Below are 1140433 nucleotides of genomic sequence, written 5' to 3' on the forward strand. Positions count from 1 at the left end.
GTCATCCGCCCCCTGGGGGCTGCCAGATGCACCCCACCAGCCAGCCCTGGGGAGGGTGGGATGGGAGGATGGGCTGCGTGGGGAGACAAGCTGGGAGCTTGGACCCTCCCACCCCACTGCTTCCCCCCGCCCCAGGGCCCCCCACCCAGCGACAAAGCCCATGGCACTTCCTCTCCCCGCCTGGCAGGCCGCCTGGCCCGGCCCCTTCTCTAAGGAAGCGCATTTCCTGCCTCCCCGGGCCTGGCTGGATGAGCCGGGAGCTCCCCGCTGCTGCCGGTCATACCCCAGCCTCCATCCGCATCCACAGGCCGGGCTGCCGCTGCCGCCGCCGTCCACAGGAGCCCAGCACCCGCTCCCGGCTCATCTCCCGGCCCGCGCCCCCCGGCCTGGCCCTGCGCCCCCGTGCCCACTTCTCCTGACCCCTCGGCCGCCACCTCAGAAGGCTGGAGCAGGGACGCCGTCGCTCCGGCCGCCTGCTCCCCTTGGGTCCCCGCGCGAGCCCACGCCAGCCCCCGCGCCCGCCCGCAGCCCTGCCCCTGGACACCGGATAAGGCCCAGCGCACAGACCCCCGGGTGGACAGCATGGACCGCGGTGCGCTCCCCCCGGTCGTTGCCCTGCTGCTGGCCGTCTGCAGCCTCAGCCCCACAAGTAGGTGTCCAGGGACCCGGGGTGGGGAGACCGGCCCCCAGAGCAGAGACCAGGCCTCCTCCCTGTGTCCTGAGCCCGTGCCCTGTGGAACTGTCCTGGGGGGTTTGGACGGCACAAGGTGGATGTCAGGGTGACCAACCATCCTGGTTTGTCAGGCCAAAGAACTTTCAGTGCTAAAAGTCTCAGGCAAACAGGGATGAGCTATTATCTTAAACCTGGCCTCTGGCCTCCCGGCTGTGTCCAGTTCCTCGCCAGGAAGCCCAGGTCCCAGAGTGCTGTGCAGCCCCGGGAGAGTCCCCTGCCCTCTCTGGGCCTGGAGTTTCCCATCTGAGGAACGTGTGGGAAGAAGGGCCCAGGGTCTTGAGTTCAGAGGGTGGCGGGCTCTGGGTTCAACTCTCACGTCATTACTTCCTCATGGTGTGATCTTCGGGGACAGCCTTCGGGCCTCTGAGCTAAGTGGGAATGATAACAGAACTTCCCTCGGGGCTGTTGCGAAGGTTCGTGGTGAGTCAGTAAGGCAATGCTTGTAGAGAGAGCCCTCGGGCAGGCTGGTTGTTTCTGTGATGTTATTGTTGTTGCTTTGTGACTAGCTTTCAATTCCGCCAACCTCACCTTCCCAGAACCTGTGAGCGGCTCCCAGATCCCTTTTAAACACAGCACTCTCCCCTTGGGCTCTACTCCCTTCTCTACTCCCCGGGAGGCCTGCAGGATGGGGCCGCAGGCCCAGACTAGGGGTTCTGTGGGGGCTCCTCAGCCTGGGGGCTTTTCCAGGCCGTCATGGTCTCTGCTGCCTTCTGAAATGACCAGATGAGGGGCCCGTGAGGAGCCAGGGACTCCCCACGGGCCCCTCATCACACTCACTGGGGCCTCGCTGTGCCCTGCCACTCATCCACCAAAAGCCACAGGACAGCCCTGTGGACACCCCTTCACCCATGGTGCAGGGGTGTTCCCATACAGCAGCAGCAGTGGGCACCCCTCCCTGCCTTACCCCACCCCGCAGCATTTTAAAGTCCCTAAGCCTTGGTCTCTAAAGTCTTATCACTGCCTCACTGAAAGACAGGAAGTGGGTCTCAGACATTAAGTGACCTTGCAGGGATTTGACCCCAGGCCTGTGGCTCCCAGAACACTTGCTCCTAACCACATGTGCTGCGGCAGCCCCTCTCCATACAGCTCAGGATAACCCTGCAAGATGGCTGCTATCACCCCATTTTACAGGAGAGGAAGTGGAGGCTGTGACCTGCCAGGTTCACACGGCTCAGACAAGCCCTACCTGAGCTCCACCACAGGCCTCCAGGCTGCCCTGCCTTTCTCCTGCATCCTCCACATTTCTAGCTTGATAACACTCTCTTCCTCTTGGTCCTCAGAGAAACCCTCATGCAGATCTTTAGGGTCTGGTTTTATAGGATCAAAGGCAGGGGTGTGCTGGCAGATCATTAACAAGAGGGGTGGGGAGTAGGGTTTGCCAATTTCCGTGGTGTAAATGTTCCCACTCTGCTGATTTCAGGCTACCAATCGCCAAACTCAGAGTCGGGACGCAGTGCAGGGTAGTCTACCTTTATCTGGCATTTCCACCACGCAGATCCAACAGGCGTAGGTAACCTCAAGAGCATAGATAATAGTAAAATGCAGTAAAATAATTAGGAAGTAATGAGTTTTAATATTTATTACCTTTTAAAAATATATAATTAAATTAATTTAATTTAAGCTTAAAAATTTAATTTTTTTTTTTTTTGTGAGGAAGATTAACTCTGTGCTAACATCTGCCAGTCCTCCTCTTTTTGCTGAGGAAGACTGGCCCTGGGCTAACATCCGTGCCCATCTTCCTCTACTTTATATGGGATGCCACCACAGCGTGGCTTGCCAAGTGGCACGTCGGTGCGCGCCCGGGATCCAAACCGGCAAACCCAAGGCCATTGCAGCGGAGCGCGCGCACTTAACCGCTTGCACCACTGGGCCGGCCCCAAAAATTTGATTTTTAATAATGGCTGTATTTAACAGCCAGTTGGAAAAACCCCTGAAAATTTATCAATCTGCTCCTGCGAGCAGGTACCAGCACCCCAGTGAGCATAGGGTTCAAGGGCATTCCAAACTATCCAGCCCAACTCATATACAGTTGGGGAAACTGAGGCCCGTGGAGGGCAGATGGGGGCCTGGGCCAGGGCATGGAACGCAGATCTCCACGCAGGGGAGGGGGTGGAGTGACCCGGCATCCTCTTTCAGGCTGGAGGAGGTAAAATGGGTCTGAAATGGCCCCAAATGTGTCCAGCCCCCTGGGAACACAGCTTGGCAGAATCTCTCAAAACTGTAACTTGTGTAACAACTTGACCTTCAGAAGTCAGCCCTGTGGAGTTATTTGCCCAACTCCTTAAAGATGTGTGGTCTGTAGGTACCTGTAACAAAAATCCAACAACTGGAAACCACCCGAATGTCCGTCAGCCTGGGCCCCATTAAATGATTTATTATGCAGTGGAATACTACGCAGCCATTACCAAGGAAAAGCTAGATCTATATCTACACTGCTGGGGACAGATGTCTGGGACACCCAGTTAGGTGCCCAAACAGCAATGATTCCACTTCAAGAATAAATAGTAATAACACACAATATACACAGAGAAAATCCCAATGTCATTGTTCTCCAGCACTGCATTTCTCTAGGGGATTTTTACTTTCTTTTTTTTGTTTGTTCGTTTTCTGTTTCTGTTTTTGGTGAGGAAGATTGGCCCTGAGCTAACGTCTGTGCCCATCTTCCTCTATTTTGTTTGTGGGACGCTGCCACAGCATGGCTTGATGAGCGGTGTGTAGGTCCGTGCCCAGGATCTGAACCCGCAAACCCCGGGCTGCCGAAGCAGAGTGGGTGAACTTAACCCCTACACCACCAGGCCAGCCAGGAGTTTTGATTTTCTAAGACACACTTTTTTGTCATGTTGGAATTTTTTTTTTTTAACAACAAACATGTAGACATTTTTAAAAAGCACTTTAACCATATAGTCACTTCAGCCCACTCCTCGAAGAAAATAGATAAGAGGAGAAAAAATTACCTCCAGGGCTCCTTTATTAATACAGGCATTGTTAGCATGCTGGTGGATTGCTTACTCATTTTTGTAGCTTTTTAAGGTAATTTTAATGCAGGTAGATCAACATGTGGGAGTCTTGTGTACCCTTCTTATGTCCTAGAAGGTTTCTATGTCATCATGTAGACTCCATAACTGTGCCATTGTGGTTCTGGAATATTCACTCCCTTAAATGTGTCATCCCATCCTTTGCCTAATGAATCCCCTATTGTTGAACATTTAGGTGGTTTCCCCTTTGGGCCTAGTTATAAATAGCACCTCTGCGCACGTTTTTGCTGTATGCACCTTTTCCTGTATTTTGGAGTATTTCATTTGGATGGAGTCCCAGAAGCGGGGTAGTGGGGTTCGTGGCCCATGTTGGGTGGCTGGGATCAAAGAGTGTTTCCTACCTGCCCATGAGCGTTCGCTGGAGGATGGGGCAGAGGCGTGACTTGGAGCCCCCATGCTGCTGGCCACCTGTTGGGGGGTCCGGGACTCTCTGGAGAGGGGCTGGTGACCCAGGACAGAGACTACAAACATCTGCCTCTTAGAGGCGGCGTGCTGGGGCAGCTTCCCATTTGCTGGCGGGAAAAGAGGCTGGAGCAGGAACTGTGTGAGCCAGGAGAGGGTGGGTCCCTGGGGACAGTGGGGACGTGACCATCAAGATTCTCTCTCACCTCAGCCAGACAGATTGTGACACTAAGACCAGAGGGATAGAGACTTGGTCTGTCTCTCATGGTCACAGACGGGACAGTGCTGGGCCCTCTGAGGACAGGCCTGGTCTATTCACTCAAGGGCCTGAGGGGAGCTCCAGGCAAGAGGGAGCGAGCCGCCTCTTCTGTGTCCCCAGAGCATCAGGCAGCTCTTTGTCTCTGTACCCAGTTTACAGACGAGGAAATCGAGGCTCAGGACAAGTGACAGGTCCAGATTTCAACCCCAGGCTGTCTGCCCCTAAACCCAGCTTCTTTTCCCTGTACTTTTCGTGGCCTGGGCGTGGGAGGCTGGAGAGCCCTGGCTATGAGGTCCCCCTGCCTAGCTCCAGCCCCCTGCTTTGGGGCATCAGCCCTGGAGGCTGAAGAGGACCCTCATCCAGGGCTGAGCTGACTTCAGTACCTGTGACAGGGGTGGCGGTGAAGAGACAAATATGACAGCTGACATTGATTCCGTGCTTACTATACACCAGACACTGCTCTGGACCTGTCATGTGTAGTATCAGACTTAACCTCCCCAAAAGCCCGATGAAGCAGACACTCCTGTCACCCCCATTCCACAGCTGAGGAGACTGGGGCACAGGCAGGTGAAGGAATTTGCCCGAGTAACACAGCCCAGAAATTAGCAGCTGGGGATTGAGCGCCGGGCCTAACCACTGTGCAGCACTGCCTCAGGGGAGAGGATGAGGAGCTCTCGGCTGTCAGATCCTCTCACCCTGGGCATTCTGTCCCTTTCCTGCACCTATAGTGGCTCTCCCACCTAAAGCACAACTGGATTGGTTCTGATGAGAAGATTATCACAACAGGGTTTTGAAGGATGAATAGAAGTTGACCAAGGGGTCAAATAAAGGAAGACCGTTGGTCTGGGAAAGGGTATGACAGAGGCAAGGAACAAGGAGTGTTTGAAGGAAAAGCTCACATCTCCCCACTGACCAGGCATAAATAATCGTGACAGCAGTGCCAGTTTCTGAGCAATCCTCAGGCAGCCAGGAGCCTGCTCGGCACCATGCATGTACCAACGTATGCATGTAACCAGCATTCTCATCAACTCAATGAGAAAGTATTATGATTATCATCATCCCCATCTTACAGATAATAACACTGAGGTGTGGAAAGGCAGCTGGGAGGTGGCAGAATCAGGATCTGAACCTTTGGCATCTCTCAGATCCCTGCACTCTTTAACTCCCTTCTAGGTTGTGGAGCACGGACTTGACCCTGCAGGCATTGGGGAGCCATGGGAAAGACTGCAGAAAGGAGTGTGGAGGCCTCGCTCGTGGCCAGGCCCTGATGGGGGCATGGGCAGTGTTTGGGCTGGAAGCTGGGAAATCTGTGAGGCTATAACTGGACACTGAGAGGAGCAAAGCGTGGCTAGGTGGCTGAAGAAGAGAAAAAGCAGAAAAGACCCTTGTCGAAAAGGATCTTCCCTGGTTTTATGAAATAATCACAGCTGGCACGTCCAGAACACTCACTGGGTACCTCACCAAGCTGACACACAGCCTGCAAAGTGGGTGCTGGGTGCTAGAGCTGGGTGGTCTGCGTTCAAATACAGCCCCTGCCACTCAATAGCTGGGTAACCTTGGGCAAATTCTCACACCTCCCTAATCTTCAGTTTCCCCCTGTGACAAATGGTTATAATAACAGTGCCCACCTCTCAGGGCCACCGTAAGGATCAAATGAATGAACTCATGGAAAGCCTCGAAACCGTACCTGGCTCCCTGGAAGCTGTTTTGCAAATGGGGAAACTGAGGCTCCGAGAAGTTAGGCTTTTGCTCAAGGTGACCAGCTCTTTAAGAGACAGAGTTGCAATTTGACCAAAGCCAGTCTGGCTCCAGAGCTGCTTTTCTGGACCGTTATCCTCTGTGGCCTCCCGAGATGCTGGGGGTGGTCCTTTGGAAAGCCCCGGGGTGGCTCTGTGCTCACGGGTCGGGGAGGAGGAGGAAGGGGACAGAGGTGGGGAGGTAGGTCTGGGTCTCTCACCCTGGCGGGTCACCCAGGCCCCCAGCGGCGCCTTCTCTGACCCGGTCCCGGGAGGCCCCGGTTTCCCTTGGTGCCAGGGGATTGTTTTCAGCTCCGTCTGGGCCCGCCTCCGGCTCCGGGAGACGGGCCGGGCGTCACACTCCCTCCTGTCTCCCCATTCTCGTCTGCGGGGTGGGGGCGGCTAGGATTCGAAAAGGCCCCAAAATAAATGGACCTCTTATCTGATCTCCCAGCCTGGCCCGTTATCTGATCATTACATAATGGCCAGGCCTGTGGCCTCTCCCGCTGACGCTGACGGCATGGAGGAGGTGGCGGGGGCGGCCCCAGCAGTCCGGGAGGAACTGGGGTTCCTGGAAGTCTGAGGAGGGGGCAGGGAAAGTCCAAAGGGAAGGAGGAAGGCGCTGCGCTAATCTGCAGGCCAGACCCCGGGTCATGTGGAGAGAGGTGGGTCCGAGGTCCAGCCTGGTCAGCCATGTGCACCTTCCTCCGCTCCATGCCTCAGTCTCCCCATCTGTATAGGAGGGGCTCGGACTAGGTAACAGCCAAGAAGCCTGTGTTCACTGATAGGGAAAGGGAGAGGGTGGGGAGCTCTGAGGGGCTTGGTAGGTCGTAAGGGGGTGAGACGGCAGGAGACAGTGCCAGCCCTGGGCCTACTGGTGAGGGAGTCGCTGGCCTGAGACACCAGTGACCCCCCCCTTAGACAGTCAATTCTTCTCCAGGGACTGAAGTCAATCAAATAATTGTGACAACAAGAACTGCCACATGCCGTCTCATGGAGTCCTCCCAACAGCCTCTCTGGGTTGTGGGTTCCATTCTTATTGTCCTGTTACAGACGAGGAGACTGAAGCCCCAAGTGGTGACATTGCCCACCAAAGCCACGTAGCTAGTGTTGGCCCTGAGATTCAAATCCAGGTCGGCCTGGCTCTAGGGACTTTGCTTTCAACAAAAATGCCCTATTTCCCGGGCACTCTGGAGCCCCTGGCCCACGGGCCAGGGCCAGGGCAAGGACTTACAAGGCCTGGGCCCCCATGGTGGCCAAATGTCCTTGTCCTGAACTTATCCTTCCCAAGACGTTGCTGGTGGATAGTGTTGCCCTGGCCAAGGGCAGCCATCTTATGTCCTGCCCTGACCTCTGGGGTCCTACGGCCGACAAGGCGGTGGAAAGGTGAGGACGGAGGCGGGGTCAGACAAAAGACAGCCCAGTCGCCCTTGATTCGGAAGAAGCCTCCCTACCCCCTCCTCTGAGCTGGCGTCGGCTGGACGTGCGGCCAGTCCCTCCGCGCCCATCTTTGATCTCCAAGAAAACAGGAAGTGAGCGCGACAAGATGGAGACACAAACTTCCAAACAGTCTCCCCTTCTCTGTCCTCCTTCCCTCCTCCGGAGCCCCCCCTGCCCCGGCACATTCCTTAGGACGAGGTGTAGGGGCCTCATTTCCTCTTCCTCCTCTGCTGGGTCAGGGTGAAATTCCATTCCCTTCCCTCAGGACCTGCGTTTCCGGGCAGCCCAGTGGCGGGCTCCGCGGCCTACTGGGCAGCCGCCCTCCGAACCTGGGCCGCCCTTTTGGCTCACCCTGTCCCTCGGGGCCAGGAGACTCAACCCTCCTTGGCCCATTCTTCCCGGCCTCCTTGAGGCACAAGAGGCGAAGTTCTGACTCCTGCCCTCAGCTCTCGCCTTCCTCTGGAGTGAACCAGCCTGGAAGCGTGGGTGCCCGCACATCTGGGCCCTGTCACACAGTTAGGGTTGCCAGAGGCAACAAATAAAGTGCAAGATGCCCAGTTAAATTTGAATTTCAGACAAACGATGAAAAAAATTTTACTATAAGTATATCCTGTGCAATATTTGGGATATACTTATACTTTAAAAAATTATTCATTTTAGGGGCCGGCCCGGTGGCACAAGAGGTTAAGTGAGCGCGTTCCGCTGCGGCAGCCCGGGGTTCGCCGGTTTGGATCTCGGGCGCGCACCGACGCACCGCTTGGCAAGCCATGCTGCGGCGGTGTGCCATATAGAGTGGAGGAGGATGGGCATGGATGTTAGCCCAGGGCCAGTCTTCCTCAGCAAAAAGAGGAGGATTGGCAGATGTTAGCTCACGGCCGATCCTCCTCACAAAAAAAAAAAAAATTATTAATTTTTTATTTATTCACATTTAACTGGATGTCCTGACTTTTATATGTCAGCCCTACACTTAGTAGCACTGTGATCTTGGGCAAGAGATTTTTCCTTTCTGAGCCTCAGTTTCTTCATCTGTGGAATGGATATAATGCTATCCACTCTATATGGTAGCTGTGAAGATGCAATAAACCCCTTAGTCAGCGCCAAGTACCCAGGAGACATTCAGAAAGTGGGAGTAGGCGGGCCAGGTGGCGTAGCGGGGTTAAGTGCGCGTGCTCCACTCCATCTGCCTGGGGATCGCAGGTTTGGATCCCGGGTGCGCACCGACGCACCGCCTGTCACGCCACGCTGTGGTGGTGTCCCATATAAAGTGGAGGAAGATGGGCACGGATGCTAGCCCAGGGCCAGTCTTCCTCAGCAAAAAGAGGAGGATTGGCATCGTATGTTAGCTCAGGGCTGATCTTCCTCACCAAAAAAAAAAAAAAAGAAAGAAAAGAAAGTGGGAGTAATTGTCACCATCTTATTCTCATCTGACCCTCTTGCTGGCAATGCTTCTCCAACAGGTCTTGCAGAAACAGTCCATTGTGACCTACAGCCTGTGGACCCCAAGGTGACATATATCACAAGCCAGGTTTCTGAGGGCTGTGTGGCTCAGGTCCCCAACGCTACCCTGGAAGTCCACATCCTCTCACTGGAGTTCTCAACGGTGAGTGACCAATGGCCCAGGGCGATGGGATGAGGGGAGGCTACCTGTGGCTGTCCCTGGAGCAGTGGGCTGAGTCCTCACCACGGCCCCTGCCAGGAGGGTGACACGGGCATCTCACAGGGCCTATAAGAGGCAGCATTTGTGGGGCCAGGATCGGGGCCATCTTCCGGTACTACCACAAGACCCAGGTGGGAAGGGCTGGGTTTGGCTGGCGACTGAGTGGAGGGGACCAGGTGAGCAGTGGACCCAGGTCACCTGTTGCTCACGTACCTCCATGATGGGGAGCTCGCTGCTCCTCAGAGGACACAGCTGTCCTCCAGGCAGCTTTGACTTTGAGCAAGTGCTTCCCTCAGTGGATCCCAAATCTCCCACCCTGGAATGTCCCCCATCGAACATCTGTGACCTGGCCAGGCAGCCCCACAGAGACTGAAGCCAGCGATGCCGCCTTGGAGACTACTCTGCCTCCAAGAACACGCCTGAGATCCGCCATCAGTTTATCTAAGTCCCTCTTAATAATAATAACACATTGATTGAGTGCTTACTGTGTGCTAGACCTACTAAGTGCCAGGAACTGATAAACATCTTACATATATTAAGCTTCTCAAGGGCCCATCTGTCAGGGTCTGTTAATGCCCCCCCTTTTCGGAGGAGGAAACTGAGGCAGGCCTAGAGAGTTGAGGTGACATGCCCAAGGCCAGAGCTGACACTAGCTCCCTGGAGACTCCAAGCTGGCCTGTCCCCTGGCTCCACAGTGGATCTCAGAGTTCAGGCCACGTCTGGCCTGCCTGGGCTGAAAGCCACACCTGGATGATGCGGCCTCAGGTCCCGACAGCAATTCAGCAGTGTCAGCTCAGAGGCAACTTACGGCCAAACTGCCTCAGAAACTGTTGAGTTGCTGCGTTTGTGCAGCGATAAGACGGTGCCCAGACCACCAATATCGCGGGGGGCCTGCCCCCCACCGCCCTGCCTGCCGTGAGGACTGTGGGCTTCGATAATCCCCAAGCCACAGATAGTGCCAAATACACGTTAGGTGGTTTTCATGGCCATTGTAATTTTTTTCAAGTTTGGTAATGATGTGGAAAATTACATTGCCCTCTGTAATTGTAAATAAATGCCCCTAAGTCCATTTTGATCGTTCGGATGTTCAGGTATCTGTGCCCGCTCTGGGTGACCCAGATCCCCCCAGCCTAATCACTCAACAGCAGGCCAGAGTCAGAGAAAGCCGTCCCTGCCATGTGCCTGGGGCTATGGGAGACAGGCATGTAGACAGACAGCCAGGATCCAGGTGACTGGCGCTTTCTCAGGGAGTGCAGGGCAGGGGTACCCCAGCTGCTGTGAGATTAAGCAGGGCTTCCTGGAGGAAGCAACAACACTAAGGACGGCCAGGAGCTCAGCAAGTGAGGAGGCGGTGGGGAAGAGCAATGGGGGGAGTGAATGCACAGCAGGGAAGTGGCCACGGTTGTGGTCAGACGTGCTTGGCTGCGACAGGAGCTTACAGTTCACCTTGAGGCAGGGCTGGGGAGGTAGAAAAGTCCTCATCGTCAGATCAAGGAGTTTGGTCTTTGTCCTGTGGGCAGTGACAGTCATTTGAGGGTTTTTAGGGGTGTGGCAGAGTGCCACTTCAACTCATGTCATCCTAGAGCTTATGACAACAGAATCTCCCTGTCACCCTCTGCCTCTTCCAGAGAACTCAGTCCTTGGAGCAGCCGCCTTTTAGTTCAAGGAGCCAGGCTGCAAGTGCCAGGACCACCAGGCATGTTTGTTTGAGGGGGTTCAGGAGATCAGGGCTCCAGTCCGGATCTGTGACTGGTTAGCACCTCATATAGTGCCTGGCAGGAGAGGGAGCTCCTTCTCCCCAATCTCCAACAGACACACATTTCTTGGGCTCGGGGATTCACCGAAGAATCATGGGGTATCAGAATCTGGCCCAGGGCCTGACATATACCAAATAACTGTTTGTTGAACGTATGAATGAATGAGTGAATGACTGCACTGCTATATGACTTTGATGTGAGGGTTAAGAACAGGGGCTCTGAAGCCAGACAGTCTTTGAATTGCTCTTTGGCTTCCCCGCTGGCAGCACGACCTTGGGCCACCTCTCCAAGCCTTGGTTTCCCACGGGAAACACGGAGATGAGAATAGTACCAGCCTCGCAGGGGTCGTGAGAATCCATGGGGTAACACAGGTGAAATGTTGAGCCCAGGCCTGCCCAGAGTGACTGCTCGATACACAGCAGCTATGCCACTGTTATTACAGCGTCTCCTCTGTGGGCTCCGTGTCTCACCTGTAAATATACTCATTTTGCCCAGTACACTACAGTTTACAGAACATCTTCACATTAGTCAACTGCTTTGATCCCCAAAGGTTATTGCTACCAGGTAGCTGAGGCAGGGGGTGTGAATCCATTTCCAGAGGAGTCAAGTGAGGTCCAGCCTGATGGAGCCCCAAGGGTGGAGCCTATGTTCCCACCAGACCCTACTGCTGTGACACTGAAGGACCTGTGGTTACCTGGGAAGGCACCTTCCTCCCTGAGCAGCCCCCAAGAATGGGGTCCATGCCTGACAGTCCCCTCAGCTGGTCCTCACCAGACGCCTGCTCTGTGCCCAGCCTGTGTTGGGCAGCGATGGTACAGAGAGAAAGCAGACCCGGCCCCTGTCCTTGAGCCACTCCTAGACCAGGGGAGGCAGAGGCGGGTGTCAGCAGCCCTGGTACTGAGTGATGGAATCTGCAATGTGGGGAAAGGAGGTACCAGGGACTGCGGGCCCCGAGAAGGTGGGCACTGAGTGTGGAGGGAAGAGGGCATTAGGGAGATGGCTCCTAGTGTCTAGCCAGACAGAGAGGGGGGCCAAGGGCACTCCAGGCAGAGGGCACTGCATGAGCAAAGACCTAGAAGCAAGAAACACGAGCTGGCAGCCGTAGTGTGGGTGGTGGCTGTCTCAGCCACCAGCCCAATCCGTCCCGACTGATGGCTGCCTTCTTCAAACCCTGGCACAAAGAAACGGCTGTCCTGTCCACCCTGCACGGCCTCTGGATCCTCAGATTTCCTGTGGGTGGGCGGCAGATGAGCTGCGGCAGCCAAGAGCCTCGGGGAAGAGAGGTTTGGGGTGTGTGTGTGTGTGTGTGTGTGTGTGTGTGTGTGTGTTCAGGAGGTCTGCAGACAGACGAGGGAGCCACTGGGCAGGGGCTTTCTCTTGCTGGGTCCCCATGGGCAGGCCGGAGCCTGGATTCCGGGAGGGGGCCCGGGGTCACATCCTGACCCGCGGAGACAGGAAACCGGCCTCGTGTCTCAGCGATTCCCGTCAGGCTGGCTGCACTGATCTGCTGTCCTCCTAACAAACCCCAGGCGGCCAGGCCAGAGCTAGGGCAGCCGCTGATTCACCCCACTTCTGGGCAAACTCGAGGAGCCGACAATGCCCCACCCACCCTCAAGCAGACAAACCCACTGGGCTCTAGCGCTGACTCACTCCTGGCCAGGGGCGCAGGCAAGGCTGCTCAGGCAGAGGGAGAACAGGAGGGGCCCGGGACTTCCCCAGACCATCCTGGGAGGCTGTGAAGGGCTGTGGAAGACAGTGCCGCCCTCAGATGTGGGCAAGGGGCACCTGCCCGAGCCCCACATTTAATGGCCCCTTTCTGATCCAATTACAGTTACATCCTTCCTCCCAGGGTGGGGAATCTGCAAGGCCAAAGGGACATGCCCATCTGGAACCTGCGTCCCTCCCCCTAGTCTGTGCTCTGGGTACCCAAGACTCCAGAATTCCCTGCCCCAACCAACGCATTGAATCTCCTCCTAGGGCTGCATGGCGCTCTTTCTTGTCCATCCTCTAGAGGGCGCACTGCATGGCTGGTGTAAGCTCCCCTAGACCTGAAGGTGGGCCAGGTGACTATTTGTGGGGGATGGGCATGGCAGAGCTTGGGCATCCAGGCTGGATTGTCCACATGTGTACATGTGAAGAGGAGGGAGGTGAGCTGGGGGCCAGAGGCTGCTGTTTGTGTTCTTGTCCCAAGCCTTGCGGATTGGGGGCAGGCTTGGTGAAGGGTATGAATTGGGGGTCAGACAGGCTGGACAGGGCAGGATTGTGTCTGCTCTCTCACTGCTGTATACATAGTGTCCAGCTCAGGGTTAGCATGGGAATAAATATTGGATGGATGGATGGGTGGATGGATGGATGTGTGGATGAGTGGACAGATAATGGAAGAAAGGGGAAATATACATGCATATAAGCATCTGCTGACTGGCCATCCCCAAGGGGTTAGTGGTGTCACATGCTGTTCGTCACTGGTTGTCTGGGGGTGTTAGTCTTGTTCTCTGCCTAGCCCCTGGAGGACAGAGTGTGCCTTCTTCCTGTCCCCCTTTGAGAGCTCAGAAGCCCCAGGCTGAGCCCCGTGCTGGCCTTTCAGACGGGCAAAGCAACTGGGAAGGCAGGGAGGACATGGACCGACCAGGGGCCCTCAGCTGGGGAAAGTAGCATGTCTCTCCTAGGGGTTCTGGAAGCCCACTCTGAGGCCACCTGGCTGGAGAACACGACTCCCAGGTGCCAAACACTGGGACCCCCAGGAGGCGGGATGGAATCCAGGGGCCACACGATACTGGAACATCACTGAGCCCAACTCCTCCCTGCACAGATGGAGAGACTGAGGCCCAGAGAAGGGATGCCACCGTGTGGTGCAGCTGAGGCATCCCAGTTCCAGCTGACTGCTGCCCAACTCTAATGCCAACCTCCCCAGCCCAACACATGGTCTTCCTCTGGATGAGCGTGCAAGGAGGGAATTGGGGATAGTGAAAGCCAATCTGCTATGTATTCAGCTGGGCACTGGACAACCTGCTTTGCAGGCAGAATCTCACTGAATCTTCACAAGTCTATGAAGTGGGCATATTGTTCAGCCCATTATTCAGATCAGGAAACTGAGGCCCTGAGAGGGGAAGTGACTGCTCGGGGTCACAGGCTAATGAATTCAGGTCAGTCTGGCTTTGATCCCGTCCCCTGCCAGCCTGCCTGTATGTACCATCCAAGTCTGCTGGGTGAACAGAGGGACGGCTGGCTCCAATCTGGCCGGCTCCAGCCCGGCTCTGGGAGGGTGGGGGCTGCAGGCAGCCCCAAGGCTCCACTCCTAGAAGAATTGCTGGAAGCGACTTTCTATAAGTGGCTACTAGTGCTCAGGGCCTCCTCACCGAAATTCCCCCTTCCCGCCATCGACCTCTGGGCCAACAATGGCATCTGTGGGACACTGGCACAAAAATAGAAACGTGGTCTCCCGCCCACCCGCTCGGGGAGGGGCCCCAGGCAGGCCCAGGCTGGCCCAGGTTGCAGAGCAGGGGTAAGGGGGCGGCTGGCCTGCCCTCCTCGGCTAGGCTCCCAGAATTCCCAGGATGCCATTCGGAAGACTGGGAGTTTGGGGGTGGGAGGGGAGGCAGGCCCCTCTCTCTGCCTTTCGGCTCTGGGATGGGAGGAAGAGTGAAGTCAGCGTGCGTGTGAGTGACCGTGTCGATGAGTCAGGGCCATGGGATGGAAATGTTTGCTGTGGAAACCCTGACTGGGTTTTTCTGGAAACCAGCTGGCCTTCAGCTAGGCCCGGGAGCTCAGAGACCCCAGAGAGCCCAGCTTTCAGCCTCCCCGAGTTTCCACACTACTCACTTGCTGTGTGGCCCTGGCCCCTGACTCCCCAGACTCCAGCCCCCACCTCTACAGGGAGGGCCTTGGTGACAACTGAGCGGTGGGTTTGCTATGAGAGCTGAGTGTCATGACAAACTTCCAGTCTCCTAATCCCTCACCCTCAGCATGCCCCAGCCCCGATCTCCACTTCTCTTTTTTAACTTCCTTTATCCAGAGCCCCACCTGGTATTGGTTCCCAGCCCTGCCCTACCCCCGTTTCACAGATGGGGAAACTGAGGCACAGAGGAACAGGGACAGTCGCAGAGCAGCAGAAATGGATGTTCACAGGGCTCTTTCCTCCCAGCTCAGGGGCTGCGCTCCCAGCTGCTGCCTCTGCCACCTGCAGCACTCTCGGCCTGTGGGTGTTGCCCACTGCAGCCTGTGGCATCTCCAGATCATGGGGCCCATCTCTTCGCCATGTAGGAGGCCTCAAAGCTCTCTCCTCTGGGTGAGGACAGACAGGTGGGGCGGGACAGTGATACACTCTGAGGCAATTCTGGAAGAGCAGCTGGTTGAGAGGGAGGACATGGTCCAGGTGAGCTGCCCAGAGATCCAGGGGCTGTGGCGCCGCTCTGGCAGGAGGCTAATGAGTACCGGGAGCCTGACTTTGCCACTCATCAGCAGTTCCCTCCCCGAGCCTCAGTTGCTGCATCTGTAAAATGGGAGATTACCTGACCCTGCTTCAGTGAGAGGCCGTGCAACGCGCTCAGCATAGGGCCGGGCATGGATTAGGGTGAACATGTGAAATTACTGCTATTCAATTGTGGTTTCTTCAATAGCTTTATCAAGATAAAATTTGCCCATTGAAAGTGTGCAGTGGAGTGGTTTTTAGTAAATATGCAGAGTTGTGCAATCATATTCGATTGTTCAGCTGATAGTACATACGCAGTCAAGGTACGGAGGCCGGATGGGTCTATTCTCAAAGATTCTGGCAGGTCTGCTTTCCAGACACCACCGAGGTGGGTCTCCCTTCCATCCGACTAATTTTAAGTGGTGATCACAATCCTGGAACAAGATGTCCGTTCTGACCTTTAGATTTGTGTTTCCTATTTTACCAAAATATGATATTAAATCCAGTATTTAATTTTTAAAGTGTTTAGAATGCATAATATTTTAAAAAATTGATGAAACAAGATATTTCAAAAACCAAAAGTTATAAACCCGTTAGAAAACATTAATCAAAAACGTGAACTTACACAAACATAAATTTGAACCATATCTTATCATTCTACTATAAATTAGCGTAAAAAGAATTATTCGAAAATAAGCTACCTAAATAGCTCGCTAAAATGAAAAAAGTTATTTGTGAAACATGGAGAATGGGATAATATTATTTGCTCTTTTTTGTTTCAAAGAGCGAGCTTACAAACAAAGAGTGATTTTGGTGTCATTACTGAGTAACGGAAATATTTCTGGGCAGATTTTTCCAGTGGCTGAAACCTTGTCTCGGCTTCTTTGACATTAGTTGGGGAAACGGCCAGAAGATAATTAGAAGTTAAATCTAAAAACTTTCCACTGATGTATTCATCTTGAAATAGCTCCCTCCTTTTTGGTAAGTTTGAAGAGATTTCGGGGGCAGCGTTTTGTCTCTTTGTAGAGACTGCCCGCTTTGGAGAGCAGCTGGAGTTTGTGTTCCAGGAAAGCATTTCCATCCGTCTTTGTCCTCGTGAGTCGGTGGCTGGGCTTCGGAGGCAATACCTGTGTCAATATCAGCAGTCACCTGTTCGCGCTCCACTGGTTCAGAAAGTCTTTGAGGAGAGCAGAAGTTGTTCTTTTAACACAAGCTTTGCTTTGTGGATTGCTGTGTTCTTTTTCTTCTTGGGAATAAGGAAGTATAGAAAACTGTGGTGGCATAGTATGGTGGTTGAGAGTAGAGATCTGCTCAGGTCCACATCCTAGCTCCATACTTACTTGCTGTGTGATCATGGGCAAATGACATCACCTCTCTGTGCCTTGTTTCCTCATCTATAAGTGAGAATAATAATGGTGCCTATCTCTCAGGGTGGTTGTGTGGATTAAATGAGTCAATATGTAAAGCACTTAAAACAGTCCTGGCACATAGTAAGCACTATATAAGTGTTGGGTATTATTATTGTCATTGTTGTGAAAGCATTCTAAATGCATACACCATGATCAATTAAAAATTTTAATGCAGTAGGTACCTCTCAAGACATAAATGATTTCAAATACATTTTTTTCCTTTCCTTTTCTTTTTGTTTTTGAAGAAGACTGGCCCTGAACTAGCATCTGTCGCCAATCTTCCTCCTTTTTTCCTTTTTTTCTCCAAAGCCCCAGTAGATAGTTGTATGTCATTGTTCTACATCCTTCTAGTTGCTCTGTGTGGGACGCCGCCTCAGTATGGCTTGATGAGCGGTGCATAGGTCTGCGCCCAGCATCTGAACTGGTGAACCCTGGGCCACCAAAGTGGAGCGCGAGAACTTAACCACTACGCCACCAGGCTGGCCCCTCAACTTCCCATTCTTATAAAATATCAAAATAGTGTATTATATCAACAAAAATATGAGTACTTTAGTCCTTTAAAATAGTAAGGTAAACAGGAATATTGCAATCTGGGGAGAGGTTGATGCCGCGATGCTGCTGCTGAGAGACAGAGAAATGTCATAGGGTACTCTGTAAGTCACAGGTGCTCGAAGGCCCGGTACATAGCAGGTGCTCAATAGAAGTAACAAACCTTGATCAACCGTTGGATGGGGCCGGCCCTGTGGCCTGGCGGTTAAGTGCGCGCGCTCCGCTACTGGCGGCCAGGGTTCGGATCCCAGGCACGCACCGACGCACCACTTGTCCGGCCATGCTGAGGCCGCGTCCCACATACAGCAACTAGAAGGATGTGCAACTATGGCATACAACTATCTACTGGGGCTTTGGGGGGAAAAGAAAAGGAGGAGGATTGGCAATAGATGTTAGCTCAGAGCCCGTCCTCCTCAGCAAGAAGAGGAGGATTAGCATGGATGTTAGCTCAGGGCTGATCTTCCTCACAAAATAAAAAAAAAAACTGTTGGATGAAGTTCAGGCTCATCGCATTTTTTAAAAAGTCTCTTTGGATTCGCTGGGACTAATCTCCTTCATTCGTTCAGCAAATATTTTCTGAGCAACAGGCACTGTGCTGGGCCCAGGCAGGGAGGGGCAGACAAGCGGAGCAGAGAGAGTGGAGGGGGAGCTGACGGTAAATGACTCATCACTGCTGATCCGAGTGGCACAGGCTGCACAAGTCTGACGGGTCTGTGTGTGTCTCTCTCCTGCCCCCACCCCAGGAGGTGTCACAGCTGAAGCTGACCATCCAGAGGTCCAAGGAGAATGACAGTCGGCCCCGAGAGGTGCTCCTGGTCCTCAGCACGAACAAGAATGTCTTCCTGGAGCTGGAGGCCCCAGGAATCCCACTCCGCCTGGCCTACGTGAGTGTGTTACCTCCAACCCCAGGCTGAGGCACCGGCCACGGGAGGCCCCTGCTGTCCATCTCTGTGGGCCAGGGTCTCCTGCCCCAGCGGCCCTGCTTCCCTTTTTCATTCTGACATTATTTACCAGGGCCCTGCCTGGTGAGTCCCATGGCGCCCTGCAGAGAGAACCCGAAGGGCAGCAGGGTCTGGGGTAGAGTCCAAACCCAGAGGAGGGAGTCAGATTGATGGGCAACCCTGGCCAACTCCAATCCTCTCGCATAGCCTCAGTTTTCCCATCTGTCCAGTGGGAGAACTAGACTCAATGACACCCCATAAAATAATCTCGTCACTGTCTTTGAAAAAGTTATGAGACATATAGTGGAAAATATTTAAATACAGAGGAAAAGGGTCAGGAGGAAAGCTAACAGTGTGTTAACAGTAGTTATGGCTGAGAAGTGGGATTAGGAGAGACATTTATTTTGTTCTTTACACTTTGCTGAATTTGCAAGATTTGCTCTAATTAACATGGCGAATATTGGAGAAAAATAATTTTTTAGAAACTCAAGTCTTAAGTGTCAGATACATCCCCCAGAGAGAGGAGGTCAGCTGGCTGGGACCCACAGCGAGGTTGCTCAGGGCTGGAGGAGGTGGGCTGGACTGTCCGCACTGCCTCCTCCACATGGAAGGCCCTGGAAGCCCCAGATGTGAGCAGCTGTTGTTTACAGCCAGAGAAAGCAGAGGGCAGAGGGGAGACAGTCAGAGCCTGTGTGGGAGAGCGAAGACAACAAGGGGGGAGAACCACACCAAAAGAAAAATGGAAACGGAAAGAGGCGGGCTGTTGTGGTTTCTCTCAGAGAAACCACAGAAACAGAGGAGGGGGAGAGGAGCTGGGGACCCCAAGACAGACCCCGGGCCAGGGCTGCCTGAGAGACAGGCCCAGAGACAGACAGATGTTGGGGTGGGAGATGAAGAATCTGGACTGGCGGCAGGGACAGCACGGAGACACACGGGGAAGGCCAGCTTGCAAGACCCCCGGAGGGAGGGAGGGAGCGGGCTAAGCCAACCAACCGGGAGGGCGGAGCTGGGCCGACCCCATGCGGTACATCCCTCAGCTCTCGGTGGGGGAAATGGAGGCCCCGTGGCGGGTCAAGCCTTGCCACGGCTCCTTCTCCCCCTCGACCCTCCCTCGCTTCCCGCTTCCCGTTCCCGGGTGCTGCGGCGGGGCCCTGGGTGACGCAGGGAACATGAAACGCACCCGGCCGGCCGGAAGGTCGCAGCAGCCGCCGGCTCCGGCCGCGGCCACGCCTTCCTCCCCGGGCTAAGAATACCCGGGGTGGGGGGGCGCCTTCGGAGCCGCGCGGCCCGGCAGCTTCCGGCGCGGGGACGCGACCAACACCGGAGGGGCCAGGCCAGGCTGGGGACGCGGGCCTCTGTGCTAGACCCAGCAAAGCCCCAGGCGATTGACAAACACCTTGCCCTTTAATCCCTGTTACATCTGCGTTTTAGAGATGATGACCCTGAGGGTCAGATGGGTAAAAGCCCCCACCCCCCACCCTGCCCCAACTCTCCTGCTCTAAACCACAGCCCCAGCTCTTCCATCATGGGGCTGGGGTCCTCACCCGGGTGCTCATCATTTTGCCCCCTTGTTAAAGATCTGCTCCATTCTAGGTAGACCATTCTATGGTATCTTGCCTACTGCCACTGTCAGGCAGTCCCCCTTAGTGTCTAGCATGAAGCCCTTATGCTGCTGCAGCTTCAGCGCCATGCCCCTGGCTTTGAAGATGGAACACAAAGGAACTCTGAGTCTGTGGCCCCAACAGCTTCCTCTGAATCCTTTGGCTTCATCAGAGCACTTCCACCAGGAAGTCTTCCCTGTCGCCTTCCCCCAGCCCACCAGTCTCTCCTGAGCATGGGCGGTGGAGGAGTGAGGTGCTAGAGCCACCCAGATTCCTGTCCCTTGTCCATCCGGGGGACCTGTCTTGCTCCTTTGTTTCTTGTTAGATACTATCCTCTGTCTTCTGTTGTTTCAGATGACTTGATGCATGGCCAGTTTCTGGATGGTGCAATCCCCCAGGGCAGGGACCATCCCTGTTTGTCTTTCATTCATTCACCCACTTCTTCATTCCTCCCTTCCTCGCGTCCCATGTGCGGGAAGCACGTGCCATGTGCCAGGCGTCAGGGTGAAGCTGACATGTCAGGATCCCTAGTGCTGGGCCCGGCGCAAATCAGACAAATATTTCTCAGTGCCTGCTCTGCAGGGGTGGGCAAGGCCACCCCTGTTGTCCCTCACAGCCCCTTATGGTGGGGGGGAAGCAGATAGTAGCCACATGACGTCATAAGTGTGGGTGGAATGAGGATGACTATGGAGGGGTGGGGGGTGATGTTTGGACAGTGGATGAACATGGATGGGTGTCCTTCAGCCCCCCCAGGTATGGAAGGGAGATGCGGCAGATCTGGCTAAGGGGGGGCCCTAGTTAGGGGGCTCTGGTCTGACTTCAGATCCACCAGCCTCAGCATTCTCAGCCCTGGCCTCCTCTGCTCAGCCAACTGGCTGCCTCCCCAAATTACTCCCTGACCTCCTTGAGACAGAGGGCATTCAGGCCCAGGAACAGCACCCTGAGCCTCCACGTGTTTCCCCAGGACGCCAAACTGGTCATCTTCCAAGAGACCCCAAGAGTTAACAGCACACAGCTGCCAGCCTTCACCACCATGAACCAGCTCCTCAACTGGGCACATACAAAGGGCCCCATTGCCTCTGCCGCCAAGCTGAGTGACCCCCAAATCATCCTCCTCCGTCTGGACCCAGGTCAGCTTGCCGGCAGCCTCTCTAGGCTCAGGACTCAGCTCTGGAGGAATCTGAATTCTTCTGGCCGGTTCCTCAGATGTGGACACTAAGGTTCCAAGAGGGGACGTGATTTGCCCCAGGTCACATGTAGCAAGTCAGCGCTCTGTTGGGACAGTAATTACTCCTTCACCAAAAGTTAGATAGAACCATGTGAAACTGCTGCTGTTTGTCAGGTTTTTGACCTACAAAAACAGCATTTTCATATTATTTATTGTCACCTACTATGCCAGGCATTTGGGGACTCTGTGGGGACAGACCCAGACCCTGCCCTCCTAGAGCAGACACTGTGGTGGGGAGGTGACAAATAAGTAAATTCTAAAACTTCAGGTCATGGTAAATGCTATAAGAAAGATAAAAGTGGGGTGACGTGCTGCTGCACCAGGCTCCACCCTGACGTGTGCCACGGGCTCATCCTGTATATTAACCCCGTGTGGCTAGGTGAGGAAACAGGGGCGGGGCACTTGCCCTGGGTCACTCGGCAGTAAGTGGTGGAGGGGAGATTTGAACCTAGGTCTTCTGATGCCCCCCACTTCTTTGCTGCTCCACCCTGCCCGCCCCACCTTTAGCGTGGGTGAGGGTGGGCCTCTGTGTTAGGTGTCCGGCTGCTCTGGGAGGGGACTGAGGTGTGCTTGTCTCCGCAGACCCGAAAGCACCGTCCTCCTGCAGTCTGGAACAGCGCGTGGACATGGGCCACACGCTCGAATGGCGGCCGCGCTCCGGGGCCTCGGTCCGGGGCTGCCGCTTGGAAGGTGTGGCTGGCCACAAGGAGGCGCACATCCTGAGGGTCCTGCCGGGCCCCGAGGACCGGTAAGGGCGCCCGCCCCGGGCCCCGCCCCATCATCCCCGCCCCCTTTTAAGCCCCGCCCCGCCCCAGCCTCAGCCCCGCCTCTGGTCAGGTAAGAGTATAGTCGCCCCCACCTGTCTCTGGGCCCCGCCCAGATTGGCCCAAGCCCCGCCCATTTCCACGCTCATCCCGCAGCCCCACATCCGACAGGTAAGAGCGCAGCCGCTGCCCATCCGACCCCACGCCTTGTCCCGGCCTGGCCAGCCCCGGTCAGGCCCCGCCCAACCCCGCGTTCCCAGGCGCGCTGACGCGGGGGTCTGTCGCCCCGCAGGCCCCAGACAGTGACCGTGCAGGTGGAGCTGAGCTGCGCTTCGGGTGATCTCGACGCCGTGCTCATCCTGCAGGGGCCCCCCCACGTGTCCTGGCTCATCGACGCCAATCACAACATACAGATCTGGGTGAGTCTGCAACCCAGACAGCCCCGCGCAGGCCTCGCCAGGGCTCCCAAAAGAGAAAACCCAAACTCCCTGCACCAGCACCCCAGCCCTGAGCCTTCACACGCGATGATCCTTCTGCCCTCACCCTCTGCCTCTGTGCACCGCCTGTTCTTCCTTCAGACCTTTCCCTAGATGGCACCTCCTCCAAGAAACCTTCCATCGTCCCCTAGGGAGGCCCCTAACCCAGCCCACAGGGTCAGTGAAGGTTCCTGGGGAGGTGAACCCCAAGCTAAGTTGAAGGACACACAGGAGCCAGTAGGTGAGGGGAGGTGGCCCAGACAGAGGAAACAGCAGGAGTAAAGGAGAGAGCAACCCTGAGGCCCGGCGGAACTCTGGCTTGCCTGCGCGCCCCAGCCAGGCTGTGCGCCCCCTGACTGTGTCTGTGGCTCCCTGCTCTGCCTCTCTCCTGCTCATTAGACCACTGGTGAATACTCCTTCAAGATCTTTCCAGAGAAGAACATCCGTGGCTTCGAGCTCCCAAATACTCCCCAAGGCCTGCTGGAGGAGGCCCGGAGGCTCAACGCCAGCGTCATAGCGTCCTTTGTGGAGCTCCCTCTGGCCAGCGTCGTCTCTCTGCAGGCCCACAGCTGCGGTGAGCACCCGGCTTCCTTCCCTTGCCCTCCTCCCTTTCTTTGCTCTCTCTTTGGATTGGTTGCCACACCTCCCGCTGTGTGAGCTGGGCAAGTTGCATCAGCCTCTCGGAGCCCCATTTTCCTGGTCTGCAACACGGGGACAGAGTAGCTAGCTATAGAAGGGCTTTGTGCCTAGTGCACAGGGAGCGCTCAGTGACTGTCCGCTGGCTGCCTCTGCTACCCTGCAGGCGGGGGGCTGCAGACCTCACCCATGCCGGTCCAGACCACCCCTCCCAAGGAGAGCTGCAACCAGGAGCTGCTCATGTCCCTGATCCAGCCCAAGTGCTCTGATGACATCATGACTCTGGTACTCAAGAAAGATCTCATCTCGGTAAGGGAACCCCTGCCCCTCCCGTCCAGCTGACATGGGCAGCTGGTCCCTCCTCTAGCCTGAGAATCTTTTTTTTTTTTTTTTAAAGATTTTATTTATTTATTTTTTTCCCCCCAAAGCCCCAGTAGATAGTTGTATGTCATAGCTGCACATCCTTCTAGTTGCTGTATGTGGGACGCGGCCTCAGCACGGCCAGAGAAGCAGTGCGTTGGTGCGCGCCCGGGATCCGAACCCGGGCCGCCAGCAGCGGACTGCGCGCACTTAACCGCTAAGCCACGGGCCGGCCCCTAGCCTGAGAATCTTGAGGTCCTAACCCAGGCAGGGAACCAATCACATCCCTCTACAAGCCTCAGTTTTCCCACTTGTAAAATGGGGTTGATAAAGGTAGTGAGAATTAAATAAGGCCTGACACGCCAAGCAGGATGTGGTGCACAGTAAGTGCTCAATAGGTGGATGCTGGGTAGTCATCATTGTTAATCCTAAATGCAGGCTGAGCTATGTGATCCCTTAACAGGATATCTACACAATGTGAGCTCCGCCTGATTGAAGAGCAAGGATATTCACTATAAAAATAACACAGGTTTTTTAAAAATGTGGAAAAATTAGAAAAGAAGAAAATCTCAATCTCCCCACCCAAAGACAGTGGCTACCAACATTTTGGTGTATCTCTTTCTAGAATGTTCTCTCTGTGTATTTCGTATGATGTAATCATATCAGATGCACTTGTCTGTCCCCTGCTATATTCACTTAACATATTTTTAGAACTTTGACATGTGTGCTTAACATTACATTTAATGAGCATATATTATTCCATCATATTGACATGCCATAATTAACTCATGCTCCCTTGTTAGACGTTTAGGTTGTTTCCAACTCTGTAATATTCTAAATATGCAGAAAATGTCATTGTGCATGAAGCTTTTCTTTAGATAGGATTATTTTCTTAGGATAGATTTCCATGATAGTGAGATTTCTGGGTCAAAATGAGTGAACATTCTGGAAATTTTGATACATGTTGACAACCCACTTTCCGAAAGATGATTTCAATTTTCCCTGCTGATTTATGAGAACACTTTGACTCTCTCTCTCTTCAGATTATTTTTGTTTAAAAAAACCTTTGCCAATGTGGGAGGTGGAATGGGGTGTTCGATTCTTGTTCGAATTTATACTTCTTTGATTAGTGGTCAGTGTGGGCATGGCTCCATGTGAGTGATAATAACCTAAGGCTCTTTATCACTGTGGCTTGGTGTTTTTCTTGATGATTTTTATAAGCTTTTTACATAAAGAAAAAAAATTTTGGCCCTTTGTCCATCATTCTTATTGAAATCATTTTTCCCAGTTTGTTATAGTTCTTTAAATTTTGGCTACAGTGGTTTTTAACTTTTTGGATGTTTTCAAACATTGGGCCATCCTAGCTGCCCATCTTCCCCTTTATGATTTCTTCTGGCCTTTCAGAGGCAGGAAATCTCTCTGCCAGAGCCTTGAAATCATCCATGTTGGGGCCGGCCCAGTGGCGTAGTGGTTAAGTTCACATGCTCTGCTTCGGTGGCCCGGGGTTCACAGGTTCGGATCCCAGGCGCAGACCTAGGCACCACTTATCAAGCCATGCTGTGGTAGGTGTCCCACATATAAAGTAGAGGAAGATGGGCACGGATGTTAGCCCAGGGCCAATCTTCCTCAGCAAAAAGAGGAGGATTGGCAACAGATGTTAGCTCAGAGCTAATCTTCCTCACCAAAAATAAAATAAAATAAAATAAAATAGAAAATCATCCATGTTCTCAAGGATTTTTCAGAATGACGTTTAACTCTGTGGGTCAGTCCCTGTGGAGGTGTTTTGGGGTGTGGAGACTAGGGACCTATATGAAGCTCCACCTGTTGCTGCCCATCTCCCCCTCCTCCCCTGCCTCCGCCTGGCCCAGCAGATGTCTGGGAGGTGGAGGAGGTGGTACAGTGACCAGCGATGGTGGGCATTACTGCTGCCCAGTCCCAAGGGTTCTGGATGAATACACTGTAATCCATCAATCTTTGGAACATGACACTGCAGCTAAAAAGAATGTGCTAGATCTATAAATATAGACACAGAAAGATGTATATGATTTATTGTTTGGCAAGAAAACTAAGCCACAGCATGAAGGACAGTATGATGCCATTTGTTAAAAAAACAAACAAACAAAATCCACACATTTTTCTCTGAGCACATATGTCTGTATAGAAGAAAACAGAAAGAAAAGTGTCTGAACAGATTCAGCCCAAACACAGAGCACGCTGCCCACTCATCGACTTATGAAATGTAGTCAGCGTGCAGAGTTTGAATTCCGGGTCCGTGTATCCCTGGGGCTTCACTCAGAGCCATTTTGATTTGGTGGGCTGATGTCTCCTAAGATGGCCTGGGCAGCTGGGCGGCGGTAGCAGTCAGGAGTGGCATTCTGGAGGAGTGGATGTGAGTTACCTGGACTCAAGTGGGACTTCCAACAGTCCACTCGACTCTAAGACTCCGAGATTCTTTGATCCTAAAAGTGTGACTGAGAAATTCTAAGATTTGATTACTCTAAGACAGGAGATGGCAAACTATGGCCCGCTGCCTGTTTTTGTAAATAAAGTTTTATCGGCACACAGCCACACTCATTCATTTACATATTGTCTATGGCTGCCTTCAGGCCATGATGGCTGAATTGGTAATTACAACAGAGACCACATGGTCCCAAAAGCCTAACATATTTACTATCTGGCCCTTTAAAGGAAGTTTGCTGATCCCAGGTCTAAGAGGCTATAGGTCGTGAGATCGGATTATGTTGGTGGGGTCTGCATGCCCCTGGGACTGTGAGCAATGATTATATGTAGCACTACAATGAACATTTTTAATTTTAATAGTTGTGCATTTATTTTATTAGAAGAAATATAATAAGTAGCAAAGCAAATTCATGATGTTACAGATCTTATTGCTTAGGACAAGGCTGAGGACAAAAGTGAGTCAAGTTTAGGAAAAATATTAAGTCTTAAATGGTGTATGATGATGAAATCTAGCAAAAATGGAGAGGGGAGCAGGGGAATGGCTGTGATTTGGGACTCTCGGGTTATGGTCAGTCCTTGGGGCTGGGCTGTGACGGACAGGCCCCAGGGAGCCCGGTGCCTCCTGACGGTGCCCCCTCAACCCTGGCCTAGACTCTGAGGTGCACCATCATGAGCCTGACCTTCTGGGACCCCAGCTGCCAGGCTGAGGACAGAGATGACCACTTTGTCTTGCACAGCACCTACTCCAACTGTGGCATGGAAGTGACGGAAAATGTGGTCAGTAATGAGGTAAGAGCTGGGGCGGGAGAGGTATCAGGCCAGCTGAGCCTCTGGATCTTCCAGGCTGAGGGGCGTTTGGGAGAGTGGGGTGTGGGGCTCAGTAGGAAGACAAGACAAGCTTAGCCATTGGTTGGCTCAGTCTCCCCATCCCTGTAAATTGGGTGTGGTGGGTGGGATTCCCTCTGGGGTCCTCTCTGGCTCTGACCAGCTCCTTGGCTCTGTTCCTGCAGGTGGTCGTCAACCTCCTGTCAAGCTCGTCACCGCAGCGGGTGAGATGGATGGTCACGGTGTCAACCCTTCTGGTCCGGGGTCCCGGGACCCCTTCCTGGCCTGGGAGGGAGGAGGCCTCAGGAAACTCAGGCCCTGATCCTGGCAAGCCATGTTTCTGCAGTGTGCCTCAGTCTCCCCTTCTGTACAACAGGAGCAGTACTGTTTAGGGTTACGTTCTCAGCCTCTTAAGTCAGAGGGTTCTAGTACACACTGGCTGTGTGGCCTTGGGTAAATCACGTAAGCTTTCTGGGCCAGAAGGTCAAGCAGTGGCATAAGAAAGGACCCCTCCCCCCGGGCATGGGGGTGCTTATGAGCAGTCACTGAGGTGACGCATGGAAAGCCCTTCACACAGGCCTGGTGCAGAGTGAGTTCTTGATAAACATTAGCTTTTTTTAAAATGGTGAGGATGAGAGTCAGTCAACTCCTCTGGACCACGACTCCTGCTCCCACCTCCGCCCCTCCCCTTCCTGGCTGGGTGCCACCCAGACTGACAAGTCTCCTCCGGCCTCCCACAGAAAAAGGTGCACTGCATCAACATGGACAGCCTCTCCTTCCAGCTGGGCCTCTACCTCAGCCAGCACTTCCTCCAGGCCTCCAACACCATCGAGCTGGGCCAGCAGGGCTTTGTGCAGGTATGGACTTGACCTCTCAGGCCTGCCAGCCCCTGGGCTTTCTCAGGGCCTTTCTTTCCACATTAGTCCAGAGAAGATGAGAATTTAACTGCCCGGAGGAAGGAGGGAGCCAGCATGGTACACGGTGGAGGGGAGAGACAGAAATGATTGACATGTCACCTCCTCCTTATTTGCTCCAGGCAGGCCATGACTTGCCTTCCATCTTCAGGGCTTAGAGGCTGGAACTCTAGAATGAATCTAGCTTATTGCACAAGAGCAGGTAGAGTGGAGGGTTAATGGTAACTGACCATGCCTTGTCCCCCTTCCCCACCCACGCAGGTGAGCGTGTCCCCACTGATCCCGGAGCTCATGTTCCAGCTGGACAAATGCCAGCTGGATTTGGGGCCCGACGCAGAGCCCGTGGAACTCATCCAGAGCCAGGCAGCCAAGGGCAGCTGTGTGAGCCTGCTGCCCCCGAGCCCTGATGGGGACATGCGCTTCAGCTTCCTCCTCCGTGGCTACATGGTGCCCACACCCAAGACTGGCACCCTCAGCTGCACCATAGCCCTGCGTGCCAGGACTTGGTCCCTGGTGAGTGGGGGCCTGGGCCAGGCCCAGCTTCAAGGGTGGTTCCTGGGTCTGAGGTTTCCAGGAAAGGACACGATAGCCAAGGAGGATGTGGGACTAGCTGGCAAGGGGCAGAGCCACAGTCAGGCATGTGGTTTCTAGCTACCAGGGGCGCTCTTTCTGCTACCCTACGGCCTTCTGATGGCTTTGCTGTATCTTGGACATTGGTAGGATATGCAGCTGCAACCATCCATCCGTCCATCCACCATCCCGCCCAGTCATCTACGCATCTTCCCGCTATCCCATCCAGTCATGCATTCATCAGTCAGTACTTCTCACCATCCCACCCCGTCATTCGTCCACAGTCCTTCCACCATCCCAGCTATCCTCCTGCCATGCCACCCAGTCATCCATCCACCCACCTACCCGTCTATCCATGCAGTGTGATCGCCAGTGTAATCTCAGTAAACAGGAGCCCTCAGGGAAGAGGGTTAAGACAGGCCGCAACATTCTGATTTTCTGCACTTACTGGTCAAAACGCTTCACCGTCCAGTGGATCTCCACTCTCAGGCACTCAGCCCTGGACACACTCACGCGGTCATCCCCAGACCCTTGCACACAGAAGGGTCTCCAGCATTAAAAACCTCTCTAGCTGTATGAACCTAGAGAAGCCTCTGGGGCCACTCCTGAGTGGGCCTCCCCCTCCAGCCACAGTGAGCCTGAGGTCTCTGGGCTGACCTGGCTCATCTCTCCAAGGCGTTCACAAGGGTAACGGATGCAGCACAGACGGCCCCCACAATCCTCATGGGAGTCAGGGGCCTCCCAGGAACTCACAGCAAACATTCCAGTAGCAGCCAAGAATTGTCCGCCCAACACCCTCCCACAGTGTGGATCTCCCAGGACTTGTCCAAAGGCTCCCAGCTAGAAAGTGGTAGGGATTCAAAGGCAAGGCCACAGGGTGGGCTGTGACAGGCCAGGGTCACGGAGCCAGGGAGTAAGCCTGGGAGCTTCCTCTTGAAGGCTGTGTCACACACCGCTCTCTCTTCCTCCCCCAGGAAGTCCACAAGACTGTGTCCATGCACCTGAACATCGTCAGCCCTGGCATGCCTGGTGAGCTCCCTCTAGGTCTCTCTGGGGTTCCAGTGGCTGAGTCAGAGCTGGCCACCATGGACGGCCCAGAGGGGTGGGGCCTAGGCACATAGCAGGGAGGACCCCAGGGAGGAGGGGTTCAGGAGAGGGGCTTCCCAGCAGCCTAGAGGAGGATCCACAGCTGTGTCTTCTAGATGGAGAGCCTGTGCTCTGGCCACCCTGTGGGACAGGATTCCAGGCCTTTGGCTCTTCTCCATCCCCATGGTTGCTGGTTGACCGTGCTCGGGGGATGGGGCCTCCAGAGTCAAGTCTGGATGGGACAGAAGGCACCTTGGGGGTGGTGCTGGCCTCATCTTCCTTAAGGCCCCCAGTGTGGAGGCCACCCCCTTCAGCCCAGCACCCTCTGGCTTCTTTGTTAGTTCCCCCTGGGTCCAGGCTCCAACCAGGCAGAAGAGTGCCTGACACAGAGAACAGAGGTGGGGTGGCACCCTTCTCTTTGCTGCCTGACCTGGGCCAGGATGGAGCCCCTACTTCCAGCCCATGACCAAGAGAGCAGGGCTAATAACCCCATTGCATGCATGGGAATTTAGAGGCCCAAGGGGAGGCCACCTGGCCTGTAGTCACACAGGAATCAGGAGTGTGGAAGGAATGAGGCTTTGGAAAACCCAAGAGCAGAGCTGAAGAGCCCTCAGAGGTGCTCTGGCCCATCCCTACCATGGCAAAAGGCTCAGAGAGGGCCAGGGACTGACCTAAGGTCACACAGCAAGGCGGGGCAGGCTCTGGACTCGCAGGCCCCACTCACTCTTTGCTCAGATTATACCATCTGTCCTCCCTAAAATGCATCTCCATCAGCCTTGGGAGGCAGAGGCATGGCCCAGAAGGCCTGAGTGGATGGTCATAGCATCATAGCTTCGTGCCAGGCATGGGTGTGATGAACCATTTGCTAGATGAGGAGACCGAGGTTCAGAGAAGTCAGGGTCAGTGACTGCGCTTGAACTGGCACCAAAACTTGTGCTCCCGGCCAGCACAACAGGGTAGGGGCCAGCACGGGGGCTGGTGGGAGGCTGCAGTGCTGACTGCAGCTGTCCTTCCCTTGGTTGCACAGGCAAAACTCTCGTCCTGCCCGCTGTGCTGGGCATCACCTTTGGCGCCTTCCTCATTGGGGCCCTGCTCACCGCCGCGCTCTGGTACATCTACTCGCACACACGTGAGTATCCCAGGCCCCCACAAGGAGTGCTCAGGACCCCTCCACCACCACCTGGGGGAGCCCGGCGAAGCCTCTGAGGGAGTGGGGAGCCCGGGCCGGGGCCCTGACCTCCGCCCCTGCCCTCCGCCCCTGCCCCCAGGTCCCCCCAGCAAGCGGGAGCCCGTGGTGGCGGTGGCTGCTCCGGCCTCCTCAGAGAGCAGTAGCACCAACCACAGCATCGGGAGCACCCAGAGCACCCCCTGCTCCACCAGCAGCATGGCGTAGCACCCAGCCCGGAGCCCTGGGGGCCACCCAGCCAGCCCTCGCCCAGCAGGAGAGACTGAGCAGCCACCAGCTGGGAACCACTGGTCATGAACTCACCCTGGGACCCCAGCCCCTCCACTCGACCAAGGATGGACCATGCCCTCTGCAGCCGCCCCTCCTGCCTCCCTCTCAGAGGCCTGCTGCCAGCCGGGGCACCAGCTTGGAACACCTTGGGGTCTCCCCACCCCACCCTACTGAACCTTCAAACCCAGTGGGCCTGGGGTGCAGCTGCCCAGGACCACAGAGAGAGAGACCACTGCCCTGTATGTCCACATTGTTGTAGAAACCCAAGTTCCTGTTATTTTAACCCGGATCCAGCACTCGGTGACCTGCGCTGGGCGGGAGGTGAGAACTCAAAACAGACTCTGCCCAGCCCACCCAGGCCGACAGCGCCTCCTCCATGGGAACAGAAGAGGGCCAGCCCGGAGCCACCAGATCTGGCCCCAGCAGCATCCACGCTTGGACTGGCACAACTTTGGCAGAGGAAACAGAAACCTAAGGGTGCCCAGCCTGGGAACCAGGGAGCCTAGCACCTTCCTACTACTGCCACATGGAGACCCCCGCCCTCCTGTGCCATCAGGAAGGCAGCCGATGGGGAGCAGCCAGGCTGCCTGTCCTGGGCCCACCTCTATATACTCACCACCAATAAATCAGACCATGAAACCAGTGCTGGGCTGGGCTGGGAGAAGGGGAGGGGCCCCTAAAATGGGGGCAGGGGGTGACAACTCTGGGTTCAAATCCTGGACCTGCCACTTATTGGCTGTGTGACCGTGGGCAGGTCCCATGGCTCCTTTAAGGCAGCCACAGTTTCCTCATCTGTAACATGGGTAAGATAATTCTCCATCACAAGGTCTCTGCGAGGAGGTCTGCAATGCAGTGCCTGGCCTGTGGTCAAGGGACACCAGTCCAGTCTTCTCATTTCACAGACAGGCCACCTGAGGCTCTGAGGGAGGGAGGGACCTGTTCCAGGCCACACAGCCCGGGCTCCTACACAATCCATTTCCTGTACCAGCTGCAGCCCCCATCCCCCTCATCTGCTAAGGGAGCTAGAAGTCACGAGTCAATCAAATGTTTTGCCATTTCTTTTTTGAAAAAAAATTAAAGGCTTTAATGCACACCAGCCACCCTCTGTCCCCAGAGAGCCCCAGGCAGGGACCCTTTCCTTTCCCAGAAGGCCACTGGGAGGAGAAAATCTATCAACCAGCACCTGGCAGGACCTGCGGCACAGCCAGGCAGCTCATACAATATGCTGGACCTGAGGCAGGAAGCAGGGGTGGTGGGAGGGAGATAGGCTGGATCGTCCGTCAGGCCTGCCACAACCGGGAGGGCAGGAGAAGCCAAAGGCACCTAGGCTCAGAGACAGGATGTCCAGTCTCAGCTTCCCACTACCAGCCCTCTACTCCACTGCCCAGAGCCCAGGCCCCTGGACCAGTCTAGACAGAATCAGGAAAACAGGAAACAAGAGGCACTTAATATAGAAGTTCATGGAGAGACGCGGGGCAGGTGTGGGAGGCCCCAGCTCCAACCGCACCGCCTCGGCTACTGGGACAAGGAGGGCTCTAGCAGCTTCAGGACACCCCCAACTAGGTGCAGGCTGCCTGTGACCAGCACGTGGATGGCAGCAGCCTCACGGAGCACGCTGGCCCCGTGGCCTGCCACAGGGTGGGCAAGGAGGCCCCGTGGGGGACTGGGCGGCTGAAAGACAGGGTCCCGGCCTTGGCTGATCCACTGCAAGGCGTGGGAGATGCAGCTGAAGACAAGGGAGCTGGTGCTGAGGGGGTGGGGCAGGCGGGGTGCCAGCAGCAGGGATGTGGGCGCACCAGGCTCCGTGCTGGGGGTGTTCCAGAGGTTCAGGCTGGCCTGCCCCTCATCCAGGAGGCTCCAGTGTTGCTGGTGTGTGAGGCAGCGGAGAAGCACCTGGTCCAGCGTCACCATGAAGTTCTGCTGGTCTGCAGGGCACCAGGACGGGCACATCAGTGCGGGGGATGGGGATGGGGGAGGGGCAGCCACACTGTGTGCACCTGCTTAATGCTGGGCCCTTTATGTGTATCATCAGTCCTCACAATGCATGCTATGAGGAAACTGAGGCTCAGAAACGTTCAGTGACTTGCCCACTGTCACACAGCACGTGAGAAGCAGAGCCAAGCAGTTTAGCTTCAAAGCTGGGGCTTCCACCCACTGAGCACATCTCCGCGTCCTAGCCTCATTGCCGTCATCTATAAAACGGACAGGGTCTACCATCACATGGGCATAAGAATATCTAGAAATGCAGATCCCTGGACTCTCCCCAGACAGTCTAATGTGGGGCCTGGGGAGCTGTAATTTTGACAACACTATTTTAATTTTTTTTGAACACGATCCACAGTAAAAAATACATTTTACAATGGCAACCCAATACTCACATATGTGTGTGTGTATATATATATACACATATTTGTCTGGAACAGAATCTTCATAAAACAGGACCTACCCTTACTTCAAGCAAGGCACCTTGATATTTTCTAGTCTATTCTATTTTGTTTAAAATAAAAAATGCTGGTTGAGACCCACTAAATTGATTTCAAGAACCATCAGTGGCTTGTAACCTGCATTTTGAAAAACGTTTTCCCCAATAATTCTTTTTTAGTACTGCCGTTGCATAGTACAAATTCAAAATGTACCAAAGGATATTAATACAATAAAACAAATATCACCCCTACCCAGACCTCCAGTTCAGAAGCCCACTGTCACCAACAGAGCAGAGCCGTCTGGCCCCTGCCCACCCCCAGGGACCACACCTGTCATTTCTCACCTTCGTTGCCTGTTGGTGACATCTCTGTCAGGTTGGGGCAGAAAACAGCATAGTGAAACTTGCAGGGCTATAAGGCCAAAAGGAAAATCCTGGTGTCAGAGCCCTGAGAGGATGCCCCTGACCCCGACTTCCCCACAGCACCCCCCAAGCCCATCTCTGGAGATGCCCCCCCAATGCCGGCTGAACTGGAGTGATGCTGCATAAACCCAGGCACAGCACTTCAGTGGCCCCCTGTCTGCCTCAATATATGCTGCCTGGCCTGTGGCCCGGGGAAGCAAAGCCACGGCCACTGTACAGATGGGGAAAGAGAAGTTTGGTGGTGGGGGCACTTGCTTAAGGTCACCCCACTACTGAGCGGCCCCAAAACCAGGCTGGGGAAAAGGCTTTGCACAAGTGAGAGGTTCTGGATAGGAAGAACAGCCCAGCCTTCTGGTCTGTGAAATGGGAGATGACCTCTAGGAGCCAGTCAGCCCTGACAGCCTAGGGCAGCCTCAGTTTCCCCAGCAGAGAAGGGCCCCTGCATGCTTTAGAGCCCAGTGACTCCTTAAACTGAACTTAAGCAGTAGGTATCCTTGGTCGCACCCCCATTTTATGGAGAGGCAAACTGAGGCTCAGGGAAACGCCATCTCTTGTCCAGGGTCACATGCTAGTGGTTGAAGGGCCACAACAACTGAGTCCAGAGCCTGCACCTTACACCACGACCTGGCCCTCCCTTTAACCCTGGGCTGGAGTCTGACCACGGAGAAGAATGAGGGCAGTGACTAGACTTCCCCACGTGCCCGATGCCTTTACATTTAATCCCCAGTACAATTCAGGGGAGGGGGGAATCAGCCCCATTTTACAGATGAGGAACCGGAGGCTCAGGGATGAAGGCACCGATGGGGTCCAGACAGCCAGAACCAGGGCTGGGCTGCCTGCCGCCCGCCCCCCAGGCGGCCCCTCACCTGCAGCAGCTTCATCAGGGCCGCAGGATCCCGGTCCCCGGTGGAGTTAAAGAGCAAGACACGCACCTCAGGCCCACTGCGAGAGGGCGAAGAGTGGGGTCAGAGAGCGGCGCCTCTCACCCCTTCTCCGCGGGCCCCGCCCCATCCTTCCTCCAGGAACTTCACTCCCGCCCTCCTGGTGCTCTCCCGCCGGGTCCCAGCGTCCCGCCCCTCCCCTCTGGCCCAGTTCCGACTGGGTCCCGATTCCCGCCCCCACCCCCGCCTCAGTCCCCGAGGCCCCGCCCCCATTGGCCCAGTCCCACCCCCTTCCGTGGGCCCCGCCCCTCCCCTGAGGCCCCGTCCCTCCCCCACTGGCCCAGTCCCGCTGCACCCTTCTCCGAGGCCCCGCCTCAGTCTCGCCCCCGTCCGAGGCCCCGCCCCCGCCCGCCGCTCACCCGTCCGGCTTCTCGCGGCCATGCAGCTCCTGGCGGAACCAGCGCACGCAGGCCTGCATGCTGCTGACGGTGTGCGCGCCGTCCAGGTACCAGGTGAGCGGCCCGCGCCGCAGCACCTGCGTCCGGCCAGGCCACTCCGTGTCCCGGAGCCCTGGGGAGGGGGACAAGGCAGCCCTCCAGCGGCCGCCGAGAGGAAGCCCTCTCGTATCCGCTCCCACCCCAGTCCTCAGCTCGTACATACGACCCTCCCGCAGCGCCCCCCTCTGAGCGCTCTGAGGATCTGATCAGCCCAGGAGACTTACTGGGCGCCAGTACTGGGAGCAGCTCTTCGGCTACCTCGTCTGGTGGAATCTTCCAGGCAGCCCTGAGAGGGGCTGCTATTTTATATTTTTCCCATGTTATAGAAGGAGAGCCCTTAGCTCAGAGAGATTAGGTCACAGAGCAAGTGAGTCCTGGGGCCGGGACGTGATCCGGGATCTACCTGGCTCCAGGACTGTCATAGGCCGGACACGGGGCCTGGCACACAGTCGGCACACTGGAACCATTTGCTGAAGGAGTTTAACAGCCATGGGCACCTACTGTGTGCTGAAAGCTTTGGGGGAAGCAAGAAGCCTGACACTATCACCATCCTCAAGAACATTATGGTCTTATGATGACGATGACAAGGACGACAGTAACGCCAGCTACCACTGGCTGGGCACTTCATCCCATACCCACCAGGCTCTGGCTCAGTCTCCTAGTGATGTCACCACCGCACAGTGGGTCCTATCATCTCATTTGGCAGGTGGAGAAACTGAGGCTCAGAGAGAATTCATGAAGCTTACTGACTTCAGAGTCCTTTCTCTTGGACACTACCTCAAATTGCCCCAGCCCTCAAACAGGAAAATGAAAGAAACATCCGAAGGGGCCTAGCTGGGCAGAAAGGCCCAACTCACCATGCTGCATGTGGGACGTGGGCTGGAATATGGGTGCCAGGGGCAGCTGCCACTGGAGGCTCGGCCGGGATGCCTTCAGTTCCCCGATGCCTGGGGGGCAAGGGAGGGGGGAAGTTGGGCTGTGCGGGACTGAGTGTGCTCAGGACCCTCAGAGGCAGACTCCACATGCCCCCTGCCCCCCTGCCTCCCCACTCACCTGCCCACTTACCCTGGTGGTCCTTTTGCTGCAGCCAGCAGCGGGCCAGCTGCAAGGCCAAGGCGGCATTGGACCGCTGGTGCTCTCCCTCCAGGCCCAGGGTCAGCGGAGGTCCCCCTTCCTCCAGGGCTTCCAGAGGTGGGCACAGGTAGAGAGGACACTGCAGAGGAGACGGGCAGCAGCTGGTCAGGGGAGCTGCTGCTGCCACCCTGGCCAGATGGCCCTCCCTGATACCATCAGCCCTTCCACATTTCTCCACCAACCAGAGCCCTCCAAGCCTTGCTCATAGAACGAGATGTGCTCCAGCTGGACGAGCAGCTGGCCCTCACTGCATAGATGAGCAAACTGAGGCCCAAAAGGATCAAGTGCCTCCCCAGCCAGCCGCCCCCACCCAGCACTTCCAATCAGACTCACTGAGATCTGCTGGGCGCGGTCCCTCAGCACCGCCAGGGGACCGTCGGGCTGAAGCACGGTGAAGGCAGGGACGCCACGCTGTGGAAGACACAGAGATGCCTCGCATCTCTGGCCCCCACATCCCTGGGTCTGGACGGCCCACTTAGCCTCCCCCTGTAGGACCTATGGGAACCTCTTGATGGCAGACTAAGGCCAGAAAGGGACTCAACTTGCTCCAGTCACACACAGAGCCAAGACAAGAACTCAGACCCCGCTGCTGCCCAAGACCTCGTCCTGAGTCAGGGTACAAGGACCCTACCCCAGCCCCACTTCCCTGAGCCTTGAGGGCCAGGCTCAGGCTGTCCATGTATCTCCCCTCCCCAGGGCTGACTGGTCACCTTGAAGATGCCACCTTTCTGCCATGCAATCTTCTCCACTGTGTCCCCTAGGAGGCTGGTGTGGTCGATGCCAAGAGAGGAGACCCCACACACCACAGGCTTCCTGGGGAAGACGAAAGGGCCATGACGCCCCCCGCCCAGGCTGCCTGGGATCCTGGCCACCATCCCTCTGCCCAAACAGCCACCCTCACCTGATGATGTTGGTGCAGTCGTAAGCCCCGCCAATGCCCACTTCCACCACTGCCAGGTCCACCTGCAGAAGTACAGAGGGCATGGCAGGGGGCACAGGGGGGCCCAGATGCCTCATGGAAGCCCCTCAGCCTGCTGAGATTCCCTCCCCAAAGCCTCAGACACAGGGTTCTGGGGTGTGGGCATGCACCTTCTCTTGGAGGAAGACGTGGAAGGCCATGAGTGTGAGGAAGCGGAAGTAGGCAGGCATAGAGGCACAGCTGCTGCCATCCTGTGGACAGGAACATGTCAGAGCCTGGGGCCACTGCAGCCTCTGCTCTGAGGAAATGGGGTCCTGGGACATGCAACGCCCTCTGGGTCTATCCACCCACTCCAGGCCCCCTACCCTGCCCACCCACCAGCCCTCCTGCATGGACACCTTGGTCTCCTCGAGCCGCTGGTAGAGGCGCCAGAAGTGCTTGGTGAAGAGCTCGGGGCTGATGGGCTGCCCATTGATGCGGATCCGCTCGCGCACCTGCACCAGGTGGGGAGAGCTGCCGGGAGACCTGGGGTCATCGGGACTCCCCTTCCTGAGCTCCCCAGGCCTTTCCCCACCCCGCAGTCAGACCCATCTTTTGGAAATACAAATCTGACCGTGTCACTGCCCTTCTGAAAACCTTCTGTGGCTTCCCCTTGCCTTCAAGAGTCCCAGCTCCTCACCTCGGCCTCCCAGGCCCCGGGAGGGCGGATGCCACTGGCCTCTGTGCCTCACCTCCCCCACATCCCTTGCTAGTTCCCTGTGCCCCAGCCCTCTGGACTATTTTCAGTTCCTCCAGCCCCCCCACCCCTTTCTATCTCCAGGCCTTTGCACCTGCCCTTCCCCACTCTCTTCACCTGGCTCACTCCACAGTCTCAACTGAGACGGTCCCTCCTACAGAAAGGAGAAAGGACCCTCCCCCCTAGGCTGGTCAGGCATGTTCTCTGGGCTCCAACAGCCTGCTGTGCTTTCCCCATCACACACCCATCAGTCACTCTGCCAATCTCTGCCTGCATAACGTGCATGTGCCAGCCCTCAAGGGCAAGGCCCCATCTGCCATGTTTAAGCTGCATCCCTGGGCTGGCCCACGAGGCCACATGGGCCCAAGTTGAAGGCTGGGTGTTTAACCAAAAAATTATTATTATTATTATTTCTTTTTGATGAGGAAGATTAGCCCTGAGCTAACATCTGTTGCCAATCCTCCTCTTTTTGCTGAGGAAGATTGGCCCTGGGCTAACATCCGTGCCCATCTTCCTCTACTTTATATGTGGGACGCCTGCCACAGCATGGCTTGACAAGCAGTGCATAGGTCTGTGCCCGGGATCCGAACCTGTGAACCCCGGGCTGCCGAAGCAGAGTGCGCAGACTTAACCACTACACCACCGGGCCGGCCCCCCAAAAATTATTTTAGAAGAGAGACTGTTGGCTTATATTTGACTCCTCAAAGGCCCTCTCATATTATGACTCTTTTCTCTCCATTTCTTTATTTTGAACAAAGAACTGTTTAGGGAAAACACATTGGCCTGAAATGACCTCAGTCAGCTGGTTTCAGATGCTTACAGAGGTCACTTGATAGAACTGGTAAAATAAAAGGAGGCAAAAATCTTAAATGCCTCAACGCCAGGGACCAAATCCTGAGCAATTAACCATCACGTTAATCCCGCTGCTTTACCCATGACAGGCTTAGAAGAACATGTATAGCTCAGGGAAGAGGGACCCATGTCTAGCCAGCCCCCCCAATCCTCTGGTGTGAGTTTAGATGCCTGAGTGCAACCAAGAGGGGGTGCTGCCTTGAGGGAAAGCAGCAGCTGAGGCTGCCAGAGCAAGAGGGCTCCTCTCTGCTGCCCACTGCAGGGGCCTCGGCATGGACGTTGTACACTACCCTTATTGTTTAAGCCATTATGAGGCAGATTTTCTGCTCCTTTTTGCAAGATGTCCTAACTGATAAGTATTTCTACGTGATTTAAAAACTGTATATGGAATTTAAGTTAATAAAAAGATATCTGACTATCCCATCTATGTATTTAGTTTATACGTTCAAGTTGCTGCCCCTCTCCCCAATTTTTTTCATTATGAAAATTAAAGACTGCTATAAACTCGGGCCAATAAGGGAAGTGCTAATTGACTGTTTGTTGAATGAATAAACACGGGGCAGAGAGACAGGCAGCTGAGTTCCTGGGGGTGACCCTGGCCCTGAGGTGCTGGCGGGTTCCACAGCACCCCCCAAGAGCCAGGAGACACCACATCCCTCTGCACCACAGTACCTAAAGAATCCCGTCTTCAGGCCATAGCTGCGGAGGATACGTTCAGTGAAGGCACAGGTGGAACCCTAGAAAGGAAAGGTCTTGTCTGGGCAGGCCCACCCACCACCCCACCACCCTGCCATCCCACCACCCCGCCACCCCACCACCCCACCACATGGACACCCTACCCCTGGGTCCTGTTGCTCACCTTCCCCTTGGTCCCAGTGACATGAATGATGTTCAACTGGTTCAAGTCCTCCACCTGGGACACACAGACAAGGTCCTTGCCTCAGCCACAGGACTCACAGACAGACAGGAGTGGGCGTGGTCACAGTCCCCGCCCACCTTACCTGTAGCCCACTCCGTTCCAAGAACAGCTCCATGGCTTCCAGCTGTGTCTGGGGGTCACCCCGCTGGCGCTTCACCTTCTCCAGGTAGCTGGCATTGGTCTGCAGGGTGTTGAGTGTGCGCACAGCATCCTGGCAACCACAGTCCCCAGGTAGCAGGTTAAGTCTCACTAGGGGTCCACAGGGACAGAGGCACCCAGCGCACCAGCATGCCAGCCCTGTTGCCCCAGCCAGGAGGTTAGGCACCAGTAAGAAAGAAGTGGCATCTTTCCAGCTCTGGCAAAAATGGCAGCCTGGGGCAGTTCAGCCCCACCCAGGGAGTGCCAGGCAAAGCAGGAGCATGACTAACGGGGCTAACCTTGCTTCCTGTTTGGGCTCCCCCACTATATTGGGCCCCTACTGGGGTGAGAACCACAGAAGGCTGGGGTCTTAGAACTGGAAGAATTAGAACCAGGAACTCCTGGAGGCTTCCATGCCCAACCCCGAGGACTGGGGTTCCACATTCTGACCCAGAGAAGAGCTGCTTGAAGCAAGCAGACAGGGAAGAGAAGGAGACCTGGAGGGAGGAGGGTGTGTTCAGGTTCATCCAGCCCAGAAGGCAGGTAGGTAGAGCCTCAGGAGAGACCACACTGGGGGTAAGGGTGGGGTGCTGTTTATTTCCTCTCAGGGCCTCAATAATTGGTTGGAGGCTCCACCCCCATCAAACCGGTGCCACCTGCCTGTCTGGGACCAGGTTCTGGTCTCTGGCAACTGGCTCCTGGCATAGAGCCAGGCGGAAATTTTCTGTTTTCCAGATTCTTGCCTCACCCACTGCCCGATTCCTGCCTGCCTCCTAATTCCAGGCACTTGGATCTCCATCTCCTGAATCCTGGAGACTCCAACCCCAGATCTCTACTCCTGGATCTCTCAAGTCTGAACTTCTGAGTCCCCTTCCCTTCCCATCCCCCCCTCCCAACTGCTGGTTGCGACTCCAGAGACACTAGAACTCCAGAACCCCGGTTTGAGCCACTGGACCTCTTGGTCCTATCACCGGGCGCCCCTTCCCACTCTCTAACGCGGGACACTTCAGCCTCAGAATTCCCAGATCCAGCAGCCTGGGCCCAACTTCCTGGTCCCTGTCCCCTCCCCCGGCCTCCAGGAAGTCCCCGCCCCGCAAGTCCCCCAGTCCCAGGCTCCTGATCCCCTCAGCTGCCGGAGCCCGGATGCTGTGTGGCTCAGGCCCGGCCCACGTGTCATCGCACGACCGCCCGCCAGCCCGCCGGATACCTGATACTCCATGCCGGGCTCCTGCGGCGCGGGCCACGCGCTCAACCCTCGCCGCGCCCCGAACCGGGTCGTTGCACTGAGCGGAGAAATCGCAGCCAGGAAGAGAGCGGAGCGCAGGTGGCTGCGTGCCCGCGACATAGTCGCCGCGCGGGCGTCGGTACTCTAAATCCGGGCGGGAAACGCCCCGCCCCGCCTCGCCCCGCCCCCGCCTTCCGCCAATCAGCGCCGCCCAAGAAGCCCACTGGCACCAATAAGATTTCGCGGGATGCCATCCTTGTGAGGGGCAGGCCCGGGCGCGTCGGAGGACTTCGCCCATGTTTTTGAGGGGCACGCTCCCGGCGGCGTCCTCGGCCTTAGAGGAACACGCACTCTTTGCATCATCATCCTCCCAAGGACCCGGCCGCACTCCTGGAAATAGCCAGTCCTAGTTAGCAGCCCTCAGCCTCTGCTCCAGGCCTGAACCAGCTCCGAGCTGGGATAGAATGACAGACATCGGACACCTTATGGAGGTCATTGAATCCCGGCCCCGAAATATCCCGACTCAGCGTAGAGACCGCAGGCTGCAGAGATGCGGCCTCTGTCCTCACGAGTTGACAGCCCAATTGCTGGGCAATAGACTCAAAACCAGGCGCCTATGCTACTAGGGCCCCTAACCGGCCCTGGGCAGCCTGGGAAGGCTTCCTGGAAGAAGCGACATCTTGGCTGAGGCCTTGGGGGTTGGGGGAGAGGTTTCTAGGCAAAGGGAAGGAACAGTGTGTGAAAAGAAAAAAGAACTAAGCACCCGAGGGCACGGCATTTCCAGGATGTGCCAGGATGCCAGATCCAGCAGGACCTTGTGGCCTGATAAAAAAAAAAATTGTATTAAATTTGGATGACAATACAATGGTTTTAAGGAGGGATGGCAAGATCAGATTTGTATTTTGGAAGATCTGCTATGTGGAGAATGGATTGGAGGGCCACCTGGGGAGGGGGCAGTAATCTGTCCTACCTATGGGTGAGAAGTACCCTCTTTCCTGGAGTTTTTTGAACTTTGTCCTGTCTAAGACCTTCTCGGCCCCAACTGCTAGCGTGGAAAAACTAGCATCGAGATTCCCTTTTTACAGGTGAGGTCCAGAAAGGGGTGTGTGTGTGTGTGTGCGCACGCGCGCACGTTGTGGGGGAGGTTGCTGCAAAGCACTTTCTAGGGAAGTTCCCACAGATAAAAGGCAATCCTTCAAACAACTGATGGGGTTTCAGTACCTCCCTCCCTCTTTCCGCAGGCATTGGGGGTAAATATTTATCAGAGATTGTTTGATTTTGAAATAAACAAATGTGTTGGGAAGAATCTGTCATTGGCTGGACTTCTGCTCTTCACATTACTGCTGGGGCACCCCCATCCTGGCCCTGTGGGAGATAGAGAAGTAATTTTCTCTGTTGGTTTCCTTCTTCTTCCTTTTTTTAAATCACTGAAACTTCCTCTATACATATACATGTATATAATTTAATAACTGCCTAAAAATGATCATACAGAAGCTTTAAGTGTTTTTCTTTTGCTTACCCCTCCCACGTTCCTCCTATGGTAATCCTTCTCGACAGCCAAGGATGTGTCCCACAGTTTTCTATGCTCCTGAAATCACAGACACGCCTAGACATCTATAGGGCCTTGTCGATGCAGATGACAATATTTTCTGCGTCGTAACTTTCTACCTCACCAATAAGCTTTTAGGGATCCCTCTACGACATTTATTTAGCAAACAGTTAAGTAGCACTTCTCTGAACTGGACACTAAATACTTTGCACATAGTTGCTCATTTAATCATCACAACCCTATGAAACAGGCACTAGTATTGTCATCCTTCACAGGTGAGGAAACTGAGGCACAAAGGAATAAAGGCACATACCCAAGTCACAAAAGTCAAGATTTGAACTCTGGTCCCTGCGTCCTTATTCCTAGCCTCTGTGCCTCCCTCCTGCCCCCCCACTGGGGGGGTGCCACTAACTCAGGGGCAGTGGCGGTACCATAACACATCCCCCGCCTGCCTGCTGAAGGGCATTCACATTACCTTCAGTGTTTTGCTGCTATGGAGAGCATGTAATTTTATGGGGTTGCTTTTATTTCTGGGGCTGAGATTGCATGGAGGGGGAGGGTTGGGTCCAGGGGTGTTTGCATTCCTTTCCCCCAGCGCTGTAAACTTCACATCCTACCAACTGTGTGGGAGGAGAACACCCCCTTCCCAGAATATCCCCTAGACTGCTGGGTGTAGAGGACCTTCTCATTCTTACTCTGCATTTCCCTGGCTGCAGTGAACTTGAGCATCTTTCCATCATTTATTTCCATAAACTGCCTCACTCATCCTTGGCGCATTTTCCTAACGTCTGTTCACCCCCTTCTTGTCAATTATAAAAGCACTTTGGGTATCATAGTTATTACTGCTCAGTTCTGTCCTCTATATGGCAAGTATTTGTTCTCCACCTATTATTGGTGACCTCAATTGATTCAGATGTAACAGGGGGCGTTGGAGCTCTGGGCCATTCCTCCAAGAACGAGATCCCAGAGAAAATGAGATCCCAAGAGGGAGATTCCCTCCTCCGATATAAGGTGGAAAACCCCACTTGCCTACATCCCTGAATCTTAACTGATTTCTTTCTTTTTGCCACGAGCCAAGCAGTCCGCGTCAATTCTCCCCTCTGGCCTATTACAAGCCTTCTCTAGAACAGACACGGAAGGCAAGGAACAACACAGAAAATTCCAGGGGTCCTATCTGGTATCATCCTAGTTGTTCAGAAAATTATAAGTGGTGACTGGGTCCTTGGCAAAGCCACCCAGTGGCCTTGGGCAGGTCACCTGTCTCCTGGACTTCTGCTTCCTCCACAGACTCCAAGGACAATTTTCATAGCCAGTGACACTGGGAAATTTGTAGGCACACATTTAAGGGGGAGGAGGGAGTAAAGTAGATTTATCTTCTTTTCCTTATTCAAACTTTCCCTTACTTTTTATTTTGTTTTTAAATTCTAATATTTTTTGGATGGATTTTACATGATATCATTCAAATAGCCAGAGGTACCAAAAGGTTTACAGTGAAAAGCTTCCCTCCCACCCCAGTCCCAGCAACCTAATCCCCCTCCCCCCAAAGCAAAGTTATGCTTCTTGTCATCTTTCCAGAGATATTTGATGCATTTATAAGCAAATACAAATATATATAGATTGCCCTTTTTACTCAGAGATAGCAGCAGACCACATACACGAGTCTGCCTTGTACTTTTTCCACGTATCTTTATATCCTGGACCTTATTCTGGGCTGCGTCATTACATAAGAGCTGCCCCACTGGCTCATTTGTTGTTTTGAAGCTGCCCGGTACTCTTTGGTGTGGAGTAACCGTTGTGTACTTGGCCAGTCTCCTACTGATGGACGTTTAGGTCTCCGATATTTTGCCATCACAAGCAATGTTGCAATGGGTAAGATCTTCCCCTCATTTGTTCCATGAATGAGCATATCTGATGGATAAATTCCAAGAAGTACAACTGCTGGGTTGAAGGTGATTTGCATTTGACACTTTCATACATATTGCCACATTGTGCTCCGGAGGGGCAGGGCCTGTTTCCACCCACGCAGGGCATGAGGCAGGCATTTCCTCACCAACACAGACAGTTAGCCAACTTGGATCCTTGCCAGTTGCACAAGTGGAAAATTGGATTCTCAGGGTAGTTATCATTTGCATTTATTTTATTTGAAGGAAGCCGAGCAGTTTTTCTTATGTTTAAAAGCCATTTGTATTTCCTTTACGATCTGCTTACCTCCTTTGTATCATTGATTTTTATTTGAAAAATCACATTTGTTCGTAGAAGGAAATAGAGAAATGTATAAAGGAGAAAATCAGAGGCACCTTCATGGCATACCTGGAGAACCACTATTGGCCTTTCGGTGCCACCATGAAGGTACTCTCACTCTCCAGAAAGAACAATAGAAACAAAGCCATTGTCCGGAGAGAAGGGAAAAAAGCAAGAGGGAAGGGAAACTGGCAGGTGGGCCAGTGTGCCCCCACTGGAGGCAGATCTGTGGGTGTGTGTGGAGGGTGAGTGGGAGACTGTGGGATTCCGCCCTCCCCAAGGGAAAAGATGTCATTCATCCATCCATTCACTCACTCATTCATTTGATGAGAAATTGTCTCTGTGACAGACTCTGGGCTGGGTGCTGGGGACACTGGATTCTGGGGGCAGTGTGGGGAACAGATGACAAAGTTGTGCTCAGGGAGCGCCCTGTCCACCGGGGAGAGGGCAGTAAAGAAGGAAACTCACAAAAGAATACACATATTTGCAAACCCTGATCAGAGCCACCCTCATTGCTGTAGAGGCAGGAGGCTGAGGCCCAGAAAGGGATGGAGGCAGCTTGGGGTCACACAGCAAGTCAGCAAAGACACCATGCTAGGCCCCAGGTGGGCTTTCTAAACTCAGATCTGCCTGAGGTACTGCCCCGCTCTCTCATCCCATCATGTCCTCAGAATTAATAAAGCCCACAAGCCCACTGCGGCCTGGCCCCTGCCCACCCTCTGCCTCATCCACCATCACAGGGCACTGTCCCTGCCAGCTGGCACAGACTTCAGGCACAGGCCTTGGCCTCTTCCACCTCTGAACCTTGGCTCACGTTTGTCTCTGCCTGAAACACCCTTCCCTATGTTTTTCTTCTTTGCTTTTTCCGGTGGGTTGCTTTCAGCTAACATTTATTAAGCCTATTCCTGTACTTGGCACTGTGATCTCTTTTCATCCTCACGAGAATTATGTGAATTAGAGATTATCCCCATTTTACAGGTGGCAAAGTGGAGGCTTGCAGGGGGTGAGCAGCTCACCCAGGGGGACACAGCCAATACGTGGCAGAGCCAAGATTCAAACCCCGATTTGCTAACTTTTAAATCTGCCCCTGCTCACCACCACCCATCTATCTGGTCACCCTGGCTCTCTGTTGTCCATGCGGTGGGTGCCCCTGGGCAACTCGCTTCTCTCTCTGATTCTGTCTGACTCTCAGTCTCTTCCTTAGTAGGGCGAGGGTTGAAATGAGCTCGTCCCAGCCCATAATTTCTGGGGCTCTCCAGGAGAATCTCGATGAGGACAAGAAGCTCCAAAGGCCTCCACACCCCAGAGATCCTAGCAGGGTCCAGCTGCCCCTTCCTCGCCCCCACCCAGGGTGCTGTGGAGACCAGGGGAGTTTCAAGCTCACTGGCAGGTTTGTGCAGAAGCCTAGCATTCAGAAGGGAGGGTACATTTCTGAAGGCACCACCAGGGTTCTGACCCTCTGACTTCATAAGGACTACTCCACCTCTGAATATCCATTTACGTCCAGTGACCCACAAGGAAACATTTTTCTGTAGTGGGAGAGAAGACTTGCCTTAGACAGAACTCCCTGTCCTCAGTGAGCAGCCTCTCCTAATCTTTGCCCTGACTCTGGCTACTAAGGTGTTAAAGGATTTAGTTCATTAGGGGGGCAACTGGGCCTTGAAAACGGGCCTCCCTCTCACCCTACAATTCCGCTTCTAAAAACGACCCCAAGGAAACAACTGAGCTGGGCTCAGAGCCCCCGGGCCCCATTATCCCCCTCCACCTTGGTGATGACGCCCTCCTTCCTGGAACCCTTTGTTCTCTGGCTTCCTGGACGCCTCCCTCCCCGGGTCCTCTCCTTCCTTGCTGGGTGGACCTTGCTGACCGGACCTTCTCTCCTCTAACATCTTCACGTTGGAGGGCCCGGGGATCACACCGCTCTGTCCCAGGGGGTCTTCTGTTGTCCCGGGTCTGGGACGACGTCTGATTTTCGGATGTTCCTCTTCTCTGAGCTACCGACATGAGCATCTGGCGGCCTCCCGACCTCTCCCCCGGCGAGATCTACAGGCATCTTAAACTGGTTAGATCCATAACACGCGTTTTCTTACATCTCTGCCCTTAACCCCGCTTCTCTCCAGGCCTTCCCAGCTTGGAAAACAGCTCCACCACCTGCTCAGTTGTTCGAGTCTAAAGCCGGGCCCCACCCTGGGCTTCCCTCTCCCTCACCTCCCAAACCCCACTCATCCACAGGCCTGTCCACACCACCACACAGCCTCTCCAGCAGCCATTGCCTTCCTTCCAGGCCACCCCCCGTCCAGGCTGCCACTGTTGGTCCACCCTATAGAATCCTTGTTCCTGTTCCTCTTGATCCCTACAACCATTCTCGATAATTTTAAAAGAAAATCAGATCTTGTCTCTCTCCTGCTTAAAACTCTCCAGTAGATTCCCACCGCACTTAGGATGAAATCCAAACTTTTCATCTTACCATCTCTTACCATCAACTCCAGCCCTACTGGCCTTCTCGCTGATCCTCCAATACACCAAGCTCATGCCCACCTTCGTGAAAGTCCACACCTAGGAGCACTTAGCATTAAAGGTATTCATTTAATCCTCATGGCAGCTTTAGGAGTACTGTGATTAACCTCATTATACAGATGGGAAACTGAGGCACAGAGTGGTTACTCAGCCAGCCAAAGGTCACACAGACTGAATGCATGACAGAGCCTTAGGGCCTTTGCACTGGTGGTTCCCTCTGCCTGGAACGTTCTTCCACAAGACGTTGCCATGACCAACTCTTAGTCATTCCAGGTCTCTGCTCAAATGTCACCTCCTCGCCACATTCTTTTCACCATCTACCCTTTTGAACCTTTGGCATTTGAACTACGTGATTGTATTAGCATTTCAAAATATACTTTTTTTTAAAGAGTGTTATGAAACGCGATATAAGAAGACCGTTAAGAGAACAAACCTGTTGATGGGACAATATGGATAATGGGATCCCATTTTTGTTAAAATAATTATAATTTAGAAAACAGCCTGGAAGTTATTCCCTAAATGGTCACTGTGATCCCTCTGGGTGCTGAGGTTAGAAGTGACTTCTATCTTCCTTTTGCTTATATGTATTTTATTTTTCCCCTGGGAATATGTGCAACTGGGAAAAAGAATGAATGCTTCCTACCACACTGGGCGGCCGGCACCTCAGAGCTCCTCTGGACCAACTCTTGTTCAGCAGCTGGGGACACTGAGGCCCAGCAAGGGGTCAGGGGTGTGGCTCCCCGGATGTTCCTGGGGTCCCCCCTCATGGTCAACAGGGCCCCTCGGAGGGCACCAGGCGTGTTGCTCGGGGCCATGTGGTGGGCCAGGCCACAGAAAGGCTGGCTTCAGTCCTGCCTCCTCCCCAGGCGCCTGAATGCTCTTTGAGCTGGCTGAGGCCTTCTCTGCTCAAACCTGAGAGCAGCTCTCTTACCGATTTTCAGAGGGAAAAAAACGTGTGGAATTTGTTTTTCAATTTATCTCACTCTGCAACCACGATTGTCTTTGGCACCTGCTCCCTGGAACGAAAGATTTACTGAGCCCCCTCTTTGCTGGGTGCTGTGCGAAGCCCATTTTACAGATGAGGAAACTGAGGACCACCTGCGAAGGTCACCAGCTAGTGGCAGAGCAAGATTCAGCTCACTCCCAGCTCTGTCTGATTCCAGTGGCTATTGATTTAGCCCCTCCGATTAAGACTGGGAATCCCTGGCTAATTTTTTTCATTTGTAACTTGAGTTTTCTTAGATAATAGTTATGTGAGTTCTTGCTAGACATCGGCACTGTGCAGAAACCTTTACGCACATCTGTCTCATTTAACCTCACTCCCACCCTGTGAGGAAAGTTCTATTCCAGGACCCATTTCTCAGGGGAGGCAACAGAGGCCCTATTAGGGGAAATGGCTTAGTCATTCACAGGGGTCTGTAGCAGGCCCTAGACTCCACCCCTAGGCCACTTCTGGACCCCGCCCCCACCTGCCCTGTGCCCTGTGAGTGACCTGGTCATTTGGTCAACTGGGCTCTGCCTTGAGCTGGCTCTTACTTCAGAGGGAGGCCCTACTCCAGGGAGGAGCCCTGCGAAATGCCAATACTCCTCAGTCCCCGGGGGCTGCCCTCGGTTCTCTCTCCGCTGGTGAGGGAACCCATGCCATGTGACCCTGGGCAAGTCACCTCGCCTCTCTAGGGTCCTGGCCTCTGAAGTGAGAGGGTCTGGATGACCTTGAAGGGGCCACTGCTCCCACCCCTGGCATCTGGGGCCGCCCCTCCACTGCTGCCAGGCAGAAAGTTCCGTCTGTCTGGAGGGTGTGGAGAGGCATGGCCTGGCCTGTGTGCAGCCCAAAGGAACGCTGGGAGAGCTGCTGCACCTCACAGCTCTTGCCTGGGCTTCAGACTGCAGTCCTGAGAGGGAGGGAGGCTCTGTCTGGTGGCGCCCATTCGACAGAGGAGGAAACCGAGGCTTGGGGAGGCTCAGCGAATTGTCTAGTGTCTGTCAGGACGGGAACCGAGACCTCCTCACGCATACTCTTGCAGCCCGGCCGGGGTGCCCAGCCCAGCTCTAGCCGGTCTCCGCCCAAGACCGGCTGGAAGGCCAGGGAGTGGCTCTGCAGCTTCCCAGCTGGCCCTTTGGCCAGTCTCCTCAGCTCCCTGAGCCCTGCCTCCTCATCTGTAGAGCGGGGTCACAATGGCGCCACCTCAGAGGGCTGGTGAGGCTGACAGAGAGTCCTGGGTCCTGAGCTCAGAGCCAGGGCTCCCACGTAAGCAGAGGTTAGGAATCTTTAATGAGCTAAGCTCTTAACTGCTCTTCACCTCAACTTCCAGATCTATAAAACGCAGATAATAATGGTCTCGGGGCTATAAAATGCAGATAACAATGGGCACAGAGCTGAGCAGGTGGAAGCACTCCGGCCATGTGGCCACCATCATCATCACCATCACCATTATTTAAATAGAGCTAACAACCCCTCCTCAGGGAGTAGTCCTGAGGGTTCAATTAGATGAAATCCAGTCTACAGATCACATTAACGTGCCCGGACCCCGCGAGGACCCTCAGGTGGCCTGTGCCACCCTCCACGCATGCTGTCTGGTCTCCTCTAGAGACCCCTCAAGAGCTGCCCGCAGCCACACTGGATGGGAGCTTCTATGGAGCCTCCAGCTGGGTGGAAGGTGGGGCTGTGAGGACCACCCCAGGCCTTTAGAACAAGACTCATGGTGACAAGGTTTTTCCCTTGGGGCCCTGCAAAGTGTGGGGTTGACATCATTGCTGATGGCCTCAGAGCCCCTGAGGGAAATTTACACCCATTGTACAAAAGAAAGAAACCAAGACTTAGAGAGGCAGGCCACCTGCCCAAGGTCACCACGTTCTCCTACCTGGAAGGAGGTAGTTTTAGCCGAGAAAGGACACCTGGACGGGCCCGGCCTCTCCATAGCTGCTTGCCACCACTTTGCAGCCACTGGCCAGGAGGGAGCCAGGGACCTGGCATCTTTCATCCCTGGGCTTTCCGCTCTCCAACCAGCTGGGGCACGAAGTGATTCACAGGTGGCACCTCTGCCAAGGCCCCTCTGCCCGCGCTCCAGCTGGGCCAGAGAGGGGAGGGGGAGTTGGGGGGGATTCCCAAACCTTGCCTTCTCCCATTCCCATGGCCCTTAGGGGGTCCCCTAGTGTGCAGGAAGGTCTTACCTGATGGGTTCCCGCTCTCATCCTGGGATCTGCCCAGGGACCTCTCTGGCAGGTTGTGGGAGTGCAGGACTAGTCAGAATCTCCCGTGAGTTAAATAACAACTGGGCGGAGGTTAAAGGTGAGCAGGCAGGAGGGCCGCTGGGGGAGGGGACTTCAGGGACTTGCAGCCCCTGGGCTGGGCTTCCTGCAGAGCGGAGCTGGCTTCATCTGGCCTCTCTCCCAGCCCCCTCATCACAGCCCACCTCTCCTTACTGTTAGGGCCCTTTGCCCTGGCCCTCCCAGGCTAGGAGCCCTGGGGGGCAGGGGCAGGACACAGAGGCGCCCTTGACCTAGGAATCAAGGAGCTTGCTGGGGGAAAGAGCTGTGTTTCACCAAATCATTTGGTCAAAAAGAGGCCAGGTCACAAACCCATTCCGTGGCCTGCAGGGTGACATGGAGGGCCCGTCCAGATGAGCTGGTAAAGGCCCTTCCGGTTTCCACAGCCTCTTCAATCATCCACTCAGTGGGCCCTTGGCTGACTCACTCGGGTATTTGAGACTCACAGGTGCCAGGCACCTAGGTGCCTGGGGTAAAGCCCCCCAAGACCCCGCCCTCTGGGAGCTTTTATCCTGAGCCATGCACCTCCTTCCACAAATGGGGATGACACCCCGTCACACAAGGGTTCCAGGCTGAAGCGGGGCAGACCCACACCTGCCCTGCTAGTCCCGGCCTCCTCTCCCGGGTGTTCTGTGGGGGGCAGCTCGGAGCCAGCCGCTCTGGGGTTTAGGCCGGCTTTGGTTGTTTTAAAATATGATTTGACTGGATGAATAAAAATATTAAGGAAATATAATAAGACACAGACAAGCATAAAGAACAGAATCACCCAAAATAGCCACGGGTATTGTTTTAGCGTGATTGCTTCCGTTTCTCTTACAAAATGAGCCGGGGCAGATAATTTGTAAGCCACTCTTTCCACCTGTTGTATTTGGAACGCATATACGTCTCCACCCTTGTTCACACTGCCCGGCATTCCAGCACAGAGCCGTGCCCTGTCCGTGCTGCCCAGATCCCCAGCAGCAGCGTGGGCATCACCCGTCAGCTTGTTAGAGGCGCCCCGCCCAGACCTGTGGGTTGAGATTGGGACGTGCACTGAAGGCGGAGAAGCGCTGCTCTAATTTATTTAAGCTGATGGAGGTTTATGCTTTTTCAGCTTTTCCACACACGGGGCTGCCCTGAACATCGCGGACACACTGGCTGGAGGTAGCAGAGAACAGGTTAGGGGTGCGGCCTTGAGGTTACAGCCTTGGTGTGGCCACTGTACACTCAGCCACATGGCCCTTAGGTACAGTGGACAAGAATCAACACATGCCCTCTCTACCGGGTCATTCCATGATGTCATGGCTGTCCTCCTAGAATATACAAGACTAGCTTGATCCCTAATCCTCCTTGATGGTAGACTGCGGCTACTTCTTGCCTTCCGTTCCCTTCCTCCTGTTCTCCAGTGATCCTAATGCTCTGTCAGGGTTTCATCAGGAGCACTCCACCCAAAGACTCTTGCCAAGGTCACAACTGACCTCAAAGTGGCTAAACCCAGTGATCAGTCCTCACTCCTGCCTTCTGGACCCATCAGCAGCACTGGTCTCAGTGGCCACGCCCTCTTCCCCAACACCCTCTCCCTCTGCTCTCTTCTTACTTCCTCTGCTGCTGCCCTCCATTCCTTTTTTTTTTTTTTTTTGTGAGGAGATCAGCCCTATGCTAACATCTGCCAACCCTCCTCTTTTTTTGCTGAGGAAGACTGGCCCTGGGCTAACATCCGTGCCCATCTTCCTCGACTTTATATGGGACGCCGCCACAGCATGGCTTGCCAAGCGGTGCGTCGGTGCGCGCCCAGGATCCGAACCGGCGAACCCAGGGCTGCCACAGCGGAGCGTGCGCACCCAACCGCTTGCGCCACCTGGCCGGCCCCTTGATTCCTTAACAAGACGTGTAAACACTGGGTGCTCCCGTGGGCCATGTCTCCGTTCTCCCCTCCTCTCACCTGATCCCAGCCTGCCTTGGGACTTTCAACACCATCACAAGCTGGCAACTCCCAAGGGTGTGTCTATAGCCCAGACTTTTTGGGCCCCGAACTAGACTCAGATATACATCTGTCAACTCAACCTGGATGTCCACCTGTCATCTCCAACTTACCATGCTGAAAAACCTATGCTGACCCACCATAGCCTTCTGTCTCAAGGATGGCAGCCCCATCCTCACTCCAGCCAAAGCCTGGGACTCAACTCCTCTTTCACTCACACTCACATCCAACCTGAAAGCAAATCCTGTTAGATTTGCCCTCAAAGTAAGCCGTAAGTGCAAGCATCCCTCGCCACCAGCTTCAGTACCAGCTTGGTCCAAGCCACCATCAATCATCATACGCCCAGATTATTACAACAGCCCTAACTCGTCTCCCTGCCTCCAGCTTCGCCTCCTTGGTTTTTTTCAAGAGTCACTGTGATATTTTAAAACATCAGACCATGTCCCCTCTGCCCAAAGCGCTGTGAAGGCTTTCTAGCCTTGGGACCTTGGCGTTTGTGTCCACCCTCCACCCCTACACATCCCCCATCTCTCTGGATTCCTGCTTCCACGTCATCCTGGTCCCCTCAACTGATGCTACTCCTCTCCCCTCATATTCCACTTTGTTGTCTTCCACAGACCTTACCCCATCAGACTAGTTTGAACCTACTAGATAGAATGCAAGTTCCATAAGGGTGAGGGTGGCCACTGCTTTGTAGCTGCATTGATTCTAGAAAAGTCTGGCCCTCGGCCCCGTGGCTTAGCGGTTAAGTGCGAGCACTCCGCTGCTGGCGGCCCGGGTTCAATCCCGGGCGCACACCGACGCACCGCTTCTCCGGCCATGCTGAGGCCGCGTCCCACATACAGCAACTAGAAGGCTGTGCAACTATGACTACAACTATCTACTGGGGCTTTGGGGAAAAAATAAATAAATAAAATTAAAAAAAAAAAAAAAGAAAAGTCTGGCCCTTGGAAGACACAGCCAATAAATACACATTGAAGGAAAGAATGAAATTGTCAGAGCTGTAGTGAGAACTTAATGAGATAATGGACTATCACTGCACAACTGCTCCTAAGAAATTTCTGTGAGTGGAATTGCTGGGTCAAAGAATACGAGCCTTTTAAATTTTCATCCTTCAGAGAAAAAAACCGCACCTTGAACAATTAGGCCAGCCCTGTGAGTTTTCCCACACCAGTTATCTGTCATTCAAAACCTATTGACTTGATAGCCATTAGGACACCTTGCTGTTTTTTGTTGTTGCTATTGTTTTTTGTGAGGAAGATCAGCCCTGAGCTAACATCCATGCCAATCCTCCTCTTTTTGCTGAGGACGACTGGCCCTGAGCTAATAACCATACCCATCTTCCTCCACTTTATGTGGCATGCGGCCGCAGCATGGCCTGACAAGCGGTACATCGGTGCACGCCTGGGATCCAAACTTGGGCCATCAGCAGCGGAGCGCCAGCACTTAACCGATACGCCACGGGGCCGGCCCCCACCTTGCTGTTGTTTTAATTTGGATTTCTTTGATTACTAGCTGTACTGACTTGAATAGTGTCCTCGCAAAACTCACGTCCACTGAAACCTCAGACTGTGACCTTATTTGAAGAGAAGGTCTTTGCAAATGTAACTGGTTAAGATGAGGTCATACTGGATCAAGGTGGATCCTAAATCCAATGACTGGTGTCCTCATGAGAGAGACAGAAGCACACAGAGGGGAGAACACCATGCGAAGACAGAGGCAGAGATTGGAATGATGCATCTACAAGGATGGCCAACCGTCACCAGAAGCCAGGAGAGAGGCCCGGAACACTCTCTCTCAGAGGCTTCAGAAGGAACTAACCCTGCCAACATCTGGATTTCAGGCTTCTAGCCTCTGGAACTGTGAGAGAATAAATTTCTGTTGTTATGTAAGCTACCCAGTTTGTGTAATCTGTTACAGCAGCCCTGAAAAACTAATACACTGGTAACGAGTTTTTTTCACTTTTACTGGCCTTTTGTGAAGCTGTGATCTGGGTCAGTATCTACGAGTTAAGGACAGTCCTGGTAAAAGGTTTTGCCAACCTTCCTTCCTGGGCCCCTTCAAGAGCCCCCCGACCCCCATGTGCCAGAATGTAGAATGTGCCTCAAAAGCCCCTGTCCTCAACTTCCAACACACGGGAAATGTATCCACCGGAACATACTGCTGGATAAACCCTCATGATCCAACCTTCACACTAACCGTCCTGTTCTCCTACCCATTCACCACCCTAATCCAAACTACTGCCTCCCCCTGACCCCCACCCCTGTAGATCCTTCAACTCTTCTGGTCACTTCCTCTCACCTCCCCCAAGCTGCCCTCTACTTAGCAGCCTGAGAGACCTTTGCAAGTTACAGATCTGATCGTTGTCATTCCACTGATTAAGGAGCCTTCTGCAGCCTCCTGGGCTCGAGTCAAGTTCAAATACGTCTGTCTGTCAGCCACAGTAGACTGTGCCCACCTGGGTCACCACTGCAGATGCAGCCCATAGGAGACCCTCTCTAGTTCCTTCACCAGGGAATTGAGACCCTTTTCTCATCTGTCTTCCCTCGTCTTGTGACAGAGCGGAGAGGAGCAAGGGAGCATCGTGGTACCTGCCCTTTGGGGAACATGATGGCAAGTGTTCTGGAAAGTACTCAAGAGAAAAACAAAAAAAAGTTCTCTGCAATTTTATATCAGGGGCATGAACTGGGATGAAGAGCCAAGATTCGACAATCAGATCTCAACCGTTAGGCCCAACCTGTTGGCCACAGGGTCATGAGCTGGGGGTCTCAACACAGAGCACACAGCCACTTACTGAAAAAAGAGTCAACTTTAATTGTAACTGACCAACTGTAATAAACTGCATTCAGGAATGTCTCCAAACAACCGAACCAAAGAAACACGACAAAATTCTCCTATTGAAGAAACCAAGAGTTTTTGCCAGCCCCAGTGCTTCTGGGGTCAGGCCAAGAGCAGCCCATTCCTGAGGCTGGTTCTGTCCACTACACAAGTTCCTCATCCCAAGAGGAGGGCTGGGGATGGGTGAGGGACCTGTCCCCTCCTCCCATCATGCTGGGAACTCGCAGAAAAAGTCACTGGTGGCACCTCTCCTTCCACCCATTCCTGTCCTAAGGTAAACGGAGACCCTCTGGGCGTCATCCCAAAGCCAGGGAACAGGGAAGGCAGCCCCAGTGTCCTCCTGGACTTTCAGCCAAAGCTTTACTCCAGTCCACTCAGCCAGTGTACTGCCCACGGTGGGGATTAAATAAAATATGCACTAGAGAAACAACTCAAATGCCCCACCATCTCCACACTGCAGGTCATGTAGCAGAAGAAAAAATAAAACAGCCCTAATGAAAAGCGATAGCGGTCGGCCCTCAGAAGACGCGCTCAAACTCTGTCTGGTTGGTAGTGGCGGGATTGCGGCTCTGGTTGGTGGACTGCTGGGTGATCTGGCTGCCCTTCCGGCGAGGCGGCGCCAGGTACTCGAACATGGACGTCAGGTGGGTGGACAGCATGCCCTTGAGGTCTGAGGGCATGGGGTCGGACCAGAAGAAGTCGTGGTTGAGGGCGTCGTCGCTGTCAATGCGCTGTGCGGGATCCAGCACCAGCAACTTGTCAATGAGGTCCAGCGCGTAGGGGTCACGCACGTAGGCCTTCAGCCTGTCCTTCACCTTCCGCTTCTGGCCCTTGACCAGGTCCAGCTTCTCAAACAGCTCGTACTTGTCCACGTTTGGCCATACCTGGGAGGGAAAGGGACGGTGGAGAGAGACACGGAATGAGGATGGAGTTAGTTCACGGGGTACGCGGCTTGTCCATTGGTCAAGCACCTGAAGAGACCAAAACTCTTCCACTCAGATGCTCCCAGACCACATCTGGAGGATGAACTTGACCCCTCCACGGTGAAAGCAGCAGTGACCACACATTTGGCACACACCAAGTGCCAGGCCCTTTTACACAAACCACCTGGAATATGTGTGCCAAGCCTGATACACGCATAATTGTTTCACAGAAGAAAAACTCAGCTCTGAGATGAGCGGTTCAGATGCCTTGCCCGAGGCCTCAGAACTAACTGGTGATGAGGCTGAGACTTGAACACAGCCCGTGTGGGTCTGAAGAGCAGCCCCTGTGCCTCCACCAGCCACGTTTCCAAAGAGGAGCTTTCCTTCTATTCCACTCCCCACTCCTCCCGTGCCAGGGAGACTTCTGGATCTCTGCATCCCAGGTAGCTTGGCCACCCACCTCAGTGGTGATGGAGCCACAGAGCTGGCTGATGAGGGCGAGCTGGTGCTGCTCCGTGTTGCCCTGCATGATAGGGCTGCGGGTCCACATCTCCGCCATGATGCACCCAGCACCCCAGAGGTCAATGGGGGGGCCGTAGTCCCGCTCCCCTGGGAAGAAGAGCGCACCAGGAGGGCCCCTTGAGCCCGAGGGCCTCCTGAGACGCAATGTCCCAGGGCCAGCGGCTCAGGAAGCCCTGGCAGTGGGGGGGTGAGGCCGGGTAAGTGCCCAGTCCCTGGCCCCCTCTGCCCGCTCGGGAGTCCTCACCGAGCAACAGCTCCGGGGGCCGGTACCAGAGCGTCACCACACGGTTGGTATAGCGGTTGGGCTGGCTGTTCTTGGCCAGGCTGAAGGCCCGGGCCAGCCCAAAGTCTGCCAGCTTCAGAACTCCATCACGGGTGATGAGCACGTTAGCCGCCTTCATGTCCCTGTGCAAGATCTGCAGGAAGCACAAGGTTGAGGGCTCAGTCAGGTTACCAGGGGTCCTTTAGCCACACCCACCCAGCAGTGAGAGCAAAGGTCAGCCCAAGCCTTGGCCTTTCTTCTCCCACTCTTGTCCCCACCTTGTTCCTGTGGATGTAGTAGAGACCGTTGAGCAACATCTGCATAACCCTCTTGATCTCAGACAGCGTGAACTTGACTAAGACGTTGCTCAGAAGCCCAGCAAGGTCATGCTCACAGAAGTCAAACACCAGGTATATACTGCCTTTGCAGCGGTTATAGGGGGAGGCTGAGGCAGGAAGAATCGGGGGAGGGGAGCAAGAAAAAGAAAGTTACGAATCCCACATGCAACTCATTTTCCCACAACCAGCTCCTACCCCCTCCAACCCATGGACACCCGGACATCCGGTTGTGCATTCCTTCACTGGTAAAGTATTTCCTGAGTGCCTCCTCTGGGCCGGGTGCTGTGGCAGGCCCTGGGGAAGCACCAGCTACGATGAAAGGACCAGAGAAAGCAGTCACAGTTGGTATGTCTGGGTTAAGAACAGGCAAGTGAGGCGTGTCCAGTTCCAACTTTGCAAACACAGCCTTAGGCTGCAAGGCTCATTTTCTCCGTCTGAAAAAGGCGATGAAATCCAAGAGACTTACCTTTGGTTCGACAGATCTCAATCAAGTTGACCACATTCTCGTGTTTTAGAAGCTGGAGGATCTTGATTTCCCGCAAGGCTGTAATGGGGAACTGCAGGGGGAGAACGACAGGAGGGGGTCACAAGTGAGTGAGCACATTACAGACCAAGGAACCAGCCATGAGATCAGTCCTCAGGAGCACAGGTTGGGAGACAGAGTAAAATCACAGGCTCTGAAATCAGCTTTCAGATGCCTTAGCTGTAAAATAGATCTAAGATCGGTACGCACCCTCAAGGAGTTGGTTTAAGACAATGAATTCAAATAGCGGTACTTAACACGAACACTTTACTACTAATCACTAAATGCTTCATAGTTTCTTCAACCTTCAAATTTTAGCTCTATGCCTGTGTTTAACTTGCTGGCTGGTAACAAAACCAACAAAAATAACTATTAGAAAAATTTCCTTGCTAAGAAGCAGGTCTCTGGGAAGCTGGACTAGAGCTAAGATGGGAGGGAGGGGACACAACCAGGTTACTCCTTTTCAATTGAGCACTAGTTATCCTTTTAAAAGTACTGCATGTAGTTTTTTTATATTAAACAAAATTGCATGCTATCAAGTGTTTAAAGGCCACCTAACTTCAGGAACCAAGCTGCACTCAGTGCAAGCATGAGCTCCCCCTCCTGGCCCCAAGCATATTTACCTAAGAATGAAATATCAAATGTTTTAAAATGTTTGAATTAAAAGATTTAATTTGGAAGTCAAATTCCCTGGGATATGGAAATTCCCGAACTGCCGCACATACAGTGAATCTCAACGTGAGAGTTCTCGAAGATGCTGGATGGAAACCCAACCCCGTGCCCAGGAGAGCTGGCAGGCCCGCCGTCCCGACCCGTACTCACCCCCTCTTTCTCGTTCTCCATCAGCACCTTCTTCAGAGCCACTTTTTGGCCGGTCTTGCGGTCCTTAGCCTTAAACACCTCCCTGCAGGCCGAGAAGGGGACCCAGGAGGGCTCATCAGGCCGCTTCCGCAGGGCCCGCCCCTCCCCCTGCAGAGGAGGAGGGCAGGAAAGAAGGGACTCCCGGGCGGGGCTGGGCCGGGCCGGGGACCCAGGGCGCTCAGCTACCCCACCACCCGGTATCTGCGGCTCCTCTCCGAGCCTCTACTTCCTTCTCTGAGTCCCTTCTCCTCACCCGGGCGTCTCTCGGAAAGATCTCGCTCCCCTCACGGGCTCCCCTCTGCAACCCCTCCCCGCCCCCCAGCACGGGCCTCAGGCTCCTCCCCGCCAGCCGGCTCTGTCAGGCTCCGGCGGGCTGCGGCGCGGCCTAGCGAGAGCAAGGCACAAGCCTGGGGCTCGGTGGCTTCCCGACCACCTCGGACCTGGCCCAGGGCCTCCCGGCGTCAGCCCTGAGGGGTGCAGGCCCAGGGCTCCCAGTCCCTCGGGGCTCAGCCTTACCCGAAGGTGCCTTGGCCGATCTTAGCGAGCTTCTCATATTTGGACACCTCATCACAAAAAGGGCACTCCACCGAGTCGTACTGCTTTGCCATGGCCGCCTCCAGCGCGCCGCCGCCGCCCCCAGCCGCCGCCGCCGCCGCCGCCGCCGCGCCCGCTCCGGGTCCCGCCGCCGTGCTCCAGGCCCCTCCGCGGCCGCGCCACTTCCGCCTCCAAGGCCACTTCCGGCCTCGCGGCGCCGACCCCGCCTCTTCCGTTCGCCGCCCGCCGCCAGGCCCCCTGGGACTTGTAGTTCCCGGGAGGCCAGGAGGAGCCGGAGCTGCAGAGGCGCCTCCGCCGCCGCCGCTGCCCCCGCCTCCGCCGCCGCCACTGCTGGCGGTGGCCCCTATCGGGGGCGCGGGGAGCCGGGGCGCCGGGGCTGGGGCTCGGGGCGGTGCGTCCCGCTGCATCGGCCCGGGCCGCTGCTGCTGCCGAAGCCGCTGCCGCTCTGGCGCCCGATCTGGGGCCAGCCGCAGTGCCCTGCTCCTCCTCCTCCTCCGACGGCGCCGCCTCCGCCGGGCTGCGCGGGTCGACGGGCGGGGGGGCGGCCCCCGAGCCGCGGCCTGGGGGCTCCCTGGCCGGGCCCGGGCCCGGGGCGGCCGGGCGAGGGGGCGAGACGGGAAGAGCCGACGAGGAGGCGGCCCGAGAGTCCGGGAGGGGGCGCGTTATAAAGGGGGAGGTGCCCCGGCTTCGCCCTCCCCTCCCCCTCCGCCCGCCCCCTCTCTCCTCCCTCCCACCCTCCGCGGCCGCACCTGCCGCCGCCGCCGCCGCCGCCACCACCGCCCGCCAGCCCGCTGTCCGCCGGCTGCCCTCGGCGCGTCACCGCCCGCGGCCCCTCCTCCGCTTTCGGAGGTGGGGCCCCGCGCTCGACACCTGGCTGCGGGGCGCCTCGCCGCGTGCCTCAGTTTACCCCCGCACGCGAGCTGCCGCGAGAGGCCCCTTCGTCCCTGGTTCGGGGTGCCCCCCCCCACCCCGCCGACAAGCGAAGGCAGGAGGCGCCAAGGGAGCGGCCTCCGGTCCTGAGAGGGAGAACGGCCCCCGCTGCCGCCTCGCCTCCCCCGGCCCCAGCCACCCGCCGTTGACATGGCAACCGACGGCCGCCAGGGGGCGCGGCGACACTGAAGGCGGCGAGGGAGTAACGCGCGGGTCTTCCAGCCCTGGACCCCCTGTTCTCTGGGAGGCAGGGATGAGACCCACAGGACCCCGGTCCCCGCCGAGTTGCGCCCGGATCAGTAATCACAAAAATAGCTAGCATTCACTTAGCACCCCTGTGTGCTCAGGAAGTGCTGGGCGTTCGGCTGAATCCTAAATCAACAGCCCCATAGTCAGGATCACTAACCCATTTTACAGATGAGGACATTGAGGCTCAGAGAAGCAAGGTCATTTGCCCAAGGTCACACAGTGACAAAACTGAGACTCGAACCTGGTCTGTCTGAATCTGTAAAGGATTCTCCCGACTCAGGTTATTTACAGTCTGGCCAGGAGTATAGCAGTGGTGTGTTTGAGGCCTGTGGTCCTTATGCCAGGCACCAAGCCCACCATTCACCCATCTCTTCTCTGACCCTGTGCCCCCTTCCCCTACACCAACCCTTCCCCAGCATCTTTCTCATATCTTCCTGGCTCCAGGATCCTCTCAATTCTTCCTCCAACTCTACTCAACAACCAGCCCCCAGCAAAGCTGTCTTTCCTACCTCCTCTGTGACCCTTCAATCTGACCCTCCTTTCCAGTCCTCTGCTGATGGATCCTGAGTCCTGGCCTCCCCAGTCTGGCCTCTCCATCTGTCCCCCTCACAGCACACTAGATCATTCTGAAGTGGAGTCTACATGTATTTCCCTCCACTGTCTTGAGGAAAAACCAAATTGTGATAATTGAAGCTCTTTCCAGCTCCCTCCCAAGCTGTGGCCACCAGAATCTCCCTCCTGTTTCCTAACTCCCTGGCCTTCCCGCCTTCAGGGCTGTGCTCTCTGATTGCACCCCAGTAGCCTCTCCAACTGCGGGAAGCCCTTGGGGTTTCCTCCCAGCTCTTACCCTATATGGCTTTGCCTTGAAGGGTCTGGTGATCCTGGTGTCCCCAGAGACCCCGTTCTGGGGGAGGGTCCTGCTAGGGAGGGCCTTGAGGGTCAGGTGAGGAGCAGGGAGCCCTCTCCTGAGGACTGTGGAGCCAGCGAGGGTTTTAGGCAGTTGAGTGTGGTGTCAGGGAGTGCCCTGGGGTCAGCTTCATGGGAACACTATTAGAAGCAGAGAGGCCATTGGCTAAGTTGGGGGTGGAGAGGGCAAGGAGGGAGAAAATCAATAATTGTAGTCATTACAATTTATTGAGGGAAAATAAATGGTCTAAGCTGTACACTTAGCACTTCATGGGCATTATCTCAATTCTTAGGCATACGAGGTGGGTACTATTACCACGTCCATTGTATACGTATAGCCGCTGAAACTCAGAGGTGACATCACCTGACCAGGGTCAAACAGCTGGCCAGTGACCGTATTGGTGTTTGAACCAGGTCAGTCTGGCACAAACCCCAAGCACTTACTCATGGCAGGACCCCGCCCATGGAGGCTGGAGGTGGAGCTGGGGCACAGCTAGGGCGGAGCACCGCTGGGCTTGGTGTCCTGGCTGCCCATGGGAGGTGTGGGAGGGGATGGTAGCACTGGGGGGTCTGCTATGGTTTTTGGTGGCTTCCACCCTGAAACTTTCAGGCTGGGGCCCCTGCCTGTTTCCCACGAGCCTCCCTAAGTCACATCCTGTGGGCAGACGCCTCAGCAGAGGGTTCCGGTGGTGTCATCACCTCCACCCTGCCATCCCTGGCCTGAACCCCAACATCCGCCAGTCACTTCCCCTTGGAGCCTCAGGCCCTCAGCCCTGCCCGATGGAGGGAGGCAGGCAGGAGTGGTCCGGAGCCCTCCGGAAAGCTGCCCAGGCCTGGGGCCCAGATCGCCCACGTGGAAGTGAGAAGAAGTTAGGTCCTGGCCAGAGACAATTTCTCTCTGACTTTGACATCTGATTGGCTGGTTCGGGGGAAATAGTTCCTGCCCCATGGATTGGCTAAGCTGGCAAGGCCAGGCACCTGGCCAGTACTCAGTAAATGTTTGCTGACTGACTGGCCAGGCTCTGAGAGAGCGCCTGGTCCTGCTGGCATTTAACACGTAGGGAAACTGAGGCACGGAGTACGAACGGGAGCCACTAGCCAGCTGTTTGACCCTGGCCTGAACCCTTGATTTTCCTCCCCTGAGCAGAGACAGGATGGGGCATATGGAGGGAAGGAGAAGACAGGCTCATGGGTGGGCTACTCTTGGCTGCTCACACATCTGGGGGACAAGGGGTCACTGGATAGAGATTCAGGACTGAGCATGGCTGTGTGATGCCCTGAGCCCTGTAACACCATGATGTTCTGCCCACATCAGCCAGGTACTGACTCTGTGCCTGGCAGTGTTGATATGTGTCATCCTCCTGGAACTTTCCAGCACTCCTGTTAGGAGGTTGCTATTATTGGGCCCAAGTTACAGAAGAGGAAACTAAGGCTCAGAGTGGTAAAGAGGCCTGCCCAAGGCCACACAGCCAGGAAGCTCTGCAGCTGGGATTCAAAGCCAGGTCTCTTTGCTCTCAAAGCCCAGGGTCATTTACCATCATCCTACACCGCCCCCAGGACAGACAACTGGGTCGAGCTGGGGAAAGGCATTGACTGAGACCAAGAGCATAGCAGGCACGGGGCCAGTGTGGATGCATAAGGCTAGTTTCTCTCTCAGGGAGCATGAGGTCTGCTTGGAACATGCCATGAAAACAAAGTGTCTGTAACGTGGATGACACTCTCAGTACAAATGTTTTATTTCATCGCTACAGGATCATGTGAAGATGTTGTATTTGTTCCATTTTACTGATGGGAAAAACAAGGCTCAGAGAAGTGATGTCACTTCCCCAAGGTCATGCAGGTGGGGTCTGGACTCAGGTCTGCCTGGGCCAATGCCTTTGACTATGAACTTGAAGGTCTCCAATCCTAATGGTTCCTGGCCAAACCAGGCAACTGAGGCATAGACTGGGGGAGAGGGGCAAGGACGGAGGGGACAGAAATCAGAGCAGGGTTCCTGGGGACACTATGGCTCATTCTAGACCTGCAGAGACTCCATGGAAGCAAAAGATGGAGGCAGTGGAGGGAAGAGTAGCATCCAGGTGTGGGTCCAGCGCAAGCAAAGACCTGGGGGCAGGAAGGCACTTGTGTGTTCAGGGCTGCAGAGTGTGGACTGGGCTGGGCTGGCCTCCAGCGCAGGCTGAGGAGGGCCCGTGGGACGGCCACCCGCCAGCAGGTCCCCAGCCGCACTCCCAACGGCCACTCAAGGCAGCACAAAGGGGGCTCTCAGCTCAGCGGAGCCGCCACACTGAGCCCCATTCATCCTCCCAGGGACGCGGCAACTGCCCTGGCGCCCGGGCCAACGGCAGGGCCAGCCTAGCACTGACAAGGCACCTCCACCACGGCAACACAGCCGCGCCGGGGCCGGGGCCAGGACTCCCGGCTCTCACGCCATGCGCCTGCTCCGGGGTGTTCCTGGCCAGTGCCAGTCTGCCCCTGGCCTGAACCACCCCCATCCCTCAGCAACAGCCGCCGTTCCCTAGTCCAGGGTTTGCTGAGGCCACAGTGCACTGGCCTGGGCCAACATTTGCTCCTTTCATCCTCCCAGGAAGTGGGGGCAACTGTGACCCCATTTCACAGATGAGAAAACTGAGACCCAGAGAGGTAAAGTCTCTTGTGAAGGATCACACAGCAAGTTGTGAGTGGCCCTGGCTGGGAAGCTAGCCCAAGTTCCTGGACTGCCTCCTGGGAAGAAGCTGGGGGACCTACCCCTTGCCTTCCACTAAGAAGACCCCCAGCTACCACCAGGCCACAGGCCCCTCTCCCTCTTCTGACAACAACCCAGAGATAGGAGTTAGAATACCTGGGTCTCTGTTCCTCTTCAGCCTCAGTTTCATCTGTGAAATGGGACACACCAGGATTCACCTCACAGGTCTGTTGTAAGGATTCAATGGACGATCTGTAGAGGCTTCTAGCTCCATCCTTGGCTCATGGTCAGGGCTCAGCAGAAGGACCTGGAGTCATTCCCCCTTTTCCTCCCAAGTCCTTGGTCCAGAAACCCCATCCTTTTCATTTGAACTTTGAATACTGGTCCCATCCAGACCGGTCTGTAAGCAGGACCCTGCTGCCTCAGTCTCATGGGCTGTGTCCCTCTCAGGGCCTCGGGTTCCGTCTCATCCCTTCAAGAAGGTTCAGCCAGACCCCTCCCCCACCAAAATCCATCATCCAGCTGCGAGGGGCTTTTGGGAGCTGTGGGCGTGGAAGGTAGGCCCTCAGGCCCCACAGCTGGACAAGCAGGTTCCAATTCCAGGTAACTTGGACTTTTCGGGGCCTCGATTTCCACATCTGTAGAATGGGAATAAAAGTAACGACATTACCTCTTAGGGCAGAAGGACTGAGCCCTGTGGCTGGAACATACTAAGTGATCAGAAGATGTTAATCGTCATTATTCTTGTAGGGGATGCAGGAAGGGCCCCATCTGACCTTGGACTCACTCTGTCACAGCCTCGGTTGCCAGGATGACAAGGTCCGATCCTGCTGGAGCCTCTGCGGGTTGACTGCGTCCCTTGCACTTGAGCCCTTTCTAGAGGTTAGGTGACTGAGGCTTCAGAGCGGAAGTAACTTGTCCACAGCGCTCAGAGCTGGGATTTGAAGCCCCTGGTCTTGCGGCTCCCCCAAGCCGAGCAGCTGCTGACAGCCTCCGCAGGTGTCTGGGACAACCTGTCTTGGGAGGTTTCATTTCCTCATCTCTGTCCTGCCCACGTGAGTGTGCCTACACACACACACACACACACACACACACACACACACACACACACGAGAAGGTTGTAGGGTGGAAAAGTCCCAGGCCCTGAGTTAAGGGACCTGGAAGGGCAAGTTGGAACCCAGTCTGTGCCACCAATCTGCTGTGTGAGCTGGGACAATCCTTCTGTCCGTCTGTGCCTCGATTTCCCTATCTCTGTAAAATGGGTGTGGTAGACCAAATTACCACTGTGTCCTTGCCAGCTTGAAGAGCAGTGACCATGCCTTGGTGGGCACCGATTCCATGCCAGGCTTTCCACCAAGCCCTGGACCCCGTGAGGGGGGCATTGCACATACCATCTGTTCACAGGAGGAAACTGAGGCACAGGGAGGTGAGTTCCCTAGTCCAGGATCACACAGTGACAAAGTGGCTGTCCAAGACTTGAACTTGGGTCTGGGTGGTCCCAGAGCCCACAGGCCTAACCACAGCACTCTCCCATCCACCACCACCAGTGCGTCCCCCCAGCACTGAGGCTTAGAATAAACTGCCCTGCGCGCAGGCCTGACTCCCCGCACCCTCCCAGCCCCCTGGCCAGACCCCCTGACAGCTGTTGGCAGGTCCCCAGCGGCCCCCGGCCCAGTGGGCTCCGTTCCCGGAGCCTGTGGTTTGTTCCCCAGACCTTCCAGGTCCCACGGGCTTGTGGTCTGCCCCCTGCGCCCCGCTGCTGAGGCCAAGGAGGCGGCCCACAGGGGCCAGGACTGGGGGAGGCCGCGGCCCCCGCCCCTGCGGACAGAATGAGGAGGGTGGGGCTGTGGGAGTTTCACTGGTTTAAAAATACACAGAGGAAGCGAGTGAGAGGACGCGAGAAAGGGGAAGGGGAGGTGAGGGAGGCATCTCAACGCTGATGTCCAGAGCCTCGAGCGACTATTCGCCAGCAGGCCAGGGGCTTTGCACGACCTGCCAAGATGACGGAGGGGCCCAAGAAGGCCAGCAAAAAGTTCAGTAAGTGCGGGGTGCTGTTGGCACTGTCCTTCGTCCCTCTGTCTGTCCATCTCAGCCTCTCTCTGCATCCGCCTCTTCGTCCCTTCGTCTCCTTTCTGTTTCTCTTTCTGTCCATCTCTGTCTCTCTCCAGAGGTCTCTGCTCCTGGGTTTCCATGTCACCATCTCTCCATGTCACCATCTCTCCATGTCTCTGGCCCAGTCTCTCTCTCTCTCCAGCTGGTTCAGCTCTCCATCTCTGTGCTTCTCTTGACTCTGTCTCTGCACATCTCTTTTTCTCTGTCTCTCCCCACCCCGCCTCTCAGTCTCTCCATTCGTCTGTGTGTCCCTCTGCATGTCCATCTCTGGCTCTCCCTGACCTCACGGCTGGGCAAGGGAAGACCTTCACACATTTCACCCCCTGTCTCTGCGCCTGGTTCACACGGGGTTTCAGGTTGGGCGTTACTGGGGCCAGGGCCGAAGGGTGCCATGGATGCTGTCCCACATTCCCACCAGCAGTGGGGCTGTGACGCTGGGACCGAGCATCCGGGTGGGGAAAGAGCCCAGAGCATCTAGCCGAGGGGCCACACCCACCCGCCACTGTTTGCCCTGGTTGGTCTCCTCCTGGTCCCCGCAAACTTCTGCTTCCCCTGACTCCTTGGATCCGCCAGCACAGGGTGGGGGAGGGGAGGTGTGTGTACAGGGCAAGGATTTTGACTGCATTCCGCAGATGGAAATACTGAGACCCAGAGCCTTGCCTGAGATCATATGGGGCTATAGAGCAGGGCTCAATCCCATGTCCCTGGACTCTGGGCCTCAGTTTCCCTCCCTACCCAACTATTGTTTCTTCTAGACCCCTGGTACCCAGGAGACAAAATAAGTGGTGCTGAGAAAGGAGGCAGTTTGTGGTCCTCCTCCTGGCCACTGGCACAGCTCCTGCCCCATGGTATAGCTTTCTAAGAGCAGAGCATCTGCATTTTCTGACAGTGTTGTCAGGAGGCAGAGGCTAAGACCAGGTGAGGGTGGGCAGGGCCGAGAGGAAAGCCCAGAGCACTGACCCAGCAGTCCAGAGCCCTGGGCCCTCGACCGGGCTCAGCCCTGCTGTGTGACTCTGGGCAAGTCTCTTCCCCTCTCTGGGCCTCAGTTTCCTCTCTTGTCAAACGCGAGCATCCTACCTATATTCCAGTGTGGTTGTGAGGACCTGAGGAGGCAGAGGGTGCCCAGAGAGTGGAAAATGCCAGGCTTTTTCCTTTTTGCTCATCTGGAGGCAGCAGGGAAGTCAGATGGTGGTGGCTGCGAGGAGGGGCTGTCCTACAGCTGGGGGCGGGGAGGAGGGAACTCACAGGCACCCCTGCGGAAGCGAGGAGATGGTATCACCCGAGCACTGCCACCAGAGCCAGGACCTGGGCTCAGCTGACAGGAAGGACAGAACCACAGGAAGTGGGACCCTCAGGCTCCCGACAACCCCCTTCTCATTTCCACTCCACCCCCGGTGCACAGAGGCTTGCTCAAACACCACCTCCCAGCCCCAACACACACATGCACACATGCACACATGCACACACACATACCTGCTTCACCCACCGGCCGTGTGACCTCGGGCAGTTCATTTCACCACTCTGAACCTCAGTTTCCCCATCTGAAAAATGGGCGATTAAACTTGTGTCATTGAGTTGTGCTGAGAATTCAGTGAGGTAGTGCATGGAGCACGTCTGACAAATGCAGAGGTATTTATTGTGATCACCACCATCATCATCATCTTCATTACTTCTTATGGAGGATATTCTCTGTGCCAGGCACAATGTTAAGCATGTAACTTACATGCTTTTCTTCAATCCTCCCACTGCTCATAGGAGGTGGGTACTATAATCTCTATTTTACTGACGTGGAGAATGGGGCTCAGAGAGGTCAAGTGACTTGCCTAAGGTCACACAGCTAGGATGTGAAAGAGCAGGAATTCAAGCCCAGGGCTACCACAACAATTAGAGAGAGTGTCAGTGAAGCCCTCACCCTCCTTGAACCCTCAATGAGTGGAACTGCACACACTTTTTACTGTTATTACTAGTGTTGCTGCTGGAATCGTCATTAACTCCTTTCCCTCCTCTTCCCCCTTGCCAGAGTTCTTCAAGTTCAAGGGCCTTGGGAGTCTCTCCAACCTCTCTCGGTCCTTCACTCTGAGACGGTCCTCGGCCCCCACCAGTATCCAGTCCCATCTGAAGCCTGACACCTTTGAGGCCACACAGGATGACATGGTGACAGTACCCAAGAGCCCCCCGGCCTATGCCCGCTCCAGTGACATGTACAGCCACATGGGCACCATGCCTCGCCCCAGCATCAAGAAGGCGGCATCAAGACAGGCCTCCGAGAAGGCCCAGGAGGTGGACCCTGAGCCCCATCTGGTGCCCCAAGATCTGCCTGACCCCCCCGGCTTGGAGGCAGCAAAGGAAGTGGTGGTGGGGACCGATGCCCCCTTGGAGGACACCCCAGCAGTGGGACCCAACCCCCCAGCAGTGGAGGGGGACCCCATAGGAGAGCCTGACAACCCCAGGACAGACATAGAAGAGGAGAGAGCCCCTGAGGATGTGCCCCCAGAAAGGTAGGTGCCCCCCACTGGCAGGTGAGGACGGGACCTGTGGGGATGGTGTCTCCAGCCTCCTGCCAATAGAACCTGGAGAGGACCCCCAGCACACACATCTGGGTAAAAAACACACACCTACACACCAACCAAGTGCTTAATATAAACCAGGCAGTATGCTTAGCTCGTCACTGGTAACCAATTCTCAAAAAAAAAAAAAAAAACTGGAGAGGAAATGCTGTTATTATTTCCACATGACAGATGAGGAAACTGCGACTCAGGGAGGGAAAGTCCTCTGCCCCAGTCAGGTTGCACATCTAGCAAACGACAAAGTTAGGATCTGAACCGAGACCCACCTGACTCTAAAGCCCGAGGCAGCCTCCAGCAATGGCCCCCAGCTGCTGGCTGGGCCCCAACCCCAATCACGGATCCGTGCCCTGGGCCCCCACCCCTGACTCACCACCTTTAGTTCTGCGGAACACCACCACTCCACCTGCTCTGGAAAACCAGCTGTCACTTAACAGGGTTATCGGGTGAGTGGAGTTCATGCAAAAATACAAATAGCGATGATATGACTGTAGCGCCCTTTTAGTAAGAGCCTATCTTACTGGGTGTCAAAACAAATGGTACTCACTGAAAACTCTGTAACAGAATCTATTTTTAGCCTCATCTTACAGATGGGGAAACTAAGACCCAGACCAGGTGGCAGAGCTGGGATTTGAGCAGGAGTCTGCCTGCCTCCAGTGGCTGCACCCTCCCCCACAACACTGTACCCCCATCTTCTAAGCCGTACAGCCGCGTACTTCATGCCCCTGGGAGACCCCTCAACCCCAACCAAAGGAGTCCCCGGATTTTCATCCTCAGAGCCTTTGTCTAAACCACACCAGTCAGATGTACCTATTGAAATTAAGAGAAAAAACCCAGGTGAGCAAAAGTAACTGTAGGGCTGGTTCTGGGACCTCTCTTGAGTGGCTCTGCCCTGAGACCCCAAGCACGGCTTCTGTGTGCTGGGGTGACTGAGTCTAGACCTCCGTTCCATGGGGAGCAGGAGCTTGTAAAGCTGCAGAGTGAATCTAGTGAACCCAGACTCTGCCTCTTACTGACTGCGTGACCTTGGACAAGTCTCTTCCCTTCTCTGAGCCTCAGTTTCCTCTTCTGATAAATGGGCATGACGATAGCACCTACCTTGTAGGGTTGTGGTGAGAATTCAAGAATAACATACTTATAAAATCTTAGCACAGTGCCTGGCACACCACAGACGCTCAGTAAAAGGGAATGTTTACGTTTCTGATTAATAAAACCAATGCTTTTCCACCATCTCTGGCTGCTCCGGCTGCCTTCTTCTGCCAGCCTCTCCTAAGTTCAGCCTCATTTGGGCATGGAGGAGCAAGGACTGTATGAAGGAGAGAGGGCCTGAGAGGTCCCGGGGCGTTCCGAGGCACCCCAAGGTCTGAGATATGCACTGGGAGTTTGCGGGGGCGGGGCGGAGCGGGGGTGGAGGGGCGTGGCCGGGGGCGCGGCCTCCGCAGGCGGCGCGGCGGACTGGCGGGGAAGCTGGCGTTGGAGCGGGGCGGGGCGAGGCGGAGGGGTGGGTCCGGGGGCGTGGCCTTCCCGCCCCGGATAGTGACGGATCGGCCGGGGGCGGAGCGAGACCGGAGGCGGAGGGGCGTGCCCGAGGCGGCCGCGTCCTTCCCGCGGGAGGGGCGGGCGGTGGAGCGGCCCCCGGCTCGGGGCGGAGGGGCGTGTCCGGGGCGTGGTCTACAGGTCAGGCTCCGCCCCCGGGGTCCTGCCCGGAGCTCCGCAGCTCCGTGGCCTGAGAAAGGCGGGACCCGTCGGGCTGAAAGGGTCCTCAGGCTGCAGGCGGTGACCGCGGGGGACCATGACTGCAGTGGGCCGCAGGTGCCCCGCGCTGGGACCCAGAGGGTGAGTGACCGAGCTGGGCCCGAGGAGGGCCGGCGGGGACGGGAGTCGTTTGAGGGGGACATCCGTGCTCCGGGGCAACTGAAAAATGGGGCTGCTAGTTTAGCATCGGGGACTTTTAAGTTTTCTTTCGGTGTAACTGTCGCTACCCTGTCCCAGCGCAGGCTGGGCACTTCTCACAGCAGCCCCAGGAGAGAAGCTCTATTATCATCCCCATTTTATGGAAGAGGAAAGAGAGATTTCCTTGCGCGGTGGGCACAGTAGCTGATGGTCAGAACCAGGGTTTTACTCCACCTTCCTGGCCCATGCCCTTAAAGGGCCAGGGCCCTTTCCAGCAGGGCCAAGGCCTCTGAGAAGGACGGTCTTGAGAAACCTTGAGAATGCCAAGCCTAGGACCCAGCCTTCCTCACCTGTAGGCAAGGACCTTGGTGGTCCTGGCAGTGCCTCTGGCATCAGGCGTGGCCTAGAGCTGATGGAAGAAATAGAGGGATTCTCCCCCTCATCCCCTAATAGTCTGGAGTGTCCAGGGGTCCTGAGGGGGTGGGGTTAGCAGATCAGATTGAGCCCCCTCCTGATGCCCTGAATCGGAGTGTCCCACCAGCCCTCTGGGCCAAGTAGGAAGCCAGGAATTGTTGAACAGACAGGAGAGCTGCTCTGCCTGTGTAATCTCAGGCTTGCCCTGCCTACTCTGGTCCTCAATCTCCCCAGCCGCCCAGATGGGCCTGGAATGGTCTCTGATGATCTGTCCAACTTGAGGAGGAGGGCATCTGAGAATTGCCACGGAGCAAGACTGGGGGCCCCATTCCCCAGTGTCCCAAGGGGGTCATCCCAATGGCTGCTCAGGGAGCAGCCTAAGCTAGAGGAGACAGTGTCCCTCCTCTACTCCCTGGGAGGCAGGGTGCACCTGGAGCAGAAGGAAGGAAGAGGAAGAGGTGAGGCTGCAGGAGTTTCCTGGTGCCCAGTTCCCGCTGAGATCATGGGGGATGAGGAGGGAGGAGGGGCCAACAGCACAGAGAATGAAGGACCTTTAGCTCCCAAAAAGGAGAGCGCCAGCATAGCATCCCCCACCCTCTGCACTGCCAGCCTTCTGCAGGGAAATAGTGGGTCTGGAGAGCCCTGATACCCTTCCCTCTCAGTCCATGTTACAGAGGAGGCAGCGGAGGCTCAGAGAGGAAGGGAAGCCCCCAAAAGCCCCCACCCACACTCACACTCATACACAGGAGTTGTCAGGCCAGGGTTCCACCGGAGATCATCAAGATCTAGCTCACAACCGGCCAGGCCCTGCCTGGAGCACCCAGTGGGTGCCCTCTACCACATGGGCCCTGTGAGGAGGAAGCCTCTATTTGCTGCATTTTACCAGTGAGGAGCCTGAAGTTCAGAGAGGGGAAGGGACTTTCCTGGGGTCACAGAGAGATTAAGTGTCAGAGCCCAGATTTGATCCCAGACCTGACCAATCCCCAAGCCCCTACTCTTAACCATTAGGCCCCCTTTCACCTCTTGCAAGTAAAAGTCTCAAAGCTGTTTCTACCATTATTTCAAATGACTTCCCATAACTCTCTGAAAGGAGGTACTAGGAGCCTGTTGTACAGATGAAGACACTGAGGCTTTGTGAGGTTAGTAACTTGCTTGAGATGACAGTTAGTTGAGTTGGAATTCTAGTCATTTTAACATGTATTGAGATGTAACTATGTCCTAGACATTGTTCTAGGTCCTGGGGAGATGGCAATGAGCACAGCAGACAAAACTCTGCCCTCATGGAGCCCTCATTCCAGCGCAGGGGCATAGATGTCAGGATAAACGAGCTATATGGTCAACCAGAAGAGAAAAGGGCTATGGGGAAAAATTTAAATCAAGCAGGGAATTGATCTTTGGGGGAGTTTGGGGAGTGGCTGGTGGTACCAATTTAGGAAGGTTAGCCTGGAAAAAGTCTCAGCGACAAAGTGATGTTTGAATGAAGGAGATGAGGGAACAAACCCTCTTGCTATCTGGGGAAGAGTGTACCAGGCTGAGGGAACAGCATGTACAAAGGCCCTGAGGTGGGAGTGTCCTCGACATGTGTGAGGAGCAGCAGAGACCAGAGTGGCTGGAATAAAGCAGGTGGGGGACTAGAGGGAGGAGTGGGGGGAGACGAGACCAGAGAGGAAATGAGTTCAGATAACGTAAGGCCAGGCAAGGACCTGGCTTTGACCGTGAGTGAGCTGGCAGCCGTAGCTGGTCTTGAGCAGAGGAGGGCACCACTCTGACTTCTGTTTTACGAGGGTCTCTCCTTCGAGGAGGATTTGAATGCAGTTCTACTCATTCTAAAATGTCTCACCCAAGCATCCTTTCCTCCCACCCTGAGATCCAGGCCCCTCCACCCCGACTCCCAAGGGGCTATTCAGAAGGACACTGGGACCTGGAGAAGGTGGCGCCCTATAGGAGAGCCGGGGGCACCCTGCACTGCCCCTGCCCCAGCCCTGGTGCCAGGCACTGAGAACAGGCCGAGACACCCCCCACCATTTCCTTTTGGAATGTTGATTCTGGTCCAAGAATTCCCAGCACTCCCCAGAGTCCCACGACCCCCTCGGCCCTGCAGAGTGACGTCAGTGGCCGGGCATCTGGTAGCGATTACCCACCGGGGGAGGGGGCCGCGGTGGGCCCAGCCTGTACAGCCTCCTCAGGCTCAGGGCGGCTGGTCCTTGTCTTCCAAAGGGGCCCAGCTGCTCCTGGCTCTCATTTCCTGTGGAGACTTTCTCACAGTCCCCGAGACCCCCGGACGCCTCAGGCTGTGGGAACTGCGCTGGCTCAGAAGGATGAGCTGTCCCCCACTCCCCAGCTGGAGCCACATCCCCCCAAACCCTCAGGGGACCCTGTTTGCAGAATGCTGGGGTGAGGTGAGGGCTGGGGAGGACAGGGATCGGATACATCAGCAGCTCAGAGGCCTACTGACTGTTTGACCTTGAGCAACTCCCTCCCCTCTCTGAGCCTCAGTTTCCCCATCTGTAAATTGGGGACGATAACAGCACCTGATTCACAGGGTTGTTGTGAAGATTGGATAAGTGCTGCAGGTAGAGCATTTATCATGGGCTTGGCCCAAGGAAGTACCAGTACACAGGAGCTGCTCACGGTGTCACCACGCCCATGTTACAGAAGAGGAAACTGAGGCCCAATGAGGAGGACTTGCCCAGGGTCACACAGCTTCCTTCCTCCCAGCTGAGGGCCCTCTCCAGAGCCCCAGAGGGTCTTCTCTGTGTTTCTCTCTGTCCATCCCCACTCTGTTTCCTCTTCCTGTGTTTGGTTCTAGGCTCCTGGTCTGGTTGAAATATTATTTTTTCTCTGCCCTCCCCTCCCCTCCCCAGCTTCTCCCCATCTCCACCCAAGAGCAGTCCCTGTTTTCTGGGGGAGCCTGCCTCATACAAGGAACAAAGCAGAGCCAACCTGCTCTGAACAGCTGCGTGTCCTGGGTCAAGTCGCAAGCTTCAGTTTTCTCCCCTATAAAGAGGCGCTTCCAGACCACAGGCGTTCAGTCAGCACTCAAGACGTGCCTGCCCCTTTGGCTCTTTTCCAGCAGATTTTGAGTCTCATTTCGCAGCTCTCAGGACTCAGAATCCTCAGCTCTACCCTGGGAAGAATGGCCCCCCATCTGCCCTCTCCTCTCAGGGCTGGCAACCTTTCTGAGCTCCTGCTGGGGAGGGCAGTCCAGTGAAGAAGACTGAATGGTGGAGAAGGAACGGGGACTTCTCCAGGACAGTGGTGGCCCATCTTAGAGGAGGTGGGGCAGGGCGGGGGCTCAAGTCAAGAGCCTTCTGGGCAGGGAATCCCAAAGGCCCCACGGCGGGTGTCCCGGGAGACACTGGGCTTTCTGCCCCAGCTCTCTCTGCCCAGGGTCATTAAGGACTAAGGAGCAAAGAGCAGTGTTGCTTTGCTGCCGGGGTGAGTGAGGGTCAGAGTGAAGGAGGGAAAGAATCTTCAGCCCCCAAGAGGGGCAGGATGGGAGATCTTCAGGGGTGGGGGCTGGGGCAGGAGGAGGAGCCACGTGGGCTAGGGAGCCTTGCACCATTCCTTCTCCTGGATCGTCGTGGCCCCTCTGGGAAGACAGTTATAATGTGCCCACTTCACAGATGAGGAAGTTGAACATCAGAGAGGGGAGGGCGGAGCAGGGGAAAGCTGAGATGCAGGAGGCAGAGGTTGGGGAAACCTCCACTCAAGGCTGCGTGACTGGGCCCAGGGCCGAGGGAACAAACCGGGAGACAGACAGAGGCAGCCAGGCAGCAGGTCTGTACAGAGGGCAAGGCTGCCCGTGGTGAGGGAGGGCCAGAGCGGTAGAAGACGTCAGCCTTGCTCCACCGCGTCTCCTCCAGGATCCCAGGGGAGCCCCACCATTTCTTCTGGGCCAGGACGGAGGCCCTGAAGGTGCAGCTCAGATTTAAACATGCGTTGGGGAAATAAAGGATAATGGGCTCTAATTACTGCTCATTAATCCAATTAATTAAGCTAATATATGCAATAAGTGGTATCAGTTATCAGAACAAATCAGCTAGTACAGGCAATTAAAGGGGTTGGTTATTTAAATAATTAATGTGGCTGATTAATGGGACTGATTTTGCTCAATTGTCACTATTATTTATTAATTGATTTCACCACTAATATTAGAGGGGAAGTGGCTTTTAAGTCCATAAAATAAGGAATAAATATATGAATTAATGGAGCTGAGTTTTTAAAAATGGAAGCTTTGATTCCTGGATTTAGTCATTACCATGGGAGGGAGAATGTTCTAGAAATCTCCAAGCAAACTGAGATCTGCAGGCTGAGTAGAAATTACTCTGGCCCTAAGGGAGAGAGGAGGTTCCAGGCAGAGGGAACATCGTGTGCAAGGCCCCGAGGCTGGAGGGAGCAGAGCTCTTTGGAGGAAGTTCGAGAAGGCCAGAGTGCAAGGAAGAGCTAGGGGGAGAGAGGAGGGATGACCAGCCACAGAGGGCTGAGCCATGAGGATTAGGCTTTGTCCTCAGGGTTGCAGGGGCTGCTGTGACATTCATTCATTCAAAAAAAGTCTTTATGGGGGGCCTGGCACCCTTCTAGGCAGATCCCAAGCCCTGCTCTTGTGGAGCTGGTGTTCTGGCAAGAAGAGATAGTTAATTCTTGAGATGAGATCCTTGGCAAGTCAGCTGAAGTGCTACGGAGAATGGCTAAGTAGAGGAGAAAGGTGGGGAGCATCAGAAGGCCACACTCTCAGGTGGGTGGCCAGGGAAGGCCTCACTGAGAAGGGAACGTTTTAGTAAGACCTGAAGGAGGGAAGGGTGGGAGCTCTGTGGATATCTGGAGGGAAAGTATTCCAGCAGAGGGAACAGGAAGTGCAAAGGCCCTGAGGTGGAGACAAAAGCCAGCACGAAGCCCAGCTTGGCTGGAGCACTGTGAGTAGGGGAGCGTGGTCAGACGTGGAGTGGGAGAGGTGGCGAGGAGCTGGTGTGTGAAGGCTGTTATGGGGACTTCAGCTCATTCTCAGAGGAAACCGGGAGTGAAGCTAGGAGGCACTCCAGTGTGTTGAAGCAGAGGAAAGCCGTGATCTGACTTTCATTTTAACAGGACCGCTCCGGCTGCTGGGGTGAGAACAAGTCACGGGGGGCACAGATGGAGGCAGGGAAGTGCCTGGCAAGTGACAAGTGACAAGGTGGTGGCTGTAGTAGCAGACATGGTTGCATTATGTCTCGGCAATGCCAGAGTGTTGTGGAGGGGCAGGGTGAGGGATGGGGGCTGACTGTGGCCCCAGGCCCTCAGCTTCCCGGGCCTGGGCCTCTGCCCTGAGCATTCCCAGTGGCTCTGGCCACCTCAGCCCACCTGATCCCTGGTGCAGGCTGCCCCTCCCCAAGGCTCTGCCCCCACCGCCGAGCCCGAGGGGAAGTGGACGGGAAGCAGGAGGAAGCGCTGGGGCGATCCCAGTGTCCTGGCCAATCTGTTCCTAACAGTGGGAGGATTTCCGGGCCTGAATGGCCGGAAACGCTGGGATGGGACACCCGGGAAGAGCTGGCGGAGGTGAGCAGGGGGAGGGGTCCACTGCTGCTGGACAGACGGAACCCAAACGGCCTGGGAAGCCTGCTGTGGCCGGGCTGCAGCTTGAGGGACTATGGTTAGAAGTCAGAAGGACTTTGTAGGAGGGAAGTTTGGCCACGGGGATTCTAGAATGTCAGAATAGGGAGGGCTGTCAGACAGCTTCTCTATGAGGAACCCTTGGCCTCAGGAGCTATGGGGAACCCCACGTGGAATTCTGTCCTGGGAACACACACCTTACCCACAATTTTGGTATTTTTTTAGCTCAGCTTTTTTTATTTTAAATTTAATTTATTTTATTAAATTTAAATTTGGGCTTCTGTATTTGAGGAAGCAGTTTCTCAATGTTCAGCTTCCCTCATTTTGCAGATGGGAATACTGAGGCCTCTCCTAGCCAAAGAACCAGGGTCCAGCCTGACAGAATAGTAATAATGGCAGTGGTTAACATTGGTTGTTTATTATTCATGCATTCCTTTAAGCAATAAATATTTCTTGAGCTCCTACTATATGCCAGGCACTGTGCTGGGGGCTGGGGGCTCAATGATGAATGAGACAAAGGCAGTTCCCCTGTGGAGGCATCAGGTAATTAACAGTCAACAAATAAATGTAGAGTGATGGTTTCAGGCAGCCATTGAGTAAAATAAAGCAGGATTGAGGACAGAGTGAAGGACAAGAGACTATTCTAGGCAGGGTGGTCAGGGAAAGCTTCTCTGAGGAGGGGACATTAAGCAGAGCCCTGAATAAAGTGGGGGGATGGGCAAGCTGGGTGAAGATCTGAGGGAAAAGCATTCTAGACAGAGAGAACAGCAAGTGCAAAGGCCCTGTGGCAAGAATGAGCTTGGCAAGGAGGCCAATGTGGCTGGGGCAGAACAAGGAACCAAATGAGCGAGGGAGGCATGTTGCGGGGCTGGTGAGGAAGGCAGTTGGGTACCACCAGGCCACACAGGGCCTTGTAGGTTGGGGAACCTGTGACCTGTTTTACACCTGTTTTTCTGGCGTAATAATGGCACCCCCTTTACTCTCATGAGCAGAGAAGCATTCTGGTTTGGATGATAAATTACATGGCCAGCCATTTGCAGGCCACAAGAGGGGTTTAGATTTTGTTCTTGGAGAGATGGGAGCACTGGAGGGTTGGGGGTTCTGGGTGCACCATGATCTGCTTCGGTTTTCTCCTGAGTGCCGTCTGGGGGTGGAGTGGAAGCTGACCGAGGGGCATGAGAGCACACGCGGTGAGCCAGGAGAAGGCTGCTGTGTGCCCCATGCCCTGTAGAGGACACAGAGGGTGTCCCCGGTGGGGCAGGGTTGACACACAGAGAGACGCGGTCAGGATCTATTTTGAAGGCAGGATTTCCTGATGGATGGGGTGTGGAGTGTGATGAGACAGGAGGCCCAGAGGACCACCAGGCTTTTGGCCAAACAAAGCAACAGGGATGAAAGTGACATCAACTGAGGTAGGAAGGAAGTGGGGGGGTCAACGGTCCTGCTTTGGATGTGACAAGTTCAAGATGACTTTAGACGCAAGAGGAGGCACCAAGAAGGCAGTTGGGTTGGGGAGACTGGTGTCGAAGGGGCAGGTCCAGGCCGTATCAGTGAAGGGATGGCATTTAAGGCGGAGGACTGGGGGAAGTGGCTCAGTGGCACTCACGAGGAAGGATCTTTGTCTGGCACCTGGGAAACCAACCACCCCGGGCCTCTGGCTTCTCCAGGCCCCATCCCGGCCACCCTGGAGGCAGAAGGGATCAATTCTGCAGCCAACTGTCACCAGCAGTAGCACCACAGTGTGCTGGGCGGCCGCTCAGGGGGTCACTCTGCACTTCCCAGTGAGTGTAGGGCAGGAAGAGAGGAGCCTGAGCCCCAGCCTGGGCCACCGTTTGGTTGGGGGGACACCAGGAGAGCACAACATCCTGAAGTTGGGTGAAGACAGTGATTCAGGAAGCAGGCTCCCTGTTAAGCATGAAACGTTCATCAGCGCCCTGAGTCCTCACGGCAACCTGATGAGGCAGAGGCTGTCATTATCCCCATTGACAAATAGGAAACCCAGGCTCAGAGAGGTGAAGCGACTTGGCCAGAGTCGCACAGCCGGAGAGTGGAGGATCAGCCAGCCAGCAGATTCCGGCGACTGCTAGCAGCTGCAGCAGCCCCTCCTGCCTTCACGCTGAGCTCTCTGGGGTCCGAGGGCCAGGTGCTGGCACCAGGCAGGTGGGCAGAGGCTGGCAGCTGGGGACACTCACCTCTCCTCTCTCCTTCCAGGGCCGCTGGAGAGCTGGAGGCTGGCGGGGACTACGTGAAGGTAAGAGGGGCTGGGCAGGGCACACTGGGGCTCAGAGCCTGTTCCGTGAAAGGCAGAGTCCTTTTCTGAGCCTTGTTAGGAGCCAGACCTCGCTGCATGTTTCAGCAGTTGGGGCAGCGCTTGGGGTCTGCTTTCCCTCCCAGCATCTTCTTCCCATGCCTGCCATCATTCTCTCCTGGCCCCACACTCAGGACATCCCAATGTCTGTTACCACCAAACCCCAGCCACCTGCCATCTGGACGGGTCCCAAGGGTGTCTCCGGGCAAAGACTGTGGCTCTCTAATCCCACCGGGTCTTGAGCACATACTGGTGCTGGGAGGTAGGAGCAGGAAACGATGACTCAGTTCTTCATCACAGATGATGGGCACGCCTCACATTTATCACATGCTTCATTTGTCCTGGGGATGTCGCTGGGAATGTTGAAAATGCAGTTTTGAAATAATGATAGTAACCATAATCATGCAACGTAACACTTTGAGCACCTACTGTGTGCAGAGCCTTGTGCTGGCTGCTGACACTGGAAGGGAGACAGTTTTGAGCTCTTGATGGGAATGAGGTCTTTGACTTCCTCCCTTATCACTGGGCAGTAAAAGCTTCCTTGCACCCATTTACAGATGGGAAACTTAACACCCAGAGAAGTACAGTGACTTGCCCACAGCCACACAGCCACTATGGGACAGAGCTGGGATTGTAGCCCAAGTCCATTTGATGCCAAGACCATGGACAAAGCCCTTGGCCTTCCACCTCAGGAGCACCCACCCTGAGCCAGGCCCCCTGCTGAGTAGGGAGCATTCAGCACAGGGCAGGGAGCACCAGGCCCTGTATTCAGAGGTCTCCCAGTCCACGTGGGGACAGGGCAGAATCACACAATGGTTTGAGCTTGTATTTTGTAACCTAGCAGACCCAAATTTTAGTCCCAGATCTGCCACTTAATTGCCATATGACTTTGGGGGTGTGTGTCACCTCTCTGAGCCTCAGTGTTCACCTATGTGAAATGGGGTAACAGCGGCACCTCCAACCCAGGGTTGCTATGGCTCAATGAGTCCATGCCCATGACTGAGAAAGCTGGGCCTGGAACAGAGCAGGCTGGCTTGGCTTCTGACCCCAGGGACATTCTGCTACCTGAGATGCCGCCTGTAAAGCTCTGTGTAGGTGACTCGTAATGAAGCAGCGTGGAAAGTGCTCAGATTGCGCCCCCCAACCCCCCATCACCAGAAGGCTCAGATAAGAAGCCATTGCAGCTCCAGAGATAGGGGATGACTTTCAGCTCGGGAGCTGGGGAGGGAGAGATCAAGGGAGGCTTTCTGGAGGAGGAGGCATTGAAGCCAAGCCATTGCAATTGACCAGGAACATACACCAACATCCTCTCCCTTTACACCACAGGGGGCAGAGGCCTCAGAGAGAAACAGCACCAAAGCCCGTGGGTGGAACATACAGGGGGCACATTTGAGCACCCCACAGATCCCAGCTGCCTGGCAAGGTAGTCAGATCCCCGTCACTGATGGTAATGAGATCCGTCTGAGGATTATTAGCTTTGTATTTTTCCTTTAGTTTATGGGGCTAAAAAAATGTAATTTTAAAAAATATTATAAAAGAAATAAACCTGTTCACTGGAACTGAGCCAACAACCCCCTAAAGGATGAAGCCAAAGGAATGTTAGTTTTAGCTTCAAGCCTCAGATGAGAATGGAATCAATAGTCAGTTACCAAGAGTCCATTCCTGCCCTGAGGTACTTAGCTTCCAGAACTGCAGGGTTCTCAGACCATGATGCGAATACTTTGATTCTAAGGCAAGGATTCTAAAGTTCCAAGATCATAAAATTCCAAGCTCCATGCTCAGAGCTTCAGATGTGTTTACAGAAAACAATCAAACCCACAACTGAGGCCCAGAGAGGTGGACTCACCTGCGTGAGGTCACAGAGCCTGTCAAAAGGATTTGAACCCCAGGCCTGACTGATGCAGAGTCAGCGATGACTCCCTTTGCATTGATGAGACTATGACACTAGGACAAAAAGTCCAGATTCTAAGACACTAAGCTTGAAGAGTGTGCATTTATTGAGTGCTTACTGTATGCTTCCGTACATCAGCTCAGCCAATGCTCACAAGAGTTCTGTGAGGTCAGCCCAGGGATGTTTTCCAGATGAGTAAATCTGGGTTCCAAGAGACTGGGCTGGTGGGGTGGAGGTGGGGGCACCCTAGCTGAACCCAGGTTGGTGCCCTGACTGCTGAGCCTTACTGGCTCTCTGCACCCCTGAGTCTGTCAGTCAAACATCCCGCAATTCCCAGCAGAGTCCCTGATTCCATATTAGAGATGAGAAATCCTGGGCTCTGGGAGATTTCCTGAGGCCACAAAGGATTTGGTCAAACACATACAGGGATTTTTCCAGCTTTAGATAGGATTTAATTCAAAGTCTGTCCCCTCGGTGTCAGAGAGGCGTGCGCGAGTTGGGGAGGCAGGAACTCCCCCTCGCCGGCCCAGGGGTCCCCACCCCATCCCGCTGCCCCCCGGGACGCCTCCCTTGGCAGGTCCTCTGCTCGCATCCCCCGACTCCAGGCAGCTGGGGCGCGCGGGGCTGGAGCGCGGGGGGCGAGGGGCGGGGAGCGGGGGTCGGGCGGAGGGAGGAACAATGGCCCCCTCCCCTCCCCTGGCCGGTGGAGGGTGGGGTCTCCCCGCCCCGCCTCCCCGCTCCTCCCCCGACAAGGCGATGAGGTAATCGCGCCGCCGAGAGGCACGCGCAGCCGGTGCCCAGCCGGGTCGGTCCCTGCGCCCCTGCCCGCCGGCCGCCGCCCCCCGCGCCGTCCCGGCCCGGCCGCCCGGCCCCACCATGACCGAGCGGTGCAGCCTGTGGAGCGCCCTGTCGGCCGCCGCCTGCTGCTTCTACCGCGGCTCCTTCGTGCAGGTGCAGGTGAGGGGGCGGCTCGACCCCGCCGGGAGCTCCGGGCTGGGACCCCCGGCCGCCCCGCCCTGGCCCGGGATCCCGGGAGCCGGGAGCCGGGGAGTCGAGGAGCCGCAGCCCCGTGGCGCCGGGCTGGTCCGGCCGGGCAGGGGCAGGGGCAGGGGCAGGGGCAGGGGCAGGGGCTGCGCGCTGCGGGCTGCGGCTGCGGGAGGAGGCGGGGTCGCCCCAGCCTCACCTCTGGGCGCCCAGACGCTCCGCGGGGTGAGGGTCCAGCTGCCGCTCCCGGGACCCGGGACTGCGGGGGCTGCCGTTCCGGTCCTGCCTCCTCCGCAGGCGGGAGCTGAGCTGGGGCATTGGGTACCGGGAGATGGGGTCCCCGGCGTCCTGCCGGTCCTCCAGAGAGCACTTCGGCCCCTGCAGCTGACCTGGGCAGCCTGGCTCCCCATTGTACCCGGGGCGCTGGGCTGGGGTCCGAAGGCTAGGTGAGGCGCGGGAAGCTGAGGGGATGCTGCGGGTCCTGAGGCTGGGGCCAGAGCGCCCGCCCCCTCCTGCCCTCCAGGTGGGCTTGGGCATGCTCGGGGCGCGGGTCTCCCAGTCCAGCTGGCCGGGCAGTGCAGGTCGGCGCCGTGGCGGTGAAAGGGTTAAACGGAAGGTGGTGGAGGGGAGGACCCGGACCCCGCCTCTCTGCGGAGCATCATCTGGGGATGGTTTTGCTTGGGGTAGCAGACTGAAGGGAGCTCGAGGGGGCTTGCTGGGAGCAGACTGGTGGGAAGGCGTTAAGACCCTGACCGGGGGTCTCCGCGCTTTTGCCTCCTGAGCCCCCTGGGGGACGCCGGGCGCGTCACCTCTGCGCTGCCCCAGGCTCACACACACACGCTCGAAGCCCGCCTGAATGACGGCCCTGCCGGCAGCGGAGCGCAGCATCCCCGCACCGGCCAATCAGGGGCGCGCAGGCTGGGAGGCGGTGAGATCATCTCTAGCCAATAGCAGTGCGCCGAGCGCAGGGATGCTGCATTTGCACCCCAGCCCCCCCCTCCCTTTTGGGAGCTGGGGACCCCGGGTCGAGGGTGAAGAGGAGAGCACAGGCCCTGGGGTTCCCTACCCTCGGGTGTGTAGGAGGACCAAGTTGGTCCCCTCAGATTCTCCCTGGCCATTGATTATGGCTGGAAAAGTGGAGTCCAGTCTCCCACCCCCCATTTACGGATGAGGCTGCCCAGGCCCAGAGAGGCAAAGTGACTGGTTTAAGTCACACAGTGGCAGGCAGAGTCTTGGGGCCAGGTTCTTGACCACACAGCTCTCTCCTCTTCTTTGCCCTGTCTCTCTCTTGCTCCCGCTGTGGAACTGGAGCAAGTCTCAGTTGCACGCTGTTTGTCAGAGCGTGGAAGGACCCCAGAAGCCTAGGGTACTGGTGCCCTCTCCCCTGTGACTCCCATTCTTCCCTCCCCAGGGTGTGGTGTTGTAAAGGAGGGAGGCCAGGGACCCCCAGAAATGGGGAACCCTGTGGAGAAGTGTGGGTATCTGAGAAGGCCAGAATCTCAGCTCAGCCCGGGGCCTCCCTGCCCTTCTGGGGTATCAGCTTCTATCCTGGGCAGAGGATGTGCAGAATCCCCATCCCCAGACCCTGCCTTTCCCTCAGCACCTGTACACATCACTCACCCCCACCATCTGTCCCCAGAGCCCTACAGGCTCCTTGAAGCCCGAATTTTCATGGACCCATCTCCAAGGTGGTCCTGTCCCACCTCAGAGAGTGTCTTATTGTCCTCCGAGGACCTCTACCTGGAGTCCTCTCTCACCCCTCTGCCTTCTTCCTCCACATCCGATCAATGGCTATCTAAACACCCTTCCACCACGCCCCGTCCCCACGCCCCACCCTGCTCTGCCCTTGTCTGGAAAACACTGGGCCACTCTCCACACAGCAGATCGAACCTGCCCCAAGGCTTAAATACCTTCTGTGGCTCTGCTGTGGCCTCTGGGTAAACCCCAGCTTCCCAAGGCAGCCTCATAATGCTGCCACACCTGCCCCCACCACCCCCAGTCCTTTGGAGCTTCTCATCAGCCCCCACCCCCAGGGCCTTGGCTCTGCCCGCAGGGCCCCCACTTTGCCACTCTCTTCCCGGGAGCTCTTCCCTGCCCACCTGCCCGCCTGTCTGTCCCCACCCTGATGCTTTTGCTTGGCTCCTCCAGTCCTCCTCGGTGGAAACATCACTCTTCAGGGGCTCCATTCCCTGAGGAGATGAGGAGGAACCCTCTCACCTGCTCCCAGAGGCAGCTGTGCATCTCTGAACATTCAGAAAACCTGGAATTGCTTGTCAGTGTCTGTGTGGCTCCCTCAGGGCAGAGGCCACCTGTCCTGATGACCTTGGGGCCTCAGCTCCTGGCACAGGACCTGTCCCAGAGTGGGGGCTTAATCAATGTTGAAATAATGGAGTCCGAGTTTCTAGACATCTCTGAAGCTGGGAATAAGGGTGTCTTGGGAGCAGAGTAGATGGGGTAAACTGAGGCAGTGTGAAAGCAGAAAGGTGGAGAATGGAGCTGCAGAGTTAGGCTCTGAGCACTGTGGAAGGTCTGAGGAGGCAGAGAGTGGGCTGGAGGACCCTCGGACCCTGGTGGGTGGGGGGTCCTGGGGAGAGACTCTCACCTGGGCTGCAGTCAGGCCCTTTAGTGCCCCCCTTCATCTATCCTGCCACCTGGCCAGTTCTGGGCCAGATCTATCTGTCCTGGAGCAGCCATCTTTGGGGCCTGGAGTTGGGGGAAGGGAGAAGAAGCAATGTCACATGTCCTCACAGTGGCGAGGACATCTGTGGGCTAGTCAGAGTGCTCTGGAGTATTGTCTCCTTCCATTCTTGCAACCCGGTGAGGCGGGTTGTGTCATCACACCCATTTTACAGAGGAAGAAACTGAGGCCCAGAGAACTCACACAGCACGGCCAGGATTCGGCTGGGCTCCGTGGTGGGGGCGCCGCTGGCAGCAGGGGATCCCCTCCCCCTGCCCTTAGGCCTCCAACCTGAGGCTACAGTAACCAGGAAACCAGGGATCTCCCCCTTGGGCAGGTGCAAGGTGAGGAGTCCTGGGCATTATCTCCAGTGAGTGACCCTGGGCTTCCCTGCTGGGGCGCAGTTTCCCCATCTGGCAAGGGTTGCTTGAGATGGCAAGGAGGAAAGGGCCTTGGGAATTGCAAACGACAGAGCAGATGTCTGTGTGGGGGCCTCTGCTTCCCTGTTTATAGCTGCCTCCTCCACCCTTCCGCTGTGTAATCCACCATCCCGGAATGTATCTTCGTCTATCCAGCTCTGTTTTTGTCCATGCCTTTGCCTGGGCACCTGCTGCCTTACTTCCCAGATCCACATGTAGAAATCCTTCCTCCTCCAACTTCAAGATCAGTTTGGTGTGATTGGTGCATAATGAGTGTTTTGTTATTGCCATCTCCTCCAGGAAGCCTTCCTGGACCACTCCATCTTGCCTAGACTTCGTCTCCTTTCTAAAAGCCACCCGGCTGTTTGCCGCTGTCCAGTAGTGTGGTGCTGATCTCAGTCTGCTCAAATGCTCATGTTGCTTTTGCCTCCCCTCTTAGACTGGGAGCTTCCTCGAGGACCTGGTTTACTTATTGCCTCCTTTACCCCTGGCACATGGCACAGGGCCTGGAACACAGTAGGCACTGTTTGGTGGAATTAATTGAGATTTCTTTACTTCTGCTGGGTGAGGACCTTTCTGGCACCTGTGCCTAAGTGTTCCCAGGGCCCATTCGGAGATGGAAGGAGGAGGGTGGGCAGGAAGGAGGAAGGGGGCTTCACATTGGGTGCCAACTCTTGCTGCCTCTCACCCAGTTCTCCAAGGAGAAGTACATCTTGGACTCATCGCCTGAGAAGCTGCACAAGGAGTTGGAGGAAGAGCTCAAACTCAGCAGCACAGATCTCCGCAGCCACGCCTGGTACCACGGCCGCATCCCCCGCGAGGTGAGTGGGCCCTGAGCCGGGACCTCAGCCCTAGACGCTTCCACCCGCCGCCTCGGCCAGCCCCAGCCAGAGAGGCTCTGAGCTGTTGCTTGGTGGGTTCAGTCAGAGTGGACTGGGATGAGGTCTAGCTCTGCCATTTATGGACTGTGTGACCTTGAACAAGTAACTTCACCTCTCTGAACCTCAGTTTTCTCATCTATGAAATTGAGGATAATAATAGTACCTACCTTAAAGGATTATTATGAAAATTAAATGAAATAATGCATGAAAAGTGCTTAACATGATGTCTGACCTGCAGCGAGCTCAATGAACATTGTCCTTTGTTGTTGTTATTATTATTACTACTGGTTTTTTTTACTGTTATTGTTACGGGTCTACACATCAGCCTATTGTGTGTTTGGTTAGTGATTATCAGTTTAGTACTTTAGGCTACTCAGTTTTGGCAAAGTTGAGTTTCTAGGCTGAGACACAGACTTGGGCCGGTAGTCACCTGTTCCCTCTTTCGTTCATGCTATAAAACTCTGTCAAGTGTCAACCCTCCAGGCCCTGGGCTGGGCACTAAGGATGCAGAGATAAAATAGGCGGTGGCTTCCCTTGAGGGCTGGTAGTCCAGGGTGGGGGCTGACAGGCAGGCAGACAGTCAGAGCCTGTGGGGAAGTGCAAGAATGGAGGGCCCGGCAGGGACTGTGGGCAAGCCCTGAGAAGGGGGCGCTGAGGAGAGAGGCCATTGTGAGATGGATAGGAGTTCACCAGGCGAGCAGGGTGGGAAGGATGTTCCAGGCAGAGAAAGCAACTTCAGGGTGCAGAGCCCCAGGGATGTGCCAGAGCACTGGGTGTTCAGAGGGATGGGGATTGGGAATTCACTCCGCCCAACATGAGCCATGAGAAGGAGTAGGTCTGAGGCCGGAGTTTCAGATCATGGCGACCCCCGGCTCCCCCAGACCCTGTGTCCCCATGACTTCCATTCCAGGAGGTTATGTCCCCCCATTCCTGAGCCTCTGTGCCCCAGACCCAGCGCCTCTGGCTGAGATGCCCCTCGGAATCCGGGTCATTGTGTCTCTCATCCCAAGCTTCAGCTGTCTCTGTTCACTGTGTCCCCCAGATCCCAGGTCTGGCCCTCTCCTGCCCCGCCCTACTGCAGCCTGACCATTGCCTCCGCAGGTCTCGGAGACCCTGGTGCAGCGCAATGGCGACTTCCTCATCCGGGACTCGCTCACCAGCCTGGGGGACTACGTGCTCACGTGCCGCTGGCGCAACCAGGCCCTGCACTTCAAGATCAACAAGGTGGTGGTGAAGGCGGGCGAGAGCTACACCCACATCCAGTACCTGTTCGAGCAGGAGAGCTTCGACCACGTGCCCGCCCTCGTGCGCTACCATGTGGGCAGCCGCAAGGCCGTGTCGGAGCAGAGCGGCGCCATCATCTACTGCCCCGTCAACCGCACCTTCCCGCTGCGCTACCTGGAGGCCTGCTACGGCCTGGGCCCGGGCAGTGGCAAGGCCGCCAGCCCCGCCAGTCCCTCTGGCCCCAAGGGCAGCCACATGAAGCGGCGCAGCATCACCATGACCGACGGGCTCACCGCCGACAAGGTCACGCGCGGGGACAGCTGTCCCACCAGGTAAGCAGGGACCCCACACAGCCTCAGTCTCCCCATTGGTCAAGGGGGGTGTCAGTGATGGAACGTTCTCGGTGACATTTTGATGTCACCTGGTTGCCTCTGGGGCTGGGTGAGACCAGGCCCCCATTCCAGGAACAGCCACAGCCGCGAATCGTTCCTGAGGCCCCACTGTGCACCCGGCCGTGAGCTGAGTGCTCTCCGTGCCCAATCTCATCGGCTCACCCACCCTGGCAGGTGGCTCCTGTCCGTCCCCCACTTTATAGATGAGGAAATGGGCTTAGAGAGAGGAAGCCACTTCCTAAAGAGTGGCAGGACCGAGATTCACACTCAGGTCCACGACTCTAAAGCCTGTGCCCCTAATTTCCATGGCCTCCCTGGCTGTTTGCAGAGACCTGCCGTCCTACGCCACCAGCTTTTGGATAGGTCCCATCTCCCTGGGTCTGGGCTGGGTGCTGTCAGCCAAGGAATTGCTGGTCAGGTACCCTGCAGGCGGCCACCACTTGGCCTGTGGTTTGGAACTGGTGACCATAATGGTGCCAGGATCCACAGGCCATGTGTGCCCGAGGCATCCTGAGCATAGTGTGGGAGCAGTGAGGAGGGGCCAGTTGGTGGGCCTGGCTCCCTCAGGCTCCCCACCCTTTCTGCTAGCCCCTCTCCCCAGACAGTTCTCCAAGCTGGGGACAAGGTTCCCAGGGAAGAGAGCAGTTGTGCAGGTTGTGGACTGCACAAGCCCTTCTTCCTCTGGGCTTCAGTTTCTGTACCTGTCAACTGGGAGGTTGGACTCCATAATCTCCAAGCCTTTTCTGCCTCTGAAGTTCAGCAGATCTAGGATGGAATTAGAGGTGAGGGTCCTAAGGCTGGCTGAGGACCCTGACCTCTGAGCTCTCTGCTCATGTAGCTGTCTGCTCCACAGTGCGTCAGTGCCCCACCCCCGGGAATCCATCCGCAACTGTGCCCTCAGCATGGACCAGATCCCCGACCTGCACTCGCCCATGTCTCCCATCTCCGAGAGCCCCAGCTCCCCTGCCTACAGTACCGGTATGACGAGCCGGGGGGGGGGTAGGGGGGCGGGAGTGACCTGTGTGCACACGTGTCCGCTGTCTGTCTTTGATAACTTCCATTACAGTGTGTGATTGTGTGCTTCTTACCTCTTTTCTGAGTGCAATGCCCTACAAGCATTTACACTAAAAACCTGCTGGTGGAACTATAGATGTTGACAAACAAAACATGTCCACGGCTTGTTCACTCAGCAACGATTTATTAAGCCCCTATTGGGTAGCAGGCACTGTGCACGGAGTGGTTTCCAGTGCATCCTCCAGAATGCAGCCAGGTCTGCGGGAGGCTCCCTGTGTTACTGACCCTGGGCTCCCGTGCTGGGACGTGGCTCCTGCAGCAACCTCAGACCCATTGGTCGAGCGCCCAGCGCATCGGCTGCTCTGCCGGGCCCTGTGATGGCTGGGACTTAATGCACGACCCCAAATGGCAGGCTCAAACCAGGCTAGCCATGCTGTGCTTTTTTTTTCTCTTAAATAGACTTTATTTTCTCGAGCAGTTCTAGGTTCACAGCAAAATTGTACAGAAAGTGCAGAGCACTGTGCTTTTTTAAATACAAAGAAAATTCCTGTCATAGAAAAATGCCACCAGTTCATTTCTGGAAAGAAAAAAAGAAGATTTTCAACAGGCCATATTGCATATTCCCCGCGTGACAGGCAGAGCGTGCAGAGAGAGGGGCAGCCCGGGAGGCACCTTTCCCATGTCGCTGTCCACATGGGTTGTCACAAATTCTTCCCTGACCACAGGCCTGCCGGCTTGTCATCACTACAAATTTGCCTTCAAAACAACACTTGAGTGTAAAAGTTAAAATTCCTTGCCATAGATTATTTGCTGGACAATTTCTAAGCAACGTGGCAGAGTAAAGTACCCAGGCATGAGGACTTAACACCTGGGTTTAAATCCCAGCTCGACCACTTGCTGGCTGGGTGAGCTCGGGCAGGTCAGTTCACCTCTCTGAGCCTCGGTTTTCTCCTTGTAGGATGAGGATCATAAAAGTGCTTGCTTCACAGGATGTTGAGAGGGTTAAGTGGACTAGTGTGCTAAGAAGGATCTCACAGGCTGTACAGCTCAATAAACATCACCTCTAATTTTGGATGATGGTTTTACTGCTGTTGACCAGCGTATCTCCAGCATGTCGCCAGCTCCTGGTGCATGTGTCTCAATAAATCATTCTTACTAAGTCATTGAGAAATAATTCTACACAACGACCTCCAGTGCTCAGCTTCTCTGAATCACGGAAAGCTCCTCCAAGTAGTTGAGTGGCTGCCCAAGGCTGCAGCAGCCTTAGGGTAGGAGCGTGCACACTCCTGGGGTCCAGAGTGTCGCTGAGGGCTGGTCAGTTTGCCAGAGGCTGCTGGGCCTGGCCTGGCTGTGGGAGGTGGGGACATCACTCCCGTAGGGTGGATGGAGCATGTCCTTGAGGAAGGGGGTGGGGGAGCCTCACTGGGTGGGGAGCCATGGTAACTAGTCCCCTTCCTTTATCTCCCTGCAGTGACCCGTGTCCACGCTGCCCCTGCAGCCCCGTCGGCCACAGCGCTGCCTGCCTCCCCTGTCACCCGCCGCTCCAGTGAACCCCAGCTGTGTTCCGGAAGTACCCCAAAGCCCCCTGGGGAGTCGGACAAGGGATCTTACGCCAGCCCCTCCCACACCCTCTGCAAGGCCTCCCCGTCACCGTCGCTCAGCAGCTACAGTGACCCGGACTCTGGCCATTACTGCCAGCTCCAGCCTCCCGTGCGTGGCAGCCGCGAGTGGGCAGCGGCTGAGGCCTCCAGCCAGCAGGCCAGAAGCTCCGGGGAGAAACTAAAGGAACTTTCTGAAAATGGGGCCCCTGAGGGGGACTGGGGCAGGGCCTTCACAGTCCCCGTCGTGGAGGCCACTTCTTCCTTCAACCCGGCCACCTTCCAGTCACTCCTGATCCCCAAGGATAACCGGCCACTGGAGGTGAGCCTCCTGTGCAAGGTCAAGGAGCTGCTGGCAGAGGTGGACGCCCGGACGCTGGCCCAACATGTCACCAAGGTGGACTGCCTGGTAGGTGCTGGGTGTGCACGGGGCCTGGGCAGCACCTCTGTCCTCTGGCTTTGGGGCAGGGGTCAGGGTGGTGAGGATCTGGCTCCTAAATTCCCCAAGTATAGCAAGTGGGCCTGGATTCTGGCTTCACGGCTGCCCTTCACTTGCTGTGTGACTCTGTGCTGATCACTTTACTCTCTGGGCCTCCATTTTCTCCTTTTAAAAAAGCAAAAAGAGATTCTTGCTTCCTCCGGATGTCAGTCTGGCACTGGAAGCAAACAGTCCTGAAACGCAGTGGTGTCTGGTTCCCTGGGGCACTTTCTGAGCCGGTGCAAGTCAGCCGTCCTGGTCCAGGGACTAGAAAAAGCGCGACTCCCCGCCCCCACGCCCCCTAGTGGACAAAATAAGCAAAATCATCACCGAGGCCCATAAATTGTCAATACCTGGGACTTTGCTTTGAATGAATATTGACCATCTAAGGACCCGCATTCTCTCTGCACCTCAGTTTTTCCCTCCATCCCTGGGCCTCAGGTTTGCCTTCTGGAATAAGGGTCTCCCGGGCACCTCTGGCACATGTCAGACACCTCTGGGCATTTTTCCCTTTAACCCCCATTTCACAGATGGGAAAAAGGAGGCTCATTTGCTCCATGTCAGAGGGTTAGCGATAGAGCTGGAATTCAAACCCAGCGTCCCAGCCAGGCTGCCCTCCCAGATAAAGCTCTCTGACTCCCAGATGGCTGGGGCCAGCCGTGACAGGAAATTAATCAGCCCTCTGGGCGTCCTTGCAGGTTGCTAGGATACTGGGCGTTACCAAGGAGATGCAGACCCTAATGGGAGTCCGCTGGGGCATGGAGCTGCTCACCCTCCCCCATGGCCGGCAGCTACGGCTAGACCTGCTGGAAAGGTAAGACACGCTCCCGCGCACGGGGACTCGCGGGGACCCGCCCCCGCCCCGGGCTGCCTGGCGCCCGTGTTGCTGTGGACGGCTGGCCAATCACAGTTTCTCAGCCCGGCTCCCAGGGGCTCTGGCCACGCCCCCTACCCTCTGACCAATCACAACTTCCAGCTCCAAGAAATCCTGGTTTCCCAGACTAAGTCCTTTATCCCCGGACTTTTTGCATCCTCTTGACCAATCCCAGTCCGTGAGCCTTGGCCCCGCCCATCAGCACTGGCGTCTCTTCTTTCTTAAAACAGCCCTCTGCGGGGAATTGCACAGATCCATCACAAGCCCTTCCGCCGAGCGCTCAGGGGCCTCTGGCCCTGCCCCTGATCTACACTGACCAATCAGAAGCCCTTAGCCTTGCTTTCCCCTCCTCTGGCCGCACCGCCTAATCTCTTTGACCCTTCACAAAACCTCTCACTTTTGGCTCTGCCCTCCGCTCCTCGCTCCCAACTGCCCCCCAGTCATTGGCCCCGCCTCTTTGACCTGGCCGCTCCGACAGGTTCCACACCATGTCCATCATGCTGGCCGTGGACATCCTGGGCTGCACTGGCTCCGCTGAGGAGCGGGCCGCGCTTCTGCACAAGACCATCCAGCTGGCGGCCGAGCTTCGGGGGACCATGGGCAACATGTTCAGCTTCGCTGCGGTCATGGGCGCCCTGGATATGGCCCAGGTACTAAGGGCCCCCTAGAGCGGGGCTTCAAGGAGCCTCTGTCTGGAGGAGCCCTGGGGGGCGTTCCTTCCGCATGGCTGTATAGGGAATCAGGAAGAACTTGGTGATTTTCTTGGCAGTATTGGTGAAACAAGTTCTCTAAGAGCTGACCTGCTCCGAGACCACATCTTTCCCCTTCTCTGGGCCTCAGTTTCCCCCCTGTAAAATGAATGAGGAGCATTATATGAGTTTAAAGAATGAATATAAACTGGCTCTCGTTTAGCAAGCACTTACTATATGCTAGGAGCTATTCTAGGTACTTTACAAGCACTGATTCCTCAAAATAATGCCATGAGGTAAGAGCCTTTAGTGTCCCCATTTTACTTATGGAGAAACTGAGGCAGAGCAGTACTTGTCTAAGGTCACACAGTCAGAGGCTGAAAAAGTTGCAATTTGAACCAGGCCTGTCTAATTTCAGAGCTTGAACCTCCTCCACACGACACTTCCTCTCCTGGGTCTAGTCAGTAGTGACAACAGGGTCCCAGAGGCAGTGGTTCAACTCCCAGCTTGGCCATTTAATTTTGGAATGACCTTGGGCAAGTCCTTCCCCTCTCTGAGCCTCAGTTCCCTCATCTGTAAAATGGGTTGTTGTGAGAGCTTCATGGGAGACGTGTGAAAAACTGTCAGCACTGTCCCTGTTACGTGAAAGGTGACCATAATGATGATAATTATCCCACGTCCAGTGTCCACTCAGCAAGGTGGCCTGTGGCCCCTGCATGCCCCTTTGCTGGCTTGCTGCTTACAGTCTGGTCTCCCCAGATTGCCCGGCTGGAGCAGACATGGATGACCCTGCGGCAGCGACACACAGAGGGTGCCATCCTCTATGAGAAGAAGCTCAAGCCATTTCTCAAGAGCCTCAACGAGGGCAAAGGTACCTCCCCACCTTGCTGTGTGACCTTGGACAGGTTCCAGCCCTCTCTGGGCTGGCAAAGACTCTCCGTGGGTGGACGATGATGAGAGCTTGACTGAGCTCTGTGCCAACTATTCTCCCAGTGCTCACTTTCTGCCCCTGGCAACTGTGTAAGCCACGTCCAGGTCCAGGCTCGGCCCTCAGGGCTGGGGCAGGCTGCAGTGGGTTCAGCAGGGGCAGTGGGTTCAGCTGGAGGAATCCAAAAGGAAGGGTTTGTGTCAGGAGTCAGGAGCGCTGGAGGTCCTCTCGGGGACCTCAGGCAGGCCCCTTGCCCTCTTGCACCTCAGTTTCTGGACCACAGTGGAAGGTGGGGCCCCCAGAGTCTCTAAGCACCTGCTGTCTCCCGCCCTGCAGAAGGCCCGCCACTGAGCAACACCACCTTTCCCCACGTGCTGCCGCTCATCACTCTGCTGGAATGTGACTCGGCCCCGGCCGAGGGCCCCGAGCCCTGGGGCAGCACGGAGCACGGCGTGGAGGTGGTGCTGGCCCACCTGGAGGCTGCGCGCACCGTGGCACACCATGGAGGGCTGTACCACACCAACGCCGAGGTCAAGCTGCAGGGTGAGTCCCCGGTCACGTCTGGGGGAGACAGTCCCTGGTCCTGCCGGCCTGGGCCTCCCTCCACCTGACATGGTCTCCGCTCTCCCATCCATTCACATTTCTCCATCCCTCTTTCCTGCCCCGTCCCCTGGCTTCCTTGTCTCATCCCTTTTCTTCCTCACTCATCAGTTCAACAAGCATTTGTGAGTGGCAAGCGCCAGGTGGGGGTGGGGGGCCAAAGAGATGATTCAAACAGCACCACGGTTGAGTCTCTGAGCGTCTCTGAGCCTCGGTTTTCTCATCTGTGAAGTGGGCATCCTAACAGGCCCACTTTACAAGGTTGTTTGCAAAGCGCTCAGCCCCAGGGCCCTGGGGCTGAGATAGACCTGCACTGCCTTCAAGGGGAAAGGAGCAGAGAGAAAGTGGCTTCAGACAATCCATCTTTTATTGCCTTAGGCATTATTTAAGTCATAAAAGTTCACTGTAGAGAAATTGGAAATTACAGCTAAGCAAAAACAAGTAAAAAAAATCACCCACAATTACTCAGAGGTAAAGGCCATCAGTGTGCTGGTGTATGTCTTTCTTACTCTTTTCTTTTTCAGAAAGAACAAAATTTTTTTACATTGACTTACAAAATGTATATACATTTCTTAGGAAAAATTTTGGAACTTACAGAAAAATGTAAACAAGTAAAGAAAAATCACCCAAGATTCCTCCCAAAATTAATATTAATATTTGATCTTCTGGTTCTTTTAAAATTATACATTGCAAACAGTAGGACACACATGAGGTGCTAAACTGTGTGGTCATCAGCAAACCTTGTGAGGTCCCTGGAGGAGCTGGGGGAGGTCCCCCGAGGAGGGAGACCCTGAGGGGTGTGGTAGTTTCAGGCCAGAGCCCCAGCCTCCCCAGCTGGACGGTGGTCCCCTGACCCCTGTGCCCCGCCCTGCAGGGTTCCAGGCCCGGCCGGAGCTCCTGGAGGTGTTCAGCACCGAGTTCCAGATGCGCCTCCTCTGGGGCAGCCAGGGCGCCAGCAACAGCCAGGCCCGGCGCTACGAGAAGTTCGACAAGGTCCTCACCGCCCTCTCCCACAAACTGGAGCCTGCTGTCCGCTCCAGTGAGCTGTGACCCCCATGGACCCTTCCCCTCTGTAGCTGCGGGCAGCAACAGGGACAGAGGGGCACAGACCTTTCCCCAGAGCACCCCAGGGACACTGTGATCAGCCCGAGCACGTTCTGGGTTCAACTCCAGGACCTCCCTTGTACCTCCAGGGTCCAGTGTGGACTCTGGCCTCCATCCCCCTGCTACACGCTCACCGAGTCTCCCTTCAGGAAGAACTGGAACCCCTGTTCCTCCTCCAGCATCTGCTTCTCCCCTTCCTGCTGAGATGCCCTGTGTTCGAGCTGTGGGAGGCTCCTCACACCTCCTCACTCTTCTCCAGGCATCTGCCCCCCACCGCCACCAGGGCCTCCATCTGGCTGTAAATACGTCTGTCTGTTCTGTAAATAGATGTACAGAAGCCATGTTCTTTCTTTCATATAATAAACTTTTATGACTCTTTCTTCTGTCTCTCGGGGGGCCCAGGGGTGAAAGGAAGCATTTTTTCTCGGGTGAAGGGTGGAAAATTCATTCAACAAATACTTATTTAGCACCTGGGACATTCCAGATTGTAGCTTCTAGCTGGGAGCCAGAGTTACAGCCAGTACTAAAACCCAGTCCCTGTGCTGGAGAAGCTCAGAGACCAGAGAGGAGATGAACAGCCAATTCCAACCTGTGGGAGAAATACTGAGCCACCCCTACTCCAACCCCATTCCCTGCCTCGGGAAGTCACAGCAAAGGTTCCCACAAACGCACAACCAAGGATCCCAGGTGTGTGGGGTGGGAGGGCTTTTTGAAATCTAGGATTCCAACTCCCCTCTGGAAAATTGAGAACTGGAGGGCAAAGGGATGTTCCGTGAGTCACAACAGCAGAATGAGGAAGGCTGGGACCTGGGTGTCCTGACCTGGAGTTCTTTCCTTTTCTCTCCTCAATAGTGGGAACTACTCATTTCCTTTCAGGCTTTGAAATGTGGCCCCAAAAGTCTTTGCGCGCGCGCGCGCGCGCGTGTGTGTGTGTGTGTGTGTGTGTGTGTGTGTGTGTGTGGTGAGCGGGGCAGGGAATTTTTGAGGAGGGCCATGAAGGCAGTTGTCTTGATTCCGTGGGTGGGGGAGGTAGGCAACGTGGATCACTATGATTCCAGGCTCCGCTGGAGGCCTGGGGAGCCTGTTCACTGAATTTGAAACATCTGCGGTCCTTTGCTGTCTGAATCCTTTGACCAGGAGAGGCTGGAATACATAGTGCATTAGATCTTTGGCAGCAGCCAGACTTGGGTTCAGTTCTATTGTTTACTAGCTGAGTGGCCTTGGATAAGAGGCTTAACTTCTTGGGTGCCAATTTCCTCCTCAATAAAATGGGTACAATAACAGAACCGATCCCTTAGGATTGATGTTAAAGAACTTAGCGCATAGTAGCTGCTAGGTAAGGACAACTCTGTTTCATACATAATGGATTGTCCATGATCATTTGTTGATTACTTTCTGAGCCACTTTTATGTGCCTGTACCTCATTGAAATACCATCATTTCTCTGTATGACAGGTACTGCTATTATAAGATATATAAGGCACCTAACACCAATGGCACACAGTAGGTGCTCACCAGAAGCTATTAGTGAGCACTCGTTTATCATATAAAAGAAAAAAGAGCAGGCAAAAGGCACTTTGCAAGGTGCAAGGTGCCGCACAAGGTTTTGCTACAATTGTTACGTCGTCCTTTGTGGTCATAATCCTTTCTTCATTATTCTTTCGGAGCTGCTATGATGGTCCCCTAGTTACCGTGGCCATGGAAACGCGGCCCGCCGTCTTGGATTGGACGGTTCGCGGGCTCCCCCTGGAGGCCACCTTTGGTCATACTGGGTAACGACGGGGCGGGCCTTTGAGAACCGCGAGAGGGGAACCGGGAGTTGTAGGCCACCGGCGGCGGCGGCCGCGGAGCGATGCACGCCGGGAGTTGTAGTTCTTGGGAGAGGCGATTGGCGGCCGCAGGCCGAGCTCGGGCCTCAGGCGGATGGCGGCTGCGAGGGGCGGCTGCTGGCCCTGGGGCTCGCTCCTCGGGCTGCTCGGGCTGGTCTCGGCCGCGGCCGCCGCCTGGGACCTGACTTCCCTGAGCTGCAACTTCGGCGCCTTCTGCGAATGTGACTTCCGGCCCGACTTCCAGGGTGAGGAGCCGCGGGGGCCCGGAGCGGAGGGGCCGCGGACTTGGGAGCCCTCGGACTCCGGGGTTGTGCCGGGGCCGGACCTGGAGGGTAGAACCGAGGGGCAGGACCCCCAGACTTCCGGACGGCCAGCGCTGGAGCGGGACCGGCGTTGAGGGACCCTGAGGGCCTGCGGCATGGGACTTGGGGCGAGGGTTTGGGATCCAGGCAGAGCCCTGCCAGGATGGAGAGAGCCTTCGAGAGCAGGGCCTAGGGGGTAGGTTTAGGCCTCCACTGCGGACTGGCTGGCTGAGGAGAAGCCTGCCTTGGGGATGGGCAGGGGTCTAGGGCAGACCCTGTTGACAGCTCGCACCCTTTTAGGGCTGAGCACAATCTAGAGGGCCGTCTGGTGGGGGCGCTGCCGAGCTGAGTCAGGCCTGAGGGTGGCTCCTGCTGCTGGAGACCCCAAGGGCCCCACTCCCTTTCCACAGATAGCTTGTAAAATGCCCCGGAACCTGGGGATCCCTAGCCTAGGTTCCAGACATGACTTCCCCCTTTAACTTTTTCCCTGGTGGGGGTGTGTCCTCAGCTCTGACACTGTCCTTCTTGTGGCCCTAGGTCTGGAGTGTGACCTGGCCCAGCACCTGGCAGGCCAGCACTTGGCCAGGGCGCTGGTGGTGAAGGCGCTGAAGGCCTTCGTGCAGGACCCGGCTCCCACCAAGCCGCTGGTCCTCTCCCTGCATGGCTGGACAGGCACCGGCAAGTCTTATGTCAGCTCCCTGCTGGCGCACTACCTCTTCCAGGGGGGCCTCCGCAGCCCCCATGTGCACCACTTTTCCCCTGTCATCCACTTCCCCCACCCCAGCCACATAGAGCGCTACAAGGTAGGCTAGTTGCATCCTGGACCACTGTTTGCCTGCCCACTGTGGGGTGCAAGACCCTAGGGAGTGAGTCCTGAGCCCAGAGGGGGGAGTCACTTTCTCCAGGCCACACAGACAGTTGGTGCTTTAGCCCTCAGGACCCATCCTGAACAGAGCTTGGGAGGGTGCCATTCTACCTGGCAGGGAGTTCTCGCTTTAGTTACTGGGGGCAGTAATGGTACCTACCTACCAGGGTTGTGTGAGGGACATGGGATTATGTAATTGCAGGTGTTCTTTATTGAGCACCTACTTGTGCCGGACAGTCTGCATTATCTTCTCTCTATGAAGCACTAGCCCCAATCTGAGGCTCAGAGTAAGCACTCAGTAAATATTAGCTCTTTCTACTGTTGTTGTTGATTGCAAGAGACTTTCCAGGCTGATCTGTTTCAGCTGTCAGCACTGTTGGAAAGGTTCAGGGAGCAGGAAGGAGCCGACCCCTTTTAAGGGGTCAGGGAAGGAGGCCAGAACAGGCAGGTGCAAGGCCTGGGTTTGCGTCCCCGTTCTCCTGCTGACTTGCTGTGCGAGCTTGGACAAGTCTCTGCCCCCCTCAGGGCCACTGTTTCACCATCAGTCCCATTAAGGGATTGGTGCTCTCTGGGAGACCATATCTTCCTGGGAAGGGAATGAGTTCTTGCCTTGGGAAGACGTCTAGGGCTGAGGGAGTAGCTCCAGGCCCCTCGAACTCCCGCCTCTCTCCTGCAGAAGGATCTGAAGAGCTGGGTCCAGGGGAACCTCACTGCCTGCGGCCGCTCCCTCTTCCTCTTCGACGAGATGGACAAGCTGGCCCCAGGCCTGATGGAGGTCCTGCGACCTTTCCTGGGCCCTTCCTGGGTTGTGTATGGGACCAACTATCGCAAGGCCATCTTCATCTTCATCAGGTGGGGCCTGGCTTTGCAACTGGACAGTGCAGGAACACTTGTCAGAGTCTCCGCTGTCCCGTCTTGGCCTGCGGACTGTTCACCCTGGGCCCAGTCAGGCTTTCTCAGAGCCCCTCACACTCTCTCTGGTGACGCTGTCATTCAATGTGGTTGACTTCCCTTTGACATTCTCAAAGCCCGTTCTGGGCTCAGTCTTTTTTGTGTGTGTGAGGAAGATTAGCCCTGAGCTAACATCTGTTGCCAGTCCTCCTCCTTTTGTTGAGGAAGACTGGCCCTGGGCTAACATCCGTGCCCATCTTCCTCTACTTTATATGGGATGCTGCCACAGCATGGCTTGGCAAGCCACCGGGCCGGCCCCTGGGCTCAGTCTTTTTGATCCTCACCATTTCTTTGTGGAATCTCCGCTAGATCAAGAGTTTTCCCTCCTTTGTGGCCAGGAGGACACAGGCCTGGGAAAAACAGGACTAGCATTCTAATCCCACCTTTAAGAGTCCTAGCTGTGTTTCCTCAGGCAAATCACTTCACCTCTCTGAGCTCCCCTTTCCTCTTCTGCACAGCAGGGCCAATGTTAATGCCCCACTGTCCTCCCAGAGACTGGGTGAGGGAAAGTGAGTTAAGGGACCCCAAAGTGTTTTGTAAACTGTAAAGTACATGGCACCCAGAGGTGAATTTCCAGGGGTCATGGCTGTGGATGCAAGCTCTGGAGAGGGGACATGGTTCCTGTGGAGTGTTTCCAGTGGGTTTGGCTCCTGCCGGCCCTGAGCTGGGGCCACAAGCTCAGGTCATGTTAGGTAGCATGTGGGAAACTAGGGCCAAATTCCCCCGCCACTGTCTGAGTCTCAGCCCACATCTCCCATGGTTTTAGCAACACTGGTGGCGAGCAGATCAACCAGGTGGCACTGGAGGCGTGGCGCAGCCGCCGGGACCGCGAGGAGATCCGCCTGCAGGAGCTGGAGCCGGTCATCTCCCGGGCTATGCTGGACAACCCGCACCGTGAGTTTGGCTGGGATGGCTGCCGCAGGCTGGGGCTTCACACCCAGATCCGGTGGGCCCGGCTCCCTGGGGAGGGCCGGGTTCTCCCGGGTCTGATGCTCTGCCCGCTGAACCCGGACCTCCCAGCCCAGGTTTGGCGATCCTGGCTGTCATACCACCTCCCTGAGCCCAGCAGCCAGAAGGTGGCTGAGTGGATTAAGACCAGACCAGCACCTGCACTGCCCTTTGGGGGCGGGAGGCCCCGCTCATCCCGGTGAAGCCCGGACACCTTTCCCCATCACCCCTTCCTGCAGATGGCTTCTGGCGCTCGGGCATCATAGAAGAGCATCTCCTGGACGTGTTGGTGCCCTTCCTGCCGCTTCAGCGGCACCACGTGCGGCACTGCGTGCTCAACGAGCTGGCCCACCTGGGCCTGGAGCCAAGGGATGATGTCGTCCAGGCTGTGCTGGACGGCACCACCTTCTTCCCTGAGGACGAGCAGCTCTTTTCCTCCAATGGCTGCAAGACTGTGGCTTCCCGAATCGCCTTCTTCCTCTGACTCTCCAGGTGGCATCCTTGCCCTCCTCCACCTGGCCAGGCCGTGCAGGAAAGGCCTGGGGCTTCTGCCAGAGCGACCCTTGTCCTGAGCCTCCTGGAGAGTGGGACCCAGAACACAGAGTGAGGAGGATGAGGGCTGTTGGCTAGCCCGTGGGACAGAGGGCCAGGCAGGCCCTGGCCTCTTAACTGGTCTGAGGGCATCTTGGCCTTTGCTTTCTTCCCCAGGGAAACCACTGGTCACCCCAGAACCTCAATGAGCCTTGACCTTGCCTCCAGCCTGAGCCTTCTTAAAATGTGAATTGTAACTCAGGGACTGTGGCTCGTGGCTGCTCCCTCTCTCCTCGGTCTGTTACCCTTGGCCCCTTGCTCTGGCACCACACCCCCAACCCTCCATCCCACACCTTTTGTCCCAGTATCCTAAAGCCAGGCTGAAACTTCTCAGTCTCCATGAACAGAGGGACTCAAGCTGTCACTTGGGCCTGGTTTTTAAAGTTTTTAATTTTGTAAAAGAAGAAAACAAATACAATAAACTTAGCCACGGGACCAGAGGAATGTTGGCTGCAGTTTCTAATCGCTCCCGAGGGAGGCAGCTTCGCTGAGTGCCAGTGTGTGTGAGGGTGGACTCTCTCCCATCTCCAGCAAGAAGGTGGAGGTGGGGCTGAGTGGCCCCTTCAGAGAGCAGCGTGACTGCCAGGACGGGGGTCTTGGCCCAGGCCCTACATGGTCTGGGTCTTGCTGGAACCTGGGCTTGTGCTCTGGCTCCAGCCTTGGGCAGCCTCAGTCTTGATGGGCCTCTGGCACTGGCCCTGGGTGGCCTCAGTGTTGCTGGGGCTCCAACTTGGGTCATCGAAAGTCTTGGTCTTGCTGGAGCTTCGGATCAGTCCCCAGCTCCGGCCCTGGGTGGCAACAGCCTTGCTGGGTCCCCAGCTGTGGCCATGGGCAAACTTGGCCTTTCTGAGCCTCTGCCTTGGGCCTTGGGTGGCCTTGGTCTTGCTGGGCCTCCGGCTCTGGCCCTGGGCAGCCTCTGTCTTGTTGGGCCTCTGGCTCTGGCCCTGGGCGGCCTCCATCTTGCTGGGGCTCTGGCTCTGGCCCCGGGCAGCCTCTGTCGTGCTGGGCCTCTGGCTCTGGTCCCGGGCAGCCTCTGTCTTGCTGGGCCTCTTGCTCTGTCCCTGGGCGGCCTCCATCTTGCTGGGCCTCTGGCTCTGGCCCCGGGCAGCCTCCATCTTGCTGGGCCTCTGGCTCTGCATGGCCTGTGTCTTGCTGGGCCTCTGGCTCTGGCTCTGCATGGCCTGTGTCTTTCTGGGCCTCTGGCTCTGGCTCTGCATGGCCCCTGTCTTGCTGGGCCTCTGGCTCTGGCTCTGCATGGCCTGTGTCTTGCTGGGCCTCTGGCTCTGGCTCTGCATGGCTTCCGTCTTGCTGGGCCTCTGGCTCTGGCTCTGCATGGCCTGTGTCTTACTGGGCCTCTGGCTCTGGCCTTGCATGGTCTCCGTCGTGCTGGGCCTCTGGCTTTGACCCCGGGCAGCCTTGGTTTTTCTGGGGCTATGGTTCAGGCTTAGGTCTTCCCTGTTGTTCCCCAAGTCTGAGGATTGAGTCTTCAGCAGTGAGGAGTCAGAGAATGTCACAGCAGTGGCCGAGGTGCTCCTGTACTCCTGGCTGATGGCAGATGTCTCTGTCTCTGAGATGGACGTGGTCCTGACTGGCAAGGGTGTGCCAAGAGCACCCATCAGGCTGCCTTCCCCAGACAACTCCAGGAAAAGGAGGCTTCCAGCCCTCACCCTTGCCTATATCCCAGAGGCCTTGCATGGCCAAGGGGAAGGCCTGCCAGATCACGCCAGCCCAGCCTTCCTCAGCAACCCGAGCCCCACAGGTGGGCCAGGGCTGTAAGATCAGGGTGAGACACCGAGGGCCCTACCCGCCCAGCCCTGGCCTCCACTCTGCTGGCTGCCCCTTGCCCTCTGCGTTCCAGCCACAACCAAGAGCCTGCAGCAGTTCCCCCCGCCCCACCCCTCCCACACTTGGCTACCCCTACGCTTCCTGGAAGCCCTCCCTGACAGGGGGCTAAATGCACCCACAGCCCTCTGGACTCCCCTCCCCTCCCATGTAGTATGTCTACACTACCCTGATTACCCTGATTTGATTGTCTACCTGCGTGCCTTCCTCCCTCCAGGACTCAGAGCTCCCCAGGGCAAGGACTGTGCCATTCATGCCTGTAGCCAGCGTCTGGCACAGGCCCAGCCCTGGGCCACTTGATGCATTTGTTGAGTTGCCCTGAGTGGCAGGAAGGGGGCTGGCCACTGCTATTTTCATCCCTACCCTGGACTGCTCACAGCTGCCCTTGGGACTCTGTTCCAGGCATTCCTGGGTTTTTCACACTGGTGGCTGGCAGAATTGAGGGTAAAAGCCCCTAGACATGCCCAGGGTTTGTGGGCTTATTTCTGGGAGAGGCCAAGGGGGCAGAGAGAAAAGGGACGGGCCTGCGAGGGGAATGAGGGTGAGCAGGCGGCAGCTGTGAAGGTCCTCGTAGTGAGAGCTGGCGCCCCAGGCTCTGTGCTGGGCAGCGTCCCACTGAGGGCTCACCACGCCCCTGCGAAGTCCAGATTATTACTACCACTTCACAGTCACGTGGCTATAAGCAGCAGAGGCCAAATTCACACCCAGACCAGGGAGTCTCTGGCCCCTGACCTTTGCCCGCTCTGCTGCCTTGGCTCACTCAGGCCAGGCAGAAGCATGGGGGACTTACAGCCCAAGGTGGAGCCTGACGAGGTCTGGTCAAGGTAGCTCTCGGACACGGACCTCACCTTGCTAGGAGCGGGCTCCGGCTGCTCCTCCTAGGGCAGGAGACAGGCTGGGCAGTCGCAGGCTGCGGGAGGCCCTGGGCCAGTGGCCGCAGCTCTGGAAGACCAGCAGTTTAGAGCTCCTCAAAGGTCCTAGGCCACCTAGGGCTGGGTGGGGACATGGAGAGGCTAAGACTGGACAGGAAGGGGGCAGGCACAGCGCTGTGAGAGAGGCAGCGTTCAAGAGTCTGCGTGGATCTCAGCTCCCCATCTGCGAAATGCAAATTACTTCAAGGGAGGGACAAGCTTCTGTAAACTGTAAAGTGCTATACCCTGGGGAATGGCTAGTGAGGAACCGAGGAGCTCCTCCCTGCTTCACACGCCTTACCCCATTTCAGCCTCACCTCCCTCAGTGAGGGAACTACTGCTATGACCATTTCACGGACCAGGAGACCAAGGCTCCCAGTGCCTAAGCAGCCTGCCCAGGCAGCTAAGAAGGAGAAAAGCGAGGCTTGACTCCAGGTCTGCGGGACTCCACAGCCAGGCTGCGGGCTGCTGGTCTCCTCTGGCCCATTCACGCCTGCGGGCAGTGGGGTTCATGCCTGTGGGCAGTGGGGAACGTGCAGAAGCGAGGGGGTGTGTGCAGAGCTACAGAGCGCTAATGCACAGGCGCCAGCTCACCATCTCCTTGCGGGCGGGGGCCCACGATGACTTCAGGGGGCTGACGTTTTACAGACTGAAGTTTGGTGTTTCTGTATGCTAACGTGAGCTAGAAAAATGTAGAGCTAGCCTTTTCCATTTATGTAAGGGATGCTGGTGTTCCATTTACTTCAACTGCGTAGTTTCCTCTGAAGGCAGCTTTGCTTGCCGTCCCGCGGCAGTAGAGTGGATAAATAAATGGCGGGACGTTCCAGGATGGAATCTCCACAGCAGCGAGAACAAGCAGTCAACCTGGACGCATCTCACAAACGTCACGCTCATGAAAGACGCCAGAGACGAGAGGGCACACCATATTTGTCCACAGATGTGACGAGCAGGCACACTCACTTACGGTGCCAGGAATCAGGAGGCCTTGTGGGGTGCGCTGGGCTGAGGGAGGGGCCTAGAAGGGGGCACGAAGGGGCTTCTGGGGAGGTGGGACTGTGTTCTTTCTTGAGCCGGATAATGGTGTCATGGGTGGATTCAGTTGGTGAAAATTTATCAGTTATGATTTGTGTACTTTTCTATATTTAGGTTACATTCAATAAAAAGTTTTTAGAAATGAATTTAAGAATTAAGAAAATTCTGGCACAAGTGGCCAGTGCACACAGGAGAATTTATGAAGGTGAGTGTGGGAAGGCCCCTCTCTGCGAGGGGCCCACATCCTCATTTGCCCTCCCACAGGGGCATCCCTTACTAATACCACCCGCATCTCAAAGCAAGAGGTCCCAGCCTGTCACCTTGTCACCCAGCTGAGCGGGGGCAGAGCCAGGCCTGGAAGCCAGCCCCTAGCCAGCCTACATCCCTCAGGCCTGCCTCGGGGTGCACTCGGCCCTGGACCTCAAGGGCCCCAGGCCCCAGGCCCCAGGCCCCGGGGTGTGGCCCACTCACCTTTTTTTCCTTCTCCTCCTTGAGGGCCTTGGCATCTTCCTCTGGCTCTGCCCACAGGGTCTGGGGAGTGGCCTCCAGCTCTTTGGAGGTCTCAAACAAAGGCTCCTCCACCTTCCACGAGAGCTGCAGGGCCCGGGACTTCTGGCGCTCTAGTTCCCGCTCCCCGAGCTGCCTGCCAAGCACGGCCCCAGAGTGCTGGGTAAGTCTCCCTGACTCACCCCACCATCCCAGGGGACTGGACAGTGGCCTAAGGAGGCAGCTGGGGCCAGAGGAGCCTTGAGCCCTAGCCATTCCCCACTCCTGGCCTGCGGCTCCTGCTCAGGAAGCTTACCCCATGATGCCCTGAGGGATGCTGGCCTGCGGGCTGCTCCGAATCATCCGGTCCAGCTGCAACCTGGCCAGCTGGGCCACCTGGCTGCCAAGCACCTCCTCCACTGACATGTCCGGGAAGAGGTTGGTCATCAGCGAGAGCAGCTGCCAGGAAAGGGGGTGACCAGAGCCAGGCGTGGGCCAGGGCAGGGGGCAGACGGTGTGTGCTGCCCTGGCCTCGCAGATCCCTTCCCACGGCTGAAGAGGGAAGGGTTTACAGATTGCTGTCTTTAAAGGGCCAGGCACTTTTGCCCCAGAACTATCAAGAGACCATGAGAAAGGAACTATTTGGAGAGGGAGCACTGATGGTGAGTCTACCACAGGTTCTAGAGCCAGCCACATGAGGGTCTGACCTCTACGCTGTGTGACCTAGGGCAAGAAAGCTGACTTCTGAGCCTTACCTTCTTCATCTGTAAATTGGGGGATGATAATAACATTACCTGTCTCGTAGGGCACTGAAGAGGGTTAGCCAGAGTGACACGAACTGAAGTGGTTAGAACAGTGCCTGGCATATTGTAAATGTTTCTGCGCCGGCAGCTCTCATCACTGTTAGGGAACTAGCTTTCTTTTAGGGCCGGGGAGTATCTTTAGGTGGCCAGGTGTCTTGACTCTGGAGCCCGCCCTCCTGGCCCAGCAGGGACCCACCTTCGGTTGCTTGGGGTTGAGGATCAGGACAGTGGCAACATCCTGGCGGGCCCCAAAAACGTTCTGCAGGAGCTGCCGGCTCCTGGCGCGGTGCAGGTAGTACTGGGCCCTCCGCGGGTTGTGCTGGATGGCCATTGAGAAGTGGTTCTCTGCCTTACGGAACTGCCTGCAGGACACAGCGGGCCACAGGCTGCCATGAGCCGGGCCACCGGGGGAGATGGCGGCATCTGGGCCCCACTGGGGAGTTTGGGGAAAACCAAGCTGGTCTCTGCTCGCCCCCCACATGCCCCTCTGCTCTCCTTCTACCATCTACTCTCTTGCTGGACCCAACACTTAAATGCTAGTATAAAACCCCAACATAGGGGCCGGCCCCCGTGGTTAAATGCACACGCTCCGCTGCTGGCAGCCCGGGTTTGGATCCCGGGCGCACACCGATGCACTGCTTGTCAGGCTATGCTGTGCTGGTGTCCCATATAAAGCGGAGGAAGATAGGCACAGATGTTAGCCCAGGGCCAGTCTTCCTCAGCAAAAAGAGGAGGATTGGCATGGTTGTTAGCTCAGGGCTGATCTTCCTCACAAAAAAAAACAAACAAAAACACCCCAACATAAAGTGAATATTTTTATGATCTTGGAGTAGGGAGGGCCTTTCTGAGAATGTCACAAACCCAGCAGCAAAAAATGAAAAAATTAATTTGACTATGATTAAATCCCAAGTTACTGAGTAGCAAAAACACCACGAAGTAAATCAATAAATAGGGACAATATATTTTGCCACATAAGGCAGATGATAAACTAATTATCTTAGCCTACAAAGAACTCTGATCACAAAAAAAATTTTTTTTAATGAGCAATTTAATATAAAATGGGCAAAAAATTTGAGCAGATGAACACACAAAAGATGCTGGACTGCACTAGCAATTTAAACATGCAAAGTCAATCCACTGTGAGAGAGCATTGCTTGCCTACTAGGTTAGCAGAGTGGAAAACAGTCTTAACACCCCCACTAGGGAGGTTCGGGAAAACCAAGACTCTCCTTTCCTGGGGGAGGTTTATACTGGTTCACTGTTTTTGGAGAACAATTAGATATTATCTCTTAAAATGTTAAATTTTCAGGGCCGGCCCGGTGGCACAGTGGTTGGGTTTGTGCGCTCCGCTTCAGCAACCCGAGGTTCCCAGGTTCAGATCCTGGGTGTGGACCTACACACCACTTATCCAGCCATGCTGTGGCAGGCGTCCCACGTATAAAGTAGAGGAAGATGGGCACAGATGTTTGTCCAGGGCCGGTCTTCCTCAGCAAAAAGAGAAAGATTGGCAAAGATGTTTGCTCAGGGCTGATCTTCCTCAGCAAAAAAAAAAAGTGTGAAAATTTAACTTTTTTTTTTTTGGTGAGAAGATCAGCCCTGAGCTAACATCTATGCTAATCTTCCTCTATTTTATATGTGGGTTGCTGCCACAGCGTGGCTAATGAGTGGTGTAGGTCCACACCTGGGATCTGAACCCGTGATCCTGGGCCACCCAAGTGGAGTGCGCCGAACTTAAACTAGGCCATGGGGTTGGCCCCAAATTTCCACACTTTTTAACCCAACAATTTAACTTCCAGCAGTCTAACTACAGCATTACTAGTATGAATGCATAAAAACATATGCCCTGGGTGCTCATACAGCATCCTTTATAATAAAAACTGAAAAGTGTCCGAATATTCATCAGCAAAGGATTGTCTAAAGAAATTCATTGTGGTACCTCCACAGAATGGAATACTATGCAAACAACAAAAGAGAATGAGGTAGTCCTGTTTGGAATGCCACAGGAGGAAAAAAACAAGTCAAAACACAGTTTAGCATGCTCTCACTTCTGTAAAATGATAATAATTGTGAATATATGCATAGAAAGCTATCTGGAGGAATCTTTACCAAACTTATGTGGGGCAGAGGCAGGCGCTAGGAGGTAGATATTACAAGGAACTTCCATGTTCTGACATATATATTACTGAACACTGAAGTTTTTTATAAAAAGAGCAATCACCATGACAATATTCAGGAAAAAAAGGATTTTTAACGAAAACTTGGAAAATAACATCGGTATTTAGGAGACATAACTGGGAGAGCAGAGGCGTCTTGACCAGGGGGTGTCCCAACCGGCGGCTTCAGGCCAGGTCCGAGCCCTCCCCGGCCCCGCCCACAGCCCCGCCCTGGTCCGGCCCGGCCCCGCCCACGGGCCCTGCCCCGCCCACAGCCCCGCCCCGGCCCCGGCCCCGGCCCCGCCCACGGCCCGGTGCACCTGCTCCTCTGCTCGCAGAAGCCCATCTTCTCCTGCAGCAGGCCCATGCGCAGGTTGGCGCCCTCGTCCTGCGGGCTCAGCGCCAGCGCCTGCTGGTAGTCCGCCTCAGCAAAGGTCAGGTTGCCCAGCTGGAAGAAGCAATCTGGGATCCCGGGACCCGGGGCGGGGGCTGAGTGGGCCCCCAACCCCGGTGCCCAGGAGCCCCAGACCAGCCTGCCCTACCCCCCGGGGGACGGGGCCTGAAACGGCCGGCTGACGCCTGGGGCGATCGCGGGCGGATGCAGAGGTTTTCAGTGCCTTGGGGCACCTTTTCCGAGCTGCCTGATTCTGAGCATTTTGAAGAGACTGTAGCCAGTTTGTCGAAGGCAACCTTTCCCCAAGGTGTCCCTCCTCCCTGGCTCCCTCTCTCAGGGGCCTCAGGTGCCCAGCCCAGGCCTCAGCTCACTCACCGCCGCGGTTGATGTAGAGACCCTTCTCCTGCTGCTCGCCCTTGAGGGCCTTGTTGAGCAGCAGCACGCCCTCCTGGTAGGCGCCCTGCGTGTAGCAGTGCACGGCGAAGTCGTTGTAGGCCAGTAGCAGCTGGCGCTGCGCCTGCTGCACCAAGGCCTCCTGGCTCTCCGTCATCATGTCCAGCGCCTTCAGGATGTCCTCCACGGCGGCATCAAACTCCCGGAGCCGTCGGTACAAGGTGCCCCTGTGGGGGAGGGACATGAGCGCCAAACACCCTGGGGGTGCCGCGCAAGCTGCTGCACTCTGGGCCTCCTGCCCCGTGGAGGTGGTTTGGGCTGTGGGGCTGGCCCTGGATTGCCACCCGGATAATCTGCTAGTCACTGGTAATTTTACTTTTCTCAAAAATAGCTTCCCTCTCTCTTTTTGGGAGCCAGGTGCGTGCCAGCCTCTATGCTGAGGCCTTTTTGTATATGGGATAGACGTTTCACCCCCACTGTTTGTATGTGAAAACCCACGCTCAAGGAAGTTAAACGGCCCCGTGTGAGTCCTTGTGGGGGGCCAGATTCAAACCAAAGCCTTGTCCACTGAGCTGGGCTGACCCTCCCAGCGTGAACTGCTCAGCAGGCCTGGGGGGCCAGGATTCCCAGGTTAACTGAGGCTGCTGCCTGCCCCTCCTTCAGGAGCAGTAGCGGAGACCACCTCCCATGATGCCTTGATGCCAGTGGGGAATAGGGAAAGAGTATTAGAGGCTAGATGGGGAAACTGAGGCCTGGGGAGGGTCAAGGGCTCTCCTGAGACCAACACAGGAGGACCACAGCAGGACCCAAGACTGGCACCTCCCCACCCGGTACCGGAAGAGGAAGAGGCTGGGGTCCAGAGGGTTGTTCTCGATGGCACAGTTGATGTGCTGCAGCGCATGCTGCAGCTTGCCCTGCACGGCTAGGATCCCGGCATCTTGGCATGCCTTCTGGGCCTGGCCCACCAACGTCTTGAGCAGCACCTTGGCCTGTGAGTGCTTGGGATCCAGTAGCAAGGCACTGTGCAGGTCTTGATAGCAGAGGCTGGGCTGCAGGGGGCCGAGGGTGGCATCAGGGGCACAGGCCAAGCTGAGCCCTGTCCTGTCCCATGGGGGGAGGCACACCTCCAGGCCTGTGGGAGCCTTTCTCTGGGTAGGCCAGCATAATGCCACCCATCCTCAGAGATCCTGCATTGCTGTTCCACCTTTTCTCCCTCTTGAAGGAGGCAAGGAGCATTATGGGAAAATCTCCTCCCAGGCCCCATCCCTGCTGATGTCATCCCTTTCCAGATGTAACCTCAGGTGAGCCAGGTCAACCCCTGTAGTTTCTGCTGTAGAATGGGGTTACAGATGCTGCCTCTTTGGAGGACTTTTGCGAGGTGGAGGAGGGCGTGGCCTCCTGATCATGATGGTCAAGTCCTCCCTATCCTTGCCTGCATACCCTCCCCCACTCCCTTGACCTTAAGCCCAAGACATCTCTGACCAAGAACAGATTCAGGCCTGGGGATGAACAGAAAACATCCCCAGGCAAATACCTTCCACTGGGTGAGCAGGTCCGTCAGTCAGTCAACAGTTTTAGCAAGCACCCTGTGTCCTGTAGGGTAATTGGTTGGAGAGTGAGTGGGGCAAACAGTGTGGGCACCAGGTATGAGTGGAGTTTGGGTAGGGGAAGACAGCAGAGGCTAGGGGTGGGTTTTGGAGCAGGTAGAGTTGGGTTCAAGGGCAGCACCTCTGAGAACTGGCTGTGTGACCTTGGGCAAGTCACCCAGTCCCCCTGGACCTGTTTCCTCATCTGTGAAAAGAGGACAATGGATTGTATCTGCCTCAAAGGGTCACTGCAAGCCTTGGAGAGAAACATGAGTAAAGTGCTGAGAACGTGCCTGTGCATTGTGGGGGCTGGGGTGGTGGGAGCGGCTAAAATCCAGAGAGTTAACGATAATTATTGATAATTACTAGTCTCCTACATTTGAAGGAGGCTCTCCCACTGACTCACTTGTGGGCACAGAAGCCCAGCCCCCAGCATGCCCAGGACGCCACACCTGGTAAGCTGGGGTGAACCCCGCCCAGTCCCACCCGCCCCATTCCTCCCCATCCTGAGTGTCCCAGCTCCCACGCACCGGGCCAGCTGGAACACCGGGCATTGTTCTGGATCCTTTCCTTTCCCTCACGCCTGCCTCCATTCAGTCTCTGGTCCTAACTTCCAAAGGACTGTGGAACTGCCCCCTTCTGACCGCCCTCATGGCTGTCCTCCCCGCGCCCCCTCCTCACATACTGGATGGCACCTGGCGTCCTTCCCAGGCTCCCGGCCTCCAGACTTGACCCCTCCGACACTCCCCCTGGCAGCCAGAAGGATATTTCTAAAGCCCACTGCCACGGGGAACAACTTTTGAGGCTCCTGCTGCCCCAGGGAAGAAGTCAGGGTCCTCCTGGGTTTACAAGACCCTGCCCGACACCCTCACATACCTGCAGTCCCCTCCTCCCTGCCCAGCGCCACTCCCCCCATCCCTTGTGACTTCATGTCTCCCTTGCCCCTGTACTGTCTGTCCCCATGCCCAGCCCAGGGGGTGCTCCAGCTGGGGGTGCTTAGTAAATGCTCACTGAGGCAAATAAGGAAAGAAAGGGAGGGAGGAGGAAGAGGGGGAGGAAGGACCACCTTATCTAATGGATCCTGGCTGCCCCTGATGGTGCTTCATACACTCGTGAAATCATTCTGTGTGTCATTATCTGCTTAGGGACGTCGGCCCTGGGCTGTGAGTTCTGTGAGGGCAGGGACAGCATAGGTCTCTCACCTTGTGGTTTATGGGGGCCAGCGCCGGCCTGGCACAGAGCCAGGACTGAGTGATGAGGGAACAAATACCCAAGTGGGCAGCTGAGTGGTCAGCGCCAGTCGGGGTCTCTGCGCAGAGAGGACAGGGCCCCCACAGCACTGTGGGGATGCGGCTCTGGGCTGACTGACAGCCTAGCCGCCTCCTGTAATCTCGGGCACGCTGGGGGCACCCAGGCTTGGGGGAGGGCCACCCCCTGCCCTGCCCTCCCTGCGCTACCTTCTGGAAGAAGTTGTAGAGCCTGGCCCGGAGGATGTAGACATCGGCATTGGTCGTGCCACACTTCACTTCCTTGGTGACGAGTGAGAGGCAGTCGGCATGCCGCTTGAGGGCCAGGAGACAGGCCATGCTGAGGGTGGAGGGCAAAGGTGCTCTGTCTACTGGGTGAGAGGGACAGGAGGGGCTGCTGGGAGAACGAGGGCCCGCGAGGACATGGCCGGGAGCTCACCACCGGTAACGGAAGCAGGCTTTCTCAGGCTGGAGCTCAGAGGCTTGCGAGAAGATGGTCAGGGCGTCCAGGAAGGCGCATTGCTCAAATAGGCACTGGCCCTGGGGACACAGGGGCAGTCACTTCTGCTTGTGACCCCAGCCCAGCAGCACCCATCAATTGGAGGGGGGCAACATTGGGGCAGAAGGGGAGAGAGACAAAAGATAGAGACAAAGCCTGTTAGATCTGGGAGAGACTTGAAGAGACAGAGACACAGAAATGGAGAGAGACAGCTCTCTCTGTAGCTAGAGAGAGACAGCAAGAAATATACAGGTGGCGAGAGATAGACAGCAATAGAGACATAAGAACAGAGAGAAACAGAAAATCTGGGACTTTGTTGGCATTTTATGGTTTAATATTGTTTTTATTTTGAATTGCAGATGGGGGTACTATTACCTTTTTAGTGCTTAGAGCCTCTACGCTCTAGACCTGTGCTCGCCAATAGGATAGCCCCCAGCTGCATGTGGCTATCCAAATTTAAATTAATTAAAATTTAAAAATTAGTTCCTCAGTCACACTTGCCACCTTTCAAAGGCTCAGCACTTCCATGTGGCTAGTGGCTACCAGACTGGACAGTGCAGAGTAGATCATTGTCATTCCTGCAGAAAGTTCTATTGGACAAAGCTGCAAAACTTTACCCAGCCCTGAGGGTAAACCCGCTGGGGAGGTGGGAGAGGTCATGAGAGAGGCAGCAGGTGGGGACACAGATACAGGGACGAGGAGGTCCCCAGGGAGTCCGAGCTGGTCCCAGGAGCAAGGAAAGCCCTCAGAGCTGGAGGGAGAGGCAGCAGGTCCGGGTGTGAGGCGGGTGCCTTGCGCGGGCCTGGGGCAGCCCCGGCACCTGCAGGTAAAGCACGAAGCAGAACCGCTCCAGGTAGTGGGTGTTCTCCAGCTGGAAGGAGCAGGCCCTCCGCAGGTTCTGGATGGCGGAGGAGAAGTCACAGAGCTGGATGTAGGCCTCGGCTCTTAGGGCGTAGAAGTCTACCTGGGGGAGAGGGGACCCAGGCTGCTGACCGCTCGCCCCAATCTGCCCTGAGGCTTGATGCTCAGTTACCAGCGGGGACTTGGTGCCCCTAAGAGGAGGGACCCGCCAGATGTGACAGTGAGGGGGAGGTTGTGCCAGCAACTGCCCATGCCCCCCAGGCCCTCCCCCTCACCAGCTGGGGGTCCAGGTGGAGGGCTCGGGAGAAGAATAGCACGGCCGCCTCCCAGTCTTCTTGCTCCAAGCATTTCTGGCCTTGATGGTAGCTGCAGGGGCAGTGGGCACAGGCAGAGGGGCTGGCCCTGACTTTGGACTAGCCTAGGGCACACAGCTGGGGCTGCAGGAGTGGGTTGGGAAGAGGGGGACTTGCAGGGAGAGACAGAGGGGTAGACAGAGACCCAGGGAGAGGAGGCTGCCATTCTTGGAGCTCATCAGGCCGGCAGCCTTTTATCAGCTGAGGTAGAAGAGCTCTATTAGATAGTCGAGTTCACTGAAGCCCAGGGAGAGAGAGTAACTGGCCCAAGACTGTACAGCATGTCAATGGCTGTGCATGTAGGAACCTGGGACCCCAGGGCAAGGGAGTCACTCACTGTTCCCTGACTTTGAGGGGCACTGTTAACCCCGTGACCTTTGGTTTTATATCATCAAAGTTCTGGAACACCTGGCTGGTCCCAAAGATGCGCTGTAGGATCCCCTTTGGGACTGGAAACACCCACGGCTTTGGGATGTGCTGGGAGGAAGCCTGGTCAAGCTCCAGAGCATCCTAGAACGAAGGCACAGCAAGCTGGAGCAGGCCTCAGAGACGACCCCTTCTCCACTTACACACTCTCCTCAGGTGGAGGAGAGTGGAAATGAGGCCTGGTAGGAGGTGTGAACTGGGGTCTGGTGGCACTCCCAGCCCCGAACACTTTAGTGATGTTCCAACCTCTCTCTCTCCAGTCCTTCCTCTCTCTCTCCTCTATGGTCAAGGTCAGAGGTCAGGGCTCTCACACTCACACTGCCCTCTGCTCTCCTCCTGGTCCCCTTCAGCTCCCACCTCCAGCTCCTGACACTAATGTCTCCAGATCAGGCCCTGCCCCAAGCCACAGGCCCCGGGGGTCCTGCAGCACCTTGCATGTCCACTGGGACCCTCACTCCCAGCAGGTCAGACTGAGCACCTCACCTGACTTCTACCCCAGGCTTTCCCACCTCCGTGAGTCCACCTTCTCTGCCAGCAATCCAAGCCAGAGACCTATGTCCCATTAGTCCTCAAGTCCTGTCTGTCCCTCTTCCTAATGAGCCCTTAGATCCCTCCTCTTCTCTCATCCTCTCGTCTGCGCCAATGCCATCTCTACCTAGACGCCAGCTCTGGCCACTCCTCCGAACCCCCCCCCCCCCCGCCACGTCCCAAGCCCTCTGTTCTCTGCACAGCGGCCTGAGACTTTCCTGAATTGCACCACTGATCCTGTCTCTATCTATCGTACTTAACACCTTTCCTGCGAACCCAGCCTTGGTCTCTTCTCCCTCGACCCTTTAGCTTTCTCCCGCACCTCGCTGGAGTCTGTCATGAGGCCCCTTCCAGGAGAATCTCGGGGCCTGAGCCGGCTTCCTCGCGGTCCCCACCTCTCATGTTGCTAGGCACCATCTCCAGGACGCCCACAGGCTCCGCCCCTCTGGCCACGCCCCCGCGCTCCAAGGGCTGTTTGAGCCGGAAAAGGGTTAGCAAACTATTAGTTGTGGAGGCTGAGGCCACAGCGGTGAGAGAACTTGCCAGGCTTCCGCAGCAAGGCGGGGCCACAGCGGGGGCCAGAACAAGGCTCCCTCCTCCCCATTGGGAGGTCAAGCTAGGGCTCCGCGAGGCCCACAACAACCCCCACGGGGACACGGGGACGCCGCGCCGCGGTATGCACGGCGGAGCCCAGACGCGGCCGCCGCCCTCCACTTCCGCCCCTCAGAAGCATGGCGGCCCCGCGGCCAATCCCGGATTGGACGCTGGCCGCCGCCACTAGCCAGGAGGCGACCGCGATTGGCCGAGGGCTAGGTGACGTCAGGGGGCGGGATGCGGGTGGTGAATGGGGGCAGCATGCCGCCGCCCGGCCTCTTGCGCGCGGGCCTGCGGCTGAGTCGGGCCATGAGCCGGTGCGTTTTGGAACCCCGGCCCCCGGGGAAGCGGTGGCTGGTGAGTGGAGTGGGGGCGGTGATGTAGGGGCTCCCGGGCCTTGGCTTTAGTTTTGCTATTCTCTCCAGGGCTGTCCCCCAAATTCCTTGTCTCAGTTTTCTTATCTAGAAATGGGTCCCAGTACTCCGAGGGGCTCCAAACTTCCAGGAACTCCGCTCCTGCATCGGGGCGCCAGTGTCCCCTCAGCCTTCTGGAGTCCCCGGGGTCTCTGGTTCCCCTCTTGGCGCCCCTTACCCACTCCGGCCCTGCTTTCCGTTTCCCTTACTCTGCTTTGGGTCCCAGGGGCGCTGCGAGATAGAGGGTGGCGAGAGTTGTCGGGCCTCAGTCTCCCTGGTGCCGCCCGCAGGTGGCCGGCCTGGGGAACCCTGGAATGCCCCGCACGCGGCACAGCGTGGGCATGGCTGTGCTGGGGCAGCTGGCGCGGCGGCTGGGTGTGGAGGAGAGCTGGGCGCGCGACCGGCGCTGCGCCGCCGACCTCGCCCTGGCCTCGCTGGGGGATGCCCAGCTGGTCCTGCTCCGGCCGCGGCGGCTCATGAACGCCAACGGGCGCAGCGTGGCCCGGGCCGGTGAGTTGAGGGCACCAGGGGTGGGCCGGCTGGGAGGGCGCAGGGGCCAGAGAGGGCATTCTGGGCTGCGGCAGACCGGTTCACCTCCAGGTGCCTGTTGAGCTCCAATGGCTGCATGGCCTTGGGTACTTGTGGGAGCCACAGTTTCTTTATATATGAAGCGGGGTTAATTGCGGCCTCCCCTTATGGGAGCTGTGAGCCGGGACAACCCCTTCTGGGCAGATCGCCAGTAACCAGGGCCACCGTTTCCCTGTGCCAAGCGGAGCTGTTCGGGCTGACTGCCGAGGAGGTCTACCTGGTGCATGATGAGCTGGACAAGCCCCTGGGGAAACTGGCTCTGAAGCTGGGGGGCAGCGCCAGGTGAGGCCCTAAGCCGGGCAGGGTGGGATAGGGAAGCTGGCCTCCCAGTTGGTGTGGGGTAAGGGTGCGATGGGGTGCTCTGACCCTGGCCTGGGCTGGGAGTGGTGAAGGGTGCTGCCCCAGGGAAGCACTAACTGCTCCTCCCATATCCCTTGAAGGGGCCACAATGGAGTCCGTTCCTGCATTAGCTGCCTCAACTCCAACGTGAGTCTGCCCCTCTGTCCTGCACTGGGTCGGGGGGGCCAGCGTGGGACCCCCGACACTCGTCACCAACGTTCCCTGGGCCCCTCTGGCTCCTCCACAGGCAATGCCGCGGCTAAGGGTGGGCATCGGGCGCCCGATGCACCCGGACGCAGTGCAGGCCCACGTGCTGGGCTGCTTCTCGCCCGCTGAGCAGGAGCTGCTGCCTCCATTGCTGGAGCGCGCCACCGACCTGCTCCTGGACCACATCCGGGAGCGCAGCCGGGGGCCCTCGTCGGGCCCCTGACACCAGTGGACACAGCTGCCTGCCTGCCTGCTGTGCCCACACCCAGCCACATCCACAGAGGTCCACGCCAACCTGTGGTATCCACTTTTTATATAACTCTTCTCTGGGCTGCTCCAGGCCGCCTACGGATTAAAGGAGGGACTGTGGCCAGAATGGTCCATTTCTGGGATGGGGGCTGGTCTTCTCTCTGTGGCTTACTTGGAAGGTAGGGAAACTTTGGGAAGACTAAACTTTTTGAACTTTTTTTGAGAACCAGAGGTGTGGATCTGTAAGATTAAAGATGCCGGCTTGAAAGCTGAGGCCTCCTCTGGGGGTTCCCACCCTTCTCCTCCCTGTGGAGGAGGAGCCAATAGGGTCCAGCAAGCCCCGCTCCCAGGGGATGTGTGGGCTTCCCTTAGCTCACTGAGGCCTTGCCACACCTTTTTTGGGCCCATTTTACAGATGGGGAAATGGAGGCTTGGAGAGGCCCAGCCACATCCCCAAGGCCACACAGCTGACAGAGCCATGATCTGTGCCCAGGGCTGGCCGCCATCTTGCTGTTACTGGGGCCCCTGGCACTCTCACCTGAGGGCTGCTGTGCGCCTGGAAGTTTCCCACACGGGTGGTGTGCGAGAGCAGCCTGAGGTCCTCAGGGTTGGGTGGGATGTGGAGCTGTCGAGGCACCAGGCCCAGGTCCCCCGGCTGGTAGGGTGTGATGCCGGACAGCTGCTGCAGCGGAGTCCCCATCTTGGGTGGCTGAGTTTTGGACTGGCTGTGGGGAGGAGCCAGATTTCTGGCCCAGGGTCACCTGAGGACAGCCCTTGGACAAATCCCATAGCTGCCCCCTCTGAGGTCACACAGGGCCACTCATTCACCTCTTTTTGGGTGGGCCATGGGGCTGGCTGTCCTGGCGGGGACACACAGCCTTCTGGGGGCTCAGGACCACGGCTGAGCTGAGCATGGCCAGCAAATGCTGTAGCATCTCCTTCTGCTGCAGCTGGAATACTACGTCAGAGTCGCCATCCTCCTCGTCTGGCTGCATCTGCCGGTAGGGGCAGGGTAGGCCCGTGGGAATCAGGCCCATTGTGGCCCCAAAACCCACCTCTGGGAGACTCAACCCCAGTGCCTGTTTTCTCGAAGTGTTCCCTGCTGCAGTGGGATACCCATTTTCCAAATGGGAAGACTGAGGCCCGAGGCCTCAGAGGACTCCAGTTCCTTTGAGACCTTGAAGTGATCTTTGAAGTGCAGAATCAGAAAAGGACAGACTTGCCAGGAGTCTTTCAGGGGCAAGATGGGGCCTCTGGCCCTGGCCTGGCCTTCTCCAGGTGGCCCGTTTATCTCTGAGCAGTTCCTGTCCTTAGCACACTCCCCCCGCCCCCTCTTTTCACCCACTTTCTGTTCACCTGCAGAATGTTCTGTAGGAAGGAGGCGGCCTGGGCCAGGGCTGTGTGCAGACTTGCCCGAACCTTCTGCTCTTCGGTCAGCTCCTGCTGTAGCCTCCGTGCCTCGGCCTGCTGCCGCTCCAGCTGTAGGGTCAGCTGGTCTCTCTGGCTCCTGGGCCCGGGACCGGGACGAGTCAGCCACCTCCCCACTCTAGAGTGATGGTCCCAGCCATTTCTCTCCAGCCCACAGCAGCCCTCAGCCTGTCAGTCAGACAAAGCCTCCAGGCCCTCTAGAGTGGGGAAGTCACTGGGCCGTGTCATGAGGCCAAAAAGGAATGGCCTCAGGCTTGGCCCCCCGCCTGCTCCCACCACTTGCCCCTCTGCAGGCCACACCTCAGGGCCTGGTTGTCCTTCTGCAGCTGGGTGAGGCTCTGCTCCTGTTGGCTCAGCCGGAGGCGCAGCTGCTCAGCCTCGGCCGTGCCCTGCTGCTGCTCACGGCACTTCTCGGTCAGCAGGAGGATGATCTGCAGGTGCGGGCAGGTGGCCATGCCCTGGGCCCACCGCGGGCCCTCAGCCAGCCCGCTCCCCCAGCGCCGGACTCACCCCATTGTACAGAGAGGCCACGTCTCTGGATAACAGCTGGGCAGAGCCCCCAGCTCCCCTGGGGGGTGTTCTACTTCAAAAAGTTATAGGGGCTTTAAACCAAATAAAGGAAAACCAGAGCTGGGCCCAGCACCCTGGAGCCCCCACGAGGAAGGCCCCATCCCCTCCCTCCTGCCCCCCTGGTGACTCAGCTCCAGCCCGGGGCCCACCCCTCCGGGCTGTGTTTGCCCTGCAGGCAGGGCCCCTAGGCCCCTCCGGCTTTACGTGCCAAACGCCCCGAGATGAGGGCCTGGTGGGTGCACCTTCTGGCGGCCTCTGCTGTGCCTGGCCATGAGCTTCTGGGTGTTCTCCAGCAGCGCCAGCTGTTTGCACAGCTTGTCCTGGGTGCCCTTGAGCTGCTCGTTCTCTTGCAGCAGCTGCAAGCCTTGCTGGGAGATCTTGGACAGCTGCAGGGTCACAGCGCTGTTCTCTGTGATGGCCCGCTTCGTCGTGTCCCACATCTGGCTGGTGGCCACCTTGCGGAACTCGGAGGCCACGAGGTTCACGCGCTGGATGATCTCCTTCTTCAGTCTAGTCAGGATCGGGGGGAGTGGGGGCGTGTCGGGCAGAGTGGGTGCCGGCCTCAGGCACCCCGCTCCTATGTGGGGGTCCCCAGAGGACCTAGGGCCACCTCTATGCTCTATCCCCCCAGGATGGGCGGGCCTACAAGCAGGAAGCTTTTTACTATAAACTGTTTGTACCTTTGGAATTTTGAACCATATCAATGTATTATTACCTATGAAATAAATATAATTTGTCACAAGAAATGTCAAGAGGAACTTCAGGGGTGAGGACTGGAGCTGGGGAGTTTATTTTCTCCCACCCTCCATAAATCAGCTGGGATCCTGAGGAGCAGCAGGCTGGGGAGTCAATGAGCTGGTGCAGTCCCCCCAACTAGAAGCCGAGGCGAGCAGAGGCCTGACGACTGGGTCCTGCTTGGCCCGGCTGACGGAGGCTCCAGAGGCCCCGGCGCCCGGCCTGCCCACCTGTCCTTGTCTAGCACCGACTTCTTCTCCAGGTTGTACACGTAGTCCTTGTATTCGCTCTCCTGCTTCCGCAGCTGGTCCTCCAGCGACACGAACTTCTCCGTCAGCTCCTCCTTCTGCAGCCGGAACTCCTCCAGAGCTGCCAGCTTGCCCCCTGCCCCACCGCAGGGCACAGCCTGTGAGGGGCCGCCTCCGGAGGGCAGGGCCGGCGGGGGCAGCGAGGGCCTTGAGCCGTGCCCCTCTCTCCCACTTCCTCCACGCCCTCTCGCCCTCCCTATGCTTCCCGTAGGGCTGGACCCCCGTCCCTACACATGCCATGCCCAGTCCTGCCCACCTTCATGGCCTTAGTCTGGAATGTTCTCTCTCTTCTCCTCCACTAATCTTAAGAAGCCTCGTTCAGGTTCCATCTCCTCTGAGAAGCCTGCCTCGACACTCTCCCCTCTCATGAAAGTGCCAGTGACAACAGCCACTGACTTTGAACACCTCTAGGCCGGGCATTCGTGCTGTCATTAAGACTCAAAACAACTCTTGCCAGCTGGGTGACCTCAGGTGAGACACTTCACCTTCTTGAGGTGCTTCCTCACCTACAGATGTAGGATTGCTGGGACAACTATGGACGATAATGTGTGGGAAGCAGCACATAGCTGTTGTTATTCAAGGTAGACGCAGTATCCCCATTTCCCAGGGGAGAAAACAGGGTCAGAGAGAAGTGCTTGCCTGAGGCCACAAAGATGGTAGAGCTAGGATTGGAGCCCAAAGAGCCAGAACCTTGGATTCCTGCCCCCGTGGCGTGTACCCCCAAGCTCGCCTGCCGGTCCCCCCCTCACCAAGGATGATGTTCTCCGCGGTGAGCTGGTCTTTGGTCTCCTGGAATTCGTGGCGCACCTGGGCGAGCTGTGCCTCGAAGGCATCCTTCTCCATCTCCTTGGCCACCTGCAGGCTCTGGAGCTGCTCATTGAGGTCGGCGATCTCGTCTACCCGCTGGTTGAGCGTGCGCTTGAGGAAGGCCACGATCTCCTTCTTGTTGTTGGCCAGCTGCTCAAACTCCTGGCGGAACAGCTTCTCCTGCGTGGCCAGCTCATCCCACTTCCGCTGGTACCTGAGGCGGGGGCCGGGCAGAGGTCCAGGGGGCTGGGCAAGCCAGGCCTCCGTGCATCTGGGCCCGCTTCCCTGGACCCTCCCCTAGAGGGGCATTCGAGGTTCCTCACGGTGGGTGGGAATCCAGCTTCATCTCCCTCTGTGCCCCCTGATCTGTGCTCACGACCACAGCCGACACCTGTGCTCAGCTTTACGTTCATTATGTCACTAGAATGTAAGCTCCATAAGGGCACAGCCCTTTGTGTTATGTTCACAGCTGTGTCCCCAACACCTAGGACGGTACCTGGCACACAGTAGGTACTCAGTGTGTATTTGTTGAATCTTCACAACAACCCATAAGGAAGTGGGTCCTATGATGATTATACCCATTTTACAGATGAGGAAACGGAGGCTCAGAGGGATGAAGAAACTTCCTAGTTAGTAAGAGGCAAAACCAGAATTTGAATGCAAGTCAGTCTGACCTCAAAGTCGAGGTTCTTAACCATAATGCTTACTGTCTTCAGCCAGCTCTGCACCCTCCCTAACATGTCCGCGCTTCACAATCCCAAGCCTTTGCACCTGCTGTCTTCCTTACCCAGCCCATTGAGTGTTGCCTCCTTGGTGGAGTCTTCTTGTCCCTAAGCCACATTGGTGACCCACTCTTTGGTGTCCTTCTGTAGGTTGGTCCCTGTCCCACTGGGCGGTCGAGACCTGATGTCATGTCTGTCTTCTCCACTTGGCAGACCTCTAACCTCCTCCACCTCTATATTCTCAGGTCTTGGCAAATAGTAAGCACCCAATAACTGTCTCCCAAATGCATTTTTCCCAAGTATACTCCATCTGATGTCTCAGCTTGAGGGCAGCTTGTGAAGTTTTAAGAGTGTCACATAATTGATTTACTGGTTTCCAATGGGATAATTGATAGAAGTTATTTGGAAAGATGTTTTACTTCATAACTGACTCAACCAACATCTTTTGAATGGCTGCCATACAGGGCACTGCAGGGCGCAGAGCTGACTGACCTGCATTGTGGACCGAGGAAGCAGCCTGGCATAGGGAAGTCAGCGGGGCCAGGGCTCCCTTCCTGGCACTTCCTTCTCCTGGGGGTGATTTCCCCTCCCTGAGCCTCAGTCCCCCACCTATGTAATGGGTATGCGTCAGGACCTCTCTCATGGGACTGTTTCGAGGATGCAGTGAGCACCAGCAGAGGACCTGCCTGGCACACACAAAGGACTCCACGTTAGCTGTATTTGCATCATCTGGGCAAGAATGGCTGGCTACTCATCACCAAAGAGATTTGTCTTTTTAAGGTTCACCCTGAGACTGGGCTAGTGCATCATAACTGGGAGGAAATTAGTTTTAAAATTGGGCAAGTGAACATGTCTCGGAAGTTAGAGAATCCCCCCTCCACACACCGCCACCCAGGTCACACCGTCGTGAGGAGATAACCCTCCTTATTTACATTTGGGGAAACTGAGGCCCAGCGAGGAGAAACCACTGGGGTCAGCAGCTGGGTAACACAGCGCAGGGAGTCATGGCCCGGGCACTATGGTCCAGGGTGGGGCGAGTGGAAGGAGGGACACGTGTCCACTCACCTGCCAAGGGGCCACTGTTTCCAATTCATCACCCTGTTTGAACTCTGCCCTTTTATAAAGCACATGATCCCATGGGGCAGGAGTGAGGCAGGGGGGAGGTGGTGCTTGCCTGGGGTGGGGTCGCCAGTTAGCACTGGGACCCCAGGACTCTGGGAGCTGAGATGGGATGGGGAAATCCATTTTCTCTAAATTGTGAAGGCTTCCAATGTTACCTATGAGGAAACTGAGGCTGGGGGTAGGGGTGGGGTCTGGAATCCCCGGGGCTGCCAGAACACAGGCCTGGGACTCCCTGGCCGAGCCTGTACAGTGGCCAGCGCTGAGCAGGGCTTCTGACCCACCAGGCCCAGCCTCCCCGCCAGCCCACCCACCGGGCCAGCCTGTCCTCCAGGTCTCGGATCTGGATATGGTAGAACTCCCGGATCTCCTCGCCCACAGGCATTTCCATGGGCTTCTTGGCCATGCCGGGATCCTTCTTGCTCCCTTTCTTCTTGACCTCGAGCTCCTTGGCCCCCTTGCTTGCCTTCTTTTTGGGAGCCATGCTGGTGGCAACCACTGCTCCAGGGCCCCTTTAAGAGGCCAGGTGGTTGCTAAGGAAGTTGGTCCCATACATAGCAACAAACGGAGGGAGGGAGGCAGGGCTTAAAGCGACCCTGCCCTCCTCTTGGCAAGGCTGGGCATCAGACACCAGCCTCCCCCCACCAAGGCCACAGCACCTCAGCGGCCCTAGGCCTGGGTGTCCCAGGCGTGGCGTCTCAGAGCCCAGGACACCAGGCTCTCCAGGCACTCTTTTGGGCTCTGGGGAGACCCCTCCTTCCCTCAAGTGGAAATAAGTGACGTGGGAATATTAGAGAGGGTCAGAGCCCAAGAAACCACCACCCTGACCCTACACACATATTAAAAAAATAGACATAAAACTGAGTTAGAATAGTTTCCCATCACCCAGGGGGAAGGTATTATTCACAACCATTCACCCAGGGCAGGTATGCATCCTGGTCAACGACTTGAGTCGCAGGTCAGGTCATTTCGTTTTGTTTTATTCTTTGGTCCTACAGAATTGGAACATTTGACCACGTGTCAGATAGTTCTTTTGTTTTGTTTTGTTTTTGGTGAGGAAGATTCACCCTGAGCTAACATCTGTGCCAATCTTCCTCTGCTTTGTACGTGGGTCGCTGCCTCAGCATGGCCGACAAGTGGTGTAGGTCTGCACCTGGGATCCAAACCTGTGAACCCGGGCCACCGAAGTGGAGTGCACCAAACTTAACCATTATGCCAGGGGGGCCGGCCCTGATAGTTCTTGATGTTCAGATCAAACATGGCCCTGACGACGATGAAGTTCCTGACTTAAATGGCCTCTGCTCTGTCACACATCAGGTTGATAAGCATGTCACACACTCAAAAGCTGGAAGGTAGAATGTTTGATTTGGGAGGGAGCTGCAAATTAAAATCTTGAACCAGTTACTTATGGTGCATAACAAACCACCCTAAAACGTAGTGGCTTAAGACAACAACCATTTGTTGAGTTCATGACTCACTGGGGGGTTCTTCTGTATGGGCCCAGCTTGTCTGGTCTAGGTTGGGCTCACCATGAGTCCCGCCGTCAGCTGGGGGCCAGCTGGTCACTCACATGCCTGGTCTAGCTAGCTGTTGGCTGGCGCAATGGAGGGACTGCCTCTCGTCATCAAGCAGACTAGCCCAGCTTGTTGAGACGGCATCTAAGAGTCGCAAAGGTGTGAGAGCAGGAGTGGCTGGGCCTATTGAGGTCTAGGCTTGGGTCTGCACTGCTCAGTCCTGCCACATTCCATCAGTCAAAACAAGTCACGGGCAGCCCGGAGCAAAGGGGAGGAGGCGCAGCGCATGGAGGCCACTGTTACAGTCTACCCCAACCTTGATCTACTCCTTGCTTTCGGCTCTGGAAAGGGTTTCTTACAGTTTTGTTCCAGGATTTGGTGTAGTTTTAAAATATGGCTTAACAAAAAGCATGATATTTTGGCTCTGGAGTGACAGGGTCAGGCCGCTCAGATCGTGAAGATAAATCGCTTGAACAAGCCCCTTGATAGCAGAGAAGTGGCATACTCAGTGACTTGAACACCCGGGGTTGCAACTTGACTGTGGTCACCAGTTTCATAATTTTATTTATTTATTTTTTCCCCCAAAGCCCCAGTAGATAGTTGTATGTCATAGCTGCACATCCTTCTAGTTGCTGTATGTGGGACGCGGCCTCAGCATGGCCAGAGAAGTGGTGCGTCGGTGCGCGGCGGGATCCGAACCCGGGCCGCCAGCAGCAGAATGCGCGCACTTAACCACTAAGCCACGGGGCCAGCCCCATGTGGTCACCAGTTTCAGCACCACGTGAAGATCAGAAGGCACACCACGCACTGCCGATTGGGAACACAGCGAGGAGCCTGGCATTTTCGAGGCCTCCTCCATTCACGCAGCCGGGGCCTCCCTCGCTGCCGCTCCCAGAAACGGGGCTCTTCGGCACTGGTCCCAGTGGCCCTTGGCTCACAAAGAAAGCATCAACTAACTGGAAAACCACTTCTGAGCACGAGCTTTTGTCTTAGTCTGTTTGGACAGCTATAACAAAGTGCCACAGACTGGGTGGCTTATAAACAACAGACATTTATTTCTCACAGTTCTGCAGGGTGGAATCTGAGATCAGGGTGCAGGGTCGGGCGAGGGCTCTCTTCCAGGCTGCAGACTTCTTGTTGAGTCTTCACACAGCAGAAGGGGCTAGGGAGCTCTGTGGAGTCTCTTTTATAAAGAGCACTAATCCCATTCATGAGGGCTCTGCCCTCACCACCTAATCACCTCCCAAAGGCCCCACCTAATACCACCACCTTGGGCATTAGATTTTCAACATACGAATTTTGGGGGGACACAAACTTTCAATCGATAGCAGATTTTTTAAAATTTATTTTTATTTTAAATTGTGGTAAAATACACATAACAAAATTTACCTTCTTAACCTTTTTTTGTGAGGAAGATTGGCCCTGGGCTAACATCTGTTGCCAATCTTCCTCTTTTTCTTTTTTCTCACCAAAGCCCCAGTACATAGTTGTGTATCATAGTTGTAGAGTTGTAGCTCTTCTATGTGGGACACTGCCTCAGCATGGCTTGAAGAGCAGTGAGTAGGTCTGCGCCCAGGATCCTAACCAGTGAACCCCAGGCTGCCGAAGCGGAACATGGGAACTTAACTGCTGCACCACCCAGACAGCCCCCCTTCTTAACCATTTTTAAGCATATAGTTTTGTGGCATTAAGTACATTCACATTTTTGTGCAACCATCACCATCATCCATCTCCAGAACTCTTCTCATCTTGCAAAACGGAAACTAACCATTAAACGCTTACTCCCCATTCCCTTCTCCCCAGCCCTTGGCGACCATCATTCTACTTTCTGTCTCTATCAATTGGACTACTCCAGGTACCTCATATAAGTGGAATCATACAGTATTTGTCTTTTTGTGACTGGCTTATTTCACTTAGCATAATGTCCTCCAAGTTCATCCATGTTGTACCATATGTCACAATTTCCTTCCTTTTTAAGGCTGAATAATATTCCATTGCGTGTATACACCACATTTTGTTTATCCACCCATCTGTCAATGGATACCTGGGTTACTTCCATCTTTTGGCCATTGTAAATAATGCTGCTATGAACATGAATGTACAAATATCTCTTTGAGACCTTGCTTTCAACTCTTTTCGGTATATACACAAAAGTGGAATTGCTGGATCATATGTGTGATATTGTGATTGATAATAAGAAATATATATTTGGTCTTTATCCTCATTTCTGGCACAGAGCTCCTAAAACCCTTGCAATTTCCTAAGTGATAAGAGTGATAGAGGTGTCTTGATATTCATAACAAACCCCTTTCAACCACACCTGAGTTTATGTTAATGGTGTGACTTTTGACCAAAGGATGGGGGCTGGTTGCCAGGGGAACCAACCCTGTGATTGGAGGGTTGGAACTTTCAGTCCCACCCCCTGACCTCCGGGGAGGGGAGAGGGGCTGGACGTTGAATCAGTCACCAATGGCCAGTGATTTAACCAACCACGCCCATGTGATGAAACCTCCACAAAAACCCAGAAGGACTAGGTTTGGCGAGTTTTCGGATTGGTGAGCTCTGCAGAACCCATCCATGTGCCGCCACGCTGGGCCCCCAACTCCCTGGGGACAGAAGCTCCTTTGTTTGGGATCTTGCCCTGTGTTTCTCTTCATCTGGCTGTTGATTTGTATCCTTTAATATCTTTTGTAATAAACTGGTAATCTACTAAGTAAACTGGTTTCCTGAGTTCTGTGAGTTGCCCTAGCAAATTAATTGAACCCAAGGAGGGAGTCAGAGAACCTCTGATTTATAGCCAGTCAGTCAGATGCACAGGTAACAACCTGGACTTGTGATTGGCATCTGAAGTAGAGGGTGGTCTTGTGGGACTGATGCTACGTCCGGGTAGACGGTGTCAGAACGAGTTGAATTGTAGGACACTCAGCTGGTGTCGGGGGGTTGCTTGGTGATGTGGGGAAAAGACCCACATGTTGGAATTGGCTGCAGAATTGGGATACGGTAATTCTATTTTTAGTTTTTTGAGGAGCCTCCACACTGTTTTCCACAGCGGCTGTACCATTTTACGTTCTCATCAACACTGCTGGAGGGTTTCCATCCTCCACACCCTGGCCATCACTTGTTATTTTCTGGTTTTTTGATAGTAGCCACCTTAATGGGCGTGAGGCGGTATCTCATTGTGGTTCTGATTTGCATTTCCCTAATGATTAGTGAAGTTGAGCATCTTTTCATGTGCTTTTGGCCATTTGTACATTTTCTTCGGAGAAACGTCTATTCAAGTCCTTTGCTTACTTTTGACTTGGGTTTTCTTTGTTGTTGAGTTGTAGTTCTTTATATATTCTGGATATTAACCCCCATCAGATATATGATTTGCAAATATTTTTTCCCATTCCATGGGCTGTCTTTTCACTCTGTTGATTGTGTCCTTTGATACACAGAAATTTTAAATTTTGATGTAGTCCAATTTATCTATTTTTTCTTTTGTTGTCTGTGCTTTTGGTGTCATCTGAGCATGGGATTTTAATGATAAAGAGAACAAGCATTATTTGAGCACTTCCCCTTCACAAAGAGGCAGCCCTCCTGCCAAGAGGGGACCAAACGCTGCTCAGCAGCGTTTGATCCAGTTGAAAACGGAAGCACATGTGTTGACAACTGTTCTTCCAAATCATTTTCCACTTTCTGTTTGTGTGTGTGTGTTTAATTTATTTCACTGAGGTCACACTGGTTTATAACATTATATAAATTTCAGGTGTACATCATTATATTTCAGTTTCTGTATAGACTGCATCGTATTCACCACCAAAAGTCTAGTTTCCATCTGTCCCTGTACATGTGTGCCCTGTCACCCCTTTTGCTGTCCCCAGCCCCTTCCCCCCTGGTAACCACCAATCTGTTCTCCGTATGTATGTGTTTGTTTATCTTCCACATATGAGTGAAGTCATACAGTAATTGTCTTTCTCCATCTGACTCATTTCCCTTAGCTGAAACAAAAAGGCAAAGGTATAAAGCTTTGATTGAGGTGATAGACAGAATCAGAAAGTTGCAACTCTGTATCAGAATAGGTTAGAAAAACACTTAATTATAACATAAAGGCAAAAGGGAAAGAAAGCATCAAAAATAACCATAACCATTTCATGGTAACAAACTCACAATATAAAAAAGGATAATTTGTGGGCTGGCCCCGTGGCTTAGCGGTTAAGTGCGTACGCTCCGCTACTGGCGGCCCGGGTTCGGATCCCGAGCGCGCACCGACACACCGCTTCTCGGGCCATGCTGAGGCCACATCCCACATACAGCAACTAGAAGGATGTGCAACTATGACATACAACTATCTACTGGGGCTTTGGGGAAAAAAAAAAAAGGAGGAGGATTGGCAATAGATGTTAGCTCAGAGCCAGTCTTTCTCAGCAAAAAAAAAGAGGAGGATTAGCATGGATGTTAGCTCAGGGCTGATCTTCCTCACAAAAAAAAAAAAAAAGGATAATTTGTGACAACAAAAACAGAAGGGGAAGAGGAAAAGGACAGAACCTGTATAGACAAATGGAGATAAGATGCTATCAGCAGAAAAAGGACTATCTCATCTACGAGATCTTTTATACAAACCTCATGGTAAAGACAAAACAAAAATCAGAGCAGAGTCATAAAACATAAAAAAAGAGGAAACAGAAAAACATTGCAGAAAACCACCAAACTGAAATGGCAGACAGAAATACAAGGAAAAAGAAACAATGGAAATATAGAACAACCAGAAACCAAAAGATAAAATGGCAGTATTAAGCCCTCATATATCAATAACCACTCTAAATGTAAATGGATTGCATTCACCAATCAAAAGACACAGAGTGGCTGGATGGATTAAAAAATAAGACCCAATGATAAGCTGCCTCCAGGAGACCCATCTCAGTTCTAGAGACAAACATAGGCTCAGAGTGAAGGGATGGAAGATGATACTCCAAGCAAATGGCAAGCAAAAGAAAGCAGGTGTAGCCATACTTAGACAAAACAGACTTCAAGCCAAAAAAGATAACAAGACACAAAGATGGACACCATATAATGATAAAAGGGACATTCTAGCAAGATGACATAACACATTAATATATATGCACCTAACATAGGAGCACCAAAGTATATAAAGCAACTATTAAGGGATCTAAAGGGAGAAATTGACAGCAATACAATAATAGGAGGGGACTTAAACACTCCACTTTTTCTTTCTTTCTTTCTTTCTTTCTTTCTCTCTCTCTCTCTCTCCTCCTCTTCCTCTCTCTCTCTCTCTCTCCTCCTCTTCCTCTTCCTCTCTCTCTCTCTCCTCCTCTTCCTCTTCCTCTCTCCCTCCCTCCCTCTCTCTCTCTCTCTCTTTCTTTCTTTCTTTCCTGAGGAAGATCAGCCCTGAGCTAACATCCATGCTAATCCTCCTCTTTTTGCTGAGGAAGACCGGCTCTGAGCTAACATCTATTGCCAATCCTCCTCCTTTTTTTCCCCCAAAGCCCCAGTAGATAGTTGTATGTCATAGTTGCACATCCTTCTAGTTGCTGTATGTGGGACGCAGCCTCAGCATGGCCGGAGAAGCGGTGCGTCGGTGCGTGCCCGGGATCCGAACCCGGGCAGCCAGTAGAGGAGCGTGCGCACTTAACTGCCAAGCCCGCCGGCCCGACACTCCACTTTCTAAATGGCAGTTTCCACTAGGCAACAGTGTTATTTGCTCAAAGGATGCTGGGATCAACAGAGGCTGTTTGTTTTTCTCGATTACTTTATTGAGGTCACAACGAACAGCAGCTGGTTCTTATAAGCTTCTTGGCAACATTATATCTGGTGCCACTTTTTCCTCCAAGGAGTGTAACTATGATTGCTGTCTCTGTAGTTTGGGTTTCTTCCCCAGCTTTAGGGATGCAATTAATTGGTTCATTCTAGAATGTGTTCTTTTGTGATTGGTATGGGGAATTTGCTTGGCTTATGTACGAGATCACTGTGCTTCACTTGAAATTGATTGAAATGTTTCAACGTGTTCATCTACTCTTTGCCTCTGTTTCTCATAACAGGTAATGCACAGGGGACCAGGGAAGCTTGCTGGCCCAGAAAATCCAATTTTTATTGTTCTACATTTTATTTCCACTCTTCTTCTTTTTTTTGGTTTCTTACGTAAAATAATCATTCTTGAAGAGCCATTAGTTCCAGCCCATACAGACTCCCATTCTGTATTCACACCAGAATCCTGTTGTCTATTTATATTGATAACATGTTTCTGATAGTGGAGAACATGGGCTCTGGCATCAGACTGCTGTGTTTAAGTCTAGGCTCTGCCATGTGCCAATGGGGGACCTTGGCCAAGTTACTGCCTTTGTGCCTCTGTTTCTCCATCTGTAAGTAGGGTTAATAACATCTAATTCCTAGAGTTGTTGAGAAAATTCAGCAAGATACATATAAAGCAGTCATGCCTGGTACATATTAGGTGTCGAATATATATTAACTACAATTAGAATTATTATCTATATTTTTTTGATTCAGTGAAGCACTTTTAAGCCACTGATTCATTTTGTGACTGGGGATATAGGGCAACACCATACCATCCTCTCCTCATAAATAGCCACTATCCTGACTTCGGTATTTATCATTATCATGCATGTTCTTACATATTTACAACATATGTACCATAAGCATTATATATTGCACTTATGAGATTTTAAAACTTTGCATAAATGCTTCATTCTGTATGTATCCTTCTATAAGTTGCTCTTTCACTCAACATTAAGTTTTCTGAGGTTTATTCATGTTCATATACATAGGTCATGCATTTTTAACTGCCTTAGAGTAGTCAATGGGTGCATAAATATTGATTTACCTATTCTCTAGTTGATGGACATTTGGGGTTTTTTTCAGTGTATCAGCATGATTATTCTTTTTTCCCCAGACACGGTTGGGAATCGTCATCATCACCGTCAACACTGAGTGCTTATTGTCCTTACGTGGGCCAGCTCAGCATCACTCCTCCACAGCTGTCACTCACAGGAGGGGACAGAGTCCCTCAGCAAGGTCACATGGAACGAGGCCAAGGGTGGATTTGACCCAGGCCTGCCTGATGCCGAGGCCTGTGCTCCTGGTCACGCTGCCTCCCAGGAATGAATGCCTGGTGTCATACGAGGTGAGTGTCCAGGCCCCTCAGCAGGCTCTGGCTGAGACCCCTGCCTGGACCTGGGCCCTGGAAAGGCAGAACGACCGGCTGCAGCTCACGGACCTGTCTTGCTGTAGGACTGCTGTTATTGGTTCAATGCTACACGCTTTGGTTTGTTTCAGAGTCCCCTGCCCCTCCAAGAATATTTAACACCATTGGAGGTTTTTTGGAGGAATGGCCAGCAGGCTCCCTCTGTGCTGTGTACTGGAGAACCGGGACTTCTGCCAGGAGAATAAAGAGGGCCAGGCTGGGGGCCGGCCCCGTGGCTTAGCGGTTAAGTGCACGCGCTCTGCTGCTGGCGGCCCGGGTTCGGATCCCGGGTGCGCACCGACGCACCACTCCTCCAGCCATGCTGAGGCCGCGTCCCACATACGGCAACTAGAAGGATGTGCAGCTATGACAGACAACTATCTACTGGGGCTTTGGGGGAAAAATAAATAAATAAAATCTTTAAAAAAAAAAAAAAAAAAAAGAGGGCCAGGCTGTGTGCCTTGGGTGGTAGTGAGAGAGGTGGACTGGAGAGAGGTGCCTGCGGGGGGAAAGGATGTCAGAAACAATCAGGGAGAGACTAGCAAGCCACTACCATGGTCCTGGAGGATACAGATGGCCCTGGGAAGGAGAAAAGGGTATTTACTTTGCTCTAATGTAACTCAGTTTAGAACAATTTAGAATTTAAAAATTCTGCTCTCAGATCTCATTCCAAGGTGTGCTGGTCACTGGTGAAGCAAGCACTGATATAAGACAGTGAGTGTCTGGCGCTCCTTGGCTGGAGTGAGCTCTGTGCGCTACAGCGTCTCTGAGCTTCAGCTTCCTGTCTGTCAAATGGGGAGGGGACCCACCCAACAAACAAGGGACTGGAGGGGCCTGACGTGGAGCAGGAACTCAGTAAACGGTCACTGTCATCATTACCTCCCTTAGGGCAAGGTCACCAGACCACAGCCAGGTTGTGGAGGCGCAACCTCCACCAACCAGCCTTGACTTGTTAGATTTCTTGATGCTATGAAGGAGATCAGGATTTGAAGGAGAGAGCGACTGGGGACAACAGAGTAGAAACAGAAGTTCTGGGCCCGCCCCACGGCTTAGCGGTTAAGTGAGTGCGCTCCGCTACTGGCGGCCCGGGTTCGGATCCTGGGCACGCACCAACACACTGCTTCTCTGGCCATGCTGAGGCCGCGTCCCACATACAGCAACTAGAAGGATGTGCAACTATGACATACAACTATCTACTGGGGCTTTGGGGGGAAAAAAAAAAAAAGGAGGAGGATTGGCAATAGATGTTAGCTCAGAGCCGGTCTTCCTCAGCAAAAAGAGGACGATTGGCATGGATGTTAGCTCAGGGCTGATCTTCCTCACAAAAAAAAAAAAAAAAGAAAGAAACAGAAGTTCCTACAAAGAACCCCCTCCCCTGTGCCCAGTATTCTAGCAGGTTTCCAGTGGGACCCCAACCCTAACTTAAAGGTCTACTCCCCAAGCTGGGCCAAACCCATCACAGTCTCCCCAGGTCATGAACAGGCTTGAAGACCAGCAGGACATGCACCAGCTTCCGATCTGGAAAGAAGTTCATCAGAAGGCTGGATGGTGTGGCAGCAGGAACAGAGGAGGAGGGCAGTGACCTGATCACATGCCCTACATGCGCTGTCACCACATGCTCAGGAGGGAGCATCTGCAGAGCCAGAGAGACATTCTAGATTGGGAGAAACAGGGCGATGGAGGAACTACCTCATCTACAGGCAGTGCCCTGTCGCTGCTGGGGGCCCCAGACAAGCTTCTTGGCTTGTCACCAAATGTGAGACAGCTATGGATCCTAATGCAAGTAACGGTGACCTGGATCCAGAAGACTCCAAGCCATGGCTGGGGGTGGCTGGTCTCCTCTGCCGTGGACCATTGCAGAAGCCTTTCTCCTTCCACTCCCCAAGGTAAAACCAGACCAGGAATCACCCGGGACACCGCGAGTGGGCGCTGATTTATTTATTTATTAGACTCGAGTGCTTTAGTACAGAACGGTACAGAGATGATACATGTTTGTGCTTCAATACTTTCAAACACTGAGATTCTGATAATTTCAAGGTAAACAAGTTTCAAGACAGACTCGTTTTTTTTAAAATATCCTTTTGATAAATTATTTTGATATAAATAACAGAGAAAGGAAAACCAACATGTTCAACAAACAAGGTCCTGAAGCAAAAGCATTGTGTGGTCAAGGGGAGGGGACGGAACAAGCAGTAACAGTGAGAAACAAAGCAAAGCCAGTACCTACAGCTCTGTCCTAAGGGAATCAGGTATCTTAAGGAGCAGAGACAGACCTGAAAACTAATCTGAGTGCAAAGGGGAGATTTCAGAGCCTTGAGAAGAGAACACCACAATGCATCTAACGGGGTGGGGCGGGGCACGTATTCTGAAAGGAAAGCGGGCCTTGGGGAACTAGCACACACCACGTTTGCAACAACGTCACGAGACAGTAATATACACACGGTCTGCGGGAGTTAAAGGGCGGCGGGGGGCTGGGCAGGGGACATTTTTGTGACTTCCACTGTCATTATATTTCGCGACAACCAGCAGAACAATCGGTGCGCTCACTACCGGAGAACTGCTGTGTTGAGAGGATGGCGAGACATCCTTCCTGCATTTGCTTCTGAAATTTCTGCATTAGAGCTAAGTTTTATACAGCTAAGTTTTTATACAGAGAATAAAACGATCATTTTCTCTTACAAGCATGACGACATAGGACCCCATACTACAAAAAATAAAGTATTATGAAGTATCTTAAACTGAGGATAATCTGAGTAGGAACAGGGTCTGCATAAACCCAATGGGCTGTTCCTCAGGTGGTTTGAAGTCCTAGGGGCACGGACGCTCTCTACAGGAAAGGGCCCTCTGACCAGGAGCCCGCAGAACCCACTCTGTTCTAGTCCATTCTGACCCCTGAGCTCTACCCAGGCTAACCCCACTAAGGAAGAGGAGCTCTGTTCGGGGTGATGCCCAGGGAAGGAAGGCGTCTGGTCAAAAGGATCAGGCCTAACCACTTCTCCAAGAGAACAAGGCCCCCGATGGGATGCCTGCTCCTCATTTGTCGGGCACGGTGACTTAGACTGCAGAACACCTTCCCTCAGGGCCACAGCGCTGTGGACATGGGCCAGGGAAGACTGGTGAGAGGCTGGACACCAGCGGGCACCCAGCCTGACTTCACATGGACACCCCTACCCCCAGCCACAGCCCCAAAGAAAAGAGCCACTGAAGAGAGCAGAGGTTGGTTCTAGTTCAAACCTCATGAGATGTCGCCTGATCTTCCCTTCCAAGCTTATCTGGATGCGAGCTGGCACGGAGGGGCAGGAACTGGAGCAAAGATAACAGATTAATCCCCCGTTTGAAATACTCCAAGAACAGACATCTCTATGATTCCCAACAAGAACATGAACAACCCAAAACACGTTTTTAAAAATCCTCAAATGTCTACCTTCCCATACTCAAGCAATTTGCGCATGGCGCACTGGGTTATGTACAAGGTCGGGGAATCAGAACTAACAGGGAGAAGGTGTCCATTCACTCTAAACAGTTCCAAAGCTTCTCCAGCAGCGTGTCCCTCACACATGAACTTCTCCTCTTAGGATACACACAGAAGATACTCTTTTTAAAAAACACAATGCATTATTTTCTTCTGTTTCAAAGAAGAAGAGGCCATCATTAAACACAAGAACGCAGCGGTGACCGTGCTGGCCAGGGCGTGCAGAGCCGGGGGAGGCAATGGAGGGAGAGGGGCAGCAAAGTAACCAAGGTGGTCAGTGGGAGGGGCCGAGGAGCACTGTGGGAAGAGGGCTCGTTTTTTGGAGGGGTGGCTTATTTTTTTAACTGCTTATTTCTTCATCTGTTTTATTCAGTTTCTTCAGCGTGTCCAGCAGTTTCTGTGGGGTGAGAATGTGCGTGGATCCTGGGGGAGGCAGAAAAGACAGTGAGCTTGCCCGCTGTAGTTTGAAACACTTTTTCCTTTCCTGCTCTTCTCCATTCCCAGATCTGCATCCATTCCCCCACCCCCACCCTGGCCTTGGTCTAGTGGAAGCAGGGAGGGGCTGGGGGTTGGGGTTTGGGGCCATGTCACCATAGCCATTGGAGACATTTGGGGACTGTGGATAAACAAACACATCCTCTGGCTCAGGCAGGGTCCCAGGCTGTACCAAGGAAGGAGCTGGCCTCTCCATCGGGGCTCAGCGCCATGGGCCAGGGCACAGGGCAGCTGCATTTCTAAATCGCTCTTGAACTCAAGGTGAAGCTAGGGAGAGAAATTCCAAACCTCATGGCAGGGGAAAAGGCTGGGAACGGGGCAGGTGTGGGTAGGGGGACTGTGTGTGGAAAGAATGGTGCCTGGTAGGGAGGAAGTTGGTGGGCAGAGCACCCTGGGGGAAGCCACTGACCTCAGGAGCCAGCTGGTTGGTCCTGACGTGGTGGGTGGGACCTCAGGTGTGAAAGGGAAAGGGCCAGGTACCTGAGGCCTTACCTTGCAGAGACCGCGCATTGTAAGAGATTGGAAATGCTTGCAAAAGTTTAAGCTAATGGAATTAGATATAATTCTACTGCAAAAATAAAAAGATAAAAAATAAAAATAAATGAAGTCCTTTTTCACAAGGAGAGAGATCTAATAAGTGCAGTAAAAAAAGATGCATGGATTGTGTGGTTTGGACATGGACTTACTCAAACAGAACAGAAGTGACTGGTGTGTGAACATGAGGCCTGCACGCATGCAGCAGTGGGCTTCAAAGAAAGAGATCCTGGTGGGAGAAACTGAACAAAAGACGTCCGAACTTGAAAATGTGCCTCCCGGGAGATGCGGGCAAGGGAACAGGCCTTCCTGGGAGGAAGGGAGCAGAAACTACACGATGCCAGAGCTCCACCCTGAGGACAGGCTTCGGCTGGCTTGTTGGGAGTGATTCCAAATACCAGGGTCCCTATGCCTTTGACGGTTACTTGCTCAGCTGACCCGTGACTACTGGAACCACAAGACTTGAACCTTCCCAGTCAGTCCAGACCAGCAGAAAACTTGTAAAGCCCTCTCTCGAGTGACGGGCGTCTTCCAACAGCCCACGCTGTGCAGTTCAGGCCCCAGCCCGGTCACTGCTCTGAGGAGGAACCAGTCCTTGGCTCCTTCCTGTGGGTGCTGAGCATGATGCCCTGAGCGTGCAGCCTGCCCAGCCCGAGCTCTAAAGCCGACTCGTTATTCTGCAGACAAACCTGAACTTGGTGCAGTCTGTGTCTACACTCTGAAAGACAGCCGCTGGGTACTCTGTGCGGGGATTAGCACTTCCCAGCTAAAGGCAATAACAGTGTACACGCCAGAGAAACCATCCCTAACGCCCTCCCCTGCCATCCACTGAGTTCCAGGACACAAGAAGGCAGACTCGCTTTAGAGGAAAAGTCAAAAGGGGCCTCTGATCAGATGCCCACCCCAAGGCACTCCCTATCTTTGCTTACATGCAAATTCAGGATTTGGGAGAAGCCAAAAAGAGGTTAAGGAATCCATGCTCTAGAACTTTCTGATATTATCTGATTGCTGACCATCTGGTGTTCCCAGTCTTTGACTGAAAGAAGAAAACTTCCAGGACCAAGAGTATCGGACAACCAGCGAGGCCTCTGGGGCTCTCCCCCAACTCACCCGCTCTCTTTAAAGGACCCAGACCAGCTGGTGTTAATATAAACCACCTGAGAGCCAGTTCTTGCCACCCAATCACCTGCACTGTTTTGATACATGGCTAAGCTTTTCACCACCACCAACACTGCAAATCGGGCTGGGTGAGTTTGTAGTCCACATTTTGCAAACGTTCTCATTTTGAACCCACAGGCATCTGACCATGTGGGTCTTCTGGAACAGCAAGCGGGTCCTACTGTTCTCAGGGTCCCTCTTACCCTCCAGAACTGGAAGACTGTGACAGGTGAACAGTGGTCTCCAAAAACCAAGTCACCCAGAAGTCTGTCAGGCTGTGGGCCAGACAGAGCAAGCTCTGCTAGCACAAAATCCTTCTTTCTACCCTGATAGAATTTGAAAATCAGAAGAGTCCTTAAAATCAGCTGGTCTAGTCGTTCCCGGATTTGGCTGAAACAGACCTACTGACTCAGAATATCCAGGGAGGCACCAGGGAATGTGCATATTCACACAGGTGAGTTTGGTGATCTGCCAGGTTTGGAGAACAGCGGTCTGGCCCACCCCGCACTCACAGATGGAGAATGAAGCCCAGAGTGATGGCGTGCTCACTCACAGTGGGTTGGGGGCACAGCCAGGCCTATAAGCCATGCCACTGGTCTCAGTTCCGGGCACCCTGTGGCCTCCTGGCCCCCGAATGGACATGTAAGTGAATGCTTAAACAGCAGCTGGGCCAGGGTTCGGCTCTGAATTCAGATACAAATCTGAGTCCTCCTGAAAAATGAAACTTGCCTGACCCCAATCTGGAATAAAGCAAATATTCAATATAAAGAAACAAAAACTTCCTCCCAAGTCTAAGTGCCATATAATAGTCTAATCCAGCTGTTCAGCCCTCCTTCCTCAGCCTCTGACAGCCTCTCGGACATCCCCCAGTGACCAGTACTTTTAACATACACCACCAGAGGGTAGAGATGAAGACCTGATCAAAAGAGTTCATTTCTTAGACAATTTTGGGGGATGACTAATTAGGGAGGATTAAGATGAGGCTTGGTGGTAACTGTGCACTTCAGCGATCCACGCCTGGTCTCTTTACACCAGACCTGGGGCACCGGCCTCAGCTCCAGGAGACAGAGGAGCCAGGAGGACAGAGCGAGGTCCTGGCACCCACACACGGGCCTGCTGGGGACGCTCTAATTCACCACTGAGTGGGAAACTCATCTTCTCTTAACAGCTAAGTTCCTGCAAATACAGGTGTCTGGGAGGAGACACCCCCAGCTCTGCAACAATCCGCCTGGTCTTTGGTCACCTGGACAATCACAATAGGATGAGGCAGGTCAGATGGTAATCTGCCTTCGGACCTCCCAGCTCTTAGGGCTCTGTGCCTCACTTTTTCTTAACTGGATTCTCTAAAATCCAACACTGCCCAACAAAGCACTTCAGAAGCCAAGACTAGACAACCAGAGTCTACCCGCGCTCTCTTTGCTCTCATGGCAGCCAAGAGCCTCTCTGCTGATCGGACATAAAGCAAAGGAAAAGTCTGCGAAGGAGAGGCTTCTTCTGAAGCAGGGAATCCCATGACGAAAGCTAGCAGGAGCCCTGGGGGTCTGGGTTTGTGATTCTTTTAGACCCTGCAATTGGTCTGCTATTGCTGCAGCCTCGACTGAACATCTGTCCTTCTAGAAGTCTTAAAATACATCTTGCAGCAAATGCCGTCCACCTCCCTGCCACCTGCACACTGGACCAGGTGTCTCTGATCCCCAACCTGCCGAGAGGCTTCTAAAAGATGATGTTTTTTAACAATTGCTTTTATTCACCACCCTCCTGGCCTCGCTTTCTAGGGAAGGCAGCCTGGGCAGAGGCAGCCCAGGGCCATAACCAGCCCCCGTCCTGGCTCACAACTACTCGCTGTTTCTCACCTCACCACTGCCCTGGGGGAGCCATCTCTCGGCCACCACGGGAAGGAAAGGGGAGGAGATCAACAGGTTGCCTCCTGTTCAACCTTTAGAGCAAGTCCTTTTAGGACAGAGCACATTCTCTTTATATAAACACGCACGCTTCTGACATTCCCTAGCCAACGTTCGGATGGACCACTCCCCTGAGGTTCACCAGAGTGCACGGGAGCGGGCAGGATTGCACGGTTTGAGTCACCAATCTTAATTACTGAATTACAGCCAGTCAGAGTTTTGAGGAGCCTCGGGGCCCTGCGATTCAGCCCCACTGTGACCCGCATAGGGTGGCCCAGTAAGGGGGAACGATCTCCCTCGGTCACAGGTGCTCGTGGCAGAGCTGGGGCAAGAGTCCAGGTCTCCCCACTGCTCACAGGTGACTCGTGCTCCGTGACTTAGCGGGCCACGCCTAGCCGAGGGGGAGGGGGCATTTTCAGGGTCCATCATCAGTGGCGTATATGAAGCCAGGGACACAAAATGTGGCCTCATCACAGAGCGGAAACGAAGCTGAGGAAGGACTAACGCTGTGGTGGGGCCCTTCAGCATCAGCCCGCCATCTCAGCACCTCACAGGGGGCTCCCAGCACGCATGAAGGACGGAGAGACAGGAAGGACGAGGACAAGAACAACACCTGGATCGTCTACCAAACAGACCACGGGTTCCTGGGAAGCTGATATAAGGGACAAGCGTGGTGGGAGAGAGGAAAAGACGCTCTTTAAAACAGCACGGTGTTAAGAACAGATTTCTACCCAAAGGCTCTCAGATCTGACCAAGAGACTTCAATGGGAGTAGGGCTGTGATTACTCAACTCCCGAAAGAATCCACAGGAGAATTAAAATAAAAACAAGTCACTGAAGAGCAAATCACTATTAAGTGCTGTTTTGCCCAGAGGAACATGAGACACAAGCCCTTTCCACTGATGGCTGGAGTTCACTAAGTTCATGGTGGCTTGTGATCCCATCACCCCTTATAAATTGTTCATCAGGATAAGTGCCTGTCCTGGGAAAGAGGGATTTGCATGTCCACCTCCCCCTGACCTGGAGTCTATTCTGACACTCTCTGCCAAGACTTCCTCCCGATCAGGTGCCCATGGGTATCTCCGTTGGACTTCTGCTTCTTGGACACAAGCATCCTTTGAACACCTGCTGGCCTCACTCTTCAGTTCCCACACCACGTCACAACCAGGACACTCTGCGTTCTCTGCCTCGTGCCCACAGATTCACCCCTGGGCCAGCAGGCTTGGGCGCCATGCTCCAGCATCCCTCAACCTCCAGCTCCCTCTGGAGGACCATTCACGGCTGTTATTATCACTTTTGGTTTAGAACCCAGCAGGCTACAGCTGGCCGGCTGAGCGGCAGGTGACCCCAGGCACGAGGGAGCTGGCAAGCCGGGGCCCCGAGGCTCCCGTGGCAGGGTGTGTGAAGGCAGCATCGGACACATTTTCAATCGGTGTTAAGAACTGCAAGCATTTTCTCGTTGAAAGAAAATCAAAGAAATAATAAACGGAAAAGGGAAAAAGAACGAAAAAGAGTGACGGAATAATCAAAGAAAACCCTTCAGAGTGGAAGAGTTTCTTTTCTGTAATAAGCTGCTTTTACTTTGTTTCTTTGGCTCTCACTCCATTGTTGGAGCCTGATCCTCAAAAGATACCCTAGAGGACTCCCTGAAGTCGGGGTGTCTCAGGTCCATGAGAAATTTGGTGGGAGTAAGAATATGAGTAGAACCTGCAGGAGAACAGAGGCCAGCTGACTGCTTGAACAAAGGAACGTCACAGGTACATGCCAACTTAGGCCTACATTTTATGCAGCCAACGAGGTACGAGAAAGCAGGACACGCACGCACACACGGTGGGCATGCACAAAGCGGGCGAGGCCACACAGCGGACGTCAGCTGTCTGCACGAGGCCTCCCCGTGAATCTGCACGGGCAGCTTTACCTCCCCAGGGTTCCACCTCCCCACAGGGAACCTCAAGTCAGGGCCAAGCTGAAGAGGGGGATTTACACCCAAGCCTGGCTGGGACAGCTTCTGCCCAGGACAGCTGTGTTTGAGCTGAGAACTATCCAACACTTTCATGCAACATGTATGCAAGCAGGGAACAGAGAGAGCTTCATCACAGGGGCCTACGTAACAAAAAGGAGAAAACAATACAGGGAGAAAGGGTGACCAGACAGGGGAAGCTTCAGGCAGTGGGGAGGCGGAGGGAATGTCCAATCTCCCCACTGAATGGTGGTATCAAGAAGGCGGGTTGACGATGCCAGGTCCATCTTGATAGACCCAGGAACGGCCATATGGACTGGTCCGCAGAACCTGCTCACTCTGAGAGCCTGGGGAGCACTGTGACTTGGTCACCCCAAAGTGGAGGTATAAAACTGACACACCTTATCGAGATAAGGGGAAAGGGCACGTGCTGATAGCCTCTTGCCAATCGATATCAAGAGGCACCCCGGGCAGGAGCAACTCCATTTTAAGGGAAAGATAAGACAAAAGGCAGGCATCTGGAGCAAGTGAGATTTTTCTTGGCTCACGCTTCCTCTTCCAGCCCTAGAAACTGTGGAAGCTCCTGCAGGCACGAAAGAGGAGAAACATCTCCTGCTGCATTAAGTCAGCTCTTATGAGTTGCTTCTTTCTTCTGGAAAACCAGCAGGAAATACTAGAAAGGGTATGATCGACCTAGAAGTGGTAGGAAGTGGTTGGGGCACGAGAGTCCAGCAGTCAGGCCACTATGTTTGGGCAGTATCTGCTCACACACCATGACTGTCTATCACCGACTGACAGTAGAGGAGGGGTGATATCTTACCTTCCATTCACTGAGCATCTTCTGGACGTGAGGCCCAAGGCCAGGGCACTGACAAGCCCCCCTCAGGCCGAGTTCAAGCCTGCAAGTGGCTGTTCTTAACCCCATGTTGTTGGGTAAGGAAGTCGCAGCCTGGAGAGCCGAGGCTCTCGCTCAAGGTGACCGCTGGGCAGTGGCAGAGCAGGAAGGTAGCCTAGGTCTGTCAGAGTCCGCGATTGGGCCCTTCCCCCGACATGCAGTGCCTCTCGTCAAGAGAAACGGTGCAGACACGAGGAAGGAGCCCTTCGCCCCTCAGCTCCTGCAGTCCATGAGCGGGTCTAGAGACCTCGTTTGCAGGGGCGATGGAGATCGAGGACAGGGTGACACACGAAGCATGGGATGGAGTCAAGGTGCAGTGAAGCAGCCCCTGCCCCCGAGAAAACACGCCCCACTCACCGATTAGCACTTCCCACTTGCCGTTGGCTTGGGTCACCTCATAAGCACAACGCATCTCGTTCAGGCTCACGCCCCCAAGGATGAAAATAATGAGGCGGGGACCACTGCGGTACTCCCCCGGGGCCTTGTTCTTATGCCAGTGCCCGTAGCGGGCGCTGAGGGGGGGAGAGAGAGAAATTAATGACGTTTACCTGCACTTAGGGTATTTGTCACTTCATGCCTCAGTGACTTGCTGACACATTCGTTCTGTACATCAGTGCCCCAAACACAGTACATGCTTAGTAAGCGTTGGCTGAATGAACTGCAGTGCAAATTGTCGAGTGCTCTGGCTGCCAGGAGAAGAATTACTGCAAGCGCCCGTGCGTGACCTCGTCACTCTCTTAGAAACAAGTAGCCAACAGACAGGTTCAGGTCGGCTTTAAAGTTTGACGTGTGAAGGTCAAACTTCTAGGGCATTCATCCAGGCTTCTAGCCCCGACTGTTCACGTTTCTAGGGTTGCCCGGGACACGCTGCTGCCAGTGAGCAGTGACGACAGAGTCTGAGGCCTGTCTTCAGGCTGGCGCACTGACTCACTGACAGATGTGCACTGAGAGCTTCACAGGCCGGGGCCGCCCCAGCAGCAAGGAGCCGCCCCTGGTGAGATGTGGCCCTTGCCCACCAAGAGCTCGCGGCTGAACTGGGGTGGGTGGCGCTGGGAGGGTGGGGAGAAGGAAGCAGGCTCGAATCGTGCTATGATGGAGAGGGGCTCTGCCACAGGGACAAACATAGGGAAGGACCGTCTAGTGCCTTCCGGGCGTCACTGGGGAAGGTGACGTCACAGAGGAGGTGACACTGAGCTGCCTCCTGAAGGACACACAGTTCAGTGGTGGGACAGTTCCCAGAGGTGCCCCCCAGCCCCCTGGACTGCCCCCAGTAGGTCTTCACCTTGTCCTCAGAAACAATGAGAAATAGGTTGCTTCCAGGTTAAGAAAATGGGGAAAACAAAACAAAAATGAAAACAAAACAAGGAGAGCGAGCCTCCTGTGGACAGTGAAATCTCTGCCCTTCTCCCTGACTCACGACAGCATCAGTCACTTTCCAAATCTTGAGGGCACTGAGGGCCCATTGGGGCCAAGCCAGAGAATTCCATAGCCACTTTCTTTGCCTGAGCCATCAGTTGACAGTCTGCGATCACAGCCTGGCTGTGGCACTACTGGGGATTTTGTATTTTACTCCAAAGCTGGCAATAATCACTGCCTCCAGAGGGGATGCACAATGCCACAGATGCCATGCAGGCCTCCAGCCCAGGCCCAGGAGAAGGCCTAAAAGTGAAGACAGAAGGAGGAGAGGAAAGAAAGAGGACGGGCGGGCCAAGGATGGAAGAGGGACAAAGAAGTCCACACAGAGTGTTAATCCTGGAATTGTGTGTCACACCAGCGCCACAGGTCACCCTCTCTGGGGCTGTGACTTTCCTGCTCCAAGCTCATGTGTTGTTTTGCCTGTTCCAGGAGCCAAGCAAAGCTCTTACTGTCAGAGAAAAACAGAAGCTGCCACTCAGGAAAGGTAACAGACACTGCTGTGGCTCAGGGAGGAACCTGGACCACACAGATGAGGGAGGCAGAGACGAGTGTGGAGGCGAAATGCAAGAAAACAGTGTTGGAGAACCCAGGGACAGAAGTGTGGACTGCTATCTACTCAGAGCTCGAAGCTGAGAAATGTCTAAGCATCACCAGGCAGGTGGCAGAAACCCAATAAACCCAAGGCATCCACATTTCCATTATCTACATTTCCATCGAGAATGAATCTGAGAAATGTGGCTCTATGCAGAGGATGTATTCATCTCCCTTTTTAATTAATTACTAAAATCAATTAATCAAAAGTGAAGACAGAATACACCGAGCGCCTGTTACGTGCCAGGCTCTGCTCTAGGCACTGAGGATAAAACAGACACAATCTCTGCTCTCAGGGGGCTGACATTCTAGTTGAGGGAGACTGGCAGGAAATAAGATAAATACAAATAATATACTAAGTGTTGGTGTCATCTATGGAGAAAAATAGAGCAGGGAAGGGAGATGGGAAGTGTTGGGGGAGGCTCTGTAATTTTTTTCTTTATTTTCTGTAACATCTTTATTGAAAGATAACTCACATATCATACAATTCACTCATTTAACGTGTATAATTCAATGGTTTTTAGTATAGTCACAGACTTGTGCACCATCACCATAATCAATTTTAGACCATGTCATCACCCCCAAAAAGAAACCCTGTACCTTTAAAGATTTTATTTATTTATTTTTCCCCCAAAGCCCCAGTAGATAGGTCTGTCATAGCTGCACATCCTTCTAGTTGCTGTATGTGGGACGCGGCCTCAGCATGGCCAGAGGAGCAGTGCGTCGGTGCGCACCCGGAATCTGAACCTGGGCCACCGGCAGCAGAGCGCACGCACTTAACCGCTAAGCTACGGGGCCGGCCCAACCCTGTACCTTTAGTGGTCACTCCCCATTCCCCTACCTCCATCCGTGTCCCCAACAACCACTAATCTGCTTTCTGTCTCTACAGATTTGCCTATTCTGGACATTTCATATAAATAGCATCATGCAATATGTGGACTTGTGTGACTGGCTTCTTTCACTTAATATAATGTTTTCAAGGTTCATCCATGTTGTAGCATGGATCAGTACTTTGTTCTTTTTTTTTTGGTTAAATAATATTCCATGAAATTAATACACCACATTTTGTTTATCTGTTCGGCAGTTAATGGACATTTGGGTCATACCCACTTTTGAGCTCTTACGAATAATGCTGCTAGGAACGTTGGTGTACTGTAATTTTAAACAGGATGGTTAGGGAAGATGGGAGGAGGTAATACTTGATTAAGGACCTGAATGAGATAAGAGGCGTTCCATGCAGCTAAATCTGGGGACAGATCATTTTAGGCAGAGGGAACAGCAAGTACAAAGTCCCTGAGGCAGAAGAGAGCCTGGTGTTTTCAGGGAGGAGCAAGGAGGCTGGTGTGGCTGACGTGGAGTGACAGAAGGGAGGAGAGAGGAAGGGGAAGCCAGAGGGTGAAGGGCCTCATGGGCCACTGTGAGGACTCAGCCTGCACTCTGGCTGTGATGAGAAGCAGCAGCAGGATTCTCACAGATCATCCGAGTCACAACAGGACCACCATATAGCCGACATCCAACCCGAGACGGTCCCACCTTCTCTCCCCTTGCTTGCTCAGGGATTCTCACCTACCTGACAGCGGTGGTGCTGAAGGAGGCAGAGGAGCGGGTAGAGATGTAAGGGTAGTGCTTGGTATCGAGTTTGTCCTCAATAGTGTCCTGGAAAGAAAAGAGAGCGAGATTGGGCCTGCCATCGGTTTGAAAAGGGTTGATGGGAACCCAGGCGAGCCGACTCAAGGAACAAGTCACTTAGCAAAAACCTTGCCCAGGTTTGCAACTTCCAGAACCCCTCCTTGCCCTCTGCTTGCTGCAGGGTGCCTAGTGCAGGGCCCAGCATGGACCAGATGCTCCGGAACCAGCTGATACACTGAGATGAGTTTTTACGTCTGCTCTTTAAGAGAAGTTTTAAAAAAAAAAACATTAATTTTTCTTGCTTCCCCTCCAATTTATTCTTTTTTTTCTCTTTTACAATCTATGTGAGGTTATAAATGTTGCAATCTATCCAATAAATTCCTGACACCTGCCATCAGTCTTGTAGAAACAAGGCACAGGCAGTCTCTCATGCAAGGGGAGGCCTTAGACCCTGAGTTTCCAAGGATCTAATTATCTGGTGGGTGGATTCCAGCTATCCACCCCCCACTGCCTAGAAATCTTCGTGTGAAGCCTACACACGTCTCTTTGTGGGACTGGGGAGAAGAGGGAGGAAAAGGGAGCTGAGAACAAAGAAAGGATGAGACAGAGGGGCTGGCTTTGTCTATTCACCAAGCAATGAAATGTAATGGTTTCTAGATGTCTCACCCCTCTTTTGGTTTGTGGGTTTTAAAAATAGGAAGCTGACGCACTCTATATATTTAAATATATATTTTAACGTACAATTCAGTGGGAACACCTGGACTGCTGTGAATTGATGAAGGGATCCTGGGCGGGTCCCTCCATTCTCTGCACCCCTGTCTTGTCCACCTGTCAAGTGCAGGAGTCGGACAGATTATCTCCAAGCTCTCTCCCAGAGATCTTGCGGAGTAGGCCTCTAAGCAGGGTTTCCTCGCACCACAAGGAGAGAGGGGAGGGACACCACAGGGCTACCGTACATTCACGACTATGAAACACCTACTATGTGCAAGGCACGGCCCCTTGGAGGAAGACATGTCAGTTGAGGGCACAGGACCAAGAAATAAAAAGATGACCCAAAACACCGAGCACATACACACATGTAAAGGGCAATCCCGACACATGTCACAGGAGCCCAGGGAGGCCTGTGTGGTGCTGGGCAATCAGACGGGTGGGCACTGGACCGGAACGCTGAGACCTGATGGGGGCTTTGAAGGAAGGCAGGATTCGGGGAGCGGAAAGGAGACCGAGAGCTTTCCAGGCAGGGGATGGGTTTGAGTAGAAGAGCAGAGGCAGAAACATGCTTGGAGGGTCTCTGGCTGACGTAGAGGCTGAGGGAGAGGAGCAGTGGGAGAAGAGGAGGGGTGGGCTCGGGTCATACCCCGGAGGCCCTTCCACGCCCGCCGAGGTGTGCCTCGTGGCTCACCCGCACCCTCAGCATGGAGCTCGTGACTCATGTGACCTTTACATGCTGTGATGTGTCTGGTTCCTCTGGAAGCAGTACCACTGGAGGGTCTCTAACATGGGGTTAAATCATACAGATCTTGGGGATCTATGTCTGGCAGTCTCTTGGGACTGCCCTTCATCAACCCTCAGGACAAGCATGCCATGAAGCCTGAAAGAGCTCCGGAGACCTGGATGCAAATCCTCAAGGAGAGAAAACCCCGGGGTGTCACCGCTGCCCAACAGCAGGTGAGGCTGGAAGCATCTGGGCCCCCAAGTGCAAAGCCCGGGCCCTGGCTGCCCCTCAGCACAGCCCTCCCACCCTCCCCACTGACCTCCATGATGTCTTTAATGATCGGGGTCCATCGTGAGAGCTGGTAGGTCTGCTCACTGATGCGTTCCTTCCGTTCTGGTTTGCTCCTGCGACGCAACGTGGACTGAACAGAAACACACACAGATCAGACTCTGGGTCGGGGCCACACGGGCCCTGGAAATTCACTCCCAAGGACTCCCTTCAGAGAGTCAGCACTGGCAGAGAGTAATAAGTGGGGAGGTTTTCCTGGAAACGCCCAAAATATGCCCCTCGGGCTCAGCCCAAGAACCTGGAGCAAACTTGGTTCTTTAAAGCTGTGAAAAATGGCAAATGTGGGTCAAATATACAAGTGTCATTTAAAAAAAATCCACATAGTTAAAAAAAATAGTTTGCTGCTGATTATAGGAGAAAATACTCCTTTGGGTGTGACTTATTGTTTGATTTTGCTTCAACAGCACGGGATGTACTGAGTGAATCCTCTTTTTTTTTTTTAAAGATTTTATTTATTTATTTTCCCCCCAAAGCCCCAGTAGATAGTTGTATGTCATAGCTGCACATCCTTCTAGTTGCTGTATGTGGGACGCGGCCTCAGCATGGCCGGAGAAGCGGTGCGTCGGTGCGCGCCCGGGATCCGAACCCGGGCCACCAGCAGCGGAGCGCGCGCACTTAACCGCTAAGCCACGGGGCCGGCCCTGAGTGAATCCTCTTCATTCTCGTTCTGGTCGCTCTTGTGAACAAGGGTCTAAAAACACCAAATAATTTCCGGTTACAGGTCTCTGGTCTGGTGGCTCCAGAAGCAAGTTTTTGACTCGAAGCTTCCGAAAGGAGCGCCTTCATTGCTCTGGCTTTATCAAGTTGCTGCGTGAGCCAACTGCTGCGTGAGCAGACTCCTCACAGGAAGGAAGCGCACAGTGGGGCTCCGACAAGCAATCCTCACAGCAGAGCGCTCTGGGGAGTGCTTAGGCATTTTCCTCAAGTTCTAGAGGCCCTGGCCCTTCCAGAGCTCATTGTGTGGTCGGGCCCCCACACAACCTGCCCTGCCTTGGTTCTGAGTCATCGCTGGTGCAGAACGAAGGTGACAAAACTTCCTGACGCTAGTGTTGTGTTCTCACCCTCAGAAGGTGCCGAGTTGAGGTCTGCAAGGGCAGAGCCGGACCGACCTCAGGATAGGAAGGGCAGAGCTGGCGTGACTCCTATTTTGGGCTGGTTCACAGACACAGCTCAGCTTGAATGACTGTGCGACTCCTTGACACACACATCTGGGTTTCTGGTGTTAGACCTCTATTTTATTACACTCTCTACCTTTATTCCTCTGATTTTACCTGTTTTCTCTTTCTCAATGTTGAGTGAGTGTATCATAAGCTGCTTTAAGTAAGCTGGGGAGAACAGATAAGACATGCCAGCTTCCCATCTGTCTCTCCTTCCCCCATGCAAGGCTGGCCCCTTACGTCTGTGACGATGGGCACCCCTAGGTGTGCCATGTTGGTGATGATCTCACTGTCCTCCGGGGGGATCTGGGCATGCTGGATCAGTTTGTTCAGGTTCTCCTCAGTGATGCCTGAGAGAACAAAACCCCGATCACCACACCCCACCACTGCACGTCACACACCCAGAAGCAAAGCCAATCGCCTGCCCCTTCTCCTCCTCAGAAGAGGACAAGATCAGGACTCTGATTCCACTCTGGCCACTCTGTCCCGGGCTGTGATCATCAACTGCCCCTCATCGTCTATATTTCCACCTGTCTCCTGCGTCTCAGCCACCCCTGCCCAGCCCCAGCTTGCTTCAGAGTCAACTTAGACAAGAGAGTCTCTGTGTCCACCTTCTGTACAATGGACACTTATGGGCAACTACGATACGGGTAAAAATCAGTTATTTAAAGGCACAGATTACAAATGTGATGCAAGTAAAAAGTATCTGGCAGATCTGCTCTAATAACCTGGCCATAAAGCCAGTGCGCCCTCCCACCTCCCAGCTCCCCCCACCCTGTCCTCTTATCACATATCCCACAGCTCTGATTAACTTTAGATTATTCTAGAGGGATACTCAGCCTCCAGTGCAACTGATTTGCTTACATTACATTTCCCCAGACATAAAGAGCCCGTAGGGTCTTCTTATTAAATACCCTTTTCCATGTCTTCTAACTACTTTCCCATTTTGTCTTCTCTCTCTCGGCTGCCCCAGTTTCCCCAGGAAAGGCCTGTCCCTCCTCTTGTCCCACCATTCCTACCGTTCTTCAAAAAGATGTAGAGGAGGATGATGCGGATCTTGTCGTAAGTGCTGACGTTTGCGTCCAGCAGAATGGGGACGATGGCCCTCATGGGGTCCTTGATCTTCTCCCCCTCAGCATCCGTGCCCATGGCCAGGTCCTGCAGAAAGCACACCCCGTTGGCCCCGTTTCTGGAGACAGTCTGGATAGATGGTAACTATCAGAAAACTGGTGGTCCACGAAGGTCTGGGATTTGTAGCTTGGCTGGGGGAGGTCTCACATGGGTACTTCTACTCTCACAACGCACTGTAATCAGCACTGGTATAATTAGCATTGTTTTTTATAGCATCTGTGAGAAATGACGAAAGCGCCAGGTTTCACTGTCCAAAAACAGAAACCACAATGACTTGCCATCTTGTTCAAAAGAAGGCTGTTCCCTCGGGTGAGGGCCAGTGTACCTGTGCCAAGTCCTCAGGTCAAGCCTCAGTCCTGGGAGGTCCCCTAGAGGTACAAAGCCCTGCTGAGGGATCGGGGCTCAAACGGATGCCCTGCCCACACAGGAAGAGCTCTGGCATGTTAAGGTGCCTCTGCCTGGCTAGATTCTCTCTACTCTGCTTCCCCAGTACTGAAGGACACACTTTTTGAGTTTTAACTACCCAGGTTTTTAACCTGTTTTTAATCTTCCAACCACTTCTAGGGTGAGGAGAAAAAAAAAAGGGCTCCCAGGGGCCAGCCCGGTGGCGTAGTGGTTAAGTGTGCACGCTCTGCTTTGGCGGCCCAGGGTTCGCCGGTTCGGATCCCGGGCACGCACCGACGCACAGCTTGTCAAGCCATGCCACGGTGGCATCCCATATAAAGTAGAGGAAGATGGGCACAGTTGTTAGCCCAGTGCCAAGCTTCCTCGGCAAAAAAAGGAGGATTGGCATCGGCTGTTAGCTCAGGGCTGATCTTCCTCACAAAAAAAAAAAAAAAAGGGCTCCCAAACCTGTAAATCCAACCCAGGAAGACGGGGAGGAAAGGCTGACAGAAGAACTGAGGATGAAAGAGTGAAGTCAGCCCAGTCTACGGGCCCCCACTTTACGACTCAGACAGGAGTCAGATGGCTCTCGACAGGCCAGAGAAAGCAGCACATCAGTCTTGGCAAGTCAAGAACCATTCAGTCTTGTCCTCAGACAGCAGCGGCTGTTAAGTTCCTCTGTAGCTCTCACAGAGGTTGCCTGAAGGTTCCCTTTTTTCTCTCAAGATCCCAGGAGTCCACAACAACGATGATCTCAAGTTCGGGTCTCTTCCCAGTGTGGGTCCGAGGCAGGCAGGGCACCTCTCCTCGGCCCTTTCACCTCTCGGTCCTACCACCAGCCTAAGAGACGTTTGTTCAGCAAGACCTTACTCTAACATTCTCTAAAAGTCAAATTAAATGTAACTAGTCCAACAAGTACTATTGAGCACTTCGGAAAATTTTTAAGCTTCCAAGGATTAATCCCAACTGCATTTTTACTGATCTAGGGAGAATCTATTTTCTGGATGGTCTAGTTCTTTTGGAGACAACACCTTGTGTTTGCCGAGATCACCTGTGAAATTGATGGGTTTTAGCAGGACTACTTCTTCAGAGAAGAGAGTCAATGAATCAGAAACCTGAGCTGAGCCTGTCATATCACATTAGAAGATTTAAATCTTAGCTCCACACTGAGAATTTGAGTTGTTTTTTTCTGTGAAAAGGGACCTCAGCTGAGGCTTCAGAATCATTTAATGCCCTCTCTTGCCCTAGAAGCTGCCCCTAGCTGGGCAATGTTGTCACACTTGAAAGGAGTGCCAGGATTAGTGACCACGCAACACTCCTGGAACATGTGGTAGCACTGTTATTTCCCTTCGCAGATGAAGAAAGTAAAGCGGAGAAACAGGCACATCAAACACGTCAGTGACAGAGCTCAAATCCCAGCCTCTCACCTTACAGTATTAACTGTGACGGGTGAGGCTGCGGGCAAATTCTGGCCTGCTACTGCTCTATCCTCTTTCAGCTCCTAGGTCTCCAAAGCTGGTGTGGCCAGGCCAGAAGGAAAATACACTCGGAATATAAAGTTCAGCCAGCCTGCCAGTGTAGGGCTCAGAGCTCCAAACATCTCTCTTCAGCTATTCCAGGGAAAAGGGCGCCTTTGGAAAGTCAGACATGCAAAACCCAAATGGCACAGCATTCCAGACCAGTCTAGTCCCTACCATTGAGAGCGGCACCGCATTGGTTCCAGAGTTGAGACAATGCGATCTAGCAGGCTTCCCCATCTCTATATCCTATGATTCTGCAGGATGTTCAAGGTCAAACATTACAATTCAGCTGTGTAAATGGGCCTGGCAGAAAGAGAAGGAAAAGGCCCTACCTGCTCCACTCGGCAGAGTTTATCCACGGTGCCTTGGTAATGCTTCATGCAGTCCTCGGCAAGGTGCAGGTGGGTGGAATACTAGGAAAAAGCAGAGAGTTTGTGATCAAGGAACCACTCGCTGCTTCATGCAGCATCTACTGAGCACCTACTATGTATCAACCCTGTGCCAGGCACCAAGGAGTCTCCAGCCTCATAAAAGAGATAAAACAGGCCTTCAGGCAGGTACACAAACACCACGAGGGAGAAGTTTTTGTGTCAGGAGAGGACACACCACATTTTGAAAGAGTCAAGAGTTAGGAGAAATCCTTTACGGTGGCAGGGAGGTAAGTGGGTTTCACAGCATGTCCACAAATTCTTTGATCCTCCTCCCTCCAGGAGGTGGAGCTTAATTCCCTCTCCTTGAGTGTGGGCTGGATTTAGCGACTCAACTTGCTTCTAACGAATAGTGTGGAGGAAGCGATACATGACATCCCAGACCAGGACACAAAAGGCACTGTGACTTCTTCCTAGCTCTCTCTCGGGTCACTCGCTCTGGGGGAAGCCAGTGGCCAGGTCGTGAGGACACTCAAGCAGCCGTGTGGAGAGGCCCATGGGATGAGGAATAGGAAGCACGAAGAGAGAAAAAGATGAAGAGGAGAAAAGAGAGTCATAGGAAATAAGCTGTCTATCCCAGCCTTTCCTTTTTTTCTAATAAATATTGAAGATGACAAACTCTGTGAATTTCAATGAATCGATTAGTGCAATGAGGCTTTGAGAAGTCTCTTTGCAGCTGTTTTTACTCACGATTCAAATCGATCATTTCGGATCACCATACCTTGCTGAGCTCTTTCTGGTACTGGGGCATCTTCTTCAGCATCTGAGACAGGTCCCGCATGGTGGTCTGCAAGGGAAAGGACAGCAAATGGTCTTACTCCAGGGGCCCTGATCTAGGAGGCTGTGCAAGCACACTGGGCGCAGGACAGGACAGCAGCCAGCACCAGACTTCCCCAGCACACGCTCTGTAACTCTTGAAATGAATCCATTAAACACAAGATCACATGTGTTTAGATTTCAAATAATTCAAAAAATTATTTTTCCAAATACCATCACTGTCTTAAAGTTGGGGAAGTGAACTTTGAAGTCTAGCAATTATGTTTTAGTTATTGGACTAGAAAGTTATTGAGAGCATAATTCTTGCCAGGAAAGAACAATTTTTCTTCAACACACTGCTTTTCTGCAGACTCAGCTCAAGCAGTCTCGGCATCCAGCTCACATTCCAACCTGGTAGAAAGGCTGTAGTTGTGTCGATAGGTACCAAGTAGGGAGAAGGAGAGAAAAGGCTGGAATCTGCATCCCGACAGGTGAAAGGGTCTGTTGACATTCTAACTGTGTGACCCACCTCATCCCATTCATTTACCCAAAATTTACTGAATTACTCCTCTATGCCAAGACACTTTTAGGTGCTGGAGATACAAGCCCCCCCCCCCAAAAAAAAAGAAGTAATTTCTGCCTTTATGGAGCTAACATCTAGCAGAGGAGCCATTACAACTGAGTGGATTAGCGCTCCTCGAGGGAAGCAAGAGTGTGGGTGCACAGAGCAGAGGCACCTCACCAGTTTAGGGAGGAAACGGGAAGGTTCCCGGAGAAAACGATGCCTGAACCAAAGGACAGGGTCTTGGCAGGACCCAGGCGAGGAAGGCAGGCAGGGCTGGAGCAAGACGGCAGGGGCAAGAAGGAGGGAGGCAGAGATAGGACTAGAGAGAGTCTGTGGGGCTCGATGACCTGGGTGCTGTGAGGCATGTCCACAGGGGAAGCGGGGGGGGCTTGATTCTACTGGGAACAGAAAGTCTCTAAATGGTTTTAAGCAAGGGAGTGACACAATCAGAGCTGCATTTCCCTTGACTGAGATGGGTAAGCCGCCTCTGCTAAACAGTCAGGATAAGGAAAGGCCCAGGTAAGTTAGGTTATAAATTCTAATTCTACCACAAGTTAAAAAAGGATTCCCAGTCTTTCTGGCTTAAAATGAATCATGATCCAAACCAATAAATATTAATCCTCAGAGTAACAAAAAGAAGCTCTCTATAAGTATCAAAAGATGGGGGCTCCGATCTCAATCTTGAATGCAAAAACAAGACAAAATGATATTTGAGGAAGAGAGGACTAGGACCCCCTAACTCACTAGTTTTCTGCCAAGGAGGCCTCCTCCCTGCTCCTGGAGAGAACGCAGGGATTAACTTCAAGGGCATTGGGGCACGCGTATGGTTTACCTTCTCTCCAGTATTCATTCTCTTGCTAGAAGAAAAATCTTTCAGAGAACGGGTGACTTCCCTGGAAGACAGAAGGAGGCAGCTAAGGTTCAAAGCAGCACTGAGCACCTCTCTGTGGAAGCTGGTGAAGTAAGGCAAGAGTTCCTTTAGGAACACATGGCGACTTTTCCTGCCAGGAAGGTGTGGATTTAAAGTGATTTTCTTAGAGGAGAGAGAGAGAGGTACATCATTTTTCTAACTAATATTCTAAACCAGAGTGGGGTATTTGAGATGATTCAAGAAGAGAGAAGAAAATATTATAACATCTATTTATGTTTATGTTACTTGATCCTTTTCAAATTTATGTTTCTGTATATGCTGTAAAATATACATATTAGTACAATAAAGCATATATTTAAATAATAAATAAATTTAAATACTGGAAATATGAAGCAACATTTTTCTGAAGTTGAGTGATCCAAAAAGTTTGGAGACCACTTTTCTAAACGATAGAACTATCCAAGGCTGTATTATTTTCTCACTCTTCCTTGTGAATTTCCTGAGGCTATCACCCATTCAATGTAGCAGAATGTGTCTTTCTGCGAAAGCAGAATTGTTATCTACAGTTTAATGGTCTTATAACAATGTTTAGGTATTAGAAACATTTTGAAACATTTTTAGAGCAATTTAGGCTTCCAGTGTGCATAGACACCAGTTCCTGCTCAGAAATTTTAGGTGTGACAACAGGGAAGCAAGACACATCAGCTATATAAAAGAAAATCGAATTGTATGTAGTGGAGTCTGGATCTTTCAATGGAAGAAACTGGCTTTAAATGTTCAGTGTTTACAAAGTATTTTGCGGAGAGAGCTGTATACAAATGCTCTCCAAAAATCCTAAAAGCAACCTTGGTGAAGCCGGTGTAGCTTGAGCTCGGAGATCAGAAGGGAGTCACCATCATTGGTTAGCATGTTGATGACTTTGCTGAAGCAGTACATTCATCCATTGATGAGCTCTGCCACGTTGCCCAGAGTACGTGCCTCAGCAATGGCAATCGGGGAGAAAGGTTTGGCCCTAGTACGTGGGGTGAGGCCTGGAGCTGGGGGGGGCGTCTGGAGCTGGGGAGGGGTGGGGAAGGCGCTCTTACTGGGACACCTCTGCGATGTGCTTGTGGCGCAGCGCTATCCAGAGGTCGTCGTCCTCGTCCAGGAGCACCTCTTTCACCCGCGCCTCTCCGATGCCACTCGTCTCGTACCTGGAGAGGAGAAGTCCCCACAAAATCCACCCAGTCTCCTCTGGTTTATGACAGACAAGAGCCCACAGTCCTCAGCAGAAAGACGTTCACATGACTGATTTCACAAGCCCCCCGACCACCGACGTGTCGCTGTCTCTATCAGGTCTGCTCTACCAGCACTAACACGGCTGCGATTTCTTGGGCAGGAAGAGACCCAAAGCTCTAGTCAAAGTCAATTGACCTGAAGTTCTGTTCTAAAACCCTCAGAGTGGGCTGATAAGAGCACCACCACAGACACCTGGTTCAGGACGTGAAGTCAGGTTACTGGGGGGGGGGGGGGGGGGGGGGGCGTTCAGAGTTACTTATAAGGGAAAGGCAAGGATCACCTTCGTTCCTCTCTGGGAAAGGACTGGGACACCATCCTCACATGTGTGGTACCTAAAGAGCTTTCAGCAGCTACCTGCAACAGGCCCTCAGCATATTTTTACATGTGAAATCCTGAACATCTAAAGGAAAGCAAGAATTACAGGTACCAAAAGGGAGAAAAGCTGAGATTCAGTAATATTTTTAGAACCTTCATTTTGAAACCATCTTTAAGATTAATGTTATAAAATAAATGACCTGAGAACAATATAGTGTTTCTGTAAAAAGAAAAATTAGTTTTTAGAAACTGAGTTTCTGATGATTGCTGCCAAGAAAAATGTTTATAATGAAGAAAATAGCTCCTCTGCAAATAAAGTTCAGTAAGAAACTCCTGTTGATAAATTTTATCATATTTCATGATCTATAATTAAGAAGTTTCATGGGCCAGCCCCGTGGCTTAGCGGTTAAGTGCGCGCGCTCCGCTGCTGGCGGCCCGGGTTCGGATCCCGGGCGCGCACTGACGCACCGCTTCTCCGGCCATGCTGAAGCTGCGTCCCACATACAGCAACTAGAAGGATGTGCAGCTATGACATACAACTATCTACTGGGGCTTTGGGGGAAAAAAATAAAATAAATAAAAAAAAAAGAAGTTTCAAACTCTGAATAAGATACACACACACAAATCAACACATTAACACACCCAAGCAGGCTATGAACTCAAGTGACATGAGCTATGAACTAAAGACCTAAAGTTCTTGTTCTCCCCAAAAGGGGCATGATTTCCTGGCTGGTTATGCCATGTGGATTCGGGGAATTCACAGAAAAGCCTGCAAGCTTATTAGCAAGTCTGTATCAATGCGGCTGCTTTTCCTAGGATTAAGGACGTCCTTTTTCCTATGTTAGAAGTGTTTCCGGTTCCTCTGCAAAGCAGCAGTCATGCCAGTTCTCTATACTCACTTGTATACATCATTTTCAATGGGCAGCAGATCGTAACTCATAGCCTGAAAAGTCAGTTCATGGAGTACAGGGGAACTGGGGTCGAAACCGCGGTCCAGGATCAGGAGCTGGGAGCGTGCCTTGTCTGGGCCCTGGAAGGAAGGAACAGGGAAGGCTTTCACAAGCCACTCCAAACAACTCCAGCTTCTCTAACTAGCCTAGTGACCCCTCTTGTAAAAGATGGCAGCAGGAAGTGAACTCTGAGGTAAAACCTACTGAAACAGCACTGACTAGTCTATTTACTACTTGACAGGAACACCAGTAAACACCATGTGAGAATCCAATGTGTCTGCTTCATAATGAGGGTTCTTAGAAGCAGATCCAAAACTGTGGCTGGGGTTCAAAGTGGGCTTCCGAAGGAGAGCACCTAGGTTCAGTTACAAATAGGGTGACCCACGATCCCGTCTGCCTGGTGGTCCCAGGACCTGGGATTTTCAGTTTGAAAATCAAGACACTGATGGAACAATTCTGTGTCTTGACTGCACCGGTGGTTACATGGATCTACACAGGTGATAAAATAGCACAGATTTACACACACACACGAGCACATGCACCAACTAGTGAAATCTGAGTAAGGTCTGGAGACTGCACCAATCGCAGGAACAGTGGCAGTCATGCACGCTCAGTGAGCTATGGAACAGCTGTCCCCAGGACTGCCACACAAACACTGGTCACCTGGCGAGAGAACCACGTGGACCATGTTCAGACTTACCTCCCCCATTGTTGGGTCATCGGCTTTGTAGGCGTCGAGCTTGTCCTGGATTAGCTGAGCCAGCAAAGCATTGTCCTTGTATTCCCTGACAAAGGAGGGGTGAAACAGGGTGAACTGCCGTGCACCCAGTCCCTGAGACTGCCCTCAGGGAGGAAGGCAGGACAGCGCGGGAGGGTCAAGGGAGACATGAGCTTCATCTGTGTTGTTCTTTTACAGTGAGAATATACTCATATATTTTATGTATAATTAAAAAGGACAAATAAAATAAAATACTTAGCTCAGTGCCTGGAACATCAATGATTTTCTAGTTCCCTTTTCTTTAAACTATCTAACTGGAAACAGAGGCAGCCTTTCCAAGCAGCTTCAGATAAACAGCCACACTTCAACAGAGGGTCCTGACCATCCATCCACCCTTTCCCAGGATCAGGCTGTCTGAGCCTGGCCCACCTCTCATGTCCCTCAATTCAAATTCCCTTGGGTTCTGTTTTGCTGGCAAGCGACCTTTCTGCCGGCAGAGCCAGAAAGACGTAAGTGGGAACCTCTGACCCTTTCCCCTTGGCTAAGCCTCACAGCACTTCCTGGGCTCCTCCTGGGTGTAGTGTGTGGCTGCTGCCTGCCATCTGGCCGGGCTCAGTGCTAAGGCGGCTCTGTTCCCAGCCCCTTCCCTCCCAGGAATGAACTCCAAGCTCCCACTGCTCTGTCAGGAGATATGGCCTTAACTTCCACCAGGCCTCTGTCAGTGAATACCAACAATGGAGGAGGTGTGTTTCTGCAGACCCCGAGGCAATAAGCAAAGGAGGAACAGTGGTCGCTGGCACTTTAAGTTCAGGCTCTCAGCTCCTCTTGCAATGCCCTTCCCCTGCTGGCTTCTCCTGGCCTGGCTCCTGCTCACACTCCGCCTTCACACTCCCACAGCACTGTGTTCACTCCCCTGTGCAAATCCCCCACAGGTTTCCCACTGCAGGACCTAACCCCACACCCGACACTCGAGGCCTCCAGAGAGGGCTTCATCTCACCCCACTGCCCCACACGTAGACCGTGCTAGACCACCACTCCTCCTCAAACTTGCTCGTTGTTTCCCCAGCTCCACGCCTTTTTCATCCCAATGGCAAGAGCCAACTGTCCACACAAAATGCCCTCTGGTCCTCATCAGCCTTTTGAAATCCAAACTGTCCTTCAAGACCTGGCTCAAAGGTCATCTCTAGTCTGAAGCTGTTTTTTTTTTTTCCCCCTGAGGAAGATTTGCCCTGAGCTAACATCTGTTGCCAATCTCCTCTATTTTGTATGTGAGCCGCTGCCACAGCATGGCCACTGACGAGTGGTGTAGGTCTGCACCAGACCCGAACCTGGGCCGCAGAAGCGGAGCACACTGAACTTAACCACTAGGCCACCAGGGCTAGCCCTGAAGCCATTCTTGATCCTCTCAGCTCAAAGGGCCCTCTCCCTACTCTGGAGGTCCAAGCCCTTGGCTTGTACCATCCTACCGCACTGGTCTCGCAGGGCCCATACCGTAGGTGTGCATGGCTTATGCATACATGTTGGCATCTTACTTACCCTCCCAGCTCAGGGGCTTCTAAGGGTAGGGGCTGTCTTCAGCTTAAGTCCCCACCCCCCCGCCCCCACAGTACTTAGCACACAGAAGGTAAGTGATAAGTGAATAACTATAAAACCTGAGGAATGTGTCCTTTGGAGAATTATTTTCTTTGAGTTTTATCTTACTATGAAACATCTTCTGCAAAGACGGTATTTGCTTTTAAAGGTTAGTGACCCTCTTGAGACAACTGCCAGAGGAACCCTGAGGCCAGAGGAAGTTCCTCACTTGCCAGACACATGGGAGGCCACTGAAGGCAGACTGGTGTGCTCCCTTACCCCCGATACCGCACAGCTGGGTACTCCTTCAGGGTGGCACACAGAGTTGCGATCTGCTCTGCCAGGCGCTCCAGTATAGGATTCTTCATCTGAGCCTTGTGGGGACTGTAGAAGCTTTGGAAAGAGTCAGCAGAGTCCAAGGAATATACCTGAGATAGGGAAAAAACAAAAAGAAATATATATATAGTGTTTGCATTCAGAATGGTGAACTGTTAGGGTTTTCTCCAAACCTTGCCATAAATGTACAGAAAATATTTTTGTTTATTCTACAAATATGTGCTGGGTGTCTGCTGTGTGCCAGGCACTGTGCTAAACACTTGGGAACTATAAGTGACCAGAACATGACCATCTTTGAGGCGTGTGTAATCTAGTAGGGAAGGCAGACAGTAAACAATAAACATAATGAAGAATAAATTTTATGGTCTGTGAGAAACTGGTAAGTGTATGAGAACATAATAGAGCAGGGAAAGAGTGTCCAGAGGGCTGGAGAGGGAGGACACTAGGCCTCCTTGGGAAGGTGACATTTGAGGAAGGGCTTGAAGGAGGTGAGGAGTTTCTCACCAGCAGGGGACTTCCACGGGGAGGGAATGGCTTGTGCCAGGGCCCTGAGGAAGGCGTGTGCCTGGAGTGTCTGATGAACAATGAGAGGCCAGGAGGAGAGGAGGAGAGGAAGAGCTGTCAGACCTCGCAGGCCACTGTCAGTTTAAATAAATAAGAGACAAGCTAGAAATTGTGCTGTGACTGTGGGCAAGTAAAAGAGCTTTTTTTGTGTGTGTGTGAGGAAGATCAGCCCTGAGCTAACACCTGTGCTAATCTTCCTCTTTTTGCTGAGGAAGACTGGCCCATCTGTGCCCATCTTCCTCCACTTTACATGGGACACCGCCACAACATGGCCTGACAAGCGGTGCATCGGTCCGCGCCCGGGATCCAAACCCGGGCCGCCAGCAGCGGAGTGTGCACACTTAACCGCTATGCCACAGGACCGGCCCCAGTAAAGGAGCTTTTTATGGATCTAGTAATTTTCTATCCTTGGTATATGTTCCAAGCATTTTTTTTCTTCTTTTTTTTTTTTTGGTAGGTTCTAGAAGTTTAAAATTTCCTCTTAAACTGCCTAGTTTATCAGCTATCAGAACTCTCTCAGAATCTCATTTATATCAACTACCCTGATCTTCTAGAAAACCTGAGGTTTTTTTAAAAAAGTTTATCACATTTTACTTACAACTCTTTACTTATTTCATATATTTTTAAAATGTATGAAACATAATATGGTTGAATACACTAAAGTTGGCTGTTGTTCAATCCTGGTGGTGACAAGGCTCACACAGAGAAAAAAAGATTTCCTGCCCATCAGCTGGGAAGAGGCTTTAGGTCAAGTGACAAGGGAAAGAGAATGTCTTTAAATGTTCACACTGTATTTTTTCCAACCCTCCTTACCAAAGAACAGGTCACTCTCCGGTGTCTAGAAGTTGATCTATAAAGATCCAATTTGCCACAACCATTTATTATGTCTACAAAATGCATAAAAGTCCTTGTTATTTTTGTTTCTTTGTTTGCTAGAAGACATTTTCAGAAATCTTAAATACTAAGATATGAATCTCATACCCTCTCATCAACAGCTTCACCACTACTGGCTGAACACTTTGTTTTTTTCCAAGGGGAGAGGTTTGTTGCCATGGCATCCAGCATTTGAAGCGTTAACGGCTAATGACGAAGGCTGCCATCTGTTCTTTCAGCACATGACAAGCTGAGGCTATTCCTACATAAAAACAGTCTCCTATGCAGCAGATGGGCATTGTCTGATCCCTTCCCTTCCTCGCCTTCCATGCTCTTTTTGGATTGGCTACCTTTTGGTTATTCAAGGAGACAGCCAATAGGAGTGAACACTGTGAGCAAGGATGACACGCATCAAAGAAAGGCACAATGGCTGAAAAAACGTCAGAAATAACTGGAGAGTAAGAAGAGGGCGCGGGGCAGACCACTAAGGAATACCGTTTCTTTCTGCTACATCAGCATCCACTTACACCATGTCATCCAGCAATTCAGAACATGCTATCTTCCCTCCCCTACTCTCTTTATCACACCCCTGCCCCACCCTCTGAGAATTCACCAGGGTTCCTGATAGAATAAAGGACGCAGATTTCCTATGCACTCCCCACTCGGCCTCACCTGGGATTCATATGGGAGAAATGCAATGTTGATTTCCGTCAGAGTTTTGATGACTTTGGCTGCTCGAGACTTTACCAGCTCATTAAACAGGGCATCTGGACAAGCTGCAAGAAGGACAAAGACAGTAGGTTTTCCTGTCCGTTTGCTGGTTCATGTCAACAGTTGCACATGTCCAGCGGATTCTTTATTTTATTAGGATTTTAAAAAGGCAACTAGAAAGTTAACCCCAGCCTAAAATATCCACTACCTCTCGGGTGAAAAAGGAATATAAAACCACCTACCAGGCCCTCAACATGTAACAGAGAAACAAATGGCAACAAAGATTGAGATATTGAGAACCAATAAAAACTATATTCTGATATCAAGGAAAGGAAGAAAAAAAAAGAGATTAAGAAGGGATGAGGAAAAGGCCTGTAACACAAACAAACACCAGACATCTAACATGCTTATGAAAAATAAAATAATAAAGGAAAATAAAATCATTAGGAAATGCAATGCAGGCTCTTCCTCTGGACCCTCTAAGAAACTCAGCTGCACTTAGGGGAACCATGATTTCTAATGACTCTCCTGGGCCAAACAAATGGCTTTAGGTTCCCAAAAACATATTATTACTAATGCTGTCTACCTGCTCTCTTTGTCACCCATATTCAAATAGTACAAAATTATTCTTTGCAAGAACCTTTCCCCATTTTCTCAGTGCTGGGTTTTGTGGGGTTTTCCCTAGAGACAACACAGGCGAACTGTTATCAGGTACACTCTTCAGCTATCCAGCTCTGCTCATCTCTCTTTGCTATTAACAAAGATTGACCAAGATGCTTCTGCGCTAGCCTCCATGCACAAAACCTCCACAAAACAAGAAAACAGACTCCAGGACAATGAAACAGTTCTCTCTGATACAAAGACCACTGGATTGGAATATCTTTGTAGTTGAAAAACTGATGGAAATACTCTATAGTTTACAGTGATATCTGGAAGTCAGTACAGTGAAACACCACGGCTAGCATTGAAAAATGCTTCTCAGTATTAAACGCTTTAGTCCTTAAAAGAAGAGATATTTTCATCAGAAAAGACTTCACGACTTAGTAGGTTTGTATTTGTGTGCATTTATTTTTGTCTCTTAGCAATTTATCTTCTGAAGAGAAAATAAAAGATCAGGACAAATATGGCAACAACCCATTTCTTCCCTGTCAGCAGAAACACTGACCCGGAAGGGCAGGGGCGGCAGCTGACAGGTGTACTTACAGTCAGTGAAGAAGACGTGTGCAGCCCGGTACTTGGCGGTTGGTGGGTCCTTGAAGTCACTGATGAGAGAGTGGACAGACTGTGGAGAGGGAAAAAAAGAGGGAACTGAATCCAATTCTAGAAGCAAAGGGGACCTGTATCTGAACTGAGTCACATCCACACAGGCTTCAAGCTACTTGCACAAAATAGCGTGGGATTTATGATGTATAATTCTAACTCATATTCAGCCATAATTGAGCTCTGAAGACCTAAAATTAGGATTATTTCAGAGTATACATGAACAAAAGCCTTTTTAGCTCATTCCAGAATGACAGTGTCAGTTCTGTGGAGCCTCCATAACTTGGGTTCCTAAGAAGAGACCCACAAAAGCAGAAACTGGTCAGAAACCTTCCAGGATATTCATATTGATGAAGTTCTGGCAATTTAGTTGCATCTGCAGAAACTCACATATAAGCCAGTTTTCAAAAGTGAAAAGAAAGCCTGAAAACTGGAGGGAATTTATATACATTAAGAGACCTAAGACAACTATCAACCACAAGCAAGGAGGTGGACCTTGTCTGGATGTTGATTGGAACCAACCTCCAAAAATGATAAGACAGGTAAATTCGAACACTAACTGGATATTGATGAAATAGATCTGAAACCACAAAATACCAAAGTTCTGGAGATGGATCACTAGATAAAGAGGATCTCCTACCTAATTAGAGAGGGAGTGCAAGGGCAAAACTAGAATGAGCTGGCGCTGCCTCTCTGGACAACGGTTCTATTCAGAAAGCTTAATGCACTCTGCACTGCTCCCTGCACCCCTCCCTCCCCGTTTGTGGACTGCACGCTTAAACAGAGCAGTGTGTTAAATGCATGCTTAACCTAGACAATGTCAGACAGTGTGCCACACAGACACAAGCCAGCACGTGTAACCTCAGCCAAAGCTCTTCCGGGGGAAGGGTTTACCTTCTCAGATGGAGTGATGAGATACACAGCCTCCAGGCTGGGCAGCGGTTCTCTGCGCTTGTTGATGTCTTCCACAACTAGACAACAAGATAGCAGCCCACAGTGAATAAGAAAATATCACTGGTGATGATAAAACTAGGAGCAATGTAGAGAGGCCACCTTCAGACTGGTGTAGATATAAATTGATAGTGGGGAGAGGAAAAGAATCATTTGTCCCTTCCGTAGAGTTACCACATTCCACTCTCTCACAATGCTCAAGATGTTAGAAAACCTGAAACCTTATCACACTAAATATATCCCACTTCCCATTTCAGTTTATGTAAATTCCTTGCTCTGCTCTGACCGAAAAAGGAAAATGCTACCTCATTCTGTAAAGAACAGTCTTTGGCCTCTTCCTTTGTTTTGTTTTGTTTTGTTTTGTTTTTTTTGTGAGGAAGATCAGCCCTGTGCTAACATCTGCCAATCCTCTTTTTTTTCTGAGGAAGACTGGCCCTGGGCTAACATCCGTGCCCATCTTCCTCCACTTTACGTGGGACGCCACCACAGCATGGCTTGCCAAGCGGTGTGTTGGTACATGCCCGGGATCTGAACCAGCAAACCCTGGGCCACTGCAGCAGAGCGCGTGCACTTAACTGCTTGTGCCACCGGGCCAGCCCCATCTTCCTTCAGTTTTTTCTCATCCATCCTAAGTAATCCCAATTCCTTTAGAATTTCCATGTTGGGTTTATTTATCAACAATTGGATAGTTTTATCATTTTCCTGTGCATATCAAATGAAGATATTCCAAACATACCCTCTATATAATACTGACCTCTCAAGAGTTCAAAAACTAAACGTCAAATTTTGTTAAAGCAAACCATAGGCATTTGGTTTGCTTGTTTCTCTTACGTCAACTACTTCACCTGGAAGGCAGAGCTTTTGGGAGAGTTGTCACCTTACTAGTCACCTGATAAAGCTCAGGACGCATTAGCTCTGCTGTACTGCCCTCCGGTACAGAGACAGCAGTATAGTCATACGATGCTGTTCTTCCCACGCAGGTGAGTTAAGCACATAAAAGCATCACTGTAGAAGCATCCCTCAAAACATTTATAAAGACTTTTTACCCCAAATAATGTTTAAATTAATACCAAAATCCCTCAACCATCTACTTTACCAGTGGTTGGAGATTTTTGAATGTCATAGGCCAATAATACGCTTCCCCAAAATATCTGGGGGTTCAACACAGGCTTGCTAATTTAAAAATTTTGTCAAGTGAGGACATTTTTTTAAACCCACCTTTGGGGTAGGAAGAGTCTGTGTGCAGTAGGGAGAGCTAAACCCTCATCTACCACAGGAAGTCAACAGATAACGTCTAACGTGGATGAATCGAGATAATAGTATAAGCATTTATTCAGAAGTACCAAAAAGACAACCAGAAGCTCCATTTGGTTTTTTTCCCCCTTAACTTTTGTGCATTTCTCACTTTGATAGAGAAAAAAATAGTTTTAAAAATTCAGTGAAGAAAATAACTTTGTAAGCTCAAAACAGGGGCAAGCCTGGTCTTGAGTTACTTAATGGTAAAACGTCACACCAAAAATTACGTACTCCCATTTATAGGATTATGCTTCTGGTGACAGATAAACCAGATTTGGAAATGTGTTTTTGAAAATGAAGGAATCACAACCAAGGTGTGACTGTATCCCCCCAAAATTATTTTACATATATATATTTCACATAGAATTTGATCAACAAGAAAATCCACATTATGTTATCACCGTAATTTTACAACTTAAAAACATTTTAACACCAGTTAATAGGAAAGAGATGATCTTAGAATAAAAGACAAACCTTTAAATTAAATTCATTTACCTTACTGAAAACCTCAACCCTCCTTGATTTTCCTCCCACAACTGTGGTATAGTAATAATTTTGACAAAGACCAGCAAGTCTGTGAGCCACACATCATATAAAGTTGTCTCCAGGGGAAAAAAATCGGAAGCTGCGTGGTAACAGGTATGTTCCACCAACATTTTTTCAGAGGAAAAATAAAGGTGAACTTCCTTGTTTGAAATGATACCTCAAAAGAGATTGCTTTTCAATCAAGGCTCTTTCAAAGATTAAAATACATGACCTCTCCTGAAAGGAGCTGCTAGGGAAGACTAGAGCTGCAGACGAGTGTGAACAAGAGCTCTGGGACAGAAGCCAGGAGGTCGGAGTCCACTGACTACTCACTGGCTAGTGACTTTGCGCAGGAGATTTAACTTTTTACAAAACCCTATCATCGTGAAATTATCACACACATTCCAAAGAGCGAATAAAACATACACATACAAATAATTACAAAGTAAATGTCTACAAAAGCATCACCCCAGTTAGGAAAAAGAACCTGCCAGCACTGCAGAAGTGCCCTCACCCCTCCCTCGTCACAAGTTCCTCCCTTCCCTCCAAAGAGAACCACCATCTTGACTTGAATGGTGATCACTTCTCTTTATGGTTTTACCACTTACGTCTGCATTTCAAAACAGTGTAGCTTAGCTCTGCCTGGTTTTGGACTTTATATAAATGGAAGCACACTGTAAGTACTCTTTTGTACCTTCTTTCACTCAACATCATGTTTATCAGATTCATTCATGTTACCGTGAGTGGTCAGAGTTCATTCATCTTCATTGCTGTATAGTATTCTGCTGTGTGACTACACCACAATTTATTTAACCATTCCACTCTGGATGGACGTTTTGGTCATTTCCAATTTGGGGCTACTATGAACAATGCTCTGTGAACCTTCCTGCATGTGCATCCTGGGCACACACATCTGAGGTGGTCTAGGACACACAGCTAACTGTAGACTTGCTGGCTCATAGGACACACTTACTTTCAACCCTGCTAGACACTGCCAAGTGTTTCTCAAAGGAGCTGTACCAAGTGACCCTCCATCATACAGGAGTTTCCATTTTTCTGCATCCTCTCTGTCATTTGGCATCACCAGAGTTTAAATACTCCAGTCTGGTATGTGCATAGCGGTACCTCACTCTGGTTTTAATTGCATTTCCCTGGCCACTAATGACGGTGGGCAATTTTTCATGTATTTGTCGGCCATTTGCCTTTCTTCCTCTGTTAAGCACCTGTTCAGGTCTTTTGCCCATTTTTTTCTATTGGGTGGCCTGCCTTTTTTTCTTGACTTAACCTTCCTTTTGGTAGCCTTTAACAGGTATTTAATGAGCTCCAGCACTGGATTAGGTGCTAGGGACTCTGCAATGAACAAGAAGCCTTAGGTCTCTCTCAGGAACTTACAGTCTAAGCACCCAAGTTGTTGAAAGAATCTAAAGTCAAGTGAGATAATAATGAATAGGGAGGAGGAAAGCTCGCCACCAAGAGAAGACCTGAGTGTCCCTGAGGGGCGGAGAGAATGCTGTGCTCACTTGTTATCCCCTCGGTCATGATGTCCGTCATCTTACAGCAGGAGGAGAGCATCCTCATGCTCAGCTGATCGACCACCAGCACCTGGAAGGAAAGAGAACAGCGTACAGCCTGGATGGCATCTGCTACGATTCTCTCATCACCTTACTGCGCCAGACTTCGAAAAGAACCCAGAAATGCAGAATATTGAGTTACCGATATTTCCTATGGGCCAGAAGTTTGCTGAAATATATGTTAGCTTTTATCTCCTATGCTCAACCTAACCTTCTACGACTTGGAGCTTGTTCTCATTGACTTAATTTTATAAACTTAAAAAAGTTAAGTTTTAGTTTTCCATGATAAATAATTACTCATAAAAATGCAAAAAAGAAAAGAAAAAAACTCATCTACAGCACCCAGATAGAGAAAACCATATGGGAGAGTATTTCTTCAGGGCACAACCTTTCTCTTAAAAGGAGAGTGAACACCAGTGCCACACATATGGTATGGAAGGTGAGGACTTGGCTGCAGACATCACTAGGATGGACCAGCACTTGCGTCATCTGGAAGTAGACGCTACCTCTGTCCAGACTGGAGGAACAAGAACGTGCCAATCCTGGTCTAAAAGCTTCATACCTGCAATTCTTCAGCTAACCTTCCCCATAACCATCCAGCCGGCGGTGGAGAGAGGAAGCTGGCTAAAGCTTTAGCCTTGCTCAAGCAAGGCTACGTATTTTTCTTCCTCTTTAATGACATGTACCGAGGAAACAGGAGCCAGACAGCATGTGGACAGAAAGCTCTCTGCTGCGGTACAAGGGCCAATTGATTTTCATGTTATGAGGCAGCTTCCTCAAGATTAGTTTAAAATTCATATGTCCACAAACCCATTAACTGATGGGAAGGGTGAGAGAGAAAGACATGCAGACAGACTTCCCACCAGATGGCCTCCCACCCTGGGTGGCGAGGATGGACGTGCTAAAATAGAATCTCACAAGGCCAGGGGTGAGCCTTCCAAATCTGTCCCAGTCAGCCCTGTGCTTCCCAGGCCCAGTGAACTCGAAAATGTGTGTGGGCTCTTGACTGCAGGAAAACGTGGGGGCAACAATGGTCGGTATAAACCCTTCGACAACACCCGGGGAAGTTCAAGTAAGACTGCATGCTCTCCCGGCCAGTTAACGCCCAGCCCCAGACACCCAAGTGACCCCTAAAACGCTGACTTCCTGAGCGGAGGACAGCACGCTTTCCCACAGGAACCAAGACCACAACCAATCTGATTGGCTCAACTACTTGCTTCAGGTACATGATAGTTTCCAGCATTGCTCTCAACGTTACATGAATACACAAGCTTACTTCTTTTGTCTTATGTGGTTACAGACAGATGGGGACAGAGCAGATGAGGGCTTTTCAACCTGTTGTGTGGGCTCCATGGAGATGCTTTAGGGCCAACAAAGAGGCAGGAAGGGTCTCCTCTTTCTCTCCCACAGCAAAGAGGACAATTTCACCTTCTTCTGCTTTACTTAATGGGTTCCAGGTATGATTTTGTTTGAATAAAAGGGTTCCAGGGCCAAAATACCCCACCAGGTGATCTTGAAGATAAGCTTTATGATGGAGATTTCTTTTTTTTTTTTCTTTTTATTGTGAAATTTTTGTTGTACATTTTTGTTTATCAGTCACCATATAAGTGCATCCCTCCACCCCTTGTGCCCACCCCCCACCCCCCTAGCCCCTGGTAACCACCAAACAGTTCTATCTGTCCGTGTGTTGGTTTATCTTCCACATATGAGTGCAATCATGCACTGTCTATCTTTCTCTTTCTGGCTTATTTCCCTTAACATAATACCCTCCAGGTCCATCCATGTCGTTGCAAATGGGATGATTTTGTCTTTCTTTATGGCTGAGTAGTAGTCCATGGTATATATATACCACATCTTCTTTATGATGGAGATTTCTTAACCAGGGTCGTATGAAATGAGGGGCATAGCAGATTCTCTTTTTTTGTACTCCGGACACAGCACTTGTCCTCCTTCCCTGCCTACACGCCTTTCCCCAACTCTACCCCCATTCTTTTTTCTTCCACATGAATTCACCTCTAAGGGCATTAATTGTACACTTCCACTTACCTTCCACTCTCCCTTCTTCTTTACCTTCTTTATCACATCATGCATGATCTCTAAAAAACAGGAGAGAGAAAGGAAGCAAGGAGGGAGGGAAAGAGAGAGAGGGAGAGAAGAAGGAAAATTTAATGCAAAGTCAAGGACTTCCAACACCTGCCTATTAGACTAGGTCATATCCCCCCATAGGCTTTGTTCCCTTTGTCATTCAATTCAACCAATCTGTTTACTGAGCCATGGTCAATCCACCAGCGAGTTCTCTTCTTATTTCCTTAATTTGGCGGTTCTCAAACTTTTTGGTCTCAGGACTCCTTTACACTCTTAAAAATTGAGGACCCTAAAGAGTGTTTGTTTATGTGGGTAAATATCTATCGATATGTACCATAGTAGAAATTTTAAAAGTATTTATTAATTTATTTAAAATAACCAGAAACCCATATGTTAACATAAATAGCATTTTAATGAAACGTAACTATATTTTCCACAAGAAAAGAATTTTTAGTGAGAATATTGGCACTTTTTAAACACATATTTTTGCAACTCTCTTTAATGTCTGGCTTCGTAGAAGATGGCTGATTCTCCCGTCTGCTTCTGCAATCTGCTGCGAATCTGTCGCATCTGGAAAACTCTACTGTGCACTTGAGAGAGAGTAAGAGTGAAAAAGGCAAATAACCCCTTGTCTTATTATAAAGATGGTTTTGACCTCATGGACTCCCAAAAGGTCTCGGGTTTGTGAACCACGGCCTTAAGTAAGTGAGTAAAAGGCTGTGACAACACCTCAGCCACATGAGCCCCCTCAAGCTCCAAACACAGACGTGAAGAGCAGTTGTGATGTCTTTCCAACCCTGAGCACATCTGTGGATGCTCTTATCAAAAATCAGCATTTTGGTAAGCCCCAGTTTCTATAACGCCGTCTACACAGAAGTCTACCCAGACAAGGAGGTTTCATAGGAAATATCACTTTGGCCACTCTTTCTAAATCCAGGTAACACACAGGCCTGGAAGGACTCAAAGGCTAACAGGTGTCATTAGCAAGTGTGTTTCAAACATTTAGGTCATTCTCCAGAGCACAACAGTTCCTAACTCTGCTTCTGACTATGTTCATCTGATGTGTCATAAAAGTGTTCTAAAATTTTCAAGAACATTTTACCTGATTATTAAAAAACACATACTCACTGCAGTAAACTTGAAAAACACAGAAAAGTATAAAATATCATCTATTACTTGTGTACATAAAAAAATCAAAAAGAAAAATCATCTGTAATCCTGCCAACTTGCAATGCATAATTAACATTTTAGTTTATTTCCTACTAGCTTTTTCCATGCACCTTTACATAGTTAAGATCAGCTGTATATAAAATTTTATATTATGCTTTTTTCATTAACAAACTCATTTCCCCATGTTAATAAAAATGCTTCCTAGGATTTTATTTTTTTTGTGAGGAAGATCAGCCCTGAGCTAACATCCATGCTAATCCTCCTCTTTTTGCTGAGGAAGACTGGCTCTGAGCTAACATCTATTGTCAATCCTCCTCCTTTCTTTTTTTCCCCTGAAGCCCCAGTAGGTAGTTGTATGTCACAGGTGCATATCTTTCTAGTTGCTGTATGTGGGACGCGGCCTCAGCATGGCCGGAGAAGTGGCGCATCGGTGCGCACCCGGGATCCGAACCTGGGCCGCCAGTAGCGAAGCGCACGCACCCAACTGCTAAGCCATGGGGCCAGCCCTTCCCAGGATTTTAAATGCCTGCAAAATAGTCTCTAGTTTTGTCAACAATTTTCCCAGTAGCCATTTAGATTATTTCCCATGTTTCAGTGTGGTGAAAAATTGGGAACAAATACATCTAATAATAAGGCAGTGGTTAAGTCAATTAGGTTATATTTGTACAATGGAATACTATGTACCCATTAGAAATAGTGATATGGAAAAATATCTACTCATTCATTTACTCTTTCTTTCAGTAACATTTGTTGGACGACCACTGTTTGTCAGTCATTGGACTAAGCACCAGGAAGGAACACAAGAAGATACGGTGCTGCTCCTGTGGAGCGTACACTCTAGTGAAGGAAGCAGATGCTAAACAAAAAGAGCAATCGCAACTTGTCATAAGTGCTCTGAGGTAAATAAATCCAGGCAATGATAGAAAAAAGCAGGTGTGGACAGCTACCTTCAAGAGGGGATCAGGCAAGGCCTCTCTGAGGAAGTGGACCCGACGAGGAAGACGCCAGCCACTCAAAGGCTGGGAAAGGAGAGGGAGCAGGCACAAAGGCTTGAGGTGAAAAAAGGAAAAAGAGCTTGACATTGTCTCGGAACTGAAGACGCTATAAGCTGAGGTTGGAGGCCAGATCATATGGGGCCTTGATAGGAGTATGATTTTGTCTGAAGGGCACTGGAAAGCCACTGAAGGTAAGGACGTAATCTGATGTGCTATAGAGAAACGAGATTGGATGGGCCAAGAACAGAAGCAGGAAGTAGATCGAGGAGGCTCTTGCAATCGTCCGACCCTGACTGGTGGCAGTGGAGATGGCGAGAAGTGGATGGGTTTGATACACATTTTGGGGTGTGTATCCCAACAGGGCTAGCTGCTGAACTGGATGTGGGGGACAAGAAAAAAAAAAGAAATCTAAGCCTAGGTTTTTGGCTTAAACAAAGAAATCGATGTAGAGACATTTAGAGGGACAGAAAAGATTTAGAGGGAGGAGAACTGATTTGTAGGAAAATACTAAGAGCTCTGTTTTGGTTATTTTAAGATTGTGATGGCTGAAAGACATCCGAGGGGAGATGTTCAGTAGGTAGCTGGTGGTAACTCTGGAGCCTGGAAAAGTGACCTCAGCTGGAGTTAAAAATTGGGGAATTATTAACAAATAGAGGTAGGAGGTAAAGCTGGAGAAAACCCCTAACTCTGACAGGACCAGGGAGATGAAGATGGACACACAGTCTCCACTGACCTCGACAAGCATTTCTGTGAAACAAGAAGGGTGACGCCAGACTAAAACGGGTGATGAGGAAGAGACAGACTGTCTAGACAACTCTTTCAAGAAGTACTATAAAAGGTAGCAGAGAACAAGTATGAAAGCTAGACAGAGTAGGCAGAGATGTGAAATCAAGGAAGGTTTTTTAAAGATGTGAGACATTAGAGCATTTTTTGTGATACTGGCAATAAACCAAAAGAGAGGAGGAGACTGATGATGCAGGAGAGGGGGTGGATAATTCAAAGACGGAGGCCCCTGAGGAGGAGGAAGAGGTGGGGTCTGAGACACAAGAGAGCCTGACCTGGGGTAGGAGGCAGGCACCACGTCACTTCCGGTAGGAAGGAGGGAGGAGACAACTGGTGGGTTCCAAGAGTGGTGGCAGAGGTGAGGGGTATCCTTGTTGGAGACGAGGTCATTGGCTAAGAGTGGAGGGAGTGGTACTGTATACAGAAGGTTTGAAGAAAGAAGGAATTGAGGGCCGGTCCCGTGGCTTAGCAGTTAAGTGCTCGTGCTCCGCTGCTGGCAGCCCGGGTTCGCATCCCGGGCGCGTACTGACGCACCGCTTGTCCGGCCATGCTGAGGCAGCGTCCCACATACAGCAACTAGAAGGACGTGCAACTATGACATACAACTATCTACTGGGGCTTTGGGGAGAAAAAGGGGAAAAAAAGGAGGAGGATTGGCAATAGATGTTAGCTCAGGGCCGGTCCTCCTCAGCAAAAAAAGAGGAGGATTAGCACGGATGTTAGCTCAGGGCTGATCTTCCTCACACACACACAAACAAAAAAAGGCATCGCCTCTAAAAAAGAAAGAAGGTATTGAATATCTTCCCAAAGACTAGGAAAGTGAATTTACTACAGGGATGTCTTAGCATTTCTGGACAGTGCAAAGGACTAACTTGAGGTTCATGCCTGTGAATTTAAGGTGAAACCCGGCAGCTCAGCTGCGTGGGATTTTTTCATTTTTCCAACGATGTTCGGCTGTCCAGCAGCGAGCCAGAAAGGAAAGAAGAGTTGGTTTCAAGTAGGGTTAGAGTTTCCCCAGGTGAGTACAACAGAGGGAGAAAATGTTCAAAATAGATAGCTGAGGGAAAAAAGGCAGCTACAACTATGTTTTTAAAAGCACATATGCAGAGGAAAAATTAGAAAAACTTATACCAGGGGCCGGCCCAGTGGTGTAGTGGTTAAGTTCACGTGCTCCGCTTTGGCAGCCTTGGGTTCGCCGGTTTGGATCCTGCGTGCGGACCTACTCATCGCTCATCAAGCCAGGCTGAGGCGGCGTCCCACATAGAAGAACTAGAAGGACCTACAACTAGGATATACAACTATGTACTGGGGCTTTGAGAAAAAAAAAGAAATAGAGGAAGATTGGTAACAGATGTTAGCTCAGGGCTAATCTTCCTAAAAAAAAAAAAAAATTACTAAAAAAAAGGAAAACTTATACCAAAATGTTCTTTTTGTGCAGAAAAATTACAATTAATCTTTAATTGTTAATTTGTGCCTTCCTATGTCCTCCAAAGCTTTCTGCATTGAATACGTATTATTTATTGTAACAAGAAAAATGCTCTAAAACTAATGTGTCAGTGAACATCTTTGTGCCCAAGGCTTTTCTTTGCACAAATTATCCCTTCAGGAGAGTTTTCTGGGTACGAAATGAGTGGATACAGAGTATAAATGTTCTGGGCTCTTGATAAAATCTGCCAAATTATTTTCTAAAAGCACAATTTGCACCCTCACCAGTACTCTGCATGACTCTCCAAATTAACATACTAACAGATAAAAAATATTTTGAGGTTTGTTTATTTTAATCTTTGCTAATGTGACAGTGGAAAATGGTATATTTCACTGTCTTTATTGGAATTTATTGTATTACTGAGGAGGAATATTTTCCTTTTTTTTTTGCCACTACACAAAATTAATTTAAATTCAAGTCACCTCTTGATAGAGGAAGGCAGAGATATAATCCGAAAATCAAAACAAGCATCCCAAGTTCTAAAGACAGAATCACTGTGGCAGCTTCAACCCTTCCTCCCTCGTTATTCCTGTTCCAAAATTCTCAGAGAGTATACTTGTCGTGGGTATTGTTAACGGCCAATTCTAATCCTGCCCTACATTTTCTAATCCAATACCGAAAAGGAAACAAGGATTAGAGTCCATTTTAGCATTAAGAATCAAGGAGCTTGGGCTGCTTCCTCACAGTAATCACGTTTCATCTCCCTGGTAAGTTCCCTTTGTGTGCAGAGAAACAATAAATCCTTCTGAGGCTGGACCAGCCAGCAGGTCTCCTTTCTGCATACCAAACCACGTGTACCTACAGCCAAACCCTCCGCCACCCACCTAGTCTGTGTAGATGGGACAGAAGAGACAGGGGAGCTTCAACTTCTCATAATGGCGAGGACCACGGCCCTAGTGGACTCTGCTTCCCTCATGGCCAAAGGGGTAAGAAAGTAGGTTCCTCTTCAACCACATCTTCTAAGTCCTGGGTGACTCCCAAACTCAACAAATCCCCCCAAGTCCTGAGAAAAACAGCAGGTGGTCCAAGATCATCTGGAACATCTTCAGATGCACCCAACATACCAACTGGAGTCCCAGGGCACAGGCTCTCAGGAAAGCTGCAGCCCCACCCCTGGTGGAGCCTTGCCCTTACAGCCCTGGCACCCATGACCGCCCTCCGCAGTGACACGTGTCAGGACACCTGTGTCCCGGACACACCAAAACATCTGAGATAACATTAGGTGGGCCGGAAGCTTGGGAGAAATGTGACCATTGCCAAAGTCCTCAAAACCATTGGGGAGTCAAATATTCTACACTCCACCCTGCCCCAAACAGATGCACCAGGAGTCTGGTGCCCCTAGACTGGAAGGAAAAGTGCCTCCATTCTGCTGAGGGATTTAGGGATTCTTAACTCAGGTCACACTGCCCTCCTCTTTTACTAACCCAAAGTACAGAGAATTTCCGAAGTTATTCTGGTTCAATAGTGGCAGTTCTTCTAAAAGACACCCTCTTGAATAAACCCTAGTGGTGTGAGGATATAATGCTAGTTACTCAGGCAAAGGTCACCCCCACGCCTCAGGATTAAGAAAAATGCCACAGAAAGTACTAAAGTTAGACAGACCAGGGAAAATCCAGGTTCAGGCATTTGCTGGCTGTGTGATCTTGGGAAGGTTAAAACGTTTTAAGTTCAGTTTTCTCACCTGCAAGTTTAGAATTATACTATTCTAATGACCTCTTGTGAAGCTTAATGAGATAAAATGTCTAGTATAGTGCACAGCATCCATGAGGCATTCAACACAAGGCACGTACTGTGATGTCACTATAAAAACATCTTATTCACACAGACAAGGAAACAAGAAAATTATCACACATTACATCCACCAATCAAGATTTTTTAATATGATGTAAAAATCCTATTAAAAGGAAATACATATTAAAAATACAGTTTTAACATAATCACAAAAATATTTAGATAGCAAACTATGTGGTTATTACACCAAAAACTTGAAAACTTCTCTGACCTGCAATAAACACGTGAATACATTTTGGAATAATGGCACCAATGTACCAATGTATATAAATCTTAACTGCAAATACAAAATTAAACAGAAGACTCCTCATCCCCTGCTGGGCAGACAGAGAGTGACCTCTGTTTATCTAGAAAGAGATGCATTAATGCTGAAACACAACTAGGAGCCCACAGAAAGTAAAATATATTTAATATCACAACCCAGGCACACAGGACTACATTTTTAATGTGCTTTTACTTAACATTGTTCTGAAAATTCACTTAGACGAGAAAACAAAATGAGGTATAATATTGGTAAGAAAGATGTCGAATATCTGCCTGCAGAAATCACAGAAATCAACAGCAAAGCTATTAGAAACATGAGAACATTTAGTAAGGTGGCAGATACAAAATAAACACATAAAAACCAAAAGGAGTTTGACATGGTAACAATGTCTAGGAAGACAGCTCCGCTGTTGACCAGCATTACTGGGCTGGGACTCGACCTTCTGTCGATTCCACCCACTGCTGGTAGTTCTGCTCTGAAGCAACAAGGAGAATCGTGTTCCTCTTTCCCTGACAGCACTTCAGACATCTGAAGACAGCAAGCAAGTCCTTCTGACTGTCTTGCTCTGGGCTGAAGATTCTTGCTAAACAAATGCATCTTCCCAGGTGGAACAAGTTAATGCTAAACAAGACAGGAGGAAATGGTTCAAATACTTGAAAACAAGCCTTCCAAGTATGCTCAAGCTCCTTCCCTGAGAAATATCCGTTGATACATAAACCATTGGTAACCTAACTACAAACCACTTTAATTTTTTGCCTTTATGTTGTTTTTAATAATACAGAAGTAGCACATTCTTGTTGAAAAATTCAAACAGTAGAGAGATATACAAGTACGAAGTGAAATTTCCCCATTCTTGAGGGGAAACAACCACTACCAGTTTGGGGGCACCCTTACAGATGCTTTTCTGTGCACATACGAATGTGTATGGGAAGGTACGTGCTTACACTCACAGCTCCTTGGCCAAGGCCTGGGGAGGTAAAGTAACTTTCAATGATTCTACTTCTTTGGTGCTTAAGAACTCTTATATTGGAAACATCCTTAGAGATCATCTAAGGCCAGAGTCCAGGTCCCTTGTTTTGGGATTTAGACACTCCCTGCAAAACACAGCCATCTGGAGTGGGCAGGGCCTCTACCTGGTCAGTCCAGAGTGAGCAGAGATGGGTCTCTGGATCCCTGTCCACACGCTCTCCCCATTACATATACTGTCTCTCAGGCACCAGCAAGGACTAGATGCTGAAATTGAACCCAAGAGTCCTTTTCTCTGTTATATCACAGTGATCACCTGGACACAGTAAAGCAAAGTGATTCAGATTCAAATCCCTGCTCCTCCTCTTACTAGCTCTGACTTTGGGCAAGTTATTAAATCTCTCTGTGTCACAATTTCCCTAGCTGGAGAATGGGAATGACCACACACGCCTCGTCGAGTTATTGTGAGGATTAAATGAGGCAATGTGTGTAAAGCCCTTACTTCAGTGCTTAGAATGGTACTTAAATTAACACTGTTGGCTATCACCATCACCATCATCATCTGTTTTAAATGGCATTTTACCTTCCTAATGAGGAAGAATCCAATGATTTCCAATTGGTTTCTTATTGCTCCTCCACGGAGTTTAGGATATGTCTCCTGTTTTCCAGTTTATCTGCATACAACCTCTTTCATCCACTCAACAACCATGGTTTATTGAACACATGCTATGTGCCAGACAACCCTCCAGGCACTGGAAAGACCACGATGAACAAGCTAAATAAGACTCCTGCTCTTAAGATGCTTACACCTGACGTGGAAGAGAGAAAGCCAATAAACCAAGGAAATAAGGTCATTCTAGGGGCCGGCCCCGTGGCTTAGCGGTTAAGTGCGCATGCTCCGCTACTGGCAGCCCCGGGTTTGGATCCCAGGCGCGCACCGAGGCACCACTTCTCCGGCTATGCTGAGGCCGCATCCCACATACAGCAACTAGAAGGATGTGCAGCTATGACATACAACTATCTACTGGGGCTTTGGGGAAAAAAAGGAGGAGGATTGGCAATAGATGTTAGCTCAGAGCCGGTCTTCCTCAGCAAAAAGAGGAGGATTAGCATGGATGTTAGCTCAGGGCTCATCTTCCTCACCAAAAAAAAAAAAAAGATCGTTCTAGGGAGAAAGTGCTCAAAGGAAATTTATAAAGTTAATGAGCTGGAGTGTGATGGGAGTTTGGGAGAAGGTCCTCTGAGGAGGTGGTGAGGAGGAACCAACACTGTGAAGATCCGGGGGTAAGAGTTTTCCAGGCATAGGAAGAGCAGGTACAAAATCCCCAAGTCAGGATCAAGGATGGGATAGTCTAGAAACAGAGAGAAAGCAAGTATGGGGAGACTGAGCGAGCTTGGTGAGGGAGAGAATGGTTCATGATGTGCTCAGAGAGGCTGCTTCAGTGTCTCACTTGGTCTTTAAAGCAGTAACTACTCACTGAAGACTCCACAAGTCACTCTCTGTATTCTGCTCCTTGAACACTAAGCCTCATTCATTCACCTTCACACATGACAACTCCCTCCCGCTCCCTGCACCCTCACTCCCGCCCTGTCTCTGGCATCTGGCATAAAATAATGATTTAGCAAATGCCTGCAGAATGAATGAACCCTCTGAGTGGCATAAGTGAGCAGTGCTTGTTGGGAGGGAAATGAGCAGCTCTGTTCATGGTGCACCTCACGGCTGAGTAACGTGATTCCACCCAGTGGCTCTCTGCAACCACCCACACATCCCCTTCCGGCCGCCACTCTCCTGATACCCCCAAGATTCAGAACTCCCAGTTCAAAGGTCACTGCCTAAAATAAAGTCTCAGAGGCTCTTTCACAGGGACTCCTGAGGAGAGAGATCTCTTTATTCTTGAGGAACACGACAGGTAACCTATGGCTACTCTGGCCAAAGCTTGCAAGCCAGAAGGATCTAGAAATGTTCTTCCCTTAACTCTCCTCACTCAAATTCAGTGAGGAATGTGGTATCATATGGATGTGTAGATACAAATGCTCATATCCAAAGTTTCTGCCATCTTAGCATTTCTCTATATACTAATTTTTAACCAGTGTCTGATTGAAAGGTCACAACCTTAGCCAAAATACTTTTAAACACTCATATTAAAGAAAAAACTCAACCAATAATTCAGTCTCAATAAGACAAAAGTGCCCACAATAGCAGCAGCATCTAATATTTATTGAAGACTTACTATATGGAATACATTGTCCTATACATTTTATATGTATCACCTCATTTAAAGCTCACAGTGACCCTCAGAGATTAAGTATTATAATCACTGCCATTTTACAAAGGAGGAGACTGAGCCCCCGAGAAGTGAGGTATCTATCAATTGCACAATAAAATGCACATAGCCACGTAAAGCCTATGGAGGACACAAAAAAAGTATACTTCAATTTCTTGACCTCAAGGAACTTACAGTCCAGTTGGGGAAATGAGACATTATACCTGAAGTATAAGATAAAAGTCAATAGAACCCTTATGCACTGCTAGCAGGAATGTAAAATGATGCAGCTGCTTTGGAAAACAGTCCGGCAGTTCTTCTAACAGCTAAACATAGAGTTACCATATGATTCAGCAATTCCACTCCTAGGTACATACCCAAGAGAAATGAAAACACAGGTCTACAGAAAAACTCATACACAAATGTTCACAGCAGCATTATTCATAATAGCCAAAAAGTGGAAACAATCCAAATGTCCATCAACTGATGAATGGATAAATAACTGTGGTATATCCAGACAATGGAATATTACTCAGCCATAAAAAAGGAATGAAGTACTGATACGTGCTACAACATGGATGAATCTTTAAAACATGCTAAGTCAAAGAAGCCAGTCACAATGGACCAAATATTCTTTGATTCCATTTATATGATATGTCCAGACAGGCAAATCCATAGAGACAGAAAGTACATTAGTAGTTGCCTAGGGTGTGGGGATGGGGGAGCTGGGAGTGATGTCTAAGGAGTATGGAGTTTTTTTAGGGTAATGAAAGTGTTCTAAAATTGACAGTGATGATGGATGTACAATTCTGTGAATATACTAAAAGCGACTGAACTGTACACTTTAAATGGGTGAATTTAAATGGTATGCAAATTATATCTGGAGAAAGTTGTTTTTTTAAAAAATCATCAGATGGACCTGGAGGGTATTATGTTAAGCAAAATAAGCCAGACAGAGAAAGACAAACACAGCATGATTTCACTCATAAGTGGAAGATAACATACAGACAGAACCGTTTGGTGGTTACCAGGGGCAAAGGGGGTGGGGGGTGGGCACAAGGGGTGAAGGGATGCATTTATATGGTGACTGACAAACAATAATGTACAACAAAAATTTCACAATAAAGAAAAAAAGTCATCAGAGAATTTTAGATGAAAATTTCAAACTCAAAAACAAATGCAGTTTTGCTTAATACGGAACAGTTCCTTAGCATCTTCATCTGAAGACAGGTACCCTGGCTTATCCCTATAAAATGTCAGTTATCTAAAATTATAATTTACTATAATTTTGTATCTAAATTGTACTTTGTGGAAGTGAGAGAGACCAAAACAGAGACCACAAATTGTCAGCCACAGGGCAAGAACAGGGTACCCCTCCCAATAACTGTAGAATGACAATTGCTTAATCTGAGAATGTTCCTGTTTAGGTTTGCTTTTGAGTGGTGGGAAGTGGGAGAGAAGGGAGGGGCCGATTGTCTGGAGTGGTCACAAGCTTTAGAATGTGTAGAGATGGGTGAAGAATGACCAGATTACACTGCCCTTGTAAGCACACCCGCAGATTGCATAAGACTCAAATGTCTAGTGTTATAACATCCAGAACTTGGGCTGCTGCCAATATCTGAGAGGCGTGCACGATGATAAATAAATGCCTGATATCCGAAAAATCAAGTCCTAACCTCAGACCCACAAAGATGCCAGACAGAGTTACAGAAATGATTATGCACTTTCTCTTTCACAGGAAATCCTCATTTTCAATCTTATTTTCCCCACTGTTTCATAAGTTTTAGAGCCAAAAGGTTAAGGAGCTAGAAAGTCTCTAAGCAAAGCCTCACAGACCTTGGAACTTAGATTAATAGAAAGGAAATCTTAAACTGGGGACAAAAAGATTAGGAATAGGAGTTCCCAGAGTACTGTAGCTGCAGCCTCCTCACGTCGGTGCAAAGGAGAGCTATTTTCTTCTTCCTAAGGTTGCCTAAACCAGCTTGTTCCTTGGATAAAAGGAGCTGTGAAGTTAGCAAATATAGACAAATAGAAAAATCAGTAAAAAAGTGGAAACCAAAACAATTTATATCTTCTTAAAGTCAATAGCTTATAGTAGTAAATACTATTTAGCTATATTAATATTTTGAAACAAAAAGACTAAACAAAGACAAAAAAATAGTGCAATGCAATTAATCTTCAGACAGCACTAATATTATTTCATAAGCATTGTTGAATAAGACATTTTTAAAAGAAAGGACTCAAGAACAAGGACCATTTTATATAAGAGAGTGACAAGCATGCAGTTATTTGGGAAACATTTTACATTTTTACACTACATTCGCTAAAGAAAGAAACAAACAAACACACACTGCCCTACACATTACCGACAGCAGCAGACCTCAGCTGTTCATGTCCCACTTGGTCTGCCAGCCTGTATCTGTTTCTCTGGAAAAAGCTTTTCCTCCTCCTGGTACAGACTTTCTGATGACTGTAGTAATTCCTCCTTGAACTGTGGGGACCAAGAATAGGTCTCTATTTGATCTTGGCAGGAACCCAAGATGTGACCAGTATCTTAAATTGGTAGATGCAGCATTTAATGGCTCCAAATCACATTTCTTGACTTACATGGGAGTTTCCCTAAGGACTAAAGAAAAAACACTCTGGAAAGAGTGGAAAGAATGTTTCATATAATTCCAGAAACCCAGAGCAGACAGGGGACATAAAGATCATTTAGCCCAGTGGTTCTCAATGGGGAGTGACTTTGCCCCTCAGGGGACATTCAGCAATGTCTGGAGACATCTTTGATTGTCAAGATTGGAGGGTGCTACGGGCATCTACTGGGGAGAGGCCAGGGATGCTGCTAAACATTCTACAATACACAGGCTCATACCCCAAATGTCAATAGTGCTGAGGTTGAGAAACTCTGATCTAGTCTATTTTATAAAGAAACTGAACATGAGAGAGATCAAGTGACTTGTTTATGATAGTGGTGGTAGGAATCACCTTATCTTCAAGTCCAAGACTCTGACCAGCGCAATCTGTTCTGCTCTAAGATTTAACCTGCTTCAGGTCTTTGGGTCTGAGATATTAAAAAATGTTTAGTCTCGGGGCCAGCCCAGTGGCATAGTAGTTAAGTTCGCGCGCTCCGCTTCGGCAGCCCAAGGTTTGCAGGTTCGGATCCCAGGCGCAGACATATGTACCGCTTATCAAGCCATGCTGTGGCAGGCATCCCACATATAAAATAGAGGAAGATGGGCATAGATGTTAGCTCAGGACCACTCTTCCTCAGCAAAAAGAGGAGGATTGGCAACAGCTGTTAGCTCAGGGCTAATATTCCTCTCCAAAAAAAAAAAAAATGTTTAGTCTCACACAGCATGACTAGGCCACAGGCTCAAGCCCCCTCTGGAACCTTCAATACAGCCATTCTAGAGGTGTCAAGCTGACATAAAAGCCCCAGGGAAGCTTCCAGAAGGCAGGAAATGTCCCCCAACACACACACACACACACACACACACACACACACACACACACACACAGGTCCAATTCCAGGAGGGCTACACTTCCTTTTCCCAAATCCATGTAACTGGTTACCAGGAAAAGGAAACATCCTGTTGAGGTTTGGGCTCAGGATCAAGCACAGGAAGAAGGTGGGGCTCAAAAAAGAGAAGAAACATTGAAAATCCAAAAGAAATGGCTGAGTTTGCACTAACTTTCACTGAGTATGCAGCGTAGGTGGTTTTCTCAAGTCTGTCTTCCATATTCTTTAAAGATTTTATTTTATTTAATTTTTCCCCCCAAAGCCCCAGTAGATAGTTGCATGTCATAGCTGCACATCCTTCTAGTTGCTGTATGTGGGACCCGGCCTCAGGATAGACGGAGAAGTGGTGCCTCGATGCGCACCCGGGATCCGAACCCAGGCCACCAGCATTGCAGCGCACGCACTTAACCACCAAGCCACAGGGCCGGCCCTTCCATATTCTTTAGAAAAGATTCTGCTTCTCATGTTTTAAAATTGGTTTATTAGTTCTACAATCCTATTATTGCTTGTTTTCTATTTCCTTGGCCTGGCTAGCCCATTTTCCACTTCATTCTGTTATTTCACATTACCTCACATTTGAGCTCTTGGCTCATCATTTTGTTTGAGAGTGATTTGAAGTGTTTTCTCTGTACCATCTTCTTCCAGGATAAATTCTTTACCTGAGCCTTTACACCATGTTTCTGACATTTTTCCTTATCAAACTTCTACAAAGTTCCTGTGTAGATGTTTTTTGCTTTTCTGTTTAGATCACCTAGATCAGATGCAATTCTCTCTGGCCATCTATTTGTATCAAAATGTGTAGGTGGACTCTCTTTGTCCCCTTCCCATTTACCCAGGCATTATCTGAATACTGCTCTCAGAATATGAAATGGTTGTGTATTGGGATAACGGTCTTTGTCCAGCCTTCAGCTAGGGCATGAGCAGGTGGTGGTTTATCTCTCCAAACTGTATAATTTAATAAAAAGTTCTATGCCAAATACCACTCCACTGAGGATGTATATTGAGGTCTGGGAGGTGATACCCAACATCAGAAGAAATGACCTTAGGCTTCACTTGATTTCCTGCCTCAGAGTGAGCTAATGAGCTAATTCAGAATGAAATTCCTACATTTGGGGTGTCCCAAATATTTTTTTAACCTATCTTTGTTTAGTCAGGCTTTTGTTAGCTGCCCAGACAATTAGCCCCAGAACGCTAGGAGATCGTTTTCATTCTCCTCTCACAGCAAGAAAGAAAAAAAACTGGCCAAAAGAACCAGTCATTTTGCTTTGTTAAGAAACTAGGGTGTGGTGGTCCCCAGCCTCTGGCTAGTGGCCACTCCCCTCCTTCCTTCCTGGAGTGCAGTTCTTATGAATGATAAAGTCTTATTTTTAAATTCTCGGTCTGTGGTCTTATTTTCTATAACAGATGTGTGATAACTCACTTAGCAAGCCTAAGAAAGCTGAATCCATCTGAAGTGGAATCCTAAACCAGCAGTAAGGGACACTGAAAACCAACCAAATGTACACAGAAGAATCCTCAACAGTTTCAAGAACTGGTAGCACCAGGTACCTCTGGAACTCAGAAGAACGGGAGGGGGGATAAGGCATGTTGATAGAAAGGTATTTGAGAAGCAGTTACATCCTAGGGCGCTTCTACCACTACCCATCACTGGGTGACTGACCTTCTCCCAACATGGCAGAACACCGATAGTTTGCTCTTCAGAGAGTGTAGAGGGTCCCTGGACTGGGGGACTCAACATACAGCTCAGAGCGTGAGTCTAATAATGAAAAGAGAGGGACTATCTGACCATATGTACAGAGTGTTGAGAACTACCTTCCATAACCCTGGCCCTCTTCATCCACTCAGCTCCCAGAATTCGGGCAGCAAGACCTTTATCTCCCAGGCCAGAGACAAAAAGAGACCTCTTTGCGGAATCTGAGCCCAAGAAAAAAAATCTAAAGACACTGACACTGGGGACTCCCCCAAAAGACAGCCCACTCCATCAGGCCCATCCACAAGGTCAGAGCTCCCAATCAGCATTTATGTCTCTCATTCTTCATCATAAGCAGACAAGGAACATCCAAGGAAAGTTTGCTACACATCCAAGGAAAGTTCCTACATGGAAAATAGAGACTAAAACAAACAAAACAACAGCAACAAAACCTGGAGGAAACAGACTATGAAGAGATTTAAAACATGTTTTTTTAAAAACAGAGATACACAGAAGAGACCACACCCATCAAACAAGAATAGGCAGCTATAAAAAAGAAAATTAAAAAGAACTATTGGAAATGTTTAAAGAACATTTAAATAAATAGAGAAATGTTTAAAGAACAGTAGAAATTTAAAATTAAATAGAAAAGCTAGAAGATAAACTTGAGGCTGGCCCCGTGGCTTAGCAGTTAAGTGCGCGTGCTCCGCTCCTGGCTGCCCGGGTTCAGATCCCGGGCACGCACCGATGCACCACTTCTCCGGCCAGGCTGAGGCCGCTTCCCACATACAGCAACTAGAAGGATGTGCAAATATGATGTACAACTATCTACTGGGGCTTTGGGGGGAAAAAATAAAAGGAGGAGGATTGGTAATAGATGTTAGCTCAGAGTCCGTCTTCCTCAGCAAAAAGAGGAGGATTGCATGGATGTTAGCTCAGGGCTGATCTTCCTCACAAAAAAAAAAAAAGAGAAGATAAACTTGAGGACATCTCCCAGAAAACAGAGCAAAAAGCCAAAGAGATTGATAATTGAAAAGATAAGAAAACTAGAGGACCAGTCTAAGAGATTCAGCATCTGAGTAGGAATTCCATAAAGAGAAAACTCAGGAGAGAAAACCATTAATGAAATTATTTAAGAAATGTTCCCAGAAGTAAACGGCATAAGTTGCCAGACTGAATGTCTAGCACAGGGGTCACCAAACTATGGCCATGGGCCAAATTCAGCCTGCAGCCTGTTTTTGTACAGACCCTAAGCTAAGAGTGGTTTTTATACTTTTAAAGGAGTGGCAGAAAGAAAAGAAGAATATGTGACACAGACCATATGTGGTACAAAACCTCAAGTATTTATTATGTGGCCCTTTATAGAAAAAGTTTCCTGACTCTGGTCTAGCACAATGGGTAAGAACAGACAAACACCAAGGCCAGTCACTAGGAAGTCCAGAAAACTGAGGACAGAGTGAAAGTTTCAGGGAGGAAGATATGGGACATATACAAAGGATCAAGAATCAAATGGCTTCAAACTTCTCAAAGACAACACTGGAAACAAGACGACAGTGGAGCAAGGTCTTCAAAATTCTGAAGGAAAATAATTTCCAATGTAGAAGTCTACACCCCTCCAAACCATCAATCAAGTATGAGGGTAAAAGAGATATTTTCAGACATGCAAGTTCTCAATAAGATTACTTCCCTTTTCCCAGAAGCTCCTGGGAGACGAGCTCCACCTAAACACGAGAGAGTAAACCAACAAGAAAGGATGACATGAAATACAGGAGACAGGACGATTCCAAACAAGAAGGGTGAAAATCTCCAGGAGGACAGTGAGTGGAAGTACAGGGTAACGGCAGTGCCCTAGAGAGAAGACAACTAGTCTCTGCAGCAGTGTGGCTTTATATTTACCCACACTGGCAGCATTTCCAGGGCTCTTCATCCTGTTGTTTTGAGCCTGGTTTCCCTGTGGTATCATTTCCTGTAGTGCGGGTCTACTGGTGATGAATTCTTTCAACTTTCTTTTTTTTTAAATGTCTGAAAGGTTTATTGTGCTTTATTACTGCAGGATATATTCTCTGGGTATAGAATTCTAGGTTAATGCTTTGTATCTTTCAGTCCTTTAAAGATATTGCTCTACTGCCTTCTAGCTTACATTGTTTCCGGCAAGAAATCTGCTGCCATCTTTCTCTCTGTTCTGTGCATAGTGGCTTTTCTCTCTGGCTAATTAAAATTTTTTCTTTTAGGGCAGGCCCTGTGGCTTAGCGGTTAAGTGCGTGCACTCCGCTGCTGGCGGCCCAGGGTTTGGATCCCGGGCATGCACCGATGCACCACTCCTCCGGCCATGCTGAGACCGCGTCCCACATAGAGCAACTAGAAGGATGTGCAGCTATGACATATAACTATCTACTGGGGCTTTGGGGGAAAATAAATAAATAAAATTAAAATTTTTTCTTTTTATCACTACTTTGAAGCAATTTGGTTATGATGAGCCTTGGTGTATATTTCTTAATGTTACTTATGTTTGGGGTTCATTGAACTTCTTGAATCTAGGAATTTATAGTTTTCATCAAATTTGGAAAATGTTGAGCTAATATTTCTTCAAATATTGTTTTTGAATCCCCTCATTATTCTCCCCTTCAGGGTCTACAATTATATATATTAAATTCCTTGAAGTTGTCCCACAGCTCTTTGATGCTTTCTTAGGTTTTTTCCCTGTCTTTTTTTCTGTGTTTTGTTTTGGATTGTTTCTATTGCTATGTCTTCAAGTTCACTAATTTTTTCTTCTGCAGTGTCTAACCCCTAACACTAACTCTTTAGTAAAAAGTACTTACATAGAGAATAAAAACAAAGATGGCAAGTTAATTTAACAATTGTTAAATCTAGGTAGAATGTAGGTGGGTGATTATTATACTACTTTTTCAACTTTTCAGTATGTTTAAAATTTTTCTTAGTAAGAGATTAGGGGCAGGGAAAGAAGGAATATTACCACTCTATGAGAAACTGACTGAATCATTCAGTCTCAGTCAAAAAAGGTTATTATTCCAACTTGAATTTCAAAGTTCTTTAAAGGATAAATAGGAGAGGGAGAGAGAAGAAGGAGGAGGAGAGGGAGGCAGGGGGAAAAGAGAGAGAGAAGGACCCCAATACATAATCAAAACAGTAAAGTTCAAGGTAAGTGAAGTTCAACCCACCCTAAGATTATCTGAGGGAAAGCAAACTGGTAATCTCTCAGTGGCCACATGACTGGCTCATCTTAAAATCCCAGAGAAGCACTTTTACCCAAAACTGATGAGGTGTGTAGACTGAGTAATTTTTAAGGGGTCTGCCTCACAGTAGTCTACTGTTGAAAGCTAACAGTGTGAAATTAACACAGAGTGGAGGGAGACTCTTGCTCAGCTCCAATGTTTTATTTTCCTCAAATCCCTAGCAACTGGTACCAACATCAGTGTGCCCAGAGATCAGGGAAAGGCCTCTCTCCTTCCTCTCTTGGCTATACCATTGCTCAAGAAGATGGGAAAAGAAACTATGAGAGAAGAGGATCAACGGGGCTTGTTTCACCCAGTCACTCCCACTATGGGGTCTCTGAAAAACATCTAAGCCTAAAAGTTCTTCCTTTTTCCCCCCTCAGCTGCCAAACAGAAGCAACTTTGTTCCTACTGCCATTAAAGAAAGTTCATGAGGACCATCTGTGACTGGATTAGAATCAATTGGAAAGTCCTGAGCTATATCTAAGCACAGTATATGCGGCCTTTCTGCCCTCACTATTGTAACACTCCTGACAGCTTATACTTGTCATTGTGAATCTATGCTGGCATGGAACATGAAAATAATATTATCTGTCCCCAGTAGCCACAGAGAAGGAAAAAAATCTGCCAACAGCCGTTATTCATCCAACAGCCTAGTACAATCTGACCCCCTGCTCTGGGTGAGAGTCTGGACTAGATGCTTCTTTTTTGTGTGTGTTAGGAAGATCAGCCCTAAGCTAACATCCGTTGCCAATCCTCCTCTTTTTGTTGAAGACCAGCCCTGGGCTAACATCTATGCCCATCTTCCTCTACTTTATATGGGATGCCATGACAGCATGGCTTGACAAGCGGTGTGTTGGTACACACCGGGGATCCGAACCCCGGGCCGCCGCAGCGGAGCACCAGCACTAACTGCTACACCACCGGGCCGGCCCCTGGACTAGATGCTTCTAAGATCCCTCCCAGAACCAAGATTCTACAATGTGATGGCCTCTTGACACAGCATAAAACCCAAATCCTCAGAGCTTTGCATCTTGACTGACTACAACCATTTCCCCATTTCCTCCTCAAAACAATCCTGAACAATGAAGCTCATACGGGCAAGGACTGACTTTAAGACACAGGGGAAACACCACAGAGAGAAAAACTGAAAAGCTTCCAGTGGCCAAGCTTCCGGAGAGTGGAAGCTCATTCCTACATGAGGGATCCCAGTTGCAGGCTCAAGCTTGCTTTGGGTCTATTTGAGGGTGGGCCCTGGGGGTCACAAAATTGTAGACACTGCTCTGCCAGATTCACATTCCCATCTCTGACTCTCCAGCCTGCAAGCTACTCTTGCTATGCCCAGCCTGTAAGTGTCAGCGTCCCTCACAGGTGAACCCAGGCCCTGCTCTCACCCTACACCCTCTCCTGTGTGATCTGACCCACACCCACGCCTTCAATGACCTGGTGACGCCCCAACCCAGTCTCCAGCCCAGACCTTCAGCCTGTCTACCCACTGCCTATTAGCCATCCCCCCTTAGACAGTCCATAGGCACGTGAAACACGATGCCTACGAAAGCGAATCTTTCCCAGCAAACCTCTTTCTTCTCCTTTTTTCATATTTTTAGTGAATGGCATGACCTTCCAATTGGCTGCCCAGGCCAGAAAACTGGGAATCTTTCCCAACTCTTTCTCCTCATCCTCCACATCCAATCAATCACCATGCCCTGACGCTTCCACCTGCAACGACTCCTGCAAGTCGATCTTCTCTCCACTCGCTGTCACTTCTCCATCCCTGGCAGATCCCCATTCTCATCACCATTATCTCCAGTCTGAACCACCACAATAGCTTCCTAACTGAACCCTCCACTCTCAGTCTCACTCCCTCCCATCCATTCCCCACACAGCAACCAGAGATTTTTCTAAACTAAATTCTAACCACATCTCTCGGTGAATTAAAACCTTCAGTGGCATCCCACTGCTCCTGGAATAAAGATAAAAGTCCTTCACAAGGATAGGAAAACCCCCAAGCACCTCTCCAACTTCTCTCTGCACACTGTCTTGCCTCCAGCTCTAGCCAGGCTGAACCTTTCTCATTTTGTTGCCAAGCCTGGACATTCCTCTACTTGACTTACCCTCCCCCAGGCCCCATCAACAGCAGCCTTCTCTGGCTATCCTCCTCACCCTCCAGGTCCCCCTCAGCCTCCCTCACTCCCCAGGCCTTGTTGGGGGCTCTGCCATATGCTCTAACATCATCACACCATATTGTCCCTCTCGGGGCACTTACCCCGAGGTATTACCACTGTCTGTCTGAAACCCACAGGACCAGGTCTACTTAAGCAGTATTATACCTGCTGCCCTTAACACAGCTTTTGGCACATGGGAGAGACTGCATAGATATTGGCTGAATGAATAAAACATTTGGTCCCAGAACCCTCCGAGGCATGCTGAAATGGAAACAAGCTGTAACACACGGTCCTAGGTTTCTCTGACATCTCAGAAGTCCTCCAAACAGGAGTGACTGCTGGAGACTGATTCAAATCTGTATCTTCACAGCTGGGCTCCAAGGATTTTTTTTAAAAATGTGTTTGTTTTTTTCTACTTTTCTTCATCTCTCTCTAAATATTTTTGCTCCCACAATAAAATAGGCTTTCCTAGCGTGATAAACACTTAATATCTCATTCACTTCCTACAAGGTCAGCTCCTAGGCCAAACAATTAGTAAACATTTAAAGTGAAATATCAGTGACATACAAGAAACAGAAAGACAGACATATAGAAATCTGCCCTCTGAGAGCCTGCAGTTTGAGTCATCAGTAGTTACTCTTGCTTTGGAGCCCCAGAGACATATATTAAGATCAGATCAGTGTAGATCAGAAGCAAATTGCTTTGTTTTAAGCAATGCAAACTTTTCCAAAGGGCATCAGAGTGGGTCACAGCTGGCTGTTGTCTAGTGATTTCCAGATCATGTGTCTGTCAAAGGTATGAGTAGTTCATTTCCTTGACTCTTCTAATGACTTATTCAGTGACCTTGAGCAGATAAACTAATTTCTGTAATTATATCTGTAAAATAATAATAACCCCTTATAGTGACTCTTCATTGTTTTTCAAGCACTTTTTTTTTGTATATCATTTAATGTGAGCCTTAAAAGAATTCTGTAATGCTGGTATTAGAATTCCCAATTTAAAAAGAGGTTAAATAACATGTCTAGGTCACCCAGCCACCCAGTGTTAGAACTGGGACTGTCAGCTGGATGTTCTGACTTCTAGTCCAGAACTTTTTCCACTACCCAACACTGCTCCTCTCTGATTAAAAAAATTTTGTTTTAATTAAAAAAAAAAAAGCCTGCATAAAAAAGTAAGTAAAACTCATACTGGCTGAAATTAAACTGAAGTTGTGGCTACTTCACCCTACCTTTAGCTCTAGCAACAGCCCTGCAGAGGCCACTGAGTAAAGCAATCCAATAAGAGGATGGAGCTGGGGATTCGCCAAGCACTTCTCATAAGTGAGCCGAGCCACAGGACTGGGGTTCAAAATTTATGGCTGCTGAGTTGCCAGTAAATCTAAAATTTGGCCTGACTACTCCACTAAAGAAAAGATACTTCATTAGCTGCCAAACACCTGTTTATCTAAGAGGTGCTGTGTGCCAAAAAAACCCAGAGAGAAATCTTTCAGTGTACATTTAATAAGCCCTCTTTGGATCCTATGGCAGATATATGCTCTCTTACACTTGATGGGTAACACATGGATGACCCCTGAGTCCCAAACCACCTCCTTGGAAAATTTTGCCCCAATTCAACCTACTTATCACCCCACGATGAGTGACATCTAGTTCAAAAGGAAGGAAGACTATATTTAGAAATAAATGGCAAGAATACTGCATATTGAAAACTATGGGGAAAAAAGGAAAGTCTCTTCAATAAATGGTGTTGGGAAAACTGGACAGCCACATGCAAAAGAACGAAAGTGGACCATCTGCTAACGCCATTCACAAAAATCAACTCAAAATGGATCAAAGACCTGAAGGTGAGACCTGAAACTATAAAACTCATACAAGAAAATATAGGCAACACACTATTTGACATTGGTCATAAAGGAATCTTTTCGGATGACATGCCTACCCAGACTAGGGAAACTAAAGAAAAAATAAGCAAGTGGGACTTTATCAGATTAAAGAGCTTCTACAAGACAAAGGAAACCAGAATCAAGATGAACAGACAACCCACCAGCTGGGAGAAAATATTTTCAAAACATATATCTGACAAGGGGTTAATCTCCATAATATATAAAGAACTCACACAACTGAACAACAAAAAAACAAACAACTCGATCAAAAAAATGGGCAGGGGAAATGAACAGACACTTCTCCAAAGAAGATATACAGATGGCCAATAGACACATGAAAAGATATTCAACATCACTAATCCTCAGGGAAATGCAAATCAAAACAACACTAAGATATCACTTCATGCCCGTTAGAATGGCTATAATCACCAAGACCAAAAACAACAAAAGTTGGAGAGGATGTGGAGAAACAGGAACCCTCATACACAGCTGGTGGGAATGCAAACTGGTGTAGCCTCTATGGAAAATGGTATGGAGATTCCTCAAAGAATTAAAAATAGAGATGCCCTATGATCCAGCTATCCCACTATTGGGAATCTATCCAACGAACCTGTAATCAACAATCCAAAGAGGCTTATGCACCCCTATGTTCATTGTAGCATTATTAGCTATAGCCAAGAGGTGGAAGCAACCTAAGTGTCCCTCGACTGACGACTGGATCAAGAAGATGTGGTATATATATATACAATGGAATACTACTCAGCCATAAAAAAAGACAAAATCATCCTATTTGCAACAACATGGATGGGCCTGGAGAGTATTATGTTAAGTGAAATAAGCCAGAAAGAGAAAGACAAACACTGTATGATCTCACTCATATGACAATTAAAATAGATAAGTATCGGGGCCGGCCCTGTGGCTTGGTGGTTAAGTGCGCGCGCTGCGATGCTGGCGGCCCGGGTTCGGATCCCGGGTGCGCATCGAGGCACCACTTCTCCGTTCATCCTGAGGCCGAGTCCCACATACAGCAACTAGAAGGATGTGCAGCTACGACACACAACTATCCACTGGGGCTTTGGGGGGAAAAATAAAATAAATAAAATCTTTAAAAAAAAAAAAAAAAAATAGATAAGTATCTAGAAAGTATTTCCATAAAAATAACACAGAGGGTAGAATGAGAGAGGAGATTACAACTACCAATGCAGAATGTATTTTTTAAATTATACAAATCTAATTTAAAGTCAATAAATTTGAAATTTTTAAGTTGAAAGGCCTATTTTATAAGGAAACAGAAATTGCCAAAATTGACTCAAGAAGAAGTAGAAAGCCTGAATAAACAAGTGCTAATGAAATAAATTTAAAAGGCTGTCAAATATTTATCCTCTTCTCCCCAAAAAGCAACAAAATCAAACTGTTTTATAGATAAATCACTTCTAACATTCAAGGAAGGGAATTTCCATGTTATGTGATCTATTCTGGAACATATAAAATGATGGGAAACTTCCCAATTAATTTAAGGAGATAGAAATTCTGATGCAAAAGCTCTGAAAAAGATTTAAGAGAGAAAAAATAATATATATATATATATATATAAAATATAATGTTCAACTGTTCTTTCCAAATATTTATTGAGTGTCCACTACATACCAGAACTGTCCTCCCAGGTGCTGGGGATACAGCAGTGAACAAAGCAAAGTCTGTGCTCCCAGAGAACTCACATTTGGCTGGTGGAGGCCAGGATAAACAAACAACGAAACCAGTAAGTATGAAATGTCATAGAGTGACAATTCAGCATGGTAAAGGGGACAGGAAATTCTGAGGAAAGTTCCCATTTTATATAAAGTAGTCAAGGAAGACCTCACTGGTAAGGTGGCATTTGACTCGAGACCTACAGGAATTAAAGGAACAAACATGCAGATGTCCGAAGGAAGAACATTTCAGACATAGGGAACAGCAAATACAAAGCCCTGAGGTGGGAACATGCTTGGAATGATCAAAGAACAGCAAGAAGGCTCCAATATTAATGAATATAGATGTGAAAATAATAAATAGAATTTTACAATACAGAAAAAGAATAATACCTGACTACCGAGTAAAGTTTATTTCAGAAATGCAATGACTGTTCAATATTAGAGTTAATTATATTACATTACAAGATTAAATAAGAGGGCCAGCCCCGTGGCTTAGCGGTTAAGTGCTCGCGCTCAGTTGCTGGCGGCCTGGGTTCGGATCCCGGGCACGCACCAACACACTGCTTCTCCGGCCATGCTGGGGCTGCATCGCACATACAGCAACCAGAAGGATGTGCAGCTATGACATAACAACTATCTACTGGGGCTTTGGGGGAAAAAATAAATAAATAAATAAAATTATAAAAAAAAAAGTCTCCTTAAAAAATAAATAAATAAAAAATAAAAGATTAAATAAGAAAAACTATATGATCATTTCAAAAGAAACTGAAAAAGTAGTTAATCCTGATGTAAAAAACAAAACAAAAGCTTTTAGTAAGCTGGAACTAAAGGAAGCAGATTAAACATCTCTTCCTTAGGGAAGCTTTCTCTAACCTCTCAGTCTTACACCAGGCCTCCTTGCTATAGGTGCTCACAGTGTGCTGCACCATTCCTTTGTAACACTTCTCACAATTGTAACTAAGTATCGGTACTAACTGGAAGACTATAATATTAGAATCCTTTAAAAAAGTGAGGAGTTTCAAAAATATGATACTTTAATAAACTGGGAATGAAGACACAATGGACTATTCAACAACAATAATTTTTAAATTTTACATGAATCGTCTAAAAGGACATGAAATCACGATTATTACAAGAAAAAGTAGTTTTTACCAAAAGTACACAGAAAAAGATACAAAGGTAGAAAATTAAAGAACTAAAAAAACTGCTCAGATTTAAGTATATACTTACATTCCACTTTTATGTCTAAAACATAGAGTAAAAATAATAACTTCAAATGAAAATAATATGTCGACTAAATATGTAAATTGAACAATATAATTTAAAAATGGGCAAAGGACCTGTATAGATCTCTCTTCAAAGAAGATATACAAATGGCCAATAAACACATGAAAAAACACTCAACATCACTAGCCATCAGGGAAATGCAAATCAAAACCATAATGAGATACCACTTCACACCCACTAGGATAGTAACAAAAAAGACAGATAATGACAAGTTTTGGCAAGGATGTTTCAAAATTGGAAGCCTCATACACTGCTGGTGGGAATGTAAAATGGTGCAGCCACTTTGGAAAACAGTCTGGCAGTTCCTCAAAAATGTAAATATAGAGTTACCATATGACCCAACAATTCTATTCCTACGTATCTACCCAAGAGCATTGAAAATATGTGCTAAAAAAATAAAAATAAACATAACAAATTTTTCCAATCCATGAACATAGTATCTCTCTCCATTTATTTAAGCCATCTTTGATTTCTTTTGTTCAATGCTTTGCAGCTTTCAGCATAAAGATCTAGAACATATTCCATTGGATTTATACCTAAGTATTTCATGTTTTTTGTTCTACTGTAAATGGCACTATTTTAAATTTCAATTTCTAATTGTTCATTGCTAGTATACAGAACTACAACTGATTTTTGTAAATTGACTTTGTATCCTGTGACCTTGCTAAACTATGTGCAATTCCCCCTATTATCAGGCTGTTCCCTTATTTGTGAAGCTAAGAATCATGAGTTTCACATTGCAATACGGCAAAGAAACTAAAATATTAGAAGTAAATTTGTTAAAATGTCAATTCTCCCCAAATTGATCTATAGACTGAACACAATTCCAATCAAAATTCCAGAAGGATTTTTTAAACAAAAGTGACAAGCTGATTCTAAAATTTATATAGAAAAGCAAACGAATCAAAAAATTTGGAAAAAGAACAACAAAGTTTGAGGACTCAGAATACCTGGTTCCCAGTCTTACTTTAAAGCTACAGTGAGACAGAATGGGTGTTGGTGAAAGCATCCATACAGATCAATGAAACAGAACAGGGAGTCCAGAAATAGACCCACTCATATACGGCTAACTGATCTTCAACAAAGAACAAAGACAATTCAATGGAAAAAAGAATAGTCCTTTCAATAAATGGTAGTGGAACAACTAGACATTCACATACACACACAAAAATTCACACACACACATGCAAAAGAATCTTGACCATAATTCACACAATCTACAAAAATTAACTCAAAATGTATCATAGACTAAATGTAAAGCCTAAAATTATAAAACTTTTAGAAGAAAACACAGAAAATATATAAAAAATAGAAAATCTTTGTGAACTTGGGTTAGGCAAAGATTTCATATATAGAGGACCAAAAGCACAATCCATAAAAGAAAATATTGATAAACTGGACTTCATCAAAAGTAAGAACTTGTGCTCTTTGAAAAATACTTTCAATAAAAAGACAAGCCGCAAACGATAAGAAAATATTTGTAAGTCTTATACCTGATAAAGGACTTGTACCTAAAATATATAAAGACTTCTCAAAACTCAAGAAAACACCACCCAATAAAAAATGTGCAAAAGATTTGGATATTTCACCAAAGAAGATACACAGATGGCAAAACACAGGAAAAAATGCTTAACATCATTAATGATTACATTAGGAAAGTGTAAATTAAAACTATGAGATACTACTATCTATCAGAATGGCTAAATTTTAAAAACTGACAATACCAAGTGCTGCCAAGGATGAGAATTCTTATGCATTGCTGGCAGGAATGTAAAACGGTATAGCCACTTTGGAAAACAATTTGACAGCTTCTTATAAAGTTAAACATACACTTATCATACGACACATTAATCCTACTCCGACGTATTTACATATCTAAGTGATATGATCACACAAAAACTCGTGTTCGAAAGCTTAAAGAAGCTTTATCCGTAATTGCCCCAAAGTGCAAACAACTCAAATGTTCTTCAGCTGGGGAAATGGATAAGCTGTAAGCACATCCATACAACAGAAGAGCAGTCAGCAATGAGAAGGGACAAATGACAGACACATGCAACATGGAGGATTCTCAAAGCATTATGTTAAGTTAAAGAAGTCATATTCAAAAAGCTATACACTATATGATTCCACTGATATGAGATTCTGGAAAAGGCAAAACTATAGGGACAGAAAACAATTCAGTAGTTGCCAGGGGCTGGGGGTGGGAGGAGAGGCTGACCAGAAAAGGACAGCACAAGGGAATCCGGGGGTGATGACAGCGTTCTGTATTTTGATTGTGGTGGTGGCTATATGACTACATGTAATGGCTGAAATTTGAAGAATTGTTCACTAAAAAGGGTGAATTTTACAGTATTCAAATTATACCTGAATTTTAAAAATGGAAAAACTGCAACATGTATTTAATATATTTTGAAATATACTTATTTTGTATGCTAACTAAAGTTTCTAATATAAACAAGTGCAAGAATGAAGGAAGATTGTTTCTATCTAGGGATCCTCTCAACTTCCGACAGATCCTATGTCTCACAGCCCTGTCTGAAAAAGGTATGTATTTAATGTACAAATTGAAACTACACGCTTTTCCAAAAGAATGTGATTCTTATACAGGAACATGAGGAGAAATTGCTAACAGCTAGGAAACAAGAAAAACAGTACATTTTGTAATCCTTGCGTCTTTGTAACACACTGACGAAACTTCAGTGAACAGGAGTAAACAGTGGATTACAACGTGGATTTACATAATTGAAACATCATCTATTAATATAAAATAGATACAGAATGCCACCCCACAAATGAAATGCTCCTTTCTCTTACAATCTCTTTGCAAGATAGAGAGCAGGAAAAAACTACATTTTATAGAAACAAATAAAGAAAAAAAAGTAAAGAAATGAGTAGCACTGGAAACAGAAGTTGGGTCAGACTACAAATGGTCCATGTGTTCTTCAGGTCGATTCTTCCACCATCTGCGCCTCTTTCAAGAAGTTTATCTGAGGCTCTGCTTTCTCCCTGAAAACCCTGGCCCCACAGGACACAGGTAGTCTATCTCTTCTCAAAATCCCCTAACACTTTTACTGAACTTCTTTGTGGATCTTTTCATAGTGATAATATTTACTGAATCTACTGCATGCCAAGAACTGTGCTAAATGCTATACCTGCTTTACCTCGTTTAATACTCATGGAACCCCACAACGTAGATGCTGTTATTACGCATTTTATAGATGAAGTGACTGAGGCACAAAAAGCTTCCATTATGTGTGGTGGATCAGAATTTTATCCCAGGATGTCTAATTCCAGAGCCTATTCTCTGAATCACTACACACAAATCCTAAGTCATTCATTCAACATTTACTGAGTACTAAGCACTAACTCACCCACTAAGAATAGACATAAGAATAAGACAAGGTCCTACTCTCCCCTGAAGGGGATGGGTCTAGTTGGGTAAGACCAACACAAAGACGTGCAATATACGGAGTCTACCCTAAGTGTGTCAGGGAAGTAACGAGAGCCACAGGGAAAGTGCCTCAGGATTGTCTATGTCTGTCACAACAGTTTGAGAGCGGTCCCATATTTTAGCTGTCCCTGTTTTCCCCCATAGTTCCCAGCAGGCTCTGAACAAACATTTGTTGAATGAACAGCTGAAGTTGACCCCTCTCCTCTACTTTTGTTGTGCCTGTACCTACCGCCACTCTAAAACTCAACTCAGAAGGATGTGACAAGAAGCCAAAAACTACACTTATCTTGCTCTCCATCGTATCCTTACTAACATGCATTCATTCAATAAATATTTACTGACTGCCAACTATAAGCCAGCCACCATTCTTGGTATGGGATACAGGGGTGAACATGTCAGATAAAGACCCTGCTCTCCTAGAAGCAACATTCACGTGGATGAAACAATCAAACAAGTACCAAAAAATGAAAATTAAACAATACCATTTCAGATCATTTTAAGTGCTATGAAGGAAATAAAATGAGGAAATATATTAAACAGTGACTATGGGGTGTTAATTTAGACTGGGAAGACTAGACTGTGAAGATGACATTTAAACTGGTACACGGTGATTAAAAAACATCTTTATTTTACTTTTATTTGTAGACGAAAAAGGCAAAGCTAGAAACCCCATGCAAAATTAGAAGCCAGAATTAACCTGTCATTGACAAAGAACTGCAATTTTTTTCCCCCAAAACTTATACCTACCTCAATGGTCATAGGAATAGGACGCTGTTCACAGATTCACCAATTTTATGTAAAATTGGCTTGGTTTTATTTCGGTAAACAGTGGCTTTGCTTTATTTCAGAAAAGAAATTTTGGTATATTGCATATTGATTTTTTTGTTTATCTTCATGCTTGCTTCTAAAAAAAGGGGGTGGGGGGGCCGGCCCTGTGGCTTAGCGGTTAAGTGCGCAAGCTCCGCTGCTGGCGGCTCGGGGTTCGGATCCCGGGCGCGCACCGACGCACCGCTTGTCCGGCCATGCTGAGGCTGCATACCACGTACAGTAACTAGAAGGATGTGCAACTATGACATACAACTATCTACTGGGGCTTTGGGGGGAAAAAAAGGAGGAGGATTGGCAATAGATGTTAGCTCAGAGCTGGTCTTCCTCAGCAAAAAGAGGAGGATTAGCATGGATGTTACCTCAGGGCTGATCTTCCTCACAAAAAAATAAATAAATAAATAAAATTAATAAAAATAAAAATAAAAAAGGGGTCGGGGAGGAGGACTAACGAACCACCTGCATGAACAAGGGTCCTGGCAAAAGGATGGTAAAACCGGATTTCTACAACACTTAGGGGTTTTGTTTTAAAAGCCCCTTATTCAAATATAACATTTGAAAGAATGTAACATGTAACATAACATTCTATATTTCATAACTCTTTGAAAAGGGTATTGGAAAGAAATAGCATATCTAGAATAATGAAGTTGTTGTTTTACTAATGTTGGAAGGAAATGGACACTAGGTTTTAAAAAATTAATTAACACTGATTTTGACAAGTCCTTTAACTGCTCTGAGCCTTCATTTCTTTCCCACAGGTAAAATGAGGGTGTTGACATCAGAGGATCCCTATGGGTCCCTCCAGCCCTGAACGCGCTTTGATTGGCCTTAAAAAATAGAAGGTATGTGATTCAGAACCTTTACTGCCTCGGGAAGCAGTTGCTATAGTGGGCACTTTAAAAACTTGCTCCTTTGGGGTTCAGTTTTTATAACAATTTTCTTCTGATATAACAGGTCAGATGAGGTTGTACAACAAGTGGGAATATTTCCTATCTATCAACAAAAAGAATGTGGAAAACAAAACAGTTATGATGCTCAAAAGGAACACTAAAAAGCCAAAAATATTTGATAGCAAAAAAAAAAAAAGAGAGAGCGCGCACTATAATAGGAGAGAAATCATTGGAAAGGAAACTGTAATTTCCACCATTTTTATTCTATTTCCTTTCTTATCCTCTCCTACAGAAAAAAGCCCAGTTTTAATTTCTCTTAATTCCAAAGAGGCAGCAAAAGCCACAGCAATCTTTACACATTTTTTTGTTAAAGAAATAGCCAAAATATTGCAGAGGTGCTATTTGTCTACCCATATCACCAATCCTATTTAGCACCGGGACGCTGTTTTCCAAATATTACCCTCAGCCCTCACTCCGCTGCAGCCGACACTCACCACCATCCATTTTTAAAAATCCCTTTACGCTGAGCCTTTCATCCAAACCCACAAACAACCATTTCCTCCCTCCAACAGTGGTTTGAACTGCCCGAAGCCTTCAGCCAACCAAGGGCAGAGTCCTGCAAACAGGGAGACTGCAGACTGCGGCGCTGGGCAGGGCCACACTTCCCGCCGCACACTGAACCTTTCCTCGTCTCCCCTGTGATTTAAGAGGGTTCAGGACCCTGATAAGACCCCGCCCTTGAAGCCAAGAGCCTGGAGCGGGAGGAGGAGTAACGCGGCCTCAGCCCAGCAGAGCCAAGCCTTTGGAAAGCAGCTCCCCGGGCTGAGCCGGCGCGCGCGGAGCCGCTCCCAGGTGGGTCTCCGCAGCCGGGGACGGCGGCTCGGGCTCCCGGGGGGAGGGGGCCGGCGGAGGAGGGCGCAGGCTGGGACTCGCTCGTCACGATTCACGAAGGAGGGTGGGAAAGAGGGAGGGACTGGAGATGGAAAAAGGAGGGGAATCAGGGAGCTTAGGGAATAAAGAAGGCAAGGAAAGAGAGGGGAAAGGGGAGGAAGGTAACGGGAGTGAAGAAGAAGGGGGGAGCAGGGGAGGGTGATGGGAGCGGGGGAGGGTAGTGGGCTGCAGGCGGTAAAGGCGAGGTGAAGGGAGGAAGAGGGCACGGAGTAAAGGGGATGGGGTGAAGGGGACATAAATGGGAAGACGGGGAGATGGAGTGAGGGGAGAGGGAGGTAAAGAAGGAAGAGAGGGATGGGGACGAAGGCGAGGGATGGGGACGAAGGGAGGGATGGGGACGAAGGCGAGGGATGGCGATGAAGGCGAGGGTGGGATGAAGGGTACGGATGGGGTGAAGAGGGGAGGGATGGGGGAACGGGAGGAATGCGCGAAGGGGAGAGCGGGGGAAGAAGGCAAGCGGGCGCGGGCGGCAGGAGGCCGGGAGGGACTTCCCTCGAAGGAGGGCGGCGCCGGAATAACGGGACCCTCCCGGCCCGGAGCCCCCGGCCGGGCGGGGCGCGCAGCCAGCGCGGAGGCCGGGGCGCTGCGGGCAGGGCCGGCCGCGGCTCCTCTCAGACAGCCGCAGCCCCCGCCCGCGGGCAGGACCCCGACTCCACTTACTCTCTCCGACCACGGCTTTGAGGCCGATGGGGGCCATCGCGCTGCGCGAGTCTCCGGGCTCCGAGCCTTCTCACGCGACGCCCGCGGACACCGCCGCCTCCCGGGCCGGCACTCTCTGCCGTCTGCAGCCCGCCGCCCCGCAGCGGCGCTCGGCATCGACTGACGCGCGGACTCGGCGCGGCGGCGCGGCGCGAGCCAGAGCGAGGCTGCAGACCCGCCGGCGCGCGCGGGGGGGCGGGCCGGCCGGGGGCGGGGCCTCGCGCCAGCCGTCGGCTTCATCCGCGCACCTCCGCCAATCGCACTGCGGCCTTGGGGCCCGGCCCCGCCCCCCGAGATGCGGCTGGGCGCGAGGCGGTCCCTGGCTGGCGAGAGAGCCGCGCCCTCCCCCTCACCTCACGCGCCGCGCGTGCCCGGCAACCGCGCGCTCCCGGGACGCAGGGTCCTAGAGTCCCCTCCGCCGCCTCCGCACCTGAATTCCTGGCCAAAGGCTACTGACCCGCACCATCTTCCCGAAACTCCGCTGTGGTCCTGTCTTTCCTCTTTCTAGGAGCCTTCCATTTTTCCCGTACCCACAAAAGGAACTCAGACGCTAGATCTCTGATTTGTTGTGCCCACTCCCAACCACAACATAACGTGAGGTTTATCGACACCATCTCTATCTCTCTGGTTACCTATATCCATAAATCCACCATTGACTGAGCTCTTAGGTGTCAAGCTCCATGCTAAGCGCCTTACATGCATCATCTCATTAAATCCTCGCCAAGCTTGGGCGATGTTTTTCATCTCCATTTTCAGATGAAAAAACTGAGGCTCAGAGAATTGAGCACCAGACTTGGGCTCAGGCTGTGTATTAGCAAATACTTATTGTTCTCCCACTACGATATGTAAACCGATATTCTGGGCATTGGAGCTACAGCCATGTACAATGCAGACTCAGGTCCCAGTCTTTGGGCACTCAAAGTCTAGAAATTTCTAAGTCCCAAATCTGATAGGAATTTGCTGTGGGACAACTCTGGTCTCAGTATCTCCTTCCTGGAGTCCACATTTACCAAAGTGGTCCCAGGTCAGTTTTCACTGGGCTTTCACTGTTGATGGGAGAAATTACTTTTGAAATATGGGACTGGGCTCACCTCTGGCTTCAAAGAATAACAAATGAGTTGAGCCAATTAAACATCACGGAAAAGGATCAAACAAAATAAACAGGAGAGCTAGTAGTCGTAAAATCAATGAATACTCATTACGTTTTTGGAACAGCTCTGTGAGCTAGATCCTTTTCTTAATATTATTAAGAACTACAATAATATTTTACAAATGAGGAAATTGAGAATCAGAGAGGATAAGCGCTTTGCTAGTAAGTGACAAAAGAAAGATCCGATTCTGGAATCTGAATTCTAAAGCATAATTTTATACTGAGCAACAACTAAAGAAGCTGAGGCCTAAAGGAGGACTTTCCCAAGGTTATGCGATGAACAATGGCTGAGCCAGGAAAGAGCCACATGTGCTAGTTCAGATACCAGCCCCAGGGCATGAAGATTTGACTATCTTCTCATCCCCACCCCAACCTACCCCAACAGAATCTTCATATGACTTCACAGAGAAAATGTTCATCTGTCATCTCCCCATGTCTCAGCTCTGCCTTTTACCCAAGGAAGGTATTGACAACCTTGGGTGTATTTGGAGAAGGAGGAGACAGTTTGTAAATGTGAGGGGACCTAGGATGCACTGTGATGCCACACGGTTCCTCCTTAGCCAGCTGGGTGTCAGCAGAGACTGTCCTCAAGGAGCTGGTATGCCAGCTGAGGAGACGGACAAGAATCAAGGAGTCATACACGGCATTGAGTTACCGTTCTAATAAGTCCTGAAGCAGAGGACAGGGTGCTGTGAGAGGGAATGATCCAGGGGATAGGGTTGGGGGCAGTCGGGACAGGGCTCCTGCAATGAGTAAAAGCGAGCAAGGGGGGCCTGGGAGAGTGCCCTAGGCAGATATAAAGAAGGTGCAAAGACCAGGTACCAGAAAGGAGTTTGGCTTTTCCAGGAACAGAGAGGGGGCCGGTGTGATTATAGGGGAGAGAGTCTGAGGGGCAGGGTGCGAAGGCAAGCACCTGGGGGGGGGAGACCTTGCTGCAGGGTTCCAAGACTTTTGGGTGGCCTCAAATCTGTGTGAGGACCTCCTCAAAGGTCACAGCAAATAAAATATAACAGCTCCTTATTTTCTGCAGAAGGACAAAAAAAGAAATCTTTTCCTGCAGATGTGTACCTGAGATGTTCACTACGGTTGGCAAAAATCAGAAGGGTTGTTATTTTAAATAGGATGTTGAAAAAGTGAGTGGGGTGACAGACTGTGAACTCACTCAGGAACGCCTGACTCTGGAGTGGTGGATTGGAATCTCTCTGGTTGCAGAATTCAAGACCTGGTTTGAGACCTCTTCACATCTCTGAGCCTGGTTTTTTCCATCTGTGAAACAGGGACAATAAAACTTCCAGGCAGGGTGGCTCTGAGGAGCCAGCGAGATGACCTACACCATAGGGTAAATGCCCCCTGAGCCATCACAGATACTACCCTTTGCTCTGTATTCTTTATTTGCATATACGATTGATACACGCCAGGCACCACGCAAAGGGCTCTCATGAATTTTCATTGAATTCTCACTACATCCCCACGAGGTGGGTGCTATTATTATTCCGTTTTCTTGGGGCGCAAGGAGGTCAAGTCACTTGCCCAAGGTCACACGGCTCCAAGCGCAGACCCGAGACTCGCGCTCCGACTTCTTGATGCCCAGGAGAGAACGTCCAGCGCCCAGGGCAGCCCCAGTGCCCTGACCTAAGGAGACGTTTGGCTGTGTGGACAGCTTGCTGGGAGCGTTATCAGCAACGGGAACCCGAACCTCTCGGGAGTCCGGACCCAGGCGAGTCCACCGCCGGGAGACCCAGTCCAGCCTGCGGGTGGGGCTGGGCTGCGGCCCCAGGATGCTCTGGGCTGGTCTATGGTCCCGCTAGCCCCGGGCGCAGGTGCGCCTGCAGATGCGCATGCGCGGCCTGCAGCTTCTGCAGAGCTGGGGTGCAGGACAGCCGCTGGGAGTGGGCAGAATCCTGTGATTTACGCACGGGTCACGTGACGGCGGGGAGCCTGTTTGCGGCTTGGCGGCTGCGGGGGGAGACCGCTGGTGGGGAGACGGATGCACAGCCCGGGCGGAGAGAAGCTGGGGGTGAGGGCAGAGAGAGGCCTGGAGGGACCGAGGACGAGGAGAGGGACAGACTAACCAGAAGAGGCATTGGGGTGGACCAGGGAAAAATAGAACCTGGGTGCAGTTGCCCCCACCAGTTGGAGAGCCCTCGATCCGGAGTCTGGGCCTCCTCTCCTGCAGTCTCAGGCCTGCACCTGTCTCCTTTCTGCTTTTAAGCCGCGTCATCAGCTGCATTTTTCCTTGTTCACCCCCATCCCCTCCTCCTGGCTGCCGGGCCTTGAGATTCCGCTACATTCTTTTAGAAGCAGTTTCTAAAGAATTCCACAAGATATATTTATAAGGTTCTTTACCTAATGCTAGGAACCTAGTAAGGACCCAATGAATGTTAGCTACTAAGATCGTTAAAAATGACATAACATGAGGCTGAATAAGTCAGTGCTAAATACAGTTACCGGGAATTCAGTTGGTGGCCTGCCTTTTTTGCTGCTGTAGATTCATTAGCAGAGATTGAAAAAGTAATTGTCTCGCCGCAGTCCCCTCGTCCCCCCAACAAAGAGCAGCTGGGCCCAGAGTGCTTGAGTTTGGTGCATCTTTGCCCCACGAGTGAGTTAACAGTTTTTTGTGTTTGACTCAGAATACAATATCAAAAAGGCTTTGTTTTCAAAAGCCTAGGCCAAGGTCTCAAACTCAAAGGACTGTAGGGGCCACGAAGAGGTGAGTAACATCACAGATGTGGCCAACTGTAGAGCACAGGCCTTGCCCAGAGGGCAGTCCTTAGTCAGCTCCAACCAGTGGCTTCTATGCAGTGACCAAGGGTCTTGATAGTAGAAATTAGGTGACATCTTCCACTGTTTAAGTGTTGCAATGGATTAAAAATTTTTAATAACTGCCTTCTACCCCACTCACGTAGAGACCCCTAGCGGACAGGGGTAGTGGTGGAGGGAATGCCTGGGCACCAAGCACCGGAACCTTCCCCCTCAGTCTTGAGAGCCGAGAGAGTCCCTCTGCTCAGCCTGGCTCTGGGGCCGCAGGTTGGGGCCAGCTACTTCTGAATGGACTAGTGAGCACTGCGGTGGAAGCCTCTGAGGACAGCTGGTGTGGGCAGCTCTGTTTCGCCTCCACTTTATTTGCATATACTTTTGAAAGCCCCAGAGGTGTGGTACATGCCCAGGAACAAGGAGGGAGCCCCCAAAGTGCCAGATAGTAGAAGTCGCAGTTGCCTCAGACACTGGGGGCTTAAAGCTGGTTTTATTCAATCTAGAAAAATAAAGAAATGTGGCATTTTTTACACTTTGGGAATCAGAGAACAATTCGTGTGTTTTACACATTAAATTGTTGTGGGATCTTAGAGGAGAGAGATTTCATTCCAACTGGGGAAATAGTTTTGATCAGATGTGTTTTGTTTCTGTCCAGTTTGGCCAGAAAGCTTCGTGGAAGATGTGGCATTTGAGCTGAGCCCAGAAGCTGAAAAGAAGAGAAGATCAAATCCAATTAAAAAATAATAATAATAATAACATAGGCCCATGGTTCCCAAACTGTGCACCGGGGCACCCTGCGGCACCACAGCAAACTCACAGGAGCACAATGGGATATTTTAAATTTTGGAGAAAAACACAATCATGTCATATTTCGGACACAGTGAAAACTACTAGCTGGAAATAATTCACAGTTCCAACGTTAGACTCTACTACATTATATCTTTGCAAAGCTGAGTTTTTGGCAATTGATGTGATAAGATGCAAATAACTCATGAAAATCAATATAGAACAGGAAATGAGAGCATCAATGTCCGATGTGATTCCAAAGTCTGAGAAGTGCACATGTCCCATTAGTAAGTAATGGTGGTTATTTAAGAATTATATTAAATTTTTTATTTTAATTTGTGGGTATTATTTTTTCAGATGGCTCCTAAGTTGTCAGGACCAGAGCTATTAGGTTTTTCTTTTGGTCTGGAACCCTATGAAAAAATTACTGAGACACAAATACTGCCATGTTTGGGAACCTCTGGCACTCAACACTGTTGGCATAGGCAAAATGTGGTGGCATTAATTAATTCATCAATATTTATTGAGCACCTACTGTGTGCCAGGTGCTATCCTAGGCACTGGAGATACAGCAATGAATGAGAGAAAATTCCCTGTGGATATGAAGCTGACATTCTAGAGGGGGAAACACAATAAATAGGTAAATAATAAATTATATAGTATATTAGAAGGCATTAAGTGCTATGATAAAAATAGAAGAGGGTGATCAGGAGTTGGGGGTGGGTAGTTTGCATTTTAAAGGGGATAGGCAGGCTGGGCTTCACTGAGAAGCTGTTGGATAGGAATTCAAAGTCAGGAGCCAGATCTGGGCGTCCCCATCAGCACATAGGATATGGATGGCGCCAGGAAGAGTGACTGAGATGACCCAGGGGTTGGGGAGTGGTCATGTGAAGGACCTTGGGAAACACTGCAGTTCAAGGCTGAGCAAAGGGAGCAGAGACCAGGAGGCAGAAGGGAAGTGGCAGGAGAGGTACAGAGTGAGCCAGGAGTGCAGAAAGAGGGGATAGCCAACAGCACCTCATGTCCCAGAGCTCTGATGAAAATGAAAAACCCCAGCAGGTGTGGCAGATGAGAGATCACTGGCGACCTGGGCGAAAGTCAGGCCCCAGACAGGTGAGGATTGACTGAGATGTGAGAGGGGCTGTATTCCAGACTTCTCAAAAAAGTGTGGACTTATCCTTCGGCAAGAAAAATGAAAAAAAGCAAAAGAAAGGCTGGATGAACCATAGGGGATCAAGATTAAGGGCATTTTTTTGAATGGGGGGAATCGCTCTCTTCTTTTTAAAAAGAAACATTTAAAAGATGCAGAAAATAAAGCAAATTCTCATGTGCTCCTTCCCTTAGAATGAAGAACAGTTAATATTTTGCTGCAGAATTTTGTTTTAGAACGATAGATCTGGTTATATAAGGTGGATTCCTCTTCCTGCTGAAATAAAAAGTTTAAATTCACAAGGACACAAAGAGCAGAAAAGGAGGGGCCGGCCCCGTGGCATAGCGGTTAAGTGCGCGCGCTCCGCTGCTGGTGGCCTGGGTTCGGATCCTGGGTGTGCACACTGCTTGTCAGGCCATGCTGTGGCGGTGTCCCACATAAAGTGAAGGAAGATTGGCCGGATATTAGCCCAGGGCCAGTCTTCCTCAGCAAAAAGAGAAGGATTGGCATGGATGTTAGCTCAGCCGATGTTAGCTCAGAGCTGATCTTCCTCACAAAAAAAGAACAGAAAAGGAGGCACTGGGAGATGAGAGAGGGTGGCAAAACAGCACGTGGCTGAGGGTTAATGACTGAGGAGAGGAGAGGAGATGGAAACGTGAATCTCCAGAAAGAGAGCAGCCCGCTCAAGCAGAGAACCTTGGAAAAGCTCAGGAATCTATGGTACCAGGCACTTTGAAGGTGGGAGTGAAGGGTGGGGCTGAAAACAAAGGATTGGTAAAGAAAAGGGGGAGTCAGACCACCGGTTCCCCTCCCCAACCCTTCGTAGCCAGGTGACTACCCCTCCCACCGGCAGAATAGTAATGACGACGACGACAATGATGATGACAATGGTGACAGCAAGCATATATAGTGCATACTATGTGCCAAGCACTGTTCCAAGCTCTTTACATATATCAATTCATTTAACCTAACAATTACCTATGAGGTATTTACTATGTTATCCCCATTTAACAGATGTGGAAACTGAGCCATTTGTCCAAGGGCACACAGCCAATAAGTGATAGGTCCAGGATTCAAACCCTGGCCTGTGGGAGGTGAGGACAGACAGTAGGAAGCAGTACTCTTGTGGTTTGGACTTCATTTATCTCTCCATGAGAAGCCCTGAGGAGGCTGGTGCAATAGTTCAGGTCAGAGACGGTGGAGCCCTAGCCTGGGGGGGGTGGGAGGGACAGAACATAATTGAGGTGAATAAAAATAGCACCTGCCACTTCCTGGGGACCCTAATGTGCCGAATGCTTCACGCACAATATCTCATTTAATCCCCTGAAAACCCTTTGAAGTAGGTATGATTACATATCCATTTTATAGGTGAGAAAACTGATACAAAACGCATCCTGGGGCACATAGTGAATTTCTGGCTGAACCAGTATTTAAATGGGGTATGTATGAGTCCAAAGCCTGAACTTTTTTTTTTTTATCTTTTTTTTTTTTTGAGTAAGATTGGCCCTGAGCTAACATCTGTTGCCAATCTTCCTCTTTTTTTCGGCCCAAAGGCCCAGTACATAGTTGTATATCCTAGTTGTAGGTCTTTCTAGTTCTTCTATGTGAGACACCACCACGGCATGGCTTGATGAGCGGTGAGTAGGTCCGCACCCAGGATCCCAACCAGTGAACCCCAGACTGCCAAAACAGAATGAGCAAACTTAAGCACTATGCCACCGGGCTGGCCCCCAAAGCCTGAACTTTTAACCACAGAGCTCTGTTGCACCTCCAGGTTTTAGAGCCTTTTGAGCAAGTCACAAAAGTATACACTATGATTCCATGCATATGAAGTTTCAGGAACAGTCTAATCTATGATGATAGAAATCAGGATAATGACTATCTCTTGGGAGTCGAGGGCAAGGAGTATTGACAGGAAAGAGAGATGAGGGAGCCCCTGGGCCTCTGGAAATGTTCTGTGTCTTGATCTGGGTGGTAGTAAAATGGGTGCATATTTATATAAAAATTCACCGAGGTCCTCACTTAACTATGTACTTTATTGGATGTTTGTTATACTTCAATTTTTTAAAAAGGGCTTTCTGGAAGAAATGCCATATGAAGTGAAACTGGAAACCATTTTGGATGTATTATAATCATATATCAAATGCTTACGATATATCAGGCATACTACTTATTGAGTGCTTTTGATATGTCAGACACTGTGCTAAGGGCTACACATATTATTATTTTATTTAATCTTTACAGTGATCCTGAGGAGGTAAATATCATCCTGCCCATTTTACAGATGAGAAAACTGAGGTTTCAAGAATGCAGTGACTTGCCTGGGTCCCACAGGAAGCAGCTTACCCAGAATTCCAGCCCAGGTTTGTCTGACCCCCAACTCTATGTTCTTGGTACTGCCTGCTCCTGCCTCCCCTTTGGAAAGTGGTGGGATTTGGTTTACAGAGGATAAGGGAGGAGAAACCAGAGATGGCTCTGCTCAGAGGTGGAGGTACTGTGAAGCACGGCTCCTTCCAAGGCTCCATTCCTTATTGTGTCTTCTTTTTCTTTAAGAGAGCCCCCCATATTGTTGAAGCTTCGGGTCCCACAAAACCTGGATCTGCCCTGGCTCAGAGGATGGCTGGGAGGATGGTTGCTCCATCATTAGATTCGAGGAACAGCATGGTGGGGGGTTACCTAGCAATACTGTACCCCTATCCCAGCTCCTGACAGGGCGCCCTGGGGTCCTCATCTCACACCCCCTCTACACCAGTGTCTTGTAAAGCAGACCCCAAAAAACTCTTAGTAGCCTGAGAGAAGCAGGGATCCCCTCAACTCAGCATTAATCACAGGCTGTCTTTCTGGCCCCTCCTCCCTCCCTCCCTCTCTCCTTTGTCTGCTGCCTTCCCACCAGCGCTTTCCCCCACTCACCCCTCTCCCTGACAGCATCCTTCTTCCCTCCTTACCGCACAGAGAATCAGGATCCAGAGACTTCCCCATCCTGGTGCAGACCAAGCTGGACTCTTAGCTTTGGGCGAGCCAGGAGTCTGGTGCTCCGGGTCTGGTCCTGCCTTGTTGGGTGGCCTCAGCCAGTTACTTCTTCCCTCTGGACATCAGTTTCCCCACTTCCCATTTATGCATAACCTGGGTCCCACGCACCTTGTCTTGAATCACACTGGGTGTCTTTAGCTCTCTCCTGAGTTGGGAATCAGGTAGACTTGGCTCCCCTCCTCACCACCTGCCCACCCTGGAGCTATATCAGGTGCCTGTCATTGGGCCAGCAGCAGAGGCAGGCTTTAGGTGCTGGGTCTGATTGCCTACAAGCTCGGGACTCACTGCTCAGACCTTCGGTGCATCTCCATGTGGGGTCCCTTGTGGGGTCCTCCTAACCTCCGAGTTCCTCCCTCCTTTCCTTCCAGCCTGTGACCCTTCCCCCAGCTGTTGATAAGCACCCCCTTAAACACATCACAGCCATACCCTCTGTATGCGGAGGAGCTGTTTGAGCAGATATTTAATACACAAAACAAAAATAGCAGTTAAATTGTTGAATGCATCCCCAACCATCTGAAGCCATCTGTTTGAGACATTCCACCCTGGGGCCTAAAAATGCCTGCCGCCTTCCTTGGCAAAAGCAAGACCACCCAGGAGCTGTTGGAGCACATTTATAAGCAATTCTCTGCCCTGTTTCACTGAAAAGCTACAAACAACCCTCCTACGCCCCCAACCTTCCCGCTGATGGGGCCTCATGGAGGAGGAGAGGAGACAGCTTTGCATTCTGCGTTCTGGGTCATAGCTTGCTTTTCTCCCCTTGGTGTTTTCTTTGATTGCTTAAAAAAAAGACCTATTTTCCTCTGAAGATGAATCTCCTGCCATTTACACTCTTCCTATGAGATCGGTGCCTCACCACCCCATTACCCTAATGCTGACACGACTTTTGAACTTCATCATGCTAAGAGCCTGTTTCCTTCCTCGAGAAGCAAGATCAAATCCTCTGCTATTGCTGTAGCCATCCTCATTCCTAATTCCTGCGTTTTCCCCTCTAACTGCAGCCAGGAATCGTGGAATGATGTAATTGGACTCTAGTGGGGCTGGGTTTTGTGTATTTTTTTCTTCACTTTTCATTACACAAGTAATACAATACATCTTTATTGTTAAAAATATCTCAAAAAGGAAATGAAAAGAATTCTTTATACTAAAACCCCATGGGACACAAAGTTGTACTCAGATGAAAATTGACAACCTTAGATATTTTTATTACTAATAAAAGATAAGTGAATCAAATATTCAACCTAAGAAATTAGAAAAACAACAATAAAAGAAAGGAGGAGGAAAAATAACAGGAAAGCTGACATTAATGAAATACGAAAAAATACTAAAAGGATAAATAAAATTTGGTTGAAAAGAGAAATAAAATGAGAAAAATCTTAACTAAAGGCAAGTCTGAAAAAAGAAAACAAAGACAGAAAGCAAAAATATGCAGCATTAGGAATGAGAAAAGCAATATTAACACATATATGGATGTTATTAGAGTAATTATTAAAAACTATTATGGTAATAAATTGGAATAGCAGAAGGAAAGAGATGATTTTCTAGAAAAATGTAAATCAAAATTGACCCAGGAAGTAGAAAATTTTAACAGACTAAGAACTGTGGAAGAGATTAGAAAGATAATTAGAGATTGCATTCTAGAAGACTCCAAGTCAATAAGAGGACAGACAAACGTTAGGTGCCTCTTAAGATGGTGCAATGGGAAATATACAACATCATCTATGTAGTATGGTAACCCAAAATGTTTGGCCTGAATCTAATCTTTATTTTTTTTTTGAGGAAGATTGGCCCTGAACTAACATCCATTGCCAATCTTCCTCTTTTTCTTTTTTCTCCCCAAAGCCCCAGTACATAGTTCTATATTCTAGTTGTAGGTCCTTCTAGTTCTATATGGGACACCACCTCAGCATGGCTTGATGAGCGGTGATTAGGTCTGCACCCAGGATCTGAGCTGGAGAACCCCGGGCCACCGTAGCGGAACGTGCGAACTTAACCAATGCGCCACTGGGCCAGCCCCTGAATCTAATCTTGAAGAAAGAAACTGACAGATCAAGATGATGGGACATTCTACAAGACAATTGACTGGACTCTTAAGAAAAAAACCATCAAAGTCATGAAAGGGAAAAAAAAAAGGCAGAAGGACTATTCTTGATTTAAAAATTAAAGAGATATGATAACCAAATGCATTGGAAAATTCTTGATTAGATTCTGGAGTTAAAAAAAAAAGCTAAAAGGACATTATTGGGACAGGTAGAGAAATCTGAACAGAGACAATATGCTAGGTAATACTATTATACCTAGTTCCTGCTGGGTGGGATAATGGAATTTTGTGTATGTAGGAGAATGTCCTAAATCTTAGGAGATACATTTTTTGAAATGTAGTTAGGAGTGAAGTGTTTGATGTTTGCATTTCACCTTTCAAATAGTTGAGCAAAAAATTTTAAAATTTGTGTGTGTGTTCGATCTAGAGAAGCAGGGCCACTATGTGTGACATAGAATAAGGGATTGGTAATAGGGACTAGACCTTTTGCCGTTGTGGGAGCTGGTGGAGCCGACTGTGCAAGGCCTCTACACCTGCCGGTAGTTGGAAAGGAGAGATGGACGTGATGTGGGGGAAAGCAAGGACAAACTGGAGCCCACTTCTGTCTCTCACCCTCTCCAACCTGGATGATGCAGGTGACCTGCAGGAGAACTGGTGTCCTCTGCCTCAGAGCTGCCCACAAACCTGGCCCAGAACTCAGAGAAACTGCAGGAGGAGACCTACCAGGAACCAGAGAAGCTATAGGTCCAGGCGCTGCCCCAAAACCAACAAGGCAAGTTAGCAGATCAGCAACAACCACGTGCCAGCTACTGCAGAGCCTGAGGCCTTCCACCAAGTGCAAAGCACAAAAAATGACTGCGCCTTCCAAATCTTGAGCAAGTTTATTTTGTGGCCAACCCAACTCAAGAGAATTTTAGGAAAGAGAATTTTAGGAAACTTAGTTCCAGCTAAACTAAGTTGATGCAATACGAAGTAGAGATGAGTGTGTGTGTGTGTGTGTGTATGTGAGAACAGGAGAGTACAAGTTTGACAAAATGTTAACAATTGGGGAATCTAGGTGGAGAGTGCTCAACTTTTCTGTAGATATGAAATTTTTAATAAAAAGTTACAGGTGGGAAAGGCACCAGGCCCCAATGGTTTTACAGCTAAGTTTTATCTAGCCTTTAAAGATCAGACTATTCCTATGTTATACAAACTATTCTAGATCATAGGAAAATACAGAAAGTTCCAAATGCATTTTACTAACATTATCTTAGTACCAAAACATAATTTTTTTTTTTCAAGAAGGAAAACTAGGGGCTGGCCCGGTAGCATAGTGGTTAAGTTCACATGCTCCACTTCAGCGGCCTGGGGTTCGCAGGTTCGGATCCTGGGCATGGACCTACACTGCTCATCAAACCATGCTGTGGCGGTGTCCCACATACAAAGTAGAGGAAGATTGGCACAGATGTCAGCTCAGGGACAATCTTCCTCACCAAAAAAAAAAAAAGAGGAAAACTGGGGCTGGCCCCATGGCCTAGTGGTTAAGTTTGGCGCACTCCACTTTGGTGTCTTGGGGTTCGCGGGTTTGGATCCTGGGCACAGACCTACACCATTTTCAACCATGCTGTGGCGGCAACCCACATACAAAATAGAAGATTGGCATAGATGTTAGCTCAGGGCAAATCTTCCTCAAGCAAAAAGAAGAAGATTGGCAACAGATGTTAGCTCAGGTTGAATCTTCCTCAGCAAAAAAAATATATATAGAAAAATAAATAAAACATGAGTAAAAAAGGAAAACTGTATACCATTTTCACTTTTGGGTCCCCTCCCTCACTCCCAGGAATAAGAGATTTCATCACTAGGGACACAGTCAACTTAATTCATTTCATAAACAAATTAAAGAAGATAACACATGAATAACTTTTTAACCAGAAAAAACATTATTTAAGTATTGAGTGAGCACCTGTACCTGTATATAATGCTATATACATTAGGGAGGCTATAATGGTTTCTACAGGGGAGCTTCTGCCCTTCCGAAACTCACACGTTTCTTGTAATTGAGTGTTTAAGGAATCAGAGGGTGATGTAAGAGAAACCACAATTGGATGCTAAATTGAAAGCAGTTACGTTCCAAATGGTGTGGCATGAAGAGTGAGGGTAAATGAGAACTCAGGGCTGAAATATTTGAGCTAGAAATGAAATTTGAGCTCCTTGCCCTTTACAGAGAGGAACACTGAGGCCCAGCCAGAGAGGGGAAGGGACTTATCCAAGATCACAGAATGCCCATCCAGCCAGGTCAGCATCTACTTTAAGCAGTTCCACAGATCAAGCAAAGGCCCAGTGGAGACTATTTTCCCAAACCAGGCTGACCCCACCACCCATAGGTGGACGGAGGGACAGCAGGACCCTGAGAGCCAGGACTAGGGTGATGGGATCAGTATCTTTCCTTTTGCCCCTGGCTCCAATGTGGCTTGGCACAGCACTGTGACGAATCCTGGTTTTGTTTAAAATTTTTATATTTCGTTCATGGAATTTTTGGCATTAATTTTGATTTTTAAAAAATATTACACTAAACTATTATTTATCTTGATTACCAAGGTTTTTGGCATCCCCATTAAATTTTGCACCCTAGGCTAGTACCTCACTTGCCTCCCATTCCTATCACTTTATACTCCTAAAATATGGATCTTCATCCCTATCTTCATTTCCCCCACCCTAAACCCAGCACTAGCATCTCATCAGAGGACCTCACCTCTTCCGTAAGACCACAGGCAAGAACATCCTCTCTTCCTTCCTGCCTCCCTCCCTCCCTCCCTTCCTTCCTTTCTTCCTCTTCTATGCCAGGTGCTGCATTAAGTAGACAAGGGATGTCTCTGCCCTTAGGCAGTCGTCAAATAAGGAGGCATCTAGAAAATGCAGTAAAGTGTTACAAGAGCTTTAAATGGCCAAGAGAAGAAAGATTGCATCTGGGATCATGGGAGGAAAAGAGTTTGGATGGGTTCTGCCCTAGTTCCCGTCCATACCTGCTGTCTCATCTATGTCTGGACCACAAGTAATAAGTTATCAAGCACTTTCTATGTGCACAGCAATATTCTACAAGCGTTAGCACATTGGATCAATGGACACCCTTGTAATAGAGGCACCACTTTTACTTCCATGTGCAAATGAGGAAACTGAGGCTCAGAGATGTAAAGTCATTTACTCAAAGTCCCACAGCTGGTAGGTGGCAGAGCAATGATTCAGTCTGAGGTCTGCCTGACTCGAAGCCCATTCTTGTCATCGTTAGGCCATATTTGCTCATTTGGAGAAATATTCCTGCATGCCTACTATGTGACAGAACCTGTTTTAGGTGCCAGGGATACAGCAGTGAAGAAAATGGTGAGAAATTCCTGCCCGCATGCAGCATTCATTCTGGTGAGGAGGACTAAAGCAGGGTAATGTGGTGGAGAATCTGGTTGGTCAGCTTCCTTCTGAAGTGGGGGCATTTGAGATGAGACCTGATGCTAAGGAATCTACCATCTGGGTATCTGGGAGAAAAGTGTTCCAGACAGAGGGAACAGGGAGTGCAAAGGCCCTGGGGTAGGAGTAAGCTGTCACATTTATGGAACAGACAGATTGGTGTCACTGGAACACAGTGAACATGGAAGAAGGAGGGAGGCAATGAAGTCACGTAGGGCTTAGTAGGACATGAGAAGGAGCTTGGATTTTATTCCAGGAGCAATGGAAAGCCGTGGGAGGGATTTAAGCAGGAAGGTGATGGGATGTGACTCATGTTTTTAAAAGATCACTCTAATCTATGGTTTGTCAACCTATTGATATTTTGGGCCACATGATTCTTTGTTGTGGGGAGGCTGTCCGGTGCATTGTACAATGTTTATCAGCATCCCTGGCCTCTCCCACTAGATGCCGGTAGCACACTCCCAGTTGTGACAACCCAAGTGTCGCCAGACATTGTCAATTGTCCCCTGGAGGGCAAAAGTCGCTCCCAGTTGAGAATGACTGCTGTAGTCATAAAAGCAAAGAAGGGCTGTGGAAATGTTCCCAATTGAAAGAGCCTGCAGGGGCGTGACACTTAAGTGCAACACCTGATCTGACACTAGATCCGGTTCTGGAGAGTAAGGAATGCAGCTCGAGGTGCTATTGGGTCCACTGATAAAATAAGAATGGGAATGGTAGATAAAATAAGAGTACTGAATCAGTATTAATTCTGCCTAAGTTGATAACTGTACTGTAGTTATGTAAGAGAAAATTCCTAGGCTTAGGAAATACACACTGGAATGTTTAGGGGTAAAGAATCATCATGTATAAAGTCTATCCTCAAACGATTCAGAAAAATTGTATGCATACAAACATATGCATATGCACATATTATATATAGAACATATATTAACATAGAACATATGTTATAATTATACATGGTAGTTATATATAATAGTTATAATTATATATAACATATATAATATATATAACATATATATAACCCCATGCTATGTGTGTTTATCTATATATTCTTATGGTATGTATGTACATGTGTGTATAGAGAGAGAGAGATATATATTTCCATGATATTAAATAGTTTAATCTGAGTAAAGGGTACAAGTGTGCTCTTTGTACTATTTTTATCCTTGCAACTTTTCCATAAGTTTGAAATTATTCCCAAATAAAAAGTTAAAGAATTGCTCTACTCTCATCCATTACCAGTGGACCGTCAATTGGTCCAACCACTTTGGAAACTCTTCGGCTGTATCTACTAAACCTCTGCTGACCCTGTGACCTGGCAGTTCCACTTCTGGGCACGTTCCTAATAGAAACGGTGTGTATGTCAACCGAAAGACTTGTACCAGAAGGTACATGGCAGTTTGTTCTTAATAGCCCCAAACCGGAAACAATCCAAATGTTCCTCAACAGTAGAATGGATAAATGAAGGGAAGCCCATTAACACAATGGAGTACTGCTCAACAACGAAAAGAACAATGTTAATTACACACACCACCTCGGATAAATCTCAAAGATACAATGCTGAGTGTAATAAGCGAGACACACAAGTGGGCACATTATATGGTAGCTCCGTTTCTTTGCGGTTAAGCAACAGGCAAACTGCTCTGTGGTGGTAGAGATTAGGATATGGTTACGTTTGGGGAGAGGGGTAACCAGGTGAGTTTCTGGGGCTGGAAATGTTCTGTATCTTGATCTGGGTGGGTGTTACACCGGTGGTTATGTATATAAAAATGTATCAAGATGTGCACCTAAGATTTGTGCAATTTACTGTATATAACTTTTACTTAAATAATAGTAAAAGATCATCCTAGCTTCTGTGTAGAGACTAGAGTAGTGGTCCAGACAGACAGCCGAGAAACCAGTTGGGAGGCTGGGGCAAAGACGGGGGAGAGAGAGGAGGGAGGATCAGTCTGGGGAGCCTTTTGCGCAGCCCTGGAGGTGTCGGATTTCTCTCCACAGCCGTGTCCTGGCCACCACCAGGGGGCAGTGGGTTCCTTCCTGAGCCGCGAGGCAGCCTGAATCCTGGAGCAGGAGCATCAGTCCCTGGGGCAGCTGTGGGAGCACAGTGCCTGGGTGGCCTCAGAGCCGTCAGGACACTGTGTTCCCTGCAGAGGAATCTTGTAGGATGGGGAGGGAAGGAAATTAAATCCTAAAACCCTGGAATCTGAAAATCGTGACTTCAGTCCTTCCACGGTTCCCCTTATGATTAGGATGGAGCCAAGCTCCTTAAGATGGTCACAAGGTCTTGCTGCGGCACCGTCCCCCTCGCCTGCCTCCACTCAACCCCGGCCCCCTCTCAGGGAAGAGATGGGCTGCGTGCGAGTGCACCCCCTTGCATGCATGCTGTTTCTGCAACCTGACCCGTTCTCCTCTGGGCATCCCACACATCCCTTAGGGATCACTTCCTCCAGGACCCTTTCCTGACCCAAAATGGAGGTCAGGCCTGGCCCCTCTACTTCTCCCATTATATCCCTTTCTCCCTAAATTATATTAGTCAATCTACCTGTCTGACTCCTCAACTTATCTGTGGCTCTGAAAGGCAGGGCAGGGTGTGGCAGGGCTCCAAGAATATTTGTTGAATGAATGAAAAAACAAATGAATGAGTGAGTAAATCTAAGATTCTAAGAGGATAGCATCTCAGTTAATCCACCTAGGGTTTTGAAGTCAAAGAGACCTGGGTTCAAGTATGGGCACTGCCACTTAGGAGCTGTGTGACCTTGGCAACTGTCTTAACCTCTCTGGGCCCCAGTCTCCTCATCCAGTTATTAAAGTTTTGTACAGATTCAGTGATGTGACGCATGTTAGTCCTTTAGCCTAAGATCTGCACATTGTATATGCTCAATAAAAACAAGAAGATTTTTTTTGTGGTTAAAAAATGTAAATGTGAGGGCCGGCCCCGTGGCTTAGCGGTTAAGTGTGCTCCGCTGCTGGCGGCCCAGGTTTGGATCCCGGGCGCGCACTGACACACCGTTTCTCTGGCTATGCTGAGGCCACATCCCACATACAGCAACTAGAAGGATGTGCAACTATGACATACAACTATCTACTGGGGCTTTGGGGGAAAAAAAAAAAGGAGGAGGATTGGCAATAGACATTAGCTGAGAGCTGGTCTTCCTCAGCAAAAAGAGGAGGATTAGCATGGATGTTGGCTCAGGGCTGATCTTCCTCACAAAAAAAAAAAAAAAAGTAGCAAGTGTACTAATGAGCGTTAAAAAAAAAAATGTAAATGTGTGTGTGTGTTCACAATTATGTCTGTTTGTGTAGGCTATAAAATAAACTATTAGCTAATGCCAGGGAGTAGAATTGGGAGAATAAGGTAAAATTTTTCATTTTGTACTTTATATACTTCTGTGGCTGAATGTCTTACATTAAGCATGTTTTACTTTCATAATAACAAAAGTTTAAATGAAAAATAAAATCCAGTAAGTGTATGAAAGAATGCTCAACATCATTAGTGATTAGTCACAAGGGAAATGCAAAACAAAACCACCATGAGATACCACTGCTCACCACCAGAGAGGCTAAAATTAAAAGGCTTAACAATATCAAATGTTGGCAAGAATGTGGAGCAACTGGAACTCTCATACACTGTTGGTGGGGGTGTAAACTGGTACAGCCCTTTTGAAAAAATGTTTGACAGTTTCTGGTAATAAGCATACTTCCCCTATGAACCAGAAATTCCACTCCTAGCTATGACCTAGGCACCATGAGAAATGGAAATATGTGTCCACAAAAAGACTTGTACACAAATGTTCATAGCATCTTTATTTATAATATCCCAAAACTGGAAGCAACAGGAGAATGGATAAATACTTGGTGCTATGTCTATACAGTAGAATACCACATAGCAATAAAAGGAATGAACTACTGGCAACAACATGGATTAATCTCGGAAACATAATGTTGCGCAAAAGAAGCCAGACACAAAAGAAAACGTATTGCACTGTTGTTCAATGCCATTTATATGAAGTTCGAGGACAAACAAAATTGATTTATGGTGATAAAAGTCAAAATAGTGGTTTATTTTGGGGGAACGTGGCCTGGCACAAGAGAACTTTCTGGGGTACTATAAATGTTTCATCTCTTGATCTGGGTGATGGTTACACACATGCATACATAGATAAAAATTCATCAAACTATGCACCAATGTTCACAGCAGCTATATTTGTAATAGCTCAAAACTGGAAACAACTCAAATGTCCCTCAGTAGGTGACTGGATGAAGAAACTGGTACATCCATACAGTGTAATATAAGCCAGCAATAAAAAGGAATGAACTGTTGAGCCACCCTGATGGCCTAGCAGTTAAAGTTTGTCACATTCTGCTTCGGCAGCCTGGGTTTAGTTCCTGGGCGCGGCACCACATCACTCATCGGTCAGGAGCCATGCTGTGGTGGCAGCTCACATAGAAGAACTAGAAGGACTTACAACTAGAATATACACTAGGTACTGGGGCTTAGGGAAGGAAAAAAAGAGAGAAGAAGATTGGCAACAGATTTTTAGCTCAGAGTGAATCTTTTCCAGCCACAAAAAAAAAAAGGAATGAACTGTTACGATACACAACGCCACGGATGAATCTCAAAACGATGATACTGAGTTAAGTTAAAAAAAAAAAGTCAGGAGCCAGCCCCATGGCCTGGTGGTTAAGTTCTGTGTGCTCCACTTCGGCGACCCAGGTTTGGTTCCTGGGTGTGGACCTACACCACAGCAAGCCACATACAAAACAGAGGAAGACTGGCAACAGATGTTAGCTCAAGGCAAATCTTCCTCAGCAAAATAAATAAATAAATAGTGTTTAAAAAAAAAAGTCAGACAAAAAAGACTAACATTGTATGATTCCATTTATGTAAAATTCTAGAAAATGCAAACTAATCTACAGTGATGGAAATCAGATCAGTGGTTGCCTGGGATGCGTGGCGGGTGGGAGAGGGAGGGAGAAATTACAAAGGGCCACAGGAAGCTTTTGGGGGTGATGGGTATGTTTCTTATCTTTACTGTGGTGATGGTTTACAGATGTATTCATATGTCCCAGATCATCAAATTGTACACTTTAAACATGTGCAGTTTATTATATGTCAATTATACTTCAATAAAGCCATAAACACTTTAAAAAACTCACTGAGAATTGTGCATTTGATATATGTAAATTAGGCTGCAACAAATAAAATAAAAAGAAAAGGAAGAAATTGTATGCCTGACCCTGTTTCCCAGAGTGGCACTTCCAGCTCCGTCCAGGTCCCACAAGATCCTTCTTTCTCACCTGGAGCACCCCCAAGAATTTCTACAAATCAGTGCCCTGCAGCTCAGCTGGTGCACCTGGGACACACAGCTTCTTTACAGCAAATCCGTTCCATCCCTCATGGCACAACTCGAACACAACCTCCTCCACCAGGAAACCCTCCTGCCTCCTGCCACACCTTCCCAGCTCAGGGCTGCCAGGGCCCTTGGCTCAACCCTCTATCATGGCACCTGCCACTGTCCAACTTGCATCATCAGAATTAGAGTCCAGTGTAGACCCGCCCGTCTTCCACACTAGGCACTGACAATATCGTAAGAACAGCTATCATTTGATGAGTGTGCCAGGCCCTGGGCCAAGTGCTGAACATGGTTGATTTCATTGCCTCCCTATAGCAACTAGGATGATAAGGATTATTAGCTCCATTTTATAAAACCTGAGGCCAGGATAGCGAGAGCCAATTGAAGCCGGTTCTCAAGGCCATTGGAGGGTCGAAGAACATGCAAACTCCACTCCTGCTCCCCTCGAGGGCAGCCAGGGGCTTTCCTGGTGACAGAGGGAAGGATGTGGCATCTTTGGAGTTCTTCAAAGTTCCAGGACAGTCCTTTATAGGGAGAAAGGCAGGATCCTTCAGGTAAGAGGAATGACCTTGAAGTTTTCCAGAGCAGGAAATACTTGGAGAAAGTAGGCAGCATGGGTAGAGAACAGACTCCAGGACTTTCCTTGGGTCTTTTATTCTTATTACTAAACTGCCCCTCGTTTGCAGACATGGCCCTTGGTGTAGGGGTGGAGAGGGAAGACTTCCGGTTAATGGGCTCGGATACCTTGGGTCTGCCTGGCTTTGCCCGTGGCTAGTTGGAGAGCACTGAAAACATCTGTGTGTCGGTTTCTCCATCTGTCCAATGGCCCGAGCTTCATCCTACCAGCGGGGCCTGGGGCTTTGGAGGCAAGGATGGAAAACTGGCTTCCAGACTTCCCAAGCTTATAACTGACTTTGCCTCTTGGAGCTTGTGTTTCCTTATCTGCAAAATGGGAATAATAGGGCCGGCCCCGTGGCTTAGCGGTTAAGTGCGCGCGCTCTGCTGCTGGTGGCCCGGGTTCGGTTCCCGGGTGCACACCGACTCACCGCTTGTCCAGCCATGCTGAGGCCACATCCCAGATACAGCAACTAGAAGGATGTGCAGCTATGACATACAACTATCTACTGGGGCTTTGGGGGAAAAAAATAAAATAAATAAAAATTAAAATTAAAAAAAAAAATAGTGCCTTTAAAAAAAAAAAATGGGAATAATAATACTGCAGACCTCGTGGGACTGTCACAAAGATAACAAGTCCAAAGGCTTGGCCCCGTGCCGGACACGCAGGGGCCACTCGGTATCATACTCATGTCATTGCCATCATTATTCCTAGGTGACAAACACGAACATCGGAAGCAGGCCCTAGCTAGGGAAGGTTCAAGGCTAGTGAGATAATGTATGTTAAAACCGCTGCGAACACTGGGCGGGACTTCTACAGTCAGCATGATCCTCTCCACAATGTCACTGGGCAGCGGAGGGGTTTGGGGGTGGGGGCAGAGTTTTGTCCCTGGGTAGGACTGGCCGTCTTGCAGAATGCTTAGCATCCCTGGCTTTTGTGCACTAAGCGCCAGTGCGCCTCCCCCCCGCCCCCCATAGACACCAGACACAGTGATAACTAAAAACACCCCCATGCAAACATTTCCAAATGCCCCCTGGGAGGTGGTACCACCCCTGCAGCTGCCTCCTCACCCAGGGCTCCCTGCACAAATCTGCAATCCAACCCTCCGCAAGGGTGTCCGCTGGACTGGGTGACAGGGACTGAACCCAGCTCGCGATGCACTTGCCAAGCCAGCTGGGGCCCTGGCGTGAGACCACCCCAGCCTGTTGTCATTGGCTTTGCTAATTCTCACCGAGGTGCCATATGGGGTAGGACAGCCCAGTTCTCGAGAGCTCCCTGCTCCTGGGTCCCCAACCAGTCCTTAGTCACACAGTGGCCAGTGCCCACCCCAAAGCCCAGCTCTGGAGTCTCCCCACCACGTCTCTCTCCTTCTCCCCTACCCACCTTCCTCTTGGGCCTTCTGTCTGTTCCTCCTCATGCAATGGCTTCTGTCCTCCAGGCTGTGCCCCCCAGGAGGGTGGGAACCACGTCTCAGTCACTGCCTGGCATACACAGCCACTCAGAACCCAGGATTATTCTCATTCTATCCAGAAGGCCTGGAGGACAGAAATCAGTAAGACTTGAGGGAGAGAGGAAGGAGGGCCAGGCTGGGGTGGAGGTGGCCCCACCCCGAGCAGCCCGGCCCAGCCTCACCGCAAGATTAGTCACTCGGACGGCTGGGTAGGCCCGACCAGCACTGCTCTCCTGGCCAAGTTGTGAGTCACCAGCTGGTGAGGGGCAGCTGCGGCCCAGCAGGAAACCAAACCTGACTTGGAAGGGGCGGGCGGGGGTTGATGAAGCCTGAAACCTTCCTGGCTGGCCCTGGAGGAACTGGGAGTGGCTGTCAACACTGGCTCAGTGACAAATGTCTCTCTAGGACTTGCCAGGGAGTCGGTAACCAAACCGGGCCAGGCTTGTGGTCCCTGCTCCTGGGGGGGCTCTCACTCGGAGGGAGGAGTGAGATGGGAGGCAAGACTTGTGTGGAAGTCAGCACGACACAAGAGGTTCTTGACAAGGGACATGTGACAGGCACATGGCAAGTGCCAGGGGAACTGCTGGCTGCTACAATCATTTCATCAGGGCAATTTGTCACCACGTATCAAAAGCCTCAAAAGGAGGTTTATATCGGCCATTCCACTTCTAGAAATTGCTTCTTGGAAAATAATGAAGAAAATAAGTGTCCAGGGGCTGGCCCCATGGCTTAGCCGTTAAGTGGGTGCGCTCCACTGCTGGCGGCCCGGGTTCGGATCCCGGGTGCGCACCGACACACCGCTTGTCCAGCCATGCTGAGGCGGCATCCCACATACAGCAACTAGAAGGATGTGCAACTATGACATACAACTATCTACTGGGGCTTTGGGGAGAAAAAGGGAAATAAAGGAGGAAGATTGGCAATAGATGTTAGCTCAGAGCTGGTCTTCCTCAGCAAAAAGAGGAGGATTGGCATGGATGTTAGCTCAGGGCTGATCTTCCTCACAAAAAACAAAAAAGAAAAGAAAAGAAGTGTCCAGTCATAGGTATGTAGTTTATCAGAGCCAAACAATGGAATATTAGGCAGCCATTAAAAATTAGTAGAATTGGGCCAGCCCTGGTGGCCTAGTGGTTAAGTTCAGCATGCTCTGCTTTGGTGACCTGGGTTTGGTTCCTGGGCACAGACCTACACCACTCGTCTGTGAGTGGCCATGCTGTGGTGGCGGCTCACATAAAAGGAAAAAAGAGGAAGACTGGCAACGGATGTTAGCTCAGGGTGAATCTTCCTCACCAAAAAAAAAAAAAGAAAAATGAGTAGAATTAAAAGATCATTAGCACAGAAAGATGTTCATATTATATTGCTAAGTGAAAAACAAAAATGGATGAGTAAATAGTGGGCATAGCAGAGAATTCCCTTTCGTGTTTGAGAACCAGATGAACACATGAGGTTGGGTCTGGAAGGGTGGTGGTGTGTATATGGTGTGCTGTGGCTCTGAAGCAGGCAGAGCTGTGTCTGGGTCTGATCTTCACCTCGTCCTTGCTGTGTGACCTTAAATGGGTCACTTAACCTCACTGAGCCTCAGTTTTCTCTCCTATGAGTGCCACCCAAAAGGGCCTCTTTCACAGAGCTGTGGTGAAGATTCAGTGAGCAGAGAGTGTAAAGCCCAGACCTGAGTACAGCATAAGCCTGCAATGAATGGGGTCTTTGGTTGTTTTTATCAACCTCTTGTTATTATTTCTCACTCCCTCCCTATTTGCTGGCACTTCAACACCCACCTTGTCTGACTTTGGTGCTGTTGGGCCCAACATGGAATCATGACCTGGAGAGGTGGTGAGCACCCCCTTCCTGGAGGTATGCAAGCAGAGGCTCAGCGTGGCACAGATGCTGTAGAATGGACTTCTCTATCAAATGGGGGGTGAAGTGGGTGTGGCCACTGCAGGCATGAGCATATGCAGGTCTATGAACAAGCCCAGGGACCAGGAGGGTGGCCCCTGTCACATTCCCCTCCAGTGCCCAGGACAGTATTCTGCACATTGCTGATGCTCACCCAACCTCCCATTACATCTGATGCTAGGGATGTCATGTTGAAGAGGACAGTCCTTGTCATCAGGGAGGAAGACATTTAAACAAATAACTGCAGTCGAAATAAAATAATTATGAATGAGCTGATTGTGGTGAAGGAAGAGTGCAGGGCGAGGGGGGAGGAGGGGCAGGGAGGACCTCTCTGATGAAGGGTCATTTTAGCTGAGGTCTGAAGGATGAAGGATGCTTGGTGGGGCAAAATGGGGAAAGGGAATCAGTGTGTGTCAGCCCTGACGCAGGACGGAGCACGGCTCGTTTGAGGATGTGAAAGTGCCCGTGTGGCTAGAGAAGAGTGAGGGAAGAGGGACAAAGGAGAGGCTGGAAGGAGCAGGAGCCTTAAATGCCATGTTTAGGGTCTGGGTCTGATTTTATCTTGAGGACAGTGGGAGCCACCAAAGGATTGAAGCAGGGGAATGACGTGGTCACGTGTTTTAGAACAAGCCAGCTGGCTTCCCAGTGAGGAACAAATGGGAGGCTGGAGGCAAGGAGGCCAGTAAACGGCTGGGCAGTCAACTAGGATGGCAGTCACGGCCTGGACTTGGATGTGGCAGCCACCAAGGAGCAAGAAGGGAGGTTAGCAACCAGAGGCCAGGTGACAGATGGAACAGGCTGTGAGCTGCGGCTCCTTCCACCACCCTACAGTTCATAAGGTGGGGAGGTCCGGGCAGGGTGCCAGGGTCCTTTCCGCACCACAGGCCATGCCAACCAGGTAAACAGCGGTGGACACATGATAGTCCTTAAAAACAAAATCCTGATTCATTCACACTCCCTGCTGTTTACCTGAGGAGTTTGTTTTTTTCCTCCTGGGCTATTTCAGGTCTGACAGGTTTGTGGGGAGAGCAGAGCTGGGGCTCAGAGCCGACTGGGAGGGAGAGGGACCGATGGGGCAAGGAAAAGCCCCTCCCTCTTCCTCCAAGACCTGGAAGGGTCCCAGCCTGAGCCCCTACTGCATATTCCCGGGGCAAATCCCTTCCCTTCTCCAAACCTCTGTCCAAGCTCTGGCTCTGACCTTCTGGATCCTCCCTTTCAAAGGAGAGTATTATTACTCTTCACCTTGGGGTCCTTGTTTCTAAGTGTGCTTTAGGGTGGGGTGAGGTAGGGTGGGGCCACACTGCAGGGAGACAGCTCGGCAGAAGCCACTTCCTGACAAAGGACTGATGAATCAGCGGCTGTAGGTGGCATTCTCTGTCCGGAAGGGGGCAGGCCCAGCAGGTGGGCAGGGAGAAACTTCCTTTTCTGCTCCAGATCTGGACCATTCCTATCCTTTGTCCACAAGCCTGGTATCTTCCACCAGCCTCCGGCCCTGGGCCAAGGAAAAGGTGTGGGAGAGCCTGGTGGATAGAGATGGCACCCAGAGCCCTAGACAAAGAGCCAAGACCCCCTCCTCTTGCCTTGCAGAACTGAGAAATTCCTTTTTTTTTTTTTTTTAAAGATTTTATTTATTCATTTTTTTCCCCCCAAAGCCCCAGTAGACAGTTGTATGTCATAGGTTCACATCCTTCTAGTTGCTGTACGTGGGACTCGGCCTCGCGTTGGACGGAGAAGTGGTGCCTTGGGGCGTGCCCGGGATCCGAACCCGGGCCGCCAGCATCAGAGCACGTGCACTTAACCACTAAGCCACGGAGCCTGCCCGTGAGAAATTCTTCCTATAGAAAGAGCTCTTAAAAATCAATAAGAGAGCCAGCCCTGACGGCCTGGTGGTTAAAGTTTGGCGCTCACCGCTTCGGCGGCCCAGGTTTGTTTCCTGGTCTCAGAACCACACCACCTGTCTGTCAGTAGCCATGCTGTGGCGGCGGCTCACATAGAAGAACTAGAACAACTTACAACTAGGATATATAACTATGCACAGGGGCTTTGGAGAGGAGAAAAAAAAAAAGAAGAAGATTGGCAACAGATGTTAGCTCAGGGTGAATCTTTCCCTGCAAAAGTAAATAAATAAATAAATAAGAAACAAAAGAAACAAGTCAATAAGAAAAAAGATAGACATTCCTATAGAAAAGCAGGCAGAAGAGATGAATTAAAAAACCCTCACAACTAGCCGTTCAATGTATGAAAAGATGCTTTCATTTACTCAAAACTAAAAAGTGAACATGAAAACAGCCTCAAGTAAGGCCGTGTAAGGGGAGAGGTTCCTAACCTTTTAGAGTTGAGAAATCGTCCTGATGTCGAACTTCTTGGAATCTTTTCTTCTTCCTCATGTAGTGCTGATGACTATATTCATTTTTCTTTCCTTTGAAATATGTCATTCTTCCCCCACCCAAAGATCATAACTGGCCTGATTTATTTATTTATTTTCTTTAAAGATTTTATTTATTTTATTTTTCCCCCCAAAGCCCCAGTGGATAGTTGTGTGTCGTAGCTGCACATCCTTCTAGTTGCTGTATGTGGGACTCGGCCTCAGGATGAACGGAGAAGTGGTGCCTCGATGCACACCCGGGATCTGAACCCGGGCCACCAGCATCGCAGCGCGCGCACTTAACCACCAAGCCACAGGGCCGGCCCTGGCCTGATTTATTAACATAAAGTAGTGGAGAGCTGAGAACTTTTAAAGAACTTTACAATCTTCCCAGAATGAAGTTCAAAAACGCTATGTTCTGGACGCTCAAGGAGCCTCCCGTTTGGTCCCACCCATGCACGGCAGGGGCCCCTCTCTCCTCTTCCCTGCAGGAGTCTGGGAATAGCCATTTGGCCCTGGGGCTCATAAGGCCTCGACTCCCTTGCCTTTGCTCACACTCACACCTCTACCAGGCATGCCCTCTCCACGCCTACCTATCCAGCATTTAAATAAGGATTGCTATCTGCATACAACAGAATGTCATCTTGTAAAAATCCTCATAGCTGGTGAGTCTTCCAACAAAGTAGTTGTGAGGACTGTACCAGATGGGCAGGGAATGCCTTTGGCATGATACCTGGCATTTGGCACATGCTGCATCAATGGTAGCTATTCCTAATCTTTATGGAGTAGGCTTCTTCTTGCCAATCAGGTCTCCAAGTGTCACCTCCTCAGAGAGGCCTTCCTGGACCGCCTTCCTAAGTGGCAACCCCACACCTGTCATCCTATCCCTTTTATTATCTTAACATTTATCACTCTCTGAGGCCATCTTATTTATTTATTGTCGTTCTCCCTCCAGCATGAGGGCCCCTCTGCAAGGCTGGGGATCTCGACTGTTGTCTATACTGATGTATCTCCAACTCCTACAACAGTGCCTGACACATAGCGGCTGCTCCATGTATTCCTTTTTCATTTTTAAATCAACTTCATTGTGCCGGCCCCGTGGCTTAGCGGTTAAGTGCGCGCGCTCCGCTGCTGGCGGCCCGGGTTTGGATTCCGGGCGCGCACCGACGCACCGCTCCTCTGGCCATGCTGAGGCCGCGTCCCACATACAGCAACTAGAAGGATGTGCAGCTAGGACATACAACTATCTACTGGGGCTTTGGGGGGGAAAAAATATATCAACTTCATTGAAATATAATTTCCATACAATAAAACGCATCCATTTTGGGGGCTGCCCTGCGGCGTAGCGGTTAAGTGCGTGTGCTCCGCTGCTGGCGGCTCAGTTTCGGATCCCGGGCGCGCACCAAGGCACCACTTGTCAGGACATGCTGTGATGGCATCCCATATAAAGTGAAGGAAGATAGGCACAGATGTTAGCCCAGGGCCAGTCTCCCTCGGCAAAAACAGGAGGATTGGCACGGATGTTAGCTCAGGGCTGATCTTCCTCACAAAAAAAAAAAAAAAGCATCTATTTTAAGTTGTATGGTTTGATATGTTTCACAAATACGGACTCCTGTGTAACCATCACCCCAGTCAAGGCATAGACCATTTCCATCCTCCCTAAAAGTTCCCTCTCTGATTTTTTTGCAGTCAATTTCCCTCCACTCTCCCCCTTGTTGTTAATGCCGTTGATTCGATTCCGACTCCTAGTGACCCTGTGGACAGCAGGGAACCCTGCCCGGTCTTTTTGCACCATCCTCTCCTCTTCCGGGCTGTGTCAGACAATACTCCACTGCTATTCACAGGACTTTTGTGGCCAATTTTTTCAGAAGTGGGTGGCCTGGTCCTTCTTCCTAGTCTGTCTTAGTCTGGAAGCTCCGCTGCAACCTGTCCACCATGGGTGACCCTGCTGGTATTTGAAATACCACTGGCATAGCTTTCAGCATCACAGCCACACGCAGCCACCACAGTGTGACAACCGACAGGTGGTTCCTTGACTGGGAAACGAACCCAGGCCATGGAGGTGAGAGTGCCCGCTGAATCTTAACCGCTAGACCACCAGGGCAGGCTACCCCGCCCTTAGATAATACAATTTTTTGGTGTCTGAACTGAATGAATCTTTTTTTTTTTTTTTTGTGAGGAGATCAGCCCTGTGCTAACATCTGCCAATCCTCCTCTTTTTTTGCTGAGGAAGACTGGCCCTGGGCTAACATCTGTGCCCATCTTCCTCTACTTTATATGGGATGCCGCCACAGCATGGCTCGCCAAGCGGTGTGTCGGTGCGCTCCCGAGATCTGAACCGGGGAACCCAGGGCCGCCGCAGCAGAGTGCATGCACTTAACCGCTTGCGCCACCGGGCCGGCCCCCTGAATGAATCTTGAATTGGAAGAGACTGGTCCCGAGGTCTGGGGGAAGCTATTCACACCCGTGTACAGCACCCTATAGTTTACAATGCGTTTCCACTTTCACGATCTCATTTGCCTCTCACATATGATGCTCAGAGAGGGTAGGTGACATGTGACTGAGAGTCTCCAAAGCCCAGAAAGAGGGTCCCTGGGCTAGGGGCCTGGCACGCTGGGAAGTTTGTGGGTGCTCCAGGCTCACAGGCCTGGGTGCACTGTGAAGGCTGGCAAAAGGCTGCTTGTGGCCCCACCTCTACGCTAACCGGTCAGGCCTCCAGCCTGGCTGAGGAGATGTCCTGGGGTGTCCAGATGCCAGCTAGCTCCAGCTATCCACTCCCAGGGCAGAGCAGGCCTTTCCAGTGCCTATAGCTTGAGTCATGGGAAAAATGAAATGAGCTAGCAGCATCACTTGCTTCTGGCTGTGCAAAGAGAACAGGACACTGGGTGTCAGGAGACTTGGCCTCTGACTGGGTTCTGCCTCTGCCTTGCTGTGTTACCTTGGCAAGTCACTTTCCCTCTCTGGGCCTCAGTTTCCATCTCTGTAAAAGGAAACTAGTAATCCCTGCCAGCTTGACTTCAACTCTGATGACTCTGCTGCATGAGTGCATCCTGCTCTTCAAAGCCTGTGTTGTCCCCACTCCCTGGAATGCTCTTCTCTAGTATCTGCTGTCAAAACTCTGGTTTTTCAACTTGTAGTTCTGGTATTACTCCCTCTGTGATTTTCCTCAAAACAGAATATTCTGCTCCTTCCTCAAGCTTCTATATGATCTTGAGGGCAGGGACTATGATGAATAATAGAATGAGGGTTCTGTTTGTTGACATGACCAATCCTGTGCCAGGTACTATACTAGTCACTTTGTTATCTCATTTAATCCTCACAACGAAGCGTCATTATTCTCATTTGACAGATGAGGAAACTGAGGTTTTCAACTGCCACTTGTCCTGGGTCACAGAGCGGGTAGTACAAGCTGGGCATCCTCTCTTTTTACCCCCCAGCATCTTGCAGAGGGCCTAGCAAGCAGAAGGTGTATATCACCTGTTTGCTGAAGGTAAGCCACTGAATGCATGAATGAGTGCTGGTATCACATTAATCAACTTCAAACCTACCTTCTGTGGTGTTGACAGGACTGAAGTACCTGTGCTCAGTAATGTGAACTTTTATTATCATCATTTCCTGGCTATGTCAGTTATAGTAAGAACTGTTCAATTACAGGGTGGTACATGCAGAGAAGTGGTGAGTACTCAGTCACCAGGGTAAGCAAGCAGAAACTGGATGACCCTTGGGATGCAGTACAGGAGATCTGGGCGTCAGCAGCCAAGGAAGGCCTCTGCCACATCCGTCCATGATTTGGGGATCCCAGCTGTTAACCTGACTGTCTTTTCTACCAGCGTGGGAGGCCCGCGTGTAGGACTGAAACACACTCCTCCCTACCTGTGACCCACTCATGCCGAGTCCCACAGGCTGGGTACCCATAGTCCATGCCAGTGCATGGGTTTTGAATCTGAGTCTTTTACAAGCTATAGAATGTTACTATTTTTTCCATTCCTGACTTGCCCTGTCCCACAAGCCACCTGCCCAGTGAAATACCCATATGCTAAGCCTGAGGAATGTCTGCCTGGCACTGGAACTGGGGGTGCCTTTGGGCCTGAGCCCTCCCTGACACCTCCCCTTTCCCTGCACTATTGCGCAAGACAGGCGGGCACACCTCTGGGGCAGGTGGAATCAAGGCCAGGGAACTTCCAGAGAGCGGGCAGCGGCGGGTGGGACTGGGGGCTGGGGGCAGGGGTCGGGAGCAGTGGGGCGCGAACGCTGAGCTCCCGCAAGTCGGTCTAGGCGACCCCTATCGGTCCCCCACGACCTCCTCGGCGTGATTCTCTTCCCGCGCGGGTAGGGGAGGGGTGGCACCCGGGCTCGAGTCCCCCAGGGCACCCCAGCTCTTTCTTCGTTTCGGCCCGGGTCCGCGCGCCTCTCTGCGCGTTCCTCTTCGCTCTCCCTCTCGCGGACCTCCTCTTTGTCTCTGTCTTGCGGGCGGTCCCCGCGTCCCCGGCCCCTGCCCCGCCCGCCCGCGGCCGAGGAGGGGGCGGGCCCGGCGCCGGGGGCGGGGCGGGGCGGGGAGGGGCCGCCGGGCAGCGGGTTGGGGCGCCGGGCGGAGGCGGCCCGGGGACTGACGCGGCCGGAGCCGGAGCCGAGCGGAGTGGAGGCCGCAACCAGGGCGGCGGGAGCGGCGGGAGCGGGGCGGGCGGGGCTCCATGGCGCCAGCGGCGTCCGCTTGAGCGGCGCGGGCAGCGGCGGGCGGCGGCCGGATCGGGCCACGGCGCTTCCTCGCCATGGGGGACGTGCTGTCCACGCACCTGGACGACGCCCGGCGCCAGCACATCGCAGGTGAGTGCCGCGCGGCGCAGCGCGCGCCTGGGGTCCGACGGGGGGCCCCCGGGCCACGCCCCCGCCTCGGCCCGCCGTCCTCGCCCGGGCTGGGGTCTCCGGAGAGTCAGGCCCCGGGCAGGGTGGGAGTGCCTGGGGACCAAGTCCTGCCTCCGAGCTTGTTCCCTCCACGTCTGGGCGCCCCTTCCCACCCCCTTCTGAGCCTGCCCTTCCCCCTCCCAAGGGGCCTCGAAACCCCGCTCCTCTATCCGAACCCACTCGGAGCCGGTTCCTTCGGATCCCCCAACATACTGCCGCGATTGAGCTGTGGGAGCGGTCGTAACCCCCCCCTCCCCGCCCACTTCGGGTATCACCGCCCGGAAGCATTCCAGGCCCACTCAGCCAGCGTGTCCTGACCTTCCTCCCTCACTGTCCCGGTCCTCCGCTCGCTCTGGCCCCGGACCCCGTACACGTGGCCCAGGCTTCCAGGGACGGGCCCGTCAACGCCTGGGACTGAGCCTGGGGCGTGGCACCAGGGATAAATGGGGTGCACAGGAGGGTGGGTTGGAATCCTTGTCCTTTGGCTCAGGCTCAGCAGGGTGCTCCTGGCTGCCATGTCCAGGGGGCTGGGCAAGGCCGGAGCCCAGCCTCCTCAGCCCCCTCCTTCAGTCAACCCTGCGCCCAGCCTGTCACTGCACAGCGGCCACTTCTCAGAAGGACAGCTGCCCCCCAGGCTTCCCGGGGAAGCTGGGGACTGCAGCAGGGTCCTGCGCGTCCCTCCTCCCCCAGCCCTGGAGAATGGAGAGAGAGAGAGAGAATATCAGGCTGCCTGGGAGACTCAGTCCTGTGGCTCACCTCTCCCACTCTGGGTGAGGCTGCCTGGGTGGAATCCCAGCATCTGTTTCCCAGCACTGAGATCTTGGGCAAGTCTCCTAATGCCCTGGCATCCCGGTTTTCTCTTCTTTGAAGTGGGTGAATGATTTCTTCCTTATTAATGAGTTGTTGAGAGACTTAAGTGACTTAATTCATGTAAGTTGCTTAGCACAGGGCCTGGCATAGACGAGGCACCAATGCCCGGGGTGTAGGTCGATGTGTGGGGACGGCCTGTGGAAAGATGAGATTGTTCCTGTTGGCTGAATTGGCCTCTCCCTGTCCAGTGGGCCCAGAGCACTGTGTCCACCTACACTTATCTTGATGTGTCCTGCAGTCCTGGAGAATTTCAGCAGCTGTGTTCTGTCTGTACGTACCCCTTGAGAAAAAGGACCAGGTGTCCCTTAACCCTCTGTCCCCAGGGCCCCTCCCCGGCTGGACACAAAGAAGGTACTGGGGAAGGCTTGTCCGGGGACTGTGGTCCTGGGCCCTCGGCCTGAGCTTCCCTTTTGAGCCAGTCCTGGGGCTGGGCCCCCGGGGTGAGGATGAGGTAGAAATGAGTCAGACCCTCTCCAGCTTCAGACCAGCAGGGGACTAAGTCCGGGAAAAGCCTCCTTGTAGGACAGGCCTGGAGGAGAAAGGCTGGGGCGGAGTCTTCCTTCCCCTCCCTGTCGGTGGCAGCCTCTTGGGGCTCTGTAACAGTCCATCCATTCACGACCTCCTGTGGGGGCCCCTCACCGGGCCTGGGTGGGGTGTGCTTCGCCTTCTTTGCTGGGGTTTTTCCTTCCCCCACACCCAGCTCTGGCTCTCTCCCTCTTCCCACCTCCTGGGCTGAGAAGTGCCAGCGTCCCGCCCCCCTTCCCCTGGCCATTTTACAGGGGAGGAGACTGAGACCACAAAAGGTGAAGTGTCCTCTTTTGCACAGGGTTGGGTTTGTTTTGTGGATACCAGGCTGGGTGGAAGAGGGTTGTGTCCACTCAGAGCCTGCTGGCTTCTCTCTTCTCAACACTTCAGTGCTATTAATAGGCCTCTTCAAATGCCTCAAATTCCTGGTCCAGGCTCACCTGAGGGGGCTCCTGAAATGTGGGGGTGGGAGTTTGGAAGGAGGCGAAGCTTCCAGCCCCCTCCCAAGGAGGCAAGCCGCCTTAGAAATCTCTGCTGGAGGGGAATAAGGGTGTGTCTGCCACCTCCACTGCTCCCTGCACCTTCCTCACCCCACCCAAGGAGCAGTGAGCACTTCCATGCCAGACAATTAAAATTCCAGAGCCCTTCCTACCTGGGGCCTGGTTCTCCACCCGGGAGACCTGGAACATCGCTTCCCACAGTGCCCTGAGCTCCATGGCCTGTCGGGGTTCTGTGGCTTGGCCGGTGTCTCCCGCAGCTTTGCGCCTGCCCTGAGCAGGTGAGCAGGTGAATGCCAGCCTGCAAGTCCTGGCAGAGGTCAGGCGCGCTCCTGCCCACGGTCCTGTTTTGCTGCCACGGCGCCTTTCATCCTGGGATTTCAAAGCCCCTGGCAAGCAGGGGCTTGTTCTCACAACAGCGGCCCCGTGGGGCTGGTGGCAGGATGATTCCCTCCTGCTTTCATGAGGGAGCCTGCGTGGAGGAAAGAGCCCTGGCCTGGGAGCCACGAGGCCTGGGTAACCTCAGGTTAACTTACTCACTCTGTCTTGGTCTCAGTTTCCCTAGCTGTGAGCTGAAGAGGGTGTGCTACCTGATGGCTAAAGTCCGTTCTGGCTCTGAGGGGCCAAGGGTCCCCAATTTTTCCCACAAATCTCCAGCTCAGAGTCCCAACATTGACTCCACATTATGTTAGCTGGCATGACCTTGGGCCAGCATTGTAATCTCAATTTTCGTATCTGTAAAATGGGAATAATAGTAGCTCCCTGCTGGCTCTGTTGCAAGGATGTAATGATAATGCAGGCAAGAGACTCAGCCCAGTGCTTGGGGCAAAGTGAGTGCTCAGCCAACAGTTGCTCTGATTATTGAGAATTGTCATTTACTCTCTGCTGTTGATTCTCTAGTGGGTGGGGAGAGGGGTCAGGTGTTAGAGTTTGAAGGGGGCAGTTGTGGCTGTGGTTTAGGTCCTGTTTCTCTGAGGTTTGTCCAGTCCCTGGGGTCATGGTGGATGCTGGTTCCCTGCCTGCAAGAATCCACCTGGGATTTTAGAAACCCTGATGACTGTTCCTTCTGTGTTGGCAAATGTATGAGATGGATGTGGGCTATCTGGAGCGGGTCCAGAGGGCAGTGATGGGGGACCCATATGCCTAGCAAGGAACTAGGATGTGGAGAGGTGGAGGGTTAGACCAACCTACACGTTCCACCTGGCGCAGAGGATGGGACTAGAACGTGAGAGTGGAAGCGTCTGGATGGAGCATGTCAGTGATGTATGAGGGGTTCTTTGCGTATGTTTTGAGCCATGTAAACCAAGGTGAAGCAAGTGAGGGAGTGAGCTCATGGTTACTCAAGGTATGTAAGTAGGGGTTGGATGTTGTGGTCTTGAGGAAACCTGGCACTGCCCGGCGGGGGGGGGGCCCTTCTGCCTTTAGGACAACCTTCAAGGACTCAGCCTTTGCTCTGGAAATTCTATTGCCCAGCGTGTAATTCTGGGGGCCTTCTCCCACACCTATGCCCTAAGGTTCATTACCTGAGAGGGCAGGTGAGGGAGTTTGCCAGCACCTCCCTTCTCGCGGGCTCACCTTTCCCCTTGCTAATTCTTTTTTAAAGAGCAGCTTTATTGAGACATAATTCACCTGCCGGACAATTCACCCACTTGAAGTGTACAATTCAATGGTTTTTTTGTATATTCACAGAGTTGTACAACCATTGCCACAATTACTTTTTTTTTAATTTTTTATTTATTTATTTTTTTCCCCCAAAGCCCCAGTAGATAGTTGTATGTCATAGCTGCACATCCTTCTAGTTGCTGTACGTGGGACGCGGCCTCAGCATGGCCAGAGAAGCAATGCGTCGGTGCGCACCCGGGATCCGAACCCGGGCTGCCAGCAGTGGAGCGCGTGCACTTAACTGCTAGGCCACGGGGCCGGCCCCCACAATTACTTTTAGAACATTTTTATCACCCCGAAAGAAATCTCTACCCATAAGTAGTCACTTCCGTTTCTCCCCAGTCCTTCCCAACTTGAGGCAACCACTGCTCATGGGTTTTTTTTGGTGAGGAAGATTGGCCCTGAGCTAACATCTGTGCCAATCTTCCTCTATTTTTTGTATGTGGGACACCGCCACAGCATGGCTTGCTGAGTGGTGTGTAGGTCTGCACCTGGGATCTGAACCCACGAACCCTGGGCCGCCGAAGCGGAGTGCACGAACTTAACCACTACGCCTGGTGGCCCACCTGCTCGTGTTGTCTGATTGCAAAAGTAATGCACGCACGAACAATTCAGGAGTGTAAAGTTAAAAAAATGAGAGTTCCCTCCATCTTCCCTCCCTTGATCCCACTGCCCAGAAGAAGTCACTGGTGTGTCACTGGTTCCAAACATACATCCCTGTGTACACACGCATGTGGCTCTGTTTATAAAAAGAGGTCCGATGATATGTTTCTGTGGTTCGACTTTTTTCACTCAGTGTATTGTGATCATCTTTCTGTGTCAGAACACCAGGCTGCCTCCTCCTCCTTTTGAGAGTTTCTCTCTGTGCGTGGTGCGGGTTATTTACCCAGGCCCTTGTGAACGGACATTCGGGTTGTTTCCATTGCTAGTATTCACGGTGCTGCCCGAACCTGCTTGCACATGTCCCGCCCCAGGTTCTGTATCGGAGGCCTCAGAACAGAACTCTCAGGTCATGTTTTGATGTGTTGATGAATAACCTCTGAAAAGGCTGAAAACATTTGACCCTTCCTTCTGTCAGTGCGTGGTACCTTGCTCCTGAGTATTATCTCCCTTTTGATAATCAGACATGAGAAAAATGATATCTTGTTTATTTATGGAGCAAAACAAATAATGCCTTTTTCCAAATAGATTTTAAAAACCTACCTCTCCACATTTGGGACAGGGCTGTAGGCCCCGGGAGTGAAGGGAGGAGGTGTCTGCCTTCCGCCACCCCCACCCCAGTACTGGGCTTCCTAGTTGCTGCCCTGGGCTTTGCAGAGAGACCAGGCCGGCCGGAAGCGGTGCCCGGCCCCGCCCGGGCTGCTGCCCTTAGCCAAGGTCTGGGTCAGCCCCTGGGGTGAAGCGTCTGGGGATTCTGCTCTTCTCTTGTGTCTGTCTTACATAACGTGCTTTTGTTGGCGTTGACCCTGCCCTCCCCCCGCCATCCAGCCTCACTCTCTTCCTTTCCCACTGCCCTCGACTGCTTGGAGCTGCTGTCCGCCTCACCCCTCCATGCTTCCCTCTTCACCCCTCCGTGCTTCTCCCCTCACCCCTCTGTGCTTCCCACACACACTGCCAGAGAGACCTTTCTAAACCCAAACTGGGCCGTGGCCTTCCCTTCCTGCCTCCTGAGGAATGGAGTGTAGAGACAAGAGTAGGAATCACTCACCGCCATCCTACGTCCACTGTATTCTTCAGTGGCATTTCCGTTCAGTGTTTATTGTTATACATGCTAAGACCATGACTCAATTTGTGCCTTGCTTCTTTCACTAAACGGTTTATAATAAACATTTCTCCCAGGTCATTAGAACCTTCCTGGAAGCATTTCCAAACGCTGCATCTTGTTCCAACAAAGGCCATCCGTACAGACCTTTTCTGAGCCTTCCTCCTAATGCTGGACATTGCCATGCTCCACTGTGACTGGACAGTGGATTTCAGGGGCAAACTGGGGTTCTGTGTTTGTTTCCTCTCCCGCTCTGGTCAGTTTCCCTGCTGGAGACAGACCCATCCTCTTGCTCTGTTCTCCCCCAGCCTGCTTCCACCAACCTGGGCATTTTGAGGGAGGCTCCTTCCTGGGAGCCCCCGACACCTCTGAGCACCTTTTGAGGGGCGGAGTGGGCTCGAAGGGGCTGCCTGTGAGCTGAGGACATGGACTGATGACCTCGGCCTCTGGGTGTATGATCGACTGCTTTCCTAGCCTGTGGCCTGCAGGGACTCCATTGATATGTCTCCTGCCTGAGGATGGTGGCTGATGGAGTAGAGAGGGCCTGGATCAGGATCTGAACAATACCTGTAAGATTAGTCATCCTTTAACTGAGCAGTTACTCTGTGCCAGGCCTTCTTTTGCCTGTAATACCTCATTGAATCCTCACCCTCCGTGCCTCTTCCCCACCTTTTACAGGTGGGGGCAGAGCAAGTCAGTGGCAGGTCCAGACTGGGGAGTCCGAGGCCTTAGCTGTAAAAACCATGCTCCACTAGACAGTTCCTGGTGCCTAGATTGGGCAGGGGGACAACATGGAAAAGGCACCAAAGAGAGGCAGGTGGTGGAGGGAGGGGACCTGAGGAGGAAGGGAGCTGAGTGGGAACAGAGCTGCGGGTGTCAGAGGCTCCCATAGGTTGCACAAATCTGTCCCTCCCGTCATTACTCAGTCTGACACTCAAGTCTCTCTCTGGCCAGTTCTGCCCTCCTTCCCACCGGCGCCCCGTCCTCCTCCGCAAGCAGAGCTCGTGACTCACTTCACCCTGGGTCTCCTCGCAGTATCGCCCTGTGGTTGCAGACATTCCTGAGCTGCTTTTCCCTTCCCCCTGCCCCACCCCCAGCTGCTTCCCTGCCTGGGGAAGAAGGGTTTTCTGTCAACGGTGCTGGGTAGAGTTCTAAGGAAAGATGAAGGTAGAGGCCTAGGTTGGAAACCCTCGAGGGTTGGGCAGAGTCATGCCCCTCTCCTGGTTGACTCTGAGGGCGTGAGTCACGCAGAAGGCTGCAATCTTCTGATCTCACAGATTTTAAAACTGGAAGAACGGGAAGTGCCCATCTCTCCAGGGCACCTGGTTCCAGCCCCTGGGAACCGTCCACGTTTGGAGATGTGCTACCTTTGGCCCATAGAGGTGAGGGGACCTGCCTGGTGATGCAGTGGATGGTGAGTTAGAAGAAGCAGGGAGTCGAGAGGTCTGGGGCAAGGCTCTGCAGTCAGGCTGCTCAAGTTTGAGTCCCTGCTCTGCCACTAGATGGACTGGAGTTTTTGGGCAAGTCGGTCACCCTCTCTGAGCCTCAGTGTCCTCTGTAAAGGAGGAAGACAGTACTGGCTTCTCAGGCCATGACGGTCAAGAGCGACAGGCCCTGGACGTGCAGCACAGGACTGGTGGGGGGTGAGAACGCTGTGAGTGGTGGCTCTGATGATTGGCACTTCATGCAGGGAGATGTGCCAGGTCTGTCCTTTGGCCTCAGGCACCCCCTGCCCCCTGCCATATGCTCCGGGAAGTTGGCGTGCCCCAGGTTGAGGAGCACCAGCCATGGCCTTGGATACCTGTGGCAGTCAGCAGGCACCTGGAGGGCGGTGAGACTGGGGCTGTGGTTATGTAGCAGAGTCGGTCATTCAATAGCATAGGCCACTCTGCCTGGCATTGGGCGGGGCACAGAGGATAAATAGGCAAAAAGACAGATGGGAACATGCCCCCCTGCCTGGCCACGTGTCCAGAACTTGACTTTCAGGTTTTCAGCCTGGTCCTGTTGCCTATTTGCTGTGTGTCTCTGGAGCAATGGCTGTGCCTCCCTGTGCCTTTTCTCCCCATCTGTGACCCCAAGACCAGTATCTACTCATGGGAATTCCCTGCCTCTGAAAACTCTTTTCTAGGGGTCTCGAGGTACCTGTCAAAGGCAGGGCTGGGTGGGTTTGGATGTTGGAAGTTGAGGTGGAGGGTCCCCATCTGCACGTCTGTGAGACCCTGCAGGGCTGTGACGAGCTCTGGCCCCAGATACACTTGGTCATTCCTTCTTTTATTCTTTCAGTTGATAGTTATTGAGCACCTACTGTGTGCCAGGCACTGTACTAGGCACCAGAGACACACTGATGCACAAAGTCCTCTGTGGGCCCTGCCCATGTGGCCCTTCCTGGCTGGCTCTCCCTCTGCAGGGTGAGGGGTGTTCTCGGCGGGGGAGATGTTCTATGGGAAAGCGTGATGGGGGATTGGCCTAGTGGGTGAGCGGGGGATGGGTGAAGTGGAGGGAGGCACAGGGGCTGGCCTTGGAGAGGAGGGGACTTTGTCCTGAGTGTCCTGGGGAGGGCTCGGTGGGTGGATGAGAGGAGGAGGGCCCAGTGGTGAGAGGGGGCCTGGACCAGTGCGAGTGGGGGTGGGGACAGTCAGGAGACGTGAGTGTATATACAGGGGTGATGGAGCAACCAGGCCTCAGTGACCGTGACGTGCGAGGTTGGGAAGATCTGGTGTCTGTTCTCCTGGGCCCTGTGGGATTGATGGACCCCATAGCTTGTTTTATTAAGGTGACCAGTGGTCCTGCAGCCTCTGCTCCCATTCCTCCAATGACGGGAGACTCACTCCCTTCCCATGCAGCTCTGAGTATGAGAACCTTCTTCCCTTCCAAGGGCAGAATGGGAAGAGGGCTGGGCCTGGATTCTGAGGACCTGGTTTTGAGATCTTGTCTCAACTGCCTTGTCATTTGGCAGGAGCCTTTCTTTCTCTGGGTCTCAGGGTTCTCATCTGTAAAGTGGGCATAACAGTAGCCCAGACCTGCTAGGTTGTTGTGAGAGATGGAGGAGATGATGTGGGTAGAGCTCTCTGCCTTTAAGAAAGCATTGGCTCTGTCATCACTAGTCATTACTGCTGTGTATAGTCCACGAGAGGACATTGCCCAAGGGAGTCCCTCCTCTCAGGGGGATCAAAAGTGCAGGGCGTGGGCCAGGGCGCTGGGTGCAGGGTTCACGTGCAGGGGCGGGGCTCCAGTGGATAACTGGGCATCCAGGAGGGGCGGAGGAAGAATCAATTGTGGTTTGCCAAGTGTGAACCCCACTTTCCCACCCACACCTCTGTGGCCAAGCCAATTGCAGCTGCCGTCCATCCTCCCGACACCCCGTGCAGAACAGAGCTGAGTTTGGCAAGCCGGAATCTTTTAGAAGAGGAGTCCCTTGGGCAGGAAACTATTCACCCTCGTGTGCTCCACCCACCTCTAATCCACCCCACCTGCCAGGAGCCATTTGTGGGTGCAGGCTGGGAGTGAGAGCCTCAGGGCTGGTGCCAGGTAACCTTTGGCAAGTCCTTCTTCCTCTCTGGCCTCACTTTGCCTTTCTGTGCAATGGGGCACTAGGACCGTCTCTAATGCCCTTCTAGCTCTGACCTCTTGGGAGCCTGTGAGCCTCAGTCTGCATGGAAGGCACCCAGCCGTGGCCAGCAGATACTTATTGCATGATGCCGCCTTGCTGGGGAAGGAAGGGCTCTCTCTGAACGCTGTCTTAGGCCAGGCCTCAGGCTGGTGGGGATGAAGCAGTGACACGAGCTCTGATCTCATGGGACTCACGCCAGCCCAGAAAGTTCCATCAAGCTGGATGTGATGTGGTTTGTGTTACAAAGACAGTGGATCTTTATGTTTTCCTAAGTGCATGTTGGTTTTAAACACTTGGTCAGCCCAGCTCTGGAGGCAGCATGTCTGGCCTTGACAGGGAGACAGCTGGCTTCTGCCACCGAGGGTCCCGTGGCCTTGCGCAAGTTACTCACCCCCTTGGAGCCTCAGGTGTCAGTAAAATGGGACCGCGATCCCTGCCTCCGACGTGCGTGAAGATTCTGTTCTGGCACATGGAAGGTGCTTGGTAGACGGCAGTTCCATCCTAGCTGCGTTCTGGTGGGAGCTGTGTATGTGCCCTGGTCTGCTAGGGATTTCAGGGGCGATCTGGACGTCCAGTGGGGGAGTGAGCTGACAATTGCACTTCTGTGTCACTTTTTGTTTTGGCTTTTTTTCTTTGTTTTTTGGAAGTGTTCCCTGGTGGGGCGGGGGGTTGGGTGGCAGGCGGGTGGGAAGGGAATTAAAGAGAACAGAACTTAAGGTTTGGGGAGTCCGGGCCCTGTTGGGCTGCGGAGCTGCAACTGGTGTGGAAGGTGTGCTCGCGGTCTGCTTGTGGTCTGCTCAGGCCACCAGCTCCCCCTTGCCGAGTTTGGAGCTTGCTGATGGGCAGTGGCTGCTTTGCTCTTTGTGGCCCAGGCCGTTCTTCCTCCTAGCCAGGAAGGACCCTTTGCAATCATCTCACCAGTCCCCTCCATTTCACTCCTGAGGAAACTGAGGCCCACAAAGAGGAGAGGACATACCCAGGGTCTCAGAGGCTGCAGAACTGGGACGGGAACCCAGGGCCCCAACCCCAGCACAAAGCCCTTTCCATTGCTGTCCACCCCTCTCCCCCCATGGATGGCTCCAGACGGCAAGGACTGGTCAGGGAAGGAGTGAGTGGCCTGGGAGGGGCTGGGAAGGTTATAATTTTGAAAACTGAGTAAACAAACAAGCCTCCGTGAGAGAGAAGCGCCCTGTGCTGGCCTCACAGATAGGCCTGTGTCTGAGGAGACAGCCCAGGCCTGTCCACACGCAGACAGCAAGGTGTTGTGGTGCGTTACAAAAAGCCAAAACTATACTCCCCTCCCACCCCCACTCCCATATTTAAGGCTGCCTGGAAAAGGGGAGGGGGGAGAGGATGGGGTGGGGCCCGACCCCCTGGGGTGGCCACTGCTCAACCCTCCAGGCCCAGCCCAGCCCAGTCACAGCTCCCTGTGTGACTTTGGTCAAGGAGCGTCTCCTCTCTGGGCTTCAGTTCCCCCCCTGAAATGGGGGTGATCCCATCTCTCAAGGAAGGAGGTGAGGGTGGCGGTGATTTGAGCCGAGTGGTTGAACACAGCGAGTCCTTTCTCTCGCCCTGACCCAAGGCCAGCTGGGGCCTCAGAAACTCTTCATTTCTTTGCGGCCGGAGGCAGGACCCCTCTCTCGGAGCAGAGGGGTTACTTTCTCAGTGACCCCAGAGTCTGCCTGCTCCTGGGAGACCAAACCTCCAATCCAAGGCAGGCTGCAGCGGGCCGCCCAGCTCAACTTTCCTGTTTTCTTGTTGAGATTGTGGCAGAATATGAGGAGCTGCTTCTGGGGCCTGCCCCACAGGCTGGGGGCGGGGCTGCTTGTCTGGCCTGGAGCCCCCCAGGGTGGGGCACGGCAGACTTCCTGTGCCATTACAGGCAGAACCCCTTTGCTCTCCTCCCCTCTTCCTGAGTCTCCTCTGTGTCTTCTGAGGAGTCCAGCTCTGGACAGAAGCTTGGTCTAGCCTCCACTCTGGGCCTCAGTTTCCCCCACGGTTCAATGAAGGCGTTGGATGAGTGCCTCTGGAAGGCTCTCTGGGTCAAATTCCAGACCCTGAAAGGCCCTGTGGGACCTGTGGACTAACCCCTGCAGCCAGGAACAATCTTGCCCAGGCCTCACTTGCAGCAGACTGGGTGCGGGCCCCTCCTCCAGCTCCTCCTCGCGTGGTTGTGGTTCTCATCTCAATGATACGAGCACCATGAGGGCTTGGTCATCGGTGACTGTGGGCTCCCCTCAGGTGGACAGTGCGGCTGGCAGGTCAGAGCTTGCCCCGTCAGCTACTAGCCAAGTGCCTCCAGGAGAGTTCACTTCGGCTCTTTACGCCTTACTTTTGTCAGCTGTAAAATGGGAGTGATAATAGTACTTCCCTGGGTTGTAAAGGTTAAATGACGTTACGTGTGTTTATAAATTACATTTTATTTTTTATTTTTTTTATTTTTACCCCCCAAAGCCCCAGTAGATACTTGTATGTCATAGCTGCACATCCTTCTAGTTGCTGTATGTGGGACGTGGCCTCAGCATGGCTGGAGAAGCGGTGCGTCGGTGCACGCCCGGGATCCGAACCCGGGCCGCCAGCAGCGGAGCGTGAGGAGCGTGAGCACTTAACCGCTAAGCCACGGGGCCGGCCCTATAAATTACATTTATACATACTTAACACAGAGCCAGACACAGAAAATGCTCAATTATCAATAGCTTAATTAACATTTATTAGTTTAAATTGTTTTAATTCCTTGACAGTGAATGAATGAATAAATGTCGTTGCAAGGTTTATGTTCTTGCAGCATAGGGACCCCGAAGCTGTTTGGATGAAGGGTCTGGTGGGTGCAGAGGGGCGGGCAGATGCGGGGTGGTTCTGACTTCCGCTCTGCGGGTCTGGAAGGAGTGGTTCGGGCCCAGTCTGAGCCGCAGGCACCAGCACGTGCAGCGGCACACGGCTTCCTCCCTCCCCTTCCTCTGGGCGTGTATTCCTCGCAGTCTGAGTCACTGGCTTTGAGCCTTTTGTTCATGTCCTTGAGCCTCAGGGTGAGGCCAGAGAGGCAGGGCCCGGGGTTCGCTCTTGGACAGGCTGACCTTCCCCCTGGTTCCCGACTCCCCTGCAGCTCCGGGCGCTGGGCCTCCGGGACTGAGCCCCTAGTGTGCCAGGCAGGGGATGGGGACACCTGGGTCCTGGACCTGGCCCCCCGCTGACTCACTGTGCGTCAGGCACAGGAGCACACATTCACGGAGGGCCCACTATATGCTCGGCACCCTGACCGAGCCCACCCAGGCCCTGCCCTGTAGAGCTCAGGGCTTGGCAGGCTCCTGGTGGCCAAGGGACTCGCCCAGGGTGCTCTGAGTGGGTGGGAGGGCGAGCCCAAGTCCCCTTCCCTCTTGGTGCCTCAGTTCCTTGTCAGGAAAACAGGCCTGTCTGGGAGGGGTGCTGTGACAGAGGCTGGGGGCCTGCTGCTGGCCCCACAGAGGGCCTGGGCTGTCATCTGGGTTTTAGGATGAGGAACACAAGCCTCGGGGACAGTATAACTGCAGTGCTGTTCTGGGTTTGTAGCCCCCAAAATCCTTTCTTTGTGCGTCCCTAGGCAGAAATATGGGTACAGAGGCCACTGTGACTAAAGCACTGGGTCCTTCTAAAGGCTGGGCGGGAAATGGCTGCCCGAGGAGGGTGGTCCTCCCCGGTCCCCACCACCTGTAGGAGCAACAGCTGAAAGGTGGCCTGAAGCTCCTGGTGAGACCTGCCCCACATTCCACACCAGGAATTTGCCTGAATGTGGCCAGATGGTTCTATTACACGACAGTATTGCTTAAAATGGCAAAAAAAGGGAGGGGAGACAATGTCTGTCAATAGGTAGTGTTCAATGGAATAATATATAGCGATTAAAAAAGTGAAGATGCAGTTCTATATGTCCGCAAGTGGATACGTCTGTACAGGTCTAGAAAAAATATGGAAGGAAATTCATCAAAATGTTCATAGAGAGTTTTTTTGGGTGGTAGGATAATGGATTAATTTTTTTTCATTGTCTCTTTTCTTTTTCATGGTAAATATATTAAATAAAAAAGAATAGTCCTATGGAGCGTATTTTGGGGAAAAATTTGATTCTTCTGTCTGACTCCAGAATGTGAGCCACCCTGGCCTGCTGAGAGCCCTCAGCGGGTTGCAAAGCACAGGGTGGGCTTGGAGAAAGGGAGAGAGCAGGGAAGATTCTGGAAGGGGGGGTGTTTGAGACGAGTCTTGAAGGACAGGATGGATTTGGGCCACCAGAGTTGGGGTACAGTCAGGTTGGGGGAGTGACCTGGCATAGACAGGAGGGGAGCCATGGGGACTGTGGCTAGAGAGAGAGGGGCAGGAGCCCCGACTGGTGCAGACTTGAATGCCCAGCAAAGGAATTAGGGAATGGGGAGCCCTTTCTCATCTCACTTTTGGCTGGACTTTAGAAAGAGGCTTTTACCTCTGCCACTGTGGGTAAGAATGGCAACAAACATTTATTGGGGGCTTACTCTGTGACCAGCCTGGGAGGCACCTGTGGCCGTGGACAGATGAGACTGTGGTGGTTCAAGCCGGAGATGGTGGATTGATTCCACAATATGGGGTCTCTGTGTGTGCCAGGCAATGGAGGAGGTTGCAGGGGGGACATTGGAGTGGTGAAGGGTGGGTGGGTTCTCATCCAACTGGGAGCATCTGCGACCCACTAGTCCTCCAGCCCTTAGGTGTCCGGCTCAGTGCTCCGGCCACAACGTGGCCCCAGGCCCCCGGGTGGTGTGCATGGCTGCTGAAGGTGTGTGAGGCAGAAGGCTGGGCTCGAGGACCCCTTTCTGCAGTGCTCAGGGCTTCCCCTCTGCCTGTCTTTATTGTGACCTTAGCACTCTGTGCCTCTGTTTCCCCATCTGTAAAGTGGGGATGGCCGTAACTACTTCGGAGGGCGTTGTGAGCTTTATGACGAAGGCACGCCTGGTGCCAGGCACATAGGGAATGCTCAGAAGAGAGTTTCTGCCCTTGGGGTCCAGTGCCCCCACCAAGGTCAGGGCTTCCCTCCTGGAGGATCCCAGGCAGCCTGGACTCGAGTGACAGGATGGTGTTTGGTCAGGTCTCTTGGCAGTGAGCTCTGACCTCCCACTCAGACCTGCAGTGGCTCGCACCTGCCAGCATCTGCCAAAGGTCAGGTCCTTAGCCCTGGAGGCTTGATTTTTCAGCTTTGAGCTTCCTCAGAGCTCCCCCTTTTATTGTTGTTGTTGTTACATAAACAATATCTAATCATCAAAGGAAAATTAGAAAATGTAGATAGGTAATAGGAAGAAAATGAAAATCACCAATGATCCTACCTCCCAGAAATAGTGACTTTTAGGCATTTTCCTGATGCATAATCAACAGTGGATTCTGGGTATCTGCGTAGTGTCGACCCCCTGCAGCGTGTCGAAGGGCTACAGAATATTCCATTATGCCCCAGTTGTCTGCATTTTAACTTGCTCAGCCAAACCCCCATTGCGGCCACTTGAGTTGTTTCTGTTTTTCACTGTTGTAAGCAGCACCCTGCTGGACAGCCTTAATCATTTCCGTGGAGTTAACCCATTGATTCCACCATTGTTTGAGAGCCTTCTCATGCCAGGTCATGAGTGGGACGGGGCGGTGAGATGGGGAGGCAGCCATGGTCCTCGCCCTCCCAAGGACCCCTTTCTGGGAGGCAGACCCAGCTCGGAGCCCCTGCCGAGGTGGGAGGTAAGGCGTCTCCGGGAGCCCAGAGGGCAGCACTGACCGGACTTGGAGGTCAGCGAAGGCTTGTTGGAGAAGGGGGCTTCCAGGTGAGACTCAAAGGATGAAGGAGGAGGAGGGGGTCATGGCAGAGGGGCCGCTCTGCAAAGGCCCAAAGCCCAGAGATCACAGGTGTTCTGGGGAACCAGAATGTCCCAAAAATTGGTAGGTTTGCTGTGGTTCTTGCTGGCCGTGGCGGCAGCTCCTTCCATGTGCACAATACTTTGCAAGTTGATTTTCAGAGTGCTGGGACATCTGTCCCTTTGTGGGGCTGGGATCTTCCTCTAAAGGGGGATGTGGAAGCCGGGTGCTGTGCCTGCCCCGGGTGAGAGTCCCGCAGACCCAGGCCTCCTGCCTCTCCGCATGCCCCCTGCCCTGACCCCTGCGCCCGCCCAGAGCGAGCAGGGGAGGCTCAAGTGCAGGGCCTGCCCGGCTCTGGTTTCCCAGGCCCTTTGCAGGTGCTGTATCGTTTGACAGAATCTGCCGGAAGAGGAAACTGAGGATCCAGGCTTAGGTGACGGCTCGGTTTGACTGACGGGGTGGTGACCTTTTCTGCTGCTGAAGTGTGACCCCGGGCTGGTCTGGCTGGCAGCCCCACCTATGGAGGAAATGCCCTCCTGGGATTGGAGAGCCCCTGGCTAACACTGCCCCCCGGGGCTGGGAAAGGTCTGTCCCTAGGCCTGAGCTGGCCTTTCTGGGAAAACCCCATCCTCTTCCTGTGTCTTAAGGTGCCTGGGAGACTGAGTTGAGGCGCTCCGGTGTAATCTCACAGTCAGGGACGAATACTTACGTGGTAGGTGCTGTGCTGGGTGCTGGGGACATGTCATGAATGAGACAGGGCCCCAGCCCTCATGGGGGAAATGGACGCTAAGCAGTTAATTATTAAAGCAAGGTTGTACTGATGACTCACAGAGGGTTCTGACCTGAGTCGGGGGGTGACCATCAGGGGTCACTTTCAGTGCCCCAGGCTGACAGGTGGAACTTGGACCAATTCGATCAAGCCTGGACAGTGGGCTTCTCTGGGCCACCAATGTGGTCCTGTGTTGGGGAGGGACACCGTCTTATGTCACAGTCAGAGGGCGTCGGGCCTTGAGGGTCCAGCACAATAGAGGCCAACCCCCTTCCCTGGACAGATGAGGGGATGGAGAGCCAGCCAGGGTGAGGGACTTGTCCAAGGTGACCCAGTGGCAGTCAGGTGCCCGGACTCGGGGCCCAGTGCTTTTAACCCTGCGTCATCCCCGGGAATGTGTGCCTGGAATCTGTGCATCACCTCCGGGGGAGACAGCCCATCCCCACTCGCCCTCAAGGGACTTCTGGGGAAGCAGACATAGAACCTAGGCCTGCTGGCTGAGAGCAGAGTTTCCCAAGAAGCGTAGATGGGGGTCATGCAGGCACCTGGAACAAGGAATGTGAGGCTAGCAGGGCCTCCCAGGGGATTCGTTCTTGTATCTCCAGTTCTGCCCCACTCTGGAGCCCGAGGAGACCTGCAGCTGATGACCCAAGGGTGGGGCAGCTGCGTCCTCCGCTGGCTCAGGGGGCAGGCCACGGGAGTCTTGTTATTTGAATAAACTTTCCATCTTCTATCTGTATAGAAACTCTCCATGCCCAGGGTCCCTGGCATTCCAGCCCGGGATTGGGTTTCCTTCTGGCTCAGTAGCAAGCACATGAGTGAATTTTCATATTGGCCCATCGTCCTCTCCTCCCTGTCTCCCCTTGCTTCTCCCTCCTTGACGTGGAGAAGGCAGGAACCCTCCCCTGTGCCCACCTCACCTGCCTTCAGGACCCAGGGAGTCAGCACTGCAGGCAGCAGTGTGTGCGTGCATGCGTGTATGTGTGTGCACGTGTGTGCGCGTGTGTGTGTGAGATGGACGGGCAGGGGAGAGTCTGGATCTGAGGCAGCTTGGGGAGAAGCCTGAGTGGGCCTTAATGAAAAGGATGTTGGCGTCAGAGGGCACTTGGCTCGTGAAACGTGCGGGATTTGGTCTCTGGGTTTCGCCCTTTTCCGTTAGGGTTGGGCCACGGCATCTGGCACTTCTTGGTGGTTGGTTCTTATTAGAACAGCAGCTGGCAATTATCGGGCTCTTACCAGCAGTCAGGCAGAGTGCCAGCACTTCTCACACATTCTTGTTTAGTCCTCACAACAACTCTCTGAGGTGTGTACTATTTTTCTCTCCATTTTGGATAAAGAAACTGGGGCTTGGGAAGACATGGTCAGTAGCAGAGCCAGGTCTGTGTGGTCCCAACGTTGTGTTTTTACCGCAGCCTCTCTCCTGGGACAGAATCTTCTTCACAGCCTCCTTGCCAACTGGCCATCCAGCCTCTACTTGTACACCTTCAGTGTTGGGGAGCTCTCTACTTCCTAGGGTCACCTGTCCCACACTGGGCATCTGAGACAGAAAGCCTTCTCTTGAGTTCTGTGGGTCACTTGAGAACAGGCCTGGGGCATGGCTATGGCTAGGTTTCCCCAGCATCTATTTTCTCAGGGAATTATCCAACTCTTTTATTTGGCAGAAGAGCTAAGTCCTCCCTCCTTTCCTTCAGCAGCCCCTACCTGGTACTCAGCCCTTGCCAGCATTGTTCGTCCCATCCTGAGCAAGCCTGAGCAAACTTGATGTTGAAACCCTAGAGGTATTTTCATTAGTGCTGATCTGGATGTCTTAGTCAATGCAATAAGATAAGAAGAAAAATGAAAGGTATAAATACCAGATACCAGGAGAGCAAGACACGTGTGTTCCTGCCCTTGGGGAGCTGAAAGCACTTTCCCATCTAGCCGCACCCTTAGCCTTGTCCACGCTGTGGGAAGTGGAGGCTCAGGGAGACAAGGAACTCACCCACCTGTGGTGCGGAGGGGCTGTGGTCCGCCAAGGTTTAGTGGCGTGTGGTTTGTGGGGTGTTTGCTTTCAGAATCTTCATTGATGTTTCTCTCTCCACTTCCCCTTTCTGATGAGTTAACCTCTGAGGGATGAGGGACCAGAAAGAATGGACCCCAAGCATGTCACCTTCCCATCCTCTGAGTGGCCCACTGAGGGACTGGGTAGCTGCTGTTCCCCTTTGTTGGTCCCCACATGGAGCTCCTTTCCATTAGTAGTCATCGTCATTGATAACACAAGCCCCCATTTGCTCAGGCTGTGTGGATTTCCTCATTTCGTTGAATCCTTATGACAACCCCACCAGTTGGGTACTGCTGTTATACCCATTTTACAGCTGAGGAAACTGAGGTTCAGAGAGAATTAAGTCATATGCCCAAAGTCCTACGGCCAGTGAGCGATGGGGTTAGTATTTGAACTGAGATCTTATTCCAGAACCTCGACACTACGCTGTTCTGTGAAAACGCTTTTCTTGACATAGAAGGTACTCCTAAATATTGGTGGAATGGATTAATGCTTTCTCACATGTCTGAATCTGCATTTCCTGTGTGTTCTGCTTGGTGTACTCTCCCTGCCCAGCCCTCCTCCTTCACCCAGCTAGCACCTCTTCATGTCTCAGGTGCCACCTCCTTCTGGAAGTCTTCTGTGACCCCGCAGGCTGGGTTAGCCGCCCCTCATCTGGGTTCTGGTGTCTTCCCATGCTGCTCCCAGACGGAGACTTACTATGCCCCATTGTAGGTTCTGTTGACAGTCTGTCTCCTTCATTAGACAGCAGGGACTGAGTTTGTCTAGCTCACTCCTGAATGCCCAATGCCCTGTGGTTGGTAAATGAGTGAGGGCAACACAAAACCTTTCTTGGCTAGCACGATAGAGCCCCCAAGACCCTCACCTGACCTTAGCTCTGCCCCCAGCTGCCATTTTGGTTGACCCTGAGCTGGCTGATGGAGGACATGGATTTCTGGCTGGGTCCTGTCCCCAGCTCCTTCCTCTTGGTGGCTTGTGGGGAGGCACTGGGTGGTGATGCTGCCTACCGGGCTGGTCATGGAGGAAGGGCTCAGTCAGCAAATTCTGCCTGGGCATTTCAAGGTCTAACACCAGTCTGGGCGCTGAGGGGAAAGTTGGTGGTGGGTTCTCAAACAGGCCCAGGACAGGGATCCAGGCCCGTGGCGGGCACCTGCCAATGTGAGTGTGCCACGGCAGAGAGCCCTGGGTCCCCAGTCCAGCCTCAGTGCTCTGCACTTTGGGCTGAGAGCAGGCATGTGTTGAGGAACACCTGGGGACTGTGGCAGGGGGCAATGCTCCCCTGTGGCCTGGGGGCAGTTTTGGCAGGTGGCCAGGCTCCAGGTTACAAGGGCTCAGGCTCCAGTAGGTGTGGTGGGAATGAAAAGAAGGGAATGGAGGTGAGGGATGTTGCTGAGGAGAAGTGAACAGGAATGGGTGACTAGGTGTGAGGCGGATAGAGGTTAGTGTTTACAAAATCACTGTCAGACATCAGCACCTCTGTGCCTGTCATGATGACAACAACCCCATGAGGGAGAAGCTAATTATGCCCAGTGCACAGAGGGGCATAGAGAGGCTCGGAGGCGAGTCCACTGGACCACCGAGCTGGGATTAGTTATGTGTGTGTCTGGCTTCCAAGCCAGGGCTCTCTCTGGGGGCGGGAGGACAGGGCAAGGTGAGCAGGGGTGTGCCCGGTACGAGGTGGCTGGTCTTCTTGGGGCATCTTGCAGCTCTGAGGGTCTTCCAGGTTGCCTTTGACTGGCCCTTTGACCCTTTCTTCATGGCTCTGTTGGCCTGGGGTGTGGCCTTGGCCATGGCAGGGCCTGGTGTAGGACACCAGCCTTGGGAATCCGACCTGAGGCCTGCTCCCCAGAGTGGGAGTGGTGCCCCCCACGGCAGGCACAGCGCTGGGCCCCCTGGGCGGGCCCAGGGTAGGCGTGGGTAGGCCGGTCCTGCTCTGGGTCACCCTCTCCACCCTCTCCGGCTTGGGTCTGTGTTCCCAGAGAGTGGGGACGCCTGGGTTCTGGGCTCCCAGAACAAGCCACCAACTGCAGGCTGTGGGCTCTGTGGGCACGGGGCTGCTGCCAGGCAGGGAGGGAGGGGCCGGGAGGGGATGAGAGGGCTTTTGTTTCCCTGTTTGTGTCAGGATGGGAATCGACTTCCTCCCACCAGGGCGGCCTGGAGGTGTAAAGGAAAGGGCAGTCCCTGGTGGGCGGGTCTCAGTCTGCCGTTTTTTTTTTTTTTTTTTTTGGCGTTTCTCTGGGCCTCCACTTCAGCCGTCTCCTCCCTCCCCGGGCCCTCCAAGCACACCCTTCCCCACCAGGCCTGGGCCGCCGAGCCGTGGTTAAATATTTGCTCCCAGAGAAGAGCTTTAAAGGCAGCTTTGTGAGAAATCCTGGCTGGCCCCTCCTGGCCCCACTGCCTTGCCCCAAAGCCGCCTTCGTGATGAGGAGACCCAGCCAGCCTCTGCCCTCCTCAGCCTCCTTCCCAGGCCCACAGTGGCCTCCTGGGCTGCCATTTTGGCGTCTGAAACTGGATGACCTTCCACCCAGGGGTCATTCACTTGCGCTTGTTTCTGGAGCACCCACCTGGGCCAGGCGTGAGCTGGGTGCCAGGGGGACGATGGGAACAAGGTCCCTGTGGGGAGCCGGGTCGAAGGAGCCTTTCATGGTGACAGCAATTGCTTTTGAGAGGAGTGCCAAGAAGTGGGCAGCTGCGGTCCTGGAGGCCTCGGGGACTAGACTTGTCTGTGGGGGCGGATCCTGAGGAGGTGACGTTGGAGCCTGTGAAGGAGGAGGAGATGGCCAGGCAGGGGTGGGCTCTGGGAGAGCATTCCAGGCCACAGACCCCAAGACCAGGGCGAGTTTTGCCCTCTGGGTACTAAAGTCCCACTGACTTCTCTCTCTCCACGCTGCTCCTGCAAGGAGCTGGGCCACTGACAGGACTGTGGGGCCTCGGGCGGCTTCCTCCCTTCCCCAGCTTCAGTTTCCCCCTCTGTCCAGTGGAGAGCTTGGACTTGGTCTCAGAGGGTCCTTCCCGGGTCCAGTGGCCTGTTAGCAGTATATGTCACTGGCCCATTAATGAGGGAACATTCTAGGTCAGGGGTTCTACCAGTGCTGAATGTCAAGATAACAGGCATGTACCTTTGTACGTCTTCCCTGGCCCTTTGACGGGTAACGACAAAAGCCAGCATCTCCTGAGGACCCCTAGTCAGCAAGTGAGGTATGGGGACTATCACATTATGCCCATTTTACAGATGGGGAAACTAAGGCTCAGAGAGGCTGTTCTGAGCTTAGAATTTGCTTTTTGCCTCAATCTTGGCCCTGGAACACACAGAGCTCTCTGTGAGAGACCCATTCCTCTCTCCCAAAGCCCGCCCTGCGCAGGGCACCCTGGGATACGGAAGGGAGCAAGATGCAGCTTCTGGCCCGTGCAGCTGCCAGTCGAGTGAGGAATGTTCCAGCAGAGAGTCAACAAATACTTCTGAGCTCGTTCTCTGTTCTGGCAAGTTCTAGGTGCTGGGAGAGAGCAGTGAACAGAGGCCGGCTTGGATTCACGTCCCAGTTTTGCCTGTGTGATGTTGGGCAAGTCACTTCACCTCTCTGAGCCTCAGATGCCTCATCCATAAAATGGGTTTAACAGTAAATCCTGGTGAGGGTTAAATGAGATAATGTTGACAATAGTGGTTAGCATATATGGGAGCTGCCTCTGTGCCTGCACCGGGTTGAGTGTGGCATGCGTTAGCTCGTGCCCCAGTTATTGTTATAATTATATGCAGAAGGGCAGCTGGGAAACATTGTGGTGGAGGAGACGATGTTTGAGGAGGGCCTGAAGTTGGGCTCGGATTGAGCTGTGGAAAAGAGGGGGAAGGGAGTTCCAGCCGGAGGGCACAGCATCTGGGAAAGCTTGGAAAGTGGGAGATGGCTGGGGGCGGGGACGGGGAGGAAGGGATTGAGATCCTGGATCCGACTCAGCGTAACGTGTTTGGGGGCTGCAGTGTGCCAGGCCCTGTGACGGATGCTGAGAATGTGGTGATGGCGCCACGGTCTCCTGGGGCCATCGGAGGCCAGCGAGAGCCTTGACCGAGTGCTCTGCGTGCCTTTCTCCCGTGCATGTCCGCAGCGCTGGGAGTCTGGGTTCAGCCCCAGCTAGCATTCGGCCGCCTCCGCTTGACAGCAGACTGAGCTTGGACCAGTCACTGGGCCTCACAGCCTGTTTCCTCAGTGGGGGTGACACCTGTACCCACCTTCTGGGGCTATTGCCAGGGCTCGGTGTCAAAATGTGGTTAATGCCCCTGCAGAGTGCTGGCCACGTGGTAAGCGCCTGGTGTCACCAGCCGGCATCGTACCCTACCAGCTGGGTGACGCGTGGTGGGCTCCTGAACTGCCCCCACGCTCTCGTTTCCTCCTCTGTCCACCGAGGTAGTGACAGAACCTCCCTCCTGGGCCGTTTTGATCTCCCACCTAAAGTCCCTCGCACGGAGCTGGCACGTGGTCAGGTGGCTGTCATTATGGGGCCTTGGCATGCCGTGGGCTGCTGTATTTATGGGGAGAGGTTTTTCCTCGTTAATAACTGGCCCCGGGGAAGGGGTGACCCAGCAGAGGGTCCCTTCAGGGCACCTGAGGCCAGCAGGGAGGGAAACTTGGTGGGTGGCAGCCACCTTCCTGAGGAAAAAGGATGGCGTTGTGCATATTCTCTCATGCCCAGGCCCCAGCCACAGCCCTTGGGTTGGGCATTAGCCTCCCTCTCTGTGGTGAGGAATCTGTGGGGTGTGTGGGGGGCTTTATTGCTCAATGGGGGCGGCGGCTCTCCGCCAGGGGCGGCCCTGGCTTCAGATCACTGCCTGTGGCCTCGCTCTGGGCATCCTTCCCGTTCCTACTATGTGCCGAGCCCCGTCCCACATGTAGTGGGTACTGCCTGGGGGAGTCTGACAGGGAACAGGCCTTTACCCAATTTGCAGTCAGTGGGGGGCTGTGGGAGTGAGTGGAGGGTACCCACCAGCCCGGAACTTCCTGGAGGAAGGAGGGGGGAGTGTTCTGACCCGAGAGCAGCCTGTGCGGCCCCCATGACAAGGGAGAGCATGTTGGGGCTGGCGGCACACTGAGGAGCTCCAGCTTTGTCCCAAAGGCAGTGGGAGCTATGGAAGGTTTTTGAGCAGGGGAGGTTCAGGGTGAAAGTAGTCGCAAAAAGCTCCTTGTGGCTGCCGTGTGTGTGAAGGGTCAGAGGGAGCCAGGAGTGGACAGGAGTGGAAATTTGGAGGCTGTGGCAGGCATAAGATGGGAGTGGCCTGGCTGGGGGCGGTGACTAGTGGTGTAGTCTGGGCTGAGCTGTCCTGGCTTCTTGACCGGCCCCTAGTCAGCCAGGAAGCCCACCTCACCCAATGGCGTTGCTCTGGGGTGCAGGGTATGGCCCAGGTGGGAATCCTCTTGGGCCCAGAAGTGGGGTCCCAGGGACCTGCCACTGCCCTACAGGGTCTCTGACTGCACCTCTTCTTCAAGAGTACTTGTTGGGTGACCTTGGATCAGTCCCTTGCCCTGTCTAGATGCTCTCCCCCCTCTGGACAAGGACTGGCCTGGGGAGGGACACTCAGCTGTCCTGCCCCCTCCTGGCTTTGACTCTGCAGGCTTCTGGCTGCTAGTTCAGGCTCTTCTCATGGGCCGGCTGCCAGTCCCCCTCCCCTGCTGGCCAATGGAGCCTGTCATTACCCCCCTCCTCCTGGCTTCCCGCCTGATTACAGGTCCTGAGCGGGAGCCGTGTCAGCCTTTCTGCTGGCGGCCACCCACAATGCCAGTGCTGTGTGGAATCCCCTGCCCCCAGAGGCTGGCAGTCTGGGAGGTGGGAGTGAGATGGATTTGCCCAAACTTTCCTTCCTTGTTAGACTCAGACTTTTCGGGGTCCGTGCCACTTACAAGCTGTGTGTCCCCAGACAAGTCACTTAACCTCTCTGAGACTCAGTGTCGTCCTCTGTAAATTGCAGATAACATGTGACATAATGTCTGTAAACGTGTAGCACCATACTGGGTACAGAGCAGAGGCCGGACACATGGCTGTTGCTGTTAGGTGTTAATAGTGATATTAGGGGGTGAGGCCCTGGGCTAGGCACTGGGGGCCTGGCCTGCCGACCCAGCTCTGTCGTGACATGCTGTGTGACCTTAGGAGAGTGTCACCACCTCTCTAGACTTCAAGCTTTCCCAGGCAGATGATGGAGATGCTGGTACTTTGGACAGCTCTATGACACAGGAAACAGTCCCGGCCCCTACTCTGCCTCTGCTGCTCCTTAGGCTCCTGGTGGGTGGGGTTGGTCTCCCTGGCTGCCCCTCACCCTCATGCCGGGCCTGCTCCCCCGTTCTCTGGGAACCAGGCAGGCAGGTTCTGGGCCTGTCCCTGCCCTACAGGGTGCTGCCTGCCTGGTTTCAGTCGGCACCTCTCTCAGCCCTGAAACCGTGCTGGGGCCTCCTGGGTGAGGTGTGTCCCTGGAGCCCACTGGAGGGACCGGATGAGCCAGGAACAGGTCTGGCACAGTGCCCACAGCTCGGGCCAAACCAGGGTTGGGACCAGCCGGAAGCCCTCGTGATTGGCACGAGGCAGATGTGATCTTGGCTGGGGATCCACAGTCAGCATGGAGGGGCGTCCTGGACCTGGGCTCACATCCCGCATCTGCCACACCCCAGCTGAGGACTTGGGAGGGGTCTCAGTTCTCTCAGGCTCCTTGTCTGAAAGGTCCCTCCAACATGGATACCACCTGCCCCAGGGTTGAGTCATGGATTTGGGGGGTGATCCTGGTAAAAGGCTTGTGCTGGGCCTGGAAAGGGCCGCGAGAAGGCAAAGAAATGCCTTAGCTTGGTATTCAAGGCTCTCTGGGTTGGGTATACCTTTCTTAGGTCCATTCTCCAAGGACCCCTGCTCTCCCTCCTCCCATCCGCAGCTCAGCAAGCCCTTTCTCCTCTCTGAGCCTCAGTTTCCCTATATGCACAATTGGCTCAGTACCCCAGCCCCCCAGAGTCTCCAGGGAACCTCAGGCCACCCTGGGGCCTCTGGGCTTCTAGCCCCGCCCCCGCTATCTGCAGGAAGTAGTGTGATCCTTAACATTGTCAGTTGGGAAAATCAGAGATTAACATTCTTCCGGCTGCCTTGGCTGCTGTTGGTGCTGGTCCTGGGGTTGGGTGGGCCAGTGGGTGCTCGGCCCCTGTCTCAAGGGCCTCTCCCTGGGTTAGAGGAACCTTGGACAAGAGGCACTATTTTATAGGAGCCCCCATTAGCGACATGCCTCCTCCTTGCCGGGGCAAAATGCTTTACACTTGTTAGTTCGTTGATCTTGTTAGGACCTGGTCAGGCAGATACAGTTGTGCCATTTTGCAGAGAGGGATACAGAGGCTCAGAGAGGGGAGGGGCGTTGGCTGAGGCCACTCAGTTAGTAGGTGGCAGAGCTGGGACTTGAACCCAGAGCTCTTGTGTCTAGTGGAGATGGTGCTCTGTTTGCAGGTGGGGGTGGTGCTGAGTCCTGTCCCCTCACTCCCTCCCAGTCCTTCTATCTGGCCTGAGAGGGCTGTGGTCAGCTCCCACTCACGGCTGACTCACCAGCAGCTCAGCGGAGGTGCTGAGGCCAGCATTCCGGTCAGCTCCTGGGGCCAGGGCAGCACCGATTAGATCCGGGAGCACCGATTAGATCGTCCTTGAGATTTTAGATCAGCTGAGCCAACGGAGACCTACACACCCATTTCACAGTTAGGAAAATTGAGGCCCAGAGAAGATGGACAAATAAGGATCCAGTAGGTGTGAAGGTTCCCTGCCAGGTCTGACCAGATGGGGGCTGGAGACCCCAGACTTAAGTCCTGGCTCAGAGAGTCGCCAACTGTGTGACCTTGGGAAAGTCACTTTGTCTCTCTGAACCTCAGTTTCCTCATCTGTAAAATGGGGATAGTAAAGCCTGCTTTGATTGCCTCTTGGGACTAGGCAAAGGCCCAGCAAGGAAGTGTAAGGCAGGGCCGTGGAAATGGTACTGTGGCGCAGCGGGAGAGGCCGCTGGGTTGGAGTGGGACGTTTCTGCAGGCTTTGGGGTGAAACAAGGTTTGAAACCCACCTCTTTCCTCTTCCAGGCTGTGTGTCTCTGAGTAAGTCACCTGGTCTCTCTGAGCCTCAGTTTCCTTGCCTGTGAAGTGGGATAACTGTAGCGTCAGCATTAGATGAGCTGTTGAACATGCTTAAGTTCTTAGTGGAGAGGCACACCTGGTAAACTCTGGGAGTCCTGGGGGTAGAGTTAGGAGAACTGGCTGGTGAGGGGGCCCCTCTGGGTCACTCTTGATGGTCCCAAAGGGAGCAGGCTTCAGAGTCAGAGTTCCAGTGACCTGAGGGGTAGAACCTTCCTAAGATCCAGAGGTCTAAGATGCAAGATGCGTTACTCAACCAGCTTTCGGAAAGGCTTGACTCCAAAACAAACTCCATGAGTGTGTGTGTGTGTGTGTGTGTGTGTGTGTGTGTGTGTGTGTATTTCATCCTGGCCCACCCCCCCATCCTGGGAAGTGGCCTCTTCAAGGCCAGATCATCCTACCCCCCGACCCCTCCACCCCCCACCCCCGTCCTGGGAAGTGGCCTCTTCAAGGCCAGATGGAGCCCACTGTCCTCATACAGGCGTGACATGGAGAGGGAGGCCCAGGGGTGGGTAGTGGCCCCCTGATGTCCCAGAGCACTGTGGTGGCTGGGCACAGTTAGGACCCTCAGCTCCACTCCCAGAATTCATGGGCTACCCTCTTGGGCTAATAAGGGAATCAGGACCCCCATGGTTGGGCCTTTCCCATGACAACCCCACGTGGGTGCTCAGGAGGTTTCTGTTGACTGATGAGTGAAATGACGTTTTGTGAGCCATTCGTCTTTCTGAGCCTTGGTTTATACACTGAAAGGTGGAGTTTTCATTTACCTGTATTTACCGCTGGGGCCATTTGAAGAATCTGGGTGTGTGTTGGGCCCTGCATCTCAGTGGGGTGAGCTTACCTCCTAATTCTGCGGGATGTGCTGGCAGAGGGGCACACAGGGGAGCAGGGATTGGCTCTGGGTACCAGCAGAGGCCGAGGATTGTGCTGGGGGAGCCCCACCCAGGTCAGGTGGGAACCTGGGTTCCAGGGTGTTCCATGCACACACCCCTTGCCTTTGCCTTTGCTGTTCCTTCTCCCAGTGGGCTCTCCCTTTGTCTGATCATTGTCTGCTGAAGACCTACTCATCATTATCATTATTATTATTTTGTGATTCTTGTCTATTTCTTTTTTTAAAAAAGTCTTTATTGGATTTTTTCAGGCTATAAGAGTTATACCTGCTAGAAAAAATTTCAAATGGTCTCTTACCATGTTGTTATAAGCTGAGCACTATTATGATTAATAGTAACGTTTATGGAGGTCCTGAGCTGAGCACTTCACTTGCTGTCCTGCTCCTGCAGAGCACTGTGAATAGATTCTGCTATCCCCATTTTACAGATGAGAAACTTGAGGCTCTCGGAGAGCTAGGCAGCTTGCAGGGCTGGCGTCTGGCAGAACTGGGACTCCAGCCCCCACCCTGTGCTCCTGGCCAGGAGGCTGGGAGCCTGGGGCTGGAGGGCAGTGTGGGGAGGGAGGCAGGGAGGATGGATGAGAAAATGTAGAAGGTCGGCGAGTCCAGCTCGCACCCTCAGACTGCTCCACCCCAGCATCTCTGTAGTTTCCAACAGCAACTGGAACACTACAGCCAGCTGAGGCCTCTGCTTCCTCTCTGCCCTTGTGGAGACGGGCTGCCCTGTGGGGCCCTGTGGACAGTGGTCAGAGCCAGGAGCAGGAGGGGGTGAGCAGGCTGCAGCTCGAACCCCAACTGCCTCGGTTTGGCTGTGCGACATCAGGTGAGCCCCTCACCCTCTCTGGCTCACAGGCCCTTTTGGGGTGGTGAGCCTTGGTCTCGGAGCTCCCAAATCCACGGCATGTGGAGTCTCTAGAAGCCGTGGGAGGAAGCGGGAAGAGCTGGTGGGGGCAGGTGTGGAGGAGAGAGGGGTGCCTGAGGCCTTGGGGACCACCCACAGACACCCAGGCAGGGACGCTGTGGTGGGATTTGAGTCATAAAAACCCCCTGGCAGCCCCAGGGAGGTAGCCGCTGCAGGGTGGCAAGAAGGGAGAAAGTGGGGTGCTGAACAGCGCCTACAGGGTGGTGGCTGCCTGGGCCGTGGCCCCAGAGCACAGCAGGAGGATCGAGGCCCGGCCTTCCCCAGAGCCACAGGGCCCGCCTGGGTCCTCCCCCACCAGCATCTGGCCAGAGAGGTGGCCCCTGTTCAGGGCTTCTCCCCATGAGCCCTTTGTCCAGGCTGGACCCCCTCCCCCGCCTGCCTAGGCCCCCACAGCATCCCGAGTCTTCATCCTCTGCCTTCCTGTGGCACTTCCTTTGTACCAAGCGCAAGGCATTTCCTCCCAAGCTATCTTAGGACATTTCTCAAGAATGTGCTCGGGGCTGCCTCTGCCAAGAAGCCACCCTCGGCCCTGCTTCCCCACGGTCTTCCCTTTCCAAACTTAGCTCGAGCCCACCCAGTTTCTTGTGCTTCCCAGGACCCTCCTCTCAGTCCTAAACCACTCCAGGAATGCCGTGGTCCACCCCTTGCCCCACAGCTTCCCCAGCCCTGGGGGCCTGGCGCACAGTGGGCCCTCAGGACCTGTTCGGCGAGTGGATGACCCCCTTGCTCAGCACCTGCCTGTGCCAGGCCATAGGGATGAGCAAGGGGGTCTAGTAGTGAGCAAAAGGGCACCAGGCCCCCCCTCCCGGGGTTGGCAGCCAATTCTTAGATACTAGCATCCCTCTGTCTCCCAATTCATTTGGCTCCCGAGTTGGGGGAGCAAGTTTGGGTAGTGGGAAACCCCACACTCTCTGGTCTGTTTGGTTCTGGAATTTGAGGTAGCAAAGGGTTTATGTGAAAACAGGTCCAGATCGATAGAGTTCTCTAGTGTGGGTAGCAAGGCGTGCCTGTAATTGCAGGTGGAAATGGGGGCCAGGGCCGCTGCCGTGTGTTTGGGGTGTGGGGTGCTTGGAGTGTCTCCTCTTTTCCTTCCCCACTGAACGAGGCACCCCTCAAGTTTCTGCCCACACCCTCTCCTCCACCCTCTGCCCAGTGCCTTCTCCCCGCCAGTCCTCGTGCCTCCGCTCCTGTTCCCATTGCCTCACTCGGACGCCTCGTCTGCATCCACACGCGAGGGTCCAGAGTAATTTCATCCTGGCCTCCTGCGCTGCCCCTTCAGGTCGGATGCTTCTGCCTGCCAGCCTCATCTTCTTTGCCTTCTGGCTCTGTTTGGGTCACCTCGTTCTGGTTTTCACTTCCTCAGCCTCCCCTGGCTTCCTCTGCCACCCACAGCCCCGTCCAACTTGGGCCTCCACGCCCCCGGGTAGGGTGATGCCTGGGCCTTCTGGCTGGGCGGTACCCTTCCCGTCCTCCCACCACCCACCCCTCGTCCAGCCCGGGGGACCTTCTAGACCCAGCCCCTCCCTGCCTGGATGTGATGTCTGGGCTTTGCTGACCCGGCAGCTGAGAGCATGCTATGAGTCAGGGAGACCCGGGTTCCAGTCCTGCCACAAGGATGGCAGCTTCTTACTGGGCCTGGCTCCTCAAGGGTCAGGCTTCCCAGAACCGTGGCCAAAGGACCCTCAAGATCCAAGGGCCCAAGCTGACCCACCCTGCACGATGGGAGAGAGCCTGTTGGGTGTCAGGCTGCTTGGGGCAGAGTCAGGACAAAACCCTGGGCTGAGGCTGTGTGGGCTGGCTGCTGAGAACCTGGCTCTCCAGTCCTGGGTCTGCAGGCCTCCTCATCCCTGAAATGGGAAAACAATAGCACTGACTCCCTAGGGTTTTCATGAAGATTCTTTGGGATCATGCGTGTAAATCCCGCCCACCCTCTGGCTCAGGTTAACACTCAATGAATGGCAGCGCTAATGATGGCGATTACATGGCTTATCAATATTATTGTTGTCTACAATCTTATTTTCTCTCTTTGGCCCCAATTCATTACCCCATCTCTCCCCCTGCCCCCCGCCCCCCACCACATCCTGCCTCATCATTTCTCAGAACAATTCCCGTGATCTTTGAGAGAGTTCTGGTTGTTTATGGTTTTTAAAAAATAGGCATTCAAAGCAAATTCCTCATTTGTTCTCCCCTTCCTCCCCCCAAAAAGAATTTGGACAGACATGACCTCATTCCAGGAAAGGGGAGCACAGGCAGGGCCAGGCATGTGGAGGGGTACATGGGCTGAGCTGCCTCTGCAGGGAGTGGAGGGAGGGGGCCTGCCTGAGACCCTGGGTGTGGGATGTGGCACACGCCTTCAGCCTTCCTCCCCGGCCACCACCTCCTGGCTGGGCCCCAAGATTGTACCCTGGCTCCACTGCCTACTAGCTGTGTGACCTTGTGCCACTGACCTAACCTCTCTGGGTCTCAGTTTCCATCTCTGTTAAAATGAGGATAATACCAGCCCTACTTCACAGAGCTATTGAGGGGATTAAATAAAATGTCCTAGCTGGGTGCCCTTAGTATCCAGAGACCACCCATGGAAGGGACGGTATCACGTCAGGCTCTTCTCTTTTGAGGAAGGACCAGGTCTTTGAAATCTGGAATCTAAGACTGTCAGAGGTGGCAGGGCCTGTCCGTCACTGAGTCCAGCCCTCTCAGTGTGCTGGGGGAAACTGAGGCCCAGAGAGGGGGCTGCACAGTGGGCCAGCACAAAGCCCAGGTTGGGACTCAAGCTACGGCTGCCCAGGACCAGGAAGTCTCTCCGAAGGAGAAGGCCCCGTCATCGTGGGTCATGACCCTCTCTGGTCCTCCGTTTCTTCGTCCTTGCATGGGGATGCCCAGGCAGCGTAAATACCAGGGGTCTGATGTGTGCTGGGCCCGCTCTGGAGGCCACAGCGCTCACCTTCTCTGTTCAGAAACTGCTTCAGCCGACGAGAAAAGCCAACGGCCAGTGAAAGCAAAAAGGTTGTTAACTTGGTAGATGAGTTCATTTTAGAATGTTTATTTTTTATTGTGGAAGGAATCATGCTTGTAAAATAATCCAAATGCTATAAAAGTGAATAAAGCAGAAAATGAACTTTACTCCGCGCTCCTCTCTCCCCCACCCGGAGCTCCCATCCTGCACGGTCTAATGCTGCTTCTGGACCTGTGCCTCTAAGTCTCCAAGCATAAGTCGTTTATATGCACAGACGGGAATCCTTTTAAATGGGATGATCGCCAGCATGTGATTCTGTACGTGCCAGAGTGTGGACACCGTCCCTTTGTTGGGACATATGCCTGTAGATGCCCTCCCTCTTCTTCCTGTCCCGGGGGAGCTGTTGTGCTGGACTGGATCATTCTCCACACGCACATTCGGCTCGTTTCCGGTGATTGCCTTGGTGCGCATGTGCCTGCTATGCCCCTGTGAGTTGTTCTGTGGGTAGGTTCCTAGAGGAGTGAGCGTGGCATCAGAGGGCACCGCATGCACCCTTAAAGTTGTGCACACAGCCACCGGTCACCCTCCAACAAGGCCGTCCCAATTTCCCGCACCCAGCCTTGGGTTAAGGTGCCCGTCCGTCCACGTCCTGCCTGGTCTGACCGGGATCTTGGTTCCGTTTGCACGTGCGTGGTGACCGGGAGGCCGAGCGTCTTTTCCCTCATCTGTCGGTTTCTTGTGTTTTCTCTGCGGTGATTTCTCTGTCTCCGGTCGTTGCCGGGTTTCCTGTCCGGAGGGTCACCCATTGTGCGCAGGAAATGCTCGGCTCTGGCCAGAGATGCAGTGTGGATGGAAGTGCCGAGCTTGTGCAAACAACTTTACAACCAGGAGTTGGGGGCGTTGGGGACGCCCTTCCCTGGGGCAGGGTCGCTGCAGCTAAGTAACCATGACGACCTCACCGTCCTGTTTGTCCTTCCCTTGCAGAGAAAACCGGGAAGATCCTGACGGAGTTCCTGCGTTTTTATGAGGACCAGTATGGCGTCGCCCTCTTCAATAGCATGCGCCACGAGATCGAGGGCACCGGGTCGCCGCAGGCCCAGCTGCTCTGGCGCAAGGTGAGGGGCGCCCAGAGGGTTCCGGGTGGGCTCTGACATCTGCTTGCTGCTTGCTTACTTGGGCCTCAGTTTCCCGTTGTTGCCGCGATGCTCTCCAAAGGCCCCACCCAGCTTCTGAATCAGAAGATAACCTGGTGGTGTTGTCGAGGCCCCTTTATCACCGTGGGTGACTCCTCCAGCTGAGCCCCTGCATCGGCAGAGCTGGGCCCTGGGGTCATCTTGACAGGCCCGGGTTCAAACCCAGCTCCTCTTCCTATAGGCTGTGTGCCCATATGCAAATGACCTTACCTGGTGGAGCCTCAGTTTACTCATCTGTAAAATGGGATGAGAACATCTCTTGCATGGGGTGGCTGTGAGGACTAAAGATTCGGTCAGCCAGTGCCTGGAGCAGGGAAGGTGCTTGGTGGGTGCTGGCGGACACTCATCATCCCTGGCCTCGTTATCCCATTATTAGTAGTAGGATGATGTTTGCCCAGTAAATGTTTGTCAAGTGAGGGACTGGAAGCTTTGTGGCTCCAGCCTGGGGGTCAGCATGGGCCAGAGGGGGCAAGCAAAGCCTCCTGGTTCAGGGACCCTGTGACTGGCCTCCAAGTGGGGCTGGGGGTGGGAATGGTGCAGAAAAAGTGGGGGAATGTCAGGAACACAGTTGGGGCTCTGAGTGCCCAGCTGGTAGCCGCCAGTCCCGCGTCTGAGCACTTGGGGTGAGAGGCCAGCCCTTGCTCCTCTGGGGGTGGTGCAAGGGGCCCCTTTTCAGCCTGGGGAAGTCTTGTGTGAGGGCACTACACACTCCAGGGCTGGGGTCATTCTCTTTCAGTGACCATCACCCTCTGCTCCCTGGGTGGCCAGGCAGGTGGCAGAGGGAGAGGTGATGAGGAGGAAGGGTGCCAGCCCCACCTCCTCTGCAGGTGGCCTGGCCCTGGAGTGGCTGAGCCGCAGCCCGGAGGCTGCTTACTCCTGGCTGGTGGCCCTGGGGCAGAGTGCCCACCACCTTCCCTCTGGGGAATCCGACTGGCTGAGCCGATCCCTCTGTGAGTGGGGTCCAGACCAGGCCATCCAGGCCACCCCAGTGCCTGGCGCTCAGGTCATCAGTGGCTGAAGTCCATGGTTGGTGGGCTGCAAAGGTGCCCTTGCCCACCTTGCCACACTTCCCCACCCTGTCCTGTTGGCTTCCTCTGGGCTGCCCGGGTCAGCCTCTGCCCAGGCTTCGAGGTGCTGGGGGCCGTGCTGGAGAGGAGGGCTGGAGGCCGGAACCCTGTGGCCTGGTAGGAAAGAACTCAGGGGGACCTGAGTCAAGTCCTCTTATTAGCTGATGGCTCGGGCAGTTGATTCAACCTTCCAGGCTCAGTCTCCTTGTCTGACAGATGGGTACCTCCTGCCCAGCGCTGTGGTGAGGACCCAGTGAGAGAATAGATGGGGTGTGGTAAGGGGGAGCAGATGGGATTACTAAGGGGGGTGAGTTCTGACTGGCTGGGTAACCCCCGACATGTGGCTTCACCTTGCTGGGCCTCAATTTCTCTGTCTGTGAAATGGCATTCAGAGAGGAGTCATCAGGGGCCGGAGGAGTCAGAGCAGCTTCGTGGAGGGGGTGGGGATTTCATGGGGTTCCGAAGGCCAGAAGGGATTTGGAGGGAGGCTATGGGGAGGCCTCTCAGGAAGGGGACCGGTGTGAGCATAGTAGGGGGACAGGGAGATGGCAGAGCAGAAAGAGCCCGAGAAGGCCCCAGACTGGGAGGGGACCTTTCCCTCCTCTCCCCTTCTTCCCCCAAAACTAGGTGACTGAAAATGTACCCCTTTACCAGGAGACCCGAAGGGGCAGGGGCCAGCCTCACTTGACCCGGCTTTGAGGATTCGTGACCCTTTGATGTCTTCTCAGCAGGAGGAACAGCTGGAGGCGTTTGCTCAGGGGGTGGGAGAGCCCTGAGGAGACCCAGGGATGACCCTGAGAGAAGATGGGCGGGCCCAGTCGGGGACACTCACTGACTGTGTCAGGGCAGGTGACGGGGTCACACTGCCCTTGCTGGCCCCGCAGACACTCGAGGAGACAGACGGTAAACAGCCATTTACACGATAAAGTGGGTACTAGGAAGGAGATGACAGGGAACTCAGAGAGTAGGGGCCTGACCTCGTCCGGGTGGCCCACGAGGGCTTCCTGGAAGAAGGGCCATCTCAGCTGAGGACCTGGAGGGGAGGTCAGGGCTCTGTGTCAGAGCATCACACGCCCTTTGCTTTTGGACCCAGAAGAGGCTGTCTGTTCCTCTGGTGTCATGGCAACCTCCTGTCCCCATGACAGCAGAGGGGCAGAGGTGCCTGGAGGTGTGGCCTGGCCTGGGTGCCTACCAGATGCACACCTGTGTGTTAGGAAAGGAGGCCTTGGGGCCAGCCCAGGTGAGCCGCTCCGAGTGGGCAGAGCTGGAGCTGACTGCTCCCCATCTGGAAAGAACAGTCACAGGCGGCCCAGGTCCCAGTAACCCAAGGCAGAAGCAGGGGCCGCTGACAGCACCAGACATTTACTCCGCGGGAGAAATGCCTTTAACACTCATAAGGGTGCAGATTCATTGCAGAAAAACAGAAGTAACACGTAAGCAAGAAGAGTTTAATGAAATCGCCCACAATCCCTGAAAATAGGGACTTTTGGTCCTATTTTGCCGCTCAGGAAGCATGATGCTAAGTCATGATGATAATGTCGTAACAATAGAAATAATAATAATATTAATCATCATCACCATAATAACACCGATTGTTTTCATTAGAAACAATAATAGAGATAATGATAATACGATGACAATAGTAACGGTAATAATGAAAACAGCGGGTGTTCTGTGCGGGCACTGTTCGTCTACCTGGCACGACACGGCTCTGAGGGATTATGACTAGATCCGTATCACAGATGTGGACACCGAGGCTGGGAGAGGTGGAGCCGCTGGTCCAGGCTCCGTGGTGTGGGTGGTGCAGCGGGGCCGGAACTAGCGCGGCATCCGAGAGTTTTGCAGAGTCCGAGACGGTTTGCCTGGGCTGTTGGTTCCGTTTCGTTTCCTGCAGGCCTTCCAGTGGAAACAGGACTCTGCCATTTGAAAGTCTTGAAAATAAAACCCAAACCTGCAACTAACCATCCATTCCGGCTGCCCAAGGATCTGGGGGTGGGCTTGGGGGTTGGGGTGCTGAGCCCCTGCCGGGGAAGGCCTGCCAGATGGGAGCTTGGTCGTTGGCCACAGCCTCCCCCTGCCCCTGAGTCCTGGGCTCCTGCCCTAAGCAGGGAGGAGGACGCAGACCAGAGCCTGGGGGGAGCAAGGGTCTTACCAGGGTGTCAGGAGAGCTCTGTCTGCTCTTTCTAGAAAAGATTCAAAAGAGAGCTGGGTTGAGACTAGGCCCGGTCTAAATATAGACCACTTAGCATAGCTTTGTGATGGGCAAAGCCCACTGTGGGGGAGTGGGGGGGTGATGGTGGGACCATTTTCTTTTCCTGTAAATATTTTTATCCCTGGGTAGGAAGCAGCCTGCGGGGTCCTATTGTTTGAGTACAATGTGTCCTCATTTTCCAGGAGTGTTTTGGCATTTCCCCTTGAGTGGCAGGGAGGTTGCTGGGAAGAGAGAGCTGCCTGTGAAGAGACAGGGCCTGGGGTGGCTTGAGAGGGGCCCAGAAGCAGAGCAAGGAAGCTGGGAAGGGTTAGGCACCATTAAATTAATACTTTCTCCCATTTTACATATGATATGTGTTTCTTTTCATAAAAGGCACCACATTTATCCTAGAACAGATAGAAGCTGCCTGGAAACCAAGGAACACTAGACTCCCCAGCTCCTCCTGTCCAGGAGTAAGCCTGCTCCCTTTTGGCCTCTATTTCTCCTTTCCCGAAGCTTCCCTGTGCTGGTCTCCTCAGGAAGTCTCTCCCCCGGATGATCACCCTCGCCCCCTCCTCAAATAAGTCAGGCCGTGGATCTGGGAGACCGACACAGGCTGAGAGATTCTCAGTGGTCAGGGTGGCCCGCGTCTTGTGAGCTGAGCGCACTGCCTGCCTGGTACCCGCTGCTTGCGTGGTCTCTGCATGCGTCATCTCATAGAATCCTTGAGATACCTCGATGAAGTCAGTGCTGCCACGGTTCCCATTTTACAGATGAGGAAACTGAGGCTCACAGAGGTGCCGGGACAGGCGGAAGTCACACTGAGTCAGAGGCAGAGTCAGAGCTGGGGCTTTGCAGGAAGGCCGGCCCACACTGCCCACCAGTCTGCCAGGACGCCAGTCAGACGTCAAACCCTCTGGACTGAGGTCCCTTCCATCCCCACCCAGATTCATGGGGGCCATCTGCCAGCTGTCAGAGCTGGGGAGGCTCTCTGGAGCCACCTTGGTCTTTTGTTGTCCTGAGGGGAAACTGAGGCCCAGAGCTGGGAAGAGACTTGCCTGGGTGCTGGGGCCTTCACAGGCCTGGCCTGTGGGCGTGTCCCCTCCTGCTGGAGTGACTGCCTGGCGCCCACGTCACAGTGGTGGGTGGATGTGGAAGCAGCCTGCAGACGGAGTGGGAGACTTTGGTCCCGCCTGGGCCCTGAATCGTGGTGCCTGGCCTGGATTCATGTCCTGGCCTCACCACTGCTCCACCTGGACCCTGGGGAGCCCCTTCACTGTCCTGAGCCTCACTTTCCTCATCTGCCAGATGGGTGAGACTCAGGAGGACTATGTGGGGACTCAGGGAGATCAGGATGGAGGGTGTGCTCAGCAGGGGTGAGCTCGCAGGCACTGCTGGCCCGGCTCTTACCTTCTGGGGTGACCTCTGCTCCTGCCGAGCAGTGGCAGGAGCCGGCCTCACTCCCCACCCCCCTCCCTCCCGCAGGTGCCGCTGGATGAGCGCATCATCTTCTCGGGGAACCTCTTCCAGTACCAGGAGGACAACAAGAAGTGGAGGAACCGCTTCAGCCTCGTGCCCCACAACTACGGGCTGGTGCTTTATGAGAACAAAGTGGTGAGGCCCCAACCCCAGCTCCTCCCGGGCCCAGCTGGGCCTGTTTCTTCCTCCTGCCCCACCAGCCTCCTCCTCTGTGCTAGTTATCACTGCATGCCCCCTGCTCCTAAACCCAAGCCTCCAGACCCCCATCTTCAGCCTGCCTCCCAGCATCCCCCCTCAGTGGTCACCAGGGCCAAACCAGAACCTCAGCACCCGCCCTCCTTCCCACCTCCCCAAACCTGCTTGCTCTGCTGGGTGCCCCTCTAAACGGCATTTCACCCAGCCCGACACCCAGCTCTTGGGGTCACTTTTCACTGCCTCTCTCCCCACAACCAACTCGTCACTAGCTCCTACCCCCACCCCACCACCTCTCCATCCTTGCTCCTCAGCAGCCACAGCAAACTGAAAACATGAGTCTGGCCAGCTTACCCCTGGGTAGTGGTCCCATCTTTTACCTTTTTGATTTCCCCCCTTGCAACTCTCTGCCCCCCAGTCTGTTGATAAGTGTCCTGCAATTGTTCCTTTTCTTTGCTTTGGGCCCTTGGGGAAGCCCCTCCTGGTTGAGCCACAGACCCAATTTCTTCTACCCATCATTGCTCCGGAGCAGCCAAAAGGACAGGCCGGAGTGCTGACTGTTTCAAGGGAAATTAGTGGCAGAGGAACATGGAGTCAGGAGCATCCTGATGCCCCAGGGCAGTGGTTCTCAAAATGACAGCGTGCCTCAGGGTTACCTGGAGGGCTCCTTAAAAAACAGGTTCCTGCGCCTATCCCGAATTTGATTCAAGTCTGGAGTGGGGCCAAGTATTTGCATGTCTAACAAGTTCTAGGTGATGTTGATGCTGCTGCTGATCAGCGACCACACTTTGCAAATCTTTGCCCCAGAAGTTCTGAGCCACTCTCAAGAAATGGATTGACCAGTGACACCTAGTGGCAGGGTGCAGCATGGCAGCCCTACCGTATGAGCTATTACATCAGAACTCCTTTTCCTTCCATTGGTGTAAGAAAGCAACGCCCAGATGTAATTCTCCTCCAGAGGCAACTTATGTGATGCTCAGAACCTAGGAACTTGGTGGGCAGTTCAGGCTAATGGTCAAAGACCCTGGGCTCTGGAGGCTGACAGACCAGGTTCATGTCCTACGTCTGCCACTTACCAGCTGTGTGAACTTGTGGCTGATAATGGTACCCACCTCTTGGATTGTGAGAACTCTGGGAAATGAAGCATGCAATGCCCTTAGCGCAGCGCCTGGTGTGTAGTGAACACTCGCTAGTGGTAGCTGCTGATAGTAGAGGCAGTAGTCACAGTAGTGCTAACAATGACCTCAGCCATGCTCACTGGTCCTCGCTGTGCCGACGCTGAGCTACACATTTTACGTGGATCGTCTCAGGCCTCACGCAGCCCTGGGAGGTAGGAGCTGTTGTCACCCTGGCTTTACAGATGAGGAAGCTGAAGTATAGGAGGTGAAGGAACTTTTTCATCACACAGACGTACTCAGTGGAGCCAGGATTGGAGCCCAGAGCCCAGTCTGGTCACTATACCATGTTGTCTCTAGTCACCGCGCTGGTCAAACTCCTCTTCCTCTGCCCTCTCCCTCTCTCCCTCCTCCTCTTCTCCCTCCCCCTTCTCATCCCCGCCTTGGCAGGCCACACTGAGTAGGGCCCTGGAGCCAGAGTTGGAGATGGGATTGGGGCTTGGCCACACCCATAACCCCCATGGACCATCTCTCTTGCCCCCTCCTCAGGCCTATGAGCGGCAGGTCCCACCCCGAGCCATCATCAACAGTGCAGGCTACAAAATCCTCACCTCCGTGGATCAGTACCTGGAGCTGGTTGGCAACTCCTTACCAGGTAAAGGACTCTGCGTCCCTGGCCGACATTCCCTGCACAGGCCTGGGGATTTGGCCAGGGGAGAGGGCGGCCCTGATCCCAGAGCTCCAGGCTCCACATTTGCAGAAAGACCAGCTGGGCCTAGAGCTGGCAGCAGGTGCCCTTGAAGGGGAGGCCTTGTGGGCCTGAGAGGGGGTTTGCCTGAGGCCACCCAGTGCATTGGGGCTGGAGCAGTGTGGCCCCCCACTGGGTCCCCTGCTTCCTAAGCCTTAGGATCACGTTGTGCAGTGAGGGTCTCACTCTCCGCCCTTCCCACCTCCCGGAGTCCTTGAGAGATTCCCAGGAGAAGACGGTCGAGATGACTCTGCTTTGTAAACTGCTGAGTCAGTACTGCATTTGGAGGAATTATTCTAGGTGTTCTGTTTCTACCCGCCCCCTGCCCCCCATCAGAGATTCCAGAAGCCTAACATAAACACCTCTGCCTCTCATATGATCCCAGGGAAACTAAGCGGAGGGGGAGATGCCAGCCTGGGGGGCAGCTTGTGCCCCCGGAGAGGACTTGGGAGTAAAGCGCCCCGTGTGGTTGGGGGCTCTGCTGGAATCCGGCAATCCTGGCTTCCAGCCCCGATCTGGCTTGGTTTTTGCTGTGTCTTCTCGGGCAACACAGCACTGCGAGGACTGACCTTGGAGTGTTGTGTAGACCCCAGGAGGTGTTGTGTGCACCGCGCCCAGCAAGGGGACGCAGAGCCAGGGCGCAGAGAAGAACTGTCATTGTCGTATTATTAACAACAGTGGGGAGGTCACAGCCCAGGACCCCTTATCTCGCTGGATCTCAAATATCCATGTGGACAAAACAGAAAGAGAGAGAAAATTCTCCTTTTCATTTTCTATCCACTCCCATGCCTCCTGCCCCCCTTGGACATTTAAACCACACTTTGGCCTCCACAGCTGAAATTTGGAAGGAAACCCAAGAAGGTAAGGCTCAGCCTTTGACCCTGAGGGTCTGGCCCTGTGTTATTTGTGCCTCATGCACGGCGTTTAGAACCTTCCCCAAGAGGGAGGTGGATGTGACCACATTACCAGTGCTAAGAAACGGGTCTGAATAGATGCTGGGGGATTCTGAGGTTCCTTCAGCCAGGCTGTGGAGGACACAGCGAGAAGGAAGGATGCTACCTCCCCACTGTCTCTCTGGTCACCCCGGGACAGGCTAGCCCTCTCTGGGCCTGAGCCTGCCCCTCAGAGCTGGGCCCAGGGATCAGCTGCCTGCCCTCCTCTGGCCGCAGAGGGCAGCTGCTCAGCAGACGCTGTCTCCACAGGGACCACGTCGAAATCAGGCACCGCCCCCATCCTCAAGTGCCCCACGCAGTTCCCGCTCATCCTCTGGCATCCCTCTGCACGTCACTACTACTTCTGCCTGATGACGGAAGCGGAGCAGGACAAGTGGCAGGCTGTCCTGCAGGACTGCATCCGGCACTGCAACAATGGTGAGTGGCCTCACCTTTGTGGGGCAGGTGGGCCGTTACCTGGGTTATGTGCTGAATGGTGACACCTAGTGGCTGAGTGCGGTGTGGCAACCCTGCTCTGTGAGCTGTTGTAATTTTCCTTCTGAGGTTGTAAGAAACCATTGTGATGTTACCCTTAACCTTCTTGCTGGATGAAAATAATTCTGTGTTGCTCAGAAAAAATGTCAGAAGTTGTTCTCAGAGGGCTACACTTGTTGAGTTCTTGGACCCTGGGTCACAGAATCACAATCCTGATTCTGCCACTTTCTAGCACCATGACCTTAGGAGACTGACTTACTTCTTGGAACCTCTGTAAAATGGGGATAATGATGCCTCCTGGGTCTTAGAGGTTTGTGAGGATTCCCAGTGAGAATCCACTGGTAAAGATTTTTTTTTTAATTATATCATTTCTTTCCTGGGATTCTGGGAGTTCACTTCCTCCCTCAGGGCCTCCGTGTTCTCATCTGTAAAGTTATGAGGTCTCTTCCAGCTCAATCATTCGTTCAACAAACATTTTTAGTGTCTGGGCACTGAGGATGCAACAAGGGAGCAAGACATGGTCCCTGTCCCCATGCTGCCGGCAGTCTGGGGCGGGGGAGACAGATGTTAAACAGATGAGGACACCAGCGGGTGATGAGTTGCAGCTGCGCTGGGTGCTGGGCAGGAGACACCCTGGGAGCCATGGGGGGGTGTGTACTGGGGGGTGCTGATCCTGTGTATGAGGAGGGGTCAATCAGGGCGGCTCCCTTGAGGAGGCGATGGTTCAGCTGAGACCTGAAGGATGAGTAGTCCTCCAGTAGAGGAAGGAGTGCTCCAGACAGGAAGGAACAAGCTTGAAGGGAGGCCCAGAGGCCAGAGCAGTGTCGAGGCCGTGAAGTGGGGAAGGGCTGACCTGAAAGGGGGCTGGAGGGGGCACTGGGGTCAGGTCAGGTGGGCCTTGTAGGGCTTTAAGGAGTTTGATCAAAAAGGCTTATGATTGTCTCCCGAGGGGAGGGTGAGGCCCTGAGGGTCTTTCTGCCTTGTCCTGGATCCTGAACTTCCATCCTGGTGACCTGGCCTCCATGCGGCAGAAGGAGGCTGTTGCCCCCGCCCCCACCCCACCCTCCCGGCCTTGGGCACAGCTCCACACCGCGGTGGATGGACGGTGTGGGCACCCACACCGGGAGGCCGGGCTGCCGCGGTGACTTGGCTCACCCCACCCGCCTCTCAGCTCCCCAGAGCCGCCTCTGCCCCATCTGGAATCTGCCAGGTGGGAGGGACCAGGTCTTCAGTCAGGCCAGCCCCTGCCACCTGGGCGCAGCCCTGCTGCCCACAAAGGGCCTCCTGTTCCCAGGTCCCCGTGGGCTGTGGGGCCAGGACTGGGCGGAGATGATCTGGGCTCTGGCTGCCTGGCCGCGGGCACCCTCCCTCCTTCTCCCTCTTCCTTCCCTCCCTCCCCCGTCCCTGGCCCTGCTCCACCCTCTCCAGGTTTCCAAGGCTAATGGCTGACCTGGCAGGGTGACCCCAGGCCAGGTGGGGGTGGGGACAGAACAAGGTGGAGAAGAGCCCGCCGTTCGCTTCCCCGTGAGCACAGTGCGATGATGACGAGCTCCAACCTGGCGGGATTATTGGGGGGAGTAAATGAGCGGGTTCCGGTTGTGCTCTTGGCCCCGTGCCTGGCACATAGTGGGCGCTCAGCTGGGAGGTGGAGGGGGCGCCCTTGGGTGTGGGGTGCTGTGGGCAGGAGGGGGGCCAGGGAGAGCTGGCGGGGAGGCAGGGGGAGAGGGGCGCCCTCAGGCGGGAAGGTGTTCCAGAGCTGACAAGGCTGGTTGTGGATGAGCCTTCCTCCCCCTTGAGGACTGTGGGAAAGTTCTCTGTGTCCTTGGAGGCAGGGCCTGGGATTTCTGGAGCCTGGAGTTGCTCACTCCGGGGACTGCCAGGAAGTGGGGGGTGGGCGGGGAAGGAGGCCAAGCTGGGTGGACGCCAGCTCGTCCCAGGGCCCCCCTCACATCCTGCATTCCTGGAGCAGCTGGGGGTGGCAAGAGGCAGCTGGGGCACTGAGCTGAGCCCTGGGGTGGGCCTGGGGTGCCGAGGTCAAGGCCTCTTCCTGTCTGACCGTGGTCCCCCTCTGCCTGCCCCCGGGACTGAGGAATGCAGTTTCCTTTCTCAGCCTGACCCTGAGGACCCCACAGGCAGGAAGTCTCCAGGTCTGGCTGGAGGCAGCTAGTCCTGATCTGAGCCATGGTGCTGCCATTCCCTAGCTGTGTGTCCTCATGCCAATAACATTGCCTCTCTGAGCCTGTCTCCTCATCGGGAGAAGTGGGGCTGAGAACAGCCGTCCCTCACAGGGCTGTTTTGAGGATTAGAGAAGGGAAGTTTTTCGAGGTCTCAGCCCAGGGCTGATGTCTTAGCTGGCTCGGCTGCCATAACAAAGTACCGCAGACTGGGGGGCTTAAACAACAGAAATTCATTTTCTCACAGTTCTGGAGGCTGGAAGTCCAGGATCAAGGTGTCGGCAGGTTTGATTTCTTCTGAGGCCTCTCTCCATGACTCGCAGATGGCCGTCTCCCCCGTGTCTGCACTTGGTCCTCCCTGTGTCGGCACACGGTCCTCCCTCTGTGTGCACGTTTTCTGTGTCCAGCTGTCCTTTTCTTATAAGGACATCGGTCATGTTGGATAGGGCCCAGCCTAACCCTCTCATCTTTACTTAATCACCTCTTTAAGTCACAGTCACATTCTGAGGTACTGGGGGTTAGGAATTCAGCATTTGAATTTGGGGGGTGGGGGAGACACCTGGAAAGCGGCCCCCGCCCTGCACACCTGACTCGTGGCCTGTAGCATGTAGACGCCCTGATGCGAGAAAGGCTGCATAGAATGCACCGCCCGGATTTTCCAGGCTAAACCTGGTCTCTGGGAACCTGTGCCCCTTCCTCCCCTGGCCCAGGTGGGCAGCGCCCACCCCAGGGCCTCTGCGAGGCGCCCCGGCTGGAACACCCCTGCTCTGCTCCAGTCACTCCTGCCTGATCTCAGGTCCTGAAACAACAGGGACGAGACCCCCCCTAATGTCCCCATCCAGTCCAGGGAGCCGCCACTGGGGGGATGGGGACGGGGCCCGCTTCCCCCCGCTGACCTCCCGTCTAGCTCAGACAGGCAGTGATTCCCGCCGTCAGCCGGATGTGGGGGGGTTCCTCCCCTCGCCAGAGAGGGGCTTTTTCTCTGTGGGGGTGACTCAGCCCGTAGTCATCGCAGTGGGAGCTGGGGTTTTGGAGGCAAGGCTGCTGTTTCCCCTTCCCTCGGCTCCGGGGACACAGCGGTCGGAGGCTCGCGGCCAGCGGAGCCGCCTGCTGCCTGGCTCCGAGGTGTTGAACCACGTTCTTCCCCAAGTCGGATGTTGCAACTTCCTGCAGCTTGTCCCCGCAGCACCCATTCTGGAGGGCCACGCCTTGCTCATCCAGCCACCTTGCCAGCACGGGGGAAGTGGGCAAACTCATCTGGGCCACTGCCACCAACACCCACGGCAATAACAAAAATAGAGAAATGGTATTTTCTAGCCAGACCTGGACACACAGGGGTGAACAAGGCAGACCCAGGGCCTGCCCCCGGGCAGCAAGAGCCGTTCACTGCGCAGTTACTAATAAAGAATGATGCAGGGCCGGCCCCGTGGCTTAGCGGTTAAGTGCGCGTGCTCCGCTACGGGTGGCCCGGGTTCGGATCCCGGGTGTGCACTGATGCACCGCTTCTCCGGCCATGATGAGGCCGCGTCCCACATACAGCAACTAGAAGGATGTGCAACTATGACATACAACTATCTACTGGGGCTTTGGGGAGCAAAAGGGGAATAAAGGAAGAGGATTGGCATTGATGTTAGCTCAGGGCTGATCTTCCTCACAAAAAAAAAAGAAGAACAATGCAGTACCGCCCCGGGGCCTGCGCTGAGGCCCCTGGACTTCACGATGCACAGGCCGTCCCCACTCTCTGGCCCCCGGTGCCTCACAGTGGGTGTGAGGCCAGGCCAGGTCATTGTTCCCGCTGTTCAGAAGAGGAAACCGAAGCCCTTTCGGGTTCAGTGATCTGGAACAAAGCTTGGCAAACTCTGGCCCCTGGGCCACCTTCGGCCCATTGCCTATTTCTGTAAATGAAGTTTTGCCGGCTCGTTTGTTCACAGATTGGCTGTGGCCACTTTCACGCTGCAGTGGCAGAGTTGAGTGGTCGCAACAGAGATCGTCTGGCATGCAGAACTGCAAATGTTTACTGTCTGGCCCTTGGCAGGGAAAGTGTGCAGGCCCCGGATGCAGACAGTAAGGGGAGGGAGCAGGACCGGAACGAGGGCGCCCTCTCCGCTGTGCTGGGCGGCCTCTCCTGTCGGGGCGGGGTGGCCTCTAGTCGTGGCCCTGCCACTCGCCGCCCTTGGACCCTTGGCAGTGGCCTGACCTTGGAGCCTGTTTGTTTTTTCGTCTGTGAAGTCGGGTTAATGACAGTGCCCATGTCTTGGGGTGGGTGGGAGGATTTGAGACGATAAGGAGGATTGCCTCGCTGCTGTTGGTGGTGGGTTATCATCGCTGTGACGGTCACTGCATCTACTCCTGCCACAGTTACTACAGGGGCTGTGGGGGTCGCAGGTGGGGTTCGGGGGGGTGGGGTTTGGCCGGCAGTCAGTTGGTCTTGGTGGAGGCTGCTGGGCCGTCCTGCCGACCTCCTCACTCCCTCCCTCTCCTGAGTAGGGATCCCCGAGGACTCCAAGGTGGAGGGCCCTGCATTCACGGACGCCATCCGCATGTACCGCCAGTCGAAGGAGCTGTACGGCACCTGGGAGATGCTGTGTGGGAATGAGGTGCAGGTGAGGCTGGGAGGGCTGGTGGGGAGACTGTGGAAGTCACCCTGGGTCCAGAGGGTGGGGCTGGACACCGACAGGGCTCTGGGGCACTGTAGGTTTGGGCGGAGATGACAAGCTCAGATTCAAACAGGTGGAGGCTGAGTGGGTCATGCAGGTTGAGGTACTTGTTACTCTGCTCAGTCATTTACTGAACACTTACCCTGGACCAGGTGCCAGGGTGCCACTGTGAACAAGAGGGATGTAGCCCTGGGCCTCAGCGGGCTCTCTGTGCAGCAGGAGAAACACACATTTTACACACACACAAACACTTCCATGCTTAGGCAAGAGGGAAGGGGGTGTGGTATTCCAGACAGGAAGGCAGCACGTGCAAAGGCCCTGAGGTGGGACCCCTGAGCCTGAGGATCCTGCAGGACACCCCAGCAGATAAGCTGGGACCTGTGGGAATGATACTCAGGAGAGAAGCTCAGTGGAGATGTGGAGCAAAGGGCCAACCCCCGAGGAGGTGGGAGCTTGAGTGGCTGGACTTGCCGGAACACGGAGAGAAACGTATCAGCTGGACATGGTCCAAGCGCTGCCTGGCTTGTGCCTCCCGGTCGTAGATCCTGACAAACCTGGTGATGGAGGAGCTGGGCCCTGAGCTGAAGGCGGAGCTCGCCCCACGGCTGAAGGGGAAACCGCAGGAGCGACAGCGGCAGTGGATCCAGGTGGGCCGGCCTGGGCCCGGGAGCAGGGGCGGGGGGCTTGCAGCTGTCTGGCCCCCTCAGCCTGGCGCTGACGCCGCGGCTCTGCCCGCAGATCTCGGACGCCGTGTACCGCATGGTGTACGAGCAGGCCAAGGCACGCCTTGAGGCCGTGCTGTCCAAGCTACAGCTGGCCCGGCCGGCCATGGAGGCCGCCATCCGCACCGACATGGACCAGATCATCACCTCCAAGGAGCACCTGGCCAGCAAGATCCGAGGTAGGCAGGCCGCCCGCCGTGCTTGTCATTGCCAGGCAGACACGCTGGGACCTCGGGCCCTCCTGGGCCAGGGCCGACCTCCTGTCTATTTCATGGATTCGTGTACATTTCACAGCAATGACTTGATTCATTGATTGTTTCAAAAGATCAAAGTCAAATCTGAGCATTGTTCTCTTCCAACTCCTGTGAGTTGTTTTGGGGCTGTTATTTCTGTAAACCTAGATCTTAAAGATCTAAATTTCTGTCCAGGAGGTTCAGGCCTTCTTCTCATCTTTGGTCAATCACAGATTTTCACGTGTTGTTGAGCAGATGTCAGCTTAATTTGGTGATGATCGCTTTCTCGGCAAGTCTGGCTTTTCTGGGTCAGTTTACGCTCTTTTCTGTTCTCAGCCAGATGGGATCCTTTCGCTCCCTTGTCACCTGTAACACACTGGCTGTGTGTGGTTTTAGTGGTTGTCAGCTGCCCGAGGGTTATTCTCTCCCCGCTGTATTCACTATGAGCTAGCTAGGACGCCCAGAGTTGGCATTTATTTCCTGGAATAAACAACATTAGCTGGGCAGAGGAGAGAGAGGGACATTAAAAGACTCCCTGGGTACAAATGCCTTGGTCAGAATGTCCCGGAGATGGTCCCTGCCCACGGGGAAGCAGCCTTTACGTAGGACGCTAAGCCGGGCTCCACCGTTCCAGAGCAGGATCGGTCTCTGTGTTTGCAAAACCCAGAGGCTCATCAAATCTACTGAAGTGCTTTTTTTTTTTTTAAACAAAGGAGCAAGACCCCCAAAGATGAGTTTTTCTCTACCTCTAGCTAAGTAGAAAAACTGACAGACCTTTAGACTAGCATTCCCCTTAGTTTCTTGCCATTGTAATTTCAAAAATATCAGGGTCCGATCTCAGAGTACCGCTATGTTTGCTGCATGGATTTATTATCTTTGGCAACTGTTTCTCTAGAATCATCCAGTTTGCTAATGTTGTCACCAGTGGTTTTCTGTAAAAAATAATGCAACAGCCTGCCTCGAGCCTGGGGTTCTGGAAGGACCGGGAGTTGCTCCGGGGGAGGTGTGAGCTAACAGCTCCCTCTGGGCGCAGCCTTCATCCTCCCCAAGGCGGAGGTGTGTGTCCGGAACCACGTGCAGCCCTATATCCCGTCCATCCTGGAGGCCCTGATGGTGCCCACCAGCCAGGGCTTCACCGAGGTGCGGGACGTCTTCTTCAAGGAGGTCACCGACATGAACCTGAATGTCATCAACGAGGGCGGCATCGATAAGCTGGGCGAGGTGAGGCGACCCAGCCCCCGGGGAGGGGAGCGGCTCTTGGGTTTGGGTCTGGTCTGCCCCATCAGGCCCTCACTGTGATCCGGAGCGGGCCACTCCCCTCCTGGGCGTAACCTGTAAACAGAGATTCTGCTGGAGACCGAGGGCCGAGCACGGGAGGCCAGAGCTATGGGCTGTCCTGTTGGGGGCCAGTAGTTAGGAAGGAGGGGGACCTTAACCCCCCGCCACCGGCCTTTGTAAGCAAAGTGGTTATTATTTTTTTTTTTTCTTTTTTCTCCCCAAAGCCCCAGTACATAGTTGTGTGTCATAGTTGTAGAGTTGTAGCTCTTCTATATGGGACACCGCCAGAGCATGGCTTGATGAGTGGTGAGTAGGTCTGCGCTCAGGATCCAAACCGGCGAACCCTGGGCCGCTGAAGCGGAACACGTGAACTTAACCGCTGCACCACTGGGCCAGCCCCCAACTGGGTTGTTAAATGGCAAAGAACTTAAGAGAGAGAGAGGGAGGGAAGGAGGAAAAGATGGAAAGAAAGGCAAGCTTCAGATATGAGTAACGTAATTATCAAGGTAGAATTAAATACATAGATGCCACTTCATGTACCCCACACATGGAGACAGCCCGTCTCTCCCACTGCTCCTCAGTTAGCTGGTTCTCGGGGTCACTGCCCTTTCACAGACCCCATATTGGGGTACTCGGCTGCCTGGAGCCCCACATTGTTGTCAGGTGCAGAGAGAACTGATCTTGTAATCTTAGCTACCTCTACCACACCACAAATTGAGGAGTCTGCAGATAATAATCATAGAATTTGAGAACCAGAAAGGACCTTAGGGATCATGAAATACTATCTCTTGATTTTGAGGCTGAGGAAACCGAGGCTCAGAGAGGGTGAGCGACTTGCCCAAGGTCACCCAGTGCCGCAGAAGGGCCCGAGAACCCTTCTTCCAGCACCCAGGCTGGCCTCTCTCCACGGCATTGTGCTGCTGGACCATGCTCCTCCTGACTTCAGATCCTCACCCTTCCTGTCCCGGGCCCTTCAGGGCTTGCCCTTGTGGGCACCACACCTAGGTGTCCTTCCCTGGCGCTGGTGCCAGCTCTAGGGCCTGCTCTCTGAGGGCCCACGCAAGGCATGGGTCTGTGGAGGCTGCCTCACCCCTCAGGCGGCCCCAGCTCAGCTCAGGCATCCCTGCCTCCCTGCAGTACATGGAGAAGCTGTCCCAGCTGGCGTACCACCCCCTCAAGATGCAGAGCTGCTACGAGAAGATGGAGCCGCTGCGGCTCGATGGGCTGCAGCAGCGTTTCGACGTCTCCAGCACGTCTGTGTTCAAGCAGCGAGCCCAGATCCACATGCGTGAGGTGAGCCTGAGGCTGCTGCCCCAGCTCACCCCGCACCCATGCTCACTCCATACCTGCCTTCGCAGGTCCCTGTCTCCCCCATGCCAGCCTCACTCTTAACTGGGCCCCGCCCTCCACACATGCTGTGCTGCTCTCCCATCTTCTTGGAACACCTGTCCCTCTGTTCACCTGGCTAATCCGGACTCACTTTTCAGGTCTTGGCTTAGAGTTCCCTTCCTCCGGGAAGCCCTCCTTGCTCCCCAAACCCCTTCCTGCAGGGCCCAGGACCTCTGTTTCCTGTTTCCTTGAGTCAGGGACTGGCCCTGGTAGCCAGCACTGTGCCAGCACACAGTAGGCACTCAGTAAAGATGTGGGTGAGTGAACAGGTGAATGAGCACACAGGTGCCCCCACGCCTCCCAGGCAGGCCTGGGGCGGCTGGTTGAGGAGCCCCTCAGAGGCTAGCCCGAAGGGCTGGGGTCACTCTGGGCCTTCAAGTGCCTTGGTTGCCCCGCAGCAAATGGACAACGCTGTGTACACCTTTGAGACCCTCCTGCACCAGGAGCTGGGGAAGGGGCCCACCAAAGAGGAGCTGTGCAAGTCCATCCAGCGGATCCTGGAGCGGGTGCTGAAGGTGAGCGCCCGCCCGGCCCGGCCCTCTCCTAAGTGTGGCCGAGCCCTGAGCCTAGTCCTGGGCTGGCACCAGGGTTGCTGCCCCTACGGGAGGCGCCTCCGACCCCTTGTGCAGGTGAGGACACTGAGGCTCAGGGCGGAGGGCCAGTGGGGCCCGCTGACCCGGCCGCGCTCCCGCAGAAATACGACTACGACAGCAGCACCGTGCGGAAGCGCTTCTTTCGGGAGGCCCTGCTGCAGATCACCATCCCGTTCCTGCTCAGGAAGCTGGCCCCCACCTGCAAGTCGGTGAGCACCCCTGCCCCTGCTCACCCCACCACTCCAGCCCCTTGGGCCTCGGCCCTCTGCTCCCTGAGAGCCCGCGGAGGCCTGCCTAGCTGGCCAGATGGGACTCGAGACCCTGACTGTCCCTCTCTCTGCCCCTGCGCCCGCCCTGCCCCCCAGGAGCTGCCCCGGTTCCAGGAGCTGATCTTTGAGGACTTTGCCAGGTTCATCCTGGTGGAGAACACGTACGAGGAGGTGGTGCTGCAGACGGTCATGAAGGACATCCTGCAGGGTACGTGTGGCCCCACCACCCGGGAGGGCCAGCTGCCCCCAACCCCAGTGCTGCACTGCCCTTGGGATTCTTACTGCCAGGAGGGGATGGAGGGGGCCTCCCAGAGGGTTTCCTGGTGGGGCAGCTCAGCTGCAAAGAAAAGCATGAAACCTAGGCCCACGTGTGGCCCAGGAAGGTAACATCGCATCTCTGGGCCTTAGTTTCTTTGTGGGTCGTTGGCATTGTGGGGAGTGTTGGATGAGTAACAGAGTGACACACACGGTGGTTTCTAGCTTGGGCTCGGGGTTCGGGTCACAGCTCCTCCTTCCCGGCAGCAAGGCCTGGAGTAAGTCATGTCCCCATCACGACACCCACTCAGGCTGTGGAGAGGCCTCTGGGGGATGCTGCGGGTCACACTGGGCACGGTGTAGGGCGTGCTGACGGCCATGTTCCCGTGGTGAACGTCCTGACCTCACTTTCGGCCCCGCAGCCGTGAAGGAGGCCGCCGTGCAGAGGAAGCACAACCTGTACCGGGACAGCGTGGTCATGCACAACAGCGACCCCAACCTGCACCTCCTGGCCGAGGGCGCGCCCATCGACTGGGGGGAGGAGTACGGTGGCAGCGGTGGGGACGGTGGCAGCCCCAGCGTCCCGGAGGTAGCCACTCTCTCAGAGAAGCGACGGCGCGGCAAGCAGGTGGTGTCTGTGGTCCAGGACGAGGAGGCAGGGCTGCCCTTCGAGGCTGGCCCTGAGCCATCACCTGCGTCCCCGGACAGTGTCACTGAGCTCCGTGGCCTGCTGGCCCAGGATGTGCGGGCCGAGAGCCCCGCGCCGGCCGGCCCCCTGCTCAATGGGGCCCCCACGCTAGAGAGCCCCCAGCCGGAGAGCCCCCAGCCCGTGGCAGCCCCTGAGGCCTCCTCGCCACCTGCCTCGCCGCTCCGGCAGCTCCCACCTGGAAAGGCTGTGGACCTCGAGCCTCCCAAGCCCAGCGACCAGGAGACCGGGGAGCAGGTGTCCAGCCCTGGGGGCCGCCCCCCCATCCACACCACCACTGAGGACAGTGCAGGGGTGCAGACTGAGTTCTAGGCTGTTCACCCCCGAGTCTCTGTTGGACATGGCACAGGGCCCCTGCCTACGGGGCACTGCAGGCTCTGCTCTGGGCAGGGAGCACCAGACCTGTGCCTTCTAGTGGAGGCGGGCAGGGCTGGTACGGCACCTCCAGGGCTGGGCAGCGACGGGCCCACCTCAGTCACTTTACTGGGCTCCGTCACACTTTGTTGCTCCGTTTGCTCTTCTGTGGGATGATCTCGGCTTTCCTCCTGGTGCTGGGGGCTGGGCACAGCTGAGGGGCTGGGGAACGTCTGCTAGCCCCTGGGTCCCTGGGTCTTCTCTTCCTGCCCTTCCTCTGTGGCCTCTTTCCCTTGTGGGTCTTGCCATCCTTGGAAAGAGGGAGGTAAAGGCATTGTTTGCTGTGACTCAGAGACCGTGCATCCTCCCCTCGCCACAAGGGGCTCATTGGAACTGGGAAGAGGGAGCGCTGAGGCCCACCTCTGAGCCCGCTCCCTCCCCGCCCCTCCGGGCTGGGCCCCAGAGGGCACTTTCTTTCGGAGAGGGCACTGGCCTCGCCTTCCTTGCCCCAGGTGACGGGAGGTTCGAGGAGGGGTCTTCATGCTGGGGGTGCCTCACAGGGGGGATAGGGCTATTGGTCTGGGGGTGCAATGAGAAAGGCCCGGAATGTGCTGGTCTGGGGAGAGGAAGTGTCCCGAGGGAGGAGGAGTAGGTGTCATTGGGAGTGTCTGCGAGGCAGGTGATGGCAGAGGGAGGGTGCTGGAAGCCCGAGCAGGCCTTTGCCACCCCCGACCCCTCCAGTCTCAGCCACTTGCTGGGATCCAGTCTCTGGGGGTCCCTCCGTCCCCTTGTCCCCCCTTTTGTGCTCTCACTCTGGGCTGGGCTGGGCTGGGGGGAGGGTGGCACGTTGCTCAGAGGCGGGGTTTAGTGGGTGTGGGCTCTGTCTTCTGCGGGCCACCTCCAAGGTACGCGCTGTCCACTGACGGAGCTGGTGGGCTCCTGAGGGGCGGAGGCTCCTCGGGGCACTGCTGGTGGCCACTCTGATTTGGAGCCGGGCTGTGGCTTGGCCCCTGCTTCCTCTGAGTCACCAAGTCGCCTCTCTCTGAAAACTCCAGGCCCCTTTTCAAATGTCCTCCTTCCTCAGCCTCCTGCTCCTGGGGGTGAGGGTCAAGCCGAGGCAGCCCCAGCCTGGCAACCGCCGTCCCCAGGGGCTGGGACCTCCGGGCCTTGCCAGGCTCCCTCCCCTGCTCCTTTGAGGGGAGGGTAGGCAGGGTAGAACCCGACTCCAGGGTCCTCACAGTGGGGTCCCCCAGCCCTGCCTCCTCCGTCCCCTTGATCCACTTCCCCGGGGCCAGGGCCTTGGACCCACAGGACGTGTGCTGGTCGCTGGAGCTCAGGGACTCCCCAGTCCCCCCAGCCCTAATCTCAAAACGCCTCACCTCTTCTACCAACACATTCCGTCTTAAGATGCTCTCTTCTAGTGCCTTCTTTTGGGGTTTTTCAATCATCCTTTCCAGATAACGTATTGAAAATATTATGCAAACTGTTTAAGCTTCTACTAATCAATAAATGCTTTATTTAAAGCCAGTGGCCTGTGTGTGGTGCGGGCAGCGGGAGGCCTGGGCTGAGACTGTGTCTAGGAGCGCCCGCTCGCCTTGGCTTTCTGGGCTCCTGGCCTGACCGAGTACCTCTAGGCGCCAGGTCAGAGTTCTTCTTATCCCAGTTTACAGAGGAGGAAACAGGCTCCGAGAGAAGGGACGCAGAGTGTGTAGGTGACTAGCCTGATGGCGGCTCAGGAGGCTTCCTCAGCTGGATCCGTGCAGGGTGCTCCTTAGGCAGCCTGGGCAACGGTGAGCCCAAGAGGGACATCAGCAGCTTTAAGGCCACTTGGCCCTGGGGCATCCGCAGCAGGGCGGGCCCTGGGCTCTTGCTGGATCCAAACAGTGACGCCAGCGTCGACTCCTGATCACACAGCTAGCACTTCCTGAGCACCTGCCGTGGGCCGTGCACTTCCCGTGCAGGCCCAGGAGCCTCACGGCAGCTCCAGGAGGTGGGGACCATCCTCACTACCATCTCACCAACGTGTACACTGAGGCCCAGGAAGGTGGGCAACCTTGGCTGCGGTTATGGGGCATGGGGACAGCCCCCCCACCCCCCACAGCTGGTAGGGATGGGTTGCCCCATCCATGGGTAAAAACATGTCCCTCCTGGGTGGAATAGCAGCCAATCACCTTGGGGGAAACTGGCTTCCCTGGTGCCAGCCTGTACATGGTGGCCAGTGGCCGAGGGCTTGTCAACAAAGACTCAGGTGAGAAAACAGCAGGGCCTGTGGGGCTCTCCCTGTTGTCCTTGGCAAGTCACTAAACCCAGCCTCAGGCTCCTCATCTGATAAAGAGATCATAATAGCCCCTTCTCCCAGGGCCTGGTGAGGATTCAAGGAGATCTACACAATGTCGTGCTCTGCAAAGTGGCTCTGCCCATCTCAGGCCTCAGTCTCCCCTCTCGGCCAAGTGGAGCCCAGGAGGGTATGTGGGGAGGGGGACCATCAGAGGCTCCCAGGGGGAAGACATTCTGGGAAGAGGTCCCAGCTCCTGCCTGGAAAGCAGGACTCACACCACAAGGATCTTCCTCCCGCCCCGTTTCAGCCTAGAGGACTGAAGGTCCGAATGAGGTAGGGAAATTGAAGCCCAGGGGAGACAGGGCTCCTTCTGCCAACTCAGGGCCTATCCCCTGCATCCAGCCGCCTCAGGGCACTGCCCCTGAAGTGAGCACTCAGTGCTCAGTGCCACTGGCCCACATCAGGGCCCCATCATGTCCCATCTTGAATAGGTGCGGAGATAGAGTCTGGAAGGCTGGCCTCAGTCAGAGTCAGCTGGAGGCAGAGCCCTGGCGCCCCAAGTAGGCCTACCTCTGGCCCAGAGAAAAAGCCGCCCTTGGCTCAAAACTATCAGCCAGAAAATGCACAATAAACTTGCAACTCTACAGCAAGTACACGGCACGTGGCTCCTTGTAGAACTGTGCAATGAACAACCTGCACAACCGCATGGGCTTGAAAGTCAAGACCCAGTGATGACTCGAAGGGAGCAGGCTAGGGGTGGATTTATTGATGTTCTGCTTTGGGTCTGCAAAGCTCATTGCCTGCCTGTGAGCTGTGTGGGGTGAGGAGGTGTAGATCTGGAGAGCAGAGGGGCCCAGAGCGCTGGGGAGGAGAGGGGGAGGCAGGCAGGGGTGGCGTCGCTTGTGGTACAAGGCCTGCGCTGAACACATCTAGCTGGTGAATCCCAGGACAGCCTGTGGTGATCTATGGCCATACCGCACGCCAACTCCACCCATAGCCTCCCCTCCCCTCGCCAGCGCCCTCCTGCACTCCCACCACCGGCCGAGTTGCTCCCCTGATGAGGACATGGAGGCTCTTGGAGGGCAGAGCCACACTGGTCAGGACACTCAGTTCTGTGCCCCGATGTGGCACAGCTGCCTCTCCAGACCCCAGAACCTGTCCTCGTGCCATAAGGGGTCCTCTCTCTTCCTCCACAGGATGCAGACCAGCTACGTCATCGGTCAGGGCGCTGCCCGCCCCGCCTGGCCCAGGCGTGCTTGGAGATTGGGGTGGGAGACGCCCTCCCAGGCTGTGGGGAAAGCGGCCAGGACGGAGGGGGGTCGTACTAGTCTGGCTAGAGCAGGGGGTGAGCTGGAGCCCTGGGCAGAGGTGGTGGAGGTGGGGCTGGGCCTGGGCTGGCGGCTGGCGCTCAGCTGCTGTGGTAGATGCGGAGGCGCTGGGCGATCTCCTGGCGGCACAGTGGGCAGGTGCGCAGCGGCTGGCAGCACTGCTGGCAGCAGCAGACGTGGCCGCAGCTGAGGAAGATCATCTGGGCCTGCGGGGAGAGAGCGAGGGCGTCTGGGCCCGGCCTGCCTGGTTCTGGGGATGGGGCACCAGAGGCTCCCTGGCCCCCCTGCTGCTCTTTACCTGAAACGTCTGATCCTGTGGCCGTCACACACCACTCAGACAGCACAGGAATCTACACCCCCACCTATCCTGGACACTCTCCCTGCCCTCTCTCTGCGTGGCGGCTGTGGGCGCCCTCTGCAGGCCTGCAGCTATCGACCCAGCCCTGCTGGATGTCTAGGTTGTGCTCAATTGCTGTGTTTTTTGTGCACTTGCCCAGCCCCTCGGTCTGTGAACCGTTCCGACATTATGGATCAAAAGCCATGGAAGCGTGTCTCCACTTTGCTTCAGTGTTTCCTCTTTAGGAATTTATCCTAAGGAAATAATCAAGGATGTGCTCCAAACTCTGTTCAGGGCTGCTTGGCAAGCACTGCCGGTAATAATAAGAAACTGGAAGCCACCTATGGGGCCCAAAAGCAGGGGTTTGGTTAAATTTATAACCGAGGCCCTCCATATCATGGCATCCCTGGGTCTAGTAAAGACCGTGGGTAATCAAACCACTAACACAGTTGCCTGTTCTAAGTAGGACTGCATGGAGGAGGGAAGGGAGGATTTTTATTTTATATGCTATGTTGTTTAATTTTTACAATAAGTGTTAATTTTCTTCTAATTTTTTAAAAAGACAGTTTTTAAAAAGCCTCTTTAGAGAAAATTGTGTTATTGATACTTAATGACTTGAGAAATTTTCCTTAATGCATTTATTAAGCTGGGGAAAAAACCCTTTTTTGAAAAAAGACCCAGAAATTGATGTTAGCATCGCTCATATTTGGGTCATGGGATCATGGGTCATTTTTATTTCCTATCTTTTCCTTTCCTGTATTTTCCAAAATTTCTAATGAACACAGTATACTTACATAACTAGAAGAGTGTTGAGGAAGAATACATGTGCTTGGAGAGGTTCCGGATGGTCGCAGGTGGGGGGCACGCGGGGGGAGGGGGAATGGTGGGAGGGGGAATGGTGGGCATGGGGGTTGCGTCCGCTGCCCCAGACTCACCTCCCGTTCCAGGCACACAACACATTCGGAGGTCTGCACCTCCAGCTCTGCGGGCGGAGCCGAGGGCCTCACTGGCTCAGGAAGCTCCTCAGGAGCAGTGGGCTCCACGGTCCCAAGGACTTCACCCTGGGGTGGCTTCAGCAGCTCTGCAGGGGACCAGAGGGATAGGCTGAGCCAGGGTCATCCCCCAACGATCCCAACCCCCAGGGCCTTCCCTGGCCCTGCCTGCCCCGAGTGGACAGTGAGCCGGAGGGTGGGAGACACTCTGACCTCAGAGTTCAGGGAAGGGCCCGCCTTCCCACACACCCTCTTATTTCTCTTTTCTGAGCCTCATTCCCCTATCTGTAAAATGGGAGTGTGGGGACGCTGGCAGGGATGGCCACGGCGCTGGTTAACTAGGGCCTCTCACCCTAACAACCCCAGGATCCTTCACAGCCACCCTGCAAGTAGGGCTCGTCACTTTCAGAGATGAGAAATCTGAGGTTCAGAGAGGGGAAGTCACTTGCCCAGGGCCACAGGGCCATCTGGTGGTGGGGCCGTGTGCAGGAATCCTTGGTAAAGGGCTCCGGGGTGGACTGGGCCATGCTCTCAGCTTCTCCACCCGGTCACCCAGGAGACAGGATGGGCCACTGCCCATCAGGCGACTCAGAGGAGCAGGGAGAAGAGTGAAGAGCCCTCGAGGCTGCTCCTCCCGACCCCCTGGCAGAGCCCCCAGCATGCCCACCGCTCTGCCCTGGAGCCAGCATCCAGCCCCGGGGTACCACATCAGAACGGACCCATAAAAAATGCAAAGTCGCTTTCATTATCGTGAAGTGTGCACCATCACCATCTCTGAGTCTTTCTCCTCCCTGATCCCCATCCCAATCATGGTTCACATTTTTCACTTATTCTATGGCTGGAATTATGAGTAGTATTCTTTATAACTGGAAAAAACCTGAAGCTTTTTTAAAAGCTATTGGAACACTAGGCCCTCTAAAGGTATCATGGTGCCCTCAACCATCACTGTAAAGGGGCCCTTCTATATTTAACAGAACACATATCGAGTCCTGGGAGCAATAGGAGAACTGTCAGGAAAATGCCTCAGGATCTCCTGTCCCTTCTGGAGCTGAGAAGGAGCCGTCCCGCCACAGCCCCCTTCCCTGCGGGGTGGGCACGATCCGGAAGAAGCCCTAAGCAGCCGAGGCATCGGGCACGGACCTGCATGGACATTCTAGCATAGGGAAGAAGCCGCCGGTTAACTCTGAGCAGGGAGCAGCTCCCGGCACCTGGGGATGGTGGGGGACAGCCACTGCTGGGGATACTGGTGGGGCTCACAGTGAAGAGACACCCGCCCAAGGGAGGTTTATTTGCCCGACGTGACCCTGACTCCCGATGCCAAACTCTTCCTGACCTCCAGTCTGAGAGCGGGAGGGGCCAGTGCCGGGTGGAACATCTGGAAGGCGAGGAAGGTGCCTAATTTCCACATTACTCGATATTAAAGGGCTGGAAGTTTAATGACTATTTTTTAGGTTCAGTCAGTGTCCCTGGAGTAAAACTGGCTGGAAAGCTGGAGTCTGCAGATGTCACGGCGCTGCCACCAGCCCTGACACCCAGGGACGCAGGGCCTCCTCTCTGCGGGGCAGCCTGAGCTCCTGCCTCACCCTTGCGGTCCGGCCAGGCAAGTCCACCTTCAGCCTCTGCCCCAAACAGAGCCTGCCCGAGGCTGGCTGTGCTGTGGGCTTGCCCAGCCCGGCAGCCCACGCCTGTCCTCTCCTTTGTCCTTGCTCCAGGCCCCAGGCTTCCTCCCCTCGTCAAGGCCCCTCGGCCTCTTCCCGAGGTTGGTAGTAAAGCCCAGTGGTTCAGCCATTCGCCAGCTGTGTGGAGTCACGGGAGAAAAGTTGACCTCTCTCTGCCTCAGTTTCCTCATTCCTCAAATGAGGACAACAAGAGTGCCCACTTCATGGGGTTGAAACAAAGCTGACACGACGTGGTCCGTGTAAAGTGCTCAGCACACCAGAGCCCCCGACCCCTATGCCTGCCCCTGCATCAGCCACAGCATCTACCTTCTCCTGGGCCTCTGGACAGGGCAGAGTGCCCTTATGACCTGCCTTTACCCCTTCACAACCCATCACAAACAGCATCCATGTCCAAATCACAGGCCTGCCCAGGCACAGTGTTGGGCACGTCGTGGGCACCGGGTACGGCTGGTTTCTCCCTCTAGTTCAAGCATCTTGGGTGTGTGGTTCCCAGTGTCTGTAGGGTGCATTTAGAGATATGGGACAGGAGCCAGGAGGGCCCCTCACTGCTGCAAGGAAGCTTCCCCTTTTTTCCCATTTTTGTGGCCTGTTTTTCCCACTTTTAAATCCTATTCTTGTAGGAGGGAAACTTAAGGACCGGCAGGGGATGGAACCAGCCCTTAGGACTCGTCCTGAAGTGTAAGAGATGACCGCCCCCAACCCCAGTCCACATGTAAGGCTGGGGCCTCTGCTAAGGAGAGGCCCTGGTGTCAGTACCTGGGTGGATCCTGGCTGCGTCCGGCAGCTCCTGGACCCTCCGCAGGATCTCGTGCTGCAGGCCAGCCTCTGAGACGCCCACCTGCAGAACAAGGAAGAGCAGATTATGGCCTGGGCTGGGCAGAAGCCCACTATGCAGCAGCACCTCACTCCTGGCTTCTGGCATATTCAGCTGGAAACACAGAGGCTGACTGGGGCTAGTACCCTGGGGCCCAGCAATCAGTGTGGCAGAGGGAGAGACTGAGACCTGAAAGGACACCAACACTAGAAACAGCTACGGTTTGGCAGGTGCTTCCCCTGCTCCAGGGACGGTGCTGCCAGCTTCACCTGCACAACCTCATGTCACCCCGTGACGGCCGGGGAGTCAGGACCCTCGGTCACAGTTCCCACGGTTGGCTGGTTCACACCAAAGTCAAGCTGCTGAGAAGTGACAGCACCGGAGTCACAGTCCCTCAGCCTCTAGAGCACAAGCTCCTGAGCTTGGCAACACAGCCCCGTGTAGCCCTCTGAGCCTTGGTTTCTGCATCTGCGGAGGGACAGGCAGCAGAGAAGAGTGGGAAACAGCATGGACTCCGGCACCAGACTGTCCGGGCTTGGGTCCCGGCTCTGCTGTGTGACCTCAGGCAAATTACTACCTTGCTGTGCCTCAGTTTCCTCATCTGAAAAATGAGGACGACGAGGACATCTGCCTGCCAAGGTTGTCAGGAGGATTTAACGAGTTAGGATGTGAAAGTGCTTAGAACAGCACCTGGCACTGGCAAGTGTTGGCTAGCATCATTATCAGCCTCGTCTGAAGAGTAACTCAATCAGTGCAAGGTACCCAGAACGTAACCATGCTCGGGCAGTGTAGCCGTTACGGTATCTGTAAAACCGTGGGGTGGGGGCTGGACCAGATGACCTCCAAGGACCTGTCTTGGCGCTACCGAGGGAAGATCCAATCTGAGCGGGTGGGGCAGTCTTGGGCCGGCAGGACCCACATGCCCGGATTTTCTTAGCCAGACAGCATGCAAGGCAAGCCCAGGTGGTGGGGACAGAAGGAGCAGGTGTTCTGGCCATCTGGAAGCACGGTGGCCCTGGGACATTTGATAACGGCAGATCTCAGCAAGAACTGCATGGAGAGCAAGTCAACCCTTGGCCAGGTGGGGCCAGTGGCCCTTCCCACTTCCCTAACCTCCCCCGAGGGGCTGCTGCTTCCTCCCCACCTTGGCCAGGTCCCCAGGGCTCATCCGGCTCAGCATGTCCAGCGAGATGCGGTGGTGGGCAAAGATGGGCAGGTAGTGCTCGGCCGACAGCTCCACCAGGAGGGCCGCCAGCTGGCGCTCCATGCCTTCTTCCTGCACGGCAGACCCACAAGAAATGCCGAGTGCACCACGACCGGGAAGAGAAACAAGAAGCCATTATTTACAACAGCAAACAAAGGGTCTGAATGTATATAACTTAATATGTAAAATGTATTCATGGAATTTTTCCTACAAAAATGCATATGTAAGCACATAGAGACAAATGCACAGAGAAGTTCACTGCCACTCTATTTGTAAATGTGAAAATGATAAGCAAATGAAGTCCCCACGAAGAGAGACTGTCTAAATAATGAGGGTTCAGGGGCCGGCCCCGTGGCTTGGCGGTTGGGTGCGCGCGCTCCGCTGCTGGCGGCCCGGGTTCGGATCCCGGGCGCGCACCGACGCACCGCTTCTCTGGCCATGCTGAGGCCGCGTCCCACATACAGCAACTGGAAGGACATGCAGCTATGACATACAACTATCTACTGGGGCTTTGGGGGAAAAATAAATAAATAAAATCTTTAAATAATGAGGGTTCATCCACATACTAAATACTATGCAGCTGTCTAGAAACAACGAGGAGATTTATACGTATGGACCAGAGAACTGCCCATCACTATTGTTAGGAGAAAAAACAAAGCTGCCAAAATAGTTTGTACAGAAAAACTGTGTTTTTATTTTAAAAAAAGCGTGTGTGTGTGTGTGTGTGTGTGTGTGTGTGTGAGAAGGTGAGAGGGAGGTGGGGAGGGACCCCATCTGTCCTGTCCACAGCAGGGCTCGTGACAGCTGCTGTCGCCCGTCTCGCTGGGTGCCCAGCTGGCTCGGCCCCACTGTGGGCTCACAGGTCTCCACGCCACACAGCGGTGACCAGCAGCTGTCTTCCCCTCGCCAGAATGAAAGCTCCCTCTCTCTCATCTCTGTCCCCACCGGGGCCTAGCACAGGACCTGGCGCACTAGAGTCACCAGAAATATGAATGGAATTAACCTGGAAAGATCAAGCAGCAGGGCATCGCCGAGGCACGAGAGGGCCCTCTGGAAGGAGGCCCTCCTGGCTCCCCGGCGGGGGTGGGTGCCCCAGTCCTCACCTGCAGCTTCAGGGACAAGGGTTTCTGGTTCAAAAGCCGTTGATACTGAATCAGCCAGTAATTTTCCTGCTTAGTTTCGCTTTTGGCTTCTAACTCCATCTGCCAAGAATGAAGCAGACACTGTTAGGTACAAACCATTAAATAGGGACAATGATGACAGTGACGATGTGACTACAGCACGTGGATGGTACGTGGTATTTTACAAAGAACTTTCCCACCGACTACTATCTCGCTGTTTAACCTACTGACACGGGAAAGGCAGGAAGCAGATCTATCCCCAGTTCACTGCTGGGAATGACCTCAGAGACACCGCGCAGCTGGTGGGGGACCTGCGCCTCGCTCCGTGCACCACCCCTCGGGAGGGACACCCTCTCATCGGCTTGTGGGAAGAGCAAAGCACCACACAGCCGTCTCCTTCCCCCACAGAGCTCGGCTGGGGCTCTGGGTGCCAGGCGGGAGGGCAAGAGGATTCTAAGGACAGCTTCAGCTTCCGGAGCGGGTGTCCCTGTCCTGACAAGGTTGGGGAGTTATAAACATGCTGGCGAGACTGACTCCTCCATCCCGTCACTTGGCAAACGTTCCTTGAGTGCTGTTCCAGGCCAGGCGCTGTTCTGGGTACGGGGACAGAGCAGTAGACTCACGACACCACCACCAACACAGCGGCTGCGGCGGCTGACATTTTCAGAGCCCTGTGTGCCACACTCTGTGCTGTGCACCCGAGATGCCGGTTTCCTTAATCCTCACAACTCTGTGACGTAGGTTTCACTTCACAAGGGAGGAAACTGAGGTGCAGAGTGATCGGTAACCTGCCCGGTGTCAGGGCCAGGATCCAGACCACCACTGTCTTGCTCTGGAGCCTGAGCTCTGAACAACCAGCCGGCCCATCCAGGACTGCGGCCGCATGCTGGGGCCAGAGGTGACTCGGGGAGCAGGGTTTTTTTTTTCTTTTTCTGTGAGGAGGATCAGCCCTGAGCTAACATCTGTCACCACTCCTCCTATTTTTGCTGAGGAAGATTGGCCCTGAGCTAACATCCGTGCCCATCCTGCTCTACATTATATGGGACGCCGCCACAGCATGGCTTGACAAGTGGTGCGTCAGTGCGCGCCCAGGATCCGAACCTATGAACCCTGGGCCGCCGAAGCGGAGCGCGCGCACTTAACCACTCACACCACTGGGCCGGCCTGGGGAGCAGGATTTCACAGAGGCATCTCCCCAGTCCCCTGGGGGCCTGACTGCCCTTGGTGGTCCCTCCTAGACCTTTCCGAGCTGGTCCCCTCTTCTGGCCCTGGTGCTCCCCGGGCTGTGACACACCTCTCTTCTGGCGCCTATGACCCTGAGGTCATGTTCTGCTGAGGTGGTGCCTCCTCCTCCTGATGGTGAGTCCCCCAAGGCCCCTTGAGGGCAGGAGCACAGGGCCACAGCACATGGCTGCTCCTGCACAACGCCAGGGGCACTGTCCACGTGTTAACACAACATATGGGCAGCGGCAGTGAGGCATCGTGAGGAACAGGCAGCTACCAACCAGCACAAACACACTATCCAGGCTCGTGCGGGGCTCCAGGAAGAGCCAGTCTCACTCTCCTCCATACCCTGCACAGGGCCCGGCCCACGGTGGAGCTCAGAGGACGTTTGGTGCATTAACAATGACACGGGAGCAATTGAGTCCTCTCAGCCCCAGCTGGTGGGCTTGGCCTCTGTCCTTACCACTCAGGTGCACCCAGGGTCTGGAAGAAATGACCCCAATCTGCCCCCCTAAATGAGGCTCTGCCACCCTGATAATGTGCCAGAGTCAAACCCATTTGGGTACAAGGGACAGTCGGACAACTCCTGTTAAAGGCTTATTAAACGGCCTGCCCTGGACACAGTAAGTCCTCTCTTGAGCATTGTCCTGAGGAAATACTCATGGCTGTTCTCAGTACTTAGCTACAAAGACAGTCAGAGAGCAATCCTTACACAGGTAAAGAACCAGAAATAGCCTAAATGCTGAACAACGGCTAAAGGATGGGCCATCCATATGCAGCCATGGAAAGAACGTAGGGGACACTTTAGTGACATGAGAAGAACAGATGAAAATGAGCTGGTTATAACGGGGTATGCACTGTTCTTTGTTTAAAGGCACATATGTGTACAGCTATAAATACGCATCACAGTGTTTGGAGAACATACCAAATGTTAGCAATAGATAACTCTCAGAAGTGACCCTTTCCCTTGTACTTTCCATTTTTCTTTGACGAACAACTATCACTTGAATAATAAACGTGTTTCTAAGAAAGGGAGCGTGTTTAGAGAGAGCAAACCCACGTGCGATGCTGAAGGCAGAAGCCAAACGCACCAGGATTTCCCGGAGCTCCTCCTCTCGCTGCGTCTTCTCTTTGAGCAGCTGCTGGAGCAGGTTGCTGAGGGCCCAACGCTGCTCCGAGATCATCTCCTGCAACACGAGACCACAGCCAGTGCTGCTGGAAGCTCACGGCACCCCGGCACCAGATGTTCCCGTGGCACGGTGGCAGGATCCTCCCGCACTCGGTTCTTACCATGGCAGCCCGACTCAATTCAAGGCTCTGCCCACAGTCTCAGGCTGAGTTGGGGGACAGAGCCGAGGGGCCTCTCTTCCCTGGGCATCCCCTTCCCACTTTCTCCCAAGCCTGCAACCCCCTTCCCCGTGGGGCTAAAGCCAGGCACGGGATCTAGCGACTGACGATGGTGGAGCGGTAGGAAACGTCAAACAAAGGAAATGACAAGGCACAAGTATTTGACTTCATCTCACCAACTACAGAGCATGTGGGCAGAAGCAAACGGCAGGCAGGGTAGGTGTGTAGCCCCACACCAGTCTGGAAAGCTCTACACAGATGGAGGCACATGCAGACTGTGTTTGGGTTCCACCCATCTCTTACTCTGGGAAACCCCATGGAGCCCCTGAGGTGGGAGCCCCACAAGCTCTAACGGGCAGGAGACAAGGGCACCCGCCAAGCTCAGTGGCCACATCTTCTCCGAGAGCTACCCCGACCCCCTCATCTCTGAAGACCACTTCCAGGCTCACAAAGGGCTTTCCATTTGCTAGTTCAGCCCTCTCTGACGGCCCTAAGACACAGGCTGGGCCTGGAAGATTATTTCCATTTCATGGAGGGGAGAAATGGAGGCTCAGGGAGGGGAAGTGACCTGCCTAAGGTCACACAGCACATCCATGGCAGACCCGAGACCAGGACGCCAGACCCTAGCGTTCTTTCACTGCATTGAGAAGCTCACGAGACAACTGAAGACTTCTCCACTGAGGACAGACACAGGGACAGGGACAGACAGAAGGCTCTGCCCGAAAGCCCAGCATGGGGCACATGTCCTCACACACCACTGACCCAGCCCCCTGGTGTACAACTGGGGAGACTGAGGGCCAGAGAAGGGAAAGGGCCGCCCCTCCTCCCCTACCTGCCCAGGTCCCTCAGCAAGACTGTGCTGAGACAAAACCCAGGGCCCAGACTTGCAGTCCAGAAAGCTGTCTGCTCGTCCCCGCTGCCCCCACATCTCTGTGAGCAGGACACCCAGGCTGGAGCTCACAGAGAAGCTGTCTGCAGGAAGTGACACAGTAGCATCCGGGCCCTCTCCTCCAGACAGCCTTGGGACACGGAGAAAGCTCCTTCCCCAGAGGATGTCAGCCCGTGAGTCGAAACTAGCACCCCAAAAGCATGGCTTAAAGAGATACAGACCTCAGCAGCAACCCTGCTCCAAAACAAAGAAAATGCAGAGATGGAGATGTTGCCTGGGTGAGCCTTGGCAATGAAACCCTCCTTCCTCTGACCCTCCTGCCTAGCAACAGGCTGACCCCACCGCTAACCTTGGCCTGCACTGGGCTCGGCCCCCAGACTGTGCTCCCATCAGCCTTCTGGGGCCTGGGCATCCTCCAGTCACAGCCACAGAGGAGACCAGCCCTGTCTGCTGGAGAACAGCTGCTGAAAGGCGGTGGGGGCAGCGGGGGGATTTCATCAGGGGAGGGGAGGGACAGGGCAGGCCAGGGTGCCCTACATACCTGGAGTGCCTCTGTGTCCAGGGATTTCCTCTTTAACTCCAGCTGTGTCAGCTGCAATAACTCAGTTTCTATTAACTTAATCTAAACAGAAGACGAGACAGGGTGTTTTTTATTCACATTAACCATGGTTCAGTTCTGTGCTGCTACTCTCTGACGGCCAAGTGGGGTCTGGCCTTTCTGGGGTCTCTGGAATGGAGGGACCTGTGTGCTTCGGGACCCTCATCAGCAGGGGTTTAAAAATTAGTTACTTCATGGCACTGAGTGCTCTGGGGGTGTGGACATGCTTGCCTGGTCAGTACTGTTGATGGAGAGCCGAGCACAGGGCCCGTCCCAGAGTGGGAGGTGGATCAAAGCTTGTGGAATGAAGAAGGGGCTTTCCTGCAAGGTTCAGGCCAGACTAAGGAATGGACATGGAATCCTCACTGAGCCTCTCACTGGTCCAACTCTCTTGCTTCCTCTAAACAGCTGTCGCAGAGGGTAACGGAAGTGACTGAATAATAATAATAATAGCAGTAGCTGACATTTATTGAGGCTTTCTGTGTATGAGGCCTGTGCTGTGCACTTTATATGCATTATTTCATCAACTCTCCCCTGGCTACTAGGAGGTATTATCGCTTCCATTTTACAAAGAAACGGAGGCTCAGAGAGGTTAAATAACTTGCTGAAGGACACAGAGCAGTGAGTGAGCCCTAAGTGAGTGAGCACTTGCCCTGGGATGTCTCCACTCGGGGTCTGAAGAGAAATAGCTGGCCTGGTAGGTCAAAACCACCCACAGTGAGAATGTCTGGGGGTCACCGTTCGCCCTCAGGGTGTGACTGGGGGCTGTTAGCCCTAGAGGTCAGACCCCACAGCCAGGGACCTCTCTACCTTGTGCCTATGTCCTTATGAGACCCTTGTCCTTAAGTTCCTATTACCCCACCAATCCCCGGTCAGAGGAATGAGCTTCATGTCCGGCTATGTGGAACTGACATTAAAGAGGGAAATCAAAAGGTAAGTTGGTTTTGGCCAAAAAAGAAAATGAAAGAATAAAAAGGAAAAAAACCATGCAAAATGTGAAATTCAAAGTGTGCTGAATACGATGCGATGAGCGTTCCCAAAGCCTGAAAGCTCACTTTACCTCCGGCCCGCCGACCCCGCTCACCCTCGGCAAAGCCCAGCGAGTCAGACACAGCCCCACTGATGGAGCGGCTGGGAGGCCACAGCGGTGGCAGCTGCCCATGGCCGGCCCGCAAGTCAGCAGAGCACAGCCCCATCCTCCAGGCCGAGGCCACTCTGCCATAAGGACCTCCCCGCCCACTCAGGTGGGAAATCCAGTCCATCCCAGTTCCTCAGTGTGAGCTGATGGGGGTGCTGGGTGTGAGGCGGCTGCTTTTCCCAGCGAGGGAGTCCTGCCTGGGGCGGATCAGCACAGAGGCTGCCCAGCAGTCAAGGTCGCGTGTTAGCACCGCCCTTCTCCTCAGCCCCAGGGACTGTGAGAAATCGTGAAAACGCAGGGCACTGATGAGCACCTCCCAACCGCCCCTGACCTGGGTTCTGGGAGGAAAGGGGGGTTCCAAGGGGACACCTTGTGCTTAGCTGGCGAGTGAAGGAGCCAGGATTCAAACCTTAACAGCTGCCCTGTCAGCTACCTTTGCACTCTCTGCAGGCTGACAGTACGGGTCTCGGAGGGGCCCACGACCCCTAGCACTCACCTGGTTCCTGATCTGCCGCAGCATCAGGTCTTTCTTCGCCTGGAGAGCCTCGAACGCGGCCCTCTGCATGGCACTCTGCAACAGAAATCCAGAGGTCATGGCGGCTCAGCACGGGCCGGGCAGCCTCCCTCTCCCAGGGGGCCTGGCCAGGGGAAAAAACAAAATCTGTGTCAGAAACCCCTTCATGTACGACTTTTCTGTTTCTTAGAGAGAAAATAACTTTTCAGGTCACTTGTTCGTTTTTAAAATACCATTTACTGAGAGTTTACTAGTGCTGACACTATGCCCAGTCTCTCCCCACAGGGGGCACTGAATTTCCACAACCACTGACGATGTGGGTGCTTTTACTGTCCCGTTTCACAGACCAGGAAAGTGAGGATCAGAGAAGTGAGCTGGTGGGCGCTAGGACGTGCATGTCTGTCTAGCTCTGAGCCTCACGGCAACCACAACGCCCTCTCTAAGAAACAGAGCGTTTTCCTCAGACCATCCCACAAATACTAAGTCAAACTCTTTTGGAAGAATAGAGAGATTGGAGTTGGGGAGAAAGGGAGGGGGGAACTAAGGGCCAAGCAGCGACAGAAAGACATCACAAAGGAAGAAAGGAGGGAGGTGATGCGAGGGTCGAGGAATGGGAAAGCTGAGACCAAACAATATGGACAGAGGAGGGGAGGAAGTCACGGGGGTCCTTCCTCATCTGGTCCACTGGGTAGCCCTACTGAGCACCTACTATGCGCCAGCTAAGACGGAAGGAGAGCAGACAGAGGTGCAGGGGGTTGGAAGTGAGAAGTCCAAGATCCCTCGGCCCTCTGTGGGCTAACTCCATGGTGTGATCACCATCAACCCCTGCCCCTTAAATCCTTAGGATGGAGCCCCACACAGAGCATGGGGAGTGGGCACCTGCCAGGGAAGGGGGTGCTTCTCCTTATGATGGAGCCCCCCACACAGCGTGGGGAGTGGGCGCCCGCCAGGGAAGAGGATGCTTCTCTAGAATTCAGGGACCAGAAAACTACCACCCAAAGGCCTCTCCCCACTCCTCTCATCCTGAAGGTTTGCACATTTCTAAATTCACCAAATATCTTTGGTCATACAAGCTAAGTAAGACATGGCTTCGTGCAGAGTTCTGATGTTCTGCCCTGGGCTCTCTGTGCCCCTCCCGAGCCCCTGCCCTCATGCCCTGGACAAGGGCTCACCTCCTGCAGGATCTGGCTGATGGCTTTGTTCTGATCCATCTGCTGCCACGACAGAATCTGTTGGAACCGCTCATCCATTTCGGCCATGCTGCCAGAAAGACAGCAAAATCATTCACTCTCTGAACATTTCCTGAGCACCTATTATGTGCCAGGGACCTTGGAGGAGTCAAGATAAACCATTTATTCATTCAACAGTCCTTATGGAACGCCTGCTGGGGGCCATGTCCCGGGCTGGGCATGGACAGAGTGCCTGAATCTCACGGCCCTGGAAAGAAGGGGACAGAGTCTGTGTGTCTCAGGAGCTGTGAGAGACAATCACCCAGGTCTGCTCATTCTCGCCTCCACTGGAATCCCCTCTACCAAGGCCCCTGACTTGGTTGCCCTGGCCTCTGCCCAACCGCCTCCACCAACGAGGAGCTCACCACCTCCCAGGGGAGCCACTCGGGCTGTGAGAAAGCACCCTCCACCCCAGCGTTTCTTGCCCCGGCTGTGGATCTGCTCTCAGCCCCCTAGAACAAGCCTAGTAATTCTGGCACAAAAATCCTCACCTCACATGTGTCTGTACTTTGGTACAATGTTGGTTTTGAGTTTGTTTCCTAATAATAGCTGTCATTATTGGATCCTTACGTGGCAGACGTTATGCTCATTAATGCACATTAAATCCTCCAACAACTCGAGGGGTAGGTCCTGTGATTTATGCTCACAGAGGGAAGTAACTTGCCCAAGACTTCACAGTCACTAACAGAAGTGGGACCTGAATCCAGGTCTGTCCCCAGTGCCCGTACTCCTGAGCACAATGTCATACCACTGGGAAAGGGGGGAGCAATCCTTGCATCTGCGGGGACACAGAGGATGCTGACATGTTCCAGGTGCCCGGGAGGGTGGCAGCTGTGGCAGAACCACCCAGATGGGAGGAGAAACATGAGGGCAGCCAGGGCTGCTGGCCCGTCCCTGTCTGGGGCTTCTGAGCATTGACTGAGCTTCTCTCAACTGCCTCTGCCGGGCACCTGTGGCTCCTTCAACAGACAGACCCACAGCGCCATGGTGAACCTGGAGCACCAGCCCCAGAGCGGCCATCGGCATGAAGGCAGCTCTATCAGCAGCCCCATCAGCAGCCCCTCCAGTGCACCTCGCTCCCGACCTGCGTGGACCCTCAGAGATCGACGAGAGCCCTGCCGTCAAGAGCACACCCCCGACTTGGCCTGGGTTTGAATCCTGGCTCTGCCACTGGCTAGTTGTGTCTCCTTGGGTGTGTGACACAGTCTCTCCGAGCCTGAGCTGAGACTGTAAAATGGGGTGAATAACAATACAGTCCCTCAGAGATTCCATAAGCTAACGCACATCACTTAGCCGAGTGCCTGGCGCTCAGGCAGTGCACAAGAAGTGGTAGGGATTATCGTCACTTTATCACAGCCCAACACAGAATCACAAGATTTAGCTAGACAAGTCACGCAGACCAGTCGGCACTTGCCCCAGATATCATGGTGGAGGCTGGGGCGGCCAGGGGCAGGGCATTCCAGTGCCCAGCTCTCACCCCACGGTCCTGGGCCCTGAGCCAGCCCCCCCAACTCCCTCACTCAGGAAGCCTCTTCTTACCTTACCTGGAACAAGCCTGCTGGACCAAGTTCTGCCTCTGAGACTCGTAGGCCACCTGGATGAGCTGGTTCTTACAGCTCTCGGTCAGCATCTGCTGCATGGCGGCTGAGGAGACACGGGGTGGGGGTGCTAAGACAGGGCCGCTGCTCCCGGGCTGGCCTCCGAGGGTTCACCTGGTCACCCACCTGATAGTCAACCTTAGATCTTTCTTTTTAAACTACAGAAGCAACTTAAGCTTGAAAGGCTGACTAATTATAAAATGCTGAACAACACACACACACAATCTTCCGTAATCTTGTCACTGAGATATTATTATATTTGATATATATTTTTCCAGTCAATTTTTATGCACATTTATGGATTTAAAAAAATTAAAATGAAAGAATTGAAAGTAGGGACGCAAGAAGATATTTGCACACCCATGTTCATAGCAGCATTATTCACAACAGCCAAAAGGTGCAAACAACCCAAGTGCCCACTGATGAACGGATAAACAAAATATGGTCTATCCACACACTGGAATATTATTCAGCCTTAAAAAGGAAGGAAATTCTGACATAAGCTACCCCATGGCTGTAACTTGGGGACATTATGCTAGGGGAAAGAAGACAGTCACAAAAAGACAAATACTGTATGATTTCACTTATATGAGTTACTTAGAGCAGTTAAATTCATAGAGACAGAAAGTAGAATCATGGTTCTACAGGGTCTGGGGTAAGGGAAATGGAGAGTTGCTGTTTATCGGGTACAGATTTTCAGTTTGGGAAGATGAAAAAGTTCTAGAGATGGGTGATGGTGATGGCTGCACAACAAGATGAATGTACTGTGGTCCCCCCATATCCGAGGTTTCGTTTTCCGTGGTTTCAGTTACCTCTGGTCAACCTTGGTCTGAAAATATTTAATAGAAAATTCCAGAAATAAACAATTCATAAGTTTTAAATTGTGCATTGCTCTGAGTAGTGTGATGAAACCTCGAGTTGTCCTACTCTGTACTGCCTGGGATGTGAATCATCCCTTTATCAGATCAACTGTGATGGTATTGCAGTGCTTGTGTTCAAGGAACCCTTATTTCATTTAAAAACAGCCCCGAAGTGTGAGAGTAGTGATGTTGGCAATTCAGATATGCCAAAGAGAAGCTGTAAAGTACTTCCTTTAAGTGAAAAGGTGAAAGTTCTCAACTTAATAAGGAAATAAAAAAAATCATATGCTGGGGCCAGCCCAGTGGCATAGTAGTTAAGTTCGTGTGCTCCACTTCAGTGGCCCAGGGTTCACGGGTTCGGACCCCGGGCATGGACCTACACACTGCTCATCAAGCCATGCTGTGGCAACATCCCACACACAACATAGAGGAAGATGGGCACAGATGTTAGTTCAGGGCTAATCTTCCTCAGCAAAAAAGAAAATCATATGCTGAGGTTGCCAAGATCTACGGTAACTTTTATTATAGTATATTGTTATAATTGTTCTATTTTATTATTAGTTGTTGTTAATTTCTTACTGTGCCTAATTTATAAATTAAACTTTTTCATAGGTAAGTATGTATAGGAAAAAACACAGTATATGTAGGGTTTGGTACTATCCACCATTTCAGGCATTCATTGGCGGGGGGGTGGGTCTTGGAATGTATCCCCTGTGGAAAAGGGGGGAACTGTTGTACTTAATGCCACAGAGCTGTACAATTAAAAGTGGTTAAAATGGGGGAAGTAATCATAAAAAGTGTGAAGTGGTATGTTTAGTGTGATAACATTTTAATTTTTTTAATTGTGATAAAATATATATAACATAAAATTTACCATGTCAGCATGGTGTTATGATGTTAATGGCTGCAGAGAACTACAGTGCATGGATTGCCAAAGTTTATTTAGATAATCCTCTATTTGGGGGCATTTGGATTCTTTTTGCAATTATTAAATGATACTTCAATAAACACCCCTGCTCAAACATCTTTGTGCACATCTGATTATTTCCTAAGAATAATTTTAGAAGTGCACAGTTTTAAGCCCATGAATAATGAGAGTTACCGTTTCCGCCCTCCAGAATGATCCTGCAGATTTATACTCCCTTTGGCAGTGTACAGGGCAGCCTGATACCACACGCTCTCACAACCCTGGGTTATTACCTTTTCTTGCCTTTTTGTTATTTTTATTGAAAATTTTTAGTTATAAAAATAATACATGTTCATTTTTAAAGAGCTAAGCAATAGGGAAGTTTGAAAAGGTGAGAACAAAAGTCCCCTGACACTGATCCCATTGCTGATCAGTTAATCTGATAAACATCCTTCCGGAGATGCAAACACTATTTTCCTTCTTTTGTAAATGGTGGATAGTAGTGACCTTTAAAACAGGGACATTAATGATATGACACCTCAGTAGGAGGTAGTGAGATGAACAGTGTATGGGAAGTGCTTGGCACAGTGCCTCGTACTCAGTAAACCCCAAGTGGGCATAGAATACCCTACCCTAGTACCCAGGCTCTGAAGAGCGGGACGATCCAAAAAAAATTATTCCTTATTTTAAATAACTACAAGGAACTGCCTCCTCAGCCTTCCTTGGCAAATGGCTGGATGTTCTCAGGATCACACGGGGAGGCCTCCCCTCATTAGCGTGAACAATGTGGAGCCCCAGGATCACTCCTGGGGAAGGACAGGAAGGAGAGCTCCCAGAAATAGAAGAAGGGCCAGCCATAGGTCTTGATAACAAAAACTCTAACAGGCATGCTTTGTGAAATGCCCACTTTGTGCCAGGCATTATCTCATCTAATCCTCATAATGACCCTACGAGGTAGGTAATAATTGTTCTCCCATTTTACAGATAAGAAACTGAGATTTAGGACAGTGAGGGACCAGGAATGCCCCTGAGGTTACATGGCTCGTTTCTGAGCTGGCATTCTGAATCCAAGCCCAGCCTGTTCCCAGAGCCCATGCTCCATTACTGGACTTTACTCCGCCTCCCTGGGGGTAACATTCAGTGTCCTTGACATGCGACCAATGGAGAGAGGGCTGTCCACCCCTGACCGCACAGTCAGCCAAGCTCTGTTCCCATGATCCCCCTCCACTCCCCACCCCGAGACTCACAGGCAATCTCACGTCGGCGCAGGTTCTCTGTCTCCTCCTGCGTTATGGACATCAACTGTTCCATTCTTATTCTAGAAAAAAAAAAATCCAACCGTTTATTCAGTAAAAGTAACATTTCCAACAGGGATCCCAGATGAACACCACCTCCTTCAGGAAGTCCTCCTTGATGTGCCAGCCTAGGCATGTTCTCTGAATGTCCACTGTATCATGTACCCGCACTGGGGCCCTGGTAACCTTTGGCCTCGTAATTTAGAGTTTCTTGCATAAAAAGATGAACGTTCACTTAGGTTGGTTGAGATTAAGAAAACTGATAACCACCGGTGCTGGCAATGAAGAAGAGGACACTTTCATATATTGTTGAGAGGCGTGTAAACTGGCAAAATGTTTTTTGGAAGGCAATTTGGCCATACCTATCAAAATGCCCTTTGAATATTTCCTTCAGAAATATTTACATAAGTGTATAAGGGTATATCTGGAAGATGTTCACTGTAATATTGTGTAATTATGAAACACCGGAAACCACTTCAATGTCCACGAACAGAGGGCTAATTAAAAAAATCATGATAGGGGCCAGCCCTGTGGCATAGTGGTTAAGTTTGGTGCGTTCTACTTTGGTGCCCCAGGTTTGTGGGTTCAGATCCCGGGAGCAGACCTACACCACTCATCAGCCACGCTGTGGTGGCGACCCACATACAAAGTGGAGGAAAACTGGCACGGATGTTAGCTCAGGGCTAATCTTCCTCAAGCGAAAAACGAGGAAGACTGGTAACAGATAACATGCTCAGGGCTAATCTTCCTCAGCAAAAAAAAAAAAAACATATAATCTTATAGCGGAATACTCTACAGCTATTATAAACAATGAGGTTTTTGTAGTGGCAATACATCCATGACAAAATAAGTGAAAATAGAAAAGGTGATTGCATGTATATGTGTGCATGCTGCGTGTGTGTGCATTTTTGTTCCACACCACACTGGCAGCAGCGGCTGGGAGGGGACGACATCCTTTAAAGCTCTGCAGGGTCTGACTTTGTAGAAGCAGCATATATTGTCTAAGCACTTCTGCTTCCAGCCCAGGACCCAGGCTGCTCAAGAGAAGGCCCTATCTGACGCATCCCTGGACCCCAGGTGCAGCCCAGACAGCCTCAGCCAGTGTGCTGAATGATGCCACCGGCCACAACTCAGCTCGGCCTTGACCACTCCCAGCTACCGCAGCACCACAGCTGGAGTGGGCGAGGCGGTGGGGCTACCCTGCAACCCCGGGGGAACGCCCTGCACGAGGCCTTCCCAGGCAGCAGGGGCCTGGAAGGCTGGGCCCACTGTGGCGGGGGGCTCTCACAGGACAGCAGCCAAGTCCACACTGCTACTTCGGGATCCCAGACAACCAGGAGGGGTCCACATTAATACCTTGGGGAGGGGGTGCATGGGGTGATGGGGTTCGTCCCTCCCACCTATCATCTTTTCTAATTACTAAAGTGGTGCGCCTCAGTGCAGTAAACATGCAGAGTTTGAGAAATGATACACTATATGTTCTGCTTTAATTGCAGCCACCACTTTTCCACTTAGCAATATGTTGTATTCTCCCTTGATAAGGAATATTCTTCTATAAGACATTTAATGGCTGCAGATTATTCCTTTGTACATAATCTATGTGAACAAATTCTTCCCCCCCCCCAGAAATGTGTATTTTTTATATTAGGAATATAGTTGGACATTATATATACATTCTTACGCACGTCTCTGAATTTTTCTCAGGAGTGCATATGTGTTTTAACAAACTTGAAGGCAATGATTCTTTTTAGTTCAAAGCTTTAGGAAAGCTTTCTGGCATGATCCTTGAGAATCACAAGACCTTCTCCCCTCAGACCCTCCCCACAGCCCCAGCACCCTTGGAAGGAAGGCAGTGCCCAGAAAGCGCTAGAGCAGAACACTTACCTTTCATTTTCCAGTGACTTCAAAATCTCGGAACTTTTCTTTTGCCTGCGGAGACAACCATGAAAGGTCCCTGCATCGTTCCCAGCAGGCCTGTTTCTGACAGAACTGCTCGCCCCCTACCGCACCGGCTGTGCACAGCGGGTTTAGTAACTGGGCTGGGGGGCGCCTTAGCTCTACCACTTAGGGGCTGTGCTCTCAGGCCAGTTACTCAACCACTCCAAGCCCCAGTTCCTCATCTGTGAAATGGGACTAATAATAATACAAAAACCTTCACGGAGTCTTTGTAAAGAGTGAGTGAGAAAATATACATCAAGTGCTAGGCACATGAGAAGCATCCAACAGACAGCAGCCCTGCAGGAGGCCCGGTGGGGAGAGCACGTGCACGGCGGGCGGCCTGTGTGACTGCTGCACGACGAGGAGCAAGCGACTCAGAGGATGGAAGAAAGGAAGCCTGGAAGCAACAGGGGTATGGCTAAAGCTTGTTGCTGGAACCTTTCCACAAGGGGTCCCCTAACCAGCCGTCCTCAGGCTTCCTGAGATCTCCACCTGGCCCCCTTTCTCTCAAGCCCCACCAAGACCTGCTCCTAGCTGCTCTCACCTTGGACAGGACTTGTCACTGCAAACCTCACGACAGGGTGAATGGCTGACCTCAGTGCAGCAGGTTAGGTGGAACCCAAAACAGTGGAGCAGGATGTGATCTCAACTCTCTTGTTAAACCCACTCATTTTACAGATGGGAAACGTGGGAGTCCACAGGTCCACTCAGGGGCAGTCCCACGACAAGAAACAAACCTGGTTGTGCCCAGATCAGACTCTTTTCTCTTTACGTTGGTGCAAATTACAGCACCAAGAGCGGATCCTAACGATGGAAACCTTGGGCAGGGGTAGAGACTGAGGGAGAAATGGACCTCCATCCGGGGCTCCTCGGAGAGCACCACAGTTAAGGTCTCCGGGTCTGGGGGCCAGGGGGCCGGGAGCCTGACCTCTGATTCTCCTGCAGGAGCTTCTGGATCCGGTTGGAGATGTTCTGCTCCGTCTGCTTCAGCTGCTCCTGCAGCTGCTGACGCTCTGCGTCGAGGTAGCGCTGGCGCTCACTGAGGCCCTGCTCCAGCCGGGACTGCTCCTGCAGCAGGACAGGTGGAGGTCCTGAGCAGTTGGGACCCCCTCGATACCACAGGGCAGTGAGAGACCCTGCACTGGGGTTAGGAGACCAGCTTTCCTGCCCTCATCCAGCCCTCTCTGTGTGACCCTGGAGCAGGTCCTCCCCTCGCTAGGCCTCAGAGTGTCCACTGCACACGAGGAGGCTGGACTAGGTGATCTGTAAGGGCCACCAGGTCCTGGAGGATGGAGTGAGACAGCTTTCTCCCACTGCCCTCCCAATTCAGAGGGACCTCGGTCTGAGTCAGGAGGCCCTGGTAGGGGGTGCACAGGCAGGCCTGAGCCCACCCGGCCGCTCACGAACCTCCTTGACTGTCTGGAGGATCTCATCCTTCTGACTGCTGCTCTGCTGAAGGAGCTGGGCATGCTCTCGCTGCCCGAGTTCCAGGCGCCGTTCAAACTCCAGTTTCTCCAGCATCTTCTGTTCCTGCAAGAATGTAGATCCTGGTGATGGGTGGCACAGGCCCTGTGGGTGTCAGGACACGGGAGCAGGGTGATTCCACACCTCAACTCTGAACAGTGCAGGCTGTAGGTCCAACGCTGAGCACCACCACCCTGCCATGCTGGGGCCCTCCCAGCCCAGGGCCCAACTGTAATAAAACGGGCTGTTCACTGGCAGAGGCTAGAGGTTTGGAGTCTGGGGTTAGGCTCAACCTCTCTGAGCCTCAGTCTTCTCATCTGTCAAATGGAGATGCTCTACCACCCACTGAGGCTGATGAGGATGTGATGAGGCGATGTTAAGTAAGAGGAAAGCATTACTTTACCCTCTAATTTATTTTTTATTTTTATTTTTTTAATAATTTTATTTATTTATTTATTTTTTTTCCTCAAAGCCCCAGTAGATAGTTGTATGTCATAGTTGCACATCCTTCTAGTTGCTGTACATGGGACGCAGCCTCAGCATGGCCGGAGAAGCGGTGAGTGGGTGCGCGCCCGGGATCCGAACCCGGGCCGCCAGCAGCAGAGCGTGTGCACTTAACCTTAAGCCACAGGGCCGGCCTACCCTCTAATTTAGAAGCAGGAAGAACTTGTTTCCTCATATCTTTTATAATAATTGAGATCTTTAATGAGAAGAAAAGTGACAGAGGAGAAAAGGCATTTTCTTACCTTCCTCTTCTCGTAGTCTGAGAACCTATTCTGGGGGGAAAAAAGACAGTGGTCAAGAGAAGGTGGACAGTAGTGGTTCTCACTGGCACATGGACCAGAATCACGGGGGCAGCCTGACATCATTCAGACTCCCAGCCCCATCCCAGAGCACTGCATCAGAATGGTGGGTGGGTGGCGATGAGGGGGATGGGTATTTTGATCAAGGGCCCCTGATGGTTCCAGATGACCCAGGGTTGAAAACCACTGCCCCTGGCACCACAGGAAGGTCTTCAACACAGTTCTTGGGATGCAGGACTAAGAGGGCATGGTATTCCATCACCCCCCAAAATCCTTTCATGCCCCTTTGTCATCAAACCCTCCTCCCACCCACTGGCAATTACTATCTATTTTTTTATGTATTTATTTGAACCTTTTTAAACATAAAAATGGAAATATACTATATCCATTGTGTTCTACAATTTGTCTTTTTCACTTGTCAATATGTCCTGTGACCCAAGTCTGAATAGATCTATCTCATGGTATGGATACAACACAGTTGGTTCAGCTTCTTGCCACTGACAGATATTTAGTGGGCTTCCAATATTTCACTAATACAAATAAGGCTGCAATGAACATCACTGTAAATGTCTCTTAGTGCAAGTGTTTCGCTGGGGTATGTACTGAGAAGTGGAACTTCTAGATCATGCGCTATGCCCATTAAAACTTTTGACATATATTGTCAAGTTATCTTCCACAGTGGGGATACCAATTTCCATTCCCAAGAGCAATTTATACGGCCACCTGTTTCCCCACACTCTGGCCAACAGAAATTATCAAAGCAAAATTAATGCCAATCTGAGGGGGGAAATGATATTTGTTTTAATTTACGTGTCTCTGATTGCTAGCAAAGTTGGGCATTTTTCCAAGTTTATTGATCATTTGTACTGTTTTATTCTGTGAAGTATCTGTTGATATATCTTTAGTCTATTTTTTCTCTTGGGATAGTTTTCTGCTTCATATTAATTTTAAAGAGTTCTTTCCATGTTCAGTCTGCTAATCCTTCCTCAGAAGCGTATGTTGCAAATACCTTCCGAGAGTATAAATTGGGACAATTCTCCTGGAGAGTAATCTCCTCCCTCTCTAATTCCCAGGAGCTGTCAGGAGGAATATACAACTACAAAAGCATTCACAGCAGTCCTGGTCAACAGGGAAGGGTGTCATCAGGGAACCAGAGGTGAAGAAGAGTCATGGGAGGATATGAAGCCAAACCCACAGCAGCTGGCACTCCCTGCTCCCCCTGGCATTGCCCTCCGCCTCCCAGCCACAGGGGCCCCCGGTTTGTGAGCCTCTGGTGTGGGAGCAGAGGGTGGAGCCAGAGGTGGTTTCTGTCTGGCTCCAATATCAGGTGCACCCCAACTAACGTGGCAAACCCTTGCTGAGCTTCCTCCTCCGTGCCCATCCTAAGCTAGTTCATGGCCAGGCATCCGGGAGGGCCAGCCTGGTGCTGATGCTGATGACATGTGTGCCTGTCTGACATCTTCTCTAGACTGAGAGCGTGACAGGCGTCCTGTACAGCGAGTGGCATAGAGGCAAGAAGTATTTGTTGAGAGACAACAATGAACACAGACATGATCCCACTCTCACGAAGCTCCATTCAGCAGGGGAGACAGACGTTAAACAAATCATTTCCCATATAATTCTTCATTTAATTTAGAGCTGTGATAAGTGCTCCCCAGGAAATGTACAGGGTGCTCTGAGAACACGTAAGAGAAGAGCTGGTGTGGCAGGGACATGCTGTTTAAACTCAGAACTGCAGGACGACACTGAGTTAGCAGGAGAAAGTGAGTGGGGAGAATTCCAGATGGGGGAACTGCGTGTTCAAAGGCCCCAAGGGGTTCAGGAACAGAGAGGAGCATGCTGCAGCTGACGTTTGGTGAGCTAGTGAGGTGAGGTGGCTGCGAAAGCATCTGAGCACATCAGTCTGAATGGAGGTGAATTCTAGTTTGATGGAGGAATCCACAGGCTGCAGCTCTAAACATCCCCCCAATGCCCAGGGCCCCCCGCACTACCCTCCCCCCCCACATGCCTGCAGGCAGGTGCGCCTTACCTGCCACTCTACCTCTGCCCTAGAGAACCTGTCCATGGGCCCACTGGGGCTGTCCTGGGAGTTCTCGGCTCCATCTTGCTCCAGGACTGGCAGCAGGTACTGAGAAGGGGGGTAATATTCCAGCCCTGACTCTGCAAGAGACGGACACCAGCTGACTGGGAGGGAGGAGGCAGCCTAGGTACCTGGAGCTGCTGGCGCCTGCTGGCCTTGCCTCCCTCTTTCCTCTCCAGCCTCCTTTCCCACCCGACTCAGTCCACTGCTCCCCTCTGCTCTAGACTGGGCCCTCCATATCGCTCGCCAGTCCTAACGCCTGGACCTGGAATGTGGCAAGTGCTCAATAAGCGTCAGCTGACTGAATAAATGGGCAGCCATCTGCCTCTTTACCATCCAGGTGAGAACAAGGTGATGGAAAACCTGAGATTAGTAGAGAAGCTTTACCCATCATTTCCTGTATGTGTCAGACCCTGGGCAACTTGCTTGCCTTCTCTGGCCCTGCCTAGTTTCCTCCTGTGTCATTTGAAAGGGTTCATACCCTTTCCCCATTTTCTATTGGGTTGTTTGCCTTTTTCTTGCTGATTTGTAGGAGCTCTTTACATATTGTAGTTAATAACACTGGGTCTATAATGCGTGTTGCAACTACCTTCTTCTAGGTGGTAACTTGTCTTTTTAACTTTGATGGTGTCCGTTTTTTTCTTTTTAACTTTAATATATTTTATTTAACCCAACATATCCAAACTATCATTAGTAACTGAAAGGTAAGTTGAACTGTAAAGGTGGGTTGGGGCAGGTCACATTGGACTTTGAAATCACGAGGGAGTTTGGACTTTATTCAGTGTCAGTTGCATTACTAAAGGTATTTAATCAAGGGAGTAACATGATTCTCTCTCTACTTTTAAGAATACTACTGGTGGCAGCGTGTAAAATGGGCTAGAGACCCAGAGGCAAGGGAGATTAATTAGGAAGCTACTGTAGGCAAGAGGAAACAATGGTGTGGGAATAAAAGGAAGGAGGAGGCTACAAGAACAAATGCAGAATAAACCTGGCGATTGAATGAATGGGGCAGAAAGCTGAGAAGTTGGAAGATGCTGAGATTTCAGGCAAGGCTAACTGGGACGGTGGTACCATAAATAGGGAATTCTCCGCATTAGTTTTCTGATACAGTATTAGAGTTGTAGAATTTTTCTACCCAGTGATTTTCATCACTGTACTGGATTTGTTTCCAATTTGATGATCTGTATAGCTTTCCAAAGATCATTCTATGAAAACACTCTTGAAGAGCGTCTGATATCGCGATGATGGTGTCCTTTTGAGGTAAAGAAGTTTTAGACTTTAATGTAGCCAAAGTTATCTCTTTTTTTCCCTTGGGAAGGATATAAATAGGCGATTCACAAGAAATACTAAAAATGGGCAGTAGACATATGAAAAAAAATTCAAATCATCAAGGAAATGACATTAAAATAATAATAGGCTCTCTTGTTTACCCATCAGATTAGCAGACTTTTTAGGACAATACCAAGGGTTAGCCAGGTTATGGAAAGAAAAAAGATCCTCTTAGAGACTCCTCATGGCAATGTAAACTGGTGTAACCACTTCAGAGGGCAACAGAGTGCTTGTCTGCTTTCCCCTGCCAACCCTACTGTTCCTTGCCCTAGAGGAACACTCACACCGAGCCAGAGAGGTGTGGGTTAAAATGTCAACAGTGGGAAACTGGAAATAACTCCCATGTTCACAACAAGGGGATGGCTACATAAAGGATGGGGCTCCACCATGCGAAATACCATAAGGCAGTTTAAAACAAGGCAGATCCATATGTTACGAGATAGGAAAAGGCCCAAGACTTATTCCTGAGAGAAAAAGGCAAGGCACAGAATCACACAGTATGATACCTTTTGTACATTTTTTTCTTTTTATGTTTTTAAAAGAGCAAAACCTAAAATTTTACATACATATGTATACGAACTACACAGTTTAAATAAATTGAAGGATTATTTCTCAAGCTGTGTAGTCGGTATATATAATGTTCACTGCTTTATTCTTTATATCTGTTGTAAACTTAAATATCACATAATTTAAAAATCTTTATAAAGAAAATCACTGGTTTGGTCCAGCTTGACCATTGGCTGGGTACACATTAGACCCACCTCTTGCTTGAAGGCGAATTTGGTAGATGTGTGGTTTGGTTAGGGGTTGTGTGATGTGTGTGTAACTTTTTTTTTAACTGATGTATTACATACATCTGGAAAAGAGCACAAAATCTTCACATACAGCTTGATGAGTGTTTAAAAGTGAACCCTCCCCACTCCCCTACCCATCCAGGTCCTTCCATATGCACCTCCTTCTCCCAGGAACATCCTTTTCCCTTTTCTAAGTCCTAATAATTCCTCAGGTTTCAGCCAAGCCACTTGCTCAAACAGACCTTCCTCGAGGCCCCTAAACCAGACACCCCATTGTATTGTCTCATAACCACAATCTGTAACTACATTTCCTTGTGGGATAATCTGTTTTGCCTGTTTCTCCTGCCAGCCCTGGAGCTCCGAGCAGGCAGGGACTGTGCCCTCTGTTTCTGCCGTCCCCCAGCCTGGGCTGGCACAGGGCCATCGATGGCACATTTGCTCACTGTGCTAAGGGGGCAGGCTGCCTGGCTTTACCTTTGCAGAGGAACTGCTGGATGGCCCCGGTGCCGGCACTGCACACCTCCCGCGGTGGGTAAACCATGGACGAGGCGTCGAGGTTCAGAGTCTGCAGACACAAGGGGACCCCTCTTTATATGTCATTCATTCACTGCTCAACACCGCTGGGAACCATGTGGTTTAGCTATTAACTTGTGTGCCTGCTGTCTCCTCTGCCCAGCAGGGAAGGCTCACCTGCCTTGTTCCTGCTGTGTCCCTAGCACCTAGAACGGTGACAAGCACGCAGCAAGCACAACTCATGTTTTAGGATAAATACATGAATGAGCAAAACAAAGGAAGTTGTAGGACAACATATAGAATAAGATACCATTTTTGTTAAAAAAAAATATATTCATATACTCACATTATAAAAAAAATTTGGAAGAATATATATCAAACTTACAGTGGTTTCCTGTAAAGGGTAGATTCTGGAGTACTTTCTATGTGAAATGTTTTTTAATACTGGAATTTTTTTAATATCATGTAGTATGATTTTTTTTTTCCAATTAGCAATAATCGCGCCTCGGATAAACTTCATTGGCTACGATACTGCCACTGCGTAAAGCTTAGTATGATTTTTTAGGTAAGAAAAAACAAATGTTTATAGGAACACACACGTATATGGTTACAGGCTTATGGAACCCAGGAGACAGGGACCTAGGCTCATGCAAACGCCCACCCAGCTGTCTATAGCCATGGTGTGCGTTTTCTTAACCCAGCCCTCCTCCTGCCGTCCTCTCGCTTCCCATTGGCCTTCTGATCCCACCGAGTGTTGGCACGTGTTACCTAAGGCCCCTTCAGGAACCAATATCCTCTCTGCCTGGAACAGACAGACAGGCCTCAGGGGCCAGGGGAGCCCTGGAGCAGGGACAGGGCCTGCGAGGCCACTGAGTGGGAAGGGCAGCTCAGACATCCCTCCCTAGCCCAGCTGGCATGCGGTGCGTGCTGAGTGAACACGCACTGCAGCGGGGGGCTGCTCCACAGCAGAGGAACCGAGTGCCTGCAGTTGGGGGGCCCAAGAGCAGAAAACCCCAACCTGGGGGGCCTGAATCTAAAGAAGATTAACCCCACATGGGTGATATTAGTCACCGACAGTAGAGTGTGGTGGCTTAAGAGCACGGACGCTGGGGCTGCAGCGCCCAGTTCGGTGGCCATGAGCCACATGTGGCCATTTAAGTTTAAATTTTAATTGATTAAAATTAAGAAGAATTGATTTTTGGTGGAGAAGATCAGCCCTGAGCTACCATCTGTTGCCAATCCTCCTCTTTTTTGCCGAGGAAGACTGGCCCTGAGCTAACATCTGTGCCCATCTTCCTTTACTTTATATGTGGGATGCCGCCACAGCATGGCTTGATGAGCGGCACATAGGTCTGCGCCTGGGATCCGGGCCTGCAAACCCTGGGCTGCTGAGGCGGAGCGCGCGAACTTGACCACTGCGCCACCGGGCCGGCCCCACAATTAAAAAGAACTTGAAGCTCAGTTCCTCGGTTGCACTAGCCACATTTCAAGTGCTCAACAGCCAGAGGAGGCCAGTGGCGACTGTACTGGACAGCACAGGTTACGGAGCATGTCCCCTCTCGGCAGGAGGAGAGGCTGGTGGACGGCGCTGTGCCAAGTCACACAGCCCGGGTTCAGGCTCCAGCTCGTCACGTTCCAGCTGTCTGCCCTCAAACAGGCCACCGGACCTTCCCGAGCGGCAGCGCCCTCAGACTTACACAGGCGCAACGTCGCCGACCTGGTAGGCTGTTTGATGGGTAATATGAGAGAACGTGTGAAAAAGACCTTGGCCTTGACCAAGAATGGCTGTGGTTATTGTCACAGCCTGAAACAAGTGTTGTCCAAGGTGCCACCAGGAAGCTCAAAATATTTTCTTTAAAGAATTAATATAAAATGAATTACTCTCAGAGCTCCTGTTGTCTTAGTATGGCTGCAGAATTAGGAACAGTGCTCTGAGCTGTGCTGCAGCCAGTAAGCACATGTGGCCATTTAAACATAAAGTAATTAGAATTCAGTAACATTAAACATGTAGTTCCTTAGTCATACTAGCCACAGTTCAGGTGCTCTATAGCCACACATGGCTGCTGGCCACCGACTCAGACAGCAGAGTCACTGAACACTTCCATCATCACAGAAAGTTCCATTGGACAGCACAGAAAATAACGTGTTGGCCTGTCTCTCCAGCCCGCCCAGGCAGAGGAGCTGACCACCATGGCCTTTCTCAGCCTGGCCGTCACGGCAGGAGGGATCAGCCACTGGGGTCAGCCACCTCCCTTTGCTGTCTCCAGGCTCACCCACTCACTTCTGATACAGATGCGGAAGCTCAGCAGACTGGCTTGAGAGGTAATTTGCTGATGGCTCATCAAAGGATTCCGGGATGCCTGGCCAGACTGTGTCATCGTGAAGGGGTAAGTCCCCGTTCCAGAAGGCCCAGTTGCACAGAGTGAGGAGCACAGGCCCTTGATTCAGACTGCCTGGTTTTCAATCCCATCTCTGCTATTACTAGCTGTGTGGCCCTTGGGCAAGCTCCTTAAACTGTCCATGCCTCAGTTTCTTCATCTGCAAAGGTGGCACAACAGTACTTGCCTCGCAGGATTTTCGTGAGGATTCAGGGAACTGATGCAGGTTAAGCACCCAGCCTTAGTAAGCACCAGATAAATCTGAGCCATCTTGTCATTGTGACTGTAGGAGCCCACCATCCCTGGGCAAGTTGCCTTGTGTCAGTGTCTGTTAGGGGCTGAATAGTGCCCACCCCCAAAATATGTATGTTGAAGTCCTAACTCCCAGTACCTCAGGACATCACTATATTTGGATATAGGGTCTTTAAGGAGGTAATAAAGTTCAAAATGAAGTCACCAGGCTGGGCCCTAATCCAATATAACTGGTGTCATTATAAGGCGAGGAAATTAGAACACAGACATGAACAGAGGGAAGACAATGTGAGGACACAGGGAGAAGACGGCCACCTACACCCCAAGGAGAGAGGCCTCAGAAGAAACAACCCTGCCGACACCTTGATCTTGGACTTCCAGCCTCCAGAACTGTGAGAAAATAAATCTCTGATGTTTAAACTACCCAGCCTGTGGTACTTTGTTATAGCAGCCCTGGGAAACTAGCACAGTGTCCCAGGAAGTGCTCACCCTCCCCTCCCTGCCTCCTCCTGTTCTGATGAAACTCAGTTTCTGTGGCTCCAAGCTGAGGCCACTGCCTCCCTCATGCTCTGGGCTCTTCATGATCTGGACCCTCCAGGTACAGCAACTTCCAACCACATCAGATCCCTACTCTCCCCTTAACACATCCTGCACTTTTCTCTTCTTGCCTTTCTGCGTACTGTTCCCTCCCCCGGAATGCTCCTGCTATCCAGGTTCACTTTTTCACAGCTTATTCCTCAAATACCACATCTTTCATACAGTGTTAACCCCATCAGGATTCAGCCTTATCTCTCCACTCTAGAAACAGTTTTTCTGCCTCTATTATGGCAGCAAAAGTCACATAATTACAACTGCTCACACATCGGTCTCTCTGTGAGCTCCTAAGGACCATGCCTTGAGATCCCTGTGGCCAGGGGGCAGGCATTCAGGAACATGGGAAGGGGAGGCGGGCAAGCCAGAGGGGCCCCAGGTGAGAACGGCTGCCCACTTACCTCCAGGGTTCGAACATGGGCCAGCACCTGTGGCAATCTCTGAATCTCATTTTCAGTGATGTCGAGAGTACGTAAGCTTCGAAGTTCCCCCAAGGTGTCTGGAAGCTCCTTCAGCTTGTTGTCTGGAGAGATCCCAATACAACAGCTTAACACCCCAAAGCCCCTTCACCAGCTTCCTGCCTGACACCTGCCAGGACTCGGGGGGAGGTGGGTGCCTCACTGCGACCCTGGGGCATGTGCCAGGTCCTGGAACCTGAGGCTCCGCAAAGAAGAACACGATGGTGGAGTTTCAGCGACCTGGGTTCAAGTTCCCACTCCACCACTTACTAGCTAAGTGACTTTGGAAAACTGACTTTACCTCCCTGGGCCACAGTTTTCTCATCTGTAACATGGGGATAACAATACTATTTGGCCTCTTGGGAATATTGAGGGATTCAATGAGATTATGCATATGAAGTCCTCAGCGCAGTGCCTATCACATAGTAAGTGATCAACTATTGGGGTGTCATTATTTATATGTTACAAATGGGTAAACTGAGGCATGCTCTGTAGAAAGTGCTTAAAGACAACAATAAGAAATGAAAGAGCAGGTGCGCCTGGTGGCACAGCGGTTAAGTGCGCCCACTCCGCTTTGACAGCCTGGGGTTCGCAGGTTCGGATCCCGGGTGCGCACTGATGCACTGCTTGTCAAGCCATGCTGTGGCGGCGTCCCATATAAAGTAGAGGAAGATGGGCACGGATGTTAGCTCAGGGCTGATCTTCCTCACACACACACAAAAAAGACATGAAAGAGCTGGGGGGTATGGTGAGGCAAGCCGTCTGATGCATTAGAATCTGGGCTATGCCACTACCACACTGGGTGGGCTTGAGGAAGTCACTGCTCTCTGAGCCTCATTTTCCTCATCTGTAAATCGGAGGTGATACTTTCTCCCTCTCCTTTCCTCACAGACCCGTCATGAGGCTCACTGCGTCGCTGAATGTGGAAGCGCTAGTCACTGAGTGTGGAGCACTACTCAGAACCGTTACTGTGGCTCCTGAATCGCTCTTGCCCAGTCAGTCCACTACTCGTTATTATAAACATGAATGACAAGCCTCGGGGGCCTAGCTGTCAACATCATCTGCCCTCCTCCCTATAAGGCCCTGGCTCTGAGAGTCGCAGGAACCCTCCGGATGCCCTGTCTCTGGTTACCATGGAGACAGACCGACCTAACAGGAGGTCAGTCCAGCTTAGAGGGACACCCAGGATTCGCTGCCCTCACGCTCAGTGGCTCCCACGAGGAGTACCCTGTGGACGCTGGCTGGGACAGGGCAGAGCTGACCGAGGGTCACAGGGACAGGGTTTCCTGGCCCCTACCTTTCACATTGAGGGTCTGGAGCTGAATCAGGTTCCCAATGGAACGCGGGAGATACGTCAGTTGATTCCTTTCCACGTTCAATACCTAAGAAAGAGGAGAAAACGACGTGAGAACCCACGGACAGGTAACTGTGTCCACCCCTGCTTCAGGCCAGGCATCATCTGGACACCACACACACACCTCATCTCTCCCTGACAGCCCTGTGAGGAAGGTGTAAGTTGTTAGGATCCCATTTGAGAGATGAGAAAACCAAGGCTCAGAGGGGTGACACAATGTACCCAAGAGAGCAAAGCCAGACCTTGAACTTGGTTCTTGTGGAGGTTTTATTATTTACACAGACCACAAGACGCCCGAAAACTGCCCCACAATCAGGGAGGGAGGAAGGGCACTAACAGATTCGGGGATCCAGGCGAGGTAGCATGTGGTAAGGCTCTAGTCACCCCAGTGTTGGCAGAAGGAACCCGCGCTGCATAAAGGCAGTGGGATCTGCCCCAAGGTCTCAAGGTCGGCAGCCGGTGGTGCCGGGACAGGAACCTGGGCTTGTTGGATTCTGAAGGCTGCACTCCCTCCAGGATGCGGTACGGTGAGATGAATGAGGCCAACAGGATGACACACTAAGTAGCCATTAGAGATAGATACATTGGAAAGCTAAGCAGCCATTAAAAACAATGTGGCAGATGAATATTTGATGAACCAAAGGATGGTTATGAGTTACTATCTGGTATCCAAAAGTTACAAAACAGTGAATGCAGCAATCCTATGAAAATATACTCATAAAAAAAAGTCCCAAAAGATCCTACACCAAGATATTCATTGTACCTCTAAGTGGTGGCAATTACTACTGTTTTGTCACACATTCTCTTTGGGACCTCGGGCAAGTTACAGTCATCCCTCCAAACCTCAGTTTTCTCTTCTGTAAAATACGATATCACCCACACTGTAAGGGTTGTTCATTCAAATAATTTCTTAGCCTCCCGTGTGCAAGGCAGTGCACTAGGTGAGGGCGCCGCTCCCCCAGGATTACATTTCAGTAGAGGAGACAGTCAAGCCAGGAAACACTTCATTAGTATTTATGGACTGCCATTAGTGATCTCAGGCAAATAAGCCAGAGTTGAGACAAAGGAGAATAAGGGGTCTACCTAGACAGGGAGGTCACGGAGGAATCTGTGGGACATTTAGGCTAAGAGATGAAGGATGAGCCACTCAGGCAGAAGGAAGAGCCCCGTGGAGAGGCCCTGCTGGAGGTGGGCACAGAAGGCCAGAAGAGTCTGAGGAGCTGACTGCAGGGAGCGACGGGGAGAGAGAAACAGAGGCTGGAAAGACAGGTGGGCCTATCGTATAGGTTCTGATGGGGCACAGTGAAGAGAAGAGATTTTAATCTAAGTGAGAAGGCAAGATGCTTCTTCCCCTCTAAAATGGGGGCCATCCCACCACCTGCCTCACAGGGAGGCTGCGAGGAATCAATAAATAACGCAAGGGAAATGCTTAGCCCCGCGCTGGCATGCAGGGAGCACTCAATAAATGCAGGGGCTCTGATGACAAGAGTTAGAAGTGAGATGGTGAGTCAGAGTGCTGAATTCACCATTTCTAAAAGGTAGACTTGCTCTTTTTCTATAAAGTTACGGAAGCTCACGTTGAAATCCCAAAGAGGACATGCCAACAACGTGGTAGAGAGACGTCCACAGCCCAGACTGCAATGGCGAGGGCGTCACTGGGCATCTGAACAGCAAAGGGGCCGAGTGGGGGTGGGGGAGTTGGCACCAAGTGCAGCCCTTGCTACAGCACAACTAGAACATTCTAGGCTTGTGTGGCTGCCATTGCTCACTTGGGGTTTCTGTTTCCTGCAGCCATACCTGGAGGGACGTCAGCTGTCCTATATCGTCAGGAAGGGCTGTCAGCTGATTATCGTGAAGATCCAGAACCTGTGGAAGGAAGACAGCTTAACATCTCACAGCCACCAACCCACAAAGCCCCTCCACCTTCAGGCCCAGAACGGAAAGAACATGCCAGGGGCCCTCCTCACGTCTCTGGTGTTGGAATAAAGTGCATTCAGCCCTTCCTCTCCAACTAAACGGTCATTCCGCTCCCTTCCTTTTTCAAAATATTATACCATTTCATCCTTTTATCAAATATTTATTTTTAACCGTTGAGTGAAAAGTATGCTAAAAAACAGTATGCAGACATTTGTATGCTAAAAAAGAAAACTCCCCATAGCATAAACATATATTTGCGTAGAAAAAAACTACAAAATATGCAATAAAATATTGGTAGTGCTTCTCTAGAGTGTGAAATTATATACATTTTTCCTTCTTTGCTTAACCATATCTGCTAATTTTTTTAAACAATGAAAATGAGCAAAAAAGGCCTAGGAAATATATATATATGTATACATATGAAATATAAATGTACATAAATATAAAAAATACTTTTAAGTGTTATTTTTTTTGACTACAAAAATAATGTATATTGGACCAGAACAACAGAGAGAAGCAAAAACCATCCCCAACCCCACAAACTAGAGTTAACCATGAAAACCACTCTGATGCCTATGTGACTAGTTTTTTTTTTCTTAGTGTGTATACTCACTGTCACAGTTCATGTTCACGGGGAACAATCCTGGCGTCACACCTCATGTCTACTGTGAATACATCCCTGTCCCTGTCCTGGAGGGGCTGACAGTCAGGAGGGAGTTGCCCCAGATCACAGGGCTCTTGCACTTGGACCACACACTGCATGGCGTCCCTCCTCTTCCTTCTTGTTTGGCACCATCAGTCTCTCTGCTCTCTGCTGGTTCACTTGCTAGGAGTTTATGGTTTGTCTTTCCACCTATTGGATAAGCTCCCCAAGGGCAGGCCCTGTGGCTGGTTCTCTCTGTAAGGCCAACCCATGCACAGCACATGGAAGGGACCCAATAAACTATGCTGATCAAACCCCAGACTGACTAATACATTAAGGCTGTCTGGCATAAACTGTAACAGAGGAGACACGAAGGGAGTGGGGATGCTCAGCTGCACCTGGAACAGCATGCAGAGTCCCCGGCGCCTGGGAGCAGGGCCCCAGTACCTTGATGGTTGCGAGACTCAGGAGGCTGCAGGATTTAGGAAGCAGGGAAGTGAGGTGATTTGTGTGGACAATCAACACCTGTGTGGAAAAGATTTGCAGCAGGTTCGGTTGAAGAAGAGCAGCAGGTACGAATGGCTGAGGGCAGGGCAGCCAGGTCAGCACGGGACGCTCAGCGGCCTGCCCCGCCCAGCCTTCTCTGCTCTTCCGGACACCACAATAGGGAGTGTGGTTCAGAATCATGGGATCTCCTGATGTGGACTCAGATGACCTTAAAATCCGGAATTTCCAGGGTGAAAGGGACCTTAAGGTCTAATTCTACCTCCCATCCTGAGAAGGGGTCCCGTGCAGCTCTCCTGATCTTAACCTTCCTCAGCTTCAGAATCTCCACGTGGAAAATAGAGAATAATAAAATGCCTGCCTCTGAGGGCTGCCAAGATGATTAACAAGCTAACAGACAAAAAGCACTTAGCCCGGGGCCGGCACGTGGTCCAGTGCTCAGTCCGTGTCATCTGTTGCTATTTTTGTTAGGCATCCCCTGCCTGGATACTCCCAGGGTCAAGGAGCTCACTACCCTGCTGGTATGGAACACATTTTACCTACCTTCATTTAGATAATTCAAGTAGAATACTCCTACCTATCTGCATTCAAGGCTGCAATGCCTTTCTGAAAAATCATTCATTCCACTCTTAATCTCTCCTGGGTGACCAGAATGAAATGAGTGTAGTTTTCATCATTAATAACAATGAGGTTACTCAGTGTTTACTATGCGGCAGACACTATACTCTGTGCATTTATATTTCTATCACTATCTATCTACCTATCTATCCATCACTCATTGAAACCTCATAGTTCTCTGTGAGAATAGAACTACGAATGTCTTCATTTCACAGATGAAGAAACGACATGCAAGAGTTTAAGGAAGTTGCCCAAGTCATGAGGGGCAAAGCCAGGGTGTGACCCAGGGCCATCTGATGCTAAAGCCTGATCTCCCAACTATGAAAACATGGGCTGCAGGCTGAAAGGGCAAGAATCAGAGAGAAGGGAGATGTCTGCGCCAGCCAGACGGCTCCTAAAAGTCCCACCTGATTTTAAATAAGTAATCATGCAATAAGCAATTCTCCGAAAATGAAGACCTGTCTCACCTTCTTCTGGAGAACTTTGCATGTTGCAAAAACCCCAAATGGAATCTAAGATAAGATAAAGAATTGAGTTAGTGCCTCCCCTCCAGCCAGTTTCTGATTTGTTTTCTGAGTGGCACTCATGTGAAGGAGAGACGGGGCAGGAAGTAAAGAAGTGCAAAACCCTCCTATGGAGAAGAGTGAGAAGCCCACGGGAAAGGCTGGTGAGGAACAGTCAGCCCTCCCTTCGATCAGCTGGCAGGAGAGTGCCCTGGCTAGCCCTGGCCCACCCACTCATCCCCACCATGAATTCTATATCAGGGACAAAAAATAGATCTTTGGTGCTTTGCAGAGGCTAAGGAACCCCAGACTCTTCCAGTGCCCTAGGAATCTGTGGGTACCTTCTCTAGACTCCGTGACTCTTGAAGACTATGCTGAGGCCAAAAGATCTTCTCAGTTCTTTTGGACAAGAATGAAATCTAAGGAAACATCTCTGGACTAGTGCTTCTGGCCTTTTTAAAGCCCCAGTCCACATCTGTCTTTCCTAGGGATACGTGATGCAATAAAACAGGACAGATCAAATTCACAGCCAGAACATCACCCCAGTTTACCTCTGAGAGCTCACATTTAGAAATGTCAAGAATGTCATCTGCGCCAGCTTCTTTTGCCTAAGGATAAAAAGAATTTTAAAAAAAAGTGTTCAAATGAAATATCCTCACAGAGTGGATAAACCAGGCAAAGAGACATAGAATTAAGGAGCTGCGAGAGACCACAGATACCAAGTGGTTCAGCTAGTCCATCTTGCAGGTAGACCAATGATCCCTGCTTCAATAAGCCTTGAGGTCCAGCAGGGAAGAGCAAACGAACAAGTGATGACAAGTGTGATCAGTCTCTGGGGAGGGTGGGGGGAGTGCAGTGCACTCCTGAGCACTTGACAGGGGGCCTCATCCATCTGCTCGCAGTCAGAAATTTCTTCTGGGGTGGCGGAAGCAGATGGGAGGGAGTTTGTTTGGGGGCAGTGCAGAGCCCTGCTTCATGGGCAGAGGCAGAGATGGGGATGGACTCAGAGCAAACCCATTTTCCCTCACCAGACACATCTGGTACTCCAGGCGTTTCCGAGCCTCCTCACTGGGTTTCCGCTTCCGGAAGAAAAGCGGCATCCTTCCTTTTTCCTGGAGCAATCTTCACAACACTAGGGCACAGGAGAGAAGTTAAGACCTGGGGAATTTGTCACAGTCCTCAACCCCCAGCACAGGAAGCACAGTAACAAGGAGCATGTAGCTGATCTGCTGGACTGTAAGTTCCCTGAGGGCAGGGGCTGTATCCATCTTGACCATCAATCTGTGCCCTGAGCCCAGCACAGCAGGTGTTCGATACTCTTTGTTCTTTGTTGACTAAACAATAAACAGCAGAACATGGTGGAAAGAGCACAGTGGCAAGCCAGGTGACCTGGGTTCAGGCCCACATTTGCTGCTGACCCACTGTGAGACCCTGGCATATACTTTCCCCATCCTGGGCCCCCATCTCTCCTCCACGTTCGACAAGGGGGTTGACCTGGAGAAGCTTCCTCAGGTCCTCTCCAAGGACACTCTTTGAGAACTCCTAACAGACTCAGCTGATGAACCACTTCTGGCCCCTGAAACACTGTCAGAGTGGCATCAGCAAACCAAATATGGCATAGTGCCAGCTGGCCATGACCTTGGGGAGCTCAACTGCATTATGACCAAAGTGATCTCTGAGTTCATTAAAAATTCAAAAGCAATCCTCAGACACCTTACCGCTCTCACAGCTATTACTCCATTTGATTCTTACCACAGCCCTGTTTATAGTGATGAAACGGATGCTTATCAAGTTCAGGGATCTGCTTATATAGCCTGGATTGTAGCAAAACCAGTCTGGAACTCTGCTCTTTTGAGTCCTGATCCTGTGGAGTTTGTCCCCAACTCTTGGTGCTCAAATATCTTAGCATGCACTGAGTACACTGTCCTGAACTCAGAAGCCAGGTGCTCACTGCCTGTCCAGTATCTGCAAATATCAACACTTGATAAGGGACATCGATGGGCCAGGAAGTAATCCTCCAGGGAAGCTTCCGGTTAACAGCACAGGCCTTGGGATAAAACATAGCTAAGTTCGAATCCCAGATCTGCCACCCATCAACCATGTCACCTTGGTTCAGCTCTCTGAGCCTCAGTTTCCTCATTTGTAAAGTGTGAATGAGTAAAGATGTTACCAACACCTGGTTCTATAAGGATCCAGTGATTTCATATATGTAAAACCCATAACACAGAACCTGGCATGTAACGCATGCTCAATAAATGTTAGCCACTTAGCACCACGCATCTAACAAACGTTTATTCAGGGCCTACTACACTTTAAGGAGCTAGGGAGAAGAGGGCTAGCGAAGAGATGCAGTTGAAGACACACAACCAGTCCTCAGGCGGACGGGTGGAGATCACAGGTCTCCACCCACATGGGCGCAGGCTGTCTGGAGAGCTGGCCAAGCCTGCTGAGCTGGCTCAGGCTCCTCTGGTCACCTCACCTGCCTGCAGGGATGGGAAATAGTCTAAAAACAGCCCTCATGCATCCCTCTCTGATGACCAGCTCTTACTCTTCTGCTCCCCAATGACTAACCCTCCCTGAACCCCTCCCCGAAGTCCAGCCCTTCTCACCTCCTCTCCAATGGCCATATCCCTCCTCCATCCCGCCCAGAAAATCAGCTCTTCCCAACCTGCTCCCCGATGTCCATCCCTCATCCATCCCCTCCCTCGACGTCCAGCCTAGATGAAGAGAACCACACCCACCCTCCCCTGGCTGGAGTGGGCAGTGCCCGACCTGGGTTTGTGGGCAGGTCCCCGACGTGCGTTCCCTCAGGAGGACCTGAAGGCAGGCCGAGCACTCGTAGGGCTTGGTCATGCACGCCGGGTCGCAGACCACCCGGCACGGGCTTGGCGGAGCCGGAGTCAGGACTCCTCCAAACTAAGGATCTCAGAAAGTCATGCAGACCAGGATGACGAAGTCCGAGACTCAGAACCGTAGAATCTTGGAATTAGAAGTTGAACCGGATTTAGATCCAAATAAAATTGTTTCGATAACTAAAATACACGGATCACGAGGGAGTCAGAAGGGGGTCCGGGTCGCAGTGGCCCTGGGATCTCAGAATCGGGGTGCGGAACCCTCAGAGTAGGGGCGGGGCTCTGGGATTGGGTGAGAAGGACCACGGGTGACCTTCACGATAAGGGGAAATGGGGAACAGCAGGGCACAGGATGTCGGGAGCAGCCTTCTCTTGTCTGCCTTCCCGGAGATAACTGCCACGAACCCCGGTTCCGAACCCTTGTCCACAGCTCACCTCAGTGCTGCGTTCTCCAGCCGACAGCCTCCGGCGCCTGCCCACAACCAGCATGGCGGCAAGGACGTCGCTGGGGGGCTGGGCGGAGACGGCGGTTCTCGCGAGAGCAGCGCTTTCCTGTCTATATCTGACGTAGCCGGAGCACCTTCCGGTCTCTCGGCTCTCGGCTCGGAGGAGGCGAAGGTGTAACTTTCTTCGGTCGTCCCGAATCCGGGTTCATCCGACACCAGCCGCCTCCGCCATGCCGCCGAAGTTCGACCCCAACGAGATTAAAGTCGGTGCGTGCTTTCGATGTGGCCTGGGTTGCGGGATGGAGCATTCCTCCTCCGCGCAGCCTGTCGGGCCTGCGGCCCCCGCCGCAATGGCCTTTCCCACGTTTTCGAGCTTTCAAGCCGCTGCCTCCTAGAGGCCTCCCCGGTGCTGCGTTCAGGACGCTGTGCGGTCCTGGGCGAGGCTCTTCTCGTTCTGGGCCTCAGCTTCCCCACGTGTAGATGGGGAGGGAGGACCGGACGACCCGCGGCGGCTTTGCAGCCCGCACGCCCTAGGGTAAGGTTTGTCTCCGGCGCCTCTCCCCCGAGGCTGGGCTGGCTGGCGGCCCGGGCTGCTCTGCGCCGGACCCGGCGTGGGGCTCGGCCGCCGCTGTCCCACGTGGCGCTTGGGGCGGCCCGCGCCGGAGCGGGAGGCGGCTCGCCGGCTGTGCCCGTGTGTGTGGAGCGAGGTGGCCTGCCCGCTGTGTGCGTGCGTGCGTGCGTGGACGGGGGTGGCCCGCCTCGCTCCCCGCTGAGGCTCTCAGTGCTGTTCCGAGAAGAGGCAGGAGGAGGCGTGGCGGGTCCCGGGAGGATGCGGCTCGGGGCTCCCTCTGCAGGGGCGCTGATCTTTCGTTTCTCGCAGTGTACCTGAGGTGCACCGGTGGGGAAGTGGGTGCTACGTCTGCCCTGGCCCCCAAGATCGGCCCCCTGGGTCTGGTAAGTCATTCTCGGGGGGGCGACTTGGAGGGGTCTTTTCTGAACTCGGACGAAGAGAGCAAAGTTAACTCGGGCTCGTGCAGACCCGAGCGTATCCGAGGTGCCGGTGGCGTTGAGGGATTGCCATCCCGGACTAGACGTCTGAGCGGTGAAGTGGCAGTAGGCGTGTAGAAAGGTGATACGTGTGTGGAGATCGCACGTGGTACCTTGAAGCTGTAGCTTCGTCTCCATTGTCTGTTAGCTGCTGCTTTTAGTATATCTGAGGGATGGTCAAGTGTGAGGGTTCTGAGGTCAGGAGTGGCTTTGTGACACTGGGCAGCCTACCTGGCAGCTTGTTTCCTAGTCAGGGAAATGGACAGGTCGCTATTGGGAGGATGGCATGGGTGTGGGTGAAGATTCTGGTGAAGGTTATGGTGACTCATAAGAATAACTCTGCTCCTGATATCCTAGTTGGTATGACCGGCGTTCCCTATGACTGGTCTTATGTTCCTGCCTCTCCTTCCATGCTGTGCTCTAAACTGAACTTGTGTTTCCCTGAACATCATGAGGCCTTCATTTCTTGGACGGCGGTCGCCTGTCCCAAATGCTCTCCCCTCTTGCTTGCTCTTCCTTGAGCAGTGTCTTAACTGCTCTCGCTTGGCCCTTAGCTCAGCTGGCACTCACTGGATGTCTCTCTGGAGCCTTTAGGCTAGTGGTCAGGAGGAAATTGTAAAGGAGCAGATGCCCAGAGCCCATCCCCACAGATGAACTTGGGTTGGTCTGACACAGGAACTTGCTATCTTTAAAGCTCCCCAGGTGATTGGAACTTAACTGGTTGAAAATCTCTTGCCACATAGGTCCTTATGGGAAGATAGGTAGCTAAGGGGCTTGGCCCCTTGTGGCCCTGAGCCTGTAATTTAGAACCCTGGGCAGACTTCAGCCCCAGCCTCATTTTCCCAGTCTATACTGTGGTGATAGCCAGGCCTTGATCGGGTAGGTACAGACAGTCCTGTGCTTCTGACAGCTTCCTGTGTGCAGGATAGGGAAAGTTGAGGAGGACTGGGCAGATTTTCAGGCTGTGGTTCAATTTCAGGCACAGTGTGACTCCATCCCTTTATTTCGGTAGTCTCCAAAAAAGGTGGGCGATGACATTGCCAAGGCAACCGGTGATTGGAAGGGTCTGAGGATCACGGTGAAACTGACTATCCAGAACCGACAGGCTCAGGTACTTGGTTGGGGTTGGGGGCAGAGGTAGCAACCCTCTGGGATTCCTGGGTGGGAGATGTTGGCTGATGTGGCCACCTGCCACCAGTGGTGAGCTGAGCAATTTTACTTGTGGGTAAGGCTTTTTCGAGAGCATGGACCAAGGGCAGAGACACAGGTTCAAATGTTAACTCTGTCGTTTCTGTGACATTGAGCAAATCACTTAGACCTCCTTGGGTAGGACGTGTTTCGGATTGGGAAAATTCCTCAAGTGTACAGCAAACCTGGTGTCTGGTTGGCCGGTGGTCTCTGAGAGCTGAGGTGCATGGTAGTACTGATCTTGGAGGTTGGGGTAGGGCTTATTCATACTGAGAATCTCTTGTGCAGATTGAGGTGGTACCTTCTGCCTCTGCTCTGATCATCAAAGCCCTCAAGGAACCGCCAAGAGACCGGAAGAAGCAGAAAAACAGTGAGTGGCCTTTTCCCTGGTAACCTGAGTGGTGTGGTTTACCCAGTGTTTGATACTTAGCTACACGTTTTCCCTTTAATGAAACAGGGATTGCATGGTGATTTGATGTTAAGCTGTTACAGAGCCGGGGGTTTCCCGGATCCCTGGTGTGGGGCAGGTCCGACTCTCAGCCTGTGCAGGAGGGAAATAGTAAGTGAGGGAAGCAACTGAGAATGATGACCAGGGATCAAGAGAGACCACTTGTGAGCTGGGTGACGCCAAACAGCTCAACTAACCCTAGTAAGGGAAGCTTTGTCTTTTCTCATCTCTGAAATAGTCTCTTCCACGTAAGATTAGTAAAGACTTTGGCCCCTAGCCACCCGCCACTGCACCTGACCAGTTCTCTGTTGGCTGGTGCAATCCAGTGGTGAGCTGATAGTAAACCCCAGCTTAGGAAACAGGGTTGTTCTCTCCACGTGGATGACTCTGTGCCGAAAGCATGGGAACAGCCTGGAAATAGGGAGGAGGTGATGTGGTCTGCTCTGACCTCGGATGGTGACCCAGCTTTTGCTGTTTTCTTTTCTGCAGTTAAGCACAGTGGAAATATCACCTTTGATGAGATTGTGAACATTGCTCGACAGATGCGACACCGGTCACTGGCCAGAGAACTCTCTGGTAAGAGTGGGATGACGTAGAATGACCTTAATTGTGATGTGTGGTCTGTGTTCACTGAGTGGTAGTGTTTTCCCACTAAAAGGACACTTTATAAGACCCAAAGTTGGGGTGCAGTGACTTCTGGGTTTGAATGAAAGAATAGCTTGAGGTCCTGGTGAGGATTTTGGTCTAGATGTATTTCCTTTGTGTATCGAGGGACCCACAGAGACTGCATCCAGAGCCTAAACTAAATGCAGCTCTGAATTTTGGATCAGGAGAGCCAGGGACATTAGTCCCTCTGTTTTGTAAAATAGGGTTATTCCTCTCCTTGCCTGATCTGGAACTCCACCGGATCTGGGGATTGTGAGGGACTGACATTGCCACCTTTTCTTAATTATAGGAACCATTAAAGAGATCCTGGGGACTGCCCAGTCTGTGGGCTGCAATGTTGATGGCCGCCACCCTCATGACGTCATAGACGACATCAACAGTGGTGCAGTGGAATGCCCAGCTGTAAGTGACATCTGTGTTGGTTTCCGTTGTTTAAAAATGAAGGCAAAAGCTGGAGGGGAGCTAATGTTTTCATGGAGATAAGCTGGAAAGTTCTAGAAATGGTTCAGTGGGGTTGGGTGATAAGAATTTTTAGTTGTGTTACTGATGGGGATTCTTTCTTTCCCACAGAGTTAAGATCTGCTGAGGACAATACTTCAATAAAGGATCACTTGACAACTAACCGGCTCTTGGATGTGGCCTCTTCCTTGGGGGAGCTAGCTCCTTCGTGGTCAAATGGTGGTTGGTGGGGTGGTCAGGTGGCCAGTGGGTGTTCCTCTGTCTGGGGAACAAGCTCCTTGTGGGTAACAGATTTCTGCCCTGTGTGAGTAGCTCAGAAAAGACACGTAGGAAGTCTCAGTGCTTTTTGTGGACACATAGTCGTAGAGCTCCTTATAAGAAAACAGTTGGCCAGGAAGAAAACTTAATAGTTAGGCAGTTAGGCACAAATACACAGGGCGGAAGCTCCTCCTCCCAGACCAGTTAAATCATTTGGAGGGTTGGGGGCCCATGGCCTGCAAGGCTTCATTCACCACATCTGGGGATTCAGAACCACTGATGGGAGCAAAAGAACTCAACCATTATTGTGAGTCCCTGACTGATCCGAGTTAATGTGAAATTCGGAATGTCAAGTTGACTTCTGTGGTGCACTGAGTTTCTGAGCCCTGTGAACCTGTTTGCTTTACACTGGCAACAGGCTCTTTTCTGTTCTTTTCACCTCTCCCAAGTCTCTTTCTCATCCTCCCTTAGTGCTGTTCCTTTGGACTCACTTTTTAGAGCTCATTTCCCCCTTTGTTATTAGACAATATGCAGTGAAGGAAGGGATGAACCGCAAGACTTCTGGGGGCTGGGACAAGCCACACCCGAGTTGGGAATGATGAACCCAAGAACTGGCTTCTTTGGCATTGGTCACTAATTTGCTCCCATGAATTTTGTCAATAGTCCCTTTAAGTAGGTGGGTTTTCATCACCCCAGGTGCAAGCAGGGTTGGAGCATTGGCTTGAGTGGAAACTTGGGGGCTTGCAGGTGTGTGTATGTGCAGCAGCAGCATTCTGACACGTGCTAAGTCACCAAGGAGTTAAAGCTACAAGCCTCAGGTGATGGTTAAGGGCACAACCAGCTTCCCTTAGAGCAGAAGACGAGGAACGGGGAGTCTTCTCTGAGAAATGAAATGTTTACCTTACCCAAACCAGGGAAGCACAGGAGTTGGTTAGAAGTGCTGAGATGAGATCACACCAGTTGGGAGGGAGGATGGTATATGTGGCAAGGTAGGACCCAGGTCAACAGGGTTAAAAAGCTGGATCTGGCCTTCATCAGGAGGAAGAGGAGTGAAGAATGACCTACCCACCCGTGTCTGAGCCAGGGAAAACATGGATGTCATCAGATTGCCCCAATCTTGTGGGTCTTCCTCCCTGTTTAGGGTCTCCCTCTTGCTGAGGGATTTCATTAGCTTCCTCCTGCACCCTTGGCCTCTGGGTGGTCCCTCGCTTTGGGTCTGTAGTCTTTACAGAACCACCACCTAAAACAGCTCACAAAGTGGAGCTGGGGCCTGGCAGTGTCTTCTGGGTCTATTTACATAGCTTCAGCCTTAGGAAGTGAATATCCCTCCCTGCCCCCAAGGAGACTAGCATTTAATAGTTGGCCCTAGAATCCTTTTCTTCACTTGAGGAATTTACTCCCCCAAATCAGACACCTTAGAGACCCCATTATGGAGAAATGTTCATTCCTGGCCAATGTTCCTGGTTCTCCTTTGGCAAACAGTCCTTGTTCAAGGGGAGATGACAGCTGTTGCCAAACTACCTGGCTTTGAAGGAGGAACCAAGTCCTTCACCCATTTGATTTCATCACTTATTTCCTATAAACCAAGGTTTCTGGAGTGCTTGCTACACAAAGAGCACTTTGGCCCACTGAATATGGTGAATCTCTAAGACAGGGTGATGTGACCTGGGCTGTTTGTGCTTACTGAAGATGTTAAGAAGGAATACAGCTCCCTAGACCTTCCACATCCAACATGTAAAAAAGTGATGATTTATTAGAGATGCTGCTGCATGCAGCTCTGGGTGGGAGACTATCCAAGTCAGATGTCTCCAGCTGCTTTCAGACTCCCTGCGTTTACCTGTCAGGTCCCCATCCCTTGGTCATGTTCCCAGTTACTCTCTAGCATGGAGTCTCTGATGTCTAATGAAGGCTGAACTACACCTGAAGGCCTTCCCACACTCGCTACATCCGTAGGGTTTCACAGCAGTGTGAGTTCTCTGATGCTGACTGAGGGATGAACTCTGGTTAAAGGCCTTTCCACACTCACTGCACTCGTAGGGTTTTTCTCCGGTATGAATAATGTGATGGCGAATAAGGGCTGAGCTCTCACTGAAGAATTTCCCACATTCATTACATTGATACGGCTTCTCCCCAGTGTGGGTCTTTTGGTGGATTATAAGATTTGTACTTTGGCTGAAGGCCTTCCCACACTCGCCACACTTGTAGGGTTTCTCTCCAGTGTGAGTCCTCTGGTGGTTCGTGAGGTTTGCGCTCTGGCTGAAGGCCTTCCCACAGGCGTTACACTTGTAGGGCTTCTCCCCTGTGTGGATTCTCTGATGCTGAATAAATGCCGCACAGTAACTGAAGGCCTTCCCACACTCACTGCACTTGTAGGGCTTCTCCCCCGTGTGAGTCCTCTGGTGGTTTGTAAGATTTGCGCTGTGACGGAAGGCCTTCCCACAGTCACTGCACTCATAGGGCTTCTCTCCAGTGTGAATTCTCTGATGCTGAACAAGGGCTGAGCAGTCGCCAAAAGCTTTCTCACACTCACTGCATTTGTAGGGCTTTTCTCCAGTATGAGTTCGCTGGTGTTTTGTGAGGTTTGCATTCTGGCTGAAGGCTCTCCCACACTCGCTGCATCTATAAGGCTTCTCTCCGGTGTGAATCCTCTGGTGCTGAATGAGAGACGAGCTCTGGCTGAAGGCCTTCCCACATTCATGGCACTCGTATGGCTTCTCCCCAGTATGGCTCTTCTGATGCTGAGAAAGGGAAGAACAGTAACTGAAGGCTTTGCCACAGTCGTTACATGTGTACGGCTTTGCTCTGTGAGGTTTCTTCATCTCTGTCTCCTTCCTGAAGCTCTTTGTGTGTTTCTCCCATTTCCGGGGCCTCACTTCTGCAGGAACTCTCTGTTGTGGAGAAAGGACTGGTCTCAGATTGAAGCTCTTCCCCACCTCACTGTTCTTGTGACCTGACTCCCCAGGGGGCATCTCTACACTTGTGTCTTGGAATGATTCTCCAGAAATGTCCTGCTCGGGTGGTGATTCAGAGACAATCTTCCGGTCTGAAAAAAAGGTAGAAAAGCATTTTTTTTCCTTTGGTGGAAGAAAAGATACTCCCAAAATACAGAAGGCTGAAGGAATCTGGCCAAGCTCTTAGGCAGACGGGTTTGATGCCTCGTCTCCTGTCACCCAGGACGTTTCTGTTCTAAACCGTAAATCATGACCAATGTGGCTCCTCAGAGACCTTAGCAGCCTTTGCTCCCCTTCCTAAACTACAAAGGGATGAAGTTTAGCCTCATCCTCTGCCTCAGATGCAATACTTCTCTCCTTTCTTATTTCTGACGCGCCTCTCCTGTTTTTTTTTTTTTTTTGTGAGGAAGATAAGCCCTGAGCTAACATCCGTGCTAATCCTCCTTTTTTTTGCTGAGGAAGACCGGCTCTGAGCTAACATCTATTGCCAATCCTCCTCCTTTTTTCCCCCCAAAGTCCCAGTAGATAGTTGTATGTCATAGTTGCACATCCTTCTAGTTGCTGTATGTGGGACACGGCCTCAGCATGGCTGGAGAAGCGGTGCATTGGTGCACGCCCGGGATCCGAACCTGGGCCGCCAGTAGCGGAGCGCACGTGCTCAACTGCTAAGCCAAGGGGCCGGCCCCTCTCTGCTTTTGCCAAGTACTGGGTGGTCAGTCTCAAGCTGTCTTTTTTTTTGTGTGTGTGAGGAAGTTCAGCCCTGAGCTAACATCCATGCTAATCCTCCTCTTTTTGCTAAGGAAGACCTGCTCTGAGCTAACATCTATTGCCAATCCTCCTCCTTTTTTTTTCCCCAAAGCCCCAGTAGATAGTTGTATGTCATAGTTGCACATCCTTCTAGTTGCTGTATGTGGGATGCGGCCTCAGCATGGCCGGAGAAGTGGTGCGTCGGTGCGCGCCTGGGATCCGAACCCGGGCTGCCAGCAGCGGAGCGCGCACACTTAACCGCTAAGCCACGGGGCCGGCCCTCAAGCTGTCTTCTTAGCCTGACAATTCTCAGTGTGGTTTTGGGCAATCTGTCTACCAGTTTACATACTTCTCTTGAAAAAGCTGATGACCAATGCCAGCAAGATGAATTCTTTCACCTGTCTGATCAGTGCGATTTCCAAAAATGGTTAATTTAGAGTGTTGGTAAGGGTGCAGCATGATGGGATATCTTAGACACCAGTACAGCTGCATAAATTGGGACAAGCTTTCTGGAGAGCAATCTGGTCGCATGTGTCAAGAGTCTTTAAAATGCTGACACCAGAAGTCCACTTGTAAGAACTTATCCTAAAGGAGGGATGTGAGATCATACAGAGCTGCCTCGACAGGCCCTTGTCACAGCACCACTTGTCAGAGGAAGAGCAAACACCTAAATGTTTAATAATAAGGGAATGACCATAGTGTAGCCAATCGAGGGACATGATTTAGCAATTATAAGTCATGTTTGAAATCTATACACTCAAATTCCTTTTTGCACAAAGGCATTTATCAAAAAAACACTGGAAAGATACACAACATGAATGTAAGTTGTGTCATCTTTGGGTTGTGGGATCAGAGGTGATTTTTATTTTCCTCAGTGCTTATCTGTATTTTCTAATGTTCTCCAGTTGACAGTATTATCTTTATAATAAAAGTTATAAAACATTCTGTTAAAGTGGAAAGGAATATGTAAAAGTACATACTGTCATCTCAATTTTGGAAAAATATATTACTGCATTTTATGAAATGGAGAAGACTGAAGGTTCCCTCTGTGTGGTGGGATGATAGGGGATCTTGATTTTCTTTTTTATTCTTTTCCAAATTTTAAGTGAACTTGTATTATTATTATTATTTTCCTTTTGGAAGATTGGCCCTGAACTAACATCTGTTGCCAATCATCCTCTTTTTTTCTCCCCAAAGCCCCCAGTACATAGTTGTATATCTTAGTTGTAGGTCCTTCTAGTTCTTCTATGTGGGACACTGCATCAGCATGGCTTGATGAGCAGTGAGTAGGTCTGCACCCAGGATCCGAACCAGCTAACCCCGGGCTGCCAAAGCGGAATGCGGGAACTAAACTGCCACGCCACTGGGCTGGCCCCGAACTGGTATTATTTTTACTAGAAAAAAAGTTATTTTAAAAAGAATAAATAACACTGCTTTTATAATCAAATAGATATTTTTTATTTTATTTATTTATTTTTTTTGTGAGGAAGATCAGCCCTGAGCTAACATCCACGCCAATCCTCCTCTTTTTGCTGAGGAAGACTGGCCCTGGGCTAACATCTGTGCCCATCTTCCTCCACTTTATATGGGATGCCACCACAGCATTGCCTGACAAGCGGTGCATCGGTGCGCGCCCGGGATCTGAACCCGGGCCGCCAGCAGTGGAGCGTGTGCACTTAACTGCTACACCACAGGGCCAGCCCCAAATAGATGTTTTTTAAAAGAAGAGTTAATGATTCTTACCTCTCTTTGGGACCTCATTCATTTTAAGAGAAAACTTTAAAATGTGAAGAATGTATCATATCTAGAAAGTGTTAATCAGTGAAGCATGGGGTCTCAGACACCTCTCCCTGTCTCCAACACAGGGGCTTGTAGGAAAGGGGGTGGAGTTTTAGGGAGGGCTATGGAGGAGCTTCTTATCACAAAAGTCAATTTTCCTGAAAAGAGTCTTCCTGTTTCTACCTTATTTCTCAGAGGAGAGACCAGCAGGGTGAGTTCTAGGTACGCTTTATTCAAATTTCTATACAGAATCTTGGCCCAGACTGCCCGGGTTCAGGAGTGGCTAGGTGTAATCCAAGGGCTTGTTATTATGGTGGACCCCTCCTCGTGAACCATCCGAAATGGTTTCCCGTGAAGCACGTCTCCTTCTGAGGTGCATGTGCGTACTAATGCCTTGTCTACCGAGGGCATAGGTGTCCTGTTTCAGGTTGAGAGTGTCTCTATGTAACATGGTATTTGACCATATATGGCTTTGACAGCTCTCACAAACAGACCATCTATCTGAGTAAAAGATGGAAAGGAGGAGAAAAGTGACAAGAAAAGAAGCAGTGGGAGAAAGAAGCAATTCAGGAGACCATGTGATGTTCATGAATTGTCGTACCTTAGGCCCCGTCTCCACTGGGTGCTGGCTCCTGTATAAAACTGTCTCATGACATCCAAAACCGAATATACCCAAAACACAACCGCTGACTTTCCTTTCAAGCCAGTGTCTTTGTCAGTCTTCCCATTCACCCAACTGCTCAAGCCAGGGTCATACTTCAAACCTCTATCCTCACATCCAATTCACTAGCAAGTCCTGTTGGCTTTCGCACCCAAATATGTTCCGAATCCTTACGAGCCACCATCATCTCTCCCCAGAATGTCTGCAACAGACTCCTAACTGATCTCCCTGCTTCTACTCTTGAATCCTGAAAGTCTATTCTCTACACATCTGCTGAGTTATCTTTTTAAACACAAATCAAATACAGTCACTCATCGCTTAACGATGGGGATCCATTCTGCGAGACACGTCATTATTCAATTTCGTCATTGTGCAAACATCACAGAGAGTACTTACACAAACCTAGATGGGAGAGCCTACTACACACCCAGGCTATATGGTACTCATCTTCTGGGTCCAGTGTCATAAACGCAGCCTGTTGTTGACTGAAACACCATTATGTCGTGCATGACAGTATTGTCCCTTCCCTGCTCAAAACCCTCAGTGGCTTCCCATCTTCCTGTTAGAATAAAATCTGAATGCCTCACCATAGTCTCCAAAGCCCTACACGATCTGCCCCCTGCTTACCTCTTGTTTACTGAGTCCTAGGGTCTCTGATCCTAACACAAGCTAGACTCATTCCCAGCTCAGAGCTTCAGGGCACGTGCTGTGGCCCAGAATGTTCCTCCCCAGGTACTCACATGGCTGGCTCATTCTCTTCCTCCAGGTCTCAGCTCCAATGTCACCTCCTCGAAGTGGTCTTTCCTATCCATCTTATCTAAAATAGCCCCCTACCCCATCCTATTCCCATTCTCATCTTCATACCTCCAGTCACTATCCCCTATCCTGCTTTGTTTTCTTCACAGTACTCACCACTATCCAGAATCATATCAGTTATCTTGATTACTCATTTTATTTATGTTCCTCACTACGATAGAAGCAGGGACTATGTCTTGTTCTCTGTTGTACCTCCAGTAGCTAAAACAATGCCAGGCGTGTACTAAATGCTTAATGCACATTTGCTGACCGAAGGAATAATGAAATGAGTGAGAAGGAGGCAAACTGATCACTGGGTCTGGGGTAGTATCAACATCTACAACAGAAGTTCCCAAAGCAAGAGTGAGACAGAAGCTACTTTAAAGACCCGGGTCTGTCACTGTGGGAGGGGTGGGAAGGGAGAGTGGAGGCCCATGGAGGTGTAGCAATGCCCAGGATACTCTGTGGTCTCAGAGCAGAGGTGCAACTCCACAGAAGCAGTGTTTCAGTCACTCTCATAGCCAGATTTAACACTTCCCTCAAACCACTTCCCTATCACAGGGCTGATACAGCACTTCATCACTGACAACTTTTGTTCTCATATATTAGTTTGTCAAATAAGTAAGAAGGGTTCCATTATCCACATTTTTCAGATATAGAAACAGATGACCACATCATTTAGTGGTTTACCCTGAATCCATGTAGTTACTACACAGCAGGCTTGGACCTGAATGCCTATCTTTCATGGGTCCATATCCAAAGTTGCCTCTATACTGATACCCAACACTACTACCTCAGAGCACAGACCCTTGGTGGTAGCACCCTTTCCTGACTTCTGTTTCTAACAACATGGTGACTGGAACCCTTTAGAGTAAAAAGCATCTTGACTCTCTCCGAGACTGATGAAACCTTTTTCCAGAAAAATGCAGTTACTGCCCTAGCCACAAAACACCTCGTTCAATTTCTGAAGTTCCACACAGGGTCTATGGGTTCAGGGTAAAAGGCCCTGCACAACAAATATAGTGTTGGGAAGGTGGGGCACCTTGGGAGAAGGAAGCAGCAGGACTAGTGACATTCCCTGTAAACAGAAATGTTCCAGCAGGTGTGAGTGCTGCCTGTAGTAACAATGAGGGCTGAGGGTGACAGACCACTTAGAAAGAGGATGATAAGACAGGAAGGAGAAGAGAGTTCACATGAACCGGGCAGAAAATAAGCCAGGGGCTTTGTTTTCATTGCCCTACAGCAACCATAATCAGTAACTACAGCTATAAAGCATTAGGCTGCATTTTTAGAAAAATTTAAAACTTTGGTCACTTTAAAGTTGTTAAGTTCATTGGTACCTTGGACGCTTTCAGTTTCAAAATATCAAAAGTGGCTGAAACCACAGGGTGAAGCTACTGAGGCCCAGCCAGAGGTCCCACAACGGCAGGGGCTGAAATATGAAGACGGGGCTGGAGTGAGCAACCTTAGATGAAGAGCAAGACATAAACACTGAAATTATGCTTTCCGTTGCTTTTATTTTTCCTGAGTTTCTTAGTATCAGTGCTTTAGAAAATTCTCGCATAGCCATATAGGGGGAGAGAAGGGAGGGGAGGGGGCACTAGAATCCAATTAAGGGCCAGAGAGGGGAGCAGCAGTAGGTGTCACAGCTGGAGGTATAGGTAAAGGTGGGCACCTGAGGTCCTCAGTCAGGTGAACCCCAAGCAGGGAATGTGCTCGGCCAGCACAGACGACTCATTTCCCCTGAGCCAGCAATACCCTGTGCTCCCACATATCTCCCAGCCTGGGGAGACTGTGACGAGGTGGCATGGAATAGCAGGCTCTGGAGTCCGACAGACCTTGCTTCATACCCCAGCCTCACCACTTTCTAGCTGTGAGGCTCTGAACCAGTGAGTTAGCCTCTTTCAGCTTTAATTTCCTCATCTGTACAATGGGAATAATAATATCTACCTCCCAGAATTAATAAAATAATCAAATGCACGAATGCGTGTTTCAAAGGGCTTTCGCTCCTGAGACTCGCACTGGCTTAGTGCTTGCCCACTTACCTGGACGGGTACTCCTTAGGCTTTCTCCCTCCAGCACCCATGAGCCTTCCCTCTGTTCCAACTGAGAATTCATGCCAGGCTGGGAAACTGGAAGTCCTATTCAAGGGGAAAAAAATGGGCTTTAGAGATCTGTACTAAGTATAAATAGGACCCAGAACCCAAGGAAGTGGAAAAAGGCCACTTAGGTCATTCGTTTCATTCATTCAACAAATATTTATTGAGCACTTACTTGGTGCCGGGGACTAGGGGACACAGCAATAAGACAGATATGGTGCCAAGGTCTTGGTAAAGCATTTCTGGAAGGAGCTAAAGAAACAGCCTCAGGCCGGCCCCGTGGCTTAGCGGTTAAGTGCGCACGCTCCGCTGCTGGCGGCCTGGGTTCGGATCCCGGGCGCACACCGACGCACCACTTCTCTGGCCATGCTGAGGCCACGTCCCACATACAGCAACTAGAAGGATCTGCAGCTATGACATACAACTATCTACTGGGGCTTTGGGGGAATAAATAAATAAATAAATAAATAAAAATTAAAAAAAAAAAAAAAAAAAAAGAAACAGCCTTAAGGAGCGGTCAAGCCAGGGAGTTAAGCTAAGCCCATAACGCAAGCTCTTTAGGAAGACAGGAACTTACTGAATGTGGAAGAACTGGCCTGAAGGTTACCACAGCTGTCCTGGGAAGTAAGAAAATGGGGAGGTGCAGCCTCAGGGGGTGCAGAATCAAACTATTTCCCAACTGGGAATGCAGAGACCTTTCACTAGAGAACGAGGAGGAATAATACTACTAATAATAATTCCTGCAGTGTGTCAGAGCAATTCAGGATCCCTCAACAGTGCAAAGTGCCACACATTTTCAGAATTGAGCAGATTCTGAATTTTAAATGGTTTCCTTACCCAGTAGGACCAGGTTTCTGGACTTTTCTGGTATCCCCTCCTTGAACCTGTCCCTCGGAGCAGGGACCGAGTGCCTCCACCCCTCCTGGGTAACAGCTTCAGTCACACTGCTGAAGGGCGTGAATCCCTGAAACAACAAGCACATTCCTTCTTGCCCAGCGGCCTTAGGCTATCGGGCAGGCGGGCGGGGGGACGACGACACGACTCTGGGTGAGGAGGCCTGCAAAGAATCTTTGAAAGGATTCAGGGCGCTGGGTAGTTCCAGAAAAACTTATTGATCACTTCCTGTGTGCCTAACACTATACTGGATACTGACACACAAAAATAAAATACAGTATGTCTTGTCTTCACATGTTTATAATTCTGGTAGATTTTACATATAAATAGATAATGTGTATATATAGGAGCAGTAATTGGGCAGAAACTAATAGGTGCTTGGGAATTAAAAGAGCCAATACAGAAAAAACAAAATTAGAATGTATGAGTTTATGCAATGAGGAATCAGGTGCAAATTAGCAAAGAAATGTGACAGCTGAATGTTTTCAGAACATTTAATAAACATTTCCATGAACTCTGACATCACACAGTACAGCAGGAGAGCCAGGCAGGTACAAAACACCTGCAATAACGTATTCAAGAGATGGACAGACCAGTTGTTAGGATAACAGAAGAAGAAACCCGGGTGGAGGGCGGTGGGCAGGACAACGAGAGAGGACCACAGAGAGAAGGCAATCACTGAGCCAGCCTTGAAGAAGGTTCCTCAGATGGAGAAAGAGAAGATCCAGTCAGGCTCGGGACGCATGAGCAAAGGTGTGAAGGCGAGAAGTCTCTGTGTCTGTATTCAGCCCAGGGAGTGGCAGCTCCATTCACTTCATTGGCCACATCAGAAACCTGGGTGTTATCCTCTCCTTTCCTGCACCTCCCCATAAATCAACTGCCTATTCATTCTTCCTCCTCAGCATCACTAGAATTCATTCATTTCTCTCCATGCCCCATTACTGCTTGTTTTAAGCCAGCATCATTTCTCAAATTATAACTAGTTTCCTGATCTCTAATTTTACTTGTTCTTCCAATCCATCCTTCACACTGAGAAATGCATTAAACGGGACAAAGAGGGTCATTTTTTAAAACTATGAAAGGTTTAAAACATTTGGGTCATTTCATAATAAAGAGTAAAACTCACTATAAAGATGTGTTATGAAACAAATAACAAATATATAATTCATAAAGGAAAAATTGTAGGAAGTTAAAGGAGAAATTTAAAATATTACAGCTACAAGAGATATTAAAAAAATTCAGTTGTTGAGAGTTAATACCAAATAAAAAAATAAAGGTATGGAAGAACTGAGCAATTTAATGAATAAGGTTGAGCTAACAGAGTCATCAAACCCTATGCCCTACAATCACATTATACCTGGGTGTTCTGTGTTGACGAGAGACATAGACTCTGTCCCCATGGATCATGGACCAGCCCAATGGGCAAAGAAACCAAAGTCACAATTTTTGAATATCTTAAAAAAATAAGACTCACAGCCAAAAAGTTTCAATATAAACAAGAAAGGAAGAAAATGAATTAGGGATTCAACTCGAGAGGTTAAAAAAATGAATTTTAAAATAAATCTGAGGAGAGCAGAAGCAAAAAATTAATATTGAAAAATTTGTTAATAAAGAATAAACTGATGAGGAAATCCAACAGCAGACTTTCTAAAAATGAAAATAAACAGAATATCTAGTTTAGTCAAGAAAAAAAGGGAGAAGACAGTTCCTACCCTCAGAGAAGTATGACTATGCAATGAAATATAGCAGAAATGATTCTGTAGAATACTCTCAATGAAATGGGGGAAATATTAATCAAATTCTGCTGAGTGGAAATAAAAAGGTTACAAAGCAGAACAAATCCATTTTGGGAAAACAGAAAAGGAAGAATATGACTGAAAGCATACAAATAAAAATGTTTTATCTCTTTGTGGGATGAAAGGGTGTGTTTTCTATCTTTTATAGGTTTTCTACAATGAACATGAATTTCTTTTGCAATTAAAAGTTTTTAAAAATATTAAAAAAAAAAAAAAAGAAGCTGCATCTCAGAGTAAATTTCCAACTTACATGGGGCCCAGCTGTGAGGAGACCAGCCACCATTCCTTCCTCTCCTGTGCTTTCCTCTTGGGGAAGGGCAGGGTCCAGAGAAGGTGGCTCTGGAGGAAGAGAAAAAAACCAATGAGGCACAAAAGTTTACAGCTCACCAAGCTACAAAGTCTCACATTCTCACTCTGAAGAAGGGGTTCCAAAGACATTGCAGGTTCCAGGGCAGTTGACTGAATTGCAGACCTGCAGTGGGATGTAAATTTTCCCATTCCCCTTCCTATCTCAGAAATCCCATCAATTCACTCAGACCTAGGGAGGTATTAGAGTATAACAGACGCTCAAGTATCCCAGATCCACCACTTACTAGCAGCGTGGAAATCACGTAACCTCTCTAAGTCTCATTTGTCGCATCTGTAAAATGGGGATACTAATCCCTTGGAAGGATGCTGTGAAGATTAAAGGAAAATGCAGAGAAAGCAGCTGGCACAATGCCTAGCATGTAAGTATACAGTTTATAAATATTACCTATTACTTACTTTTTTGGAGAAAGTGGTCTGCCAATTTAACACATTTGCTTAAGCAAAAGAAGAGGTAATGAACAAGTGGAATTCATCCCAGGAATGCAAGATTGGTTCAACATACAAAAATTAATCTATTAATACACGATGTTAATATAAAGGGAAAAAACCCCACATGATCATCTCAATAAACACCGAAAAGGCCATTTTACAAAATCTGACACCCTTTCATGATAAAACACATGCAATAAACTAGGAATAGAAGGGAACTTCCTCAACTTGATAAAGGGCATCTATGAAAAACCCAGAGCTAACATCATACTTAATAGTGAGAGACTGATGCTTTCCCCCTAACAGCAAGAACAACACAAGGATGTCTGCTCTCGCCACTTCTATTCAGTGTTATACTGGAGGTTCTAGTGAGGGCAATTAGGCAAGAAAAAAAAATGAAAGGCATCCAGATTGGAAAGGAAGAAATAAAACTGTCTCTATTTGTGGATAACATGATTTTGCGTGTAAAAAACCCTAAGAAATTCACATAAAAACTATCACAGCTAAACAAGTTCAGCAAGGTTGCAGGATAAAAGATGAATATAGGGGCTGGCCCCGTGGCTTAGCGGTTAAGTGAACGCGCTCTGCTACTGGCGACCCGGGTTCGGATCCCAGGCGCGCACCAATGCACCGCTTCTCCGGCCATGCTGAGGCTGTGTCCCACGTACAGCAACTAGAAGGATGTGCAACTATGACATACAACTAACTACTGGGGCTTTGGGGGAAAAAAAAAAAGGAGGATTGGCAACAGATGTTAGCTCAGAGCCGGTCTTCCTCAGCAAAAAGAGGAGGATTAGCACGGATGTTAGCTCAGGGCTGATCTTCCTCACACACAAAAAATAAATAATAATAAAAATAAATAAATAAAGATGAATATAAAATTAAAAGACAACATAATCATAAAAGGGCAAGACATTTCTCCAGCTATATTTCTATACACTAACAATGAATAATCCAAAAACGAAATTCAAAAAACAGTCCATTTATAGGAGCACTGAAAGAATAAAATACCTAGGGATAAATTTAACAAAGGAAGTGCAAGACATGTACATTGAAAACTACCACACATTGCTGAAAGAAATCATAGAAGATCTAAATAAATGGAAAGATATCCCATGTTCATGGATCGGAAGACAATAATGATGGATGGCAATACTCACCACATTAGTCTACAGAGTCAATGCAATTCCTATCAAAATCTCAGCTGGCGTTTTTACAGAAACTGAAAAGTTGATCTTAAAATTCATACAGAAATGCAAGAGACCCAGAATAAAGCACAAGCAACAAAAGAAAATACAAACTGGATTTCACCAAAATTAAAAAATTTGTGCTTCAAAGGACACCATCAAGAAAGTGAAAAGATAACAACAGAATTGGAGAAAATCTCTGCCAATCATATATCTCCTAAGGGTCTAGTATCCAGAATATATAAGGAATTCTTACAACTCAACAATGAAAAGATAATCCAATTTAAAAACGGGCAAAGGATTTGAATAGATATTTCTTTAAGCAAGATATACAAATAGCCAATAAGTACATGAAAAGATGCTGAACAGCATTAGGCATTGAAGAAATGCCATATCTTCATTGCCATATCTTTGATATGTTTTGATATTAAACAGAGTTACCATATGTCACAGCATTTCCTCTCTTCTTATATATTATATAAACCTCTTAGGAATACACCCAAGAGAAGTGAAAACATGTTCACACGAAAACTTGTGCAGGCATGTTCACAGCGTTATTCTTAACAGCCAAAACTGGAAACCACCCAACTATCCATCAACTGCAGATAAACAAAATGTGGACTATCCATATAAAGGAATATTATTCAGCCATAAAAAGGAATGAAGTACATTTATCCATGTTACAACATGGATGAACCTTGAAACATTATGCTAAATGAAAGCTATACGCACATATTGTATGATTCTGTTTTTATGAAATGTCCAGAATAGGCAAATCCATAGGGACAGAAAGTAAATTAGTGGTTGCCAGGGACTAGGGGGAAGGGGCAATGGGGAGTGATGGTTAATGGGTATGAGTTTCTTTTTGGGGTGCTGAAAATGTTCTGGATTAAAGAGCGGTTGATGGTTGCACAACTTTGTTAATATACTAAAAGCCACTGAACTGTATACTTTAAAAGTGAATATTAGGCCGGCCCTGTGGCTTAGCAGTTAAGTGCGCGCTCCGCTGCTGGTGGCCCGGGTTCGGATCCGGGCGCACACCGATGCACCACTTCTCCAGCCATGCTGAGGCCGTGTCCCACATGCAGCAACTAGAAGGATGTGCAGCTGCGACATGCAACTATCTACTGGGGCTTTGGGGGAAAAATAAATAAATAAATAAAATTAAACAAAAAAAGTGAATATTATAGCATGTGAGTTATATCTCAATAAAAAAAATAGTAGAGGTAGTGTAGTCCTCAGAAATCGCTCAGAAAAAGAACAGGTCTGGATACTGACTGGTCTCAGCACATTATGTGATTCAGTTGTACCTAATTCCACGGTGTCTTATTTTCCTCTTTGGTAGCATGGGGAGGATGATAACCATTCCGTTTGTTCCCAGGTCTCTGGGGAAGACAGCATGAAACGCTGGATATGAAATTGCACTTGAAGACTTACAGACCAATACATGGACCCCTTGATCTAGGGCAGGATGGCACTGGCCTTGGTGGTTAAGACTACATACACATTTGTTCTGTTCTGCAAGGCGTTCAAGGTGCTTTCAAAAATGTTTATTTGATGCTTACAGTTCTTAGAGGTAAATGAGGTAATTAACGTTTTTTACCCTTTCCTCTATTAAGAAACACAAGTTAAAAAACCTGGCCGGTACTCGCCAGCTTAAACTGGAACCCTAGTCTTCTCATTCCAAATCCCCAGTATCCTCCACGACTTCACCATCCAACTGTGTCAAACCTGCCCTCAACCTCAGGTGGAGCCAATAGGCTCCTGTTCCGAGCATCCTTGGCTGCTTCAAGAAGGGCTGGAAGATCAGAAGCCACCGAGGAGACCTTGGGTACGTCCCATTTTCCTTCCCAGGACCCATTTCTCTCCACTCTCTAACGCCATCGGTCCATCAAGCAGATCGCGGTAAGGGGTAGGATACTCAGAGATTATCCAGGTCTGAGATCCTCAAACTTTTTTGACCCCAGAATTCTTCATTCAAAAAATGATCGCCCCCAACCACTTCTGGAAAGGAGAACTGCAGGGCTCTGGTCTGGGTCGCACAGCGGTGTCAGGGGGCAAGCTGGAACAAGCGGCCGATCTCCTGCCAACCTCTCCCTCCACCACTCCTTCTCACCTCCTTCCTCCAGCATCTGGGTCCCACCTCGCGCCACGACCTCCTAGCAGTTTCCTAAGCGTCAGCGGCGCCTCTCTGCAGCCCCAGCCCCACTCTGCAGGCCTGCTCTGACTGCTCCCGGGCTGGACTCTCCTCTCCGGCCTCTCCCCTCAGAGGCCGGGTCTGAGCCCGCGGTCCTGGGCCCTGGGCGCTCCGGTCGGGCCTGTCCAGCCGCGTCTCTCACTTTCTCGCCAGGCCTCGGCTCAGGAGCCCGTGGCGCAACCACCGACTCGGGCTCGAGCAGAACACCGCGCGAGGAAACCGCAGCCGGATACCTGACAGAGCTCCCTCGCACCAATGCGAGATCAGACGCAGGTGCCTAACGCCGAGCCCTGCTCTCGCGCCAAAGGGGACGCAGCTGAATAGCGTCACTTCCGGTCATGCGCACATGCCTCCTTGCCCCATCGGACTCCATTTCTCAGAAGTCTCCAGGATCTGTTCCTGGCCAAAACCTTTTTCTTCTCGGTGCCAGATTTATGACCCGTACTTCCCAGAGAGGCTTCTGCCTGTTCTCGCTCGAGAACCTATTTCCTATCATGCTTTGTTTCACATGCCTTTCAGGTCCACGGGAATAAAACGACAGGGGCCTCTGCGACATGAAACAGCTTGGCCGCGAAGGATCCTGGGAGTGGTGGTTTTAGCGCAGGCGCAGATCTACGCTAGTTCTGGGCGCCTGGTTTCTCTTCAGCGGTAATACGTATCCAGAACCGGGTCGCGGTGATCTTCTCTTTCCGCGCCGTTCTGCTTGGGGCTCAACCTTAGCCGCCTTCACGGTCTTCTTGAGCCGTACCGAAAGGTTGGGAAGAGTAAAGGAAATGAGGGCCCCTCAGTGTGAACAGAGCAGCCACGGGTTGGTGGCCTGGAACTCTCCAAGTATAACAATCCCACGGCAGGAGCGAACTTCTTCAGTAATTTCAGGGGTACAAGCGCACTTTAATAGTGTTTGATCAGCACTGTTGCGAGAGGAGATTTCTGAATAGCCTGTGCCCTGGAGGCTGCGCCAGAGGATATTTCAGTGGGCTTCCTCAGAGCATTGACTACTCAAGCAGTTTTCTGATGACCAATTCAGTTTTAGGAGCATTTTGATATTGAGAAGATGGGAATGCGTTACCTGGGAAGCAGACATGAGTTTGGGGTTCCTAAGGCCTTTTTTCAATTTGTGCTGTTTCTGACCCTTTCAGTCATAGCTGGTAGCATTTTTGCCAATATAATTCTCTTAAGTATGTGGGTCTTGTATGAATCTTACTGGGATTCACTCCATTAGGCAAGGCACACCCACAGATCTCTTTGAGATGAGCCCTTCTCTAGCTTGGGCTTCTGCAGTTTTCCACTTACAACTTTGGAGGTCAGCAGTCTGAGACGGATCTCCCTGGGCTAAAATCAAAGTGTTGGCAGGGTTATGTTCCTTTTGGAGGCTCTAGAGGAGAGTCTGTTTCCTTGCCTTTTCCAGCTTTCAGAGGCTGCCTGCATTCCTTGGCTCGTGGCGCCTTCCAGCTGGTGCCGTTCTCCCCACGGCGACAAGGTCCCGCGGGTCCTAACCTTATAGTGGCCAATGGGTGGTAGAGGGTTTCCTGCCTTAGTCTTGCGATCCCATCCTTAGGCACTGGGAGCTGGCAGAGTGCTTCACGCTTCAGCTAATGCAATTTTGCCCATGGCCACGGGGTGCCGTTAGGGCACTCCTTGCCTCAGGTTCGCAGAAGCCAGGATTCTCCTGGAAGTTGTTCTGAGGGCGGGGTTGGGAGATGGGGTGGGTGTCGGCAGGCAGTGCAGATTTCTACGCTGGAATGAGTAAAGCACAGCTTCTGCTGCACCTGTCCTCTGGGGATGTGTGCCTGATGGTGCTGAGCTGGGCTCCTAGGGCAGATAACAGGACTGTCCACTAGGGCTGGCTCTTGGTCCCTTGGCATCTTTTGCTCTGATGGGAAGTCCCCAAGGGCATCTAAGGGGACCTCTGAAGAGTGTGTGTGTCCACAGTCATTGGTACCTGTAGGTGGGGGCTGGTAGCAATCAGAGGTGTTATGGGGAGGAGTTGCTGAGGAAGCAGGGTAGGACATAGAATATAAAGAGAAAAATACGTAAAGCTTTCAAATGTGAGCACTTATTCTGTGCCATCCTCAGTTCTAGTGCTTTGCGTAATTATCTCCTTTCATCCTCACAACAGCCCCATAAAGGAGATAGCATCATTATGCCCATTTTACAGATGCATAAACTGAGGTTGGAGAGGTTAAGTGACTTGTCCAGGTCACACAGGCAGTGAGTGAGTAGTACAACCAGAATTTGAACTAAGCCCACTGGCTCTTACTCACCGTACTGTGCTGGCTCCTGACCCCTGGATTACAGAAAAAAGAGGCCAAGGTGGGGTTGAAGCCCAGTGACATTTTCCTTGCCCACAAGCTTAATCATCTCCCTTGCAGCCTGGGGGACTGACCCAGTCCCCTGCTTTCCCTCTGGTCCTTTGCCAGCCCCCATTTGCAGAGCAGGGTGATGGCCAAGCAGGAGCGGAGAGCAGCCTCTGCTTAAAGCTCCATGTTGAGAAGCATCCAGTACAAAGACCAGTCTTCTGCAAGGTGGCTGAGAGTAGGTGGCCTGGGCAGAGACTGTGCTTCAGGGAGGATAAGCCACTTGCCCAAGGCCCCTGTGGCCTGTCACAGTGAGTCAGATGTGGATGCGAGCAGCACAGGTGCCCAGGCTGTGCCAGTCATTAGACACCTAATGTGTGCCTGCATCTGTCTGAAGGTCCTGGTCCCTGGTCTTTGGTGTGGACTCACCGATAACGGATTCTGAGACGGTGGGCAATAGGCTGCTCTCATGTATACACGCACCAGTATATAACCTTCTGTGTGTAGTCTAACCTGGTGGAACAATAGCTTTGATAACGCACAGCCCCTTTGACCAGCAATTACACCCTTAAGGTTTTATCCTAAGAAATTTCTGTTTGCCTACGCACAAGTCTATCTCCAGTTCTTCTCTCTGTCCTCCCACCCCTGTCATCTCCTTCATCTCCCTTATCACCATCACCTCTGGATCAGTTTTCTAGGGCTGGTGTAACAAATGTCACAGACTGAGTGGCCTAAACAACAGAAATTGTTTTCCTCGCAGTTCTGAAGGCTAAAAGTCCAAGAACAAGGTGTTGGCTGCAGTGGTTTCCTCTGAGGCCTCTCTCCTTGGCTTGTAAATGGCCATCTTCCCCCTGTGTCTTCACGTGGTCTTCCCTCTGTGTGTGTCTGTGTCCTAATCTCTTTTTATAAGGATACCTGTCATGTTGGATTAGGCCCTCCCTCATGACCTCGTTTTATCTTAATTACCACTTTAAAGGCCGTATCTCCAAATACAGTCACATTCTAAGATACTGGGGGTCAGGACTTCAACATATGAATTTTAGAGGGACACAATTCAGCCCATTATCACCTCCGTCTCCATCTCCACTTCTGTCATCAGCATCACCTCCATCTCTATCACTATCATCTTTCTCATCTCCATCATCTCTCATCTCATTCTCTCATCTGTCAAACTCTCTCTCCCCTCTCCTCTATTTCATCTGTCATCTCCTCTCTCCTCTCCCTCGGTTGTCTCTCTCGTCTCTCTGTCTCTAAATCTATAACTATATAATAGCAGAATTATCAATAAGCAGAAAACTGGAAACAACCTGAGGTTGATTTAAGTTCTGATATATTTATACAATGAATCTTAAATTCAACAAATATTTGAACACCTACTCTTTGCCACACGCCATGGCTCCAGTGGCAAACAAATACTACATCGTCATTAAAAGAATGAAGAAAGCTTCCACTCCAAGCTGGTAGACTGAACTTACACATTTACCTCCTCTTCTCTTCACAGAGATGTATAAAAGGGAACAAATCCATAACAGAACTGAAGACAGGTAGGGAAGGGGAAGCATACACCAGCTACTGCAGTTAAACCCCCTAGTTCTTCATTCCTAAATATGGACAACCAAAGCTCCCCAGATATTTGAGATAAATCAGCAGCATTACAGAGAAGTACAAAAATAAACAACATAACTGATTCCAGAGGAAATCAGAGAATAGAAGACAACATTCAAAAAGTTAAAATGTATAGTTTTATTCATAATAGTGAATACTAAGTGTTGTTGAGGATGTGGAGCAACGGGAACTCTCATACACTGCTGGCGGGGGTGCAAAATTGTACAACCACTTTGGAAAACAGTTTGGCAACTTCTTAAAATACTTAAACATAAATTTACCATATGACCCAGCCATTCCACTCTACACAAAGACTTGTATGCAAATGTTTATAGCAGCCTTATTCATAGCAGCCAAAAATTTGAACCAGCCAACATCCAATGGAATACTACTCAAGAGTAAAAAGAAACGAACTACGATGCATGCAACAACATGGATTAATCTAAAAAGCACTGTGCTAAGAAGCCAGACACAAAGATCTACAAACTATGATTCCATTTTTATGAAACTCTAGAAGAGGCAAAACTATAGGGACAGAACACACCTGTGGTTGCCAGGGCCATAGCTGGAGGGAGGAGACTGACTGCAAAGGGACATGAGGGAACATTTCGGTTGGGGTGATGAAAATGTCATATATCTTGATTGTGGTGGTGGGCACCCAGCTGTATACATTTGACCTAAGTCATCAAATTTTATGCCTACAATTGTTGAATTTTATGGTATGTAAATAATGCCTTCATAAAGCTCATGTTTTAAAGTGAAAATCTGTATCCTCAGAGAAACCCAAAAAGGCATTCCATCGAAAAGAAAAGTATAGGTTGCTATTAAAAAGAACAGTGATTAGATAGAATTTTAAATGATTGTCAAAACACCAATCAAAAGAAAGCTGGAGTGGTTATATTGGTATCAGACAAAGTAGACCTCAGAACAAGGACTATTACCAGGGATAAAGAAGGTCATTTCATAATGATAAAGGACAAAACTATCAGGAGAATGTAACAGTCCTAAATATACACACACCTAATAACAGAGCTTCAAGGTGCATAAAGCAAAACCTGATAGAACAGCAAGGAGAGATGGATCCACACTTGTAGGTGGAGATTTCAACACCTCTCTCTCAATAATTGATAGAACAAATGGACAGAAAATCAATAGGGATGTAAAAACCATGAATCACTCCATGAAAAAACTTGACCTCACTGACACTCACAGACACTCCACCCCGCAACAGTAGAATGCAGTTCTCAACCCAATCGATGGACCACTCTGCAGGCACTAAGAATGAGAATGTAGGTATGCAGTATTCGACACGGAAGATGTGCCCGCATGTGGACGTGACCTCAGTTCTGGAAGGCCCCAAGGAATTTGGATTTTGCTCAAGTTGAAAGCTGTCCTATGTGTTACTTAGCACATTTTACCAAAATCAGAGCAGCTACTGCAGGATCTTCCAGAAACCAAACCTGGGGTCTTGCTCTCCCCACCATTCTGCCCTGGACCACACTGTACTTCCACTCCCCCGCTCTCTGGTCTCATTACAAGGCTTTAATAGCAGATGCCCAAGTGGGCATGTGCTCGGGCCGCACAGCCTGGGAAATGAATAAAGCAGGTGACGGAATGGGAAGTATGGTGTCCCACTCCTGTGTAGTGATGTGTGTGTGTTGGGAGAGAGCTCTTTCAAGCCAGAGCCCAATTCTTAACAGAGGTTACCTCTGGAAACGTACAGCTGAGAAGAATTATTATTTATCCAAATAAATAAGTTAATGGTTATAAAGTGCTTAGGACAGTGCCTAGCAGATCGCTAACTGCTATAAAAATAAATAAGCCTGTTTTTCAATTTTTCTACAATAAACGTATTAATTATATAATGAATAATAAAAGTAATTTGTAAAAGACTTCTGGCTCCATTAAAGTCAATAGAAAAAGAGAGATTTTTTTTTTCCCCCTGGAAACTCAACAGGATTTGATGACTAGTGATCCAGGGGACTGATCCCAAGGAAGGAGCCAGAAATGATCTCCAAGTGCCAAGGGTAAGCCTGGCTGACCATGAGAAAGTAAGTCCGTAGAGGTTCTTGGCCAGGCCCAGTCTGTGGGAGGCCCGGTTTATGGAAGGGATAGGAAAACGCCCTTCTCAGACTGTGGCTCACGCAAAGAGGCCATGGCCTGATTTTCTGAGTCAAATTTTTATTTGGCAAACAAAGTCCTTCCTGATAATGCAGCCACATGAGAGGAGAAACCATGGGCCATCAACCAGCCTCCAAAAGCATCTCCTCCAGAAAACAAGGAGCCAAGGGTCTCCTTCCGCTGTCGCTTTCGTGTCATGACAGAGATGGCTCACGGAGGACGGACCACAGGGCAGTGAAGCCCCTCCGAGATGTTCCCTCCTCCTGAGTCGCAGAGAAGCAGCTGGAACTGGATCCAAGGGCTGGCAACCTCACACTCGTGGTTCACTGGGCTGTAGAGAGCTGAGCAGGAAGGAGGGACCCTGGAGGACAAGGCTCCAAGGGGCTATGGTTCTGGATCCCGGCTCCCTGGGAGTCTGGGGGCAGGCAGGGGTTCCAGGCTCCAGTTGAGGCACAGCTCAGAGTCACAGGTGGGCTCCATCCCCTCTGAAGCCCAAAGCCGGCCCAGCTAGGAGGGGCAGCCACTCATGGGAAGGGGCTGCCATCACCCCTCAAAATGGGCTGTGATTTGTTCCAAAGTCTTTCCTTTGGTTTCAGGGACACAGAACAAAGTGAAAAGGACACTGAGGATGCAGAAGGCAGAGGCAAGCCAGAAGGCACCGTAGGGCCTGAGCACCTCCTGCAGAGAGAGGGGAAAGGCCACGTGTGGACGCGGCAGAGGGTCAGAAGCCCTCACACGATCACGAGCCGAGGCCCCAGCCCCCAGGCTCAGGGGAGTAGAGGAGGGTCTGGCTCAGTCATCTAGAAGCCTGGGCCAAGCACTGTCCAGGTGTGGTTGTGGTGTGGCTGGGGAAACAGGCTCACTGTGATGAAGTGACTGCCCCCAGCTCAGAGACCCGCTATCAAGCGACAGCTGGGCTCCTGCCCCCGGGGTCTGAATCCAGGGCCCACAGACCCACCCTCTGCACTCAGCTTTGGACCTGCCCTCTGAGGTTCCTGCCGCCAGAAGAGTCTCTCTTCTTGGTGCCAGAGGGAAATGGTGAGCTAGCAGCAGGTTAAGATGGGGCAGTGTGACACATGGGGACACTCAGGGCCCACTGGCATGGAGGGAAGAGTGAGCAGTTCCCCTTGGTCAGAGCCTGTCCACCCTCCCAGCCCAGCCCCAATGACCTCCAGGTGCCAGAGCCAAAGCTCCCTCCCTTCTCAGCTCCTCTTGCTCTGGGACCTGGTGACTCCTCCCCTCCTTTCCTCCTTGAAGCCCTTCTTTTGGCCTCTCGGACACTGTACACCCCCGGGTCACTGTTGGGTCCTTTGCCTCCTCTGCCCTCCTTCGCTATTGGTCCCCTCCAAGCCCCCAGCAAGTAGTTTCCACCCCCAGGCCTCTGCCCTTGTCTTCCCGATGTGCTTCCTAAGGGGGCAGCCCTGCCCGAGTGGGCCCAGGCCCTGCACAGACTCCGGGCCAGCTCTGGGCATCCGCATCTCTCATGACCTGCCGCCCCTCGCCCCAGCCCAGCCTCCTGGTGGTTTGTTCTCCCACCACTGTCCACTGCTGTCCCAGCCCTTGCATAAAGGGGACCCTGTCCATCTCAGTCATTGCCATCTCTAGCACCTTGAACAGGCCTGGACACGGCATGTTCCAGGAGACCTGGGGGGAGTGAATGCCTGGACGAATGCCTTGACAGCCCCCCTTCCCAGTCCATGTCCAATGGGGGAGGCCAGCCCTGCTACCCAACCACCAAGACAGCCTGAAGGCCCCGAGCGGCCACAGCCTGGGATCCTGGCCTGCCGCGGCCTGTCTCGTCTCCCCCTTACCCCTGACCAAGACGGCTGGTGTCCCCGGATGGTGGGGCCTCAGCCTGCATGCAAGGCCACTGACCCTTCACCTTTTGCAAGGACAATAATTCTAAAAAGTGCTTCTCTGTTGACTGCATGAAGGGGAGGCCATCACGGCCTGCACTCACCATGAGGCTGCTGAACTCTTTTGTCACCAGAAAGGCCATAAGCCAGTTGGTAAGGACACAGACACCGGTGGCCACGCCCTTGACGTGCAGAGGGAAGATCTCAGACATGAGGAGCCAGGGGATGGGCCCCCAGCCCACAGCAAAGCCTGTGGGAGCAAGACAGACATCAGAGCCCACAGGGGCTGGACCCCTTGGCTAGCTGCAGACCCCCTGGGCTGAAGCCTCGCAGGGCTGCCCGGCCGTGGGCTGAAGGGGCCTGGACTCCAGTCTGGGCCCACCAGCTCTGTGCCTTCCTGCTGTGAGGTCTTGGGCCAGTCCCTTCACTTCATACGTGTCAGGGTTTTCTTTATAGAATGGGATGATGATGGGGCCTGTTCACAGGGGTGTTGTGGGGATGCAGTGGAAGGAGCAGAGAAGGGCTTAGCTTGGTGCCTAGCACGTGGTCAGAGCTATAAACGCAAAGCTGGGGACCTACATGTTGGACAGATGAGGCCAGGTAGGCCTGGACTTGCTGGGAGCTGCAGGAACCTGGTGGTGACAGGGCGTCCCCACTGGCCCCCACCACCCTCTCTCAGAGCCCCCTCTCACCAGCGATGAAGAGGCACACGCTGCCCACTGCTAGCCAGGCCAGCCCCACACTGGCCTCCGCAGGCTCCATGGAGACGGGTGCCAGGAGGTCCATGTGCGAGGAGTTGCTGGGGGCACCCTGGGTCAGCTTGAAGTAGGCACCAAAGGCACTGGTGCTGAACACCATGACCACACCTACAAGCGGAGGGTGGTGGGGGGCAGGACGTTAGGGGAAGCGGCCGCAGCCCAGGCGTGTGGCACATGGGGCTGGAATCCCAGTGCAGTGTGGCCATAGCCATGTAGCCTGGATGCCTCTGAGAGGGGCAGTGAGCAGTATCTGGGAGCCCTAACTGGGCAGCACCCACCCCGGCTCTACCAGCCCCGGCTTGGACCTCAAATCACAGCAAACTCCAAGCTCCGGAAGGAGACCCTCCCTGGCCGGAGGAAGCAGGAGCTGCAGTGACAGTGGCAGCAGCACTATTTATTTTAAGCCCCACGTCCCCGACAGTACCAAGTGCTCCGTGGGCCTCAGCACACGTGGAGGGCCTTGGCACACGTGGATCGTCTCCTGATCCTCACAATGGCCCACCATTACGCCCATTTCACAGAGGGGAAACCGACGCTCAGAGAGGTAAGTCAATTGCCCAAAAAGACCACAAGCTTCCGAGTCACTTCACCTCCCGGACCCTCAGTTTCCTCATCGTAAACTGGGCCCCTGATGGCGCCTTCTTTTACGTTCATTGCAAAGGTTAAAGCATGATGCGGTGACGCCATTAGCACAGGCCTGGCCTGGAGCGAACGTTCAGTGAGAGCTCCCGTTAAATCTCCGCCTTGTTCTCAGGGATGCTCGGCTGTCCTACTCCCGCAACGTGGTGGCCTCAGCAAAGACCCTCTAGCCTCCAGTGGGGAGCCTGGCCCGCGCCACCCCCCACACATAGGGCTGAGCCAGCAGCCTCGGGCCTTACCTGACAAGGCCAGGAGCAGCCTCCGCCCAGCTCTGTCCATGATGAGGGCTGCCACGGCCGTGAACAGCACCTGGATGACACCCATGACGACGGAGGCCAGGCTGCTGTCCTGGGGAGATGGGCCGAGGGGGTTAGGGCAAAGACCCCAGGACTGGGCCCCAGCCACATGGCATCCAGATGAGGCAGGTCAGGGCAGAAGCCTCTCTACCTTGAACTTGGCCTCCTCAAAGATGGTCTCCGCATAGAACATGACAGCGTTGATGCCTGACAGCTGCTGGAAGGCCATCAGCAAAACACCAATGATGAAGGGCTTGTAGATGCCAGGACGCCTCAGCTGGGCCAGGTGGAAGCCCTGCTCAGACAGAGACCGGGCATCAGTGTTTCTCTCCACCCTCCCCCGAGAGGCACCCTGCCTCTGAGCCCACCGTCCTAAGTCCAGGTGGAGAGAGTGAGCCTCAGCTCACTTCTTGTCCTGGGCCTCAGGTCCAGACAGGTCCTCGCCTCACTTTGGCCTCCCCAGCTGTAGCGTGGCAAGATCCTCACCTCCTCATGCCCCTTCCTGATTTGTTGGGGGAGCCACAAAGATTACAGGGCAAAGAGCCAGGGGTTCCAGAATCCCATCAGCCTGGGGCCTGGGCCTGGGCTGAATGCCTTTCCCAGCCCACTGAATCCTCACCACCACCATGCACACGCTATGACTCCCGCTTTACAGATGAAGAAACTAAGGCTTACAGGTGGGAAGGTCACAAAGCAGGTGAGCGACAGAGACTCAATCTTTTCCTCTGCCCCACAACTCCCCATTTAAAATCCAAGTCCTCGAGTCTGCGCGTGCATTTCCCTCTGACCCAGGCCTGGCCTTGCTCTTCCTGGGATGGGACGATCGAGGCTGGGGCCCAGCCAAGTAGTGGGGTTTGAGCAGGCCTTTGCTCCCTCGTACACAGGACAACACTGCCCGTGTGCGCGTGCACCTCCCCTGGCTGCACTGTCGCCTCCCCCCAGCTCTGGCTTCCAGCCCCTCACCTGGTGCTCAGCCCTGACAGGAGGCTCTTCCCAGCCCTGCTCAGAGCCCCACAGGAACTGCAGGGCGGCCATGGCTTCCTGGCGCTTGTGCTGAGTCAGCAGGAAGCGTGGGGTCTCGGGCATGCAGCACATGAGCAGCAGCATGAAGGAGGGGGGCACGCAGCCCAGCACGGCCAGCCAGCGCCACTCCAGGACCCAGCCTGGTGGGGGGTGTCAGACGTCAGAGCCGGGGTGAGCCAGCCTGGCCCTTCTTGGAGAATGCCTGCCCCCTCACCAACCCCAGGGACTCAGTTTAAAGGGTGGGACCTCACTAGCTCTGCATGGCTACCCTCGTGTTTGTTCTGATATTGTCATTATTATTGATAAACGTTGTAGAAATGATGGTGGGTATACCATTATGCTACATTTGCTCTGTGAATATTTACGTAATCATTAAACAAAGAATGAGGCGCTCGCTATGTATGGACGTGGTGTGATATGGCCCTACTTGTCTAAAAGGAAGTGGGGGGAGAATAAATACGCGTAGACCTCACACACGCACAGACTCTCTCCACAGGGCCACCAGCAGGCAAGGCTGGCTCCTTTGGAGAGGAAGGGGGACAGAGTTGGGGAGACTTTTCAGTGAACGCCAGTGGATCAAAACTCACAGAAATTGATCAGTGAAAGTGCAGATTGTGCGCCGGCCCCGTGGCTTAGCGGTTAAGTGTGCGCGCTCCACTGCTGGCGGCCCGGATTCAGATCCCGGGCACGCACCAACGCACCGCTTCTCCGGCCATGCTGAGGCCGCGTCCCACATAGAGCAACTAGAAGGATGTGCAACTATGACATACAACTATCTCCTGGGGCTTTGGGGGGGGCGGGGAACGAGGAGGATTGGCAATAGATGTTAGCTCAGAGCTGGTCTTCCTCAGCAAAAAGAGGAGGATTAGCACGGATGTTAGCTCAGGGCTGATCTTCCTCACAAAAAAATAAATAAATAAAAGAAAGTGCAGATTGTGATGAACTGGAGGTAATTCTATGGGCGTATCAACACCCACACGTGTGTCCCGAATGTCAATGTCTGTACACGGCAGGGGCTTTGGCACTGCTGGGCCCCAGGGCAGCCAGATGCTGGCAGCACTCTGAATTGGAGTTAGGATGGTAAGTGGGCACTTTTCATGTGTCACTTAATTTAGTCCCTCAGCAGCCTTAGACTAGCTGGAGTTGTCTCCACTTAAAGATGGGAAAGTGAGGCTCCCAGGGCAGCGTGACTAGGCCAAGGTCACATAGCTAGTAAGTTCCAGAGGCCGTCCTCTAACCTGGGACTGTCAGATTTGAAGCCTGCCTTCTTTCTACCCCAGTTCTGGTGAAAACATGTCTGCCTCTGGAAGCTTCCTCATGCTGGCCCCAGCCCTGATCCTCGGGTCCCCTGGACCCCACCTCTTTCATGCTGCAAATCCAGCACTGATATTTCTGAGGGAGATAGGCTTGGGTCCTCCAAGCTCCTGGGCTGAAGATTTTCGGGGTGCCCCATCCCCCCAAGGAATCCTCAGTTTGTCATTACATTACCTAACCAGTCAGCCTGCCCCATACCCCTGGAATGGGCTTCCACCCTAGAAACATGAGAAATCACCTTCTCCAGCTTTCTTTGGAACTTAGTCACAAGATCCACATATCCCAAGGTCTCAGGAAGGCAGTCTGGGAAGCTGGCACTTTGGGCACTGGCTGTGTGACCTCGGGCAAGTCTCTTGACCTCTCTGAACTTCAGTTTCTATATCTGTAAAACGGCCACGCAGCCACTAACAGGGATCAAGAGAGAAGGTGAAAACTGTACCTGCAAGGTAGGCCAGGAGGATGCCTGTGACGACCATCAGCTGCACACAGGAGCCCAGCAGCCCCCGCACCGCAGGGTAGGCAATTTCGGAGATATAGACCTGTCAGCAATTAAGATGAGACTTTACTTGGGGTCGCAGCGTTCTTAAAACTGAAAAGCTTCAGCCAATCAGAGCCGAGCGGAGACTCAACTGGAGCTGCTGCAGGCCTAGAGGGCCCCTAATTGCAGGTCCCAAGTCAGCAGAGCCCTCCCCACGCTCCCCGCCCCCCACCAAGTGATGTGCAGCAGGTTTAAAGGGATTAAGGGTATACACGTGGCTGCTGTGTGCATGTGTGTGTGGGGAGGGCACAGAGCTTTTCAAACTTTCATTTAATTGTATGAATACCGTTGATAAAATGCAGATTCTGAAGCAGCAGTCTGGGGTGGGGCCTGAGACTCTGCCTTTCTAACTAGCTCCAGGTGACACCCAGGCTGCTGGCCCAAGGACCACAATTGGAGAGGTGCCCTTGGAGTGAAAGCAGGAACTCTTCACCTCAGTCGCTACCAGTGATGTCACTGGTCCCTCTGGGCTCAGGGGCCAGAAAGGCTTCCTGCACTTCTAGGGTATTCCATACCTTATGCTCATGATTAAGACAGATGTGTTTCTGCCCAATAAAAAAACCAAAAACATAAAACCCAATCCAGCTGCTGCCTGCTGCCCAGCAAATGCCGTGAAATGAGTGGCAGGTGCAAGGGGATGACCAGGGAGGACCTTGAGCTGCTGCTTTCCATCTTGACCAGGTTGGGGGTAGGTGGTTGATCATCAAAGCCAACGCCCAGCAGCAGTCCACTGGTCACTCAGCAATGCCAGCTGCCAGGTCCAAGAGCTTCCACAAACCGTGCCAGGGCCGTATGTGCAGAGTCTCACTGAATGCTCACAACCATCACATGAGGTAATGCCACGGTTCCCATTTTACAGGGGAGGAAACTGAGGCCCAGAGAGGTGCTCTGCCCTGTCAGTGGCAGAGCCAGGATTTCACCCAGGTGTGTAGAGCTGCAAAGTCAGCCTGGGCAGTGCTGGGTCAGGAGACAGTGAGCCGGAAGCAGCTGGAGGACTGGTTGGGGAGCAGCAGGTCCCAGTAGACTTTGCCCCTGAGGACAAACCAGAACCGGATTTTCCTGCTAAACTGTAGTCAGTGGTCTGAATGACAGGGGCCATCTAAGCCATAGTGTGAGGCTGCCGTTGACCATCCCCGATGCTGTCTTATTTGTAGAGTGAAAGAGAGGCCTGGTTAAGTGGCACAATCCTGGGTTTGAGTAATAGCTGCACCACTGACTAGTTGTGCGTGGACAAAGAACTTCACGTTTCTGATAAAGCAGATAAGACGCAGGGGCCAGGCCCCCAAGAAGCCGCAGCCAGGGAGAACCATGCCCCAGGTCTGCTCCTTCTCCTGGGTCCCAGGGCGCGAGGCTGGGGGACACTCACCGGAGCCACCAACGAGGCAATGCCGCAGGCCACGCCGGTGAGGAGGCGGCCCCCGAGCAGCATCCACACGTCCTGGGCCGCGGTGATGATGGCAAAGCCGACCACGAAGGGCACGGTGCAGAGCAGGAGGCTCAGCTTGCGCCCGGCGCGGTCCACGAGCCAGCCGCCCAGCACGCCCCCCGCCGCGGCGCCCAGGGTCACGATGGCCTGGGGGTCAGGGGCGACCGCCGAGTGAGGACGGGCCGCGACCCTACCTCGCCCTCCACCCCACCCCCAGCGGCCTCGGAGGGAAGGGGAGGGGGGGTCCCTGGCTGGAGGGCGGGGAGAAGGCGACCGCTGGCAGGGGAGCCGGGACGTACTGGTCGGAGGGTCTCAGTGCCCGCCCGAAGCAGGTAAGGGGAGGGTCCCGGCGCCCGTCCGAAGAGGTGGACGTGGAGGGGCCCAGTGACCACCGTGGAGGCGGGCGCAGAGGGTCCCGGCGCCCGGCTTGGGGGTGGAGGAGGAGGGTCCCAGGCGGGGTGGAGGGTGAGCCCGAGGCCTCACCCCGAACCAGGAGGCGGCGGCGGCGTCGAGGCGCGGCGCCGGGGGCGCGGCGCGCTGCAGGCTCGGGATGGCCGGGGAGCTGTAGCCGAGCGCGAAGCCAAAGCTGAGCGGGCCCAGGGCGGCGGCGAAGGCGGCGAGGAAGACGCGGCGGCCGCGGGGAGCGCTGCGGGGACGGGCGGTCGGTGAGCGGCGCCGGCCTGGGCGCAGCGGAGGAGCGAGGCCGCGCCCCCGGGCCCGGGACCCACCTCCGCCCGCTCACCTGCCGCCGGGCCGCCCCAGGAGCGGCTGGGTCTCCTGATCCTCAGGCGTCATGTCGGCGGCCAACGCTTGCTCCGTCCGCCCTGACAGCCGAACTGCCACAGGCCACGCGAGTGCGGCCGGCACCGGCCTCTCACCGCAGAGCCGGCCAATGGCGGGCGAGGGGGCGGGACCTGGATGGCCACGGGACTGGGAGCAGCCAATGGAAACGCGAGGCGGAGTCAGCGACTGCACTAGGAGCCGCCCTTCAAATCAAAGCCGGCCAATGGAAGCAAAGATCCGGTTGGCGAAGCACGCAGGAACCGCCCCTAGGAAGGAGCTATCCAATGTATAGGCGGGGCGGAGTTTGTACCTGGAGGTGCCTCTCGGCCTGGGGCACAACCATCCAATAGGAGTGTGGTGCGAGCCCGGAGGCGGGATCAGAAAGCTGCCTCAAGCTGAGCCGGCCAATGAGGGTGGAAGGCTAGTGCCTGGAGCTGCCTCGCAATCGAGCTTCAGCCAACCGGGTTAGGAGCCGCACAAAGGCGGAGCACGTGGGCCAAGCCCAGGACTTCCCGCCCCTACTCCCGGCTGCTGTCCTCCCTGATCCGGTCTGAGGTTCCTGCTCTGTTAACTGCTGCCCTGGGGCCTGGGTTGGAGGAGCCTGCACCATCTGCCTGGCCCACTGCCCACTGAGAGCCTCAGGGCAGAACGCCTCCAAACGACTGTCCTGGGCTGCTCTCTTCTCCGAGCCTGGCCCCGTGCTCCTGCTGCGCTGCAGGGGGACTGAGGCGTGGTTTTGCGCGCCGCCTCCCACCTCCGTGCGGGTCACGACTCAGGGCCCCCAGATTGCTGACGGCTACGGAGCCGACGACGACTAGGACCTCCAGACGCGGAGGACCTGCGTGTGAGTGTGGGGGCGGGGCGCGGGGAGGTCCCCATGCCGCACGTGTGTGACCGATCTGGGCTTAAATGGTGAGCTCCACGCTCCCTGTTAAGTTCCACTCGACAGGTAATCCTGACTCTTGAATCTTCATCTTAATACCTCTCAACTTTGAGACCTTGCGCATGTTAATAGCCAACCTCTCTACGTGTGCACCCAAGACACTGCTGGAGGTGAGGATGATGAGGTCAGGGCTCTTTAGAATCTGGCCATTTGTACCCAACACTGTCTGGGCGCAGGCAGCTGTGTGGAGGGCTGTGTAATTCTGGAAAGAACCAGGGATCTGAGAGTAAGAGGCTTGGCTTCTAAGCCCTTGCTGGGCCCGTTTCCTCACATCTAAGTGAGGAAGACAATAGCTATCTTCAGCAGAGTTTTGAGTAGGGGCAATGTATATAAAAGCCCAGGTACATGGGAAGCACTCAAACGCTAGCCAGTGTGATTAAGATAGTTGTTTGGTCTAGTGCAGTCACCTGATTGCACTATCTTTAAAGACTTAGGGGACCCCCCCCTTTGTGCTTCCACTGGCATCTTGTGCTCCACTTATAAATTCTTATCAGAGCAATCATCACTGCTTTGTGACCACCTGTTTGCTTCTCTCTGTCCCCCAATGGACGTGACCTCCTCCTCCAGACAGTGGGCACTTGGTGTTTGCAGAGTGGATGAATGCCTCAGACTCGGTGGGCAGACTGCTGCATGCAGAGAGGCTTATGTAGACAGGATGCTCCAGTGAGCCCAGCAAGGGCCAGCCAGCCCTCTGAGCTATGGATTCTTGCAAACCTGCTCCTGCCCTCTGGCCGGTGGTCTCCCTTCCCATGAGTGTTCATATCTTGGCCTTCATAAGCAGATACCGCTGCCAGAGCAGCCTCCTGCCCCCTTTTCCAAGCTAAGCACATCAGTCTGTTTAGTAGGGTCCATCTCTCGCCCTTTCTACATTTTCTCCTCAGATCTGTGACTCTTGTCGAATCATGGGGTGGCTCTGATGCTGCCAGTCTCTTGGGAAGAATGGTCTAAATAGCCCTTGGTTTTTCTATTCCAGGCTGAGAAGCAAGAAACTTCAGAAAAAAAAGAGGACAGGAAAAACACACATACAAGCTCATAAAGCTGACAAATTAGTTTAACATGAAAAACACCAGCCAGATCCAACTGACACAAGACCTGGCTCTGTAGGGTGGACAGGGGAGAGAGCACAGCTCTGGGGTCAGAGAACTCACAGGTTTAAATCACTGTCCCTTTCTTAACCTCGGTTTCCTTATTTGAAAAGCAAGAATAATAAAACCTAATTCACAAAACTTTTGGTGATGTCGAGATCCAGTATGTAGTCAACCATATGTTCTGCCCTATATATGAGAAGGGCATACAAAACGCAAAAGAAGAATGGGAGTGCGGAATGCTGTAAAGATATGAGAAGACATGTTTGGTGATTAACACCCCACCTGGGCAGCCCTAAAAAGCACTGTCTTGATTACTCTTGCCTTCTGCTGAAGGGAACCAGGCAGCCCTCAGCTTGGATTCATCACGTTGAATCACTTGTGCAATAGGCAGAGAGGGGAGCTAGAAGGTAGGATCCCAGCTCCTGTCAAGTCTGTAGGTCAAACTCATGTCAATCACAGCTCTCTGCACTCATGGAGAAGACCTGCAGAAAACCTCCTCAGAGCCACTTTAACAGGGGAAATGATTTCAAGTTTCTTTTGATGGGTAATATAGGCAAGAAGAGAGATAATAAGGTGGAATCCATCAGACTAAAGCCAAAGGTAAATTACCTTCTTCACACAGATTAAAATTTTTACAGTGTCAGTGAAACTAGACTTTCCCGCTTTGCTCTCCCCTGGCTAAAGGCTGACGTTTTGCTGTTTCATTTGCACTTGGCCAAACCCACATTTTCTCACTTTGAGGAGGGAGCCATGGAAGGCAGATAAGTGACAAGAGGAAGGATAATCATTTGGTTCAGGTGAAAGTGCAAAGCAGACCCGAACAAGAGGAGGGAATTTGAGAGTGATGATTTCAATGACAAGGAGTAACTGTTCCCTGGTTATATGATTTCAGAGTAACCAGAAAACCAAACAAAATAATCTTAAGACTTAACAAGCTCCTATACCTTATTATTTTTTGTGAGACACAAGGAGGAAGAAGCAGGAGTGTCTAAGATCCAACCATTCAGCTTTTCTCAAAAGTCTCTAGGCAGGAACGCAGCTGGTTCCGATCACAGTGAACTGAAACAGTAACCGGGGCCAAAGGTGCAGAAAGAAAACTTATTTATAATAAAATTTAAAAGCAATGGCTTTTCTTTATAAAAGAAACACATTATGTGACATAAATCAAAACTAATGAAAAAATAATTTTTCCATCTAAGTATATAAAATATAAGAGAAGGTTGCAGTAAATAAGAATGAACATTTTTGATTTATTCAAAGTTTCAATCTAAAACCTCAATGAAATCTACCACCTTTATTACAAGGGGACTGATGGTTCCTGAACAGAAAGAAACAAAGGTCAAGAAAGATGGCACTGGACATTAGAGAGTGACCCAAACTGGCCGAGTATGCAGAAGGTTTGGTCCAATAGATCATGACAGGCTAAAAGCCACATTTTGTTGAGAAAGGATGTCAGAACTGGTTAAAGAGTGTAAACCTCCATAAGAAAATTAAAGATGGCAAACTCGATTCGGACTCTGTTTACTTCAAGTCAATGATGTCTTCATCTGAGGAAGCTGTGAGCTGAAAGGGGCTGCTGCCCCAGACCGGGCTGCCTTCTCTGTCTGCCACAGGGTCCTGGTCAGAGCCTGTTGAGTGGTAACGCCCCTCGGGATTGGCTTCGGAAGTAGAAGGACTTTCCAAGGAGCCGGAAGTAATCCTAGAAGAGAAGAGTCACCGTAAAAGGATCACCACTGAACTGGGCCTATTCTGTCTGGCATTTTCCTGCGCATCTGAGCTCATAAGCCTGTCTTCCCCCATCCCCCATCCATCGTGGGGGAGGGAGGGGAAGTGCAGGAGTCACCCCCCACCCCCACAGAGCTTGGGTTCTCCAGTCAGACAGCCCTACCTCATGGGTTGTTGTGTTAAAAAACAAACGGAGACCAATCTAGAAAATTCCCTGAGCAGACAAAACTAGTTTAGTCATACAAAGTTTAGTTTAGCTTATTTTGCAAGACTAACTTGACCTGGTCATTTCTTGCTTACTCCTCAGGAAATCATAAGCAAAATTTGAACTGTTTCCCAAGGTTGATATGAGGTAACCACTGACCAAGTCCCTACGATTTAAGAAAATTCTAGTATTATAACCAGTCACTGTGAAGAACAGGCAGTCACGGCCTCCTACTATATAAGCTGCCTTATAACCACATACCCTGAGCCTCATTCCACGTTTTGGTGTGAGTGCTTCCAGTTTGCAAGCAGTCTTTTTGCTGTGTGCACAGTAAACTTTTATGAATGACTACTTTGGTGATTCATTGATTTTACTGTCACTTGTAAACTTGTGACAGTTGTGAGTTTTAACGCCAATGCCACACAGGAGGTGTTTGTGAGGCATTATTTATCTTTTTTTTTTAAATAATTTTATTTATTTATTTTCCCCCAAAGCCCCAGTAGATAGTTGTATGTCATAGTTGCATATCCTTCTAGTTGCTGTACTTGGGACGCAGCCTCAGCATGGCCGGAGAAGTGGTGCCTCGGTGAGCGCCCGGGATCCGAACCCGGGCCGCCAGCAGCGAAGCGCGCGCACTTAACGGCTAAGCCATGGGGCCGGCCCTATTTATCTTTCTAAAGTTCAAATCCAGATAATGTCACTCTCTGCCTAAAGGACCCCACCCTGGCTCCCCATGCCTGAGGACAAGGCTGAAACTCCTATCCACAGGCCCTGGCCCTGCTGACCCCTCCAGCCTCCTCCCGGCCCACCCCCGCCCCCTCTATTTTTTCTTGCCCTCGGGACGCTCTCTCTTTTTTTCAAAAAATATTTTTCTCAATAATATCTTTTAATTTTTTTTAGGAAGACTGGCCCCGCACTAACATCTGTTGCCAATCTTCCTGTTTTTCTTTTTTCTCCCCAAAGCCCCGGTACACAGTTGTATATCCTAGTTGTAGGTCCTTCTAGTTCTTCCATGTGGGACGCCGCCTCAGCATGGCTTGATGAGCGGTGAGTAGGTCCACGCCCAGGATCCGAACCGGTGAACCCCAGGTGGCCAAAGCAGAACACACAAACATAACCACTGTGTCAACGGGCCAGCCCTCTCTCTCTCTTTCTCTCTCTCTCTCTCCAGCCTTTGCCCCTGCTGGCCCTGCTGTCAGAGGGGCTGTTTCTCATTCATTCAAACCTTGTCCCAATGCCACTTCCTCAAAGAAGCCTTCCTTGATGCCACCCCTCCTCAAAGTAGACCTATCCACCCCACCCCCATCACTTATCTTCTTTTCAGTTTCCTTACAGCACTTGTTATTATTGGAAATGATTTAATATGCTTATTTGTTTATAGGTTTACTGTCTGTTTCTCCACACTAGAATGTAAAGTCCACGAGGGTAGAGGCCTTGTCACGTAGGAGGGGCTCAATAAGAGTCTGTGGGATTAAAGCATGAGTGCGTGCTGCCCCTCTCTCGCTAGGCCAATGCTCACTTGATTTATGAGGCATGGCTTGGGGTTCCCTGATGTTTGAGACCCTCCCTGCCCCAGGCGTGGGGTGTGTGGAACCCCTCATTCTTCTGCATCACCTGCCACTCTGGAATGCTCTAATTCCTAGGATGTCCTTTTTGGCCTTCCCCACTGGCCTGTGAACCCCCTAAAGGTCATCTCCATATCCCCAACACCCAGCTCAGTGCCAGGTGCTCCAAGAATGTGTGCTGAGTGAATTAATGGAGCCTGGACATGTGTCCCCTTGCTCTCCACACAGGAGCATGCATGATGGTGCTTGAGGGACAGAATCTTAGGGGCTCCACTCACAAATCAGTCGGCTTCAACAAATATTCATTGACATATGATACTGAACTGCCATCCAGAAAGGCTGTACCTGTTTATATTCCCACCACAAGTATTGGAGAGTACCTATTTCCTGTCATTCTCATTGAGCATTTTTGTTTCAAAAAAAATCTCTGTCAATCTGGTGAGCAAAAAAAAAAAAAAGTCCCTTAATGTATTTTGATGAGCACTTGTTGGATTGCTAGTGAGGTTGCCCATTTGTCAGGGCCCTCCCTGGCGGGCTGTGCTCTCTGGAGATCCTCAGAGAAGAGCTGGACGCTGACCCTCAGCTGTGGCTTGTCAAGGGGCCAGCCCATGGTGTCATCAGTCAGCAGAAAGGGCCTCGTGGGCAGTGCTGTGACTTGAAGGGCCACCACCCTGCACGGGGGCCGCTGGGGGCTGCTCCCCCTCTTTACCTGTCGCTGCTCGTTGATCTCACTGTCCCTGGCTTGGGGCCTCCCTGGCTTTCTAACCGCTTCCGTGCTTTCGATTTGGCCTTTGGTGCTCCTTCTGACCTGGGTCCACCTTCATCGGAGAGGCCTGGATCACAGGAGAGAATCAGAGGTCAGAGGGTCGTTACCACAGGGCTGCCCTGGAGACAGAACATGCCTTTTTCTTGGTTGGGTATTGGTGCATTATTGGGCTAGAGTCAGGAAGAAAGATGATAAAATATATATCTTTAAATAATTGGCTTTCTTGTTGGTGGAAGGGTTTTTTTTTTATTATAGAGAATATATGTATTGAAACAAAAAGACTCAGAAGAGTCTTTCTACCACTGGAAACTATAATTTTCCAACTCAGAGGTTCAATTTCTGAAAAGCACAGAGGTTTGTAACAGTGGTTGGCAGATGAAGCTTTCATAGGGAATACTGGGTTAAAAATAGCAATATACATATTTTAGTTTATTTATTTATTTTTGCTGAGGAAGTTCGCCCTGAGCTAACATCTATTGCCAATCTTCCTCTATTTTTGCTTGAGGAAGATTAGCCCAGAGCTAACATCTGTGCAAATCTTCCTCTGTTTTGTACATGGGATGCCACTACAGCATGGCTGATGAGTGGTATAGGTCTGCGCCCAGGATCCGAACCCTCGAACCCAGGCCGCTGAAGTGAAGTGTGCCGAACTTAACCACTACATCCCGGGGCCGGCCCCTGCAATACACATATCGTAAAAGCACAGTGGAAGGGACTACCTTCTAAAGCCAACCGACTTTGCCAAGGTCAGAGCCTGCCTGTCAGGTGGCCAGATCCCCATGTCCAGTCATTCAGGAAACGTTACTGCAGCGCAGGTGTGCTTAGGCCAACTGTCCTCACAGTTTTAGGCCACGCAGATCCCAATTCAAGTTTCAAACCGTTTAACACATCACTTCCATTTTTCCTCATTTTGTTCTCACAATTCTGAACAAAAAGCTCTCTAACAGTCTAGCCTTTCACATTATCACAGTGCTTTATGTTTCTCTGCTCTGGCCGCCTGCCTGTAAATCAAGGGAGAAGGGCATAACCAATATCTTGCATCTGTACCTTCCCTCCAGGCCTGCCCCATGGTCTAGGGGCTGCGAGCTGCGATAACTGAACTGTAACACAAATATGCAAAAACGTGGTGAATTTACACTTCTGGATAGACAAATATAACATGTCATCTGAGAACTGCAGGATGTCAATCCTTCTCGACACTTTTCTAGGAGATCGTACATATTTAGATATTTATATTTTAAAAAATTGTATCAGACTAGACATACTGTATACAAACTGCCTTTTACCCTCTTACCATGGTTTGGAAGCTTTCCACACCAATGCATATAGATCAACACGTCCTTGTTGGTGGGTAAGCTGTACGGTATTCCTTGGTGTGGGTGCACTAAAATTTACTTATAAATTCCTCATTAGAGGGAAGGTTTCTTTTTAACTCATTGTTTTGAGGATGATTAATATCCAAAGATAAAACCAGCTGGTATATTTACAGGGAAAACACAAAAACTGAGAGCCATTACCCAGCAGCTCCCTGCGGGTCCTGCTTGCTATTTCTTTAATCTCCATGCGGGACAGGGACAAGGAATGAGTGACAGGAATGGCAGCGATGCCAACGCCGATGGAAGTGGGCGGGGTGATGACCTTGGAGACTAAGGGCGATTTCAGAGGTCGCTCGATGCTTCTCCCAACAAGGTTTCTGAGTGGAATCTTGTACAGATTTTTTGACTGAATTTCACCTGAAATATGATTAAGAAAAGAACGTCAAAACTTTAAGAAAAGTTCATATTATTTACAAAAGGAAAATTTCTGGTTCCTCAACATAGCATGAAGGAAGATCTTATGTCGGATGCTGATCTCCCAGGTCTCATTAGGAGCAATAGTGAGGGTGCCTGACAGCCTTGTTTCTTAAGGGCATCGTTTTCAAGGGTAAATTGGATAAAGTGCACCCACTTCTGGTTACGCTTGCACAGGAGAAGAGAGTAGACAAGAAAAGCAAACAGCTGCCCTGCTTGGGGAGCTCCGTGCTTGATCGGTACGAGGAGCCATAAAGATGACTGATGTGGTGAGAAGGTGGGAAAAGTGCTGTGTTCAGAGCAAAGTGGTAACCACAGCAAAGGCCTCTGGGATTCAGGGGCAAAGCCAGCTAGAGTGAAAGACTGGGTGTGCTGAGTAATGTGTAGGTTTGATGGCTATATCCTTTTAGCTAGAAAAACCCAGTGTATCGTTAACATCCGTGAAGGAAAAATAACTTTGCTGTGGCAAGTCAAAATCTCTCTAGCCCTCAACTCCCTTCTCCTCATTGAAATAATTGTTTCCATAATGGGATTTTTTTTTCTTTTTTGGTTATCACAAGGTTTCTTAAGAATGCAACTAGGGGCCGGCCCCGTGGCACAAGCGGTTAAGTGCACACGCTCCGCTGCAGCGGCCCAGGGTTCGCTGGTTCAGATCCCCGGCGCGCACCAACGCACTGCTTGTCAAGCCATGCTGTGGCGGCGTCCCAGATTAAGTGGAAGAGGATGGGCACGGATGTTAGCCCAGGGCCAGTCTTCCTCAGCAAAAAAAGAGGAGGATTGGCAGATGTTAGCACAGGGCTGATCTCCTCACCAAAAAAAAAAAAAAAAAGAATGCAACTAATGCATTCAGACTGCAAGTGTTTTTCATGGCTTTAAATAGTGACTTCCTTAGGCAGTACTCATGTGTCGATATTTGACAATGAACTAGAGAAATCAGAATGTATTAAAAACATCTATTAATAAGACAGTAAAAATTGGACTTCACCTTCCCCCAGGGAAGAAGGAAATACTGGAGTCTCTCGGCCCGGGGGTGTCTGAGGAGAGTTGTGGGCACTGGTCCCCTTGGAGCCACCTCCAGACGAGACCTCGTTCACAGCAGCGGTGGCTGTGAAGTAGATATCCGACTGGAAAGAGAGAGACAGCATGACCGAGCTGCTGGTGTTACAGGCCCTGCACCACTGGCCCTCCTGTCATCACTGCGAAGCTTCCACTGTTCCTCACGTGTAGCTGCTACATTCTGGGGGCCTGCAGTGCAGTAACATGCCTGGGAGGGGGCTCCCAGAGGAAAACCCCGCACTTTTGCCTCCTCTATTTGTTGATACACAATAGAAAAGAGTCCATTTCCCACGCACCTTGTGCAAACACAAACACATCACACACCTTCCTCACGGGAATCTCAGGCACGTGGAGTGTTAGAACTGCAAGGATTTGGGGATTCAGTCAGGGCCATTTTACAGACGGGGAAATGGCTCATTCACTCACTGATTGTGCAACGGTCATACTTGTGCACACCCCTAACATGCAGGCTTGGGTGATGACGCAGTGGTGTGCTGGAGCCAGCTCGGATTGACTCACGAGTGCCGATTTTCAGCGATTTTGCAAGTCAGCTGTTAAGCACAGCCATTATTGAATTTAAATAAATTTTATTAAAAACAAAGGTACTAAATATCAAACTTCAACCACTCCTAATTATTTTACTACAGTTACTATTACCTATGCTCTTGAGGTTATTTACATCATGGTATCTGTGAGGTGGAAATACTGGATACTAATGGCTACTGCACATCTCCTCCCAACTCTGTGTTCCATGGCATCACACGGGAAGCTTGACATCAATCATGGTGGGACATTTTACACCACAGAAATTGGCAGATGCTACAAATCAGAGCTTGATTTGTTGTTTTGTTGATTGTCTAGACTTAAAGTGATGGAGAAAATGTTAATAATGCAGATTAAAATTAAAAGTGTGTGGAGTCTTGGGGCTGGCCCCATGGTGTAGTGGTTAAGTCTGGCACACTCTACTTCAGTGGCCTGGGTCCTCGGGTTCAGATCTCGGGCGCAGACCTACACCACTCGTCAGTCCATGCTGTGGAGGGATCCCACATATAAAGTAGGGGAAGATGGGCACAGATGTTAGCTCAGGGCCAATCTTCCTCAAGCAAAAAGAGGAAGACTAGCAACAGATGTTAGCTCAGGGCCAATCTTCCTCACCAAAAAAAAAAATGAAGACTGGCACAGATGTTAGCTCAGGGCTAATCTTCCTTCAAGCAAAAAAAGAGGAAGACTGGCAACAGATGTTAGCTCAGGGCTAATCTTCCTCACCAAAAAAAAAAAAAAAAAAGAGGAAGATTGGTGACACATGTTAGCTCAGGGTGACTCTTCCTCCCAAAAAAAAAAAGTATGTGGAGGCTGTGGAAACTGGAAGAAGTTTTGGTTTAATGATTATGATTTGTATGGGGGTGAGAAATCGTTTAATAGTGGATCACATATCAGATTTAATGACAACAAATTTATTGGAAAGAGAATTAATGGATTGAGATATAACTCCAAACGTAAAATCACAGTTGGGCTGCAACCATAGGCTGGTTACAGATAAAAGAGTTCAGCATTTTAACAAGAGCATTTTGTGAGAGCCAACTGGCTAAGTGGACTTTAAAGTAAAAAGCATTGTATGTTTTATTATTTTTTGTAAATTGTAAGCTATTTTAATTTTTATATCAGTAAAATTTATGATCAACTAATGTATATATATATATGTATGTGTATATATGTACACACACACACACACACACACACCCATTTTCTGGGGAGTTGGTGGGTAAACATTTACCAGCACACCACTGGCACTGTGTTGGGGAATGAGACAGCTCAGTCCTGCTCTCTGTCAGTGTAGTGGGGAGGGCAGACAAATAGTCACCCACCACCAAATGTGAGGCATGTCGGGATGGAGAAGGTGCCATAGGGGAACCAGCCCAGAGTGGCAGGGCCAGGGAAGCCTGCGTGGGGCTGACCCAGGGGAGGGGACTAGAACAAGACCTCCTGTATTATGTGCCAGCAGTAGAAGACACCTTGGCAAGTCATCCTCATTCCTGCATCCCTTGGTTTTGCTCAGCTTCTGTTACCAGACATGGATTCATCAGTTAGCCATAGTTCATGGGATGTGAATTCAAATTGAGGATAGAGAGCGGCAAAGGAAGAAAGCGATATTGCAAGCTCTTTTCTAGACCTGGACTGTCCTTCAGTGCACGGTGACCACTGACCCAGTCTCTGATGGGGTCTTCTCAGCTGAGTGGTCCCCGACTGTCACCAGCACCGAACGACTCTCTTAACAAAACTAAGGAGGGGTGTTTTGAAGCCCAAAGGGGCCACACGTGGAAACCCAAATGATGAGTCTGTTTTCAGCTCTTTCATCCTCCTTTTGGCATTTTGACATACAAGCAGTGTTGTCATCATCAGCCTAACTGGTTGAGAGGGGCTCCCGAAGCCCCGCAGGCAGACACAAAACCCCAGTGCTACTCACCCTGGAGGCCACGAGCTGCAGCTGCGGCACGACTGCTGTGTGGACCAGGTTCCCATTCACCACCAGGCGGATCTCCATGGAGTCGGTGGTGAAGGCCAGGAGGTACGGGAAAGCACAGACTGCAAGGAAACCGGGCTGCCTTGTGGCTGTGGGGGTGCCAGGACTCCCCCACATTCATTCTTACTTCTCCAGAACCTTCCATCTCTCCCATTCCTCTGGCTGCTCCTCTTCTTCCTTCACGGGGCATGTCCCCCAATTCTAAGAGAGCCTGCACTCCTAAGATAGCCTCCCCTTGATTGCCAAGCCCCTGCTTTAAGTAGATGTGCGCTGTCTCCATTTCTCGTTGCCATCTTTCCTCCCGCAGTCCCGCAACCCGATCTTCTGGAGGCTCACTGCTCAGGTCCTACAGGATGGTCCCCCTGATTGTCTAGACTACAGCACGACACACCCGCTCCTTTGGCACATGCCGTTCTGCCTGGAAACCCTGGCCTTTACTCCTTCTTCAGTCCCTGTCGCTCAGTCACTCCTCCTGTCGTGTATGTCTGGGCAGGGGCTGCGTCTTATTCCTCACGGTCCCTCGGTGTCCCTCGGCTTCAGTGGGTGTGTTATTGGTTAAAGGTCGGCCCCTCTTCTTGAAAGCGTTTTTACGACACACTGACTTCCAGGCGCCACAACTGCCCTGGCTGCCCAGTGCTGCCACCTCTGCCTTTTTCACTCGCCATCTCCTGCTCTCTCCCCTCACCGGCCCATCCCCTCTGCATTCTCTCCTTGGTGAACTCACCCACTTGGCTTCACCCTGGTGACTCTACCACACCCAAACCTCTCGCCTTGATCTCCCAAGGGACCTCCAGCATGTGGCTCAGAACCTGAACGCCATTTTCAATCCTTCCTCTCTTTTTTTACCATCTTGTTTAATCTGTCATCGAAGCTGGACCATATGTTTACCTGTCAACAAATACTTGTACTTTGAGGAAAACAGTGCTAACTGGAACATTCTTGGCTCTGATCTGACTGTCACCAGGCAGATGCCAGCTGTGGATCCTGAACCACAGACACGAAGCACCACCACTCACGTCCTGACATTTCAATGGCAAAGTACCCGAGTTTCTATGATTCTAGATTTTCAAGCTTCAAAATATATAAGAATGGCGCTGAATGCATTGTGCTTCTCCCTGAAGTCAGTCAGTGTTAAAGCTGGAGATCTTGCTCTCGAATTTTAGAAAAAGGAAAGCAAGGCCCAGAAATGAAAGGATCCCGAAAGATACTCACATTTAATTGCTTTCAAATGCTCACATGCTCAGAACTGGGAGGAAAAGTGGAAGACAATAGTCCCCAAAGGGAACAAAATGGAAAACAATTAAAGAAGAAAAAGAACACTCTTGAGTATTCACCATCCTCACACAATTTATGGCAATTTAGCAGGAAGCCAGCAAGTTTGCTTACACAGGACTGAACAGTTCAGATGTATCTATGCAGGGGAAGAGCATTATAAGAAAGGTTTTTCTTACCAATCGCATGAGGAGCCTGGTTCCAACAGAACTGGAAGTCTGATGCAGAGGGTTGAACCAAAAAAGAGCCACCATTAAATGGGCAAACCTTTTTATAGATGCAACTGTCTGCAATGAAAGAAAAGCAACTCATTTTTGTTAGAGACGACACTCAGATAACTGTAATTAGATAAAAGAAAAACAGACAACAAGAACAGCATCCTGTCTGCTCATCCTTTGTAAACAGCTGGATGCCAGAGTCTCAGGGTCAGGAGGCAGTCGGAGCCAGAGTAATAGTACCACTATAAGTAATCATGGCTGCCATTTGTGGAGAATTTACTAGGTGCCAGACACTGAGCTTTCAAAACATCCTGTTTAATCTGTACCTTATGAAGTAGACGCTATTATTGTGCTCATTTTACAGATGAGAAAATTGAGGCAAGGAGAGGTGAAGTAGCTTGTCCCAAGTCTCGCAAGTACTATGTCAGGGAGAACACAGGTCTGCTTGACCGCGGAGAGGAAGGGACACTTGGTAGCATCCCTTGGATAGAGGAAGCCCTCCCGCAAAGCAGATCGTGTTCTGAGCCTCACTCAGCGGGACAAGTGCGGTGGCAGCTGTCGACTCCGCCTCCCCCCTACATTTTATTAGGAAAACTTGAAGCCATATGCCAGTAGCACCTTGGTGAACCTGAGCCAGCATTAGAGTAAGGCCTGGTTAATTCAATTCCCCTGTTCCTGGCCCGCTCCGAGCTTTAAACACAAGTCCAGGTGGTTCAGATCCTCTTAGAGTGAGAAAGTCCATGTAGAAACAAAAGTCCCTTTTATTCCAGAAGCCCATTACATTTTAGCCATACAGTTTTATTTTTAAATTATTTTTTAAAACAGCTTTATTGAGATATAATTTATATACCATAAAATCCATCCATTTTAAGTGTATAATTTATAATGAATTTTAGTACAGTCGTGCGCCGCATAACATTGTTTTGGTCAACAACAGACCACATATACGACAGTGGTCCCATAAGATTTGTGCCATATAGCCTGGGTGTGTAGTAGGCTATGCCATCTAGGTTTGTGTAAGTCACTCTATGATGTTCGCAAAACTATGAAATCACCTAACGATGTACTTCTCAGAATGTATCCCTGTTGTTAAGCGATGCATGATTGTATATTTACAGGGTTGTACAACATAATCACAATCTAATTTTATAATATTTTCATCACCCTAAAACAAAACCTCATGCCCATTGAGCAGTCGCTCCCCATCCATAGTGTTAGAATCAGAAGCTATGATGTGGGAAGAACCGTGGTGGCTGGTGGCCATGGCAGCAGGAGGCCAGCTCTTGAAACTCTCGCCCTGTCAAATCCTTTCGGAATGTCCTGCCCCATCGGGGCTTAGGGATTCCTTTGATGTGACCACTGTGCCTTGTAATGCAGTTATCCTATACTGTCTTATAATTGTTTATCTAACAGAGTCAGTTATTAGGAAAAACTAACCAGGTCAGTATTGCTTTGCTACAATGGATCCACGAGGGGAGAAAAAGTATCCTCGCTCTTGGCTAAAGACTTTGCTCCTGGAGAAAACAAATGTTCAGGAAGGACCCTGGATCTCCCATGGATCTCGCATGGTAGGGCCCCTCACCTGCTGTGCCCACTCTGGCCCCTGCCCGTGACTCCGGATGCTCTGGTGCGGCTAATCCTCCCTCCTCCCACTCTGGCCCACCAGCTTTCCCCTCCCCAGGGACGTCCTCAGGCAATGCTCCCCTCTCTCCTGTGCCATCAGTTTCCCTTCTCCATTGGATCTTTCCCAGCACCTTAAAACCTGCTGTTTATTCCATCTTTCAGAAAACAAAATCCTTGATCTCTCTCCCTCTTCTAGCTATGCACCCTTCCTTTCTCTTTTTCCCTTAAAGCAAAATTCCTTGAAAGACTTGTCTGGACGCCCCGTCTCTATTTCCTCTTTCCCATTCTCTCCTGACCTAAGCAATCAGGCCTTTGCCCCAACTGCTGCCCCAAAGACAGCTGCTCTCATCAAGGATTCCCAAAGCCCTTCCCCTTGTAAATCCCAGAGCAGTTCTCAAACCATCTCACTTGGTCTGTCTGGGGCAATGACACGGCGGATGGCTCCCTCCTTAAACACTGCCTTTCAGGACTCCACCCATTTTCTTCTGTCTTTCTGGCCACTCCTCAGTCTACTTTGCTGGTTCCTCCTGTCTCTCTCCCCAATTCCCAGTGGGTAAGCTCTTTAATCTCATGACTCTCATGCTACTGACTCCCAAATGAGTATCTCCAGCCAGCCCTCTCCCCTGAGCTCCCAACTTGAACATCCAGCCGATCGCTCAGTGTCTCCTCTGGGATGTCTAGGAGGCACTGACATGTCCAAACTGAACTCCTCGTCTTGCCCCCCACACTTGCTCTTCTTAGAGGTTTCCACATCTCAGTAAATGGTATTCTCCATTCTTCCATTTGCTCATGCCAGAAACTGCAGAGTCTTCCTTTTCTCTTCCTCTTATATCCCACATTTGATTCGTCAGCAAATTATCTTGGTTCTCATATTTAAAACACATCTAGCATCTGACCACTTCTCAGCTGTCATTCTGGTTCAAGCCATTGTCACCTTTCATCAGATGGGTACAGTTGCCTCTTAACTGGCCTCCCCACCCTTACAGGCTTCAGTTAATTCTCTACATCACAACCAGAGTCATCCTTTTACACCTGAGTCAGATCATGTCACCCCTTTGCTCAAAATCCTCCAGTCACTCACCAGAGTAAAATCCCAAGGCCTTTCATCTGCCAGGCCCTGCCTGAATCTGGTTCTCTTTGCTGATGTCACACCCTCACTCACTCTGTTGTGGCCATAATGGTTATCTTGGGGTCACCTCAAACATACCAGAATGTTCCCTCCTCTAGGTCTTGACACTGGCTGTTGTCTCCCTAGACTACTCTCCCCGGTTATCTTCACATCCTGCTCCTTGACCCCTTCAGGTCTTCTCTCCGCTCATCTTCCAGTGCCCCCTTCCTTTTTCACCTTCTCTAAATGGTGACCTGCTCTCCCCACTCCTGCCAACCCCATCCCCTCCCCCTGCTTTATTTCCCCTTAGCACTTACCATTTAACATACTAGGTATTTTTCTTATTTATCTTATTAATTGTCTACCTGCTCCCTTTAAAATGTACACTCCATGAGTACAGGGATTTGTGTATATTTCATTCACTGCTGAAACCCCCAGGCACATAGGTGCTCAGTAAGTACTTGCTGAATGAATGAACGACTCTTCTTTCCCTGTCCCCACACAGGAAGGACAGAGCAGCATCATGTTTCTAAAGGTCCAGGTCCCTTACACACATCTCCTCCCCACTCCCCTGTCCCACCCCAACTCCTACCAGGGAGAGCAAACTGCTGGTGGGTTTGAGGGGGTTTGGGCTGGAGGAGACCAGAGCTCCCTGAGCACACAGCATCCTGGGTAGGTAGGGGATGGCTGTGTATGTGCCTAGCGGGGTCAGACCCAGCCTCAGCCTGTCTCAGAGTAGAGCTGCCCTCCTGAGCAATAGGTCACACAGGCGTGCATGAGGCAACCCAGACTGCAGTTCAGAGGCCCCCCCCCGCTTTCCACTTGAATAAGCCCCAGGGATTCCAAACGACACCAGAGAAGCAGGGGCTCTCCCTCCCAACAGCTAATATTGATGTTCTCTGCACCTGAGGAGAGGGGGCTCCGATTAGACTTCATTGATTTAGAAGAGTAAGTGAAGCGTGTTTCTTGAACCCCAGAGCTGGGAAGCACGTGCACAATCAATGTGCTGGCGTCCGTGCCTGGCTCTCCCCCACACTGTGAGCTCACTGCAGTCCCTGGCAGTGCCTTCCACTGTTGTGTCTCTAGATCCTAATGCGTGCCTGGCACAGAGAAGGTCGTCCCTTGTGGTTTAAAAGGGCAGCTGAATGGGGGCGCTGAGAGGGGCCGGAGTCTAAGAATGTCACTGTACAGGAAGGAGCTCAGAGTCCATGACCTCCACGCCTTTGGCCTTCCCCATCCAGCCAGTGGAGAACAGGGGACAGATACTATTTCTAACTGTACATCAAATTTCTCTGAGGAAAAGTCCCTTTCTGTATGTAGAAAAGTCTATGGAGGTTAAAAACTGGATTCTGAATTAATACTTTGATAAATCTGGAATAAAAGGAGGAAAAATAAAATCTTGCTGTACCTGGCAATGTGTTATGGGCTTTACATGTGGAATTCTGTTTAATCTTCACGACAGTCGTGAGAAGTAGGTTTTGTATTCTTCTGGAAGTTAAGACTTAGTGAGGTTAAATATGGTCACATTGAGAATCTAGTTCTCCTGTGTGATTATCTCTAAAACATCATCAAGAAACACCGAGTTCACCCTTAGTACTGAATTTTATTATTTGCATTAAAGGTGAATCATTACTGTGTGCTAAGGTCACAGCCAAATTTTCTTTTCTTTCTTTTTTTAGGCAAAGACTGACCCTGGTATTCAAGATAGAGATTAATTACAAGAAAAGAGGAACATCATCAACATATTGGACTACTTATACTTTTTTCCCCTGAAGTTTATCTTGCGAATACATTTTTCTCATATAACATGCAACTGGAAGTTACAACCTCTATTATAAAATATTTTCATCTTCAACATATCTGAGATAAAAATTTCTCTATACAAAACTCTGAGTTTATAAAAGTTATCTTTTACTTTGTTTTTTTGTAATAGAAAGGAACTGACATAAATGATAAAAATCAGCTTCAAATTTGGGGGGAAACAAAATCTTTCTACAGCACTTTGTTGGAAAGGGCCTTTATTGTACCGGTGTCTGTGATCAAGAAAAGAACATGGAATAAAACAAGCCAATGAATGTGCTCTGTGTGTAGGGGGGAATGTGTTAGAGAAGTGACCTGGGTAACTGGGGAAAACCAGCTGGTTCTCCTTGGGTTGTTCGCCAGGTACCTGCCAACCTGCTGGGAGAAAGAGGGAGGTGGAAACGAGAGCCAGATTCCTGACCCAAAGAAGATAGTTTGGGGAAGACTGAGGCGGGTCTGAGAGCCTCTGGGATTGCCAAGGCCTTGACCCACATGGGATCTAAAGACTCAGAGATTACCTTCTGCTGACCTGGTGGGTCTCTGAAAACAGACACACACTGTTCCCCTCCTGAAATGAAACCAGAGCCTAAGCCAGGAGATGATCAAAGCCAGGAGAAATGAACTCCCACGGGGCTCCATGGGACGAAGAGGCCACTGGAACCACACCTGCCTAGCAGTGGACCACTCTGGTCCCCAGGAATGCTGGCTGCTGGAGTCACTAAGCTTCAAATTTGGTAAAGAGAGGATATCATTCACATTTGTCTCCATGCTCCCTTTTCATTTTGGGATTCATTCTCATTCTAAAAACCTGTTCTATCTTTCTATTCTTAACTTCTCTCCCACCTAAAATCCCCCCATCCTTTCAAGCAGTTAAAAGAAAAAAACTACGTAAGTTTTTAAAGCATTCTGCCACAAGTTTTTCTCATATATTTTTCAATAAAGTAAAAAGATCACACTTTAAAGAGATAAACAACTTACAGAAGTGACTTCAAACGTGTGACCCCTACCCCTCTTGTCTCGTAAACCTGGGACAGAGGGCAGCAGCAGCAGCGGCCTGGCCACTGAGCAAGGGCATCTAGGATCCCACGCTGGAGCGTGGGCAGCGTGGCCCTTCTCCTCAAGTGGGCTGTTAAAGACCCGCTGTTTTGAGGAGGGTTTAGACAGACCTTGTGGATAAAATACCCCAAAAGAGCAGTTTATTGTTGAAGAGGTTCTTTCTTGTGACTACGTTCTCCTAACTTATTCCTCATAAATCTTGCATATTGAAAGATGTTTACCAAATTTCTCTACTGATAAATAGCTTTCCCATAATTATTAAACAAAGATTAGTCAAAATATCTGACCCATGTAATAGAACCAGCATCACCACTCTAAATATAAAATTCTAAGCTGAAAAAATATGTTTTATTGTTTTAGTTAGACTGGGCAGCCTTATCCAAGAAAATATCTTACTACTTTTAGCCTTAAAAAGATCCTTTTTATTGAGGTATAATGTTAGGTTTCGAAATGCTGAAAGTCCTTCTAAGACACTATTTGGTACCTTCGGTTTGCCTGAAACCTCCCTGCCACCTGCCCCAAACTAACCCCACTGAGGCCGGATACACCAGGTTAGGCTGATTGCATTAACACCTGAGAAATCGCAAAAAAGTAGAATAGTAACCGTAGTAAAAACTTGGGGTGCTGCAGCCAAAAAGGCTGCCAGTGTGAACCCTGGCTCTGCCACTTTGTAGCTGCATGATCTCGAGGAAGGCAGTTCACCCCTCCAGTCCTCAGTTGCCTCATCTCTAAACTACAGACAGTCACGGGACCTGAGAATTAGAGAGACAATGACTCGAGCAGACTGAGCACAGCACACAGCACACTAAGGGCTCCCTCCACGGAGGGGCCACATCCCAGAGAAGGCACCACAGGCAGCGGCTGCTGCACCATCTCCCCAGCAGGTCTGGGGGGTACTGGGAGGTCCAGGTAGGAATGCAAATTTTAGATGCACCCTGGATGCAATCAGGACATGAACGATATAGCAGGTCAATCTAAGGTTAACTCACTTTGAATTACCCAGAAAAAGAACAGTCAATTTTAGCAAAGAAAGATACAAACACAGCCTTCACTTACAGTTGTAACACAAGAGCAGACCAGCTTCTCCGTCTTCGTACACATCAATAGCTGCAACAAAATTAACCTGCAATGAGAATGGGCAACGGTCGTGGGCAGGCTGGACACTGACGCTATTCAAAGACTTTCTCAAGTTACGAGTGTCTGGCAGTGGCCCTCGGCTCAGGTGCTGTGGGCTCATTCCCACCTCACCAGCAACCGTAGCGCCACACAGGCGGCCAGGGTACCGTCACGGTAGGTGTGACAGAGAGAAACGTCTCTTCTTTCTCCACTGGGATTTTCTCACTGTCCTTCCATACCCTTTGAGAAGCTCTGTAGGTGGGCATCTCCTCTCTATCATGACTCATATATGTACTTCGGTTCACAAAGCTTTTTTATGTGGGTTATTCATTTCATTCCCACATCAACCCCGGAAATTAGATGGTATTATTCCCGTTTTACAGATGAGGAAAGTGAGGCTCAGAGAGGTGAAGTCACTCTAGGCCCTCAGCTAGTAAGTGCCACAGGCAAGATCTGCACTGGGTCTCTGGTTCTTTTCCTAGTTACCCCTCTCACACTTCAGCCAGGCTTCCTCTTGCCTCAAACACGGAGGGTCTTTGAATCTTAAGATCCTCGTGTCTTCGCTTCTCTTCCCTCTCTCTCCTTCATTTCAAGGGAGGCAGCAGGATGCAATGGAAAGGGTGTCAGAAGACCTAGTTCTGTGATCTGGGCAAACTCCTCTCTCGGGGCCTCGGTTTCTGCATTTGAGAAGAGGGTGCTCCACCTGATGACGTCCTTGGTCCCTCCTGAGTTTCAAGGCTCCGACCCTCTAAAAATCTTCTGTTTCTTTCACTTCCTCATTTGTGTTCTCAACCCTTATAGTCTGGCCCCCATACTATCAGGGAAACTGCCCTCTCGAGCTCAACCAAGATTTCCTTCTCCCCAAAACTGAAGGCTTTTGGCCACTGCTCATCCCTTTGTCCAGTTCTCCACGGCCTCTGACATATGACGTCTCCTCCCTCCGGCCCTCTCTCCCACTTCGGCTTATTCTTCCATTTGGGGGCTCTTCTCTCATTTAGAAAAATACCCACCTTCATCGCTTCAAATTTTACTCTACGCTCAAAATCTCTAAATCTACAACCTCAGGCACACATTCTCCTAGAGCTCCAGCCATATTTGTGACTTTTGTTCTGTCAAATGTAATAGATTCCATATCCAAGAAACGCAGGAGGCAGTGTGGGGGAGCAGATGGGAGCACGGACTCTGGTCAGACAGATCTGAGCTAAAATCCTGCCAATACCATTTACTGCCTCTGTGGTTTTTGGCAAATGGCTTAATCTTTGGCCTCGGGTCTTCATCCATGAACTGGTATAATGACAATACTTACTTTGCTGGATTGTAATGAGAATTCCATGAGACAAGGCAAAGGGCTTCACATAGGGCCTGACACAAAATGGCTATTATCTTTCTCTTACACATGACTAATTTCCTTCTAAACCTGCTCCTTTTTGTTAGCAGAACTATCCCCAAAGTCCCCCCCCAAGTCCAGCAGCAGCCTCTTCTGTGTCTCTCTGGTGTCTATGTGTGCCACTGCTGCTGCCCCAGCGAGGTCCCACCTCCCCAGGCAGGAGCGCGTGTTGTCTCTCGCCCCTTCCAGTCTCTGCACTGCCCAGGAACAGGGGCTCCTCCCACAGGTCTTCCGCCAAGCCAGCCCTCCTCTCACTGCTGTCACCAAAACGCAGCCTTCTCCTCTGTATAGTCTCACTGCTGTGCTGAACCCCCACAGGCCACCCTCAGCCAGGGCCTCTGCCATGGCTCTGGCAGTCCCTCCAATGGAACCCCTACCCCTGTCCGCCCATCATTACCGGGCACTGTCCTAGGTGCCATTACATATGCAGAAATGAATACGGCAGGGTCTCACACCTCAAGAAAAAAATCAGAAAAGCATACCAATACATAAAACAAGGTATAATGGGGTAAATGCCGCAACCAAGAGTAGTGGGAGCTTTGTAGGGGTGAGAGACAGTCAGGCCCAGATGTCAAGTGAGCTGACTTGGGATGAGAAAGCCTTGGGGGTCAAACCCCAAATAATTCCTTCACTGTTATATATGATACCTGTCTGTTTTAACGATCTGTATGGCATGTATCGCTGTCTAGTGTTCACCTCTTTGTCTTTTGTTTTTTTTTTTTTGTGAGGAAGATCAGCCCTGAGCTAACATCCATTGCCAATCCTCCTCTTTATTTTTTTTCTCCCCAAAGCCCCAGTAGATAGTTGTATGTCATAGCTGCACATCCTTCTAGTTGCTGTATGTGGGACACGTCCTCAGCATGGCCGGACAAGCGGTGCGTCAGTGCGCGCCCGGGATCCGAACCCGGGCCACCAGTAGCAGAGCGCGCGCACTTAACCGCTAAGCCACAGAGCCAGCCCAAGTGTTCACCTCTTTGTTTGTTTACTGGAGCTCTCCTCCCACTAGAATGTAAGCTTCATAAAGCAGATGCTGTGCTGTGCTGTTCGTGGTTATATCCTCAGCATCTAGGACAGGGCCGGGTAGTGGCAGGAGCAGAATAAACACTTACTGACTGCAGAGTGAATAAATGAAATCCTACCTCTGTCACTTTAGAGGTATATCTACTTAGGCCAGTTGTTTAACCTCTCAGAACCTCAGTTTCTTCATTTGTAAATGCAGATAATAAGAGCATGTAGTCCTACGGGGGCTGAGGATGCTGTGAGGTCGCTTACATAAGCCCCTAGCACAGGGCCTGGGACTTGGTAAACGCTCACTAAATGTCAGCTGGTGGCATTATTTACCTGTGCAACCAGCACCAGTGGATGTATTACATGAAGGAACAGCCCTTGAGCCCCCTCAGACCTCTGAAGGGATCCTCCCTGGCCCCACAGCTTTGACTTAGAATCACCTCCTCCTCAGGTGTCCCAGGACTTGTCAGTTTGATGACACTTAGCTCAGCCAGAGGCTTTAAGCCGCAGTGGGCATGTACAGTGTCTGCTCTGCCAGACCGTGAACTTCCTGAGGGGAGGGGCTGAGTGCTGTCAGCTTTGTAGCCTGGACCCGCTCTCCCCATCATGCTTTGTGACGTGGCTGTGGCTGCCACAGCATGCTGGGTTGAAGGGCACGGCCTTCAGAGTCAGACAGCCGGGGTTCAACTCCTGCCTCTGCTACTTACTAGCTGTGTAGTTTTGGGTAAATAAGTGACTTCTTTTTGAGCCTCAGTTTCCTTTTCTGCAAAAATGGGGAAGTGAACAGCACTTTCCCCACAGATTGTTGGGAAGATTTCGTGAGATGATGCTTACAAAGTGCTCTGGCACGGGGGCCCGGTACCTAGACGTGGTCACTCAGTGGTGGCTGTGTATATTATAATTACGGGAGGGTCAACTGCGGGAGGAAGGGTGGAAGCGGACAGCTTTTAGTTTAGAGGTTCGGCCTGTGCGTGTTTGGGGGTGGGAGGGGCAGGCAGCAGGGACAGGAGCAGAGGAAGTTCAGGCAGCCTCTCAGACCACGGTCTGTGCACGGAATCTGAGCCTGTGCACGAGATTCAGCCCGTGGGGCAGGCGATGGGGGAGCTCCAGCCAGAGGGCCGGGATTCAGGGACAGAGACCACAGCTGGGACTTGACCACTTCCTCCTTGGGCACTCCATAGCGTTTTGTTCAGACTTTTATTAACACTTAGTAGGGTGAGACCCATTTCAGGCTTCGATGCATACGTTGGTCTCCTCCCTGGGCGAGGAGCCTGACAGGAGTCAGTCTCGGCAGCGCTGTTTCTTGCCCGGGTGAGGACATGAGAATCAACTAGAGAGCTTTTAAAAAATGCATATTCTGGGGCCAGCCCCGTGGCTCAGCGGTTAAGTGCACGCGCTCCGCTACTGGCAGCCCGGGTTCAGATCCAGGCGTGCACCAATGCACCGCTTGTCCAGCCATGCTGAGGCCGCGTCCCACATACAGCAACTAGAGGGATGTACAGCTATGACATACAACTATCTACTGGGGCTTTAGGGAGAAAAGGGGAAAAAAAGGGAGGATGACTGGCAATGGATGTTAGCTCAGGGCCAGTCTTCCTCACCAAAAAAAAAAAAAAATGTGTATTCTGGGTTCTTGCTCCTAGAGATCCTGATATAGTAGGTCTAGGGTAGGACACAGGCATTGGCTTTTTAATTTTTAGTTATTAAAAATAAGTAGTTCATTTTATCGGCATTTTAAAATGCTAAAAGTAACATAGGGTGGTTGTAAAAACTCAAAACCCAGACTTGTGACAAGTGAAGTCTGCACCCCACCTTCTGCAGCCTCAGCTGAAAGAAGCGGCCACTGTTAAGTCAGTGGCCAGCCTTGCCATGTGATTCCAAGGTGAGCTCTCAACTGAGACCCACTGGTTCTGGGCAGACGGTCAAGATGGGGACTTGGGCCCAGTGAACAAGCCAGAGACCCAGACCCCATTACCAGGTCTGCGGTTCCTTCCGGAGGAGACTTTTGTTTTGGGAACGAGCCAGAGCTGGCTGCTAGAGCTGGGGCAGTAGGTCACAGTAGGCCTGTCGGTAAAACGAACTTGATGGTGACTTTCAGAATGCTGCTTTGGTGCTCCTTAAACATTTCCTGTCTTGAAGTAGGACTGTCTTAGACCCTGAGTTGAGGTTGAAGCCTGAAATGGGCATCGAGTGGTCTAGGCTGGGAAGAGAAGAGGAATGGGGGCAGGGAACCAGGCCAGCCCAATCACTGGTGCCGGGCACAGAGCAGGCAGGCAGTGAGTGTAACTCGTATGACAGTGAAGTGCCCAATGACGTGAGAACTTGAGGCGGGTCGACCTCTCTCTCTCCTGCCTCCACTGCACTCAGGGCCTGTAGTAAAAAGCTGTGGTAAAAATCTTGGTAAAAAGCTGTGCCGTTCCCACAGGGCCCGTTTCTGACTATTAGAAAACACATTGTTCATTACCTTTTTCATTTCTCTGGGGCTTATCTTCCCAATTAGACAGTAAATTCCTTGCAAAGACGAGTCACTGTGTCTAAACCTCTCTGCCTGCTCAGCAAACACTCACCAGCAGCTAATTTACCAGCAGAGGAAATACACACACCAATCCACTCAAATCCAGGGAAGGGCTTTAAAATTGTTTTTTGAAACATTTTCTCTTAGGGAAAAGCTTTGTATCTTTGTTTTAAAAAGCATATTGAAGAAAAGACAGAAAATTTTAGAATTGTTCCTCGTAGCTTTCAGAAAAACAAATAAAACACAGAAGTCATCAAAGAAAACTGTTTTTGACCCAATTTTTCCTGGGACTTCACGAATCAAGAGAAAGTCCACAAACACTCTAATGAATTATCAGGGTATTAAATACAAGTAAATAATAATAATCACCAGAAAAAGCGGGATAAGTCTTAGGAAACTAGTTGCCAGGGAAAGGATTGATTGAATAAACACCAGCTAGGCCATGATTTTTCGGCCTCTTTTGGTTGGTCACACAGAGAGTTTTGAAAAGCAAGCAGGGGGCAAGGACTTTTATTTGTTTATTTTTTTTGTGAGGAAGATCAGCCCTGAGCTAACATCCACGCTAATCCTCCTCTTTTTGCTGAGGAAGACCGGCTCTGAGCTAACATCTATGGGCAAGGACTTTTAAAGCCCAAATTGGGCCCTTCCTCCTAAGAAGTCAGCAGGCTGGAAGAGATTACAGGTTTCCCGCTGCTGGGATGGAGGTGCGGTCCTCCTGGCTTTAAATTAGGAAGTTTCTGGATAGATCTGTTCTACTAGGTCCATATTGGCATCACCTGGGGGAGACTTAAAACATATTGATTCCCAAGTACGCTACACCCAGAAATTCTGACTTAACTGATCTGGAGTGAGGTCAGAGCACTGATCTTTTTAAAACTTTCCAGGCGATTATAGCCAGGGTGAAGAGCAGTGTATGCCAGTGGTTCCCAAACTTGTCTGAGCATTAGAATCACCTGGGGATCATTTAAAATTTCCAAAGCCCAGGCCACACCAGGGACCAGTGAAATCTCTGGGGGTGCAGCATGGGCATCGGTAGCTTTTGAAGATCCTCAGATGACTCCAATTGCAGACAAGTTTTGGCATCAGCAATATATACATAAGAGAAATGACAAACTGATCTGTGATTGATAGCAGCTGAAGACAAGAAGGCCTCCTAATCTAGATTTTTCTTTTTCTGATTTTTCTATTTCTTTTTTTTTTGGGGGGGTGAAGAAGATTAGCCCTGAGATAACATCTGTTGCCAATCCTCCTCTTTTGTTGAGGAAGATTGGCCCTGGACTAATACTCATGCCCATCTTCCACTACTTTATATGTGGGACGCCCTGCCACAGCATGGCTTGATAAGTGGTGCATAGGCCCACGCCCGGGATCCGAACCTTCGAACCCTGGGTTGCTGGGGCAGAGCACGTGAACTTAACCACTATGCCACCAGGCCAGCCCCGGCGATTTTTCTGTTTCTTAAAATCTTGTTCTCATTAGGTGTTAAGTCTTCTTAATACAGTAATTAGCAATTTTAATGAATATTTATGTAGGGCATGTCCTAATACAAGTTGTATTTTTTATTTCTTATAAGGCATAATTAGAAAGAATTCTGCAGTCTCTTTGAGGTAACTGAACAGGACTGGGGAAGCCTGTGGGTTTAGAAGCTCTCGTCAGGAACCATGTTCTCCCTGGGGGCATCGTCCCCATTTGCGGTGTCCTTGGTACCTGAGCGGGAGAGCTGGCACTGCACTAAGCAAACTTCAAGTGGCTCAGGTGTCATCAGGCCTTGCCCTGCTTCACAGCAATACAGGGGCTGAAGAGCTCTGTGAGCCACTCCGCCAGCGTGGAGCAGCTCCAGTGACAGACAGGTCACCAGGTCTCGGGGTGGTGAGTGCTCACCGCCCTCCAGAGGTGCTAATGATCAGATCCCACAAAGTCATCTTGAGAGCTTTGGTGCAGTTTTGAGTGGGTCCTAGTTTTGTCCAAACCCAGGACATCCCTGCTCTCTGTGCAGCTCAGGCCAGGGGGTGCAGACCCCCAGTGCTGATTGTTCCTTCTCTCTCTCCTAATGGTGCTCCGTCCCTTCTTCCTTTCCTAATGGGCCTTGAAGGGGATGAACACAGGGCTCCACCTTCCCCGGCCAGCCAGGCCCCAAGCTTTGAGTCTGTAGGGCTCCTGAGAGCAAGCTTATTCCTCAAAGGTCTTTCCTGTATGAATTACCAAACAAATGTTCTCATTTATTTAATTATTTGTATTTAGCTTTTTGACTCTTTATTTCTCTTTTATTGGAAAGGATGGAATGGCAGCAGGAGATCTGGAAAAGCTGAACAGGGCAATGGGGCAGTTTTATTACATTAGACTGAACCATTTTGACCTACAAAAATGGCAAGTTCATGTGGCGCAGTCTAAATAGTATATCACATAATATTGATATGACAAACAGTAACATCATTTTAAAGAAATCCTAATCATGGCATCACAAAGTTAGAAGACACAACTCCTAGTCTTCTTTGCTTCCCACTTTCCCCTTATCTGTCAGCTCACCCTGTTGGCCTCCACATGGTGCAGCCTGAAGGCCTCCCCCGTGCTCTCGTTCACCACATCGAACTGGTGTCGATAAGCCACACAGATGAGATTGTCACTCTCTTCCGTTGGCCCATCTACTAAGGTCATCACTGCGGGAGAGTCGGACAGACAGATCTCCTGTGTAGTTGATGAGGATGTAGGAGAAAGGGGTTAGGACACAGCGCAGCCATCTTCATATCAAGCCCCCACTGCCCACCCCCCACCCAGAAGAGGGCCCTCCCCAGGCTCCTGCAGAGCCCTGTGCCTGCAGGGATGGCAGGGACAGGGAAAACGGGGCAGGGATCGCATCAGACTTCTCCCTCCCACACCGTCCTCAACACTCAGACCTCTGTCCACTGCAAAGGGGAGAGGCCAGAAACAGTTTTACAAAACTGATTCAACAGTGTGGTCCATGTTAGTCCTCAGATTGGTCGTGTCCTGTGATATAATAAAAATAATCATTGCTAACCTTGTTGGGCATTTAACACAGTGTCAGGCACTGTTCTCATTGAATCCTCATAACAACCTTATGAAGGAGGTAAGGCTATTAGTCTATTTCACAGATGAGGAAACTGAGGTTCAAAAGTCACGTGACTTGCCTACGGTCACATTGTTTATAAATGGTAGAGCCTGGATTTGAACTCAGGAAATCTGATTTTAGAACTCACACTCCAGGGGCCGGCCCTGTGGCTTAGCGGTTAAGTGCGCGTGCTCCGCTGCTGGCGGCCCGGGGTTCGGATCCCAGGCACGCACCGACACACCGCTTATCTGGCCATGCCGAGGCCGCGTTCCACATACAGCAACTAGAAGGCTGTGCAGCTATGACATACAACTATCTACTGGGGCTTTGGGGGGGAAAATTAAAAAAAAAAAAAGAACTCACACTCCACATAAATGTACATGCTCTACGTAAATACTCATTAAAATTGCTAATTACTGTATTAAGACAACTAATACCTAATTAGAGCAAGATTTTAACTTGTTTTAACTTAGCTGTTATGCTGTTCTATCCCCTGGAATTGAATATTAGCAGAAGTTGATATACATGATTCAGGAGGCTTTAACTCTAGGCAAAAATAATTTCTCAGCTCACCTATAGGCATACTCTGCCTTAGTAGCCAATGTTTGACATATTCATGCCTTAATGTACCATAGTTTTTAAAAAGATGGAAATGGTAAGATCAGGGAAGGAACCTGACCCTCGAGGAGGCTTCTCTCACTAGGTTCCACCCTCAACTGATCAGCAAATCCTACTGACTAAAGCAAGTGGAGAGCTGTGCCCACTGCTTCTCCCCACCTCTCCAGCTACCAAAGCCACCATCGTCTCTTGCTGGGATCCTGCATTAGCCTTTTAGAAGGACTCCTTTTTTTTTTTTTTGTGAGGAAGATCGGCCCTGAGCTAACATCTGCCAATCCTCCTCTTTTTTGCTGAGGAAGACTGGCCCTGGGCTAACACCCATGCCCATCTTCCTCTACTTTATATGGGACGTCGCCACAGCATGGCCTGACAAGCGGTGCATCAGTGTGCACCTGGGATGTGAACTGGCGAACCCCGGGCCACCACAGCGGAGCGTGCACACTTAACCGCTTGCGCCACCGGGCCGGCCCCTAGAAGGACTCCTTATTTCCACTCTTGGCCCCTATGCTCTCCTCTATCCAGTAGCCAGAACAATCTTTCTAAAACATGCCACTTCTCTGCTTCAAACCTTCCAAGGGCTTCCCCTCTCATTCAGAGTCAAAGCCAAAGCCCTTGCAGTGGCCTTCAGGGCTGGAAAGAATCTGGTCCCCATCCTCTCTGACCTCCCTGCCTATTCCCTTGGCTCCAGCCACCCCAGTCTCTTGACTGTGCCTTGAATGGGGCCTTGGGCCCTTGATGGCTGCTCCTTCTGCCTGGAATACACTTTCCCCAGGTTCCTCATCACTGTCTCCCATATTGCATTTGGATCTCTGCTCAAAGGTAACCTCTTCAGAGAGGGCTTCCCGGACATCCTTCCTAAAATAAACCCCACCTCCCCGCTCCACTGTCCTCTGTTCTGTGACCCTGCATTATTGTTATCTCAGGCGTCATAGATTTATTTGCTCGTTTCTGTGCTCCTGCAACTAGAAAGCACTCTCCACGAGCAGAGTGACTCTGTTTTGTGCACTGCTGTATCCTCAGTGCCTAGAACAGCATCTATAGGTGTTCATTGGCGTGGATGAGCTGGATGGAGTAGGAAAACCCCATTTGCCTTAGTCCTCCGGGAAAAACTAGGGCACCAGGTGACGGCTTCCCTAGTTGGTTACTGAACTGTGGGACAACCCCAGTGGATGACACACTCTGGGTAGAAGAAGAGAGTCTGCCTCATGACACCTTGGCCAGGAGAGAAGGGATTTGAAGAGAAAACCTACCCTGATGTACTGGAATTCTTCAACGGGTGACTCTGACAGGGGAGATAACAGTGGGATGCTGGTTACCCCGCTTGGCTTGTTGTGTTTCCTCGTGATCAGAAGCAGTTTATTCCGAATGGCAACAACAATCCTCAGCTCTCTGCTATGGTGAGTGTTAATGGCATACAAGTGGCAGCCTAGGAAGAGAAATAAGTGATGCTGAACACATAACAAGAGATTGGAAGCCCCCAGGCCTTGACAATTCAGCAATACCTAAGAGCCCTGGAAATTAAGAATAACCCAGTGAAATGACTAAGAATGTTACTGCCACCAGACAAAATGGAGACTTGAAAGAAAAACTGCATTGACTTACAGGAAAATTAAGGAAGTCATATATCCTCCTTTCTAGAGTTTGTGGACTTAGCTTCATACCCACTCCATGAAACGAATTAAAGTGAGGGCTGATCAGAGCTCCAGGAACCAAAGGCTAAAATTCTCTTTTCACAGGTTTGCTAACAGAGCTTAACTCACCTTCAAAACCTGTTACACAGGCCTAGGATTTCCTCTAGTCCTCAACACATATTTCTATTACTCAGGTTCTCTTAGGGAACCAGTGATGCTATCTTTGTGACGTTTCCAACTAAAAACCAAACCAAGAAAATCAAATTCCCACTCCTTTTTATTTTCAGTAAAATTTGGGCAGCTGAGAAAAAGATTAACTGAACAGAAACCACCAAAATACGAAGAAATCAAGCCACCTTTTGTCTTCTCGAGCTTGTTTTCTCTGCACTCACACTTGCTCTTCACAGCCTGTTTGCCCTCGATGCCCTTCTGCACAGCGCTCAGCCTGAAGACAAAGAGTCGGGCATCTTTTCCTGGTGAGATAAAGCAGATGGAGGAGGAGATGAAGGGAAAAGTAAAATGACCTGGAAGAGCTGAAAGGGCAGACTGCGTGGGAAAACTTCTGCTAGAGGAATTAGGATTTGGAATGTTCTAGAATCCGAGAGAAACCCCACACTGCCTTAACCTAACAGTGCATTTAAGGATGCCTTCCCCTTCTCCCCCTCACCATCCCCTCCTCAGAGAACAAATGGGCCACCCAGGGACCTGAGCACTGGGCACCAGGAGGAGAAACAGCTGGCACGACCTATGCAGTCAGACCCCCGTGACCCTCAGTGTTGGCCACAGGAGGCTGCGCGCTTTCCTTCCTCCCAGAGAACGCCACCAGAGGGGAATACCACCTTTGTCTGCTCTGAGAATCAGAAGGTCCAGAGTCTCGAGCACGTGCATCTGCTTCACTGGCAGAGTTTTGTCAAACACTGGCACTGACGGAAGGTCATCTGGAAAAGGAAGCCTGGTTACAACACTGCAACCCAGCGCACACTTTCTAGAACCTACAGAATGTGCCTGTGGGTAGTTTTGGACCCCAGTTCTCTCTAGGCAAGGAAGGAGGTCAGCTTCTAGAGCTTTCATAAGGGCTCTACAGTAAGTTCAAGCACTATTCTCCTCTCAGCTCAGGGAGAAGGACTGCTGTTTCCTTCCCAAAGGCATTTGGAACTCTCTATGAGGAGCATAGCGGCAGGACCCGTAACTTATATTCTTCTCCTCAACTTTCATCAAAGAAAAAGCAGCATCTCTCAATCCTAATTTTTACTGTGGTTGTACAAAAGGACTGAACATCAAGTTAAAAAAATTTTTTTAAAATTTAAAATGAAAAAAAAATGCTTAGCCGTTTCTCTTAAGTATTTTCTGATTTTTATGCAATATTTGAAATTGCATATCTTAGGCTATTTTATATATTTCTCAAGAAAGCAAAATTAAAATTTCCTTTTGTATTTAAAATACATACAAACACACCCTATTCCAACACGCCCTATGTCTGTATCAATAGTAGTTTCCTATAGTTTTTCAGTATTTCTCCATATAGGAATACGAAATATCCTTTTTAAACAAAAATAAGAGAAATATCAATTAAATGGCCCAAATAACAGGAAAAAACTAATTTTAGTGGAAACATTCAGGAAGATGTCAGGTAAATGGATGATTAAAGACATTGCAATTACACGTAGGATTTGTTTTTAAGCTTGCTTACTGGGATCTTAAATTGCTAGCAATTACTTTGCTTCTGGGAGTCTCTAGGACAAAGAAAGCTAAAAGTATTATTAAGGCTGTTCCCTAAGCAAAAGATTCACTCTGGTCTTGACGTAAAATCAAGGCAAGGCGAAGATGTCAAGGGAAGGTGTAGACATTCTAGGCAGGAGAAGTGGCTAGCTTATTCTTCATCTGCACTTTATCTGACAGTTAGGTCAAGTGCTCTGCTCTGGGTTTGAGTGTTTAACTATAATTTACATGCAGGGAGCCCTGAAGATCTCGCCTCTTCCAGAAATCTGTGGTTGGGAGTTCATCCATCCCTGGATGGTGCTCAGGAGGGAGCAGAGCTTTTGTCATCAGGATTAGTAACTGCAGGCCGGTGAGGGCTCCAGACTTGCCAGAGCACAGAGCCTGCTAAGCTTTTATTAGACGGAGGGTTTGTCTCTAGTTCCCTGAATGATGGGGGCAAATGTAAATTCTATGATAGTCCGTCAAACTGCTTTCCTTCCTCCTCTACCCCAGGCCTTCCCAAAAGGAACTGATTCTCGGGCTTTTTGTGCTTCTGCTGGGGGCAGACTCGATTTTCAAAACATGGGATGATCATTCCAGTACCAGTATCATTATGATATATGACTAAATAACTGATTATTTCATTTTGTGAATGGCAGCTAACATACAGAGAGGGTCTCCTACATGCCAGGCCCTAATGCTAAGTGTTTCACACGTCACTTAATTGAAATGTCCCAGTGACCCCATTAGGTAGGAATTTCTAATACTCCCATTTAACAGATGAGGAACCTGAGGCTCAGAGGTACTAATAACTTGTCCAAAGGTCATATCTTGAGCATGTGGAACCCAAGTCTGTGCAAGGACAAAGCCCATGCTCCTAGCCAGTGTCGTAGCCTAAAATCAGCACCATATCCCCATGGATTGATGGTGCAACCACGGAAGCAACATTTCTGTAAGGAATTAATAAATGACAGAAGCACTTCCATTTACATTTAAAATGGACGGATACTGTATAGCTGCCCAACTATGTAGAGAGTAAATTAGCAGTTATTCTCGATCAAATCTTTCTCAGGTGGCTGGACAGGTTTATATGTAGCACAAAAAGAAGGGGAAACAAGGATATGAGAAAGTGACATGTGGATTTAATGATCGTTTCATAACAATGTTTTCCTTCCTAATCTCTTTATGAAGAAATAATCTTTTAGATCCAGCTTTTCTATTAGTGCAAAACCAAAACAAATGGTGATAGCATACTTATTCAGTATTTAGTTTCCCTTCAAAGTAGGTTTTGCTACCGTTAGAGTACAAAGGATCTTGATTTTTAATAATGACCTTGAAAGGAGAAGACTCTCAAGGGGGTAAGTCTAATGAAATTAAGCCGAGGCTAATGGAATAGAGTAGAACTCAGCCTGAAACCAACTGGAGAGATTCGCTCACGGAAACCGTTGTAATACGATTAAGCGTAGACAAGAAAAAGGGAGACAAAGAAATAACAAGAGAATTATGGCTTAAAAGCACAACAAGGAATACAAAGAAAGCCTTAAGGCTTATTTTCCTTTTTAGCAAAAACAAACAGGGCAGCTCACTGTATAAACAGGACAGGATAATAATAATCTGAGTAATACATCCAAGGTGGTGGTGGGTGTATATGGCTACCACCTGTGTAAGATGACTTCCCTTAAATTTGGAAGAAAAGAATTCTGTGGCAAATCACAATAAACCTTATTATCTGATACCGCCATTGAATTCTGGATCCATAAAGACGAAAATTTCAGAAAAGGACTTGGAAATCTTGGTATAGGTTTTACATTTAAAAAAACAGAAGCAACTCAGAATTTTTTTCTGTTTTTAGGCAAGCCTTACAAATAGTCACTATGAATCATACTTTCTTTTCCCCAAAAAGGCAAACAGGTAGAATTTAATATTCTTTTAATCACAATTTTTTTTCATAATAATTTGTCTAGGACTATATTTTTGGAAATCTGTGTTATGGTAAAGACAAAAATATTGATAGAGTTTAATTTAATTTCAATAAAATGTAGTTGGTTTAGTGGAAAGATTCTGGATTAGGAATCACCTCTGGGTTCTAATTCCACAGGTGCCACTAACCAGCTATGTGATCTTGGGCAAGTCACATCGTTTCTTCAGGCCTCAGTTTCTTCATCTATAAGACTAAGAGTCTAGACTAAACCTCTAAGTTCTGTTTTCTCTTTTTTAAATAAATTCTTTTATTTGGTTGCACTTTTGGCAAAATCTAAGGATTTTGTTACCTTTTAGCAAGTTCAAAAGGATATAGTAAAGATAATAGCGGCTGTTTAGTAAGTTACTACTGTGCACTTAACACAGGTAACTTTCTTAAATTGCCACAACCCACTCCTTGTGGTTATGACCAGCATCCCCACTTTGTTTATTTCATCAGTTTCCCTCATTATAAACGACTTTTCAGCCACTTAAAAAATTACCCTCACTTAAAGAAACCCCAGGATCAGTCAGGTTAAGTTTTCTTCAAGATCACAAAGATTTTCTAATTGTTTTGTAGTTTCTAAAATTAAATATTTAAATTCTGAATTTATTAATTTTAAATTATGTGCCTTTTACTAAATTAGTTATATATATAGTTATGTTATGTACACAACTAAAACATATATCAAAAATAACAGATAAGGTCAGAAATAAATCCATTGTAGAGCCTTGTCCCTCTCTCTCGTTTTCCTACAGAAGGCACTCAGCACAGGGCCCAGCACTCAGCTGTTGACTTAGTAAACAGCTGAGTCAGGGGCTGAGGAGGGAGTAAAGGTCATGGCTGAGGGTGGGAAGAAGCTGCACTTTTAGGCCATTACGTCACTCTCCCAGCAGTGGTTTTCAGGATGCTCATAAAACATCACTATGATAACCAGAGACTGGGCAGCCTGCTTCTGTGCAGTGGAGGATGTGCCCTTGGAAGATGCTGTCTCTATGCCTAAGGCTCCCCTTGAAGCCCCAGGAGATGACTTGGTACCAGTGTTTAGCCCCTTTAAAATTCATTAGGAGTCTGGAAAATTCCAAAAGGGGCTCCTGCTGGAAGGGACCACACAGTCCTTGAGTCTAAATTAAATCCCCGTCTGAGGTTGAACTCCCTCTACAGCATCCTCGCCAAGGGCATGTCCGATTGGTGGCTGATATGGGTTAACAGGGAACTGACTACACCCCAGGCAGGCTGATCTACCTGGCTGTCAAAAGGTTTGATTTTCTATTGAGTTGAAATCTGTCTTTCCTTCAAAATCTTTTTGTTTCTATATCCATCAAAAATGGGTTATCTGATTCTTATTGTTTGTTTTGAACACAAAGTACTTTTCGAATTAAAAACCTTTAAAAAAAAAAAAAGCACTTCGAGAGAGCATGCCCCTGAGATAGTAGCTCTAAATAACAACATGTCCTTGTGGACTTAAGGTAAAATGTTGGAATCATGATAAACATTGGCTGAAAAGAAGATTCCTTTTGCAGGTCTGCTATCCACAGACTAATTAGAGATTTGGGGACGAGATGAACCTATCATGCACGACTCACCCTCCGGCTTGCTTGTTCAGAATATATTCCCTCTGCTTGTCCTGAAAACAAGGGGCTGATTTTGTAAGGAAATGAACTTTGCTAACCTCATTGCTGATGACACATTTATCTACAGGGAGTTGACTGGCAGTCACCCATCTTAGAAGTACTACAAGTTACACAAATAAAGACATTTGAAGGAGCAGCTACTCACTAACCATCCACTAGCAAGACACCAGCATCGGTGGAAACCAGCAAGGCCTGGCCCCAGGGATCTGCACACACCGCTTCATGAGGGAAATTACCGCAGAAACACTGAGGCTCCCAAGGCTGCGAGGCAACACAAGCGTCAAAAATAAGTGCATGAGAAAGAATACACCACGGCCCATCAAATGGAAATGTACAGTACACCGCCTGAAACAGCAACACAGATACCCTCCAAACCCTGGTGGCTAAATGGGCTCTAGATTCAGCAACCTTTCTGAGGAAGAAAAGTCTCCTTTCAAATACGCATGTAATAGGAAAAGAGTCAAGTCACATGTTTGGCACCATGATCTGTCTCTCTTTTGTAACAATGCTCCTGAGGGGCAATCAAAGCATTGGTAATGTTTTCTAAGCAAACATTTTTCTTTAACACCTAGAAATTGGACCAATGAGTGCCTATTTTTTGGAGAATTCACACTGGTCCATCACAAAAGGAAGTTCCACATAATGCAATAAAAAATGGTCAGATTCCTGTGTTGCTGATTCAGCAAAGTTGTTAAACCATCCACAATGCAAGAAGTTGTTATTATCTTGACATGAAAATGCTTATTGATTCACTCAAGGCTACAGAATCTTAAAGAAAAAATAACATCTGTTTGTAGGAACACGGCAAGAGTTGCTGACAAAACCTACTCGTGTTTCCCAACGGCATATTCATACCACATGAACGTTAATTTTCATTTCAGGCATGAAGAGGTAGTCCTCCCTCACGACTGCCTCGGAGCCGCGTGTGAATGCCGGGAGTCAGCAGGGCTTGTTTAGTGGGTTCTTGGTCACACCAGAATTACAAACATTTTCAACGGAACCATTAACTTCCCTCCAAAGCACGTGGCTTGGCCTCAAAGGACAAAGAAGTTTTTGGAGATTCTCAGGGACGAGCTGAAGTCTTACATCTTCACTTTTACTCTCAATCAGACACCACACCCAGGGCTGTACAAGAGCCCATGTGTGCACGTGTAGGTGTGTTTGTACACACTGGGTGAACACACGCTTGCATACTCAAAGTGATGGCTCTGAGGTGACCTTCAAGGGTGTCATTTGGGTTGAGGGTAAACACAGTGTGTATTATTGCTATCTTAGAAAACTATGCTCTCCCTTTAAGAAACCTAGAAGCCTCAAAATGAATATTGTGATTGCTAAGATGAGGCTTGGACTGTTCTGAAAAGGACACACAAAGAATGGGAAGATATTTTATTAACTGCAAAAGGGCTACACAAGCGCAGGTCAGTAACTGGAATGGCATTTCCCCAAGAAGATTTCTGGAAATTCTGACTTTGTGACTTATAGCAGAAGCACACGAAAAAGCAAAGCCAATATAAATGCCAACTGGGGGACAGATAGAGACATCAGAGCATTAGGTAACACCAAGACAGAAAAACCAACTCTTAATCACAAAATGTTCTCTGACCAGAGGACACAAGTTTAGAACATTTCTGCAGAACAGGGGTTCTTAACCCAGAAGATCTAAGGGCCCTAGAGGATCCATGGAGGGCTTAAGGAGGTCTGCGCAACCCCTGAAATTGTATTCAAAATGTTGTATGTATGTGCCATTTGTACATTTTAATGGGCTAGTGTGTGGAGGGGTGTCCACTGCTTTCATGGGTTCTCAAAGGGGCTGGGGACTCTGTGACGTCTGAAGACATCATATATGAAGTGTCAGTGATGTGAACTCAGACCGGCCTCCACAGAGGCTCTGGTCTGAGGACTGATGGCGTCTGCCATTGCACTGGACACCCTTCTGCCATGTGAGGGGCTCGGTGCAGACTCTGCAGGGCGAGAATGAGGTCTTCAGGCCTTCCTGCCTAAGCGCAGGACTCGTTGCTGGCTCCCTCTAAGAACATTAACACAGCTCATGAAATGATGGATGCCTAGGAGGTTGACAAAACTCATTCTTTGTAAATAGAACACTCTAGGGACAGCATGTGGGGCTCTGGGCTCTGCAGAGCCAACTGCACAACAGTCCCTGAGCCTCTAGAGCAGTGTTTCTCCAAAGACGGCCCGTGGCCCACACTGGTAGGTTATGAACTGATCCAAAAAATGGAAGCTCTTTCTTTGTTGTTCACTGGTGAACAAGTTACAGGTCCACAGAGCTTCATTTTTATGTATGCCTAAGAACTTCTTATTAAGAAGGTTACTAAATCTTACCGGAATTTGGTATTTATAAAGTGCTTGGCAACACTGCACATTCTACTATGTGCATGAACAAACAGATAGTGGGAATTTCTGTAATCTTTGGAAAAGATGCTTTGTCATCAGTTTTGTCTTAAATTGGTTGTGGTTTTTAGCATCAATTGTATTTTAAACTCAACATTTTCCTGAAACCAGACTTTAAAGCGTGTGGCTTCTACAATTCAGATACAAATCATCTATACCTTTATTCTAAAGTAAATATATTTGTAACTTTTGCTTTTATAATGGACACTTCTCTAGTGATGCGCTGTCTGTGAATTTATTCCGTTTAACTTTAACAAATTCCGAATATAGCATAATTAAGTACACATAGGATATTGCTCTACGATAAAAAATCATGCAAGTAGTAAGTTCACATTGCAACATGTTTATTGGGTTTTTTTTCTCTTCTATTCTTGTTTACCACCTAGTTCTGTTTCCACAGGAAGTGGAAATGAGAAGTAGATACACAGGCCACAGACGTTTTTGGCTGGCTGAAGGAACTGTAGAGTAAGCAGTGCTTTCTCAACTGTGGTCCCTGCACCAATAGCATCAGCATCACCTGGGAACTCATTAGAAATGCAAATTCTCAGGGCCCACCCCAAACCTACGGGTCAGAAACTCCACGGGTGATTCTAATACACACTAAAGCTTGAGAAACACTGCCCTAGAGCCTTGCTGTTCAGACCGTGTCCATGGTCCGCAGTCCAGGCAACACATGAGAGCTTGTTGGAAATGCAGAATCTCAACCCACCCTAGAGCTGCTGGATCAGAACGTGCATTTGGTCAAGATGTCCAGGTGGTCTGTATGCACACAAGGCTTGAGGAGCACTGCTGCACCCAGTCTGCCTGACCAGGCCTGGTCTAGCAGCTCTGCTCCATTTAAGCAGGCAAAGGCATGCATTCTATAGAAATAAGGAGGCTCTCATGAAATGTCTACCCAACTCTACCTGGGGCTTCCTTGAGGACTCTGTAGCAGGCAAGCTCTCCTTCCTCTTGCTGTACAAACCCCTTTCCAAGAATCGCAGTAACTTCATTGAGGACAAAGGACATTCACAGTTGAACTTGAAAGTATTATCAACTCACCTCTTTTTTACAGATCCCTGAAGCTGCCAAGCTTGACGGAGCATCCCCTCTCACAATGGATTTCAGTTTTAGCGCCTTACAGAACAGAGATTTCTCTTAAAGTTTGTTATCAGGCAGTAAAAAAACAGCAGGATAAAACAATTATGATTTGAAAAATATTTTCAATAAAACAGGAGTAATTTCAGACTAAAGTTTCAGGTTCCCACACTGCTTTATCACTGAAGATAAGGGATGAAGTTAGCTGGACATGGTGAAGCCCTGATGACAACGTCTCAGCCCAAATTAGCCCAAATGCATCCTGTCATTTCAATTAATCAGTACAACAGGACAGTGATTTCCAAACCATGAGCATTGAAAAAAGTTTCCAGGTCCCTCTTCAAACTTGATGCATCAGAGTCTCTGAAAGTAGAGTCGGGGTTCTTTAAATGAGGACCAACGTGAAGAGCCCCTGTAAGAGGGCACCTGTTTTGGGAAGAAGTTATCTTTCTCTAAGCTGTCCTTGCTTAGCTCTCTACTACCAGGTCAGAACCTTATCTGCAGCTGGCAGCACGCCTCCTTCTCTCTGTTGTGACATGGGGTCAAGGCAGAAAGCTGTGTCACATCCCGGAACTGAGAAATACTAATGTCACATGTGAGGGAGGCAAAGGGCGAGGGATTTTCTTCTGGAATAAAGTGATGCCTGGGAGCCACCTAATTGTGATTGCTTCCAAGCAGTAGGGGGGAAATTCCGATCTTCTGTGAGGACACTCTGTGCTTACTCCTGCCAGGGAGGAGTTCAAGGTGCTTTTCCCAAATTGGCTCCCCACTTTTCAGAAAACTCCCAGGAGGCAGGCAAGTGGTACGTGCTCCCTTGACAAGAGGGAGCCCAGCCTGGGCCCTAGGGGCTCTTGCTTCCAGTCAGCAGCACCCCTTCTTCTGCAGAGTGCTTTTCTCTCAGTCACACCTGCAGAGAACTACACCTACATGGTTATCGAAAATCTCACTTGTGGTGTCCACGGTAATCCTAAGAGAAATTACAGAGCTCCACAGGAGTACGCAAACATAATATTCTTTGCAGGTGGGCCATCTGGTTTGGATGGGACTCATAACTACACGTCTTGCAAACAAGGTTTCAGAATAAAACCCACCTGCCCTATTCTAACAAACTCTGCCTGGCGGGCCTCCTCTTTCTTCCGCGCTGACTTGGGCGATTCAGGTAAGACATCACTAAAAGATCGTCTATTAAGCATGTTCTAAAAAAGAAAAACAAGTTATGAATTCCAAAAATGGTGGTCAAGTCTCATCCCTTGTCCTCTCTGAATGCACAAATCTATTTGTCCAAATAGTCCTATTTCCACCTTCTATATTCATTCACTCAATAAGCATTTTTGGAGCCCATGTTATGTGCCAGGGTCTCTTCTAGATGTTAGGGATAAAAGAACCAACAGGTGGAGAGCCAGCACTTTGTAATGGCTGAGAGCATGGGCTTTGAAATCAAGCAAACTAGCAGCTCTATTGCTTACTAACTTCCTGATATGTGATCTGGGCCACCACGTTGCACAGCTCCAGGGAAGCCATTTGCATAGAGTGGCACTCCCTAGAACACAACATACTGAATTCGATGTGAATGGTACCCTGGAGTTGTGCAACTCTGTGGTCCTCTGGGTAACTTTGGGCAAGTTAGTTAATTTCTGAGTCTCAGTGTCTTTGTGTGGCTCATACCTGTCTCCTAGGTGTGTTATGAGGACTAAGTGAGGTAATGCAAGTAAGGTGCTTAGCACTGTGTTTGGGCACATGCTCGTAAATGTTAGTTCTCTTCCAGACCATAGTCAGGGAATTGGGTACACTCAATCAGCAAGTATTGACTGAGCACTTACTACTCTGCCAGATTTGGGGGATGTAATATACACAGTGTCTGTCCTCGTGGATCACAGAGTGTAACGGGGGAGACAGATTAAGTAACTGATCACATGATTGGCACATGGGATAATTTCTATGCAAGGGAAGTACGTGGAGTATCTGAGAGCATATAACAGGGGGACTATGCTTTATCTGGGGTTGGGAAAGGCCTGCCTAAGGAAGGGACACTTCAGCTGAGACCTGAAGGACATCACGTACTCATCTTGGCACCCTCTCTGCACCCTTCCTTGACCTCAGGGAAAAAAGGAATTGACAGATTACCAATTACGTCTTGCTCTTTAGGGCCCTGGGTTAGTCTGGCCCAAGCCCTGTGAGTGGTTAGGGTGTACTGACCAGCCAGAAGTCAAGGGTGCCTATAAAATGGTGCTGGTCACTGTGCCGAAGGGCAAGGACTACATGAGCACTAGTGCATTTTGATATTCTTCATCTCCCCTGGGCAAGCACCTGAAACCTGATGCTACATTTATTCACACCCATCATTAGCAATTCCTTTTGCTGGAGCTTATGAATGCACGGATTCCAGGCGAGTCTCCCCACCTGTTCTGTGCTTCCTTGTTAAATGTGGGAAATGCTTCTAAACAATAATGATTTTACTCTGCTTTAGCAAATCCCTGACATCTGGTGATCTCACACTGAGTCTGGAGGCCTCCAAAGAGCATGGGTGCCCCTCGAGGCACTGAGTTCCTCAAAGGAGGTGCTGGGTCTCATCAGTGTGGATACGCCTTAGGCCTACGAAGTGTCTTGGCACGAAGTGGATTTTCAGTAAATGTAAATGCTTGTTTCAGTGCCTGAATACGGGCCTAGCCAGTAAGTCTCCAGAAAACCTTAAAAAGCACCCAGTCTTTCTCCACAATCCCCACATAGAGCCTGTCCATCAGCTCTATGGCATGGTAACGTTGAGTAGTACCACCAAGGACAGCCACCCCCAAAAAGCACTCTCCAGTGCTCTAGGGATTGCTGATTGACACTCATGCCCCTCAGCCTGCACCTTGATTTCCACAGGTCCTGGTTTTATGAAAATCACATTCCTGGATATGGACATTCAACACCCCTCCTTCTTGTGGTAACAATGAGAGAACATGAGCCCATATGTGGCCACAGTCCAGTCTTGACAGCAGGGATCAAGGCGGCTCCTATGCTTTTCTAATCAGGATTCATTGCCAGGACTTGTGTTCTCAACTCAGACCCCATGAGAATGAAAGAGGATCATGGACCCAAGGTTACCTTATGCAAATCTGGCATCAAATCCTGGTATAAAGATCGAATCAACATATCCAGAGTACGTCGACGTTTCTGGGCAAATGTTGGGGTTTCCAAAGTGGCTTTTTCACCATTAATTACTAAAACAAATCAAGTTATAAAGGGAATTACAAATATTAACATGCTATTGAAGAATGTCCTTCTCAAGGAAACTTCTCACAGTGACCAACAACCACTTTCCTAACACTGGTATTACCATTGGTATTACCCTTCCTTCATGGAAGAATGCTTAAAAACTCTCCATTTATCTATACAAACCCATATAGTCCATAAGTATGTCTATCTTACCTGTCCTGTTGGACCGCAAGCTTCCTGAGCAGAGAGGATATCTAATTACTTGAAGACCTCATTAGTACACATCCAACCTGCCCCTATCCACCATTCCACCCATTCTACTCATCTTACCCAACCATCCATCCATCCATCCATTCATCTATCCATTCATCCAGCCATCCACCTATCCACCCACCCATCCAACACATAGGTCAAACCACCAGGATGCTATTCAATGAGATTAAATATATATTTGCTGCATTTTGTTAGGAAAATAACAATTGCCTAAGCAGAGTACTAGGATTCTTAGCCTAATGGAAGTTTCTTCTGGAAAAAAATCCTGGTGGTTTAGTGGATCACAGACACTAAGAGTCAATAAAGTGGAATGTCCAGTTACACATTAGAGCACAGAATAAAAGTATGCAATAGACGTTAGGAGCTTGAAGTCAAGACAGTTACAGGTTTGAATCCCAGCTGTGCTACTATCTGTACATTCTTAAGCAAATTATTTAGCTTCCTGGGGCCTCAGTTTTCTACCTTGTAAAATGGATATAACCATTTTTCCTTAGGGTTGTTGTAAGAATTTAAATGAGATAATACAAATAAAGGGTTAGCACAGTGCTAGGCACATCAAACTGAATAAATACTATTATTTTTCTCTTACAGAAGGACAAGGAAAAGATAGTGTTTATGAAGGACTGAAAAATGAATTACTGGGGGACTGGCATTTCCTAGGTAGGATCTCTCTGCTGGGGGCAAGTTGGGCTTGTTTGTGGCAAGACATCTCTCAACGGATTTAAACTATGCATGTATATTACTTTCTCTAATTCTGTGATCGGGAATTTTTTGTTTGAGGATTTTTTTCTCCTTAGTACCCCAGAAAACTCCATTTAAAATGACTTGTTTCAGCTGAATAAGGGGGAAAAGTCCAAATTTTTGTTGAAAGGCTATTTCCCGTTATCTCGGAGTTTTCTAACTTGCCTACTTCCTTCCCTCCTCCTGCTAAATCCACTTTGGAATTCAAAGAGACTTCTGATCCCTTGGCTTCTCCTTTTCCTCTCAGTCCATCAGCCCCTCCTGGTCCCCCCTGGCTGCATGCTCCAATCCTTCCATATAACATCTTCATAACCTTCAGCCCCATGTTCTTCCATTATATCTATCTTTCAAATCTTCAGCTATAAATCAACTGAACCCTTCACTTCATTTCATCACAAGCCTCTGAGGGGGCTGAAGACAGTCATTCTGTTGACCGGCTCCATTTAAATCGACGGATTCCACTAACAAGCTGGGTCCTTAGTGTTGCTGAGCCATCTCTAACTACTCCATGGTTAAAGGGCCACATGCCCACAGCAGTTCCTTCCCTGCTACAGATACTCCACAAAGAGTGCTTGCCTCCTGCGCCCCACGTGTCGAGAGCCTTTCAGCTTCTAGCTGCTAAACCCCCTCTCTGTTGCTGACTCCTTGTTTCAGGTCTGTTTCTTGCTCTCTGCCTGATCCTCTGGACTTGAAACACACGGACCCCGCAGTTTTAAGACTCAGGCAGTTTCACACAGAATTTCAGAATTCTGGCTTGTTTCGAAAACTCAGAATAAGTGGCAACACTGGGCTCATGCTCCTGAGTGGCATCAACTGGCTGGAGCAGAGGGCTTGCTTTCCCAGCACTCCTTACTGTGCTATGCTGGCCTACGTCACTCCCTCATATTCCCTACCCATCTCTCTAGGCATGTGAGTTTGTGACCCCTGTTCTAGTATCTGAAATAAAGGGCATAGGTAATGGAAAGGAAGAGACAAATCAGCACCTTATGCAAGAGATCTGCAATGTTTGCTGCTTCTAATCAGGGTGAGACATTCGCCAGGACCCTGCTGTAGGTTAAATGTGTGAGACAACAAACCCTGGTGGCCCAGCCAGGAAACAGAGGAAGCCCCAACAAAGGAGCTTTGCATTTCTCCATTCTCCAGAAGACAGTTTTGGAAGCCTGTGGAGATCTTTACAAGGGACTGGAGGGATTTTACAGAGAGAAGAGAGGTTACCGAGTGGTGTGGCTGGGACTGGGATACTTTGGTGACTGGAATTAAGTGACACTCATCTCTTCAAGTGTCAACTGCATGGGTAGATGCACAGGGGAACTTCTGTGCGGCTGCTGAGGGAGGATGCATGATCAGGGCTGTGAAGGGGAGAGGGGAGAAACAAGAAGACAAAGGAGGGATAACAGGTGTCTGCCCCTCGCCCTGGCCTGAGGGATTGGTTTTGACCATCATGAAAGTAAGATTAAGACTGGAAGCTGAGGGGGCATTTGTTCATGAAGGACTTTGTGAGGCTCAATCAGTGCTACCTTGGGGTCAGGTGACCAAGATGGACTCAAGGAGGAGAGGCACATTTCTAAATGCTCCAAAACTGCACAGAAACAGTGTGTGTGTGTGTGTGTGTGTGTTTGTGAGTCTGTGTATGTGGCGAGGGGGACGGGGAGGCAGCCAGCACAGCAGCTGCAGTGTCCAGCGTGCCCGGAAGAAGGAGAGAAAGCAGCACCGTCACAGAGGGCACAGCATGAGCGGCAGTGCGCAGGGCCCCAGAGGCTTGCAAGCTGCACTTCCAGCTAAAATCACCGAGGGATACTCTGGGGAGGGGTGTGGCAGAACTCTTGTGGTTCAGAAGATGGGGGCTCAGAGTCAGGTATTCAGGTATTATCAGTGGAGCTAAAATGTATATTCACCAGCTAGTGAAACCTGGGGTGGTTCGGTTCTACACACATCATATTCATATTGTCTCTGTCTCTCTCTCTCTCTCTCTCTCTCACACACACACACACACACACACACACTCCCTAACATCTCTCCCCATCCCTAAGTATGTATCCATAACCACTCTTTGCCCCACCTACATCTCACTCTCTGACAAAGACACAGATACACACATAAGCAAAGATTCAGAAACGGCTATATCAGAACCCTGGGCAGAAAGGTAAACTTGAGGCCCTCTGGTATTGAGTGGGTGAGTGTGGATAAACTTCAAGGCAGTTGGGTAGGACGGCAGGTACAGATGAGGACACAGAAGAAAACCTACACGCCACTGCCAGAAAACTAAATACATTTCAGGTGAAGAATTAACAGAGCATGGAATGCTTCAACAATGGTATTTTCTTATACAGCATCTCGGGAGAATGTGAAGAATTGTATTCAGAGGTAGAACAAGTTGCAAAAACATTTCAAAATAGAAACTTACATTTCACTAGCAAAAAGTCCCTGAATTCCTGGTGGTCTGTAAACACCGGGGGGGATGGTAAGGGTGGGCCGAAGAGTGGTACGCTTTCTTCTGAAAATATTTTCAGCCTATGTAGAGAACATTTCAGAATTACTTGGTTTTTCTTCAAAGATGACCAATATTTGGACCTTAAATTTGTCCAGTTGCTTATGTGATATGTTAGGAATATTCATTCCACAGGAGTGCCTTCTCTGGGCTGCAGAGCCTTGGCCACCATGCAGCTCTCTCTGTGTCCTGCAGGGCAGAGGCCAAGCCTTCCTGAATCCTTTGTGGTCCAACCTACCAGGCCATGGGCAAGGTCAGGCACCCCAGGAATAACAGCAAGGGCCACCACTGAGCACCCACTGCATACCAGCAGCATATTTAGTGTTTTAGGAAACAGCATCAACTGATTCTCACCAAACCTGCCACCGTGGTATCAACACCTTCATTCTACAGACAAGGCCTGAGGCTCCAAGAAGAGAAACACTTTTTGCAAAGCCTCAAAGTTAATAAGTGACAGAGCTGGGATTCCAGTTCAAATCTATCTGGCTCCAAGTTCATGCTCTTTTCACATACGATACCTTTTAACAGATTAATTTTTGAGACTAGAAGGATAAATGGGCAGTGATGTAGCCTAGGAAAGGGGGTTCTCTGGTCAAGATGAAACATATCAAATTTGTTTCCATTGTAAAGTACAAAAAAATTCCAACCCAACCCTGACACTTGGGTCTACTGCACAGAGCAACACTAGGTATATTTTTTAGTTAGAAAGACTAAAACAAGTCTTTCCCAAAGAGATGGTGGTCTTGAACAAAGGTCTATAAGGTGAGACATTCATATGAAATCAATCAGGAAATATGGATAACAAGAGTCTCATAAAATCTATGCAAATTAACAAGTCAACATGAGAATTACAACAAGCGATTGAGATACAGTCAGTACCCACCTGTAATTGTCATTTTGTTGATCATACCTAACTAAGGCAAAAATATCTGTGGTGATGGTTAAGGAAATTAATCAACAACTCGGATGCTCAGTCAATGGCTCGCGCTTTGAAAATCCCTTGTGCAACATCATCCTAGACCTGTGCTTTTGTGGTCAGGGCCCCTATCACTCTTAGGTTGAGATAGAACCTTGACTTCTTTAAAAGAGACAGCCCAGGAAGACACAGGTTCATTCTCTGTGTACTCATCCTTTGGGGAAGGGCTAAATCTCCAAATCTCTCAGAAAAGCAATATAAATAAAGCTATTAAGCATCTAAGCAGGAAACAAAGCAAAGAGAGCAATTCTTTTCTTGCCTGGAAATATAAGCAAGATCCCAGTATGAAATTAGTCATATATTTATCTCACACATTTTGAAAAGAAAAGCAATTTAAATGCTTCCACTGTATACCTTCCCTCTCTCTCCTTCCGGCTTTGGTAGACAAAACAAACCAATGTAGCTGGTGGCAACCACTCAGTAGAATCTACTTTGCCGAGCTAAAATAGTACCATACTTCCATCCTGCTTTTCTTTCCTTCTCCCACTCTTCCTCCTTCCCTACCATCTCCCACCCCCAGCTTTCCTTAGCTAGGGCTAAAAAGCCATCAATCCTTCAAAGTGTTTTCCATTCCTAGACTCAGTGGAAGGAATCTGCATTAGCTATGTTTGTCCCTTTCCAGAAATAAATGTGCTAAGCCCCAAATCTAAAACATATCACTAAAGGAAATTCTAAAAATAATGACTACTTCTCAGTCAGTTAGAGTCACCTCCTCCCCTGCTACATTGTACCTGGAGAAGCTTTCTGTTCTACAAGAAGAACCACTGCAGGAAGGGGGAATTATTAGCCCTATATCCCAGCGAACACAGCAAGATATCACTTAGCAAGCAGGGAGGAGAACAAAAAAATTACTGTTCAAGTGTAGGTGCATATCCGTTTTCTTCCCTGCCCTCATAGAAGAAATCTGGCAACTTTCAACTTTTAAAATTTATACTCTATATTGTTAGGTTACAACGAACAAGTCAAAGTATACAGAACAACCTATTTTCAGATACAAAGAGTCATAATGGTCTGTCTCCCAACATTTTTACTAGAGTCTCCGGGCAACATGAATAACTAGACCAGAATTTATTCTGAAAACGGCTATTTAGTTGCCTTTACTTATTACGTACAACTTATAGAGCCACCACCTTTGGGTCTCACTGTCATGGCCTGTGACCCAGAGTAACAGCGCCACGACTTGGTATCTGTTGGGCTGAGCCATGCTCAGGTCCACACCTGCCTGACTGAGCTGAGCCTGGACATTACAGAGAACTTCAGCAGGACTTTATCAAGCGTATGAGCTAAACAGGGATTAGAGGAAGGAGAAGGGAAGCAAATAAAAATATGATTAATTCTATCATTTTTCAAATTTCAAGAGATGGTAATATAGCAGCTATTACTAGGGCTTAGAATCAACAAAGAAAAATCATTTTGGCTTTTTATCTTAACCTGTAAGTTTTTATACCTAAAGCAAATTTGTCAGAGGATACACCACCTATAATTCTTCTAATTCATTTATTATTGATGGATGGTAGGAAGTTTCCCTCATTTCGTAGACTATCTGAGGAAGGCAAAGATATTTCAGAAGCTAAGAATTCTCTGAGAATTAATCCATCCATCACTCCAATGGATGGAAAGAGAAGAGGGAAAAATACAACGCTGAGGAAAAAATCCAAAATGGTGGGTCTAAGAAACTAACAATACAAAGCGAGTCAATTATAGCATTGGGTTTGAGGGTCACTTTAAGTCCAGTGAGGCTGAACAATAGCTCGCTAAACTGGAGCATTCCCAAAGGTCCAGGATACGTGTAAAATGGGAGCGGATCATGGAAGGCTTAAAGGCAGGAGACGGTTCCTCTCCTTCCTGGAACACAATGGTGACAATATCGTTTCCAATGTGGCGCTTCCTCTCCACCTGGATGTAAGCATAAATAACATCACTGAGAAGGTCACTCAAACATGGCACGTTCGCAGAGTTAAAAAACATAACACAATACGACAATCCACAATCACGACCATAGAGCCGTGAACTTCAGCCATCTTTGGCTTTTTGCCTCCCGTGTTTTACTAGCCCCCAGTCTCCTGGCTCTTGTAGCCGTCTCTTCCGCTCCTGCCCAATTCAGGCCTGCAATCCCTCTTGTCCCCCCTTCTAAGAACCCTCGTAACTGGCCTCCTTGCCTCATTCCCTCTCATTTTACTGCTCTGATCCTGTTTACGTTCTCTCATCATCTCCTTAGCCTGGCATTAAAGGTCCCCAAACAAGAGGTATTGCATCGGCATTCCCTGGGGATGGGACTCAAACATGCATATTTTTATAAATGCCGAACCATATGTTTGGTGAGAACAATGGCCCTACCTAATCTGACCCCAGTTGGCCTTTCCAAAGGATCACCTAGACCTGTGGGCAGCAAATTTTTTTCTGTAAAGGGCCAGACAGTACATATTTTCAACTTTGTGGACCATATTGTCTCTTCGCAACTACGCAGCTCTGCCATTGTGGCGCAAGCGCAGCTATAGATAATATATACATGAGTGGGCATGGCTGTGTTCCAGTAACACTTTATTTAACAAAATAGGTAGTACATTGGATCTGGCGCATGGGCCATAGTTTGCCAACCCCTGTCCTAGACCTTTGCCTCATCAGCCAAACAGAATGATTCATTGTTCTCCATGGATCCCTTGCGTGTCCCCTATTCTACACTGTAAGCTCCTGGAGAACAGGATCCCTGTCTGATTCATGTGAGATATTTTTTCCATTTTGCAAATGAGGAAACTAAGGTTTAGAGAGGTTCTAATAATTGCATTTCAAGTCAATTAAAAAACTAATTATTTTTGGCAATGATTTCTTGAATATGACACTAAAAGCATAGCCAACAAAAGAAAAAATAGATAAACTGGACTACATCAAAACTTAAAACTTTTGTGAGCCAATTCTGATGGCCTAGTGGTTAAAGTTTGGCGCTCTCTGCTTCGGTGGCCTAGGCTCAGTTCTTGGGCGTGGAACCACACTACCCGTCTGTCATTAGCCATGCGGTGGCAGCAGCTCACACAGAACTGGAAGGACTTACGACTACAATATACAACTCCGTACTGGGGCTTTGGGGAGTGACAAGAGATTTTCACATATTGAGGTATATGGGGTAACTATTCGGGTTCAAAACTGATTCGGCTTGAACTAAAAAGCCTGACTTACGGCCTATAAAACATACATGGTACATCTGCTTACCCATTACAGTAAAGAATGCACTCTCTTAAGAAAAGAATGCATACTTCCCCTCCTGTGTCCTATTGGTAACGCCCTATTGGTAACGCCCTATTGGTAACGCCCGGATTAGTCCTTTTCCTGACATCATGGTCATGTTGACCTGCTAATTTGCAATTGAATACCTCTTTGAAATTTTGATGAAAATGTATCCTGAGTGTGTTTAACATACGTTCTTTATTCTAAAAAGATATAAGACTGTACTGTAAACCATGCTTCTCTGGAATGCTTTCTAAAGCCTTTCCGGGTTATAATCCTCACTCTGGCTCAAGTAAACTCACCCTATTTCTCTTATCTATAGAATGGTCATTGGTTATTTTGCATTGACAGGAGGAAAAAAAAATTTTTTTAACTTTTGTTCGTCAAAGGATGCTATCAACAGACTGAAAAGGTAACCACGGAATGGGAGAAAATATTTGAAAATCATATATCTGATAAGGGGTCATACCCAGAACACAAAAAGAACTCCTACAACTCAGCAACAAAAAAACAAATAAACAAATAAAAACAAATAACTCCAAAAATGGGCACCCGATTTGAACAGATATTTCTCCAAAGAAGATATACAAATGGCTGATAAGCTGCAAACACACTCAATACCACTAATCATTAGGGAAATGCAAATCAAAACCGCAATGAGATACCACCTCACACCCATTAGGATAGCTATCATAAAGAAACAAACAGAAAATAAGTGTTGTTGAGGATGTGGAGAAATTGGAACCCTTGTGCAGTGCTGGTAAGGAAGTAAACAGGTGCAGCTGTTGTGAAAAACGGTTTGGTGGTTCCCCAAAAAATTAACATAGAATTACCATATGATCCAACAATTCCATGTGTGGGTATACATCCAAAAGAATTGAAAATAGGGACTCAAACAGATATTTGTATACCAATGTTCATAGCAGCATTATTCATAATACTCAAAAGGTGGAAACAACGCAACTGTCCATCAATAGATGAATGGATAAAGAAAATGTGGTATAAATATGCAATGGAATACTATTTAGCCTTAAAGAGGAAGAAAATTCTGACATGCTACAACATTAATGAACCTTGAGACATTATGCTAAGTGAAATAAGCTAGACACCAAAGAAAAATATTGTATGATTACACTTACATGAGGTACCTAGAGCAGTCAAATTCATAGGAATAGAAAGTAGGATGGTGGTTGCCAAGGGCTAGGGGGAGGCAGAAATGTGGAATTATTGTTTAATGGGTATAGACTTTCAGTTTGAGAAGATAAAAAGTTCTAGAGATGGATGATGGTGATGGGTGCGCAACAGTGTGAATGTACTTAATGTCACTGAACTGTATACTTAAAAGTGCTTAAAATGGTAAATTTTATGTTGTGTATTTTTTACCACAATAAAAATAAGTAATTATTGATCCATCAACTGATGAATGAATAAACAAAATGTGGTATATATCTACACAATGGAAAATTATTCAGCACTAAAAAGGAATGAAATACTGATACAGGCTACAACATGGATGAACCTTGAAAATATGCTAAGAAGCTGGTTACAAAAGACCACATATTGTATAATTTCATTTATATGAATTGTCCAGAATAGGCAACTCCATAGAGACAGAAAGTAGATTAGTAGTTACCAGGGGCTGGGCAGGGGTGGAATGCGAAGTGATGGCTGAGGGGAGAGGAGTTTCTCCTTGGGGGAATAAAATGTTCTAAACTTGATTGTGGTGATAGTTGAATAACCTTGTGAATATACTTAAGTGGGTGAATTGTATGGAATGTGAAATGTATCTCAATAAAGCTTTTATATATTTTTAAAAAGTAATTGTTGAGCTCCTACTATACGCCAGGAACAAAGCAGACAAAAATCCCTGCCCTCTTGGGGTGTGCACTCTAGCAGGGGGCACACAAACTACACAGTAAGCATAATACACAAGTATAACTAAATGTTACCAGGTAGTAAGTGCCACGGAAAAAAGAGAACAGCGTAAGGGGGCTTGGGGGCACTGGTGGTGGGTGGGTTGCTGCTTTAAATAGAGTCATCAGGGTCAGTTTCACAGTTTACAATTGAGTAGATCTGAAGGAGGTGAGCGAGTCAGCCAGTGGATATCTGGTGGAAGACAGTTCTAGGCAGAAGGAAGGGCAACACAAAGGCTGTGAAATTGGACAGTACCTGGTGACTCTGAGGAAGAGGAAAGGAAGCCAATGTGAGTGGAAGGGAGTAATAAGGAGAGGAGTGGGCGATGAGACAAAAGGAACAGAGGTCACGCCGGGCCTTGAAGGCCATTCTAAGGATTCTGGCTTTGACTCTGAGTGAAGCAGGAGCCTGGAGGGTTTGAGAAGAGAAGTGACGTGATCTGACTTGCATTTTAAAGGGTCACTCTGGCTGATGGATTGAGAAACAGTGTCAGGGGACAGGGTCAAAGCAGGGAGGCCAGAGAGGAAGCTACTGCAGTAATCCAACAAGAGACGACGGTGGCTCGCAGCAGGGAAGTAACAGGAGAAGCGTGAGAAGTGGTCAGATTTTAGACATATTTTGGAGGTAGAGACAACAGGATTTCCTGACAAACTGAAAATGGGATAAGACAAAAATAGAGGCATCGAGAACGACTCCCAGGTCATTTTGCCCCAGGAACTGGAAGAACAGAGTAGCCGTCACCTGGGATGAGAAAGACTGCAGGAGGAACAGGCTTGGAGGAGAGTCCGAGTTCAGTTTGGGACACATTAGGTTTGAGACGTCTAGCCCAGCGGAGGTGTGGAGAAGAAGGCTGCACACCTGAGTCTGGAATTCTGGAGAGAGGTCTGGCTGGAGATATAAATTTGGGTGTCTCTGGCTTATAAAAGCTATTTAAAGCCACAAGACTGGATGAGATCATCAAGGGAGTGAATGAGTGTAGAAAGAGAAGAGGACCGAGAACTGAGCCCCGGGGCATGGCAATGCACACAATGTGCCCAAGATCACAGAGCTAGTTCTGTGGCAGAGCTGGGATTTGGCCCAGATCTGGCTCATCACAGAGCCCGTGCTTTCATCTGGTACTAGATGCTGCTGTGGGGTCTGGACTGCTGGGAGACTAGACGATGTCAGCGGTGCTGGACATCACGGGATGTTAGGAAGATGAGGCCCCAGAGAGGCAAACATCAACACCCTCTCCATTGCCCCTGTTATGGTTGGTACAGTGATGGAGGAGGAAAGAGATGGAAGAAGTTATTGTAATATCAGAACCTACAATATCTTAGTGAAAATTTGTTTCTTTAAGTCAGATTTGAGATGTGGCTCAGACTGTTCTCACTAGTGTTCTAGATGTTAGGGGGTCAAAAAGCCACCAAGATTTTATGAGCCAGGCTGGCCTCTGACTTTTTGACTGTTACCTTAGGCCCCAAGAGACCACAACAGGTACAGAGAGAGGTTCACAGTTAGCAGTCCTTCTCTGCTCTCCCATGACCAGGCGCTGTTAAGGGTGGCTATCATTCTGCATTTCTTTGTCTCTCTTCCCACCTGCAGTATCTTCCTGGTAATAGAGACAAGTTTATCGTTTTGATTTTCCTCATATCTAATGATGCTGGTCAAGTGGAGGACTGAAACATGGAGCCAACCAAGATGTTGAGAACACCAGGGTCCATCTGGGAACATTTCTGTGCTCCTGGGGAGGCTGTTAACGTCTTAATATGCTAACAGCCTCTCAAAAAGAAAAGGTTAAAGACTTCTGAGTTGGGCAGAGCCCTATCTGTTATAGGACATGGGTGATTTTGGTGAACGTACAACGATGAAAAGGATGGATTTGGGGGAGGAGGAGGATTATAAAATATTTCACTGGAAGTTTTTTGATATTGTTGAGATGTAAGAGGTCAATACAACTCATGATGACTGGGAAGGCCAGCTTGGTCTCTCTTTTCTGTGTGACCCCAAGATCCTAGAGCTCCTAAGAGGTGGAGCCTGGTAGCAATAATATAGGTATCCCCAACCACGCAAAGGAAGATGCCTTGCAGAAAGTAACTCTCAGCCACTTGAAGCAGTTTTCCTGGGCCCAGACACTTCCTGCTTCACCCTGTCCTTTCCCCAAGTTAGCCTTCTAAAGTCAGAACTAGCTTAAAACCTCCAGTGGGTCTCCACTGTGTGCAAGACAATCTGCCAGCCCCTTATTCCAGGCCCCAAATCATCAAACAGAACCAGGTCTTCCTGCCCCTGCCCGCATGTCCCCAAAGCACCTTTATATCCCAAGACTATAGCACCACATTTTAGCCCAATGATCTGCTTTGTGTATTTCCCCCTTACTGAAGTCTTATTGAAATAAGAATTTGTAAGTGCTCAGAAAAAAGCATTTTTAGCCCCATCACATACCCTCTCTAGGTTTGTATTTCTCACAAACCTTTGCTGAACAACTATCCATTTATGTTTGTTATATTTATTCATATAGATGTCTTCAATGTGGGAAAAAGCAGTAAGAATTTAATAAAAAGTTAAATGGAACCCCAAATCCTTCAAATCCCAGCAGCATGTGTCTTTGTTATATCTAAATTCCAACAAATTGGAAACTTTTCTCCTGAAAATGGCCCATCTCTGGGCTGGGTGAGGAGTGTCTCAGGCAATTTTTTCCCCAACATGGCACAGCCCATGCAGACATTCAGTGTTAATCTCCTGCATTAACCTGAAAAACACCTGCCAACCATTACTCAGGATCCATTTATTCTGTGAACCAGATAGTCTCATTCTGACAAGACACAAGTCACATCGAGAGAAGTCAGAGAAAAGGCAATGTAGATACAATATAGCCTCTCAGGAGTCTTTAAAACCACACTCACACACATGCAAATACACACACACATTCACACACAAACACACAGGTGCACTATTACTTCTGCCCCTTTATTTCTTTTAGGGGAGAGCTTCAGTGCGGACAGTTCTTTCTAAGGTTTGTTGAAAGTTAAAATACACAGACTATGAACAACATCCCTACATTGGTGCCTGAAGTTCAACTCATATATCAACATATATAGTCTCTAATTCTATGAAATCATAATGCTGCTTTCTCCACATTCAGATCACTATTTGATGGTTTGTGTGTTCTCAAAGAGCCTGTGTTCACACGTACCTGCTGTTTGTTCTCTTTGGAATATGGCAACATGGTGGAGACGTGGAACATGATCTCATGCCCTTGGTACACAGTATAAACTGAATGGATCCCTGTGGTATCATCTGTAAAATACAAAGATGCATTTAGTGGGCACAGAGAATTCTGAGACCATAAGGAAATAGTCTTTATTTGCAGATTAGGGGAATATAGTACACAGTTAATACATTCCCGAAGATCATTGTGGATTATCCACCTGAGAGGAAGCAACAGTATGGATCACTCTCCAACTGATGCAAGGCTCCTGCCCACATGGAGAAACCTCTTCCTCCCCCTCTAAGCTTACTTGCTGTCTGATTCATACCTTGCCTCGGAGTAGAGAAGGTCATGAGAAGTCTTGGCTAAAAAGGAGAGTGTGTTACAACTCCTTGCCTTCCAGTTACTGTTGGTGTACAGGACAAAATTAACGCAAGATGAGATACAAATGATTATTATGTCCATAAAACAAAAGAAAGTCTGTCACTGGCAGAACTGTCTAGTGATTAAAAGCATGGGCTTTGGAGTTAGGTAGACTTGGATACAAGTTCTCACTAGCTATGTTCCTTTTGACAAGTCACCTCACCTTTCTCCAAGCCTCTTTCTTAATTTGAAAATGGGGATAAAAATAGTATCGAACTCCTATTAGAGATGTTGGGAAACTTCAACAAGATTATACTTGTAAATCAGCAGAGTGCCTGGCCATGGCAAAGGCTCCAAGGAGGGTAGTTACGACCCTACAGAGAGACAGAGAGTTGGCAAGGGGGAGGATGAACTTGCCAGCATTCCAGGATTCACCGAGTGCTAACATAGCTTATTGGGGGGAATCTGGGGCCTGACAACCGGGACCAACTATTTCATCCCTGCATCTGCCAGTTAAGTACCTCACAGTGCAATTCTCACAAATCACCTAACCTTTCCACATTCAGAACCTGTGAAACGATGCCAACATGGGCTGGTGGAGAGATGAGGCTCCCAGAGGGTAAGGGTACCTGGATTTGAAGCCTATCAAATTTAGGCCAAGTGAGCCTCGCATCCCCTGCCTGGCTTACCTCAGGGACTGACTATGAAGAGCAAATAAAATGACAGAAGTAAAAGCACAGGAAAAAACTAGAAATGCTATATAATTATAAGATAGCACGTGACCCCAAATCTAAACTTGTGATCTTGTCTACCTTTGCCCCCTCAGACCCCCACCCCTAAACCACTTCCCCTCAAATGTTCCCAGTCTCACTGCTGGAGCCACCACCCACCCAGCTGCTTAGGCCAGAAACCCAGGTGTCCTCTGTGGCTTCTTGCTCCTCTTCATCCCCCATGTTCAATCAGCCTCGGGTAGATCCTGCCAAGTCCTCCTTTAAAACGGCTATTGCCTCAGTCGGCTTCTCTCCCTTCCAACCTCCCACCCTCTCTCCAGCAGAGGCAATCATCAGCTCCTGTCTGCACTGTTGCAACAGCCTCTGAACTGGTCCCTCTTAACTCCCTCTGGACCATTCTCCACACTGCAGCCAGCACTTCTGCTCAAAGGTGCAATCTGATCCCATCGCGTCCCTACTTGCAACCCTTTAATGACATCCAATTCCATTTCGAATAAAATCCAAAATTATCAATGTGATCTCAAATGCCCTGCGGGATCCCCCCTCCCCATTTCTTCAGTCTTTACTGCATCATTCTGTTCCCTCCGCTCCCTCCAGCCATAAAGGTATTCTCTTAGTTTCTAGAGCACACCATGCTCTTTCCTGGCTCGGGGATTTCACAAATGTTCTCTGCTTGGAATTCTCTTCTCTCCTCAAGACACTCAAATTCCTCCTCCTCATCACTCCCTCAGGAAGTCTTCTTTAATCCCCTAGATTAGGCAAAATGCCCCATGGCACTCTGTACTTTTTCTTCTTAGTTCCTCTAAGTACTTAGTACTAAACTATTTTTTTTTTTTTTGTGAAGAAGATCAGCCCTGAGCTAACATCCATGTCAATCCTCCTCTTTTTTTTTTCGCTGAGGAGGACCGGCCCTGTGCTAACATCTATTGCCAATCCTCCTCCTTTCTTTTTTTTCCCTTTTTCTCCCCAAAGCCCCAGTAGATAGTTGTATGTCATAGTTGCACATCCTTCTAGTTGCTGTATGTGGGACGCGGCCTCAGCATGGCCGGAGAAACGGTGTTTTGGTGCACACCCAGGATCCGAACCTGGGCCACCAGTAGTGGAGCGTGCACACTTAACCGCTAAGCCACGGGGCCGGCCCAGTACTAAACTATTTGATAATTATCTGTTTAATGTCTGTGTTGTCCACTGGATTATAAACTCCTAGAGAGGTAGGGACCATGTTGGTTTATCCACTGCTTATCCCTGGAGCCTAGTACAGGGCTGGCATACAGAAGTGCTCAATAGCAAGTATTGTCAGGCAGACCATGACCCCTGCCACCACCTAGGGGCTGTGAAGGCAGATTTGGCCTTTCAAAGCCCAATGGAGCCACCAAATATGTCCAGGGACCCGTGTCAGACGGGGTATGAAATTCAACTTCCCTCTTATCCTCTCTAGTCCACCCCTTCCCCCATCTTGGTTACAAATTCAAATACAGATCAGGCTGATGACCAAAAATTACACAAATCACAACAGAATAGATCAAGACGCAAGCTTACTTTTGGTGTCTAGACCGCCGCGGTAGCCTGTCCAGCCCTTTAGAGTGACTGTGTCACCCAGGAGATTTAAAAATTTTTGAAAAGCGTCACTTCCGATTTCTGTAGGAAGAGATAGAGTGTGAAGAAAGTACAGGTATCAACAAATCCTCATTTTCTAACTATGCACTGAAATCACTTGAAAATTAAGTAGGCTCTGCAGACGTATGCAGTAGGTAAACAGAATGGAGAAATCACATTTGCTGCTTCTTGGAGACCGTGCATGAGGGTCCACAATTCCCAGGAATCCAAGGAAAGGAAAACTACAGAATCAGGCTAGCCAACCTCACCACTACCAGATTGCGGTCACAGGTGTTCAGTATTGCAAAATGAAAACATGATTACCGCTTCCATTAATAATAATCAGGTATTTCACAAGAAAAGTGCTAAATAACAGGAAAATGGCACCATTTTATAGCTCTCCCAACCATAAAAATCACAGAGAAAAATCTTCCACTGCTACTGAGACTATGTAGAACCAAATTCTCCAAATCCCATGTAGTTATCCAGTCAGATTGTATCTCTGGTGCCAGCGCCTGGTACAAACTAGGTGACCAATAAACATTTGTCATATGAATAAACGAATGAAACTGGGCAACAACTGCCCTACAAAATTACTCCCAAATTTTGTAAAACTACTGGCTGTTTCTTTGTATTAAAGTCTCCAACTCAACAGGCAAGTTTCATTTGGATTGTCAAAACTGCAACAAGGCAGAAGAGGGTTTCTGTTAGCAAAAAGGAGGAGAGACACTCACCATTGCTGAACATCTCATCATCAGTGAGCTGGCCGTCTTTGGCAAAAAGAACCCCAAACTTGAAATTCACAGAGCCCTTACAATAAGACAACAAAAGGTGTTGAATTTCACTTTATCATCAAAGCATACATAGCTATGACGTGTGCTGTTCTTTACTTAGGAAAAGTGCCGTGACCAGAATGGATACTTGGGGGATTACTTCCTCCCCTCCATCTCAATTTTGACCGATATTAATAACACTCATTCTTTTATTTTTATAAATTTTTATAGCTTACAGATGAGACTATACTTTTACGTGAGTTAACTCATTTGTAATTTCATTACTAATGGTGTCTGCAGGATGCCAGGGCCATTCTGCGGCAAAACAGTGCTCAAAATAAATAGCCCACAGGAACTCACAGGACTGGCATCATCTTCTGATCAACCCTTCAGCAGCAGTCCAGACCCCAGTTCACAAAGGAGAGCTTAGTGTAATTCAAAGCTTAAGATAACAATCTTAGGCTGATACCTGTGGACTCTTTTAAAAATAGAAATAGAAACTGTAGGCAACTTATTCTAAAAGCTCATTTTCCCCAGTTCCTAAAGATATCTAATCTCGAGAAGTCACAAAATAGATGTGGGGAAAAAAACCCAATTAAGAAGTAGCTAGTACAAACGTTCAATCTACCATCCTCAACTTTAAACACTGGATTAAAATCAGATCCTGTGGGAATGATAACTACCAAATACAAGGTAATAGCGTCTACATGGAAAGGAGGGAGAGGAATAGGATCAGGGAGCTCAACTGCACTTTTTTTTTTTTAATAATTTTATTTATTTATTTTTTCCCCCAAAGCCCCAGTAGATAGTTGTATGTCATAGCTGCACATCCTTCTAGTTGCTGTATGTGGGACGCGGCCTCAGCGTGGCCGGAGAAGCGGTGCCTCGGTGAGTGCCCGGGATCCAAACCCGGGCCGCCAGCAGCGGAGTGTGCACACTTAACCGCTAAGCCACGGGGCTGGCCCTCAACTGCATTTTTAATACTTTTTTTTTGAAGCTGGGTAGTGGGTTTATAGGTCTTCATTATATTATTCTCTGTACTTTTTTTTGTATGCCTGAAGTATTTCATAATAAAAAAAAATCTGAGGTTGGTAGAGAATCAACCTTTGCAAGGCTGTTTGACCCACCACCAGATGGGGGAATTCTTGGTCAATTAAGGGACAGAAAAGGAACAAAGGTGTTTAAAGCCTTAGTCAATGGGTCAGAGGTGGAACATCAAGGCAGAATGCCAGGATTCAGGACGGCTGGATTTGGGAGAATTAAGACTCTGAAAATGCCAGGGTCTAAGGCTGTGCTTCTAAACATTTTTCTGTCCTCGTACCTGAGAGACAGATGCACACCCATCAGTAATAGTGATTTTCTAAACAGAGCGAGGACACTCCCAAGCTGGTCCCTCCACCTGGAACTCCTCCACAGCTCCTTCCACAACTGGCTCTTTCCCATCACGCAGGTCTCAGCTCAAACACCAATTTCTAGAGATGCATTCCCTGATCTCCCAATATAAAGTCACCCTCCCCCCACTGTTATTCTCCATCATAGCATCTTGTTTATTTTCTTTAGAGCACTATTCACACTTTGCAATTCTTTTATTGAATATGCATATCTGTCTGTTTCTACCACTAGAACACAAGTCCCGTGAAGGAGGGATCATCCATGTCGGACTTTCCATCGAATCTCCAGTGCTGAGCACAGTGCTTGGTATATTGGACAGGATTAATAAATATTCACAGCATAAATGATTGTGTGCATAATAAATGAGAAAAGCAACAAAACTGGTCAGATACAACTTAGTTTTCACAAGTTGCTTCCAAGTGATCAACTCTTCCTCACAAACCAGTTTTTGGTAAATTTCTTAGAATTTTGTCAGGGATCTCTATCCACCTTAGGGTTCTATACTTTGTAACTTTTCTTTCTCTGTTTTGGAAATGATGACAGCAATCACACGTCTCCAAGACTCCAGCACCTCTTCCATTCTTAGTGTTCCCTTGACGAGCACCTACAGTAGTTTGGGGTCTGACAGATGACCCTCTTAGAATCACAGTGCAGAGACTAAAGCAGTGGTTCTCAAACTTAACCAGGCATCAGAATCACCTGGAAGCCTTAGTAAAGATTGCTGGGCTCCACTCCCAGACTCTTCAATTCAGTAGGTCTGGGGTAGGGCCCAAGCATGTGTATCTCTGACAAGTGCCCAGTTGATGCTGATGCTGTGGTCCAGGGACCCCACGTTGAGAACCACTGGACTAGAGGAACAAACCAGCAGGCTGTCAGGAGCCCGGGATCAGGTCCAGCTGAGCGGACAGCTAGCAAGCCAAGGGCAGAAGGACTGGGTCAATGACTAGAGCGATGAGCCGTGAACTAAGAGCCTGTTAGAACCAGAAGGGGCCCTATGGTCCACTGAATCCACACTTTCACTTTAGACAGGACAACTGAAGCCCAGGGAAGGCGAGACTTGTCCAGGCTGGTACTAAGTGAATGGAAGGACTGGAGCTGGCAGTCAGGCCTCCTGACTTTTGATCCAGTGCTCTTTCCCAAATCACGGGCTAGTCTTCTCTGGGGTGAAGCTGAGAGCTACAAGCAGAAATGGGGCCCACTGCTGCCTGATCATTGGCCAGACCTTTTAAAAGTTTTTATGGGGCTGCTCTGTGATTGGCACCATGCTACTAGAACCCGTGCTGAGGACCCCTCTCACTTCAGTGGAGACTCCAGAGAGACTGCTGTTGCAAGGCCTTGTTAAGTACCTGAAATTACTTACAGGGTCTCATTTAGATAATTTTGTTTCTAGGGCTTCCCAAATGGTGTCAATGACTAACACAGAGTTTTCATCTATTTCTAGAAATCAAGGTATCACTGAATATAATGGATTACATTTTTGGAGGAGGCAGTTTTTAGGAGGGGCTATTTTAGGAGAGGATAGTTTGATTTGGGGCTATTTGACCATCACAGACCATAGTTTAACAAACCATTCAACCTAACATCATTAGTGCTTCATGAGGCTGACTGCTACTTGCAGCACTGGATCTTGGGGGATGAGAGGGAGCTCTCAAGGTCCCAAGACCAGATCCAGTCCCCTGGAGGAAGGTGACTGGTGAAGGGAATCCATGCACACTGGTTTTCTTGGGACTTAAGTCCTGTTCAAACACTCATAGAGATAAGGTCACATTGTAATTCCTACTTGTATGGGACTTTTAATTTTTAAGTTCTAAGTTTTATGAGACAAAAGTCAACATGATTATAAACCAACATGCAGTCACATTCTTGGGAATTAATAGTATGCTAGGAATTATATTTCTTCTGAGGAAAGTGAAGTATGAGGGGAACCTAAAGTCTCTGTATTCCAGAGGAATCTTTTGGAATCAAGAAATGATGGCCTGATACAAAACCGGACACCCCTGGTTCCTTGTTACTCTTATTTAGGCAAGCCTCCATATTTCTATGTTTCATATGTTCCTACACATTTCTCATCCTCTCCACGTGTATGGAGCTTGGGACACCATGTTCTCTCCTGGGGGTGCGTCTTTACGCAGTGGACAAACAAAACATGGGTTTCAGGACACCGACACTTTACCAAACAGCTAACCTTTCAGGAACATCACTAGTGTTTTTTACTAATTTTTTTCCCTGCCCATTTTTTGCAGCTGATAGTTTATCACTATAACTGGGTGCAACTGGGATAAAAGCTCCTAGTGAGAAGCTGGCAGGATTCAATAGGACTGCCTTGGCCACACAGCTCTCGGGGAAGCTCTGAAAGATGGTGACCACTGCTCACATCCCTCAAATATATTGTAATAAATGCTCTTGTTGTTTCAAGCAAACATCCCCTCAGTAAGGCAATAAAATTGAGAAATAAAGACATCAGTTATTTTTTTTTCAAAATTTGGGAGATCCAAAAAAAAGGTATGAGAGGATATACACCAAACAGCTAACAGGGGTTCCTCAGGGGAGGGTGGAAGAGGCGAAGTAGGGGGAGCTTTCACATTTCCTGTTTATAAATTTCTGTATTTATTTGTCACAATAGGCATCTGCACACACTCAGTGGGTGCTCAATAAATATCTGTGAATTAATGAGTAATTTTGAGACATAAAAACCATATATAGTAAAATCCTAATTTTACATAAAATATAACAAACATATACCAAAATGTGATACTAGTTTTCTCTGTGATTGTAGGTGATATTTTCCTTTAATCTTTTGTGCATTTCTGTATTTTTCAAATGTTTGCCAGAAATGTGTATTACTTTTATTGTTTGCCATTTACAAATCACACATGGAGTTCATGAATTCTTTAGCAACAAGCGTGATTCATACATGGATAATATATTGATAACAATGTAGACATCTCCCTCCACCCATGCTCTGCAGCATCCCACCTACACTTCCACTACCCTGCCCAGACTAACTCTTGCCAACAATCTGGGGTGCATTCTTTCAGGCCCCTTCTGTGCACTGACCTCGCCATGTTCAGGAATCAGCTGAGATGTCACTGCCTCAGAGAAAGCTTCCCTGTTTATTTAATGTGGAAAATCTACTCCCTACCCCACATCACCCACCTTGTTTTACTTCCTTCACAGCTCTTGGGGCAATTGATATTAGCACGTTTATGTTTGTTTGTTTACTTGTTTAGTTTGTCTTACCCCACCAGACTGTATGCTCCATGAAGAAGAGACCTTGTCTTGTTCATCAGTGTATCCCCAAGGCCTCAAATACTACATGGTACACACATGGTAGGAGCTCAATAAATATTTATCAAATGAATGAATGAATGAATGAATATACATATAAATCTTTGTTTACAAAAACAACTGGGATTATACTGTAAGTACTGTGCTGTGATTTTTTTTCTTCAGTAAATACTATGTCATGGAAATCTTTCTACGCCAGTAAATAAAGTTCCACCTTATTCTTTTTAATGGCATCACAGTATTTCATAATTCATTCAATCAATACATAATTCACTTATTCAACCAACAAATATTGAGTCTGTGTCCTCTAGCTGCACTGTTCTAGGATCTGGGGATACAGTGGTGAACAAAAATAAGTCCCTGCTCTTATGGTTACATTCTAGTGGGGGCAACAGATAAAAAATAAATAAATGAAAATACATGTGTTAAGAAGAAAAACAAAGCAGTGCAGAAGGGCAGAGGGTGAGAGGCAGAATGTGCTATTTTAGATAGGGTGATTGGGGAAGGCCTCTCTGAGCAGAGATCCTAATCAGGTAAGGGTGTGATCCATGGGGATGTCTGCGGAAGAGCACCCCCGGCGGCAGGGAACAGCAGGCTATTCCTGGGGAGGTGGAAGAATAAGGAAGTCACTGTAGTTAGTATGGAATAGAGGACTGCAGAGGTAGCACGGGCCAGATCACGCAGGCCCAAGCAGGCCACAGAAGGATTTGGGGCTCTAATATGAGTGGGATGGGAAGCCATTAGAGTCTTGAGCATAGGGATGACCAGATTTGACAGGTTTTAAGGACCATTTGGACACTATATGAAAAATAGAACAGCGGGCCAGCGTAGAAGCAGGGAGCAGTGTTGGAGACACTGCACGGTCCACTATAGTCCCCACAGATGACGCGGGCAGTGTCAAGGGATTAGAGCGGTTGTGGTAGAAGCCGTGAGAAATGTTTGAATTAGGGATATGTTTTGAGGAAGTGGCAACAGGATGTACTGATGGATTAGACAGGCGGTGTGAGAGAAAGAGAGGCGTTAAGCATTTTTCCATGTTTGGCCTGAGCAACTGGAGGAATGATATTGCCATTTACTGAGATGAATAGTATGCACGAACTATAATTTATTTACTCAATTGTCTATTGATAATATTTTGGATATTTGCCTATGTTAGTTATGTACTTAGAAAACCCAATATCTATTTTTAAAGTGGGGCAACACTGGAAACATGCAAAGAAACAGGGCATTCTGTAAATCTAGTGTGCTTATAAAGCACAAACAGCCTATCTTTAATTTAATGAAAATTAAAACCTCATTACTCACCCTGATCACAAGATTAAAATTGGAATATTTCCAAGCATGTTTAAGTAGCTTGATTATTTTTATATCTTTACAGGCAGCTGCATAGAAACTTCTGAAATATACCTTGAAAAAACATGTCAGTAAAGTCTTTCAGTGATAAGAGACTCACACTGTGCAAATCCGTGTAGAGGTCTGACTGAAAGAAAAGGTTGTGTTTATGGTGAAGGGAGAAGCACATTTATAAATATGGAGGCAGAGCAGGAACAGATATCTCATAAAATTACTTACCTCTTGTTCTTCAAGAACGAGCAAGTCCTGTCAAATAAAGTTTGAAAAGTTATGTCTATTCTTAATGGTGATCATTTTATTTTGACTTTCTGTGAATGCCAAGCTTCAGTTTACTGAATTTTACACCACTTTTTTCCCTCTAGAAGTGCTTTAAAAATTCAAATTTAGCTCTGCAGGTTTTTATAAACTAACTGGTCATTTAGGAAAATTATGCTATACCACAACTATCTGTAAACAAAGATGATGCATAACAGCAGGAAGAAACACATGGACACCTAGGTTTCTCTATCCATTTAAAGCTAGGTTATCACACATTGCTTCTGGAAAGATTTTGGCTAAGAAAAATGTTATTACAGTTAGCAGCCAGAAACAGATGGGTAACGTTTTTAAATAGCATCAGCCACTTTCCCACTTGGTGGAAGATGCCTTCTTTACAATGCAAATGGCTTATTTTCAGTTTACTTTTTGGCTCCAGTGACTTGTAAGCACTCTCTCCCCTGCACCTAAAGCCTGTTGCTCAAGGCTTCCTAAGGGAACCCTACAGAAACCTGATGACAGTAGTGAAACTAGTGCTAAGTTACACACACGTGCACACTCACACAGGATGGAGGGAAAGCTCATGAACAGTTTCTTGTTAAGGGAAAGAAAGTCAAAACACAAACATAGGGAAAGCCTAAAAGCGTCTTTTGTTTGGTAAAACACAGGCACATAGTTATAAATAGGCAGAAGGTTGCCCTATTTCATTTTCTCGTCCTTTCTTATTTTGTGGAAGAGACAAAGCAGATAGGGAAGACTGAGCAGATGAAGTCTGCTGAGGGAGTCTGCTCGGCAGGGAGATGCAGAAAGAAGCATCAGAGTGGGCTCCGTGGGTTTTGGGGCCCCGTGTCGGGGGTCACAACCAGGTTCCAAGCAGGACAGGATTAAGAATGAGAACCTGTCCAAATGAAGTGACAAGGGCACACCGGTACTGGCATCTTTATAATTCTAATTTGTTTTAAAGTTTGCTATAAGGAATTTTGGACAGCTAATTTTCAACAGGGGAGCCAAGAACATACAATGGAGAAAGGAAAGTCTCTTCAACAAATGGTGCTGGGAAAACTGGACAGCCACATGCAAAAGAATGAAAGTAGACCATTATCTTACATCATACACAAAAATTAACTCAAAATGGATTAAAGACTTGCATGTAAAACCTGAAACCATAAAACTCCTAGAAGAAAATATAGGCAGTATGCTCTTGGACATCAGTCTTAGCAGCATCTTTTGAAATACCATGTCTCACTAGGCAAAGGAAACAAAAGAAAAAATAAACTAGAAAGCTTCTGCACAGCAAAGGAAACTATCAACAACATGAAAAGACAACCTAACAACTGGGAGAAGATATTTGCAAACCATATATCTGATAAGGGGTTAATATCCAAAATATATAAAGAACTCATATATTTCCACAACAAAGAAACAAATAACCCAATTAAAAAATGGGCAAAAGATCTGAACAGACATTTTTCCAAAGACAAACAGATGGCCAAGAGGCACATGAAAAGATGTTCAGCATCACTAATTACTAGAGAAATGCAAATCAAAACTACAATGAGATATCACCTCACACCTGTCAGAACGGCTATAACTATCAACACAGGAAACAACAAGTGTTAGAGACGATGTGGAGAGAAGGGAACTCTCATACACTGCTGGTGGGAATGTAAACTGCTGCAGCCACCGGTTTCCATTTTAAGCCAATATGGATATTCCTCAAAAAATTAATAGAACTACCATACCAGCTATTCCACTGCTGCGTATTTATCCAAAGAACACGAAAACATGAATGCATAAAGATCTATGCACCCCCATGGTCACTGCAGCATTGTTCACAATAGCCAAGACTTGGAAACAACCTAAGTGCCCATCAATGGATGAATGAACGGATAAAGAAGATGTGGTATATATACACAATGGAATACTACTCAGCTATAAAAAAAAGATGAAAATTTGCCATTTGTGACAACATAGCTGGATCTTGAGGGTATTATGCTAAGTGAAATAAGTCAGAGAAAGTCACATACCGTGTGATTTCATTCATAAGTAAAAGATGAAAACAACAACAAGAAGAACAACAAACAAACACATAGAGACAGAGATTAGACTGGTGGTTACCAGAGGGAAAGGGGGGAGGCAGGAGGGCAAAATAGGTGATAGGGCACATGTGTACGGTGATGGATGGTAATTAGATTTTGGGTGGTGAACATGATGTAGCCTACACAGAAATCGAAAAATAATGATGTATATTTGAAATTTATATAGTTATTATAAACCAATGTTACCTCAATTAAATAAATAAATAAATAAATAGAATTACTTTTAAGCATAGCATGGCTTAAAGTTGCTTAAAGTTTAACTTACACTCATTTTTGCCTCAGTTCCTTCTGGGGTTGAGTTAGGGTACAAAACTATTTTAAAGATTAAATTAAAACAAAAGATATAGGAATTCACAAGTATATATATTTGGGGTAAGCTGAGAGCCAATAACTTTATTTTAAAAGCTAACTGTGTTTCAAAGTTATGCAAGCAAAGATTGCTCATGCGCCCATCTATCCTCCTCATGTGCCCATCTATCCTCCTCATGTGTCTGAGTCATTTTCCTAAAAAGCAGATTTAAGCACAATGCTCCTCTGCTTAAGGACTCTCCTGGCTCCCTGCCGCCTCCTGGAAAGAATCTCAACCTGCCTCTCCAGCCTCTTCCCTTGTCACCCTGCCCTGGCATACCCAACTCCTTGAAGCTCAGCTTTGACACATAACTGGCACACTACTAGTGATGCTGTGTTTATAAGTTTCAAGGGGAGAATTTCAAAGCTAAATTGATTGAAATTGGAAGACAAAACTTTGCTTGACATTTTTCTAATGGATCATTACCTCGATTATGACTCTAAACTTTTTTTCTTCCAGGGCAGACTGTTTCCCCTTAACAGTAAGTCCTAAGAAAACAGGCTAGACGCCTCCTATCCTCTACCGTACCTAGCACAGAGTTCTACATGAGTTAGAGCTCAGGAAGCACATTTCGTATTTTATTATTTTTTTTAAAAAAACCCTCACATTCCACACAATTCTACATCACTCAGTAAAAAGATTGGCTTTTAAGCCAATAAGATCCTTCTGAACATACACCCTTTTGGTTCATGGATTGAGGACCATACAGTTCAGTGGTTCTCAGTTGTGGCTATGCCTCAGAATCGCCCACAGAACTTTTGAAAAATACAGATTCCTTGCCTCTACCTTAGACCTAGCATATCAGAGCCTCAGGTGTGAGGGTCTCCATGATGATGTTTTCAAAGCTCCACAGGTGATTCTGGTTGGTATCCTCAGCTAAGAATCATTGATGATCTATCAGTTCTAATTTAACACTGTGATCAAATTTATACAATTATGAAGCATAAAATTCTGTTACCTTCTGTATCTCAGGATGAAAAATTTCCCTGGGGCCTTTCTCAAATTTGTCCAGATTCATGGCACTGAAATAGAATGGACAGAATGAGCTACAGTGTGGTGGAAACTTAAATAATGTGGAGCAAGTATAAATTCTTCAGAGAGACTAAATAATATCTCCTAGAAAATTTGCTGGATTCCATGAAGGCCTGGCTCACAGGAGATACAAACCAATGAAGGCATGATCAATGAATTAATACATGAGAGTAACCAAAAACACCACATTGTACTCTACTTATGTAACTGTCCCCTAACGACACTCAGAGAACAAGAGAGGAAGCGAGGAATCGAGAGCATCTGTTTCAGGCAACCTTGACTAATCTTCATGATTCTTACTTTAATTTACTAAAAAAGTGATTCATTGACATTTACATAGCAATTAATGATAAAATGAAATGTAATTAAGATTACCTGACATGTCTTTCTTCCTTTGGCAATTCCTCTGCCACTTAGGGCAAAAGGCCGTCTTTACCGAGATTGTCCTTTTCTGTTTTACTTTGGACAAACAACGTTAATTTCCTTGAGCCTAAGCTCCTCTAGAGGTAAAACAAGGAAATTGAACTAGATGATCTCTAAAGCCCCTTTCAGCAAGGATTCTCATACTTGTAAGTGAAAGGTAAAAATAATAGCTAATATTATAGAGTACTTACTATACGCCAGGCATTGTTAAATGCTTTACCTGGATTATCTCATTTAGCCTCTATGAGGCAAGTATTATTTTATCCCCATTTTAAAGATTATGAAATTGAGGCTCAGAAGTGAAAGAATTAGTCCAGGATAACAAAGCTGTTAAGTAGGAGAGCCAAGATTTGAACTCAGGCTTATCTGACTCCATAATATTTATATTTTAATTTCCTTTTAAGTTTTCAAGTTCATACTCGTAACAAATGAAGATAAACTCTTTTCTTCTATTGGCAGCAACTGTAGACGTTTTAATCTTCCATATCTTTAAAAATATTTTCTTGCTGAAGCTTGCCCTGGCTACGAGTGGTGGGCTGAAAAGCGAAGACCCTACTCACACAACTAAGTGAAATTATAGCTAAATGAAGTCCCTAGTCTTTAAGTCTAAAGAAGAAAGAAGCTGGAGTAACTTCTTTCTAGGAAAAAGAAAAGAGTCACAGAAATTTTAAACTAGTTTAATTCAAAGTATTACTCAAAGTAAGTTAAGATTTAGAAGCAGCAAGATATTTCTGTGCTCAACAAAAATGTTCATTGATATTTCTTAACTCGGGCTTCAGACTGTTCAGGAGAAAACTCAGAAGGCCTAGGGCAGAGAGGAGAAGGTTTGCAATTTGGATACCAAATCAAGTTTGAAAATGAGATATGAAATGTTTTACTTCTTAATCTCAGTGCCCTTTCATCAGCCAGATGCAATCCCCAACAGATAAAGTCAAGTTTATCACTCTGAGACATTTTGGCAAGTATGAGTTGTGGCTGGAAACACTGAAAACACCATCTCCTACCACCACCTAGTTACAGACGACTAGAGAGTAAATCATGGGGCACTGGGGTGAGCTTTCACAGTCACACAATACGGCAGTAGTGGTGAACAGCCCAAGCCCTGGAGTCACATGACCCTAGGGTTAATTCCCAGCTCTGCAGTTTACCAGCTGTGAGATCTTTGTCAAATCCTTTCACTTCTGAGGCTCCGATTCCTTATATGTGGAGTGGAGATAATTACAGATCTACTTTGTGGAGCTGGCTTAAAGATTTATTAAGAGAATGCTTGTAAAGCATTTAGCACAGTGCCTGATAAACAGAACCTACTGTTACTATGAGGTAACATCTTAGATGGTGACAAAGCGACAGGCCCAACCTGAGTGGTGGCATTCCCTAGGGGAGGCTGCCACCCACCATGGGAGAGGAGAGAGATGAGAGAGAGGTGGAAAAGTGGGGGCATGAGAGGCAGCTGAGCGCGGAGCAGCTAGATGTTCCATTCATTTAACTTTCTGTTTGTGAAGAATAAGCACATTCTTCTCTGAGAAGCATTTGCTGACATATGAGTTTCTATTTCAAAGCAGAAAAATGAAAGGAAAAATAATGCTTGATTTTCTTTACAAAACCAAAGTATCCGCATGCATGCAAGAAAAAGGAAGCAGGCAACCAATGCAGTAAGGAGATGCGTTACGGTGATGCTCAGGATCAGCAGGACCTAGACCCGGGCCTCAGTTCCACCAGACACTAGCTGTGTGATCTTGTCCTTCTCTCCCTGAGCCTCCATTTCCTCATCTATAAAATAGGGAGAATAACAGTACCTGCCTTATAGGGTTGCTGTGAAGATTACACGAGGTAATGCATGTCAAGTGCTTAGTACAATGTCTGATACATAAGCCAAGGCTCAAGAAAGTGGAAAGCTAACATCAGAATGATCACAGGAAAAAAAACATTAACAAAGGCTCCTGGTGTTGGGTTTCTATTCATTAGCACTCACCTTAAGATGGACTTCACAGAGAGAGTTTTGGTGGGACTGTAGGGAAGGCATATTTTCTGGGTACCCTGGAAAGTGAAAACACCAAATCAGTGAGAAGTTTGGCAATTTCCATCTCTGAAAGAGCCTTACTCGGCTATCTAAAAGAAACCCATGCCCAGTCTTTCTCATTTCTCTTCAAGGGGTATGTATATGAATAAACACATTCTGTGTTGGAAAAAATCTTGCTCATGCATGACAGCATCTTCTACTATCCTCCCATCCCCAACATTTACGGCTTTCAGCATTACTCTTCAATGTACGGGCTGATGGGTCCTCAGTGTCTTAGGTGTGGTGGTGAGCAGATGAGCCATCTGAACCAGAGGAGAAGAGGGTTTGGTCTCTGAGCCAAGAGGCAGATTAGCCTCAAAGATCATAAGATGAAAACAGTCTCTATATGTTCAATGGGACCCAAATGTGATATCTCCAAGTCAAAGACTTTTTGAATAGAAATCACCTGAATATTTCGGAGAGGCTTTCATAATATGTACTTTTATATTTATCTGCATTTACTTATTTAAAGTCTGTTTCCTCCTCTCTGAGTACCCACTGTGACTAACTCATAGAAAGTACTCAATAAATATTTGTTGAATTCATTCAACAATGAATGAAGGAAGGATTTCCTGAATGGTTCAGTCTCACGTTCAAACCAGAACAGATGAGTGCTAGTCTCTTTATAATTTCAAAACAAGAGATGATACAGATTTATAATCCACAAAGGATTTACACTACACAGTTGGAAAAAAGGATTATGACGTAGTCCACATTGAAAACTTTCTTTCTAACTCTGACTAATAATAAAATTGGCAGCACAAATAGCTAGAGAAGGGTAAGGACATTTCTTACAGGAAATGGGCAAAGAAATAAATGTGACTTTCCTTGTGTTTCTGGGACACATCTGCCAACTCATCTGTCCAAGCCCTGAACACCGGCATAGGAGTGGAGTTCCCCAACTCTTGCAAGCCCATGATCTCCTTCAGTAAACTAAACTTTCACACCCATGCTCCTGGAGACCCCAGTAATCTCCCCGCCACCCCAGCCTGGGCAGGAGTACATCTTTCCAGCTAAGCATCAGAAAAGTTTATAGTTTGTGTCATAGAGATTTTAAAAATTTTCCAAATATAGAGGAATATTACGATAGGAATATGCATTTGCAAATTCCACATAACCCATCCATTGAAACCTGAGTTATTCCTGCGGCCTTGCCTTCTCACCAGCCCCAGCCTCCCTCAGTGTGGACCTGTGTGGGATGCCAACCTATCTAGAAGAGGGTCTTGAATCTGACCTTCTTGCTCAACCTCTACCTTGTCTACCGTTCCTTCTCACCAAACATCCCAAAGGCGGTTTTAAAGAGAAGCCAAGGCAGCTTGAGGGGGAACGTACAGAATAGGAGAGAGAGGGGCCAGCACCCCCCTGGGTGATGATAACATCTTCATGAGCTGTCTAGACGGATGTCAACTCGTGGGATTGTCAATGTATATTTTTCTTCACCACCATCTGGTAAAGCTCTTCCTCCCCATCTTCTCCCTTTTGTAGCTTTCCAGAGTCACTCTCCAATAAAAATCACCTTCCAGTTCCATGTTTTCCAGAGGAACCAACAAATGCATAGGTGGAGTGAAGTACACGTACATATCAGGCAGCACTAGGTGAGCACAGCAGGGATGCAGAAGTGCACGTAGAACATTACCCCGTTCATGTAGCAGGGGCGTGTATGTGTGCGTGTGAACAGACGTCTAGAAGGACGTTGCAGCAGTTATCTCTGAGTAGCTGGATTTTAATCCTCTTCTTCTTCTTTTTTTTTTTCTGGTGAGGAAGATTAGCCCTGAGCTAACATCTGTTGCCAATCTTCCTCTTTTTGCTGAGGAAGATTGGCCCTGAACTAACATCTGTGCCCTTCTTCCTCTATTTTATATGTGGGACTATGACACAGCATGGCTTGATGAGAGGTGTGTAGGCCTGTGCCTGGGATCCAAACCTGTGAACCCCGGGCCGCTAAAGCAGAGCGCACGAACTTAACCACTACGCCACTGGGCCGGCCCCTAATCCTCTTCTTTTTTACTTACTGTATTGTCTGGATGGGATTTTTACAAGTACAAATCATTTTTTTTAACAAAAGCCTTTTCTTTATGTTTAGAAGAAACACAGCAGAGATAACCAAGACTGTTTAAAGCAGGATTTATACACGTAGCTATTTTTCAAACTGTTTTATAACAGAATGTGAGTTCACGGTGGGGGTGATAGGGGGCTGAGTCATCTGCTTCTTTGGATTTCCCACAGCCTCCAGCACTAGTTTTGGGCCTAAGGGGGCTTCATAAGTGACCCCTCATGCTAGTGTTCTGCTTTGATTTTTTCAGTTCCCCACTTCCCTTCAGTATTCCTACTATAGCTGGTAGCAAACACTTACCCTGCACTGGCATATAATTTAGGGCCTAGATAAGAGGTCTGGATGATGGCACCGGCCCTTCTCAACAGAAGGGGATTAATACTCAGTATGCCCTGCCACATGCTGCCTGCCATGTGGTCCTGGGGTCTAAATCCCACCTCCTTGACCTCTCTAGTACCAGCTAAGAGTACTCCCTAGCGCTCCTCGTTCATCTTGTATTTGCTGTTCCTTCTGTCTGGAATGCGCTCCCCGAACCACCTCCCCCGCCTCTCCCCCTACTGCTTTTGTGGCTGGTTCCCTTTCATCCTGCAGGTCTCTTTAAATGTCACCTCAGAAAGCTTTCCCTGAACTATCTTATCCAAAGCAGGTCTCCTGTATCATTCTCTCTGTTTCCTTCAGAGTGCTTATCACAATTTAGAATGTAATAGAAACAATATCTTTGGAAATTAAAATAAGCAAAATTTCCCCCCTGCATTTGCCCTACTCTTCCTCCCTGAGTGCCTGGCAACCGTCCCAGGTGGAGGTGGAGTGACTGTTACTTGACATTGAGGAAGAAGATATGACATTGAGAAAATCCATTCCAGAAAGGCAGCAGAAGTGCAAAACCTACCCTTTCCTGCCTTGGTGAAAAGAAGGAAGAAGGAAGATAAGGAAAGCTAAGGGGGTAAATGCTGGGGCCCTTGATTCCCCCATTCCAAGGGCAGGCCTTGAAAGGCGTGGGGGGACGCTGCAAATATATCAAGCTAAGACCTGGTGGCGCCTAAGGACATTTGGCCTAGAGGCCCACTTCCCAGGCGTGGCCTTCCACAGGAATCTTGAAGTCTAGGTAGAACCTGTTTGAAAACCATGAGGGGCAGTAACTCAGTAGCTTCAAGAGTGGATGCTCAGCAAGATTAGAGACAGGAGCCTAAGGCATTGCTCCTGCCTCCTCCCATCACACCCATGGCTTGCAGGGGATATGCCCGTGAGAGGATGGAGAGCTTCTGAGAGGCTCAGTGACTAACAGAGACCTGGAATCAGGTCACAGAGTTCACAATATGCAGTGACTTCACAACAAGGGGGAAATGGCTGGGACTACAGATTTCAGGGGCAGGTGCTTTACAAGGACCCCAAAAAAGCTACAGGGGACCAGTTACATCTCAGGGGTTGCTAGTTCAGAGACCAGATCAGCCATTTCACAACAGAAACCAGAAAGAACCCAGGGCACCCCAGGCAGATCCAAGGTCCTCCTCTCCTGCCACCATGAGTCTCTTAAACCCTGAGGTCAAAAACCCTGAGGTCCCCATGCACCCAAATATCACCTTCCAGAGGAGAAGGGGGAGGGGAAAGAAATCGGAAAGACTGATCATTTGTCCAAAAGAGACAGAGTCATCCCAAGAGAATATTAAACCAGAAGAGACTGGAATACTGTAATCAGCAAACATACAACAAACAAACAAACAAAAATGAAGCACCAGTCAACAGCCTTCCTGGTACAGAGATAAGAGGCTCTGGACGAGGGCACTATCACTTCTCACTACGTGAATACTGAGAAAAGACTATCACGCACGTGCTTGAGAAAAGCGGGCACACAGCTCTGCAACGTTATCTTCTAAAACTTGTATAATCTTTGCTTCAAGAACAGCTATGCTGATGGCAAGACTGACCCCAATGGCAGTGGCACGGGGAGAGGGGTAAGTGCCAAAAAATTCCTGCAGGAAGTAATTCACAAGTAAGATCTAACTCTATTTTACATCAGATTTTCACCTTAAACCTGCTTAAAAAAAGAAAAATTTCTGAAATGTAACACAGAAACTTATATAAATAGAGGCAGCATAGCACACAGGTTAAACTGGACTTTGGCATTATTCATTAATTCATTCAACAAATATTTGTGGCGCTCCTTCTGTGGACCAGGCACTAGGCTTGGTGGTGGGGATCCTGAGAACAAGGCAGTGATATCCCCTACTTTCAGGGAGCTCACCACCTAGGGAGAGAGACGGCGTGAGTCAAGGAATTACATATAGAATTAGTTACGTATGGTGGCGACAGCTCTGCGTGCAGTCCTGGGTTCTGCCTGGTCTGTTGCCTACTGGCCTGTGGCCTCAGTCATGTCACTTAACCTCCCTAAACTGCAGTAACACCCACTCAGATAACGCATTTGGAGGACTTAGTATAGTACCTGGCATACAGTAAGTGCCCAATAAATGTTAGATTGTGTTATTACCATTACTACTTTTTTTTTTTTTTGGTGAGGAAGATTAGCCCTAAGCTAACCTCCGTTGCCAATCCTCCTCTTTTTCCTGAGGAAGACTGGCCCTGAGCTAACATCTTTGCCCATCTTCCTTTATTTTGTATGTGGGATGCTGCCACAGCATTGCTTGACGAGTGGTGCGTAGGTTCGTGCCTGGGATCTGAACCTGTGAACCCCAGGCCACCGAAGCAGAGTGCTTGAACTCAACCACTATGCCACTGGGCCAGCCCCACTATTACTACTTTTTTTGTGTGTGTGTGAGGAAGATCAGCCCTGAGCTAACATCTGATGCCAATCCTCCTCTTTTTTGCTGAGGAAGATTGGCCCTGGGCTAACATCTGTGCCCATCTTCCTCTACTTTATAGGGGACGCCACCACAGCACGGCTTGACAAGTGGTGTGTTGGTGCGCACCCGGGATCTGAACTCGCTGCAAACCCTGGGTCGCCGAAGCGGAGTGCGAGCACTTAACTGCTGCGCCACTGGGCTGGCCCCATTACTACTTTTAATCATCACAAAAAGTTCCTAACCACAGTTTACTGTAGTGGTTCCTGGAAATTCTTTCTGCGCTTTTTGCAGGTGCTACTTTATTGCTATGCGTGCATGCATGCAAATGTGTGTATGTGTATTAAAAAATTACTGTTTTTTTAAGTTTCTGTATTACTTCTTTTCCAAAAAGATCTACATAGCAATTTTTGATATACTATGTAGCTGAGATTAAAAATAAGCATGCAATTATTTAAATACTGGATTTCAACAAATGTACCCATAAAGTGAGACCACCAACTAATAGGACTAGTCTTTTCTAAGTGTGGTTTGTTTTACTGTTTTTTAATTATACACTGTACTCACCAATTCAAGAGTAAATGTTTTGTCCTTTAAGCTTCTTAGCAGTTCAAGATTTGATGATTTGGGACACTGGGTAAGTGTGGGTTTTCAAACAAGATCTCACTTAATGTAGTCTCTTTAGTCCTCATCACCCTGTGAGACACAGCCCAGAACTCTCCCCATTTTACAAAGAAGAAAATGGAGGCCCAGAGGGCATAAGCAATTTTCTCAAATTCACACAAATGAGTTTGTTATTGAGGTAATTTGACCCTAGTTTGCTTAACTCCAAATACTTTGCTCTTTCCAGTGTCTGTCCACGTGGTCTCTGAAAAAAATTCTCTGAGAAGCAAAGATAACAAAAAACCAAGAGAATAAAATAATGAGAAAAAATAAAAGATGAAAGAGAGGTCAAATATAAGAATTGCTAGAAAAAGAATTCAGAAAATAGGAAAAGAAGCAACAAAAGTGAACACGACATAAGCAAACTTTCCTGAGCCAAAGAAAGACCTGCATCCCTGGTTGAAAGGGCTTGTCTTTCAACCCTGAAAGGGCTCACTGTCCTCACCTATGTGTTCAGAACCCACCATGGCGGGGGGACTTGTTAAGTCTAGAGGTGTTTTTCTACCTCATGAAATTGATGAAAGGGCCTAAGCCTCAAACACATTCTAGAAGCACAACTGATTCAGTGGTTGACTGACTGACTCACGGAAACAGGAAAACCCAAGGGCCTTACCCATGTAGTAATATAATATTCTTCTACTAAATTTTGTTTCTTTTAGTTGAAGGTGAGCCAGTTCATCACTTTCAGTATTAGTAACAGCTAAAGTTAATACTCTGTAAAATACAGTTCTGTATTCCCACAGGCCAGAGATTGAGGGAAATGGACGTGTATAATTAGTGGGAATTAGAATATGGGAAAAGTTGCTGTTAAACTCAGAGCTCGAAGGTTCCACCTGTGAAGAGTACAAGCTTGAAGATCCAAACTCAAAGAACCTCATAGAAAAAGGCTTACCTGAGCCACTCTGACAACGACACTAATTCTGGAGTGATGAGGAAACTCTAGGTACAAGCCAGTTACTTACTGTTTTCCTCCAAAGAATTGCACGGTACTGGGGGACACGCTGATTGTTTTGGTCAGAAAGGGTCACAGACAAGAAGAAGGGGCTCTTCTCTGCATCATTTCCAATGTAATTCTGATGGACTGGAAAAGAAACAGGTTTAGAACAGCGAAAATACAACTGGTTCTTCCAGGCACTGGTAGCAGTGGACACTTCAGGTGGTATCCAGCCCTTCCCACATGATCGGGGAATAATAATCCCAAACCTAGCTCGGGATAGAACCTGATCACTCTAGACCAATCACGCACTCCCATTGCTCTTGCCAGTGATTGGTTCAGGAATAAACATGTGACCCAATTCTGGCCAATAAGATAGAAGATGGCCTCACTCCTGAAGATGGCCTTCTTCTTCCTCTGGACATGGTAGTGTCTAGAAGTGATGCCTGGAATTGCTGCAACCATCTTGTGACCCAGAGGAGGGCCAGCCTTGATGACATCACTGAGCCTCTGAATCCACCAACCCCAGAGCCCACCCTTCCTCTGAGTTTCTTGTTATATCCCCTATTGTTTAAGCCAGTTGAGGAAGCTGAAGGCATCTAAACTCATGGCACCATTTTTCTCTAAAGTCATCATAACTCTGGGCACTGTGTTTTCAAGCATTTGGGAAGATGACAATTTTCCCACTGATTTCTTTCTTTATAAAGAAAAATGCCTTGCCAAATAAGTGAACTTCTTAGAATAATACAGTATCAGATTTTTTAGTAGACATCATGTGCATCTGATCACTCTCATTTTATAGCTCAAGCATCATATCTTCTACAAACAAATGCATTAGCCTGATAAGCAATTTGTCTAACTCATTTCTAATCCTGCAATAGTGATTATTCTTTCATTCCTAGTATCCTCTGTTGTTAACCACACTCCAGTTTTCTGTCTTTCCATATAGTTCACTTGAGGCCTTCACTCTAATTGTACAACGCTGTTCAGGACAGAGCTCTTGGTACGTGCCAGGCATCCGGCTTAGTGTTCTTCCTGCATATCTCATTGAAACTTCTGTTCACACATACTAGGTATGTACTAGTAATATCCCCACTTTACAGATAAGGAATTAAGTCTCAGAGAAGTGGAGAGTAACTAGTGTAAGGTCCTATGTTAGTAATGGCAGAACCAGGATTCAAATCCGTTCTATAGTCTCCATGAGGGCAAGGATCATGGCTGCCTTTGCCAGTATATATTGCCTGGCACATGGTAGGTGATAAATACTTGTCACTGATGAATGAATGACACCAGAGCCTATAGCATAATGCCTCTCTAGTTCTACATTAGCCCTGGAGCTCAGGGAACCATTCCTCTCCCTCATCGCCTCAGTGTTCAAAACTCACTATTGATAGGGTACATGCCTTGTTGTTTTCCACCCTGCAAATTCTTCTCATCTCTCAAATCACTCATTCAGATGATCTAATCCCCTTTAACTCCCCAGGGGAAAAAACAACTGGCAAAAAATAACTAAATAAAAAAATTAAATAATTAAAAAATAAATTTAAAAATTACGAGAAAAACTCCTAGAGCTGACTCTGAATTGAATCTTCAAATCTGCAAAGTTTACTACTGACTCTAAGTGCAACGCCCGGACATTAGTGTCCCTGAACTTGTTAGTTTCACACATACAGGGTACCAGAAATTATACGAACACTAATTTTCATTTTGAATATCCTTTCTTCCCAACCACCGTAATGGCATAATTACCTTGTCCTAAAAAATACTTGAAATACCATCTGGTGTGGTATTCTGGGTTCTCTAAGTGCACGTCTGTTCTTCGCCACGTACCTGGCAGAGCAGTTGCGTTCTGTAACGGAACAAAGTTGTGCCATTAAGACGCTTATTTAGAAAGTAAACAAGAAGCTGGTAATGAACCAGAGGCCAAAGAACCAGAAAAGTTATTGTTAAAAGCATACAAACAGGGCTGTAACCACACGTTTTCATTAGAAGAGACAGTCTAAATCTATATCATAGAAGCATTCTGGAGGTCTTTGGGGTGTAAGAAAAAGAACCACGTGAACCAGTGAGTTCAGCTATTTCTAACTTGAGTATAACTTGAGTTTAAAGTTTCTCTCCTTTCTGATCCAAAGCTTCCACAATATTTGGGAGTGGGTGCCCCCTAGAGGCATGCCCTTCTGTCTGTTACCCCTGAATCAGGCACATTTCACCTGGAATACATCTGTGCAGCATCTTATTTGAATTTATATTTTTTAAAGAATTTTAGGGGCTGGCCCCGTGGCTTAGCGGTTAAGTGCATGCGCTCCGCTACTGGCGGCCCGGGTTTGGATCCTGGGCACGCACTGATGCACCGCTTCTCTGGCCATGCTGGGGCCACGTCCCACATACAACAACTATAAGGATGTGCAACTATGACATACAACTATCTACTGGGGCTTTTGGGAAAAAAAAAAGGAGGAGGATTGGCAATAGATGTTAGCTCAGAGCCGGTCTTCCTCAGCAAAAAGAGGAGGATTAGCATGGATGTTAGCTCAGGGCTGATCTTCCTCACAAAAATAAATAAATAAATAAAATAAATAAATAAAAAACTGTTTAAAAAAAAGAATTTTAAAAATTAATCATAAAAATAACTCAATTAATGTAGAAAATATGGATAAACATAATGAATAATCAGAATCCTCTACCAAAGTTAATAATTATTAATGATTTGGTACGGTTTCTTCTAATTTTTTTCCTACAGGTACATACATATCTATTTTTCTTACCAAAATAGAATCACACTGAATACACACTTTGAAACTCCATTGACATCTACATTGTGCCACGTGTGTAAGACAGACTACTGGAACATAATTTTCTGACTCTGACACGCCTCTAGTGATTTACTAGAAGTTTGTGGACAGTTTCTTTATCATGTTGAAGAAGTTTCCTTCAAGTCCAAGTTTATAAAGAGGCTTTCCTCCTTATATTCATTCCTCAGGAATGAATATTGAATTTTACTGAAAGCTTTTTTTTGTCAACTGTTGAGAGAATAGGCTAAATGGGGGGAAATCATGGAAATGTAATGATTATACTAACAGCTCCTGATGCTGAACGGCTCTTAGATTTCTGGAGTGCACTCTACTAGGTCACGGTATAGCATTCTTTTGACATACTGCTGGATTGAAAAAAAATGATTCATGTATCGTATTTGTTAGTGAGATAGATCTATAGGTTTCTCTTCTGTGTGTATTTCCATCATAGTTCAGGGTTATATTACTTTATAAAGTGAATTAGGATGCTTTCCGTCTTTCTCATTGCTCTGGAAATACTAACATTCATTGAGAGAGCTCTAAGCACCGAGTCATAGGCGAGGCACTTTATATGCATCATCTCCATGGTATCTCCAGCAACTTCATGAGGCAGATTCAATTTTATCCCCCTACTTTCAGATGAGGAAACTGAGGCTTAGAGAGTTGGAATATGTTGCCTAAGGTTGCAGACATAATAAGCAGTGGAGCTGAAACTGAAATTAGTTCCAATTTCAGACTTTTTTTCTCTTTTAAAATCTTAACCGCTACGTCATCTTCTGTGTCCTTTTTTATATTCTGCCTATTTTTTTTTTTTGGTCAGGGAGATTGGCCCTGAGCTAACATCCATTGCCAATCTTCCTCTTTTTGCCGAGTAAGATTGGCCCTGAGCTAAGATCTGTGCCCATCTTCCTCCATTTTATATGTGGGATGTCGCCACAGCACGGCTGGATGAGCGGTGCATAGCTCCACACCTGGGATCCGAACCTGCGAACCCCAGGCCACCAAAGCGGAGAGTGTGAACTTAACCACTATGCCACCAGGCCAGCCCCTATGTTCTGCCTTTTTAATCTATCAAGGAGTAAAAAAGTAAGTTAAGGTTTCTTAGTATTATTGTGCTTTTATTGGATTTTTCTTGAATTTTTAAAATTCAGCTATATATATGTATACATACGTATATATAAATTTTATTTGGAAATAATTTTAGACTTACGTAAAAGAGGCAAGAATAAGAAGAGTGCAAAGAGCACTTGTACACGCTTTACCAGATTCACTGACTTACCCCATTTACTCATTTGTCCATGCCTTTCTCTCTCTCTGTCTACACACACACACACACACACACACACACACACACACACACACAGATGCACAGTATTTTTTCTGAACTAGTTAAGACCAAGATGCATAAATAATAGCTGTTTATCCCTAAATACTTCAGCGTGTATTTCCCAAGAACAGGTATATTTTCTTACATAACCACAATACAGTTTTATCAACTTTTGTAAATTTAACATTGATACCCTACTTTCATCTACCATCTGTGTTCCAATTTTGTTGATTGACTCAACGATGTCATTTAAAGCATTTCCCCCTGCAGTACATTTAGTTGTCATGTCTCTTCAGACTCCCTTAATCTGGAACACTTCCACAGACTTTCTTTGTCTTTTATGACACTGTCATTTTTGAGGAATGCAGCACATACCTCTCTCCTTTTTTTTTTTTTTAATTTTTTTTATTTTTGTGAGGAAGATCAGGCCTGAGCTAACATCTGATGCCGATCCTCCTCTTTTTTGCCGAGGAAGATTGGCCCTGAGCTAACATCCGTGCCCCTCTTCCTCTACTTTATACGGACGCGGCCACAGCATGGCGATACAAGCGGTGCATTGGTGCTCGCCCGGGATCAGACCCCGCGAACCCTGGGCCGCCGAAGCGGAGCGCGCGAGCACTTCACCCCTTGCGCCACCAGGGCGGACCCTCTCCTCTTTTTTTAAATAAAGCACTCCTCATTTGGTTTGTCTGATGTTTCTCCACGATTAGATTCAGGTCATGCATACCTGGTCAGAATACTACATCAGGGATGCTTGTTCTTCTCAGCTTATCATATTTTAAGATATGCACCTGTTCCTCATTGGTGATGTCAATGTTGATCACCTATTCAAGATGTTGCCTCTTAGTTTTGACCTTTGGTGTGACTCAAGAAAAGCATATAATTGGATTTTGCACCTTGTAGAATTTCTGAATGATTCATTATCAACAGCTATTCATTTTACAACCATAAACCACTGGCAGTGGGGAGTCCTGGTCCAGAGCTCTTTCCACTATGCATCGGGCAGCACACAGCTACGGTACGACCCTGGCATCTATCAGCCAGCCTCAGGCATCAGCTAACCAGACATGGGGTGGTCCAGCCAAGGCAGCTGGCCTTGGGCAGGAGACTCCACAGTGGTTGGTGTCACGGTCCCAAGGTCCTGGATCCTAGAAAGCATCAGCAGAGCCTGGAGAGGAGAACTTGAAGTCACCAGGACATTTAAGCCACTGGAGCCTCCAAGACTTTCATGGCACAGAGAGACTTCTTTCAGGCAGCTGTGCCAGGTCTTAACTCAGTGCTTCTAAATTTGTTAAAATGTGCACCGGGGGGCCCATTCTAGACCTCCAACTCAGGATTTCTGTGGGTAGGGCCCTAGAATCTGAATTTTAACAAGCATCCCAGGTGATTCTGATGAACACTGAACTTTGAGAATCAATGCTTTATGCCAGGGGTTCTAGAAGAATCCGGGATGGGTGTGAGCTTGGACGGGGCAAAAAAAAAAAAATCTTTATTTTTCCTAACTTCTAACTGAAATTTAGTTTCATTCAACTACGAATGTATGCAAACAACTACAGTAGAATCACAGCCCTGGTAACCTTGTCACCAAAAATAAAAAAATCACAGGTATTTTCAGAACTCTATCTAGTGATTGCAGATATCTCAAAATACTGTTTACATTCTTCACTGTTCAAAATTACAATAATTATGAGACCCGTTGCTGGATTTCTTATTTAATGTACTAATAAAAAAGCATGCATATTATGGTATCATGAATTAGGTCTTAAAAAATCATTTTGATAACCATTTCAATAAAACTGTTTTCCTTTGTAATCCTACATATTTTGTTTTATGCATTAAAAACATTATTCTGAGAAGGGGTCCACAGGCCTCACAGACTGCCAAGGGGGTTCGAAGGCATAGAAAATGACCCCCATACTCCAGACCTTCGAAAGCACTTGAGTCTGCCATTCCCCCTCCCAGAGGTCTGAACGCTGCCAACTGCAGGATGGAATAATGCAGAGAGGGGCAAGATGCATCACAGCATCTCAGAGTGAGAGATGGGACTCTGGCCAGCGGCATGCCCCATACCTCTACTGAGTACACACTGTCAATTATGAATTATTTTTTTTTTTAGTGAGGAAGATCAGCTCTGAGCTAACATCTGTTGCCAATCCTCCTCTTTTTGCTGAGGAAGATCGGCCCTGGGCTAACATCCGTGCCCATCTTCCTCCACTTTATATGTGGGACACCTGCCACAGTGTGGCTTGATACGCAGTGCATAGGTCTGTGCCCGGGAACCCTGGGCCACTGAAGCAGAGCGCGTGAATTTAACCACTATGCCACCGGGCCGGCCTCATGAATTCTTTTTTTAACGGTCAAAAAGTTACCTACTTAACTTTCATCTTCGCTGAATACTTAACTAAAATGGGGGAAAAAACTCAACACCAAAAGAGTCTTGCAGAGCAAGACACTTCCTGTCCCTTGTTAAAAGCACATATGATGAGGTGTAAAGACAAGAATATACACAGAAACTGACAAAAGAAAGGGAAATGAAGAGAAAACACCTCCTCTGCCCAGGACCCCAGAAGAAGGACTCTGCAAACGAGTTCCAATTTCTGATGATATGTAGTAGAAGTAGACAGTAAGGGCACAAATCTTAAGTGTACAGTGAAATGGTTTTTAAATGTGTATACACCCTTGTACGCACTACCTGGCTTAAAACAAAAAGCATTCTCAGTACCCTAGAAGGCTCCTTCATGCATTTTCCCAGTCAGTACTCAATCACACTCTGAGAGGTAACCACTATTCTGACTTCTATCACCATTGATTATTTTACCTGCTCTATTTTACCTGCTCTATTTTACCTGCTCATAGAAATGAACTCATATTGTGTGTATTTGTTTGAGTCAGCCTTTTTGTCCTTTGACAAAAATGTCTGTGCATTCATCCATGTTATTGGTGTAGCAGTAGTTCACTCTTTCCCACTGCCACGTAGCAGTCCACAGTATGAACACCACAAATCACGTATTCATTCTTCAATTGATGGGCATATGGACTGTTTCCAGCTTTTGGTTATTAAGAATAAAGTCACTATGAACGTTTTTGTGTCTGTCTTTTGGTGGACATAAGCACCCATTTCTGGTGGGTACACATCCTGGGACACAGAGGATGCAGATGTTCAGTTTTAGTAGATACTGCTAGATAGTTTTCCAAAGGGGATGCATAGGAGACTGCTAGATGCTCCATATCCTCTGACCAACTCTTAGCATTTTGGTCCTATTAATTTTAGCAGTTCTGGAGGGAGTACAGTAGTACCCAATTGTGGTTTTAATTTTGCAATAAATCCTAACTATTTTAAGTATGACCTATTTTACAGAGAACTTCAGAGATACAGAAACTTTGTCTACAGCACTTTAAGTTGACAATGACACAGGAATACATTATTTATTTAATATCAACAGGAAAGTTAGGAGGAAATATTCTGATGAGCATGTAACCACGGGCCCTCTAGGACCAGTTCAACTGACCCCATCCTATTAACAGAGCAATTAAGAGTTGTTTTTCAGGAGCTGAGAGTCCCACCTTGTCCAGTTCAGGCTGGTTGAGACCACCAACCCACCAACTGGGCCTGTGCAAATGCTCCATAAGTGACCCTTTTGATGTCAAGGGGCTGAAAACTCCACCGTCAGATCATACCAACACCATCATTTTGTGAACATGTCTCCTATGAAGAAGCATGAAGCTTGACCACGCTTGCATAGATCATCAATTATGTCACTTCTCCTTACCTCCAATCATCTATCTCCACACTTCAGACTGCCCTGCCCTTCATCCCATAAATTTTGCCCCAAGCCTTGGATCAGGCAAACAGATCTGAGAGCACATGCCTCCTGTCTCCTCAAAGATCGATCTCGCAAATAAAGCTATTTTTCTTTTCCCAAAGGCTGATGCTGTAATAATTGGCTCTTTATGCACATTGGGTGGCAAGCCCTTGCTTGGTAAGAAGCACATTTTCCAGACAACTAAAGTCTAACACATTGCAAACACCATACTTATTTTATGCCCTTTTAGATAAACATTTGCTAAAAGGTATTATGGAGAGTAATGAACTCAAATTCTTCTACGCTGCAGACATGCCTGTGCACGCCCACAGTGTTGAATGAGTCCTGAGACTAAGAAATCCTGACTCATTTCTTTTTCTTTTCTTTTTTTTTTTTTGGTGAGGAAGATCAGCCCTGAGCTAACATCCGTGCTAATCCTCCTCTTTTTTGCTGAGGAAGACCGGCTCTGAGCTAACATCTATTGCCAATTCTCCTCCTTTTTTTTCCTCCCAAAGCCCCAGTAGATAGTTGTATGTCATAGTTGCACATCCTTCTAGTTGCTGTATGCGGGACGCAGCCACAGCATGGCCAGAGAAGCAGTGCATCGGTGCGCGCCTGGGATCCAAACCCGGGCCACCAGTAGTGGAGCATGCGCACTTAACCGCTAAGCCATGGGGCCGGCCCCCTGACTCATTTCTTCATCCAATCCCAAAGCCCACAGAAGGTCCCTCTTGCCTTCATTGTCTTTTTACCCCATTTATACTTGTGGGATGTGAAGGAGGAAGACTGAATCTGGCCAGGATATTCTAAGGAGAATTTAATCAAAATCCATATATAACACCCTCATTATATCTGAATGTTCTCTCATATTTGACTTTAAGTAGGGAACCCACACAACACAGACACTCAGATTACAAATGAGATCTATAGTTTTATATAATGGCTGTGATTTTTTCAGAGTCTCATTCTCCCTCATTCTTTCTAACAGCTACTAAGCACTCCATTGTATACACGTATCATAATTTATATAATCATTACTGAAGGAAATTGAGGTTGTTTCAGGTTTTTAAAAAAATTTTCAATAATGCTACAATACAGGGCCGGCCCCGTGGCTTGGTGGTTAAGTGCGTGCGCTCCACTGCTGGCGGCCCGGGTTCGGATCCCGGGCTCGCACCGACGCGCCGCTTCTCCGGCCATGCTGAGGCCGCGTCCCACATACAGCAACTAGAAGGATGTGCAGCTGTGACACACAACTATCTACTGGGGCTTTGGGGGGAAAAAATAAATAAATAAAATCTTTAAAAAAAAAAATAATGCTACAATACACATCCTAGTAGTAGAACTGTTGGCCAAATTAATTATTGCTAATTGCCCTCCCAAAAGATTGTACTCATTTCCATATCCCCCAACAGTATATAAGAGAATCCTCCCCATGCTAAGGAAGATGGATTTGTGAGAAGCTGAAGGATTGTCCCCTATGCTCCACTATATACTAATTGACACACACAAGTGAGCTGTAAGGGAGGTCTCCAGTGATCCACCCGAGGGTCACACTCATTTTAATTAATAATGGGAATGAGCACACAGATGGCAGGACAAGCACATCTGAAGGTAAGAGAAAGCTTCTCAGTGGGTTAGCTAATAGGACAGGTGACAGAATCAAGATGTCAAAAAAACTCTTGACAATTAGCAATTATGGACAATTAGCAATTATGGGACACACTAACGAGACTAAATTCAGGGTGGACAAGGCAAAAATCTCACACTTAGGTACAAACACAAATTGCACAAGAACAGGATGGGGAAGGCCAGGTGCTACAAAGCAGCAATTATGGCCCTTTTTACCCATTAGGAGATTGAGGTCAGAGACGTTGAGTCATAAACTGGTAAGCGGTAGAGCTGAGTCTGAACCCAGGTTTGTTTGACTCCAAAATTGTCTCCACTACCCCATGGTGCCACCTCACAGCTAAACAACAGTACATGTGAAAAAGACTAAGGGGGAGGGTAGCATAGTGTAGGCTCATGAGTCATCAGGCTTCATAAAAAGAGGAGAGTGTGTACAGCAAGGAAAGGGACAGGCCTGCACTGCTCTGTGGCTGAATGGGGTGCACCTGGAGCCCTGAGTTCAGTTCTGAGCACTTCAATTTAAAAGGTTCATTAAGGACCCCACATGTGCCCAAGGTGCAGCAAAGAGTGTGATGATGAGTGGAACCAAGGCCACGTCTTAGGAGAAAAACAGCAGACGTCTTGGAATGTATGAGGGCCTGTCATGTTGAAGAGGGCTCAGCCTTACACTATGGGTACAGAAAACAGAAACAGAAACTGAGTGGAAAATATAGACAGATGAATTTTGTTCAATAAAAAGAATTTTCTAGCGATTAGAGATGCTGATAAATGGAATTAATTTGCTTTAGGGGTGTGGTATAATGGGAAACGTACATTTGGTCCTTGTCTCTGGTTCCTGGCACACAGCTCCTAAAACGCTTGGAATTTCCTGAGTGATAAGGGTGATAGGAGCGTCTTTTGTTCTAATGAGGTGACTCTTGGTGGGTCCCTACATAGCTTCAGGACGGGGCTGCTTGCTAGAATGGCCAAGCCTTGGCTAGAAGCTTGGAACTTTCAGCCCCTACAACCTCTGGGGAGGAGGATGGGGCTGGAGATTGAATTAATCATCAATGGCCAATGATTTAACCAACTATGCCTATGTGCTGAAACCTCCATAAAACCCCCTACACAACGGGGTTCCAGGAGCTTCTAACTTGGTGCATACGTCAGGGTACCGGGAGGATGGTATGCCCAGAGAGGGCATGGAGCTTCCACGCCCTCATACCTTGCCCTGTGCATCTCTTCCATCTGGCCATTGCTGAGTTGTAGCCTTTATAATAAACCAGTAATTGTAAGTAAAGTGCTTTCCTGAGTTCTGTGAGTCGTTTTAGCAAATTATCGAACCTGAGGGGGAGGGTTGTGGGAACTCCTGACTTTGTAGCCAAGTCAGACAGAAGTGTGGGTAACCTGGGACCTGATACTCGCGACTGGCGTCTAAAGTGAGGGCAGGGCCGGCCCCGTGGCTTAGCGGTTAAGTGCGTGCGCTCCGCTGCTGGCGGCCCGGGTTCGGATCCCAGGTGCGCACCGACGCACCGCTTGTCCAGCCATGCTGAGCCCGCGTCCCACATACAGCAACTAGAAGGATGTGCAGCTGTGACGTACAACTATCTACTGGGGCTTTGGGGTGAAAAAATAAATAAATAAAAAATTATTAAAGTGAGGGCAGTCTTGTGGGACTGAGCACTTAAACGTGTGGAGTCTGACGCTAACTCTGGGTAGTTAGTGTCAGAACTGAATTGAATTGTAAGACACTCAGTTGGTGTCAGGAGGGAAAAAACCTCTCAAGGGGGTAGCACATTTCCCATTACTGGAGATATATTCAAGAGGAACAGATGAGCTGACTGTTGATAAAACTGTTGTAGGGATTATGCCTTGGGTGGGAGATCGGCCTAGATGAATTCTAAGGCAGTAAGGCACGGTCCATGGTGCCGATCAGCAAACTCTTTACCAGTCTACGATGAAGTATACAGCAATGGAGAGCAAGCACTTAGGGACTTTTATAGCAGTCTGACATTTCTGTGACACCTAAGTACAAGCTCAGTGGATTCGTTTCCTTAAACAGAGTCCAGCCCAATCCGGGTGCTATTAAACATGGTGGTGAGTTGTATGAGGTGGGTGCTGCATACTGTCACACACGGTAGGACCACATAGACTCCTGCAACAGAGTGGAAATAAAAAATTGGGCCCTTCACCACAAACAGTCTGAGAAGCACTGCTCAGAGGCCTCGGCCTCATCGTGGCGTCCCTGGTGAGGTGTCTGACCACCCCATCTAAAGCAGGACTCCTCATGTGACTTTGCACCATGGCCTCCTGTTTGTTTTTCCCACAGTAGTTACCAAAATGGGCATCATCTTATGTATCTGTGTTACTTATTTACTGACTGCTTTCCCTGCCAGTCTGTGAGCGCATGAGGGCAGGGACCTCAGCAGTCTTATTCACCCCTGCATCACCAGTGCTCAGCCTGTCTGGCACTGAGAAACGATCCTATGAATGTGGGTTAAATGAATGACTTGACATATTATACGAAAAGTACTCCTGATATAACTTATGTTTTTGGTAATGCTGGGCCAGGTTATTCGACCAACCCTCCCTCAAGAAACTTAAAGTACTTGAAAAATATTAAAATCATCTCCTTAAAAGCGCTGGAGTGCTTACAAGATAGTAAGGAGTTACCAGCCAAAACTGAAAGGCGAGTGGGAACCCACAGAGGTAAGTGGAGCATGAAGGTTCTTTTTAGCTTGGGACATTTATCAATCATGACAAAACTAAACTTGGGTTTTTGACCTCATGGGGCAAGAGGGCAAAGAATCAAATTCCCAGGACCCACTGGTGGGTAAGTCTAACAAGAGACCCGCCCCACATTAAGCTGGGAGCCCAAAGGGCTACACATCCAAGGGAAGGGTGAACCAGAAGAGACCACTTCTACCCCAAAGACCACGAGGAAGGCTGCCAAAGTGCTGGGTAGAGCTGAGGGGCGAGTGTCTCTGAGGCGCTATGACCTCACGTAATCTCACGTAAAGCCTCATGTAAGCTTCACGTAAATTAGCGGCTCCATTCTGCATCATCTGAGTGGCTTGAAAAGTCTCAAACTGGGAATTTAGTTTAAAGGTGTTTGGCAAGAGCAAATGCAAATCCTCCCTCTGAGTCTGACTCCAATTCTGATATATGTTTTTTTCCCCACACCAAGCAATTCTCTGACACCGGCTGGGTGTCCTACAATTCAACTCTATTCTGACACTATCTACCTGGAGATAGCATCAGATCTCACAGGGTAAGGGCTCAGTCCCACAAGACTGCCCTCCTTCCCCCAACTTCAGACGCCAAGTGCAAGTGCTTCTAACTGGCCAGCTATAGAATGACCCCCTCCTTGCGTTCAATTAATTTGCTAGAGTGGCTCACAGATCTCAGGGAAACATTTTACTAATTAGATTACCAGTTTGTTATAAAAGGATATAACTCAGGAACAGCCAGATGGAAGAGATGCACAGAGCAAGGCATGTGAGAAGGGGCACCCCTCTTCCTGAATCTCCACATGTTCACCAACCTGGAAGCTCTCCAAACTCTGCCCTTCTGGGTTTTTATGGAGGTTTCAGTACATAGGCATGATTGATTAGATCATTGGCCATTGGTGACTGAACTCAACCTCCAGCCCCTTTGCCTCCCTGGAGGTCGGGGCTGGGACAGAAAGTTCTAACCCTCTAATCACATAGTTGGCTCTACTGGCAACCAGCCCCCATAGGGGCTTTCCAAAAGTCACTTATTAACATAACGAAAGACACCTTTATCGCTCTCACCACTTAGGAAATTCCAAGGGTTTTAGGAGCTCCGTGCCAGGAACTGGGACAAAGACCAAATATATATTCTGATTATAAACCACAATATCACATTCCCTACTAGGCGTCATATTATTCCTAAAAATTTATTTTCAAGAACAATGAACAGCACACAACGAGGTAGCCAAGCACACAGAGAAACACAGCACACCATGAGCATATGCCAGGAGAAAAATCAAACCACAGGTAGAGAGCCACAAAAAACTTCACATATTGGAACGATCAGTCACAGATGACAAAACCATTATACCGACTATGTTTAAAAAAATAAAAGGTAAATTTGACATTATCTTAAGGGAACAATAACTATAAAAAGTGACCAAGCAACCTTGGATTAGGCAATGGTTCCTTAGATATGACATGAAAAGCACAAACAATAAAAGAAAAAATAGATGAACTAGACCTCATCGAATTTAAAAACTTGTGTGCTTCAAAGGACACAATCAAGAAAGTGAAAAGACAATCTACAGAATGAGAGAAAATTTTTGCAAATCATATATCTGATAAGGTCTAGTATCCATACTGTATAAAGAGCTCTTAAAATTCAATAATTAAAGGAAAAATAACCCCATAATGAAATTGCTTTGCAATTTGTTTGTTCATGGGTTTGAAAAATTTAAAGCAGCTATAATCAGCCTTCTAACGCACTAACTGCTTTAACTAACTCAGAGCAAGCCTGTTTTTCCCCCTCCGGGTCTCAGGTTCCTCTAAGGTTTTTTATCAGGCTGTGCATTAACACTGGCCAGAAGCTTTTAACTGAAGACCATCCATATAAAACCCAGCCAAGCCACTCCAACGGAGCACTCACGCTCCGTGGCTTTGGTAGAAACAAAACTGAAAACTGTGTTTGGGCCTTGATATCATATTTCCCACAGAAGCAATCTGAGATAGGACTGTGTATTGAACACAAGAGACCACGATGATTTGTGAAATCAATTAAATGTTTCCAAAGATGGTAAGTGAACTGCCCATGGTCACACGGCTGGTGAGGTGTCGAGTCCGTTTGAACCCAGGCAGCCTGACTCTAGAGCCACTCCTGACCATGATCCTCCATAGGTGATTTCCAACCCCTGACCAGGTCCCAGAACTTGTCCTCTGGCATATGGCAGGGTCAGGTGACATTACTAGGTGAAGACTGTTTGAGGACCAAAGTGTGCGGTGATCTTAGGACCACGTGAAAACTCCATTTATGTCTTTCCCAGGAGGTGTGGATTTCCTCTAGACACTGGTCCTGGCAGTGGCCAGAGTAGTGCTTTTGTGGGATGGGGAAAGTCAAGAAAGGTTTGTTCATTTTGGACTGGGCTGAACTTCTGCAAAATTTTGGTAGCAGAAGGATGTCTTGAGGTACAGCAATCCCTGGGGTCGCTGGTACTCAGGTTCTCAAAGGAGAAACTCAGCATGGTGGCTGTTGGCTTTCTGAGCAGTGGAAAATGAGGACTCAATGCTTCTGCTCCTGACTTAGCTCCGGGGACAACTTTGGCTGCCTGAGTCTGTGGTGATAAGACTGTCTCATTTCAGGAGCTGGGCCATTTGGGGAGGGCTGTTTCCAAGCTTCAGAAGCAAATTGCCCCAGGAGTTCCTTTTTCTATATAGGTCAATTGACATCATTCTGGACCAGAAGTATGTGGGCACCTGTCCAGGAGTCCAGCCCAAGATGGGACTGCCCCCTTTGCCTCATGGAGAAATGGACTGCCCCCATGTCTAGGTGAATGGGTTTGTGAAGTTAAGGCCAAACGTAAAGATGAGCAACAACTTCCCAAATGCTGTAGCCTTTCAAGTTAAATCCATAGCCCTTCACCAAGAATTTGATTAAGGGGGTGGTCAGGAGGGCAAGGCTGGCTGTACAGCACTGGTTATGGCAACAACAACAACCATTATTACTATTATAGCTATCACTTACTGAATGCTTACTAATATGCCAGGCATAGTGTTAACAGCTTTACGAGCTTAGCTCGCTGAATCCTTTCAATAATCCTAAGACAGTTTCCACTTTATAGATGAAGAAACCAAGGCTCAGAAAGGCAGGGTTACCTGCCCAGGGTCATACAACTAAGAGGTGGGGGAGCTGGCACTTGAACCCAGGCTTGCGCGACTCCAAAGCTGGGGGTGCTGAAGCACTATGAAGAGCAACCTCTCAGAGAGTCAATAAAGAAGAAAAACATTGGGGGGCTTACCCCACACTCTGCAGTTTTGGGGGTAGATCCCAAGGAATAGAGTGGGCAGTGGAACTTTTAAAAAAGAAAGAAAAGCACTAGGAGTCTCTGTGGCCTGCAGTCAGGAAGACCAGGAGAGCCCAGAAAGAGGGCTTGGGCCCGAGGAGTGGTGGACAGTAATCGCCTCCTTTCTTGGTGTCTTCTCTGAAGAAGATGACATTTTGTAATCACAGTAATTTTTTGCGTCTCTCTCCTGGTCCCTGATATTGCTCATATGGCAGTGCCAAGCTGGCCAGCCTGGCAGAGGGGAAGAGCTGGGATTCTGGGGGCCATTCTCAAAGGGTGTCGTGCTGTGAATTTGTCTTTGGTGCCATTTTGTGAGTCTACCTGGTTTTATTATAAATCTTTTAAAGGGTATGTGTCACCCTATTAATAGCACCTTCCATACAAAGAATAATGGCACTTCCCCTTCACGTCTGCTTCAAGCAAAGTTCTGAAGAGCTCTAGTTACCCCTTCCTGGGCTCCATTTAGGCAAGTCTTCTGGGTAATGAGGATCACAACCTGCTCACTGCTGTATCACAGGCGCCATAATCATGTGCTTGGTGACAATACAGGAACTGGGAGGCTTCCTTACCTCATCTGAAGAGCCATTTTCCACTCTGAATCTTCCAGCCCTTTGGATGGCTCCATCAGCATCGCTGGAAATGAGCTAGGGGACAAAAGAGCGCTCAGTTAGGTAGCTGGGTCACCATTTGCAACGCCCCTTCTGTCTGTATCTGTCCTATAAGTAAGCCAAATCCAACAAGAGCTGGAGGGCCCAGCCTAGAAGCTAACCGTCTTTTTGAAGCTCTATTGCCCAAGTCCACATGCAACGGGCTCCCACAGTCTTTAGGAGCTGAAGAGTGAGGAACACCTAGCCCACAAGAGTGGAAAACAAGAGCATCAAATCTAAATTTAATTATACTCCAAAACTGACAAACATTAAGGTGATGCTCCCTGGAGAAACAATCTCAACACACATCACACGTGGCCAAGGGCAGCTCACAGATGGCAAAACCAAAAGCCAAGCCTCAAGTTCAGCTGCCTTCACAGCAAAGCCTAAAAAACAATTAATGGCTGGCATGAACTCAAGGCTCTACCAACATCACAGAAAGCTCCTGTGCTTCATTCAGTTTTAAACAGTTTCCAAAAGGCCAATTAGTCCCTTCCAAGGCAGGCAGACTGTATTTCAGCTCTGGCAATGCGATGCTTGCAAACAGACAGTCTTCAAGGGGCTCGATGCTAGCAAGAGATAGTGAAAAGGAGATTAGGGTTCAGCAAATCAGTCCTAAAATTACTGACTCAAGGTTTCACTTATTTTCTCCCAAATCTTCTAGATTTCTCAGTCACATCTTGGGAAAATGACATGTCTTTTTTTAACCTTTTAAACCCGCCCACAATTTAAGCAAAAATCTGCCAACAATTTCCATATCCCAGACTCATTAGAACACACTTGCCCAGAGGGGCACTCACCACTCTAACTCAGGACTTACCAGGTAAAACAGATACATAATTTCTTAAGAAAGATTGTTCTCTCATATTTTGACTTGTGTTCAAAGATATGAAGGTGTGAAAATGAACAAATTTGCCTAAGAAAAACTATTCAAAAAAGGTTGATAAATTTTTTCCATGATGAATATAAAAATAATGGTATCTAATATTTATTGAGTGCTTCTATATGCCATGCACTCTTCGTGCCTTAATACGTATTATCTCATTTAATTCTCATAATAACAACACAATGTGGCTACTATTATTATTCTCATTTATGAATGAGGAAACTGAGGCAGAGAAAGGTAAAAGAACTAGCTAAGGTCACATAACTAGTACGTGGTAGACCTGGGATGTGAACACAGGCAGTCAGACTCCAGAAGCCCATTATCTTCACCTAACCACTACCCTACCCACCTATCGTCCATAGAATATCCATGATAAGATGCAACTCTTATACCTAATCTTTATTTTGCAAAATAATTTATAAAAAAAATAAAAAGAAGATTTTTATGTATATGTTTAGCTATTTATGGCATCAGATCATTACAGTGCTGGTAAACTGAATGAGCAGTAGAGGATGTGTGGTAAACAATCTGACCTTGCCCAAAGAGAGGTCTGGCCTTTGCTCCTGGCTCCCGGGAGGTGATCTCTAGCCCTGGGAATGTCCTACGTGAGTGTCTGTTTACTGAGGACTTTCAGCCACACAGGACAGTAATGCGATTTGTGGTGAGGGCTTTGGGTCACACGGTATCAGATCTACCTCTGGACACCAAGACTCAGGTGAGCTCCCCTGGTTGGCAATACTCCACGTGAACGGTCACACTGTTACCAGGAGGAGTTAATGCTGTCACGACCCGACTGGGAGAGGACAACCGGAACCTGCATTTGGAACTCTCCCAGACTCTGTCCCATGTGTCTGTTCTCTTGGCTGATTTTAATCTGTATCCTTTCACTGTAATAAACCATAAGTGAGCTTAACAGCTTTCAATAAGTTCACGAGTCCCCTTCTAGCAAATTATAGAACCTGAGAGTGGCCTTGGGGACTCCCGAACTCTGCAGTTGGTGTCAGAAGTGAGGGATCTTGTGGACTGTTTCCTAACTTTACACAGAGGCCAATTCTAAAGTATGAGAACAAGATGAATTTAGGTATCCCGGGGTCACGGCCATTTTCACAGGGGAAGTATAGAGGATTCAGTGTCAATTTCTTTGATTGTGAGCCTCTACTAACTGTTAAAACAGACGGAATAGCAAATAGTTTTCAAGTCAAGTGTTATTGGTACAGGCTGCCTCAAGGGCTTTGGAGAAGCACTCTGAGGTCTCATCTGGACTTGGCGAGAAAAGAGAGCTGCAAACAGTTAATAATGTCTGACATGGGTATATAAAGAGAGAGGGTGACACTCACACCCCTGAATTAGAGGTTGGTAGACAGAGTCCTCACTATAGCTAGTCTCATCCAGGACTCAAAGGCATGGGAGAAGAGCTTATAGTCATTCACTGATTCATTCATTCATTCATTCACACAACAAATACAAATGAAATGTCTACCACTATACTCCAGACCCTGCCAGGCATAGGCAATAATGCCCTTTTCCTTTGCTGATATTAGAACAAGGTGCTTATTGCTTATCTTGCTTAAAAGGTTCAAGAAGAAGAAAGGAAGAACACGTTTAATGATTTGATGGTTAGGAGGAATTCAGCTCCCTCTGAACTTATGATCATTAAACCCATAGACACTAAACTCAGGCCTCAGGCTAACACTTTTAACTCTATCACCTTTACCATCTCCATCATCACCATCTTCAGCCAAGTCACTGTCTTCTCTCACTCGGATGACTGCAAGCGTCTTCTAACTAGTCTGTACATTGACCCACCATTGCTTCTCTCCAACCCACTCCTCACAATGCAGCCCGTGCCATTTCAGCAAACTATAAATCTGATTGTCTCACAGTCTCACCTCTATCCCAGCACCCCCACCTGTTCCCACCAAGGACGTGCACACATGGGTACTCCCTTGCCTGGAAGGCCCTCCTCTCCCATCTTCCCCTAATGAACTCAGCATTCAGTGCCACTGCAGTCCCCACTGTAGGGGACTTCGCTGACCTCACTGCCTGCAAAAATGATCCCACTGTGAGTTCTCAGAGCACTCTCAGAGCTGTGATTTACATTTCTTTGCGTGATTACTTGATTCATGCTTCTCTCTCCTCATGCACTCCCTCTAGTCCCCGCTGCTAAGCTCCATGAAGACGGTGACTACGTTTTTTTCACCACTGCCTCCCCAGAGCTAAGCACCTGCCTGACATAGCATAGATATTCATTAAATATTTATCGAACAAGAAATATGTGAGTAGATGAATGCCAATTCCCACTGAAATGACCCAAGGAATATAAACCCGGGGGTAAAATCTATGCCAGCTCTGGACACCAGAACCAGCTCCAGAGCTCCCCTGCCCTGACGGCAACTTTATGGCTGGCTCGGGCAGCTGGCTAAATAAAGCAGAGGGTGCCGTGGTGGCTGGTGCCTGGTAAGAACCGGTATACTAGGGTGTGAAAGGAGACAGTGCTCCAGTGAACTAGGGGATGAAAACAATAACACTGCAGGAAAAAAAATCCTTTTAAGACAGCAGAGAAGCTGTTTCTATCAGTAGTTTTCTTTCCATTATTCCTCATAAACCTCTTATCTGGCCAGTTAAAACTATTGAAAATCTAAACTCTTCCCTTTGTTGGAAGATTCAACTCAGGAACGACACAACGTCTACCAGAACCCATCTAAATGGCCAACGCTGCATAACCTAGAAGCTCTCTCTCCTAACTCTTCCTACCTGGTACAGAGTTCTGACTGCCACCACAATGGATTCTTGCCATCTTCCACAGTAACAGAATTGTAGCTGGACACATGCTAGACCACATCTCCCTCAAGGTGGCCATTTGACTTAATTCCCTCCATTTGAAGGTGGGTCAAAGTCCTAGGTGGCACATAGGGATCTAGGCCTTTTAGAGAGGGAAAGTGCCTCTCCCACTTGTCTTTCCCTCTCCACTGCCTAGAACATCAATGACCAGAGAAACCTTGAAGTCCACATTGAAGACAGTGGATTCATCTTGAGCCTGAACATGTGGGGCAGAGCCACTCGACTTAGAATACCTAGCTGGATGTCAGAGAGAAAAAAACTGTTGTTCTATACCGCGTTTGACATTCTAAGCCAACTAAAACACCCTATAAGGAAAAACAAATAGAAAAATCATTGAACCTAATTTAAAATGTGGTAAGGGATCTGAGGTATCAGAACAAATGTTCTATGAAACATACTTACTGCAAAAAGCACAAGGAAATTTTAGGCAATCTCTAATTATTGTAATAATTTGGGAGGATACTGGATCCATGAAAATGGAACAATCTGTGATCAGCTTTCAGATGAAAAGCATGGTTCCTAAATTTTGAAATGCAGTGAGCACAGTGAACCAAAAATTATTGAGAAGAAAATGCCCCAAAAGAGTAAATTAGAATATCAATTTGAGATAAATACAGGAAAATGACTATCAAAAATACAGAGAACATATCTGGGAGAAAGTGCAAGGCATAATGGACTGGGGTGTTATTAAGATGTTCTTTGTACAGAGAACCCAAGAATAACCAAATCACTCCCTAGACCAACTGCCCTCTCTGGTAAGGTTCCCTATTAGTGAGCTAGACCACAACTAGAGAATGCCTTTATTTAAGGTAGACTGGCCTGAAAGGTCTGGAAATAAAGTAGAGAGCAAGGCAGTCTGAGATCTTACCACTCCAAAGCAAGCAGAGAGGAGGGAGTTGGTCAGTCTCCTCACACAGCAGCACATCTGGTCCTTTGTTATTCTTCTGGGGGAAGTGTCCAAAAAGGACATTCTCATGTGTGCTCTGACCTTCGCAAAAGTAGCTCTGCCTACTCAGGAGTTCAGTGACAGTAAGATATTTTTTAATCTGATCAATCCAGCTCTGCACTCCTGAAGGATGGAGTGAGGGAAAGGGGTAAAAGGAGGGAGTGAAGGGGAGCCTGGAAATCCTCCTAGAGGTCAACGGAGAGAACAGCACTGACATTTCAATAAACATAAATGGGTTATACTCCTCTATTAAAAGAAAAAGGACTCAAGGATTGGAAACATAAATTAAATCCAACTAGCTGCAAGAGACACATATTAAATACAATAAAACAATAATGAAAAATAAAGGCAAAGTAAAAAATACTTGTGGTAAGTTGGAATAAAAAAGAAAATGGTGAAGGAATAATAAAATCAGAAAGTAGAACTTAGGAGAAAAAAATCAAATTAAAAAAGGTTATAATACACAGATAAATAGATCTACTCTCTCCTAAACTATAATAACTATAGACAGTTATTATAAAACAAAAATTATTATAAATAGAAGGAGTTTATAAAATTACAATTATGATGGAAAATTTTAGTATGTTTCTATGATAGGTCAAGGTAAAAACTAGTAAGGATTTATAGAGGAATCAAATAATAAAATTAATAAGCATGATTAATAGACATATATTGAATTTATCAAGATGCAAACAGAGAATATACACCTTTTAAGAACACCTATTAAACTTTTAAAAACTGACCAAATACTGGACAGAAAGCAAGCATGAATAAATTCTATAAAATAGAAACAAATCATACTTTAGCATAATGTAACTGAATGAGAAATTAGTGTCAAAAGGATAAAAATTTTTGGAAATTAAAAAATATACATCTAAAAAAAACTCTTGGGTCAAATAGGAAAACTAAAGGAGAACAGTACATACTAAAATATGTATTGTTATAGATGCTATATTTACAAGAAAATTCATATTCTTAAATGCTTTCATTATTAAACAAGAAAGAATAAAAACAATGAAGTAAGCATTAACCTCTAGAAGATACAAAAAAGAACAATGAAATAAACCCAAGGAAGGCAGGGAGAAGGAATCAATAAAAGATCAGAGCAGAAATTATAGATTTAAAGAGACAGTAGAATCAATAAACACATCCAAGAGATCACCAGCAAGTCTGATTTTAAAAAGCAAAGAACAAACACAGACATGCAGAGTGATAACAAAGAAAATATAACTGCTAAGGAGAGATTTTAAAAAGCATGAGAGAACACTATATGAAACTTTGTAGTTTCATTATTTTAAGAAGAGAAAGAAATCTGAATATATCAATAACTATTTGTAGAACTGGAGAAGTTGTCAGAACACCACCCCATAGATGGAGCCCTGGCTCAGAGGGTTTTCTGAGAGGTGGAGGGCCCGCCTCCAACACGACAGCGCATGCGCACTCACAGGAACGCAGAGGAGCACTTCCATAGAGCAGGCAGTAGCAGAATTCTTTTGTATTCGTTTCGGTGCAGAAGTTCAGGGAAAGGGTGCTAACATATATTTTACATGAGTAATACTAAGAAAAGAGGACAGCATATTTATTTTATTTTACTTTATTTTGTCTAACATCTCTGACTTGGTTATACACCAAATGACCAGTGCTGAGGAAGACTGCCCAAGAGAGAAAAAGGAAAAGGCAAATCAAATGATCATTTGACTAGTATCTGCCAGGTCCTGGGAGGGATTCCTTTAGGGTTCTTGCACTGTCCAATATACTAGCCACTAGCCCCATTTAAATTTAATTTTAAATTAACTAAAATAAAATTAAAAACATTCAGCTCCCCAGTTGCACTAATCACATTTCTTGTGCTCAATAGCTACATGTGGCTACTATACTGGACAGTGCAGATCACAGAAGGTTCTACTGGACAGGACTGTGACGTGCTGGACATTGATGCAACTCTGGTGACCAAGATCAAATCGGTTTCTCAGGCTGAAACTCCTTCAATTAGTTAAATACACTGAAAATGGTGGAAATTCATGGAATTTAACCTCCTGAGTAGAGGCTTTGGTCCAATCTCAGCCAAACTAGCTGATTCATTTAACACTAAACAGTGTTCAATGTATTCGATATTTTATTTCCGAAAAAAAGTAATAACCAAGCAATAATATCCATTTGTATGATTTAACTAATTAATTTAAAAGAAAAAATAAAAAACAGGAAGCATAAAATGTTATTCATTAACTACTGTAAATAAAAGTATTATTAGTTTAATATTATAGGCAATTAAAGGAGAATATTTCCTAAATTAATACAATTACATAATTGTTCAAAACAAAAGGCTCTTTTCTTCTGTACTTAATTGTTTTGTTTCTTTGGGCTGGTGTCTGTTTCCATTCTAAATCAGTGCTAGGATTCCCTGCGATCTCTGTTTATTGTGCAGTGTGTACTTGGCATTCAGGTACATAAATCACAGGAACAGTATTTTAATCTAGAAAAAAATCTCAAAAAGTCTATGTAGTAAAAAAAAACATTTCAGATGTAGCCCCCCATCATCTCTTCTCTTTATTATATTTTTCATTTTATTTATTTTTTATTATTATTATTTTTTGTATGTGAGACACCGCCACAGCATGGCTGGTGAGTGGAGTAGGTCCACGCCTGGGATCCGAACCTGTGTATCTGGGCTGCCAAAGTGGAGCATGTAGAACTTTAACCACTTGGCCACGGGGCTGGGCCCATCTACTCTCTTTAAAATGAGCGGTTACGAGTGCGGGTTTTGGCGTCCACCTGATCAGGTTTAAATCTCAGTTCCACACTCCTTAGCTGTGTGACCTTGGGCAAATCACTCAATTTTTCCTCTCTAAATTTTAGTTTCCTTATCTCTAAAATGGGGGCAATATTGTAGCCACTTCTAGGCTTGTGGAGAAGATTCAATAATATAAAATATGTAATGAGCCTAGAATAGTGCCTGGACATAGGAAGTGCTCAATAAATATATATTATACTAATCTAATATACAATAATAATAATAAGAAGAAGATAATGATTAATATAAAATGCTCTAATTAGTATTATTGTTATTATGATTAAACCATTTTAATGCTGCATTTAAACTCTTGGAAGCTCTATTTAAACATTTGTCTATCTAGCAAACATTATTGAGAACCTATTTGGCAGGGCCTCTACTAACTGCTGGACTTATAAAGACAAATGCAACATCATCTCTGCCCTGGAGGAGCATAAAGCCTAGTGGGAGAGAGAGAGAGACACATAAACAGATAAATCACAACACAACCTGGTTAAATGCCACAACAGAAGCAAGTATGGGGTGCTGGGGGAGGTGGGAGGCTGGAGAGACTAACTCTGCCCAGGGGGAGCTGGAGAAGGTTTTATTGCTATAATGTAATTTATTCTGGAAGAGGTACAGGACCTTTGAGAAATGATTTCCAACAAAAGCAGATTTTTTAAGACTTCAAATACTGGTCAGGAAGACCCATTTGAGGTATATATGCAAATCACAGACAAACACACATACCTGACTTAGAAATACTGCTCAGAAGGGATGAAAGAAAGTTTAAATGTTTCCATCAAAACAAAGGGGGTGGGGGAGATACAGCCTAAATATGGGTAGAATGAGCCATCCCCTGACTGGTGAGTGCTGCTCCTGGGTCCTGTCTCCTGGTCACCCTCAGTTCACTTCCACAACCTAGAGGAAGAGGCAAGGGAGTAGGGTGCAGGGACCAGAGGAGGTGTTCTCTTCCTCCCACTCTTCACCTCAATCCTATTCTGCCTGTGCCAAGGGACAGGGAAAAGATTGGGGGGCTGGGCAGCTGGAGTGCTGAGCACCAGGGTGCATGTCAGAACACCCAGGTTGGTTAGAAGAGTCTCCAGCCAGGAGAATAAATGTTGGCTGAAGGAGAACCACCAAGGCCTCGGATCTGGGCTCAGTGTTTTTATTATCATCATCCCTGGCCAACATCCTCAGCAAACTCAACATCCATCATAGTGATCTATCTGATGTCTTTGAGCTCATGTTCTTCTGCTTTCTCAAATCTAATAAGCTCACTTGACTTCATGGCTATGCCATCCACTACTAAGACCCCAAACATGCTCTCACTCACACTGGCATAGTTTTGTCATCATAGTACCTAGCTTATAACCCACTCTGGCTCTTTTTGGTATACATTCTAGGTGGGGATCTGTCGTTAATCACGCCAATGCTGCACTTACCAATACCAAGTCTTGCGTACTGCTGACTTCTCCTCAAGCGCACCAAGTCAAGTCCCAGCTCTCAATCACCCCCTGCCAAGTAAACTCTCACTCTTCCTCTTCTGTGTTCACAGACAGAAAAGTTTCCATATGACCAAGTCTACAACAAGCCCAGGCTACTTGGCCATGGCTAGGTCTTTACTACCACTCCACAATTCTTTGATCCATTCCTTTTCTACTCCCCATTATATCTCCCCTTGTCCCTGACTTGTCAGTCACCAAGTCACCACTCCAGAAACATCTTTTCTTCTAAGAGATGACCTTTCCACCTATTTTACTGAGAAATGTAATGATGGGTACTGTCATCTAACCCTCCATCTCCAAATATATCTGTCTTGGCTTCCTCATTAAAATAATATCTGACTAGCAGTCCCTGATACTCAACTTCCCAGTAAAATATCTGTGAAGATTCAGCACAAAAGATGACAATTCATGAGTCTCAAGAAAGACTGACTGTCCATCCTATGGCCAAAACATCAGGACATTTTCTACTTACTGTATGGCCAATGGACAAGAACTGAGAAACATATTTGGTCACTGACTTTGTTGCCTGAAACAGCAAATCTGGGGGCATCACAGAAAGTTGGAGGGTACTTTATACTTCCCACCACCATTTTATTTTGGCTAAGGGACACTGGATCTATATGAAGAGTAACAATAAAACATTGGGAGTCATCCTTTTACTGCACAGTACTGCATTTTTAGGTAGCCCCAGCCATACTAGCATCACTTTTTAACTCCAAGAAAACATTGGGCAAGAAGCAGAGAAGGAGGAAGAGAAGGTCCATCTTAGAATAGCAGTCTTCATAAGCAAAGTGCCATAGGTAGGGAGAGACACAGGAAGAGTCCTGGTTGCAGAGCATCCTGGGGAGTATAGTTTTGTCAATACGCCAAGCAGTTGGCCACACCAAAGTGTGGTTGCAGGTGGGGAGAAATTTAACCTTCATAATCTCCACCCCATTCTTTAATCTAGACAGATGGCACTTTCTTAAGCAAACGTTAATACTCTTCTTCTAACCGGACTGCTACCTATAGTTCCCTAAGCCCCTGGTATATATATAAATTCTGGAGCCACTGGTTCAGAGCAGCCAAAAGCCAAGCATGGGGAACATCCTATCTCACTCCAGCAGAGCTTTACAAGATAAACACCAACGGGACACTGGGAATCAGAGAGCTTTGCACACCCACCAGCCATCCAGCTGTTTAGTTCAGAGAAGCTACAGTACTCAGAAGGACAATGAGAGCTGGGGGCCAGTTAAACATTCTGTCTGTTGAAAAACACGAGGTCTGAATAGCTCTTTGTTTTTGTTTGAAGATTTTGTAAAAAGAAAAAATAAAAACCAACATGGGAGCTATGAAAAAAATGCTACATATGATCCTGAAAACTAAAAAAGGAAGCACACCATTTTTTACTATGAAACCAAAATAAAATTGTAGAAAAGCAGTTGTTGTCCTCAGTAAGACAGAAGGCATGATCTTTGGAACAAGTGTATAAAGCCTGTGGACGTAGGTGAATTAAAAAAAAAAGAAGACCAAAAAATGCAAATGTAGGATTACAATCCTCATTGGAAGAGGAAAGCAAAATGTTCATTGCAGAAAACAGAAACAGTAACATGTCCATCATTTGAGATGCTTTCCCAGAATGAAAAGGAACAAAACAAAATGAAAATAATGAGAAAGAAAGACAGTTACAGAGGACAGAGAAAAAGATCTTCCTTACTGTTTAAAGGGGAAAAAATGAGCAATAATCAAAGATATAGCAGAAGAAATATTCATCCCTGACATAAGACCTGGGTCTAAGAATCACAGAGAGGCAATGTTTTAGACAAAATTAAGGAAAAGAGAAACATGCAGAGAAGTTATGAGAAAAAATTTTTAAATAAAAGAATAAAGAAGAAGATCTGAAAAAAAAATCCAGGCAGGAAAAGGTACCAAGAAAGAAAATAAATTAAACTGCCTCGGACTTCTCTTCAGAACACTAAAGGGCAGAAGATAGCAGTACTGGGTTGAATAGTGTCCCCCCAAATTTACATCCACGAGGAACCTCAGAATTTGCCCTTATTTGCAAAGAGGGTCTTCGTAGATGTAATTAATTAATTAAGATGAGGTCAAACTGGATTAGGGTGGGACATAAGTCCAATAGCCCGTGTCTTTATAAGAGAAAAGAGGGAAATGCAGATATAAAGAGGCAGGGAAGGAGGCCATAGGATGCAGAAGCAGGGACTGGAGTGAAGCAGCTACAAGCCAGAGGATGTCAGGGATTGCTGGCAACCCCGGAAGCTGGAGGAGGCAAGAGTGGATTTTTCCCTAGAGTCTTCAAAGAGGGAGCATGGCCCTGCCAACATCTTGATTTTGGACTTATAGCCTCCAGAACTACGAGAGAATAAATTTCTGTTGTTTTAAGCCATTCAGTTTGTGGTAATTTGTTACGGCAGGCCTAGGAAACTAATACAATAACAGATCAAAATTGTGAAGTTTTAAGAGGAAAAGGTGATGACTCAAATTGTAAAACCAGCCAAGTTGCTCTTGTGGAAGGCATAACTCGAGACATTCTCAGATATGTAATGACTGAGAAAAGATAACTCTCATGCACTGCCTGAAAAACTTACCTGGAACTCCGGGACAAGGATGCCTGCGACCATGACATTTACTATTGCTCTGGAATCACAGCCAATGCAATTAGACATAAAAAAGAAATAAGAGATTTGGGTGGGAAGAGATAAAGTTGTTTGTGGAAGAGTATTTATGTCTTCAAAAAGATTATACTTTGTTTTTTAAGTAACAAAGCACAATAAAATACATAAACCCATTTTGTATATAAATTTAATTACTAAAGGGACATACACTAAATCTTAATAGTGATTATCCATAGGTGGTAGGATTACAGATGAATTTAATTTTCCCATGCTTTTCAGTATATTTCAAACTTTCTATAATGAGGAGGTATTCCTTTTACAATCAGAAAAGTATATTTAAAAGTATATTGGCACGCACATGTGCATACACACACAAAGACTGGGAAATAATATAAAGAATTTAAGAAGAGAAAAAAAGAATTTATCAGACACTAGATTTTTAGCAAAATTGATGTTCTAGCTAATACATGGACATCTGGCAGTGAGGTAGGTGCCATTGGGGATACAACGAAAAAAAGAACCATGAGCCCTGCCCATTAGAAAAGGTAAGAAATGCCCACAAATAATTATACTATAAAATATGACAGGTGCTATAGAGAAATGCAAAGAATTGCAGAGTTCTAACGAGTGCAAGATGACTTTCCCATAGGGGAATCAGGCAGGGCTGCATGGAAAACAGACATGGCAGAGGCATATTTCAAGAAGGCATTCTAGAAGCATGGAGTGGCAGAGAGGCCCCAGAGGCCTGCGTAATGGTGGGTAAAGGCCTGTTTGGCTGGATCGTGGGCCACATGAGTGAAGGCTCCAAAGATAGGTTGGAGTGAGACTGTGCAAAGCCTTAAATGTTAAGCTAAAGAGCACCTACTTTATTCCATAAGCAAAAGAGAGATGCTGAGGCTTTTTGTTGTTGTTTTGTTGTTGTTGTTACTTGTTTATTTGTTTGAAAGCATAAAGATGATGCTGACAGAGTGGAACATTTGAGAAAGTACTCTTGACAGCATTAAGGAAATCAAAGCCCCCAGCCTCAGGTTAACCACAGCTGACAAACTGGATGTAATCTTTTCAAAACTGTTGAATGGAATCTTTGAGACGTCAGGGAGAGCAAGGGAAAATGCCAGAAGCTCAGAGAAAGAGGAAATGACACAAATGTCACACAAAAAAGGGAGTACAGGGGTCCGCCCAGTGGTGTAGTAGTTAAGTTTGGGAGCTCCACTTTGGCAGCCCGGGGTTTGCAGGGTCGGATCCCAAGCACAGACCTATGCACTGCTCATCAAGCCATGCTGTGGCAGGCGTCCTACATATAAAGCAGAGGAAGATGGGCACAGATGTTAGGCTAGGGCCAATCTTCCTCAGCAAAAAGAGGAGGATTGCCAACAGAAGTTAGCTCAGGGCTACTCTTCCTCACAAAAAAAAAAAAAGGGGGGGAGTACATAGAAGTAAATGTTCCTGTTCTTTTCCTATTCCTGTCTCCTCAAGAGATCAAATGAAAAACACATGAGGAATTAAAAGCCATTTTCACAATGGAAGCTTGGAAAAAATGCATATTATTCAGCCCACTCCAAATATGCCAAATCAGAGCCTGAATTTCAAACAAACTCTTCAGGTGATTTTTATGTACAATAAGGTTTGAGGGGCATTGGAGCAGCCTATGACAATGGCGAGATCACAGAACTTCTAAGTAAGTACGACCTACTGTGGATAACGTGGGGGGACAAGCTCTACAACCTACTAGTTGTGTGACCTTGGACAAGTTAACTAATGTCTTTGAACTTAGTAACCTCATCTATACCTCATCAGGTAGTTGTGAAATTTAAATTAGTACATACCTATTTCCATGCATACATATATATGTATATATGTATGTATATCTCTGTCTATCACTCAAAAGGCTGTCTGGCATTGTATATGCACATCCAAGTGAATTAAAAGCAATTTAGCTATGAAATATATTTAGAGGGCCGGCCCTGTGGCTTAGCGGTTAAGTGCGCGCGTGCTCTGCTGCTGGCGGCCCAGGTTCGGATCCCGGGCATGCACCGACGCACTGCTTCTCCGACCATGTTGAGGCCGTGTCTCACGTACAGCAACTGGAAGGAGGTGCAGCTATGACACACAACCATCTACTAGGGCTTTGGGGGAAAAATAAATAAATAAATAAAATTATGAAATATATTTAGAACATATAATCAACAGGATTTGGTAAGAGATTGGATGTGGGCTATGGGTGATTTCCTGGTTTCTGGAATGAGCAAGTGAAAGGAAGGTAGCGCCATTACCCAATGGTTTGGGGTGGGGGAAGAGGGATGATGGTGAGATCAGTTTTGGGCATGTTAAGGTTCAGTTGCCTACAGGCCATCCCATGGACATGTCCAGTAGGTGTTCGGGCAGATGGTTCTAGATGCTGTGGACAGAGATCTGGGTTGAATATACGGATCTGCGAGTTGCCAGTCTGAAGGCAGTAACAGAAGCCAGGGGGTAGGCAAGATCACCAAGAACGAGCATGTAGAATGAGAAGAGGAGCATGAAAATTAAGGGCCAGGCTGAAGAGAAGGGATCTGTAAAGAAGCTGAGAGCATGAGGCAGGGAGCCAGGAGGAAAAATATGAGCGAGCAGAGGCAGAGGCCAGGGTTGGAGAAAGTGTTAACAGGGCTCATGTGCAGAGTGGTTCCGTAAGATGAAGATTAGAAGCATCAACCGGATTTGGCAGGAAGGAGATCCTTGGTGACCTTGGCAAGAGCAGGCTCAGGGAAGAACACGAAGGGGAAGCATCCAAAGGCGGAATTCAGGGGGGAAATCGTGAAACTATTGCAGGGATCAAAATGAGAATTCAGAGTGGCGCAATGTACTCCAGAAGTAATTAAAAAGTCTTCACATCTATTCAGCAAACACAGTTTGAGATTATATTTTAAAAGACCATGACACAGTGGTAACTGCATAGACTGATTAAAAAGATGAGGCCAAAAAACATACAATCCTTACACACAAAGGAACCCAAAGTAACTACTTTAATTAAATGGGTAAAATAGTTCAATATATAAATAAGAATATTAGTTGTGGCTCAACAGTAACAGTGGGGGTGTGAGACTGGGAGCCCTTTGTGGAATCACTCAGGGCAGGCGACACTGGATGTGGGAGCATGATGTTCCCTAAATTCACCGAGTGGAGAAAGAAAGGAAGCAACTTTTAGAACCCACAGATACTGCCCTCTCTACACAGAGGGTGAGAAGCTGCTCCAACCCATGGAATGGATGTACCCTAAGGAAATACACACTTGGCCTGAGACAGGAGAAAGCTCTCAGCTTAGGGACACTGAGAGAGACCTGAACAAAACCTCAAATGCTCTTCGTCCTGCAGCCCCAGAGAGATTTGTCCCAAGTTGCCTGCCAGGGGGAAGTTCGACTTTATTCTGAGGACCTAAAAAAGAGCTCCGAATCTTCAGAGCCCTCAGGGTGAAACGTTGGCAAGAAGATAAAATTCCTTTTCAATTTAACAGCACTGAAAGAAGTAAAAGACTGGTTTCCAAACTCTTGGGGGTGTGTGTTCATGGCTGTCAAATACTACAACTTTGATGGTAGACCTGCATAAATTCAGAAGTAAACACAGGTTCTTAAAAAGCAACTTTCAGAAAACTGAAAATATTTCCTTCATCAGAGCAGTATACAAAGGTATATAACATTACATATTTTCATCAAATTTAAAAATTATTTTTGCTATAACTGATGATTCACGCTGCTGAGCCTGGTGTTACTCAAAGTTGAGGCAGGCACACAACAGGACCTGGTGAAGGGCAGAGATCACTTTGGTACAAGGAAGATGTGAGAGGCAAAGGATATTACCCAACAGGCACCAACAAAGACTGTGTGTTCGAGACACACTTGAGAATTTTGCCTCCTGAGTATGCAAGAAACCACAATCAAGGCAGAAAACTCAATTTCTTGTGCTAAAGAATTAACCAAGCAAACAATATGTTAGGAGTTTGTATCACTGGTTATATATTTTAAAAAACTATTATACATTGATCAAAATTTGAAAGTAGTTTTATGGTACACCAGGTACTATATCCCACCAATTGAAGACCACTGGAGTCAGTGAACAAAGACCCCAGGACACCTGCAGAAGGCGTAGGAGCCAGAGACTGTGAGCTGAGCTGAGGTCAGCAGCAGGGAGCATCACCCCGAGGAGGAAAGACGCGGCAGCCCAGGAACGGGAGACTTGTGCGGCCACCAGCAAGAGGCTGAACAACCCAGGACCCGCAGAAGGGAGGGAGCAGAACTAGAAAGCACGCTGGTGCCGAATATCATTGAAGCGGCTGTTCCCAGGGTTGATTTTGCCTGGGAAAATTTGCAGGATTTGTCTGGTATTCTTACAACAGTGTGTGTTTAGCTAGTTGATTTGGTACAATGTTGCCAACTAGCCAAACCATTAACACAGAGCTCAGTGCTCAAGATGGTCACCAAATGGTTGGTCAGGTGGTGCTAATTCTCCCCAAGTGGTGTTGATCCTAAGAAAATAGGTCATAAAATCACACCATATCAGAAAGTAGGGTGGGGAGGAGACAAGGATCAAAAACATTCTATGAACCAGGCTACCATCCACGGGGGACAAAGTATGTGCTGTTAAGGGCTGGATACAGAAATACTTTCTTTGTTTATGCTCTATCTTATTTTTTTTTTTAAAAAGATTTAAAATAGCTTACTGAAATATATCTTACTCAAAGGATAAAATTAGATGCAGATCAAACTCAGAACAAGGGAAAATTAGGTGTGGGTAAATAAACTGAGAACAGAGAATAAAATTAGGCTGCATGTTATCAAGTTCTTTAAGGCTGTTAGAGGCAAGCCATAAATAGGGTTCTGAGCTTCCTAGAGGCCAAGTCAAAGAGTAAAAAAAACCCAGTCATTTATAGGATTCCCACTGCCTATAAGGTTAACGACACAGCAGCTTCTCAGGAGAAGCATGGTACTTTTTGTCCTGAGAAAAATCTTTCTTATACGTCCTCTTAAAGGAGACACTTTGTGACACACTGAGAAAAATCCTCAAGAGCATCTTGCAAGAAACATACCATCCAGATCCATATGCCTCTTTTCCACTCTGTCCATCAGTGCAAGCTAAAGGCATAATGCCAAGGCCCAGATCGAGAGAAGCAAGTTTAAGAGGGACCAAGAAAGGCAGGCCCAGTGTTTCTAGCTATCTTATGGTTGGGCTTGATCCAGGAATTAAATTTAAACCATTTATGGCATGGACATCTCTGTGGATAATTCTTTATGAACATTCTTCTTACAACCAACTTTTTGTTAAGATTTGGATAGAAGAGAGTTTGAAGTTATATGTTTGAGCTAAAACCTGAAGCAGAGCTACTCTGTGCTGTTGATTAAGGGCAGAGGAGTTTGCTCTAACAATCAACCTCATTTCCTTAGAAAACAGTCCGTAAGGGGCCGGCCCGGTGGCGCACGCAGTTAAGTGCGCGTGCTCCGCTGCGGCGGCACGGGGTTCGCAGGTTCGGATCCCGGGCGCGCACTGACGCACGGCTTGGCAAGCCATGCTGTGGCGGCGTCCTATATAAAGTGGAGGAAGATGGGCACGGATGTTAGCCCAGGACCAGTCTTCCTCAGCAAAAAAAGAGGAGGCATTGGCAGATGTTAGCACAGGGCTGATCTTCCTCACAAAAAAAAAAGTCTGTAAGCAGCATGGTCTGAGCACTTGGGCTCATACACTAAGAGATCAAGTGCAGGGGCTCTTGGAGTCAGACAGACCTGGTCTGAATGTCACCTCTACACTCACTAGCTGTGGGACCTCTCTGAGATCATCAGTTAAATGGGAATCCATTTAATATCTACAAATGTCTTCTGAGCATGCACAGCTTGTGACATAATCAAATAATACCTACTGCCCACGGTTGTTTGTGAGGATTAAATAGGTAAGTGCACCTAAAGTGTTTAGCTCAGTGATCAGTACATAGCAAGCATTTGATTAATGTTAAAACCAATAATAATAATAACAAAATAATAATCATAAGATTTCTGGTTCCATTCTAATGCATAAATAATTATATGATTAAGATCTCAAAGTTCTACATCACCAAAAAGGGTTGCAAGAATTTAAGCCCGGAAAAGGTTCAAAGTCAGCATTATCAATCACCCACAAAGGCATCAAAAACATCAAAAAGAGCACTCACAATTTTAAACCATGTTAACTTACTGGCGAATGCTCAAGATAAATGTTGTGCTTTGAGGTACCTACGTGAGTCAACCTGCTATAAAAGACTTAGACACAAGGCAGTTAAATATTAGAGAACATCTGCCAAAATTATGATTTTCATTGTAGAATGTTGAGGTCTTGATGTTTTGATGTTCCTGAGGGAAATATGCTGGTACCTTCACTAATCTCTAAATTTGGTAATACTACATAGAATATCATTTCTCTCATAAAATGCCTCTGAAAACAAAAAGCCTACTCAACCCTGAATAGAGAACAAAACTGCGCTGTGTTAGGGATCCTGGACAGGCAGCTAAATCACTCATTACCGAGAGTCGTCTTTCTGCACAACAGTCCCACAACATAATTCAAATTCGTGCCCGAGCAAAAATACAAATTACTACGTATCAGACTTCAAGAGTCCTCAAACAGTCTAAACCTCAAATGTTAAAATCTGCAGATGCCAAGCAAGTTTATCATAAACCGTTCTTTTGATAGTAATTAGATAGTACAGCCAGATAGCCTTTGAGGCCACTGTGAATTCATAACAACAAAACCATGTTATCCTCATGGAGAAGCATTTAGATGTTTCTTTCCTGTACAGCAGGGAGCATGCAGCTCATCCAGATGCAGGCTTGAGTCATTAAGGTACAAGTTTAAAAAGGAATGGACAGTACACTACGCTGTTTGACAGTACTTGCAGATTGTGACTTCTCCAAAAGTATCAAGATGTGGGGTTATATGAGAACCAGCAGCTGGGCTGGGCAGGGGAGAGGTCTATATTGTGCCCACACCATTTATCATTCATAACACATCGGTTTCTTATCCACTGAGTCAAAGGCCAAGAAAAGATCAATAAAAGCTACAAACAATCTTATGCTTTTCCTGACAGCTTTCGATATAAAGTGATGAAGAACGGTCAATGGTGTAATAGCTGTGCCTTGCTTCGAATGCTGCCATGAGAGACCAGACTTTGAATTCATCAAGAAGAAAAATGGCATATGTTTTAGATGGAATGCAGTGCAAGCTAATGAGTCCAAATCTGTAGGGGTCGGGGGGAATCAAAGAGGCCTGTTTCTCCTTTCCTTATGTTTGATAGGTTAGGCTACTCTCTAATTTCAACCAAATTGAACCATTCATTCATTAAATCAATATTTACTAAGTAACTAATGCTAAGCATTGTGCTTGGTACTAGGGATACAGTGGTAAATAAAGAGCCATAATCTATATCCTTGTTTATGGGATTAAAAAAAGTGCCAGGGATAATGGTCCACTAGCGAGGAAGAAATTTTCACCTCATGCTTCTAAATCACCTATTATAGGAGGGAATGTTAGAGACACGTTTGGGAGGTTCCTGCCCAGCTCATGCTCTTTGAAACTGACTATTGTCTACATCCTGTTCAGAGAAAATCTGCCCTATCCAGAAACTTTGCTGAGGAGATGGGGATAGGAGGCCATATGTACACATGACCCTCCTACCCTGAAAACAACTGTTAGAATTAGGGATAGACATCTGAACCACAGGAACAAATCTGTAACATTCTATTTGTGGTTTGAAATTAGGGCTCAAGAATGAACAGACTATGATGGGCAAAGGAGCTGTGAGACCAGGGGGATTGGGGCTGTAAATCAATTTAGTAATAAAAGACATTTAATGAGAACTTGGTATATGACAGGGCCTAGAAAGACAACAATGAACAAGACAGACATGGTTCCCATCCTCATCTCTAGTGGATGAGCGAGTAGTAAGTAAACAAATAAATGAAATACATACAGACTGTGATAAATACTATTAAGAAAATAAATAGGCTGCTGAGTTAGAGAATAGCACAGAGAAGGGGACTACTTTAGATAGGGAGGTCAGGGGCGGCTTTTCTGAGACCAGCCATGAGAAGTGCTGGGGAAGCCTATTCCAGGGAGAAGGAAGACTAAGTGCCAAGGCCCTGGGACAGAGAAGAACTCAATGTGTTCTAGAGACCAAAATAAGGCCAGATGTCTGAAGCACGGTGCGTGAGTAGCATGAGAGAAGGCGGGAGAGGAAGGCAGAAGAGGGATCACGCGGGTTCTTGTAAGGCTTTGTAAAGGGTGTGGACTTGAAGTGCAATGGGCAGCCAATGAAGGGTTTTAAGTAAGAAAAGACACTGTGTTGTCAACATTTTAAAACATCACTCTGGCATAAGGACAGACCCCTGTCTACAGACCAATGAGATAGAACAGAAAGCCCAGAAATTAACCCTTGCATATATGGCTAATTGATTTTCAACAAGGATGCCGAGACCATTCAACAGGGAAGGGACAGTCTTTTCAACAAATGGTGCTGGGAAAGCTGGATATCCACGTGCAAAAGAATGAAGTTGGACTCTTACCTTATACCGTATACAAAAATGAACTCAAAATGGATCAAAGACATAAACGTAAAATCTACAACTATAAAACTCTTAGAAGAAAACATAATGGGAAATCCTCATGACATTGAATCTGGCAATGATTTCTTGGATATAACAGCAAAAGTATGGACAGCAAAAGAAAAAATAAATAAATTGGACTTCAAGAAAATTAAAAAATTTTGTGCATCAAAGGACATTGTCAACAGAGTAAAAACACAATCCACATAATAGGAAAAAATATTTCCAAATCATTTATCTTATGAGGAATTAATATCCAGAATATATTAATAATTCCTAGGACTCAACAACAAAAGAAACAACCAAATTAAAAAATGGGCAAAGGACCTGAATACCATTTCTCCAAAGATACACAAATGGCCAATAAGCACGTGAAAAGATGCTTAACATCATTCATCATTAGTGAAAGGCGTATCAAAACAATGAGGCACCACTTCACACCAATTAGGATGGCTATTTTAAAAAAAGGAAAATAACAAGTGCTGGTGAGAATGTGAAAAACTGGAACCCTTGTGCATTGCTGGTAGAAATGTAAAATGGTGCAGTCACTATGGAAAAAAGTTTGGGAGTTCCTCAAAAGTTAAAAATAGAATTACCATATGATCCAGTAATTCCACTCCAGCTAATATACCCCAAAGAACTATGAACACCAACATTCATAGCAACATTGTTCACAATAGCTACAAAATGTGAACAACTCAAGTGTCCATTGATAGATGAATAGATAAAATGTGGTATGTACACACAATGGAATATTATTCAGCCATAAAAAGTAATGAAATTCTGATACATGCTATAATATGGATGAACTTGAAAATATTATGCTAAGTGAAATAAACCAGACACAAAAGGACAAATATTGTATAATTCCACTTATATGAAGTACCTAGAATAGGCAAATTCTTAGAGACAGAAAATAGAATAGAGGTTACCAGGGGCTAGGGATAGCAGGGAATGTGGAGTTATTGTTTAATGGGTACAGTTTCTGTTTGAGATGATGACAAATGTTCTGAAAGTGGATAATGGTGATGGTTGCATAACACTGTGAATGTACTTAATGCCCCTGAATTGTACACTTCAAGATGGTAAATTTTATGTTGTGTATATTTTACCACCATAAAAAAAAGTATTAAAAAACCACCACTGCTGGGAAAAATGGACTGGAGAGAGGCAACTGTGCAATCAGCGGAAGCTGGCCTGCAGAGAGGAGAATGGTTCAGACACGCTGAGAAATCATAGGGACCAGAGAGAAAGAGAGAAAATAGCTGCTTGATGGCTCCCAGTCACATGAGGCCCAGCTGTGCGCCCTGCACTTCATTTCTGTGAGATGCACCCACATCCTTTCAGTGAATGACTTCATCCTTGAGCTGGACTGAGTAGATCTCTGTCCACGCAACGAAACAATCCCTGATTAAGGCAGGGAACACAGCTGGGATCCAGCTACGAGGAAGCTTGGAGACTAAAAGTTTGGGCAGTTGGTTTCTAAAGCTAGACTCTAGCTCCATGAGAGCAGGGTTTTTTCCTTCCCCCGCAGTGCCTAGCACAGTGCCTGACACGTGGTGGTAGGCCTTCCATAAACAAGTATCGAACAAGGGCTGAGAAACTCTCCCATGAGTCTGTGGAGGTCTGAGCTTCCGTGTTCTCACTCACCAAATTTATGCCCAGTTTAAACCTAGGGCACTAAGTCCCTAGATCTGCGCTCATTACTGATCTGAATGGCCAAGCTTAGTTCTTCACAAGGACTTCCCCCCAATCTGTTCAAGATCAGGGGAAGTTGATGCTAAAACTTCAGTTTTACAGAATCCTGGCTGCCCCTCTACAAAGCTGGAGTCCCAGGATGCCCAAGATTTATTGGGCTCCCAATAATATTCATCAAACCAGCTGTAAGAAAAGTTAAATTCACTTTCTCATAAACACAGAACACATAAAATGGTTTTTAATTTAATAACACTCTGTTGTTCACAGGTGAGAGAAAATGTCTCCTTCCTTAAAACACTGGAGTCAGAATTTCAAGACATCCTTAGACAGCAAAAATGGAACTTGGCTCATTTCATTTTTCTCAACCATTCCAACCACTCATCCAAGTCATTTCTAACAGGGGAAAACTGGAAACAATCTAATTTTACAAAAGGAGGGAAACTGTTAAACACATCACTGTTTATCACAATATTGGGCTATCATGCACCAATTAAAATGGTAACTTGACGACCATATAACAAGAAGAAGACATTTACAAAATACAGTTAAACGGAAAAAAGAGGAATGCAAAATCATATATATAATTTGACTACAACCACGTAGAAATGAGGTTTGTAGCTATAAAAATTGGAAAGGACCAAAAGGAGATGAAAACAGTTGTTGCAAGGCAGAGAAATTATACATGGAATTTTAAAACGTATTTAAAATTTACTTTATAATAGTTTAAAAAGTCAATTAGAAACACACACACACACAATCATGGTTCCAGAGTAAAAATGTGAACAAATAGATTGAAGAACTTTTGGTCACTGCGCTGCCTCAGCAGCTGGGGATAACTGATGACCAGTGTGAGATTCTCTAAGGCAGGGTTTCTTCAAGTGGTCCTGGGACCAGCAGCATCAATACTATCCTAGAACTTGTTAGAAATGCAAATTCTGGGTGAACCCCAGACCTACTGAATTTGAAACTCTGGGGACGGGGCCCAGCAATCTGTTGTAACAAATTCTCCACGTGATTCTGATGCCCTCTCAAGTTTGAAACCACTGCTCTCAAGTACCTTCCCTGTCGGATATTCGGTGATTTCCACAAGTCTATAAAGGGTCCATCTTTCATACCTATGTTGTCTCCCCCAAACACCACTCTCGCTGTTTATAAGAGCTCCATATTACTTATTAGATCGGGTTCAAAATCTTCACCTGAGAGTCAAGGTTCTAGTTTCGCTACTCCGGCCAGTTAACATGGACCATGCTTGTGTGTATCATCTCATTTAATTCTCCTAACAACCCTATAAGGTAGATAATATTAATATCCCCATTTCATAGAGGAGAAGACTGAGGTCAAAAGAAGTCCAAGATCATACAACTAGTACATGATGAAACAAGAATGACTTAGAGCACAAGCTCTTAAAGACCACTGAGGTTCAGAGAAGTTCACGGAGATAAATGATAGAGCTGGTATGTGAACCCAGGCCTGTCTGATTCCAAAGCCTACTTGTTTTGTAACCACTAAGCTCTGCTGCTTTACACTTTCTGTTAGGCAGGACCATTTGCTCACTGCCTCTCAGATACATCACTGCCAAAAATCATGCTGTTTGCAAATATCTACTGTCTATCTTCTTTGCCACCAACCCACATCCCATAGCCTCCACGAGGCCTTCCAAAGCTGCTTCCCCAAGATCCCTGGCCAGCATGGGTTGCTCCCTCCCTTCTCTCAGCCCCCACCGTGCCGTATCTGTATACCACCCATAATATTTACCAATTCCCACCCTGAATTATAGTCATGCACACACTCCTTCAGGAGAGGCGGTGGTCTGAGTTGGCATGATGTCACCTGTGACTGACACAGAACAAACACGGATTGAGTCAATCAACGTGTCTTTTATGTGACTAAATTCATTCTTTAAATATTTTATGTATCTTCTCTGCCCAGCTGGAGGACAGTAAACTCCTTAAGAACAAGGACCAAATCTTTTACTTATTTTATATTTTCAAGAATGTTCAGCCCTGGGCCAGGTACACAATCAAGCCTGTAATACATGCTTAAATTCAAGAAGAATGCTACTGGGACACAACTCTGGTATAAATTTTTCTACTACTTAAACCCTGCAAAAATGCAGCTTATATTAATGGGAGATAATTGAGTACTATACAAATGGGTCCAATCAATTCATTTTTTGTAAATAGAAATAATAAATTTAATGTCTTTAATAGTGTTAAATAATAATCAAGAGAATTTTATGAGCACATTTTCCTGAAAATTTGTTCAAATTTCCATGCAGCTGGAAAAAAGATCACAATTCTGTGTTTTAAAAAATTGAGGATATTATATGCCTTCATTATGCCTCTCTTAAAATGAAAGCATACTATTTTTAAAAATCATAACACAAATCCCAGTATCTCTCATTAAGGAAAATATGGATATTTTCATTCCAGATATCTATCATCTATTACAGTCATTTATCTAGTCCAACAAATATACTTTTAACAGGAAAAAAAGATCTCATAAATATTCTAACTCCTTTCACATACCCAGAAAGCAAAGGTACAGAAAATCAGCATATGTATTTCAATAATATTTAAACCTCAAAAACTAAATTTATAAACTTTTAGGAACAAGATGATATAAAAACCAAATGCTACCTTTCTTAATTCATAAATCATTTTATTTAATTACATACACCATTAGCAGAGAAAAATATCAAGCCACAACATATTTTTAAGAAACTGAAGACACAGATCAAAAGTATGTAACAATAAAAACAAATAAACACGATCAAATTATTATAGCCTTTCAACAGTCATTTATTCCCATCCAGTCCTTATACTGCACTCACATGGTCTAACAGTAAATATACAACAAAAGATCTGATGAGCTTGGTGATCCTCTCTAAACCTAAATCAATGTACTACCACTGAACAGACAGTGTAAACTTACCAGCTCCACAGATCCATAATGTTTCCTACTGAAATCCCCACGTCTACAGCCTAGGTCTTCCGAGACAGAGCTGGAACAAAAATGCTTCATCAGTATTATACATAGCGATCTGGCCACAAACCTTCTGCAAAAATCGACTACCATTTGCAAAAAAGACTGCTATGGAACAGGCTTGCCCCAGCTCCTCACTGCAGGGGAGCCTCCTTACAACAGACACAGTCCTCAGCAGCCATTGCAGAGCCTGGCTTTCCTGGAGCCCTCAGTAAAAAGAAAAACACCCGAGTCATCCCTGGAAGTATAGGCAATGATTGAATTAAATATTTAGTCATTTGGAATTGATTGAAATTTCCAAGGCTACTGGTGGTTTATAATTTCATTTCTGTATAACCAAAGGGAATATAAACCCTGCAGTCAACTTGAGGCAAGGGACAAAGCTTGCAATTATCTTTCGTTTAAGAGAGCCTCTTTGTCCCAAATAGTCAACACAAAAATAACCGGCATCATTTGATGCTATATAGGAGAAATAAAACTTTAAATAGGAGGAAAAAAAACTTCAAAATCCTGGTAGGCATCCCCCCCCTCTTTAATTTATGACAATATGACGAAGGACCAGGACTAACAGAAAATCTAAAAATCTAACTTCCAAGTATATTTAGTTTTTTACATAGCAGTGCTAATACTACCCCCCCACCAAAAAAAGGCTTAAATCAGATAAGAAAAATCACATGCGTTGTTGAAGAAGAGCAATTAAAACAAGGACAAAATTGTTATCGCGTTTGCATCTTGAAAGCATAGTCACACACTCAAAAGACACATATCTTATCTAGTTAGTACGTTTAGGACCCCAAGCAGTATTCATGAAACCACCGGGGATCTGCAAATACAGTTTTAATAAGTTTTGTTCTAATATGTCATGCAAATAACTCTAATAAAACAGAAAATAAAATTACACAGGAATTACGTGTTTAATATATCCAAAATATTTGGGATCTAACATGCAAAGAAAGGTGCATTTAGTACCTTTTCATCCTTCCTTAAAAGGTAGGCTACATTTTCTAAATTACAGCCCTCTTGGCACGTTCAGAAAGAGACTGACTCTGATGTTTAGCATCCACAGAACTGACTCTCTGCCAGGACACTATTTGATAGGCTCCAAGAAAGACAGCATGAGAGAAATGAGATTAGAGAGTCTAATGGTATTCTGCTCCCACCATTTCACAGAGATGGCTGAATTAATCTTATATGAGAAATTTAACCTTTTGTGGTCTTCACTTCCTTAGCTGAAAACTGTGCAACAAATTAATGAATGCAGCTTGGAAGGGTCTCCTAGATATTACCCAGGCTGCCTTCTGCTTCTAGTGACATGATTTTTTACCAAAAAATCTCAGAAAGAGATTTAAAAACTTCCCTCCATGGCCTATTCTGGTCTGTGTTAAATATGTCCTTTATGCCCATTTTCTTAGCCCATTTTGATAACCCTTCTGGAGAATATGCCATTGCCCTACATAACAGTTTCAAGATCCTTCGCCTGAAGGCCTGAGAGAGAGAGTGGGCTCCCGGGAGAGGAGTGTCCACGCACTTGGGCAGAGATTGGGCACAGAGTGGACGCTCAGTGGCCATTGACTGAAAGCTCTATCTGCCCAGATCTCAGCCCACGTCTTCAGTTTCAGCTGGGCCCACTACGCAGTCATCAACATCAGCAGCAGCTTCTAACACGAATGGCCAATAACATGAAAAGAGCAAGGATGCCGGGCACTGGGCTCCTCCCTGTGCTCCCTCAGCACCACCAAGGGGGTTCTAAGACAGTGCCAGCTCCCTACATTTGCCAACAGCCAGAAACACACACAAAAAAGATGACAACCTAGGTCCTGGAGCAACCACCTCCTTAGAAGCCTCACAGAGGGAAAACAACGTCCTATGAAAACAACCAAGAGAAATATAAATAGAACATCTGCTGTCGGTTGCCCTTTTCCCCCTCTAATTACATTTCATCCAATACACTGCAGAGACAGCGCTTGCGAATGGTGGGAGCCAGGCTGAATTATATGGAGTACATTTCTAAGGCTGCAGGAGGCACGCAAGCCAGCCATGTTAAAAGCCCTCCGCACTCCCCTCCTCCCTCCCCAGGCTCTCTGGCCTCTTGGCACCCAGCACAAGAGGTGCGATTGGAGGGGGTCACCCAGAGCCCCAAAAGCAGCTTTGTTCTCCTCCAGGTCCCCAGTGTCTGGCCCACCGCCTGGCACAGAGTGGACATGCAGTACATGTGTGTTGCATTAACGAAGGTATTTGCACATCTTTTGGCTCTTACTAGCTACTGCCTGATTGCACCCTTTGTGAGCACCGAGGCAGGCTGCCTGTTGACATCCTCCCTGCTGAGCCACATTATTCCTTCAGTCCAGACAGTCTTGGCCCAAGAGGCAGACATTGCCACGTGCATGCCAAAACCTGTTCGTTTTTCTTCTTAGACTGTCGCTAAGACTACATCTCCTAGCCCTTCTTGCAGTAAGTGTGACCATGTGACTGAGCTCTGGCCAAGAGAATGTGGGCAGAAGTGCTGTGCACGACTTCCAGGCACATCCCATGGGAGGCGCCTGCTCTCCCTCCCCACGGCCAGCTGGATGGAGAGGACCATAAGGACTTGCAGTAGGGAGAGCTTCAAGATGGAAAAAACCTGGGTCTCTGAATGACCAAGTGGAAGGTCACACCTCCAAGAACATCTGTATTATAATACAGTGTGAGCAAGAAATAAACATTTAGTTGTATTAATCACGTAGACTGTGCATTTACCACATTGCCATGGTGTTACCTGAACTAATGCAGAAGTTGGTATCTTGCAGTGGTGTGCTACCATAGCAACAACCTAAAATATGTGGCACCGGCTTAGTAGGCAGGCAGCAGCCAATGAGGAAATTGATCTCAGAGGCTAGAAAGATGGAGACCTATGTTATACAGTAGCAAAATAGCTGGTAAAACTTGCACCTATGGTAATTTGCACCTGGACCCATGCCTTCTGAGCCTGCAGCTCTAGGGAAAGTGGCTAGACAGATCAGAATGACGCTGTGTGCTGGCTCCTATTGGCTGACCTTAGCACGGTTTTTTACAAGAAAGAGATGAGCCCAGGCAAGAACTGGAGGGGTTTCAAGCAAAGACAGAAGGGAGTAGAGAGAGTCTAGAGACCAAAGGCCTCACAGGCTTGAGAAATCACTCTGTTTCTGCACCCCAAACAATAAGAGTTCTGGCCAACGAAATGTGGGTAGAAATGATGGCTACCTCTTCCAGACCTAGTCCATAAAAGTTTCTCGTGAATAATCCTCGCTCTCTTTCCTCATCCACCTGCTGAGGTGAGGGCTGTGCAGACCAAGAGGGGTGAAACCACAATAGGAAAGAACCGTGGCCCCTAAATCACCATTTAGAAGATCCCAAGTAGGAATACCCTCACCGGGCTGTGATATAATTAAGAAATAATTTTTATTGTTTTAAGTCACTAAGGTTCAAGGTTTATCTATTACCACAGGCAATTTTATCTTAATTGATATAGCTCTCCAAAGCTAAGAGAAAGTCGTATAAGAATAACTCCCCCAAAAAGCGGTTGTCAGAGGGCTGGCAGGCCAGGATGACTCTATCAGGGGTTGGCAAACTATGTCCCAATCCAGCCCACTGCCTGTTTTTAAAAACAAAGTTTTACTGGAACACAGCCACGCCCTTTGGTTTCAGACTGTCTGGGGCTGCTTTTGCGTGACAAGGGCAGAGTTGAGAAGATGCAACAGGGACCTGTATGGCCCACAAAGCCTAAACTATTTACTGCCTGGCCCTTCATAGAAGAAGTTTGCCCAGTACCTGCCGCAGAGCCTCGCGAATCCCGTTTTTTGGTTTCAGGTCTACCCAGAAACTGTGATTTGTATGCCAATGCAAATACTCGGTTGCAGTGTTTATCAGACTTTAGAGTCCATCTGAATCCCTGGGGGAGCTTTCTAAAAATGCAGATTCCCTGGCCCTATTCCCAGAGTCTGTGATTCAGCATGTCTGCGATTTTAACAAGCAGCTGGGGTAATTCTGATGCAGGTGGTCCACAGACAATGTTTTGAAAAATATTGCTCATCCAGATGACTCTGGAATCCCTGGAAAACCTGTTAGCCATTCTGCAACACTTTTATAAGGAAGGATAAGGCCTTGATCTAGTTTTCTACGAATGGGAGGAGGTGTGATATAGTCCTTAAGGGCACGAGCTTCTGCCACAGACCTGGGTTCTTAACCTCTCTGGGCATTAGTTCCCTCAGGTATAAAATGTGGTTGATAGCATCACCTACTTAACAGGGTTATAAAGGATAAATTAAAAAGAGCAGATAAACGTTTATTCTGAGCACAATGTTTACCACATGAAAACTACTCAATAAATGTTAGCTGTCATTATTGCTCTTATTATTAGTATGAATTCTTCTCAGGTGGTTAGAGAGAGTCCTGGGAAGAGGTGTTCAGTATAAATGATTACTAACTGTTTAAAGAGTTTTAAATAAGATGCCTCCCCGCCCCCCCACCCCGCCCCAGGCAGCAGAAAGGGACCTGGGGCTAAGCAGCAGTCCTCCTAGGACGGGGCTGACATCTCATCCCTAAGTGTTGGCCTAGCAGTGTGACCTCCCCTGGAAAATACTTGGGACCCAAGAGCATGTCACCAGAACAAGGCGGGTGCAAAAAAGCACCAGAGAGTTCAAGTTCCTCACATGCGATGTGGTCTCGGCTCTAAATAGAAACTCTTCTGTTTTAGCAAATTGATGCGTGAAGATGCTGGATCACGCTTTGCAATCATGAAGAGAGCTGAGGACTTTCATGTTAAATCTCTAAATATGGCCCAGGATGAGAGCAAAGATTTCCAGCTCCACATAGAGGCTAGAAAAATTGTCATTATATAAGTCAGGTTCCCGGAAAGCAGGACAGCGCCCTCCAAAGAGGCAAAGTTATGGAAACTGAATAAGGAAAAAAAGGAAGCTGAAACTCAATGATACAGGTCCTTACTCAATGGACCCAGAGATTAGTGACTGACCCTAGTGACTGGCTAGACCCCACTCATCAGGCCTCAGTCATTTCCAGCCCTGGTGCAAGAGTTAAAGCCAACAGCAAGAACAGGGGCTCTTCCTGGATCAGCAGAGAGAATTTGTGAGAAGCATTGGGCAGTTTTTCAGAAGCCTACCAACAGCAGAGTTCAATGTCAGAGCCCAGGACGATGCCTCAGGCCCCTTGATAAGCAGATAGTAATGGACCGATGGAAGGGATCCCCCTATTTGAGGGCAGAGAAGCTAAAAAACGTGCCAGACTACCGATCTAGGTTTGGAGGGAGCCCAGGCCCTCCTAACAACAGGAACTAGAATAGCTTGCTGTACATAAGGGACCAGTTGTCTCTCCTTCTGAAGACAAGTGACACAGAAAAGCAGAGATGAAATTATACATTAATCTATAATGATGAAATGGAAGAATTCTGTCCTCTTTTGGAGAGATTTAAGACACCAGGAAGTAGGAAGTAAGCAGGAAGATTTCTAGAGTGTAAGGGTCCCAGCAAATCAGGGCCCCCTGATTCCTGCTCCAGACAGCTCCCTGTGCCCCTATTGCATTTCTGGGGTTGCAGTACCATGTGTTCCTCACACCAGGATCTTAAGTCGACCATCCCTTAGCAACTTCCACCAACCATAAAGTGGTCAGACATGCCTGGATTTGCATTTCAGCTCCACTGTACACTAGCTCTGTGACCTCAGGCAAGTTAGGTACCCTCTCTGAGCCTGTTTCCTCAGCGGTAACATGGTTTTAAAAGAATATCTGTCTCCATGGGAAGATTAAAAGGTATCATAAGGTGTTTAGCACAACACATGACACATAGTAGCCACTAAATAAATGCTGGTTATTCTAACTGTCAGAGACCTTACCTGTCTTGGTCATCACCACGGCCCATGCGTCTTACGAGTGCCTGGTTCATGGCAGGGTGCTCAATAAATACTTGAGGAATAAATGATCATGAATAAATGATAACCTCTGCTCACCTCTGCTCTACTTGAACGCAGGTGGGTTCCTGCCCTCTTCTCCTTTCCCTCCTCCACCCCACCCCCACCTCCCATTAGACAGCCTGACATACCTTCAGGTCCGTTTGATGTTACCTTCACCATTATTCAGTCCCTTTTTTATTCTAATCCTCTTTTCTCTAACATTCTGGAATGCATTCCTCCTATAGTATTTACACATCCACTAAGTTTCTGACAAAGACACGTGCCCCCAGAACCTATCTGGTTCTCTACTGTGAATAAAGTCTATGGTAATTCCCTGCAAGGTTCCTTTTAATAATGACCTCTATCAGTGCCTGTGAAATTATCTCTCTAAATAAAAAACAGCAACCATACCAAATGCAGCGAGGATACAGAGCAACTGGACCACTCATACATTGCGGGTGGGAACGTAAAATGGTAGGCTAAGCCTCTTTGGAAACAGTTTGGTAGTGTCTTATAGAATTAAACATGCAGTTACCAAATGACCCAGCAATCGTACTCTTGGGTATTTATCCCAGAGAAATGAAAACGTATATTCACAAAAATCTGTACACAAATGTTCAAGGCAGCTTTCTTCACAATAGCCAAAAACTGGAAAAATCCTATAAGTCCTTGAAAGGATGAATGTTTGAACAAACTGCGGTACACCCATACCATGGAATATCACTCAGCAATGAAAAGGAACAAACTACTGATAGGTGCAACAACTTAGATAAAGCTCCAAGGAATTATGCTGAGTGAAATAAGCCAATCCTAAAGGGTGACATACTGCATGATTCCATTTATATAACATTCTTGAAATGACAAAACTATAGGGAGGTAGGAGTGGTTATAGATGGGTGACATGAGGGATCCTGTGGTGACGGAGCCATTCTGTATCCTGCCTGTGGTGGTGGATAAATGAACCTACACATGGGATAAAATTGCATGTAAAACTGGGGAAATCTAAGACCAGCGGATTGTATTCATCACAGTTTCCTGGCTGTGATCCTGTACCATAGTTATGCAAGATGTTTCCATTGGGTGACCCAGCTAGAGAGTACATAAGATCTGTGCTATTTCTTACAACTACATATGAATCTATGATTCTCTCAAAATAAAAACTGTATCTGAGTCGAAATTCTTTCACTGGTTCAATGAAGAGTTACAGAGCACCTGAGAGGTACCAGGTACTGGGCCAGGTGTTAAACCTGCAATGTGTGGTCTCTGCTCTCACAGCACTCACGGGGCAGTGGGAAGATATAAAGTACACAGGACTTCACGGGAACAAAAATATTGTGCAAGCAAAGCACATCTGTGCAGAGCAAACCTGGGACATCGTAAAAGAGCCTTTTTTTTACCCCCTTCATAAGCAGCATGTGCAATCTTCAGGTGCGGGTGCCACAGCAGAAGCCTGGGGGATCTGTCATGCTCTTCTCAGCTCAAGACCACCATCCAGGGGCCGGCCCAGTGGTGCAGTGGTTAAGTGCGCATGCTCCGCTTCAGTGGCCCGGGGTTCACAGGTTCGGATCCTGGGTGCGCACCGACACACTGCCTGTCAAGCCATGCTGTGGCTGCGTCCCATATAAAGTAGAGTAAGATGGGCATGGATGTTAGCCCAGGGCCAGTCTTCCTCAGAGAAAAAGAGGAGGATTGGCAATGGATGTTAGCTCAGAGCTAATCTTCCTCACAAAAAAAAAAAGATCCACCATCCAGAAATCTGGGAACCGCTACCTACAAAATGATTCCTGCAAAGTGTAATGTCTGCAAATCTGCCCTCTCCCTTCCCCACTCTTCAGTGACCTTGGCTTCTCCTTTCCTACAAGGTCAAGACTGGAGGGCTTCCCAGCTCAGAGTATAATTTGCCCACAGGAGACCTATGCACATCTGACCACAAAGTGTTAAACTTATTTAAGGAAAAAAAAATCAGCAGACAATGTATGTTGCTGCATACCTCCCTTGATCACCGCAGATTTTACTTCTTTGGGGAAATCTCGCTCAAGTCTGTCTGCCCAGGTTCTCAATGTGTCCCCACTGAGATTCACACGATCTGCCTCCAACGTAACCAGACCCTGAAGGGAGGCACGCTATCTAGAGTGGGTGCTTCTGAACAGTCCCTAGAACAGCAGCCAGAATCCTAGAGAACAGCCAGGTCATTCTGACCCTTGTTACTCAGTGTGGTCCTCGGACCTGAGCTGGTTAGAAATGCAGACTCTCAGGCCTCACCCCAGACCTAATGAAACAGAATCAGTATTTTAACAAGATCCCCCAAGGATTCATAAGCACACTGAAATTTGAGAAGCACTGATTCTAGACCTTGGTTCTCAAATCTACCTATATATCAGAATCACCTAAATTTTTTCTCTACAGTTAGGCACTGCATAATGACATTTTGGTCAATGATGGACTGCACATGCGATAGCGATCCCATAAGATTAGCACCCTTAGCCCAGGTGTGTAGTAGGCTATACCATCTAGGCTTGTGTAAGTACACTCTATGATGTTCGCACAACGACAAAATCGCCTAATGACGCACTTCTCAGAACGTATCCCCATCATTAAAGGATGCATGACTGTAACTTGCTTTATTAAGAAATATTTCAAGACAGAAAAACAAAGAATAATACAATGAACAGTATAGATAGACTTGAAATCTCTGTGTACCTCTCTGATCCCATTTTCATCTCTCCCTCCCCTGAAACAATCACTAAGTAATTTTGTTGATACTTCCTGCTCATATTTTTATATTTGTACTAACTAAATACTTATTCATAAACAATATACAGTATTATTTGGCATGTTTTAAAATTTTACACAAATAAATACCATACCGTGCATATCTTCCACAACTAACTTCTTTGGGTGAACAATTGGTTCTTGAGATTTGTACATGTTGATACCTTAGCTCTAATTCATTCATTCACACTGCTGTACAGTATCCTGTGCATCAATATCCCACCGTGCCTCCATTCTCCTATTGTTGGACATTTCAGTTGTTTCCAATTTGTAAACAATGCTGTAATGAACATCCTTTTACATCTCTCCTTGAATACAAGCGCAATTGTGTCCCTAGATTACATACTAGTGGAGTGGAATTGCTGGGTCATTTGCACATCTTTACTTTTTCTATATATTGCCAAATTTGCTTTCCAAAGTGAATATACCAATTTACTCTCCCATCAGCAGTGTATGAGTTTGATTTGCTCTACAATCCTAGCCAACACTTGGTAGAGCCAGAAATTGTTTTTTGCCAGTCTCAAGGATATGAAATGGCGTCTCCCTGTTATCCCTGATAACACAAAAGCTTGAACATTTTTTCCTATGCTTATCGGGCATTTGGGCTACCTTTTCTATGATTTGCCTATTCTAAATCCTTTGCCCACTCCCTTTTTGTAGGTTGTTGGTCTTTTTCTAATTGATCGGCAGGAATTATTTGTATATTCTGAATACCAATCCTTGTTTGGTTAACAAATTACAGGTGTCTTCTTCCAGACACTGGTTTTTCTTTTTTAACTTTGCTCCTGATATCTTTTATTGTGCAGAAATTTAAAAAGTCTAACATAGACATTTTCAATCTTTTCCTTTATGGTCCTTGTTTTTCAGACTTAAGAAATCCTTCACTACCACGATGTCACAAAGATGGTCTCCTATTATTCCCTGCAAAAATTTTAAAGTTCACTTAATATATTTTCACCTAAATATATAAATGCCCAGTTCCTATCCCAAACCTCCTTGATCAAAATCTTCAGGAGTGAGATCTAAGCACCTGTATTTTTAACCAAAATAGATTCCAAAGGTGATTCTGAGAAATGCTGACAGACCATCAACCCCTGGATGCCAATGGAAGGATCTCCTCTACAAAACCCCAGGAAACCCTCTCATCTCTGTCTCCTTCACTGGCTCCTCCTCGCTCTTTTTGTTCTCCAACTTTAAGAGCTCCCTAAGGTCTGTCCTTTGAAGGATTTATCCTCTCTTAGAGCATCAATGTTACTGACAAGTCTCCAGTTTACACCTCTGGGCTTAATTTATGCTCAGTTACCTTTCCTAATTCTCCCTGAACTGCCAGCAGATCACAACGGTTTTTCCAAAACTCATCCAATAACTTGGTTTCTCACTTCTGTCGGTGTGTTATTTTCACAGTCTCCAAGATATGGAATGACCTTCGACTTCTCCCTCTCTTTCAAGCTCTACAATCAATCATCGAATATCATCGTGATCATCTCCCATATTTAGCCAGCCCAGGCCCTCAGTCTCACAGGTCCTCATGTTTGATACCCAGATCCTACAATAGCCTAGTCCATCTTCCTGCCTCCTTATCATAGGATCTTAGGGTGGAAGGGACGTCCAGAGACTTCCAGGTCCAGAGACTTAAAGACCATCTGGCGTCTATCCTGTTCTCAGCGACTGTGTATTCTCTACCAGATACTTGAAATAGAGCTACCCAGTCTCTACTCACACACTATTAGTGATAGGAAGCACAGTATGCCCCAAAGCCCTCCATTCTTCCTGTTAAACAGTTTTTTTCTCTATTGAGTTGAAATCCATCACACTTTAATTTCCACCAGCTCGCCCTGCATCTTCACCCTTTCATTTTTTCTTCACTTCTTTCCCATCACTTACACACCCCCGGCCCCCTAACTGGTCTGGCCCACTCTCTCCCTCCTCAGGACTCTAGTCACACGGCCTTTGCCTTCTCCTTCAGCTTGCGGAGCTTCTTCTCATCTTAAGACCTGGAATATTCTCTCCAAACTCCTTCTTCTTCCTGGCCCACCCCCAACCCCCAGACTAGAAATTACAAAGAGGGTATTGGGTTAACATGTGCCTCTCCCACTAGAACATAAGCTTCACAATGGTAGGTCCCTGTTGGTTTTCTTCAGTGCAACATCCTTAGCACCTAACATAATACCTGGCACAGAGGTAGCTCTTAGTGGGGTTTTGTTGAACGATGAATGAATGAATGAATGAATGAAAGCCAGCCAGCCCTTTGGTGCCATTTAAAACAACTTAAGATCACTTCCACAGGAAAGCCCTTCAAATCTCTGAGGAGAGCCACCATGTCCCCTAGGGTTTTCCTTCTTTACAGGGGTCTTGGATTAACAGGGGAGCGTTCTCTACTTCGTAGGAACCTAGAGAAGGGGCAGGGCTCAGCCTGGAGAGACACCCCTCGTGCTCACAATTCCACTGTCGGCTGTTGCTGGAAGTGAGCTGCATTATACAGCATATTTGTCAAATTTGTTTTTGAATCAGACATAAAAATACTATAAATGTTGCCTCAGGTTAATCTCAAAAAATTCACTTCAGAGGTTAATACAATGCCAGTAATATGCACAAAGAAGATGCTATGAGAGCCATCACAAAGAACAAATTCTGACATCACTCACCAGCCATATGATGAAGCTTACGTTTCCTGTGTCTAGCGATCAGTGTCTTTCAATAAACAGGTAAAACAATTAAGTGTAACTGACTGACACTGTAACATTAAAAAGTAGATCAGGGCTGGCCCTGTGGCTTAGCGGTTAAGTGCACGCGCTCCGCTACTGGCGGCCCGGGTTTGGATCCTGGGCGCACACCAACGCACTGCTTCTCCGGCCATGCTGAGGCCACATCCCACATACAGCAACTAGAAAGATGTGCAGCTATGACATACAACTATCTACTGGGGCTTTGGGGGAAAAATAAATAAATAAAAAAAAAATTAAAAAAAAAAAAGTAGATCAGCTGCAAGTGCCAAACTCATCCAACCGTATACTTAAGAGTCTTACAATTTTTTTTTTTTGGTGAGGAAGATCAGCCCTGAGCTAACACCCATGCTAATCCTCCTCTTTTTGCTGAGGAAGACTGGCCCTGAGCTAACATCTATTGCCAATCCTCCTCCTTTTTTTCCCTTTTTCTCCCCAAAGCCCCAGTAGATAGTTGTATGTCATAGTTGCACATCCTTCTAGTTGCTGTATGTGGGACGTGGCCTCAGCATGGCCAGAGAAGCGGTACGTCAGTGTGCGCCCGGGATATGAACCTGGGTCGCCAATAGCAGAGCGTGCGCACCCAACCGCTAAGCCACGGGGCTGGCCCGAGTCTTACATTTTATTGCATGTAAATTATAGCTCAACAAAAAAATTCTAAAAAAAAAGTCATATAGAGAAAATAGAAAACTCTGAACCTCAACTTACATAAATTAATATCTATATGCATAGAGAAATTATATGTGCATAAGCGTTGCCTGATATTTACTTACCGCTGTGTAACCACCATTAACTCACCACCTGCCGTTAGGTAAGAAACAGCCCCTTCATGGGCCTCAGTTCCTACAACTGTAAAACTGGGCTTGATTAGTGAATTAATTCAACAAATACGGATAACTATGGTACCTTCATCACAGGGCAGTTGGATTTAATGAGAAAATGCATATGAAGTACTTAGCATGGTGTCTAGTTAGAGCACAATAAATATTTGAATAAATAGAAGCTGTGTATCCACACTTCTTATTAGGGGGGAAGATACATGCTATGCTTGAGTAACAATGCAAAGAAGAAAAAGTCTCTTTCTGGAAAGCTAGGGACAAGCTAGAATTTGCTGTAATCTAAAATTTTCTTACTTTGGGAACATAGCTGTTGGGGAAGAAAAACCTTTCCTCTACACTCTTATGTTCTGTAACTGAGACTTGCAAATTAAACTGGCAAAAGACAGATTAACAAGAGAAAAGGCATACAAATTTTATTTTTAATTTTACATGTATGGGGGCTCCAAAGAAAAGCAAACCCAAAGATGTAGTTAGACTCAGGGCCTTATATACCATTTTAACAAAGGGAGAAAAATTGTGGAGAAGCGAACAGACAAAAGAAAAGGGATTTTGGGCTTCTAGGGGTGGTGAATCATAGGAAGATAAATATATGAGGGAAACTAATGGTAGAAAAGGGTTATTTAGTAAAGTTTGTTTATGCAGACTCATCTTGGGCCTTCTCTGTCTCTGGTGATAAGGGTTGTTCTCCTCTTCTTGGTACAGGAGAAGGGAGGGGACACCTTTACAAAAGGGACCTTTATGACCTGCTTTTAGGCAGATAAGCAGGAGGGTGGAGAATTCTTCCTGTGTCTGCTTTTTCTCAATTGCCTTCAGCTCAAAATAATCCTTATGCTAAAGTGGCATATTTTGGCATGGCAAATTCTGATTCCCTCCACAGCCAATACCAATAGGTGAAAAATTCTTAGTCTCACACATGAAAATAAATACTTGTGGAACTGACATGAATTTTACCTTCAGATAATCTAGAGAGGGAGAAGGCCCAGCCTACTTTTATAAGGATCTCTGTCTTGTATTCTAATTTTCTGGACCAATTTAGATCCACTCCGTGCTTGTCTGTGCTCAGTTTTCCTCCAGGCACATTCAGACCACGTGGTGGAACAAGAGCAGCTTATTTTGTGCTTTTAAGCTCAAACCATATTTTTGAAAGATTTTCTGCACTGTTTACTTCACTAAGCTACTCTGATTCTGAGACAGGCTAAGAAAATGAGACTAAGAAACCAAGGGTGGGCCGGCCCCGTGGCTTAGCGGTTGGGTGCGCGCGCTCCACTACTGGAGGCCCAGGTTCGGATCCCGGGCGCTCACTGACGCGCGGCTTGTCCGGCCATGCTGAGGCCACGTCCCACATACAGCAACTAGAAGGATGTGCAGCTACGACAGACAACTATCTACTGGGGCTTTGGGGGGAAAAAAAGGAGGAGGATTGGCAATAGATGTTAGCTCAGGGCCGGTCTTCCTCAGCAAAAAGAGGAGGATTAGCATGGATGTTAGCTCAGGGCTGATCTTCCTCACAAAAAAAGAAAAAAAGAAACCAAGGGTGAGGTGAGGGAGAGTGGTGAGGGAGGGGAGAGACGTTCTTTACAGAAAGCAAAACAATAGATAAACCAAACTTACAGAAATATAGGAGGCAAAGCATTTTAATCAGGAACATTTATTACCACAGGAGATGACAAGAGAACAACCAGCCTACTTCTAAGACCAAGACGGGATTTCTAAAAATGAGTACTCGCTAAGGTGAATTTAGGGCACGGCAGCCTAAACTATTTCCTTTTGCTTCTTAAAAGCACTGATTAAAGAGAGTAATACTATCTAGTCACTATTTATAGCATGTCCTTACAGTGTTCTGTACTGTACTTTGAGATGAGGTGAGCACCAGAAATGGGTTGCCGGCCCTTGAGGACTATAAAATTCAAAAGAACGGAAAACTCCAATAGTCAAAGGAATACATTCTTAGTAAAGGCATAACCTCCTCGAGGAAAAATGATTGCTTTTAGCGGTGATTCCTCTAGCGGATGCTGAGCTCGACAGTAGGTAGGGCACATGCAGCTTCTGTTTCCAGAAAGGGGCCAGGATGTCCTGGCAGGGTGAGACCACAGTCCTCCGGGTTCTTAGATCACACGGAGGGAGCAGCAACACAATCTTTAACTCCACGTCATCCTTGAATGGGGAGATCCACCTGCCTCTCCCTCCATCCAGGCCACCTCCCTCCCTGGGGACCGCACTGCTCCTGTGCCTTCCGATGGTACCTCCACGCTAACAACTCCCCAAAACAAATCTCCAACGTGGATCTTTCTCTCCAACTGCAGACTCAGACTTCCCACTGCCGGACGTAGTTCCATGGACACTCTGGCAGCCCCCGAAACGTCACATGCCCCAGCCCACTCACTGCCACCCCTGAATTCACGTTAGCAGAACTGCCATCTGTTCCCTAGTCACTTAGGGTACAAAGCTCCAGGTCGTCTCCCACATCTTCTCTCATCCAACATCTAATCAGTCGCCAGGCCCTGTTCCTTCTCCCTGCACAGCGCTGCGTTTGAAAGGTGTATGTTTGTATCTGTGAATTTGTATTTCATTCTTTGAAGGGGTAACACACTCACTTGGTTCACAACTCACTGAGTCTAAAAGGCTGTCCAGGGGAAAGTCTCCCCTCTCCTGTCCCCTCAGCCCCTCATTTCCTCTCCCCACTGGCAATCTCGACTGTTGACTGCGTATCTCCCAGAGGTGTGGCATGCATTTACAAAGAAAGAGAAATGCATATTCCCTTTTCTGTTTTTCTTTTACACAAATGGTAGCATACTATACACAATTCTACTCCTTGTTTTTGTTATTTTTTCATTATTATCATTATTTTATTTTTGTTATTTAATATATCTTGGCGATCTTTCCAAATCAGTACCAAAACAGCTCCTGGATTCTTTGTTATGACCACACAGTATTCCACTGAGTAGATGTACCATATTTTATTGAACCAATTCCCTAGGTAAATGGTTTTCAATCTTTTGCCAGTGCTAATAAACTGCAATGCAGAGCCTTGTCTATGCCACTTTGCTCCTGAGGACGTGTGTAGAATTCCACAATGTCTTCCAGTCCCTCGCCCCTTCTCTCCTTTCTATTTCTCCCTTCTCTGCTTTAGCTCACAACTTCATTGCTGCAGAAGCCTCCTAGCTGGCATCTCTGCTCGATTACCCCTAACTTACACCCAACAATATTTAGTGAGCATGTTCTACGTGCCAGATACTCTCCCAGACAGGGAAGAACAAGAGGATAAAAACAAGCAAAACCAAACCAAACCCCTCCTAACCAGACCCACACAAATCCTCGCCTGCTTCACAATTGTTGGAGCTTTGGGAGTTTATCAATAAAGCAAACCACTCCCTTCTCTGCATTTGGAATTGGTTGAGAATTAGTGACAAGAGTCAGGCAAATGGAAATCAAAATATCAATTTCGTCACTGTCAGAGTTTCACGGGTAAACATGGTTCCCAATGGGCTTCCAGCCAAATGGGCTTCCTGCTACTTCCCCCCAAGTTTAGACCTTGGAACAGCCCACTTGTGGGAGATTCTGGCCTGGAGAGAGGCAGACACGTGCCTGGATGGTTCCGAGGGGAACTGCTGTCATGACTCTCTGGCTCCAACAGAGGAGACAGAGCAGATGGGCCTCCACAACTGTCTCTAGAAGATGCAGGTGTGTTTTTCCTGATGGAAACAGCAGAAGAGAGAATACACAAGCTCTGTGAACGACCAGATCCCAAAAGCAAGAGAGGAAAGGAGGAAGCAGACAAATTGTCCAACTTCTTTCCTCCGTGGAGTGGAGCAGAAGTTTCTTCATGGAAACACAAGCACAGGGGGATAGAATTTCCCCTAACAGTGAACCAAAAACTTGCTTTCCAGAACTGTGTTTTCAAATAAAGTGGCCCTTCACTCAGAAGCAAACTAAGTCTTTCGAGGCTTTTGGAAGCTAAAAATTAAATTAAATTAAAAATGTCTAAATACAAAATTGCCTAATATTTGTATAATGCCTTGATGACAAAGTCTTCCAAATACATGGCAATTTTCCTCAAAAGATCAAAAAGTAAACCACTGCTAATTCAGCCTAGTGAGAGAAATTAAGTCTGAATTATACTTTTTAAGAAATCCAACTTTTTGGTACTATGTATATTATAATTAATCACAGCAAGGATTCATAATGAAAAAGAATTAGCAGATTATTCAGAGGGGATTAAAAACTTTTCAAACTTTCTTCCTTCCCCTCCTGGCTGACATCCTTTTAAGGCAGAATGGCTCTGAATAACCATCTTTCTAATAGCTTTCCTTTGTTTTTTCCTAATGTATTGAGCTAAAATATCTCCGTGAAGAAATTTTACCTCAGTCAGGGTTTGTAATACCCCTGAAACAAAGTTAGGAATTAGGAGAAGTAGGGGCCAGTGCAGTGGCATAGTTAAGTTTGCACGCTCTGCTTCAGTGGCCCAGGAGTTCGCAGGTTCGAATCCCAGGCACGGACCGACACACTGCTCATCCAGTCGGGCTGTGGCAGTATCCCACATACAAAACAGAGGAAGATGGGCACAGATGTTAGCTCAGAGCCAATCTTCCTTAGCAAAAAGAGGAAGCTTGGCAACAGATGTTAGCTCAGGGCCAATCTTTCTCACAAAAAAAAAAAAAAGAAGAAGAATTAGGAGCAGTGAAGAACACAGAAAGACTGGCCATCTGCCTTCTGTCCTCCCTTCCCAACTGAAATTGCATCTCAAAGGTGCTCCATGGCTTCCAATCATCAAATTTAATTGCCAGATTTTATTTTTGACCTTCAAACTTTCTGTTAAATTCAACTCCTTAAGCCAGATCCCTGGCTCCCACCACTAGAGATTCTAATTAAATAGGTTCCATGATCTATATTTTTGAAAAAACCTCCTAAGTTACTTTGTCATCAGTCATAGAGCACTCCTCTTCTTCTTCAAACTCCTCCACTGGCTTCCATGACCCATTAGAATTCTGTTCTCCTACCTCCTGACCACTCCTTTTCTTCTCCAAGGCTGCTCTGCTCACCAGGACAAGCAGGAACTATCCTTCTGCCCCTGGTAACAGATACTGCCCCACAGAACCAGGGATGGATATGTGACCCAGACTGGGCAACTAGAGTCCGTCCCCAGGGTTCTTCTAACTGATGGGGAAGATTTTTCCTCTCAAGTTGCACAGCTGTAAGAATATACCCCCTGCTGCCTGAGATCACACTGCCTGCTACATGGTGGAAACTCATGGATAGTAGCAGACCATGAGGCCAACAGGCAGATAGAAGCAGGGCTAAGAGATGGGAGGTTGTGGGAGTAAGAGAAAAATGGACTGACTTGACAGCATTTGAGTACTTGGATCTAGCCATCCCTGAAGCCAGATCTGTCCCTTTCCTTAGCTCGGTTACATGAACCTACACGTTCTCCTTTTTGGCCTAAACTATTTGAGTTGGGTTTCTGCCACTTACAACCAACAAGCCCCTCCCTAGTCCATTTCTTCATTGGTTTCCTGGCCTCCTCACTGTACACAGCTGTGAAATTAACTTTTTAAAATCAGAGCTCAAACCATCACTCGCTTGTCTCAAAAACCATTCAGAGCCTCCTCACGTCCCAGGGATTAAGTACAACATATTTCACAATACGTCCCCCAATTTGACTTTCCAGATTTCCTACTACTTCACCACACAAGAGGCATACCAAGGTATGGCCATCTAGAATACCCTCCTCCCCCATCTCTGCCTACTAAAATCTACTCAAGAAAAAGAAAAGAAGGAAGAAAGGTCCTACTCCTTTTTCAAGGTCCATTTCACACTACTCTCTCTAAGAAGACATTCCTAAGTACCTCCTGCCCCCAAAGATGTAATTGTACTGCTCTTCAGCCCTGATGGCATTTATCTAATGATCTTTGTATTATTCTATCTTGGATTTCGTGATGTCTCATCTCAAAGCCCTCTTATTAACGGCAAGACCAACCACTCAGTTGCAAGAGTCAAACTCTGAAGGTCACTTCCTCACCCCACCACCCATACATTCACCAGGTCCACGCCAATCTTCCTCTTAAATATTTCTTAACTCAATTCCTGTCACTCATCAGAATACTTAATATCTCCTACTTGGCCACTCTAATAGGTCTCCCTGCCATCAGTCTTATCCTACTGCAATCTATTGCCCAATAAGCAATCTGATCACGCTGTGCCCCCATGTAGAGAGTCAAGACCAAACTTCTTAGCAGGATAGTTAAGGCCTCCCACTCCCCAACGACTTGGCTCTGTCTACCATCCCAAGCTCACTGCCCACCACTCCCCAAGGAGCACCAGCTGAACCAGACCGTTCACAGTTCCCTTAACACCCAGAGTACTTTAATGCTCGTCTTTGCACATATGGTCCCCTCAGTCTGGGAAGGCCTCCCCCCTCCCCCCACCTCTGCCTGGTAAGTTCTCATCCTTCAAGTATTCCCTCCACTGAGAAATCTTCTTGGACTGCCCTAGGTGACAGCACTTTCATAAGCCCCCACTTAATCTGGAAGGAGATGCTTTCTTTGCACCCCCAGTGCCTACACAAGGCCCAGCACAGCACTCAGGTGCTCAGTAAATTGGTTAGTAGATATCAGAAGCCTTTTCTGGCAGCGAATAGGTCTTTGTATTACCATGGTAGCTAGTACAAGGCCCAGCGCTGTGCTTGGTCAACTTTATTGGTGTCCAGTAGGGTACTGTTATATTCTTCACTCGAGGGTACCAATCCGCCCTGTGGCCCCGGACATCCCATCAACACTTCGCTCCTGACTGCACGCCCGAGCACACCGAGGTTAGGAGATGGGCACCGGGGCTAGACAGACCTAGGTTCAAATGCCTACTCCGTCACTTACAAGCTGTGTGTCCTGGACAAGTCTCTTAACCCTTCTGGACCTCAGCTTCCTTATCTGTAAAATGGAGCTAACAGTAGCTACCTCATCGGGTTTTTTGTGAAGACTAAATGAGAAATGAGTTTAGGATATTTGCGCAAGTGCCTGGTAATCAATAAACATTTGTTGAATGGATGAGTTAATGAATGAGCGGCCCACGGAATGGCAGCGGTTCTTAAGACGCATCTATCTTTCCCGTTTTCCACAGAACCTGATGTCTTGCTCCCGGCAGACTCAGTTCCAAGTCCGGACCCTGACGCCCCCCAGTCTGGGGTGCAGCCCTTGGTGCGACCCCGCCCGCCACATTCTCACAGGGCATAGCTAAGCCCCGCGGCCGCCAATCACCAGGGCCGGGTCCTACTCTTGACAGAATTTTTCGCCAATAAGACTCGGAAGGTACCACCCCGGGCTGCTTCCCTGCGTCTCATAGGCTGAACCGCAGTCCTGCCCGCCCCTTTGATCGCGTCATCCGCGCGGTGCACTGTGGGGCTTGTAGTCTAGAAAAGAGGCGGCGCTGAGCTGGATCACTGTGAAGACTGGAACTTCGGCCTGACGCTCCGGAGGAAGGAGGAGCGGTCCTTCTTCCCACCCCACCTTTGGAGATGAAGTCCTGGCTTCCCTGTCCTCCCTTGGAGCGCCCCTGGCTGGTTACCAGCGGCCTCCAAGAAACAGGAGCATCTCGCTCAGATAATTCGGTATTCACTGAAATTTTAGATTTCAGTTTCAGATCAAGGAGACATTCACTTCTCATATTCTCATAAATGGCCCCTTAGAACTATTTATGGAAGGTATGGTGGTAGCTCTGAAAAGCCAACGGTGACTCCAGGCTTCCCCTAGTTTCCCTGAAGAATCCACTACAGAACGAGCAATCATGAATTTATCTACGTGAACCTTGTATGTTTTAAACTGCGTTATCTCTTAAGATCATGAAAGCTACCAGTGGCTCCCCATTGCCTCAGATATAAAGTTCCTAGCCCTTAGCTAGGCATGTAAGGTGCTTCATAACTATTTTGTATTTATTTATGTGTGGTTATGTTGTTAAAAGCAGTGTTTCTCAACCCTGGCTGCACATGAGAATCACCTGGGGAGCTTTATAAACTACTGGTATGTGGGTCCCACCCTAGACTTCAGAACCTTGGGGGGATGGTGCAGGCGTCCATATGTTTTTACAGCTCCTGGGGTGATTCTCATGTGCAGCCAGGGTTGAGAACCATCGTTTAACACCTATCCAGATTGCTGGAACATACTTTCATGGATCCAGGCCTTTGCTCTGCAGTTTCCTCTATTTAAAGTGGCCTTCTTCCCCTTCTCCTGCCTAAACTCAACTGTTACCCTTTTCCTCCCTGTCCCGGCAGATTACTTCCTCCCATAGCACTTTATACATGCTTTTTTCCAGCAGCACTGGAGTTATCTGGTTACTTGTCTGCCTGCCTGGAAAGGCTGCATTCTTCGAGTGCAAGCTCCCTGAAGAGCCCTCTTGCACCCACTCCAGAGCCACTGAATCAGAATCTCTGGGATGGGCCTCAGGCATAAGTTGTTTCTTAAGCCCCACAGGTGATTCTGGTCCATGCCCTTGGCTAGGAATTAGCTTCACAAAAGCACTAGGTACAGTAAGCATCGATAAATATTTGTTGCATTGAATTGATGAAGCATCTCGTTTGTTTTGAAGTCAATCATATTGTTGCACCTAGTTGCCTCTGGAGAGCTAAGCACCCTTGTCTTGTAGTATCTTCTTCATTCATTTACTTATTCATTCATTCAACAAATATTGTACACCATAACAAAGCCCTGGGGATTCAGCATAAACTGGAAAACATAGTTACTACCCTATGGGACTTAGAATCTATTAATATATTAGTTATAGTATAGTTATTATTATCACTTCTTCGGAATAATATTGGGGTTTTTTTCTCTTCTAGATACTATCTGATATTAAAGGGTAAGTAGATGTCTTATTCTCTTCTATCCCCAGTGTGTTCCTGGCACATAGAAGGCATTCTGTAAATGTTTATTGAATCAAGGCAACACATTTCAGAGCATTTATCACAATTTGTTAGTATTTATTTGTGTGATTATTTCATTCATGGCTATCTGTCCCATGAGCTGTAGATTCTCTGAAGACAGGACCTGAATCTACTTTGCTCACCATGCCTGCCACAGGGCCTGGCCAGAGTAGGTGCTCAATGAATACTGCTAAGTAACTAAATAAATACATGAATAAGACATTATTAAGAACAGAAATGAAATCTCCCAACCAAATATCCACTCCCTTCTCCCTCCCTATTCTCCCCCCAAAGGTAATTTTCTTCCTGAGCATTAGGGATTCCAAGTTAGAGTAAGCACAAGCCCAAACAGGGTGCTGCTTTTGCTTACTTACAGGTTGACCTGGGACTCTACTTCAGGGTGTTGTGTCGGCCACGTCTGAAGGGGCTGGATGCCAAAGGAGAGAGATGACTTTGCTTTCCACAGAAGGGTCTGTGCCATCTGACTCCCACAAGACCCCTTCGTCAGCGGATCCATCAGTGGGCCTGAAGGCTGAAGTGCTGTACTGAGGCAGAAGGAGTTGGGAAAGGCACTGAGAACAGAGAAGAAGGACGGCAGGCCAATCACTGGCCTATTCCGGCACTCTGCCCAGAGGCCAGCCCCGTTAGTAAGTTAGGAGGGCGAAGCCAAGGCACTCCCGAGACCCAGGGGCCCCTGCGAGGCTGCACCACGCCCTTACTGCACGAAGTGTTGCCCGTGCATGCTCCAGGAGAGGAAGGCGTCATGCCCCTGGAACTGTCCAAATCCCGTCACATCCCTCAGCAGTGAGTGAAGACACCCACACTGTCAAGTCAGTGGGATCTAAGGCAGAGGGAGGGCAGTGAGCATTTAAACCATCACAAGCTTATTCAGAAAAAGGCAACATTCATTCAGTAAGGACAAGCTATGTCTAGAGTGCTGGTAGAAAATAACTAGTGGTGGGACCTCATGGCCCTCACTGTGTTAGTCCAGGAGGGCTTGGTTTATCTCCTAATGTCCAATTAAAATATCTAAGAAAAGCCATAGAAAGGGCCTACTGTAGACAGAAAGGACCAAACCCACATTTCCAGAGTCTGTAATGGCATAGACTAAATAAGCAGTAAACGCTTGCTGAATTAATACATGGATTGTTCATGAGAATAAGTTGAGAAATGCACTCCTAAACCTGCCTGCTCCTTTCTCTGATGACACAATGAGGAAGGTGGGAATGGTGGCTCTGGGATGAAGGAGCTGCTCTGTTAGGCATCCCTGCTCCTTCTGATCGGAATTATTTTCTGAGCCAATTAGCCGTATTCTTCACTCACCTCTACCTCAAATGACAGACAAATGAGCAAACAAAACCCAATGACTTGGAAATGGAAAAATAAAAATAAAAAGCAATCTTAGATAATCTTTTGGTCAAAAGGGACTCTTTGTAATGTCTTCTTAATAAAGAGTGTGACAAGGCAAAAGACAAAAGGCCTGGTGCTTCGGGGCAGTATCATTAACCGCCATCCCGCTGCACGGGTGGACGCCGAGAGAAGCGACTCCATCCAGGCTGGGGTCTGGAACCAGACAGACACGGCCCTCTCCCAAGCTGCTGCAGCAGGACCAGTCAGGCTGCAGGCATGTTAAAAAAAAAAACAAGGTCACTCTTGCCAGGTCCTCCTGGCATTCGCCTATATAAGTGATGACCCCGCTCCCCTCATCACCTTTCCTGGGCCTGAGAAGCCGCATGCTGCATACCTGGCCCAGACTTCCAGGTAATCTTACCCAAGGCTGGCTTCAGGCCACTTATCTGGGCAGCAACCAGACAGACATGAAAGGCTCAACCTTCCACATACGGCACATGACAGGGAGCCGAGGTTCTGGTATGTTATCAGCTGTTCTTCACTCAGTGGAACCCGGTGTCACTAGGGTTTCTGGCTGCCTTAGCAATAAACAAACAAGTAAACAACAAAGCAGGGCTTTTGGATGAGAGACATATTTCCTTCGGAACCCCTGAGATTTTTTTTAAATGATGAAAATAATACTCGTCTACAAAAGATTTATTAAGAAAGTGCTCCTTTCTTAATCGTGCAAGTAAAAAAAAAAAACGTTCTCCTAAAAGAAATCAATAAGAGAGTAGAGAAAGCAGGACAGGGAAGCGAGGTTTCATTTTCAGGCAAAGTCCTGGGAAAGGACAGCTTCAACCTGAGTGAAGCCAGGCTGTGCAATGTGGTGGCAGCTCGCCGTATGAGACGACTGAGCAACTGAAATGTGGGCAAAGGGAGATGTGTAAGTGTAAATACACACCGGACTTCGAGGACTTAGTACCACTAAAAAAGAATGCAGAACATCTCATTAATTATTTTTATGTTGATTACATGTTGACGATAAAATACATTAAAGTTTAGTTTAATGTGGCTACTAGAAAGTGTACAATCACATATGTCGCTTGCTTTATATTTTGGACAGTGCCGCTGGAGGTAGATTATGCTCAGAGTTGTCCCACTTGAGACAAGGAGCTGAGGGCCCCGGGGTGGGGGTGGGGGACGTGAACTCCCAGGTACTTGGAGCTCTCTGCACCTGGGGGCAAAGCAGGGCAGCCCACCTAAGAGGAGTCGTTGCCAGAGTGGGTGTTGCAGCCAAGTGCTGAAGAGGGGAGGGGGGAGGAACCCAGAAATGGTGAGGGGATCTGAGGGTGTCCACGCCATTCCCACCTTCGCTCCCTCTCCTCTTCCAGGTAACAGTTTGGTGCCGTTCCTGCCACTCCTTTCTCTCTGTGTCTGCAAACCTTAATGTGACATTTGCACGCAGACTACACAACGTCCTGAGACTTGCTTTCTACCTAAACAGTCTTGGACATCTTTCTACATCAGTAAATACAGGGACATCCTTAATATGGATATTACAGAATGAGAGAACCTTGTATGTTGCTTACATTCTATCTTTTAGTTTATTTTAATCTTTAAAAACTAAGATTATTTAGTTGTCTTAGCACGTTATTTTCTAGCCCTTTAATCTTTAAGATTTTGTTAAAAACGTTTAAATGCTAGTTCTTTTCAACCTTTCCCACCATTTAATTTTATCTTTTTGCCATAATTTTACCCTTAGAGTTTCTGAGTTCTTTTTTTAATACTTTCATCTAATTCTTTAGCTTCATTTTCTCACTGTTCAGTTCTGGCTCATCACTGTTAATTTTAATCCTTTTACTCATTTCTGTTATCTTTTCTAGTCTTAACTTTCTAATTTAAAAGATGTACGTCCCTCTTAATCTTCTGACATATTTTATCTTTGTCTCACCATTTAAAATAGTTAGCAGTTGAAGAACTTCTTGGAAAGATGGCAGAGTTAAGTGCTCATTTGCATAACTCCTTGGAACCCATGGAAATAAGTAAAAATAGCCCAATGTACAGAAGAAAACTTAATGAAACAAGAGAATGGCCAAACTCCATGCTGTAACTCTGAAGGTCTGCTGTATACAATGAAAGGTGGACAAATTGAAAGAGAACATTGAGTTCTACCCATCTCATGTAATGTGAGGGAAGGAGCAAGAACATTCTAGAGGCCTGACAATGCCCAGTTTGGAGGGAGGAGGACTGGAAGCCTGGGCAGGACTGGGCAGAAGCAGTTTCTTCTTCTTTTTTTTTTTTTTACTGCCCCAGCTTTCTAATAAGGGGTGGCCTAACCTGAGGAAAGGCTGAAGGAGAGAAGGAAAAGTATATCTTAGGAGCCATTTGAACTTCTTGAAAGATAGTAACCAAAAGTACATATGAACCCACCAAAAGAAGGCCCATGAGTCATGGGAAATCACACCAACCCAGGCCCTCTTTGGAGGGCCTGTTTGCCCTGAAGGCAGAGGGGAGCTGAAAATTCAAGGGAAGTCCTGCCATGGGGTCACATATACACAGGCAGAGGGGACTCTGCAAACGGGAGGGCAAGCATGGGGAGACAGTAAAAACAGATGACATGTTCCCACTGCCTCTGTACCCTTCCCACTCCCCAAGAAGCATCAAGGCCAGCCGTCCAGTGCAAGCGCTGACAGAGAAGATTCACCACTGCTCAGATAAACAGGGAAGGGAGTCAAGGCAGATCCACCCATATATTAATAGGTCAACACAGCCCCAGACAGAACTGCTTCTATTCAAAGATGAACATGCGGAACACACTAGCACAGGACCTATGAAAAACCTATGCAAAAGGCAGTTGAAGAGTCTAGTCCGGAAGATTTTTAACCAGGATCTGATGAAAAATATAATGCTTTGTTTTCTCAAGAAAATGGGAGAACAAGGACTCTCTGGAAATGAAAGATCAAATAATACAATAGACAGACTTCACAAGGCTCGAGGATAAAACTCCCAGAATATGGCAGGAAGAGGCTGATTCAGAGCATGGAGGTGCTTTCCAGGAGGTGAGTGGGCCTGCAGGAGAGGAATGAGGGTGTCCGAGAGCGAGTCTCCTGTGCAGGGTGCTTTAGTATGAGTGTGGGTTTTTACTGGACTCAGGACGGCCCTCAGAAGCACACAGTTCTCAATTTTCTCCTCTTATGTTGTGACTCCCAAGCCCTCAGTGTGCCTTGGGTGTTAACACTGTGAGTCTAAAGGGACGGGAGTAAAGAGCAATGTGGCCTGCTTCACAGCCCTCTGCTGATGGCCACGAGGAAGCAACAGCAGTCACTGAGAACGCATCTAGGAGCTCCCGACGGCACCAGCAGCCGCAGTGGCCATGGCCGGTCTGCTGAGGCCACTGACGCAGCCAGAAACAGACCACGGGAGAACACAACCATGGCACAAGTGCTGTCTCAGATGCCGGTAGGTAACCCCTGCATGCAGCACAATGGCATAAAAGGCAACAGGTCTCAGTGCTGGCTCCTTCAACCTGGCCGATATCACCCTCGGTGCAGGCTGCACTGATCACTGAGGAACATGGAAACTTCTGGGAGCCACACCCACTCCCGTCCGTTCTTGATCTTGTACATTACTCCTTGCTCTGATTGTTGGCTGAAAACAACCTTAAACCAAGCACAAATCATTCTTCCCTATCTTCAAACCAACATCAGCTTTTGGCGTCTGAGCTGGCTCAGGAGCCAAGGGAGCAGTGGCCCCCTGCAGAGCTGGGCACAGCCGGAAGATACACTCCCTCTGTCCCCAAATCTAAACTAATCTAAACTGCCCCCTCCCACACAGTCACTCCCTATCCTGTAGCACGCACCACAATCAAAGTCATCCTAATTATGCATTTGTTTACTCGTACATTCTCGGCCTCCTTCCACTAAAATGTTCTATGAGAGCAGGAACCCCGTCTGCCTGTTCACAGTGTACCCCAGTGCCTAGCACATAGAAGTGCTCAATAAATATTTGTTGAATGAATAAGTGACTAAGTGAATGCCAAAATATGAGGGAAATATTCATTTGGAATAGGGAGACTTTGTCAGGCTGTGTTGGCCTTTCTTGAATAAGGTCGCTGGTGGCTTCAGTCGGACTGCCGTGGAACCTGCTCAATTTCTTTGCCAACCTCTGACAGGCAGCTGCTTTGGGGGGACTGTGACAAGCGCAGGGAGCAGAGACAATCCATCTGCAAAACCTCAACCCAGGCCTGATATATGGGCCCTGACACGAGAAAATACTTAATGGCTGGCAGCTCTTCTAAAGACACTTTTCTTTCTGGTCATAAAATGCAAGACAGGCATTTATGTGCTAACTGCCATCTGGGCTAAAACTATGGAATCACTGACACTCACGGTTGGAAAGTCCCCTTCAAGCACCCATCTGAGGCTGGATTTCCCCTTTTTACCTGCTCACCCACTAAAGTAGCTCCAAGATCGGTGTGTCAGGTATGCGGCAGCACACCCGTGCACAGGAACCTTCACTGGTTTGCTACCAACTGGTGATCAACGTGTCTAATTTATTTTTGCCGTGACTGAAGAAAGATGCTGTTTGTGGCAGAGACTGTGGAAGGACTTACTCAAGACCCATTTCCATCCCATTCCAGCGTGCAAAAGTTGGAAAGCTAAAATGTAACCGTCCTAACGTACTTTCCAGTCTAGACTTCTGGACATGATTTAGGTTCCGAAAATCAGACGCACTCACGAGGGACTCTGATGTGGAACGGAGCCAGGCAGATTAAGAGAGAGGACACTGGGCAGCACTGTCTTTTGTGGATCAGGACAGAGCTGTGGCGGTTCTGGAGTCGGCAGCTTCTTGATTCTGTAGCTCTCTGAGGTAGTGGTGGCAGCTTTGGGGAGCAAAGCCGAGTTGGTAGTATGGTTCTGCAGTTAGCTGTGGATCTGTGGATCAGCTTCTTGTTATGAAGTGGCAGCTTTCCTGGTCACGGCAGAGCCCAGGGCTTCTGGAACCTAAGAGCTATTCCTGGGAGCTCAGACTAGAGTTTGCTCTCCAGCCCTGCCAACAACTTTACAAGCACCTAAGTCCCTGTATCACTATTAAATCTCATTCTGCTTATACTAAGTAGAGTGGATTCTGTTGTCTGCAATAGATTACTGACTGATAGGCCTTTTCCAGTGACGTCTGTCAGCCTGGATTTTGAGCTTAACAGTTCATGCGACCCCGTGCAGAGTGTAGAGTAAGGCAGTTTTCTTCCGGTGGGTGCAATGGTATGACCTCCAGTGGGCAATAAAAAGAGACCGTACTTTATGGGAATATGTAGGAAATTTTGCCTTTTGAGTATAAAAGAGAGCTTGCTCACAGCACTAAGCATTTCTGCTCAAACAGCGAAGAGGTGCAACCAAAGGAACAGCACACTAATGGCGGATGCTTCTAAGGTCACTGCTAGCCTGGAGTAAGGACTGTGCTGTCACCATCACTGCCCTGCTGAACACTGTTTGGAGTCTTTTCAAGTGTGCCACCAAAAACTGTTGTATCCAAAAGTGTGCTGAAAACACAAAATAGTTGAGAAATACTAGTCTAACCTACAGATGCTTTAACACCTCCAGTAATAAAGATTTCACTGCATCTTGAGGTAAGCCATGCTAGCTTGGGGTGCACGGACGCTGGAACGTACTTTCATGCATCGAGTCCAATCTGTGTTATTATCCCTCACACCACTGTGATTGGAGGTCTAGCCGGGGGCCTTACACAGAGTGGGCCTAATTTCTTTTTCATATGACACCCTTTCAAATGTGGGAAGGCAGCTATTACATCCTCCGTGAATTTTCTATTTGTCAAGTAAAACACTCCCTCCCCCTACTGAAATCTGTTCTCTTTACTGGATCATTCCTATCAGATACGGTCATGCACTGCGTAACGACGTTTCGGTCAGCGAGGGACCACATGTACGATGGTGGTCCCATGAGATGAGTACCATAGAGCCTGGGTGTGTAGTAGGCTGTACCATCTAGGTCTGTATAATACACTCTATGATGTTCACCTAACGACACATTTCTCAGAATGCATCCCCATTGTCAAGTGATGCATGACTGTATAAGCATCTTGATAAAACAAAAGCAAAAAACCCCAAACCCAAACCAAATAAACAATTTTTCAGCTCACATCCCTTCCACCCCTGCAGGGTTGACTATATTCCTCGTTTCCTATTTCCCTCCTTTCATCATCTCTTGAAGCCAGTCCAGTGAGACTTGCGTTCTCACTATTCCAAGAAACAGCTCTTTTCAAAGGCCACCAATGACCCATCTGATGCTGAACCCACTGGTCAATTCTTAGTTCTTAATTTTAAGGACCTATCAGCAAGATTTGACACAGAAAATCATTCCCTCTGTCTGGGTTTTTTTTTTTTTTTAGCTGTTTATTTATACTAATTTCCCCCAAATAAAAAGAATTTAAATGACATCAGGTATCCATGACAATGGTTTGATATTTAAGTCTCCAAGTCTACATTTTACTGGGGATTTATATGAAGAGTTAACTAAAGTCCATCAGATCATAGTCATCCTCCCTGACTAATAAAGTTATTTATTGAATCCCTTCTCCTAAAGTCTCCTGGTATCCCTTTTCTCCCACAAATTTTGTACTTTCCCCTATTTCACTGTGATTCATAGTCACATTAAAGAACAAAACAAAAGCCTTAATGTGTTCTTTCAAACATTTCCTACCAGAGGGTCCATATCTGCACTGTCCAGTAAGGTAGCCGCAACCACATGTCACTACTGAGCCCTTAAAATGTGGCTAGTCTGCCTTGAGATGCTGTAAGTGTAAAAAACACACCAGATTTCAAAAGCAGTACTGAAAAAAATAAGTATCTTAATTATTTTTAATATTGATTTCATGTTAAAATGATAATGTTTTGGATATATTGCGTTAAATAAAATAAACTATTAAAATTAATTTCACCTGTTTCTTTTAACAATATGGTTACTAGAAATTTTTTTTTTTGTTTTTTTGTTTTTTTTTGGTGAGGAAGATCAGCCCTGAGCTAACATCCATGCCAATCCTCCTCTTTTTGCTGAGGAAGACTGGCACTGAGCTAACATCTATCGCCAATGCGTCTCCTTTTTTTTTCATTCCCCTTTTTCTCCCCAAAGCCCCAGTAGATAGTTGTACGTCATAGTTGCACATCTTTCTAGTTGCTGTATGTGGGACGCCGCCTCAGCATGGCCTGACAAGTGGTGCGTTAGTGCACGCCTGAGATCTGAACCCGGGCCGCCAGTAGCGGAGCGCGCGCACTTAACTGCTAAGCCACGGAGCCAGCCCGTTACTAGAAAATTTTAAATTCCATATGTAATTCTACACACTTGCTATTACCAGAAGAAGCCATTTGTTTCTTTTCACTTAATATATATGAACATTCTAGATATCTTTCCAAGTTAGAAGTACAGATTGGCATTGCTCTCTCTCTTTTTTTTTTTTATTGGTGAGGAAGATCAGCCCTGAGCTAACATCTGTTGCCGATCCTCCTCTTTTTTGCCGAGGAAGACTGGCCCTGAGCTAACATCCGTGCCCATCTTCCTCCACTTTATATGGGACGCTGCCACAGCATGGTGTGGCATGTGGTGTGTTGGCACGCGCCTGGGATCCGAACCCACGAACCCCAGGCCACTGAAGTGGAGCGCGTGCACTTAACCACTTGCGCCACTGGGCAGGCCCTCCGCATTGCTCTTTTTAACAGATGATTAGTATTGTATTGATACACTCCCGATGGACTTTTTTTTTAATACTTTTACGAGCAATCCTACAGTGAACAGCCTTCCACATATACCTCCTTGGGCAGTCACACCTCATTGCTAACTCATATTTGCTTACTGTCCTCTAAGATCCTAGCTCTAAAGACAATCAGATGTGTGGTTCATATCTTCCCACATTTCTACACTTGCGTGCTGCTTCAGAATTTTTTCCCCCAAGGAAAACCAGCATGAGTCTTACTGTATAGGCCAAATCTCTTACAATTTTCCTCCAGCATTGTTTGTCAGACTTCATCTCTGTTCAGATCTTTAGCTCTGGAAACCAGACAACCAAATATAATTTCCCATATTAACCTTCTAAAGCAAAACTAATTTGACTATTGTCTTCCTCCAAGAAAGGAAGCTGTTTTGCATTAACTTAAATTCTTAGTGAATAATAAAAGTTGTTTTTTTCCTTCTCTTAAGAGAATAGACAAAATATGAAAATTAATTTTCTTCTATTGGCCCTAAGAGCCCATTATGTCAGCCTAATACAAGACAGCTCTTAATAGTCTTTCCCAGGAAGACTGCTGTTTTTCCAAAAGAAAACTGACAGCAGCAGATTTATTTGTGATTAAATACTTAAGGGCCTGACACAAACAAAACGAATGACGACATAATATAGAGGAATGAAGATTATGAAAACAGCTCATATTAAAATACTTTTTTACAAAACTACCTGGAAAAACAAAAGTCTGCTGGAGAAAAAGAAAAATAATCTAAGCATCTAAGAGTCAGGAGAAACATAAGGAAGAAGAAAAGAAGACAACCCAAGGCATAATGGATAATTGTTCTTTTCTGATCCTACTTGGCCTGGAAAGCCATATTCAGGAACAAGAAAGCATTTGTCTTGGCATCAAATTTGTTCTCACAAGGCGTGGGTTATATGCATTACTAATAAGGAAGCCACTATCTAGGAAGCAATATTGGGAAAGTACAAAATATGTTTTCCATTTGTAATTCAAAATCTTCTGTCTATGTAGGCTCTGTACCCACTGTGGCTAAACTTAGTAAGCATAATTTAATCGCTCAGCTAAGGTAGTCGTTTACAATGAGAACTGAAAAATACAGAAACCCCAATTCTGTGGCTCTGGAGTGGCATCTGGGTATCTGTATTTTGGAAAGCTTCCCAGATGTAATGGCATTTTTTTTTTTTGGCCAAAACAGTATCCATTCTCCTTATTCTGGTAATAGCACTGTGATTTTTCTTTCGGGCAATCACTATCTCTTGGTCTCTATGGATGGAAGTGATCCAACCCCTCAGTTCCAGGCACAGCCAATTAGCATGTTTTATCCCCCTCTGGCCAAAATGATTGGCTCAGGGATGAGCATAGAACCCAAGAGATCCAATGAATGTCAAGCCTGGGACATGCTCTAGAACTACTGAGAAAGAGGCTCTATCTTTCTGCTGTGGTTGTACATTGGTAGAAAGTAAGCCTGGAATAGTTAACTTTCTTTGCCTCCATGAGGAAAGACCGTGAGAATAAAGCCAAACCAGAAAATGAAGAAAGACTACTAATGACATTATTTGAGCACCTGGATCTACCCTCTCCTGAAGCTTAGACTACCCCAGCATTTTGTAATTTCATGAACCAATAATTCTCCTTTGTTTGTCATTCAAAGCCTTTGATAATCTTAAAAAAAAAATTAACAACTGGTAAGGCATTAATCAGAAAAGATGTGATGTGTTACTAGTCCTGCTTGTAGCTGAAGGAGAACTGATCAATGGTGATTACAACTGGGTAGCCAGGAACAAGAACCACTTGACCACTGAGTCTACACCCCATAATCCAAGCCACCACTTTTCACTTGGAATCAGAACCACAAGCATTGCTACTGCAAGTGGCTATGAAAGCAGAATCATGAATGATGGGTGGCAAGTATAATGAGGCAAGCTTTGACTTTACTATTAGGGAAAGATAACAGAGCTGCCCAATAATACAAAGCTTACAGTAGTGGGCTCCCTGACCTCAGAGATAATAAGCAGAAGTTGGACGGCCAGCTGTAAGGGTTGTTGTAGAAAAGATTCCCGCATAACCCTAGAGGAGTGGTTTTCAAGTACGCCCCTGGGCCAGCAGTACTGGCATTAGTTGTGAGCTGTTAGAAATACAATTCATAGACCCACCCTGACCTAGTGAATCAGAATCTCTCAGAGTGGAGCCCAGGAAACTGTTTTAAGAAGCCCTCCCCGTGATTCTCACATATGTTAGGTTTGAGAACCACTGTATTAGATTAGAGAGCGCTGGCTCGCAAACACATTTTTCTGAGCCCCATGCCCAGCAATCCTCATTGAGTAAATTTGGGGTTGAGCTTGTGAATTTGCATTTCTAACAAGTTCCCAGGTCACGCTGCTGCTGCTGGTCCAGGGACCACACTGTGAGAACCACTGTCTGAGAGGATGACTTAAGTGATGTCTGAAGTTCCATTTAGCGTTGAGATTCTTTGATCTTTAGGATTTGCCTTGCAAATTCAATTCTACAATGTGACCCTGTTAATATTGTGGCTCACATGTGGTTCGGCTCCATGAAGTGTTACAGCCAAAAGGACCCAGCTCAGCAATAGAGGAGTAATTTAAAATAACTCAGGTTCATTAACTGTATTTCTCCATCACCACAAAGTTAGAAAAGATAACAGATATATTTCTCGAAATAAATCTTAGAATAACAGAAACAATAGGGAGACCTATTAGCTTCCCTCATACAAAGTAGATGTTTCTGTCCCTCTCACTGATAAACACTCCCTAAAAGTTTTTTTTCACCCAGTCCTAACCAGTGCCCTGTGTACATGCTGTCCTTCTCCTCAATCCCTCTCTTTCTAAAACTGCAGCTCAAAAATGCACAAAAGCAAGGCAGGACCTTGCTCTGAGGGCAGGGGAGGAGGAAAAATTGAATGGGCAAAGCCAGAATTTTAATCAGGCAAGGGAAAGGAAAGGTTGAGAACTTTCACATAAATGTTAATCATTTTTGTCCTTACAGTTACCAGTTAGTGATGCTTTGTGCCAGATACTGTTTTTAGCACGTTGCGTAAAGTAGTTCATTTTAAGCTCACATCAATATTGTGAGATAGATGTGACCGTCATTTTACAAAGGAGTTAACCAAGGGTCAGGGGGGTTAAGCAACTTGTCCAAGCCCACACACATAACAAGTGAGAAGGACAGAAACTTGAACCCAGGTCTGTCTCACTCCAAAGCCCTTGTTCTTGAACACTAGCTGATATGCCTTCCTACAAAACAGGGACAAACACGTCTAGGGCAAGCGGTTTAACAGCATAAGTGTCTTGCCCTACAGCCTCCAGGTTTCCCAGCTAGTCCTTCTCACTGCCTCCTGCCCGGATGCCTAACGCCTCGGACACTTCTCGCTCCTTTACATTCATTAGGTGCTGTGTCTGCCTGCCAGTTCTCAGAGCTGACGTGGGATATTCCGCAAAGACAGCTGCCATCCTGAAAGCAATGCCTTTTTTTCCTCATGTCAACAAGATGATTGAGTAGATATGGTTAAACCAGATTCTGAGAGGCCCTAAATGTGAGGCAGTGGCATTTAAATTCGATACAACAGGAAATGAGAAGTGATCGAGGACTTTGGAGAGAGGGAGGCTAACCTGGCAACATGCCCACAAGTGAGGCTGAGGCTCTCAGCCCCAGCTGTCCATCAGAATCACCTGCAGAGCTCTGAGCATCCACATACCCCATTACCACCCAGACTTTCTGGAACAATAGGCCTGGGGTAGGGACCCACACACTTGTATGGTTAAGATGTGTCACAAGTGACTCTTCTTCTGTTGGCCCTAAGAGCCCACTATATCAGCCCAATATAGGACAGCTCTTAATAGTCTCACTTAAAAGTGAGATAATCTGGATTAATGGATTAAAGAGGTGATTTTTTTAAAGCAACAAAAAAAAATAGGAGACATTGTAGATGAACATTTATTTTTCTTAAGTTAGGGAAGTCTTTTTAAACTAAGCATAAACAGGAGGAATAAATTAGTAGATCTTACTAGATTTTTAAAAAACTATGATAAAAACTTTATTAAAAACAACACTATAAAGAAAGTTAAAAGGCAAATAATGAATGTAGAATAGTTGCTACATATTTGACCGAAAAAGTTGAATCCCTTAATAAATAAAAAGTGCTTCAATTCAATAGGGAAAAGATAAACATTCCAAAGGAAAAATGGACAAAGTGCATGCATATATATTTCATTAAAAAAAGAAATACACACTCATATGTGGAAGACAAACAAACACACAGATAGGGAGGACAGATTAGTGGTTACCAGAGGAGAAGGGAGTGGGAGGAGGGCAAAAGGGATAAAGAGGCACATAGGTATGGTGATGGATAAAAACTAGACTATTGGTGGTGAGCACGATGCAGTCTATACAGAAACTGAAATATAATAACGTACACCTAAAATTTACAGAATGTTACAAGGCAATATGACCTCAATCAAATTTTTAAAATTTAAAAAATTTAAAAAAAGAAATACAAATTACGAATAAATATGAGAAAAAAGTTTCACCTCACTACTAAACAAAGTTTAATTCAAATTAAAACAAGGTACCACTTTGGCAAATATTTATAAATGATAATGCCTAGTACTGAGGATGAGAAAAAAAGCACATTTATACGCTGGTGGGCGAGCTGTACACTGGGACAACTTTCTGGTGGGCATTTCGGCATTATGCTTCAAAAGCCTTTAAAATGTTCATTTTCTTGGATCCAATAATTTCCATCACTTCTATGAATTTATCTCAAGCAAATGATTATCTCTTCATACACAGACTATGCACATGGACTCAATGTGTCTTTAGTTAAGAGTGAACAACTGGTAATAAACTGCATATACAATAACAGAGGATGGGTTAAATAAATTGTCCTCCAAGAAACATATTATTTTATAACTGAAAAATGGTAAGCATTATTTCTAAAGTTTGTAAGACCATACCATGGAGTGTTAAATAGAGGAAAAAACCTCTGGAGGCCAAGAAGTCATTTAGTCTTTGAGGTAGAAGGTCATGAGGACAAAGGAGGGGCTGGTAAAAGTGAGAATTCGGAGGAAGACAAAAATTTCTAAACTGGCGCTGCCCAATATTATAAATATTAGTCATATGTGGCTATTTAAATTTAAACTAATTAAAGTTAAATATAAAAGTTCAGTTCCTTAGTTGCACTAGCCACATCTCAAGTGCTCAATAGCCAGAGGAGGCCAGTGGCTACGGTATCAGACAGCACAGACTACAGAATGTTTTCACCGTCGCAGAAAGTTCTGTTGGACAGCGCTGATCTGAACATTTGACCTCAGGACTGGGGGATCCAGCCATGGGCTCATCTCTTCCCCCTCATCTCTTGGTACACTTTTTCTCATCCTTCATGCTCCAGCAACAAGAGTGTAAGCATCGAAGGACAGAGACCATACTTGTCTGTTTTCCAGTGTAGTGGGGAAGATGTATTATCCAGGTAATTACACACAATGCTCTGTGGAATAGCAGATATATGCATAGATTGTCTCAGCTGGGGGTTCAAGGAAGACTTCCCAGAGGAGGAAGGGTGGGCATTACCCAAAGAGTAAAGAAAAGACTATTCTAAGTAGAGAAAAGAGCATGATATGAGTAAAGGCACAGGTGAGAAACCAGCACAGCATAAGGGAAGAATTACCAGCTGGTCAGGCATTTATTCACTCAACAGATAGTAAACGTCTGTGATGGGCCGGGCCTGAGCCAGGCTCCAGGGACAGAGCAGTGAACAGCACAGCTGTGGTCCCTGTCCTCATGGTGGTTACACTCTGGTCCAGTACTGCTGGACTGCCGCGGGTGAGGCAAGGTGTGCAAGGGCCTCACACCTCATATTAAGGGTCCTGGTTCGTTGGTTTTTTATCGTAGCGCCTGAACCCTCTTTTCAGCCTCAGTGAGAGCTCGAGTCCCACCCCTGTCTTCTCCTTGTCCCCCACCCCAGTCCCCATCAGTGCTGTGAGACGGAGAGCTCCTGGGGCGAGGAGTTAGGCAGCAGAGGGGCAGTTTTGGTAAGTCCCCTCCAGCGCGCGGCCAGCGAGGATGTGGATTTGAGAGGTGGAAGCATCAAGACGGGAATCTAGTTGGGAGGCTGCTGGAGTCATCTAGAAGAGGCTGGGGGCCTGAAAAATGGCAGGGCCGACTTCAGCGATGTTGGAGCGGGAGAAGGCGCTCCAAGTTAAGAGAAAGCCCTCAAAGGAAGGAGTCTGGCAGAGCAGAGGCGGTGGAAGGCGTGTCTGTGGGGCAGGGTTCCAGGGAGACAAGGAACCGAACATCTCAGGAGAGTTCCCCAGGCCAAAGGAGAGGCCCTGGGCGGGGGGAGGCGGAGGGGGTGGACACGGGCACCCCGGCAGAGGAAAGGCGGCGGCGGGTCGGAGGGGCCCGAGGGGCCCCGCGTGTTGGGGACCACTCGGCGCCAGGATGGGCGGGGCGGCGAGGCAGCAGGTGTGCGTTACCTGCGGGGCGAGGATGGGGCGGCTGGAGCTGGCCTGGGTCCCGGGGCAGCGCAGAGAGGCTCCTCGGAGGAGGGAGACCTCCCCTGGACTTCAGGGGGGCTATTTCCCGACCTTGTCCTTGAGCATTTACAAGAGGCGGGCAGGGCACATTGCCCACAGCCCGGAATCCGCCTGGAGCCTCGGCTTTGCTCGGGGCCTGCCTCAGGACCGGCGCTTTGGGGGCGTCTCCTCGGGTCTGGATCCCCGACCCTCGCCAGGTTCTTCTCGGAGGCGACCCCCTCCTGCACCTGCCGCTCGGGCGGCCCAGCCCCTCTCCACCCCCAACCGCTCGGCCCAGGCTCCTCGCCCGATCCCCGAAGACCCCCACAGCGACCCCTCCCCGCGCCGCGGCCTCGCCACCCTCGGTCCCCTCAGACCGCCACCCCCCACGTGGCCGGCTCCCCGCTTCCGCCCCTCCCGGCCGCATCCCACCCGGCCGCGGTACCTGGGGCTCTCGAAGCTGCACCCCCTGCGCCGCAGCGCCGCCCTCTTCTGCCGCAGGAGCGCAGCGGCCGCCCCGCCGGGCTCCGGCTCCATCGCCCCGGGCGGGGGCCGCGGGCTCGGGCGCACTCGGGTGGGCTCGGGCCTCGGCGGGGCTCGCCAGGCCGCTCGGCTCTCGCGCCGCAGCCCACGCCCCACCCCGCGCGCCTCTGACTGACCCAGGCCCCGCCCCCGCCCCGCCCCGCACTTCAGCCAAGCCCGCTCAGTGCCCCTCAGTCAGGTCCCCAGGCCCCGCCCCGGCCCCGCCCCGCACTGCAACCCAGCCCGCTCAGTGCCCCCTCCTCAGCCGGGTTCAGGCCCCATCCCGAGCCTGGCCTAAACTTCAGCCCCCCGTCTCGGTGCCCCTCAGCCAGGTCCTCAGGCTCCGCCCCGGCCCTGCCCCGAAATTCAGCCCACCCTCACTCTGTGAAGCCCCCTCCGCTGGGTCCAGGCCACACCTCCTCCCCGACCTGAACTTCAATCCAGCCCACTCCGTGCCCCCTCAGCCAGGTCCTGGCCCCGCCCCAAAGTTCATCCTAGCCCGCCCCCCGCGACTCCAAGGGGTCTAGACACCGCCCCGGCTCCGCCCCGCGCTTTCAGCCCAGCCCTCCGTGCCCCTCAGCCGGGCCCAGGCCCTGCCCCGGCCCCGCCCCTGCCCCGCCCCAATTTCATCCTAGGCCGCCCCGCCCAACTCAGCCGGGTCAAGGCCCCACCACGGCCCCGCCCCGCGCTCCAGCCACGCCCCTCGTGGCCAGCCCCATCGGGTTCCAGTCCTGGCTCTCCGCACCGCTGCTCAGCCCACACGTCGAAAGCGACCACCCGGTCCTCAGCTTTGGACAGTACACGCCCCGCCCCTCCCGCTCCTTGCCCCTCAGCGCAGATCCAGGCTCCGCCCACCTACCCCCACTACTGAGCTCCCGCGGGCCCTTGCCCTCACCCCGGGGATTGGCTCCCTCGAGCGTCGCCCCTCCACACCTCAGTACCTCCCGGCCCTTTCTAACGTAGCACCGCCCCTCTGGGGGCCGCCCTTCCCTGGGTCCCGCCCACGGGCACGGCCCCGCCTTCTCGCTCCAAAGCCCCTAGGCCGTGCCGGCCCGCTCCCTCCCCCGCCCTCCTCAACCCTGCCCCAGACCCGGCTCCGCTCACAGCCCCGCCCGGCCCCGCCCACGCCGGTGTCCCCGCCCACCCCGCCTCACCGCCGCGGGCGCCCGGGCAGGCTCTGCCCGCCGGTACAATGCTCGCACTCGAGGCTAAACAGGTGTTCCTACAGTACCGTCTGCGTTGGCTCGCGGATCTCCCCATCCTTCAAGAGGAGATGCTGCTGTCTCCCGGCGGCCCTTCGTGGCGCCTGATGCAGGGAAGGCTGGAGATTTGCAGGCTACGAGTCGCTGGTTCAAGTCTAGATTTCGTCACTTTCCAGCTGTGTGACAACTACCACATCCCACCATCCTCACCTCTCCCCAAGTCAGATGCGTGCGGCTCAGAGCACTGCACTGTGGCTGAAGGAAGCGATCCCATGTGGGTAGAGCTGGGGGCCACTGTGCCATCTAAATCCTGAGGAGGAGGAGGTGAGCTAGGGCCCCGGAGCAAGCGGGGCTTGTCGTGGCTAGCGAGGTGTGGAACTGGAACTGGGATGGTGGAGCAGAGCCTGAGCAGTGTGTATGTGAGCCTGTGCTTGGAGAATGGGCCACTACAGCTTTGGAAAGCACTGGCTGGGAAATTGAGGCAGGCAGGGCCAGAGGCTCCCATGACCCACTTGGATCATGTCACTCCCTGGCGCACACCCCCTCAGTGACTTCCACGTGCTTTCCTGGTAAGGCCTAGACTCCTTTGCTACTGCACATCCTAGCAGAGAAGCCAGTCTGGAGAGAGAATGAAAGAGAGAAAGATGTAGGGGGCTTTCCATTTCTCCTTCCAGCCCCTTGAGACTCCTCCTGGGTCCTCCCCTCAGGTTTCCATGAGACAAACCCCCTTTTCTCTTAAGCAAGCTAGAGTGAGTTTCTGGTTTTGCCCAGCATCACAAACTCCCCCCAACATATCTTTTCAGATGTGGATCCCATTACTCCCCCAAATTCTTTCCTCAGTGAGACTGAGTTGCCTGCTTTCCCAGCCTCATCCTGCTCCTTCTCCTTTCTGCCTCCTTGCCTCTCCCTCCCTCCATGAGTTCAGACATCTCTGAATCTCCAATGCTCCTGCCCCTCTAAAGCCTTCCCAGATCCCCCACTTCCTTCCCTGAGTGCCCACTGCTCCAACTCTGTCCCTTACTGAGGGCACTGCTCCTATATGTCATTTACGTTCTAGTAACCTCTTAGCTGGGCGCTGAGCGCCCCACACCTCCTTCATGTCTGTGTCTGGCACAGCAGCTGTTTGTTAAGTGAATGCACATGACTTTAATAAATTGAGCAATATTCATTGGAAAACACATTTAATTTCAAAGTAAACAAATGTTTGTACATTAAAGTATTTAATTAGCGAAACAATTATTATCAGTGTAACAAGCTGAAAAATACAGCAACTTGATACAAGACTGAGGTAACAAAATACTTCACCAAAAATCTAAAGAATCCCACAGAGGGCTGATGTTCAGTGGTTATTGCGGGTGAGACAATTCACGAGAATTAGAGAAGGTCCTTATACAATGGCATGCAGGGGGTCTGCTGGAAAAAAAGACAGCCCAGGAGAGTGCAACAGATTTAACAAGAAACGAATTAAAATGTAGAAACTGATTTTCAACTTACTTTGAAGAATACATAAGAAATTGAAACTACTCTCTACGCAACATTTTGAATGCTAAGTGGAAAACCATGCATTTTGGCACAAAATTTATCAAAGATAATACCATACTAAGAAATTAATTTCTATTGTTTCATTACTGAATGATCACAGTCGTTCAGAAATGGATAAACAGATTAACGGTTATAGAAGGACAGATGATCCATCGCATTGCTGCTGCGAGCTGGGATTTCGGAGCTGTCCATGGCGCACACACACTTGTGCAGCAGAGGGCTGCGAGGTGGTCCATGGTACAAGTTCTCAACACCCACGAAATGCAGCTCTTGCTCATGCTGTACTTGCACTGACCATTGAAATTAAAACCAAAAACCTCGGAAGTAAATACTGTGGACATTCTGACCCTACTGTCTCATCCCACCTCGGACTCCTCGATGTGCCCAACCATAGCTCTGCGCCTGGCTGTTCTGCGCCATCCAGCCTCTACGACAGTGACTCCATCTAGTCCTCACTGCAACTGAACTCACTGATCAAGAGGCTGTTCAGTCTGTGGAGTCTTTGGAGCCTTTCTGGAGGAATGTGCATAGGGTTTGTACCCAGTGCCAGGGGAGAGGCAGGGGCTTGCCAGCAGAGAAGGCGTGGTGAAAATTATTTGTTCGTTGAGTGGTCAGCTCCACGAGGGCAGGGTTCGGGTCTGTCTTGTTCTCAGCCATTTATATCCCCGGTAGAGTGTGGTACACAGGAAGCACTCACTGGAGATGTGGATGAACGAATGAATGGGTGGTTTTGTGCAGGGAATCTATTTCAAAAGGACTCTTGTAGTTTTTTTCTTTTTTAAACATGAAATCGCCCAGCCTGTCAGTATGATGTGGGGCTGATAAAAGTCATTTATGAAGTCACAAAAACTAAGTTAGGTTGTGACATTAGCAATGTTCACCTGGTTATAAGCATCAGTGATGTGGGTGCAGAGTTCTAGACTCCACTGGTGGAAGGAAAGCAGACGCTGCTTGTGAACGGCTTTCCATTTTCATGGACCATTTTCCACCTGTAAGATGGCATCCTAAAAGATACACCTCTTGGGCTTGGGAGGTGAGAGGAAGATGATGAAAGAAATAGCCATCTTGGTAAGAAAAACAATGCTTTATAAATTTAGTTGGCAAGAGAGAGCAGGTTCTTTCCTAGGCAGAATCCCTTCAAGTATCTTCCTCTTTAGGTTCCACAAGGGGACAGAGTGATGAGTGGGCTTCCTCAGGGAGGGAAGGGAGGCCACATTCTCTCACTGGGCACACTCAGAACAATATTTCTACTGCTCTGCACCAAATCACTCCACGAAGAATTTCAGTTGTCAGAATGCACTCGGCTGGCCTTGAGTTACAAAACATGTTCAACTAAGAGGGGCAAAAATTACTTCCAGGGAGAGGTGAGTGAGCTGTTCTTGGGGCATCAAAATGATACTGGCTACCTACTCCACAGTTTGTAAACAGCATTCTCTAATTTTCATTCTGGGGTGCCATGATCTGTTTGCTTAAAAAAAAAAAAGATACAGCATACGCATGCAGGACATATCACCTTGAATGGTTTCACAAACATTTGTGCATTACAGGTAGTCAAGGAGCAAAACCCAGAAATGCTTCCCATCACGCGAGAATTCACCGTTGGGGTTTGCGTCTGGCCCCGCTCTGACCCAGGCTTGAGAGTCTCATCACCTGCAGGTTGAGGGACAAACCAACGCTAGAAAGGCAGTCAGCACTTAACTCACATGCTTGGCCCTGGGCCCATGGGGGGGAGCGAGTGTCCTTCAGCCTTGTCTGCAGGACTCTCCTGGTATGTTCAAGGTTCTTACCAGTTCTACAAGGCCTTTGCCAACAAGATCTAAACAGATTCTGCAAGAGTCCAAGCTAAGAATGTTTCTGCGACGGGATGTGGGATCAGCCTCAATTAGCGAGAAGACTAAACACTTTAACAAGAATTGCGATTGTGCTATTTTGAAATTAGGCTCAGAAGAAAACATTTGTGAAAAATAAGAAAAAATTGTTAAGGGCAGGAAATTATCTGATTTAGCGGAGCCTGAAATTCTGAGGTTTTTGGATTGGCATCTATAATATCTCATGTGAGAAAAACCAGGACAGTTTGAAGAGTGGAGAAACCCAAAGAAAATAAGTAGCTGATGGTCCAGTCTCATACTTTCATCCAAACTTAAGACTTCAAAAAAATGAACAGGTAGAATCAGATTCAATGTAGGTTAAAGTGTTAACACTGCACAGTTCTGGGAGAGGTGTTGAGAGTGTCTGGTGTTTTCACTCCACCTCTTTGGATGGTCGTGGGTATGAATTCGATGCCTGCATCCAGACCCCGGCCGTGGGTGGGTGTGTGAAGCTCCTGTGGCCAAGGTGTGCTGGCATCAGCGTTTCTACCTGGAGTTTCTCCTGGCACGAAAGTATTCTAGACTTTGCTCCAAAGGAGGGTCCGTTACTGAGCACAGTATGGCTCGACCACAAAATAAGACCCTGATGACAACTACTTTCCTCACCATTTCATTCAAATTTTCAGAAAAGTTGTCACCGTTTGATCGAAATACAGTGACGGGTCCTTTAGTAGTTTTTAAATTGGCCTATTACAGTTTTCTGGTTAAGATGCTGTTTTAAAGCACCTTGCCCAGAAACTCTTAAGGGTAGTTTGATGTCTGATCAGTATGAGCTCTGAAACCACAACAGCGACAGGGACCCAGAAATTCAGTCTCTTTCAGAAAACTACTGAAGGGTTTCCTTCTCAGAATGAGGACACCCAGACTAGAGAGAGAGAGAGAGTGAGAGAAGCTGTGGCAATAAAGCTACCATAAATAAAGCTAATTTTTATTCATCATTGTGAATAAAAATCTATTTGTGCAAAATAAAAGTCATTTAAGAGTGTGACAGATGAAGGACATCGTTCATGTAGAGAGCTCTTAACTGGATGCAGAGCTTGGAACGTTCACTCCCCAGGGCTTTGCTCTCTTGTCACCTTGGTCATCAACAATTGTGCCCTTGGACTTGGATGATGGAGAACTTGCTGGTGACTGTGTTTGGGGGCAAGATTCGGGGAGCTTAAGGCCTCAGTGTCACTCAGCTCCCCAGTGTAATTAGGAATCCCGCTGGGCCCCACCCTGGCAGTGGAGGCAAAGGGGTGAGATGATGGGGGCAAAAGCCTTGCCCTGCGGGGAGAGGTTGATGCAAAGCAGCTTCTGTGCAGCCATTCACTGTGAGCATGGCAGCCTCTGAGCTGCTTCTGAGAAGCTGGGAGAAGGTGTCACAAGTTCCCCTTCTGGCATGGTGGGAGGGAGTGAGAAGAGAAGAGCCTTCAGACCCCGAGGGAGAGGGGATGGGAGGAAGCAAGCAGGCCAGCGGCCCAGTCCACGGTCCTGAAGCCAGCTCCTGTCTCAGAAGAGCAGACAGCAACGAGGCCTGGAAGGGACCCGGGGGCCCAGGGAGCAGGGCTTCCAGATGAATAGCACCCATAGGAACAGAAAACAAGACACAATTTAAGGCATTGTTGTTTACAGTAAAAGAATGCAAGGGACCCTTAACACAGGAGGAATCTGGGCTCTCACTCTGACCTTCCTCGGTGGACAAGGCTGTCACTCAAGGTTAAAGCAGGGCCTCAAAGCGAAGGAAGTGTGTGATGTCACAAGTCTTGTGCCAAAATGCATGTTTCTCGAAGAGTTCACACTCGCTCACACGCACACGTATACGGCACGCACACATAGAGGACGCTTCGGGGGTTGTACAAAATCTGAGGCAGCCCTGTGGGTGAGCAACCCCATGCACTTGGGGTGTAAAAAGCCAGTTCCACAGCCTGTTCCTTCTCTCCGGCCCCTCAACGCAGGTTAATACTGTCCACTCTTTTATGCAGGAGAAAGCACTGGGACCCAACGTGGGCCGAATGCTCTCTAGTCGCAGCAGCAGCTGGTGGACGGACGAGGGCCCAGAGAGGGAGGACTGGGTGTACAGTTTGGGGTCCAACCACGGCCCGGCGGGGTGGCGCTGCAGAATGAGTGTCATGAGAGTCGCTGGGGATTGGCAGGTGGATCTGGCACTGGCGGAGCCCTCTGGACTGTGAGGCCACAGGCCGGGTACCCTTGAGTCCAGCTGTGAGTCTCCCAACAGCCTGTGCCCAGCACATGTGCTTCACCACCAGTCCCAGGCCGGGCTCCCAGAAGCCTCTGAAGTCACTCCAAGTCCTGCAGAGACTTACTCAAATGACATAAGGTTTGCAGGTACCTAGAAGAGAAAGCTCAGCCTCTTGTCAAAGTTCCAACCTCTCAGAAAGGGGCAAGGGCTGGTCCCTAAGGGAAGGGACCAGGCCGTGCCCAGTTGGTCTGTGAATGAGCAGGTCAGGTGGGGAGAAGACACAGCGATAATAACAACCATCATTTGTTAAGTGACCGCTGTGCACCAGACACTGCTCTGAATACTCCATATGCACTGTGACTTCAAAGCGTCAAAACAACCCCATGAGGAAGGTACTAGAAGGATCCCCATTATAAAGATGAAGAAACTGAGGCTTAGAGAGGAGAAGTACACAGCAAGTAAGTGGCAGGGCTAAGACACCAGAGCCAATGCCCTCAACCGCTATCCTTGGATCAAAATAAAACTGCACTTGGAGTGGAGAGAAGACAAATCCTGCAGGAATTGGCATATGCCTCCAGAAGGAAAACCAGCGGGAGAGGGGTGGGTGGTTAGGGCAGGCAGGAATTGGCAAGTGGAAGCACAAGGAGAAGGAGGAAGTTTGCAGATATTGGGAACCCTAAGACCTTCCCAAAGCTGTGTCCCCAGGACAAGATCCCAGCTTCCTCTACTGGGGGGACCACTAGCTCAAGTTCAGGGTCTTCCCCTCCCCCCCACAAGCTGCTAACATGCCCCCAGCCCCAGGCCTCCTCCCCCAGCACTGCCGTGGGGTTCCAGGAGATTTGATGAGAAGCAATTTCATCAAAAACAAATCCAAATTGGTATCAATTTGGTCAAAGTGATGAACTGGAAAAAAATGCATCCCCTTGCACCAGGAGACAGTTATAAGAATGGTCACAGCAGCATTGTTCAAGATAGCAAAAAGCAGGAAATCATTTTTGGAATGACAGAAGAAGTGATAAAAAAAATCAGTACAAATAAATGAATGACAGCTACACACACTGACACAGATGAATCTTAGGAACACGCTGTAGGAAAAAAGCAAGTCACAGAAGAAAATGTACAGTTATGGTTCTATTTATAAAAAAAAAGTTTTAAAAAATGTACCCCAGACAATACATTAAGGAAGGGATGGAGAAGGACGGAATTGGGAAGAGGCCCTGGGGCAGGGAGCAGTTCCGAGGCCCTGGGTGGTCCTGCCGTTAGGCTGGGCGGTGGGCACCGGGTGTTTGTTTTATTGCTGTGGTTTACACCTTACACATATGTTATAAATAAGGTTTAAGTGTATTCAGTGTTAGTACAAACAATTTTAAGAGATGCAGTTCCACAAAAAAGGAAACTAATTAGCCACTGAGGTTTCCCAGGAGAGCAGATGCACTTCCGTAAAACCCTTCATTGCGCCCTCCTGGCACACCATTGCATGGACGAACTGTGCTTTATTGAAATAACCCTCTGCTGTGGAATATTTGGTTGTTGCCAACTTTTTATGATTATATACAGCACAGAGTGGGAGTATTTGGTAGAAAGTAAATTAAAGATAAAAGGGGAAAAAAGTAGAAGAAATAAAAGATCCCCCTCCCCTAGGTCTAAAAATTGGACACACACTTACAAGTTGCCCAACCTTGCCATGGCACACGACACTTGCCATACCTGAAATCCCATCCATTCGTCCTTCCGACCAAACACCTGCTCTGCCAAATGAGTTTGACCCAGTTCCCGGCTACCTGCTGTGGGGCTGCTGCCACCCTCGGGCTGCTGCCCCAGAGAGGGACAACAGGCTCTTGCTCGGGGCAACCATCGCCACTCCCAGCTGGGGCCACCACAGTGCCAAGGGGCAGACACCAAGGCCCCCTTTCTCTCCTCTCCTCCGCTATCCTGGCGGCCCACCTCAGGGCTGTCAGTCCCCGTCAGACCTGGAGCCACCCCAGCCTCCTGCTCACAGGTCATGGGGCCACCTGTGTGTGGCAGGTGAGCCCCAGTGCTCCGTGCTCTGCGAGTGGCTAATGAGGGGCTCCACACACGCACGGTGGGACCAGTTCAGAGGAGGTCAGGACGCTCTTCCTCTCTTAATGTGACTGAGGCAGCACCAGCCTTTTTCAAGCCTCAATACCGTGTTCACTTTGCATCACCTTAGGGTGACTGTTGACCAAATCCCCGAGTCTTCCCATCGTGAAGGGCAATTACATTTGTTTAATATGAAAAATATATGTAAGCACTCTAGAAACCACAGGATTATAGGTTCTCATACATCATTTTAGAAATTTCATATGCACAAACACACATATAACAAATATGCATAGGTACTTTAATACAAATGAGATCGTCTTTAGACATGTTTTCACACTCTGCCTTTTTACTTATATCTTGGAGCTCCTTCTAGGTGACCACACACAGATCTGCCTCAGTCTTTCTCATTGCTCTCAGGTGTTGCACGATAGGGACTTGCTAAGGGTCACCGAGGTTTCCAGGTTTTTTTTTTTCTATCAAGGACAATGCTGCAGTGAACATTGCTAACCACACACCCTTGTGTGCACATGTGAGCACAGCTCTCAGATGAATTCTTAGCAGGCGGAGAGGTGAGGTGAGGGACTCAAATGCAATTTATTTTGAGCTTCCCTGTAGTGCCTCAAGTTTATCCCCGTATCAGTCTTGTCCTACTGTTTTAGTTTGTTGAAGACTTTCTGCTAATTCTACTTCCTAGCTTCTTGTTATCTATAATTTGATCAGCTTGTCATATATGTCCTCATCTACGTTACAGATGAAAATCCTGAATAGGACCAAACTGAGCACAGAAACATGGACCCAAATGCCTGGTGTGAACTTGCCTTTGCTGAGGTCCCCTCAGACCTCGGAGCTGCTGCCTGCCAGCTGCTACCCACCCTTCCTCCTCGGAGCCACCCCCACCTATGCCAAGGCCTGGTGTTCACGCCCCAGACCGAGGAGAGGGACCCAGCTCCCCAGCTCCCTCGTCTGGCTGATCCCTGGGGAACAGAGACAGGAGGCTTCGGGACAGGAGCACCAATCCTGGCACCAGCAGCCCAAATGCTGCCCCTGTCTGGTGCTGAGGGCCGGGCAGTCATTCCTCTCACCAGCCTGGACAGCCGAGGCTGTGCTGCCAGGCCTTTAGCTCAACTGCAGGAGGCTGAGCAAGCTGGGGCTCCCCGGGAAGTGCGGGGAGGGAGAGCAGGTACAGACTTCGGGATCAGGCAGACCTGCATCAGATCTCACTAACGGTGGGACCTTAAACAAGCGTCTGCCACTTTCTGAGCCTCAGTGTCTTCAGTGTAAAATAGAGACAGTAAGAGAACCTTCATCACAGGGATATTGGGATGAGTCAGGCAATTCCTGTGTGTAAAGCATTTCACATAATGCCTGGTCCTGGACGGGGTGGGCGTGGCGGGGACAGGGCCGAGCCGCGAGCCAGGCCCAGCAGACCAGAGGTCCTGCTGACTCAAACATGCTGAGAGGCCAAGAGCCCCACTCATCAGCAGCCATGGTGGGCTCTCAATAAATTAGCCATTATTATTATTGCTCAGGGTTGGGGGGCAGGGGGACCCTTTAGTCACTTTGGAGTATTCCCATGAATCAACTTTTGGGGGGATGATCCAAATAGATGCTATAGCCTTACCCTTGGGGCAATAACGCACCTGCCACCTAACTGTCCCAGTTGGATGTTTCTATGGCGTCTCTTTTAATGGGAAAGACACAGGGACCAGACTCAGGGTTCTGGTCTGAAGTTCTAAGCTGAGCAGGGGGTGCCCTGTCTCATGGGAAAAGGCTGATCAAACAAGGAGGCCTGAGCCTAGCTGACAGGCTCTGAGGGAGGGGGGAGCCCTGTTTTGTACGGACCCTTAGTCCTCAGGAAAGGAGAGGGATTTCAGGTGACAAGCAGTGTTTTGGTGACTTTACCTGAGGCCTGTTGCTTTTACATGCGTCATCCAAATGCTTGTGCCACAGTATTGCATGAAACCGGGAGCCAGTCTGGAACTTGTAAACATTGCCTGACGGGTAGAAAAACCACTGGTTAAGAAGAAGCTCCCATGGGAGGGTCTGCCTGTGACTGCAGCATGAAGATAAACGGGAACATGGGTAACTACATGAAGGAAGGTCGGGGCAGCCCAAAGCAACCTTGGGGCTTGCAGAGGAGGAGCCCCCTGTGCTCCCAGGCTGTCTCTTTGGACCAGGGCTCTGAACCATTTTTTGAACCATGGTGCCTTTGGCTCTGGCGAAGCCTGTGGACTCTTCTCAGAATAATGTTTTCAAATGCATAAAATAAAATACAAAGGAAATCGATAATACTGAAATACAGTTATCAAACTACTAAAAAACAAATGAGTGATGTCGTTCTACACGTGCTTTTTATTACTGCACTAATAACAAGATCTAGGGGCAGGTCTGATACTGTACTGTAATTTCCAAGAGATGAGCACGAATGATATTCTGAGATATCTGCAACAATACGTGATACGAACATATATGCAGCGTCTCTCGGAGATAAAACTACAGATATTGCGAGCATTCTAGCATTTTAATACTCATAATTAAAGGAGTTAGAGTTCACGGAAAACAAAGACATAATTTTTTCCCCACCCAAGTTCATAGACCGTTGAATTCTATCCACAGACCCTGGTCACCCACTGTGTCACATTTCCCTCTGCCTGGGGACAGTGCTTTCCTCTAGACTAAGGCCCAAGAGTGGCCTGTGGTCCCCATGGCCATAAAGTCTTTAAGTCAAGCTTGTGTAGACATGCCCTTTTCTTCCTAAAGAAACCACCTCGAATCCGGGCCCATAGCCTCAAGGAAGAAACTCAAATGGTGACCAGACTGAGGACACATCATGACGTGTGTGGCTGTCCTTGGCTTCAGTCACTCAGACGCAGAGCAGAGAACGTGGCTCCTCTCCTCTCCATTCCCTGGGCTCCTCGAGGCTCCTGTTTCTTCACTTCCCAGCAAACAACGTTAGAGCCCTGACACTCAAGGTGCGGTCTCTCGACCAGCAACAGTATCTGTTACCCAGGAGCTTGTTAAAAATGCAGAATCTTGGTCTCCACTCCAGATGTATTGAATTCAAAGCTGAATATTAACAAGATCCGCAGGTGATTTGTAAATACATGAACCCTGAACTAGAATGTTCCTGTGAAGGTGTGAAGATCCTTAGAGACTTGACAGCCCCACTGAGTTTGCCTGGCTAGAACCCAAGACCCAGGCAACTGGGCGGTTTTGTCATGCGACATGGGCTACCAAGGAGACTAGCATAGCCTATTCTGAATGTCAATGCAGACAGGCCTCTGGTCAAGATGGCACTCAGAACTTCTTCTTCCCAGTACGGTCATGGGGGAAGGACCGAACCAGGAGGAACTGGCAGACGACTGGGCAAGTTAAAGTTGGAGTTTTTGTACAAGGGTTCTTCTCTGATTGGGCCTTGGACCAGGACACTGCCAGAGTCTCAGGGCACAGATAATGTTAGGGGCATCCCTGAAATCTCCCAAGACTCCGAGACCCCTCAGCCACATGGTCTCTGCCTCATCCCTCATTAGGTTATTCATTCCCAGACCCTGAGGCTGCAGCTGCAGGGCTGATGGGCCACAGCAGCTGTAGGTGAGGCCACAGAAAGAACTCCTGCAGCCACGTTCCATGCACACCTCTCGGTGGACACACCAACCAGGATCTAAGCAGCTTTTCTGGATCACTGAGGGGGCCCTGTGAACATCAGAACCTAAAGCAAAGGGAAAGCAGCAGCCTCAGAAGTTCCTACTCTTTCAAAATGCACATTCAGCAGAAGAGGAAATGGAGTTGAGAGAAACCGCAGCCCCCAGCTCCCAGCCTGCTGCCTACCTTTGTCGGGGTTATTCAGCTGGAAGATATCCGGATGCTCGGGGTCGTCAGGCAGCTGCACCATCCAGCCCACGATGGAGACCTTTTTCCCCGGTGTGGATTTATACTGGAGAAGAACAGCAGCACAGCTGGGAGGCCCGTGCCCTCCAGGCCCCACCGCCTTCCCCACCCCCACGCACTCCCCTGCCGTCCACACCAGACGAAGTCTCAGCACCCACTCCTTTCAGGGGCTTACATGTTTTCGGTCTGTGCCCCGCAAGGACTTGGCTCCGTAGTACAGGAGGGTGGATCCTGAGAGTATGACCCAGTACCTGGTCCACGAGGACAGCTACAGAGGAAGGGGAGGCAAAGTGACAACGCTGCATATGGTGGGGGTGCCTGGTTACAGACCCAGCCGCGAGGATGGAAGGGTGCCCCCTGCTTCTGATCAGTGCCAGTATAGACTTCATCCCCTCCCCAGCCTCCACCTCCCTTCTCAGTGCCCCCTCCACCCAGGACTGAGTGGAGGGAGACTCTTCCAACAGTGCCTCTGAGCTCGTCAGCCCCAGCCCTGCCGCCCCTCTCCGCTCCTGTGCTCAGAGAACCTTTCCCTTGTCCACCTTGTCCAGGGCAGTGCCAAGGCCCAACTGCTATGTGTTCAGGTGACCTGGACCCAAGAATGTTCTGGGAAGAAACATTTTTAAAACATGGACATGCTAAACCACAGCCTAGAAGAACCATAATGTCTGCTGTGGGGTGCTCCGGCTGAGACTGAATGGCAAGGCTTTTGAAGCGTTTATGGCTAGAAGTGGGAACACCCGACAGGGCCAAGCTGCAGGCATGGTTTCAGTTTCTCTGGGCGTGAAGGCTGCAATTCCCTGTTCGGGGGCTCTGCTCCTAGGTTTGGGGAAAATCACTTCAGTGGGCCTTTTGGTTCTCCAGGAAGGAAGAGGGCTGAGCGCACAGGAGCAGACTGCTCTGCATCACAACCTACAAGGCCCCCTCTCTGCACTGGGTGGGGCTGCGTCGCCAGGTGTGGTGAAAGCCGCGGCTTTCAGACCTTTCTGATGACACCCATAGGTGTGTACGACACACATGCAACTGTATGTGGAACTGGAAGAAGCTTCAGGAAACAATACCTACCTTTACTGTGTGGAAGGAACTCCGACATTTTCCAGTCTATCCTATTCTACTCAAAAATACGGGTCACGACCCACTGAATTGATTTCACTCCTCTCTGTTGGCCAACCAGCATTTGAGAAAACCCTACTTTTAGGATACTGTCTCACTCTGGCCTCAGACTCACTGGGGCCTGGACTCTGGATGCAGGAGAGAGGCAGGCAGGTCTGTACAACAGGCCAGATATAGGGACCCATGTCACAGGATGCTTTGGGACACTCTGGGCCCAAGGGACAGAGTGTGGCCCAGGGCTGCAGTGAAGACTTTTCTCCTCACCCACAAACCACCTGGCACCTGGGCTAGGGTGCTGGCATCTTCATGGTGGGCGTTAGTTGGAGGGGCATCTCCAAGTGGCTCTGTGGGCAGTGGATGGGGCAGGGCGGGGCCAGCACAGGAGAGGAAGGGCAGAGCAGACAAGCAGATGCTGCCCAGAGACGCAGCTCACAGGCGGGTTTGCGGGCAGCTTGCCAAGGATGCTCCGTGGAAATCACAGAGTCTTGGCAAGGGGCTGAGGCCCTGCCATGGGTGGGGGTCGTGGAGCCAGTGACATCTGGGGCCAGCACAGGTGACCCGGGGACTAGTGGTGGAGCCTGAACGTCCTCTGGACTCCTTGTCCCTGTCCTTCCCACCACTCGTTTCATGAGGCTCCCGGGGAGAGAGGGGGAATCTGCATCCGGGAATACCACACAGGCTGACCGTCTCAGGGGTGGTATCCACCCTAACTCCCAGGGTCTCCAGGCTTCCACTTGCCCTCAGGATAATCGCACAACCCCTGTTTACCGCATGCTCACTGTGTGCACTGCTGCACACGTGCCACTCTTGCCAAGTCCTCTAGGACACAGGCACTATTTTATCCCAATCACAGATGTGGAAACTGAGGCCCTTGCCCACCCAGTGGCACAGCCAGGGCTGGAACTCTGGTTGGCTGGTCTCTGGAGCCCAGGCCCCTCACTGCTGCCTGTGCTGCCTCTGGACGGAAGTGTGTCTGCACTTACCGCGGGCTTCCGTCCTTCCTTGAGCAGAGTCTTCCTTCTCAGAGGCCCCTCCATGGTGGGCACTGCTGCTGAGTTCCCCAGCGTACAGATGCATGGGCCAGTGGGGCTGAGGGGAGACCACCAGTCAGCCACTGCCCTGGAGGAGCTGAGGTCAGGCACCCTCTCACTCTCTGGGGCCCACGAGTCCCCCACTGCCAAGTCCACGATGCTGTCACAGGGCAGAGGACTCAATAGTGCTGGGGCAAGGCCAGGGAGGGGAGGGCCCGAGGCCACAGAGAGCATGAAGCATGGTGGCCCTGGGCTCACCCACAGCTGAGAACTTTCACCTCCCTCGTCTTTCTGAGCACCGCAAAGCTCTAGGCTTGGTGACCAAGTTCCCTGTAACTCAGGACCCTGGCAGCACCCCTACCCTATCCTGACCTCTGCGGTGGCTTCCTCCTGGCCGCTCCCCTGGGGTGCCACCTGTGGGCTTCCTCTCCACCTGGGGAGCTTGGGGCCCGGGCAGCCCCTTCTTCTTGTGTTGGCAGGAGGCTTGGAGGAGCAGCGAGGAAGTGGGAGAGGTGGGGTGGAGTGAGAAGGGGGACAGGGTCCCACACACTGCTACGCCCTGCACCTTTTCCTCAGGGCTCCTCCCTCACCGTCTGCCATGGGGATTCAGGCGCCACCTACAGGTGAAGATGTCCAAGTGCAGCACCAGCCCAGCCCTCTCCCAAGCTTCAGCCCTGCTCGCAGGAGCTTCGGCTCACTGGAGCCCGTGCGCACTGGACAGGCACCTCCCTCAACCTGGGGGCGCCTGTCCCTCAAGAAGGTCTTCCTCCACATCCCCGTGAACAGCACCGCATCCTCCTGGCTGCTTGAGCCAGAACCCTGGGAGTTTTCTTCTCTTACCCCTCTACCCCTGCAACTTAATCAATCCCAAGGATGCATTGATCCTATGTCCTAAATACACCTGAGTGTCCATTGCAGCCATCCCGTTCCCCGCACCTTAGGCCAGAACTTGATCTTCCTTTGAACAACTGCCTGATGCTCTCCCCGGGCCTTCCTGCATCCACTCTTGTCTTCCTCAAGTGCGCTCTCCACACCGCGGCCAGGATGACCTGAGCATGCCACCGTCCTCCCCCCACCCCCCACCGTCCTCCCCCCACCCCCCATCGCCTTTGAGACTACCATCCCTACCCCTGGCTGAACATGGCTCCCTCCCACCTCTCCAGCCTCATCTCGTGCCCTTCTCCCCCATCTCATTTCCTGCAACACTGCCTTTCCTTCACTCAAGGAATCATCTGCTCTTCCTGCCTCAGGGCCCTGCGGGCTGTCCCTGCGGCTGGAGCACTCCTATGACCTGTATGGCTTCCCTCCCTCGATTTGGTTAGTTCCTATCACTCTTCCAGCCTTTTCTCCAGGGAAGCCTTCCCTGCTCTCCCCTCCCAGGGCATGCCCATGGGCGCCTGTGACTTTCTGTTCCATTTCTGTCTCTCCTATAGCAGCAGCCTCACGGACTGAGGCAGAGGCTGTGTCTGCCTCGTCTGCAACCTCTAGCACAGTGCTTGGCATCCAACAAGCACCCTATAGCCATTTGTTGAATGACTGAACACACGACCAAAGAATACCTGTAGACGCAGCTCCGGGTCCTGGGAGAATTCCGAACTGGAACCCGCCAGTTGGGCCCCAGCGTGGCATAGAGGCGCCCCCTGCTTCAGAGGAAAAGGTTGAGGTTTAGCAACAGCCTGGAAAGGCCAAAGACTCTGAAGGAGGCAGGAGCATCTCAGACTATGTGGTCACTCGCTCAGGAAGCCCCAACCCCAGCCCTTCCCCCAGCCTCCTCGGTCACGCTACAAGCACATCTGGGGCACAGCTGGAGCTGCCAGCTCAGTGAACACAACACCCCCAAAGCCTCCATCTAGGCAAGCCCCCAAGTTTCTGGGTAATTATTTCCTTAACTTTTTAATTAAATGTTTACCCTTCTTCCAGTGTCAAGGGGATGACTAAAATCCGGGCACACCCACTTACCCCAATGTAAGGTTGAGATATTTAACAGAAAATGCTGTACAGCCCAAATATTCCATGGTAAATCCAATTAAAAGTGCACACACAGACACAGAATTGTGGGCAGTCTTGCATGTCGGGCCCAGGGGGGCATATGCAGCATTATCATTCATGAGGGCAGAACTGAATGCCTCTGTTTGCTTTGTCCTTTCCAGCGGACAGTCTCCTCTGTTGGCCCCAGCCCATCCCCTGCAAATCTGCTCTGCAACCCACTGCAGCGTCCAAGAGTTGGTGCTCCAGGATCTCTCCATGGGCTGCCCACCTGGCTTCTCTCTCACTTGCAGTTCCCCCAGCAATGAGCCTTTCCAGGGTAAGGTGCAGCTTCCAGGGTAAGCAGGAAGCTTAACCTATTTGGGGGAAGCTTCCATCTTTCTCTCTCTTCTCTTCATCCTTTCTTCTCTTAGCAGAATGACTTCCTGTGTCCACTTGGTGCTCAACCTTCTCCCCACTTGTGCAGTATGGTCTATCCCTGGGCTATACCTAACCTTGCCCATTGGCCAAACAATGATGTAACCCAATTTATAAAGTCACACAAGGTCCAGACTTCCTTTTCAAATATTCCCTCTGTTCTCCACTGCTAGTCGTAGGTTGCTGCATAGTGCCCTATGGCACTGGACACCTGTAGGTGGTGTGCGGGTCCTCATTCATTGCAGCAGGGCATCATACCACAATTGAGCTCAGGTTCCTCTGCGAGGGGGCTGCCTGACCTTCCATCCTCCACTCAAGAAGGAACTGTTCTTTTTTTTTTTTTTTAAAGATTTTATTTATTTATTTTTTCCCCCCAAAGCCCCAGTAGATAGTTGTATGTCATAGCTGCACATCCTTCTAGTTGCTGTACGTGGGACGCGGCCTCAGCCTGGCCGGAGAAGCGGTGCGCCGGTGCGCACCCGGGATCCGAACCCGGGCCGCCAGCAGCGGAGCATGCGCACTTAACCGCTAAGCCACGGGGCCGGCCCAAGAAGGAACTGTTCTTGATGGCCGTCTTAGGTCTGTTGTCCAGGGGTTCAAGTTCAGGTCTGGTGGGAGTCTGATGGCAATCTAGGTCATCTAGGTCAACTGCTCTGGGACCCCACCCCTTTCGCCCATCAGTTACTCTTCTTTACGTGATAAAGAGCCACAGCATGTGCTTGGTCCCCCAAGTCATCAAATGTGACAGATCTTGGACCTTTCCCCACCACACCCCCATGACAGATGATGGTCACAGGCTGACCCTACCCCTACCCCCACATGAGCTGTGACACAGACAAGGCCCTGGCACACTCAACTCCCAGCCCACAGGCCAGATTGCCCCCTCCCTCTTCCATTCAGCAAGAGGCTTGCAATGCAGTGAGTGAACGTCACGATCTACAGATGACGATGGATCTGCTCTAATTTATGAGAAGCTTCACCATTACTGGCAACCCTTGTTGAGCACCTTACACCACGACACGTCACAATCCTGTGCCTAGGCAGGCTGCTCCCAGGGCTCGCTAACAGACTGCCTCCAGGGTTGCTCTCCTCCCCAGCCACAACTGGGGATTTCTTATGAGTCAGGGCAGGAGCTGACAGTGAACTTTTCTGGGGTGACCTCCCTTGTGCCCAGAAGACGTCTCCTCATTTGGTCTGGATTCCTGCTCTGAGCCGCCGCCTGTCTGTAGCTGGAGTTGGAGCCTCCCTTCCCAGAGCTGGATCCTCTGGCCCCTTCTCCACCTTTCTTCTCATGAGTCTTGTCCCCTGGTATCCCAGGAAAACGTGTGATGATAGTGGACTGTCCACAATTACCAGCAGATCCACAGACAGGGCAATGCGGTCTGTGCTGCCACCTTCTCTCCATCATTCTCTCCCCCTTTCGAGACAGTCCACGGCTGTAGACTTAACAGATGTTTGGCAGGACTGATGTTTGTTGATAGAGAGCTTTAAATCAGCATCTTCCAACCAGTCGAGCGTTTTCAGCAGTCTTGCCTCACGTTCTTCCCAAAGGAGTGAGGTAATCCCAAGTGCATGGGCTCTGGGGGCGTGCAGGGACACCAGGGTCACTGGGGCCGCTCACAGAAGAGTCACTAGTGAGTGAGTGCTCATATGTGCCAGGCCTTTGCACTCCTTATCTCACTGGAGCTTTAAGCACCATTATCCTCCCGAGAATGGGGAAACTGAGGCTCAGTGATGTGAAGACACTTGACCGAGGCACTATCCTAGGAAGCCAGGATTTCAACCCAGGTCTGTCTGACTCTATAGCCCAAGCTCCTCCCCACTCCCTGAGGAGAGGCTGAGGAGTCACATGTGGCAGAGTCTGCCCTTGGGACTGGGTCCACGTTTGGGGCCAGCACTGTGTGGGCGGCTTCCTGGCATTCTGTTCTCAGAGGCACCACAGTTGTTGGTTTCTGCTGCTACTCACACTGAAGCAGCCTTGTCAGTGTCTGTGAGACTAGATGGCCACAAAATTCTTAGGCCTGGATCTCCTGGGGTGGGGCTACCTCCCAGGTCCCTAGTCCCTTCGCTTCCTGATGGAGTATTGTCCTGGCAGTTTTGCCTGCCTGGCACTTAAGAGCAGCTGCCATTTATCAGCTGCTGACTATGAGACAACTAAGTGCTTTTGCACGCCATTCCTCCCAACTCTGTGAGGGGCACTGTCCTCACTCTGTCTCAGATGAGGAAACTGAGGCTCAAGGAGGTGAAGCCACTTGTCCCACCCCACTGGCCTGTCATTAGGGAGACACAAGTGCCCACAAAGGGAGGCTGGCTTTCCCATGTGAGTAGAGGGCCCATGTCAGTCAAGCTGCTCCAGGTGGGGAAAGTCAGAGCCCTCTCTCCCTGGAGCCTGGGGGAGTGACCCTGGCCTTGAAGGACAGTGCAATGGTGACTTTTCCCCTAGGCCAGCTCTTAGGGGAATAGAGTCAGGGTTGTGGTGGCCAGGCCTCCCTCCCAAGGTGAGCTCTGCAGGGCTGCAGGAGGGTTGTGACAGGTGGGGCGGCTCCGGCTGGGCCCAGGCAGGCTAGCATCAGCACAGAGGAGCCAGGATCTTCAGCCACTAGAACAGGACAATCTGATCACTTCCCTGATTTGAGATGTGTTATTTGAATGTTCAGGGCCAGAAAATGCAAAATAAACACAGTGGTACCTGGTGGACTCCAGAAATCATGGGATTCCTCCGACTGACATGGGAGCTCCCACTCCAGAACCACAGACACATTTCCCAGCCTCTTGCTGGGAACATGGGGCTGAACAGAATGTATCCCAGGAAGGCCATTTTACTGTCCCTCCCAGCGATGGATCTTGGAAGGTGGCAGGAAGGAGGGCTGCAGCAGGCAATCCTTCTCATGGGAAGTCTGGTCAGGGGAAGATGTAGGCTGGCAACCAAGAATACCTCAGTCCCAAAGAGTGTGCAAGGTGATGATGATGATGGGGGCGGGGGGAGGAGGAGGATGGGATGATGAGGATGATGGGATGATGATGGGGATGATGGGATGATGGGGATGATGAGGATGATGGGATGATGGAGATGATAGGATGATGATGATGAAGGGGATAATGGGCGCTTGGCAATGTGCTAAGCAGTATTTGTTCATTACCTTGTTTAATCATACAACACTGTGAGGCAGGCACTATTCTTATCCCCACCTTATAGATAAGAAATCTGAGGCTTGGAGAGGTGGAGTAACTTGCCCAAGGTCACAACACTAGAAAGAGGAAGAGTGGGTGGTGCTGTTGAGGTAGAAACAGGCAGGGTGCTGCTTAGGCCAACAGCACCATGAGAATTCAGACTACCCAAGGCAGGTCTGAAAGGCATCTTCCCCTCAATAGTTTTCTAAGTACACACATTAGGTGATAGGTATCTTGGGAGTTAAATTCCATAAAGCCCTGAGTCCTTGTTGCTGGACTAGGAGGTTGGGGAGCAGGGAGAAGTATTGGATAATAACTACATTGAGGCCTCAGTAACCTTGTCTTCGCAGAAGTAGGGACCCCCCACCCCCCACTTCTTCTGTCTCAAGTGCAGAGCCCCTGGTAGGAGTGTGCCTGTGGAAGGGTCCAGGTGATGCTCTTCATCAACAGTGTCCACCCGCACCAGCAAATCCTTGATGGGGAGCCAGGGCTTGGTCTTGGCCACTTCCTGATGATTCACCCTCATTTGCAGGCAGGAAGCTGCCACCCTGAGTTCTGCTGGGCCCTGGGAAATCCCTTCCAGCAGTACTTGTTAAAGGACTTTTACTTCCTGTGATTCACTCATTCTTCTCTGGGCAATGTCCCTGATCCCTGAGTGGTCCCTAGGAGCCATATTTGTACTGCATATTTAGCTGAGTGGACAGAACAACACCTGATCCAAGCCAGGTCAATCAGATTTTCTCTCCTGGCAATTAGGAACCAGATTTGAGAGACTGAAAGTCAGGCTCTGTGGGCTGGGTGAAGCTACACACATAAACTTGGGAGCTGTGAGGTGTCCATCTTCCCCTCTGTGGGCTGAGAAGTCTAGAAATCTGGTCTGCAAGGAGAGAGGGGAGTATGGCAGATATACATAGAGAAGGATGGACACAAGATAGAAGGAGAGTCCTACCCACTTTCTAGGACCTGACTCAGAGGGGTTGTAGGTATTGGACAGAGAGGCTGTGAGCAGAGATTTCTCAGCTACCTGTGAAGCTGCCACGGGTAGTAGGCAGGCCTAGCCCTTGTCCACCAGGGTCCAAGGTCAGGGTCAAGCAAAAGACCCAGGGACCGTCGCCCACTGTTCTCTCTCGGGGGGCCTGAGCTCCTGGGTGGACCCTCACTTCTCAGGCTTCAGTGTCTGTTGCTGAGAGCAAAGCAAGAGATGGCATCTTTGGGGGAAACCAAAATCAGAAGCTTGGCACATCGTCCACCTGGGCTGCCACCCAAGGCAGAGCAGAGGAAGGGAGGCACAGAGCAGGATGGGCCTGGGGAAACCAGACTGAGGGGTGGGCGGGTGAGGCACACGAGCCTGGGGGTGTTCCTGGGCCTCAGCCATGGGAGGCGGGGCAGCGAGGCTCTCTGAGAGAGTCATCCTGAAAACAGTCACTCTCAGGGTTGCACTTCAGTCCAAGTGGACTCCTCACCTCCAGAGCTTTGCCTCCCTCTCCCGAAATGCTGCAGAGTTAGGGGCTCAGAGGCACCCTTGTACCCTGGCAAACTTGGGGAATCTGCCAGAGCCCTCTGATCTTCTCAAGGAAGGAAAGGAGTGTCTGTTAAAACTCTGTTTTGGAGGTAGGAGGCTTGGGGGTCTGCTGCCACGACTCCGCTTTCCTGGAGTCTCCCTAAGGATGTTGGAAGATTCCCCCGGCTAAAAAGAACAAGGAACCTCACACAGGGCAGAAATTGCATCACCCAACCTCCTTGGCAGCCTAGAGCAGCTGCAGGCCGACTGTCTGCGGCTCCCTCTCAAAGGGGCCCTCCCCCAACTCAGTGTCATCCTGAAGCCAGCCAGGGCTGGTGGACTCTTGCCTTCATGTAGTCCATCCATCCCATGATGACTGAACTGCCACTGGGCGGATTCCCTCTTCACCCCACCCAGCTTTAGACCCCTTGATCACTTGCTTGCTGGCAAGAGGTACCTACTGTGTGAAACTCATAAAAATCCCAAAGTAAGTTCCCCAAACGCAGCAACTTCACCCATGTGCTAAGTATCTCCTGTGAGCATCCTCACTGCAGAGGAGGAACCTGAGGCTCAGAGAGGTTGAGAGACAGGTCCCAGGTCACTGAGAGAGCAAGCATCCTGACTCCCAGCTCTGCTGGCAGCATCCAGAGCAGACCATGACCTTTCACTGCAGAGGCACTAAGAACTTCAGAGACCAGGACACATCAAGGAGCCCACCTCTCCTGCAGTGACGCTTAGAGACATCAAGCATTTCTGGGCTACCTCTCCCATCCTGGTACACGACTCAGGCCTGCAGCCTCCTCAGGTCCCAGGATCCCCCTCAAGGGCCCGCTGTGGTCCTCTTCACCAATGTCCTTGGGCTTCTGCTTAACCATCGCCTCCACCAGAAGCCACCCCTGAACCCACAGTCTCACGTGGGTCACCCTGCCAGACACTCCCATTATGTGTTGCACGCCTTCTTCATGAGCAACATGAAGGACCCGGCATCACTGACTGAATCTCTGTCTCCCACCCTGACTGTGAGCTGTGACCAGTTCCTACTGCATCCCTCTTGCTCCCAGTGAAGGAATAAGAAACAGCTCTGCTCCAGAGAGGGTGGTCCACTTTCCTCTCCCTCTCCCTTTCCCTCTCCCTCCAGAGGGGCTTCCTCCAAGGACCACTCGGCCTCCCAGTCTTTCCACCACCTGTACTTCGGGTTGGTCTCTCACGTTTGTCACGTCAGAAGGCCCTTCCACAGACTGGTGATGTCAGACTAGAAAAGATGGATGGCGAGTGTTTCCTAATGAACTTGGTGATGTACTTTCATATTTCACCTCTTAGAAACTGATCAGTAAACATTTCTGATTATATCTTCTTTTAAAAAGTTAAATGTTAATTTTTTTTCTGGGTGTAAAAGAAACATTTACCCATTGTGGAAAATTTGGAGAATACAGAAAAAAATTAAGGAAAGAAACACACTCAATAACCCTACAACTCAGAGATAACCAAGATGAATGATATTATCTATTTTCATACATACATATATGTCCATCTCTATCATCCATGTTGTTCCTCTTTTAAAAAACCTCGTTTAAAATTTTTTTCTCTTAGGGTGACACTCTTGTTCTCACTTTCGTGCCGAATCAGGCATAAAGGAGCACCTATCACCTTTTACTGATGGGCCTGATGGAAACATTTCCTTCCCCCTTTAACTTCTGAGAAGCCTGAGGTTTGCTCGAGGTCCTCCTGGTGCAGCGTCCATAGTTCCTACTTTCCAGTCAATTAAGCACAAGTTGGAAATGCCCTTTCACGGCTGCCTCCCTCCCCTTCCTGGAAAAGCAGAGTGTGATGCAGGGCGCTCCTTCTGCCTTTGTCCCCACTCCCAGGCACTGAGGCCAGAAAGCCGCAGGTTGGGGACATGAGGTAGAGTCTTAGGACGAACCCACTCTTAACCCTTCCCCATCGGTTCTGGCCTCTGGTTCTTGAGGGCCCTGACCCAGGACCACCACTCTGCCCTCACTCTGGGCCCTGAAGACAGGGGAAGGTCTTTAGGGCGGCCTGGGGGCTGAGAACTGAGCAACACCTCCCTGAGTCTGGCCGCTTCATGGCTCCAGTCTGTCCCCCCACCGACCAACACAGACACAGAGCCTGCAGGCCCTGTGATCTTGCTGAGGCTGAGATGGATGAGGGCACAGGAGGATAAGAGCAGCAGCAGAAGGTCCTCTTGGCTCCCTGAACCCTTACTTCATGGTCCCAGCAAGAACAGGGGCTGGTGGCCGTGCCACCCCTCCATCTGCCCCACTCCCATAGAGAGCAGTGCAGCAGGCCGCTGGGACTCTGTGGGCTCCAACGTGGGTGCTCTTTAAGGCTGGCCACTTCAGGAAGCACTGGGTGCAGCCTGAGCTCTGGCTCCCACCCAACGTCTGCCTTCAGGCCACCAGCTGAAATGTCCATGTGTGTGAACTTGGGGAAGGCAAACTCGCAAGGCAGGGCCAAATGATCCCACCGTTGGCCGGACAACAGGAACCCTCCTGCCCACCCAGTCACAGTGGCATAAAGGATGATTAAGATGTGCTCTCAAACCAACAGAGGGGTATGTGCTGGTGACGGGGGTCACTGGCCTGGGGCCTCCCTGCCCTTCATGTCAGTGTCTGGCTCCATTTCTCTTCCTGGCCTGGGCCAAGCTTGTCACCAGGGCCATGGTGTCCACCCTAGCCTGGAGACTCTCTCACACCTCATTCCTCTGGGTGGGGCCCAGTACCTCCCGGGGTTTGCGCCCTTGGCTCTGGTTCTAAGGCCACCATCTGCCCACGCGGGTGTAAAGACGCAGAGAGAGCTGCGTTCCTACAGCATCTGCTGGGAGGCTGGCGGTGTCTCTGAGAGGCAAGGCTCCTTTTTGCTGAAAAGGGCTTTGGAGGCTCCTCTGGGGCAGACGCTGGCCTCTGGGCCCAGGCAGGGTGACACCTGGCTTCCAGGGAAGAGGGAATCTGCTTCTCTTTATAGAGCAGGAGCAACGTCACCTGGCGGAGGCCTAGGGGTGGAGGGAGGACCCAGTGGGGCTGAGCATTATTGGGTGGGTGAAGGTTAGGAATAAGGGAGGCCCCCGTGGCCACGTGAACTGTGGTCACTGAGCTGGGAGAGAAGAGGAACATTTAATGAAGATTTTCAGAGTGTGTGAGGTAAATCCTCCCCTCCAGCTCTCCCATGGAGTCTTTAGGAAAGTCTAGAATGCTCACATGCTTTGGAGGGAGTGGTTTCTTTCTGGTGGACGTGAAAAGAGGCTAGTGTAGGATGGAAATGGAGACCAGAGGCTGGGCCACAGAGAGCTGGAGGCCAAGGGGCAGCTGCCATCTGGATCTGGAGGACTGCCTTGGGTCTCAGAAGGGACTGGAGGGGACATCCTCACCCCACTGGCATCTTCCAAAACAGGTGGTCTCCTGCTCCCCTCAGCAGGGAGGTTCTGGACCAGGAGCTAGGTCCCAAGAGAATGAGAAACAGGACATTCTCCCTGAAGGACCATTCTGAAGGCTGCTGGAGGCAGGGCTGGGCATCTGCACAGGTGAGCCGCCTGTGAGATCAGCGCTCGCAGGAGAGCCCACCCAAAAAGCATGTACGATAGACATCCAGATGGATAGTGAATCTAATGCTAAATTCTAAGTGAAAGAGAGAAAAGAGAAATGCTACATCTGACAGTGTTCACCACTGAATTAGTACAGCATCGTCTCTCTGAGGCAGGAATTCTCTCACCATCTTCCCTCCTGGTGGCTCTAATTTCAGTTGTGGGTGCTTAGCAGGGACCGTATCTGCTACCCTCAGTGACTTAGCGTGGTGTCTGGCGGGGAGCAGTTGCTTAATAAATGGCTACTGAATGAATGAATGAGTGAATGAAGGAATGAATGAGCCAATGAATAGGTCCAGGTCTGGATGATATTCAGGATCTTGGCACCAGGCCTACATTTCCACTCAACGTCCCCTCATTGGCCAGGGGAGATGCTGGCTTGCCTGTAAACCCCCTTTTCTCAGGGTCTCCCCAGGAGTCCCCTGACTGGCTGAGAAAAGTCAAACTTTTGCCCATCAGATCTGGAGTCTGCCCCTAGTGCCTGTCTGGTTCTCATCCCCACTGCTGGGGTGGCCCCAGAGTGAGGGCAGTGGGGCCCACGGCATTGTTCCTCCCCCTTTCCAGCTCTCTATCCAGGGTTTCACAAGGACAGACAGACTGACCGACATGGGGCCGGTCCCTGTAGCTGTCACAGCAGCCCTCTGGTTGAGGCATGGAGCACAGTGGTGAAGAGGTGGGCTCCGTGGTCAGGAGGATGTGGATTTGGGTCAGCTCTGCCCCACCAGAGGAGTGTGAAGCAAGACAAGTCACTTCACCTCTCTGAGCCTTGCTGTCCACATGGGGACACTACAAATAACCACTGTATAGGAGTGTTTGAGGATTCGGTGAGACCAGGACAGTGCCCGGCCCACAGGGACTGCTCACAAAGACCACCTCTTACCATATTATGTTCCTCTGCAGCTAGCTGCCTGCCCAGTGAGGACTCTCACTGGGCAGGATTTACGTTCTCTTTGGCCATTTTATGAGCATGGGGACTGAGGAGATAGGAGGCTTCAGCACCAGAGGAGTGTGTGTGTGCGCGTGCACATGTGTGTGAAGTGTGCATATGCGTGAAAGGTATATGTGTGAACGTACACGCATGTAACTATGTACCCCTACATATGTGTGAGAGTACATCAGTGTATGTATGTATATGTATGCACACATGAAAGTGTGTACACGCACGTGTGTGAGATTGTGTATGTGTGAGAGAGTGTAGTGTGTGCGTTCATGTGAAAGCGTGCATAGTAACTGTGTGAGTGTGTGTGTGTGTGCCTGTGTGTGCCCACAGGCCCCTGCATACTAGTGGAGGGGCTGCTCTGAAGGACGGTGCAAACCTGACTCTCTGGGACATTCTGTCACTGGATTTCTCCCTGCCTCCCCTCAGCCTTTGAGTCATCGTGATGCCCTTCACCTTTGGTGGTGCTGTGGCCATGAGAGCTCCCCCTTCACTGAGTCCCTGTTTTCCCCAGCCCACCTGGCACCTGGCACAGAGAACAGCTCATGGAGTGGGTGCAGTGGGTGAATTCCTGAGTGGGAGGCTGGATTCCCAGGGCAGATGGGCTCGCCACAGGAAGCCAAACCCTGGGCCGACGGATCCACTTCACTGTCACCAGTGCCCAGCAGGATGTGTGTCAGCCCAAGGCCCGAGGCCGCGTGGGTGCAACACTCTCAGACCCCACCAGGCGGAGCCACGTGCCCATCTCCAGACTAGGCCCATACTCTGGCTTCTGTTTTCAAGAACCCACATTTCAGACCAAATCTGCTCCTAGGTCTCCTCAGCAGCTCGGCCTGAAGAAGAGGGGCTGGCCTCAGGCTCCTGGGCTAGCTCTGGACCAGATGATGAGTGGGGCTGCTCCGAGCATGGGGCTGGGACCCTCCGCCCTGCGTCCATCCTGCTCTTCCTCCTAGGTGGCCCTGCTCCTGGGCCAAGCTGACCTGAGGAGCCACAGAGCAGCCTCACCAGGCCAGTGGGGTGAGGTGGGGTGGGGCTGGTGCCTGCCCGGAACTGTCTCCAGCTCCCTCAGGCCCCGAGCTGAGGCCACACTCACCTTTCCAGCCCTGAAGACATCTCTTCACTAAACTCTGAGCTCTCACTACTGCCTGGAAAAGGAACACAGATCAATGAGCGTGGTGGGCGGCCTCGCAGAAGAGAGGCCAACCCCAGAGAGGCCTGTCCTCCTGGGTCACTGGGCCCAGGCCCCTGAGCTCCACAGAAGTGCCGGAGAAACAGCTTCCTGACCCCATGGGCATCAGTGTGACTCGGGCCTTTGCTGCTGCTATTTCTGACTTTCTGCCCTGAGAGGGTCCAAAGAACCATCGTGTCCCACTGTTCCCAGGTGGGTCCTCTACTCCCTTCCCGCTGTCCCCCTGAAGGCCACAGCTGCCTGCCCACTGGCCCACTGGGGTCTGAGTCCTTAGGCTTCTCTATTGGCCTGGTCTGGCTCCACCACTGCCTCTCTTCTGGCCCAAGTGAAACCAGTGCTTAACAGGCCTCACCTGGTGAGGACAGACGCTAAATGAGCACTTCTTCCCCCAAGGGTCAGGGCTTGACCGGACACTGGTCACAGACCAGCTGCCTTGCATTAGACAGAAGCCTCGATCGAGGGCCCCGTCATTCCCCTGGCCAGTGTACACACATAGAGGGGCTCGACCCTCCCCTCAAGCCTGCCCCTCTGGGGCTGACTGGGATGCCCTCCTTCTCAGGGGCTCTGCAAGGCCTGGCTCCGGCCACAAGGACAGCAGAGAGATTTTCTCCTGTCGCTTCACGCTGTCTTTGTACTCTCCCTCAGACCTCAGGGGCACCTTGGGTCAGTGCTCTTTGCCTGGGCTGCCTGCTGGCACCAAGGCTGGGCAGTGGGAAAGGGGGAAGGAGGAACCCTCAGGCCCTTTAGGAGTTACAGGATGGAGAGAACCAGTTCAGCTCCAAACAGGGCACAGGTACACATGGCAACTTGATCCCAGGCTTTCAGGTCCAAACAGAAAAACATCTGAGTTTCCCGAGTAGAGAAGCCGAGAACCAAGTTGCCTGGTGATCTCCCTCGTGGATACTGGACAGCATTGTGTCTGACTCAGTTTTCTGTCTCAGGAATAGCAGGGCCTGGGCTCAGGCACAGCTCAGAAAGTTTCCTGGATGTAAAACAGCTGTCCTGATGCCCAACTGAATGCTCTGGGGCTGGCATTTCTCAGACGGGTTCCTCAGAACCCCATCCCACAGGACGCTCCAAGGAAAAGGGTTCCACGACCAGATAACATGGGAACCTGCGGACTCTACTGCCTTCTTACAGAGCCATAATGCCCACTGGCACATTGAAGTCTCTGAGAAGAGACCTCCTCACCTGGTTTAATCCAGCCTTCCCCAACATGCTGACCCCAGACTCTTCCCCCGAGGCAAACCTAGGAACCACGGGCTGCACTGTCCTGAACTGTTGTACACCCCTGACTGGGTCCAGATAGGATGACCTCCCAGGACAGAAGGCAGACACAGACCTCGTCACAGACTTTCTGGGGGTGGGAGACAGCTGCCCCCTGGAGTGATACTGCCTCCGAGACTGGCCTCACTTCACAGGGATGTGGGACATGAGATTCCTGCCCATTTTTCCTGCCCCTACCACCCTCTTCCTCTCCGTGCTCATGGGCCCTCCACCTTAAAGCCCTCATCAGATCAAACCCCCAGCCTGGCAATTGTCTAACCCCCCACCAGCGCCGGAGGGTTCCCTGTTAAGGGAAGCAGACAGACACACAGACACACAGACTCCAGAAGCACCGGCTTGCTGAACGGGCACAGCCAGCAGAGAGTGTACTTGTCTGATGGCAGCAGTGACAGGTGACCTGGGCACTGCAGGGGGATAGACCTGTGACCAGAGCGCAAGACGTCCTCAGCTCTGACTTCAACCTCTGCCCATCCCAGCCTCAGCAGCTCAGTTTCTGTCCTCTCCATTGACATAAGCACTATTTCTGGCTGAAACTCAGACATGCAATTTCATCCTTGAAGATCAAGTTTTCATCCTCCCTAACTCTGGCCTCTCAGTGTGAAGACAAGTACACAAGTGCAAACCCGGTGGCCCACCCAGCAGCCTCCCTACTCCTGCATGCTGGGGCTGGTGGCTGCCCCAGGGACAGAAGCCCCACTGGGGCAGCAGCCAGGCTTTGACAATTGCCAACCAATGTCAGTGGGTCTCAGGCATGTGTCTGGCTGCTCCTTCCACCTGCCTGCCATGCTCAGGGTTACCGGCAGGGTGAGGACGACCCAGGGCACTTCGTGAAGCCCCGGAGGCCAGGAAGCAAAGGCCTCCCTGGCTCTGGCGACTCCCGCAGGGAGCCCTTTCTGCAGATGGTGAGGGGCCACTGGGCGCTGCACAGTGACAGAGACAGACACGGAGCACACGCCAGGCTGTGGCCCACCCGCTGTCGTGTGCAGGCCGAGACGCTTACCTAGGGAGAGTCCATTGGTGACGGCAGAGGAGGAGGTGAGGGCGAGGCCCCTACGGGGGCTGCGGGACTCTAGGACACTGTCGTCCAGCAGGTGCCTCGCTTTCTCCGATGGGAATGTCGCACTTTTACTCTCAACTACACTCAACTGACACATCATACTGGAAGATGGAAAGGAAGAGAGAAAGCAAAGCTCCTTATCTATGGAGTTACCATGGTTACACCTGCCCTGGGGGCCTGAGCAGATGGCGCAGCTGCAGGAAAAAGGCCTCCACCTAGAACCTTGCCACAAGTCCAGGTTCTGCCCTATCTCACAGCGTCACCTGGGGCAAGTCACATCCTTTTTCTGAGCCTCAGTTTCCCCATCTGCCAAATGGAGACTAACAATACTTGCCCTGCCCGTCTCCCAGGATGAGTATGAGGCTCAAGTGAGCAGATGGTGCTTGTGAGTGATGGGGCCACACAAGTGAAGGGGCAGCATGACCCTGCAGTCAGCACATCTGGTGCTGGAGTCACACACACCTGGTCCAAATCCTTGCTCCGACCCTACTACATTGCAAGGGACTTCACCCCGTTGAACCTCATTGGACTCATTCTTACAATGTATACATATAACCTACCTTGGAGGCCTGCAGGGAGCTCAGTGAGATACAGTCGGCCCTCCATATCCGGGGTTCCGCATCCGCGGATTCAACCAACCACGAATGGAAAGGCCTATGATGGTTGTGTCTGTACTGAACACGTACAGACTTTTTTTCCTTGTCATTATTCCCTAAACAATATAGTATAACAACTCTTTATGTAGCATTTACATTGTATTAGGTATTATAAGTAATCTAGAGATGATTTAAAGTATACAGGAGGATGTGTGTAGGTTATATGCAAATACTACGCCATCTTATATAAGGGACTTGAGCATCCGCGGATTTTGGAGGTGGGGGTGGAATCAAGCCCTCCCAGATAGCAGGAACAACTGTAATGCTTGACAGGCACATAGGCTGAGGTTGAGGCTGGCTGAGGTTTGTGTCTTAGTGACAGAGGAAGGGAGGGAGGGAGGGAGGGAGAAAGAAAGAGAGGAAGGAATAGAGGGAAGCAGGGAGGGAGGGATGGACCCAACTGTTCAGGAGGAGCCTGTGCCCAACACCCTGGGGACATGAGCATGGCTGCCCCTGGCCATGCCCAGGACCATGCATATCCCCTGGCTGTCAGCCCCACAGGGCTGGGTGAACAGCGGCAGGTTCACTGCTCCGCAGGCTTTCTGCAGCAATTGGCAAGCAGAGACTCTGAGCCCCACCACTGGCAGGCGCCACGAGACACCTAGCACTGCCCCAGATGACACTCACAGTGTCCACTGGACTCTGGGGTTTTCCACAAGGGAGGCACTAATTGAGCCTGGGGGCAAGCTTTCTGGAATCCCACCACTGCTTCCCTGCCCTTCCCTGCATGCTTCCTCCAGCGGCTACTGAGCCAGTGATACCATCACCAGTACATAGGCTATGCTGCCACAGCTACCCCCAGCTTTTCCTGAGCCTGTGCCAGCCTGAGGAGAGGGCACCAGCCAGGATACTAAGGGCACTCATCAGCGACTCCCAGATGAGACGGAAGAGGGCGCCCCAGGGAGCAAACATTCCCAGTAGCCCTTTAGCCCCTGCCCCATGCTCAGCCCAGTCCAGAGCCTGCGGGGGGCTTGCTCAGGCACTCACTTGTTGCCCAGGCTGTGGCTCTTCCTGTGTCTTGGGACCGGGGGTGTGGGGAGGCTGCCAGCAACAGACGCGTCAGGACAGGTGGGCCGCCGGCTGAACCTCGCAGAACTGGAGCCGGTGGAGGGGCCTGTGAACAGAGCAGAGAGAGAGAGATGGTGGGGGCTGTGGAGACTCAGAGGAGGAGGGCCAGGGTTTGGGGTAAGGTACCTGGCCTGGCTGTCACAGGTGGGGCATGGCTTTCTGCTCGTGAGACACTGACCCCTCCCTTCCAGTACAATTAGTGTCCAGGGCTCACAACCAACTGTCAAGATGGCCAGTGTCCTGCTGCGCATGGCACCCCCTGACCAGGCAGCCCGCTGGCTAATACAGAGGAGAGTACCGGGATGGACGTGGGGGATGGACACGAGGATCGGCAGCCTGGCCCCATTTCCCCCTGGAATGACTTATCTGAAGCCAGCCAGCTGGGTGACAGAGTTGAGACTTAACAGTGTGTCTTCTGAGTTCCCCTGTGTCCTCCTACAGCCACTCTCTGTTCTCTACCCCTTCATTCAACACAAAGGGATGGAGAGCTTACTGGGGAGGCAGTGGACTGACTGAGAGCACAGCTAGGTAGGCAGGGGCTCAGACCCCAGGTCTGTCAGTTACTGCCTGGGTGACCTTGGATGGGTTACTTAACTTATGCCCTGAGCCTCAGTTTCCTCATCTGAAAAGTGGGAATACTTCAACTCACCTTGCAGGTGGCTGGGAGGAGTCTTGAGGTAGTGTATGCAGAGTTTCACAGTTAGCACTCACACTTGTTTCATTACCATATTACCATGTCCTCCTCAGCCCCAGTCATGGAGCCACCAGCAGGTCACCAGAGCCAGGGGGTTGGGCCACAAACCTCACTGAGCAACATATGCAGAGAGTGAGGCAGAGTCCTTCATGCCGGCCCTGTCCACAGCTATGTTTTGAGGGGCAGGATCCCGACCACCGTTGTACTCTCTAGTTTCTGTTGCTTGGGAAGGGAGGTCTTAAGGGAGGCGACCCCAGATGCTAGCCTAGCCGTAGCTACCTGGGCCAGACACTGGAAGTGGGGGCCAGGGCTTCCACAAAGGGGCTCAGCCACTTCCCGCAAAGCACATCAAACACACAGGGAATCAAGGGGCTGCTGCCTGACCATGCTGGTGAACTTTTCTGGAGGGCCTGTGAGGCACAAGGGGCCAGCCAGGGCTCCAGATCCTCCACCACAAGATGCCGTAGATCCACAAGTGACCTAAGGGTTCCCATGTCCTCCAGCATGCGTGGATCAGGCTTATTTAAATGTCCAAAATAATGACCCCCGTCCCCAGCCTGTCCACTGCAGCAAGTCTAGCTCCCTTCTGGCACTTTGGGAGGTTCACGAGGCAGGGGCACTCACGTCATCTCGAGCTCTGAATTCCTGCTCCAGCTGTTGTCTGCCCACTGCTCTCCCCGCTCCACACCCCACTCCACACACATCTTCTCCTTCATTCCCCAAGGCCCCACCACCAATCCCTCTACTAGGCCTAATAACTTTCTCCCCTGGTCCCCTCAACAACTATTCCCAAATGTCACCTCTCTTCTTAAGTCCCCTGCACAACTCACAGACTCCTCCCCCCGCTTTAAAATGATGCCCCTCTCTATTTCCATGAGAAAACTGTGGTTGTCAGGTTTGATTGCTCTCACGTCTAGCCTTGCAATCACCAAATGCACCTCGGTCCACACCAGCCTTCCTGCCAGGCCTGGGGAACACGGTCTCCTCCGTCCAGAGCCCATCTCTCCTCTCTAGTCGGACCTGTTTCCTCTGAGAATTCACTCCATCACTCTCCCCTTCCCCTTTCTCTGGCCCCTTCCCCCAGCCGAGAAACACATTCTAGTCTCTCATTTTCTGTAAAATAAGGTGCGTTGGCCCCAGATCTTCCTCCCAGCCAGTCACATTTCTTCAAACAGAGGTCTGTGCTCTGCTTCTGCCCCTCTCACTTACTCCTCAAGCCACTAAAATCTGGCTTCTGTGCCTAATGACATTTCCATTGACCTCCTTTTTGCCAAACCGGTGAGCACTCATCGGCCTTCTCACCAGAGCCCTTGGCATCTGATGCTAGTGATCACGCCTTCTCGAAACACTCCACTTCCCATGTGTCCACGATGTCACGCTCTCCTGCTTCTTCTGTGCCTCTTCGATCGTTGTCACAATGTCTCCTCCATGGGCTCCTTATCCTCCAACAACCCCTCACATTGGTGTTTGCGACACAGGCCTCCCTCTTTGGCTCCTGGTTTTGATTTGATTTTGACTCAACAGACATGCTGATGACTCCTGAATCTTTACTGCAGTCTTCTTATCTGAGCCCAAGACCTATATATCCATCTGTTGGCATGATACCTCTGTCTGAACTTTCCTAAGGTACCCCAAGTTCCACTCAGCCAAGGTTGAACCTGGAACCTCCTCCTGTATTTCCAGCCTTGGCTGGAAGCACTGCTGGTCACTCAGTCACCTGGCCTGGAATGGGGGGTTGTCTTGGCTTCTCCCAGACTGTGACTTGCCTTTTCTCTTCTCACTTGCCATACCCAATCACCAAGGCTCCTAGATTTTGTACATCCCCTCCTCGCCCATCTCTCTTGCCACTGACAAGCCTGGGTTCCCACACTTTATCTGCTTCCTGTCTTCAGTCTGATCCTCTGAAATCCAACTCCCAAACAGGTTCACGAGTGTTTGAAAAACGAAAAGCTGGCCATGTCATTTCCTTGCTTGCAACTGTCAATGGCATGGTATTCAAACCCTGCCAGACCCAGTCATTTAAGTTGATCTTAAAATCCTGAAGGAAGAATAAAGGGACAAAATAGCCAAGACAATTCTTAAGAAGAATAGTAGAGGACTTGCCCTACTAGATATCAGAACAAAATACAAAACAATACTAATTCAAACAGTTTGGTGTTGGGGCATGGATAGAGAAATAGTTCAGTGAATCAGAAGTGAGAGCCTGAACTTGCTTCATGATGGTGGTGGCGTTACAAGTCAGTGGGGAAGAGAGGGTCTTTTCAGTATATGGGGCTAGAACATTTGGGTTTCATGTGGAAAAAGATGAAATTAGAGTCCTCCTACCTTATATTATACAAGTGGATTAATGCCATGAATGTGAAAAGCAAAAAGGCAAAACTACTAGGAAAAAATAAGAGACAATCTTTATGACCTTGGGGAAAGGAAAGAAACAAAATGCACAAACCCTAAAGGGAAAAAATGAATAAACGTGATTACATTAAAATTAAACATTTCCACACAAAAACAAACCAATAAACAAAAGACAGCAAAATCAACATTAAAAGGCAAGTTGTAGTCTGGGAAAAGGGATCTGCCACCCACATCATCAATAAAGGATTCGTGTTCAGAACTATAGAAAACTTCAAATATCAGCAAGAAAGAGACAAACCACACAGAGAAAATGGGCAAAGGACACAAATAGGAAATTCACAAAAGAGGAACCCCAAATGAACAACAAGTATAAGGAAAGATGCCTAACCTCACTGATGATAATGGGAATGTAAATTATAGTAAAAATGAGATATATTTTCATCTCATCAGATTGTAAAAAAATAATTAGCCTGACAATATCAAGTGCTGGCTAGGATGTGGAGGGACAGGAATGCTAGTTCAGGGCTCATATGAGTGTAGAATATCTGGAAAGCAACTAGCCATGCAGAGTAAAGGTGAAGATGCCATGCGTTTGCGACCGGTGTTTCCAACTCTAAGTCTCTACACTTGGGAAACTCCTGCATAGATGCACAAGGAGACACATTTACAAGGATATTCAATGTGGAAACAACCTACATGCCCCTCAGTAGGGAAATGGATAAATGAGTTGTGGTCTGTTCACTCAACAAATTCTACAGAGCAGAAAAAAATGAAAAAAACTGGATATACAGGTCCCAATATGGACTAGTCATAGAAATACATGCTAAGTAGAAAGAGCAAGTTGCAAAAGAATGTTTATGTTGATGGCATGATGTTATTTATGTAAAGTTTAAAAAACATACAAAACAGTAGTATATATGCTTATATATAGGTATTGAAGGGGTTCAGAACAGGCCTCCCCAAGATGTGACACTTTGGCACGTGGAATACTTTGAGCTAAAGGCAATCAAGACCCTGTGGGCTCAAAAGAAACCTTTATCCCTCCCTTAAAGAATTTAAATTGGGGGCCTTGCTCATAATAAGAGTTATTACCAGAAATAAATTTTTATGACCTATCTGTATGGCAGGGCAAACCTCTAATTACTGGACATCTGCTCTTCTTATCATCCTGTGAATTGCCCTCCTCCCCTACGAAGCCTTAGGCCCCTATCTCATTCCTTAGCCCAAGATGGCATATATACCTTGTTTTACCCTTTTTGTCTCTGACCCTGTCACATATGTGGGTTCCTGTAGGTACACAATTAAATTTGATTTTCTCCTCTTAATCCGTCTCAAGTCAACTTAATTTTTATTTTATTTTTTTGGTGAGGAAGATCACCCCTGAGCTAACATCTGTGCTAATCCTCCTCTTTTTGCTGAGGAAGACCGGCTCTGAGCTAACATCTATTGCCAATCCTCCTCCTTATTTTTTTTTCCCCCAAAGCCCCAGTAGATAGTTGTATGTCATAGTTGCACATCCTTCTAGTTGCTGTATGTGGGACGCGGCCTCAGCATGGCCAGAGAAGCGGTGCATCAGTGTGTGCCCGGGATATAAACCCGGGCTGCCAGTAGCGGAGTGCGTGCACTTAACCACTAAGCCACGGGGCCGGCCCTCAACTTAATTTTTAGATGAGTGAGAAGAACCTAGAAGGGTAGAGGAAAATTTCTTCCTCCCCTACAGTACATATGCAGTAAAATACAAACACCTGCACAAGAATGACACAGAGCGGTACCAGGACAGAAGTACTTCTCTCAGGAAGAAAGGAAAGGATGGGTGAGACGGACTTTTGCTTTTTCTGTGATGTTAATTACTTGAAAAATATAAAGCAAATATGGCAAAATGTTACTTCTGTTAAATATGGGTGGTGGGTACAAGGGATATTCTCTATGTATTAAATATTTCATTATTTAAAATGAGAATACTTTAAAACTACTGGACACCTACTCCGTGCCAGGTGCCGTGCTAGAAGCTGTGCTGGAATCTTCCGTTTGCCCTCCAGATCCGTCCTGCACCTTTCTCCATGCTGTGCACGGGGCCTAGGTCAGTGGGCTCCCTCCCTTCTTGCTCCCTGCAGGTCAGGCCAATGGGGAGCCCTGGTCAGAGACTGGGGGAAGGGAGGAGAGCGAGGCTGGGGTACTGCTTCCTCCAGCTCTCTCCTGTGGGGCCACTCCCGAGAGGCAGCAGTCTTCTCAAACCTCTCTACTCTGGATTTGGTAACCACTGCCTCCCTGTACTCCTGCAGGCCTGGGGGCTGTTACAGGACCCCACTATTTCTAGCCATGGGGTGCTGTGCTGTCCCTTGGGGTTCCCCTACACCCTGCCCACGTCTTTGTAAATAGCCCCGTTCTGAAACTCTCCTCCGGTCACCCCATTTGAGTGTGCCGTCTGTGTCCTGCTGCAGCCCTGCAATACCTTCACATTTAACCCACATAACACCCCTTGGAGGACTCTATTATTAGTGTTAATTCACAGGTAGGGAAGCAGGAGCTCAGGAGGTTAGGCATCGAAGACAGGGAGTTGGTTGGCACAGGAATCATTTTCAAGTCTAGGCCTGCGAATTCATGGAGTGGACACCTGGGACCACCTGCCCAGCACCTTCTCCAGGAATCTCCCCTCCCACGAATGGGGTCACTAATGTGGCCTTGCCCCTGGTCCTGGCTAGGGGTAGACACCTTCCCCAGGATTTTCCGATTTGAGACTAGAATATATTTGAGGACAATCTCTTTTTGTTGGATGAGAAATACAACCTAGACACTGTCGACGGCCATGTTTCCCTTCTCGTGAAGAAGGAAGCGGGTCTGTAGTGACAGAGGCTCACAGAGTGAGGCAAAAAGCAGGGTGGAAGGGAGTCCTGTTCCAGTTGTTCCCGAAGCCCAGGGCCTCCCAGTCCTTCCCTGGCCTGGCTGCTCAGCTCTCCCTGGATTCCATGAGTCAACGGTTTCCCTTTTGGTTGAGGCCAGCCAGAGTCTGTTTCTGTTGTTTGCAGCCCAAGGAACCTTAACAAGGAGGCCCCACAACACCACAGGGCCTCTCCGCGTGGCTGTCTGGTGATCTGGCCTGGTGGCAGGAGAGAGAGAGGCAGCTGTCTGAGGTCTCGATTCCAGCCCACATATGACGTCTCAAGAACAGGGCTCTGAAGACCAATTCATAATAATGAAGTCAGAGAGGCATGGCCTGGACTTCACCACCCCAGAGAGGTCCATGGAAGGCCTCTGAGGAATGTCTGGAGATACTGAAATTGTATCTAAGCTTTGTGTATGTGTGCATTTTCCTGGTGAGGGGTTCCATGCTGTCATCAGCTTCTTTGAGGTTGTAATTCTTAACCAAGGAATATATCAGAATCATCTGGAGAGTGTGTGAGAAACAGAGTTTCTTGGGCCCATCCCTGGAGGTTCTGGTTTTGCTGGCCTCAGGAGGGTCTGGGCATTGCTCTCGAGGTGATTCTGACACGTGCCCCAGTGAAGAACTGCTCAAAACGCCGGAATGAAAGCAGGCTCTGTCCGGGAGGAAATGTCTCACGCAGTTGCTCCAGAGAGGAAAAGGAAGAATGGAAGCCGTCCTGCCTTGTTTTTGTTTTGCACATATTGCTCAATAAAGGAATCCATGCGGAGGGTGGACTCGGCCTTGTTTATCAGCGGCATGTACGCGGGATTAGTCTCACTGCCTGAGTCACTCTGGCTCCCACTCTGGGTTCAGAAAGTATTTTGTAAAGGTCAACTCGCATTGCTCCTGCCCCTGTGGCTTGAACTGGAACTCGACTCCCTGGTGTTGTCGTACTAATGATAATGGTGACAGTTATGGCTGAATGTTGCGCGCCTGGCACCGTGCTGTGTGCCTGTGCTGCATCCACGAGGTGGGTACTCTTAGCAGCCCCGTGTTACAGGTAAGGAAGCCAGGGTTTCTCTATTTACTACACGCGGCACTTGAACCCAGGGTACACCACTATCCTGGGGGAGGAGCTCCAGCAGTTCAAAGGTCAGGCATTGGTGAAAACCTGAGGAAGAAGGAACACAGTGACACATTTGAAGTGACCTGATAAGCAAGAGGCACTTCCTCCAGGAAATATGTGATGGATAAGGTCCGACTGCTACTCTTGAGGAAGGGAAGGTGAAGGGGACTAACGTCTATTGAGCACTAGCTGAGTGCCAGGCTTGTATAAACACTTCAACGTGCTACCGCATTGACTTCTATGCAGGTGGTACCATTGTCGCCATTTTAAAGGGATGCTCAGAGGCACACCAGGTCATGAGGGGTGCTGGGTTTATTCCCTTAACCAGCTGTGTGTGCAGCGAGAGCTGGACACTCGGAGGCTCTTCTGGCAATTTCCTCGGCCTTCCTGCTCACTCCTGATCGAGTCCCTTTCCTACCTGTCTCCATGTGGTTCCTGCATGCCGCCTGTGATCTCCACATTCAGCCTCTCCGAAGCCTCCGGACTTGCCTGTGGTCTCTTCCTCTCAGCTCTGATTCTCCCTCAAGGACAAGGCGTGGATCTGCCCCCACTTTTTGCTGCTCTGCACGGCTTTGGGAGGCATGCCTGGCCTCAGATGCCCCTCAGCCCAGCTGAGGGAAGGGTGAGGGGCCCAAGCAGAAGAGGCTGTGTTCTCCCTGGGCCCAGCATCAAAGCTGATGCTGCTCTGGGTGCCCTGGGTCTCAGGCACTCCCATCCCCTGTATTGCTGATCAACAGCTTGGGTCTGATGCTGAAGCAGAAGAATTTCCATTCAGCTGGGACCTAGGGATGGGGGTGGCCTCTCTGCCAGTGAGTAACACTCTCGGCTACTGAAAGGCCTCACGTTCCTACCCCACCAAGCCTGGGGTGGCCACCACGTGACAGCACCAAGGACACATGTTTTGGGGGACTGTTTCTGAGCTAGGCAGCTGGCAAGTTTGTTTCTCCATGTCCTTGGGGCAGGGGCAGGGCTGGGGGCGGTGATAACGAGCTGGGGCTCTGGCCTCGCTTAGCAGAGTGTGGTCCCACTGCCCGGCCCGATATGGCACGAACAGCTGGAAAAACTGACCATGTGGCTTGACTATCTCAGAGGACTGCTCTATTTTTCCTCAGCATAATTTTTCCATGAATAATCTTTAAAGCTCTTTAAGTGGCTGTTTCTTTAGCAGTTTTATTGGAACATATGAGAACTGACAGTCTCTGTGGGGAACGAGATATCATGTTAAAAAAAATCTGGTTTTCATTACATTTCTCTCAAGAAACCAACATGCTGCCCAACAGACCAGTCATTGATTGGAAGAGAAAAGAGCACAGGGCCTTCTAATAGCGGCTTTGGAGTGGACTGGATGAAGGATGATGAATGGCAACAGCAAAGAGCTCAGGATCCGGAGGCAGACAGGCCTGGGCTCCACTGGTATCTGCTACTGCAGGCTGAGTGACCTTGGGCAAGTCACCTCACACCTCTGAGCCTGAATTCTACATCTGTAAAACAGGAACAGTGATCTGACCTGGCGGCCTCCCTGTGAGGAGGAAATGATACAGCATCCCTCCCTCCTTCTTGCCACAGATGTTTCCTGAGCCTGTGCCAGCCCTCGGGCCAGGTCCTGGACAGCCCCACTGAATCAGAGAGCTGATGTTCTGCCTTCATGGAGTTTACAGTCAAGTGGGGAAGAGAGACAAGTAACCAGATAACTACACCCAGGAGAGACACATGCTTTGATAGGAGAAAAATAATAATAAATATGGTAATAGCAATCACTACACCAATAGTATAACCACCACAACAATAAAGACGGTGGTAATGATAATGGCTGAAGTTCATCAAGCATCTACAAGGTGCCAGAAACTGCTAAATGTTTTGTACACAGGATCCTACATAAGCCTCACAATAACACTGCCTCACAGGCACTGGTGTTATCACAAGGTTACAATGTGGAGCCTGAGGTCAGAAGGGTTAAGGGGCTTGCCAGGGTGAGCTGCTGGGGAGTAGGGAGCAGTGGAGCAGTGAGCAGTCAGAGAGAACAAGGGAAAGTCAGAGAGGACCTAGAGGGTCTGACATTCAGGCTGGCACAAGAGTTCCAGCAGAGGCAGCAGCATATGTAGAAGGAGCAACATGCACAAAAACCCTGAAATGACAGATGGCAGAACCTACTAGAGAAACTGCAGAGAGCCAGCCTGGCTGAAGAGCTGAGGGTGAGGAACGTGTGTGCGCGGGGGACCCAGCTGGAGCTGAGGGGCCTTGTGAGGAGCCTAGAGTTTAATGAGGGGAATGTGTGGAGATTTATAGGAGGGGCAGTGCTATGCTCAGATTCGCACCCTAGAAAGCTCAGTCTGGCTGGAAAGCATATGGATGTGGCCAAGACCACAGGCTGGGAAGGAGAGATGTAGACGAGAGGTGTCTAGGAGGTGGACCAGCAGGCGTGTGGCAGGAGGGGACCTGGGGTAACCCTCAGTTGGAGCCCCATGCTGTTCACTTAGGGAGCAGGCTTGGGGGCTGATCAGAAGTTCAGTTTGGGACTGATGTCTGGAGGCCATTGGGGAGATGGGTGTGGTGCTCAGGAGACAGACGGCGGCTAGGGACAGATGTGTAGGACTTGTCAACACAAGGGGGCATGGAGCCCTGGGAGTGGGTGAGATTATCCAGGGCTGTCAGCTCAGTGAGAAGAAGGTGGGCCTGGGACAGAATGCGGGGGAAAACCAGTGTCTCTGGGATGAGAAGAGAGAGGCTGAAAAGAATTGTGTAAAACCAGGGTCAATAGAACAAATATTTGAGAAAATTATCATTTTAGATGCAGGAGGAAAGTGATCTTCATTTGTAATTCTAAAGGAAGGCGTCTCAGAAGCGATGCACTATTCTCCTGATCTCAAAAGCCCCTGGTCTCAGCTGTCACTTCTTCCCTCTCAGAGGTGGCCTTGTGCAGGCAGCACCCATCTTTGGGGCTGGAACACCCAGCAATTGTCCCCTTTCCTCTGCTTTGGGTCTCTAGGGAGAGCAAACTGGGGGGGCTTAGTCTGCCACCTTGGTCGGCCAGCCAGAGCCAGAACATTTGCCAGGAGCCAGCATCCTCTTCTGTCCACCCACGTGGACCATAGGAGACAAGCCTGAAATGCCCCAGAAATGACCTCCTGTTCATCCTGTATGTTTCCCTCAGGAGGAGAGAGAAAAATGGAAGGAAAGAACTGCTAATCTTCTCCCATCTTCAGAGTTAAATTGGACAACAGTGAGGGCTTTCACTGAGATACAGGGCCCAGTGTTTTACAGAGCCCTCGTGAAGAGGGCGTTAACCCCCATCCTCCTGGGTCAGGGCCTCCATCACTTGCTCTCCACCAGCGTGCATCTTGCCTTCACAGAGCCCGTCCGTTTGTAACTAAGGAATTGTGTGTGATTTCCGGTTGACTGTCCACCTCCCCAGGAGACACCAGCTCTGGGAGGCAGTGGCCGTGTTCCCAGTGCCCAGAGCAGGACTAGGCAAGAAGTCAGAGTGCTGGCCGAGTGTGCTGCAGGGCCAGGTGCAGTGCTCACGGCTGCAGAGAAGCCAGCTCTGCCAAGGAGGAGGACACGCAGCTGGGATTGGAAGCCTTGTTCCCACGGGTTTCCAGCAGCATCTGAGCGGCCCTGCCCTGGGTCAGCACTGCCCGAATTCAGCAGTCTGGCAGCCCTGCTGCTGCTCACGAGGGTGCCTTCCAAATCTCACACATCGGAAATTAATGGGAGGCAGCTGTGGCAGGGGGGGACCACTCAACTTGGAGTCACAAGACTTGTGTTCCAGTCCAGCCTCTGTGGGGCCAAGCCCGGAGCTCATGGTCCAGTCTCCTCAGCCTGCCGAGCCTCTGGTTCCTCACCGGAGAAGGGAATGACAACTGCCACGATCCGGAGCTCTAGGAAGTGCCGTCCGAGCGTCTGGTGCACAGGGCGTACTTTCACCCAGTTTGAAGGGGGCTCCGTGTCTCTCGGCTTCTTTTCTGCGCACGCTGAGAGCCTGTTCCCAGACCAGGGATTCAGGCCCTCGCTGGGTCTGCCAGCGCCGTGCAGCACTCCAGGACACAGGGCCCCTCTGCACGGAAAGTCTGTTTGTGTTGAAACCCTTCTCTGGCCAGGTTTCACAGCCGAGCCTGGGAGCTAGTCACTTTTACATTCACACACATTCTTTGCTTCCCATACATGCAGCTCTCAGGGTCCTTACTGGAAGCCAAGATCTATCTCATACATCACTCAGAATGCCCTGGTTCATTTCTTTCTGAGAAATGGCATCTGATCACTCTTCAACTGTGGTGAGGCCCAGGTGCTTCCTCCTTGGAATCAGAAGGCCCAGATTCCCAGGCCAAAGGGAGCAAGGAATGCCGGGGAAGCCATTGTTGCCTCTGGAGGAGCTGGGCCACAGTAGGGCAGGAGGTTTGAGTCTTGGCTCGTCTGCTTGACCTTGACGTAACAGGCTACTAAGATGGGACACTTCTAGAACAAAGCAGACGAGAACTTCCAGAGTGAATGGGAGAAAACCGGCTTCTCAGCCCTTGGGCCCCTCAGCTAGGGCAGAGAAAAGAGCATGTGGAGGGGGAGTCCCTACTCCTCACCCATGGGGTGCTCTCTTCTTCTACTCAACCACAGTGAGGGGGTCTCCACAGACCACTTGAGGAGCTTGGAACATGTCCCCAGCAGTTGGGAGACCCAGGAGACTCCCAGAGCCTTACTCAGGCCTGGGGCCAACATGGCCATGACCAGAGGACAGCAGTGACTACACTAGAGTTAGCTGAACTCGTGGATCCGCCAGGACAGGGAAGAGTGTGGCCTCCCATGAACCGAGGTGGCCCCCTGTGAGGAGACCTGGCATGGAGCTGAGGGCTTGAGGGGACCCAAGCAGCAAGAAGCACGCAGTGGCCACAGACTCTGAGGGGCCATGGAAGGGGCTGCAGTGGCTCCCAGAATGGATTTGCATCTGCCCAGGTCAAGGGACCTGCAGGATCTCTGAAAAACCGAAGAAGTGCCCGTGAGAGGAAGTGTCAGCGTTATCAACTGCCACCACGCTGACATCATGTCTTGGCACCCACGCCCCACACAGCAGCACGCACCACTAAGACTGTGTCCTTCCCTCCAGTCCTTTGCAGTCAGCAAGCCGAGGGAAGTGGGGACGTGTTTGGGGAGGGAGAAGGGCCAGGCACCCCCGCTCTCCCACCACAAGCAGTCAGGCCTGAAGCACCCCAGTTGGGTGAGGGAAGATTTAATGCCAAATCTGGTTTGGAGTTCTGATTCTTACAAAGAACCAGCCTTCTAAGGGACCAAGTTGGGACACTGTGTGACTCAAAGTATCCATAGGAAAATCATGGATGTGCCAAGGTTGTCATCCAAAGCAGGGTGCTTACTGCACTGCATAGACGCAAGAGACGTTGGGGACAGAGCCCAGAGCACTCTGGGGGCCTCAGGTGCATTCTGCTTCTTCCACATGTTGGATATAAGAGTGACCGGTCCAGACTCCCAGGCTTAGCAATGCATGAGATGAGGTGGGGTAAGCGCCCCAGCACCTTCACATATAGAATAGAGATATTGTCCCCCATCTCACAGTGTACGTGTGAGGGTCACCAAGTGAACACCTGGAAAGAGCTGCCATCATTGTTATTATATTATCATCATCATCTTCAAGCCTCTGTTTCCCTACCGCGAACCAGCTGGTGTGGTGGTTTTAACACATGTCCACAAATTCTCTGACACTGCTCCTGTTGAGTGGTCAGGTCTACGTTCCCTCTCCTTGGACCTGAGCAGGCCTTTGTGACTGCCTTGACTTACAGAGTGTGGTGAAAGTGGGGCTACATGACTTCCAAGGGGTGCCACACAGACACCGCGATGCAGCTTCCAACCTGCTCTTGGGACATCCGCTCTGGGGGAACACTGCCACGTAACAGTTTGAGGACCCTGAGGCTGCCACATGGTGAGGAAGTCTAGACCACACAGGAGGCCACATGTACATACATGTTCCACCCCTGCTGCAGTCCCAGCCAACAGCCAGCACCAAGCACGTCCAGACGATTCCAGCCCCCAGCCATCGAGCCCCTCTCAGCCTGTGAGCTTTCCAGCTGAGGCCCCAGATTTTGTGGAGCAGAGACAAGCCACCCCAGCTGTGCCCTGTCTGAATTCCTGACTGGCAGAATCTATGTGTGTAATAAAATGGTCATTTTGTGCCACGAGGTTCTGGGGTGACTGGTTATGCGGCTGTAACACCTGGCACAGCTGGTGAGAGGTAAGCTGGAGCAGAGATGAGGGCCCCCTGGCTCCCTGTCCAGTGCTCCGTTGGCTGCGTCACACTGTCCCTCCATCCAGACAGCACTAGAGCCTGCCTGTGAGGGCCACAGGCTAACACTCCTGAGTGGAGAGCGTGTGCCAGGCACTGTGCTCAGGGTTCTTCCGGCACAGCCTCGGCCCTGTGAAGTGAGCCTACGTGAAGCATTTATTCCTGTTCCCGCTTCACCAGTAAGACCACTGAGGCTCAGAGAGTTAAGCCGACTGCCCAGGGTCCCACAGCTAAGAAGTGCTGGAGCCAGGCTCTAAACTCAGGTCTGCCCAACTCCAAAGCAGAGCATTTGCCCACTAGGCAGTAAAACAAGGAAGACAAGAAGGCATGTCAGAGAGCAGTCCAGAAGGTACGAGTACAGAAACCTGAGGCCCAGGCTGAGATTTTCCATGGACTTGCTTTGCTTCCAAGGAATCTTCAGAGAAAACCTGTCAGTTGGTTAAGTCACGTGGAGGGGGTGCTAACAAAATCTGGAAATGTCTTCACCAGTTCCAAGGCACACATAAACATTACTTGCCCTCTCTGGGGGTCAACGTTCTTTATGATTTTTGCTCTCCAGGAAAATATTAGTTCATTTATATAAACTAAACATTACATACAGGGGGGGAATTAAAAACGTGGCATTCCTGGCCTTTTTTCTCCACAGACCAGAAACTGAGAAGGTTTCTCCATTTCTTTTCTCACAGTCTATTTGTCGGTGTGGAACTGCTGGCATAGCCCCTCCCCAGGGGTGGAGAGTGGGGGCAGCTCTCTGTGGGGCGCGGGGACCAGTGCAGACACAAGGGGCACAGCCTCAGCTCAGCACCACTTTGACACTGACAGAGGCCTCGGAGAGATGGAGACCAGGGCTACCTCTAACGCTGGAGGCAGGGTCTCCAGTGCCCAAGGAGAGCTGGTTAGAGAAGCGCGCGCAGCCACAGAGAAGGGTCAGGGAACTCACAGGGCCTGCTTCTGGCTCCTTGACAGGCCACGCCTTGCCCGCTGGTGGCTTTAGCTGCCTCTCTCCCCCACTAAACTGTAAGCTCCAGGAGACCAGGTCTTTGCCTTGTCCCACTGGGTTCCTGGCTCACAGTGGATGCTTGGCGTGTAAGTCTTAAGTGAATGAAGGTGCCTTGGGGCCTTTCCCTGACAGGTGTGAGGGTGCCTGACCGCTGGAAAGAGAGCCCAGAGCCGTAGCTTACACTCCCTCCTGAGGAGCTGAGGGGAGCCGCGTTCTTCCCATTCCTGGGACTGCAAGAGGCATATTCCTGTCCCCACGTCTGTTTGGGCTCCTGCCACGCAGCCCAGTCTAACTGCCAGACAGGGGAAGGCCTCCCTGGAGCTGCCCCTCTGGTCCCGCCCTCCACGGGACCCCTTGGCTATCCCACGGCTGCAGCAGCACTCGCCTCTCTGTCATCTGAGGCTGTGGGTGGGAAGCCAGGACCACTAAGTGGGTCTGAAGCCTTCCAGGCACTCCCAGGCCCTCTGGTGATCAATGAAAACCTTAACATCCTGCTTCCAGGGCTGGAGCCAGGATTTGGAAAATTGGTGGAAAACACTCCTGTAGCCGGGGCTTGCTCTACTGTGCGAAAACTGCCGGCATCAGCACTTCTCTGGAAGGGAGTGCGGAGTCAGCAGCCAGCCCTCTCTGGAGCCGCCTCCAGGAACCGGGTGCCCACGGGACCCAGCAAGGAGCTCAGAGGCCGGGGCTGAAGGGACAAGGGCAGGCAACCAGGGGAATTTATCCAGCTCTGGTGTGCTGGGCTCTGGGAATGGCAGACGGGGTCCTTACCCCAGGGGGCTTTCAGCCCGGTGGGGCAGGCAGACAGGGGACAACTAAGCACAGACATCTGTCTAATTACCATAGAGGGAAGTGCTAGAAGTACAGAGGGCTGCGAGAGGGTATGAGCTTTCTGTAAAAGGCCAGATAGTGACTATTATTAGGTTTTGCAGGCCACAGGGTCTTTGTCCCAGCCACTCAACTGCCATTGCAGCATGAAAGCAGCCACCGACAGTAAGGCAACGGATGGGTGTGGCTGTGATCCAATACAAAAACAGGGCCAGGGCAGAATGGGCCGCAGTTTGCCAACCCCTGGTGTGACAGGCGGCCTCACCGGGTGGGGAGGGGTGGGAAGGGGTGGGGAGAGCAAGGGAAGAAAGGCTTCCCTGAGGAAGTGAGGTTCTGCTAAAACCTGGAGGCTGATTCAGTGACAGAGGCGGAGTCGTAATATTGACGATAATAACATCGTCCTAATAAAGTCATAGTTGATGAGTGCGTTCTGTGTGTCAGGCAATGTGCTAAGCGTTTTACACACGTGATCTCAATAAATTCCCACAACCCTGTGAGGGAAGTATTATTATGCTCGCTTTGAAAACGGAGAAATTGAGGCTTGGTGGGTATGCTGTTCGACCCCTCAGATCCATTCTTTGGCCTGCTCGGTGCCCTGGGAGGCTGACCCCGAGAGGCATCTCTTGGCTCCCTCACCCCAGGCTGCCAGCTGGGTTTGGCTCCAGCAGCAGATGGGGTGTGGGGGGAGGAGAGAGAGGTCAGAGTATTTCTTCTTCCCCACTCCCTCCTGCTTCACCCTCTACGACCACAGCCCCTGCCAAGTTGACCATGCTGTGACTCAGCAATTGCTGGAGGTGGTAACACGTTTTCTTCCTCAGGTCTTGCAGCCTAGAGGGGCTGGGTCCCTCACCATTCTTTATGTGAAATATTTACTCCTATTCCCATTTCACCTTCGTTAAGTCTCTTCGTGTGAGCCATCCAGAGGCAATTCTGTTTCCTGCCAGGATTCTGACTGATGCTGGAGGTTAGTTAACCTGCTGGGTTCTGGTTTCACACGGCTAGTAAAAAGAGCTCAGTGGAGGTGATGGTGGATGATGGAAGGAGAGTCTGGCTGCACCTTGAGGAGGCTAGGCGAGGGGCTGGGTCCTGGTTCCTGGGCACTGATTCCCTTTATAGGCAGGGGTCAAAAGTAAATGCAGCTCCTCCTTTCCTGCCCCAGGGCTCGGTGAGTGGCCCAGTTCTTGAGGGCCCCAATCAGCAGTGCTAGCTTTCTGAGCCTGGCTTCCGGTCTACAGCCCACCAGCCTAGCAGGGGGAGCTGGTGGTCCCTGGGGGCCCTGGGCTGGGGGCAAGAAGGGGCAATGGGAGATGAATCCTCCAGCACTGTCTGGAGGGTAGAAAGCAAGTGTGGCCATGGAGACTTCTCGGCACCTGGGGAAGGCCAGAGATGTGGTCATCCTGTTAAGGCACATTAACCAGCTAAGGCTGCAAAGATCTCTTATTCAAACTAATTTGGAGGAGATTCAGAAGGGCAGAACACTTTTGTATTTGAGCCCACTCTCTGCTCCAGAATTCTGGCATTATCTCTTAAAGAGTCTTGAACGGTGAGTGGTTCCTATTGCTCCTTCTGTGGCCCTACACAATTGCTTTACAATCCTGCTGCCATTTCCTCCAGCCCTCTGATGGAACGTCTGCCTCCACTCCACACACACGCACACACACAGGTCAGATGTAAGTGACCCGAGCATCTGAAAGGAACACTGCTGACCGAGAGGGGGAAGGCATTCTAGAACAGGGAAAGAGCTGAGAAGGCAGAGACAAGACCAGCACCAGGAGCTTTCCTTCTGGTCACCTTGGCTAGTGGGTCATCTGTCATGTGTGGAAGGCAGAGGATTTGGGAGGAGAGTGCAGAAGATATTTTAAGATTGGGCTCATGGAACCCTGTGGAAATCAAGCTTAGGCCAGGCTCTGTCTCTTGAGGTGTGGACAGCAGCACCTCCAAGGCTCTGTGGATCCACCAGCGTCTCCCTCTGCTAAGTTACCGGGCCTCCAGGGGTGCTAGGGGCAGGGTCCAGCCTGCACAATGGAGCCAGGAGAGGCTGGAAAAGATGAGGAGCCTGTTGAAAACTTGGGAGTCAGGGCAGAGTCCTTGCTTGGCAGGCCTAGTGAGAGGTTGCAACACTGCTCTTGTGGGCTCTGCGTCCGTGCCCACAGGAGACGCTCCTGCTGCACTGGCCTGGCTCCAGACAGTGGAGAGAGTGGCTTGAGTTGGTCAACAGGCTGGGGGGTGGCAAAACACCAGGCAGCAGTTTGCAACAGCCACCCCCGCACCCAACACTCGTTGCACATCAGACTCTACCCTGAGTGCCTTCCGAATATCATTTCAATTTTGACTTTCCAATGATCCTGGGATGGAAGTTTTATTATCCCCATTTTACAGGTAAGGAAACCAAGGCCCAGAGGGGTAAAGTTGCTTGTCCAAGATTGGTGTGACCCAAACTCAAACAGGAGGAGGAAGTACAGTTGGACCCCTGCCCCCAATCCAGTCCCTCCCCAGGCAGCAGCAGAGATCAGCCCCAGTCACTGAGAGTTGGTTGGAATACTGATGGAAGGAAACCGTGACAGTAACAAGGACGAAGCAGCTAACACCACGGGCATTTTCCCAATGTGCCCCCAGGCGCAGAGCGCTTTACAGGCATGAACTTGCCCAGGCATCACAACAACCCATCAGGTGAGTGCTAGTATTACCTCCATCTTGTGGCTGAAGATCAGAGAGGTAAAGTGACAAAGCTAGAAAACAGCACAGCTCCAGTGTGACTTCAAAGCCTGGGCCCTTAATCACTAGGGACACTGTGTGTGTGTGTCCCAAATATGCGAATAAAACTGATGCTCCAGGAAGGTGAGCCATCTGTGTCTGGTGACACCAAATACCCTGGCATCCTGTGCACCCCTCCAAGGCATGTCATCCGAGCCTGGGCAGTAGGCCTGATAAAAAGGGTCCAGGTGACCCAGAGAAGATCCTGGGGTTTTCTCTACCCTGTGCATGCTCCCACCTTGGGGCTCTGATCTTGCCTCTCTTGGGGCTGTTGGGTCCCAAGCTCTTCCAGGGGCCCCATGTGATCAGGAACCTGGGCAGGCTGGTGTGGGAGAGCTGTGCGCAGGGACAGCTGAGTCTGCCAACCTGTACTCTCAACTGTGCCCCTTGGCTCCACAGTCAAGGCCGACCCTGACAGCCACGTCTGGGCTCTTAGTGGGTTTGTCCCCACTTGAGGTGGCTACGATACCTGCAAGATCTTCCTTGGAAGAGACTAGTCTTGGAGAGCTGCTTCCAGGTTCGATTCTGAGCGACAGTCTGAAAACAAAGATTTTCACAAGATCAGCAGGCTCTGGTGTATCAGAGAGGAAGTGAATATGTATACGTTTGGAACTGGGAAAGTGCATTGCTGTTAAGGGCTATTATAGTCACGGAACCCATGAATACTTCAAGGTCTGCTCCAGATGACAGCCACTTCCCCCCAAGGTCCCCAGGGGATTTCCATGACCAAGAAATAATGGTTAAGGAAGGCACAGTAAAAACAGTAATTATGGCCCATTGTCTGCCAAGCACAAATGTGTTCATTCTCAACAACGTTCATTCTCATGAACTAGGGATGTTTATTATCCCATCTTACAGATGAGAAAACTGAGGAGTAGCGAAGTTAAGTGGCTTCCCCAAATTCACAGGGCTGGCAAGTGGCAGAGCAGGGGATCAAACCCAGGACTATCTGACCCCAAACTGGAGTTTTTTGTTTTTGTTTTTTTTGCTCAGGAAGATTCACCCTGAGCTAACATCTGTTGCCAATCTTCCTCTTTTTGCTTGAGGAAGATTTACCCTGAGCTAACATCTGTGCCAATCTTCCTCTATTTTGTATGTGGGTCACTGCCACAGCATGGCCACCGATGAGTGGTGGAGGTCTGCACCCAGGAACTGAACCTGCGAACCCAGGCCGCCGAAGCAGAGCATGCCAAACTTAACCACTAGGCCACAGATCCGGCCTCCTAAACTGGAGTTTTTAATTATTACACTGCACTCCCTCTCAGATGCCCCCAGACAGGCACGAGGCAATGGACACGTTATGAGAATTGGCACCTCAATATTATCATTATTTTTTTAAAGCATTGATTAAGAACTTCTGGGTGAAAATGACAGAGTGAAGCCAGATGACAGACTCTCCCTCTCCCAACAAAACCTACAAACAATTATAAAGGCTTAGGAGGAAAAGAACTCACCAGCTGCTGCTCAACAAGGGAAGGGGCATGAACTGAAGCCATGAAATTCAGAAACTTGCAGCCAAGAAACGAAAGAGGATTCTGAAGTCTGACCAAGAGTTGTAACACGGCACGGATCCTATCTTGCCCTCTGAGACTTCTCAGTAGGTCTGAGTGGGAGTCCTTACCTTTCCCTCTTCTGAGTGGCTCCAGATGCTTGGAAGCAATGGGTGGGATGGGTGGAGAGCATAGTGGATACTCTGATGGAAATGAAGGCTCCATGGGGGCGCGATTTGAAACCTTAAGGTATCCCTTTCTGGAATGGGATACAGCCCTCAACTAAGTGGAGGAAACCCTGATGTAGGCCTTTTAATAGAGCCCCCATATCTAAAACTGACTGCTTGCTCCCTGCCTCCATGGAGCCTGAGCTCTGCAACCCCCAGGCTAGAGAAGAGGGGAAAGACAGAGAACCCCTGGACTTCGCAGCACAGCAGGAGGAAAGCCAGCCCATCACACACACCACGGCAGTGGGTCAGATGTCACCTCCCTCCATCTGAGCCATGGAATAGCCACATGGAACCTCTCCAATGGAGCAAGATGAAAAGAAATGGTACAGCGACCTAGCAAACATCCTCTCACGAATAAAGGAGAGAGGAAGGACTAGAGCATTGCCCAGACTGCTCAGCCCAGAAGGCAGGCCCTGGGAACACAAGGAAATCCCCCCAAGTGCTTGGAGCTGTATAACAACCTATTCAGAACCCGAGTTGATAAAACAAGACCTGAAAAATGAGATGATAACACCAAGGAGTAAGATGGAAAGGGAGACTGGAGGCCTAGAGGAACAAATCAAGGACTAAAACAAGAGAGGACTGAATGAATACAGATCATCCTGGCGACTGCTGATGAAAAAGATGGAGAATCCAACACGCGGATTCCTGGAATCCCCAAATGAGACAAGCCAAGAAATGGCACAGAAGAAGTAGTCAAAGATATAAACCAAAAGAATTCCTCCGAAATGAAGAAAGAGCACACCATGTTCCAGGGAAATTTGGTAACGAACCCTCCCCTCTGAGGCATTCTTCTTGTTAAGCTATTGGACTTCAAGGACTTCCTCATGCACCAGGTGGACAAAACAAGTCACTCACAAGAGGAGAGGGTCACACTGGCTTGCGACTTCTCTCCAGCAACATCCAATGCCAGAAGGCAATGGAACAGGGTCTGCAAGTCCCGGGAGAGAGACGCAAAGGAGCCCGTCTAGCAAGTCAGACAGGGAAGCTCTTGTGAAAGAAATCAGAGCATGCAGGACTTGCGAAAACCTACGTCATGACGAAATCCAGCTAAATAAGGAATTGATTTAAAATAAAGACTCTAGGAATGGAGAAGCTGTGGAGAAACAACAGGTGGTAAGAATTGAATCTATCTGTTTAAAAACATTAAACAGTAGGAATTATGATTCCTGAACATGATGTGTATGTTATAAACTTGGACTACATAGTAATATTAATATAACTAACAAAAATTGGAAGATGGTGAAGGGGAGGTGAAGGAAGGGGGAGAGCGCTAATGTTCTCATCTTAATTATCCAGAGTCAACTGACCCTGATCACAAGGGAAATCTAGTTAAAACAGAACTTAACGCACTCAAACCTCTGAATGTTTTTCCTGACCTCTTTTGTTAATCTTAGAAGGCTCTTTTAGGAAATAATATCTCTTGTGGTGGAGAAATATTTAATTGACGAGCAGCAATTCCTTACGTTTTAATTCAGTTCCTTTTCTGGTTAAATCAAAATAAAATTAAAGTTAATACTTTCAATTAAAAATAGCAAGTGTAGTATGATCCAATTTTAATAAATTCTATCCTTCCACCCATCCATATGCCCACCCTTCTCTATGTATGTACGCACTTTCTATGCATAGAAAAATGTCCAAAATTATGTTTATTTAATGCAAATGGTCATGCTTCCTAGGTGATGGGAATTTGGGTAATTTTTCTTAAATAAAATAGAATAGACTAAGGGCTGAGAAAAACAAAGCACAGGTTGGGCGCCTTGGCACAATGTCTCCAAAGCAGATGGGGGCAGGGTGTTAGAAATGCAATGTCCTCAAGGTAATAACTAAGCCTCTGCGTCATTTGGGGCGGAGAGCAGGTCTCTGGGCATGAGTTGGGCCATGGAGTGTGGGTTACTCAAGCAGAATCACAAGCCCTGTGTCACTCAGAGGCAGGGCCTCCCTGAGAAGGGACCCCCTCAACGGTCTAGGCTGGGGGGCAAGGACACAGGCTTCCTCCCTGGGTTTGTCTGCTTGGACCACAACAAAGAGCCTTTGTAAACTCCAAGATGACTGTTCAGCATTAAGTGCTGGGGGTGTTCAATGTCCTTCAGAACGGAAGGAGTAATTACTCAGGATCTGCAGCTTGTCCAAGGATTATCTCATGGTCAGAAGTATTTATAGACCATTTTTCTCCTTAAAGGATATCAGCGTTAATGAAAAACTACTGTCTCTTTAATCGCACTGCTGGCACACGAATGGAAAATATTATCCCAGAACCTAAGTGGGAATAATTTCATACTCCGGGCTACTCTTTTCAGGAAGAGCAAACGCTTTGTAAGTAAAATGAGCTCAATTTGTGGCAAACATAATTTTTTTTTTTTTTGGTGAGGAAAAGATTAGCCCTGAGCTAACATCTGTTGCCAATCCTCCTCTTTTTGCTGAGGAAGATTGGCCCTGGGCTAACGCCCGTGCCCATCTTCCTCTACTTCATATGTTGGATGCCTGCCACAGCATGGCTTGATAAGCAGTGTGTAGGTCCACGCCCAGGATCCGAACCTGTGAAGCCCAGGCCACCAAAGCAGAGCACGTGAACTTAACCACTACGCCACAGGGCTGGCCCCGAAAACATAATTTTAATGGTAATCTCTGGCCTTCATCTATTGTTACTACTATGTAATACATCAAAATTTCATATTATATTCTATTTTAACAAAATGTTATACAATAAAACTAAAGACATTATGTCTTATGTTCCCAAAGATGGCCAATCATCAGAACCACCAAGGGAGCTTTAAAAAATACAAATTCACAGTCTCCACCCCAGACATCTGGATGGTCAGAGGCTTCCCAGGTGACTCTGATTCACAGTCAGGGCTGAAAACCACTACTGTAGAGCTGGCCAGATGTGGAGCTCTTTGAACAGCCATTCGCAAGGTCCTGGTGAGCGAATCGGGGGTAACCTCAGGGGTATCTCTAGTGGCCACAGTTTTCTACAGTTTTCAACGACTTAGATGAAGACTAAGTAATCAAGCTGATCAAATTTTCAGATACAAAACTGGAAAAGATAAAAAATATGTTAGATAACAGGATTCGAAGGAATCATGGTATACTGGAAGCAATCAGTAAGATGAGATTTAAAGAGGTAAAGTTGACATCTAGTGGGTAAATGATCAATTATAAGATGGCTGAGACTTGCCTTGAAATATCAGGTCATATGAGAAAGTACTGAGGCTTTTACTTGACCTCAAGCTTAAAATGAGCCAAGAGGATATCCAATCAATATGGCAGACAGAGTTGATATGGAAAATGCTCCTTCTCCCTCTAAATACATAGAAATGCTGGATAAATTCCCAGGTGCTGCAAATGAAGAACCGAAAGCTAGAGCAGGGTGTGTGGAAGACGAGGCCACAGGGCCCGCAGAGGTCTTCATGGGAACTAGGTCTACTCCATAAGGGCTGCATGGGATGGGGATGGGGCGCCTGCTGGTGAGTACCCTGCAGAAAGCTGGGACCACAAGGAGCTGTCTCGTCCATGCAACAGGCTTTTGGAGAACACTGTCTGCTGGCCTGGAGACATGGCTAGAAAGCTGCCCTTCCACCCAGTGCCATGAGTGGGGGGGGGGTCGCTCGTGAGACCCCTGGGCACACAGCCTGCACCATGCATAGCTATGGAGTCCTAATTCACACTACCCACGCAATTTGGGGAAGCCAAGCTGAGAAGTTCACAAAACACCTTCCTCAGAACCATGCGGCCGTCGGGCTGGGGCAGGGCTTGTGGGAGGAGATGCTCAGGCAGCACCACTGCAGGCTCTCTGGGGTCAGAGGTCACATTACGCCCATGTGCTCGTGTGTGCTGGCGTGAGGGTGCTGCTGTGTGACCTTCCGTGAGCCCTGCAGGTGGTGATTCACTCGTCCCAACAAGGGCCAGGCTAGAAAGCCAGCACTTACTTGTAGTTGTCGTCTTCCACAAACTTCTGGAGCTCTTCGATGTAGCGTACGGACTTCAGGTACTTCTGCACGTGGGGCAGGGTTGTGAGGTGATCTGCAAAAGGTGGAGAAAACCCAGAGGCTTCAGTCTTTCCCCATCTCCAGGCCCCAAATGAGAAGTGTAGGAATCACTGATTTCAGGGCTAGATGCTCCTTGGGTATTGAGACATATACTCAGTCTTTCAACAGTTGCTGATGGTCCCTTGGACCAGGCCTTGTGCTGGGCACTGGGCACTGAGGGGTCATCAGGCCTGGCTTCTGTCCTCGAGGAGTGCCCCCCAGACGTCACCAATCTGAGATCACCACACTTCCTTGGCTGGGGAAAGATGGGTCTTTGGGGAAAGATGACCTCCAGAAAAGATCAGAGCCAGATGTCTGTGCCCTAAAACAGGCTTCCACTGGGGTACCTGGGAAGCCTCTCATGCCTGCTCACCCCCCGCAATGCAAGAATGAACGCACAAACCCCATCCAGCCTGGTGTATCTAGCCCAGTATCAGAATCTAGCCCAACCTAGATTCTGGCAAAGTTCGAGAGTCTGGCCCATGAGCTAGTTCAGCTGCATCCTGAGAAGAAAGGGAGGGGGCCTAGACACCTGAGCACCTGTTCTGTGCCAGGCTCTGTACCAGGTGATCTCCAGGAGTCATCGTTAACCTTCACACCTGCCTCATTTGGGGGAAATAACATGTCCACTGCACAGAGGAAGAAACTCCAGCAACTTGCAGAGGTCACCACACTGAGAAGTGGCGGAGCCAGGCTTGGACCTTAGGTCACCCAAGGCCTCTGCCACACTGCACGGCCTCTTTCCTGGAGTGACTGATGCCAGCTGCTCTCTGCAGACCTTCTTGGTCACCACACTCCTGAACGGGCTAAAAACCCTCCACGATGCTCTCTGCCATTCCCCACAGGGTGGGACAGAACAAGTTAAGGGGAGAAGTGGAGGGAGGGGAGGAAGCTGTGAAGAGAAGCAGGAAGGAGGGTGGGGAAGGGTCCTCGCTTTCTGGGAGGTGCGTTCAGTCCTGCAAGGAGCACCTGATCTCTGCCCCTTCACTGTGAGATGCCAAGGAGGCCATTTTGTTTCTCTAGAGCCTCAGTGTTCTCGTCTCTGAAATGGGCATGACTCCTGCTTCATCAAGAAGCTGAGGACAGGGAAGATGTAGGTGGAGATGACAGCAGTAACAGTGAGCGTGCACTGAGCACTAATGAACCGTCGGGCCATGCTCAAGGCTCTGCACGTACCATGTCCTCATTTTTACTGACGAGAAAACCTCAGACGTAGAGAGGAGAAAGTGACTTTTCAAGAGGCAGAGCTGAGATCTGAACCAAGTCCGTCTGACCTCAAAGCCACGTCTGTAATTGCTCTGCTGGCCAGTGGGACGAGTGTCCATGTGCTTGTTCAAGGAAAGGGCCTCAGCGGGTGAGGACTGAACTGGGAACGCAGTCCCCTCCCTGTTCCTCCGGTCAGAAGGAGAGCTGATCTGGAAGTGCAGACCTCACCCCACCCTGGGGTGCTTGTACGGGGCTCATGAGTGGGCCTGTTGCTTCAGTGAACGCCCCCTGCAGGAACCCCATGCTGGCTTCCCTGCGGCCTTCCCAAACGGAGGCTGGTGCTTCTCACACCCTGTATACTGTAGGTAGGTTGGTTTCTTTCTTTCTTGGCCCCCTTTGCTGTTCCCAGACTCCTCCACCCTCTTGTGAAACCCTGCTCCACAGAGGCACACTGCTGCACCTCTACCACCCGTTCCTCTCGTCACTGCTGACTTCTCCTGATGGCCCTCTGGGCATTCACTGGAGGACTGGAGACCTGGCTCCCAGTGGAGCTCCACACCCCCAAGTCCACTGGCATCTTGGGGGAAATCAGTGTCTACATGGATCACCCATCTAGCACTCTGAGTTCTCAGTTCCTTGACCTCATCTCCAACAACCACCTCCTCCATCCATCTCAGACACTCACCATCATGGTCACACTTTGGATCTGGTCATGTGTAGCAGAGCCTGGCTAGTTTTTACCCAGTCCTTTCCCCTTTCCTTCCAGGACCATAGCTAGATGACATTTCCTAGCATCCCTCAGCAGAGGCGACGTGTGCCACTTGCATGTCTGGCCCATAAAACCAACCCACTCTTGTATGAGTCTCTCTCTTCCTCCATCCGCCAGCTGGATGTAGAGCTCAGAGAAGGACTCTGAGGCCACGGGACATGGCGGAGCCACAGGATGAAGGAGGCTGGGTCCCTGAATCTGCCCTCAGGAGCTGCCCATAAAGCTCTTCATGAATGAATGACCTGGAAGCCAGACAGACTGGACTCTGCCACTCATTAGATGTGTGATCTTAGACACATGACTAAACTGTTTTCAGTGTCAGTTTTCTCATTTGTAATCGATAGGTGGTAACATCTAGTTCGCACAGTCTTTGAAGATCAAGCCTGTGTGTAAAAGATCTAGCAAATATTTGATGCTCAAGGGATTAAAATGAAGAGCTTTGTGGGTTTCTAGAGCTTTCTCACCGATAAGGTGCTGGAGCCAAGTTTCAGTGATGTAAGATTGGACAATTCCAACAACCGAGGGTACTAACCATAGCTGCAGGAAACTTGTAAATCAGCAATTATTCGGAGAATATTGTTCATCTGATTGGATCTTTGTTCATTTTCCATGATGCTGCCTGAGGCAGGATATGCAGAATCGATGTAGATTAAATCCAGCAGATAGATCCCTAAAATTAAAGAAGACATTTAATGATGGAGGTGCTCACCACTAATCAGAACAAAATAGCACAAAACAGCACTGCTCTGTTAGAAGGTATAAAGGGTGACTTATGGAAAACCAAGATCCTGTTTGGACTTCAATTCCAATCCTGACTACTAATTTTTCACAGAGACTGCTCAACTATAAATCAAACATCTGAGCCACAACCAAATGAATGCTGGCAAGATTTTAGCATTTCTAGTCCATACACTCTCCAGCAACAAGGGTTTTTACCTGTAACCCGACTGGAAAATAACAGGACATGAAAGTGATGAATGAATACTTGTGTTTTTCAGCAACCGATGAAGTTTAATAGGTCTAAGGTGTTACATCCAGGAGAACACTATTTGGATTGAATTCAGTTTTTCATTTATTCACTTAGCTGTGTGTCCGTCTATTTGTCTATCTATCTGTACACACACACACCCCCACATACACATACACATACACACCCCCAATATCATAAAATAAATAAAGGACAAGAGAAGAAATCAAAAAAGCAACGGTCCTTGGTACAAAGAACTAAGGCTAGACAGAGCATTCTCCTGAGGGTGCTTAATAAGAAAATAACGTGTGATACAATAACATCACTATGACAGGCCAGTGTTGAGCCTTGACATGGCCTCATGACATCACCCCAGGGGGAATTCAGGACAAGCCACCTGGCCAGGGAGGGGAGAAGAGGACTGGCTGTGCAGCATGACCCACTACACAGATCTCAGCTGACGGGCTTGCTGCAGGGCCGCAGTTCAGTCTCTCTGGAGATGTGCACGGACAATGGATGGCAGGCCCTTCCAGCAGCCCCCCGTAAGTACTGCCACTATACCCATAATACTGGTGCAGTTGAGCAGGAGTAGTGATATAAAGCAGAATTCAAGGCAGAAAACATTGAACAAGGCAAAGAGGAGTGACTGATATTGATGAAAAGCAGAGTTGATTGAGAAGATCTAATGATTACAAATTTCACAGAGCAACATTGCATCAAAATACACAAAGCAAAAACATGCCAGAAATGAAAAATGAATCAACAAAGCCACAACCATAGAGGGAGCCACTGGCGTGTCTCTTCTAGAATTTGTGTGTGTATACACATGTATATGTACAATATAAAAATATATACATACAGATATATGTATGTATGTGTGTATATATGAACATAGTATTTTAGTAACAAAATTAACAAGCTTGGTGTTATATAAATGAAAATATAATTCTTTTCAAATACCTATGGAATGCTTACAAAAATTGATTACATACTAGACTATAAAGAAAAGCTCAGTAAGTTCCAAAAAGTAAAGGCCATATTATACACATTCTGCGATCTTACTTTACGTCTAGAATTTAACAATAAATATAGAAAAAATTCTAACCATTTGGAAAACGCACACACACACGCACACACACTCAAAAGCAACTCTTAGGTCAAAGAAAAAGCAAAACATATAAAATAAAAAACCTATTCGAAGACAATGGCAATGAGAACACTACATATTAAAATTTATGGGACCAGACCAAAGTAGTAACCACAGGAAAATTTATAGCCTTAAAAGTTTACTATTAAACTACTAAGAATTGTTACTAAGGTAATTAACCAGGTACTTAATATAAAAGTTATGGTTTTTTTGCATGGATGAATGAGCACTGCAATGACTTATAGGTTCATTACGTTACTTGTCTCTACAACAACCCATTTTATAGAGGAGGAAAAGGAACCTCAGAAAGGATGTATAACTCGCTCCTGGTCACATAGCTGGTAAATGATGGAGATGCGAGTCGAACCCAAGCCTGCCTCCCCGGAGTACACGCTTCCTGCCATCACAGTGGACTGCTGGTGCTGGATACCATGAGTCATTCGTCTGCTTTTAAAATAGCTACACATTGTTACAGGAAATCATTAAATCACAGAAACATATGCTAGCACTTCTCATAGGAGCCATTTCCACTTCTTTTCTTTCTAGTGGCTCCACGTTTCCAAAATTTTAGTAATTAGAAATAGTTTCCCTTGTACAGAAGTTCCAAGTTTAAGTAGGTTTAAATCTACAGATTTATTCTTTCTCTTGACTGTGTTTTTCCTCTCCCCTCTTAAAAATGTAACTCAGTTACCTCCCCAAGGATTCAGCAATGGCAATCCTGAAAATCCCATTCCTGCTGCAACCACAACAAAAGCGTCCTCTGGTGCTGAGCATGAGGTGAGGGGATAAGGACCAGGAGGCAGCTTTGTTCCAAACGCAAACTTTGTGCAGACTTGAACCCAGCTGACTCCCAGGAGCAGAGACACTGAGGACCACGATAAGGGAAAGGGGAGAGAACTAAGGCTTCCTGAAGATTTACTATAAGACAAGAATTTACCCTCCTCAAGTCCTGTGATCCTCCCGTCAACTCTGTGAAGGATGAGGAGAAAACTGAAGGTCAGCGAGATTAAGAAACCTGCCTGAGGCCTAACAGTGAGTGCGCAGGACTTGAACCCAGGTCTGTCTGGCTCCAGCACCTGTGTTCTGACCCCCTCACTGGCCATCAGAAACACACAGGGAATCAACTTTTCTCAAGTAACACCCTCAGCATGGAAGGCTCACCCTATGCTGCCCTGGAGGACAGGTGATGGCCCCTCTGCTGCCTCTCAGGTCAACGGCTCTGCAAATGCGGCCTGAAGCAGCTTGTCTTTGCACACTATTTCCACCCCCAACCCCTGCTTGCACCCTGGGAGCATGGGGGGCTCACTACTTCATAAGAGCAAATTCAACCGTCAGAGTTCATCACTCCCCTCCACAAAGTATGCGGACTCCAACACCCAACAACCAGGACCTGAGAGCACAGGCCAAAGCCACGATGTACTGAGGACTGGGGGACCTCCCAAAGGAGGCCTCCTGGCCCCAGTGACCTGGCGAGACCTTCAGCCTCAGCAACACCTGGACAGAACCTCCATATAAACAGCCTTTCACTCCCACAACAAGAACTGCTCCAAAAGCAGCAAATCTTCTACAGTTAATACTGCACAAATCCAGGGAAATCTTTTCAGTATTGTTATTAGGCCATAACTGGAAATATTTAAAGCCTAAACCGTCATGAAATCATAAGAACAGCCACTTCCCACTTGCACTGTGGCTGTGCTGGGCTAAGCCCCATACAGTCAGTGCTTACCACAACTGCAATTTGATACTGATTTGTATCATTCATGCATTTAATGTCTGATTCTCCCCGCAGACTTAAACCCCTCAGAGTAGGAAGTGGGTCTTGCTCCATGAGCTCAACCCCCAGCAGCTGGAGCAGAGCACACAGGAGCTGCTAAAGAGGTGTTAGTTGAACAAAGGAATGTATGGATGAAGGCATATTTTATTTAATCCATACAATCCAATCCAATAATACAACTCATGAAGAACATTACCCTCATTCTGTAGCTGAAGAAAGAGACTCTGAGAGTCAAGTGATGATAATAATAATAAAACTGAGCACTTACAATGTGCCAGGTTCTAAGCTAAGAGCTTTGCCCAGATTATTGATTCGTAACAACAACACTGTCGTCAGGGAGGTTTTATCTAGCCTCATTTTACAGAGGAAGAAACTGAAGCTGAGAGGGTTGCATTGCTTGTCTGAGGCCACCCAGCTGGGAAGTGGCAGACGCAGGATTCGAACTGTCTGTCCAGGCTGCCATACTGTCAGTCCCTCTTTTGTCCCAGCCAGATCCTCTGGTGCCCGGCAACCAGTGAGGCAAGATGGGGGCATAGTTGAACCCAGAGGTATCCAGGCTATGGCTCTCCCTGCCTGATTCCCTCTTTGAGGTCAACACTCTCCAAGAGGGCTCAAGGCTGTACTGTGGCTACCTCCCCCTGCTACATCTTCCACCTCCTCTCCACTGCCTCCCTGGCACCCATTGTGACATATCTGTCCTGGGTCCCATCATCAGTGGCCCACCCAGACTGGCAGCTCTGCCATGTGACAGGCAGCTGTGGTCTAAATGGGAGTATGGGGCTTGGAGCCAGGAGACTTGGAACCCTGGCTCTGCCACTTACCAGGTGGGTGGCCTCAGGCAAACCTTTTCACCTCCCTGAGCCTCAGTTTCCTTGACTGTGATGGGGGTAATGATGGTGGTTGTGAGGAGTCTCCCGCCCCAGAGCCTGGACCACTGAGATGCCCAAGAAGCTGGGCTGGTGCCGAGCCTGGCTCCATGGCGAGGCCCGACGTGGAGTAGCACTGGGATGCCCATGGGAGGGATGCGCCCAGCAGGGTTTGCCATAACCATAGAAGGCACCCAGATGCTGACCATGTGGTGGCCACCCACCTCAGACAGGCCAGCACTGGAAGCTTCTGTCTGGACTGGGACAGCACAGCTGGGACATCTCACCTCCTTTTCTATTTATACAGAGTTACTGCAGCAGACAACACTGTGTTGTTGGTCTTGTTAAGATGGACAGTAATTGGACCAGCCACCGTCCTGGCTGCCGTGGGGCTGCGCAGTGCCAGGGACTCAGCCTAGACTGGGAGGTGCAGATGTGTCATAGGAAACAACCGTAACAGCAACAGCCACTGTCTGTGATAGGAAAGGCTGGCCTTGCCGGTACCACGGCATCCTCGCAGCTACCAGCACAGTAGGTGCTCACATTTCCTCATTTACAGATTAGGAAACGGAAGCTGAGAGAGGAAAAGTGACTTGTCCAAGATCACACAGCTTGCGAGGGGGGGAATCAAGATTTGAATTCAGGCCCGACTCCAAAGATTTGAGTCAGAGAGCAATGCTGAGGGCTGGAGGCTGGGAGTCATTGGCTAGCACAGGGACAAGGGTCCCAGGCACAGAGTTGGGGGTGTGAGGACCCCTGCTGTGGCCTCCCCTCCCCACCCAGGACACTGCTGGCAGCCAGCATCTGCCCTGTGGCTTGCAAGCCTGCAGACTGGACCTCCTCTGAGATGGACAGCTACCCAGAACAAGCTTCTGCTCTGCTCCCTCTTCCTTGTCCCATACAGGGTCTGGCGACACTGCTGTGGCTGCAACAGAAGCGCCAACCAGACGGCCATGGTGGGGCAGAGAGCCCCGGGGCCGGGAGTGAGCAGCCCTCCGCTCGCTCTGCTGTGGATGCCCTCCACAGCTGGGCTGGTCCCAAGCCCTGGGGCATGTGGCCAAACCTTCTTCCTGACAGTGAACCCAGGCCCCCCACCAGGGGTGTCCACAAGACGCCCCAGCCCCAAGGAGGGAGTGCCAGGCTGACAAAGGAGGTGCTCTCCTGAACAGACACCTTCTCTTAAGCTGAGGGACACCATGCTCCATGGCGTGGAGCCCACCCGAAGCTGGGCGCTCTCAGCCTCCCAGAGCCAAAGCCTGCGGCTGGCACCCAGGCTTCACCGCAAGCCCAGCAATTCACTGCTCTCTTGTTTCTCCCATCGCCACCCGTCTCACTTCCATCCCAAGTCTGGTTTTGGTTTTTCTCACACAGCTATCTATTTAATAAGGAAAATTCTGCTGTGTTGAGGGGAAAAAACCCTCCACAGCATAAAAATATGCCACATTTCCATCTTATACTTTCCATTTTCTCTCTCTCTCTCTTTTAAAGTTTGAGATGAAAGACGTTTTTCCATGTTCTCCTGTTCTGCCTTGAAAAGATCACTTTCAAACTTCAGAAATGAGGAGTGCTGGCACCCCGAACTATACTTGTGTGGTTTGATCACATAAACTGTCTCGATAAATTCCAAATGAAATAACAGAGCAGCAGCTCATTAGGGCTTTTTTTAAGAGCACAAAGCAATTCCATCTACTGCAGGAGGAGGTCTCAGCAGGCAGCTCAGGCTCCCTGTCAGATGCAGAAGACTGTGAGTATTAATTAGTGCCCACTAATTAATATCAATCATGCAAAACACAGACTTCAGAACAGATCCTTATTTAAAGAATATTCCTTATATGAAATGTGTTGGAAACTTACTGACACTGAGACAAATGTTTCCTAGGTCTGCAGAAAGGGGGCAGACCCAGACAGTCACATGTCAGGTGGTCAGAGACCATGTTTCTTGGAGAGCACATGGCCTCATTTATTTCTTGGTGTTGAGTCTCATGAATCACAAAGGCACGTGGGCAAAATCCTGCAGCCTACATAGAATTCTGGGGTCCAGGGGGGCCAAATCTCTTCCTGACTCCCCGAGGTGAAATGACGACATGACCACAGATCCCCTCAGGCCATGGGGATTACCTGGTAATCCTCAGGTTCAATGGGGTAACCTACTGTTTGCAAATATTCTGCTAGAGAGGTATGGGACCTTACAGCACGTGCTGGTATTCTGATCAGCAGTAAGAAAGGGTGTGAGGAGAGGGCATTAATCTGGTTATTATTATTCAGCTTGTTTTGCACTGGACACTGTGCTAAGTAAATTACTATCTCATTTAATCCTTCAACAACTCTGTTGGCAGGAGAAAAGAAACTGGCACTTTTGTCTGCCTAATACCCACTCTCAATTCTTTTGAAAACAGCCCTCAATTTTCCTTTGGGGGAAATCGTACCTTCCATACTCATAACCCATATGGTTTTGGTAGGTCTGGAGCAACTCCACTCCATTCCGTGTCCCAAGGGTAAAAACAAATTATGAAAATGAACCGTCTGGGAAAGAAAAAACCTTCCAAATAATTCAGACATGAAAGAAGAAATTGAAATTAAAATCACAAACTATCTACATATGGGATGCAGTCAAAGCCACAATACTCATAGAAAAATCCACAGCCTCAAATGCTTATATTAATAATTAAGAAAGATAAAAAAGAAATCAACTTAGTGTTCATTATAGAGAATTAGAAAAAGAACAAAACAAAGCAAAAGAAAGTAGGAGACAATAACTAAAAATATAAAAGCAGAAATAATGAATTAAAATAAAAAAGCCCTGTAGAGTGATAAATAAAACTAAAAGTTAATTCTCTGAAAAAGTGAATGAAGTAGACAATCCTTTGGTATGTACGATGGAGGAAAAAAAGAAAGAAAACACAGATGTGCATTGTTAGGGATGAGAGAGGGAATATGATTCCAAATATGGAGAAGATGTTAAAATAGTAGTATGTATAATTTTTATGCCAACATATTTGAAGGTCTAGATAAAATGGGCGCTTACTAGGAAAATCTATCTTCCCAAAATTGTCGCAAGCAAAGGCAAAAACCTTCAACTTACCAAATAAAGAGAAAAATATTAACAATATTAAAAGATATTATAATTAAAAAGTATAACATCCAAATGGTTTTATGGAACCCATCCATAAAACCTTAAAAGAAAAATTAAATGTTATTTAAACTGTTCCAGAGCATGGAAAAAGTCAGAAATATCTGCGGTTCTTTTTATGACTCTAGCATAACCATTATACCAAAACCTGACAGAGATGGCATAAAAAAGAGACCAATCTCAATAAAGAGCCACAGATTCCAAATACAGCATTAGCAAATAAAACTCACCAGTGTTTTTAAATAATAAGGTTAGCAAATCAAATTAGCAGTATATTAAAGAATAATAAAGCAAATAGGTTTATTACAGGAGTGCAATGATATTTCAACAAATGATCTTGAGAGATGCTGAAAAGTCACTGATAACTTTAGTATCCATTCCTGATAAAGCACTGAGCTAGGAATAGACTTCCTTAATCTGATAAAGGATGCATGGTGGAAAAACTAAAACAATATTCTTAATATTGAAATCTTCTTAACAGGAACAAGGCAAGAATACCCGCCATTCTGCTATCATTTAACACTATTCTGGATGCACAAGCCAACGAGATAAGACAAGACAAAGAAACGTGGTCTAAACATTAAAGACACACAACATCGCCATTATTTCCAGGTGATATAATTAGTCATCCTATTAGTTATACAATTAGATAATCTAGCATAATCAATTGAAAAACCAATACAACTAAATAACAGAATTAAGTTCAAAGTAAATATACATAAATCAATAATATTCTTATACCAGCAATCATCAGCTAGAAAATGGGAAAAAAGGAGGTCTTATACAGTAAAAACAAAACTATAAAACTCCTGGGAAGAAACTAAAAAAAGAAATATGTAAGACCTATATGAATAAAACTTATTTGACAGAAAAATTATATAACATTTATTAAAATTAAATATGCACACATCCTGGGATTATTAATCTTTCTTTGAAAAATTTACTTTACTGAAATAAAAGCACAATTCATACAAATATGAACCTTTTCTCTACATTTCTTGTATTTTATTTGTCATAATGAGAATGTAACACTTTGGTAATTAAGATAAAAACTAATAAAGTAAAAATATCTTAAGGATACGAAAGAAGATGTAAATAAATGAAAAAATATATGATATTCCTAAATGGTAAGACTTAACATTGTAAGGATGTTAATTATTGCATAATTAATATATAGGTTTCATATAATTCCAAAATTGATTCCAAAGTTCACCTGGCATGAAAACAAAACATTTTTTGAAAAGAAGAATGCAGAAAGAGACTTGTTATACAACATGCTATGAAGCTACAGTCATTCAGCAGCGTGGTGCTGCCACAGAGTTAGACAAATCCACAGCATGGAGCAGGGAGCCCAGCAACGGACGCACGCAGATACGGAAATTTAGCAAAAGATAAAGGCACATTTTAAGTCAACAGGGAAAGGATAAACGGTATTGGGATGAATACTTATCCATTTAGGAAAATATAAAGCCGGGTGCCTACTTCATTCCTTAAAATAGAATAAATTCCAGATGAATTAGGATTGAAATCTAGATAGTAAGAAAAGTACTAGAATAAAATATAGGAGAATCTTTTTATAACCTTAGGGTACACAAATGCTTAAGTGTAACATGAAACCCAAAGCCAGAAAAGAAAAGACTGACATACTGGATTACACTAAACACACAGACACACACACACACTTGTGCACGATCAAGGAAAACACCACACACAAAGTTGAAACACAATTCTCAAAGTGGGAAAAATGTTTGCAATTTATAAGACAGTCAACAGTCCTAATATATAAAGAAATCCTACAATAAATGCAAATAACATTGTAGAAGATGGTCAATAAAGATGTGACAGAAGCCCAAGTCTCACTAATAACCAAGTAAGTACAAATTAAAACAAGTGGTTTTTTGCCATTTATAGGGGCAAAGGTCAAAAGGTTGATAATACTTAGTGTTGATGAGAGTGTATGGAAACAGTCACTTTTATACAAGGTTGACTGTAGCGTAAAGTGATAGAAACTTTTGGGAGGAGAATTTGGCAGTATTTACCAAAACTTTCAGATATGTATTTTCTAGGATCCAGCAATTCCACTTCCAGAAATTTATTCTATAGCAATACCACAAATTGGCAAATATAAACAAGGAATATTCTCTGCACCACTGTTTGTAATTTATAATTGTAAACAATTGCATGGTTTAGATAAATGATTTTATATGCAAGCAGTGGAATATTATGCAGCTATTTAAAGGATAAAATATATATTTCTAAGAACTGACATGGAAAGATATCCCTGGTGTGTTTTTAAGTGAAAAAAATCTGGTATAACTATATACACACACACACCCCTATACTGAGATATACATACACACATGCGAGAGAGAGAATACATTGCCCAATCTGTTAATGATAGCCATCTTTAAGGATGGAATTTTAGGGTTATTTTCTACTTTATACAGTTTTATATTTTTTCAGCCTTTGGCTATGAATATGTACCACTTTTAGAAATATAAAAGAGCAAAATCTTCCTTCCTTCCAGCTTTCCTTCCTCCCTCCCTTCCTTCACTATTAAAGAAGCAAACACCTTTTTGGCAGGGAGAAGGGAGGTAGTATTTTACGCAATGATTTTCAGAGCATTCCTAGCTCTTGTTGAAGACTTGGTCTTTAGGTTTCGATTTACAGGCCACAGACCTTTACCGGCTGCCCCGGATCTTGTCTCCAGGCCATTGTTAACACTTCATTATCTCCTGACTCCTCTCCCTGCCTTTGGTCTCTCACCTTCAACCATTATACACCCTGCGATCTTTCTAAAACCCAATCAGACTGTGCCCTTCCCCAACTTAAAATTACTCAACTTGACTTTCCATCCCCAATGGGCAAGTGTTAATGGCTCCAGGTTCTGCCTAGGCCTACGTCTCTGGCCTCTTCTCCCACCCTCTTCTCACGTGATGCTCCAGCTGTGCAGGCCCCTTGCAGTTCCCTGGACGAGCTCTCTGCTCCGTGCCTCTGAGCTTGGCAGAGGCATTTCCTCCCCTTGCCCATTTGGCCTCCTTCTCGGGCTGTTAGCTGGCTCCTCCTGGAGCATGCTGCCCTTCCCTCGATTACAGCATTTATCACACGCTTCTTGAGGACCAGGGCCGTGTCTTATCCATCTCTGCATTCTCAAGGGACCAGCACCAAGCTTAGCACAGAGTAGGGGCTCAGAAAATGTTTGGGAGACGACCAGACTGGATGTTGAGTCTTGATTTGCACATACATGACTCTTCAATCTGGCCTCTGAAATTCCACTGCTCAGTGGAAGAGAGTAGCCATAGCTGCCAGGCACCCCACTCCACAGCCACCCTGTTTAGGGTCAGCCCCATGTTCTGGTATCTCCAAGCTAAATACCCATATTTCTCTGAGTGCTATAAAGGGCTTCCAGAGTAGCTAACGTCACCAAAAGGAAATGCAAGATGATTCCCCCTGTGGAAGCCTCGGAAACCTGCCTCATACTGGGTAGAACCGAGGCTGCCCACGTGCCAAGGAAAACACTCCAGAGCTTGTCTTTCCAACCCTGGCTCAGACGTTTGCTACTGTGCACAGAAAGGCTCCCTGGACGTCCGTGGCCACCAGGATCCCGGCCAGAGAGTGAGCTCACAGACGGCTGCTTCAATCACCAAGTATTTTCCACTTCCACTAATGCGCTCACATCGGTATCTGTGACCACACTTCACCTAGTCTTTAAGAACAACAAAAAATAATGGAGGCAAAGGCAAAACTGTTAGATGTAGTCATTACTCAGTGGAAACCGTGTAACAAAGCACGACAGTCTAAACCTCAGTCACCAATCCTTGCATTCTCTGGAAAACAAGCACCAGATTTTCTGAGGGTTAGCTAGATCTAAACTGATTTTCACTTTCTTAAAGCAAATTCTTTTCTGATTTTGCTGAAACGAAATACCGAAAGACTCCTTGGGCCCCTTTGGAAGGAGGAAGGCATCTGACTACTCATTTATTTGTGGTTTTCAGGCCCAGGTGTTTTGCTCTCTCCCTGCCTTTCTCGATAGAGATGAGGAGATGCGAGTCTGCACAGGCCTGTCCTAGAAAACCTGCTTTCAGGGAGCAGGGGCTCCTCCGGTTCCACAGTGGGGCCATCTCTGTGGCTCCACCCTTCTCCAGGACACATTGTGTACACGAAAGTGCTCGGCCCAGCCAGATCCAGCTGGCCCAGGGCAAGCCTGGCCTTTTCCAGCCCTACTCCATTGTCTGGGTCTGCTGGTGGGGCTACTCCCACAGAGCTTGTGTGCCAATCTCACCAGCGGGGAGGAGCACTAGGCCCCACCAGCAGGGGCCACTGGAAGTAGTCAGGCCATTGCTGGTCTGGGATTGTGCACGTTGGGAAGGTGGAGAAGAGTGTGCCATCACTGGCTGGAGTCATGCTTCAGACTGGAAGGCCCACCCACACCTACTCTCCTTGTGCTGCTTCTCCCCTGCCCACCAGACTCAACTCCCTTGGCAAATGATTCAAGAAACTTGAACCCCTGGACTCTGGGCTCCTGGTCACCTCCCTGAGACCCAGACTTCTACTTTGATCGGTTCTTCAGCACCAACTTTACTCAGCCCTGGCTCCTTCCCTTATTCACAGCTCACTGCTGTCCCAGTGGGCTTTGAGGCCAAGACTATCCTCATTAGGACACTCCTGGCTACACCATCAGAGGATGCTTTGCAGGGAAGAGTGAGGCCAAAGTGGCAGGGAAGCACGTCTGCTGATTAATCAGAAGTGATGGGGAGCCTGAAGGAAGGTGGCGGCCCACTGTGGGGAGAGAAAGCTGGAGGGGCACCAGGTGTTGTGCTTTAGGGACCATCATCATGAAAGGGCATTCGTGCTACAGATATTCACTGAGTGCCTTCCACATTCTAGACACAAGGGTACAGAGAAGAACCAGCAGGCATGGTCCCTGATCCCAGGAGGTGTACAAGTAGTCAGAGGCATTCAACAGAGGCATTAATTATACAAATAATTAGGGGCACAAAACTACTAAAAAATAATACTCTAGTACATACTTACTTTGGAGCATTATCCTCAGATGGGTTAGTCACGTCTTTAACACTCATGGGGTTCATTAATCTGCTCTTCCCCACCTTAGCCACTCTCTTCAGCTCCAGAGATGTTAAGTAACCTGCCAGAGGTAGAGCCCAGGTCGTTTGCCTCTAGGGTTCACACTCTTATCTACTCTGTTATATGCGACACTTGTAGCTTAATACATGCACTGGAGGCATGATATTAAAATTTGAGACGTCTGTGTTCAACGCCAAATAAGTGGCATTGTCGCTTATTTGTTCAGTGTGAACTTTAAGAAGTGATGGGGGTATATACCTGTTTCTGGAAACCTTCCAGACGAGATTAGATAGCCCCTCATAGACCCTTCCCTGACTTATCACTAAAATTTCTGTGAATAGAAGAAAAGATGAAAACCACCTCACCAATTAAGAGTGATGGACAGCTTTCTTCCTATATTGCCAGAAGATAGGAAGAAACTGGATATACCATAGGCAGACAGAGAAGACAGAAATTGAGCAAATTTAGACCTTGTCTCTTGAAATCGAGACAATTTGTACCTCCCAGGGCCTGTCCCTAGACTCAGAGACCCAGGGCTATACAAACTAGAAAACTTGGGCCAATGACCCAGGACACCGCCCAGCAGCAGCTGATCAGAGGGACTCTGGAATGCTCCGACCTGCTCCTTCCCCTCCATCTTCTCACATCCACTTACAGATTGTTACTCCCAGAAAAGAACTAGAGTGCGTCCAGAGAGAAACCCAAATGCTCTGCCTGTTGATAAACCCCAAAGATGATAGATTTCACCTTGTTCAAGGATGAGAAAATCCAACAAGGGCCCATGGAAAAATATTGCCGAATAATGGGGCCTGAACTGCCTGCGGAAGAGGCCCCGACACGAGAGCTCATGTCCTCTAACAGTCTACTCCAGGATCTGGAAGAAAGTTTCAAGACATTTTTCTTTTCCATACAGTACCAGGAGATGAGGCTTCTGTGATAGGAGAGAATTGTCCGAGGCGAAACTGCCGGAGAGTGAGGCACAAAGAGAGATGCATGAGATCAGAACAGAATAACAGGGAACTAAAAACACGACAGAATAACACAAAAATTGATATCAGAGGCAGCAAGGATGAAATGGGTACTCCGGAAACTCACCATTGATGTAGAGGGCCAATGTGGCAAGGTCAAATGCCAAGGGCAAGGGCAAGGGAAGAAAGAGTAAGGGGGCATGGGGGCCTGAGAACAGAGAACTGACCCAGGGAGGGGCGTTTTCCCAAGCAGTGTTTACCAGGTTCCAGGAAACAGAGCCATCCCTAGACACATCCTGGATAAATGCTCGAATTAAAAAAAAAATCTTGGGGCCAGCCCGGTGGCGCAAGCAATTGAGTGCGCGCGCTCCGCTGCGGCGGCCTGGAGTTCGCCCGTTCAGATCCCGGGGGCGCACCGATGCACCGCTTGTCAGGCCATGCTGTGGCGGCGTCCCACATAAAGTGGAGGAAGATGGGCAGGGATGTTAGCCCAGGGCCAGTCTTCCTCGGCAAAGAAAAAGGAGGATTGGCAGATGTTAGCACAGAGCTGATCTTCCTCACACACACACACAAAAATCTTGCGAAGATCCAGGCAAAAAATAAAAAGCAAAAAAGCCCATGAAAGTGACCTTGACCCTCCACGTGAGCTGCAGGGCCCCTTTTGTGCTGCCCTAACTGAACCTTACTCTCCACCAGAATGACCTCAAAGATGTGTGGTGACTCACTGCTGGCCCAACTGCCTCCCTGTGGGAGGAGGAGCTTCTCAAAGGCGGGAGGACTGTTTATTCATGAAATGTTAGTGCACATCTGCTGACTTGTCAATGGCTTTGATCTTTTAAGAAGAAAAATATTTTCCCCTCGCAATTACGGTACTTAAGTATAAAGACCCAAAGAGACGATATATGATTTTGGATGCCATAAAATTTGGCCAATGGACATTTTTTCCATACAAATGTATGTGGTTGTTTCACTGTCACAGACCAAGGGCAGCAGAAGACGTCAACTTCTGGACGCACTACTAACAGATCACATGTGCCCTGGCTGCACTCCCTCGTCCGCAGTCTGTGAAGCCAGAAACCCCTCCTGCAGACACCACCTCAACGGCTGGGTCTGAAAGCAAGCACTCGGGTGGCTTTCACGGCTGGCAGATCTGGATGATGCTGGCAAGCTCTGAGGATGAATGCCTTTCTGCGGGGCCCAGGGGAGAAGGCCACCCTGGTAATCGGCTGTCACAGCACAGAGAGGGGCATTTCTATCAAGTCCAGTGTGAGGGGGGTTAGGGTGCTTCCTGCCAACTCCCTGAGCACCGAGCACCCAGAAAGCAGGAGCTCGTGCCCAGCTGTAGGGGTGCACATTAATGCGCAGGGAGAGGAGCTAACGAGTGTGTGGGTGGGGGTGAGGTAGCCTGGGGACACCAGTAAAAAGGTCTATGTGGAGGCTGAAACAGCTCATCTCAGCTAAAGTGGAAAGTCTGCCCCAGGGCAACGGTGAAGGAAGAACAATTTGCTATAATTTCCTATTTCCCAGGCTGCCGCAGGCACCGTTCTGGGCAAAGGCCTGCTCCTCCCCTCCATCAGGGTTTCCTGACAGCGATCTGGCCTGGATCCTGCCCTCAGCAAGACCCGCTGGTGACCCAGAGCCCAGACACAGAGGTGGGAAGAGCTCACATGAGGCTCCTGGGACAGGACAGCCTCCTCAGAGCACGGGCGGGAGAGTGGGAGCCTCAGGCAAGGGAACGCTGGGAATGACACCAGGTCAGTGAGTCATTGAGCTCTGACTACGTGCAGGCTCTGCGCAAGAGTTGCACCTGCCCCCCACTCTCATGGAGTCCTCATTTTGCAGAAGAGGAAGTGAGGCTCAGAGAGGCTAAGTTGTTTGCCCAAGACCACGCAGCAAGTGTGGGGCAGAGCCGAGACTGCATCCTGAAGTCTGGGCTCTGACCCACGGTGCGGTCCGGCCTTGCCCTTCCTCATCCTGGCCCCACAGGACAGCACGTGAATGTGTGAAGCCTGCCAAGCTGGGGAGGGGGTGCTATCATTTGTGGGGTGACCCTGAGCCAGACCTTGTGCTCTGGGCCTCAGACCCATCTCCTCAGCTCATCTACCAACAGAGTTCCGAGTGAAGCATCATTACCCCCATCATCCAGAGAGGGAAACTGAGACTTGGAAGGGGTGACTTTCCAAAGGTCTCTTGGCCAGTACTGTAGCTAGAGAAGCCGAGGCTGGAATCCAGGTCTGGCTGGCCCAAACCATGCTCTTTCAACCTCCCAGCCATGGCCGGCTGGACTGTAGGGACCGCCTTTCAGTCAAGAACCTCTCAGGCCGGCCCTGTGGCTTAGTGGTTAAGTACGCGCGCTCCACTACTAGCAGCCTGGGTTTGGATCCCGGGCGCACACCGAGGCACTGCTTGTCCAGCCATGCTGAGGCTGTGTCCCACATACAGCAACTAGAAGGATGTGCAACTATGACATACAACTATCTACTGGGGCTTTGGGGAGAAAAAGGGAAAAAAAAGGAGGAGGATTAGCAATAGATGTTAGCTCAGAGCCGGTCTTCCTCAGCAAAAAGAGGAGGATTAGCACGGATGTTAGCTCAGGGCTGATCTTCCTCACAAAAAAAAAAAAAAAAAAAAAAAAAAGAACCTCTCAATTTTCTTTCACGCCAGGAGCTGTGTCCTATGGTCCCTGCCCTCCAAGATCCTTAATCCAGCCCTGGAGGGCTGAGTCATAGGCCTTGCCCTCAGAGGGGGCAGATGTCCTTCTGGGGAGTGGAAACATCTCCAGGCCAGAACAGGACTTAGTGCCAAGAGGATTACCAAGAGCTCAGGCAGAAAAGTCTGATTTATAGCCCACCAAACCTCTCTCCAACTGGCGTACAGGCCCTGGCTCAGCCATGTCACTCGGCTGAGGCCTCCAAAGCCAAATGCTTCCTTCAGGAAGAGGTGTTGGCACTGCCCCTGTCATGAACCTCAGGACACAGCCCCCTGAGACTTCTCAGCTTTGACACTTGAAGATGACAATAAGACACCAGTGTTGACAAGTGTGGACAGGCTGGGCTTGGAGCGGGAGGACTGCTGCCTCTGGAGCAGCAGCTGCCCCAGGGATTAAGCCATCCTCTGGAGGCCAGCTGGGAAGCTGGTCCCATTGGTGACATTTAGGGTGGGGGCTCTGGAGCCAGGCAGTCTGGAGGGAGGGCCAACTCTGCCACTGACTTGCTCTTAAGTGGCCTCAGATCCTCTGAGGCCTACAGATCCTCTGTAGCAGAGGGCAGGCATGGTGGTGCCTCCCTTACTCGGAGGTGAGATGGAATGAACTGAGCTGTGTAAGTCCCCCTGCACAAGGTCACTGCTCAATAAGAGTTAGGGTGATGGTGATGACGTTAGGAAACAAAACCGTCTCTGGCAGGCCCAGTCTACAAAGAAATGACGACCCAGGTCACATCTTCCACTCCTCCCACTGTCCCCTCCCTCTTCCAGCCCCCACATCCTGTTACATCCACAGCAAAGGCTGAACAAGGATGTGACCACCTTGAGAACAACTCATTCCCCTCTCCTGCCTCCCCTCTGGACCCCATCATAGCCAGCCTCTCTCGTTTGGGGAAGAGGAAGCCCAGTGGCCAGGGGAACCCTCTCTATTCTTCAGGAGTAGGGCACTTGGAATGAGGGGACCAAGTTTGAAGACCCACTCCACCAGATGACCCTGGCTAAGCAACCTTGCCCCTCTGGGCCTCATCTCCTCGTTTGTCCCCACCTCAAATGTCTATTCTGAGCATTAAATGAGATAATATAAGGAAGGCCACGTTGTACCTGGCACATAGGTTTGTTCATTTGTTCATTCATTTATTCAATCAGTCATGCCTTCATTTGTTCATTCACTAAACAGTTGCTGAGCACATCTCTGCCAAGCTCTGCACTGGTCTCGGGGGTACAGCAGGTGGAAAAGCCAGATGTGCTCCCTGCCTACCCTCGTGGGCCTGATGATCAAGCACTGAACAGATGCCGGGTCCTCCCTCTCTTCCATGGAGACCCCGTGTCCAGCAGGGAGTGGCTACTACTGGGGTGTGCAGGGAGAGCAACAGTTGGGGCACAGTATAGTCCACAGTTGGGGAGTCCTGCTGCGCTTGCGGGGTAGCAGCTGGGAAGGCTGCTCATCTTCAGGGCAATCATGACTTCTCATCCGCCAAGCCTGGGAGTACTGTACCGCCTCCCACAAAACGTGCTTTACTGCTGAGACATGTGCACTCAAAAAGTGTAATTCTACATCACATACACCGTTTCCAATTTGTATGAAGGGACTCAGAGTTTTGTAGTTACTGATGAGGAATTTAGGGCAGTGACAGATGATGGGTTTTGCCGTCAGCAGTTCTACAGGACTTGGGCAAATTTTTTAATTTATCTGAGTCTCGATTTCCATTTTTGCAAGATGAGCATAGTTCCAACTTGCAAGGCTGTTTTGAGAATCAGAGCTATTTAGGAAAGCCTTGACTATATCACCTGGAGCAATAATAAGATAATAAAACACTAACAGCAACAACTACCACCTCAGCATTCACTGCGTGCCGAGCATTGTGCTAAGGGCTTAATTTATTCTTATTAAATTCTTAATTTATTCAGGCATTAATTTATTCTTTCATTCAACAAATATTTATCGAGATGCTGGATGCTACGGATACTGCAAGGAATTCAACCAGTTCGGCCTCTGCTTCTGTGAAGCTCACCCCCTAGAGGCGCGGTCAGACAGTAAACAAGTAGCTGCACAAATAACTACTGCGTTGAAACTGTAATGATAAGAACAACGAAGGAGAAGTGCAGTCCTCCACTGGAGTAAATGCCATTACATTTATTTTCTAGAGGAGGAAATTAAGGGTCAGAGAGGTCAGGTTAACTTGTCTGAGGTCGCACACACGTAAGAGGCAGAGCCGGGCCCCAAATCTCATTAAATGGGGATTATTGTGCCTGTACTAGCATCAGCAGTTCCAGGTCATCTACAGAGAGGCCCAGTCCCCAGGGCTCCTCCTCTAGTCTAGGAGCCGCTGTTCAGAGCAAAGGCGGAGCCAGAAGGCTGTCTGAAAGCAAAGGACCCACCGACCCTCCATGTACCACTGTGACACACAGCCCTCCCCAGCCTGAGTCACTCACCCCCGGGAGGAAGGCATGAGGAGGAGGAACTCCATAATTTTGATAAAGGAGTTTGGGAAAAATGTCCCGTTTTTGAAAAATAAGGGTAGCAGGGGCCACCAGTAGGTGACAACCCAACTGGCATGCCTCCGAGGAACCTCGGGTGAAAAGATGCAGGTTGCCACAGGGCCTGGAGGGTAGGTGCACCCGCCTGCCTCTGTCATTGACCAGCTCTGTGGCCCGGGGTTCCTCATCTGTAAAATGGGGAGAATAAGAGCCCCTCCTTGGAAGGCTGCTGTGAGATCAGATAGACCAAGTGCTTTCCTCGGTGCCAGGCAGAGTGGCTGTCCTTATGTAGAAACTGAAGGTCAATCTGGTCCTCCTTCCAGCAAAGTAGATTTCAGTAACGAAACAGAACTTTTCTGGAACATGAGGGCCTGCAGCTCTCTTTCTTTCTTTTATTTTTTTATTGAGATATAATTGACATATCCATAGCTCTATTTCTTAGCTTGCTTTATTTACTATAATGCTATTTTAACTTCACTCATTTACATATCACCTTCATGATTTTTGCCAACATAGCACCTATAGTATTATATTTTTTATTGTGGTAAAATACACATAACATAAAACTTACCACTAGTGAGATTTAGTACATTCTTGATGTTGTGCACCACCCCCGCCATCTTGTTCCAGAACATTTTCACCAACCCAAAAGGAAATCCTGTACCCATTTACTCTTCATTCCACTCCTCTTTCCAGCCAAGGCAACCACAAATCTACTTTCTGTCTCTATGGATTTGCCGACTCTGGACATTTCATATAAATGGAATCATACAATACGTGGCCTTTTGTGACTGGCTTCTTTCACTTAGCAGAGTGTTTTCAAGGGTCACCCGTGTTGTAGCATATATCAGTACTTCATTCCTTTTTATGGCTGAATAACAGTCTATCGTATGTATGCGTGGACCACATTTTGCTTTATCTGTTCATCAGCTGGTGGACATTTGGGTTGTTTCCACCCTTTGGCTATCGTGACAGTGCTGCTACGAACAGTCACGTACAAGTTTTCGTTTAAACACCTATTTTCACTTCTTTTGGGTATATACCCAGGAGTGGATTGCTGGGTCACTATATTATTTTTTACTTAATTTTTTTGAGTGAAATCATGGATTTAACGTGCTAATCACATTAAGAGAAATACTTAGCTATCAACTAAGTAAGAGAGGTCATCTACATGCCATCTAAAATCATGAGGAACACAAGTAGTGCATGTCAGAGTTCATGTATTCCTGTGCTAACCGTCCATGAGGCTGCCAGCACTGGGTGCTGTGGGGTAGAGTCCTGGGAGCTGAGGCTGAGTTGGGTGCAGTGGTTACCTGATGATGGGTCAAAAGCATTGTTGGAAGGGGCCAGCCAAGGCTCAGAGCCAGAGAGGCAGCGTGGGTTATGGGGATAAGTTTTCAGCCCAGTAACAGGACAATGGGGCACAGAGGCGAAAAGGAGATGGTATGGAGGAAATGAGGCAGAGGGCCCAGGCTTTCAGCCACCAACAGAGAGGACTTCGGAGCAGAGACCTCAAGAGGGGTCTGGGGCTAGTCTCAGACTGTCTCATCCTTTATTGCTCTTGAGGCCAACTCTCCAGGTGCCAAGAGGAGAGGGCAAGGCAAGAGCAAAGGGGCTGGCTTCAAGCTTTCTTCAGACATTCTCCAGCTGGGAGTCCTGCCCCACTTGGAGACCTCTGCTTGGTAATTATGGGACACACAGAAAGAAGGGTTTGTTTTTGATGAGGTCTCTTTCATCTCTGACTTAAATTATACATCATGTGCTAACGTTTTAACTCTGATGTCTTCTAGAATTCAAATGAGACATAAACATTCTCCCAGAAGCACAGAGTCTACATTCATTACTGGGACCACCTTGGCCAAATAAGAGGTGTCACCAAATCTATTTATAGCTTAAACATCTTTCCACTGTCTTTCCCTTGAAATCTATTGCAGCAGTTCCCACACAAACAAGGAAGAATGTCCAACCCCAACAATCATTCATTCATTTGGGTTTCATGTCTAGGGGGCAGAGAGCAATCAAGTCATGGCATGGGGACATGGAGAGAAGGTGTAGGGGCTCTGAGCAGAGGAACAGAGTGGACAGAGAAATGTAGATTAATAAATAAAAGCTGCCATGTAACCCCATTACATCATTAAATTTAAAATAAGACCAATGCTGACAGCTAGCAAGGCTGCGGTGAAATGGGAAGACGCAGACGTTGCTGGCAGCAGGGTGAGTCGGTACAACCTTCTGGGAAAGCATTAAGGATTCTAAAGCCAGAAAAATATTGGTATCCTTTGACTCAGTAATCTCACTCTTAGCAACTTATTCTGAGGAAATAATTTTAAAGGAAGAGAAAACTTTTTAGGCACAAAGGTATTCATTGTGGGGAAATCTACAGTGGTTAAAAACAAAACAACAAAAATTGGAAACATTCTCATGTCAAACAATAGAGAAATAGCTAAGAAAATTAAAATGAACTACGTGACAAAAATATGGAAACATTAAGTGCTGGAGTGGCGAGATTTTAAGTGCTTTAAAAAAATTTACAGCACTGTTATACGGTTGTTTGTACACTAAAAAAATGTATTAATCTTCAAGTAAGATAAAACTTTCTTCTAATCATTGATATTTATTGTCAGATTTAAGTTTAATTCTCACCAAAGTAGCAACAAATATATTTATATTTTATTCATATATGTAAATATAAATAAAGAGTCAATGAGCCCCAAAAGAAGAGTGGTTTCCTCCCCAAATACCAGGAAACCTCATGACCCTCCTCTTCCCCGTCATTTAGTTGCCTGACCATCATGTGCAGCAGTCACTCCCAGGGTCTTATTTACAATCATGAGGAGGGAGTCACGTGGGCCTGCCTGCGACTTCACTTCACCCACCAGGATGGCTCCCTGGTGCTCCTGGAGCTGCCCCGCTCCTGCTTCCCTCCAGACATGCCTGCCCTGCCCCTCCCATCGCCTCCAGAGCTGCTGCCCCTCTGGTCTTCACCCACGCAATGAGGTTGGACCACTAAGCCCGGCATTCCAGGCCCCTGTGGTATGGCCCGTCTCACACACACTTGCAGTATAGGGTGGCATTTGCCAATGAATGTGCCATTGATGGGACACTCTAACCCGACCTGAAACCTGGTCTGCCATCCCAACCTACTTCCCAGCACCTGGGGAGAAGGCAGGAGAAAAGGCATGAGGCCTGTGCTCTCCCAGAATGTTCCAAATGGAGCAGCTAGCATTTAGAGTGTTGCTCCCATTTTCATTAACAGACCTACGTGAGGCTGGATTTTCACAAACAACTGTGAAAACTCCAAGTCCAGAATGGGCTGTTGAATACATACTCCAAAACGACAAATTCATACCAAAGATGCATTTGCAAATAAGGTAAAAACACGCAATAAAATTTTATGTTGCAATTCTCCATATTCAAAACACTTGAAGAATACATTTTTAAAAACTTTAAAAAACCGTGTCAGCAAAACACTGGCAATTGTCCTTACTTGGGGAAAAATATTCTTTATTCTGAGATTATGCCCTGCTTACATTGTTAGTGTTAAAATGTTCCTTCCTCTAGGAAATAATGATAGTTTTTCTTTACTCGCCATTAAAAAAAAAAAAAAAGTTGGCTGCCTTATGAGCGTCTCCAAACTTTCTTTCTGAAGTTTCTCTTGCCCATGAAATCCGAATTGGGACCCAGAAGCCTGAGATCACATGTGGTTCTCTGGCAGAGGTCAGACTGTAGGTTGGCATGGAGCATGCCAGAGCTAGAAACCCCAAGAGTGGCTTCTGAGCAAGGAAAGTGAGATGGCTGGGCAGGAAGGCAGCCTGTGTTGCTGCAGGCTGAAGGATCTCTAAAACTTCAAAAATATTTGAAGGGTGAGTAAGTAGGAATTTCAGTTTGGCACAAAAATCTCAAGCTTGAGTTCATCTCTTCCCTGTTTGTTTCCGTCAGAGCTTACGTATTACTGCAGGGTTGATCACCTGAACCCCAGTCTCACTTGGACCCCCAACCCCTGGCACCTCTCCTCGGCCAGGAACAGGCCAGCGAAGCCCCATCTCTGCACGGACCTCAGGAGGCATCTCCCACTCTGCACAGGCTGCCAAGTGCTGCTGGAGGAAATCACCCAAGGCTGCAGAGTGGCCGTCTCTCCAAATCCCCAATTTCCAGCCCCAGCAGGGACCTCAGCCCACTCCTCCATCCTGCCCCTCCTTGTTCCTCTCCTACCCCCTTTGGTGGCTGGTTTTCCCCAACAGCTGCCTACCACCACCAACCCCAGCCACCCCTCGCGGCGGGCACCGTGCCTCCTAAATGAATGACCTTGACTTCCTGCTCTGCTCCCTCATCTATCTGCACTGGTTCTCCACCCTCCTTTCCTGCCAGGGCCACCACCCTCGCCCCTATCTCCTCCAGCATGAACTCCCTGGCTAACCCCATGCTTATCTGGGTATCTTTAATGTCTCCCTATCTAGACCATCTTATTTTTTTCAGGTTTAAAAGAACACTTATTTTCTGATTAAAAAGGGAATTTATGTTCAACCTAGAAAACAGAGAGAAGCATAATGAGAAAAATAACTGTCTGTTATCCCACTGTTGTGAAATAAGCACTCTCCGGATTGAGGAGTGTCCTTCACATAAACACACTGGTCTATACAAGCCAACCACATGCTTCCGCGTGGTTCTGGTGGACTGTTCCCTGGGAGGAGGGCCCCAGGTGACTCATTCTTCAGTGGAAGTGGAAAGGGTCCCAACTCGGTTAGGCACCAAGGCTGGACACCCCAGATGCCTTCCGGGAACGCCCCAGGAGACAGGGGCTGCTGCCCGCCCGGGGCACAACCTGTCCAGGCCCTTCTTGATCACACATAATCAGAGCTGTCACTTTACACAGGTGCCTGGCTGGCTCCGGGGTCTGGGAATGGACAGCCACAGCATACCCATCTGACCCCCTCAGTCAGGCACTCGCAAGCCTCACCACCTTCCGGGGTCCCCAGAGCCAACTCTTAAGGCAGGAGGAAAAGCAGGAAAAGGAAAAGGATGGACTTCCTGGTGTGGAGAAGAGGGGCTGGCAGTGACAAGAGAGCCCAAGCTCCCTCCTCCTTCCCTCCTACAAGCTCATTGCCATGACAATGGCAACCACAACAACAATAATCATAATAGTATAAAAGCTGTTCAGAGCATACCATGTGCCAAGCACCAACAACAGCAATCAGCACGTGTCATGTCTGTGTTCCCCAAAGTGTGGACACGGTCCCCTGAGAGGATCCTGCTGGTCTGGGATGGATATTTGTATCTATTTTAGCATGTGTTAGAAAAACTATGGCACATCAAACTCTTGAGATCATGGATAAGAATAAAATAGATTTAAAGAGAAAAACTGAGAAAGAAAGTTAGTAGGAATAGTGAAGATGGTCACAAATGCTCAAGGTTTGGGGAAACACTGTATTGTCTTATCGGATCCTCACAGCAACGTTCCATGTATGACAAGGCACAGGGAGGTTATGTGGCACCTGGGGAGTGGGGACTACTATTAGGACCTGTGCCTGTCTGACCCCAGAGCCTGGGCCTTCCTTGCCCTAGTCCCTGCTGAGGAAGACTCTGCTTTTCCCCCCTTTGCCCTCGCTCTGCTGACCCACACTGCTCACATGGGGCCCAGGGCAGATTCTCTGAGCTCTGGCCCCTGGATGGGTCACACCACTGGCTATTTGGCATCTACCCCCAGACAGGTCTCTATTACTGGTCCTCCACCTGGGGCCTCTGTGGCGAGCATAGGCAGGTGCACAGCAGTTTGGGTTCAAGTTGTGTTTGTGCAGCTGCTGAGTAGGGTGCCCCCTTCCAGAGAAGGAGAAGACAGGGCAGTATGGACAGGTGAGTCTGCCATGGCCCTGGCAGTCACAACTCCCTTGGGCCTCCCTGGTCAGAGCAACCCAGGAATGGTAGGTCTGGAAATTTCTCCCGGCCACTAGCCGCGCCAGCAGCCTCCCGGGAATGAGGGCACAGGGTGGCTTGTCAACTCTTGTCTACCAGGACTGCCTCGTGTCAGCACAGGAGAGCATGACCCACCTTCTGGCCAAACCCTCCTCTGAGGCAGGGCGAGCCCAGACAATGCACTGTTGGCCTGAGGTCTGGAAGCATCTCTCCAGGAAGGATCATCTTCCATCCCTTGTAAGGACAGACAGCTGAGGTGCAGGGGCCGAGCCATGGGAGCAGATTACATACAAAGAGAGACAGAGAGATCCTGTGGGATTCAAACTAGGGATCCTCATCTCTAGGACCAGAACAAGAACGTGAAGAATTCAGATTAGGTTTGAGCTAAAACTTACGGCCAATGAAAGTGCTGCCTACCCACCAGTAGCCATGACCCTAGTGCATCAAGAATAAACTAGTAAGCACCACCAGCTGAGCTGCTAGTGGACGTCAGGCACTGGGCTCGACCTGCATCCACGAGCTCCATGGAGTCCTCAGACAAGCCTGGGAAGGAGCTACCGTTACTACACCCATTTCATGGATGTGCACACTGAGACGCTGAGGTGCCCGAGGTCCCACAGTGGCAGACCTCCACAGGACACGCAGCTCTGCAGGGCTGACAACTGGCACGAAGGACTTTCTTTCCAGGGGCTTCTTTGACACTCAGAGTATGTATGAGCGCGGGAATTTGTGAGCTTGCCAACGCCTACTCCCTGGGGGGACCCCACGCCCAGGATGCTTCTGGTTTCCGCCTCTTGCACTGGCATTGTGACTACTATGCCCGCTCACCCTCTCTCTTCGGGCGTCCCGGCTCCTTGGGCAAACTCCTCATTCCCGGCAGCTTGACGGCCGGTGGTGCTCAATAAGCACTTACGAGCTGAGTAGGATTCGGGGTTCTGGGCTCTTGTTTCAGCTCCGCCCTTTACTACCAATGAGACCATGGACAAATCGCTGCCCTCCTCCGCGTCTCCATGTCCTCCTCGGTAGAAGAGGGGGTTGGAACTTCTGGAACTCCTGGCTCTAACGTTCAAGAACGTTTTGATTCTAGAGATTAGTATGCTACACGATATCATCAAGTATAATGCTAATGAAAGGAGCACACATGCGCTGTGCCAGCTGTCCCCACTCATTCCAGGTCACGGTTCACGCAACACGCCCTGCAGGGCACTCCCTGCCCGCCCCGGGCTGCTCCTCCACTTTGTAATTAGAGGAGTCTAGTCTAATGACATTAGTGGCTTCCATTCTCTGAGGGCCACCCACGAGCTCCACATTGTGTCTCCCCGAACCCTGAGGCCGCCCTATTTACAGATGAGGGATGTGGACTCAGAGAGATGAAACAACCTGCCCGAGGTCACCTGGCCAGCAAGTGACAGAGTGGGGTTCAAAGCCACGTCTGCCCGACCCCTTAACCTCTGCGTGTTGATTACTCAACACCTGCTCCCACTAGGCTGCGAGCCCCCTGGGTCAGGGACCACGCCTGCTCTGCTCACAGCCATCTCCCCAGTGTCACCACAGTATCAGCTCCACCACAGGCTCTCAGTAAATATTTCGTGAATAAAAGAAAGGGACAAAAAATGTCTATAAGTCAGAACGCTTCTGGTTCCAAGTGACAGAAACTTCCCTGGAACCAGCTTCAAAAGAGGCAAGGATTTCGAGAATCCTAGAATGGCTCACGAGACCAGAGGCTGCACCTCAAAATCCAGGCAGCCCCAGGACAGCCCAGAGACAGTGGGTTGGGCGTGGGGCTAGAGCTGGCGGCTTGTTGCCTGCACAGCTCGCTCTCTCTACCCTTTACTGTTGCCCCTCCCAGGGCTCGGCTCCTGCCTCATTCACTCAGACTCTCTGTGGGGCAGAGGTCAGGGCCCTGGCAGCTGTGGTGTCAGGATATGACAGCTCTGTAACCAAGGAAGAGATGGCCTGTCTCTCCCTGCCCTCAGAAAACAAAATAAAACACAACAGGCAAAAACTCCAACTGGCCTAGTGTGAGCCACCAGTCTGGCCAGCAGATGATGTACTGTGACTGGACCAGATGGGTCAGGCGCAGTCCTCTGTGGTCAGTGGTGGGTGGAAGATGAATGCTGGGCAGACAAAGAGAACAGCCATCCTCGTGGGTGACCTTAGCTAACAGGCAGTTATCTCAGTTATCTATGTGTGATTTAAGCTTTTTGTCAAACTCAATTACTATTCATTACAGGATAGTTAAAAATACAATCCTGCTGTGAACTGAATGTGTCCTCCTAAAATTCACATGTTAAAATCCTAAACCCCAAGGTGATGGTATTAAAAGCTGGGGCCTTTGGGGTCATTAGGTCATGAGAGAGAGCCCTCATGAATGGGATTAGTGCCCTTATCAAAGAGACCCCAGAGAGCTCCATTGCCCCTTCCACTGCATTCAAACACAGTGAGAAGGTGGTCGTCTGTGAACCAGGAAGCGGGCCCTCACCAAACACTGAATCTGCCAGTGCCTCGATCTTGGACTTCCCAGCCTCCAGAACTTTGAGAAATGTTTGTTATTTATAAGCCACCCAGGTTACGGTATTTTGTTATAGCAGCCCGAACTGAGACAAATCACCTCTCCCCCAGGCTGAGATCAAAATCCTGGCCATGGATCATTCCTGTGACCACCTGTTTCCTCTATACCATGGAATCTAGAGGTTTCAATTTCTAAAGTCCCTGCTTCTTCCCTTCCGGGACGATGGCAAGGAGGACAGAAGCTCCATGGTGGTGAAAGGCCAGTGGCAGTGTTGACACCCACGGACTCTATCTACAAGCTATAGGAAGGAGCATGGGTGTGGAGGAAGGCAACCTGACCCCACCCTCTGACCCTGACCCTTGACCACAGGATGAAGGCATCTCATCCATAACAATGGGGATGAGCACACCTTCCTACAGAGACAACAGTGATGCTGGTGAGAGCTCACAGGTGTGCACGCTTCTGGGGGCCAGGACTGAGCTCAGCATTTCACCTGCTTCCTCCCACCAAATCCTGACACAGCCCTACTGTGAGAGCTCTGACGGATCCCTATTCCACAGGGGGGACGTTGAGGCTCAAGAGGTTGAACGCCCGCCCCCCAGGCACACACTTTGTGTGCAGGGAGCTGGGACTTGAACTCCGAATTCTTCTGGGCCCTTGGGTCAGGCCTCTTAACCCCCCTGCAGCTGTGCTGCCCAAGTGGCGAGGAGGCCTGTGAAAGCTCCGGCCCCACGCCGGGAAGAGGGCGGTGCTCAGTGATGCTCAAGAGCCTCCACCTCCTGCTTTCTTCTTCCTCTTGCTCCCACTTCACCGAGTCACCTCACCCCCACCATGGCTGCCCTGGCTGGCAGTGCTGGCGGGCCTCATTCCTTCAGACAACCCACTCCGGGTGCTTCTGCCACGCCTCTTGCACCTAGTGAGCTGAGACTCACTGGGCAGCCCTGGGCCTTCTGGGCACCTGTGGGCAGTTCAGGTGGCCAGACCAGTGACTCCAACCTGGGGTTGCTGGGTGACTGAGCTCAGTACTAGTTTACAGAGGAATTCGAGTCCACTGGGGGTACAAACATGAAATGCCTTTTCCTCTCTAACACCCACCCCTCAACCATGTTATGTGGACTCCCCTTTCCAATTCTGGGCAGCTGGTCCCTGAATGAAATCTGGGCCAGATCCTGTAACTTTGCAGTCACTTTCCATTATTAGCATAGTTGCGTCTCAAGATTTAAGACTTGGCTCTGTTTATTTGAAGACCTGATTCACACTCACTTCAAAGCTCATGTCTGTTCTCCCATCTCCCCTCCTCTCTCCCCGGGGGCTTGGAGGAGTGGGGGAGAGTGCTTTGCTGTTTCCCAAGTCTCCCTTCTTGTCTGTTTTGACTTCCTCCTCTAACCCACTTCAGACTCAGGCAGACCTCACAGCCCACTCTCTCCGGGGGAAGTGAGATCTGCTCACACAGCAGTCTCCTGTCAGTGGTGGAAGAGACCTGGGCTGGTCTGGTTCCCTCTGACACAGGTGGCCCTGGTGAGTGGGTGGTCTCCACGCAGGTGGTGATCTGGGTCTCCTAGGGATGGTTTCAGCTTTGTCCTGGCCCCTCCATCGCTGAAGAGCAGGCAGGCCTCCTTTCTCTGCCACAAGGGGCACGTGTCTCGACCCCTTCTCTAGGCTGGGTGTCCCACTGCTTGATGGGGTGGCTACCTGGGCAGCCACAGCTCCTGCCCCACTGCAGCCTTCGTCCCCTTCACACGGAGACACAGTAACATCTGGGGTAGTTTTTGGCACCCTGTGAGTGAGGGCCACAGACGGCTGGAATGGGAGGGTGGCACCCCTCTATTCTCAGATACCCAGGTCCTTTTAAGTCCTGATGATTCCACAGATTCCCACCTTCAGAAATCTCTACACCTGGAACAGGCACCAGTTTCTATGTTCAATATGACCCACACTTTGGGGCTACTTGTCACTTACCCTCTCCTCTTCTTCCCCAGAGAGGGAGAGGGGGACTGAAAGGGACGCAGCCCCCCACTCTCAGCTCCTGGGGGGCTCTCCCACGCTCCCCGGTGGGCCTGAGAGTTCTGCAGTTCATCACATGCCCCGTCCCCCTCCAGTAGGAGGCACCCAATCTTCACAAGGGCTCTCCCAGAGCCTCCTCACTTGGCTTTGGGGAGGAGAAGCACCTGTCTCATCTCAAAACTGCACTTGTGAGTCCAGAACCCTCTCTCTTACTCATGGCAATGCCTATCCTGGATTCACAGGAGCGGGTATGGACGCGGGGGGCACAAAACCATCATCTTGGTTCTGTTCCAACAAACATCATGCAGTTCCTCTCGGTGTCCAGAAGCTCTGGTCAGCTATGAGTTTGTTAACAATAAGGGGATAAAACATTTATTTTTACTTAATACAAGTAGCGTGTTTCACAGAGAGTTTATATTGCAACAGGAAAGAAACAAAGATCTGTGTCAGTTCTGGGAGTAAGACCTCGTTCTGAGTCACCTTGAGCAGGACTTTTGACTCTTCCAGGGCTCGCTTTCTTCATCTGCACAATGGAGATTAGCATCATCGCACCCATGACAAGGGGCTGGGGGCTCCTTGAGATAATAAAGAGCTTCACACTGCACCTGGCACAGAGTCACCATAAACCTCACGGTAGACACGGCGGCTACTATTATTTATATGCGTTTGCAAAACCCAGAGTTAAGAGGAGGCACGAAAGGGGTCTTGGGTGGGGAAAGGATCACAGGCCACTAGCCCAGTGTCCTCAGGCTGTTCCGGCTGTGGCAGAGGAGCCTGCACAGCACACACAGGCCCACAACACGTATTTTGTTGAATGGGTGGTGTTCTCTTAATTCCAAGAGACTATTAATCTGCTACTTATTAATGAGGTGTTCTGAACATAGCTCTAAACTGCATTTGGTCCAAGAACCAGAAGAGACTGTGGGTCTTAAAAAAAAAAGAAAGTAGGAGAGACCCCTCTGTGTGTGGAGGGTGGGCGGCCCTCCCACCCCGGCAGGGCAGGAGCCGGCAGCTGTCTCCCGGCGCCTGCTGGAGCTGGACGGTGGCCGTGAATACTTTCTTTCTTAAGTGAAGCTCCTCTATGTGTGTGCTGAATCACAGCATTCAGGGGGGGAGTGGCGACAAGAGCACTTACTAAGTGGATACCAGGCATCACTGGGCGCAGCCCGGGGGGCAGGGGACAGGAGACCCAGCTGGGCCAATGCTCTAGCAGGAAAGGAACATGAAACCGCACGGGCCGACCCTCCGACCCCCGGGGTGGGTGCTGGGGGGGCCCAGATGAACACTCTGACCACAGACCTCGGCAGGGAAGAGGCCCAAAATAGGCTGAGCGTCTGGGGCGTCAGCTGGGATTCGCCCCTTGCAGCAAGTCAGGGCTCAAGCATTCTGTTTACCAAACGCCCTGCACACATAGAAACCAGGACGGTCTGGATTCCACGTTCAAGGGGACGGGGAGGGTCCCTCCAGGGTGGATTTCAAGGTGTTGGAAGCATCTTCAACAATGCCAGGGAGGAGGGCCAAGGCCCGGGGCTGCCCAGAGTGAGCCTGGCAGAGGAAGAAAGGCGACGGGCAGGCCTGCGGTCGGCGGGTGGGGGCCGCACCCCGCCCCACGCAGCCCCAGCCTGGCAGGTAGCGAGAAGCGGTGACGTCTGCAGGCAAAGGCGGCTCTGCGGAGAGGAACGCCACCGCGGCACGCTCTTGAGCTCGTGAGAGTAATCAAAACCAGCTGAAGACCGAGCTGCTCTTCCAAGGGCTGCCAGGAAGGGGTTTCCAGCAGCAGAAGCCTGGGGATGTTTCTTTGCCCAGGAGTGGCCCCTGCCACACTTCTCTCCTCCTTCCTGGGGTGGTGGGGCTGAGAGGGGGCATCGGGGAGAAGGCAGCCCCCTGGGGTGCACTGTGCCTCCTCCTCCCATGTCCAACTCATGTCGCCAGGCTGCTCTCTCCACAGGCTCCTGTCCCTCTGCGATGTGGAAGGGGACAAAGTCAGCGCAGATTGTGGGCCAGCCCCATAGCTAAGCACCCGACATGCGTATGTCCTTAGTGGTCACAAGAACTCTGTGAGGTTGCGGCCTTCTTATCCCCACTAAACAGATGAGGACACTGAAGCTCAGAGAGGTGAATGAAGTGCTCAAGGCCACACAGCTAGTAAGTGGTGGGGCAGGGTTTGAACCTGAAAGTCTGGTTCCATACTCTATACCAGCACACTGGCCTGCCTGGCAGGATGATGATGATGATGAAGAAAAAATAAAGCACTTACTATGTGGCAGGCACTTTGGATACCTTACGTCATGTAATTCTCATGACAACCCTAGGAAATATAGGTATTTTTCTAATTATCCTCAATTTAGAAAGGAAGAAACAAAGGCACAAACAATAAATTACTTGCGCAAGGCCATCCAGCGAGGAAGGGCAGGCCTCAGGCTCAAACCCAGGTCGCTCTGACTCTAGCACCTGCCTCTGTGTCACCAGGGCCTTCACTTATCCATCCAACAGCAATGCCAACTGCGTACCCACTGCTGTGTGCCGGGCACTGTGCTGGGCAGTGGGGACCAGAAGTGACAAGGTGACCCACCCTGCCCTTCCAGCCTGCTGAGGGAGGGAAGAACACCAATCATACCATCATATAATAAACCTAAACTTCCAATTGTGAAGGAAAGTAGACCTGGCCTAAGTGATGCTTCAGAAGGTTCTTTTTTGGGGGGAGTAGATAATTTATAGAAGTAATTTCTGCAAGATGATTTATTATCTTATTCATGTGCCTTTTATTTCCTACTCTGCACCGGGAAAGCAAGTGGAAATCAGGGACACGTTCATGAAATTGGTCGGATGACCCTTGTTTCACAGTTGGACAGCACCAGGCTGCTTCAACACCACACTTTCCCAGGTCAGTGACACTCAGGCACATTGGTGTAGGAGAGCAGAAGGGCGAGACTAAAGACACCAAGCCAGCTCCCAGGAAATGACTTCAAAAGGCCAAAGCACACTTTCCCTGCTTGATCCATAACCAGCATCTGCACACATGAAACGGCCATCAGATGTAGGCTACGGTCACTGCCAGGCCACCCACACTCGCCTCGGCAAACTCATCTATCTCGAGCAGGGGTTCCCAGAGCGCGTGCCTCAGGGGAGCTTGCTAGGAATGCACATTCTCGGGCCCCACCCCAGACCTACAGAATCAGAAACTCGGGTGGGGCTGGCAAACTGTGCATTAACAAGCCCTCAGGTGATTCTGAAGCTGCTAAAGCTTGAGAATTGAGGATCTAGGATGGGCTGAAGTGATGGTACAAGGGACCCAACAGCGACTGAGGGCCCAGTGCATGTCAAGCACACATCGCAACCTTCATAACAACTCCGGGAATAAACAGCATTATCCTACAAATGAAGAAATGAGAGTCGAGAGCTTCCCTAAGGTGCCCAACCTCACACTGCTGGGAAGTTGAGAGCTTCAAGCCTGTTATGATTGTGGACTCTGGATTCAGACAGGCCCAGATCTGAATCCCGGCTTTGCCACTTACTGGCTGTGTGGTAGTGGGCAGACTCCCTAACCTCTCTGAGCCTGAGCTACTCCATCACTTAAAATGGAAAACAGTAAATAGAACCTCTCCTGGAAGGTTCTGTCTTTGAGGATTCAATGAAATAATCCATAAAAGGCCTCCCACCATGTCAGGGACAGTGAGTGTGTAACATGTGGAGCTATCTTGTAAAGGCCTTTGAGCACCCAGAATTGATGTGATCAAGTTCAGGCACTGAATCCCATATACTCTACTCACAGGGGAGCCCTTTAGACAAGTGTAGTGCCCAGCCACTCTTATTTAGAGATAATTCTATCGGATTTCTGGGCCTCCGCTGGCGAGACGCAACCAATCAGGAGAAGGATGGGGGCCGGGAAGGGGGGGGTGATTACTGCCACGGAAGGGAGAGCTAGAAAGGTAACAACAAACACAGCTGCCCGGAGCTGGCAGGGCTCATGGGGCACTGCAAACAGTGCACTCCATTCAGACAGCCCACAGCAAGGTTAGTCCATTCAAGACGACGGAGGCACCGAGGAGCGGTCAGCAGTGTCATAGCGAGGTCTACAGGGGCTAGTGCGCATGTGCGTCTGTGCGACGAGCTTAACGAGAGGGGATAAAAATTGTACATTGGATGTTTCAAGAGATAACCCTGTGGCTTTCTAGTCCACTTGATCATCTAAAACGACTTGATCCCTGGGGCCTGGAGAGCTGAGGTTTCCCCACGACCGAGGCTGAGAAGGCAGGCTCCCAGTGCCAGCCAGCCCACGTTCAACACCCACCGGCCCCTTCCTCATGTGTGACCCTGGACAGGTCAAGTCACTGCTTAAGCCTCAGTGTCTGCATCTGCACATTGGGTAATAATAAAAGAACCTACCTCATGGGGTTGTTGTGAGGATCAGTAAGCGCTCGATAAATGTTACGAGTTATTTTTGGATGTATACACATGCACTCTCCATAAGCCTACTTTCCACCACTAAAAAGGATTATTTTCTTTGGTTAAGCAGACTTCATATACAGGCTGCAGACTTCATATACAGGGCAGCACTTCTTTGACTAAAGGACTGTTAGCTGTGAGGCTCCGTGGGAGTGGTTCTGGGGACAGTGACAGATATGCAAACGAAAAAGGGGGAAACTAAAGACATACAAAATGACTGGTAATCTTCCGAGGACCCAAAGGTGCTGAAAACCCAAGATAATGGGGCTCCCACTTACTAAAGGAAGAGAGGCAGCATTTATTAAGCACCTACTATGTACCAGGTACTGCACTAGGGTATTTGCACTCACATTATTCACTTATTCCTCCCAGCTATCCTGGGAAGGTAGTATTACTATCTCCAGTTTTTATAGAGGAAACTGAGAAGCAGAGAGGATGGGTCAACTTCAGAAGTCACACGGCTAATAAGAGGTAGAGGTAGAATTTAAACCCAGGCCTGGCTGACTGCCATCACACCACCAAGATGGCACGGTCCAGCAGGGAGGGAGCCGGCAATACACCGTCCTCGCTTTCTTCCATCCTCTCATCTCCTGCCAGCACCTGCCATTGGCCAAACCCAATCTGAAGCCAGAAGGCAAGGGAACCCACTGAGACAATCCACACGTCAGCCTCTGGGCACAGGGCAGGGTGCCAGAGAGCAGGTGTGGAGCAGCCTCCAGAGAATATCCAGCAAGGGGAAACCTGACCCCTGCCCTCCAGGGCTCCAGCCTCAGAGCTAGGATGCACCTGGCCCAGCCCAAGGAGGGTAAGAGGGAAGGCAATGAGTGGTCGGGAGGCTGACGGGGCTGAAGCAAGCCTTCTACACCAGCTGCCCTTACTACCTGCAGGGCCTGTGTGGGTGTCCCTGAAACGCCTCACCCCAGACCTACTAGTTGGAGAACCCAGGGCAGGTCTGAGGGCTTAAACTGGAGAAGACGCAGAAGCAATCCATTCTGATTTTCAAGGGCCTCAGCTACAAAGTTCTTTCCTCTCCCTGGCAGGGCCTGCTGCAGAGTTCCCCCTTCCAGGTTTGGGGCAGCAAAGCTATAGATCTTTGCTGAAAATAACTTCTAGCAAGCCCAAGGAGACCCTGAGCTGTCCATGTCTCTCCAGATATTAACCCTGTGACCGTACATTTCAGGAGCTACTTCAAGGATGAAATCAAACTAGTTCAAGGAGTGGAGCAAGAAAATGAAATTTTCTAGTCCACTCCAGCAGGTTTATTATTTCTGGGAATATCAGGGGTGAGGTCTCCTCACTCCAGCCTCCTCATTGGCACCTGTTCCCTACACTCCTGGAAGATGGTGCCCAACACTGCCCAACTGTCAGTGCTGGCTGTGGTTAGGGCTATCATGTACAGCTGGTCAGGGTGTGCACTGCCCAACAGGACATGACAGTCCTGACTATGGGTCACTGCCTCCTTCCCAGAACTCAATACTTCTAGGGATCCCAAGCAGCAAATCTTCAAGGTACTAAATGCTGCAGTGTGATCCTCACGCTGTATTACAGTTGTGCTGGGTTCTTGTCAGCTTTTCCTCTAAAAGGAAATCCAACCACTAGTCATTGTCTCCTTGATGCTGCACTGGTGCCAGTCCCCTTGCCTCTCACCTGAACAGCCCCTCAAGTCTCCAACAATGTTCTCAGCTCTGTTCTCCTTACCTATAAGAGAGAAAATCAGGGCCGACCTGGTGGCGCAAGTGGTTAAGTGCGCGCACTCCGCTGTGGTGGCCTGGGGTTCACAGGTTCGGATCCCGGGCGCGCACCGACACACCACTTGTCAAGCCACGCTGTGGTGGCATCCCATATAAAGTAGAGGAAGATGGGCATGGATGTCAGCCCAGGGCCAGTCTTCCTCAGCAAAAAAAAAAAGAGGAGGATTGGCAGATGTTAGCTCAGGGCCGATCTTCCCCACAAAAAAAAAAAAAGAGAGAGAGAGAGAAAATCACCGCCCTCCCCATGCCCAGGCCTGCTGTGAGGCTCAAGGGAGGTGACAAATGCCAGAGTACTTTGGGAACTGGCCCTGCTGTGTCCTGGGAACACCACCATCATCCACCTGCACTCACCAGGAGCATGAGCGGACATCCCTCTGCTGCCTCACCCACGCCTGGCAGGATGGCCCGAACAGCCCATCACAGGTCCTGTCTTCCTTCCTGCACCTGCCTGGCAGACAGAGCAGTGGGGTGGGGCCAGGGCAGGGGCCCCTGGGGACAGTGGAATAGGGAGTCACCCAGCTTGGGGGGGGCTCTGGGGTAGCCCCTCAGTGGTTTGGACACAGCCTCATGATGTCAGGGCTGCTGTCTTTCTTTCCTTAGACTTCTCTCCTCCCACCGCCCTCCCTCCCTCCAACAGCCAGACTCCCAAATGGCACTCCTTGCTGCCCTCACCCCCGAGACCCTGAGTCAGAACCCCTGGATGTGCCACAGGGAGAGGACGTTTTAAAGGCTAGCATTCCCATATAGCCATTCAACAGACATTTATCGCATGCTTCTGTGTGCCAGGCCGCAGGTGAGACGCTCCGGACAGCACCCAGAACAAGGCAGTCCCAGGCTCTGCCCTCTGAGCTCTCTGATGACACTGGCCCACCTCCCCGCCAGCACCAGCACCTCTGCCTGGTGAGCCACCCTGGCCTTGTGCCTGGGAAGCTCACGCTATCAGTCTTGCCAGAACCTCCTTTATCTGCCCAGCCACCTCCCTGGGCCCCAAGAAAGACAAGCAAGGTCAGCAACAGCTCGCTGCTCCTTGGACGAGAATTCCAGCAGGTAAGGGGGTCGGTCCTTTCCCACTGACCATAAAACTGCCTTCAGTCCCTCATCTCCTGTTTGGGACAAAAGTCTGGTCTGACACAATGTTCCAGAAGTAACAGTTTTTTTAAAATGTATATAGGATGGGGATGATTTTATTTTATTTTTTTATCATTTATTTGTTTTTTATCTGTAAAATTTTTTTTTATTGCAGTAACATCAGTTTTTAACATTATATAAGTTTCAGGTGTACATCATTATATTTCAATTTCTGTGTAGATTACATCATGTTCACCACCCAAAAAATAATTACCATCCGTCATCGTACACATGTGCCCTCTCAGCCCTTTTACCCTCCTCAGATGGGGATGATTTTAAACAGCTTCGGAAAATTTCTGTGAAGTTTTCATTATAAAGACATAAAGAAAACCAGCAAACTAAAATTAAATCTCTCCTCTCTCTGCTCCTCAGTGTCCCCTCTTGGGAGTGGGCCCCAGCATCAGCTCCAGTATGAGACAGCAGGGACGAGACCAAACGAACATTTCTTAAAATACTGTTATGAAGACAAAATGAAAAGCAGTCAACTAAAAGTCTTGGCAAATTGGCTTTGGGCAAATTGACCTGGAGCCCAAACTCTGGTGCTCAGATGGGGCTTAATAAATATTTGTTGACTGAATAGAAAATGTGTTTGACTGTGAGGTGATGTCCAGACATGAGGAGAAGTGCAGCCCTGACTCTGTCCCCTGGCAGGTGTGGTGAGAAGTCGGGAATGAAACGGGTCACACACGGGCTAACAACAGGCTCTCAGAGCTGCGCTGTAACCGAGCATGCACCCTGTGCTGACAGTTAGGTAGACTTGTTTGGCAAGCATTTAACAGACCCAGTGTCCTCAAAGGGCTTTCCATGGTGCCTGGACATCCTCTGTGACACTATACAGGCAGTTCAGGATAACCAGTAGCACAGCCTTAGAATCATCCTATAAATGCAAGTCTCCTAACTTCTCACCAGGACCACGGAACACGTGGCTCCCCTGCCAGGCACGGGGCAGCAAGTCATAGCACCTGACCACAACGCCTCCAGGAGAGGAGGGGACCAGCTGGCTCACTCTCAGTTTAGAGGCAGCTGTTTTATTAAATCTGGATGGATGGAGGCTTTTGGCAGTTCCACAGCCTTCCTGATGCTCAGACACTCCCCTAGGCCTTTCCAAGACCAGCTGACCAGGACAGAAGGAGCCTTGCCTTTTTGTCCCTCAACCATGGGTCAACTTCACTGGAGCCTTGGTCACTAAAACTGCCACACTTCCTTGAATCTGAGAAGTCATCTGAATCTGATAACTACATCATGTTCTAGTAAAAAAGAAAAAGTGCTGCCAATTAAACCCCGACCTGCTATTAACTTTAAGATGCATCCTGATTTCAGAGATCTTAAAACAAGAAAAAGTGTGTTAGAATCAAAGAAATGCAATTTGTTTTCAGGACAACTATGTTCCTGCCAGCTTTGATGTAGATCTTAATCAAAGACGCATTATTTCCGAGCTGTGTGGCCTGGTGCAAGGAACTTCACTTTGCTAAGCCTCAGTCTTCTTGTTACTAGAACCGAACAGTAATACTTCCCTCATAAGTTTTGAGAGGAGAAAAAAGATACCTGTAAAATGTTGAGCTTGGTGCCTAGCACATCACAGGTAGCTACATAAGGTTCTAACAAGGCTTGTGGGGACAACACATTTCTTTCATCTTCTAGTGCCCAAGGGGGTTCTGAGCTGAACCAATCTATGAATTATTGGAGCTGATATTTCCTAACAGACTGTGACCAAGAGCAGGTAGGACAGAGAAATGAACTAAGAACCACCAACCAGTTGGCTAGGTTTATGGTAGGACACCAGCAACAACAGGAGTACAGGAGGTTTCAGTGAGAAGAACTCCTGTGGATAGTAGAGAGTTCCAGTTCCTGAAATGGAGGAGTAGATTGTATTAAACTAATCCTCTGGTTAACAATGATAAAATCTAGACAATATACAGAAAACAACTGCTTGACAGCACTTGAGAACAACCCAAAGCAACAGAAACTGGAGGAAACATGGTCCTTGTAAGATGGGAAGCACACTAGGGCACTTCTCAGTTCATGGTGATACACAGGAGAATAGAACTAAAACAAAATACAGCAGTATTGCCAGCTGGGAAGAAGAGACAAAGGTTGGACACTGAGGATGGAAAATGAAGGGGAAAATGCTAGCAAGGAGACAACCACGGAGGGAGGAGCTCCAAAATTACTGTACAAATTCCCCTCAAATCCTTAGTTTGAAAGAGACTAAGAAACTGAAAGAGACTTCAAGGAGCCCAAAAGACAGCAGTAGCTGGGAGGCAGAGAGTTCAGCAGCTGCCTGGAAGATGGAGTTTGGAGTTAAAGTCCCGCCAAGTTAAAGGGGCTCAGCGAACTCTTAAGGCTTTCAATTTAATCCCAGAAAGGCTATGCCTTACAAGTAAGCTCAAGACTAGGGGTTTTACCCTAGGACTATAGGCAAACCCAAAATAAACCTACCTGAACAAAACCTAAAAATAAAGTCCCCACAAGAGCAAAAGGATATGCCAGTAATTTAATTGCTTCCAAGAATACAACACAACACTCTTTAGAGGAAGACAATAAAATACAGGGTCTTTTCAATGTATCATGCAAAATGTCCAGGATGTGATTAAAAAATTATAGACATGTGAACCAGCAGGAAAATGTGACCCATGATCAAGAGAAATAATAGTCAATAAAATCAGACCCACTGATGACTCAGATGTTGGAATTAGTAAATCAAGACTTGAAAATGGCTATTATAAATATGCACATGATTTTCAGGAAATAAGGACAGAATGAATGAGTGGATAGAGAATCTCAGAAGAGAAATGGGACCTATAAAAATAAACCAAGTGGAAATTGTAAAACCAAAAATAGAGGACCTGATATAAAATATACTTTGGATGAAATTAACAGCAGATTAGTCACTGTAGAAGAAAGGATCAGCAAATTTGAAGACAAGTAATAGGAATGATCCAGACTGAAGCACAGAGAGAAAAAAACATAAAAATAAATAAATTGAGCTTCAGTGGCCTGTGGGACAACACCAAGTACATAAATGGAGTTCCACAGGGGGAGAGGAGAGAGAATAAAGCAGAAAAAAATATGTGAAGAAATAGCCAAAAATCTCCCCCCATTCCCAAATTTAGTGAAAAACATCAACCCATAGATCTAAGAAGCTCAGTGAAGCCCACAAAGAAGACGACACCTAGTCACACCACAGTCAAAGTGCTAAAAATCAAGGATAAAGAAAAACCTTAAAAGAAGTCAGAGGGAAAAGGACCCACTATGTACACAGGAACAACAATAAGGAAGGGAGCTGACTTCTCATCAGAAACAGTGTAGGCCAGATGACAGTGGGAAGCCATTTAAAAAGTGATGAAAGGAAAAAAGTCAATTTGGGATATGGGAAGCCTGCAACGCCGACAAGACTCTGAGGTGGTGAGACAGAGCAAAGCCCCCTCCCAAGCACCCCCTCTATAACACACGGTATCCACGCACTCCCCCACCACACACATACCACATATACAGTATCTCAGCAGAACATCCCAACACTCCCAACAGAAAAAAAAATTGTAACTGTCAGGAAGGTGACAAGACATGAAAACACATGAAATCATTTATACAAACTGTGAGACATAATTAAGATTCTTTCTATTCTGCCACCATGTAAACATCACACATTTTTCATCCTGATAAAAACTATAAAAAGAGAAATGAAGATTCCCTTCTCCTCAAATGCTTTAGTCACATGACCCTTTGGTCCAACAGGCAGGTGAAAACGTGGGAATGGTGCTCCTTGAGGAGGTCAGGTGGATTCCAGGATGCAGGGGCCATCAAGCAAGAAGCTGGATGAGGATGTTTTGGATAAGACTGGGGAGGAGGCTGGGAGCAGGGAAGTGCAGCAGCAGCAACAGCACACGTGTCCTGAACGACTGATGAACGCTGGATGCCAGGCATTGTGCTAAGTGCTTTAGGTACATTATCCTAATCCTCACACTAACCCTGAGGAGTATTATCATTCCCTTTTTTAAAATGAGGAAGCAAAGTTTGAGAGAGAATAAGAAAGTTGCCCAGGTTAGTGACAGAGTTGGGATTTGAGCCCAGGTCTGTTAGACTCTGAGCCACAGCTCATCACCCTCCCTCAGTGAGCCACTCATTTATTCCTTCTGCTGCACTGGGCTGTACAAAAGGAGAGCTCCACACAGCCCATGCCCACACTTGTCCCGGCACTCAGGGAACTCACAGCCCAGTGAAGGAGGCAATTAAAATTACTATAGCCAACACTTACTGTGTACTTACTATGTACTAGTCAGTGTGTGTTACACTTAATCTGTCACATCTTATTTAATTTTCGCAACAGCCCTATGACGTAAATCCTTATATCATCTCCATTTTACAGATGGGGAAAGTGAGGCTCAGAGCCACTGAGTGGTACAACTAGACTCGGACTCCACAGCTCAAGCTCCCCACCAGCATACCCTGACTGCCCAAGGCCACCAAACGGGCAGGGGTTGTACAGAGGTGGACAGGGCAAGGCCGTCCTGGTGCTCCTCCCCCACATGATGGGATCCTAGGAACTCTGAATTGTAGAAGCAAATTTGTTTTAGTAATCGATGGACTTGGGCTGCACCTATTCCCAGAGGGAGGGAAAGTCCTGGGAATTCCCTGAGCTGGTGAATCCCATCGCCTCCAACTGCCTCTCTCACCAGGATGGCTGCAACTGTTTCCCACCAGCTCCGGACGCCTTGTCTACAGGTCCCATCAATCCAGTCTCCACTCAAGAACTAATGTGGCCTTTTAAGAATAAAAGCAAGTCAGAACACTGTCTTGCTCAGAGCCTTTCGGTGGCTCCTGACTGTCTTTGGGATAAAGCCCCACCTCTAACAAGGCCTCATCTTCCGCCTCGCTCCTCTTCTCTCCTCCTCCAAACCGCACTTCTCTGAGCTCCTCAAAAGAGTTTCCTACAATTGCTCCTGCCTCAGGGTCTGCGCCCATTACCACTGCTGTGTAACACAGTACCACCAAAACCTGGCAGCCTGAAACAACCATTTTCTTGCCTTATGGATTCTGCAGGTCAGGAGTTCTGATATGGGACACCAGAATGACTTATCTCTGCTCCCCGACATCTGGGGCCTCAGCAGGAAGCCTCTCCAGCTGGGGGTGACTCAATGGCTAGGGCCTGAATCATCTAGAGGCATCTTTCCTCACATGTCTGAGGGCTGATGCTGGCTGCCAGCTGTGACTTACGCTACATATGGTCTTTGCATGGCAGCTTCCCGGTAGCTGGACTTTTCGGGCTCCAGCTGGGCTCAGGGCTCCAAAACAGAGTGTCCCATTGAACAAAGCAGAAGCTGCACTGCCTTTTCTCACCCAGCCTTGAAGTCAGGCCGTGTCACTTCCACTGCATTCTATCAGATACAAGTAAGTCAAACCCACCCAGATTCAAGGGGAGGGGCAGAAACCCTACCTCTCAATGGGAGGAGTGTCAAGGTCTCACTGTGGACTGGGAGATATTGTTGGGGCCATCTTTGAAAAAGCAATCTGCCACACGGTCTTTACACACTATTGTCTCTGCCCAGACCATCCTCCTCCAACCTCACCACCTGCTAATTTTCACCCATCCTTCAGGTTTCAGCTGAAGCACCACTTCCTCAGGGAGCCCACCCAGACTGCCCTGCCCAGGCTTAACCAGGCCTCCTGCTTAGATATTCTCCCGTGCCCAGCACTTCTCATGTACCCTAGTCTGTCTGTCTGTCTTCCCTCCTAACTGAGAGCTCTGTGAGAACACAGTCTTTGGTTTCCTGGTGTTGGCTCAGAGCAGCTTCCCAATAAACACATCCTGGAGAAGAGAGACAGAGAAAGAGAGAGGAGGAAGGGGAAAAAGAAGGAAATATGCCAGCCTCCAGGCTGTCAAGGGTGCAGCTCAAGGAGAATTCAGCCCCATCCCATGGGCTTCTGCCCCCAGCCTGCCACGGCCCCACCACCATGGCCCCCTACAGCCCAAGGGACACTCCAGGCCCTTTGGAGAATCCACAGTGTAGAAGGCACGTAAGATGGAGGGTTTCTGTGCAATCCAGCTATCTGGCTAATGTTGTGACCCGTAAGATACGGGGATCTTCTGGCAAAGACTCACCTTCTAGAAAGGGAAGGGACTGACAGATGGAAAGGGGAGAAGGTCTGAGCAGGCTACAAGAAGCTGAGGCAAAAGGAAAACTCTGCTCCTCCCAAGACAGGAGTGGCAATGCTGAGAGGGAGGAGCACGGAGGACCTGTTTGCCCAGGGACCAGGAACATGATACACTGTGCCTAGAGGTGGGGGAGAACCCCATTAAAGTTTCTCTCCAACTTTGTACCCAAATGTCATCACTACCACCACCATCACTAAAAAAAATTTTTTTTATAGGAAATAAGAGTCACCACCAGTATTTCAGAGGCTGGTGTCCAGGCAGAGGGACAAACTCGCATCCGACTGCTCCCTTCCCAGCACTTGCCATCTTCCCTCCTCTGCCTGCCTGTGCCGAGTCTGTAGGATTGCTCATTTTGTGGGGTCTAATGCTGTCTTCCTCTTTCTTGCTTTGACCCTATAAACATTCACGAGCTCCACTCAGAGACAGAGCTGGTGCCGAGGACCCCGATGGACTCCCATTACGTGTTCCTGAACAGCCGACGGGAGGTCACAGCAGAGGTTCTGGGAGTGCGACCCACGGCCCACCCAATTCGAATAATGAGTTCAGTCCACTGAGGTGTCCTTGCCCCATGCCAAGCCCTTTCCTGCGTGGCCTCCAGAATCCTTGCCACAGCCCTTGGAGGGAGAGTACGTCTTAGCTCATTTACTGATGCAGGAAGGGAAGCCCACAAAGGTGAAGTGACTTAGTCAAGGCCACTCAGGTGAGGCTTGACCATGACGGAGCATTTCCCCAGTGCTGCCCCCACCCCCAGCCTGTGGTATTTCCACTGTCCTAAGCCACTGCCTCCTGCTAACGTTCACAGCACAGATCCTGCTGGTTTCTGTGCAGACAGCCTTGGGCTCCCTCCCCAGGGCCTGGAGGTGAGAGGGAGACCTCCAAGGAGGGCAGCTGATGGGGAGGGGCTGTCTGTGCGGGGCTGCCCCGCCTGCCCACCTGGGGCTCTGTGGGGCAGTGCAGGGTGAGGGAGCGATCCAGCGGGAGGACCCAGCGCCCCACTGCCTGCACAGCTGGAGCGGATCTAAACCCATTACCTAAGTTAGAGGGGCAGCTCTCGGCCCTGACAGAGCACACCAGGAGCTGCCCCGGCTTTTGGGAGCAGGCGGGCCAGGGAGCGGAGCTGGCCAGGCTGCTCATGCCAAGAAAGGAGGGGGCCTGCGGAGGCCGCCAAAGCAGGCTGGGCGGGAGGGGCCAGGCCAGCTGGGGCCGGAGCTAGTGTGACATCACCGGGCGGCCCGCCTCTGTCTGGGGCTGAGGGGAGGCCGGGAGCCTTTCTGGGGCCTGGGGGATCCTCTTGCACTGGTGGGTGGAGAGAAGTGCCTGCAGCCAACCAGGGTCAGGCTGTGCTCACAGTTTCCTCCTGCAGCATGTAAAGGCTCCACAAAGGAGTTGGGAGTTCAAATGAGGCTGCTGTAGACGGCCTGAGGATGGACCCCGAGCCCTGAGCAGTGCTGCCTGAGTCCCCGACCTGCAGGGCATGGCACTGAGGCAGCCGCCGGCCCCTGCCGCGACAGAAGGCAGGTTGTGAACAGCCCCAGCAGGTCCCCCGGCCAGCCCCCGCCCAGCCCCGGCCAGAGCCCTGCTGTGGAGGCAGAGCAGAGCGAGCAGAGGCCAGTGAGGCAGGGCTGCTCAGCGGCCGGTCTGGCCTGCGACTCGGGGACCCCTCCTGGAGGCCATGGACAGGCTACCCCGCTGACGGCTGAGGTGAAGCATGTGAGGAGCCGCCCCGGGAGCCAAGCAGGAGGGAAGAGGTAAGGGGCCACCTCCATGGCAGCGAGGCACAGGGGGTGAGAGGCAGCTGGTCCCGTGTCTCGTGTCTCAGGGTTCAAGAACCCTGACCCCTCCAGCTGGGGGTGTGTGCGCAGCTGGACCCCAGATGGGGTCACTCTTGCCTTCACTTGGAGCCAAACAAGGCATCTGCCAGGGCAGGACCTGTGGACACTTGGGCAGAGGGTGGTGTTCTGGGGACATGAGATCATGGGCTGGGGTTTCGAGGGCTTCATCAGTAAGCCCCACTCTTGTTCAGACAAAGAGCCTTTGGGGTGAAGGCAGGCGGCTCCTGGGCACGGCTCGGCAGCGGGAGTGTGTGCGTGAGTGTGTGCTTGTGTGTAGGTGTGTGCTTGAGGGGGGCAGTGGACGGAAGGAGCCGCAGACAGCAGGGGTAGCCCGAGGACTTCGGAAGTTGTTTTCAAGTTTGGGGTTCCCGTGTACCCCGGCTAGAGACTGTGCCGAGGCAAAGGCAAAAGCAAAGCTGTCCTGCGGAAGCCGGGAGCGCTTGTTCAGCCAGCTCCTGGAGCCGAGCCCTCTGCTCACACCCTCAGCTGGGAGGAGAGGAGCGGAAGGGTCCAGCGCTGGAAGGGACACGGCAGCCAGAGATTTCTGCCACTGTCACTCGGGGCAAAGTGCTGCCCTGGTTTTCCCTGCATGTCCGAGGACGCCTGCTCTCTCCTAGCACTGGACAGTGCCCCAGGTCTCCAGCAGGCTGTACCTGGCTGGGAAATAGGGGAGGCCGGCTTCCCGGCACCCCACTGGGGGACAGCGCAGGCTCCACATTCCGAGTCCCTTGAAAGCGCTCAGCATTAGATAACATTTCCAAACAGAAATTCTTCACTGATCCCTCCCTTCTCCTTCTGTGATATGCGTGTCACGGGTCAGCGATTGCCTCCTCTGTGGGATTATGAGAGCTCCCAGAGGCCAGTTCGGTTACTTAGAAAAGGATCTCCTTTCACCGGGGCTCTGAGGAAAGTTGAGAATGCCACTTCCGAAGCTGGCCAAACACTCCCCACATGTATTTTTCCAAATTGAGCCCGAGTAAGATAGTGCTCATGAGCGAGGTTCAAATCCTAGCTCTTCTCCTTATGAGCCAAGTGACTCCGACAGAACATTAGCCTCTCTAAGCCTCGGTTTCCTTTTCTGTAAAATGGGATAATAACAGCACCCACCACTTAGTAACAGCCAACACTTATGTTGCACTTACTCTGAGCCAACTTACCCACTCATAGAATCCTCACAAGCACCCTGTAACACAGTATTGCTATTCATCGCCATTTTACAGGTGAGGAAACTGGGGCACAGAGGTTAAGTGATGTGCCCAAGGCCACATGGTTAGTGAGTGCCAGCCCAGGAGGAGCACCAGGATCATGTCTGGGAAGGCCTTAGCACAGTGCCTGGTATGCAGCAAACACTCAGAAAACATTAGTTACTGATTATTATGAATCGTAACAATCAGAATCTCAGAGAGGAAAGAGCAGAGACTCAGATTCTCTCTCTGTCCTGATACATCCTGCTAAGGTTGTCAGACAATCCCACAAGGATGAGCCAATGCTGTGGCCGCTATTGCCACCCACACGGGGGGTCCTCCCAGGAGCCTGAGAGGGGCTATATGTCTGGGGCGACCTGCAGCATGTCCAGGTCTTGGAAGTCCACACTAAGGAAGAGTGTAGTCGCACTGACAAAAGGACCTTGGGTGTATCCGACACCAACCTTATGGTAAGGGCATCCTACCACCCCCACGGGCACTACTTGTCTGCCTGCTGGTCTCCCCGCCAGAAGCGCGGTGGTAAGGAAAGTGAGTTATCTCTGTACTGCAGGAGGTCCACAGAGCAGGAGGACCAATGCCAGGCTTGTCCTGGGGTTGCAGAGGGACAGGCAAGGACCTTTTCCCCAGACCCCATGCCCATCACCAAGTCTGGCCACAATGGTGGCCAAGTCTGGTGCATCTTAGCCCAGGACAGTAACTTTTCTCCTGTGACCCCAGAGGTCTCAGTGGGCTCCCTGAACCCTTGGAAGTATTTTGAAAAGCTGACGTTAAATATTTGCTTCTCTAGCACAAGGCCTCCGGGGCTGCAGAAACTGTAGGTTTCCCTGCTCCAGCCTGGAGCCATGGTGGCTCGCTGTGCAGAGGCTCTGACTGACTTCACAGGCCTGGCTAACAAAAACTGGGATTAATTACTACTCAGTAAAGGCAGTCGTGATGGAACACACAAAAATGTGTGAAACACATGGCCTAGGAGGGGACTGTACGGTACTGCTGCAAGCTCGTGGGCAGAACAACTAAGCCATTTCACCATCCACCCTCCACCCCACAACGATTTATTAAGGACCCACTGGGCTAAGTAAGGCACATGCATTATCTCATTTCATCCTCACCACAACCCTAGGAGGTAGGTTCTTGTTTTACCATCCCAATTTACAGATGAGAAAACTGAGGTTCAGAGAGGTTAAGTAACTTGCCCAAGGTCACACAGTTGGTGATTGTGTGGGACCTGAACCCTGGGCAGTCTGACTCCGAAGTCCATGCCTTTCCCCACTTCACTGTACTGCCCTGTTCAAGGCATCCTGACTTCTCTTTTCCTGACCCTGTCACTGGGTCCCTGCCCAGTGCCCCCAGCAGCCAAGTCTGTTTTGTTGCTGTCTTATGGAATGCTGCACCACCCTATGTGAAAACCCCGATTCCAATGCATCATTTGCTTGTCACAGAAGCCTACCTCTGAGACAGCACAGGCCTTATTGCCAGCCCTTTTACAGACGAGCCTCGGCACAGCCACACAGTGTGCCTGTGGGAACGTGGTCAGGGAAAGGTAAGCCAACTCCAGGCCAGGCTGCCTGACATCAGGACCCCATGTGCCTGGAGCCCTGCGGTGCTGTCTCCCCACGGCAGCACCACGGAACCCTGGCACCAGCTCAGCAGGGCAGAGCTCAGGCAAACATTGGTCTCCATGCCTGAGACGCCATTCGTGCGTATCCTACATCCCTACTTGGAGACCCCCAGGGCTGCAGAATCGGAGCGCAGGTCCGCACAGTCTACACTGGGCCACACTTGAGCAATTCCTGAGATGACGTCAGGGAGCTGCCAACTGGTAGCTACGTCAGCGAACAGGCAGCAGCCCCACCCAAGGCAGGTGCATTCTGGCCTCTTTCTGAATCACAGGCCATTTCACCTGAAACGTCTCAATTGACAGCAGTCAGGTGGGGAGGAGCTCTGCTTCGTAGTGCCCATGGCTCAGGGGGAGGAGGCAGAAGGTGACTCTAATAATCACACAAATGCACAACAGTATGAGGCTTGTAAAGAGGGGCATGTGGCGCTTAGAGGGTCCTGCAAGATGGGTGCGACAGAGGAGGACACCAAGGCCCAGAGGATGCAGCACCTCTGCCAAGGTTTCTCCACTAGTGGGCCAAAAAGCAAGGATTCAGAACGAGATCTGGGCTCATTCGACCCTAGCCCGCTGCCATCCTGGGCAAACACACTGTGGAAATCTCAAGAATGAATCAATTCATTGAATAGCATTTCTTTTCTGTGAATTTATATAAAACACTCCAAATAGAGGGGTTATTCAGCCACTGACAACTTGGAGTTTGTGGTGATAGATAGGCCACCTCAGAACCTCATTCCAAGGGTAGTTTCTGTGACAAAACTGTATTCCTTCACATCAACTGGTTTAATAACAGTGGCGGGGGTGGGGCACGGTGTAGAACGTTACAATGTCCCGTTACACATTCACATCAATTGTAAGACACATTCTGATCACAGAAATGTGAACATGTTGCGGGGGGCAGGCCTCTCACAATCGAGCTATTGTGTTAGGTCTATTCTCTGGTGAACCAGCCTGCCTTGGGGCCAGAAGCCCCAGAGCCTCTATCTCCCCTGCTGCCTAGTCCTCCAGAAAGGCAGGCCCAAGACCACCTCAGAAAAGCCCAGAATGAACTCGGTTCTCATCTCTGAGAGATGCCTGAGGCCTTGCCCAGCTCCAGGAGTGACCCAAGTCCTGCCTGAGGTGGTCCCCCTCCAACCTCCACAAGGGAAAGGTTGTATCTCTTAGTCGCTGCTGAACCTCCAATACCCACTCAGGGTCAGGCAGAGAAGGGATCTGTGAAATGAATGAATGAATGAATGAAGCAAGACTTAGACCCAGACAAACAAGCCTCTCCACCCCAGGGTGCCACACCATTCCCCTCTGTGTTGTGCAACCAAGGTCTCTCTGGGATGCCTCCTCTCCCACTTTGTGCCCCCTGGCCCCCACCCTGGCTGGATTAGGTGCCCCTCCAGCACCATATGTCCCCCATCAGGACCCAGGTATCCTGCATCACAGAGGCCTGCTCTCTGTCTCCTCTACTACTGTGGGCCCCGTGAGGGCAGCGACCCACCTTGTTCCTGCTCTATCTCCAGCTCCCGCACAGTGGCTGACACCGGGAAATGCTCAGGACACACATTCATGAAATCCTTGAATTCCTATTCAGTAACCTGGGTGCCATCCTGGCTATCGGTATTCAAAGGGGGAACTGCCCTGACCCTGCTTTTAAGAAGCTTTCAGTCTGGAGATAGACAACCGGATGAGTATAAGCCATGTCTTGGGTGCTCTGATGGAAGCAGCCACAGCTGCTCCTGGGAGCTGGAGGAGGGAGGCGGCCCTCACTGCGAATGGACGGCTTCACAGAGAAGTGGACTTGTGAGGTCCACTTAGAAAGGAAGACAGCACACATCAGCAGGACACGGGGGAGGGTCCTGGGGCAAAAAGAACAGTGCGTGCAGAGGCAGGGAGGCAGGACAACACAGGCTCTGTTTTTAAGCAGGACGCTGGCACGACCAGATGTGCATTTTAGAAAGGCAGACCCGGAGCTGCATGCAATGTGGAGCACAGGGGAGAGAGTGCCCAGAGGCACGGGGGCCAGTCAAGACTGCGGGGAAGAAGCCCGCTCCTGGCGGGGGACAACCCTGGTTCCAAGCCCAGCTCCACCACTTGGTAACTCTCTGGCCCCGAGCAAGTGACTTCATCCCTTACCTCTGTTTCTTCATCTGTGAAATGGGGACAGTCACAGCCCCTGCCCTACAGAGTTGCTGGGATCAGTGAGGAAGGCACAAAAAGTGTTTGTCCCAGTGCTCCAGGGATGAGCCCATGCCTACAGGCCAAGGCGGCCTTGGTGCCAACCACTCAGCCTGGCCCAGAAGAACAGCTCTAGGCAAGGTCTGGATTTCCCAGGAAGCACCCTGGGGCAGCACTGTCGACTCAGTCCCTGGCTTCTCCCTCTCGTCTGAGGCTCCCCCAGTTCCACGGCTCCAGAGCACACCAGGCACTGCCGGAAATGCAGCAGCCAACTCAGAAGCCAGGCTCTGAAATGGCTTCTGCAGATTCTCCCCGCCTCTGCTCTGTTGGCTGAGGCTCCTGGCACAGAGGGCTCAGCACGCGGGCTTTGGGGGAAATCTCAAAATGGCTCCCGAATAACGCACCATGAAAAAGTAACAGCAGCATCCTTATCCCCCTGGCAAAGGCAACCAGCTCCCCACTGCCTAACCACATCCCCTCTTACCCTATGATCTCACAGTATGACCACAACCCGCCTCCTCCATGAACTCAGCTCTTTTCTGGAGCCAGCAACTCAACAGTGGCAGGAGCACGAGAGCCCAAGGCATCAGGCAGGTTCAACCCCCTAATGCCACTCTTCCAGGCAAATCTGTCTGATCCTGTACCACCTGCTTCTCTGGCTCATGCCTGTGGCCCCATCACCCATGAAAGGGCCAGACCCAGGCTGTAGCAATACACAATAGCTGGCTGTCTGGGAAGGCTAAATGGATGCAAGGCTGGATGGATGGACAAATGGCTCTTTTGAAGGTCTTATGAGAGCTGAGCTGGCAGGGTCTGGGAACTGGCTCCAGACTCCCTGGGTGCCCACACAGCCTTTTGGTGAGAATTGATTCACAGGATCCTCGGTTGGGAGGGGATGGCAGGTGGAGATGTGGCTATTCCCTCCCTGGCCTCCAGGCTGGCAGTGAATCACTGAGGACAAGTAATGCACAGTCCCTTCTCCAGGTTTTCTAAGGTGAGGATGCTGCTGCCCATCCTAGATGCCCATTCTGGGGTCTCACCATTTGGATGATCAAGATGTTTCTAACACCCAACAAAACTCACCCTTGTGCTGACCTGAAAGCCATTTCTACTAATCCAGTCAACAGTGACTAAAAAGCATCTGCATCCTGACCATTAAGCAAACAGACAGGCACCTTTTATTCATACTGGTTGGAGAGACAATCTTGATGGAAGTGAGGGCATGGACCTTGCAGTTACTGTCAAATCCCAGTCCTGATATTTACTCCAAGGGACCTGAGGCAAGCGACCTAACCTTTCTGGACCTGGGTTTCCTCTACCGCAAAATGCAGATAATAATAGCTTTCTCCTAGGTAAGGGGACCATATAATTTGTTACCCAATCAGGACACTTTTGAGAGTAAAAGGGGTGCTATTAATAATTACATGAGACAACAGGCCTCAACTGGGGCCAACCAGGATGCTTGGTCCCCTATTCACAGCGTTGTAAGTGCCAACGAGATAGAGCACAGCGGGGCACACAGTAAGTTTATGACAAACAAATGACGTTAGTCTACAACAACAAACAAATTCTATTGGTCATGTGGTCAGCTGGGCCCTCTTGGGCCTTTTGTTCTGGAGTTTTCCTTTATCTGGATCCCTCCCACATCCTGGATTACCAATTGGTTTGGGTACCACCCCTTTGGCATGCCACACATCTCAATCAGCTTTAGTAGGAAAAACTATATCAACTTAGAAGTTTACATTTTTCTCTTTTCTGTCCTGATGTTGGTTTGACAGTCATGGTTCGTGCTCAGGTCCATCAGACTCCCTCAAGCACAGCTCAGGTTCCTAGTACCCCAGAGCCCAGATGGCAGGGGCCAGGCAGGCACACTCCGGGCCAGGTGGCAGTTCCAGATTCCCTTCCCGCCTTGGCAGAGGCCCACTTCACCTCCTGTGGTGCCTCTGGCCTGGATTCATACCTGGCCTTCATCTGTGATCCCAGAGCATTGGTGCAGGGCTGGCTGGGGCGGGAGTGATGGGTTCTGTGACCCCTTCACACAGAACAACCCTAGGACTGAGGATGAAATACCAGTCTGAGAGCTGGATTTAATTCAGAAGTTTCCCTGGAGTCAGCAGTCCTGGGGATCCTAAGAGCTCTCTTGCTCTCCCCCTGCCTGGCGGTGGATGGGTCAGAGAATAATCTCTTTTGAGTCTCATGTCACTTCAGTCTTTTGTATCTATGCACTCAGCATGGTATATTTTGGGGTTCTGTTACCAGCTTTGCTACTTAGTAATTCAGTGACTTTGGGCAAAATGACTCACAGTCTTTGAATTTCAATAGTTTCCCCACCTGCAAATGGGGATAACTGTCAGCCCTGCCGTTAGCCTTAAAAGCATTTTTGTGCGATTTAGAAAATTGCTGTAATATAAATATACAAAACTACACCGACTATGAATGTAAGTTGTACTCTCCAGAGTTGCGTAGTGCACAACTTGGGCCACCATGCATGGCAGCCCTGAAATAACAGGGCTTCCCTCCCAGAGCTGTTGGGAGGATTAAAAGTGCTCGGGTCATAGTGATAATTGGCTGTAGTTATTATTTTTAGTATTTGAACTTTCTCATTCCTAACCTTTGGAGTGAGAACTCACAAGGGTACCCCGGGCCAGCAGCTTCTTCTGCAGGGCAGGACACACAGCTCCAACTTATAAAAACGATTCTCCCCACACGGTGGCTGCAGTGCCATGGTGCTGAGTAGGACATGGACACAGTGTGTGTGGCCCCACCGCACCAGGCCAAGGAGGGACGCTCGGAGCTGCCCACCGGAGGCTGGGTGGGACCCAAGCCCTGGGGAGGCTGACTCCCAGTGTGCAGAGGCCGTCACGTGGCTCGGTCACACCAGCCCCACTTGTGGGGAGGGAAACCCAGGCATAATGGAAACTCCTCACAATACAATGTGGAAAAGCAATTTCAAGAATCATTTTTATTTTCATTTTGAAGCCAAGGGAAACAGTTGGATTTGCTTTTCTTTGTTGGTCATAGAAAGAAACTGAGGAGCGCCACTTTGATTGGAGTTGAGTTCTTCTCCAGGCCTAAGATGGCTGGAATGCTGGGGGGTTATTTCTCTTGGGATGCAATTAGTTGAATAAATATCAAGAGAGCAAAAGTAAACAAACTCATTACTGCCCATTAAGAACTGCCAAACTAGCAAAAAACTGAGGAGGGGTGTGTGGAATCTTTAAGGAAAATAAACGACTCCAAGACCGAGGGCAGCGCAAAGAGCACAGCTTTTAGTGTCAGGCTGACCCAGGCTCCAGGCTGGGTCAGTTCTGGCTCTTATCTGCCATGTGCTCCTGGGCAGGTCACTTGGCCTGTCTGGGCTTCCATGTCCCCACGTACAATACGGGGGGAATACCAACCTGGCTGGATTACCCGGGACAGCGTTGTCAGGCAACCAGCACAGTACCCTACTCCTTCCCTTCCTTCTTGTAACCCAGTCGGCTCCAAGTCACTCCCACTAAGCCCAGATCCCATGGAAATGTAACAGTAAGAGCCAGAATCGTGCAGCTTCACGACTGGTCTCACCAGGAGCAAGGCCACCTTGAGCAAGACACCCAACACCTCTCTGAGCTCCAGTTTCCTCACCCTCAAATCGGCATGTTCTTACTAACCAGCTCTGAACGCTGTAACGATTCAATACGAGAATGTGTACGCAGAGGGCCTTGGGAACCTGAAAATCGGTACGAGTGTTAATTGTCAAGTTTGGTTCTCTTCTTACTCAAACAAGGGCGAAAAATGCTCTTTAAAGATAGTACAGTCTCCGCGTTCGCACATCTCTTGCCTCCCCGCTCTGTGCCCAGCGCTGTGTGAGATGCTGGGGACACCAAGACAGCCAGGACCCAGTCTAACCAGCGGAGCTGCAGGGCTGGGAGGTGAGGCCAGACAGACCTGGCCAGAGCCCAGCTCTGTGACACGGAACAAGCTCCCCCTCTGCAAAATGGGATAATTAATCATGGCACCTCCTCGGGGTGATGGTGAAAGTCCCGGACACACCACCTGTGCGTGGTCAGCGCTCGCCACTGTTAGTCCTGCTCTGCTGTCCACTATCGTGTTATTCCCATCTCTAGCTTTGGAAGCACTTCCATGTTCCTTACCTAGTATGCAAGGAGGGTTGGATCACCCCTTTCACAGAAGAGGCCCAGCCTCTAGGATCGCAAGTCCAAGGGCACAAAACTGTGCCCGGGAGGCTGTGAGAGCCCACACCTGGGAGGGGACAGAACTCAACAACAACAGTGCCACCCTGCCAGGTCTTGAGGCCTGGGAAGGTTTGGAACTCAACCCTTTCCTGGAGCCAAGTTGCCTCCCTGGGCATCTGACAGTTTCTTGGCCAAGGTGGAGGCCCTGGCCGGCATCAGCATTGGCCTCAGCACCAGCAGAGAGAGGTGTCTGTCGCCAGCTGCTGCAGGTGGAAGGCAGCAGGCAGGCCCACCCTAGCCGGGAGGGCAGCTCCTCCCCATTGTTTGGGCTGGGTATGGCTGCTGGTGCAGGAGCTGCCAAAGTGCATTGGAAACCAGGCAAACACTCACAAACTCAGCCTCGTTTCCACTAACGTCACTGTAGCCCTCCCTCCTGGCCCAACCCCAATCAGGGGCTCCCAGACACCTTTCTCTGCCTGGCCCGAAAGGCCTGAGCTGGCCATCAGAACCACACTTAGGCTTTCTCTTTCAAGTGGAAAACAGCTCAGCAGGGCCCTGGGGAGCACAGGTCTGCTTTGTAACTGTCCACTGGCTGGTACAAGGTGGAGCCTGGACCCAGGTTGCTCACCGGAGATGCCCCAAGGGGGCCTGGGGAAGACAAAACCCTCAGGTTCTGTGTCGTGATTGTTATTTTAGCGTAAATTAATGTGAAATCAGAAAGTGGCGATGCTAACAGTTTTTCACCACTAAAAACCAGATTAAGTCACTAAGCCTCTCTGAGTCTCAGTTTCCTCATCTGTAAAATGGAAATAACAACAGTATTTACCTTAAAAAGACATTATGAGAATTCAATAAAGTAGAAAACACTTGCAAAATGTTTAGTGCAGGGGCAGGTACACAGTGGGCACTCAGTAAATGGATGCTATTAATAAATATAATAAATGGCCTCCTCTGTGCAGCTCCCACCTCCACAGAGGCGAAAGAGGGGAAAGGTGGCGAGGTCATAATTTTAAATAAACAGGGAGGGCCTCACCAGGAAGGTGATATTTCAGCAAAGACCTGAAAGAAACAAGGCAGCGAGCAATGAGGAAAAGGAGTAAGAGTATTCGAGAGAGGGCACAGCAAGTGCAAAGGTCCTGAGTCATAAGTGTGCTGGTAGGCTCGGGGAACATCCAGGAGGCCAGTGCGGCTGAAGTGGTGTGAGCGAGGAGGCGAGGGGTCAGGGATGAGGCCAGGGAGGGAGCAGGGCCAGATCAGGAGGTCCTTAGAGACTCGTTAGCTTTTTCTCCAAAAGGAGGAGCCACCGGAGGATTTTAAGTAGAAGACGGACGCAATTTGACCTTTTTTTTTTTTTAAGTCTTCTTTTTTTTTAACTGGCTTCTGGGTCGAGGACAGACTGTAGTGCGCAAGGGCAGGAGCAGGGCGACTAGTTAGGGCCTGGTGAGGGGTGACAGTGGGTAACACCAGGGTGCAGGGAGGTGGGGAGAAACAGTAGGATCCTGGGAATATTTCCAGGATACTGCTATTATAATTTGGTGGTGAATTGGATGTGAGACAGGAAAGAAAGAAAGGAGTCAAGGATGACTTCAAGGTTGTTGGCCTGAGCAACAAGAACGGAATTGCCATTTATTAACAAAGGGAAAACTGGGATGGAAAGGTTGGATGGAGGTGTGGGGAACAGCAGGTCCATTTCTGGATAAGCTGAGTTTGAGACGTCTAGTAGACAGTCGACTGGAAATGTCAAAGAAGCGACTGGACGTACCAGTCTGGAGCCAGGGGGGGTCCAGGCTGGACAGATAAACGTGGGAGTTCTCAGCACTTGAAGGTAATCAAAGCCACAAGACTGGACGAGATCACCAAGGCAAAGAAGAGGTCTGAGGACTGAGCTCTGGGCCTCCCAGGACAGGAACAGGAAGATGAACCAGCAAAGGAGACTCAGACAGAGCAGCCAGTGAGACAGGAGGAGAGGGTGGCACTCAGGACAGGAAGTCCAAGAAGGGAGTGATCAACCATGTCCCACAGTATGGAGAGGCCAAGAATTCACGAGGACCAAGAACTGGCCATTTGGTCTGGTAAGTGGAGGCCACTGGTGATCTTTCTAGAGCGCTTGGAGTGAAGCGGGGTCCAGGCTTGACGAGAGTGGGCTCAAGAGAGGACAGGAAGAGAGGGATGTTCTGGAAACAGTGTAGGCAACTCTTTGGAGGGCTTTGCTAAAAAGAGGAGCAGAGAAGTGGAATAGTAGCTGGAGAGGGGATGTGAGGTCACGAGGATTTTCTTTAAGTTGAGAGAAATAACAGCATGACTGTAGGAAAAAATGTGATCATGCAGGAGAAATGGGGAGAATTGCTGGAGCAATGTCCTTGAGTAGGCGAGACGAGGGATCTGTGCATGTCCATCCCCTCCCTCTGGGCCTGGCTAACTCCTACTCATCCCTCAAGGGTCAGCGTAAAGGTCACTTTCTCAAGGAAGTTTTTCTGACCCCTTCATTAGGTCAGTTCCCCGTTATACCCTTTCACAGCACATACTGCTTGTGCTGCACGGCACTTAGGGATTGCGTGATGATGGGTAAGCCCCGTGAGGGCAGGGCTGGCTCTATCCTGTTTGCAGCTGTATCTCCAGCAGCCAGTATTCTACCTGGCATATCACAGATGTTGGATGGATATCTGGAGAAAGAGTGAATGGTCCAAGAATAGAAAAAAATCCAGACACACATGTCTGTTTTCTGTTCCCGCCTAGTTTAATCACGTTGCAATGATCGAGACCATGCAGTTACTGGTTGTTGCAAATATTTGGATTTAGAAGAGCTCAGTTGTTTGTTCCTGTTTGGGCTCTGTAGCTTGGCTAAAACACAGACCAAAGCCATGTGACTAGACACATCATTCCATTGACACTGTCCACTACACACTCAACACATTCCATATTATGTCTAGCAATTCATTCATTTAACAAATATTTGCTGGAAGTGTGCTTAGGACAGCATCCTGTGGATTACAGGATTGAATGAGACACAGTGCCTGCCCTCATGAGGCAGAGGGTCCAGCAGGGGAGATCACAGAGAACTCCAATTCATCATAACTGTGATAGACGTTACAAAGGGAAAGTCCAGCGGGTTATGAAAGTGCAGAATGGGGAGACTTAACAGTCTGAGGAGTGGGGGGCAGAGGAGAAGGGAGATCGGACAACAATTCCTCTGCCTCCTCTCCCCAACCTCAGGCTGCCCTCAGGTGGTTCTCAGGCTCTGGGCCACGAGCTCAGCGAGACGGCTGTGTGCATTGGACCTGGCTCCAGCAGTGGCAGGGCCATGGCCTCCTGCCTTCAGATGCTCTGGTCCCCTCCCTTTTCCTTCCTACCTCTGCTAGGGCCTGCCTGTCTCCTTCTGTTGCTCTCAGAAGGGCTGCCTCCTGAAGCTGCGTTTTTGGAAAGATCTGCCTGGCGAGAAGGCTGAGCTCACTTATGGCACAGGGCAATGGCAGTGACAGGACCATTACTGAGTCTCCCCTTCTGTTTACTTTCAGGTTTTCATAGGCTCTGTTTGCAAAGAAGAACCACCATTTTGCAAGGACCATGAGGTCGCTGTGCGTGACGTGCTGGTGGCTGGGACTACTGGCTGCCATGGGAGCCGCTGCGGGCCAAAAGGATGGTTTTGAGGGCACTGAGGAGGGCTCGCCAAGCGAGTACATTTACCTGAACAGGTACAAGCGGGCCGGTGAGTCCCAGGACAAGTGCACCTACACCTTCATTGTGCCCCAGCAGCGGGTCACAGGCGCCATCTGCGTCAACTCCAAGGAGCCCGAGGTGCTCCTGGAGAACCGAGTGCACAAGCAGGAGCTGGAGCTGCTCAACAATGAGCTGCTCAAACAGAAGCGACAGATTGAGACGCTGCAGCAGCTGGTGGAGGTGGACGGCGGCATCGTGAGCGAGGTGAAGCTGCTGCGCAAGGAGAGCCGCAACATGAACTCGCGGGTCACGCAGCTCTACATGCAGCTCCTGCATGAGATCATCCGCAAGCGGGACAACGCGCTGGAGCTCTCCCAGCTGGAGAACAGGATCCTCAACCAGACGGCTGACATGCTGCAGCTGGCCAGCAAGTACAAGGACCTGGAGCACAAGTACCAGCACCTGGCCACACTGGCCCACAACCAGTCGGAGATCATTGCACAGCTCGAGGAGCACTGCCAGAGGATGCCCGCCGCCAGGCCCGTGCCCCAGCCGCCCCCCGCCGCCCCGCCCCGGGTCTATCAGCCGCCCCCGGTCTACCAGCCGCCCCCCTACAACCGCATCATCAATCAGATCTCCACCAACGAGATCCAGAGTGACCAGAACCTGAAGGTGCTGCCGCCCCCCCCTCTGCCCACCATGCCCACCCTCACCAGCCTCCCATCCTCCACAGACAAGCCGTCGGGTAAGTCCTTCCGGGAGCCCGCTCCATCCGGGCCTCAGCGTCAGGCGCCAGGCTTCCCTTGGCTGTGACCACAAGTGGGGGAAAAGCCACGGCAAGTTGAAGCCAGGCCAAGAGACTTGCGCAATCCCCCAGCAGTCCCTTGGGCCAAGCCGCTGGAGCTGGTGGGGTGAGAGGGGGACCACATTCCTTAGAAGGATGCTCCAAGGTAAAGGAACCAGGAAAAATGGGGAGTCTCAGACGGGAACAGATGTTCTCTGGCTTCTGATAGGAAAGAACTTCAGGCCTGTAGCTGTTGGGGCTCTGCACTAGATGCTCTGTGTCGGCCAGGAGGATGTCTCCTGCGAGCTCTTGTACTGTGCCTGGCACAGAAATGGCATTCGGTAAATGCTCACCGAGGAAACAGGCCAAAGGAAAAGTGTTATCACAGGAAAAGTATGATAAACACACTGTCGGGCTGGGGGATGGGGAGGAGGACTTTCTAAAGTCCACATGTTTCCTAGAGTCTGCTGCTGTCTAGAATTTTCACTGATTGTTCCATATACTCTTAAATACATGTTTCATCTTAAAATATGGTAATTCTCAGAATATCATTATGGTGGAGGAATGGGGTTTTGAAGCTTGACCAAGACACTGGTGCTGGGCACTTTCACATGTATTACGTCACTTACATCATTAACCCCTGAGCTCCTACGGAAGGTTTACTGAGAGGTTAAGTAACTTGTACACTGTCTTATTAGGATCCTCAAGCTGGAGTTAAATTCAGACTTTTTCACTTTAAATCTAGGGCTGACTCCTCTGTGCTCTAGGACTCTGGGGGTGAATGAGCCCAGGCCCCTGAAGCTCAGCCTCTCATTCATCTGGACCTTGTGAGCCTTCCAAACAGGCTGTCATATGGAACTAGATTCATCTTTACAAAAACTAATAACCACAAATCTGCTCCAAGTCAGTGATTTTGGTACCACTTCACTGTATAAGCAGGGAGATATTTTTACTGAAAATATCCTGTTTTACACTTACTTCACATTTCTGAAAATAACCACCGGTACTGGGAAGAGCAGCTTCTTGCTAATTCCAGAGAGGGGCTGAACCTGAGTGCAGGAGGGTGGCCTTGCAACAGACAGGGCTGCATTGTTTGCAGGTCCACGGCAGGGGTCAGGGAGCGAGGCGTGGGGCAGAGCATGCGCCTGCAGCACCTCACAGGAAAGCCCTCTACTGGGGGTGTGGGTTGAGAACGTGCTTTGAAGCAGACTGACCTGGATTCAAATTCTGGTTCCCCCACTGATTAGCTCTGGGACATTAAGCAAGTCACTTTGCCCCTCAGAGATTCAGTTTCCTCATCTGTCAATTGGGGATAGATTAAAATAGTCCCTACCTGAGGATTAAACGAAATACTACAAAAAAAAATATGTTTAGCACAGTGCTGGGCCCATGGTAAGTTTCAATACATGGTAGTTGTGAGTTACCTTTGGTCTTGGTCTCTTCATCTTGAAACAAGGAGATTGAAATAAACAAACAGTCCCTTTTCAGCTCTGACATTCTACAGCATATGTTCATCTGTACATACGTCTGTTTTAAATCAGAAGCTCCAAAAGAGAGGGCAGAGTGTGCTAACATGTCTTGATAGAATACCCAGAGGGTAAAACGTGCCCCTGGGCACCAAATGGAGGCTCTGCTGAATGTTATTATAATCCTGGCGTGAGTCAGGCTGACCTCAATGGTTACCCAATAGATCTCTTCTTGCCTAAGCATCTCTAGTTTCTGACTCAACAATTTCAGAACATTCCTGAGCTTGAACCAAGCTGATAGATATACAGTGCAGGAATAAAGACCTGGGCTTGCATCCCCTTCCCCCCATTAGCTGTTTGCTCATGCAAAAGTTACTCAACTCCTCTGAGCCTCAATTTTCTCCTCTGTACAGTAGGGACAAGAGTCATAATATCACAGGGTTGATGTGGAAACTCAGTGCAATCAGGCACGTGATATGATGTCATGTGGGGCAGCCAACAACTATGGTCCCTGACCTCCAGGAACTCAGTCTAGGGGAGGAGGCAGATGCATGAATGCACTGGGGTCCCCCCAGTGCCCACCAGTTCTATCCCCTACATTCAGCACATCAGGTTTGACAAACGATTTCTCTGAGAAGGAGCATCTGCCAGGACCAAAGTTTCCAGAATGAGAGAATTTATGGGACCAACATAACCAAGTATGCAACCCCAACCTGAAAGTAGGAATGCAGTGAAAACCACAGCTCTGCGGTCACTGTGGAAATGCCACAGTGTGCTAAGAGCTCTGCAGAGGGGCGAATGAGGGGCTACAGGGACACTCAGGTGGCACGACTGAGCCTCCCTGGAATAGAGGGGAAAAGTTGGACAGAGGTGGGGACTTCAGCGTTGCACCTTGAAGGATTTCTAAGAGTTTACCAGGCGGACTTGGGAGTTGGGAAACCGAGTTACTAGTGGGTCCCTGATGGAGATGAGTCCATGTAAAGACCCAGGGGCACGGCCCTACTCCTGGCACCTCAAATGGTTTGGATCCCCTGCTCCTTCACGTTCACAATCCAGCACGGGCTGTGTGCATTCCAAGGCTCCTGCATGCACCCAACCCCCTTTCTCTCCCACTTAAGAAAGCACACCAGAATGGGAGGGAATGGCAGCGATTTTTTACGGAGATAACCTGAATGCACTATAATTTACCTTTTTTTTTTTTTTTAATCAAAGCCCTCAAATGTTGGTACTGATTATTAGTAACAGTTTCCTTGTGACCCCTCTCACCTCTGAGCTCCCACACAGCCATCACCAGCTGGGACTGGGCACCCGGCTGTGGAAGCTGAATGGGCAGACAGAGCCCTGAAGAGAGTGGCCCAGGAGGGCCCTGCCGTTTCCTGGTGCTGGACTAAGCAGGCGGGAAAGGCAGATGGTCTCTCTCAGCCAAGCAGCAGAGAGCTCTTATCAGGCCTGTTCTGAGAGCTTGGGGGTAGGTTCTGGTCCTGGAAGACACAACCTTCTTCTGTGCTCCCCCCACAGATTCTTTGTTCAGGCGACATCACTCACCAGAAACACCTTTGCAATTAAACACCTTTGCACTCAAGCCTTGGCAGCTTCTAACTCTCTCATTCCACAACCTTAGAGCCATCCACTCCTTTCCTCATTGTCTGGGCTGCACAGCCCACAGCACACCCTTCCCCAGGGGACTGAGGGAGTCAGGGCCGCTTATCTGAAGCAGCACTCACCAGCTTGTTCCCAGCCAGACAGTAACAGGCTGGACCTGGACCTGGGCCAGGCCCAGGCCTCTGAGAGCCTGAGGGAGGGAGGCCCAGGCAGCTCCTGGCTTCCCTGGCGTCTCACTTGGGTTTTGTCCCGTCTCGCTCAGGTCTGGCCAGACCTGGGGGCATTTCAGTTAGGATGATGCTTGTGATGAGGCCTGGGCCCAATGGCCCTGCCTGTGGCCCTCTCCTCCTGGGCCCAATGGTTCTGCTGCTGCCCTCCCTTCCTCTCCACTCTTTCTTACATTCACACGTTCTTCTCCACCTATATACCCTCGACATACACACACCTGTCAATCAGGTCTGTTAAAGAGGAAGGCTGGGTGGGGGGGTTCCCTCTCTAAGAGGAAAGGACAGGATGGAGCCTCAGCCCTGGCCTTCTCCCAAGATGGTTCTGGGAGGCCTGGGACACTGCTCCTCAGCTCAGCCCAGGCACAGCCACGCACATGCCAGCCCTCCTGCCACAGTGCCCATCCTGGAGACGGATCAAAGAAAAAGCAGTGTTACCACCAGCTGCCACAGCGAGGCTTGTCTGAAATGAATCTTTAAAAACCTAAAGGAGTAGGCATTTCTAGCTGTTTTCTCTCCCGAAAAAGAGAACACAGCACAGTTTGTTTCTCAATCGATAAAGATGGGGCCGTAAAATCATAACATATTAGAGCTCATTAGGGCCCTCTCAGATCCCCTGGCACAGCCTTCTGTCTCAGGGCCTATGAATGGCAGACCAAGATTGGTCCTTGGACTTGTAACTTCCAGGATATTGAAGTTCAGAGAGGTTAAGTAACTTAGCCAAGATTACACAGCTAGTAAGTAGCTCAGCCAAGGCTCAAACCCAAGTCGGTCTTAACTACTCTGGGATATTGCACATTTCCACAGAAAGGCTGGAGGGGAACTGGTGTGAAAATCACTCTGTAAATGCTTGACTTGGCCCCAGGTGCCAGCTGCCTGCAACCTGACTCTCTATCACTATTTCATGTACTGGGTTCCAAGCAGCTCCTTGTAAAAGAGCTCTGGGAACAGAGTTGGTAGATTTGTTATTAGAATTCTCACCGTTCTAATAACACGAGACGTCACTGCGAACCCACCGATATCATGCTGCCCTCCTGATCAGGTCTAGGGGGAAACAATGGAACCAACCACCTGTGGCCAGCCCACTAGTCACACAAATGCATTGCTGTGGTGAATTTATGTAGTAGACTGAGTCATAACCCTGAGATGCCACACACACGCACAAAGATAAAGCAGAATTAAATTAGCATCATACTACAGAGCGTCTAAAAGAACTGAGCTCTCCCATAGAAAACACACACCCGACTTGTGGTAAAAAGACCCAACGGAAGCTGCAGATAAAGCTGATTTTTAACTTTTATCAAAATGGGACAAATTCTCTGGAGTTACTTCTACTCAGCATTTCAAAGTACAGCCAAGTCGGAAGTCCTGATTTCTTTAAATACGTTAACTCTATATAAAAACCAGTAGCTATGATCTGTGCCTCGGGCCACTTTAGGTGGCAACCACATTGCTTCACTGACACCACATGGAAACCACCCATTCCTCACAACAGATGGGCTGTGGCCAGGGAGGCACGGCAGCTTAACAAGAGTGTCTTCCTAGATGGATGCTCCCCCTGGGTTTTATTTCCCCCTGGGAGGTAGGAGATACGTACGTTAGACTGTGGTTCCCTAGCACAATGGTGTGTTTTAAAATAGACGAGGAACTATTTCTCACTGCGGCTTCCATTCCTGTGGAGGTCCAGCAATCATCAATCTGGGTGAAAAGCTGAGGGTCCCATGTGCAGACCAGCTCTAGCCAACTGGGCTCCCAAGCCTGACGCACTGTGGAGCCTTGGAGAAGCACCTGGGAATTATGAGGAGGAGGAGGGTGAGGGTGAGGGTGACGGTAGCCACCAGTGACTCGGCCTTTAAGGTCACAGATGCTGAGGGAAAACCCAACCCAGGTCTCTTGTCTCCAGAGCTTGCGCTGTTTTCACTGTACTATGCTGTCTTGTTTCTCAAATCTTTTTGTTGAACAAAATAAGATCCTCAAATTCATTAGGAACTACGTAATCCAGTGATACTTCAGAGAGCATTCCTCGCTGGCTTCTTCATAAACAAAAGCCACTCGAGTTCGAGATGGGTCATCTCCCTTCTAGCTTTGCTTTCTCTTTTCTCCTCCTCGAGCACCTTGGGGAACTGACCACAAAGAGCCTTTTGAGTTTGATGGCAAGCTCTCCCCTCTATTCCTCAAGCGTTTTCCAAGAGAGACACTCAGCTAAATGCTCAGGCTATTTACAGCCCCAGGAGATAAACTATCAACTTGTTGCAGTTAAAAGTGGCGATCTGGCATCTTGTGGCCTGGAAATCCCAACAGTTTGGCACTTGGCAAACTGCAAGTAATCTAGAAAATCCTGGAGTTTAGGCATCTGTGGGCAGCTCACTAGTCACACAAATGGATTGTGGTGGTGAATTGATGCAGTAGACTGTCATAACCCTGAGATGCTCCCCCAGAAAAATATGATAAAGAAAGCAGAATTAACTTAGCATCATACTAAGTGTCTAAAACAGGGGTGGTTAGGTTTGTTGACTGAAACGGGTAGCGCACTGTTGTAAAAGTAACGCCTCAACTTCAGCGTCCCCTGTGATGACTCTGAAAGAAGAATACATTGACAGTAAACCTGATGATCCTGGCCCTGTACCCCAAGATGAGCCAATGGAGCCACAGGACTTGGATTGGTTTAATGTCAACCTTTTTTAAAAATAAATAAGTGATTTTTCCCTTAATAGATTTTTTTGTGTGTAAGGAAGATCAGCCCTGAGCTAACATCCATGCTAATCCTCCTCTTTTTTTTTTTTTTTTGCTGAGGAAGACCGGCTCTGAGCTAACATCTATTGCCAATCCTCCTTCTTTTTTTTCCCTTTTTTTCCCCAAAGCCCCAGTAGATAGTGGTACGTCATAGTCGCACATCCTTCTAGTTGCTGTATGTGGGACGCAGCCTCAGCATGGCCAGAGAAGCGGTGCGTCAGTGCGCGCCTGGGATCCGAACCCGGGCCGCCAGTAGCGGAGCGTGCGCACTTAACTGCTAAGCCACGGGGCCAGCCCCTAGATTTTTTGAATATAGTAATTTAAGTTAAAATTACTGTACATGCAGTGAGAAATTTTGCTAAGAAAATTTTAGTTTAAATGACAAATAGTTTTTAAAATTTTTCTAAATGTTGACATTAAGATATCTTAGGTGATATGTCTAGTAACAGCCAAAAGAACAGAAAATCCAACCTTCTGACACTGCCCCAGACAACGTGCAGGCCTGCTACTATAGCCTGTCCAGACTTCCCCATACAACAGGTTTCCTGTCCCAGAGTTTGGTCTGGATGCCCGTTATCCTCTGTTATGGGGTTCTTGTTTCCAGACGGACTTATTATTATTGGTTCTCAAAAGGGAAAAAACAGAGTGAAGATGACCAAGGGAATACAGCTCACGGTGGTGAGAAGATGGAGATGGAGGAAGGCACGTGGTGCACCAAGTGACTCTCAGGGCTAGACCAGGAAGATCAATACACAACCGCTGCCCTGAGGAGGCTCCTGCCCTGAAGGAGCCCACAGTCTGGTGGGGAGACAGACCCTCAACGATCCTAACACGGTGTGAGAGCCGCAGCACAGTGCAGTAGAAAGAAGCAGGGCTCGGGAGGCAGAGCTGAGCTCTAATCTCAGATCCTGCACTTTCCGCTGTGTGATCTCTCCGAGCCTTCGTTTCCTCACTGTTGCAGGGGCTCGTGAGGATGAAATGAAAGAGCATGTAAGGCACTTGGCAGGTCAAAGGCTCTAGATACATGGTAGTCATCGTTCTTACTCTATTCCAGTAAAAATAAACATACAAGGCATTCTGGGAACCTTGAGGAGGATTAAGTAGGTCTTCTGGGGTTGGAGAAGACTTCCTGGAGGAGGTGATGAGGAGGGCAGAGGGCCTTGCAGATAGGCTCTCAGAACCACTGCCAGCAATCATCAAGAAATCACGAAGACCAAGGTTGATGCTGGGCAAATGTCCTGTTTTCAGAAAAAGGAAAAAATACTAGAAATTACATACTAATTGGCTTGTGCTCAAGCCCCAGTAAAATTATAGAAAAGATTATAAAGAGGGGTTTGTGAGCATTTGAAAAATTAAAAGGTGATCAATGAAGGCCAACATAGGTTTTCTAAGAACAAGCCCATAGCTGATTCTCTTTCTTGGAAAGGGTTAACAGGATGGCCGCCCATCCAGTATCTGTGGGTTGCAGTCACAGGTCTGATAAGCTCTTCCATGATGTGCCCGCAGAACAGCACCACCAATCTCTGGACTGAGGGAGTCTTGCTCCTTCTCATCACGGCACCCGGGAGCCTCAGTGCACTGCCCAGCTCCACCTGCAGTGACCGCCCTCATCCAGGCAGCCTCGGGCGCCACTGACCACTGCCCCCAGGAGCCCCAGGCCTTCACTCCCACTCATCCCGGGAGCCACAGTGAGTTGCTCACCTCTGCACATGGTGAGCCCACCACAGCCCCTCCTAGTTCAACCTCTTTTTCAAATTGCTTTCAAGTCCCTGTTTCTCCTCCCACCCAAGGATGCTGATGGAAATCTAGAAGTGGGCACAATGCTTTTGAAAGTGTTCTCTGGGGAGCAACCCTGCAACATCTGTTTCTCCTGAGGTCAAAGAGGCAGAAACAGGATCCCACTAAGCTCCACATGAGCCCTCGGAGCTCTAATATTTGGGAGGCCTCAGAGTGTATCAAATATATTGAAATACACCCGCCTCACACATCTAATATAATTTTTACTGTAAAAATTTTGAAAGAATTTTAATAACTTTGCTTTTGAAATCATTTGGCCAAGAGTAACGCAATGAATTTATGGTTGGCTCTGCTTTCTCGGCAAACATCAGGCATGCTCAGGAATTCTTGAGAAGGGAGAAAAATCTAACCTACAAATTGTTTTCAAAAGTAATAACATTTTTATGAAGACTAAATTTAACAATTACTGAACTTGACAAGATGTTATACTCTGTAGAAATTTAATTATATACTTATAAATTTTGATTTTGCAGTTTTCATATTTTAGAGCCAATAAATTTTTTTAGGCCTCAAACACGTTCATAAACTTCTGAAAAGCTCGTCAGCCCCTGGCACCATGCTCGTTGTCTGAGGACTTACAGCGGCCTGAAAAGCGGGCACGAGCATTTGGACCCTTTCCCCAGAAGGGCCAGAAATGATATTCATAATGTCAACTCTGAGGCCCTGAAGGAACCTGATGCCTTTGGGAATGTACCAGTTGCTCCTGTGTTTGGGTTATTGTTTTGTACCCTGGCTCACTGAAAAGTGGTGATTGACATAGCATATATATGTTCATAACCAAAATATTATTTTCCCAAGCCTTCTGGATAAAGGAGACTTGAGCAGCACACGTAACCGCTCCTCCCCGCCCCCCGCCCCAGGTGCCTGCTCTCCTGCCCTCACACAAATGCCCAGCGAGTCCCGATACTGGAGGGCAGGACTCACCCCTAAGCAGTCTACGCGCCCTGGCTCTCAGATGGATTAATTTGAGGAGGAAACTCCAGGTCCAATTTCAACCACTAGTCATTTCTCCTGTTAGAGAAATGTTTCAGGGAGTGGCAAAAAGACCTTTTGGAGACAGATCATCAGTGAGAATAACTGAAAACAGCATCTAGTTCTCACCCCAGAGCAGAGTGTGTCTTAGTGATATCACAGAAGGCTCTCCCCAGTGCCCACATATGGACTAAAACACCCCCAGAACATTTCCCACAGGCTACATGGTCCTCTGTGTGGCCACACGGTCCTCTGTGCAGCCTCAGGCATGTCAGGTATTTTCGCCGTAAGCATCTTTGCCATCAGCATTTTCGTGGCACAACTAACTGGCTGTAAGGCAATTTTGTCGTAAAAGATAAAATAACAAAAAATAAAGAGGGACATTAAAAAAGACATAATAAAACATGAGAAATTAATAACAAAATTAAAGACTGCAAAAAATGAAAACAATATTTGAACACAAGTACTTGAGTATTTAAATGTGTGTAGATTCATGGCAATACTGTGCAAAGAGCTGATTTGATTTTGTGGATTGTTACCTAAGCACTCAGTCTTCCAAGTCTTTCGTTCACAGTATTACACTGTTTTTTTGCTTGTTGATTCATCTCCTTGGTCAGCATCACACTCTTTTTTCTTTTTTTCACTAAAATGTCTTCATTAAGACATCCAAATACTAGGATGCATATTTGTAACCAAATGAAACCAAACTGTCAACCAGTTATGTTATCTTTTATGGCAAAATTGCCTTTATGGCCAATTAGTTGGGTGGGAAAATGTTTGTGCAAAATTGCTTATGGCAAAGATGCCTAGACCCAGCCTCAGGTGGTCAGTTCCTGAGACCTGGGCTTAGCAGGGAAAGTGGCCTGTCAGACTGCTGGCCAGCCACGTGGTCTAGCCCATCTCACAGCCGGGAAGGACTCTGCTCCTCTCCCCATGCCGCAGGTGCAGCCAGGGAGAAGAGGTATCACTCCCGCCCACACAGGCCCCCCTGTCACCCACTTCTGAGCTCCCGGCCTCCAGGGGAGCCACCAGTGGGCTTGGTCAGATATTCATGGGGCCACGTTTCCCTCGGAGGAGGGGTGGCTGCACTGAAAGTTAATACAGTTGGCGAGCCCATTTCTCCACTGGAGCCTGGGTGGGCAAGTCAGGCTGAAGCTGGTGTGGCCCAGACCTGCAGACAGTGGGACTAGGAAGTAACACTTAGGTCTGGCCTGGCTGCAGGCTCCAACTCTGCTTTACCAGAAGGGGCCTGCACTGGGGATACTGAGCACTGGATCAGCCATCAAGAAGTGATTCCCAGTTTCCTGGGCAGCTATGTTCTTTGTGTGCCGGATCCTTCTGTCAAAAACCCCAGAGAACAGGAAGGAAGCAAAGAAGGGACTTAGGCAGCCAAACCTGATCACCCCCCACACTTATCAGGTTCAACATCGGGGTTTGGGGGCCCAAGCCCTGTATGATGTGTGTTCCCATTGCCAATATCCCTTGTCCCCAAGGCCTCCCAACTCCAGGTCCCACATGCTTTCTACACCCTGTGTTGCTTCTCTAGGGCACCTCGCAGACTCAGCTTGGCCACAGCGGCTGCACTTCCCTTCACGTGGAATGTTCCGGCTGCAGCTATACCGTGTGTAAATATGGTCTTTATAGAGATGAGGTCGGGGCGCTCACTCCACTGGGAGCCTTGGTGCTGCCGAGTTAGTGTTGGCCAAGTGCTCGAGGCAGAGCCGCCCTTTCAGAAGGGGAGCCAAGTGAAATACCGCCCGGGCACTTTGCACTGTTTCAAAGGGAGGGCTCTGCCCTCTGCACACTGGAAACGCGGTTTCATTGACAAAACAGATTTCCATTCTTCATTTCAATACATATCTTTGTGGCCCTCTCCACTGAAGTTCTGACTTTCAAAATACACCTTTGTGGAAAACATCTATCAGTAAATAATCTTACATTTAGTCGTGGAAATTCAAAAGCAAATACAGTAACCTGTTTGTGACGGGGTGGACAGTGGGGAGCGGACGACTTCAAAACTATCAGCTTTCATCTATCAAAGGACAGAAAAAGAGAGAATCCTCACTGGCACCTGCCTGGTCGGCCAGGTGGGTGCCCCTGTGTCGGTGGGACCCTCAGGACAGGCAGGTTCTTTCCCCCTGTTTACAGAAGAAGAAATTCAGGCTCAATGAGGACCTGCCCAAAGTCACACTGTGAGGAGACAAGGCCACCAACATTTGAGCTGAGGGCTCCCGATTCCAAGTTTGGGGTCCTGTCCCCAGCCCCACACTTCCCCCTTAGATTCCTCAAAGTCAGACACGTGCCTGGCCCTCCACAATGACACTATGTATATATAACAGTTACAGATTTCTCATCAAAGTAGGATGTTTTCACTCAACCATTTTAATGGAGCCACACGATAATCTTACTGCCACCATTTTCTGTTACTTGATCATTTTACTGTTGCCAATTTTTCAATGCTAAGTATTTTTCTGACTAATTTTCATCCATCTAAGTGCCTGACCTTTGCCACAGGTGCCTTTAATGTAAGAAAGGAATGTGTTTGAACACAGGAGATTTGCTAGAGCTCTGCAAGGGTTTCTGAGGGACAACTGGAGGGCGTGTGGTTCTTGATGGAAGCTAATGGCTGTCACGCAAAGCATCTTGCCAAGTGCAGGGCGCAGGAGACATATGGAGATTTTTTTTGTAACAGCACAAAATACTAAACACTTCTACACTATTTCATACCCACTCTATGATTCTAGGAAGCATGCCATAGCTAAAAGCCTTAAAGGAAAGAATTGCCAGATTTGCCTTAAAAAAAAATGGAGAGAAAAATTTCTTCTACATCATAGAAGACAGTAAAATAGCTGAAAAATGGGTAAAGGACACAAAGAGGTAAGCATAGAAGAAAAACCAACCAACAAAGACAAAAAAAGTCTAACACCTTGACAAAGAAGTGGTGTAAATTTTAATTTTTTTTAACCTGGCCAACTGGCAAAGATTAAAAATAGTCCTAGGGACACAGAGATAAGTCAGCCTGGACCCCCCTACCCTTGCGTTCACTCTGGTTGGGGAAAAAGAAAAGGGCTTTAGAGTGTGGGCTCTGGACCACCCTGACCACCTGGGTTCGGATACTGAGTCTGCCCCTTACCAGCCATGTGACCTCAAGGGTGTCACCTACCATTCTCCAGTCTCCTCATCTGTAAAATGGTGTGTCGAGAGGATCGGGTGTGTAAGTACATGGATGGGGCCCATAGTAAATGCTCAGTACATGTTAGCTAGTAATATTATTACTACTATTCCAGTCAGGACTCTCTTAGAGTTAAGGGTTCATAACCTGCGGTTTGGGGGTCCATTAGCCTTCTGAAATTGTAAGGAAAATTGTGTGAGTCTGTGCATTTTTCTGAATAGAGGGTCTAGAGCTTCCCCAAAATTCTTAAAGGGACTGGCGAGCCCAAACATTTTAAGATGCTTGCCTTTAAAAAGAGCCCTTTGTAGAAATGTCAAAGGTAAAGCTGAGACCATTGATGGCCCCCACACAAGTAGCTCAGGCTGGGAGCCGTGAGGCTGACCTGCCACTCCTCCAGTGGCCTCCAAAGCCTCTCCCCATGTGGCACCTTCCCTCCATCTGAGAACTCCACAGGAGCCCCGCGGCGGCTCTGCAGTCAGAGGTCTGGCTGCTTGTTTTCAGTGGGTGTTGCTCTGCAGGTTTCTGCCGGATCTTCCGTCACCAGCACTCGCGTCAAGCGGCCTCTCCTGTGCCTGTGCCTCTGACTTGGTAGGGAGCTGGGAGGCCTCCCACACCCGCTGCGTGCTCTGCGCCAGCTGTCAGGGACAGACTCCCATTCTCTGCCTGGGTCCCTGGGGCTGTGGGCCGAACACAGCCAAAACCTTTTTCTCCTTCATGAATGCTCTTTCTGGAGGTCGGGCCTCCCCTTCCCAGGACGGAAGAGGCATGAGGCAAAGAAGGAAACAGCTGCTTGTGCCACATCTGGTCCCTGGTGGGTGCCTGGGGTCCTGCCCCACCCCTTGGGGGGAAGAGGGCTGGCGAACAGGTAAATGGGTGAGAGGCTTCTCCCTGAAGGATGAAGGGGGAGCCCCTGGGTTAGCTGTCAGCGGTAAGCACCCACGCCGACCTTTCTTCTCGGTGCTATATTGGGCAGTGGGGACAGTGGGGTGAGCCAGACAGCTCCTGCCCTCCCGTGAAGCTCCAGGTGGGGATGCTCAAACATAGCTGCAAGGCCTCAGAAAAAGCCCACCTGAGATGTCTAACGAAGACCCAAAAACCCAAACTTTTCCTGTTTAACCATCACGTGTGGACTAATCAAGCCCAACCACCAGCCAGGAAGGAATTGGAAAGGTTTGATCTACACAAGAGAAGCTGACTATACCTGCCACTCATGCCTGGCCACACACAGGAGGGAAAGGACAGGACTCCAAGGGAATTCACGCTGAGAGAAGGCTGGGGGGGTCAGCTCCTCCACTGCTGGGCATCAGCACAGCCCCCACCCTGCCGGGCTTCCGCTGCCCAGCACAGTACCTGCCAGGGCTGGGACTCAATAAATAGTTGTTGCATAAACATACAAATGAATAGAAAAAACGAGACAGAATTTTCTTAGCACTTTTGATCATAACCATTCTTGGTTTGGGGAACATTTTGAAGAGAAGCTGAAGCAAAGTGTGGTAACTTTATTTATTTTAAAATATGTAGTTCAGGGCCAGCCCCATGGCTTAGCGGTTAAGTGTGCACGCTCCGCTGCTGGCGGCCCAGGTTCGGATCCCGGGCGCACATCGTCACACCGCTTCTCCGGCCATGCCGAGGCCGCGTCCCACATACAGCAACTAGAAGGCTGTGCAACTAAGACATACAACTATCTACTGGTGCTTTGGGGGAAAAATAAATAAATTAATTAATTTAAAAAAAATTTAAAATATGTAGTTCAATGGCTAGGTCTTGAAACCTTCTGAAGAACCCAGCTTATTTGGATCTTGGTGACTCAAGTTTGTACCTTCTTGCTGAAGTGACCGACATCTAAACACAGGAAACCGCCAGGGGAGGTGGGGGTGGGGGCAGGGAAAGACCTACGGTAGCTCTTCAGACTCCCAGCAACACTCATTCCTTGTGACTGGGCCACCCAAGCACAGTGAAGTCACAGAAAATCACAGACCCATCTGGTCTCAGTTTCAGAAGAGAGCCATGGATTGGGGTGTGTCCTAGACACCATCCTGTAGGTTCATGGACCTGCCTATAGAATGACCTCATCATGTGAGTTCTTAGTATCTGACCCTCAGTGAGCTCCCTTTGAAACATACACCAATGGAGCTGAAAAGGAACTTGTCCCCAGCTCCGGCCCAAAGATATGTCTGAATCTCAGAAATACCCTGAAATCTCTGGCTACATGGCCAAATTCTGGGCACTGCTTGGGCCCCTGTGACTTGGGGGAAGTTCGTTTACTAAAAACTGCAGCAATTGTCACCGAGCCCCATCCCTGAAGAGGCAATTGCGGAGTCAGAATTGAGGTGGCGCCGGCCGACCTCTGCCCACAGTACTCAGGAAGAGCAGAAAACGCACCTCACTGGGGCAAAGCCACAGAGCCCACACCGTGCTGATTAACCCTGCTGCATTTTAGTAGGCACACATCTCTTTTTGCCAATATAACCAAATTAAAAGAAAAAAAATCACTCTAGGAACTCCAACAATCCTTACAACCTCACATGAAGTAAATATGACCTCCCTTCTACAAGCCAGGGAAACTGAGGGCTTGGAGAGGTAATGAAGCCCGCCCAAGTCACACCGTGAGGAAGTCAGAGGTGAAAGTGGGCTCAGAATCCAACCATCCTGACCCCTAGCCCTGGGCTCTTGTCTTTACATCACATTACTTCTCAAACTTGCAAAACCAAAACTGGTCCCCTCATACTGCAGGCCTGTGGCTCCCAGCTGGAGCCCTGCTGGAGGTTGTGCCTGCTTGGGGTGCAGCTGGGAGTGAGGGGTGGGGGAGAATGTGACTCAGTAGCCAGGCGACAGGGAGGTCTGTGACGTGTACACATCTGTGTCCCCAGGCCCGTGGAGAGACTGCCTGCAGGCCCTGGAGGATGGCCACGACACCAGCTCCATCTACCTGGTGAAGCCAGAGAACACCAATCGTCTCATGCAGGTGTGGTGCGACCAGAGACACGACCCTGGGGGCTGGACTGTCATCCAGAGGCGCCTGGACGGCTCCGTCAACTTCTTCAGAAACTGGGAGACATACAAGGTGAGGACCACTGGGCCTGTCTGTGCTGCCCGCATGGTGACTGGCCCACTCCAAGAGGCCAATGAAAGAGCCAGTCGGAGGGAAGGTGCATGCTGTCCTGTCAGGCCTGTGTGGCCCCAAACAATAAACACCTGAGGTGAGAAGGACACTAACAGGGCCATTTTTGCAAACCCACCAGGGATGGTGAGGACCAGCAGCTCCTTCCCTGCCAGCCACTGACCGCTGTAGGACACGAGTTAGGAGTCCAGACCACAGAAGCCCCACGGACGGGGTGGGAATTTAGAAATGCTGGTGTGGGGAGCATCGTACTCCCAGCTGGGGCTTCCATGGGGGAAGACCTGTTTTCGCAGCCCGAGGCCCTGGGAGAATCTCCCAAAGGCCCTACTGTAGAGAACTGCGGGAACATTGGGGTCCTAATTCCAGGGCTCATCCTGCGGGCTCCTATTCCCAGGGAGGTGAATGTTCATCCTGTAGTAGGAAAGGCTGCTAGGGCTCAGCCACACATCTCCCTCCCTCTTCTAAACAAAGAGGTGGTACGAAGGACTGCGAAAGCAGCTCAGTTCCCTCAGTGCCTGCCACACGCCAGGCACCACGCTGAGTGCTTCCACTCATTACCTCATTTAATCCCACGTAACCCCTAGGAGGGAGATGCTGGTGTGGACCCAGCGCACAAAAATGGGAAATAACTTGCTCAGGGTTGCACAGCCAGGAAGTGGCAGAGTGGGGACTGGAACCTAGGCCTCCGACACCTGCACAGCCTACAAACTACCTTGGCCAGGCCACCTTCTGCACGAGGCTCTGCTGTGTCCCCTCCTGTCCTGGTTGCCCTCCAACCCACCTCCTGACCAGCCTGTGTCTTTGCTTTCTCCTCCTTCTCCTCTGCTTCCACTTGAGAGGTCCCTGAAGACTCGCCCTGTAACTCTTTCCTCCTCCTTTCCATATTCTCTTGCTTAGAGGCAGTAGAGCACAGTGGTTAAGCCCAGGTTCTTGGTTCGGATCCTGGCTCACCCTCTGGCGCTCTGTGACCCAGGCCTCTCCGGGCCTCCGTTCACCCATTCTAGGGAGGATAATAATAGTACCTAGCTCTTAGGGTTGGCATGAGGGCTAATAAAATAATCTATGAGAAGTTCTGATAACAGTGTCAGTACACTGTAACTGCTCACTAAATACTGGCTATTATTATTATTATTAATGAATCCATCCACTTTCAAGACTTCAGTGGCAGCTACTTGCTGATGACTCCCAAAAACAACATGCAAAAACAAATAACAAAAACACTAGATTTTAGACCTAGGAGGGAGCCTGAGTGGATGTGGCATGTGTTTGTCACAGCTCACATCTGTCTGGTGCTTTAGAGTTTACATGGGACCCTCACACACAGCCCATCCCCAGAGAAGGAAACTGAAGCTCAGAGAAGGTAAGCAATTTGTCCAAGGAACTCCTGTTGCACACCTACTATGTGCTGGGCTCTCCATTTTCCAAATTACATGTGTCCCTACAGCAATCCTGTGGGGAAGGTAACAGTGTCCCCCACATTCGCACAATGTCTAGCATGCAGCAGGCACTCTCTAAATAGTCTTGAATGATGCACGACTGAGGCTCAGACAGGCAAACTGACCCATCAAGTCACAGCCAAGTGGGGGAGTAGGGATTTGAAACCAGGCCTGCCTTGTGTTCTGCTGTTTCCAGGCCCCTCTGTCCGGGGCTGAGCATCTGGCAGCTGGGCCCTGCTGGCTGAGGGCACTGCATATTCCTCACTAACGCTCTCCCATGTTTTCCCCAGCAAGGGTTTGGGAACATTGACGGTGAGTACTGGCTGGGCCTGGAGAACATTTACTGGCTGACGAACCAAGGCAACTACAAACTGCTGGTGACCATGGAGGACTGGTCAGGCCGCAAGGTCTTTGCAGAATATGCCAGCTTCCGCCTGGAGCCTGAGAGCGAGTATTATAAGCTGCGGCTGGGGCGCTACCATGGCAACGCTGGCGACTCCTTCACCTGGCACAATGGCAAGCAGTTCACCACTCTGGACAGAGACCATGATGTCTACACAGGTAGGACCAGTGGAGTCAAACCCAGGGGCAGGGAAGGGAAAACAGGCCAGCCAAAGCCAGAGCCCCTGACTGCAGGGCCTGAGAACAGGAAGATCTCAGTGCCCAGGTGCCTGACCCTGTTCCTGCCCCCTGAAAGTACACTCCTCTGCCCACTGCCCACAGATCCCCTTCACAAAGCTGGGTCAGAGTGGCATTTCCAAAAAGGGAAAGGGAAAGAGGTGTACAAATTACACATTCGAGGGCCACTCTGAGCCAAGCCAGATGCGTGCTGGGCTGTGCACATGCATCACCTCTCTGCCTGAGACACCGGGTGTCAGGGCTACACATCCCCGTGGGCTCTGGGCCATATACCCAGGGGAACAACGCTGGCCCCACCTCTACCAGCCATGTGTCCTTGGGCAAGCTGCTTAGTCTCTCTGGGACTCAATTTCCACAGCTGGAAATAAGGACAATACCTACCCGGCAGGGTGGTGAGAAGGTCAGAGAGAACATACCTGCAGTGCTTTCTCTGGGACCCAGCAAATAGGGCTCCAGGCCGTGGGCTCTCCCTGTGGTTACCGCTAGTGGCACGTACTGTGAATGCAGTGCTGTAGGGGAGCTCTTAAGAGGAAACTGGGTAGGAGAGATGAAGTGATTTGTCCAAATTCACATGCCTCAAACCCAAGTCTTTACTAACAAGTCTTTATTAAATAAAAACCAAGAAAGAAAACAGAAAATTATAAGCACAGATGCAGTCCAGCCCTGAGTCCAGACAATAAACACCCAAAGTTAATGCCTCCCAAGGCCCCACACCCAATTGCTCGAGATGGGGGCCTCGGGGCCCTAACAGGTTGGCAAAGTCAGTAAGGCATATCTCCTCCGTGAGGGGCCGACCCCATCTCCAGACCCAGGCTGTCTGTTCTCCTGGGCAGACCTGGCCCCCTTCTGCCCCAGCTCCCCATTTAGTCCTGGCCTGAAGGCCACTCCCCCACTCTGAGGACCATCTCAGGAACTTCCTGCACTTCAGGTAGCCCTGCTGCCTACACACTGAGGAGAGAGATCCTGGCTCCAGGTTCCCACGGCAGCCACACTCCAGCAGACTGTTCTCACAACACTGGGGACACATAGACACTCTACCCCTCACTGGCACTAAGCTGCCCCTGCTGCAGGGGCCCGTGAGGAGGCAGTGTGTCTTCTTAGGCGAGAGCTGCCGAGGCTTCTAGAAGAGCAGGGCAGGAAGATGACCCTCAAAGCTGGTCAGACTCTTGGGACATGGGGGTGCTACAGCATCTCTTGGGGGCCATCATGGAGAGCAGGGAGAAGACTGTTCTATGACCCCTACCATCAGGCCCATGCAGCAGCACGGTCAGTGGACAGCGAGGAAGTGACCTCCTTGTCCCTGGAGGCGTGCAGGGCAAGCTTAGGAGGCGCCTCCACCAACAGACAGGAGGCTGGCTATGGCGTGCCAAGGGCTCTCTGCTCTCCAAATCCAACACTGCCACTTGGTCCTTGTGGCCTCGAGTCACAGCCTAGAAGAGCTCCAAGAAAAACTCTGGGAAAGCCTGGGCTGCTGGGACTCTGGGGTGCCTGGGGCTGAGTCTCCCCTCAGCTTTCTGCCTCAGCCAGCCTGCTGCCTCTTCACCTCATCCCAAGGCCCCGGCCGGAGCAGGGCTGCCCGCCCCATCGGGCCCTCCAGTCCACAACATGACTGGGGTAGCCCTTCCCCTGAGTAGGGGTCCCCATCCTAGGCCTGATCAGGAAACTGGGGACCCCCATTTTAACTAAGAGCAGCCCAAGCAGACAGCAGCTCCTCTTCCTCCTCCTTCCTGAGAAGGGCGATGCCCCTGTACGCCTGCTCGCACCTTGCCCACACTTTTACTGTTGTTCCGAACTCCGTGTCCTTGGCACCAAAATTCGGCATGATGTGATACTGCCAAAAGTTTTATGAAAATATCTTTCTTGTGTGAAATAATATTAAAAAAAAACATATTTGGCTGGAATACAGGCTGGGGAGGAATAGAGGAGCATTTCATCTTAAACGCTTCCTTTGTCATTCGACAAAGACTCTTGATCCAACAGTTTCAACTCATAAAAATTCCTAAGAAAAACCCTTTTGCCCTCTCCCCCGCCCACTTCAGATCAGTTCTATTTCCTATTCAAACCTACAAGGTACAGTCCTCCCCAAGCGCTTCCTCTGTACTAATGCCTTGGCCAAGCGCTCCAACATGTGCCCTCATTCAATTCCCACGGCAGGCCTGGGCGGGAGGCAGTGCCTTTATCCTCATTTTACAATGAGAATTCAGTGGCTCAGCAAGGTTAAGTCGCTTGCCCAAGATCACACAGCTCGTTAGTCAGGCAAGTCTGGACAGGTCTGAAGCCCGGTCCACCTCTCCAACATTCTTGTTCCAAACGCCCCCCTAGAGAGGGTCCTGCTGAAGTCCCCGAGCAAACAGAAGACATGGGTAAAACTGTCTCCTCCCTGAGACCTTCGCACTCCCTTCTCTCCTGCAGGAAACTGTGCGCACTACCAGAAGGGAGGCTGGTGGTACAATGCCTGCGCCCACTCCAACCTCAACGGGGTCTGGTACCGCGGGGGCCATTACCGGAGCCGCTACCAGGACGGAGTCTACTGGGCTGAGTTCCGAGGAGGCTCCTACTCGCTCAAGAAAGTGGTGATGATGATCCGGCCCAACCCCAACACCTTCCACTAAGCCAGCTCCCCTCCTGACCTCTCATGGCCATCGCCAGGAGCCTGCCCTGGCCATGCTGGCCCCAGCACAAAGAGCAACTCCTCACCAGCTCACCTTGGGGCCGGGAGGACTGGTACGCTGGATTCTGTCTTCCCAAGTCACTGCGGCAAATGACAGAACTGAATCGATACAGTATTCTCTGTCCCTACTACTTCTCTTCACACCAGACAGCCCCTCATGTTTCCAGACAGGACAGGACTGCAGACAAGTCTTTCTTTAAATAAATTAAGCCCTTACAATAAAATACAACTGCAAAATACCTTCATAATATACATGTATATGAGCCGACCTTGTGCACTTATGTGTATACCACATATGCATTTAGATATATACCACATGTAATATGTCTAGATACATATATAGGGTTGCCTTATATACCTAAATACACATAGATTCAACCCTCAGATGTTGAAGCTGTTAATGACAGCTTTGCTCTTAGCAGAAAAGCATTTCATTCATGTTGTGTTCCTTGAGTCTAAGAGCAGATTCCAGACTGTGTAGCTCCAATTCAAAGAATCTTTACTGTCCACGTGCCTGGATTCTTCCAGGAATGTCTACAATGCTATTCTCCCACGTAAGGGTTCCCTTCCTCACTTAAGAACCACTTTGGGCACCTAATTAAATGTCAAAATCCCCTTCCCTCTCCATTTCTACACTTTTCCCCATTCTCAGGACTTTTTCACCATCCATCCATCCATCCACTTGTCCACTCATTCAACACAACTGAGTCAATGCCTTCTGTGTATCAGTCCTGGGCTCTCCTTGTGGTTCCAGGCAACTCTTCTGCTCTTCTCTGCTCCTTGCCTGCCTACTTCTTACCTTTTCTGTTGCACCTTCCTTTCTTTCCAGGCAAGATGCCTCCGCCTCTGAGTAGCAGACAGTCTGGACTCTAGGTTTCTGGTCAGGAAAGGGAAGGCCACGCCCAAAAGCTAACTGCCGGCCACGTAGATAACGTATTCTCAGTTTTGCATTTTACATTCACACTTCAGCCTACGTGTCATTTTAACTTTCACAGAAATAATAACCTACCTTGCCCAGGAGATATTCAATTGAAAAGAGCTCATCATCCAATCGTTGGGACCCCCAAATGGCCACAGACCAAAGGTCCCATGCTCTCAGGCCGACTAGAGTCCACATCTCATCCCCAAACTACACTTCCCTGGAGAACAGGAGCCACAAAAATGAGAGCTGGCCACTTCTTGTGAGTTACTGAATAACCAGGGGCCACCAGACCCCTTGGTTAGTGCGTTGAAGCATGGTGGCTTTCTGAGTCCTGTTGGCCACAAAGTGTCAGACTCAGTACTACCGGGACTATTGCCAAGCAGGGACAAGAAATGAGTCGAGAAGGTGAGACCCTCCCCAGTGGGCACGTGGGTCGGGGTGTGCGAGATGTTGGAACACTTGGTACTGTCCATGTCTGGGTGTGTGCCTATTACCTCAGCATTCTCACAAAATGTACCATGTAGCATGTTTTGTGTATATAAAAGGGAGGGTTTGTTTTTTTTTTAATATATTCCCAGATTATCTTTGTAATGACACACATCTGCAATAAAAGCCATCAGTGCTATTTCGATGTATCTAGACTGTCTGTTATTGTTTTAGAATGCCTTCCTGGGACCTCTTATATCAGAGCCTCTTTAAGTAAAACCAGGAAGAGATTCAGCACCAGGGACATACATTAAAATCACTTAAATCTCACTCTCCCTATCTTTGGTTTCCACCTATGCCCTCAGGAGTCCCACGGCAGTACCTCAGGCCAAGAGGGCTCTCTGGAGCTCCACCTCCTTACATCTAGCCCTGTCCTGGATGTCTCCACGGGATGTCCTGGAAGCACCTCCTAGGCAGAGCAGTCAGCATCTGAAACACCTTCCCCCCAGGTCTGGTCCCACTTCACCAAATGGCACCTTTACTCAACTGCTCAGGTCAAACACAAGGACTTCTCCCTCCCCCTTGCCAAAGTCAACCCATCTCCCCATACAAGCCCTCTTCTCTGCCTTAGTGTAGGCACGCGTCTCCCCGCCCCTCAACTACTACAACAGGCTCCCACCAGATCAGGAGCCCTGTGCGTCCATCTCCCTCATTCCAATCCGACTTCCACACTAGCCACCAGAACCACCTTCCCATAAAATAAATCCGTAGGTTGGGAGGCATCTCTAGGCATGATGGGAAACCCCAAAAACATAAAGGAAAAGACTAAGGGATATGACTGAAGAAAACCCCAAATTTTCTGCCCTCCAAAAAACAAAACAAAATAAAATATGACCAACATTGAGAGGCAAATATTAAACAAGAAAAATACAGGGTAAATATTCATTGCTATACCAAGAACTCTTCCAAATTAAGAAGAAAGATACAAACACTGTGATAGAAAACTTGGTGAAGTACACAATCACATCAGAAGAGTCACAAACGGCCAGTGAACAAGATGACAACCTCAGTAACAACCAGAAAGTGCATTAAATCAAGCATAAACCACCACGTGGCACCTGTCAGATTGGCAAAGATGAAAAAATGTCAGTCTCCACATTGACAAGGGAATGGAGAAATGTGTACTCTGTGCACTATGCATGGAAGTAGAAACGGATTCAATATTTGTGAAGAGCTATTTGGCAATGTACATACCAGAATTGAAAATGCACTTATACCCTTGGACCCAGCAACGCTTCTTCTTAATGACCAAACAATACTGCATATGAGAGCTTTTTCTAGCAAAGGTGTAGTTGGGGAGAGAATGTTGATTGAAGCCTACTATGTGCTTGGAATTGGACTTATGTTTTCTGATGTAACCCTCGCAGAGCCCTGTGAAGGAGAGACTCTTCTTACTTCACAGAAGAGGAGAAGATGAGGCTCAGAGTCAGACTGCTGGTAAAAATGCCCCAGCAGCAGTTAATCCAGAAGGTGCTAAAGTAAGAGTTCTCAACTCCCTTCTCCCAAACTCCAGTCAGTTGTTGGGGTCATAGTTGTTGGGGTCACAGTGGAATTTGCATGCTATTAGGTGAGAATATCTCAACCTTGGCCCAAACCAAACCACCCCCTCCCGCCCCACATACCTGGAGTGGAGTGTGTGGGATGTAAGGATGGACGGAAAAGGAAAACAGGGTCCACCCTTACGGGTCACTGCTGTTGGGTCAAAACCCCAAAGCAGAGAGCTCTGGAAAGCCACGCTGGACAACGTGGAGCAGGCGTTTTCTCTAAACTAGCTGGGATCTAAACAAAAGCAGGCTGTGACACCAGCTGTTTCTCCCAACCCCCACCCTAATACCCAAGCCTGAGTCTTAGTCAAACCACGCCCTGGCTATATAGAAGGAGAGGAAGGAATAAGCCCATCAGAGATGTGGAATGAGCTCTCCTTGGGGTAAAATGGGAGGGGGGGGGTCAGTTTACCAAACCAACAGCATCAAAGAAGAGAACAGGGGATGGGAGAGCTGTGCTCAAGTGCACTGCGCCTTAGTGCCTGGTATGTTGCTCCCCCCCGCCAGCAAACACAGCCAGTCAACACCTTGGGGTCTGACCAACTCAGATGAACACTCCTCCTCCTCTCCCATCCCAGCCAGTGACCTTTTGAGGCCTACAGTCACAGGAGTCCTTCTGTTACTAAGGTCTCCACGATGAGTGCATCTGCAGACCCAGAGGAAGTCAGTGAAACCCGGACTTTCTCCTACCCCAGCGAAACCTCCACGTCCCAGTTTGGGCCAATACCTTAGTCACTGGAGGGCACGCACCTGCTGGGCTCATGTGGGGAAGATGGCAGGAAGACAGTGATGTTCTCCGAGCGAATGACACTGAACAGGACCCCCTCCCCCAAATCTTGCCAATTTGAGCAAGATTGAGAGAACTTCAAATAACTGAAAACAATGGTATGGGAGCCTACAATGCTCATAATCCACAGATGCTCTTTGGGAGCTCAGGGGGTGCTTCTTGATCTCCCAGACCACCTCATCTTTTATATACAGTCCTGTAAAGAGTCTTGGTTATAGTAAGAGAAAGCCAGACAACTGGATTAAGCAAAAAAGGAGACATTTTAAGTGTAACAAAATGTTAAACAGGCATTCTTTCTGCCTTGGTTTTATCTGAATGAGACTCCAAAGGCTAAAGGACAAAATAATAACTGCCAGGCATCCCACATTCTAGAACAAGGTGCAAGACCATCCCTGCAAGGGGGGTGGCCCTAATTGGTTCCACAGCATTAGCTGATTGCCCATCTGCAGCCTGTGTAAGAAGTGCAGAAAAAACATCCTGGGTAGGGGGGGAATGAGGTATCCCTGGGATACATTCCCCCCACCACCACCACAGGGAGGTTGGGTGTCCCCCCGACCCTAAATCAAGTGAGAGGGACTACAAGGGACTGTTTCAAGAGTCTGGCGTGGGCCAGCACAGGCTACGCTGTCTGACTCATGCCTCCATCTACGGGCTTGAGGCAGAGAGTAGTGGGAAATGGGACTGCACTGGAAGCAAATGGCAAGCCCCTCGATGGGGGTGGGGGAAGCAAGGACACGGGTTTCCTAGGAACCAGAGGGCAGCCTGGATAGTGGGGCGGGCGGTGGTGCAGGAGGCCCAGGAGCCAAGGAAGGAGTTGTAAGTGGTCAGCTGGAGAAGCATTACCCCATCAGGGCAGCTGAGTCAGAGGGGCCCAGAAGGGAAATTCTGAAGCAGCAGCAGCAGAGAGGGAGACAAGACAGCATGCGGGCGCTTTGGGCATCCGGCACATCCACAGGGCACAAGCTCGGGTTTACGACCAAACCTTACCCCTCACTTCTCCCTCTCCCCTGTTCCAACCCCAAGGGCCACAGACCTCAGCGGGCAAGTCGGGGAGGCAGTAGGACTCCAGGAGCTAGTGAAGAAGCTGACCGTGAGCCCTCCCCCACCCAGGCCTCCAAGTCTGGCCGGGCTCTAGGAGTCCAGACTTCTGATTACAGCCCTGGACCGTCTGCAATGGCAGGATTGATAGAACGGACTGGGCTTTTTCATGCCTAACAGCAGAAAGACTAAGGGGCCTACTCAGTTTTCAGCGTCGACTAGGAAAAGAACTAGTCCACAGAGTAGGCTGGAAAGGACACCAGGGAAAAAATAAAGTTGGTTTCCTCTTACACCTGACTGAGTCCAGCTTATTTAATAAGCTGGTTACATAAGGACACGAGGTATCTCCCGGAGTCCATGAGCAGGGACACAGCTGGGCCTCACGAGGGCCGGGAACCAGAAACTGCCTGGAACGCCTTCAAGAGGCAAGGCAGCAGCTTCCTTAGCTTCTCTCCCTTTCCTTTCCTTTTCCTGTTCCCTTGCTTGTAGGGTCTACTTCTCTGTTCCTCTTTGTGCATCCATCTGCTTTTCCCAGCACAGAATTCCTGAGCTCACATGTCCTCCTGGCCTGAGTGCTGGCAAAGACTTCAAGCACCTCTCCATTCCAATGCTAACCCCTGGCCAGAGGACCCGACTGGCCTGCTCGGGTTGGGTGTCCCCCTCAAGCCTATCAACTCTGGCCTCAAAGCAGAGCTAGGTGGAATGAACACTGCTGCTGGAGTTCAGTGCTGCAGGGGAAGTGGGGGGAGTTCCCAGGGTCCCAGAGAAGAAGGGGTCACAGGCTGGGTCTATATCCAGAAAGGGGTCTAGACTATACTCCAGCTGTTGTTGGTTCCCGTCCTCTGTGTGGACCGTACTTTGCCAGCTAGGTGGATTCCGTCCTATTACTCACTAGATTGTGTCCTATTCCCCAGCCCCTCCCCTGATGACCCCTGCCCTACCCCAGAAAGCACACCCAACCCCTCCGGGCCCAGCTGCATCACTAAACAGGATACCTGGCTGTGCCCAGATGGGGCTCTCCTGCCCTTCCTGCATACAGTGAGTTTCTCAATAGTCTCTGTGGATACAGGAGGCAACAAGGTCCCACTGCAGGGGTCTTCCTGGCAGTATTTTGCTCTGGATAACACCTATACTATTTGCCTTCTATAGAGTGCTTCTATAATTACCCTCCCTTTGACACAACAGAAATTGAAGCTTAGAGATATGACTTGCCCAAGAACATGCAGCCTGGGACACTCAGGATTTGAGCCTCTGTAGCTTTAGCTCATTGGCCCCCCCCAAGGATGAAATGAGACAACTAAGGCTCCTCTCTCACCCCATCACCACTCCTTGGTATGTCTGAGGAGCATGGCGTCATGGTGCCTCCTGCCCACAGGAGTGGGTATGTGGGATAGCAGGCCAGCCTGCCTATGCAGAAGCAGCTGGCCGGACAGGAGGTCCCCAGATGTCAAGAAGCCAGTCCAGGGCTGTTTGCCCAATTTGTCTCAGAGCAGTGGGCCCAGAATCATAGGGCACTGTGACGGAGAACATTTCACAGCTTCTTGGGGCTTCCAGCCCTTTGTCAGGGCGGAAGCTTCTGGGCCCTGCCTTTCTCCTTCCTCTTGCAGGACAAGAATGCAGCCTGTCCTATGACCTACAGACTCAGCCCCACCCTTTGGCACTCATAACATCCCACTTGTGGCTGGTCTGGCTGTCACCTCGTGCACCAGCTCTACTTGTTCCAAGCCCTGGTTCACACTGTCTGTAACTGGGTCCCTGTTGTGGTGGCTCCTCTCCCATCTCCATGCCTTCAGGCCTGGGGCCTGCCTACCTAGTCTCTCTCAGATCCCAGCGTCAGGCCTGAACCAGCCCCAGTCTAGGGTTCTGCCACGTGTGGACACAACACCTTGGTACCACCCATCACCAAGCCATTCAAGTATTCCCATCTCTCCTGACCTGGGGCATCCTGGGCCAGCTCAGCCCACACATGGGAACCCAGACACAGATAATCTCTCCCATCTGTGCAGCCTTCCCAAAGCGCTTCCACATGTGGCACCTCCCAGACAGGCAGGCCATCTGGCTGTCCCATCCTCTGCTCTTCAATAGTTACAATAAAGCTGGCTCCATGGGCCGGTCAAGGGGTGCTTCCTCCTCCCCTGCTTCAGCACATGTACCCTCCTGAAGCTGAGGGACATCTCATGAAAGAAAAGAGCTCCTTGGGCAAGGGCAGACAGGCCACATTTGCTCTGACCCTTCGCAGAGCTGGGAGTGGCCCAGAGCCTGCAAAGGTAGCTAATGTTCAAGGAATGGAATTAGAATTCCCTTCTGGAGCTATGTGATGACAAAGGCCAACGCCCTCGTCATCTCAAAGAGGGTAAGAATCAGAAGAAGCACACAGCCTCCTTGGAGCCTGGAATGCAGACCAAGCCCCAAGCAAGTGTGCCCAGGCACGGATTCCTGTCAGCCTCCTCCACAGGAACTCAACAGCCAGGCAGCCTTTCCTCAGTGATCAGGGCAGCACAGGGCTGTGCTGGGGGCACAGGCAGAGGGAGTAAGGACAGATATCCAGGATGCAGAGGCAGGAGCAGAGGGCAGCTGAGCAGTTGAGTGGGAGGCCTGAAGGCCTGGCTGCCTAACCCAGGACCCAAGAGAGCCCAGAGAGTGTGTTTCTCTACCAAGAGCACAAAGAATTGGTGGGTAGAGAAATGTGTATTAAAACAAGATTTCATCTTTATCATAAATAAAAATGGTTGGCAACATCCAGTGCTGATGAGAGTGCGGAAAACAGGCATGCTCACTCTGTTGGTGGACGTGTAACTGTAACCTTCTCAGAGGGCATTCCAGCAGCAGCTATCAAAAACAAAGTCCCACACTTTCAGAAACATCTGACAGGGGAGCGAAGATAACATGTATGAAGATGTTCTCCTCTACACTATCTGTCAAAGGGGGAAAGTAGAAGCAACCTAAATGTGTATCAGCTGGGGCATGGCTAAACAAAGCAGCATGCATCTCAGCGCTATCCAACAGCTCAGCCACACTGGGCGCCACGGAGCCACTGGAAAGAACATAGGAGTTCTATATTTGCTGCCACTGAACAATATTTACGACATGTTAAGTGGAACAAAAAGTAAGGTGCAAGACAATATGTATAAAATGTCCCCATTTTGGTTAAAAAGCACAATATTATTCACATCCCCCCCACGGGCACGTATATTCGTCTATGTAGATTAAAATGCCTGGAAGGATACAGACCAACTGTTAACTGTGCGTGCCTCTGGGGAGTAGGAGAGGAAGAAGAGGATTTTCGCTTTTCACTTTATAGACTTCTTTTTAGTGTGAATGAGTTTTACAACAAACAATGTGTTACTTTTGTAATTTAAAAGGTTTTTAAAAGAATGAGTGGGTGCTGAATGCCACTCTTGAGCACAGCCTTTCTGGGTGGCCACATAAAATGGAGATCTTCCTGTGTCCCCTGAGCAGGCATGCCTGGACCTTGGAAGGTCTGGACACATTACACTCGAGAGCATAGAGTAATAAACATACACTTCATTGGGAAAATAAAGGCAGGCTTGCTGAGGGTAAATTTCCAGGCCCTTCTCAGGCACCTTTCTTCCTTACAGCGCTTCAAGAATTCACCACCTCTCAAAGTGGCAACCACCCCCTCCGTCCAGTAGGATTTCCTCCCTTCAAAATTAGCTTCTGAGAGGGAAGCTCCCAGCACTTCCTGCTGCCTTGGAAATCAATCTTACAGTTTTCTGTGTGTTGCGTTTTACAGTTGATTTTGTCCCAATACAGATGGGGCAACAAAGTAATAAATGTGCGGTAGTGATAAAGGTTGTGCAAGTTGATAAAAGTTGTACTAGTTATCCATTGTTGTGTGACACATTACCCCAAAACTTAGCAGCTTACAACCAGAAACATTTACTAGCTTGCAGTTTCTGTGGGTCAGGCATTTGGGTGTGTCTTAGCTGCGTGTCTCTGGCTCAAGGTGTCTCACAAGACTGCAGTCAAGCTGTTGACTGGGGTTGTGGTCCACTTAGGCAGAATCTGCTTCCAAACTCACTTATGTGGTTACTGGCAGGCCTCAATCCCTTGCCACATGGGCCTCCCCACAGCACTGCCAAACACATGGCAGCTGGATTCTCCCAGAATGTGTGATCCAAGAGAGAGGAAGAGCGAGCGAGCACCCAACATAGAAGGCACCATCTTATTATACTCTAATCTCAGAAGTGATGTCCCACTATTTCTGTCATATTCTATTTGTTAGAAGCAAGTCAATATGTTCTGCCCATGCTCAAGGGGAAGGGATTACACAAGGACATAAATACCAGGGGGCAGGGACCATTGGGGGCCATCTTACAAGCTATCTACCACACAAAATCTTTCAGATTCCCAGGACCACTGTCCTAACTCTTCCTCTCCAAAACAGTGCAAGGAGATGTCCCAACGGCCCCAGGTTAGTCCTGAGGATGGAGAAACTCACTAGTCCTTCCTCCACCCCTAACTCTTTTCTTCTTTAGGGCTAGCTGACCCTGGGGAGCCCTCAGTCTCCCATCTCAAGCCTCTGTCCCATACAATAAAGTACATTCCTCTCCTTGGCCCACACTCCTGGTGTCCCCAGAGGGTAAAGGGAACACAGAGCATATTCTGAGGCTAGCGGTTGGGCACTGGGGTCAGACCTGGGTTTGAGCACTGGTCTCACCACTAGTAAGTGGCACTAGTAAGTGGTGAGACCTTTAACATGAGTCTTGTTATGAGCTGTGAAATAAGTTAAAAATAGTGCCTCCCTCAGAGGAAGGAGTGGTGGGAGTATGCAATGAGATAGTGCATGTCAACTGCTCAGTGCAGTGCCTATCACATGGTAAAAGAATAAACAAGAATTATCATTGTTATTATTGTTAGCTTCTAATTAAAAATCCAAAGACCAAGGTCAAAGAGGAGCAGCCATCTCGAAGAGTATAGAGATTCCTGCTGTGAAAACACTTTCTCTTGTACAAAATGGGCTTACACTCTTATCTCCTTTTGGGGGGGTCAGATAAAACTTCTTGACCCAGAGAAAAGCTGACTACAAGTCCTCCCTGTGCCTAAGAAGGGACAAATGTCACAAGGTGCTTAGCTCTGGACAGCAAAGCATGCAGGAAACAAACCTCTCCCAACATGTTTTCCTCCCACACTGTTTCTCTCCATGGAGACAGAGACATTTAGCGGAGGACACATAAGTTAAGGCTGGGTGGAACCCCAGCCAGAGCATGAGATCTTGAGTTAAACTTGGTATGCACCTGGCATATGACGTTGGGTAAGTCATAAGTCATTGTAGGTTTTTTCATTCACAAATTGGGGGCTTTAATAACACCCGCTGGCTTTTTGTAAAAATTGAGCAAGACTGTGAAGTTCCCAGGAAATGTGAATTTTAAGGTAACAAATCCTGAGATTGCAAAAGTAAAGGCAAAATTCTTTTCTGGAAGGGAGAGACTTAGAGACAATCTGCAGCTGACCACTCTACAAAATATGTAATGGAAAAGGTTCCCCTCATTTGGGATGGGGTTGTACCTTTGTGATTATTCTTCTGATTGAGAAGCATGTTTGGTGGGTCAGAGGGCAGCTTTTCCCTGCTGGCATGGCCCCCGAGAGGATGGATGCCTGGATTTGGGGAAGGGGAAACTTGATCAAATGCTCTTCTGGGCTAGGGGAGGGAGGGCAACCGGTCGGCCCCTGTAGCGTGTGGCCATTGGGCAAAGAGGAGAAAGGACATGACCCCTGGGCTCCGGGAGCAGGCATTCCAGAAGCAGGCTTAAGCTTCTCTTGTGTGTTTTCTTGTGTCCCTTATCCATCCCTACACTGTGCTTCCCCAGCTTAGGAAGGAGGAGTCTGGCTCCACATAGGTCCAGCTGGAGAGACTGCTTAGGAAAGGCAGGAGATGATTAGAGGGAGGGATCAGAGGTTTGGGGCCAGGCAGCCGGCGGATGCACCATGCAACAACCAGGATGGGTCTGTGGAACAAATGAGTATTCTTTGGGGATCCTTGGAAACACGTGGGGTGGGGAACTGGAAAAAAAAAAAAAAAAGGCTGGATTTCCTGCAAGTGGAATGGAATTTTTTCAGTTGGGCATTAAAGGAAAGGATTACCCTTCATGCTCGTGAACTTGGGGTCACCTGGATAACACTGTCGTAACCATGGCTTGGGAGCAAATAGACTTGGTCCTGGGGTAGTGGTGGCCCCACCAAAGGGGCAACAGCCACTCTGACCCATGTTCTGGGAAGCAGAAGCGCTGCTGGCATCCGTCAGCTCAATCCCTCCCAAATTCTGGAGGCAGATCAAGAGAGCACCTGTGCCTGCCCTTTCACCTCTGCTTTAAGAGGGCCCACAGCTCAAATGCATTCATTGATTCTCGAAGCTAAAGTACAGGGAAATGCCGTGTGTCTCCATCAGGTATAATGGACACGCTCACTGACAACTGTTTTATATCTTTCCAAGTCTTTGCTCTAAAATGAACTGTTTTTAAAGGCTTTCCCTCCCCCTGTAGCAATTTCTGAAATACAGTGATGCACCACAGGCTTCTGCATGGTCCCCTACCTAGTTTTCCCTCCTCCAGCCTGACCTCCTGGAAGACACTCACATCCTGCAGGCAAGGCGATGCATGTTAATACAAATCCAGTCCGCACATGCCCTTGCTTAAAACCCTCCAGGGTTCCCTGCTGCTCTTCGGGGGCTGGAGCCTAAGCTCCCTGCTCCCAGTGTCTGGGCCCCGGGCGATCTCACCCTCCCTTCCACTCCAGCTGCTTCTCATGACACTCTCCCTCTCATTCTCTACTCTCCAGCCAGTTTTTTCAACAAACATGTTTTTCCTTACTTCAGGGCTCTTACATAAGCTGCTGTCTTTGTCTGACTTGCTCACCTCCCACCTCTTCACCCAGCTTACTCATCCTTTAGGGTTTCCCTCCGGAAAACCCTCCCTGGTCCCCCAGACTGGGCTGAGTCCCCCTTTATTTGCTTCTTTGCCTTTCCCTTTTACTCCCTGAGTAAAAGTGCTCAGCTCACTTTTACTTTCTTATTCACTGCTGGTCATCAGATCTGGGCTGTGAGCTCCAACAGAGCAGTAATGGTGTCTGACTGGTCCATCACCCAACAAAAGTACCTACCTGGCATCTGATGACCAGCAGTGAGAACACACCCATCTGTACAGGGCCTAGTGCATGCCACCCCCAGGGTCAGAGTATGAGGCCCTCACCCACCTTGCTGTTCTGGGGGCTTGGGGGCGTCACTGTAAACACTTCTTTTTGACCAACGACCACTTCTTTTTGAAAGTCCTTTCAGATATCCAACAGTTTAGGTCTGTTTATTTATTTATTTATTTATTTATTTTATTTATTTTTTTTTTGGTGAGGAAGATCAGCCCTGAGCTAACATCCATGCTAATCCTCCTCTTTTTTTTGCTGAGGAAGACCAGCTCTACACTAACATCTATTGCCAATCCTCCTCCTTTTGTTCCCCCAAAGCCCCAGTAGATAGTTGTATGTCATAGTTGCACTTCCTTCTAGTTGCTGTATGTGGGACGCGGCCTCAGTGTGGCCGGAGATGTGGTGCATCGGTGTGTGCCCGGGATCCGAACCCGGGCCGCCAGTAGCAGAGTGCGCGCACTTAACCGCTAAGCCACGGGGCCAGCCCAGCCCAGGTCTGTTTATTTTACACTCAGAAACAACTTGCCTTTATTTTAAACTTCAGAGTCCATATTTGAAAATGAAGCCTTACTTTTTAAAAATGGGAGGGTTTCCTTTTTTGAAGAAATAGCTTAGGTTCTAAAATTTTATTTCATACATTAGAAGTCTGGGTAAATTTACAAAGAATGTCTAAACGTCCTCTTACTATTCAGAACTATCAGAATGCCTAATTTTTGTCTTGAGAGATCACGATTTTCCACACTCCCTATAATTACTTCTAGAATCAGCTCTAAACCTTTTAAATTCCACTACATTCCTAATTTTATTTAGCTGTTTCCTGGAGCGAATTATAGGTAGTGAAAACAAACACTCTCTAAGTCAATAAAGCTATTTAGAAACAAACGGTACAGCCATTCTTCACAGCTCTTCGCCTGCTTTATCATTTCAATCTGAACTGAGAATTCACAAGGAGCCGCTATCAGATAAAATTAAGCTGCAAATAATTGACCTGACTATTTCCCACTGCTATTTTTACACGTTGAAGTAAATAGGAAGAAACTTTTTGAGACAAAGAGAGTCTTATTTTTAAAACGTAGTAAGTTTTTCCCTCTGTTTTTTAAATTATGTTTCATGAGAAACTCAGTGCACCAAACTGTAGCCAACTGGCTCTAAAATTTGCATTGAAAGGAGTTGGAATATACTCCCACATGATTAGTAACAACTGCTAGTACTACAGGAGGGTATTTTTACATGGAGTAAGAGACATACACGGGAATAGAAACCAGTTAGCACAGAACCTTCCACAGAGGTTTAAAGAAATCATTACAAAAATAAAACTCTACTTGCTCTTAGAGACAAATAACTACTACAGCAACATTCAAGGTCTCCAGCAGTGGAACTAACAAAGCAGCTGGAAATATCAGGGGCTGACCTGAAGTCCCTCCCAGAGAATAACTCCCTCCCCCAGGGAAACACCTACAGTGAGGACTTTGCCAGCGGAAAAAGAAATGGTTTCAGACAATTTTTTTTATATTGTACTTTCCAGGAATTATGTAACTACTCCTCTTTCAATAAACAAATCATCCCTGGGACAGGTTGGGTTTTCGAGAGGAATCGGGTACTGAAACCACAACCTGGCTTTGGGCAGGGTCTGTCCGCGCAATCAGATGTGCAGGGAAAGCCCCTCGCTGTCCTCGGGACGGACGGCCCCATTGAGCCTCAGAATGGGATCTTGCTTCGCTCTTCTTAATGAAACTATGATGCCCACCGTAGTAAACCCTCACACATTGTCCTGGGAACAGAAAGCACATTGGAGTCACCTCCTTTTCCTTCAGCCTGACTTATTTACGTCAGGAGTGGTTGTGATGCAAGTAGGAGAAATGCAGTCCAACTGGTTTAAGGGGAGAGGGAAGTCCTCATGAGGCTGAAGGGACAGGAGCATGGCAGTAAAGCTGGTCTTACTTAGAGGCAGAAGCAGGAGGGCCCTGCAGGAGAACAGAGGTCCACATAGACCTCTGAGCAGGCACCCGCCAGGAAGAGCCCCTAAGACGAGGTGATCAAGAACATGGAGGGCTGCATCTGTCCAGAAACTCAGCGGCAAGGGGCCCCAGAGCCGGGGCAGGTTACGTGTCCACTGCAAGTGTGGACTTGTCCTGCGGCCTAATGAAAGCTATCATGATGATACACAAGGGGCCTCTGGCCAGTGGCCTGAGGAGGAGACTCATCCGAAGGTGAGTGATCTGGGTGCATATGCTTAGTCTGATGACAAGGTACATAGGTCAGAAAGGGGAGATGGTACTGGTCCAGTTTGCCCTTGGCTGAGACCCCTGACCAATGCCCTCGGAAGCCCAAGACAGCACTGCTTTGTGGTCTAAGGACAGAGAGTGTTACAAGAAAGAGTTGAGATAATTCATCCTACTTCATCCAGTGCCCAATGGAGACCACTCACAAGTCATAAGTGGCAGAGGACATATAGGTGGCAACTGCAAGGGAGGAGCCGGAAAATAACGACCTGGACAGTGGAGGTGGGGAGTCGGGAGAGGGCAGCGTCAAGAGCTTAGGGCTTATAGCCAGACCATCTCGGCCAAGTCCTGGCTCTGCCACTTTCCAGGTATGTGACCCTAGGCAACCTCTCAGTGCCTGCTTATTCAATGGGCTATTGAGCATTCATTGAGATAATGTATTAAAATGTCTAGCAAAGTGCCAGGCACACAGAAAGCAGACAATAAACAACAGCTCTCATGATCATGATCATTTTATGAGAGACAAGAGACCATCATTAACGATCCTGGAGCACCTCTGCTACCTGAACCAGTGGATTGCACTGAGCTACTCGCACCCTAATACCAGCGATCTCATCTTTCAATTGATTAGCCTTGGGCAAAGTGGGAATGGGCTTGGGAGCTGTGCACACTAACATGCCCCCACCTGTAGATCTAAGATGGGGATTTGCCGGTCATCAAGTAGAAAGACACTGCAGTTTACAGGAAGCCATAAGAAGAGAAAAAGGAAAAGAAAACATGAAATAAGAAAGCATAGAATGATATTCAATTCAATAACATGGCTTAAGACTAAACAAATGTGAAAGACTTTTACCCCTCTATTAAAAGGTCCAACTAAATGCTGTTTTCAAGGATCACGCCTAAAACAAAGCAATTTAAAATATTAAAATCTAAAATATAGTCAAAGATTTATAAAATGAATGCAAATGAAAAATAAAACAGATTTCACAGAATTAATATCAGACAAAGAAGTAAAAGCAAATAACAAATGGAATCAAGAACATTTTGCATGGGACACTTCACCATGAATTTACAACTGTTATAAATTTCTGTATACTAAATAATGTGAGGCAAAAACTACTAGAAATGCAGGGAGACACTAACATATATTTCTGTCCTTGATAGACCAAGTTGTCAAAAATTAATAATTTGAATATTATAATGGAATTATAAAAGTAATTTGAGAAATTATACCTTCTTTTACAGCATCCATGAAACATTTACAAAACCTGATCTTATATTAAACCACAAGATAAATATCAACAGTTTATAAACCTAGAAAGCATATATGTCACATATTCTAAACCAATGTAAAATAATTAGAGTGAAGACTATGTTGTTAAAAACCAAAGCCATTCCTAGTGGTGTTATGCATAATAGCCAAAAAGAGAAACAATTCAATTGTCCATCAAATGATGAACAGATAAATAAAATGTGGTGTAGCCATACAATGGAATATGATTTTGCAATAAGAAGGAATGAAGTACTGATTATGCTCCAACAAGGATGAACTTTGAAAACATGATGGTAAGGGAAAGAAGCCAGTCATAAAAGACCACATACTGTATGATACATTTATATGAAATGTCCAGAATAAGCAAATCTATGGAGATAGAAAGTAGATTAGTGGTTGCCTGGGGGTGGAAGGGAGGTGGCTAGAAGAAAAAGGGAGTGACTACTAATGGGTATAGAGTTTCTCTTTGAGGTGACAAAAATGTTCTAAAATTGACTATGCTGATGGTTGCACAACTCTGAACATACTAAAAAATCATACATTTTGAATGAATGATATATGAATTATATCTCAATAAAGCCATTTGGAAAAAAAAACAAAAACCTCAAGCCCTTGAAAATTAAAATACCACTACCTTAAATAATACTTGGATAAAAGAAAAATTGAAACTATAATTACAGAACATTTAAAGAATATCACTGAGAACACTAGGCATCAAAACATGTAGGATACAACAAAAGCAGCAATTAGAGGAAAATGTATACCCTTAACTGTCTTCCCCAAAAAAGTGGCAAGCATAATACATATACAAATGACCCAATAATTCAACTGAAGCAGTTAATAGAGATGACAAAACAACTTAAGGAAAGCAGGAGAAATGAATTATAAAAGACAAAAGCGGAAAGTCCATATTTCATCAAATCTAGGATGTCATCTAAGATGCACCAATATTTTATATATTACTAAGAAAAACTGCTGCCAATTAAACAATGTCACAGTGCTTTGTTACCCTCAATTGAAAGATGCAGCCCAATTTCAGAGTTGTTAAAATGTGGAGAGAAAAAGCACATCCCGGACTGACGAAATACAGTCAAGTAGAAAGCAGAAAGACAATGCAACTGATAAACAAATACACAGTCTACTTCTTTGGAAAGACCAACAGACATACCTCTGGCAAAGCAAATTAAAAAAAGAAAGAGAAGACAAAAAGGCAAACTATTAGGAATGCAAAGCAAATATAACCATACATACACAGGAGGTTAAAATTTATGAGAGAATATTATGTATAAACTCTATGGTCAAAAAAAAATTAAAAGAGAAAAAAACTCTATGCTAATAATTTTGAAAACTTCGATCAAATGGACAATTTTCTACTAAAATTAAATTTTCTAAATTGGCTTTAAAAGAATTAGAAAACCTAAATAAACGATGCTTGTGGAAGACATGTAAAAGCTGTCAAAAATGTATCTCTAAAAAATTGCACTAGATCTCTGAAAATATTAGGAGTCACTTCTATAAAACTTTAATTTCCCTTATTATTAATATTATTTTAGATCATAAAAAGACATTTTTTTCATAAATTAGCATAACCGTGAAACCCAAACTACAAGAAGTATTTTTTACCTGTCAAATTGGCAAAGAAAAAAAAAAGAGAAAGGAAAAGAAAAAAATGCACATGAAAATACACAGTATTTGTGCATGTAGGAAAAATAGGCAATTTCACCTCCTTCCAATGAAACCTCTATGGAGAGCGTTTTGAAAATATACATGAAAAGGCATGCAATTTTGCGCAAGTTTTGACCCAATAATCACACTTCTAGGAATTTATTATAATGTAATAATGATAACTTTATGTAGGAAGTTTTTGCAACAAAGATGTTCATTGCAAACTTTTAATAGCAAAAATGTAGAAACAACTTGTCAATATTAGCAGATTCAAGTTTGATAAATCCATGTGATGAGATTGTCACAGTATAGAAATGCAGGTAATAAATTAAAGTTCACATATTTTGTATGTACCTAAACAAAAGAAAGGATATGAAGCAAAATCATGATTATCTCTAGGTAGGATAACAAATGATATTTTCTTCTTTTTCTAATTCCTTACAATGAACACGTATCATTTTCTAATCAGAAAAATCAATAATTGTTGTTATAACTTTGTTGGTACAAATCTTATAAAATATATTAATAATGCCTAGAGAACCAGACAGAGGGGTTTGGGCCTGAGTTCCCCCAGTTCAGGAGGATGTGGATGAACCAGCTGAGTCCTGTTACTGTCACTATGACCCTCTCAGCTGCAGGCTAGGGAGGCTTGGGATTCACTGGTCACTTGTATAAGAAGCAGAATATCCCTTGTTTCAAGGCCCTCCTCAAGGTTCCTATCCTTGGGAAGTATCAACAGCCTGTTCCAATCCATGGAACCAACCAATTACCCATTTATCCATGGCCCATGAGGTTTCCTGGAAAGTTCTCAACTAGAAACTATAAAAACATCTTATTCAGCACTGAGCAGATTTCTTAAAAAATAATAAGCCAATTCAGACTCCTACCTAGATAGGGAATACTGGGAACCATCTTCAGGCTTCGGATATATTCCCGAGTCCGCTTGTAATTATCTTCTTTAGACATCAGGTAGTCCAATTTCTCAAAGGTGGTCTTGTCTTTTCGATTCAAAAGCTGGAATGAGAAGAAAATACAGAGTATGAGAGAGGAGAGAAATAAACCAGAAGAAGCTAAAGAAAGGAAAACCGTGGATGAAGACTAAAAGGAAACATCCTAAATGGCATGTGTACCAAATCCTGGGCACAACTAAAGATTTTAAAGGCTCTTTCATGCAGAGATGGGAAGTTTCACGGCCTTGATTTTGTTGTTTTTCACAGAATCTCACACTTGGAAGATATCCTCTGAAGCGACCTAGTCCACTGTTCTGAAATGATGCCAAGATCCCCTGAATAGCACCTACCTCCATGGGTGCATAGACCCTACAACAGCAAGGAGCTCAGAGAGTAAAGCAGATTGCTCGAGGTCACCCAGAGTTATTTCACAGCTACATCAGATCTCTTTCCCTGAGTCCAAAGCTTCTTGCTCTCTCCTCAACATCTTCACCATTGCTGAAGGCCCCAGGAAATTTCACACAATTCACCTGTGTATGTTGTGCACCTAGCCAGCCCATCTCTCCAATCAAGGCTATCTCCTCCAGATTCCCTATAGCCTATAGCTGTGTCATATTCACACTGGGTATGGTATTTTAATTACAAGAAGCCCAACTTCTTTTCCGTATGCAGTCATGGAAGGAGTGACTTAGTTAAGCAAATACAGGACAAGCAGGTACCCACAGCCCAGAGATTCATAAAGATCCTTTACGACTGAGATCTCTGGTATGTAAAGCTTGGTCACCAGGGAATGGATGGCTCAATGTGTATAAGGTGCCTTCCTGGAAGAAAGGAATAGAAACCTGAATTCCTGATCTTCCAGACTTGATGCTAGGAACTCATGTTGCAGTCATCCTACATGTTATAGGTCAAGACTTGTGTGTGTGCCTAATAACTAAAACACAGAAGTGATTTAGCTATAGTAACATGAGTGTTTTTAAAGAATGAGGAAAGGTGGTTCAGGAAAACGAAACCAACATCTATCATATAAAGAAGTCACCAAATGTCTAACGTGAATGGATCAAGAAATTGTAGCAAAAACACATTGGTGGAAATGTGGCAGAAACTACCAGAAGAAACCACTATACAACTGTTAAGTGGTTGCCTCTGGGGAATGAATGGGATATGGAAAGAGAGAGCAATGAGTGCTGGTTGTTTCACTAAGCCTTTCAGTATATAGTGATCTTTAAAATTAATGTGCATCTATTACGCTGAAAACATTCTTTTAAGATTTAATTTTTTAAATATAGGGTTTGTTTATTCAAAAAAATAACAGCATTTACTTATACATGTTTTAACTTTTATTACAAGTAGAGTCATAAACTGAAAACCTCATATGCGCTGACGGTCCTTTAGATTTTAGAGTTTACGGGAAGCCTCAGGAAGAAACCATCAGAATTACATATAAGAACATAAATTATTTGCCTACCTGAGTCAAACAGATACTAAAAGCATTCGTGTTCAGGAAAAGAGGTAAGGAAATAAGATTAAGGAAAAGTTCACTAAATACAACAGGCAACTTCACTTCTAGTAAAGTTTAGAAGTTTGGGGCACTCTGAGATTTTCTTCCATAATGTTTATTACAATTGTGATTAATTGTGCAATTACATCTGTGTCTCACTCAGCAAACAATGGCTCCCATGAAGGCAGCGACCAGGCTGGTTGTATTCACTCTACTATTCCCTGCATCTGGTATGGTTCCTGACACAGAACACACTGCCTAAATATTTGATGAATAAAAAAAATGGGAAAACTAACAGTGATAACTTAAAAATCCAATTCCTTGGAAAATTTTGAACACTCCAATAATTCCTGGGTAACAGAAGAAACAAAAGCCAAGATTATGGACTATTTACAAACCACAAATAATGAGAACACTTTATGTTAAACTGTGATGAGGCCAAAACTGTACTGAGAGGAAAACACGTGGTTTTAAACTCTTTTATAATTCAACAAGTAAAAATATAAATGAACTGAAGATTCAACTCAAGAAGCTGGGAAAAAAGTATGAGAAATCAATTAATAGATAAACTTAGAAACTGATACATTAAAAAACAAAATCAAACTAAACACCAAACCTATAGAAATGATAAGTAACCCAAGAACTAATTTTTATAATATATCAGTAAAACAGGTAAAACCTCTACAAATAAGGCAAAAAGCAAAAATATACAACATTAGGATTGAGAAAGGGTTTATAACCACATATGCAAAGTGCACTAAAATTACAAGGTAAAAATCAGTCCCTGCATATTGATTTTAAATAATTTTCATGGTGCCAAGTGTCAGCTGCAAGGGATAAATGGGACTCATAAACCACAGGGTCAAAAGCCAGGAAGATCACAAATTTTGGTCAAATATCTAGGAAAAAATTTGGAAATTTCCCTTATCATGCTCCAAGACCCTGTATGTAGCACTTGTATTTGACTAATGATGAAAAACCCCCCTCTTCTGGTAAATAGTTCAAATCTGGAAGCTGTCTCCATGGAAGAAAAAAAAAGTCCCCCTAAAATCCTCTTTATAAGGACATTGGTATCTTGTTCCCTTGCCTTGAGAGAATAACATTTCTTGATACGTGGAAATGTTTTTCAACAAAGAGCCTGTTGCTCCAAATATGTTAAAACTGGCCCAAAATTCTATTTCAATTCCAGTGTCTATTGTTGGTATGGAAAGAATTTTTAGTGCTGTGGATAATCTATGGACCAATGGATTCAACAGACCGAGTATGGAATGAGTAAGGAATGAAACCTGGGCGCTTAAACAAAAGTAATTTTTACCTCTTTACATATAAACTATCAGTTTCTGAAAAATGAACTACAAAGTCACATATCTAATGTAAAATATTAGATGCAATGGAGACTGTCATAAGTAAAATGAGAGGAAATTGTGACTTTGAAATTTAGTAGGTGTCCTGGCCAGCTATCCATATTTGTCTTTGACTAAGGCCATTTTAAACTCTGTACAGACAGAAGTTAACTCGTACAAAATGTAGTAATGCAAACAATTCCTGTCCATAGAAAGGTAAGTTACGTCTCATGGAATGCCACTGATTATCCCCCTGGGAATACTGACTAATTTTGTATCCATTTTAAAAACTATTCCAGCATTCCTTACCTGACTTTTATACAAGTGTAGTACTCTGGGTTCTCTTTTGATACAGCTGTAATATCTTGCCGGTTCTCTAATTAATGAGTTAAACAAAATATTTGACAAGTATTCATTTTATACTTATACGAGTCATGATTTTCCCTTTTTAAAAAATTATCCTTTAACAATTTACACATACACATACATAATACACACATACACTCACATGCAAACATACATAATGTATAATCTTGTAGGACAATTTTTATCATGTGTTTCCAGGAATTTTGATAAAATTTTTTTAAAATTCCACTCATGGCAACCCTGGAGACATTCCCACAAAGCCCCAAGAGTAGAGCCAAGAAGCTGAGATTGGTCTCCAAATGGAAGTTTGCCAAGTGCCCATCCTGTGTCCAGAGTTGGTCTCAGGTGAGTGAGGAGTCAGGCACCAAATGTGCATCCCCATTTGTTCAACCTGGTTGATCAATGAAAAGGGCTAGTTAAGGCAAGGAAGAGTCAGAAACACTGTGAGAGAGCTCTAGAAGGAGAGAAGAAACTCCACAATGGGACGGAGGAACTTCAGGAAGACGTAATCCTGGAAACGAGTCTTGAAGGATTTCAACCAACAGAGATGGGGCTGGAGAGGCCCCAGAGGCCAAAGAATGCATGAGCAGTGGCCTGGAGGTAGGAACACATAGGGATACTTCAGAGAGCAGCAGTTTGGCAGGTATGTAGGCAAGTGTTGCTTTGGACAAGACTGGGAAGGTAGGAAAGAGAAGGAAACTCACCATTAGGCAAAGTATGTTTCTGACTTGGCCATCTGGATACCATGGACATGTGATGACCATTTGGATACTGTGGACATGTGATGACCATTTTGACTGCTTATTCTACTTTCCCAGATACTTCAACTCAACTTGCAAACAGGGTGCCAATCATAAGCAGCTAAGCATGAACAGTGAATACTAATCAAAGGGAAAAGAATGAGTTGACTGTGGCCGTGTTTGAACAGGAAATTCCTCTGGCCAACTCTTGCGTCTCTTCCGCATGTGACTTGGGGTGCTGGGTTGCTGGTGCAGATGCTCTGCCGGCCACAGCTGAAAGGTTTATGGTTTGTTTTTTAGGGTCAGGAAGTAGGTGTGAAGTAGGTATGAAACCTTTTGGTATTTGCTGTTGTTGCCAAAATGTCTCTACTATGTCCTCTGCACTGTGCGATTTGCTCACTGCCCATGAGCTTTCATCAAGCACCACATTCCCAAATGCAAGCTTCCCTCAAAAACACCCATCAAGACATACTGGGCCGGCCCCGTGGCTTAGCGGTTAAGTGTGCGGGCTCCGCTGCTGGCGGCCCAGGTTCGGATCCCGGGCGCGCACCGACGCACAGCTTCTCCGGCCATGCTGAGGCTGAATCCCACATACAGCAACTAGAAGGATGTGCAGCTATGACATACAACTATCTACTGGGGCTTTGGGGGGAAAAAATAAATAAATAAAAATCTTTAAAAAAAAAAAAAAAAGACATACTGACCCTCTCTCTCATCCAAGCTCAGTGTCTTCCCTTGCTCTAAGGATCACTGAAGTCCAAGTTTTGAAATCCAGATGATGGTTAAAAATTGGCTGATAAAATACTCATTATTATAAAACTAGAGGTGGTGAAATGAATGTCCAAATGATGGATTAAAAAGAGCAGCATCAAGACGGTAATATCAGAGTATCCCGCTTTGGAGCAATGGTGAGCACAGACCCCCCCAACTGAGCCAGGGGTGGGGAAATGCTACAAACTGTCTTTAATCAGGAAAGAGAAAACACCAGAGCTATGTTTGAGGGCAATCACTCCAGTAGTGGTGTGAGGAAGGACCAGAGGGAGCAAGACCAGAAGCAAGGGGACCAGCTAGATGACGATGATGACATCAGGTCATAAAAAGGCTTACAGGGATGGCAGCCTCTGCCGGCCCATTTGAGAATGGTCAAGAAGAGTTGGAAATAATAATAACAACAACAATAGCAGCAGCAGCAGCAGCCAATACTTATCCAGCCCTTACTAGGTGCCAGGCATAGTTCTAACCATTTTTCATATATTTACTCATTTAATCCTTACTATAAGGGGCAGGTCCAAGGCTCAGCCTGGGGTATCTGATTCAAGAGTCCACACTGTTAATTTCCATGGGACACTGCCCTTCATTTCTTTTTTTTGGAATATTTTGTTTTGTTTTGTTTTGTTTATTGCAGTAACGTTGGTTTATAACATTGTATAAATTTCAGGTGTACATCACTATACTTCTATTTCTGCATAGATTACAACATGTTCACCACTCAAATACTAATTACAACCCATCACCACACACATGCACCAAATTATCCCTTTTGCCCTCCTCCCTCCCCCCTCCCCTCTGGTAACCACCAATCCAATCTCTGTCTCTATGTGTTTGTTTATTGTTGTTATTATCTACTACTTAATGAGGGAAATCATATGGTATTTGACCTTCTCCCTCTGACTTATTTCACTTTGCATAATACCCTCAATGTCCATCCATGTTGTCACAAATGCTGGATTTCATCGTTTCTTACGGCTGAGTAGTATTCCACTGTATATACATATACCACATCTTCTTTATCCATTCGTCCCTTGATGGGCACTTAGGTTGCTTCCAAGTCTTGGCTATTGTGAATAACACTGCAATGAACACAGGGGTGCATGTGTCCTTACACATTGGTGTTTTCAAGTTCTTTGGATAAATACCCAGCAGTGGAATAGCTGGATCATATGGTAGTTCTAGCCTTGATTTTTTGAGGAATCTCCATACTGTTTTCCATAGTGGCTGCACCAGTTTGTACTCCCACCAGCAGTGTATGAGAGTTCCCTTCTCTCCACATCCTCTCCAACACGTGTTGTTTCCTGTCTTGTTAATTATAGCCATTCTGATGGGCGTGAGGTGATATCTCATTGTTGTTTTGATTTGTATTTCCCTGATAGTTAATGATTTTGAACATCTTTTCATATGTCTGTTGGCCATCTGTATATCTTCTTTGGAGAAATGTCTGTTCAGGTCTCTTGCCCATTTTTTAATTGGGTTGGTAGTTTTTTCATTGTTGAGATGCATGAGTTCTTTATATATTTTGGAGATTAACCCCTTAACAGATGTATGGTTTGCAAATATCTTCTCCCAATTGTTAGGCTGTCTTCTCGTTTTGTTGATGGTTTCCTTTGCTGTGCAGAAGCTTTTTAGTTTGATGTAGTCCCATTTGTTTATTTTTTCTATTGTTTCTCTTGCCCGGTCAGACACGGTGCTTGACAATATGTTGCTAAGACCGATGTCAAAGAGCGTACTGCCTATGTTTTCTTCTAGAAGTTTCACAGTTTCAGGTCTTACATTCAAGTCTTTAATCCATTTGGAGTTAATTTTTGTGTATGGTGTAAGGTAAGGGTCTACTTTCATTTTTTTGCATGTGGCTGTCCAGTTTTCCCAACACCATTTGTTGAAGAGACTTTCTTTTCTCCATTGTATGTTCCTGGCTCCTTTGTCAAAGATTAGCTGTCCATAGATGTGTGGGTTTATTTCTGGGTTTTCGATTCTATTCCATCGATCTGTGTGTCTGTTTTTGTGCCAGTACCATGCTGTTTTGGTTACTATAGCTTTGTAGTATATTTTGAAATCAGGGAGTGTGATACCTCCAGCTTTGTTCTTTTTTCTCAGGATTCCTTTAGCTATTCGGGGTCTTTTGCTGTTCCATATAAATTTTAGGATTCTTTGTTCTATTTCTGTGAAAAATGTTGTTGGAACTTTGATAGGGATTGCATTGAATCTATAGATTGCTTTAGGAAGTATGGACATCTTAACTATGTTAATTCTTCCAATCCAAGAGCACAGAATAGCTTTCCATTTCTTTGTGTTGTCTTCAATTTCTTTCAGCAATGTTTTATAGTTTTCAGTGTACAGATCTTTCACCTCTTTGGTTAAGTTTATTCCTAGGTATTTTATTCTTTTGGTTGCAATTGTAAACGGGATTGTATTCTTAATTTCTCTTTCTGCTACTTCGTTGTTAGTGTATAGAAATGCAACTGATTTTTGTATGTTGATTTTGTATCCTGCAACTTTACCGTATTCATTTATTACTTCTAAAAGTTTTTTGGTGGATTCTTTAGGGTTTTCTACATATAAAATCATGTCATCTGCAAATAGTGAGAGTTTCACTTCTTCCTTTCCAATTTGGATCCCTTTTATTTCTTTTTCTTGCCTGATTGCTCTGGCTAGGACTTCCAGTACTATGTTAAATAGGAGTGATGACAATGGGCATCCTTGTCTGGTTCCTGTTCTTAGAGGGATAGCTTTCAGTTTTTCACCATTGAGGATGATATTAGCTGTGGGTTTGTCATATATGGCCTTTATTATGTTGAGGTACTTTCCTTCTATACCTATTTTATTCAGAGTTTTTATCATAAATGGATGTTGTATCTTGTCAAATGCTTTCTCTGCATCTATTGAGGTGACCATGTGATTTTTATTCTTCATTTTATTAATGTGGTGTATCACGTTGATTGATTTGCGAATGTTGAACCATCCCTCCATACCTGGAATAAATCCCACTTGATCATGGTGTATAATCTTTTTAACGTATTGTTGTATGTGATTTGCTAGTATTTTGTTGAGGATTTCTGCATCGATGTTCATCAGTGATATTGGCCTGTAGTTTTCTTTTTTTGTGTTGTCCTTGTCTGGTTTTGGTATCAGGGTAATGTCAGCTTCATAGAATGAGTTAGGGAGCTTCCCCCCTTCCTCAATTTTTTGGAAGAGTTTGAGAAGGATAGGTATTAAGTCTTTTTTGAATGTTTGGTAGAATTCACCAGGGAAGCCGTCTGGTCCTGGACTTTTATTTTGGGGGAGGTTTTTTTTTAAAAGATTTTATTTATTTACTTCCCCCCCCCAAAGCCCCAGTAGATAGTTGTATGTCATAGCTGCACATCCTTCCAGTTGCTGCATGTGGGACACGGCCTCAGCATAGCCGGAGAAGCGTTGCGTCAGTGCGCGCCCGGGATCCGAACCCGGGCCGCCAGCAGCGGAGCGCACGCACTTAACCGCTAAGCCACGGGGCGGCCCTGGGGGAGGTTTTTGATTACTGTTTTGATCTCCTTACTGGTGATTGGTCTATTCAAATTCTCTATTTCTTCTTGATCCAGTTTTGGAAGGTTGTATGATTCTAAGAATTTATCCATTTCTTCCAGATTGTCGAATTGGTTGGCATACAGCTTTTCATAGTATTCTCTTATAATCTTTTGTATTTCTGAGGTGTCTGTTGTAATTTCTCCTCTTTCATTTCTGATTTTACTTATTTGTGCCTTCTCTCTTTTTTTCCTGGTGAGTCTAGCTAAAGGTTTGTCAATTTTGTTTATCTTTTCAAAGAACCAGCTCTTGGTTTTATTAATTTTTCCTTTTTTTTTTAGTCTCTATTTCATTTATTTTTGCTCTGAATTTTATTATTTCCCTTCTTCTACTGATTTGGGGCTTTGTTTGTTCTTCTTTTTCCAGTTCCTTTAGGTGCATTGTTACATTGTTTAATTGAGATTTTTCTTGTTTGTTGAGATAGGCCTGTATTGCTATAAACTTCCCTCTTAGAACCACTTTTGCTGTATCCCATAAATTCTGGCATGTCGTATTTTCATTTTCATTCGTCTCCAGGTATTTTTTGATTTCTTCTTTGATTTCTTCATTGACCCAGTCGTTGTTCAGTAGCATTTTGTTTAATCTCCACGTATTTGTGGCTTTTCTGATTTTCTTCCTATAGTTGATTTCCAGTTTCATACCATTGTGGTCAGAAAAGATGCTTGGTATTATTTCAATCTTCTTAAATTTATGGAGACTTGTTTTGGGGCCTAATATGTGATCAATCCTGGAGAATGTTCCATGTGCATTTGAAAAGAACGTGTATTCTTCGGTTTTTGGATGGAATGCTCTGTATATATCTACTAGGTCCATCTGTTCTAGTGTGTCATTTAAGGCCAATGTTTCCTTATTGATCTTCTGTTTGGATGATCTATCCATTGGTGTAAGTGGAGTGTTAAAGTCCCCTACTATTATTGTGTTACTGTCTATTTCTCTTTTTATGTCTGTTAATAATTGCTTTATATATTTAGGTAAACCTACATTGGGTGCATAGATATTTACAAGTGTTATATCCTTTTGTTAGATTGTTCCCTTGATCATTATGTAATGCCCTTCTTTGTCTCTTTTTACAGTTTTTGTTTTAAAGTCTATTTTGTCTGATGAGTACTGCTACCCCAGCTTTCTTTTCATTGCCATTTGCGTGGAGTATCTTTTTCCAACCCTTCACTTTCAGTTTGTGAGTGTCTTTAGGGCTGAAGTGTGTCTCTTGTATGCAGCATATATATGGGTCTTGTTTTTTAATCCAATCAGCCACCCTATGCCTTTTAATTGGAGCATTTAGTCCATTCACGTTTAAAGTAGCTATTGAGGGCCGGCCCCGTGGCTCAGCGGTTAAGTGCGCGCGCTCCGCTGCTGGCGGCCCGGGTTCGGATCCTGGGTGCGCACCGACGCACCGCTTCTCTGGCCATGCTGAGGCCGCGTCCCACATACAGCAACTAGAAGGATGTGCAGCTGTGACATACAACTATCTACTGGGGCTTTGGGGGGAAAATAAATAAATAAATAAAATCTTAAAAAAAAAAAATAAAGTAGCTATTGATAAGTATGTACTTACTGCCATTTTTAAACCTTTTTTTTTTCCCCTCAGTGTTTTAGTAGTCCTTCTCTGTTCCTTTCTCCTTCTATACAGAATTGATGGTCTCTTTAGTTTGACCTCTGTCTGAAAGCTCTACTCTTTAACTCCCCTCCTCCCTCATTTTATGTTTTTGATATCATATCTAAACTCTTTTTTGTGCATTTGTATCCATTACCCTCTTATCATGAAAACAGATAATTTTTCCTATTTGTGGTCTTCTCTTTTCCCCTTAAATCAGTCCCTTTAACATTTCTTGTAGCACTGGTTTCTTGGTGACAAACTCCTTTAATTTTTGCTTGTCTGGGAAATTTTTTATCTCTCCTTCCATTTTGAACGATAACTTTGCTGGGTAGAATATTCTTGGCTGTAAGTTTTTTCCTTCTAGCACTTTAAATATATCGTGCCATTCTCTTCTAGCCTGTAAGGTTTCTGCTGAGAAGTCAGCTGATAGCCTTATGGGGTTTCCTTTGTATGTAACTTGTCTTTCTCTTGCGGCTTTTAGGATTCTCTCTTTATCTTTAATTCTGGACATTTTGATTATGATGTGTCTTGGTGTGGGCCTCTTTGGGTTTATCTTGTTTGGGGCTCTCTGTGCTTCCTGTACCTGGATGTCTGCTTCCTTCCTTAAGTAAGGGAAGTTTTCATCTATTATTTCTTGAAATAGATTCTCTGCCCCTTTGTCTCGCTCTTCTCCTTCCGGGTATAACACAGATGTTAGTGCACTTAATGTTGTCCCAGGAGTCCCTTAGACTGTCCTCACTCTTTTTAATTCTTTTCTCTTTTACCTGTTCAGCTTGGGTAATTTCTTCTAGTCTTTCGTCCAGCTCGCAGATCCGTTCTTCTGTATCCTCTACTCTGCTTTTGAGTCCCTCTCGTGAATTTTTCATTTCCAGTATTGTATTCTTCGTTTCTGATTGGTTCTTTTTTATATCTTCCATTTCTTTGTTGACATTCTCACTGAGTTCATCTATTCTTCTCCCCAGATCAGTGAGCATCCTTAACACTCTTTGTTTGAACTCTCTGTTGGGTAGGTTGCTCATTTCTGTTTGACTTAGTTCCTTTTGTGGGGTTTTGTCCTGTTCCCTTACTTGGAATGTATTCCTTTGCCTCCTCATTTTGCCTCCTTCCCTGTGCTTGTGTCTACGTATTAGGTAGGTCAGCTACGTCTCCCGCTCTTGGATAGGTGACCTTATATAAGTGATGCCTTAGGAGGCCTGCAGTGTGCTTCCCTCAGTTCTCAATGTTCCAGGGGTGACCCCTATGTGGGCTATGTGTGTCCTTCTGTTGTGGCCTGTTTGCTCTCCCTGTAGGCGCCCAGGGAGGCTGAGTTATGCTCCTGGCCAGCTGCTGCAATGCTCAGCTGCTTGTAGTTGTTGTGGGCCCTTCAGTCTGTTTATCAGATGTGGGGAGCCCCAGCACAGTTGGCTGCAAGTTCTAATAACACATTTGTGTTGCAGTATTTCTTTTAAGTGAGTAGGCCCCCAGCGTGGCAGGTTGTTAGGCTCAGGGGCTTACAACTGCTATAAGCCTCCAGCCTTTAGGTCTCTTGTCAGCTCTCTGAGGATTGCAGCTGGGTGGGGCTGGCCTCAGGCACAGGAGCACCCAATTGTTTCAAGGAAGGTGGGGCAAACCCCCTGTGTGGGTCTTTGAGAATCACAAGTCTTCTACAGCTAACAAGCCCTGCTGCCCACAGGTCCAAACACACAGTCAACACAGTCCTGCCCTGTGTGCATGCCCCAACCTTCTGAAGTGGACCCAGTCTCTCCACAGCAGGAGCCCCACACACTTCACCACCGCCCCACACTCTCCACCCACTCCTTGTGCATGCCCTGCCCCACTGAAGCCGGCTCAGTTGCCAGGCCGCAGAGAATCCAGTCACCAATCTACGCAGGCCCACAAGATGCCTGAGGGCTTGTTGTTGGGTGGGGCCAGTCTCTAGGGTGGGCTGCCTGCCCTGGCTGAGCTGGATTAAATCAGTGCTCTAGTGGGTGGGGCAGACCTGGGCTAGCAGGCCCCAGGGAGAACTCCAATGGCATCTGCATCAGCATGCCCACACCAGGCCACAATAGTGGCTGCCACCAATGTCCCAGTCCCTGGAGAGGTCTCACCTCTCACTGCAATGCACTCAGAGCCTATCAGGTGAGTCTCTTTTTACCAAAGCACTGTGCACCTTTCTTTCTGGTGATTTTAGGTTGCTTTCTGAAATGGGTGAGTTTGCACGTGGGCCCTTTAAGAGCCGGTTTTAATTTCTTTGTGAATCGGCTTTTCTGGGGGTACTCCCCAATGTTTTAGTAGCAGGCAAAGTCAGATATTATGCCACTCGTCTCGACTGTGCTGGGTCCACAAAATGCCCCCAGTGGGAGCGCTGCCGGCTCAGGGCCTGCTCCTCCAGGGAGGACTACATACCTGTGGGCTGCTCCCGGGCAGCCGTGAGGCGCTGCGGCTTGTGAAGGCGGCGTTTTTCCTCTCCAGAAGGGAGTTTCTGCCTCTTCCACCTCAATTAGGATTATCCTTAGTTGCAGGAGTTCCTCTTATCCAGTTTTCAGTTCTGTCTCAGGGGTAATTTTTCCACAAGTAGTTGTAAATTGGCTGTGTCTGCAGCAGGAGGTGAGTTCAGAGTCTGCTTACGCTGCCATCTTTTTTTTTTTTTTTTAAAGATTTTATTTATTTATTTTTTTCCCCCAAAGCCCCAGTAGATAGTTGTATGTCATAGCTGCACATCCTTCTAGTTGCTGTATGTGGGACGCAGCCTCAGCATGGCTGGAGAAGCGGTGCCTTGGTGCGTGCCCGGGATCCGAACCCGGGCCGCCAGCAGCGGAGCACGCGCGCTTAACCGCTAAGCCACCGGGGCGGCCCATACGCCGCCATCTTGACTTCTCTCCTCTGCCCTTCATTTCTTGGCTTGTGGTCCCCAAACAAATTGAGGTCATGTGTACTCAGACCCTATAGCCACCTGAGGTATAGGCTGGGGTGACAGCTTCTCATAGGTGACTTTTTTTCACTCATGCTCCCTTGGGACTCCCCAGGCTGGAAAGAGATTTTCTGACAGCTGACACTTGATGGCTCTCTGATTCCTATGACAAGCTGAATTACAGCCTCCCATGTGCGTGGGGTCTGCAGCCTGGACTCTCCTCCCCACGCAGGCATTAGAACCCCAGCCCCCTGCTGCAAAGGCCTCCACACAGTGGATTCTCTTAACTCTGCTCACTGTGCTGACTCTGGGAGCATTCTTTATTTCTAGCACATGGTGACTTCCCTTTCTTGGCTTCTAGTTCAGCTTTGCTTCTTGGTTTTTAATTTGGTTGTATTTTATCCAGCGTTTATTTGTGTTTGTGTATTTGGAGCAGGCAGTTGGGAGGGAGGGGCTTAGTCCTTGTCAGGTCAGTCTACCATATTGCCTCAAAGTCCAAAACACAGTCTGCTAAGAGAGTCTTCTGGCACTCATTATCACTTTCTGGAAACCAAAGTTTAATTTCAGATATGCCAAGTTGTGAGCTGTCAAAGGAACATGTGAGCAGAGGGCTCTGTGGAGCAGGGCTTGGAACGTGGTCTAGGGCTCCAGAGAGAGGCTGGGGTGAGAGCTGAGAAGGCAGCCACCACTGGGTCACAGAGGCGATGGCTGAAGCTCTCCAAGTCAGTGAGGTCCCCAAAGGATGGGAAATGGATTGGGGAGGGCAGGAACTGGGGTCAGACCTTCGCAGAACACTTACATCCAGTGGGTGAGAGGAACAAAAGCAGTCAGGGAGGAGCCAGCTGTCAGAACGGGGGAAGAGAACTAAGCTAAGGGAAGAGAGATTTTTCAAGAAGCTGGTGACGAACAGTGTCCAATGCTATGGCAACATCAAGGAAGACGAGGGTGAAAACGTCAGCAGAATTCATGACTGGGAACTTCTAAGAAGCAGTGTAGGCACTACAGAGGAATGACTGGGGAAGGAGTAACTAGAGGCTGCAAATGGTGGTTTCCTCTGCATTCCATCTCCTCACCCCCTCACTCATCTCACCTTCTACCTGAGCCAAGGCTCAGGAAAGCCTGAAACAGGCAGTCCATGCCTAGCACCACCTTCTCAACCACATCAGAGGGGGCCACTGGGGCACTATACTGGACACAGGGGAGCAGAGGCACTTCCTGAGTGAAAGACTCTAAAATCTGAAATATGTGAAAGCCACACATCTGCCTTCTTAGGATATATGCAAAGTGGCCATTCTCCAAACTGCAGAGCTTGATGACCCTGTGCCCCCAGATGTCTGGGAGTGAGAGCCCCACTCCCAGGAGGTTCTCCTTCCAGGTCACCACCCTGCAGACCAGGCCTTCTGACCCTTTGGCTGTGATTTCCTCCCTGCCAAAAACTTCAGTTTTCACTTTGCTGCTGCAGATGAGTCAAACTCTCTGGATCAATTCAGTAGGAAAGAACAAATCATGAGAGGAACGTGTACAGAGCCAGCAAACTGTGTGTGTGTGTGTGCGTGCATATGTGTGAGTGTGTGGATGTGTGATGTGTAGCACATGACTGCAATTACTGTAACGAGTGACTCACCCATACTCCAGGAATTCTATACCTCCAGGTCACTCGTGAAGAAGTCAGTCTCCTCTTAGGACCACTCTAATCAGTGAAAAGTTTTCACCATCTTCCCAGTTGCTCAGGCCCCAAACCTAGGGGCCCATTCTTTTCCCCATCTCCAACACCCCACCCATCACAAAGCCTGTCAAGTCTATCTTCAGAATGCCTCCCCTATCAGTCTACTTCTCTCCAAGTCCACTGCCACCTCCCTGATCCTAGCCAACTTCACCTCATTTCTGGATTCTGCCCTAACCTCCTAACTAGACCCTGTTTCCACTCTTGATGCCCTCTGAACCACCCACACAATTTGTTTTCCACACAGTAGCAACAGTAATTAAAATAACAAAAAGCAACCATAAACCACATCATGTCCGACTCCCATTTAAAATCCTTCCCTGCACTTAGAATAGAACCTGACTCCTCTCCCAGGCTGTAAGCCCCTTACGATCGGCCCTGCTGCCGTCCACAGTGTCTTGCACCGATCTCTTCCTGGCCTACTGCGCTCCTGCCATGCTGGCCTTTGAGTTTCTTGATCACACCAAGCATCTTCCCACCAAGGCCTTTGCACTGGCTGTGACCTCTGCCTGGAACACTCGTGCCCTCATCTCGGCACGGCTGCCTCCTTCTGTCACTCAAGGCTCGACTTAGAGCTGTCTTCTTAGAGAGGCCTTCCCTAGCAGACATCCGGTCACTCTCTGTCACATCCTCCTGCTCTAATCTCTGCGTCACTTTTATTCCCACCTGATGCACTTTGTTCATCACCCCGGGCATTCAACAAACATTTACCAGTCACTTCTTGTGCCAGCCAGACTGGGCACATGTTTATTCTCCCCAATAACGTGTCTGTCTCCTCTGACTAATATAAAAGCCCATGAAGACAGGGGCGTTGACCACAGCCTCAGGGCCTGGCATGGAGGACGCATCTGATAAATATTTGAATTTGTAGAAGGAATAAGAGCCGCATGGCAATGTGTACTCAGGAAATCAGAACTGGCCGATACAACCTCTTGCTTAGGTCTCGTGGCTCTAAGGCAGCCAATATTCCCAAGCGGCCCACGTGATAGGGTAAATCAGACCCTGTCTCTATGTTTCCAGGCCAGCAGAAGGTGAGTCCCTCTCTGTTGGTGTATCCAGCCAGCATTTATTAAGGGCATACTATGTGAGGGCCTATGCTCAGCATCAGTCTCTGTCCTGTCCCAGCTCACTCAGCTGCTAGCACTCAGCGGCCGGCCATGGACATGTCAATAGGCTGCCCTGCCCTACAACTAACGACCAACTGGCCCTCACTGGAGGTCACCCACGGTGCAACCAAGTGGCAGGTCTCCTCCTACACCTGTAACTCCCTTCTGTCCAGGCTTCCTAGATAGCCAGGGTTTCAATGTAACTCCAGGGACAGCACCCAGGAAGCTAGTCGCATCCTGTCCCCCAGGGCCTGTGTGCCAGCCTCACTTCTCCAGCCCCACTTCCTAAGCAGTGTGTGTGCCTATTTCTCCCTGCCCTGTGCCCAGCCTGATTCCAACACCAGGTTCTGTCACTGACAAGCCATGCAGCACACTGGCCAAGAACATGGACTATGGGGTCCAGCAAGGCAAGGCTGCATCACATCCGCTCCAGCCCTCACCTGTGATCTTGGACAGGTCACTGCACCTCTTGGAACCTCAGTGTCCTCTGAAAAATGAAGACTATAGAAGCACTGACGTTTTGGGCTGCTATCGCGGGGCCTCCAGGGCTCCTGCTCCTCTCTGCTCTGTGGGTCCATGAGGTCTCACCAACACAAGTAGGGAGAGGAAAAACAGCTCTTTTTTGGCAATATGTCTATGGATAATCTTATTACTACAAATTAATAACAAAAGAAGGATGCGATTCAGCATAACAGACATACCATTCAAACACAAGCATATACTCAGCTGGGCACCAAGGATACAGAGAAAAATCAGACCTCATCATGAAGGAAGGCAGTCCAAAGCGGGAGGCAGACCTGTAAACAAAGCTACAGAGCAGATGTGCTGTGTGCTGTAAGGACAGGTGTGGAGACAGTGTCAGGAATACAGTGGAGTCATCAATCCCACTGGGCTCTGGGGATTTGGATGAAGGGGAAAGATGATGAGCTTGGGCCCCTCCATTTCCCAAATGCTCTGCGCCAACCACTGTCCTCAGACTAACATGTGGGCGAGAGGTGGCTTGCAAGACTCCCTACTGCCCTCACCAACTATACAGCTTACAGGGGTCACAGAGAGTCACAATATTACTGACAGTAAGGGCTGTGCACCATGAGAGTCATAATTCATTCCTCTGGGTCTGCACATAGTTCCCAGCAGTCCAAGAAACAATAACATCATCTAAATGATGGAAAATTCATTTGAAAAAGAATCTCCAATCAACTTTGAAAAAAGCCTCATGGCTCAGATGGACTGAGGGAATCACAGGGCTGGCAGCAACTGCAGAGACAAGTGGCTTCCAAACTTGCTTTCGACCTCCAAAGCCATTGCTCAACAGAAATTCACCCAGAAGCCCAGGACTAAAACTGATACAAACAGAGCCACTCTGGTGGAAACAGTGCCCAAGCTGTCTGTTTGGCACCCTCTCTCTCTCCCTCAGCCCCTCATGGCCCCCAAGGCAGCTCTGAGGAACCCTGGGGCTCCAGGAGACACTGATGGAAAACCACTAATCTAGGCCAACCTCTCTGAGTCGACACAGGAAACAAGTCCCACAGAAGTCATACTCTGAACTGTGCCTGAACACAAACCCAGTTTTCTGACTCCAGGCTCACACTTCTCACTCCACTTTGCTAGGGCTAGATGCATGGAAAATTGCAATTTAAAGAAACAAGGTTCATTTCTGATCATCTACAACATAATCCCTAAGTATCTTAAAGGCCCCTGAACTAGCCAAGTATGAAACACAGCCCAGCCCCACAGACTGGCAGGAAGAAGCTCGGAAATGAGTTGCAGAAGCACAGCTGACAATTCCATATAGTTTCCTTCAGTTCTATGGGACATAAACAGGTCTTGAAAGGCTTGGGCTATGTGTCTGTGAGAGACCCTGGACCAGGCGGGCCAGGAGGTGAATGCTAACGAGCTATGGAAACAGCAATTACTTCCCCCATGTCAGGCACTGTGCCAAGCGAAGGAGGATAAAGAGGTCTGAGATATTTTTAAAGTATTTTTACAGCAGAAAAACTTTCCTACAGACTCAATTATATAACTATCAGACTCCACCTCTGAGCTGAAATAATTCATGGCCTTTAGGAAAAAAAAATCATTTTTCCCTACAAGAGGGTCACAGGTTTCTCCAGAGAAACTCTTAGCTGTATGGCCAACAACGCAGGGCAGCTGCGAGCCATCAGTCCAGAGACCTTCCCAAGGGCAGTTTGGAGCCTGCCAGAAAAGAACACCAGCCAAACGGAGGGAAGAAGTCATATCGCTGAGCCAGCCATCGCAAGGACACTGTAGGATCCAGGAAGGTCCACTCTAGCGGGCTTCTGACCCCAGCCACGTCAGCGTCCTCTCTACTTCCTTGTCCCAAAATGGAGCTGAGGTCACTGAAGGAGTGAGGATGCTCAGAGAACATTTCATTAACCCATGATACTCCTCCATGTTGGCAAAGGGCAGACAGTCAGAGAAAGCCTTCTGGGGCTTAAGGAATGAAGAACTTCATCAACAACACAATAGCCAAAATCAAAGGAATAGACTTAAAAGGATTAACTTACAGCCCAGGTTTTTGTCAGCCTGAAGATGGGTGCACTTTGTAATGCTGACACCACAGACATCAGAGAATGCAGGTTGTTGAGTTCTAGAAGTTTCTGAAAAAAGATATGGAGTAGATTATTTTGCTGCTGTAAACAACAGAACAAAAACATGCTCAAGTGTTACCAAATGTTGTCATATTTATGAAATTCAATTATACTTAAAAATATCTCATGTAGAAAATATAGCTCTAGGAAGTTCATAGAAACCATATGCTCTTTTTCTTGCAAATTGTCAAAAGGTGAGTCTGCATCTAAACATTTGCAAAATTTCATCAGCTGACTGGTCTGGTTGCTGGACAGAAGCGTGGCTCGGGATCAGGTTTGATAATGCTCTTTATGTTCTTTTTTTAGACAAATCTGAACCATCCCAGCAGGCATTTGCAAACTGAAACCTCAGCTGTGCCAACAATATCAACGTGGGTCTTCTGTGATTACCTTAACACCCGGAATTAGAGAGGCTGAGGCAAGATGTTATCAATCTGCGTAATCCCTCTCAGCTGGGGAGACAAAGCTCTGGCTTCCCAACCACTTGACCATGCTCCTTTGAACCAGAACCCGCATGAGGGAGAACATTTGGATTCAATTCAGTCCCAGACAAGCTCCTTACCATGGAGGACAACAGAAAGAGACACAGTCGAGAGTAAGTACAGACAGATGTAATTGCTCTATTCTTGGTTTTATGCTGAGGGAAACCTGCTAACAAGACTGGGGTTCCATTTCTCATTCTTGGGAGTCAGTGAAGTTTGGGGTAGTGAGCAGGATCTATGGAACCAACAAACCTGGTTCCAATCCCCGCTCCCACTGCTTGTGTGTCCTTTGGCAAGTTATCTAAGCCTCCTGAGCCTTGGCGTCCTCATATTTAAAATGAGGAAGGTAACCACGGCACCTTTGCTACATGGGACGGTGCATTTAATCTGCCTGGACCAGTCCCTGGCACCAGGGTAATTAGAGCAATGTGGGTCTCACTCTTTGTCGGGAAGACTTTTCCCCCAGTCCCCATAACTTGTCTTGGGTACATCCAAGCTCTGATGCCACTTCCTCTAGTATGTCTTTCCTGGCCATGTTCCCAAATCTAGGAAGAGTGGGGACCCCACCTGTGTGTTCCCACAGCAGTGTGTGCATCTCCTTAGCACACTGGACTGTACTTACTTTTTCTTGCCTCTCTCTCACCCTGGACTGTGGGTTCCCTGGGAGCAGGGATGAAGTTGTACCTGCCATCATACCCCCAGTACCTAGTACAGCACCCAGCACATAGTAGGGCCTAGTAAAATGAAGAAACAAATGAAAAGCCCTTATGCCTAGTCCTTATGGCTCTGTTCCTACTAGGAGATTTCTCCCTTCCACACAAGTGAATACTTCATCTCAAACATCTTGTAACATTCTCCAATTGTTTCTTGTGTGTAATAATAGAACTGAATTTCATCCTATGTTTCTGAATTGCTGTGCCTGTCACAGAGTTTCTTTTAGAGATGAAGGTCCTCGGGGAGATTATCTAACCCACCCCTTTCATTTTATAGATGGGAAACCAAGGTCCAGAGGAGGGAGGGGGCTTGCACAAGAACACACCCAGGGCACAGTGCCAACACGATGATCCACCATCGGAAGATAGCAGAGGTAAGAAGGGATCATTTTGGGTTCCTTGGGTGGGGACTGCAAACTCAAGCACCAGGTGGGCTGGAACTTCATCCCACTTTCTCTCGTAGCCCAGCATGAGCTCACTGATAGCAACAAGTATCATCAAGCCCAACACGGTTCCAAGTACTTCAGAATGCACAGGACACGAGTGTCCATTGCCCCTAACACACTTATAGATGGATGCACTTAACCTTCCCGTGATGGGCAGCAGAGCAGCTCCCCTGAAGGCAGAGAGACGTGCTCCAACTGACTTGCTGTGGGGCCCTGGCATGGACACACACCTCTCTAAGCCTCCCCTTCCTCCTCTGTAAATGGGATGATAATATGAGCATAAAACATGAGCATCTCAGTAAAGCAGCTGCTACGGTGCCTGGCTCGGGAGGGGCCTCAGTAAAGGTTAGTTGGCCTAGGATCTCGGTGGGAAGACATGTGCACACGAAGCAAGTGGTGAACCAGACAGAACAGTGCTCTGCCGAGAGTCAGGCAGGCCCGGTGGTCGGGAACAGTGTATGTGCAGGAGCTGAGAGGGCTGTGTAAGTGATGAGAGTGGTCAAGGAAGGCCCATGGGGTCACAGCCTGGCCTGGCAGAGATGAAGGAAGAGGAGGGGACAGGCATGGTGCAGACGTGAGCCTGGTGCTCAACAACCAGCAAGGACAGAACCTATCATCAGACCAAGGGGCAGGAGCTGGGAGTGGGGAGCAGCAGAGTCATGGGGCCCAGGCCTCAAGCTCAGAATGGGATGGAGTGAGCTCTGCTGACTGGAGACAAAATTATGCAGGATATAATGGTATCACAACCATCGATGCTAATTAAAACCCATCAACCCCCAGCAGTGGCTAAACCTGAAGTAGGAGGATGAATGGGTCCTAGGCGTAGCCCCAGAGGTCTCATGGAGAGTCTGTGAAAGGCCAGGTAAGGAGAATGCTTGGCTGCCAAAATCATGGGGTGGAGGGGCATGCTGCCAATGCATGCACAGGGGCTGGGAGGCCAAGTGGGCAGCCAGGCTGGTCTTACCGCCACTCCTGCCTGGGGAAGTCAGGTCACAGCCCCCTGCCTGAACCCTGCCCAGCAGGCCCAGAGCAAACCAGCTCCCAAAGTACTGAGGAAACACATTTTTGACACAAAAAAAGAAAGGAAGGGAAAAAACTAATAAAACAGCTTACCTTGGCTATTTTCACAAAATGGCTCAGGATTTCTGCCCTTATTTTTAAAGTCTGTGCTGTTAGAATTTCTCGTACAACCCAAAAACTGACCTGTAGAGTCAAATACACGTACACACACACACCAGAAAAGTTGTTAAATGCTGGAACACCCATGTCACCCTTGCCCACCACTGTCTCGGGACTTCCAAGAGGCTGGGAACGCGGGAGAGCACAGCCTAGGGTTGCATGAGGTTGACGGCTCCTTTACAACACCCAACCCTGCAAATGGGTCCCGTCTTCTCAGCACCTTCTCTCCAACACACAGTGGTGCTGAGAGAAGTGCTTCCATCATCATCCAGGGGAGTTATTGGGCCTCCACGACATATGAGTCTCTCTGAAGGTCCTGCAGGGAATTTTGAGATGAATCAAGCAGGAGTCCTGCTCAGAAGGGTCCCAGTTGCGGGGAGACTATGGATGAATGAGTGGGTGGGTGGATAGGTGGACAAATGACCAGACAAAGGGATATGCATAGTGGCAGTGACACCCATGAGATCCATATCCCCAGCCAGACCCAAGACAAGAAGGGTTCACCAATATTCACACAGTTGTAACAAATTTAATTTTCTAGGAGAGGTTCACTCAATAATTTAAATGATACAAAAGCATCTCTCAAAGTTCCATAAAGCAATGCAGGTTAAGGGGCATGTTTTTCTGGAGACAGCATACGCCAAAAGGGTCTACTGGTACTTTTGGTTCAGAACATCTTTCATGCTTGGCATCTCACATAAAGCAACATCCCCGAGCCCCTGAGCCCTTTGGTGGAAGCAAGAAAATCATCTACCAGTGTGTAGTTGACTTGCATGACAACTCAATGAAACACAGAAGGGACTTCATGCCAAGAAATGCTGAGAAGTGGTTAGCTTTCTTGTTTATATTTCACCACTATGACAACAGTTCTATGTGATAACACGGATGCCCAAGAGTGCAATGATAGCACTGCAAAGAAAGGTGGAGAGCTGGGCAGAGTACGGGGAATGTGTGGAATTAAAAGGAAGGTGAGGCATCTAAAACCTCTAAATTTCACACAGAAAAAAACACTTAAGAGTTAACAAAGGACATTTACTGCTGCAACCAAGTGTATTCTCTTTACTGAAATTTCATCACTTTTCAAGGAGAAAACAAAGCAAGAATAATCAAGAATCAAAAATTTGCTTTTTATATTAAGCAGGAATATTACAGAAAAGTTTTCTCTGCATAATCATCTGTGGTTGCCTCCAGGACACGCCTTGGTTTCCATAAAATCATTTTTTCCAAGGAATTGCCTAAAATTAAGTTTAGACTCAAATGTTAACTAGCCAGTTATGGAAGAAAGATTTTCTGGATACCAAATGACACGCCCATAATCCTTTTATTTTATACATGCACATTTTTATGTCACATAATCCCAAGTGTGATAGTTTATATGGTATGATTTAATAGATTCCTGCATGCCAAAAAATCACACATTTAAGGCATAATTATGGAATACGGCAGAGTTGACTCTGATCTGCAGCACATGGTGTGCAGAGGCAACTCTGGGTCAACTCAATTCAACAGACTTTCATGAAGCCCTTACTGTGTGTGGGCTCTAGGAACTGTGAGTCCAGACCCTATCAGTCCATGCCTGATATGGAGGTGACCAAAGGAGGAGGCAGGATCCTCCAGAAATCACTGTATTAAAAGGCAGCTGGTGATCCTGGCCATAGAAGTACAAACCAAGTGAACTGGAGTATGGGGGAGGTAATGACAGAAGAAGGCTTCTTGGAGGATGTAGGCCTTGAAAGATGGGTAGACTTTAAACAGGTGAAGATAGGATTGAGGTGTGACCACAACCAGGGAGAGATGAGTAGTCCAACAAGACTGGTGTTGCAGGTGCTCTGTGGGGTGGGAGTAACGAGGGAGACTGAAGCTGGAAAGGGAAGCGAAGCTCAGATTGTGGGGGTCTGGAGCAACAAGGTGACAAGAAGGACCTAAGACACTATTCTACGTTGGGAGAGTTCCAGAGGCTTCTGAGCAGAGGAGTGACAGGTTAGGTCCTTTTGTAGGGGCAGGGACACCCAATAGGAAGTTGATGCAATGGTCTAAATGACGGAGGCCTGAGCTAGGGTAGGGCCATGTTGAAGATGGAGAGAAAGGGCACATAAGAAAGACATTACAAAGGTAGAATCAGCATAGTTTTAAACATTTTTTATTCTCTTGTCTAACTACAAAATTTAAGAGAAGCTTAATGCAAAAAACAAGGGAAACAGAGATAAGCACAAAAGTCAGAAATCATCTGCAGCCTCTCTCTCTCATACACACCAATATGATAAACATTATGGATGTGTCCTTCTAGTCTCTTCTCCATACATAGAACATACGTTTGTCTTTTTCAGTTAAGTGGGTATATATTAATGATATTATCACAAGAATTTTTATAAGTAAATAAATATTATTCTACTAGCAGCTGCCAAGTATTTCATCTTCAGGATGTATCATCATTAAGTAACCCCCTATTGTTGGATAGGTTATTTCTAATTATTTTGTTGTAACAAACAATGCTGTGGTGAACATATTTATACATACATCTTTATATATTTTTAATTAATGTCTTAGGATGAATTCTCTGAGGTCGAGTGAATAAAAGTGTGTATACCTTTTTTCAAAAGTATATATAAAAAACTTGACCTCCAAAAGGTCTATTTGTTTATCCATCAACAAGTTTGAGCAGATCCATGTTCCCATACACAGGCAAATAGCAGTTATTACGATTCTTTTTTTCTTTACTAACCTAATGGTCAAAATAATGTCTTACTGTTTCTCTCTTTTTTTTTTTTTTTGAGGAAGATCAGCCCTGAGCTAACATCCATGCCAATCCTCCTCTTTTTGCTGAGGAAGACCAGCCCTGAGCTAACGTCTATTGCCAATCCTCCTCCTTTTTTGCCCTTTTTCTCCCCAAAGCCGCAGTAGATAGTTGTGTGTCATAGTTGCACATCCTTCTAGTTGCTGTATGTGGGACACCGCCTCAGCATGGCCGGAGAAGCGGTGGGTCAGTGCACGCCCGGGATCCAAACTCAGGCCGCCAGTAGCGGAACACATGCATTTAACCGCTAAGCCACGGGGCCAGCCCGTCTTACTGTTTCTACTTTGCATTTCTTTCATGACTACGCAGTTAACGTTTTTTTTGCACTTTTTTTTTTTCAGTTTTTTGTTACAAATACTTACAGGCCATTTGTACTATCTGCCTTGTGAATGACCTGCTCAGGTCCTTTACCCATCTTTCTATTGGGACATCTGTCCTCTTACTATTGATTAGTAAAAGGTCTTTGTTCATTAAAGAAAATACATTAACCCTCTGTGAGTTATATATTGCACCAAGAGTGTGGAGAAATTGGTACTCTTACACACTGTTTTGGGGAGTACAAATTCATAGGACCATTTTGAAGAACAACTTGATTATATCTTTCAAGATGTTAAAATTATACTCTCCCTAGAATATTTATCTTATGAAAATACAGAAATTTAGAGGGACATATGTACAAAGGTTCACTGAAGCACTGTTTACAAATTAAGAGAAGAGAGGGGCCGGCCCCGTGGCTTAGCAGTTAAATGCGTGCACTCCGCTGCTGGCGGCCCGGGTTCGGATCCCGGGCGTGCACCGACGCACCGCTTCTCCGGCCATGCTGAGGCTGCGTCCCACATACAGCAACTAGAAGAATGTGCAACTATGACACACAACTATCTACTGGGGCTTTGGGCAGAAAAAGGGGACCAAAAAAAGGGGGAGGATTGGCAAATGTTAGCTCAGAGCCGGTCTTCCTCAGCAAAAAGAGGAGGATTGGCATGGATGTTAGCTCAGGGCTGATATTCCTCAGAAAAAAAAAAAAAAAGAGAGACAGAAGAGAAAAAAATGCCCGTCAATAGGGAATTGGTTACATAAATAACACTATTACTTCAAACTTCGGAAGGAAGTCTCTCTGGAAGGAAGTGGCCAGATGTGCTCCACCTTCTCGAGGGCAAAGTATCTACATAAATTATTTGGAATTCTTCTGCATGGGAGGTTTGTCTATTCTCCCCCATCTATTTATTCAATCATTTATTTATAGCAGAATGGACTCATGGATATTTATTTTATACTTTGGGTTATAATCCAACAGTATATTATCTACTTTTTTGCTCAAATTGTTCCATCTTTGGCCACCGAGAGCCCTTTCAGTTGGCTCCTGTGCCCCTGTGGCACACCCCAGCACTGTTTGGTTGGTTGATTGGTTTGAGCACTTCCTTACTTTCTGGCACTACAAGACACTACAGGCTCATCTTGTTCGTTTCTTGCCCTAGTCCTGAACCAGACATTTCTCCAAGGAACCCTGGTTTCTTTTTATCAGATAATGGCATTAGAAACCAAGATCTAGGTGCTAGGTACGCTTGTTGCCACTTGGGTAACATTGTTTCTAGGTCCTCTCAGCTGGCAGAGCAAGGAAATATGTATATGTGTGTGTATACTAATCCATGTATATCTGTATCTATAAATATTTCTATATGTAACCATCTGTACCTATATTAAACTAAATATGAGTTCATACTGATGTCTCCAACTCCAACCCATCACCATATGGATCATTCTAGCCTTCTCCCTTTGCTTGTCTGTAACTTCCCACTCCAAAAGGGAGAAACCTGGCTCCCACCATCTGCCATCCATTTCCTTCATTGTTCAATGCCAGTATTCACATACAGTGGCCCCAGAATCATTACCCATCCCCCTTGGGAAACAATTTTTATCAGAGTACAGGGCTTACACACAGTTCCTTTAGTCTTCAGTCTTACAGGCTCCACTCATCTCCAAAGTTACTTAGGTCAGCACATTTTCCCCTCACTCTCCTCAGTGAGGTTGTTTTCTACATTTATAACACAGGTAGATTCTTTTGTTATATTCTGCCTTCCATTCTAGGACCCCTTAATCTTCAGAATGAGTTTTTTAATTTGCACATACTGAGTTTTACTCTTGGTGCTGTAAAGTTCTGCGGGTTTTCACAAATGCATAGTGTCATGTATCCAACATTACAGCATCATACAGAATAATTCCATCACCTTAAAAAATCCCCTTGTCCTTCACTACTCAACCCTTTCCCCTTCTCAAACCTCTGGCAATCACTGATCTGTTTACTACCTCTATAGTTTTATCTTCTAGAATTTTTTTGACATTTTCCAGAATGTAAAAAAAAGGCAGAGAGGTAATCATACATATGTCTCCTTTTCAGACTGGCTTCTTTCACTGAGCAATATGCATTAAGATTCATCCATGTCTTTATATGGCTTGATGGCTTATTCTTTTTTTTTTGGATGAATACTATTCCATTGTATGGGTTTACCAGTTTGGCTATCCATTCACCTACCAAGGACATCCTAGTTACTTTCAGTATTTGACAAATATGAATAAAGCTGCTGTAAACGTTTGTGTGCTGTTTTGTGTCTGTGTGTGTAGACATAAGATTTCAAGTAAGCTGGACAAATATCTAGAAGTGCCAATTGCTGGATTGTACCATTCTGCATTCCCACCAGCAATGAATGAGAGTTTGTGTTGTTCCAGATACTTGCCAGCAATTTGTAGTATCAGTTTTATTTTTGTATTTTAGAAATTCTAATAGGTGTGTAGTGTTTTGCATTTCCCCAATGACAAATGATGTTGAGTGTGTTTTCATATGTTTATTTGCCATCTGTATATCTTCTTCGGTGAGGTGTCTGTTCAGATCTTTTGCCCATTTTTTAAATTAAGTTGTTTTCTTATTGTTGAGTTTTAAGAGTATATTTTGGATACAAGTCCTTTATCAGATATGTGTTTTGCAAATATTTTTCCTAGTCTGTGCTTTGTCTTTTAACTCTCTTTGTTAAGAGAATGTCTTTTGCACTTTTGCAAGTGTCTTTTGCAGAGTGGAAATTTTTAATTTTAATAAAGTCCAACTGGGGCCAGCCCGGTGACACAAGCGGTTAAGTGCGCGCGCTCCGCTGCAGTGGCCCAGGGTTCGCCGGTTCGGATCCCGGGCACTGACGCACCACTTGTGAAGCCATGCTGTGGCGGCGTCCCATATAAAGTGGAGGAAGATGGGCATGGATGTTAGCCCAGGGCCAGTTTGCCTCAGCAAAAAGAGGAGGATTGGCAGATGTTAGCTCAGGGCCGATCTTCCTCACAAAAAAAATAAAAATAAAAATAAAGTCCAACTTATCAATTTTTTCTTTCATAGATTGTGCTTTTGGTGTTATATCTAATAACTCATCACCAAAGGTCATGTAGATAGATTTTCTTCTATGTTTTCTCCTAAAATTTTTGTAGTTTTGTCTTTTACATTTAGATCGATGATCCATTTTGAATTAATTTTTAGGAAAGGTATAAAGTCTGTGTCTAGCATCATTTTTTTACATATGCAAAAAAATGTTCCAATTGTTCCAGCACCATTTGTTGAAGAAATTACCCGTTCTCCACTGAATGCCCTCACGCATTTGTCAATTGACTATATTTGTGTGGGTCTATTTCTCGGCTCTCTACTCTGTTCCATTGTCCTAGGTATCTAAACTTTTGTCAATATCAAGCTGTCTTGATTACTGTAGCTTTACAGTCAGCCTTGAAATCAGGTAGAGTGAGTCCTCCAACTTTGTTCTTTTTCAATATCGTGTGGTTATTTTACATCTTTGGCCTTTCCATATAAACTTTAGAATCAGTTTGTTGATATTTACAAAATAGCTTCTGGGATTTTCATTGGGATTGAATTGAATCTATAGATCAAGTTGAGAAGAACTGACATCTTAATAATGAGTCTTCTAATCCATGAAATGGAATATCTATTTATTTCCATCTACTTTGATTTCTTTCATTAGTGTTTCATAGTTTTCCACATACAGAAACAGTACATACTGTGTTAGACTTATACCTAAGTATTACTTTGGTGTGCGTGTCTGTGCGTGTGCTATTGTAAATTTTTTTTTTTCAAATTCCAATTCTTCATTGCTGGTATATAGGAAAGATTTAGTACATTGAGCTTGTGTCTGGCAACCTTGCTATACTCACTTCTTAGTTCCGGGAGGTTTTTTTAAATAGATTTCTTTGAGATTTTCTACATAAACAATCATGTCATCTGTGAATAAAAACAGTTTTCTTTCTTCCTTTTCAATCTGTATATCTTTTTCTTTCTTGTTTTATTGCACTAGCCAGGACTTCCAGTATGATGTTGAATGGAAGTGGTGAGAGGGCTCATCCTTGCCTTGTTCCCAATCTTAGGGGGAAAGCATCTAGTGTCTCACCCTTAAGTATGATGTTGGCTGCAGGATTTTTGTAGATGTCCTTTATCAAGCTGAAGAAGTTCCCCCTCTATTCCTAATTTGCTGAGATTTTCTTTTTATGATGAATGGGTGTTGAATTTTGTGAAATGCTTTTTTGAGTCAATTGATATAACGATATAATTTTTCTTCTTTAGTCCATTAATACAGTGGATTACATTAATTGATTTTCAACTATTGAACCAGTCATGCATACCTGGAATAAATGCCACTTGGTCAGAGTGCTAATAAGCTTTTAAAACGCATAAGCTATTATTATCACTAGTATTGTTTTGGTGGTATAGCTAGCACTGGAGTTTAGCCACTGGGAACTAAAATATTCCCTAAGAAATTTCACAACAGTATTACAGATGAATAAAGCAGAATAAGTATAAACACAAAGAAGTTTATTTAGCTTATCAGCCACAAATAAAAACAATCAAAGCATAAAGTAAAGAAAAATCCAGGTTTAAGAATACTATCTTCACTTATGAGAAATCTACTTTACCACAAATTTCTCATAAGCCCATTCACAATTTTCTCAGAAACCTGGAGTCAGAAGGGAACTTAAAGGCCCCATCCTCTCCCTATCCCCACCACTGGATACTGTTCTACAGTCACTGTGAGAAAGCTCTGTTTGGTCTCTGCCTGAGCCTCCCTGGGTAGGGAACTACCCTGTATTAGGAGAAGGCAACTGCCTCCCCACTTCTATTCCTGGTCCCTGTACTTACTGATTAGGCCCCATAGGTTATTTTAATCGACTTCCCCATAAGAACCCCTCAAGTACTTGAAAACCTTGATTACTTCCTCTCTGAGTCTTCTCATTCCTAGATCCTTCACCTGATCCTTGTATAACATGCTTTCTTTCCCCTCACTCTCTGGCCACTGTGATACTGACATGCCACTCCAGTGTGACAATCACCCCCCACTTCATGTGAGGCACCCAGGACCAGATAACTGTCTAGGAGTGTTGCATAAAGCATAGGAAAGTGGGATTACCACACACCTATTAGAATGGTTAAACTTAAACAAAACGAATCTGAAAATACCAATGGCTGGCAAGGATCTGAAGCAACATAAACTTTCATTCTTCGCTGGTAGGAATGCAAAATGGTACAGACGCAATCCAGCAATGCATTGCTAGGTATTTATTCAGCTTATTTGAAACCTTATGTTCACACACACAAGACGTGTGTAAGATGTCCTTCAATAGGTGAATGGATAGACAAACTGATAAACCCATACAATGGAAGAGTACTCATCCCTCCCCCAAAAAATAAGCGATCAAGTCATATAAACACATGGATGAATCTTAAATATGTATTGCTAAGTGAAAAAAGCCTGTCTAAAAGGCTATAAATGTATGATTCCCTTTTTCTTTTGATATTCTGGAAAAGGTAAAACTATAGAGATGGTCAACAGACCAGGATCTGGATCACTGTCTTCCTCTCCATACCAAATTCTGCCTTCTTCCTCGGGCAACTTCAACATCACTGCGAATGACCGTGGCCTCAAGGTCCCTTCAACTTCAGCAACTATTAGCCACCTACTACTTCAGTCACCGCCTTCTCATAATTACCCAGGACTGCTCTGCATCAGAAACCTTCAATTCCAATCTTGGACCACAACCTTTAAACTTTCTAGTCCTTACCTTCTCCTTGAGCCCCTACTGTGTCTGTCCTTCCCTCTCACCAGACCCTGGAGTCTCCTGCAGCCCTTTTCCTCAGCATCCTTTTCCTCTTGAGCAGACTGATTCCCTAGCATTTGTCACTTCAGCCCCCTTTGCCAGTACTTTAAGTTCCCTTATCCCTGGTCTTTCCAAAAAGTCTGCTTTGCTAACCCCCAACCTTGGATGGATCCAACCATTTGCCCTCCTAACCCCTACTCCCAGGCTGCAAAGTACAACTGGAGAAAACCGTCTTCCCTCATGCACTGGGGCCACTTTAAAAGTCACAATCTCTATTTCATCTGGGCCATTGTCTCTGCCCAAAGGTCTTTCTATATTTCCACAGTCAGCTCTCTCCTTTCCCCCGGAGTGGCTTTTTCAAGCTTTCTCCAAACCCCTCAATCTTCCCACCCCACTGCTTCCCTTTCCACCTCCTATTTCACTGAGGAAAGAGAAACCACGAACCTCCTTACACCACACCTACAAGTGGGCCTGCATCTGCATCTTTCCTTTCTGCCCACTCGCCTCTTACAATGAAGAGGCCCCCAGGTCTCAGCCTCTCCCACCTTCTCTGGAACTTCACTTCATTAAGTATTCCCTCTCTCTCCTCATCTTTAACTTTTCCTGGTCTACTAGATCCTTCTATTCAAAATATGAACATCCTAAGACTCTGCCCACTGAAAAGAAAAAAGGAACATAAAACCACCTCCCTGGATGTCTTCGACCCCTCCAGCCACTCCCTTCTTTTCAACTGTCTCCTTGTGAGCCACTATTCTAAGCATTACCTACACCCACTTTCTCCATTTCCTCACATCTCCTACCACTCAAGCTGCTATAGCCCAGCTTCCATTTCACATCCCAACAAAACTGGACTTGCTGAGCTCAGCAGCACACCCATGCTGCCAAATGCAAAGGACTCTTTTTAGTCCTATCTTAGTTGACCTGTTCTGTACCATTCCTTCATCCTTGAGACACTGATTCAAGACACTACCCTTTCTGGGTGTTCTTCTTGCCCCTAGGTGGCTCTTTCTCAGCCTCCTTTCCTCTGCCCCTCCCTTAAATCCTCAGGGTCTCACTTGGGCCTCTGTTTCTCCCTAGATGATCTCATCTACTCCTCTGGCTTCAAATGCAGACTCTAATATCCGCATCTCTAGGCCGGACCCTTCCCCTGACTTCCAGACTCAAACATCCAAGCACCTGCTGCATAGTTCAGCCCACATGTCCACACGTAACTCACCTCCTAATGTAACTCTCACGACCGCTCCTCCTCCTGTGTTCACTCTCAGAGAACGGTGCTGCCGAGTCCAAAGGAGGACGCTCCTTTGCTCTTCCCTGTCATCTCCTTCCAAATCCAGTCATCACCAAGTGCTGTTGTTCGGTCTCCTAATATTCTCTTGAGCCCAGCCACTTCACACCCCTTATCCCTCACCTGATTAACGGAACAGACTCCAATCCAGTCTCTTGGCCTCCCTTCCTACTGCCCACGCCTCTCCTCTGGTTTCCCCATCCTAGTGCTGATTCCCCCGGACTGTAATTCCATCTATCGTGTCTGTCTCCCACACTAGACTACGAGTTAACAGCGGCAAGGGCTATATCGAGTTTACTGCTGACCCTGATCCTAGCACAGAGCCTAGTACATATTCAGTAAATGTCTATTGAATAAATAAATGAATATAACCAGAAGTAATGAGCCTCAAATGATAGCGGGTTTATAAAATGAAGAAAGAATAATTGTTTGGAGGCAGCATTTGGAAGGGCGGAGAATGCTAATGTTGTCTCCCAGCCCTGTGATGAATAAGGTCTGGAAGAATAGGAGGTTCTACAGGAGGGGAGGTCAGAAAAAATGAGGAGGCCCCTCAGTAAAGAACACTCATCAGCTATGTGACTTTGAGCAAGTTGCTTCACTTTCCAGAGCCTCAGCTTTCTCATCTATAAAATAGGTTTAAAACATCTACCTAGTGGGCTTTGTGAAAACTGAATTAGATAATGCAGGTAAAATGCTTAGCACAGTGTCTGACTCAGTAAGACGAGCCTAAGTGCTCAATAAATGTTTTTTAAATAGTGTCAATTAAAGCCAAGAAGCAGCAGGACCATTAGATAACTAGGCTAATGAGGCACGGGAGCTCAGAAGGCAGAACTGAGAGTGATGGGGTATCGGCAGCGTGATCAGGGGAGAAAGCTCAGAGCAGGACAGCACACTGCAAGAGAGAACAGGGTCTACGGTGGGTACTTGTGTTTTCCTTTCCGGCCATCACTCCCAGCTTCTTCCTGTCAGAGCATCCTGACTTTCCTTGAGGAACTACCACTCCTCCATTCTCAGTCCATGTGGCCTAGGCCCCCCACCCCTACCTCCATGGGAAGGCCTGTTTCTGGGAACGGGACAACCAGAGGCTCAACTCTTCCTGGCCGGAGTGATTAGATCAGGATGGGACACAAGCCAGGGCAATGGGAGCCCCTGAGTCTTAATTCTAGGACATCAGATAGAGCTACTGAAAAAGAGGCAGGACTTTTCTGCCAGGGTTGCCCTCAGAATGAGATGTGAGCTGGGAACTACTGGCAGCCATCTTGCAGCCACAGAGGAGGAGGCTGCCTGAGAGGGGAGCCAGCGCGGAGGAAAGCAGGACCTAGGGGTGGAGAGAGCAGCGCAGATGTCGGCTGGTGCTGCCCAAGCCCCTAGCCATATGTGAATTCCCTTCTCTCCCAGGACTTGGTTACATAAGCCATTAAGGTGAGTTTCAGCTGGGGTTTCAGTCATTAGGAACTCTATATACACATGTGTATATATAGATACACGAGTCCATGAGAAAACTTGAAGCAGTCCTTGGGGCAAAACGTTGGAAACCTTTGGCCCTGTCCAATATCTGTTAATATATAATGGTCCTGAGACCCAGAAAGAGAAAGAGAGTTGCCAAAGGCCTCAAAGCAGGTTAGCAGCAGAGTCTGGACTAGAACCAAGTTCTCCCAATTCCATCTTCATCTTTTCCGAATTCTTCAGCATCTTCAGGACACAATCCCAACCCTACCACCAGCAATTAGGCCCAAGCCTAAACTCCCTTTCAGCTCATGGCTGCCACTGTGCCACACCTTTTTGGTAAAGCTAACAACACCTGTTTACTATGTGTTAAATGCTGAGCTAAACCTTTACATCCACAATTCTCATTTAATCTTCAAAAACCACTTGAAATGATTCTTCCTGTTTTATAAATGAGGAAGGTAAGAGGCTGAAAGACAACGTAAGATCATACACTAACAGTGGTAGAGCCTAGATGCAAACTCAGGGCTGTTTGATTCCCTCCAACCACAGCTTCTTAGCCTGTTGTCCATAGACCCCTAAAGTGTTCATGCATAAACTTCAGGGAGGGGGTGGGCAGCGAATCCACTACAATTAAATGCAGATTTATATATCTGTACATTTATCTGGGGGTAAATTCATATGTGATACTGTCAGATTCTCAAAAGAAGCCAGGATCCAAAAAAGGTTGAGAACTTCTGTGGTTTGTGGTGAACTCCTTGGGGCTGAGACACAAGCCTGGCCCACAACAGACACTTAGTGAACTCAGCTGAGCTCTTCCATCTCAGCCAATCTCAACAAATCCCAAGGGACTCAGGCCCCACAGAGAAGCAGGCAAACCTCCAGGGGCTGACCAGGATGCTGGCCACTGGGTTTCTGGTTTGGCCACAAGGAGCCTCAAATCCCCGGGCAACCTCCTTCCGATCAGCTGATCTTCACTTTCCCCCAAAACGTTTAGATGCCTACTACATGCCAGACACTGTGCTAAGAGCTCTCCATATACCACTTCATTTAATTTTCATAACAACTGTGCAAGGTGAGTACTATTATCATTCACATTTACAGATAAGGAAACTGAGGCTCAGAAAGGTAAGTGGTCTGCTTTCCTTATCTGGAGTCTGATGAGGAGACTTTGTTCTCACATATGAAAGTCCACCAAGAAGGATGCCAATCAGTTCATTTCAGAGAAAGCAGCCCCAGTGGCTAACCAGACCTGGCTGCTGGCCAGTTTTCAAACCAGAGCTACCAGGGCTGTGTCCAGGAGCTGCTTGCTCTGAGTGGCTGACAGGCCGACAGGAAGACCATTTCCCAGAGCATTCTGTTTGGGAAAATGCGACTTTACTTCTGGCTCGCTTCACCCACTTGGTCTGAGCGGGACACAATGCAATTGTTCACAGAACAAGCTGCACTGCCCTTTGCCAAGCTGACCTGGCCTCCGCGTGCAAAGCAGATTACATCAGAGCCCCCAACAGCCCTCCTCCGGGAGCTCTGCTGCTGGTCAGAGGTGGGACTGAGCTGGCTCCTAGTCAAATAGTTTTGCTAAGGAAACTATGAATCCCCTGAGTGTGTGCACATCTGTTTTTTTTTAAAAGACTAAGCTCAGTTGAAAAGGAAAAGATTTTGAAAAGAAAGAAAAAAGAAACAAAAGGCTTCAGAACTTCTCTTTTCAAAATAAATGTTGTGTAGTCCCTACCGCAGATACATCTAGGCTTTTCTTAGTTCCTATTATATCTCATAAAACAACAATAATGCTAACTCCAGCCTTGATCTACAGACTATACGGCAGTGCCTCTCTGAGGCTCCCGCTACACTCGGGTTGGCAGCTGAGAATGGGGAAGCCTGGAGAGGGCTGAGCAATGGTGATGCCCAGGACCTGGTATTTTAAAGAAGGAAGGCCCAGCCTGAGGGAAGCCCCAACGGGAACCCAGGCCCATCACCCAGAGGTCCAGTCATGCACACTATGCAACCTCCAGGCCACTGTCCTCATTTGAAACCAGGAAAACAAGAAGAAAAACTGTCAACAGCACCATTTAGGGGTTTGGTCTATCCAAAGGGGGTCTTGTAGGGTGCTTTCTACCTCATGTTCTGGCAGGTCTGGCTGAGCAATCAGAAGCCCACCCCCCTCAGTTGGTCCAAGTTCCCATCTTCATTCCAATAAGTGGGGATGCAGATCTTTATACCTGGAGCTAATGTTCTGGTTGGACCAAGTTGGTTTGTAGCAGTATGTATGGGGCCAGTGACCAGGCCATCAGGAATTCAAAGAAATTCAAGGCAAGAAGTGTTTCCTGAGTACCTCATTCATTCACTCAACATATATTTACTGAGGGTTTACTATATGCCTGACACTGGGCAAGGTGGTAGGGATGCAGTGATGAACAAGATAGATATGGTCCTGCCCTCATGGAGCCCACAGACTGGCAAGGAAGATGGAGACAAGAGTTACACAAAATGAGGACAGATGAGTAAAGGACCATGTGGAGAAGTACAGGGTGCAATGAAGGAACATATGATGGGGAGACCTTACACACGCTGGGGATTCACGGAAGGCTCCCGGAGGAAGTTGACATTCAGGGTGAGATCTGATTGGGAGCTGAACAGGGAGGAAGAATTCTGAGCTGAGAGGACAACATGTGTGGGCACCTGACAGGACAGAGATATGGTGCATCAGGAAGGAGAAGGAAGGCCCAGAGGGCCGAAGCCTGCAGAGTACGGGGGAGGGACAAGAGATGAGGCGAGTAGGGGGTAGACAGAAGCCAGATCCACCGTGCAGGACCTTGCAGGGCACATTAAGGTGCTCAAAACTTAGCTCAAGTAGAACTGGAAGCCACTGAAATGATTTAAACCCAGGAAAGATGTGTTCAGTTCCAGCTGCTGTGTGAAAAAGCACTGTGATGACACAAGAATGGATAAAGGTGGGGGTTCAGGAAGAGGGGCTTGGACCTGGGGCCAGGTGCCTGGGATTGAACGATGGCACGGCTCCCAGCCTAAGGGGGCCAACAGATTGCTATCTGGACAGGCACATGCAAGGGGTGTTGCTTACCTGGTTAAACCTCCGGGTAAAGGCCACGACGTTGGGGGCGAGACTATGTTTCTCCTTCTTACTCCATCCACAGCTGGCTAGTTCCTAGGAAGCACAGAGTCAGTTTCAACAATGATTCTAATTGGGATGCAAACACAGCAGGGGCATCTAATTGGAATGTGGACACAGAGGTGGGGAAGGGCAGAAGCCTTCACATCTTCATCAGGGTGGGAGAGGGTTCTCCTCCTCTGGAGAGGAGGGCTGGGTCTGCAGGTGGAGGTGCATCCTGGGACCCCCAGAGGTAAGGAGAAGTGGAATACATTCCTCCACAACCCCAGCCACATCTCTCAGGACTTCTGTGCCAAAATGTTCCTAACCCTACCACTGCCACTCTGCCAGCTCCCCTGGGACCAGAAGTCCCTTCTTAACACAATTGTCTGAGAGAGAGCATAATGTTTTAACTAACAGGACTCATCCCCCCAGGCTAACTTAAAATTAAAATCTGGTTGAAGAATCTCAGATTTCATCAGCAATGTGACTTCCTCCCTTCCTGGAGCCAGGGAAAGTCCCAGTCCAAGCCCACAGGAATCAGAGAAGCTTCTGGGATTACCTCTGATTCCTTCCTGAAGTGGGCCCCTCCCATCTCTCATATAACTCATTACCTAAGTGCCTGGCATTCTCAGCTTGTGCCTTAGGGAGCCATGGCAGAGAATGGAGGAAAGGTGGTTGATTCTCAAGTTCTCTACCCCTAAGTCACGAGACAGTTGGACACACCTGGAACTTTTATAAGATCTTTAGTGAGAGTCAGCTGCCCACCAGCTGAAATAGATGCAGATCAGGGGTCTACTAGGAAGTCACAGAGGGCAGTGGGAATGGCCAGGGACAAAACTTGTTGGCTGAAATTATGCCTGAAGGGCCCGCTCCTTCAAATGCATCTCAGGACCCACAGACAGGCACTTGCGGGAAGCCTGGCTAAAGGCAACAGGCAGCTCTGGATAGAAGATGACTGACCTGGACTTGAGAATGCTTGGGAATCAACCAGGAGCTAAGAACCACAGCTCCTCGTCCTGGCTGCCTCACTTCTGTAAAGGGCATCATCCTCCTCCCAGGACCCATATGAAAAAACAACCACCCTTGACCCTGCCAAGCCCTTCACACCCTCACAACTTAGACCCCAAGTGATAGTAATGACCATGATATTAACTAATGCTACCATTTATCAAGAATCCACCATATGCCAGGCGTTGGCCTGGGCACCTCACATGTTATCTCATGTAATTCTCACCACATCCATTTTAACCAAGAGGAAAAGGAGTCAGTATTATTCATCATCTTGAAGGAATACTTTGACTCCACTTCTTTGCAAAGCAGACATGAATCTCTTTGAGATGTAGAGTTTACCTGTTTATCATGACTCTCCGTGTTCTGAAAATGTATATTTGAGTCTCTTTTCAAATGTATATTTGCCCTACCTCAGTTACATTCACTCTTCTCACCCTGCCCCATCTTTAAAACATATACCTTAAACGTTTTGCAAATGTATATTATTGCCCTTTTGAAGTTTAATTGTGAGGACAAGAGCCTCTCTCCCCTGTGGATTGCGAAGCCAGTCCTGGAAAGGCATGGGTTATAATCTGGTAGAAAAGAGAATTCGTAAAACTGATGTTCAAGGACTGAGGCGTGGTTGTTACCCAATTTCTGGCTGATAGTTGCTCCCCTTTTTTTTTTCCCTTAATTCTTCAACAAACAGCAGAAGTTACATACATATATGTGCGCATGCACGTGTGTGTGTGTGTGTGTGTGTGTGTACATTTAACTCAGAGTCTGGGGTCTTATTTCCACACTGTAAGTAACTTAAGAAGGCATCCTGAAAGGAAGCAGTGTGGACCTTACAGTTAGACAGACTCAGGTCAGATCCTGGCTCTCCACACACCAGCTGCATGACGCTTATCTTCTCAGAACCTCAATTTTCTCATCTTAAAATGGGTATGAGACTATATTTATCTGTGAAGCTCATAATAACAATTAAATGAGATTAAAACACGCAGAGCACCTGGCACGTTACAAGTACTTGATCAAGATTCTCTCCCTCCCTCTTCCTAGGGTGACAGTGCTATCAGACTCAGCTCTAACTTCAAACACCCTCTTCTTTCTCCCACACCACACTCTCGTTGCTATCTCGAATTATTAACAAAACCTATTATTATTTCTCTTTCATTTTGCTGATGTCCATTCAGGCAGGAACCAAAGCAGGTACTTAATACATCTGCCCTGAATTTATTTGATTTGAACTTTTCTAAGATGCTGATTCAAAAACTGTTTGTGTAGTTCTTGGGTTTTGACAATTCCCTAAGGAAGTTTTTGCACTGGAAGACATGTAATATTTAAAATTAAAACCTCAACAGAGTAAAACATTATGTTTGAGAAGTTCCTTGATAAAATGGAAGAAGCAAAGCACTTAGAGTTAAAAGACCCTGCTCTGAATCCCAGCCCTGTCGCTTATTTCCTGGGCGACCCCAGACAAGTTAGCCTCTCTGGGCATCAGTTTCATTGCTGATGAAAACAGGGATGCTGAAACTAGCTCCGCAGAGCTAGCTTGGCAGAGACCAAGAGAGGTAAAGCCTGACAGAGGAGGTAACATGCAGGGCACAGGCCTGGCTCACAGCAGATGCCAAGCAGCATCTGTTGAATGAATGGAGTATGAGCATTCCTCAGTGTTGAAATCTCCCAAATTCAGTGCAGAAAGGTTTATCAAGATGTCAAAAGAAATAATAGCGTTCTATCTACAATAAAACAAGTCTGGGGCCCAACCTCCTTGGCACTGTTCCTCTCCTGTGTTTGGCCTTATAGGAATACAAGAGATTCCATCTGTGTGAAGTGGGTTTGGAAAATGTGAAGTAATAGAACAAAACTCTTCCAGTCACTAATGCCTAAAAAAGGTCCATGCTATGGAACTGATTTGAGTGTAATTAAGTGCAAGTTGACCAGAGGAGGCAGGGCTGGTTCTAGAAGGGAGACAAAGGGTTGGGCTGAGGCTGGTAAGGCTCTGGTAGCCCTGTGTCCTTGGTGAGCCACTCAGCTGCCCCTGGGCTGTGCTGGGGCCCTGACCTCGCCCCGGCTGTCCTTGGCTCTGAGTTCTCTGCTGAGGTCAACTGGATTTGAAAGGAGAGTAAAAGCCTGGACAGTCCTTTGCCAGCTTCTTCTGGGACCTCTCCTCTGTCATATGGCTGTTCCCTGGGTTCATCAGGGAGAAAACAGAAGCTGTGAGAAGAACACTTTCCGCCACCAAACTTATAAATTCACCTGCATCCTCTCCCTTCCTCTGGCTTTAATGGAAGAACAGCCCTTTCCTCCCAGCACCCACTCTCCTCCTGGGCTCCGGACCCCGTCCCCACCCCCGCTCAGAGGCCTTGCTCTAATGCCCTCCCCCATCTCTCCATGCTCTTCCTCTCCAATTCCTTCTTCCCACTGCATTATAATGTGCATAAGCCTCTCCCATTAATAATTATAATAGTGATGACAGTAACAATAACAATGATAGTCATAATACGACATCTTTTCTAGACCTCCCATCTCCTCCAGCTCCTGCTCACTGTCTTCTCCTTGCAGGTGAATTTCTTGAACGAGTTGTCAGTTCTCACTTTTTTAACCCGCTTCCCTCTCCACCTCCTCCGCCTCTGCTCCACTGAAAGTGTGCTTTTCTCTACCAGGGATAACTCTGGGCTAGGCAACCCCTCTGCCACGTTCTCCGCTCCCTGTCCTGGCCGTTCAGCCCTGGTTCTCCTCCCACCTCTCTGGCCCCTCATTCTCAGTCTTATTTTCCAGTTGCTTTGTCCTTTTCTGACACATGTCCCCACCCCACCAACATCTGCCCAGGTTCACCGTCTACGTTCTTCGATGTGTATGTTCCTCCATGGAAGCTCCCATACACTGCCACGGCTTCAACCGCATGTCTCTGTCCAGCCCAAGTCTGTCGTGAGCTCCAGACCAAGATATTCAGCTACCTCCTGGCTGCCTTTCCTTGGCATCCCACAAGCACCTCAAAATCAGCAGGCCCAGAACCAAAAGGGTGTCTGAGCAGCTGCCTTAAATAAAAAACACGTAACAACATGAGATTCATTTGGACACCCATTCTGACAGTCACAGGAGAATGTTTATTACAAAGAAACTATGGAAAAAATCCCTAACTGATGTAAAAACAACTTTGTCTTGATACCTCCATCTGTAAGCATTCCTAGATGACAGCAAGAGTCAACATAGTGTCAGCTCACCCTGCAAAGCTTCCCTGGACCACACCGCCAGGAGTGCCCCCACCTGCTGCCAGCCTTGTGCTTACAGGTCCAGGAGTCAGATGCCTTGAGGTGGCCTGAGAAAGGCCTGACGCTGACCGTGGCTGGGGTCAATGAGGTAAAGCCCTGGAAGAGGAGACCTGGGGAGCGGGACAAGTCCTGTCTGAAGTCCTCCATGGGATGTAGGCCACCAGGTCATAGGAAGCTGGTGCCAACACCGGGCCCTTCCACACGTGTGCTTAATTCTGACTGCAATCTCCAAATCACGTTCCTAAAACATGCCCACAAGGAAAATGCACTGCCTCAAGGAAAGGTCACTAAATCTGACCTCAGGGACCACCACCAACAGGCTGGCACCAGCCAACGACACCACATTACCATTTTGCTCAGTGGCAAGCTTTTTACCTTCTTCCTCCCTCCATGTTTCTCCCCATTCCTGCCATCCTACCCTCTGGAACAATCTTTAGAAGAACTGATGGGACAATCACACACTTAGTCAAAGGAGTTCTAAAAACACCTCAGGGAACGGGTGACCCACTGAGGGAAGACAGCGCCAGTTTTGGGGTTGGGGTGAGGTCTGCGTAAGGATAAGGCATTTCAGGACTCTCATATCTCACTGCTGGGTACGCAAAATGGTACGGCCACTTGGGAAAGCAGTTTGGCAGTTTTTTATAACATTAAGCACACCCTTATCAAATGACCCAGCAATCTCACTAATGTAAACATTTGTCCACACAAAAAAAACCACATGTGCACGTTTATGGCAGCTTCACTCTCAATTTCGCCAAACTGGAAACAACCCAGATTTCCATCAGTTGCTGAAGGGATAAACAAACGGTGACACATCCATATAATCAAAAGCTCCTCAGCAATCAAACAGGAATGAACCACTGGTACATGCATCAACACAGACGAATGTCAAAAGCTTTATGCCAAGTGAAAGAAATCAGACACAAAAATATTATATGATTCCAATTATATGACATTCTGGGAAAGGTAAAACGTACAGGGACAGAAATTAGACCACAGGCTGCCAGGGACTAGGGCAGGAGGCAAACTGACTGCAACGGGGCCCAGGGAAGTTTGGGGTGATGGACAAGTTCTCTCTCTGGATTGTGATGGTTACATGAGAATACACATTTTTCAAATCTCACCAAACTGTTCACTAAAAAGGGTGAATTTTACTAGATGAAATTAAACCTCAATAGCTACGACATAAAAAAAAAGGAAAGGAAACAGTCCAACCACACAGGACTGAGAAGGGAAGTGTAACCACTGTGCAAAAAAGACTAAAGAACAACAGGTTCAGACTGGAGCAGGACAAAGGGCCTGAAGGGGGGGCTCTGGGGAAAAATTAACACAATCAAAAATATGACAGAGGGGCCGGCCCGGTGGCGCAAGTGGTTAAGAGCACGCACTCCGCTGCGGCGGCCCGGGGTTCGCCGGTTCGGATCCCGGGCATGCACGGATGCACGGCTGGCAAAGGTCCCATATAAAGTGGAGGAAGATGGGCATGGATGTTAGCCTACGGCCAGTCTTCCTCAGCAAAAAGAGGAGGATTGGCAGATGTTAGCTCAGGGCGGATCTTCCTCACAAAAAAAAAAATATGATAGAAATAAAAATATAATAGCTTGAAAAAGTCTGAGGACATGACGAAGACAAATGATGATAGAAAAAAAGCAATTATAATCTCCGGGAATAACAAATAGTATATATTTAATATATTTAAATATTTTATACATGTATTCCAATATTAGGCAGTCCATGGATTGAAAGAAAAGAGAATCTATGGGTCCTTGATGTGAGGCGTATTCTCTCTTAAATGGCCCAGGGTAATTAGGGAATGAAATACAATCCTGGCACACTACTTAGCTTGGCACTGAACGATATTTACAAAGGCATAATAATAATGCTGTTTGTTGGTTTTCTACTTTTAGAGTCAACCTAAGGAAAAGTGTGATGGGCTTGGTTGTAGCTGCAGAATGTCAGAATGTTAATTTAATTAATTTGACAATGAAAAAGTTCAGCTGACAGAGGTGGCAAGTGGAGAAGGGGATGAAAAGCAGAGGAAGTGAGCAGTCAAGAGACTCATATAGGGGCCAGCCCGGTGGCGCAAGTGGTTAAGTGCGTGCACTCCGCTTCGGCAGCCTAGGGTTTGCGGGTTCAGATCCCAGGCATGCACCGATGCACTACTTGTCACGCCATGCTGTGGCAGCGTCCCATATAAAGTAGAGTAAGATGGGCACAGACGTTAGCTCAGGGCCAATGTTCCTTGGCAAAAAAGAGGAGGATCAGCATCGGATGTTAGCTCAGGGCTGATCTTCCTCACAAAAAAAAAAAAGAGACCCATATAAAGCTGATGAAACAAGAAATAGAGGTTTCAATGCATCAAATAAAGTTCCAAAAGTCACCCGTAGAAGAAAAAACAGTTTAAAGAGTTTACCTCTGGAGAGGGGACTGGGGTAAGGGAAGAGCCTTTCTTCATAAGCTCTTCTGTACTATTTGATTATCATGTACAGGATTACTTTGAAACAAATTTTAATAGATGACATATTATAATATTATATATTGTAAACATTCTAAAATTAAATTTTAACAGTTAATACTCAGATATACAAAACGTATATAAAGTCATAATCTGCTTATAACCTGTCAGTGTCAACATTTATCAATAACAGGTGGAGTAATCATGTGAAAATCATGACCAGCTGGACTTCGGGAAACATGTCTGTCCTGCAGGGAGATGTCTGGGCTTTAATCAGGTGAAGCACAGAGAAGGCAGCGGCTGACCAGGGAGTCAGGACAGCTGCATGGAGGGCTCATACCAGGAGCTGCTTAAACCCTCCCTGGAACAAAACCAGCTGGAATGAAAAATGGAAGGAAAAGAAAAGGGACAGAGGGAAACGAGAAAGGAAACAAAGATGGAAGAAAGAAAGGAAGGAAGGGAGGGAGGAAGAGAGGGATCAGGGCATGAGGGGAAGGAAGAAGTGAGGGAAGGCAGGGCCAACCGAGGGCCAGGCACTGTGCCGGAGTGATCAAAACGGATTAGCCGAGGCCTTGAGGAGTTCAGAGTATCCAGAGGGGAGACAGACGTGAACATAAGTCATCATCACTCAAGGTGACAAAGGACAACTGCATTTTCCTGCTTTGTTTCTCAAGGTTGAAGTCCTAAAAGACATTTGCTAGATCTAGCCTTCTGAGTGGCTGTCAGTGGGCTGAGGTGTCTTGAGCTCTTTCTTAGATGGTGATGATGATGGTGGAGGAAGAGGTAAGGAGAAAGGAGAAAGAGGGAAGGGAGAGAAAGAGAAAAGGAAGGGAGAAAGGTAATTGACAGTTTATAAAGCATGTCTACATTCATTGATTTACCAGAGTTAAGGTACATTTTCGGAAACGCAGCAAAGAACAAAACAGACACACTCTTGCTTTGATGGAGCTGATGTTCTATGGGGGGGGGGAGAGACGAGAAGTTCGTAATGAGTCAGAGGGTGACAAATCCTTTGACAAAATATTCATCAGGATGAAGGAATGGACCATTTGGAGGCAATGCCTCCGGAGGCCTGGCTGGTAAACTGAGACTAGAGTAGAAATATGAATGAGGTGGGGCGGCAGGCTCTGCAAGTCTCTGGGGAAGCGGGTTCCAGGCAGGAGGAAGTGCAGGTATAAGACCTTGAGTCGGGAACACCATGGAATCTCTGAGAACAGCAGGGTGGCCAATGTGGGTGGAGCTGAATGAGCCTGGGGACAGTGGGAGGAAAGGTGGGGGAAAGGACGGGGGTGTGGAAGCCAGGTAAGGGCTGGATTTATTCTTAGTAGGATAGGAAGGGATGGAGCAGAGGTGGCTCCCAAAAGCCCCATGTATGTGTTAGGTAGTTTTTCTTGCCCTGATCACATGAGCAAGAGAGTGGCAGATAGATCCAAACCCATCAAGTGCTCTTCTGCTGTTCTATAATTTAGTTTGTACTATAATCTCATACATGGGGGTGTTATAATTTTCTCATGTGAGAGCAATTCACTTCAGTAATTTGAAATCAACACCTGCTAGGGGCTGTGTGTGTGGAGAAAGGGAGGAGGCTGGGCACAGGGAGAAATGAACATGAGGCCCCCATAAGGCCTCAGAACCCCTGGCTGGACAAATCACAAGAGGAAAGAATCACCAGGGACAAATGGGCGCCTTCTGTGGAGCTGGGGTATGTGGACGGGGTGGAGATCACTGAATGAACAGAAGTAATTTATGTTTCTCAGCTTTCAGTCATAATAGTTTCTATAGAATAGCAAAGTTTATAGCCACTACTGTTTCATCAAATCCTCAAACTACTGTCTGCTTAGAAAACGTAGATTTAGGGTCATGAAGATGATGCAAATTTCCCAAAACATTCCCTTTCTAGCCCTAGTACTGTGCAGCTCTCTGCACAATTAGAACCAGCTGTTAACGCAGGGCAGCAGCCAACTGCATCCCTGTGAACGGTCTCCCATCCATGTGACAGAGAAAGGGCCCCGATGAACAGAATGGAGAGCAGCCACCGGCAGCTCAGCTCTCCCAGATTCCCAACCCAGATACGAGGCCCACGGGGCCACACATTCCTTTTCTACTCTGACACTGGGGACTGTGCTCAATACCCTTTCTCCATATTCTTGGGAAATGTTTTTTCCAAATAACATCATTCAAATGTTCGCTTTTAAAAAAGAATACATCTTGTTTTTTTGATTAGGGACCTAGAACATGTTCATTACAGAAAACTTGGACAATAGAGAAAACCCATAGGAGAAAATTTAAATCACCATTAGCCTAATACCCAGAAAAAACTAGAGATGATACATTTTGGTCAATAATACTGACAATAACAACAGCAGCTGGGCCGGCCCCGTGGCTTAGTGGTTAAGTGTGTGCGCTCCGCTACTGGCAGCCCGGGTTCGGATCCTGGGCGCACACCAACACACCGCTTCTCCGGCCATGCTGAGGCCACGTCGCACATACAGCAACTAGAAGGATGTGCAGCTATGACATACAACTATTTACTGGGGCTTTGGGGGAAAAATAAATAAATAAATAAAATCATTAAAAAAAAAAAAAAAAAACAGCAGCTACCATTTACTGAGCCCTTACTAGGCACCAGGCACAATGTCAGCTGTTTACATACATTTATCCATTGCTCACTGAATTCTCACAACATCCCTATCGGATAGGTACTATTATTGCCCCATTTTACAGATGAAGAAACGAAAGCTTAGTTGGAAAAGTTATGCAATTTGCTCAAATCCTCATATGTAGTCTATATGAGAGCCAAGATTCAAACCCAGGCCATCATTCTAGGAGCCTGGACCTTTAGCCACAGAGCACCTCTGTCTCCAGGACGGTGGCCACGCCCCACTCACAGTGCAGGGGCACGCACACCTGTGCATACACACTCACTCCCGCTCTCAGTTGAGCTCATACTGCATCTGTGGTTTTATAAGCTGCTTTTGTCCTTACTACGGTACAAGCATTTTCTCACGGCTGCCCCATTGCTCCTTCTGTAGAATTCCTACGATACACACAGGACATCTAGAAACAATTCATCATATGCACCTCCTTTTGTTTTTCCTCTGAGTCTATCTAGGAGAAAATTTTAGCTTGTTTTTTAACTCTACTTTGGTTTTCTGCAATATCTCATCTGCTGCTCACTGTCTCCACTGCAATTTAAACCTGGTAATCACGTTCTTCAGCACGATGCAATACTTCTTAATCTTGATCTTCACATACTACAGGATCATCCTGAACACTGCTGGGAACACAAAATGAAATTTCTAGATGTATCTGCTTCATGGGAAGATGTAGGCTCTGACCTAGTCTGCGCACTGCCTTCCATCTTTTGGCCAACTAAAACTTTTCTATGTCTGGTGAGTATGCTAAACACCATGTCGGAAACTGGAAAAGTTAACTCAAAGGTTCCAGGGCCACGTGGTTTTACCAGTGAGTCCTCTCAGACTTTTAAGGAACACCTCATTCTTATGCTAAATAATTTATTCCAGAGCACAAAAAGGAACACAAAGTAGCCCCAAGCCCTAACACCTAACAAATACAGAACAAGGGGGAAAAGGAATCATCCTACATGACCTAGCAGGTTTGTCTAGGAAATACAAGAATAAGCTAATGTTATGGAACCTTTAACATAACAACAGTACAGCAATAAATCAAAGAAGAAAACAGTGGTATGATCCTCTCAGACACTGAAAGGTAATTAGCAAAATGCAACATTCATTTGAGATTTTAAAAAGAAAAAAAGACATTACTAAGCTTCTAAGAAGTTCTATCTCAAACCAACAACCATCATGAAACAACAAAGAGAAACACTACAGGAATTTGAATTAAAATTAGCAACAACAGGTGGCGCAGCCCTTCTCAACTAGGTTCCTTATCTGAACCACAGAACACAGAAAATGATGTGAGTGACTTTCTTAATTCTCCTGAGAATGGTACATTCATTACATACAATGGACTTTCGGGCATTAGTCTTTTTTTTTTTTAATTTTTATTTATTTTTTTATTTTTTCCCCCAAAGCCCCAGTAGATAGTTGTATGCCATAGTTGCACATCCTTCTAGTTGCTGTGTGGGACGCAGCCTCAGCATGGCCAGAGAAGCGGTGTGTAGGTGCGCGCCCGGGATCCGAACCCGGGCCACCAGCAGCAGAGCGCACGCACTTAACCACTAAGCCACGGGGCCAGCCCTCGGGCATTAGTCTTAATTCTCTCATGGATCCCTGGTTGAGAAAGGCCTAGAAGCTATAACCCAGTGCTGGTCAATAGAAATATAATGCAAATCACATATTTTAAATTTTCTAATAGCCATATTTAAAAAAGGAAAAAATAGGTGAAATTAATTTAACAATTTATTTCATTTAACTCAAAATATCCAAAATATCTTTTCAACCTATAATCAACACAAAATATAACAAATTATTATTATTTTTTCCCCCAAAGCCCCAGTAGATAGTTGTATGGCATAGCTGCACATCCTTCTAGTTGCTGTATGTGGGACGCGGCCTCAGCATGGCCGAAGAAGCGGTGCCTCGGTGCACGCCCGGGATCCGAACTCGGGCCGCCAGCAGTGGAGCACGCACACTTAACCACTAAGCCACCGGGCCGGCCCTATAACAAATTATTGATGAGATAGTTTACGTTCTTTTTTTTTTTTTTTTTACTATCTTTGAAATCTTTTGTACTAAGTCTTGGTTTTTACACTTACAGAACACCTCCATTTGGACTCGCCACATTTCAAATGCCCAGTAGCCACATGAAGACACCGTATTGAACACCACATTTCTAACCACTGCACAAAGGCATGACACCGAAAGGTAAGGTACACTATTGAAACGGCGAGTCAGGCAGGAGACGGAAGACAAGCTGAGACTGCACAGCTGGGCCAGGGCAGGGGAGGGCCCAAGGCAGCCAGCTAAGAACCAGAGAGGAAGGTCAGCCTGGGACAAAAAGACAGATGAGGAACCTGCATGTGACCGACCTAGGTTCCTTATGTCCCCATTACTTAAGGTCTGTCCCCACGTCCATTCCCCTGCCCCCTCAAAGGGAGGCAGACTTGGGCACTAACGGCTTAGGTAGATCCAGCTGCAGCTGTTAGAGGGACAGGGGTTACAGATGGAATGAAATATTCAAAAATGATCAAGAAAGACACCCACAGCTCACATTGGCAATTTCACGTTTTTTGGGGGACGTTCTAAGTCAGGAGTCCTGGGTTCTAATCTCAGCTGTGCCCTAAAGCCCCTCTGAGACTTTGGGTCAGTCCTTCCCACTCCAGGGTCTCAGTTTCCTGTCTGTAAAACACAGTGGCCCTGGATGGTCTTTAAGATCCTCCCAGTTCTCCCAGTCTATCAGCCTAAGAGAATCAGAGGTCACATGTGCAGCCTTATATAAAAACACTATTAGGTAAGACTTGCCCCGGGAGACCGCGTGACCGTACTGGTTTTCTTTCTCCAAGTGTTTTGAGGGGGTGTGGAGAGGTTGAGTCTGAGAGACATAGTCCAGAAGGGGTGGGGGGCTTCTAGGCACCACGCTGTTCCACAGGGATGGAAAGGACATGCCAATCTGGTGAGGCAGAAGACAGGAAACAGCTGGGGGAGGCAGCTGGGGGCAGATGGGGACGATGAACAGAAAAAACACAACGGACCAGGGCAAACTCAGGTTCCAGAGAGAGGGAAGGGAAAGGGAGGGGAGGCGGGGAGGGCAAAGGGGGAGGGAGGAAGAAGGAGAGGAAGAAGGAAAGAAAAGAAAAAAAAGAGAGAAGAACAAGAAGTTTGAAAGCAGAGGGTTAAATTCCAGTGAGGTAGAAATGTGATAGGCCTGTGGTGCATCCAGGTGGAGCAGAGCAGGGTGGGGGGTGTGAGGGCCCCGCTGTGGACGGCGAGCTGTCCAGAGCAGGAGAGGAACTCAGAGAGAGCAACAAATGGGTAGCACACATGGAGAGTCCCACATGTTTCCACATTCCCAACAAAAGGCAGTCTTCTGAGGGTCTGCAAGTCAGGAGCAGACACAACTGGCTGGTCAGACACCAGAGAGGCAGCACTGCCCACCTTACACCTGGGACCCATCTGGGTAGGCTGAGACCCAAACCGTGTGGCCCCAAATCTCACCAGACAGGAAGAGAACACAGTGGCAACACACTGAGATAACCAACTGCCAGCCGCACGGCTCCTCCTCACATTCAGAGGTGTGCAGGGTCCTTCTAGACGAGCTCAGTCCTGTTCCCAGGCTGAGAATAATATTAATACTAAAACAACAATAACAAGAGCAGCTAACAGCTTGCTTACGGTACGCCAGGCACTAGGCTAAACACTGTTCTTACATTATGCCCCTTCATCTTTTAACAATGGCATCCATCAGGAAGGGCTATTATTGCCCCTTGTTTACACATAAGTAAAACTGAGATTCAGAGAGGATAATTAACTTGCCCAAGGTCACACAGCAAATAAGTGACAAAACTGGGATTCAAACCCAGGTCTGCATGACTCCAAAACCCAAGCTCTTAACCACTGTGCTCTCAACCTGGCCAAGCATCACTGCCATGATTTTTCACCCACATTTTGAACAATGCTGACTATTTGCAAAGTGGATGGCACTCTAGGGCTTACCAAATGAACAAAAGGCCGAGAAGGAAGAGAACTACAAGTTTCTGCATGTTTCCTACATTCGAGGTTCTGTACAATGTGCTCTTATCCACTTTATTTTGCCTTAGTCTCAAAGCCAGACCATGAAGTATATTTTACTATTCCATTTTACAGATGACAAAACTGAGGCTCACAGAAATGAAGTAATTTATGCAAGTTCATGTAGGTAGTAAATGGCAGACACCAGGGCCTGAGCTTTTAATACAAAAAGGTCCCAGAGGGAGACTGAGGTATGAGGTAAGGCAACCAGACAGGGGGCTGAGAGTAGACCGACTTCACTCAGAAAAGGCTGACAGTGGGCTGGGGGGCGGGGGGCTGTAGAAAATGATATGATGATATGATGAGCCTGGAGGTCACACAGGGGCAGAAGGCTGTCCCAGCCCTAAGGACATCCCCTGAGCCCCTCCCTGCAGTGTCTGGCCTGGCTTCAGCATGGAGCCAGGCAGAGCTGCAGGAGGAGGCCACAGGGTAAGACTTCATTCATCAAAATAATAGTTTCATTCAACACATCACACTGAAAGAGTCTTCTCCCCCACCCCCAGCAACTTGCTTTTTGATCACAAGCAGCTTGAAGCCCCTGGACAGAGCAGGATTTCTGGAGACAAAGCCAGACTTTTGATGAATTCCAGCAATGGCTACACAACAGGACATATTACAAAGGGGCTGGGCTGTTCTGACATTTGAACTCTCTGAGGATGACCACAGACAGCCGGTGCACCAGCAGACCAGGAGGAACAGCTCTTTCAGAAAGCTGTTTCCTCTCCTGAAAGGCTAAAAGGAAAAACCAACCTTTCAAATGTTTGATCTACCCAGGGACACTTACTTAAATTAAAAGTGTGAGGAAACCTTCCAGACGCTGGAGCCACTCGCCTCTGATGGTGTGAAACCACCTTTTCTAAGACAGGGAGAGAGACTGTGGCTTCGACCCCACGCTCAGGCCTGGCCAGCTCCTCAGCTCTGTCTCCAGCCCCATCTCATCAGTAACACCCAGCCAGTCTTCACAGAGTGCCCCTCTGTGCCAGGCACTGTGTGAGGCTCGGGGGATAGAGCTGCGAATGAGGCCTTTGCCTTCCAGTGGAGAAGACAAGCATTAATTATGAATGTGTCCCTAAGGCCTTAAGGGCAAGTTCAGAGTGTGACGGGGGCTGGCTTAGCTGAGGAGCAGGCGACTAGTAGTGAGCCAGGTGTGTGTGTGGGAGAGGAGGGGCATGGAGCGCAAGCGTGCCAGGCAGAGAACAGCAAGCGCACAGGCTGCAGGTAGACCCACGGACCAGTGAGGAGGCCAGAGCGAAGCAGGGAAGTGAGTGTGGAGGGCCAGGAGAATGCTGCAGAGGAAGGGAGAAGCCAGATCCCACATGGCCTGCACACCCATCTTAGAGGCCTGGGACTCATCCTAAGGGCACTGGGGAAACCAGTGGAAATCGTGAAGTGGCTTGGTAATGTGGATAGAGATCTGAAAACTGAGGGTGGGCGATGGAGTAGGATGGGGCAAAAGTCGGTACAGAGACGTCCACTGGGAGATGAGCGAGAGTCGAGGAGGAGGCGAGAGGGCAGCCTGAGCTGGGAGGTGGCACTGGGGACAGAGAGGTGGAGGGAGGGGAGACATGGTGCAGGGACTGACTAGGAGCAGAGAATCCAGGAGAGAGAAGAGTCGCCGATGACAGATGCCACATTTCTGGCCTGACCAGGTGGACAGGTATACCATTCCAGGGGTGGGGGACAACAGCAGGACTCCGGGGAAAGAATCATAGGTTTGATTTGGGGCATGCTATGGCCATAGGGCCTGGGGACTTTGGCTGCTGCTTGTTCAGCTTCTTGAAGGACATACAAGTCTGCCAGCGCCTGTAGAACCAAGTCCCAAGAGCCCAGGGCATGCATTCAAGGCCTCCACAGTGGGACCACCCTATTCTCTAGTCTAATTTTCCACAATGCCCTTCACCTCTCCTTTGCTCTAGCCAAACTGATCTGCTCACTGGCCCCTGTACATGGCCACTTGCTTCCAAACTGCCTTCCCTATGTTCCAGCTGGTCCCTCTACTGGAATGCCCTTTCTTCTGAGCCTGTGTCCAAATTATACCAATCTTTCCAGGCCATGAACAAACAGGACCCTCTCTGGGATGCTTTGCCCATTGCCCCCGACTAGAAGTACTGGCTCCCCTCCCAGACAGCACTTAGTCTGTCCCCTTTAGTGTGGTCCTTGTAATTATTTATATAAATTTTTTACCTTTCCCACTAGACCCAGGATTTCTCACTCGTCTTTGAGTTCCTGACACACCAGGCAGGGAGCCTCACACATAGTCAATATGTGCTGGACAACTGTAATAAGCATGGAACCTGCCATCCCAAGCTGGCCGCAGGAATGCCGAAGCAAACCATGTGAAGATCATCTGGAAGAATGTCTCCTCAAATTACATTCAAGTCTACAACTCCACACAGAGACCTCAGACCTCTGGCCCCCTTGCACATCAGCCTTCCTCCAGACACCACCTAGACCTCAAGGGCTGCCTAAATCTTGACTTCAGCATATATGCAGCTGAGACTGCTCAGCCCCGCTCTGACCACGTCCACATCAGAGGGCAGCCAGCTTAGAGACTCCTACAGCCTCACAATCACCTCATGGGGTCACTTGGGGTCTGAAATGGACCATGGCAGGCTGCAGGCAGAGGCTAGCCATAGCCTGAGCCCTGAGTGCTCCAGGTCCAAGAGGAAGGAAGGGCAGCCGAGGAGTGGGGCTACGCTCTGTAAAGTGGGGCAGGGTTGGGAGAGAGGGTGCAAATTCTGCTGCGTACGGAAGTGTCTCAGCATAACATTTTGAGAGGCTTGCCCTCTCCGAAAAGTTTATCCACAACGCAGAGGGGGAAAAAAAGAGAGAGAGATCACAACTCTTTTTATGAGTAGGTTTTATCCAAGAACCTCATATTTTCCACCGAAGGAAAAGCCAATCTACATCTAAAGATTCAAACTCTCAAGACCTACACTCAAGAGAAAGAAACAATCTCCCATCATAAATTTAAAGTTTGCTTTAAACTCTCATTTCCCAAGAGTCAGGGCTTCTGAGCCCTCCACACCCTTCATTTAGGCCCGGCCTGTCTGCCAGTCTAGTCGGAAGGCAAACAACACAGGCTATTTGCAATGACGAGCAAACACTAATGAATTTTGTAGCACGTCTGGTGCTTGAATTTATGGATCATAAAATCATCCGGCTTCTTCTCGCCCAGTGCTGACATGCCAGTGAGGCAACCCCAAGTATTTACAGGCCGGAAGGAGCTGCCATGACCACTCTGAGAGAGGGAGGCTGGGGTGGGAGGTGGGGGGGACTGCCTATTAACCTTACCGTTACATACAAAGCCATTTTTATGCTCTGACATTCAGTCTAAATCTTGGCATGCAAAATCCTATTAAACAGTATTTATTTTTTTAAACATCTTGAAGTAGGAGGGAGAGTCAACCTAACTATTTCAATTGAAGACAGGTATAAAGTTAAAAATTACCAAAATGGCTTTTTAAACATCAGCCAGATATAAAGGATTTAAAATGCAGTTAGGTTTTTCCAGTTAGACATATAATTTATCTAATTCACCCTACTGAATTCTAAGCATCTAGAGGAAGGGTACGTCCACACACATCCCCAGGCGCCAGGGCAGACCTCTCTGCCCAGCCGAGGCAGAGCCCCCGGCCTGGCCATGCTGCCATGACCACCCCAGGGGAAGGGGCCACGGTGGCTCTGGCACTTCTTCCACCCCAGAGGAGGTCTAGGGGAGCCTCCACAGAACCCAGACTGGCCACTGTCTGTCTGGGGCCCTCCACAGACCAACCTTCATCCCTCGAGGAGTTGTACATCAGAGACCACAGGAAGGGTTATTAAAATGCAGAATGAGCTCCTGCATAAGAGGATCTTTCTGAACCCCAAATAGCTATGTAAAGCTCATTTCCCAATGGCCAGGTGTTCCCACATCTGACCTAAGCTGTGTACAAATAAAGGCTGTCTAAACACGGATGACTTGGGGGCATGAATTTGCAGGAGCCATCACTCATTCACCCAACTTCTTCCCAGGCCTCCCACCCCACTTCCCAGGCTCCATTCAGAAGCCAGCACGATATGAACACGAAAGGCACTGACTGAAGCAGATAGGGGTCTCAGAACCACCAGATCCCCAAGAGGCAAATGACATATTAGGACAAGGGGACATTGAAGGACACTGGTTCCTCTTTACTGACATTTTGGGAGTGTCTGCCCAGCTCTGGACCATACTGCTTCTCTGGGAACTGCACCCTGCCCTCAACCCCATCCGAGGGGTAATCACCTTAAAGGACATAAACCTGAACCCCACTGGGCCATTAATAATTCCTTATGTACGAATCTAGATGGGGGAAGAGAGAAAAGAATCAGCCTCTAGGGCTCCAGAGCCCTGGGCAGCCATCTTGTGCCCCCCTTTGCCTACCAGGGAGTCAGAGGAAGCCCACAGAAGCCCTGAGAAAGAGATGTGAGGAAGGACAGAGGAGAGAGATGAAAGACTAGTGTCTGGCCAGGCTTCCAGGCCCAGATTCCAGCCTCTCTCCACTTCCAGGTTCCATGAGACACCCCTTGAGGCTTATAGCAAATTCCCCTTTTTTTGGCAAATTCCCCTTTTGTTAAGCTAGGTTGAGCTGTTTTCTGTTACTTGAAACTGAAAACATCCTGCCTCACCTGGTCTCCCACTGCTCGGCTCTCACAGCCCGTCAGCCTGGGTGGCCTCAGTGAAGGAAAGGGCGAGGAAGGGAAGGGAAGGCCTGGTGGAGGCCAAGGCTTAGAAAGCTCCTCTTTCAGGGAAACCAATCAAACAGGAACCCAGGGACCTCCTTGGAAGAGTCAGGAGCCAGGAACCATAGACCAGGGACATGGCTTCCAAACTCTGAGGGATTCTAGAATCTGCTGACATTCCCGACGTGCAGCTTTGCTTCTCTGCTTCCCTCCAGTGGGGCTAGCAGTTAAATTTCAACAAAATCAGGGCTGTGGGCTAACCCTTCAGGAAAGTGAGAAGGGTGGAGGTTAAGAGAGCATCCTGACCCACAGGCACCCTGGGGGACATTTGCTCCAGGGTATGGAGCTTTCAAGAAGAGAAAAGCTAGCCTAGACTCTGAGGCTCAGGGACTCAGAGAAGTGAAGTGAATCGTGGCAGGCTGCACAGCAGCAAGTGGCAAGGCCAAGGTTTCAACCTAGGTAAGCCATACACCAAAATCCATGCTCTCAACCCAACCCCTATGGTAGATTCCACCTGCCAACTCTTCTTTCTCTGGGGCCTACAGCAAAGAAGCATTTGTGACCATCAATAAAAATAATAATGAAATTGGACCTCTTCCCCCCACCCCCTACCAAAGGGGCTACTTATAACCACAATCCTCAAGGAAAGGGGACCCTGTTAGGTGGTGGGTACTCTGTCCTACACCAGGTTTCAACCCACATGAAACTAAATTCTCCAAGTGCCCTACCCCGCCCCCATCACCTGCTTTCCTCTACCAGCCACCCCGCTGCCTGGGCCTCTGCGAGTGACCCAGCCACGCGGGACGTTCTTTCAGTCCCTCACCCTCCCCGTCTTGCTCTCTCACCTAAGGCCTTGCTTGGTACACGCTGCTCCCTCTGTCGGAAGCATCCCTTCTCCTCTCCTTCACCTGACAACCCCACCTTGCTCCTTAGGTTTTGGCTTATACACCATTTGCTCGGACAAGCTTTCCTGAACCCCCACACCCCAGCCCAGCTGGACGCTCCTGTGTACACATGTAACTCCCTTGACAGTAGCCCTTACTAGTCTTTTTTGAAGTGCCTACACAGGGGCCGGCCCCGTGGCTTAGCGGTTGGGTGTGTGCACTCTGCTACTGGCGGCCCGGGTTCGGAATCCGGGCGCGCACCGACGCGCCGCTTCTCCGGCCATGCTGAGTCCGCGTCCCACATACAGCAACTAGAAGGATGTGCAGCTATGACACACAACTATCTACTGGGGCTTTGGGGAAAAAAAGGAGGAGGATTGGCAATAGATGTTAGCTCAGAGCCGGTCTTCCTCAGCAAAAAGAGGAGGATTAGCATGGATGTTAGCTCAGGGCTGATCTTCCTCACAAAAAATAAAAAATTTTTTACACAAACCTCAAGGTAACCACTAAACAAATAATCAAAACAAAATCACATATGATAAACAAAGAGAAAACTAGAAGAGACATAAGACAGAACAACCAAACTGAATTGGCAGTCCGAAACAAATGGGACAAGAAACAAAGGAAATGCAAAAGAACCAGAAAATAAGTGACAAAACAGCAACATTAAGCCCTCATATATCAATAATTTACCCTAAATGTAAATGGATTGAACTCTCCAATCAAAAGATACAGAGTGGCAGGATGGATTAAAAAGCAAGACCAAACAATATGCTGCCTCCAGGAAACACATCTCAGCTCTAAAGACAAGCACAGGCTCAGAGTGAAAGGATGGAAGACAATACTCCAAGCTAATGGCAAACAAAAGAAAGCAGGTGTTGCCATACTCATATCAGACAAAGTAGGCTTCAAGATAAAACAGGTTAAGAGAGACAAAGAAGGGAAATATATAATGATAAAAGGGACACTCCACCAAGAAGACATATCACTTATAAATATATATGCACCCAACATAGGAGCACCAATGTACATAAAGCAACTATTAACAAACCTAAAAGGAGACATTAACAACAACACAATAATAGTAGGGGATTTTAATACCCCACTTACATCAATGGATAGATCATCCAGACAAACAGTCAATAAAGCAATAGTAGACTTAAATGAAAAACTGGACGAGATGGATTTAGTAAACATATACAGAGCACTCCATCCAAAAACAGCTGACTACACATTCTTCTCAAGCAGACATGGAACATTCTCAAGGATAGACCATATGTTGGGAAAGAAAGCAAGCCTCAATAAATTTAAGAAGATTGAAATCATAACAAGCATCTTTTCAGACCATAATGCTATGAAACTGGAAATGAACGAAATGAACGAAAAAAAAACTGGGAAAGTGACAAAAATGTGGAGATTAAACAACATGCTACTGAACAACCAATGGATCATTGATGAAATTAAAGGAGAAATCAAAAACTATCTGGAAACAAACGAAAATGAAAATATGCCGTACCAAACCATATGGGATGCAGCAAAAGCGATCCTGAGAGGGAAACTCATGGTGATACACGCCCACCTTAACAAACAAGAAAAAGCCCAAATAAGCAACCTCAAATTACACTTAACAGAACTAGAAAAAGAAGAACAAACAAAGCCCAAAGTCAGCAGAAGGAGAGAAATAATAAAAATCAGAGCAGAAATAAATGAAATTGAGACCACAAAAACAGTAGAAAAGATTAATGAAACAAAGAGCTGGTTCTTTGAGAAGATAAACAAAATCGACAAACTCTTAGCCAGGCTTACTAAGAAAAAAAGAGAAAAGGCTCAAGTAAATAAAATTAGAAATGAAAGAGGAGAAATTACAATGGATACCATGGAAATACAGAGGATTCTAAGAGAATACTATGAGAAATTATATGCCAACAAATTGGACAATCTAGAAGACATGGATAAATTCTTAGACTCATACAACCTCCCAAAACTGAACCAAGAAGAAATGGAGAATCTGAATAGACCAATTACAAGTAAAGAGATTGAAATAGTAATCAAAAACCTCCCAAAAAATAAAAGTCCAGGACCAGATGGCTTCTCCAGTGAATTTTACCAAACATTCAAAGATTTAATACCCATCCTTCTCAAACTATTCCAAAAAATAAAGGAAGATGGAAGACTTCCTAAATCATTCTACAAGGCCAATATCACCTTGATACCAAAGCCAGACAAAGACAATACAAAAAAGGAAAATTACAGGCCAATATCGCTGATGAACATAGATGCAAAAATCCTCAACAAAATATTGGCAAACGGAATACAGCAATACATTAAAGAGATCATATACCATGATCAAGTGGGATTTATACCAGGGACGCAGGGATGGTTCAACATCCGCAAATCAATCAACGTGATACATCACATCAACAAAACAAAGAATAAAAACCACATGGTCATCTCAATAGACGCAGAGAAGGCATTTGACAAGATACAACATCCATTTATGATAAAAACTCTCAACAAAATGGGAATAGAAGGAAAGTACCTCAACATAATAAAGGCTATGTATGACAAACCCACAGCCAACATCATACTCAACAGGGAAAGACTGAAAGCCATTCCTCTGAAAACAGGAATGAGGCAGGGCTGCCCACTCTCACCACTCCTGTTCAACATAGTACTGGAGGTTTTGGCCAGAGCAATTAGGCAAGAAAAAGGAATCCAAATAGGTAACGAAGAAGTGAAACTCTCACTATTTGCAGATGACATGATTTTATATATAGAAAACCCTAAAGAATCTGTTGGAAACCTATTAGAAATAATCAACAACTACAGTAAAGTTGCAGGGTACAAAATCAATCTACAAAAATCAGTTGCATTTCTGTATGCTAATAACGAGCTAACAGAAAGAGAGCTCAAAAAGATAATACCATTTACAATTGCATCAAAAAGAATAAAATACCTAGGAATAAATCTTACCAAGGAGGTGAAAGACCTATACAATGAGAACTACAAGACATTATTTAACATAGTATTGGAAGTCCTAGCCAGAGCAATCAGGCAAGAGAAAGAAATAAAAGGGATCCAAATTGGAAAGGAAGAAGTGAAACTGTCACTATTTGCAGATGACATGATTTTATATATAGAAAACCCTAAAGAATCCACCAGAAAACTTTTAGAAGTAATAAACGAATATGGTAAAGTTGCAGGATACAAAATCAACATACAAAAATCAGTTGCATTTCTGTACACTAACAACGAAGTAGCAGAAAGAGAAATTAAGAATACCATCCCATTTACAATTGCAACAAAAAGAATAAAATACCTAGGAATAAACTTAACCAAAGAGGTGAAAGATCTGTACATCGAAAACTATAAAACATTTCTGAAAGAAATTGAAGAAGACACAAAGAAATGGAAAGATATTCCGTGCTCTTGGATTGGAAGAATCAACATAGTTAAGATGTCCATACTTCCTAAAGCCATCTATAGATTCAATGCAATCCCTATCAAAGTTCCAACAACATTTTTCACAGAAATAGAACAAAGAATCCTAAAATTCATATGGAACAACAAAAGACCCCGAATAGCTAAAGGAATCCTGAGAAAAAAGAACAAAGCTGGAGGTATCACACTCCCTGATATCAAAATATACTACAAAGCTATAGTAACCAAAACAGCATGGTACTGGCACAAAAACAGACACACAGATCAATGGAATAGAATCGAAAGCCCAGAAATAAACCCACACATCTATGGATAGCTAATCTTTGACAAAGGAGCCAAGAACATACAATGGGGAAAAGAAAGTCTCTTCAACAAATGGTGTTGGGAAAACTGGATAGCCATATGCAAAAAAATGAAAGTAGATCCTTACCTTACACCATACACAAAAATTAACTCCAAATGGATTAAAGACTTGAATGTAAGACCTGAAACTGTGAAAGTTCTAGAAGAAAACATAGGCAGTACGCTCTTCGACATCGGTCTTAGCAACATCTTTTCAAACACCACATCTGACCGGGCAAGAGAAACAATAGAAAAAATAAACAAATGGGACTACATCAAACTAAAAAGCTTCTGCACAGCAAAGGAAACCATCAACAAAACGAAAAGACAACCTAACAATTGGGAGAAGATATTTGCAAACCATACATCTGATAAGGGCTTAATCTCCAAAATATATAAAGAACTCATGCATCTCAACAACAAAAACTACCAACCCAATTAAAAAATGGGCAAAAGACCTGAACAGACATTTCTCCAAAGAAGATATACAGATGGCCAACAGACACATGAAAAGATGTTCAAAATCACTAACTATCAGGGAAATGCAAATCAAAACTACAATGAGATATCACCTCACGCCCGTCAGAATGGCTATAATTAACAAGACAGGAAACAACATGTGTTGGAGAGGATGTGGAGAGAAGGGAACTCTCATACACTGCTGGTGGGAGTGCAAACTGGTGCAGCCACTATGGAAAACAGTATGGAGATTCCTCAAAAAATCAACGATAGAACTACCATATGATCCAGCTATTCCACTGTTGGGTATTTATCCAAAGAACTTGAAAACACCAATTTGCAAAGGTACATGCACCCCTGTGTTCATTGCAGCCTTATTCACAATAGCCAAGACTTGGAAGCAACCTAAGTGCCCATCAAGGGACGAATGGATAAAGAAGCTGTGATATATATACACAATGGAATACTACTCAGCCATAAGAAATGACGAAATCCAGCCATTTGTGACAACATGGATGGACATTGAGGGTATAATGCAAAGTGAAATAAGTCAGACGGAGAAGGCCAAATACCGTATGATTTCCTTCATTAAGTAGTAGATAATAACAACAATAAACAAACACATAGGGACAGAGATTGGATTGGTGGTTACCAGAGGGGAAGGGGGGAGGGAGGAGGGTGAAAGGGATAATTCGGTGCATGTGTGTGGTGATGGGTTGTAAGTAGTATTTTGGTGGTGAACATGATGTAGTCCATGCAGAAATAGAAGTACAATGATGTACACCTGACATTTTTGCAATGTTATAAACCAATGTTACTGCAATAAACAAATAAGCTAAAAAAAAAAAAAAAAAAAAAAAAAAAAGAAATCGATGATGACATAAAGAAATGGAAAGATATCCCATACACGTGGATTGGAAGAATAAACATAGTTAAAATGTCCATATTACCTAAAGCAATCTACAGATTCAATGCAATCCCAATCAGAATCCCAATGACATTCTTCACGGATATAGAAAAAAGAATACTAAAATTCATATGGGGCAACAAAAGACCCTGAATAGCTAAAGCAATCCTAAGAAAAAAGAACAAAGCAGGAGGCATCACAATCTCTGACTTCAAAACATACTACAAAGCAATAGTAACCAAAACAGCACGGTACTGGTACAAAAACAGACACACAGATCAATGGAACAGAATTGAAAGCCCAGAAATAAAACCACACATATACGGACAGCTAATTTGCGACAAAGGAGCTAAGAACATACAATGGAGAAAGGAAAGTCTCTTCAATAAATGGTGTTGGGGGGCCAGCCCAGTGGCGCAAGTGGTTAAGTGCGCGCACTCCACTGCAGTGGCCCGGGGTTTGCCAGTTCAGATCCCGGGCGCTCACCAACGCATTGCTTGGCAAGCCATGCTGTGGCGGCGTCCCATATAAAGTGGAGAAAGGTGGGCACGGATGTTAGCCCAGGGCCAGTCTTCCTCAGCAAAAAAAAGAGGAGGATTGGCAGATGTTAGCACAGGGCTGATCTCCTCACAAAAATAAATAAATAAATAAATAAATGGTGGTGGGAAAATTGGACAGCCACATGCAAAAAATGTAAGTGGACCATCTCCTATCCCCATTCACAAAAATTAACTCAAAATGGATCAAAGACCTGAAGGTGAGACCTGAAACTATAAAACTCATAGAAAAAAATATAGGCAACACACTATTTGACATTGATCATAAAGGAATCTCTTCAGATGACATGCCTACCCAGACTAGAGAAATTAAAGAAAAAATAAACAAGTGGGACTTTATCCGATTAAAGAGCTTCTACAAGACAAACAAAACCAGAATCAAGATGAACAGACAACCCAACAGCTGGGAGAGAATATTTGCAAAATATACATCTGACAAGGCGTTGATCTCCATAATATATAAAGAACTCACACAACTGAACAACAAAAAAACAAACAACCCGATCAAAAAATGGGCAGAGGAAATGAACAGACTCTTCTCCAAAGAAGATATACAGATGGCCAATAGACACATGAAAAGATGTTCAACATCATTAATCATCAGGGAAATGCAAATCAAAACAACACTAAGATGTCACCTCACGCCGGTTAGAATGGCTATAATCACCACGACAAAAAACAACAAATGTTGGAGAGGATGTGGAGAAACAGGAACCCTCATACACAGCCAGTGGGAATGCAAACTGGTGCAGCCTCTATGGAAAACGGTATGGAGATTCCTCAAAGAATTAAAAATAGAGATGCCCTATGATCCAGCCATCCCACTACTGGGAATCTATCCAACGAACCTGAAATCAACAATCCAAAGAGGCTCATGCACCCCTATGTTCACTGCAGGATTATTCACTATAGCCAAGAAGTGGAAGCAACCTAAGTGTCCCTCGACTGGCGACTGGACCAAGAAAACGTGGTATATATATACAATGGAATACTACTCAGCCATAAAAAAAAGACAAAATCGTCCCATTTGCAACAACATGGATGGGCCTAGAGGGTATTATGTTAAGTGAAGTAAGCCAGAAAGAGAAAGACAAACACTGTATGATCTCACTCACATGTGGAATATAAACCAACACATGGACAGAGAAAACTGTATTGTGGTTACCAGGGGCAATGGGGGTGGGGGTTGGGCACAAGGGGTGAAGGGAGACATATATATGGTGATGGACAAACAAAAATGTACAACCCAAAATTTTACAATATTAAAAACTATTAAAACATCAATAAAAAATGAAAAATAAATAAATAAAAAATGAAGTGCCTGCACAATTGTCTGGCTTCCCTCCCTAGACTATAAGCAATGTGTAGGGATAGGACTGAAAAATCTAATTTGTTCACCTCTGTAGGTCCACCTCCTAAGTAAGTATCTGGCCAGAGCAGGTGCTGAATAACTAATTGTTGACTGAATGAGTGGTATCTTACATCAACTAGCAGGAAGTAAAGTGATTTGAAAAGTGAGTTTTCCAGACAGTGGAGGTTCGATTCTTTCAGCATAGCAACTTTTTATTCAGGGAGTCAATGAAAATTTACTGAACAAATACTATGTGCCCAGCACCAAGCCAAGCATTTGAGAGACAAAGACACACTGGATGTGGTCACTGCGCCTGGGTTTCAGAGTCTGGAATCTAATGAAAGCTAGGGGCTTCCTCCCCAGTAAAATGTGAGTAACAAAAATATGTGAAATTTTGTACACAATTTATCTTAACATTTAAGTTAAATGAAAAATCTTTTCAGAGATTCTCTCTCTCTCTCTTATTTTTTGAAGCAAAAAAATTAGCACCAACTTCCTGAAAAGAACAGAAAGAAATCCATATTGTGCCAATAAGATCAAACATGAACTAAAATGTGGATCCTGCTGCAGTCTGGAAGAAGAGAGACAGTGACCAGGGGTTGACATGTGGATCCTCAAGCCAGACCATCTAAGTTTGAATCAGGCTCCACCACTGACTAGCCCTATGACCATGGGCACATTGATTAACCTCTCTAGCCAAAATCCTCTCATTTGAAAATGAGGATAATAAAAGTGCCTACCTTATAAGATTGTTGTGAATATTCAATGGGTCAATTCATGTAAAATTATTAGAATAGCGCCAGACACATAGTAAGCATTCAATAAACACAGTTATAATGATTATTATCATTATTATTGAATACAAAGTTCGAATTGTGAATCACTCCTTGACATCCAATACATGACACTCCTTGACACACGACACCTTGATGTTCAGTCAACTTGACTTTCTTGTTTACCAACAAATGCTAAAAACCCTGACTCCCAAAGGAAGGCCATGGCACACCAGATCACCACTCCAAAAGCCCCCGATGAGAGTCAGCAAGTGTCAGAGGTCAAGGAACAGCATCATTCTCCAAGATTTTTCCAACTGAATCAATGCCACATCATTTTCTTTCTTCTCAAGCCACTAAGGAAAGCAATGTCAAGGCTTCCCTCACTGATGGGTTGTCCCCAGGGAAGGACTGTGAACCCATGCTCTCTCTGCATGTTGTGATAAGAAGTAGCCTCCAAAAGAGAAGGGCAGTGCTTCCAGGGATCTCCACATTTCTGCTGCTGAGACTTAGCATGACTGTGCCACTCCATTGGAAACAATGTTTCAATGGCAACATTGCTTCCAGCAGTAGAAAGTTTAGACTTGTCCAGCCCAATCTCCTCTTCTAAAGGACAATGTCGTGAAAACTGCCGATTTTTCAGAAACATCTATAATGGTGAACTGAAAAGATTTACCTCATTCATATGGCCAAGAATATCTAGCAAGGGAGCCAAGTCATGAATGAATTCCTCTTTCTATGTTTTGTGTGTTTTTCTTTACTTTCAAAGAAAAAAAGTAGAACTTCAGTCTGAATTTCAGTCAATTACTTCAAGACTTGTCCTTTGGAGAGCCAGTGGACTCCTGCGCAGTCGAAGCAGCTTTATGTTCTGCTCCATTTCATAGCAAAACCTCCAGAGGAGGCGTAACTCCAGGCCCCAGCTCCAAAGAAACTGCGGCTTTCAAAGCAGGCTTTCAGGACCATCGCAGTCTTTGACATCAACACACGCTGGCACAGACAGGCTCAGCCACGGTGGCAGGTAGGCCTCCTTGCTTCCTCAAAGCTGCAAAACCAGATGTGTTGCCAGACGAGGCAGATGCTTCATCTCTGCACAGATAGCCTTGACCTTCCTTTCAGTCAGAATTTAGCTTGGCAAAGAAACTGTTTGCCATTTTGAAGACTTGGGAATTTCCCAAAGGCATCTGCAATATAAGACTTCTTCTTGGAAGTTGACAACACACAGGTTTAACAGATACCCACAGGAGCTGGCCACACTGAGATTATCATTAGCAGTTTGTGCAATGAATTTCAAAAGAAATAGCACAGCTGCCGAATCTTTCCACAACCTACTTCAAAATACCAGAAGATAGATCAGCTATTCTAGAAATGATATCATTTGACACAGGAACTGCTTTAATCTCCTTCCTCTGCTCTAAGCCACAACTCAGCTCAGTCATGTCCAAGTTATGCGGCTTCAGCAAGTCCTCTCCTGTCAGAGTGACTTCTTTTGCGTGGCAATAAGCAATTTTGAAGGGTATTTCAAAACAAGGCTTTTGTGTTGGGGTGAGTCCAAGTTTTGGAAAATTTCCAGCCTTTGCAAGTCAAGCCTTCTTCTCCCTAATAAGGTCTCTTCTCCCTAGGAATCTTCAGGACGTGAGTGCTTCTTCCCCTTTGCAGGCGTCATGTGATCACTGACAAGAGTCTTATCATTGTCTAGTCATGAAGGTAAGACCCAAGACTCTGTAAGCTTCATTGCACTTTCCTTCGATATTTTCTGACTTAAGCTAGGATCAGTGTAAACACAAACAGGTATACATAATCCTAAAGGTAAGGGACACTTTCATAAAGTCCTTTCAAAGGGAAAATACTACACAACATGACGGAGTGACAATGAAAACTGTCATTACCCAGACGTATGTGGTAGCATCTCATGCAATCCTACACACTTTGGGAGTAGAATGATACCTTAATATAATTTAAGAGAAATACATTTTTCCACAAAAGATAGTTTTCAAAATAAAGAATAGTTTTCAAAGTGAAGAAAAGGCTTTTGATTCTGTCTATGAAAAAGTAACTAGTATCAGATTAACTATAAAAATTGGATAAAGTAACAACAGCAAAAACCTGGCTATTTAAAAATATCAGACAGGGCTGGCCCAGTAGCATAGTGGTTAAGTTCACACGCTCCACTTCAGCAGCCCGGGGTTCACAGGTTTGGATCCCAGGTGTGGACCTATGCACCACTTATCAAGCCATGCTGTGGCAGGCATCCCACACATGAAGTAGAGGAAGATGGGCACAGATGTTAGCCCAGGGCCAATCTTCCTCAGCAAAAAGAGGAGGACTGGCAACAGACATTAGCTCAGGGCTAATCTTCCTCGCCAAATAAAAAAGAAAATATCAGGGGCCAGCCCGGCGGTGCAGTGGTTAAGTGCGCACGCTCCGGTTCGGCGGTCCAGGGTTCACAGGTTCAGATCCTGGGCACGCACCAATGTACTGCTTGTCAAGCCATGCTGTGGCAGCGTCCCATATAAAGTAGAGGAAGATGGGCACGGATGTTAGCCCAGGGCCAATCTTCCTCAGCAAAAAAGAGGAGGATTGGCATCGGATGTTAGCTCAGGGCTGGTCTTCCTCACACACACACAAAAAAATATCACAGAGCAGCCAAAGCAGCCAGGATTTGAGGGCCCAAGACCCCAGAGAGAAGGGAAATGCACTGAGGTGAGCTCTGTGTTCACTGTTATTTTGTCCTCTGACAATACCAAGTGTTGACAAAGGTGTAGAACATCTGACACTCTCTCACACTGCTGATGGGTGTATACACTGGTACAACCACTTTTGAAAACAGTTTGGCACTATCTATTAAGGTGAACATCCACATTCCTTATGACCAAGTAATTCCACTCCTGGATATTCTACTCAAGAGAAACAAGTGTTTATGTCCAACAAAAGACATGTTTAAGGATATTTGTAGCAGCATTATTCATAATAGCCCCAACTGGAAACAACCAGAGTACCCATCAACATTGGAAAGGATAAATAAAATATGGTCTACTCATACAATGAATGGAATACCACACAGGAATGAAAAAGGATAAAACTCCTGCTATACACACAAACATGATAAATCTCATGCATACAATGTTAAGTGAAAATAGTCATACAAAAAGTATATACAATATGATCCATTTATATAAAGTTAAAAACTAGACAAAAATACCAATAGTGATAGAAGTTAGAATAGGGGTTACACTTAGGGGTAGTTAATGACTTGGAGGGGGCATGAGGTAGGTCTCTGGGGTGTTGGTATGTTTTATACCTTGATCTGGTGGCAGCTACACAGTTTGTTCACTTTGTAAAAATGCATTGAGCTCTACCCTTAAGATTTGCGCACCTTACATACTTCTAAAAATCTCTTTAAAAGATAACAGACTTTAACAGATAATTGTTTAATACAAATGCAGTAACAACGTATGGTGGAGATTATTACATACGTAGAAGTAAAATGTATGACAACAATACCACAAAAAACGAGAGAGAGGTAAATAAAAGTTTTGTTGTTAGTGCTGTTGAGTCAATTCCAACTCCTAGCAACCCTATGTACAGCAGAGCGGAACACCGCCTGGTCTTTTTGCACCATCCTCTCATCTTCTAGAGCTATATCAGACAATGCTCCACCACTAGTCATAGGATTTTCATGGCCAATTTTTTGGAAGTGGGTGGCTAGGCCCTTTTTCCCCGTCTGTCTTAGTCTGGAAGCTCCGCTGAGACCTGTGCACCGTGGGCGACCTCGCTGGTATTTGAAATCCCAGTAGCAGAGCTTTCAGCATCACAGCCACACGCAGCTGCCACAGTGTGACAACTGACAGGCAGGTGGTGTGGTTCCCTGACCAGGAAACAAACCTTGGCAGTGGCGGTAAGAGCACCAAATCTTAACCACTAGACCACCAGGGCTGGTTAAATAGAAGTAAATTGTTGTAACGTTCTTATATTATACATGAAATAGTATATTATCACTTAAAAGTAGATGTGATGTGTTAAAGATGCATACTATAAACCCTAAACCAACCACTAAAAGAAATTATAGCTAGTTAGCCAATAAAAGAGATTAAATGGAATCATGAAATATGCTCAGTTACTTAAAAAGAAGTCAGAAGAAGAGGAAAAGGGGAACAAAGAACAGATTTAAATCCAACCATATCAATAATCATATTAAATATAAATAGTCTAAGTACCCCAATTAAAAGGCAAAGATTGTCAGATTGGATAAAAAAGCAGGACTCAACTATCTGCTGCCTAAATATATATGCTGGGAAGTCCAAGATCAACATGCTGGTAGATTCAGTGTTTGCTAAGGGCCCACTTCCTGGTTCACAGACAGCGTCTTTTCACTGTGTCCTCACATGGTGGAAGGGATGAGCTAGCTCTCTGGGGTCTCTTTGATAAGGGCACTAATCCCAATCATGAGGGCTCTGCCCAAAGGCCCCATGTCCTAATACCATCACCTTAGGAGTTAGGATTTCAACATATGAATTTGGGAGGGACACAAACGTTCAGACCATAGTACATGCTGACATTGATCAAAAGAAAGATGGCTATATTATCAAACAAAGTAGACTTTGGAGCAAAGAATATTTCCAGGGATAAGGCAGGTTATTTCACGATGATAAAGGGTAAATTCAATAGGAGAACTTAACAATTATAAATGTTTGTGCAGCTAAAAATAGAATTTCAAAATGCACGAAGCAAAAACTGATAGAACTTAAAGGAGAAATAGACAAATCTACAATTATAGTGAGAGATTTCAATACTCTTCTCTCAATAATTAATAGAACCAATAAGTAGAAAATCAGTTAGGATATAGATGACTTCGATAACACTATTAACCAACTTAACCTCAATTATATTTATAGAACACTTAATGTAAAAACAGCAGAATACACATTTTTTTCAAGATAATTCAAATCATACAAATTATGTTCTCTAACCACACTGGAATTAGAAATCAATAGCATAATATACCTAGAAAATCCCCAAATATCTGGAAACTAAATAACACATTTCTAAATAATTCATGGATCAAAAAAGAAATCAAATGGAAAATTAGAAAGAAATCAAATTAGAAACAACTAGCTGGAAATGAAAGCCCAAGATATCAAAACGTGTGGGACGAAGCTAAAGCAATGCTACAAGGAAACTTAGAGCACTACATTAGAAATGAAGAAAGGTCTCAGATCCTTGACCCTGATCAGCTTCCACCTGAAGAAACTAGAAGAGCAAATTAAACCCAAAGTAAGTAGAAGAAAGGAAATAATAATTTAAAAAATGAACAGAAATCAATGGATTAGAAAACAGAAAAGCAAAAGAAAAAAATTAATGGAACCAAAGGCTTTTTTTTTTTGCTGAGGAAGATTTGCCCTGAGCTAACACCTGTTGCCAATCTTCCTCTTTTTGCTTGAGAAAGATTCACCTTGAGCTAACATCTGTGCCAATCTTCCTCTATTTTGTATGTGGGTCACTGCCACAGCAATGGTTGCTGACGAGTGGTGTAGGTCCACACCTGGGGAACCAAACCTGGGCCACTGAAGCAAAGCGTACCACACTTAACCACTAGCCCATGGACCAGCCCCCAAAATCTATTTTTTTAAGATCAATAAAACTGATAAACTTAGCCAGACTGATCAGGAAAAAAGGAGACACAAATTATCAATACCAGGAATGAGAGAGGGGAAACCATTACAGATCCTACTGATATGAAAAGGATAAGGGGATATTATGAACTTCATGGGAATAAATTTAATAACTTAGATAAAATGGACAAACTCATTGAAAAACACAACCAAAGCTCACTAAAAGAGAAATACCTGAATAGCTCCATATCTATTAGAGAAAGTGATTTCATAGTTTAAAACTTTTCTACAACAATCTAGCAATCACACTACTTGGTATTTACCCAAAGGAGTTGAAAACTTATGTCCACACAAAAATCAGCATATGGATGTTTATAGCAGCTTTATTCATAACTGCCAAAACTTGGAAGCAACCAAGATGTCCCTCAGTAGGACAGGTGAATGGATAAACTGTGGTCCATCCAGACAGTGGAATATTATTCAGTGCTAAAAAGAAATGACCCATCAAGCCATGAAAAGACAATGAAAGAACGTTAAATGCATATTACTAAGTGAAAGAAGGCTATAAAACTGTATGACTCCAACTCTATGACATGCTGGAAAAGGCAAAGCTACGGAGACACTAAAAATATCAGTGGTTACCAGGGGTTAGGGGAGAGGCAGGGATGAATAGGTGGAGCACAGAGGATTTTTAGGGCAGTGAAACTATTCTGTATGATACTGTAATGGTAGATACACGTCATTATGCATTTGTCAAAACCCATAGAATGTACAACACCAAGAGTGAACCCTAATGTAAACTACAGACTCTGGGTAATAATTACACGTCAATGTAGGTTCATCAGTTGTAACAAAGGTACCACTCTGATGGGGATGTTGATAGTGGGGGAGGCTGTGCTTGTGTAGGGGCAGGAGATATACAGGAACTCACTGTACTTTCTGCTCAATTTTGCTGTGAACCTAAAACTGCTCTAAAAAATAGTCTACTTAAAAGGAAAAAACAAAAACCTTTCCACAAAGAAAACTCCAGGTCCAAGTGGCTCTACTGGGGAAATCTACCAAGTATTTAAGAAAGAAATCACACCAATTCTACATAAACCCTTCTGGAAAACTGAAAAGGAAAGAATGCTTCCCAACTCATTTTATGAGGTCAGCATTTCACTGATACCAGAACCAGAAAAAGACGTTACAAGAAAAGAAAAATACAGATCAATATTCCTCATCACGAACACAGATACAAAAATTCTTAACAAAATTTTACCAAATCAAATCCAACAATAAACAAAAAAGATTCAGCATCACGACCAAGTGAGGTTTATCACAAGAATGCAAGGTTGGTTTAACATTCAAAAAGCAATCATGTAACTCTCCACAGTAACAGACTAAAAAAGAAATACCATATGATTAACTCAATAGATGCAAGAAAAGCATATGATAAAACCCAATACCCATTCCAGATAAAAATTATCAGCAAATTAGGATTAGAAGGGAACATTCTCGACCTGATGAAAGATATCTATGGAAAGCCTACAGCTAACAGCTAACATCCTTAACAGTGAAAGACCACTTTTCCTCTAAGATCAGAAACAAGCCAAGGATATCTGCTCTCAACACTTCAACATTCAACAGTGTACTAGAGGTTATAGCTGGTGAATAAGGCAAGTAAAAGAAATAAAAGCATCCAGTTTAGAAGGAAACAAACAAGACTGTTGTTATTCACAGAGACACCATTATCTGTGTAGAAAATCCTATAGAATCTACAAAAAAAGCTACTAGAATAAGTGAGTTTTTGGGCCGGCCCTGTGGCTTGGTGGTTAAGTGCGCGCGCTGCGATGCTGGTGGCCCGGGTTCGGATCCCGGGTGCGCATCGAGGCACCACTTCTCCGTTCATCCTGAGGTCGAGTCCCACATACAGCAACTAGAAGGATGTGCAGCTACGACATACAACTATCCACTGGGGCTTTGGGGGGAAAAATAAAATAAATAAAATCTTTAAAAAAAAAAAAAAGAATAAGTGAGTTTAGCAAAGTTGTAGAATACAAGGTCAATTTACAAAAATCAGTCATATTTCTATAAACTAGTAATGAGCAATTAGAATTTAATTTAAATAACATAACATTTACAACAGCATGGAAAATGAAACACTTAGGAATAAATCTCACAAAAGATGTGTAACACCTATACACAGAAAACTATATAACATTCCTGAAATAAATTAAAGAAGACCTAAATATATGGAGATACATACTGTGTTCATGGTTCAGGTGACTCAATGTTGTTTTTTTTTTTTTTTTTTTTTTTAATTTTTTGTTTATTGCAGTAACATTGGTTTATAACATTGTAAAAATTTCAGGTGTACATCATTGTACTTCTATTTCTGCATGGACTACATCATGTTCACCACCAAAATACTAATTACAACCCATCACCACACACATGTACCGAATTATCCCTTTCACCTCCTCCTCCTCCCCTTCCCTCTGGTAACCACCAATCCAATCTCTGTCCCTATGTGTTTGTTTATTGTTGTTATTATCTACTACTTAATGAAGGAAATCATACGGTATTTGACCTTCTCCCTCTGACTTATTTCACTTTGCATTATACCCTCAATGTCCATCCATGTTGTCACAAATGGCTGGATTTCGTCGTTTCTTATGGCTGAGTAGTATTCCATTGTGTATATATACCACAGCTTCTTTATCCATTCGTCCCTTGATGGGCACTTAGGTTGCTTCCAAGTCTTGGCTATCGTGAATAAGGCTGCAATGAACACAGGGGTGCATGTACCTTTGCAAATTGGTGTTTTCAAGTTCTTTGGATAAATACCCAACAGTGGAATAGCTGGATCATATGGTAGTTCTATCGTTGATTTTTTGAGGTGACTCAATGTTGTTAAGATGTCAATTCTCCCCAAATTGATCTACAGACTCAATATAAGCACAATCAACATCCTAGCAGGCTTTTCTGTAAAACTTCTGTATAAGCTGATTTTAAAATTCATATAAAAATGCAAAGGACTAGAATAGCCAAAACAATTTTGAAATAGAAGAACACATTTTAAGGACTTATACTACCTGATTTCAAGAAGACAGTGGGGGGAGTGGGAGGGGAGGGAGGGGTTGCAAAGAGCATGAGGAAACTTTTTGAGTGACGGGTATGTTTATTATCTTGATTTAACGATGGTTTCACAAGTATACACACATACATTCAAACTCATCAAATGGTCGCCTTTATTTATGCATGGTTTATTATATCGTAATTATACCTCAATAAAGCTGAAAAAAATCGCATTCAGTCCTCATGTCCAATTTTTTTTGTGTGTGTGTGAGGAAGATTAGCCCTGAGCTAACATCCGTTGCCAATCCTCCTCTTTTTGCTGAGGAAGATTGGCCCTGGGCTAACATCCATGCCCATCTTCCTCCACTTTACATGGGACGCCGCCACAGCATGGCTTGACAGGTGGTGCATTGGTGCGCGTCTGGGATCCGACCTGGGCCGCCAGCAGTGGAGCATGCACACTGAACCACTACACCACTGGGCCAGCCCCCTCATGTCCAATTTTTTGAGGTAGTTATATTATCATCTCCATTTTACAAATACGGAAACTGAGACTCAGAGAGATTGACTGAGCGTGGTCACACAGGTACACCTAAGTCCTTCTCACTCCAGCTCTTAAGATTTGGGCCATACAGAAAGAAATGCTTTTCATCTGCCTCTCATTCATTCAACAAGTGTTGACAAGTATTGCTCCTATACGTGCCACTGTGGTTGGAGTAAGGGATACAGCAGTGACAGAAAAGGTCCTTCCCTGGGAGAGCTTTCCACACTGCTGGGCCCGGGGCCCTTCTAAGCTTGACTTATTAGCACTGTCATTGCTTTTCTCCTTATTACATCCCTGACTTCTCCCAAAAGAGAAGTAATATCTTGTGAGTCTCTGCCATGTGCCAGGCCATCTGCCTATGCAATCTCCTTTAACCATCACAGCACTATGAGATGGGTATCATTTCCATTTTACAGATAAGGAAATGGAGGCACAAGGAGGTGTGGGAGATCAAGATTTGGCCACCCTGAAATATATCTCTTTACCTTGATTGTTTTCTCTGAGGGACATTTGACCTCCCTCACTAACTGCCTAAAGAATTTGACATGGTGGCTCCTTCCTGGAACAGATCTTCTATCATGATGGCTGTAAAGATAATGTAGGATAGAGGTTACAATAGGAAAGGCACCAAGCCTCTTTTATCAAAAACTCTGTCTCTCCCTGACCACATTATCTATAGATGACCCTGAAAAGAATTGTCTTCCTGCCCTCTGAAGTCCCAGGCCACTACCCGCCCCCAACACGCTCCTCGCCTTTAGCTGCAATACTTAAGCAAGCAGCTTACACAGAGGGACGAGTTGCTCATTTCTGAGTTTCTCCCATGTATACATGTTATTAAACTTGGTATTATTTTCTCCTGCTAACCTGTCTTGTTAATTATTTGGCCAGCCATAAGAACCTTAAGGAAAAGGGCAGAGGGAGATTCTCCCTCTTCCCCCGACAGAGGTGAAGGGACTTGCCATGATCACACAGAGAGTAGCAGAGCCAGGTTTCAAATGCAGACCTTCCTGCCTCTGAAGCTTATGATCTTCCCGCCACACCAAACTGCCTGGAATTGTGCAGTTGCTCCTGCAGTGAGAGTCCAAACAAACCCTGTTTTCCTTGCGGACAAAATCACAATCCAACACCAAGTCCCCATGGATAAAAACAGCTGTTCACCAAAGGCTCTGTTTTGTGTTATTAATTCATTTAAAGGGAAATTTGGTTTCCAACCAGCACTAATGTCACACCCACACTCAAGAAGGGAGAAAAAATGAGTCTGGAAGTTGCAAAGTGTTGGTTCCATTGGATCAAAAGTGCTGCTGGCCTTTGTCTGCAGCCAGATCCGACTCCCGCCCCAGCCAGCTCTCCCCACCCTTCAGGCAGGTCTTTCTCTGGGGCCCAGAGAGGGACTCCAACCTCCGTCTCCCTCATGAATGGAGTTGGGGGGAAGCCCTTTTCCACTTTGTTTCCATTGTGACAAGAAATCATTACAATGGATATAAAAATTACTAGGAAATGAGAAACAACAAATGCAAACTCAGAGCAATAACAGATGAGAGAGACAGCTGCTCAGGCTTCCGGTGCTAACTGACATCAGCACTGCTGAGCCTTACGCGGGAGCCATCCTCCCCAGGCCTTGGCCCCAATGGAGGGCACCTGGACCACCCCCTACTACATGATTCAGTATAGTACAGGAGTCAAGAAGACTCAATGAGATATTATTATTATTATTACTACTACTACTGCTACTACTACACCTAAAATGTATTCAACAAATCACATCAGGCACCGTGCTAGGTTACAGGTTATGGGGTGAACAGTACCAGCATGATCCCTGCGTCCATGGAGTTTATAATCCAGGAGAGAGACAGACTTGAAACAACTAATTATTGAAACTTTTAAAAAGTCATGACATTTCAGCACAGTGGTGAAAGGTGCTATACATAACAAGTTGTAGATGGTGCAGAGAGACGGAACCTGAGAGGAACCTGTACTTCCCAGGAGCTATAAGCTGCTCACTCCATCTCCTGACAGATGATGAGGAGCCACCTGTGACCTGTGAGAGGGAAGAGAAGAGTATTCCAGGCAGATGGCACAGCACGTGGGAAGGCGAGGAGAGGGGAGGGAAACAGGGGAGGCTGCAGGCAGCATGGCACAGTGGGCTGGGGCCAGCTGAGGTGGCCCATCACTCCAAGCCTGGCCGGCTGGGTAAAGGAGGCAGGTCTGCATCCCAACAGCAGTGGGGAGCCCCGGAAGGTTCTAGGCAGGACAGGGACATGGTCAGACTTTGGCTTTAGAAAGATGTCTCTGGATGCAGAGAGGAGGTTGGGGGGCGGGATTGAACGTGGGGAGACATGATCAGAGGAGAAGTGGCAGTGACTTAGGCTAGGCTGGGGTAGGAAGGGAAATGGTCTGAGAAACCTGCCCAGCATGTGACCTGAGAGAGGGGTTTTAATGATGTCAGCGAAACCGATCTCCTCTTTACAAATAACTGCCTGCTGGCAACGCTCTTCCCTTCTCCCAGGGCCAAACACTGTGATTCCAAGGAGCAGCAAAAGACACACAGGGTTTGTCCAACATCCAACACTGACCTCGGCTTTCTGGAATGCCCGCTTCTTCAGAGCAGGCAAACAGCATCCAGACAAAAGGCCAGAGGGTCAGGTTCCTGAACCCACAGGCAGTGTTTTCCTGAGCTGCAACGTGTCATGTGGCCCAGAGGAAACTGCGTCCTTCGGCAAGGAGTCTTCCATTCCTGCAGGCTAGCCCTTCTGCAAACCAGCAGAGGCTGGACCAGTCACACTCCCAGGTCTCAAGCCCTGATGCAGGGAAGGGTGAAACCAAATCTCTCTAGAGTAAGTGCCCCACAGGGACATGAGTTCTATCTGGATAACGCCTCTGCTTCCATTGTCCCAGCGCCACCTCCTCATTCTAACTGGATCTGCCTTTTCCTTTAAATACCAGGTTCCCTCCAGGGCCACAGTGAGAAGAGCAGAGGATCACACACCTACCCAGACCACGCATGGCTGCCTTCCACCAACACTGGGCACCTGGCCTGTGCCTTGAACTCAAGCAGGTGCTCATGACACTCTGGTTCTTCACCTCCTGTGGCTCTAGTCCAGGCCCACAGCTTTCTTCTGGGGAAGCCCAAGCTATTTCCTGGCACCTCCATCTCCCCTCCATGTTGCTGTCAGCTGAACCACAGGATGCTCTCTTGCCTTTAGCTCAGGCTCACAGTCTTCCCCTCCTCCCATTCTCCTGCTGTCATCTCCAGGGACGTCACTAAACTGGGTGGTGTGCCTTCTCACCCCTGGGTCACACCGTACCTCAACCTCCTCCCAGAAAGACCTTCATCTTCCCTCCACTTCAGCAACCCAAAGGCACAGCCACCACTCCTTCAAGCACAGTCACCAGAGCTACCCCACCTCAAAGACCCTGAACTCTGAAATCCTTCTCCCCCCATTACCTCCTGGCCTCCCTCTCACTCCCTAACTCCTAACCAAATCTGTGCTTTGCGTCCTGCTCAACTTTCGGTTCCTCAGCCCTTCTGGAGTTTTCCAGGCCATCAGCCCTCTCTGGCCCTTCTGGCCTCCCTCCTCCGAGGCAAACACTGCTGACCACCCGGCTTGACTCCCAGGATGCTGGGCTCCCTGGGCCTCCTCCTCCCTCTAGGGGCACTTCTGCCTCCTCCCCTGCCCTCTGTTCCTCCTGCAGCTCCCCAAATGCACAGTCCACTCCTCTCTCTCCCGTTTCTCCTTGTCTCGGCTCTCACGGCAGCCTCATAACCAGCCTCATAACACCAGGTCCTCCCCTCCTCTCCATTGCTTCCACCTGTGCCTCACAGACTACTGCAAAGCCTCCCAACCAGTCTCTCTGACTCCAGTCAGTTCTATCTGAGTCAGAATGAACTTTCTAAAAGACACATCTGTCCATGTCTCTCCATGAATGCGCCAAAGCTAACAAGATGAGGCTCTGCCTCCTGCCCCTCCCTATCCCCCCACTCTCTCCTTCATGCCCCTACAGCCCCAAATACTTCTTGTCTGCTGCTCATTTACATGTCTGCCCCTCACTCTTGCTGCACTGTGCCAATGTCGCCTTTGTCTCTGTCTCTCCGGCATGTAGCACAGTAGACTGATGAATGAGTGGTTGAGTGAATGAGTGAAGGTGGGTCTGACTACTGGGAAACCTGGCAGTGGGGATGGAGCAATGTGGGCAGAAGCAGCAAGAAGACTGGAAAAGACACAAACACTTAGAGGAGCTTTCCACCTCACTGAATCTGGTACCCACTGCAGTTTGTTCTCATCACGTTTGGGACCACTGGACCCAGCCATGTGCCTCTGTGACCCTGCGCCCCCTCAGCTGCCAGGCAGCAAGAGAATAATACAGTGACTTCCGATAGGCCCTTAGCATGCCAACAACCCTGGCAATGATGCCCTTGAGGAGCAGAGAACCTAGCGAACAGCAGACTCACCTTTTCTTCTCCCCAGACACCAGGCACCAAGAGTACTGTTAAATTTTGCTAAATACGTTATCAGCCTTTTCAATGAGTTATTCACTCTGCCTGAAATGCTCGTCCCAACTCCCATCTCATTCCCCAAATCACCCATAAGATATTGTCCCTTTCCTTCAAGGCTCAGTGCCAACGTCCCAACTCCAAAGCAGAGCGAGTCTCCCCACTGGATGTTCGCAGGGCCCTCAGGGCACCATGGTGTAAGTCTTCCTCTAGACTTCAGCCTCCTGCCACCCAGGGGACCAGGATGTGAACTCAGGGTGGGAGGAATCAAAGGACAGTGCTCTTAACCACTCAGCTCCTCAAAGCATCCCTCCTCTGGGCCACTGGCTCCCACACAGGCATTGTTAAATGTTCTGTTGAGTACAATCTCACGTCCATAATGCACAGAGCCTACTCAAACTACGCACTGGTGAAAGACAACCACAGTTACTGGGAACTTAGCATGTAGAGGCACTGTACTAAGTTCTTACATGCCCACTATAAGGTAAAAACTATGATTTCCCCCATTTTACACACGAGAAAACTGAAGCATAAAGAGAATGAGTAACTTGTCCAAAGTCCGAGCTAGGAAGGGTGAAGCCAGGACTCAACCCCAGCCTTGTCAGATCGAGTCCGGGCTCTCAGGAACACTGGGCAGGGTTAGTGGACCCAGCTCGGCTTGGATAGAACCCCGGGCTGAGTCAAGCACAGTTCGTGCTCATTTTCAGCACATTCTAAGAACAGCAGTTTCTCCTTGATGCTGCTCCACCTTGAAACTAATGACAAAAACAGTTCTGACATTTAAACTAGCCTCTGAGAAACTATTGGGCCTTCAGTTCCATAGGCTGGGAATTGGACAGAACGACAGACAGATTTGGTAGGGAACGCTGGTGGGGACAAAAAGCCACCCTGAAAATGTACCCTCTCACAAGGCTGCTGTCACCAGGACCCCTCAGATAGACCTCCTTTACAAAGCAGCCCTCACCCTGAGCCGTGGCAGCCAGGAATCCACCCAGCCCCTGCAACGCAATCCACCCCAGGGGTGACAGGGTTCTAGGCCACAGCTTCTAAGTTAAACACAGCTGTGAGCTATTATGCTGCAAAGTTGTATCTGTGTTAACTCACCAATTTTTGATAAAATTGGTCACTTGTTAGAGTCACCAGAGAACAGGGCAATTCTGGTCCCATACTTGCTAACTTCCATTTTCCTTGCTCTCTGCCAACGCTTAACTCACCGTCTGCCTGGCTTCCTCTTAGCCCTGGACGATGCTTGCGCGGTCCCCCTTGCAGAAACACGAAGCCACAGTTCTACCCTCAGTTATCAACAGCATTTGCAAATTTGAATCTTCAAAGGCTGAGCTCACCAGGCAAAACCCTTGCTTTGGGGGAAGCGGTTACACCACAAAACAGGCACCCTAGTAGTAAGGTTCCCTTAATTAGTATGCCCCCCTTGACAATGTGCCTAAACACAGCCAGATAATGTTCTGCTACAGTGCTTCTCCTCTCATTCAGTCATTCATTCATTCTCCACTCATTCAGCAAATATTTATTGAGTATCTACGTTGTTCCAGGCACTGAGATTACAACAGGATCTCTCAGGATGCAGACCTCCAGAACCAAGTGAGCATAACCCTCCTTTTCTGCCCTGGTGCTTCCAAAGACCTTTGGGGGGAAGCCAGGGAGGAGGCCTACCTGGGTGTGTAAGTGGTAGGAGGGAGAGAAGATAAGAAGAAAAGGAATAAAGACAAACAAAACTCCAAAGAAACGTTCAACTTTAACCAGTAGTCTGCTGGTTAATGGTAATATTGATATTATTATTTTAAAACTATTCTATATATATAATGGGATAATACAAAAAAGTAATCATTTAATGTTGCTAGGAAGCAAACTGTCAATGTAAAAGAAAACATATAAAAATCAAGGGAATTAAGTTAACGACCCTGTAATGTTAGAGCTGAATTGGAAAGATTAACATTGTATTGGTCATGTTTCTACACGATAATGTGGCATAACAAACAACCCTCAAATCTCAGAGGCTTACAACAACAGTAGTTATTTCAGGCTCACAGGTCTGCAGAGTGACTGCAGTTCAGCTGATCTCTGCTGGGTTCACTCAGGCTGGGCCAGATTAAGCTGGGTTAGGTGCAGGTCATCTCTAACGTCCTCATTTTTGGACTCAGGCTAAACGAGCAGTAATGACCAGTACATCATGAAGACTGGAAGTTCCAAGAGGGCTGGTGAAGCTTGTCACGCCTTTTACCACCTCAGCTCACCACTTGCATACTGTCACTTGCGCCCAAGTCACAGGGCCAAGCCCAAAGTCAATAGGGTGAGGAAATGGGCCGGCTCCGTGGCTTGGCGGTTAAGTGCGTGCGCTCTGATGCTGGCGGCCCGGGTTCGGATCCCGGGCGCGCCCCAAGGCACCACTTCTCCGTCCAACGCGAGGCCGAGTCCCACGTACAGCAACTAGAAGGATGTGAACCTACGACATACAACTATCTACTGGGGCTTTGGGGGGAAAAACATGAATAAATAAAATCTTTAAAAAAAAATAAAAAAAAAAAAAAATAGGGTGAGGAAATATACACCACCCACAGGGAATTTATGACCAAGATGAGGAGGGAAGGAAGATTTGTTGAGAAATAACACCACCTACCCTATCTATGACCTCATGACTTTTCCTTTTAAAACATAAATATTTCCTAGCCCTCTCCACCGAAAAGGCCTAAAAGCGACAGCAACCCAGTAGCAATGAACATCCTCTCACCCAGATTGTGGTTTCTAAGTAGTATTCTCCACGAAAAGACATCAGCATCCCTGAAGAAATGCCAGATTCCAGGTCATCAGCAAGAAATCTACAACATAATATTGGGGTATCTCGTTGTGCCAAGAGCAAGGAAGCTATCAAAAACTAATGGGCTCATGTTAAAAGGATACAGGAGATGACATGAAAGGGCTACCATTGCTTAAAGACAGGACAATTTACACATCAAAAAGAATAGTGACTAGAACTGATTGAAACAGATTCCCAACCCCACACTACCTGATGGAATCAGAATCTCCAAGGAGGGAGCCTAGGCATCTGGATTTTTTTACAGAGCTTCCCAACTGATTCTGATGAGAGCCAGGGCTGAAGGGCACCAGTCCACAGGTCTCCTGATCTTCTTGGAGTCCAGTCGCTCACAGTGCCCATCTTGCTCTCGGATGCAGGCCTCTGCTTCCTGGAAAGTCTTGTCTACATCAAGCTTAAAACTGTCCCTTATTCATGTCCTTCCAACTCTGGGGTGGTCCAGCCACAACGTGGCAGGCATCATCAAGGGAAAAAATTTCAGTTTTCAATCTGCTAACAAGAACAATTGCAAAAAAGCTGGGGCAGCTCCCAGGGTCCTCCTTTAACCACAGTTTTGACAATGACAATGAAGAACAAACTCATCCATTTTTAGCTCACATATCATAGATCCAAGACAGTCAAGTTTGGGGTTTCTCCAGATATCTCGAAGCAATTAGTCCTTAATCCTCATTCTGCATCAGAATCACATGATAAACTTTTACACCCAGAGGTTCAGATTCAATGGTCTAGGGTGGAGTCGGGACACCCCACATTTCAAAGGGTGCCCAGGTGATTCCAATGTGCAGCCACAACTGAAAACCACTGCTCTAAGCTAAAATCTTGAAAGCAAAATACCTCCACCTTAACGTGTTGTCAATAGTGAAACAAGAGATGCCTTGAATGAGGCACCTTCCAAACTGCAGTGCCCTAGGGAAAAGTCTCGGTCTGCCCCTCATGGAAGAACTCCCCACCCGCTTCCTCCTACAGCCAGCCTTAGCAGCGATCCCAGCCTCCCTGGGCACACACAGGCTCAGGGCTCAGAGCTCATGGCAGGCTGCGCTGCCCTCCTGGATGCTCAGAACAAAGAATAAAGATCCAAATATCTAAACTGCTCCAGGTCAAAGCCAAGCAGACAGCATGATCAGAAATTGCTTCAGCTGAGAACTAAGGCAACCACCATACAACTACTCCCCAAAAAGCTCCAAGAGGCAGTGAGTTGTTTATTTGTTTTTAATTAGAAAGAATGGATAATTCCACATTAGAAAAAAACAGAAAAGGATTGGAAGTCAGCCAATTCAAAAAGCAAACATAGCTCTGCCTCCCAAACCTAATGAACACAACGCATGTGCAAGCGCACACGCACGTGCACACACACAATAACACAAAGCATTGCCACGTCCTCACATGAACGCTAAGCGCAGCTAGCAATACTAGCTTCCCCCATAATTTGTAGTAGGTTGATGCCAGCTCTCAGAAGGCCTGGATCCTTTGTCTGGCTTTGTATTAAAATACACTATTTTTCTCAAAGTCTTAACAGCTACCATACTGTAAGAAGAAGGTCCTTATGTTACAAGTATCTGAATTCACACCATGGCTGCAGCAGACACCTTTTGACGTATCTCCCCACCTATACCCCTCTTCTCTGAAATCTGCACCCCACTCACAAGGCTGGGTCCCCTCAGCTGTGCTTGCTCATCTTGGCCACATACTCCTGACCTGGGTCACTGAACCAGCACCAGACACGTGACCCAGCTGGGCTGGACCGAGAGTTGCTGGTCTCAGTCTGGAAGGTGGCTTTCATGTGGATCGTGTAAATGCAGGCCCTTTGGGGAAGCTGGGTTGGACCACATTGCAGGTAGAAAAGAAGGCAGGAGAGAGAGGGAGAAGGAAAAGCAGCGGCAAGAAGCAGAGATGGCTGGCATCCTGGTTGGCTCTCCCAGCTGCCTGAACTCCATGCCCAGGGAGTCTGTAAAGTGCCCCTTTATCCTTGCAATAAATTCCTCTTCTGCCTCTTCAGCTACTTTGAAATGGATTTCTATTACATGCTAACACAAGAAGAACCCTGCCTAAAATAACTGTAAAGCCTCATTATCAACTGCTAAACATTTCCAGGACTTTTTTTAAAGACCAAATTCAACTTTTTTCTCTTTATTGAATATGCTGTTTCTAAAAATGTACATATGCTTTTAATGTAAATACGTACGTGTTTTGCTGTGGCAACTGGTTTTAAAATCAGAAACAAGGCAACCTCACCAGATTTGGGATCAACAAAAAGGAAGATCTCTAGAAAAATGCTCCCTCACATCCCCTTCTTGACAGCGACCATGGTCAGCAGGAGGAGCCTGGGAAAAGGAACTAGGGTGGCCAGGCCTGACTTAGGTGCGGAAGCTGTGGGCACCAACTGCCCCAGCCCTGCCAGAGCGGGCCGGACACACCGACATTCTCTGGAGAACCCAACACCTGGCTCAAAGAATGAGCACCAGGGAGGACGGAAAGTTCCTGGATGCACTCTTTAACAGGGGTTTAAATGGATAACATGCATTTATAGAGACTTCAAGAGAGAAACTGAGAAACTGAGTCACTCTAACATGGCCGACTAAATCCTCTCTTCCCAGCGTTAGTAGAACAGTGTGAAGGACCAAGTACAGACCTCCGGCTGGATGGCTTTGAATACCGGTATGTCCATCAGTGTGATCTGGCTCTGCAACAAGAGAGAATCAGCGTCAGAAAACACTGTGAATCAAAGATAACTATGTTACTTTGAATCTATGCAGAGTAATAACACATTCTTAAAAGTTATACTTTCCCCCTTGAAATACAAATCAAGATAGAATAGTATATACTCTAGTGGGTAAATTTCTCAAATGCCTCTCCCATCGTTCCCTCTTTATAAATCTTGATCCACACCCTTCTTGATCCACACCCTTCTTTTTTGAATGTAAGATTAACTTCCAATTTCAGAACTGATAATAGTAGCTTGAAGGATGGGACTGAGATAAAGTGGAACATTTTCAGTTCGGATATTTTTCTACTATTTGAGTTTTTGTTGCAAGCATGAATTACTTTTGTAATTTTAAAAAGTTGGAGACATAGTATTAAAAGAATGCTAAACAGAGACACTATTACTCTAAATTTAAATTTTTTTTTAAATTGTGGCTTATAGAAATTGTACATTTCTTCTGAAGTCTATGCCTCCTCTAAATTATACGGTAGAGTACTACTCAATATGCACCCGCAAATCAGTGCTGGACCATGAACTATTTATTCCACCAGCCCACAATGAGATAACTACAGAAGCTGAGAGCAAGCCTTTGGAAACTTTTATAGGAAATTGCCATGACATTTTCATTGTATTTTTTAAAAGTATCAGTCCTCAATAGATTGGAAATGAAAAAAACTGGTCCTTCACCACAACGAGCTTGAGAAGCACTAATGTGGTCAATACAGAAAATACACATCCGGTTAAAAGGCTGTTCCCATCCTTTGAAGCTTATCGAGTGACAGTAACAGGAGGCTTCATTGCGGACAATTTTACAGGCCAAGGCATGGACTGAGCTGACTTCACATGACCTACCTATCTCCATAGGTCACATGAGATGCCAGTGTTAGTTAGCAAATGCCTTTGTGACAGGCTAGGGAAAGGAGAGCTGAGGGCCTCTGGATGCTTACCTATGTTAGAAGCCACCCTGTCCACTGAACACAGGTCATCTGTGAGTACATGATACAGGGGAACAAACGTGGGCTCTGGAATCAACAGGGCTTGGGTGTGTGTCTGGATACCATCGCTTAACAGCAATATTCTCTTTGACATGTGACTTAACCTCTCCCAGTCTCAGGTACCACATCTAGAAAATGGTGATGATAATCTCTATCTTATTGGATCTTTGTGAAAATTCAAGACAAGAAGTGCAGAATGCCTGGCGCCTGACAGATGCTCTTTATATATATATATATATATATATATATATATACAGAGAGAGAGAGAAAGATTTTTATATTTATTTATGTTAATATATTTTTATGTTTATATAGAGATATATCATATTTATATTTATGTGTTTATATATTTGATATATCATATATATATTTGGGGGGGGCAAAAGAGAAATCACATAGATGGGCTCATGTATTGGCATGTGAACTTATGGTTCCTGACCAATACATGAGCTAGGAAATAAGGGACCATTAATTTGTTTGAACATCCACACATCAAAGTTGCTCTGGAGAATACTTAAAGGAGGCTGTTACATTGAGTCAGCAAATATTGTCATGAAAAAAAGCCTGGTGTCAAGAATACATTGGAGAAAAATGGCAACACACATAGTATATCAACTATAACCATAATCCAGGGCTTAGGTGCAGAACTGTGGTCACCTCTTGGCACAATTTAAAGGTGGCCCGAGATCACTGGGTTCCTGAGAAACACAGGATGCAGGCCAAAGCAGACCTCCCCAGGGCTGAGCAGGAGAGGGGAATAAGCAGGTGGCTTCAGTGGAGAGCCTCTGTTCCCTCCAAGGGGCTAGTGCTCTTCATGGGCACACAGGTGAAACACTGCCACTAATGAAGCAAGCCCGGCAGAGAGACAGTGGATGGCACGGCACCAGGAATAAAGAAGCACTTGAGAATCTGAGCTCTTCTACCTCTGGGTCCAGCCCCAGTGGCAAGGCGACATCGGACATCAGCACAACGTGGATCTGGCCCTCATAATCTGGGTGTCAAGTGACTACTAAGTCCTAAAGGCCTCCAGGCCTGTGTGTCTGGCCTAGAGCTACAGGGCCTGGGGCTACATCCTAGGCAGTGCAAACAGACTAGCTTTTTTTCTGCCAGATCCATGGAGACTGTTAACCAAGTGCTCCTCACATTTGGATTAATTCTGCCATCCTGAGGAACAGAAAGGCCTTGTGAAAACAGGAGATTTGAGCTGAAAGCTCAGAGGGCCTTGGAAATCTCTCCCACAATTCAAGTTAACTCCCTACCCGGGAGAACCAGCAGGATGTTTGCAATGTCATTTAGGAAAAGAACCAAAAGTGTGCTAATGTGAAAATGAGAAAACTTCCTTTCCATCCTGCCATCAGTTCTATGGTTTGCTACTGAATTTCCACATGATTTATTAAAATAGTAACTTTACATTTCGTATTTTTTTGGATGGTCCAAGTTTTGACTATTCTGATCCTTGCTCAGACTGGAAGTCAGAAAATGTGTTCAGGTGTTTTATTCAAAACAAACAACAAAACAGAGGTCACCAGACTTAAAATAGACTGGCTGGTCCCAAACACACTTTCTGAAGGTTTTCAGAAGAATCTCCCATTTCTATCCTCTCAACTCTGACCAAAAATGATGGAGTGTTTGGAGAAAGAATATATCAATACATGGGTAAAATCATCAGATTATAAATCTCATGTCATTTTACTACAAAGCCAAACCATGTGAGAAAGGTTGCTGCTGAACCACCCTTCCCCGGAAGTTTGAGCACTCCCAAAAAGGGAGGGTGTGAGTAGGGGTGGGGCTTGAAGGGTGAGGTCAGGTCCTAAGGGAGATGTCCTGGCTTCCTGGAGAGAAAGGGCATTTCCTCAGGGTGTGGTAAGCCTCAACAGAAACATGAGACAGTCAGGCTCTTGTTTCCAAGCAGCCAACTGCTGCAGTGGGGAGGACATGCCTGGCCTGATGAGGACGCTCGTGAACAAGTCTCCTAACGGCCTCTCCTTATTTTTGGAAATAAAGCCTGTTAATACAGGGTGTCCAATTAAGCTAGTCACCTGGCAATGACTTCCTTAATCCTAACCCCTTCTCCCATCTGCTCCTTCCTTCTAGTCCAGGGCCCCCTAAAAATCCAGGCTTTGAGGTGAAATGGCCGATCTTCACATATTACAAAATATTTCTGTAGAGATCAATCCTTCAGAATGGAGACACCTATAGGAGCACTTGACAATGCAGCCCTGGTATTATGTGGGTAAATGAAAGCTACTTAACCGAAAAGGAAAAAAAAACGTTTTCTGCATATGTTGAATGCAGTGTTTCTCCCCTCTAACAGTGGCTGACTAAATCCTCTCTTCTAAGGCTCTCCCAGCCCCCAAATAAACAAACAAAAAAAGCCCTTGGCAAATCAGTGGTATGTCTTACAACAGAAGCTATCTTTAACTTTGCACTTAGATCACTTCACTGATGTACAACCAGGAGGGCTCACAGGACAAAAAGTAATCAGCTCCAAAGACAGATTCCTGCTTCTACTCCCACAGCCAAAGGACGCAGGTCTGGCAATTTTAGAATCATAGTCAAGGAAATGCAAATTAAAGAAGAAGATACCATTTGTTGACCCTCGGTGCCATCACGACTGATGGGACTATGAACCGCTCTGTTCTTTATGGAAAGTAATCTGGCAGTAACTCATTAAAAAGTTTTTTAACTTTTTATTTTTAAAAAAATATCAAACTTACAAAAAAGTTGCAAGAATAGTATGATGAACTCTATAACCTTTCACCTAGCCTCACTAATTATTATTTTGCCTCATTTGTTTTATCTCTGTGTACATAATTATATATACACATTTTTTCTGAACCTTTTGAGAATAAAATGCAGATATTACGATCCTTCACCCCTAAATCCTTCGGCCTGTTATTTCCCAAGAACAAGATCATCCTCTTCCATTATGATAAAATTATTACATTCAGGAAATTTATTCTTGGTACAACAGTAGTATCTAATACACAGTCCACATTCAAAATTTGCTAATTATCCCAATACTGTTTTTTATAGCAATTTTTTCTTAATCCAGGATCATGCATTACATTTACATATTATCTCCTAAAAGGTGAAATGAGCGTCCTGTTGACACAATAATCCCTATACCTACAAGGAAAAGCAGTGGTACACAAGATTTTATATAGAGATCTACATTTAGATACAGATATAAATATAGATGTTTACTGCATCATTATTTGTAGTAGCAAAAATCTGGAAACAACCTAAAAGGCCATCAAAAGGAACTTGTTGAAAAAAAATTATGGTATAGCCAGACTCTAGAAGATTATACAGCTATTAAAAATAGAGAATTAAATCTATACATATTGACCTGGAAGGAGATCCATGATCTATTGATGATAAAGACAAGTTCCAGCATTGCTTTTTGCTCTGCTTTCAGCCACTGGGGAGTAGAAGGACTGAGATCTAGCCGTAGAGCTAATCAAGCCCCACCCCTATCCACATTCTCCCTTTTTGGTAAAACATTTTCATTGTCTGAAGCTTGTTCTCTGGTAGATTCCTCAGGGAGGGCAGGCAGGAATAATATTCTCTGAGGCCTTGCATGTTCATAATGGTTTGTCTGTGCCCTTTATAGTTGAAAGTCAGTTTTGTTGGATATAAAATCTTTGGCTCACATTTTTTTTTTCTTTCCTTGACTTATTTGATTATGTTATTTTACTTTCTTTTGGCAAAAAGTGTTTCTCTCAAAAATATTGATGGTAATCTAATTTTATTTCTCTTACAAGTAATTTGCTGTTTTTGCCTAGATACCCAAAGGATTTTATCTTTTTGTTTAATATCTGGTAGTTTACTAAGAGTATGTCTTTGGTATTGACCATTCTGTGTTGACATTGTTAGCTTCAAGACATGCTCTTTCAATACGTAGTTTCAAATATTTTTTTGTTTGTGAAAATTTCCTTAAATTATAGTTTAAGTATTTGTTCAGTTCCTTTGCCTTTTTATTCTCTGCTTTCAGGGATTTCTATTATCTGTATGTTGGATCTTCTTTGCCTATCATCAATAACTGTCAGTTTTTCTCAGTCTTATTATCTTTTTCTTCATTTATTTTGATCTTAAAAGTTTTCCTCCCTTAAGGCATTTTCTGTTTATCTATTCTTGTGTTCCTTCTAGTTCAACTTTCATTTCCAAAATACTTTTCTTTTGTTTTCAATTCTTTCCTAAGTTCTGTCACCTCATTCCTGAGAGTTTTCTATTTCCAATTTATGTTGTTCATGTCTTACAGCGTGATCTTAATGTCTCTTAGCTTATTTTGAAACAGAGAGTTATAGTTTTTAGCTGTTCTGTGGCATGTCTTTCTGGCATGCTTTCATTATGTATAAGGATTCCCTCCTTACTCTTTCTTTTTGCCTATAATAACTTTGAAAGATTTTATATTAGCCATTTCCTATTGCTTATTTTTATGTAAAATTAGTTTTCCTGAACTTTTTAGAGGGGAATATGGTTCAGGGTAGCTTTTCTAACTTCACATAGCTCTCCTTTTGGTTGCTTTCATGTAGTGTTCAAAAACACGCAGTTGTTTTTTGAGATTTCACACATACACATGCACGCACTTTTATTTAGACCTTCTTTTTCCTTAACCATAACTTTCCCTAACCTGATCATTTTGATTCCACTCCCATACTGAATTTCTCTTTGGTATGGAGCCTTGTCCTGGAAGCGAGCCCTGGCTGATTGGTTTCAAGAGATCACAGGGGCTCATCCACAGATCTCTTCCACCCATCTGTAACTGGAAATTTGGGGGTTCTCCTATTCTCAAGTCTGTCAAGTGCCCCAATACTTACTTCTGGTTTCTCCTATACAGATGCTGATACTCTGCAGGTCTTGTTGATATTGGTGGTATATCCCAGCCACTTCTATTTGGGGTTTGATAGGGACAACTTGTCACCTACTTTTATTGTAAACATTGTTCATGGGTTTCAGGGTTTACTATCTAATTGTTCTGGATGTTTTTATGTGGGGATTCAGAGAGAATAAAAAACTATGCTGCTGCCACCACCATCTTCCTAGAATCACTTAAATGATTTTTTCAAAGGACTTTTGTGCCTGGCTTTTTTGTTTCTTTCATATTATTAGACAGAATACCAAAATACCAGGTGGTCTGGTTCAATTCCAACACCTGGCAACTCCAATGCTTCCTCAAAGACCAAATACTGTAGGAGACCTGGCTTCACATCTAAGCTAAAGACACACTGGCTCTGGCAGGGGCAGCCAGAGTTTTAGCACTGCACCCTCAAAGCCTTCACCACCCTTCCCTACGGTCTTCTCAGCCTCAGAAAATTGGCCTGGGGCAGGCTGAGCAACTCTCTAGGGCAGAGACTAGAAAACCAGGCCCAAAGTCTCACCAAGGAGTCCTCTTGCCCAATGCTGTTCTAGGTACAGCCTAACTCTCTGCCTTTCCATATGGTGAACACCTATAAGGGGATTTTTAAACCTCATTATTGCTTCATTCCTTTCATGAAGCTAAAAAACACAACTCAAAAATACAATAAGCATAGGGGCTGGCCCGGTGGCGTAGCAGTTAAGTTCGCGCATTCCACTTCGGCAGCCCAGGGTTCACCAGTTCAGATCCTGGGTGCGGAGCTACTCACTGTTCATCAAGCCATGCTGAGGCGGCGTCGCATATAGAAGAGCTATAACTCTACAACTATGATTCACAACTATGTACTGTGGCTTTGGGGAGAAAAAAGAGGAAGATTTGCAACAGATGTTAGCACAGGGCCAATCTTCCTCAAAAAATATATATATATATGTATATAATAAGCAAACAAGAGCAAACAGAATATAGAAGCTAAGCTATCAGCCAGCAAGGTCCATGAAGTCTTCTAAAGGAGAGAGAGTACAGCTTTGTGGCTAAGAGTAGAGACTAGCACTGTGCTGTCCAATACGATGGCCACTAGCCACAGGTGACTACTGAACGTTTGAAATATCGCTAGCACTCTGAGTTTAAAATACACATTAGGGGCTGGCCCCGTGGCGTAGCGGTTAAGTGCGTGCACTCCACTGGTGGCAGCCCAGGTTCGGATCCCGGGTGCACACCGACGCACCACTTGTCAGGCCATGCTGTGGCGGCGTCCCATATAAAGTGGAGGAAGGTGGGCACAGATGTTAGCTCAGGAAAAAGAGGAGGACTGGCATGGATGTTAGCTCAGGGCTGATCTTCCTCACAACAAAATAAATAAATAAATAAATAATAATAAAATACACATTAAGTTTTGAAGATAGTTCAAAAAAAGAATACAAAGTATCTCAATTTATGTTGCTTACATGTTGAAATGACAATATTTTAGATGTACTAAGTTAAATAAGATATATTTTTAGAAGTAATTTCACCTTTTTTGATGTGGCTACTAGAAAATTTAAAAGCCACACGTAGCTTGGATTATATTTGTGTTGGAGAGGACTGGTATAGAATGCCAGACAGCCCTGGTTTTAAATCCCACGTAGATAGTGCCACTTACCACCTGTGTGAAGAGATGACTTTCCTCTCTAAGCACTGACTTGCTCATCAGTATACTGGGAATAATAAATATACCTAATTTATAAGGCATATTTGTGAAAAGTAAATCACATAATGCTTGCAAAACGCGTAGCACAAGACCTAGACACAGTAGGTGTTCAAAAAGGTGTTCAAGGAGCTGCCCTTGTTACTACCACTCAGCATGAGGTGAATAATCAGGTGATGAAGGTTTTAGACTGGCTCTGACCACACCTGGCTGTATGATCCAGGTAAAAAAATTAATCTCTTAGTCTTCAAAAAATTAAAAATAGAGATGCCCTATGATCCAGCCATCCTACTACTGGGAATCTATCCAACGAACCTGAAATCAACAATCCAAAGAGACTTATGCACCCCTATGTTCATTGCAGCATTATTCACTATAGCCAAGAAATGGAAGCAACCTAAGTCTGCCTCGACTGACGATTGATCAAGAAGATGTGGTATATATATACAATGGAATACTACTCAGCCATAAAAAAAAGACAAAATTGTCCCATTTGCAACAACATGGATGGGCCTGGAGTGTATTATGTTAAGTGAAGTAAGCCAGAAAGAGAAAGACAAACACTGTATGATCTCACTCATATGTGGAATATAAACCAACACATGGACAGAGAAAACTGTGTTGTGGTTACCAGGGGCAATGGGGGTGGGGGGTGGGCACAAGGGGTGAAGGGAGACATAAATATGGTGATGGACAAACAAAAATGTACAACCCAAAATTTCACAATGTTATAAACTATTAAAACATCAATAAAAAAATTAATCTCTTAGATTCTGATTTCTTTACAGAAAATCAGAAGCTAACCGTCTGCCTTATCAGGTTGCTGTAGGACTGAATCCCTTCAGTCAACATGTATTTACTAGCTATGAGCCAGACACTGTTCCGGGCACTGGGGAAAGAGCAATGAACAAGTCAGATGAAGTTCCTGTCCTTAGGGAGCTTGTATCCCAGTGGAAGAGATATACCATAAAAAACACTATTGCATCATGTAATGTGGGGTAGTGATACGAAATATGAAGAACAGAGCAGGGTAAGGGAAGAGACAGTGATGGAGAGATGCCACATTAGCCCATGAAAGTCCTATCCCAGGACTGACATTTGAACAGAGACTGACACATGTGGAGAAGAGCCATGAGGACTGAAGGAAGAATCAGCACAGGGCCTGGAGGCAGGGGAATGCCAGTGAGTCTGGGGAAGAAAGAGGAGGCCAACGTACAGCTGGGGAGCAAGGAGATGGGGGCAGGAGAGGAGGCTTGGCCAGACCACAAGGGGCACTGGAGGCCTGGGAGGAACCTTAGGTCTCATTGTAGTATGAGGCAGCTGCTAGAGAGTTATATGCAGGTTTTAAAAGGATCCCTCAGACACACTAAAGGAGGCGACGCGTGTGCCAGGCTCAGCATGGCCTGGCACAAAGTACTCGTGGGAGCTAATGATGGCAGAGCAATGAGATGGGGCCCAGTCAGCTCCCACAGCACCCTGGAGGGCATGAAACCTGTTCTAGCCAGGAGACAGAGATGAAGTGGGCATGGCAGAAAACACAGCCCTGGGACACTACTTGCAATCAGGCTCAAGGTCACCCCAGAGCCAACATACTCCCTCTACCCTCCAACTGCAAAAGGAAGAAACCAAGTCACAACAAAACAAGGAACCATCCCTCGGTCAGACCAGCAGCAACACACTGGTTGAAGAAAAAATAATTTTAAAAAAATTTATAATTACAAAAATTGCCCACATAATATTGTCTATCATTTAGAAAATGGCCATTATAAAAATGTAGAAAGTACAAATAAACAAAAAGAAGAAAAATTAAATTCCAATTACCTAGAACCTTACAACCAGAAACTACCATAAATAATATGTTTGGCTATATATATATCCAGATATTTATGAACATGTAAACATCAAAACTAGACCTTTTCTTACGCAAATATAAATATGTACGTGTTGTACATGCTTTTTAAAAATGGCATTATTCTCTACAAACTGTGCTGTAACCTGCTCCTTTCACTTACTATTCATATATATTGTGTATGCCTTCCAAGGTGGTTAATTTCTAGATTGACAGCATTGTTTTTAACGCTGCATGGTAGGATACTTTATTCAACAATCCCCTGTTGTTGGGTAAATGGGTTGTTTCCAACCTGAGCAAAAAGCCCTGTGCAGTGACCCCTCCAGCCCCTTGTCACGGTGCGCAGCCACCCACATCAGTTCTGTTACTTACAGCAAACTCCTCGGGAGTCACTTTCAAGACATCGAACACAACGGCGTCGTAGCTCTTGCTGGCATGGTCACAGCTCTGGCCCTCCAGAGAGTCTGAGCTGCTGCTGCCCTGTGGAGGACGGGGAGAGAGGGTGCCGCCTGAGCAGTCTAGCTGACTCCAGAATGACTGAATCCCAAACCTCAGAACTGAGGATGCAGGAGTGACAGAACAGTGCCTGATAAAGGCTTCCACTGTTTAGTGCTTTACTCTATTCCAGGCACTATGTTAAGCACTTCATATGTATGATCTTATTTAATTCTCCTAACAACTCTCTGAGTACACACAATCACTGTTGCCATTTCACAGATGAGGAAGTAGGGGCAATGTGGCTTCCCCAAGGTATCTCAGCTGGGAAACTGAAGAGCCAGAATGCGAACCTGGTTTGGTATCTCTCTGATCCCAGCACACACAGCCTCAATCCTTACACCCCGACTGCTTCCCCAGCGCTGTGAGTGATGGGGTAAAAAGATACAGCCCACTCTCCCTTCAGAGAGAACAGGCCTTCACATCTTAGAGGCCTGAGGAGATCATGTTTTGTTGTGCCTTTCAAACATTACCTGGTTTCACCTTTTTTTTTTTTCTACTTTAAGTCATTGCAGGAAATTATTACACAAAACGTTAAACTGGCTCTCAAGGCTTATTTCATGGTCAGGCCACTTGGAATTCAAAGCCTGTTAGCTGGTGAGGTGAGAGGTAACCCACTGGCTTTGGAGACGGGTGTGAAAGTTATATTTAGTAGAGTCCCTTGTTAAGAAGAACACGGTGAGTCCTGCATGTAAAGAAAAGGCCTCACATAAAAGAGCAAGTTAAAATTCCCCAAATGTGCCCGGTTTCATGAAACTCAACACTGTGGGATCCCAGAATGTCAACATACAACTTCTCTTCCATTTTATTTAATTTCATCAAATTCTACTTTGGGGAACCAATTGAGCTTACCACCCAAAAATTGTGACCGTTCATAAATGGTTTTACTCGTCTCAACCTATGAAGAGGGATTTTGTGGTTTTCACTAACCTCAACATCTTGGACTGGGATTTAGAGAATACACTTTTATTAATTCCTCTTTATTTCACTCTTTCCAAAATGGCTATATCTGGAAAAACTTTGCAATCTTACTGGAAACTGGAGTGTTTTTAAGCCAGTGACGGAAACCAATAGTCAACAACTGAAAATGTGAGGTTAAAAGGAGGAGCAGAAACTTAAACCCGTAGATGTCAATAGGCCTGTGTCATTTAAAGGTTTGACAAATGGGTCTGCTATCCCAAAAACTCCACGATGACCTTAAGAAGCAGTACATCATGGAGCTTAAGATTTAGTCAGACAGGTCTGGCTAAATCGCCAGCTCCACGCGAGCTGCTGTCTGACCTCAGGCAGGTTACTTCATGTTACTGAGGCTCTGCTGCCATCTGTAAAATGGCGCTGCTGCTAAACTCTACTCCCCAGGGTTGTAGTACAGGCAATAGACTAAGAAGTTTACAAAGCAACTGGCAGAACCCCTCCCTTGGACATGCTGATCCAAGGGGCCTGGGTGGGCTCAGGCACGGCTTTTTTAAAAGTTCCACGGGTGATGGGACATTCACCTCTGAGGAGAACCTGTGTTATACTTCTGAAAGGTAATAACGACTAATCCTGAATTCTTCCGGGATTAGCAATCTATTCTACTCCTCGGTATTATACATAGACCTATAAATCACTCTGCATGTCCACACCCACCATCCAGGAAGCAGGCTGAGGAGACAGGGCTGACTTTCCACAGGACAGTGCAGTGCCATTGGGTTAGAAGCACCAGCTTGAGAGTCACAGAGGCCTGGCTTTGAGTCCCCACCCACCACTGACCAGCTGCGTGACTTGAAGCCAGTTTATTCACCTCACCCTGCCTTAGTGTCCTCATCTATAAACTGGAGTGAAACAACAGTACATACCTGATGGGGTTTATTGTGAGGATTAAGTGAGATAATCCTGTGGAATGTGCAAACAAAGTGCCTGGTAATATATTAAGCACTAATTATGGGCGTATATGTGTATAAACACATCATTCAGTCACCACAATTTATTGAGCACTTCAATTTTACATGTATTCATTCCTTCATTCATTCAACAGTTATTGAGTACTTACCGTGTTTTGGATATACATACACACATATATGCACATACACACAGCATATATATATGTGTGTGTGTGTGTATGTACATGTATGCATATATAAACATACATATACACACACAGAGACCAGAGAAGAAAGAAGTTTTACTCTGGAGGGAGTATAAATTGTAAATAGAAACAGAAGTCTGATTCCTCCAGTCATCAGAGTCCATCGCTGGGATTTCAGGTTTTATAACTTTCCTGTAACACCCCACTTCGTCTGCCCCAAACACACACACTCATACAAGGGGCCTTATTTAATCAAAGTTGCCCCAAATACATTCAGTGGTGGTGGTGGTGGTGGTGATGATGATGATGCAACTTTATTTAAACTTATATTGGTGCCATCAGGGAATTTTAAAAGGTACCCACAAGTCTGCATCAGAACCAGAGATCAAAATAAGGAATTTTTTGAAAGGTTTATAAGAAATGATTGGTTCCTGTGAATTTCTAGCTGGTTACACAGATCATTTTAAAAGCCAAGCTTGACCCTAGAGATCTTGTGAGCTCAGCACACTGGGCGCTGCCTTGCCAGTTTGTCACAGGAGCCAGGCATTACGCACTCGACATGGTGGCATCCCTGGGCCTCAGACGACACCCACTCCTCCCGCATCCCTCTGTTCCATTACTGAACTTGAAAGCAAACTCCTAAACCCCTAGGGCAGGGGCCCTAGCCCAGGCCACTCTCAGACCACCAGTCCTTATAGCCATTTCCTACTGAGCAAGGTAAATAAGAACACAGGGCCAGTTGGAATCACTTCTGTCTGACTTCATTCTGGAATGTGTGACTTATTCATAATCAGCAGCAGCTTTTCTTGGGAAAGGTCTGATCCCTTCTTGCCACCAAAATGGAATGTGGCACTTGCTACGACTGGACTGGGCAGGTATTTGTTTTTCTTTGAAGAGAACAGCTTCAGAAAACATACTGATCCTCAAGGCTGACTGCCTCCCAAATCTCACGCCTGGCGTGGCCAGGGGCCTTGGGAGTGCTAAGAATGGCGGTATTCATGGAGCCCTGCAGCCTCGTGGTCCACGACTCAGCTGGGGCCAGGGTGAGCTGAAAGGAGCCCCCCTGCCCTGCCCCCCCACCGTCCTGATCCTCGCAGTCTCTGTACCTGTGGAGTGGCAGAGGTGACCAACACGCTAGCCATCAGACCATTCCTGTTGTACATAGTCTTTGGGCCACAGGGAGCTTCAGGGCAGTCTCTGTTGGTGACATAACCCGTCTGGAGAAGTCCTGCAAAGCAAATGGGCTCATAAAAACCAGCCTTCAAAAAACCAACTTAATCCCACCCCTGGGAGAGAGCTGTGCTGGGCTTAAGCAGATGACTCTGAAGGAGACCTTTAAAGAAAGATTATAAGCTGGCGGCCTTCAGGCTAAATACGGCCCACAGATGTAGTTAGCTGGGCTTGCACAGGTTTTAATATTTTTTAAATTAATCACCAACATTTAAAAATTGGAAAGTTTCACATAGAATTCCGGATTTCTGACTTTCCCTGAAAATAGAAATATCTGGCAGCACTGGGCCCACATTCCTGCCTGGCGACCACCAGCTGGGCTGAGCGAGGCTGCCCCTGGGATTGGAGCAAGTATCTTTCAGTCCCCGCCTGGCCTGTGAAACCATTTCGATACGTGCCTGTCCCTTGTAGGCACTAGAGTTTGTGAGCTTTGTTTTAAAATGAAGGCAGGTAAAGAAGACAAACTGATTCTACTGTGTTTCCCTGTGCACCACACCATTTCATCAATAATAACACAGATGATAACTAATACTCATATAGTACTAGCCACATGCATGCGCTTTACAGATCTTAACTCAGCTAACTCTCCCAACAGTCCTCAGGTCGGTCCTATTATCACATCCACATTACATGTGAGGAATCGGAAGCACGGAGAGGTTAAGTAACTCATGCTTTGGTGCCTTTGCTCATGCTGTCCCACCAGCCCATCACCATTCAAGGCCCTGCTCAAAGGCCATTTCATCTGGGTTTTGTGCCTGGACCACCCAAAGCAAAACCAGCTGTTCTCATGCCAATGTGTACGCACTTCTAGTAGAGCATTTATCACATCACTAAACATCAGAGAACTGTAGCCACCGCCAGCTTTTTAGCAGGCGAGTGACCAGGAGAGCAGGCAGGATACAAGGGGGAGGGGAAGGGAAGGCAAAGGCACCAGTTGGAAGCCAACTGCAATTATCCAGGCAAGAGAGGAGGAGGGTCTTCTGAGCTAAGGTGGTAGCAGTGAAGTCAGAGAGGAGACAGACTGAGAGACAGTAAGGACAGGGATGCAATAGAAATTGACGAGGGGGGTGAGGGAGAGGAAAGGTGAGGATGAATGGTTTCTGGCTTGAGGTACCAGAGGATGGCGTGTCCTTCATCAAGGAAAGGAACACGTGGTATAGCAGATTTGTGGGGAAAAAATGATGAATTTAATTTGGGACATGCTGGATCTGTGATGCCCATGAGAAAATCAATCCTGGAGAGCAAGGTCAAGCCCAAAGGTCACTGGGAAAAATGGTCTGGAAGTAGATCAAAAAGAAAAAAGTGTCAGTCTGATCTTGACACTATCTGTAACCCTCCCGGATCCCTCAGCCACAGGCCCCATCACAGAGCAGTGTGCCTTCAAAGAAACAGAGTCGAGCACCCAAAAAGGAATGTCAGAATGACCCAAGCTCTTTCCTTGCATATCTCCAAAACTGCCCATGGCTGCTCCCTCACAACTGCTTCACCATGTTCCTCTTCAACCGCCTCCTCCTCAGCAATAGCCTGTGAGCCTTCTGCCTTCCCTCCTTTCTTCCCAAAAGCACTCAAGAAAACTAGTCTGAGCTATAAACGACATTTAGGGGTCAACTGGGAAAAGCTGAGTATGGATATTAGCTGATATCATCAAATTGCTATGATTTTTCTCAGGTGTGCTAAGCAGCATGGAGGTTAAGGAGGAGAAGTCCTTATCCTCAGGCGAAACACATGACAGAATTTAGAGGCAAAGTGAGTGTGCAACTCACTTGCAAATGGGCCAGCAAAATACACATAAGTAGAGAGAAAACAAATACAGCAAAATGTTAACAATCGACATCCAATGACAGGAGTTCATTATACTAGTCCCTCAACTTTTACTAAACGCTTGATAATTTTCATAATAAAAAAAGAAAGAAAAAAAAGAACTGGTCTGGTTAGTTTTTTCTCAGAGGAAAAACTGAGCCAGAAAGGTCAAAATCCTCTTTCACAAGCAGGGAGAGGGAATGGGCTGGGCGCACTCATCTGTTAATCATTTTTGTTCTAGAAGCCACACTTGCCATTACCAAGGACCACGAATCCACGGCTGGTGCAGGTTTGAAAAGCAGCTGCACAAAAGATGTGAGCGGACATTTCCCAAAAGACACATGAATGGCTAATAAGAGATGCCATTGGGGAAATACAAATCAAAACCACAATGAGATACCACTTCACACCCACTAGGATGGCTAGAATAGAAAACACAGACAATACCAAGTGCTGGCAAGGATGTGGAGAAATGAAACCCTCATACATTGCCGGTCGAAAGGGAAAAGGTACAACTACTTTAGAAAATAGTTTGGCAGTTTCTCAAAAAGTTAAACATAAACTTACAAAGTGACCCAGCAATTCTACTCCAAGGTATCTACCTAAAAAAAAGAAAACATATGTCCACACAAAGACACGCCCGTGAATGCTTATGGCAGCATTATTCATCATAGCAAAAAGGTGGAAGCAATCGAAATGCCCATCAACTGGTGAATGGATAAACAATGATATATTCACACAATGGAATACTACTCAGCAATAAAAAGAAATGAAATACTGGTACAGGCTATAACTTGAATAAACAGCAAAAACATTATGCTAAGTGAGAGAAGTCAAACACAAAAGACCACACTACATGATGTCATTTTTGTGATATGTCTGGAAAGGGCAAACTCAGAGAGACAAGAAGCACATCAGCGGAGGCCGGGCTGCAAGCAGGACTGACGCAAGTGAGCACAAGGGATTTTCCCGAGATGATGGAAATGTTCTAAAACTGAATCACTGTGACAATCACACAGCCACTGAAAGTCAGAGAACTGCACACTCAGAATGGCTGAATTGTACAGTACACACATTACACCACAGTAAAGCAGCCGCCACCAGCTCAGTTTCATGATGGTGACCTGAACTCACACGTTTAACTCTCCCCTTCCACATCCCTTTGAAATAATCAAAGAGATATTAAAATACTAGAAACAAATTGTATGAGCACATGCTAACAGAGAAGGGTGCTTCACAAGCAAAACTGTTTGAGGGATTTCCAGTGCAGAAGAGACGGGACTGAGGGGAGAGGAACCAGCCTCTGGAGCAAAGGAAAGTCCTCCCAGGAATCAAGTGGAAGAGACCCTCCAACAGAAACCCCCAAGAAAAACCCAGAGACTGCAAAGTGAGAGATCCAGAAATTGAGACTAAAAGGGAGGCCAGCTCAAGAGCTCAAAGGCAGGGCCGGTCCGGTGGCTTAGTGGTTAAGTGCGTGCGCTCCGCTGCTGGCGGCCCGGGTTCCGATCCCGGGCACGCACCGACGCACCGCTTCTCCGGCCATGCCGAGGCCGCGTCCCACATACAGCAACTAGAAGGATGTGCGACTATGACATACAACTATCTACTGGGGCTTTGGGGAAGGAAAAAAAGGAGGAAGATTGGCAATAGATGTTAGCTCAGAGCCGGTCTTCCTCAGCAAAAAGAGTAGGATTAGCACAGATGTTAGCTCAGGGCTGATCTTCCTCACAAAAAATAAAACAAAAAAGAGTTCAAAGGCAGCGTAAGGGGGTCAAGCTGCTGGGGCTGTCTCAGACCAGACAAACCAGCTCAAAGGGAGTTGCAGCCAACTCAGCCAAGCTGTTCTGTGCCAGAACCTGCCAGCTTGATGGACAGAACCTCTTCAGACCAGTTCAAACCAGACTGAAGTGACTCAATCTGAGCCTGACAGAGTCACGGGGAGCTGGAGTGGGAGCCAGCCAGCCTGACCCTCCTTGACTGGACCAACTTGCTCCAGTTCCAGGCTGAGGTGGGCTTTGCTCCTTTCAGGGTGTGCCTGGCACTCTGTAGGTCTCCCCAGGGGAGCCAACATGGAGCCCAGGCTGCATGGCCTGGCCCAACCCAGAGGCTTTGGCTCTCCCCACATGCCTGACACTGTTAGTTCTCGACTCAGGCACACAGGTGCCCCGGCTCTCAGACCCTGTTCTGTGACCGGTCATTTGCTCACTCTCTGCTTCCATCTGACGGACGCCACCAACTCTGCCCGTTTCTCCAGTATTGTGTGGTGGCGCACTAGGTGGCCCTCTCCGCGCACCAATAGCAGCACGAGCAGGGAGTGCCAACGCTGTGCGAGGCTCTGGGCCAGCATGCCGTTTTAGCCCATTGAGTCTTCACAACCCCAGGAGGTGGAGACTCCTCTGATTCCTGGGAAACTGAGGCACAGAGAGGTGATGTAACACTGCTAGTGAAGCGGCAGGACTGGGGAGTTCAAACCCTGGTCAGCCAATGCCAGGGCCTGGGCCTCCTCCAAAAGTGCAGGTGAGGACTGGACAAGAAAATGCATATGAAACGCTCCATCCAGGCCAGGCACAGACCAAGCACTCGATCAAGGTTATTAGTTACTATTAGTGTTAATCTAATCCTACAATTCTATTCATTTATACCTATTCTTTTTTCCTAAAATAAACAAACCAAAAATTAACTTAAAACGTTCAAGAAACAACAGCATCATGCTTTGTGACACCACGGGCCTCCACTGCTGGGAAGGGGATTCCCAGCTGTGTGCTCCAGGCCCCCGGGGGAGCCCAGGCTGAGTGCAGGGCTCCTTCTCCACGAGTGACCTGCCTGCCCCCTACTCTGGCCCCAGCCCACCTAGACACAAAGCACAACAGCCCCAGCATGTTACCCTCATGCTTCCTATGGGCGGCCTGAGCTGGAGAGAAGGACAGGGAGCTTGTTTCTGATCCAACTCCTGCATGTCTTGCCACTGACGAAACAGACTAATTTATGGGCAGTGACTCTCAGACAGGGGATATTTCACATGCTAAGAAATGACAGGACCAAGCAGAATGGCACATCCTTTCCAAGACCCAGAGAAAGCCCCTGCAGAGAAATCCACCTGCAGTCCCTGAGGCCTGGCCAAGCCCCAACTCCTCATCAGGGACCAGATCCCATCAAGGGGGTCAGCCTGGCCAGGCCCCTCCCTGAGAACCACTTCCTCACTCCTGGGGAAGGCCCTGAAGATGCAGACTGCGCCTCCAGGCTGGACTGACTGGATCAGAGTGACCATCTGATTCTCCTGGGAACTCGGGACCCTGAGATACCAGTCTCTGCTGGTCAACCGAACCGAGGCGCTGTACCCTCGGGAGCAGAGGGTGGCCAAATCCTGCCCAGTGCAGGCACAGTCCGGTCAGAGAGAGGAGGAAGCAGACGTACAGAGAGAAGCTGAAGAGAGACCCTGTGTCTGAAAGAAAAGGAGAGAAGTGGGCCTGGTTCCCACCCCCAGGGCCCTGTAATAAATGCCTCTTTTTCAGTGTAAGGTAGTTAGAATATATTTCCAAAAGACCTTGACCAAGGTTATTTCCTAGACACCAAGTTCACGCCAAGCCACCAGAAAGCAGACCCTGAAAACAGAGGGGGCTCATCCGAACGGGGGGAGATATGCACCATTCATTTATTCATCCATTGGGCTCCTGCTCCATGTAGGCATTGTTCTAGCCAGGAGCTCCTAATTGGTTTGTGTCTTGGACCCTTTTGGCAGTCTGGTGAAGCCTCTGGGCTCCTTCTCACAGAAATGTTTCTAAATGCATAAAATAAAATTACACAGGAAACCAATTACACAGGATTACTCAGGAAACCAATTATATTAAAATACAGTTATTAAATTTTTAAAACAATTTGTAATGTAGTAATATACGTATTTCTTCATGTAAGGGGATATATATATTTCTTTATTATTGCATTAAATAAGAAAATCTATTGGTGGGTCTAATAACGACCATAATTTCAGAGTAGTTATGAGCATAGATATTCTGAGATGCCCACAACTGTCATGTGATATGAAAATATCTGTGATTTTTATTGGTGACAAAGCCCCAGGTACTGCTAATATTACTGTGATTCATTGTCTATATTAGTAACAAAGAGAAATGCTACATTTTAGTTAGAAGTTAGTAAAAAGAAAGACGTCATTTTTTTCCCATCCAAATTCATAGATGCCAGTCAAGAATCCCCGTTCCAGCCTCCGGGGACACCAAGTGAGCAGGCCCTGCTCCCACAGAACTTGCATTCCAGCGCAAGAGTCAGAAAATACACGTGAACAAAGAAGATAATTCAGACACTGAGAAACGTCTTAAAAAAATAAAATCGGATGGAAGATGTTATTTGCCAGGTGCTCAAGTAAGGCCCCTCCAAGGATGTGATATTTGAGCTGAAACCTTAGGAAGGAGTCAGCCATAAAAGCCAGTGGGAGTGTTCTTTGCAGGGGGCACAGCAAGTGCAAAGGCCCTGAGACGCACATCAGCTTAGCAGGTTGGTGATGGAGGCAGATGGCCACACTGGAGCATGGTCGGCAGGAAGCAGTGGACAGACACGCTGGGGCCAGAGCACGAAGCCTTGCAGACGGCGGGGTGGGAATTGAGGTTCTATCTGGAGCGCTCTGCGAACCCTCTACCTCACAAGAGGGTGTTGAGCAGGGGGTGACATGATCTGATCCCTGTTGTTGAAGGTCACTTGGCTAATGCGAGGGATGGATTTGGGAGGGGTTCTGGAGGTGAAACAGATAAGACTTGCTGATAGACTGCATGTGAGGGGAAAGGAAGAGAGGAACCGAGGATGACTTCTAAGTCTGGGGTGGTGACGAATGGGCAGACAGTGGCCTACAGCCACATGCTGCTCGGCAGTTCATTCATTCGTTCAGCTGACCCCCATCCACTGAGACTGCTGGTGGACCAATTCTAGGGATCCAGAGTCGAAGATGACATAGCCCTGCCCGCCAGGGGCCTCAGCGTAGTCTGGGGAGAAAATCCAGTAAGTGAATACTCACAGGACATGGACTGTAACAGATCATAGGCTCAACTTGGGGGTCAAAGACGACATCACTGAGATGAGCCATTGAGCTGGGTCTTAAAGGATGAGCAGGAGTGTTTCAAGGAAAGGGCAGGCAGAGAGCGGGAAGGGCACTCTGAGTTCGTGTGGATGCCTGGAGGCATGAAAGGACAGCTGAGATGCCAGTGTGCCAGGAACACGAGCAAGTCGGTGTCCCCTTCTCACCTTATCACAGCCCTGTGTCCACCCTAATACAGCCACTGGGGACACAGAGGCAAATGAGCCAGGCAGGGTTCCCACAAGTTTGTTTTAAGGGATGGCTCTGTCCACAGCCACATCAACAGCATCCTGCCTCCTGGTCACCCCCTCATCCATTCAGCAAATGTGGTGACACTCTTCCCAAGCCCTGCTCTGTGCAGAGGAGTCAGACCAGCGCCTGGCCACCAGGAGCTCACACAGTTTGATCACCGTTGCCATCAGAGCAATTTATTAGATGCTTACTTTGTTTCAGGCTCTGGCTAAGGATTTCTATGTATTTTTTAAAAAACCATTTTACAGATGAAGAAACTGAGGCTCAGAGATAAACTGCACTGTAACGCGGGGATCCATTTTTACTACCTGCATTGAAGGTGCCCCCTGCTGGGCAGGGAGGCAGTCTGGCATAAAGGTAAGAGGACTGGCTTTTTGAGTTTGGCCATGTTAATCTGTACCACACCAAAACCCTATCTTTCCACACTCCCTGTCTTACCTCTTACACACACACACACACACTCACACTGCTAATGCCTCTTTGGAAACCAAAACGCTACAGGAGAAAAAGCCATTCTCATGATGTAACTTTGCAAGAACGTGGCAGTTGTGTCAGAACCATAGAACAATCCCTCATCTCTTGTTTTTGTATGACAGAATCTGGTCTTGTGTGTGTGGGCTCCTGAAGAGGGGAAGGAAAATCCCATATGCGACGTTGGTTTCCTTCCAAACTTGCAGAATTCTCCTTCAATGTTTCAGGTTCAGGAAACCAAGAGAATAACATGAGACAGTCTGGTGCAGACCACTGTTGAGAAGGCAGAATAACCACGTCTTCCTAAGCTTACGGAGGTTGTTTCAAAGAAAACACACACATCCAGGAATGTTCAATTACAAGAGAGTGATCTCTTCCAAATGTTTCAGATGAGTTGGAAAACAGACCCCCAGGCCTGTTTCAGAGCCGGCTTCCTCCATGTGGGGCGTGCTGCTCTCCACAGACCTGGTCGAAGCCAGCTCCACCTTTCCGCATCTTGAGCAGAAGCTGTGACAAAGACAGAGAGGAAGGAAACAAAGAGGGTGTCTGCGCACAACCCCTCCACCAACTGTTCAGTCCACCTCAGGAGCAATATGTGTACACATACACACACACACACACACACACACACACACACACTCTTTCTGCAGCACAGCCACAGCGTGTTGGATTTTGTATTGTCAAAAGGTTTCCCCTGAGGTGACCATCACTCTGGGGCTGGACCACCTGCCAGTAGCTCGAGAAAGGCCCCCCTGGTGTGGGCTGGCAGTACTGTTATCTCTACTCCCTCCTGGCCCTCTCCAAACTGGCCAGACCTCCCTTCCCGGCAAGCAGCCACGTCTGGAGGCTTTCAAAGAGAGGCCCTGGCCACGTGAGCACATGTCAGACCTGAAATGCATCACTCAGCAGTGTTCTCCCGCGCCCTCCCCCGCTCCTCTCAGTCCACCCCACCAGATGTTCAACACCCAACATCGCACCTCCCCACTGCGGGAGAGAGAACGGGCTGGGGAGGGCTGGCCAGTGAGGAGGCACCACCGTGTCCACACGCCACTGCGGCTGTGCCTCCCTGGAGGAGAGAAGGCAGCAGTGCTTGGGAAACAGGGCTGGGTTTAGAGATTGCGGGTCTGCAGATATCACGAGGGATAAAACTTGTGAAACTGAGCAAACCTGGAGAAAAGGGCCAGGAAGGGCATCTTCTTGGGTAAGGGAAGCACCTACATTTATGGAGCTGAAGGAGGGCCAGCACAAACAGGCAGCAATCCACGAAGCTGCAGGACAGGCACAGACCGAGTGCCCCCGCCACCCCCGGCACCGTGTGCAGAAGCCTGGGAGGCAGAAATGAACAAGGCCCATCCTCGTCTTCAGAAACCTAAAGTCCAGTCCAGTGATGCCAAGCCTTTTCAAGTAGGAGGACTTCCTGAATTTTTCACATAAAAGTAATACATGTGCATGTTAAAATTACATAAACTGAATAAAAAGGTGTAAAATAAAAAAGGAAAGTCTCCTCTCCCCACAACCCCTAGTACCTGTCCCCAAGGCTACACAGTTCACATAGTGTAGGGCAGCATTTATGCACACATCCACATATACAGAGATATAAAGATATATACATAAGGGCCAGCCTGGTGGCGCAAGCAGTTAAGTCTGCGTGCTCCACCGCGGCAGCCTGGGGTTCGCCGGTTCGGATCCCGGGCACGCCCAATGCACTGCTTGTCAAGCCATGCTGTGGTGCCGTCCCATACAAAGTGGAGGAAGATGGGCATGGATGTTAGCACAGGGCCAGTCTTCCTCAGCAAAACAAGAAGGATTGGCAGATGTTAGCTCAGGGCCTATCTTCCTCACAAAAAAAAAAAAAGATATATATGTAAATGTATTTTAGAGACCTTACTTTTCAACACTAAAAAAAAAATTTAGTTCTCTTTTTGATTTCTGTTGATTAAGAAAAAACTCTTGATAACAAAAAGCTACAATAAATTACCAACACTTCTAAATGAATTTGTGGTTTAGTAATCACAGCAATATCTACATCCATTTGGAAAATGGTGAGACGTATTTACAGCACCTATTCTTCAGTCCACTGGCAGTGCTCAGAGCACAGTTGGATCTGGGGAGGCCTCACAATCAGCTGTAGTTCAACCCCCCCCACCCGCAGAGGTTCACAACCTGCAACTGCAGGTCTGCGGAAGCCAAGAATCAGACAGCTACAGAGCAATCTCTGAGGCCGTACAAGAAAGCGGGCACCTCCGCGGCTTAGAGAACAGACAGATCAAGATTTGGATTCTCACCTATCACTTACTTTGTGCTCTGGGCAAGTTGCTTGACCTGGCCAAGCCCACTTTCCTCATCTGTAAAGTGGGGAGAATTGTGGCACTAGCCTCACAAGTGGCTGAAGGGATTCATAGGACGATGTACACTGGAAGTAGCTGGCACTGCGCCTCAATGAATGACAGCTATCATTTGCGTTAACAGCCCTCACCACCACGCTCACCCTCCCCGGGGTGGGGGCAGGCATGGGCAATGCTCTCTTAGCATAAGACCACAGGAAATCATCTTGAAGTCAAGGCAATGGGAGGAATATGAATGAAGAATACGCATTTCTCATAAAACCAGGAAAGGGTTCTCAAAAGAAATCTCATCTTCTGGGTGGCAGGCGAGTTTTATTGTCGACCCTCCATGAACAGGCCAGCCAGCCTTGGTCTAGTGGTTAAGAATCGGCGCTCTCACTGCTGCCGCTCAGGTTCATTTCCCGGTCAGGGACCCACACCCCCATCTGTCGGCTGTCACACTGTGGCGGCTGCGTGTGGCTGTGATTCTGAAAGCTGTGCCACCGGTATTTCAAATACCAGCAGGGTCACCCACGGTGGACAGGTTTCAGTGGAGCTTCCAGACTAAGACAGACTAGGAAGGAGGACCTGGCCACCCATTTCCGAAAAACTGGCCATGAAAAACCCAGTCAATAGCAGCGGAGTATTGTCTGATACAGCATGAGAAGACGAGAGGACGGCACAAGAAGACAGGCAGGGCTCCACTCTGCTGTCCACAGGGACGCTAGGAGTCAGAATCCACTCCACGGCACTAACAACAAGGAAGAGGCCGGCTAGAGCTTCCCACCCCTCATGCAAGCACACATAATTACTCTTGAAACCAAAGGTTCCTCCCTTTGAAAATAGGCGGAGAGAAATCCCCACCTGCAGCCACTAGCTGGTAAATAAGACCTGATTTTTCCACAGGGAGGGGAGGTACATTTCAGGAAAATTGGAGGCCTAGGGATACTTGTGGGAGAGGGCTTGAAGGGAGCTTTGGGAAGTGGGGATGAAAGGGAGAGTGAAGAAATGAGGGTAGTCTACCTGGGACATCCCAGACACCCAGGACAGCCCTGGGAGCAACCTGGTAGGTGCCTTCCATTCTGGAAGCCTGGGCAGCATCGCTTCCCTTTTTGTGTATTAGGGATCATGGTAGGCAAACCAGAGACGCAAGGCCCCATTTCCTCTCCCCAACCCTGCACAGCCCTCAATCAGTCATCTACTTAATCTTAATTAAGGTCCAGGGAGCAGGTGCTTTGGGGAAGGGCAGGCAGTGTTATCTGGAACGGAAGAGCAGGGTGACTGTGTCCGCCCTGGGCAACCATCGGCAGGAATAACCCCTCTCTGTGCAACAGGCCAAGTCGCACCACCTCCACCACCTCCGCTCTGACCCAGGCCTCTGCACCACCGTGATGGCCTCGTAAGCAGTCTCCCCGTCACACCCCTGCCTCTTCAAGGTTTATTCTTGATGCAAACAGCGTGATCCTTTTAAAACATAAATCAAAAACTTGCAGGACGTACACTAAAAAGGGTGAATTTCCCCGTATGTAGAGCATACCCAGCTGGAGGAAAACAGGCTGCATCCTGGATCTTCCTCCAGAAGGACGCTAGAGAAAAACCCTGAACAACAGGCAGTGACCTTATTATACAGAGGCAGACAGCGGAAAGGGGAGCAAGAATTCAGCCAACGGCACAAGATCCTGCAGAGCCATGTAGGATGGAGCTGATGGCAAGAGTGCCCTGGGCACCATGTCAGGGGAAGCCCAACTCACAAAGGGATGAGGAGCTCCTGATTCTCCCAGTGCCGCTGGGGCAGAAAGGGGAAGCAAGAGATGAGGGCAGGAGATGGGGTTTCCTGGGGACTTGAAGAGACTCCTCAGCATGTTCTCAGGCTTAAAAGAAGGAGTTCGTAGAGGGCAAAATAACAAAAATGCAAGAGAAAGAGGGGACGTCTGACAAAGCGAGTCTCAGAGAAGACGGCAAGGGTGGGACTATGTTAGCTGCTTCCCTGGTCCCTGGAGGGGAGAGGAGAATGGTGGCCACCACCCAGACTGAACATGCACCATCACAGCCTAGGGAGGCAGAACACCAGCCTGCTAGGCACCTAAAACGATACCAGGGGGGCTCGGTGGGATCGCAGGGATGAGACACTTTTACTCGAATGGCTATCACTTTCACAAAATGGAAAAGCTCTGTGCCAACACCAGCTTGCAATTAGCTGTTTAGTAACATCTTCGTATAAGATTTTTCAAACATTACTCTGTAAGCGGTCTGGAGTGGCGACCTCTTTATTCCGATGAGACAACACTGTGCGGAACCCAGCTTCCAAGTAGCTGTTAGGAACATCTTCACGTTAGTCTCTTCCAACACTTCAGCACATGGCTCACAGAACGGCTATCACAGTCACACAATGAAAGGACACTGTGCGGAACCCACCTGGCAAGTAGCTATTTAGGAACATCTTCATATAAGTCTTTTCAAACATTTCACTACAATCCATACGGAATGGCTATCACTTTCACACAATGAATGTATGTGAATAATGTGAAGCTTCTAGAAGCACAAAACCGGACCATCAATTTCATCCAATGAGGATCTGATGTGACCTTGTGGACAGACTAGGGAACTGTCACAGATGGCAGGAGACTAATGAGACCCAAAAGGTAAATGCAGGGAGGGGCCCTGGACTGAATCCTGGAACAGGAAAAGGACATTAGGGGACTGGTGACCTTGGGAAAGGGTTAACAGTACTGTGCCTGTGTTAATTTGATCCTGTACTAGGGTTAAGTAAGCTGTGAACATGTAAGCTGGGCGGAGGGTATATGTAAATGCTCTGTACTGTTTTGCAACTTTTCTGTAAGCATAAAATTATTTCAAAATAAAAAGTTAAAAAATTTAAAAAGGGATTCGACACCCTCACATCCCACCCTACTCTCCACCCCCAACACACACACTATCTCCACAACCAGGCTTAAAACCAGGGGTTCGCCATTTCCTGTAGAAATCATTATTCGAGAGTTGCAGTCTCGGGGTGCTGAGGTTCAGGCATTTTACGCCCATTACATGTGGGCTAAACATACACCATCTACAGTGAACAGAAGATGGGACAGGAGACAGTTGACTGTAAGGAGCAGGGTGTCCCTCCCTCCCTCCTAGTCCCTGCCAAGGGCAGAGGAACTACTGGTGTGACTGGTAATGGTCCAGGTCATTAACTGGGCTACATCCTTAGGAGAAGCACTGAGTGCCAAAAGGTCACACATCTGTTCAAGGCCCTCCTTCCTCCCACTGCTGCTGTGAGATCTGTGAGGCAAACAGGGCCCCTGCCTGGGCTCAGGCCCCTCTGACTCCCACATGCACCCCTAAGTGTGCCCACCTGGCCTGCACATTCCTGGACACTGCTGCTGGCCAAAGGAAGTAAGGACCCAAGATACAAATCAAGTTTACAGGGCATGGAAGGCCCCCTTGGGCTGTGAGCACATCACTTGCTTCAAGCAGCTTTAACCAGAGAGCTCTGTACTGGGGGGCCAGGTACTGTCCTGGCTCACAGTGAGGGTCCTCTAATTCCCCTTTGCTGCTGTACTTCAGAAACCTCTAGGTGAGGAGTAGGTTGTCAGCACAGGACACTCACATTTGGGGCTTCCTGATAAGTACCATTGATCCTGACTCACCATGCACAGCCTGGCGCTTCCCACCAAAATAGCAAGGAAGTTGTCTCCAGAGAGGAAGGCAGGGTGGGCAAGGTCTGGCTGGAGGAGGGGAGTGAACACAGTCTGGCCGGCAGCACACCAAAGCCCAGGAGGAATAAAGGGCATGCCCCGTGAGCTTGGAGCCAGAAGTTTGAGGGAACATCCACCTAGTTTTAGGTTGTTTTCAAGGATCATTCCACTTCCCACAGAGAACACTGCAGGGGATGAGAGGTGGGGTGGAGGTGCCCAAGTGCACAGAGAAAACGACATTTCCACATCCAGCTACATAAATAGATTTGAGTTTCAAGACAACAAACTGGGTCCACACGTTTGCCTTTCCCTCTCCACACCTTGTTGAAATGAAAAAATGAGAAGAATAAGAAATCTGTTGCAGTGGTGAAATACAGGGAAGGATGACATCAGTAAATGAGAAATTAAGAATTCCTAGAAGATCTGAAGCAAATGGAACTGGATTGAGGAGAAAGCTATGAGTGTTAGACAACTGGCCATAAAATCAACCATTTCCTCCGTCCAAACAATAACCAGCAAGAAAATGTAATGTCACAAGAGCCTACTAACAAAAGAAAAAAACACCTAGAAGTAAACTATAAAAGAAAGGTACAAAAATCATTTGAAGCAAAATATGAAATTTTACTAAAAAACAAAAAAGAAGACAAATCAAAAGAAACATTTCACTCCTGTGAATAAGGAAACAATATTGTAAAGACATCAATTCTCCCCAATTGATCTATAAATAAAACACAAGTTCACTCTAAATCCTAAGGGGATTCATTCTGGAATTCGACAAATTGATTTACAATTTCATCCGGAAGAATAATTAAAAACAGCTAAGAAGTTTTCAAAAAAGAATATAATGAGAAGGGACCTGTCCTGCCAGGAAGCCATAGTCGATAATAAATGCACAGAAAGAGATGAATGGATCAGCAGGACAGAACACAGTCCAGAAAATAGGCTCAATGTGAGAATTAACATCTAATCAAGATGACATTTCAAGCAGCAGGAAAGAATGGATTATTCAATAGATTTTGATGAAGCACTTTACTATTCACTTGAGGGAGGGATCTGTTTAAAATCTTACCCAATATCATACATAAGAACAAAATTCTGATAAAGATTTAATCTAACAAAAAAATCCCCATAAAAATACCAGAGGAAAAACAAATCACTATTTTTTTATAATCTTGGAGTGAAGAAGTCCTCTCTAGGGTGATACAAAAGTCAGAAAACAAAGGAAACTATTGGCAGATTTAACTACATGAAAAATTAAAACTCTGCATAGGAAATGACATCATGAAAAAGATGAGACAATCAATAAACTGGGGAAGGGATGTTTGAAATGCCACGAGAGATGATGAAGTAATATCCTTAATACAGAAAGAACTCCCCCCAGAGTCTGGCTCAGCTCTCGGCAGGTGTGTGGCCTTGGGCAGGGCCTTGTCCTCTGAGCCTCCCTCTCTCACTGCAGAGAGAGAAGCTAAGAGCAGCACCTCTCTCACAGGTGTGAGGTGTGTGGCGTGGGGACCACATGAGATGCTGTCTGTAAAGCACTTAGTGTAGAGTCTGAGCAAAGCACGGAAATCATCAGACAGGCAACCAGAGAGTATGTTCCAGCAAGTTCACAGACTGCAACATCTACCAAAAGGCAAGACAACACTGGAAGTCCACATCGATGTGCTTCAGTACAGGCAGTTCAAGAGCATCCACTCCAGGGGACACTAAGCAGTGGTTTAAAAGGATGAGAGAGATCAGTATCTACGGACAGAGAAAGATGTCCACAAATTCAGGACATACTCACTCTCATTCATTCATCCATTCATTCAACAAGTATTTACTGAAAGTCTAGTGTGTGTCAGGCACTGTTCTAGGTGCTGGGCAAGACCAGCAAAGAAAAAGCCAGAAATCCCCCACTACATTCTAGTGGAGGAAATAGACAATAAATAAAGCATTCAGTGAAATATATGGTGTGCCAGCCGGTGCTAAGTAACAGAGAAAGAAGTCCAGTGGGGAGAGGGCATAGGCAGAGGGGAGGGCCGGGGTTACAACTGTAAATGGGGGGTCTGAGAAGTGCTCACTGAGAAAGTGCATTGGGACATGTGTTAAATACATATGCATACAGGTGAGCACACACAGGTACAGAAGGATACACGCTCAGCTGTTAATATCCTTGCCTCTTAAAGGTGTTATTGTTTGGCACTTTTACTTTCTACTTTTTGTATACTTCAGTACTGTTCAACTTCTTTTAAAATAAGTACGGAGGGCCGGCCCTGTGGCTTAGCGGTTAAGTGCGTGCTCTCTGATGCTGGTGGCCCGGGTTTGGATCCCGGGCGCACACCGGCGCACCACTTCTCCGGCCACGCTGAGGCTGCATCCCACATAGGGCAACTAGAAGGCTGTGCAACTATGACTTACAACTATCTATTGGGGCTTTGGGGGGAAAATAAATAAATAAATCTTTAAAAAAAATAAAATAAAATAAGTACGGAGGGACGGCCTGGTGGCACAAGTGGTTAAGTGCGCGTGCTCCACTTCGGCAGCCCGGGGTTGCCAGGTTCGGATCCCGGGGGGCGCACCGACACACCGCTTGTCAAGCCATGCTGTGGCAGCGTCCCATATAAAGTAGAGCAAGACGGGCACGGATGTTAGCTCAGGGCTGATCTTCCTCATTAAAAAAAAAAAAAAAGAGTATGGAAAACATATGTGACCAATCCAGCATTTGGGGAGAAAACTCAAAGTGAGCTTCCACAGCCAAGCTCACTGCCAGGTATTACAGTCAGGAGGCTGGAGTCAGATGCCTGGTGCTCTAGCACCACCTGGTGGCCATTTGCTAACTGATCAATCTCATTTCCTACCACAAGGGGGAGAAAGAGGCCAGACGCACAATTGTTTAAAAACACCTGCCCCGTGGACAGAGCCTGCAAGGGCAACGGGCAACACAAACACAGTTTGACTTGTTGGGATGGCAGGGTCATGGTGGGATTTATTTAGCTTGGGTTTTCCATCATAGTTTTATATGACGTTTTATTCCCTCATGTGTAACTGCAGCAGAGCAGTTCTAAGGGACAGCCGACTGTACTCACTCGAGGGACAGAAGTGGAGTGAGAGACGGGCTGGGTGTCACAGAGCTATAACCCAGGCCATCTGCACAAGTGTCCCCAAGAAGGCTGGAGGATTCATATAACAGGGTAACAGGACCTCTGGGCACACGGTGCTTGGAAGAGCCAGGAGTGCCTGGGGGACAAGCTCCCAGGAGTCTGGCTGGGATGAGCAGCGACATCCCTGCCCTCAAATGATTGATCACCAACTGAGCACGTGCACAGACCACTGAACTAGCACCTCCTCACCAAAGCCCAGATGAGACGGAGGCGTATCCCATGGGTGATGGGGAGTGACGCTGATCACACCGAGGACTCCGCTTAGATGCTCTTCCCTTCCCTCCACCCTCCAGGTCCCCAGCCTGGGTCGAGAGCCCCTCATCTGTGTGCCCTCGTCACTCTGACACGGAACTGCTGCTTTCTTCGGCATGTCCCTGCTGGACCTTGAGCTCGGTAAGGCGAGCCCCTCCTACCTTATTCACCCTGAGAGACAGGACTTGGTAGTCCAACTGTTCTGGGTTTGAATCCCGGCTCTGCCTCCCACCACCTTTGTGACACAGGCAAGTGCCTCTGAGCTTCAACTCCCCCTCTGTGAAGTGGGGATACAGGACTGTACCAGCCTCACGTGGCTGTAGTGCGGAGTCTCTCACAGCAGCAGCTGGCACTTACGGGTACTGCTGGGTGCCAGGCACTTGTCTAAGGGCTTCGTATGTATGAAGCTCCTGAACTGAGGCCACCTCTGTGCTTAAGTGTTGATCACAGTGCCCAGCACAGGGTAAGTGCTCCAACATTGTTATTCTATCCCCAGTTCCCAGCACAGTACTCAGCACAGTCTGTTGTGTTCCCAATAAAAATGAATGAACTCCTCCCCCAGCCTACCATGGAAAGAAAGGGGCAAGGTCAGAGCAAGACTGTGATGCTTAAGCCACCCCAGCCACCTGGTTCTGCTGCCCCAAAAAACGCTCAAGGACTGCACAAAAGGCCTTCAAGGAGAGAAGGCCTCCGGGAGATGCAAGCACTGCTGCAGGGCAGGGAGGGTGCGGAGGGCGGGCAAGTGGGGCAGACACCTGGGGCAAATGCCTGGGGCAGTGTGGGCGAAGCAACACTGTGGGTGAAGCAACACTCTGGGCTCAGGTTCAGGCTCAGCTCAGGCAGCACCCAGACGGAAGCTGCCAGCCAGAAGGGCCCCAGCTAAAAGTGGGGGAGACTTGCCTTAACAATCCCTCCAGCCCGGACCCCTCCCGGGGCTCCCTCCAGACTGACCTTCGATACACCCAGTCAGTAATCGCCCCGCTTGAGGACCACACCCCGTCCTTGCTTCCCATTTGCTTGCTCCCCGGATTCTTTACATTCCACCCTACTCCCAAGCAGTCGGGCCATGGTCCTCACACGGGAGGGCCAGTGGACCAGGTCGCTGAGGGGAGCTGGATGTGAGGGAAGGAGCGCTTAGAGGTACCCAACCCACTGAGAAACCCAGTCCCTTCCTGCGGGACAGCGTGTTCGTGCTGGGAGTGTGCAGGCCCTCTGCCAGCCCCTCCCATAGCCAGCCCCTTGGAAGTGGCTTCCGGCCAAGGAAGGAGAGATGTGCAGACTACAACAGATGCCAAATCGTCGCTGGAGCGCGCAGTGGCCACGCCCACCCTGCCATGCCTCACAGCCACGTGCGCACAGGGGCTGGCTCTTCTCCCTGAAGCTCTCCTCCTCCCTCCTCTTCTCCCTGCTCCCTCCTGCTCTTTTCCAGTCTCACTTTGGACGTCGCTGCCTCTGGGAGCCCTTCTCTGACCTGCTATGTTACGTCCTTCTCCTACAGGCTTTTAGAGCCCCCAGACTTCTCCTCCTTAGCACTTGTCATATTTGTCATGAGTTATGTGCGTCTTCCTCCCGGGACTGTCACAGCTGTGGCCACACTTGGCTGCCTCTCCAAGACGTCCAGTAAGAGGGTCATGTAAGCGGCCTCAGGAGCCGGCCCACAGCTTCCATGGTTCACACCCTTTTCTGAGCGACCTCACTCCACATGCTTCCCATCTCTGACTGAGGTGACGATGGGGCCACCGTCTCCCTCTTTATCAAGCAGGACCGGCGCTGTTGTCTGTCTACGTTCAGGTTCAAAGATGGGAAGGTGTCAGACGTTACCACAACTGATGCCTAACCCTCCCTCTTACAGGAAGGAAAACCTGAGTGTCCTTGCTTAAACAGTGACATTTATGAGGAAAATCTCAAAAGAAACAAATGACAGAAAGGAAGGTGCAGTAACTTATCTGGGTTGTTTCTTTTTTGTGTGTGTGAGGAAGATAGGCCCTGAGCTAACATCCGATGCCAATCCTCCTCTCTTTGCTGAGGAAGATTGGCCCTGGGCTAACATCTGTGCCCATCTTCCTCTACTGTACATGGGACACCGCCACAGCATGGCTTGATAAGCGGTGCGTCAGTGCGCACCCGGGATCCGAACCTGCAAACCCCGGGCCACGGAAGCGGAGCACGCACTTAACCGCTGCGCCACCAGGCTGGCCCCCTGGGTTGTTTCTTTATATTTAAATATTTTAAGTTATACTTTATTGGACTTCCTGTTTAAACCACAAAAGCAACATATCCTTGCTATAAGCCAAACCCAATAGAGGTGTACAAATAAAAGGCCATCAACCCAGCCTTCTCCCACTCCCTCCCCCTTCCACCTCCTAAGGTAATCACAGTGAGCAGGCAGGAGTGGATTCCTCCAAGCCTTTCTGTCAGGCAACACAAATACATATAACCAAGTGGGACCCATACCCTCAAATGCCTGTGGGGCCCAGGCAGATCATGTCACTGGTGAAGCTGCAGGAGTAACAGAATGGGGACAGGTGGGGCCTGTGGCTAACGACGCCACTTAAAGCTTCCAATTTTGAAAATTTGTAAAGCACTGAGCTGGCCATACACAGCACTAGAGGCAGAAATCAGAGCTCCTCGGGCAGAGTAGCAGAGTTCGTAAGAGTTCAGATTTTAGAACCCTGGTCCCATCCTGGGCCCCACATCTATTGGCTGGGTGACCACAGAAAGTCTCTCTGTGCTTCGTGTGAAAAAAGGCAATCCAACAGTACCTTCCTTGTCAGTTCATTGTGAGAACAATGTAGAGCACGTAGCACTGAGCCTGGCACTCAGCATTATCTGCCACCACGGGCCACCAGTTTGCAACTCCTGCTGGAGACATTATTCTGCAATTTCTTCTTAAAACCTAATCATACATCACAGCCTTCCCTCCCATCAATATAGAGAGAGCTGGCTCCTTTGTAATAGCTGCCTATTACATCACTGATGGGTGCCCCCATTCTCTCACCTTTGTGCCCCTACAAACAGTGGTGTGGATAACCACTTTGTATCGCTTTTTGCATTCCTGCTTTATTTCTGCAGGAGAGACTCCTAGAAGTATGCTGCTGGGTTGCCAGATATGGATATTTTAATATTTATTAGATATTTTCTGATCTTTTTCTCCAAAAGTTGGAACAAGTCATACTCCCACCATCAATGGGAAGGAGCACTCACATCCCCCATTCACTTGCTAACATGGTTTTATCAATCTTTGTAACTTTTTGCCAATTAAAAAGGTGAAAAGATACCTATTGTTTAAATTTGCATTCTGCTAAGGATTATCTTTTGAGACAGAGATCTCATTTCTTTCATTCTCTTTTTCTTCTTTAGCAAGAGAACCCTACTTTTAGTTAAGCACATCTTATGCTCCCTTGCAGCTCAGGGTGGCTAAGCTCTACTCAATGAGATGTAAATGTTAGCGCTGTGTGAGACTTTTGAGAAGCGTCTGAAAGGGAACATTTTCCCCCCTTTCTTCCCCCCTTTCTTCTGCATTCTGAATGCAGATGTGATGACTGGAGCTCAAGCAGCCACCTTGAATCAGGAAGCACTCTGCTATGGATGCAAGAGCAGCAAGATGTAAGGAAGCCGGGTCCATGATGACTTTAACTCCCACTGTACCAACCCTGGAGTACCCACCGCTTTACCTTTTCATGAGATGGTATCAACTCCTAAATGTTTAAGCCATTGTTGTTCAGGGATTACCTACCACATGCAACCAAATCTAGTCCTAATTAACACACCTTCTGATCCCCAAAAGTGAAGATCGAACCTTTATTTCTCTTTCTGTAACAAATAACTAACTACATCTCCATGTTTTCTTTGCCCCAGGTGTATTTAAGTGTCCTAAAAGTGGAACACATATTTCCCCACTCTCTCGTCCTTTCTCCCAAAGCCTTGGGTTTTGCACGGATGGTTTAGAATTTTTATTTTCAGCCTATTATGTTTTCTCTTACGGTAGGTCTCCTCTGTTTTAAAATTTTTTAATTACTTAATACACAATAAAAATTCTGATTCCCAGTAGACATATCCATTGAGATTAAACTGTATGCACTAAAAGGGACACTGCTTCTCACTTCCCCCACACTCTTCGCGTCCCCTATCTCACTATGTCTGCTCTGCTTTAATTGTCCTCTGGTTAGGGAACTTCACTGGGTATTTTCCTCAGGTATATGTAATAGATAACACGTTTGGTGTCCTCACATGTTTGAAACGCCTCTCTTTTCCAATGGCCCCTGGGTGACATCTCAGCCCAGTATAGAGAGGACTGCAGCCCCCTCTCCCTTCAAAGTCTGGAGACCCCAGTCCACTGTCTTCCCACCTCCAGGGTTGCACATGTGAAGTCCAATGAGAGCCTAATGCTCTTTCCTTTGAAAACAACCTGTTCTTTCTTCCTACAAAATTTTAAGATTTTTCTCTTTCTTCTTGGAGTTTAGGAATTTTACTAGAAAATAGGTCTAAGTGTCAGTCTTAGTGTGAGCTGAATGAATCCATTTAATCTGAAGAATCAACTCTCTCTTCAACTCTGTGAAATTTTCTTCTGTTGTTTTTCTATTACTTCTCCATCTGTCCCTTTTTCTCCTTCTGGAATTCCTATTATTCACACGCCAGGTCTCCTTGGATAAGGTCTCCAAATGTCTTACATTTTAATTCACTACTTCCCTCTTTATTATTGTTCTAGGTTGTGAGGCATGTCTTCTTTGACCTTCCAAACCACTAATTTCAGTTATTCTACTGACTTTTAAATTCAAAATCCATGTTTTTTCTTCCAGAAAGCCTCTGGCACACTTTAATCTCGTCTCTTTGGGAGTCTTCTCCTTGTGAATAAAAGTTCTTACACATCATCTCCATTCATCCAGCCTGCAAGGAGCCACCGCTCCAAGCGTGAAGCTTGGCTTCCCTCCCTTCTACGGCCAAGTCTCTGCAATGTGTTACTGTTTGTCTGTGCCTGTGGAAGGGTGAAGGGTGCAGCTTCTCGTATCCCTGTTCATGGCAGACTGTTCCCGCTTCTGTGGCAGTAGCAGGCCTGAGGCCCTGAATGACCTGACAGCCTTTGCCCAAGGGGGCCCAAGTGAAATGAGCCGGCAGTCGTGATCTGCTGAGAAGTGGGAAGCAGATCCTGTGCCGGCTGGTCCCCCAGTGACGACAGGGGAGAGGCAGTCCTCTCCCAACTGCATGAACTGGGAACAACTCCACCCAGACCCCCTGGGATCGGCGAGATTGGGCAGTCCCTCTGAGGGCATGGGCATCAAGTGAGCAGCTGCGACCCCTCTCTCATGGAATCCAGCTCTACTCAGACTCGAAAGCAGACAGCAGAGAAACTCTATTTCTAGAACTAGACTGACCTCGAGTCAGATCTCAACTCTGCCACTTACTTGCTGTGTGGCCTCAGGGAAATTACTTCTGAGTCTCAGTTTTCTCAGATGCTCTTACCTTTATTTATTTTTTTTTTTTTAAAGATTTTATTTATTTATTTTTCCCCCCAAAGCCCCAGTAGATAGTTGTGTGTCATAGCTGCACATCCTTCTAGTTGCTGTATGTGGGACGTGGCCTCAGCGTGGCCGGAGAAGCAGCGCGTCGGTGCAAGCCCGGGATCCGAACCCGGGTCGCCAGCAGTGGAGCACGCACACTTAACCACCAAGCCACGGGGCCGGCCCCTCTTACCTTTAAACCAACAACTATTTCCAGCATCCTCCTTAGGGGAACAAAACCCACTGATGTAAGTGTTAGGGAACTTGCTTCTTTAAGCACTATAAGAATTACTTGTACTGTAGTTAATCATGCAATATGTAGGAAGACTGGGCCTCTGGCAGGAAAGCATCAGAAACGTCACCTTTTGCCTCTTTTGTGATAATGGGTTGACAGAAGGGTAAGGCTACTAGAAAAACTGAAAAATATTGTAATATTTCAGCTTTTAACATTTTTTGTGACTGCTCCTACCTGAAGAGAATCTCCTAGGATTCTTCTAGGCAAACACTCTGTGCCTCTTGCCCTATTCTTTTATGTTATTTCAAGACCTGAGGGCCATGGTCACAAACAGGATGGATACTGTGAGCCATTAGAGATTCAACGTTAGTTTCAGTCTAGTAACATTTATTGAGCACCTACTGTGTATTAGGCATTAAGCAAGGCACAGCATGGGATACAATAACGAGCAAGACACAGCCCATGCCTTAAAAGAGCTTAAAGTCTCGTCAAGGAGATAAGGCAAGAGGTACCGGATACATCAAAAACCAGGATGCATGCAGAACGTGGCAAGGGCCGCGAAAGGAGGTAAAACAAGTGTCCTGAGGGTTTCAACAAAAGGAGAGCTCTGGGGAGCTGGGGAATACAGAAAAGCATTCTTAGAAGAGGTGCCAAATGGGGCGGGCAGAACCTCAGGGGACAAGAATGGGGGGCACTTAGGAGAGAGGGTAGCAGGGGGTTGACCAGTAGACTGTAGTCTCCTGAAGACAATGATCACATCTTACTTCACACTCCTTCACCCATCCTCCCATGGCCAAGCATACTTCACACAATGAGCTGCCCTTTCTGCTGCAGGGTCTGAAGCAAGGACAGCCGAAAGTAAGGAGCGGAGCTGAACCAGAAAAAGAGAGGAGAGGGGTTTGTGGGAGGTACATGGACCTGACTGAGGTTGAGAGAACGGAGGAAGCCCAAGTAACCCCATCTGTTGGGGAGTCAGATATACAACATTTGTCTTCTGACCAATGGCAGCAAAAGGATGACAGCACAACAGGGCAGCAACATGAGGTTTTGCACGAGGAGGAGGTAGAGAGAGAAAGAAAGGAAAAACTATTTTGGTTTTTTTTTTTTGGTGAGGAAGACCAGCCCTGAGCTAACATCCATGCCAATCCTCCTCTTTTTGCTGAGGAAGACCGGCTCTGAGCTAACATCTATTGCCAATCCTCCTCCTTTTTTTCCCTTTTTCTCCCCAAAGCCCCAGTAGGTAGTTGTATGTCATAGTTGCACATCCTTCTAGTTGCTGTATGTGGGACGCCGCCTCAGCATGGCTGGACAAGCGGTGCGTCAGTGCGCGCCCGGGATCCGAACCCGGGCCGCCAGCAGCGGAGCACACGCACTTAACCACTAAGCCACGGGGCCGGCCGCAGGAAAAACTTTGGATAGGAGAACCAAGAGAGAAAATCCTAGAGCTTAATCTGGCAAGGAGGAGCCCCTAAAACACCTCTGCACGTGTGGCTCACTAAGGATGCCTGATGTCCCCAAAGCCACTCCGCAACTCCTCAGCCCCGCAGGCTCCGTTAGGTATGAGGTTTCCTGACTGCACCACCACCCGGCTCGCCTGTACCAGCGTGCACCTTTGGGTGCCCATACAGCAAGGCCCTCTGCTCCAGAGGGCATCATTCACTAAGGTCAGAGAACCGACTTACCAGGAATACACGTTGGGCTTCATAATCCCAGGCCAACAGGAAACACCATCCCAGCACGTCTCTTTCCAAACAGTAGCTGCTGTAAAAGTGGGCGAACAATTCGATTTACATCCACGTTCCATATGGTAAGGATTGTTTTTCAAGGCTCAGCAAGGTCAAACAAACTATAGTGCTACAATATCTGATTTCAACCTGTTCTTTGACATGTCAAATCCTTTTCTCATAGATCAATATCTGATATCATCATTAGCCTATCAAGTAGCAAAGCCTGTCCTAAAATTACTGAAATTAACAAGCTTCTTCAGTCACTATTCTCCTTTCCCATCACGCTTTGGATACGCGCTGTGGTAAATAAGCATCTGAGGGTCCACATGGGGACTCAACCCAAAAAAAGCACTGATCCCATGGGAGAATGTGTTCTGACAGGCCCGAAGTTCAGCCAGGCCTCAGGCACTGCCCAGCAAGAAAGGAACTCAGGAGTGTCCTCAGAGCACATGGCTGTTGAAAAAAGAGCACGTGGCAAGGGAGGGAGTGCCTGGCAAAGACAAGTACCCCACACAAGGGCCTGCAGAGGGCCAGGTGTTGGTTGGTTCTGTCCTCCAAAGCAGCCCCTCTCTCTCCACCCCCACACCTGCCCACACCCAGGCGGGCAGCCTCACGACCTCCTTCACTGAGGAAAGTTGACCTCAGCTCCCTCGAGTCCCTCCTTTAACCTAAACGTTTCTGCATCTTCTCCTGGTCCTCCACTCCCACCTGTGAGAAAGAGGCATCCACCTGAGACCCAGGGCCAATCACCCCTCTCTTGCAACCTCAATCTCTTCCACTCTCTTGGTCCTTCCCTCTGCCTGAGGACACCTTCAGTTCTCCCCAATCTTCAAAAGAGCTTTGACCCTTGAACTCCAGGCTGCTTCCCATCAGACACCACTGACTTCCTCACTACCACAGCATCTCACTACTGCCCACTTGCTAACCCTCAACCCTGACCACCGGGATCACACTGCTCCCTCCCGGGTCACCAGGATCCTCTAATTGCGGAGGCTAGTGGCCTAGGGCTCTCCTACCTCTTAGTAGCTTTTTTTTTTTTTTTTGGTGAGGACGATCAGCCCTGAGCTAACATCCATGCTAATCCTCCTCTTTTTGCTGAGGAAGACCAGCTCTGAGCTAACATCTATTGCCAATCTTCCTCCTTTTTTTCCCCCAAAACCCCAGTAGATAGTTGTACGTCATAGTTGCACATCCTTCTAGTTGCTGTATGTGGGACGCGGCGTCAGCATGGCTGGAGAAGCGGTGTGTCGGTGCGTGCCCGGGATCCGAACCCAGGCCGCTGGTAGCGGAGCGTGCGCACTTAACCGCTAAGCCACGGAGCCAGCCCCTCTTAGTAGCTTTTAGCATGGTTCACCAGTCCCCCTTTCTGAAACTCATCTCTCAACCTCTAATAGTGACTTTGTCATTCTTTTTCTCCTCCCATCTCCTTAGCTTCTTTGGCCAACTCTGCTGGCTCCTTTCTTCTGCTGATCCCCTTTTGTCCTCTCACCTTTCAGAGCTTCCTCTCAGCCCTTCCCCCTGGGCTCCAGGAACCCCAGACACTCAGAGGCCTGGCCCCACCTCCCTCTCCAGCTTCATCACCACCCCCCTCTGTCCCATACTTCATGCTCTGGCAACAAGGAATCCAACTCAAACAGAACACTGGCAGAACTGCTCGAGGCTCACCCCGTCGCCCACCTGCTGCCCACAGCCAGGCCTCTGCTCAGGCTGCCCCCTCTCGTTACCACCTTGAGCTGCAGCTCACCAAACGTGCTGATCCTTCACTACCAATAGTTTAAAAAAAATTAAGCAAGCACCTCCAACATATGTATATTCACTGTAAATTAAACATATATTAAAATACATGTATTAAAATACATGTTCTAATGTACCAACATGTTAGGTACTTTATAATATAAATGTTCAAAGGAAGAGATAAAGATGAAATAATATGCTAAAATAATTATTTTATTTTATTCATCAACAATACAAATACTTTCATTCTCATTATTAATATTTTTAGTGAGAGCAATGTGATTGATATCCGTTTTTCAGTGTTTTAAATAAAATTTTTATGGAAGTACAATGTAAGTACAGAGAAGTGCACAGGTCAAAGAATTCTCACAAATGAACATACCATGTAACCAGCACCCCAATGGAGAAACAGAACACTGCCAGCCCCGACACCCACTGTGCCCTTCTATCACCACCTGCCTCCTGAGAGGAACCACTATTCTGATTTCTAACAGCACAGATTAGTTCTGTTTTTAAACTTTAATGAATGGAATCGTACAGCATATATTTTTTATGTCTGAATGAACACTATGTTTGTGAAATTCCTCCCTATTTTTTCACTGCACTGTTGTTCGTTAACTCTTACTGATTACAGTATCCATTGTGGGAGTTTATCACGTTTGTCCGTTCTACTGCTGGACACTGGGATTCTTTCCAGTTGGGCCATTACAGATGGTGCTGCTGTAAACATTCTTGAGTGTGCCGTTTGGTACACAATCGTATGCCTTTCTGCTAGGTTGACACTTAGCAGTGGAATTGCTGGGTCGTAAGGTGAGTGTGTGTTCTGCTTTGGTAGATGATGGCAAACAGTTTTCCAAAGTGGCTACACCAATGTATACTCCCACCAGCAAGGTATGCGAGTTCTGCCTCCATATCCTCACAACATTTGATACAGTCTTTCTTCTTTTTTTTTCTTTTCATTTTAGCCATTCTGGTTGGTAAGATATCACAAAGTAAGTATTACAATCCCTTTTAAAGATGAGAAGAGTGAGGTTAAGTGCCTCTCTCAAGCCCACAGACCTAAGGTGAGTCAGAGCATCATCCCAGGTGTTCTGACTCCACACAGTACCCTGCTCCCACTTGTAGGGAAATATTGTTTCCAACATAAACACCCTAACAGGAGGCTAAAGCACTAATAACAAGAACATGCTTGTGGACTATGCTGATCCCAACACACCACTCATAACAGGAAAGAAAATGGTCTATTAATGCATCTTTGAGACACACATAGAAAAAGGTCTAGAAATATATACCCCAAGTATTAACAATGAGATGATGGCTGCTTATTTGTGTAATAATGAGGAAAAAAGCTATTTTCTTTTAAATTGAGATGTAATTTACATACCATAAAATGTACTCTTTTATTTATTTTTATTTTGGCTGGGAAAGATTCACCCTGAGCTAACATCTGTTGCCAATCTTCCTTTTTTTCTCCTTCCCCAAAGTCCCAGTAGGTAGTTGTATATTCTAGTTGTAAGTCCTTCTAGTTCTTCTATGTGAGCCGCCACCACAGCATGGCTACTGACAGACAAGTGGTGTGGTTCTGCGCTGGGAACCGAGCCCAGGCCGCCGAAGTGGAGCACACCAAACTGTAACCACTAGGCCATCACGGCTGGCTCAACTGTAGCCTTTTAAACCGTAGAACTCAGTAGCATGTTCACTAAGTTGTGAACCAATCATCACCACTATCTAATTCCAAAAAATTTTTATCACCCCATAAAGAAACCCTGTACCCATTAGCTCTCACTCCCCATTCCCCCATCTCCCTGGCAGCCACTAATCTACCTGCTGTCTCTGTGGATTTGCTTCTTCTAGACATTTCATATGAACGAAATCATGCAGGTATGTGGCCTTTTGTGTCTGGCTTCTTTTCAAGGTTCATCCATGTTGTAACACGAATCAGTACTTCACTCCTTTTTGTGGCTGAATAATACTCCATTTTAAGGATATACCACATTTTGTTTATCCATTCATCAATTGATGGATATTTGCAATCGAAGGTTGTTTCATTTTTGGCTATCATGAATAATACTGCTATGAACATGCACATACAAGTTTTTGTGTAAACATATGTTTTCATTTCTCTTGGGTATATACCTAGGAGTAGAATTCCTAGGTCATATGGTAATTTGATGTTTAATTTTTTGAGGAACTGCCAAATTGTTTTCCAAAGAAGCTGCACCATTTTACAATCCCAGCAGAATGCACCACCATTCAGAATGAAGGTGCGCTGGGGCCGGCTCCGTGGCGTAGCGGTTAAGTGCGAGCTCTCCACTGCTGGCGGCCCAGGGTTCAGATCTCGGGCATGCACCAAGGCACTGAGGCACCGCTTGTCAAGCCATGCTGTGGCGGCATCCCATATAAAGTGGAGGAAGATGGGCATGGATGTTAGCCCAGGGCCAGTCTTCCTCAGCAAAAAGAGGAGGATTGGCATGGATGTTAGCTGAAGGCTGATCTTCCTCACAAAAAAAAAAAAAAAAGAATGAAAGTGCCCAGCAAACCTCTCCAAGGCAGTTTGAAAAGATGGTGCCCAAAGGAATCACCTAAGAGTTGCCCTAGGTATACTGTATACCTGCACAGCATTTTATTAGCTAGAAAACACATGTCCAGACATATCAGAGGGCATGGAGCTAGCTTTCAAATCTTTCCTCCTCCACATTTGTATAGTTCTTTAGAGTGCAGACTGTGTTCACATGCATGATCTCTGATTTGTGCTGGAATTTTATGCCTGCTTTTTCCGTTAATTATGGTTTAATGCTGTATCTTCTTCCAATAATCATTTCATTCATATTCTATTTTATAATCATAATCACAATTATTGAGAAATAATCTTATACTTGAATGGTTCCACTCTCATCACCAATCCCTTCCTACTCTGACTTGCCCATTCATGGGTCTTTTATTTTGATTCAGTTCTCAGCTGCCAGAGCATGCCTTCTAGTGACTTTTTCCCAGAAATGGTGCATGGGTGTAGCAAGAGCTACACACAAGGTATGTCCTTGCACGACTGAAATGAATTTCTGTTACCGTCAAATGTGAACTAAAACTTGGCTGAGTGTAAAATTCTTGGGTCACAACCTTTTTCCCTCAAAACTCAGTGGGTCCTGCTCCACTGCTTTCTGGCACTTACGCTGTAGATAAGTTTGAGCCCAGTCTAATTTTTTTTCTTTGATTTAAAGGTTCCTTCTGCCTGGATGCTAATGGCATCCTCTCTTTATTCTTGAAATTAAAAAAAAAATTCACCTAGATATTGTAAGCGTTAGTTAATTTTTGCTAATGTTGCCTGGTTCGTGATGAGCCCTTATCATTTACAGATGCAGGTCCCTCTTCAGTTCAGGAAAATTGAGGAGTCCTTCTATTTCATTTGTTCTGGTCTCCAGCCTCGTCCATCACCCACATCTGGGGTCTCCTCTGTTGCTTCCTGTCCCTTCTGAGATCAGCAGTTTGTCCCCCCCCAACTCCTTGACTTTCTGCAGCACTGCTAATTTTAAATGCCGGCGTTGTGTGATTTATTTCTCTATGGTCAGTCTACAAGCTCCTTTTTCATTGCAGTCTGTTGACTCATCATCTCATCTTTCATAGCATCTAGAACTTCTCTGAGAGGACAAAGAAAATGATGTTTGAAATTTTCTTCAGTTCACGGAGTAAAAGTTTGGAAACTTTTTTCCAACAGCATGCTTGTCCTCTATTCCTTGCAAGCTTTGTTCATTCCCCTTTATACTGCTGGATCTTTTTAGTGCATCCTCTCTACTGTTAATTTTTCTGTGTTCATTCTTAAATGAGGACAGATGAGTCCTGGCCTGATATGTACCCAAAAACAGTGTAGACAGATTCCCTCTGGTCCCCTCTCTATCTACCCTAATGGATTCAGCGTTTCTTGGACGGGGCCGTGGGGCTTTAAGGGCCAGCGCCGCGTCCATCACTCGCCAACTGTAACCACTCTTCAGTAAACGCCTTCATTCCTCTTGCCTCGGTTTCCCCTTCCACAAAACTGGAAAGTTGAGCTAATTGTTAAAAGTCCTTTAGCTATACTTATATTTTTATGATACTCCTGTACATCATACAGATTTAAAGTTTCATTAGTTTGGAACCAATTACCAAGGATTTTGCTAAATAAATGTAGAAACAAGTAATATTCTATTTCTTAAGAAAGACTCACTGTACTTTACTTCAAATTAAGCCAACCACAAATATTAAGCTTAAGAAATAAACTTCATTTGATTATACACAAGAAAAAAGAAAATTATAAATAATTTAACAAGAGTTAGCATAGTACACACCCCAGGGATGTACGGCTCTGAGACATGTACAAGAAGGTAATAGCTACCCCCGAGCACTTGAGGGTGAGCCCGTCTCTCCCCTTCAGTCTCCCCTGTGCCCTGTCATTCCCGGGACCTTCGGTCTTGTCTAAACTCTGACAGCCAGGCGGAAAGACTGTGACAACCAACCACGTCCTCACCTTTCACAGCCCACAGACATTATAAGGGAAACACAGATCAAGAGCTTCCCACGTGGCACGCACTGTGGCAACGCACTCTACACACATTATCCCATCTAATCCTGCCAACCTCCTTGGGAGGTTGGGAGTCTCCTTGGGAGACTCCGTCCTCCACGGTCTCTGGCACTCCACCATGTCTTGTTGGGTATGCCAAGAACGCAAGGTCCTGACCACCCTTACGGGGCCACTCCTCAGGGTTGCGTTTGCAGTGAGCAACCTTGAGGGGTGAGATAATGTCCCCCTCAGGGACAAAGAGCAGGCTTGCTCGCTGCCTGCTATAAAGAAGCAGGCTCCCAAGCCCAGTTCTCAGCTGTGGCACAAAAGCACAGACTCCATCTGGGCCACAGCATCACCCCTGTGGGACCTGGGGGAGAGAAACCGACACGCATGCTTCTGCTTCTGCTAGTAACAGAGTTCTCTGTCTCTGACTCAGGAGTTTTATATATATACACACACACACACACATATACACATATATACATATACACACACATACATATACACACATATATACATACATACACACATACATATATACACATATACATATATACATACATATACACACATACGTATATACATATATATACACATATAAATATATAAAGTAGATGGCGAAAGTTCTCCCTCCTAATCCCCCTCCACCCCTGAGCTCTCTGAGATCCCTTTACAGAGTTCAGTATACACCTTCCCATCTTTAACTCTGTATTTATTGTTCAACTCAAACTCATCTGGAATCCACTGCAGTATATGGTTAAGCTTATCACTTCTTTTCAGCATTGAAATCCAAACGCCCAACAACATAATAAATAATCATTCCTTCCCTTGTTACTGTGTAATTCCCGATGTCTCAAGAATTAAGCTCCTAAGTTAGCATCAAAGTCACTTCTGTTTCATTCATCTATTTTCCTGCTTTTAACTGAGCATCATACAGGATTAATAAATTATTGCTTTATAAAAAGTTGTTTTGTTTTTTTTTAATAATTTTATTTATTTATTTTTCCCCCAAAGCCCCAGTAGATAGTTGTATGTCATATTTGCACATCTTTCTAGTTACTGTATGTGGGACGCGGCCTCAGCATGGCTGGAGAAGCGGTGCATCGGTGCGTGCCTGGGATCCGAACCCGGGCCGCTGGCAGCGGAGCACGTGCACTTAACCACTAAGCCACGGGGCAGGCCCATCAAAAGTTTTGAAGACTCAGTCATTTATAGGCCATGTAATGCTGGGCTAATCTCAACCACTCTGAGGCTCCACATCTGTGAAATGGGGCAAGTAATGGTGAGGCTGGCCCCCAGCAGCCATCCTCCCCTTCTTCTTATGGCTTCCCTGAATATAGATTATATTTCCCAGCTTCCCTTATAGCTAGGTATGGCCATATGACCAAGATCAGGCCAATGGGATGCAAGAAGTGTCATGTGAAACTTCTGGAAAGTGGCCCTCAAAGGCTGGAATGCAGATGCAAAGGCTAGAACTCCAGCAGCCATTTCAGGCCATGAAGTGACCTTGGACTTGGAAGCCATTCCCAAGATCTCCTCATGATTGAACAACAAGCAAGAAGGAACCATATAGGCTCTGACCATGTAGGCTCCATACCCACTCTGAGCTGATTACCTCCTGCCTTCTCACACATGAGAGAGAAACTTCTATCGTACTTGCCTTTGTTATTTTGAGTTTTCTGTCACTTGTACCCCAACCTACAGAAATGGTTCCCTCATAAGGATAGTGATGATAAGGGATAAATGAGAATACGTATCACAATAGATATCCATTTTTATATTCCCCCCACAAAGGGTCTAGCACCATTTTTACACATAACCAAAAACTCAAACATTTGTTGAAATGAATACAAATCTGGAAGAATGAAGGCAATTTCACTGCCTTACAAAAAGATCTTAATTTTTTTACCAATTTATTTTTTCAGATGAATATCACTATTTTATCAAGTTTTATAGAATATCTCATTGGAATTGCATTAAATATTTACCAACATTTGGAGATACAGTATTGTCACCATTACTATGTGTGGACTTCCCCAGAAAGAGCCAGAAATTTGACTGATTGCTTGAATGACCGATTGATTTTCACCGTATCCACTCAGAACACATTTAATAAGAGGCTATTCTGTAATAATCCTCGTCATAAAAATGAGACTTTGGAGTTAACAAACATTAGGTAAATAATCTCTAATGCCACCTCCCCCAATGCCCACCAAAATACTCAGGGGGATAGAAGAGGTGAAGAAAGTCTACATCATCACTGAAGACTAAGGCTAACGTGCTACTCTGCCCTTATCACCCACTATTATTGATCCAGAATCCTCTCGCCTCTCTTCTTCACAGCCAACGAAACTCTTTCGATCAAGGTACCTGGGCCTGGTGCTTTTTTGTTTTCTATCATGTAATGTTCTCTGTGATTCTCCATTGTCATACTTATCTTCTTGGTGTTCTAATCTTTTCACCAGTGGACCTGGTCTTCCCTCCCATATGGTGAGGTTCACAGAGCTGAACCTGTTACTGTTGAAGTTCTTCTTTATTTCATACATTTGCTGTATTGGTGGGGTTTAGTCCACTGGAGATACCTGCAGAGGTACCCAGAGGATGATGGTATCATCACCATCATTATTACCATCATTTATTGAACCATTACTCTGTGACAGATACAGACACCTTACCCACTGTAATATACCACTGAGTCCTTACCAACAGTCCTTATCATACCCATTTAAAGTGAGAAAACTGAGCCCCAAAGAGGTTCGACAACTTATCCAAGGACAAACAGTCAGTAGAGCATCCTCACCGGCGATGGTAGGAGTCCTCAGGCAAAGGCAGGATCTGAACCCAGCTCAGTCTGATGAATCATTTCTTTATGTTCCATCCACAAGAGCTGAACAGTATCTTATGTTCTGTACTGGTATACATACTCCCATCTATCCATCTGTTCCCTTCTCTTTGCCTAAGCTTTGGGGTTTCTCAACAAACATCAATCCCTTTTCTTTTTCCTTTCCTGAGAGGCAAATGGCTTCAATACCTGGGTGGTCAGCCATGGTATCAAAGACAACTACTTCCCTCAAGTTATCCTTGATCCTTTCTCACTACTCCTCAGCTGTGGCTTTCAGCACCAGGGTCAGTGGCAACCAGGTCTGTGCCTCTGTCCTACACTGGGAGGTCTTTGGGTTCAGGGTAATATTTACAAGACACATGTTGGATCATAGATCAGTTTCCTACCAGCTCTCTCATATTAAAGGCTCTTCACTGGGCTCTATAAGCTGATGTCAGTCAGGCACTTAGCCCTACCAGGAGGATGGACTTCCACTTTTGCCGATTTAGGACCATCCCTCCACCAGCAGTCTGGATAGATCTCATGTACTGTAACTCTGAGACCCCACCTATAAGTTCTGGAAATTCTACAGCAGGCTTTTCCCTGCTACCCAAGCTCAGGATATATAGGGAATGCACTCCCAAGTCACAGGGCTCCGACACCACATTAGTCCAGTCTGAATGGTTTTATCATCTTCCCAGAACTTCCTCCAACAGTTCTGATAGCTGCCTTTCCTAGGATCTAGACACACACCCTTCCCACTAAGGTTGCAGACCCATCCTGAACCCTAAACAGGGCCCCACCTTTCCTCCTTTGGGAGCCAGAGATTTCAGTCCAAAGGACCAGCAACAGAGGGCAGGAGTGGATTGCTTGAGAAGGCAGCTGAGTGAGGCTGAGGGGTTTAAAGACTGGTTATGCAAAGAACCTCCCTCAGAGTCTTTTGCACATAGAACCAAAGGTAACTAAAATGACCTCTGTCATGTGAGACTGGCTCTGATTAGTGAAAATAAGTGTGCAAATGAGGGGCATCAGAGCACTCAGCTTCAGAGGGCAGGGGCAGGGGCCCTGCAGGGAGAGAGCTGGAGTGGATGCCCCCCCCACCACCAGTTTCCACACCATCGTCTTCCTCGGTGGCTCTTTCCTCACTGACCACTCCTCTTGCTCCTTCTGACTCTTCCGCTGTGTCCCACCCTCATGCTGGTGCTCCCCAGCAGTCCAGCCAGGATCCTTTGCTCACTACACATAACCTTCCTGAATAATCCAACACCTTGCCTACCACTTCAGGGGCCAGCTATATGAGGATGACCCCAAGTCTCTCTCCCTAGACCACTGGGGCATCAGAACCATCTGTGAAAACTCTCCAACATACAAATGACCAGCTCTCTCCCGCAAACACCACAGAGGATTCTGATGCTCCAAAGAGTAAGAACCACTGCTCTGGCCCAGACCCCTCTCTGAGCTCCAGACTAGCAGGCCAGCTGCCAAATGCTGTCCCACAGACACCCCAAACTCAAAACAGCCAAACCCGAATTCACTACTCCCTCCTCCCAACTCAACACTCCTTTCATGTTCCTTACCTCTGTGACTGGCCCAGCACCTCACATCACTAAAGTGCGAAACCCTGACACTGCCCTCCCTCCCATCCACTAAATCTGCAAGGAGAGAGGCCTCTACCTCAGTTTCTCTCGAATCTGCCTTCTCCCCTCCATGCCCATGGCCAGATTCAGATGCAACAGCCCCCTCACTCAGCCAAACGCCAGTCTCCTCCCACACCATCCATCATCCACCAGAATTATAACTGATGGTGTTTCTCTCCTCCTATGACTCTGGAACGATTCGCCACTGACCACAGATTAACATCCGAACTCCTAAGGACTTCCTGCAAGTCCTTCTGAGTACTGACCCCAAACCACCTTTCTAACCTCATCTCCTCCCTCCCTTCACCAGGAGCCGCCTCACACTCCAGCAACACCACACAGCTCACCATTCCTGAGGCACAGCATGCTCTCTCCTGCTTCTGCACCTCTGTACAGTCTGTTTCCTCTGCCTATGCTCCTCGTCACCTGGGAAACTGAACATCCACCTTTAAGATCCTGTGAGTTTGATTCGGTCCCATGAGCTTCCATTTCCACTACTGACCACCCCTGACACAGCATCATCGTCATTTATTTACTCCTGTCTGTGGGGTCTGTAGGCTCCTGAGGGCAAGGACTGCAGTGTCAAGCCCAGTTACTCGCTCAGGAAATGTTTCCTTCATGGACGAAAATCGCTAACGGGATAAGGTGCTCTTCTATCCCCTCGAGAAGCAAAGGAAGCAACGAATCTTTAAAGCAATAAAAATAAGGCCAACTGCTATCTCAGAAACCATGGCAGGTAATGCTTCAGTAATAGACGCTTTTGGTGATAGATGGGAGTTCTGAAAAAGACGAGTCATTAACTATAGAATCTGTCAGGAATTTCCAGCACAGGTCAAGAAAACAATACCGTGACCACCAGGGAGTGAACACTACAGTGCCTCCCTCACGCTCAGTGCTCCAGCCACCCAGCCTGCTGTTACTTCTTGAATTGACCATGCCCTTACCCCAACTGGGACCACGACACATGCAGGTGCCACCTCTTTGACTGGCTAATTCCAACCCATCTTTCCTCTGGGAAGCTGACCCTCCTAGCTAGGTAAAACCATCCTGTTTATGGTCTCTAAGCACCTTATACTCCTCTTTTGTAGCCATCATCAGTGCTGTAATTAATATTTTGTATACTTGTTATTGTTTTTGTATTTATTTTTATACTTATTTAGCTTTGCTACTAGATTGTAAGCTAAAAGACAGTAACGACCAGACTTGTCTTTTTCCTCTACTGTGGCCCCACACTCAGCACAGTGCTAGCACTCAGCAGGCCCTGAACAAGAACTGGATGGATGGACAGACGGATGGACAGATGGACTGGCAGGCAGGTAGGTCTCAAAGACAGGGAAGAACAAGGAATAGGCTGTCTTTGGTTATTGGTACCACACTTTAATATCATCCAGCTCTCTTTCTCTGACTCAACCCTTGCAAAGCAATCTCAGATCTTAAAACCAGGGCTTTCCTCCTGAAGAAAAGACGTGCACACACCAGGGACATTCCTGTTTACTTGGAAAGCAGGTGTCAGAGCAAACTGACAACACTTGGCATTCTAGCTTCATATCCAGTGATCTTTCTATAATACCGTGCTGCTCTCTCTGTTCCACAAGTATACTGGCTATACTGACAAAACTAGATTCCAAGAATCTCTCAACCCTTAAGCCCCTAAGACCATGATGAAGCCCCCGAAGATCAATACATATACTGCACCAGACCACAAGAGGCACTGTCTTTTCCCAACCAGCTATCATCACTGGATACCGGAGCCGTGCACTAAGCCAGGTCTTAGTTCCTCTTCCCATGTAGTCACATTGTAGATTCAACAGAGGACCATTAAGCAGGTATTCATCGGAGATAAATGCTTCTTCATGGACATGGTCTATGAGCAACGTTACATGACCTGCAGGCGGTTGTTGAGAAACCACAATACGCAAATAGGTGTGCTAAAGTCCATGGGTTTTGCTGGGTGGGAAATCATACCTGAGTATGAAACTCTGGCAAAGCCCCCACCCTCATCTGGAAAGTGGGAAGAGTGGACTCAGCGATCTCTAACCTTCAGGGCGCACTGACACCACATCTGATGAGTGCAAAGGCCACAGCAGTGCTGACTGCAAAAGTGCCCTGTAGCAAATACACCCAGAGATAAATTAGAGAAATAAGCTAACGGAAGCAATAGGCATCTTTTGAAAACAGCAAAAGAATGCTACACATCAATCAGCAAGTAATCTCTACTCTTATCAAAAAGCTTCCCAAAAAGAACAAATTCTAATCTTAGTTACCAATCAATCAGCACCTGCATCACTAATTACTATATGTTAGTCATTTACGAGAAAGATTAGGGTTTCCTGGTGCCTATAATGAAAACAGACCTTAAAACCACCACTCCAAATTAAACTCAACTCCTGAAATTCAATTATCAGGAAATTAAACAAAACCAAGAGGAACTACTACTAGTAACTTTTTTCAATGAATCCATTTCCTTACCTCCCCTGTGACTCCTCCAGTGTGTGTGAGAAACCACACCTTAAGGCAGCCTGGGGTGTGAAAAGACACTTGAGGAGCCCTCAGCTTCTCCCACACCTATGTTTTGGGCAATTTGTTTAACCTCTCTGAGCTTCCATTTTCTCCTCTGCACCTCAAAGCCTGCCCCACCCACCCAGCAGAAGCAATATGAGGCATGTTAAGGCGTGTCAAAAGCAGGTGTCAAGAGACTTTGTAAAGCGTTGCAATATTTTATAATGAAGGGACCTCAGATCCAACAACCGTCTCATTTTATAGATTCAAATAGGTCACTGGGCACTCACCATTTACTTCATTTGTTCATTCAACAAACATTTATGGAGCACCTACAATGCGCCAGATGCTATGCCAGGCACTGAGGACCCAGTGGTGAGCAGAGCAGCCGCAGTGCATGATCTGATGAGACCACATTCACTGCATGGGGAGACAGACATAAACGACAATTACCCGTACACTGAAGAGTATACCCATTACACCCCACAGGCCATGCTAACCATTCGGTCTTTTTTCTAAGAAAAATTAGAAGCCACTGAAGGGTTTTCAGCAAAGGGAAAGACATACTCAGATAATTCCAGCTGGCTTGTACTAGCCCTGGAGTAGGCCCTGAATACGGCAGGAAGAACAAATGCTGACTCTTACTCTGCAAAGTCTGGTAGGAAAGTCACAAGGAAGTCATCCTTGGTCACACTGTTTCACATGCTACAGCAGGGTGCCGTGGGAGCCCAGACGAGGAATAATCTATAAATGCTAGTGCATTGAAAGTGTTGGGGATACGGTGCCTAGCGGGAAAAAACAAAACCAAACACAGCTACCGAGAGGACACAAAATAAAAAATATCTTAAAATAGTGAAAGTCACTAATTCCACATAAAGTTTATTGCCACAAAAAGAGACACAGTAAATTCTCCTGAATTTATTCACTTGTTTCCCATAAATATTGAATTACTCAGAAATGTATCAAAAGCACAGATTTCCCTTGACCTAGTCATCAAGCTTACACAAGAGTGGGTGAGAATTATTGCATCCAATAAACACGAATTTAATTACATTCATTACTCTTTCGTTCATCTCAAATAAGATGATTTTCAAAGAAACTTTTGACTTTTGAGGCCAAATACTTAAATTTTTTTCTGATTACTCAAGTAACTGTCTTAACCTTAAAATAAAACCTTATAATAAAAATATATAATTCTAAAGAGGGAAAGTATAATGTTGCATTAGTTCATTATTTACATGGAATCACAGAACAAAGAAATGGAAAGACCTTGGGAAAACAGCCTTCAGTTCCTGGACAGGCCTGAGACAGGGCCCACCCCCAGGGTGACTCCCCCCCGCCCCCCATCAGTACCCATTGCTTTCCTGGGAGCTGAGGCTTGCATCTGCAGTCTCAACGCAGGCTGAGTTCTGCCTGCCACCTGTGTGCTCCTACTAGCCACCACCACCAAGTACATCTGAGTTTTAACAGATTCCATGTGTAATAACTCACATAACTTGCATAGGCAATAAATTAACAGTCCCCAGAAAGCATCCTCAAAGCCCCCTAACAAGGGTTAAAAGAGGACATTATTCTAGCTCACACTTACTGGGTGCTTATGATGTGCGACCACTATGCTGCCCCATTCTGCATCATCTCCTTGAAGCCTTGTGAGAACCACACGGAGGTAAGTACTACCACACTTCCTGTATCGATGAGGAACGGTCGTGGAGAGGAGTGGTCAGCTGCCCAAAGCTACAGGGCTTGTGAGTGGTGGAGTCAGGACACAAACCTGCACTGGCGAGACTCCAGAGGCTGTGCTTTAAGCCCCGCCCTATCCACCTCTCTGATGCTCAGGAGATGAATCTCCTGCAAAGAACACAATGGATTTGAAAGCTCTGCAGATAAATCGTGGAAAGACTTGCTGCTCTGGGTCTTCATGGTCTCTGCTCTCGGTAAGTACAGGTGAGACAAGCCTGACTCGTGCCTCCCCTTGGGGAAAAGTTGTGGAATTGATGGGTGAAGGCAATCAGACAAAGAGAAGGCACTCACGATGGCAGTGGGCTGGAAACCACTCTTGAGAAGAGTTTGTGCAAAAAAGAAGAGAGGAAATGTTGTAGACAAACCCACAGCACTGGGGTCAACAGGGACCTTGAGGAGCATCCCAAGGACTCCTCAAGCACTTTGTGACTTCAGAGCTGGTTTCTTAGACACCTCGGCCATCACCTTCACCACTTGACTAGCACTATAACCACTACAGAGGACCGAGAGAAACAGCCAGTTGTTTCTTGGTGCTCCCACAGCACCAAGGATAATTAAGATGACAGTGAGCACTCAGTAAGCGCCAGCTTCCTGTCAGGCTCTATGCTAAACATTCCACTGCATTATTTCACTGCATCTTCAACAAGAGTCCCAAGCTAGGTAACACTGATATCCTCATTTTAGAAATCAGTAAACAGACTCAGAGCAGGGAAGACACTTGCCCAAGGTCACAGAGGTTGTGTGTGAAAGAACCAGGATTTGAACCCAGATCTGCCTGGCTCCAGAGGTTGATTCTGCTTGGCCACATCACTTGAGGTCCTCTGTCACAGCCAATCACCTTCTGGTCACCTGTTTGTGTGTGACTCCGCCCACAACCACCAGCTCCCCAAAGGCAAGATGGAGCTCCTTCATCTCCATATGCCCAGCATCCAGCAAAGGATTTAGCCCAAAGCAGGAGCCCAGCAAGGCTGGGGAATGAATGCCCACATGAAGGAAGTGAAGCCTCCTCTTTTTAAGAAAGTGACCCCAGAAATGCCCCAGGATGCTCCTCAGAGAAGCCAACCCAACCAACTCTGCCCCCTGGTCAAATCTACAGAGCACCTATTCAGCTCCCTCAGGCCTGCTCCACCACAACCCCACCCCGAGGGAAGGAGGAGCAGCCACCTTCTGAGCAAGCATGAGCAGTTCATTTTTAGACTTGTCCTTTTTTCTCTTCCCCATTTTCTCCTGGAGCATCTAGAGCAAATACTTCTTTCCTCTCCCATCCCTAAGACTTTGTAGGGCAAGTAACACCAGCCATACCCAGAGCCTACAGCTAGCATATGGCACAGCACATGCCTGTCTCAGAGTCAGCACTCAAATACTTGGGGAAGGAAGGAATAGAGTCCAGAGTCTAGGTTTCACCAGACATCTGATGATTTATCGATAAGAGTTTGCCAACATTTGGTAACATGACTTGTCTGGGCAGAAGTCCATCAAAATGTTCGCCAGGAGCCTATGCTGAAGACTTTCCCTGTGCAGGGAGCAGACACAGGCATAAAGTAACGCATGCAATAACGAGGTGCATGTTCCGATCAAGGTGTGCACACAATGAAAGTCAAGCAAGCACGAATGGGAGTGGTCACTTGTGCCTAGAAGACTTGAGTAGGTTTCACAAAGGAGGGGAAATCTGAGCTGGGAAATCATTGCCAAATCACCTAGGGAAAAGTCATTGTTTCCTGCCTCCATGACCACCACGGGCTCACCTCCCCACCACCACACTGTTCTGTAATCAGTGACTCGGGGGCCTGTCTGCCTGCACAGTATGTGAGCATCTCAAGGACCAGGACTTTGGGCATTCTCCAGGGCTCTCAACTGCCCAGTAAATACCTGCTGATGAAGAATAAGAGTCTCCTTTAGATTATTAACATAGCAGCTACCCCTTCTGGAGCGTCTACTATGACCTGCTACTGCTGTTAAGTGCTTCACCTGCAGGATCTCATTTCCTCTACACAAAACCTATCATCATCCATTTTACAGATAAGGAAACTGAAACGCAGAAAGATTAGGTAAATTGCCCCAAGTCATACAGCCAGTAAGTGACGGAGCTGGACTTTGAATCATGGGCTGAATAGAAAATCAGTTTTCAATTATTAGCGATCAAATCCTTTTCCTTTCTCTTTCTGTCATCTGCCTTGCATCCAGATATGTGGATTGCCCTTTAGTCTACTGTTCACTGGGATCAAAGCCATTTCTTTCCTAGAGGAGAACAAGGGATGTCTCTTGTTATTCTTCTAAACAATGACTGCTAACCATTACTAAGTAAACATCAGAGGGGTGGGGAGAAGTGGAGATGCAAAATTGTGCTTAAAATATCAGTCAAAAACATTTATTAAGGAGGAACTGTATGTACCAATTGGAACAGTTTCCAAAATAGCTCAACTGAATAAATGAAGAAGCAAGAGCATGTATAGAATGCTATTCTTTGTGAAAGAGAAAGAATATATAATAACCAATAAAATGGTACTAGTGGTTGCCTCTATGGAGGAGGACTGGGAACTGGCATCTTGAGGGAAGAAAGATACTTACTTTACAACTTGTTCCCCTTTGAACTACTTGCCTTTAAAAAAAAAAATCCATCTGTGATTTTTTTACTTCTTAAAAAAAACAAGATAAAACACCATTTAAAGAAACCACTTATTGCCAGGCCTTTCCCAAATACTCACACACATATGATTGCAATCATGAAAAATTATGTATGTTTATGAACAAAAACTGGATGAACTTATTCTGTGGTGAAATAGGACTGTGAAACAACTTTTGTCTTTCATGTTGAGGTTCACTAATTTCACTAATGTTGTTGCAATATTTTTTCTGCAGTAAATAAAATACATTTGGAAGGTATAGATACAACATACATATAAGCAGCAGGGACAATTTGCCACACCTTCTTCTTAAAGTCCCTCATCTGTCCCTTCAATAAGGATTTAACGAGGACCTACTATGTGCCAGGCAAAGTGCTAGGCAAGTGTTTTTTAAAAAAAGAACTAAACCACAGGTCATTAGCTTCCTCCCTCCTGCCTTTCAGGAAAATACAGTGGCATGCTAATTAGAATGCCAGAACTAGGGCCACTCTCGACGTTCACCCAGTCTAACACCATCCTCATTTAGCTAAGAAAACGGAGGACTGGAGAGGGGAAGGGATTTGATCAAGGTTACATAAGAAGTGAAGGCCTCAGCATTACTAGTCCTGCTCACCTTACATGCTACATGCTGTTCTGTTGTGCTCAAAGATGGGCTGGCAGGGAGGGGCAGAGACGGACCCTAACACTGAGTGCCTAATACATCAGGTGCCTGCACATATCTTCTCTCATTTATTCTTCATAACAACCTCTTGAGGTGGGCATGGTTATTCTTGTTTTACAAATAAGGAAACCAAAGCTTTGAGAAGCTAAGAAACTGGTGCATGAGGCTTCAAAAGCAGATCTGTCTGACTTCCAAGCTAGAGCTTTTATCCTCCATACTGAAGACGAAAATCAATTTAAAAAGGTGGACTGGGGCCATATCACAGAGAGCCTTGGATGCAGTATTTTCCATTAATGAAGTTTCTCTCTCAACCCCGGATGCTGTCACTCCAACATGTTCTAGCTCTTGTGTACCACCAAGTTTGGGCCTTCCTTTTCACCCACAGAGCATGACGGTTATCCAAAGGGCAGCAAACTGAGAGCCATTTACACAGTTTCTGCCAGGACAGAATGGGACAACTCATGCATGCTGCTTCTAGACCCTCTGAGGACCTGCCACACATGCACAGGCCCCCGTAAGGACCCATCCCTGAGATGCCATCCCCACGATGCCACTGGGTCACCACCACACCAACTAAGTGGTAGTGAGAGAGGCCAACACCATGGTGGTCGGTCCCCAAAAGACCCGTAGCTTCTAAACTAAAGAAAAATGCAGGCCAGTACAGGCGAAGCCTCCTCCCGCCTTCTTTTCTGTTCATGCAACACAAGTAGGAGGAATCACAGTACAGATTAGTCAAACTGCTAGTAAGCGGAGGCACTGCACAATGAAAGGTCACACACATGGGTATAAGACACTCTGCTGAACAGGAGGGAGTCCCATCAACTCACTTTCTTCTCTTCGCCCCTGTAGGAACCTAATGAAGTTCTGGCATTCTCTTTTCAGTGGCTTCCTTCTTTTTTTTTTTTTAATGTGAGGAAGACCAGCCCTGAGCTAACATCCATGCCAATCCTCCTCTTTTTGCTGAGGAAGACCGGCCCTGAGCTAACATCTATTGGTGGCTTCCATCTTATATGTGGTAAAATCAGGGTTCGTACTTGGATGGGGAGGAGGAATTCCATAAGGCCTAAGCCTAAGCCAAATGCTCCAGTTCAGAGTCCTCACTGGGGTTGGGGTCTAAAGGTCAGCAAACAATGAATGTTCCTCTGCTTTCTATCTGCCATCCCTGCCTGCCAAAGGTTCCCTCAGAGGCCTTACAGGAAGGAGCACTCACCACACAAGACAGGAATGAGTATTTAGGGACTCCCCACCACAAACCTCATCCCAAACTTGAACAAGAAAATGGCCTACTGATTAGAAATCCCCCCCTCTTTAGACCTCCAGTCCCCAAATCCAACCTGCCCATGGCCACACAAGAGAAAGACTCATAACTTTATCCAGTGGTGTGCTCAGTAAGCACTGTTCCATCCTATCCTCACAAGGCCCCTGGGAGGCACAGAGGGAGGTACCATGATGCTCATTTTGCAAAGGAGGGAACAAGACTCAAAGAGGTAAAGACTCTCCCAGGTAACACACAGACAAAAGCTTCTGAATACTCATTCCTGTTCTTCCCCCTCACCATGCTGCCATTTCAGTCTTTCAGAGACGACCACCGTTAAGGTTTGCAACAGCAGCATCTGGTACCAAGAGCCAGCAAGCCAGGACTGTTCATGCTTCGCACTACTCTTCAAACACACACATTTCTCAACAGCTGATCATCCAACGAAAGCCAACCGTCCCCCGATCTAGGCAGGCCCCCTGCAATCGCACCAGGAAAAGCCCCAGAAACGTGAAAAACGGTGCGCCCCACTTAAGGCCCGCCGTGGCAGGAGAGCCGCCAGCCTAGGAACCGGGGCAGCTGAGACCTAAGTCCGACTCAGGAGAGGCACAGGCAGGCCTGGCCGGCCCTTCCGGCCCAGCGGCAACCTTCGAAGTCTCCAGAATCCTCAGAAAGCCCAAAGCTCCTGCTCCCACCCAGGCCCCCCTGAACACCGGAGAGGGCGTCCCTTCTCCGGTGACCACTCACCCTCTGCCCGCTCCTCACCCGGGGCCCCGCTTCCGGACCTGCAACCACTCGGGGCCCCGCCCACCGCCCGTAGGCCTCCCTGGCCCCGCCCCTTGTACCTGTGGTTCCCTCAGGCCGAGCCTCTCCAGCCCCTTCGGCGTCACCTCGCAGCCCCCTCCCACAGGCAAACCTGTGGTCCCACCTGACCCCGCCCTCCGCACATGCAGACACTCGGCCCCTCCCAACTGCCTCCTCCAGCCCCGTCGCCTGCACCTGCGGCCTTTGCGCACCTCCACCCCCACCCCTGCTGTCCTTCAACCAACCCCCCGCCCGACCGGCGCACCTTCGGCCCGGCCCCCACCCCTGAAACCCGCCCGACACAACCCCCGCCCCCCGGCCCCGCCTCCCGTCCCGAGGCCCCTCCCCGGCTCAGCGCCCCTCCCCGGCCCGGCGCCCCTCCGGGTCCCGCCCCCCGCACCTGCAGCTCCCTCCAGCCCAGCCCTCAGGGCCCGCCCCGCCCCGCGGGCCACTCCTCTCACCGCCCGCTCTCGCCACCGCCGCCGCAGTCCCGGCCGGTCACCTTGACGCGGGCCGCAGTGGCTGCCGCCGCCTCCTCATGGCCCTGGGAGAGGCCCAGGCGGCAGCGGCGCCTTCGCTTGGAGGCCGGGGCCGGGCCGAGCCGGGCCGGGCGCAGCTGGAGCGCGGGCCGACGCGAGAGCGGAGCCGATGCCCAGCCGCAGTAGGAGCCGTCTGCTCCTGGGCCTGAGCGGCGGGCCGTCCAGCCAATCGGCGCGCGGCGCCAGACCAGCTCCCCCAACCAGCTCATCGCAGAGGCGGAGACACGCAAATAGACCGGCTGGGCGCGCCACTGCGCAGCCGCTGCAGCTCCGGTTCTCCCTGGGCTCGGCCTCAGCTCCAGCCCGCAGACGCGCTCTCAGCCTGCAAAGATGCTCCGCTGCCCGTGCACCCCCATCAGTGCCCCGCCACGCCCATCCCCTTCCTAGAAATAGCAGTGCATCTCATTCCCCATACATCCTTCCTGGTCTCATACAGTTTTCCCTTGAAATCCCTAGCTAGGATTTATCGTTTTCAACAAAAAATGTTTTTGTGAGAGACATCACGTTAATGCCCGTTCTTTACAATTCAGAGGTAGGCACAGAACGCAGAACGTGAGAGCCAGAAGAAACCTCGGAGAGCCTCGGGTCCAACCCGTTTATTTTACAGCTGGGCAAAATTAGGCCCCACGAGATGAAGGGACTTGCGGAAGACCACGCAAGTGCCAAGCTGGAAATGAGCTTGTCTCTTGCCTCTGCTCCCAGATCCTTGACTCTGTGCCAGGCACCATGAGGTGAGCAGAGAGGTGAAGTCAGTTAATTAAAGTCTCTGAGATAGTAAGTTGCAAAGACAGTCAAAGCCAGGTCTGTGAAGCCCTGGAAGTCCAGAACCACAGAAGGGAGGGGGCTCTATGGCCCGCCTTCCTCTGAATGATTCTCGGACACATAAATAGAATGTCATTTTGACAGTTTTCAAATTCATTTTGCAGTAACATCAGAGTATGAAAAGATTTGGTTACTGTGCTTCCCAAAGCTTATGGAAGAAAAAAAAGAGAGAGAAACAGACAAAAAGAAAGAAAAGAAATAGAGTCAGTGGAAACTAAGCCATTTCTAAGTCTTCAGGGATCTCTGAGTGAAGTTGTTGCCATTTTGCTTTAAGAAAAGGATAACCGTCAAAGAGGATACTTACCTATTTTTCCTTTTTTTTCCGGGGGCGGGGAGGAAGATCAGCCCTGAGCTAACATCTGCCAATCCTCCTCTTTTTGCTGAGGAAGACTGGCCCTGGGCTAACATCCATGCCCATCTTCCTCCACTTTACATGGGACTCCGCCACAGCATGGCCTGACAAGCGGTGCGTCAGTGCGCGCCCAGGATTCGAAGCAGCAAACCCGGAGCTGCTGCAGCTGAGCGCACGCACTTAACCGCTTGCACCACTGGGCCGGCCCCCTTACCTATTTTTCTTAGAGAACAAGAGGCAGTGTAAGGCAATGCTTCCTCTCAGAGCCTCTGGATTCAGAAATGCACAGGGTGAGGGTTGAGTGCAAAAGCTGGGGAGACAGACTGCCTCAGTCCAAACTCTGGTTCTGCCACCAGCAAGCTGTGTGCAGGTGAGCAAGTTACTTAACATCTCTATGCCTCAGTTTCTTTATTGAAAAAGGAGTATGCTGAGAATAGCACCCTCTTCAGAAAGGCTGTTGGGAGGAGTAAATGAGATAATACATGGAAGAGGGCCTGGCACTTAACAGGAACTCAACAAACATTAGCTACTATTTTTTTTACCCTGTGTGACTTAGGGCAAGCACGAAGGAGTTTAGCACAGTGCTTGCAATATATGCTTGCTAAATGGCATCTATTATTTTTATTATGCTCGTACACAGTTTCCTTCAATAAACATAGATTCTTTTGTAATATATCAAAAAATCATTGTAAACCCAGTTTTAAAATGAGTAAAGGATCTGAATAGACAGTTCTTCAAAGAAGATGTACAAATGGCCAACAAACATGTGAAAAGATGCTCAGTTTCATTAGTCATCAGGGAAATGCAAATCAAAACCACAATGCGATACCACTTCACACTCATTGGAGTGGCTATAACAAATAAGATGGACCATAACAAGAGTTGGTGAGGAGGTAAAGAAATTGGAACCCTCATACACTGCCGCTGGGAAGGTAAAATGGTGCAGCCACTTTGGAAGGTGCAGTCTGGCAGTACCTTAAAAGGTTAAACATGGAGTTACCATATGACCCAGCAATTCCACTCCTAGGTACACACCCAAGAGAGTGAAAACATGTGTCCATACAAACTCTTGTACAGAAATGTTCACAGCAGCATTTTTTATAATATCCAAAAAGTGGAAATAACCCAAATGTCCATCAGCTGATGAACGAATAAATAAAATGTGTATATCCATACCATGGAATATAAAAAGAAACGAAGTACTGATACATGCTACAACACAGATGAACCTTGAAAACATGCTAAGTGAAAGAAGCCAGATCACATATGATCCCATTTCTATGAAATGTCCAGAATAGGCAAATTGATAGAGACAGAGAGTAGATTAGTGGTTGTCTAGGACTAGGGGGATGGGAGAATTGAGGTGACAGCTAAGATGTGGAGTTTCTTTCTGAGATGATGAAAATATTCTTAAATTAATTGTGATAATTGTACAACTGTGAATATACTAAAAGCCATTGAATTGTACACCTTTAATGAGTGAATTATATAGTATGTGAATTATATCTCAATAAAGCTGTTGAAGAACAGTTATCATAAAGTCTGACCACTCATGTCACTCCCATGCTCAGACATTATGACAGGATGTGGAAAGGATCTCAGGTGTATCTACTAGGGTTCAGATCACCCACTGCGAATGTGTGATGTGCTGGTGGAGTGGGCCAGCTCTCAGCATCTCATGTGTTTGAGTCACTCTCAATGAGGGCAAGGAACTTCTGAACCACAGGAGAAAAGGAGGGTTGGAGAAGTCACCAAGGGGGATCCCCCAGGCCAGGTGCCTCTGCATAGACTTGTACTTCGTGAAGAGCCAAGCTTTGAGACAGTTCAAGGAGCTGTTTGCTTTAGAGATGCTGATCAACAAGGAAGCTGTGGTATACAAACTCTAGGATGGCCCCCATAATCCCCACCTCCTGATATCCATGGCCTTGTGCAATCCCCTTCCCTCAGTACGGACAGGACCTGAACTGCTTCTAACCAGTAGAAGAAGGCAAAGATTTTAGAATGTATGTGATTATGTTACATAAGATTGTAACCCATCTTGCTAGGAGAGTCTCTTTTGCTGGCTTTGAAGAAGAAGCTGCCCTGTTGTGAGCTGCCCTATGGAGAAGATCACTCAGTAAGGTGCCTCTGGTCAACCACCAGCAAGAAACTGGGACACTCAGTCCAGCAGCCTGCAAGGAACCTAATGATGCCAGTGATCACGTGAGGTCTAAAGTGGATCCTTCCCCTGTCAAACCTCACATGAGACTGCAGCCCCACCAATACTTTGATTACAGCCTTGTGAAACAGAAGGCCCAGCTAAGCTGTGCTAGGCTCCTGACCCACAGAAACTTTGAGATAATAAATGCGTGTTGTTTTAAGCTGCTAAGTTTGTGATAAAATTCTTATGCAGCAATAGATAACTAATACAGAGGCACAACCCACCCTGCCCTGGTGCCTGAGAGGCAGCTTCTGTGCAGAGGCCACCAAGCACCCAGATGTAATAAGGCTTCTGGAATGCAGTGCTCCTCCACATCGTGTGGGGCATCAGGAGACACTGGAGAGGGTATAGAAAAGAACATCATCATCAGGGGTACAGATAGCAGTAGCAAAGGGGCGGTACCGCCAAGGGGAAGCAGCCCTCAACATGGGTAGCAGGGGGAGGCTGGAAGAACAGGAGTTAAGAATGATGTTTTCAGTTTGGTTAGTTCTAGGAAATAATGCTGGCTTTTCTCCTTCCCAGCTGTGTGGCCTTGGACAAGTGGCCAAACCTCTCTAAGCCCCAATTTTTTCATTTATTAGAAGATAATGGTCAGAGTACCTACCTTGTAGGGTTCTCCTAGGGAAAAGTGAGTTAATCCTCTGGTGGCCATGAGAATGTGCCTTGCAGACCTCCAACTATTGGGAGCTCATTTGACCAAGGGCTCAGCTACTGCACTCTGACACCCAACAAAGCATTTGCACTGAGGCAATGCTGCACATAGGCTGCACCCAATTACAGACCATGGCAGGGATTCTAAGGCAGGCATGTCCCTAGGTGACAACGGGACTCCTCTGACAATCATCTTTGGCTCAAGGACCGTCCAACAGCCTTGCTGAACCTCCCCGAGACTGCATGGTAGTGTAGGGGATCAGAAATGGCCACCCCGGGCCGGCCCCATGGCTTAGCGGTTAAGTGCGTGCGCTCCGCTGCTGGCGGCCCGGGTTCGGATCCCGGGCGCGCACCGACGCACTGCTTCTCCGGCCATGCTGAGGCCGCGTCCCACATACAGCAAATAGCAGGATGTGCAACTATGACATACAACTATCTACTGGGGCTTTGGGGGGAAAAAAAGGAGGAGGATTGGCAATAGATGTTAGCTCAGAGCTGATCTTCCTCAGCAAAAAGAGAAGGATTAGCATGGATGTTAGCTCAGGGCTGATCTTCCTCACACACACACAAAAAAAATGGCCACCCCAAAATGCATCTCTTTGCCTTGATTATTTTTAAGAATAAAAGACTCAGAAAGAAATTTTGACCTTCCCCTTACTGCCTAAAAGAATTTAAGATAGAAGGCCTGTTCCAGGAAGGAGCTAATACCGTAAGATAACATTGTCTACAGATGGCCCAGCAAACACTTGTTTAACAAACATTTGCATTTCCATCTCCATGTAAATTGCCTTCCTCCCTGTTGAAGTCCCAAACCACTACCCCCAACATCTTCCTTTGTCTTTAGCTGAAGATGGTATTTAATGTGGCAGCTTCAGCCACTCTGGTGAGTTTCTCATCTACCCTGGGTTTCTCCCATGTATACATGTTATAAAGCTTTGTTTGATTTTCTCCTGTTATTCTGTCTCATGTCAATTTAATTCTTAGACCAACTGGAATGAAGGACCTAGAGGGTAGAGGAATTGCCTTCCTCCCCTACAGTGGTATAGGATGCTTCCATATACTTCCTTCCCTCCCTTTCACTCAGGGTGAGAGTTGCATCACAGTCTGATGGCTCTCTCGACCTTCCTCAGCTCTCTGCCCATTTCCCCTAATAAAGTCCTTGCATGTTTAATCCTGTATTGGCACCTGCTTCTCAGTAAACCCAGACTGGGACAAGAAGTACCAGGAGTGGTCGGGGAAAATAGGTGGTAAGATGCGGATTTAGGACTGGCTCACCCACTGCCCAGCAGGCAAAGAGGATGCCCTCCTGGTAGAACACGGATAGTCTCTGGAACAAGGCAGCAGCTCAAATGCTAAAGATTTCACTGGTGACAACCTGGAAAATATCCCCATGGAGAAGAATACTGTGGTAGGTGCTATGATGCTTGCTAGCGTCTGAAGAATATGGGGATGCCTACAAAGACAGAGGAAGTTGGTTGACTGGTTATAGCTAAGTTTATTGCAGAAGGATAATGAGAGACTGAGGGCTATTAAGGAACAGCTAAAGGCTAAATGTGAGAGTCAGAGAGCTCCAGAGGTAGCTTACAGAGAGGTCCTCGTCACCTGTGGTAGTAGAAGGACAGACACATTGAGTGGCAGGTTGAAGATCTAATTGTTAAAGTCTAGAGCTTCAGAGATATTTGAATGCTCAACCAAGGCAATTCTGTTGGGTGAAGGTCAGGGCCCTGGTGGGGAAAACCTAGGATCCTAAAACATGGGATGGGGACATCTGGATGGATGTTCCTGAGGATTCTGACTTTGCAGTATCCACCCCAGGCCCCTAAAAACTGGAGCCACCACTGTGCTGGCAGGTGCTACAGAAGCCCTTCCCCACAGACAATAGGTGCCCCCACCTTCGGTGCTGCCCCCACCTCCTCTCCAGGTTGCCAGGCTAGTAACCAAGGTTAAATCCCAGCATAACCTGGCTAGGAAAAAATAGACTATATACCTAAAGAATGCCAGAATTAGCCAGTATGTACTGGCAGAAGCCAGGGGAATACCCCTGGGATTGGATTTTGTGAGAGCTCGATCAAGGAAGTTAGAATGTAAGACTGGATAAGCAAGAATTCATTGACTTGGGGACACGTTTTTTTTTTTTTTTCTTTTGGCTGAGGAAGATTCGCCCTGAGCTAACATCTGTGCCAATCTTCCTCTATTTTGCATGTGGGCTGCCACCACAACACGGCCACCGATGAGTGACGTAGGTCCACGCCTGGGAACCAAACCCAGGCCACCGAAGCGGAGCGTGCTCAACTTAACCACTAGGCCACGAGGCTGGCCCCACTGGGGACACTTTCTCAGGACATGGGATTTAACACCCTAGCAAGGACTCTAGCTACTGGAGTGGCTCTTAGAAGCCTGGAAAAAACAATGGCCAACTCTCAGTGAAGCAGAAATACCTGAGTTGCTCTGGAAAATGGTAGAGGAAGGGAACATGCTGAAATGGACATACAGTCGATCCTCATTATTCATGGTTTCCATACTTGTGAATTAGCTTATCACTAAAATTTATTTGTAATCCAAAATCAATACTCGCAGCACTTTGGAGGTCATTTGCAGACAGAAAAAAAATTTGTCACCCAATGTGTACATTCCCAGCAGAGGTCAAACAAGGTGACGCTCTGCCTTCCTGTTCAGCTCTCATACTGTAAACAAGTGTCCTTTTCGCAGCCTATTTAGTGCCCATGTTTTTTGCATTTTTGTGCTTTTTGTTGGGGATTTCACTGTTTAAAATGAGCCCCAGGCATAGTATTGAAGTAAAACTGGGACATGTAGTTCTCAGCATCCAGCTCCTGTGACACATGGGAGAGGGGGGCCGGGGGCATGGTGCTAAGTTACTGGCAGACAATCCAGTATACTATGTTAAACCAGTATACTATGTTAAACCATTTAATGCTTAAAAACTAGTTGTAATAGTTGCCCTTAGGTTTACAATATACGTCTTTAATTAATCAGAGTCTATCTTCAAATAATGTTATATCACTTCACATGTAGTGTAAGGACCATATTTCCCTAAGGAAACATGTAATGATGGAAGGAAGCAGCTCCTGTTCCTAGGGCTGAAGGGGCAAAGGAAACAAAAGGTTCTGATCACCAATTCCAATGTGTGGGAGGGGGGGTGGTTTTTCCCACACAAACAAGCAATTCTCTGACTCCAGCTGAGTGTCCTACAATTCAACTTAATTCTGACACTATCTACCTGGAAATGGCATCAGATTCCACAGGTCACGGGCTCAGTCCCACAAGACTGCCCTCCACTTCGGATGCCAATCACAAGTCCAGGTCATTACCTGTGCTTCTGACCGACTCGCTATAAACCAGAGGTTCCCTGACTCCCTCCCTGCGTTCAATTAATTTACTAGAGCAGCTCACAGAACTCAGGAAACCAGTTTACTTGCTAGATTACCAGTTTATTACAAAAGATATTAAAGGATACAAATCAATAGCCAGATGAAGAGAGACACAGGGCAAGATCCCAAACAAAGGAGCTTCTGTCCTCATGGAGTTTGGGGCGCGGCACAGTGGCACATGGAAGTGATCTGGTTCACCAAGCTGGAAGCTCTCTGAACCCCCTCCCTCTGGGTTTTTGTGGCGGCTTCGTTACATAAGGGGTATGATTGGTTAAATCATTGGCCATTGGTGATTGATTCAACGTCCAGCCCTCTCCCCTCCCCAGAAGTCAGGGGGTGGGACTGAAAGTTCCAACCTTCTACTCATGGTTGGTCCCCTGGCAACCAGCCCTGGGATCTTTAGGGTATTTCCAAAAGTCATCTCATTAAGGTAAATTCAGTTGTGGTGAAATAGGCTTGTTATGAATAACAAGACGCCCATTTCACCTTTATGGCTCTGAAGCTTTTCCAGGAACTGAGGACAAGAGACCAAATACTAAAACAAAAGATGTTCCCATTGCTCTTATCGCTCAGGAAATTCCAAGGGTTTTGGGAGTTGTGAGCCAGAACTGTGGATGAAGACCAAATATATATGAGAAATATATTTTGGGCACTTGAATGACCAAATATATATTTCTTATAAATCACAATATCACAGAAAGATTCTAGGTTATCAGAACCTAAAAGTTCAGAAAAGAAGCCGAATGAAACTGATCCAGAGAATCATGAGAAAATGATTTGGTTATTGTTTTAAGGAACTAAGTTTTGGGATGGTTTGTTACATAGCAATAGATAACCAATACAAGTATCTTCACACTCTGAGAGCATCCACATGTCTTTTCCCAAAGCCCTCTTGTGACCATCTTACAGTCTTTCTTTCCAAATCCCTGACCATCTAGCCAAACTATTAGGCATTGCTCATGAATCCATGTATATCTGCACTTCTGGTCATCTCTCAGTACACACAAAATGGACAACCAAATGCATTGCCCACTGGGAGGATGTCTCTTTGTACCATCTTTTAGAGACACTCTTGAATGCGGCTGTGATTTTTCAGCATAGGTATAGACTGAGGCTCTAAGTTTGGGTTGAGGTAGAGGAGGCAGTACAGCAGGGTTATGGGTATTTGAGGCACCTATTCATACAACTTACTTGTACCTTCTGGACATACTTAAATCCAAGCTCTTACATACTATTTCTACTTGATGATGGATTGCTGCTGCCCATGCCCATCTTTATGGCTTGATGGATCAGATAATATTCAGTTCATCATGGGCAGCTCAGCCACATGGCAACTCAATGTTCCAGTATTAAGAAATGGAGATAGGGGCCGGCCTCGTGGTGTAGCGCTTAAGTGCGCGTGTTCCGCTGCTGGCGGCCCGGGGTTCAGATCCCAGGTGTGCACCAATGCACCGCTTGTCAAGGCATGCTGTAGCCGCATCCTATATAAAGTGGAGGAAGATGGGCACAGATGTTAGCCCAGGGCCACTCTTCCTCGGCAAAAAGAGGACGATTGGCATGGATGTTAGCTCAGGGCTGATCTTCCTCACAAAAAAAAAAAAAGAAAGAAAGAAATGGAGATAAAATTTTTTTAATGGAGATAATAAATAATAGTACCTACCTCACAGAATTGTTCTGAGGACTCAAGGAAATAATGCATAAATAGTGCTCAATATATTGTCTGGCACCTAGTAAATGTTTAATAAATGGCAGCCATCATTGATTGGTACTACCAGAAGTAGTAATAGATTCCCATGTAGGTCTGCTGAAAATTAATGTGTGCTAAACATGTCACATTTTAGCATACCACTTATATCTCATTGAAATTTAATATGGTAGCATCTAATTCTGTCCGTCTTTACACTTAGTGACTGTTAGATCAGTGGTAGATTCAGACCCACTTTCCCTGTGTTCCAAAGTCAGGTTTCTAAGTAGATAAGGCTGAGGGCTGGCCCCAGACCCTGGTGAAGTCCCCAAGGCAATCAACCTTGGGAGCCAATTGGCTGACCTTCCTTTGATGCAAACCTCACTCTCTGCAGCAATATTCTCTGTGAAAAAGCCTTTTCAACTTTGCCGTTTCTATAGCAGACACTCTCTAAGTAGTCACTGAATTGAGTTCTACTGCCTCCCCATGGCCACAAGGTAAAACCCAAATTTCTTAGCTTGAAATAAAATATACCTCAACATTTGGCTCCAACCATCCTATCCACCTTCATCTCCTAATTGCTGGCATTTATAAAGCATTTCCTGTGTGTCATCTCATTAAATACATGATCTTATTCAATAAATATAGATATCTATGGTATTAAATATAGAGACCATTGTGCATATATTTTTATGTGACATAATATATGTTATACATACATGCGTATACTTCCACCTAAGTAGTCTTACACAACATATCTTCTTTTGTATGTTGCTTTTCCACACTCAACAATATGTCACGGGTATTTCTCCAGGCCATAAGGACTTATTTACACATTTATATCATCATTTTAAATTATTGCCTACTATAGCATTGTAGGAATGTATCTGATTTACTGATGGACATTATGGTGGCCTCTAACTTTTCAATATTATAATCAACACTGGGATGAATAAATTTATACATCTTTAGTTACTTGTTAGATTATCTTCTTAGGTTAAATTCTTAAAAGTAGTACTGCTGTATCGAGGGGAATGCTCATTTAAAATTTTGAAACATGGTACCAATCTACCTTCCAGAGATCTTAACAGCGACTTATATTTCCAACATCAGGGTATGAATGTCCCGTTTTCCCCCACCCTCATCAATGCTGGGTATTGCCAACTGAACAGGTGGAAAAATGGTCTCTCATGCTTTGATTGCTTTCTCTGCAGGTATAATATCTTTACCATGCACTTATTGGCCTGAGTATTTCTTCTAGGGATTGCTTCTTTACGTCCTTTCCCTTCTTAAAATTGGACTATTCATCTTTTTCTTATTAAGACCTCTTGTTCTACATATTGCAACCGTTTTTTTCCTAAACTTGTAGTAGTTTTTTTGTTTTGTGGTTCTGCCCTTACTAAACATATTTTACATCGTCTGTAGTAAAATCTATTTTTTCCCTTAGGATTTCTTATCTTTGGTCTTATGCTTAAATCTTCCCCACTGTACAAGCAACTAAGTCATCACTTCCTTTTTTTTTTTTTTTTTTTTTAACTAGTTCTTTCATGGTTTCATTTTTCTACACTTAATTCACCTGAATTTTGTTTCATGGTCTTACCCACTCTTTACTTAGCTGGGCCTCCTCCCTCAGACTGAGTCTCTCCTGGTCCCTCCTCCCTCTAGCAGGATATAGGTTCTCAAGGGACCTCAAAACTAGTCCCAGGCAATTTTAGCCCTAAGGCTGAGGTCTCCATTTACAGGATGCGTCCACTGGCTCCAGCCAGTGAATGCAATTTATACCAACGCAGGACTAGAAGCATTTCAATCTTTTCCACATTGCACCAGAGCCAGCAGAGACTCACGACAATGCAATCCTTTCTGGAGACAGCAGGAGGGAGTGGGGTTCTGGAATCACTGTCAGGCCACCTGGGTTCTGCCATCCACAACCTGCGAGAGTGGCCATCTTAGTGCCCAGCACAAATTCCAGGTGCAGAATATCCTGTCCCTGGGTCCCCTGCCCTCTGAGAGTTCTCAGGGTTACCAGCCCCTGTCGCCAGCTCTCTGGGGGAGTCAATGTGGCTGAAAGCCTCAGCTATCCACACAGCCCCTAGGAAGGACACTACCCGACTCTTTCCATCCGGGCTTAGACTATTATATCCAGATCACACCTGACACTTTATAAAGGGAAACTCTTGCACAGATAAAACTGTAGGCAGAGAGGGGCTGGATTTACCTTCAGGGTGGAAGTCTCCAGTACTCCCAGGGCCTGCAGCTGGTCATCCCCCTTCTGCAGTTGGATGTGGGGCCTTTCAACAGAGCCTTGTGCCAGGAGGTCCCTGGAGGCCTGTTCTGGGGAAAGGGGGAGCATGCAGTAGAGGGAAAGAAGGGAACTAGCAGTTATTGAACACCCAAAGATGAGCATTCCCATCTCGCCACCAACCTGGCCAGGGTCCAGCAGGCAAGAAGTGTGAGTGAGGTCAGAGCACGGGGAGGCCGTTGTGTTGAAAGGGCAAACAGGAAGTGGTATGAAGCCAGCAACTGGCCCCAGTGCCTTCCCTCTGCAAAGAGGACACACGCAAGAAAGGAATCCCTTTGCCTGGCTGAGTTAGCACCAACACCTGTGAGGGTGAGAAAGCCAGAGCACCCCTGGAGAGCGGGAGGAGAAATCAGCGCTACAGGGAGAGGAAGCTCCCCAAGGGAATGGGTGTGAGGCCTCAGAGGAAATTCAGATTCAAGAGTCCATTCGCAGAACGCAGCTCCCCCAAATTAAAGGTGGCTTTCGACCCTCACGTTAATATTTGGAGAAGTAAGGGGAGAGAGTGAAGGAGCTGAAGGGTAAAAAAATAACAAAAAGAAACCAAAAACAACTGAAAACAGCTCCAGGAACCCAGATGTGTGATGAACAGAACGTCTGGCAGAGACAGGCTAGTTAACAGTCACATAAAAGTCATTTGTCTGCCAAAGAAGTGTTCTTCCAAGTTATAGATTCCATCACCTCAGTTCCAACAAAATTTTGTTAGAAACATGTCTCATAATAATATTAGTTAAAGCCCTGAAGTGGAGAGAGGTGGGCAGACAGAAAGGGGAAGTATGTCCCCGGGGCCTAGGCTCTAGAGAAAATAGCGCGGAGTCACCTTTAGCTTAGAGAAGCCCAAAAAGAGAGCGAGAGGGAGACAGGAATATCACTGAACATTGAAAGCACTCTGTGGTCCTGTGGTGTAGAACAGAACCCAGGGTCCAACTCCAGGGAGGCAGAGTTTGGGCTCAGAATAAGGAAGGACTTTCTATCATGGAAAGCTGTCGAAGATGCTGAGTCCCTTGGGAGGCGGCCAGTTCCCACATGCATGTAGAAACTGGAGATTACTTACACAGACTGCTGTAGGAGTCCCAGCAATGGGAGGTGGGGAGTAGATAGCCTGCGAGGTCCCATCCCACTCTTAGGAGAGTTCAAGGGTCTTTCCCTTCTACCTCAAGCACTCTGGGGAAGGGAGAGGAATTCAAAAGGTCTTATCCTCTTATTTGCATATTTTAAAGAACACACACACACACACGCACACACACACGTGCACACGGCACCTGAAGGTGGTACAAGCAAACTTGCAGGATCCATTCTAGCTCAGAGGCTTGGGCCACACACAGCCACTAGCGGGGCCCAGGGGAGTCCAGGGAAGGACAAGGGCAAATCTTGTGTTGGGACACAAAGAAGAGTGCCCAAGGGTCGACCAGAGTGCCAAGGCTGAGGCCAAAAGGGATGAGGAAATGTTTTGAGTGCCGGGACCTCACTACTTCCACAGCAAAGCTTGAGGTGGGCTTGTCTACACAGGTGAGGGGCAGCGGGACCACCAGCAACACCTAGCTAGCCACCCCAAAGAGGAATGTTGCTGTCCCCCAGAGGCCCAGCCAGGCTGATTAGATCCAAGCTCCATTAGGACAGAGGTAGGAACAAAAGCAGCCCTGGTAAGCAACCTCTTTCATAGATGAGGGGCGGGGGACCTATTTGCTCTCTCCGAGGTGGAGAGGAAAGGGAGGCAGCTCTGTCCCCGTAGACTCAGGCAGGTTGCCCTGTGGGTGACTGCATTCTAATCCACTGTTGATATACTTGTATATATCTCCCCCTCCCTTTAGAGTAATAGTACATTCTTGCCCGATGAAAGCTAGATCAGCAAGCTCTATTGTGCACCTTTCACCAAGCACTGCACAGCCATCGCCCAGCGAGAGCTCCACAGCACTCCTCCAAGTCGACGCGTTCTGCAATGTTTCCTTCCAGCTGGCCTCTTTCTGCCATTTATTTTGTTCTGAAAAGTTTTGAGCATTATTGGCTGACAAAAGCTATGCAAGCTAGGGCTGGCTGTGAGAAACAAAAGAAAAACATCACATGAGATGCTTAAATATAAAGAGTCAATGAGGCTTGAGGGGCTTTCAAGGAAATGGTCCAGGAAACAGAGATGAAGACCAGCAAGCAATTGGGGTTTGGTAGCTGTCCTCTAACATTATAAAGGACATCATAAACACGCCTGAAGCCAGGTGGGCTTGGCCAATTGTATGAATTATTTCTGGAAGAAAACCAAGTACAGATAGATCATGACATCGGGACAAATGAAAAGAGCCAGCTACTGCCAATGGCCTTAGCCAGCAATGCAGCTCAATACGGTCTACAGAACATCTGCTCTGACTCAGCATAACTGCTCCAGGTGGTGCTGCCATTTCCAGGACCCCATCCCCTTGGGATATTCCTCCAACCCTACTGGGAGGCTCACCTCTGATTCTCAACATTGGGCTACTTCTCCTGCCTTAAGGAAAAAACAATTCTGTCGGAAGCCACTGCCTCACAACTTAGCTGAGTCAACAAGAGTCCAACTCAATCATTTTATAGACAAATGGGGGCTAAAGAGGGCAAGTGACCTGCTTAAGATCATGGTCAGGCAAAGGCATGGCTAGAAGCCACATCTCCAGACTCACAAGTCTATGTGCTTTCTCCATCGTGTCCTTGAGTACCTCAGGAGTCCCCAGGCCCCCAGCTAGCAAGGGAAGCTGGCTCCCACATGGACCTCTTACACTGCGCACCATCTCCCTGCCCATCCCACTGTAAAGGAGCCCTGGGGAGAAGGCAAGACCTTGCTTTACAGCAAGGAGCAAGTAGGCTCCAGCAGCATAGGAGCAAAATTTAATCCCCGCCCATTGCCCAGCCACACCCTCCCAGAATACACGCATTTGCTCATCATCCAATCCTTACTGTGCACCTGCTGTGGTGCCAGGTCCTGTGCTAATGACATACAGGTGAGGGAGACAGTCCAGGATCCCTGCTGTCATGGAGCTTACAGGCTAGAGGAAGAAACATTAATTGAATAATCTCACTAATCAATATACAGTTACCAACTGAAATAAGTGCTCTGAAGGGCAGGAACACAGTTCAATAAAGGTCTGTTTTAAAGGCGCCTGACCTAAAGGGCTGCAGCAGGGAAGGGCTCCCTGCCTACGGGAGGCCTGAGCTACAATCTGAAGAGGTGTTAACTGGCTAAGAGGGAGAAGACAGCTGGAGACAGCACGTGCAACTCCAAGCTCTGTGGCAGGAGTGAGCAAGGCACATTCAAGGGAGCTGAGGGGGCACTTTTGCAGGAAAGCCAGGAAAGGATTCACCAGGGATGCGTTCTAGGGAAGCCTGGGCGCAGACCAGGGCCCCTGACAATCCAGTCTTCACCACATGCAAGAAAGGTCAGAAATATACCTGCTTCTTTCTCCCCTTCCCATAGTGGCACAAGAGCTTCTTATGAAATCCTAACCTTTCAAAAACAGTGGTTACAGAAACTATGACACTGCAGATGTTCGTGAGAGCCAGTGAAACTCTCAGAGGCCAGGAAGAGCAAACACAGAGGGAGACCACAGCACAGTTGCTCTAGCAGCATTTTTATTTACAAACAGCAATTTCCATTGACTTTATTTATACCATAAAAAAGCCATTTACAAGCAAGAAACAAGAATTCAGAACAAAATTAAGCAGCACTGAAATATTCATGTCACAAATCTAAAACAAAATGAATACAAGAGTAAAATATCATTTGAATAAATAGTCTTAAATTCATGCTATAAAATAATCCTTAATGGCGAGTTACTAGTTGATACAGCATCCGCTTAGCTAGCTTCATTTACTTCATATGGTGATGAAGTGTGGAGTTGTGAGGTTACCAGTTTATATTGCAAGATAATGACACTGTGTTAAGTCATTCAAATTGCTCAACCATTTATAACGGAAAAAAATGTTAGCCCTACTAATAAAAGTGGTGAGAGAGATGTTTTCACATTAGGAAAATAGTCATTCTCAAAGAAACCAGGTAAGTTTACCTCTTACTAGAGTCAGGGCAGCAACCAAAGGCTTGGGCAGCAAGTCCAAAGGTTGAATTCACAGCATACTTGTCACTGAGGGGGAGCAAGAGGTCTGTTTACTGAATCTGCTGCAAGGCTTGCTCCAGGCCTTGACCAAGAACGACAACAGCCCTGTCTGTGCCAGACCCAGAGGGGAACCAGAGAAAACAGGTTCTCTTCCGGGCCGAGAAGTCAAGCACTGGGCAGCAACAGTGGAAACACTCTGGCACTTACTGAAAAAGATGGATGCGGTGCGTGACAACCATTACAAATTTGGAACAATGTGAATGACTCTTCTGAACTTTTAGTTCAGTTGCACTGAGTAATATGAAATCTATGATTTATGAACTAGATAGTTTCATATAAAGAATTTACATAATTCCCCAATACTTTCATATATAAAATTTAATAAATAACCCTGACCAGTCTAGAAGCACCATTCAAGGGGCATGTGCCCTTGGAAAATAGTTTAGGTGTTGCATATTTGAGTCCCTTTCAGTGGAGGCTTCACAGGAAACCATTACAGAATTTAACAATAACGACAACAACAACAACAACAACAACAAAATCACAGTAACTAATAGAAAAAGTTGTTAAAATAAAATACATTAATTTCTTTAAAGTAAAGCTCATTCACACAGATGATTTCCCCCCAGCCCTCGTTTTGTGTTCCTGCAAATTCTTCCTAGAGTCTAGGCTGTAAAAACAAAAATAAAAACAAAACCACACACAAAAATATGCAGGCCTATGGTCCGGGCTAAGGGAAAAACAAAGACTTGGTTATAACTGCTATCATTAGAAAAGACATCTACTCATGCTCTGGAAAGTGGAAAATTATCAATTTAGTTCTACAGTATATTCTGCTTAACAGTGAACCGACAGTATCCTTTCTGCTGTTAAAAAAACAAACAAAAACACAAAACTGCCGAGGCAGAGCCAATTAGAGGCTTTCCACTGATCAAAAAATGAACTTGTCTTCATATACTGTATTTACAAATATAATTTCTAAATGTATTTACAGCTTTAGTAGAAATTAGAGGGTAGAGAACTGATAAGAATGAAAATAACTGTTTAAAACCACAAACATTAGGAAAAGTATAAAATTCTTTGTTTTCACAGTTTGTAATAACAGGTTAGACACCTATAGAAAAGGAAGCTGTCACTGTCTTCACATTGTCTACGTATTGAAAAGGTAGCTCGAGAAGAGACTCAATTATGAACAAACCTCTCTGAATTCAGGATATATTTTACTGTAAAAGATTTCTTCACATATCCCTTTTATCTTAATCAATTTTTGCATTTGTTATAAATGAAACATCTAACCTAAACCTGTACAGAAATAGGGACTTTGCTTTCCAAAAAGAGTTGCTCTAAAGAGTTACACAGCGTACTTCGTCTGTGCAGACGTGAAGTGAACTTCGGGGAGAGAATGTTTCTGTTCTGTGGTCATGTTAATCCTCCTGGCACATCCTCATGTGACAAGGCACAATTAATTGCTGCTGCCCGATCTGAATGGGTTGATCTTTTGCCGCCATGCACACTGAGAAGCATGACAGGACGCACGCTCAGAGAGGCTGCACAGCTCTGCGCTGGCCTGCGCTGCCTCCCTCGAAGCCCTGTGGAACCTTACAGTACCGTGTTATGGCTTGAGAATTCATTCCTAACACTGCTAGCAGTGGAAAGGGTAAAGTGTTAGCAACATGAATGGGAGCAAGTGGAACTTGCAAAATGTGGAATCATGATTATTAGAGAAAAACTCGATCAATTTTCTGCCCCTTAACAGTCCCATTACAATGTTTGAACCTGAACTGTACAATCAAAGCAATGTATATTTTTGTCAAAGACAATTTGGATAAGTCACTCTTTGGTAAACTCAAACCAGTTAAACGAATTCACAAAGACAAAGAACTCCATGAAAATAAGGTTAAGACTGAGACGGTGCCAAGAACCAGGACAGTCAAGGTGCTTGCTCCCAGTGCTCTCCCCTTCTAACTCGTCTCATACATCACAGAACGCTCTGGAGGCCTCTCAGAAGGCCCCGAGCCTGAGGGAAAAGGAGGTTCCTTCCCTGAGCCTGACCCCTCATGTCCTTGATTTGGGCGTTTGTCACAAACTTAATTGGTATCACAACACAAATTTTTTGCATTTAATTCTTTAAAAAAAAGAAAATCAAAACCAAACTTTTTCACGTAAGGAAAAAAAAATCACATTTACCTGAAACCCCAGAACATATTTAAGTGGGTAAACACTTGGGGTCCAGCCTCCCCTTGAGGCACGCGGCTTTGACAAGAGTTGAACAAGTGCTTCAGGGAGAGAGTAAACCCCTTCCTTAGGCAGTTTGACAGGAAAAGGCATACGATATACCCGATTCAGCCAAAGTTGCTCCTCGGGAGCAGCAGGACGCGAGCGTAATCTGTACGTAGTAACACTGATGTGTACGGAGTGCAGCAGTTCACATGCCAACGGAGCTGTGTGCTCAAGAGATGCTACTGCACAGCCGCTACCCCCGGGGGCATCACACACAAGGGCCTGAAGGGTTTTTTTCCCTCAACCCTCCCCCCTCAAAAAACAAAAAAAAAACCCCAAACCCCACCATTCTTGGTATTTTAAGAGCCAAAAAAGCATGGAAAACCAGCAAACGTCTATTTTTGTATTTCTTTAACTCCTAGCCTCTGAGGTTGGTCTTTTCATTTCGCTTTTTCTCCCAGGCGGTTTGTGCTGCTCTCCTGCAGAGACGCACTGGTTGTGAGTTGTAGAGCCCAGGTTCTCAGGCAGAGGGTCAGGAATGCTGACACCCTACCTGCAGCACAAACTCACCACCACATTACTTACAAAATGACTCTCTGCCAGAGTATACAGTACCAAAGCAATCTTGTAAAGCCCATTTTGTATACTAGAAGCACATGGGTGAACAAAATATAGAACTGAAGACATCTCCTGAAGGACTAATAAAATATTATTCAAATAGGACTCAGGTATGTTTTTATACAGTAACGTGTTTGCCAGCACATGCTTTTGAGGTCTCTTTTCAAGCTATAAACTCAGGAGAGGAAAAAAACTGTAATTCACTATTACCATTAGATTTCACATTTTCTACAACTATACTGACCTAAAAGATATATAACATAAAAATAGCACCACGTGACCAAAAAGATGGTGACACACACAGATTTGGTGAAACACAGAGTATCTTAGAGGGCTTTTTAACTGTTGGTTTCTTTAAGCAGGAAACACTGAGAGTGGGGGAGCCACGGAGGCTCTCGTTAGCACACACAATACTAAGATAGATATATTGCTTGCAATTCCCATAGAGTATATCTTTACAAAAAGTACAAATTCCAAGTTCTGCAGTTTCCCTGGGAACTGCATGTAGAAAAAGTTGCTGTGCACCTGAACTGGCTGTTTGAAAAGAGAAAGAAAAAAAACCACAACACTGCTTGGAGAATTTTGTAGACAGAACTACAAATCCCTTTCCTTTAGTGCGAGTACTAACTTGTGGTAGAGAGTGATTCGATTTAGTTACCTGGTGTGTATGCTTCTACAGTACGGAATGAAGGTAGATTCGTAGGCCAGTAAGAACATTGAAAACCACTGCTCCTTTGGGGTTGGCTAATATAACACTACAATGTGTAAAAACGTCAGCACCACGGGTCATCCAGCTTACCTACTGGACAACTAACAAAAATCCCAAACGGTTTCCAACTAGAGTTGAATACATTTTATGGCATTTGGTTTATGTATTTGTTATGAAGCAGAGCTACGAACACTGTGATTTGCTTTGCTTGCTTTTGGACACAATGATTAATATATATGAAAACCTATTAACATTCTTTTGTAAGGGAAATAAAGGGGCAAAACCCTAACATATTAGGTAGGGACGAGACAGAGTCAAAAGCCCTGTTCACATTGTATTAAATTATATATTCCTCTTACATTCACCTCAACCAGAATAAAATCAAATTTGAGAATGTATATATACTATATATATAATAATCACTTTATTATATATATATATAAATTGTCTAACTACCCCCTAAAAGTATTTTTAAATTAGAAAAAGTTACCCATTTGTATCAGCTGACGGCATCCTAGCCTCTCTTCATGGAAATGCACTGGTGCCAGTGCACACAATGAGAGAGTATGCCTCTTGGCAGAGAATGGAGGGTCAACCAGTTGGCATAGCTAAATCACTGGCAGATTTTGGATTACGAGTTCAGCCAAAGAGGAATACTGTCAGCCTGTGTTTTCCCTGGATACGTTGCCCTTCATGCTTTGAGCTCCTTGGGGTGGGGAGGGAGGACGGTGGAAAGGATAAACACAATGAAGTGTTCCTTCCAGAAACCTTAGAAAAACTGCCAAGAGACCAAGAGATTTCCAGATGGTTGGGAAAACCAAAGATTACAACAAAGCAAATCACAAATATGCATTGATTAATGTGCTTTGTTTGGGTGCACTTCTTTACCAGCTTAATCAGGAGCATCAGACACTGTGTGAATTTCCATCCGGGAATCTAGGGCCATCTCTGAAGCCGATGCATCATGTTCTAGTTTCTGTTCCACGTACACATCTGTTCTCTCAGGGGACTCCATGCGACTCCTGACTTCGGCCACGCCGGGGTGGTTTTTCCGCAGGTGCTGGTTGAGGGTTCCCTGGAATGGAAAGCACTTCCCGCAGATCTCACAGCGGAATGGTTTATCATCAGTGTGGCCCCGGATGTGGTACTCCAGTTGGTCCTTCCGTGTGTACTTCTTTCCACAGAACTTGCACACAAAGGGGGTGATTCCCATATGGAGTCGCATGTGCCTGTCAAGGCTTCCTTTCTGGTTGAAGGACTTTCCACAATAAATACAGATCAATCTCTCATTGTACGGGTACCAGTGACCTCTTGCACTCCTCTCCCGGGGACTGCTCTCATACCCGGGGTTATTCATCACAGCTTCGCTGTCGGAACCCTGCACCAAGCCCTGTAGATCACTGTGCAGACGGACAGACAAAGCCCGCTTTTGGCGGGCACGCCCTCCTCGGAAACAGCTCAGCATGGATCTGGATGGGCTAGAATTACTCAAACTTCCAAAAGCTTCTGATACGCTGGTTGGCTGTGAGGCTGCTTGGGAATAGGAATATGTGTGCTGGAGCACAGAACCATAGGAACCCACATTCACTGCCACCACTTGTTCCCCGTCAACCATCTCGGTGTGGTACCCATCGTCTCCCAGGGACGAGCTGTCGGAACAGCTCGGCCGGTCAGACTTCTCCATCTTCACTTTCACCTCGGTGATCTGGCTCTCCCTCACCAACAGGTCCCCTTGCTCGTGGTCCCCCTCTATCTGAATCTCGTACTCAGAAACGCTCCCACTGCTCCCTCGGTCCGAGTGCCCCTCCTCCTGTAAGCGGCTACGCAAAGCTTTGCTGGGCGTTGTCTCCATCCGCAGATCACTGCTTGTGGTGGGCTGCCGTACCTGAGAGCAATATGGAGGGGAGATCTCCACTGGGTTGGCAAAGAAGCTGCTGTCTTTAACTCCGTTACGACTCTCTGGAGTCTCTTCAGCACCGACGGTAACAGAGTCAACATCTCCAACACTGATTTTCGAATGGATGCTCTCTAGGATCTGCGTGCACTTGTCAATGACACACTGCATCTGAAGAAAGCTAGCTGCAGTCAGAAAACTGACAACATCCTTCAGCTGCAAGGACATTCTTCCAGTGTAACAAAATGAAAGCAACTGTTCAAATACATTGGGATTTTTAATCACTGATATTGACAAGCCACTCATGGTACTTAATGCTGAATGGTCCCGGAAATACGGGGAGCTGGCAGCGAGGACAGCTTTGTGGGCTCGGAATGGCTGACCCTGAATGTGGACAATGATGTCACATAGTTTCCCTTGCAGGCGGAGTTCGTTTAGCTGGCTCAGAACGGTGCTGCTGTACTCGGGCACATCAAACTGAATAAAACTGCTGCTGTCCATTTCTACTGACATGAAGCGTAATCTGCGGAAAGAGACAGTTTCATAATTCACCAATGACTCCTCACTAAGTATAAGCCACGTAAACAAACTTGCAAAAGCAACACCACCACCACCACTGCGGCCACTGTACCTCCTAGTGTCTGCCTGAGCATTCTTCCTCTTATTTTCAGTCTTTTACGTCTTGGTTAATTCACCTAAAGCCAACTAACCTGATGATCAATTAGCCTGGTGTCCTAACTGCCTAATCTTCATCTTGATCAAAATTAAAACATGTTATATGTAATAGGGCCATTTCAGCTCTGATTGAGAATTTGGTATCCTTTTAGGAAAAATATTTCCCTGTTTCACCTACTTTTGAGGATTTGAAGTACTTTGTAAAAAAATAAGTAAATTCATCTAAAGAATGTTCTGCCTTATTTGTATATTTCCAATTGGTGTTTTTCAAGTACACAGGACACTAGATACACTGAATAGAGCTAAACCCTTTTTGGTTTAGAATTTGAGTTGTCTTGATGTGCATTTTTCCTCTTCAGCTCTGCACACCTTTATACCCTTCTGGGTTGGTAATTCATAGAGCAATGCTCAGTCCCTTTCAGTGAAGAGTTTTTAGACAGAAGGAGCAAAACGAGTGATGGACGTATCCCAACTGTATCATCCTCCAGCAGTGCTCACAGTGCTGGTACACCCAGGACAGGCTGCCGCCCCTTGCCTAGAATCTGCAGCACTGAATCATGCAAAACTACGGAAGTGTGCACTCTCTGTGGAAGGCTGCACTCTCTGACGAAAACACAGCAAAGTTAGACCTAACAATCATATTTTAGTTTTTAAAGCCCAACCAAGAGAAATTTAAACACCTCCTGAATAAGTATTGAATCAAAGAGAAAATAAAAAAGGAATAAAACTATTTGGAAAATAAGAAAACTCACATCATATCTGCAGCAAGAAGGGTTTAGAAGTGAAGTTTACTTATGTCTTCAACTTACTTGAGAATGCATCCAAAAAGAGATGGACAGATATGTGATAAAGCAGAATATAATGTTAACAAGTGGAGAGTCTAGATGGTGGTATACAGGTGTTTACTGTAAAATTCAACTTTTCTATATGTTTGAAATTTTTCACAACGAAATGTTAGGGGTTTTGAAACAACAACAATTTTTTTTTTTTTCTTGGTGAGGAAGATTGGCCCCAAGCTAACATCTGTGCCAGTCTTCCTCTATTCCATATGTGGGTCGCCAGCACGGCATGGCTTGATGAGTGGTGTAGGTCCAGGCCCGGAATCCAAACCCGTGAACCCAGGCTGCCGAAGTGGAGCACACCAAACTTAACAACCACACCACACAAATTTTAACAGGGAAAGTCAGTACCTTAAAAATTCTTATCATTAAAGAATAAAAATAAATAAAATGAGGCAGCGGCCCCGTGGTGTAGCGGTTAAGTGTGCGTGCTCTGCTGCTGGCAGCCTGGGTTCGGATCCTGGGTGCGCACCGATGCACCACTTGTCAGGCCATGCTGTGACGGCATCCCACATAAAGTAAAGGAAGATCAGCACGGATATTAGCTCAGGGCCAGTCTTCAGCAAAAAAAAGAGGAGGATTCGCATGGATGTTAGCTCAGGGCTGATCTTCCTCAATCAATCAATCAATCAATAAAATGACTCAGGAGGTTAGAAAAGGATCAAAGAATTAAACCCAAAGAAAGCAAAAAAGTAATTAATACAGAACAACATAAAATCACAGAGAAAAAATTTTTTAATTATAAGACAAGACAATGTGCAACTAAATCTAAGACTCTTGTAGGAAAGGATCAATCAGTTAGTGTGACTAGACCACATCAGAATTTTTTTATCACATCGGATTTTGAGTTAAAACATTTTAGTTAAAAAAGAATACTGTGCTCTTATTTATCCCAGATTTATGATTCAAATCAATTTGAAATCTGTACGGAATGGACATATTTTTAGGATAACATAAATTGGCAGAATTAAATAAAAAAGAAACAGAAGTGCCACAGCACAAATGATCTTCAGGCCACTCCCACTGTTCTAGATGCATGTTAACACATTTAAAACAGCTCAGTTCATATGGCATAAATCTGATACCAGAAGATGACAAACAGCATAAAGAGAAAAACTGTCAACTTTACCTAAGTAACCAGACTTTAAAATCCTAAAGGAAACATTAGCAAATATAACCTATTAAAAGAGTAACACATTATGACCAAACGTAAGGATGGCTATATGTTAGGAAATATACAAACATAACTTGCTACGTCAATAAGTCAAAGGAGAAAACTATATGGCCAAATCAATACTATGCCAAAAATGCATTTTAGAAAGTTAATGCCCTTTCAAAGTAAAGAAAAAATACTCAATAAACTAGGAATAGAACAATATTTTCTTAATATGATAAACGGTACCTACTGCAAACCAATGGCAACATCATCCTTAAAAAGGAAACATCATATCTGCATTTCCCAAAATGTATTTAGTGTAACACAAGCCCATGAGCTGGCCTCAATATCCCTACCTCCTAGGGATTAAAAAACACATTAGCGTAATAACCTACCTGAAAAGTCCTACAGACAAGAATTCTATTTAACTCAGCAGTTTGCAAACTCATTTAATCATGAAACTGTTCTCTCAAGGTACACATATCAATATTCCAAAGAATTAGTGTTCCCTGGTGCACACTCTGGTAAACACTTTCGTAAAGGCATTCCTGTTAGGGCCTGGGAGGATACAAGGTTGTCTGCCCATCACTTCTCTTACTTAATATTGCTCTGGAAGTTCCAGCCAAAGCAACAAGACAAGAGAAAATTAAGCCATCTAGCCATTAGAAAACAGGAGGCAAAATTACTATTTAAGGCAGATATGACTATCTACACAGAAAACACGAGAATCACTTTAAAACATCTGTTAGAATCAGGACCTCATAAGCAGAGGTTTTCAAAAATCATTGTACACAAAAAACCAGTTAGGTAAGATAATGACAAGTTACAACCAATAACAGTAACAGAAAACTATAAAATACCTGGAGGATAAACAAAAAATAGCCAGGGGGCCAGCCCAGTGGCGTAGCGGTTAAGTGCACACGCTCTGCTGCGGCGGCCCGGGGTTCGCAGGTTCAGATCCCGGGCACTCACCGACGCACCGCTTGTCAAGCCATGCTGTGGTGGCGTCCCATAGGAAGTGGAGGAAGATGGGCACGGATGTTAGCCCAGGGCCAGTCTTCCTCATCAAAAAGAGGAGGACTGGCAGATGTTAGCTCAGGGCTGATCTTCCTCACACACACACACACACACAAAAAGATTATTAAAAAAAACAGGATCTACAAGAAAACTATAACACTTTAATAAGGACAAAAACACGTATAAACGAAGACACATATCATGCTTCAGGGAGGAAGATTTGATATTATAAAGAAGGACACTTTTCTGCAAAATTAATTTATAAATATAATGCAGCCCAATGGAGTATTTTCTTAGAAACTTGACAAAATGATTTTAAAATTCATCTAGAACATTGCTGTCCAATAGAACTGTAATGCAAACCACATGTGTAATGTTTTCTAGCAGTTACATTGTTTAAAAATAAAATAAATTTAATGCATTTTATTTAACCCAATATATCTAAAACATTATCATTTCAACATATCATATTAGAAAGTTCTTGAGACATTTTACATTCTTTCATTCACACTAACTCTGAAATCTGACGTGTATTTTATACTTACAGCACATCACAATTTGGAACAACCACATTTCAAGTGCTCAACAGCCACATGCACCAGTGGCTACCACACTGAACAGTGCAGATCTAGAAGAACATATACTGAAGAAATTTTAGAGAAAGAAAAATACAAACATACACATGTCAAAACGTATGAGGAGGCTGTAATTTATTCAGCAAGTATGTAATGAGTGACTTCTATGTGCCAGGCACTAGGGATCCACGTGAGCTATAACTCTCTTGTTACATTCTCTGATGAGAGCTATGAGATCTTTCATAATGGGGCAACGGTCAGAGAAGGCCACTTGAACAAATGATATTTTAACTGAGACCTAAAGGATGAGTGAAGGTGGGCCAGACATGGGGAGGCAGGGGTGCCTCAGGGAATGTTCCAGTTTCCCAGACAGAAGAAATCACACGTACAAAGAAATGAGAGCCTGAGTCGAGAAGGAAGGAAATGTCGGAGTACCGTGGCACAGTTGGGATGAGAGAAAGGGGCAGGGAAGAGGCCACAGGAGGCTATCAAGGCAGGTAGAAATCAGACCAGATGGGCCTCAGGAACCATTTCCAATAAGTGAAAAAGGAAGAATTCTTGAAATAGATGCTGCTTAGATAATATGAGTAAATAATAATAAAGTTAGATCCCTTCTTCACAACATACCCAAAAATAACTTCCAGAGAAGGCATTTCTAAGCACACAGAGACGAATACCAGAAGAAGAAACAGAGATTTAACTACAGAAGAAGTAAAAACTTTTACACATGCAAGAAATACTTTTACCAAAAACAAAGTCAAATTATGAAAAATACAACATATATGGCAGAGAAGTATGAAACTCTTACCAATCAATAAAAGCCAAATATAACCACTGAAAAACAGGCACAGAATATGAACAGATGCTAAAAAAAAAAAAAGAAAATGCTTAACAACTTAATTAATAAACAAAGGAATAAAAATTAAAATGAGACAATTCTTCCTTCTCATATTTACAAGACTTAAAAATACAACTTAGCTGGCAGTATTATAGGGACAGAGGTGCTCTCATATACTTCTGGTAGGCAAATATAATAAAAGCCTTAAAATGGGCATTTCTCTTGACTTGGCACTCTATATCATAAAAAATCATGGATACAGGTACAAGAATTTATCCATCAGTATATTCCATTACAATAGCAAAACAATGGAAACAACCTAACTGTCCGACAATAAGGGAATTATGAAAGTCTAGTACACCCTATACACTGAATACCATGTCATCATTAGAATGGTGTTAAGGAAGAATACGAAGTTAGCTCCACAAAATGTAAGCCCCAAGAGGGCAGAGATTTTAATCTGTTTTATTAACTATCTGCCAGATTACTGCCTGGCACATAGCAGACTCTCAATCAGTATCTGCTGAATGAATATTCAATGACACAGCAAAAAATCAGGTAACAGACCAATCGCAAATGGCCATGGGTGATGGAAACGATCTGAAACTGCATTATGGTGAGAGTTGTACAACTTTATAGATTTACTAAAAAATCCCTGAATTATATGATTCAGATGGGCGAATTTTATGATATGTAAGTTATACCTCAATAAAGCTGTTAAAAAATATCAGGTAACAACAGAATAAAAGTAGGATAATTCTAAAAGTATGTATGTATATACAGATATTAAATACCTATAGAAATAATAAAGATATATACAAAATATGTACATTAATGTAAAATTAAAGATGTTTTTACTTTCTTCTTTATAATTTTCTGTATTTTCCAAACTTCTAACAGTGAAAATTTATTACTTGGAATGACAAAAAAACAAAAACAAAAAATATTTTTAAATCCTTACCAGATAATAATTTGACAGACACTGCTAGTGGAGTGTAAACTGGTACAAATACTTTAGAGGGCATTTCAGTAATATCCATCAAAATTACAAATGCACAGCCCCACAATTGAGCAATTTTTGCTCTAGGAATTTACTACAGCATTATTCATAATAACAAAAGATTCTAAACAAACTAAATGCCCACCAACAGGAGGCTGGTTAATAAATTATGGTACATCCATACTCAAGACTACTTTACAATTGAGGAAGCTCTTTCCATACTGATATAAAACAATCATCACGATACACTGCTGACCGAAAAGGGTGAGGTGCAGAACAGTACATGCACTATTTGTATCAAGCGATATGAAAACACACACACCCCGCTGTACAACATGTACATTATGGATATGCGCAGAGTATTTCTGCAACGATGCACAAAAACAAATAACCTCGACTGCCTCTGGGGAGGGGGACAGGGCAGCTGGAAGGCCTGTTAGCTTTCAGTGAATCCTTTTAGACTCTCAAAATTCCTAAACTATGTGAAGATATTACTTATTAAAAACAAGCAACATTGGGCCGGCCCCGTGGCTTGGTGGTTAAGTGCGCGCGCTCCACTGCTGGCGACCCGGGTTCGGATCCCGGGCTCCCACCGGCGCACTGCTTCTCCGGCCATGCTGAGGCCGAGTCCCACATACAGCAACTAGAAGGATGTGCAGCTGTGACACACAACTATCTACTGGGGCTTTGGGGGGAAAAAATAAATAAATAAAATCTTTAAAAAAAAAAAAAAAAAAAAAAACAAGCAACATTTAAAAAATTTTAAGATACCTCATCTAGTTTTTAAAAGATAAGAAAAGATCATAATAAAAGCAATAGGAACATGAATTTGGAGTCAGATCTGGGTTCACATGATACCTGCTTTTCACTTATAAAAACGTGAGCAAGGTTTATAACTTTATAACCTTTACAAGTCTGTCTTCTTATCCTTAAAATGGGAGTAATAATAGGCCTTGCCTAATGGGCTGCTACAGGGAATATACGTGGAAGTAGGAAGCACTTAGCACCGTGGCTGCTTGGCACATGGTAATCAAGATTAGCTATTATAGACATTTTTTTTTAGGGGGAAAGGATGGTGTAACAGAGACAACGGGCTTTGAAGTTAGACTTGGATATGAATCCTGGTTCTACTATTTTCTCATAAAAATAATAATCAACATGTAAATAGCTATGTGGCCTATGGACAAGTCAGTTCACTTTCATTTCCTTATCTAGAAAAGGTCGTGGAAGTACTACTACTGAACACAACTGCTGTAATAATTAAATGAAGGAAATACATGCAATGAATGTGTACAATAGCTTACACAGTACTTATCTCGTGCTAAACATCTTATATATATTAACTAATTTGATCCTCTTATCAACTCTATGAGGGAAATACTATGATTGTTCCCATTTTATAGACAAAGAAACCGAGGGAAAGAAGTTAAGAGACTTGCCAAAAGCCCTACAGCTCACAGCTGAACTAAGTCTGGCTCCAGAGGTCATGTTCATAACTACACCAGACTGCCTTGTAGAAACGCAGATACTGCCGAGACCTACCAAGTGGTCAAACGTTACCTGTCCAATACAGCATTTTCATGACACAAGGGTGCGTATATAGTGACTTTTGGAATTAAAAGGCAAAAGGAAGGTGGGTTCAGGCTTTTTAAAGGTGCAGAGTCCTGGGCGAAAACCAGTAGAAAAAGGAAAACAATAAAGCATTTCTTTCTTTCTTTCTTTTCTTTAACAGTTTGTTTATTTATTTATTTATTTTGTGAGGAAGATCAGCCCTGAGCTAACACCCGTGCTAATCCTCCTCTTTTTACTGAGGAAGACTGGCCCTGGGCTAACATCTATTGCTAATCCTCCTCCTTTTTTTTTCCCCCAAAGCCCCAGTAGATAGTTGTGTGTCATAGCTGCACATCCTTCTAGTTGCTGTATGTGAGACGTGGCCTCAGCATGGCCGGAGATCCGAACCCGGGCCGCCAGTAGCGGAGTGCGCACACTCAACCGCTAAGCCACGGGGCCAGCCCGCGAAAGCATTTCTGAATTAGTCTCTAAAATTGAAAACAGCTTCACCCTGAGGCTTCCTCCTCCTCTGCGTGGCTTTTTATCTTCTTCTTGGAAGAAAAGTAGAGAACTACACTTGAAAGAAAATCACCAAAGAGAAAAATGAAAGACCATGACTAACACCTAAGAGAGGGATTCCATTTTTCTGCAAAATGAGAAAGGGTGTGCCTCACTCTCCCCTTCTTTACATTAACACTTCCTTTCGGCAGCGACAATGACATTCAAAGACCCCTGCCTAAAGCTGCCAGCAAGCAACACCCTTGAGTAAGAGGCTTCTAAACGACTGACACACCAGAATTCGCAGGTAATTTAAGTCCTAGGCACATCACCAGGCTACAGGGAGTAAAAGGCATAATGGATCACAAGTTCTACACTCAGTGACCTGATGTATCCAGTGGTCCGGGGGTAAAAGAAGTCAGAACCTCTTATAGAAACACCAAGTTCAAATATGACCCTCCACTCCTCTGTACCAGCAGTTTCCCAACGTGGGCTACTCACTGGTTGCTTGTAGGTCTTCATTTCTCCTCTGCATGGAATGTCAGCGGGCCTACACCTAAGTTAGATTAATGTTTAATTAATTTTATCTTTAAAATAAAATGTATGCATATAGTCGAACTTCAAATTATAGTACAGAAAAATATAAAATGGACAGCAAAACTCCTCCCCAGTTCCTCTTCCCAAAGATAATCACTGGTAAGAGTTTTTCAGTGTTCTCTCAGAGAGAACTGTAAACATGGATCAGCATAAACTGTTCTGTACCCTGCTTTTTAGAAACGTATTTACCTTAAAATCTTTCCATAGCACCACAAACTCATCTACTTCACTATCTTTTCTGACTTCACAGTATCCCATGGATGGCTATGTCACAATATACTTAACTAGTCCCCAATTGATCCCAAAAGCAGGAAACAATGTAAATAGCCACAGTATTTCCCGCCAGCAGGGAACTGCTGGGTTAGTTTTTCATTTTGATCAATAACGTGAAATTTTCTCCCAAAAGGTAGCACCAACTATCCTTTCACCAACAGCACACGGAAGTGTCTGTTCCCCCATAACTGCCAATAATGGTAACTTTCTCATTTTTGCCAAACTGAGAGGTTAAAAATAGTATCTCATTGTTTTGATGTGCATTTATTTAATTATCAGTGAGACTGATCATCTGTTCTCAAGTTTAATGAGACTTGTCTTAAGTTTGTCTTTGAGCTGCCTTTTCACATCCTTTGCCCATATTTGCCTTTATTATCGAATTGTCAGAGCTCTTTGCAAATTAAGGAAATTAACCTTTGTCATATGTGCTGCAAGTATTAGATTTAATTGCAATTACTAAATGGCATACTGACTGGGAATTTAAATTATTTTTCTACATTTATAGGAAATATTCATTCAATTTCAATCTTCTGCATGCACAAAACCAAAGGGAATTCAATGAGGAATAAGAGTCCCAGTCTTGCAGTTTGATACAGGCTTACCATAGATTCCTCCCAAATCAGAGGGACATGGGAATGGAATTCATTTTTGATAATGCAGAGAAGTAATTTACATTAGTTTTTCATTTAGACTAAGTTTGCAGCTGCTTCAAAAAACAATAATCAATTTGATTATTCCACTCACTAAATACATCAGAATCAGTATTCTTTAATTCAGCAGATGAATCACAGGTCTTTCTGTCACATTATATTGAGCAAGAAACCATCCCCAAACTAGACATTTACATTGCTATTATTTTAATTTAAAAGGCAAGGCATATATAAGCTGGATAGTTTTCTCCAACACCATTAATATTTATTTTAACAATACCTATTTTGTTTTTGTTTGTAAAAACTATACTTTGGACGAGAATGTGAAATATTTCTTTTAAAAAACATACATGGAGAGGACTTAGTTGAAATGGTCTCTCAGGAAGTTCAAAACTGTCATCCCCTCAAGTTCTTCCCAGTCCTCTTCTGCTCTTTCAACCAATGGACACACAAACTTCCTGCTCCTCCATTGTCTTTGAGAATCCTTCCACACCCCTGGAAGCAGCCTGCCCCTCACACACAGCCTCTGCTATGTCAGCTGATGAGACTCCTGCCACCACTGGTCTCAACAGCTGGTTCTGGGAAGGAACACCTCTGACGTGGGCGGTCCCGACATTCAGCCACTTCCACATGTCCAGCCACCCCCACACTAGCCTCAGCAAATGTAAAAGGGGATCACTCTCATCTCCCACCACACTCCTTAGCCTTCCCCCCTTACTCGGGAAAGTCCATCATCATCGTCACTAATAACCACCATTTACTGAATGCTTGATACCTGCTAGGCAGGTTGTAAAGGCCTTCTATGCATTATTTCACTTGATCCTCTTGACCCTCCCCCAGAAGGTAGGTACTATTACCTCCATTTTAGAGATGAGGAAACTGAGGCTCCAGGAGGCAGACTGTCCCAGGACTGTCGCAAAGTCTGCCCACCTCTCTAGACCCACTACACAATAACCCCTTATCCTTGTTTAATTTGCCCTGGGGGAATAGCAGGACCAGCAGAGGGAGGCAGGAAGAGCTGAGGAAAAGGCAAAAGGAAAAGAAAGCTTGCCCTAGGTTACATCCTTGCCCTGGGGCAGTGGCCAGGGAAAGGGACAGGGACAGGGGGCAAACAGCCTCCTGTTGCTACCCAGGACTCCCACTCCTTCCTCTGTGAAGAAAATTACAAATGCATGTTCCCTGTGACCGAGGAATTTCAGCTCTAGGAATTTACTACAGCACCCTTTTTCTAGATCAAAATCTCCCTCTTTTCCAGATCAAAATCACCAGAAGAGGTAACGGCTACAATTAGGGGGATAAAAAAAAAGTCCAGGTATCCTGCCAGCTGAAGCATATTATGCCTTCCCTAGTCACAGCTTTTATCCCCTTTTCACCATCAGAGCCCCTTACCCTGGCTGATTTTACCTGTTTTAAATAAACAGTTATCTTTATATGCTAAAGACTCAATTAATTGGAAACCACTGATCTAGGGCTCAAGTAACTGGTCCTTTTGGTGTCTGAAGTGAAAGTCAGAGAGAGCAGATGCTGCCAAGAAAACACAGGTTCAGCCCAAGTTCAAGAGAATTCAAAGCAGCACTGAGACTGGTGTTCGAAAAGCCAGAGCAGACTGTGAGGGGCTATCCAGGACTGATCAGGCACCGAGGACAGCAGCAAGGCCAGCGCAGGCCAGGGGCAAGACAGGACCATGAGGAGTGGAGAGCAAGCAGGTTCGGGAAGAAAATGGAGCGATAAGGCAGACCGGGCCACCGGAGGAGGGAGGCCATTTACAAAGCAAGGCACTGCAGGCACAGCCACAGGGAGAGCGGGACTGTCCTGTAAAAGACTCCACAAGCCAGCCTGGGATAGTCCTCCCACAGACCTGAAGTAAAAAGCAAAGGAGAGGGATCCTAGAAATAAACACGCACGCATGCTCTGAAAAGAAAACTAACCTGATGCAAGAACGTAGGACAACAAGGCTTAGTTAACTAAAGCTGCTTGAACCTTTGCAAGATCTCACCCCAAAAAGCTACAGAACTTATCACCACACCCACCCGTCAAGACAAGATGCTGTTCTAAAACGCAACAAAGGAATGATACCCCTAATCCGGGTTCCAAAGGTCACTAAGAATAAATGCATTTTACCTGAAGGAACTTTAGAGGAAAAAAGCCACTTTGCAAAGACAGGGAAACCAGCTGACCATAATCTAACAGACAGGGCTGATCCTGAGAAGGGTGAACAGATACTAGTTAACCCATACCGTGCTCTTCCCTGCACCCCGCTCTGCCTGCTGAGTTGGGGAAAAGAGGCAAAAAGTCTTGCCCTTACATCTGATAACACCCCAGGTTCACTTAGAAAACACTCGATTAACGGAAAAGACAGCGCCTCCAGTTTTCAAAGCTGTTGTATGTTCGATTTCTTATAAAGCACCAGGGGAAGTAAAGAGGGTCTTATTATTTTCCCATTTAACGCCACCATGTTCTTATGACAATATTTTTAAAAGACTTGATTATCACCAAATAATAACTAAAAGAAAGCATGGATGAATTTACTGATAATATTGACATAAACGTTTTTCTGAGCTTGACATAAATCCCAGATGCCACAAAGGCAAAGACAAATACATCTGACAACATAGAAGTATATGACCAAAACACATCCCCCCCTCAAAAGCTGAAAGATAAATGACATATTGAGGAAAAAGACGTGAATATTTGACAAAGGGCTACTTTCCAAATTCTTTAATTAGTATTATAAATCAAAGAGATTGGGCTGACACAGAAAATCCTATGGAAGGGGTAAAGGATATTAACAGTTCAAAGAAAAAAACAAATGACCAAAACACAGATGAAAAGATGTGAGCTTTATTCATGACTCAGGACATGCGAATTACAAAAAGAAAAAATGAGATGCCACTGGTAACCCACAAGACTTGCACACATTTTAAGAGAGCTGGCAAGTGTAATCTTGAGGGATAACCTGGTAACATCGATCAAAATGTAAAAGGCATTTACCATTTATTCCACAATTAACTGCTAGGAATTGAGCCTACAAATATACAGTACTTACAAAAGCATGTTAGGATTTATGTAACAAGGATGTCCACTGATCATTTTTATTTGCTATAGCAAAAAAAAAAAAAAAAAAAGGAGAGGGGGAACAACCTCAAAATCCATCAAGAGGAGACTGGTTCAAAAAAAACAATCAGGGGCCGGCCCCGTGGCTTGGTGGTTAAGTGAGCGCGCTCCACTGCTGGCGGCCCGGGTTCGGATCCCGGGCGCACACCGACGCGCTGCTTCTCCGGCCATGCTGAGGCCACGTCCCACATACAGCAACTAGAAGGATGTGCAGCTGTGACACACAACTATCTACTGGGGCTTTGGGGGAAAAAATAAATAAATAAAATCTTTAAAAAAAAAAAATCAACAATAAAACACTACATAGCCATTAAAAAAAATAGAGAGATCTGTATGCTTTGACATGGAAAGAGCTCTAATATTTAGCCAAAACTAGCAAGATACAGAACAATATGTATGTATATATGTGATTCCCTTCATGAACTTTTCTTAAAAGAGTAAATAGACACTGCTGCACCCATTCTGGAAGGAATCGCATGAAACTATTAATGTTGGTGACTTTGGGGAATGAGGACTAAGGACTGGGGAGAGGGAAGAAAAACAGACTTTTATACTTTTTGAATTTTTTATCACATAGCTGTACTATTCTCACTAAAAGTTCTTTTTTCTAAAGATGTGTAGGATTTTACCTAAAAATACATAATTTTTTAAACCAAAGAATCGAGAGAAAGATAGGCTGCAAATGGATAATTATTGTATCAAGCAGACAATTATAAAGGCAGAAACAAAGAACCATGAGGAGCAATGACAAGACTGATTACTTTCGACCAAAAAGATTTTTTTAAAAATCAAAATAGAACAAAGAAAAACTTCATGATGGAAGTAATATTTGAACAGAGCTTTGCATTTCAAATGAAACAGGACCACTCCAGACAGAAGGGACGGCAGGAGCAGAGAAGAGTGGGGTGAAAATGTATGTGTCTGGGATGGCAGCCAGGGCCCAGGTACAGGAGGGACACAGGAAAGAGAAGCACCACCGTCGGAACGCAGAGGGCCTTGAAGACTAGACTAGAAACTCACGCTGAATTCTGGTGGCAGCCAATTTGAACAGGAGTCCAAAGAAGGACTCAACAGGACTTGGAGCCTGGAAGATGCCGTCCACTCTGGGAGGCAAGTCAGTTCAGCCTCAGACAAGCCGAGTGTAGGCTGCCCACCAGGCATCTGCGGAGAGTCGTCCTACAAGCAGTGGGAAGTATGGGGCTGGAGCTGTAGAGAAACATTAGACCTGGAGATACCGATTCGGGAGTGACCAAAAATTGTACTAACTGAGGATGGATTTAGTAAGATGAGGTTACTCAGGGAGAGAAAACAGAAGAAAGACAGCTGAGAACAGAAAAGTTGTTTGTTCCTGTAAAAGCAGTATCATATCATGGTATCTCATGAAAGAAGTAACATCCGCACCTAGCCCTCTCCTTAACACATCATTTCATTGACTAGTCTTGAAGTAAAATTCTGAGCATGCCTTATGTTAAGCCGTAAGGAAACTGAACAATGAAAACTAGAACGCAGACTAGTGACATCTTCTCACACTGCTGACCCATTCTAAACAGAACCTAAAGATGAGAAATGACATTTAAATGTCACCCACATGGGCCTTGAAATTCCCTCTACAGCATTCTTGGGTAAAGCCCTGTAACCGTTTCCCCATAATGACAAGCAGAACAAAAGTAAAAGTATACAACCTAAGCAATTCGAGATGTGCTGACTTTTTGAGCCTCCTATGCTGCCGAGCTTTCCCACCCTCAGAGGCGAGCTCTCTGAGGGCAGGGACTGTGTGCCCAGAGCCCAGCAGTGCGCCTGGCACAGGGAGGCTCTCAGCATATGTCAGCTGGCACAACCTAAACCAAGCTGGTGGCGAGAAATCCACAAGTGTCACCATAGCTGCACCCTCAGCTTTCCACTTTTCCTGCTGAAGACCCAAGAGATGTAGGATCGTTTCCGAAGCCAGTAGGCAAAACCTAGCAAGGTGCTCATTCCCATCTAACCCATAAACACTCTAATTTGCTCCCCTTCATTTGAAAATACCCAGTGACACTTCCAAGAAGGGAAAGCAAGGTTACAAATTCGAAAGTTGTTTAAGGCACCAGGAAGTACCCATTATTGTCCATCAAGCCGCTCATGATTCCAAACCCAGATCTGCACCTGCTGGCTTCAGTCACTTGCCGACACCGGAGACACAACTCAAGCCAGGCTTTCTCTACCAGGCACTGAAGACCTGAAGATTCCTAACTTTCATTCTCATACAAAAAGTCATTAAAAAGACCACAGATGGAAGCACTAGGGACGACAGGCATGGTAACAGCAGTAACAACTATATAAAAATAACTTTTCTAGGTACTTCTGCCTGGGTCTAGATCAAAACTAAAATGGAGCTGTCATGAATTACAATCTAATCCTTTAGAAAGCAGCAGCCGAATAACACCAGGGCTGCATGAAACATTCTGGTGCTACTGAAACCCAAGGGAAGAAAAAAATAAATAAAATGGCATTCCGTGATGGATATTCATGAAGCAGTCACCCTAATTTAAAAGAAAACAAGTCTAGAGTTCTTACTGCATTAATTCATGTGAGCCCGAAAGAACATTTTTATCCAAACTGTTACATTTCCTACCAAGGCGTTAACATTCTCCAAGTCTGCTCAGATACACTAATTCTGAGAGTGCGGTGTGGTTTGACAGTGGGGTTTGTCTTTCAGTCAATGCAAAACATCAGAAGCTTCAGAGCTTTCCTAGTGGGGTAGGATGGCCTCTCTCACCTTACCGGCAATGTTTAGGACTGAGTTATTGAGCTCCTACTGTGTACTGTATGCTAAGCAAGCTCTTCACCTGCTCACTGAATCTTCGTGACAACGCTATGAGATAGATACAGCAACTCTCCCCATTCTACAGATAAGGAAACAAACTCAGAGAGACCAAGAACCTTTCCCAAGGTCACTAATGTCTGGCTGAGCCAGAATTTGAACCTGGGTTTGTCAGTCTCCAGAGCCAGAATTCTTATCTCCTATAAGAACAAGACTTTAATCCAGGCACACCGGTGAGATGCAGGGTTTTTACTGTGTCGGACTCTTACTGATCAACTTTGAGTGGAAAGAGAATTCTCATTTAAGGATGACACAGTGATAATTAAGGGGTTACAATCTGTTGTATTTTGAGTATTTTGCAGTCATTTCTCTGCATAATGACCATTCTTTTTACTTCTGTCCATGAAGTGGGCAAACAGATGTTTCAAATTCTAATCATGAATTAGATTTGTTTCAGGTAAAAAAAATAAATAAGCTTTCTTAAGGCAAAGAACTCAAAAATGTCAAGGAGTAGCATCTTATCTGCTTACTGCCAGCACTTCAGGGGACACTAGACCTGGAAAATACATTAAGTCCCGCCTCTTATGACAAAAGGATTAGAAAAGCTCACCTTGCATTGCTTTCTTCCATTAGGTTTTCCATGCCATCAATATCAACCAGAATATAACCATTAGCAATCAAACTGCAGGGCCGGCCCCGTGGCTTGGTGGTTAAGTGCGAGCGCTCCGCTACTGGCGGCCCGGGTTCGGATCCCGGGCGTGCACCGAGGCACCGCTTCTCTGGCCATGCTGTGGCCGCGTTCCACATACAGCAACTAGAAGGATGTGCAGCTATGACATACAACTATCTACTGGGGCTTTGGGGGGGGAAATAAATAAATAAAATCTTTAAAAAAAAAAAAAGAAATCAAACTGCATTCAGTTGATGACCTTCACTAAGCTAAATTCAGCACTTTGTCAGCTACAAAACATTAAACGGACACAATTAAGAAGTCTGAGGGCTGGCCCCGTGGCTTAGCGGTTAAGTGCGTGCGCTCCGCTGCTGGCGGCCCGGGTTCGGATCCCGGGCGCGCACCAACGCACCGCTTGTCCGGCCATGCTGAGGCCGCGTCCCACATACAGCAACTGGAAGGATGTGCAACTGTGACATACAACTATCTACTGGGGCTTTGGGGGAAAAATAAATACATAAAATTACAAAAAAAAAAAAAGTCTGAAAAACATTAAGCAGAACTTAAACTAAAGTAACAGGAAAATTAATGGGAACAAAATATAATGATGGCATTTTAGATTCAGGATACTGACATTTTTGACAAGTGCTTTAAGTGGAAGGTCGAAGTAGGATCCAGAGACATGCAGAAATCCACAACTCAGGACATACGCTGAGGTTCAGCAGCCTATCATTTCTCCAACTTGATAAATTTATACCTAATAATGATGATGATGATGATGAAAATGTATTAAGTGGTTACTAGGTGCTGCAAATTGTGCTCCTCCTTCATATACTTTTTTCATTTTAAAACTCACAGCAATCCTGTGAAATGGATTTTATTATCCCCATACCAGAGATGAGAAAATAGAGGCCCAGAGACATCATATAAACTGCCCAACTTCACATAGCCAGTAAGTAGCCTTGCTGGGATTCAAACTGAGGCCTGTCTGATTCCAAAGCTACTGTTCTTTCCCCACCGCCTTCAAGTGAAGAATTACATGACTTTTTTGCCCCCATAGTCAAGAGTAAACATTTTAATGTTTCAAAGATTCGTTTTATGTTATCTGCACCCTAAGAAAGAAAGCTGAAAATATCCACCTTGAATGGCAGCATTAGACGTAAGTGATACATGACAGAGAAAGCTGGTCACTAATAACAAATTCTCCTTTAAAAAAAAAGGGAGGGGTCAAATTTTTAAAAGTTGTTTACCAACAAAAATCAGGAAGTATTTGAGTACCTATTATAAAAGTCCAGCTACAGTATTAGATACCACAAAGGCTCCAAGAGAAATATTAAGACACAGTGTCCTCAAAAAACTCCCACTCCAGTTGCGACAAGAACAAGCTCACTATCCAAGGAAGGAGTGCTGAATCCTGGGCTTTAGTTCTGAGTGCCACAAAGGCGTGGGGGCAGGGCAGTCAGGGAACACCCTCTGGAGGAAGTATATCTTGAGCAGGGGCTTGAAGGAAGTGAAATGGAGAATTTACACAGAGGAAAAGAAAAAGGGCGCCAGTGCTTCAGCAGGGGAAACAGCAGGGGCAAAGCCTTAGAGGCAGTCACAAACTCCTTTCTGCAGGGGACAGACTGGGAGGAGGAGAAGCAGGGAGTGAGGTTCAGGTAGATGACGGGGGCCAAACCAAGGAGCGCTTTGAAAAGACAGGGTGGGCAATGGCTGGACACTATGTGGCAGGCAAGAGGACACTCCTCAGCTCCGAACAGTGGTATACATGCCTCCGCTTCTCAGCTGATCTCCTGGCCCCTAGCCTCTCCCTTCCCCTCCTGCAAATTATCATGAACACCCCTAGTCTCCTGGTGCTCACCACTGCCTTTAGAACAGTTTCAACTTTGGCCTAGTGTTCAAGTTCTTTCAGGAACTAGCCCCAACCATCTTTCCTTCTATTCCCTTCCTGTATGACCCTTCTCTACAAGGAGACTGGTCTATTCACTAACTCCACAGCATCACTCACCAGGCCTGACTGCTCTTTTCCTATCTGAATCCTACTCATCCTTTAACAGCCAGCTCAAACCCCGCCCCCTTACTAAGGCTTCCTGGACCACTCCGCCTATAGTGACCTCCATCTCTCCTTCCTCTTAATTCTACAGCACACAGCCTTGTCTCATCAATCAATTACCTTTCCACAGGTAAAGTCTCAGCACCCAGTGTAAAGATCTTTGGAGGTTGTAAGTGTGCTTCTACTACTTTCTCCCACACGGAACAGCATCTTGACATTTAATAAGCAAGCAAGCATTCAACTCTTTTTTTGACTTCCTATATTAAGTTTGGCATTAGCATAAAGGAAGGATGGGAGAGTGGGGGTGGGGGACTTCTGAAGTCAGAGACCAGCTAAGAAGCTGTTGCAATAATCCAGATGTGAAGCCAAGAGAGCCTGGACGAGGGAACAAAGAGAAAATGGGCAAATATAAACAACACAAAAAATTTTGCATGCAAAAACCCAGCGGGATGTAATTGACTACTACTAGGAACAAAAGCAAGGGATGAATTACAATTAAGGTAAGGTTTAGAAACGCTGCTTGGAATAATTTTAAAGCCCGTCTGAAACCAAGTGTATTAAGTGGCTAAAAAGTCCACATTTGCAAAAAGTCTTAAGTGAAACTACCCAATATCTTGAACCAGAGAAAGCCCGTCCAATTTCAGACATACACAGAACGGTAGAGCTTGAAGGGTCTTTCCAGAGCTAATCTAAAACCCTTACTGATCAGATGGGGAAACTGAGGCCCAGCGTGGAAGAGGCTTGCTGAAAGCCTCAAGACTGAGACTTTCAGACTAGTGCCGCCCTAAACACAGCTGCGTAGCCCAGGGCACTGTTTACAGCCCCAGGCCAGCGCCAGCCCAGCCCCAGCCCAGCCCCCCGTAACGGCAGGACCGACTGAGGGCGAAAGTGACCATGGAGACATCTAGGGCCAAGCACGACGCGCCGCCGCCTGTTTACCTGGAGAAAGGCGGTGGCGTGGGGCAGGGGCTCTGTTGCAGCCACTAGCAGAGCTGACCCTTCAGCCCGGCCCCGCTCTCCAGGGGACTCAACCATCCGGCCTTCCTGTACAAAGAGGGAGCGCCCCCGGGGGCGAGGGGCCCGGAAGCAGAGGATCCCGGGACGCCCGAGCGGAGGCTGGGGAGCCCGGGGCAGCTGGTCGAGCTGGACCCTCGGCCCCGCCAGCGGCGCCCAGACTCCGGGGCCCGGCACTTGGCCCCTCGGGGGCGCGCGCCTGGCCCGAGCAGGTGCCCGGGGCCTCCCGACCCCGCCTGGCCGCGGCTCCAGCCCGCGCCGCCCGCCCACCCGCCGGCCCGCCGGACTAACCAGGCGCGGAGACTCCCGCCCCGCCGCGCCCAGAGGGAGCCGGACAGCGGCCGGGGACTGCCCCGGGCCCCAGGGGCTCCGCCTGCCGCCCGCCGCCCCCGGCCAGCGCGCCTCACCTGCCGAGAGCGCCGCGCTCACATTGCCCGCCCGCGGCGCCCCCTCCGCCGCCGCCGGCGCCAGGCCCGTCCCCGCCGCTCCGGCTGCCGCCCCAGCCCGCGCCCCCCGCCCCCGGAAGCGCTTCCCGGCCACGCCCCCTCTGCGCCGGCGCTTCCGGGCAGTCGCAGAAGGGAGTGGTGGCGCTGCGGCCGGGTCTCTCGCCGGAGCTCCGGGCTCCGCCTTCCTCCCTGCCGCGTCCCGGGGCCTTGCCGCGGAGCAGCGGGCGAGCGGCAGCCCGGGCCTCGACTCCGGGCGGGAGCGGCGGCGGCTCTGCGCTCCACGGCCTCACGCCCGCCGGCTCCTCGGCGCCCCCTGCTGGCGGGAGGGCGGCTCCGCAGCGGGGCGCGCCCCGGGGCTCCCGGAGCGGAAGGGTTGCGAGGCCAGGACCCTCGACCCGCCGTCACCCGGGGCCTGCGCCCACCCCGGCCCGGTCTGCCCCTTCCGAGACCCTCGCTCCCACAGCCCCCCGGCGCCTGCCCTTCACCCGAGCCGCTCCTGGCGGGGCAGCTGAAGGCAGTGTGGTGCAGTGGTTACAAGCGCGGGCCTGGGGACCTGCCATATCGGGTCACTTAACGCGTGACTTTGGCAGATTTCGTCTCCCTCAAAACAGAGATGAAAACTCCGAACTTGGGGTTATAAAACCCCTGTCACAGAGCAGGCCTCAAAAAATGTGCGTTTCCAGACACCCAATCTTGACATTCGTGTGGGAGTGGGAGCCTCGCCCAGCGTTTTCCTCTCCGCTCCAGGCCGTTTAACACCCTTTGAAGAGCTTCCCTTTGCATTTTGGTGGACTCCTCAGGAGTTGTGGCAGAGGTTTATTTCCCTTTTTCTGATTTTGTAATAAAAATAAACTAGGAGTCAAAACACCAGCTCCTGTTCAAGATATAAAGCCGAGACTTTCCGATGCTACCTTGTCCTTTGCAAGGAGGAACCCTCTCTCCAGGATCCGTCCAGTAGTTATCTTCCAATAATAACAGCTACCCTTTGTTAAACACTCTCTGCGGGGCACTGTGTGGACACTTTATGGACATGACCTCCTTTAATACACAACCCCAGGAGGTAGCGATCTGTTATTATCCCCATTTTATCAAGGAGGGGACTGAGGGTCAGAGAGGTTAAGTGACATATCTAAAGTCACACAGCTAAATGGCCGACTTGGGATGAGCTCCCTTGTCTCTCTGACTCCAGACAGAAACTTCTTATGGCAACAGAATATTCTGAACACAGATTTTTAGGTAACTAGTTCCTAACTGCAGGCACCTGGGCAGGCAGTCTCGCTCCCTAATTACTTTTCCTCTTGAGCTATTTCCTTGAGATCTGTCCTCAACAGTGAGATCAGTGAACCCAAGGGCACAGGAATGCATCGTCTTGTCAGGCCAGGTTTCCTCAGGACCCTGGGGTGATTCACACACCCACATGAGTGAGTTCCTATTTCTTTACTGACCAGCCGTGAACTCATCATTTTTACTGATTTTTGCCAAATTCATTGGTAAGAGTTGGGGTCTTCTTGGCTGTGATACGGTATTTGCATGTCATTAAGGACTATAAAGACTAAAATGTTCCTAAGTATTTAACCTTTGTGCCAAGGGTCTCAAAGTTATTGGCCATCTGTCTATTGGACACTGGATTTATAATAATTTCCCCACCTAACCAGGCCACTAAACTCATATATTTTTCCAGTCCCCTGCTTTTGTTGTTGTCATTTAGCTGATTATGTGTCATAATCTCTTCTAATTTTCTTTAGTTAGAAAACTGTCACTTCTCCACAATTGAGGTGCATGAGTTTCTGTTTTCCCAAAATCTTTGTGGTGTTTTTAAAGTGATTTTAGTCTATTTGAGATCAAGAAGAGTCTAGAGGGTGACGAATGGGCCTCATTTTAATTTATTCCACAGTTATCCAGTTTCCCCAGCAGTTATTTATGAAATGACCAAATTCACATTTCATCAAAGTCTGGGGTTAGCCCTCAATCCAGTCAAGGAGTGGTTTTGTCATAACGGGGTCAGCATTTGTGATTTGTGACGGTGGCAGCTGGTGTTTGCCAATATCTGTGTTCTGCTTTCTCTCTTCCAAGGCACACAGCTAAAACATGTCTCCTGGCCTCCCCTCCATGTCACATGTTAACTGAGATAGTGTGCGAAGTGCTTGGGAAAGTTAATCCCCTTCCCATTCTTTCCTCTTCTCTGCTTCCTAGGACAGATGCAGCCCAATTCTCCACTTCTCATCTATTACAGATTCCTGAGCACTTCGAGAGTCAAGATTGCCAGGTGATCTGATCCCAGCCTCTCCTGCTTCTGGCTCCCACAAGGAGACCGTTTCTGCCAGAAGCCAGGCTATGCTACATGACTCTGGCCCACTGACAGCCTCTGTCGGAGTCTTTACAGGACACACATAAGTCATGAGTATCCCTTAAACAAAATAATTATATGAATTATTTGGGGTTTCCTTACTCTTGTTCCCCTCACTAGGACCCTGTGGTGTGCCCCTTCCACCTGCCTTACTACCTGAGTAGTTCTGGGCCGGCAGGGGGAGTCTGTCTCTCCAAACAGTCCCAAGATGTCCTACGACTTCTTGAACATCCCAGTGGGTCAGGGTTCCTTCCACCTGGCCGCCTCTGCAAAGTAGAGGGAGCGTTCCAGCTGGTCCAGGAAGAGCCGACTTCCTTGGAGACCCCTCTCCTACTCACTGCTGTGTGATGGGGACCAGGTCATTGGTTCACCCCTCTGAGCCTCTCTTCTTCATCCGTTAACAGGTGATTAGGCTGAGGAATGTGTTTTGTAGTCTCCCTTCCCACAGCCAAGACTGGCCAGTAGAGTGCTGTGGCTGAGAGTGAGGCAGAGCCAGGTCCCAGTCCCCGCTTAGCCACACAAGAGCTCTGTGATCTGATCCGGGGCAAGGCACTCATCCCGCTGAGTGTCAGCCTCCTCATCTGTGTAGAGAGGGTGATGGTACCCACCTCAGTGGGTAAACAAGATAATAATATAATGCTTCCGGCATGGCGCACTCAATAATTATTCTTGGTCAGCAAGAAAGAAGGGCGAAAGGATGGCTTCAAGAGCCCCCACCCATTTCTGTGAGGCCTTTGCTCACTTCCTGGAGAGGCTTGCTCTCTCCTCTCCTCTCCTCCTGTCTCACCTGTCCAGCTTCCGGGTAGGCCTGGCTTCCCTCTGACTGAGCCCTGCTGACACCCTCTGGGCCCAGGTGCTGCCTCTGGAGTCCTTCCTGTCATGTTCTTCCTGGTCTGCTCTCTCCTGGTTTCCTGCTGATTCTTCAACACTGCCCCTTGTGGGTGACTCTGCTGGCACTCTCTACTTCTCCTTTGTAGTAACCACAATGGTAATTAGTTAATGACAATTTTGAGTTTATGTACAATTATGAGTTTAATATCTGCGTCCCCCACCACTAGCCCGTAAACTCCATGAGGAAGAGACCCTGTCTGACTTCTTTCCTGCTGTTTCTCCAGTGCTTGGCACTCAATAAATATTTGTTGAATTAACAGATAATGAGTGATTAACTGCTTTTGCTTCTAAGTCTGTGTTCCTTGAGGGCAGGGGCTGTTTAACTGATCTGTTTCCACTGCACCCTGCAGAGAATCTGGTCCTGAATGGGCAGCAATAAGTATTTGCTGAGTGAAACAAAGGATGAATAAATGAATGAATAAACTGAGAGCCTGAACCCCCATTTCTCTTCCCCGTTTACCCGCATGACGCCTTACCACCCAGACTCCCTATCTGTGCCAATGCTCTCTTGGTCCTGACCAGCCTCTACCTTGCAGCTTCCCTTGACCCATAAGGATGATAGATGAGAAAAGAAAAGCCTTCCACATTTGTAGGGAATTCTCATTTGAAAAATGAATTTTTCAGGAAATCTACATGGGTCCTCTCCACTCCAGTTCCTGCAGAGGACACACCTACCTGGTCAACAAGGGTGGCTACACTCCAGGAGAGGGTCTCCAAATACATACAGGATGACTTTTTGGCCCAGTGCATTTTCCTCCCAATTTTCAAAGCCATTAATTGCTAGGTTTCATACTCATACTCACACATACTGTGGCTGGCAGTGCTATATTCTGGTTAAGAGAATGGAGGAGTCCTTGGAGTTGCTTTGGGTGAATCACTAAATCTTTTTTACTTTTTCTTTTTTTTTTTTTAATTTTATTTATTTATTTATTTTTCCCCCAAAGCCCCAGTAGATAGTTGTATGTCATAGCTGCACATCCTTCTAGTCGCTGTATGTGGGATGCGGCCTCAGCATAGCGGGAGAAGCGGTGCGTCGGGGCGAGCCCGGGATCCGAACCCGGGCCGCCAGCAGCGGAGCGCGCGCACTTAACCGCCAAGCCATGGGGCCGGCCCTTTTTTACTTTTTCTTACTCATCTGAAAATGGGGCCTAATATTCCTCTTTTAATAAAAGATGCATTCTAGGGCCGGCCCCGTGGCTTAGCGGTTAAGTGCGCGTGCTTCTTAAGTCCGCTGCTGGCAGCCCGGGTTCAGATCCCGGGTGCGCACAGATGCACCACTTCTCAGGCCATGCTGAGGCGGCGTCCCACATACAGCAACTAGAAGGATGTGCAACTATGACATACAACTATCCACTGGGGCTTTGGGGAGAAAAAGGGGAAAAAAAGGAGGAGGATTGGCAATAGATGTTAGCTCAGGGCCAGTCTTCCTCAGCAAAAAAAGAGGAGGATTGGCATGGATGTTAGCTCAGGGCTGATCTTCCTCACAAAAAAATAAATAAATAAATAAAACTGTTTTAAAAAATAAATAAAAATAAAAATAAAAGATGCATTCTTGTTCACATTACTGTGTTCACATTCCTGGAATCAGAAGACATCTTACAATCAGTGAGTATATTTAATCTGGTTGTGTTTTTTGTCCCAAACACGGTCAATAAATCCAGAGTATGTTTCAGAATCAATGGCATTCTTGAAAGCGATGTCATAGGTAGACTGCTGTAACTCACATCACATTTTCTCACAGGCAGATGTCTGACTAAAGTGAGTAAAGTGAAGACATCTGCAAAGATCTAGCCTGGTTTCAAAAGGTGACTTTTTGCTCTAAGTGTTATAAACCAGGCGTAAACCCGCTGGGCACGCCTTGGATTTCAAGGAAGTGAGCGAACCGCACGTGAAGAGCATTCACACCGCCACATGTGTTTAATGTAAAGCTGACATCCTGTCCATCAAACATCAGACCAGAAACGTTGCTTGCCTTGGCTCAGAAGTCGGGGGGCTTTGCAGGACGACTTTGATGAAATAAGACTCTTTAAAATATGCCCAGGGAGACGGAACCTTTTCCCCTCATGCAAATTTCCCTAGCGCAAATAGTTCCATTGACTTTAGACATGACTTCAGCATCTTCTTGACATGAGAGCTGTTTAAAAATAAAAGTCATGGCCTCTGATTGTCTGAAGGCATCGCTAAAGATTTCACATGAGGATCTGGAGAGAGGGGTGTCTCTTTAATCTCTCTCTTTTTTCCTTCTGCTAGTCCTTTAGTCCTTCCCTCTTTACAACAGAGTCAGAATGGAGGGGCGCCCTTTGGGAACAGAGCCTCGGGGGGCTGTGGAATGGTTCCAGGCACTGTGGAGGAGGGGGGAGAGTCCACCTTTGTTTCTTTTTCTTTTAATCAATTTAATGAGGTATAGTGAGTTTTGACCAACGTATACATTGGTTAACCGCCACCACGACCTTGGCTTTTTTGACTTCCGCTGAGCAGGAACAAGGTGCTCAGCACCTGATTTAGGATCCTGCCTCCTAGCGTCCCTGTGCATCCTTGCCTTGCCTGTTCCTGCTGCAGAAGTCAGTGACTGAGGGAGTCCTGCTAGGACAGGTGAGATCCCTAGGCTCAAAGCAGATCAGCTGGGCCGAGGAGGCACACAATGCCTGAGAGACCCCGTCTTGATATTACTGTTGCATATTTATTCATTCAACAAGTATTTATTGAGTGCTAATTAAGTGCCAAACTGCTCTAGGTACTGGGGATATGCCAGTGGACAGGAAAAAAAACCCCTGCCCTTCAGGAACGTACATACTCGCAGGGAAAGTGGCATAAATTAACAAAATATATAGTATGTTAGGAGGGGAGAAGTGCTATGGAAAAAATTGACAGGGAAGGGGAAGGGTAAGACAATACATCACCCAACGACAGAGTTCTATGCTAGTTTGAAATTCTCACCTTACTTCTATCACAAGAGGATGCTCAGAGCTGCAGGTGAGTGGGGCTCATGGCACCATCACCTGCCTTCCTGACCTTGACCTTCTTCCTCCCTGCTGACATGAGCAGGTCTGCCCTGCTCTGATCAGTCCTCTTCTGCTGGGCTCCTCCAGGATCTGCTCCTAACTAGCTCCTGTGCCCCTCTGTCTCCTGGTCTCAGCTCTGTAGTTCTGTCCACCATCCCTGCCCCAGGACTGGGCTGCCTGTTTTCAGATTCAGTGCTTCCACCGTTACCAGACACTTGACTTCTTTCACCGCATTTCAAAGATTGAGCCATACGGTAAAAGCCGTGAGATCCTGGGCAAGTTAATCATACTCTCTGAACCTTGGTTTTCTCATCTGTAAAATGGGCGTGGTCATTGTACCTGCCCCAGATGGTTGTTAGGAGAATCCCACGAGATAATAGAGGTAAAATGGTTTTCAGAGCCTTGGACTTAGTGGGTGCTGAACCAATAGGAGCTGTTAACATATGAAGGACTGAGATAACGGCAGCAATGCAGGGGGCAGTGCAGTGTGGAGGTGCACCCTGGCTTTTTTTTTTTTTTTTGTGAGGAAGATCAGCCCTGAGCTAACATCCACGCTAATCCTCCTCTTTTTGCTGAGGAAGACAGGCTCTGAGCTAACATCTATTGCCAATCCTTCTCCTTTTTTTTTTTCCCCCCAAAGCCCCAGTAGATAGTTGTACATCATAGCTGCACATCCTTCTAGTTGCTGTATGTGGGACACGGCCTCAGCATGGCCGGAGAAGCCGTGCGTCGGTGCGCACCCGGGATCCGAACCCCGGGCCGCCAGCATCGGAGTGCGCGCACTTAACCACTAAGCCACGGGGCCAGCCCCTGCACCCTGGCTTTGCATCCCCCTCCCCTCCTGTAGATCTCCCCTCCTCCCACCCCATACTCTTGTCATTCTCAGCTCGCCTTTCATCAAAGAGCTTAGCTCCGTGGAATCTTTGCCTCTGGCCACTTAACGAGAAAAACTCTTCAACTGATCTGCTCCCTCCCTCCCTCCCACTCTCATCGCCTGAAGAACAGTCTCTGTTAAAAAGGGATGAGGCTTTCCTTGTCAGTAAAGACTCAAGAAGATTGGGGTATCTTGGCTCTTGCTTTATTTCTAATGCCCTGGTTTGTAAGACACCGTTTTTCTCCTCTCTGAAAATAAGCAGCCTTTCGAAACACCCAGAAACCTTGGCAATCATTACCAAACTAGTCGGAGGGTTAAATTTGTCCAGGGTACTTTTTTGAACAGAGAGGATCTCAGTATCTCTGCATTGATCCATTCTCCTGGCTGGAACCAAAGCACCTCTGGTGTCGCCCAGCATGGAAGCCTGGCTTAGCTGACCACGTACACTCTCACCCTCCCTATTTTTTTTAACCTGCCCTCAGTACTCACAAGATTCAGATAAGTGAATCACCTCTACCCATTCTCCTCTTCCTTTAAGCTTCTTCTCGCTTCTTTTTCCTTGAGTTCCCTGAGTTTGGATGAAGTTGGACATATTCATCCCCTTTGGCTTCTTAGATAGACCTTTTTGGCCTGAAGTCTTGTTAGGGGTGGCTCAGCTTCTGGTCAAGCAATAAATTAAGGACACAGTTTCTATGGTCCAAACTCACTGAAGAAAGTTAAGATGCTTAACCTCTCTGAACTTCTGTTTCCTCATCTGTAAAATGGAGATAAAAGTGTTCCGATCCCAAAGGGTTATTGGGAGTAGTACAACGGGATAACGATTGTAAAGCATTTACGAAGCGCCTCAAGTACGATAAACACGCAAAAACCAGTAGCTCATACATCCACATTGGGGTTCGTTAGGATAAGTCTTATTTTCCTGCTGAGGCTTCTCTATCATGTCCAACTACCTGGGAGCTAGTGCACTGAGCCCTGGGCATCTGCTGACTGTCTGTCAGCCATAAGCAGCTTAACGACAGGGACCTTGCCTTGCTCTCTCACAATTCTTAGAAGTTACCAGCATTTCCTGTTGTCAGGGGCTTCCTGTGACTTGAGAGCAAGGACTCTGTCTTGTTCCTCCCTGTGCCCAGCACCAAGCTGGGCACAAGACAAGTGCTCAATAAATGTTTTAAAACAAGGAATAAAGGAAGGACAAAAAGAGGTCAGGCTCCAGCTGGCTCCCACTAGGATGAGATGGCTCAGAACTAGGGAACAGAGATTCACAGAGCCCTTCTGAGTGGGCAGCATTCCAGTCGCCCTGTCTATAGGCAGATCATCACCAGCCCTCCCATTCTCACTCTATCTTCCTTTCAAAACTGCTGCTCACCCTGCCTTTCCCCAGAGCTGAAACACAGGCAGAGTTTACCATTAAGAAATGAACAACAGCAATGCCCCAGGTACTAAGTGTAGTGTGTAACTGATACTATTCCTTTTCCCAGTGGGAGAGACCATGGTCACCTGAAACAATCTCTCTTCCATCAAAACATCAACAATCTTGTACCAACCATGTGTTCCAGAAACCCACTCACGGGACAGCTCTTCTTTTCAATAAAATGTGTGGAGCTCTTCTTTAAGTTTTGCTGGTACTTCAGCCTCTAGGTCCGTCTCCCAGTTAAATTTCCTCAGCAGAAATGCCCTCTTGAATTCTAAAGCACACTCCAAAGACAGCCCGACCGTAGCCCTCTATATTGGGAGACCCAGAAACTCAGAAGAATTGGAAGCAAAAGTGTAAGCATGGCCCTTTCTTTGCTTAATAGAATTCAAGCCATACTGGTGGCCCAGGAATCTCTCCAAATACCCATCATTTCCTTTGCTTGTGTCATATTCCTGTAGATGAGATGCTGTTTCTAGCAGGATGAGGATTATGTATGACAACCTCGTTCATAGCTGAAACGCTCTGCTTTGGAGTATGGTACTCTGATGGAGTTTGAGCTGCAATTTTAGGGATCATCCCATTTAAAGAATGAATGAATTACAAATGAGTATGGGGAACTACAATCACACAGAACAACGTGGATAAAGCTCAGAAACACAACACTGAGTGAAAGAAGCCAGGCACAAGAGAACGCACTGTACAATCCCATTTATATAAAGTTCAAGACAGGCAAAACCGATCTGTGGTGCTGCTGGTCGGGATAGGTCACTCTGGGAAAGACACGTGAGGGGAATCTCGAGCCCCAGATTCTTTGATCCGGGCACAGGTGACATGGGTACATTCATTTTGTGAAAAGTCATTGAGTCGTACACTTATGGTTTGTGTTCTTTTATGCTTGATCATTCTTCAGTTACATAAAAAAGTGCATGTAGCCAGCAGGAAATCCTGAGGTCCAGGACTGAATCACTCAATGATAATGCAAGCTTTTGTGCAAATTTCTTTTAAGTTGAAACTAACTCACAGAGCAACAAAAAGAAGAGCACACCCTGCCTGGCTTTCTTGTTTCCATAGGGGTCATTAAACTCTACCAAGAGAAAACTTTCCTTTCTAGGGAACAGGGGAGGAATTCTCTTCCAGGTTCTCTTCCTTGATCACTGTCTGGACAAGTTCTATATTCTGACCTCTGATGGAGGCCAGGGGTCAGCAGCTGCTAGACAGTGCAGCTGTTGTCTGGAGAAAACCTTAACAGTCTCCCCTGGAGCAGATAAGGATCGTGTCTGGGGAGGGCTCGCAACCACAGATGCTGAGGCTGCTCTTCCATCCTGCAGAATCCCCCCAAGTGCCTCTCTGATCACAGGACAGGCTGCCTCCCAGGCATTCCACAGAATAACAAGTTGACTTTTATCCTGCCCAAGGCAGGGGGGTTCTTTGGGGTTGGGACTTCTGAAAGGAGCAGTTTGTGGCTCTGATACGATTACTCAAAGAACAAGGAAGAGACTGTGTTTTTAAAGTCAGCCAAGCTGGTCATTTTTCTAAGCTCAAAAAGAAAATACAGCTGAATTATCATCGGCCTCCGTTTGCCAAGAGGGTGGAGAGACCGGGAGGAGCACAAGCAGCCCAGCTGCGGGTGTGACTGTTTTATGTGACCTGGTTTGAGACCAGTGCTCAGGTCCGATCCCAGGCACCAGGCTGTGACAGCTGCTCACGAGCTGGTGGAGGTGCAGCAGGGTCCTCCCTGTGAGTCAGCACATTTCAGTCCCAAAGAGGGGAGCAAATGACAAATGAATGTGACAAAGCCAAACTTCAACACCCAGTCATTTCTGAAGCAGTTCCTGGCTTGGGTCACTGGTTACAAAAAAATCTGCATTTGCTGGGTGATTGAATTTACAAGACGGAATACAACCAATAATGGTACCGTTTCATACACTTTCAGCTCTCACCAGAACAAGAATTTGATATCTCTTTATCTCAGTGAGTAGTTTGGTCTCCCCAGTCTGTCACCTTGCTACTGCCACACTCAAGCCTTCCTAAAGACCGTAGGAGACTGTTCTGACTTCAACTGAACAAATTTGTTGGGTGCCAAGCCATATGCTGTAAGGAACATAGAAATGTAATGAACACAGACACAAGCAGGTCCTTCCACCCTTCTGGTCCTCACAGAGTTTAGCAATGTGCATACAAATGATGCCTGCAAGAGTGACACAACTTCAGCTTTGTGGGGCTCTAGGGAAGGACAGGTGATACTGAGATGGGAAGAACAGTGAAGGCTTCTTAGAGGAGGTGGTATTAGAAGTGGCCTTTATTCTGCGCAGGACTCATGGGCAGGATTCTGGCAGGAGGAGAGGGCAAAGTGGGCATCCTCAGCAGAGGGAACATTAGTAATGCTCGTGAATATAGGAAAGTTGACGGCAAGTTCAAGCGATGTGGGAGTCGGCTGGAGAGTAGAATAGATAGGATGGAGAAATAGTGAAAACAAAGCAGAAAGGAAGTCTAGCCTACAGTCTGGAGAGCTTGGGCCTCTTTGGTAGGAACTAGGGTCACCTGGAGGTTTCAGAGCAGCTTGGTGACATCATGGAAGAGTGAGGTTGACAGGTGTGTGTAGATGAAGTGGAATGGGGAGACCAGGCTGGCACAATAATCTAGGTGAGACATATGAGGACGGGGTGGAGACAGCCACCTTCCGAGTCTTTAAAGAACTGTACTTAATCGAGTGTGCGTGGGAATGGGGTTCCTGATTCCCTGCCAGCCACCTTTCCCCTCATGACTTTCATGGAGAGAAGAGGATGAGTGTTGCCCATTCTTGAGGACACTGGTGGAGCAACTTTTGGATTACAATAAAGAAATTGCTAATTGGAATTTGGCTGGCATGCATGACTAGAGGGTACACGACCAGTGCCAGAGGGAAAAATCCCATGGAAGAAAACCAAGTTTAAAAGGAGCCTCTGCAATTCTTGTTCTCAGATGGCCCTACCTAGGTTAACAATAGCCCCCCACTAGCCTACTAGGAGTCCAACTTGCCCCATTCCATTGCTGACTTTGAACTTGGCCTACCTGGGCTCCTGGTGGCTCCTCCCTGCAGGCACATTCCACATCCAGGAGACCACAGTGGCAGGCCTATTATTTGTCACTCAGCCCATGTAGGGAATGCAGCACAAACACCACGTCCTAGGTCATATCATTCCATCGGGTTAATCTTCCTGACAGCTCTGATCATCACCTACGAAATCAAATTCACACTCCACAGCCTGGGATCTGCGACCCTTCATGACCTTGGGCATCAACATGGTGTGATTGTCTCAAGTCAGATGACCTAGTTTAGAATTCTGGCTCTGCCACTTACTTAACCTCTCTGAGCCTCAGTTTTCCCTTCCCTCTCAAGCTGGGTTGTAGTAAAGATCTAAAGAAGTATTACATGTAAAGACTGGAGCACAGAGTCTGGCATACAGTAAATGCTCAGTAGTTGACATGCATTACCATAGTAACGACTTGGCCCCCAAACCTGCCCTTCCTACCAAACTTCCCCACCTCCATGCCTTTGTTCATACTTTTCCCTCTGCGTAGGTTGGCCTCTTCTTCACTCCAACCCACAGTTCCCCAGGTCAGAATTCCACCCGTCCTTTCAGGCCCTGCCCAGATGCTGACGGCACTTAGGAAGTCTTCCTGCATACCCCTCGTTGTCCTGTTTCTGTGTGAGAGTCCATGGTACTTCTCATTAGCGTTAGAGAGGTCCATCTTATCTGCCTCTAGAACGTGAACTCCAGGAGAGCAGGGATTTTTATCTGTTTCATTGACTGCTATAGCCCAGGATCTAGAACACCATAGTATTAGGCATCTACATTTGTTTTTGAAAGCATGACTCTGCCTACTAGATAGTGTGCTCTTTGAGGGCCTGTTACCGATTTATCCTAGTTTCCGTATTGTCCTTGTGAATTCGATGTGCTAAACTATGGCAGATGAATTATGAGAAAAGGGTTCCGCTCAGAAAGGGGAATGGGAAAATCTTGGGAGGCAGAAATAGGAATCAGTGATGGGGAAGTTTCACCCTTTTTCACACTCGAGATGACAGTGATGAGTTAACTGAAAACCCAGAAAAGAAAGTGAGATTGAGGGTATCTATATAGCTGTTACAGGAAATGGCTATAACCTGGGTCTCGTTCTGCAGATGAATTAAGCTCAGTGGCTTCGACCACATCCACAGCTAGGTTTGTTTGAGAAGTGTTCCCTTGAAGTTGATGGTTAAATCTTATTTATAGGTCTAGATTGATAAGGTTTAGCCAGTTATGTAACAGAGACTGCAAAGGACCTATCCTGAAACGCCCAGTTCTTTGTCTTCTGGAGTGCTTTGCATAATCTCAGAAGACAGGGAATCACCACTCAGAGGCCCGGCCAGGGCCAAAGCTGGTGGTCAATAAATATTTGGTAAGTAAATGAGTGAATGAACAAACCAAAGAATAGCTACTTTTGAGATCTCCTACATGTTTGTGCTAATCCTTTTCAACTATATACTTTCTGAAGAATAAATAGAAATGCATGTAAGCATTACTGAATTCATAATAGTATTTTGTGATTTTGAATGACTATTATCATGGGAGGGGCTCTGCAAAAGTTTCTAATATTCAAAAATGATCCTTCTGCTTGAAAGGGTTGGAAATTTGCCTAAGATGCTTCTGAAACCACTTTTAGCAGAACTATTTAACACCTTCTTGGCAGAGCTCCTCATGAGTCACAAGCTCACTGCTGCCCTTTCTACTGTCTGCTGGTCAGAAAAGTCTCATGCCATGCTCCCTCAGAGACGATTCACATGAAACAAACTGTTTTCATTGCATAAAACCCCCCTAGTTGTCTAGTCCAGATTCCGTGTTTCCTGACTACAACATTATACTGTGACTTAAAGCTCAGATCAGCACAATCATAATTTGAATGTCATCCAAAAGCAACTTTTGGTCCTTAAACAATTGCCACAAATTTTAGTATTAGAGGAAGCACCAATAACATGTAACCATCTGTTTTAGATTGTGCCAAAATCTCACTGGAAATATGCCCTCTCGTAGAACAAGCTTCTCACAGAAATTAACAAAAAAAAATGAGTCACTCTTCTTCACCATGGACTGGTATATTTAACAAGGAGTGTGGCAATTCAGTTTATTCTGCTTCAAAGCAAGTTGTAACTGTAAATTATTCTACTGACATTTTGGTTTGAGCCAGACACTGGCTTTTCTCTACCAGAAATCATTTTTTGATAAATCCCATTGCCTTTTCTGCTTGACTTGACTTACATAAACCAGGGTCCAGTATCACAGCTAAGTATCTGCTCAGATAGAAAGTCTTTCATTTGGGTTAGGAAAGGGCACCTATACTTAACTCAGAGTTCTCAGCTAACAGGCCATTTCAGCAACACTTAGGTGACATTCAGTCAGAAGAGGGCACTTCCTAAGATTGCTGGGTGCCCATACTTCCTAAGAAAATTCTTTGATGAAGAAAAAAGTCCATGGCTGTAACTGGTGGATAAAGATTCAACAGTGAATCTGCACTTATTATTATCTTTTAAATTCAGCAGAATGTAGTGACTGTGGATCAGGACTGTGCCAGGAACGGCCACTCAGAGACAATTAAGACATAGTTCCTGTTTCTGAGGAGCTCACTGTCTAGCAGCGGACATGGGTGTGTGTGAAGAATGGATGGTATATATAAAATGACAATACAGTGACAAATGCTATAGCAGAACTAAGTTCAAAATGAAATGGAATCACTAAGAGTGGTGTGAATAATTTTCAGGGGTGCTCAGGGATGCCGTCACAGAGACTCTTTTTGCAGAGCCTGGAACAATGAAAAGGAGCTTTCCTGAAGGACAAAGGTTAGGGAAGGGTGGATGGAAAAGAGAAGGATGAGTGTTCAAGGCAGGGAGAATCATCCATGCAAGGACAGAGAAAAGCCTAAGGAGAGCAGCCAAGGCCCAAGTGGGGATCGGCGGAAAAGAACGGATAAGTAGGCCAGCGTCAGAGGAGGCCTTGGATGCCAAGCTAAGGAGTAAAGATCCCATCAGGTGGATCCTGGGAGGTGACAGGATTAGATCTGCTTAGGAAGGAGGAGGACCTGGAGCAGTCAAGTGGTAGCAGACTGTTAGAAGTGGGGGCTGTTGTGAGGGAGTGGCTGATCCAGAGGCTGATGGGAACAGGGTGGGCCTGCATGGGGCCCACCAACCCAGAGATAAGCAGGTGCCGCTGGTGCAGAGACCCACAATCTCCTGGAGATAAATACCAGAGCAGTGGTCAGGGGGCCCAGATAAGCCTTTGGCCTTCGGAAGCCCTCTCTAGATTATTTATGTTCAAAATTACACCCAGGGCACCAGCAGGCAGAGTGGGGTTTACTCTGGTCATTCCGAACCTAACAGAGCACGCGTAGCCCAGTGTAGCCCAGGACTCCGGCTGCTTGGGTTTGAATCCTGTTCTGCTGTCAGTGTCCTCCTGCTAGACAGGGATGGCATTAGTACCTACCTTGCAAGGTTGGTGTGACGGTGAAGAGTTAATCCACGGAAAGCACACAGTAGGCCCCGGTAAATGTAAGCTCTATTAAGGAGCGAGCAGTTGGTCGGTTGTACTACCTGAAATTAAAGCTGCCCTGGTAGGAAGGAGGTGGGGAGGGGGTCATGCTCGTTTCCGCTGCCCATTTCTTGGAGTAGGCCTTGATGGGATTTTTCTACCAGTTTGAAAATCATTGGACTCTCCATTCCTGGGGTTCATTTCCATGTGTATTTCCTGAACCCAAGGAGTTCAAGAAGGGTTAGCTGCTGAAGCCAGACCTGGGGAACAGTCTCTGGATAGAGTCTCTATTTCTCCCAAGAAAGCAAAGTGCAAGAACCCAAGGGATAACCAGTAAGTCACCCCCCACCTAAAGGCACCAGAATAATCGGGCCTAGGTCCGTGCTCCCCAGCGTCACAAGCCATGCTCAGTGCCCTGCGGGAGGAGTGGGACAATTGCGCAAATCTTACCCTCAGACACAGACATCCCTGTTGGCCTAGGAGTAAGGGCTTAAAGAGGAGTTTCCCTGAGGGGGAAAAAATCATCTCCCGAACAGAATAGGAAGCTGTCATCCTTTCCTGCTGCATGACGTGTCCTGGAAAAAAACCTTACCTCATGGGCTGGTTATGAGGAATAAACGAGTTAACTCAAGTTAAGTACTTAGCAATTTAAGCATGCAATGAACCTTCACTTAACAGCTGTTATTTTTAGTCCGCAATCCCAATTCTTCTCACAGCTATTAAAGCAGGTATGGCGTTCAGTGGGTTGAGTGGGTGTTCAGAGCCCAATAAATATATAGAACTGCAGTTTAAAAAAAAAATTCTCTCCAAGAAAAATTCTCTGTATCTTCATATTGTGAGTAGACAAAAGATATTTCACACGTCACAACACACTATATAAGTGGGGTAAGAATTAATCCTTTCTAGTTTGGTTCAAGGTCACTGCTGTTATTTTAAAGTGTACAATTTTGACTAAGCCAGATCCTGCAGGAATTCTAGCAGCGTTACCGATTTGGCATCCATCCATCATGAATGGAATGCTGTGCAGTTGAGGATCTTTTCAGAGAACCCTAACAAGTGAGATTTTATCACAGCATTGCTGACCCCAAATTAACAAGATGGTGCAGTTCTAGAAGCAGCCTTTAGCTTCTATTTTTTTTTTTTTTTAAAGATTTTATTTATTCATTTTTTCCCCCCAAAGCCCCAGCAGATAGTTGTATGTCATAGGTTCACATCCTTCTAGTTGCTGTACGTGGGACTCGGCCTCGCGCTGGACGGAGAAGTGGTGCCTCGGGGCACGCCCGGGATCCAAACCCGGGCCGCCAGCATCAGAGCGCGCGCACTTAACCGCTAAGCCACGGAGCCGGCCCTAGCTTCTATTAATAAAGGTTAGCTGTTACTTTAGGCAGACCAGTATACTCTGGGGAGTAACTAGTATCTTATTAGGTTATAAATATATTTAATGGCTTTAGTACTGGTTTCTTATTTTGGAATATGAGGAAGAAAAAAGTAGAACTCACAATCACTAGACTCTAAGTAAAAAGCCACTATTTTTTATAATGTATATTTACCTACAATACTGCTTAGGAATTACCTTGTTTTTATAGAGCCCACATACTCCCGCAAAGGACAACTGTGGCTCTCCTGTAACTGCACCAAGCTACTTGCAATGGTACAATTGGCTTATCAGTTTGGAAGAAATTAGAAGTGGTACAAGATTATAAAATCAAGTTGTTTGGTTTTCTTTCAAACTAGTCCAACCAGTCCAGAAAAAGACCGAGACTTCTCTTCCCACCCTTACTCCCCTTCTGGTTTCTCATTAAGGGAAAAAATGCCATTTGTGCCCATCTTCATTCACTGAACTCTAAGAATAGAACATTGACCAAGTTTTCTTTAAAAGAACACAAACAGTTGGAAGGGCACAGAGTTCTTATCTTGCACTTTCTGCACTGAGACAGAACATATTTAAAATCATTTACCAAATAATGACTGTTAAATCAAGTTTAAGCTTACCTCATTTCCTGTTGCTGACCTGCTGACTGGTCCACTGACTGTGGGCAAATTCTAGAGCTGTGCACCCTCCAAGGTGCCCAGGCATGGAGACTGTCTCAAGGAACACTCTGGGGGTTTGGTGGGAAGCAGTCCCTAAACTGACGGCGAGGAAAGCTAAATAAACTGCACAGGTGTTACATGCTCCATCTGGGTAACACCCCTCACATCCCACCCGCTTCTGTTCCCAAATACAAATGAGCCACTTCATCTTTCTCTTTCTCCTGATACGGAACGGAACGCCGTGCTTCTCATCTTCACACCCCAGGGGTCTCCGCCCCTGCAGGAGCCATGTGTAGAAGACTGCTTCCTCAGTGGGCTGGACTGCTGGTCACCAGGGGCCTCGGCAGGGGACCCAGGAGGGGTGAAAGTAGGGGTCAGAGGGGTCACCATGCCACAGGGCCTGAGCTGTTTGCCCTTGGTCAGGATGGATAGGCTCCACCTCAAAAAAGGCTACAAATGGTTCTTCTGGACTTCTTCCTACACAGAGAATGGCTAAGCTAGCCGAGGCAACCTGTAGTTGGCTTCAAAATCAGCAATGGGGAGGGGAAGAAGCCTCACAACAAACAGTGGAAACAGAAGGCTTGTGTGGGAAGATGGTTAAGTTTGGTCTAAAACAAGCAGTGTCTCTGGTAATGAGCCATTGTTAGGAAATATGCGGGGCCCTCAGTGCCTACAGCACTTTTAAAGAGCAATGTTGCTGTTTCTCCAGGGTTTTTTTTGGGGGGTGGGGGCGGGCAAAGAGAGGTGAGGCAGACACCCAACTAAGGAGCATAGATAGAGGCATTACAGAGCAGGGGAAAAAACTACCTCCATGTGTTGTAGCCATGAAGTCCTGCACTTGAACTCCAGCTCCACCCCGCAGTCACTGCACCACCTTTGGTAACACATCTACCTTCTCTGAGTCACTGCAGGCTTGTGTGTGAAATGAGCATACCTCAGCATCAGCCTGGGCCCTGGCATGAAGCAGATGGCATACTCAGCTGGGGTGACGGACGAGTTTCATAAAGGGACTATTTACAAAGGGCATGGGCAGGGTTAAGGAACTCCTATGGGGACAGTGAAGCCCTCAAGGGCTGGTGATACAGGGAGTCAGGACCAATCCTCAGCTTGAAAGGGCACGGGGAAGGTGTCGTTACCAAACCGTGAAGTTGCCTGACAGGAGCTGTCTTCCTTGGCAGAGGAGCCCAGCCACTGTCAACCCACCCTTGGCAGGAAGGAGCCCGGGGAGCAAATTCCCCGACTTCTCTCTCCTCATCTGCCAAGCTCCTTCTAGTGTCTCTGGTAAATCCTGACCAGAAGCCAGAAGGACAGGTCCACAGAGGCCAGGCTCCAGAGCGAGCACAGGGTGGGAATGGGATCTGGAGGAGCAAAGAGAGATTACCCAGTTCACCTAAACAAACACCTGATGGAGCTGGTGGGGGTTAAAATGAGATCATCATCTATGCCCGGCACAGCAAAGGGTCACTCACTACCCACTGGATCAGATTCTCTATTTGTCATTTACTTATCAAAAGGCCACAACATAACTTTTATCAGGTGGTAAAAGCCAGAATGAAAACAAAGACATGTGGTCATATCCTCAGAGTGAAAAACAAAACTTTTACAAAGTTGACAGATAACATTTATTAAAACATGTCATACAAAAGGGCATGGTCTCTTCTATAAGAAGAAAATATTAAACAGTAACATTCAATTAAGTAAAACCATGCTGTACACTGAAGACAGCAATATATAAAGACAAAACTATTCAACTTTTGCAACACAGGCATAACATTTCACAAAATATCAATAAGATATGCACCTAATGATAATCTGTTTATCATCAAATGGTTTTGTGGTGTAAGAGTCACCTGACTTGCATAAATAAAGTAATTTTCTGGAAGAAACATCGGGAACCTCATAAAAGGAAAGAAGGCAGCAGCAACTGACATTATGACACAGGCTTCAAGCAACACTAAAAAAAAAAAAAAAGTCACATTTGCAAAATGTGTTCCAGCATCTTCCCATGGGGCACTATCAGTAGAGATCTGAAATAAGAAATATGTACCTTTAAATATATAACTAGCAAAGAAAAAACCCAAACAAACAAACCCTGGTTTCACTGAACAAAGTTAGTCACCCATGAAAGCAATTAAATCACAAAATTAGTGTGGCACAGATGCGGGCTGTGGGGTAGCATGTTGCTTGGTTTCTAGCATTCCTAAATTATCAGAGACCTTATAAAAGCAAACACCTGGATTTGGTGTGATGGAGTCCTCTCCAGCCTCACCCAGGAGGCGCAGCCACCCTCCTTCCAGAGAAAGCATAGCTGTGCTTCTGCCTGCCTCCACGTGCGCAGCAGCTTGGGGCTGTGCGTGCCTCCGCAGGAAGGAGTCCCCGAGACTAAGCAGCTTTCCCAAATAGCTAGAAGTCAGCTTAGGGTCAGTTTAGTCTGCAAATGCCCACTAGAATGGAGGAGACCCTTTGGGGCAGACTCTTTGAAAGTAGTGGCCAAAAGAAGGGACTGGAGCAAAGTGAGATCTAGAAATCAGAATCAACAGGCTGGGGCCCAGAAGCGCATGAGGGTGACCCTCAACCCTCGAGGAAAGGCTACCGCAGTCCTTCCTTAGTTAGCCAGTGATATGTCTTTACCAAGTGGATTATTGTCATGTGTATATCTAAAATTAAAGGCATAGTATAGGTACTAATATTAAATACCATTGGTGGTGCCTTGAAGCCCTTTCCCACTGGGATTAGAGAAAAACCACAGTTAAGACTCAAAGTGAGGGACAAATACCTTGGTTGTAGGCCATTGACACGATCCCTGAAAGACTGTTTGGAAAATGTTACCCACAACTATCCAAACTCATTTGGAAGGATAAAGATTTTCTAAAGCTGTACTGAGGCTAAGGAGAGAGACGATCCAACCCAGGATGGGCAGGAAAAAAAGGTAGTAATGATCTCCTAATCCTAAAAAGCAGAGTTTATAAAAATTCACTTTTAATATCCAAACTAAGGCAATCCCCTTCCCCTGCCTCTCTGAACACGGCCAGCATTTCAGATGCCCAACCATCTCACAGGGTCTGGTTCACCCAATTAGCAACCCTAATTTTTAGGGAAACCCCAACTATCACAAAAAACAACAGCAGATGTGAGGAACTTATACTTTAAATTCTACATTTAGTAGCTGATGTACATGTAAGAATTTCCATAAAAGATACACCTCTCTTCACAACACATTAAATAAGTCCCAGCACAACTGACTGCTTCCAAAACTACCACCCAAGGGCTGCCCACCACTCCTGGCTGAACAAGAGCTCTTCATTGTTACTCATGACGAGGGTGCCGTGTTGATTTCAGCCTAACTGAAGGACCATGATTTTTCCAGAATACTTTTATTTTACCTCTCAGACTTCCCAAACGTCCTAATGCTTATTTGAATATAATCTTTAATGGAAACAGCACATCAAACTTTCCAAACAGGCAGAAAATGGTGTGCTAATACCTGGGAGAGAGAGATCAGCTTTGGGCAGAACAAAACGGCTTCACTGCGTTAGTACTGAAATTAGTTGCAATAATGAAACAACTTCTCCTCACACATAATGGCAAGGATCACACCTAAAACCCACTGGCTTCTACCGTGAGGAAAAGAGAAGAAGCAATGGAGCTTGCCTGTACAGTCACCTCTCTACACTTCCGTCAGGTACACAGAGAAAGGACTGCTAACTGGTGAAGAGTCAACACTAAGAGAAGAGGATGTTAACGTGGCAAACAACAAAGAGGTAATATCTAGTTTCTAGGTTAAAAAAATCAATATATATATATTTATAATAAAGTTTTAAATACAAAGTGCTTTTTATATATCAAGAATGATACAGTGTTAATGAACAGATCCCTGTTTTGTAATCTTGATTATAAGAGTTAACTGGTAAATAAGTACTTTCTTTCCCCTTTCCAGACAACGTTCAACAAGCAAATGCCTTGGTGGTTGGAGCTTGAGGATCAGAGGCCATTGCCAGCAATGTCTATCACATTAGAGCAAAGCCAAACTTTTAAAACAAAATTTCACCCCAAATCCAAGAAGAGTTATTTTTATTTTAAAGAAAAAAAGTTTCCATGTGGAAGTAACAGACCAGTAAGTTTACGGAAAAGTTGACATAGTACTAGCACCCTGATCTACCCTGGTGATAACTTCAGGTATATTACACAGCCTACAAGCATCCTGAATATATGCTTCCTTTTTAACCTAAAACATCTGATCCGCAGAAAAGGTCTCAGAATAGCTGCTTTTCTTGTTGTTTTTTGGTAGGTATAGCTATGTGGACTTGTAAATTTATGCAGCTTTATCTATAATTTGGGAGCATGAATCTGTAGACTACTTTCTAAAATTAGGACTCCTTCTTTCCCCCTTTGAAAACACATTCCAGCACTCCTAAAGAACTGGCAGTATCAGCTCAGGGTACCCCTCTAAGAGTATCTCCCCCACCAGTGTATTTTCAAGACTCCTCTCTTCTTGGCCAGTTGTTTTTTTTTCCCCCCTAAGTATAACCTGCCACTCAAAATTCTGCTACTCGGCAAGTATCACTGTAGCACACTACTAACTCCTGAAAGTCCATGGGTAACTTTCAGCCGTGACTTTTGGCTCCTTCCCAATAACTGTGGCCTCTTTGGGAAGCACCATAATCTGTGAGAGAAACGCCTGGAGCAGTCAATGGTACCGTGGTCAGAGTCAAAGCAAATCCCATTGTGTGGATGCTACAATTCAGCAAACAGGATTTGGGACAGCAAACCAATTAGAAATACCTATCTCGGGCACTCTAGAGAATTACAATTAGATACAACTGCTCAAATTAAATGTTAGTACTAAAATACAAAACTTTGCCTTATCAAGAGTCTGAAATACATTGTGACAGCGGCATCTTACAGAAACTGAAGCTTGTACCATGTTATTTGTTTCATACTTAGAATGTCATCCTCTTAGTATTTCCATAGTTTTAATTAAAATACCATTTAGAAAGAATAAAACCAGACAAAAGAGCTGTTAATCAATTTCTCATCCTAGGAATCACATTACTTGTAGCTTTTACCTAAGTAGCATTTCATTCAGTGAAGCAGCTACCAAAACAAATCCACATTACCTAAGTATCTATAGGAAGAGCAAAATGAAATTCCAACATGACCTTGTAATATGAGTGATCAAAAACTGCTGCCACCTGACATGGAACTGGGGGGCTGGAATCCAGTTCCCACTGCAGGTGTCTCTATCACCAAGTCCACCTGCCTCAATCACATGGGCCTCAAGGTTTACCTTGCCAGCTGGGAGGTGGGTGAACCTACCCCCTTCACCCCCTCTAGGCCTGGACTGGAACATACAAATCTGAGGAATTAGACTTTTTAATTGGCCTACTTAGAGCTGGTCTTTCAGAAATATCTTCCTTTTTTTTTAAGCTTCTCTCATAATAGCAAGTAGCACGCATCATCTGTGCCCAGATTTGCATAATTACCATAGTTTATTTTTGAGCCTGCCACTCAAGGGCCAGATCCTATTTTTAGTTAGCCTCAGTCGTATTCTGCTCAGCCTTTGCAGCTTCATAGGACTTGGTACAAGAAGTCACATGCCTGTGGAAACTGTCCCTCCACATAAATCTCTTTGCACAGATATTACACTCATACGGCTTTATGCCTGTGTGAATTTTCATGTGGCCCACGAGATGATGCTTCATTTTGAATTTCTTACCACAGACACCACAGCCATAAGGCCGAAGACCAAGGTGCATGCTCATGTGTCGATCTCTCTGACTCTTGTGAGTGAAACTTTTCCCACACTGACAAGGATACAGCTTGTCAGTGGCTGAGAATCCTAAGTGGGAAGCTTCTTCTTTAATCCCTGCTACCATTTCAATATTCTCACTGTAGCCTGCTGCTAGGGCAGCCTCCTGTCTGTGCCCAATTAGATTCCCATCAGACCTCTCTCCAGAGAACTCTTCCATGGACGAGCCATAGAAATCCACCTGCTCATCATAATTGCCTTCATCAGCCTGTTCGTCAAACTCGGCTTCCACCTTTTTTTCCCCGATGTGAAAGTCTTCCTCTACTCCTGAAGGCTGGACTGAGTGCTCTGTCTGCATGGTATTGATGGACTCAGTGACCTGGTGCTCATCGTAGGGTGCATGCACATCCATGCCCTCGCACGCCTGTTCAAAGCGCTCGGGCTTTACATGGATCCAGCGTTTGTGAGCCATTATGCTGGGCTTGCTGTACATGGGCCGCGTGTAGTGGAACTCAGCGCTGTCACTGGCCCCCTCCTCCCCATCCTGGCTTGCCATTTCAGTGCTGAGCCGGTCATGCTCTGTGGACGAGTTGCTGGGAAGGTACTCGTGCTCAGTGAGCTGAGATGACAGCTCGTCTTTGGTGCTCTCCTCTTCATTCTCTCCATCCCTCAGTTCTTGGGCTTTGGGGAAATCAGTATGGCCCCCAGAGCCCAGCTCAAAGCTCTCTACCAGGCCATTATAACTACTGCTGCTGGGAGACTGGTGGTCACTGCCATGATTTAGCTTCTGACAAAGGACCGTAGGGTTTCCCTCTAAAACCTCAGTGCATTTGTCTACCACATGCCACATCTGGAGGAAGCTTGCTGCTGTTAAATAACTAACAATTTCTGGAGCAGGCATTACTAGACGTCCAGTATAACTAGATAGGAGAATGTTCTCAAACACTCTGGGGTTCATCACATCAGGCAAAACAATCCTCCTGCTGTTTTTCAGGAGTACCTGGTCACAAAAGTAGGGTGAACTGGCAGCAAGAACAGCTTTGTGTGCCCGGAAAATGTGGCCTTGGACAACAATGGAGACATCACACAATTGTCCTTGCTGGCGCTGCTGGTTCAGTTTCTGCAGAATGGTGCTGGAAAAATCAGGAAATTCTACTCGAAAAGAGTTTGTTCCAGGCTCCATTTCATCACAAATCTTGTTCAGTGCTACAAGAGAAAGAAAAATTAGTACTAATTCCAGCCCAAAAGGAAACTTATTGATCACTACGAAAACTAAGACAAGTTCCGTAGTTCTGTAAAGTCTCCTTGCCCGTGGGCACCAGTGGGTGGAGCATTCATTCCCCAGAGCAAGGCTTGCAGGTGTGTGAGTGTGCCAAAGCAGGAACCACCCACCACTCTTCACGGTATTAAGTCTTGATTTTGCCCCTGTCTGTGACTGACAGAATAGAATCCACAGAGATATTTGTAAGCTATACAAATCCCCTAAATATAACAAAGTAAATATTTCTAGTCAAAACAAACATGATACCTGTCAAAATGACAGAATTTTTAGGAGGCCTCAGATTCAACCCACATTTGCCAAGCTGGGGTGAGAAAGTAAGTGAGGATGGAATCGTGGGAAGAAGGAAAAATATACGTAAAGGCTCTGAGGCAGGAATGAACTCAGCAACTGCAGAAAACTGACAGGAGACACCAGGGTAGAATCCAGTGAGGGGGCCAAGGGGCTGAAGTGGCAGGGCCAAAACAATCATGCCTTTGGTCCTTCAGCACCACAGGGCAAACTCACTAAAGCCCCAAATAACATGGGTTTCTCTAAGTTGCTGTTAGAATTTTAGCCCTTTAAGAGCTTCTGATAATGTGAAGCAGAATGATCGGTAAGGTAAAGTATTCCTTCTATTTGGTGGTCTCCAAATTCTTTAAAAAGTTATACACCCAAGAGGATAGTAAATATTGTCCCTGTTACTGAATGAACTCAATCTGAAGATAAAGTTATAACAAAGAATAAGGGATTACCTGTGTTGTTACTGTAAATATACATTGTGGGGTATGTCAAGCATTAGAGATGATACCTAACAATAGCAATCAACAAGATGAACTCTGCTGGAGATCCTGCTCACGCCCCGTAATTCCACAGTAAATTAAAACAAACCAGAAAACCCAACAGATTTATAGGTGCTATCTGTCACCTGGCTCTAAGACTCTATCCAAACATTGCTAACTGCCAGGTTTTCTAAGTATGAGATAAAAGAATCAGACAACCCAAACAAAGATATCAAACAAAGTTATCTTTGAGAGAGAGAGGGAGAGATGCCAAGAGAAGAAACTAACCTTTCTTGAGTTAATTACCATATACTAGGGACTGCATATTATTATACTTTTGGTTTACAACTCCTCTTTTTTCCTTGTATGATTTAAAAGGCAAATGAATAAAACAACAATTATAAATCTATGTTAATAGACACACAATATATAAGATGTAATCTGTAACAATAACAATATGAAGGGAGAGAGATGGAGATGTATAGGAGCAGAGTATTTGTATACTATTGAAACTAAGTTTCAATTAGTCAAACTAGGTTGTTACAAGTTTAAGATGTTAATTGTAAACCTCAAGGGAACTACTAGAAAAATAACTAAAATATACATGAAAAGGAAAGAAGGGAATCAAAATGGTATACAAAAAATATATATATATATTTTTAAAAGGCAGTTAGGGAAGACTTCAAGACAAAAAACATACGAGATATAGAGAAAACAGCTAAATGGTAGAAGTAAATCCTTCCTTATCAGTAAATACTTTAAATGTAAATGGATTAAACTCTCACTAAAAGGCAGACTGGATTAAAAAACATGATTTATCTATATGTTGTCTATAAGAGACTCACTTTAGATATAAAAGCACAAAGAGGTGAGAGAAAGTAAAATGATGGAAAAAGATATTCCATGCAAATATTAACTAAAAGAGAGCTGGGATGGCTATATTATTATCAGACAAAATAGATTTTTAAGTCAAAAAGGTTACAAGAACAAAGAAGGACATAAAATATTGATAAAGGGTCCAATCTATCGAGCAGATATAACAATTATAAAACATATGTGCACCTAACAAGAGAAATACATATGAAGCAAAAATGAACAGAATTGAAGAGAGAGACAAATCTACAATAAAATGTGGAGACTTCAATACTTCACTTTCAATCACGGATAGAAAAACCAGACAGAAGATCTGTAAGGAAACAGAGGACTTGAATAACATTATAAATCAATTATACTTCTTAAAAGACATACAGAATGCCATCAAAAAGGAATGACGTTCTGATACATGCTCACTACATGGATGAACACTGAAAACACTATGCTAAAACATCATGCTAAACATTAACTTAAATAAACCAGACACAAAAGGACAAATGTTGTATAATCACAAAAGGACAAATGTTGTATAATTCCACTTACGTGAAATACCTAGAAGAGGCAAATTCAGAGACAGAAAGTAGATTAGAGGTTATAAGGGGCTCAGAGTAATGAGGAATGGGAGTTATTGCTTAATGAGCAGAATGTTTCTGTTTGGGGTGATGAAAAATTCTGGAAACAGAAAATGGTGCTGGTTGCACAACATTGTGACTGTAATTAACGCCACTAAACTGTACACTTGAAAATGGTTAAAGCGGCACACTGAATGATATATATATATATATTTTACCACATATTAAAAAAAAACTGGAAAAAAAGTCACGTAACTTCATTTTTAACTGTGTAAAGGTGGTAATAGTCCATGTAATTTAATAAGCTTCTGACTTCCGCCCTTAACTTTGGGCGAGTGTGGCATTTCTACATATTCCCTGACCTTAGTAACATGCAAAGCCTGAACATCTCCTACAGGTTTTCCTGCTACATAAGCAATATTTACAAACTCACAGCCAGCTGTGACCTATATTAATAGCATAGTTGCTGTTTCAATTGTTTAAAAGACTTTCATAGATGTAATTAACTCACTAAAAAAAAAACATAAAAAAACCCCACAACATAAAACACTATATGCAAGGTACTGTGGGGGATTTCTAAGATGATAAAGGAATGTCACTGTCCAGAGTTTTTTAATCTGCTAGGGGAGACAAAAAAACATGCATACAACCCTATTATTCAAGGCAAAGCCTGATAAAAGCACCACAAGAAATTACAAATCCAGGAGGAACTCAGAGGAGGGGACCAGGTATACCCTACAGTTAAATATCCCGTCACTAGAAATTTGGGTGTCACCAGGGTAAGAGGAAGCCTTGAGAATAGCATATAATTCCTTCCATCCACATTTTAACCAAAATAATCTAAGAAATATGGAAAAAGCGGCCTGAGTCCCAGAAAGGAGGGATCAAAGTTATCTATATGCCACAAACTTTAATCAAGGATATAGTGAAGATCAGGCCAGACTACAGGGAGACATTGCCCCTGCAACTCCACCTGCTATACCAAGCAATCCTGGTACAGGAGCAGCAATGCTGACAGAGGACCACAAATTTGGAAGGCCTATAGCTAAAAAGTCCTGCAGACTGACAACATTCAGAGGTGGCTGCATAGGGATACCAAAGATGCATATTGCCTCAGCAGAAATCTTTTAAAAACTTAACAGGAGAGAGTGGGCTCATTAGTAGCCCAAGAAAGAAGCAAAGACATAGCCAACTGGGCCAAAGAGACAAAAGGAGGCCCCTGGCATCACAATTTCACCAACATAGAAGGAAGTGCACAGAGCTCGAGCTCTCCTCACAGTGCCTAAGATCTACCCTCCCGCCCCAGTCACTCCACTCAAGCTAACCCCTGTTGTCAATATGGTTCAGCCCATCCTCCAGCTCAAGAGTTGAGAGTTGATTCTAACAGCATGCAGGTGTATAGTGAAGGCCCCAAAAGCAATCACCCACAAAGCGGGAAAATTTGTGACTCAAACAGAATGTTTCCCTCTAAAGAGTTAATGAACAGACTAAAACCGTTTACTACAGAATAAAACTGTATTCAGTACAGTTTTATTTGTTTACAGAATAAAACTACTGGTTTTTATTTTATTGGTTTTATTCTGTAAACAAATGCGTCTGTAAATAGATTCTACAACAACAAAGAAGAAGAAAATAGCAAGGGATAGATGAAGAGTACAGTTTAGATAGCATTTTTAAACTGTTTTCCACAAACTTATGAAAACATGGTCTCTATGAATAAACTATAAGGAAGATAAGACAAAATAGCATAATGATATGAAAAAAAGAGCTGACAATTAAAGACAAGATGTAAGGAAACTAATAAATTTAAATAGGCAATAAGGAGCAGAACTGCAACTGCAGAAAATGGAACCAATGATGTGGAAGCCACTTTGGGGGAACTTTATTATTAGAATGCAAGAGACTAAAACTATGAAAACAGCAAGAGAAGATAATAGAACAGGAGAACCGAGAACAGAGATCCAATGTACGGCTAATTAGTGTCCTTGAGAGAAAGAACAAAACGAATGGAGCAGAAGGAATATCAAATAAAAATTTTAATAGAAGAAAACTCCCCTGCATAGAAAACTTTGAGTATTCAGAAGAGTCTTGCCCCAGCAGTGGGGACAAATTAGCCCCACACAAACTGCAGTTCTGGTCCTGTTAAACAAAGCTTAAAAACAAGTCTCAAAAGGATCAAACTATTTCCAAGTAACTTAATTGTGTTCCAGAACAAAGCTGGAATATATTTACATAATACAAAAATATCCAGAACCCAAAAAGGTAAAATTCATGACTAGCATCCAATTAAAAAATCACCAGGCATGCAAAGAAGCAGGAAAATATAACCTATAACAAGGAGAGAGAGAGAGAAAAAAATCAATCAATAGAAACAGATAAAGAAATGACAAATTTATACAATTGGTAGAAAATTCTATATTCTGTATGTTCAAGAAAATAGAGGAAAATTAAGCATATAAGGTAGACAGGTAAGCTATATAAAAAGACCAAAATCGAACTTCTACAGACTCAAGCAAACACACACTAGATGGGAGTAACAAAATACTGCAAAAGAAAAGATTAGTGAACTTGAAAACATAGCAATAGAAACAACCCAAAATAAAACAGAGAGAAAAAACACACACCGCCCCCCCCCCCAAGGGAAGGGGGAACAGAACATCAGCGAGCTGTGGGACAACTTCAAGGTGCCTAGTTGGGAGTCCCTGAAGGAGGAGAGAGGGGGGTGTATAAAGGCTGAAATTTATTTCAAGAAATAATAGCCAAAATTGTTCCAAATTTGATGAAGATGATACTCACAGATCCAAGAAGCTCAATAAACCCCAAGCACAAGAAGCATGAAGAAAACTACACCAAGGCACATCATAATCCAATCACTTAACACCAGCAATGAAGGGCCGGCCCTGTGGCTTAGTGGTTAAGTGTGTGCACTCCGCTGCTGGCGGCCCGGGTTCGGATCCCAGGTGCGCACTGATGCGCCGGTTCTCCGGCCATGCTGACACCGCGTCCCAAATACAGCAACTAGAAGGATGTGCAACTATGACATACAACTATGTACTGGGGCTTTGGGGGAAAAATAAATAAATAAATAAAATTATATAAAAAAAAACAACAACAAAAACCAGCAATGAAGAGAAAATCTTAAAAGCAGCCAGAGAAAAAAGATCCATTGTGTACAGAGGACCAATGGACACAATGTTTCTTCTTGTCAGAAACAAAGTCAGTCAGGAGACAGGAGACAATTCAAGACAGAAGACATTTTTAACACTGAAAAAAAAAACCTGTGCACCTAGAATTCTATATCCAATCAGAATATCTTTCGAAATGAAGGCAAAATACTTCTTCAGACATAGAAAAGCTGATAGAATTCATCACCAAAAAGGTCAAAAGTAAAAAGAACAGGTACATGAAAACAAAAATAAGTCAAGCAAAACTATCACTATCAAAGTAAAATTCAATGTAAAAAGCATCAAATGGGATGAAAGTTTACTAATTGATGAATTCTATAATTCACAATGAGGGTTACTTTGTGAATTTTTATGTGTAAATGTAGTATAGTCTTCAAAAAACAAAACAACAGTGAGAGAAACATAATTGTAGTAAAAAATCTAAGTATCTTTTAATCCTTAATAAATCAAGTAGGCAAAGGATAACTAGGATCTAGAGGTTCAGATGGTGTCATTAATAATGATAATTTAACTGAAACATACAACCTCTGTATCCTACAAATAACACATCTTCTTGTTCAGTTTCCATAGGATATTTACAAAAACAATCATATAAGTAGCCACAGAGAGCATCAATAAATTTCTCAAAGCAGAAATGCATACATAGAGCATATTTGATTACATGTGATTATACAATGTAATAAATCTAGAAATACTAAAGATAAACTTTAAAAAGCTCAAACATTCAATAATTAAACAAAATTCTTTTTTTTAATAATTTTATTTATTTATTTTTCCCCCAAAGCCCTAGTAGATAGTTGCATGTCATAGCTGCGCATCCTTCTAGCTGCTGTACGTGGGACGTGGCCTCAGCACGGCTGGAGAAGCGGCGCGGCGGCGCGCGCCCGGGACCCAAACCCGGGCCGCCAGCAGCGGAGCGCGCACACACAACCGCCAAGCCACGGGGCCGGCCCTAAACAAAATTCTTAATTCTTAAAACAATGAAGAAATTAAAACTGCAGTGTCAAATTCACAGTTAGGAATAAGAAATGGAACGCAATCACATTACAGAAACTTTTAAAAACAGAAGACAATTACCACTAATAAATTTTTATTTGTTTGTTTGTTCTTTTTGAGGAAGACTGGCCCTGCGCTAACATCTGCTGCCAATCTTCCTCTTTTTTCTTTTTTCTCCCCAAAGCCCCAGTACATAGCTGTGTATCATAGTTGTAGAGTTGTAGCTCTTCTATACAGGACACCGCCTCAGCGTGGCTTGATGAGTGGTGAGTAGGTCTGTGCCCAGGATCTGAACTGGTGAACCCCAGGCCGCTGAAGCGGAATGCATAAACTTAACCACTATGCCACCAGGCCGGCCCCAACACACTAATAAATTTTAAAGTCTCACTGATAAAAAGTTTTATAGAAAAATGTAAATTGTCAGAACGGACCTGAGAAGAAAAAAATCTCTACAGATCAATAATTGTGGAGAAATTACAAAACATGTACAAATTATTTCCAAAGGTACACCAGGCCTAAAATATTTTATGAGAAAATTCTGTATAACTAATTCCTATGCTATATAAACTGTTTCAGAGGGGGAAGAAGGGGGCAAAGGAATAAGGGTAGGAAGAAACTTACTAATCATTTTTATATAAAACCCTAGTATCAAAACTAGACAACAAAGAAAAAACTATAAGCCTATCTCACTTATTAACAGAGAAAGAAAAATTATAAATCACATGGCATTCCAGTTTGTTTACTTTAATCTCTTGTGGGTTGAGTACACTGTGAGTGTGATGCATGAAGAAATTGAGTTATTGGTCCCATCACACTGAGGGCAAGATCCTAGGCTATGATAAAATTCCCACCAGAAAGCCATCTCACAAGCTCTTTCTCAGCTCTCTTCCATTCAAGACCACTCCTAGTAACACAGATCATCACCTGTGCTTCCTTCTACCAGTGACAGAGAGTGATGGGAGATAAACCTGGAAAGGATGACTAAGACTATCCTGCTGAAAGACGAGTTTGAGCCTTAAAGGTAGGCACTGGGGGCAGCACCCAAAACTTCTGAGTGATATGCTGTGAAATACGTTCAGGAAGGATAATCTGCTGATGGACTTAAAGCAGCAACAAGTCTGAAGCAGAGGCTAATTATAAGATTTCAGCAAATATAGTCTAGGTTAGAGGTAATGAAAGTATCAGTGAGCGTGGAAAACAGAGAGGTAGAATTGATGGGATTAACTGAACTGGTAGGCAGGAAGATGCAAGAGTAGTGTAAGGTACAAACAACACCATCAAGAAAGTGAAAAGATAATCTACAACATGGGAGGAAACATATGCAAATCATAAAACTGGTAAGTGACCTGTCTCCAGAATATATAAAGAACTCTTAAAATTCAATAATAAAAAGACAATCCAATTGAAAAATGAGCAAAGGATTTGAATAGACATTTCTCCAAAGAAGATACACAAATGAGCACATAAAAAATGCTCAGTATCATTATTCATTAGGGAAACCCAAATCGAAACTACAATGAGATAACACTTCTCACCCACTCAGACAGCTATGATAAATAAGACAGATAATAACAGGTGTTGGCAAGGATATGGAAGGATTGGAATGCTTAGACATTGCTGGTGGGAATGTAAAATCGTGTAGTCACTTGGGAAAACAGTTTGGCAGTTCCTCAAAAAGTTAAATATCGAGCTACCATGTAACCCAACAATTCTACTAGTAGGCATATACCCAAGAGAAATGAAAACATTTGATGTCCACAAAGAACTTACACATGAATGTCCATTACAGCATTATTCATAATAGCCAAAAAATGGAAACAACCCAAATATTCTCAATTGATGACTGGATACATAGAATGCAGTATAGCCATATAATGGAATATTATTCCATTTTATTATGTACTATGTGTGTATTATTGTATTATGCTATTCTTTTGGCAATAAAAAAGAAGTACTGATAGATGTGACAACATGGCTGAACCTTGAAAACATTATGCCAAGTGAAAGAATTTAAGACACAAAAGGCCACATCTTCTATGATTCCATTTATATGAAATGTCCAGAATAGGGAAATCCATATACAAAAGTAAATCAGCAGCTGCCAGGAACTACGGGGAGAGGAAATGAAGAGTGACTGCTATTTTCTTTTTTTAGGGGGGATGAAAATTCTAAAATTAGATTGTAGTGATGGGTATCCAATCCATTGAATATACTAAAAAACTCTTAATTGTATATGAATTATGTCTCAATAAAGCTGTTTAAAAAATAGAGTAATGCAAGGTAAACTAGTTACCAATACCCACTCTGAAGTTTCCTGACTGGGTAACCAGGAAAATGTCACAATTAGCAGGAATAATAACAGCATCTACTATTTATTAAATGCATGCATCGTACAAGAGTCTGTGCAAAGCACTTGGTGTATTTTACCTCATTTAATCCTCGTAACAATCCACTCAATAAATATTTTTTATTCCTATTGTATAAATAGGAAATAAACAAAGAGGCTAAACTACTTGCCTAAGGTCATATAACTAGTAAGCAGTGAAGTTGGAATTTAAATTCAAAACTCTTGTTCAGGCCCTTTATAGCCTGAGAGATGAGACAGTATGGAAGGTAAAGGTGAATATTTGATTTTCACAAATAACTGAAATAATCTAAAACATACAATGCATTCATAAACTCTAGAGCAAATTATTCACCATCCTCAGACTTAATGAGGTACTGGCAATTTTATACATCACTTTGCACATAGTTTTTTAAAAAATTCCAACAGTTCTAAACCAAACACACCAAGCCCAGCTCACTCCCTCCATGGTTCATGGAGGCTATCTGGCTTTTTTTTTTTTTTTTTTTTTTTTTTAAGATTTTATTTATTTTATTTTTTCCCCCCAAAGCCCCAGCAGATAGTTGCATGTCATAGCTGCACATCCTTCTAGTTGCTGTATGTGGGACTCGGCCTCAGGATGGACGGAGAAGTGGTGCCTCGATGCGCACCCGGGATCCGAACCCGGGCCGCCAGCATTGCAGCGCGCGCACTTAACCACCAAGCCACAGGGCCGGCCCTATCTGGCTTTTTTTAAAGCAGAAGACGAAGGGCAAATATTGAAGAATCACTGAACTAGATTACCTCCAAGATCCCTTCCAACTTCAATGAGTATAATAGTAGCCTGTATTTATTATTCAGCTGAAGAACTGTATGTCAAGTTTTATACACTATTTAAACACCAATTACGTATCCTAAAAACACAGATGACAGCAATATAACAGGGAAGCAGACCCACCAGCTACTTGTCTTGAAGCCCTCCAGAGATCTCTTAATCAGAGCATATGGTAATTTGCATGCTTACCGCAGCGAGCACATTTAAACAGTAAATATTACTTTAGTAAATCTAAAGACTGGCACAAATGTATAAAAATACCCATACCCCATGCCTACCAAAATTCTTTACATTAGTCAAATACTTTACAGTTCACCAAGCAGACTGAGTAAATTTGGGTCTTGTGATACCCCTGTGAAACCAGTAAGCAGTTAGCCATGGATGATTAGGTAGCTAGTAACTAAAGTTGTTTTTTTTTTTTTTGCAATTACTAATTATAGCTTTTAGTTGTTCACCCGCCCATTGTTAACTGTGCTGCTAAGGCAATATACTAACTGACTCCCACTAGGTTCCTATAGATAACATCTCCCTGGCTGGGTCACCATGGTAACATATGTTTGAGCTGCTTTTCAGGAATTAGGACCCCCTTGTCCAGTTCAGGTGTGTTGAGACCACCAACTCATCAACTGGGCCTGCAGAGGTGCCCGATAAGTGACCTTTTGACGTCAAGAGGCTAAAAACTCCATCCTCAGATCATGCTAACGCCGTCATGTTAGGAACACGCGTCCTATGAAGAGCCATGAAATTTGACTATGCTTGTGCAGATCATCAATTACCTCACCTCTTCTCATCTCCAATCATCTATCTCCACACTTCACACCTCCTTGTCCCCCTACCCCATAAATATCCGAGTCCACATTTTCGAGGAGGTGGATCTAAGACTTGTTCTCTGGTTTCCTCACTTGGCTGCCTTGTGATTAAAATCCTCTCTGCTGCAATCTCGTTTCTGTGATTGGCTTTCTGGGAGACTGGCAAAAACAAACCTGGTTCAGTAACACCTGTATCATCAGATTTATTTTATTTTATTATTATTATTTTCTTCCCCAATACCCCAGTACACAGTTGTATATCCTAGTTGTAGGTCCTTCTAATTCTTCTATGTGAGTAGCTGCCGCAGCATGGCTACTGACAGACAAGTGGTGTGGTTCTGCACCTGGGAACCGAACCTGGGTCACAGAAGAGGAGGGGGCCGAACCTTAACCACTAGGCCATCAGGGCTGGCTCAATCATACTTATTTTATTTTTATTTATTTATTTTTTTGTGAGGAAGATCAGCCCTGAGCTAACATCCATGCCAATCCTCCTCTTTTTGCTGAGGAAGACCAGCGCTGAGCTAACATCTATTGCCAATCCTCCTCCTGTTTTTCCCCCACAGCCCCAGTAGATAGTTGCATGTCGTAGTTGCACATCCTTCTAGTTGCCGTATATGGGACGTGGCCTCAGCATGGCCAGAGAGGCGGTGCATCAGTGCGTGCCCAGGATCTGAACCGGGGTTGCCAGCATCGGAGCGCACGCACTTAACCGCTAAGCCACGGGGCCGGCCCTCAATCATACTTATTTTAAAGATGAGTAAACTGAAACTTAGGAAGGTTAAAAGACTTGCCCAAGGTCACATATCTCAGAAATTGTATGTCAGGATTCAAACAGAAGTGTAATTCCAAATCTAATATTTTTCTAAGCTAAAAAAAAGTCACTTAGCAGAAAAGTTTTCTCTGAAGTTAAATGCTCTAACAGTACAACAACGTATGGCAGCGAATGGCCTTAAAATGTGCAATATCTCTTCCCCAGAAGAGAAGTAAAAGAACTTTCTGGTCTACAGCCACTAAATACAATTACATTATTATTTTTGCTGAAAAAGAAACTATTTTAGTAAATAATTCTAAAAATTGTACGTTTAGCAAGTTTATAGCTTACCTAATGCAAAGTCGTATTCCTGGGATAAAGTTTCTTATGCCATGGCCATCAAAATGCAGTATGAATGAATGAGGAACAGGAACCCATTTCTCAGTTTTGCTTCAAATTAAAATCACATTGACTTCTGAAAGGAAAAATTATGTTGAAAATGTAAGAGTTGTTAGTGCCATTCACTGTGTACATGTGCCTTGCTAATAAATACTATTTTTAAATAAACTTTTAATTTTCGAATAATTTTAGATTTACAGAAAAGTTGCCAAGAACGCCAAGAGTTCCCATATGCCCCTCACCCAGCTCCCTTTAATGTTAACACCTTACGTTATCATGGCACATTGGTCAATGCCTATGTAATTCTGCAGAATTAAAATATTCTTTGGAAAGTGTTTTCAGTCTCCAGACCATTGTCAATCAGCATCCCTATATTTTCTCCTAATTGGAACACTTTAGACAAACAATTTAGTAAAACTTATTTTAGAATTTTTAAAAAACAAGCTACCTACTTGACGAAGTTTGATTCGTGTCTCCCTTTAAGTCACAGCTGAACATTTTATTTAAAACTTCAGGGCAAACATTCCACTGTGGTAAACTCTTTGAGATTCAAAAGAGAAAGTATTGTTCTGGCCACTAACTCCTCACTTATCAGTCATCCTTCCATTACATTACAATAAAGCTGAGGAAATGTTTTTAACTGCACCCTCATATTCATTAGAATTCAGGATAATAAGCTCAAATCAACAAAGCAGAAGGCAGAAAGAGTACTCACTTCATGAAAATTATTAACTAATACCAACAAAAGGAAACGTTTTTTTCCTCGATATGTTACAAATAAGACAAAAACCTCTTTCTAGTCTAACTGCAAATATAAATAACGCAAAAAGGAAAAGTTCATGAAAATAACATAGAGCATATTCAATTGATTTTAAGAGGCACATTTTAAAATTTCTGAAATCAGGACGTGATGGCCAGGTGGAAATTTTAATAGTTGTCACTGCCTGAGACAATGATAGGGCACTCCCGAGAGGCTCATCAACGTTTTTGATGGCATAAAGGCCAACACTGGGAAAAGTATGGACGCAACTCTGAACTGAAAAGTATTGAAAAGAGTAGGAATGTTAAGAAGTTTAATGAACACTTTAAACCAATCTATTTCACTTATTTTTTCTTTTGATATATACATTAGAATATTTTATTTAAAAATGCCTAAATAACTCTGAAAATGTTTTCAATAAGAATTTTTGAAAACCTAAATGATAATAAAGCATGTCATAGCTTAATTGGCAGTGTTTTCTCTTCCTTTGGTAATACATAAAATAATCGATGGTACCTAGAATTCAACACGGTAGCAACTCAGCAGCTGTATAAGACGGCTTGATAAACTACCGTACAGGCAAATTGATAGCTTAAACAAGAACCTGAAACAAAGGCCTCCACTATCAGAAAACACACAAGAAATACTACATAATTTTGCGTTATAATAAAAGGGCTATTTTTCCAACCTGAAGAGTTTTTTTCATGTGAAAAGTAAATTCTTCCTCAAATTTCCTACTTATGCAGCAGATTCCTGCACTAAACCCAAGGACTACAGAGGGAGGAGAGCCGGGGCGGGAACCTGCAGCAAGTAGAAAACTTGAGGAAGATTTTAACCGAATTCTTTTAAACAAACTCCTTTACTAAAGACCTTGGCTGTGAAGAGAGCAGGCATCAATAAACGTAGGTGCAACTTAATGTTCCTAAAAGCTACAGAATCAATTTTTAAAATCACATTTTCAAAGAGCTTGTTAGTTCCAGGTGTTTCCAATGAGCAATTTTTTTTTGTATTGTGGTAACACATATTTAAAATTTACCATTTTACCCATTTTATTTTATTTTATTTTTTTAAAGATTTTATTTATTTTTTGCCCCCAAAGCCCCAGTAGATAGTTGTATGTCACAGCCGCACACCCTTCCAGTTGTTGCATGTGGGACTCGGCCCCAGGATGGACAGAGAAGTGGTGCCTCGATGCGCACCCGGGATCCGAACCCGGGCCGCCAGCATCGCAGCGCGCGCACTTAACCACCAAGCCACAGGGCCGGCCCCCATTTTACCCATTTTAAAGTGTACAATTAGTAGCATTAAGTACATTCACAATGTTGTGCAACTATCACCACTATCCATTTCCAGAACTTTTTCATCATTCCAAACTACAACAATGTATCCATTCAACAGTAACTCTCCACTCCCTCCTCCCCTCAGCCGCTGGTAAACCATATTCAACTTTCTGCCTCTATAAATTTGCCTATTTTAGATACCTCATATAAGTGGACTCATACAATATTTGTTCTTTTGTGTTTGGCTTATTTCTCTAGTGAGTACATTTGTAAAGCAAAGAATGAACCCCAAATTATTAGGTTTCTCCTAACCCACCTGTCCATATGACAAAGTCTGAACTAAGCATCCAGCTCTCCCAGAAATTCTGCTACCGTTCCAGGAGCCCCAAGGGGCAGAGGATCTGACTGACCCTTTGCTAGCCTCTGGACAGGCCTGGTTAACAGCTGTAACTCAAAGAGCAGGCTCCTGAGAGCCCTGGAGACCATCCTGGGATAAGCCGATGGAACAAAGTGAAGTAGGGAGCTGTGCCGGAAAGAAAAGGCAAGGATTCATCAAGCTACTTTGGCCCCGAGATGGTCTCCTATCTACTTGCCAGGAGCTCCTGCACCCTGACACTTAGGTTGAGCGACACCTGTCAGAGTTGAGGCCAGACTACAGTCTAGTCACTGAGAATGTCACCAGTGCAGGAAGCTTCACGGGGTCATGAGTCACCTTCCACGGCTCAGAGGTCCAGGCAGGCCTGCCCCGCCCCACCCAGACGAACCCAGTTAGGAGAGGCAGAAACAAGAAAGACGTAAAATTGGCAGAGAGAGAAACACAGATGGCCAAAGAACTGGACTGACCGGCAGGCCGTGAATGCGAGTAAGGACAGAAAGGGAAACACAGGGTCAGAAGACTACAGAAGCAAGGTGCAGACAGAAATAAACACAGGGCCCAGATCCTAAGAGAGACAAAGTGGAGAGAAATACAAAGTTGACAAGCGCGGACTTGAGAGGCAAAAAAGGGCAGGTGACAACAGGTGACAGAGACAACAACAGAGAAAACAGAGGTAAAGAGAGAGAGAATCAGCGAAGTCTGGGCGCAGCCGTTCTCCCGGCTCTGGCTCCAACCCGAGGCCGCCAAGCCCACCCGGCGCCCCCGAAAGGCCAGCGGACGGACGGGGGCGGGATCTCTAAGCGCGCTGGTCAGCCGAGGTCCGCCGCCGCGGGGTGACCTTGGGCAAGACGCTGCCTCGGGGGCCTTGGTGTCGCGGTACGCGCGTCGGGCTGGCTGGAGACCGCAGGAGTCGGGGTCGGGGCGCCGGGACTCCAACTGCCCGCGCACGACTTAAGCATCCCGGTTGGCGGAATGGGCCCAACGGGGCCGGCGGCGCGCGCGCCGGGACCTGCAGAGAAGCCCTTAAACCTCTCCGGCTTCCTTCCCTGCCTCCTCGCTACCGTTGTCCCGACTCCGCCGTACCTGCCAAGGCCTCCGTGCTCACACAGCCCGCCCGCGGGACACTTTCCACCGTAGCCGCCAGGCCCGTTCAAGCCGTCGCCGCCGCGACCGCCTCAGCCTGCGCTTCCCGCCCCCGGAAACGCTTCCCGGCCCCGCCCCCGACACTGCCAGTGCTTCCGGGGGTGCGTCAGCGAGAGAAAGCGGTGTGCGCATGCGGACTCACGTTCTGGGCGGGGCGTCAGGAGAGCGAGCCGAGATAGCCGGCGCCTGCGCAGTGTCAACTGGAGCCGGTAGATGAGCTTTAGGGACGCTGGGGTCAGGGCTGGCAGGTGGGGAGCTGATACCGAGCACTAAACCCTTTTTAAACCTTGACCAATCTCAGCCTGCGTAGCAGAGATTCTGTCAAATCCATTTCTGCCTCCACAGCGCCTTTGGCACGTAGTGGATGCTCAGTAAATGTTGAGTAAAAGGACCAGCGCGTTCTGTGTGGCGGGCGTTGTGCTGGGCCCCCCTAAGAAAAACCTCATTTTGTTCAGATACCAGAGAAGAACCTTTGATCTCAGGGGACATCACCCTAGCTAGAGGGAATGACTCATAATTGGTCCAGACTATTCATGGTAATCTCATTCTCATTAGCCAGTACAGATCTTCCTCAACTTACAATGGGGTTACCTCCCGATAAACTCATCGTAAGTGGAAAATATCCTATGTTGAAATGCATTTAATACACCTAACCTCCCAAATATCGTAGCTTGGCTTAGCCTTCCTTAAATGTGCTCAGAACACTCACATTAGCCTACAGTTGGGCAAAATCATCTGCACAGAGCCTATCTTATAATAAAGTGTTGGATATCTCATGTAATTTATTGAAGACTGTCCTGAAAGTGAAAAACAGAATGGTTGTATGGGTACAGAAGGCTTGTAAGTGTATCGGTTGTTTGCCTTCTCGATCTTGTGGCCGACTGGGAGCTTCTGCTGGCTGCCGCTGCCCAGCGGGAGAGAGTATCCTACTGCACATGGTTAGCCTGGGAAAGGACCAAAATTCCAAGTATGGTTTCTACTGATTGCGTATCGCTTTCACGCCATGGTATAGTTGAAAAAATTTAACTGTCTTTAGTTGGACTGGGCATAGTCATGTGACCAACTTCTGTCCCATAATGCTTATTGTAGAAGTCATCTAGTGGGCTTCTGAAAAAGTTTTTTTTTTTTTTTACAAAGTCCACTAGGACTTCTAGTTGAGTATGCTCCTTAAGTGTTTTGCCACTTTTATTTTCTTCCTGCCTCTAAGCAGACCTGAAGGTTGGAAGTTCAGTTACCATCATATGCCTTTGATGTGACAAGCAAATGCTAAGGCTGGTAAAGCAGAAAGATTGAGAAAGCCTAGGTCTTACATGACATTAAGCTACAGTCCCAGCTTTGGACTATTTACTCCTGGATGTTTTGTTGCCTAATAAACTTCTTACTTGGACTTTATGTCTAGCAATATTGTAGACTACATATCTCCAAATATAACAGCACAAAATATATAAAATTGGTAGGATAAATCTTGAAAACACCCTTTTAAATGCATGGATAAGTTTGTGAGAAAGTCAGGAAAATAATCTGGGGCCAGAAAGAAAGCAGAAACACAGGACCAGGAAGTTAAGAGTTGATGGTCAGAAGTTACACACAGGCGCAGTCTGTACCTGTTTTGATTGGTTGGTGCGTGTGCTATAGTGACAAATATTTTGAAAATCATCTCTGGAGGTAGGTAAACTGTGATGCTGCTACCAGCTGTAAGGGCATCTACGTGGATCCAGGCAGGATGAGAGCCAAATTGGAACATCAGGTTGAAACCCAAGAAGGAATATAACTTCAGGGGAAGGATAAACTAGAGGAAAAAAAAATCTGCCTTTCAGAGGCAGGCAGCAAGGAAAGTTGTCTTTCTCTGCCTTGGCTCTGGGTAGAGGGGTAAAGCATTTCCCTAGTGGATGCATGGCAAGACTGTTTGCATGGTCCAAAGGCCCACAAGCTGAACATTTCGACTTAAAATGGACCTGGGCAGTTAGTACCTATGGTACTTGGCCAAAGCAAACACAAGTCCTCTCTGGAAGAACTCACTATCAACCTCAAAAAATTCCCACGATAGACTTCCAAAGGAATATGAACTCACAATCAAAAACTGCAAAACCCATGAGGAAATAAGCAGAGAAGACAAGCAGCAGAGGCAGATCCATTTTAGATGTATTGCTCATTGGAAGGGTTAAATACCAAATTAGATACAGCTGAAGAGAAATTAGTGAACTAAAATATAGATTTGCAGAAAATAACCCAAAAAGCATCCCAGAGAGACAAAGAAATGGAAAAGAGTGAGAAGGTCCATCATATGTTAGAAGTTTTGTTGGAAGATGATAATAAAGTGAATGTGAGAGGCTGGCCCCATGGCGTAGCGGTTAAGTACACGCACTCTGCTGCTGGCGGCCCGGGTTCGGATGCCACTTGTCAGGCCATGCTGTGGCTGTGTCCCATATAAAGCAGAGGAAGATGGGCATGGATGTTAGCCCAGGGCCAGTCTTCCTCAGCAAAAAGAGGAGGATTGGCATGGATGTTAGCTCAGGGCTGATCTTCCTCAATAAATAAACAAATAAATAAATAAATAAATAAATAAATAAAATGATAGTAAAGTGAATGTGAGCAAGGCACTTGTCAAATAATGATGGCTGAGAATTTTCCAGAATTGATGAAAAATAAGAATCCTCAGGAAACACGAGTCCCAAATAGGATAAAGATAAAGAAAACCTAGATTTAGTCTGGTGAAACTACATAACACCAAAGCAGAAGAGATGATTTTGAAAGCAGACAGAGAGGAAAGTCAGACAATCTACAATGGAATGACAGTGATACTAATTCCTAACTGTTCGATGGCAATAATGGGAACAATGATAATAATAATAGCATGAAATAACTTTGTTAATGAAATAATAGCCTTAACGTGATGAGAGAAAACAATTGTCTTCCTAGAATTGTATGCTTAGCAAACAATCTTTTAAGAATGAAAACAAAATACTTTTCAGATCAAGAAAAGCTAAGAGTTACTACTAACAGAACTTAACTGTAGGATCTTCTAGAAGATATATTTCAGGAAGAAATAAAATGATCCCAGGAGGAAGATCTGAGGAACAATAAGGATTGGTGAGCAAATAAAATGGCAAACATGGTAAATATAAACAAACATCAGGGGCAAATAATGAGAACAATTTATAATTTGTGGGATTAAAAAAGGCAAAACCACAATAATATGGAATGGTAGTTTATAAAGTATAAGAGGATTATTGAAGTTAAAGCATTATAAAGTGAGTGTCACTTATCTAGCACATAACAGCCACAAATCCTCAGAAAGCTGCAACTGTATTTGTTTATTGCTCACATCTGGTGTCTGCTAGGGATGGGTTAGGAAGCTCTGCCGAGCTTGGCTGGGCTTGCTTACATGTCTGAGGTCAGCTGATCTAGGATGGCCTTGCTGGGGGCCTTGACTCTGCTCCACGGGTCTCTCACTCACCAGCCAGGTAGTCGGGACAAGTTCTCATGGCAATGGCAGGGACACAAAAGAGAGCAATGGAAATGTACAAGCACATTTTCAAGGCTCTTCTTACATCTTATTGGCCAAAGCAAGTCACATGACAGAGTCCAGAGTTATAGTAGGAAGAAGCCATAAAGGATTATGACAAAGGGTTTGCATACAGGGATAGTGAAGAATTGGAGCGAATAGTTCAATCAGTCCAAGATCTTTGCACTGTCCATAAACATATTGATTAGCATTAGACTTTTAATTAAATATGAACACTAACATTTTGAAGCTTACCATTGAAAGAATAAAAATAGAGTTATAGGCCAAATTAGAAAAAGAAAAATAATATTTAAAAAAAAAGGAAAGGGGGACTGGCCTGGTGGCGCAAGCGGGTAAGTGCGCGCACTCCGCTGTGGTGGCCCGGGGTTCACCGGTTCGGATCCCGGGCGCGCACCGACGCACTGCTTGGCAAGCCATGCTGTGGCGGTGTCCCATATAAAGTGGAGGAAGATGGGCACGGATGTTAGCCCAGGGCAGTCTTCCTTAGCAAAAAAAGAGGAGGATTGGCAGATGTTAGCACAGGGCTGATCTCCTCACACGAAAAAAAAAGGAAAGGAAGGAAATAAAGGCAGAAACAAAAAAACATAAAAAGTGGAAAAAATACAAAGCACAAAATAAAGTGGAAAAATAAATCCAAATGTATCAGTAATCACAATAAATATAGTTTTAAAGAACTTAAACTTTCTAGTTAAAAGACAGATTGTAATACCAGATTTTTTTAAAAATCAAGCTATATACTGTTTAAAACACAAAGATAGAAAATTTGAAGTAAAAGAATGGCAAAAGAGATTCCATGCTGGGTGTATTAGCTATATTAACATTGTACAAAATAGATGTTAAGGCAAAAAGCATTGCTAGAAATAGTGTGGTGCATTCTATTATGGTTCTCAACAATTTGCTGCCCCTCCCTGTAAAAGGCCTGTACTTCCCGCCCCGTGGACTTCAGGTTTGGTCACTGAAACATGAGTGGAAGGTATGTGTACACTCCTGAGCAGAGCTTTAAGAACCATCGTTCTTTCCCTCTGCTGCAAGATCTTGTCACCAATGGGGATACTCTGCCTGGATCCTTGCATGAAGATAATGCAGAATGAAGAATGGGTAGTGCTACAAACGGCTCACAAAGGACATATGACATGAGTGAGAAATTAACCCTTCTTGTTGTAAGCTACAGAGATTCTGAAGTTAGGCATGGTCATGCGGCTGTTTTTGACAAATGTAATGTGAAATGTGTCACTTTCAGGTGGGTGCTTTAAGAGCCAGTGCATGATTCATGCTATCATGCTATTCCTGCAGCCTAACTTAGCAAAAGATGACTAATACAAATAGGCTGGTTCATAATGAAAAAGGTTCAACTCACCAGAAGTGCATAATAGTTCTAAATTGTATCCACATAATATTATAGCTTCGAACTACGATATAGAGTAAAAATTGGTAGAACTGTAGAAAGAAACTGACAAATTCACCATCATAGTGGAGACTGTGAAACTCATTAGTGCTGTCCATCAAATATTTCTCTCCTGGGCGTATAGTAGGCTTGCCCTTGAACACAGAAATGGCCATTGGCTTTCTTTGATCAGTGAAAAGGGAATTTATTGGTTTATTTTTTATTTTATTTTTTTAATTATTTTTTTTTTGTGAGGAAGATCAGCCCTGAGCTAACATCCGTGCTAATCCTCCTCTTTTGCTGAGGAAGACCAGCTCTGAGCTAACATCTGTTGCTAATCCTCCTCCTTTTTTCCCCCAAAGCCCCAGTAGATAGTTGTATGTCATAGTTGCACATCCTTCTAGTTGCTGTATGTGGGACGCGGCCTCAGCATGGCCAGACAAGTGGTGCGTCGGTGCGTGCCCGGGATCCAAACCTGGGCCGCCAGTAGCGGAGCGCGTGCACTTAACCGCTAAGCCATGGGGCCAGCCCTGAAAAGGGAATTGAAGCGACATGCGTCACTGCCAGGTGGAAGCTTTAAGAGCCAATACATGATTTCCCTCTTTCCATCTTTCTTTCTGCCATGGAGACTAGCAATGCTCCAGAAGGTGGCTGCCCCATCAAAATGAGTCCTAGGGTCAGGAAAACGTGAAGCAGAGCCCCCAGCTGACCAGAGATAAAAATATAGAGTAATAAAGAAATATGCTTTTGATGCTATAAACTTCTGAGATTTTGGAGTTGGGTGTTTGTTATTTTAGCACAATCTAGGTTATCATAACTAGTGCAAATATATTTATCTATTCTTAAATTAAGGTACAACTTACAGACAGTAAAATTCACCCTTTTCGGCATGTAGTTCTATGATTTTTGACAAACACATACAGTCACGTAACTACCACCCCAATCAAGATATAGAACAGTTCCATTAGCTCCAGAAATTCCCCCGTGCCCCTTCACAGCCAACCCCTCACCTCTGGCCACCTCTGATCTGTTTTCTGTCCCTATAGTTTTCCTTTTCCAGCATGGAATCATATATAATATAGTATGTAGCCTTTTGACTCTGGCTCCCTTCACTTAGCATAATGCATTTGGGATTGATCCATGTTGTTGTGGTATCAGTTGTTTATTCCTTTATAGTGCTGAGTGGTATTCCATTATATGGATATACCACAGTTTGTTTATCCACTTCCCAGGTTGAACATTTGAGTTGTTTCCAGTTTTGGGTAATTATGCATAAAGCCATATAGTTATTCATGTACAGGTTTTAAGTTTTCATTTTATTTGCATAAATACATATGAGTGGGATTACTTGATTGTATCCTAAGTAAATGTTTAACTTTTTAAGAAATTGTCAAATTGTTTTCCACAGTGATTGTATCATTTTACTTTCCCACAAGCAATGTAGGAGAATTCCATTGCTCTATGTCTTTACTTTAATACTTGGTATTGACAGCTTTTTTAAAAAAGCCATTTTAATAGATATGTAGTGATATCTTATTGTGGTTTTATTTTACATTTTCCTATGTCTAATGATGTTGAACACCTTTTCAGGTGTGTATTTGCCATCTACATATCTTCTTTGGTGACGTATTTGCTCAAATCTTTTGCTCCCACCCCCTTTTTTTTTGTGAGGAAGATCGGCCCTGAGCTAACATCTGCCAATCCTCCTCCTTTTGCTGAGGAAGACTGCCCTGAGCTAACATCCGTGCCCATCTTCCTCCACTTTACATGGGACGCCGCCACAGCATGGCTTAGCCAAGTGGTGCGTCGGTGTGCACCCAGGATCCGAACACGCAAACCCGGGGCCGCTGCAGCGGAGCGCGTGCACTTAACTGCTTGTGCCACAGGGCCGGACACTCCCCCCTTTTAAAAATTTGATTGTTTCCTTTCTTACGATTGAGTTTTTTTGTTTGTTTGTTTGTTTTTTTTTTTTTTTAAAGATTTTATTTATTTTATTTTTTCCCCCCAAAGCCCCAGTGGGTAGTTGTATGTCGTAGCTGCACATCCTTCTAGTTGCTGTACGTGGGACTCGGCCTCAGGATGAACGGAGAAGTGGTGCCTCGATGCGCACCCGGGATCCGAACCCGGGCCACCAGCATCGCAGCACGCGCACTTAACCACCAAGCCACAGGGCCGGCCCTCGATTGAGTTTTTGTTTTTGTTTTTTGAGGAAGATTGGCCCTGCACTAACATCTGTTGCCAATCTTCCTCTTTTTCTTTTTTTTTTCCTCCCCAAAGCCCCAGTACATAGTTGTATATCATAGTTGTAGAGTTGTAGCTCTTCTATGTGGGACGCCTCCTCAGCATGGCTTGATGGGTAGTGAGTAGGTCCACACCCAGGATCCGAACCAGTGAACCCTGGGCCGCCAAAGCAGAACTCGTGAACTTAACCACTGCACCACTGGGCCGGCCCCATGATTGAGTTTTGAGGTTGTTTATGTAGTATGGATATAAGTTCTTTATCAGGTATGTGATTTGCAATTATTTTCTCCTACTCTGTGGATTACCTTTTCATTTTCTTAATAGGGTATTTCAAAGAGAAGACGTTCTTAATTTTGATGCAGTCCAATTTATCATATTTTTCTTTTATGGATTGTGCTTTTGGAATTCTATCTAAGAAATTTTTGCCTAACCCAAGATCAGAAAGATTTTCCCTATATATTCTTCTAGGTTTTAAATTTAGATCTAACATCCATTTTCAGTTAATTTTTGTATATAGTGCAAGGTATTATTGAGGTTTATCATTATTATTTCTTTGTATGGATATCCAGTTTTTCCAGCACCACTTGCTGTAAAGACAAGTTTTTAAAAAAAAATCACATCTTTCTCAGTGACTGACAGATAAAGCGGACATCAAACGTGACCTCGAGCTAATGGGCATATAAAACTCTGCACACAAGAGTGGGAGAATGTACATCATTTTATGACGTGTTTAGAACATTTATAAAAATTGACTAGGTGCTAGGCCATAAAGCAAACTTTAACAAATGAAATGGAATCATATAAACTATGTTTCTGACCTTAGCGAAATCAAGTAAGGAACTGATAACAAAAAAATTCAAAATATTCTCTGTATTAGAACATTTAAAAATGTACATGAAAATAATTGACATGCTAAAAAAAGAGATTATAATGAAAAATTTAAAATATTTAGAATTGATTAATAATGAAATTACCACTTCCCAAATCTGTGTTATCAGCAAAAAGAGTTTTAAGAGGGAAATTTATATCCTCTAATTCTTATAAAAGAAGATATGTGTAAAGTTAATGAGTTAATCACTTAAAAGGTTGGAAAAAGGAAACAAAATAAACCCAAGGAAAGTGAAAGGAAGGACATAAGAAAGATAAGATCATATATTAATTAAATAGAAAACAGAGATATAATTAAGAAGATCAATAAAGCCTAAAGTTAGATTTTTGAAAAGACTAATAAAACTGACAGATCTGGCAAAATTGATAAGACTGCAGTCATGCATCTCTTAATGAGGGGGGTATGTTCTGAGAAATATGTCGTTAGGCAATTTTGTCATTGTACGAACATCATAGAGTGTACAAACCTAGATGGTATAGCCTACTAGGTGTGTATACCTTGGCTATATGGTACTAATCTTATGGGACCACCATTGTATGTGCAGTTTGTCATTGACCAAAATGTCATTATACAGCACATGACTGTATATACATACACATGGTGTGATACACATGTATATATATGTATATATACATGACTGTATGCATATATATACATTTACATACATAGAGAAAGAGAGACAGAGAGACAGAGAATAAACAAATCCCTCATTTGTTAAGCTACTGTTTTGGGGATTTTCTCTTACCTGTAGACAAACATGTTTCCAGTGGATAAATAAATCATAACAGAAAATAAAAGATCGTGGTTTAAAAATATGACCACCTTCTAAGAACTTGCTAGAGGAAGTAATCTCAGGAAGGCTCTCTGTTTAGCTGAGAACCTCAATGTATTTTTTTTTTTTGGTGAGGAAGGTTAGCCCTGAGCTAACATCTGTGCCAATCTTCCTCTATTTGTATGTGGGTCACTGCCACAGCATGGCTGATGAGTGGTGTATGTCTGTGCCCGGGCTCCAAACCTGTGAACCCAGGCCGCTGAAGTGGAGCATGCCAAACTTAACCACTACACCATGGGGCTGGCCCCCTCAATGTATTGTTGATAAGCAAGAGTCAGCTCAGAACTGAGTTTGAGAGCAGGGGCTGCAGAGGCAAAAGGCAAGTGTGTCCGTTAGCTCTTCTTGAATGATAAGTGACCCTCAACTTGGTGGATTAAAACAATAATAAATTATTCTTTCTCTGCTTTAAATGGTGTCTCTAGCTGAGCTTGGCTTCCCTCTGCAGGTTGGGGTCAGGTCAGCTCTACATGTATTCATTCAGGCAGGCACAGGCTAAAGGGACAGCAGCCACCCCAGGGGAAGCTCATCTCATGATGAGGTCAGAGGGGCTAAAGAGGAAACCTTACCATGCAAGCACATTTTATTTTTTTTTTTTTTATTTATTTATTTATTTTTAGATTTTATTTATTTTATTTTTCCCCCCAAAGCCCCAGTGGATAGTTGTGTGTCGTAGCTGCACATCCTTCTAGTTGCTGTATGTGGGACTCGGCCTCAGGATGAACGGAGAAGTGGTGCCTCGATGCGCACCCGGGATCTGAACCCGGGCCACCAGCATCGCAGCACACGCACTTAACCACCAAGCCACAGGGCCGGCCCTGCAAGCACATTTTAAGCCTTAGTTTATGTCTTATTTGCTAATATTCTACTGGCCAACTGGTCCCATGGTAACCCCAAAGTCAAGGGGCAGGGAAGTGCATTTCACCTCCAGAGGGAGAAACTACAAAGTCACATGACATAAGGCATGGACCCAGCGAAGAGTGAAGGATTGGGAACAATAAATCAGTCGACCAGACTCTTCCATCTGACTCACAATTATTCTAACTACTCCCACATGCAAAACACATTCACCCCATCCCAAGACCCTCCGAAGTCTCATCCAGGCTCAAAATCCTCATGAGGCTCAAAGTCCATGGTCTCACGATCTACATCAGGTCTGGATGTGACTCCTCTGGATTCCAGGGTCTATGAACTACAAAGACAAGTTGTCTGCCTCCTCACTCCCACAACGTACAACGTGGAACAGAAATAACATAACTGCAACAAACACTCCCATTTGGAAAGGGGAAGAATGAGAGGCACATAGCAGTAATGGGGCCACAGCAATTCTGAAATCCCACTGGACAAATGTTGCCAGGTCTCCCCATCCTGGGATTAAGATGTGTTCCTTGATTAGGCTCCTGACTGCTCCCTGGGAGTAGCTCCCCAGTCTGTTGTTCTCTACAGCTCTTGGCTCTGCCCTCTGGGAAATCCTTCCCTTTCCAACAGCTCCCTTGGCTAATTCTGAAGAGTATCTTGAAAAGAACATTGAAGAATATACATTTTTTGGTGGCTGATCAACTTTCTCAATTTGGTACATTCCCATAGAAAGTTAGGGAAATCTCTGCCTCTTTTAATCCAGGCTGATGACACTTTTGCCAATACATAGCTCTCAAAAACATGTTGGATTTTCAATGTATGTGATTCCAGGCAACTCCATGTGACAAGAACCATACTCACAATTCTTTTTGACATCTGCCTCTTTCTATAGACTCAATTAACATACTGGTAATTTGGGGGCATCAGGATTTTCTGGGAACACACACTTAATCTTTCTAGGAACCCTTTTGTCAGCTGAAAGGATCCATGACCTTGATTTGATTTTCGCTCCCAAACTGTACTTTGATTTAAGAATCTTTTACTAGCTGGAGAGGTTGGAGATGAGAGAGTTTTATTTTTCAACCTAGCAAGTTCTGGACTCTATATTCTCCCTAACTATTGCTTGCAAAACTGGCCAGTTCTTTTATAAGCACATCTCGTTCTTGTAGTAGTACCTTTTCAAGTTTATCTCGTAGCAAGAAAGTCCTATTTTTGATTTTTGCCACTGGATATCTTCCCCCAACTCCAAAAGTTCATTAGACAAATTTTCAGTTATTCATATCTTCATACACACGTTATAGTAAATGTTTCTCACTACTTAACACAGGGTGCCTTTTCTTGTCTCCTATGACAGTTTCCCCACCATTTTCCGGCCTCCTGAAAATGTTTTCTTGCTGCTCCCTTCCTGGTCTCAAACCCAATGCCTCATATTTGAAGTTTTTGTGATGGCAACCTCCCCAACTTCCAGCACCCTTACTGTATCAGTCTGTTGTTATTGCAAAACAATTCACTCCAAAACTCAGTGGCTGAAAACAGTGGTTATTTATTCTCACCCATGGGTTTGCAGGTCAGCTAAGGGTTGGCTAACTTAAGCTGGGCTCAATTGGGCAGCTCTGCTTCAAGCTGTGGATCCAGCTGGGCTTGGCTCCTCCTTGTAGATTGGGCTCAGGTCTGACCACGTGTTTTCATTCTCAAGGGACAGTAGCTACCCCAGGGAAGCTCTTCTCATGGAACACAGAGGGGCAGGAGATCAAGCCTCACCATGCAAGCACATTTCATGCTTTTGCTTCTATCATTTCTGTTACCATCCCACTGGACAAAACAAATCATATGGCCGAGCCCATGGTCAAGGAGTGGGAAAGTGCACTCCACTTCTAGTGAAGGGAATTGCGAAGTCAGGTGGTAAAAGGATACGAGGAGGGGTGAGGAATTAGGGCCCATAACTCCTTATATCCCCATTACTCTGTATACTGGGATGAGAAGAACTCAGAGGGGGTGAAGAAGAAGGGTGAAAGGGATAGAGAAGCCGGCAAGATGGTGAGAGTCCAGGGAGCTTTGTAGTGTGGCCAGTGAGAAGTCTCCAGTGCAGGAAGCATGAACGTTCATCTAAGATAAAGAATATTTAGTATGTGAATTTAAGGAGTTTTTTAGCTTGAATGCTTGTGATGTTCAATTCCCCTCTATCATCCTGGACTTTCAATAAAGGCTGTTCGACCCACAAAGGCCCTGCAGGAGTAGAACGTATGCATGTGTGTGAGTGCCTGTGTGTGTATACATCAAAGGAAGGGTCAAGTTCCTTTGGAGACAGTGAGGTACAGGGACAGAAACTGAACAAATTCAGCATTAGCTGGCGCTTAGATCCAGGGGTGACAAGTGAGAGGTATGCCCTGGTTACTTGCAGGCTTCTTGGAAGCACACTGAGCTCTCCACAGGAGAAGAGGTAGTTGTTTTAAGCGATCATATTTGTATCTTAAAGGGCCAGGAGTCTAGCTGAAATCCAGGTTATAACTGGGAGGATCAATTTCTAGTCCAAGGAAAGTTAAACCCACATCCCTGCCATTTTACCTGGAGTTTTAATTTTTCCTGACTCTGCATCCTCAATGGCCCCAAAGAATTCTACTCTGATCCTTACCCTCGTGGAGAAGGGTCTTCCTTTCCAGCTCCTTCCTGCCTCCCCTGGGTCCCACAGCCTCCCTATGGACCCTAACTCAGCTCCTCCCCATTCCTGACAGCAGGCAGCAAGCAGCAGGCACTGTGCCAGGCATAGCTCTCTAGCTGTGGGCAGCCTGCCCTCATCCAGGCTTGTTTCTCTATTCTTGCTGATTTTTCAATAACTTTCATTCGTTAATGTGGTAGGCAGCATAATAGCTCTCCAAAGATGTCCACGTCCTAATCCCTGCCCACGTTCCCTTACATGGGAAAAGGAAATTTGCAGATGTGATTAAGGTTACAGACCTAGAGATGGGGAGATTATCCTGGATTATCTGGGGAGATCCAATTTGATCACATGAGTCTCTCAAAGTAAAAATCTTTCCTATCTGGGTCTGAGGGATGAGATGGAAGAAGGAGGAAAGATTTGAAGCATTAGAGTGACTCAATCTGCTGTTGCTGGCTTTGAAGATGGAGGAAGGCAGCCACAAGCCAAGGAATGTGGGTGGCCCTCAGAAGCTGGAAATGGTCCTCAGCTGACAGCCAGCAAGGAAACTGCCAGTCCCATAACGTGCAAGAAATTGAATCCTGCCAACAATCTGAATGAGCAAGGAAATGGATCCTCCCCGTGTGCCTCCAGAAAGGGTGAAATTCCATGTCAGACTTTTGACCCACACCCCATCTCTACAGAACTGTAAAATAATAAATTTGTGTTGTTTAAGGTGCTAAATTTGTAGTAATTTGTTCTGGCACCAATAGGAAACCAATACAATTAGCAAATGTTAATTGAGAGCCTGCAATTTTCCAGGCTCTGGGCCAGGCTACGGGATTCAGTGGTGAATGAAGTAGTCACAGCTCTTGCCCTCACAGAGTTCCCAGTGGGGCAGGGAAACAAAGAGATAAAAAGGCAATTTCAACCCAGCATGAGAGCTATGGGCCATGGGAGTGTAGAGGAGGCCCCTAACTTGGGCTTAGAGGCCAGGAGGGCTTCCCAGAAGAAGTAACATCCAAATGAAGAGGTGAGACAAGGGTATTCCAGGCAGAGGGGACAGGCAAAGACCCAGAGATGAGAGCAGGCCTGGCATGTTTAAGGAACTGAAAATAGTTCAGTCTGGTGGGAGATGGTGCTTGGAGAAAGGAGTGGTGGAGAAGAGGCCGAAGGTGAGGGCAGGGGTCTGATCACTGGAGGCCTGGTAAGACACGTGGAAAGCTTGACCTTGATCCAGAGGACAAGGGGAATGTGCAGGGGTGGGGGGAATTTCTGCTGGGACTCACATGTTTCGGGCTGCTTTGAAAGATCATGTGGGCGGCCATGTGGAGCTTGGAATGGAGGGAAGTGAGCCTGGGTGCAGGGAGACCAATGAGGAGGGTGGTCCAGCTACCCAGGTGGTGGCCGCACAGGTGGAGCTGTGTGTGGGTGGGTGGGGGTGCATGTAGGAAGCTGAGCATGGCTCTAACTCTCAGGCAAACGCAGTGTCTTCACCTTATAGGGTCTGAGCCTAGTTGCTCACAATCGCCTTCACACTCACTCTTTGAGCATTTACTCTGTAGGAAGTGCTGCGCTGAGCACTTTAGATTTATTATCCTATTTAATATTTACAATAATTCCATGCAGTACATGCTGCTATTATCCTCATTTTACAGATGAGGAATCTGGGCTCTGGCAGAAGCACAAGCCAGATTTTATCATCTGGGAGAGGAAGCCCCCAAAAAGTTCCGCCCTGAAGTGCTGAGGGCAGGGTCTGGAGGTGGGGCGTGCAGGGCTGAGAGGACAACCCTGCCACTGGTCAGTGGGGAGCAGGCTGCCCTTTAACTGCTCCTCGTGTGGCTCAAGGTCTGGCCATGGATGCTTCAGCAGCCTGATGAACAGACTGGCCCCAGCTCTGCCTCTGCTCCCTCTACCTTCCCATCATGCTCTGGACAGTCACCATGTCTGCCAGTGGCCAATAGAAAGTGTTGACAGAGCAACCACTTTTGGAGAATGTGTTCCCCCAGCCATGCTGCTGGGCTTAGAGAGGTGAAGTGACTTGTCTAGGGTCACGTAACTGGTAAGAGGCAGGGTGGGGATGGGAACCTGGTGGGGCTGACCCTCCCCCTTCACGGAATGGCTTGTTTCTTCCAAGTTCATGGCCATCGTATTAGTCAGCTTGGGCGGCCACAATGTAGTACCACAGACTGGGTGACTTAAATGATAGAAATTCATTTTCTCACAGTTCTGGAGGCTGGAAGTACAAGATCAAGGTGTCGGCAGGTGTGGTTTCCCCTGAGGCCTCTCTCTCTCCTTGGCTTTACCAATGGCCACCTTCTGGCCATGTCCTCACATGGCCTTTTTTCTGTGCTGACGCATGTGCCCCTGGTGTTTCTTTGTATGTCCTAATGTCTTCTTTTTATAAGGACACCAGTCAGATTGGATTAGGGCCCACCTTATTGGCCTCATTTTTAACTTAATCACCTCTTTAAAGCCTTATCTGTAAATACAGTCACATTCTGAGGTACTGGGGTTAGGGCTTCAACATATGAATTTTAGGGGGACACAATTAGTCCATATAGCCACTGGCTTGAGGTAACACTACCACCTCCTCCGAGACCCACAGACCTGCAGAGTGGCAGGGCTGGGAGGGCTCCAACACGCACTCCACCACCACCACCATGGTATAGACCTGGCCACTGAGGCATGAAGAAGAGAAGGGACAGGCCCAGGTTCCCACTGGAAGACAGGAGCAGAGCTGAGACCTGACCCAGGTATCTGAGCCCCCGGAGGTTCCCAGCATCCATGCCCCCTCTTCCCACCAACAGTAAGCTGACTTTCCTTGGGGACCACCAGCCCCATTCTCACCCTGTGGTTTGAGGGGATTCACCTTCAGGGATGCACCTTGATTAGCTTAAGCCAATCAGCTTATCCCATTTCCCTGCCACCATGATGTGTGCAGGGACAGGCACGTGACCCCATCTGGACACCCCAGGACTTGTGGGGGAGCTACCAGAAGAAACCCTCTTTTGTTGGATGGTGTGGAGGGTGTGAGGTATCCATTGATTGTATCCATTGTATCCATACATCCAATGATTGTATCCATTTTATCGCTAAGAGGAGGGGCTGCGGTTGCAGGGGCCCATTTGAGGGGGCTGAAAATGAACTTGACGGCAAGAAGGACATAAAAGAGCCGCAGGGAAAAATCAGTTTCATGGTGAGACTCTGCTTCTGGCCTCACCTGACCAGGCTCCTGTGAACCGACACATTCCCTATCTTGTTTGTCAGGCTGAGGCTTTGCTTCTGTTCTGTTTTGCTTTTTACAATCAAGGTAGTCTTAATTGACACATAGTCTGCAAGGTGGGTGCTGGGGAGAGTGGTTAGGGGTGCCATTCCCCTCCTCTTTCTTCTAGGGGTCTGGCTCTTGGGGTACGGGTGCGCATGTATCGGTAGGAGTCCAAAGTTGCACAGAACAGAAATGGAGTCTGGCTGATTTCAGCAGAAAAGGAATTCACTAAGAGAGTGTTGGCGGCTCACCACAGTCCCTGGGAGGGCTGGAAGATCAGGCTCAGTGACGATGCAGCCACATCCACAATCAGGTCACAGAACTGGAGTGGCCAGGATGCTGCTGCCACTGCCCCGGCCACCACCATTGTCACTGCCGACAGACTCCCCGGTCTGTACTCTTGCTGCCCCTGCAGCCTTGGAAGCCAGTCTTGCTGCAGCTGCTGTCACTGCCTCCCTGAGCCACTAGTGACCAACTCAAAGTCCTCTGGCTGGTGGAGCCTGGTCCCATGCCTGCTTCCCAGCTGCAAGGGAAGCAGACTAACTGGCCTTTTGGGCTTCTACAGAGGGAGGTGGTTTCTATCTCTCTCCTAGTCTCTTAAAGTGGAGAATTCGTCAAACACAGGACGGGGGTCCATGCTGGGCTGTCAGAAAATAAGCCACCGGTTCAATACAGGGCATAAGGAACTGAGGTCAAATGGGAACAATAACCTCAGCCTCTGTAATGGCAAATCTGAATTGGAGAATGCAGCTTGAACCCAGGGCCAAAACAGGGCTTCTGACTCCTCCCTCCTTGAACCAAGTGAATATGTCTCCCAGCTGTGGGGAGCCATTAGACCAAGCCAGCCCTCCCCCCCAGGGCAGGATGCCCCACTTTGCTGAGCTGCCACATGGCAGCAGGAGCAGAACCAAGGGATGAGCCGTTCTGGAGGGCAGGTCCAGGGGAGGGAGGGCAGCGTCTGAGCTGTGACCTGCCCCCTGCCTCCCCACACAGATGAAGGGAGGTGAGAGGCTGGGAAGGGTCTTATTTCTTAATGTGTTTCCTCTTTGGGGAGTGGATGAGATCTCCTTCTCCAAATGGAAATAAAGCCAAAAGACAGTGTGGTGGGGTGGTAAGGGGCATCAGGGAGGGGAATAACTTTCCTAGTGTCACTGATGCAAAGTCAGATACTTACAGGGACCAGGAAGGCAATACAAATGAAAGAAGCGGACCAGGCATTTGCACATTAAATGTATAAGAATACAGATTCTTAACTTCCACGCAAATATATACACTCTCATTTTTCCTTAAACATTTGGTCCTCTCTGTGTATTTTTGGTTTTGCCACTTTTGATGGGCACATGGCATGCTGGCTCTCTTCCATTTGGCTCTTCTCCCAGATCCTGTCTTTGCCTCCCCCACTCCCCAACTCTGTGTTCTGGGAGGCTGACCTATGTGGACTCCTTTGTCTTCTGCCTTCCAGTTGGTGTGGCCCATGGTGAGCACCAGGGGAGATTGGAAGGAGGGAGGTGAGGACAGTTGGAAGATTCTTTTTCAGGCTCTGTTCACGTGGAATCACCACAGCTGGCTGCAGCCCTTGACCCAGCCTCAGCTCCATCAGTGCTGTCTCTCCAGGCCCCCTCCCCACATCCCTCCAGACCTAGGGTGCTAACAGCGCCCCAATGTTAGTAGCACTGGGTGCTGTATTATTCCCTGTTGCTTTTCCTAAATGCTGTCCACACCTTTGTAAATAATCCCATTGTTAGACCTACCTCAATTCCCCAGCTGTGAGTGTGCTGTCTGTTTCTCGCTGGTACCCTGAGTGATGCATATGGAATAGGGGAATATTTCTCCACCGAAAGAAAAACAACAGCTCATATGCACCCACAAACAGGATTTGAGCGAGTCTCTAACTCCTGACTGTGAGGAGACAGCAGGGAATGGTAGGGATTGCAACAAACTGGAAAGCAGGTGACCTCTCAAACTTGAGCCTTTTCTTGCACGACAATGACAGTTCAGTGTTGCCAGTTCTTCTCATTTTTCAAAAGCAGCAAAACATCCAGATTTTTAAGTGAGATCTCCTGATTTTTAAATGTTGGCTTGAATATTTAGAAATCATGATGTGAGCCAAGTAGACAATCAGTTGGCTGAACTTGGCCCTTGGAGCATCAGTTTTCCGTCTCTGCTCTCAGCACACAGTGTCCTGCCAAGTCCCAAACCCTCCTTGGTAAGAAGAGCCCACAGGGAGGGCTGCTGTGTACAGGCCATTGGGAGAGTCTCAGGGCATCAGGGTGGGGAGGAGGCCTGGCCATGCCGCCTCCTCCAGAAAGGCTCCGCGGCGGAGCCCAAAAGCTCGTGGCCCCAGGACGCCTGTCTGGAGCCTGCATCCTTGCCATGCCTGCCTGGTCCCTCAAGTCTAATACGGGTGTCAGCAGAAAGTAAATGAAATGCGCTCGGCTGTAATTTGCAAACGAAACACTTTGTAGCAGTAACTAAACAGAGCATTATGTTTTAATCAGCTTTTTAAAATGTTTCAAATATCATCTTATTGTGCAGAAGCTGGTACCCTAAGAGCTATAATTCCTTAACTAACAGTTTGCTACTGCGATATCCTCTAGTCTACATGGTAAATACCCTTACCAGTCAGGGTATTTGTCTTGATGCTCTTAAATCCACACATTTTCAGAGTAGAAGTGCTGCATTGCCTTCCAGCCGCCAAATGGGGAACCCCAGCAGCAGCTTCTCAAGAGGGACTGCCTTTTGCCCTGGCTTTGAGAGAGAAACAAAATGATTCATCTTTCCTTCATTTTATCTATCTATCATCTCTCTGTCTGTCTGTCTGTCTATCTATCTATCAACAAACACTTGTATACTGCTAAGCATTTTGCCAACACTAGCCCAATGAATTCTCCTACTAACCTTGAAGGAGGCACTATTAAAGATGAGCAAATTGAGGCACAGAGAGGTGAAGTAACTTGTTGGAGGTCACACAGCTGGTAAGTGATGGAGATGGGAGCCTGGCTCCCACACGTACTCTCTGAACTACCCTGCTGTGCTGCCTCTTCTTTCTGCCTGAAGCCCCCAGCTCATCCATCTTTCTGCATTCTCTCTTGCTCCTCTTCTCTCATCTCCTAGATACTCATTTATTCCTTTGTTTTATGAACATTGAGAGTCTGCCGTGTGCCAGGCCCTACGCCAGATGCTGGGGACCCCACACTGAGTTGTTCCGATGTGAGCTGGGGCTCACAGTCTAGAAAGGGACACAGCCTAGCAGCCAAGAACCACTATCCCTTGAGATAAAGGAAGGGCAGTCATCCCCGCCACAGTGTGTGAACACCTTTGTGAGAATTAGAAAAAGATGCCCGTGCTCCCGTCATTTTACTGCCACCTGTGGGAAAACAGTCATATAAAGATGATGACTGTGAATGTGAATTGTGCCCTTGTAGTTACACAACCTCCACAACTGTATGCGGTGGCCGCATAAAGACGAGGGGCCTGCCCAAGTCTGGAGGAAGGGCCAGAGAGGCTTTCTGCAGGAAGCTGAGATTTGAAGGTTGAGTAGGAAGGAGCGGGTGAGAAGAGGAGTGGGCACTGCGTTCCGGGCGGAGAGAAGGGCATGTGAGAAGAGCAGGGGGCGGCCTCCTGCTGTGTCAATGTAGCTGAGCCGGAACTACATTTCCCAGAATGCCCTTCCCTGTGTGCTCCGGAGCAGGGTTGGCTTCAAGAGAACTTTGCATGAGGTTAGGAAGGAGGAGATGAGGCAACAGCCGTGGTTAGTCAGGCGTGTTGTGGCTCACACATACAGACGCAGGGACAAGAGACAGAAAAACTGCTTGCCCAGCTCCCGCGGTCTAAGGTCAAATCCCAATGTTAAATCCCTTTTTTAAAAAAATCACTCCTAGAGTCTCTGCTTCTCTGAGCAAAGTGATCAAAGAAATATAGGACTAGCAAGAGAATAGGGCTGGAAGGGGAGGCAGGAGTTAGACTGTGAAAAGTCCTGGGGGCCATCGAAGGTTTTTTTAAATTGAGATATAATTCACATGCCATAAACTTCATCCTTGTAAAGTGTACAATTCAGTTGTTTTTAGCATATTCATAAAATTGTGCAAGCATCACCACTAATTCCAGAACATTTTCATCACCCCTAAAAGAAACCCCGTACCATTAGCGATCACTCCCCATTTTTTCCTCTCTTGAGCCCCTGGAAACCACCAGTCTACTTTCTGTCTCTTTGGATTTGCCTGTTCTGGACATTTCATATAAGTGGAATCATGCAATATGCGGCCTTTTGTGTCTGGCTTTTTTCACTTAGCATAACTTTTCCAATGTTCATCTATGTCGTTACGTGTGTTGGTACTTCTTTTTTATCACTGAATAATACTCCATTGTAGGAATATAGCACATTTTGTTTATCCGTTCATCTGTTGATGGACATTTGGTTACTTTTGGTTGTTATGAATAATGCTGCCATGAACATTTGTGTACAAGTTTTTGCTTGGACATCATATCTTTTCACATCTCTTGGGTATATACCTAGAAGTGAAATTGCTGGGTCATGTGGTAACTCTATGTTTAACTATTTGAGGAACTGCCAGACTTTTCTGCAGTGGCTGCACCATTTCACATTCCCGTCATCAATGTATGTGTTCTAAGCCCTCCACATCCTCGCCAACATTTGTTATTGTCTTTTTTATTATAACCAGCCTAGTGGGTGTAAAGCGTCTCATTGTGGTTTTGATTTGCATTTCCTTAGTTACTAATAATGTTGAGCATCTTTTCACGTGCTTATTGGCCATTTATATACTTCTTTGGAGAAATGTCTATTCAGATCCTCTGGCCATTTTAAAATTGATTTATTTGCCTTTCTATTGCTGAGTTGTAATAATTCTTTATATTCTGGATACTATACCCTTATCGTATGTGATCTGCAAATATTTTCACTTTCTTGATAGTGTCCTTTGAAGCACAAAAGTTTTAATTTTGATGAAGTCCAATTTATCTATTTTGCCTTTGGTCGCTTGTGCTTTGGTGTCATAGCTAAGAAACCATTGCCTAATCCAAGGTCATGAAGATTTACACTTATGTTTTCTTCTAAGAGTTTTGTAGTTTTAGCTCTTCCATTTAGGTCTTAGATCAAGTTTGAGTTAATTTTTGTGTATGGTGTGAGGTAGGGGTCCAACTTCATTCTTGGGAATGTGGATATCCAGTTGTCCCAGCACCATTTGTTGAAAAGATTAAACTTTTCCCTGCTGAATTGTCTTGGCACCCTTGTTGAAAATTAGTTTACCATAAATACATAAGCTTATTTCTGGACTCTCAATTCTATTCCATTGAACTATATGTCTATCCGTATGCCAGTAATTGAAGGGTTCCAGAGAGAGGACTGACACACCTACTTGGTGTCTTAAGACTGAAGAGGGAGAGACCTATAAGTATAAGTGAGCATAAGTGAGGCCATCTTGTTACACTAACTGGCTCCAGCCCCTCCTCCGTGTGACTACTCGCTGCTCTGCACATACTCCAAAAAATTCACACGCTCTCCTCATTTATGGCCTCCACTTACGTATGTATTCCCCAATAGCTTGATAAATTAACAACTTCGTTCTATGAGTTTCTCTCCAGGAACAGGCTGATCATAGGTGTGAAACACACCTACAAGGTATCCATCACAGCTGACAGAAGAATGGAACAATGTGACGCCTGGAGCCTGACACACTTGGAGACCAACATCCCTGGACCCCCTCCTTACTGCCCATTTTCCCTATATAACTGCCTCAAGATTCTGTAAGCTTGGAAGATGGGTCTTTGAGACATTAGTCACCTGTCTTCTGATTTGCTGGCTAATCTAATTAAACTTCGTTTCTCAATCTCTAACTTGTGATTAATTGGCTCAGATCACGGCGAGCAGAGCAAGCCCGTTGCTCGGTATCATAAGGAGGCTACTGCCATTGTCCATGTGAGATGTTTAAGGGGTGGCCGTGGAGTTAGAGAAAGGGGAAGATTGGAGGGCTGTTTAGGGGGAAGAATGAATTGGACTTGGTGACTCTTGAATGTGGGAGTGAAGGAACAAGAGGAGTCCAGGGTGGCTCCCAGACTGGCTCCCACTGGTGATTGGGTCAACTGGGCGGGTGCTGGTGCCACTCACTGGATGGGAACGTAGGGTAGAGAGATCGAGTTTGGGGCAGAGGGGTGGGTTTAGTTTGAGACATTCTGAGTCTGAGGTGTTCGTGGGATATCCAGACTGGATACCCAGTCTGGGAGGGGTTGGGTATGAGATTCTGAGGGTCAAGGAGCAGATGGAAGTGGAGCTAGAGATGTGGGACTCATCTGCACATGGGTGGCTGGAGAGGGGACGGCAGCAACAGCAGAGAGGAGTGACCATACAGTGACCAGATCAAGAAAGATAAGGAGGGGAGAGCTGGCGGGGTGCAGAAAGAAAAGGAGGACCCGCTGATTTCCCATTGGATCTCTAATTCCCGACTCCAGGTCCTCCCGGGCCCTCGTGGTGTTTCTGATCTTCAGTGTGTGAAACATGGAATTCCCACTTTGGGGCATTAGCCAATTCAAGTGGGTTTCTGGTTTTTTGCAACCAAAACATTCTAACAAATACGGCTAGCCTACCTCCTGGTTTTCCACTTCATCCTGATATGGCAGCCAGCCAGGCCAGATTCTGACGTGATCTGGGCAGGGAAGATGTGACTGGGCCACTTCTAAGGCCTAAGAGATAAGGATTAAGGCTGGAAGGGAGCTGGCCTGTGTTTGAACAGTTCGCTCTCAAAACTGCCCGCCTGGGGTCCCAAGTGGTCATTGCAGGGACTTGCTGCCAAGGAGCAAATGTGCTTCCCAGCCCTCCTGGAGAAGAAGGGGCATGCTCCTTGTTGGTATGCTAGGCCCTCTACCCACCTTTCCAGGTACACCTGCTACCCCTCTCCATTCATCCTCTAGCCTCCAGATCCCCCCAAACCTCCCCACACCACGGGCCCCACTCACTCTGAACTTCTTGTTTCCAGAAGGGGTGCTGTAACACAGTGGGCTCCGGAACTGCCCTACTTGGGTTCAAATCCCAGCCCCACCTCCTATGCATTGTATGTCCTTGACAAATGACCTAAGCTCTGAGCCTTGGTTTCCTCAGCTGTAAAATGGGGATAATAGTAGTGGCCCCAGAGGAACATTGTAGGGACTCAATGCGACTTCCCTTTAAGCCCTTAGTACAGTGCCCAGCATCTGAAACATACTCAGTAAATGTCAGGAGGGGAGGAGGAGAGGGAGTTCGGGGCAGAGGATCCACAATGGTTCCCAAAAGTTCCGCAGTTCCTGCTTCCAGATCCTCCTGAGACCTGCACACAATTTGTATTATTGCAAATGGTGGAATTAGAGGTCCCACGTCATTTTTCCCCGCTACGGAGACCCAATTGTCTCAAGCTTGCTTATTGAAAATGGTCTCCTTTCGCTACTGCTCTGCTGGGCCACTTTGTCATTTATCACATGTCCATGCGTGTGAGGATCTGCTTCTGGCTCTCCTTCGGCCCCACTGGTCTCTGTGTCTGTGTTTGTGCCAGTACCATCCCGTCTTAATTGCTACAGTTTTGGAATAAGTCCTGACATCCGATACCTGTTGTTCTTAAGAGTGTCTCAGCCATTCTTGGCCAGACTGGTTTTTAAAAATGTATGTCAAGGGCCGGCTCCGTGGCTTAGCGGTTAAGTGCGCGCGCTCTGATGCTGGCGGCCCGGGTTCGGATCCCGGGCGCGCCCCGAGGCACCACTTCTCCGTCCAACGCGAGACCGAGTCCCACGTACAGCAACTAGAAGGATGTGAACCTATGACATACAACTATCTACTGGGGCTTTGGGGGGAAAAAAATGAATAAATAAAATCTTTAAAAAAAAAAAAAAAAAATGTATGTCAAATCTCATCACTCCCGGCCTAGACTCCTGCAATGGCTCATTAAAAGGAACTGAGGCCAGAGGCTCCACTTGGCCTTAGGAAGGATTGGAACAGAGCCTGAGGCGCTGCTGGAACCGGGCAGTGTTCTTTCTCCACGCCCAAGCAGCTTTCTCTCTCCAAACTCCTCCCTCCCTCCTGTCTTTATGATGCAGATCAACTTAGCTCGGCAGCTTCTTTCTCTGAGATTCACCCATGACCCAGAATCTCCACAAGAAAAGGGCAGCCAGGAGCTGATCCAGCAAGCAAGACAGCTTCTCCTCCAAGTGGGATGTGAGCGAGGGGATGGTGGCTTCACAAACATCAGTCATTGTATCTCGGGACACTGTCCACAACTTAGAATAGTTAAAACCGTGCTTCATTGGCCCCAATTCTTTACACCCCCTGTGTCTATACCCTTTGCCATGTCACTTTGTAGTCCTTCCCACTAAAGGTGGAGATTACCCTTGACTGGTCTTGGCCACGTGACTTACTTGGGCCGTGATATGTGGCTGCCAGAGGCCCCCCGTGTTTCCCCTCACTCTCTTGTGCTCAGCCGCCATAGCCTGCTGGTCCGAGGAGATGAGAGACATGTGGAGCGAAGCTGTCCCAGCTGCTGTTCAGACCTCAGTGAGGCCCCTGCCGCCTAAAGCAGAGTGGTCCAGGTGAGCCCAGCCAAACCCAGCCGACCCGTGGATGTGTGAGTGGTAATGAACAACAGTTGTTTTAAGCCATGGGGTTGTAGGGTGGTTTATTAGGGAGCAGTAACAAACTGGTACAGGATAAAATGGAAAATATGCAGTGGATGTGGGAGGATGTCACCACAGGGGTTGCTAGCTCATTCTGTATCACGGGAATGTGCATCACCCACCGGCTTTGAGACGAATGGGGCCCCAAGTGAACCGAATGCTCAGGGCTCAGCAATGCCTTGATCCCCAAACAGCCATTCACACAAAATTGTTTCCTTCCATCAGCAGAACCAAAAAATCGCACTGTGGGTGCAGGTGGGTGGGGGCATATGGACAGCATTGATTCAAGTATAAAATAAGGTTACAGCCATTGAAAAAGACATAAAGTATTAATACTAATGATCATTGTGTGGTTATGAGATGTCAAGTCACCAGCTGAGCATCCCAGCCCTGAAACCTGCCTCCTACACAACACCTGCCATTGGGTACCCACAGGTAACTCAAGTTCAACGTAGCCAATATGGGCTGGATGTGGTGGCTTCCTGTCAGCCTTCCTTCCAGCCCTCCTTCCCTGCATAGATGTGAACAGGTGGGGTTGACACCACTCTGAGCTCTAGGAATAGGCTCTGGTTTGATAATCCAGTGGATTTCAACCCTGTCTGCACATTAGACTCACCAGGGGAACTCTTCAAATGCCCCGGCCTGGACCTCAGCCCCAGAGACTCAAATGTGCAGCCAGGGTGGAGAACCTGGTCTAACACACTCAAAAAAGTCATCTCTCCTTGGCCATGGTGACTAATTCAAGTAAGTAGGCCTAAGGCAATAAAGCCACGGCATTCTTCAGGCTATAGCTATTGGTACAGAAATGGGCCCAAAGCCCACTTTAGACCAATGAGACACGAAGAGAAGTTTGCTGGGGCTCTAGAGTTCCCTAGGGAGCTCTTATCTTCTTCTGAGCTGGGTAGGTACAGATGTGAAGCCTGGAGCTACTGCAGCCATTTTGTCACTATGAGGCAAGCAGCCTCAGGGATTTACTGACACTGTGGAAGGCAAAACCAAAAGAAGAAAAGAAATAGGGTCCCTGATGACATCAGTGGTCTCTGAACAAAACAAACTCCAAAGCTCACTCTATCTCTAGACTCTCCAGTAATTGAAGCCAATTTGAATTGGGTTTTCTACAATCAAAGTGGATTTATTTTATTTCTCCATACATCAACTTGTGCCTCATCTCAATAAATGCTAATTCCATATGTCCAGTTTTGTAGAAACACACGAATCACTGATATTTCTCTTTCCTTCACAACTCCTTCTCTGATATTTTCCCAAGGCCTCTAGATTCTACATGCAGGCTGTATCTCCCACATCCATCCTCTTATTTCCACTCCTCTGCCCTCACCTGACTACAGCAGTGGCCTCCAATTGGCTTCCCTGCCTCCAGCCTTCCCCCTGTATGCTTATGGTACAGCCCAAAGGATATTTTTAAAACATAAATCTGCTCACATCCCTCCTTCCTCATCTCTCAATTGTGTCCCATGCTCTGAGGCTGAAGGTTCAAGTCCATTAGCCCCGGGCCTTCTGCTGCATCCTTGTCTTGGGCCCTCCCCATTCTCACTCTTCTCTAGTAATACCAGCTCTCTTTCCATTTTTAATTTCTGACAGGTGCCAAGCATCTTCCTGCCTTACGATGCTTTCACCTGCTCTGCCCTCTGCCCAGAGTGCTCCTCCCTGTCACCTCCCCTTCCCCCCGAGCTACTCCTGTCCATTTCTCAGGTCTCGGGGTAGAGATCACTTTCACTGGGAACCTTCTCTGATGCTCCCTATCTGCATTTGGTGCCAAATATTTATTTTGTACCTACTACGTGCCCAGCCATGTACAATGGTGAACAAAATTGACACGCTCCGGGCCTGCTCAGAATTTACCTTCTAGTTTTGGGGAGACGAGTTAAAAAAACTAATGAGCAAATAAAAACCATTGTTTCAAGTGGCAATAAGTTCTATGAAGAAAACAAAACAAGGAACTGGGACAGAAAATGGCAAGATAGGTGTACCTTAGAGAGAGTGGTCAGGAAAGGCCTTTGTGTTGAATGCCTGTGACATGGAGAACTTTTAATTAGGAGAGAAGCGAAGGGAACAGCATCCTAGGCAGAGTGAACAGCCTCTGCAAAAGGGCTGAGGTCAGAAAGAACTTGGCATGTTTGAGGAACAGAGAGGCCCACCTGGCTGGAGAATGGAGGGCAGAGAGAGGGGGAGATGGGCCGAATGAGGCCGGTGAGAACCTCACGTCCAGACTGTGTAGGGAGCTTAGATTTTATTTTAAAGGCAATGGGAGCCATCAAAGCTTTTGAGCAAGGGATGGATGTGATCTGATTCACGTCTTAAGATCACGTTGGCTCTTTGTGAAGAATAGATTGTAGAGGGCAGGGTGGAGGCCCTGATATCCTGGTGGGAAGATCCCGGGGCGAAGCTTTTGCAGCGGTCCAGGGAAGGACTGAGGAGGTAACAATGACTCTGGGACAAAGAAGAGGGCTCATGATATGTGTTGGAGGTAGAAAGAATAAGCCTTGGGGAAAGATTGACTTTGGGAGTGAGTAATCAGCTTGGGGTCCTCTCTCAGCCGGAGTGTTTTCATCTGTAAAATGGGCACACAGCGTGATAACAGCACCCGCAGTGAGATAACAAATGTAAATTGTGAAGGCCAGTGCTCAGCGTATGGTGAACTCAAGTTAACAGGCTGCCGTGATTACCACGTATATCCTGGTTATCATGCTGGTCCCCAGAGATCCAAGTCAGAGTCTTATTTATCCCTTGACTCCAGAGAAGGACAGAGTGAACAATTCACAAACCTAAATGGTGTTTCCCAAAGCACCAGACCCCATTTTCCTTGATCCCCTTATTTCACCGCTCGCCCAGAGCTCAAATTTGGTCTCCCGCTGGCCTCCGGGAGAGCTGCAGTTCAGGACTCAGTCAGCAGATGGCGCTGGAAGCTAAGAGAAGGCTCCCCCTCCCTCTGCCCTCCTTCCAGCCCCACCTTGGAGCTCCTTCTCTCTGCATTTCCAGAGCCAGCTGGAGCTCCCAGACTGCCACTGCAGCAGGGGTGGGGGCCTCAGGCCCAGCCCTCTGCAGGCTCCTGGGAACACAGGCCCATTTTGGAGAAGTAGAAAGAAAGCCTGCGACCCCACTGGGAGCCCTGAAAGGGCCCTCCACCCTGAAGACCTCCGGACCTCAACGCCCTGCCCTCCCAGGAAATCTCTTTATAAATATGGCAGCGTGGGTCCCAAGTGAGAGGGAGGTTGTCCTCAGAAGAGCCACTTCCTCTGTGAACAAGGGAGCTATGAAACCTCTTAGAGCAGCCCATGACCTCCCCGTCCATCCTGCGTAAAATATGAAATAAGAGTTTTAATTACCAAGCTTGGAAGCCAGCCGACATGCTTAATATTTAATGTCTCCAATGCTGGTGCCCCAGGCGTGCCTGCACTGACAGAACCGGGGTTTCCCTTGGGTTGGCTCTGAATGTGCTTGGAGAACGGCCAGGCTGCCGCCTTCCCCAACACCTGGGAGCCTCCTGTAGCCCTGCCCGGGCCCAGGCCTGCCCTGGGCCTCCCACTCCCTGAGGAACTCCTGCCAAGAGGGCCCGGGGGGCCTGTTCCCCACCCTGGGGAGGACTCCAGGACCTGGAGCCCCGTGCAGGCATCTAGCGCTGGACTCAGCCCAAGGTCCTGGCAGAGGGCGGGAGTCCGTGAAGTCAGGCAGCCTGAGAAGATGGAAACAGAGACAGACAGACCTGAGTTTGAATTCTGCTTTCCTGCAGGTGGCTCAGCCTCTCTGGGAATCACTTTTATAATTTGTAAAGTGAAGAATGTATTTCCTATGTTATGGATTGTTACTAATAATAGATGCCCATTTTTGAGGCTTAGTGTGTGCCTGGAACCCTGCTAAATACTTCACACGTACTGTGTCTTTGTCACCTACAACGGTCCTGTAAGGTGGCTAAGCTGGGACTTGAACCCAGGATGTTCTGATTCCAGAGCCTGTGACTCTGAAAGTCTATGTGCAAAAGCACTTCAGAGATTTGGAGAAATGTGAGCTTGAAGGGGACACTGCCACCCAGTTCCAGACCCTAGTTTGTCCTTCACGGCAGTGGCCTCTCATGTCTGAGACAACCATGGAAATTGCTTATGGACAGCAGCCCAAACAAAATCATCCACACCGCTGTAGTTTGCCCCGCATTTCTACTCCTTAGAGAGAGGTCGTGGGTGAGCAAGCTGCCTTTGATGGGTTGATTTGGCGCTCTCAGCATGGATGGAGTGTGTAGGGCCGTCTTGGGGCTGGCCACGCACCTTGGTATGTCTTTAGGCTCATGCACCATCCGTTGTCCAGCCGGCTGTGACCGAGTTGGTGCCTTGTGCACGGATGATGGTGAGTGATGGGGTGTGGGGACAGCCAGCAACTGGAGCCACTTGTCTTAAAAGGTAACAGAGTACGTGGCATCCAGGAGGCCTCGTCGATTCCTTCTGCAGCACATCCAGGAGGGACAGCCAGGGTAGAAAGGAGATGGAGGTGACATTGAGCTCTACTTTATAACCATCAGATGGGCAGGTGCTGGTGAAGACGTGGGGACACAGGAACCCTTGTCCTAGCGGGAGTATGAACTGGTGGGGCCATTGTGGAGAGCATATACCCCACACTCCAGCAATTCCACTTCGGGGCATGTACTCCAGATCATCTCTCATACGGGTAGACAAAGAGACTTGCCCAAGGATATTTCTTGAAGCATTTACTGATAACAGCCAAGGGATGGAAACAACCAAAATGCCTACTCCCAAAGGAATAGATAAATCACAGGTGGCATATGCAGATGACGAACACCACGCAGCAGTTCAATGGAATGAATTAGAATGATGTGTATTAACATGGGCAGGTCGTAAAAATGTAATGCCAAACAAGAAGTCTGGCAAATACTACTTATATATGGTGCAATATATATTTTCATGGCTGTACACACACTCGCACATTGACAACCTAAGAATGTTTGCCTGTGGGGAGAAGGAGAGGGAAGGGAAGGGGTTCGAGAAGAGGGATGAAAGAGACAAAAACAAAGCAAAAACACCAGAGGACCCACTTGTGGCCAATAATGATCATGAGCTGAATCAACGACGGTGAGCAATCACATTCTCCGCCTCTGAGGGCCAAAGCAAAAAAGTAGAGAATGAAAGAAAATGGGGCCAAGTACTTCTATAAGTTTTTCATAAGTCCCAGAAATTGTTGGTTGTTTGGAGATTTTCCAAATCAGGCCAACAAGGATGTCATCCAACCTTGTAACAGAACTGCTCCCTGGGCTCTTGCTGGGTGCCAGGCACATTCTAGGTGTGTCATGTGATGATCTCACTTTAACCTCATAGCCACCCCTTGAGGTATTGCCATGCACATTTTACAACAGGGCTCAGAGAGGTGAAGTGAGTTGCTAAACGCCATCAGCTTGCATTGTTAACCCAGTCCCTGCCATCCCACCTCCCAGCCTGTAGGTGGTCATCCCGGCATCCTGCAGGATTTGGAAAAAACATTTCTCCAGGATGGCCTGGAGGTGGCGCTGTTGCAGTTGGTCCAGGACAGGTGAGTGGCTTGAGCCTGTGAGGCCGGGGTGGGAGGACATTGAGGGGATGGTGGAGGGCCCTCCTGGATTTGGATGAGGCCCTGCTCATCAGCTCCAGGGGCAATAAGAACAGGGAAGAAGGGAGGGGCATTGATCTCCTGCGAGGAGAGCATCATCCTGGCCTGGAAACCTGCCCTCCATCCGTCACCTCTCTCACCTGGAGGAGCAAGACCGCACACCCTCCAGGAAACTGTTTTGTAAAGGCCCCAGCTCTGTGCAGAGGGTTCAGGGTCAAGATTCCAGGACTGTGCAGATAAACTTCGGTCAGCCTGTTAAAGGAAGAGTCCCCTTGCCCCCACCTTCTTATCTTTATGGTGAACTTTGGGGCCTCAGGCCTGATGCAACCTCCTTACAAGAATTGACGATGGGGGGCCTGGACCTTAGGTTCGGAGGGTTAGGGTACTGGAAGGCAGGCCAAGGAATATTCCTAGCCGCAGGTCATTCCACTGCCTCTGGTCCTTAGACACTTTCTGATCGGTCAGTCCCAGGTGTTTGGCAACCATGATGGGGAGAAGTAGGAGGGGGTAAGGGAGGGAGGAACAGAAGCCCCCATGCCTGCTTGCTTGTAAGTAACAGAAATGGACACAAACTCGCTTAGGGGGAGATGAGTGTATCATTAGAAGGATATAGGAGTCTTTCATGGAATCAGAGGGCAGACATGCAGCTGGGACTGGGAACATGGAAAGATCTGGAACCAGGGCAGAAACATGGACTTTCCTTTCTTCTTCCCTCTGCCTCTCCCTCTGCAGACTGATTTTCTCTGCCCCTTTCTGTACATGGTGGAAATGGCCACCCCAGTCTGGAGAGACACCTCCTCCTGTTCCAAAACCACCACCTCGCTGACCGATGTCCTAGTGTCCTGGTCCCATATCCCCAGGACAGAATCACATTGGCCCAGCTTGGTCAGAGTTCACCCCTGGCCAGAGAGGAGGCCTGTGTGGCATAAACATGGCCCCCTTCATGGGTGGCTGGGAGAAGAATCGCCAGAGTTTGGAGAAGCCACTCCAGTATATATTGAGTACATCGTGCAAGTCCAAAGGCAGGAGTGGATGGGAAGTGCAGAACTGGGTGAGTGCTCTAGGACTTGATGACATCATGGCTTTGGGGCACAAAGTTTTTAAGAGCCAGGGAGCATGCGTACCAGCCATCTGCAGGGATCCCAGACTGTTCACTGGGACCATAGCCTGGCACACAGTAGGAGCACACCACATAGTTGTTAAGTGAAGAACAGCTGGGTGAATAAATGAAGTGAATCTTCTGGACCCCTGCATGAGGGTGCCACCGTCCTAGATGGAAAACCAGGGCTGGTTCCCTCTGTGCCCAACATGGTATAGACGTAGAGGAAGGAGTCTGTCACTCTTAATTATATCAGGATGCAAATGCGTCCTGACGAGTTTCCCTCACCAACAGGCTGAGTGTTTTTCTAGCTGTTCATCTTCTCCAAAAGGAGCTGGCACCACCAGAGGAGGGAATAGCCGCCCAGCCCGGCAGCACATCTGCCCCACACGTATGGAAAGGGAGTGGAGGCCAGGGGCTCCTGCAGCCTCCTGTCGCACAGTCTGAGAAAAGGACTTGGGTGCCGGTAGTCTGTTTGGGATGTGATCTCAGGAAGCAGGAGAGAGGGGGCAGGGAGAAAGAGGGAAAGGCAACGTGAGGATGCGTTACTGAGACTGCAGCTGTCTGCAGCGGAGGCTGGCTCCACCAGGGCCTCTGTGAAGTGTACAGAACGCCTTCCCGAATTATCTCCCTGGAGAGTGGGGGTGGAGCACTGATCCATTGGCTCCTGCCTCTGTTGGGGGAAGGTTGGCCACAGGGACACTAACTCCCTGCATTTCCAGGAGGCACTCGAGTACAGGCTGAGCACACAGCCCCGGCTTGGAAAAGGGAAAAGACACATGGAGTGCGCTTGAGGTGGGGCGCAGTCAGAGCGAGGGGAGTCTGAGCTTGTATGGAACTGTCCACCGTAGCTGCAGCTGAAATCAGAGGTGGGCCGCGAGGATGGGCTGCAGGGTCCTGCGGCTCCCTGAAACATGCCCTCCGCACTGGAACGTCCCACTCCACTTGGGGATCAGGAACTGCTATTGTAGCCCTTCCGTTCTGGGTCCCAAGTTTCTCTTCCGTGCTTCAGATCTGCAAATACAATTGACCCTTTGACATTTGACCTTCCGGATGCTTCACATGTACTTCAAACCCAAAGAAGTCAAAACTGAGCTCGTCATCTTATGCCAAACCAATTTCTCCTCCTAATTGTCCATCCCAGCATCCACCCAGGGGCCCAAGCGGACAACCTAAGACTCTTGATTTCTCTGTTGCTGCCACTTCTATGTCTCATCAATCACCAAATCCTGTGGATTCCACCCACCTGCCTCCTCCCTCTCTCTCTCTCTGTATGTCTCTCTCTCTTGGGCTCTCACTCTCTCTCCCTCCTTCCCTTTCTCCATTCCTTTCTTTCTTTCCTATCAAACTAGCATAGATTAAAAAGACGACTGAAGACTGCCCATGTTGATGAGAGCGTGCTCTCATACTTTGGCGATAAGAGGGCATATTGATAACCTTTTAGAAGGCAGTGTGGCAGAATACATCGACAGTCATAAATGTTCTCATCCTTTAATCTAGTTATTTTTCTAAGAATCTATGCTGAGAGAATAATCCTATACACAGAAAAAGCTTTCTGCACAAAGATATTCATGACAGCATTGTTTATACCAGCAAAAGAAAAAACAAACAACAATGACAAAATTCTGGATACACCCTAGGTGTTAATGCTGGAGTCACGGTTAATTTCACTACTGTGCCTCTTCTTTGGGCTGGGCACCCTTCGGTGTTGCTGTTCTCCAGGTGTCTGCCTGTGTCACCTTTTCTTCTCATGCTACATACTCCCTGATGAGGTCATTCATTCCCATGGCCTGGGTTACTATCGGCATTGACCATTCCCAAATCTTCTAGCCCAGCTACCTGTCTTGAACTTCTCACCTGTATATCCAATAGCCAACTAGACATTGTTTAAATAACCCAAAGCCACTTCAACCTCAAGAGTCCATAACCGGACACCTTCCACCTTCAGCCTCCTGCCACCAGGTGTCCAAACTCAGTAGGTGGCACCACCATTTCCCCAGATGTCCAGACTAGAAATCTGGATGTCCACCCTTCTCCCCGCTTCCTACAACTAACTCATCATCAAGTCTGTTGATTCTATTTTCTAAATTATTCTCAAGAACAACCACTTGTCTCCATCCTACTGCCACTAGCCAGGTCCCAACCGCTGTCATTTCTTGCCATGACTACGACAACCTTTTATCTACTCTTCCCCCTTCCATCTTGTTCCCTCTAACCTCCCCCCGACTCTGGAGCCAGAGTGGGCTTCCAAAAGCACAAATCTGATTATGTCCTGAGTACGTGGATGCTGGGCCTCACTTCTGAAGCCACTAACGTGGTGCCTTGCAGTTACTGGTGGAGTTTTCAAGAGAAGAAGTGGGGTGTTTCCACACTGGGGTGGATAGTCACTCATAACTCTGCTTGAAACCCAGCAGTGCCTTCCAGTGGGATGAGCTGGCTCTCTTGGGAGGTGCAATGTCTGTACACATTCTCTCGTTAATTCACAGACATTTTTTGAGCACCTACTATGTGATAGGCCATGCATGCTCAATGGGGGTGATATCAACCCCAAGGAGTGAAAATTTCTTCTTAGATGGTGAAAAAATATTTAGCTATTATGATGTTTTGTGGCCCTCCAAAGCTCAACCCTACTTGACAACATCCTATTCCTTAGTATTTAATTTCTCTCATCAGGGAGAATTTAAATTAAATTAGATTTTTCTCCTCAGAGGAGCAGTAATGAAAAGAAGGTGGAGAAACACCATGGCAGGCTATGGTGATACAGTAGTTACTGAGTCAGACATGGTCCCTCAGTGTGCAGAGCTTTACATTCTGGCGGGGAAGACACACATTAAATTACTGTATAATGACTAAGTGAAAGAAGCCAGACTCAAGAGGCTGCTTACTATAGATTCCATTTATATGACATTCCGTGAAAAGCAAGACCATAGTTGCAGAAATCAGATCAGTGGTTCCCGGGACTTGGGTCGGGGAGGGGATTGACTCTAGGGGGCATGAGAGAACTTTCTGGGGTGGAGGAAATATTCTATATCCTGATTAAGGGGGTGGTTCCACAACTGTATGTTTATGAAAACTCATAGATCTGTACACCAGAAGAGGGTGAATTTCACTATACGCAAATTGTGTCTCAGTAAAGCTGCCTTAAAATTATTATACAATAAAATCATGTGTTTAGCATTGGGGTTAAGTGCTACAGAGAATAGGCAACAATGAAAGCAACAGCAGCTGACCTGGTCGGATGGCGGGACTTCCCTGGTGAAGCAGTGCTGAGCTGAGCTCTGAAGTGTGAGTAAACATTAACCAGGAGAAGACAGGGTGGTGAGAGCAGAGCTGCTCCCCACTGCACAACTCTAGGGGGCTTCACTACCATAGGAATCATTGTATTCCTGGGTTGTGCAATGCAGTGGCCCTGGCAGAGCAACCCGGGGAAGAGGGAACAATGTGTGCGTAGATGCTGAGGCAGGACGGCACATGATGGACTCTACAGGATGGAGGAAGGCCAGTGGGCCAAGAGGCCAGAGAACAAGGAAGGAAGTAGCCGGTGATGGGCTGGTGATGGGCTGGTGAAGTGGGCAGTGGGCAGGCCAGCAGAGCCTTGTCAGTCTTGTGGGAGATTTCGGAAGGAGGGTGACTTGATTAGCTTTGCATTTGCTAAAGGTCACTATTGCAGTGTGGTGAATATTGGTAGGTGGCAAAGTGCCTGCAAAGAGGCTGTTGAAGTTCAGGTCAAAGATGACAATTCCTTGAATTAGGGTGATGGCAACAGAGATGGACAAAAGTGGACAAGTTCTAAAAATATCTAGGAGACAAAATCAACTCGACTTTGTGGTAAGTTGGACATGTGGGATAGGAGAGAGCAAAAGGGTCAGGGGACCCTGACTTCTGACCTGATCACTGGGAATATGATGGTATCTTTCTGAACTAGAGCAACTTGGAGAGGAACAAGGTTGGAGAGGGAAGATCCTGTGTCCAGTTTTTTCAAGTGGAGCTGGAAGTGTCTATGAAGACCATAAGTGACATCAAGACAGAGACATCTTTTGTGGTATCCAGACACCTACATGTTTCTCAGAAAACTGTTCCCCTCTCCACCCAGGGGTGAGTTCCTGAACCCCGCCATATCTGGTGGGATCAGGGACAAACACCTGGTCTGGGGAGGGCCAAATCAACAGCTTGAGATTTGAAATGAGAGAGAGATGGAAGGAGAGGAGATGGATGCAGGACTGCACTGGCAGAGAGGCTTCCCAGGGAGGACCACGAGTTCTGTTGCTGACACTCCTGGCACCGTGTCTGGTATTTTTGCCATAAGCATCTTTGCCGTAGACATCTATGTTGCAAACATTTTCGCCCCTTAACTAATTGGCCGTAAAGCAATTTTGTTGTAAAAGATAAAATAACAAAAAATAAAAGAGGGACATTTAGGAGGACATAATGACATATGAAAAATGAATAACAAAATTAAAAAGACTTTATTGCAAAATACAAAATATTTGAATATACATAAAATGTTTGTAGATTCACGGCAATACTATGCAAATAACTGGTTTTACTTTGTGGGTTGCACCTAAGCGCTTGTCTTCAGTCTTTCGTTCATAGTATTGCACTTTTGTTTTTGCTTATTGAGTCATCTCCTCGTTTGGCATCCATCCAACTTTTCCTTTTTTGCTAAAATCTCTTCCTTCATTAAGAAAGGTATCAGTTTCCAAATACTGGGACGCATAATTTGTGACTGAACTTTGGTATGTTGTTGTGAAAAGCCCTCTACACTGTTGTTTGTTCTTGGCATGTTGTCCCACGTCTGTTGATAGATGTTCCAAAGTTCTACGAGAAATGTGGAGCTAAGTTTTATATAATATAAAAATGGGAGTACTGCGTCAATGGAGAAATGAAACCAAACTGTCAACCAGTTGAAACCAAACAGTGAGCCAGTTATTTTATCTCTCACAGCAAAATTGCCTTGTGGCTAATTAGTTATGTGGTGACAAGGTTTGCTGCAAAAATACTCGCAGCAAAGATGCGTACGGTGAAAGTACCTAGAACCTCCTGGCACAGCGTTGGTTCCCACCCTGTCTGAGGTCTGGTTGTCCACATTTTACTTGGATTCTGTAAGATAATCTAACTTTGTAACTCCTAAAGAGTTGACAAAACCACCCAGATACACAGATGTTTTATTTCTGTGCTTTTTTCCCTCCCTGCTGTGTTGGTCTATTTGCCAAATAGTCAATAAGTATTTTCATTGTTTTAGCTTTATGGTATTTAAACTAACTTTGTAAGGCAAATTCTCCCATTGCTAGTCTTTTACTTCCCAAGTTTCTTGACCATTCTGTGCAATTACTCTACTGGATAAACTATAGAATCAATTTCTCAAGATAAAAAATTCCTGTGGAGACTTTATTGAAATCACATCAAATTTATAGATTACTCGAGGGAAGACTGACAATTTTGCAATACAGTCCAAGAACAGGATCCATTTCTCCATTGATTCAAGTCTTTTTTTTTAATGTCCTTCATCCAACTTCAGCATATATCTTTGCACGTATTTTGCTAAATGTATTCTCCCCACCCCCAATGCTTTCTAAGTTGTTATTGCTGGTGTAGAGGACAGGTATTGATTTCGGTATATTTATTACCTCATGTCAGCCTCTTTATTCAATACTCTGATTAGTTCTTGTAGTTTTTCGGTTTATTCTCTTGGCTTCTCAGGGTGGACAAACACATCATCTGCAGATAACGATAATTTTGTCTCTGCCTTGCCCTCCTTCCTTATTGTTATCTTATTCTCTTGGCTGGCATCTTCAGGATGAAGGCAAGTAACAGTGGTGACAGCAGGCATCCTTGAAGTGTTGCTACCTTGAATAGAAAGACCCTAATGTGATGTTTACAAAACTGACATCTGAAGAACCCTGGTCCACAGGATCCTAAGTTTTATTGAGAAAAAAAGTGTTCTGGGTCCAAATAACTTTAGAATATGCTGGATTAAACAAAGACGAACTTGTTTCTCTAATTCAGCAATAATCAGAAAATTTGATGCTAATATGCCTGGTGAATGTCCCAGACTAGGTAACATATCTTCAACCCATTTGACCATCGACCTTCTCGTTTCATGACTTATTGTCTACCATCTCCGGGGACAGTGTTCTAACAGGTAATGTTGAAATTGCTGCTCTAAGGTTTCACTAGTGAGTACGATGTTTGTTGTGATTTCTGGAAAAAGAATTGTTGGGTGAGTGATCAAATACTTTTTGTCACAATAAGACTATTTTCTTCAATTTCTGGTTTACTAAGCGTTTTCTTAAACAATGGAGAGGAAGTTGAATTTGATTGGATGATTTTTAGATATCTATCAAGATGGTCATATAATTTTCCGCTTTTAAATTAGTATAGTGAAATTCCACCACAATGCATTAAATGTGGTGTAAGATATTCCATGGGAAAACTGCAGGATTGCATGATTGTGGGATAAATGGGGTGAAACTGAGGAGCCAGGTGGCCAGGTGTTCTCAGCATCTGGCTGTGACATCTGATATGCCCCTGATTTAGCTGTAGTTTGCTGCCTCCTGGTGGGTGTTTGCTGCTATGACTTAAATATCCCCGGGGGCAATTCTGAGTTCTGTGCCTGGCTAAGACTTCTGGGATAGGAGAAGCAATTCCATGAATCTCCTCAGTTATTTGATACTAATTTTGTTAAACCAATGTAGGGAGATTGGGCTGGAAGAATCTTGGGAACGTAGAGACTCATCATCTGCCTCCCTGCTCCTTGAGTCTGAGTTTCCTGCCTTGCCCCACCTTCCTCTCCACTCTCTCCACTCAGAAATTAAGACATTTAGTCCCCCCTGTTTGAGAGCTTGGTCAGAGTGGAGAGCTCAAGACAACTGCCAACTGCATCCTCAAGGGGTTTTTACATTATTTTTAAAATTAATACTGATATCTAACCATTTCTGAGTGTTTACTATGTACCAAATGCTTTAATAAGTTCTTCAAATGAATTATTTTAATTTAATCCTCCCATCTCTATGAATTAGGTATTGTTATTTACATTTTACAAACTGGAAAACAACCACAGAGAGGTCACATCACTTACCTGGGTCACCTAGCCAGTTCCCGGTAAGTGGTGAAGCCAGATTCCAAATCCCACACTCTTGAGTTTAACTCTTGAGTTAAACCAACCTTGCTTTCCAGGAATAAACCTGGTAATAGTATATTACTCTGTTTACTTGACTCTGTTTGCTAATATATTACTTAGAATTTTTGCCTCTAGGTAAGATTTTTTTAACAAAGTTTCCTTTTTGTGGTTTATTTGCTTTTGGTATCAGGATTATGCAAGACATACAATGAACTGGAAACTTTCCATATATTTTAGTGCATTTCAGTGATTTGAAAAATTTTTAAAGAATTTAGGCAATAGCTATTCCCAAAATGTTTGCTAATTCATCTGTAAAACCACCTAGTCTTAGGGCCTTTGACAATTGCCTGAAACTTATTTGCTACATTATTAGTCTTTTCTGGGTTTTCCCTATTAAGTCAATTTGAGTCATTTATATTTTCCTGAAATAATTATCCTATTTACCTAGAAAAGTTCAGATTTATTAGCATAAAGTGATACACAGTATTCGTGTATAATTTTTAAAAATCTTCTCTGTATTTCTCTCTTTTCATAAAGTGAGTATGGCTTTGACTATAACCCATGGGCTCTGATCTTATTGATCTTTTCAAAGAACCAGCTTTTGATTTCATTGATTATTGTTCTTCTATTTTCAATTTCATTGGTTTATGCTCTTATCTTTATTATTTCTTTCTTTTTGCTTGTTTTGGGTTTAATTTGGTCTTTTTCTAATTTCTCAAGATGGAAGCTTATGTGTTTCATTTGAGGTCTTTATTTTTTTTCTAATGTAAGCATTTAATGCTATGCATTTTCCTCTTGGCAATGTTTTAGCTGCATCCCACACATTTTTTTTACTGTGGTAAAAAACACATAACATGAAATCTACCCTATTACCACATTTTTAAGTGTACAGTACAGTATTGTTAACTATATGCACATTGTTGTACAGCAGATTTCTAGAACGTTTTCATGTTCCATAACTGAAACTCTATATCCATGTCCTCCAACTCCCCATTACCTCTCCCCCACCAGCCCCTGGCAGCTGCCATTCTACAAATTTTTGTATGTTGTATTTTCATTTTCATTAAGTTCAAAATATTTTATAAATTTTCTTTGAGACTTCCTCTTTGAGCCATAGGTTAGTTAGAAGAGTGTTATTTAATTTCAAAATATTTGGGGAATTTAAAAAACATTTTTCTGTTATTGGTTTTTAGTTTAATTATGTTACGGTCAGAGAACATTGTATGACCTCTATTTTTTTAATTGTTAAGGTTTATTTTATGACCCAAAATTTGCTTATCTTAGCGGATGTTCCATGTGCACTTGAAAGAATGTGTATTCTGTTCTTTTTGCATGGAGTATCCTATAAATGTCAGGCTGCACTGATTGATAGTGATATTCAAATTTTCTATGTCTTTTCTAATTTTTTGTTTATTTTTTCTATTTCTTATTGAGAAAAGAGTGTTGAACTCATCAATTATAATAGTGGATTTCTCTATTTCTCATTTTAGTTCTATCAGCTTTTGTTTCATGCCTCTTGAAGCTCTATTGCTATGTGCATACACATTCAGGATTTTGATATCCTCCTGGTGAATTAACCTTTTCCTTTTTATGTAATATCCCTCCTTATCTTGGTAATATTCCTTTGTCTGAAGCCTACTTTGTCTGATATTAATATAGCTGCTCCAGCTGTCTTTGGATAAGCGTTTACAGGGTATAACTTTTTCTGTCATTTTACTTTTAACCTATCTATGTAATTAAAGTGAGTTTCTTGTAGACAGCATGTAGTTGTGCCTTGTATGTGTGTGTGTGTGTGTTCAATCCAATCTGACAATGTTGTCTTTTAATTGGTGTGTTTAGGCCCATCTTCTGGCCACTAGGATGGAGTTTCTCTTAGAGTTTTAGCCACCTGAGCTGTCACAGTTCCATATGACCTGGGCCACCCTCAGTGCAATGCAGAGAGAGAAAAATAAGGGGAATTTCTCCCACACTCTTTAAGCCACAAAGGCCCCTTTTCCTCTTTCATCTGGCAAGAAAGATGGGTTTTCTCTTGGGGTTTCAGGTGTCTATGCCACCACATTTGCCACCACAGTGCAGCTTTGCGACTGGTTCACCCTTGGGATAGATCGAAAGAGAGAAAAGAGAAAGAGAGACACCCCACACTCTCTGACTCACAGAGGCCTCTTTTTCCAATTTTCTGCCAGGAAAATGGGTTTGTCTTGGAGTTTTTGCTGCCTGCACCTGCTGCAATGTTCTGTATTGGGGCCATCCTCTGGGGAAAGCTGGATGGTAAAAGAGCAACAAAACCCTGAAAACTCACCCAGCAGAGTCTTCCTTCAAGCTTTGGGCCCCTTTGTCAATCCACTCGCTATTTCCAGAGTCCTCAGGCAGTTACCTTTGTTTTTGTCCAGACCTTTGCGTGTAATCGGTGAGAGAGAGAGGCTGTAGTGGCATGCTTTATCTTGGCCAGCCCCAGAAGCCCAGGGTAAATTTGGCAGATTGAGTTGGTGTGTGACAGAGTCACATATGTCTAAACTATTAATTGATACTTCCAAATTGTTCTTTAAAATGGCCATATCACATTATATTCCACCAGCATTATATAAAATCCTCCTCTGTCTCCTTACCAACAACTGACATCCAATTTTTAAATTTTTTTCCAATCTGTTAGGTGAAAAAAAATAGTCTCTCATTGATTTGATTTCAAGTTCCATGTTTGCTAGTGAGGTGTGAGCATCTTTTTATATATTTTTGGCCATTTATATATCCTCATTTGTAAATTGTCTCTTCCTCTCCTTTGTCCATTTTTCTATTTGGTCCTTTGTCTTTTTATTATTGATTTGTAGAAATTGCAGCTTCTACTGTTTGGAATTTATTGAGGTTTACCTTGAGACTCATTACTTAATCAATTTGTCTTTATGTTCTGCGAGCATTTGGGAAAAAAAAAAGGTATTCCCTGTTCAAATTCTATCTAGATGTATTAAAACAGTCTTGTTAATTTTGTTATTTAGATTGTCTATATGATTTTTTAAAATACGTGATCAGTTAAATTCTGAGAGAGATGTTTTAAAATCTCCTAATCTGGTTGTGGTTTTGTACCAGTCTCTTCATATTTCAGTTTTTGCTTTCTATAATCTTTTGAGTTTATTTGTCCATGTGTCTGATTCAGAGTCATGATTAATCAACCACTCAGTGATTAAGAGCAGGAACTCTGGTGCTAGGCTGCCTGGCTCAAATCTTGGTTCTTCCCCTTACAACATATGGAGACGTGGATGATTCACTTAGTATTTCTAAGCCTCAGCTTCCTCATCTGTGAAATGGGGCAAAGAATAGCACTTACCTCCCAGAATTGTTATGAGGTTAACTAGAATTACCCATCTGAGTGTTCACTAAATGGCTATTACTACAGTTTCTTGATGACTGTACATTTCATCAGTTGAAAAATATCCCTCAGTTCCACTGAATGCTTTTTCCCTTGAATGACACCTTTAAAAATATGAACATCCACATATTCTTTTTCTTCCATTTGAATTTTCCTGAAATATATTTATCTATTTTAAATCTATCATAATTATTTAACTTTAGATGGATCTCTCATAAAGCACAATTGAGGTAGACAGTTTCCAAAGAGATGGTGGAAGAAGGCCACCATCGATGCTTTCCTTCCTTATAAGCCCATGTTGCTCCTCCCACCAGCAGGTAGAACTGGGATGGCTTTGTGTCTTGCCTTGACCAATAGAAAGCAGAGGAAGTGACGTGTGTCAGTTCCAGACGTAGCCTTTAGGAGGCCTGGTAACTTCCTCTTGTGTTTGCCGAAGCCAGCCGCCATACTTTAAAGAAGCCCAGACTATGATATTAAATGACCAAGCACACTTGGAGACAGAGAGGCCAGGGTGGAGAAGCACTGAGGCACCTGACATGTGAGTGAAGTCATCTGGGACTGTCCAGCCCAACCCAGCCACCTGCAGAACGCAGCTGAGTGTGGGACCCCAGCTCAAGCCCCTTGGAGCAGAAGACCCCGGCCAAGCCCGGCTAGCATCCCTGACCCACAGAATGATAAGAAATAACAATTCACTGTTGTTTTTAAGCGACTAAGTTTTGGGGTGGTTTGTCTACTGAGCAAGAGATAACTGAACCAAGAATAGAGCTAGATATTTCTTTCTCACTCAATCTGAGACTCTTTGTATTTTAAGAGGAGAATTTAATCATTAAAATTTTCAGTTAAGAATTTGTCTTTTTTCTGACATCTTGTGTTATGTTTTCTGCTCCTTTCACTTTTGTGTAGTTTCCTCTTTTTGTTTTACTGACTTTTACTGGCTGATTTGATCTTTCTTCTTTATTCTTCTCATTTTCTTGGCAATTCTATATGCTTTTCTACTTGTGTGTATCTATATGTATATGTATATGTATATCTATACCTATATCTATATATTTTTTAGGAAGATTAGCCATGAGCTAACATCCGTTGCCAATCCTCCTCTTTTTATTGAGGAAGACTGGCCTTGGGCTAACATCTGTGCCCATCTTCCTCTACTTTATATGGGACGCCACCACAGTGTGGCTTGATAAGTGGTCCGCGCCCAGGATCCGAACCTGTGAAACCTGGGCCACCGAAGCGGAGTGCGCGCACTTAACCACTACACTGCCAGGCCAGCCTCTGCTTTTCCACTAGTCTATTTTAATATAAAAATTTAACAAACATATTTAAAATTATATTTCTAATAACAATATCAGGAATTAAGCGTTATCTATAATCTCCCTCCTACTCCCCAAACAAAATTTCTCCTTTGGAATGTTTTACTGTCCCTTTCCTTATCATCCATACTTCAAAAGCATTATTAAATTAACAAATGTGGTAAATTCTGCATTATTATTAATTTTTTACTGCATATGTTTTATATTTCAAGAACCTTTTTGAAAGATTGCATAAAATTTCACAACCATTAGTTAGAAATAAGTATAAGTCTAACAGGTTTGATTTCTTACCCGAGATTCTTGCAGACCACATTTTTTTTTTTTAATTTTTGTTTATTGCAGTAACATTGGCTTATAACATTGTATAAATTTCAGGTGTACATCATTATACTTCTATTTCTGCATAGATTACATCATGTTCACCACTCAAATACCAATTACAACCCATCACCACACACATGTGCCGAATCATCCCTTTCGTCCTCCTCCCTCCCCCCTTCCCCTATGGTAACCACCAATCCAATCTCTGTCTCTATGTGTTTGTTTATTGTTGTTATTATCTACTACTTAATGAGGGAAATCATACGGTATTTGACCTTCTCCCTTTAACTTATTTCACTTTGCATTATACCCTCAATGTCTATTCATGTTGTCACAAATGACTGGATTTCATCGTTTCTTATGGCTGAGTAGTATTCCATTGTGTATGTATACCACATCTTCTTTATCCATTCGTCCCTTGATGGGCACTTAGGTTGTTTCCAAGTCTTGGCTATTGTGAATAACGCTGCAATGAACACAGGGGTGCATGTATCTTTACGCATTGGTGTTTTCAAGTTCTTTGGATAAATACCCAGCAGTGGAATAGCTGGATCATATGGTAGTTCTAGCCTTGATTTTTTGAGGAATCTCCATACTGTTTTCCATAGTGGCTGCACCAGTTTGCACTCCCACCAGCAGTGTATGAGAGTTCCCTTCTCTCCACATCCTCTCCAACACATGTTGTTTCCTGTTTTGTTAATTATAGCCATTCTGACGGGCATGAGGTGATATCTCATTGTAGTTTTGATTTGCATTTCCCTGATAGTTAATGATTTTGAACATCTTTTCATGTGTCTGTTGGCCATCTGTATATCTTCTTTGGAGAAATGTCTGTTCAGGTCTTTTGCCCATTTTTTAATTGGGTTGTTAGTTTTTTTTTTTGTTGACATGTATGAGTTCTTTATATATTTTGGAGATTAACCCCTTATCAGCTCTATGGTTTGCAAATATCTTCTCCCAATTGTTAGGTTGTCTTTTCATTTTGCAGACCACATTTTTTAAAGTGTTTATCTTGACTAGATACTTCTTTGAATCACTTTTTCAGAAAGGACACATTGGTGGTACAGGTCTGAAATTTTCTTCTGTCTTCTCACGTGAATATTACTCTGGCCGGGTATGGAATTCTAGAATCACCATCCTTTCTCCTCAGAACTCTGAAATGCTTTCTACCTCACACTCAGAGTGGTAAATGAGAGGTCCGCTGACAATTTGTTATTCTTTCCCTCATCAGTAACTTGTTTTATCTATCTGGAGATTTTTAGCTATTTTCCCTGCAGTTCTGGTTCTCATATTGCTATTCCAACAGCAATGTTACAGGATGTTGAAATGGAAGTTTTGGCCAAGTTCTAAGCGATAGACATCAGATATCAATGGGAATTAGGAGATCACCTGCCCTGTGGGACCTGCAGAGAGTCGGTGGCTGAGAAACTCATTAGACAGCTCTCCAACGTCTCACTACATTGAATATATGAAAGGGGCAGGATAGTGGACACTATAGGAGGACTTATGGAATGACTTTTGGAGAGATCTGGTGTGATGTGAGTCCCCCATCCCCTGCAGGGAGAGGCAGAGAGTACCTGTCTCTTACCTGAAGCCTAGTAAGAGAGGCTTCAATAGAACCATCTGGAGAGCTTGATACGCAGCCCCTGAAGTCAGGGCTCACAGCAGACTCGTGTCTGAATCCCACCTGAGAATTCTAAACGGCTAAGGGTGGCTGACTGGCTGCCGGAACCAAAGGAGAGGCGTCTCTGTGAGTGGTTTTCACTCTCGTGGTTTGTCATGGCTAAGGATACGTAGATGCTTCCTGTGGACCAGATGTGGGGTTGTCCCGCCCTCACCGAGAGGGCTGCGTGGAGGGCTCGACCACGCCACAGTGGAGCACAGCTGAAGGTATTGCCAGCTCCTCAGAGCTGAGGAAGGGGTGAGCTAGCAGCCAGAATAGAGGTGCATTGTCCGGGGTCAGTGAGAGAACTAAGGGGAGAAATCCTGTGGTTGAAGGACTTTGAAAAACCCATGTAAGCACCCAAGAAAGAAACTCAGCTCTGAACTCCTGCAGGACTGGAGAGCGTGATGGCAGCTTGTGACGGGACAGTCAGGTAACAGCTCTCTTGCTCCCCATACCTCGCCTTCCTCCCCGGGTCTGGAGGAGCCCAAGGCAAGCTAATGAAGAGAGTGGAGAGGGGGCAATGGAGAGCACCCTTCATCCGTGCCTAAGCCCCACTGTGGATGGAGGGCAGGCGTGACAGGCACACCCTTCTGGTGTTAGAGGAGAGAATCTGGCTTCGTGCTGCCTCCAGCAGGGGACCCGCCCCTCGTTTCTCTGGAACATCTAGTCTTAACGTTCCCCGTAATCTCCAGACCTCCTTCTGATCCCCACCCCCAGGTTTTAGTAAAATTCTAAGTGTTACAGTCTGATGTTAGCTGTGCTTTGGGAGAATTTAGGGGGTGTCTCTGTCCACATTTGGGGCAAAGTAATGTGAGGAGAGAGCCATAGTGTCCTGGAGAAGAGGTGACAGGCAGCAAGGGACAACTGGCTGAAACCTCTGGAGCCACGGGCCAGTTTGTGAGGAGATGGATCTGCAGAGCACATAAGCATCCCTCAGAAATTCCTGTCCTATTGGAGCAAGGGAGATCAGTGAGTCACTTCCCAATGAGGGGTGGGGTGAGGGCTCACGAGGCTGGTTGTTAAAGGGAAGGCAGGCCTGGGAAGCTAGAGAATTCGGGGAAAGGTGAGTTTCACAGGAAGATTAGAAGGCGAGGTTCCGCTTCTAGGTATATGCCCAAGAGAAATGAAAAATATGTCCACACAAAAACTGGTACACGAATGTTCATGGCAGCATTATCCGTGATATCTGAAAAGTAGATACGACCGAAATGTCTATCAAATGATGAGTAGATGAATAAAACATGGTGTATTCATACATGGAATATTATTCAGCAATAAAAAGGAACGAAGCGTTGATGCATGTACAACACAGATGAACCTCAAAGGAAGCCAGTCACAAGAGACCACATATTGTGATTCTGTTTATATGAAATGTCCAGAACAGGCAAATCCTTAGACACAGAAAGTAGATTAGTGGTTGCCAGTGGCTGGAGGTTGGGGGTAAATGGGGAGTGGTAATTAATGGGTATGGGGTTTCTTTTAGGGCTGATGAAGAGGTCCTAAAATTAGATAATGGTAATGGTTGCACAACTCTGTGTCTCTGTCAAAGACTACTGAACTGTACACTTTAAACGGGTGAATCTCAAAGTATGTGAAGTACAGCTCAATAAAGCTGTAAAAAATTTACATATGGTGGAATGCAAAAAAAAAAAAGGAAGAAGACAAGAATGTGTGGGACTAACTAAGGTGTGAGGGAGGTGCCAGGTAGCTCTTGGACGTGGTGGATGTGAAGAACTGGCAGGACTTCCAGGTGGCATCAGCTTGCTTTCAGCTGGCAGTTAGGAACGGGGACCGCCAGGTGTCATGAGGCATCTTGCCTGCCTATCTGGGAACATGGCAGATGCGTCCCAGAGAGGCCCTGGGGGCAGGTGGTCCAGCAGGTTTCCTCTGCTCTGGTGATTCCACCTTAACACAAGAGTGAGGCTCTTGAACTCAGCACTTTGAAAATTAAAGAATGAATTGAAGAGAACAGCAAAAAGCACACTGAGGCGTAAACGTTTTGCAGTATCTGCCTAGCCCACAGGGATCCCCTACTGAGACCTTCCCACCCCCTGGCTAACAGGGGAGCCCCCGGAAGCCAAGCTTACTAAGGGACTTCCTGGCAACAGTTACCCGGCCCAGGTTGTGGCCAAAAACTTCTCAATGGACGTGGGGAGGGTGGGGAGGCACGAGGTTGCAAGACGAGATGGGCCTTGGGAAGCCTCATTGATAGAGGCAGTCTGTTCTCGTTCAGCCTCATGCTTAACCACGACGCTCTGGAGACTGCCAGAGAGTAGAGACTCCACAACACCAACAACTCCCTTTTCCCCTGGAAGTGGGCTTCTGTTATTTACAAATGAATCCTAACTGGGGCCATGGAAGTGGGTGAACTGCCTGCAGCTTCACCAAACAGTAGGGGTGCTCCCTCAAGAGGAGTTGGTGGTGGCTGCCACCCTCGGGTACCTAGAGGGCAGGAAGGTTGTCCAAAATACTTCACAAGCAGGAGGGCAGGAGCACGGAGTAGTGAGGCAGGTGCGGCCAGGATGCTGCAGTGGTGTCTCCATCCTGGCTGGACGTCTCCTTTGAGCCATTGTCCCCTAGGGCCACCCCCTCATCTTGGCTTTTCTGTAGTTCCTTCCCCTGATCGACCCCTCTGCATTTTTCAGAATTTTTAAATATTAAATCGTTGAAATCCAGCATATATTTTACACGAATAGCCCATCTCAACTGGGACTAGTCACATTTCAAGCACTAAGTAGCCACACTTGGCCAGTGGCTACCATATGGATGGCCTTGACTTCAACCATCATTCATTTAACTATGTTCCTGCTGATGGGAATAGAGATTGCTTCCAATTTTTGTTATTATAAGCAATGCTACAATGAACATTCTTATGCTTATCACGTTACACACGCAAGTGATTATTTCTGTAGGACAGATTTATAGAAGTGAGGTTTCTAGGTCAGAGAGTTTATGCATTTTATAGTATAATAGAGATAGCTAAATTACTCTCTAATAAGCCTAAACCAATTTATACTTCCACCAACAGTACATAAGAGTGATCATTTTTCCACACTCCTGCCAAATTGGATGGCATTCCTTTTTAACAAATCTTCATCTCTCTCTGCCCTTTTGCATCTGTACATTAGTATACTGCATTGCATCACAGAAGGGGAGACTCATGTCAAAGCTGCAGTTTTTCTATTGGCTACCACTATCAGCCAGATAGAGGATGTGTTTGGCTGTGTAGGTATCAGAAAACCCGGTGAACGCTGGCTCAAACAAATAGGAGTTTATTTTCTCATGTAAACAGAAGTCTGGAGAAAGGTGGTTGGTTGTAGTGGTTGACCCAATGGTCAATGATGCTTTCAAACTTCTTTCTGTCTTTCTAATTCAATATTCTTAGCAGTGGGCTTTTCTCTCCTCATGGTTGTCATCTTGTGGTCACAAGGTGGCTGCAACTGCTCCAGACAGAATGTCTGTGTCCCAGGGAGGAAGGAGGGGGAGGTGGATGGCATTAGCTACTTTTTACCCAGAAGCCACCCAGGATAGTTCCATTTCATTTGTTCACATGGCTATCCCAGTTGCAAAGGAGGCTGGGAAAAAGAGTAACAGCTTTCTCGCCTATGGTAGGAGCTGGCAAGGGAAAATAGGATTGGCAATGGCTGATCGGTTAGCCAAGAGCAGTCCTGCTATACCATCCACCCCCGAGGGTAGGTCTAAGGCTTTACTGCAAAGAATCCCACTCTCGAATCCAGGGTCACCTCTTTGTGGTCCCGGTCATGGTAGCCTCCTCTGGCTGCACTCACCAGTCTGGCCTCACCATGCCTGCCTTCTCATTGAAGTCTGCTTTGAACCACAAACCTCAGGGATCCTTCTGGGTCCTGGTTGTGGCTGGGGAGGAGGAGGTTCTAGAAAGAGTGCTTGTGATAGGCAGCTCCTGACGTGGCTCCCCATGATCCCCACCTTTGGTATTCACGCTCTTGTATGATCCCCTCTCCTTGAGTAAGACTTGCTTCTAATGGATAGACTATGGCAAAAGCAGTGAGATCTCACTCCTGTGGAGAGGCCCATAAGACAAGGAACTGAGGGCGGCCTCTGGCTAACAGCCCACAAGGAACTGAATTCTGCCAACAACCATACCAGTGAGCTCGGCAGTGGATCCTTCCCAAGTTGAGCCCTGAGATGACTGCAGCCCCAGCCAACACCTTGACTGCAGCCTGTGAGAGACCCCCAGCCAGAAGACCCCGCTAAGCCACACCTTGTAGGATTCCAGACCCACAGGAAGCTGTGAGATAGTAAATATTGCTGTTTCAAGTCCCTAAGTTTTGGGGATATTTTTTACATAGCAACAGATAACTGACAGAGTGCTTGAGAACAACTAACTCCCATCTCTGTATCGTTTTCTTGCCCTTGGAAAACTCACCCCTTCTCACACAATTATAGGGCGAGGGTAGCTGTGATTGACAGGAAAAGGTAACTTACAGGCATTCAGAGAGCCCAGAAGTCCTGGGCAAACCTTTTCCCTCTTTCCACGCTTTCCCATGAGTTTCTTGGGACTTCATCTCAGGAGAGAGACCAGGGTGGAGATATTGTCATTACTATGGGACTCACATTTCGCCCCTCACTGATTCTGCCCCCAGAGAGGTGAGACTTGATTGGCGCATTTAGGGGCAGGAACTGAATAGGCCCCGCCCAGGCCTCTCTGGACCCCGTGGGCCCGCCTGCAGGGAGAGTGCCTGCGGGCTTGCCCGTGATGGGGTGGTGTAGGCTTCCCCAGAAGGCTCTGCCCCTAAAACAAGGGGCAGCCTGCAAGAGGAAGGGGCAGTTCCGTTGAGAAGGAGCATGAGGAAGCCCACAGGTTGCTCATCTCAGCTATGCCCTCCAACCCGACTTGATGAGTAGTTCAGCCAATGTTTGCTCTGTCTGTCAATGTGTCTTATTTCTCATTGGTTCCAAGTTCGGAGGGAAAGAGAGGGGTTTTGTTTGTCGTCTCCATCCCAAATATCAACATAGATATTCGAGACAACTGAACTTTTTATGAAGATACAAAGCAAGTTTTGATAGAAGGGAAGGATCAGGCAACAGGCTCATTGCGGGTGGTGGTGCGAGGGGTTGGGACAGGGGTTGGTGTGTGTGTGTCTCGGTTGTACCTTTGTGTCCCTCAGTGTGTCAGTGTGTCTCTGGTATTGGGGGTGACTGCGAGTGAGTGTGTCTACATCCGTCTGTCCCTCTTATGTAGCAAGGACTGTGAATCTTGGGCCCCCGTTCCAGCTCTTGCTTCCCTCTGTGGGTGGGTCGCCCGTGGGCCTTGGAGGGTTTTGACCCCATGTCTCTTCCCTGCAGAGGCCCAGGACCCCAGCGAGGCTCTGACCCCACAGGGAGGGTCTTGCTCCTCCAAAGCACCTGCTAGCCAGAGCCCCCACTGCGACCCCATGTGGGAGATGCAGAGCAGCACCCCCCAAGCTGCGCCGGCCCCCACTGCTTCCCAGAATCCCCAATCTCTGTTCAATGCGTGATTTTTTACGATCGATCTTATATCCGGCACAATCAGATTTATGGCTCCTGCATCTTATGAAATTACACAGATGTTGCTGCTCTGCTTCTCTCCAGGACAGTAAAAGGCAATAACATTCTTGCAGATTTCGACAGCAGGCAATTCAATAAAGGGCCATGTATATTTTATAAGTACAATAAAGACAAGGCTCTCTGCCTGCACTGCGGCCCGCCAGGGCCCGGCGCTGCACCGGGTGGCTGCCCGCGCCCCCCTTCCTGTCTGTTTGTCGATCAGGTCTCTCCCACTGTCACACAGGGGACCAGGGAGATTTATCCCCTTTCTGATCCATTATTTAAGTTTGGCTCCGGGGACCCTGCAATGGGGGCTGTTTAAAATTTAAAGGTGTTTGTGGAACTTAATACTTTCCTCCCCCTCATTTTCACTATAAAATTTTATCTATATTGTTGTTGCCCCATAAAATGTTTCTGTCTTCTCGGGATGCCTTGTCCTTTTACGGGCAAAACCATAAATACCTGATGAGGTGTGGGTTGGCAGAGGGTTTCACAGAGGAGTCCTGGGGGGAGACAGGAGAAGAGATGCCTCCTCTGCTCTGCCATCAACACCCTGGGTGGCCGCAGTGGGGTGGGGGGCAGCAGACCTCTCTGAGACTCAGTTTCTGCAGCTGTAAAGTAGGGAGACCCAGAGCATCCATTGCACAAGGCCGGTGTGAGGATTCAAGGAAATGTGGCACCAAAAGTGTTTACTTGGTGGCTGGCACAGCACGTGCAAAGGCCCAGAGGTGGAAGCAGTGGAGGGAAGGGGCTCCCACTTTTGGGCAGGATTGCAAGAGGCCGGGCCGGGCCGGGACTGGCTGGGCAAATGCCTGTTCCAGCTCTGCAGTCACTCACCTCTCTGTGCCTTGGTGTCCTCATTTATAAAATGGAGACATCCAGGTTCCCATCTCATAGGGGTCTTGTGTTGATTAATGACTTAATGCCCACAAAACGACTAGCTCAGGGCCCCGCACACGGTAACCGCCTCACAGATGTCAGGTGTGGCTGTTAGTGTTCGTGTTACAAGGCCGGGTGGGGACTGCGGCAAGGCAGGGCAGGAGCCCAGGGAGCAGAATGTAAGGAGGCCTCACTCTCTGAAGCGCGCAGGTGCAGGGTGGGCCCCTGAGAACGAAGCCTCCTTACCTTCTGCGCGCTACCTGCCTTCCTCGCCTCATCCCGGCCCTGGCCCTGCTACCCGGGTCTTCTCCGACTTGAGTGGTGGGCAGATGGGGCTGAACAAAAGCTGGCCTCCTGGATTAGGGCAGTGGGAGCCGTGTTCACCTTCAGTGGAACCAACGCCCCCTGTTGGAACAGAATCAGAGGAATTTGGGGGTTCCCAGGGCCAAGCCAGGCCCGTCTGTTTCAGACAGTACTCACCGATGCCTGTTCGGTGCCAGGTGCTTGCTCGACACCAGGGGCAGCAAGGAGAGTCAAGCCTCGCCCCGCCCTCAAGGGGTGCCCCGTCTAGTGGGGGACTGACACATACATGCACTGGGAGCTCCGGGGCTATGGTGGGAGCACAAAAGGGAGGGGTTTCTACCTGTGTGGGGTACTGGTGAGAGGAGTCAGGAAAGGCTTCATGAAGGAGGTCTCTTTTTTTTTTTTATTATCTTTTATTGAGGTATAATTGACAGATCACATTATATTAGTTTCAGGTGTACAACACAATGATTTGATACTTGTATATATTGTGAAATGATCACCACAGTAAGTCTAGTTAACATCCATCACCACACATGGTTCCAAGTTTTTCTTGTGATGAGAACTTTTAAGATCTACTCTCTTAGCAACTTTCAAATATACAATAGACTATTATTAACCATAGTCACTATGCTGTACATTACATCTTGTGACATTTAAAAAATAGGGGATGCTTCACAAATTTGTGCAGGGGCCATGCCCATCTTCTCTGTATTGTTCCAAATTTAGTGTATGTGCTGCCGAAGCGAGCATTTGTTTTTCCTTAATTTTTTCAGCTTTATGGAGGTATAATTGACAAATACAATTGTATACATTTAAATTGTACAGCATGATGATTTGACATAGAGATACTTTGTGAAATGATTACCACAATCAGGTTAATTAACACATTGAGGCCGTATTCTATCACTGTTTGTTTTTCCCTAGAGGAAAAATACTAGAATTCTCCCAATTTGTTTTTTGTCTCTGTCTTGGATCTTCAAGGGCAGCTAGAGTCTCCATTTTGTAAAGAAGAAGATTTCTCCAAAGTACTTCTCAGAACTGATACTGTAAGTCATCGCTTATGTAAGATAGAAACCAGCTTTGACATAGACAGTAAAAAGAAGGAAAAGGAGAAAGAAAAAAAGAAGAGGAAAACAGGGAAAGAAAAGTAAAATAGCGATGATCTCTGACTTGTGTTCTTTCCGTTTTCACACAACCTGTACCTTCATCCATTTTGGATTGACGCTTTAATGGCCTTTTAAACGCAGTATTATGCATTTTCACACATGTAACATATGACCTCAAGCCATCACCTGGTGATGCTTGTCACCACTGCGGGGGAGGGGTGGGCCTGACCCATGTCAAGGTCTGCATGGTGCTGTAGGTGTGGGGAAAATCGTTGTTACTTCACCTGCTTCAGGTACTTTTTAGTCTTGCCCACCAAGTTTCAGATTTGGGGATGTCTGCTCCTCTGCTCTGGCCCTAGGGAAAGGTCTAGGGAGAGGCGGCCCCGCCATGGGAAGGAGTGTTCCCTCGGCTGGTGGCTGGCTGGCTGAGACAGTGGCCAGAAGGAGGTCTCTTGAGCTGGGTCAGGAAGGAGGAGGAGGAGGACTTTACCTAAGCGGAGAGGGCATTCCCCCCGGGGAAGCAGCATGAACCAAGCCCTGGAGTGTGAAATGCACAGACCCACGGGGACCAAGACTGCAGGTCTGTGTCTGGGGTCAGAAGCTTTGTCCCTGGAAGCTTCTGGTGGTCCTGGTAGAGGTGCGGGTCCTCAGTGAACTGAAGCGTAGACAGGAGCATCCATGGAGCGGGGGCCAGTCTCAACACAGATCCCAGAGCCCCCGGTGTGAGGTTGGGCAGCCTCAGACATGGGTGCAGGCTGGCCTCGCCCTTGGCTGGCCCCCGGCAGTCTGAGTGGACCTGTTCCTGTGTTTAGGGCAGTGGTCCTCAAACTTGGCTTCGTACCCGATTGATATGGGCCCTCATCTGGTTGGGCCCCAAGAACCGGAGTGAGGGAAGCAGGATTGGGCAGAGGGTGAGGTTGAACTGCGAGCTCCTTACAACAGAGACGTCAGCTGATTTCAGCAGGAGCTCCGGAGCTGGGATGGCCCTTCAGAGAGGCTCCAGGCTGAGGCCAGGAGGCTGGGCTTTTCACCCCTGCCCCGAGCAGTCAGCGGATGTGGGCTATTGGATGTGGGCAAGGAGGCAGGTCCGATTGGCCAAGCGCAATTCCTGGGGACGAGTTCAGTCGTGAGCCATCAGCAGGCAATTCCGGAAGCCGACGGAGGGAGTTTGTCACCCCAAGGGGCATTTTGGCAGCTCGCCACAACTTCCAGGACACCAGCCTCACCCTGTCAGTGGGGATGGCTGGGCGCCCATCCCAGTAGAAATACAGACGTGCTACCTCATTCTCATTAGGATGTCCTCTATCAATAAAACCAGAAAGTAACAAGTGCTGGTGAGGATGTGGAGGAACCGTGGTAAAATACACATAAGCATTATCATCTCGACCATCTGTAAGTGCACAGTTCGGTGCATTATGTGCATTCCCAGTGCAAAAGGGTTGTAGTTGGTGGGAATGTAAAATGGTGCAGGTGCTGTGGAAAACTGTCTGGCAGTTCCTCAAAAAATTAAAACTAGAATTACCACATGATAGCAATTCCATTTCTGGGTATAGACCCAAACGAATTGAAAGCAGAGACTCAAAGAGATATTTGTACACCCATGTTCACAGCAGCATTATTCACAATAGCCAAAAGGTGGAAGCAACCTAAGTGTCCATTGATGGAGGAAAGGGTAAACGAAATGGGATATATATATAGAATAGAATATTATTTAACTGTAAAAAGGAAGGAAATTCTTACACATGCTACATCATGGATGAACCTTGAGCACATTATGCTACGTGAAATAAACCAGTCACAAATGGACAAATACTGTCTGATTCTGCTTATATGAGGTACCTAGAATGGTCGAGTTCAAAGAGACAGAAAGCAGAATGGTAGTTGCCAGAGATTTAGGGGGAGGATGGGGAGTTAGTGTTGATTGGGAACAGAGTTTCAGTTTTGCAAGATGAGAAGAGTTCTGGAGATGGATGGTGGTGATGATAACACAACAATGTGAATGTACTTAATGCCATTGAACTGTACACTTAGAATTGTTAAGATGGTAAATTTTACGTTATGTGTATGTTACCACCATTAAAAATAAAGTATTAATTTAAAAAAATCCAGACCTGGAGATTGCAGGAGGAAGAGGAGTGTCCCGGGCATTTCCTCTTCCGGGCAGTCCCCCTTCCCAGGCGTGTGGCCTCTGTGAGAGTAGCTATTTTGTGCAAGGTCATCCTGACCTCTTGGGCTCAGATAATGGTCAAGGGGTGGGCCGCTGTGTCACTTGGGTCCTCAGTTTCCTAACTGAGAAAGAGTTAGGAATGCAAATGGTTTGTTGGGGAGAAAGCCTGTGAAAGGAGAAAGGAGGAGGAAGTGGGAGGGGGCAGGGGGGCCACAGATGGTGGTGCAGACCTGACACAGGCTGTGCTGGCCCCATGGAAAGCTCCCGTGCACAGGCTGTCAGTTGGAGGAGTCCTGCGCCGGACTCTTCTGCCACAGCCTTGTGGGGCCACAGTCATTGGCTGGGGGCACTCCAAGAAGAGCATGACCTTGGCTCAAAAGCTGAGGCAGGCGTGAAAGAATTAAGAGCTGGAGGCTGGTAGCTGACTATCCTCCTTGCAGTGGAGCAGCAAGTTCTTCCTCGAAGGGGGGGGGTGGTCTGAGCAGCACATCTCCACGTCTACACAGCTGTCCACCCAAGCTGAACCAGCGTGTCCTTTCCTTGGACTTAAGATCCCTCCTCTAGAGAGAGTTGAGTCAGGCTCTCTGGACGGCCGGAGCTGTGACATGGTCAGCCCTGGAGCCCGCAATGGCAGGTGTTCTGTCACGTGGACGTGTGGGCTGTGGGCCGGAGAAGCTGGTTTGTGGTGGGAGGAGGGCGAAGCAGGTGTGCAGAGAGAAGAAACGACGAGACGGAGAGTGACGCCCACGGCATTCTGTTTCCTGGTGCCAAGAGGCTCAGCTGCACCCTGCCCTTCCCCAGCTTGGCTGTTCACCAAGTTCTTCTCCAAGGTCCCGCCAATAAATCCCCTCTTTTGCTTAAACTGGTAGTTTTTTAAAAATCACTATAACCTGGAGTTTTAACCAATCCAGGGAGGATTTGCTGGGGCTGGAGGAAGGGGGGGGACAAGCATCGCAGAAACAAGAGGATTAGGGGAGGAGAAGGGGGAGGAGCTGCTGCTGAGGGCTGCCCTGCTCTGCCGGGGCCATCTCCTGGCATTCCTCATGACCTTACCCAGGCTGTGGCTGATCCTTCCTGGACCTGGGTCCTGATTAGCGAAGGTGCAGATGAGACTGTACCAGAGACCCCAAAGGGCTCCCCCTCTCGAGCCTCTGGGGTCACACTTTTGCCAAATTCTCAATTACCAGTGGGCCAGGAACTCTGTTTTTCTGGCAGAGACTAAGCGAGCACCAAAATCTCGCCATCTTACATCAAACCCTGGAAATGGCAGAAAAAGATTTATAAAATAAGTTGATTAAAACCAAAGTGTACTCGAAAGCAAGGAAGAGAATGTTCTGAGCATTAGAAACAGACAGGGATCCTTAAAATAAGGAAGCAGACAGAAGCCACGGCAGGAAGAAGGAGCCGCAGCCACAGTGTGTGTTGGGGGATCTCCTCAAAGGTGAGCATCAACTGAGAGTCACCCAGTGCCCAAGGATGCCACGCTACTGAAGAGCAACAGGGAGGAACGTCTGTCACCCAAGGAAACAGACGAGTGAGCAGTCAGAAAGGACTTTGAATTAAGGATATTCAGGATCGTCAGAGATAAAGGAGGCAATCCCGTTCATGGAACAATCATAGGAAGTTATGAAATAAAAATAGGCATTTATGAAAAGGAATCAATTAGCTTGTAAATAAGTAATGAATAAATTTGACTTTTTTAAAGTTTGTCGAATTTTTTTTTAGTTTGCTGAAGCATAAATGAATGAGCTGAAAGAACTGTCCAGAACAAGGCACAAAGAGAAGCAAGTATGAAAGAAAAGTTGAGACATGGAGACCGGATTCAAAAGTGTAAACACCTGTCTACTAGACTTATAGAAATCATAAAAGGGACACTCCCCCCAAAAGAGAAATTACCTACAAAGAAATGAGAATCAAATGGGCATCAGACTTCTCATCAGCAACCCTGGACGCAAGAAAAAAGTATAGAGATGTCTTTAATGAGCTGAACGGAAATAACTTTGAACCTGGAATTCTATACCATCATTCACATTTCAGGGTGAAATAAAGATGTATCAGATATACAAGACAGCAGAAAGCATGCTACTCACAGGCCCTCCTAGAACTAACAAAAGATGAATTCCAGCAAGAAGAAGAAGGAAGCTGGAAGGAAGTAGGGGGCTATAGGAAGCAATGGGGCAACAAAATGCTAACACATGTTGGTAATTTTTTTTTTTAACAATTTTATTTTATTTTTTCCCCTAAAGCCCCAGTAGATAGTTGTTATGTCATAGCTGCACATCCTTCTCGTTGCTGTACGTGGAACGTGGCCTCAGCATGGCCGGAGAAGCGGTGCATCGGTGCGCGCCTGGGACCCGAACCCAGGCTGCCAGCAGCGGAGCGCGCACTTAACCACTAAGCCACGGGGCCGGCCCCACATGTTGGTAATTTTTAACAACTGGGGATAGTAAAAAAGTTATTTTACATAACAAGCTGGAACCACAATTCAAACCTGAAAGAGAGTGTGTGTGTGTGTGTGTGTGTGTGTGTGTGTACGTAGAAGAAAGAATCAGAAAAATGTCAAATTTTTTAGCTTTTTTTTTTAGGTGAATCACACAGATTCTGATTAACGTTAGATATTTTATGAAAAACATGTTTAATAATGTGTCAACAATTTAAGGGCAAAAAAATTCAAGAATAACCATTAAAAGAACCGATATAGAATTATGACTTTCAAACTTGTAGAGGACAAAGTAAAAAAATTTTGATCAATCAGCAGAAGAAAAAAAAGTGTGTGTATGTGACTAATGAAGAAGGCACGTTTATCTGTTGTCTTTCACTGAGTAACAAACTACCCCCAAATACAGCGGGCTTGAAACAACATCAAAACATGGTGAACCTTGAGGACATTATGCTGAGTGAAGTAAGCCAGACACAAAAAGACAAATACTGTAGGATTCCACTTACATGAGGCACCTAGAGAAGTTAAATCTGCAGACAAGGAAAGTAGAACGGTGGTTGCCAGGGGCTGGGGCAGGGGGACAGAGAGTTGCTGTTTAATGGGGATAGAGTTTCAGTTTTGCAAGATGAAAAAGTTCTAGAGATCTCATGCACGACAATGTGTATATAGTTAACAGCACTGAATTGCACACTTAAAAAGGGTTAGATGGTAAAAACAAAAACAAAAGCCAAACATCAATTCATGTGGCTCCTGATTCTGGGGGTCAGCAGCTGGGCTGGGCCCAGCGGGGCAGTTCTGCTATCTGGGCCGGGCTTATTCACGTGTCTGCAATCAGCTGCCTTGTTGGCTGGGGGCTGGCCCGCTAGGATGGTTCAGCTGGGACAGCTCGGCTCTGCACATGTCAGCTCTCACCCTCCAGCAGGCTAGCCCCGGCTTATTCTTATGGCCACTGCAGGAGTCCCAAGAGTGAGGGCCAGGCTCATATTGCCACTCCTCTGTATTCCATGGGTCAGAGCAAGACACAAGGCCAGTGCAGATTCAAGAGATGGGGAAGTGGGCTCTACCTTTTGGTGGGAGGAGCTGCAAAGTCACTTACGAAAGATTTCTGCCATCTTATTTTCCGTTTTCCATTTACCATGCCATGGTAGATTGCAAAACTGGGCACAAATTATTCACCTCCCTATTCTTATCCCCATTTTACAGATGAAGAAACTGAGGCTCAGAGAGTTTCAGTGATGTGCTTGAGGTGCAACAGCCAGTGAAGAAGTGAGTCAGGACACGGGATTGGAACTGTAGTCTGATTCCAGAGCTCTTGTCCCCCACACCAGTGGAGGGCAAGGTGTGGAGAATCTCTGCCCCTCTTGAGGCTGATCGTGTGCCCCCAAAAGGCCTTCCTGGCCCCCACATGGAGAGGGAACACAAAATTCCAGGAGAACTTGACCCTTTCTAGGCAGCTGCCTTTTCTTTGATTTTCCAAACGGGGTCTCTCAAGGAAAATCCCAACTCTGAGTTAGATGAACTAAGGACAAAGAGCTTTTGATTCATACAGAGAATATGTGGAGTTTTGAGAGGCATAGGACTGGGGAAATGGAAGAGGGAGGCAGGAGAGCCAGGGGGAGGTGGGGACAGACAGAGAAGTAGAAGGGGAGACCAGGATGTAGAAGGAGGGTGATTGAGAAAGAGAAAGAAAGGAAGGCAGGAAGGAAGATAGATGATATGTAGAAAGTCACCGAGAAGCATTTAATTGGAGAGAGAAATTGAGGAAGGGATAGTGAACTGAACTGAATTGAACTGAAGAGAGAGAAAACAGAAGAACAAAATGAGAAAGAGGAAGGTGATGAGAACTAGAGGCACAGAATTTAGAAACAACCATAGAGAGAGAGAGAATATGAGATAAAGGCACAGCGTGAACGAAGGAGAAAGAGAGAGATGGGGAAGAAAGAAAGAAGGAGAAAGTAATAATGAGAAAGGGCAGAACAGATGGAGACAGAAATTGACAGAGAAACGACAGAATGCTGGGGAGAGAGAGACAGAGAGAGAGACAGAGGGAGGGGGGGCAAGAGAGGGGGAGAGAGGGGGGGGGGAGAGAGAGAGAGAGAAAGGGAAGATGGAAGCAGAGAGGTGGGAGCAGACTTTGGGGACTGCCAACGCTCTGCTGTCTGCAGAGAGGCTGACAGCAGGGGGTGGCCACTCCCTCTCCACTGGGGACGACCCTCCCTCCCACCAGCCACTGCAGCCAGGAAGCCGCCTCCTCCCACCCCCTGGCACCAACTAGAAATCAAAGATGAAGGTATTTGGGTGCAAGTATTCCTCATTCAGAACGGAACCATTAATGTATTCTAAAAAGCTTTTTAGCTGTGGCCTGCTCTGCATGTTATTAATTTCTTTATTACAGATCTTGTTATTCTCAGAGGTCCCCGGGGACCCATTAACAACGGGTTTTTATGGGAAAGAAGTCGGTTAAAGTGGTGGGAATAACTGCTCCTCAGCTCTGAGTCAGTAATCGGACTTGCACCGAGGATAATGGAGGCTGTTTTAATTTCCAAAATAGCAACAGTTCAGACACTTAATTGCAGTTTTATGCCCTTTTTTCATGCTGCCGACTGTAAAATATGTGATCAGTAATATATAACGGCTAACCACTGAGCCACAGGCTGCCCCAGCTTCCTTATCTCCCCTGGAGTGGGGCGCAGGGAGGAAGGAAGGGAGAAAAGAAAGAAAGACGGAGGGGTGGAAGGAAAAGAGGGAGAGGGGGGAGAAAGCAGATCCAGCGTATCTTCACTGAGCTCCAACCACCGTCCCGATTCGGTTCTTCCTGCCGCGCTCCCTCTCTTTCGCCTTCTCCGGACCCTCTCTCCAGCTCTCTATTGTCAATTTGAAAACTTCTCATTTCCTCCCCTTTTGTCCTGCTTCCTCAACGTCCTCCACAAACACGGGCCCAGGTGACCACAGGTGCCCAGGTGCACCAGTGTGATAAAGTTGACACCTGTTACAGGTTTCCCGTCCTGCCCGCCCCTGACCGCGACCTTCAAACGCACCTATGAAATGAACGTAATGAACGCACCAATGAAAATGCACGTAACATTCAAACGCACCAATGAAATCCTCTCGTGCCTTTTCCTGTGTACCCCACCCTGACTCCCAATACAGGCTTTTGCTCACCTGTCCTCGTTCTCTTGTCTCCCCACCTGCTTGGTTGAGCCCCCTCCCCTGGGCTTTGTCTCTGTGGGATGCATGGGTATAATAAACTTTGTTTTCCTGAGCCTCTCCTGTGTCCCCTCTTGTGGACACACCTGACTGGCCATCACCTAAAAGAACACACAACAATCTCCTAGCGTGGTGACAGACATTTAGGAAATCTTCTCTGAGTGAACGCGTGAGCCTCTTGGGTGACGGTCGTGGTGCTGAGGTGGGCTCAGCGATGAGCACCTGGTGATGGTTGGGGCTGTTGAGATGGAAAACTGCTTGTCTCCTGGATACCACCAGCCTCCATCTCTTTTCTGATCCCTTCTTCCTCTGGGTACCAGGTCCCAACCATTTAAAACCTTCCAGTTTGTAAGCACCAAGAGAGCTGATATTACTAGTTCTGAAGCCTGACATAGTGCCTAGCACACAGTGAAAATCTACTGAGTGGATGACAAGGATTTCCATTTTCCCCTTTGGTTCCTGCCATCCCTGCACCCAAGAACAGACTGTGAGCTCCCCCCGTGGACCCAGCTCTACTCTCTCTGTGAGCAGCGTACCTCACCTTAGTAACAAGCAACTTTCCAAAGTTCTCGATTTTACACACAACCAACTGAGGGAGTTGGTACCTAGTCTATGCCTTAACTCCCTTCTCTGAGACCCGCCCCTTGATTCCCAGGGGAGGGCAGCCAGCCATGTTTCACCATGTGACTCATGCCCCTTGGGCATAAGCTTTGGACCAGGTATGGACATATGACCCAAGTTGAGCCACTCAGATTCTCACTCCGTGCCATTTGGAGATCTGATAGAGCAAATCAGTCTCAATCAATGGCTGAAATTATAACTTGTAAATTTATGAGCTGTAGAGACATTATATTTCATGTGTTGGAATGTTCTATCGTTAACTTGGTTAAGCTCTGAACACCTCTCCTAACATCTTCGAGGGGAGAGTTGACTCAAAGAAGGATTGGGAGGTGGAAGTGCAGTGGCTGTCATTGTTCTCTGATGGTCTTTGTGGTCCACTGGGTCCCAGTCCTCCTTCTTCTCTGCTCCACAACCAGCTCTTTTTCCTGTTCACCAGGAGCAGCTCCAGGCCCGGGATGAGGTGCTTAGCAGTGGACTCACAGAGGCTGTAACGACCCGGAAGTAACAGCATCCCATAGCCCTACCTACAAGCCCCCCTTTGCGTCCCACTTCAGTGGCTCCATGAGCTTGGCTTCTTAGATTCCACTCGAGCCAAAGCTTCAAGCATATTGCTTAGTGACTTTGCCTCTGACCTTGCAACTCCCCCAGTGGACCTTCACTTCCCCAGCTCTGTCCACAATTGTGTCAGGCTTAATCCCTATAATAAATCCATATACCATAACACTCACAGTGGCTTTGCTTCCCTGACTGAACCCCGACTGACACAGTTATTGGTAGTGGTGATGCTTCCAGGGGAGCAGAACCTTAAGGATAGAAATCTGGCATTGGTTCTCTGATCTGAGTAGATTTCAAGGCATTAAGGACCCTGTTCTCAGGAGTAAACTGGATACTGGTGGTCCCTAGCATATGCTGGTGAAGCAGTTATTAAATTATCACCTTTAGACCCCTGGAGTCAAGGCCTGTACAAGGCAAGACTTTGACCAAATAGCTATTGCCATGGAACATTTCAGTGGAAATAAAGGGTTTAAGGACTGTGGGGTGGGTTGGTTGCTTCTTAGTGCACTGGGAAATTTGCAGAAAAAAAGATGATGAGCTCAGGGCTTTAAATTCTCAGATCAAGAAATGGGTCAAGATCCAGAAAGCATTTACGTCTGCCCTGAAAAAAACCCCTTATCCATGGAGCTGCAGGTTGACATTTCTGAAACCAAACCCGAAGTCTATTCCTGTGGATGGCTGAATGACAGCGCCAACTGAATTCACACCTTGAAAGGTCTCGTGTTAAAGTTAGAGAACATTGATTGAGAAGGAGTGGGAACCTAAAAACTGGGATGGAGACAGAATCTGGGCAGAATCTGATGAAGATGAGAATCTTGAACTCCAGTAGAAGCATCGCATCCTCCCCTTCTGAGGACGTTAATATCCTCATGCCTGGAGAACCTCTAGTGGCCTCTCCTGAGGTGGTGTCCTTGAAGGGAAAGGTGATCTTCCTCAAGACCTATTCCCACCTGTCATTGCTTCTAGATCTATAACCAGACTCAAGGCCCGGCAAGCTTCAGGGGGTCAGGTACAAAGTGTGACCAATGAGGAGGCATCATACACACCAAAGAATTACAAGACGTCTCCAACTTATATCAACAGGAGACTAGAACCTAAGGGTGTCGGATCATGGCATGAAAAGAATATAATGTTGGATCTGACTGAATTTATTGATATAAATGTATAAGCAGAGATTCTAGATTCATTGTGGTAGTTTGAATGGCTGTATATTAGTCAAGGTTCTCCGAAGAAATAGAACCATTAGGACATAGATAGATACAGATAAGAAGAGATTTATTACAGGAACTGGCTCACCCACTTATGGAGGCCACGAAATCCTACAGTCAGCCATCTGCAGGCTGGAGAACCAGGAAAGCCAGTGGTATAATTCAATCCAAATCTAAGGCCTGAGAATCTAGGGAGCTGATGGTGTAAATTCCCAGGTGAGTCTAAAAGCCGGAGAACCAGGAGTGCTGATGTCCGATGGATGTCTCAGCTCAAGCACAGAGAGTGAACTGGCCTTTCCTCTGCCTTTTTGTTTTATTTAGGCCCTAAAATGATTGGATGCTGTCCACCGATACTGGGGAGGGCCATCTGCTTTACTTAGGTCACCAATTCAAATGCCAATCTCTTCCAAAAACACCCTCACAAACACACCCAGAAATAATAAATTACCAGCTATCTGGGCACCCCTTAGCCCAGTCAAGTTGACACTTAATTTAACCGTCAGAGGCTGGGAGTGGCTCTAACAGTGTGCTCAGTTGGTTGGTTGAAACCTGGACCCAGATATGAACTCTCTTGGGCCTATACTGAATAAGGCTGAGATTTCAGAACTTTCTTGATATACTGTAGAGGGAGGTATCCAAAATCTCAGGGAAAGCAGACTGCTGGACTGGATTTATTATTTAAACCTCCTCACCCACTCCCTCACTCTGTCCCCTAGGAGGTCAGAGGACTGCTCGCCAAGGCTTTGAGAAATACATTGGTGAGGGGAGTCAGTCCTAGCGTCTCTGAAGAGCTCTGTAGTGTTGATTCTCTGCAAGACAGGAATTACAGTGGGAAATGATGCCATGAGATTGAGCTCCCTGAATTCAATGGGGACGATGGCATCCCTGGGTGGCACTTAACTGACAGAGACAAGGTGGACGTGATTACCATAATTCAGAATAGTCCGACCTGAAGCATGCTTTATCTTTGGCTGGCTAATTATGGTGTCCCTAGGATTGAAATAGATGGGCAGCCTCCTAAAGTCTTACTTGATTTGTGTAAACAAAAATCTCTAGGTCTGGTGAAGAGAAGTCTGACCTGAATCAACACAATAGAGGACTGCATTCTCTAAACCAGTTCCCAGCCTTGAGCCAATTCATAAACCCAAAACCCTTTGAATGATGGGGAGGCACTTGAGGGAGGAATGCTACACAGCCAAAAATGTATACTGTAGCTCCTTTTTAATGTGCTAGAACTCTTCCTCCTAGCCTTTCCTAAAGGGACCAGCAGCCATTTACCAGGATGACTGTGCATGGGGGAGGGGGAAATAACCAGACTTTTGGGGATCACTGTGTGCTTAGGGACCCAAAATGACATTGTGGCCCACCAATTATAGATGGAGATTATGGTAATTGGATGATTAATGGAGTTTTGGCTTGGGTCAGTTTCAATGTGGACCCAGTGGTCCCCCAAACAACCCTGTGGCTATCCATATCATCATATACATCACTCCATCATTAAGCGGAAGTAGTTTATCCTGGATTGGGCTTGATGGGTCTAGAAGAAACAAGTAAGTTGGATGAGCAGTTGGCTCTTACTTCTGCTGTTTTGCCTTCTCTCTTTCAATCAGCACCTATGTACTCATCAGAAGTTTCCCCAGGACCAGTTAACCGAGGAAGAAAATATTGGGGACTTGAAAATGATTATGCATGACATGCAGGAACCACCTGAAAGTGGACCACTGTAGCACTGAGGCCCCACTTTGGGGTGGTGCTGAAGAGCAGTGGTGGGACAGGATTCTCCCAGTGGGCAGCTGAGCGGTGCACCTCATTGTTCATCTTGCTTGGAAGGAGAAATGGCAAGAGGTACAGATCTACAGTGATTAATAAAAGTTAATTGTAAGACATGGCCAATGGTTTGGCTGGATGGTCAGAGACTTGGAAAGAACAGGATTGGAAAATTGCTGACAAAGAGATCTTGGGAAGAGATATGTGGATAAACTCTCCAAATTGTCACAGTGTGTCAAGACATTTGTATCCCATGTAAATGCTCATCAAAGAGCAACCTTAGCAGAGAAGGATCTTATTACTCAGATGGACAAGATGACCCATTCTCTAGATCCCAGTCAGCCTCTTTCCCCAGTAATTCTTGTCCTTGCTCAATGGACTCACAAATGAGGTGGCCATGGAGGCAGGAACAGAGGTTATGCATGGGTTCAGTAACATAGACTTCCATTGAGCAAAGCTGATCTGGCTACTGTCGCCACTGAGTGCCCAATCTGCCAACAACAGAGACCAACACTGAGCCCCTATATAACACCATTTCTCAAGGGAACAGCTAGCCATGTCGTGGTGGGTTGATTACAGTGGATTACTTCCAACATGGAAGGCGCAGCACTTTGTCCTCACTGGAATAGACACTTACCCTGGATATGGATTTGCCTTCCTTGCTCACAATGCTTCTTTCAAAACCACCATCCACTGCCTTATCCATTGTCATGGTATACCACACAGCATCGCTTCTGACGAGAGAACTCATTTTACAGCAAATGAAGTAAGTGTGGCAGTAGGTTCATGGCTCATGGAACTCCTTGGTCTTATCATATTCCCCATTACCCTGAAGCTGCTGGCCTGAGAAAACAATGAAATGGCTTTTTGAAGACTCAGTTATAACACCAGATGAGTGGTAACACCTTGTGGGGCTAAGACAGTCTTCTAGGATGTGGTATATGCTCTGAACAGTTGTGACCAAAATGTGGTATCATTTATTCTATAAACAGGATTCAAGGTCTTGGAATTAAAGGGTGGAAATGGGAGGGGCTCTTCTCACTATTATCCCCATGGTCCACTAACAAAATTTTTTCTTCATGTCCCTGACACATTGGTTTAGAAGTCTTGGTTCCAAAGGGAACAAAGTAGTTCCAAAGGGAACCAGTGGGCATATCCATGGTTCCATTAAATTGGAAGTGAGACTGCCACCTGGTGACATTGGGCTCTTCGTGCCAGCAAACCAACAGGCAAAGAAGGACTTACCATACTGGTGCGGTTGGTTGAGCCTGAATATCAAGAGAATTTGGGTTTCTACAATGGGAGCAGGGAGGAGTATGTCTGGAATAAAAGAAGTCTTTTGTGGGCACCGCTTAGTACTCTCATGTCCTGAAATAAAAGTTAATGGAGAACTACAACATCCCAATACAGACAGGACTGCTAATGGTACTGACCGTTCAGAAATGAAGGCTTTGAGTCATCCTACCAGACAACCACAACCGGCTGAGTGCTTGCTGAGGGCAAAGGGAATATGAAATTGGTAGTAGAAGAAGGAACTTATAAATACCAGCTACAACCATGTTACTCATTGCAGAAATGAGGACTGCAGTAATTTTTTTTTGGTGAGGAAAATTAGCCCCGAGCTAATCTCTGTTGCCAGTCCTCCTATTTTTCCGGAGGAAGATTGGCCCTGAGCTAACATCTGTGCCCATCATCCTCCATTTTATATGTGGGACGCCTGCCATAGCATGGCTTGATGAGCGGTGCATATGTCTGTGCCTGGGATCCAAACCTGCGAACCCCATGCCGCCGAAGCAGAGTGAGTAAACCTAACCACTACGCCATCAGGCCAGCACCAGGACCACAGTAATTTTGAATGTTACTTCCATACTTTGACATGAGTATACATGCATATTGACCAATTCTTCAAAAGACTTGTACTCTGAATGTGAAGTGTACTTCACATTGCACAAGTGTACTCTGAATGTGAATGTGAGGAAGTTTTAGGAATACCTTAATCAATTTATTTTGCTTTTATTTTCCTTTTATATATGCATGAGTCATATATGATAAACATCTACATCAAAATAAGTCTTTCAATAATTGTAAAAAAAGATTTCAGTAAGTGTAAAATAAAAGCACTACATCAGAGTTTAATTAGCAGCCTTATACCATCTTTTCAAATGCTTTCCCAATATCTTTTGAGATGATCATGTGGCTTTTGTCTTTTATTCTACTAATATGGTATATCACATTGATTGATTTTCATGTGTTGAACCAATCTTGCATTCCTACATGGTCCCACTTGGTCATGGTGTACAATCCTTTTTAAGTTGATGAATTTGGTTTCCTAGTATTTTGTTAAGGGTTTTTACATGTATATTCATAAGGGATATTGGTCTGTAGTTCTCTTTTCATGCGATGTCTTTGTCTGGTTTTGGTATCAGGATAATACCGGCTTCATAAAATGAGTGGGAAGTGTTTCCTCCTCTTCTATTTTTTGGAAGAGTTTATGAAGGATTTGTGTTAATTCTTTAAACATTTGGCAGAATTCACCAGTGAAGCCATCTGGTCCTAAGCGGTTCTCTGTGGAAAGTTTTGATTACTAATTCAGCCTCTTTACTTGTTGAAGGTCTATTCAGATATTCAACTTTTTTAAAAAGCCAATTTCACTAGTTTGTGTCTTTCTAGGAATTTGTCCATTTCATCTAGGTTATTTAATTTGTTCATAGTATTCTTATAATCTTTTTTATTTCTGTAAGGTTAGTAGTACTCTCTCTTTTTTAATTTCTGATTTTAGTAATTTGAGTCTTTTCTGGAAATGGAACTTTGAAGGGGCACCAAACCATTCTGCCCTTTCCAATGGCTGCCAGCCTGCTGGTTTTTACTGCAACTTAAGCAAAAGGGCTACTGCAGAGCCAGGGAGGGGGAGATGAGAAGAGTGAGAGTTAAAATGTTATAAATCTTTCTGTTCTTATTGAGATTCAGCTATTGGTTTTTAAAAAATAATAATAAACGCTCCCCAGATTACTACAAGCCTTTGGTTAATTTCCAGACTTCTAAAAAAGTTGTTTCTGACAATTTTTGCCAGTGTTTTCATTACTTTTATGGAGAAGGGAATTTTCAGAGGTCCTTGCGTTGCCATTTTTGCTGATGTCACCTCTCTTTTTTCTTGGCGGTGCATAAAATAATAGTGTTTCTTATAATTGATGACATCTTAGATTTGATAAAATATGGTAAGCCTTAGCTGTAAAACACAACTAACTAACTAATGGGAGAGTTAAAAATAAGGTCACACTAAATGCTAGACAATAAAAAAATAGATGATGGGGCTGATATATAAATTGGATATCTTAGTCCTTATATTATTGTGGAAAATGATAGAAATTTCATTATTAACTCTTGACTTTGTCATATAAATTATTACATCAATTATGTTAAGATATAAGGATAACTACTCAGATAAACTAATTAGAATATATAACTTATGAACCAATAAAAGGGAAAGGGAAAATGATTAATTCAATGGAAGGCAGAAAAGAAGGAAAGAAAAACATAGTGAAGAGACACAGAGACACAAAATGAAACATTGTAAATAATTCCAAATAAAATAATGATCACAATAAATGTAAATAAATTAAATTCACCCATTAAAAGACAGAGATTTTTCAGATTGGTTTAAAAATTCAGCTATATATCCTATTTACAATAGACACACCTAAAAGAATGAAATGGGTTGTAGTAAATGTATAGAACGAGATATATGGTAATAAGTAGATACTAACCAAAAGAGAGATGGTATAACAATCTTAATACTAAACAAAATAAACTTTAGAGAAAAGAGCAGTATTAAGAAAAGTGGGTGATAATTAATGATGAAAAGAACAACTTTCCAGGAAAATATAACACTGAACTTGATGTGGCCTAGAATGCATTAAGCAAAAATTGACAAATCCCCAATTATAATAAGAGATTTTAACACATTTCAGATGGAATAAGAAAAAAAAAACTAGTAAGGATAAAGAAGATATAGAAGACTAGACAACAGAATTAACAAGCTTAATATAAAAAACCCATATAGAATTCTGAATGTAGCAAATGGGGAATATACATTCTCTTCAAGCATGTGTGGAATGTTTACAAATGTTGACCCATCCTAGCACATAAAAGAAGACTCAAAAAATAACAAAGGAGCACTATCATACAGACTTCATGAAATTAGAATTTAACAATAAAAGTCTAGGCAGAGCGGGAAAACATCTCTACATAACTAATAGATTAAAGAAGAGATTATAACATCAACTACAAATATTTATAACTGAACAATTAAAACTCTACATGTCAAAACTTGTGGATTTCTGCCAAAGTGGAACTTAGAGAGAAAATTACAACCTTAAAATACCTGTATTACAAAAACCAAAATGACTAAAAACAATTGAACCGAGTTTTCAACTCAAGAAAATAGAAAAATGAACTAGAAGACAAGCAACAGAAATCATCAACAAAATCAAAAGGTAGTTCTTTGAAAAGACTAATAAAATAGACAACTTCTGTCAAGGTTAATGAAGAAAAAAAAGAAAGAAATTTTTTTGTTTTAATTTTTTATTGATGTCATAATAGTTTATTAACATTGTGAGATTCCCGTTGTACATTATTATTTGTCAGTCACCATATAAATGCACCCCTTCACTCCTTGTGCCCACCCCTGAACACCCTTCCCCCTGGTAACCATCAAACTGTTCTCTCTATCTGTGTGTTACTCTATATTCCATATATGAGAGAGGTCATACAGTGTTTGTCTTTCTCTGAAAAAGAGAGAAATTTTTTAAAAGGGGCATAAGTACAGACACAGTAGAGATGAAAAGGATTATAAGGGAATACTTTGAATGCCTTTATGCCAATACATTTAGAAATGTGTATGAAATAGTTCTCATTTTTAGAAACCGAAAAAATGAACAATGTTAGCTTCAGAAAAAAATAGAAAACTCAAATAGACCTATAACCGCTTAAGAATTTGACCTACAATGAAAACATCAGAACTTGGATGTTTTTCAGGTGAGTTTTACCAACATTTCAAGAAATAGGTAACCCCTGTCTTATTTAAACTGTTTCATGAATAGAAACAGAATGAACCCTCACCTCCATGTTCTTTTCTGTGGCTGAGATAACCTTGATACTAGAATTGGAAAAAGCAGTGTGAGAAAGAAAAATGATAGGCCAATCTCAGAAACACAGATGCAAAATTCCTTTTAAAATGTTGGCAAAATGAATCCTAAATTTTATACTAAAATTACACCAAGACTAAATCTAATTTATCCCAAGAAAACAAGGATGGTTTAATATTAGTATATCTACTGATGCAATTCACTAAATTAGTAGATTAAAAATAAAATAATTTTTTATTTTTATAATCTCAATAGATGGAGATAAACAATTGAAATAGGAAAATAAAATATTTAAACTCTTAGAAAGCTATGAGTATAAAAAAAAATTTTTTTTAACCTGATAAAGTGAACCTGCCAAAAACCTACTACAAAGATGATAAGTGGTGAAATATTAGAAGCAATTCCTTTGATTTTGTACTGAAAAAAAATGTACAACACTAAAGACATGATCCATAAAAAAAATAATGGAGAAGCTAGACTTCATTAAAATGGAAAACCTCTGCTCTGTGAAGACAGTATCAAGAGAATTAGAAGACAAGCCACAGACTGGGAGAAAATCTTTGTAAAAGACACATCTGATAAAGGACTTTTATTATATCCAAAATATACAAAGAACTCTTAAAACTCAACAAGAAGAAAACCCGATAAAAAATGGGTAAAAGACCTTAACAGACACCTCATCAAAGAAGATATACAGAAGATAATCAGCATATGAAAAGATGTTCCACATCATATGTCATCAGGGAAATGCAAATTAAAACAACAATGAGATACTACTACACACCTATTAGAACAGCCAAAATCCAGAACACTGACAACACCAAATGCTGGTGAGGATGCAGAACGACAGGAACTCTCATTCATTGCTGGTTGGAATGCAAAATGGTGCAGCCACTTTGGAAGACAATTTGGCAGTTTCTTACAAAACTAAACATACTTATACCATGCGATCCAGCAATTGCACTCCTTGGTATTTATTCAAAGGAGTTTAAAACTCACGTCCACTGCACACAGATGTTTATAGCAGCTTTATTCATAATTGCCGAAACTTGGAAGCAACCAAGATGTCCTTCAGTGGGTAAATGGATAAATAAATTGTAATACATCCAGACAACGGAATATGATTCAGCACTAAAAATAATTGAGCCATCAAACCACACAAAGACATGGAGGAACCTTAAATGCATATTGCTAAGTGAAAGAAGCCCATCTGAAAAGGCTACATTCTATACGATTCCAACTCTATGACATTCTGGAAAAGGCAAAACTATGGAGACAATAGAAAGGTCAGTGGTTCCAGAGGTGGAGAAGGGGAGAGATTTTTAGGGCAATGAAAATACTTTGCCTGATATTGTAATGATGGAACGTATGTCATCATACATTTGTCCAAAGCCATAGAATGTACACCAAGAGTGAACCCTAACGTAAACTATGGACTTTTGGGTGATTATGATGTGTCAGTGTAGGTTCATCCTTGGTAAAAAACAAAAAGAAAGTACCATTCTGGTGAGTGATGTCGATAACGGGAGAGGCTATGCATGTGTGGCGGCATGTACTGTCTGTACCATCCTCCCAATTTTGCTGTAAACCTAAAACTACTCTAAAAATAAAGTCTCTAAAAAAAAAAAAGAAAAGAAAAATGTAGAATAGGGATAGGAAAAGAAAGAATAAATTTGATATTATTTGTTAAAATAAAAGATCTATTGGGGCCTGCCAGTGGCATAGCGGTTAAGTTCGCGTGTTCTGCTTTGGAAGCCTGGGATTTGCTGGTTTGGATCCTGGGTGCAGACCTAGTCACTGCCAATAATTTATGTCAGTCCTAAAAAGAAAAATAATGTGGCATAAGGGGGATAAAGAGCACTGTGCGTGCATGTGTGCGCTACTTTCTACAAGAGTCAGGGAAGCCCTGACAAATTTCATGATATTTGAACAAAGAGCTGACAGTCGTGAAGGATTGAACCAGGAAGGATAAGGGAGTTCCAGGCAGAGGAATAGCAAGGGGAGGCATCTTTTATATGATTTCCTACATGGAAAATCCAAAAAATATACATTATTAGAACTAATAAGAGAATTTAGCAAGGTTGCCAGATCCAAGATAAATATTCAAAAACCGCTGGGGTTCCTATATAACAGCAGCAACCAATTGGACACAGAATGTGAAAAGAAAAAGATTTCATTCACAATGGCAACAAAATCAACATAACTACGACTAAATGTAATCGAAGATACACAAGACCTATGTATAAAATAAGTTATAGGGGCTGGCTCACTCGCGTAGGGGTTAAGTTCGCATGCTCCGCTTCGGTGGCCCGGGGTTCGCAGTTTTGGATCCTGGGCACAGACCTACACACTACTCATCAAGCCATGCTGTGGAGGCATCCCATATACAAAATAGAGGAAGACTGGCACAGATGTTAGCTCAGGGACAATCTTTCTCAAGCAAAAATGAAGATTGGCAACGGATGTTAGCTCAGGGCCAATCTTCCTCACCAAATAAATAAATAAATAAGATCTAATAACATCTAATAAGTAATATCTAAATAAATGTATTATGTCTATGAATAGAAAGACTGAGTATTATAAAGATAGCAAGCCTTCACAAATTAATATAGAAATTAAATGGAATTCCAACCAAAGACACAGCAAGGTTTTTTAAAGGAACTTGGTAAGCTGATCTTAAAATTCCTATGAGGATAAGGGCCAAGAATAGCTAAGACAATTTTGAGAGGAAGAACAAGAGGGCAGAGAGGTACTCAGCCATACTGGATTAGGGTGACACTAGCTGCTGAAACAAACAAACCTCAAGATGTTTAAGGCTCAAACATGATCACAGTTTATTTCCACCTTGTGTAAAATCCAAATCAGATGTTCCTGATCATCCAGGATGATCCTGATCTGGGCCGCTATTCTCCAGGCAGCAATTTGCAGACCCAGGCTTCTTCCATTTTTGGCTCCCATTTTTCAAGGTCACCGTGCATGTTTGCATCAAGCTGGTGGAAGGGGAAAGAGAATGGAGGATCATGCACGGGAGGTTTTATAAGCAATGCCTAGAAATGGTGCACACTGCTTCCATTCACATCACTGGCCAGAACACACTCACGTGGCCACACCTACTTGCAGGGGAGGCTGTGAGATGGAGCCTAGCTGTGGTCCCAAGAACAAGAGGAAGCAGATGTGGTGAAGAGTGAGCAGGTCTCTGTCACATCTGCCCTATATCAAGACTCCTTATACAGATGTAATCATCAAAAGTGGCACAGGGATGAACAAATAGATCAATAGAACAGAAAGCAGAGCCCCCAAAATGACTTACACATGTATGGGAAGTCTGTATATGACAACGATAGCTTCGCAAATCAGTGAGGAACCACGTAATGTATGGTGCTGGGACAACTGGTCATCTCTATGGGAGGCAATATAAAATAATATATATGGAAGGCCATATATAAAAATCTAGGCGACTCGGAGGCTAAATGTAAAAAAGCAAAGTCTTTAAAATAATCAGAAGAAAGTTTTAGAGAAAATGTTATGGTCTTGTTTAGGGAAAGAATTTTTAAACATGAGAGAGAGAGAAAGGAAAGCACCAACTATGAAGGAAAAGACTGATAAATTTGAGTCTCCTTTTTGCTCCGTTGTTTTGTCTATTTCTGTGCCAAATACTGTCTATAGAAAAAGACATCCTAAATAAAAACTTTTTAAAACCACAAAGTGAGGAGAAAACATTTTCAAGTAAAAAACTGTAAAGGATTAATATTCAGATTCATGAAGAACTTCTTCAATTCAAGAAGATAAAGGCAAACAACCAGCAGAAAAGTGAACAAAGGATATGAGCAGCTAATACACAAAGGAGAAAATGGCATTTCTTGTAAAAAATGAAGAGATGCTCAATTTCACTAACAGTTGGGGAAACACACAAAAAGATCAACATACGATACCATATCACATCCATCAAATGGGAAAACATTGAAAAGTCTGGCTGTACCAAGTATTAATAAAGATATGGGGAAACGAAGACTCTTGCACACTTCTAGTGGGAGGGCAAATTAGTGCAATGACTTTGGAGAACAATTTGGAAATACAGCTTGACAATGTACACACCCCAGGACCCAGCAATTCCACTCCTTGGTATATGCACCAGAGGCATCTTGCTCTTATACACAAAGAGACACGCACAAGGATGCTCATTGCAGGATCATTTGCAATTGCAACAAAATCAGGAAACAATCTGTGTGTCTACCAAGGGTGGAGGAAATAAAGAAGTTATGGTGTTTTCATACAATGGACTACTCTTCCTCGGGTAAAAATGAATGAACCAGGGCTACATCATATCAACGTGGACAAATCTCGGAAAACAATGTTGAATGAAAGCAAGTTGCAAATGATTATTCAATTCATGTAAATATGTACATAATGGTATGTGACAACTTATTTAAATATTAAAAATATACAAAATAACACTATATTTTTATGGACACCTACATGGTAAAAGTATAAAAATGTGGATGGGCAGGATACACACCAATTAAGAATAGTAATTACCTCTGGGTAAGTAGTAGTGAAGAAAGTAACGGAAGGGATCAGAAGGAGGGCAAAATCAGAAGTAATATGGCTAAATGTTAATGGTTGCTAAGTATGAGTGATGAGCAGACGGGTTTCATTATATTATTCTCTATTCTTCCATATGTATGAAATGTTTTATATTTTAAAAATTAATAAAATAATTTCTAAAAATCCCAGGGAAGGATTCTGATTGGCCTATCCTGGGTCAGTTGCCCATTTCTGGACCAATCAACTGAGTCATGGAGGAACATGGAAGCTCTTGCTATAGCCATGTATCGGCAAAGGGATGGGGATGGAGATAGTGTCCTTGAGAAGGGAGGGGAGCTGCATAGACAGTACCAAAGATGCCTTCTGCGTGCTGTTCCCATGGCCATAAGCAGCCAAGATGTCTGGTAAATTAACCAGGGTGCACATTAGAATATCCTAGGAGCTTCTTTTAGGACTGAAACCCAAACCTGCTGAGTCAGAATTTTCTAGGCGTTCACATTTGAAAAAAGCCTTCCGGTTGGTTCTGATGGGAAACCCTAGTTAAAGAATAGTCTTCTAAGGCCTTAGGTTTAAACCACCATGTTGAATCCCTGGTCCAGGTGAGCAGATTCAAGCCTTGACGGACGTAGCTTGTGCCTGGATAGGGAGGGACTCCTTTCCTTCAAAGGACAGCCTGCGGACAAAGGAGAGGAAGAGCACAGGTGGACTGGTTTCTAAGAAAGCTCCAGTCCCAGACTTCACCCTCCAGTAATATCTTTGGCCTTAACCACCCACCTTGGTTCCTCTGGGGTTTGGGTTAGGAGGTAGGTTAGGGAGGAGAGGAACTTGAGCTCCCCCTGGAGGCCAAAAGTGTTCATGTTGGTGATTCTCCAAAGCTCCTCGGCATGGTTAAAAATAGCAATAGTAAAAACGACTTCCACGGCATTTACTAAGTGCCAGACACTGCAGAAATGATGCTCCCAAAGTCTCAAAGGGGGTGTCAAAGTCAGGATTCAAACCCAGGTCCGTCAGACTCCCAGAGCCGTTCCACGGGGAATCTTGGGTCATTAAAGATCCTATATAGTGTGTCAGCAACCTGCCTCCTCTCCTTCCTGCCTGCCCAGAGCACCACGTGGTGGCGGTGATGCTGTTGATGGCTTCATACTCTTCTTCTTGTTGTTGCCCTCCCTGCCAGGTGTCCCTTGAGAATCCTTTCTATGAAACCATCTACGTGGCAAGACCTAATGGTTCTTCAGGGCCCCGAAGAATGTACAATGCTGTTGGTTGCTTACCTCTCTGTCTCCCCCATCCCGCTGTGCACTCCCAAAGGTGGGTACCGATTTACTCATCTCTGCATCCCCAGCTGATGAGCAGAATGAGGGATGAGTGAATACATGAATGAGTGAATGAATGAATGGTAATGGCGATGGCAAGCAAATGGTAGCAATGCAGAGGGGGATGCAGTTCCTGTAACCATAGTACCATGATGTTGCTGTGCGGTAGTGCTGGCAAGATGGTAACCATGGCAACACTGGCAGTGAGGCCTGTTTGGACAGTAGGAGCCTGCCCGCTGTCCCTGTCCATGCCAGGCCTGACCTGCTCAGTGGCCAAACAAGATGATGAGCACAAGTAGGAACTGCTGACCTGCTCCCTGTTCCAAGACCCCCGCCCAGGGCTGAGTTTCACCGTGGTCACACCCTCTTCCTGAGCGGTCCATGAGACTCTAGGAATGCCGTGTTGGGGCGAGGGGGTACAGCCTGCCTGGATGTGTGTATATGTAAGCAGGGAAGGGGCAGTCTGCTGGGCAAACGTGTAGTGTGTGGTTGCGCTAAGAACAGTCTTGTTCGCGTGAGTGCCAGGGGGAGGGTCTGCTGCGAGTGTGTTAGGGGAAGAAGGGCAGTCCCATATACGCGCGTGGGGTACCGCCAGATGCGTGGGGTTGATGTGTGTGGGGGAGGAGTCCGTCTGCCGCGCGTGTGGCCGCAGCGCGGTGTTTCTGGGAGGGGCGTCGTGGGGTGTGTGCGCGCGCGCGCGCGCTCGAGCTCCGCCGTCGGGGGCGGGGTTCCGGGGCTGTGCGGCGGGGATCCTCGGCCTCCCCGCTTGCGGGGCTGGGGTGGGGGGTGCTCCGCCCCATCCATCACCCGGAGCACAGCGAGCAAGGCGGATATCACAGTGTCACCGGCGGCTCGGCTCGCAGATCTTATCCTCTTCATTTCCGCCTGAGCCGAGCCCGCCCGCGCTGGCTCCCTGAAGGCTCCATCCATCATGGGGGGAAAGACGGGGGCTGCATGGGGGTGGGGGGTACTCTCAGACAGAGACGGAGGGGGCGGCAGGAGCCAGAAGCACCATCAGACACCCAAGAGAGACATCGGGACAAGTTGGGGCGGGGGTGGGGACTTCTGGATCTGCTTTTCCACGTGGGGGAAGGGACGTTCTCTCTTCCCCGGAGGGACGAGGGACAGGGGCCGGACTCGGTCCCAGCCTGGGACACCCGGCAGGTTGCTGGGGTCCCTATCCCTGGGTGCCGGGCCTCGCTCTCGGCTGGGGGGCAGCCCCGGGGAAGGGGGTGTTGAGCGCAGGGCCGCACCTGGACCCTCCGGGGTGACCCGGGGCCCGGGCCGCGCGGGCGGGGGCGGGCGCCCCGAAGGGAGGCCTTATTTCATTTCCCCGCGCTGCTGAGGTTTCTGCGAAGTGTCTCTCTCACCTCTTTAAATTTTACGGCGCTTGGCTTGTGGCCGCCGGCCCCGCCCCGGGGAGGAAGCGGGCGCTGGCCCTGGGAGCCTCCGCGGGCCGAGGGGTGGCCCCGCCACGCGGGGCGCGGGTCAGGCCTGGGGCGCCCGGACTCTGCGGGGTGCCCAGCCTGCGACCCCGCTCTGGTTCTCCCGGGCCTTCCTGTAGGGGGTCTGGGTTGTCTGGGTGCAGGGGGCGGGGTTTACCTCGGAGCTTCTTAGGCCTGGCCCCGCCCCTTTCCGGGCTCCTTCGCGGGCTGGACCTCCTGGCTCCTGCTCCCAGTGTGTTGGGGTGTGTTGGGGAGCAGGGCTGCTGAAAGAGGGAATAAGAGGAGCAGAAATGGATACCAGCTTTGGGCCCCAGTTGCGTTGCCAAATCCCCCTCCAGCTTCTCCTGGGGGCAGAATGGTGCCCCCATGTCCGGAGTCAGGGTCAAGTATACTAGTGTAGGCGGCGCATGAGCCAGGCAAGCTCTGGTCCCTTATGGCCAGGCCTGGCACCTGCCTGGAGATGAGGTTGGGGACTGGAGATGAAGGGAGGGAAGTGGGGAGGCCGCTGGGCCCCAACACTGTTCCCTCAGGAGCCTGAGATGACTCCTTATCAAGATGAGTGAGGGGCAGGGGTGTGGCCTTTCCCTGGAGGCGGTGAAGGAGAAGAGGGGAGCCTGAACGCAGATGAGTGGGAACAGGAGAGGGGGTGTGAGGGAGGAGAGGAGTGTGAGCAGAAGGGCATGGAATGTCTGAGGATCCGGTTAAGTGGGGGAGGCTCTGCCCGTAGACCCACAGCCAGTTAGGGTAGGGTCAGGGTTTGAACACAGTTCTGTCTGACTCCAGAGCCACCTGTCTTAGATTTGTCATCATCACCTTGATTCCTCTACAATTGACTTCTACAGCCCCTGGCTACACAACTGAGCAACTACAGACATAACTTTGTGACAAGCACTTAAACCAGAAGGAAACAAGGCACAAAACAGAAATTTGGCTCCACCAGCCAGGGAGACGAGGGGCCAGTGGCCCGGCAGTGGGAGACACCAGCTGCCCAGATCGCCCCTTGCAGCGGCTATGGGACACCAGGGCTGGTGCAGTTCAGAACAGGGGTAGGGGATGCAGGGTGGGGGGACAAATCTGCCATTGGAGCTGCCCACTTTGTGGTTGAATCTTCTGGAAGCCTCCAGGCTGAAGGAGGCTCTGAAACGTTCTTTTTCTCCGTTGACCTGGAGAGGAAATGTCCTGGATATCACACTCTAGGGAGCTCATCTGTATGAGGACAATTGGTCACCTCCACATGACCCAGCAGGGGCCTGATATGGCCACCTCCCCTGTTCCCACCTGCTTCTGCGTCTGTCTCCTAGTTAATGCTCCCATCCTGTCCACGCTCCTCAGAGCCAGCCTCTCATCGCATCCTTCTGATTTGCCCGTCTAAACATCCCTCAGATCTGTCCCCTTCTCTCTTATTCCTGCCACCAGAGGCATTGTCCTCTTTACTGGTGTCTCTCCTTACGTTACTGCAACAGGATCCTTGCTGGGTTCCCTGGCTCCTATTCATCCTCGGTACTCTGATGACAATAGGGCCATGTCTGTAAAACCCTTTAAGGGCTGCCTGCTGCTCCCAGGATAAAGCCAGAGTTCACAGCATGGTGTTCAAGGCCCTTCGAGCTCAGGCCTGGCTCCCCTCTGCGGCCGCCTCTCCTGCTTCCCTCACCTTGTTTTACTAAAGTGGCCTTGCTCCTTCATGCTTCTGAGCCTATTTTGTATGATTCCCTCTGCCCGGAATGCCCTTCCCTCCCTTCTCTGTGGGCCTAAGTTTTTATCACTCATTGAGGCCCAGCTCAAATATCTCTGCTCTGGGAAGCCTGCCCGGGGGAAGTCCCTGTTCTGTGCTCTCATGGCCTCTGTGCTCCCTTATCCCCTGGTGGTAATTGGCTGTTGGGACCCATCTGGTTCTTGCACTAGACTGATTGCTCACCAGGGGCAGGGACCCTCATTTGTCATAGGACCCTGAGGACCTGGCTGGAGGAGGCATGGGGGGGTTACTGTTGAATGAAAAAGGGGAACCTAGTATTGTTTGGGACCTGGCACCAGGATGCCCCCAGCCAGTTTGTGGACTTCCTTGGACCTGGAACCCTGGGGGATAATTGGGATGTGGGTGAGGAGAAAGGGGCCGGTGGGTGGCATTGTGGGCTTGTTTGAACATTATGCCTTTGCACAAATCTCCCTCACACTGCCCCCAAGGCTGCAGAAGACCTACCTATAATGAGGACTCAAGATTCAGGAATGTTCCACTCACTGCCTGTGGCTTTTGCATCTCATCGTAGGGTGACTGGTTGTCATGGAAACCCAAGCACAGGAAGTGCCTGCTGGCTCCCTTCCCAGGGTGGGAGCTGCCAGCTGAGTGCCCTGTACAGGCTCTGGCTGAGCCGGTGCTGAGACGGTAGCTGGTGCTGGGTGGCTGGGGCCTGCCCACTCTGGCCAGACTGGGTCTCCTCATTCCTTCCCCAGCAGAAGCTTGTGGCTTCATCCCAGAGTGTTGGCCTGAGCCTGCACCACATGCTCTAAGGATGCAACCCTGCAAACATGTTTCTTCTCCTTTGGGGACCAGCAAACCTCTAGTTAACACAGGTCCAGGCTCTGGAGTCAGACAGCGTGGGTTCTAGTCTTGACTCTGCCACTAGTTGGCTGTGTAGTCTTGAGCAAGACATTTAATTTTCTGAGCCTCAGTTTCCTCGTCTGTAAAATAGGGATAACAATAGCATCATGGGATTTCCACACTTGGCGAGATAGTGGACTAGTGCTCTGAAGGGCCCTGGAGTGGTGACTAACAGGTTAACAGGAAAGTCAGGCTACATGTTGAAATAAGCATTGTGATTGGCAAATTAAGTCTAGGGCAGAGGCAAGGTGAGAGAACTTAACTTGAGGCTCCTGCAGTGAGCCAAGGGTCTCTTAAAAGTGGCTAAAGTAGTCCCAGGTTAATAGCAGCCCCTGGCTCCTGGCAGAAGCAAATGCAAATGCCCTCCGTAGGAATGCACCTTCAATTTAGGCCTTCAGGATTCCACAGATTAAATTCAACAAAATATGTGCTCACGACCAGTGATCACCAAACTACAAGGAAACAAGCCACTATGAGTGACAGTCAACAATATGATAAACAGTATACTGAGGCACTCTTCCTAAATACTCTGGCTATTGGAATTACCAAATACAGAATATAAAGCAACCATGTATAAAATGTTCAAAGATATACAAGATGGAATCGCACCACAAAAAAATGAATATAGAATAAAAACATGAAAGAATGGTCAGGATGATTTGAAAATAAAACCAAATAGAACTTGTATAAATGAAAATTATAATTGATGACATATCAAAAATCTCATCGGATGCATTGCATTAGACTGGATACAGCTGAAGAGATAATTATGAACTGGAAAATAGATCTGAAGGAATTACCCAGAATACAGCACAGAGAGAAAAGGAAATGTAAAATTATGAAAAGGAAGTTGATGGGCCGGCCCAGTGGCTTAGCGGTTGAGTGTGTGCGCTCCGCTGCTGGCGACCTGGGTTCGGATCCCAGGTGCGCACTTACGCACCGCTTCTCTGGCCATGCTGAGGCCACGTCCCACATACAGCAACTAGAAGGATGTGCAGCTATGACATACAACTATCTACTGGGGCTTTGGGGGAAAAAAATAAATAAATAAAATTATAAAAAAAAAAAAAAAGGAAGTTGAGAGGGATGGAGGCAAGAATAAGGAGATCTACTGTGCAACTGAGACCCACAAGGAAAGAGTAGAGACAGCAAAGGTTAGGTAATATTTGAAGAGATAATGGCTTAGAACTTTTCAGAACTTACCAGACGTTAATCCATACCTAGACACAGTGCAATAAACTTGAAGACCAAAAATAAAAAGAAGACCTTAGAAGCAACCAGAGAAAAGAAACAAATTGGTTACAAAAGAATGGCATTTAGGCTAACAGCAGACTTACCAACAGCCATGATAGAAATCCATAAGAAATAGGATAATATCTTCAAAGTGCTAAGACAAAGTAATTATCGACCTAGACTTGTATACTCAGTATAACTATCTTTTGAGAATGAGAACAAAATAAAACCCTGTTCACATGAACAAAAACTGAGGGAATTCACCACTGTTAGACTTTCAGTAAAAGAAAGTAAAGAAAAATAAGTCTGATATACAAGAAGAAATAGTGAGTAAAGAAGTGATAAACGTAGGTAAATCTAAACAAAAATTGTCTGTATAAAATAGTATCAATAGAGGGGCCGGCCCAACCGCGCGTGCTCCGCTGCCGCGGCCTGGGGTTCACCGGTTAGGATCATCCCGGCGCACACCTACGCACCACTTGTCAAGCCATGCTGTGGCGGCGTCCCATATAAAGTAGAGGAAGATGGGCATGGATGTTAGCCCAGGGCCAGTCTTCCTCAGCAAAAAGAGGAGAATTGGCAGATGTTAGCTCAGGGCCGATCTTCCTCACACACACACAAAAATAGTATCAATAGAAATAATAATGTCTACTTTGTGGGCAAAAAAAGACAGAACTCAAATACGGGATGTCAATTGTATACAGGTTGGGAGGGGTGATTGGAGTTAATGTGGTTTAAGGTCCTTGAATTATTCAGGAGGAGGATAAGATAATTACTGACTTCAGAATTTTTTAAGTTTGAAAGATAAAATTTTAAGAATAATTACTAAAAAAAATAGAAAAGGAATATGTAACTACCAAATATGTAGAGGAAAAGAAATGGAATAAAAGGGGAGGAAACTCTCAATTTTTAAAACAGTAAGAAAGGAGAAACAAGAACCATGGAAATGATGAGTGGGTCAAAAAGGAAGCATTAATTAGATGGCAGACATGAGTCCAAATTTATCACTAATCTTAAAAAACTGTAAATGTGCTAAACTCTCTAGTTAAAAGACAGAGATTAGCAGACACAACATTTTTTAAATCCAGCTATATATTTTCTGTAAGAGTAGACACCAAAAGGCTGAAAATAAAGATATTCAAAATGATACATCAGAAAAATACCAACCAAAGGAAAGTTGGAGTGGCTTTAATAGTATCAAAAAATAGTCATTAAGTTAAATATTATTGTAAGAGATAAAGAGAGTTCCTGATAATGATAAAAGTTTTAGTGAACTTGGAAGAAAAAACAATTCAACTAATAAAATAGCCTCAAAATATACAAAGCAAGAATGGATAGAACTACAGAGAAAAATTGATAAATCCATCACTATTATGGAAGATTTTAACATATCTCTTGTTTTTTTTATGTGTGTGTGAGAGGAAGATCAGCCCTGAGCTAACATCCGTGCTAATCCTCCTCTTTTTGCTGAGGAAGACCAGCTCTGAGCTAACATCTATTGCCAATCCTCCTCCTTTTTTCCCCCAGAGCCCCAGTAGATAGTTGTATGTCATAGCTGCACATCCTTCTAGTTGCTGTATGTGGGACGCGGCCTCAGCACGGCCGGAGAAGCGGTGTGTTAGTGTGAACCCAGGATCGGAACCCAGGCCGCCAGTAGCGGAGTGCGTGCACTTAAGCCACTGGGCCGGCCCTCAACATATCTCTTGTAATTATTGATATGTCAAGCAAAGAAAAAATTAAGATACAGAAGATTTTAACTACACAATTAACAAACTTGAACAAATAGATGTAGATCAAATCCTAAATCCAACAATTAGAGAATACAAATGTTTTCATGCACACATGGGAAATTTATAAAAAGTGACCACATACTAGAATGTGATACAATTCTTAATAAATTATAATAACTGGTATTATACAGAGCATGTTTTTGTAAACTACAATGCAAGTAGGTTAAAAGTCAATGATAAAACACTGAGTAAAAAAATTTCCATGTTTGTAAATTAGAAAAAAATTCACACTGGAAATTTTTAAAGTACTTAGAACTGAATGAAAATATCACATACCAAAATTTGTGTAATGCAGCAAAAGTGATAGTAAGAGGGAAATTTAGAGCTTAAAATGCTTATATTAAAAAAAAAAAGAAAGGCTGACAATTAATGAGTTAAGCATCCACCTTACAAAATTAGAAAAAGAACAACAGAACTCAATGAAAGTAGAAGAAAGGATACCATAAATTAATAGAAATGTAAAGATACAGTAGAGGGAACTGACAAGGCCAAAACTGGTTCTTTGAAAGACTAATAAAATAGATAAACATCTGGAAAAATTTTAAAAGAATAAAAAGGCACAGGCATAAATCAATAACATTAAGAATGAGAAAGGAAATATTGCTGCAGATAGAGCAGAGATTAAAAAGATAAAAAAGAGAACATCCTATACAACTTTATATTAATAAATTTTAAAACAGGCAAAATGCATAAATCTCTTGAGACACTTAATTTATCAAAACTGGCTCAAGAAGAAATAAAAATTCTGTATAGTCGCATAACCACTAAACATAATTGAATGGGTAGCTAAAATATTTCCCCATAGAAAACATTCAGCCCAGATGATTTCAAACATTCAAAGAACAGATATTACAATTTTATACAAACTCTTCCAGAGAATATAAAAGAGGGAACACTCCCCAGCTCACTTTGAGAAACCTGTATAACGTTTTTACTCAAACCAGGACAACCTCACTCACGTGCCTAGAGGCAAAAATCAAGAAAGAACAGTAGAAAACTGAATCCAACAAAATATTTTAAAATCATGACCAAACTGGGTTTATACCATGGATGTAAGAGTGGTTTAACATTAATATATATTATATATTAATATAATATTAATATCGTATTATATTATATACAATTACATATATTATATTACATATTAGTAGATCATTTATTATATGTTCTATAATTATCAATATATTTAAAATGTGTAAATATATTCAGTGACATTAACAGGTTAAAGAAGAAAATCTATGCGGAAAAAGCATTTAATCAATATCAACATTCTTCCCTGACTAAAATTCTTACCTTCCTAGGGAAAAAGGGAATTTTCTTGGCTTGCAAAATTTAGCAAAATCATACTTAGCAGTAAAAAGTAAAAAGCATACTCCTTAACAAAACAAGACAAGGATCCTAATTAATATTCTCCTGATCAACACTTTATTGGAAGTCTTAGCCAATGTGTTTAATACAAAAGAGGAAGAATGAGAAGGAGAAGAAGAAAAGGAAGGAAGGGAGGGAGGGAGGGAGGAAGGGAGAGAAAAAGAGGGAGAGAGAGAGAGGGGAAGGAAGGAAGGAAAGAGGAACAGAGGAAGGAAGGAGGGAGGGAGAGAAGGAAGGAAGGAAGGAAGAGAAGTATAATCATTAGAAAGAAACAAAACTATCTCTAGATAATATGATTATCTACATTAAAAAAAACAAAAATAATATAATAAAATAATATATATTTTTTTTGATGAGGAAGATTGGCCCTGAGCTAACATCTGTGCCAATCCTCCTCTATTTTGTATGTGGGATGCCACCACAGCATGCCTTGATGAGCGGTATGTAGGTTCACGCCCAGGGTCCGAACCCATGAACCCTGGACCACCAAAGCGGAGCACACGAACTTAACCACTATGCCACCAGGCCAGCCCCAAATAACATATTTTTATCAATAATAAAAATTATTAGAATGAATAAGAGTTTATTGAGGTGGCAGGATATAACATAATATTCAAAACTAAATTGCTCTCCTCTGTACTTGCTTATAAAACGATTCAGAAAAAGACAACATTTAGGAGAGCGACAGAAAATAAGGAATCTAAAAATAAAGCTAATAAAAGATGTGCAAGATCTGATGCAGAAAATGATACAACTTTATTGAAAGACAATAACGAAGACCTAAATAAACAGGGAGGTTGACCCTGTTCAAGGAGGGACAGACTCATTGTCCACATTTGATCAGTTCTCTCCATATTGATCTATAAAGTGATGGGAATTCCAATTAAAGCCCCAACAAGATTTTTTTTAAGTACTTTGCAAGCTGAGTCTAAAATCTATGCGGAAGAGCAAAAGCCCAAGACTGGCTGTGTACCCCTGAAGAGGAAATGGTGGTAAAATAGACCCTAAATGCAATCAAGACTTACGCAAAGTGTTAGTAGTTAACACAGCGTGCTATCGGCACAGGATGAGACCAAAAGACCAATGCAACAGTAATAAATGCTTACGTGCATGGAAACCTGACATACGACAGAACTGGCTTTTCAGATCACTGGGAAAGCCTTAACTATTCAATATAAAGTGCTTGGATAATTGGTTATCCATATGGAAAAATATGAAATTGGATCCTTATCTCACCAAAAATAAATTCTTGATGGATTAAAATTTTAAATGTGCAAATCAAAACTTTAAAATTTAAAAGAAAATATAAGGGAAGATATTCTTAACTATTTTTGCTACTAAGTTCATGACTCGGGTAGGGAAGAATTTTGTAAATAAGACCCAAAAACAGCAGAAACCATAAAAATATGATAAATTAGGCTACATCAAAATGAAGAACTTCAACTCCACGAACTGGAAGAAATTATTTGTAACACATACAACTAGCAAAGGATTTGTATTTCATATATATATATATAGCTTGTATATAAATATATATATAAGACAAATAACCCAAAGGAAAATTGAGCAAAAGATATAAATAGGCATTTCACAAAAGAGAAAACACACACGGAGAATAACATATGAAAAGATGTTCAATCTCATCAATTGTAAGGTGGGAGCAAATTAAGATCATTTGGAGCAGGTCAAAATTGATAAGTGCTGTCAATGATGGGGAGAAACAGGAACTCATTAATTGCTGGTGGGAAATAGTAAAATCACTTTGGAAAACACTGGCTTTGTCTTATAAAGTTGACCCTGTACATATCCTGGCAACGCAGCAACTCTGCTACCAGGTTATGTTCTGAGAAGATGCTGGTACATGTGCATCAGGAGCCATGTAGATGGTCACTCATTGCAGCATTGTTCATTCTAGTGAAAAACTGAAAATACCCAAATATCTGCAGTAGGAGAATTAATAAATAAATGGAATGTTATACAGCAATGAATAATGGCTATATGCAACAATGTGGATGAATGTTGGCAACAATATTGAGTAAAAAAAAGAACTAGCAGAAGACTGTGCATAGTGTGATGTCACTTGCATAAAGCTCAAAAACAAGCAAAACTGAACAATATATAATTTCAGGGGATCAGGAATTTGGGTTTTTTTAAAGCAAGGCAGTGATAAACACAAAATATAAGATAGTGGTTATCTTCAGGAGTGAAGCAGACGGAGGGATGGGGTGGAAACACGGGGAGACGCAATGGTCTTGGTAATGTTCTAGTTCTTATCTTTGGTAATGCTCCAGCTGGGTTCATAAGCGTTTATCTTATTATGCTTCATAACATGTCAGTTATATATTTGCTTTGTGTGTGTATCAAATATGACGTAATGGAAATAAAAATGAACTTTGTGTGTGTATCAAATATGACATAACGGAAATAAAATGAACATTTTAAAAATAAAAATGAATAAAAACAAGAAATAACCAAAAAAGGACAAAGAAAGATTGTAAAATAAAGGGCTGGACAAAGACAAAGACAGTAGGTTAAGGCAAACAAAAAAGAATGTAGGAATATCCGCATTATTACCAAAGGTTTCAAGACCAAAAGCCCTAAACAGGACAGAGACATTAGTTAATGAAGAAAGATACGTTCCCTGAGGAAGATAAAGCAATCATAAACCTTGTTGCACCAAACAACACAGCAGCCGACTATAAAAAGCCAAAATTCCAGGGAAAAAAGTCACTGTGATTTGTCCTCATATTCTTCCTGCTCAGTGGTGGGAGTGTCCTCTCTGCAATGGTGCTGAGCAGTGCCCTGGCTTTGAGGAGTCACCCCTGAGAAAGGTCTCCACCTTCTCCAGTGATTTGGAAACGACTCAGGCTCCCAGGGGTCCCAGCCTGGCCTTGTCCCACCTCCTGGCCCCAGCTCCCGCACCTGCTCCTGGATCTGGTCTCCCCGTGGAGGACCCCTACTTCTTCCTGCTACTTCTCCTCACCTGCCTGATGTTCATCAACTTTCTAGGCTCCTTATCTACAAGATTTCTTCCCTGGACTCTCCTGGGGGACTTTTCACCTGTGAAAATGAACCCCGTCCCCTCCCTTTCCTTCCCCTTCTTCCCACCTGTGTCAACCGGCTGTGTGAATTTAGTAAGTTGCTGACCACTCTGAGCGCTACCGTTCCCCTCTGGACGGGACAAAGCAGTGATGTGAGACGCACAGATCGTGCCTATGAAAGGGCTGGGCTGGCCCACAGGAGGGAGGGTGGCTTTCTGGCCGTCAGCCTCCCTTTCTGCCTGCTTCTTGTGTCCTGGCACGGCTGAGCCAACCGCTGGCCCACGCCGGAGAAGCAGCTCAGGATGGGCCACACCCTCAGCCCTGCTGTTGAGTCCTCACTCCTGTTCCCCTGGGAAGAGGCCTCCTCATCCGTCCCTCAGGCCATTCCAAGGTACTCCTTGGCTTGGAGCCTCGTCTGGTGAAGCCGGCCCCACCCCTCCGAAGGGCAGAGTTGCAAAAGCTTGGGGCGTTTCCTGTCTGTCCGGGCTTGTCTTCTAGGCAAAGTTGAGTGTTTACGTTGGTGACCTACTCACCAGCTCTGTGACCTTGAACAAGCTCCTTCACCCCTCAGAGCCTCAGTGTCTTCATCTGCAGAATGGGAACAATAATAATGCTTTGAGTGAGGATAAAATGAGATAATGCCTGAAGGCCCTGGCCTATGCAAGTGCCCAGCACACAGCAGCTATTGTCATTGTCCCGGTCATCATCATCATCACCGCTATTGCTAGGTGTTGGCGGGGCCTTTTATAAGCCAAAAGATCAATTGCGGTAAGTTGTCTCCTTCCAGAGTAGCAGCTTCTCTTCATTTTGCAGAGCAGGACTCCGGTTTTCTGGCCTTGTCAGAATCGCTCTGTTTGTGGACATTTTTGTGGTGCGTATAACCTGATTATTTGTTTATTAGTAACTCAGCACCAGTAATTCACTTTTTCAATTGCACTGTGTTGCTTATGAAGTGCCCCGCTGCCCGGCCCTGTGGCACAGCCTCCCCGTTCCAGCTGCGGGTGAACCAGAGGGGTGTGTGGGACCAGAGGGGCCCCCACCAGGCAGTTGCTCGTGGCCTCACAGCTCAGATGGCGGGAACACTCTTCAGTGACGATATGTTCTCCGTTGTGTGTTTTACACCCACAATCATTACTTTCATTTGTTCTCAGAAATCTCTGACAATATCCAGGTGAATGGATCTGTAGAGCAAATGCCCCCCAGACAAGGTCTTCTCTTAAATACCAGCTCAAAATCTGTGCACCTGTTAGGTAGTTTTTATAAACTGTATTTGTATAGACAAAGGGCGGGGGGTATTGCCAAACTAGGGAAGGGTGCAGAGGTCGTTATGGTGCTCTGTTGAGAATCATCTTAGCTACTTTTTTTTGAGTACTGATTTTTATGCCAGAAACTTGGAAATACTATCTTATTTATTCACCCAATAGCCCTGTGAGATGGTGTGGGTTTTAGTCAGGACCCCGGTGGCAAGTGACAGAGACTTAACTCAAACTAACTTAAGCAATAAGGGACTTTATTCATCATTTATGTGTTAGCCCTTTAATGCCTCCATAACCTGAGGCCTCGGGACTGCCTCTCTGTCTGTCTGTCCGCTCCCCTTCTGTCTGTGGCTGGGCCGCTGTCTCTAGGGCTCCCCGCTGTGGCGAGGAGCCTGGCTGCCAGCATCCCTGCAGCTTGCCATCCAGGAAGGCGTCCCCGCTTCACTCTCGGACGGATCACAGGGAATGGAGTTCTCTGGCCAGGAGGCCGGGGCCGTGAGACCCAGGCCTGGCTGACCGGCAGGGACAAGCTCCCACTGCCCATGCCTCGATGCCTCCTCTGGCATGGCCCCTGAGGTCATGGGAGGCCCAGGTGTCTGTCAGGCTCAGAGCATGGGGAAGGGAAGGCTGGTGTCACAGGAAACAGCTCCTGGAAGCTTCCCTGGCCTAAAGGGGTGGAGGAGGCTCCCCACTGCCTGCACAAGGGATGGCCCCACACACCCCCTCCAGGGCCCTTGGGCTCCTCTTGGTTCAGTGTTCTGGGCGGAGGGTTAGCTTCCTGGGTAGGCAGCAGGGAGGGGCACCTATGAACAATCTTCTCCCCACTGTTTGGGTGCCTGGGGTCGGATAAACTCTGTGCCCGGCTCACTCAATCAGGTGCCCTCACGATGGCTCTGTGCTTGTCCCTTGTTTATAAAGAAACCAAAACTTGCCCAAGTCACGTGGCCGGTGGACGGCAGTGCTGGGGCCGGAGCTTGACAACACTCCACTATGCGTTCCCTGAAGCTGGGTGGGGAGGGGCACCCCCAAACCCCAAAGCCACAGGCCCCCGCCAGATCAGTTGCCCCCCATTGATGGGTCTCAGTGACTGAAATGACCAGAAGGAAACACTGACCCCTGAATCAGGGGCTCCCAGCTGTGACCCACATCGCTGTTCTGGAAGCATCCATAGGGGCCAGCACACTCTGAAGGTCAACCTGGCTCTTGCTCCGGTGAAGGAGTCTCCCTTATGTGCCTGGGAAGCTGAGGCTGCCCTGGGTCCTGCGCAAGGGCTGAGCCTGCTGACCCTCCTTGAGGAGGGGTGGAGGAGAAGGGGCCAGGCCTGGCTGTGTGTGTGTGTGTGTGTGTGTGTGTGTGTGTGTGTGTCTGTGTGTGGTCCTCCCTCTGGGCTCAGGGAGGGCTGATTCCCCAGGAGCCAGGGCATTGAGGATAAGCAGCGCCCCCAGGCTTTTATCCTCCCTGAGCCTCAGTTTCCTTATCAGTAGAATGGGTGTGGTGATAGTACCTGCCTCACAGATCAGTGTGGGGAGTTAGTGAGATGGCAAACAAGGCTGCGAGTGGCTGAAGCAAGTGCTCAAGAAAAGGCTGCTATCTTTTCCTCTCCCACCTCCCTTGTTTTCCTCCTCCTGTGTCTCTGTCCCTCTCCCAGCTCTAGTTGAAATTTCAGCTCTGCCATTTCCTAGCTGTGTGGCCTCAGGCAGGTAACTTAACATCTCTGAGCCTATTTTCCTGTTCTGTAAAATGAGAATGCTCCCACCTACTTCTGGGTTGTGACGAGGCACGCACGGTATCGTCCCTATAAAGCGCCCACACAGGGCCTGGCACACAGAAGCCTCCGAGGAGGAGGGTTTCTTTCCTACTTCCTTCTCTGGCCATAATCTGAAGCCTCCACCATCCCGGCATCGTCTGGTAGCCCAGCCGCCGCTTGGGCTCTCACCTGCGTGACTCCCGATCGCCACCTCGTGGCCTGATGTGTAACTGCAGGTTCAGTAGCGAAATTCAAACTAGCTTCTGGTCTGTCTTGGGGGTTTAGTAGCAAAGCACCCCAAGCTTTGATATGGGAGCAGAGGAGTGAAAGTGGGGTACTGCCCGTATAAAGGCGCCTTGGTATTCTGCCGCAGTCGGGAGATGCATGAGGGGCTGCCTGTCACTGGGCACATTCCCTGTAGATTCTGTGTTAAGCATTTTCTGTGCATCACTTCATTGATGATTTGGCTCTCATTTGGATCAGAGTTTTCCGGAAAGACAGAGAGGCTCCTGGGACCATGGTGGAGCACATCAAGGGCTCCCAGGAATTGGAAATGTGCATTTTCTTTATCCAGGGAGTGGGTCCAGAGGTTTTTGTTTTTTATTATTCCTCTTTCGGCCACAAATAGGTACATTACATATACTCCTCTGTATTATTCAAAATCTCGTAGCGTGCTGACTTTATTCCCAGACAAATCAGAGTATGGGATGTGTCAGGCATCCTCTTGCTGCCAAGGGCCTGACTGACCCCTGGTGTGCCCAGTATGGGCACGGGCAGCACCGGGGATCTCACCTCCTGCCATCTCTCTGGCCTTTGGACACTGAATTCAACCTGGGTGTGACCCGCATCCCTGGTCCCCTGCAGCTCCCATCTCGGAGCGTTTGTTCTGGCTGTTCCCTCCTCCAGGAAGCTTTTCCTGATTTCCCAGGCACAGCTGAGGAATCCTCACCCCCTTTGAGTCCCTTATGCCTCTCTCGTAGCTCCTTACGCTCTTTCCAGGCGAGCATGGGGTCCTGGGAGGGTCTGCCATACAAAGGATGAAGACGGAAAGGGAGGAGCAGTCAAGGCTCTCTCCATTCTCTAGGCAAGCTCCAGGGGTCGCTCTGAATTCAAAGCCATATATAGAGTCCCCCGTCCACCTGTCAGTGCCTGGGGTCAAGGTCTGCCTGGCATGGAGTCTGGGACACTCAGAGGCCAAACGGGCATCTGCGATAGAGCCGTGCTGGCTGCAAGACGGGAACTCCTGGGAGGAACTGGGGAGAGCAGTGTCTTCATCTGTCAAGTGGACGTTAGAATTGTTCCCGCCCCATGGGCTGCGAGGAGCAAGTGAAACAAGATGCGCACAGTTCAGGCAGCGCGTGGTGGCCGGCGAAGGGCTGCCCCTCCCCCTACAGAGGCCATGAGTGGAGCCCAGCAGCCTCCTAACACTGCCTCATGGGCTGTCGAATAGTCCAGCATGCCGGCCACTGGAGAGCAGAGCAGCCACACTGCCAGGGGCCAGGGGCGCCCTTCACATCCTGCAGGGCTGGCTGTGGTGGCTCTCCCTCTGACCATCCTCTTAATGCCTGTTCGACCCCCTGGCTAAGGGTCCATCTGTCCAGGCGGATTCTCATTCTGAGTAGCTGCTTCTCCCATCCAGGGCTCGCAGCCCGGCAGGTTTCTCAGGGGAGGCTGCGGAGACTGGCAACTATGGTGAATTCCAGAGTCAGAACGGGGCTGGGCCTCAGAGCCCTTGAAGACAAGTTTTGTAGGGTTGGCTCCAAGTCATGTTCCTCTCCTGGGACCACCCCCCTTCTCAACTCCCACAGGATCCATGCCCTAGACCCTCTCCAACCCCAAGTTCCTGGGAGCAAGTTACTTCTCTCCAAGCCTCAGTTTTCCCATCTGTGCAATGGGATAAGAGCTGTTCTGGGTTGTCGTGAGGGTCGGTGAGCTGAAGGCTGTGACTGGCAGTGATGGAGACTCACCTAGTATTTGTCCTGTTCAAATCTGTCCCCAGAAATGCCGGCCCAGAGGGAGACCCCCTCCCATGCTCTCTCTTGTCTCCAGACTCCGCCTACATTTCCTCCCCCTCCCCTGACTTCACCTTCTGGGCTGGGGGAGGAGACAGGCAGGAGAGAGAGGAGCAATGGATTAGCACAGCCCGTCCCCTCCACCCCCAACATTTTTTAGTGACAGGATTTTAAATGGTTGCTGTAGGCAAGAGAGTTGGCAGCCCACTGCTTGGGGGGCGGAGGCACAGAGGCCCCTCTCCTACGGCTTGGCTGGAAGACCCAGTTTAGTCCTGCCGCCTCTGTGCTGTGCGGTCCGGGCCGAGTGGCTTAGTTTCTCTGAGCCTCGGTGAGGCCACGCTGAAGGTAGGAGAGAGTTTCCTTGCTCCCGGGTCCTGGGGCCTGACCTTGGAGGACCAGGTCGAGGGGCAAGAGAGTGCGGGCTTGGGGAGGCAGCCCAGGGATGGCAAGGGCCCGGGTTTGCAGCCGAACCTGGTTTTGAACCCGAGTTCTGCTGCTCCTTGTCAGCATTGTTGCACGGAGCCAGTCTCTTCCTCCTTCTGAGTCTCAGGCTTCCCTTCCGGCACGTGGGACCCTAATACCTGCCTCTGCAGGTGTCTGAGGTGCAGATGAGGAGGGGGCCGCAACATGTCTACACTGCCGGAGGCGGCAGGATCCCCCAGAGGAGGAGAAGAGGGTGCAGGGCGGAGCATGCCCCTAGGGGGCGCTGGTGCCCGTGGGCAGAGGGAGAGAAGCTGGGGTGGCTTCCAGGTGATCCCAGGGCAGGAGTGGGGAGAGGAGGCCGAGAAGGAGCAAGAGGGGTGGGGAAGGGAGAGAGCACTGGGACATCGGGTGCGTGGACATGAGGCCCAGGGGCCGCCCGGATGCACAGACATACGGTGATGTGCAATGATGTCCCCACGTGCGGATGTACAGACATCTTCCCCTACACAGACACACAGCGGAGACGCCGGCTCCAGACGCAGATCGACAGCCGTGCTGTGGACCCAGCCGTGCACGATACACGACACCCGCAGGCACCCCGCTTCACACACAGCATTCCCGAGCAAAGTGACCCACAGAGCTACTCCCACACACACACACACTCTCTGATACTCCCCAAGCTACTCTGAGGAACCCTGAGACTTCAAGGAACATACCCTGAGAACCAAATTCCTTTGAGTCTCGGCCATCGCCCCATCTGCCCTGGATCCCACGGCCGTGTCCAGTCCCAGGTCCTTGTGATTACTCGGGGTTGGGCCTTGGCTTCCTGCTTCTCCCATGTCGCCCTCCGCTGGGCGAGCTCACCCACCTTGTGCCTCAGTGACCACCCGCCTGGCTGTGCTCAGCCTCCGGTCCCTTTGAGGCCCAGCCCTGCCCCAGGACACCTCCACTTGGACGCCCCAGACCAGAGTGCTCCAGGAACCCCCATCTTGGAGCCCCAGGGACCTAGACGTTGCCCTCGCTCCCCTCTCTCACCACGATCTCTAGGATCTGTCCCCTTCTTTCTCCCCGCTGTTACCACCCTAGTCAAAGCCATCGTCACTTGTCACCTATGTGACCCAGTTGACCTCCCTGCCTCCATCCAGTCCACCTGGCCTAATCAGACCTATTCTCCACTCAGCACCAAGACCCTGGGTGGTCCGGCCCTGCCTCCAGCCTCATTGCTTCTCCCCCACCCCAAAACTTAGCTGTTCTGAAAGTTTAGGAGATTTACAGGAGGTTGCCTGCCCCTGAGGTTTTGCATAAGCCTGGGGCACTCCCAGATACTCCTCTTCCCGCCCAGTCTCTGCCTTGCTGGTTAACTTCCCATCTCAGCTTAACATATAGCTTCTTCCAGGAAGTCTTCCATGATGCTCTGCACCTCCAGATGAGGCTCGGTACCCTGTAAAAAGGCCTCACTGTGCCTCAACTGAGCTCATATCACATTGTCTACCTCCTTGAGGCAGAGACCACCCACCCCTGGTTCTCAGCCCGGTGGCTGGCACGTAAGACACCCTTCATACTGGTTGGTTGAATGAATGCACGAATGAATGAGTGTCAGGGAATGGCATAGAGTGGGATGCGATGGACGCATTTGTTTTAAGGAAGGAGATGGCTCACGGTTGGGATAGGACAAGGATGGGGAGATGAGGATTATGGGATGGGGCAAGGAATGGGTTGGGCAAGACCAGGGACCCCAAGCCCTCCCTCCTTCTTGACCTGCTGTCCCTGGCGCCCGTCGAGAACTCTCTCGCGTCCCACGCAGGACCGGCGCAGGCCCAGCACAGCCCTCCCCCCAAGGAGGGGCACCACAGGCGTGTACAGGTCGGTTTATTTACAAATATACTGATGTCTCATCTTTTGTTGTTGTTTCCATTTTCTGCTTTGTAGGAAGAGGCAGAAGGTGAGAGTGGAGGGCGGGGTGGGGATGGTGATGTGGTAAATGCTAATAAATAATTTAACAATGACAAGTTATTAAATAAAATGTGTCTGGGGATGGTAGGTGGGCAGTGAGAGTCTGTACAAGGAAAACAAGAATGGCTGGCGGCCCGGTCCCCACACCCGGCTGGGCTGGGCTCCCGCGGGCCCCCCGGTGGGCGTGGGGGCACCAGCAAAGAGGCTCATCGGAAACGGCACCTTCCGAGGGCCAAACGTGGGAAGGTCCTTCCTGCTCCCCGGGGCCCCACCCCGCCACGTGTGCCCAGGAGTGTGGGTCTGTGAGCCTCCGTGTGCATCCAGGTGTGAGTGTGTGTCTGTGTGCGTGCGTGAGTGTGGACCCTCTTCCCCACAGGGCGGAGTGCGCCCCAGAGCCGCAGCTTCCTCCAGATGGGAGGGGGGATCCTCACCCCAGGGGGTGCCCAGAGCTTGGGCTGCAGCCAGGCAGGGGTCAGCCAGTTCTCCCTCCCCCAGGGCTCCCTATGCGTGAAGCCAGGGGGGCCCCGGCTCCACATGGGTGGGTGAGACAGCCTCCTGCTAGTGGGCAGCTGAGCCCCCTAAAGAAGAGTCTGCCCCCAACCTTGTAATGGGGGCTTGACTCTGCTGGCCCTGCTTGTCTGGGTACGGTGGACCCCCCCACCTCCACCTCCTCCAGGAAGCCTCCCGAGATGTGCAGCCCACTTGCACTGACCCCTTCTCTTACAGGCTCTGCTGGCCCCCGGTCTGACCCTTGGAACCACAGTGTCGCTCTGTCTGTGTGGCCTCCCCCGGAAGAGGCTCCATGGAGCAGGCAGATGAGGCTCTGGCTGGCGGGAGGAGCCCGCCTTCTGGTGCCTCCTCTGCCTCTACTTGCTGTGATACCTGAGGCAGCTTCCTCCTTCTCTCTGAACCTCGACTTCTCCAGCAGGGAAGCAGAACTCAGCCTCTCTCCAACATTCCCCCTGCCCACCTCTCACTTTCTGCCTCTTCCTCTGGAGACCAGACCATTACCTCCCTCTTCCCTTGGGCTTCCCAACCCTGCCACCACAGTGACGACGGTCCCACATCACGGCAGGGGTGGGGGTGGTCCTGGCTACTCACTGCCCCCCCCAAGTCAAGGCTGCCCTTCCTCCCACATGAAGTGGGAAGAGCCTGCCCACCTCAGCTCACCCCAGACCCCAGCGGGCCTGCTCTGCTCTGCGTGCTTCTGCTGGGCGACCCTGGACGGCTGCCCCCTTCTCTGAGTCAGGTTCCTCCTCTGAGAAATGGGTCCCCAACAACGTCTGGTTGGGGCTGGGTCCGAGTGTCTATGCCTTTCCTAGAAGAAAGCCCCTCAAGGGTGGGCCCACATCTCATTCACCTGTGTCGCTGGGCCCGGCCCAGGGCTGGGCAGGGTGGACATCCGTGTCTGGGGGAGCCTGCAGGAGCCCGGGGGCAGCGAGCCGCAGCACACAGCGCAGGAGGGACCTAGCCACGGCTGATGGGGCGTCTCTGGCTCTACAGTCCGTGGGTCATGAGTGCGGGGTCCCTGTACCAGCTCCTGGTGGGGGCAGAGCCAAGCTGGACTCGAGGTTGTGAGGCCCCGGAGCAGGAAGAGGGACCCCCCCAGCAGGAGTTACTAAGACAAGTCATCCCCCTGACCTGGCGATCATTCCCCAGACAGGGAGGATGAGGCACTGGCCTGGCAGCCCTGTTCTCCTGTCACTGACTGGTTGTGAGAGGGCTGGTCTCCTCCCCTCTCCGGGCCCAGGTTTTCCAGCTGCAAAATAACGGGGTGGACTAGATGATCCATTCCTGAGGCTCCTTCCAACTTAGTCGGGGGGAGAAGGGCCAGGCCTCCTGGGGGCTGGGACGTCTACCTCTGGACCCGCCCCAGGTGTCCCCCGCATGTGTGACCGTGTGACCACAAGGGAGGAGGAGAGCGTCCCTCAAGAAGCCAGCGTGTCTGCCTAAGGGACCAGTGGTGGCCCAGGACTGGGAGGTGGCACAGAGCCCAGGTGGGCCGAGGCTGCAGAAGGACCAAGGACATCAGCTGAGCTCCCTGTGGGAGTTCCGTGTGGAACGAGTCCAGGAGGACCAGGCTAGCTGCTGGGGCTGAGGGTGGACGCTGAGCTGCCTCCCCCCCGACAGCCCTGCCCTGGCGAAGGGCACGGCGAGGTGTGGGTGCAGAAGCCCAGGGCGGGGGGAAGACTGGCCCAGGATGCTCTGGAGGGACTGAGGTCTCCCCGGTGGACAAAGGAGCAAGACCACAGAGCAGGTTGGTGAACTCTGAGGACCCCAGAGAGGGCCAGGCAGAGGGGCCCAAAGGCAGAGAGAGACGCCCATCGTCCTATTTGCTCCAAGGCTGGACCAGGCAGACCTCAGGGTGGTGGCCCAGGGCTTGGCGCTAGAATTAAAGGCAGGGCTGTGAGCACCTGGCCGAGGACAGTTGCCCCCAGGGGCCATGGAGGGGTCACTGAGAACAGGGCCCATCAGCCTGACCTCACGTCCTCTTTTGACAGGGTTAGAGTTGCGTGGGTTAGGGGCGGGGCTGAGAGAGTGTCTCACTTCCAGCAGGGTGCTGGACGACACGGGCCTGAACGTGCGGTTGGAATGCCTCATCCACGCAGGACAGGTTAACGGGCCAACGCCAGGCAGGAAGAGGCCCCAGTGGTCCGTGCTCCGTGGGTGAGATACACAGGGCCGACCCCTCATTGGGCAGATGTGCTCAGGAGGGAGAGCAAACCAGTGGTCACAGAGAAACTCCACAGGCTGGACTGAGTCCAATAAGAGGAAATGTAACAAGAAAAAAAGTCAAAGTCCTTCACTGGGTCTAACCAATAAATCCTCCCTCCCCACACACAAAGAGGAGAGATGAGGCTTAGCTGACACGTGTGTGTGTATGTGTGTGTGTGTGTGTGTGTCTGTCTGTCTGTGAGGGTTAAAGGATTTAGTTATGGAGCGCATGGTGAGTTTTCAAGGTCACGTGGCCCAAACCACTCACTGGGTCTTGGGCCACATTAACAGAGGCAGAACGCCTAAAGCAGGGGAGGTGACGGGCCTACTCACTTTGGCTGGCTTATGTCAGTGGGAAGACTGCGTTATGTCTGCTCCACACCTTTAGAGGGAAAGCTGGAGCCCAGCTGGGGGTACAGTTTTAAGAGGAAGGGCTGGAGGAGCTGGAAAAGCCTGCCTTTGAGAAAGGAGGACTCAGGGCTGAAAAAGGCAGAGACAAAACCAGCAAGAAAGGGCAGCTGACGGTAGTGAAGCAGTGAGCTCCTTGTCACTGGAGGTATGCGAGGAGAGGCAGAAGTGCCAAACATCAGATGGATGTACCAAGTGAGCGACTTTTGGATCCCTTTCCACCTGGAGGTTCTGCCACTTGGCCTGATTCGACCTGGTTTTGGGGGCTCTGTCTCTGCCCTTGGAGCTGGTTGGGTCTGGGGCTCCCCTGCCTGCCAGGCAGCCCCCATCTGGTCTAGGAAACATCCGGGTCCCTGTGCTTCAAGCTCACCCCATCCTTTCCCTTTCCTCCCTCCCCTCCTCCCTTCCTCTCCTATTGCTCTAAGGAGAGGGAGTCCCTGCCCCTACCCGCCTCTTGCCCTTTCCTCACATGGCAGGGCTGCTCCGCAGAGGCCTCTCTGTCTCTTTCAGCATCTCTACGTGTCTGTGTGCGGGTGTGCATGGGTGTGCCTTGAAGTGTGTGCGTTGGCATGTGTGTCTTGGTCCCTTCAAGTCGGCCTGAGCTCAGTCTACCCCCCGAAACCACCCCCCCCGTGACTCGGTGGGCCCGGCACACCCGGCAGGCTCTTCCCCACTTCTGCTCCAGGCTCGGGCGGGGAGGGGTGACTCTAGGCCGGCGGGCCTGCCCACAGAGGTGGGGGAGGTGGGCGCCAGCGCAGGGCACGGGGACACGCTTCTCACAGTAACAGGGACCGTGCACGACACCGTGGTCCTGGGGCACACTTGGGGGCCCTGCCGGCCTAGGCCTGGGCCGTGGAGGTTGGCTGGACACAGAAAGGACGTTTAAAAAAATAGAGAGAATTTAAGCTTCCCAAAAAAGAGATGGGGAGGGAGAAGAAGGTGATGGAGGCTGAGGTGGGGCTGGGAGGCAAGTGGCTGTCGGTGAGCTCTGGGTCCCTGGGGGTGACGTGGTCTCTGTGGGCAGGACACAGCCCCTGCCCAGGCTGCGCCCGGCTGCCCGTCTGGCTGTGCCCAGCAGGCACTCTAGCCAGGCCCGGCCAGCCCAGGGGAGGGCACCGTATGGCTGTCTGTCGAGTCTGTGCAGGTGGCGGGGCCAGGATGGCGAGGCTGGCTGCTGCGCCCACAGTCCCACCCCAGGACCCTTGCCCAAGCGTCCGTGCGGCCCGGCTGGCTCTCAGGAGGCGAAGTAGGAACTCTGCATGGAGTAGAGCCGGTCGATGGGGTTCCCCACACGGGCCTGCAGGGAGCCCACGTCCGAGGAGCCGAGGAAGCAGTCGCTGAGGCTGGTTAGGGAGGTATCGCTGTCGATGTCGTGGAAGATGGAGTCGTTCCCTGGGGGGCAGAGGGGCGTCAGGACCGGGCGCAGGGCTCCTGGGGCCCCATTGGCCCTGAAGGCTGTGTGATCGGAGGGGAGGGAGGAACAGGATGACCTGCCGACAGCGCGTGACCAAAGGGACTGCGGGCTGTGGGTGGGACCTCAGGGGGTCCCCCTCCTGCAGGAGGGTCAGGTGGGCTGTGCTGGCCCCTGCCCGGGCCCTGGGGTGGGAGGGGGCTGTCATGGCCCAGGCCTGCCTGGGCAGGCAGGGGAGGGGCGGTGCCGGGGTGGGCGGGGGGTGGGGAGGCTTACCATAGGGGTTCATGTGGTCACCTGGCATTTGGGGCGGCGTGAGGCCCTGCTGGAAGGGGTCGCTGCTGCCATACGGGCTCTGCTCCATGGCCACGATCTGCTGCTGCGGCGGGGCCAGCGGCGTGTAGGAGGCCATCATGCCCTCCATGCGACTTGACAGGACCTCTGGGGACAGAGCATGCTGTCACCGACTGGCCCTGCCTGCCCTGTCCTGGAGCCTCCAGAAGCCCCCACAGATGTACCCAGGAGTCGCCACTGCCCTCCTCCATGACCCCCCAGTCCAATCCCTCTGACCTTCTCTGGACTTCCCCAGGGACACCCCCAGCCCCGGCTGAAGCTGCCTACGGCCTCCCTGGGCCCACAGGGCCAGAGCCAGATATCTGACCGCCCCCAGCCAGCGCCCTCCCCAGACACACAGTCCAGCTCCTCTTCCAGAATCAGTTATCAAAAGCCAGAGCCCTCCCCGCCCACCTCCTCCCTTCACCCCCTCCTCCAGGAGCTCAGGCCCCTGGGGGGACAGACACCTAAGCAGGCAGTAATGATGCAATGTGTGGGTGCAGTGAGCGCCCTGCATCTGAGAGCATCAGGGTGGGGCCCGCACCCAGGCCAAAGAGGCGCAGGGAAGGCTTCCCGGAGGAAGGAGCCCTCCCACCCCCAACAGGGGTTCAACAGGCTGGAGCAGGGGGCAGGCATGCCAGGCTGAAGGGCAGCAGAGGCAGGGAGGAGGGAAACTGCGGGGGGAGCAGGGAGCCCCGTCTGTGGGGCAGAGCACGAGGAGGAGGGAAGGCCGGGCATGGCCTGGAGGCCGAGCAGAGTGAGGATTCAGGCCACAGGAGGCCAGGGGAGGGTCTGGGTTGGGGGGACGGTGGAGAAAGGCTGGGAGGGCAGAGGACAGAGGCAGGGACCACTGGGAGGAGAAAGTTAGGGGGAGGGGCCGGGTCCCCATCAAGGTAGATGTGGGACAGACACCTACGAGGAGGGGCCTGAGGGACGCGGAGGAGAAACCACCGCCCGACGTGGTGACTGAGCAGACGCAGCCCGTGCAGGACAGGAAGGGTCAGAGGGGACACCCGGCTCCTGGCACGGGCGCTGGTGGGGCAGTGCTGCCAGTTGCTGAGACGGGGCGGGGGGGGAAGCAGGGGGTTTTGTGCACACATGGCAGCAGGGGCAGAGGTGTGGAGTACAGTGTGAGCCATGATGAGCTCAAGGGGACCGTGGAACGTTCTCGGGGAGGCTGCGTGTAGGAGGCAGATGGGAACACGGAGGGCGGCACAGCGTGGGGGCTGGCTGGAAGTGCTGAGGCAGTGGCCGCAGCCCCAGGAGGCCGGGCTGTCTCAGGAGAGGGAGCAGAGGGGCAAGAGAAAGAACTGGGCTCTGAGGCCACCACCTTGACTGCCTGAGTGCAGCCTGGGACACTCGCCGGGCCCCAGAGGCCTGCAAGAAGCGGCCGCCCATCAGTGCCCCGGCCTCTGTCCCGGAGCCCGTCTCACCCAGGTGCAGGCGGCTCTGGGGTCCTACTCCACCTTCTCAGTCCCGGGGAGCTCCCTGCGCCCCCGTCAAGGCCTTGAAGGCTCAATGTCCCCATGGGGCCTGGGAGACCAGCCCTGGCCCAAGATGTGGAATTTTGGCAAAGCCTAGTGTTGGGGGGCCTGGCCCCTGCCCCTTAAATTGGCCCCTCACACCCAGCAGGAGCCCACCCTGGCCTCCTCAACACCCTGCAGACTTCCCCTGGAGGCTTCTCTGGAGACTTCTGCTGCATTCTATTGTGGGCAGCGGGCTGTAAGGTCATGTTAAAAGCACAGGTCTAGGAGCTCCACATCTGGGGCTGAGGCCCGGCTCTGCCCTTGACTAGCTGAGTGATCCCAACAAGTCCTTTGGTCTCTCTCCCTGAGCCTCAGTCTCCTCATCTGTGAAATGGGACATGACAACGCCCTTCCTCGTGGGGATCTGTGAGAATCCAGTGGGACAGAGAGCGTCGAATGAGAACAGTGCCTGGCACACAGTGACGGGGAGCAGGCGGCTGCGGTTTGATTGGGGAAATTCTGCTACCCCCCCAGGGGCCCACCCTGCCATCTCTCCTCCTGCGTTCTGTGGTCCCCATCACCTCTCCACTCTACTGATCTCAGCTGGTTCCAAGGCAGAGCTGCCCCAGCTCTGACCGCCTTGGTGGAAGGAGTCTGGCTACAAGGGACGGAGTCTGGGCCCTGGCCCCCTGCCCTGGCCGCAGCCCCAACTCACCTTGGCCCAGCCGCTGGGAGCTCTGCTGTTCCTGCTGCTGCTGGTGCCGCCGTGCCAACTTCTTCATCTGCAGGAGACACAGTCCATGCCAGTCCTGCCTCCTGCCGCATGCATTCCCAGCCCCATCCGCATCAGGCCCCGGGCTTCTGCCTGCCCCCCTCCACTCCACCCCTGCCCAGCAGGGGTGTAAGGTGGCCTCTCACCTTTGCTCTTTGGTTCTGAAACCAGACCTGGACCACGCGCACGCTGAGGCCCGTCTCTGCCGCCAGCGTCTCTCGGACCTGCCCAGAGAGAGGGAGACAGGTCAGGCCCCAGGGGCAGGCAGCAGCAGGGGGCAAGGGGTTTGGGGGCCTGCGGGTTGGGCGGGGAGGTGGAGGATGTCCTCGCCCTGGGCAAGAGCGGAAGGGGTGGTGTCTGGAAAGGCAGTGGGTGTGGGGTGTCAGCCCCGCCCCTCCCCAGCTGCCCCTCACCTTCCGGCAGGGCTTGGAGGAGACCTCGAAGGAGGCCTTGAAGGCTCTTCGCTGCTGTGTGGTGAGGATGGTCCGTGGTCGCTTGGGCCTCCGCGGGTCCTTCCCGTCATCCCCGCTGCCCTTGCTCTGGCTGCCCTGCCCCTTGGCCGGCTTCATGTCCCCGTCCTCGTCCTCGCTCTTTACTGTGGGGGACACAAGCCAGCCCATCAGCCTTGTACAAGGGTCTCCGCCTTGCACCCCCTAGGCAGCCTGCTGCCTGATGTGATCCCGTCGCCTCTGGCCCACACATGCCGTGCTGGCCTCTGGCCCCATGGAGACCCGCAGGCCAGCCGCAGAGGAAACCGTTCCCACGGCACCAACCCAGCACCAGCCAGGTCCCAGACCCAGAGAGGAGACTCCGGAGAGACACGTCCTTGAAGCTTCCAGGGACTAAGAACCGACAGGCAAACACACACTCCAGACGTTCCCACACCGGAGTCTTCATGACTATGGCACGCGCGCGCGCGCACACACACACACATACACAGATGCACTCACCAACCAGCACTCGCACATGCAGACTGACATGTGGACCCACAAAGGTTGAGCACATGCAGCTCACACACGTACTCACACACACAGGCACACGCTCACAGGCAGGGACATACAGGCACACACACACCTGAACAGGCACACAGACGTGCATGCAGAAGCATGCGTATTCACCCGGAGACACACCCACACCCACCATGCACACACGGTCTCTTCTATGCCCCAGAGTTGTGGATCGCAGAGATGCCAGCACCAGACAGACAGCAGAGCCTCCCCTCAATGTGCCTCCTGCTGCCCACCCCGCCCCCTGGGCCTGAACTGGCCTCATTCCCTGTCTTCCTCAGAGCATGAGCCCCTGGGGGTGGGGCCATCCTCTCCCTCTGGAACCCCCTCCCTAGGCCTAGTATGAACAGGCCAGTGGTACCCGGTCAGTGTCTGCTCTCTCACAGGAGTCCAGGTAGCTATGGTGGTGCCCTGACCAGGGACGGACAGAGGGACAGATGGATGGGGAGCTCACTACCTCCACCAAGGGCCCTGGCAGTGACAAAGTCTTGTGACCATGGGCTCTCGGTTACCCCAAAGGCCCCAGCAGACCAGGGCATCGCCTCTCCACGTTCCCTGCTCCAGCCCTTCCCCACCACCCCAGGAATGACAAGGCGCCAGCCACCTCCTTGGCTTCTCCCTCCTTAAGACTCATTCCTGGCTGGCCCTGCCCTTCCCTCCAGGAGGGCTCCACACTGATGAAGTCCTGGGGGCCAGAGTGGAGTAGAGAGGTGCCTTCACCCTGGGAAATGGGGTCTTTCCCTCCCCGATAGAGGAGCCCAGGCCCCACAGCCAAGTGGGAAACAGGGAACAGCTCAGGGCTGCTGCTCCCCACTGCTGAACACTCTGGGGGGCAGCCGATGGCGAGAGGACACATCAGACCCCTGCCCCTCAGACATCAGCAGCCTGCAGACCCGGTGCCAGGAGAGCCCCCGTGGTGCTGGGCCACAGTGGGCGCCTCGCGAGGAAAACAGGTGAGGGGTGGTGGGCCAGAGAGCAAGGTGTGCGTGCACACATGTGCAAACCACAGTACACATGAGCACGTGAATAAACATGTGTGCAGCCATATGTGTAGGTGCAGGTGTGTCCTGGGTCAGGTGTGCATACGCATGTGTGTTTAAGTGTGTGTGCACATGTGTGTGTGGTTGGGTGTGGGCTTTTGCATGCTCAGGCATGTAAGCACATGCCTACACGTGTCCGTGTGTCCGTGTATAAACACTCCTGGACGTGGGTATCTGCACAGGCATTTTATGTGCTTGTGGGCGTGCATTTGTGATCACATGCACGTACACATGTGCACGGGTCTTTGTGCCTGGGTGGTAGTGTCCGTGTGCCAGCGGGGGTGTGCACACACTAGCGTCCATGTGCATCTACATGTGAGCACGTGTGTCTGTGAACACCAGTGCACATATGATACGGATGCGGGTGCGCTGGCTGTGTGCAGCTCAGGTCTGGGGTCAGGAGCGGGCTTCTCTGGCAGGGCACCCTCCTCAGCAGCCCGCCAGGCTCCCCTCCCCCGCCCGCCCCCAGCTCCAGCCCCGGCTCACCGGAGTCGGACTCGTCAGGGCTCACGGAGCTGAGCAGGTCCTTCTCCTTCTCGTAGTCACCCTTGCACAGCAGCTGGCCCTCCTTGAGCACAAACTCGTCGCCCTTGCGGAGCTGCCGCTCGCAGACACAGCAGCAGAAGCAGCCCAGGTGGTACACGCATTCCAGCGCCCGCATCACAAACTCGGTGGGGGCGATCTTCTCCATGCAGCCACTGCACTTGGCCGCGAAGAGCCTGCGGGTACACAGAGTGGGCACATTGGCTGGGCTCAGGGGTCCCTCCCCGAGGCCACTGCCCACCCAGGGCCTCTCCCTCCCGCCTCCCTGGCCCCGCAGCCCAAGTGGGAGAGGCCCTCCCTGGACACAGCACCAGACAAGGGCAGGGCCCCGCAGCCCTACTCTCCTAGCTCATGGCCCTGGCGGCCCCTGCCCAGAGATGCCCTCTCCTGGGTGTGTCAGCTCAAGGCCTTTCCTGCTCAGAGACACAGTGGCCACTAGAGGGCAGAGTGCAGGGTCAGCTTCAACCTGTCTCAAGAGCCAGGTGGGCCCCTGCCCAGAGAGCAAGGACAGGCAGTCCACAGGGACAGTCCACCCTCACTCTCAGACCTGCTCCCCCCCTCCCGGCCCCTCTCTCACCCCTACATCCGAGAGATTCCCAGCCCCATCCAACCCACCACCCAGCCTTGGCCCCTCCTCTCCTGCCCCAGCAGCTGCCCTAGTCCCCTCCCTGGGATCCTGGCCCCTCCAACCCATCAACCCACCCTCCAGGATGAGACCCAGGGGGATCCTTCTGAAACACACATTCTGATCATGCTGCTTCCCTGCTCCAGACTCACCCATGGCTCCCTAGTGCCCTTGGGAGAACATCCAAGCTCCTGAGTCTGGCACTCAGGGCCCTTCAGGATCCTGCCTCTTCCCTCACCCCTCTGCTCCCCAGCCCGCAGTGTCTGCAGAGCACCATCCCACTGGCCTTTCGACGTGTTTCTTCTCTGCCCCTTGGCTTGGCCCACATCTCCTGAGCCCTTGTTTCAGCTTAGGCGTCTCCACCATGAACAGACGCGTTCACTGAGCACGTGCGGTGCGCCAGCCGCTGTTCTAAGCACTTCGTGAGCGGAAATGTGTTTAACACTTGCGACAACCCTATGACCCAGAACGAGTACTAATCCCATTTTAGAGATGAGGAAATCGAGGTGCTGACAGGCAGAGGCACTTGCTGGGGGTCACATGGGCGGTAAACCATGGAGCGGACTCTGAGCCTGGGCCTGCTCCAGTCCCTCCACCACTGAGTGGATCCATCTTCCACCACCCGACAAAGCCGGGCGGGGGTCTCCGCGCCCCGGCCCGCGTGTGCAGAAGGGTCTGAGCAGCATGACCCCTCCTCTGCCCACACCGGCTGACCGCTCCTCCCGGCCCCCAGCCCCGTCACGTGCCCTGCTCTGTGGGAACTCAGCCTCAACAACACTTTGATGGAAAAATTTATGAAGAATCAAATTATTGCTGCTGGGAGGGAATTAAAACCATTTTTCATTCCCCGCGTCCCCGGGCCACGTCTGCGGGCGCCACCTTGGGAGTGCTGCGCACATCCCATCCCTCTTTATGGCCCGCCATCACAGGCACAGATTACAGCTGCAATTCTCTACTAATCGGTTCTGGAACAGAAACGGCCATAAACGCAAGGCGCTCGGCCTGCCTCCCTTCCCGGAGCTGCCATCAGCCCCGCCCACAGCGAGCTGGTGGGGCGCGGTGGACAGGGCCAATCCCAGCTCTGCCCACTGCCCTGGCACTGGCCAGGGCACTCAAATTCGGGGCATCCAAGCAACCCCTGGCACCCACCTCTATCCTACCCAGCAGGCTCCTACTCATCCTGCAATGCCCAACTCCAATGCCACCTCCTCTGGGAAGCCGTCTTTGATGCCCGGTCTGGGAGAAGTAGCCTCCTCTGTGCTCATCTGAGTTTCTCTCTGGCCTCAGTTCCCTGTACTGTAAAGTGGGGATGTCAACAGGATCTCCCTCAAAGGGTTGTTTTCAGGACTCAACGATGCTGAGCGTGATACTGGGTGAGTGAGGATCACACTGGAGTGACAGCATGTGCCCTGTCAGCTCCCAACTCCACAAGGCAGGACCTGGCTCCACCTGATCCTCCAGGAGGCTTCACTGAGTGGTCGGGAAGCAGGTGAGTGAAGGCTTGGGGCGGGGTGATGCTCAGGCCAGGCCGTCTGCTCCAGGCAGACAGGACCCCACTCGCCCACACAGGACATGACTTTGCAAGGGGACCATGAGCTCGATTTCAGCTCTGATTTGGCCCTTTGGCTGGATACCCTTGTTCAGCATGCAACCTATGCAACTGTCCATGGCAGCCTGAGGCAGAGACCGCTAGGAATCTGGCTGGCCGTCCAGTCCTGTCAAGAGGCTGAGGAAGGAGCCCAGGTTTGCAGAACCTGCTGCTCTGACACAGAGGACGCTCCTGCCCTGCTCCCCGCTTCACTGCCCCTCTGTCCATCCCCACACTCCACCTCCTGACCTCGGGGCCCCACCAGCTCTGCAGCCTGGCCTCTGTGGCCCATGAGCGGATAGGCACTGGCCGCGTCTTTGTCCCAGGCCAGCGGCAGCGCACCTGGGGTGGCTCCCAGTGAAAAGGCCCTCTTAGGATGGGGGCGGGGGCAGCAGGGCGGGTGACCCGCATTTGCAACCGTGCAGGCTGCATTCAGAACAGCCGTGCTAATGCCTTGGCAGCAGGGGGTCGATTGCTACTTTCTCCAAACTCATCAACACAATCTATTATTAATACTTCTCCAAAGGCTCGGTGCCGCCATTACAGAGGCAGCGCCAGCCACTCGGGGCATCATCTGTTATCTAGATTGCAAAAACTCGGGAAATAAAACACACAGCGCACACTTTATAAACGGAATGTGCCATCCGTTTGGTCTCCAAGCATCTTTCCATCCAATAAAACATCGGGGGGGATGCATGAAATACTCGTTCCCAATTACGGGGCTGCCTTTGTCTACCACGCAGGGTGAGAGCTACTAACGGCATGTGTGGGAGGGGTTGGGGGCACCAGCGGGGTCCCCTCCTCTCTGTGAGCCCCCACTCCTTCCCTCCATCCCTCCCATCATGGAAGCATTGAGAGGCAAGCCCGGCCACAGGCGGCTGGCCCTGGAGTCAGATGGACTTGGGTTCAACGCCTGGTTCCACCACTTGCTGGCTGGTGACTGGGCAAGTGACGTCCTCTCTCTCTGAGCCTCAGCTTACTTATCTGTATAATGGGCTCAACGACACCGCCTGCTTCTCAGTGTGAAGGTGCAGTGAGCTGCCAGGGTAAAGCAGCGGGCACGGAGGGCGTGGTCAGTGGGCTGGGGAGGGCTTTTTGAGGCCAGAAGCAGGCCTCTCCACGAATGCAGCACAGAAGCTGCAAGTACTGACCAGAGATCAGAGCTGCTCAGGTCGAAAGGTTCCGAGCCTTCCTGCCTCCCTTCCCCTCCGCCCCTGAGGGGCTCTGGAGCCTGGGAGAAAGGCCCTGACAGCCCCGAAGGCTCTGGCTTTGGAGCCCAGATCCTGATCTCCATCCTGACTTGGGCTCACCGGCTCTGTGAGCTTGGGCAAGTCCTGAGTGTCAGTTTCTCCATCAGGAAGATGGGGACAATAGTTCCCACTCCCCAAAACTGTGCTGGGCCTCCAAATGGGTGTGTTTCTGCTTCCTACACCCGGGCTGGGAGGCCAGGACGGGGCCAGCCCTGGGGGTCAGGGGATGGTGGGGAGCCGCCGCGGGGTCCGAAGCTCCAGCCCAGCAGGAGCTGCCTGTGGCTTCCCCTCCAGCTGCCTGGCCCCGCACCTCCCCCAATCCAGAAGCTCCAAACCTAGAGTGCAGCTCCGTGACCACATCACAGGCACACAGGCTGGCTGGCCATCCACATAACCTCTCCCCCATTTTTCATGGAAACCGCCAAGCCTTTCCTCCTGCTGTCCCTACTGCCTAGAACACCACTCCCCCGACTCCCAAACTTTGCCCCACAAACACCTGCTTATTTTGAAGGATTTAGCTTGAGCATCCCTTCCTCTAGGAAGGCCCCCTCTCCATATCCCCCTCCCCATTGTAGCCTTTATCCTAAGGTCTCTACTTTACATATGTCCAGGTCCACCTTCCCCTCAGTCGTATCTTAGGTACTGAGCACAAAGCCCCCACACACACTAAGGTGAGCAATAAATGTTTGTTGAATGAATTCTGAACCAACCAATACAGTCCTCTTCTGCCTGTCAGCCAGGGCAAGTCAGTCTCTACTCTCAGCCTGGTCTGGTGGGTGCCCCACCACCCACCTGCCCTGGGGAGACAGCGCCACCTGAGGGGAGCAGTGTGTGGGCCGTAGGAAGGGCAGGGGGCTGGGGTAGGCAGCCTGGGGTTCCATCCCGGCTCCATAACTTCTTTGCTGTGTGACTTTGGTCAAGACATTTAACCTCTCTGAGCCTCAATTTCTTCATCTGTCAAATAGGAAGGATGGTTCCTGTCTATGGGGTTGCTGGGAAGGCTGAACGCATGTAACACCCTCGGCACCGTGCTGACATGACGAAGGCACTCCATGAGAGCCGGCGTCTGCCTTTCTCTAGCCCCACCTGTGTCAACACGCCTCTGTCGACTACCCTTGCTGGAGTCTCCGCGATTCCTGGGAGCAGCCTCCCTGACTCCGGGTTTACAGGCCCCAACCACATCCCCCTCTTGACCACCCTGGGTTCTAGATCGGTCCTTCTAGCTTCTGTCTGGCCTGAGCTGGACAGAGCACTCCTGGCTCAATTCTCCGTCTGTCTGTCTGTCTCATTAACATTACTGAGCTCAATTATCATCTACCTGCATCACTTCTTTAAATCCTCACAGAACCCTAAAAGGAAGACACTGTTTTCACCCGCATTTTATAGATGAGCACACCAAGTTCAGAGGGCAAGCTCAAGGTCACGCGGCAGCATCACCACATCCCCCTCGCTGCTCTGGGCATCACGTGTCTCTTTGCTCATCAGTCCCCCTCGCCATGCTCTCTGAGTACCACGCTGGTGTCTGTCTGCCCTCCAGGCTCCGAACACCGCGAGTTCTCATTAACACGCATAAGCCGGGCACCCAGTAGGTGCGGCCAAGGGTTTGGGTTTTCCTTAAACCAAATGGAACATCTTCCCCTGACAAACACATCTCCCCCTGGGATCATCTGTGATGGCGGAGTACAAAATTCCCTTTTTAGGGATGTCCTTTCCGTAAAGAGTCTCAGGCTATGAGCACACATCTCTATCTCCTCTGAGGTTTTTATTGGTTTATTTTTTTAATGCTCAATTTATTAATCTCATAAAGCTAATAAACAAAACTCTGAAAACCAATTTTTTCTGGAGCATTTGAACATGGATTACAAATCTGATTAATTTCTCTTAAACCTCTGACAATGCCAGAGACACAAGCCGCACGGCTGACTCTGTTACCTCTGATAACACTTGTGTCCTATCATCCTAGGGGCCCTCCCTCCTCTCCTCGAGGGTCTTCATCCCCAGATCCTGGAGGCCATACAGCAGGCACCAGGCTTGCAATCCCGGCTCAGTCACTCCCTAGCACTGGAACCTTACACAACTGCCTTCTCCTCTCTGAGCCTCAGCATCCCCATCTGGCCAATGGGGATAATGGCTGAGCACAAGATCTCCACAATAATTGGGGATCATGTGCACTGCCATCATCTCGCCCAGACTTCCAGCACCCGTTCACTGTCCTCGCTGAGTGGAAGCTCCTCTGCCCCCTCCTCACTGTACTGCCCTTCCCATACCCCATCGCTGCATTTTACAGTTTATGTAGCCCTTTGTTGGGTTCTCAATCCAAGAGTCCCCAACAATTACAGGAGAAGCCCAAAGATCTAATCGTGGCACTCAAGGCCCCACTCTACCCTGTCACAACTGGCATCAGACCCTCTGCTCCAGCTGCCAGGCTTCTCACTGCTCCCTGAACACAGTGAGGCCCTTCCTGCCTCCTTAACACTGAAAATTCCATCTGCCTCCAAGGCCTGTCTTCTCTCCCCATCTCTTTTGTTTTTTGTTGAACTCTTCTTCACCTTCAAGACCCAATTCAAGTGTCACCTCCTCTATGAAGCCTTCCCTGATGCCCACAGACCCAGATATTTGTGTGTCTGAGGCCCCCACTGACCCAGAAATCAGGAATTGGATCTAACTCATCCCCTGCCCTCCCCCACCCCCGCCCCGGGCTCTGGTATTGCGTTGGTGGTGAGTGTTTGTTGAATGAATGAATAACCTTGTAAAAAATGAAATGGGCAGCCAGGAAGGCCAGGAAGGCCAGGAGAATATTGGATACTCAGCTTCTAAGAGTCTGAGAATGCTACCAGGTAACAAGATAAGTGAACCTATCCTCCTCCAGCCCTTGCCCCCTTCACAACTACACAACCTGGAGTCCAGTGTCTGAACTTTTTATCAGGGAAGTTCAATACATGCCTTCCGTCGGCTGGGAGTCCTGCAGCTCACTCGCCACTGCACCCTCAGCCGTAGCACAGAGGCACAGCCCATGTGGGTTATTAACTAACTCCCCAACAGTAAGTGATTGGGCCACCTGGACACCTGACTCCAGGTGGGCCAATCAGACCCCCCATCCTGTGTGCCTTCCTTCTCCTGCTCATTCAAGAGCCCTCTGCCAGCCCCCTTGCTCAGAGGTGTGGCTTCCACATCTCCAGCACCAGCTGTGTGGCCTGGGGTCCTTCACATCCCTTCTCCGAGCCTCGGTCTCCTCTTCTGTAAGATGGGGGTGCTGATCCCCGCTCACCTGGTGACTGAGAATCTGGTGAGTTTTAACCCATGTGAGAAGGCCAGGCCCAGTGCCAGGCACAGGGGGCATCTCGGCAGGTGTGGCTCCCTCCCTCCCCAGTAAGTCTCACTGTGGTGCCCGGTGCAGGCTCTGGAACCTTCTCTCTCTTACCCCCCATTTTAGTCTGAAGCCTCCAATCATATCGTTGGGTCCGTGCTCTCTCTGTCTGTTTGTCTGTCTGTCTGTCCATTCGGAGTACAGGCTCCTGTCAGACCCTCGCCCTGGGCCACACTGAGGACCAGGCAGATTCTGGGCCTAGTGTCATTTAGGGCCTCTTCGGGCCCAAGTCCCACAGTCTCTGGAAACATCCCCTCCATGGGGACCATGAGGCTTGGCACCTGGAACCACAGCCCTGCTGTCCCCACTGGCTACACCTTCTCACCTTCACCCAGCACACCCCCATGGAGGCTGACTGAGCCAGGCTCGTGCAAGGTGCCCGGGGAACAGAATCAGACCAAACCAAACCTCGTCCTCCGGAGCTGGAGGAGCGTGACGTGCACTTTGATGGGGTACACTTGACAAGCTGGGGGCACAGAAAGGCAATCTGGAGGAGAGCTGGGGACCTCCTGGAAAAGGTGACCTGACACCTCATTCAGAATCTGGCTCTGGAGGCAGAAGGAACTGTCTGAAGGGTCTGCAGCCCAGCTCTGCCACTGACTAGCTACCTGACCTCGGGGCAAGCCACCTGCACTCTCTGAACCTGTCTTCCCAGCTGAAACCTGGGGACCACAATCCCCACCTTGCAGGAATCACCATGAGGCGTTGACTCTCTCTGGGCCGCACCTCCTTCACAGGCTGGCAGCGAGGATCCGGGGATGGATCAGTCAGAGTGCTCAGGAAGGGCCCCCCACCCCCCCATGGATAAGGGTATTATTGCTCCCGGGCTGTGATGTCTGTGCGAGCCCATTGAGGGATGAGCTGCAGTTCACAGGAGCCGAGGGGACAGGACCCTGGACACGCTTGGGGCTCCGGCTGCCGCGGGCAGAATCCACCCGTCGCTGCAGGAGGCACAGGGAGCTGCCGGCCTCCTCCCTCCCCGGCTCGTTGACATCTCCCCCACGTGCCTGCCGCGTCCTTATCATTCCGGGCGTAGCTGTTTTTTATTTTGAGACAAAAAGGGGCCTGTTGATGGGGATCCAACTCAAACCAGCTGCAAACATCTGCTTTGATGCGGCGGCGCGGCGGGCCAGGCGGGCGGGCGGCGGGAGCCGCAGGCGGGGGCCCCGGTGCGCGCGTCAATCACGCGGCTGGAATGCGCGGCGTGGCCGGGCGCTGGGGCCGCTGGCCGCCGGGCTCGGGCCTCGCGGCCTCTCCGCAGCCTCGCCGCGCCGGGGCCGGGCTTCCTGCGGGCGCGCAGACTCAGCTGTGCGGGCCGCCGGCTCCTCGGCCCTTTGATCCGGGCCGGTGCGCTGTCGGGAGGCCCCCAGACGGGGCTGGAGGTCACGGGCCAGGGGCAGGAAGGGACAGGCACAGCCGGGAGCCCGGGGTACCGTCCTGGGGACAGCCTGGCCAGGCAGGCACGTGTTCAGTGATTCCACAAATATTTATTTAGTGCCTCCTATGTGCCAGGCTCTGTCTGGAGGCTGGGGATTGAGCAGTGAGCCAGACGGACAGTCCCTCCCAATCCCGCCCAAGCTTCCATTCTAATGGGAGAGGAAACCAGCAACAGATAGATACATCCGTAGCATACAGAGTATAACAAATGGTGACAATGTGATGAAGAAAAATGAGGCGGGGAAGAGCCATGCGGGTGGCTGGGGGTTTTAGAAAAGACAGTCAGAGGCTTTACTGAGATATCTGGGGAAAGAGGTTCCCTGCAGAGGGAACAGCAAGTGCAAAGGCCCTGAGGCCTGAGTGTATCTAGAGTATTGGAGAAATGAGAAAGAGGCCCATGTGGCTGAAGCAGGTGAGATGAGTGAGTGAGGAGAGGGCTAGGCATGCAGGTGGAGATGAGGGGTGCAGATCATGTGGGGCTTGGACTCCAGGGAGGGTTTTGAGCAGAGGGGGGATGTGATCTGACTGACATTTTAACCAGGTTCCTCAGGCAGCTGTGTGGGGGTGGGGAAGGGGGTAGGATCAGGGAGATGCTTCAGGAGGTTATGCAACAATCCAAGGGAAAGATGCTGTCTGCTCAGACCGGTGAGAGCAGGGCAGGCGCTGAGAGTGGTCCGACCCGGGATGCCTTTTGAAGCCAGGCAGGGACAGGAGAGGATGTGAGAGAAAAGATGGAGGCATGAGTGAGTCCAAGATTTGGGGGCCTGAGTAACCAGAGGGATGGGGTTGCCATCAAATGAAATGGAGAGTGAGGCGACGCGGGGTGGGCAGAGGGGAATCGGGAGGGCAGTTCTGGACATGTTTCGTCTGAGCTGCCACCTAACAGCCACGTGGACATGTCCGGGGGAGCTGTAGACACTAGTCTGCAGTTCAGAGAGAGGCCCAGGCTAGAGATAACACACACAGACACACACATGCGCGGACACACTCTCTCACACATACACTCCTACAGACTGACTTGCCGTGCACACGTGACCTGGCACCTGATAACTAGTGTCTCTCCTTCGAGGCTCTGACCCCTGGGGGTGTGGGGGCAAGTCGCAGACTCTGCCCCAGGAGTCTCTTTTCCATCTGGGGATACTGGGGCCCTCCGGGGACCAGACCTCTCCTGGTGACATCAGGGAGAGACAACGGTCCAGGGCAGGTGGAAGGTGGAGCATCCCGTCCCTCTGACCATCTTCCCACATGCCCCTTCCTGCCCTCCAGGCAGGAAGAGCTGCCAGAAAGTCTGGGCCCAGGAGGCATCAGAGAGTGTGTGAGCTTGGGGCCAGGCCCCGCTAAGGGCTTTACCCCTATCGCTGCATTAACCCTCGCGTTGATGCTCTTTCCTCTTTTTTCTGCCCCTTCGCTGGCGAATTCAATCCATGTGATAATTCATTTATTCACGCATGCACCTAACATTCATTGAGCACCTGCTGTGAGCCAAGCCCTATGCTGGGCCCACAGTAGGAGCCTTCTCCTCCCACCTGCTCATCAGACCCCTGGAGCTGACCCCAGGTCCCCTTCCCCCATCCCCATTGAGGTTCACCAGCTCTGGTTGCCAATCCAGCAGCATTCTTGTTATTATTACTTCCTAAGATTTATTGAGTGCGTCCTACATACCAGGCCCTTTGCCTTATCTGCACTTGGGCTCCTCCCGCATCAGACCCCTAAGAGGCGGGCACTGCCACTCTCTTCTCAGAAGAGAGGAAAGTGATAACACAGCCGCTCAGCATCAGAGCCGGGACGCTGGGCTCCGCTCCCGCTCCTGCTCCCTGCCTCGCGGCCTGGCTCCCTGGACCTCTCCTGCCTCCACCTCCTCCACCCTGTCTGCCACCTGCAACAACTCTGCACTTGCCCCGTCAGCTCAGAACTGCTGGCTCCAAGACTTGGGCTGGGACTGGGGGTGCCAAGCTTGCAGAGATGAGGGGCTGACGCCACAGGTGGAAGATAAGAAACCCCACACCAAAGATGTGGAGGCTTTTGGATTTCTCTCTGGGGTCCTGAGTGGCCAGAATAGGCCAAGCCCAGAGCCCTGTGCCCGGAAAGGGCTGAGGGATCTGAGGCAGGACCCAGTGAGGTGCAAACGTGGCCAGGTGGAGGCACAGCTGTGGGCCAGGGAAGACTTCCTGGAGAAGGGGGCTTCAAAGAGTGCAAAGGATTGTGGGTTGGGGGAAGTGGTCGGGCTGGGATGGGAACAGGAGTGTGTCTGATTCCAGAGTTTAGTGGGCTCTGTGGAGGGGCAGAGAAGCAGAGAGGCCATTTTGCGAGGGAGAGGTTGAAAAAAAGCAAGGCAGGCCGGCCCCGTGGCTTGGTGGTTAGGTGAGTGCGCTCCGATGCTGGTGGCCCGGGTTCGGATCCCGGGTGCGCACGGAGGCACCACTTCTCTGTCCATCCTGAGGCCAAGTCCCACATACAGCAACTAGAAGGATGTGCAGCTATGGCATACAACTATCTACTGGGGCTTTGGGGGGAAAAAAATAAATAAATAAATAAAATCTTCTTTTAAAAAAAAATAAATAAATAAGGGCCGGCCCCGTGGCTTAGTGGTTAAGTGCGCGCTCCGATGCTGGAGGCCAGGGTTCGGATCCCGGGCGCGCACTGACGCACCGCTTCTCCAGCCATGCTGAGGCCGCGTCCCACATACAGCAACTAGAAGGATGTGCAACTACGACATACAACTATCTACTGGGGCTTTGGGGGAAATAAATAAATAAAATTAAAAAAAAAAAAAAAGCAAGGCATAGAGAAAATGGAGGCCAGATTCAGGGTTAGAGAGATGGTGGGTCAGTCAGGTTACAGCACAGGCGAGAAAGGACAAGGGTCAGTCTGGAGGCCTTGAAAGTTGGGCTAAAGAGGATCTAGATCAGGTTTCTTTTGTTGCCTTCTACTCATCCATCCATCCATCCATCCACCCACCTACCCATCTATCCACCCATCCCCTACCCACCCACCCTCTCAACCATCCATCCATCCATCCAAATATCCATGCACCCATGCATGCATCCATCCATCCATTCAATACATACACAGGCATTCATTCTGTGCCAAGTACTGGGCGATAATTCCTCCTCTTGAAAGCAGAAACCGCTGTTTAAACCTTTCACTATAAGACTTGTTGATTCTGTAAGTATTTACCAAGGTCCCCCATGACCAGCACTGTGCTAGCTGATGAGGAATCAGTGGGGAACAAGACACAGGGTCACTTCCCCTCAGGGAGCTCCTGGTGTGACGGGAACGAGGTTTTCCAGGGGAAAGGAAGTCTAGAAGGAGAAACCCAGGGCACCAATGGAGAGCCTAAAAGCTGACCAAGATGACGTGCTGGCCCCATTATTCTGACCCCAGGGCTCCTGGACTCCTTGTGCATAAACCACAGCATTTTAATTAGGGTTATAACAACATCGATAAACTTCCTCTGAGCAAGTGTTTTCTGGAACAAACTCCATTAAGGCAATTTAATTTTTTGATCAATTTTCTTTCTAGTGCAGTTAAATAATTTACAACTTTTTCCATTTTCATTTTTATTTTACTAAAATTATTTTCATTGAGATAAATTATTTTCCATGAAAAATTTTCAATAAAGGTTTGCTCTGTCCTCAGGTTTCTGTGCGGATTGCATCTTACTGATGAGCAGGATTTGACTCTTCAGTTAATTTGCAGCCCAGTGACACATTTCATCCTGGGTAGATTCACCGCTGTTGGTTGTATTTTGTGCTGGTTAATTTACCAAGTTAAATTCTCCCCCAGGCTCAGGTAGGGTGGTTTTCAACGTTACCAACAAAATCACCAAAGTTCACGATCACAAGTTTTACCAGGCAGCCAACGAAAACATGCTCACGGTCAGACCACGGGATCAGGACAGCCTCGGGGCTGTCATATGTTGGGTGCAAACGTCCAGCTTCAGCTGGGACTCCCCAGACTAAGTGTGCGCCTTCTCACCCTTCAGAGACTCAGACAGCAACCTGTCTCCTAACACCTCTCTCTCCCATTAAACCCCCCCCGGTTCTGGAGGCTGTTTCTCCACACTTTGGTCACCAGCCTCAGTTTGTCCAAACAGCCCTTAAAAGGCATGGCACCCAGCAACTCAGTCCTCCAGAGGTGAGAAGAGCCATCACCTCCCTTATTCCCCACCCTATACTCCTCTTAATGCAGCCAGAGACAACATTAACTTTGTTAGCCCAATCACTGAGGGCCTCACTGCCCAGTCTCTCTTATAAGATGTAGACTAAATCCCCCTTCCTCCTAGACAGACACACACACACAGACAAAGCTGTGCTCCTGCTGTCAAGTTTTCGAACCCCCATCTGCATACATTCCTACTAAATACCAAACTCACAGGGACCAGCCCAGCCCTGTGCTCAGAGCTTCACACACAGGGGCCTCACCAATGCCTCATGACCACCCTGGAAAGGGGGAGTCCCTTCCTTAAGCAGGTGCCCCCAGCAGGTCAGGCAGAGCCAGGACCCCATCCCAGGTCAGCCTGGCTGGTAACCACCACACTCCCCATCCTTCCTGGAGGTTGCAAAGGTGGTTGGGGACAGGGGAGCAAATGCCCCCAGGGATTTGGGAGCCTGAGACCTGCTCCCAGCCCGCCGCCTGTCTGTGCCCTGCTGATTTTCTGCAGGGACACAGCAGCAGCGTGTGGGCAGAACATGTCCCCCAGCAGAGGGGCCTGAAAGACTAACCTGAGAAGTGGGCGCAGGAAAGAAGCGGGACTCAACGCCCGGCGCAGGGCGGAGGGGAAATTCTGGGGGAGGGCCTTGGGGGTGTGGGGGGCATCTATTTCCTTCCCACAGCCGGGCCCCCAGGCGATGGAGTAAGAGGCTCCGGGAGACCACCTCCCTGGGTCTCGGCCCTCGGCTCCGGCCGGCCGGGGGCGGGCGAGGGGCGAGCGCGGCGGTCAGGGCCGGGCGCCCGGGTTGGGCACCGCCGCGCACGGCCGCCCGCGGTCCGTTTAGCGGGTAACTGATCGCCCCGCGCCCCACCCCAGCCGCCCGCCGCCCGCCGGAGCCGCTTAATCACCGCCCGCCCGGCCGCATTAGCATAGTAATGGCCTTTAAATTGAGCCTCTTTGTTTTTTAATTAAGCTCCCAGCAGGTACAGAGAAGAGCGATTATTGAGGAAGCTGCCAGCGCTAATCGCCCGCAGTCATCTGACAATTAAAAAGCGCCCAGCTTTAACCCTTTCCCCGCGCCCGCAGCAGTTCCCTCAGCACTTATCCAGCGCCGACTGTGTGCGCGCCTTCCGGGTGGGCTCCGCGAACCCCGCCCCTGGCAACTCGGAGAGGTCCCTGCCAACGCCTCCGTTCTGCTGAGGAGCGAAGGGAGGCGCAGAGAAGGGAGGTAGCTTGCCTAAGACACACAGCTTGGGCGTCGGGGAGCCGGGATTGGCAGACAGGTTCCCAGAGAAATCCAGCTGCCTGGGATTTGCCTCTTGCTCCGCCCTGTGCTTGGAGCACCGTCCCCCCTCGTGAGTCGAGCAAAATCCTTCTTCTGCTTCAAGGCCCAGGCGGGCACCTCTCAATCCCCATGGCAACAGCCCTCTCCTTGGAATTCTCAGGACATCCTCTCCAATGCTAGTTCACCCATTCCCCAAAAGCTGATGCAGTGCTTACTGTGTGCAAGGCACAGTGCTGGGCCCCGGGGACAGCTGTGAACAAGCCGGGAGTGGGCTCTGCCCACATGGACTTACATGCCGAGAAGGGAGACAAGCGAACAGGAAGATGGGCACAACTGCTCCTGATCCCACCAGGCTGGGGGGCGCGTCAGGGCAGGCCACTTGCCTAAAGACAGAGTTTGGGCTGAGACAGAGAGGGGAGGGAGAATCAGCCAGGCCAGGATGGACAGTCCAGGCGGCAGAGGATACACGCGTGCAAGGCGGGAAGACAGGATAAGCATTAACCAAAAATACAAGGTTCGGAGGGGGTGTGGGTGGCGGGGCGTGTGCAAGAACAGGAGGCTGGAGAGGAGTAGGAGCCCGCTGGAGTGTGCCGGGTCTTGCAGACCACCTACTTTAAGAACTTTTGGTACTTTAAAAATAATCGAATTTATTTTTGAATAGGTAATGCATTGCATGGTTTAATATTCAAATGTCAAAAGGGCGTTCGCTGCTGTCGGCTCCACCCCGGCCCTGGCCAGCCAGGTCCCCTCCCCAGAGGCAACCCAAGTCTTCCATTTGTGCCCCTTCCCGAGATACGCAGTATGTATATAACACATACACAAGCTGGTGCGTCTCCACTGTTCCCCTCCCCCGACTCTTCTTTAAATAGGACGGGTGGGGGTTTGTCCCCTTTTGTTTTTTATGCAAACACTACTTCACACACCGTTCTCCTTGCGGCCCCCTCTTCTCCCCTCCCAGCTGCAGGACTGTTGGAGAGGACTCCACGTCTTGCCTGGAGCACCTCCTTCTACGGCTGCCCGACACTCTATTGTACGGGCAAACCCTAATTTATTTAACCCGTGCCCTGCTGATGGCCTTGGGGGCCATTTAAAGGATTTTTGTCTTAATCTCAAGAGCCATGGGAAGCCACTGACACAGTTCCACTTCGGAGTGGCTTGAGCGATTTACATTTTTAAAAGATCATTTTGGCTGCAGAGCAGGGACCAAGGGTGGGGCGCGTGCAGAGCAGGAGTGGGGAGAGCAGCTAAGAGGATCCCTGTCGGTGCCCTGTGGGTGAGAGGCGCAGGGGGTCCTGGCCAGGCGTGCAGGAGTGGGGGCAGGGGTGGGTTATCATGGCCTGGGCTTTGGGGTCTCGGGGAGGAGCCAGGGGTGGCTCCCTCGGCCCTGTCACGTGCCTGGTGGATGGAAGAGGGATGACTGAGACGGGGCCGCGTGGTGGTGGATGGGGGACCACGGTGGAGATGCCAGGCCGGCAGTCACCCTGGTCTCCCTGCACAGACAGCTAGCGCAGCCTCCGATTCATCATTGGGTCTGGGATCTCCCCCCAAGTCAGGCTCTCCGGATCTGAGCCCAGCTCCCCCCGCAGCCAGCCCCAAGGCCCATCTCAGCCTGCTCACACTTCAGAGGCGCTGCTGGTGGCCTGGGACCCCCCTTGCTCCACTCCAGGCTGAGCTGGCATTTGTGAAGACAGGGCAGCCCTGAGAAAGCCTGGCAGCTGGCTTTTTAATAAACATAGAGGAGGCTCCCTAGGGCACGGGTGTTGGGGTAAGGAGCTGGGCTATGGCCAGACTGGGACAGATTCTGCCCTTGGTCACCACTGGGAGAGACACTCTCCTCCTCTGCCCTTGGCTCTCCGGTGGGGGTGTCCATGCCCTGGAGCCCCCCTCACCTTGTCCCTGAGCCACTGTCCCTGACTCAGAGCTAGAGGTGACCCCCCAGAGAGGACCTCTGGCTCCATGGTACCCCACGGAAGGAGAAGGTCAGCATGCAGCACTGCAGGCAGCAAGGGGTTAACAGTCCACCCACCCCCATCTATCAGCCGGCATCTCCCACACAGACGGACAGACAAGGCAGCTGTCCAAACAGGCCTGTGTACCTGGCCACAGCCGCAGAGAGGACAGGGCACAGTGGCTGTTTACTCTGCTCCCCTCCCCCAGCACAGTCACACACTTGCACATACTCGCAGGGCATTTCCATGCAATCTCCCCTTGGGGATGCCCCCTCCACCCCTGCTCCTCCAGCCACCCTGAGCGAGAAGATCCCTCAATGCTCATCTCTGAGACAAGGAATGTCCTCGCTCAGGGCTCTGGGCTGGGGGTCTCCAGTAGTTGGTGACTGAAATGGCTGAGCGGCCTGGCTAGGCCACAGTCACCATGAGCTCCGGGCAATGCTCCCCGTCGCCCACTCTCTGCCAAGAGCAAACACAGAGTGCCCTGGAGCCCGGGGACCCAGGGAGACCGAGGTGCCCGGAGAGTCACCATCTCAAATCCCCTGCTCAGGGTGGACCTGGCTCCCCGTGGGGACTCAGGGCTTCCTGGGCCCCAGGCCAGGCCTGCCCTCAGCCCTTCTCTCTCAGCTCTCTGGACAGCTCCACCTCAACGCCTACACTCCTCAATGCCCCAGCAGAAGCTGACTCCGTTAGCCTCCAGGCCAGTGTCTCCTCCTCTGTCTCCATCTCCCTGAGGCCACCAACAGCCACCTGCACCTCTCCTGAGCCACCCCGGGGTCTCCCTTTCCCTCAACACCTGTCCCACATTTGACCCCTCATCAGGCATCTATGCAGCTCTCAGATCTGACTTTCCCCTCTGCTGGTGAGTTGGTGGTGGGACCCGGGGGTTAGGTGCCCACAGTGCCCAGCCACCAGCATGCCGCGCACCCCCTCCTCTGTCGGCGGCCCCCACTCACTCCCCCAGGTCCTCTCAAATGCCCATTCCCTTGGGAGGGGCCCCCGCAGTGTCACGCTTTTGCCCGGCCCCGGGCATGGACAGCACTGAGAACTGAACGCCTGTAAGGCAGGGCCAACGACTCTACCCATTTCACAGGTCCGAAACTGAGGCTCAGAGAGGCAACCCGTGTCGAGCCGAGTCTCACACAGTGGCAGCCCCAAATGAGAGAAGGTCAGTGTGCGATTTGGCAAAAGACAAAAAGAGCCTCTTGCTTGGTATGTGAGCGGGCTCCTTGCGCTGTGCCTGGCACGGATGGGCAGAGAGAGGTTTGTAATTTTGACCAAGTCCCTGTTGCAAGGTGCCCCCGTGTGTCTGGGGACCTCACGACCAGGCTATCACCTGCCTCACAGCTGGCATTATTGGGGTGAGGGGGTGCATGATAGTACAAACACTCCCACTTACCCAGCACTTTCCATGTCCTGCTTTACAGAGGGGCCCTGAGGCTCGGACAGGGAAGCTCTGGTCCAGGCTCATCCGGCCGGACACGGTGTGGCCGGGAGTCTGTCCCAAGGCCAGGCCCTGGATCCCTCCTCAGCACCCCACCCAGTGTGACATCTTTATGGCACATGCTGGGCCTGCAAAGGCCTGGATGGGGTGAGGGGGGAGGCAGGACACCTCTCAAGTAACGGATTGTAAATTCCTGGGCCCCGGCTTTCCATCCCTAACAACCTCCTCCCAGGGCTCACAGCGCCTGTCCCTTCGCAGCCAATTTAAATGAGGGGTCCCAGACCCTGGGCGTAAAGCATTCCAGACTCGGGGGAGGAGGCAACTATTGTTTCTCTGGGAAAAAATAAAACAAAATAAAATAAACCGGGTCTCTGCAGCTTCTAATCACTCTCACATGTGCTGCGTGGTTCCCGCCGAGGACAGCCCTCTACAGTGTGTGAGCCCCTCACGGACACAAACCCTGCTTCTCCCAGAGCTGTGAGGGAGGCCCCTGCTCCCCATTGTACAGTGGAAGAAACTGAGGCTGGGGGGAGGGAACAGAGAGCTACACGTCCTGGTCACCCACTCATTTCATGCCAGATACCGGGTCTCAGTTAGTCCCTCAACAACCTCACATTGACTGATGACCCCCATTTCACAGAGGGGACAAGCAAGTGCCTTGCTCAAGGTCATCAGCTAGTGCTTGGCCAAGCCAGCATCTCCTCAGGCAGACAGGCCCTATGGGATTTGAACCCCGGTCTTTCCACCTCCAGAGGCAGTGACCTTGGCCCTGCACAGTGTGGTGTCTCCACGTGAGGAGCATCCGATGCCCCTTGGACGGGGCCTGGTCCCAGCAGCCCTGCCCCAGGCAGGTCCCCCCACAGCACAGCTGGGGCCTGAGAGTATCAAGGCGGGGTTTTAATAAGGAAGACGAATCTACTTGGAAGCCGCTGTGCAGTTCAGGAGGAGGGGGCAGCGGAGGCTGCGACCACAGCTCTCTCTGCCCTTCTGGTGGGCGGGGAGCAGAGGCCTGGCCAAGTGGCCTCTCAGCCACTGGGGGCCTGGGCTGTGGGGGGCCGCTGCCCCAGGCCTGGAGGGAGCTGGCTCTGCGCGGCCCATGCTCTCTCCTCGCGTAAGCCCACAGGATATTACACTGCCTTTGTGTGCCTGGTGACCCAGCTGCTGGTTATTGAAAAATTCCACCGCTTGGCGCAGGGCAGGCCCGCTGACCCCTCATCCCGGGACGTGCCTATCTTTCAAAAGATACGGGATTAGAGAGCCAGACCCGACCTGGAGCAAAGCCCCGTCTGGGGTGTCTGTGTTTTCATGGCCTCTTGGGATACTGGCTGGAGTGGGCTCTTGGCGCAGGATTTAATTAGTTGGAATCAGCCTGCGATTACTGTGGCGACTATTTACCCAGCCACTCTGCAGTCTGAGCCCTGCTCGGGACAAAGATGGGCCCCTCAGCCCCGCTGGCCAGGCCAGGGGCCGCAGCTGAGCCCGGGCCCAGCTGCTCGGAGGGGCGGGCTGAGGCCTGGCCCGGCCTTCTGCTGGAGCACCTCATTTAGCCGATATTTGTGGGTTTTCGCAATGCAAAGCATCTTCGTGGGGCTCTTAAAAAATTAAAGCATCTCCAGAAATTTATGGCCGATTTCCGAGCGGGGTCTCCTCCCCCCAGCTCGGTGGTGGTGGAGAGCAGAGTGGGGTTTACTGGAGGGGGATTGAGTCCTGCCGAGGGCGTGGGGCAGCTGGGTGTGGAGGTGGTGCCCGGGGTGCCAAGCTCCGGGAGAGTTGGGGAGGTGCCCTCGCCCCATGCATCTCTTGCCCCCAACTCTGCCACCTCGGATGCCCCCCTGGCTGTGTGTCTATCTGTCCTGCACACCCCTCCAGGCAACCACAGTGGTAGCAGCTAGCTTGGCCAGGGAGAAGAGGTCTGCGTGTGCGCAAGCTTCCTGATTCATGCCTACCCACACCCATGTGAGCTCGCCTGTTACACAGACTTGCACCGCGGTTCACAGGACTCCACGCACACACATACCTCCCTATACACATGCGTGTGCGCACACCTGGGTTGCACACGCCAACAGTCTACACGCCCCCACTCATACCCACCTACATATGCCTGCCAACACTTCTGTGTATGTTGGCACGATATGTGCACACGCCCATACACACGCAAGTACAGCCACTCACACCTACCTGAACATCTGTGTCTGCCCACCCCTGCTGTTCACACGTGCCTACATATATGAGTGTCTGCGCCCATGAACACACACATATTGTCCACACATACTCACATGCACACTGACACAAGCCACCTTTCATGCACACGTGCACACCTCTATCTACAGGGTGATCTCTGAGCATGTTCATACCTTGATACACACGCACAACTGCTTATACACCTGTGCACACACACCGGTGCACATACCTTTCCACCCATGGGGACATCATGTAGGCATATGTCTAGCCGGGGAGGCCATGGGGCTGTGTCAGGGGTCTGTGCCTGGAGGGGTGTCCCCCAGATCCAGGGTCAGGTGACTGCTCTGGGGGACACAGTCTTGCTACTGCTGCTCCTACGTTCTGGGAGGTTGAGGCGCAGGCCAGAGATACTCTTGGGAATTCAGATTTGGGAGACCTCCCAGTGCCAGGTTTCTGGAAAAGCTGCCAGGCTGGGGCCCAGGGCAGGGCTGGGGGGCCTGGCTCCTGTTGGTCGGGCCGGTCCCACCCGCGGTGTCATCAATCCCATCAATCCCTGGCCCAGGAGCCCTGCCCTCTGCCTCCTCTGAAGCGTCGTCACCCGTCTCCCCTGCCTCCCCCACCTCTGCCAGGGTCACTGCGAAGCCTGTGCTGCCTCTTGCCCCGGGGTGCTTGGGGGTCATCCTGGGGGCAGGTGCAGGGAAGTGGGTTGCCCAAATTCTGAGGGACTTTGGGTTCCCTTCTTCCCTGCCCTGGATACAACCGACCCCCAGGCTCCACCCCAGTGCCACATGGCCTCACAAGTACACAGACACACAGGGACACACCCATAACACATGTGTATACCTAGGGACACACACATGCGGACACACAGTCACACAGACCTACGGTGCCTGGAGTGCCATCTACTTACACGCGGACACATACAGGCACAACAGAAGTACACACAGGCACCCGCAGACACATGGCGTGCGCACAGATACACACAGAGGAGCACAAAAACCCAGGTGCACACTAACATGCAACGACACAACAGATGCTGGACAAACAAGGGCACAGATAAGACATGAAAACAAAGGCACAGAGGCCCACAAAGGTGCCCAGGGGCACACCTGGACATGCGTGTACACACACACACACACACACAGACCCACACAGTGCCCAGGGACACACGTGGACATGTGTACACACACACACGCACACACAAATACATACTACAGGCCAGGGCGAAACTCTTTCAGGAAGAAACCTCTAGGAAGGTTTGGCTATCCTGAAAGTGGCTACTGGGTTATTGCTGGGCGAGGTGGGAGGCCCAGGCAGAGAGGCGAGTGACCGGTCCATAGGCTAGTCGGCGGCTAGGCCAGGGCCCCCAGCCCGCTGACTGCCTCCTCTCCTCCCCAGCCCCAATCTTCCCCAGTCCTCGTACCCATGGAAGCCATCCATCCCTGTTTTGCCCTCTGGGCCCAGCCCTGCTCAGGCCTCCCCGCCCTCAGGTACCATAACGTCCAGCCCTCAGCCGGCTGTCACCTCTCCACCCTTTCCTCCTGCTGGTCTGCCACCTGGAATGCCCTGCCATCTCCTCTGCCTGTGCCAACCACCCTCTTCCTCCCCAGCCCTCACTCCACCTCCCCTTACTCCCCCTCCGGCTGCAGGGCCAGGGCTGCTCAGTGCTCAAGCCACCTAGACCCCAGGACCAGCCAGTCTCTGTGTCTATTTCTAAAAGTCTGACCGCATCTCAGGTTCCTTACCCAGTAAAGCATCCATGGGGGTTTAACAAGGAGGAAAATGCCAATGTGCTCCCCACCCTGGGGATGAAAGGAACCAGCCTGCTGCAAGCTTCTCCCTCCCTGTCAGAGTATCACCTTGCTAGGCACTACCCCAGGAGGACCTGGGCAGGTGAGGGTGGGAGAGGTGGGGGCTACTCTGGAGTCTGGAAGATGTGGATCCATCTTGGCTGTGACCTTGGGCCCATGACTCCACCCCAGAGCCTCAGTTTCCTCATCTGTAAAATGGGAGGTTATAAAACCCTCCGCCTTTGCAGGGTCCCGGTGAAGGTACAATACGACGGTGAATGCAAGGGCCCAGGACAGTATTCAGGAAGCGACTCCCACACTCCCTCCATGGCCCGGCCACCACCCCGTACTGAGGTCCCTGCAGGCCCTTGGCCCCAAAAAGAGTCCCCATCCCTGAGCCCCAAGCACCAAAGACCTTCCTCAGCATCTCTTCCTCTGTCCTCCCTCTCCTAACCCGCTAGGACACTCAGCTCCCCTTCACCCCCTCAACCTGCTCACTGCCTCCCTTCCCTGGCCAGCCATGCTCTGGGGAGACCGTCCACCCCCACGGCCACCGCATCTTCACCTGTGCTTCCTTCCCCGTCAACCTGCTTTCAGCTCCCTCCACTTTCCCAAAACTGCCATTCAGCTGAAAACATACAACACCTTCCAGACCCAAGGCCTCATTCATTCATTCATTTAACCAGGCAATGTTTACTGAGCAGCTACTATGAACCAGGACTGTGCAACAGGCTGCACATTGAAGCTCATACCCTCCTCTGCCATCTGCCACCTTTAGCCATCCCTTTCTTCTGGAAACCATGAAGGCATAAGGTCTTGGTCTCTCCCTACATATTTGCAGGTTCCTGTCTCTCCACCTGCTCTTAAATGCCAGGACCCCCAGGGCTCTGCCCCCTTATGACTTTGATTGTCACTTTGATGCCAAAAGCCCTCCAGCCACCTCCTCCAGTTCTGTAGCACCGACGCCTCCTTCAAGCCCCCCTCTCCCTCCCCTGGGCTCCAGATCCCTTTACCCACCTGCTTCCCAGGCCGCTAGGAGTGGGTGCCCCCGGGGCAGCACAGCCCAATGTGTTTACACCCCAGTTCCCATCACGCAGCACATGTGCACAAAGATATATGGACCAGGATGTTTGCTGATGTATTGTGTGTGTGACAGCAAAGCCCTGGCGACCGCCCAAAGGGCTGTCAGGGGGGGAAATGTGTTAATAAATCAAAGCTCACCCATTCCCTGGACTGTTATGTTGTGGTTGCAAAGACGGAGGGAAACCCACGTGCACGGACTGGGCAGACAGCCTCAGCATGTTGCTAAGTGGAACAAGTGCAGAGCAGAGCAGAGAAAATCCAGATCCCATAAAAAAGGAAAACCAACTGCATGTGCATAGGACATGCTCACAGAACATGCTCGCACACATGTAGGAAAAGTCTGGAATGTTACCCATCAGTCAACTGACCGCCTCTGGGAAGAGGCGGGGGAAGGGGTGAGGACTGCCCCATTTTGCTTGACTTACCTCTGCTTTGTCTCGATTATTTTACAACAAGCAACAATGACTTCCATCATATAAAAAAGAAAGAACATGCCCCAACCCAATGTGTCACTTCCTCCTAAGCTCAGCTCCTTCTGACCGGCTCTTCAGGAGGTGACCGCCGTGCTCCCACGGCTCAGGTCCGGGACGTCCAACCCTTGGTCCTCTCCTCTTCTGCCCACGTGGCACCTCTGCCGGCCCTTGTCCGTGTACACCCACCCTGCCTCCTACGCTGGCCTCGTGGCTCTTCTCTGCCCGCCTCTTGGCTCTTTGGGAATGAAAATCCAACAGTGTCACCCTGTTCAGAAGTCTCCAGCGTCTCTCCACTCAGCAAGAGGCAGCCCGATGTCTCTGTGTGGCCTCCAAACTCCTCCTCAGGCAGCCCGAACTCTCCGTCCGTGGAGCTCTTTGATGGAGCCAGCGCCGAGGGAGGCCGCAGACGCGTCAGTGTGGTTAACACAACGTCTCTTTCCCACCTCCCCTCTTTCTGTTGCCCTTTCTTACTTTGCCCTCAATTTTTACCCCCTCTCTCTTGGCCTCCTTTCCTCTTTTTAGACATGGATTTGAGGCTCCAGCCACAGAAAGGCACGCTCTCCCTCATCTGGCCCCACTCACCTGATCAGCCTCACTCTCACTCTGAAATCCTGGCCCATCCCTCTTCCCGGCCTGTCTGCTGCCCCTCCAGGGCTGTGGGTTGAATGCTTTCCATCCGCAGGGCAAGAGATTCAACGGGCACTTCCTCCAGGGAGCCTGCCTGGGGCCCCAGAAGGTGGGAGCCAACAGCCAGACCTGGGTTCCGATCCAGTCTCCCAAACCTCAGTGTTCCCATCTGTAAACTAGGACAAATACAGTAGCTGCCTCACAAGTGATGAGGATTACCGAGCTCTGTGCAGTGCTGGGCACGGCCGCCCTAAAAATGGGTCCTCCTCCTTGGATCTTTGTTTCATCCGCACACTGCAGCCTCTCCATGCACGGCTCCTTCTGGTTTTCGGTCAGCACTTGCATTAACCCTGGAGACAATGGTGCAGCCCCCAGGGAGGGCCCACGTCCCCCTCGTTGGGTGTGTGTGTGGGTCTCTGTGCAGCGGGACACAGCTGAGATGCCCCGGGCTGGCATGAGTTGGCCCCTCTGAGAAGGGAGGCTACCCGGGGGCTGGCGGGGGCCAGCTGGTGCTTGCTCTGTACAAAGGCCAGCGATTCTCCATGGCTGGCAAGGGGCGTGTGGGGGTGTCAGGCAGGCCCCCTCCTCCTGAACACATACCACCCAGGGGAGGGGCTGGTCCAGACCAGAGATTTGGTGACCCCGCCGCTGCAGCCCAGCACAGAGAACACCCAAGGGCCTTTGTTTCTCTGGAAGAGAGGGGCCGCCCCCCTTCTCCAGACAGCCCTCCTGGAGCAGGCCCGCTGGCCAGTGGCCACGCCGACTCCTGCTCTGGGCGAGCCTTTGTGCCAACACTCAGTAAATACTCAATACTGCATTAAAGCAATAAATAGTGATTTTAAGGAAACCGAGACTCAATTTAGCCACCAGAGTCAGAAGCAGCGGTTAGCAGGGCTGCGGAATGTCACCGCACAGCTGGCAGCCCCGCCTCAGGCCCCAGCTCGGAGGGGGAGGCCGAACAATGGGCTGTGCCAGGCTGGCCGCCCTCCCCCAAATCAGGTTACTGTAGGGGGTGGGGGGTGGTGCACGAGGAGGGGACTGGGCTCAGCCGGCAGCTCCCGGGGCTGGAGGAAGCCTGAGAGGCAGGGGGCATGGTGGGAACACCCCATCCCCACCTGAGGATAATGATAATAATAACAGCAGCAGCAGCAGCAGCCCTAGCAGGAAGGAGACAGCAGCCACCGCCGAATGGGCCCTTGCCCGATGCCGAGCACCACGCTAAGTACTGTGCACAAATCATTTTATTTAATGCTTCACCTCTCTAGTGAGCGGTGACCTTTATCTCTATTTCGCAGGTGGAGAAACTGAGGCTCAGGAAGGCAAATTACTTTGGTCAAGGACAGGAAAGATTCTGCACAACCTGTGCATTTATTAAGCACATAGTACAGGCCATGTCACTTTCTATCTCGTGACCCATCCCCATTCTACAGACAGGGGGTGTGAGGCTCCAAGTGGGGAACAGACCGGGACCGGTCCAGAGGAGTGTGCAGCACCCCCATCTCTATCTGGGACTGTCCATCTGATCAGGTGGGGGAGTGGGCTGGGCTGACGGGGGATTTGGGGGGCTGGGGTCTGTGACTCCGTCTCTGGAGTTATGTGGGCAAAACAAACAAGGCTCCTCTGTGAAAGCCTGGGGGATTGTGCTCACTGCCATGGAAACCACACAGTGCATGGGGGGGAGGGGAGCTGAGATGGAAGACCCCCACAGCCTCAGACCCCAGGCTGGCCGTGGGTGGCCTGGAGGCCGCCGGAGGCAAATGAGCAGTGGCTGGACAGGCATCCCTCCCACCTGGTGTCTCCCTGGGCTGGGGAGGGAGCCAGGACCCTGGCACAGGACTTGGGCTGGGCTCCGTGGGCGCTGCTGGCACGGGAGGGCAGAGGATCCCTGTCACAGGACGTGCCAAAAATATCAGGCAGAGATAAGAGCAGAAACTCCCACCCACCCGGCTAAAAATAGCCCCACGCTGGGAGGCAGCAAGCTGAGGAGGGGGATTCCCCACTGAGGCCTGGCTCGATGCCCCCGAGTCGTGGGTGGCCTGCTCTGGGATGAGCCCATTTCTCCAGCAGGGCAACCGAGGCCAATCAGGGCAAGGACTCCAGCACGCTCTGGGAAGAGGCGCTCTCAAGGATGAGTGCGGCTCTGGGCCAGGCACCACCTGGCAAGTGATCAGCAGGTCTGGTTTCCTACGAAGCAAATCGGGATGACAATGATAGCAACAAAAGCTGCAGTCGCCAACGTTTATTGCACGCTCGTTATCCGCCAGGCACTACTCTAAATATCTTCTGTTTCATCTCATTTTAGAAATGAAAAAAGGATTACTATCATCCCCACTCTATAGATGAAGAAACTGAGGCTCAGGGAGGTCCCTTACCCAAGTCACACAGCTGTGGGAAGTGGCAGAGCTGGGATTTGAACCCATGTCTCTCTGATCCCCAAGTTCTCAAACCTTAGGTTGTTCAGCTGAGGCCAGCAAGGCTCAGAGAGGGGCATTCACCTGCCCCAGGTCACACAGCAACAGAGCCAAGATTGGAACCCAGGGTTTTCTGACTCCCAGGTCCAGGCCCTTCTCCAGGTCCCAAGTGAGTCACCATGGCCAACCCTGTCCTCCTTGCCAGCAGTGTCTCGATTGTGCCTGTTTCTTCCTCCCGCTTAGCAACCCTGCCCCCACCCCAGACTCCTCTGTCTGTCTGTCTGAGCTAAGGGTACCAGCCTCCCTGCCCGTCCCCTGTGGTAGAGCCCCGCCCAGAAGAAGGCCAGGCCAGGGCCCGGGGCTGCCCTGTCTAGACACTTCTCGAAACTCGGCAGTGGTGGCCGCTCTCGAGGGCCTGGCCTGGCTGGGCCCAGCAACAATGGGCCCTCTGTGCCCAGCTCAGGGCCTGCTCCGACAGGCCGCCCACCGGCTCCCAGCCCAGCCCCAACCCCACACACTTCCGCTGTACCTCCCCGGCCCCCATGCCCACCCTGGGAGCAGGCATCCTTCCCCTGAGGGCAGGGCGTGGGAGTCGCACAGGGCTAGACCAGGGAACTGGTTCTGCAGAATTCCCAGGGCTGTGCTCCCAGGCTGGGAGCCAGGAGGTCTCCAGGGGCAGAAACCAGGCCGGACGCCACACACAGGCTGTGACATTTCAGTCCCCGCCACCGCCCTCATGCAAAGAGGCTCCTGGCCCCACTTTACAGCTAGGGAAACTGAGGCTGAAAGGGACTTCCCTGGCGAGGGTGACTGGGAACTACCAGTAAACATATTCTACCTGGGCAGGCAGAGTAATGATAATTATTGTTATTAGGCTCCCACGTGCTGAGCAGTCACTCGTGCCAGGCCCCTGCTCAGCACCGCACGTGGGCCATCTCTCAGTCTGCACAGCCTCTGAACACAAGGTACCACGTTAACCCCAATTGTACCGATGAGAAAACACAGGCTGAGAGGTAAAGTCACTTGGGTAAGGCCACACAGCTGGCAAGGGGCAAAGCAGGGCCTGGCAGAGGCCCTGGGTCTGTCTGACCCCAGATTTCTTTAGCCTGCCCGGTGCTGTGGGTAGGAGCCCGAATGGGGGGGATGGGGGGGCGCAGGGGGCTCAGCCGCCCGCAGGTGCCCCCTGTGCCCGGTGGGCCCAGCGCTGGGAGAAAGGCCCGTCCCGCCATCCGCCTCCACAATCCTCACATTGTTGACTCATTAGGTAATTTCCTTGGAGGCACCAGCTGTTGGGAGGGTGGTGCGATGAGTGATTGAGGCGGCTGGGGGCTGTGGGGGCCACTGGGCCGGGGGCTCTGAGGCCTGCCCTGGCTGGGGCAAAGGTCATGCCTGGCCAGGTGTCCTCCCTCCCTGCTGTGGCAGCCACACCTAGCAGGGACCCCTCGGGGCTCTGAGGACAGTGAGGGGCAGGCCCGGCCCCGCCCACCAGGGCCTGGCATGTCCAGGTGCCTGCTTAAGGCACGGCCCCGGACCCACTGCAGGCTGGTGGGCGGGGAGGGGCAGGCAGGGACCCCACAGGCCCCACAGAGCCCCAGGCGCCCGGCCCAGCTGAGCTGGGGCAGTGGGGTGGGAGGGAGAGCCGCCTCTCCATGGCCTCGGGGCTGGCCCATTAAACCTGCCCCACTGCCCAATAAACAGACAGCAACCATGTGCCGCTGCTCAGCCTCAGGGGCCCCCACACACTGGCCCTCCGCTCTCCACCCGGAGCAGCTGCCCCAGAGGGGTTGGCCTGCCCCACGCCAGGCTGCCGTTCCTGCCCCGCTCAGAAACCTGCCCTGGTCCTGCCCGGGCTCCTGCCGAGAAGCCACGGGGAACTTGAAGGCAGCCCTGCATCGCGGTGTCCACTCTGGCCCCCAAGGTCACTGTGTCAGGGTGTCTGCAGTGGCCTCCGAGGTTGTCCTGTGTGGGGACGTTTTCCCACTCTTCTTCCCCGGGCTACCTCTTTCCCACTCCAGATTTTAGATCCTGCTTTTTCGGGGACACCTTCCGTGGGGTCCCCTGACTGGTTAAGGGCTCCTGTGCGTCCCCCATCACGGCACCTACCAAAGCCGCACCATTGCCTGTTTCGTCTTCTGTGTCCCCAGTCCCACCCAAGAACCCCAGGAGGCGGGGACTGTGGCTGGCCTGGTTACAGCCGCAGCCACGGCCCACAGCAGGCACTAGCTATTAGATGGAAGAAGGACCAGAGAGACACAAAACAATTAAACGAAGATCGCCCAGCGTTCTCGAGCCTCGCGTCCCTCTGACCTGTTGTCTTTCGAGCCCTGCTGTGGCCTTACTGTACTCTAGGCTCCGACACAAGGGCTTTGCTAGTACTGCCTCAGTTAACCTTCACAGGGACCCATGGAGGCGGGTGTGGTACCAATCCCAGTTTACAGATGAGAAAACTGAGGCACAGAGAGGCAAAGGGACTTGCCCAAAGTCTCACAGTGGTCAAGCTGGGGTGTGACCAGGCCACCTGGCTCCAGCATCCATGCTCATCCCTGTGCTGCTTCCACTGGCCTCAGAAATCTCTTCTTGGGCAGCTCCAAGAGTGTCTACACTGACCACAGAAAGCTCACATTGCCTTGCTCACATCAGGACAACTTCTAAGGCCAGTGTAGACACACACACACAGGACAACCTCTGAAGCCAGGCCCGAGTTGGCAGCCAGAAGAGCGAGCAGGGTCCCTGCCCCGACTGAATGTGGAGGAGGCTGGCAGGGCCGGGCCGCCCCTGCTGGGGCGAGGGGGCGGTGGGCGCCTGCAGGGCTGGCCCATCCCTGGGCAGCTGGGGCCCAGGAGGGCCTCCTGGGGGCGGCGTGAAATTGCCATTCTCTGCTGAGGGGCCGCTGCCGGAGGGGGCCTTCCGGGCCCAGCTGGGAGGGGTCGGGGCGCCCCTGGACACGTTCCGCCCACGCTGGGGACCCTCCTCACCACCTGCCCAGCACTGGTGGCCAGGACAGGAACCAGACAGGCCTGGGGCACGAGTTGCCTGAAGCTGTCATGCTCTGTGGGGGCAGGGGGTCCATTCAGGGGCCAGACAAAAGGCACCAGCTCCCAGCAACCGAGAGCGAGCGTGCCTGTGTGTGTGTCTGCATGCATCTGTGTGCGTGTCTGTCTGTGTGCGTATGTCTATATGTGCGTCTGTGTGTACATGAGGGAGAGGAGCCCCCGCAGACCCACCCTCACACACCCCAGCCCTGGCCCGCGCCTCCTAGCCCCCTGAAAAGCCCTCCCCATCCTGCATCCCAGCCCCGACTGGCCTGCCCCACCCCACGTGGGGCCTCCGGGTGCCTCTGGCCCCCAGCACGGACTTCCCACCCCTGCCAGGAAGCCCTCCTTCCCCACCCACCAAACCAGGCCTGAGTGGGGCAGGGGGCTCTCTGGATGGGGACGCCTGGCCTCTTCTGCTGCAATTAATGCAAATGATTTTCTGAGGTTTTGGCTTGATAATTTGATTATTTGTTCGGCATTTATCTTAAGCAAAGTGGATGACAAATAACTGCAAACTAATGTGATAAAAACCATTTATAAAGCTGCCTCGTTCCGGGGCCTTCCCCTAACTATTTATGACAAGGTAATAATGCTGCCGCGTGCGTCCGCCTGACTTTAAATTGGTTACTTAGAGGCATGATGGATGAGGGGCGAGGCCACCTTCTTCTGAGGAGAGCTCCTGATTTCTGATCTCATTTTTGAGGATAATGAATTATATCTAATTAGTCCTTCCCAAATCTAATCAGGAGGTGGCAATGTGGACCAGAGGGAGGGGGCTGGCAGGCGGCAGGGAGGGCAGAGGGTCAGCAGGCGGGGTGCCCCGGGCCCCTGGAGGCCGGGCTGCCTGGGGGAGAGAGCAGACCAAACTGGAGGCGGGCTCGCTTCCAGCTCACTCCCGTGCCCTGGCCAAAGCCATCTAGGGCTGACACGTCCCTCCCTGGCTGTAGACCCTTCCCAACTCCCTTCCCTCAAACTCCAAACCTGGCATGTGGTGCCTTTTGCAGGCTCACCACCCCCACCCCCCGCCCCACTGGCCTCATCACCCCTCCCCATCCTACAACCCAGCCACCACTCCCCCCAAATACACTATCCTTACACATGCCTCCTTGACCTCTGTACTCGCCTGAGAATTCCCCCTCTGTCCTCCACATCTAGGAATCTCTAACTCTGCTATCACATCCCTGAGATTTCTTCCATCCCACTGCTACTTCCCCCAAGGCCCCTTTTTCATCCCTTCACTGGACTGCTAGCCCTTGCTGGACTTTGATGCTAAATGAAGAAGGCACCCTTTCTTCTGGCCAGACATAGCCCTGTACCAGGTGGGCAAAGTGCAAGATGGATTTCAGTCTCCTACTCACCCTCTTGGCTGGGTGTCCTTGTGCAGTGAACAACCTGCACAACAGTACACGGACAGCCTTAAGGGCTCTCACAAAACTGGGCACTCCCTGGGGTTCCCTTACTTATCTTTGTATGTTCCATGCCTAATAGGGTGGCTGGCACACAGCATGTCCTCACTAATTGCTTGCTGAATGCCTGCCTGATTGAATGGATGAAAGCCTCAAGATCCACTTTTTATTTATTTTTTTTTAATTTTTTTAATTTTTCCCCCAAAGCCCCAGTAGATAGTTGTATGTCATAGTTGCACATCCTTCTAGTTGCTGTATGTGGGACGCGGCCTCAGCATGACCGGAGAAGCGGTGCATCGGTGCACGCCTGGGATCCGAACCCGGGCCGCCAGCAGCGGAGCGCGTGCACTTAACCGCTAAGCCACGGGGCTGGCCCTCAAGATCCACTTTTAAAACTTCTGGCCCAGGAGCTGCAAGACCAGGGTATCCACGCCCCTGTGGAAGTGGCAAGGGCTCCGCAGTGAGGATGCTCTGCTGCCCTCCTTTATGAGGCTTCTGGGATCCAAAGCCCACGGGTCTTTCCCGCTCCCACGTCTCCCTCCCCTCCCAGTGCAGGCAGGCAGCCCCTGCTCCCCTGCATAAGGCGATCCTGGAAACAAGTCACTGTCAGGCAGCAGACTTACACATTATAAGCAGAGTTCTGTTGGCAGAGAACTAAAAGTATGATCAGCTTCCCAATACACTTTGCCTGTTTTGTGCATTGTGTGTCACATAAAACACCTGCCCGGTCTTTAAAAATGCTCTCCAGCATTTTTTATGCACGACCATGTTCGTGTTCTTTAATTTCGTTATTTTCTTTCACAATCAGACAGACGGTCTTATGTCTACTTTGTCAAGCTGGTGACGTCCATCTTTGGGAGAAGGCTGTTTCTTCTTACTGGTACTACTGCTTTTATTTTGCCCATTTCCCACTCGTTTTACCTTTTTAAAAGCTCAGCACAAACTGTAATAAAATATTCAAAAAACTGCACACATGTTGCTTAAAAGGTGGCAACGGGGCCAGGTGAGTGGCTGGGAGGTGGCCAGCTCACCTCACAAGAGTGCGAAGAGTGAGCTGGGGCAGACAGCCTCTGCCGAAGATCTTGTTTACTATTTCACTTCATCAGAGGTTTAACGAGAGCCTCTGATGCGCAGGCACCAGGTAAGGGGTGGGGATGTGACACCATTTTCCATTCCTCATATAAGACTCTGCAGAAAAGGAATTTGGTAACAGGAGAAAAAAAAATCTCTCTTGATGAACTCATCAGCCTCCCGTGGTCTTGCCACGGGAATTCTCTGCTCCATCCTATTTCCTTTTCTGTCTTGGCTGCTAGGAAGCTCAGAGCTCCACTCAATCCTCATCTTGGTAAGGTACTAGCCTGGGTGCCTGATTTACTTCCCCTGTACTCTCCCGGGATTTGATCCACTGCTTTTATTTTAAGAATCTTGGCAGCTGCGTCACCCTCTTTTAGGAAGCAGCAGGTGTAACATGATAAATAAGGAAACGCCACCATCCGCGGAGCAGCGCGAGCCAGTCACTTTGTGGACAGCTCGCCCCTAAGTGTCACTTTCAATGACTCAAACAGCAGCATTCGGCCTTGTGACTACAGTAAAAATCACTGAATTGCACACTTTGAAATGGTGAATTTTATGTTATGTGAATATCTAAAACAAAACAAAACAGCAGCATTCTATTCCCATTCCAACTGAGGCTTAGAGAAGTGAAGTGATTTGCCCCAGGTTGATTCATTCCTTCAACAAACATCTTTTGAGCAGCTACTATGTGCCAAGCACTGTTCTGGGTGCCAGGAATACATCGGGGAACAAAAGAGCAAAAACCTCGCCCTCCGAGGGTCTCTGCTTAGGCTGTGCAGAGCTTCTCAGCTGGCAGGGGGCAAAGCCAGGACGCCAATCATCCTGGGGCTTCCCTTCCCGTCTGCCTGTCTCTCTCTCTTCCCTCTTGGGACAAAATTCCTCTGTGCTGGGCAGGTGACCCCCAACTTCTAGCACCCTGGCCAGCTCCCTCAGCCCCTGCCCCCCATCTTGCTTGTCCCCTCCAGGAGAACCAGCGGAGGGGCTGAGGCTGCGAGGACCTTAGATCTTCCCATCACAGGGGGCCCCTGCAGGAGGGCTGAGCTGGGGGCACCCTCCAGGCTATGGCCCCAGTCCAGAGCACCTCTGGGGAGCTCCAAAAAGTTAATTATCCCGCGACAAAAGCATAGCTCTGTCACCTTCACACCCACTGCTTCCCTGGCTCCTCCAGGAAACCGCACGCGCAAGATACGAGCATCGCCCTCTATTTCACAGAGTGAGGGGACTTGCCCGTGGTCACACAGCTGGCAAAAACAGACCCAAGATTGCATGTCACAACTGTCCTACTCTTCCCACTGGCCTGCCTTGTCCCCTGTGGCATGCTCCAGTTCTGGCATCCAGAAGGCACTCAGTAGTTGTTCTTTTATTTCCTTCTCTAGAGCCAGCTGCTCAGGCCTTGGCCTCAGGTGACGGGAGGTCTGTCCCCACCCCAAGCAGGTATACCAGGTGAACCTGTGTCCATGCCACCCACCCCCCATCCGTTCATCATTCATGCAAACTAGATTTGGGTGCCTGCTCCCTGCCACGTAGACACAAGGCTCACAGCGCTGAACCAGACACAGTCTCTGCCTTCAAGTTATTTGCCTTCTCTGGGGAAGACCAGCAAGTAAACAGACCATGACGATCCGTGGGATCGGGGGCTCGGATGGGGGAAGCACAGTGGGCTGTGGGCTGTGGGAGCCTAGCCAAGGGGCAGCAAACTCACACCGAGTGTTGGGGAAGGCTCCCTGGCTACTGCACTCCAGCTGAAACCTGCAGGAGGGGCAGGAGTTGGCCTGAGAGGAGGAAGCAGGGAGGGCGCTGGGCCCCAACAGAGGGGATGGCATGGTGGTGTGGCATCCTGGGGGCCCCGCAAGGAGCCCAGACTGGCTGGGACTCAGAGTGAAAGAGAGTGGAGGCTGGAGAGGTGGGCAGGGCAGAGCCAGCAGCACGTTCCATGTTCTTATCCTAACAGTGGGACTGTGGGAGATACGGGGTACGCAGTGATGTGGCTAATGCTGCGTCTGAGAGGGGGTGCCCCGTTAGAGCATGGGGGGGCGGTGGCAGGGACAAGCCTGGAGGCAGAGAGCCCAGGTACAAAAGGGAGAAGAGACAGGGCAGTGATGGGAGGATGGAGAGAAGGGGAGAGTTCCAGAAATGACTAGGATTAGGTGAACACCCAGGCCCTGATGCCTGGATGCACGGGGTGGTGAGTGGAGATGAGAGGTACAAAGACAAGGCCCTGGTTTTCAGCTTGGGAGCCTGGTAGACAGAGGGGCCATTTACTAAGATTGACTAAAACCAAATCCCCAGGGGGTTAGGGATGGGGGAGGTGGGATGGGTGTGGCTATAAAAGGGCAAAGGAGGGATCCTTGTGACAGACTGTTCTGTATCTTGTCTGTGGTGGTGGGTACGGAACCTGCACGTGATAAAACTGCAGAGAAACACACACACACACACACACACACACACACACACACACACGAACGCATCTAACACTGGAGAAATCTGAATAAGATCAGTGCAGTGTATTGATGTCAATATCCCGGCTGTGATACTGGACTTCAGTTGTGCAAGATGTTACCACTGGGAGAAACTGGGTAAAGGGTACTGGGGATCTTGCTCTATTATTTCTCACAACTACAGGTGAAGCTACAATCATCCCAAAATAAAGAGTTTAAAAATCATCTACTTGGAAAAAAAAATCAGAAGGGCATGGGTTTGGGATGGGGCATGGGTCTTAGGCTAAGTCAACTCCTGGCACAGAAAGCCCCAGGCGCCATGACGCAGGGACCCCACTGGCGCTGTAGCTGGCCACCCTCTGCACTCCAGCCCTGCTCACCTGATTCGGCCTCTCTCATGGGTTCTTTCTTCTCCATAAACATCCCCAGAGCCATACCTCAGCCTTGAGTCTCCTCCCCTCCCCCTGTCCCTGTTGTACCCACGAGTGACCCGTGAGGCCACTTACCTACGCAGCCCCCTGATCCCGCAGGGAAGTGGGGGCCGGCAGGGACCAGCATCACCAGGAGGCCCCGATCTGAGCCCCTCGCTTTTGTCCCCTGCACAGAGCAGGTCTGCTCTGTGTCACCCACACACACAGAATGAAGCCTAGGTGGGAGATGTGCACGGAACCAGCATGGCGACGTGCACACGCGACAGCCACGCACAGCACAGACCTGCACACGCAGGCGACGGATGTGTGTCAAGATGTGTGCGCACTCACAGACAGTGGTGACACGTGCACCCTGGAGCCCCAGACTCGCCCAGGCTGCCTCCCGGGTCCCCACCTGCAGGAAGGCTTCCCTGCCAGGTGCAGTTACCACGCCCCAAACAAATCCCAGCTGATAAGGACACTGCCTTTGAACTGAAGCCCTTCCCTCCCCTGGGATCAGATAAGCAAGCCGGGAAGAAAGAGAAAATCCTCTGCTCTTTCTCCTCCTCAGACTCCCGCTGCTCCATGCAGAGGGGCTGCCTGGGGGCCTGCAGCCCCCCTCCTGCCTCGCCCCCTTTCAATCATGCCGTGGATCACACGCACAGTGACAGGCCGCTCCTCCGGTTTGGGTTTCAATCCTGGGTAGCTGCAGCCGCGGGCAGCCAAGCCGGGGCCCCTACACCTGGGTCTGATGGGTGACTGTGGGCCTCTGTTGTGGGGACTCTGGGACCCCAAGCCTCACAGGGTATCCCACCTAAGGGATCCCCTACTTTAGGTACCTTGGCTTGTGGTTTTGTTTTTTGTCTCAATGGCCCTGGCATGTAGGGTCCCCCACCTCGAGGTCCCTGGTTTATAGGATTTCCCTATTTTGTGGGGTCCCCCAAGCTCAAACCTTGGCTTGTGGGGTCCCCCACTCAAACTAGATTGTGGGCTCCTCCATCTAAGACCCTAGCTTAGAGGTTCCCCACCCCTACTCAAGGGCACTGGTTTGTAGGATCCGTGGCTGCATATTCCTGGCTGGTTGAATCCCCAGCTCAGGCCCTGGCTTCCAGGGATCTTCATCTCAGAGACCCTGGGGACAAGGGTCCTGTTCTCAGAGGCTCTAATCTCTGAGCACTCCAGATTTCAGAGTCCAGGTCTTCAGGGCCCCTATCCTCCCCGCAGAACTAGGCGCTGAGACCCAGGAGGCTTCAGGAGACGAAATAGGGGAGAGGGGTCAGGCGGGCAGGTTAAAGGGGCAGTGTTCCCACGGCCCAGCCTGGGGCTGAGGCGTAATTAGAGGTCTCAGGTGTGTGTGTTGTGGGGCGGGGGCGGGCTCCGAGGGCCTTCATTTTGTTTATCCTTCACAAAGACCTCCAACAGGGGGCCACCGTCCCCCCTTGAGATAGCTCTGGGCTGTCCCCAGTTCCCTGCACACACACCATCCCCCCCCCTGCACCTGCCAGCTGCCCACCAGGAGGACAGCAGCCTTAGGGGGTCTAGGGACCTGCATGGGGTCTGTGGCCGATAGGCCAGGCTGCCCTGGAGCCCAGGGCAGGTGGGAACTGCCTCCCACTCCTCCCGGCCCTCCTTCCAGGTGCCTCCCCCGCTCAGCTGACTCGACAGAAAACCCCATGATTTATTTATGCCCAGGAGCAGCCTCTGCCCAGGATGCAGATAGAGGAGGATCCATTGAGCCCCAGAGAGAAGGAGAGAGGAGACGGGGGAGAGGGAAGAGAGAGGGAGGAGAAAGGACAGAGAGAGACGCACATATACACGGAGTGAGAAGGAAGCAGTCCTGTCTCTACCCTGGAGCCCCATCCAAGCCCCCGTCCCCACGTCCCCACATCCCACTGCATCCTTCCCCATCACCGCCTCATCTGGGCCTTAGCAGACCCAATTACTTATAATAAACAATTCCGTTTATCTTTATCAGAATCATTATCTAAATTGGCTACATGACACATACTGTTATCTAAGTGCGCCCCGGGGAGGAGGGGCCATAAAAGCCGGGTTCTGCACTCCGTAATTATCCCTCTATGGGCCATAAACCATTACACTGGTGTTTAAAATAGGTATGGCGAGCAGTTTCTCGGCCGCGAGGGCCGCCCAGGGCACCCACGGAAAGGATGCGCTGGAAGTTTTGCTGCAGCCAACAACTTCCAGCTGCGCGGCGGCTCCTAACGGGCTCCTGCGAGGCCTGGCCACACTGCTCGTGGACGGGAAGGGCCAGAAGGGCCAGGCCCTGCAGTGCACAGGCCGAGCGGCCAGTGAGGAGGCCGCGGGGCCATGGCAGGGCTCTCCTGCCGCCCTCCTGGCATAATGAATGTTCTCTTTCCAGGACCGCCGCCCCTCTCTCCCCCCGCTGCTGCTGACTCGGTTATCCTCACTGTTTGCAGAAGCGCCTCCACCGCTCGAGGGGCTGGTCTCCCCCTCGCCATCCCCAGGGAGGCCCACGTCAGCATCTTGCTCATGATTAAAACAAAACACTGGGCTGCCCCCTTGGAGCCCCGCCCGCCTTTCAGCTGACCCGTCAGAGCTGCGGCTCTGGCCTTGTCTTCCCAGAGGCCTCTGCTCTCTCTGGCCTCTAGGAGGGCCAGCCTGAGTCTGTTCCCCATGAAAGGCCTATTCCTTTGGCAGCCAGTTTGACGTGCCAGGACAAGGTGCCCAGATGCTTGGGCAGGGCAGAAAGCCCTCTATCTGATGCCTTCTACAGGCGGCCCTCAGTGGCTGGGCATGGAGACTCAGAGGAGGTCAGACAAGAGTTCCCAGCTGTGTGGGAGCAACAGGAACAAAAGGGTGCTGTAAGAGAGGGGCTCCTGGTGGGCCTCTGCTTGGGGACATGGGGAGACGACGGACAGGCGTTCACCAGGCTGAGAAGAGGAAGAAAGAACATTTTCATCAGCAGGTGCCAAGCTTTGGAGGCAGGAATGAAACTGACGTTTGAGAACAGTGAAAAATTTTATGTGCCTACAACAGTGGTTGTAGTGAGGTTCCCCAGAACAGTGGCCTTAGCATCACCTGGAATCTTATTCAAAATGCAAATTCCCAGGCCCCACCCCAGGTTTATTGAATCAGAAACTCTGGGGAGGTGGGAGTAGCAACCTGTAGTTTAACAAGCCCTCAGAGGATGCTGAGGCTGCTCTAGGGCAGAGACGGGAGGGGGCTGGGAGGATGCTGGGAGAGACAGCAGGGGAGACGCCTCTGAGGTCCTAGAAGGCCTGGAAGGGTACTGGAGAGCAGGGAAGGCTAAAAGCAGGGGAGCAACAAGGTCTGATTAACATTTTAAAAAGTTCACCCTGACTTCAGGGTGCAGGGGGGCAGCTGGCAGGCAGGGAGGCCAGGAAGAGGCCGACACAGTTGTTCAGGGGAAGGATGGGGAGGCCTGGGTTGGGGGGTGGCCAAGGGGCAGAGACAAAGGGACAGATTTGAGTGACAGTCAAGGGGTCAAATGGCCAGGATGTAGGAGGTGGAAAGAGAGGGAGGCATCGAGGCATCTGACCTAAGCACCCAGGGGGATGATGGGTGCCTCTTGCCAAGTAGAAAGTAGGGTTCTGGATGGGTGGGGGTGGGGACCATGACTTCAGATCAGTGGAGTCTGAGACCCCTGCAGAGCCCTCCAATGAGCAAGGCAAGAAGCAGCTGACGCCCCTTCCAGGTAGAGCTCTGGGTCTGGAAGTCGCTGACGTGCAGCAGGGGCCGGAAGTCATTGCCTCCTTCCACCCAACTACTTGGTTCCAACTTGTTGTCCCTACAGTTGCAGCATCCTCAGGCCTGGTGACCCTCCTGGTCTTGGGCAGCCCTGTCACTCACTCCTAGTGCCTCCAACTGGCAGCCCAGGATCTACCTACCTGATTCCAGCCATCACCTTCAGCTGAGCATCATCCACCCATGTGTCCATCCACCCATCTATCCATCAGGCTTACAGAGCCACAACTCTCCCCATCCCTGTGCTCCTTGCTTGATATTATTCTTCCCAGTACTCCCATGCTCCCTAACTGAGGGATGATTAGCGCCATTTTACAGATGAGAAGACTAAGAGAGGCCAAGTCACCTCCCCAAGGTCACGCAGCAAACAAGTGAGAGGAGTTGAGATTTGAACCCCAGTCTTGCCCCACTATTCCACCAAGATGGCACCTGTGTTTTCCTCCGGCTGGAGAGCTCCAGCCTGGCCTGGTTTTCCCAGGGTGGGAAAGAGCTAATACCCATGGTGGGAAGATCTGAGGGCTGGGACCTGCCTTCGAGGGAGGCCCGGGAGCCTCAAGGCCTCCTTAATGTGCCCATAACTCATTCCCTGGGTTCACTAATGTTCCCGGCTATTAGTGCCGAGCATAGCTAAGCAAACTACAAAATATTCCTCCGACTCAACAATCAATTTCCATATTGTTACAAATGGAGTCCACGCCCGCCACGGTTCATTTTTCTTCAAGGGCCTTTTTTTTTTTTTTCTTCTTTCCTTCTCTTTACCCAGTACAGTGAGGAAGTCATTACCGGGTGTTATGAATTTCACAACGTGCTGAAAAAATAAAAATGCAAACCACACAGAGTCAGGGCCACATGCTAGAAAGCTGCCTTTCCCATCACCCAAGGAGCTGCCAGGTCAGGAGAGTGGGAGGGGGAGGGCAAAGATGCCAGCTCCCTGGAGACAGCAGGACGGAGGGTTGGGGGCAGATATGGGATCTCTGGGGAGAGAAGTCTGCGTCCCCGTGAACTCACCCAGTCTGGCTGCTGGTGGGGCGTGGGATTTCCCTAAGGACACAGGGTGGGCTTGTGGAGCTGGGCCTGTGGTTGTGCAAAAAACCCTCGGGCTTCCCCGAGAGGCTGGCATCCTCATGCACAGGCCGGGGCTGCATGGAGCCCTGAGCAGGAGCGGCAAGCTCCAAGCCTCCTCCCAGTGTGGCTTCCTGGAGGGATCAGCCAGGTCACAGATTCCCGTAGGCACACAGCACTTCAGCCACCCGGAGCTAGTGACCATTCCCAGACCTGGCAGAAGCTGCTCTGTGTCTCTGGGTGTTTGCGTTCGATTCCATTTTCCCCAAAATTTATGCATGTGGAACTGAATGTAAATGTGCAGAACAATGTCTGGGGATTTATCCTACCTCCAAGGGAGCGGATCTCCAGGGACTGGGCTTGGCTTGGGGGTGGAGAGGGATCTCTGGCTTCTTCATTTATATATGCTATATTTGAATTTTTGCTAGCATGTATTGCTTTGATAAAAGAAAAAGAATAATAAAAGGATATTTGTTCAAAAGAGTGAGCCCATTTGTTTCCTCTTACCTAAGACCTTCCCTGATCCACCAAAGCCAAATGGGTTAGTCCTTCCTTTCAGCAAACCCCTGAACCTTGACTCTGGAGCTATTAGGGCCCATATCACACTCTATGTCCGCCCCCCCCTCCACTTTAGCCTGTGACTTTGTTCACTTCACCTCAGCAACTGCGGAGCCAGCACGAGGTGTGAAGCATGCACCATCCACCAAGGGCAGGGACCTCGCCTGCAGTGTCCTGGCACCAGGGCAGGGTCTGGCACGGGGGAGAAGCTCAAGAAAGATGTGTGGACCGGACCAAGAGTGTGATTCTGGGAACACTGTCTCTAAGAGCTGGACTCTGCTCATCCCCCAGAAACGGAAGCCAGGGACCAAAGGGGCTTGTCTTAAAAATGTGCAAACTGGCCCTGGCCTCATGGGAGTGGAGTATGCTGCACCTAGCCACCTGGCTATTTGTCTGTCTCCCACTGGGCTGTGAGCCCATGAGGCAGCCTATGCCTGTAGGTTTCACTGCTGTGTCTTCATTTGTCTAACAGGGAGTCTGGCATGGAGTGGACCCTCAGTGAATATTGGATGGATGGATGCATCGATGGGTGGGTGGGTGGATGGACAGGTAGATGAACAGATGGGTGGATGGATAAATGGCTGGCTGGACAGATGGATGGCTAGATGGATGGAAAGGGTGAGGTGGATGGATAAACGAGATAAGAGGGGTCAGCTTACTCTCTTGCTTTTCTAGGCACTCAGACATTCTTCTTGTCATCTACGTTCTACTCTGGGGCATCACCCCATATCACAGTGGAGCAAACTGAGGGTCTTTTCTTCTTCTCAAAAGGAAGAACAGAGTTTAGCCCAATGTTTTATCCTTGGTCACACTGATCTCTGGCCTCAAACAAGGAGAACTGAGCCAAGATTCTAACCCTCTCCCCTGGGTTAATAATCCACTCAGGAAAATTGAGTGCCAACTAGGTGCCAGGTACTGTACTAAGTGGGCTGAACAAGCCAGGGCAGACCCTGCTCTCTCTGTGCTTCCATCCCAGAGCTACAGTGTCTTCCTGAACCTCCTCCCTCATCAGCTTCTCCCCGCTAACCCACCCTCCACGGAGCAGTTGGGGTGCCATTGCTCTCTTGCCTGAAATCCCTTTGTAGCTCCCTCTGGACTCAACTCAAACTCTTTGACATGGAATCCGAGAGTTCTAAGGACAAGCCCGATTCCTCTCTGGCTCCACCTGGAGCCATTCCCAGCAACATCATCCCCTCCCTCCCTCCCTGTGTGCTCCAGGGCCCTGGACAGCAGATCATCCACTCTTCAGCCTCGTGAGCACCATCTCTGACTTAAAGGATCTACATAATTGTCTTCTCCATGGATCTTACCTCCTCCCAGGCCGCCCTAGATGACTGCGTAGGTTGTTCACCACACGAGATGCTCCTCAGAGAGGTGAGTGGGTTGAAATTCAGTCTGTGCTCAGCTTGCCAAGCCATGGACACTCGGTTGGGCTGGGTTAGAAGTCATTCTGCTCCCTGCCAGGCCCTAGGACATCCCTCAAGCCCAGTAGGGATCACCCTGGGTTTAGTATCACTGGTGTCCACATCTGTCTCCCTTGACAGGTGCTCCCCAAGGACAGGTTCAGGTCTGAGTCGTCCCTGCGCCCCTCCACAGGCCAACCTGGCCCAGGGGAGGTGCTCCTGAGGGGTCTGCCAAGGGCCAAGTGCAGAGTTCTCGAGGACGGTGCCCACTTGATGTGGAGATGGTGGTCTCTCTGAGAGGCCGGCTCCCTGGTCTGAGGAAGGCACTTTACCAGGGACCTCCAGTGGGGTGGGGGCGACCCAGCCAGGAACGAGCTGGAACAGTGCAGCGAGGTAGGACGCCTGCTGCCAGGGGCCAGGTGGGAGAGGAGAGAGCGCCCCTCTCTGGGGGCAGACTGACAGCAGGTGGGCCGGGAGGGCAGGAGAAGCCCCCAGGCCCCCGTCCCTGTCAGCTCTTGGCAGGAATTCTGAAGAACTCAACATAGTTGCTGAAAGGGCCTGTCGTGCTCCACAGAATCCCAAGTGAACATGCCCATCCCCAGCACTCGACTCAGGAAGAGGCCCCCGGGGACGTCCCTCAGCGCTGACCTCAAGCCCAGCCAGGCGTATGTCTGGGTCTCCTGGCACCCTGCAAGGGGATAGTGGTCCCATTTTACAGAAAACGGAGCTGAGGCTCAGGGAGGAGGGGTCCCACAGCTCAGGAGGAGCAAGGCAGGAGCCTCACTTGGTTTAGCTGGAGGGCAAAGCCACTCTCTCCCCCAGCCCTGCTTCGTGGAGGTCACAACTCTGTGCATTTCACACCACAGTCCTGTGATGCGGGGGGTGGACACAGGGAGCGTCAGAGTTAGGGAGCTTATCCCCAAAGATACCTGGCCTGAGGCTGCAGGAGAGGACCCCCCCCAGGGAAGGAGATTGCCACAATGAGGCCCAAGCAAGTTATTTTGGGGAGAGGAATAGGCTTGGGGGATAAGCTAACACTTTCTCTCTCCCTTCTCTCCACCTGACCCCATCATCCTCTGTCCACCATGAAGCTTAAACAGGGTGACTCGGGAGGAGACGTTCTAGTCAATCAATAGCTCACCCAACAAACAAGTTTTTCAAAACCGCAGTTTATGGATTTCTCTCCCCATCTCATTCTTTAATCCTGACAGCTGCTGAGTGGATGGGGGAGACCCTCCAGCCTAGGAAACCAATTCTGCAGATGCCCTGCTGGTGGGGCGCAGGACACAGAGGCTCGGGGGAGGCCTGTGTGGGCCCATGAGCCAGCGGCCCCGTTACCTGGCAGGGTGAGATGGCTCCCACCTGGCCTCCAGATGGCCCTTTATCAGCCCAGCCTCCTCTCCTCTCTGCTGCTGGGGCAGAGGGACTGGCCCGCCCGGTAGGGAATGGGCAATGTGGTCCAGGGGCTACGTCTCCAGCTTGGGAGTCGACTAGACCTGCTTTCAGGTTCTGCCTCTTCCTGCCTGTGAGGCCTTGGCAAGTCACTTGACCCCTCTGAGCCTCAGTTTCCTCGTCTGCAAAGTGGGCATAAAAGTGGTATCTACCTCATAGGGCTATTGTGACAATTCCACCAGAAAATACAGTCCCCGGCATGCAGTAAGTGCTCCATAACTGTTACACAGTGTTGTTTCCAGCTAATCCCTTTTTAAGACCCAAGAGCCCTCTGCCTACCAACGAGCACTGGGGAAAGATGAGGAAGCACCCATGACACTGACACACCTTGTCCCTGGCCTGTGGAAAACTACTTTATTGATAGGCGACCACAGATCCAGGATGCCTGGGACAGTCCTGGTTTATAACTGTGGTCCCAGCTAATTATTAATAACATCACCTTTCACTCTGAAAGTGTCCCGGTTTGGACAACGACTGAATGGTCACCTCATTTGCTGAGCTGCTCAGCTGTGTCAGGGACAAACAGGATGTCACTAAATCTTGTCAAAAATCTAGGAGTAGGGGTTGTGCTCCCCAGTTACTGAGTAGGCAACTGAGGTTCAGAGAGGGTGCGTGACTTGCCCAAGGGCACACAGCAGGGAAGTGCCCGAGCTAGGCTCACACTGATCACAGGTCTGTGTGACCCCTTTGAACTGCAGTGCCCGCATTCATCTGTTCTCCCGGACTCTATCGGGAGATGCAGTTGAAGGAACAAGGATTGAATGTTGGTGCTCCTGGGGGCAGACAGAAGCCTTGGGACCCCAGTTCCTCCTGCAGCTGTCTCCACACATACACACAGTCCCTCACCCCTCCACAGGCAGGTTACAGAGAGCAGACCCTGCTACCTGGAGAGCTCCCCCCAGCCGTCCACACAAGTTAGCCTGCCCAGGATAACAAGCTGTGAAGATCTTATCAGGCCCCTGATGCTGATGCTGATGCTGATGCTAGCAAGCTGTCCCCCTGCCCACCGCAGCCTCTGCCTCCCCCCAGGCGGGGGAATCCTGTTTTCTTTCTTAAGTGGAACATCAGATTACTCAGGTCTGATTTCACTGCTGATTGGGGGGTGGGAACGGCAGGGGGCGGGGGGTCCATTTAACACTCAGTTCTCAGGACAGGGTGAGGCCGCTGAAGGGGGCTGTTTATCCATCACCTGCTGACAGTCTCCCATCCACACTTGGGGCCAACAGAGTTTCAATCCATTTTCCCTTCCAGCCCAGGGTGGGAGTTTCTGAGTGAGCAGGAGGCCAATCTGTCTCAAACCTCCAGCATAGGCAGGTGAGTAATCTGAGATGACCAACAGACGTGTTTCTTCCCGTGTTTCCTTCTTTCACTCATTCATTCATTCAATACACCCTCCCCAGTGTCTGTGCTGTAATGGGACAGCCTCGCCTCCAGGTAATGCCAGGGCAGTGGGGGACGGTGGCAAAGTCACGGGATGGGATTGGGGCAGCTGGGGCACCCGGAGGAGGCAGGACCAGCCCTGTGGGGCGTTGCAGAGGCTGCCTGGGGGATGACCCTGGAGCTGGGTCTCACAGGATGAGTGGAGTTTGCCTGGAGAAGGGAAGGGAAAGTTATTCTTGGTGGTGGGACAGTGTGGACAGCGGCTCAGAGGCATGAGAGTTGAGTGTTCAGGAAACGTGAGAACTGGGCACCTGGGGCGGGACTGAGGGGCTGATGATGGGACCTGAGGGGTAAACTGTGAACAACCTTGGCATCTGGTATCCAGACCGGAATCTCTCCTGAAGGTGCCAGGAGACCTTAGAATGGCTGTAAGGAGATGTCAAGAGCGGGCTTTGGGGCTTCACTGTTCAGTCCTTCATTTGCTCCACAATCTTGCTGGGACCTGTGGTGTGCCAGGCCCTGTTGTAGCAGCAGACAGACTTTGAGCAGGACAGACCCAGCCCCTGCCCTGTCGGGTCTCCTAGGCTGGCTGGGGACACATGTGTCAACACAAATTGCCATGGCATTACGTGGCACAAGAAAGCTATGGAGTAATATAATTGTTCTAGTTGGGGGGATGTCGGGAGGAAGCTTTGAGTCTCACCAGGACCCCAGCAGGAACATGTCCTCTCTGACCTCAGTTTCCTCATCTGTGAAATGGGGATAACCCACTGGAGTTGGAGCTGTGAGAGAATGTGTGTGAAGTGCTCCACCCAGGGCCTGGCCTGGAGCAGTGGCTCCGTGAGCATGAGCTGTTACTACACTGCTCACGTTTACGTAGGCAAGAGGCTGGTGGCACTGGTACTGTGGACAGCAGGTGAGTGGAAGATGGACTGGACAGAGCAGAAACCTGGGGGAGATGGAGAGGCTGGACTCCCCCAGAAGGATGAAGAGGACAGCTATTCCTTTCTAAAAGACACAGAATTCCCCCAAAGACAGAACCCACCCACTGTGGCTAAGCCAGCAGCCTGGTGGGTTATGGGAGTGGACTGGCCCAGGGACAGAAACTAGAACCAGTGATGCTAAGGAGGAGTCGGAGGAAGAGGAGGAGGAGGGGGAGGAGGAGCAGGGGGAGGAGGAGCAGGGGGAGGCAGAGGGAGGGGAAGGAAGAAGAGGAGGGCCTTAGCTAGGGGGTGACCATCTCTCCCTGTGCAGGAGCACCCAGCCCAGCCCAGCCCTGGGAAGACCATTCTACCAGGCCCCATGGTTAAGAGGAGGGCCTCTGAAGCTCCACACCCCTGGGTTCCTGTCCTGGCCCCACCATTAGTATGACCTCAGGCAGGTGTTGTAAAACTCTCAGAGCCTCAGTCTGTGCCTCTGTGAAGTGGGGACAATAATGCTACCTGGCTTCCCGAGGAAGCAATGAGATAATGTGTGCAAAGCACTTGGCACACAGTGAGTGTCAGTAAACGGAAGCTTGAATTATTTCTCATCCCGAGTCCTGGACTCCAGGAAAGGAGAACTTCCAACCAGAACTCGGGGTCTGCAGGCCACAGGGAGACTGAACGGACCCTCCCCGGAAGGCCTGAGGGTGAGCTCCCTCATCATGCCACACACCAGGCTGCCTGGCCTGCCCAGCTCTCTGCCCAGCAGAGCCCTGGCAGCCAGGACAGAAGGACTCCATCCACCCACCCTGTACCATTTTCCTTGCTCACTTCCAGGCAGGCCACGCGGAAGAGCTTCCTGAGTCTTTCTGGACTCCTTTTCCCCAGAAGATGTCTTAGAAAACCCAGAACAATTGCTGGTAGTCTGGCCCAGGCTGTCCTGCCATGGGCAGGCAGCTCCCAGGATTAGGCTCTCCAGTGTCCCCCACGGCCTCACCCTGCTAACCAAGGGCAGAAGGTCACTCCCAGCCAGCTGCCCGGCCTGTAGACTCACTGTCAGGGAAGACGGCGGCTCAGCTCAGGGGAGCTGCCCCAAGGAGGTGGGAGACCCTGTCTTGCTCTGTGGACTTCAGCTTCCTCTCTGCTCTAGGCCAGCCTAGAAAAGGACCAGCACAGCCGTCAGGAGCCCAGGTCTGGGATAAAGAGCAGCCAGGGCCTCCCTGGCCATGCCCCCATGCTTGGCCTTCCCAAGGAGGCCAGGAGGGGCAGGAGAGGTGCAGCCAGGGGCAGAAGTGGGGACATCCTTGACCTGGGACTTGGGAGTGGACACATTTGGTGAACGTGGCTGAGGCCCCACGAGGACTTGTCATACAGATGACAGGCATGTCACAGAGTCACCTCCAGTCTCAAAGACCCAGGACTGATGTAGCCCCTGTCCTCAGACGCAGGCCACAAAAACTGGTGGCAGTGGGAGGGCTGGCCTCCCTGACTCTGCAGCTGCTCAAAACCGGACAGGGCAGTGACGTAAAAGCCACTTGGAGAGGCCCTGTGACAACACCTACAGGCCACAGAGCTCAGGACAGCGGGAGCAAAGGGCTGCCTGCTGCCCCCTCTGCCTGAGCCCTGGGTACCACCATCAGCTCCACATGTCAGCCCCAGCTCCCTCCTCCAGCCGTCAGAGATGCCCAACCCGGAGGAGGCAGGCAGGCACCTGGGCATTGAAGGGAGATCTCCCTTCAACGGACACATCCTTAAATATATACAAGGGTGTGTTCTTCTTTTTCCCCTTCTTCTTTCTATACATTGAGTTCTAAAATCTGGGCCAGCCCGCCACCCACATTAACTGTGTTAAGGAGGAATTATAAAAAGAAATCAAATTTCCCATAGCATTTGAACGCCATTAAAATGCCAAACAATAAACTACCAGGCTGCAAATTAGATCAGTGGAAATATCAAACACATTGAGGTATAAAATCCATAATTGCATTTAGTGGCAGCCATCCCTGGAGAGGCCCCGCTAAAGATCATCACAGCCCCACATATGAGAAGCTATTGACAGAAGAATAAAAATCGACAGGCCAACCGAATAAACCGCACAGGCTTCATTAAATATTCAGCAATGGAAATCTGACTATCCCAGGCCTCTCCCCTTGGTCCCATCCTGAGCCCTTCCCGGCCCAGCTGGGGGCTCAGTCCCTGGGCTTTCCCCCCGCCAGTCACGACAGCTTGCACAGGCAGGACCAGGGGAGGGGGGTCAGGCGAGGGTGGTGGGAATAGGGGGGAAGGCTGCAGCAATAACGGGGGAGGGGGGTCCACCAGGATTATTATTGCGGGGCGGGTGTTATTAGCTCTCATCCTGGAGTAAGTGGCCCCGAAGTCTTTAATTAGGTCATTACAGGGGTAATTTCCAGGGAGGTTTTAACTCCTTAGCAGCTGAAGAGCCTCCAGCCGGAGCCCACATGCCAAGTGGGGCTTAGGACCTGGCCCTCGGGGTCAGGTAAGGGCCTGCGGGATGGTTCCCAAAGGTGGGGCGAGGCTTTGTTGGAGGCCCCTGGGGGATCAGGTCCACCAGCCCAGACAACAGACAGATGATGGAGGGGCAGGCTGGTCAGCATCCTCCCTCACCCAACCCTGGAGAGCTGGCCAGGATTCAGTGGGACCCTCATCAGGCAAAGCAGGACCACAGCCCCAATGAGTTCTAGCCCATGGGGACCCAGCGTCTGCGGGGTGGCTTCTGGCTCTGGGGCCGGCCCCACCCAGCTGGCTTCTGCTCTCCCCTTAGCTCCTTTCTGTTCCCTCCTCCCCATTTCTCTTTTCCAGTGATCTCTCCCTTCCCCTCCTCTCCTCTTTACTTCTCCCTTTCCACTCTCTTTCCCCTCCCCTCCTCACCTAGGAGCTGGGCAGCCCCAGGATCAGCCTCCAACCTCCCAGCCTCCCCCCTCCTCACCTAGGAGCCCCGCTGCCATGTATAATGCATGCCGTGGAAGCGCCCAATAGGATTAGGCACCTCCACCCGTCTTTGCGGAGAGAAAGTTTATGTAAATGACTGATGACAGCGCTATTGTGTGAGGAATATCAATGGAGTAATTACAGTTACATCGGGCGCCCGCGCCGCTGGCCCGTGTTAATTTTTCACCGGCTCCCCCGGGAGAGATCCGAGCGCGCTCCGAAGAGCACAGCTAATAATGGGAGCTCGGAGCCGCCGCTGCGCCACGCGCCCCGAGGTCTTTCTGAGCAGACTGCTAAGCACTGGCTGTCTCCCCGGAGAGCCGAGAACAGAGATAAAATGATTAAAAACTGCCAAGCGGGCCTGGCAATCACTCGCTCCGCTGTCAGCCTGAGACAAGACAAATCTGTGCGATTTTTCTCTTCCCTCCTCTCCCTTTGTGAGCCCCCGAGCTGGGACGTGGGGGACGGGTGGGGTCGGGGTCAGCTCCCTGGGGTGGCAGGGCCTCGGGCAGGGCAGCGGCGGTGGCGGGAGGGCACTGGCCTCTGGGCTGGAGGGTGAGTACCGAGGCTGCGGGGAGCCCGTGGGAGCCCTGGCGGCCCAGCCACTCCCCCATGCTCCTCCCAGAGAAACTCAGTCAGGGCACACCTGTCAGGGCACACCTGTTGGGGGCCGCGGGCCGGGCACACCCACTGGAGCACACTCGTCCTGACCCACCTGCCAGGGACACCACAGGGCTCACCTGGGCTTCCAGGAACCCGTCCCCTGTCCTGGCACTCTGCCATCCTGACCCCTCTCCACGCTCTTCCAGGCCCTGAGGCCCTAGCCTGGGCACGTTGATGAGGCTCCTTGACCACAGGCCCTAAGTAGACCCGAGTCGGGGCCACGGAAGAGGAGAGGGCAGTGTCTATCTCCTCCCAGGGTCTCCCTCTGACTTGGGGGAGGGTGTCCTGGGTATCCACCCCTTTGGCCCTGATGCTAAGCCTGGGCCCAGCACGGAGAAGAGAGAGGAGAAAGAGGAGGGGAGGGGCTGCCGACTGTTCCCACCTCAGACAGGGAGTGGGGAGGGCACCTCCTGCCCGCTGCTCTGCTGCTGCAGCCCCAGAGCAGTCATCCATCATCACACCCCCACCCACCATCCACCTGCCCATGATAAAGGTGAGAGGAAATTCCTATCGAAAGCCTGGCTGGGGACGTCACAGGCCAGGAGGGGCCATCTGCTGCTCTGCCCGTCACACCCAACCCGTGTCCAAACAAATACACACAGTGCCCTCCCTGACACGTGTGTATACCCTCCCCATATCAGCCCACAATGGCCGACATTCCCCCCACACACGCCGTCCCCAGGATGGACCATGGAATTACCCAGGTCCACACACACGCTGAGAGACACACGCACAGCACACCCTCCCACGCTGACACTACAGATACAGGCAGACAGGTACAAACATGCGTGTGTACCCTGAAACCCAAGCTCACTGACACGGTGACAGGCAGGCACACTGTCACAGGCACAGAGGATGATGTGCGGACACGTGGACACAACCCCAGGGCAGCACGCCCAGCACACAGCAGCACATACAGGGACACACACACAGGCACAGGCGCTGTCCCTCCCTACTGCCCGCCCCCAGGACGTATGCACTGGCATTCATGCGGGAGAATAAGCCACGGGCCTCCGCCTCCGAGGAGACGAGGAAACGCTGAGCCTGCCTCTCCAGACGCTGCCTGTTCCAGAGCGCAGCGCCCGCTGCCTGCCATCAGCTCAGCCGCAGTGAGCCGGGCAGGTACGGCAGCGATGCAATTGTTCCGGACGATTTACAGCAGGGACGACCCCCGACAGACAGCACTAAAGCTAAGCAGAGGTGGGGCCAGCAGCCTCTGCCTGGGGACAGGGTGTCGAGACCCGGTGGCATCTGTGCCAGGTTGGGCTGGTCCAGCCGAGGCCAGCAGCTCTCTGCCCTCTTGCCCCAGGCTCCCTAGGCCTCTCCCAGGCAGCACGGCTGAACAGAGGGCTGCCATCTCACCATCTGCCACGTATGCACACACACAAGTACGCTTGGAAACACATGGGAACGCACAGCACCACCAGTGACCAGCTCACACAGATGTGTGATGCATGCACACACAGACACGGACGCCCGGTGCCCACTGATGTGTGTCCCACACATACTCACCGAGTCCCCACCGTGGGCCAGGCCCTCTCAGAGCTCAGGTCCGTTATACCCACAAAGACACACATGCACACCTGTACTTACAGCCACGTGCACTCAGGTGTGCACACCTGAACACCACTTGCAGCACCCCCTCCCCACATCCACAGCTTCCTCTCTGGCCTCGTCCTGCTCCCCCTGCAATCCACACAGCAGTCAGAGGGCATTTCATGCTCACATCTGACCATGACATCGCCCTGCTTAGAATCCCCCCACGGCTTCCAGTGGTCCCCCCAGTAAAGACCCTGCACCTCCACCATGACCCACTTCCAGGCCCTTGCACATGCTGTTCCCTCTGCCTGAAAGCCGCTCCCCTCCTCTCTCTACCTGGATAATCCCTCTGCCAGCAGTGTGGACAGCTCTTCCTCCAGGAAGCCCTCCTCCACAACCCTTGGTCTGGGAGAGGAGCCCTGTCCCCAGGGTCCACAATACCCCACGCTTCCTGCATCATAGCTACTGCCAGGGTCATGCCTCTCCTACTGGACAGTGAGCTCTTTGGGGACAGGGCTGTGTCTGACTTGTGTCCTCAGGACCTGGGACGAGGCACACAGTAGCCTCGCTGTAAACACCAGAAAGGAGGGAGGAAGCCCCAAGTGGGCTCCTAGCTCCTGTGTGAGACAGGCCTGCAGAAGGGCCGGGGTTGAAAGGGTCATCGAGGGAGGGCACTGGCACGAAGGACGCCCAGAGAACCCTCAGGCCGTCAGCTGCCCTTCTGCAGGAAGTGACTGTCACTCTGTCACTTGTCATCCCCAGAGCCTGGTCCTGGGCTGTGGGAGGGAGATGCCTCCCCACTGTCCCCCACCGAAGCGCTGGCAGCCCACTGGGCCTGGGTTTCAATGGGGCCTCAGGCTCTCCCTCCTTTCCCCCAGGAAGCAGCCACAGCACCAAGAGGGGCAGCCCTCATGCTAGTCAGTCAGACTGAGTCAAAACGGCCCATTCCCAGCTGGGTGACCTCCAAGCAGCCACTTCACCTCTCTGATCTCCAGTTTCCTCAGTTGCAATTTTGTGAGACTTTAATAATACTAATTTTTTAAATAGCAGCTACCAGTTCTTCATTGCTGAAAATCTTGATTTGGGTTTCTAGACTGCCCAATTTATAGGTGAAGAAACTGAGGTTAAATGGCAGAAAGTGACGGAACCAAGATCAGGACCTCCAGGCTCTGAAAGGCACCTTCTTCCTCTGAACCTCCAAGGTCACGGGTGTGACTGCGTTGTCATCAGGCATGCAGAGAATTAGTAGTTGTGTCTGGGCTTGTCAGCCTCCACGCCTTTGCCCAAGCAGTACCCTCAGCCTGCAGTGCCCTTGCCACAGCATTTCCTCCAAATGCAACTGGTTTTTCAAAAACTTCTTGTGTCCACCTCCTCCCTGTACCTGTTCCCAGTCTCCCTAATCCCAACAGCCTCCCTCCAGGATGTCTCCCCTGCTCCCAGTGTGACACGATGGTATGTGGGCAGTGCCACACCTGGCAGAGGAGCGGGAAGGACCGGGGAGGGGTTGGGGCTGGAGTCAGACCTGGCTGTGATGCAGCCGTGTGGCGCTGGGCGAACTGCCTCCCACTTCTGAGCCTCAGTCTCCTCCTCTGTAACATGGGAATGAGAGTGACAGCTATCTCTCAGGCGTGTCCCGGGGCTTCACGGGGCCTGTGACAAGCTCCGCCAGAGCCAGGCATGTAGCAGGTGCGAGGACTTGGAATCAAATCTGCTGAACGGCCCTGACCAGAGAGGACAGGCAGGGACAGAGCAGGGAGGGGAGAGGAGGGGGACACTGTGTTGCTCCTAACAGGCCACGGTCCTCCATGTCTCCAGGCCTTGGCTCACACCATTCCCTGCACCCTCAACTCTGTCCAAATGTCCCCCGCTTGGTACGAGCTTTCCCACCTCCCCAGGCAGCACTCATCACCCCTTCTTCCCCAAGCACCCACCCCTCTCTCCCAGCCCTCCACCCACAGGACGATCCTCCCTGTCCGTGTCCGTGCCTTTCCCTGGTTCTGTCCCCTGTGAGGCTGGAGCTCCAGCAAGGTGGGGACCAGCAGAGCCACCTCTGTTCCCTGCTCCCTGAGCAGGGGTGGCAGTGGGGGGTGGAGATGGGGGCTGGCTCCCAGGAGGTGGGACTGTGGGAGGGGAAAAGGGGGGCCGAGTCAGGTTCTGGAGGGCCCAGAGGGGTCGACTGGCCTTCCTGTGGTTTGTTTTGTTAGAATTCCTAGTAGTAACAAAAATACTAACGACCACCACAATAACAATAGCTGTAAAGAAAACATTTCTTTTCCTGCAACTCTTATTTTTTTTTTGAGTAGTGAGCTTTGTGCAAAGTACTTCACATCCTCCCCTATTGTTAATCCTTCCAGTGACCTGGAATAGTTGTACCCATTTTACATATAAGGAAACTGAGGCTCAGAGAGGTCGAGGGACTCATTTGAGACAGCAGTTCATAGACATGGCCTTGCGGGCGGGGAGCAGGGTGCTGACTACTGCACTGGGTGGGCAAGTAAAAATCATGAGGGTCCCGGAGCACCTACTATGTGCCGGGCCTGCTTCTGGCGTGTCTTCCCTTGGTTGGACACCCCCCCCTGCCCCCACTCAGTGCCCCAGGGCTCGTCTGGCTGGGTCTCCTCCTCGCCGCCTGCCCCCTGGATCATGAGCTCCCCGAGGGCAAGGCCTGCACCCATCTTGCTCCCCAGGGCTCAGTGCCCACGCAGGGCCCAGCATGGAGGTGCTCCACATGTGACTCTGGAATGCCCGTATGACATGGGATGCCGTCTTTGGAGACTGGCCCATCCAGGCCTCGTGACGCTGCCCGTCACTGCTGGGCAAGGAGGCTTTCCTGGTCTCGGTGCTCCACCACGAGCTCTCTGGACGCCCCTCACAGCCCGTCCTGCCGACAGGGCTGCTTCTTCTCTGAGTTCTGAGTTCCTCTGCCCGCTCCTCATCCAGGCATACGGGCCTGTGACCATGCTGCTCTCCTCACGCTCTCAGTGTCCGCCCAGCCCCGCCCGAGATGGGTAGGCTGGGCTTCCACCTCCCCTCCCTCCCTGCCTTCCTCAAATACTCACTGAGCCCTTGCCAGGCGCTTCCCTGGGACACCACAAGCAGGAGCCACAGGGCAGACAGGGCATCTCACAGGCCAACTGGTGGAGTGGTTGAGCTAAGCTGTGTGACCTTGGACAGCTCACTTCCCCTTTCTGTGCCTCAGTTTCCACATCTCTGAAATGGTAATAAAAACAGATTCTGCCTCACAGACTTGTAAGGGTTTAATGAGATAATGCAAGTCCTTAACTCAGTGCCTACAGTGTAAAGGCTTTAGAAACAAAAAATAAAAGCCTTCACTTCCTTATGCTGCTGTAACTGTGTGCAGAGAGAACTGCATTGGGAGCAGGTAGCCCTTTGGGGGAGGGATGGGGAGAGCTGGAGACAGGATGCTGGTGGACCCCATGACCTTTGCCCTTCCACCTCCTAGAGGGTACTAATTTTGCCCTCCTGTCCCCCATTCTGGCCCCCATTGTGGGCAACCTGGGCCCCACATCCTGGAGTTTCAGGGTGAGGGGAAGAACCTTAGCCTGGCTAGAATCCCCAGATGAGCCAGGTGACCTCCCAACCATCCTCCAGATGCACACCTGCTGCCATCCCATCATCCATCCAGAGTCACCTGCCCACTAATGCTACTCCACGCCAGGCAAAGTGCATCAAGACGGACAGACAACCATGGCTCATTCATTCATTCAGCACACAGACAGCCTGTGCCAGGCTTAGGGGTGCCCTGGGCAGAGGTTCTCAGACCTCAGTGCACACAGACATCCCCCGGGGCCCAGCTAGTAATGCAGATTCACAGGCTTCACCTGGAGAGTTCAAGTCCTCCCACAGACCTAGGAATCTGCATTTTAACAAGAGCTGCAAGACAGACTGAAACCTTGGGGGGGGGGTAGAGTATGAAGCCAGGGAGACTTCATGAAACTGGTGACAGTCGTGCCAGGCCCTCAGAGGACGAGGACTTTTCCAGATGATAGGATCATAGAGGCCAGGGGACACATCCCACACAACTGTTACAGCCTGAGCAAGACCTAGATGTGGACAAGTGTCTGAGATGTGTGGGAACAGCAGGTGAGCTGATGGCTGAGCACAGAGGATGAGAGAAGGGGTGGTGCCTGCCAGAGGAAGGCCTAGGACACCAAGCTGAGAGCAAGAAAAAGAAAGCATTTGAGCACAAGCCACAGGCCAGTGGAGCAGGAAGATCTCCTCCATTCCCGCAGGCCTGGTTCCAGCTCAAGCCCACCCAGGCCTCCATTCCAAGAGCCCACAGCCTCCGACTCAGGGACCAGGACCAGCCGCTTAATTTGCAGGGCCCAGTGCAAAATGAAAACGCAGGGCACATGCTCAAAAAGTGCTGGGAATTTCAAGAGGGCGACGGCAGAGCATTAAACCAAGCACAGAGCCCTTCTGAGCATGGGGCCCCGTGTGACTGCGCAGGGCACATGCCCCTGAAGCTGGACCTGTCAAGGACCCCGCCAAGTGGGTCACCCTTGCTGGGGTCAGCCCAGAGCGCTCACGGCCTGGGGGTTCCGGCCACCCCAGCTACAAGCCCTAGGCCCCCATCCCCTCCCCTCACGCCTTATAGCTGCCTCCTCAAGTTGGGTCAACCCTGTCCGCTCTCCACTCCCCTCCACTGCCCTGGCCTCCAAGGAAGCAGCAGCTTCCTCTCGCCAGTCTCCAGTCCCCTATGCCACGCACATGCTGCCAGCATCATCTCCGTAAAGTGCCTCTCCAGCCCTGTCACTCCGCTGTCCAATAACCTTCGATGGCTCCCTCCTGCCCACGGGATAAAATCCAAACCCCGTTGCATAGCTACGGGCCCTGCTCCCCTCTGCAGCCCCTTGTCCCGCAGACCCTAGGCAGCCCCTCCAGCCAGACTCACTGTCCCAGCCCACTTTTCTCCGCCCACCAATTTAACCCCTCATGTTCCTGCTACCAGTGTCCCCTACCTGGAATGCCCTCCCCAAATCCTTCTCAGCTCCACAGGCACCTGCCCAGAGTAACCCAGCACAGACTCTTGCTGTCTTGTGTTATTAACCAGATCCCTGCCCACGGCCCTTCCCACTAACAAAAATAGCTCACATTTACGGGTATGGCTCTTTGCATGCATCATCTCACTTAATACAACAACCCTAGCAGCTAGGATCTTTGATTACCTCCATTTTACCAGCGAGGGAACAGAGGCTCAGAGAGGGTGAGGAACTTCCCAAGGGTCACACAGCCAGAAAGAAACTGAGCCTAGAGTCCAGCCCAGCCAGCCTAGCGCCTGAGCTATTCCCCTATACTTTCTTTTTTTTTAAAGATTTTATTTATTTATTTTTTCCCCCCAAAGCCCCAGTAAATAGTTGTATGCCATAGCTGCACATCCTTCTAGTTGCTGTACGTGGGACACGGCTTCACTGTGGCCGGAGAAGTGGTGCGTCGGTGCGCGCCCGGGATCCGAACCCGGGCCACCAGCAGCAGAGCACGTGCACTTAACCGCTAAGCCACGGGGCCGGCCCTATTCCCCTATACTTTCTTTCAATACTAACTGAGCACCTACCATGTATTGTGCCCTGTTCTAGCTGAGGCATGGTGCACAGAGAGACCTCTGGCAGGAAGACTGCCTGACACATATATCCAAAGCCGGACGTCTGCTCAGGCCCAACACAAAGGACTATGGGAGTATCAGTAACAGTATCAGCAAGAACCACACATCTAACATGAGGACATTTTATGTGCTTTCTCCTTTATTTTATTTTTTTTGTGAGGAAGATCAACCCTGTGCTAACATCTGCCAATACTCCTTTTTTATTTGCTGAGGAAGACTGGCCCTGGGCTAACATCCATGCCCATCTTCCTCCACTTTATATGGGACGCCGCCACAGCATGTCTTGCCAAACGGTGCATCAGTGCGGGCCCGGGATCCAAACCAGCGAACCCCAGGCTGCCGCAGCGGAGCTCCGGCACTTAACCGCTTGCGCCACCAGGCCGGCCCCAGCTTTCTCCTTTAAATCTCGTCATTGCCCCAAAGCAGGTGTTTGGTTCTCAACAGATTTTTTTATTTTTATTTTTTGAAGACCAGCCCTGAGCTAACATCTATTGCCAATCCTCCTCCTTTTTTTCCCTTTTTCTCCCCAAAGCCCCAGTAGATAGTTGTATGTCATAGTTGCACATCCTTCTAGTTGCTGTATGTGGGACGTGGCCTCAGCGTGCCCGGACAAGCGGTGCGTCGGTGCGCGCCCGGGATCCGAACCTGGGCCGCCAGTAGCGGAGCGCGCGCACTTAACCGCTAAGCCACGGGGCCGGCCCCAGTTCTCAACAGACTTTGAGGGAACTGAGGCACAGAGAGGTAAAGCATCTAACCCAAGGTCACACAGCCAGTCAGTGGCAGAGCCAAGATCAAACTCTGAACCCTGAGGCTCCAAAGCACTGACATCTTTCCTCTGCCTACCTGGCTAAGGATCTGGTGAAGTTCTCGGCCTCCCAAGGCATCAGCTCTGAGGTCACAAAATCAGAGAAGAGGTCAACATTTCCAGGCACCGGGACTGTGCTGGCATGATTTCTGCTTAACTCTGCCCCCACGCCCACCCCACCCACTCAGCCAGGGAGCTCTCCGAGGGCAGGGTGGGCCTGCCCCATCCTGGCCCAGCTTAGGCAGGACCCGGCTGAGCAACTAAAAGGCCTCCAGCTGGGTTCCTGGTAATTAGCTGCCCAGACACCAGTCTCTTACCTCATATCCCCGCCGACCTCCTGCCACGAGCCCTCACCAAGCAGAGCACATGGGTGATTCCTTGATGCTCCCTGTGCCCCAGGGCAAGATGTTTCCTTTTACAAGTTATTATTATTACTATCATTGCTGTTATTTTAATTTAAATCTTTGACGTTAGGGGAGATGTTTCTCTGCAGCCACAAGGGCATGTCTGTGGGAGGATGGCACCTCGGTGACTGGCCTGAACTCTCGCCACGTGAGACGGTGGGACCAGTGTGCAGCCAGCTCCATCCTCCTCCAGGGGTCTGCCGCTGCTCACTTATCAGGCTGACATCCCACAGGGGGGCCGCCGCCCTGCCCGCCCCTCCGGCTCCAGGCCTGCCGACTGGAACCAGACCTGGAGGGGTGGGCAGGCGGGGGCACGTGGGAGGGGGCCGAGCCCTCGCCACAGGCCCCTTTGCAGTTCAAAGTGACGCACTCAGGCAGCTGTCCCCTTCAAAGGGTAGACGGTGCCTGCCCTGAGCTGCTGTACCGGCAGCCTGAGCCCAGAAGGCAGGGCGGGGTAAAGGCAGCCCGTGAAGGCTGGCCCAGCTCCCGTCCATGGTGAGGGCCTGATCCTCTGTGCCCCACCCAGGGCAGGAGGCCACACCCTGGCTGGCTATACCTTGCAGTGCGATCCTGGGAAAATCACCATCCCCTCTCTGAACCTCCCTGCAGTCACTGTGTATTTGCAAAGCACTCAGAAGGCACTCAGGGACGATCACACATGATACTGACAATGACAATGATGGAGATGATGAGTCAGAGTCTCAGAGAAACACCCCCCAAAAAGCCAGAACACCTGAGTGATTCCCATCAGCTGCTCATGACCTGTGTGACCCAAGACAAGTCACTTAAGCTCTCTGTGCCTGGTTTCCCCATCTGTAAAGTGAGGCTAGGATGGGATGATGCCATGCTATCTTGGCATGGGGCAGGTCACAGACACACTCATCCCCGCAGTGCTGAAACATGCCCCGCCCACGGCCAGGAGAGCTGTGCAGCCCAAGTAAGACCCACCAAAAAGGCTCTGCCAAGGCGCTGGCCCAATGGTGTAGTGGTTAGGCTTGTGCACTCCACTTCAGTGGCCCGGGGTTTGCGGATTTCGATCCTGGGAGTGGACTACACACCGCTCATCAAGCCATGCTGTGGCAGCATCCCACATACAAAAATAGAGGAAAATTGGCACGGATGTTAGCCCAGGGCCAATCTTCCTCAAGTAAAAAGAAGACTGGCAACAGATGTTAGCTCAGGACCAATCTTCGTCCCCAAAACAAACAAACAAAAAGGCTTGGTCCAAGCACTCCCTCAATGCCAGGTCCCCGAGGCTGAGAAGTGGTCAAGAAGACAAGTCTTGGCACCTGCAGATGCTGGCTCCATGCTGGGGCAGCTCCCCACTGGCTATGTGACCCTGGGTGTGTGGCTTCACCTCTCTGAACCCCAGTTCCGCTACCTGGAAACCTGGTAAACAACAGAGCTTTTAGGAGCTCTCCCCAAGATCTGGGGTGCCAAGGGCTTAGCCCTGAGCCTAGACCTAACATGTGCCCAGTAGACGGTAGCTCTTATCCTTGCTATTTTAAGCTGTGTGACCTTGGGGAAATCACTGCACCTCTCAGGTCAAGCTTCAATGTTGCAAAATGGGAAATGATAATAATAATGTGTGCCCCAGGGCAGTGAGAAATTCAACGAGCTAATCCCTATCAAACCTTTACCTCAGGCAGTACACAGAGAACACTGGCCATCAATTACTAGGCATTCATTTAAAAAATACCATTGAGCTCTGGTGCCAGGCGGCCACTGGGGCACCGAACCCAGCAAGGAGCCAGGATCTGCCCTCCCAAAGGATCTCTGAAATTTTTCTCCTGACAGAATGCCTGGACTCCAACCCCACTTCCACTTCCTCGCTGTGTGACCTTGGGCAAGCTACTCAACTTCTCTGTGCCTCGGTTGTCTTATCTGAAAATGAAAATAACAGCACCCATGTCATAGCGCCTTTGAAGAACTGTGAAGTTCCACAAGCATTCAACAAGCCTCAGCTGTGATTATTATTGTTGCTGCTGCTGTTCTGTGCTCTCTGGACCTGCCCTGACAGTCAGCAAGCCCCCTGCGGCCGCCGGTCCCCCTTCTGCAGCTCACAAACTTGGGAAGTGTTAGCTCCTGAGAGACGCTCCGAGTCCCCTGCAGAACGGAGGCTTCTGTGAGCTTCCTCCCTGCTCTGTTTCCCCAGCAGCTGGAACATGTAGAAAAGAGCTCCCAGCCTGCTGGGCTCGTCAAAGCAGGGCCAGCTTTACTAGAACCAGGTTTGGACGGCAATTTTGCGGTCATAACTATTTTCTCTACATACTGCTACAGAAAGGGGAACCCCCTGCTTTTTTTTCTTTAACCTAATTGAAGACACCATCAAGCGTCAATATACCGGAGTTTTTAATAAAAACAGGATGGAGGAAAACATTCAAAGCTCAATAATCAGAAGCAATTTGCGTCGTGAGCAGAGATGTGTCATTCCCACCCCCTGCCCCCCTGGCTGCGCGGCACTGGCTTTGGGGCCGGCAACTCTAGACCTATGGCAAAAATAATGAACAGCAGTGAGGCTCAGAGATAGCCTGAAAAATATCCGGGAAAAGAAAAACATATGCCAAAGAGTGTGGTGTAAAAGTCATATTTCATGCCTGACTGTAGAGAATGTTAATAAGGATTAGAACCATACTCCAACAGAGCAACTATCAGTCAAGGCGGGGTAATTAATTTTGCTTCAGATCTCTGCTTGGGAAAATGAAAGCAGTAAGTGTTGTTTCACAGCATAGAGATTCCATCGCACTAGAACCACCCAAAGGACCTCCTAGCCGTGTCCTGATCCCAGCTGACAGAAACCTGGCTGTGGCTGGCAGCCTCTGCTGATCTGTCGCCGTGTAGATTTGGGGATCTTTTCCGAATCGTAACAGTATCAAATTCTTTTTTATTTCAGGATTGGCTAATAAATATGATTAAGATAACACGTCCCAAACCACATGTCCTCTGCTCGGCCTCCGACATGTGGAGGACAGATGTATCTTCCCTGTACAGATGACCCAGCCGGCTGCTCCCCTGAGGCAGGGACCCTGGGAGACGGAGCCCCCAGAGGTTCTGGCAGCCCAAAGGCCCTCTGTGGCCCTGGCCAGGCCAATGCCCTCCGTGTGACCCGCTGTAGAGAGGAACGGCCAAGCTCAAGGCATCTGGGAGTCAGACACCAGAAGGACAGAGGGATGGTGGGATGTGGCACTGTGTCACCAGGCTCCTGTCCCTCAGTGTCCCAATTTAGAAGATAAAATTCCCAAACCCACATGGCCCCATGCTATCCAGAAAGCTCTCAAAATCATCTCATCATGGATGGAAGGACCTTCCCCTCCCCGTGACCTCAGCCCAGGGAGGACAGATTAGGCCAGTTCTAAAACCAGAGTCTGGGAGAGGGTTCTAGAAAGAATTGTAGAGTTGCCACATAGACCCCCTAACCTAGCAGTGGGCAGACTGGGGATCCTGCCTCCATTCTGCTACAACTGAGTGAGCTTTTGGGCAAGTCCTGGCTGCACCTGGGCCTCAGTCTTCCCATTTCCACAAGGATCTTGAAAAGCCCTTCAGCTAAGACATTCTAAAGCAGCCCAAGGCCCCAGTGGTGGATGTGGCCCCACTGCACCCTCGCTGTGGTCACTGAAGAGGGTCCTCGGAGGCCACGGAGAAAGCCAAGCTGCCGAGAGCAGGGCAGGGGTGCCTGGGACTGCTGGTGTCCACAGTCCACAGCCCAGGTCCAGCTCTGGGGAGGGGGGCAGCCGGCTCAAAGGCCAAGGCTGGTGTGGGCAAGTGCCTCTCCCACCCTGCCCCAGCAGGGCCCCACCCCCAAAGCAAGGCTCTGGGCCAAGGCCAGGGTGAGCCCCTTCAGCTTCCCCTGGGGGCTGGGAGGGAGGAAGAACAGTCCCTGAGAGTTAGCCCAGGCCAGATAGAAGGGCATTCTACCACAGTCGTACAATGAACGAATGAAGGAACAGATGTCGGGCGCTTCCCCAACCCATCACAGCAGAGAGACTGAAGGGAGGGTACCCCCCAGGAAAGAAGAAGGTGACCCAGGGTCCCCAGGGGAGGAGCACTATGACCTGGATGAGCCCCAGCTGCCTGCAGGGCAGAGGTTGGAGGGTCTCCCTGAGCAGTCAGTGCTCAGAGGCTGGGTAGTCAGAGCAGTCAGCCCAGAGGCTGCTCTGGGCAGCCAAGGAGGGTCAGGCTGCTCCTGAGCTGGATGAGGGCAGGACCACCTGGTGGAGGAATTCTGTCACTGGCCGCCTGGCCTCCTTTCCACAGGGGCCGACTGGGCATTGACGGCTGCGTTCCTGGCCCCCTGTTACCGCTCAGGCCTCCCCCTGAAGACCCCAGGCCTCTTCCCTGCAGAGGAGCCCGGGCCAGCGGGCAGACGCTGCGAGCCCAGGGCTCGGCCAGGCTGGGCTGATATGAACCATCTGCGTTGTCTTAGGCCGCCCCTCTGCCCACTGTCCCTCTGAACTCGGCCGGTTCCCGCGGGCCGTTTGATGCCTCACAGGGTCACAGACCCCCGCACACAAATCACCGCCGCGGGGCTGGGGGTGGGGCGGAGGCGCTGAAACCCAATCCGCAAAGTTTGCTCTGCCGCCGGCTCCCTCCTTCCCTCGCTCACCGGACCACCTCCCCCCCTTTCCAAACAAGGCTTATTTTTCTTGCCAAAAAAACAAAGTTGGTATCAAGTGTTTCGAGGGAGAAAGTCTCTCCCCCGCCCCCGGCCTGGGAGGAAGGGCCGGAGCTGTTGGCTGAGCCCGGGATTGCAGAGGGGGCTCCGGGAGAGGACGGGCGGGAGGTGAGCTCCGGGTTCCTGGTCCTTCGGTCTCTGTCCCATGCTTAATGGCTGTGGACCCAACTGTCTCTGACCGTGCCCTGTCCCCCTGGTAGTCCCCCGCCCAAACAGGCCTCCCTCCATCAGGGCTCTCCATCCCAGTGCGGCCAGAGATGGAAGCATCACTTCCTGCCCCTTCTCCCTGCCCATAAAACAGCCCTTGCCTGTCGCTTTTACGAGGTGACACCCTGCTCTCAGCCCGATCCTACCCGCGCCCAGAGCCTGGGCTGGAGAGGGAGGAGGCATCGTGCAGTCAGGCATCTCCAGAGCGCTCCCAGGGCGCACGGGGGTCCCCAGGAGGCTGGCCTGGAGCACAGCCTAAGAGCTTTAAAAGGAGACCACGGGGCCGGGTATATTAGAGAGAAATTCCTCTGAGGTCCCCCCTCCAGCTCCGTTGAGTGTGGAGCCTTCGGTCTAAGACTCTAGAAGCCGGCCCGGAGATGGCCGGCCTGGTTCTCTGGAGGGGTGCAGAGCGGAGCCCCAGGGGCGCACGGATTTCATTTGCTGAGTGTTGGTTTTGCTTTTGGTTTTTCCAGCCGGTGCAGCGACCCGGAACCGCGCTCGGCCGCTTCTCTGACGCCCGTGGCGTCGCACTGTGCCCGGAGGAACGCCGGCGGCTGAAGTCCGCGCCTGCGGCGCCCGCTGTGCGGGCTGGAGTTATAGTTGCCCGAGCAGGCAGCTGGGCTCGGGCCGGGTGGCGACGTCGAGGGGCCGGTCGACAGACCCGGCTGGGTCTGTGCGGCTGGGGCGCCGCAGGAAAGATCCGCAAACTGTGTGACAAGGGTGGTGGCGGCGGTGGAGAGAATAAAGGCGCCACCGGCCCGGTGGAGAAGCGGGTTTCCGCAGGGGTCGAACAAAGGAATTCGCCCTCGGAAGAAAGGGGCCGAGCGAGCAGCGGGAATGGTCAACCCCGGAGACTCGCAGGAGTACCAGCGTCGCAACATCAGTCCCAGGGATCCAACGAAATACGCCCCGAGGAGAACCGCAGCCTGGCATCTCCATGCGGCCTCTCGCATCTTGTCAATCCCGCTTTAATGGGGACGGTGGGTGTGCACGCTCCAGCGCCACCTTTCCTAGGAAGAGGGGACAGAGCGGGCCCGTGCTCTCCGTCAGTGGAGGCAAAAAAAATGCCCCAACCAGCATCCTCTGGCCTTGGGGTCGTTGCCCCCATTTTTCAGAAGCTGACAACTGAGGCTCCCGCAAAGCAACCCCTTCCCCCACCCCTGTTGCAACGCACGGCGGGCTCGGGAGACCCATGCACGCTCAGAAACGAAAGGCACCAGGGGGTGACCGGGCCGGCGCCCCCTCCTCCCGCCGCCCTCGGAAGGGGTGGAGGGGACACGGTTGTAAGGTGCTCGGCTTCTTTTCTCCGCTTGACATGAATAAGGGGATTAGGACGGCAAGTTTCCGTCGTTCACTCCGTCGGACAAAGGGCCCCGCGGTTTGAGTGGCGCAGCCTCTGATTAAACGACAGAGCCCTGTCACTCAGCACCATCCTAGGTACTTGTGTTCGTGACATAATCTTATTAGAAGATAAAACCGGCGAAATCCTTTTCATAATGAAAAGTTACATTTAATGGCTGGACTCGCCCCCCAACCCCTCCCCGACCCTGCCGCCTTCACCCCCGTTGCTGTTGGATATGGCTCGCCTGTAATTGGCATTTAAAGCACCAAGCCCGGGAGAAAAACGGGGTTTAGGGTTTTTGTAATCCCCCTAAACTGTCTTTGTTCGAAATCTCCACAGATACAAGTCTGTTAAGAGTAAATATTTGTGGATTGATACAACCACATTTCCCCCCTGCAAACCAAATCTGAAAAAAATCCGCCCTCCCGCGGCGCTGCGGCCTGGGCGCAGGAGGGAGGGGGCTGGGGTCGCCCGAGCGTCCGCGCCGGGATCTCGGCCTTTAGGGCCGCCTCGCCGCCTCCCGGAGCTGAGGGACTTTGCACATTTCTCAGCCGGGAAAAAGGTCTTAGACTCTTTTTTTCAATTTTCTGTTCCTTCGGTAAACAAACCTCCCGAACTCGCTGCTTTTGGGCCTGCCCAAGGGGGTCGGCGGGAGGGCTTGGGGAGGGGCGAGGACTCGGCTCAATTCCGAATGAAAATGTGAACTCTCTCCGCCAGCCGCGCTCCCTTCCAGCGGGTTTAAGTGGCTCTGAGGGGACTCACTCCTCCTGGGCCGTGGGAGGCCCCACTCGACAGGGCGCCCCAAGTCCAGCCCAGGAGAGCGCCTGGAACAGCCAAGGGCCCCCGAAACGCGAAGGAGCCCGAAGGCTACCGCGGGGGCCCCAGGCTCCCAGCTCCAGCCTAGCCCGTCCCGGGATCGGATTCCTCCATAAATCAGCAGCTGGGTGAAAGGGCTGCGCTTTAGAAAGAGCAGGACCGTGTGCGTGTATTAGAGCGCGCGGTTCCCAAATCCGGGCTAAACCCCTGGTGACACCGAAATTCATCAACCGCCGCGGGCGCCCACGGCTAGGCAGAGGAGCCTCGGAGCAGAGGACCCCATGCACCGCTGCCCCACTCCGGGAGAAAGGAGAACGAGGGCCAGGAACCCTTGGAGAGGTGGGCCTGGAGGAGGGCGCGGGTGGAGACCTCCGAGAGCCGCCCCGCCCGCGCGCCGGGGCGGCGAAGGAAGCTCTCCCACCTGGAGAAAGGCAGTTATTCTAACCCTTTTTCCTTCTCTGCCAAGAGATGGCCCTACAGGGGCATTTGGGCGTGAAGAGGGCAGTGACCCCCCATCCGCACCCCTTCCAATCCTCGGGCAGTGGCCGCGCTTTAGGGAGAAGTACAACCGTCCAGAGCAGGAATCTGGGGCTTTGGCAAGGTCAGGACGTGAGGACTTAGGGATCCCATCCGCTCTGGGAGTTAGACCCGCCTGGGAAAAAAATCGGCTACAGAGTAACTCTGGACCTGGAGGGAGTTACTGAACTCCCTCGGCCTCGGTTTTCTTACCTATACATAGTGCTAGGGCTGTGAAGGTCAGTGCACATCGCAGGTACTCAAGAAAAGCCAATTCCTTTTCCTTCTAGGCGCACTACTGTGGCCTGCCCCTCTGGGGTCAGCAAGGCTCTGCTCCTGCGAGTTCACATCTACACTGGCCATGCTCAGGAGTCTTGGGAAAAAACAGGGCCCACGTGCCTCCGCAGTAATGGAGGCCCATCCACAGACTGCTGCCTGCCTGCCTCCAAGGACCAGTTTCTGACAGACCTGCCCCACTCTCTTTTCAAGGGAAAAATTCAAAACACAGGCCTCAGACCTAGGTGAGGGGCAGGAGGGTGGGCCCGGCCCCCCGGGGGGGCCTGTTTAGGAGGCTGCACTCTCTGGGCCTCCCACGAGGGGCAGACAATGCATTCCTGCCAGGCAGGGTGACTCCGGCTCACTTCCTGGGCAGGCAGGAAGGAAACATACATTGAATGCCCACTGCAGGCTGGCACCTTTGACTTTGTTTCACTTTATCCTGCGAGATTGGAATTATCACCCCTATTGCACAAAGGAGGAAACTGAGGCTCAAGAAGAGCCATCAGCCTCCCCAAAAGGCCCTTGGCTTGTGTCTTTGGGAGCAGGAGACGTTGGATCGCTGATTTGTAATTGCCATCTTGCTCTTCCCTCTGAGAACATGTGCCCCACCCAGGAGACCCTCCATTTGGAGAAGGTGGCCCCAGAGCACCTTGGTCCTCTCCATCTCCACAAGCTCGGGCAGCTCCAGGCCTGGGCAGGTGCCCCTACCTCGACAGCCCAATAACTATGGCAATTCGGGAATCACATGACAACAGTCGCTGGGTCCCGGAGGAAAGCGGGAGGCGGGAAAAGGGGGAACAGCAGTCACACCCAGCCTGTCCCGACCCAGCGCTGCTCCTCCTCTGCTCCTCCTCTCCCGTCATCATCGTCGCTGTTGCGCACCCAGCAGAGGCACTCGGGGAGGGGGAATCCCCGGCAGTCCTGTGTTCCAGCGTGCTCACTCAGCTTTATGCATCTAGCCAGCAGCTTGGTGGTCTCCTCACTCCTGCCAGCCCTGGTGGGCACCTCTGTTGCTCTGGGCAGCCCTCAGAACCCTCCCCGGCTGGCAACCACTTCTCAGTTCCCAGGGAAACCTCTTAAGCATGGGCCGGCCAGGAAGCAAACATCTTTGTTTCTTCTGGAACCAGACTCCAAGAACCGGGTTTTTCCTTCAGCAACACTTTGCTCAGTTCACCAAGTGCCTGGGCTAGCCAGGTGCTCTGCCACCAGCCATCACACTGGGGCCAGGCCAGTCCCGGCCAGGCTCCCAACTGAGACAAAGCCCCCCTCCCCACATACTCACACATCCCCCGACCCCTGTACTCCCCCCACCCCCTTCAGGGCTCCAGGGTTGACAGGGCAGGTCCAGCAGCTGCCAGTCAAGAAGCTGAACAGAAATGGATACAATATTGCCCCCGGGGAAAACAAAGGAAGGGCCCACGCAGAAATTTATTTGTACTGATATGGCCAAGCAAAGGTAGAGGGCAGCCAGGAAGTGCTGTCAGCCAGGCCTGAAACCCAAGAAAGTTGCCATTCTGAGCACAGTGGCCCCTTATACCCCACCACTCCAAGATGCAGCAGTAGTTAAAGCAAACACAGGCCCTTCATTGCCCCATCAGTTACACCTTCCCCCCAAAATTACACAAACTTTGAAAGATTTTTCTGAAGAGAAGATGGATGCTTCGGGAGACTTGAGGTCAAGGCTAGGCTGTTTAAAGTATATTATTAACAAATAAACATTTACTGCAGAAAAAAAAAGAGAAAAACCCTATAGGCCACCGGGGAACCAAATCATGTTGCTTTTGGCTTCAAATGACAGGAGACATTTATGACATGAATGGAGAACACCAGCCGGTCGATGAAATGGCAAACGTCTGCCACTTTGCTTCCTCTGCCTTCGTGAATCAACTTTTTCAAATATGGTTTTCAGCCTTACCCTCCCCGCCCTACCACTGCCTCCCCACTTCTGACTGCAGTGGCAATAAATATATATAATTTTGGTTTTGCTCTCTGCTGCCATCAGCACAGAATCTGGGGGCTGGAGAGGGTGGGATCAGCCAGAGAGCGAAGGACCTTGGGTCCTCCTGCACCCAGTTGACTGACAGCTCACACAGGCTCCTTGGAGCAGCAGACCATCCCTTTCTTCCTCCCTCCCCTGAAGCTGAGGCCTGACTGTGGTGTCCAACAAATTGGACGTTATAACTCATGTCGTTGAGTGTATCCTCCATTCCTCAGCCTAACTAATGCCAAAGTAGGACTGGGATTTTTTTTTTTTTTTTCCTTTTCTGTTTTAAAAACCTCAGAGCCGCAGGACAGAGGAAGTTCCCTGGGGTAGCACTGCCAGCCCATCACGGACCGAAAAACCTCCCTGGGCTAGAGGATCCTTCTGACCGCCTGGCTGGTGTTTCTCGACCTTTTAAACCTCATCTTCTTTCTGAGGAACACACAGATCCCTGGGTCTCTCCCCTACACGCCCCCTCTTCTGAATCTCTCCCTCAGCCTGGGAGATGTTGGTTGAGTTTTTTTTTTTTTTTCTGTCATTTGAATCACAAAAACAATAAGCATGAACAGTTTTCCAAATACGCAATTGTATTATCGAGTATGCTTTTCCAAGCTATACGCAGACCCTGGAGATTCCAATTGTTCCCCAGTGGAAAGATCTTTGCTCTACACCAAACTCCACCCACCATGGCCCCCAAGGAGCAATAGGCCAGCACACCAGGCCCTCTCTGCTGCCTGCCCTTCCTGATCATGCATGGTTGGCATTTGTTCTCACCCCTACAATCAGAGGTTTTTCTGCCTCTCTGGAGGTACCGGAGAGGATACTGGATCCCATAGAGTATGGAACATTCACTGAAGCCCCACCAGGTGCCCTGTGCAATCCTCACAACCACCCTGGGTATCACCCCCAGAGTGCTGATGATGAACCCAAGGCTCAGAGATGATCAGCCACTTGCCTCAGACCACACAGCTGCTGCTGAGTGCTGAGGCTGGGAGGTGAATCCAGGTCTGTCTCCGAATCTAAAGCTCTTTTCATCACTGAGGGAGGCAGGACTCTCACAATGCCCACTCAGGCAAAGGGAATAGTTTTCCCAGGGGTGCCCCTCATCTTCCCTGCATAGAGAGGCTCACGGCAAATGAGCATGCCAGCTGCACCTCTCGCTGGCACGGAACTTATGGGCAGTTTGGTGTGTGTCCTTGGAGACAAGGCATTCCTTGCCATGCTGATGGTGATAACAGCAACAATAATTTCCAGAGTATTAACATGCCAGGCAAGATGCCATGTCCTTTGGGGCACATTATCTTGAATCTTTATAAGAATACATTCCCCCAGGTGGGTATGTCCCCATTTTACAGAAGAGGCTCAAGTAGGTGCCAGGGCTGTGTGGTCCTAAGCCTGGCTCCAATGCACAGGGCAGGAGAGAGCTGAGAGGGGCCAATCACATACCCCAGAGGAGATCGTCACAGCCTGCTTCCCCCACTCGAGAAAAATTCAGCAAATTAGGCTATACCAGCCCAGAGCCTGGGGAATACAGGGTGAGCCAGGAGTCAGCTGTGAATAATGCCTCCCTTCAGCAGCAGACAACTGCAGCCTCAGGAAGGCATTTGCTTACCCTTCCGCCCACAGCCAAGGCGCTGGGGTTAAATGGAGAGGTGCCCTCCCAGGGGCCAGAGGGTCCCCTAGCTTGGGCTGCCAGAGTGAGCCCTTCAGCCCTCAGATCCCCAGGGAGAGCACTATAGAGGCCTTTTTATAAGGCAAAAGGCTGGCTCTTCCTTTCAAGCAGACCCATTCCCAGGGCAGGCCCTCTACCCCAGGCTGTGGGCAGGGGTGTCTGCAGCCCTGAATTAGTCCCTTGGGGGCCATGTCAGCTGGGGTGCCCACTGGTGGAGGGGGTGCTGCTGGTAACTGGCACCCTGCTAAGGCCTATGGGAGGCCTCCCAAGCTGGGGGAAGCAGCCGGCAGAGGAGGCTGGAGCCTGACTTTGCTCTCCCCCTGTGCCACACCCGCACTCTGCCGGTGCCGGTGCTCGGAGGAGAGGTGACTCTCCCAGGAAGGCCTTTCCCGGTGTAAACACTTCCCAGGAAAGGAATGTGCTGGGAAGAGCCGGGTTGGGCCACTAGAGCCGCAGCCAGCTGGGGCAAATTTAAAAAAAAAAAAAAAAATCACCCCAGGACTCAGATGGCTTTTTGTGAAATTCAAAGCCTCGCGGCCCCCCTTCTGCCAAGGTGGGCGCATCCTACCTGGGCAGGCGAGCCCGAGGGGACCCTCGCAGGCTCAGCCGAGCCCTGTAACTCCGCGGCGGCGAGGCGACGCCGCCCCGGGCACTCCCGGCTGCGGAAGGGCGCCGCCAGCCCCGGGCGCCGAGGTGGGAGCGCGGCCCGGCCAGGGGCCCCGCGCCTTTCCGCGCACGCGGGCTCCCGCTCGCGCACCCACGAGTCTCGGGTCGCCAGACCTGGGCGATGTCTTACAAGCGATTAGACTCCATTTTGTGACAGATTTTTGGACTCTCCCACCGACCCTCCCCCCTTCCGGAGCCTCCTCCAGGAATTCGCCACCTCCTCGGGATAGAAACCCTTTCCAGACAAGCGACAGACGGCAAGAAACGAGTTACATAATTCTATTTGGCCAAGCCGCCAAGGAAAAAAAGGGGACTGGGGGGGTTAAGTTGTCCTTTTTTTTTCATGTGTTCTCCAGTGGAGGAAGGAGAGGTGTTCGTGATTTTGCGTTTGGAGGCCGCGCTTCCTCCCGGTTTCTAACCCGGTTTTCTGCCGGAGAAGGAGCTCAGACTGCCGAGGGGCCAGAGCCTCAGGCACAGGAGAACGCTCTGATGCTTTTTTTTTTAGAAGGAGTCCCCAAAAACCACGTACGGAGAAAAAGGAGACTTTTTGAGTTAAGCGTGAACATGCCCCAAATGCCGTGGCCCAGGCTCTGCTTTGCCCGTCCAGAATGTGCGGATGGATTTTATCAAATGCTATTAAATGCGCCCGAATGTCAATTAATCACCCCCGTGGTGCGTAAAATAACGTTGTGCTTCTGGATGTCCCGGATCTTCAAAACAAATCGAAAGGAGAAAGAGACACTTAATAAAAATAGCAACCTCTTTCTAAGGACCGAACGCGGCAGCCCCTCCAGAGGCGAGGACACATTTTTCAAAAGTTACAGGGGTGGGGGGGTTGTTAATTTCCCAATCCTGCTGACGCACAGGCTCGACAAGATCGAGAAGGCACGTTTCTGAGCCCACTTGCCTGGATTCTCGTCTGAAAAGCATTTATGCACAGATGCAATAAATATGCATCTGCGATCCTCAAAGAAAAAAATAAATCGTGAAATATATTTTTGTGCAAAAAACATCACTTCCCAGGCCCCTGCCTGCCTCCCTGTGCTGGCTCTCCCTGAGAAATACTGAGGCGAGACCCGCGGGGTATCTGTCGCCGCGATCGTCTTGATAACAACCCCTCCTCAGCCCCCAACGGCCCGCCCAGCGCAGATACCTAATTGGCATTATTGGAAGAAAGAGGGGGCAAGGGAGGAGGAGGGGACCTTCAGAGGCGTGCATAATGCCCGGCAGGAGGCTGCAGCCCGGCAGGACCCAAACTGGGGACTCGGGACCAGAGATTCGCCCTGATCCAAAATTCACTAGCAAACACATCCTTATTGCAGTGAAGAAGAAAGCTCTTAGGCACCTTTTCTCTTTTTTAAACAAATATACTTTTGACAAAGCAATCGCAAGCGTTTAATGTTTGTTTTGTAAAATGAGGGGGTTGGCCGCTCAGCTCTAAGGGAACATCCCGCTCAAATTCTGTGACTTTGCAGTTCTGTGGTCTGTGCTCTGAAGAACCAGGGTACATCCTATCCTTGTTTTAAAGAAAAGCTCCCTCAACGACTGGGAGGTGGGGGAGAGAACCAGTAGATATGTACAAGAGGTTGGAAAGAGTCTTCCAGTATGCAACAATTTTTTCAAAAAACTGCACAAATGACCCGGAGACCCATTTCCAGTTTCCTGGGCCTTCTGCCCCCACGTGTTGAGTCGTCCAGGCCGGGGGCTGAGCCGAGTGGGAAGTGGCATTGCCAGAGCTGAGCTCGGGTTGGGCAGGCAGAGCAAGGTGAGGGGTGCAAAACAGCAGGACCTGGTGGCTGGAGGCTGGTGAGCCCTGCTGAGGGGCTGCTCCCTGGGCCGGCCCATAGCCCCCAACCACATCTACCTCAAACTACTTTCTCCACTTTAATTGTGCTGCTTTTGCCCGCCTGTGGCTGAGCTAACTGGCCGCCTCACCTTTTCCTGAACTAGAATCCTATCAGTCCAGGGCACAGGGCAAACCCGATCAATGGCAGTGTGCCTGATCTAGGGTGCTCCAGACGGGAGGGAGGCCTCAGCTGGGCTCTGGGACCAGCAACAGAGCTGACTTGCTGAACTGGGCCCCAATTCCTGCCCGCAGAGCCCCCACCCAACAGGAAGAACAAGGCGCAAAGAGCAGCTCCTGCTGGGCCCCCAGAGCAGGGGAGCAATAGTCAGGTTAGGTGCTAGCATGGGGTTCAGCTAGAGCCTCTCAGAGTAGAACCCGTTGCTCTCTCGAGGGCTCTGGCCTGCAGTCCCACTATTTCCAGGCCTCAGCCAAGCAGCTGGAGGGGTAGGGAAGGGGCACTCCAGCTGTTCCACTTCTCATCAGGGCCTGGATTTAGGGACAATCCCTGAGCAGAGCAAACAGACTGCCCTCACCACCAGCCACGGGCAGCCCTGCCTCTTTCTGGAGGCTTGGGCACACAGCCGTCTCTGAGCCCCAAACTGCCTGAGCGTACCTACCCTGCAGCCCCATCTGAAAGGGTTTTCGGGGCCTCCCTAGAAAGTTCTCGCAGGCACTCACTTGTCTCCACCGTGCTGCCATGGGAATCCCCACGCCACTCTTTCGGCTGTTGCTTTTCTCAGTCACACTGCCAGGCACAAAACCCAGAGGATCAAAAGAAACAGCCTGCACCTACTCTTTTCTGTCCCAGGCCCCTCGCCAGACAAATCCGTAGTCTCGGCTCAAAACAAAAGTCAGCAGGTAGGGCTCACCCCACAGTCTCTGGCCTCAATCCTGAGGCTCGGGCTACACCAGGCCAGCCACCCCTACCCAACACACGCACGTCGCCAGAAGGAAAGCCTGCTGGGGAAGGCTGACTTGGTCAGTTTCTCACCCCCTTGGGGAGCCCCAGATTGTGGTTTGCCACCTTTTCAGGTCCTCTTCCTAGACAGCTTCTCCAGCCAACGAAAATTAAAAGTGCAAAATCCCCGCGTGGAACGGTTTGGGGAGGATGGACACCCGTTTCTCTGCGTCAGGGACTGAAAGTGCAGCAGGGAGCCAGGCAGGAAGGGGGTATCCAGGCTGCTCAGCACCCCCACACTCCGCCTCCTTGCTCCAGGAATTCCAAACCCCCACAAAGCCTGCCTTGGGGCTGAGGAAGCACACCGCCAGGGCCTGGCTCCCTAAAGCACTGCTTTAGTTTGGAAATCAATTCTTGGTCCCCAATTCCCGCCTCAGAGGGGCCAGGCCCTGTCCCGGAACCACAGCATCCTATCCCCCAGTCGGCCCACGGCCTTGTCCTGCACCAGGACTCAGTGGCCCAGCGCAGGTTTCTCGGACAAAGGATGGCAACTGGGGGAAGCTGGAGACTCCCAGCTTCCCCCCCAGTCTCGGCCAGGCTGGGATGGTTCGCCCCTGCCGGGAGATGCGCAGCCGGCGGAGCCCTCGGAGCTGCCGGGCCCAGCGGCGCGCAGAGCCGGCAGCAGGGCGGACGCGGGCCTGGCCTGGCAGGGGGGCGGCCGGGCTCGAGTGCCGGGCGGCGGCAGGGAAGGAAAAGGACGAGAGTGCTTACTGTTGGTAGTCTTGTTTGCAGTACAGTTTCCGATCCCGGAAGTAGCAGCTGGTGGTGAGGGCTTGCTGACACGCCGCGCACTGCAAACACTCCTCGTGCCAGGACGACTCGTTGACTCGCATCAGGAAGCGGTCGGAGATGGGCCGCTGGCAGCCCTCGCAGACGGCGGGATGCGGGCAGTCGGAGCCTGCAGCGCACAGGGCGAGAGCCGAGCCGTCAGCGCCGACCAGCACGGCCCCAGCGTCCCGGCTGCAGCGGTGCCCGCAGCTCCCGCCCCAAGAGCGAGAGCAGCCCGGGAGCGCCGCCCGCCGCCTGCGCTCCCCCGGCCGCTGCGCCAGGGGCCGGCCAGCCTCGGCTAGTTCGTCCCAGTCCCCAGACTCTGGCGCGGAGAGGCCGCGAGCCTCGACCCTTGGCTCGGCGCTGCGCTCTCCCCTTCTCCGGAGATCCGGCGCTCGGTGTTAATACATATGAGGCGGAGCACAGCGCGGGGTGGCCGGCTGGGACCGAGACAGGCGAAGGGAGGCTGGGGCGCTCGCTGGCTGACACGCCCACGGCGGCGTTCGTGGTCTTCTGTCCCCAATCTCCCCAAAACCTGTGGTTTGGGTGACCCAGGGGGCATTTTTCTCTTAGAAGTTCCCCCTCCTCAAGTGACCTGGCGTCACTCTCAAGCTTGCCAAGGTGACTACTTGGGTCCTCCATCACCCCTGCCACCCGCCTCCCACCTCCCGCCCTGAGTCGCAGCTCTAGAACCAAGGCCCGGTGAGGATGGGGGTGGCGGCTGGCGAGTCCTGTCCTCCCTTCTCCTAGGTGATGTCCCTGCATACCTCTGTTCCCTCAGGATGCCTGTCTAGGCGTGCCTGTTGCCCCTCTGATGATCACTCCAGAAGTCTTCTCTGTGTCCCCCATACCCCCATGTCCTGCAAACCATTTCCTTTATCCGTTGGCCTGGACGCCTGCGTCCACCTTGGGACGAGACCCCTGTCCCCTGCCCATGACCACTCGGACGTTCCGACCCCGCACTCACCCAGCAGCACCCCCAGAGTGGCGGGCCCGGGGCGCAGGGCGTGCTCCTCCATCTTGATGCCGTCCAACATCTTGGCGCAGTCCGTCTGCCCGCGGGGGAAGCACCTCTCCAGCGACTCGGGACCTGTTGCTATATCCATGGGACGCGGGGCGCGCCGCGGGCCCCGCCAGCCAGGGTGCTCGCCCGCCCGCCCGCCTGCCCGCTCGCCGCCGCTGGGGCCCGGAGCCGGGGAGGCGCGGCCCCCGCGGGGTTGGGGCTGCGGCTGGGGCGGCGGGCTGCCCCCGGCGAGCGTGGAGCGGCGACGCGCTGGCCCCGGGCCCCGGCGTCGTGCGGGGGGGCCGGGGCGGCTGCAGTCCCCGCCGCGCTCTCCCAGGCACTCGCCGCCACGCGCGCCGGCTCCTCTGTCACCTGCTTGTCAGCCCCGGAGCCGGGCTGCGGCGGCGGCGGCAGACGGAGCCGCGGGGTGGAGACGGCGGTGGCGGTGGCGGCGGCGGCGGCGGGCGGGGGAGGGGGCGGGGGTGCAAGGGCGGCCCCGCGGGCTGGGGGGGCGCGGGCGGCGCAGCGGGGTCCCGGGCGGGGCGCAGCGGGCCGCGGGGCTCCAGGCGCGCTCCCCGCACTACCCCAGTGCCATGGTGCGCCCGGGGAGCCGCTCGGTTTAGAGCCGGGGCTGGCGGCGGAGGGATACTGCGCCCGGGAGCCGCCTCACCCCTCCTCAAACTTCCTGACATTTGAACTCATTGGTGCGCCTCGTATCCCTGCGCCGGGATGAGCCGGCGGCTCCACGTCAAATAGTGCCGTCGCCGCCCCCCCCGCGGGAGGGCTCCCCGCGCCCCCAGCTTGCGCCCCGCGCCGCGCCTGGCCCCGAGCGTGGGCCCCGCCGTCCCGGCACGGCCGAGCGCCCTGCTGGCCCCTCGCAGAAGTTTGGGTCGCCTTCGAAACAAATCCTTCTGCCCCACCCCTTTGAAAAATTGATTTGGGAGTTGGGGAATGAAGGCTTTCTTTTTTCTTTCTTGCCTTCTGTATTATTAATATTTTGTAAAGCTTCAGCAGTAAGAGGAGTGGCCCCGAGCGAGGCCGGACTGCGCGGACGGCGGGGAGCGCAGCGGCTCCACCAGGGGACGGCGCCGGCCGGGAGTGGCCGCCCGGGGACCCCGACTGTCGGCCGAGGTAGGTCACACCGGGCTGAGTTGGCGTCCCCCGGGCGGAGGCGCCTTCCCGGGGCCGGTGTGGTCCGCGGAGAGGGCTGGCTGCCGGGACTGAGGGACGGGGAACTGCAGGAGGAAAGGGCTGCTGGCTCAGGACTCACCAAAGGGGTCCTTGGCCCAGGGAGAGGGGGTTGGGCCCCGAATTTGGGGTGAGGGGTCCGGGAAAGCTTCAGACGTGGCAGAGATTGGGTGGAGGGGTAACCGAAGATCCCGGAGCGGCCCCGGGATCAAGGATGGGGGACACGGGGCAGGCGAGGAAGGTGAGGTCCCGGTTCAGGCGACGGAGAGTTTAGAGGACGATTACGTCTGGGAAAGAGGTACCCGGGCAGGAGTGGGGGCGATGGACCAGAACCTGGCCTGGCAGGATTGGGAGCGAGGGGCACGGGTAGGGGTAGCTCCAGGGTCGGGGACTGAAGGCCCGGGACGACGTGTGTTCGGTCGCTCGAAGGAAACCGGATTGGCGGCTGGGATAGGCTACCTTTGGGGGCGGAGGGACCCGGCCAGGGGTCTGTAGGCCGCGCCGGGCGGAGACAGCGCCCTGGCCAGCCTGGGCGAAGTGGGCCTCGGCACTGGGGAGCGAAAGGACGGCAAGATCGAGCGGCCGACGCCGGCGCCCGCGGGCCTGGCATCCACCGGCCTGGCACCCGCGCTCGGTCCGGCTGTGTCTTCGGCCCCTGGGTCCCCACGGAGGCGCGGCTCGCCCGTGAGCAGGGAGGCCGATGCGGCCCCGGGGCAGGCGCGGGCTGACCCCGCGAGCCGCTGCGGAGAGGCCCTGGCCCCTCCCGGAGCGGGGCAGCGGCGCGGAGCGGGGCGGGGGCGGAGGGCATGGGAGGCGGGTCCCCTGACCCCGCTGGAGGCGAGAGGGCGGATCGGATTTGGAGCCTGCGGGAGGCTTGGTCAGAAGTGACCCCCTGTGCCGCGGGGCCCCGCGGAGGGGCCGGCTTTGTGGAGGATTAGAGGCTCCTGCCCCACCCCAGTACCTGCGTGTGTGTCGGTGAGTATGTGTGTGTGCTGTGTGTGTCCGTGCTCCCGCATCCAAGGCTCTCGCTGCCTGTGCACCCGTGTCTCTGTGTGCACACAATATTTCTGTGTTCCTGAGACTTTCTGGGCTCCGAGTGTGGGAATCTGTGTCCGATTCCCCTGCATCGTTGTGTGTGTGTGTCTGAGTGTGAATCTGCAGGTCCTTCCGTGCCTTTGTATCTTCTGTGTTTTTGTAGGTCTTTGTGTCCCTGTGTCTGTGTCACTCAATGCAGGTTGGACGTCTTTGTGTGTCTCAGACTCTGTATTGTGTCTGGAATCGTTTTCTGTTTATATGTGTGTCTTCGTGTCACTTTTGTCTGTCTGTGTGTATCTCCGAGTTTCTGAATGGTTCTGTGTGCTCGCGAGTCTCTCCGAGTTTTGGTGTTTTTTGTTTGTTTTTGGTATGTATGTACGGCTTTGTGTCTCCGTGTATTTCTCGCCGTCTTTGTGTCTGTATTCAGGACGGTGGATGAGTGGATGTGGAGTTTCTCTCACCCGCCCTTGGTCCCCTGTCCTTGCGCAGCCTGGAGACTCCAGGTCTTGAGGTCCCGAGGTTGGGCCTGGGCTGCCTTCTCCGGGCATTTGGGGCGGGGGCGCGGCCGCTGCCGGGAGAAGCCGGGCAGGCAAGGCTCGGGCGCGCAGAGCCGCGAGGCGCAGAGCCCGGCTCAGGGCTGGTGGACTGACCAGATACATTCTGCCCTCTGCTGGCAGCGCTGCGTCCCTGCAGCGCTGTCGGGCGACTCCCTTTAGGTGAGAGGGTCCTGGTTCTAGGCCCAGACCCTTGCTTTCTCCTTCAGAGAGCACTTGAGAATCCTCTCTCGTCAAAGGCCCGGCAGACCCACCCCGGACCGCAGACTCCTCGTGCAGCGTTCCATCCCCCTTTCTCTGTGTCCCACTCCCCACCTTCCCTGTGCCTCGCCTCTTCCTCTCCACGTTTCTCCCTTTGGGCTGAATGGGGTCCCTGTGGCCAGGCCTTCTAGGCTTCTCTGACCTCGGGCTGACGTCCAGGGCCGAGTCGGGGCCAACGACTGTGCCCAGGGTTGCATTGCCGGGACTGCTCGAAGGCTGGATCTCAGTGCGGGAGGACGTGCCGGCGGACCCCCCCTTGGGTGCCGCAGCTGGTCTGTCCTGGGGTGCACAGAATCTTGGCACGTCTCCCTGCGCCCCTGCCGGCGTCACAGCCCACACCACCAGGGCCGACATCGGGAGGGCCAAGGGTGGTGCCTAGAGCCGCACGGCTGCCGAGGTGCGGCCCGACCCAGGTTCAGGCTGCCGTCTGGTCTGTGAGTGGGGCTGCTTAGTCTACAAACCAGAGGTCCCCTCTCCACGCCCTTCCCGCTCCTGTCCATTCGTCCTCGCTCTCCGGATCTCCCTATAGGTCCTGTTCCTTGCCCTTTGTCCCCGTTCCCCGGGTCTCTCTTTCCCCCAGCTGAGTGGGCGATCCCGGGTCCTTCGCATACGGACGCGCAGAGGCCCCAGGTCTCTCCCAAGCACGATCGCCGTTCCTGTGCCTCCCGACCGCTTCCCCTGCTGAAGAAGCGGCCGACGGGACGGTAGAACCGGGTCCTAGACCCGGAGTCGGGTACTGCCGGTAGGCGGCGAGCGGCACCTTGCTCCGCCCGACGGGAGCCGGTGCGATCCTGTACCCCCAATTCCCCCCTGGGGACCCAGGACCCACGATGCCGGCGGCGGCTCGCACCCGGGCGCTCCCTCCGATCCGGGATTTTCTCTGGCTCGGACTTCAGCGGCAGAAACAGCTTCAAATTTTCTCCACCTAAGGAGAGACTGAGTCGGCTGTTCGGAATCGCTTGGGAAGAAGCAAGAACTAGGGCCGGGGTCTCGGCTCCCCCAATCCTGCGGACGCCCCATCTCCACTGAGCCCTTCCCTGTCCCTGCTTGCCCCTCTCCTTAGGACCTTGCATCCCGTGCCCGCGCCTGAGCTATCAGCCTCCCACGAACACAGTCCTATGATCCTCCTCCCCACAGTGGAGCCCTGTCCGTCCTCCCTCCGGCTGTGCTTCTGACCAGAGCCGAGCCGCGGCCCCCCTCCCAGTTTACAGCCCTGGCTGGAGGGGAAGATCTCCGGCAGGGGTGGAGTACAGGGCGCAGCCGGGGCCGGGTGCTGCGGAGCACGGAGGCGCGGAGAGGAGATGCACGGATTGGCGATTCCACCCTGCGAGGAGAGCCAGGGCTGCCGGAGCGCCCAGACCCGACCCACGCTGCCCGGATGCCATTGGCCCTGGTCATGCTCAGATCAGGGGGAGGCAGCCAGACTGGACCAGAGCCACCCCAAGCTATGGCCCGGGTTGGGGGCCACTATTCCTGGGACGCAGCACGGGGTCCAGAGACCTGGGAACTCCGGACGTGAATCTGGATGGCAGCGGCAGGGATCTAGTGTCCCCGCCTTGGGAGCCAGCCGTGACCACGCTCCCCTCCGCAGACCCGCAGACCCCAGTCCTGCTTGACCCCAGGACACGTGGGTCAAAGGCTCAGGCCCCAGCTCAGCTAGCAGAGAGAGAGATCTGTGTGATAAGTAACCTGGTCACTGTCCCACAACCCAGGAGAAAATGTCCGTGGTCCTCCTGCACCCGTGGAGAGCTCACAGAGACCCTGCGCCGGGCAGAGGTCTACAGAGAGGAATGACTGGGGAGGGGTCCACGCCGGGGTCCCTCCGACTCAGGGCTGGGAGCAGGTTCTCACTCTCCCATCTGGGGTTTTCTGGGTGGATGAGAGAGAGATGGCAGAGGGCAGGATTTTAGGCAGAGTTTGCTGGTGAGGCAGTGTGTGTGGCTCTGAGGCTGTGTGCTAGTGTGTGGCTGTGTGCAGTGTGTGGGACCACCCAGCCCCAGCAAAGTCTTTCTGTGTCCTCCCTGCAGACCAGCCCCACCCTCAGCCAGCCGGTGGAGTCTCTGACCACAGACCCATGACTTTTCAGCACAAGATCTGGGTCATTAGTCATGGGATTCCTCCTTGGTGGGTCGGGAGATCCGGCTCCCTCAGATCCAAAGGCTGCCGTCAGCCCTCAGGGCTGGAGTTTAGAGAAGCAGTGCCCTATGGTAGGTGGCCCAGGGCTCAGGTCTGCCACTGGCCAGGCAGTGGTTGGGAGTGGTTAGGAGCAGGTCTCAGGGAGGCACCCAGCTCTGCTTCAGGATCTGGTTGTGGGACCTCAGGAAGGTTTTGCCCTTACTCTGCACCTCAGCTTCCTCATCTGTAAAGCGGGCATAATAATAGCGTCTATCCCCCAGGGTTGTTGAGAGGCTGAAGTGAGTGCTCACCACAGCACCTGGCACATAGTAGGTCTCTATAAATATTTGGTGAATAATTGGATGAAAAGGGGTACCCCAGGACTTAGAGAAATCATGGCTGCCTCCCCCTCCTCCAACCAGGACCTGGGGGAAAACAGACAAGTGCTGAGCTCCGCCATCTCCCTTCCTCCAGGGCGGGTGAGAATCGGATCCAGGCAGCCGGGGGCTGGGCACAGGAGCACACCCAGGCAGGGCCCAGGCATCCAGCACAGATAGCCTCAGCCTTCTCCACTTGCCCTGGCTGTGGGACCGGGGCTGGGGGTAGCTGCTGCTAGCCATACCCTTGGAAGGCAACAGAATTAGGGGCTTCAGCCCAACACATCAAAACCGACCATGTGGGACTTTCAAGGTGCCGTATATATATATATTTTTAAAAGGCACTTTCCTCAAGAATCTTTGCATTTCTTGCCAAATGGATGGGCTGGATTATTTCAGCAGCCCATCTAGAACTAGGGGCTTCCCCAACTGAGGACCTGAGCCAGAACAAAGAAAAAGCCAAGGACCGTATTTGGAGCCATAAAAGCCCCATTAGAACACTAAAGAATAACTTGCAGAAAGACATTTTATATGAATTGGACACAAATTCACAAAAGCAAGAAAGTTCATTGGTCTCCACCCCGAGGGTATCATGGCTGGGGAAGGGGGCTGGGTGTGATGCGGGAGCAGCGCCCATCCTATTTGATCTTTATCTTAAATCCACTTCAAAACACTGGGGATCGGAGGAGTTGGAGGTTTGCCCCTTACTGTAATGATTTGGTGTCTAGTAAAGTTTTTATGAGTGTCTGTGCAAATAAATGCATTTGATGTGCATTTGTTTTGGCTAGTGCCGTTTTATATAGGAGGCGTGTGCGTCTTCTGCTGGCTCTCAAAAGAAAAGAATGAGAGTGAAAATAAAAATAAAACCAAGATATCTGGGCCAGGCAGAGGCGCGGAGTGGGGCAGTTCTACTACCAACCACCACCCCTGTGATGGTGGGAGCTCCTGGGGATGCTGCCAAAGGAGTTCGCAGCCTTTGGGTTTGCTGCGTGGAGTTGCTCAGGGCTGGGAGGTGGGCTTGGGGAAATCCAGATTCTAGGAAGGCTCTTTTGGAAACAGAACTCTGCCTGCCTTTTGATCACTGTCCTCTGGGTCTTCTTGGTGAAGTAAAATGAATAATAAATAAGGGTGAGTTTTTTGGGTGTCACTTTATCATTTAAGTGGCAGGGTATGCCTAGTTCTTTAGCATTTGAGCTCAGCAGAATCTGGCCGAGAGGCAGCTGAATAGAAATGTGGCTCCCCAGCCCTCTCTGGTCAAGGCAGCAGGGTGGGGCAGGCTGGGCATTCTTCCTTGCGGCCCGGAGCAGGGGTGCTCCCTAAGGGTGAGGAGCCGGTCCTGGTATCAGGGGCTAAGAGCACCCATGCCCTGTCCCAGGTGTCCAGCTGTTGTCCAGGGTGCAGCCTGTAGGTGCGTTCCGTTGGCCCAGAGGTGGCTGTCTCTCCTCCCAGCACTGCGGTCTTGATTTATTCGTTCTAAAATTATTTAAGCATTTTTATTGAAATATAATATACACGTAGAGAAGTGCACAAAGCACACAGTTACAAAGGCGACACACTTGTGCCCCCAACAGCTCGATCGTGAGAGAGAATGTTCCGGCTCTCCAGAATCTGTCCTCTTGCCCCCTCCCAGGCACTCCCCACCCTCTTCTCCAAGAAAACAACTATCCTGCTTTCTATCACCATATGGGAGTTTTGCCTGTTTTTGAATTTTATATAAATGGAATCATAAGTATATGCCCTTTACTATACTTTAATCATGAGATTTTGCGTGAAAATAGGGATTTTTCCCTGAAAAAATCAAAAGTTTGGTAATCTTGGACCCTCATTCCAGCAGAGTGTTGATAATCTGGAGGTGAATTGTGCCCTTCCCCCCTCCCCTAATCCCCCCGCCCTGACCCCGGGCAGCACACCCACCCTCCTGTTTGCCAGGGAGCATTTGTATTGGTAACTTCTGCCATAAACCTATGGCTTCTCCCCTGATCTTCACTCCCTCCCAAAAGGAATCACTGTATGTACACTGAGGAAGTGTATCCAGAATTTTCTCTCATCCCAGTCCCTCCATCTGCATCCAGCACCCTTTGAGGTAGAAATCGTGAGACCTTTTAACGGGTGAGGAAATCAGCACCTCAGAGAGGTGAAGTCACTTGCCCAGGGTCACACAGCATTGCAAGTCTACGATCCTGGATTCAAACCTGGATTGGCTGGACTCCAAACCCCAGGCTCTTGTCACCTCCCCACACAGCTCCCCTGGGCATCCAGGCCCAGGCTCGAACAATCCCCTCCTGCCTCCTTCCAGCAGGGAGGAAGCTGGACTTTTTCCAAAGGAAACGCTGGGAAACCCAAAACAGAAAACAGGGCAGGGATGGTTCCCAGGCCCCAGCAGCCTCACCTCGGGTGATGCAAGTCTAGTCTGGGATGGGCTGGTCTGGGCTGGCACGGCATCCCCAGATGCATCTAGGGAGCGCAGCATCGTGCCATTTGCTGAGTATCCAGCGTATGCCAGGCGCCTCCTGTATGTCCTGGATACTCACAGTGCGCCTGGGAGGTAGGGGTTACTTTTTCACCCCACTTTACAGATGAGAAAACTGAGGTTCAGCGAGGTCAAATGTCTTGCCTTAGCCCACAGTGCGTGACTGGCCGAGCTGGGTTCCGAGTGCATTAAGTGTGACTTCAGTGCCTTTGCTCTGTGCCACATTGTCCCCTTCTTCTCCTTGGCTGAGCCCTCTTATCTGAGCCACCTGCACCCTCCTGTTATGATGGAGGTGAAGCCAGGTGCTTCCTCTTGGGGGCTCAAAGATTCTGATGTCTGGCTGGCATGGCTTGGGGCTTAGTTTCAAGAGCCACATGGTGGTTCTCAGGGCCTCAGTTTCTTCATCTGGAAAGTGGGGATGATATCACTACTTCCCATTACTATTCGGAAGTTCAACAAGGTCTGTGGGCTTTTGAACCTGGAAGAATTGGCAATGGCCTGTTAGAGGGGGTAGGAAGGTCACTGATGTGCAAAGGTCCTGAGGCAGGAAAGAACTCGATCCCTTGGAAGCCTGTATGGCTGAGTCAGAGCAAGGACCTGGCTGCAGGTGTGAGCAGGAGCCTGACCACAGGACATCGTAGGTCACGATGAGGAGTATGGACTAGAACCTGAGTGAAGTGGGGAGCCATAGGAGGGTTTAAAGAGGGGAGTGCTACGGTCAAGTTTGTTTTTTAGGAAGATCTCTCTGGCCGCGGTGAGGGGTGAGACCAGAGGCAGGAGGCCAAGTGAGGAGGCCTTTGGGTTTCAATATCCCTTTTGTGTGGAATGAGGTTGGGCGGTCCGTAGAGCCGACCTTAGCCTCTAATTTCCCATAGAGGTTGTGTTTCCAGATTCAGGGTTTCGTGTTACACAGAGTTATTCTTTCTGGAATGTGTCCCCCGAGCAACCCCGCTGGACCCTCTGTGGAAGGAGGGGCTCTTCTCAATGCAAGATGCACATTTATGCAAAAAAGTAGAGCATCTCAGTCCTGGGGCTTGGTGGTGTCCGTCCCCGAAACGGTTCAGCAACCAGCAGGCGGGTGGCACTCAGGAGTTGGGACAGGCTGCAAACATCAATAACAATAATAGTAATGATAATAATCATTAACCTTCATTAATGACTTACTATAGGGGCCCTTTGTGAAGCCTCTAACAGCTGTGATCTCATGATCCTAAAACAAGCCTGTGAGGTCGCTGGCATTGATACCCATTGTACAGATGAGGAAACTGAGGCTCAGAGTGGAGAGGCACCTTGCTCAAGGTCACTGAGTGGCAGGCCGGGCTGGTAGCCACTGCCCTTACACCCCACCTGTGGGTGCTGGGCAGCCTCAGAAGGGTGGTGAGCCAGCATGTTGCTGAGCTCTGTGGGATCCAGACAGCCCTATAAGTGTTCCCAGTTGCACAGAAAAGCCAGAAAATTCCATCCCTGCCTCCTGGCTTCCACCTACACGTCGCCCCACACAATCTGTCCGGCAGAGTTATCCTCCCTGGAAGAGCTTGGTAATTCAGGCTTTTCCAAACCCAGGAAAAGCCTCCAAGTCTAGAATCCTCCCAATGGCCTCTGAGGCCTCCTGGCCCGTGTCCACCTCCCTGGCCTCGCCTCTGCCTCCTTCCCTTTCACTCTCTGCGCTGCTTGCCAAGCACTTGGCCTTATTTCAGCTTCTTAAGCTGCTCATGCTCCTCCTTGCCCGCAGGCTCTGAACAGGCTGTTCCCTTTGCCTGGAAGGCTCTCTCCATTCCCTTTTCTTAGGTTACTCCTGTTCATCCTTTCTGTCTTGGTGTAAACGTCACCACCTCCTAGAAGCCTTCCTTTGCCTCCCAGACCACCTTAGGTCTACCTCTTATATGTTTTCAGCAGCATGTGTTTCTCTTTCATGGTGAGATGGGACTATCTGTCTTCCCTCCGCCTCCCCCATCCCCGTGCAGTCAGGAAGGAGTGATGGGGAGAGCACACTTCAGTGTCAAGGCAATGGAAGGGGATCTAGAAGACGGCAGGGGACAAGTGCCCTTGAACTGTAACACAGTCCACATTGTGCCCCTCGGTGGTTGGAGATATGCCTCTCCGGTGTAGACCAGCTGAGGACTCGAGGTAAGAAACCGCTTCTCACAGCCCGAGGCGAGTCTGATCGCTTGTAGTGAATGGTCGCCCCATCTCCTTCGTCCCCCTCCACTGCCTTCCCTTCTACCCAGGAGCACTAAGGATCAGGGAGAAGAAAGCTTGGACTCACAACCCATGCTGGAGAAGATGCAAATGGACACTTGGGCTTGCTAGATTCTAGGAGGCGGTGTGTGCAATGGCCTGGGGAAAGTAGGGTCTTGGGGATGGGGAGGAACTAAGAGGCCTGGGGGTGGTGGATGGGAGAGGGTGAGGAAAAGAGAGGCTGTTCTCTGGGGATCCTTGATGGCAGCCACAGAGGCAATTCGTGGGGGCGCTGTGATGGTTCCACACAGTGCAAGGGGACAAGAGGATGTGGCCAGGGGCCTGGTCCCCATCACAAGCACCCAGTGCATGGAGGTGACTGTCAGGGTTCCACCCGCAAGGCCTCAAGCCCTTTGTCTGCCACCCATGAGCAGAGGCCACCTTCCCATGGAGGGAGCTCATCATGGGGCAATTAGAAGGTGACAGCCTTGAGGGGACCTGGCAAAATAAAAACTGTCTTTTCAGGGTATTGGGGTAGAGGTACAATTTAAAAAACCTGTTTTCAACCATTTCTTTGAGGAAGTCATTCCTTTTTAATAAAAGAACATTAAAAACGAGTATTTTAGGGGCCGGCCTGGTGGCATGGTGGTTAAGTTCACACGCTCCACTTCGGCGGCCCAGGGTTGGCAGGTTCGGATCCCGGGCGCGGACCTATGCACCGCTCCTCAAGCCAGGATGTGGCGGCGTCCCATATACAAAACAGAGGAAGGTGGGCATGGATGTTAGCTCAGGGCTGATCTTCCTTGTAAAACAAAACAAAACAAAACAAAAAGGAGTCTTTTAGATACTGAATGCTTGCTGCATTTAGGAAGTGCCCCACTGGGGAGGAGGGCAGGCTTTCTGGGAGTCTTGGCTACCTGAGCTCTGGGTTCTTGGCTGTGTGGGAGGCTGGAACAGTCCAGGACTGCCAGAGAAGGCCGGGGTGTCCAAGGAGAGCCAGGCGGGGGGATGGCGGTGATGGGAGATGAGTCCACGTGTACCCTGAACATGTGAGAAGGGGTGGAGAGCACCCTTGCATTTTCCTAATGAGAAGATACCTCCCAGATGTTTTTGGTCAATTTGAGTATATAAACTGAAGGCGATGAAACTGTCAAATGCCTCCTTCAAATATTAAGTTTATGAGTTGGGTATTACCTCCAAAATTACAATCACAGTTTTGTTGTAATTTTAGATGTTTATAGCAATAACCTGACAAATGGGTTAAAAGAGATAATAAATATAACTATTGATTTTTCTTGCAGTTTCTGAGATGGTTTAATTTCAAACTCTTCACTTGCATTTCTTCCTTTTTTATTATTATTTTAATTGTGATATAATACACATAACGTAAAATTTACCATCTTAACCATTTTTAAGTGTGCAAGTCAGTGGCATTAAGTATATTCACAGTTGTTGTGCAACCATCACCGTTATCCATCTCCAGAACTCTTTTCATCTTGCAAAACTGGAATTCTGTACTCGTTAAACAATAACTCCCCATTCTCTCCTCCCCCCAGCTCCTGGCAACCACCATTGTACTTTCTGACTCTATGAATTTGACTACTCTAGGTACCTCATATAGGTGGAATCATACATATTTGTCCATTTGTGACTGGCCTATTTTACTTACCATAATGTCCTCAAGGTTCATCTATGTTATAGCATGTGTCAGAAATTCCTTCTAACACTGAATAATATTCCATTGTACATATATACCACATTTTGTTTATCCATTCATCTGTAGATGGACACTTGAGTTGCTTCCACCCCTCGGCTATTGTGAATAATGCTGCTATGAACACAAGTATACAAATATCTCTTTAAATCCCTGCTTTGAATTCTTTTGGGTATATACCCAGAAGTGAAATTGTTGGATCATATGGTAATTCTATTTTAATTCTTTGAGGAACTGCCATACTGTTTTCCAAAGTGGCTGCACCAATTTACATTTCTGCCATCAGTACACTAGGATTCCACTTTCTCCACATCCTCTGTTTTTTGATAGTAGCATCCTAATGAGTGTGAGGTGGTATCTCATGTGGTTTTGATTTGCATTTCCCTAATGAATAATGATGCTGAGCGTCTTTTCATGTGCTCATTGGCCATTTGTATATCTTCTTTGGAGAAATGTCTATTCAAGTCTTTTGCCCAGGTTTGGTTTTTTGTTGTTGAGTTGTAGGAGTTCTTTATATATTCTTATCAGATATATGATTTGCAAATATTTTTGCCTGTATGGTGGGCTGCCTTTTCACTCTGTTGATTATGTCCTTTGATGCATAGAAGTTTTTAATTTTGAAGTCCTATTTGTCTATTTTTGCCTTTGTTGCCTGTGCTTCAAGTGCATTTTTGAATCTGTGTCCTTTGTCATTACGAAGCCACTTTTCAAGATGTCCAGAATCATTTTCCAGAGCACCCATCTCCACTTCTCTCTAAGTTGTTTGACACACAAATTCATGCACAGTGCTGTAATTATCCCACACCACAAATACCTGTTTGGCAAACATTACGCCACTAGGTTACACTTATTCTTCTTGTAGGTATAAATTCATAATCTGCACAGCTTCTATGTTGCATTATAAAGTGGACTGTAAAAGGCTTGTTTGCAACAATATCCAACCCCTGTGTGTGCAAGGCCACATTCCCAGGAGAAATGCTAAAGCTACACAAAATTACTTTCTCTCCTGTAGCCCATTTGTCAGGTTACTGCGATTAACATCCAAAATGAGCATCAAGTGAGGTCACTTCAGGCTAATGTATCTTCCCCAAACGGCATTCTGTTGGTCCAAATGAAATAATTGAGAAAGTGCCCCATAATGCACCATACTCTGTAAAGGGGCAAATATAAGAAATAATTTTGGGGGAAAAGCCCGACTTTATATTCTGGCTATATAATAATTAATATAAAATAATAATAATAATAATAACAGCAGCAGAAATAACCGCCATTTGTGGGGTACCACCCCAGCCTGGCACTGAGCTCAGTGCTTCATGTGCTTTCTTACACTGAATCCACAAAACAGCCTCATGAGGAAGTACACCTATTGTTCCCAATCTACAGATGGGGAAATTGAGGCTCAGGCAGGAAAAGGCACAGGCTGGCAGAGCTGGGATTCGAACCTGTTTTCCAGAGCTCAGGCTCTTAATCGCTATATGATTCTGCTTTTATCTACCTGGTTTATGCAGGCTGTGAGTGCCCAGCACTGCACATCACCCAGAGAGGAGCCCTCCCAGGGGGATGGGTTTATAACGCTTCTACCTTGCTCATGCAAAGCTGGCTGCAGTGCTAGGTCCTAAACCTCTGCCTGGTGGTTGGCGGTCCTTCCAAGGTGCAGGCTGATACGGGGAGGGGGCATCACCCGTGGCCCTTCCTCACCCCTGCTCAGGCAGGTGAGAACTAGCTCACTGACAGGCACTTGAAAGGAAGAAGGAGTATTGGTAATAAAGTTGCCACACTTTACACAAACAGGTGACAAGCTAAAAACTTCAGAGGCACCAACATCCTGGGTTGCCTCTGCCTTTGTTAAAAGGTTTTATTTTTATTTTTGGTAAGCTTTTTTTATTATGGAAAATTTCAAACATAAATAAAAATAGAGAGAAAAATGGACCTGTCACTCAGCATCAACAATTATAACTCATGTCTAATCTTGTTTCATCTACATCCCACCCCAAATCCCCTATCCCAACGGATTATTTTGAAGCAAATCCCCGACACTGTAACATTTCAACTATAGCTATTTAGGTATATCTTTCCTAGAAGATAAGGAAATATTAAAAAAAAAAAGATGATAACCATAATACCATTATCACACCTGGAGAAATTATGATCATCACACATATCTGGTCATTGTTTACATTTCCCTGACTGTCTCATAAATGTTTTTACACCTTATTAAAAAGTCCACATGTGTCTCTTAAGTCTCTTCTAATCTGTAGTCTCTCTCTCCCGGCCTCCCTCCCCATCTCTCCAGCCTTGCTGTGTATTTGTTAAAGGAACCTGGTTGTTTGCCCTGTAGAGTTCCCCCCAATCTGGAATGTGTGGCTTGTATTCCTTTGGGGTCCGAAACATGTTCCTCTGTCCTCTGTGTTTCCTGTAATTAGATCTAGAGGCTTATCAGATTCAGGTTTGATTTTTGGCCACAGTACTTCACAGGACGTGCTGTGTCCTTCCATCAGGAGGCCCATCCTGTCTTGGGATCTCTCTTTTTGTGAAGTTAGCAGTCGTCGATGTGCGTTGCCTAGATTCATTATTGTATTAGAATTGCAAAAATGATGATATTCTAATTCTATCTTCCTTCTTCATTTATTAGCTGGAGTACTTGTCAAAGGGAAACTTCTCTTCATCCTCTCTTTAGTTACCCCGCAGTACAGTACAATATCGTTCAATATATACATACAGACAGTACAAAGTTGATTCTTTAACAGTTCTCAAATAATGAGTTGGTTACCTGACATCCTTGGAGTTATTTTTTTATTGAGTTTTTTTTTAGTATCATTATGAAATAGGGATTTAATGTTATTTGATGTGTTTCAATCCCCTGCAATTATTATTCTTATTGATGCTCAAATGATCCCACTCAGCCTGAGAGGACCTCTTTGGGGTGGTTCCTGAGGTCTTTTGACCCCAGTAGACTTTGATAACATCCTTGCTTTCTGGAACAGCAAGATGCCCCAGATTTGTCTTGGACTTTTTTTGTGTGTGTGTGTAATAAGGAAGATTGGCCCTAAGCTAACATCCATTGCCAATCCTCCTCTTTTTGCTTGAGGAAGATTGGTCCTGAGCTAACATCTCTGTCAATCTTCCTCCATTTTGTATGCGGTATGCCACCATGGCATGGCTTGATGAGTGATGTGTAGGTCCGCACCCAGGATCCAAACCTGCAAACCCCGGGCCACCGAAGCGGAGCGCACAAACTTAACTACTATGCCACCAAGCTGGCCCCATGTCTTGGACATTTTCTGCCCCAGACCTGGAATCAGCCATTTCTCCAAGGAGCCCTAGTTTCTTTGAGTGGTGAGTGGTATTTATTTATTCAATTATTTATTTTATTGAGGTCACCTTGGTTTATAATATTATATAAATTTCAGGGGTACATCATTATGTTTCAACTTCTGTATTGACTGCATTGTGTTCACCACCAAAAGTCTAGTTGCCATCTGTCACCATATACATGTGCTGCTTTACCCCTTTCAGCCTCCCTCTGCCCTCTTCCCCTCTGGTAACCACCAATTTGTTTTCTGTATCTATATGTTTGTTTGTTTGTTTGTTTATCTTCCACATATGAGTGAGGTCATATGGTAATCGTCTTTCTCTGTCTGACTTATCTCACTTAGCATAACACCCTCAAGGTCCATCCATGTTGTTGCAAATGGCGCAATTTTGTCGATTTTTTTATGGCTGAGTAGTATTCCATTGTGTATATATACCACATCTTCTTTATCCATTCATCCATTGATGGGCACTTAGGTTGCTTCCAAGTCTTGGCTATTGTGAATAATGCTGCAGTAAACATAGTGGTGCATATATCTTTTCAAATTAGTGTTTTTATGTTCTTTGGATAAATACCCAGAAGTGGAATAGCTGGATCATATGGTATTTCTATTTTTAATTTTTTGAGAAATCTCCATACTGTTTTCCATAGTGGCTGGACCAATTTACATTCCCAGGGAGTGGTTTTTAGAGACCGCAATCAAGGTTTAAGCGACACTCATTGCTGTTGGGTTGGTCATTGTTTCTGGGCATTTTTAATGGACAGAGCTAGGAAATACATTTGTTTTTTTAAAGATAGAATACACCGTGAGTCGTAGTTGCCAAAACTTGGAAGCAACCAAGAGGTCCCTTAGTAGGTGAATGGATAAACAAACTGTAGTACATCCACACATGGAATGCTATTCACTGGTAAAAAGAAATGAACTGTCAAGCTGTGAAAAGCCATGGAGGAACCTTACATTGCTATTTAAGGTTCACATATTGCTAGGTGAAAGAATCCCATCTGAAAAGGCTGCATACTGGATGATTCCAACCATATGACATTCTGGAAAAGGCAACACCGTGGAGATGGTAAGATCAGTGGTTGCCAGAAGTGGGAGTGGTGGGAGGGATGAGTAGTCAGAACACAGAGTATTTTTAGGGCAGTGAAACTATTCTGTATGATACTGCAATGTTGGATACATGTCGCTATATGTTTGCCAAAACCCATAGAATGTACACCAAGAGTGAACCTTAATATGAACTATGGACTTTGGGTAATAATAATGTATCAATATTGGCTCGTCAGTTGTAACAAATGTACCACACTAATGCAAGATGTTAATAACGGGGGACACCAGGGGAGAGGGGGAGATGAAGGGATATATGGGAACTCTCTGTACTTTCTGCCCAACTTTTCTGTAAACCTAAAACTGCTCAAAAAATACAATCTATTAATTTATTTTGAAAAGACATCGAGTTCCTATTGACATTTCTAATTTAAATTCTGGTCTATAACGTCTTTCCTTCGCCTCATCCCTCTTACACGTGTCTATCCTTTCTCCCATGCTCTGTCCTTTTCCCCCACTTCCCAGTGAAAATGTAGTCATTTGCTGAGACCCATTTCCACATAACACTCTCGGATAAGAATACCAATACCACCACCAATATAATTATTGATTTGTTCTTTTGCAGTTTATTGATTTATTTTTGCTTCGCCTTTAGGGATTATATTATTAGGGATGGACAGTCAAAATTCCCGTGTTTGAGTCATTTGCAGTAATTTCTCTCCATGTGGTTATTTCCAATTTGCCATAAGTTAGCTTTTTGTTTGTTTTACTTTTGATATTTGGAATTTCTTTTTGGAACATTTAACATGTCTAACATATGATTATGTAAAATATTTGCCTGGTTGCCATGTCAGGTCTACATGACATGGAATATTACGAGTAGTCTAGCTTCTATTTCTGCCCTTCGACCCCGTTCCCTTCTGCTCCCTAGGGAACTTTTGCTGCTTCAGATTTTTGGTTTGTCCTTTGATTTTAAAATTTAATGCCTCCTCTTTTCTTAGATAAACAGGAGTATAGTCTATACACTCTTCTCCAGATTTTAACCAAATTTCTTTCTAGTCCAGATTCTTGCAGAGGAAGGCCTGACCCCAGACTTTGTACAGCGTCATAATCTACCTGATTTGAAATAAATTATTTCTATTCTTTGTTGAGGCCCTACTACTAGTTGCAGGAATTGTATGAAAAGATTTCCACATGCTAACGGAGCCTTCAAACCACCCCCGAGGTAGGTATGATCTCCCTATTTTGCAGAAGTGGAAACTGAAACACGACAAGGTGGGATTTGAACTCGTGTCTCCCTGATTACACCCATTTGTTCATAAGTATTTCCGGACGTCCTAACTCTGTTTCAGACCCCATCCCAGGTGCTACAGCACAGAGATGAACCAGACAGAGCCCTGTTCTCATGGGCTCACATCCAGTGGGGTCATCCTTGTCTGAGTGTCTGTCCGTCTGTTGGTCCACCCACTACACAGGGAGCTCCTCCAGGGAATCTACATCTGAGCCACTCTGAGAGCCCAGCACAGCAGAAATCAGTGGATGTTTGTTAAATGAATATATAAATAAACAAAGACAGAAGGTTAAAAGAAAAACACAGCTTGAGGTTGTCATGGAAGCCTTATGCCTCTTATACTCAGAAACTTTTGTAAAAAATTTAATAACTTTTAAATTATGAATATAATATACTTCATTATAGAAAATTTGGAAAGTACAGAAAAGCACAAATGAGAAAATAAGAATAATCTATAATGCTAGCCCCCAGAGTTAGTCTTTTTGTTTATTCCTTTGGTCTTTTTTTAATGTGTGGCTATCTTTTTTTAAGAAACAATATTTGGATCAGGCTGAAGATATAGCTCTGTAGTTTGCATTTTTTGAAAAATCACTAACAATGTTTCATGCACATTTTCCTAATTGAACGCCCTTTTAAACCTAAGTGTCTACTTAGAGGTTGGATTTATTTTCACCAGTGATGACATCCTTTGCCATATAAAATAATTATAACATCAAGATTAAGGCTGAAATCACAACGGGAAGAATATTTAGCAGGCTTCTAGGCTGCACGCTGTGCCTCAGCCAGAATGCAGAATCTTCCCCGGGCAAACACCCAGGGAAATGCTGTGAGGATGTTGGCCGGAGGCATCGGCCTTCCTTGGCTCCTTAAATACTTGGAGTTTACATTATCAGCACATTTGCTGTCTACAGGTCTTATCTCTGCAGGTACCACTGAAATTCTCTCTTGGCTGCAGAGGAACTATGATGCAGGCATCAGAGCATGTGATTAAAGGCTGGCTCTGGAGTCAGATTCAACCTAAACCTCGCTCCCTCTGAGATGGCTGTGAGACCTTGGCAAGGAACTTCACCTCTCTGAGCTTCAGTTCCCTCATCTGAAACACGGCAGCAACTGTTCCTGCTTCCACACGCCGTCATGAGGAATCAACAGCACAAGGCTTGGCACATGATAACCCACCAATAAATATCAGCTATTGTTATTATAACTTGTGTGTTTGGAGCCTCTTCTCTTTTTTCTGACTTGCATTTGCCATTCACTGGTGTTAGGGCTGCTCTTGGCAACTTGTCGTGATGGAAGAGATAAGAAGCATCTGGATGCCACCATCTTGGAAGGAAGCATTGGGCACAAGTGTCTCAGCCATGCCCTGACCCTGCCCACACCTTAAGCAGCCAGGCACCCTAAACCCATTGATGGGGGCTTATGATTTTATTTTGTTTCTAAATTAATCAAAATACAATCAAGTAATCACAGAAGGCAATATCATGTAGTAAATATGTTTATGGTCTTTTGCGTTAGACAATAGGGGTTCAAATCCCGGCCCCCTTATTTAATATCTATATGACTCTGAACAAGTTATTTCCCAACTCTGAGCTCCAGCTTCTTCATCGGTAAGTTAGAGATGATAATTATAGTGGAGGGCTTTTTTTGTTTTCCCACCCAGCATTCATTACCCTGCTTTTGCTTTTGGAGAACCAATTCTCTCCCACTCTGAACTATGATGTCACTCCCTGGCTCCATGAGTGGGGCATATGACCTGGGCGTAAGCAAATCAGTGTATCCGCTACCTGACCGGAGAGATTGGCTCATGGGTGGTCATGTGACCCAAGTCATGCAGTGGAGTGTCCCTTAGGGCTTTTGAGAACCACTTCTTTTCCATAGCCTTGCAGTTGTGAGGGGGCTGCAAAGCCACTTTGCTCCCAAATGGGACTGGCCATCTGAGAATGGAGTTGCCCCGGAAGAGTTGTGCCAAGAGAACCCAGTGTGGTGGACAACTTTTGAGCCCCCGCGTGAAGCCAATCATGATTTTCCATTGACTCGAGCTAATTACTCCTCTTGGCTTAAACCAGTTTGAGTTGGGTATTCTGTCACTTTCAACTGAAAGAGTCCTGCCTGATAAAGCAATAGTACTTGTCTCCCAGAGTTGTTATAAGGATTAGATAAGGAAATGTATAGAAAGTCCTCGATACAATGCTTGGCACACAGCAAGTGCTTAATAAATGGTTATTGTTTATATTGTTGTTGTTATCACTTTAACTGTGGAAAAGCAGGTAAAGCAAAAAGAAAATCATGGACAAAAGTACACATTATTTCTAATTTCACTTCTTACGGATAATCAGGTAAATATTTTGAAATATTTTTCTCCTAGACATAGGATATTTCCCATATATATATATTTATAAAGACCAAAATGGGATTATTCGCTAACTGTATTGCAGCCCCTTTCACTCAGATAGAAATCAAACACATCATAAAGATCTATCTGCACAGCACAGCCATTTGTACTGGCTGCATAACATTCCATGTTTTTGTTGAATATCCACATTATCTCTAAGTTATTTTTTTTATAAATGATGTTGTGATAGTATTCTCTATTATCTATCAATCAATTGATCCATATTTGTGCACTTCATAATTTTCTAATCGTCAGTTTCTAAGACTAGGATTGCAGAGCCAGAGTTTTACAGATTTAAAAACCTACATTGTAATTTTTATTGAAATGTTTAATTTTTTTTTTTAAAGATTTTATTTATTTATTTTCCCCCCCCAAAGCCCCAGTAGATAGTTGCATGTCATAGCTGCACATCCTTCTAGTTGCTGCATGTGGGATGCGGCCTCAGCATGGCCGGAGAAGCAGTGCGTCGGTGCGCACCGGGGATCCGAACCCGGGCCGCCAGCAGCGGAGCGCGCGCACCTAACCGCCAAGCCACGGGGCCAGCCCGAAATGTTTAATTTTTAAATAAAATACATGTCTTAGTCCGTTCAGGTTGCTATAACAGGATACCAGAGACTGAGTGGCTTATAAACAACAGAAATTTATTTCTTATGGTTCTGGACGCTGAGAAGTCTGAGATCAAGTTGCCAGCAGATTTGGTGTCTGGTGAGGACTCACTTCCTGGTTCATAGACACCTGTGTCATCACACGGTGGAAAGGGGATGGAGCTCTCTGGGGTCTCTTTTATAAGGACACTAATCCCATTCATGGGGGCTCCATCCTCATGACCTAATTACCCCCAAAGTCCCCACCTCCAAATACCATCACATTGGGGATTAAGATTCAATATATGAATTTGGAGGGGACACCAACATTCAGTCCGTGGCAATACATTATCAAACATTTAAATGTCTTTTCCAGAAAACAGTTCTGTGGGCTCCAAATCCTGCTCTGCCTCAGACACTTTTACAGCTCTATTGTCATGAATTCTCACAGTCCACCTATAGGTGAGAGACTGTGGTCTCCGTAACGCTGACTTCATCAGCCTACGATGACGATAAGCTGGATCTTGCTAACTCTGATCATCAGCCTCTTCACTCAGGAGACCTAGCGCCTTGCAGAGTCCCATTCTTCTAGGTGTTTCAGGGAGAGCCGACATGCTGTGTGACATGCACCTAAAGGTAAGTCCTGGTTGTCATTTTATTTTGAAAGGAAAGAGCAGAATTGCATTTATTTGCAGATGACATGGCCATCGATGTAGAAAACCCAATGTAATCTACAAAAAAGCTGCTAACACTAGTGACTGTAGTTAGGTTGCAAGATACAATATCAAAATACAAAGTCAATGGTATTTCTATAAACTAGCAACGAACAATCATACATTTTTTAAACAGCATTATTGAGATATAATTTACATAAGTCCTAGTTGTCATTTGTCAATTCCTCCATCCTCCCTCACCTCCTTCGCCATCACATTCCTGAACAAGGTTCACCACCGTGGCCACTGGCCATGCCAGAACTCCAGCACGGCCCACTGTTCACGTGGAGATGCTCCTCCCTGTGGGCTTCCTGTGATCTGATGACCTTGGAGGGGAAGCGGAGGTCACTCCTCTGGCTTTTGCTTGGTTAGGGGCCCCACAGTCGCACTGCTTGGGCACACGAAGGGCTAGAGTTTAGTGAAGCAATACCTCCTTCCACACAGCCCCTTCCCTCCCCAGGGAGTAGTCACATTGTCAGGAGAGCTGCGTCCACACCAGTGTCAAGACTGCCACACTGCCACCACAGCAGCCACATCCTGCCCACGCCCCTGTCTGCTCCTCAGGCCCTGGGCTGAGTCTGGCTCTCTTTCTTTCTCAAGGGTCCACTGCTCCTCCCCTACACCCTGCTCCTGTCATCCCAGCTCCCCAGTTCCCCCAGGCTGTCACATGTCTGAACCCACTGTGGGTGTGCCTCACATCTGCCCCCGGAGGCTGCCTGTCCTCACTGGGCACAAATTTAGCTGCTGAGCAGACGCGTGTTGCTGAACTTAGATGTAGCTGCCCCTCGGCGCCAGTCGGATGGTCCCTTCCACAACACAGATGCAGAGATGGAGGTTCAGAGAGGACCTGACCTGCCCAAGATCTCACAGCAAGTCATGATGGAGCCAGAATTTGCCCCAATTTTCTCTGACACTAAGTTCTGTGCTGGTTCTGCCATGTCCTCCAGGGCCAGCCGTTTCCCCCAACACCTGAAACCCACGATCTGAGAGGCTCTGAACAGGGAGGCTGGTGGTCGAAGGGGTGTGAGATGGGCGAATGGCACAGTGCTCTGCAAGGATAACTGGGCAACTTCCCCCTTCCACATCCCTGGACTCTAGTCTCTGCACACTCAGTCCCCAGGGCCAACGTGAGAATCCTCTCTCCCTTGAATCCTACCACCAGACCCAGCTTTCTGCCCCTGGGGCTCCTGAGTTCGGAGGCCCTTCACCTGCCCCAGCCCTGGGTGGGCTTGGGATGGGGCTGGGCGGGCGGGAGGCTGGGTTTTGACAGGCAGCTGGACTCACGGGGCTGCAGGCCTGGCCCCCCCTCTTCCCCATCCCAGCTGGCTCCAGAAGGGAAGTGGGGGTGGGGGCAACTTCACAGGGAAACTTTTGTTCTTGCCCAGAACAGACAGAGGCTGGGGACGGAGCTTCCCCTTGGCTGCCACGGAGACCAGGGCCACTTGAGTTCATGTTTATTTTCACAGCGTGGATTCCATGGAGATAATCGGTCCTGACAGGGAAGCCCTGGGAAGAGGGCTCGGGCCTCCGAGGAGCGCCTACTATGTGCTAGGTCCGAGATAGGCAGGAGCCAATGAAATCCACAGAACAGCCCCAGGGATTAGACACTGGGCCACACTTAACCAAGGAGGAGGCAGCCAAGTTGCAGAGGGGGGAAGCTACTTGCCCAAGGTCACATAGCAGGTTAGCGGAGAGCTGGAAGGGGAAGCCGCCTGCTCCCCTGGGGCTCCTCCTACTTTGTGCCTGAGTTACAAGCAGGGGAACTTAGTCTCCCTGGGGCTTCATGGAGGAGGTGGTGCCTAGGGCCCCCACACAGGCCAGAGTCCCTGGAGCAGAATGGTAAGAGTGTGGGCGTCTCTTCCAAGGGCGCTAATCCAAGCCGAGCCTTGGGCAAGCAACACAATTCTCTGAGGCTCAATCTCCTCCTCTGTGTAATGGGGCTAATAACAGTGTCCGTCTCATCAGAGAGCTGTGCAAATAGACGAGGAGTAAGAACTCAATAATAACCATTGCTAACGTTATTATTATTACTGATATTCTTCCCTTTCACTCAGTTCTGAACCCTTGGGCTCACCGTGGGCCCCAGAAGTCTACAAGATGTGTCAATGCTGTTCCCAAATGGAAGCTTTGTCTGCTGAGGCCGAGACAGATGTGGGAAGAAGGCTGACCTGTATCTGAAACCCTGCTGCTGATCTTCCCTGAGACGGGGAATTTCACAGGGAATCACCCAAGCCCCTCCCTGGCCGGACCACCACCCCTCGCCCTCTGCATTCTCCTCATGGGGGCGCTGGACCACCCATCCCCCTGCCAGCCCTGGCCCAGGCCCTGCCCCCAAATCCATCCTCCACGTTATTTATTTACTTTTCTATATTTACTTTCCCCATCAGTTTATTTCATTTCTGAAATACATCTCGAGGCCCCAGATAGCCCCAAATCACCCGGCCAGTTACGAGCATGCCAGTAAGACCAGCATCCGACACGTGAGGACCCGAGGAAACGGCCGAATCAAAAACCAAACATGGAACCAATAAAATCTTTAACCTGACACTACAAACTTCCCACAGACTTCAGAGAAATACCTCGAGAAGTGCACGACCTTTTAGTTTCTCCCCGAGGCTACCTCCTCCTCCAGCAGAGTCTTTCTAAAATACAGATTTGACCTTGTCACTTGCCAGCTTCAAAACCCTTCGATAGCTCCTCATTATTTATTATTCTTATTCGCTAACATTTATCGAGATCCTCTGTGCACCAGGTCCTGGGCTGAATGCCTTTCGTGCATTTGCTCCCGTGGGGCAGGGACTGTTGCTCTCCCGGTCCCAGGGATGAGGGAACGGCGACTTGGGGGGACTTTGGGGTCACGCAGCTGGTGAGTGGCGGAGCTGGGATGCGAACCCAGGTCAGTCTGAATCCAGAGCCTGTGTCTTCCCACCTCTCTGCTGTGCTGCTGGATTCCTCAGCCTGTCACAGAAGAGTCCCCTGGCCTGCTGCTAATGTCCCCCCGGCCTCGTGTCACACTGTGGTTTCCCCCTCTGTCCTCTCTGGGTTGACCCTCCTAGCTCATCACTGCTGTCTCTCAATCTCAATGCAGAAGTCCCCCCGCAACACTCCGGAGAGGCTCTGGATCTCAACCTCCATGGGAACCTCCTTGCCTCCAGTGACCCATCAGCTCCTGTGACTTGAACTTCTGAATCTCCAGCAGCTCTTCTCATTTTGAAACAAAAACCCTCCCTTGACCCTGAGCCTCCTGCTAGCTACCGTCTTCCCTCTCTCTTTGCACCTCCTGCCAAGCATTTAAAGACCAGTGTATGGCCCCCCGTCCTTGCCCACCCCCTCACCTCCATCCGCCCCTCAGCTCTTTGCGCTCTGCCCTCTGCTCCCACCCCTCCCCTGAAATGGTGCCTGGCGAGGCCACCTCTGACCTCCATGTCGTCTAATCCATTTGTCAGGTTTTTAGTTTTCATCTTAATATTTTTCAGCCTTACACTTCTCTTCTCTGGTTCACCATCTACCCTCTGGCTGTTCCTTCTCAAGCTGCTTCTTGGCATCTCTTCCTTTGCTCCATGTCCTAAGTGTTGGTGTGCCCCAACCCAGGCCCACAGCTCTCCTTGCACTGCCCACCCTCCCTGGGGGACCTCAGCAACCATGACCTCAGGGGTGATGTCCAAACCTGCACCCCAGCTCTGGCTTCTCTCGACCCACCTAGCCAACTGCCTCTTGGTGTCTTTGCTGGGACATCCTGTAGGTCCCTCAGACTCAGTGCATCCCCATCGGAACTCCACATCAGCTCCTCCTGGGCTGCCCATCTCACCAGGAGGCATCAGCCCACCCAGGCGTGAAATCGGAGCATCCTGTAGACTTCTCCTTCCTCTCCTCCATTCTCCACTTCTGCTCCACGTCGGGTACCAAGTCCTGTCGATACCACCTTGTGCACGTCCTGGGTGCCCCCTCCTCCTTGGCATCCTCCAGGGCCACTACCCTTGTTCTGACCGCCATATTCTCTGCCTCCTCACTGGTCTCCCATCTCCCGCTTTCCCCCTCCAAACTCTTCTCCCCACTGTACACAGAGTGATCTTTCTCAAATGCAAATTCGATCCGGTTATGTCCCTTCAGTGGCTCCCTGAAGCTCTCACAATAAAGCCCACCTCAGTAAAACCCATCGCGACGTGGCCCCTGCCATCCTCTCTGTCCTACTGTCTCGTTGCGGAATCTGGGCTCAGTTCACTACCGGTCTTGCCCATCTGCCACACTCGATAGCAACATGAACTACGTGTGGACCCCCATCACTCGAGGTTTTCCTGCCTCTGTGCTTTTATAAGAGCTGTTCCTTCTGTCTCGAACACCCTTCCTCTCTGGTCCTTCAGGCAAACCACAGTTCGTTTTCAAGTCTTCGCTCAAATGCCATCTCCCATTGATTCCCCTGGAAGACTCACGTGCCCCTCTCCTACGGTCCTCCTAGAGCTCATTCAGGCACCCATGAGAACGAGTATTTATTATGTCGTAACGGTCTTGTTGTATCTGTCTGCCCCCGTCCCCCGCTGAATTGGGAGTTTCTTGAGGGTTGGACTCAGAGAGGGTTTAACTCTGGGTCTCTAGTGCTCCCCAGGGTCTGGCACGGAGGAGGAGCTCAGCAAATGTTTGCTGGATTGCCTTCAATTCAGCAAAGAAAAAATAACTGGACTGAAAGTTTGGAGGGTCACCTGGGTGGGGCTGGGAGGACCGGCAGCCAGGGGCTGGGCAACTGAGGCTTCACGTCAGAGCCGAACTTGGGGTCCATTGGGCAGTAGAACCCAACAGCCCCCAACACACATCCGGGTACAGAGTCCCATGAACTCTGGGACTAGAACTGGGCTTCCAGCCTCCTGGATGAGGCGAGGAGTCATCCTTGCTGGGGCTCTTGGAGCCAGATAGACCTGGCTGTGTGACCTTGAGTGCATCCCTTCACCTCTCCAAACCTCTGTTTCCCCTCTTGCAACTTGAGGATGATCATCTCCACAGGGCGGCGTGGATTCAGTGGGGCGACTTCAGTAGGGTAGTTAGCCTGGTGCTCCCTCGTGGGTGCTCAGGAAAAGTTTGTTCACACAGTCATGCAGCCTGGTGGGGTCTCCCTGGCAGACCCACTCCCTGGCCTTCCCCCTGGGAGACCTGGCTGGGCAGAGTAATAATCAGTAATGGTAGGTACTTTCATTCAGCTCTTGTGCCAGGCATGGTGCTTGGCGCCCACCTGCATTATCCCCTGCCATCCTCCCCATTTGCCAATGAGGAAACTCAGGTTCAGAGAGGTCAGGCTATTTGCTCAAGGTCACACAGCCAGTGAGTGATGCTGGGGTTTGAAATCAGGCCGAGCTCTTCATGGCTGGTCTGTGTTTCCTTCCAAGCCAGGCTCGCCCAGACAGCTCCTGGTCCTGGAGAGGCCCAGCCTCCCTCTCAGCTCTCCCAGCCAGGCAGCCTTTTCCCGCTTCCCCCGCCTCCCCTCTGCCCACCGCTAGATCTGTTTAAACTAGCTGAGCAGGGTGAGGTGGGGAGGCCTCGGAGAAGGTACGGGGATGTTTGTTTTCCTTGGGGGTTTATATCAACATTGGTCTTGACATTTCGCCTGTTATTATGTGTGGTTCTTTAGAGGGTGAAATAATATTTTCTTTTGCTTGAGAAAAGGACAAAGTTCAGACAGAGCTCTTGGCCCCAAATGGATTTTCCTCCTTCTCTGCTTTCCATGTGCCAAAGCTACTCCGCGTTCCTCGGAGCCATGTCTCTGGGCGGACATCCGCCCTGGGCTGCGGATATCCACCGCGCGGTGGATGCGCCTGGGAGCCGCAGACTCGCTCTGTGCTGTGAACACAGATGCAGTTTGTGGGTCTCTCCATATACAAGTGTGCTGTGGGCTCCGAGTCCTCCAAACATGCTTGCCTTTCCTTAGACACACGTGGGGAGCTGTGTCATTACACTCACCCCTCTGTGCGCTGTCGCCACCCTGGACACACCCCGAGGGTGGGACACACAGGTAGTGCCAACAGTGTATGCCGCATACCGTAGGTAAATCCCAGAGGCTCTAGAGATCCTCCGTGAGCTTCCCAGACTGTGTGCTCTTAATACAACCGGGCGTCTGGAGATATAGACGTTCTCCCCGATCCGTGGAGGAAACCCCGGAGCTCCAGACATGTCCTGGGCATTTGAATTGCAGGAAGCATGCTGGGGAGTGAACGTGCGTGCGTCCTCTGGGTACGTCTCCTCGGTGTGCCATCGATAATTATAATAATAAGCACAGTATGGCCACCACTCCAGATTAGCTGGCTAGTAAAAAGGTACCACAAACCGTGTGGCTTAAAATAGCAGAGATTTATTCTCTCACAGTTTCAGGAGGCCAGAAGTCCGAAATCAAAGTGTCAGCAGGGTTGGTTCCTTCTAAGGCCCAGAAGGAGAATCAGCCTTTCTCTCTGATTCTGGGGGTTGCTGGCAATCTTGGAATTCCTTGGCTTGTAGATGCATCACTCCAATCTCTGCTTCTGTCTTCAGGTGGCCTTCTCCCTGTGTGTGTCTCCCCTGTGTCTGTGTGTCTGAACGTCCCTCTCCTTTCTCTTATAAAGACACTAGTCACTGGGTTTATTTAGGACCCACCCTAAACCAGTATGACCTCATCTGAGCTTAACTAATTATATCTGCAAAGATCTTATTTCCAAATAAAGTCACAGGCTGAGATTCTGGTTGGACGTGAATTTGAGGGGGGGACACTAGTCAACCCAGGACAGCCCCCATTCCTCGAGCTCTCTTTGCGAAGAACTGAGTTAAACTCTTTTCATACACTGTCTCGTTTAATCTTCCTGCAACCTAAAGAGGTTGGTGTGTTGTCTTCTCCATTTTATAGTCTAGGCAGCTGAGGCTCAGGGGGGGATCTTCACTTGCCCCAGGACACACAGCCACTCTAAGGGGGTCCAGACTTCAAACCAGGGTCCGCTGGGGTCCCGCTGCCACACTGCCCTGCAGGGGGCTGAGGGCACATTCCGTACACACTCTGCATCCTCTAAATCCAGTTTCTCTACCGTGGCTCTATAGACATTTGGGACTGATTAATCCTCTGTTGTGAGGGGCTGTCCCATGCACTGGAAGATTAAGCATCCCTGGCCTCTGCCCACTAGATGCCAGTGGCACCCTCCCTCCTGTTGTGACCACCAAAAACACCTCTGGACATTGCCAAATGCGTCCAGTGGGTGACAGTGCCCTCAGTAGAGAGCCACTGCTCTAGATCTGCTCCTTGGGGGCAGATGTGGTCTGTGTGGGAGGACCGGGGCTGCCCCTTAGGTCTGACAGGGAGGTTCAAGGTCATAGGTGGGAAGAATAATGAAGCTGATGGTATGACCGTGCATGTGTCAGGGGCTCCTGTGTGTGTATCTTACTTGTTCCCCATCCCAACCCCTGGGGAACTCACACCACGAGGTTGGTGCAGGAGATCATGGAAGCCCAGCCCCCGGGGTACCTGAGAAACCTACCTTTGCCACTTTGCAAAAGCAAGTCCATGTCCTCACCTCCCCCAGGCCGCTCTCTGGGGCCTGGTGGTAATTCCTCATATCCCAGTTGACTTAGAAGCTCAAGGCCATCAAAGCCCCTGGGGAGGACTCTCTGTCCCCAGAATTGCTCAGAATGCTCTCTGACTGGTGGATTTCAAGACTGGCTTCTCGGGCCGGCCCCGTGGCTTAGCGGCTAAGTGCGCGCGCTCCGCTGCTGGCGGCCCGGGTTCGGATCCCGGGCGTTCACCGACGCACCGCTTCTCCGGCCATGCTGAGGCTGCGTCCCACATACAGCAACTAGAAGGATGTGCAACTATGACATGCAACTATCTACTGGGGCTTTGGGGGAAAAATAAATAAATAAAATTATAAAAAAAAAAAAAAAGACTGGCTTCTCTGTTGACCTCTATCACCTTCGAAGGCAAGGTCCTATCTGACTGGATCCAAAGGTAACATTCTATTTTTAGGAAGAGCGGCATCTTCTCTCCCCCGAATAAAGACCCATCAGCTTACCAGATATTCTATCCTAATATGCCTGATCCCAGTTGATAAATGGAGAGTCTGGGTTTCTCAGCCTCCTGTTGTGAAAGAGGGGCAGCCTGGCTGGGTCAGGGCCATTCCTTTCAATCGACCAATATTTACTGAGCACCAAGTATGCACCAGGCCCAGTTTCAGGTGTTGGGGATGGAACCCCCATGGAGCCTGCAGTCTAATTGGGGAGAGAGGCAAAGAGAAGTCAACAAACAAATGAACATGATCATCAGAGGCATAAAAGATGCTGCCGAGAGAGTAAAGGATGTGCTGTGATGGGGGACCCTGGGGGTTGGAGCTGGGAGGGCCACTTGGGAATGGACAGGGATCCCTCTCTGTCTTAGCATGGGCTCCCCAGGAAGCAGGGCCTGAGAGAAGCGCTTCAGTAGAAGTACTTGATGGGGAGTGTGATCCCAGGGAGGAGGGAGGGACACAGAGTGAGTCAGGGAGGGGGAGAGCCAGGATGAGGATGTGTCATCAAATTGGCCACTGTCATCTAGGGACAATGTCTGCTCAATCTCACAGGACAGGAGGAGGTGTTGTGTGAAGCACGTCTCGGGACGGTCCATCTGGGGCAAGATGGGGAAAGTGTTTGACCGCTGCATCAGTTCCCCATTGGTCAAAGGTTGACCCCCCTGGGAGCTATCTCTTCCTGAACGTTTGGGTTGCAGATGCAGGAGTGGGTTTCCGCTGTGCAGTGTGCAGCGAGAAGCCCCAGGGCAGGAGGCCAGCAGCGCGTGGCCCGGCCTGAGGGAGCCGTTGTCCCGTTGCCCCTGCGGGGAGCTGGAATAGAGACAGAGAGCCTGCTGGCATCCAAAGTGCTCAAGAGCGTCCCAGACAGCTTCTCCGAGGAGGTGACATTTGGGCTGGGACTCGAGAGGAGAATGCATCAGCCTTGTGCCTTGACCTCTGAGCTGCCTGTGAGGAATCTTTCCAGAAAGAACACGTGGTTGTGGCTTTTATGGGTCATGCCATGACCTCTGGGGAGACCTTGGGCCAAGCCTCATGAGCCTAGCTGGTTTCTGACGCCCACACGGAACTGACTCCGAGTCCTGTAGAATTAGAGCCAATAGGGAGTGCCTCTTGGGAAGTCAGAAGAGACGTCCGGTGCCATCAACCACGGGTGTGCCCTGACCGGAACCTTCAGGATTTGTTGATGACTGTAGATACTTTGGTTGCTCAGGAGCAGTGCTGTCCAATAGAAATATAGAAAATACATGTGATTTAAATTTTTCTAGGAGTTTTATTAAAAAAGAAACAATTGAAATTAATTTTAATATAATATATTATTTAATCCACTATATCCAAAATGTTATCCCTGCAACATGTAGTCGATATAAAAAATTAGTGAGATAGTCTGCCTTCTTTCATTTGAAATCTGGTGTGTATTTTACACTAGCAGCACATCAGTTACAACTGGCCGTATTTCACATGCTCGGTAACGAGTGGCGACTGTCGGACTGCACAGCTCTAGAGATTAGAAGTATAGCTTATTTTGTGTCTTCAGATGACACGTTTCTATTATCAGAAATTAGAAGAGTCTTAGTGGACAACTGGCCCGTCAGCAACCACGGGCCCAGGAGTCGGCTGCCAAGGAGTCATCTTTGGTGGACATCGTATGACTTTTTTTTTTTCAATTAAACATTTTATTTTGAGGTAACTGTAGATTCACATGCAGTTGTAAGAAATAATATAGCGAGCTCCCTATGCCCTTTCCCCAGGTTCACTCCAATGGAAACATCTTGCACGATGTGATACAATTTCACCACCAGGGAATTGACATTGATATAATCCACAGGGTTTATTCATATTCCCTTTTACTTGTACTCATGTGTGTGAGTGTGTTTAGTTCTGTGCAATTTATCACGTGTGTGGGCGTGTGTATCCACCTCCACAGTCAAGACAGAGAACAGTTCCTTCCCCACACCGTCCTACCTGGTGTCCTTCATAACCACACACCTCCCCCCTTGAACCTCTGCAACCACTAATCTGTTCTCCATTTCTAAAATGTTGTCATTTTGTAAATGTCATATACATGGAATCATACGACCTGTGACCTTTGGGATTGGCTCTTTTCACTCAACATAATTCCCTGGAGATTCATCCCAGTAATTGTGTGTATCCAAAGTTCGTTACTTTTTATCGCTGAGTGGTATTCCACACCCTATGACTTTCAATGGATTTCAGCTAATAACCTCCTGTAGCGAGGGGCTGTACACGTGTCCCCAGGGCGCACCTCATAGCCAGCCTCCCATGGACAGTTGACTGGAAGTCACGTGGCTCCTAGCCAGGCAGGCTCTGACTGCTTTACCGGGTTTAGTAGTTAAATGACCGAGGGTTAAGGGTAAGGTTAGGGTAGGGATTAAATAAGATAGTTCATGCAAAGTGTTTAGCAGAATGACTGGAGAGTAATATGTAACCGATAAACATTAAGCAAAATAAAGCTATTTACAGAAGTGAATTTGAGTTTGCTCTACTGCACAGACACAGGAGGATTAAGACCTCCAAGTTCAATATCACTGAGCACAGATTTTGTCTTGCAGATGCTTCAGAATGGGTTGCCTGCTGGGAAGTAAAGAGGCTGGATTCAAACTCCGGTCTGTCTGACACCAGTTCTGGACGTGGCTCCATTTGCTCTCAAGTCAGGGGCTGCGGAGAGACCACCCACGCTGGCCTGATGGGTCCCAGGACTCTCAAAGGAGCACTCTGAGCCCACCCCCTCCGTCCCTCCCCACTCTCACACCCACCCTGCTGGCTCTGCCCACCCAGCCCATCCTCTGCTTTGCACCTCTCACTCTTGCCCTCTGGGGGATCAGATCCCAACACCCGCTGTGCCAGGAGCTGCTCTCCCTCTTCCCCGGGCTCGGGGGCCAGCGCCTCTGCTGTGATGCGCTGCCCATGCAGCCCGTACTCAGACAGCCGCATTTCCACAACCACTGCAAATTGTCACCCACCGCACCACCCTGTCCTCCACTGCACACCCTGCTGCCCTCAGTGCATGAAGTTAAAGTCAAAATGGACTCCCCACCCCACAGTGGTCCTTACCCATCTCTATACAGGGGATTCCTTCCTGCCTCACCCCCAGCTCCACTCTGACCTCGTCTCCCACACCCTCACCGCTTCACTTCTGTCTGGTCCAAGGGACCATCACCTTCTCCAGCAATGGCCTAGCTCCTGCCCTTTGCTCCCTACACGCCCTCGGCCACACATTTGCTAGCATGGTCCTCCTAAAGCTGAAATCAACTGTGCCCTGCCTCTTGCGACCTGTAGCATCTCCCAGCTGACTCAGGGCACGAGTCATGGCCCTTACAATGATGCTGTATGACCCTGTCCCTGTCTGAACTTGCTTTGTTCCAGCCTCACCTTCCTCGACTATGCCAGGCTCCCTCCGCCTCAGGGCCTTAGCACTTGCTGTGCCCTCTGCCTGGACCTCTCTTCCCCAGGTGTCCACATGGACCGCTCCTCCCCTCCCTCAGGTATTTGCTCAAACGTCACCTCCCTAGACCATCCTCTTGGCCACCCTGTCTGTAACATCTTTGGAATACCCACCCCAGCTCTCCCCACCCGCCTTCCCTTCCCTGCTCTATTTCTGTCTAGAGCGCTCAGCACCATCTAAACTACTGTATTGTTTGCTTATTCATTTTGTTTAGTGCCTGTCCCCGCTTACTAGAAGATGTGCACGTGAGGACAGGGGTTTTGGTCTGTGTGGCTCTCTGCTGCTGCGTGGCAGCGCCCCTCAAATGCTTGCAGAAGCCGGCCCCCAGCTGCACGCACGGCTGAGGCTGCACTGGCCTGAGCACGAGTTGTACTTGCTGCACAGATGAAACGCGTGACCCCCGCCAGGCTCACTGGCCAAGATTTAGGTCCTCCCCTGCTCCACGCACCGAGCTCACTTCCTGCCCCATCGCCACGGTTTCCAAAAGGGCAGAGTGGCCCTGGGTGTGGGTCTCTCTTCAGCCGGTGCCTATTCACCCAGGGACTCAGCAGCAATTGTCTGCAGATTGGCTCCGGTGGGCAGTGGAGGCAGAACTGTCATTTGGACACTTGTCCTTCAAGGACTCGGCCTTGTGTGGGTTTCTCCAGTGCCCTTCCAGCCCCTCCCTTTGGGTTCCAAATGTGGGGGCCGCAGGGCCTAGGGTAAGCCCCCCACACCATGCCCGCCCAGCCAGGTTGGGGCTTGGACTTCTCCTCCCATCGCACAGGGACACTGACGCTCGAGCCTGAGTGCCGTCCCTGGGCAAGGGCAGAGTGGGGCAGTGCTGTGAAGGGCATGGCCGGTGCCTCGGGGACACACGTGGGGAGAGGGTGGGCCCACACAGTGGCTGGGGACACAGGGGACAGTACCAGGCACACCCCTGAACAGTGGGCATGAGTCTCAGCTGGACGGAACCATGGACACAGTGGACTGTGGTCTGGAGGAGCAGGACAGGTCTGGAGATACAGGGGATAATCCTTGGGGACATAGCCTCGCCTGGAGCTGTCCCTGGTCCTCCCAGCCCCTCCCCTCCTCAGGTCTCAGCCCACCCCAGCCTGCCCTCCCTGGTCCAGAAGCGGCTCCTCATGCTCCGCCGCCACCGGCTGACGCGCCTTTGAAATCTTATCTCTCATCTTGTTCTCCGTTTCCTCCCTGTCCAGGCCTCATCTGTCTCCTGCCTCCCACCCACCCTCCACCTGCTTCCCATCTGCGGCCCCCCTCCCCTCCCCGCCCACTGGCCACTCCCTCCATCCTGTCCTGTCCTGTCCTGTCAGCCCAGCTCCAGCCCTTCCCTTCCCACGGAGGGGGAGATTTCAGAGCTGTGGGTTAGGACCCTGCCTCCTGCGTGCCCTGAGCCCCAGACCTCAGAACCACTCGTTGGTCCTTCTTCCCTCCACTGGAGATGCCCCTAGGCTGGCCCCGATCTAACTCTCAGGACTCCCAGGCTCCCCGGTGAACCCCTCCTGCTCCCCAGGGCTGGCTCCCAGGGCCCCTCCTCCAGGCAGCCTTCCCGACCCTCCCAAAAAACGCCACCCTTCCCTCCTCTGAGCTTGTCCAGCCCAGTCTCGGCCTGCATCACGCGGGTCACAGCAGCCTGGGGATCACACACAGACCTTCAGTCTGTGACCTCAGGGACAACTCCACCCTGCCTTCTTCACAGATGGGGAAACTGAGGCTTGGTGAGCAGGTGCATGACCCCCAGCTCCGTTCCAACCTTCAGGGCTCAGCTTCAATGTCGCCCCTTTGGCGAGGTTGTCCTGACCACTGGATCTAACATGGTTCCCTCCCCTCCCACCACCCACCCATCCTCCACACCTGCACCCTGGTTTCATTTCCTTTGGGGCCTCACCTTCTGCCTTACAGAGGAAACAGATGGGAACACCTTCATCTTCCCAGGGACCAAGGGCAGCTAACAGTGGACAGTCGGGGCCCACAGTGCCCCGGGTGCCCTGACAGAGCCCTCCAGCTCCCCACCCCTCACCAAAGCCAGGAGTCCCTGGCTCTGCCCCTGTCCAGGGATCCCAGCTGCCTCCAGGAGCCTCCGTGCTGTGGAATCAAACTTGGAGTGTAGACACAGCCTGCCTGGATTCAAATCTCACCCCTACCCTTAGTAGCTGAGTGATCACGGGCGTGTTCCTTCTCTCTGGGTCTCAGGTCCCACACCTGTAAATGCCGAGGAGGATGACGATCGTGCCTGTCTCAGGGTTGTTGTGAAATTTACATGAGGTAATGTACATAAGGAACTTCCAGCAGGCCTCACGCATAGTAAGTGCTCGACAAATAGCCCCCTCACTCCCAGGTGTTGTGGGCACAGTGGCAGGAAAAATGAAGGAGCAAATCCTGTACTTGAACGTGGAGATCACCCTCATTGGATGTCAATAATAACTGTCGTCAATCTCTTCCATTGCCGTGATCCCGCGCCTCCCAAGTGCTTTGCAAACCAAATCTCTTTGAGTCCTCTCAGCACACCTGGAGGTGAGGACTCTTACTTCCATCTCTCAGATAAGTCGACCAAGTTGCAGAGGCCAGAGACCCACCCAGGTCACACCACTAGTACGCGGGAGGTGGGACCAGAGGCCAACAGTGGGGCTTTGGGGCTGCAGGAACCTGGGTCTTACTCAGCTCAGGCACTTCCCATTGGGTGACCTGGGGCAAGTCATGCTCCCTCTCAGCCTTGGTTTATCTGTCTGTAAAATGGGAATAATAACAGGCCTTACTTCACCGAGCCACAGTGAGAATTCAGTGACTTCTCTGGGCTTACCGAGTGATCACTCAAGGAACGGTGGCTGACAACAGAAGCTTGGGGCTGGGGTTTGCCCTAGACCTGTCGACCCTGAGCCTGAGCCTTCTGGCTCCATGGCCCGGCCTTCTAGGAATGCACGTGGCCCCTTCCTGCTCTGTCAGGGACCCTCAGCCCTCTGAAACCACGTGCACATCAGCCACAGATTCTGGGGGGGTGAGATCTACTGCCCCATTTGGAAGCAATTGGGGCCTGAATCTCTTGGGCCTCAAGCCCATGTTGAACTTATTTGAGGCATTTGTGTCTTCAAAGTTAAAACCTAAACAACCAAGGGAGGGTAACAGGGCATTTTGATGTTCGTTCTGATTGTCTTCTGAGGTGTATCGCTGGTGGACACCTCAATGGCTGCACGGCACAAGCCTGCCTGGGTGGGCAGTGAGATCCCGGGCATGAGCCTTCCCTGCCATGAACCTTCCATGGCTCCCACTGCCCACAGGATCCAGGCACCTTAGCCAGAGAACAGCTCTAGAGCCCATAGACCTGGGCCGCTTCCTGTGAGACCCAGGGCAAGTGCATTTCTACTCTGATCCTCAGTTTCCTCACCTGGAAAATGGAGAAAATGTTCTGTGTCTTACAGGTTTGCCCAGAACTGAGAGATTTCTAGGACTTTCAGCACTAAAACCTGGAAAGTTCTAGGCAAACCAGGAGGAGTTGATCACTTACAAAGTTATTGTGAGGATGAAAACAAAAAATGCGTAAAAGGTTCTTAGCCTGGCGCTTGGTAAAGAGCAGCGATGGCTGGGCCCCGTGTGAACTGCACTTCACAGTTTACACAACCCTTTCACTCTGTTATTTCACAGACCTCCCAGTGACCCTGCTTATTCTCCCTACTTTAAAGATCAAAAAACTGAGGCCAGAGAGAACAGGCAGCATATCCAGGAGAAGACTTAATGACCAAGTTCCATGGATATAGGAGCTCATGCCTGTGTCTGGAGGGGGCATGGCACGGGGCAGCCACAGTCAACAGATAATGTTTTCCCGAGCAGTAGTTTCGGAGCCCAGGGTCTGCCGGCCACAAGGGAAGCCCTCCCCTCTACTCTTGTCACCTCGCCTCGGGGTGGTGAAGACTGGAGAGGTGGATGGAGGTGAGTCGCAGTGGGAGGGAGCAGGCAGGCTGGATTCTGGAGGAGGGCCAGACGCTCAGCCCTCCTGCTGACGGGCGTCGGTCCCCGAACTCTCTCTCATCCAAGCCCCTCTGCTGCCACTGCCCTGTGTGGCAAGCCGCTTCACCTCCCGGGCCTTGATGTCCTCGTCTGTAAGTGGGGAGTAATCACAGTACCTACCTAGCAGAGTTTTTCTAAGGATTCAATGAGGTAATTTTTAAAATGGCTGAGCCGAGTTTCTGCTCTAGTAAGTGCATAGCAAACGTTAGCTAACAATAAGATGCTAATGAATAAGAATAATGCAGGGGCCGGCCCCGTGGCCTAATGGTTAAGTTCAGCGCACTCTGCTTCGGAGGCCCAGGTTCGGTTCCTGGGTGCTGACCTACACCACTCATCAGCGGCCATGCTGTGGCCACGACCCAGACACAAAATAGAGGAAGACTGGCACAGATGTTGGCTCAGGGTGAATCTTCCTCAGCAAAGAAAGAAAAAAAAGAAGAATACAATTCACAAAATGTTTTCCCCTCCAGGATCCCATTGAATCCTCACATCAGCACTAATTTGAGGAGCGGCTGGGATTCTCCCCATTTTCCAGATGAGGAAACTGAGGCTTGGGTCAGGGGAGGAAGTTGCCCAAAGCGCCACAGGAAGTGGGGGGCGGGGCTGGGAAGCCAGGCGATGGGACCAGACAGGCAGCAGAGCCCACCCCCGTCCCCACCCCCGTCCCCACCCCCGTCCCCACCCCCGACAGCCTTTCAGCCTGTTGCCCTCCTGACCCTGCCTCAGAACGGGCTCTGTCCTCCTGGCTCCACCAAGAGCCCACCAGCTCCATTCCCCACCCCACCCTCTGCGTTGTTTTCTTTTTTTCCTTTTCATTGTACTTATCACTAGCGGAAATCAAATTATTGTTTTTCTTGCTTATTATCCGTTTCTCCCACAAGAATTTCAGTTCCAAGAGGGCAGGGACTTTGTCTTTTATGTTCACAGCAAAATCCTCAGCGCCTGGCACAAAGCAGGCCCTCAGTAAACAACTGGCGGAAAATTGGATCATCTTCTAATTATTAGAACGAATGAAGCTTGGCGTCCAGGAGCCAGCTGGGATGCAGTGCCCTATTCTAGCCAGCAGATGGCAGCAGAGATCAAGGTACCTGAATGGGTGGAGCCCAGGTGAAGCGCACAGGTTTGACCTTAGAGAGGAGCGGGTGTGTGTGCGCGCGCGCGTGTGTGCGTGTGCGTGTGTGTGTGTGTGTGTGTGTGTTTTCCTACTAACCACTGTTCAGGCCTGCAGATCCCAACCCGACAGAAGGAAGCCTTTTGCAATAATATGTAATAACTGCTATCACTGATTAACTCCAAAAGCAGTATGCGCCAGGCACCATATATGCATTATCTCATTGAATTCTCACAATAGCCTTATTATTAACCTCGTTCTCAGACAGAGAAACCGAGGTGCAATACCATGCCCAGGTCACACAGCCAGCAAGGGAGCCGGGACTAGTAGAGCTGGATTGTTTTCCCTCGACCGTCATGAGATAAGACCTCTGAGATTCAGTTGCCCCTCAGTGGACTCAGTGAGACACGCCAGGAGGAAGTGAGTTCCTCGTCATTGGAGGTGTGCAAGCTGTGCCAGATAAGCACCCACCAGAGAGGGTGTGGGGCACCAGATGCTCAAAGCCACTCCTGGCCAGGCAGGACAGGCCACATAATTTTCAGGGCCTGGTGATAAATGAAAATGTGGGGCCTTCTGCTCAAAAATTAAGAATTTCAAGATGGTGACAGCAGAGCGTTGAGCCAAGCACGGGGCCCTTGTAAATGCGAGGCTCTGTGTGACTGCATAGACTGCGTGCCTAGGAAGCCAGACCCTTTGGGTGGGGGGTGAGCGACACGTCTCAGGAGCCCCTGGGATGTCACCAGCCCAGCTCTGCAGGAGTCCAGGGAAAAAGTCCTCCTCAGCACGTTGCTTCTCACAAGACGGTTCCCTGCATCGCTGCACCTTTTATCTTCCTTCCCCGGCTGTGATTTATCGCCATGTGAAGGGCTGGGGTGGCCTCAGAGGCACAAGTCCCGTTTGATGGCCCATGAATCTTTCCTTTGTGGATCCTCCGGCCACTCTCCTCACGGCAGGGCGGACCCACCACTTCCGTTCGGCCAAGTGAGGATTAAGAAGCCATAAAACAAGGAACCCAAACCCCTGGCCGGGAGAGCACACACATGGACCTCAGATGCGCCAGCCTGCCGGTGGAGATGGATGGGGGTCCCAGGACTCAAGCCCTAGAGGGGGACCCCTTGCCTCAGGGGCCACCATTTCCAGTCCCCTGCCCCATGGGGAGGGGACTTCCTGGCCAAGCCTACCCCAGGGGGAGAGAAGATCCTGGCTGAAGCCGGAGCTAGAGGTGGTCCTGGCGGGGCGGGGAGTGAGGGAGCCCAGGCTGAGCTGAATGTGAGGGCCCTGGGCGAGCTCAGGTGGGAAGAGCAGAGCCCCACTCTGCGCCGGGGACTTAATACATGTTGTTCTCATGTCACACAGGGTTGCTCCCAACCTAATAGAGTAGCTGCAGAACCTGGGGCTCCAAGAGCTAAGGGCACACAGCCAGGAAGTGAGGGGGGTAGGATTTGAACCCAGGTGAATAGATAACGAAGCTCTAGCCCAAAGAGAAATTGTAAAACTGTAACATTTGAAAAACATTTGTTTCTTCGATGTTATTTGTTTTTAAAAATCAGCTATAAAAGACATGGAGAACAAAATTCAAAAGTGGTATAAAGTAAGCGAACGTTGAAGAGTATGCCTTCCTCTACCCTCCCCTGTTGTCCATAGACCCTTGCTTTCTATTCTTTTGAGTATATACCCAGAAGTGGAATTGCTGGATCATATGGTAATTCTATTTTTAATTTTTTGGGGAACTCCCGTACTATTTTCCACCGCAGCTGCACCATTTTGCATTCCCACCAACAGTGCCCCAGGGTCCCAGCTTCTCTCCTTCATCGCCAATACTTGTTTTTTTGACAATAGCCAGCTTAATGGTGAAGTGGTATCTCATTGAAGTCTTTTTGTGTGTGTGTGTGTGTGTGAGGAAGATCAGCCCTGAGCTAACATCTGCCAATCCTCCTCTTTTTTTTTTTTTGCTGAGGAAGACTGGCCCTGGGCTAACATCCATGCCCATCTTCCTCTACTTTATGTGGGACACCACCATTGCATGGCTTGACAAGCAGTGCGTCGGTGCGCACCGGGGATAAACTCGGGCTGCCAGCAGTGGAGCGCGAGCACTCAACTGCTTGCGCCACCGGGCCGGCCCCTCATTGTAGTTTTGATTTGCATTTCCCTAATGATCAGTGATGTTGAGCATCTCTTCGTAGGCTTATTGGCCACTTTTATATCTTCTTTGGAGAAATTTCTATTCAAATCTTTTACCCATTTTTGAATTGGGTTGTTTGTTTTTGTTGTTGTTGAGTTTTAGGAGTTCTCTATACATTCTAGATATTGATCCTTTATTTCCTCCCATTCTGTGGGTTGCCTTTTTACTCTCTTGATGGTGTCTTTTGATGCACAAAAAATTTAATTTTGATGAAGTCCAATTTGTCTATTTTTTTTTTCTTTTGTTGCCTGCACCTTTGGTGTCATATCCAAGAAATCATTGCCAAATCTAATGTCATGAAGCTTTTGTCCTATGTTTTCTTCTAGGAATTTTAATAATTTTAGGTTTTACATTTAGGTCATGGATCCATTTGGGGTTAATTTTTGTATATGGTGTTAGGTAAGGGTCCAACTTCATTCTTTTTGTGTGTGTGTGTGAGGAGGATTAGCCCTGAGCTAACATCTGCCAATCCTCCTCCTTTTGCTGAGGAAGACTGGCCCTGGGCTAACATCCATGCCCATCTTCCTCTACTTTATATGGGACGCCGCCACAGCATGGCTTGACAAGCGGTGCGTCGGTGCACACCCGGGATCCGAACCTGTGAACCCCGGGCCGCTGAAGTGGAGCGTGTGCACTTAACCACTGGGTCTTGCATGTCGATATCCAGTTTTCCTGGCACCATTTGTTGAAAATATTGTCTTTCCCCCATTGACTAGTCTTGGCATTCTTGTCAAAAATCATTTGACCATACATGTGAGGGTTTATTTCTGGACTTTCTATTGTATTCCATTGGTCTATATGTCTGTCTTTATGCCAGTACCACACTGTTTTGATTGATGTAGCTTTGTAGTAAGTTTTGAAATCAGGAAGTGTGAATCCAAATTTGTTCCCCTTTTTCAGGATTGTTTTGGCTGTTTGGGGTCCCGTGCAATTCCATATGAATTTTAGGGTGAGTTTTTTAATTTCTGCAAAAAAAAAATCATTGGGGTTTTGATAGGGATTGCATTAAGTGTGTAGATTGTCTTGGGTAGTATTGACATCTTAGAAATATTAATTCTTCAAATCCATGAACATGTGATGTCTTTCCATTTATTTGTCTTCTTTAATTTCTTTTCAGAAATGTTTTGTAGTTTTTTTCTACAAGTCTTTCACCTTCTTGGTTAAGTTAATTCCTACGTATCTTATTCTTTTTGATGCTACTGTAAATGGAATGGTTTTCTTAATTTCCTTTTCAGATTGTTCATTGTTAGTGTACAATACAACTGATTTTTGTGTGTTGACTTTATATCCTGCTACTTTGCTGAATTTGTTTATTAGTTCTAACCATGATTTTTGTGGAATCTTAGGGTTTTCTACATATAAGATCATATTATCTGTGAGCAGATATAATTTTACTTCTTTTTTTCTAATGGTATGCCTTTTCTTTCTTTTTCTTGCCTAATTGCTCTGGCTAGGACTTCCAGTACTATGTTGAATACAAGTGGCAAAAGCAGACTTCTTTGTCTTGTTCCTGATCTTGGAGGAAAAGCTTTCAATCTTTCACCATTGAGTATGATGTTTGCTGTGGGTTTTTCATATATCATTTTTATTATGTTGAGGTAGTACCTTCTATTCCTAGTTTGTTGAGTGTTTTTTTAATCACAAAAGGGTGTTGAATTTTGCCAAATGCTTTTTCTGCATGAATTGATATGATCATATGGTTTTTTTTCCTTCATTCTGTCAATGTGGTGCATTACATTGGTCGATTTTCATGTGTTGAACTATCCTTGCGTTCTAGGAATAAATCCCACTTGGTCGTGGTATTTAGTCCTTAAACTATGTGATGTGGCACATTTTACACTCGAGGTTCAATATCATAGATTTGTTTGCCTATTTGATATCGATCTCCTCCCATTATGTTGAACTCACTGAGGGCAGTGACCAAGTTGGTCTCATTCACCACTGTTTCCCCAGCACCATGCACAAAGCTTGGCACAGAGTAGGGGCTCACTAAATACTTACTCAATGAGTGAATGAATGAATGAGTGAACAGGAAATGGCAGAAAGAAATTAACCCAAATAGATAACAGTAGTGGACTACCGGTGATTTCAACTTTCTTTTTATTCTCTTCTTTTATACATGTTTATCCTGATTTTATTTTATAATCAAGTAAAATCAAATATACACCATTTTAATGATAGAATGAGAGAAGGCTCTGCATTCCTAGAGAGGACAGGATTGAAAGGCATGAGATCAGGATAGGAAACCTAATAAGGAAGCTGCTGGCACATCCACGTGTGGGGTGATGCAAGAGGGGATGTACAAGGGGTGATGGGGGCCACAGCCTCAGCTTCCTCATTTGGAAAATTGGGCTAAAGTTCAAATAAAAATGGCCATCATTTATTGAGACTCTTCCCATGCCATTCACTATCCTATTTAATGTCCCCCATTCCTAGTTGAGGATCATTATCTTTATTTTTGAGGGGGGGAAACTGAGGCAGTGGCCGGATTCAGGATTCATTCAAATCCTAGCTCAGCCATCATACAAGCTGTGTGACCCACAGTAAGTTGTTTCTGAGCCTCAGTTTCCCTGTCTGTATAATGGGGATAATAACAGTCCCTACTTCTTGGGGTATTATGTGAGGTCAACAGGATTGGGCACATAGATTGCCTGCCAGGATGGGCCAGCATATATGAGCTGCCCATCATCACCATGGCCAAAAGAGGTGAAGTGGCCATCCTAGGGTCACACAGCAAACAAGTGGCCGAGCCAGGATTCAGCCCAAGTTTCTCTAACCTCAGAGCCCAGCTCCTTCCAGTTCCTGGGATGTGGGGCTCCTGTGCTCAGCAGGAGCCCTGGGTGGCAGGTGCTTGCCTGGAGCATAGTCAGGTTGAGCGTGAAGGGGCCCTGTCCAGAGCTTCTCCCTGGTGGCCCCAGTGTGGACAGGGGAGGGTCAGGGATTCTGGCCCCATCGAGGATTTCGCCAGGCCCACATGTCCAGTGGGGCTAGCAGTTTCCCAGCAGCAGAAGTGCCGCTAATGGGCTTCCCTTCATAACAATATGCCGCGATAACAGACAGATTTAATTAAAAAGAACACACATCCCCCTCTGCCAGGAGGCTGCAACCAGGGTGTGGGGCCTGCAATTAAAACTTAGGTCTATAAAGTCACCGCACAGGCGTAGGTGCCCAGAGCTGCCGGGTTTTCTAAAAAGCACACCCTCCCCCTCGTGCCCATGTTATTTATCGAGTTAATTTTGTCCTCCGGCCGCAGTGTGAACCAACTCTGAGCCCCCGAGCCCCGACTCTAACTTACCCCCCACTCACAGGCTCTGCCAGGCACATGCTTGCCTCCTTTGGGGAGGAGCAAGGCCATGGATGCCAGCTTCATACGAGGAAGACGCAGGCGGGACTCTCCCTGGCTTTGTGTTTTCGGGCGAGAGACTCACCCCTCCCAGATCTTCTGTTTCTGCATCAAGACACGAGGCAGAAGCTGAACTGCCTCCTGAGGCTGGGCGAGGGCTGAATGGGGCACAGTGAGCATCCAGAAAATGTTGGCTGTTATGATTGTTGGTATGTGACCACTAGTGGTGGGAGCTTCCGGATGGAGCCCAGGAGGCCTTGGCGAGAGGGAGGCTGGGATGGTTGGGAGGCCCAGGCTGGGAACTCAAAATTGTAGATGCAGCATTTAACAGTGGAGACTTTGGAGTCAGATGGATCCAGGTTCAAATCCTGGTTCTGCCACTTCCAAGCTGTGTGGACCTGGGTCCATGCCTTCCCCCTCTGGGGCTCTGTTTTCTCATCTGTAAAATGGGAATGATAACAGAACCTTCCTTTCAGGGCCGAAGCCTGAGGCATCCACAAACTGCGCACAGTAGCTGGCACCTGGTAACAACTCAAAAGGTGTGGGCTTGGGTGCTGTGGCCCATGAGGGTGACTTTTAAGGCTGAGTTGGGGGGGGAGTGCGTCGCAGATGCCTGGATTTCTGGCCTGGCTCGGGGCAGAGTTTCCCTAGAGGACCTCAGGCCAGCACCCGCAGGCCAGAGAGGGCCTCCCATGTGTTTGTTCTCCAGGTGCCCGCCACTGTCAGGCTGGGGCCAGGGGCGGCCGCCTTGCGACCAGATATATGGTCTGATAGCAGAGCCCGTCAGACAAAGCTATCGGAGACGTTGACGGGGTACTGAATGGGCTTCTCCGAGCGGCGGGCGCAGAATTGCATTCAGCTTGGATTTAATTAAAAAGACTGAAATCTTTCTGATAATCCTCCCAGCAACGGCTAGAGCAGGGCCTGATGCAGGCTCCCTGGCAACCGCGCATCCTGCTGATAAAGAACTTTGCGGGGAGGACACAGGGAGCCTCCTCGGCTGGCTCAACATCACTGCTATCGGCCTTGCCCATCGCCCAGCCAGAGAGGGACGGCCAGGCCCGGGAGGCAGCTGCCACCACCCTGCACCCCCGTCTCCACTGGCTCCCCAAAGAACCACCACTCCCAGCTCGGACCCCCGCCCCTGCAGGGCACATGGGTGGGCTGCTCTCTTCCTGGGTCGGAGCCCTCCGTTTGGCCTGCACACCCGCTCCCCCAGCGCACCCACACTGAGCCTGGGGTGCCCAAATGTTGGTGTTCGTGGAACGGGCAGGTCTCCAGCTCTGCTCAGAGGCTGAATCGGGAGGGGGTGTGGGGGGGGCCCAGGGTGCAGAGAGAGAAGAAAAGTAGAGAGAAGGGAGAGTCTCGAAGGAAGGCTGGGACAAGAACAGGACACAGGATGGAGACGCGCCCGGAAACAGGAGGCTGGGAGGGAGGGCTTTGTGGGGAGAGGGGAGGTGGGCAGAGCCCGGGTGGGGGCCGTGAGGGGCAGGGGAGGCCAGGAGTGTGGGCGGGGTGCCGAGGACCCTCCGGGGAAGTCTGTCTGTGCAGGGGAGGGGCAGTGAGCCGGTGCGGCTGCTGGCAGAGGGGGTCAGAAGACTTTTTTTTAAATGGGGAGAGACCTGAGCAGGTTCACGGGCCAAGGGAATGTGGAGGGGGGGGGGGCCTCTGATGAAGAGGCTGGAGGTGGGCCCAGCAGAAGGGGGTGGCCACAGGCTAGATGGGCCCTGGGGCCCTAAGATGTCAAGAGGTTCCCGCCTGAGGGCCCCAACCGCCTTGGGAAGGGGGCCTTGTAGGCTCAGGGTGGTGAGAGGGGCTGCAGGTGGGTGAGAGTCTGAGGGGCTGGCGAGGGCCCGGGGGAGAAACCAAGGCCCTGGTGAGGTCTCCCCCTCACCAGGTGAGTGGTCACTCAGAGCCAGCCCTGGGCTGAGCATTTACATGGACACTCTCATTTAATCCACACGACAGCCCAGTGACATAGATAAGAGCATTGCCCCCATTTAACAGAGGAGGAAACTGAGGTTAGAGGGTGGGAGTTTTCCTGAGGCCACACAGCTGAGGAGCCAGTCAGTGACAGATAGGATTGATGTGCAGAGGCCAGGCCTTGGACAGTGCTCACTTCAACCAGGACAGAATCAATAGGGTCCCCTCTGGTAAGACCCCAGACCCTCTGCACTGGCCTCTGCACCAGTGCCTTCACCTGCCCTCTCCCTCAGTCTGCCATTCTCTGATGGCTAATGCTCAGCGGGGCCAGGCACTGGAGTCTCCAAGGGAATCAGGTGCCAACTCCCCCCCCGGGGCTCTCTGCACCCATTGGATGTGGGGGTGCGTCAGAGGGGCAGCCAGCCACACTCCCCTGCCCATTCTCTGGCCCTGCCAACAGCCGACGTCTGGACTCTCTCATGACGAGTGCTCCAGGACCCTCCCACCTCTCACCAAGTGACCAGGCCCGGGGCCACCAGATTTGCTGAGACCCAGACCAGAGGGACAGAGAGATGGTGAGATGAGCTGGAGTCCTTGAGCCCCAGGCACCAACCTGCGTCCCTTGGTTTACCTCCCCTCATCCTGTCCCATGTGGGCGTGGCGAGTTTGGTAAAGATGGGGAACAGGGGGCAGGTAGCAACACCGTGCTCCAGGGCACTGTGGGAAATGGGGCATGCAAGGATGAGCCCATGCAGACCCCAGGGCCTTCAGCCCTCCCTCCCCAACAGAAGTCATCCTTTCTTCCTGTCCTCCTGTCCCCAGGACGTCCAGGGCTTGGCTCTCACCCTCTGTGAGTGAGGTGCGGTGAGGAGGATGCTGGGAGGAGGGAGCAAGGGGTCGCAGGAGGTTGTGAGACCCTGTACGCATAGGTGTCAGGTGCCGAGCCCAGCTGGAGAAGTTTGGGGTAGGGGTCAGGTCAGGTGAGGGGCGAGGGAGGAGGGCCAGAGCCCCACGGGCCAGGACCAAGCTAGGACCCCACCCTTGATTCCAAGATGAGGTTCCTGAGCCATTTGAGGTTCTGTGCAGATCGGGAAGCCCCCTCCCAGGTGCTGTTGGAGGAGGACCGGCATCTTTCTAATGGGCTGCTTGACTGTTGCTTATTAATGTGTAAGAATCCTTCGTGAGCCAGCAGATGTGGGGGGGAGGAGGTGGTCAGGATAGCACCAGCCTCCCTGGGCATCAGTAACCATATCTATAAGAGGGGGTGGTTCTAGAACATTCCGCATGAGCATCCCGTCTCCAGGATGGACACAGCATGCCAGCAACAGCTTCAGGGCTGCAGGCGATCTGCCCGGAATTGGGTTGGTAGGGGTGATCGGAGTCCAGGGCGGGTGGGGAGTTGTTCCTGGGACCCAGGGACTCTGGGTGCAGGGCAGCTGCGGGCTGTTTCCAGACCCCACTTATTAATGGGAGTGTCTCTCAATGCACATTCAGGATTGGTTCCATGGGTAGGAGTGTGCCAGGAGGCAAAGTTGGGGGCATCCCAGATCGGGGGGCTGTACATGCGAAGGTGCGAAGGGGCCCGGCCTATTCCGGGAAAAGTGAGAAGTTTGATGGGGGGTGGAGGGGAATGCGGTTCAAGGGAAACAGGGTGCCATGTGACTTTGAAGCAGTAAACTGAGGCCAGATCACGAGAAGACTTGAACTCTGGGACGTCAGTGAGGCCTGATCTGTGGGCGGCCCCGTGCCCTGGCGCCACACTGGGCTCTGCAGCCTGCAGACCACCGGTGGTGCCCTCTGCCACCTCCAGGGAGCTGGCCGGTCTGGGCTGGGGCCAGGCAATGACTATTTTTAATAAGCTTCCAGGTGAGTCTGAAGCCTGTTTGGGATGAAAATCAGGACGATGGGGAAGGGACATTAGAGCAGGGGTCTTTAGCATGGGTGTGCCCGGGCAGACTGTGCCAGGGCGTCTGGCGCCTCCAGTCCATCTGCAATGTCACCAGACCTCAACCACTTGGCCCAGTGACCAGCCTGTTAGTCGCCCATTTTGTAGAGAAATGATTAGCTTCTATTTTTCTTAATTGAAAAAGTTATGAAAGTAATACACACAATACCTATTTATGAAAGAAACTTTAAGGAAAAATGACAAATAGAAGAAAATAAAAGGCATTCGTAACATATCACCTAGGGACAGGCACCACTTCAGATATTAATATGTATCTCCCAGCAATACGCATTTAGATTTCTCCAACAAATGTCACCAAGCCTCGATTTTGTGCCCAGCAGTGAGATGAAGCAACGAATAAGCCAGATACAGACGACACACCTCCCCCACCCCCACATGGATATTTCGCTTTTTTAAAAGATGGTATCATGTTATTTGTGTTATTTGTAACCTGATAATTTTTGTCAGCTCTCCCATGTGAAAATACACACACACATATTTAGCACAACTTTCTTGTTTTATTTATTTATTTATTTATTTATTTATTTATTTATTTATTTATTGGTGAGGAAGATTGTCCCTGAGCTAACATCCGTGCCAGTCTTCCTCTCTTTTGTATGTGGGACGCCACGACAGCATGGCTTGACAAGCAGCATGTAAGTCCACGCCTGGGATCTGAACCCGCAAATCCTGGGCTGCTGAAGCGGAATGCATGAACTTAACCACTATGCCACCAGGCCAGTCTCTCTTGTTTTATTTTTTAAAATAAAAAACTAAACACAAGATAAAAAATTTAAAAGTACGAATAGCTATATCCCCCTCGCCACCCACCATTAACAGTTTTGGGGGGCATCTTTTCAGAATGTTTTTGTTTTTTGGTTTTTTTTTTTGGTGAGGAAGATTAGCCCTGAGCTAACATCTGTTGCCGATCCTCCTCTTTTTGCTGAGGAAGATTGGCCCTGGGCTAACATCTGTGCCCATCTTCCTCTACTTTATACGTGGGATGCCGCCACAGCGTGGCTTGACGGGTGCTGCGTAGGTCCGAGCCCAGGATCCGAACTGGCGAACCCCGAGCTGCCAAAGCAGAGCACGAGAACTTGACCACTATGCCCCCTGGCCAGCCCCCAAGAATTTTTTAAAGAATTATTTTGTTGAGGTCATCTTGGTTTATGACATTGTGTAAATTTCAGGTGTACATCACTCTAGTTGAGTTTCTGTGCAGACTGCATGATGTTCACCACCAACAGTCCAGTTTTTATCCGTCACCTTACACATGTGCCCCTTTACCTCTTTCGCTGTCCCCCTACCCCTTCTCCTCTGGTGACCACGAATCTGCTCACTGTAGCCATGTATTTGTTTATTTTCCACATATGAGTGAAATCCTATGGTATTTGCCTTTCTCTGTCTGGCTTGTTTCGCTTAGCATAACACTCTTAAGGTCCGTCCATGTTGTTGCAAATGGCACGATTTTGTCTTTTTTCATGTCTGAGTAGTATTCCATTGTGTATATATACCACGTCTTCTTTATCCATTCATCCATTAATGGGCACTTGGGTTGCTTCCACGTCTTGGCTGTTGTGAATAATGCTGCGATGAACACAGGGGTGCGTATATATATATATATTTTTTTTTTTTTTTTAATTTTATTTATTTTATTTTTCCCCCCAAAGCCCCAGTGGATAGTTGTATGTCGTAGCTGCACATCCTTCTAGTTGCTGTATGCGGGACTCGGCCTCAGGATGAACGGAGAAGTGGTGCCTCGATGCGCACCCGGGATCCGAACCCGGGCCACCAGCATCGCAGCGCGCGCACTTAACCACCAAGCCAACTATGGATTTCATGTTCTTTGAATAAATACACAATAGTGGGATAGCTAGATTTTTATGCATATAGATGTAAATATATTTTTTTTCCACAACTGCGAACACACTATACACACTGGCATTTGCTTTTCTTCCTTAACCAGAGTCTTGGAGATGGTTCCACGTCAGCTCACAAAGATCTCCCTCCTTCTTTTTGATGCTGCTTAGAATAGATGTGCAACAATTTATTTAGCCATTTCCCTAAACGTTTAGCTTGTATCCAATTTTTCACGTATGTATAAACAGTGCCTCATTGAACACTCTTGTGTATGGAACTTGTCCGACTATTTCTTCATGATAAAGTCTTGGAAGGGTCAGAGGTTAGGTATGTTTCAAAGGCTGTTAATGTATCTTGCCTCCTCTAGAAGGCTGCACCAGCTGACTCTCCCACCAGCAGTGCACGAGCGTGCCTCTTTCCCTGCATCCTCAGTAGCAGTGGGTATTATCATTTTTTTGAATCTTCACCAATCTGATAGGCAAAACATGCCATCTCGATGTTGTATTAATCTACCTTTTTTTAAGTATTGGTAAGGTTGGGCACCTTTTCTTATATAATTGGACCATTTTTATTTCTTCTTTTGTGAATTGTCTCTATCATATTTTTACATTTGTAAGAAATATTGTATATAAATATATTCACTTTTTTTCTGTCATATACCTAGCAAATATCCCTCCTCCCTCCAATTTAGAGTGTGTCTTTTATATTTTGCTCATTTGGAATACTTTGATATACCAAATATTTTATAATTTTATGTAGTTAGATACAGCAATTAATTTTTTTTGTCTTTGGACACATATTAGAAAGATCTTCCCCACATTCAAGATTATAAAAATACTCACCAATATTTTCTTCTGGAAGTTAAAAAAAATAAATTCCCTTCTAAAAACCTAAAATTTTAATCTATGTGGAATTTGTTTTCATGTATGGTAGGAATCTAACAACTTTTTCCTCAATGGTTCCCCTAATGTCTCCACATTATTTCTTTTAAATTCCATTATTTTCTTCTTGATTTGGATTCTACCTTTTGTTGTACTTAATTCTCGTTGTCTTGGACCTGTCTCATTGACATGCTTGCCCCATCCTCTCCCAGTACTGCTCAGATTTAATTACTATAGTTTTACAGTATGTTTTGTTATCTTATAAGCAAATCTTCCACATTGTTCTTTCTTTTCAAAAATTTCATGATAATTCTAATACATATGTATTTCCAGATGAACTTTAGAATTATTTAATTTAAAAAATAAAATTCCACTGATTTTTTGTTTGTACTTGTGTTAAATTTGCAGATAACTTTGGAGATGATAGGCATTTTTATAGATTTTTATAGTAATCATTCTTCCCATCCAGTAAAATGCTTTGTCTCCTCCGCTATTTAAAAGTTCTTCTTGGGCCGACCCCGTGGCTTAGCAGTTAAGTGTGCGCGCTCCGCTGCTGGCGGCCTGGGTTCGGATCCCGGGCGCGCACAGACGCACCGCTTCTCTGGCCATGCTGAGGCCGCGTCCCACATACAGCAACTAGAAGGATGTGCAGCTATGACATACAACTATCTACTGGGGCTTTGGGGGGAAAATAAATAAATAAAATCTTAAAAAAAAAAAGAAAAGTTAAAAGTTCTTCTGTCCCCCAATACCGTGTTTTAGTTTTATTTGTATAGGTCCTATACATTTCTGGTTGTGTTTATTTCTACGTATTTGGTACTTTTTTATGGCTTTTATGAATGGGATTTTTTTCTATTATATTTTCTAACTTCTTGCTACTAAAATATAGAAAATTATTTCTTTCTACTTATCTAACCACTGGCTATTTTACCAAACTCTCTTTTTAGTTCTAAAAGTTTTTTATTTGATTGTCTTGGATTTTATAGGCAAACAGCATCTTCATCTGAAAATGGTGATACTTTTTTTCCCAATATTTATACTTCCTATTAACTCACTGATATGGCATGATCATTTGGAGTGGGTGGGTTACAGTCTGTGGTCTGGGAATCATGAATAACCTCAGGTGTGGCTTAGTAATGCTGAGCACAACTTTTTTTTTAATTTTTTTTTTTTTTTTGCTGAGGAAGATTAGCCCTGAACTAACATCTGTGCCAATCTTTCCTCTATTTTGTAGTGGGTCACCGCTGCAGCATGGCTGATGAGTAGTGTAGGTCTGTGCCCAGGATCTGAACCTGCGAACCCAGGCCGCCGAAGCGGAGCACACCGAACTTAACCACTACAACACAGGGCTGGCCCCCTGAGCACCACTTTTAACACACGGGGCTGGCCATGAAGCAAAGGGTGTGTAAATGTGTGTCTGTGTTATGAAGACAAAAGGAGGGGGACTCCTCAGCCAGCAGAGCCAGGACAATGTTGCACCACAGCTGCCATCATAGGCATCCTTGTCAGCAACCTGGGCTGGTTCATTTGCCTCCTGCTGGTGTTTCACTCTTAAATACAGTCTGCATAATATTTAAATTGAGAATAAGCATTGAATATAATGGACTATAGAAGGGCTTTTCCTCATGTTGACCATACATTCTTAGACCTGCATTCCTGGAATAGATGCTATTTAATCACAGTGTACTGTACTTTTAATGTTCTACCAGATTCTTTTTGGTAGTGTTTGATTTCATATAGCCCTGTCAATATTTCAGATGAGATTGGTCTATAGGGCTTATGGTGCTGTCTTTGTTGGGTTATGGCATTAGATTTGCACTAGCTTTATAGAATTATAAGTGAAACTTTCCATCTTTTCCTATTCTCTGGAAAGTATTAATTGCATGTGAATTATTTATTCTTTGTAAGAGCTCATAAAACCATCTGGGTCTGGTGCCATTTCAGGGTCAATTTCTAAAACTGAAATCAGACGATGCCACATGCTTTCAACAGCTTCTCATTGATCACAGGATAAAGTGAAAATTCTTTAGCCTGACATTCAACGTAGAGTACGATTTAACTCTGCATCAGCTCTCATCATTCCCCCTCCCTTTCTTATCCTCTGGCCACACCTAACTTCTGGAAGTTCCTCAAACCCTCAAGTGGGAGATGCAAGAGGGTAGGAACATGTTTGTTTTGTTGAGTGCAGCATCTCTGGCACCCTGTAGAAGCTTCCCTTTGACAGATATTCTTTGAGTTCTTGTTGAGTGGCATTCACTCTGTTAATATTGTTGTATCTTTTAGCTCAGGTCAACACATGTTCACTAAGCATCTCCTTTGTGCCTGGTCACTTGCTGGCCCTGGGGGGAGAGAATCACAGCCCCTGTGCTCAGGTTGCTGTTTAGTTGTTGGGGAAACAGGTGAGTAAACAGACCTTATAAACAGTGAGGTAATTGCAGTAAGGGGGATATGAATGGGCATTGTGGGAGCACCGGGAAGGGCTGCCTGACCCAATCTGGGAAGAGAGATCCAAGAGGCTTCCTGGAGGAGGTGGCCTGGATTTAGTCTTACATGGTGAGTAGTGGGGACAGGTCATTCCAGGCTAGAGGGATACCATGAGCCAAGGTCTGGAAGGAAGGACCAGCATAGCCTCCATCCTCTCTTCTCAGGATGATTGCAGTCTCCTCCTCACGTGTCACGTCACTCCTCTGCTGAAAATCCAATAATGGCTTCTTAGCTTACTCCAGATAAATTCCCAAGTCCTTGGTGTGAACAAGGCCCGATGTGATCTGGCCCCTGTGTTTCTCTGAATTTACCTGATCACTCTATTCCACCCACTGCTGTTCCTTGGATAGCCCAAACAGTCCCAACCCAGGGCCTTTGCACTGGTTGTTCCCTCTGCCTGGAGACTCAACACCTTCACTTTCTCCAGGTTTCTGCCCAAATTGGTGAGGCTGTCCTCGACCCCTGTATAAAACATCCCCTTTAGTTACTCTCTGTCCTTATCCTGCTTTATTTTCCTTCATGCTAGTAAAGCCACCTGATACTATGCACACACACATGCATACATACACAGACACGTATACAAATGTATACATATACACACATACGTATACGTATATATGTATATTCATAATATATGATAGGATTGATATGTATGATTTTTAACTTTTTTTGGCCGCTAGAATGGGAGTTTCAGGAGAACAGGGACTTTGCCTTGTTCACTCTTGCAGCCTCAGTACCCAGAACACCATCTAGAAGCGCGTGCTCAACCAATATAAGCAGAGTGGTGGTGCTGGACCAGAGCGTACCCGAGGGGGCAGGTGGGAGGTGAGGACGGGAACCAGCAGAGAGTGGCGGCAGACCGCGGGAGCCTCGGATGGGGACGAGGAGCTTGGACCTTCTCCTGGAGGCGATCAGGAGCCAGGCGAGGGTAACAGGGTCAGATGTATGCTGGGGATGGTCACACGGCCCGTTGGGAGGGGCGTGGACTGGAGGGGGTGAGACTGACAACCAGTGAGGCAAGTCACCCAGTGCAGGCAAGAGACAGCGGGGAAGGGTTGGCTGTGGGGTGGGAGATAGGGGGGAGGCCAGGCTGCCGGCCTGGCTGCTGGGGAGTGAAGATGCTAGTCACTGAGCTGGGGCGCCCCCCAGGGGAGATCCTGTTCTGGATGAGCCAAGTCCAATGGGCTCTTGGGTATCCTAGTGCAGGGGTCCAGGGAGCTGGGGGCAGGGGGGTCTGGAGCTCGGGAGGGAGGCCTGGGCTGGAGAGAGAGGTTTGGGGTTGGAGCATGAGGAGCATGACGTCATCGGCATTGTTGCCATCATCACCACTCATAACCGTCGTCAAAGCCACGTTTAATTGCCATGTATCCCAGGCACTGTGCTCCAAGCTCCGGGTCGCTTTATTGACTCTTCTCTGTAATCCGGCCATGTGCTGGTACAGGTCTCACAGCCAACTCTCTGGAGAAAAAACAAACCAACCCTGAGTTGTAGAGTTTGCTAATTTCTGTGATGTAAATTCTCCAACCGTGGTTGATTTCAAGCTACCCACATAATGTCACTGAACGTGGAGCTGGGAAGAGATGTACACCATCATATGGTATTTCTACCACACGGAGACAATAGATACAGACGACCTCAAGAGCATCGATGACGGTAAAATGAGGTAAACTTATAGGAATTGATGAGTTTGGAGTATTTATTACCTTGAATTTTAATATCATTTATTTAATTGTGAGTTTATATAACTTAATTTTTAACAATGGTTGTTTTTAAACAAGCAGCTCACAAAATTAATTCCTGAAAATTTAACAAGCAGCTCTTGCAAGCCGGTCTGAACCAATTCCAGGACACTGCTGCTATGATTCCGTGATGGAGATGCTGTCGTCAGGGAGCTGAAGTGAGGTTGCCCAGCTGGTAAATGGGAGAACCGGGGATCCTTGAGCAAGTAACTTCCTGTCTCTGAGCCTCAGTTTCCTCATCTGTATAATGGGGACAATAAAACGAGGGGCTGTGGAGATTTAAGGAGCTAATGCTTGAAAAGCACCCGGCATACAGTAAATGCTTGACAAGTGGGAACCACTAGTGTGTTATAGTTATTTCAATAATAATAATGAACATGGATCCTGCCCTCAAGGTATTCAGGATCCCGTGGAGGGAGGGGGACAATGATAAGATATATATACATTCATAGGATTCCCATCCAGGCAGAAAAAGAAAGCTTCCTGAAGGAGGCTGCATTTGAACTGGGTCTGGCAGATTTGGGAGAAGTGGGGTCCATGAGGGTTAGGGGGAGGCATTCCTGGCTGAGGGCCCACATCACGCAGAGGAGGGACCCAGGATGCATGAAGATAAGAGTGAGAGATGAGAGGCAACAAGAAGAACATCAACTGCCAAGACAGAGTCTGAACTCTCCTCTGAGGGCAGTAGGGAGCCACAGCAGGTTGTTCAGCAGGGCCTGATGCCATCAGATTGGCCTCTTGGAACATCAGTGTGACTGCCGTGGGGAGGAGGTCTGGGAGGGGGCAAGAGTGGAGGTGGCATTGGCCATGGTGGTGGGGGCGTGGGAACGGAAGCCCACCCATCTGGGCTCCTTCCCCGTGCCTGGGTGGGGCTGGGGTGTCCTAAGACACAGGCCCCCTTGACCCCTCCTCTCCTGCAGCTACTGGGGAGGAGAGCAGTAGGGTTTCCTCCCCCAACTGCTCTCCTCCCCAGCTCTGCCCAAGCCCAGGTCCAGCTCCAGCCCCAGCAGCTAATCCTGGTGACACTGGGTCCTGAGGCCGGGGCGGGGCAGCTGGGCAGCTGGCCTCAATTAGCTGGGGAGCCAGGTCTGGACAGTGTCATTAGGAGAAAACCAGAGCCCGGCCATAAACTCTAATGAATGCATTAATGGAAGGCTTGTGCGCCTCAAAGGGAAAAAAAAAAGCGGGTCTAAATAAAGTTATTAACACAGCCCACCTGTGTTCGGCTCTTGGCCTATATTGTTCAAATAGCCCATTAACTCCTGAAGCATCCAGTCTTGAAAGCGAGCCCTGCCTCTCTGAAGCAGACGTTTAACTGCGTTCATATAATTCAATTAGATTCCGCAGTCATGGTCCAAAGGCATTCTCTGGTCTTTCATCTCGGTAATGGCCTGCAGGCCGGAGCGGGAAACAGGGGGTTAAAACGAGGGGCTTGGAACCTGCCTTCTGGCCTGACTCACCCCATCACCTGGAGGGGCCTCCAAATGAGTTTCCTGGGGCAGATTGCATTCATCACCACCCAGGCTCTCCGAGGGTCTTCCGTGCCTGGAATTCGAACCCAGACCCTCCTTGTGCGTTCTCTGCCCAGCATCCGGGCCCCGCACCCCGCCAGTCTGCTCCATCCCCCGTGTCCAGTGGTCTAGCAGTCCAGGGACCCCGACCCCACTCAGCCGACCCTATTAATAAAGAGTAAAGAAAATTCATTAGGAAGTGGGCCTTTTATAGATTCCGTTAAAGCCTTCTTCCTACCTCTGTCACTGAAAAAGGATAAAAATCCCTTTATCACTCTACAACTTGTTAATGTTCCACCCCGGGAGCACTTCATCTGTAATAAACATCTTCACGAAATATGCATCCCCAGGGAGGAGCCGTTAATTTCCTCAAGGCCTCACACATGTAAAGGGTTTTATTGCCTGCAGGTGCTTCATGATATTGCGTGGGCTTCTAATAAACGTCCAGTAAACCGCAGGTAGCGCCTTGGAGAGAGATGGGCCCATGCACCTGTCCACAAAGGGCCTCCATATGCCGTACCTCCACCTTCTGTGGCCCAGCCCTGGCACGCTCGGCGGCAGAGACGAGCCTGCCCCTCGGGACGCCTGCAGGTAAGTTCTTACAGCTCTCAACACCATGCGACCCACTTACAGAGCTGGGGGGAGCCAGGGACTTGAGGCCATTTGACACCAGGAAAATTCTGCCTGGAACCAACAGACCTTGGCAGGAAAGGCAAACACACAAAGACGTGGAAGGCATGTTCTCCGGTTTATTTCTCGGCTTCCTTTCCTTGTTCGCTGCTGTGGGGGAGTCGCCCCCATTAGGATCTGCTGGGGAAAGGTGATTATCGGCAAATTGGACTTCCCGTTTTCTTAGTAACGGAGATGGAGGGAAAAGAGAGCTTGCCTCTCTTAAGCGCAATTCATACGAAATGTGTTTTGCATATCTTCAGGGCAATTTTCGAGATGTTAAAAATAATTGCTAGAAAAATACATTGTAGCTCAGTCACTAGAAAAAAAATTACTTAAGGAGCAGTTTTCATCAGCACTCCGCAAAGTAATTAGAAGTTTGCATTTAATAAATATCGGTCAAGTCTCGGGGATTCTTTCCCAGTTGTGACCACCAAATTAATCGCGAGGTTTGTGCTGGGTGTCTGTCTGCCGATTCGATGATATGGGGCAGGGGGAGGTGGGGATGCCGCCACTGGCTCTTTCCTAACCTCGACGTGAGCTGTGAGCTGGAGAGCAATCCCCAAGCTGGGGGGTTTGCAGAGGCCCGGGGGAGGGAGAGGGGGGACCCGCATGGCTCTATAGCCCCTTCTGGACGAGGCACCTCTGAGAACCAGAGGTCAGGATGGTGTGATCATGTCTAAATAAACGACAGCTTATGCAGCTTCTGGACACTTTTATAAACACCTGGCATTTCTGGGGACTTGCATGGTGGTGGGTCTCTGAGGGACATGCCCCGAGGTCCGTACTGTAGCTGGAATCTTCTGTGAGCTTGTTTTTTTGTTCAAATCTGTAAATGCTGAGCGTTGGAGTCCAGTTGCGCTGGCCTTGCCCGCTCAGTGCCCGTGCCAGGGCGGGCCGTGCAACCCTGCCCAGGGAAGCTGCCCAGGCTAGTGAGAGGACCCCTGGATTCAGCCTTCCTATGGCCCTGAGGCCTGCAGAGTCGCCACACAGCGCCACGGAGGCTTCTGGAAAGAGGCGATTCCCCAAATCTTTCTGGAAGCACTGAGGAGGAAAATCGAACTCAGCTGTCTTTGCAGGCCCCCTCCTTCCCAGCCAGGGCGGCTGCAGCAGAATTCAACAGGCCCAGAATCTGAGACTGGGGCAGGGTTGAGGGGGAGGTGGAGCAGAGCCGGGACAGCTGAGCCTCTGGGATGTGCGTGTTCCTGGTCTGGAACAATAAGAAATAATAACGATGTCGTTGTTGTGCACAGCCTCCATGATAATACCAGTCCCAACACTCCTGAGCTCTCTCTGTGGGTCAGGGCCAAGCCCCTCAGGGGCTTATCTCTGAATCTTCCCAACAACCTTTTTATAGGTGAGGAAGGTCAGGTTAAGAGGCGAGGTTACTGGCCCAAAGTCACCCAGCGGAGGAAGAGGAGTTCCGGCTGGCCTCGAACAGAAGCAGAGGGCTCTCGGCCCATCTCACCTCCCGGCCTCCTCCCGCCAAATCTTCCAGGGAGGGCAGAGTCCCCAGTTTCCAGACGACAAGCGGAGGCTCACCTGGCACGGCCCTGACATCTGCCTCCTTCCTCTAGACACAGCTGCCCCCACCCCTCACTTCTCTGGGCCGGGAGGAGAGAGGGGTCATTCACCCCCTGCCCCCACCCTCACTGGTCAGCCTGGCCCTGCCCAGCAGAAGCCACAGGGGGGCCAGGGAGCCTGGAGCGGCTTCAGAGGCCGAGATGGACGTGACGAAAGCCCTGCAGCTCGGGACCCAGCCGAAAGGTTAGAGGAAGCGGGATTATTCTGCCCGGGGAGCGGAAGGCCCGGGGCGCAGGGGCCGTGGCTGATGGAGAGCACCAGATGCTGACCAGCTGTTCTCTGTCTCCCTGGAGGCCCAGCAGGGCTAGAAGGGCTTCTACAGCAGGAGGGAATTGGGGGGGATAAGAGAAAGAACTGGCTGAGAGAATGGTTGGGGCTGAAAGAGTGCGGGAGCCGTCCTCTGAGGGGCTGTAAGAAACAGGACGGCAGCTCCTAACTGGGGCCTGGGACCAGGGAGAGAGAACTTGGAAAGTTAGCCTAGAGAAACTGTACCTCCTCCTCCACCCTCACCCTCCCAGCCCTGCCTCGTGGACCAGAGGCCCCACTAGCCCAGCAGGGCCAGCGGTCTGAGGTCTCAAGCCTTGGACAGGAGACTCTGAGGCCACTTCCCAAGTTGGGGGCCTGGGGAGCCCCACATCTTGGAGTCCTCGACACATGCAGGCTGGGAACAGCCACACCCAGAAATCAAGACCTTCAGGGGCCAAAGCCCCTGAAACTTCATGATGCCCGTACCCCGACAGCCCATGGAAGTAGACGGTACTAAACTGTCAAATGTAAGGAAGCCCGCAGAGCCCCAGTTCCCCCACCATACATCCTGCGGTACATTAAAACAGTCCAACCAAAATTTCTAGGTGTCCACGTTCAGCTGGTGTCTGAGCACAGGCTCCGTCTGCGCGTTGGTGACCCAGCCTGGTGCTTCCTCCCTCAGATGGGGAACAGGGTCGTTGGCCTGCGGGGCTCGTGGAGGGAGGAGTGGGCCAGACCCTGGAAAGCCCCGCTCGGGGCTGGCACAGAGCTGCTAGGCTCCCTTCCTTCCTGCAGACCTCACCCCAACCCACCTCTCACGGATGGGAAAACCGGGGTGCAGAGAGAGGATGGGACAGGTCCGTGGGTCACACAGCAAGCTGACGGTGGCCAAGCATTGTTCCCAGCCCAGCCCGAAGCAGTGGTCTCTTGATGGGTTCAATTCTGCTTCTGGAGAGAAAAACGAGGATGTCCCTGCTGAGGTTCCTCGGCCCCCTTTGGAACCTAGGGCGCTGGATAAAATAAAGCCGCTCCATTCACCTGGAATTTCAGATAACAAGGAATAATTTTTTAGTATAAGTATGTCCAATGCAATATTGGAGACCTTACTAAAAAAAAAAAAAACTATTCCTGTTTATCTGAAATTCCAGTTGAAAGGTACATCCTGTATTTTTATTTGCTAAATCGGGCCGTTCCACCCAGCGTCTCTTCCCCAGTTGGGGCTGCCTGTCCTTTCCCAGAAAGAACCTTCCAGGCCCTTCTCTGGCAACAGGAACCCTGGTTGGAGGTACTTGCTCTCAGCATTTGGAGATGCCAGAGGGTGTAATCACCCCTTTCCTGTTGTAAAGGGCAGAAAATGCATTTCTTTGTGGTATTTTTCTTGCAGTATATATTTTTGCAAGGGGCTTGGGGGGCTCCCTCGCGATGGGAATTATTTATCAGGGAAATGAGGCATTTTTGAGTTCATTGTTTGTAGAGAATTCGGTGGTGCCGGCGGCTGCCTCTGTGAGCTCTCGTTTCTCTGGAAGAAGATCGAAAACAGCCAACGTCGTAAGAGAAACTTTCCCATCGGGTGCTTCTGGGAGCTCATCTCCTTGATTTAAAACTCGCTAGGACACAGGTGGATTTTTAAGGGGTAAAATGGAAAGAAAAAGACAAAGTACCCGCAGAAGTTCTTGGGCAGTATGATTCCTTGGGTGGTTGGTGTTTCATTTTTCAAATGAGAGCTTTTTCAAAAACTTCCAAAAGGGCTATTGAATGTGCATATGAAGAGGCTTAGAAAAGTCTTTGTTTCTCCACTTTACTCTTTCTTAAGCTAAGATAAAGACGTTAAAAGACAAATTTGAACTAAGCAGTCAGGAAATCAGGAAAAAATATTTGCAGTCAAGAAAGATCGTCAGAACATGAAAAAAGGAAATATAAAAGTAAATAAAACACATACTAGAAAAAAATCTTTATATTAAATTTCCTTAAACATTTTTAACAATTGACTTCATACCTTGGTGTGCTATCCTAATCCCATTTAGTTTCAAAGTGACATAACTGAAACTTCACATCCTGACAGCTTTTTCTCACTTTTTCCAAATACTTGATGGCTTTTTCTTTTTTTAGCATCTTCCTGGATCAGGAGAAATATTCCAAAGTGGGAAAATGATGTGTTCAGTGTATTTCCTTTTTAGAACAGTGTTCAAAAGCAGTCAGGCTCTGCTCTTAAGTTGGCAAAATTTTGCAAAGACAAAAATCCTAGTCCCCATTCACGGCAGAATGCCAGCAGAGGAGTTTTCCAACCTCAGCCCAGTCCGAATGATGGGGAAAGTCCTGTATCACTGAGTGAAGAACCCACCTGAAAATTAAGGGACCCGAACCTCAGCCTGTACCCCCTTTCTGCCTCCCAGCCACCCTCTTCCCTCTAGGAGCATAGACCCCAGATCCAAATCTTGGCCCCGAGCCTGGAGCCAGGAGGTGCGGCTTGATGTCAATTACAGCCCAGGTCCAGAGGTGCCATCAAAGAGTTAACTAGGATGTCCCAGTGCGCAAATGTGGGATAATTGGGAAACAAATTCTACAAACATCTTGAAAAGGGCAAAAGACCTTTGATCTTTGCATAGAAAGGCAGACATTACAGACGTGACTGCCTTTTGGGGCCTGCACACATCCCATACCAGGTTAGAGGATGCCATCTTTCGGAGAAATCAGCCGACACCTAATTCCATCGTACCTTAATTATCCTAACTGGTTTCGTATGTCCAAAGGCATTTTCCCCAAAGATTAGAGGAGAAAGAGGGACTGACAAAATAATTAAATATGCAATTTGCCAAGCGTGGGCAATATGGCTTTGAAATCACCTTTTCAGGAAGCTTTACCGTGTGTTCATGGACATGTATATTGCAGGCTTCAGACTTTTATTTAAGCTCTTTTGATTGCCTTAATGGATTAATACCTGAGTTCTATCAGCGAGGGGCTGAGGCCCAAGGCTGTTTCTAATTTCGCAAATATTGCGCCTGCTTCCTTTGGTGTTATGACAAAAACAAGTATCTAGAATTTGCCTTCTCTTAAAGCAACATGCCGATCCCCTCCAATAATTGCCTAAGATCAGAATCTGCATCTCACAAATGGTGGTGTGGGTTACAGGAAACTTCCATGGTGCCAGGGACCTGGGCGGCGGGTGGCGGCGTTGGCAGGACTGGGCAGGCCCGTGTTGTGTGCGGGGCCTGGATCCTTTCTGGGTGGCATTCCCAAGATGAGTCTGTGTCTCCGGACAGCAGGACGCCTCTCAAACTCAGGCCCCGGCAGCATCCAGGGGTGCGGAGGAATGCATTACTGTCCCCACTTATGACTCCTGACATGAGTAAGGAACATTCCACAGGGAAGGGGCGGGGGAGGTGCTTGTCGGGATTTGGAGAAGAATCTCGGCTTAGACTCTGCAGCATCCGAGGGAGGCATCCGGAAACCAGAGCTGGGAGTTTGCTCTGGGGGAATAGTTTGCATTCTGTACTTGTGACGGGGAACTAGAGTTAAGAAGGAACTGGCCGAAGTGACTGCACTGTTCCCATCATTTGGCAGAGCTGGGTGTCCAAGGGGACATCTAGGGGAGGTTTTGCCTGGTCTGGGACATCTGTGGGTACCCAGTGGGTAGAAGATGGACCATTAGTGACATGGAATCACTTGGTGCTGAGGGTTGAGAGGATAGGTGGAAACGAGAGAAAGAACAGAAAAACCGAGCCAAAAAGAATGACAAAGAGGAAGAAGAGACCCACATAGAGGCTTGCTCACACACACATGTGAGAACACATACACACTCGTGCACACGCACGCACAGCGAGATTGCCTTTGAAGGCAGAGGGACAAGGCCTAATTGTCCTGGGGATGTGCGCAGTGGCTGGGCTTGTGCGTCGTTCCCACAGCTCCCTAATGAGGCTGTGGCCTCTCCTGGCGGGAATGCTGTTCCTTGGAATCGGCTTTGATAAAGCAGATGGATGGTCTGGGACGAGTTACCAGGTTTTCCTCTTTTACTTTTGAACCCCGTGGTGGTTTGGCTCTTTCATGGCAAACAGCGTGGGGCCAAAGCCTCTGGCCTCTGTCTTCGGGGGGCACAGGCCAGGCCACCTCCTGGGGGGGCAGGGAGATGGCAGGCCCTGGAATGGGGATGCTGGCCCCAGCCTCCAGCCATGGGCGAGGAGGGGGCTTGGGCTCAATATTCAGACCAACTTGCCAGTCACGCTGGGTCTGCTGGCCCCAGTGTGAGCATCACCCAAAAACACATCTCAGGACATGGCGGCGGCTGTGGGGGCGGCTGGCGTCGTGAGCACACCCGGCCCATAACGACGGCAGCAGCGATGATGACAATGCTGACTGCTCACCGAGCGCTCGCTCTGTGCCAGGCACTGAGCCCAGTGTTTGACAAGGACGGTTGAGTGCAGTGGCACTAATGTGCCTCTTTTACGGAACAGCAAATGGAGGCCCACTGGTCAGAGGCAGGATGGGACCAGATGTGTCATCCCACCGCCCAGCTCTTGGCTACTGGCCTTCCTAAAGGGGTGGGAGCCTCAAGGCCCCTCAACACACCGGTTTTCTAGCTGCACAGTCCCTCCCTCATTTCTCTTACCTGTGACTGGGCTTTCTGTGAGGACACAGCCATAAAGTCAGCAAGACCCCAGCTCAGAGGCCCCTGCCTCCCCAGGTGTCCAGAGGTCTCCCTGAGCCCTGACTGCCCGGGGCAGCAGCTCTGGAAGGGAGGGGCACTGAGCCAGGCACCCTGGGGCAGTGGGAGACGAAAGGGCCGGGTGCCTACAGCAGCCTGCTGGCCACCGGGACCCCAGGAGGACCCCAGCCCGGTGGGACCTGTCTTTGATCTCTGATGATGAAAACAAAACACGCGCTCAGGTGCTTTCTCCTTGTCAGGGAGGGAGGCCCCCTTTCTGGTCAGCGGACGTTGAGCGGCCAGCGAGAGGCTGTCCCATCCCGGGGCCTCCACACGGGACACGTCCAGGGTCCCAAGGCAGCTCCGGAGAGGCTCACCTGGAAACCCGGCCCTGGCCTCGTGGCCCACTCACCTCCCACCCCCACCTCCGGCCCCTGCTGCCCTCCTCCTGCCTGGGGCCCAGCCGCCTGCTGCAGGCTTTCCCATCAGGGCTCCTCAGGCCTGCTGCTGCCCAGGAAGACAGGCGCAGGTGTGCCCAGTCCCCACTCACGGCCGGCCATTCACCCCGATCTCTGCGGTCAGCTGGGCTGTGAGGAAGGACCTTCACTGTATTCTAACTTGTGAGAAGAGAATCTCGACAGGAAGCTTTAACTCATTCCATCAAGCACCCACTTTGTGCCAGAGCCTGGCCTGGCGCCAGGGAGACAGCGACGCGGGAGACAGATGTGGTTCCCGCGCTCACAGAGGGTTTTCTGATTCTGATTAGCGACGGATTCTGCACCAGACGCTTCACAGCTGATTGGGTCACCCCAGAGTGTGGCCACGCCATGAAGACAGAGCTGGGGACGGATCCTCACACTTGGCGTCTGGTGACAGCCCTCCCTGTGGTCCTTCTGGGTCCCTGGGGACGGCGTATGAGGGGGCGGTAGCACTCCCGCAACTTCATGCTCCCTCTGAACCGGCTCTTTCGGCAGCTTGTGGGCAGCCATGTGCCGCCTCCATTAGGAGATGGAAAGTTGAGTGTTCCTGCTCGTGTACCTGGCAGAATGTTCTTTCCATGTCCCATCATTGACATGTCCCCTTGGACCTCTGGGAGGGGCATGATGAGAGCAAAGGATTTTCCCCCAACGTTTTATTATGAAAATATTCAAACACAGAAAAGTTGAAAGACGAGCACAAGTGCCCACATCCCACCTCCTCAATTCCACACAGGTGAAATTTCCCGTACTTGCTTATCTGTGTATACACATAGCTATATCTACATATTTTTTGCTGTAAACTTGAAAGCAAGTTCCATATGTCATCCCTAAATATGTCAGTGTGCGTTTTCTAAAAATATTCTCCATAACCATAACGCCACTACCATTTGAAGATTATTAACAGTAATTCGAGAGGGAGGGACTTGGATAAATCCCTCGAGAAGTGTTTGTTGATTGAATGCATCCCAGGCCAGAGCCCACCCCTGGGTCCTGCCTCGTGCTCCTGAGCACAGAGGGGCCTGTTCTTCTGGCTCTGCCCCTGCCTGGGGAAGACAGGCATGCTGGGAGGGAAAAGCCTCGGCAGGCAGATGGGAGCTGGGCCTGAATCTTTGTGAGACCTGGGCTGACTGGGGTGCGCCTCAAATCTCCATGCCCCTTGGGGCCATCGAAGCTGAGCTGAGATGAGGGTTAGATGTGTTGCCTCCTGGGCACCCTTTCCTTGACCCCTGCTGAGGGAGAGCGTTCTGATGTGTATCCATGAAGGTGACTGTGTACCTGTGTGATGTTACAGGTAGCAGTTTGGTATAATGGAATAGTATTCAGCCTTGAAAAGGAAGGGCATTCTGACACATGCTACAACACGCACGAACCTGGAGGACATCAGCTAAGTAGAAATAAGCCAGTTGCTAAAAGACAAATACTGCATGATGTCACTTACAGGAGGTACCTAGAGAAGTCAAATTCATCGAGACAAAAGTAGGATAGTGGTTGCTAGCGGGGAGAGGAATTGGGGAGTTGTTGTTTAATGGGTACAGAGTTTTAGTTTTGGAATTGAAAAGAGATGGATGGTTGCACAACAATGTGAACATACTTAATGCCACTAAATTGCACACTTAAAATTTACCGTCTTAATCATTTTTATGTGTATTTTGCCACAAGAAAAAGGGGGGTTTTGGTGCCTGTGACTGGCTGCATTGTAAGGTTCCGTTTCAGAAGGATGGTGCCTCCCCTCCCCGGGTGACATGCTGTTCGCTCTTGCTCACGAGGAAAGCCAGGATGTTGTCAATCAGAGAAAGTCTAACGGAGCCAAAGATACTGGGGAAACTCAGCCCCCAGTATTCCCGTTTCTGGAAATGCTGCTGTGTTTGAAGTGCATCTCGCCAGCCAGGAACGAAATGGAGGCATTTTGTCAAAGGAAAGAACTTGATGAAAAATTGTTTTATGAAACCCGAATTTTGGCATGTTTTCACATTTTAGTTTGTCAGAAGGCAGAGTAATAAATGTTAAACATGTTTATTATTATGCATGGTGGATTTCTTTATGATGACAATTTTATTTTAAAGTTTGTCTTGGAGTCACGGCAGGACGGGTGGCGATTCTAGAAGAGAAGGACGGGAGAGATGGTTTACGGTTTATCCCGGTAGGACTACTGGGAGAGCAGTTTTTCTTAAAACACCAACAAAGGAGGCAGCTCAGGCCCAAAGCCCCCTCCCATGGTCGGGTCAGGGGTTAGCGTGGCAGACTGGTGCCTGTCCTCGGGTCCCTGGTGAGGGAGCCCCCGATGGCCGGCTGCGGAGGGAGCCGCGAGCTCGCACAGGCCCCGGCTTGCCGAGCCCCTCATCAGGGCTGCTCCTGCCGTCTTTGTTCCCCAGGCTGATCTCGGGGTAGCTGGTTTGTAAGTGGAGGGAGCAGGGACCAAGAGCCCGTGTGCCGGGCCTCCCTTCCTGCGGGCTGTGGATGGCGCTGGCAAACCCACCACGAAAGCTGTCCGAGGGGAGAGAGTGACCAATTGTGTGAGTCTCCTTTTTTCTCACCTCGTCCCCACCTCCACCGTCAGGGGCTGGGGAAGGGGTTGGGTCCCAGCCTCTCGTATGCTGAGGGCAGTGGGACCCAGGAGGATGCTGTGAGCTGTCACATAGCTGGCCCTGCTGTGTCCAGGCTGGGCAGGGTGCCTTCCCTCCAATGCCTCAGTTTCCCCAACTGTAAAGTGGGGTCTTCATGCCCACCATTCAGGGCTGTTGTGAGTTCCCATTTCCCGAGGTCACCCAGGGCTGAGTGCTTTGGAGGCAATATTCTGCCCAAACCCCAGACAACCTTGTGTCCAGTTCTGATCCCCATTTTCGGATAAGGAATCCAGGATCACAGAGAGGGAGCCCTGTTATTCAAATGGCCCAGCAGTGAGAGTGGGGCTGGGCTAGGGTCCCGGGTCTGTCTGCTCAGAACCCACTCAGGAAATGGGGTGACTCTCCTGCCTTGGCCGGCTCAGTGCAGGCACCCACTACCCGTGAGGTGACCTGGCACCTGGCCTCAGGCTGAGGCGGAAGTGCAGGCCTCCATGGGCCAGGGAGCCCAGCTCCAAGCGGAGCCCAAGAGTCCTGGCCAAACGTGGGCAACTTGGAGCCCTGGGGTCTCACCCTCGCTGGAGCTAGGGGCCTCGGGCTCCTGGGTCTCCGCTCCTGGCCTAAGTCTGGTCAGCTGGTGAAGGGGCTGCTTGGGCCCCCTACTCTGGATGTGCCAAGGGACGCATCCCCACATCTGCTTGGGTGGTGAGGCCCTCTTCAGTGGGGGATCCTGGGCTGGGAAGCCAGAATGGGGGCAGCAGGTTCAGGGAGCTGTCCCAGGAAGAGAGGCACAGGGCTGGCCAGTGTCCAGAGGAGTTTCCATGTGGGTCCTGAGAGAAGGGCAGAGAGAGACTGGCCCCGATCTGTTGTCACACAGCATGCTGGCAGAGGGCCACCTGCCCATCCCTTCCTGAGGCCACTGGTGGGGGCACTGAGGCTGGGGCTGGGTGGGACTGGGGGAAGGATCTCCCAACCCAATTACTACTCCCACCTTGGGCTGCCACCTCCTCAGCCTCCTTTGGCATGTTTTGGGGGTGGGGGCTTGGAGGGAGGAAATGTGCCCCCCCTCCTCTCCAAGGCCTTGCTTGTCACATTCTATCAGCCCCCCAGGTCTGGGCCAGTTGGTTTGAACACAGATATTGGTCAAGACAAGCTGAGGGGGCCCATCAAGGACTAGTTTTGGGTCCTTTCCCTAAATTTGGCCTAGAAACACATCCAGCCAACCCTCCGGGGCCCTTGGTCAGCACCCCTGCTGTAGAAAACACTTAAGAAAGTCGGGTGGGAGGATCCGAGAGCACTGGACGGAAGCAGAGAGTCTGGCTGGGCCACTGAGCTGACTGTTGGCAGAGGGGGGAGCAGCTCCTGCCCCTTCTGACCCGAAGCTTCTCCCGCCGCCAGCGGGGCCTCCAGCACGGCAGCCGGATCCTCCATAAAAGGATAAGGATCACATTCTTCACTTTTTAAGTCGCACAAAAGCTGTATGCATAATTAATATGCAATAAACGTGAGCGGCTAGAAATTAACTAAATGAAAAAAAAAGGAATATACTTAATTGTAAAAATTTAATTTTGCTTTTATTCTCTTTCTTTCTCTCTTTCCCCGTCCCTGCACCCTTTTACAACTTGTTATATTCTGGAAGCCCTTCAGATCTCGCCGGAGATCATATTCTGAAAGACTCTCCTCCTGACCCCTTGCCAGGGAGCCGTGGGCAAGATTAGTTTTAAGCCGTAGCCCAGTCGGTTACTTTCAGCAGCAGGTCCAAGAGTGCCCACGAGCCGGGTGTTATTGTCGCACAAAGGAATGTTGTAATCATCCCCCAAGACTGTCCTGGGGAGGACCTCTGTGCCTGATTTTAAGGGCTTGGATAGATGCAATTTTGAGAGACATCTTTTGAAACTCGGAGAGAGAGCGCATCGTGGTATTTAAAATTCCTAAACATGAATTCAGTGGTTAAAAAGCCAAAGGACGAAATCCATTTACATATATTAAAACAAAGTATTTCAAGCAATATCATCTCAAGCTCCCTTCTAATTTTTTAAAGGACAAGACCTTTTCTAGATGATAGGATTGGGTGGCGAATTTCCCAGAGGAAAAATTTATTGACACATTCTTACTTATTGTCACCCCTCTTAATAAAACCCGAGGATTCAGCTTCAAGGAACAACCCATGCACTTGAAAGCGAATTATAAAAAAAGGAATTATTTTTTTTTAAAGAATAAAACACTATTAACAGATACTTTAAAATATGATTTATTGCACACACATAACAACAACTTAAAATATCAAATCCCTGGAGATAAATCACGGCCGATCCCATCTCCCTTACACACCAGCTGTGTTCCTGTTTCTGCCGTCTTTCTCAGCCCTGGTCTGTATCAGCAGATCATTTTAAAAGAGGCAGAAGAATCAAGAGACGGAGCCCAGAGGCATCTCGGCTGTTTGGGCAAAAATCGTGTTTTCAGAACGTTCTAGTTTGTCCTGGACAGTTCGTAGCTGGCCCTTCTCAAGTCTTTTCAAACAGGAACCAACTCAGGGTGTTTCTTGGAGTCGCTCTGTTACCAGATTAATTTTATAACAAGGAAAGGGACTGTCAATACGGTCGCTCATGCTCACTGCCGCCTCTGCTCGGCACCTGGTCCTGGTTCTGGTGATCTGCCGTCATCCCAGGGATGCCCAGTCATCAGGGACCATGGGCAAGCCGTAAATAACCAGGTCCGTGGCTGCAGATCACTTCTGGCCGGCCGGCCATGCCGGCTCCACTAGTTCCACTGCAGCCCAATTGGCAAACGCGGCTGCCTGTGTGAACAGGTGGCCCTCGGGGGCTGAGGCTGGGCAGTGGGCTGATTCCTGCAGCAGCCTTTCAGAGCCAGCCTGAGACACCCACCCAGCGCTTGGCCCGGCCCCAGACCTTTGCATTAAACAGGTTCTGACACTAAAAATCAAGGTCTGTCGGCCGTTGTCATAGGAATGCAATATCCTCTGGATGTCCCCTTATTAAAAAAACCAAGTCTCGCTGCTGCTGCCCGCGATAGATTTCTATTCTATTTGTATTGATCACTGGGAAATGTCTCATTCCCTGGCTGACAAACACAGCCAGGAGGGAGGGACGGAGTGTTTGAAAAACATTTGTTTCCGTGGTGATTGGGGGGACCCTGAGCTGGCGCTGTGGTTACGCTCACGAGGTGGTGGAGCTATGATATGGAATCACAAATGCGGGGAATACGGTCCTGCAGAACAGCAGAGCCTGCCAGCGGCTTCAGAAATTATCCAGTGTAGCCGCTTCATCTCCAAGACTGCGGCCCAAGGGAAGGGACTTACCCACGTCACAGCCACTGGTGCTTCTGGGAGTCTGTCCTACATAATACCCATCTGTGTGCGAAAGACAGCACAGCACTGTCTGTAGGTACAAAAGATGGGACACCAGCTACGTCCATCACAGGAGATTGGGAAAAAATGTGATATTAGGCAGGACCACGTCAAGTGGCCATTTTTGCTGGCCAATAACAGTTGAATATTGACAATCTCGTATGGTTCAATCCACCACATCTATTGAGTGGAATGGCATACAATCTCAAATGAGATGGAGAACTCGCTAAGATATATTATGAAATGAAAAAAGCCAGCTGCAGAATGGTGTACCTATTATGCTCCACGTGTGATTTTAAAAAAGGAAATATACATGTATTTGCTGGTCTAAGTCTCAACTCGCGAAAGAGACACTAGGAATTGTCCACGGTGGCTGCCTTGGGAGGGGAACGGGGGCTGAGGAAGGGTGAGAGCAAGTCTGACTTTTCCCTTTACAGCCTCTGTACCTCCTGAAGTTTATACTCCATGTGCATAGGGCAGATACAAAATAAATTAAAATTTTAAAACAAAGATGAAAATGTCAGTGAAGCCCTCCTTACTAGGGGTTAAGAGCTCAGGCTCTGGTCTGAGAATTCCGGGCTCCAAGTCACTTTATCTCACAGAGACTCAGTTTTCTCATCCGTCAAGTGGGGATGACGATAGCGTTTATTTCACAGAATGGAAGTGAAGATTTCCTTGAGACACGAAGGGGAAAAGCTCTGCACAGTGGCACAGGGAATTCAGTAAATGTTCATGTTATTATAGACGATATATAGATCATAACACACATATAAATCCTTATCATGACTTGCTTGGCATTTTCCTTTTCTTGGAAGAGAGATTAAAAAGAGCCATGTGTGTTTGGAGTCGAGAGTTGAGACCCAGTCTTACGGGGTACTCTGTTTGGGGGACCGTTGTGTGGATGCAGTGATGGCCCTGCTGAATTTACAGGGTGGGTGGGATGATTTTTTTCTGAACCAGTGAATGGCCTTCTGCATCTCTATGTACACAGGCAGGTGAACTAATGGAATTAAGCTTATTGGTTTAATTCCTCTGGGCCCCCTTGGTGAGGGGAGAGCAGCTGGATGAATATTTTAATTAAGCTCTGACACCCAGAAGTCAAAGTCCCCCAGCAGTCCCATTGGGCCAGGCCCCTGCAGTTTGGGGTTTAATCAAGTTCGGTTTCAGAGTTCAAATTTCTTCCTGGACAGAAATATGTCATTAGGCGTCCAAGATTTCCACTGGAAAAAAAAAATACAACTTGACTGTATTTTCTCTAGAGAATGACACCATGATTCGATTAGCCCCTTTTCCTTGACATTTTGTTCACTTTATTAACTTCTGCTTTGCTTTTAAGCAGGCAACTACTGTTTTACTTCCCTGAAGAAGCTCATAATATTATAATTCAAGTGTCAGGACAGATTAGGTTAAACGAACTGTGTAATTCCCGAAGGAAAACAAACTTCAAAACGGACGCGTTTTGCCTGGTAACATGTCATGGGTTGCATTAGCGTCGAACGGGCGATTCCTTCACCTAATGTGCTAAAGTTGGCTCAAATGTTCCCCACTCTGCAAGGTGAGAAATTACTTAGCTAACAAAACATTTCGTTTTCCTCTCTTTGCATTCTTTCTTTATGAGATCCTGAATGTGACATTTTCACCAAAAAATCTCTGTGCTTATTTGTGAAAAATGTATATTAAAACCAAAACCCATCAAATGGAAAGAAATCACAGATGGTTTTATTCACAAGCAGTAGAATTAATGGCCTCTCTTCTCTTTATAAATATTAGAAGCAGATGAGTTCATTACGATTTCACCCTAATAAAGAAAACCTGCTTGATTTTGACAAGACATCGACTTATCTAATACGTCTCCTAAATAACAAAGCTACTTCCCGCCCGTAAAACACGGCTCGCAAACACCAGCTTTACCTGGACTGCTGCTAAATTAATGAAAAACACTCGAATCCAAAGAGAGCAAAAGAAGGGGCGGGTGGGGGGGGGTGTGGAGAGATGGAATTCAAGGGATTTTTGAAAATGTGACTGATTTTGAAAAGAGCGAGTTTTGAAATGTTTACTTTGTGGTGGTTTGAAATTTTTACATCTTTCAACAAAGCGCGCGGGGAAGTGAAACCATCTGAACCGGCTTTTGAAAAGAGCGATTCAGCACAAGTTGGGCGAGGCTGTGGTTCCTTTATCTCGGGCAATCTGCGCCCTTCGTGCAGGAGGGAGGCACAGCCCTTTCCCCCTCCGCTCCTCCCGGGCTCTGGAGCTTGGCGGCCTCAGCCTGGGCTTCAAAGCGCTCTTGGCGAGCGAGGGTCCTGGGAGAGAATAGGACACCTCACTCCAGGGACGCGCGGCTGGCTCGTTCTTATCCCCAAGCACGGCCGCCTGATGTGGTCATCTTGTTAGTCATGGAAAGCCCGGGGTCTTTCTGTGTGTACCGCTTTCAGCACTTATTAAGCAAGAAGTGGGAGGCTTTACGCGAAACTGCAAAAGATGTTTTTTCTCCCCAGGGCCACAGCAGTTGGGGCCATGGCTTATCCATCACTGCAAAGGTCTCTCCGAGAAATGGAACGAGTCAGCCCTGCCCAGAGGGGGAGGAAAATGAGTGGCGCATGGGGCCCCTGCCCCAGGACTTTCTTGGCTTGGCTCCCGTGGAAGGGCGTGGGCTCCTTCGTCTGAAAACTGCAGAGGGAAGGCAGCCACGGGGCTTAAGAAAACTGGCCCATCCTCGTGCTTTGGTGTCCAATTCTACCATTCAGGATGCTCAACTCAGATTCCTTCCCAAACTTTCTCCAGCTCCAAGACCAACAGGGGGCTCACACTGCAAAGATCCAGATACCTGTACAAACGTGTCACTGCTGCAGGAGGGGGTGGTGATGAAGGTCGAAATAGTATTTCTAAGCAGCCCCTTAAAAGTGAACAAATTCTGGTACCTCCGCATCGTCTCAGGAACCTGCCTGTTTCTGGCCGTCCTGTGCTCCCCTCCTCCCAGTGAGGGGCTGTGAATTCTCCAACAGGCCCAGGTGGCATTCCGAGTTCTGAGATCATCGGAGTCCCTCCTGCAAGCCTCAGTTCTAGGAGTATCCAACTTCTGGGGAGATTTCTGGGGAAGCAGCAAGTTTGAGCCAAGACCCCATGATTGAAATTCTCCAATAAATCCCTCCCAGCTGAGCCGAAGGGTCTGTAGTTGGTTCAGCAAGCAGGGACAGCAGGAAGGGGGGTGGTGTTCGCAAACTTCAAACAGGACCTGGGGTGGTGGGGAGATGGTGCTGAGGGAGGAGGCACCGACAGAGGGCTCAGTTAATTAAAGAGACTGCGTCCCAGCACCTATAAACTCAGCCCTCTCCATTTTAAAGCGCCGGCAACTCAGGTTCTGTGCAGGGACGCCCACCCCCCAAGGGGTGAAGGGGGGAGGAGACTCGAGCCACATTTAGGATGGACATGTGCAGTCTGCTGGAAGGCCCCAGCCAGGGGTACTCGGCCCTTCCGCCATGAGTTCTAAGGGAGCCGAGACTGTGTCTAAGAGGCTCATTAAACATGGGAGGTCTAGTCTTCCAGGCACTGGGCTGGGCACATCACCTGGGAGACAGGGGTCATCATCTCTCCCATTTTACAGATGATGGAAGTAAGGCTCAGAAGTCACCAGCTCAAGTGTCTGTGGCTGGTGTGTGGGAGAGGGTTGGAGCCAGGATGCTCTGACTGATGCCACTGGCTGGAGCAGGGGGTGGGACAGAGACCAGCAAAGGACAGGTTACAGCTGCTTAACCTGTCCTTTGCTTTGCCGCCCTCACCTTGGCCCTCCCCCTCACGCTGGCCTTGACATTCAATCAGGTGCCGGTGATGTCTGGCCCAGGGGCTGGGGCTGGGCCTCCCCAGCTTCCCGGCGACAAATGGTTCTCATTTGAAAGGGAGGTTATAAAAACACATGCCCGAAGACACTGTCAGGGAACTAAGGATTAATCTCATTTCAGTCAAAGACCATTCCAAATACTTTTGGGGGGGAATGGGGCGGGCAGCAGCCCTGGTTGGGAAGGAAGTCAGAGTTCCTGGCACGCTCCTCAGATTGGCAGGTTTGGAGGCAATTTGGGATGTGGGCTGGTGGGGTCAGAGGTCACTCCGTACCTGGCCAGGCCGAGGCTGACCGTCAGCGTTGCTTTGCTCCACAGGTCCCCGAGGCCAGCTTTGCGGGAGGCCACGACTCCGGCGTGGACACGCACACCGCCTTGGAAATGTTGGTTATGTTTCAGGGCGGTTTAAGTTGCCAGAAGGAAGGGAAGGATTAGGCGCCTGGGACGTTTTCATTTTTTGGATGGTGTCAAAGAGCTGAGTGTTTTTTGCCTGGTGACTCAACCACAGAAGGCCCTGAAGACCAGCTGTGATGGGGGGGAGGGTGGCACTGCCTCCTAGAGGCCCGTGGCTGCACAGCGAGCCCCCATCTGGGCCAGGGGCAGAGGGAGCCCCAGCTGCGCCCTAAGCCAGCAGCTCCCACGCTGGGTGGCCGGGTCTCCGGGTCGTGGGGTTCTGGAATACAGGCGTGGGGCCGCGGACTCGGGGCCTCTGTGGAGCTTCCATGACAACCCCAACAGCTCCCTTTACTGAGACCTCAGGGGGTGCCGGGCAGCGGCTGTAACCTCATCCGCCCAATGACCCTGTAAGGACTTGCGTTGTCCGCTTTTTACCGCTAGGGAAACTGAGGCGCAGGCAGCTTCCTCAGGCCTGGCAGCTGGACAACCGTGATACATCTCCTTTAACCTCCTCAGCAGCTTTTCCAAGGAGGGACGATTGACTCCCTCGTTTCACGCAGGTGGAAGTTGAGGCTCGGTGTTGTGACTTGCCCAAGCACACCGGCAAGAGAGGGCGGAGCTGGGAGCTTTCGGGCTCCCGGCCGAGTTGCAGGCCCCTCCAGCTGATCCGGATTCCGGGGACGGCGAGCGCGCTGGGCCCGGCCAGTCCTCCAGCGGGGCGGTCCCCGCGAGCCGGCGGGCGCAGCAGGGGTGGGACCCCCGAGGGGCGCGGAGGGGGCTCGCGCTGCAGGCTGGCCGCCGTCCAAACAAACGTCCGCAGCGCGGGGCCGCTGGATTGATTTTCCGCCGGTCAGAGGAGCTCGCGGGGCTCCGCTTTCTTCTCCGGACGCTGGGAGACCGCGCGGCGGGGTCCGGGCAGAGCCCAGCGAGGGCCGGCGCCGGGCGGGCGCAGCAGAGCGCCCCCGCGCGGCCGGACTCGGGCGTGCCAACCGGCGGCCTCCCGGGCTGCGGGCGGAGGGGGGCCCTGCCCAGCAACCTTGCAACGGGGCTCCTGGGACGGCCCCCACTTTACAGAGCAGAAAACGGGCAAGAGGAAAGAGGAGGAGACCTCCCGCTTCCCCCAGCTGGGGAAGTGGGAGTCAAGCGGGGTCGGCCTCTCTGCCAAGGGCTGCCTCCCTGGGAGCTGCCAGAGGCTGTCCTGCCCCCTGCAGGGGCCCACCCCAGGGAGCTCCTCCAGGCAGTGGGGTGGGGTGCTGGGGGCCCAGCCCTGCAGCTCTGGCCAAGCCCACAGCGGCCCACGACCCCAGCAGGAAGTCTGCTGGGTGCGGTGGCACCTGCCCTTAGCCCGGAAACATTCCAAATATGAGCAC

At 49.1% G+C, this 1140433-nt stretch overlaps 20 protein-coding genes, 2 long non-coding RNA genes, 1 other non-coding gene and 3 pseudogenes across 69 annotated transcripts; 10 read left to right on the forward strand and 16 right to left on the reverse strand.

The window, feature by feature from the left end:
* The first annotated feature begins 271 nt into the window (after nucleotides 1-271).
* Nucleotides 272-31344, forward strand: ENG (endoglin). The gene is made up of 15 exons (XM_004423492.3): nucleotides 272-649; nucleotides 9063-9205; nucleotides 18129-18269; nucleotides 20892-21057; nucleotides 21738-21903; nucleotides 22212-22338; nucleotides 22795-22969; nucleotides 23198-23340; nucleotides 26503-26640; nucleotides 26862-26900; nucleotides 27417-27533; nucleotides 27852-28103; nucleotides 29135-29189; nucleotides 30274-30375; nucleotides 30515-31344. Exons 1-15 carry the CDS (start codon nucleotides 583-585, stop codon nucleotides 30637-30639), a joined length of 1956 nt encoding a protein of 651 aa, XP_004423549.2. The 5' UTR covers nucleotides 272-582; the 3' UTR covers nucleotides 30640-31344.
* A 403-nt stretch (nucleotides 31345-31747) lies between these two features.
* Nucleotides 31748-40994, reverse strand: FPGS (folylpolyglutamate synthase). 2 transcript variants are annotated; one of them, XM_004423490.3, is made up of 15 exons: nucleotides 40831-40994; nucleotides 39568-39696; nucleotides 39426-39479; nucleotides 39239-39303; nucleotides 37377-37491; nucleotides 37149-37229; nucleotides 36961-37022; nucleotides 36770-36872; nucleotides 36393-36470; nucleotides 35991-36138; nucleotides 35783-35872; nucleotides 34848-34998; nucleotides 34414-34489; nucleotides 33470-33536; nucleotides 31748-32627 (listed from the first exon to the last, which is right to left on the reverse strand). In XM_004423490.3, exons 1-15 carry the CDS (start codon nucleotides 40966-40968, stop codon nucleotides 32218-32220), a joined length of 1767 nt encoding a protein of 588 aa, XP_004423547.2. In that variant the 5' UTR covers nucleotides 40969-40994; the 3' UTR covers nucleotides 31748-32217. The 2 variants fall into 2 exon arrangements, with proteins under 2 accessions (XP_004423547.2, XP_087275155.1); XM_087419029.1 differs by lacking the exon at nucleotides 31748-32627 and adding an exon at nucleotides 32646-32894.
* Nucleotides 40995-55172: 14178 nt separating this feature from the next.
* Nucleotides 55173-59783, reverse strand: CDK9 (cyclin dependent kinase 9). Its single transcript, XM_004423486.3, has 7 exons — nucleotides 59166-59783; nucleotides 58611-58692; nucleotides 57732-57822; nucleotides 57206-57372; nucleotides 56910-57081; nucleotides 56604-56752; nucleotides 55173-56104 (listed from the first exon to the last, which is right to left on the reverse strand). The coding sequence occupies exons 1-7, from the start codon at nucleotides 59609-59611 to the stop codon at nucleotides 55739-55741; spliced, it is 1473 nt and encodes a 490-aa protein (XP_004423543.2). The 5' UTR covers nucleotides 59612-59783; the 3' UTR covers nucleotides 55173-55738.
* Nucleotides 59784-60696: 913 nt separating this feature from the next.
* On the reverse strand, nucleotides 60697-65556 carry LOC147913190 (uncharacterized). The gene is made up of 3 exons (XR_015548913.1): nucleotides 64749-65556; nucleotides 64129-64610; nucleotides 60697-61430 (listed from the first exon to the last, which is right to left on the reverse strand). It is a non-coding gene; the product is annotated as an uncharacterized LOC147913190 (long non-coding RNA).
* Nucleotides 65557-65836: 280 nt separating this feature from the next.
* On the forward strand, nucleotides 65837-94983 carry SH2D3C (SH2 domain containing 3C). Of its 3 annotated transcripts, XM_004423483.3 has the most exons (12): nucleotides 65837-66009; nucleotides 68105-68582; nucleotides 78756-78795; nucleotides 85516-85644; nucleotides 86806-87260; nucleotides 88174-88298; nucleotides 89806-90341; nucleotides 91109-91224; nucleotides 91763-91934; nucleotides 92733-92844; nucleotides 93238-93444; nucleotides 94376-94983. In XM_004423483.3, exons 1-12 carry the CDS (start codon nucleotides 65973-65975, stop codon nucleotides 94549-94551), a joined length of 2583 nt encoding a protein of 860 aa, XP_004423540.1. In that variant the 5' UTR covers nucleotides 65837-65972; the 3' UTR covers nucleotides 94552-94983. The 3 variants fall into 3 exon arrangements, with proteins under 3 accessions (XP_004423540.1, XP_087275153.1, XP_087275154.1); XM_087419027.1 differs by lacking the exons at nucleotides 65837-66009; nucleotides 68105-68582 and adding an exon at nucleotides 70349-70484; XM_087419028.1 differs by lacking the exons at nucleotides 65837-66009; nucleotides 68105-68582; nucleotides 78756-78795 and adding an exon at nucleotides 80371-81700.
* A 1492-nt stretch (nucleotides 94984-96475) lies between these two features.
* TOR2A (torsin family 2 member A) lies at nucleotides 96476-100534 on the forward strand. 4 transcript variants are annotated; one of them, XM_004423487.3, is made up of 5 exons: nucleotides 96483-96678; nucleotides 97273-97538; nucleotides 98277-98452; nucleotides 99318-99445; nucleotides 99739-100534. In XM_004423487.3, exons 1-5 carry the CDS (start codon nucleotides 96528-96530, stop codon nucleotides 99981-99983), a joined length of 966 nt encoding a protein of 321 aa, XP_004423544.1. In that variant the 5' UTR covers nucleotides 96483-96527; the 3' UTR covers nucleotides 99984-100534. The 4 variants fall into 4 exon arrangements, with proteins under 4 accessions (XP_004423545.1, XP_004423544.1, XP_087275156.1 ...); XM_087419030.1 differs by having other exon boundaries at nucleotides 96533-96678; nucleotides 97273-97413; XM_004423488.3 differs by lacking the exon at nucleotides 99318-99445 and having other exon boundaries at nucleotides 96476-96678.
* Nucleotides 100466-114337, reverse strand: TTC16 (tetratricopeptide repeat domain 16). Its single transcript, XM_087419033.1, has 14 exons — nucleotides 114254-114337; nucleotides 112988-113160; nucleotides 112573-112663; nucleotides 112257-112400; nucleotides 111377-111477; nucleotides 111148-111277; nucleotides 108939-109153; nucleotides 108087-108331; nucleotides 107638-107779; nucleotides 105361-105526; nucleotides 104678-104820; nucleotides 104347-104518; nucleotides 102723-102801; nucleotides 100466-101678 (listed from the first exon to the last, which is right to left on the reverse strand). The coding sequence occupies exons 1-14, from the start codon at nucleotides 114335-114337 to the stop codon at nucleotides 100699-100701; spliced, it is 2865 nt and encodes a 954-aa protein (XP_087275159.1). The 3' UTR covers nucleotides 100466-100698.
* Nucleotides 114321-115997, forward strand: PTRH1 (peptidyl-tRNA hydrolase 1 homolog). Of its 2 annotated transcripts, none has more exons than XM_087419032.1 (5): nucleotides 114321-114555; nucleotides 114902-115121; nucleotides 115344-115481; nucleotides 115640-115685; nucleotides 115786-115997. In XM_087419032.1, the coding sequence occupies exons 1-5, from the start codon at nucleotides 114336-114338 to the stop codon at nucleotides 115966-115968; spliced, it is 807 nt and encodes a 268-aa protein (XP_087275158.1). In that variant the 5' UTR covers nucleotides 114321-114335; the 3' UTR covers nucleotides 115969-115997. The 2 variants fall into 2 exon arrangements, with proteins under 2 accessions (XP_087275158.1, XP_004423546.2); XM_004423489.3 differs by having other exon boundaries at nucleotides 114422-114555; nucleotides 115382-115481.
* A 165-nt stretch (nucleotides 115998-116162) lies between these two features.
* On the reverse strand, nucleotides 116163-122306 carry CFAP157 (cilia and flagella associated protein 157). The gene is made up of 9 exons (XM_087419034.1): nucleotides 121998-122306; nucleotides 119785-120056; nucleotides 118958-119111; nucleotides 118235-118502; nucleotides 117723-117853; nucleotides 117351-117501; nucleotides 116823-116989; nucleotides 116533-116719; nucleotides 116163-116234 (listed from the first exon to the last, which is right to left on the reverse strand). Exons 1-9 carry the CDS (start codon nucleotides 122165-122167, stop codon nucleotides 116163-116165), a joined length of 1572 nt encoding a protein of 523 aa, XP_087275160.1. The 5' UTR covers nucleotides 122168-122306.
* A 10018-nt stretch (nucleotides 122307-132324) lies between these two features.
* Nucleotides 132325-200177, reverse strand: STXBP1 (syntaxin binding protein 1). Its single transcript, XM_004423482.3, has 19 exons — nucleotides 200008-200177; nucleotides 168007-168056; nucleotides 165910-165991; nucleotides 162512-162588; nucleotides 161561-161639; nucleotides 160319-160422; nucleotides 158153-158301; nucleotides 156284-156368; nucleotides 155533-155663; nucleotides 154126-154233; nucleotides 153002-153062; nucleotides 151570-151635; nucleotides 150753-150833; nucleotides 148405-148543; nucleotides 147626-147735; nucleotides 146200-146301; nucleotides 144387-144472; nucleotides 141167-141321; nucleotides 132325-134290 (listed from the first exon to the last, which is right to left on the reverse strand). Exons 1-19 carry the CDS (start codon nucleotides 200042-200044, stop codon nucleotides 134208-134210), a joined length of 1785 nt encoding a protein of 594 aa, XP_004423539.1. The 5' UTR covers nucleotides 200045-200177; the 3' UTR covers nucleotides 132325-134207.
* A 30566-nt stretch (nucleotides 200178-230743) lies between these two features.
* On the forward strand, nucleotides 230744-282986 carry NIBAN2 (niban apoptosis regulator 2). Its single transcript, XM_087419050.1, has 14 exons — nucleotides 230744-230897; nucleotides 262406-262536; nucleotides 267358-267486; nucleotides 269208-269313; nucleotides 270609-270776; nucleotides 275495-275610; nucleotides 276207-276311; nucleotides 276403-276565; nucleotides 277653-277840; nucleotides 279035-279190; nucleotides 279685-279801; nucleotides 279981-280088; nucleotides 280245-280356; nucleotides 280826-282986. The coding sequence occupies exons 1-14, from the start codon at nucleotides 230843-230845 to the stop codon at nucleotides 281419-281421; spliced, it is 2250 nt and encodes a 749-aa protein (XP_087275176.1). The 5' UTR covers nucleotides 230744-230842; the 3' UTR covers nucleotides 281422-282986.
* Nucleotides 282987-282998: 12 nt separating this feature from the next.
* LRSAM1 (leucine rich repeat and sterile alpha motif containing 1) lies at nucleotides 282999-324367 on the reverse strand. Of its 15 annotated transcripts, none has more exons than XM_087419039.1 (27): nucleotides 324242-324314; nucleotides 323727-323933; nucleotides 321983-322086; nucleotides 321506-321562; nucleotides 321296-321353; nucleotides 320919-320963; nucleotides 319777-319854; nucleotides 318567-318635; nucleotides 316713-316797; nucleotides 315359-315480; nucleotides 311698-311788; nucleotides 309050-309180; nucleotides 306964-306993; nucleotides 306161-306283; nucleotides 305682-305821; nucleotides 304700-304744; nucleotides 302768-302838; nucleotides 299700-299799; nucleotides 298099-298186; nucleotides 296909-296983; nucleotides 295218-295298; nucleotides 293532-293627; nucleotides 291199-291297; nucleotides 290036-290167; nucleotides 288834-288915; nucleotides 286342-286487; nucleotides 282999-285275 (listed from the first exon to the last, which is right to left on the reverse strand). In XM_087419039.1, the coding sequence occupies exons 2-27, from the start codon at nucleotides 323805-323807 to the stop codon at nucleotides 285150-285152; spliced, it is 2355 nt and encodes a 784-aa protein (XP_087275165.1). In that variant the 5' UTR covers nucleotides 323808-323933; nucleotides 324242-324314; the 3' UTR covers nucleotides 282999-285149. The 15 variants fall into 15 exon arrangements, with proteins under 15 accessions (XP_087275165.1, XP_087275162.1, XP_087275164.1 ...); XM_087419036.1 differs by having other exon boundaries at nucleotides 306161-306322; XM_087419038.1 differs by lacking the exon at nucleotides 323727-323933 and having other exon boundaries at nucleotides 306161-306322; nucleotides 324242-324361.
* LOC147913191 (U4 spliceosomal RNA) lies at nucleotides 312165-312285 on the reverse strand (annotated as a pseudogene).
* On the forward strand, nucleotides 324363-328223 carry RPL12 (ribosomal protein L12). Its single transcript, XM_004423477.2, has 7 exons — nucleotides 324363-324519; nucleotides 325133-325206; nucleotides 326312-326410; nucleotides 326776-326857; nucleotides 327425-327511; nucleotides 327891-328003; nucleotides 328172-328223. The coding sequence occupies exons 1-7, from the start codon at nucleotides 324483-324485 to the stop codon at nucleotides 328175-328177; spliced, it is 498 nt and encodes a 165-aa protein (XP_004423534.1). The 5' UTR covers nucleotides 324363-324482; the 3' UTR covers nucleotides 328178-328223.
* On the forward strand, nucleotides 327216-327347 carry LOC147913192 (small nucleolar RNA SNORA65). Its single transcript, XR_015549058.1, has one exon. It is a non-coding gene; the product is annotated as a small nucleolar RNA SNORA65 (small nucleolar RNA).
* Nucleotides 328224-330044: 1821 nt separating the features above from the next.
* ZNF79 (zinc finger protein 79) lies at nucleotides 330045-344746 on the reverse strand. Of its 4 annotated transcripts, none has more exons than XM_004423474.3 (5): nucleotides 344142-344746; nucleotides 340291-340379; nucleotides 338188-338314; nucleotides 337297-337392; nucleotides 330045-331361 (listed from the first exon to the last, which is right to left on the reverse strand). In XM_004423474.3, exons 1-5 carry the CDS (start codon nucleotides 344155-344157, stop codon nucleotides 330190-330192), a joined length of 1500 nt encoding a protein of 499 aa, XP_004423531.1. In that variant the 5' UTR covers nucleotides 344158-344746; the 3' UTR covers nucleotides 330045-330189. The 4 variants fall into 4 exon arrangements, with proteins under 4 accessions (XP_004423531.1, XP_087275177.1, XP_087275178.1 ...); XM_087419051.1 differs by having other exon boundaries at nucleotides 343336-344746; XM_087419052.1 differs by lacking the exons at nucleotides 338188-338314; nucleotides 340291-340379; nucleotides 344142-344746 and adding an exon at nucleotides 336592-336683.
* A 5538-nt stretch (nucleotides 344747-350284) lies between these two features.
* SLC2A8 (solute carrier family 2 member 8) lies at nucleotides 350285-358959 on the reverse strand. 3 transcript variants are annotated; one of them, XM_087419054.1, is made up of 10 exons: nucleotides 358838-358959; nucleotides 358579-358741; nucleotides 358036-358242; nucleotides 356571-356670; nucleotides 354758-354957; nucleotides 353946-354089; nucleotides 353738-353846; nucleotides 352794-352967; nucleotides 352206-352351; nucleotides 350285-350923 (listed from the first exon to the last, which is right to left on the reverse strand). In XM_087419054.1, exons 1-10 carry the CDS (start codon nucleotides 358888-358890, stop codon nucleotides 350789-350791), a joined length of 1431 nt encoding a protein of 476 aa, XP_087275180.1. In that variant the 5' UTR covers nucleotides 358891-358959; the 3' UTR covers nucleotides 350285-350788. The 3 variants fall into 3 exon arrangements, with proteins under 3 accessions (XP_087275180.1, XP_087275182.1, XP_087275181.1); XM_087419056.1 differs by lacking the exon at nucleotides 352206-352351; XM_087419055.1 differs by lacking the exon at nucleotides 358838-358959 and having other exon boundaries at nucleotides 358395-358646.
* A 316-nt stretch (nucleotides 358960-359275) lies between these two features.
* LOC147913193 (uncharacterized) lies at nucleotides 359276-376837 on the forward strand. The gene is made up of 2 exons (XR_015548914.1): nucleotides 359276-359722; nucleotides 376438-376837. It is a non-coding gene; the product is annotated as an uncharacterized LOC147913193 (long non-coding RNA).
* On the reverse strand, nucleotides 361940-514286 carry GARNL3 (GTPase activating Rap/RanGAP domain like 3). Its single transcript, XM_087419035.1, has 30 exons — nucleotides 514175-514286; nucleotides 498492-498689; nucleotides 476910-476979; nucleotides 452040-452114; nucleotides 437641-437740; nucleotides 435920-436038; nucleotides 429360-429424; nucleotides 426891-426954; nucleotides 423449-423475; nucleotides 417158-417233; nucleotides 416367-416465; nucleotides 413719-413822; nucleotides 407198-407306; nucleotides 405318-405363; nucleotides 404351-404457; nucleotides 400822-400937; nucleotides 398826-398930; nucleotides 397699-397773; nucleotides 394398-394509; nucleotides 389796-389894; nucleotides 389313-389429; nucleotides 388576-388751; nucleotides 386167-386325; nucleotides 378671-378737; nucleotides 371989-372096; nucleotides 370481-370599; nucleotides 367946-368084; nucleotides 366688-366903; nucleotides 365114-365237; nucleotides 361940-362608 (listed from the first exon to the last, which is right to left on the reverse strand). Exons 1-30 carry the CDS (start codon nucleotides 514264-514266, stop codon nucleotides 362431-362433), a joined length of 3261 nt encoding a protein of 1086 aa, XP_087275161.1. The 5' UTR covers nucleotides 514267-514286; the 3' UTR covers nucleotides 361940-362430.
* Nucleotides 514287-517976: 3690 nt separating this feature from the next.
* RALGPS1 (Ral GEF with PH domain and SH3 binding motif 1) lies at nucleotides 517977-849013 on the reverse strand. 15 transcript variants are annotated; one of them, XM_087419063.1, is made up of 21 exons: nucleotides 808276-808454; nucleotides 787461-787539; nucleotides 762902-763023; nucleotides 759605-759712; nucleotides 749772-749822; nucleotides 703730-703813; nucleotides 688928-689017; nucleotides 686090-686182; nucleotides 667898-668024; nucleotides 572158-572295; nucleotides 569552-569645; nucleotides 564372-564439; nucleotides 545925-546051; nucleotides 544225-544382; nucleotides 541842-541893; nucleotides 530698-530778; nucleotides 529091-529196; nucleotides 527173-527265; nucleotides 526938-527043; nucleotides 525012-525103; nucleotides 517977-521195 (listed from the first exon to the last, which is right to left on the reverse strand). In XM_087419063.1, exons 3-21 carry the CDS (start codon nucleotides 762956-762958, stop codon nucleotides 521166-521168), a joined length of 1755 nt encoding a protein of 584 aa, XP_087275189.1. In that variant the 5' UTR covers nucleotides 762959-763023; nucleotides 787461-787539; nucleotides 808276-808454; the 3' UTR covers nucleotides 517977-521165. The 15 variants fall into 15 exon arrangements, with proteins under 15 accessions (XP_087275189.1, XP_087275188.1, XP_087275195.1 ...); XM_087419062.1 differs by having other exon boundaries at nucleotides 530698-530781; XM_087419057.1 differs by lacking the exon at nucleotides 517977-521195 and having other exon boundaries at nucleotides 522096-525103; nucleotides 530698-530781; nucleotides 808276-808455.
* On the forward strand, nucleotides 615919-651462 carry ANGPTL2 (angiopoietin like 2). The gene is made up of 5 exons (XM_004423469.3): nucleotides 615919-616396; nucleotides 629157-630043; nucleotides 644919-645112; nucleotides 646896-647166; nucleotides 649657-651462. Exons 2-5 carry the CDS (start codon nucleotides 629206-629208, stop codon nucleotides 649854-649856), a joined length of 1503 nt encoding a protein of 500 aa, XP_004423526.1. The 5' UTR covers nucleotides 615919-616396; nucleotides 629157-629205; the 3' UTR covers nucleotides 649857-651462.
* On the reverse strand, nucleotides 823322-849057 carry ZBTB34 (zinc finger and BTB domain containing 34). 5 transcript variants are annotated; one of them, XM_087419073.1, is made up of 3 exons: nucleotides 837912-842035; nucleotides 834332-834388; nucleotides 823322-829784 (listed from the first exon to the last, which is right to left on the reverse strand). In XM_087419073.1, exon 3 carries the CDS (start codon nucleotides 829772-829774, stop codon nucleotides 828260-828262), a length of 1515 nt encoding a protein of 504 aa, XP_087275199.1. In that variant the 5' UTR covers nucleotides 829775-829784; nucleotides 834332-834388; nucleotides 837912-842035; the 3' UTR covers nucleotides 823322-828259. The 5 variants fall into 5 exon arrangements, with proteins under 5 accessions (XP_087275199.1, XP_087275198.1, XP_087275201.1 ...); XM_087419072.1 differs by lacking the exons at nucleotides 834332-834388; nucleotides 837912-842035 and adding an exon at nucleotides 848989-849057; XM_087419075.1 differs by lacking the exons at nucleotides 834332-834388; nucleotides 837912-842035 and adding an exon at nucleotides 848507-848698.
* An 18666-nt stretch (nucleotides 849058-867723) lies between these two features.
* Nucleotides 867724-888262, reverse strand: ZBTB43 (zinc finger and BTB domain containing 43). Of its 2 annotated transcripts, none has more exons than XM_004423466.3 (3): nucleotides 888160-888262; nucleotides 884613-884736; nucleotides 867724-873080 (listed from the first exon to the last, which is right to left on the reverse strand). In XM_004423466.3, the coding sequence occupies exon 3, from the start codon at nucleotides 873055-873057 to the stop codon at nucleotides 871654-871656; it is 1404 nt and encodes a 467-aa protein (XP_004423523.1). In that variant the 5' UTR covers nucleotides 873058-873080; nucleotides 884613-884736; nucleotides 888160-888262; the 3' UTR covers nucleotides 867724-871653. The 2 variants fall into 2 exon arrangements, with proteins under 2 accessions (XP_004423523.1, XP_087275202.1); XM_087419076.1 differs by lacking the exon at nucleotides 888160-888262 and adding an exon at nucleotides 887017-888058.
* Nucleotides 888263-940373: 52111 nt separating this feature from the next.
* Nucleotides 940374-940467, reverse strand: LOC147913194 (U6 spliceosomal RNA; annotated as a pseudogene).
* A 41866-nt stretch (nucleotides 940468-982333) lies between these two features.
* Nucleotides 982334-1066117, reverse strand: LMX1B (LIM homeobox transcription factor 1 beta). Of its 2 annotated transcripts, none has more exons than XM_087419077.1 (8): nucleotides 1065574-1066117; nucleotides 1064550-1064736; nucleotides 992293-992525; nucleotides 990173-990354; nucleotides 989906-989983; nucleotides 989703-989769; nucleotides 987486-987629; nucleotides 982334-987169 (listed from the first exon to the last, which is right to left on the reverse strand). In XM_087419077.1, the coding sequence occupies exons 1-8, from the start codon at nucleotides 1065710-1065712 to the stop codon at nucleotides 987012-987014; spliced, it is 1188 nt and encodes a 395-aa protein (XP_087275203.1). In that variant the 5' UTR covers nucleotides 1065713-1066117; the 3' UTR covers nucleotides 982334-987011. The 2 variants fall into 2 exon arrangements, with proteins under 2 accessions (XP_087275203.1, XP_004423521.1); XM_004423464.3 differs by having other exon boundaries at nucleotides 987465-987629.
* Nucleotides 1066118-1068750: 2633 nt separating this feature from the next.
* On the forward strand, nucleotides 1068751-1072082 carry LOC147913195 (uncharacterized; annotated as a pseudogene).
* The last annotated feature ends 68351 nt before the right edge of the window (nucleotides 1072083-1140433 follow it).

This window comes from Ceratotherium simum, chromosome 29 (assembly GCF_057802395.1).
Source record: "Ceratotherium simum simum isolate JZ-2026a chromosome 29, ASM5780239v1, whole genome shotgun sequence".
Taxonomy (NCBI): Eukaryota; Metazoa; Chordata; class Mammalia; order Perissodactyla; family Rhinocerotidae; genus Ceratotherium; species Ceratotherium simum.

What these genes read in the sequence shown, in the direction of transcription:
- GARNL3 (XM_087419035.1), bottom strand. Translation starts at nt 514,266, where the DNA reads ATGGAGCCGGAGCCCGGCGGGGCGGCCGCTGCGCTCCTGCGGCAGAAG. An exon ending in CAGGGATCTGTAAAAAAGAG is followed by an intron (nt 394,510 to 397,698) that starts GTGAGTTGATAA and finishes GTTGCCTCGCAG; the next exon opens with CCTTGGGAGCCTCAGTGTTT. An exon ending in CCAGGCTCCTCATGCGATTG is followed by an intron (nt 370,600 to 371,988) that starts GTAAGAAAAACC and finishes GTTTCCTTGCAG; the next exon opens with TCTGTGCTTTCCCGTACCTC.
- TOR2A (XM_004423487.3), top strand. Translation starts at nt 96,528, where the DNA reads ATGGCGGCTGCGAGGGGCGGCTGCTGGCCCTGGGGCTCGCTCCTCGGG. An exon ending in CTTCCGGCCCGACTTCCAGG is followed by an intron (nt 96,679 to 97,272) that starts GTGAGGAGCCGC and finishes TTGTGGCCCTAG; the next exon opens with GTCTGGAGTGTGACCTGGCC. An exon ending in GCCACATAGAGCGCTACAAG is followed by an intron (nt 97,539 to 98,276) that starts GTAGGCTAGTTG and finishes TCTCTCCTGCAG; the next exon opens with AAGGATCTGAAGAGCTGGGT.
- ENG (XM_004423492.3), top strand. Translation starts at nt 583, where the DNA reads ATGGACCGCGGTGCGCTCCCCCCGGTCGTTGCCCTGCTGCTGGCCGTC. An exon ending in TCCCACTCCGCCTGGCCTAC is followed by an intron (nt 18,270 to 20,891) that starts GTGAGTGTGTTA and finishes GTGTTTCCCCAG; the next exon opens with GACGCCAAACTGGTCATCTT. An exon ending in GTACATCTACTCGCACACAC is followed by an intron (nt 30,376 to 30,514) that starts GTGAGTATCCCA and finishes CCCTGCCCCCAG; the next exon opens with GTCCCCCCAGCAAGCGGGAG.
- FPGS (XM_004423490.3), bottom strand. Translation starts at nt 40,968, where the DNA reads ATGTCGCGGGCACGCAGCCACCTGCGCTCCGCTCTCTTCCTGGCTGCG. An exon ending in GCAGCAAAAGGACCACCAGG is followed by an intron (nt 35,873 to 35,990) that starts GTAAGTGGGCAG and finishes CTTGCCCCCCAG; the next exon opens with GCATCGGGGAACTGAAGGCA. An exon ending in GGCCGCGAGAAGCCGGACGG is followed by an intron (nt 34,490 to 34,847) that starts GTGAGCGGCGGG and finishes GCCCTCTCGCAG; the next exon opens with TGGGCCTGAGGTGCGTGTCT.
- NIBAN2 (XM_087419050.1), top strand. Translation starts at nt 230,843, where the DNA reads ATGGGGGACGTGCTGTCCACGCACCTGGACGACGCCCGGCGCCAGCAC. An exon ending in GACAGCGGCAGTGGATCCAG is followed by an intron (nt 276,312 to 276,402) that starts GTGGGCCGGCCT and finishes CTCTGCCCGCAG; the next exon opens with ATCTCGGACGCCGTGTACCG. An exon ending in CATGAAGGACATCCTGCAGG is followed by an intron (nt 280,357 to 280,825) that starts GTACGTGTGGCC and finishes TCGGCCCCGCAG; the next exon opens with CCGTGAAGGAGGCCGCCGTG.
- CFAP157 (XM_087419034.1), bottom strand. Translation starts at nt 122,167, where the DNA reads ATGGCTCCCAAAAAGAAGGCAAGCAAGGGGGCCAAGGAGCTCGAGGTC. An exon ending in TCCTACAGAACATTCTGCAG is followed by an intron (nt 116,990 to 117,350) that starts GTGAACAGAAAG and finishes CCCTACCGGCAG; the next exon opens with ATGCAGCCAGACGAGGAGGA. An exon ending in CATGGCCCACCCAAAAAGAG is followed by an intron (nt 116,720 to 116,822) that starts GTGAATGAGTGG and finishes TCCTCCCCACAG; the next exon opens with CCAGTCCAAAACTCAGCCAC.
- ANGPTL2 (XM_004423469.3), top strand. Translation starts at nt 629,206, where the DNA reads ATGAGGTCGCTGTGCGTGACGTGCTGGTGGCTGGGACTACTGGCTGCC. An exon ending in GAAACTGGGAGACATACAAG is followed by an intron (nt 645,113 to 646,895) that starts GTGAGGACCACT and finishes TGTTTTCCCCAG; the next exon opens with CAAGGGTTTGGGAACATTGA. An exon ending in AGACCATGATGTCTACACAG is followed by an intron (nt 647,167 to 649,656) that starts GTAGGACCAGTG and finishes TCTCTCCTGCAG; the next exon opens with GAAACTGTGCGCACTACCAG.
- ZBTB34 (XM_087419072.1), bottom strand. Translation starts at nt 829,774, where the DNA reads ATGTCAGTAGAAATGGACAGCAGCAGTTTTATTCAGTTTGATGTGCCC.
- PTRH1 (XM_087419032.1), top strand. Translation starts at nt 114,336, where the DNA reads ATGGCGGCCCCGCGGCCAATCCCGGATTGGACGCTGGCCGCCGCCACT. An exon ending in CCCCGGGGAAGCGGTGGCTG is followed by an intron (nt 114,556 to 114,901) that starts GTGAGTGGAGTG and finishes TGCCGCCCGCAG; the next exon opens with GTGGCCGGCCTGGGGAACCC. An exon ending in TTAGCTGCCTCAACTCCAAC is followed by an intron (nt 115,686 to 115,785) that starts GTGAGTCTGCCC and finishes GCTCCTCCACAG; the next exon opens with GCAATGCCGCGGCTAAGGGT.
- LMX1B (XM_004423464.3), bottom strand. Translation starts at nt 1,065,712, where the DNA reads ATGGATATAGCAACAGGTCCCGAGTCGCTGGAGAGGTGCTTCCCCCGC. An exon ending in CACTCTGGGGGTGCTGCTGG is followed by an intron (nt 1,064,737 to 1,065,573) that starts GTGAGTGCGGGG and finishes TGTGCGCTGCAG; the next exon opens with GCTCCGACTGCCCGCATCCC. An exon ending in TTCAGAACCAAAGAGCAAAG is followed by an intron (nt 989,770 to 989,905) that starts GTGAGAGGCCAC and finishes TGTCTCCTGCAG; the next exon opens with ATGAAGAAGTTGGCACGGCG.
- TTC16 (XM_087419033.1), bottom strand. Translation starts at nt 114,337, where the DNA reads ATGCTTCTGAGGGGCGGAAGTGGAGGGCGGCGGCCGCGTCTGGGCTCC. An exon ending in GCCTGCTTCCGTTACCGGTG is followed by an intron (nt 111,278 to 111,376) that starts GTGAGCTCCCGG and finishes CTCCACCCTCAG; the next exon opens with CATGGCCTGTCTCCTGGCCC. An exon ending in TTCTGCGAGCAGAGGAGCAG is followed by an intron (nt 105,527 to 107,637) that starts GTGCACCGGGCC and finishes TGTGTCCTGCAG; the next exon opens with GCAGTTCCGTAAGGCAGAGA.
- CDK9 (XM_004423486.3), bottom strand. Translation starts at nt 59,611, where the DNA reads ATGCAGCGGGACGCACCGCCCCGAGCCCCAGCCCCGGCGCCCCGGCTC. An exon ending in ATCGGCCAAGGCACCTTCGG is followed by an intron (nt 58,693 to 59,165) that starts GTAAGGCTGAGC and finishes CTCGGCCTGCAG; the next exon opens with GGAGGTGTTTAAGGCTAAGG. An exon ending in GCCCCCGGAGCTGTTGCTCG is followed by an intron (nt 56,753 to 56,909) that starts GTGAGGACTCCC and finishes TCTTCTTCCCAG; the next exon opens with GGGAGCGGGACTACGGCCCC.
- RALGPS1 (XM_087419059.1), bottom strand. Translation starts at nt 762,958, where the DNA reads ATGTACAACAGGAATGGTCTGATGGCTAGCGTGTTGGTCACCTCTGCC. An exon ending in TCACCTCTGCCACTCCACAG is followed by an intron (nt 759,713 to 762,901) that starts GTACAGAGACTG and finishes CGTCCTCCACAG; the next exon opens with GGCAGCAGCAGCTCAGACTC. An exon ending in TGACTCCCGAGGAGTTTGCT is followed by an intron (nt 749,823 to 759,604) that starts GTAAGTAACAGA and finishes CTCTTGTTGCAG; the next exon opens with AGCCAGATCACACTGATGGA.
- STXBP1 (XM_004423482.3), bottom strand. Translation starts at nt 200,044, where the DNA reads ATGGCCCCCATCGGCCTCAAAGCCGTGGTCGGAGAGA. An exon ending in CAAAGCCGTGGTCGGAGAGA is followed by an intron (nt 168,057 to 200,007) that starts GTAAGTGGAGTC and finishes CCTGTTTTTTAG; the next exon opens with AGATCATGCATGATGTGATA. An exon ending in ACACGTCTTCTTCACTGACT is followed by an intron (nt 160,423 to 161,560) that starts GTAAGTACACCT and finishes TCCTTCTTGCAG; the next exon opens with CTTGTCCAGATGCCCTGTTT.
- ZNF79 (XM_004423474.3), bottom strand. An exon ending in TCCTCACAGCTGGGCCCCAT is followed by an intron (nt 338,315 to 340,290) that starts GTAAGTTGGAAA and finishes TTGTTGTTTCAG; the next exon opens with GGATTCACGCCCTTCAGCAG. An exon ending in CCTAAGGAGTACCCGTCCAG is followed by an intron (nt 331,362 to 337,296) that starts GTAAGTGGGCAA and finishes CCTTTTTTTCAG; the next exon opens with ACCGGAAGATTGTCTCTGAA.
- ZBTB43 (XM_004423466.3), bottom strand. Translation starts at nt 873,057, where the DNA reads ATGGAGCCTGGAACAAACTCTTTTCGAGTAGAATTTCCTGATTTTTCC.
- LRSAM1 (XM_087419036.1), bottom strand. Translation starts at nt 323,807, where the DNA reads ATGACCAAGCCCTACGAGTGCTCGGCCTGCCTTCAGGTCCTCCTGAGG. An exon ending in GGGCAGAGGTAGAGTGGCAG is followed by an intron (nt 306,994 to 309,049) that starts GTAAGGCGCACC and finishes TTTTCCCCCCAG; the next exon opens with AATAGGTTCTCAGACTACGA. An exon ending in AGGAGCTCCGGGAAATCCTG is followed by an intron (nt 291,298 to 293,531) that starts GTGCGTTTGGCT and finishes CATTCTTGGCAG; the next exon opens with ATGGAGTTAGAAGCCAAAAG.
- RPL12 (XM_004423477.2), top strand. Translation starts at nt 324,483, where the DNA reads ATGCCGCCGAAGTTCGACCCCAACGAGATTAAAGTCG. An exon ending in CCCCAACGAGATTAAAGTCG is followed by an intron (nt 324,520 to 325,132) that starts GTGCGTGCTTTC and finishes CGTTTCTCGCAG; the next exon opens with TGTACCTGAGGTGCACCGGT. An exon ending in TCCAGAACCGACAGGCTCAG is followed by an intron (nt 326,411 to 326,775) that starts GTACTTGGTTGG and finishes TCTCTTGTGCAG; the next exon opens with ATTGAGGTGGTACCTTCTGC.
- SH2D3C (XM_004423483.3), top strand. Translation starts at nt 65,973, where the DNA reads ATGACGGAGGGGCCCAAGAAGGCCAGCAAAAAGTTCA. An exon ending in GAGGATGTGCCCCCAGAAAG is followed by an intron (nt 68,583 to 78,755) that starts GTAGGTGCCCCC and finishes CTCTCCTTCCAG; the next exon opens with GGCCGCTGGAGAGCTGGAGG. An exon ending in TCACCAAGGTGGACTGCCTG is followed by an intron (nt 90,342 to 91,108) that starts GTAGGTGCTGGG and finishes GCGTCCTTGCAG; the next exon opens with GTTGCTAGGATACTGGGCGT.
- SLC2A8 (XM_087419054.1), bottom strand. Translation starts at nt 358,890, where the DNA reads ATGACGCCTGAGGATCAGGAGACCCAGCCGCTCCTGGGGCGGCCCGGC. An exon ending in CTGTCAGGGCTGAGCACCAG is followed by an intron (nt 354,090 to 354,757) that starts GTGAGGGGCTGG and finishes CTGTCTGAGCAG; the next exon opens with GGCTTCCACCTGGCCCAGCT. An exon ending in TTGAGGAGGCCAAGTTCAAG is followed by an intron (nt 353,847 to 353,945) that starts GTAGAGAGGCTT and finishes CCATCTCCCCAG; the next exon opens with GACAGCAGCCTGGCCTCCGT.